Raw genomic sequence first — 1,153,433 nt, forward strand, 5'->3', positions numbered from 1 at the left:
AAAGGGAAGCGAGACGCCTTTTCAGGAAGAAAAAAGCAGAAGCAGAAAGGCGTGAGTGCGAGGAGCTTGAGGTGCTATCCACCAGAAATAACGCCCGAAACTTTTACCAAAAAATACGGCGACAGACGGAAGGTTTTAAGACCGGGGCAAACTCCTGTAGGAATGAAAACGGCGACCTTGTAACTGATGTCCAGAGAGTGCTTAGATTATGGAGGGAATACTTCTCTGCTCTCCTAAATTGAGGCAGCAATTCACCGCGCAGAGATGAAGAACCCGATCCCGAAATCGATGATATATGTCCCCCGCCCGATTATGACGAAGTTAGAATAGCAATAACCAGATTGAAAAACAACAAGGGGCGCTGATGGATTGCCTGCGGAGCTATTCAAGTTCGGCGGCGTGGAGTTGGTATGGCACCAGCAGCAGCTTCTTAGCAAAATATGGTCGGACGAAAGCATGGCCGACGGTTGGAATCTAAGTGTTCTTTGCCCAGTCCAGAAGAAAGGGGATACTGCAAAATGCACCAACTATCGTGGAATCAGCCTTCTTAATATCGCATATAAGGTCCTTTCTAGTGTATTGTGCGAAAGATTGAAGCCCACCGTGAACCGGCTGATTGGACCTTATCAGTGCGGCTTCAGACCTGGTAAATCTACCATCAACCAGATTTTCACAATGCGCCAAATCCTGGAAAAAACCCGTGAAAAGAGAATCGACACACATCACCTCTTCGTCGACTTTAAGGGCCGCCTTCGACAGCACGAAAAGGAGCTGCCTATATGCCGCTATGTCTGAATATGGTTTCCCCGCAAAACTTATACGGCCGTGCAAAATGACGTTGAAAAACACCATCAGCTCAGTCAGAATTGGGAAGGACCTCTCCGAGCCGTTCGAAACTAAACGAGGTTTCAGACAGGGTGACCCCCTATCGTGCGATTTCTTTAATTTGATGCTGGAGAAAATTATACTAACTGCAGAACTTAACCGCACTGGAACAATATACTATAAAAGCGTGCAATTACTGGCATATGCTGATGACATTGATATCAACGGCCGAAACACCCGCGCTGTTAGTTCTGCTTACTCCAAACTGGAAAAAGAAGCGGTAAAGATGGGTTTGATGGCGAATGAGGACAAAACGAAGTACCTGCTGGCTGTCATCGAGCAAAGAGTCAGCGCATATGCGCCTTGGCAACCACGCTACTGTTGGCAGCCATAATTTCGAAATAGTAAAAGACTTCGTTTATTTGGGAACCAGCATCAATACTAGCAACAACATCAGCACTGAAATCCAGCGAAGAATCAATCTTGCCAATAAATGCTACTTTGGACTAGGTAGGCAATTGAAAAGTAAAGTCCTCTCTCGGCGAATGAAAATCATACTCTACAAGTCACTTATCGTACCCGTCCTGCTATATGGGACAGAAGCATGGACCATGACAACAGCAGATGAAGCGGCTTTGGGAGTGTTCGAGAGAAAAGTTATTCGAAAGATCTATGGACCTCTACGCGTTGGCGATGGCGAGTACCGAAGAAGATTTAATTATGAGCTGTACGAGCTATACGCAGACATCAACATAGTCCAGCGAATTAAAACGCAGCGGCTGCGCTAGCTAGGCCATGTTATGCGAATGAAAGATGATGCTCCGGCCAAGAAAGTTTTTCTATCGGTAGAGGGCGGCCCCCACTCCGTTGGAAGGACCAGGTGGAAAACTATTTAAGCTCTATTGGTGTGACCAATTGGCGCCGGTTGGCGGAGCGACTGGCGCGCCTTGTTGGACGGCCATAACCGTTTAGACGGTTAAGCGCCAATTAAGTAAGTAAGTAAGTAAAGACTTACACAAACTAACACCTATACGGATACAGATATTTTATATGTTGCTACGTCATCAGCAACATCGTATCTACTCCAGACACAATGTTGCCATTTTGCTGTAGCAACCGACGTTGCAACATTGCGGCCAACACACGAAGCTGGGCACATCACACGTAGTCACAGATACATCCTACCATTCACTCGAACCAGTGCTTATGATGAAAGGCTGTCGTTACAAGAAGCTATTTAAAATTACTGCGCAAATAGAACATTACAAATGTATTTCCCAAGAAGTACAAATTGACGTCTCTTATTATTTCTATCCTCTTTGGCGAGGCTGTTTGTAATTTTGACATTTATCGGTTAGTTGGTACACTATGGCCTAGAGGCGAACTTAGTACCAGCCCAGCAAAAATCTAGTGACCGAAATGGCTTGTAATGAATTCTAAAGTGGTTGGCATTCATTAGCTAAACTTTGAGTGTATATCGTGTATATTCCCTGGCCTAAAACTTTTTCCGCGAATTTAGATGCAGACCTGTGCTAATTTTGGAGCATTAAATATTGTGGAATAAATATAATTTTTGCAGGTAAATATAAAACGTTCATGCAAATCTGTACTGCGATTCACTAACTTCTATAACGATTTTCAGTATTGATATAATATCATAACGATAATTTTAACGAGTTTGCTATTCAGTAACTTATCTATTTATAACTCGATATAGAACAATCAGCTGTTTTCTATAACGATTTGACAAGAGACTTATATCGTCGGTTTTGTTTTTCACGCTATAGGTGGTTAAGATAATTTATTAACAAAATTTATTAATAGTTCGGTGTTTTCGTGTTTCAAACAATAAAAATAATGGCATTTGAGTTTGTAGCGAATAATTTAACGCAAAATGTAACAGCGTCGAGTGCATCAATAGTAGATAGGCGCTTGCTCAGGGACATCGATGATCCTTTTGAGCTTCCGCGTGCAGAATTCAAAAAACTGTACCGCGTATCTCCGGATATTATGATGGGACTTGCTGATCGGCTACACGAAAATCTAAGAGGACAGAGGATCTCAGCAATAGCGGAAGAGAAACAGGTAAAGCTACTAAAATCATTGAAAATTTGCAGTGTCCTTACTTACTAAATATCTTTGAAGGTTTTGTGTGCCTTACGTTTTTATGCCACTGGATGTTATCAACGGCCTGTGGGAGAACAGTGGGGAATTTCGATGAGCCAGTCTTCCATCAGCCGATGTATCCGTAGGGTGACTGATGCAATAAATGAGAAAGTGCTTTTCGACGAAATCAAGTTTCCTATGACGCAGGAAGAACGACAAGCTGCCAAAGAGGTATTTTCGTCAGCACTTGCGCCCTTCGTTGGAGGAACGATAGGAGCGATTGACTGTACGCACGTTTCAATTTTAGCTCCAAAAGTTCATGAGGAAGCGTACGTTAATCATCATGGGTATCATTCCATAAATGTGCAAATGGTAGGTTAACTAATTTAACTATTTAATAATAAAGTGCATTGCTACATAATTTTTACATTTTTGTAGATATGTGACCCAAATTTAAAAACTTTAAATGTGAATGCCAAGTTTCCGGGAGCACGTCATGACGCATATATTTGGGGTAGTTGTGCAGCTCGGCCAGCAATGCAGATAGCCCGTGAAAATGGGAATCGTCATATGTTTTTAATAGGTAATATCTATTGATTGTTCTTAACATTTTTCATAATTTGAAATATGCAACTTTCAGGTGATTCTGGGTACCCATTAGAGCCGTGGCTTATGACACCACTACCGAACCAGCCTGAGGGTACTCCCAAGTTTCGATATAACGAGGCTTTATGCAAAGCTCGAAATCCCATCGAGAGACTCCGGACTTCGCCGGGAAAATTGTAAATGCCTGCTCAACATTACACAATATTCGTATGCGTGAGCAGAGCTTTGAGATTGATGACATCGACCCAATTTTGGTGGAACATGCTGTGACCAACTCAGAAGAAACCTTTAACTCGATATCTTCAGCTGGAAAACGGATCCAAGAGAGACTCATAGCAAATGTTTTCTCCTGAACAATACTTATATTTTTTTTTTTAATTTTTGCAATTTTCACCAAGTTTTGCTGAAGCTAAATTATGTTCGATTCTTTTTAAGTATATATCTTTTGCTCACTTTTGCTGAGAATTTTTAGAACTTTTCTGAGCAGTTTTGTAGCTCCTTAAATTTTAGTACCATATTGTGTTAATCTTACTACGCTAAAGTTAGTTTTTGGTTTTTGCTCAGAGCGCTTGTCTCAAGTTTTGCGTTCAACACTTTGTATAAAAAAATTCACGAGGTCCGCTGGAAAAAATTCCCAAAAATCAGAAATCCATTCAAGTGGATTAAGTTAAGACATTATTGTATACAAATTTAATAAGCCACAAAACTGCATACTCAGAAAAATTCTAAAAACTCTCAGCATAAAGTGGTAAGTTTTCATTCACATCGTTAGTGTTACATCGTGATATATACTTGAAAAAATAATATCGAAAATAGTTTCAGAAAAACTTGGTGAAACTCCAAAAACCCTGTGACGAAGACTGATGTCCATGAGTATTTGCGCAAAATTAATTTTTCTCCTCTAACACAAGTTTTATTCTATATTTTTAATTAATTGCTGAACGTTTTTTATTTGTATAAAACGTTAAAAATTAATTCATGAAAACGAGAAAACATAAGATAAAAATCCAGTACAATACATATCACATGTTTTTTTTTTGTTAAATATACACGTATGTATATATACGCTAAATCAAAAAAAGATCCAAAAAAACAAAAAATTCAATTATAATATATATATATTTTTCTTTCAAAATACATAAAATATCGATAGACACATTAAAAAAGCCAAGAATGAAACAAAAACTTCATAACGCGATATGCAATGATTTTTTGTTAGCCTTATGATAGGTATTAGAAACGGCGTTTAAAATTTATGGTTTGTTCGAGTTGATATAGATGATTGCAGATGGCGCCACATCAAATTCTAGGGCTAACCGCTTCCCTTGAACACCTTTGTCAAGCTTTTCCAAGATATGAACTTTGGTTTCCAAGGACAAAGTATTTTTCTTACATTTATTTGGCATTTCAGCGAATTACTTTTGCTTTTAAACAAACAATGCCAAAACACGTGTACGCGCATTTCACACAAAAACTAACAAAAACTGTACAAAAAATACGCTCGGAAATTAGAATTGAAAATTCGTGTAATGTATTGAAAAAGTTGATTCTAATTTCTGGACATTCTAATTACTAAGATTCTAATTTTTGAGCGACTACTGTATAGTACCTATAACATAGAGTTACGGTCAATAAAATAGAATCAAAATTCTAAGTGATATTTTTTGCAAATAGGAACCACATAAATAAAAATTAAAAGTTAACACGAAGCTCTAGAAAATTAATCGAACTTGAAAAAAATGTCATCAACATTTTTAACTTTTTATTCAGAATTGTTAGAAAATGTAGTTTTGTAGAACTATGAAATTTTTAAAATACTTATAAATAAACATAGTTTGCGAACAAACCCGTTTTAAAGGGCATCCCTATTATTTCTTACATAGCTGTATATATATAACTCTCTCAGTTTTTGAAATTCTAAAAGATACACATACAGGGTGTCCCTATCATTTCTCACATAACATAAAGGATACTCATAAAGTTTAGAACACAGATTTATACTGCTTTGAACTAAGATTTCTATGAGGAAAATATAGAAATTAAAAACGAATTAAGAAAAGCTTTCAAACATGCAAATTTTGAGTAGATGGGAAATAATTTATGCATTAGGTTTTAAGAATTATAAACGTATGTAAGGGTGCTTCAAAAAGTTTTTTGAGGCCTGCTCTGATTTTCACATTTACAAAAAAATTTCTATTTACTTGTCAACTTGTATCTATATAAATTCAACAAGTAAATCGAAAATTTTTTGTGAAAGTAGATATCAGAACATACCCCAAAAAATGTTTAAAAGCACCCTAATATACATTTATTACATCTTTAAACTAGGGAACTTAGATTTAATGATAGCGAACAATATAAAGGTAAAAAAAAATTAATACTAAGCTAAATAACAAAATACTAATTTAATAGTCCACAGCACAGACGGTTAAAGGCGGGGGTGCTGGTGTTTGTGCAGGGGCTGATGTTGGAGCGGGCAGTCATTAAACTGTCGGAGTCATAGCCTCCTCGTCATCTTCTTCTAAGATCAAATGCAGTTCTTAACTATAATAGAAGTAAACAAAACAATTAGCACATAATTATGAAAATAAATGTAAAAATATCAGCTCACTTCTTCTATGCTATCTGGGTAATCGCGTGAGCCTTCAATATACTCATCTCCAACAAGGCTAACCGCGCGCATTTTTACATCAGTTACCGCCGGGAGATTGACTTGCCTATGGTCTCTTCGGGCTTCCCGCAAACTCCTGTCTCGAACGCCGTTGCTCGTGCGGCCTTTTAAATCGCGCCACACCTACTTCCAAAGAAATAAAACACGAAATATAGACACATTTATGGATAAACATAAATATCTCGGGAAAAATCAAAGCTAAAAGTGAATTCTGATAACACGATAAGTCTAGGACAAACATCGGCTACAAATATCTCCTGACAGAAGTAACATTTTTATTTTCCACCTTCGGATTATTGATACCGTGATCAAAACGTGTCTTTTGATATCTCTCGATATTTTTGGACGTTTTTAAGCAGTCTACCACAGTCCTAGACTTACCGGAATCACTAAATTTATCGTTTCAATTTTCACACAATATTAACTTTTCACCGTAACGCATTTATGTATGTTTTTGGGATTAGCGTACAAGTTAAATGTACATATACTATCCACACATATTTGAACATAAGAACCAAACACTAATATGCAAACAAATGGCCGAACGTAACTTTGTCAGCCCTTTCCGCTATTCACAATATTTAGTGGAATCCCGTTCTCACCATGCTATGATTATTCATAACTTGTCTCACAATTTGCGATTCCATTTATGTATAACAAGCACTGGCTCCTCATGACGGTTTGTATGTTGCTATTTTTCACTAAAGAACTACTTAACGTTTGCCATTGTTCTGTAGTTTTTGTAGCTCCTCCAATAGCGTTGAGCTTTTCTGTCAACTCCCTCCATTTCCTCAAGTACTCCATCCTTCCATGTTGACGCTGGAATTTTCCTGTTGCCAGTCCGTCGTTCTCAGTGATAAGGTCAACTAATGTCCGTAACTGCTCCTGTGATGCCCGGTTTCGCTTAGCAGCAGCACTTGTGGACGCCATTATAAAATTCTAAAATAAAGAACAATAAATGTTTAAAATAAGGTTGCAATATCGTAATAATTAAAAATACTTTCCTATAATATTACGTTTCTTTTGTACACTGAACAAAGAAATTTGATTTCAGTTCCTATTATGGTGAACTCCACTTATAAAAAATCAATTATTAAACTGAAGAATCAAATTAGCGCGAGCAAATAGTTTTTTTTTTATTCCTCTTTGTGATTTTCGCATATTTTGACATTTCGAATGGCTGATGTGAGCAGAGATGCCACACTTTAACATTTTGAATAGATATGAAAAGTCAGCTGTTTGGATTCGTTATATATAAGTTACTGAATCGCACATTCGTTACAGCAAACCAAAAATTTGGCCGATATACATAACGACTTCCATAACGATATAAGTTAGTGAATCGCACTACTGAATAGGTGTGACAATTTAAAATATTTTTCGCAAATCCAATTAGATACCTCGAATCAATGCGCTAACTTCCATATATTCGCCAGCGCCTCCAGTGACAACACCGCCAGGGCAATCTGTACCTGGTGGTCCCAACCAGATGACTATAAATAGCACAATTATACCTGGCTTGCCTCAAATGCTAACACCACAACAAGCAGTATACGCAAAAATATATTTTTAAATAATTTTCTGTCTAATAAATTTTGTTATTTTTCTGGACTGGTGCTCCTCAAACTGGTCGGCTACACCACCAACATCAATTGCAGGCGGTGTTACATCTCCATACCAGCAAACAAGTGAACAGCAAATGCCACCGCAACTGGGTCTAATGCCACGACAGTCTGGTCTAACGCAGTCACAATCCGGTCCACCTCAACACCCTATGCACCAACCATTTGGTGGCCATGAGCAACATGGTCCTCCAGGTATGCTGCCCGCATCTACTGGACGAGGTGGGGCAATGAAACCACATCCAGTTTTGCCAAGGTATATAACACAACAGCAACCGGGTTATGCAATGCCACGACAGCAGCAGCAACAATCTCCCAGACTGGCTATCTGTTAATGTCAAAAGAGCCAGGCTATCCTCCACAACCTTGTTATCCTCAACAGCCAGGTTATCCTCTACAACAACCAGGTGCACCAGGTGGTTAAATGGGTCAAATGATTCCACCAACACAACCTGGATAGGTGCTAATGCCCAGTCAGCCACCCATGCCGGGTCAACCCCCAATACCCGGACGTCCTGGTTATAATGTATGCTAATACAACTAATATATTTCAAATATTGCTGATTATTATTTTTTTTTAGCAACCACCTGCACCTGGTACTGGTATATATCAACAGCCGCAACAGTATGATCAATCTCAACGCCGTATAGATCCCCCATTGAAAATAAAAATAGCGCATTATTACTAATCAACATGGTTTATTACCACCATTGGTGACCACAAAATATGTGGTAAAAGATCAAGGTAACTCCTCGCCACGTTACGTTAGGTATTGATATTCGAAATAATGTTTTGTTTTTCAATTACATTGATCTTTCTCGTTTGCAGGTCCTCTTTGTATTGTATACCTGCAACAGCTGATTTATTAAAAACACCACCAATGGCACGCACGGTTGAGGGTGAATATGAGCCACTCATATCCAACATCAATGCCTCGCAATCAATTGTGGACGCTGTACGCACTACATTGGGTCCACGCAGTATGGACAAGCATATTGTTGATTCCAGTGGTAAGTCCACAATTTCAAATGATGGTGCAACCATTATGAGACTATTGGATATTGTGCATGCAGCCGTAAAACACTAGTCGACATCGCCAAATCTCAAGATGATGAGGTAAGTTTTTTGTTATATTAGAATGTGCAGAATAAAAATTTTTCTCTTATCAGGTCGGCGATGGCACCACTTATGTAGTACTTTAAGCAGGTAAAATCTTAAAACAAGTTAAGCCATATGTTGAGGAAGGCGTGCATGCAGGTATCAGCATTGAAGCTATACGTAAAGCATTACAATTATGCATGACCAAAATATGACATGGCTGTACATGTCGAAGCGCCTATCAAAGGAACAACAACGTGCTTTATTGGAAAAATGCGCTGCCATAGCAATGTCCTCCAAACTTATTCATGAACAAAAAGATTTATTTTCTAAAATGGTTGTGGACGCTGTGCTTTTCTTTGATGGGCCCAATGTCATACAAAAAATATAAAATCGCATCATTAAATATAGAATTGGAATGTTCTTTGCTGTTCGTGTACCAGAAGAAGATTTGAAACGTACAATAAAAGCTTGTGGGGGTGCTGTTATGACTACAGCTAATGATATTAATTCAAGTGTTTTGGGTCAATGTGATTACTTTAAAGAACGTCAAGTTGGTGGTGAACGTTTCAACAGTTTCCAAGGTTTGATTGTGGGTTTGATATTGATTTTATTGTCATAGTTTATAATTATTTAAAGATTGCGTTAGTGCTAGAACATGTACATTGATTTTACGTGGTGGTGCCGAACAATTTTTGGAAGAAACTGAGCTTCGTTACAAAGTGCTATAATGATTGTGCGGCGTACAATTAAACATGATTCTGTTGTTGCTGGTAAGTCAAAATACAAATTGAAAAAAATTTCTAATCTTAAATTGTTAAGTAATATTATGAAAAGATTTTGTCCAACTCGGGAAGAAAAGACTATAAAATTTGTGTCCGTGAAATGATAATTATTGCTTTTGGTTGTTAGTTTTGGGGCATCGTCTTCGAGTGCCTTCTGATCGTATATGCCGTTTCTATGCCAACTACGTGTAAGACGTTAAACTGATCAGTAACGTCGCCGTGGACTCGGTCAGTGTAATGTAGCTCAGCTCTGCCACAAAACAATCAAAACATGTTTGTACACCAAAGAAAACGAGGGACTCAAGGGTTGATAAGCGACAAATCTTTATAGGTTCAGAACTTCCGCAACCCAATTGTCAACCTCAACTACGCGAGAGAAATCCTGTTACAAATATAAATGTATCACACGCGTATTTAGGAGGCGAGGATCTGGCGACCCCAAGTTCCTCGTGGAACTAGGGGATGGGGGCGGGATGGCTTAAAAGATTTAATATGATCATACTAATCGTTTCCGGGATGGTCGGGCTAGTACCTTAATGGTGCATTGTTACCAAAACGTACCAACTAGACTTTTACCATCTACAACACTCCCCAAAACGTTTGGGGAGGGTGTTGTTGTTGTAAAAGTGAAGTAAAAGGTGGTGGGATATTCTTTCCACGGACTGTAATCAAATTCAGACCAATTCTAAATATTCTCGCGGAATTTTGTTCTCGCGGATTTTTTTATTCCCGCGGAAAAATTCCTCCAATTCTGTTCTCCTAGGGAGAACAATAATTGGGGAATAGGATTTTCGAATTTTCGAAGTCAGCTGTTTTGTCAATTGAAATTTCGTTGCACATTTCTTATTTTGTTTAAAATATTGAAAAGTTTAATTATTGTTGGAAATTTGTTGGAAATTAAAAAATAAAATATAAACAATGCACAATATTTATCGCATTTCATGTGGTATTCACTGAAATAAGTAATGAATTGGTGCCACAGCAACATCAACAGCTGAACATAAGAAGAAGACGGTCGCATAACACAAATCTGCCGGAGTTGCCTGCTTTCATTCAGCAAAGCAATTTTCTGGCGGCCAAGTTGAGTTGAATTCGTCCTTCGTCATATGCCAAAATCTTTTTAAGCCTTACTAAAAAATCCTTGCGCAATTTCTGGATGGCTGCATCAAATATGTATACCAAGAGCTCTACCGTTGTTTATGATATACTTTTCGACTTAAAATAAAGAATATTGTGGTTGTAGTTGTTGTTGTATTAACAGTGAGAATATTGTGGTAGAATGTAAATACATATTTCAGCACAAATTTATACAAATAAGTGTTCTTTCTTAAAAGAACCAATTTCCTTTAACTATTTTGATGCATTCCCTTTAATTTAACCAAGTGAAAAACTCCTACGAAATGGCAGAGAAATCTCCCTCTCCCTCACATTCATAATACCTACTTTTCTCCCATAACCGGTTTCCGCTTTTTCGAACATTGTTCAGAATAGGAGGAAAGGGAGAAGTGAAAAAACTCACAAGGAATTTTTATTTAGAATACGAGGAATGGGAGAAGGGAAAAAACTCGCATGGAATTTTGGTTTAGAATTGGGCTGATTATCTGTACGCAGGATAGCCACATGTAAAAAGAAAGAAATAAAAATACAATTGCGGCTGCATGCTCACCAAAATGTACACCCTGATCGAACGTCACACCCTAGATTTTAGGGTGCAAGACAGTCGGTAGCGCAATGCCATATGGCCGACATTTGGCGCGTCCATCTTGTAAATAAGGTCGCCGATGATTTGGTCGGTGACAATGTCAGGTTTTGCGTGGCGACAAAATCGGGGAGATCAGGGAGATAGCTGTTTATTTTATTACAAAGCTCATCGATGTAGGAAACAATAGTACAGGCGTAGGAAATAATTGTGTCTCCTTCTGGTGGTGAAGATAGCTATTGATATGTAGAAGTTAAACGGAAGTAGGGATAGGACACCGGTATAAATATGAGTTTTTTTGGAGTTATTGCAAAAAAAGCGTTGAAGATTTTTAATATCTTACGAGGTACCTTCGTAAATGTTTCTGAGAATGAAGAATGAGAACTATTCAAACTCTATTTTCGCCAGGACAAAGCCGTTGAGACTTTGCTATATTTTAACATACAATACTTTACCCCTTTTTAGCACAACTATCATTTTTGATTTTATTAAATTTTATAAAATGTTTCTTCCGTTACAGTTCGGCATATCTTTTGCCAACACAGGTTGGCGATGTGTTTGCGCAGGACCGTGCCTTCGCTACTTTATAATGAATGTCAATTCCCACCAATGGATATTGCGGCGCGCGATTGACCAAAAGGACGATTCCACGACACCTTTGAGTATTCTTGATCTTAAAATTAATATGCAACGAATTTTTACAACAAACGAACAACACACACTGAAATAATCTTGATTAAAAAGTATCTAAGAATCTAATAATTCTAAGCTTTTTCCTACTTTCCTATTCTAGGCTTTTTATGATCTAATTAAAAAATATTCAACAATCGCAATAAGTTTGCAACGATTTTTAAAGCAATTCAATTGCAACGAATTTGTCAATAATTTTTAACCAAACCTTATAAACTAGATGTATAACCAAAAAAATATTTTGAATATAAATATTTGCTGATGAATTTAACTGACAGTACCAATACCATCAACTAAATGATCCTTATAAATATTGTAATCATACAATTTAAAACAAAATATTACTATGAATACCTACGTTTATTATTGCAAAATCACAAAAAAAAAAAGAAAATTGCATAAAGTACCCTCAATGTAAAATTATTCCACTGAATGTATATATCGCATTCTAAACTAAAAAATGTCAAAACTTAAAAAAAATTTAAATCGGTACTTAAGTGTAAATCGATCTATGAAAGCATCGTGAAATAACTTATGTTTTTTTGGTAGTTAACGTTATCGTTTAGCCTGGTTTTGTTAAGAATTTTGATATTTTTGTGGTATAAATCAACATTGAACACAAAGTTACTCTGATTTTAATATTCTGAACTTGAATTGAAAGTTTTGAACTTCAATTGTAACTTTCGAACCTCAATTGCAGCTTTCTGAACTAAAATAAAAAAGGTATACAGACCCATTCTAAATATTCTCGCGGAATTTTGTTCTCGCGGATTTTTTTATTCCCGCGGAAAAATTCCTCCAATTATTTTCTCCTAGGGAGAAGAATAATTGGGGAATAGGAATTTCGAATTTTCGAAGTCAGCTGTTTTGTCAATTGAAATTTCGTTGCGCATTTCTTATTTTGTTTAAAAAATTTTAAAGTTTAATTATTGTTGCCAATTTGTTTGAAATTAAGAAATAAGGTATAAACAATGCACATTATTGCATTTCATGTGGTATTCACTCAAATGAGTAATGAATTGGTGCCACAGCAACGTCAACAGAGGAGCATAAGAAAAAGACCGGCGGGATAACACAAACCGCCGGAGTGGCCTGCATTCATTCTGCAAAGCAATTTTCTGGCGGCCAAGTCGAGTTGAGTTCCCCTTTCGCCATTTGCCAAATTCTATTTAAGCCTTCTTAAAAAATCCTTACCCAATTTCTGGATGGCTGCATCAAATATGCGAAGATCTCTTCCGTTGCTTATGATATACTTTTCGACTTAAAATAAAGAATATTGTGGTTGTTGTTGTTGTTGTACTAACAGTGAGAATATTGTGGTAGAATGTAAATACATATTTTAGCACAAATTTGTACAAATAAGTATTCTTTCTTAAAATAACCAATTTCCTTTAACTATTTTGATGCATTCCCTTTAATTTAACTAGTGAAAAAACTCCTATGAAATAGCAGAAAAATCTCCCTCTTCCTCACATTCATAATACCTACTTTTCTCCCATAACCGGTTTCCGCTTTTTCGAACGTTGTTCAGAATATGAGGAAAGGGAGAAGTGAAAAAACTCACAAGGAATTTTTATTTAGAATACGAGGAATGGGAGAAGGGAAAAAACTCGCACGGAATTTTCGTTTAGAATTGGGCTGATTGCATTAAAATTTTAGAATTATAAGTCAACTTACTCAAATTGTGAATTGCCTAGTCGCGATTTGATGGTTTACTGCTTGCAACCAATAGTTCTGTTAGATCTTCCCTTTTGTTTTCTATATCATTAATTAATTAATTTAAGTTTCCCTTAACTTTTTATGTATACAATCGCACACAATAAAATGTGTATTTATGGGTCACCAACAAGACTGAAAAACTATTCCTTCCTTATGACCTTTAGTTAATAATTTACAACTATTATGAATAATCTAATATATTATAAAAATGTTGAATAAAAGAAATGTTAATGGATTTGAATTAAAGAAATGTTTTGTTATGGTTACGCATTTTCAATGGAAGCAGTAAGGAAGGCGGTCGGCATGATGTTGTGGTGCACAGTGGCTAGTCATTGTCGGCTGGGGCGGGTCCTTGCCAACCTTAATGTTCCTGCGCCATAAACAGAAAAAAAGTTCCTATCATGCCTATCAAAACTGAAAGCTGTCCAAATCAAAAACCCTGACAGAAGCGCAGAGACCGACTCAAAACGCTTATAAATTCAAACTAAAACAACATCCGGCCGAACCGGATGTCACGGACAGACCGTTGGCATTCAAAATCTAAATTCAAAAAAAAAAACTGACGCAAAAAAAATTACCGAGCCGGACATGACCGGTTACGACTCTGAAATCAAAATTCAAAAAAAAACTGATGAAAATAAAATAAAAGAACCAAAAGGAAAATAAACAAAAAGGGCCGAATATATAGAAGTTGTTGCGACGCCCGGTGCTTAGCCCACCCTCAAAAACCATGGCCACCGACGCACCTAATTTTCGGTGGCCCCTTACCTGTATACCCTATGCCTTCTAAATGAATGGAACCATCAGCATTCCCATCATAAATACAATTTATTTATAATTCATCTTACAAAAATAAAGGGGGTAATTCCAGAGTAGTTAAGTTTTGTTGTGATTACATTAACGATTGTTTAAATTTTAAAATGGTTTACAATTACCATATATATCTTCGCAAGAATTAAATAACAAATTATTTAATTAATTATTTTTTTTTTTGATTATATAAACTAGAAATTTTTAAGAATAGATAGGAAAAGACGTGGGCATGGAAAAGGCGGAATGGTAAGTAGTGTGTACTTGGGATTTCGTAATCCCTTACCCGTTTGCGGTTTGTTCGGATTTCCCAACCCGGATTTCTTTACCCAAATCTGTTTTGTTATCTTAATTTATTTGGTTTTATTTTAGATTAATTTATTCGCGCTTAAGTTCAATTTATTTTAGTTTTATTTCTGGTAAATTCAGTTTAATCAATAACCTCTCAACCCGTACGCGTATCATAACGAATATGTTAATTTGTGTATGTTAGAATTGGTGTTATGTAAATGGGTAGGGGGTATATATATATCGAAGGTAGTAGAAGAGGGCGAAATAATTATATAATTAGATTTACTTATACCAAGGGATTTATAGGAATAAAGGAAAAGAAAACCACTTAATATATAACCAAATTCTACTTCCTGCATTTAGGTGTGTACGTATATAAGTGATTTGTAATAGTGGTCATTACGTAATGTTTAACCCGAACCCTAAAAGGGACTATGTGCTTATGCACTTGTAATACTAACGATACTAATGACATATATATAAATTAATCTTGCTAAATTCAAAGGTGTAAACATTTGCTCTTTTTTTTTTTTTTTTGAATTACATTCACCAAAATGGTTGTTGACAAAATGTATTAATATAAAGTACTATGCATGATGTATTATACTATGACCTAATGTGATCTACTACTTCAAAGATTTTATCATTAATTCATAAGATTAAATGGAACGATAAATGAATCATAGGCAGCCATGGTTACAAAGTGGCAATCAAAACGAATACTAATTCTTCCGGTTGTCATCTCCCGGTAGGTGTTTGCTTGTATGTAACCATGTTTGCTATAAATATATATGTATGTATTTCTATACTAACGTATGCCTATGCGTAATTTTATGTATGCCTCTGCTTACAGGTAATTTACCACAGGCGATATCAGCACTTAAGCAGGTATTTAAAAGGGGGTTGCATACATATGTGCGACTCTAAGTAGGCATATGCTTATATATACATATACCCGTATTCGCTATTAGCACCCAAGTATATATTTACAGGTGGTTGCATTCAATACGCAACTCTAAGTGGGTATATGCCTATATATGCATATGACTATTATTAATACAAGTACTTGACCATATGTCTTCATGTTATGGTATATATATGTGTATATTTTTAATGTTTCATTTTCTTTGTGTGCCTACGCTTATGTATATACGTATACAAGTGTATTTAAGCTCTCCGCATGGGGGCTTTGGAACGGACTCACCCCTTTATGTGGTTCTGGTTGCAATGGCCGGCTCTGCATCAGACCTAGGTGCACGATCGTACCGTTGTTGTAGTTGGTATTGTTGTTGCTGTCGTTGGCTTGGGCGCGCTGTTCTAGTACCGTTGGTGGTTTTCGGATGACTCCGTCGATGATGATAGCACGCTGGTGGTTGTCGCGCTCGGAGATGCGCCGTCGAGTGCGTGCGCGCGGTGGCGCGCTGGTGGTTTTGGTGCACCTTGCCACAAAACCCGGATGCATGTCCTACCAAACGACCTTCACAAAGGAAGTAGTCATATGTATTGCCAAAATTGCGTACCGGTTCATTTAGCAACTTATTAAATGGTGTAATAGTTAGGCCCTCAATGCCGGCTTCTTGAACATAGCAAAATTGGTAGCCCCGAATGAACTTGCTTTTTCTGGTAGCGAACGCAGTTTTGAAAAGGTTTCAAAAACTTTATTTCTATTATCGTTGTGTACAAAGGCATTTACGATTTTCAATGATACAATTCCTTGTGAATTCGCGATTTCAGATTAAACATTGCTAGCTTTTGGTGTAGATATATCAAAATTCTTGGCCGGAAAACTCGTGGCTGTCTTTTGGGTTCTTCACCAATACGACCTTATTTATGTGCACAGCACGCGATGACGTTTTACGATGCGTTGAATATAGCTGGGGATGGGCAGTCTTGATTAATTCTTACTATGAACCAGCAACTACACTTCAAGGCTGGAGCCTATTTTTTTGCGTCCATTCGCCATCTAACCAAAAAAGGAAGAGAGACCAAGCTTTTTCCGTTTCCGCGCAAAACGTGTCTTTTTCCTCCGCTTCTTTTTTCCTCTTTTTTTCTTGATGCCGATTTTTCCATCTTTTTTTCTTGTTTTCGATACCTTGTATCGCAACTTTCGCCACATCGCTAGGTGTGTTCGCGTGAACACGCTCCCAAGTGGATCGTAGCCGTAGACCGTAGCAGCAGACCGTAACAAACCTGCTTCGCTTTGAAGACCTGACGATGAAGCGAACAGGAAACCGGATCATCTGTGGGAAGCCACTGCCAGGAATCTTCGACGACAAGCAACGTGGGGCACGACTCACCCCTGAGATAAGAGTCTCAAAGCCCTACTACGAAGCTAGCCGGGCAACATAGGTCTATCAAAAAAAATTAAGTCAAGTTGGGAATAATTTCTGTTTCCTAGTTAAAAGGGCCTTGCGGCAATTAGACATTTGTTATGGAGAACTCGTCAAAACACCGAAAGATGATTTCTAGTGGGTATCGCTCCCACAGGAATGCAAAATCAAAAAAAGGTGTAGACATTTTGATCTGGAGAACTCGTCAAAACTCCGAAAGGCTAGTCCGACCTAAGTGGGGACTGCCAGGGTGTTCACGGTCCTCGGTGAGTACGCGCGTGAACATCCTATGAGGTCAGTGCTCGGGGAGAATACTGGGCGAGATGTCCCCGACCGCCAAAACGCCCAGACAAAAAAAAAGTCCAATTGGTAGGTATATAAAAAAAAAGTCAAATTGTAATTTGGCAAGGAAACGTTTTCTAGTTCATTGCGGGCGAATGTCCGACGCGTGAAATTGACCTATCAATTTCCCGTTTAGGTCCTCAAGATCATACAATGCATTGCCTATTTTTCGAAGCACACAACACTTAAGGTATTTCGGCAGGAATTTGGCGTTAATACCCTGTTTAAAGTTACTTAAGGCAAAGTTTCTTCGGAAAACTTCCTGACCTTCCTTGTAGTTGACTTGTCTAGAGCGCTTGTTATAGGTGGTTACTCCTTTATCCTTAGCCTGATCTAAATTTTTACGGATTTGCTCACGAATATTAGTCAACTTGTCAGTTCTGCTTACTATCGTGACTTGGTCTTCCCGAAGGCTGCCGAGCTTCGCTAAAATTTAATACGTTGCGGCATGTTGGACCATATTTTGGCCATATAATGCAAAGTATGGAGAACACTGAATCGCCGTATGAAAATCACTTCTCAAAACTGATAAAATCTCGGGTATATGCTTATCCCAATCGGTATGGTCAGGTTTATCTTTCAGGAAAATCCTAATCTTCGAAACAATTTCTCTATTGACGCATTCGGATGCGTTCGCTTGGGGAGAATATAGCCCCATCCTCACGTGCGTCACCCCGTAATTTACTAAAAATTGGTTCGTTTCCTTCGAGATAAACTGTTTACCATTGTCACTATGGATAAATTCAGGAACCCCTACAGCCGGAAAAATTTCGGAGGCGAAGTAATTTATAACGTTAACAGTGGTGGCTCTTTGCATGGGCTTTAGCCAAACGTATTTTGAAAAATGGTCTAGTACTATGAAAAGAAATTGATTTCGCCGCTTAGATCTCGGATACGGCCCTAGAAAGTCGCAATATAACCGCTGAAATGGCCTTTCGGATTCAAAGGTACTCCCTATCGGTGGTCTCGACTGCTGATTGGTGGGTTTTACCGTTTTGCAGGTGTCACAACGCTGGACGTAGTCCCTGACGTCCTTAGCCTGCTACGGCCAGAAGTACTTCTGCCTAACACGTTCTAAGGTTTTCTACCATCCGCCATGGTAACTCCGGTTAGCGTCATGTGCTAATCTCACTGCTTCCTCAGTCAACCCTTTTGGCAACCATAAACGCTACAGCGAGTCTTCTTCCCCTTCCATCCCCTTACGAAACTTAACTCTTTTGAAAATTACACCGCCCACCACTCGTAAATCCGGAAGTGATTCCTCGTTTTCGGTGACGGTCCGAATTAAGTCTAAGTATTGGTTGCTGCTAAATTCGGGAGAGACTAAATCTATTTCTCCGGGTGTGGTAGTGAAAGACAACTCATCGGCATCAAAACGCGACAGCGCGTCTGGTACTACATTCAGGGTGCCCTTACGATGTTCCATTCTAAAGTCGTATCTTTGCAGTAAGAGTGACCATCTCGCCAACCTCCCGCTCAAGTCTTTCTGTGTCATCGACCACTTGAGACTGGAGTGGTCCGTAATAATCCGAAAAGGTAATCCTTCAACATAGGGTCGGAAACGCTTCACGCTGATTATGGCTGCAAGACATTCCAGCTCGGTTACTGTATAATTGCGTTGAGCATTATTCAGCTTTTTCGACACGAATGCGATTGGATGCTCAGCGCCCTCATCATCGACCTGGAACAACACTCCGCCAACACCTATTTTGTAAGCGTCGCATTGTATTACGAATTCTTTGGAAAAGTCTGGTTGGGCCAAGACAGGCGCCGAACTCAGGGCTACTTTTAGTTTTTCGAATGCCTCTATAGCTTCAGGGGTAAGCTTGAACGGGCCTGCTGACTTGCGGAGACAGTCGGTCAAGGGACCTGCCAAGTCAGCAAAATTGGTAATAAACGCTTGGTACCAATTCGCCATGCCCACAAACCTACGCACTTGCCGAGGGGATTTAGGGATCGGGAAGTTTTGCATAGCTTCTATTTTTCCCGGATCCACTTTCAAACACCCGCTGCCTATCAAGTATCCTAAGTAGCGTATCTCCTTCTGACAAAATTTACTTTTTTCCACGTTTATTGTCAGCCCTGCGTCTCTCAAACATTGGGCCACTTCCGCTAGCAATTTCAGGTGATCCTCAAAATTAGTGCTACATACCATCAGATCGTCCAGGTAGACAAAGACGTTCTCTCGCAGACGCGAAGGGATTGCCTTGTCCATCAGCCTACTCATAGTCTGCGGTCCATTGCACAGACCAAATGGCATCACCTTGAAGTGGTACAGAGGCCTCCCCGGAACTGCGAATGCTGTTTTTTCCTTGGAGGACTCTGTCAGTTTGATCTGGAAGAACGCGTCTTTCAGATCAATGCCACTAATAAAATGCATGTCCTTGAGTTTGCTCAATAAGCCGTTGATATGAGGCAGGGGGTACGACTCTTTCTTAGTCACCGCGTTGACCTTCCTGGAATCTATGCACAGCCTAACTTTACCTGGTTTCCGGACCAGTACTACAGGACTACACCACGGGGAGTTTGATTCTTCTATAACTCCTAATTCGAGTAACCTGTCTAGTTCTCTAAAAGCTTCGGCTTGCCTTGGTGGCGAAAGAGGGAAATGTTTGGTTTTTATGGGAACGGCATCACCGGGTCGATGTGATACTCCACTAATTTAGTTTGCCCTAGGCCTAACTTCTCGTACGAAGGAAACGTCTCGATGACCTTTTGCAATTCTAATTTTCGTTCTGGTGACAATTCATGGAGGTTAAGTTCCTCTTCCTTTTCAAGTCTAATATCTATGCACTCTACGCTTGGGAATATTTCGGGAGCTAACGCTAATGCTCTCCAAAAATCTACCCCGAAGTACGCTTCTTGGAGCAATGAGGGAACAAGGTAAAAACGAATAACCTTTGTGATATTTTTGAAGGTGACTGGTAGGGATACTGAGCCTAACATTTTTTGCTTGTTGCCGCCCGCGGTATATACGAACGGGTGTAAGGGTTAATATTCGAAGCCGTTATCCTCTAGAAATTCTAATCCATTTTTCCCTAAGATGGAGACGTTGGCTCCCGAGTCCAACAACCCTACAAGAAAACTATCTTTAATTTTAGCCTTTACTAAAGGCCTTTCATCCTCGGTGAGCATTAACGTGGTGGCTTGCAGCAGTCTACGCTCCTGTACTCTCCTGTGGTATCTCTTCCTACACTTCAAAATATTGTGCGATACCGGATATTGTTCAAAAATGGTATGTCTTATTTGTTTATACCTGTGTTCCCTTTCTTCTAGGTTTGGTGAAAGTTGCGTTTGGCAAGCGACAACCCTATGCTGGCGTCGCAGAATTCTAATCGGCTCGCTCATCGCGGATGAGGACGTTTGACTCTCGGATTCAGAACTATTCGAATTGTCCGTACTGTCAGGGTAAGTTATTATCACTTTTGAGGGCTCTTCTGCCAGGGTACTACTGCACCTCGGAAGCGTATAACCTCCAGAGAGATTCACCCTCTGGTTCAGCGCAAGGGACGACGCCACGAGCACTGGCTGTTGTGGGAGCTATGAAGCCGAACGAGGTTCCCCGCCTTCTCGCTCGGGTACTGGTTTCCCTGCCTGCGATGGTCCCTAGGCATTTAGGAGTAGATACACCCTTATACCCACATTTAAAACAAAAAGGATTTTTTATGGGTTCCTCACAATATATATAGGAGTGCCCCATTCCCTGGCAATTCCAGCATTGGATTCCGGAATAGTCCGGTCGCCTGCTGCGTCGATATTCCAGCGCCTCTATCTGCGGATCCATCTCGCCGTCTTCGCTTTCCATCCTCATGTCCGGGGTTGTCACGCGTGCTTCGCTTTCATGCCGTCCTGGGTAAATGGCTCCCAGCAGCTTGCTTTCTTTCAGCACTTGTTCACCTCTGCGTGCTACATCGCGTAGATCATGAAGGGTCCTTACGTCCGCATTAAAAAGCATTAGCTTAAGGCTGCTGTTGACGTTCCTTTTTATTATGTCAATCAGTAAAAGCTCCGACATTGGCTCTCTTAAGCGCGCGTTCAAGGAGATTATGTCCGTGTGAAACACGTCATAACACTCACTTGCTTTTTGCTTCCGCATGGATATCTCCATCATGATCTCGTGGTCAGTTTTCAAAGTGCCAAACTCTCTTTTCAATGAGTAGCACAAAAAGGCATAGGTCGCGTTTGGGTTTTGTTTAGTGAAAAGCCAGTACCATTCTTCGGCCCGCCCGGACAGAAACAGGTGGAAACTAGCCATTATTTGTTCGCCAGGGCATTGTGTGCGCTCACACAAGGTGTTCAGTTTGAAAAGAAAATCGGTTACGCTCCCAGTGCCGTCAAATGAGATTTTCCATTCCTGCGGTTTTACTGCTATGCTACTTGGAGTCGGGTACATTGGTGGTACTCCCGTTGGAAATGGGTTACGGTCCATCCTACTTGCGTTCCTGTGTTGCTGGTTTGATGGCTGCGCGGATTCGAGAGCGGCGTAGAGCTGGTCCATATTGCTTCGAATTGACCCCATCTCTCTCCGCATTTCCTCCTGCGAAGCCTGGAAAGCTGATGTAGCACGTCCACCCACGAGCCTCCACGAGTGGCTTCTCCTTGCATTCCTAGGGTATTCGCCCGATCACTTGTAGCGTCCCCAAAATTTCCAATTCCTTGGTGTAATGGTAAGGCACCAGCTCCATCCGGTGCATAAGTCGACACATTGGTCATTAGCCCCGAAATATCATGCGCGTTTAATAGGGGCGCATTCGAATTATTGGTGTTTTCAGGTCTGTCCAGTTTATCGCGAGGGTCATTCAGGTCCGAGCCCATATTCGGTCCCACGGGATCTCCGTATTGTTCACCTACTGGGGTGTGCACCACCAAGGGACGCTTTGCCTTGGGGAAAGCCTCCCTATTACTACCGCCCCGGTTCTGGTTCCCCCGGAAGCTTCCCGCACTCCCAAGCGGAGTAGTTCGGCCCGGTTGGCCGTACGACTGCTCGCGTGACATAGTTCGTAAAAAAAATGTGATAGTTTTGATAAAAAAAAACTTTTGCCGCTTAAGGCAGTTAGGGATTCAAAAAAAAGGGTTTATGTATATAAATTTATATGCAAAAAAAGGACTTCCACAAGCTGGAAAAGAAAAGCGATTAAGCAATTTAGATATATCGTGAAATCAATGGGAATGCTGACATCCCCTTCCCGAAGGCACTCGGCTACCGGCGAGAAAAAAAAAGATTACATAAACTCATTCATACTTGTCCCTAGTGCTCCCAACCGCAGTGCGAGGGGGTCTTAAGGCCCCCCTCCGAGACTGGTTGGGGCCACTAGGGCACACACGGGTTGGTCTCAGCACGCCCAGCCGCAACGCAGGGGCAGTCTCCAGGGGCTTGCCCCTGGGACTGGTTGGGGGTGTTGAGGCCTCCCGTCCATTCTCGCTGGACACACCTCCTGCCTCCGCCGCAATGGGTGGAGCGGTTTCGGAACCGCTCCCCAGTCTGGTGGGACAGGAAGGGGTGTCACTCTGAATCCCAGCTCACCCCGTCACAATCCAGGTGTCACTATGGGTTGCCACCTGAGACGTGGGATGAGCTGGGGTCCTTGCAATTCACACACACACTCACTCTAACAACACAAATTCGGCATAGAAAAAAAATAAAAAAAAAACTATTAACTTTAAAAGAAAAAAAATTCAAAACCCAGTTAGCGGACATATATATACCTAGGCCGACTAACGGACAACATTCCGGCAACATAAAAACCCCACTTACAAAAAAATAAAGTGCGTGCAGCACTGCCTCACTGGGTGGATACAAAAATTCGGAGGACTGACGTGAAGTCCCGTGGATCCCTCAGCTACCGGAGACGATGATCACTTCGGACAACTTGATCCGTCCAACCATCCCACCGCAACGCAGGTGGCTGCTCCTGCGGCTGCTCACCTCGGACTGGTGGGATGGTCAACTTCACAAGTTGCCCCGGAATGATCAGCGCGACAGCGCCTCAGGCACCAAATCACGTTGGGCGCCATCTGTTATGGTTACGCGTTTTCAATGGAAGCAGTAAGGAAGGCGGTCGGCATGATGTTGTGGTGCACAGTGGCTAGTCATTGTCGGCTGGGGCGGGTCCTTGCCAACCTTACTGTTCCTGCGCCATAAACAGAAAAAAAGTTCCTATCATGCCTATCAAAACTGAAAGCTGTCAAAATCAAAAACCCTGACAGATGCGCAGAGACCGACTCAAAACGCTTATAAATTCAAACTAAAACAACATCCGGCCGAACTGGATGTCACGGACATACCGTTGGTATTCAAAATCTAAATTCAAAAAAAACTGACGCAAAAAAATTACCGAACCGGACATGACCGGTTACTACTCTGAAATCAAAATTCAAAAAAAACTGATGAAAATAAAATAAAAGAACCAAAAGGAAAATAAACAAAAAGGGCCGAATATATAGAGGGGCGCCGCGGGTGTTGTTGCGACGCCCGGTGCTTAGCCCACCCTCAAAAACCATGGCCACCGACGCACCTAATTTTCGGTGGCCTCTTACCTGTATACCCTATGCCTTCTAAATGAATGGAACCATCAGCATTCCCATCATAAATACAATTTATTTATAATTCATCTTACAAAAATAAAGGGGGTAATTCCAGAGTAGTTAAGTTTTGTTGTGATTACATTAATGATTGTTTAAATTTTACAATGGTTTACAATTACCATATATATCTTCGCAAGAATTAAATAACAAATTATTTAATAAATTTTTTTTTTTTTTTTTTTGATTATATAAACTAGGTCTTTAAGAATAGATAGGAAAAGACGTGGGCACGGAAAAGGCGGAATGGTAAGTAGTGTGTACTTGGGATTTCGTAATCTCTTACCCGTTTGCGGTTTGTTCGGATTTCCGATATCAGTTCTTTTACCCAAATCTGTTTTGATATCTTAATTTATTTGGTTTTATTTTAGGTTAATTTATTCGCGCTTAAGTTCAATTTATTTTAGTTTTATTTCTGGTAAATTCAGTTTGATCAATAACCTCTCAACCCGTACGCGTATCATAACGAATATGTTAATTTGTGTATGTTAGAATTGGTGTTATGTAAATGGGTAGGGGGTATATATATATCGAAGGTAGTAGAAGAGGGCGAAATAATTATATAATTAGATTTACTTATACCAAGGGATTTATAGGAATAAAGGAAAAGAAAACCACTTAATATATAACCAAATTCTACTTCCTGCATTTAGGTGTGTACATACATAAGTAATTTGTAATAGTGGTCATTACGTAATGTTTAACCCGAACCCTAAAAGGGACTATGTGCTTATGCACTTGTAATACTAACGATACTAATGACATATATATAAATTAATCTTGCTAAATTCAAAGGTGTAAACATTTGCTCTTTTTTTTTTTTTTTTTGCATTACATTCACCAAAATGGAGTTGACAAAATGTATTAATATAAAGTACTATGCATGATGTATTATACTATGACCTAATGTGATCTACTACTTCAAAGATTTTATCATTAATTCATAAGATTAAAACGAACGATAAATGAATCATAGGCAGCCATGGTTACAAAGTGGCAATGAAAACGAATACTAATTCTTCCGGTTGTCATCTCCCGGTAGGTGTTTGCTTTAATGTAACCATGTTTGCTATAAATATATATGTACGTATTTCTATACTAACTTGACCATATGTCTTCATGTTATGGTATATATATGTGTATATTTTTAATGTTTCATTTTATTTGTGTGCCTACGCTTATGTATATACGTATACAAGTGTATTTAAGCTCTCCGCATGGGGGCTTTGGAACGGACTCACCCCTTTATGTGGTTCTGGTTGCGATGGCCGGCTCTGCATCAGACCTAGGTGCACGATCGTACCGTTGTTGTAGTTGATATTGTTGTTGCTATCGTTGGCTTGGGCGCGCTGTTCTAGTACCGTTGGTGGTTGTCGGATGACTCCGTCGATGATGATAGCACGCTGGTGGTTGTCGCGCTCGGAGATGCGCCGTCGAGTGCGTGCGCGCGGTGGAGCGCTGGTGGTTTTGGTGTACCTTGCCACAAAACCCGGATGCATGTCCTACCAAACGACCTTCACAAAGGAAGTAGTCATATGTATTGCCAAATTTGCGTACCGGTTCAGATGTCTTGCACTCATTTAGCAACTTATTAAATGGTGTAATAGTTAGGCCCTCAATGCCGGCTTCTTGAACATAGCAAAATTGGTAGCCCCGAATGAACTTGCTTTTTCTGGTAGCGAACGCAGTTTTAAAAAGGTTTCAAAAACTTTATTTCTATTATCGTCGTGTACAAAGGCATTTACGATTTTCAATGATACAATTCCTTGTGAATTCGCGATTTCAGATTAAGCATTGCTAGCTTTTGGTGTAGATATATCAAAATTCTTGGCCGGAAAACTCGTGGCTGTCTTTTGGGTTCTTCACCAATACGCCCTTATTTATGTGCACAGCACGCGATGACGTTTTACGATGCGTTGAATATAGCTGGGGATGGGCAGTAATGATTAATTCTTACTATGAACCAGCAACTACACTTCAAGGCTGGAGCCTATTTTTTTGCGTCCATTCGCCAGCTAACCAAAAAAGGAAGAGAGACCAAGCTTTTTTCGTTTCCGCGCAAAACGTGTCTTTTTCCTCCGCTTCTTTTTTCCTCTTTTTTTCTTGATGCCGATTTTTCCATCTTTTTTTCTTGTTTTCGATAGCTTGTATCGCAACTTTCGCCACATCGCTAGGTGTGTTCGCGTGAACACGCTCCCAAGTGGATCGTAGCCGTAGACCGTAGCAGCAGACCGTAACAGTTTTTTTGATATAGCAGTTTCAGACACAATCCAAGTAAAAAAACGGTCGTAATACTACCCTTCAAAAAACGCGAGTACTCCATAAATAGTGTAAGGAATACTCCTTTAGGAGTATAGGAGTGCGCCAAAACTAAACTGTATTTATACAAAAAATGTGCTCCAATTAACATTGCGATGTCCTAGGAGAGGAGAAGGTGATCCCACTCTCGCTTTGTTTGTGAGAATTCCATAGAGTACATACGTGAGAGTACTTTCCTAAGTACTTTCATTGTTGTACTCCATGGAGCAGCCACAGAGGATCATATACCAAAGTACTAAAGAGGAATTGTGTCGGAAAGAATTATCGGAGTGAATTTAATAGAAAATGGAAGTAAATGAAGAGGGGTAATACAACTTTTATATTTTATACTACGAATATTCGTATGTTATTTAGCATTTGCGTAAATAAAGAAACTAATATTTCTCTATACTATAATATGTGTACATAAACCTAGTGCGCGGTTGCATTTTATCAGAGGTGCAATACTCAAATTTTATTATTAGTTATTTCTATGCAATATTTTACTTTTGGCAACTCTGTTCGATCGTCATCGTGTCGTGATCACGGTCCTTAAAAAACGAGCAATGATCGGCTGATGGGGGCCGCAAACGCATTGCAAAGGAGTATTGTTAGAGTACTCCAACATGATGAAAATGGAACACGCCCTTCAAAAAACGCGAGTACTCCATAAATAGTGTAAGGAATACGCCTATAAGAGTATAGGAGTGTTCCAAAACTAATCACTAATAAGGCAAGTGTCATCATAAGTGAGAGGATGCAATAATTGCAGCTCAGTAAAATAAAAATTATTTCACGTGAACAAAAGTCGTTAAAGCTTCGAAAAATACATAAAACTAAATTAATAAAGTGACTTGGTCGGCAAAGTTAATTGTGCTTGAAATTTGTTAATTCGCAAACTTAATAAATAATATAAAAATTTTGATAAAACTAAAACTGCGAAAGACTATAAAAGAGATTTAAGAATGGCGCCAAACACAAGACTAAATAAGAAACATAATAACAAAGAAAAGCTTTTACCCTCAAGCGATTCAAGTGACAACGAAACCAATTCTGCCAACCTTTCGTCAATTATTGATAAATTAAACAAAGAATTTAAAGTGCAAGAAAGAGCGATGAAAAAAATAAGAGAGTCGCAAGAGCATATAAGTGACAGTTTTCATGCACTAAAGAAGGAAATTGATAGACTAAAAGAGGAAAATAGACAAATAAAGAAGGAATTGAAAGAGCTTAAAGTAAGCGGTGAAAATGCAAAACTCAAAATGAAAACATTAGAGAGAAATGTGATAGAAATAAAGCAAGAAAGAAATAAAAACAACCTAATAATAACAAATCTACCTCAAATAAAAGACGTCGACTTAAAAACTGTTGTTTTAAAAATTGCTGCTCAAGTCAATGCAAAAATTCACGACGATAACATCCTAGATGTTTATCAAAGTGAAAACAAGAAATTTAAAACATACCCTTTGATAGTGAAAATGAGCAGTAGCGAGTTTAAAATGAAATGCTTCGAGTATAGAAAAAAAGGTGGGCATATAGACGTAAGCAAAATAATATCAAATGCAGATATGAAGGGAAAGAACGTCAACTTTCATCAGTTGATGGAAAAAGAGCTCAGCGATTTTATGAAAAAGGTGAAAGACGAAGCAAACAAAAAAAAACTACAAATATGTTTGGGTCAAAGATGCGAAAGCATTGTTTACTATATAGTTTGGCAGCTTAAATAGAGCTTATGTTGCAAATAGAATGGAAGGCAGTGGACACTAGGCAGTCGAATGTCATATAATGAAGGAATTGATGTTCGGTGTTTTTTCAAAATTTGCCCGAAATCCTGAATCATAAAAGGGACTGTACTTAAGTACGAAAATGAAAAAATGTAGTTAGGTTTTGCTCCTTTTTTAGCAGGAGATTTTCATTTTATCTATTACTCATTTTATCTATGGAGCTTCACATGCTTTTTATAAAAACGTGCTTTTTATTTTTACGAACTTATTCCTCACATGGAAAACGCGTGCAAAAAAATAGGGAAAAAACTTCGTTTCTTGAGAAGAATTAGAAAGAACTTATCTGTGCTAAATAAAATAAAAATTTATAACACAATAGTTAAACCACATTTTGAGTATTGTTCAACTATACTGTATTCGTGCTGCAGTAACTCGCAAATTGATAGAATGCAAAAGCTACAGAATAGAGCTATGCGAATAATATTAAAATGTGGTAGATTTACATCTGTACAGCTGATGCTTGATACACTTAAATTGTTGAGAGTGCGGCAGAGACTGGAGCTGAATACAATTATATTTGTATACCAGACTACTATCGGAAAAATGCCAGACTACATAGCAGAGAAGGTCCTCTATGTTGGAGCAGTGCAACCATATGGGCTGAGAAACGTTAAAGACTTAAGATTACAGAAGTATAGCAAAACATCATCGCAAAATAATATATTTTATAAAGGTTTTAGAATATTCAATATATTAAGCGAAGACATCAAACAAGAGCAAAATATTAAATCATTCAAGCGAAAATGAATAGATTTTGTAAGAAAATAGCATATCCAAATTTTGTAAATGATATCAATGTAATTACAAGTAATCATATTATTACTAAATAAATCAATCAATCAATCAATCAATGAAAATAAATGAAACATGTATTAATGTAGGAATGAAAACGGCGACCTTGTAACTGATGTCCAGAGAGTGCTTAGATTATGGAGGGAATACTTCTCTGCTCTCCTAAATGGAGGCAGCAATTCACCGCGCAGAGATGAAGAACCCGATCCCGCAATCGATCATGATGGAATATATGTCCCCCGCCCGATTATGACGAAGTTAGAATAGCAACAACCAGATTGAAAAACAACAAGGCCGTGGGCGCTGATGGATTGCCTGCGGAGCTATTCAAGTTCGGCGGCGAGGAGTTGGTAAAGCGCATGCAGCAGCTTCTTAGCAAAATATGGGCGGACGAAAGCATGCCCGACGGTTGGAATCTAAGTGTTCTTTGCCCAGTCCACAGGAAGGGGGATACTGCAAAATTCACCAACTATCGTGGAATCAGCCTTCTTAATATCGCATATAAGGTCCTTTCAAGTGGATTGTGCGAGAGATTGAAGCCCACCGTAAACCGACTGATTGGACCTTATCAGTACGGCTTCAGACCTGGTAAATCTACCATCGACCAGATTTTCACAATGCGCCAAATCTTGGAAAAAACCCGCGAAAAGAGAATCGACACACATCACCTCTTCGTCGACTTTAAAGCCGCCTTCGACAGCACGAAAAGGAGCTGCCTATATGCCGCTATGTCTGAATTTGGTTTCCCCGCAAAACCATCAGCTCAGTCAGAATTGGGAAGGACCTCTCCGAGCCGTTCGAAACTAAACGAGGTTTCAGACAGGGTGACCCCCTATCGTGCGATTTCTTTAATTTGATGCTGGAGAAAATTATACTAGCTGCAGAACTTAACCGCACTGGAACAATATACTATAAAAGCGTGCAATTACTGGCATATGCTGATGACATTGATATCATCGGCCTAAACACCCACGCTGTTAGTTCTGCTTACTCCAAACTGGAAAAAGAAGCGGTAAAGATGGGTTTGATGGTGAATGAGGACAAAACGAAGTACCTGCTGTCATCGAGCAAAGAGTCAGCGCATATGCGCCTTGGCAACCACGCTACTGTTGGCAGCCCTAATTTCGAAATAGTAAAAGACTTCGTTTATTTGGGAACCAGCATCAACACTAGCAACAACATCACCACTGAAACCCAGCGAAGAATCAGTCCTGCCAATAAATGCTACTTTGGACTGGGTAGGCAATTGAAAAGTAAAGTCCTCTCTCGGCGAACGAAAATCATAATCTACAAGTCACTTATCGTACCCGTCCTGCTATATGGGGCAGAAGCATGGACCATGACAACAGCAGATGAAGCGGCTTTGGGAGTGTTCGAGAGAAAAGTTCTTCGAAAGATTTATGGACCTCTACGCGTTGGCGAGTACCGAAGAAGATTTAATGATGAGCTGTACGAGCTATACGCAGACATCAACATAGTCCAGCGAATTAAAACGCAGCGGCTGCGCTGGCTAGGCCATGTTATGCGAATGAAAGATGGTGCTCCGGCCAAGAAAGTGTTTCTATCGGAACCCGCCTATGGAAGTAGAGGTAGAGGGCGGCCCCCACTCCGTTGGAAGGACCGGGTGGAAAACGATTTAAACTCCCTTGGTGTGACCAATTGGCCCCGGTTGGCGGAGCGAAGGAGCGACTGGCGCGCCTTGTTGGACGGCCATAACCGTTTAGACGGTTAAGCGCCAATTAAGTAAGTAAGTATTAATGTAAGCATTAATCATGTTTCTTACTTCTTAAATGTTCTTAAATATTATAAATGTGTTAAAAGTAGCAGGACTAAAATAATATTGACAAATCTGATATGTCAAACTAATTTTATATAATAAAAATGATTTCATAAATTGCATGCATTTTATACATATGCATTCTATTTTAAATTTTCTCTAACTATTCGTTTTGTGCTGACTAAGCTTTGATTATGCATAACTTTCTTTGGCTATATAAGCTAACAATCCCAGGGGCCGTTTTCACCGTTTTCGGTGAACGCTAACAAACACTTGATTTGAAAGAAATCGTTCTTTGATTCGTCAAATAAGGGTTACTTTAAAATAACGGACGTTAAAAGTTCCCCTGTCACATGAGGAAAAATGAAATACAACTATTTTTATAACATGAAGATAGATAGAAAATTTATTGGGGATTGCACTGCGACCGTTGATCTATTGTGCCCTCATCAGATTGCAGGACCAGACCTCAAAAAAAGGGCCCAAATTTTTGTTTTATTTTATTGGTATACAAACAATTCGGCAAGTTACTAGAGTATCGTATTTGCTGTAAAAAGCGAAAACTGTAGGATGTTTCAGGGGTTCCTATATAAAATTTTAATAAAGGAGACACTTGGCTTTAGTTCAAACTGCACAAACAAAAATAAAGTGTAGGTATCACATTTTCAAATTTTTAGGATAAGACTATGTCTTTCACCAATCTAACGTTTTGAACCTAGTTTTGCTTGATTGCAATGAAATAAAATGTATAGCGCAGTTATGTTTTAGTAAGGAACGGTTAAAAAATTTGGGTTGTGGCAAACTCAATAAATCGTAAATGAAACTAAGCAATTGTGTTAATGCTATTTTTATAGATGCTTTCATTTTCACTCACAGTTTAAACTTCATACCAGAGCCTAGATTCAGTAAGTGTGAGTTTTGAACTCAGACTAAAAATGAAGCGTCTTAAAAGTTTCAACTGTATAATAATTGAATATCGATCGAAATATCTAAACACTAAAACAAGAATTTTTGTGGTAAGTGCGTTGTTTCTATCAAATCAAATCATGTGTTTGTCCAAACATTCAACACTTCATTTTTAATGCCTCGCCTAAATTATCTCCCAAGTGAAATGTCATTGTTCTGCTAAATTTTATTGATAGAGCAATTTTCGTGGTAAGAATTCCATTGGAGTAAATTGAAAATTATATGTGGGTAATAGATTTGCGGCAATTTTTTAGCATTGTTTTCAATTTTTGTTTCAGTGAAAAAGAAATAAAAGTACCAAAACCGTGCCGAAAAAACCCAAAATTGAGAAAAAGGCACCATTGGATCATATAGGGGTGGAAGGGAATGGCCTGAAGTGGCAACCGTGTTCCCAAATGCAAGCTTCCACATCAAATACATATACATATAAGTACTTCGACATTACGAAATACATTGTCGCGTTGTGAGGCTAAGTATTTTTGCATAATAGCTTTTTGACCACCACAATACCACAGATTAAGTATAAAATTTCACAAAAATAATACATTTTTTTCGAAAAATCACACAGAATATCCGCAGTCAGTGTTTACGAATTTAGAAACAATGAGAATGGCAAATACGAACGTGTATGAAATGTAATGTCAAAACGTATATGCACATGGTTGTATTTATATGCACGAAAATGCTTTAAAACCGCATGAAATTGTTAAAATAAAATTCAAAAATAAATGATAAAAACTTTAATATAAATAAAAAGATTCTTTTAATAACAACATAAACGCCTTATATATTCTATTTATACATCAATTGGTAAGGATTATCTCACTTTAAAATTTAAGCTAAATAATCTAAAGTTTTTTTGAAACTGAGTCGAGAACTGTGCGTGTGAATGTGCGAATTTCACCGATCAGCTGTTAGTTGCGCTACTTGGTAAAATTTACTATGTGCGAAAGTCTTTGTAAGAAAAGCCTACGACACTGCTGCTATCCAAATAAAGGAATTAGAAGATATGAAAAAACTAGTGTAGTAAATCCCGAAAATCCCGTAATATACATATTTAAGCTTATATTCTAAAAATGCATGGACTTTGTTAATGAAGTGAATAATACAGCATTTAAAATAGATGTAAAGTACGAAATAAACAAATTAAATTTTATCAATAACAATAATAATATCAATATTTTGTATCTAAATATACAGAGTATTAGAAATAAATTACATGACCTTGATATGCTCATTCATCAACACGCAATCGAGGGCAAAACTATTCATGTAATTGCTGTGAGTGAAATTTGGATATACGAAAACGAAAATAAGTATTTCAACTTGAAAGATTATAATGCTTATTTGGCAAATCGTATATCAAATAGAGCAGAACGGTTCCATCTTCTTTAGTATCTGAGTAAGAATATGAAGGAAGTAGCTTTTTGACCATAAAGTTAATTAAAGCAAATATGCACATCCCGTGTGTCTATAGATTCTGCACTTGCGATATTAGTTCTTTCGTGGAAAAATTCGAAAACGATATTTTGAGATGCAAGAGATCTATCGTAGATGGAGATTTTAATATGAATTTATTAGCGTCAAATAGAGAATTGAGTAACTATGTAAGTGCGGTATTAAATAAAGGGTTTCTCTTTTTAAATAGTCTGAATAAAGAGATGTATACAAGAAACGGCAACGGCTCTAAAACCATCATTGATCATGCCCTAACTGATTTAGTTGATTACAGATATACTTTGTCGTTAGATGATAATGTGATATCTGATCATAGACTCCTAGCTTTGACTGTAAATAACAATATAAAAAACATTGACAATCAGGAAACAGAAATAAAAGTTTTTGATTACTACCTCTTTGAACAAAATAAACATATAAATAATATAATAACCCAATCTACCTTTTCGGGATTTCATAAACAGATATGTAGTAGTATTGAAAAATGCACAAAAAATATTAAAAAAACAAATAAAGTTGTTAAGAAGCCGTGGATGAATAACGAAGTATTATCTCTAATCAAAGAGAGAAACAAAATTTACAAATTAAAGAGGAAATACATCAATAACTTGTATTTCGAAAATCAATTTGGATTTTCAAGACCCAAACGCGCAACAAAATGAACAATGCACGAAAAGAGTTCTATGGAAGGCAGATAGAAGAAAATATTGTATCTAGCACTAAAACGTGGAAGATCTTAAATCAGCTTGTTTATGGACAGAATAATACCTCGTCCTCAGATATCACGCAGATAGAATATAATGTAACCAATATTACAGACCCTTCAGAGATAGCTGATGCTTTTAATAATTACTTTCTAAACATTATAAATACGCCAGACAGTTTTGAGTACTCTCCTGAACCGGTAAATGGAATAATACACCCTTTTATATTATCTCAGTGTCATACCGAAGAAGTACGTTTAGCAATTGGTAGTCTTAACCCAAAGTCGGCCAACGGACCTGACGGAATCTCTGCGCGACTGGTACAGAAATATAAAGACGAACTGTCTGGTCCATTAGCAAAATTTATTAATGAATGTTTTGTAAGTGGTCAGTATCCAGAGGAGTTAAAAATAGGATCAGTAGTTCCAATTCACAAAAGTGGAAGCAAGGAAGTCTGTTCAAATTATGTTCAAATTATAGACCTATAACGAAGTTAAGTACAATTGAAAAAGTATTTGAAAGTATTTTATTAAACAGATTGAAAGAATTCATTAAAAGTAATGACATAATTAGCGATAATCAGTTTGGATTTACAGAAAACTCAAGTACCTTGTCCGCATGCATCACTTGTACAGAATTTCTATATTTAGATAGAAAAAAATACGATGCTATGCTGGCGATTGATCTTAGCAAAGCGTTTGACTCAGTAAATCTTTACATCATGATACAAAAGCTTAGAGAGTTAGGAGTTAGTGGCACTGCTATTAAACTCTTCGAAAGTTTTTTAATTGATAGAAAGCAATTTGTCCAAATAAAAGATACAAAGAGTCTAACTAAAACTATTAAAACTGGTGTTCCACCAGGATCAAAATTAGCTGCAACTCTATTTGTAATATACATCAACAACATATTTAAACTCGAGTTAAATGGAAAACCGCAATTTTATGCCGATGACGGGACATTCTTGTATGCTACTGATACTCTAGACGAACTATTAGTCAATATCCAAACGGATATAAAGAAACTTTCGAAATGGTTTGAACGTAATTTGCTGAAAATGAATATCTCGCAAACAAATTTTGTAATATTTAACCACTATAAAAATATTCCCGGTATGAACGATCTAAAGGGAATTCATCTAGATGGTAGTTTTATTACGATGGTCGAGAGTCTAAAATACCTTGGCATTTGGTTTGATGCAAATCTAAATTGGCGAGAACACATAAACAAGCTGAAAATTAAATTAATACCACTGAATTTCTCGATATATAGAAATCGGAAAATAGTTCCAAAAAGAAAAATATGGCTTCTATACAACTCTTTGTTCATGTCATATATTAACTATTTGAATCCAATATGGAATGTTTGCTCAGAGCCACTTATAAATGAATTACAAAGAACACAAAATAAAGTAATTTAAAACATTTAAAATTTACCGCGGAGAACATCAAGTGAGCTGTTATATTGTAATAGACTAGATATTCGCAAATATTGCATCTCTAAGACGCTAATAGCGTTCTACAAAATAAAAAATAATTTAATTAAACATAATTTGACCATACAAGAAGAACAAACCCCAGAATATGCCTTTAGAACTCGAACAAATATCAAACCACGTCTTTTTCGAACAGATGTGCAAAATCAATAAAACACTATGGTGTAAAATTATTCAACAAACTTCCAGATGAAGTTAAATATGCAAGAAATCTACAAAGCTTTAAAACTGAAGTCAAACGCCTACTTCTTGCAAACTATAATTTTAATATTCAGCTGTAAAATGTAATTGTTAATTTTCCTTTTACTTTTACTGATATACGGAAATGGTATTTAAATCATACATTACTTGTAATAAGATATGTATTTAAATTTAAATCAAACATTACTTATAATACGTTATTTCACAGCTAAACTAATTTCTTTTCGTTAAAAAACGAGCACTGATCGGCTGAGGGTGGTCCGCAAACGCATTGCAAAGTAATATTGTTAGAGTACTACAACATGAAGAAAATGGAACACGTAATCCAATAATTTTTGCAGGGCGTATTCCAACAATTTTTGAAGGGTGGTAAAAGGCGGTCATATTAACGTAAAAATACTCATAAAGTTACAGGTATATATTTTAAAAAATGACGGCCATTTGACAGTTAACGTGAATGTAAGAACAGTACAGCACTCTAGTTTGTTTACATTTCGATAACCTAATATCGTTTATGTGTGAGCAGTATGGACAATCACATAAATAGGTACGACGGAATGGACTGGCCACAAATGTTACCGTCGCCCTGTACAAATGTTACTGAACGATTTACGTGTTCCATCGACTAGTGATGGAACGATATTTCGCTATTGGTGATTGCATCGCCGCTATTGACAAATCGCTATTAGCTATAGCTATTGCAATCCAAAAATATCAGTGATTGGCGATTTTCCTTCATTCGATTCTTTTGAATGGCAATCACCTCTGGCAGAATATCGCCAATAGCGATTATAGCGATTGGCGATTTTCCTTTAGCATGAAATTCTATTACTAATATAGCGGGGATGCAATCATCGATAGTGAAATATCGTTCATCACTACTCATCTGTGTGCTTTGCTTTCCGACTGAGTAAAAAAGTTTATTGGCGACAAAAAGGAATAATTTTCTCGAAAATTGGAAAAAATATACTTTTACAAAAGTTTGCCAGCTATTATCGAAAAATGGCGATAGTTGTCTTAAGAAGTGCACAACGAAAAAAAATTCTCGTCAACAGATAGTGGTAAATAAGGGCGAAAAAGTATGCTTTTTGTGCAGAGAAATTGTGGAAACGGCGAACGGAACAAAGAAAACTTGTGCAACCACAATTTCGACGACGAAGTGATGTGCAATAATTGCAAAAAATGGTTTTGCAATGGGCGTGGAAGCACATCTGGATCCCAAATTGTTAAACTTTCGGTGAGGGCTAAACATAGGGAAGTCACCCTACATTCTGAAGGTCCCCTTCGAGAAACAGTACTAAAATTTTACTCGTGTGGCGTACGTAATGTATATGAATTGGGATCAAGAACAATGGAAGCCACTTATAACTGATCGTTCGTTTTTGCCGTGGTTGGTTAAGGTGCCTACCGAGCAAGAGCAGTGGCGTGCACGACAAATAGCAGCACAAATAAACAAATTAGAGGAATTATGGAAGGAAAATATCGATGCAACATTTCAGGATTTAGAGAAGCCAGGTATAGACACTGAACCATCACAAGTGCTATGAAGATGGTTATCAATACGAGATAGTTTTTTGTCCACTTGTGCGCCTAGAAACAGAATACGATAAAAATTTAAAAGGATCGCAAACACAGGAGGGTATAGAAATAAGATGAGACGTTGGCCTAAACAAAGAAACAATAGCATTTTTTCGCTTGCTAAAACTGATTCGGACATGAAGCTAATGCATGTGGTATTCATAAGTTAATACTTCTAGGCTGTAGCCGTTAACAGTTTTATAAAATTTGTGTTTTTGATGGAAAAATAAAAGAATTATAGAAACATACATCACTCGTCTTATTGTAAACAGATTAACTCAAAATTTAAGTTTTTTGGGAGAATGCAATTCAAACTTTGTCATATGGTTTGTATATAGTTGAATTCTCCGGCTAATTTCTAGGGCACTGAAGTGGGTGGCTAATTTTCTGCTAAAGAATATTTTTATAATAGTTTGAAGAATTTGCTATATTTTTCCTCTGTATTTTTCATTAAAAATTGATTCACTTTACTATACAAATATTATGCAGCCAAATACAACTTTCAGAATAAATTCATACGGAGTATTTCTGAATACATCGGTGTAGTATAATATAGTAAATAAATCATGTTTTTATGGTGTTACATATACAGATTTATTTCGGGTTGATTCATCTTACATTTAAAAATCAAAGCATTTTCAATTAGCAAAATTTATAAAACAAAGATGCATAAACATCTATTTCAGCTAGTTTCATCTCATTGAGTGTAAAGAGAGACTGAACATATTAGAAGTTCACATTACATCAGTTTACTATAAAAGGTACATATTTTCGCCTTTTTATTCCAATTTTGGTTCATATATTCTGTATACTAAATTAAATTAATGTATAACATTCAATCTACTGCAGTAAACAAACTTAAACATTCAATTTTTATATCCAAGTATACAAATAATTGCAGATTCGCTTATCGAAGATAAATGAAAGCGATCGCCATAGCTGTAAAAAATAGCCATATCTATATTCACTGATAGCTCAAAATCGCTGTATCGCCCATCATATCTTCTGTATAGAATCGCTTGTTAAAATAAAGCGATCGCTATAGCTATAAAAAATAGCCGTGATTCAAAAATAGCCATATCTATTTTCACTGATAGCTCAAAATAGCCATATCGTCCATCACTACCATCGACACAGATTTTAGTCATTTTACTTTCCAATTTACGGGTACAGTTTTTACTGGGAGGTGTTTTTAACTCAACAGCTGATTGATTCTTTTTGCTTTTCTCCATATAAAGCCTGGGTAGTAGTGCAGTTTACGGTACCCATCCTAAAGTTGGGTCAAGATTTTCGAGTGAGGTATCAAAAGACGCGTATTAATCTCGAGAACAATAATTCGAAGGCAGAAAAGAAAAATTTTATCTCTGTCCGAAGATATTTGCAGTTGAAGTTGGCGATTTTAATGTGGTTGTTGTTGTGTTGATACCCACGGTAGCCACGGTTATACCACACACCCGGACTTAGCATGGCGTAGCCCAGGGTTATTGTTTATAAGCGCGGCCGAAGGCCGCCAACGCAGAAAGGTGTTCTGCGCAAAAATATTATGGGGAACAAGTGCAGTATACGGGCAATGTTAATATAAAAAAACGAAAAATTTAGATCGATAGGTATTAATAAAACATAACGGTATATTTTTTTTGGTGGGCAAACAACATCAACAAAAGTTATTAAAGGTCAAAGTTCATAATAAGCTTTTTTTTTAAACTAAATTACTTGTAAAGTATTGAACCGATTTGACGTCGTTGGATATGTGTTTCCAATACCTTTCATTTGATGTATATCTTAAGTATATAGCAACATGCCACGGTACGCACTCTTTTGCGCGTTTTTAGGTACAGCCTAATAAAATTACAACAACCATGTTTTGCCATACTGGCTTTATTTCAATATACATACACATACATACATATGTACAAATAATTATGCGTAATTTACTTAGTAAATATAGCACTTTTAAACATCGAATTTTTTAAGTATTTTACGGGATAGGAATACAAACAGCATATCGAATGAAAGGTAATTTTATACTATGTTCAAACAGAAAAATAAATTGAGAAAATTTCGATTTGAATTGAGTGCTGTTCATACAACTCGATTTAGCTTACACAATAGTAATTTGATAGCTGGTTGGCTCATCTCTCAGCAAGAACATACCTTTGTTCAGACTGTCAAAATGTGCGTGTTGGTATTAGGCGAATGAAATGGAATGAAAACATAAAACTTTGAAGTTTTTGTGTGTTGTAAGAAAATGTGTTCAATGTTTTGGTTTCATTTTGAGTTTGCCATCTTCTTTTGACAATCCCTACTCCAGTGAAATGAAAGACATAAAATCAGCTGATGAGATGAGCCAACCATATAGTTCAACCATGCGTAACTGACGTTTAAATATACTCAATAAACACACTTTACAATGTTGCATTAACAGTCTGAAACAATTTATTACGCAATTTTTTTAAATTGGCAATTTATTATTACAATTTATTATATGACAAATTGCGTAATAAATTGGCCAAATAGTATAAATTGCCAATTTGGTGTGTGTTTGAACCTAGTATTACTGCCTATACAATTAAAATCGGTTCGATATTTAAAGAGAAATTTAGATTTAAAAAAATGCTTCATATGAATTTTGACCCGTAATAACCCCTGTTATTGTCATTTGCTCACAAACAAAATTGTGTAGTTATACTCACCTTGACCATGTCTATCAATCCTCAAACTTCATTTTTTGATTTTGGAATTGTCCGTATACCGCACTTAAGCCTACTATGGATCCCACCCCCGGTTTCGGAGGGACCCGCGGGTTGTTTTTCGGTTTTTCGTTAATATCTTTTGAACGGGTAAAAACTTCCGCTTTCGGATTCTTGATCTAGACGTGAATACGCGTCTTTTGATACCTCACTCGAAAATTTTGGCCCAAATTTCGGTGGGTACCGTAAACTGCACTATTACCAAAGCCTGGTTAGTAATATGTCAGTTAATCGAAATCAATTAAATTTTTTTTTGACTTGACATTCTCCTGCCTGGCGAATAAGTTGAAGTCGCTTTGCCATCACCTTGTATGGATTCGCCTTGCCTAGGACTGGCAACAATATCGTTATAAATCGATATCATTTTAACATTTCTATTTCGTACGCCAAAATTTCATTTATGATAGGGAATATACCTTAGTATTTTACAAAATTATAGTCAGTTATCTTATCGAAGGTTGAGTGCAGCAAAATTTATTGTTCCCTGTGTATTGTACTAGCTAGAATTTTAAATTAATGTCGGAGTTGCAATCGTCTCTGCTGTTAAAAAAACAATTAGCAGGTGAGTACAGAATAGGTATTTATTTAAGCATCTATCCTTTAGTATATCTACTGTTGTTTTGTCGAAAATATGTTGTGGTTTTTTCATATGCACAGAACTTGCCTATCGTAAAATGTAAGCCACAATTTTAATGTTACCTGGGGAAAAGTCGAAAGGAAACTATCAAAAAGTATTTTGAGTTGTTCCAAGTTAATGTGTGTATCTATTTATTTATTTATTTATGAAAGCTTTATATAAAAATAAAATTAATATATAAACTATAATTAAGTACAGCGCTAGCGACGGAGGCTTTCGGCTGGCTGGTATAGCAAAGTTCGTTTAGATTAGACGGAGAAGATCAGAATCCTTTAAAAATTTGTATATAATAGTTATGTTGGAGTCGGATGGTTCCTTGAGAAGAAGTATAGGATCTGAGTTATCAAATTGAAGTTGTCTCTGTGGGATCAAACCGGAACAGAAGGTTATAAGATGTGATACGCTGACTGTCTCGTTGCAAAAGGGGCATTGGCTAGGCGGATGTCCTTGTAGTAAATGTGCAGTTGTAATGATTGTATTCCCGATTCGAAGGCGAGTGTAAGGCGTAATATAATTGGCAGGAATCTGATCTGAATAAATAGGCTTACTGTGGGTAGGACTAACTCTGGAGTAGTGATGGTTGTAGGTGACCCAATCTGCATCTATTTTAATTTTCCTCTGCTGCTTAATGAGTCTGAGAACATCGCTTTTACAGAATGATATTGATGTAATTGTAGGAGTCATTTTCATATCTTTGGCAGTAATATCAGCAAATGTGTTACCACTTATGTGCGAATGCCCTGGTACCCACATTATCTTAATCTTATTTGGGTGGGCCATTAAAATATTACGAATTCCTTTAATAATATGATTTGCGTTATTCATTTTGTTAATGGCATCAAAGCAGGACATGCTATCTGAGCATATAGTGAATTTTCCATTAGCCTTGGAGGCGTACTGAGTGGAAGTAGAATCGGAGTAGCTTCAGCAGTAAAGATGGAACAAAAGGAAATTGGTAAACCATATGAAATTGCATCTCCGTTTTCTTTAACTACAGCGTAGGAAGTGTAGTCAGATTTCGAACCATCGGTGAAAATCAATTGCCAATTGGTAGATTTGAGGTGATCGGTAACCTCCAAAAACCGGGATTTGTATTCAGCTATTGAAGTGTTAGATTTTCGCAGGAAAGTTAAATCCTTAACTAGACACGATTCGTTAAAGGTCCAGGGAAGATGCACACTGGAACGTTGAGTAGGCAAGATGATGGGCAGACCATTGACTTTGGCGAAGGAAGTGCATTTGTAGATGTTGGAAGCAACTTTAGGTAGACGTGACCGAGAAGAAGCATTGCGAAAATCATTTTGAAGAAAAATGTTTGGAGTGAATGTAAGTTTCGTGTAAAGTTTGCTTATACTGTCCGTTATATTATCGAATAGCAGAGGCAGCCCAGATTCAGCCAGGATATTTTTAATAGGTGAAGTAGGGAAGGCATGTAATGATCTCCGTATTGCGGTGTGATAAGGAGCAGCCAGCATTTTGAGATTATTTTTAGCGTGGTGACCATAAACTTCTAAACCGTAGTTGATAGTTGATAAGATAAGCGCCGTAGTTACATTGATAAGGAGTTGCGGGGTGATAAGCGAGCGTTTACAAGATAAATATTTAACAATGTTTAACTTAGAGAATAGCCTATCCCTAACGTATTTACAATGTTGTTTAAAGGTGTAATTAGAATCAACAACAACTAGCAGGAATATTTACATTATCAAAAAGCAATGAGGGGGTATTACAATTACGTTTCTTACATACATGAAGAAGCTTAGTTTTACTAATGGATATTGAAGCGCCAGAGGAGAGGGACCAGGAGGAGATACGGGCAAGGATATCGGAAAAGTTTGCAATAACGGAGTCTAGGTGAGAGGTTTTAGAAAACAATAGAACATCATCTGCATAAAGCAGATGGGAGACTTTAGGGAAATCGGAAAAAATAGAACTAAGTTCATCAAAAGCTATGGTGAATAGGATGACTGAAAGAGGTGAACCTTGAGGAGTGCCATTGTCTAGGGGGAGGATGAGGGATCGGTGGTTCGAAACAAGAACGCTGATCTTCCTGGAGGATAAGAAGGATTTGATAAAGTTGTAGATTTTTGGACCCACTTTCCACTTGTTAAGTTGTCTCAGTACCACTTGGATACCAATTCTGTCGAAGGCTTTGGCAAAGTCAAGTGAAAGAAGAGTAACATGATTTTTGCTGGACAATGCTTCAGAGATAAGATGATCAAGGTGAAGGATAGCATCCATTGTTCCTTGACCTTGTTTAAAAGCAACCTGGATGAATTGGTTTGTTTGTGTGAACGTACCAAGCGAGTCTGGTTGCAATCATTTTCTCCACCAACTTACCTAAGCATGGTAGTAGGGCAATGGGGCGGTAGCTAATAGTTTCAAGTGGAGGTTTGCCAGGTTTTAGGATGGGGATCACGGAACTAGTTTTCCAAAGGGGGGTAGTAGCCAGAATTGAAAATGTTGTTGTAGTGATCGAGCAGACGGGACTGAAGGGGTAAGGGTAGGTGTTTGATAATAGGATATGATATTTTGTCAAAGCCAGGTGTTTTGCCTTTGACTGCTGAGAAGGCTGAATGAAGTTCGGACACTGATAAGTTGGCTTCTAAATGTTTGGCAGAAGGGGATAAGGAAGGAGGGGGAGTTCTATTGGATTTGGCAAGGAAAGTTTAGCTGCGACAAACTCGGGAGGGAAATTAGAGTCAGAGGAAACAGAGGAAAAATGGTTGGCAAGTTCTAAGGCTATATCCTGTGGATAGAGTAGATTGCCCCGAGGGGAGTTAAGTGATGTTATATTGGAGCGCGAGGAAAGGCCTGTGAGTCTCTTAATGTCGGACCATATGTTTTTCGTGTCCGATGATGCAGAAATATTGGAAGTAAAATCTTGAAAGGAGCGAGTTTTAGCAATTTTAGCATCGCGTCGAAAAAGAGCATTCTGTTTTTTATAATGAATAAGGTTAGAAGAAGTAGGGTTGCGTTTAAATGCATGCCATAACTGTTGTTTTTTATCCCTTAGTAACGAAAGTTCTCTAACCCACCACACAGGGGCAGGGCTGAAAGGTTTCGTAGTAGTTAGAGGAATGGATAGGTTCGCTGAGGAACGAATTATTTTGTGGAGATTGGAAGTTTCCTGGTTGATGTTGGATGAAAAGGGGAGGGAGGAGGAGAGGGATTCACAGGATTCGCTAAATTTTTCCCAGTCAGCAAGGTTAGTTTTAAAAACGGGTCTGGGTTTGAAATAAGTTAATGGGCGATGGGTATGGATTTTGGTAAGAAGAGGGAAATGGTCACTGCCATGAAGGTCATCGATAGGGTGCCAAGACAATTTAGAGGAGAGGAATGAGGAACATATAGTGAGGTCTATGTGGGTAAAAGTGGAATGAGCGGAAAAGTGAGTAGGAGATCCGTTATTTAGGACGAAGCAGTTGGCAGCTAAAATAGAGTCTTCAATCGCGCGGCCCTTGGAGTTATCCGAGGCTGAGCCCTAAAGATCGCTCCAAGCGTTAAAGTCACCAGCTATGACAAAAGGATGGGGGGAGCAAGGGATTAGGTTATTGAAATCTATAGATGTTATTGATTGACTAGGAGGTGAATAAGCACAAACAATTGTTAATTTATTTGGGGATTGGATCTCAATTGCCACAGAGGAGATTGTGGAATGAGGAAGGTAGGATGAATGGGGAAGGTTCTTTTTAACTAGGATGGCAATTCCTTGTTTACTGGAGGTTATGTTAGGATGGTTACAAAAGTGACCTATGTAAGCAGAAGGGGTGGGAGGGGTAAAGTTAGCGGCGATGTGAGTTTCGTTTAAAAGAACAAAAGAGGGGTTATGAGTTTTAATTAATGCTTCAAGATTAACGTAATTGTTTAAGTATCCGTTCATGTTCCATTGAATAAGAGACATAACCATGAAAAATGGAAAGAAGAGAAAGAAAAAACAGTTACTTTAAGAGTTGGGGTTTGAGGTTTTGGGAGAATTAGAGACAAAATCTGGGTCTATGTGAGGGGAGGGGAGAGGGGAGGTATCCATCATAGATGGAGGGAGTGGGGTAGAGAGTCCAGTGGACAGGGGTGGAGAAGGGAGGGGGAGAAGGGGTGTCTAAGGGGGAAAAGTATTGGGAGTTTACCTGTGTAAGTATAGTTGTGTTAGAAGATTCAGTTTTAGGTGTGGTAATATTTACATTATTAATAGAGGATTTTGCTATATTAGCAAAAGATTTTGGGTTTGGAGTAGAAGGTAGTAGGTCTTTGTATTTTTGTACGGCTTCCCGCATACTACATTTGTTTATGGTTTTGATTTTTAGGATTTCTTTAGTTTGTTGAAATTTAGGACAAAGGTTTGAGTAGGATGGGTGGTCGGAGAGGCAATCGGCACACATAACTCTAGTACAATCTGATTCTGTATGAGGAGGAGAGTTACAAGTGGCACAAACAGGAGCATTGCGACAGAACTTAGCAGTGTGTCCAAGAATCTGACATTGTTTACAACGCATTGGATTGGTAAAATAGGGGCGAATGGAAAGGTTTCTCCAAGCGACTTCAATTTTTTCTGGTATGTGATATTTATTGAGAGTTAGTAATATGGATCCTGTAAACTTACGGGTACCGTCGATCATACGAGAGAATTTGTAGGCTTTAATCACCCCGCTATCCTTGAGGCCATCAACGATTTCATCTTCAGGAAGTTGGCTAAGGTAAGGGGCGTATATGGTGCCCTTATCACAGTTGAGAGTTTCGTGTAGGATGACTGAGATATTGGTGACTCCAGGCAGGTGTGTCTAAGCAAGAAATCTGTCAGCGATCTTTTGATTTTTAACGAGTAGCAAGAAGTTACCATCACGAAGTTGGGTAATGTTGTTGATTTCTTTGCTAATAGCTTGTAATCCCTTGTGGATGGCGAAACAGGAAAATGATGCGAGTGGTTTTTTTTTCGTCAAGTGATGACATAACCAAAAAACGAAGATCATCCTTTTTTGTTATTGGTAGATCAGGAAAAATTTCCATTATTGAGTTTTCCGGCTTTTTACGTTTTGTTTTAGGTGGTGGGGACAATAGGGAAAACCTATTGTTCCCGAATTTATTGGCCACTTGGGCCATTGCTGATAAATGTAGTCAAATTCACTTATTTGCAGTCACAAAGTTAAAAGTGGAGCAAAGAAAAAAACGGTAAATTGGTAACGGTATGCAAAATGAACTGAAGCGAAGGCTAAGTAATCACACGAAAAAAATCACACGGTTGAACAAAAGCGACTGTATGCGGCGAAGGTTCGTCGGTGAATGTGTGTGTATCTATAATGAGCCTTTTACCTAGATTTTATGAATGCCGCCTATTCAAGAAAAGGAAAATATGAAATTAAATAAAGTACGTCTGTTACGATATAAAGGAAATTTGCGAAATAAAATTTTAATAAAAGAAAACAGTAACGTTTTGCAAGACTTGCACCCACTACCTCTACGACTATTACATGAGTCGCTTTTTGGACATACAAGCGATGGTGTATAAAAAAGTACCAGCATTTTCTATTGACGAAGACGCCAAGCTTCTTGATCTACTCAAAATACATGGAATCGTGTGAATAAAAAAGTAGTTATTTATTTATTAGTCTCTTTGGACTTAGATTAAATCTATTAGATCACATAGTGTACAGTCTTTGGATTTTGCATAGATGATTTTGATTTTTTTACAATTGCCAAATGAAAATTATTTCTCTTTCTTGTGTTATAGCTATGAACATTCTTCATGATTCAATTACTAGAGGTTTCTTCTTCAATGATGGCAGGTCTTTGACACTCCCAAATTGAAAAATCTGCCGGGTTGCTTTTACGAAGTAAGGTAAACGGGGAATAACTCAATCCCCTTCAGTGAAATTGTAGTAGACAAGTATCTTTGGTAGTATATTAGTAGTGATAATAAATTTGTAAACGCCAAAAGTTTTTGGGGAAATAATTCATTTTCTACTAAATATGTCGTGAATTGATAGAGTTATGTTGGTTTTGTCATTCTTTTGATTGTTTGAAGAATGCCGTACGTTAGAATTTTATTCAAAAATGCACTACCTCAAAATTTGTTTCCAAACCTCCCCACATGAGCATAAGTTCAATGCATTTTGTCATAAGAGGGAGTTAATGAAAAGCATTCTGAGATGAAGCGTTCTTCAATCTAACTCTAATATAGGGCGGTTTTGTGACAAATTCTGAATAGGGAAATTTTTGAAAAATATTTTGAGATAGCATGATTTAGAACAGGCCGCCGACATGTGGTGATACGCTACTCAGCAGCCGCAATGAACTGACAAAAACAAAAATAAGAGAAAATGGTTTATTGTCTTAGAACTTTATATTCCTACCTTGACTTTGACAGAAGAGTTAAGCTTCGGTGCGGCCCTGCTACACAGGGAGTATTCACCTTTTTATTCTGAAATTTCCGAAAGCTCTTTTCCGTTAAGTATTCATGTACCTAAGCGTAAACGTGTTTTCACTGAACTAGTCTATATATGGTACACCAAAGAACTGAAATCTTTAAAAAACAAAAATCGCGTTCCTTCAAGCTGTGCAAGAAGACGGGTTCACACTCCGACTACTTGAACTACTCTATATTGCGTCATAAATATTTTGAATTAAATAAAAAGTGTTACAATACCTATCTCTGTGCGATGAAAAAGAAAATACCTTGCAATCCGAAAGCTTTCTATAATTTCGTAGGGTTAAAGGCTTTCCTTCTGGTATGAAATACCGTGATGATTTCTCTAGCGACGATCAAGATATTGCTAACTTATTTGCACAATTTTTCAAATCTAAGTATTCCGCTGAATTAAGTTCTCTGTCTAGTGAATACCCGTATCAACTTAACTCACTTAACGCAAATAATATTCCATCAATATCTCCAGAAGAGGTTCTCACATATTTAACTTCTTTGAAGGAATCTTATAAATACGGTCGTGACCTATTTCCCACATGTTTTCTCAAAAGATGCGCAGAACACATTTATCTGCCCCTAACTGATTTATTCAACATGTCCCTAAAACATGGAGTTTTTCCTTCTGCTTGGAAGGAATCTTTTCTAATACCCCTCCACAAAAACTGCAGTAGGTCATGTGTAGAAAATTATCGAGGAATTGCAAAATTGTCTGCCATCCCAAAGGTGTTTGAAGCCATTGTTATTAATCAGCTAACATTTTCCATATCTGCATTGATTACAGACTCTCAACATGGATTCTGTAAAGGCAAATCTACCATTACCAACCTACTTGAATTCACAACCCATGTTTCTAATGGATTTAGAGAAAATCTTCACACCGATGTTATTTACTGATTTCAGTAAAGCATTTGACAAAGTTTCCCATTCATTGCTTATCCACAAGCTGGATCGACTTCGCTTCCAACCAGGTCTCACCCAGTGGATATCTTCGTATCTATGCGGTAGAAGGCAACAAGTAATTTTTAAAAATACTCTTTCTGCGGTCATTAACGTTCCCTCTGGCGTCCCACAGGGCAGTCATCTCGGTCCAATTCTGTTCTTGCTATTTATTAATGATATCTGTACCATAATAAAATATTCGAAAATTTTAATGTATGCTGATGATGTAAAACTTTTTAGGTCTTATGCGTCTATTGAAGAACGTCCATTGCTTCAAGCGGATTTAAACTGGGCCCGAATCGTAACATACGATCACGGATCGGCAAAACTACGAAAGAAAATTACGTGATACGTCAAACGTATAAGCAAAATGGGATTATAACATACGATAGCAAACGGAACGTAATTTATTTTCAATTCACAATAAATTCTATGATCCAAATTAGGTTGGATTGTATTTTTAGCTCACAATAAATTTTAAACTGTCAAATTGGTTGACAAAATATAAAAAGTAAGGTAAATAACTGCGATGGATCAAATTGTATTGTTTTGTTTGAGCTCCAGTAATAGCGAAGGCGATGAAAAGATAGTTCAAAGGCGGTTAACCCTTTGGACTTATCGAACAAAGCGCAAGCATATCATTTATGTATTATATCTTTGTAACAAAAAATTATTGCAGTTTCTTGAAGAGATTGCGCTTAACTTAATAAGCTTTTAGTTACTTTCTGGAGAAGTTAAATTTGAAGCAAGCCACAGCGCGTGTCTTGCCATAATAAGAGTTTGAATTTTGTTATTATATTTTACTTGGTGATCTATTTTAACAATTTTCTTGCATTTTCATTGAACTTTGTGTGTATACGATCGCCAGTTTGTGTTCGAATGAAAGTGGAACGGAACGTGTACGTTCAGTCACTCGTCACGTATGTTGCGATCCAAAATTACGATCGAAGTAGTACGTTCACATATGTCATAATCCGAAAATCATATTTTTACGTGACGAGTTATACGATCACGGATGTTACGATTTGGCCCCTGCTTATTTGCTTGGTGCAACGCGAATTCGATGTCGGTGAACATCAATAAATGTAATTTCATGTGCCTCTCTCGGAGATCTTTGCCAGCAGCCTCTTACGTAATTGTTAATTTTTGTCTTACATCAGTAAATAATTTTGTTGACTTGGGAGTCACGATTGATGCTAAACTTTCAACCGTCATATTATGACTACTGCCAATAAGGCTAGAGGTGTTCTATCGTTCGAGAAGAGATGGTCTAAAGAATTTAGTGACCCTTATGTAACCAAAGCCCTTTTTACCACATTAGTTAGACCGATACTAGAATATGGATCAGCAGTCTGGAATCCGCGATATCAAGTTTATGCAGATAGGCTGAGTCAATACAGAAGCAATTTTTACTTTTTTCTTTAAGGAATTTTCATTGGGACTCTGTATATAATCTTCCACCTTATACTAGTCTGTTAAAGCTTATCAATCTTCCAATTCTCGCTAGCCGTAGATAAATGCTAGGCGTATTATTTATGGCTAAACTACTGAATGGACTAATTTTTAGCCCCTTTCTTTTGAACGAAGTAAACTTCAATGTCCCATCACGAGCGTCAAGACATTACAAACCTCTTCTTTTGAGGCAGTGCAGAACTAATTTCGAATTAAATGAACCTTTCCGGTGTTTGTGTCATGATTTCCACTCTCACTCGAATTCATTTGATATAACGGATTCACTTTTTACTATAAGGAAAACTGTCCTATCCTATCTTAACTCATAACAAAATAAAAATAAAAATCAATTTTTGTTGTTATATCGGCCTACAGCTTTGTAAGATCGCGAGTACGATACATCCCAGAGCACGGGGAAAAAGTGTCAATAAAATATGACACTATGGCATCATCGCCATAAACAAAGTCCAATTTTCACAACTATTCTGTAACAGATGTCGCAGTGCTGTGAATATCAATTGGCAAGAAACAGAATTGAAGTAGGAATAATGAAGACAAACAAAAAACCGCTGTGGTGGCTGAATGGTTATAGCAGCGGCGCCTAAACGTTGCCGATGAAGGAATTTAGCAGTTCCCGAAATGGATCTATACAACGAGCTTTGGCAGTTGTCTAAATTTTTTCTTTCTTCTATTCTAATTTAAAAATTTTTTCAATTAAGAAAAAATATATTATAACAATAATAATGATAAAATAATTATTGTTAGGCCTTGAGCTCGATTCAAACTCGCGATCTTACAAAGCTGTAGGCCGATATAACAACAAAAATTGTTAATACATCCCAGAGCACGAGGAAAAAGTGTCAATAAAATATGACACTATGGCATCATCGCCATAAACAAAGTCCAATTTTCACAACTATTCTGTAACAGATGTCGCAGTGCTGTGAATATCAATTGGCAAGAAACAGAATTGAAGTAGGAATAATGAAGACAAACAAAAAACCGCTGTGGTGGCTGAATGGTTATAGCAGCGGCGCCTAAACGTTGCCGATGAAGGAATTTAGCAGTTCCCGAAATGGATCTATAAAACGAGCTTTGGCAGTTGTCTAAATTTTTTCTTTCTTCTATTCTAATTTAAAAATTTTTTCAATTAAGAAAAAATATATTATAACAATAATAATGATAAAATACTTATTGTTAGGCCTTGAGCTCGATTCAAACTCGCGATCTTACAAAGCTGTAGGCCGATATAACAACAAAAATTGTTAATACATCCCAGAGCACGGGGAAAAAGTGTCAATAAAATATGACACTATGGCATCATCGCCATAAACAAAGTCCAATTTTCACAACTATTCTGTAACAGATGTCGCAGTGCTGTGAATATCAATTGGCAAGAAACAGAATTGAAGTAGGAATAATGAAGACAAACAAAAAACCGCTGTGGTGGCTGAATGGTTTTAGCAGCGGCGCCTAAACGTTGCCGATGAAGGAATTTAGCAGTTCCCGAAATGGATCTATAAAACGAGCTTTGCCAGTTGTCTAAATTTTTTCTTTCTTCTATTCTAATTTAAAAATTTTTTCAATTAAGAAAAAATATATTATAACAATAATAATGATAAAATACTTATTGTTAGGCCTTGAGCTCGATTCAAACTCGCGATCTTACAAAGCTGTAGGCCGATATAACAACAAAAATTGTTAATACATCCCAGAGCACGGGTAAAAAGTGTCAGTAAAATATGACACTATGGCATCATCGCCATAAACAAAGTCCAATTTTCCCAACTATTCTGTAACAGATGTCGCAGTGCTGTGAATATCAATTGGCAAGAAACAAAATTGAAGTAGGAATAATGAAGACAAACAAAAACCGCTGTGGTGGCTGAATGGTTATAGCAGCGGCGCCTAAACGTTGCCGATGAAGGAATTTAGCAGTTCCCGAAATGGATCTATACAACGAGCTTTGGCAGTTGTCTAAATTTTTTCTTTCTTCTATTCTAATTTAAAAATTTTTTCAATTAAGAAAAAATATATTATAACAATAATAATGATAAAATAATTATTGTTAGGCCTTGAGCTCGATTCAAACTCGCGATCTTAAAAATAAAAATCTTTATATGCTAAATCGTTAACTTATTTAACAATTTACTATCAGCCCAATTCTAAACGAAAATTCCGTGCGAGTTTTTTCCCTTCTCCCATTCCTCGTATTCTAAATAAAAATTCCTTGTGAGTTTTTTCACTTCTCCCTTTCCTCGTATTCTGAACAATGTTCGAAAAAGCGGAAACGCGTTATGGGAGAAAAGTAGGTATTATGAATGTGAGGGAGAGGGAGATTTCTCTTCCATTTCATAGGAGTTTTTCACTAGTTAAATTAAAGGGAATGTATAAAAATAGTTAAAGGAAATTGGTTCTTTTATTTGTACAAATTTGTGCTAAAATATGTATTTACATTCTACCACAATATTCTCACTGTTAATACAACAACCACAATATTCTTTATTTTAAGTCGAAAAGTATATCATAAGCAACGGAAGAGCTCTTCGTATATTTGATGCAACCATCCAGAAATGGCGCAAGGATTTTTAAGAAGGCTTAACTAGGTTTTGGCATATGATGAAAGACTAATTCAACTCGACTTGGCCACCAGAAAATAGTTTTGCTGAATGAAAGCAGGCAACTCCGGCGGATTTGTGTTATCCGCCGTCTTCTTCTTCTTATGCTCCTCTGTTGATGTTGCTGTGGCACCAATTCGTTACTCATTTCAGTGAATACCACATGAAATGCAATACTATGCCTTGTTTATATTTTATTGCTTAATTTCAAACAAATTCGCAACAATAAATAAACTTTTCTATTTTTTAAACAAAATAAGAAATGCGCAACGAAATTTCAATTGACAGAACAGCTGACTTCGAAAATTCGAAATTCCTATTCCCCAATTATTCTTCTCCCTAGGAGAAAAGAATTGGAGGAATTTTTCCGCGGGAATAAAAAAATCCGCGAGAACAAAATTCCGCGAGAATATTTAGAATTGGTGTGTATATGTATAATTTTCTACTGTTTTGTATATAATACTCAGCTGATGACTTTTATTCTGTAGCTGAGCAGTTTTAGATCTCGACGCTTAGCAAACCTCCGCCTATCAACAACTCGGCAAAAACAAAAACAAATCCGTGCGTCATGCGGATGCGTCCCTCATGTCGGTTGGGCGGGCTTTGGAGGGTATTAATCCGTTGGGTTTATTGTTATTCTCCGAAAAACGTTTCGGATAATCCGTTAATTTAGAATATTCGGAATACGTTCATTTGATACTACCTCACGAGGTCCGAATATGTATAATATTCCAAATATAAACCGATTCCGAACCGAACATACGGAATTAATAGAACAGAATCGATTTTTAATACGCGCCCAAAAATATCGAGGAAATGTCAAAAGACGCGTATTGACCTCGATAACAATAATTCGAAGGCGGAAATAAAAATTTTAGCTCGTTTAAAACATATTGACGAAAAACCGAAAATTGAGCTCGGGTTGCGTTGGCGGCCTTCAGCCGAGCTTATAAAAAATTACCCTGACCGGTCCACCAATGAGGTGGGATCAAAATTAAATGCGTGCAAAATCCCTTTATATCTTTTACAGAGCACAAAAACATTCCAACAACTACATGAAAAGTGCCGACTTCAACTGCAAATATCTCCGGACAGAAATACAATTTTTCTTTTCCGCCTTAGGATTATTGTTGGGCTCACCTCTATCGATATTTTTGGACGCGTATTAGCTGTAGACTCCTGTTCCGGAATAAGTTAACATGCCCAATGAGTACATTTCGTTATTGCATCTCCATTATTTACTAATGACATTTTTCGTGAATCGAAAGTGCACTTTTCATAAAACCTATGTTCAGCGACACTAATAGATCGTGTCGTAGTTAATAATGTTCTAAGGAATTATGCAGTTAAGTACTTATCGGGTATTTGTAAACTAATTGCTTCCTATTTCTACTACTAATATTTTTTCGAAAATTTGCAAAGAAACAACATAGTTAACGGATGTCAATTCGATTTGGGAGCAAAATCGCTGCAATTGTCAAAAAATGTGTCTGTCGAGCAAACCTCTTGTGATTGAATCATGGACATTATTGTTGTATTTCACATGATCATTTAGATTTCATTTCATTTATTGATAGGTTACATTAGTACAATGAGATCTATGATCTCTTATAGTACAACAGTATATGGAACAACAATAACAAAAATACAGATAATTCTTAAATCTAGGCAAGATCATAACACAAGAGAAAAAAAAAAAACAAATACAGATATAGAAAAATAAAGCATGAAGTCAATAATCACAGACAAATTATTATTTAGATAGCGAAACTTGTGAACAAATCAACTAGAGAGTATTAATGTATTTTACCGGTAATAAGCATATAAAACTTCCCTAAAGTTGCTTTTAGTAATACTACTGCGAATGGACATTGGTATCGAGTTCCATTTCGAATGGCATTGACAAAGAATAGCCGCGAGGAGGTAAGGTAGTCATAGCTTGGTACAATCAGATCATGCGTCCGGGAGGACGTGGGAAAAATTAGCTTATCATAAAGATATCTAGGTTCCTTACATATAATAAGTCTGCAGTGAAAAATACAATTTCTGGCCTTCAGATAGTCAGCGTTATCGCACCCTAGTAATCGTGCTCTCCAATTCGAAATATGGTCAAATTTGTCTAACCCGAACACATAGCGCGTAACGTGGTTGAAAGCTACATCGATCTCATGGGCAGAATGCGAGCTCAGCGTACTGTATACCAGTTCGGGATAACATATAGTCGGCAAAATTAGCTGTATTGCAAGCTTTCTCCTAACATGGGGAGGAGTAAATGCCGCTGACGTTCGAAGGTTCCTTAATTTATAGTATACTTTGCAGACAATAGAGTTTACATGATCATCGCATGTCAAGCCACTGTTGATGATAAAGCCAAGATTGGTCACTTTTGGCACCAGTTTTAGAACATTACCACCAATATATAAAGGAGGAATGCTTGAGAAAGCTTTTTTAGATATCGGGAGGATGTAAGACTTATCAATATTAAGGTACAAATAATTTCTCGTGGCCCAAGCCGAAATGGATGCTAAGTCATTATTGAACCTTTCACAAAGATGACTGGTATCCTCATTATTATGTAGTTTTCCTAATTTTTTTCCTATTGCGTATCAATTTCAACGTATAACACAAGCTGTTTCACAGTAAGCCAGTTCAAGCTGTTTTGTAGCTCTTGGATGGGAGTATTATAAGGCTTCTTTAGTATTGTTGCGAATTGTGAGAAATTTTGGATTATTCTTCACCTTCTGTTATAGTTGGAATTAAATAACTCAAATGTTCTTTCTTCACAATCAAATTACGCGTACTTTAAGTATAGATTGTTTAGATCAAACTGACTCCACTGCTACAACAAAAACAACAACATCAAACTGAGTCATTCCTCATCTGGTGCTGCTTTTATATACTCCGTTGCCTCGTTCACCTATGTCTCCTAGGGTCAAGACTTTTCACGAACAGCCTTTTCGAACAGCTGTTTATTTATTTCTCATTTGTGTATGATATTCTCCCACGATTCAATCAGTTGGGATTGTTATTAATATTACGTTAATACAACAACAAGGACTATGTAAGAAAACACTTTCCAATACCTTCTGCGCCATCCCGACCTCCCACCTAAAACCACGAGGACTTGGGAACGCCAGAGCCTCGGCTGTTAAAGAACACGGGTAGGCGAGGTTGTCAATTGGGTTGGAGTAGCTATGTATTGCGCTGGCAACCTCTTGAGAGGGTTGCGCTACACAAGCTTCCGATATGTACCGGATCCACTCGGGATTTTTTCCCGAACAAGGGCTGTCGTTTCAGTTTCATTCATTTAATTTGTTGCGTCCCTCCCACAAATTGTTATCCTCGGAGCAGCTGGCCTGCTCCATACCCTCTTGTACGGGAAGGTATTGAACCTAACTGGTCCCAGGCTAAAGTTCTGCTGCATATGTCGGAATAGGATTTATCTCATACGGTCAAACTCTTGCCAGTGTGTCACGCGTAAAATAGGGTTACACCGTTCGGGCTGTTCTGGGTTAGACCCAACGTTCGTCGCCCCCGAAATTTCTACCAAACGTTTGCGACTCCCTGCTGTTCACGTCCAAGGACGTCCCGCGGTTCACTCTCAAGCGTACCTCCGCCACCTTCTAGCAGCGACGCTGCCCAGCAGGTCTCATCAACTGCCCGCTGTTGCACGCACCAGACGGCGCCTATACCTAACGCGGCCGCTGCAACTCCTCACTACAATCTACGTAGCATGGCCAGTTTTACTCCCTTCCCTCCCTTCCTTTTCCGATACACGCACTCGCGTAAGAAGGAGTCATCAACTCCTAGTCCCCCACACCGTGTTTCGTATGCTAGCTTACAAATTTACGACCGCGACATCGGTCCAATGCAGTTCATGCCTTGGCTTAGAAACGACAACCGTCCGACCGGTACATTCGCTGCACCGTGCTGCCAAAATAGATTCAAGGGGTTGTGTAGCGCAACCCTTTCAGGTTGCCAGCGAAGTATGTCTATAGCTTCTCCAAACCCAATTGTCAACCTCACCTATCCGTGGCGAATCCTGTTTCATTAACAGCCGAGGCTCTGGCGACCACGAGCTCCCCGTAGATCTAGGGAATGGGAGGGCGGGATGCCAGGTTGTTGTTTTTGTTGCTGTTGTTGTAGCGGCAAGGTTGCTGGATACAGATCCGGTATGCTCCGGTTGTTGTAGCGATAAGGTTGCTCCCCGAAGGCTTTGGGGAGTGTTATCGATGTGATGGTCCTTTACCGGATACAGATCCGGTACGCTCAGGTAACACAGCGCCATTAAGGTGCTAGCCCGACCATCTAGGGAACGATTTATATTGCCACATTAAACCTTCAGGCCATTCCTCCCTCCCCACCCCCAAGTTCCTAGATGAGCTTGGGGTCGCCAGAGCCCCGTCTGTTAGTGAAACAGGATTCGCCGCGGATAGGTGAGGCTGACAATAGGCTTTGGAGAAGCTGTATATTGCGTTGGCAACCTGAAAGGTTGCGCTACACAGCCCCTTGAATCTGGTATTTTAGTCGCCTCTTGACAGGCATACCTACCGCGGGTATATTCTGACCCCCTAACCCGCTGGGGGAGGTACGCTTCGGTAACACAGCTCCATTAAGGTGCTAGCCCGACCATCTCGCGAACTATTTATATGGCCACATTAAACCTTAAGGCCAATCCTCCCTCCCGACCCCCCAAGTTCCATGAGGAGCTTGGGGTCGCCAGACCTTCGTCTGTTAGTGAAACGGGATTCACCGCTCTAAGGTGGGGTTGACAATTGTGTTTGGAGAAGCTATATATTGCGCTGGCAACCTGAAAAGGTTGCCCTACACAACCCCTCGAATCTGGTATTTTAGTCGCCTCTTACGACAGGCATACCTACCGCGGGTATATTCCAACCCCCTAACTCGCTGGGGGTTGTTGTTGTTGTTGTTCATCTTCTTGTAGCAGTGCTTCGCCCCATCCAATATGTGCGACCGATCACAAATTGTCATCAATATCCTCTAACGGTAGTCCAAGGTAACTTGCTGTTTCAACATAATGAGAGGGGTATTAGAGGCGTTGGTTCCACAATACAGTTGAAGAGATGGTTGGTGTCATGTGGGAACACGTTACAAGCAGAACATATGTTTTGTATGTCGGGGTTGATTCTGGATAGGTAAGAGTATTACCTGTTACAGTATCCAGATCGAAGTTGAGCTAGAGTGACTCGCGTTCCCCTAGGGAGTGTGCGTTCCTCTTCTGCATGTTTTGGGTATTGTCCTTTGAGTACAGGATTCACCGGGCAATTCCTGGCATAGAGGTCCGACGCCTGTTTGTGGAGTTCACTGAGTACCTTCTTGTGTTTTTTGGCTTCATACGGCTGTTGTTGTTGTTGTTGTAGCAGTGCTTCGCCCCACCTATCGGGGACTAGTAGCATGCAATCGGCTGTTGTTGTTGTTGTTGTAGCAGTGCTTCGCCCCACCTAACAGACGCGACCGATCACAAACTGTCATCAATATCCTCTAACGGGAGTCCAAGGAAACTTGCTGTTTCAACAGGGGTGGACCATAGGGAAAGGGGTGTTAGAGGCGTTGGTTCCACATTACAATTAAAGAGATTGTTGGAGTAATGTGGGGACACATTGCTGGCGGGGCATACATTTTGTATGTCGGGGTTGATTCTGGATAGGTAAGAGTTTAACCTGTTACAGTATCCAGAACGAAGTTGAGCCAGAGTGACACGCGTTTCCCTGGGGAGTATGCGTTCCTCTTCCGCAAGTTTTGGATACTTTACTTTGAGTACTGGATTCACCGGGCAATTCCCGGCATAAAGGTATGACGCCTGTTTGTGGAGTTCACCAAGGACCTGCTTGTGTTTTTTCGCTTCATACGGCTGGGTTCTCAGGTGCCGTATTTCCTCAAAATGCTTACGGAGATGACTCCTTAAGCCCCTAGGCGGTGCTGGCTCGTCAATCAGATGTCTGTTGGGATGCCCAGGTTTCTGGGTATTCAACAGGAACTGTTTGGTCAGCATCTCGTTTCTTTCCCTGATGGGGAGTATTCTCGCCTCATTATGCAGATGGTGTTCTGGGCCCATAAGAAGACAGCCCGTGGCAATTCTGAGAGCAGTATTTTGGCAGGCCTGTAGCTTCTTCCAGTGGGTAATTTTTAGGCTTGGCGACCATATGGGTGACGCGTAGCACGTAATCGGCTGGATAATTGCTTTGTATGTAGTCATGAGCGTTTCTTTATCTTTTCCCCAGGTACTGCCAGCAAGGGATTTGAGGATTTTGTTACGGCTCTGAATTCTCGGAACAATTGCGGCTGCGTGCTTACCAAAATGTAGATCCCGATCAAACGTCACACCCAAGATTTTGGGGTGTAGGACAGTCGGTAGCGTAGAGCCATCGACGTGGATGTTCAAAATGGTCGACATTTGGGACGTCCATGTTGTAAATAAGGTCGCGAAAGATTTAGTCGGTGATAATGCCATGTTTCGCGGGGCGAAAAAACTGGAGAGATCAGGGAGGTAGCCGTTTATTTTATTGCATAGCTCATCGATCTGTGGGCCTGGGCCTGTGGCCATTACTGTGCAGTCATCGGCGTAGGAAACGATTGTGACTCCTTCAGGTGGTGAAGGTAGCTTAGATATGTAGAAATTAAACAAAAGTGGGGATAGGACACCACCCTGTGGCACCCCTTGTTTAATTCTCCTTGGCTTTGATGTTTCGTTTCTAAATTGCACCGATGCCTGCCGACCACCCAGATAATTTGCGGTCCACCTTTTAAGACATGGGGGAAGGGTAGACCCTTCCAGGTCTTGCAGTAACGAGCCATGGTTGACCGTATCAAAAGCTTTTGATAGGTCTAGCGCTACGAGTACTGTTCTATGGTGGGGGTTTTGATTTAAACCGCAATTTATCTGGGTGCTAATGGCATTTAGCGCGGAGGTAGTGCTATGGAGTTTTCTGAAGCCATGCTGATGGGAGGCTAGCTGCAAATTTGCTTGGAAATAAGGGAGCAAAATGCCTTCGAGCGTCTTTGCTACTGGCTATAGGAGAGATATCGGACGATACGACTCTCCTTTGTTAGATGGTTTACCAGGCTTTAGTAGCGGGACCACCTTGGCCATTTTCCATTTCTCGGGTATGACAAAGGTGGAAAGAGACAGGTTGAAGACCTGCGCTAAATATTTGAAACCCTCTTTCCCTTTTAAGCATCGGCATGGCTATGCCGTCTGGGCCCACTGCTTTGGATGGTTTAGCGCGACCAATGGCGTCCTCAACCTGTTGTTGTTGTTGTAGCAATGCTCGCCCCACCTAATAGCCGCGACCGATCACAAATTGTCATCAATATCCTCTAACGGGAGTCCAAGGAAACTTGCCGTTTCAACAGGGGTGGACCATAAGGAAAGGGGTGTTAGAGGCGTTGGTTCCACATTACAATTAAAGAGATGGTTGGTGTCATGTGGGGACACATTGCAAGCAGGGCATACATTTTGTATGTCGGGGTTGATTCTGGATAGGTAAGAGTTTAACCTGTTACAGTATCCAGAACGAAGTTGAGCAAGAGTGACACGCGTTTCCCTGGGGAGTATGCGTTCCTCTTCTGCGAGTTCTGGATATTTTTCTTCAAGTACTGGATTCACCGGGCAATTCCCGACATAAAGGTCCGACGCCTGTCTATGGAGTTCACCAAGGACCTGCTTGTGTTTTTCCGCTTCATACGGCTGGGTTCTCAGGTGCCGTATTTCCTCAAAATGCTTACGGAGATGACTCCTTAGGCCCCTAGGCGGTGCTGGTTCGTCAATCAGATGTCTGTTGGGATGCCCAGGTTTCTGGGTATTCAACAGAAACTGTTTGGTCAGCATCTCATTTCTCTCCCTGATGGGGAGTATTCTCGCCTCATTATGCAGATGGTGTTCTGGGGACATAAGAAGACAGCCCGTGGCGATTCTGAGAGCAGTATTTTGGCAGGCCTGTAGTTTCTTCCAGTGGGTGGTTTTTAGGCTTGGCGACCATATGGGTGACGCGTAGCACGTAATCGGCTGGCTAATTGCTTTGTGTGTGGTCAAGAGCGTTTCTTTATCTTTTCCCCAGGTACTGCCAGCAAGGGATTTGAGGATTTTATTACGGCTCTGAATTCTTGGAACAATTGTGGTTGCGTGCGCACCAAAATGTAGATCCTGATCAAACGTCACACCCAAGATTTTGGGGTGTAGGACAGTCGGTAGCGTAGTGCCATCGACGTGGATGTTCAATATGGTCGACATTTGGGGCGTCCATGTTGTAAATAAGGTCGTGGAAGATTTAGTCGGTGACAATGACAGGTTTCGCGAGGCGAAAAAACTGGAGAATCAGGGAGATAGCCGTTTATTTTATTGCATAGCTCATCGATCTTTGGGCCTGGGCCTGTGGCCATTATTGTGCAGTCATCGGCGTAGGAAACGATTGTGACTCCTTCCGGTGGTGAAGGTAGCTTAGATATGTAGAAATTAAACAAAAGCGGGGATAGGACACCACCCTGTGGCACCCCTTGTTTAATTCTCCTTTGTTTTGATGTTTCGTTTCTGAATTGCACCGATGCCTGCCGACCACCGACCACCCAGATAATTTGCGGTCCACCTTTTAAGACATGGGGGAAGGGTAGACCCTTCCAGGTCTTCCAGTAACGAGCCATGGTTGACCGTATCAAAAGCTTTTGATAGGTCTAACGATACGAGTACTGTTCTATGGTGGGGATATTGATTCAAACCGCAATTTATCTGGGTGCTAATGACATTTAGCGCGGAGGTGGTGCTATGGAGTTTTCTGAAGCCATGCTGATGAGGGGCTAGCTGCAAATGTGCTTGGAAATGAGGGAGCAAAATGGCTTCAAGCGTCTTTGCCACTGGCGATAGGAGAGATATCGGACGATATGACTCACCTACGTTAGCTGGTTTCCCAGGCTTTAGTAGCGGGACCACCTTGGCCATTTTCCATTTCTCGGGTATGACAAAGGTGGAAAGAGACAGGTTGAAGACATGCGCTAAATATTTGAAACCCTCTTTCCCTAGGTTTTTAAGCATCGGCATGGCCATGCCGTCTGGGCCCACTGCTTTGGATGGTTTAGCGCGACCAATGGCGTCCTCAACCTCTCTAGCGGTGATGGTAATTGGTGACGCGCTGAGTTTGTGTTTATGTGCACGTCTATTGGCTCTCCGTCTATCTTTGTCGACCGTAGGATGCATTATATATTGTCGGCAGAAAGCGCTCGCGCATTTTTTCGCATCCGACAGCACTTTGTCGCCAAAGGCGATGGAAACTTTGTCTTAGTGCTTAGTCGGATTCGATAGGGACTTTACGGTGGACCAAAGTTTACCTACACCGGTAGAGAGGTTACAACCTCTTAGGTGCTCTTCCCATTTCGCCCGCTTGTGTTCGTCCACAAGCAATCTGATGCGTTGGTTTATATCCCTTATTTGGAGGTCGCCTGGATCAAGCTGTCTTATAAGGTCGCGTTCTCTCGCTAAGTTTGCGGCGGGTATGAAACGTGCCGAGGCGGATTCAATGACCTTGCGGAAGGCACGCTCCCCTTGGCGGGCATCAGTCGGGATAGGGAGGGCAGCAAAGAGGTTGTCTGTAAAAGATTTATATTCTTCCCACTTTCCTTTTTTAAAGTTTATGAAATTGCGTTTTTCGGTGACGATGAAGTGGGAGGTACGCTCGAGCGAAATAAGTATAGGCAGGTGGTCGGATGCCAATGATACAATCGGCTGCCAGTTGACGCAGTTCACGAGTTCTGCGCTCACGATTGAGATATCTGGCGAACTGTGACAGCTTCCTACCATACGTGTGGGGGCGTCTCCGTTTATTGTGCAGAACGTCGTTTCTTCTATTTGATCCGCCAACATCTCACCCCTACTGTCCGCCCGCAAATTTGAATGCCATAGATCATGATGGGCATTGAAATCGCCTAAGATAATGCGATTGTTGCCAGTGAGTAAGGCTCTGATATTAGGGCGGTATGCACTGGGTCAACAGGTGGCGGGGGGGGGGGGGGATGTAGATGTTGATGATTTCTAGGTTTGCATCGCCTGACCGGACAGATAGGCCTTGACGTTCTAAGACATTGTCCCTGCGGTCGATGCCAGGATCAAATATGTGATATTGCACAGAGTGGTGTATTATAAACGCGAGGCCGCCTCCATTTCCGCTCTGTTGTTGTTGTTGTAGCAGTGCTTCGCCCCACCTAACAGACGCGACCGATCACAAACTGTCATCAATATCCTCTAACGGGAGTCCAAGGAAACTTGCTGTTTCAACAGGGGTGGACCATAGGGAAAGGGGTGTTAGAGGCGTTGGTTCCACATTACAATTAAAGAGATGGTTGGTGTCATGTGGGGACACATTGCAGGCGGGGCATACATTTTGTATGTCGGGGTTGATTCTGGATAGGTAAGAGTTTAACCTGTTACAGTATCCAGAACGAAGTTGAGCCAGAGTGACACGCGTTTCCCTGGGGAGTATGCGTTCCTCTTCCGCAAGTTTTGGATACTTTACTTTGAGTACTGGGTTCACCGGGCAATTCCCGGCATAAAGGTCCGACGCCTGTTTGTGGAGTTCACCAAGGACCTGCTTGTGTTTTTTCGCTTCATACGGCTGTGTTCTCAGATGCCGTATTTCCTCAAAATGCTTACGGAGATGACTCCTTAAGCCCCTAGGTGGTGCTGGCTCGTCAATCAGATGTCTGTTGGGATGCCCAGGTTTCTGGGTATTCAACAGGAACTGTTTGGTCAGCATCTCGTTTCTTTCCCTGATGGGAAGTAATCTCGCCTCATTATGTAGATGGTGTTCTGGGGACATAAGAAGACAGCCCGTGGCAATTCTGAGAGTAGTATTTTGGCAGGCCTGTAGCTTCTTCCAGTGGGTAATTTTTAGGCTTGGCGACCATATGGGTGACGCGTAGCACGTAATCGGCTGGCTAATTGCTTTGTATGTAGTCATGAGCGTTTCTTTATCTTTTCCCCAGGTACTGCCAGCAAGGGATTTGAGGATTTTGTTACGGCTCTGAATTCTCGGAACAATTGCGGCTGCGTGCTCACCAAAATGTAGATCCTGATCAAACGTCACACCCAAGATTTTGGGGTGTAGGACAGTCGGTAGCGTAGAGCCATCGACGTGGATGTTCAAAATGGTCGACATTTGGGACGTCCATGTTGTAAATAAGGTCGCGGAAGATTTAGTCGGTGATAATGCCAGGTTTCGCGAGGCGAAAAAACTGGAGAGATCAGGGAGGTAGCCGTTTATTTTATTGCATAGCTCATCGATCTGTGGGCCTGGGCCTGTGGCCATTACTGTGCAGTCATCGGCGTAGGAAACGATTGTGACTCCTTCCGGTGGTGAAGGTAGCTTAGATATGTAGAAATTAAACAAAAGTGGGGATAAGACACCACCCTGTGGCACCCCATTTCCGCTCTCGCGATCTTTTCTGTGGACATTATACCCAGAGCAGGTATGCAATGCAGATCGTGCTGTGAGTTTAGTCTCTTGAATCGCAGCAATGCGGATGTTGTGCCGCTTCATGAAATTGACTATCTCCGTAATCTTCCCAGTTAGTCCATTACAGTTTAACTGCAGAATTCTGAAGTGCATGGGGGGAGACGTCGCCACTCTGGGGGTAAGTGACGGGTTACTACGCCTGGGTTGAGGAAGACCAGGACGCAATTGCTGTTGTGGTCCTGGGACTGGGCGTCCTTGGGCAAGCATTGGGGTACCCGGATGATTTGGGTTAGCGACCTGGCAACATGGCGCGATGAAACCCGTCGGGGGGTTGCCGTCGCGGAGACCAGAACATCTAGGAAAGTGGCACCACCCAAGGCGAGAGCTGCATTGGGCGGATGTCGCAAATATATATATTCTGTGCTGGCAAACGGTGCAAACGGAGGTAGGGACTAAGAGTCTGATTCCCTGACCTACACGATTGCTGCCGGAAAAGAGGGGGGAGAAGACGGGGGCAGGGGCTGTTGCTCAGCATTGCTCCGACTACTACGAAGATTGTAGTTATGAGTGGTAGCAGCTGTTTGAGTTGTTGGCGCCGTGGGGCGCGAGCAGCAGCGGGTACTTGTTGTGGCTTGCTGAGCAGCGGGGCTGCTGGAAGGTAGTGGGGGGGTGGGGGCGCTTAGACGTAGACTACGGGACGCCCTTGGGCGTGAACAGCAAGGAGCCACAAAGGATTTATAAAAGTTACGTGGACATCTGGTTTTTGGATCTAGCCCAGAACAACCTGTCCGATGCAACCATCCCTTACACGAGACACACTAACAAGAGTATGACCGTCCTAAAAAGATTATTTTCCGGCAGATGCAGCAAAACCATTTCTCAGGACCGGGGTCAGGAGACGGACCCGGATTGGGGTCGATACCTTCCCGGAGCAAGAGAATATGGAGCAGTCCCGCTGCAAGGAGCTGCTGGGAGGATGACAATTTGTGGGAGGGATGCAACAAATTAAATGGGGTTACACTGAAATGGCAGTCCTTGGTCGGGAAAGACCCGAGTCGCTCCGGTACATAGAACCGGCGGCCTTGTTGGGTTCGGCTTCGCTAGCCGACCCATTAAACTCACCCTCGATCACCTTTGTATTGTTCTGGGAGGGCGCCGCCTCCAGATGCTCGCCATGTTGCTTGATAGCGTCAATTACGGGGCGGTCTTCTCCGCCATACACCCATTTATGAAACCTCTCCGAATAAAAACTCTTCTTTTTTAAACAATCACTTTTTATTTCTACTGTTAATTAGCTATATCGATAACTGAGGCTTTTTCCTCTTTTAAAATACTTTCCCGGACTTCCAAATCGTGCGCTTGCCAAATCTATATTGATGGCGGTGAAACATGAAAAATGCCGAGCAATCATTGCCAGTAATTTTTCATCTTTTCCCCCACACATACATATATCTTGTTCACTCGTACATACTATATTCACCAGCTGAATACCAACGTATATACAATCTTCTGTTCTTTTTATTTATGGTATTCACAATTAAATAACATTGTGAGCAACGATGTTGCGATGTTGCCAGATGAAATAATAAAAAGCTAATTTGGGGGATTTTATCCTTACAGCCTTGGGAATGTAAGAACAGCACAGCTGTGTTCTCAGGTGCCGTATTTCCTCATAATGCTTACGGAGATGACTCCTTAAGCCCCTGGGCGGTATTGGCTCATCAATCAGATGTCTGTTGGGATGCCCAGGTTTCTGGGTATTCAACAGGAACTGTTTGGTTAGCATTTCATTTCTCTCCCTGATGGGGAGTATTCTCGCCTCATTATGTATATGGTGTTCTGGGGACATAAGAAAACAAGCCGTGGGGGTTTGAGGGCAGTATTTTGGCAGGCCTGTTTCTTCCAGTGAGTATTCTTTAGGCTTGGCGACCATATCGGGGACTAGTATCATGCAATCGGCTGGCCAATTGCTTTGTAAGTGGTATTGAGCGTTTCTTTATCTTTTCCCCAAGTACTGCCAGCAAGAGATTTGCGGATTTTATTACGGCTATGGATTTTAGGTGCAATTGCGGCTGCATGCTCACCAAAATGTAGATCCTGATCAAAGGTCACACCCAAGATTTTGGGGTGTAAGACAGTCGGTAGCGTTGTGCCATTGACGTGGATGTTCAAAATGGTCGACATTTGGGAAGTCCATTTTTTTTTTTGTTTTTGTGTATTTATTCACGGTCTTTAAGACCTAGTTTAAATTAAAAAAAAAAAAAGTTCAGTACAAATTTAATGATTTACAGTATAAAAATAATTTTTCTTTAAACTTATTACTATTTTCACAGCCTTTTATTTCATTTGGTAATTCATTATACATTTTATAACCTATATATTCTAGAGTCCTTATTTTTACTACTTCTAGTTTCATAGTTGTGAATCTCATGATTAAAATGTATTTTGTTGCCCAGATACTTCGGAAGTATTCCTAATTTCGCATGATGAATAAATTTCAATGTAAATAAGGTCGCCGATGAATTAGTCTGTGATAATGTCAGGTTTCGCGAGGTGAAAAAAACTGGAGAGATCAGGGAGGTAGCCGTTTATTTTGTTGCAGAGCTCATCGATCTGTGGGCCTGTGGCCATTATTGTGCAGTCATCGGCGTAGGAAACGATAGTAACTCCTGGTGGCGAAGGTAGCTGTGATATGTAGAAGTTAAACAAAAGTGGGGGTAGGACACCACCCTGTGGCACCCCTTGTTTAAATCTTCTTGTTTTTGATGTTGTGTTTCTCAATTGCACCGATGTCTGCCGACCACCCAGATAATTTGCGGTCCACCTTTTAAGACTTGTGGGGAAGGATAGACCCTTCCAGGTCTTGTAGTAACGTGCCATGGTTGACCGTATCAAAAGGTTTTGATAGTTCTAGCACATCGAGTACTGTTCTGTGGTGTGAGTTTTGATTTAAACCGCAATTTATCCGGGTGCTAATGGCATTTAGCGCGGTGGTTGTGCCATGAAGTTTTCTAAAGCCATGCTGATGACAGGCAAGTTGCAAATTTGCTTTGAAATAGGGGAACAAAATGGCTTCAAGTGTCTTGGTACTGGCGGTTGGAGAGATATCGGGCGATATGAATCTCCAATGTTAGCTGGTTTCCAGGCTTTTGTAGCGGGACCACCTTGGCCATTTTCCATTTTTCGGGAATAGCAAAGGTGGAAAGGAACAGGTTGAAGACATGTGCAAAATATTTAAAACCCTGTTGTTGTTTTTGTAGCAGTGAAATTAAATGTGGTTTGATGTGTAGTGTTTGAAACCCTCTTTTTTTTTCTAGGCATTTAAGCATCGGCATGGCTATGCCGTCTGGGCCCACTGCTTTCGATGGTTTGGCATGACCGATGGCATCCTCAACCTCTCTGGCGGTGATGGTAATTGGGGACGCGCTGAATTTATGTTTATGTGCGCGCCTGTTGGCCCTCCGTCTAACTTTGTCAACCATAGAATGCATTATATATTGTAACGAATTACGGGAAATACCGCTTATTTGCAACCTTCTGCTTGCGTTCGTATCTCTAAACTGTTAAATAAAATAATCCAATATTCTGTATTTCAAAATGGTCTTTATTAGACTACTTTAAGTGTACTTCGCAATTAAACTTCACTTCGCAACTGATACTGTGCTTAAATCAAACTGATTAATGATTACTCAGCTTTCGCTCTTTTATACTCTCTGCTGCTTTATTCGCATATTTCTACCACAGTCTAGACGTTTCGCCTGCTAGAACTGCTGTACATATCTCCTACTTGTAATTAGCTATATACATGTATATTTGTAGTTTATGCGTTTCTCATAATCATATACGTGTGTATGTGTAGCAAATTTCGGCTACAACTGTGCGCGTAATATCTCTTCGTACCTTATATATATGGGTGTAAATGATGATTGATGTGTTTATGTACAGTGTGGCTCGCTTCAATGTTTTTGTGTTAGGAGTTTATTACTAGTGATGGTAATATTCGTCACACTGCCCTTCACTTAAGTCTGATTGTCCGATCCAACCGCTGCTAGCCTCTCTAACTGAACCACCCTTCTATTTCGTGGTTTCCCAATTGATTGTATACGGTAGATGGTATCACTGATCCTCTTCACAACTTTGTACGGGCCTTCACAACTGTACCAAATGTCCCTCCAAGAAACCTTCCGAATTATTGTTGTTGTCGTACCTGTGTTTCATCCAACTACTCATTATTCTGGACCGTTCACTCACACTCTGTTGTTTGGCCAATAAACTATTTCGTAGAGCTTGCGCTAGGTTAGGTTGCGAGGGCTGAGCTGAACACTATGGTAACAGCTCACTACTTAGGCCGCCAGTGGGCCCATTGTAATACCCTATTCGGTCTCAAAGAGGACCCCTACCCTGCCTAAAGCGGGTCGAACCACTTCGTGGAATTTATATATTTTGCTAGAGCCTTGACTTCATAACTAGTAACCTCAGCAAAGTCATGTAGAAAAGGTTTACCAAGGATGGCCAACCTACGCATACTAAGCACTGGACACTGACAGAGAAGGTGCTGGACACTCTCCTCCTCTTCTGCAGCTACGACAATAGTCGAAGGTCATTACCACCATTCTAGCACCATGCGTGCCTATTAAACAATGCCCTTTTAGGACCCCCTATCAGGGACGATAGAACTGATTTGTTTAAAATCAGAAGCGTCTTGTGCGCCCCTTGTCATATGAGGGCCAGGTTAGCCTCACACGATGATATGGCTGACCATCGTCCATTTGCATTTCTTATAGTGCTGGTGTTCACACGAAGCCTTAAAGTGGCCATGGGTATACCTACCGAATCATTTCCCGGAAGGATATGGTCGGTAGTGCCTCTTCTGACCAGCTCGTCTGCTTTGCAGTTGCCTTCAATATCCCTGTGCCCAGGTACCCATATAAGGCTGATACTGAAGTGCTGAGCCATCTCGATAAAGGAAACGCGGGATTCAGTGACCGACTTTGCGTTGTCGACGAAAGAGTCCAGGGCCTTTAAAGCGGCCTAGCTGTCTGAGAAAATAAACACCCGTTTACCATCCTCAGGTATAGACCCGATATGATTCACAGCCATGTGTATTGCCAGCATTGCCGCTTGGAAACACTACAGTGATCTGGTAGGCGAAAAGAGACCTCTAGACTCAGATCCGGTGAAAAGAGGCCTGCTCCCACCTTCCCGTCAAGCTTAAAACCATCTGTGAATATGTTGATGGCACCCGGTACCGTATGGTGTCTAGTATTCCAGTCCTGTCGCGATGGTATATATATACTATAGTTTTTAACGAAAACGTTCTTTGGCGTGCAGTAGTCAGTGCGCACCGGTATTGGGACTGGGGCGTTCGTGCCCAGGATTGTTGCGTGCCACTAGATCTATTTGACCAGAGACCTGTTTCCCTTATGCGTAGAGCGGCGATGACCGCTATTTCCTTTGCCACGAAGTCAAGAGGTGGAAGGTATAGCATTGTGTTGAGTGCATCAGACGGAGTGGAGCCGAGAGCTCCGAACTCCGTTGCACCTTTTGAAGCATTTTAAGATAGGTACTTTTAGCTAGTGCAGGCCACCAGACCAAGGCACCATAAAGAAGATTCGGGCGCACAACCCTTTCTCCAAACTGAAGTTAAGTGGTATGTCCTGGTTCTTGTAGCGCAAAATCCTCCTCTGCATATCGATCCTGATGTCATGGTCAACTAAGAAGTCCACTCCCAATATGACTTCATCAACAATCTCTGCCACGACGAACTTGTGTAGAATCGTGACCTTTCCAATTAGATGGATAGATAATTAAGTGAGGATCGCACTGCGACCATTAGTCTATTGTGCCCTCAACTGCTTCACAGCACCTCATCCAAGCCGACTTCTCTGATGAACCCTAGCAGTTCACCTGGCTTCAGGGATTTGATGTGAGAATGCTCTGGCCATGGTGAGCTCATAAACTTAGCCCTACGTCTTGAGATTGCGTCACATTTCAGGAGTACATGTTCCGCCGTCTCCGCTGATCGATCACAAAATCGGCATGTATGCCCAGCTTCTGCATGTGGTTGTTCAGAGTACAATGTCCTGTAATAATAGCTGTTAGGATCCTTAGGTTATCTTTCGAGAGGCCTATTAATGCCCTATATCGAGTTGTGTTGTAGCCCCCTAAAAGTATTTTAAATTTCCTCACGCCTGGCATATTGCGCCAGTGTTCTTCCCTCTTTTCCCTTTCTTCTACTACTAGATGCCCTCTGATTTCCTGCGGGCCTACTGGCAGGAACGACTCAGGACCAATAGGTCGTGTCGTTGCTGCCTCTCTTGCCAGGTTGTCCGCCTGCTCATTACCGTCATCTCCCCTGTGGCCAGGAACCCAGGCCAACAACAGTTCATTGTGTGCTCCTAGTTGATTTAGTGCTGATTTTATTTCAGACGCCGAGATCGTCTTGAGGGCGGCCTGAGTGTCACTGATTATGGCAATTGTTTGATTGGAGTATTCGCGCTGAAGGTTCAGGTCCGCACACTGGCTTATAGCGAATACTTCCGCTTGAAAAATGCTCGGGTATGCTCCCAGAGGCGTTAATATCATGGCTCTGGGTCCAATGACTCCAAATCCAATCCCCTCTGGCGTCTTCGAGCCATCGGTATACAATACTATTCTATTTAGCTGATGAATGTACTCAATTCTGCTTTCCTCCCGAACCCTTGTCTCCCAGTTCTACTTTATACCTTCTCTCATAGACTATCTGCCTGAGGATATCATCCCTCGGGAGTTGAGAGTTTGGGATCTTCTTTCTCAATTCCTCCATGTTTCGGGACGATATGACTTTACCTATGCCCGAGCCCTTCTTAGCGAGATTCAGGAGGGTTCGCTTGGCTGACTGCTGTATTGATATATGCAGCGGGGTCAGATCGTGGATAGCCTCCAGCGCTGCTGTAGGGCATGTGCGCATAGCTCCCGTGATGCATACACATGCCAGTCGCTGAAGTTTTGACAGTGCTTGCCTCGTCGTCGCCCGAGTTGTTCTCGATGTCCAGGCTATCGAGCCGTATGTTATCATAGGTTTTACTATCATGGTATACATCCATCTTAGCACATGCGGGCTACAGCCCCATGATTTGCCTGCTAAACTTTTGCATACCATGATGAACCTCGTGGCCCTAGCTCTCATTGAGTGGAAGTGCTGTTTCCATAGGAGCTTGGTGTCAAAAATGACCTCCAAGTATTTCACCGCGGTTCCATATTCTATTGCCACGCCACTTTTTTGTGTTTATCACGAGGCTCTTTTTGAATCATTTTTGTTTACATTTACAGGGCGAGCATCTCTATCTTACAATTTTTATTTCTTTGTTTATGTTTTTCAATAAGTTCTTTTGCTAAAATATGAGACTTTTGCATTCTGTATTTTACTTCGCTAGCATAATTTTCAATGTTGTAAATTGGATCAATCTTTTCTTTTGTTAACTCATTTGGCAAAGTAGCTTTTCTACCGAATACTAACTCAAATGGTGTAAATTTGTTATCAAAAACCGTATATGGGGTTGTATTATGCAGAAATGTAAAGTATTTTAGATAGACATCCCAATCGGGAAAATTATCATTAAGGTAAGCCCGCAAGTACTCATTAAATACTCGGTGGTTTCTTTCGATGGTACCAACCGTTTCGTGATGGTAGGGTGTAGAAAAATTGTGATTGATTTTTAAAAGCTTGGTCAATTCCGAGAAAATTTCATTTTTAAATTCTGTCCCTAAATCGGACTTTATTGATTTCATTATGTCATTTTGTCTTAAACCTTCGAAAATTGCGGATGCAACTGTTTCTGAAGTTTTATCCGGTATAGCAATTGTAACTAGGTATTTGGTTAAATCGCACATTATGGTAATAGCGAACTTATTTCCATTGTTTGATTCAGGCAAAGGTCCTATCGTGTCTATAAGAGCAATTTCAAAAGGCTTGCAAGCTTTAATTTTTGGTTTTACTTTGTTTGATAGGCATTTTTGCAATTCTTAACAAATTTGGCATTGTCGCGTGTCATATTTTTCCAGTAGTATTTAGTGCGTATTTTCGCGTATAATTTCTTGTGATCATTGTGATAAATTTGCATGAGTTTAAGTTTCTTGTCTTCGTCAGTTACTGTCTCAACTGGTTCTGTAAATATAATAGTTAAATGTTTTAAAATCTTATTCCCGATATCTTTTTATTTTGTAATACTAAAGTGATGACAAATTTTATTTTGCCATTCTATTTTCTTAATTATGTGATTGCCGGCCTTTCGTTCCAACCTCAAAAGTAGCACATCTAGATTCGCTATTTTGCTAGCAAACGCAACATTAAGTAACTCGAGCTTTTTATGTTTTAAATGTGAGCATATTTGTATATTTTTAATTTTACCATTTCTATCATAATTTATATTTTTGAAAAATTATAGGCGTAGTTGTCGTAAACTTGTAATGTTTCTGATTATATTTCTTTGTCATCGTTTTGTATAATTTTTGTCGAGTTTTTTAGTTCATCTATTGTTATACGTGATAGGGCGTCGGCGCCTACATTTGCTTTACCTTTTATGTATTCGATTGTGAAATTATACTCACAGAGTTCTAAACGTATTCTAAATAATTTGGATGAAGGATCTTTCATGTTGAATAAATAAACTAACGGCCGATGGTCTGATCTAACTTTGAAATGTGTACCATAGACATATGGTCGAAACTGTTTAATCGCAAAGTATGTATATTGCCAAAAGTTCTAGTTCTATAATTGCTTTATTTTGTTCTGATTTGTCAAATGCTTTTGAAGCGAAACAAATTGGTAAATCGTTACCATTGTGATTTTAGCTAAGTATCGCGCCGCAACCATTCTTTGAAGCATCTACTGTTATTAAAAATTCCTTAGTGAAGTCTGGATATTGCAATAGTTTTGGTGACATTAGGCTGCGCTTAAGTTTTTCGAAAGCTAATTCACATGAAGTATCCCAGTTAAATTCTACATCTTTTCAGCTCAAACGGTTTAATGGTGCTGATAAAGTAACGAAATCTGGTTGTTGTTGTTGTAGCGATACGGTTGCTCCCCGAAGGCTTTGGGGAGTGTTATCGATGTGATGGTCCTTTGCCGGATACAGATCCGGTACGCTCCGGTAACACAGCACCATTAAAATGTCTCGAAAACTGTTTTTAAATTTTTAAATGGTGTGCTTCACTGCATCCAATGACTATAACGTCGTCTACATACATAAATGCTTGGTTGGGTGAAATACCGGAAAATGCTATTGACATCATTCTTGAAAAGGAATTGGGAGCAACGTTTAGACCAAACGGTAAGACTTTCCAACGGAAAGCTCCGCGATCTGTACTAAATGATGTTAAGTCTCTCGAATCTGTGTGAAGTGGAATTTGTGGAAACCCGAAAAAAGATCTAAAGTAGAAAAGAATTTCGCACGGCCAAGGTTATCCAAAATATCGTCTACACGTGCCAAAGTAAATTTATCGGCAATTAACTTTTTATTTACAGCCCTAAAGTCAACACACATCCTATACGATTTTTGGCCATTTAGGTATTTTTTCGGTACCAAAATCAAGGGACTGTTATAATTCGAACAACTATTTTCGATCAGATCGTTTTGCAACAATTTATTAACCTGTTCATTTATTTCTTCGCGCTGAGAGTACGGTAGGCGGTAATTTTTAATGTATACTGGCGTCGTATCGGTTAGTCTTAGTTTTTGTTCATAAAAATTGTTTATTGTCATTTTATCATTGTCTAACGCAAAAATATCGGAATATTGTAAACATAAGTTAGTAAGCTTTTTTTCAGCATAATTAGGTATTTGTTTTTCTAAAATGCTTTTCAGTTCTTTAATACGACTATCTTGTTTTACTGGTTTATTGATTTTATAAACGTGATAATTAGAAAGTTTTTCGGTTTGAATGTTGCAGTTGTTTATGTATTTTACGCTATTTGTGGTGTTTATTACTTTAATGATCGGATTACTAGTATCAACTATTCATTTCGCTGTGAAAACACCTTCAGAAATCTCTTGAGAATCCACGAAAAGTGGTTCTGAGTCTTTTTCCAAAGCGAAACGAAGTGGTATAACACATGTATCGCTTTCCATTCCGTGAATGATGGGAAGTGCGATCTTTTCATTGCCTATCCAGAAGGAAATGCAATTTGTTGCATAGCTGATATGGCATTTATTTGATTTTAAGAAATCCTTACCAAGTATTCCATCTGATGGAATGTTGAAATCATTGTCTACCACGTGCAACGTATGTTTGATATAAAAATTTGAAAATTGTAAGTTAGTTGTAAAAGTACCTAATGTAGAAACTGTATCTGTAGTTACTCCAGTAATATTAATTGTATCATTGTTATTAATTGACGAATTTTTATTGAGAGAAGAAATTTTAATTAACGAAATGTCGGCTTGTGTGTCGACTAAAAATGTACAAAATTTGTCAGAGCCAGTAATATTTAATTGTATAAAATCAGAATAATTTAAGTTAAGACAATAAACGTTTTTAGAAGAAAAACTGTGAGATGAATCAGTTAGTAATTTGTCTCGTCCTCCCTCAGTGTTCGCTCCTGAGGGGCTTCCCTGTTTAAAGCCCGGCCACTTGCATTTCTACCTCTATTATTGGAAGTGTTAGAACCGTTATTATTGCTAGTACGACTATTGCTGTTATTATTATTATTATTAGTCTGATACCGATTTCCGCCGCCGGAACGGAAATTATGCCTTTGATTGCCGCGATTGGAGTTGTTGCCATAGTTACTGTTACTAAAAGATGGTCTATTTTGTCTATAACCGTTAAAGTTACGACTTTGATTTTGGAAATTTCTACCTCGGTTATTACTTTGAAAATTTCTGAAATTGTCATTGTTCCGAGCCCTAAATGCTGAAACTTGGCGTTCTTTTATTTTATTTGATTGTTCTACAATCAATTTAGCTACTACGTCCTTTGAGTCAGAGAAATTGGTTCAAGCGAGGATTGATTTGACTAAACTGGTTTTTGCGTTCAATCGGCAAACGTGAACTGTTTGCTCGATGGCCATTTTATGGGCTTTGGCCTGAGTAATCCCTTCGATAATGAGCGAACGCTCTAAAGAATCAGACAATTCCCCGACGCGTTTGGCGAAATCGGTGTAATTATTATTATTAACTTAATTATGTAGATTAGTTGAGCTAAAATGCCGCAGTTAATGAATAAAACTTCCTTTTGGTCGATCATACATGTCCATTGACTTCAGATTGAAGTCGAAATATCGACCAAAATTAAAATTTATGAATATAAAACAAACCAAAAGGAAGTTTTATTCATTAACCGCGGCCTTTCAGCTCAACTAATCTACATAATTAATTTCAACATTCAAGGCTACTAAGTTTTATCAAGATTATTATTAACTTGCAAAGCTGCAATTTTTGCGGCCACAACTTTGGAGTTGTCGGGTGTTATACGGTTACGTAGCGCTATTTTTATGTCATTAACTGAAAGTATTTGAGTTGGTATTGCTTCTCGAGCTTTACCATCGAGTTTGGATTTAATATATGAAATACAAGTGCCAGTTAAATTTTCGTTGACAAATTCTTCGATTAACTCAATTTTATTAATGAAAGATTCAAGACCTAGGGGCTCACCGCTATAATTTTCACGCATAATACCAGCACACATGCTGATAAACGATCTTTTTTCCTCAGGAGTTGCCATATTTGTATCGTAATTAGGAGGAGTTGAAATATGTGTTTCGGGCAATTCCTCAAATCCGTGAAATTCTCCGGACAAAGAAAGTCTAACAACAAGGTTTTTGATTGTACTGTCTGTGAAGTTGGCACCTACTTGGGCGAGTAATTAAAAAAACCATATCTCATTCGTTTGTCCACCGTTTGTCCATGTTTGTCCAGGAACAATTTTCGTTTGTCCACCTTTTGTTAAAAAGTTATTTCAAAAAAAAAAAAAATCGTGTGTGAAGTTGGCACCTCCAATTGCGAGTATTTAAAAAAACTAAATGCCATTCGTTTGTCCATCGTTTGTCCACGTTTGTCCAGGAAAAATTTTCGTTTGTCCACCTTTTGTTAAAAAGTTATTTAAAAAAAAAAAAAAAAAAATCGTGTGTGAAGTTGGCACCTCCATTTGCGAGTATTTACAAAAACTAAATGCCATTCGTGTGTCCATCGTTTGTCCACGTTTGTCCAGGAAAAATTTTCGTTTGTCCAACTTTTGTTAAAAAGTTATAACAAAAATATTTTTTTTTTTCGAAAAAACCACAAAATTTTTTTTTCGCTTTATTGTGCTAAATCGTGTGTCCGTCGTGTGTCCATGTTTGTCCAGGAAAAATTTTCGTTTGTCCACCTTTTGTTAAAAAGTTATTTCAAAAAAAAAAATCGTGTGTGAAGTTGGCACCTCCATTTGCGAGTATTTAAAAAAACCAAATGCCATTCGTTTGTCCACGTTTGTCCAGGAAAAATTTTCGTTTGTTCACCTTTTGTTAAAAAGTTTATAACAAAAATATTTTTTTTCGAAAAAACCCTACAAATTTTTTGTTTAGCTTTATTGTGCTAAATCGTATGTCCGTCGTTTGCCCATCGTTTGTCCATGTTTGTCCAGGAAAGTTTTCGTTTGTCCACCTTTTGTTAAAAAGTTATTTCAAAAAAACAAAAATCGTGTGTGAAGTTGGCACCTCCATTTACGAGTAATTAAAAAAACCAAATGCCATTCGTTTTGCCATGTTTGTCCAGGAAAAATTTTCGTTTGTCCACCTTTTGTTAAAAAGTAATTTAAAAAAAAAACAAAAATCGTGTGCGAAGTTGGCACCTCTATTTACGAGTAATTAAAAAAAACCAAATGCCATTCGTTTGTCCATCGTTTGCCCACCTTTTGTTAAAAAGTTATAACAAAAATATTTTTTTTTCGAAAAAACCACAAATTTTTTTTTTTCGTTTTATTGTGCTATATCGTTTGTCCGTCGTTTGCCCATCGTTTGTCCATGTTTGTCCAGGAAAAATTTTCGTTTGCCACCTTTTGTTAAAAAGTTATTTCAAAAAAACAAAAATCGTGTGTGAAGTTGGTACCTCCATTTACGAGTAATTAAAAAAACCAAATGCCATTCGTTTGTCCATCGTTTGTCCACATTTGTCCATCAACAATTTTCGTTGTTAAAAAGTTATAACAAAAATATTTTTTTTTTCGAAAAAACACTAATTTTATTTCGCTTTATTGTGCTATATCGTATGTCCGTCGTTTGCCCATCGTTTGTCCATGTTTGTCCAGGAAAAATTTTCGTTTGTCCACCTTTTGTTAAAAAGTTATTTCAAAAAAACAAAAATCGTGTGTGAAGTTGGTACCTCCATTTACGAGTAATTAAAAAAACCAAATGCCATTCGTTTGTCCACATTTGTCCATCAACAATTTTCGTTGTTAAAAAGTTATAACAAAAATATTTTTTTTTTCGAAAAAACACTAATTTTATTTCGCTTTATTGTGGCAAATCGTATGTCCGTCGTTTGCCCACCGCTTGTCCATGTTTGTCCAGGAAAAATTTTCGTTTGTCCACCTTTTGTTAAAAAGTTATTTCAAAAAAACAAAAATCGTGTGTGAAGTTGGCACCTCCATTTAGGAGTAATTAAAAAAACCAAATGCCATTCGTTTGTCCATCGTTTGTCCACATTTGTCCATCAACAATTTTCGTTGTTAAAAAGTTATAACAAAAATATTTTTTTTTTCGAAAAAACACTAATTTTATTTCGCTTTATTGTGGCAAATCGTATGTCCGTCGTTTGCCCACCGCTTGTCCATGTTTGTCCAGGAAAAATTTTCGTTTGTCTACCTTTTGTTAAAAAGTTATTTCAAAAAAACAAAAATCGTGTGTGAAGTTGGCACCTCCATTTAGGAATAATTAAAAAAACCAAATGCCATTCGTTTGTCTATTGTTTGTCCATGAAAAATTTTCGTTTGCCCAACTTTTGTTAAAAAGTTACAACAAAAATATTTTTTTTTTTTGAAAAAACCCCAGTTTTCATTTGTCCACCTTTTGTTAAAAAGTTATAGCAAAAATATTTTTTTTCTCGAAAAACCCCCAAAATTTTTGTTTCGCTCTATTGTGATAAATCGTATGTCCGTCGTTTGCCCACCGCTTGTGCATGTTTGTCCAGGAAAAATTTTCGTTTGCCCACCTTTTGTTAAAAAGTTATAACAAATATTTTTTTTTTCGAAAAAACCCCAAAATTTTTTTTTCGCTTTATTGTACTAAATCGTATGTCCGTCGTTTGCCCACCGCTTGTCCATGTTTGTCCAGGAAAAAATTTCGTTTGTCCACCTTTCGTTAAAAAGTTATTTCAAAAAAACAAAAATCGTGTGTGAAGTTGGCACCTTCATTTACAAGTAATTAAAAAAACCAAATGCCATTCGTTTGTCCATCTTTTGTTCACGTTTGTCCAGCAAAAATTTTCGTCCGCCGTTTGCCCATCGTTTGTCCATGTTTGGGTAATTGTGCAGTTTATGGTACCCACCGAAATTTGGGCCTTTTTTTCGAGTGAGGTATCAAAAGACGCGTAATCACGTCTAGATTAAGAATTCGAACGCGGAAGTTAACTTTTTTTTACCCGTTTAAAGGTTATCCGCGAAAAACAGGTTTGTGTGATACATATTGTTCCCCCACGTTTACAATCTTTTAATTTTTATATTTAGTATATCCTTTATTTTTTATATTTAGTATATTAACATAATCTAACTTGCACGAATTAACGAAAAAATTATGTTAAATTTCACTAATTTACTTATAAAATATCAAAAGAAATATTGAACAAATTTTTGTCGAAATGAAAACACATGAAAGTGAACAGTGTTGCCAGCTCAGCAACGCTGGTGATTACGCCTCAACATAAATTTAAATAAACATACAATTACATTGTTTTTGTAATTTATTGAATATGTTGCAATTTAATATATTAAAATATAAGAGAATACGTCTTCAATTTATCGAAATTAAGAAATGCTGGCAAATATTTGGAATTTTCATTTTGGAACAAGTGCAGAATACATACATTTGCCAAAAAAAAATTAAAAATCGGACTTTATAGAGATTTTTATTGCTGATTCCAGCGGTATATTTCTTTTTTGGTGCAAATGAAGGGTTTGGGGGTAATTCCATGTCAAAAGTCGAAATTATGAATTTTTCAATTCAAAATATCTCGAAACTAGTGGATGGATTTCAAAAATTAAAAAAATCGAAAAATAACTTATAAAAATACATTTGGTTCAACAAACAATGCCTGGAATTGAATGTTACTCCGAAATTCGCAAAAATAACAATAAAGGCAAATACCAAATCTAGCAGGAAAACAGAAAAGCGGAAAAGGATTTTTTAAAATATGAGTTGGAAAGCTTATACTCGAAGAAGGATGAGATAAATGCCGAGTTATTATCTATCCATTTAAGATTGGCAGAACAACTACCTACGACTGCATTAATGGAATGTTTCGACCTCATTAAGGCAGAGGTCGATCAGGAACTACAACAAAAATACATGTCGCTGAACCGAAAATTGGACAAGCTGGCAGGACGACGAGAGGGTAACCAAAACCAAAACACTCACCAGTTTCATGACAAGTTCGTTAACCTCACAACAGTGGCCATTACCAAGGAAGAGGCACAACTTCTCGAAAAGGGCCTGAAGCACAATATCATGGACCAGAATACAGTAAGAAAAACGGAGCAAGCGATTTTAGATGCGCAATATCATTGATACCACAGGAAGAACAGGAGCACGCAAGACACATTTTATTTATTTATTTATTTATTTAAATCATAAAAAAAGGAGGTGAAAGCACAGGAAGGACAAAAATCGAATACAGAGGAGAAAACAATAAAGAATCTACGGCATAAACTAAGGAAAAACAATATTGTCACAACGAAAGCGGACAAAGGAAACACCACTGTGCTAATCGAAAAAGAGCAATATATATCCAAAACCGAGGATCTCATAGAGGAAATGAAATGTCGTAGAATGAGAGAGGATCCCATAGATGAATACCAAAAACAAATCAAAGTTGCTATAAAGAATGCAACCAATATAGTAGATTCTAACATGGCACATAGATTGGTCCAAATCAACCCTTCGGCTCCTCCACTGGTTGCGCTACCAAAAATCCACAAGCCGGACACGCCAATGAGGCCCATCATTAATTTCAAATCGGCACCATGTTACAAACTGTCCAAATATTTAAAAACGATATTGATAGATACTCTGGAGCTAAGGAACGAATATGCAACAGCTAACACAACAGAACTAATAGAGAGACTCGAGACCGTAGAGCTAACAAGAAACAGCAAATTGGTATCTTTTGACATAAAAGATTTATACCCATCTATACCACTATCGGAGACTTTGGACATAGTTAGCTCAACAATAGTTCATAACACAAAAAAAAAAGTGAAAAGTATGCAAATCACAAATACGCTAAGAACCACTTTACGTCAAAACTATTTTCAATTCAACAATAAAATATATAGACAAACAAACGGTCTTGGAATGGGAAGCCCCACATCAGCAATTCTTATGGAAGTTTTCATGCAAAATCTGGAAGAAAAGTACATACAGGAGCTGAAGTCCAAATTAGGCGTGTCATTTTATGCTAGATACGTGGATGACATAATATGCGTTTTAACTACTAATAACGAAGAGCTTGTACTGGAGTACCTCAACAAGCAGCACGGAAATATAAAATTTACAATGGAAACCGAAAAAGACGGAGGAATCAACTATCTAGACCTCACGATAAATATTGATAGAGAAGCCAAAAGATTTAACTATGACATATATAGAAAGTCTACGGCCACCGATACAATAATACACAATACCTCAAATCACCCTCAACAGCATAAAAATGCAGCATTAAGGCACTTGGTACATAGACTTGAAAGAACACCGCTTACAGAAGAGGCATATAAGAGAGAACTTGAGGTCATATATAATATCGCTGCAAACAACGGATATTAAAAAGCACTAGTAGATAAGCTCAGAAGGACAAATGGAGAACCAAAAAGAAATAAAATAGAAAAAGAAATAAAATAAAGGAAAATAATAGCTGGACGACTATGACATATACTGGAAAAGCAACATATAAATTGGCAAACTTCTTTAAAAAATACAACATTAACACAGCATTCAAAACATCGAACAATCTAGGGCGAAAACTAAGAACTAACATTAACTCAGAGGATCGGTTTAGCAGCCACGGCGTATACAAGCTTACCTGCGAATGCCAGCATAGTTACATAGGACAAACAGGACGGCAAATAAGAACGAGGTTCAGAGAACATATTAGAGATTACAACAAAAAAATACGGAATCCAAACATTATACCCGAGTCTAACTTCGCGAATCACATGGTCGAGAATGAATGTTCCCCAGCAAACATCAATAAAACAGTTAGGGTCTTCACATACAGGAAAAGGGCCGACGTCTCAACGTACTCGAAAACATGGAAATCTACAAACAGAAAACATTCGACGGTAGAATAATAAACGAACAGATAAACACAATTTCTGACACAATATTTGAGCCTTTAAAACTTGTTTACAGGAAACAGCTTAATCACACAGGTACAACAGACAAACACACAACAACAAATAAACACAAAACAATTAACACACCAAAACAAAAAACCGACGAAGAAGATCAAACGACTAAAATCACAGATTTCTACCTACCCCAGTCAGCCACACAAATCGATTAGTAAACCACCCTCGGTTCTAAATGAACACACAGCACATACAAATAACTAAATATACACAAGCATCAATTTGACAATACCTGCTCATATACCTACGAACTATAAATACAGGACAAACGACAACAACAGATCAGAACGAAAATCGACACTGACGATGGAACAACGCCGAAACCGGTTTGTCTCAAAACCAAATTTGACAAGGGATGACGGAAAATCGTTCCAATATACATCATTTATCCACCCTGTCGGAAAATCAACCAAACAAGATAAGTTATAAAAATACCTTTCATTTGGTGTATATATATCTTTAACTTTTGTAGTCTTTATTTACAAAAAATTTGACAAAAGCATTTTTTTGGTGGCCATGCACAGTAATTCTGCGTAGAACACATTTCTGCATAGGCGGCCTTCGGTCGCGCTTATAAAAAATAACCCTGGGCTACGCCATGCCAAGTCCGGGTGTGTGGTATAGCCGTGGCTACCGCCACGGTGATGTCCTTCTGCGTAGGCGGCCTTCGGCCGCACTTTAAAAAAACAACCCTTAGCCGATCTAACACCGGCAACAAGAAAACTAAAATAAAAACTCGCCTCCAAACAAACCCGTCAATGTTCTACGCAGAATTACTGTGCATGGCGTAGCCGGTGTTGGATCGGCTAAGGGTTATTTTTTTAAAGTGCGGCCGAAGGCCGCCTACGCAGAAGGGTGTACTACGCAGAAGGACATCACCGTGGCGGTAGCCACGGCTATACCACACACCCGGACTTGGCATGGCGTAGCCCAGGGTTATTTTTTATAAGCGCGACCGAATGCCGCCTATGCAGAAAGGTGTTCTACGCAGAATTACTGTGCATGGCCACCAAAAAAAAACTTTTTTAAATTTTTTGTAAATAAAGACTACAAAAGTTAAAGATATATATACACAAAATGAAAGGTATTTTTATAAGTTATTTTTCGATTTTTTAATTTTTGAAATCCATCCACTAGTTTCGAGATACTTTGATTTGAAAAATTCATAATTTCGCCTTTTGGCATGGAATTACCCCCAAACCCTTCATTTGCACCAAAAAAGAAATATAACGTTGGAATCAGCTATAAAAATCTCTATAAAGTCCAATTTTTTATTTTTTTTTTGACAAATGTATGTATTCTGCACTTGTTCCAAAATGAAAATTCCAAATATTTGCGAGCGTCTCTTTATTTCGATAAATTGAAGACGTATTCTCTTCTATTTTAATATATTAAATTACAACATATTCAATAAATTACAAAAACAATGTAATTGTATGTTTATTTAAATTTATGTTGAGGCGCCACCGCCTTGCAACAGAACATTAAACAATAACATCTGGTGTATTATACTAAAAGTTAAAAATATTTTCCCCCAATACCAAATATCTCTGATATATCACTCACCGAGCATGAGTGATGCAGAATTTATAACGTACTTATACGACATTTTAAATAATAACTGCGTAACACAGGATAATATTATCTTTGTGGGCGATTTCAATATAAACCTTTACAAGAGCACAACTTATAGTAAACAGTTAGTTGATTAACTCAGCGATGCACTGAGTTAGACGATTAACTCAGTGCATCGCCGTGCAGATGTTGCCTTCGCGCTTTACTAACATGCGTAAAATGCCTACATACTACACTAGCACAACACTTTGTTCGCATGATCTAGAAGTCTCCCATCCATAGTACTCCAAGGTAGGACATAGATGTAACTATTCTAGATTGCATAGTCCAGAAGCAGGCATGCTTAACGAACGAAACGACATCATTTCGTTACGGTAATCAACGCTAATAAACGAAACGAAGTGACTTCGTTTCGTTTATTAGCGTTGATTATCGTAACGAAATGATATCGTTTCGTTCGTTAAGCATGCCTGTCCAGAAGACAATTATAAACATGTAAAATATATTTAAGTTAAGCCGTAATAAATAAATACATTACATTATACATTAATCCTAACAGAGAACAACAAAAGTAATCACCAGCGTTGCTGAGCTGGCAACACTGTTCACTTTCATGTGTTTTCCTTTCGACAGAAATTTGTTGCAATATTTGTTTTGATATTTTATAAGTAAATTAGTGAAATTTAACATAATTTTTTCGTTAATTCGTGCAAGTTAGATTATGTTAATATACTAAATATAAAAAGTAAAGTGATGTGTGCGCTTAAAAGATTGTAAACGTGGGGGAACAATATGTATCACACAAACCTGTTTTTCGCGGATAACTTTTAAACGGGTAAAAAAAGTTAATTTCCGCGTTCGAATTCTTAATCTAGACGTGATTACGTGTCTTTTGCTACCGCACTCGAAAAAAAGGCCCAAATTTCTGTGGTTACCATAAACTGCACAATTACCCAAACATGGACAAACGATGGGCAAACGGCGGACGAAAATTTTTCCTGGACAAACGTGGACAAACGAATGGCATTTGGTTTTTTTAATTACTTGTGTCTAATTTTCACTAGCCTAGCACTGTATCAACAAACGGAGGACACACGAAATTAAATTCAATGGTTTTATTTAAAATGTAAAACTTTTAAGTTACAAAACCACGGTATATAAAATACTAATTCATTTAAATATTTAAAATTAAAACGAAATATTTGCGCGACGGCGGGCGGGCGAGAGACCAAAGCTTATCAGGAGATTAAAAAACACGGCGAATGATGCTGGCACGAAACGATGCGTTTGCGTGGGTAGTTAATGATAAACTAAAAACAATGAGAGTGAGAGCCGTGGTGGCTGGCAAGCCACAGCTGAGCTGCACTGCCTGCGCTTGGCCGCGCTGGCCGGGTGTTGCCAGACGGAGGGGGGCGGACTTAGTCCGAAAATTGGATCATGTCTTCAACATGCTCCCCCCCGCCCGACGCGTTGATGGGTTCAGGGCGGCATCAACCCTATCTAAGGCTGCTCGTGCCTCGGCTACTAATTTGCGAAGTTTGTCGTCGCGCTGTCTAGCCGACCGGCTTTGAGTTGCCCGTTGGCGATGTTGGGCTGTTGTTGCGCGCTGTGGGCCGCTGTCAGTGCGACGTTGGTTGGTGGGCGTGCGTCGAGCTCTGTGTAGGAGCGTGTGATGGCCGAGGGAGCATTTGCGGCAGCTTGATTTTGAGTCACATGCCCCGGTGCTGTGCGACACTGCCAGACAGTTGAGGCAGTACCGGTGGTTCCTCGCGCACTCGTAGCGCTCCTCCGGCTTCATCGCGAGGAACGCCCGGCACTGCCTTAGCGCGTGTCGCTGGCCACACAGCCGACATTTTGGCATCTCCGTACGTCTGCGGGTCCTGTAAAGACAAGAAAAGAAAAAATACGTATTTCTCAAAAAATGGGTTAGAAAAATACGTTGGGGAGGGTAGCTTATATGTAGATTGCTAGGGGCATGAAGCAGAGGGTACCAGAGGTAGGGTTGGCACTGCTAGGCAGTTGGTAGCACGCACAGTTTGGCAATATTTCGGGTTATTATTCCGTTTTGTGTTTTGAGTTCCACCACTCGAACATGGTTATCCGATCCAGGGTGTAAAGTGATTACCCGTCCCAAACGCCATTCGTTCGGGGGTAGTAAATCATCCTTTACCACGACTAAATCTCCAACTTGAATATTGCGTTGAGGGCATTTCCATTTGTACCGCTTACGCAGCTCCTTGAGGTACTCGTTCTTCCATCGTGTGCTGAACTGGTGGTGAAGCACTTTCAGTTTCTGCCATTTGTTGACCAAGGTGAGATGCTCTGCAGTTGGCTCCGGTAACGACAAGAGCGGCGCGCCATGTAGGAAATGCCCTGGGGTTAGGACTAGGGGATCCATTGGATCTTCGGACATAGGGGAGAGCGGTCGGGAGTTGAGGACCGCCTCTATGCGTACTAAGAGGGTAGTAAGCTCTTCGAAGGAGAACTTCTGGTTTCCTGCTACTTTCGTAAAGTGTATCTTGAAACTTTTCACGGCCGCTTCCCATAGCCCACCCATGTGTGCAGCGTATGGTGGGATGAATTTCCATGAGAATCCGTTAGTTGCATACTTTTCGGCGACGTCTGTAGCGACTTCCTTGAGGAATGTGGTGAATTCTCTTTGTAATCCGCGTTGTGCGCCGACGAACGTCTTTCCGTTGTCAGAATATATCTGGTGGGGTAGGCCACGGCGGCCAGTAAATCGGGCAAAGGCTGCGTTGAAGGCATTCGTGGTGAGGTCAGAACACACTTCTAAGTGAACAGCCTTTGTGGAAAAACAGACGAACACACAAACGTAAGCTTTAACATACGAAGCTCGGCGAAGGGGAGAAGTTTTTACCATAAATGGTCCAGCAAAGTCGACTCCTGTTGTATGAAAGGGTAGGGAATACGTTGACCTCTCGGGTGGCAAGGCTGCCATTATCTGCGTTTTCATCTGCTGTTTATAGATGGTGCAGGTTTTGCAGTGGAAGACGAGCTTTTTGACCTTTTGCTTCAAACGTGGAATGTAGTACTGTTGCTGTACCATTCGGATCATCAGCTGTTTGTCGGCGTGCAGCAGGTGCGAATGGAGGAAGTCTAACAGAAGAGAACAAAATCGAGAGTTTTCGGGTATGATAATTGGGTGCCGCTCATTAAAGCTATAGGTGGCATATGCTAATCTTCCAGAAACTCGCATGATTCCTGAGTCATCTAGCATGGGGTTTAATGTCAGAAGGGTGTTCTTTTTGGGTAAGGGTCCTGACGTTTGAAGCAGCTCTATCGTGTCTCCGTAATGATTCCGTTGAGTTTGAATGATGATTTTGATTTTGGCATCATTCACTTCGGCGTGGGTGAGGTTAAGCGTGGCTGGAACTTCTAGTTTTCTTGCTCTTCGGATAAACCGCAACATATAGGCCACGACTCTAAGTGCTCGAGAAAACGACGAAAACAGGTCGAGTATGTCTATATTTTCTTCCTGCAGGGTGTGGAATACGTCCACATGTCGTTGTTCGGGGGGAGTTGGGGGATGAGAAATATCCTTTGGCCACGAAGTTGATGGGTTGATAAGCCAATTAGGTCCTTCCCACCATAATGGACATTGGACTAAATCCTGAGGCTTGCAACCTCGAGTGCCCCAATCCGCTGGGTTATCCTTACTGGAAACGTGCCTCCAAGTGGCGTTGTCGACGTTCTTAAGAATTTCAGAGGTTCTGTTGGCGACATACGTTTTCCAGGTATGGGGTGGTTTTTCTAACCAGGCCAGTACGATGGCAGAATCGCACCAGAGAATGAGTTCGTGTTGGGGTAGATTCAGCTCACTTCGCAGCTGTTTCACTAACTTGGAGAGTAAAACTGCTCCACAGAGTTCCAACCGTGGAAGACTCACGGTTTGGAGGGGTGCTACTTTGCTTTTAGCAGCTAGCAAATGGGATGAAAAACTATTTTCATGGGTTTGTACTCGTAAATATATACAGGCACAAAATGCTTTTTCTGAAGCATCTGAGAATCCATGCAGCTGGATTAGTTTATCGGGGGAATACTGTACCCACCTAGGGATTTTAATGTCTCTGATATGAGGTAAATTTTCATAAATTGAGGTCCATTTTTGGAGAGCTCCGGGCTTCACGTCTTCGTCCCAATCCGTTCCTTCCATCCAGAGTTGTTGCAGCAACATTTTTGCAAGAATCATTATTGGTGAAAGCCATCCTGCGGGGTCAAACAGTTTTGCAACTGCTGATAAAATATGCCTTTTTGTAGTCGTGTTTTCTGCTGATGGTGGATCATACGTGTAGGTGAAGGTGTCGGTTAGCGCGTTCCACTGAATTCCAAGGGTTTTTGTGGAACTCGAATCATGGAATTTAAGGAAGTCGACGTCTAGCAAATCAGGGTCGGGAACGGGTTTTAAAATTTCAGGGTGATTTGCCGACATCTTCCTCAAAGGGAACCCTGCCGATTTTAAGGCTTCGATAACTTGAGTCATAGAGTTCAAAGTGGACTGTATATTATGACCGCCTGACAAAATATCGTCAACATATGTTTCGTTTAATAAAATGTTTTTAGCGAGCGGATATTCGTCTTGACAATCGTGGGCGAGTTGGTGTAGGGTTCGAATCGCCAAATACGGCGCGCAATTTACACCAAAGGTAACTGTTTTTAGTCGAAAATCTTCTATCGGCAGAGTTGGGTGTTTTCGAAAAACGATTCGATGAAAATCTTTATCTTCTTCATGGATGCGTATTTGGCGATACATTTTCTCAATATCGCCGTTAAAAACAAACTTATAAAGTCGCCATTTAAGTATGACGAGCATTAAGTCATTTTGTAGAATGGGGCCTGTATGAAGGACGTCGTTCAACGAGTTGCCAGAATGCGACATTTTTGATGCGTTGAAGACGACTCGCACTTTTGTGGTTTTGCTGTCGGGTTTTATGACAGCATGATGGGGTAGATAAAATGATAGATATTTACCATCTCTAATTATCTCTTGTTGGGAGGCGGGTTCCATGTGATCCATGGTTAAATATTCATTAAGGACTTCAAAATATTTGTCTCTTAATTCGGGTTTTCTTTCGAGGGTTCGTTCGATGCTGATATACTGCTGTTGTGCTGCGGGTCGTGAATGACCGAGTGCCAGATTGGCTGGAAATTCCGATTTGAAAGGTAGTTTTACTCTGTAGCGTCCATCTTCCTCACGAATTGTGGTTGTCCGGTAGAGTGCTTCGCAGTATTCATCCTCTGCTGATCGTTGTTGGGTTTGGTGAACTTCTTCCTGTTCCCAAAATTGTCTCAAAAGTTGATTGATGGGGTCATCGGTGCATTCCGTGACCTGAGTGCTGAAGGTTGATACCTTTTCAGCTACAGGGCCGCTTAATATCCGTCCGAATATTGTGTTTTGGGCAAGTAATGTTCCACTCACATTTCGTAGGAGCCCTTCGGTGAGGATTTGCGGGGTGATATCGCTGCCTATTACCACATCGATTTTTGATGGTATCGAATACTGCGGATCGGCTAACGGTAAATGGGACAGTTCTTCGAGGTCGATGCTTGAAACTCTGACTGTGGGCAAGAACTTCGTTAGTTTTGGCAAAATTATTGCTTGTGCGTCTATCATTTGGGTTAAGTCTGCTGAACAGAATGTTATCTGGCAGACTTTATTGGCATTTTTCACAACCGTTCCACCCATTCCAGATATCTGGTGGAGAGACTCTTTTGTGGGTAGACCAAGAACCTTTTGTATGCGGGATGATACAAAGGTTTTTTGTGAACCTTGGTCTATTAGGGCACGAATTTTATGAAATTCGCCAGCAAAGTATACTGATACTATTGCTGTGGGTAGTAGGGTGGTTCCATGATTACTCGAGAAGAGTGAAGAAACCGGGTTTTTGTCTTGAGACTGTTGGGAGGAGGTGGCTCTTGCGGCGGCTTTCGATGTTGAGGCTCGCTCGTCGTCCGTTCTCCTAGGGGTGCCGGCTTGGGCATTTTGAGCTCTGGGGTTTGGTTGTGATTGTTGGGGTTTGGGCTGCAAATGCAGTAGCGAATGATGACGCTTTTGGCAATAAACGCACGTGAAACTACTTTTACATTCGTTCTTGGGGTGTGACGTAGACAAACAGTTTTCGCAATAACTATTTTCTCTCACAAATTTGATTCGGTCTGATACCGATAAATTTCTAAACCTAACGCAAGATTTGACTGCGTGGTATTGATTGCATAATCTACACGAAGCCGTTTTATTGAACTCCGTGTGATATGCATGGGTTCTATTATTGTTAGATTGGGTCGAGTTTTGATTCACCGTTCGTGGCGTAAAACTCGAAAATTGGGGTTTCGCCTTGCCTGGTCGATAGGTACTTATTCTCTCTACTACCTCGTATCTGCTGGTCAAAAATTTATTCATATCCTCCCAAAGTGGGAGTTCTTTTCGGGAGCTGAGGGATTGTTCCCATAGTGAAAGGCTTTCACTTGGCAGCTTGGATGAGCAGAGGTAAACGAGGATTGGGTCCCAGTCCGTTGTCGGGATTCCTTGGGTGTTAAGGGTTGACATGCAGTTGTTGATTGTTGTCTGCATCTTCTGTATTTGTTCTCCGCTTTCTGCGAATATTGTGGGTAGGTTGAACAGCGTCTTCAGTTGGTTGTCGACGAGTATCCTTTTGTTCTCGTACCTAGATCTGAGCGCTTCCCAGGCAAGCTCGAAATTATTATCGCTCAGTGGGTATTGTTTTACAATAAGCCCAGCTTGTCCTTTTGTTTTCAGGCGTAGATGGTATAATTTTTGAGCGGGTGATAATTTAGGGTGGTTTTTATAGACTGCCGTGAACATATCTCTAAAGGATGGCCAGTCTTCGTATCCACCATGAAATACTTCGGTGTCGCATGGTGGTACTTTTAAATAAAAACCGTTTGCGTCTGAATTGTTTATTGGGTGGGCGGGTATTTGTTGTTGGTTGGTGCTAGCAGTATTAAAAAGCTGTAAGGCTTCTAAAATTTCTGATTTGCATGTTTGGTACGTTTCCAAGCATTTAGCGAATTTTTGCTCAACCGAGCCGCTAACATCTGTGTAATTATCTGAGAAACTTACTTCTCGATGGGACTCTAGCACCTTTGCCCATATCTTATCAAGGTCTTCTAATTTGACCTTAAGCATACACTCTGATAAATCGGTAGCTTGGGAGAGTGACCATCTTGAGCAGTAAACCTCTACTTGGTTACCGTCATATATGAATTTCTGCAGGCATTTATCTGCAGGGGTCAATATTTGGGTTTCGTCCGACGATTTCGGCATTATAAATTAGTTTGGTTTCTTAATAGAAATGGGAGCTTTTATTAAGCTGTGAAAATCGAAAAAAAATTTTTTTTTTTTTTTGAAACCAGCCTAATGTACGCTTGGTTCTTTATACGGGCTTGTCTCAGCGCTTCTGAGTACAAGTAATGTGGGTATATAATAATATAAATATTATAAATTTGTGTTCACTGGGATTTTATTTTTTATTTTTTGAGACCGGCCTAATGTGTCCCGGCTTTTTACTTTGTTATATGTACTTGTCTCAGCGCGTCTGAGCACAAGTAATATGGGTATATAGTACGTATGTATGTATATATATAAGTGGGTAAAATATATTTGCCGGTAAACTGTGGTGTACCAACAACCTTTTGTTTGCTGTGCCAATGCACTTGATCTTTATTAACAAAGTAAATGTATGCCAATAAGTGATCGATGATCTTTGTTGCTTCCTTCTATTATGTAGTTACCTATGGTCATGCAATTACTTTGTTGAGGGTGGGTTTTGGCTTATGCAAAAAGATGTACAAGTGCGTGTGGGTGTTATGAGTGCATATACTTGTAGGTTTGTATGCAGAATTAATATTGGGTGCACCGGTAAAATAAACTTTGGAAAAGTGACAAAAATTTGGCAAAGTTTGTTGCTATGGATTTTTTGTAAAATATATTTTATGTAATATATGTATATAAGGGTAAATTGGGCAGCGGTGAATTTCACGCTGGAAAAATGTGTAGCTCGGGTGATATTACCGAACTAAGTGGGTATATACATATATTACATATATACGTATATATTTTTATAATTACGTCGATGTTTAGCGCAACGAACTTTTTGGGTATATAGAACCGGGCAATGGATTTTCCGTTGGTACGGGAATGCAAATTTACTTGTTGAAAAATTTATATGGGTTTTTTGATGGGACTGTACCTGTTGGTAACAGTGAGTAAGCCAATGAAATATTTTGCCGTTTAGGCTTTTTGATTTGGGTTATATACCCAGGGTCCGGATCTTTAGATCGGAGGGGTATATAAATTTTGGGATTTTAGATTTGGGGTCCGTACGTTAGACGGAGGGAATATATATGGGAATATATTGGGTAACGAGAGTACTTACTCAGACATTTTTATATGAGCTGTGTGTTACTTGTTGGTTTTGTGTTGTCCTTTAACTTTGGTTGTAATGTGCTCCTCGTTGATATGCTGTGTTGTAATGTTGTACCTCCTTTATGTTGCGTATCTCTGGTGTAATGGTGATGTTCTTTTGAGGTGTGTTTTTTTCTTTCCAATTATTTTCTCCAACTTTAGTTTTATTTAAAAATTGTATTTTTCCTCTGGTTTTTTCTTTCAAACAATTATATTTTTTATTTTTTCAAATTAATTTTTATTTGCTTTAAACTTTTCTTTCCTTTCTTCACCCACTTTTTTTTCCAAACCTTAATATTCTTTGATTTTTTGTAAATAAATCTTATGTTTTTTCAAACTTTTCCTTTTTTTCTTCAAAACTGTTTCTTTTTCAACCCCTCCTATGTTTTTCTTGGCTTTCCCTTTTCTTTATGTAGAGCTTATATTTTTCTTTTGTTTTGTATGTTGTATATTTGGATATATTTTTTTTTTTTTTTTATTACTTGTTTTTTCAAATTTATTTATATATATATATTTTCTCAAATTTTAAATTTTTCCCAATTTTTTCTTAACACTTTCGTTTTTTTCAAAAATTTTCACTTCTTATTTTTTTTCTCCAAGTATTTTATTTTCTTTTTCTCACAATTATTTGAATATCACCGTTGTGTAAATTTTTATCGAAAATTTGTTTTCTCTTTTTTTGTAAAAAAATTATGTAAAATTTATTTTATTTATTTTTCCTCAAATAAATCTTCACTTTATTCATGTATTTTTGGGTTTTTTTTTTTTTTTTTTTTTGATTTCTCACTAAAAATTTTATTATTATTTTTTTTCACCTTAATGTTTTGTTTTAGTGCACATATGTATATGTATGTATGTTTAAATAATTTCTGTTTATTACACTTTTGTTTTTTGTGTCCGTGCCGACCGCGTTTACTTTTTTGGTTGTTATGTATTTATTTAAAAATATAAATTTTTGTGAAAAGCTTGTGTTGTTTTTTCTATTTTTACTTTTTTCTCTTTTTGCCGCTGATTACCTTTTTTGGCACAAAAGGACCATGTCTAATTTTCACTAGCCTAGCACTGTATCAACAAACGGAGGACACACGAAATTAAATTCAATGGTTTTATTTAAAATGTAAAACTTTTAAGTTACAAAACCACGGTATATAAAATACTAATTCATTTAAATATTTAAAATTAAAACGAAATATTTGCGCGACGGCGGGCGGGCGAGAGACCAAAGCTTATCAGGAGATTAAAAAACACGGCGAATGATGCTGGCACGAAACGATGCGTTTGCGTGGGTAGTTAATGATAAACTAAAAACAATGAGAGTGAGAGCCGTGGTGGCTGGCAAGCCACAGCTGAGCTGCACTGCCTGCGCTTGGCCGCACTGGCCGGGTGTTGCCAGACGGAGGGGGGCGGACTTAGTCCGAAAATTGGATCATGTCTTCAACAACTTGTAAATGGAGGTGCCAACTTCACACACGATTTTTGTTTTTTTGAAATAACTTTTTAACAAAAGGTGGACAAACGAAAATTTTTCCAGGACAAACATGGACAAACGATGAGCAAACGACGGACATACGATTTAGCACAATAAAGCAAAAAAAAATAAAAATTTGGGTTTTTTTCGAAAAAAAAATATTTTTGTTATAACTTTTTAACAAAAGGTGGGCAAACGAAAATTTTTCTTGGACAAACGTGGACAAAAGATGGGCAAACGAATGGCATTTGGTTTTTTTAATTACTCGTAAATAGATGTGCCAACTTCACACACGATTTTTGTTTTTTTGAAATAACTTTTTAACAAAAGGTGAACAAACGAAAATTTTTCCTGAACAAACATGGACAAACGATGGGCAAACGACGGACATACGATTTAGCACAATAAAGCAAAAAAAAAATTTTGGGGTTTTTTCGAAAAAAAATATTTTTGTTATAACTTTTTAACAAAAGGTGGGCTAACGAGAATTTTTCCTGTACAAACGTGGACAAACGATCGACAAACGAATGGCATTTGGTTTTTTTCATTACTCGTAAATGGAGGTGCCAACTTCACACACGATTTTTGTTTTTTTGAAATAACTTTTTAACAAAAGGTGGACAAACGAAAATTTTTCCAGGACAAACATGGACAAACGATGAGCAAACGACGGACATACGATTTAGCACAATAAAGCAAAAAAAATAAAAATTTGGGTTTTTTTCGAAAAAAAAAATATTTTTGTTATAACCTTTTAACAAAAGGTGGGCAAACGAAAATTTTTCCTGGACAAACGTGGACAAACGATGGACAAATGAATGTCATATGGTTTTTTTAATTACCCCTAAATGGAGGTGCCAACTTCACACGCGATTTTTGTTTTTTTGAAATATTTTTTTAACAAAAGGTGGACAAACGAAAATTTTTCCTGAACAAACATGGACAAACGACGGACATACGATTTAGCACAATAAAGCGAAAAAAAAATGTTGGGGTTTTTTTGAAAAAAAAAAAAAATATTTTTGTTATAACTTTTTAACAAAAGGTTGGCAAACGAAAATTTTTCCTGGACAAACATGGACAAATGATGGACAAACGAATGGCATTTGGTTTTTTTAATTACTCGTAAATGGAGGTGCCAACTTCACACACGATTTTTGTTTTTTTGAAATAACTTTTTAACGAAAGGTGTACAAACGAAAAATTTTCCTGGACAAACATGGAAGAACGATGGGCAAACGACGGACATACGATTTAGCACAATAAAGTGAAAAAAATGGTGAGGTTTTTTCGAAAAAAAAAAAAATATTTTTGTTATAACTTTTTAACAAAAAGTGGGCAAACGAAAATTTTTCCTGGACAAACGTGGACAAACGATGGACAAACGAATGGCATGTTGTTTTTTTAATTACTCGTAAATGGAGGTGCCAACTTCACACACGATTTTTGTTTTTTTGAAATAATTTTTCAACAAAAGGTGGACAAACGAAAATTTTTCCTGGACAAACATGGACAAACGACGGACATACGATTTAGCACAATAAAGTGAAAAAAAATGTTGGGGTTTTTTCGAAAAAAAAAATATTTTTGTTATAACTTTTTAACAAATGGTGGGCAAACGAAAATTTTTCCTGGACAAACGGGGACAAACGAATGGCATTTGGTTTTTTTAATTACTCGTAAATGGAGGTGCCAACTTCACACACGATTTTCGTTTTTTTGAAATAACTTTTTAACAAAAGGTGGACAAACGAAAAATTTTCCTGGACAAACGATGGGCAAACGACGGACAAACGATTTAACACAATAAAGCGAAAAAAAAAATGTTGGGGTTTTTTCGAAAAAAAAATAATATTTTTGTTATAACTTTTCAACAAAAGGTGGGCAAACGAAAATTTTTCCTGGACAAACTTGGACAAACGATGGACAAACGAATGGCATGTTGTTTTTTTAATTACTCGTAAATGGAGGTGTCAACTTCACACGATTTTTGTTTTTTTTGAAATAACTTTTTAACAAAAGGTGGACAAACGAAAATTTTTCCTGGACAAACATGGACAACCGATGGACAAACGACGGACATACGATTTAGCACAATAAAGTTGTAACGTAGCGTTACAATAACGTAACCACCCCCTGTATTTCCTTATTCACTTAAACCTGAACCTCCTTGTACTTATGCTTGTATAGCATAGTCAACAACCACTAATAGCAAACCAATGAAAAAGCACAATAATGGTGCGTTGACTTCTGAACCAGTTTCTATAGCATAGCCAAAAACCACTTGTATAGCATAGTCAACAACCACTGATAGCAAACGAATGAAAAGCACAATAATGGTGCGTTGACTTCTCAACCAGTTTGCGGCACCACCCATATAAACATCGGATTTGCATTTCTGCAATTCAGTCCTCGCAGGTGAGCCAGCGGGAGTGGTTGTCTTGTTAAAGACAAAATAACCACTCCGGCTAGCTAGCTGGCGCGGGTCACCCTCCACCAGGGCTGGACGACGAGAGCGGTGTCTTCGGACTATTTTTCCCTCCGTCGCCCACCTTGGTGCTTGAGCGGCCCGCTGCCTCAATGACCTCATACGCCCTTTCCCCTCAGCTCGGGCTGCGTGGCAGGGGCGCCGTCATGGCGCGGGTCACCCTCCACCAGGGTTGGACGACGAGAGCGGTGTCTTCGGACTATTTTTCCCTCCTTCGCCCACCTTGGTGCTTGAGTGGCCCGCTGCCTCAATGACCACATACCCCTTCCCCCTCAGCTCGGGTTGCGTGGCAGGGGCGCCGTCATGGCGCGGGTCACCCTCCACCAGGGCTGGACGACGAGAGCGGTGTCTTCGTACTACTTTTCCCTCCGTCGCCCACCCTGGTGTTGAGCGGCCCGCTGCCTCAATGACCCAAAGCACCCCTCCCCCAGCCCTGGTTTAATAGGCTGGCCGGATCGGTGGGACCACTCCCACTAGTTAGCTAGGGAGAGGAGGGTGCGGCCGTGGCGTGAGTCAACCCTTGCTGCACCAGGACGACGAGAGTGGTGTCTTCGGGCTACTTTTCCCTCCGTCGCCCTGGTCTGGTAAGCAATGACCCGCTGCCAGAACGACCGCACGACCCCTCTCCACAGCTCTGGTTTCAGCCGTGAGCCGATGCGTGCGCACAGGGACTATCGCTGTGCCGTTAAGGTGCACTTCCCCTCCGCGCACGGATCGACCCACGGTGTCTCGGCTGGTACAGCGCCGCCCCCCTTACGCACCTTCTATTAGCGTGCAAGTAGGGAGGCGGGGGTGTCCAGCGGTGAAACCAGCACTAACCGAGTCCTCGCAGTTTCTCCCGCAGGTGACTGACCCCGCTGATTACCGAGCCTGCCGAAGACGTTCGATCAGCCCGATCCTGCCGAAGCCGACCGACCAACACAAGCCCGCTGGTACGCCCCCTATCCCGCCCGGAACACGCAGCCGCTGTCCAGGTAAACCCCGTCGCCAGCCTATCTCCCCTCTCACCCTGGCCCTGGTACGCGCTCCGTAGCCCACCGCCGCTGCTACGACGACCGTTGGCTGTCTGCCATCCGACCGCCGTTAAGCCGCTGCATCCGTCCCGCCGCTGCTACGACGACCGTTGGCCGTTCACCATCCTACCGCCGTTAAGCTGCTGCATCCGTCACGCCGCAGCTACGACGACCGTTGGCCGCTTGCCATCCTACCGCCGTTAAGCCGCTGCATCCGTCCCGCCACTGCTACGAAGACCGTTGGCCGTTCGCCATCCTACCGCCGTTAAGCTGCTGCATCCGTCACGCCGCCGCTGCATCCGCCCCGCCGCTGCTACGACGACCGTTGGCCGTTCGCCATCCTACCGCCGTTAAGCTGCTGCATCCGTCACGCCGCCGCTACGACGACCGTTGGCCGCTTGCCATTTACCGCCGTTAAGCCGCTGCACCCGTCCCGCCGCTGCTACGACGACCGTTGGCCGTTCACCACCCTACCGCCGTTAAGCCGCTGCATCCGTCCCGCCGCTGCTACGACGACCGTTGGCCGCCTGCCATCCTACCGCCGTCAAGCCGCTGCTTCTATCCCGCCGCTGCTTCCGTACCGCCGTACCAGTCCGTCCGTTACCCGACCGTTCAACCGCCCTACCAAACCTCCTCTACTCCAGCGACCGTTAGCCGCCGCTCCGCCCCTCGCCATCTTGCGACGGAAAGCTGCTGCCCGCCTAATATCTCCAGCCGTGTGTGCGTGTGTTCGTAACACATAAATATCGTGTATTTATTCAGTAGGGGTTTGTGGGACCTTTACTTGACTCTGGATTGACTGAGCGTTACCTCAGCTTTAGACAAAACCCACCTCATAAATGGCGCCCGAGCAGGGACCCTCCTCCGCAGATGACCGTGAAAAAACAACTACAACCACCACCAACACTGCCGGGGCGGGTTCAACGAACACACCGCTAGAAACAACACACACACAGGCTCCGGAAGGCACGCTGCTGAACACCGACTCGCTCAATTGGATCTAGCTACTTAGGAGGGAGAGGCTGATCGAGGAGTGTAAGGAACACAGAATCGACGTGGAAAGCCAAACCGTAGCCGAGCTGCGTCGCACACTGAGTACTTACGTGCGAGCGAAACGCGCCAGAAAATCCAGTGAAGACCTGCTGAAAGAGCTGGAACAAGAAGTGAACGAGGAAGAGGGGAAGTCCGCTATGCTACCTCAGCCAACAACAAAGCCGATCCCTTCAATCCAGATCCACAGCCCACAGCCGCACGGAGGAAAGAGAGAGAACGCATCACCGAAATGAGCGACGGTGAACTTATGAATACCGTTCGCCGCTGGGATTTGCACTTTTCGGGAGAGGAGTCACTGCACGAATTTCTTGAGAAGATAGAGGAGCTCGCCGAATGCTACCGCATCCCCGTCGAGCTGCTCCTCCCAACGCTTCCGGAGCTTCTACGCGGGAAAGCACTGCAATGGTGCGGCGTCCGTAAGCAACACATACGCCGCTGGAGCGATCTGCGGAGGGAGGTACACAATTTTTTTCTACCTAAGCGACACATACGACATTTGGAAGAGGCCATTCGAGAACGCAAACAGCCAGGCCGGGAAAAGGCCAAGGACTACATCCTCGCACTGGAAACGCTGATCCGCCAACACCCGACGATGTGCGAAGAGAATCACCTCGAACGGATCTACGATGGTCTACGCGTGGAATACCGCCTTTTCGTCAAGCGCAGCGAGTTTAAGACGATCGAGGAGCTCCTGGAGCTAACGGAAGAGTATGAGCTGTTAAGAGGCGAGGAAGCAAAACAACGAAAAATGGGGGTCCATAGCCTATACCACCTACTTATGGAATACGACAGCAAGGAGTGCTGTTGGCGCTGCAAGGAACGCGGACACCACCGCTTCCAACGTAAGGGCCCCTGGAGGAAGTTCTGCTCCCGGTGTGGCCAGGACAACATCCTCTCCAGGGACTGCCCATGCCCTCCGACTAGCCCAAGTACCGAGAACGCATCCCGAACGCCGCCCAACGCTATTAAAGGAAGCCGTCAAGCACCGTACGTCCGACCAGAGAAGCCGAGGGAACCACCCGCCGGCAAATCAACCGCAAAAACACAAGTAGATGGCCGATTCTACATACCAGTGGTCATCGAGGGCATGAGCGTGCGCGCATTAGTGGACACCGGCGCCACCCTATCCTATGTAGATGACACCGTACGGAAACACCTAGAAAAGAACAACATTAAGGCGCGCCCCAACAAGCGAAGCATGCAGCTGGCAGACCAAGCGTGTGTCTTTACCTCGAACTCCTACTCGGCAAGGATTGTGTATCAAGGTCGAGCCACAGACGCGATGCTGTCCGTCATCCCAAGCTTGGCCGAACAGGTCATCCTCGGAATGGACTTCCTAAGAAAAAGGGGAATTATCCTCACGCTAGGTGGCCAGCCGTTGGAGGCCACCGTGACCAAGAGAGCACCCGAACTGGATACGCTATGTGCATTGACGAGCCGAGAACACCTGAGCGACGACCAAAACACGGAGCTGGGAAACTTCCTGGCACATCACGAAAAGCGGTTTGGCGAAATCATCGGACCAAGCAATGCGGCCGAGCATACGATTCGTCTCAAACACGACCGACCGCTGAAGCAACGATACTACCCCCGCAACCCGGCCATGCAACAAGTCATCAACGAAGAGGTAGACGAGTTATTAGCAGGAGGAAGAATAGAGCCATCGCGAAGCGCGTACAGCTCGCCAATCGTGCTAGTCCGCAAAAAACAGGGCACTTGGAGGATGTGCATAGATTACCGTCAGCTCAACGCCGCCAGCGAACCAGACGCTTACCCGTTGCCGCAAATTGGAGCCATTCTCGACCAGCTGAAAGAAGCGAAATTCATCTCTACCATTGACTTGAAGAACGGCTACTGGCAGATCCCGCTCGCCAGAGCATCTCGACCATACACCGCATTTACAGTTCCTGGCAGGGGATTGTTCCAGTGGAAAGTCATGCCATTTGGCCTACACTCTGCTCCGGCTACCTTTCAACGCGCTCTGGATTCGATACTTGGGCCCGAACTCCAACCAAAAGTTTTCGCCTACCTGGACGATATCATCGTATTGGGAGATACCTTCGCAGAACACTTGGCGATCTTGAGGGAAGTGTTCGAGCGCCTACAAAGACACAAGATGCAAGTAAACTTCGAAAAGTGCAGCTTCGTCCAGCAACAACTCTATTACCTAGGACACATCATCAGTTCGAAAGGAATTCACACCGATCCAGCAAAAGTATCCGCTGTACAGTAGATGCCCGCACCAAAAACGCTCAAAGAGCTCCGCCGTTTTCTTGGACTCGCGTCTTGGTACCGCCGTTTCGTGGCAGACTTCTCTACGCTCGCCGCGCCGCTAAACCAGCTGCTGAAAAAGGGACAAGTCTGGAAATGGGAGGCGCAACAAAGTTACGCTTTTAAAGCACTCAAGGATAAGCTTTCCAGCGCGCCAATACTTTGTTGTCCAGACTTCTCTCGACCGTTTTTTCTCCAGACCGACGCGAGCGGAGAGGGCCTGGGCGTCGTGCTCTATCAACGCCATTCCGACCACGAGAATGTAGTAGCTTACGCCAGCCGAAGCCTAACCCAGCTGGAAAAGCGATACTCGGCCACCGAACAAGAATGCCTCGCCGTGCTATGGGGCATCCGTAAGATGAGACCGTATCTGGAGGGGTATCACTTCACTGTCATCACCGACCACCACTCACTAAAATGGCTACACTCGCTCCAAAACCCCTCTGGACGTCTGGCAAGATGGGCACTGGAATTACAACAATATAACTTCGAAATAGAATACAGGAAAGGGGCACAAAATGTGGTAGCCGACGCGATCTCCCGCTGCCCGCTACAACTCGCGGAAGACGATGTTTTGCACACCATAACCAACAAAACAAACGACTGGCACGAGAGGAAAGCAAGGCAAATGCAGGAACGACCGCAGGCACATCCAGATTACCAGATCGTCGATAACCGACTTTTCCGCCACATTTCCCCGAGGAATCAACTCTCGCGGGCACCGCAATGGAAGCTGTGCGTCCCAGCCGACCGACGAAACGAAGTACTGCAGGAAGTCCATGATGCCGCCGCAGCTGGACATCTCGGAGTGAAGAAAACGCACAAAAGAGCGCAGCAGAACTATTACTGGCCCGGGATGTTCCGCGACGTACTAAAACACGTACGGAAGTGTATCAGATGCGCGGAATACAAAGTCGAGCAAAGACGCCCAGCAGGATTGATGGCAACTATGCAATCATCACGACCGTTAGAAATCGTAACCGCTGTCTTCGTGGGACCACTGCCTCGTTCCAAGCAAGGAAATACGTGTCTCCTCGTCATGGTGGATAAATTCTCCAAGTGGGTGGAGTTGATCCCAGTGCGCCAGGCGACAACGGCAAGCGTAATCAAAGCACTCCAAGAAAGAGTCATATATCGATTTGGCTGCCCTAAAACCTTCCTCACCGACAATGGCAAACAATTCGTCGGGAAGGCATTAGCAACGTTTTTGAACGACCACCGCATCGATCACAAGTTTACGGAAGCCTACGCACCGCACGAAAACCCCACCGAGCGAACCAACCGAGTCGTGAAAACCATGATAGTTCAGCGATGCAAGGACGATCACCGCATCTGGGACCAGGAGATTCCGCAAATAGCATTCGCGATAAACACGGCTAGCCACGAATCTACAACAGCATCGGCAGCAGAAATGAATTTCGGTAGACATCTTACGGCACCGCAGCTAGTGCGCACGGAGGGAGCAGTACCAGCAGAGCCGCCAACCTTACCACCGTCCATCACCAAGTTATGGGACGAGATAAAAGGGCACCTAGCCAAAGCTTCAAAGCGACAGAAACAACACTACGACTTACGCAGACGGCAATGGAAACCACGCATAGGCGAGCAGGTGATGGAAAGGGACCACCCACTCTCATCCGCGGCAGACAAATTCGCCCAGAAGTTAGCACCAAAATTTTCCGGCCCATACTTGGTGATGGAATATGTTTCCACGAACAAGGTGAAACTAAGCCACCCGGAGCGACCAAGGCGTCACCACGCGCACTCACATTTGCAAGACCTGAAGCCGTACGAATCCTAAACAACCCGTTTACTTATTCATTCCAGAAACCAAACCGCCCGACATGAGTCACAAACACCGGCAACCCACACCACCGGACTCACCAAAACCTATCCGCCCATGGCGCCCACCATTTGAGGCAACATTATGGCCGGCGAACAAGACAAAAATTCAAAAAATACAAATTTTTCGCGGCCCACCGATCTACGACCACCTAATGGCCATCCGGGAGGAGGAGTCGAAAACAGAGCCGCAAAAACGCCGCGCCGGACCCCGAGGTATTCTTCAAAGAGCTAAGGTTGAAGCGACCGAAAAGAGGGGGAAAGAAAACCTGGACGTTCCACTGGAAGAACCAGCGGGTTAAAGTAAAAATGATGGGCGAGAACCAGGCGAAAGTTTCTCTGATGGGAATTAACCAGATGGTACCAATCGAATAAGACATCAACACAGGAGGCCAAACAAATCTAGTTTTATATACAATTACAAGAATGCTTGTTAGATTTAAGACAAAAACAAAAAATGAAGTATGAATTATTTTTCAAATTACAAAAAAAAAAAAAAACAACCATATAACATTAAAAAGGGAACACGAGAAGTACGAAAACGGACACAGTTTAGTACGCCTCCACCCCCGACAAAAAAAAAAAATTTTTTTCTATTTAAGTCGAATAATATTTTTTTTTTTTGAAATTAAACTTGAAATGTTAATATTAACTCTGTCTGGGAAAAAATATTCTTTTAAATAAAGTGCTTCGCTCACACGCACACCGGCACAATACCTAGGCCATGCCTGGTGATCCATCTCTCCCCATCGCAGCCCGCTGCCTCAATGACCTCATACCCCCTTTCTCCTCGGCTCGGGCTGCGTGGCAGGGGCGCCGTTATGGCGCGGGTCACCCTCCACCAGGGCTGAACGACGAGAGCGGTGTCTTCGGACTATTTTTCCCTCCGTCGCCCACCTTCGTGCTTGAGTGGCCCGCTGCCTCAATGACCACATACCCCTTCCTCCTCAGCTCGGGTTGCGTGGCAGGGGCGCCGTCATGGCGCGGGTCACACTCCACCAGGGCTGGACGACGAGAGCGGTGTCTTCGGACTATTTTTCCCTCCGTCGCCCACCCTGGTGCTTGAGCGGCTCGCTGCCTCAATGACCACATGCCCCCTTCCCCCTCAGCACGGGTTGCGTGGCAGGGGCGCCGTCATGGCGTGGGTCACCCTCCACCAGGGCTGGACGACGAGAGCGGTGTCTTCGGACTACTTTTCCCTCCGTCGCCCACCCTGGTGTTGAGCGGCCCGCTGACTTAATGACCCAAAGCACCCCTCCCCCCAGCCCTGGATTAATAGGCTGGCCGGAGCGGTGGGACCACTCCCACTAGTTAGCTAGGGAGAGGAGGGTGCGGCCGTGGCGTGAGTCAACCCTTGCTGCACCAGGACGACGAGAGTGGTGTCTTCGGGCTACTTTTCCCTCCGTCGCCCTGGTCTGGTAAGCAATGACCCGCTGCCAGAACGACCGCACGACCCCTCTCCTCAGCTCTGGTTTCAGCCGTGAGCCGTCCCGCCACTGCTACGACGACCGTTGGCCGTTCGCCATCTTACCGCCGTTAAGCAGCTGCATCCGTCACGCCGCCGCTACGACGACCGTTGGCCGCTTGCCATCCTACCGCCGTTAAGCCGCTGCATCCGTCCCGCCGCTGCTACGACGACCGTTGGCCGTTCGCCATCCTACCGCCGTTAAGCTGCTGCATCCGTCACGCCGCCGCTACGACGACCGTTGGCCGCTTGCCATCTTACCGCCGTTAAGCCGCTGCACTAGTCCCGCCGCTGCTACGACGACCGTTGGCCGTTCACCACCCTACCACCGTTAAGCTGCTGCATCCGTCCCGCCGCTGCTACGACGACCGTTGGCCGCCTGCCATCCTACCGCCGTCAAGCCGCTGCTTCTATCCCGCCGCTGCTTCCGTACCGCCGAACCAGTCCGTCCGTTACCCGACCGTTCAACCGCCCTACCGAACCTCCTCTACTCCAGCGACCGTTAGCCGCCGCTCCGCCCCCTCGCCATCTTGCGACGGAAAGCTGCTGCCCGCCTAATATCTCCATCCGTGTGTGCGTGTGTTCGTAACACATAAATATCGTGTATTTATTCAGTAGGGGTATGTGGGACCTTTACTTGACTCTGGATTGACTGAGCGTTACCCCAGCCTTAGACAAAACCCACCTCATAAAGTGAAAGAAAAATGTTGGGGTTTTTCAAAAAAAAAAAATTTTTTTTGTTATAACTTTTTAACAAATGGTGGGCAAACGAAAATTTTTCCTGAAAAAACGGGGAAAAACGAATGGCATTTGGTTTTTTTAATTACTCGTAAATGGAGGTGCCAACTTCATACACGATTTTTGTTTTTTGAAATAACTTTTTAACAAAAGGTGGACAAACGAAAATTTTTCCTGGACAAACGACGGACACACGAATGGAATTTGGTTTTTTTAATTACTCGCAAATAGAGGTGCCAACTTCACACACAATTGTTTTTTTTTAAATAACTTCTTAACAAAAGGTGGACAAACGAAAATTTTTCCAGGATAAACGTGGACAAACGATGGACAAACGAATGCCATTTAGTTTTTTTAAATACTGGCAAATGGAGGTGCCAACTTCACACACGATTTTGTTTTTTTTTTTGAAATAACTTTTTAACAAAAGGTGGACACGAAAAATTTTCCTGGACAAACATGGAAAAACGGTGGACAAACGAATGAGATATGGTTTTTTAATTACTCGCCCAAGTAGGTGCCAACTTCACAGAGCTCGAATATGTGGTTGAGCCTTCGGAAACTGGGCTTTTAAAATCGAGATTTTCGTGATCGGAACTTTCGGAATTAAAATTTTTGGAATTGGAATCTGAGTTTTCCGAATCGGAGTCTTAATTTTCGAAATCTGAGTCTTGCTCTGAAATTTTGGGAACTACCTTCTTGTTTCTAAGAAACGTATTTAGTAGGAAGCAAAGAAGAAATATTTAAACTGATTAAAGTCGAATTTATAGAAATTGCTTACGAAAATTTAACAGAAATTGAAATTGAATTGAATGTTGATGTGAAATTGCAGGAATTATCCGACAATTTAATGAGAGACTGAATATTTAAATTGAATGTATATTAAAGTAATTTAATTATTTAATAATTTATTTATATTTAATAATTTAAAAATTTAATTTGATTTCAAAGAAAAATATTTTATGTTGGTAGAAAAGCCTTGGCTGTTGATAACGAACGTACCGTTTTATTAAAAAATCTCAATGTGTTTGTGTTATTACGGACGCACCGTTTTTATCAAAATGTTATGGTTTTTATTTTTATAGATACGGGTGCACCGCATCTTTCCAAAATTGTAATATAAATCTCCTCGGACGCACCGGGATTAAAAAAATGTGTGGTATATTTATACACGGACGCACCGCTTTATGCAAAAAATATATGTATGTTTGTTTACGGACGCACCGTATTTCCAAAAAAACAAAAATCTCGTATTTGTGTTGGCAAAATAAATTTTTACGCTTAAAAACGTACATACGTAGATGGGTGAGTTGGGCAAAAACCAAAAAAAAAAATGTCCAAACAATGAAAATTTTACAAACTTATGGTTTTGTGAAAGTTTACAATTATTAGAAGTTTTTATTTATAAATTATATTTAGAATCAACAGAATTGAATTTTGCATATTTTTGAAGTTGTGATTAGAACAGTTGAAATTGCCGAATGGTAAAAATTAGAAAAAGGAAATTTATTTGTTAATAATTTGGGAAAAATTTAAACAACGTGACATCAGGACGGACAAGGCGACAGCTGTTTCGATTATACCTTGTAAATCTCTTCAAAGCCTTTTCTCCCGGGAGTGGGAGTCGAACCCGCACTCCTACGATAGTTGAAATGGTTATAAACCCATTCAGCTACGTCATGCCTTAGTTGTTGTGAAGTTTTTCCCAATTGCCTTCTTTCGCATATATTATCTTTAACACATCACATAATTCGTATGTAGTTATGTATTAAAGTTATGCATGTTTGTAAGGCGGTTTTCAGAGAAACTTGGTATTTTGTTGTTGTTTTTGTTCTATTTATAGAACTACAACCGAATGTATTAAATTGAATTTTAAGTTTGGTTTTGTCCAACTTTGACCCATATTATTTTGAAATAAATTCATAGAAAATTTTTATAAATGTATTTTTTTTTCGTGTTTTGTAATGTTTTAATATTTTTTCTTGGACAATAGTGATTGAAACTACATAGCTACATATAGATAATGTTACAGTGTGATGTGAAGAATAAAGATTTCAAAACTACAATGTGTTTTAAAGAAGAAGTAAGATTAAGAGATTTTTAAATTTTGAAGTTGAAGATATTTGTAATTGTCTACATGTAACATGTTGTGTGCACACTGTGCGCCATACCCATATTTGAACTGCCGAATTTCTGTGATGCCGAATGTTCTCAATGTTGAATAATAACCTCCTCTGCTGCCATTCGCTGCCATTCTGCTAATAATTTGCCTCTGCTGGCGTTCTGCTGCTGCTGATAGTCGCTGTTGCGTCGCTCATGGCTTGCATATAAAGATGTTGCTGTTGGTTTTCGCCGTTATGTATTTATATAGCTGTAGTTTTAAGCGTTATGTAATATTATAAGGTACAGTGTTCCTTTTGTAGCATTAGTTTTTCTATTATTTCGTAGATTATTTCGGCATTTATTAGATTGGTTGTGAACACAATTGGTGGGAATGAAACCAATTGTGTTTTGCGGAAAAGAAATAAAAACAAGATAATTAGTATTTATACATAGAAATATGTGTAATAATTACAATATGTCTTTATTTCGTCAATTAATAAAATATCACAATAAAAGGATTGCAGGAACTTACGTTTTGGTTTTATGAAATGCTCCAAAGATGAAAAACGCAGGAACAGCTGGTGACTTGTTGGCAGGCATACTAAATCAGAGCCGACGGCAACTTCCAAATCGCCACCGAACCCCGAATTTTCTCTCTTAACGAAAGAAAATGCTGGATCAAGAGGACGATGCTTGCTGACAAACGAAAAAAATAGTTAAGTCGAGGGCGGCTACCCGGTAGGAAATTAATTAGGCCACTGGCCTAAACAGGTTGGTTTTCTCCGTTTTTGTAAATTTGTCAAATTTTTAAGTTTTCCCTCCGTTATGTAGTAAAGTCGATTTTTTCGTGTTTAGTAGTACAGTCGGGCCTCGATTATCCGTGATCCGGTTAACCGGTACCCCCGATTAACCATGATGGCCAAAGATCAGTCTATTGTTTTTTCTTTGCAGTGTTTCCAATTGTTTGCTTCGATTAACCGTGATTACCTCTATTATCCGTGATGGCAGCGAAAATTGTGTTTGTGTTAATAGCACGTCACTGTAGGTAAATATGTACATATGTATGTATAATAAACATGAAAACGGGGAGTTTCCTTGTTTGACGATGAGCCAGAAGCATTTACAAGTTATTATTGTAGTTTAATTTTGAAATTTGAGAAGTGCGGGTGGTTCGATCTAAATATATTTAGTATGACACCGTTACCAGTGGTAAAAAGAAACGTTTTAAATATTGAAGATAAAGTAAAAATAATTAACGAGCATTTGAAAAATAATGTGAGTGGTAAAATGATAGCTCAAAAATACGAAGTTGGGATGCAGACCGTTTGTGACATTTGCAGAGAGTGATTCGGTGGTTGGATTTCGTAACCGAAAAACTTTAAAGACAGCTGAAGAACCAAAAGTAGATTTGGCACTTTACGAATGGTTCAGAAAAGAGCGTTTTAAAGGCACTCCAATTACAGGACTGATGATTAGAGAAAAGGCTAAAAAATACCACACAAAAATAAACATTGATTCTGAGTGTGAATACTCCAACGGGTGGTTGCAAAATTTTAAGAATAGACATGGAATAAAAAGACTTCATGCTGAAGGAGAAAAATCTTTAGCAGACTATGTAAGTGCCACAAAGTTTGTAGAACAATTAAATGAATTGATATCAACGGAAAATCTTACCAGTGAGGAAATTTATAATGCGGACGAGACAGGCCTTTTTTGGAAGTGTTTGCCAGAGAGCAGTTTGGTTTGTCATAATGAAAGATTCATACATGGGCGTAAGGTGTCAAAAGAAAGACTAACCACTTCAGTTTGCGCTAATGCTGCTGGTACACACAAGTGCAAAGCTTTAGTTATTGGTAAAAGTGCTCGTCCAAGAGCTCTAAAAAATGTATACGACCTTCCCGTAATTTATCAGGCCAATTCAAAAGCATGGGTAACGCAAACAATATTTTTAGAATGGTTTACCAAAAACTTTGTGCTAGAGGTAAAAGAGCATCTTAAGAAACTCGGTCTTACGGATGATAGCAAAATCCTTCTGTTATTGGACAACTGCCCGGCACATCCAGACGTTCACGATTTTAAGGCTAAAAACGTTATTGTAAAATATTTGCCACCGAATTGTACGTCCTTGATCCAACCGGTGGATCAGGGTGTAATATGGAGTTTTAAATGCCATTATCGTAAAACTATAGTGCAAAAACTAGTCTCGTCAAATAATAGAGAAGATTTTAAGAAAGAATTTAATATAAAGAAAGCCCTGTGGTCCATTGATAATGCTTGTGACGCTGTTACTTCTGAAGTTTTGAAGAACGCTTGGAATAATTTGTTATGCCCAGATAATGAAGGTTCGTAGGCATATTTTTATAATTTTATAAAATATTTTCATGCAAAAATTCATTGATTTTTGTTATAGGTATGGACATATCGAATACGCACGTGAATGTGGCACAAATGATCAATATTACTGATGACTTTACCACAGAGGATATAGAGACATGGCTGAAATGTGATGAAAATGCCTCCCAATTTGCTGTTTTGTCAGATGAAGAAATTATAAGCATGGCAAACAGTAACTCAGATGAACCTGAGCGAGACAATGGATTGGAAGACACTGATGAAAACGATGTAATTGTTTCAGAAACCACTTTAAAAGAAGCGATAGAGGCATCAAGCACATTATGAATTTCCCGGATAGCCCTGGTTGTCCCGGAATTACAGAGCAGGATAAAATTCAAGTTTGTCGCATACAAGAAAAACTTATAAAAGAAAATTATAAATTGACAAATATTAGACAAACAACGCTACACGACTTTTTTTAAGAAATTGTATTCTTTTTTTGCCTTATGTTTTCAGTAGAAAATTTCATGTATACATACATTGTATTTAATATAAAAATGTACATAATTTTTTTTAATGTAAATATGTATGTACACCAATGTTCACTTGTTAAATAATAAAAATATTAAAAAAAATATAATTAAAATTGTTATTCCATTAACCGTGAAAATCGATTATCCGTAATGCTTCTGGTCCCGACCATCACGGATAATAGAGGCCCGACTGTATTTGATTATCTCTGTTTTTTAAATTATCTCTGTTTTGTATTAAATTTGTAAATTTTTTTGTTAGTTTTTTATATTATCTCCGTATAAGTTATATTTTCTGCAAGTCCTTTTTATTTAAGGTTTTTCTCTAATATCAATTACAAAAACCATTGTATAAAGCAATATGAGCAAAGCTCGCTAATTAAATACATATGATCATAAGGTAGTATTATTTTGCACTATTGTACCACCACCATATGTAACGTATGAAACATTTTTTTTTTTTTTTTAGAAAAATTTGTAAGTAGAAAAAATCTAGTTCATTATTGCTTTTTCAGCATTTAATTTTTTTTTGTAAATTTTGAATTTTTATAATTTTTTTTGGCAGTTTTTTCAATTTCTTAAATTTTTTGTGGGGTTTTTAAGTTTTTAAATTTTTTTTGTGTATTTTTTGAATTTTTATAATTTTTTTGTATTTTTTTTTATTTTTATATTTTTAGATGATTTTAAAATTTTCGCATCTGTCGAGAATTTTTTAAAATTTTTTTAAAGAAAAATGAATTTTTCAGTATTCACCGAAACGGCATTTGTGTGCCTTGACTATTTGCCAAAATAGGCCACGTTTTTTAGTTCCGCACCTTTTTTGCGAGTGGCTGCCATTTTACGGCACGGCTCACGGTCGCCATATGAACGCTCGAGGCGCTCCATTTATACCAGAGGCCGGCACGGTGAGAGGACGCAATATGTGGGAATATTAGTGTGTTACGCTCAAAAATGCTTATGTGTTGGTGGTATTGCACTGGAAAAAATTTATATGTTGGATAAGTTAACAGATAAATCTTAAGGTGGTCGACGTAACTTAAATTGACAGGAAAACATAAAAATATTATGATTTGTGTCTACTTGAACTTTTTTTCAAGTTTTTTGGAGGGTGATTTTTTTTTTTTAATTTAATTTTTTGTTTTTTTTGTTTTTTTTTTTAATTCATATGTGGGTTTTTAAAGAAATCAAGCTAACGTGCTTCAAGCACATTTTCGGAATTCAAAATGTACCTATGTATCTGTTGTATTAATAGTTAAATTATGAAGAGGGCTTAACTTAGATATTAATAAAAAAAACATGTGTGTATGCTTTGTGCTTAGTTTTTCTTAAGTTGTTTATCAATAAATAAATAACTTTTTTTTATTAATTAAAATATGGGGTTTCAACGAAATAAAGCGAGCGCGTCAAGCACTATGAATTTAAGTAAGTTCTGTAATACGAAAAGTATCTGTTGTAGGCATAACTTAACAGATAAAAATACCTAAATATTAATAGAAATTTTTTTGATTTTTTTGAACTTTTTTTTTTAGTCAATAATTAAAAATAAAAGTTTTTTTAAAATTCATATGTGGGTGTTCAGAAAAATAAAGCTAACGTACTTCGTGTACCTACTATGAATATTCAAAATAAGTTAGGTAATTCAAAAAAGAAAGTAGCATACCTACATATGTATATGTAATTTTTACGTGATCGTAGTAAACTTTTCCTTAGGGGAGTATGTATTAATTATTTAAGTTTTTTACATTTTGAAATCAATATTAATTTTTTGATGAAATATAAACTAATAATGTGATGATAATGATAATTACAAACTACAGAAAGTTTAAAAAGTTAACTATTTACATAAATTGTGAAACTCTAATCATTTTTCAATTTGAATTTCCTTATCGTAGAACTTTATTTTGAGCAATGTTTCCAAGTGCTTGTCCGTTAGCTGGCTTCGATGTTTGCGTTTTATGAGAGACATTGACGAAAATGTAGACTGACATATATATGTTGTCGAAAACATTGAATACATGTTTAATACAAGGTCCCTAGTGGCCCTGTATTTGTTAGGGCAAATATCCTTCCAAAAAGGAATGCCGGTTTCCAATGAAATAGCTAAATCCTCCCTCATTGCTAATAGCTCATCTTGAATATTTATCAGTGAGCATGTCAATGGACTATTAAAAACGTTTATAACCCATTTCATTGAAAAAACATCTTTTAATCTACTGTCAAAGTTTGTTATAAGATTATTTATTTCTTCCATGAATTTATCTAATTTTTGGGGACTTGGAAATTTTGAATATATTTCGGAAACTTTTGGAAAGTTAACAAAGTTTTGGCAAGCCATTTCGTTCTTGAAACTAATTAGCTTTGTGAAAAACTCAATTATTGCTTGAAGCAAGTCGCATATGCTTTTATTTCTTCCCTGCAAAACTAGATTTAAATTATTTATTTGTAACGTAATATCTGTAAGAAAAGCTAGCTGTAATAAAAATTCGGGACATCTAATGGTATTAATTATTTGAGCATCCTTTGGAACAGCCTCGGACTCCAAAAAACGAGCTATTTCTTCTCTAAGACAAAATAAACGATCTAAACTTTTTCCCCGACTGAGCCACCTGACTTCTGTAAATTGTAACACATCCTTGTATTCTGAATCTATTTCCTTCAAAAACGCTACCAGCTTCCTAAGTGTAGGAGCGTGGTGTCCACCTTTCAAACGAATGATTATTTGCACAGCAGTTTTGATTACTTTCCACAAGGCCAATTGATTTTGCAAATAGAGCTTGTTGGTGTATAATACAATGAAACGTGGGAACATTTATTTAATTAATTGCCCTACAAAACCCCGCTTACGGCCAACCAAAACAGATGTTCCGCCTGTACATATAGCTGAAAGCTTCTCCTTGCCTACTATTGATAAAAAATTGCGCTCGAAAGATTGGTAAATTTTTTTCCCAGTAACATTGCCATACATTGATTGCAGATTTAAAATCTCTTCAGATGCATTAAAAAAGTTGTCAACTGATCTTATGCATACAAGCCAGATGCTAGTATCGCAAATATCGAGGATTTCATCAAAGCAAACCGATACATATTTAGCATTTTCTATATGCTCTTTGGTCTCCGCTTGTAGGAAATTCCCAATAATTTCACTTCTTCGAGTCATAGTTCTCGCTGACAACTGAAGACCATTTACGATTGCAGTCATTTGCTTCCCTACGCTTCCGAAAAACGGAATTATTTCAAGGCACATTTGTTTTAAAAAAAACCCCATCCTCAAAAGGCCTACCTTTCTTTGCTAACGCTAAAGCTATTGCATATGTTGCCTCCAGTTGACTGTCTTCGACAGCATTATAGTCAGTATGCTCTGTATTCAATAATTTACTATATTTTATCCTAAAACAGTCTTTAAGTTTAGCAATCAACTGATCTCTCTCTACTCCTCTTACTAACTGGAGATCAGGATGACGAGCGTTATAATGGCACTTAAGGTGAAATTCGTCTTTGCATTTTAAAACTTGGCTGCATACAAAACACTCAGCATCATTAAAAATATTTAGACAAAACAAAAAATCGTTTTCAAGCTCCATCTTCCTGATCAATGAAATATAGTTTGCATTTATGCTCAGTGTACCATTAAATTTAAATTGAATGATTAAATGATCAAGCAATAGAATCGGGTCGTTTCGTTCTGAACTTGTTCAATTGACCGGGTCTCTCAACTGAACAAGTGAACTAGATCTTCGATTTCGGTTCTTTTTGTTCATTTGTTCTTTTAGTTCGTTTTATCTAATGCTATTCTTTCTCTCTTCTCGTTCGCGAACATTGTAAATTCATACATACATACGCAGAAATTCACAGTGAGCACGAATGTCGATGATGCCACTTACACTAAAGATATCTGTGGTCATCTTTGTGTGTGGCATTGCTACAACTAGAGTTGGGTCGTTTCGTTCTGAACTTGTTCAATTGACCGGGTCAACCATGGCTCGTTACTGGAAGACCTGGAAGGGTCTACCCTTCCCCCATGTCTTAAAAGGTGGACCGCAAATTATCTGGGTGGTCGGCAGGCATCGGTGCAATTCAGAAACGAAACATCAAAACAAAGGAGAATTAAACAAGGGGTGCCACAGGGTGGTGTCCTATCCCCGCTTTTGTTTAATTTCTACATATCTAAGCTACCTTCACCACCGGAAGGAGTCACAATCGTTTCCTACGCCGATGACTGCACAATAATGGTCACAGGCCCAGGCCCAAAGATCGATGAGCTATGCAATAAAATAAACGGCTATCTCCCTGATCTCTCCAGTTTTTTCGCCTCGCGAAACCTGTCATTGTCACCGACTAAATCTTCCGCGACCTTATTTACAACATGGACGCCCCAAATTTCGACCATATTGAACATCCACGTCGATGGCACTACGCTACCGACTGTCCTACACCCCAAAATCTTGGGTGTGACGTTTGATCAGGATCTACATTTTGGTGCGCACGCAACCGCAATTGTTCCAAGAATTCAGAGCCGTAATAAAATCCTCAAATCTCTTGCTGGCAGTACCTGGGGAAAAGATAAAGAAACGCTCTTGACCACATACAAAGCAATTAGCCAGCCAATTACGTGCTACGCGTCACCCATATGGTCGCCAAGCCTAAAAACCACCCACTGGAAGAAACTACAGGCCTGCCAAAATACTGCTCTCAGAATCGCCACGGGCTGTCTTCTTATGTCCCCAGAACACCATCTGCATAATGAGGCGAGAATACTCCCCATCAGGGAGAGAAATGAGATGCTGACCAAACAGTTTCTGTTGAATACCCAGAAACCTGGGCATCCCAACAGACATCTGATTGACGAACCAGCACCGCCTAGGGGCCTAAGGAGTCATCTCCGTAAGCATTTTGAGGAAATACGGCACCTGAGAACCCAGCCGTATGAAGCGGAAAAACACAAGCAGGTCCTTGGTGAACTCCATAGACAGGCGTCGGACCTTTATGTCGGGAATTGCCCGGTGAATCCAGTACTTGAAGAAAAATATCCAGAACTCGCAGAAGAGGAACGCATACTCCCTAGGGAAACGCGTGTCACTCTTGCTCAACTTCGTTCTGTATACTGTAACAGGTTAAACTCTTACCTATCCAGAATCAACCCCGACATACAAAATGTATGCCCTGCTTGCAATGTGTCCCCACATGACACCAACCATCTCTTTAATTGTAATGTGGAACCAACGCCTCTAACACCCCTTTCCTTATGGTCCACCCCTGTTGAAACGGCAAGTTTCCTTGGACTCCCGTTAGAGGATATTGACAATTTGTGATCGGTCGCGGCTATTAGGTGGGGCGAGCATTGCTACAACAACAACAACAACAACAACCGGGTCTCTCAACTGAACAAGTGAACTAGATCTTCGATTTCGGTTCTTTTTGTTCATTTAGTTCGTTTTATCTAATGTTATTCTTTCTCTCTTCTCGTTCGCGAACATTGTAAATTCATACATACATACGCAGAAATTCACAGTGAGCACGAATGTCGATGATGCCACTTACACTAAAGATATGTGTGGTCATCTTTGTGTGTGGCACTGCTACAACAATATATGTATGGACTATTTATGAAAAACATGTTTTGTAAGAAACTAATTATTACATTTATTAAACATGAAAAGTTCATATTTACAATTTGTGTCTGTACTCTTTCAATTTCCTGGATCTTCCGAAATTTGTAACTTTTTTTGAAGTTAATTATACATATATGTATATATTAACTTATTTATTCATTGCTCATTTAAATATACCTACACAAAGCATTGCTGCATACACACCCCCATCTATACTTGTTGGGTTTTTCCGCGGGTGCGAGCAGCAGTGATCAAATTTGCTTGAAAAAAAAGAACAACTTGTTCGTTCATCAGAAAAAGAACGAAAGATTCGAATCTCTGAAATGAACGAAAAAGCACAACTCTATCAAGCAATGCGGTATCAACCTGCTTCATTTAATGCTTGCATGAAACTGAATAAAATTTGATTTTTTGTGCTCTGGTTGTTGACGCTCGCGTGTAATTGCGAACTGTGTACGTGAGACGGCCGAACATACTTCGACTCTCAGGAAAATATTTGCCTGCCTTTGATTTATACACACGCGTGTACTTACGTATCGATGAAGTTCCCAATGAATAAAAATCACTTGTATATTTAATTAAACTTTAAAAACAATGTTTATTTAATATAATTTAGTAGAGTCTGTGAAGTATGGAAGTACTTTGTATTTAAAAAGCCAGACACTTATATTATTTTATCACAAACTTTTTATTGAGTGACTATCTGCTGGCAAGCGCGTAACTTTAATCTGGCTTTCCAAATTTTCGCTATGCCGTTATATGCATTCCATTCGGATGACGGCATTGCCAGCCCACTATCGATATTGCATTCTTTTATTATGCGTTGCCATATCGTAAGTGGTGCCGTTACAAAAGAAGGTAGGGTTTACTAAAAAAAAAAATTTAAATGCAAGAAAAAAAAACAAAGTACTTAAACCGCGAAAAAAGTAGGTGAAGTGAATAAACAGCCATATAAGAACGCACTTAGACTTTTTTCCGGGTTTTAATGTTATCATTGTGGAAATATGAAGATTCGAATGTTAGGATATTTAATGTTGGGATTCCCATTGAGATCTATGTACTTAACTAATTTGTATTAAATTTGTAAACACTCCATTTCATGAATATATGTGACCATATCTACCATAAAATATCATCTGTGAACGATATAATACTCAGGGCTGTCATGGAATACAATTGTTGTCGGAAGCGGATTTAAAAACGACAAAAAAATTACTTTAGTGTCATGAAATCCCATGTTATCGGTTTAATGTTCGAATTGGAATTAGTGTCGGTTTTAGGTGTCACAGAATCCGATAATATCGATTTTGCTATCGGAAACAATCCAATCAGTTAAATGCTGTTGGATTTCATTTTTTCGTAGTTGTATTTCTCTTGCAGTAGAGTATTTTTTAAAAATGTAAGTAAATAAAGGTTTTTTTTATAAAAATAAATGTACATATATTTTCAATCTTAATAGGGAAAAACATAAAAATTCAATGCAAAACAGTATTTTGATTGAATTTATGGAGAAACATCCAGATATTGCGAAGGGCTCCACGAAGAACATCATCTAAAATCGTTGACACCGTGCTTCTACCTACTCTAATGCTAGAATCCTTGCCAACTGATCTTTGATAGGATCCTTGAGCTAAAAATCGTAACGTAGCTGCTAGTTGCAGCACTGGTAGAACTTTCGAGCGAGTTAAGCGCCCTTCAATGGTGTCCAATACCATTCAGAAAGCCTCTTTGTTATGGGATAGTATGCAATGAAACTGCAAATACACTATAAATATTTAGAAACCCACATTAAGAAATATTTTTAATTATGCTGTCTCTCAAATGGATTGCTGCAATCTCTCAAAATTTTCCTTTTGAGCTTCTCGCAACTTTCTTCTTCCAATAATATAAATGCTTCAACTGCTGATGCCATTTTGATGTCAATAAATTTGTTTGTTTCTGTTTTTATTTTATAAAATTTTGCCAAAAAATTAACATCAAAATTGCCGGTGCACCGATAACACTGCAAAACAGCTGATTCCAACATCGCTTTTATTTACATTCGAAAAGAGCAAAACCAATACGGTTTTATGAGACCAATTTAAATCAATATTGGTTTGTAATTCCGACAAAACGCAAAACCGACTTGGATTCCATGACAGCCCTGACTAAGATATAACAAAGCAGAATAAATGAGAAAGAAAAACAAACAAAAACATTGAAATTCAAATCAAAAACGTTTTTGGGACGTTTTTTTCGATTATTATACAACGTGAAATTTTCCGTTTCAGTCAAGTTGCATTTAAATAATAATAAACTAAGTTGAAATAAAAGAATATATTGTGACGAATATTAGTGACACTAAGTGATACTCACATCACTAGTCTGATGCTAAGTAAATGAAGCCACAACAACAATAAAGCAGGCAGTCACTTGTATCTACATAAACGAATAAATCATTATGTCTACACATATGTACGTACACACAGCGGAGAGAGAAGCACAAACCCATGCTTTTATCTTATCTGAGATGCTCCCAAAAGTAGACAATGATTTGTGCAAGTATCAGTCACAAATACACGCGCATATGAAAAGCTATAAACGTAGTAATAGCTGAGTAATTTTATAGCTGCTAACTAACTAGTAAGTTCTGGAAATAGAAGGGCCTAGAAATATGGAACAAGGAAATCGAAGAGTATAAAAAGCAGCAACAGTAGAGGCACGACAATCAGTTTGATTTAAGACGCTATCTGGCGAGCAATAGTAGTGTTATTGTGAAGAACTTTAATAAAGGTCATTTTGCATTATTGAATAGTGGAGTTATTTATTCAACAGTTTAGTGATTCGAACGTTAGCAGAAGGTTGCAAATAAGAGGAATTGGAACTAAGTTCGTTACAATATAATAAAATAAGAAATAAAATAAATTACCTAAAAGACAATATAAAAAACTTAATGTTATATTTTTGTAGCAAATTTATTTATTATTATTTTTTTTTTTTGTTTTTCAATATAAGACGTACTGTATCTAAAATGAGGATTAAATCTGCAAATGCAAAAAATTTTCGGGCACATCTGCCATTAATTGTTATAAATAAATCATTCAAGGTTCGAATCGAGCTCAAGGCCAGAACAATAATTTTTTTCTAATGATAATTATTGTTATTTTTTAATTTTCCTAAATTTGAAAAATTGTATTTTGTTTTTGGAATAGTAAGTAGTAAATTTTTCAGACAACCTGCCATAGCTGCGCAGATATATCCATTTCGAAGGGTGCTAAGCCTTCATCATCAGTACGCTTTAGGCATGCTGCGCTAACCATTTAGCTATACAGCGGTGGTTTGTTTGACTGGGAAATTTTCTACTTCTATTCCTTTTTACCAACTATATTTATTCAGTGTTGCGCCATCTGGTGCAAATCACTGATAATGCTGGATTTTTGTTTATTGTCAATTGCTTAGTTTGACATTCCCAAGTGCTCATGGTTTATTAACAATTGTTTTTGTTTTTATCGGCCTTTTGATAAATCATTCAAGGTTCGAATCGAGCTCAAGGCCAGAACAATAATTTTTTTCTAGTGATAATTATTGTTATTTTTTAATTTTCCTAAATTTGAAAAATTGTATTTTGTTTTTGGAATAGTAAGTAGAAAATTTTTCAGACAACCTGCCATAGCTGCGCAGATAGATCCATTTCGAAGGGTGCTAAGCCTTCATCATCAGTACGCTTTAGGCATGCTGCGCTAACCATTTAGCTATACAGCGGTGGTTTGTTTGACTGGGAAATTTGCTACTTCTATTCCTTTTTACCAACTATATTTATTCAGTGTTGCGCCATCTGGTGCAAATCACTGATAATGCTGGATTTTTGTTTATTGTCAATTGCTTAGTTTGACATTCCCAAGTGCTCATGGTTTATTAACAAATGTTTTTGTTTTTATCGGCCTATTGATAAATCATTCAAGGTTCGAATCGAGCTCAAGGCCAGAACAATAATTTTTTTCTAGTGATAATTATTGTTATTTTTTAATTTTCCTAAATTTGAAAAATTGTATTTTGTTTTTGGAATAGTAAGTAGAAAAATTTTCAGACAACCTGCCATAGCTGCGCAGATAGATCCATTTCGAAGGGTGCTAAGCCTTCATCATCAGTACGCTTTAGGCATGCTGCGCTAACCATTTAGCTATACAGCGGTGGTTTGTTTGACTGGGAAATTTGCTACTTCTATTCCTTTTTACCAACTATATTTATTCAGTGTTGCGCCATCTGGTGCAAATCACTGATAATGCTGGATTTTTGTTTATTGTCAATTACTTTGTTTGACATTCCCAAGTGCTCATGGTTTATTAACAATTGTTTTTGTTTTTATCGGCCTATTGATGAAGGCTTAGCACCCTTCGAAATGGATCTATCTGCGCAGCTATGGCAGGTTGTCTGAAAAATTTTCTACTTACTATTCCAAAAACAAAATACAATTTTTCAAATTTAGGAAAATTAAAAAATAACAATAATTATCATTAGAAAAAAATTATTGTTCTGGCCTTGAGCTCGATTCGAACCTTGAATGATTTAACTCGTTTTTTGTTTAAAGCAACTAAAATAAAAAACAAAGAATCTGTTAAATAAAAACCTATGCATTTACGTGTAATTAAAATTTGTCCAAAAAAATGGGCCGGTTAAAATTACTTCTCTTTAAAGTTTTTTTGTGCGCTAACAATTATTTTGGGATTTTGGTACAGACCAGGTGGCAACAATGAGAAACCATGTTATATTCTTTCACCGTCTGGCGCGTAAGTATGTGTATATATGTAGGTGAAGCATTTGAGCAACACGACTACGCAGCTTTTCGAATTTCGAATTCAACATGATATGTAGATTTGTGTCTTAGAGCAGTAACAGAATTGGTCCTACTTTTGTGCACCAAAGTAAATTTCGATATTTGCAGAGATTTTCGAATTAAAAAAAACTTTTTCTATTAATTATAAACAAATAGAGTAATATTTGTTAACAACAATAGGCCTATGCACTGCGGCTGATCCATAAGAATCGATTCATATAACTTTTATATGATTTTACGTATGCTAACTATGCGAAACAGTTTGTCAATTGATTGTATGGAAATTTTGTATTAATATATAGATTATGTTTTGCACATAAACATATACCGTGCTGAGATTTGACAGTATGGGGTTATTATATATATCAGGTGTATGCATATGAAACCGGTATTGGCATCTAGCGATCAGTAGGCACAATTGTAGGAACAGTCAAAACTCACCATTGGCGCTGGTTTGCGTCTTATGATCTGTCAACAGTATCCAATACCAAACATTTCAAGTTTCATACAATATCGTGTTTTTTTCGCTCTTGAAAATGTCGAAATACGTGCCTTCAAACAACGATTTGCGGTGAGCATTAATTTTCTGCTTCCATTTGAGTAAATCGGCGATAGAATCTCATCGAATGCTTGTCGAAGCTTACGGAGAGCACGCTCTTGGTCGTACGCAGTATAATGAGTGGTTCAACAAGTTTAAAAGTGGTAATTTTGATGTGAGAAACGTTGACCGCGGCAAGCCACCGAAATTGTTCGGGGACGTCTAATTGCAGGCTTTTCTGAATGAAGACGATAGTCAGACGTTAAGACAGCTCGCAGAACAACTAAATGTGTCCCAGACAACCATTTCCACATGTTTGAAATCCATGGGAAAGATCATGAAGGCGGAAGATGGGCGCCATATGAGCTGAACGACAGACAGCAGGAAAATTGGAAAATAAAATGTGAAATGCTGCTCGCCAGACAAAAAAGAAAGTCGTTTTTGCATTGGATCGTTACTGGCGATGAAAAGTGGATTTATTTCGTGAATCCCAAACGCAAGAGATCGTATATGGACCCTGGCCAACCAGCACAATCCTCTCCAAGACCAAATCGCTTCGGAAAAAAGAATGCTCTGTGTTTTCTGGGATCAGCGTGGTGTAATCTCGTATGAGCTTCTAAAACCAGGCGAAACTGTTAATGGTTAACGTTACCAACAACAATTGGCCAATTTGAGCCGTGCTCTGCGCCAAAAACGGCCAGAATATGAAACTAGGCATGACAAAGTGATTTTTCTCGATGAAAATGCACCATCATACCGAACAAAACAGACTCGGGAATTGGTTGAGTAGTACAGCTGGCAACCGCTACCTCACCCCGCTTACTCACCAGACTTGGCTCCATCCGATTTTCACTTATTTGCATCGATGGGGCACGCACTTAGCGAACAGCGCTTCACTTCTTACGAAAATGTTGGTAAATGGTCGATGACTGGTTTGCTTCAAAAAACGAAGACTTTTTTCGGCGAGGTATCCATAAATTGCCTGAGAGGTGGTCAAAATGTATAGCTAGCGAGGGCGCTTAATAAAATATTCGTTACCATTCTCTTGAAATAATTGTGTTTTTTTAAATAAAAATTACGGGTTTCATATGCATACTGTAAGGGTAAAATTCCCCAAATCATCTTTTATAAACCATCTGGCAACATCGTTGCTCACAATACACATATGTCATTGTGAACAGTGTATGTATGTATATTGCTAGAAAGAATAAAAGAATGTATGTTCATATGTATTCAGCTGCTGTAATGCAGCGTGTAAGAAAGAATAAGATATATGTGGGGTGAAATATGCAAATGAGGATTGGAAATAGTGTCCTCACCATTTGCATATTTCACCGCTATCATTATAATTTTGGCGGTGTGACGAACTAAAGGCATTTTTCGGGAAATATTAAAAAGAAGTTAATTTTTAATAAAAAGAGTCTAAAATTTTCTGAATAATACATCAAGTTTTATTTATGGGTGTTTGGCGTAGGAGACCGCCCCGTAATTTTATAAATTAGATACAAATGGCCATTATCTGCAGGCGGCGCCCTCCGACGGTTTAAACACCAAAGAAGTTAACGCCACATGGCGTAGCAGCATAGGCAACCAAACCAGGAATATTGGAAGGTGAGTAGCAGCAGACACCGAGGTTGTCTGATAATACACCTGATATATATATATATATATATATACAAAATGGTATATACAATTTTGGCGGGAACCACTAATCCTCAAAAATCAAATTGCCTTAATTTTTCGTTTCTATGTATAGTTTTTCCGTGATGGGGTGTATTATATTTCATTTAATACTCACGGTTTGAAATTTGGTATTTTTTTTTGCGTTGCGCTGGACTTTTAGTGGCGACGAAGAACCACTGGATGAGGGATGCTTCCTTTTATGGGAGGAGGATGTATGGCTGCTGTGGATGCGGCGGCGATGGCGATTCGATGATCGAGATTTGATGGTGGCGGTGTGGAGGGTTACGGTGGCGGTGACAATAGATCCTCCTCAGGTCTAGCAAATGATTCGTACACAGATATCTTTCTACATGCACAAATCACTTTCACGAAATCGTTATAAGTGTTTAAAAAGGAAATATGGTTCGAAACTGCAACTGAAGAATTTTGAAACAAGTGAAAAGGTACTTTGTAAATTGTGAAGAAAAGTATTTTAATTCACGAGGGTTTTTACCAATTTATTCGTCACACTCCGATATGGATAAAAATTCAAATAAGTTATCAAATTCAACAATCAGGTACATACATACTCACATCTGTCAACCCATTGTTGGGGTTGCCAGAGAGGTGAAGTATATGCAAGTGTTATACTGCGCACAATTTTATGAGTAACAATTCATGAGTATAATGAGTATTAAATATAATGACTATACATATCTCGATGTATAAATAATTCAGTATGCAATATATGCCCCATTTTATCAGCTATAAGCTTCAAATTTCACCAGTTGCTTACGTACATAGCATATATTTTTGTGTGAAAAAATCATAGAGATCGGTGGTATATATATTATATATATGTTGGTATATATAGTATATATATGGTGGTATATATAGTATATATATTGTGGTATATATAGTATATATATGGTGGTATATATAGTATATATAAGGTGGTATATATAGTATACTAGAAGACCCTGCAGAAGTTGTTCTGCCCTAAATTTGGCCCATCTGCATAAATTTTAATAAGCTTTTTCCATCTGAATGCCCTCCCCCCTCTTCACTTTTTCCTAATCCTTTTATTCACTCCTTCCTCCGTCTTTTTCGCTTCATCTATCTTCATCTTGTTGTTGTTGTTGTTGTAGCAGTGCTTCGCCCCACCTAACAGACGCGACCGATCACAAACTGTCATCAATATCCTCTAACGGGAGTCCAAGGAAACTTGCTGTTTCAACAGGGGTGGACCATAGGGAAAGGGGTGTTAGAGGCGTTGGTTCCACATTACAATTAAAGAGATGGTTGGTGTCATGTGGGGACACATTGCAAGCGGGGCATACATTTTGTATGTCGGGGTTGATTCTGGATAGGTAAGAGTTTAACCTGTTACAGTATCCAGAACGAAGTTGAGCCAGAGTGACACGCGTTTCCCTGGGGAGTATGCGTTCCTCTTCCGCAAGTTTTGGATACTTTACTTTGAGTACTGGGTTCACCGGGCAATTCCCGGCATAAAGGTCCGACGCCTGTTTGTGGAGTTCACCAAGGACCTGTTTATGTTTTTTCGCTTCATATGGCTGTGTTCTCAGATGCCGTATTTCCTCAAAATGCTTACGGAGATGACTCCTTAAGCCCCTAGGCGGTGCTGGCTCGTCAATCAGATGTCTGTTGGGATGCCCAGGTTTCTGGGTATTCAACAGGAACTGTTTGGTTAGCATCTCGTTTCTTTCCCTAATGGGGAGTATTCTCGCCTCATTATGTAGATGGTGTTCTGGGGACATAAGAAGACAGCCCGTGGCAATTCTGAGAGCAGTATTTTGGCAGGCCTGTAGCTTCTTCCAGTGGGTAATTTTTAGGCTTGGCGACCATATGGGTGACGCGTAGCACGTAATCGGCTGGCTAATTGCTTTGTATGTAGTCATGAGCGTTTCTTTATCTTTTCCCCAGGTACTGCCAGCAAGGGATTTGAGGATTTTGTTACGGCTCTGAATTCTCGGAACAATTGCGGCTGCGTGCTCACCAAAATGTAGATCCTGATCAAACGTCACACCCAAGATTTTGGGGTGTAGGACAGTCGGCAGCGTAGAGCCATCGACGTGGATGTTCAAAATGGTCGACATTTGGGACGGCCATGTTGTAAATAAGGTCGCGGAAGATTTAGTCGGTGATAATGCCAGGTTTCGCGAGGCGAAAAAACTGGAGTGATCAGGGAGGTAGCCGTTTATTTTATTGCATAGCTCATCGATCTGTGGGCCTGGGCCTGTGGCCATTACTGTGCAGTCATCGGCGTAGGAAACGATTGTGACTCCTTCCGGTGGTGAAGGTAGCTTAGATATGTAGAAATTAAACAAAAGTGGGGATAGGACACCACCCTGTGGCACCCCTTGTTTAATTCTCCTTGGCTTTGATGTTTCGTTTCTAAATAGCACCGATGCCTGCCGACCACCCAGATAACTTGCGGTCCACCTTTTAAGACATGGGGGAAGGGTAGACCCTTCCAGGTCTTGCAGTAACGAGCCATGGTTGACCGTATCAAAAGCTTTTGATAGGTCTAGCGCTACGAGTACTGTTCTATGGTGGGGGTTTTGATTTAAACCGCAATTTATCTGGGTGCTGATGGCATTTAGCGCGGAGGTAGTGCTATGGAGTTTTCTGAAGCCATGCTGATGGGAGGCTAGTTGCAAATTTGCTTGGAAATAAGGGAGCAAAATGGCTTCGAGCGTCTTTGCTACTGGCGATAGGAGAGATATCGGACGATACGACTCTCCTATGTTAGCTGGTTTACCAGGCTTTAGTAGCGGGACCACCTTGGCCATTCTGCATTTCTCGGGTATGACAAAGGTGGAAAGAGACAGGTTGAAGACCTGCGCTAAATATTTGAAACCCTCTTTCCCTAGGCTTTTAAGCATCGGCATGGCTATGCCGTCTGGGCCCACTGCTTTGGATGGTTTAGCGCGACCAATGGCGTCCTCAACCTCTTTAGCGGTGATGGTGATTGGTGACGCGCTGAATTTGTGTTTATGTGCGTGTCTGTTGGCCCTCCGTCTAACTTTGTCGACCGTAGAATGCATTATATATTGTCGGCAGAAAGCGCTCGCGCATTTTTTCGCATCCGACAGCGCTTTGTCGCCAAAGGCGATGGAAACTTTGTCTTTGTGCTTAGTCGGATTCGATAGGGACTTTGCGGTGGACCAAAGTTTACCCACACCGGTAGAGAGGTTACAACCTCTTAGGTGCTCCTCCCATTTCGTCCGCTTGTGTTCATCCACAAGCAATCTGATGCGTTGGTTTATATCCCTTATTTGGGGGTCGCCTGGATCAAGCTGCCTTATAAGGTCACGTTCTCTCGCTAAGTTTGCGGCCTCCGCCGGGAAGTGGGGCCGGATTTTGGGAATTCTCCCGGCGGGAATGAAACGTGCCGAGGCGGATTCAATGACCTTGCGGAAGGCACGCTCCCCTTGGCGGGCATCAGTCGGGATAGGGAGGGCAGCAAAGAGGTTGTCTGTAAAGGATTTATATTCTTCCCACTTTCCTTTTTAAAGTTTATGAAAGTGCGTTTTTCGGTGACGATGAAGTCGGCGGTACGCTCGAGCGAAACAAGTATAGGCAGGTGGTCGGATGCCAATGATACCATCGGCTGCCAGTTGACGCAGTTTACGAGTTCTGCGCTCACGATTGAGATATCTGGCGAACTGTGACAGCTTCCTACCATACGTGTGGGGGCGTCTCCGTTTATTGTGCAGAACGTCGTTTCTTCTATTTGATCCGCCAACATCTCGCCCCTACTGTCCGCCCGCAAATTTGAATGCCATAGATCATGATGGGCATTGAAGTCGCCTAAAATAATGCGATTGTTTCCAGTGAGTAAGGCTCTGATATTAGGGCGGTATCCACCGGGGCAACAGGTGGCAGGGGGGATGTAGATGTTGATGATTTCTAGGTTTGCATCGCCTGACCGGACAGATAGGCCTTGACGTTCTAAGACGTTGTCCCTGCGGTCGATGCCAGGATCAAATATGTGATATTGCACAGAGTGGTGTATTATAAACGCGAGACCGCCTCCATTTCCGCTCTCGCGATCTTTTCTGTGGACATTATACCCAGAGCAGGTCTGCAATGCAGATCGTGCTGTGAGTTTAGTCTCTTGAATCGCAGCAATGCGGATGTTGTGCCGCTTCATGAAATTGACTATCTCCGTAATCTTCCCAGTTAGTCCATTACAGTTTAACTGCAGAATTCTGAAGTGCATGAGGGGAGACGTCGCCACTCTGGGGGTAAGTGACGGGTGACTACGCCTGGGTTGAGGAAGGCCAGGACGCAATTGCTGTTGTGGCCCTGGGACTGGGCGTCCTTGGGCAAGCATTGGGGTACCCGGATGATTTGGGTTTGCGACCTGGCAACATGGCGCGATGAAACCCGTCGAGGGGTTGCCGTCGCGGAGACCAGAACATCTAGGAAAGTGGCACCACCCAAGGCAGGAGCTGCATTGGGCGGATGTCGCAAACATATATATTCTGTGCTGGCAAACGGTGCAAACGGAGGTAGGGACTAAGAGTCTGGTTCCCTGACCTACGCGATTGCTGCCGGAAAAGAGGGGGGGAGAAGACGGGGGCAGGGGCTGTTGCTCAGCATTGCTTCCGACTCTACTACGAAGATTGTAGTTATGAGTGGTAGCAGCTGTTTGAGTTGTTGGCGCCGTAAGGCGCGAGCAGCAGCGGGTACTTGTTGTGGCTTGCTGAGCAGCGGGGCTGCTGGAAGGTAATGGGGGGGCGCTTAGACGTAGACTACGAGGCGCCCTTGGGCATGAACAGCAAGGAGCCACAAAAGATTTATAAAAGTTACGTGGACGTCGGGTTTTGGGATCAAGCCCAGAACAACCTGTCCGATGCAACCATCCCTTACACGAGACACACTGAACAGAGTATGACCGTCCTAAAAAGATTCTTTTCCGGCAGATGCAGCAAAACCATTTCTCAGGACCGGGGTCAGGAGACGGACCCGGATTGGATTCGATACCTTCCCGGAGCAAGAGAATATGGAGCAGTCCTGCTGCAAGGAGCTGCTGGGAGGATGACAATTTGTGGGAGGGACGAAACAAATTAAATGGGGTTACACTGAAATGACAGTCCTTGGTCGGGAAAAATCCCAAGTCGCTCCGGTACATAGAACCGACTGCCTTGGGAAGCGCTATCTTCATCTTCGTATCATTCTATCTCTTTCTCAATCTCCTTATCAACAGCTTTCATTTGTTATCCATATTCTATAAACACATTTTAGGGGTACTCGGGTCCACGTTTCGGCCTATATCTCGAGACCCTGTACGTCGATCGCAACCAAACCTATGTAGTAACCACCGCGTGAGGTTGTCGCAGCTGGTGTGCAGGTTTGAACAAAATCGGCCGGCACATCTCTTCAAACACCGGGGACCAACTAACGCACATTTTAGCCTTTCTTTCTATATATATATAGATTTTTATTTTTCACACTTCACTATAATATTAAAACGAAATGCAGATTTTCATTGCTTTTGTAATTCGGCTTAAAAATTGCACATGGAACAACTAAAGACTCTCCTGAATTACAAAAAAAAATGTCATAGTACCTCTAAATCCCCCCACCCTCTCGGCGGGCCTGGTGACGTGCTATACGTGATATCATTCGCTATAATATTTTTTGTTGATAAGCCCGTTCTTTATTTAAACAGCAACCAATTACACGGAAGTATATCCGCACCACCTGAAAATGTGATTGCCGGTGCGTATACGTAACATTTTATTATTACGTATAAACAAATAAAAAAATGTGCAATAAAATAATATTGCGACTATAAACTATATTTCAAGTTAGATCAAACTAAACACGGGGTGCAAAACAAATTCAAAATCGGTTCAGTAGTTTAGGAGTCCATCGCGGACAAACATAGTGACACGTGATTTTTATATATTAAGAAGATATGGTGGTATATATAGTATTTATAGTGGTATATATATTATATATTATTTTTTCGCAATTTCAGTCCCATTTTAACAGCTAGAAACTTCAAATTTCACCAAATGCTTACGTAGATAGCATATATTGTTGTCTGAAAAACTCATTGAGATCGGTGGTATATATAGTATATATCTCATACAACCGATTGTTCAGATAAGAAACTTTTTTTTCGCTTCCCAAGGCCGTCGGTTCTATGTACCGGAGCGACTCGGAATTTTTCCCGACCAAGGACTGCCATTTCAGTGAAACCCCATTTTATTTGTTGCGTCCCTCCCACAAATTGTCATCCTCCCAGCAGCTCCTTGCAGCGGGACTGCTCCATATTCTCTTGCTCCGGGAAGGTATCGAATCCAATCCGGGTCGGTCTCCTGACCCCGGTCCTGAGAAATGGTTTTGCTGCATCTGCCGGAAAAGAATCTTTTTAGGATGGTCGTACTCTTGCCAGTGTGTCTCGTGTAAGGGATGGTTGCATCGGACAGGTTGTTCTGGGCTAGACCCCAAAACCAGACGTCCACTTAACTTCTATAAATCTTTTGTGGCTCCTTGCTGTTCGCGCCTTAGGACGTCCCGTAGTCTGCACCTTAGTAGGTCAGGGAAACAGACTCTTAGTCCCTACCTCCCTTTGCACCGTTTGCCAGCACAGAATATATACGTTTGCGACATCCGCCCAATGTAGCTCCTGCCATGGACGTTGCCACTTTCCTAGGTGTTATGGTCTCCGCGACGACAACCCCCCACGGGTTTCATTGCGCCATGTTGCCAGGCCGCATACCCAAATACATCGGGTACCCCAGTGCTTACCCAAGGACGTCTAGTCCCAGGGCTACAACAGCAGTCGCGTCCTGGCTTTCCACAACCCAGGCGTAGTCACCCGTCACTTACTCCCAGAGTGACGACGTCTCCCGCTATGCAATTCAGAATTCTGCAGTTAAACTGTAATGGATTAACTGGGAAGATCACGGAGATAGTCGACTTCATGAAGCGGCACAACATCCGTATTGCTGCGATTAAAGTGACTAAACTCACAGCAAGATCTGCATTGCAGACCTGTTCTGGGTATAATGTCCACAGAAAAGATCGCGAGAGCGGAAATGGAGGCGGCCTCTCATTTATCATAAACCACACTGTGCAATATATATTTGATCCCGACATCGACCGCAGGGACAGTGTCATAGAACGTCAAGGACTATCTGTCCGGTCGGGCGATGCAAACCTAGAAATCATCAGCATCTACATGCCTGCGCCACCTGTTGCCCCAGTGGATACCGCCCTAATATCAGCGCCGTCCTCACTGGAAACAGTCGCATTATCTTAGGCCATTTCAATGCCCATCACGATCTATGGCATTCAAACTTGCGGGTGGACAGCTGGGGTGAGATGTTGGCGGATCAAATAGAAGAAAGGACGTTCTGCACAATAAACGGAGACGCCCCCACACGTATGGTAGGAAGCTGTCACAGTTCGCCTGATATTTCAATCGTGAGGGCAGAACTGCTGGCAGCCGATGGTAATATTGGCATCCGACCACCTGCCTATACTTATTTCGCTCGAGCGTTCGGCCGAGTTCATCGTCGCAGAAAAACGCACTTCATTAACTTTAAAAAAAGAAAAAGGGACGAATACAAATCCTTTACAGACAACCGCTTTGCTGCCCTCCCTATCCCAACTGATGCCCGCCAACGAGAGCGTGCTTTCCGCAAGGTCATTGAATCCGCCTCCGCTCGTTTCATTCCCGCCGGTAGAATTCCCCGAATTCGGCCCCACTTCCCGGCAGAGGCCGCAATTTTATCGAGAGAACGTGACCTTATAAGACAGCTCGATCCCGCCGACCCCCAAATAAGGGATATAAACCAACGCATCAGATTGCTTGTGGATGCACACAAGCGGGCGAAATGGGAGGAGCACCTAAGCGGTTGTAACCTCTCTGCCGGTGTAGGTAAACTTTGTTCCACCGTAAAGTCCCTATCGAATCCGTCTAGGCACAATGACAAAGTTTCCATCGCCTTTGGCGATAAAGTACTGTCGGATGCGAAAAAATGCGCGAGCGCTTTCTGCCGACAATATATAATGCATTCTACGGTCGACAAAGATAGACGGAGGGCCAACAGACACGCACATAAACATAAGTTCAGCGCGTCACAAATTACCATCACCAAAGAGGTTGAGGATGCCATCGGTCATGGTAAAGCATCCAAAGCAGTGGGCAAAGACAGCATAGCCATGCCGATGCTTGAAAGCCTAGGGAAAGAGGGTTTCAAATATTTAGCACATGTCTTCAACCTGCCTCTTTCCACCTTTGTCATACCCGAAAAATGGAAAATGGCCGTGGTCCCGCTACTAAAGCCTGGGAAACCAGCTACCACAGGAGAGTCATATCACCCGATATCTCTCCTATCGCCAGTAGCCAAGACGCTTGAAGCCATTTTGCTCCCCTATTTCAAAGCAAATTTGCAGATAGCCTGCTATCAGCATGGCTTCAGAAAGCTCCATAGCACCACCACCGCGCTAAATGCCATCAGCACCCCGATAAATTGCTGTTTAAATCAAAACCCCCACAATAGAACAGTACTCGTAGCGCTAGACCTATCAAAAGCTTTTGATACGGTCAACCATGGCTCGTTACTGCAAGACCTGGAAGGGTCTACCCTTCCCCCATGTCTTAAAAGGTGGACCGCAAATTATCTGAGTGGTCGGCAGGCATCGGTGCAATTTAGAAATAAAACATCAAAACCAAGAAGAATTAAACAGGGGGTGCCACAGGGTGGTGTCCTATTCCCACTTTTGTTTAATTTCTACATATCCAAGCTACCTTCGCCACCGGAAGTAGTTACTATCGTTTCCTACGCCGATGACTCCACAAAAATGGCCACAGGCCCACGCCCAGGGATCGATGAGCTTTGCAACAGAATAAACGGCTACCTCCCTGCTCTTCAGTTTTTTCGCCTCGCGAAACCTGGAATTATCACCGACTAAATCCTCCGCGACCTTATTTACAACATGGACGTCCCAAATGTCGACCATTTTGAACATCCACGTCGATGGCACTACGCTACCGACAGTCCTACACCCCACAATCTTGGGTGTGACTTTTGATCAGGATCTACATTTTGGTGAGCATGCAACCGCATTTGTACCGAAAATCCAGAGCCTTAATAAAATCCTCAAATCCATTGCTGGCAGTACTTGGGGAAAATACAAAGAAACGCTTATTACCACTTACAAAGCAATTGGCCAGCCGATTGCATGCTACGCGTCCCCTATATGGTCGCCAAGCCTAAAAATAACCCACTGGAATAAGCTACAGGCCTGCCAAAATACTGCGCTCAGAACCGCCACGGGCTTTCTTCTTATGTCCCCAGAACACCATCTACATAATGAGGCGAGAATACTTCCCATCAGGGAGAGAAATGAGATGCTAACCAAACAGTTCTTGTTGAATACCCAGAAACCTGGGCATCCCAACAGACATCTGTTTGATGAGCCAACACCGCCTAGGGGCTTAAGGAGTCATCTCCGTAAGTATTTTAGGAAATTCGGCACCTGAGAACTCAACCGTATGAAGCAAAAAAAACACAAGCAGGTCCTTGGTGAACTTCACAAACAGGCGTCGGACCTTTATGCCAGGAATTGCCCGGTGAATCCAGTACTTAGGGAACAGTACCCAAAACTTGCGGAAGAGGAACGCATACTCCCCAGGGAAATGCGAGTCACTCTGGCTCAACTTCGTTCTGGATACTGTAACAGGTTAAACTCTTACATATCCAGAATCAACCCCGACATACAAAATGTGCCCCGCTTGCAATGTGTGCCCACATGACACCAACCATCTCTTTAATTGTAATGTGGAAAAAACGCCTCTAACACCCCTTTCATTATGGTCCACCCCTGTTGAAACAGCAAGTTTCCTTGGACTCCCGTTAGAGGATATTGATGACAATGTGTGATCGGTCGCAGCTATTAGGTGGGGCGAAACATTGCTACAACATCGACATAAGAAACTGTTCGAACTTTCTGCCCCATTTTAACAGCTAGAAGAGTCAAATTTCACCAAATGCATACGTATATAGCATATATTGTTGTCTGAAAAAATCGGTGGTATATATATATATATAAACTGTCATTTTTGCCCCTTTTTTACGGCCAGAAGCTTCAAATTTCATCAAATACTTACGTTTACGTCATAGATTGTTGAAATACGTGGTTCGTAGTCATAGTTTTTACAAGTAGACCAGAAAAAACGTGAAACTTTACATCCTCACACAAAGTACCTACCTATTTTTTATTTTATATTTAGCTTAAAATTCGTTTAGGTATGTACATCTGTTCACTATATATTTCTTATCTTATACAGCCGATTATTTGTAGATTACGAATGGTATAATACTGTTTTCACACAGACGGCTTATTGAATAATAAAGGCAGTTTTCTACATTAAGACGCTTATTGAGCTCAATCTTCCCTACAAAATTCAAATCTATTATTATTTCATTAGTAGCTAATCGAATGCCTAATGAAGTCAAAAGCACAATGCAACTCTGTTGGCAGCGTTCCACTTCCGTTTCCGCTTCTTAGTTTTCAAATCAAATGTCATTGCTGCATGGCGGAACTATACAAGTTGGCCGCATCGAACAGCTGATTATAACCTTTTTTATTTGATTTGATACATCAACTACCGCCGCAGTACGATTTTGACATTTGTCCATCGAATTTACAAGTACATGGAATTTTTTTGTTTGTTGGTATGTCACCATGCTCCCACCTTGTATCGTTCCGCCATGATTGTCTGTCTCATCCTTCATACTAATCGAGCAGTTACTTCTGTGTGAAAGCAAAAAATTTACGATTTCATTAGCAGGTGAAATGAGATCATTAAGTTTCTGTGTAAACAGTATAAGATTATTGTTCAGCCCCATTCATGAAAGGTATGAAATCTCCGGCACAGCCGAAGACAGTCCCTTCCTTACTTGTTTTTTATTTTGATTTGTGTTATTTCAAAATGACTCAACTATGAACATAATACGTGATGAAAATAAGAATACGTGCTACGAAATAGGATTTCCCAGCAAAAAATGTCTAGCCAGCATTTTGGTATGATATCGTCAAACCACAACTAATGTCTGTAATAAAATATACAAAATGCATTTCATAGAAGTTATTGTTTAAAACTGAAATTTGTTTCAAACTTTTATCAAAAGTTGAATTTATAATTATAAACGTGCTGATTTATATTTCTTTCCACTCGTGTTTGAAATAAAGGTGAGGAAATGGGATATGTATTTATTATACTATTATTTATTATACTATCAACAGAAATATTTTTAGAATTCTGTAATGTAACCCCTAATTAGTTGTTCATGAATAAAGGAAAGGGTACCTATGTACCGAATTTAAAACAAATCGCTCAATAAATAAATTTTTATGCAATAGGTCCCTGGTCCACTTTCCGGAAAAAAGTTTTCTTAACATTAGCTTAGACGAAGCGCTGCCTATCTATGTACCAAATTTCAAGCAAATCGTTCAATAAATACATTTTTGTGGGATAGTTCAGTCCCTGATGTACTTCCCGGAAAAGTAGTTCTTCAAATATTGACCTAATAAGAAATCTACCCATGTACCAAATTTCAAGCAAATCGCTCAATAAATAAATTTTTTTGGGATAGGCCGGTCCCTGATCCCCTTCCCGAAAAAAAAGTCTTCAAATATTAACCTAAGCAAAAAGCTACCTATGTACCAAACTTTAACCAAATCGGTAAACAAATAAGCCTTTACACTAAAATTCTTGCCCTGCCTGACTGCGTAGTAAAACATAAAACTCCTTCGTAGTGCGCCTGAATTGTGCAGGCATTCGTGCATGCACACTAAGTTGCCTGATTTGTGTATTTCTCTTCAATGTGTAATATTGTGCAGCACAAATACAATACACATAAACAATTTGAGCTTCGCTAATTATTTTATGTTTGGTAGTGTGCATTAGACTGGCCGTAATTTTTTTTTTTTTGGAAAACCTTTAATTTTTTCATCTTAAAATATGAGGTTATGTGTAAAAAGAAACAGTATAATTTTTCAGCGCGATCCGATCATCCCTTAACGTGCCTTGTGAAGGCCAAATTACGTAGAACTTCAAGGAAATTACCATTACCATTTTTTAGTGTCATTTTTCACTTTTTTGAAGTTTGTTCAAATTGTTTTTAAAACGACAAAAGAACAAGTTAAAGAAGTGTAACAAAACATTTATTTTAATTCACTGTTTTTTTTTTTATTAGTATAAAGTACTATTTCCAAAAGAAATAAAAGTTGATTACTTATTTAATGAGAGACGATTTGGTGCAAGATGTATAACTTTGCCTATAGTGCTCAACAACTTGCAATAAGTACTGTTTATCTTCTTCATTATAAGTCAGTGATCGATTGAAGTCGGTGATCAATTTCAATGCTCTCTCAGCAGCGTCATTGACTACAGTTAAATGTTGACAAATTCCTTTTCCTGCCTTATAATCTTCTCTCTCTTGCTATGTGGAAGGATTCGATTGCAAAAAACTTGTTTCTATTCCTAAACAAAATTACTTATATCCTTGCTGCCATAGAGAAGTATATCGGGCATTGTTGCGGTAATTCGTTTTGGAACAGCATTGTCGTCTTGGTTTTCTTTATTAATTGCTTTTACCATTTTTGCTGAATATGCAAGGGAATTTTTTCATCAAAAAATGAAAGGCCAACAGCTTCTTCCGACAAGTACCATAAATGATTTTTTTATTTTTTGTAATAAAGCATTGGAAACTTTTTTATCAAAATAGGCAATCGAATCTTGAATCAGCCTTGGGTCATTGTGTGGAGCAGCTATTGGATCTACACAACGAAACCAATACGGAACGTAGATGCAGACCAGAAAATACAAATGCTTCGTAGACTCTTTTTCTCTAAAGTTGTTAATTTGAATTGGTTGCGAAACAGAAAAATTTTGTAACAATACAGACACTTCGACATAAAACTTGCGTGCGATGTTGCGCCAGGTGACCAAACTTGTGAAAAACTTGGTACGTCTTCTCCAACAAAGAGTAGAGATAGTTGTAACAGCTCCTTATAATCAGCACGAATGTGGTGTTTATTTAACGTAGTTAAGCAGAAATTCTCAAAAGTATCTATTTCTGCTATTGTTAAGACTCGCCGAACTTCTACGTCCGATATTCCACTTTTGAAGGATTTAGGGTTAATATTTTTCCAGTAGCTAGAAAAACGATTGAAAAGTGGAACATTCGGAGCTGATGATTTACCAAAATTCAATTGAAACACTGCTTTTACTAACAGCTCGCTAATATGATGACGACATGGGAAGAAAAGTAGAGTGCGGCCTATTCTTTTTTCAAGCAGGAAAGCAGCTCCATTATTAAGTCCAGTATTAGCAGCCGTTGTATCAAATGATACAATTTCCACTAATTCTTCGAGTTTCCATGCGCACAAAAAATTATAAATTTCTGCAGATATAGTATCTCCCTTTGAATTTTCCATTTTAGGTATACCTAGCAGTTTCTCCATGTTTTGCCCCGTTACAACGAGAGACAATCGATCCTTTTTTCGGGGCCACTGATTTCTGGAAGAAGCTTACCATCCCAGTGAAGGACAAAAATTTCAGGAATCTAAAGCAGGATAAAAAATCAAACATACTTATAAACGTATTCGGAAATACAAATTTATTACATTGAATCCATCAATAATTTCTTCTGCTTGCTGCGACGAAAATTCTTTCTCATCGAATGTACTGTGGTTCGATTGAGGACTAAATCTTCCATTTTTATCGGCAATTTTCCACCATTAACTTCTTGCAGTTTGCTTACGAAGGTGGAAACTGTTGCACTGACCAAATGCATGGCATCTCTTGTAGAGAGCCTACATTTGTCCATACTCGCAAGCATTCTATCATCAATGAAATTAATTTTTGCGCGATTTGGTTTTGTTAGTTCTAACATAATGTCTGTATTTTCACTATCAATTATATCAGTAGGTACATTTTCTTCTCCAGGTACACAGTCTATATCAGTCCTCGGGGAGAGTGCTTCCAAAAGCGTTAGTATTTTCAGCAGCTAGATATATGAAAGTGACTTTAAATTAAAAAAAAACTGCAAACTTAAACTAAAATGGACTTTCCTTGGATTTGATGCTTTTCAACACGCTTTCTTTCTTCTTCCATTCGTTGTTCTTTGCGTTTTTGTTTTCTAGCCAATACAGTATCAGCGCCACACATACTACCTGGACGACCTTTATTCCTTTGAAGCAAAAGAAAATCTTTTCTTCCTGTATTTTTATTATATCCAGGGCATTCGGCGCTGCTAAGTCGAATATGTAGTTCTCAATTTTATCTAAAAAGTCTGCTTCATTTTTGCGATACTTTGCATATGGAAATTTGCAATTTTTTTGTAAATTTCTCCATTTCTGGTAAAGTATTTTTAATTTTTTAATACAATTGCCTTCTTTCGTTGTAGGGATGTTTGCTTTTTTCCAAAATTCAATCGTGGCACGAATCGTGAATTTCATACTGAATTGCAAACTCATATTTTCCTTGCGCATTTTGTAAAATAATAATTGGAACACCTGTTTCCCTGATGGCAACTTGGCCCCAGAAATAACACTCTCACATTTCCCACTAAAAATATATCTCGCCCAGAACGTAGTATTTTCTTTAAAATGCCGGCTGACGATTTATAACTCATTTTTTTACCGATTAGTTAATTTTTAACTTCAAAACAATGCAATGCCACCGACTATTGGAAATATGGACAAGAAGAACAAGGCTTTGTCAGCTGTTTTCCTAATTGCGATGTGTAATTGGCTTAAAGCGCAATAAAGTAAACACGATTATCTATATATATTATACCTACTTTGAGCTCCACAAGGCACGTTTTAGCATCATCGCATCGGGCTGAAAAATTATACCATTTCTTTTTACTTCTAACCTCATGTTTTAAGAAGAAAAAATTTCAGGATTTTCAATATTTATTTTTCTCCATACGAGTTGCGGCCAGTCTAGTGTGCATACATAGTAAAGACCAATACTATCCAATTGAATTCTGCTGATGCATACTCTGAGTACAAGTATGTATATATATATATATATATATATATATATCCGCTAGAAATTGCATGGGCCATGTCGTATAAGTACTTCGAATCGGTGAAAAATTCAATTTTTTCTGGATCAGGGGGCATATTTTGCAACTCAATTTTCTGGAAGCCGTCCACCACCTGAAAATATATAATAATAAAATAATTAAAAATGGTTGACAATTATAATAAATGAGGGATAGCACTAACTTACCGGAAGAGTTTCACAAGTAAAAAATGTTTCCAGAGATTTTGCATACTCTGTAAATTGTTGGGCGTTGTTTCTTCTCTTGATTTGCTCTTGATACTTGTCAAGCAATTTATTCAATTTATTAAATACACTTTTTTCAGCATTATTTCCATACCAAGCTTTTACCAAATTCCAATCAACTTATCTTGTACTTGAATAGTGAATGATTTATGGGAAAACTTTTTTTGTTCTGTTTTAGCACGTTCGCTTAAGTAAAAATAATATCTCAAGATATCCAGATGGGTTGGTAAATTAAGATCAGTTAAATCAGTAGACACACCAAAAACAGTAACATCATGCTTGGGTATATGACTCATTGCGCGGTGTAGATGATGGTGGATTCATTGTAAACTTTTTGATTTGGAATGGTCACTTCACTTACTATTTTGTTTGAAATATTTTTTTATCTGAAATTAGCACTTCACACTTTGAATTCTTCACAACGACTTAATGCATTCACAAAAACTGTTGCGTTATATATGGTCTACGAGACGAGGTAATAAGAATGAAATGGTAATTTCAATCCTACCTGCTGTGTCTTGTGGTGGCTTAAAAAAAAAACAACACAAGCAATTTTACGATCTGCAATTGTGTCACAGTCATACCTTCATTTTTGAAAACGGTTGAATAAAAACCCAAACAAGTATGTTTACGACATGCAAATGCATCACAGTGATGCCTTGGTTTTAAAAGGGTTGTAAAAACGCTAATTTCTAATAATTTTTTTTAATTTCTTTTCTATTACTAAGTTAAATTCATTTTTTCATTTACATATGTTCTGACTAAATAAATTTCTAAAGAGAAAAATAAACTCCAAAAAGAAAAAACATAGGCATTTCGCTGATTTTTTCATGTAAAGTGATTTTTTGAAATCTTTGTATGGTGAACCCCCAGGGGGTAAGCCACTGGCATCGGTGGGTCGGGCCTCCAAAGTTAGTGGAGGTCGGTCATACATTTGGACTCGTTTGGAGCACTCTAAATGGGTCAAAGTGGGATTTTTCAAAATTTGCTCCTACCCAAAAGTTCGACCCAAATTGAATTCGTTTTAGAGGTATGGTTCCTTCGGCAAAGTTTCTTATTTTGATCCCTAGAATATGATTTTCACAGAGCAATAAACGATTTTTTTAGCCTCCCCACAAATCGACCCGGTCTAATATGTGCAGAGGAGGGAATCAATAAGATAGTGGGTGAAGTTTCGGTCCCTTTGGACTGCAATAATATTTTATGTGGTTATAATTGGTTTGAGTGAGATTGAGCAGAAGCTTTCGTTCAAAGAAAAATCAGATTAAGGTGTAGCAGTTTTTTGGTTTTGATAATTTTTGTGGTCAGAAGACAAACTAATTTTATATTTATCTGAGTTGAGTGTTTTCTAACCAGTGGGCGGAGTTTATGAAGGAAGTCTGATGAGTTTTATGTACAAGTTACACCTGCAGCCCAAGGCCAGCCGCTAAATTAGCGCATACACAAAGTCAGCAAATTTGTCTCCTAGAGCTGGCGATGAAAATAAGAAATTCACTAGCGGCTAGCCAGCATTAGCTAATTACTGCGAATCTGCAATGCAAACCCACATGCAGCTGCAGGATGGTTTCGTATTAATGTTCAGCAAGCATAACAACTTCCTCGAATCGTGGAAGTGAATTCATGTTTATATCGCTTTTCGAACATCTGCAAATTCCACAACATCATCACAAGCCAGTCACAGCGCGGCTTAGGTTAGGATTAGGAATCGAGTAGTTTGTCAGTTTAGTTTAGATTTGAAACTCACCGTCAAAGCAAGCGCTTACGGGTAATACAATTTATTTTCACACTTTAACCTCGAGTTCATTTATTTATATATGAGAAAAAATTATACGAGTTTATGTATGTGGATAAGTACATATTTTTTTCGGTTAACCGCTATTCTATTTTTGAGACATTCACTGCCTTAGTTTTATTTATGTTACATACATATATATCTCCATAAATTAGGGTTCGACTGTACCTCTTTTTGGTTTTGCCTTGAAGAGGGCTTACGGATTTTATGGGTATATGGAAGGTTTAATGTACCGAGGGGGAGTATAAGCTGTACTTATGTATAACTGTGGCGAATATTAACATCACTATGCTACTACTAAATAAATGCACAACAACAATAAAGCAAGCAGTCACATTTATGTACATGTACCCCTTAAAGCAAGCGGCCACACTTATGTACAAGGCAACGAAGAATATTCCACACACATAACCAGCAGCTCAAAGTGAAGAGATTACCTCACCTACACATATGTAGTCATCAGCTAAGAGCAGAAGTTGTTACTCACATATACACACGCATATAGCTAAATAACCAAGTATGAGGTACAACTGTTCCAGAAGGCATGCTAGTGAAAAGTCTAGACCTTAGGAGAAATAGGCGAACGAGGCAACAGAGAGTATAAAAGCAGCGCAAGCTGAGGAATAACTAATCAGTTTGAATATAACCCTTTCGCTACTGATGTCCACTGCAGTGGACATGACTTTGAAGTGACAGTTATTTTGAGTTTAAAACTTTTAAGTATTGTTTTCGGTGAAGACGGTCCTAGTGATTTATAAATATAATATTCGCGCTAATTGCTTTAAAATTTTTTCGGTATTGTGCAGGCTTCTGTGAAGGAAGGGTGAAATATTATATTTGGTGTGTTTGTTCTTTAATTCTTCATCATACAAAGTTGTTATGTTTACTTTTGTCAACGATTTTTTCAGAATTCTGCAGTTAAACTTTAATGGATTAACTGGGAAGATCACGGGATAGTCGACTTCATGAAGCGGCACAACATCCGTATTGCTCCGATTCAAGATCTGCATTGCATACCTGTTCTGGGTATAATGTCCACAGAAAAGATCGCGAGAGCGGAAATGGAGGCGGCCTCGCGTTTATCATACACCACACTGTGCAATATCATATATTTGATCCCGACATCGACCGCAGGGACAGTGTCTTAGAACGTCAAGGATTATCTGTCCGGTCGGGCGATGCAAACCTAGAAATCATCAATATCTACATCCCTCCTGCTACCTGTTGCCCCAGTGGATACCACCATAATATCAGCGCCGTACTCACTTGAAACAATCGCATTATCTCAGGCGATTTCAATGCCCATCACGATCTATGGCATTCAAACTTGCGGGTGGACAGCAGGGGTGATGAGTTGGCGGATCAAATAGAAGAAAGGACGTTCTGCACAATAAACGGAGACGCCCCCACACGTATGGTAGGAAGCTGTCACAGTTCGCCGAATATTTCAATCGTGAGCGCAGAACTCATAAACTGCGTCAACTGGGAGCCGATGGTAACATTGGCATCCGACCACCTGCCTATACTTATTTCGCTCGAGCGTTCCGCCGAGTTCATCGTCCAGAAAAACGCACTTTCATTAACTTTAAAAAAGGAAAGTGGGACGAATACAAATCCTTTACAGACAACCGCTTTGCTGCCCTCCCTATCTCAACTGATGCCCGCCAAGGGGAGCGTGCTTTCCGCAAGGTCATTGAATCCGCCTCGGCTCGTTTCATTCCCGCCGGTAGAATTCCCGAAATTCGGCCCACTTCCCGGCAGAGGCCGCAAGTTTAGCCAGAGAACGTGACCTTATAAGACAGCTCGATCCCGGCGACCCCCAAATAAGGGATATAAACCAACGGATCAGATTGCTTGTGGATGCACACAAGCGGGCGAAATGGGAAGCACCTAAGCGGTTGTAACCTCTCTGCCGGTGTCCACCATAAAGTGGCTATCGAATCCGTCTAGGCACAATGACAAAGTTTCCATCGGCTTTGGCGATAAAGTGCTGTCGGATGCGAAAAAATGCGCGAGCGCTTTCTGCCGACAATATATAATGCATTCTATGGTCTACAAAGATAGACGGAGGGCCAACAGACACGCACATAAACATAAGTTCAGCGCGTCACCAATTACCATCACCACCAAAGAGGTTGAGGATGCCATCGGTCATGGTAAACCATCCAAAGCAGTGGGCCAAGACGGCATAGCCATGCCGATGCTTAAAAGCCTAGGGAAAGAGGGTTTCAAATATTTAGCACATGTCTTCAACCTGCCTCTTTCCACGTTTGTCATACCCGAAAAATGGAAAATGGCCAAGGTGGTCCCGCTACTAAAGCCTGGGAAACCAACTAACATAGGAGAGTCATATCGCCCGATATATCTCCTATCGCCAGTAGCCAAGACGCTTGAAGCCATTTTGCTCCCCTACTTCAAAGCAAATTTGCAGCTAGCCTGCCATCAACATGGCTTCAGAAAACTCCATAGAACCACCACCGCGCTAAATGCCATCAGCACCCATATAAATTTCGGTTTAAATCAAAACCCCCACCATAGAACAGTACTCGTAGCGCTAGACCTATCAAAAGCTTTTGATACGGTCAACCAAGGCACGTTACTGCAAGACCTGGAAGGGTCTACCCTTCCCCCATGTCTTAAAAGGTGGACCGCAAATTATCTGAGTGGTCGGCAGGCATCGGTGCAATTTAGAAATAAAACATAAAAACCAAGAAGAATTAAACAGGGGGTGCCACAGGGTGGTGTCCTATTCCCACTTTTGTTTAATTTCTACATATCTAAGCTACCTTCGCCACCGGAAGGAGTTACTATCGTTTCCTACGCCAATGACTGCACAATAATGGCCACAGGCCCACGCCCATGGATCTATGAGCTTTGCAACAGAATAAACGGCTACCTCCCTGATCTCCAGTTTTTTCGCCTCGCGGAACCTGGCATTATCACCGACTAAATCCTCCGCGACCTTATTTACAACATGGACGTCCCAAATGTCGACCATTTTGAACATCCACGTCGATGGCACTACGCTACCGACAGTCCTACACCCCACAATCTTGGGTGTGACGTTTGATCAGGATCTACATTTTGGTGAGCATGCAGCCTCAATTGTACCGAAAATCCAGAGCCATAATAAAATCCTCAAATCCCTTGCTGGCAGTACTTGGGGAAAAGACAAAGAAACGCTTATTACCACTTACAAAGCAATTGGCAAGCCGATTGCATGCTACGCGTCCCCTATATGGTCGCCAAGCCTAAAAATAACCCACTGGAATAAGCTACAGGCCTGCCAAAATACTGCGCTCAGAACCGCCACGGGCTGTATACTTATGTCCCCAGAACACCACATCTACATAATGATGCGAGAATACTCCCCATCAGGGAGAGAAATGAGATGCTAACCAAACAGTTCCTGTTGAATACCCAGAAACCTGGGCAGACATCTGATTGATGAGCCAACACCGCCTAGGGGCTTAAGGAGTCATCTCCGTAAGTATTTTAGGAAATTCGGCACCTGAGAACTCAGCCGTATGAAGCAAAAAAACACAAGCAGGTCCTTGGTGAACTTCGCAAACAGGCGTCGGACCTTTATGCCAGGAATTGCCCGGTGAATCTAGTACTCAAAGAAAAGTACCCAAAACTTGTGGAAGAGGAACGCACACTCCCCAGGGAGTCGCTCTCTTATAAGGTCACGTTCTCTCGCTAAATTTGCGGCCTCCGCCGGGAAGTGGGGCCGAATTTCGGGAATTCGCCCGGCGGGAATGAAACGTGCCGAGGCGGATTCAATGACCTTGCGGAAAGCACGCTCCCCTTGGCGGGCATCAGTGCGGATAGGGAGGGCAGCAAAGAGGTTGTCTGTAAAAGATTTGTATTCGTCCCACTTTCCCTTTTTAAAGTTTATGAAAGTGCGTTTTTCTGTAACAATGAAGTCGGTGGTACGCCCGAACGAAATAAGTATAGGCAGGTGGTCGGATGCCAATGTTTCCGTTTATTGTGCAGAACGTCGTTTCTTCTATTTGATCCGCCAACATCTCACCCCTACTGTCCGCCCGCAAGTTTGAATGCCATAGATCGTGATGGGCATTAAAGTCGCCTAAGATAATGCGATTGTTGCCAGTGAGTAAGGCGCCAATATTGGGGTGGTATCCACGGGGGCAACAGGTGGCAGGAGGGATGTAGATGTTGATGATTTCTAGGTTTGCATCGCCTGACCGGACAGATAGGCCTTGACGTTCTAAGACATTGTCCCTGCGGTCGATGCCAGGATCAAATATATGATATTGCACAGTGTGGTGTGTGATAAACGCGAGGCCGCCTCCATTTCCACTCATGCGATCTTTTCTGTAGACATTATACCCAGAACAGGTTTGCAGTGCAGATCTTGCTGTGAGTTTAGTCTCTTGACTCGCAGCAATGCGGATGTTGTGCCGCTTCGTGAAATCGACTATCTCCGTGATCTTCCCAGTTAGTCCATTACAGTTTAACTGCAGAATTCTGAAGTGCATAGGGGGAGACGTCGCCACTCTGGGAGTAAGTGACGGGTGACTACGCCTGGGTGGAGGAAGGCCAACGCAACTGCTGTTGTGGCCTTGGGACTGGGTGTCCTTGGGCAAGCATTGGGGTACCCGGTAAATTGGGGTTTTCGACCTGGCAATATGGCGCAATGAAACCCGTCGGGGGTTGCCGTCGCGGAGACCAGAACATCTAGGAAAGTGGCACTGCCCATGGCAGGAGCTGCATTGATCGGATGTCGCAAACATATATATTCTGTGCTGGCAAACGGTGCAAACGGGGGAGAAGACGGGGGCAGGGGCTCAGCATTGCTACCGACTCTACTACGGAGATAGTAGTTATGAGTGGTAGCAGCTGTTTGAGTTGTTGGTGCCGCGGGGCGCGAGCAGCAGCGGGTACTAGTTGTGGCTTGCTGAGCAGCTGGGCTGCTGGATGGTAGTGTGGGGGGGGGGGGGGGCGCTAAGGCGTAGACTTCGACGCCCTTGGACGTGAACAGCAAGGAGCCACAAAAGATTTATAAAAGTTACGTGGACGTCGGGTTATGGGATCAAGCCCAGAACAACCTGTCCGATGCAACCATCCCTTACACGAGACACACTGAACAGAGTATGACCGTCCTAAAAAGATTATTTTCAGGCAGATGCAGCAAAACCATTTCTCAGGACCGGGGTCAGGAGACGGACCCGGATTGGATTCGATACCTTCCCGGAGCAAGAGAATATGGAGCAGTCCTGCTGCAAGGAGCTGCTGGAAGGATGACAATTTGTGGGAGGGACGCAACAAATTAAATGGGGTTACACTGAAATGACAGTCCTTGGTCGGGAAAAATCCCGAGTCGCTCCGGTACATAGAACGGACTGCCTTGGGAAGCGTACGTATATATCATACCTATATATCATATATTGTTGTCTGAAAAAATCATAGAGATCGGTGGTATATATATTATGTACCCCATATAAACTGTCATTTTTGCCCCTTTTTTACGGCTAGAAGCTTCAAATTTCATCAAATACTTACGTTTACGTCGTGTATTGTTGAAATACTTGGTTCGTAGGCATAGTTTTTACATGCAGACCACAAAAAACGTCAAACTTTGCATCCTCACACAAAGTACCTACCTATTTTTTATTTTATATTTATCTTAAAATTCGTTTAGGTATGTACATCTGTTCACTATATATTTCTTATCTTATACAGCCGATTATTTGTAGATTACGAATGGGATAAGATTACTGTTCATCCCCATTAATGAAAGGTATGAAGTCTTCGGCACAGCCGAAGACAGTCCCTTGCTTGTTTTTTATTTTGATTTGTGTTATTTCAAAATGACTCAACTATGAACATAATACGTGATGAAAATAAGAATACGTGCTACAAAATAGGATTTCCCAGCAAAAAATGTCTAGCCAGCATTTTGGTATCGTCAAACCACAACTAAGGTTTCGCTCTCTAGCGAATGTATCTATAAGTACTAGTCAGCCGGCTCATGTTTCTTTAAGACAACACAGCCAACATTATAAAGGTAACAACGCTAACATTGGCGAAATAAATATGTGATTCTTACTATTGAGATTTACTTATTTATTCTCATCTTAGCTTGGAGCTAGATTAATTGGGTATCTAAGGTAAAATAACTTGGTGGAAATTGTTTTATTTTTCACAAATAATACTTTTAAAATAAAGCTATGAAAATTATAGGCGGTTTTGCAATTTCACCAGAGCTATATCTATAACAAAACATACAAAATGCAACTAAAGTTTGTTTCAAGTTGAATTTATAATTTTATAAAGGTGCTTATTTATATTTCTTTCCATTCGTGTTTGAGATAAAGGTGAGGAAATGGGATATGTATTTATTATACTATTATTATTTATTATACTATCAACAGAAATATTTTTAGAATTCTGTAATGTAACCCCTAATTAGTTCTTCACGAATAAACGAAAAGGTGCCTATATACCGAATTTCAAACAAATCGCTCAATAAATAAATTTTTATGCAATAGGTCCCTGGTCCACTTTCCGGAAACAAGTTTTCTTAACATTAGCTTAGTCGAAACGCTGCCTATGTATGTACCAAATTTCAAGCAAATCGTTCAATAAATACATTTTTGTGGGATAGTTCAGTCCCTGATGTACTTACCGGAAAAATAGTTCTTCAAATATTGACCTAATAAGAAATCTACCCATGTACCAAATTTCAAGCAAATCGCTCAATAAATAAATTTTTTTGGGATAGGCCGGTCCCTGATCCCCTTCCCGAAAAAAAGTCTTCAAATATTTACCTAAGCAAAAAGCTACCTATGTACCAAACTTTAACCAAATCGGTAAACAAATAAACCTTTACACTAAAATTCTTGCCCTGACTGACTGCGTAGTAAAACATAAAACTCCTTCGTAGTGTGCCTGAATTGTGCCAGCATTCGCGCATGCACACTAAGTTGCCTGGTTTGTGTATTTCAATGCACACTAAGAGTTTTGTGTAATATTGTGCAGCACAAATACAACACACAAAAACAATTTGAGCTTCGTTAATTATTTTATTATTTTATGTTTGGTAGTGTGCATACATAGTAAAGATCAATACTATACAATTGAATTGTGCTGATGCATACTCTGAGTGTGCGGAGTTTATGAAGGAAGTGTGATGAGTTTTATATACAAGTTAACACCTGCAGCCCAAGGTCAACGGCTAAATTAGCGCATATACAAAGTCAGCAAATTTGTCTCCTTGAGCTGGCGATGAAAACAAGAAATTACCTAGGGGCTAGCCAGCATTAGCTAATTACTGCGAATCTGCAATGCAACACCAACAAGCAGCTGCAGGGTGGTTTCGTATTCATGTTCAGCAAGCACAACAACTCCCTCGAGTCGTGGGAGTGAATTCATGTTTATATCGCTTTTCGAACATCTGCAAATTCCACAACATCATCACAAGCCAGTCACAGCGCGGCGTTCCGGAGCTCTTCCCAGCAGCGATACTAGCATCTACTGCGACGATGGCGGCTGTAGGTTAGGATTACGAATTGAGTAGTTTGTAATTTTAGTTTAGATTTGAAACTCACCGTCAAAGCAAGCGTTTACAGGTAATACAATTTATTTTCACACTTTAAGCTCGATTTCATTTATTTATATATGAGAAAAAATTATATGTGGATAAGTACATATTTTTTTTCTTTTGACCGCTATTATATTTTTGAGACATTCACTGCCTTTGTTCCCTCACTAGGGTAGGCACCTTGTCGTTGGTGTGAGGGCTTAGCCGAACTCCATAGCGCCCGACTATGAGGCGGAGCTGTTTAGGACTGACATCTACGCCGTTTCGCCTCATAGGAGGGCGGCGGGATGTCGGTGACCAAGAACTGCCAACCCCCTAATCCAGGGTGTTATGCGGACCGTGCCTATTGGACGATTTGCAGCCAGGGGATAAATTCGGCTGTATTCGAACGGAGCCTTCCCGATACCGGGCCATCTCGGGAAGTAGTTATGGCCTTACCGCAGTAAGGGGCGCTGCTGTGGCGGACGGTTCTTTCCCCGTATATAATACTGGACCGCTGAGCCCGCCTTGTCGGGCAGGTGGTCGTACGACCAAGATGAACAACTCATTACCTGAATGTAATAAGGAGGATGTAAAGAGGAGGACTGAGTCGCAATCCAAGGACGACAAATACGAATTAAGCGATGCGTCGGACTCGGGGAGCGAGAGAAGTGCTGATTCAATGAACTCCGTGTTGGAGAAGCACACAAATGAAAACGGAGTAGAAGAGTGGAGAAGGGTACGGAGCAGAGGAAGTAAAAGAGCTCTCTCGCAGTACCGTGCAGCACTAAGAATTGTACAACGCTTGGGAGCAGTGGTCGACCCAACAGAAGTGGAGATCGAGCGCTTGGAATGGGCCCATGAAGCGGTAGAAGTAGGTCGAAGGCAGTTCAAAAGGTTTGCTGCGAGAAACCCTCGGTTCTGCAACCGGTACGAGGAGGAAGAAGCGTCGAATGGCAGAATGAAGAGGCAACGTTCGGCAGAAGGCGACAAGCCTGCTTTCAAGAGGCAGAAAGGACCCAGTCCTAGAGCCGCGAGGCAGGGCAGTCGCATAGACAAGACAAGTAGGCCCAAAGCTGTAAGACAGATGGGTTCCAATAGCGAGGTAGCAACTACCTCGAAAGCTGCCAGTCAGAGGGAAGTTCCAACTACGGAAGTAGGAGATAAGCCAAAGGGAGATAGCGCTAAGACTCGGGCTTTCTCGGAGGCGCTAAAGGGAGTTAACGCGAAGACTCCGGTGTTCTCGGAGGTTCCAAAGGGAGATAACACTAAGACTCCTGCTTTTCCCGAGAAGATGAGTGATGTGGCAAAGCAGTCACTGACTGTGGCGCTGGTTGATCGTAGCAGTCCGTTCGGACAAATGACTACTGAAAGGTGGAGATCTGTGGAAAGGGAGCTTATTAGCTTAATGCTTAAGATGATGCGGGAACAACCAAGTAAGCCCCTTCCAACCTTTGATTCGGGGGGATGGTATAATGGTGTGAAGATGATAGCGTGCGACAACATCGCGAGCTTGCGGTGGCTGGAGGAAGTCGTTCCAAACCTCCAAAGGCAAGGCACGAACGCGCGGTTTGAGGTGGTGGATAAAGCGCAAATCCCCACGGTACCAAAAGTTAAGGTATGGATACCATGCGTGATGAAGTCGGAGGATAACTGCGACTTCTGCAGAATCAGAATCCGAACATACAGACACAGGATTGGAAGGTACTTACTGTATCTCGGCCTACCGAGGATGGTCAGTTCTACATCTTCCAAATAAACAAGCAGGCGGAGGATATTTTGTACACGCAGCTTGGCAAAATGTCCTTTGGCACTGGCAAAATTTACATGCGACTCAGGAAAAGAAGTCCCGAGGATAAAAATCCTAACACGCTGGAAGTGGGCGAAGTCGAAAAGGACCTCAGAAGCATAAGGGAAAAAAGACAGGTGGAGGTCCCCGACGTCACCACGAACGTGCTAGAAGAGGACCAACCGCTAAATGGTGCTGTGACTCGCACAGAGGAACACACGGCACAACATTCACGTGGGGCTGAAGGGGGCCTCGAATACTCTAAACCAAAAGGGCAAGAGGAGGACGACGACGTCAAGACGAAGGTGCTGGAGGGGGACAAACAGCCCAATGGTGCTGCGAGTCCTACAGATAAACCTCCAACACAGTAAAGTGGCGTCGAGCGAACTCCTCCTAACCCTTGAGGAGGGTTCGTTTGACGTGGCGCTGATCCAGGAGCCGTAGCTCTCATCGGGAGGAAAGGTTTCTGGACTTAGCGCGCGCGGGCTTGGCGTTTACTACGCACAAACGGAAGGGCGGGTGCGAGCTGTAGTAATGGTAAGGAAACAGCTGCATTCATATATGCTGCCTAATTACACCACCGAGGATCTCGTAGCGGTGGCCGTTGAGCAAAAGAATAAGCAGGCATTTATCCTGGCGTCCTGCTACATGGCCCATGCTGCGGAGGTTCCACCGATGGAGTGCAAAAGGCTAGTACAGGAGGAAGGGCGCAAAGGGCGGTTGGTCATAGGCGCAGATGCAAATGCGCACCACAATGCGTGGGGAGGAGCAGATACGAACGAGAGAGGCGAATCTCTATTTTGTTACATCCTGCAAACCAATTTGCAGATAGCCAACAGGGGAAATGTTCCTACATACATTGGTCCAACATCCAGCAATGTTCTGGATACTACATTGAGCTCCGAGCGTGATATATCAAGGTATGATTGGATGGTTCTCGATAGACCATCCTTCTCCGACCATGCGTATATAAGCTTCAGCATCCCACTAAAGAGGGTAGAGAAGGGAGGAACCTTTAGAAACCCTAGGGCAACGAATTGGACTAAATTCCAGAAACATGTAGAAACGAAACTGGGACAACCCAAAGAGGTTGCTAATGTAGAGGAACTGGAGGAGTCGAATGAATTCCTAACAAGGACGCTTATGACTGCGTATAACAAAGCTTGCCCTCTAAGAAGATTCAGAGGAAAAGCAAAGCCGCCATTGTGGAGCAATGAGCTGAGTCTTCTAAGAAGACAGGTAAAAGAAATGTTTAAACTCGCAAAGACCGCGGAAAGCGAAGCGTGTCGGGACGAGTACAGGGATCTACTGAGGATCTACAAGCGTGAAATTACCAGGGCGAAGAGAAACTCATGGAAAAGTTTCTGTACGGACATAGAGTGCTCCAGTGAAACAGCACGGTTGAAAAAAGTCCTAGCAAAGGGAAACATAGTCCAGGGACTAATAAAGAAAGAGAACGGGGAATGGTCACGTGATAGTGAGGAATCCCTTGAGGTGCTTCTCGATACACATTTCCCATCGGGAGACGGTTTAGAAGAACCAGCAGACATCACTCACACTTCGATCACGGAGCTAGTGGTGCCGGGCTTGGTGACCGATACCAAGATCGAGTGGGCAGTGAAGACGTTTTCTAAGTTTAAATCGCCGGGCCCAGATGGTATATTCCCGGCCATGCTACAAGTCTCAAGTAGGGCAGTCGTGGAATGGCTTAAAATAATATTCCATGGGTGCATAAGACTGAATCATGTACCGCACTCTTGGAGAACTGCTCGTGTAGCTTTTCTACCAAAGGCGGGGAAGATCGGTCACGTGTATCCCAAAGACTATAGACCCATTAGCTTAACATCATTTGTGCTCAAAACCTTTGAGAGGCTGATAGATGTGTACATAAAGTCCAACGTGGATGAAAAGCTGCTCTCCACAACACAGCATGCGTACACCAAAGGCAAGTCGGTAGACACCGCATTGCATAGGGTGGTAATAAGCATAGAGAAATCCCTGGAATATAAGGAGTATGCTCTAGGAGTCTTCTTGGACATTGCCGGGGCTTTCAATAATGTTGCAAAATGGGCGATTATGGATGGTCTTAATTACATTAAAGTACATCCTGCCTTAATCAGATGGATCGGCTGCATGTTAAATTGCAGAAAGCTTACATCACAATGGGGATTGTACGAGGCCACGAAATCAGTGGACACTGGTCATCAACCAACTTCTCAGGCAATTCGATGAGGGACCCGTAAAACTTACGGCTTACGCAGATGACGTTGCAATTGTCATAAGTGGAAAATGCCTTCCAACGATTAGTTCTTTGATGGATCGGGCGCTTCGGGATATTCATACCTGGGCATCTAATGTCGGGCTGAAAGTCAATGCGGAGAAGACGGATGTGGTCTTGTTTACAAAGAGGTACAAGGTCCCAAATTGGACCAGGCCTAAGTTAGGAGCGGTGACCTTACAGGAGAAACCTTGCACAAAATATCTAGGAATCATCCTAGACAGTAAGCTGTCATGGAAGCTCAACTTGGAGGAGAGGGTCAAGAAGGCCTCAACGGCACTCTATGCATGTAAAAGAATGCTGGGGTGTACGTGGGGCCTATCGCCCTCTCTTTCTCATTGGGTTTTTACAGCGATTGTAAGCCCTATTCTATACTATGGAGTTCTTGTTTGGTGGAAAGCCACACAAAAAACAACATACCTCAAAAAATTAGAGGGGGTATGCAGACTATCGATGCTTTGCATTACGGGAGCCCTGAAAACAACCCCGACGGCTGCACTGTATGCCATTCTGCACATTCCACCTGTAGACCTGGTAGCAAAGAACAAAGCGTTAACGACCGCAACCAGGCTCGATGCTTCGGGGCAGCTTGAGCGCCGACCATATGGGCATAGTAGTATAGCGTCCTCAGTCACAAGACGAACAGACTACATGATTCCCTACCTGCACTTTGAGGGAGATCTTAAGGCCACAATAGAGGTGGACGGTTGGCGCAAGGGTGCGCAAATGGCGGACGAGGCGATACATGTGTACACCGATGGTTCCAAAATAGTGGAAGGAGTAGGGTCTGCGGTATACTGCGCTGATCCGGAATTAAGCAGATCCTACAGGCTGCCGGATTACTGTAGCGTTTTCCAAGCGGAAATATTAGCCGTAACCAAAGCAGTAGAAACCCTGGAAGAGAATAGCTTAAGCTGCAACCGTGTTAACTTTTATATTGACAGTTAAGCAGCAATTAAGGCAATAATCTCGCATAGCACAGCATCTAAATGCGTGTTAGAGTGTAAGCAGTCTCTGGAGAGAATCGGGACAGGGAGAAGCATACATCTATATTGGGTCCCAGGGCATATGGGAATAGATGGGAATGAAAAAGCGGACGAATTAGCTAAAAAGGGCGCATCCCTTGAAGCTTGCTCCGTAGACGTCCCAATTAGATTGGGCGAGATTAAGCGAATGCGAGAGGTGCACATGATCGACCAAGCAGAAAAGGCGTGGGTTCAAGCGCGGGGCTGTAAAGTGTCGAAGATTATGTGTAGGTCTTACAACCTTAGACTAACACAGTTGCTTCTATCATTAAAAAGAGAGGACTGTAGACTCATGACGGGTATTCTGACTGGACACTGCCTTCTGGCGTCACATGCCTTTAAATTAGGCTTGGTCAGTGATAGCAGGTGTAGGAAGTGCGGGTTGGAGGAGGAAACGATCGAGCACGTTCTGTGCTCGTGCCCGGCACTTGCCAGGCTAAGACTCCAGATATTAGGAGTGATACAGCTGTCAGATCTAGAAGCAGCAAGTGGCTTAAGTCCTAGGAAGCTTCTAGTATTTGCCAAGAGGACGGTGTTATTTTATAACATAGGTCCTGGTTTTTGATAGGGTTTTTCAGTTTGGTCGTTAAAACAAACTTCTGGTAACACTACGGACTCAATCAGTCTATGTGAGGTCCTCATGGACCGGCCAGTTCAACCTACCTACCTACTGCCTTTGTTTTATTTTATGTTACATACATAAATGACTGGGGTTGGACTGTACCTCTTTTTGGCTTTGCCTTGAAGGCGGCTTTCGGATTTTATGGGTATATGGAAGGTTTAATGTACCGAGGGGAGTATGAGCCGTACTTATGTATAACATACTGTGGCGAATTTTAACATCACTATGCTGCTACTAAATAAATGCACAACAACAATAAAGCAAGCAGTTACATTTATGTGCATGTACCCCTTAAAGCAAGCAGCCACACTTATGTACAAGGCAACGAAGAATATTCCACACACATAACCAGCAGCTCGAAGTGAAGAGATTACCCCACCTACACATATGTAGTCATCAGCTAAGAGCAGAAGTTGTTACTCACATATACATACGCATATAGCTAAATAACCAAGTATGAGGTACAACTGTTCCAGAAGGCATGCTTGTGAAAAGTCTAGACCTTAGGAGAAATAGGCGAACGAGGCAACAGAGAGTATAAAAGCAGCGCAAGCTGAGGAATAACTAATCAGTTTGAATATAACCCTTTCGCTACTGATGTCCACTGCAGTGGACATGACTTTGAAGTGACAGTTAGTTTCGGTTTTCGGTGAAGACGGTCCTAGCGATTTATAAAAATAATATTCCCGCTAATTGCTTTACAATTTTTTCGGTATTGTGCAGGCTTTTGTGAAGGAAGGGTGAAATATTATATTTGGTGTGTTTGTTCTTTAATTCTTCATCATACAAAGTTTTTTTGTCAACGATTTTTTAGCTCGAAATTCTGTCTTTGGACGGTTGTAAGTGGGAGATGATTGGAATTCAGGTGAGTTTTCTAGAAATATAGAACATTATGTCCTTTATAATGGACATGAGTAGCCAAGAGCTGTGTGTTAAGGGAAGATAATATTACTTTGTAGGCAAAAGTTATCATGGCTAGGCACAAAGTTTTGACAGAAAACGAGATGTTTGACGTTCTAAATAATTTCTCAGATTTCGACGATGTGATGAAATTGATTCCGCAGCGCTAACTAAGAAACGTTATGAAGAAGATGGAGAGATGGGAAGTGATTATACGAGTTGTGAGGAAATGAAATGGATCGAGAGCTGAATCCAACATTTGAAAATTATCACACTATCCTCAATAAGGTATAGAATGTTCCACAAAATTAGTATTTTTCCGTGAGAGTATTGCGTTCAGTTTCAGTTTTCTACTAGAAAAATAAGTACCCCAGAAGTGGAAGCGGGAAATGAATGTTTTGATTGGGCATATATAACTCAGAAAAGTGGCATTCAGTGGGGGCACTCCCGTAGTAATCACCGAATTTCTGATTTTAATTTTACCCCACCTGTTCAGATGCCTAAAGGAGTCAAAAGTGAGTACGAGTATTTCAAAAACTACTTGCCGACTAAATTTTTCGAAGATTCATTCAACTTCACTAATCTTTATGGAGTTCCAGAACCTTACAGCATTAACAAAAAACAGCCTCGATGAGGACAAATATAAATATCCACGATATTATTAGCTTGCGGTGTCTAGAAGACTTGGAAAATTTTAGTTTTTCGTAAAGATAATTTGGTGTTTTGTATTCAATAAGTTTAAACATAAATATACAGATTCGTGCAAGAATATAATCAAAAATACTGCATCCTAGAACTTTGCACCTCAATTTAGAGATTTCGTCATACCTTTTAATTTCTAATCCTTTCAGTAAACGAGAGAACATTATTTTCAACAAAAACCTTTGGAATATCTTCAACATGTACAACGCTACTACTTATGGGAAAAACATAGGACTTTTCCGCATTTAAGCATAGACAGTTTTTACAAGCCCATTTGCAGATTGCAGACAAGTCACTATCATATTGTGACGAACATTAGCAACACTAAGGGATACTATCATCTCTAAGCCGATGCTAAGCAGTGACTTGTATGCACATCATTAAACAAATCATTATGTCTACCCACATGTACGTACACGCAGCGGAGAAGAGACGCACAAACACATGCAGATATCTTATCTGAGATGCTCCCAAAAGTATGCAATTATAATTGTGCTCACATATACACGCGCATATGAGCAGCTATAAACGTAGTAATTTTAAAGCTGATAACCAACTAGTAAATTCTATTCTAAATGGAAGCGCCTAGAAGTATGCGAACGAGAAATCACAGAGTATAAAACGCAGCAACAGTATAGGGACGACAATCAGTTTGATTTAAGACGCTATCTGGCAAGCAATAGTAGTGTTATTGTGAAGAGCTTTAATAAAGGCCATTTTGCATTATTGAATAGTGGAGTTATTTATTCAACAGTTTAGTTATTCGAACGTTATCAGAAGGTTGCAAATAAGAGGATTTGCACTAAATTCGTTACAATTGGTGTCAGAAGAGGAATTGTTGAATAAATTCCGAAGATTTCGAGTGCAACAAGGACATGGCAAAGTGGAGTGAATTGAAGATCCAGCAATTTAAGAAGGAGTTGGAGGGCCGTGGATTGAATACAACCGGCAATAAACTCGAACTTCAGGCAAGACTACGAGAGACAATGGAAGCAGGAGCAATTAAGGTGGAAGGGTATGTCTTTCATCTTGATGGCGACGAGCCAACAACAAAAATTGAGAAGAAAAACCAAACACCGCAGACAATGGCGAACACAAACTTGAACATGATTTTGGCTGCAATATCTGCACAAACATCGACAGTAAAAGAAATGCCGTCAGAAATAACATCGAAGATTGAAGCACAAGAAACGCGTATGTCAGAAATGTCGACACAGATTACATCCAAGATGGAAACTCAACTGGAAGAACAGAAAGTGTATATGTCATCACAGATGGAATCACAGGAGACACGTATAGCATCTCAACAGGAATCGCAGGAGAACCGTATAACATCGAAGATTGAAGCACAAGAGGCACGAATATCCGAAATGTCGGCACAAATATCAGCGCAGATCTCTGCACAACTGGAAAAGCAAAAAGGACGTATTTCTTCGAAGATGGAGGCGCAAGATACAACAATTTTACAGTTTGAGGAAAAAATCGAGGCCGAGGTGCATGCTTTAAGAGGACTTATCGAGCAGTTGCAACTAAATCGCCCAGCAGTTTCAACGAGTAATCCAAAGGTAAAAACACCATCCTTTGACGGTTCTGTTCCTTTCCAGGTCTTTAAGCTACAATTTGAGAAGACCGCAACAGTGAACAACTGGAATGCTGAAGATAAAGTTGCTTCACTCTTCGTAGCATTGAAAGGACCAGCTGCCGATATCTTACAGACTATTCCAGAGTACGAACGAACAGTTATGACGCATTGATGGCTGCTGTAGAACGACGATACGGAAGCGAACACAGGAAACAGATATACCAAATGGAGTTACTGAACCGCTTCCAGAGGCCTGGTGAAACATTGCAAGAGTTTGCGTCGGATGTTGAAAGGCTGGCACATTTAGCGAATGGGGACGCTGGAATATACCGAAAGGGTAAAAATCCAGAGCTTTATTAATGGAATACGGGATATCGAAACGAAGCGAGCAACATACGCAAACCCAAAACCTACATTCACAGAAACGGTATCACATGCTCTGATTCAGGAAACAGCATCGCTTCTGTGTAAGCCAGCGTTCAAAGCACGCCGTGTGGAGGTGGAAGGCCAGACTGGGTGAACACGTTATTGGAGGCCCTGAAAGGATCGCAAAAGCGGAGTGAAAGAGTTATCAAATGCTTCAAGTGCGGGAAGGCCGGTCACATTGCACGTCATTGCGATCTTGATCCTAGTGGTTTCAACAGCATGGGTGGTCTTAATAACAAATTTGGAGGGGATGAGCAAGAGCGAGTTAGATGTAGAGATCGAGAGCTAGCTCCAGCTATTGAATGCCCTGTGATATCTGTGTCGCAAATTGGTAGAAAATTGAGCAGTCTTACCGTCAGAGGGAATGTGGATGGCAAAGAACGTATACTGACTGTAGATACGGGCGCACTCATTCCTTAATCCGATCTGACTTGGTCAACAGAAGAGTAAAACCGTTACCTGGAGCAAGGTCACTGGCGAGTATAACCAAGTCCAGGGAGAAGTGATATGTAAAGTCTTAATTGGAAAGGTCACAGTTCTACACAAATTCGTTGTGGCGGAGATCGTTGATGAAGCCATATTGGGAGTCGACTTCTTGGTTGACCATGACGTCAAGATCGATATGCAGAGAAGGGTGATGCGTTATGAGAAGCAGGATGTGCCACTTAAGTTTAGTTTGGAGAAAGGGTTCAGCAGTAATCGAGTACTGGTGGAGAAGACTCGACAAAGACCACGAAAGTCAAAGATAAAGGTTGATGGATCGAACGGGCCAAATAAAGCGAAATCAAAAGTACCTGCGAGAGAAACACTGGCATTGACAAACTCTAATGGACGCACTAAAACTACTGAAAGAATTTTCCAGAAAGAATGCAAGGGTGGTTTCAAGCCAGCGCGCACTACTGTTGTGAAACGTCAATACGATACTGATGATGCAAAGTCAATCCGTCAAGATCAAGCTCTGCGAAGTAGTTCTTCATTGGCCAAACAACAGAGTGCGAGGGAACGATCCAGGACAAAGAGTAGTAAGATGAAACACAGGTACAATGAGAACAACAATTCGGAAGGTTTCTTGGAGGGAGATTTGGTACTGTAATACAACCCTCACCGGCAGAAAGGTGTTCCATCCAAATTTCGGTGCAGTTGGGAAAGCCCGTACAAAGTTGTGAAGAAGATCAGTGATGTCATCTACCGCACACAAAGCATTGGGAAACCACGAAGTAGAAGAGTGGTACATTTGGATATGAAAGCGGCGTTTTGATCGAGAGATTTCTCTGATCGGGACGATCAGACTTAGGTGGAAGGCAGTGTGATGAACATTAGCAATACTAAGGGATACTATCATCTCTAAGCCGATGCTAAGCAGTGACTTGTATGCACATCATTAAATCAATCATTATGTCTACCCATATGTACGTACACGCAGCGGAGAAGAGGCGCACAAACACATGCAGATATCTTATCTGAGATGCTCCCAAAAGTATGCAATTATAATTGTACTCACATATACACGCGTATATGAGAAGCTATAAACGTAGTAATTTTATAGCGGATAACCAACTAGTAGATTCTAGAAATGGAAGGGCCTAGAAGTATGCGAACAAGAAATCACAGAGCATAGAAGGCAGAAACAGTACAGGCACGACAATCAGTTTGATTTAAGACGCTATCTGGCGAGCAATAGTAGTGTTATTGTGAAGAATTTTAATAAAGGCCATTTTGCATTATTGAATAGTGGAGTTATTTATTCATCAGTTTAATGCTTCGGACGTTAGGAGAAGGTTGCAAATAAGAGGATTTGCACTAAATCACGCGCATATGAGAAGCTATAAACGTAGTAATTTTATAGCAGATAACCAACTAGTAAATTCTAGAAATGGAAGCGCCTAGAAGTATGCGAACAAGAAATCACAGAGTATAAAAGGCAGCAACAGTAGAGGCACGAAAATCAGTTTGGTTTAAGACGCTATCTGGCGAGCAATAGTAGTGTTATTGTGAAGAATTTTAATAAAGGCCATTTTGCATTATTGAATAGTGAAGTTATTTATTCATCAGTTTAGTGCTTCGAACGTTAGCAGAAGGTTGCAAATAAGAGGATTTGCACTAAATTCGTTACAATATATATTATTTCTAATTGCTGTTTTTCTGTCCGGGTACATTTTTCGCTTTTATTTGGAATCCAAATGTATAAACAAAGTTTTGGTTGTAAAGATGGTGATTCGGGCTATTAGCGAGCTTTGGGCAATTTTGGTCATAATGTTTTTATTTACCTGTATTTTATTAAAATAGTTTGTTAAAAATAAACGATTGTGAGCACACAAAGGTATCTATTTGTACTATGGCACTATTGTGAATATTTGCACTGCATTAGCGACAATTGCTACCATACGCCAGCTGTAAGTTTTAATTGATTGATAGAACAGCTGATTTCTGTTGATATTTGATAAGAGGCTATTGTATTGGTTGCGCAAGATGAGCACGGGTTCCATTCGCTCATTTTATAACATAAATCTTCGACAAGGCCGATGCGACTAGATAGGTATAACTGATTTTTTATCAGCATATGGCACACTGAGAAAACATCATTGACAAAAAGACTGTGAAAAGAGTTTTTGCAAACTACCTTCTGAGTTCTTCCCTCCATATAACTGGTCATAAGTTCAACAGATTTAGTAGAAAACCTGAGAATTTTTTGCAAATGAGGTTTTGCTGCATTGTGTCAGAGGCCTTAGAAAAGTCAAGGAGACATAAGAGAATTAGGTCACTATTGCCAAAAATAGTTCTTATGTCGTCAAGTATTTTGACTATTTCAGTAGAGCAGCTGTGCTTGGGGCTGAATCCAGATTGCAGTAGACTCAACAGGCTGTTGTCCTTAACATAAGCTGAAAAATTTGACCCGCCATCAAGGACTCACACACTTTAGAAAACGCAGCTAAGATGCTAATTGGCCTATAATGGCAAGATTCAAGAGCCAATATTTGTTTTGGCAACAGGAATAATTACCGGCTTTTTCCACACCCCAGGGAAACGAGAAGCAATGATTAATAATGTGCGTGATAGTTCCTAAAATGAATGGCAGAACGAGTTTGATAAACTTCAATGAGATCCCATCCTCTCGCTTCCCAAGGCAGTCGGTTCTAGGTACCGGAGCGACTCGGGATTTTTCCCGACCAAGGACTGTCATTTCAGTGTAACCCCATTTAATTTGTTTCGTCCCTCCCACAAATTGTCATCCTCCCAGCAGCTCCTTGCAGCAGGACTGCTCCATATTCTCTTGCTCCGGGAAGGTATCGAATCCAATCCGGGTCCGTCTCCTGACCCCGGTCCTGAGAAATGGTTTTGCTGCATCTGCCGGAAAAGAATCTTTTTAGGACGGTCATACTCTGTTCAGTGTGTCTCGTGTAAGGGATGGTTGCATCGGACAGGTTGCTCTGGGCTTGATCCCAAAACCCGACGTCCACGTAACTTTTATAAATCTTTTGTGGCTCCTTGCTGTTCACGCCCAAGGGCGCCTCGTAGTCTACGTCTAAGCGCCCCCCCATTACCTTCCAGCAGCCCCGCTGCTCAGCAAGCCACAACAAGTACCCGCTGCTGCTCGCGCCTTACGGCGCCAACAACTCAAACAGCTGCTACCACTCATAACTACAATCTTCGTAGTAGAGTCGGAAGCAATGCTGAGCAACAGCCCCTGCCCCCGTCTTCTCCCCCCCTCTTTTCCGGCAGCAATCGTGTAGGTCAGGGAACCAGACTCTTAGTCCCTACCTCCGTTTGCACCGTTTGCCAGCACAGAATATATATGTTTGCGACATCCGCCCAATGCAGCTCCTGCCTTGGGTGGTGCCACTTTCCTAGATGTTCTGGTCTCCGCGACGGCAACCCCTCGACGGGTTTCATCGCGCCATGTTGCCAGGTCGCAAACCCAAATCATCCGGGTACCCCAATGCTTGCCCAAGGACGCCCAGTCCCAGGGCCACAACAGCAATTGCGTCCTGGCCTTCCTCAACCCAGGCGTAGTCACCCGTCACTTACCACCAGAGTGGCGACGTCTCCCCTCATGCACTTCAGAATTCTGCAGTTAAACTGTAATGGACTAACTGGGAAGATTACGGAGATAGTCAATTTCATGAAGCGGCACAACATCCGCATTGCTGCGATTCAAGAGACTAAACTCACAGCACGATCTGCATTGCAGACCTGCTCTGGGTATAATGTCCACAGAAAAGATCGCGAGAGCGGAAATGGAGGCGGCCTCGCGTTTATAATACACCACTCTGTGCAATATCACATATTTGATCCTGGCATCGACCGCAGGGACAACGTCTTAGAACGTCAAGGCCTATCTGTCCGGTCAGGCGATGCAAACCTAGAAATCATCAACATCTACATCCCCCCTGCCACCTGTTGCCCCGGTGGATACCGCCCTAATATCAGAGCCTTACTCACTGGAAACAATCGCATTATTTTAGGCGACTTCAATGCCCATCATGATCTATGGCATTCAAATTTGCGGGCGGACAGTAGGGGCGAGATGTTGGCGGATCAAATAGAAGAAACGACGTTCTGCACCATAAACGGAGACGCCCCCACACGTATGGTAGGAAGCTGTCACAGTTCGCCAGATATCTCAATCGTGAGCGCAGAACTCGTAAACTGCGTCAACTGGCAGCCGATGGTATCATTGGCATCCGACCACCTGCCTATACTTGTTTCGCTCGAGCGTACCGCCGACTTCATCGTCACCGAAAAACGCACTTTCATAAACTTTAAAAAAGGAAAGTGGGAAGAATATAAATCCTTTACAGACAACCTCTTTGCTGCCCTCCCTATCCCGACTGATGCCCGCCAAGGGGAGCGTGCCTTCCGCAAGGTCATTGAATCCGCCTCGGCACGTTTCATTCCCGCCGGGAGAATTCCCGAAATCCGGCCCCACTTCCCGGCAGAGGCCGCAAACTTAGCGAGAGAACGTGACCTTATAAGGCAGCTTGATCCAGGCGACCCCCAAATAAGGGATATAAACCAACGCATCAGATTGCTTGTGGATGAACACAAGCGGGCGAAATGGGAGGAGCACCTAAGAGGTTGTAACCTCTCTACCGGTGTGGGTAAACTTTGGTCCACCGTAAAGTCCCTATCGAATCCGACTAAGCACAAAGACAAAGTTTCCATCGCCTTTGGCGACGAAGTGCTGTCGGATGCGAAAAAATGCGCGAGCGCTTTCTGCCGACAATATATAATGCATTCTACGGTCGACAAAGTTAGACGGAGGGCCAACAGACACGCACATAAACACAAATTCAGCGCGTCACCAATCACCATCACCGCTAAAGAGGTTGAGGACGCCATTGGTCGCGCTAAACCATCCAAAGCAGTGGGCCCAGACGGCATAGCCATGCCGATGCTTAAAAGCCTAGGGAAAGAGGGTTTCAAATATTTAGCGCAGGTCTTCAACCTGTCTCTTTCCACCTTTGTCATACCCGAGAAATGGAGAATGGCCAAGGTGGTCCCGCTACTAAAGCCTGGTAAACCAGCTAATATAGGAGAGTCGTATCGTCCGATATCTCTCCTATCGCCAGTAGCAAAGACGCTCGAAGCCATTTTGCTCCCTTATTTCCAAGCAAATTTGCAACTAGCCTCCCATCAGCATGGCTTCAGAAAACTCCATAGCACTACCTCCGCGCTAAATGCCATCAGCACCCAGATAAATTGCGGCTTAAATCAAAACCCCCACCATAGAACAGTACTCGTAGCGCTAGACCTATCAAAAGCTTTTGATACGGTCAACCATGGCTCGTTACTGCAAGACCTCGAAGGGTCTACCCTTCCCCCATGTCTTAAAAGGTGGACCGCAAATTATCTGGGTGGTCGGCAGGCATCGGTGCTATTTAGAAACGAAACATCAAAGCCAAGGAGAATTAAACAAGGGGTGCCACAGGGTGGTGTCCTATCCACACTTTTGTTTAATTTCTACATATCTAAGCTACCTTCACCACCGGAAGGAGTCACAATCGTTTCCTACGCCGATGACTGCACAGTAATGGCCACAGGCCCAGGCCCACAGATCGATGAGCTATGCAATAAAATAAACGGCTACCTCCCTGATCTCTCCAGTTTTTTCGCCTCGCGAAACCTGGCATTATCACCGACTAAATCTTCCGCGACCTTATTTACAACATGGACGTCCCAAATGTCGACCATTTTGAACATCCACGTCGATGGCTCTACGCTACCGACTGTCCTACACCCCAAAATCTTGGGTGTGACGTTTGATCAGGATCTACATTTTGGTGAGCACGCAGCCGCAATTGTTCCGAGAATTCAGAGCCGTAACAAAATCCTCAAATCCCTTGCTGGCAGTACCTGGGGAAAAGATAAAGAAACGCTCATGACTACATACAAAGCAATTAGCCAGCCGATTACGTGCTACGCGTCACCCATATGGTCGCCAAGCCTAAAAATTACCCACTGGAAGAAGCTACAGGCCTGCCAAAATACTGCTCTCAGAATTGCCACGGGCTGTCTTCTTATGTCCCCAGAACACCATCTACATAATGAGGCGAGAATACTCCCCATCAGGGAAAGAAACGAGATGCTGACCAAACAGTTCCTGTTGAATACCCAGAAACCTGGGCATCCCAACAGACATCTGATTGACGAGCCAGCACCGCCTAGGGGCTTAAGGAGTCATCTCCGTAAGCATTTTGAGGAAATACGGCATCTGAGAACACAGCCGTATGAAGCGAAAAAACATAAGCAGGTCCTTGGTGAACTCCACAAACAGGCGTCGGAGCTTTATGCCGGGAATTGCCCGGTGAACCCAGTACTCAAAGTAAAGTATCCAAAACTTGCGGAAGAGGAACGCATACTCCCCAGGGAAACGCGTGTCACTCTGGCTCAACTTCGTTCTGGATACTGTAACAGGTTAAACTCTTACCTATCCAGAATCAACCCCGACATACAAAATGTATGCGCCGCTTGCAATGTGTCACCACATGACACCAACCATCTCTTTAATTGTAATGTGGAACCAACGCCTCTAACACCCCTTTCCCTATGGTCCACCCCTGTTGAAACAGCAAGTTTCCTTGGACTCCCGTTAGAGGATATTGATGACAGTTTGTGATCGGTAGCGTCTGTTAGGTGGGGCGAAGCACTGCTACAACAACAACAACAACAGATAGCATTCGATTTGATGTCCATAATTGTTTTACAAACCTCTAATTCTGATACTGCTTTAAATTCAAATTTATTCACTGGCTCAAAACGACTAATAATGTTCAGAGGTGTATGACGGTCCCGACACTCACTTGACCTAATAAAATAATCATTTAGGATATCTTAGTCGACTTGACAGTACTTTTGACACTTCCCATCTATGTTAAGATACCTCAAGTTTCGCCATAAATCTTTTGACGGAAATGGCGGGTTTAATTTATAGTTGCAATACATCTTTTTGGATTTTCTTATCATGACGTGGCTTTGTTTCGGGCGATTGTGCATATAGACCAAGCAGACTCAGTTTGTCTCCCCTTCCATTTCGCATAAAGTATATTTCGTTACCTTATAGTACACCTGACTTTAAAGTTATACCAAGGAACAGCGTTGATATCAACCCGAGCACTACGTAAAGGACATGCTTGTCATAAAGCTTACATAAATTTTCATTTATTTATTTATTTATTAGTCTACAAATTTAACAATTGATTAGACTAAATATAATTACGGATTACAGAATAAATTACAGAACCATACATAGTGAGCAAAATTATATTATAAAATATTCATGTATATTATTAAATCTGTTGTTGTTGTTGTTGTTGTAGCAATGTTTCGCCCCACCTAATAGCTCCGACCGATCACAAATTGTCATTAATATCCTCTAACGGGAGTCCAAGGAAACTTGCTGTTTCGACAGGGGTGGACCATAATGAAAGGGGTGTTAGAGGCGTTGGTTCCACATTACAATTAAAGAGATGGTTGGTGTCATGTGGGGACACATTGCAAGCGGGGCATACATTTTGTATGTCGGGGTTGATTCTGGATATGTAAGAGTTTAACCTCTCACAGTATCCAGAACGAAGTTGAGCCAGAGTGACTCGCGTTTCCCGGGGAGTATGCGTTCCTCTTCCGCAAGTTTTGGGTACTGTTCCCTGAGTACTGGATTTACCGGGCAATTCCCGGCATAAAGGTCCGACGCCTGTTTGTGGAGTTCACCAAGGACCTGCTTGTGTTTTTTTGCTTCATACGGCTGAGTTCTCAGGTGCCGTATTTCCTCAAAATGCTTACGGAGATGACTCCTTAAGTCCCTAGGCGGTGCTGGCTCATCAATCAGATGTCTGTTGGGATGCCCAGGTTTCTGGGTAATCAACAGGAACTGTTTGGTTAGCATCTCATTTCTGGGAGTATTCTCGCCTCTTTCGGCTGGCCAATTGCTTTGTATGTGGTAATGAGCGTTTCTTTGTCTTTTCCCCAAGTACTGCCAACAAAGGATTTGGGGATTTTTTTCGGAACAATTGCGGCTGCGTGCTCACCAAAATGTAGATCCTGATCAAACGTCACACCCAATATTTTGGGGTGTAGGACAGTCGGTAGCGTTGTGCCATCGACGTGGATGTTCAAAATGGTCGACATTTGGGACGTCCAAATTGTCGCGAAACAACTGGAGAGATCAGGGAGGTAGCCGCAAAGCTCATCGATCTGTGGGCCCGGGCCTGTGGCCACTATTGTGCAGTCATCGGCGTAAGAAACGATAGTAACTCCTTCCGATGGCGAAGGTAGTTTTGATATGTAAAAAATGAACAAAAGTGGGGATAGGACACCACCCTGTGGCACCCCTTGTTTAATTCTTCTTGGCTTTGATATTTCGTTTCTGAATTGTACCGATATCTGCCGACCACCCAGATAATTTGCGGTCCACCTTTTAAGACATTGGGGAAGGGTAGACCCTTCCAAGTCTTGCAGTAACGTGCCATGGTTGCGCTACGAGTACTGCTCTATGGTGGACCTTCTGATTTAAACCACAATTTATCTGGGTGCTAATTGCATTTAGCGCGGTGGTGCTGCTATGGAGTTTTCTGAAGCCATGCTGATGACAGGCTAGCTGCAAATTTGCTTTGAAGTAGGGGGGCAAAATGGCTTCAAGCGTCTTGGCTAGTGGCGATAGGAGAGATATCGGGCGATATGACTCTCCTATGTTAGCTGGTTTCCCAGGCTTTAGTAGCGGGACCACCTTGGCCATTTTCCATTTCTCGGGTATGACAAAGGTGGAAAGAGACAGGTTGAAGACATGCGCTAAATATTTGAAACCCTCTTTCCCTAGACTTTTAAGCATCGGCATGGCTATGCCGTCTGGGCCCACTGCTTTGGATGGTTTAGCATGACCGATGGCATCCTCAACCTCTTTGGCGGTGATGGTAATTGGTGATGCGCTGAACTTATGTTTACGTGCGTGTCTGTTAGCCCTCCGTCTATATTTGTCGACCGTAGAATGCATTATGTATTTTCGGCAGAAAGCGCTCGCGCATTTTTTCGCATCCGACAGCACTTTGTCGCCAAAGGCGATGTAAACTTTGTCATTGTGCTTAGACGGATTCGATAGGGACTTTACAGTGGACCAAAGTTTACCTACACCGGCAGAGAGGTTACAACCGCTTAGGTGCTCCTCCCATTTCGCCCGCTTGTATTCATCCACAAGCAATCTGATGCGTTGGTTTATATCCCTTATTTGGGGGTCGCCGAGATCGAGCTGTCTTATAAGGCCACGTTCTCTCGCTAAACTTGCGGCCTCTGCCGGGAAGTGGGGCCGAATTTCGGGAATTCTGTTGTCGGGATGGACGTTGATGCCGAGCAACGGAGTTGATTATTAGTGTTGTCGGAATGGACGTGATTTCGAGCAGCTTATGTATATTTAACACACAATAAGTAGGGCTGCGATGTGTGGGAGGTTGGAAATGACGTCACTCCAAGCCACCCGCCCAAAGTAACTATTGATTACACTGGTCGACGGCCAAAATTTACCAGAGACGCCGTTATGAAATTCCTATGTAAAACCACCCCCTGATTTCGAAAATCGAGTTTATTTTTGATTCTATGGTACCGTTTTTGAGATATTTGCAATTTACCGTTATTCGAAAAAACCAAAAAGATGGCTCCCTTTAATTACGTATATTTCACGAACGGGTCAAGCAATTGCAAATAAGTTTACAGATTCGGAAAATTTGCTATAAATGCATCATACATTGTTTTTTGCTCAACCATATAGTTTTCGAGATATTAGCTCATCATTTCAGATTTTTGTTTTTTTTTATGAAAAAATTACTTTTTGCGAGGGCAGCATTCCAAAACCACAACTTTTTTCCAAATATTTTTTATTTACGTAAAGCTCTGTTTAATTAGAAAAAAGACAAGCTATTTTCGAGAAAATCTATGCAAAACTACGTAAGTTATAAGCGATCAAATAAAAATACCCAGGTTGCGCAACTTCAATGTATGTATACATACATATATTAAAGGTATAAAGTGCAAATGGGATACTATCCGGATAAACGAATAACACCATAACAATGATAATACTTTTTCTTTAAATAAATCAAATAGTACTTTTAATACTGGAATTGTTTTATAGTAGGTAGAGTGGTTGCATTGAAAGGAAGAGTGGTTGGGTTCGAAAGCTGCTGTAGGCATGTAGTTATAAACATGTATTTCCGTCACTTATGGGTAAGTATGCAGGTATATTTTCAAAACAATTTTTAAAGCCTACATCTAAAGCAGGTAGTATTTTCTTTTCCCGGCTTCGTATAAAAAGGAACCTTTCTGTCTAGGTAAAATTTGATTTTTTAAATTTTATTCTTGTTCCGAGTATAAATATGAGTTAATGCGCCTTGAAACTTCATAACATCTGCAAGGCTCGCCGGAGATAGTTCAGTTCATAAGTCAAATTTCAAAACCGTGATTTAGTAAAAAAAATAAAATGAGTAAAAGGACGCGAGAATTTGAGTGTAATAACGATCCAGATATGTTCTGTTTCATGTGTGGCCAATATACTATATATAAGGCGACGACGAGTGTTCTCAGATCATATCAAAACTTTATACTCCAAGTATTTTGGCATTGAGCCTAAAAATGCTGAAAAACCATGGACACCGAACAATTTGTGTACATCGTGTCGAGTAGAATTGATTCAGTCGGAATCCGGACAACAAATAAAATTTGATACACCAATGATATGGAGAGAATCTACTTGCCATTCAATAAAGTGTTATATTTGTCAAACAAAAGTACTTGGCGTTGGAAGATCAAGAAGAGTAACCTATGCCAGCGTACCTACAGTGACATTACCAGTACTACATTCAACGGCAGTTGCGGAATACAGTTCCATTGTCAACAGTAACATCTGAGTGCGGGGAATCAAGTTGTACTGAATTTCGCATGGGAAAGGAGAGAAACGTTCTATCACAAGCACAACTTAATGATTGGATAAGAGATTTGGAACTATCCAAGGAAAAGGCCGAGATCCACACTTCTCGTATGCAACAATTTAAATTTGTATCATCCGATGTTAAGGTGATATATTGTAGAACTCGTCACGAACCATTTTCCAAACACTATACCAAGAAAGACAGTATATGCTACTGCAACGACATTCCTGGTTTATTCAAAGAGTTTGGTCAAACATATGATTCAAAAGAGTGGCGATTGTTCATAAACAGCAATAAACTGAGTTTAAAGGCTGTATTATTGCATATTGGTAACAAAAAGCCTTCTATCCCGCTAGCACATGCAGTAAATACAAAGGAAACCTACGAGGAAATGCAAAAACTACTCAAATTTATCAAATATGAAGAGCATGATTGGAAAATATGTTCTGATCTCAAAGTCGTTGCAATGCTATGCGGTCTACAAAGTGGCTACACCAAGCACTGCTGCTTCCTCTGCAAGTGGGATAGCCGAGCTCGTAAGGACCACTACGTCAGAAAGGATTTGCCGGAAAGTGTCGAGTTTACCGTTGGTGTGGATAACATCAAATACACCCCTCTTGTCAAGAAAGAGAAAATCATACTTCCACCCTTACACATCAAGCTCGGTCTCATTAAAAACTTTGTTAAGGCTTTGGACAAAGAAGGCGAAGCATTCGACTATTTGAAAACAATTTTTCCAGATATTTCTCAAGCCAAGATAAAGGAAGGTATTTTTGTCGGACCACAAATAAAAAAGTTGATCAACAATAATCAATTCAAAGGACTACTCTCATCAGTTGAGGCAGCAGCGTGGGAATCCTTTGAAAACGTCGTTGCTTCTTTTCTCGGTAGACACAAAAGCCCTAACTACGAGCAGATAGTGAACGACTTAATCAATAATTATGCCAAAATGGGTAAATATTAAAGGCTTATTAAAATTAATTTCCCAAAATTCTATAACTTGTTTACCTAACTAATATTTTCTTTCCAGGCGTAAATATGTCGTTAAAAATTCACTTTCTGCACTCACATTTGAGCTTTTTTCCGGCAAATCTTGGCGACGAAAGAGACGAACATGGCGAAAGGTTTCATCAGCAAATGAAATTAATTGAAAATCGATATCAAGGATTCTGGGACGTCGCAATAATGGGTGATTACTGCTGGTTTCTCATAAGAGAAACCGATCCTAAACTGAATAAGCGTCAAAGTCGAACACATAATTATTTCGACTAAATAGTAAAATAAAATTAAGATAAAGATTGTTAGAATATAGTACAAACATAAATAAATTACAAAAAAAAAAAAGTTAAAAATATGGGTAATTTCATTCATAAATTGAACTTTTAACTAAATAGAAACAGAGCATAGCTAGATATTTCACTCTTCTTTATACCATACATACGTTTTGAGGTATACGTTGAAATTGCGCAACCTGGGTATTTTTATTTGATCGCTTATAACTTACGTAGTTTTGCATCGATTTTCCTCGATGATAGCTTATCTTTTTTCTAATTAAACAGAGCTTTACGTAAATAAAAAATATTTGGAAAAAAAGTTGTGGTTTTGGAATGCTGCCCTCGCAAAAAGTAATTTTTTTCATATTTTTTCATAAAAAAAAAAAACAAAAATCTGAAATGATGAGCTAATATCTCGAAAACTATATGGTTGAGCAAAAAACAATGTATAATGCATTTATAGCAAATTTCATTGTCTTTTCGATTCTGTAAACTCATTTGCAATTGCTTGCCACGTTCGTGAGAATACGTAATTAAAGGGAGCCATCTTTTTGGTTTTTTCGAATAACGGTAAATTGCAAATATCTCAAAAACCATAGAATCAAAAATGAACTCAATTTTCGAAATCAGGGGGTGATTCTACATACGAATTTCATAACGGCGTTTCTGGTAAAGAAAAAAAGTTGAAATTCGTGGTCCAGTGTTATTAGTGCTGTCGGAATGGACGTGATGTACATTTAACACACAATAAGTAGGACCGCGATGTGTGGGAGGTTGGAAAGGACGTGATTCCCAGCCACCCACCCAAATCATTTCGTATTTATTTATTTATTTATCAAAACAAATCTTATTCTTATCAATCTATATACAAGAGAATTTGCAAAAAAAAAAAGTAAATAACAGATTTAGTTTAACATGTTAATATGGAAACAGTTATGAGTTCAAGGCAGTGAGTATATATTTTTTATACTCAGTTGAGTAGAGCTCACAGAGTATATTAACTTTGATTGGATAACGGTTGGTTGTACAGGTATAAAGGAATCGAGATAGATATAGACTTCCATATATCAAAATCATCAGTATCGAAAAAAAATTTGATTGAGCCATGTCCGTCCGTCCGTCCGTCTGTCCGTTAACACGATAACTTGAGTAAATTTTGAGGTATCTTGATGAAATTTGGTATGTAGATTCCTGGGCACTCATCTCAGATCGCTATTTAAAATGAACGATATCGGACTATAACCACGCCCACTTTTTCGATATCGAAAATTTCGAAAACACGAAAAAATGCGATAATTCATTGCCAAAGGCGGTTAAAGCGATGCAACTTGGTAGATGGGTTGACGTTATGACGCAGAATAGAAAATTAGTAAGATTTTGGACAATAGGCGTGGCACCGCCCACTTTTACCAGAAGGTAATTTAAAAGTTTTGCAAGCTGTAATTTGGCAGTCGTTGAAGATATCATGATGAAATTTGGCAGGAACGTTACTACTATTACTATATATGTGCTAAATAAAAATTAGCAAAATTGGATGAAGAACACGCCCACTTTTTAAAAAAATTTTTTTTTAATTAAAATTTTAACAAAAAATTTAATATCTTTACTGTATATAAGTAAATTAAGTCAAAATTCAACTCCAGTAATGATATAATGCAACAAAATACAAAAATAAAAGAAAATTTCAAAATGGGCGCGGCTCAGCCCATTTTCATTTAGTTTGTCTAGAATACTTTTAATGCCATAAGTCGAACAAAAATTTACCAATCCGTCTCAAATTTGGTAGGGGCATAGATTCTATGACGGTAACTGTTCTCTGTGAAAATGGGCGAAATCGGTGGAAGCCACGCCCAGTTTTTATACACAGTCCACCGTCTGTCCTTCCGCTCGGCCGTTAACACAATAACTTGAGCAAAAACCGATATATCTTTACTAAACTTAGCCCACGTACTTATCTGAACTCTATCTTGGTATAAAAAATGGCCGAAATCCGACCATAACCACGCCCACTTTATCGATATCGAAAATTACGAAAAATGAAAAAAATGCCATAATTCTATACCAAATACGAAAAAAGGGATGAAACATTGTAACTGGATTGGTTTATTGACGCAAAATATAACTTTGGAAAAAACTTTGTAAAATGGGTGTGACACCTACCATATTAAGTAGAATAAAATGAAAAAGTTCTACAAGGCGAAATCAACAGCTCTTGGAATCTTGGCAGGAATACTGTTAGTGGTATTGCATATATAAATAAATTAGCAGTACTCGACAGATGATTTTCTGGATCACCTGGTCCACATTTTGGTCGATATCGCGAGAACGCCTTCACATATACGTCTAAGGGCCACTCGCTTTTAAAACCCTCATTAATACCTTTAATTTGATATCCATATCGTACAAACACATTATAGAGTCACCCCTGGCCCACCCTAATGGCGATATCTCGAAAAGTCGTCCACCTATAGACCTAATGCCCACTCCCTCTTAAAATGCTCAGTAACACCTTTCGTTTGATACCCATATCGTACAAACATTCTAGAGTCACCCCTGGCCCACCCTAATGGCGATATCTCGAAAAGGCGTCCACCTATAGACCTAATGTCCACTCCCTCTTAAAATGCTCAGTAACACCTTTCGTTTGATACCCATATCGTACAAACTTTCTAGAGCCACCCCTGGCCCACCCTAATGGCGATATCACGAAAAGGCGTCCACCTATAGACCTAATGCCCACTCCCTCTTAAAATGCTCAGTAACACCTTTCGTTTTATACCCATATCGTACAAACATTCTAGAGTCCACCCTAATGGCGATATCTCGAAAAGGCGTCCACCTATAGACCTAATGCCCACTCCCTCTTAAAATGCTCAGTAACACCTTTCGTTTGATACCTACATATATCGTAAAAACATTCTAGAGTCACCCTTGGTCCACTTTTATGGCGATATCTCGAAAAGGCGTCCACCTATAGAACTAAGGATTACTGCCTTTTAAAATACTCATTACCACCTTTCATTTGATACCCATATCGTACAAACACATTCTAGAGTCACCCAGGCCCACCCTAATGGCGATATTTCGAAAAGGCGTCCACCTATAGACCTAATGCCCACTCCCTCTTAAAATGCTCAGTAACACCTTTCGTTTGATACCCATATCGTACAAACATTCTAGAGTCACCCCTGGCCCACCCTAATGGCGATATCTCGAAAAGGCGTTCACCTATAGACCTAATGCCCACTCCCTTTTAAAATGCTCAGTAACACCTTTCGTTTGATACCCATATCGTACAAACACATTCTAGAGTCACCCCTGCCCACCCTAATGACGATATCTCGAAAAGGCGTCCACCTATAGAGCTCATGCCCACTCCCTCTTAAAATGCTCAGTAACACCTTTCGTTTGATACCCATATCGTACAAACATTCTAGAGTCACCCCTGGTCCACCTTTATGGCGATATCTCGAAAAGGCGTCCACCTATAGAACTAAGGATTACTCTCTTTTAAAATACTCATTACCATCTTTCATTTGATACCCATATCATACAAACACATTCTAGAGTCACCCCTGGCCCACCCTAATAGCGACATTTCGAAAAGGCGTCCACCTATAGACCTAATGCCCACTCCCTCTTAAAATGCTCAGTAACACTTCGTTTGATACCCATATCGTACAAACATTCTAGAGTCACCCTGGCCCACCCTAATGGCGATATCTCGAAAAGGCGTCCACCTATAGACCTAATGCCCACTCCCTCTTAAAATGCTCAGTAACACCTTTCATTTGATTCCCATATCGTACAAACACATTCTAGAGACACCCCTGGTCCACCTTTATGGCGATATCTCGAAACGGCGTCCACCTATGGAACTAAGGATCACTCCTTTTCAAAATACTCACTAACAGCTTTCATTTGATACCCATATCGTACAAACATATTCTAGAGTCACCCCTGGTCCACCTTTATGGCGATTTCTCGAAAAGGCGTTCACCTATAGAACTAAAGCCCATTCCCTTCTAAAATACTCATTACCACCTTTCATTTGATACCCATATCGTACAATCACATTCTAGAGTCACCCCTGGTCCACCTTAATGGCGATATCTCGAAAAGGCGTCCACCGATAGACCTAAGGCCCACTCCCTCTTAAAATGCTCAGTAACACCTTTCATTTGATACCCATATCGTACAAACATTCTAGAGTCACCCCTGGCCTACCCTAATGGCGATATCGCGAAAAGGCGTCCACCTATAGACCTAATGCCCACTCCCTCTTAAAATGCTCAGTAACACCTTTCGTTTGATACCTACATATATCGTAAAAACATTCTAGTCACCCTTGGTCCACTTTTATGGCGATATCTCGAAAAGGCGTCCACCTATAGAACTAAGGATTACTCCCTTTTAAAATACTCATTACCACCTTTCATTTGATACCCATATCGTACAAACACATTCTAGAGTCACCCAGGCCACACCTATAGACCTAATGCCCACTCCCTCTTAAAATGCTCAGTAACACTTCGTTTGATACCCATATCGTACAAACATTCTAGAGTCACCCCTGGCCCACCCTAATGGCGATATCTCGAAAAGGCGTCCACCTATAGACCTAATGCCCACTCCCTCTTAAAATGCTCAGTAACACCTTTCATTTGATTCCCATATCGTACAAACACATTCTAGAGACACCCCTGGTCCACCTTTATGGCGATATCTCGAAACGGCGTCGACCTATGGAACTAAGGATCACTTCTTTTCAAAATACTCATTAACAGCTTTCATTTGATACCCATATCGTACAAACATATTCTAGAGTCACCCCTGGTCCACCTTTATGGCGATTTCTCGAAAAGGCGTTCACCTATAGAACTAAAGCCCATTCCCTTCTAAAATACTCATTACCACCTTTCATTTGATACCCATATCGTACAATCACATTCTAGAGTCACCCCTGGTCCACCTTAATGGCGATATCTCGAAAAGGCGTCCACCGATAGACCTAAGGCCCACTCCCTCTTAAAATGCTCAGTAACACCTTTCATTTGATACCCATATCGTACAAACAAATTCTAGAGTCAGCCCTGGTCCACCTTTATGGCGATATCCCTAAATGGCGTCCATCCATAGAACTATGGCCTACTCTCTCTTAAAATACTCTTTAATACCTTCCATTTGATACACATGTCATACAACCACATTCCAGGGTTTCCCTCGGTTCATTTTCCTACATGGTTATTTTCCCTTATGTTGTCACCATAGCTCTCAACTGAGTATGTAATGTTCGGTTACACCCGAACTTAGCCTTCCTTACTTGTTTATACTGTGAAGTGTGTCAAGTGTCAATATTATTGCAGTGATTATTGAAATATTGACACAGACAACAAAGAGGTTCATGCATTTGAAAATTCGATCTACATGTAATTAAATATAGAGTTTGAAAATACCGATAGGGCCTAAAAGGGACATTAAACATAACCTCGCCAAGCAGAAATGGACTGCTTATCATCCCTCTTAATAGTTTTTTGATGAATAAAACACCAAGCATCGCTCTACGCCTTTGTAGTGAAGGCAGCTGTAAAAGTTTTAACCGACTGCAGTAGGGCGGTAGATTCCTTGATGGATCCCAGGGCAAATGATTTAAATCAAAAAGCAAAAATTGCTTTTGGACCGATTCCAATTTTTCGCGGTGAATCTGATATCGCGGTTTCCAGATAATGGAAGCATATTCAAATATAGGTCTTACTTACGATAGTTTTAGTAGCATAGGGGTCATTAAACTCCTTTGACCACCTTTTTACGAAAGCCAAAGTCTCTCTAGCTCTATTCACATATGATATGTAATTTGAAGTCCAGTTTAGGGTCCATTAAAAGTCAAGTTTGTCGTCCAAGGTAGTAATAAACCAACACAACATTGCACAAATCAACAAACAAATCATCCACATTAACAGCCCTAAGATCACGATAAACAGTGGTAACAATGCCATCAGGACTATTGAACGTAACATCTAGTAAACAAAAAATTAAATCATGGTCCGAAATAAAGCTGATTTGGTGTAATTTTATAATATGGTCACGACTTGACGTAATAATCAGATCCAACAAGCTTGTCGAATTATGTGCATATCGTGTTGGGACATTTTTGTTGACCATAGTAAGGCCAGCAGTTGAAATATGGTCAAGTAATTTATTTACACATGAGTCCTTTAAAACTAAATTAACATTGAAGTCACCATAAATAACACAACGCTCGAAGTCTATTAAAAACAAATATACCTCAGAAAAAAGGAATCTAACAAGAAAGATGGCACCCCTTTGGAGCGTACAAATTAAAAAATATCAATTAATAACTCGAGTGGATGATTTATTTTTTATTACCGAAAGCACTTGCGTTTTCGGTGAGTTTCAAAACTAAACTAAACTTACAAACTACTCGATTTTTAATCCTAACCTACAGCCGCCACCGTCGCAGTCGCTGCTGGTATCGCCGTGGGAGGAGTTCCAGTAGCCGCTAGTGAATTTCTTATTTTGATCGCCAGCTCTAGGAGACAAATTTGCTGACTTTGTTTATGCGCTAGTTTAGCGGCTGGCCTTAGGCTGCAGGTTTTAGGTTCCTCCCCTTCTAAATGAAGGCCGTCCTCGGACTTTTTAAGGCTTTCAATGACAGCCTGGATAACGTGTTTTTGGCGTTTCCTGTTTTGCTTCTGCCGCAGTTTGTGAAGGGAGTAGCCACAGACCAGAATTACGATAGTAGCCAGGCCAGATAGTATTGGCCACACTACGGTTCTCGTCTCCATTCTTTCAATGTACCCCAAGCTCTGTAGATTCATTCTTTTAAGGTATGGTAGGCTCAATATATCATGATGGTTGGTAATATTGACAAGTGTTGTCGTCGCAGAACCTGGCAATTTCGTCAACATATCATTGTATGCATGTTGTATTTTGTAGCTTTTTGCAAAATGTGGATGTGAGTGCTGTAATACAGTTGACAATAGCCAATAACCAATCTGATTGTCACAGTCAGCGACGTTGTTGTCGTTACCAAAGGTCAGGACAGTTTCGTTGTGTTGAACGGGAAACAAGATGACTCTTACATACTAATATAGGTTTCGGATACTTTATTAAAAAAATATAAAAAAATTTTGTCTAACAGGACCCTAATACTAGATACCTCCATTAAGTCTCTTATTGTTGTATTTGTAGAGTGCATGTTAATTATCTTTTTTACATCTTCAAAATTTAATATTGAGGGATTAATGACGGCAATCCTTGCAAGGGCAACGGCTGAAATCACGCATGCTTAACCAACGAACCGATATCATTTCGTTACGATAATCAACGTTAATAAACGAAATGACTTTATTTCGTTTATTAACGTTAATTATCGTAACGAAATGATATCGGTTCGTTGGTTAAGCATGCCTGGCTGAAATCAAGATTTCAATTTCGGAAATTAAAACTCTATTTCTACCGAGCAATGTTTCGTATAAATGATTAGTGTCAGTCTTCTTAACTTTAACATGTTTGTGTGTATCTGTTAGCTCGTTTATTTTATTTTTTTGTACTTCTGTGTTTATTTCTATTTGCCTATCTTCTGAATTAATTAGCTCTTGTTGTCGAAATTTTAAATTTTCAAAATCATCGAAATCTGGTGTTCCTGCTATAACTTTCAAAGCTTCGTGCCTGCCTGTGGTGAGTACTTAATGTTTCCAAAAGTGTTTTTATATGCTCGATGTCCGAGTCCAATAACATCCTCATGTGAGATGCAGGAAAATGCTTCGTTAGTTCCTATGTTTCTTTGGCTATTTCCATATAAGTCCTGAGTTTTGTTGTGTGTTTAAGAAAGTCAACCTCCTGCCAAACAGTTACAATCCCGTCCTGAATAGGTATGTAACTAGAGTGCGAGTAATCAGTCAGTTTTGCTGTGGTTGGCCCAATTAGAAGTATCACCGAAAGACCTTGGTTACCCTAAAATTAAAATTTAAAATTATTTTATGTTGTGCTTGTGAACCACCCTCCCTTTAATTAAGACTGTGGTCCCGAAGTCCGCTTCTACCATTTCCTCTATGTAGAGGGGTGTCAACTTATTCCCTAATATTTTATTGGTTTTCACCAATACACGCTCCCCCACGTCGAATACTCTATTTTGTCTGGAAGGGTTATTCCTCTCCAGCAGTGTTTGTTGGTCTTTCTCTATTCTATCCATTATTTCATTTCCCATATCCTGTTGTGTGTCGTGAATCACATCAATGGGTTTTTTGTCGGTGACAGAATGAATAGTTCGATTATATTCGAACGTAGCCAACAATACAAGCTCAATTGTTTCGTCAATTTTTTTCTACAATTTTAGGCATCTCGCAATCTCTGCAAGTGTACCGTGGAAACGCTCAACCTGACCATTAGAGGTACTGTGAAGCGGAGGCGCATTCACAATATCGACATCAAACTGATTTTTTAACAGAGATTTTATCGTTTCGGAATTTAGCGGTGCCTCATTATCGCAGTAGACAATCCTCGCACCCGGAAATATGTTCATTAGCTGCAGAATTGGGCCTTTCAAATCTACAATAGTACGGGATGGTACGTGCTGTACCACCGCAAATTTAGAAAACTTATCCAGACAAGTGAGAAAGAATTTTTTGTCTGTGGAGAAAATTTCAATATGTAGCATCTCTTCAGCACAGGACGGTGTGGGGGTTACCCCTAGTGCCTGCCTACGGGGGTGTCTGTCATATTTTACAATTTGAAACTATTTCGGTTGCTAGCTTAGCCATTTTTGGAAAGTAGTAGTCACAGAGGATCTGCTTCACGTTTTCTTGAGCTGCTCTGTGAGTACGGTTGTGTTCAGCCGTAATTATCTCTCTTTGTTCATCCTTGTTGACAATGTCCGACACCATGCGTTTACAATGCCAAAAATTTTGTTGATGGAAAAGATGTAACCAATTCGTGTTAAATGCTTGCCAAAGTTGGCAGGTCGCAATATATCGCATTCACCACGTTTTGATTTACAACCACCTTAATCTCGTCAACAAGTGTTCTTTTGTTAGTGAACTGAATTTCATAACGAGTTTTTTTCCGAAATATATGAAATTTCGTCTCAAATCAAGATTTGCCTCCTCCAGAACAATTTGGTTTCTGAAAAAATTGAGTGGTTTCTCTGTTGATTCGATTGTATGCGACAATGACATTTCGCTATGAATGGTTTCCAAATCGAACTGCCTCCTCTAGGACATGGATATTCTGTCGTGACAGTGCGTCAGCAACATAATTTTCCTTACCGGGTTTGTAAAAAATCTGTGCATTGTGTTCATCAATAAAAGCCTTCCAACGTTTAATCTTGGCGTTTGGATTCCGGTCTGAAACCGCAAACGTGAGTGGCAGGTGATCTGTATAAATATTTAGATTCCTACCGCGGTAAAGGTAATTTCAGAGGCTCTTGAGAGCCCAGACAATTGCCAGCAACTCTCTTTCGATAGTTGCGAAATTTTGTTCCCGATCCTTCAGGGTTCTAGAAATCATAGTTATCGGCTTTCCACCCTGAGACAACACGGCCCCTATACCCATTGATGAAGCGTCCGTCGTTAGATCGAAAGGCTTCTTAAAATCTGGATAGGGTAGTATAACGTCCTCAGATGACAACACCTCTTTCAATTTGCTAAAAGCTTGCAACTGGTCTTCATTCAAGTTACCCTTACTTTCTTCGATTGTGTAGACTTAACTTTACCGTTTTCACCTTTATGGATATCCGTAAAAGGCCTTGCTATCGACGCAAAATCCTTTATAAAACATCTATAATAACTTGCTAGCCCCAGGAAGGGCCTGACATTGAACAAAGTTGAGGGCTGTTCGTAATTGCGAATTGCTTCGATCTTACTAGGACTCGTCTTAATACCGTCCTTAGATACCACAAAGCCCAAGTTTAAAGTTGTTTAAGTTGTTTAAAGAAGTGACATTTTTTACGGGATACCCTCATATTAGCTTCGTACAGCCTTCTCAAAACCCACTCGATATGCTCAACGTGTTTCTCGTCGTCTTCGGAAAAGATAATAACGTCATCGACGTAAACATAACAACACTTCCCTATCTGTTCTCGAAGCACGTCGTCGATGGCCCCCTGAAAAATGCTTGGTGCATTCTCCAATCCGAAAGGAAGTCTACAGAACTCGTATTTCCCATGACCCACCGAAAACGCGGTCTTCTCTCGATCTTGGTCTGCAAGTGCTATTTGGTGAACGCCTGATTTAAGGTCAAGCGTTGTGAAATACTTGGCCCTTCCCAGATTCGACAATATGACTGTAACATTAGGAATAGGATATTTGTGGTCGATGGTTTTCTGATATAGCTTCCTAAAATCTATAACCAGACGCTTTTTGGTGTTACCCTGTTCATCCTTTCCTTTTTTATCAACAACCCAGATTGGATTGTTGTATGGTGATCGCGATGGCCTAATTATGCCATTTCTTAATAAGTCACGAATTTCCGCATTCATGAAGTCTGAGACACCCATAGGGTATGGGTACAACTTGGAATATACCGGGTCGTCACTTTCGGTGCGAATAGTGGCGACAATGTTCGTATTGTAAGGGAGTGCTTCATTTGGGTCCGAGAATACTCCCATCAAATTTTTTATCATTTTTTGAAATTTGTTTTTCACAACCTGCGGCGCTTCTATGTCTTCCACTTGTGTGAAATTCACGGTACCATACCTCAAGAATTTAAGTTCCTCGGAACCAGAACTGGTTTTTATTATTTTGTTTTTAAAATCTAATGTAGCATCTGTCTGCGTAAGCAGATCAAGCCCAACTATTCCGTCTAAAGTTGAAAGCATGGGGAGCAACAAAAAAAGGTCTGTTTGTGCCAAACAAATTAACCATACATTTTTCCCTAACATCATTAAATACATGTATTGACTTTACTAAAAACCGATTTTCGACCGATATTACTTTCTGAGCTCTTTTAGAGGCTTAATATAATTCTTTGATGCCCCTGTATCTATTAGTAGTTTAATTCTTCTCCCTGCAATTGTTCTCTCGATGAAAGGTAGCAGGGAGCTTTCTCTAAAAAATTTATTTGATCTGAATCAGAAAAATCATCGTCCACTTCTGCAGCCTCCGAACTTGCCACCTCCCGATATTCTTCGCTATCTTGACCTGAGGATAAGTGGTTGGTTCTTTGTTGTTTTGGTCCTGTAAATCGAACAGAACCATGATTCGGCCTTTTCGCAGCCTGACCATATGACTGATTCTGATTTGCATCAGGCGGAACCCAATTCCGAGGCGGAACACTATTGTTGGGTTGGTGTTGCGTGCTTTGCCTATAGCGAAGTGAAGAGTCTACTTCCATTGGCTGCACTGGCTCCATTTTTATGGAGGCTTATTAGTGGTTCCCTGACTTCTATTAAAATGAGGGTTCTTTGAGGGACAAATATCCTTGACTGGGGTTCTTCCACCAGCAATCTTTTCCTTATGCTGCTGCCTACCTTCAAATCTTTGGGCTCTATCTTCCAAATTCCCCAACGATAAAGCAGATGGGAGGTCACTAGGTCGTGCCGAAAACAGCACATCGAAAAGAGGTTTTTTAGTATCTGAAATGAACACGCGCAAAGCGTCCATCCTATATTTTTCATTGAGGGACGTAGCTATGGTCTTGTCGTATGTCATGATTGTCTTGTTGGTAAGAAGAGTTAATTTCTTCTCAACCTCATCGTAGTACTGCAGGAGTGTTAAAACTCCCTGGCGGAGGGTTGAGAGCTCCTGCTCGATCAGGTAGATGGGTCGTTTGTGGCTGTATGTAAAATCAAGGCGACTGACTATAGCCTTGAAGTTTAACAACGTGTTGAAGGATGCCACTGCCATATCTGCCGACCCTTTCACCTTATTTCTAATTATGGCAACAGCTTGGCAATGCTTACTACTGCCTTCATATTTTTCAAAAATCTTGTATGCCTTCTGGGCTGCCTGTCGCCAAGAAACATAGCACTCCTGTTTGCCGTCGAAGTCGGGCAAGGGCTTCACAATGTCAAGGGGTTCATCGCACTGTGTACCGGGCACTATCTCTATTTCTTTATATGCCTCTACCTCAGGTGCAGTAATTTTTACATCACTTATGCGCTGACTAATGGTAGTCAGCCGCTCTTCAAAGTTTTCCCTCTGTACAGCGAGTGCAGAGGAAACGGCACTGTCTATTAGTGCCTTCAACTGGTCGGCTTCCAAAGGCATATTTAAACCTGAATACCAAGCTCCCTGATCACAAACACCACCGAGCCTTTTTTTATCGACTACTATCCTGTTTAGCCTATCCAACAAATCAGCCAATTCACAATCACTCATGAACCTGACAAATCACTTGCCTACAAAACAACACAAAACAAAAACATCAATATTCTCATACGATTTCACAACCTCCCGTGCAAGGATTAAAAAGCTCACAATTCCTTCTCTTATTTTTCTTTTTTTTTAGTTATCGTATATTTTTAACATTATTTAACTCAGAATTCACAATTTGTAATTTCTTTTACTTTTCTCTCCTTCCCATTCTTTTAATTTTTGTATATTTTTAACATTTCTCTCGAAATTCACAATTTGTAATTTCCTTTTTTTCTCTTTCTTTTTCTTTTAATTATCGTATATTAATTGTAACATTATTCACCCATTCTTTTTCACTCTACTTACATCTTAAAATACATATTTATAAGATAAAACTCGATTTCATGGTGTCTTCCTTGATGTCCCGATTTTATTACATCTACTTCCCACGTTAGGGCGCCAATTAAATAATATCAATTAATAACTCGAGTGGATGATTTATTTTTTATTACCGAAAGCACTTGCTTTTTCGGTGAGTTTCAAAACTAAACTAAACTTACAAACTACTCGATTTTTAATCCTAACCTACAGCCACCACCGTCGCAGTCGCTGCTGGTATCGCCGCTGGGAAGAGTTCCAGGAACGCCGCGCTGTGACTGGCTTGTGATGATGTTGTGGAATTTGCAGATGTTCGAAATACGATATCTGCATGAATTCACTCCCACGATTCGAGGAAGTGGTTATGATTGCTGAACATTAATACGAACCGCCATGCAGCTGCATGTTGGTATTGAATTGCAGATTCGCAGTAATTAGCGAATGCTGGCTAGCCGCTGTTGAATTTCTCATTTTGATCGCCAGCTGTAGGAGACAAATTTGCTGACTTTGCTTATGCGCTAGTTTAGCGGCTGGCCTCAGGCTTCAGGTGTTAACTTATATCTATTGCAAATGATTTAGGTGTCCTGTCAAGGCGACTGACTATAGCCTTGAAGTTTAACACCGTGTTGAAGGATGCCACTGCCATATCTGCCGACCCTTCACCTTATTTCTAATAATGGCAACAGATTGGTAATGCTTACTACTGCCTTCATATTTTTCAAAAATCTTGTATGCCTTCTGGGCTGCCTGTCGCCAAGAAACATAGCACTCCTGTTTGCCGTCGAAGGCGGGCAAGAACTTCACAATGTCAAGGGGTTCATCGCACTGTTTACCGGGCACTATCTCTATTTCTTTATATGCCTCTACCTCAGGTGCAGTAATTTTTACATCACTTATGCGCTGAATAATGGTAGTCAGCCGCTCTTCAAAGTTTTCCCTCTGTACAGCGAGTGCAGAGGAAACGGCATTGTCTATTAGTGTCTTCAACTGGTCGGCTTCCAAAGGCAAATTTAAACCTGAAAACCAAGCTCCCTGATCACAAACACCACCGAGCCTTTTTTTATCGACTACTATCTTGTTTAGCCTATCCAACCAATCAGCCAATTCACAATCACTCATGAACCTGGCAAATCACTTGCCTACCAAACAACACAAAACAAAAACATCAATATTCTCATACGATTTCACAACCTCCCGTGCAAGGATTAAAAAGCTCACAATTCGTTCTCTTATTTTTCTTTTTTTTAGTTATCGTATATTTTTAACATTATTTAACTCAGAATTCACAATTTGTAATTTCTTTTACTTTTCTCTCCTTGCCATTCTTCTAATTTTCGTATATTTTTAACATTTCCCTCAAAATTCACAATTTGTAATTTCCTTTTTTCTCTTTCTTTTTCTTTTAATTATCGTATATTAATTGTAATATTATTCACACATTCTTTTTCACTCTACTTACATCTTAAAATACATATTTATAAAATAAAATTCGATTTCCTGGTGTCTTCCCTGATGTCCCGATTTTATTACATCTACTTCCCACGTTAGGGCGCCAATTAAATAATATCAATTAATAACTCGAGTGGATGATTTATTTTTTATTACCGAAAGCACTCGCTTTTTCGGTGAGTTTCAAAACTAAACTAAACTTACAAACTACTCGATTTTTAATCCTAACCTACAGCCGCCACCGTCGCAGTCGCTGCTGGTATCGCCGCTGGGAAGAGTTCTAGGAACGCCGCGCTGTGACTGGCTTGTGATGATGTTGTGGAATTTGCAGATGTTCGAAATACGATAACTGCATGAATTCACTCCCACGATTCGAGGAAGTGGTTATGATTGCTGAACATTAATACGAACCGCCATGCAGCTGCATGTTGGTATTGAATTGCAGATTCGCAGTAATTAGCGAATGCTGGCTAGCCGCTATTGAATTTCTTATTTTGATCGCCAGCTGTAGGAGACAAATTTGCTGACTTTGTTTATGCGCTAGTTTAGCGGCTGGCCTCAGGCTTCAGGTGTTAACTTATATCTATTGCAAATGATTTAGGTGTCCTTTTTGATCCGAAACTGAGTTTTAACATCCATATTTCATCTATTGCTAACAAGGCGTTGGGTGTACTTGGATTTGTTAAAAGGTGGGCTAAAGAGCTTGGTTACCCGTACCTCATTTGCAAATGATTTAGGTGTCCTTTTTGATCCGAAACTGAGTTTTAACATCCATATTCCATCTATTGCTAACAAGGCGTTGGGTGTACTTGGATTTGTTAAAGGTGGGCTAAAGAGTTTGGTGACCCGTACCTCACTAAGACTCTACACATCGCTGGTCCGTCCAATACTTGAGTATTGCTCGTGCGTTTGGTGTCCCGTCTCTCAATATCATATAAAGCGTATTGAATCTGTACAAAAGCAATATCTGATATTTGCATTACGTGGTCTTAATTGGGACTCAAATCTTCAGCTACCACCATACAGAAGTAGGCTTCTTCTTATTAACTTACCTACTCTAGAAAATCGCAGAATAGTTTATCCATAAGCTCATTACACAGGTCAACAAAATAAAGAGTTTTGGTTTGGTGCAGCTCTACTTGTAACCAAATTTGGTAGTACTCGGTACCATGATAAAAGCTGTATACTTACTTTTTTAATGCTACGTACAGTTTTCTAGATAGGGTCAAGAAACTGAGTTTTAACATCCATATTTCATCTATTGCCATGAAGGCGTTGGGTGTACTTGGATTTGTTAAAAGGTGGGCTAAAGAGTTTGATGAGCCGTACCTCGCTAAGACTCTCTACACATCGCTCGTCCGTCCAATACTTGAGTACTGCTCATGCGTTTGGTGTCCCGTCTCTCAATATCATATAAAGCGTATTGAATCTGTACAAAATCAATTTCTGATATTTGCATTACGTGGTCTTAATTGGGACTCAAATCTTCAGCTACCACCATACAGAAGTAGGCTTCTTACTAACTTACCCACTCTAGAAAATCGCAGAATATTACTTGTGGTATTGTTTATCCATAAGCTCATTACACAGGTCAACAAAATAAGAGTTTTGGTTTGGTGCAGCTCTACTTGTAACCAAATTTGGTAGTACTCGGTACCCTGATAAAAACTGTATACTTACTTTTTTAATGCTACGTATAGTTCTCTAGATAGGGTGAAGAAACCCTTTTTAAGAGGTTAAGGCATGCATGGCCCCATAACTTTGTTTCTGTTTATTCTATCAACACAGTTTTGATGTTGAAAAGAGTACAGTTCGCCGCTTCTATCAGTATACAAGTTGTTAATATGTCTTCACAAATGTCAGAGAAATTGCCAAAATAATGTGAAAAATTCAAATTTTTGTTAAATTTTTTCATTTTTAATGACGGTTTTCTCAAATAATTTGTCAACCAGTGCATATGTAAATTATTTTAAAACAATCTCCTATTAATTCTGCTTTCAAAGACATTTAACTTTTTTATATCCGCGTAGATCATCCTGGGATTTTCTACCTTAGTACATTTCTGCTGTCAAAAAAAAAATATATATTAGTACTTTCACTTTTTTTTTTTTCTAGCTGGCTTGAGGTCTGAGTTGAAATAAAAACACAAGGGTTTTTTATATATTACCAATATATTTCGATTACACACGGTAATCGTCTTCAGGGTGAACAATTTTTTACACGTGTGTATCACTTGACGTGGAGTTTATCACGTCAAGTGATACACACGTGTAAAAAATTGTTCACCCTGAAGACGATTACCGTGTGTAATCGAAATATATTGGTAATATATAAAAAACCCTTGTGTTTTTATTTCAACTCAGACCTCAAGCCAGCTAGAAAAAAAAAAACAGTGATTAGTTAACAAAAAGGTCGCCAAAATCAAAATTTATTAGTACTTTCGGGAGCGCGGTTCCAAGAGTTAGTGCCTTTCTATAAATAAATAAAAAAATTTCAATACCATGTCTTCATCACGAGGTAGTTGTGTCAATGACACAAATGTGTTTTGCTACATTTGTGGGGAATACACAGTCCAAAAATTCAGGAAGAGTATAACAGATTTTATAAAAAGTGCTTTTTTTGTACTTTAAATTGCAAGTTGTAGACAAAAACAAGCCGTGAATACCTCGAATAGTTTGCAAAATGTGCTGTGAACACTTGAGACAGTGGGTCAATGGTAAAAGAAGCCATATGAGATTCGGGGTGACTATGCATTGGAGAGACCAAACAAATCACTTTGATGACTGTTACTTCTGCTGTGTCGATTTTCGTGGTGTTAATGTTAAAAAAATGATATATCCAAACGTTCAATCCGCTAAGAGACCTTTATCACATTCAGAGGAAGCACCTGTTCCAACATTTTATTCTAACCGTGAATCATCGAAAAGTGAAGTGTCTAGCGATAGTGATATCGAAGAAATAGCGTCTACTGAGCCAACAACTTTTACCCAAGTAGAATTAAACGATCTAATAAGGGGTCTTGAATTATCTAAGGAATCTGCAGAAGTGTTGGCTTCGAGATTAAAAGAAAAAAAACTTGTTGGCTACAGGTACGAAAGTGACTCTCTACCGTACAAGAGAGCAAGACTTGCTTCCATTTTTTAATTCGGAAAATGATATAGTTTTTTGTTCAGATGGGGCCTTTTAGAATACCACCCAAATGAATGGCGTCTCTTCATAGGCAGCTCTTAACGAAGCCTTAAGTGTGTTCTTTTACACAATGGCAACCAATATGGTTCAATTCCCATTGCTCATTCAACTAAATTAAAGGAAGAATATCAAAATATTGCACTTGTTTTAGACAAAATCGAGTATAACGAACATAATTGGAGTATTTGTGTAGATCTAAAGATGGTTAACTCTTTGTTAGGACAACAAAGTGGATACACCAAATACCCATGTTTTTATTGCCTGTGGGATAGTCGTGCCAAGCACCAACACTGGCCAGAAAGGGACTGGCCTGTACGTTAGATGTTGGAAATGGGAAAGCAGAATGTGATAAACCCACCTTTAGTTACAAGAGATTCAATTATTTTGCCACCCTTACACATTAAACTGGGTCTAATGAAACAAATTGTGAGGGCGTTAGATAAAAATGGACAATGTTTTCTTTACATAACGAGAAAATTTCCTAGGCTAAGCATAGAAAAAATAAAAGCGGGTATTTTTGGTAGCCCACAGATAAGAATGTTGATAAATGATACTGATTTTTCAAATTCAATGACCAGTTTGGAACTGCTTGCGTGGAGTTCGTTTGCTGAAATTACTAAGAACTTTCTGGGAAATCACAGTCTCCACAGCCACCTTGACCAGTTTCCGGAGAATCTTGGTTCCTATAGCGAAGAACAAGGCGAACGGTTTCACCAGGACCTAAAAACTATGGAAGAGATGTACCAAGGCCGATGGGATCAGCATATGATGGCTGACTATTGCTGGGGAGTGCAACGTGATTGTCTTGCCATACCTCATTCACGAAAATCACGTAAACGAAAGTTTTTATGTAAATAATAATTAAAATAAAATAATAATAAAATATATAACAAAAAACTTTTTTTTTCACAGTAAAAATTTACTAAAATAAGAATATATTAGGAAGACCTACGCGGATATAAAAAAGTTATATGTCTTTGAAAACAGAATTAATGATTGTTTTAAAATAATTTACATATGCACTGGTTGACAAATTATTCGAGAAAACCGTGATTAAAAATTAACAACATTTAACAAAAATTTTAATTGATTGTTAAAAGATTGTTTTAAAATAATTTACATATGCACTGGTTGACAAATTATCCGAGAAAACCGTGATTAAAAATGAACAACATTTAACTAAAATTTTAATTTTTCACATTATCTTTGCAATTTCACTGACGTTTGTGAAGATATATTAACAACTTGTATACGTATAGAAGGGACATCAAAACTGTGTTGATAGAATATACAGAAACAAAGTTATGGGGCCATACATGCGTTAACCTCTTAAAAAGGGGTTCGTGACCCTATCTAGAAAACTGTACGTAGCATTAAAAAAGTAAGTATACAGTTTTTATCAGGGTACCGAGTACTACCAAATTTGGTTACAAGTAGAGCTGTTGACCAGTGTTATTGGAGAAATCGACTCCGCTGACCTAAGCCGACGGAATTTTGCTGTCCCTCCTAGTATCTAGACACTATGCACCTTTTCATTTACCCCTTTCTCGTCGAAACTTTTCTAAAAATAATTCTCTGCTTATCTGGTGCTCGCAATACAATGACTTGTATAGATATATTAGTTTTGAATGTACCTTTGCCACTTTACGTAATGCAATACTCGCCTATCTAACCTGAGAGGTAGCATCTAATTTATTTATTTATTTTTTTTACACGCCGGCATTATTTGTCCAGTAAAAAACCCAGACACGATATCGTTTAAGGATGGGTTGGAGACATTGACTCCTCAACCTGGAACATTAAAAAGAAACGAGACAGAAGTGTGTTGATTGGAACCTGGTGCATTCCAACAACGTTAAAAACATGCTTCCCCCCGTGATACTGACCGGAATCGCACGCATTCTGGCAGTATAATTTTATGGGTTAGGCATCGAGTTGATTGGAATCTGGTGCATTCGAACAACGCAAGTCATTGTTGTTGTTGTTGTTGTTGTTGTTGTAGCAATAAGGTTGCTCCCCGAAGGCTTTGGGGAGTGTTATCGATGTGATGGTCCTTTGCCGGATACAGATCCGGTACGCTCCGGTAACACAGCACCATTAAGGTGCTAGCCCGACCATCTCGGGAACGATTTATATGGCCACATTAAACCTTCAGGCCACCCCTCCCTCCCCACCCCCAAGTTCCATGAGGAGCTTGGGGTCGCCAGAGCCCCGTCTGTTAGTGAAACAGGTTTCGCCGCGGATAGGTGAGGTTGACAATTGGGTTTGGAGAAGCTGTATATTGCGCTGGCAACGTGAAGGGTTGCGCTACATAGCCCCTTGAATCTGGAATTTTAGTCGCCTCTTACGACAGGCATACCTACCGCCGGTATATTCTGACCCCCTAACCCGCTGGGGGAAACGCAAGTCATGTTACTTTTTTATGCATTGTGATGGCATACAAAAATATACTACCGGAGTTCTGCCGCATTCCGACGACATACTGATTGGAAACTTGGTTGCATTCCCACAGGAAGCCGATCGGAACCCTGCGCATTCGGAATGTTTGTTGAGCGGAATCTGATGCATTCCGCCAGCACACGATTTTATTTTGTTTTCTTTTATATCTAGCTATTTATTCAGACATTTAATTGTATTGTTAATAAATAAATAAAAAAGTAACTCCTATTTGGGTTATATACACAAGACACTAGTACTTTATTTATGTTATCAGAAATTTCAGCTATAATGTCACTGTCTTTAGACTCTGATAACACATTATTTCTTAACGTGGACTTGCAATATATTGCAACCCCCACCCCTTCTAGCTAATCGATCTAGACGTGTTAGTCTATAGTTAGGAATACTGTAGTAGGAATCAGATATGTCAGAGGAAAACCAGCTTTCTGAGACACAAATAACATCAACATCTGATTCAGCAAATATATTCCTAACATAATCCAATTTGTCACCATTCATACTTCGAGCATTAAAATGCACTACGCTAAGTCCAACGCTTGCATAAAATATTTATTAAAGTCTTGTGGCATTCTCACAGGGGCTTAAGACCATAGGTTGGAGAAGGAAACAATACAAAAATGCTAAATGCACAAAAACTGCAACTCATATGCAATTGCATGTAATCTCGAGCTACATTATATAGAAAGAAAGAGAAAAGGGTGAAGATACAATTAAACAAATAATAATATATATTTATAGTAAGAGAAATCAATAGGTATAGAATTAAGGGAGTAAGGCAAAAAGAGAAAACTATAACGAAATTAACAAATCTGAAATACATATACAAAAAACAATATAGAGTCAAAACAAACATATGTTAATAATGGCCGTGTTTTTTTTACAAGCGTATACGTTTATGTTTGCGCGTAAAAACAAAAACGCTTATTCTCGCTTAGATAATGCTTAGGAGACCCATCTAGCGGCGGTGGTTAAATAACGAGCTGCAGAACAGTGTGTACCTAAAATCGGAGACACAAACCTCTGGTGGCCATAATGTATAACATATAACTGAATCAGTTGCGATGAACCATTGTAAGATGTGATACATAGAATTAGTGTAGAGGTGAAACATAACAAAAAATCCAACAAACATTTTGCCGCGGATAGAGAACACCGACGCTAGCTGCTTCTGCCGTCAGTGCTGACGCATGAGTCACCAACTCCCTCAGTTTCTTTGGCAGACTTTCGTGTATATACACCAGGCATGCTTAACAAACGAACCGATATCATTTCGTTACGATAATTAACGTTAATAAACGAAACAAAGTCATTTCGTTTCGTTTATTAACGTTAAGAACGTCAAATTAACGAAATGATTTTGTTTCGTTTTCTGCCATATCAAAACGAAATCAAATCGTTTATGTTGATTATTAATTTCAAGCTATGCTGGCAAAGCTGATTGATGGCGAAGTCATTAAGGTGAAAGCATTAGCCAAGCTGATTGCAACTTTTCTCATCAATTTTGACAGTACGAACATTTCTCAGAGTATTTTTGACATTACCACCAACGAATTACACAAACAAATTACATGGAGTTTGTGTGTATGTCCGCTCGCTGTTATCACCTTACGGCTTCACCATGGCTATGGCATTGCCAGCACAATTCAAACATAAAGTATCACGTTTTTGTTAACGTTTTTAACGTTAACGAAAGCTTTTCGTTTCGGTTAAAAACGAGATACAATTTATCTTGATAATTTCTTTATCAATAATATTTCGAAGTGTTCGAACGGAAACGGTGGAAATTTCTTGATAAACGATTAGCTTAACGTTAAGGTGCATCCCTGATATACACTGACCCATAACCAGGCAAATCAAGATCAGAGAGCGTAAGCGACAGCCTTTAGCAATTGATTACGGTCAGGCGCTGAATACGACTACAATAGAGGTAGGCTTTTGCTGATTTTTGTTGTTCCCTCCGTTTCGCAGCCGAAATGTATCTCTCAAAGGTGGCGATTTGTGCTCAACCGCACGACAAATCTGCGTAAAGAGCTCAGGCAAACATTCATTCGCAGCTGGAGGTATGCCAGTGATGATTAAGTCAGTGGCAACAGCGCTGCTTACGCGTGCATTGAGCTGGGCCTGAGCTGCAATTAGCACGCATTTTCAACTGCAGTTACTCTCTTCTCTATTGCAGCCATGGGTATCCTTAAATTTTATGTCTCAGCAGCCAACTCGCCGATCTTATGCATAACACACTCTTCTGTTTGCTCCATTACAGCAGTCAACTCTTTAACAATAGAGATTCGCAGAGCATCCAATATTTTGTCTAATACCGCTTCTGTAGGTGTAAGAGAGGTTTTAGGAGGGGAAGCCGTTCCTCTTGGTTGATTTTTGCTGTATATTTTTATCTTCTATTGTTTTTTCTTTTTTTTTTAGCTTTTTAGATTTTAATCAAAGCTGCAGTAAAGACAATACAAGTAATAAAGTTTAAACGAATTAACACTACACACTGTAGTCAACAACACGCACGTAGACAACGCGAAAGAAAGTTGGCAAATTTTAGAAGGAATATATAAAATTATTAAGAGCACTCAAAAACGCGTCCTACTCAGGTGACATTCGATTCGATCCTCCACTGAAATTTAAATGTAAATTAAACAAACTGGTTTTGGAGCTTCAATCAAATGGATTTAATTGCTTTCAGAAAAAGATTGGCTTATACTCTTTTCAAAATATTATGCACATACCCTCAATGTTCTCAAAATGCAAATAAACGACGTCGAAGAGATTGAAGTATTTCCACCAACCACCGATTGCTACACGTTATGATCAAAGCGGCCATTTACCAAAGTTTGATTTTTCACGGAGCAATGCAGTTCGTTGCAAAATGGAAGGATGCAAGCAAAAAACATACTTTTATTCCACCTCGATATTCGTCGAAGTTCCGACTGTTTTTATGAATACCATTCAAATTAGTTTCCTTGAAATCTACCGTTAAACTCATAAACTGTAAGGTATAGTTATTTTTCTCTAATAAAAATGCATTTGGTTGTAAAATTATTTCAACTGTTCATCTCTTTTCGAAATTTGATAGACCTCACTGCATTTTAAATTGACTTGGCTACCCAGGTCCACTCAGGTGGACATGAAATTCTGACCACGCCCATATAAGGAGACGATTTTTGCTTTCACTAAAGTGCTTCCGAAACTCCTTACAGTAATTACCATTACTTAGAAATATACTTGTAATGCGTACTAGCTGGCGGTGGTGAAAAGGTTAAAAAGGCTAGTAGTGAAGTATAATTATATTTGTGAAGTCTACTCCCAAAGTAGTCCATATAAAGACCAATTTGCAATACTGAATATTGGAGTCTTTATTCGACAGTTCAGATCCGAACGTTAGCAGAAGGTGCATTATTATCAAGATCTCCTCAAAATTCGTAACAATACGTAGGGTTTACTCACTTTGGCGTCCTTAATGTCACCTTTGGTTGTTGAGTGCGCTGGCTGGATATGCCGTTATGTAATTTTTGATTGTTCTTGGTTTCCTTTAGCTGAGCTTTTTTTGTTGTTGAGTAACCCTAGTGGAGGGGTGGCTTTCCGTAATTTGATACTCAACACTCGTTGATTCGATACTTCAAGTCGATATCGAACGCTCGATGATGCCATTTTAGTTCCCGTACCTTGGTATGATCTCTTTCGATTGCAGATTTCAAAGGGTGTTTAGAAAGCTTTTTGGAGCTACCAAAATATTTTCTTTTATAAATAGCGTTTTTTTCTTAATCTCTGAAGAAAAAATCATTCCGTAAATAATCACCAAAGCATAAAATTATAACTTTCAAAAAGGCAATTCGACACCTAATTTGGTATCTAACAGTTTGTATCGAACGTTCGATACGACGCGTCGAAAATTTGTGTTACGGAAAGCGAAAACTATTATTTTATACTCGTTCTTGATCGATATCGAATTACGGAAAGCCACTCAATTAAAGGTTGTTTTTTTTAACAACTTTTGGCCACTGTGCCTGTTCCTATTAATTCAAATTAAAATATGTTAAAATTTTTTCCTTTTCCAATTTTTACTTCTTTTCTTGTTTTTATCTTTCTTTTTATTCACTTTATTATTTTAATCTTTGATTTCTTGATATTTTCGGTTTTTATTATATGGCTTTTTATTTTATTTTGTAATAGCTTTTTTCTACACTGCACTTTTTCAGAGGTAAGTTTACCCCTTTTCTATTTTATTGGGTAAGTATTCACTACTGTAATTTTGTATTTTAAAATATAAATTATAAACTTTGTATTCGCAAGGGACGAGCTTAAGACGTATGAAATCGAACTAACTAATTATTTGTTATTTGTTTTCAGAACCGTTATCACTCAGGAAACTCCATAAAATATATTACTATATGCATATATGTGTTTATATAAAAAAATTTAAAATATTTAGTAAACGGTAAGTACTCAACTATTTCTTTACAGGGTGTGCCAAATCCAAATATATGTACAAGGTGATTATTTTGGAATAAAGTAAATCTTTTAATTGTAAATTTTAATTAAGTAAATCTTTTAAGCAAAGGTAAGTATTTTAAGCAAAGGTGTGTATTTTGAGTATCTAAGATAGGGTTTCAAAGGTCATTTTAAATTCAATAGAACTTCATTTTATCAGTTTAAAGGAAACCTCAAGCTGTGAAGTTGATTTATATCTGTGCTCTTTTTTAATAGTATAATTGTTTTTATTCTTTATTTTGCGTGCACATTTCATTTCTCTTGCTTCATTGTCACAGCTGTTTGCGCGGTTTGTTCAGTGGTATCACAGTGTATCTCAAACTGCTGAAAGTGTATCCCAATCCAACAGCTATTTTCAAACTATTTTTTTTTTTTCTTATATCCCGCGGAGCTATTTTTCAATTAATCAACTTACTCTCGCTTTTTTACTAGTTTCTTTTTTTCACCTTGTTGAAGCCAAAAGGCTTGCAATGGTTGGGAATTGCTGGTGTTCTCCTAATTCAACAGTTCCTTACAAAGCTACTCTGTCATTGGAAAATCACCGGTGATCAGTTGCATACTAGGAGAGAAGTAACTAATGATTGGCTGGAACGAGGAGTCTTTTGACAACTTTCATCAGAATCGCATCCAGCCATCATCGTGTCCTACAGGTAATCTATAAGTTTTTGTATTGTGATTAACTTCACATTGTACCTACAAATTCATATACTTACTTTGTTTGTATGTATTTATCCTTTTAAATACACTTTTATAACTTTGTTCTAATTCGTTGGTTTTTATTTCTTTTTGTACCAAATCTGTTGTGAGTTCGTACCGACATTTTCTTCGTTCGACAGGCAAACCCTATAAACTTAATCCGTCCTCAAGTCCTTTCCCAAAATCCTACTGCCCCTCAGGCATCAAATGATAGACAACAATTAAGCATAGATGACCTAAAGGTCCTAATAACTAATATTGCAACAGATGTTTTGCAACAACAAGGACCAAGTGTAGTACAGGCCACTCTCAATCCCAACGTATTTCTCAGTTCGGCAATAGACCAAATAATTGAGGATAGGCATCGGGGTAACTAGGGAGATTTAGATAAGATTCCGGTCGTCCTGGTGAGTTCAATTCATGGAAAAAAGTGTAGATCGGATGTTAAGTATTTACGAACCGCTAAAGGGAACTCCAAAGTATTACGGAATCCTTAGAGGGATTACGAATAAAATAACGGGAAATGCTGATACGGCATTGGAATCGTATAATACGCCTTGGGATTGGTCAGCAATTACCAAATGCCCAGCAATGCATTATGCAGATAAAAGAGATATCTCCACTTTGGAATATCAATTAACCACTCTAGTGCAGGGTGACGGGAGCATTGCCGACTTCTACCAACAGGTTTACAAATACCTTTCGTTAATTCTCAATAAATTAGAATGCGTGGAAATGAGTGGCGAATCTCTGCGCATGATAACGCAATCATATAGGGATAAGGCACTTGACACCGTCATTTGGGGTCTAAATGGGAACTTACCACGATTACTGGGCATCCGAGAACCCGCTGAACGTCCACATGCCCTTCACCTATGTATGAAATTAGACAATCAAAGCTATAGAACAAATCATGCACAAAATGTTAAAAAAAGGATATCCAAATTCGGGAAAGTATCCCTCCCAACAGTAGTCTTTCTATCCACAACTAGCTCACGAGCCACAAACCCATCAACCAAGATGGAGGGCCAAACCACAGTTCTCCAACCAAATTCAGACTACGAGTACTCCTCCAAGGCCACCGAAACCTCAACCAAAACCGGAGCCAATGGAGGTAGACCAGAGCCTACATTCAGGGCGAATTAATTATATGAACAACCACCTCAGAATCAGTTTCAGGGTAAAACACCACGACAATCGGTCAACAACCAGCCACCCACCAAAAACCAAAGGACGTTTAATATAGATACGTCAAGTGAAGATAACCAATACAAAGACGAGGTCGAAGATGAAGTTGCTCAATACAATGATGCCCATTTTTTAGCATAATTAGCTCTTCGCTTCCATACATTGAAGTAAAAACGGAGAGCGGAAGTATCCTAAAATTTCTGTTGGACACATACTCCAGCAAAAATTACGTAAAACCGAATTTAGCAAAGAAGCGAATTCAAAACAAAAGCCCTATTCATGCAAAATCAATTGTAGGAGATGTTAAGATAACGGAACTCACTTATGTGAATCTCTTTAACACAGGGGGAAAAATTTAATTCTACCTAATGCCCTTATTAAAATCATTCGATGCCATTCTGGGAAACGACACACTTAGGACACTAGGAGCAGTAATATATACCGCAGAAAACAAAATGGTTTAAAAAAATGGCCGTATGGTCAGACTTAAGCAGCAGGATTCGCACAGCGTCAACGCAATAAATATAAAAGATGATGGCTTATCTCCCAAACAAAAAAATATTAGGAAGGATATTGTGAATACATATCCCAATCTTTTTTCCGAACCCGACGAACAGCTTACTTACACTACGAATGTTATGGGACAGATCAGAACACAAACTGACTCTCCTGTATATTAAAAATTCTATCCGTATCCAGCATCGCTAAAAGGCGAGATAGAATCACAAGTAAAGAAATTACTGAATGATGGTATCATAAGGCCATCCCGATCCCCGTATAATTCACCCGTATGGGTCGTACCTAAAAAACCAGACTCAGAAGGTAATAAACAATATCGCATGGTCACAGCCTATAGAAACAGGCTCTCGATGGGTTCTCTGAAATAGGTAGAGAGATATCTGCACTGTCCAAGAAATTTATACAATATGGAAACTTGTTTAAGTCTTTCAAATACCCGAATGACATAACAAAGGTAAACATTCCACATAGCATCTGTAATCCTACCAGTGCTTCCTCTAGTGCCCCGACACTTGATGCCGTTGCTGAAGTTCCTGCATCCGTAGTTATTTCACCCCCAACTATCGAATTAATAAATCTGGCATCCCCAAGTCCCTTAACAGCTCAGCCATCTTCATCCAAGGTTTCTTTAACAAAACCTAAAAAAGCGTCTACAAAAAGTAATCAGGATCCCCAAAATCCTTCTACGGAATCCGAACCGCCGACTAGTAATCTTATTGTTGTCCCTACAGAAGAGGAGCTAAAGTCGTACATCATCGCTAAGCTTAAATTTGAAAACGTGAAATTTCGAAAATTCAATTTTAACTATCCTAGAGATATTTCGTCTTTTGGGATTGATGTATCACCACAACATTTCGAAACTATATTAAATAATTCTTTTTGGCCGCCTGGTGCTTTTGTGAGGGAATTCGAGCGTAGGCGTAACACTAATATCCTAAATCTCGCTACACTTCCTCATAGCAATATTGCATCAAAAAACTGAATGCTAAATCGACCCTCTATTGGTTTTATCAAAATGTTAGAGGTTCAAACACTAAACTAACATAATTGTTTTTGAAATCGTTTAATTGCAATTAATTACAACATTATAGCTTTAAAGGAAACTTAGCTAAAATCTCATGTATTTAACTCAGAGATTCTTTGCCATGATTACCAAATATACAGAAATGACCGCTTGAACAGAATTGGAGGTGGAGTTTTGCTTGCGGTACATTCTTCTGTACCTTCAGCTGAGGTTAATTTACCTGTTATCGATTCTACAGAATTCAAATGCATTAGAATCAACCTCGGAATGGGTTGTATCTATATTGCCGTCTGCTATATCCCACATTCTGGTCCTTCGGTGTACATGGATCATATTTCCCTGCTGAAAATTGTTAATTCAATGTTGAAGCCCATTGATTCGATGATAGTCCTGGGTGACTTTAATCTCCCGCATATATGAAGTGCTGGGACGAATACAGAGATCTTTTGAGGATCTATAAACATGAAATCAACAGGTCAAAGCGGGTTTCAAGGAAGAATTTCTGTGCCGACATAGAATGCTCCAGCGAAACGGCGAGACTGAGGAAAGTGCTGTCTAAAGGAGATGCAGTCCAGGAATTGATAAAAAGGGACGACGGGGCTTGGTCACACAGTAGTGAGGAGTCCCTTGAGGCGCTACTTAACACACATTCCAATCAGGAGACGGTGGGGAAGAGTTAAGTAACGACGTCTACAGTCCTAATACGGAGCGAGAGGTACCAGGATTGGTGACAAGGACCAAAATTGAATGGGCAATAAAAACGTTTGCTATATTCAAATCGCCGGCCCCAAATGGGATATTAGCTGCTATGCTGCAGATGGCCGGTGGAACGATTATAGAATGGCTAAGAATAATCTTTGAGGGTTACATAAAACTGAACCACTTCCCGCAATCTCGGAGAACGGCTCGAGTAGTCTTCATACCGAAAGCGGGAAAAGCCAGTCATATGCACCCGAAAGACTACGGGCCTATTGGTTTGACATCTTTTCTACTCAAAACCCTAGAGAGAGTAATAGATGTGCATATAAAATCAAAAATGAACGAGGAATTATTCTCTTCAGCACAACATGCTTACACCAAATACAAGTCAGTCGATACTGCATTACATAGGGTGGTTACAGCGACACAAAAAAGTACGTATGCCAAAAAACTTGAAGAGGGTATGCAGAGTATCAATGACTAGCATAACGGGGACCTTAAAAACTACCCGACAGCAGCATTGTATGCCATTCTACACATCCCGCCTGTAGACCTAACGGCCAAAAACATCGCGTTAGCAATGGCAACAAGGATTAAGGCCTCGGGCAGCTTGAGTGCAGGCCCCATGGCCCCAGCAGTATAGCGCCATCTAATATCGGGCAAACGGAATATATGGTCCCGTGCGTGAGCTTCGAAAGAAATATTGGGACCAATATTGAGCCGGAGGGTTGGTGCCGGTGGTGTAGAAATGGCAGAACATGCTATGCACGTGTATACGGATGGTTCCAAATTAATGGAGGGGGTTGGGTCTGCTGGTTACTGTGTCTACACAGAAATAAGTACGTCCTACAGGCTGTCAGATTACTGCAGCCTTTTTCAAGCGGAAATTATAGCAGGGAAGAAAGCAGCACAAATTCTGCAGGAAGCGTGCTTAAGCTGCAGTCGCGTCAATTTATGTATAGACTAGCAGACCCGGCAGACGTTGTTCTGCCCTAAATTTTGCCCATCTGCATACATTTTAATAAACCTTTTCCGTCTAACTCTGCCCTCCCCCACCACTCTTCACTTTTCCTTATCCTTTAATTAAACACCAACCAATTATACGGAAGTATATCCGCACCACCTGAAAATATGAGTGCCGGTGCGTATACGTAACATTTTATTACGTATAAACATATAAACAAATTTGCAATAAAATAATATTGCGACTATAAACTGAGATATAACCTATCCTATATTTCAAGTTAGATCAAACTACACACGGGGTGCAAAACAAATTCAAAATCAGTTCAGCTTAGGAGACCATCGTGGACAAACAATGTGACACGTGATTTTTATATATAAAGATAGTCAGGCTGCGATTAAGGCAATAATCTCATACAGTACTTCAGTACAGTACTGTTCTGGAATGCAAAGAAGCATTGGAAAAACTTCACTCAGGCCGGACCATACATCTTTACTGGGTTCCCGGTCATAAAGGGATAGAAGTTAACGAAAAGGCCGATGAGTTGGCAAAGGAGGGTGAAACACTCGCTGAGTCGACGATAGACGTCCCAATCCAAGTCAAGTTAGACCTCGTCAGCAAGTGTAAGAAGTGTGAGCTGCAAAAGAAACGGTTGAGCACGTTCTGTGTTCATGTCCTGCGCTCGCCAGGTCAAGGCTCCAGCTATTAGGGGCGGCATAGTTGCCAGATCTTGCGGCAGCAATTAAGCTGGGTCCTAGAAAACTTCTAATATTTGCCAAGAGGACGGAGTTATTCTATAACATATGTCCTGGCACCTGATTAGGGTTCGTCCGTTTGGTCATCGAAACACATTATGGTAACACTATGGACACATTTAGTCTATGTGAGGTCTTTATTGACCGGTCAGTTCAACCTAACCTAACCTTCCAGCCCGCAATACGTAATGCATTCCTCGGTCGACAAGTCTAGGCGGAAGGCCAACAGACGCGCACATAAGCAAAAACACGGCGCATATCGTATTATATTATCTTTAACCTTTGTGGCGGGTTAAAGAAGCCACCGAACATGCTAAACCATCTAACGCAGTAGTCCCGGACGAGATTGCCAAGCCGATGCTTAAAAACCTTAGCTGTTAGGGATTGTGCTCAACCTGGCTCTGTACACTTTCGTCATCCCTATACCTGAAAAATGGAAAATGCCGAGGGCGGTACCGCTACTGAAGCCTGGAAAACCTGCTAACGTAGAAGACTGATATCGTCCGGTATCCACCCTATCGCCAGTAGCCAAGATACTTGACGCCGTCATGTTCCCCTATTTCACCGGAAACCTGCGACTATCCAGAATGCCTTTCGAAAAATACATAGCACCACCACTGCGCTACACGGCATCAACACAAAAATACATTGCGGGCTTAACCACGAACCCCACCACAGAACAAGAACTGGAAGGGTGTTTTACCCTTCCTCCGAGTCTAAAAAGGTGTACTAAAAATTATAGCTGTGGCCGGCAGGCATCGGTGCAGATCAGGAACGTAACATCGAAACCCCGAAGAATTAATCGATTGTTCCCACAATGTGGTGTCATTTTCCCTCTTTTATTTATCTTTTACAATTCGAAGCTCCCTTCCCACCGCAAGGGGTCACCATTGCTTTCTACGGCGATGGCTGCACGATAATGGCAACAAGTCTCAGCCTATCCCTTGATAAGCTATCCTATAAAATTACCCAGTCTTTGTAGTATCTTCACTTTGCGAAATTTGGCGCTGTCATCGGTCAAATCATTGGTGACATTATTTACAACGTGGAACTTACGAAGTAAGCCGTAAGAAGAAAAGAAGCGCAAAAAGGCCTTCAGGGACATGCATAAAAAGTCATCAAATTACTACGAAAGTTTCTTGGTTAACCCCTTTTTCAAAAACAAATACCCCAAACTCGCAGTTGAGGGAAGCAAACTCCCCAGGGAGACGCACGTCACTCTAGCCCAACTTCGATCTGGATACTGTAATAGGTTAAACTCTTACCTATCCAGAATCAACCCCGATATACAAAATGTATGTCCTGCATGCGATGTGGCCCCACATGACACCAACCATCTTTTAAAATGCAATGTGGAACCAACGCCTCAATTCTCTAATATTCTTAGAAGCTCCACCAAAAGTTTCATTGCCCAATCAGTGATGGACGCTGAGATTTCGTCATTTTAAAAATGTCTGAAGTTATGTGTTTTTTTTAAAGAACAAAAATTTTAAATGTATGAAATAGAACTTAAGTCCAAGTTACGTGGTTTTGTTGTGTCATGAAAAATTATTTTATGTGAAATGCTAAAACATGTCATTTTCTAGGCGCGTAACTTTAGATTTTAATTAACTAATCCAAAACTAGGAATCAAAAATGTTGGGTCCTTATACATAAAAAACTTTAGAGTTTAGGCAATTCAAAGGTATACACGTCTTTAAAATAGCTTGCTAAATATGGACTTCTACACAAATCCCTAATTTCCCACAATGTTCAAAAAATAGTTACATGTTTTTGTTCTATCACGAGAGAATACTGGTGAAGTGGTGAAACCTGACGAGTGGATCAGAAAAAGCTTACGATGTAAAATATATGAGTTGTAAAATTGGCGTGGCGCCGCACACATTAAGCAGAAGTTTTGCAAACCGTTAATCCAAAGCCGTTGATATCAGTGAAATATGGCGGAAATATGGTCCTTTGTATTAAAAGTCCTATTATTAAAAGTGGATATGGACAGCGCCTACTTTAAAGAAAAGGGTCTTACTGTTTTAAACTTAACAAAATTTACAAAATATATATGGTACGTAACAATACTACCAGTAGAGATAGAATTATCAAAAGCTTTTGATACAGTCAACCACGGCACGTTACTGCAAGACTTGTAGGGTATCCCATGCAGGCGGAGGTACAACTGAGTACTTGTTGGTTCGGGTGTCCAATCCCCTTTCTAAAGTCCTCTTGTCATGTGTGTACAATCCCAATAGATGTTTTAGTGTAAATGATTTCTTTAATACGTTGTCTGTAGTAGCTGTTGATTATGATGAAATAATAGTATGTGGTGATTTTAATGTAAATATTGTCACGGATATTAGCATCACTAACCTATACCATCACTAAGGCGATGCTAAGGCCATGCCAAGCAGTATTTACGTCAATAATCAAATCATGTATACACATATATAAGGCAGCCGAAAGAGATGTCACACACAGATGTATTTACTTATGTGCCTATGTATGCGCGAGAGACTGTAAACTACAAACATTCACATCAATAATTCAATCATTATGAATCTACATAAACGAATAAATAATTGCGTCTACACATATGTACGTATACGAGCAGCGGATCGGCAATGCACAGACACATGCATATATCTTATCTGAGTTGTCACAAGAGAGAGCAATAATTTGTGCACGTAGTTGTGGCTGGCGATTTTGTAGCGAAAATAACTAGTAAGTTCTGGAAATCGAAGAGCCTAGAAGTATGCAGCGTAAACTATAAAAGCGGGGCAGGCGAGTAAGAAGTAATTCAGTTTGAGTTGAGCAATCAATCAGTTATTGATTAAGCACGCGATCTGGCGGCCAATAGTAGAGTTTAATTTGAGTTATCAATCAGTTTGGTTATTAAGCCAGCGAGTAGCAAAGTATAAGTGTTATTGTGAAGTACTTTAATAAAGGCCATTTTCCATTATTCAATATTGGAGTTATTTATTCAACAGTTTAGCGATACGAACTTAGCAGAGGATTGCAAATAAGAGGATTTGCAAGCAAATTCGTTACAATTGGTGTCAGAAGAGGAATTGTTGAATAAATTCCAGAGGACAACAAGGACATGGCAAAGTTCAGTGAATTGAAGATCCAGCAACTAAAGAAGGAGTTGGAGAGCCGTGGATTGAATACAAGCGGCGTTAAACTTGAACTTCAGGCACGGCTACGAGAGGCAATGGAAGGAGAAGGAATTGATGTGGAAGAGTATGACTTTCATCTTGATGGCGAGAAAATAACAAAAATCGAAGAAACACCGCAGACAATGGCGAACACAGACTTGAACATGATTTTGGCTGCAATATCTGCTCAAACATCGACAGTGGCTTCTCAACTGGAATCGCAAAGGACAGATATAACATCTCAACTGGCATCTCAACTAGAAGAACAGAAAACGTATATGTCATCTCAACTAGAAGAACAGAAGACGTATATGGTATCCCAGATGGAATCACAAGAAACGCGTATGTCAGAAATGTCGACACAGATTACATCGAAGATGGAAGCACAAGAAACGCGTATATCCGAAATGTCGTTGCAAATGTCATCTCAGCTGGAATCGCAGGAGAACCGTATAACAGCGAAGATTGAAGCACAAGAGGCACGGATATCCGAAATGTCGGCTCAAATTTCAGCACAGATATCATCGCAGATCTCTGCTCAACTGGAAGAGCAAGAAGGACGTATTTCCTCGAAGTTGGAGGCGCAAGATACAAAAATTTTACAGTTTGAAGAAAAAATCGAGGCCGAGGTGGATGCTTTGAGAGGACGTATCGAGCAGTTGCAACTGAATCGCCCAGCAGTTTCAACTGGTAATTCAAAGGTAAAAACACCATCCTTTGACGGTTCTGTTCCTTTCCAGGTCTTTAAGCTACAGTTTGAGAAGACCGCAGCAGTGAACATCTGGAATGTGGAAGATAAAGTTGCCGCACTCTTCGTAGCATTGAAAGGACCAGCTGCCGTAATCTTTCAGACTATTCCAGAGTACGAACGGAACAGTTATGACGCATTGATGGCTGCTGTAGAACGGCGATACGGAAGCGAACACAGGAAACAGATATTGCAAATAGAATTGCAAAACCGCTACCAAAAAGCTAACGAGACTTTGCAGAAGTTTGCTTCGGACATTGAAAGATTGGCTCATCTTGCAAATGCGGATGCCCCCGTGGAATACACGGAAAGAGTGAAGATTCAGAGCTTTATAAATGGCATAAGGGACGTCGAAACGAAGCGAGCCACATACGCGAACCCAAAGCAAACATTTTCTGAAACGGTATCCCATGCATTGACTCAGGAAACGGCGTCATTATTGAGTAAACCAGCATACAAAGCTCATCGTGTGGAAGTAGAAAGGCCAGAGTGGGTAGATACAATTTTGGAAGCTCTGAAGGGATCACAACAGAACCCAGGTCACATTGCACGTCATTGCAGTAGCAATTCCAATAGTTCCAACAATGTGGGTGGCCGTAAACGCAGAGCTGAAGGAGACGAGCAAATCTCCAAATCCACTCAATCGTTAAACTAAAGCGAGTCAGCCGCAAGGGGCGACAGCTGGCTCCCTCAATTGAATGCCCCATAATCTCTATCTCGCAAATTGGAAGAAGGTCAAGCAATCTTACTGTCGGAGGACATGTGGATGGAAAGGAACGTTTACTGACTGTAGATACGGGTGCATCCCATTCCATCATTCGATCAGATTTAGTCAACAAGAAGATAAGACCATTGCTTGGAGCAAGATTACGTACAGCCACGGGAGAGGACACACAGGTAATTGGAGAAGTAGAATGTGAAGTAGCAATTGGGAACGTCTCGGTACTTCACAATTTTATAGTGGCAGGTATTGTTGATGAAATCATAATTGGAGTGGACTTCTTAATCAACCAAGGCATCAAGATCGATATGCAAAGCAAGACGATGCGATATAAGAACATGGATGTGCCACTTAATTTCGGCTACGAGAGAGGCTACAGCAGTAAACGAGTGCTGGTGGAAGAGAGTCAGCGAATACCACCAAAATCCGAAGCAGTCATCTGGGCAAAGGTTGATGGAGATTGTGGGACAAACAAATTGTGGGTTGTCGAAGCAGCAAACAAATCAGCACTAAACATACTTGTAGGAAAAACCCTGGCTATGACAAAACAAGATGGACGTATTCCGGTAAGAGTACTCAATGAGTTCAAGTCACCACTCAAACTGACTAAAGGAGCTATTTTGGGAAGATGCCAAGAGGCTGAAGTAGTTATTAACTGTGAACAGCTCCAGGAACACGTTTCAGCTAGTAATACTGATCTTTCAAATGACATCACGGCATGGATACAGGGGCTAGAGGAAGCATATCAGAGTAAGGCAAAACAACTGCTCCTAAAGTACGCGAACATATTTGACCAGGATGATTCTAAACCAGGCCGCACCAACGTTGTGAAACATCAAATTGACACTGGAGATGCGAGGCCGATCCGTCAGGCTCCACGTAGTGTTCCACTGGCGAAGCGGGAAGTTGTGAGCCAAATCATTCAAGAAATGAGCGACAGCGGCGTCATCGAACCATCAGCTAGTCCACGGAGCTCACCGGTAGTACTTGTAAAAAAGAAGGATGGAAAAATGACGTTTTGCGTGGACTACCGGAAGTTGAATGACGTAACGAAAAAGGATAGCTACCCATTGCCAAGAATTGACGACACTATGGACTCGCTATCTGGCACGAAATGGTTTTCCACGCTGGACTTGAAAAGCGGCTACTGGCAAGTGGAGGTGAAGGACGAAGATAAAGAGAAAACAGCCTTCAGTGTCGGTGATGGTCTTTGGCAATTTACAGTGATGCCTTTTGGACTTTGTAATGCACCAGCTACTTTTGAGAGACTCATGGACCAGGTACTGAAAGGACTACATTGGAAAACATGCTTGGTGTACCTGGACGACATCATCGTATTGGGCAAGAACTTTGATGAACATCTTAAGAACTTGGAGGAAGTTTTCCAGAGAATAGCTGGCGCTGGTCTGAAGTTAAGTCCCAAAAAGTGTGCGCTGTTTAAAAAGGAAGTCAATTATTTGGGTCACAAGGTAACGACAGAGGGCATCTGCACTGCGAACGAAAAAATAGAGGCTGTACAGGATTGGCCAAGACCACAGAACCTACATGAATTGAGAAGTTTTCTTGGGCTGTGCACATATTACCGCCGATTTGTACCAAATTTGTCCAGCGTAGCCCATAGCCTCCATGAGCTTACAAGAAAAAACAAAGCTTTTGAATGGAAGAAGGAGCAAGAAGTGGCTTTCCAAACATTGAAGGAGCGTTTGTGCACTGCCCCAATGTTAGCAAATCCGATTCCAGGAGCAACATTTATTCTAGATACAGATGCAAGTGGATATGCTATAGGAGGCGTTTTATCACAACTGGTCGATGGACAGGAGAAGGTAGTTGCATATTACAGCCGTTCGATTGGAAAACCAGAGAGGAACTACTGTGTTACGCCGAGAGAGCTGTTGGCATTGGTAGAGTGCATTAAACATTTTCACAAATACCTCTACGGCCAGCGATTCCATGTCAGGACAGATCACGCAGCATTGAAATGGCTTCTGCAGTTCCGTAATCCGGAAGGACAATTGGCAAGGTGGATCGAGCGACTTCAAAGCTATGACTTTTCCATTGAGCATCGAAAAGGTAGTACCCATGGAAATGCCGATGCAATGTCACGAAGGCCATGTAGTTTGGAATGCAAGCACTGTTCAAAGGCCGAGGCTAAAGAAGACATTATAGATGTCCGGCTAATGACTATAACGTGTACGGATGAATGGGACAAGGAACAACTAAGAAAGTGTCAGCTAGAAGATACAGATCTGTCACATGTTATACAAGGGCTCGAACGAAACGAAAGACCAAGCAGAGAGGATATGTCAGCAGAGAGTCCCATTGCGAAGTCATATTGGGCACAGTGGAACAGTTTGGAATTGATATCCGGTTGCTTGCATCGAGTATGGGAGAGTGAGGATGGTCAATGCAAGAAGAAAGTGATAGTTGTCCCCAGAAAGAGGATTCCTGACGTGCTCAGCGAGTTGCACAATGGTCCAAGTGGAGGCCATCTTGGAATCACGAAGACACTCGAGAAAATTAAGCAGAGATTCTATTGGGTTGGTTGCCGTCAGTCGGTCACCGAGTGGATTGCCAATTGCGAGGTATGCAACAGAGCGAAAGGGCCCAAAACCCGAAGTCATGGCCACATGAAGCAGTATATTTCAGGTGCACCATTAGAAAGGATCGCCATGGATGTCGCAGGTCCATTTCCTACTAGCAACCGCGGAAACAAATACGTACTGGTGGTTATGGATTATTTCAGTAAATGGCCAGAGGTATACCCAATCCCAAACCAAGAAGCAGAAACAGTAGCAGAAGTGGTTAAAAACGAATGGGTTGCAAGGTATGGTGTACCAATGGAGTTACATTCTGACCAAGGCAGGAATTTTGAATCAGCTGTGTTCCAAGAACTGTGCAAGAAGTTGGGCATTCGAAAAACACGGACAACTGCATTGCATCCTCAGTCCGATGGTATGGTGGAACGTTTCAATAGAACATTGGAGGAGCATTTAAGGAAAGTAGTAGACAAGTACCATAAGGACTGGGATACACACATATCATTATTCTTGATGGCCTACCGATCGGCAGTACATGACACAACGGGCCAAACTCCCGCAAAGGTAATTTTTGGTAATGACCTTCGACTGCCAGCTGATTTGAAGTATGGGATAGATGCCGATGCGGAGAGGAATGTCAAAAAATTCACTGATGTCTTAGAAGAAGAGCTGAGAGAGATACACGATCTGGTAAGGCAACGAGCAAAGATTATGAGTGACAAGATGAAAGCGAGGTACGATAAAGCAATTAATTCGGAAGGGTTTCAGGAAGGAGATTTGGTGCTGCTATACAACCCACAACGAAAAAAAGGTTTGTCCCCGAAATTGCAGTGTAACTGGGAAGGCCCATACAAAGTTGTAAAACGGATCAACGATGTAGTGTACCGCATACAAACCACTACCAAACCACGAATCAAAATGAAAGTGGTTCATTTGGAGAGATTAGCAGCGTTTAGATCGAGAGATTTGTCTGATCGGGGCGATCAGACTTAGGTGGAGGGCAGTGTCACGGATATTAGCATCACTAACCTATACCATCACTAAGGCGATGCTAAGGCCATGCCAAGCAGTATTTACGTCAATAATCAAATCATGTATACACATATATAAGGCAGCCGAAAGAGATGTCACACACAGATGCATTTACTTATGCGCCTATGTATGCGCGAGAGACTGTAAACTCCAAACATTCACATCAATAATTCAATCATTATGAATCTACATAAACGAATAAATAATTGCGTCTACACATATGTACGTATACGAGCAGCGGAGCGGCAATGCACAGACACATGCATATATCTTATCTGAGTTGTCACAAGAGAGAGCAATAATTTGTGCACGTAGTTGTGGCTGGCGATTTTGTAGCGAAAATAACTAGTAAGTTCTGAAAATCGAAGAGCCAAGAAGTATGCAGCGTAAACTATAAAAGCGGGGCAGGCGAGTAAGAAGTAATTCAGTTTGAGTTGAGCAATCAATCAGTTATTGATTAAGCACGCGATCTGGCGGCCAATAGTAGAGTTTAATTTGAGTTATCAATCAGTTTGGTTATTAAGCCAGCGAGTAGCAAAGTATAAGTGTTATTGTGAAGTACTTTAATAAAGGCCATTTTTCCATTATTCAATATTGGAGTTATTTATTCAACAGTTTAGCGATACGAACTTAGCAGAGGATTGCAAATAAGAGGATTTGCAAGCAAATTGGTTACAATATGTTATCCCGTGATATGTATAGCTCCCGCATTTTAGATGGCATGTATAGTGTTGGTCTTTCTTTAGTAAATTCCTCTGTACCGACTAGATATGGGAATAATTGTTGTCCTAGTCTACTAGATTATTTCATTGTGTCTGATTTGTCTTCTGTCTTAAAGTTCGACCAAATTTCGTTTGTGTCTGACCATGATTTAATTTTCTGTTCCTTTGACATTACTTTTGATCATGACAATTTAGTTTCGGTTCCTTCAAGTTTTCCTGACTATCGCTCGATCAATTTTAACAACTTGAGTACTTAGATGTCTTGTGTTGCTGGAGCTTGCCATCAGTAAATGATAAGCTTAACTTTTTAAATAATATATTGTTATCTTTGTATGTACCGATGCGCACAGTTCAGAGAAAATATCGATCTTGCTCATGGTTCAACAAAACTGCTCGTGATATAATCTGTAAACGTAACAAAGGCTATGCAGTATGGAAAAGGAATCGCACTGATAGAAACTGGCGTTCATATACGAATATACGGAATGTAGCTACTGCAACTATAAAACATGAGAAACGGGCATACTTTCGAAGAATGTTAAATTGTGAATCTCCTAATAATGTGTTGTGGCGTAACTTGAAAAGTCTTCGTGTACATGTTAAAGGCTCCTGATTACTCGCTAGACCCTGAAGATCTGAATACAATTTTCGTTAATTGTGCTACCTCTTCCAATGACCCAATCACCCACCCGATACATTGTCCGGTGGCTTTTTCTCAGAAATTTGAATTTTTTGCTGTGTCAGAGCATGATGTGGTGCATTTATAAGATACGCTCAAATGCTATTGGTAAAGATGGTATTCCTGTAAAATTTATAAAAATTGTTCTTCCACAGATACTGCCAGCCCTGACCCATATTATCAACCACTGCATCACAACCTCGTGCTTTCCTGATGTCTGGAAGATCGCATCTGTCCTTCCTGTAGCTAAAAATAAGTCCACCTGCCGTCTATGTGATTTTCGTCCGTCCCATAAGCATCCTTCCTGCGTTGTCGAAGACCTTTGAGAGCTTGTTATCAGAACAGATTTCGGCTTATATTGATAAGTTCAATCTACTTTCCCCATTCCAGTCTGGATTTAGATCAAAGCATAGCTGTTCAACTGCAATAATCAAAATCTTGGATGATATTCGGGCCCCATATGACAGTAACAAGATAACAATGTTGTGTCTGCTCGACTTTTCCAAAGCGTTTGATTCTGTCAACCACACATTGTTATGCATGAAGCTAAAGTCTTATTTCGGTTTTGGGGACTCTGCTTTAGGTCTCTTGAGGAGTTACTTGGGTGGTAGAGCGCATCGAGTGAAGGTGGGATCGCAAGTCTCTAGCCTTAAGATGTTATCTAATGGTGTCCCCCAAGGTTCTATACTTGGACCGTTATTATTTAGCCTATTTATTAATGACATATTTACCACCTGTATGTATGTTTAATAGAGATTTGTCAGCTATTTCGTCTTGGGCGCAAAAAAATTATCTTTCCCTTAATAGTGAAAAATCGTATGTGTTACCTATATCTAAAAGGCAAATTAACTTCAAATCTACCAGCTTTATACATCAATAATAAGTGCCTTAAGTACGTGTCTAAAGTAAAGAATCTGGTGGATGTTATTAACTCTAGTCTCTCTTGTGAGGATCATATTAACGCTGTTATCAGTAAAGTTCACTAGACTCTACGTAATGTACGAATGTCTGCCCCCTTCACCCCACTTGGAATAAGGAAGCGGCTTGCTATACAACTAATACTACCAATTATCTGCTATTCGGAATGTATATACAGCAAATTAGATTCAAAATCGGCACATAAGATTGATGCCGCCTTTAATCATGTCACGCGGTATGTCTTCGGGTTGGATAAGTATGATCATATATCTGCGTGGCGAACGAGTCTCTTGGGTTGTGAAATATCTGAGTATCTTAAGGCAAGAAACTGTATATTTTTGTGTCGTGTGATTGCTGATAAAATTCCTGATTATTTATATAACAAGCTAACATTCTCTAGATCTGCTCGCATAAATGATTTGATAGTGCCCAACTACAATTATATAAACTCTGCAAGGCTTTTCTTTGTCAATGCTATCCGCATTGGGAGCTCTATCCCCAATTCGGTTCGCAATAGCTTAACTAGAAGCAACCTTATGAATGTTATATTTTCTTTCTTTGGTAAGGTATATACAAATTAGAATCTGAGTTTAGCTACTTATAGTCTAGTCAATCATTGTTGCTAAATGTCCTTGTCAAAATTCTTGTTAAACTTATATATTACCACTTTAATTACTTTATTCTTACATGATTACATGTATTCTAAAATTGTATATGGAATAATATATACATTTTTATTATTAAGTTTTAAGTTTTAAAAATTATACCCATTATTATGTAACCATTGTTGTCCTATAAATGATCATACAAGATATTATTGTGCTAGTACTGTCAATAAAGAAATGATGTTACAAATGAAAAAATAAAGTCCCCTCTTCCTCCTAGTCTCAAAAGGTGACGCAAATTATCTGTCTGGTCGGCAATTCGGTGCAATTTAGGAATGTAACATCTAAACCCAGAAGAATTAAAGAAGGGGTGCCACAGGGTGGTGTTCTATCCCCGCTTTTGTTTGACTTCTACATATCGAAGCTCCCTTCGCCGCCAGAAGAAGTTACCATTGTATCCTACGCCGATGACTGCACGACAACGGCTACAGGTCCCGGCATAAACATGATGACCTATGTAAAAAAATAAACAACTATCTCCCCAATTTCTTCAATGTTTTCGCCTTGCGAAACCTGACATTGTCACCGACAAAATTATAGGCGACTTGCCCTACCGACTACCAAAAATACTGGGTGTGACGTTCGATCAGGATCTACATTTTGGCGAGCATGCAACCGCAATTGTACCTAGAATGCAGAGCAAGAACAAACTCCTCAAATCTCTTGCTGGCAGCACTTGGGGTAAAGAAAAATGGTCGCCGAGCCCTAAGGTTACTCACTGGAAGAAAATTCAGGCCTGTCAAAACACCGCTCTCAGAACCGATACGGGCTGCCTTCTTATGTCCCCAGAGCACTACCTACAGAATGAGGGGGAGACATGAAACGCTGAACAAACAGATTCTGTTAAATACCCAGAAACCTGGGCATCCCAACAGACATCTAATTAAAGAGCGCCTGCCTCCCAGGGACTTAAAAAGTAATCTCCGTAAGCATTATGAGGGAATACGGTACCTTAGCCGTATGTAGAAGAAGAACACAAAAAGGTCCTCAGTGATATCCACAAAGAGGCGGCGGACCTTTATGCCAGGACTTGCCCGGCGAACCCCGTTCTGAAAGTTAAATACCATGAACTCGCGAAAGAAGGAAGCAATCTACCTGGGGAGACGCGTGTCACCCTAGCTCAACTTCGATCTGGATACTATAACAGGTCCAACTCTTACATGACGTGTCCCCACATGAAACCAACCCTTTTTTCAATTGCAATGTGGAATCAACGCCTCTAATACCCTTTTCTCTATGGTCCACCCTTGTTGAAACTGTATGTTTCATTGGACTCCCGTTAGATGATATTGATGTCAATTTGTGAGTGGTCTCACCTATTGGATTGGGCGAAGCACTTTTACAACAACCACAACCAGAAGAGATATGGCAGTGCAAAGTTCAATTTAAAATTCTATTTAGTTCATCTCTCCTCAAAACGTTTAATGTCATAAAGAATACTTGACGCGATTTGCCTCCGTGGAGACCCAACTTCTCTTTTAATTTGCGTCTTGCTACATATTTTATGGCGATTGCGAACGTCATCTGCAAGCAGATGAATTTTCACTCGGAAGCTTTTCTTGGGAGAAATACACTCGGCGTGCTTGCCAAACCACTGCCGACGGCCGACCCCGTTTACAAAAACTCTTTTCTAACTGAAAAAAAAAAACTTTTTTTTAAACGCTATAACTCGATCATAAATCTTTTATCTCATCCAAACTTAAACTTCCTTACTTATTTTCTATTAAATTCAAAACATACAATCGCATTTTAAAAAAGTTTCTTCACTTTTGGTAAAAATTCCAAAGTACTCACTTGGATCGAGTATACTAGACTGGGTTGGTCCCCATACAAAAAAAAAAGTTTACTAAAGTCCGCCCCTAAATTTAAAGATTATGTTGAGAGGTTTTCGGAAAATTATTTTTTATTTTTTTTTTATCCTTCGAAATACAGCCGGAAAGGGTTTTTCGGTGTAACTTGATTATTTGACATCCGATTTTTAAAATTGATATGTCATTATTTTGGCCTTGAGAATCTCCACATTTCCCTTTAATGTCCTTTTAAGCTGTGAAGTCGTTTTCACATGATTTGGTCAGCTAACAAAATTGGCATATCTTTATTAACTTTTCAATGCAAACCCTAATAATAATTTTTCCTACAAAAATATCATGAGTTTCAGGTCTAAGTATAATAAGAATCAGGTAAAATAACAGTTGCAATAAATATTGAAAGTGCTATAACTTTATTATTTTTTTAATATGGTTTCGAAGCAACATTTTTTGAATTTTTAAGTACTCTCGTTAGGGGGGTACAATTTTGTTAGCTGACCTAATCAAGTGAAAACGACTTCATAGCTAAAATGACATTAAACGGAAATGTGAAGCTTCTCAAGGCCAAAATAATGACATATAAATTTTAAAAATCGGACGTCAAATAACCAAGTTACAACGAAAAAACCTTTCCGGCTGTATTTCGAAGGATCAAAAAAAATTTAAAAGAATTTTCCGAAACCCTCTCAACATAATCTTTAAATTTAGGGACGGACATTAGCAACTTTTTTTTCGACCCAGTCTAGAGTATACTCGATACATTTTACTGAGTATGAGTACTAGCATCGATGCTTTGGTCCGAGTATTTTATATGAGTACCGGTACCGATACTTTTTATAAAAGTTCTATCACTACTCATGTGCCTATGGCGAGTAACCTGCTAAAGCAGTTGAGAAGTGCTACGATGACTATGGAAATATCTGGCGAGCTGTGACAATTTCGTACTACACTTGTAGGGGCGTCACTCTTCACCGCGCTGAACACCGTATCGTCTGTTTGTTCCGTTAGCATTACTCTCCTGCTATTGGCTTTTTACTTGGAATGCCACAAGTAGTTGAAATCGCCGAATATTATATGAATTGATGACGGGACGACTAAATCCAAATTCATTTCTTAGAAAATTTATAGCATATAAATAAATAAATAGCATATCTTTTTCCTTTTCAGAGCTGAATAAAAACCCCGTTGAGGGATTTTCGGCAGGATTGATTGATGAGAACGACATATTTCGATGGGAAGTTCTAATAATAGGACCTCCGGATACGCTTTAGTAAGTACTTTTTTTATTTAATAAATATTTTCAGAACCTTTCTATGTTCTCAATTTGATTGAGTTGGACTATTGCTGTCCGGCTTTCGGATTGACTCAATTCCTAAAAGATATTTGTTATCATTCACCTATAAATAGGTAAATGTAACCTTTTTTCTAAATCCTTAAAACAAAAAAGTTAGTATGTCTAAATACGCCGGTATGCTTACCCATTTTGAGCGAAGACAAGGTCCAGAATCAACCTAAATAAAATAATTAAAAGAAATGTAAGTTAAACGGTTTCATTGAAAACAATACTTACATGAAATAATAATAATACTAAAAGCTAGAAAATAATTAGGTAGGTCCTAGGTACTAGTCATCACACTCCTCATCAATCTAGGGCGTTGATCAGACAATTAAATAAAAGCGTTGGGCGCGTGAAATTTCTCTAAATGTAAGGCGTAGCATAACCTGATTACGGTTCAGTTGGTCTTATATATGACTATCAATAGAAATTTGACGCGTCCAACGCTTTTATTTAATTGTCTGATCAACGCCCTAGATTGATGAGGAGTGTGATGACTAGTACCTAGGACCTACCTAATTATTTTCTAGCTTTTAGTATTATTATTATTTCATGTAAGTATTGTTTTCAATAAAACCGTTTAACCTAAAAATTTTCTTTAATTATTTTGTTTTCAAGTTTTTAGTCTTTATTTAATTGCCTATTATTTCTCATTCTATTTAGTTCATTTAGTGACTCATTATTACAAGGACTCTTTCCTGACAATTTGTTACAATCTAAGTCCTCAATACATAATCCTTCCAAAGACTTTACTCGACTCTGCGCCACGTATGCTTGTCCCCCCTCCAACCCCAAAATATTTTTATGTCACTTCTACCGGACTGTATGTAATATTTGTTCGAAATATGAGCCAAATCGGACATCATAGGTCGCTTTCTATTCATGTATGTATTATGTGTTCCAAATGTGGGCCAAATACGATTTTTTTGAATATCTCGATCTTTATGCGACCTAGCGGCGACTTTTTTTCATAGGTCGCTTTCTATTCTGGTATGTATTATGTGTTCCAAATATTATATAGGTCGCTTTTTATTCTTGTATGTATTATGTGTTCCAAATATGAGCCAAATCGGACCACAAATACGATTTTTGAGAATATCTCGATCCTTGCGCCACCTAGCGGCGTTTTTTCATAGGTCGCTTTATATTCTTGTATGTATTATGTGTTCCAAATATGAACCTAATCGGACCACAAATACGATTTTTTTTGAATATCTCGATCCTTGCGCCACCTAGCGGAGATTTTTTCATAGGTCGCTTTCTATTCTTGTATCTATTATGTGTTCCAAATATGAGCCAAATCGGGCCACAAATACGATTTTTGTGAATATCTCGGTTCTTGCGCCACCTAGCGCCGATTTTTTCCTATTATTGCATTGTCATCGGGTTCTGTATTCGGTTCTATATTCCAAGTTTCAAGCTTGCAGCTTATCGGGAAGTTACTTAAATTTCAATTACAAAATTCGCTCACAACGGCCGTGCATGTGGCCGAGCTGACTGACTGTCAAGTCAAGCTAAATAAAACCGTTTAAAAATGTTTTCCTCGTCGTAAAAAGCCGTTTTTAATGATGTCAAAGTGTGCGGCAGAGTTGAGGTATCCCTCCAGTAACAAAATTTACAAGCTCCCTGGCTTTTTATTGCCCCATACACCATTACATACGGGGGTTTAAATCAGGGGCGGAAACTATTGTTCCTTTTATAATATAATTCCTTGCAAAACTATTAATTTTGGACTTTTAATATATTTGGATCAAGATAAAAATTATTTTCCGTTTCTTTTTTATCAAGCCTTTTTTTTGGCCTTAAAAAATAAAAGTCCGGATTTTACTTTTATTTCCGGACTTTTATTTTTAAAAGTCCGAGTTTAACTAGTTCTATCGGACTCAAAAAATAAAAATACAGATTTTACTTTTATATGTGGACTTTTATGGAAAAAGTTAGAAAAGATAAAAAGGATGCATGATTCGACATGATATTGCTATATGGATACCTGAGAACTCAACCATTTCCACCTAGGACAATTTTTTGACCCGGACTTTTTCGACTCGGAAAAAATAATAATTATTTTCCGTCCCTGTTTTAAACCAATCTCGCGACGGTATCCCTATCGCGATCAATCGTCTTTCTTTGGAGCCCACTTCCAGTACCACGGGCCAAACTGCATAACTCCGACGGGATCCCGGACGTATCCCGAAAATCATTCAGAATTGATATCTGAAGTGTAAGCAAATGATCCCGAAATAGTCAAGAAAAATTCCCGAAATTACCCCGACGGGATGCCGGATGGATCGCGAAACCCATACAGAAATGATGCCGGAAGGGTCCCCAAATGATCCGCAAATAGTCCCGAAATGACCTTGAGGGGATCCCGAAAACCATCCAGGAATGATCCCGGAATAGTCCCGAAAAAGTTCCAAAATAACCCCGACGGGGTCCCGGACGGATCCCGAAAACTATACAGAAATGATCCCGGAAGAGTCCCGAAATGACAGCGACGGGATCCAGGACGGACCCCGAAAAGCATCCCGGAAGGGTCTCGATATGACACTGACGGGATTACGAATATGGTGAAGCTAATTATAAAACCATATTAATAAAGCAGCAGGCGCGTTCAAGCGAGTGAAGAGTTACAAAGAAACATACAGGTAATATTAATAAAAGCGTGCTAATAAAAACAATTGAAGGAAGGTGAATAGCGGGAGGAGAAGGAGAGCACCACCTATCGTTTTTCCAAAATTGTTTAGATCTCGATCTGTATGAGCTAGATACCAAAAATTATTGATTTAGGAGAAAATTTATATTGAGTTATAACAATTTATAGATTTTGCACCAGAGGGGAGGGTGTCACTGCTCACTTTGTAAGCCCTTGACTTATTTGACCCAGGGAGTTTGTAATATTGGTGAAGGTCAGTATACGTAATGTTATAATGTGTAAAAATTATTAAAAAGTAATTGTTCGTAAGGTCGTGGGGCTCCCCCTTTCCATTTTCGAAAAAAATTTCGCCACTAGACTATTGTCTATCTATGTCTCAAATTTCATCAAAATCCATGTAGCCGTACTGACGTGATTCAGCCACAAAGACGAAAAAATATAATAATTAAATTATAACTGTTCCTAGGGGGCGGGTATCTCCCTCCTTTTCTATATAGCTAGTAGATCCTTTTATACTATTGGCTATATGTGTGCCAAATTGCATCCAAATCCGTTCAGCCGTTCTTGCGTGATTGAGTCACAAAGACAAACTTTCGCATTTATAACATTACTAGCCTTTACTCGCTTCCCCGTCCGCAAGGAGAAATGAAAATATATGGGCTATCCACGTTAGCCTGCTTATCAAGTTAACTGTTTAAAAATTATTTTTGTCAATGTATTTTAATTTTGTAATAGAGAAAAAAAATAACTAAATAAGCTGATAAAAAGGCACGCTTACGTGAATAGTACAATACAGTTTTTTTGGATTAAAAAAAATACATTTTGTTTTTAAGTTAAATTAATTGATATGACGGGGGTGAAGGAATTACTATTATTGAACAAAGGAGTGAAACTACAATTAGCTAAAACCAAAGTGAATTTTTTAGATGAAAATAGTGTTGGTTTTTCGGGTATTTAGTTGGTTAAAATATTACAAAAAGTGTAATTATAGTAATAACAGTTCGTTAGAGGATTCATTTAAAAAATGAAAAATAGAACGAAAAAGCTGTGTTAGATATTAAAGATAAAACATGACGAATTTTAATTACTAATAATCTGCAAATCCAATAAGCAAATCCATGACCATAAAAGCTCATAATTTAAAAAGGCATGTGTGCTGAACTACCGGTTTCGAAGAGTCCTTAAATGAGCCCGGAAGGGTCTCAAAATGATACTAAAATAGACGCGAAATGATTCTGGACGTATCCCGAAAATCATTCAGAATTAATCTCTGAAGTGTACGCAAATGATCTCGAAATAGCTTAGAAAAATTCCCGAAATTACCCTGACGGGATGCCGGGCAAATCCCGAAAACCATCCAGAAATGATCCCTGAGAGGTACCCAAATGATACCAAATAGTCCCAAAATGACCCTGACGGGGTCCCGAAAACAATACAGTAATGAGGACCGTATTTATAAGATTCCTTCAAAGAAGTTAAATATGTAAGAACCTCTTCTGGAGATATTGATGGAATATTATTTGCGTTAAGTGTGTTAAGTTGATACGGGTATTCACTAGACAAAGAAATTAATTCAGCGGAATAGTTAGATTTGAAAAATTGTGCAAATAAGTTAGCAATATCTTGATCGTCGCTAGAGAAATCATCACGGTATTTCATACCAGAAGGAAAGCCTTTAACCCTACGTTTAGAGTTCACGAAATTATAGAAAGCTTTGGGATTTCAAGTTATTTTCTTTTTCATCGCACAGAGATAGGTATTGTAACACTTTTTATTTAATTCAAAATATTTATGACGCAATATAGAGTAGTTCAAGTAGTCGGAGTGTGAACCCGTCTTCTTGCACAGCTTGAAGGAACGCGATTTTTTGTTTTTTAAAGATTTCAGTTCTTTTGTGTACCATATATGGACTAGTTCAGTGAAAACACGTTTACGCTTAGGTACATGAATACTTAACGGAAAAGAGCTTTCTGAAATTTCAGAATAAAAAGGTGAATACTCTCTGTGTAGCAGGGCCGCACAAAAGCTTAACTCTTCTGTCAAAGTCAAGGTAGGAATATAAAGTTCTAAGACAATAAACCATTTTCTTTTATTTTTGTTTTTGTCAGTTCATTGCAGCTGCTGAGTAGCGTATCACCACATGTCGGCGGCCTGTTCAAAATCATGCTATCTCAAAATATTTTTCAAAAATTTCCCTATTCAGGATTTGTCACAAAACCGCCCCATATTAGAGTTAGATTGAAGAACGCTTCATCTCAGAATGCTTTTCTTTAACTCCCACTTATGACAAAATGCATTGAACTTATGCTCATGTGGGGAGTTTTGGAAACAAATTTTGAGGTAGTGCAATTTTGAATAAAATTGTAACGTACGGCATTCTTCAAACAATTTCTGAAAGAATGACAAAACCAACATAACTTTATCAATTCACAACATATTTAGTAGAAAATGAATTATTTCCCCAAAAACTTTTGGCATTTACAAATTTATTATCACTACTAATATACTACCAAAGATACTTGTCTACTACAATTTCACTGAATGGGATTGAATTATTCCCCGTTTACCTTACTTCGTAAAAGCAACCCGGCCAGATTTTTCAATTTGGGAGTGTCAAAGATCTGCCATCATTGAAGAATAAACCTCTAGTAATTGAATCATGAATAATGTCCATAGCTATAACACAAGAAAGAGAAATAATTTTCATTTGGCAATTGTAAAAAAATCAAAATCATCTATGCAAAATCCAAAGACTGTACACTATATGTGATCTAATAGATTTAGTCTAAGTCCAAAGAGACTAGTTCTACACTGCCTCAAAAGAAGAGGTTTGTAATGTCTTGACACTCGTGATGGGACGTTAAAGTTTACTTCGTTTAAAAGAATTGGACTGGAAATCAATCCATTCAGGAGCTTAGGCATAAATATAATGCCTAGCATTTTTCTACGACTTGCAAGAGTTGGAAGATTGATAAGCTTCAACCAACTAATGTAAGGCGGAAGATTATACACAGAGTCCCACTGAAAATTCCTTAAAGAGAAAAGTAGAAATTGCTTTTGTATTGATTCAAGTCTATCTGCATGAACCCGGTATTGTGGATTCCAGACTATTGATCCGTATTCTTGTATAGGTCTAACTAAAGTGATGAAAAGCGCTTTAGTTACATAAGGGTCACTAAATTCTTTAGACCATCGTTTCACGAATGATAGAACTCCTCTAGCCTTATTGACAGTAGCATTAATATGAAGGTTGAAACTAAGTTTAGCATCTATATTTACTCCCAAGTCCACAAAATAGTTTACTGATAGAAAAAAAAATTATTAATTACGGAAGAGGCTGCTGGCAAAGATCTCCGAGAGAGGTACATGAATTTTTTAAGTTTCAGCGGCATTGAATTTACGTTGCGCCAATTAGCTAGGCGGTTTAAATCCGTTTGAAGCAAGGGACGTTCCTCGCATAATACCTAAAAAGTTTTACATAATCAGCATACATTAACTTTTTGGAATATTTTATAGTGGTACAAATATCATTAATAAATGAATTGGACCTAGATGACTGCCCTGTGGGACGCCAGAGGGAACGTTAATGACCTCTGAAAGAGTATTTTTAAAAAATAACTTATTGCGTACGACCGCAGATATACGACGAGATCTACTAGGTGAGACCAGGTTGGAAACCAAGCCGAATAAGCTTGTAGATAAGTAAGGAGTGGAATACTTTGTCAAATGCTTTACTGAAATCGGTATAAATAACATCGGTGTGAAGATTTTCTCTAAGTCCATTAGAAACATGAGTTGTGAATTCAAGTAGTTTATTAATGATAGATTTGCCTTTACAGAATCCATGTTGCTGTTCTACAATTAAAGAAGAAATGGAAAAAGTTAGCTGGTTGGTAACTATAGCTTCAAACAACTTTGGGATCATCGACAACTTTGCAATTCCTCGATAGTTTTCTACACACGACCTACTGCCACTTTTGTGGAGGGGTATGAGAAAAGATTCCTTCCAAGAAGAAGGAATAATTCCACGTTTTAGGGACAGATTGAATAAATCAGTTAGGGGCTGATAAATGTGTTCAGCGACAAATCTTCCTGGTATTTTAAAGCAGACGGAAACCCTTTAACCCTTCGATAGAGTTCACGAAACCATAGAAGGCTTTCGGATTGCAAGTTATTTTCATTTTCATCTTGCGATGTATGTATTATAGCACTTTTTGTTTTCTTCAAAATATTTATGACGCAGAATAGAGTACTGCATGTATCGGAGTGAATAATTTGAAGAAGCGCGATTTTCTGTTTTTTAAGGACCTCAGTTCTTTAGTGAACCATATTTGGACTGGTTCGGTAAACACACGTTTTCGCTTAGGTGCGTGGTTTTCCAAAATACCGTAAATTTTGGTATAAAAGTCAGAAACATTTTGGTCAATATCTTACCGTATTTGGGCCAAGCCACTGTAGATAAAGTTTGATTAAATTTGTTAAAATTCGCAAAGTCAAATCTGAAACTTGAGCCGTATTTAGATATAGCGCTTCTCAGAGAATTTGTTTCGAATTCGTATGCTATTTCCAGGGAAGGATTGCAAGGGTCTTCAGGTACAGTAAGAGGTTCACCTCGGCTAAGAGTACATTTTGACATATCGTCAACAAATACCAAATCAAGGGTTCTCTCGAACATATTCGGAATTATATTTATCTGTTTAAGGCAAAGTTCAGTCATTTCGGATAAAAATTCGTTGTTGGACAGCTTTGAAGACATAGTTAGATATGGTCCATAATATATGCGGGAGATTAAAGTCCCCCAGAACTATCATCGAATCAATGGGCTTCAACATTGAATTAACAATTTTCAGCAGGGAGATATGATCCATATACACCGAAGGATCAGAAGAAGGTGGGATATAGCAGACTGCAATATAGACACAACCCATTGCTAGCTTGATTCTAATGCATTTGAATTCTGTAGAATCGGTAACGGGTAAATCAACCTCAGCTGAAGGTACAGAAGAATGTACCGCAAGCAAAACTCCACCTCCAATTCTGTTCAAGCGGTCATTTCTGTATATTTGGTAATCATGGCAAAGAATGTCTGAGTTAAATACATGCGGTTTTAGCCAAGTTTCAGTTAAAGCTATAATGTTGTAATTGCAGTTAAACGATTTCAAATACAATTCTGTTAGTTTAGTGTTTAAGCCTCTAACATTTTGATAAAACAAATTAAGGGCCGATTTAGCATTCAGTTTTTTGATCCAATATTGTTATGAGGAAGTCTAGTAATATTTAGGGTATTATTGTTACGCCTACGCTCGAATTCCCTCACAGAAGCACCTGGCGGCCAAAAAGAATAACTTAATATAGTTTCAAAATGTTGTGCGGATACATCAATCCTAAAAGACGAAATATCTCTAGGATAGTTAAAACTGAATTTTCGAACTGTCACGTTATCAAATTTAAGTTTAGCGATGATGCACGACTTTAGGTCCTCTTCTATGGTTTCTTTATCAAATCTTGACACAAAAATAGATTTTTTAATAGGGGCAACAATAAGATTACTAGTCGGTGGTTGGGATTCCGTAGGAGGGTTTTGGGGATCCTGACTACTTTTTATAGAAGATTTTTTAGGTTTTGTTAAAGAAATGGTGAATGATGAAGATAGCTGAGCCGTTAAGGGACTTGGGGATGCCAGATTTATTAATTCGATAATTCGCGGTGAACTAACTACGGGTGCAGTAACTTCTGCAATGGCATCAAGCGTCGGGGCACTAGAGGAAGCACTGGTAGGATGACGGTTTCCATGTGGAATGTTTGCGTTTGTTATGTCATTCGGGTACTTGAAAGACTTAAACAAGTTTTCGTATTGTGTGAATTTCTTGGACAGTGCGGCTAACTCTCTTCTACCTATTTCAGAGAAAACATCGCGAGCCTGTTTGAAAACTTCGAAAAGATCAATCTCAGTTGGTCTACATTTCAAACAGGCCCAAGGAACTCCCTTATCACTATCGTTGAGTGCGTCAACCAGTCTTGCTGACAAACCGGCACACTTCATATGGACTTGCCCATCGCAAAGCCAGCATGCCACGAAAGGATGGGATTCACTTTTTATCAAACAGTTAGAATATACATATGCAAGCCATTTTAATTTATATAAAGAGGTGAAAAAAAAAGAAATTAGTAGAATAGCGAGAGTAAATTGATTAATTGAAAATTAATTAATAGCAACACGGGTTATAACAAAAAAAAAATATAAACAGTTTGAAAATAGCTGCTAGATTGCGATGCGCTTTGAGCAGTTTGAGATACACTGTGATAACACTGAACAAACCGCGCAAATAGCTGTGACAATGAAGAAAGAGAAATGAAGTCTGCACGCAAATTCAAAAATAAAAACAATTACACTACGAAAATTGATGCCTATCAACAGCAACAACACAATGCAAAGCACTCGGCAATTCAACTATATGTAAATATGTTAATAGGTGTGTGTATATGCAAAATTTATGAAAATATTTAATTTTGATATTAAAAATTCAACTAAACTGAAATTTAATTAAATTTCTTGATGAAGCACACTCAATGATTACACTCCACTACTTATGGCAACAATAAAACTAATTTTAACAATATTAAGCAATTAATTTATTAAAAAGACAAGAGCACAGATATAAAACAATTTCACAGCTTGACGTTTGCTTTTTTTGCCTCAAGTCTCGAAAAAGTCCCGAAACTACACTGACGGGAAAAAGTCCCGAAATGACCCTGACGGGATCCCGTACTTATCTCGAAAACCATCCAGAAATGACCCCGAATTTCAAATGATTCCGAAATAGTCTCAAAAAATTCCCGAAATGACTCTGACGGGATCCCAAAAACCATCCAAAAATGATGCCAGAAGGACCCCAAATGATCCCGAAAAAGTGCCTAAATAACCCTAACGGGATCCCGAAATCCATCCAGAAATGATACCGGAAGAACGCCAAACGATCCCGGAATAGTCCCAAAAATGTTCCGAAATGACCCTGACAGGATCCCGGACGGACTCTGAAATGAACTCAGAAGGGTCCCCAAATGATCTTGAAATAGTCCAGAAAAAGTCACGAAATGACCCCGTCGGCATTCCGGACGGATTTCGAAAACCATCCAGAAATGATCCCGGAAGGATCCCCAAATAATCCCGTACGGATCCCAGAAACCATCCAGATATGATTCCTAAAGAGTCCCCAAATGAACCCGAAATGACCCTGACGGGATCCCAGATTGATCCCAAAAACCATCCAGAACTGATGACCGCAGGCTCCCCAAATGAACCCAAAATAATCCAGAAAAAGTCACGAGTGGCTCCGACGGGATTCCGTAAACTGTCCAGAAAGGATCCCTGAAGGGTCCCCAATAGTTCCGAAATGACCCTGACGGGATCCCGGACGAATCCCGAAAACCATTCAGAAATTATGCCGGAAGGGCCCTCAAATGATCCCCAAAATAACACCTTGACGGGATCCCGAAAACCATCCAGAAATGATCCCGGAAGGATCCCTAAATGACCCCGGAATACTCCCGAAAAAGTCCCAAAATAACCCCGACGAATCCCGAAAACTATCCAGAAATGATCCCGTAAGGGTCCCAAAATCATCCCGAAATTACCCCGACGGAATCCCGGACGGATCGCGAAAACCATGCAGAAATTACCCGGAAGGGTCTCGTTATGACCCTAACGGGATTACAAATAAGGTGAAGCTATTTATAAAAGCATGTTAATAAGGCAGCAGGCGCGTTGAAGCGAATGAAGAGTTACAAACAAACATACAGGTAAAGCTAATAAAAACAATTGAAGGAGGGATCGTTTTTCCAAAATTGTTTAGATCTCGATCTGTATGAGCCAGGTACCAAAAATTATTGATTTAGGAGAAAATTTATATTGAGTTATAACAATTTATAGATTTTGCACAAGAGGGGAGAGGGGGAAGGGGAGGAGGAGACGGAGGGTGTCACTGCTCACTTTGTAAGCCCTTGACTTATTTGACCTATTGAGTTTGTAATATTGGTGAACATCAGTAAATGTAAAGTTGTAATGTGTAAAAGTTATTAAAAAGTAATTGTTCGAAGGGTCGTGGAACCTCCCTCCGCCCTTTCCATTTTCGAAAAAAATTTCGCCAGTAGACTATTTTCTATCTGTGTCCCAAATTGCATCAAAATTCGTGTAGCCGTTCTGGCGTGACTCAGTCACAAAGACGAAAAAGTATAATAATTAAATTACAACTGTTCCTAGGGGGCGGGAATCTCCTCCCTTTTCAAAGACATATAGCTAGTAGATCCTTCTAAATCAAACATCCGCAAGGAGAAAATGAAATATATGGGCTACTCACGTTAGCCTGCTTATCAAGTTATCTGTTTAAACATTTTTTTTCGGGCTAATGCATTTTATTTTTGTAATTGATTAAAAAAAAGAACTAAATGAGCTGATAACCTCATAGGATCCCCAAATGATCCCGAAATTATCCAGAAAAAGCCACGAAATGACCCCGACGCTATCGCGGACGGATCCCGAAAACCATCCAAAAATGCCCCGGAAGGGTCTTAACCAGAAAACCACACAGAAATGATCCCTTAAGGGTACCAAAATGATCCCGAAATAGTCCCGGAAAAGTTCCGAAATGACCCTGACAGGCTCCCGGACGGATATCAAAAACCATCCAGAAAATAAACATGAAGGGTCCCTAAATTATCCCGATATAGTCCAGAAAATGTTCAGAAATGATCCACGACGGATCGCGAAAACAATACACAAATGATTCTAAAGGGTCTCAAAATGATCCCCCAATGACCCCGCTGGGATCCCGCACGGATCCAGAAATGATGCCGGAAGGGTCCCAAAACTATCCCGAAAAAGTAACAAAAAAATACCGAAATTACTCCTACGGCATCCCGCACGGATCCAGAAATGATCTCGAAAGGTCCCCAAATGATCACAAAATGGTCCCGAAATGACCCTGATGGATCCGGCAAACCATCAGGAAATGATGCCGGAAGGGTCCCCCAATGATCCCGAAATAATACAGGAAAAGTCACGAAATGACCCCTAAAGGGTCCCCAAATGATCCTGAAATAGTCCCGAAATTACCCTGATGGGTTCCCGTACAGATACCGAAACCCGTCCAGAAATGATGCCGGAATGATTCCCAAATGATCCCGTATTAGTCGAGAAAAAGTCCTGAAATGACCCCGACGGGATACCGGACGGATCCCGAAAACCATCTAAAAATGATGCCGAAAGGGTCCCCAAATGATCCCGTATTAGTCGAGAAAAAGTCCCGAAATGACCCCGACGGGATCCCGGACGGATCCCGAAAACCATCTAGAAATGATGCCGGAAGGTACACCAAATGATCTCGAAATAGTACCGAAATGAACCCGACGGGATCCCGGACGGATCCCGAAAACCATCCAGAAATGTTGCCGAAAGGGTCCCCAAATGATCCCGTATTAGTCGAGAAAAAGTCCCGAAATGACCCCTATGGGATCCCGGAAGGATACTGAAAGCCATCCAGATATGATGCCGGTAAGGTCATCAAATTATCCCCTAATAGTCCCGAAATGACCCTGACGGGATCCCGGACGGAACCCGAAAACCATCCAGAAATGATGCCGAAAGGGTCCCCAAATGATCCCGTATTAGTCGAGAAAAAGTCCCGAAATGACCCCGACGGGATCCCGGACGGATCCCGAAAACCATCTAGAAATGATGCCGGAAGGTACACCAAATGATCTCGAAATAGTACCGAAATAAATCCGACGGGATCCCGGACGGATCCCGAAAACCATCCAGAAATGATGCCGAAAGGGTCCCCAAATGATCCCGTATTAGTTGAGAAAAAGTCCCGAAATGACCCCGACGTGATCCCGGACGGATCCCGAAAACCATCTAGAAATGATGCCGGAACGTACACCAAATGATCTCGTAATAGTACCGAAATGAACCCGACGGGATCCCGGACGGATCCCGAAAACCATCCAGAAATGATGCCCAAAGGGTCCCCAAATGATTCCGTATTATTCGAGAAAAAGTCGCGAAATTACCCCGATGGGATCTCGGACGGATCCCGAAAACCATCCACAAATGATGCCGGAAGGGACCCTAAATGATCCCGAAAAAGTCATGAAATTACCCCGACGGGATCCCGTACAAATCCCGGAAACCATTTAGAAATGATGCCGGAAGGTGCACCAAGTGATCCCGAAATGAACCCAACGGGATCCCAAACGTGTCCCGAAAACCAACCAGAAATGATGCCGAAAGGGTCCCCAAATTATCCCGTATTAGTCGAGAAAAAGTCCCAAATGACCCTGATGGGATCCCGTACGGATCCCGAAAACCATCCAGAAATGATGCGGAAGGGACCCCAAATTATCCCGAAGTCATGAAATTACCCCGACGGGATCCCGTACGAATCCCGAAAACCATCTAGAAATGATGCCGGAAGGTAGCTCAAATTATCCCGAAATGACCCTGACGGGATCCCGGATGGATCCCCAAAACCATCCAGAAATGATGCCGAAAGGGTCCCCAAATGATCCCGTATTAGTCGAGAAATAGTCCCGAAATGACCCCGACGGTATCCCGGACGGATCCCGAAAACCATCCAGAAATGATGCCGGAAGGGACCCCAAATTATCCCGAAAAAGTCATGAAATTATCCCGACGGGATCCCGTACGAATCCCGAAAACCATCTAGAAATGATGCCGGAAGGTAGCTCAAATTATCCCGAAATGACCCCGACGGTATCCCGGACGGATCCCGAAAACCATCCAGAAATGATGCCGAAAGGGTCCCCAAATTATACCGTATTAGTCGTGAAAAAGTCCCAAAATGACCCCGAGGGGATCCCAGACGGATCCCGAAAACCATCCAGAAATGATGCCTGCATCCCCATGTCATCGCGAAATAGTCCCGAAATTACCCCGGAATAGCCCCGAAAATGTGCCAAAATAACCCCGACTATACAGAATGGTCCTGGAAGGGTCCCAAAATGATCCCGAAAAAGTTTCGAAATTACCCCTGCGGGATCCCGAAAACCATCCAGAAATGATCCCGGAAGGGTCTCGATATGACCCTAACGGGATTACAAATAAGGTGAAGCTAATTATAAAACCATGTTAATAAGACAGCAGACGTGTTTGAGCGAATGAAGAGTTACATAGAAACATACAGGTAAAGCTAATAAAAACAATTGAAGGAGGTCGGATGGCGGGAGGAGAAGGAGAGGACCACTGATTTTTCCAAAATTGTTTAGATCTCGATCTATTTGTGCCAAAAACCAAAAACTATTGATTTAGGAGAAAATTTATATTGCGTTATAACAATTTATAGATTTTACACCAGAGGGGGGTGAAGGGAGGGAGGGGGCGGAGGGTGCCACTGCTCACTTTGTAAGCCCTCAACTTTTTTGACCCATGAGTCTGTAATATTGGTGAGGGCCAGTATACGTAAAGTTATAATGTGTAAAAATTGTTAAAAAGTAATTATTCGAAGGGGTCGTGGACCCCCTCCCCCCTTTCCATGTCGGAAAAAAATTTCGCCTGTAGACTATTGTCTCTGTCCCAAATTTCATCAAAATCCGTGTAGCCGTTCTGTCGTGATTCAGCCGCAAAGACGAAAAAATACTATAATTAAATTATAACTGTTCCTAGGGGCGGGGTCTTCCCCCCTTTTCAAAAAAATATAGCTAGTAGATCCTTCTAGACTATTGACTATATGTGTGCCAAATTTCATCCAAATCCGTCCAGCCGTTCTTGGATGGAGCCGTGCGTATAAGTCCACGAAAGTGGGGAAAGCTTCTGACCGCCATTCACCTGGGAATGGCCAGAGCGATTCTTCTGCATGCGGATGCCCGGCTGGTTGATGTCCTCGTCAAAGCAAAATCTGACATCGCCGCAATCCAAGAAATGCGTTGGACGAAGCAAGGAAGAAAGAAGATCAAAAATTGTGACATCTATTGGAGTGGCCATACGAATAAGCGCAGTTTCGGCGTCGGGTTCGTGGTGGGAGAGAGACTTTGTCGCCAAGTGCTGGCGTTCACGCCTGTGGACGAGCGTCTCGCCGCTATCCGAATAATTAATAAATTAAGTTGAAATATAAGATAATATAATAAAATAAAATAAGAAATATCAAAATAAATTAGCATAAAAGACAATATACAAATTTTACGTTATATCTTTGTAGCAAATTTATTTATTTTTTGTTCAGTATAAGACGTGCTATATCTAAAATGAGCATAAAATCTGGAAATGCAAAAAACATTTTGGTTCAAATTTGCAATTAATTGTTATAAATAAATAAATTTAGTGAGTTTGAACAAAAGTTAAATCATTATTTGTGATTTCATGTTTTTTTGAAAGCACCTAAAATAAAAAACAAAGAATCTGTTAAATAAAGACCAATGTATTTACGTGTAAGTAAAATTTGTCCAAAAAATAGGCCGGAAGTTTGTTTGTGCGCTAACAATTATTTTAGAACAATTTTTAAGGATTTTGGTACAGACCAATATAGGTGAGTGGCAACAATGGGAAAGAATATTGTAACGAATTTACTTGCAATTCCCCTTATTTGCAATCTTCTACTAAGTTCGAATCACTAAACTGTTGAATAAATAACTCCAATATTGAATAATGGAAAAATTACCTTTATTAAAGTACTTCACAATAAATAATACTGCTATTGCTCGCCAGATAGCGTCTTAATCAAAACTGAATTATTGCGCCTCTACCATTGTTGCCTTTTATACTCTCTGATTTCCTTGTTCGCATCTTCTAGGCGCTTCCATTTCCAGAATCTAGTAGTTGGCCATCAGCTATAAAATTTCTCAGCTGTAACTACAGATTCACGATTTTATAGCTTCTCTCATTGCATACTTTCGGGAGTATCTCAGATATATGCATGTGGTTGTGCGTTGCTTCTCAGCTGCGTATACGTACATATTTGTAGACATAATGATTGATTCGTTTATGTAGATACAAGTGACTGTCTGATTTATTGTTGTTGTGACTTCATTTACTTAGCATCAGACTAGGGATGTGAATATCACTTAGTGTCACTCATACTCGTCACACTGCCCTCCAGCTAAGTCTGATCGTCCCGATCAGACAAATCTCGCGATCTAAACGCTGCTAGCATCTCCAAATGTACCACTCTTCTACTCCGTGGTTTTCCAATGGTTTGTATGCGGTAGATGGTGTCACTGATCTTCTTGACAACTTTGTACGGGCCTTCCCAACTGCACCGAAATTTGGATGGATCACCTTTCCGCCGGTGAGGGTTGTATAGCAGTACCAAATCTCCCGCCAAGAAACCTTCCGAATTATTGTTCTCATCGTACCTGCGTTTCATCTTACTACTCATTATCCTTTATCGTTCCCTCGCACTCTGTTGTTTGGTCAATGAACTACTTTGTAGAGCTTGCTCTTGACGGATTGGCTTCACATACTCAGTATCGTTCTGACATTTCCCAAAAAAAGTGCGCGCTGGCTTGAAACCACCCTTGCATACTTTCTGGAAAATTCTTTCAGTCGTTTTAGTGCGTCCATTAGGTTTTGTTAATGCCAGTGTTTCTCTCGCAGGTATCTTTGATTTTGCTTTGCTTGGCCCATTCCTTCCATCAACCTTCATCTTTAACTTTCGTGGCCTTTGTCGACTCTTCTCCACCAGTACTCGATTGCTGCTGAACCCTTTTTCCAAACTGAAGTGAAGTGGTATATCCTAGTTCTTATAGCGCATAACCTTTCTCCGCATATCGATCCTGATGTCATGGTTAACTAAGAAGTCCACTCCCAATATGACTTCATCAACAATCTCCGCCACAATGAATTTGTGTAGAACCATGACCGTTCCAATTAATACCTCACATACCACTTCTCCTTGGACTTGGTTATACTCGCCAGTGACCGTACGCAACCTTGCTCCAGGTAACGGTTTTACTCTCCTGTTGACCAAGTCAGATTGGATTAAGGAATGAGATGCGCCCGTATCGGGAGCGTGTCATTATTCTGTATTACAAAATTCTAGGTGACAAAATTCTGTAAATTGCAAAAAAATTCTGCTTGAACAAAATTCTGCTTTTTTAAAATTCTTCTTTCTAAAATTCTGCTTTTTCAAAATTCTGCATGTTTAATTCTGGCAGTCAAAATTCCGGAATCATGGCATGGCGTAGCCGTTGTTGGATCGGATAAGGGTTATTTTTTTAAAGTGCGGCCAAAGGCCGCCTATGCAGAAGGACATCACCGTGGCGGTAGCCACGGTTATACCACACACCCGGACTTGGCATGGCTTAGCCCAGGGTTATTTTTTATAAGCGCGGCCGAAGGCCGCCTATGCAGAAAGGTGTTCTACGCAGAATTACTGTGTATGTCGCACTTTGTCAAAAGATTTACATGACCTCTTTAACATTGTTAACATTATATTTTAATACAGAATTTTGTAATACAGAATTTTGAAAGCAGAATTTTAAAAAAGCAGAATTTTAAAAAGCAGAAATTTGTTTTCAGAATTTTGTACATACAGAATTTCGACACCAACCCGCCCGTATCTACAGTCAGTACACGTTCCTTGCCATCCAGCTTTCCTTCGACGGCAAGACTGCTCGATTTTCTTCCAATTTGCGACACAGATATCACAGGACATTCAATAGATGGGGCAATTTTCGTTCTTTACATCTGACACGCCCTTGCTCATCTTTTCCAACATTGTTGGAACTATTAGGACCAAGATCGCAATGACGTGCAATGTGACCGGGCTTCCCGCATTTGAAGCATTTGATAACTCTTTCACTCCGCTTTTGCAATCCTTTCAGCGCCTCCAATATTGCGTTTAGTTCGGCAAAAAAACAGAATCGTAAGCAATGTGTATATGTATATTTCTATGTAGCTTTTCGCCGTGACGTAAGGGCAGAGGAATCATGCAAATATTCTGACGCATGGAGTTTTCATATTTGCCCTTTCATTCCGATTAATGTAAGCGCTGTTGAGGCAAACGAGCAAACGCCTGAATTGATTATATTCACGCATGCAATAAGTTGGTTGATTTTAAATCAATGTCGATTATGCTCGTTTAAGCAAGTTGGATCATTGAACACGATCATGTTGCCGAATGTAATCGAACGTTGTTGTTTTCGATTTTTGCAGTTCATTGGCTTACACAGAAGTGACGCTGTTTCCTTAATCAGAGCTTGTGACACCGTTTCTGCGAATGTTGGCTTTGGGTTTGCGTATGTAGCTCGCTTTGTTTCGACGTCCCGTATGCAATTTATAAAACTCTGAATCTTTACCCTTTCAGTGTATTCCACGGGTGCGTCCGCATTCGCTAAATGTGCCAGCCTTTCAACATCCAACGCAAACTCTTGCAATGTTTCAACAGGCTTCTGGAAGCTGTTCAGTAACTCCATTTGGTATATCTGTCTCCTATGCTCAGTTCCGTATCGTCTCTCTAGAGCACCCATCAATGCTTCATAACAGTTCCGTTCGCTCTCTGGAATGGTTTGTAAAATCTCAGCTGCAGGCCCTTTCAATGCCATGAACAGTGCAGCAACTTTATCTTCAGTATTCCAGTTGTTCACTGCTGCGGTCTTCTTAAACTAAATCTTAAACACCTGGAAAGGAACAGAGCCGTCAAAGGATGGTGTTTTTACCTTTGGATTGTTTGCTGAAACAACTGGGCGATTTAGTTGTAACTGCTCCATACGACATTTTAAATCATCTACTTCTGCCTGAAATTGGGCCATTTTTGCATCCTGCGCTTCCAGTTTGGTGATACCTGTTCCAAAATGTCTGCCGACATTTCAGATATACGTGCCTCTTGAGCTTCCAATTGAGATGCCATATATGTCTTTTGGTCTTCCAGTTGAGATGACACTTGCGACGTCATTTCTGAAATACGTGCCTCCCGTGATTCCAGTTGGGATGCCATATATGTCTTCTGTTCTTCGAGCTGTGTTTCCATCTTGGATGTAATCTGTGTCGACACTTCTGACATTTGCGACGACATTGCTGTTACTGTCGATGTTTGTGCAGATATTGCAGCCAAAATCATGTTCAAGTCTGTGCTCGTAACTGTCTGCGATGTTTCGTTTTTCTCTTAAATTTTTGTTGTTGTCTCGTCCCCATCAGGATAAAAGACATACTCGTCCCCATCTATTCCTTGCGACTCCATTACCTCTTGTAGCCGTGCTTGAAGTTCGATCTTATTGCCGGCTGTATTCAATCCACGGTTCTCCAACTCCTTTTTCAGTTGCTGGATCCTCAATTCACTCAACTTTGCCATGTCCAAGTTGTATTCCCAATCTTCGGAATTTATTCAACAATTCCTCTTATGACACCAATTGTAACGAATTTATTTGCAACTCCCCTTATTTGCAATCTTCTACTAAGTTCGAATCACTAAACTGTTGAATAAATAACTCCAATATTGAATAATGGAAAAATGGCCTTTATTAAAGTACTTCACAATAAATAATGCCGCTATTGCTCGCCAGATAGCGTCTTAATCAAAACTGAATTATGCGCCTCTACCATTGTTGCCTTTTATACTCTCTGATTTCCTCGTTCGATCATCTAGGCGCTTCCATTTCCAGAATCTACTAGTTGGCCATCAGTTATCAAATTTCTCAGCTGTAACTACAGATGCACGATTTTATAGCTTCTCTCATTGCATACTTTCGGGAGTATCTCAGATATATGCATGTGGTTGTGCGTTGCTTCTCAGCTGCGTATACGTACATATGTGTAGACATAATGATTGATTCGTTTATGTAGATACAAGTGACTGTCTGCTTTATTGTTGTTGTGACTTCATTTACTTAGCATCAGACTAGGGATGTGAGTATCACTTAGTGTGACTCATACTCGTCGCAATATTTTATTTGAAATGAAAATGAGTATGGCAGTAGTTCTCACCGTTTGGCGCGTACGCATATATACATATGTAGAGATGAAACATTTGAGCAACGCGACAATGCAGCTTTTGCAGTTTCCAATTCAGGGGGGTTTGTGATCATAATGGGTATTACAGATGGCAATGTCGATATTTGGACAGATTTACAAAAAACTTTTTCTATTAATTATAAACAAATAGAGGAATATTTGCTACCAAAATATAGGCCTATGCACTGCGGTTGATACAAACGAATCGATTCATATAACTTTATATGATTTTACGTACGCTAACTATGCGAAACAGCCTGTCAATTGATTGTATGGAAATTTTGTTAGCGTATTAATATATAGATTAGATAAAGCATAATAGACCGTTTTAATAGTAAAGTTAGAGCAGCAACTTCTTAGATGATAAAAACAGCGTAAAGGAGATATTAAGACGGGATATGTGACAGCCCCAATTCATTTTCTGGTCGACAATTACTCCTAGGTATTGGAAGTTCTCAATAGCGTCAATCATGAAACAATTGCTGCTACAAGTAGCAAGCGAATTAAACGTACCGGACAGAAACTTCTTGCACAAGTGACGCGCAAAGCGTTCACAAATCGCGGAATGAAAAACAATATTTACATCTGGAGATTTTCTTGCATTCGAACTAAGAAACATAAGCTTGGTTTTATTGCTAACCACAAGCTTGTGTTTAGCAAACCAGGATCTTAAAAGATGTACATCGTAGTTTATGTTGGCTACCAGATCAAAAGTATTCGAGGAGCCATAGGATATAGTAAGATAATATGCAAATGCAGTGACCTTTCCCAAGAAAGGGATATCGAAAATTGAATTAACATATATTAGAAAAAAAAAAACAGACCAAGCACAGAACCCTGTGGAACGCAAATTTTTATTGGATTAGAATTGCTTAGAACACCGCTGATACTAACGCGTTGTTTCCTACCAGTAAGATAAGATACAAACCACTCATGTATGAATCCTCGAAACCCGGCATAATATAATTTATTGAGTAGAATGGAATGATCCACTGAGTCAAATGCTTTGAAAGACAGAACTGTATTCTAATAAAGCATCCTCGGTTGAGCGGCCAGTTCTAACCCAAACTGGGCAGGCCTAAAAAAGGACTTACTTTCCAAAAATAGCAAAATACGGCTTTTAACAGCCCTCTCAAAAACTTTAGAAATAGAAGGAAGAAATCGGCCTGTAGTTATTTTTGTCTTTCTTATTACCCGCTTTAAACAAAGGAATAATAATTGCGCATTTCAAATCTTCGGGGAAAGTTCCTGAATAAACGCTTGCATTAAATAAGTGCTTCAAAACGTCCAATAGATTAAGGGCAACATTTTTAAGGAACTTATTAGAAATACGGTCGGGATCACAAGAACCAGAGTTGCTTAGGTTTTTTGTTATAATTAGGATCTCAGAGCCTGAGAAAGGTTCAAACAAAAAACTTTGCTCGAGCTAATTGTGCCGCCACCAGACAAGATGCATTCGCATGAAGAAGCATTAGATTGCCCAACGGATAAAAAGAAATCGTTAAAAATACGAGAAACAGCAGAGGGGTTGTCAATAACATTACCGCATTCACTTAAAGAAATATTCCGCTCACCATCTTTACTATTCCTGTTTATAATGCTATTAACAACTTCCCATTCTATTTTGTGGTTTTCGCGACAATTTAATAACTTATTTTGGAAATAAGTATAGCGTTGCAGTTTTATGTCCTTATTTAATTGCTTACACAACTTTTTGTAACGGGAACGAAGCTCCCTATTGGTTGGATGCTTCCTACATTTAACACATATTCTGTTTTTTTAGCTTTATTGTCTTGATAAGGTCAGAACTTATCCATGGTTTAAGTTCGATTTTAAACTTACCCGGAACGTAGATGTAACTGGAAAGCTGTATGTAAGTGTGCAGTATGTTTAAAAATAAGGAATACGCTTTTGAAAAGTCTACCTCCGAGTAAACATCAGTCCAATCTTCTTGACGCAACTTTTCATTAAGTATTCAATAATTTATAACATAACATTTGATTTGTGTTTTGTTTTCGTATGCAGAAGATACCCTAGTTGGACACCAGTCATATCATGGTCTGTAATATTAAGATCAAAATTTTACCACAGTACAGGAACATAAAATACTGAGTCTACAGAAAACATGATCCAGGCAATTCCTAGTCCCAGAAGAATTCCTAGTCGGTTCATTCAAGTAAAAGGTGAATCCGTGACTAGCCATTAAAGCTCCAGAACGAGCTGGGCAGATTCTGAGTGCCGCTTATAAACACAGATTAGAATAGAAACTTGTTACCATTTTTTAGCAAGACTTTTAAAACATCTGCACTCATAAAGCTATACCTAACATTTTTCACAATTAAACGTATTGCGCACAAAAACGCCCCCACCTCCTGCAGAATACTCATCTTTATTGTTTGCAAAAAAGTTATAATCATTAATGTCATAAAAACCGTTTCGTGTGAATAAATCCATATTTCCGACACAAATAGGACATCTGGGTAAACTGGAAATATTTCTAAATTACGTAGTAATGAATCGAGGTTTGACCTTAGCCTACGTATCTTTTGGTGAATTATATTGTGACGAATATTAGCATCACTAAGCTGATACTAAATAAATAATCACGCAACAATAAAAAAACATGAAGCAGCCACTCGTATATACATGAACACATAAATCATCATTTATACACATACATACAAGAAACCGAAGAGATACTCACAAACACATGTAGTCATCAGCCGAAGTTGGTTCTCACACATGCATACGCATATATGTAGCTCAATTACCAAGCAGGAGATTCAGCAGAAGGCGAAAGGTCTAGACTTTAGTAGAAATATGCGAATGAAGCGACGGAGAGCATAAAAGCAGCGCAAGCTGAGTAGTCAGTAAACAGTTTAATTTAAACACGCAATTAGTTGTGAAGTATAAGTGTTATTGTGAAGTAATTTCATAGTAGTCTAATGACCATTTTGCATTACTGAATATTGGAGTTATTTATTCAAAAATTTAGCTACTCTAACGTTTGCAAAAGTTGTACAATAACAAGGATTTCTCAAAATTCGTTACATTTGGTGTGAGAGAGGAATTGTTGAATAAATTCCAGAGGACAACAAGGATATGGCGAAGTTGAATGAATTGAAGATTCACCATCTGAAAAAGGAGTTGGAAACCCGTAGATTAAATACTACCGGCAATAAATCCGAGCTACAAGCAAGACTAAGGCAAGCTATGGAATTGGAAGGAATCGGCGTTGATGAGCACACTTTTTATCCTGATGTGGAAGAGTCAGCGACTAAAATGGAGGAGAAGATAGAGACTGATTCCATTGACAAGTGTTGACACTAACGCGATACTAGCAGTCTTGAAGCAAATGTCGTCACAAATATCAACCGAAATGTCATCTCAACTGGAAGAACAGAAGACCTATATGGTATCCCATCTGGAATCGCAGGAGACACGCATAACATCAAAGATTGAAGCACAAGAAACGCGTATTTCAGAAATGTCGCCACAGATTACATCCAAGATGGAAACACAAGTAGAAGAACAGAAGACATATATGGCCGAGCAGTTGAAAGCACAAGAGCTTCGCATATCGTCGCAGCTGTCAGAACAGGAAGCAAGGGTATCATCAAAACTGCTCCAAAAAGACCACCAAAGAAGGCAGTAGATCGGGCAAAGGTTGATGGAACGAATGGGCCAAACAAAGCAAAATCAAAGGTACCTGCGAGAGAAACACCGGCATTGACAAACCCAAATGGACGCACTAAAACGAAAGAAATGATTTCCCAGAAAGAATGCAAGGGTGGTTTCAAGCCAGGGCGCACTACTGTTGTCAACCGTCAAGACGATACTGATGATGCAAAGTCAATCCGTTAAGATCAAGCCCTGCGAAGTAGTTCATTGACCAAACAACAGAGTGTGAGGGAGCGGTCCAGGATAATGAGTAGTAGGATGAAACACAGGTACGATAAGAACAATAATTCGGAAGATTTCCTGGAGGGAGATTTGGTACTGCTATACAACCCCCACCGGAGATACTCACAAACACATGTAGTCATCAGCCGAAGTTGGTTCTCACACATGCGAAACGTCCAGACTTTAGTAGAAATATGCGAATGAAGACGGAGAGTATAAAAGCAGCGCAAGCTGAGTAGTCAGTAATCAGTTTGATTTAAACACGCAATTAGTTGTGAAGTATAAGTGTTATTGTGAAGTACTTTCAAAGTATTCTAATAAAGACCATTTTGCCTTACTGAATATTGGAGTTATTTATTCAACAATTTAGCGATTCGAACGTTTAGAGAAGATGTAAAATAACAAGGATTTCCCAAAATTCATTACAATATATAGTACATTTTTCAGGGGAATAAGCTGATTTATACTGTTAAAAGGGCTGTTAATGACAGAGTTATCGTTGTAGAGATCATTAATTAATATTTAAAGTTAAAACAAACAAAAAATAATAATAACAAAAAGCTAGTCTGGAATCCAGAACAAATCATCAAATGATCGTACATCAACAACATCGTCATTATCAGCTCTTTTTAGCATTAATTTAGAATTTCTAAACCACATATACTTGTATCTCTTCTCTTTTTTGACTTTACTAACAGCAGCGTACAGATCTCTGTTGTAAAATTTTGCTAAACTGTTATTAACAAAGATCTTTTTCTTATCACTGGCGCTTGAAAAAACTCAGTAGTGAGTTTCTTCTTTGCCAGAGATTTTGCACTCTTGACTTTATGCTTTACTTCGCACAAAGAGAAACTCACACATAAAATTTTTTGAGGTGATGAACCTTTGCGTTGTTTAAAGTAGCGTGTCTCAGTTTGATTAGGCGACACAGAAACTCCCAACGCGCCTACGAGTGTTTTCTCCAAGCACTCTTCTATATTTCCGTTGATCCTTCATGGTGCTATTCAGGGCTTCTAACGCATGTTTATGTGACATGGTGCATTCTTCCCAAATAATTATTTTGCTCCTTACCAAAACTTTGGCCATTGCTGACTGTTTCGCGATGTTACAGGTTGGTTCTGCACGCGCTTGAAGGTTTAATGGCAATTTTAATGCCGAATGAGCGGTTCGGCAACCTTCCAGCAGAGTAGCGGCTATTCTAGAAGAAGCCACTGCTACCGCAATTTCCGATCTTGCACGAACTGTAGCCAAAATAAGTGATATAAGGAATGTCTTGCCAGTGCCAAGAGGCGCATCAAGGAAAAATATGCCATCAATTGCCTTCATCACTGTATCGTACACTTCTTTCTGTTGGGGATTCAACACAGGTGCATTCGTTCTAACAACTGGCTTAATGCATTTGTGTCGTATTCACGTTCACGATGTAATTCTCGTTCGAAAGCATCGTTTATTCCACGATTTGGTGATGGCATTCCTAGCCTGACTAATAGTTTGCCGCACATAAGGTAACACATGTCTTCTACCAAAACCAAAGCCTGGTTGTGCATCTCTTCATTCATCTCAATGTTGGGATTCATTGAATGGACGCGAGCACGATGCAAAATGTCTTATGACATGTCATCCTTGTATTTGTCCCACAATTCACATGGATTCGATGGAAAACACGTGGAAATAATAATGGCAAACAATGTGCGTAACTGTACTGGAGATGCGGATATAGTTGCTTCGGCGATAGTAGTGTGCCAATGGGCATTGTTTTCAAGCAAATTGAGCTCCTGGAATGCCGCACGAAATGTTGGCAATACTATACCATTGACAGTTTGAAGTGATTCAAATGATGTCGGCCCACGAACATTCACCAACAATAGTCGCAAGTAAAAGCATTCATCATTAAATGCGGCTAAGAGCTTCAGTAGAACGCACATCCGGATGACCTGGTATTATATCGCCTTGCTTTCTACGTTGAAATTTCTTCGATGAAGAATTCCAAGTGTAATAACGCGGTATAGTAAAGTAGCGTAGGTGCAAAGGGATCACTTTGGCAAATCGAGAAGAAACTGGTCAATGTTGTCGCTGGTGGGTTTTGAATACGTTGTGCGACATTTGCTGCATTAAAATAAACTCTTTGGTCGTTTTCCAGATGCACTGCTAAATGTGTAACAGTCTGATAGCGTTCGTGAATGGGAAATGAGAATATACGCCAAATCGCCTCATTGCAACTTACGTATCGACCAAATTGATAGCGCGTGATTTCATCATTACGATCTTGACCTTGCAGATCAAAAGCCGCCATATCACTGCCTTTCGTGACATATTTGCAAACTTATTTGATGGACTTAACGGAGTTGCAATACTCGACGTTACAATGCGCTTTGAATGTTTTTGACAGAAGAGGCGAATACGGATCAACCCAAGAGTTGTCTACCATGAAATCATTGCCTTTCACTTTCAATATGATTGTCCTACCGCCGATACAGTGGATAACCATCATTTCCAGCGATGGTCTCATCGGTCAAATCTCGGGGATAACGCTTTGAACACTTTCCGTCGACCATGCACGATAATTGTGGGTTAACGGCACCACACGGCCCATGAATCATGTTCGTTATTACGACATCATGCAGGTCTGGATCGGTTACAGGATCAGGAATGTCGGCACATATGATGTCATCAGTTTGGTCAGGTTGCAATTTTTCGACTAACCAAATGAGAATGTGCGCATGCGGCAAGCCTCTTTTCTGCCATTCAATCGAATACATCCAACATCGAATATGCCCAAAGACACGATGCTTAACAATATAGTCCATCAGCGACCGCATTTTTTGCCTGAATACACGTGCGGTGATATCGTGGCGATCACTTGATGTTTGGCCAGGAAGCAGCAGTTGAACAATTTCTGTCCATTTTGGATTGCACGTGAAGGTGATGAACAGGTCTGGACGACCATAATGACGTACATATGTCATTGCATCTTGCGCATATTCATGCATATGACGTGAGCTGCCAACGAACGTCGCCGGTAAAATGGTCAACCGACCGATATTAGCTGCATTTCCTTCGGTGCAAATTGCATCCCGTAAATGAATTTATTCCTCCGTACGTAGGCTGCTTTGGTTTAAGCGTATACAAATTAGGTGCTCCACTTCTATTTTGGCATACATATCGACGCAAACTTGCTGAAACAATCGGCGGAATCGAAACAAATATTTGTCGACATTTTGGCGAATCATTAAACGACACGCGTAAAAATTTATTGCGTTAATATTCTTGGTGGTTTCCTCGCCTAAAATAATATCAGTGATATTAGTTTCGGATTGTTATTATAATTATTATGATATCGATACTCACCGGTCAATGGACTTGTCATCTTGATATTTATATAATATCCATCGTCTCCTTGCCAAAACATTAGTGGGTATTGCAGTGTATCGTATGAGCGATGTGTTTCGGCTATTCGTTTTAATTGCCCAGAGTCGCGACGTGTCAGCACAATGTCGGGGGACTCCAAATTTTCACCTACTATCAAAATTGCAACCTCATCTATTACACTAGTCAACACGAGAAATTACTTTCGCTTCCCAAGGCAGTCGGTTCTATGTACCGGAGCGACTCGGGATTTTTCCCGACCAAGGACTGTCATTTCAGTGTGACCCCATTTAATTTGTTTCGTCCCTCCCACAAATTGTCATCCTCCCAGCAGCTCCTTGCAGCAGGACTGCTACATATTCTCTTACTCCGGGAAGGTATCGAACCCAATCCGGGTCCGTCTCCTGACCCCGGTCCTGAGAAATGGTTTTGCTGCATTTGCCAGAAAAGAATCTTTTTAGGACGGTCATACTCTGTTCAGTGTGTCTCGTGCAAGGGATGGTTGCATCGGACAGGTTGTTCTGGGCTTGATCCCAAAACCCGACGTCCACGTAACTTTTATAAATCTTTTGTGGCTCCTTGCTGCTCACGCCCAAGGGCGTCCCGTAGTCTACGCCTAAGCGTATCCCCACTACCTTCCAGCAGCTTCGCTGCTCAGCAAGCCACAACAAGTACCCGCTGCTGCTCGCGCCCCACGGCGCCAACAACTCAAACAGCTGATACCACTCATAACTACTACCTTCGTAGTAGAGCTGGTAGCAATGCTGAGCATCAGCCCCTGCCCCCGTCTTCTTCTCCCCCGCTCTTTTCTGGCAGCAATCGTGCAGGTCAGGGAAACAGACTCTTAGTCCCTGCCTCCGTTTGCACCGTCTGCCAGCACAGAATATATAGGTTTGCGACATCCGCTCAATGCAGCTCCTGCCTTGGGTGGTGCCACTTTCCTAGATGTTCTGGTCTCCGCGACGGCAACCCCTCGACGGGTTTCATCGCGCCATGTTGCCAGGTCGCAAACCCAAATCATCCGGGTACCCCAATGCTTGCCCAAGGGCGCCCAGTCCCAAGGCCACAACAGCAATTGCGTCCTGGCCTTCCACAACCTAGGCGTAGTCACCCCTCACTTACCCCTAGAGTGGCGGCGTCACCCCTCATGCACTTCAGAATTCTGCAGTTCAACTGTAATGGACTAACTGGGAAGATTACGGAGATAGTCGATTTCATGAAGCGGCACAACATCCGCATTGCTGCGATTCAAGAGACTAAACTCACAGCAAGATCTGCACCTGCTCTGGTTATAATGTCCACAGGAAAGACCGCGAGAGCGGAAATGGAGGCGGCCTCGCGTTTATTATACACCACTCTGTGCAATATCATATATTTGATCCTGGCATCGACCGCAGTGACAATGTCTTATAACGTGAAGGCCTATCTGTCCGGTCAGGCGATGCAAATCTAGAAATCATCAACATCTACATCCCTCCTGTCACCTGTTGCCCCAGTGGATACCGCCCTAATATCGAGGCCTTACTCACTGGCAACAATCGCATTATCTTAGGCGATTTTAATGCCTATCACGACCTATGGCATTCAAACTTGCGGGCGGACAGTAGGGGTGAGATGTTGGCGGATCAAATAGACGAAACGACGTTCTGCACAATAAACGGAGACGCCCCCACACGTATGGTAGGAAGCTTTCATAGCTCGCCAGATATCTCAATCGTGAGCGCAGAACTCGTAAACTGCGTCAACTGGCAGCCGATGGTAACATTGGCATCCGACCACCTGCCCATACTTAATTCGTTCGAGCATACCACCGACTTCATCGTCACCGAAAAACGCACTTTCATAAACTTCAAAAAAGGAAAGTGGGAAGAATATAAATCTGCAACAGACAGCAGCTTTGCTGCCCTCCCTATCCCGACTGATGCCCGCCAAGGGGAGCGTGCCTTCCGTAAGGTCATTGAATCCGCCTCGGCACATTTCATTCCCGCCGGGAGAATTCCCGAAATCCGGCCCCACTTCCCGGCGGAGGCCGCGAGCTTAGCGAGGGAACGCGACCTTATAAGACAGCTTGATCCAGGCGACCCCCAAATAAGGGATATAAACCAACGCATCAGATTGCTTGTGGACGAACACAAGCGGGCGAAATGGGAAGAGCACCTAAGAGGTTGTAACCTCTCTACCGGTGTAGGTAAACTTTGGTCCACCGTAAAGTCCCTATCGAATCCGACTAAGCACAAAGACAAAGTTTCCATCGCCTTTGGCGATAAGGTGCTGTCGGATGCGAAAAAATGCGCGAGCGCTTTCTGCCGACAATATATAATGCATCCTACGGTCGACAAAGATAGACGGAGAGCCAATAGACACGCACATAAACACAAACTCAGCGCGTCACCAATTACCATCACCGCTAGAGAGGTTGAGGACGCCATTGGTCGCGCTAAACCATCCAAAGCAGTGGGCCCAGACGGCATAGCCATGCCGATGCTTAAAAACCTAGGGAAGGAGGGTTTCAAATATTTAGCGCATGTCTTCAACCTGTCTCTTTCCACCTTTGTCATACCCGAGAAATGGAAAATGGCCAAGGTGGTCCCGCTACTAAAGCCTGGGAAACCAGCTAACGTAGGTGAGTCATATCGTCCGATATCTCTCCTATCGCCAGTGGCAAAGACGCTTGAAGCCATTTTGCTCCCTTATTTCCAAGCACATTTGCAGCTAGCCCCTCATCAGCATGGCTTCAGAAAACTCCATAGCACTACCTCCGCGCTAAATGTCATTAGCACCCAGATAAATTGCGGTTTGAATCAATATCCCCACCATAGAACAGTACTCGTAGCGTTAGACCTATCAAAAGCTTTTGATACGGTCAACCATGGCTCGTTACTGCAAGACCTGGAAGGGTCTACCCTTCCCCCATGTCTTAAAAGGTGGACCGCAAATTATCTGGGTGGTCGGCAGGCATCGGTGCAATTCAGAAACGAAACATCAAAACAAAGGAGATGACTGCACAATAATGGCCACAGGCCCAGGCCCAAAGATCGATGAGCTATGCAATAAAATAAACGGCTATCTCCCTGATCTCTCCAGTTTTTTTCGCCTCGCGAAACCTGGCATTGTCACCGACTAAATCTTCCGCGACCTTATTTACAACATGGACGCCCCAAATGTCGACCATATTGAACATCCACGTCGATGGCACTACGCTACCGACTGTCCTACACCCCAAAATCTTGGGTGTGACGTTTGATCAGGATCTACATTTTGGTGCGCACGCAACCGCAATTGTTCCAAGAATTCAGAGCCGTAATAAAATCCTCAAATCCCTTGCTGGCAGTACCTGGGGAAAAGATAAAGAAACGCTCTTGACCACATACAAAGCAATTAGCCAGCCGATTACGTGCTACGCGTCAGCCATATGGTCGCCAAGCCTAAAAACCACCCACTGGAAGAAACTACAGGCCTACCAAAATACTGCTCTCAGAATCGCCACGGGCTGTCTTCTTATGTCCCCAGAACACCATCTGCATAATGAGGCGAGAATACTCCCCATCAGGGAGAGAAATGAGATGCTGACCAAACAGTTTCTGTTGAATACCCAGAAACCTGGGCATCCCAACAGACATCTGATTGACGAACCAGCACCGCCTAAGGGCCTTAGGAGTCATCTCCGTAAGCATTTTGAGGAAATACGGCACCTCAGAACCCAGCCGTATTAAGCGGAAAAACACAAGCAGGTCCTTGGTGAACTCCATAGACAGGCGTCGGACCTTTATGTCGGGAATTGCCCGGTGAATCCAGTACTTGAAGAAAAATATCCAGAACTCGCAGAAGAGGAACGCATACTCCCCAGGGAAACGCGTGTCACTCTTGCTCAACTTCGTTCTGGATACTGTAACAGGTTAAACTCTTACCTATCCAGAATCAACCCCGACATACAAAATGTATGCCCTGCTTGCAATGTGTCCCCACATGACACCAACCATCTCTTTAATTGTAATGTGGAACCAACGCCTCTAACACCCCTTTCCTTATGGTCCACCCCTGTTGAAACGGCAAGTTTCCTTGGACTCCCGTTAGAGGATATTGATGACAATTTGTGTCGCGGCTATTAGGTGGGGCGAGCATTGCTACAACAACAACAACAGAAATTACTTTCAAGTATAACTATTTAATTTCGATGTATTATGCCCCCCTAAGTACAAAAACACCCAAAATTTAAAATTCAATGGATACGATTTTTTTTTTTCTTTTTCTAAAATCACAAATTTTCACAGAGGTCTTTCCATTCATTTTATCATATCTTGGAAATTACTTATCTAAATTGGTTGAGAGAAACACCAGTGGATTCACCGCAAAATTTTCTTCAAGTCTTGATAAGAAAATTTTTATATATGATCGACGGTTGTGGAGTTATTGACATAAAAATATACAATTTTTTTTTTTGCAAAACCGAAAATTTTTTTATTTTTCAAAAATTCATAAAAAATCGAAAGTTTTAAACTTACCATTTTTATTTCTCGGTCTTAAAACTGTAAACATTATAAATAATTGAAACCTTATTTCGTGAAAATACATGAATAAATGTTGGTTTTATTGACAATAAAGTGAAAATACCCAATTTAGCGAAAATTTTGCATATCAAGCCTATTATCGTTTTTGACAAACAAATTATTTAAGTATGACATTTTGCGCAACTTTGTCTTTTTAAAGCTTACTACGGGCATCGCCAGAAATGAGAAAACTCCATAATGACACTCAAGAAATTTTTCCCCGTCAATTTTTCTTAAGGCAAAACGCAGATCATAAGAAAAAATGTCTCATACTGTATGGAAAATTTAAGTATGGTCATATATATTTGTTATCAAATATATACAACTTTTTCCTTGAGGCATTGCTTGCGATGTTCTTAGAACGCTTAAATCATAAAAACAAAAAAATCAAATTATCACTCCGTCATAGAAACTGTTATACCTACCTACTGAACATCCCAGCCTACACAGGCCATTTCCCATAGCATATGAACTTTCGCACACGCCGTAAATATGAAGGAGACTTATGAAACCATGTCCAAACTTTTAAAATATATTCATTATGAAAAACACTATTGGAAAATATGTTGCGAATTGAAAGTGGTAGCTTTACTAACTGGACTACAAGGTGGTTACACAAAACATTGTTGTTTTCTTTGCCTTTGGGATAGCCGAGATCGAAGCGCACATTATGTAAGGAAGGACTGGCCAGCAAGAACCAATCACGAAGTAGGCACACACAATATAAAATATGCTGCTCTAAAAAAAAAGGAGAACGTGATTTTTCCGCCATTATACATCAAGCTTGGATTAGTCAAGAATTTTGTTAAGGAGCTAAACAAAAATGAAAAAGTATTCCATTATATTCAAACAATATTTCCAAAATCATCAGCTTCAAAAATTTCTGAAGGTGTGTTTGATGGTCCACAAATCCAAAACCTACTACAAAGCTAACATTCGAGACGTTGCCATCACCCGATGAAAAGGCTGCTTGGAACTCATTTAGACTGATTGTTTCAAACTTTTTAGGAAATAATCGGGGTCCAAATTATAAGGACATCATTTCTGATTTACTAACCAACTATTCGAAAATCTGTAAGTAGGGATATGATATGATTTTTGTATATTCATCATAATTGTAACCTCTAAATTACATATACATATAATTTCAGGTGCAAATATGTCTCTAAAAATGCATTTCTTACACTCCCATTTGGATTTTTTCCCTTCAAATCTTGGTGATGTCAGTGACGAGCATGGAGAACGATTTCACCAACAACTTAAGTCAATGGAGGAGGGTTATCAAGGATTCTGGAACGAAAATATGATGGGGGATTATAATTGGTGTCATATACGAGAATCAAATTCAGAAAATTACAGTAGACAAGCAAAAAGTAGAAACTATTTTTAAATATTTCAAGTACTAAATTTTGTAGAATTTCTTTAATAAAGGTATCTTAAATAGCTAAATAAACAAAAATACGTAAAAAATAATATGGAAAATTTTTAATACAAAAAATCGATTTTTTTACAATGCGATGCAAATAACTCTGAAACCAATAATTATTTAAAAAAAATGGTATTTACACAATTTTAAGGTAATTTCATTTTCTATTATATGCTGTTTTCTCCAACAAAACCGGACAACCCGTTCCAGAAATATGATAAAATCAATGGATCTCCCTTTACAAAAAAGGCGAATTTTAGAAAAAAACAAAAAAAAACAAAAATGTATCCATAGAATTTTAAATTTCGACCATGTTATAATAAGGGGACTATAGCAAATAAAAAAAAAATGGTGGTGATCCAGGGTAATGCAAAAAGTTTAATTTTGTAGAGCAGTGTTATTGGAGCTTTGAATTGACGTTCATTTGTTCCAGTCGGTCGTTTATCAGCTCTAATCACAACTTTATAGTCATCAGTTGACATTCGATCCAACGCAGTTTGTTCATGAAGTAGCTGCTGCAGTTCTCCAAGAATTCCTCTTCTCATTGCAGGATTCATTATTTGACGCTGATGAAGTTGATTTTCCACATTGCCCATGAAATATATTTGTAAGAATTTATATTGTGCATCTTCAAGCGGGAATAATGCCCCAATTCGATGGTGAATTTGGCCTTGGATCTGTGAAGTTGATGAGGAAGTTATAACAAAATATATCCTTTTATTTATTTAATCTACATTTTTGTAATAATATTTTGAATCTTTTATCACCTTGAACGTCGGATTGAATCCAGGTTCATCAATAATATTTGCTCCAAATGAAGTCATTTGAAAGCATCCGTTATATTTCTGAATGTTTGAAAGAAAATAACGTGATTCCAGTGTTTCACCACGAAGCAGGGAATGCAATGGCTCTGGCGAAAAGGGTAATAGTGGTAATTTAACCTTAACAAATAAAGCATATTTCAAGAAAATAACACTTTAAAAAAACATGTAAACGAAATAGGAAAATACATGTAAATTTGTATATACATCGCTTATGCCTATATGATACTTGCTTTTTTCCTGTATTTCGAGCTTAAAATACTAACAAAAATTTATCGAAACGTCTAACTTCAACAACAATTTTCCAATGTACCAAAATTACTGCCACAAAATAATGACTATCGTTTACTTAAACCTTTTTTTTATTTTCGTTCAAAATTATTCACAAAAAACTGATTGGTTAGTGCCACCTCTTAATGTTATTTGGATGTGCCCGACATTTAAAAACGTTTACCTAATGATCGCAGTATTTGGTTTCAATGCGAATATATTGAAATGTTGGCAGATTTTTGGGCTTTGGTGGTAGAAGCGGTAGAAAATGAAAATGGGCCAAAAAGTTGGTAGATCTATCAATAAAGTGGTAAAGTGCGTGCACTGGTTGGTTGATATGTTCGACGATTTCTCATTGTTAGCTGAGCCGTCTCACTTACCGCCTGTCTTTCTATTTGCGTTTGTGATGCACGATGTTGGGCTATATTAACACGGCGCTCTTCTCTTACGATTTGTTGTTCGTTCGTATTCAATTGGTTGACGATATTGCGAAGTCTACTTGCATTGCACTGATAAATGAACAAATGTCAAATCCTCACAAAATAAACATCTTGAAAATATAATTCCACAACAAAATTAATTAACAGAGTAGAATGAACAGGGAATTCAATTTAATTCGCAGAAAAATTAATTGCACAGTCCGAAATTAACACTTGGAATCACATAAATATAACATCTGTAACTATTCACAATTTCCACTTCACCAGACTTAACCAAAATTTATGAAACAACTTTTCAATGGTAATTTTATCAAAAAGTCGTTTGAAATTTCACAAATAATCGTTTGAAAATATGTACTCATTAAAATTGAATAACTGTCAAAAGCTGTCATAAGTTGATGCACACACCGCCATCTAATGGCAATACATGAACCAGCATTTAAGTTACAATGCGTTCGCAATGCAATTAATTTTTACAAACATTTTTCGCGGTAGATTGGCGTTCGCGATGTATTGATAGAGCGAAATTACATTTAATTTCTTTGTAAGCTGATACTTTTTGCGAGACACATTTGGTCCATTTGGCGAGAATACTTAAAAATTGAGAATAGATTCGTTGCTGGATAACTCGTCACAACGTACCGCAAACATAAACGTCATTGATCACCAAGAACGCTTTATATAAAATGTATAAGAAATTAACCATATAGCGCACATAGAGAGTCTATGTTCGATATTTTATTATAATCCACAGAGCTATTATTGAGCTTTTCTTACAAAAAAATATCATAAAAATTCTCACCATACAAAATGTATAGGAAAATAAATTTTTTTTTATACGCGTTTGTTCTAACGTCACTTTCTTTTATATATATAGATACAAATTTTTTAGTCAAAGATATTGGACTTTTGACACTTTTTATTTTATACTAAAAGTTGTTCTATAAAATTTTTGCTTTTTAAATTATAAACTATGCTCCAGAATAAAACTAAGTAAAATTTTCAGACTAATTTTTTTTTTTTTTTACAGTGAAGGTGGATTTTTCAAAGCACATTTGTATTTTCCAAAGGAGTACCCTCTACGTCCACCTAGAATGAAGTTCGTGACAGAAATTTGGCATCCTAACATTGAGAAAAATGGAGACGTTTGTATTTCCATTTTACATGAACCAGGCGATGATAAATGGGGTTATGAAAAGGCATCAGAACGCTGGTTACCAGTACACACCGTTGAAACAATTTTGATATCTGTGATATCAATGCTGGCCGATCCCAACGATGAATCCCCAGCTAATGTTGATGCAGCTAAAGAATGGAGAGAAGCGTATCCAGAATTTAAAAGAAAGGTCGCACGATGTGTCAGAAAAAGCCAAGAAGAATGTTCATAGAGATTTCTAGTTTTTTGTATATTTATAATCTGTTTGGTACATCAATTGAATATTTCGTTGTCATTTAATTATTCATTGTTGCTTTTTCAGCAGAAATCGCAAAATTGTATACATTTTTAATATGTTCTTTATAAAATACCGTTTAAATTTTTCAAAATTATACAGAAATGAATAATGCTAATTAGAATTACGTACACGGGCTGGGAAATATCTACTGTATATCAAAAAAACTGTAACTAAATAAGTTTGATTCTTTCTACCAAGTTTCCGGTAAATCGTTTTTCCAATTTAATTTTAATTTTTTTTTTTTGCAGCAAAGCTAGGCAGTTTAAACGTATCCACAATTTTGGCAGCTTCCCCTGATTTCCGATTCTTGGAACTTTAAATCCGCCGTATGTATGTGCGCTACAATATCCACTTTCCACATTTTGTTTGATGATTACTTTCAAATCGTAATGGAGTAACATCTCAATTCTCTCTTTTCTTGATATTTTGCATTGCTTAGTTCCTTTGTGAATGTAATTGTATTGAAAATCATTAAAAACTATTATGCTAACATGGACTGTTCCCCTTAAGCATTAGTTATGCCCTTGACATAATTCTAAAACCTTAGACATAACCATTTCTGTTGGCATGGGTTATTAGTGCCTGAATTGTGATTATTTCATAAAAAAGAAGAAAAAACAAATTTGCCCAAATAATTATAATAAGTCACGTCATCAACGCGTATCTAAAACGAAAAATAAAATATCCAAAAAGTGAACCAATTCATCAACACAAATATTTATAGGTTTTGGATGTAGCGAAAAACAAAAACAAATTGGTAAGCTATGGTATGGTTATTGTTAGGCGTTGATTTCCATAAGGTTGGTTGGATCAGCTGTTTTATATAGACATGGATAGAGCAAGTGTGCCAGGGCCTTCCCCAAAAGCGGTACCACAATGTAGCGGTCGTAATGAAACGGCGCACTAGGTTGTCAAAAATGGTGCAATTTTAAAAAGCTTGTTTGGCAACTAAAAAAACAAAGGTTATCAATTTCCAAATCAAATCAAATTTATCAACAATTTAAAAATCAGCAATGTCAGCTATCTTGAATCAACCCCGACACCAACCATCTTTTCAATTGTAATATGGAACCAACGCCTCTAATACCAATATCTCATTGGTGCAACCCCATTGAAACTGCAAGTTTCCTTGGACTGCCGTTAGAAAATATCGATTACAATTTGTTAGTGGTCGCACCCATTAGACGCGTCGATGCACTGCCACAAGAAAATTAAGAATCAGTTATTTTAATGAAATCTGTATTTACTTTACAGGAATGCATTTATATTTCGCCACCCTCTTTCCCAAAACTGAAATGAGACTTTGTCTCGATTTTGCAGAAATATTTTAAACACTGGCTTACGCTAATCACGACATATTTTTTTTTGCATGCCGTGCAGAGAACTGCTGCGTAAAAAATCTAACGAGCACTAGACCTTCTATAGTTTAAGTTCAAAAATTTGCAATTTAAGCTCAAATAAAAAATAAAAGCAAAGCTCGAGAACCTCCGAAGAGATTTTAGGCCGAGCTTCTCTTGGTCGGTGACCAAGAACTGCCGACCCCTAATCCAAGGTGTTATGCGGACCGTGCATATTGGACGATTTGCAGCCACGGGGTATATTCGGCTGTATTTGAACGGAGCCTTCCCTATACTGGGCCGCCTCGGTAAGTAATGATGGCCTTACCACAGCAAGGGGCGCTTTTATGGCGAGCGGTTTTTATCGCCAAACTTTGCTGCGAGCAACAACATCGAAGTGGAGGAGGCCCGAAAGGCAAGAGGCAGCGATCGCCTGAACCTGACAAGCTTGCTTTTAAGAGGCAGAACGGGAGGGTAAACGCCCGCGTCCAAGAACCAGGAGGCGAACTAGCCGGAATGACAGGAATAACTGTTGACCTGCACCAATAACGCGACTTTAGAATGGCTGCAGAGAATTGTTTTTCCAGACCTTCAAAAACAAGAAGACGCAAGGTTGAAGGTGGTGGGTAGAGCACTGATCCCCACGATACAAAAGGCCAAGGTTTGGATACCCCGAGTGGTGAAGGCGGAAAGCACGCCTAGCATGCTGCAGCGGCAGAACCCGAACACACCAACACGGGATTTAATGGTCCACGTATCCCGATCTGTGGAGGGGGGCCAGTACTACATCCAAATTAATAAGGAATCTGAGGATCTGCTTGGAAAAATGTACTGGGGCGCAGGTAGTGTATTTATGCGCCTTAAAAAGAAGAGACCTCAGGACAATATCCCCAATATGCTAAAAGCAGGGGGGGGGGGGGAAGGACCTCGAAAACCTATCCCCTGGCAAATGAAGGGGACAAAGGCGCAGTGGCACATGTGCACGAGGAAATCAATCGTGCTGAGAAAAACCAAAACATGCTAAAAGCAGGGGAGGTGGAAAAGGACCACGGGGGCCTGGAAGTAGCAGAAAAAGACAAGGGTATAAGAGTAGAGGCGGAGGTATTGGAAGTGGGCTAACAGCTAAATGATGCTTCTAGTCTAACAAAGACGCTTCAGACAAGAGAGGGAGAAAAAGGACCTCCACACTCGGAAAACAGCGGAACAAATGCATTGCATGAGCGCAGTGGCGGCTAATTTCGGGAGAGCCAAACACCTCAATGGCGCTGCGATTCTTACGGATAAACCTGCAGCACAGTGCAGTGGCATATAGCCAGCTCCCCCTGACTCTTGAGGAGGGTTTGTTTGATATGGAGATGTTACAGGAGCCATGGCTCTCATCTGGCGGAAAGGTTTTTGGACTCAGCGTTTATTACGAAAAGATGGAGAGCTGGGTTAGAGCTGTAGTCATGGTAAGGAAACACCTATACTCGTGTGCATGCTATCTAACTTCAGCACCGAAGACCTAGCGGTAGTCGCAATAGACGGAAAGAAACCACCTTCCCTTATCCTGACGTCCTACTATTTGGCCCATGACGTGGAACTCCCACCAGAGAAGTTCAAAAGGCTTGTGGATCAAGAAAGGTGCAGATGACGGCTTGTCATAGGTGCTGATGCGAATGCGCATCACAGCGTATGGGGAGGGGACGATATTAATGATAGAGGTGTGTTAATTAGATGCCCCTTACCACTGGTGGGGGAAGCAGTAATTAACATTAAATGTTGAAAACAATGACACAACAATGTTTCTTGCTGAGAAGCTATGGTTATACAAATTCTTAAAATTATATTCCTAATCTAATTATGTGTATTTGTGTGTGTGTTTGTACACATGTGTAAATTTGTGTTCCTATACATTATACAATATATGTTTAGGCACCTAATCTATCAGGATATTTAATATTTATTCCACAATCTCTCACCTTAAATGCCATTGAACATTTGTGGTCAAATACCCTTAACACATATCCAGGGTTGTGCCTGGATTGTGCAGGCATTGGTAATATGGAACTGTCCACACGTCATGAATCCACTTCCACAATCTCTCACCTAAAATTAGAAGTTTATCGGCGGCGGCATACGCCGGTGTTCTTACTTTAAAAAGCTTGATTTTTCTATTTAAAGAAATAATATTTAGGAAAGGTTTTGTTTGTGTGTATTTAAGGAAATCAACGTGTTGGCCATTTCGGAAAGATCCGGGGTTTTTTCCTCAAGATCTCGCAGACCGTTCAACAATTTTCAGAAGTAGCTCCTTGCGGATGGATTGTCCCTCGTTCACTTACTCAAGAGAGGCTTCGAACCTAACCCCGGTCTTTAGAATTGGTACTGCTGCGTCTGCTGAAAAGAAATAGAGATACATAAAATAGTCACACTTTTGTCTGTATATGTCGTTCAAAGCGTAGTTTCACCTAGGGTTAACTCCTAGTAATCGTCACGAACACAATTTCTTTAAATCATTTGTGGCTCCTTGGCGGTCACGCACAAAAGCGACTTACGGTTGCTATTAATGGTCTATTAATACTCATGGCACAGGGCGTCTCCAGTTTTTCGGCTGTTTGTAGGAGCTACAAATCCCGATGTGCGAACAGTAGCAACCCCGACCACCAATCGCTACCACGCCTCCTGACCCTCACACCATATGCCAGCACAGAAGCTAAAGGACTGCGACTTCGAACTCATACCTTCGTCGACGTCACTTTCCTAGAAGCTCTAGGCGTAGCTCCGAAGACTTTCCAACGGATGCTTTTGTCGAGCTATGCTTCCGACCTACACCAGAGAAGGACCTTGAAACGTTAGGGAGTGACTATTCCGCCAAGGATGCTGCCCTCGTCTAAGTGGATATCATTGCGGAATGGGTGAAAATCGTATAATCCTCGGCGCATCTACATAATTAAAATTTTACAAGGGCCCTGGATAAAATTTTTAAACGGTAGACCGAAGTTTTCAAACATTTGTGTTCACAACATTGATTTCAATAGTCTTCGTTAAATCAAAACGATATTTTAGAATGAAAGTCGACCGATTTTAAGTTGAAAGATGTTTACTGTTGTTTTCCGGTCTTATGATATAAACGGTCATTATGGATGGCCGCGTAGCTTCAGACTAGTTCGACTGTCTACTACGTTAGGTTAGTAGCACACACGGTTATTAGTTCGACTGTCTTGGGAAAGCTTTTACTTCACCACTTTGAGTGTTCTTGCGAAGGACAAAGCCTCACCTGGTAAATATATGTGCCTACGTATTCACATTTATAAAGGGATCCGTAACGTGTAAGTGATATTTAAACTCGATTTATAGGCTATAATCAATGTGATTCACTCGAAGTGACTAGTTTTGGATAGGGCCGCCAACTTTAGGAAATGTCAAACCGGGAGACTTGGGTGTTGAAGGATGAAATGTGAATATCAAAATTAACACATTTTAAACTTTCGCAAATAAACAACAGATGTTTGAATGTAAGCCCAAGTTATTTTTCAAACCCTTTTCATACGTCCATATGTATATCCTCAACTTAAGTATGAGGTAAGAATCATTTCAAAGAGGTGTGAACAGTAATCTACGATTTTCATATGTGTTGTTCAAGATTTCCCATGCTGCCAGATAATTGTCATTGGTAACCGTCAGATGTTGTATCAGACGTCCAGCTTCATCTTTTAAATATGATTACGATTACGATACATTTTTTCGACTTTAGAATAGCGCGAATTTTCGTGTATAAGACTTTTAAATATGTCTTTAAATGTAGGCCATTGCGACAAGTCTCCATAAAATGGTGAAATTTTAATATCCTCTACTTTTAAGTTTTGAAAAGTAACAGGATTTTGCGATTTTTTTTTTATTTAGTTCTGCAACTGGCATTTCGCTCTCACAATCATCCATTATGTGTTTCATGTCTTTGCTTGTGGATGAATATTCTTCATATTTTTATTCAAGTGATTTATACTCCTTTTCTAAGGTTTCAGAAATATTTCTGGTACCTCCTTCTCGATTTATTCTTTAGTCCTTGAAGCATATTTCTCGACTTATTTGATTTTCAAGTTCTTGTTTAATTTTTTGATTATTTTGCATCATGTTATTTATTGTCCTTCTTTGAAGTGCTAGTTTCTGCGATTTCCTCACACTCTGCGTTATATGTTTCTAGACTGGCAGCGATTTTGCACATCCAGTCATTATAAAAATTTGATTGAGTGTAAGGTCCTCCTCCACATTCAACTTTAATAACTTATGATGGTTTGATAAAAATTTATCTTTTATATCAAGAATTGTTTTCTTCGCCTCCTCTGATGCGCGAGTTTTACGGCCTTCCTGTTTCTCCAGCCATGTGTTGAATTGCTCGCCCAAATTCTTTTGCTTTTCTAATAATTGATGCTTCGTAGCCATTTTAACAGGTTTTTTTATGTTTAAATATATTGTTTTTTCTTCTCCGAAAGAGCCGTTGGAGGAAATTGGTTTGGTCGACCGGTTGACCTTGCTGTGCCTCGACTCACAGCCGTTGGTTGGTCTTTTGGATTGCAATTTATTTTTGCGTATAGTTTTCTCACTAATACGGCTTATATATTTTTTTTTGTAAATGGGAGCAGACCTGACTTACATGGATTTATTTTGTTTAGTAATGCTCTTTTTCTTGTGAGACTTACAATACCTTTGCTGAGCTCTTTCGAGGCTCGTATGGACCAAAAAATGTTAATTAGTTGCCCCTTACCACTGGTGGGGGGAAAGCAGTAATTAACATTAAAATGTTGAAAACAATGTTTCTGGCTAAGAAGCTAAATGCGTTCTGATTTTATTTAGTAATAACTTGTGTTTATATACAAATTCTTAAAATTATGTTCCTAATCTAATTATGTGTGTTTGTGTGTGTGGTTGTACACATGTGTAAATGTGTGTTCCTATACATTAGATAATGTATTTTTAGGCACCTATATATCAGGATATTTAATATTTATTTAGGCTCACTGTTTATCTATGTTTACATATTTATTTTCATGCCGCGATAAGTTTTAAAAAAAACTTATTAAGCCCTTGGCTTCAAGTAATAATGAGAACTATTGGGATTGCGTTACCGGACAGAACTGAACTAACTCAATTTATTTATTTCATCATTTTATATACAAAAATTCTCTTAAGGCTAGTTACTATATCCAAGCTTACATTCTGGGAATTCAAGGTTAGCTTAGTTTACTCTAAGTTCTTAATTCTATGGAAAGCGTTGTTTTTGTTTATATTATGGAGTGGTGGCGTTGGCACATTTGCTTAATATCGTTTTGATACCGTTTTTGTTTATATTATGGATTGGTGGCGTTGGCACATTTGCTTGATATCGTTTTGATACCGTTTTTTTTTTTATATTATGCCTAAAGGCTTGGTCTTGAATTGAAGTTTTTTTCTTGTGAGTTTATTAAAAGAAAAATTATAAAAAAACTTAAAAAAACATGCAAAAATGTAAAATTAACTTTTGCAACTCGTCTGCTGTAACAGTTCGTAGTTTCCAACAAAGCGTTGCCGCTAGAAACGGTGAGTATACCGGGCGCTATTTAGCGGTCGTAACATAGCGGGACCGCTTTTGGGGGAAACCAAGCCTTAAGTGTCCTGTGTGAGTGGTGGAGTTAACTCCCCCACCTCTAAATCGAAGCGTCCCGTCTTCGAATATAAAGCTGTTAAGTGGTTGATTTGATTTGACAATTTCAATAATATTTTTTTTCTCTTTTGATTTTTTTTAATTGAATATGAAAATCAATATAAATAATCAATTTATAAACAAAATATGCTGTTATTGTTATTAATGTCAATGCTGTAAATGACCACCAAATGGGATTTCTTTTTATTTCCTGTTTTATTGGAGTAAGTATATTAAAATTGTCCAATTTCAAATCAATATTTTTTGTTTCAATGTATTATTTTACAAAAAATTGTTTAAATTTTCCTTCTTTTAAATGGTTTAAGATTTTTCCTGTTGGATTTTCATATTTTTTATTATCAATTAATACATTATCCTGAAAGGTTATCAAATAAACTCCATCTATTGTGTGATTATTGACCGCATGTGTGCCTGATGCAATTATAGCACCACCTTTTACAATTTTTATTGACTCATTTTTTCATTTATTTTTGTACAATTAGCATGTCTATTATTCAACATATCTGACAAACATGTATTACTTTCCTTTATCATACAAAATGCGTTATTTAATTCTTTTTTACAAAATTTAACTGAAAAATTTATTTTCACACTTTATTATTTCATTTTCCATCCACAATTTTCCACCTTTCTGTGATACGGCTATTGCCTTAAATAATTTACATACGTTTTTTGCTTTTGGATACTTAATATAAATAACTATTAAATCGTTTTTTGTACAATTTTAAATTTTGAAGCATCCATAAGATCTGATATTGTTACATTAATTCTTTCTTCGCTAATTATTTCTTTAATTTCTGCCATATCCAAAATTAATGGATTCAATATTCCTACTTTTGACAATGTAATTGTTTCCACTGTGTTTTCAAGTTCAGTAAGTATTAATTTATTTCTTTATCTTAAAACAGTTTCTTCATTAGAGCTACTTTGTAATTTTTTTAATATCTGTGTCAATTCCGTAATTGTTTTAAATATTTGTGAATTTGTTGTAAACTGCTTATTATTATTTTCTATTAAATCATTTATTTTATTTGTTATTTGCATAAAATCATCATGGTCAGGTGTGCCGGTGATCCATTTCCAAACCGTCCCAAGTTCATTAATTCCGCTTCTTGATCTATTATTAATTTCTAATTTTCTTAACAATGTTTCTATCATTTGTATTTCAAAATCCATACTTGAGTCATCAAGTAATATTATTTCCTCATTGGTTTTATAGTTTTCTATAATGCTTTCAAACAATGACAAATTTGTTAAATGGTATATTGACCCATAACTTTCAAAAATTGCTGCATCTTCCTGTTCTACAAGTATATAGTTTTCTCTTGTATAATCAGTTATGTCTGATGTGATTATGGTGATATATAACATTATTAATAAAATTTGTATAAGTTTTCCCATCGTTCCTATTATACAACAAAATTAAACTTTAATATTTACCTTATGAATTTTTCTGTTTCTGCTTTGTATTTTAACCTTATTCCCTAAATTTTTTTCTGAGCATTTTTTAATATATCCCTCATATTTCCATGTGCTTCCCTATTAAATAAAATATTACAAGGCTGTTTACCTGTTACCGAATGTATTATCATATTATACTGCTGAACCGCCCTCATAATTGACTCGTAATCACTTATTAAACTATGTTCCTGCTTTAAACATCGCGGTATTTCTATTAATGTGGAACGAACCCTCTCTATTTGTCCGTTGCTAGTACTGTGACATGGTGCACAGCAGTAAATCTGTATGTAGAACCTTTCCATTAAAGACTTAAACTGCATCGTACTAAAACCTGGTTCGTTGTCTATAACTATACTTTTAACATCTGGAAATGTTTGTAAAAGTTCCAAGATTTTTTTTCTAAATTTAGTTTTTCCTCAATATATTTGATAACTAGATACTTCGGATAAGAATCCAAGCATGTTATAAATTTTGATTTCTGAGCAAAAAAATGTCTATATGGAGTCGTTCTCCTTCCTTTTCTGGTATAGGTGCTTCGCCTATAGGAATCAATTTCGGATGCCTTTCGTATTTATTATTATTGCATATATTGAAATCTTTTGCATATTGCTTAAATTGTCTAACCATTAATGGCCAATAATATCCCTGTCTGATCTGAGCTAAGTTCTCCCTATAATTTCGATGTGCTCTATTATGTGTTTGTTCCTCAATGACTGCTCCTTGATCTTCCCTATTAGTTACATCATTAGCGAATAATTTAGTATATAAAAATTTCACTGTTGGAAATGCTTCTCTTAACACATTGTTTATATCATAAAGCACTTCAGGCGTGCAGTATATTGCAGTAACTACCTTTGGATTCATATATTCCTTTAAAACACCAACTATATGTTGTGGTATGTCATACTCAATCAAAAATCGTTTGCTATTAAAATTAGAAATCGTCGACGGTTATTCTTGATCCACTATTTATCAATATTTGCTGTTTAAAGTGGCTTAGTGGCTTTTTTGTTTCATGAATCTGATATTCATCACTGCTCTCCGCAGAATGTTGAGTATTTGTTACCGAATCACTTGAATGATCCGGTTCTTCAGAACTTGTTAAATTATTCAGTATCTGTCTTGATAATGCGTCAGCAACAACATTTGTCGTCCCTAGTTTATAAATAATTTTTGGTGAAAATTCCTCAATAAAAGATCTTTTAATTTTAATATTCGGGTTTCTTTCAGAAACCGCAAATTATAAAGGTTGATGGTCAGTGTGAATTTCTAAATCACACACCGTAAAGATAATTCCTCAAAGTTTTCAATGCCCAGACTATGGCATATAGTTCCTTTTCATTGGTTGCATAATTCACCTCCGTGGCACTCAATGTTTTTGAAATAAATATAATGGGGTTTCCTTCCTGTGATAACACAGCACCCAAAGCTACATTTGACACATCTGTAGTCAAAACAACCTTTTTATTACAATCAGGTTGCGTTAATTGCACCTGTTCAGACAATAAATTCTTCAATCTTTCACAAGCAGCTATTCCTTCCTGATCCAGATTAATCGCCTTCTTTTTTGATAAATAGTGAGAAATGTTTCCATTTTCACCTTGCAAAAACATAGTCAATGGTTTCGATACAACCGCATAGTTTTCTATAAATTTCCTATAATATCCCGTTAATCCCAAAAATCCTTGCAATTGACGTAATGTCCCTAGTATTGGGTAATTCTGTATGGCTTCGACCTTTTTTGGGTCTGTTTTAATAATATTCTTGGCTACCACATATCCTAAAAATTCTTCTTCTTGATACAATTTGGATTTTCAGACGATACATTCATATTTGCCCCCCTTAATATTTCAATTACCAAATTCAAATGTCTTTTATATTCCTCCAAACTTTTTGAAAAAATTATGACATCGTCAACATCGTCAAAGGGTCGCAAATTTTTAAGTGTCCTCTCATATTTCTAATGAGTCCTAGACTTCACTCGAGCGTTTTTAAAGAGTCCCATAGATTTCTAAAGAGCCGCTTGCCTTTGTCTTGTATACATGCTGGCCCATATATATGCATGTGAGAATTTCATAATTAACTAAAGGGCATCTTAATATTGAACTTATGATTTTCCATTATTGAACATTTTGTTTAGCATTTTATAGTTTGTAAGTTTGTAAGTTTGTATGTACATGCCGTCACATATGTTTATTTCATTGTAATTTTGTGTGTGTGTACATGCTGATGCTGGTCCATATATATGCATGTGAGAATTTCATAATTAACTAAAGGGCATCTTAATATTGAACTTATGATTTTCCATTATTGAACATTTTGTTTGGCATTTTATAGATTGTAAGTTTATGTGTACATGCCGTCACATATGTTTATTTGATTGTAAGTTTGTGTGTGTGTACACGCTGATGCTGGTCCATATATATGCATGTGAGAATTTCATAAAACCGCAAATAAATATGAAGACTAAACATTTTGTTTATCTTCTTATTAGTTTGTAAGTTTGTGTGCCTACATTTAGGTGCATACGTTCTAGCTGATCTATAAGAAAAATCTTCGAATTGTTTGTTTTGTGTTCTGACTGCAAGAAAAAAAGAGCTTAGAAGTTCATCAGTGCAAGAGAGTATCGAGCTCAGATTTTAAATGGGGGAGTCCAAATTTTTGAAGGGTCCATATTTTTAAAGTATATAAGTGTGGGGGAATGATAAAAATTCTTTTTTATACCCAACTATGCTTCACCTGTCTGTGCTTAACGTATAAAAAGCCTACCATTACAAAGATATTTCTTTATTAATTTTCATAATGTGTGCGACAGTAGATGTTCAAGGCTTTAAAGCATACGATAATAGATTTATTGTAAAGGAAATAGCTGTGGTCCTCAACAATGAAGAATTCCATTGTTTCCACATAAAAGCTCCATTTGAATTTTCGGATCTGAGTAAGGATAATCAACGACAAGCTAATTGGTTAATGTTACACCACCCTAATTTATTATGGTCCTATTGAATAGAGGTTTACGCCGATAACTTTATCGGCGGCGGCGGCGTAGGCTCTATTATATAACGGCGACGGCGGCGTGGCCGGCGCGCCGGCATACGCCGGTGTTCTTACTTTAAAAAGCTTGATTTTTCTATTTAAAAAAAATAATATTTATGAAAGGTTTTGTTTGTATGTATTTAAGGAAATCAACTTGTTGGCCATTTCGGAAAGATCCGGGGTTTTTTTCCTCAAGATCTCGCATTCCGTTCAACAATTTTCAGAAGTAGCTCCTTGCGGATGGATTGTCCCTCGTTCACTTACTCAAGAGAGGCTTTGAACCTAACCCCAGTCTTTGGAATTGGTACTGCTGCGTGTGCTGAAAAGAAATAGAGATACATAAAATAGTCACACTTTTGTCTGTATATTTCGTTCAAAGCGTAGTTTCACCTAGGGTTAACTCCTAGTAATCGTCACGAACACAATTTCTGTAAATCATTTGTGGCTCCTTGGCGGTCACGCACAAAGGCGACTTACGGTTGCTATTAATGGTCTATTAATACTCATGACTCTCGTGGCACAGGGCGCCTCCAGTTTTTTCGGTTGTTTTTAGGAGCTACAATTCCCGATGTGCGAACAGTAGCAACCCCGACCACCAATCGCTACCACGCCTCCTGATCCTCACACCATATGCCAGCACAGAAGCTAAAGGACTGCGACTTCGAACTCATACTTTCGTCGACGTCACTTTCCTAGAAGCTTTACGCGTAGCTCCGAAGACTTTCCAACGGATACTTTTGTCGAGCTATGCTTCCGAGCTACACCAGAGAAGCACCTTGAAACGTTAGGGAGTGACTATTCGGCCAAGGATGCCGCCCTCGTCTAAGTGGATGTCATTGCGGAATGGGTGAAAACCGTATAATCCTCAGCGCATCTACATAATTAAAATTTTACAAGGGCCCTGGATAAAATTTTTAAAATGTAGACCGAAGTTTGCAGACGTTTGTGTTCACAACATTGATTTCAATAGTCTTCGTTAAATCAAAACGATATTTTAGAATGAAAGTCGACCGATTTTAAGTTGAAAGATGTTAACTGTTGTTTTCCGGTCTTATGATATAAGAGCTCATTATGGATGACCGCGTAGCTTCAGACTAGTTCGACTGTCTACTACGTTAGGTTAGTAGCACACACGGTTATTAGTTCGACTGTCTTGGGAAAGCTTTTACTTCACCACTTTGAGTGTTCTTGCGAAGGACAAAGCCTCACCTGGTAAATATATGTGCCTACGTCTTCAAATTTATCAAAGGATCCGTAACGTGTAGGTGATATTTAAACTCGATTTATAGGCTATAATCAATGTGATTCACTCCAAGTGACTAGTTTTGGATAGGGCCGCCAACTTTAGGAAATGTTAAACCGGGAGACTTGGGTGTTGAAGGATGAAGTGTGAATATCAAAATTAACATATCAGACACTATTTTAAACCTTCGCAAATAAACAACAGATGTTTGAATGTAAGCCCAAGTGATTTTTCAAACCCTTCTCATACGTCCATATGTATATCCTCAACTTAAGTATGAGGTTAGAATCATTTCAAAGAGGTGTTTTGTCCCTAGAACCTACTAAAGGATTTCGCTTATTCTTTCAGCCGATCGCAATATACATTTTTTTTAAAAATTGGCACTTTTTGGGTATTTTGCTTTTCTTAACAACTTGAGGACAATTTGAAAACATGTTCGCCGTGGGTCATTTTATTTGAATTCATTGTTCATTATAAATTTTTTGAAAAAAAAAAATTGCAAAGTGAGCATATAAATTTATTATATAACTTTATTTTAGGGTGTTTTTTAACAACTTGGTATTTGGGCGATGCAAAGTCCGTGTTAAGCTGACATCGAAAACGCCTGTTTTTTTAAATAACTTTTTTGAACAATTAGAAAGAGTTAAATTTCGCAATTAGTTTCTCATAACTGGCAGTGATGCGCATCCGTTGATACCACTCTCGTCCATATCCGACCAATTTTCGACATGAACAATAAATGGCCTAAACAGTCTTAAACGAGAAAATATAGTAACGCGCCGGACGCCGCCGCCGCCGCGCCGATATTTTTGACATTCGGCGGCGGCGTACAAAAAACGACCAAAATCGGCGGCGGCGACGGCGTTTATCGGCGGCGTATATCTCTACTATGGAAGCGAAATTTTTAAATCTGTAAAAAACTATTTGATGTCAACATTGAAGAACATAAAAGTTTATGTTAAGGGGCAAGAAAAAAGTGTATGGATAGCAGAGTTCCTACAAAAGCCGGTGTTTAACATTGAAGAGGAGAGTACAGGATGTGATGGAATGAATCTTTCTAGATTATATAGTTTACATCCAGATGTTGTTTGTTGTCAATATCATTTTCATACTGATTGTAATCTGAAAGTCAACCAACAAAAAATTGGTTGTGGTTTAAAATCAGCATATATTTTGTTCAAATACATATCGGCTAGTAATTTAAATTTATAATGAAATAAAATAGAATTAGAAATCTTAACTTTAGTGTTTTTTTATTTTAAAAGGGTGAGAATAAGAAGAAGAAGAAAAGTAAGTATATAAATACATTGTTTTCTAATATCAACCTCATTTTAAATTGACGTGAAAAAAGGGATATATCACAATGAATTTTAAATTTTATATCTCATTATTATTATTATTATTTGTTTTCAAAACTACCTACGGAGCACCATTTTAGGAAAACCTAGATAGTAATGCGCTTGCGATAAACCAAAACTCGAAAAGTATTCAAATTAATTTATAATTGCCGAATAGTAATGATATTTTGTCAATCAATATTTCATTATTATTACTAAAACAAAGTGAGCCTCTCTTAACGAATGACGAAGAAGAAATTGAAGTGTTGTCAATAACGCCATTATTTTCACCATCCACAACAATCGCACCATCGCCTAAAGATGATTTTTCAACGGAAGGGAAGCCTACTTTTACTATAGATGAAGCTATAGAGGCATTTCGTAGAGAGCTCATTGAAAACGAATCTGATATTGGAGGAATCATTGAGGCAAAACAAGCATTTTATCGACATTTTAAATTGGAATATTATAATATTGATCTACCATCTAGATCCAGATTTAAAACTATCGCTTCCATAGGACCCTAATAAATTATGGTGGTGTAAAATTAACCAATTAGCTTGTCGTTGATTATCCTTACTCAGATCCGAAAATTCAAATGGAGCTTTTATGTGGAAACAATGGAATTCTTCATTGTTGAGGATCACAGCTATTTCCTTTACAATAAATCTATTATCGCATGATTTAAAGCCTTGAACATCTATTGTCAAACGCATTATGAAAATTAATAAAGAAATATCTTTGTAATGGTAGGCTTTTTATACGTTAAGCACAGACAGGTGAAGCATAGTAGGGTATAAAAAAGAATTTTTATCATTCCCCCACACTTATATACTTTAGAAATATGGACCCCCATTTAAAATCTGAGCTCGATACTCTCTTGCACTGATGAACTTCTAAGCTCTTTTTTTCTTGCAGTCAGAACACAAAACAAACAATTCGAAGATTTTTCTTATAGATCTGCTAGAACGTATGCACCTAAATGTAGGCACACAAACTTACAAACTAATAAGAAGATAAACAAAATGTTTAGTCTTCATATTTATTTGCGGTTTTATGAAATTCTCACACGCATATAAATGGACCAGCATCAGCATGTACACATACACAAACTTACAATCAAATAAACATATATGACGGCGTGTATACACACACTTACAATCTATAAAATGCCAAACAAAATGTGCAATAATGGAAAATCATTAGTTCAATATTAAGATGCCCTTTAGTTAATTATGAAATCTCTCGGAAGGACAGACATCTCGCGATGCGAGGGCTTAGTCGCTGACCACGGGACTATGCCACCCAGTAGGATGCAGGTTCATATGGATCTCCATTACTGCGGTGGCCTAGTCCTAGGGTGAGCGATGACCAAGATCTGCCCCCTTCCAATCCAGGGTGTTATGCGGCACCGTGCCCATTTGATGGTTTGCAGCCGGGAGATTAATCTGGCTGTATTTGTAAGGGACCTCTCTGACACCGGGCCGCCTCAGAGAGTAGAAATGGTCTTACCGCGGTAAGGGGCTCTGCCGCGGCGGACGACACTTCCCCCTTTTAGTAAGTTGACCCTAAGCTGGCTTCGTCTAGCAAGGGGTCGTACGAACAAGATGAATACAAAACAAAACAAAAAAGAAACTTCGTCTTCCTCCACAGGGAGAAGGACAACACCAATGGTATCCATACGCCCTAGTGAACTAGGGAGGGCTACCAAAGCTAAAGGGAAGAGCGATTTGGTGGGGGTCGGCACTAGTATGGCGGTGAAGGGAGTTGCGCTGGCAACGGCGAACCCTGACGCGCCTGCTGTTGCCGGACACCGACCATGCGCCGGAACGGCAACCATTTTTCCACGGCTGTGGCAGAGGTCTCTGGACCTGGCCACTCCGAGCCAAGGGAAAACGGGGCCGCAACAGCTACTTCAACCGGGTGAGCGACTGCGTTGGAAATGACGGGTCGGCTCCCCATGGACGACAAGAGGGCAACCTCAGTCAATACGATCTATGGTGATCTGGCGGGGCAAGTACCAGTATGGCGGCGAAGGTAGTTGCGCTGGCAACGGCGAACACTGACGCGCCTGCTGATGCTGGGCGCCCGTCTGACGCCGGTACGGCGACTGTTCTTCCCACGGCTGTGACAGGGGTCCCACGATCTGGTCACACTGGGCCAAAGGAGAAAAGAGCCATAAAGAAAACACCATCCGGGGGTACGACCGCGAGGGCAACTACGGGTCGGACCCCTTCTCAAGAAGAGTCGCACAAGGGATCGTTCCACAGGAATAAGAGAAGGGCTGCAAAAGTCCTGTCAAGGTATGAGGGCGTGCCGCTGGAAACGCTGTCAGAGAACGCCAGGAATTCGGTGGAAAGGGCGCGAGCTCTACTGCCGAATTTTCGGGTTTCTCTGCCAACAAATGTAGAAAGCGCAACCCCATACAAGCGTCAAAGGTCCGATGAGGATATTAAACCACCGCCGAAAAGGCACCAAAATCATCCCGCCGTAGCCGAACCCAGCTTTGCCGAGGTAGCCAAGGGCCGGATCCTTATAGGAATCCTGGACCGAGGGAATGACCGTGGTGTAATCCCTAAAGACCAGTGGCCGTACGTCCGGAATGAAATCGGTAACGCCGTTCCCGACGTGCTGATGGAGTCTCTGGGTAGTCCGCCGCAAGGTTCTGATGCAGGATGGTACCAGGGCCAAATCAAGGTACTCGCTTGCAAGGACGCAAGTTCTGTTGCCCTGTACAAGGCAGCAGCCGCAAAGCTGGGACAAGTCTATCCCGGGGCGATTATTCGTCGACTGGAAGGACATTCCGGCTCGGCCAAGAGCCAGGGCATGGGTTCCAGCAGAACCTGAGAGAATTCTCAGGATGCTGCAACTGATGAACCGGCTCTCCCAACGCAGGACTGGGGTGTCATCCAAGTCGAGGAGGCTGTAGGACCTAGGAGACAGGTCGGGTTAGCCCTGAATACGGAAGCTCTCGAGCCCCTTAGACGGAGCAAAGGAAGAGTGTTTTACGGCCTCGGTGAGGTCGTAATTCACGTATACCGTGGGGACGCACAGCGCGCATCCCTTTCGAGTGCCTCTTCTTCGTAGAGTTTCGTACAAATTTTCTACGACGCGTATCAGCTTGCCGAAAAAAGTGAAATTATCTCAAATTCAGAATAAAAAGGAATATCAAACAAATAAAATGTAAGTATATTATTAAAAGTGATATTTATACTAATTAAATTGCAATATATTGTTATAATAGGTCCAAAATTGTGACAACTCGCCAACAATATTCCCGCTTACTCGAGCTATTGCAGCAGCAACCTGAAATGGCGCAAGACTTTACAAAGTGCCCAAAGGAGGATGTGCACAAATTTTGGGTAAACGTAGCAAACGAGCTAAATAGTATTGGGCCACCAACAAAAGATGTAACTACCTGGAAAAAAGTAATTCTTTTGTAATAGGTACATATGTATCTATGTATGTATGTAATTTCATTGTTTGCTTTTGGTTAAGGTATATTTGGACTGGAAGTCGTATGTAAAACGCAACTCATGGAAAATAATAGGGAGCAGACAGCCACAGGAGGCGGAAGAAATCGGCAACATAGCTTCACAGATTTGGAAGAAGGCTTAATAGAGTTGGTATCTATAGAAACTTGCACTTCGGGCTGCCCAAACACCATCAGTGTAGGACTTCCTCAAATTCATTCGGAAAATACTCCTGAAGCAGACGCAGATGTTTCTATGGCGTCAGCAACCGAGCCGGCGTTCAACTCCTCAAAAATCGGCAAATTCCCCTACATACAACCTTCTTAAGGAACAAATTAGTTTGCAGGAAAGCTTTTACAAAGAGAGTATACAGAACTTCAAAACTCAAGAACAAAATTTCCAGGATATTGCCGCAGGAATTCGACGATTGTATCGAGCCAAGGAAAAATTATGCGACCTGAAAATTGCTCAAGTTGAGGAGAGTCGCGAACACAACAGACTAATAGCCGAAAAAAATGAAATAAAAAAACAAATGCAGAAGGTGGAAGAAAAAAGTCTGCAATTACTTAATAAGTAAATTAAATTTAAATTCCTAAAATATTTATGTTTATTTTAAGTGCCTTATAAGTACATTTATAAAAGTGAATTATTATTAAAATAAATATTTATAAAAGTGAATTGGAAATAGATTGTCTTATATTGGCATCAACACTATTAAGCTCCGTGGGCAAAATTTCCAAACTGGCGCTATCAGATAATTGGTCTAGCAATTCCGCATCATAATTTAGAACACGATAGTGCAAACAAATGTTGTGAAAAGCTGCCGCGACATTTACAATCTGGCTTACTTTGTACGGTTCGTAATGGAGCTCGCGGGCACCCAGAAGACATCTAAAACGATTTTTGAAAACGCCAATAGTCCTCTCAATAATATTTCTTGCTTTTGCGGGGACTTTAGTGTAGTTACTTTCAGAGCTGCTCGATTGTGGGGAACGAAACGGTGTCATTAGCCAAGGCTCCAAGGCGTATCCAACATCACCTATAAAAAATAATATTTTACTTAACCCTGGAAAATAACTTACATCAGGAACATATACACACCTAAAATCCAAGTATTCCGTTCACCTTCTGCATACTTTCTCTCAAAATAGGATCTCGCATTACTTACGTTCCATATGTGAGAATCGTGGTTACTTCCTGGATACTGCGCATTTACATAACGAATCCTCATTTTGTTATCACACATCTGCATAAAGTAAATCAATTAAATATTTTAATCATTGTCTTAGAGTCCTTACAATCATCGCATTGATGCTATAGTATCCTTTCCGATTATAAAATAAAAACTTATCCTTGTTTGGTGATACTATTTTTATGTGGGTACCGTCCACACACATGATTACACCCGGGAACCTATATTTTTCGTAGAAATGCCTTTTTGCGCTACATTTCTCTTCGTTGGTCATATCTAAATGTATCCATTGTGGACATAGCCGCGCTTGGAAAATTAGCAGGGCCTCTTTCAAAACTTTGGAAAACGTGGATTGAGACATCGCAGCTTCAAAATCTTTTCCAACTCCGTGCTGATAGCTACCCTCCGCAAAAAAACGTAATACCGATGCCAACCGTATTAAAGGGCTCATTGAAGATGACCTTCCGAACGGTGCACTTCCTTCATTTAATACACCGAGCACGTACGTAAACGCAGCCTTGTTTAGGCGGAAATTTTTTATAAACCTAAATTTTTGAAAACCTTTATAAGTTCATTAAAACAAGTTTTCACTTACATAACCTCTTCTAAATCAAGAGGGTTACTGGCATCTCTCAAGACTCCTCGCAATTTTTAAATTACGTCTTTCTTGCTCATTTTCTTCTATCAAAACTGCAAACGCTACGGAATCCATTTTAAGCACTATTCTTTTTTTAAATGCTATAATGCAAAATTTAAACTACAATTTAAGCTGAAATATTTTATATATTCAAAGTATGTTTGAGCTCTAGGCCAATATATACATATGTTTATTAAAATACAGCAAATGTGTTAAACAATGTATATTTATTTGTCGAATGGTTTGTCTTGCCAATATTTCGACTTCAATCTGAAGTCATCTTCAGGACTGAAAAAAAAAAAAAACGAAAAACATTTATAGAGACATTGGTACATACATACATAATTATACAATTGTCGCAAGTGCCAACTTACACTTATGACTGCACCTGGTCGACTAACTTTATATTTTATATTTTAACAAACAAGGGTAAAAGAACATTAAAAAACATTAAAAAACATAAACAATAAAATACAGTAATCGCAAACAAATTTTTATACAAACAACGATATATTAATTCTCCAACCGTAAGCGACGCTCACATCAGCAGCAGGTGAACAATTGTGCAAACGAAGTCACACTCTTATTATAAGCCTTTTTTGTTGTTGTTGATAAGTTCTCTATCGGCGTAGGCGCAATGGTCTGTGTCTGATTTGAAATTTATGCGTTTGTCACTTGGTGTATTTATTATGTGTAACATTTCAAGTATATAGCGTTTATTGCTGTTTCTCTCATGCTGCATTATTGTTACATTTTCCAAGTCGGGAGAGTGTCCAGTGGTTCTACAGTGCTGAGTTAAAGCTGTCTTATTGTCATTAGGGTTGTCACGATTTTTGATATTTGATTTATGTCCGGAAATCCTCGTCTTCAATTTCGATTTAGTTGTCCCCACATATACTTTGTCGCATACGTAGGACCCGTCGCCATTACAATTAATTGTATATATAACGTCCGATTTATCAAATTTCTCTATTCTGCTTTTCGTATTGCTAAAAATCCCCCGTTGCAACGTATTGTTGTATGTGAAAGCTAATTTAAATCTCTCTCTGTCATATATGTTTGAATATTTTATTCTATTAGACAGACCAGATACAAATGTGGTCGATTTATACATTTTCTTTGTATCATTAGTTGGTTTATTTGTATTTAATTTTACGAAATAATCTCTTATATAGCTCTGTATCATATGTGTTGGAAACTCATTATTTTCTAATATGTTTTTTATTGCTTTTATATTCTCCTCGTGGTAGACTTCATCACTAATGGAGAGAACTCTTCTGACAAAATTCTTGGCTGTGTTGACTATCGTTGCCTTGTCATGATTCGAGTTATACACCCCTATTCTGCATTTCGATTACGTTCCCGTTCTACGCTCCGCTTCAATCGAAGTTTGGTATTCTGCATTACGACGGAATCGTAAAGAGAAGAGGAAGATCAAATGATTTTTCGAAATCAGCTGTTGGTACGGAATGTGTGAACATTGGAACAAAATAAATTAAAGAAAATTTGTAAAAAACACTGAAAAACGTTTATATTTTATTATCCACGACATTTTGTACAAAAAAAAGCAATAGAATATATTACCGCAGTGTTATATTTTTTTGAGTGAAGTGCTTTCATAATTGTAAGTGTGTTTTTGTCGTTCTTTTGGCCAATTCCCTGCCGTGGCCACCAAGTTTTGTTAAAACGGATTCCTGCACGAATATAGTTCACATTTTCTGAATTTTAAGGACGGTAATTTCATTGCACTGGCCTGAAATACTTTATAAAGGTTTATTTATTCTTTCCGCAAGGATTGTTTACGTTTTCGCTTTACCTTCCTCTACGCCGGCAGATTGCTTTGGCATATAACTGGACCCAACGAACAGACACAAATTATAGCTGTCTGTTATAATGGAATCAATAGCCGCGGCATTATTTATGGAGTTGGAAAGCAACGCATACGAAAATTCCCAGGCGACAATGGAAAGGCAAATATTGCGAGATTTGTGTAATCCATTTGAGATGAGTGACGAATTGTAAGAAATTGAACTTAAAAGTGGTAAAGTTTAATGACTTATTTTTTTATTTAGGTTCAAAAAGAATTTTCGACTTAACAAGAATGCTTTCAAGTATATTTTAGATACTTTTGCGGGGCAATACGTTCGACATCGACATGTTGTTTTTGACCTGAAAACATATAAAAAAAACAATCATCATCAAGCCTTCTACGTTTCTTAACAAGTTTTACTTACATTTTTGTTAAAATTCTGTTATAAATTAATAAAAAAATAAAAAAAAATATTTTTCCGCCAACTAATTTGCAACTTAGAAAAACGGAACTACGATCGCAATGCAGAATACAAAAAATCGAACGATTCGAAGTTGGATCGAAAGAGATTGGAACACAGAATACCAAAATTGCCAAATCGAAAAAATTCCAATCCAAGTCGAAATGCAGAATAGGGCTGATAATTGATTAGCCTACCCGATGCAGTGGGCTTCTTGTACCAATCAAATGAAAGTTGGTTATTCCTTCTTATTATTAAGGTATCTAAAAATAGCAGCTGTCCATCAGTTTCGACTTCAACAGTAAAATTGATGCTCCTATTGTATCCATTCAAAATATTAAGCATATCTTCCACGGCATCCGTTTTTACGATGGCGAACAAATCGTCCACATATTTCGTTAATAAACGTGGCTTGTGATGTGAATCTTCTTCGAATTTCTGTAACAATTCTTCCATCACAATATCCGCTATTACAGGAGATGCTGGTGACCCCATAGGCATTCCTGACCGTTGCTCATACATTTTATTGTTGAAACTAAAATATCTATTATCTCTTATGCAGAACCGAACCATATTCATAAAAAGTTCCTTAGTGAGAGTTGTATGGTTCTTTATATCATCCCACTTGGAAGCTATAATTTCCAAGGCATGATCTACCGGGATGCTTGGAAATAATGAGAAAACATCAAAGGAAACGAGACTCTCGTCGTCAAAGATGTAGGTATCTTTAATTTTGTTCTTAAAGGCGATAGTGTCTTTTACGTTATATTTAGATGTGTTAGTTATATTTTCAAGGACATTGACAACATATTTACATAACTTGTATGATGGGGAATTGACAGACGAACAAATGGGTCTCAATGGTAATCCTTCTTTATGGATTTTAGGTAAGCCATATAGTCTTGGCGCGATGGCCGTTTTGGTTATTAATTGGTATTTCTCTTTCGTATCGATCATTTTATGTTTAAATAGTTTCTCTACAATTTCATTATTTTTTTCTTTCACATACAACAATACGTTGCAACGGAGGATTTTTAGCAATACGAAAAGCATAATAGAGAAATTTGATAAATCGGACGTTATATATAAAATTAATTGTAATGGCGACGGGTCCCACGTATGCGACAAAGTATATGTGGGGACAACTAAATCGAAATTGAAGACGAGGATTTCCGGACATAAATCAAATATCAAAAATCGTGACAATCCTAATGACAATAAGACATCTTTAACTCAGCACTGTAGAACCACTGGACACTCTCCCGACTTGGAAAGTGTAACAATAATGCAGCATGAGAGAAACAGCAATAAACGCTATATACTTGAAATGTTACACATAATAAATACACCTAGTGACAAACGCATAAATTTCAAATCAGACACAAACCATTGCGCCTACGCCTATAGAGAACTTATCAACAACAACAAAAAAGGCTTATAATAAGAGTGTGACTTCGTTTGCACAATTGTTCACCTGCTGCTGATGTGAGCGTCGCTTACGGTTGGAGAATTAATGTATTGTTATTTGTATAAATATTTGTTTACGATTACTGTATTTTATTGTTTATGTTTTTTAATGTTATTTTACCCTTGTTTGTTAAAATATAAAATATAAAGTTAGTCGACCAGGTGCAGTCATAAGTGTAAGTTGGCACTTGCGACAATTGTATAATTATGTATGTATGTACCAATGTCTCTATAAATGTTTTTCGTTTTTTTTTTTTTTTAGTCCTGAAGATGACTTCAGATTGAAGTCGAAATATTGGCAAGACAAACCATTCGACATATTAATATACATTGTTTAACACATTTGCTGTATTTTAATAAACATATGTATATATTGGCCTAGAGCTCAAACATACTTTGAATATATTAACTAAAAGGCCGGAATACAAGAAATGAAATATTTTATTTAAAATCGCTCAGCTGACTTATAACCAAAATTTGACATTATGTGTTGGCAGCACTTTTTTCGGTTTCACATGAGTTCAGTGATAGCAAATTCTTCGTATTCGTAGCGGAGGGTTGTATTCGTAGATTTTCTACGATGGATTCAAGAATAGCAGTGAATGAGCTGGTAGCAAGAGAACTACCAGAACTGGCCCCACAAAGCTCCTCATCAACGGAGGAGCTAGAGGGTATGATAGAAACCTTCACATCGGCATTCTCAAATGCCTTAGAACAGGCTTGTCCATTGCCAAAACCACGCGGTAAGCGTAAACCTCACTGGTGGTGCCATGATCTGGACCTACTTCGTAAATCCTGTAGAGAACAGTTCAACGAAGCCAAATTCTTTGATAACGGGTCACAATGGCTAGAATACAAGGACAAACTAAGGACCTACAAAAAAGTCCTGAGACAAGCGAAGAGAACTTCATGGAGAAATTTCTGCACTGGAGTCGAAAGTGTCGTTGACACATCAAGGCTACGGTGCGTGCTTTCTAAGAGACAAACAGCTATTAGCTTTCTGCGGAGACCAAATTGTACCTGGACCAGCACAGAAGGGGAAACCCTAGAGCTGCTCATGGACACACATTTCCCGGGAAATATGACCAACGCACCGAAAGTATCTGCAGCAAACCAAGCTGTGAATATACCCATCACTGTGGGTGGGCAGTTAAAAGTTTTAAGCCTCTTAAGGCTGCTGGACCAGACGGGATTGTCCCCGCTCAACTTATCTACTCTTTGGAGTTATCAGCCAACTGGCTGGGGCACATATATACCGCTTGTTTGGCTCTGAACTATATTCCGTGTGCATGGAGGAGCGCCACGGTCATATTCATTCCTAAGGCAGGCAAAGCCTCTCACTACGAGCCGAATGACTACAGACATATCAGTCTTTCATCCTTCGTACTCAAGACCCTAGAGAGAATAGTTAGCGATTTTCTCACCACAAGCATTGATAGGAACCTCATTTCGGGTTATCAACACGTGTACACCAAAGGTTAATCTGCTGAGACTGCGCTACACAGCCTAGTCTCTACTATAGAAACATCCTTGTTCTAAAAGGATTATTGTCTTGTGGCCTTCCTAGACATTGAAGGAGCATTCAACAATATAAGTCCAGACGCCATTAACAATGCTTTAACTGATTTGGACGTAAATAGACCCCTAGTGGGACTGATTGCTCAACTGCTCAGGGGAAGGAAAGTGCTTTCCTCACTGGGGAATGTTGATATAACACAGTTTGTCGCAGGGTGGTGTCCTTTCCCCTCTACTATGGGACCTAACGGTAAACTCGCTATTAAGAGATACTAGTTGCTAGTTGGGGGAGCGTGAAGGTCGTGGCATATGCTGATGACCTAGCAATTGTCTACAGAGGCAAGTTCCCTCAAACCTTATGCGACTTGATGCAGGTAGCATTGCGAGAGGTTTCCCTGTGGGCTTCCCGATGTGGACTCAGCCTCAATTTCGATAAAGTAGAGCTTGTCTTATATACCAAACGATAAAAAATACCATCGTTAAACCTACCAGAACTAAATGGGGTGCGCCCAAGCCTGGCAGATAAAGCCAAATTTCTAGGCGTAGTTTTAGACAAAAAGCTGAACTGGAAGGACAACGTTATTCAGTGACAAAAGAAAGCGTACATTGCATTATATACGTGTAAAAGAGCCATTGGCAAAAAATGGGGACTCACCCCCAATATATGCAGATGGATTTATACCGCGATTATCAGACCCATACTGCTGTATGGGGTAGTCGTATGGTGGCCAGCGTCAAACTTAAACTTGTTGGGTAAAGTCCACAGATCCAGCATGATAAGCATAAGCGGGGCTCTAAGAACAACGCCTAGCGAAGCTCTTCAGGCCATTCTTGACATCCTTCCATTGGATCTAGCTGGTCATCGAGCAGCGGCAACGTCAGCCCTGCGTCTAAGGGAGTTGTCGTGTTGGAACAACAATACCACAGGAGACTCAAGTATACTAAACAAATACAGTTTTCTTCCTCCTAGCATGGATCGCTGTGCGACCACAACAGTTGCGGAAACCAACTTTAATATAAACATACCCATCAGGGATGATTGGACGGAGTCGGATAAGTGCCTTGATATGAGCAACAGCATTTCCATATACACGGACGGCTCCAAGCTAAACGGTAGAGTTGGTGGTGGAGTATACTCAAGGGACCTTGACCTCCAGTTCTCATTCAGACTACCCGACCACTGCAGTGTATTCCAGGCAGAAGTTGCAGCCATAATGGAAGCCGGAGCTAGGATAGGGGCATACAATGTCGGCAAAGAAATTTGTATCTTCAGCGACAGCCAAGCTGCCATAAAATCTCTGGGCTCCCACTCGTTCAATTCTGTACTAGCACTATACTGTCGCCGATCTCTTCAAGAGATGGCTCAACAGAACCGTGTACACCTCACATGGGTCCCTGGACATAGGGATATCGAGGGAAACTGCATTGCAGATGAACTCGCTAGGCAGGGTACAACCAGGCAGGTTCTTCCTGGACAAGAACGCTAAGGTATGCCCCTGTCCACATGTAAGCTAACGCTAAAAGAGCATATCTACCGTCAAGCTGACGAAATATGGCTACAAACACCGGGGTGTCGAACATCGAAAGTAACCTGGCCTCAATGGGATCCTAAAAGATCCCGTCACGTGTACAACCTAAGAAGGGTTACAATTTCCACACTTGTGGGTGCACTAACGGGTCATTGCCCCATAGCTAGGCATGCAGAAAGGTTAGGAGCGCCTTATCGTCGTTGCTGTAGGAGTTGTAAAGAGGATGAGGAGGAGGAAACGGTGGTTCACCTCATTTGCAACTGCCCAGCACTAAGCGGAGCATGGCAGCGCTTTCTGGGAGCTCCATTTCTTGATAATCTGAGCCAGGTTGCGGAGCATGACGCCAAGGACCTGGTAGCTTTCATCAGGTCCTCAAAATGGTTCGAAGAGGAAAGGTAACACAAGGGGCCTAATAATACTGGCCTAAGTGTGCCCTCGAGCAGCCACCCTAACCAAACCTAACCTAACCTAATTATGAAATTCTCACATGCATATATATGGACCAGCATCAGCATGTACACACACACAAACTTACAATCAAATAAACATATGGGTGCTTCCATGAGGTCAACCACGACTGAAAAAAATTAAATTCTTAGAAAATTGGTTTTAGGATGAATTATTAAAGGAAAATTACTTGAATTTTTATTATATGGAAGTATTTGCAGCTTGTTGCTATTTTAAAACTCATAAACGCAAGAGCAAAACTGGGGGTCTCTTTAACTCAGTTTTCGCAAACTGAATCAACTATTTTCTCTTCCCTATTAACTAAACTAAGAGATTTGAAGTAGAGTAAATACATTTTAAAATTAAATTAACAATAACAACTACCTAAAAAAATGAGAAAAAGAGAAGTTTGAACTCGAATAAAGGTATTTTTTTTATTTACTTTTGATAGTATACTTACGTCGCGTACGTTATGCAAAAACATTCTTTGTCTATGTCATTTGTGTACTGACAGTCGCAGGTAATAGAGATTACAACTCCAAATCAAAAAATCTGGTTAAATATATTCGCTGAAATTGTCTTATCAATCGAAGTAATAAAAATTGTATTACCCTTTAAAGTTTGTCGCATACGTTATTGTAAGTATGAATATTTTATTTAAATACATTAAAATCGACGTTAAAAGCAATTTTTTTATATATATTATCCAGAATACATAGTTGTAAAACCATGAAACGGTGGCGCGAAGAGTTAAAAAAAGACGAAGCAAAGCTAAAAGAGTACCAGAAAAAAGAAGCTGAAAGGCAACGGGCCTATCGGAAAAGAAAGGCAGATGCAGCAAAAGAAGATGCAAAATTACTCCAAGAAAAAAAGGGCAAAAGATCGAATTCGGCAGCGAAAATTGAGAGAAAAAAATGAAAATGGCAGCAACGTGGGTGCTGGTTCATCATATAGTTGCAAACAAACTTTGGGGAAAGCAGTACGAAAGGTAGAAAAGATGTTGCCAATGGACATAAATAAGAAAGTGGAAGTACTTGAAGCTCTTTACATGAAGTATGTACCACAGGCCAATAATGAACAGGAAACACACATGGGTTCGGTTGAAAGTTTTAACTTAATTCAAAATTTTTACTTGCGAGAGGGAGTTAGTGTGCAAGCTCCAGGCCGTAAAGATACGGTAATTTATAATGGGAAAATCGTCGCCAAGCGCTTCATGCTGTTGACCGTGTCTGAAGCATATGAACTGTACAGAAGTGAGGTTACTTCGGGATATGTGGGTAAATCACTTTTTTATCAGTACCGACCCAGCTATGTAAAATTGATAGATAAAACTCCACACAACATGTGTGTCTGTAAGTACCACGCAAACTTTGCTTTTTTATTGGAAGCATGTGCAAAAGTCATACCATCATTCCCAAAAACGTTTGAAACATTTTTGAAATCCTCTTGCTGTAACGTGTTGGATGAAAATTGTATGACCAATGAGTGCGAAAACTGCGTGCGAGATGTAGAGCAAGATTTAGTTCCCGTGTGTTTTCGTACCAACATGCATGAAAATGTGAAGTGGAAACATTGGAGGAAAGTTGATAACCATTTAACGTTAAGCTACACCACTGCTGCATTGGCTGATCTGATTCATGAAATAGAAGCTCAACTGCCGGTTTTTAAGGTGCATAGCTTTATTAAACAATGTCAACAACGATATTTCAATAAAAAAAGAAAAACATTACGGCTTCTGAATTGATTTTGCAAATAGATTTCGCAGAAAACTACAGGTTAATTAATCAGGATGAGATTCAAGATGCTCACTTTTCCTATCATCAGGTTACCATTTTCACATGCATTGCATGGCTTTTTGGAGAAACAAAGTCGTTTTCTATTATTAGCGACAAGTTGAGCCATAATAAGTTTGATGTTTGTTGTTTCATTGCAAAAATTGTGGTTCAAATACTAAGTAAAAAAAGGCATTACCAGCGTATTTTTATTCTCTGATGGGAGCAGTGCGCAGCTTAAAAATAAGTTTATTTTAACAAGTATTCCTTATTTTGTAAGTAAATTTAGCTGCAAATATTTTGAATGGAATTTCTTTGCCACCTCGCATGGCAAAGGCGCAGTGGATGGAATAGGTGCTGTTATAAAGAGAAAGTTGTGGCAAATAGTAAAAGCCAATAATATAATTTTACCAGATGCTTTTTCATTTTATAAATGCGCTTGTAAATATATCGAGGGCATTCATTTATTGTATGTATGCGCGGAAGAAATTGAAGATGTTTCTACTTGCATGAATGAAAAATGGAAAAATATTCAACCTGTTCCACAAATAAAAAAGAAACATTTTTTTCATTCGTCGACAGTCAACATATAAATGCTGCTCGAACGGCATACTCTTTACGAAAAAATATTAGAGTTTATGTAAATATTTAATGTATTTATATCAACAAATATCTTATGAATTAGATTTTATTTTCATTATCATATAGTTTTTTTAATAAGAATACATTTTTATATTGCTTCCTAATTAAAGTGTAAATTTCAAACAAAATACATATTATTACTTATATACGAGAAAAATTGTCGCGTAAGTTATGTCGCGTACGTTATTTAGTTTTTTTTTTAAATAAAAATATCCAGAGATAATTTATCTTTAAATATGAAAGAATTGTAAAGGTTCATTATTTAGCTTAGGTTACGAATTTTCAAAGAAAATAAGAATTGGCTTGATTCGCAGACTTTCGCATATATGTATGTGCGCCATATAAGCACTTCCGTTTTTGTCGCGTACGTTATCACCTCATTTTGAGCGGATATTTTAAACACCAAAGCTTTCAGGCCACCCATTTTTTTTCAAACATACTTCTTTTTAATTGCAACGTAACTGCATATTTATTTCCCCGAAAACTCGTTTTATGTGAGATTTATATTACTCCAAAAGCGTATGAACGTCGCATACGGCTGCATGGAAACACCCATATGTGACGGCATGTACACACAAACTTAAAAAATAAAAAAACAAACAAACTTACAACCTATAAAATGCTAAACAAAATGTTCAATAATGGAAAATCATAAGTTCAATATTAAGATGCCTTTAGTTAATTATGAAGTTCTCACATGCATATACATATATGGGCCAGCATGTATACAAGACAAAGGCAAGCGGCTCTTTAAAAATCTATGGGACTCTTTAAAAACGCTCGGGTGAAGTCTAGGACTCATTAGAAATATGAGGGGAAACTTAAAAATTTGCGGCCCTTTAAAAATGTAAGGCCGCCCCCATTTAACGATCCCCTCCTGAACGGCAAAGCTCTGCTAAAAGCAAAAAGCTCTAAGCTTTTTCTTATACATCAGCCAGAACACAAACCGGAAAAACGGATGCGCTACCTAGCGGAATTGTTTTGCTGTATATATATGTGTGTCGGTGTGTATATACTTTTCCTTTTTTATTTTTCCTTTCTCCATTTGGTCTAGAACCGGCATTTCCATACTACTGACAAGAGCCTTCAGTTAATATTGTAACGAATTTTAGTGGTATTCCTCTTATTTCAAATCTTCTGCTAGCGTTCGTATCGCCAAGCTGTTGAAACTCCAATATTCAATAATGCAAAATGGTCTTTACTTCACAATAACACTTATACTTCGCAACCAATAGCGTGCTTAAATCAAACTTATTGGTCGTGCCTCAGCTGGTGCTGCTCTTATACTCTTCGGTTTCCTGGTTGGCATATTTCTAGGCGTTTCTCCTTCTAGAATTTACTAGTTCGCTGAAGCTTGCATACTTTTGTGAGTATCTCAGAAATATGCATGTGTATGCGTGAGAACTACTTTGCTGATGATTGCATACTTTTGTGAGTAACTCTCAGCTGCTGTATGTACATATGTGTAGACATAATGATTGATTTGTTTATATAGACACAAGTGACTGCTTAGTATCGGCTTAGAGATGATAGTATCCCTTAGTGTTGCTAATATTCGTCACACTGCCCTCCACCTAAGTCTGATCGTCCCGATCAGACAAATTTCCCGATCTAAACGCCACCAGCCTTTCCAGATGAACCACTTTCATTTTGGTTAGTGATTTACCAATGGTTTGTATGCGCTAAACTACATCGTTGATCCGTTTTACAACTTTGTATGGGCCTTCCCAGTTACACTGCAATTTCGGGGACAAACCTTTTTTCCGTTGTGGGTTGTATAACAGCACGAAATCTCCTTCCTGAAAACCTTCCGAATTAATTGCTTTATCGTATCTGGCTTTTATCTTGTCACTCATAATCTTTGTTCGTTGCCTTATCAGATCGTGTATTTCTCTCAGCTCTTCTTCCAAAACACCAGTGGATTTCTTGACATTTCTCTTCGCATCGGCATCTATCCCAAACTTCAAATCCGCTGGCAGTCGAAGGTCATTGCCAAAAATTACTTTTGCAGGGATTTGGCCCGTTGTCTGATGCACTGCTGATCGGTAAGCCAGCAAGAATAATGGTATGCGGGTATCCCACTATTTATGGAACTTGTCTACTACTTTCCTTAAGTGCTCCTCCCATGTTCTATTGAATCGTTCTACCATACCATCGGACTGAGGATGCAATGCAGTTGTCCGTGTTTTTCGAATGCCCAATGATTTACACATTTCCTGGAACACAGCTGATTCGAAATTCCTGCCTTGGTCAGAATGTAACTCCATTGGTACACCATACCTTGCAACCCAATTGTTTATAAACACTTCTGCTACTGTTTCCGCTTCTTGATGTGGGATTGGGTATACCTCTGGCCATGTGCTGAAATAATCCATAACCACCAGTTTCCGCAGTTGCTAGTAGGAAATGGGCCTGCGACATCCATAGCAATCCTTTCAAATGGCGCACTGAGTTATATTGCTTCATCTGGCCATGACTTCGGGTTTTGGGTCCCTTCGCTCTGCTGCAAACCTCGCAGTTCGCAATCCACTCAGTGACCGACTGACGGCAACCAACCCAATATAATCTCTATTTAATCTTCTCGAGCGTCTTCGTGATTCCAAGATGACCTCCGCTTGGACCATTATGCAGCTCGCTGAGCACGTCAGGAATCCTCTTTCTGGGAACAACTATCAGTTTCTTCTTACATTGACCATCCTCACTCTCCCATACTCGATGCAAGCAACCGGATATCAATTCTATACTGTTCCACTGTGCCCAATATGACTTCGCAATGGGACTCTCTAATGGCATCTCTCTATTTGGTCTTTCGTTTCGTTCGAGCCCTTGCATAACATGCGACAGACAGTATCTTCCAGCTGACAATTCCTTAGTTGTGCCTTGTCCCATTCATCCGTACATGTTATAGTCATTAGCCGGACACCTATAATGTCTACTTTAACCTCGGCCTTTAAACAGTGCTTGCATTCCAAACTATATGGTCTTCGTGACATTGCATCAGCATTTCCATGGGTACTACCTTTTCGATGCTCAATGGAAATCATAGCTTTTTAGTCGCTCGATCCACCGTGCCAATTGTCCTTCTGGATTACGGAACTGCAGATGCCGTTTCTACGCTGCGTGATTTGTCCTGACGCGGAATCGCTGGCCGTAGAGGTATTTGTGAAAATGTTTAATGCACTCTACCAATGCCAACAGCTCTCTCGGTGTAACGCAATAATTCCTCTCTGGTTTTCCAAGTGAACGGCTGTAATATGCAACTACCTTCTCCTGTCCATCGACCAGTTGTGATAAAACGCCTCCTATAGCAAATCCACTCGCATCTGTATCTAGAATAAATGTTGCTCCTGGAATCGGATATGCCTACAATGGGGCAGTGCACACACGCCCTTTCAATGTTTGGAAAGCTCTTGCTCCTTCCATTCAAAAGCTTTATCTTTTCTTGTAAGCTCGTGGAGGCTATGGGCTACGATGGCAAAATTTGGTACAAATCGGCGGCAATATGTGCACAGCCCAAGGAAACTTCTCAATTCATGTAGGTTCTGTGGTCTTGGCCAATCCTTTACAGCCTCTATCTTTTCGTTCGCAGTGCAGATGCCCTCTGTCGTTACCTTGTGACCCAAATAATTTACTTCCTTTTTAAACAGCGCACACTTTTTGGGACTTAGTTTCAGACCAGCGCCAGCTATTCTCTGGAAAACTTCCTCGAAGTTTTTAAGATGTACATCAAAGTACTTGCCCAATACGATGGTGTCGTCCAGGTACACCAAGCATGTTTTCCAATGTAGTCTTTTCAATACCTGATTCATGAGTCTCTCAAAAGTAGCTGGTGCATTATAAAGTCCGAAAGGCATCACTGTAAATTGCCAAAGACCATCACCGACACTGAAGGCTGTTTTCTCTTTATCTTTCTCCTTCACCTCAACTTGCCAGTAGTCGCTCCAGTGTGGAAAATCATTTCGTACCAGATAGCGAGTCCAGAGTATCGTCAATTCTTGGCAATGGGTAGCTATCCTTTTTTGTGACGTAGTTCAATTTGCGGTAGTCCACGCAAAACCTCATTTTCTTCTTCTTCACAAGTACCACCGGTGAGGTCCATGGACTAGCTGATGGTTCGATGACGCCGCTATCGCTCATTTCTTGTACGATTTGACTCACAACTTCCCGCTTCGCCAGTGGAACACTGCGTGGAGCTTGACGGATAACCCTCGCATCTCCAGTGTCAATTTGATGTTTCACAACGTTGGTGCGGCCTGGTTTGGAGCCATCTTGGTCAAATATGTTCGCGTACTTTAGGAGCAGTTGTTTCGCCTTACTCTGATAATCTTCATCTAGCTCCTCCGTCCATGCCGTGATGTCATTTGAACGATCAGTATTACCAGTCGAAACGTGTTCCTGGAGCTGTTCACAGTTAATAACTACTTCAGCCTCTTGGCATCTTCCCAATATAGCTCCTTTGGTCAGTTTGCATGGAGACTTGTACTCATTGAGTACTCTTACTGGAATACGTCCATCTTGTTTTGTCATAGCTGGGGTTTTTCCTACAACTACGTTCAGTGCTGACTTGTTTGCTGCTTCGACAACCCACAATTTGTTTGTCGCACAATCTCCATCAACCTTTGCCCAGATGACTGCTTCTGTTTTTGGTGGTATTTGCTGACTCTCTTCCAGTATCTCTCGTAGCCGAAATTAAGTGGCACATCCATGTTCTTATATCGCATCGTCTTGCTTTGCATGTCGATCTTGATGCCTTGGTCGATTAAGAAGTCCACTCCAATTATGATTTGATCAACAATCTCTGCCACTATAAAATTGTGTACTACCGTGATGTTCCCAATTGCAACTTCACATGCTACTTCTCCTAGAACCGTGGTGTCTTCTTCTGTGGCTGTACGCAATTTTGCTCCATGCAATGGTCTTATCTTCTTGTTGACTAAATCCGCTCGAATGATGGAATGAGATGCACTCGTATCTACAGTCAGTAAACGTTCCTTTCCATCCACATGTCCTCCGAGAGTAAGATTGTTTGACCTTCTTCCAATTTGCGAGATAGAGATTATGGGGCTTTCAATTGAGGGAGCCAGCTGTCGCCCCTTGCGGCTGACTGGCTTTAGTTTAACGATTGAGTGGACTTGGAGATTTGTTCATCTCCTTCAGCTCTGCGTTTACCTCCACCCACCTTGTTGGAACTATTAGGACCGGTGCTGCAATGACGTGCAATGTGGCCTGGGTTGCCGCACTTGAAACATTTCATAACTCCAGAGTTTTTCTGTTGTGATCCCTTCAGTGCTTCCAAAATTGTGTCCACCCAATCTGGCCTTTCTACTTCCACACGATGGGCTTTGTACGCCGGCTTACTTAGAAGTGAGGCAGTTTCCTGAGTCAGTGCATGGGAAACCGTTTCAGCAAATCTTGACTTTGGGTTCGCATAAGTAGCTAGTTTCGTTTCGACATCCCGTATTCCATTTATAAAGCTCTGAATTTTAACACTCTCGGTGTATTCCACGGGTGCGTCTGCATTTGCGAGATGAGCCAAACTTTCAACATCCGACGCAAACTTCTGCAAAGTCTCATTCGCTTTTTGGTAACGATTTTGCAACTCAATTCGGTATATCTGGGCCCGATTCGCCACGTACGTGATCGTCACGTAAAAACTTATTTTTCGGATTATGACATACGTGATCGTACTATCTGTCACGTAAAATGGCACTTTTTTGGATTATTACATACGTCAACGTACTTTGTGGATCGTGAATCGGTATCGCGACAACCGTGAACGAGAGACAATTGCACTCGATTGTTCGTATTGTTATTCGATTACAAACCGGCAACCGAAAGCGAGTACAAATATATAAATATACAAAAATTAAATACAAATATAAGGGAAAATGTAAGTTATTTCTGAAAGTATGTGTTTAAATTAACGTTGAACTATATTTTATTATTTAAGGACAAATTTTATCTAGCTAAACCCAAACCAAAAGGAGTGCATGGCGCAGTTTATGGCGGAATACCCGAACTTGGAGAAAAATAAATTTCCCAATTCCGCACAGGGTAGAGCAACGTCCAACAGACTGTGGAAGGAGCTTTCCAAGCGTTTAAATGCTGACGGGCCACCAGTCAAAGACGCCAAGATGTGGAGGAAGGTATATATATATAAAGTGCAACCAAGATACTTACAAATGTTTGCTCGTAAGATTTCGCGGATCAAAAATACCAGGCGAAGAAGAAGCTTTCCCACAACAAATTGTCCAAAAGACAAACTGGAGGAGGTCTATATAATGAAATTCCCATCAGTGCAACTGAGCCGGCTGGGCTTGAGGTCGCAGTGGACGAGAATAGTACCGTTCGCACTTTTGGCAATTCACCCGCTCAAAGAAGCAGCACCGAAAATAGTGATAGTGAGAGCAACAGTGATGGTGGAACAAGCAGCGCATCAGCCAGCGCTTTGCCTGGTCCATCTAGGTCGGTAACTACCCCAACACCGCGTGTAACCTATCGGTGCAATACTCCAAGGCGAGTAGGTAAGGGTGCCGAAAAATTGTCCCTGCTCCAACAAAATTTGAGTAGAGTATCTGATTTTCAGCGCGATTTGGGGGAGAAGATTGACCGATTGGTGCATGTGCAGGAGAGGTTGTTGCAAGTGCAGGAAAGGATGCTGACGATTAAGGGGGAGAAGCATCGACTGCAATAAGAATCACATGCACCTGATTTACAAATCAAAAATTTAGAATTAGAGTCTCTAGCAATAAGTGTAAATAGAAAAAGAAGAAATTAAATTTTTAAGTTAGCTTTAACAAGTTTATATCTGATTTTTATTTTTGTGATTTTAAGCAATTGAACGAAGTCATTTCATTTATTTTATTTCTAATTTTAACACACATACTTAGCACTTAGTAAAAACAAATTTTGTACCTGAATTTTTTTTATTTTCATGATTTTAGCAATTAAACGAAGTCATTTTATTCTAATTTTAAAATAAATACTAGGCACTTAGTAAAAACAATTAAATGAATTAATTTGCTTTTACAAACCTTTTTTTCTTAATGTTTACGTGGAATTAACTAGAGAGGGTTTTATTTAGTCTCTTATTGTTTGACCAATTGTGGTGAGATGGGTTCACATCGCTGATTTGGCCTGATTCATATCTTGTTGTTGTTGTTGTTCTAGCAGTGCTTCGCCCCACCTAACAGCCGCAACCGATCACAAATTGTCATCAATATCCTCTAAGAGTCCAAGGAGTCCAAGGAAACTTGCTGTTTCAACAGGGGTGGACCATAATGAAAGGGTGTTAGAGGCGTTGGTTCCACATTACAATTAAAGAGATGGTTGGTGTCATGTGGGACACATTGCAAGCGGGGCATTCATTTTGTATGTCGGGGTTGATTCTGGATAGGTAAGAGTTTAACCTGTTACAGTATCCAGAACGAAGTTGAGCAAGAGTGTCACGCGTTTCCCTGGGGAGTATGCGTTCCTCTTCCACAAGTTTTGGGTACTTTTCTTTGAGTACTGGATTCAACGGGCAATTCCTGACATAAAGGTCCGACGCCTATTTGTGGAGTTCACCAAGGACTTGCTTGTGTTTTTTTGCTTCATACGGCTGGGTTCTCAGGTGCCGTATTTCCTCAAAATTCTTACGGAGAATACTCCTTAAGCCCCTAGGCAGTGTTGGCTCATCAATCAGATATCTGGTTGGATGCCCAGGTTTCTGGGTATTCAACAGGAACTGTTTGGTTAGCATCTCATTTCTCTCTCCCTGATGGGGAGTATTCTCGCCTCATTATGTCGATGGTGTTCTGAGGACATAAGAAGGCAGCCTGTGGCGATTCTGAGAGCAGTATTTTGGCAGGCCTGTAGCTTCTTCCAGTGGGTAATTTTTAGGCTTGGCGACCATATGGGTGACGCGTAGCACGTAAACGGTTGGCCAATTGCTTTGTATGTAGTAATGAGCGTTTCTTTATCTTTTCCCCAGGTACCGCCAGCAAGGGATTTGAGGATTTTATTACGGCTCTGGATTTTCGGAACAATTGCGGCTGCGTGCTCACCAAAATGTAGATCCTGATCAAACGTCACACCGAAGATTTTGGGGTGTAGGACAGTCGGTAGCGTAGTGCCATCGACGTGGATATTCAAAATGGTCGACATTTGGGACGTCCATGTTGTAAATAAGGTCGCGGAAGATTTAGTCGGTGATAATGCCAGGTTTCGCGAAGCGAAAAAACTGGAGAGATCAGGTAGGTAGCCGTTTATTCTGTTGCAGAGCTCATCGATCTGTGGGCCTGGGCCTGTGGCCATTATTGTGCAGTCATCGGCGTATGAAAAGATAGTGGCTCCTTCTGGTGGCGAAGGTAGCTTTGATATGTAGAACTTAAACAAAAGTGGGGATAGGACACCACCCTACCTTGTGGCACCCCTTGTTTAATTCTTCTTGGTCTGGTTGGATGCCCAGGTTTCTGTGTATTAAACAGGAACTGTTTGGTTAGCATCTCATTTCTCTCCCTGATCGGGAGTATTCTCGCCTCATTATGTCGATGGTGTTCTGGGGACATAAGAAGGCAGCCTGTGGCGATTCTGAGAGCAGTATTTTGGCAGGCCTGTAGCTTCTTCCAGTGGGTAATTTTTAGACTTGGCGACCATATGGGTGACGCGTAGCACGTAAACGGCTGGCCAATTGCTTTGTATGTAGTAATGAGCGTTTCTTTATCTTTTCCCCAGGTACCGCCAGCAAGAGATTTGAGGATTTTATTACGGCTCTGGATTTTCGGAACAATTGCGGCTGCGTGCTCACCAAAATGTAGATCCTGATCAAACGTCACACCGAAGATTTTGGGGTGTAGGACAGTCGGTAGCGTAGTGCCATCGACGTGGATATTCAAAATGGTCGACATTTGGGACGTCCATGTTGTAAATAACGTCGCGAAAGATTTAGTCGGTGATAATGCCAGGTTTCGCGAGGCGAAAAAACTGGAGAGATCAGGTAGGTAGCCGTTTATTCTGTTGCAGAGCTCATCGATCTGTGGGCCTGGGCCTGTGGCCATTATTGTGCCGTCATCGGCGTATGAAACGATAGTGGCTCTTTCTGGTGGCGAAGGTAGCTTTGATATGTAGAACTTAAACAAAAGTGGGGATAGGACACCACCCTACCTTGTGGCACCCCTTGTTTAATTCTTCTTGGTTTTGACGTTTCGTTTCTAAATTGGACCGATGCCTGCCGACCACCCAGATAACTTGCGGTCCACCTTTTAAGACATGCGGGAAGGGTAGAACCTTCCAGATCTTGCAGTAACGTGCCATGGTTGACCGTATCAAAAGCTTTTGATAGGTCTAGCGCTACGAGTACTGTTCTATGGTGGGGGTTTTGATTTAAACCGCAATTTATCTGGGTGCTAATGGCATTTAGCGCGGTGGTGGTGCTATGGAGTTTTCTGCAGCCACGCTGATGACAGGCTAGCTGCAAATTTGCTTGGAAGTAGGGGAGCAAAATGGCTTCAAGCATCTTTGCTACTGGGGATAGGAGAGATATCGGACGATACGACTCTCCTATGTTAGCTGGTTTCCCAGGCTTCAGTAGCGGGACCACCTTGGCCATTTTCTATTTTTCGGGTATGACAAAGGTTGAAAGAGACAGGTTGAAGACATGTGCTAAGTATTTGAAACCCTCTTTCCCTAGGCTTTTAAGCATCGGCATGGCTATGCCGTCTGGGCCCACTGCTTTGGATGGTTTAGCGTGACCAATGGCATCTTCAACCTCTCTGGCGGTGATGGTAATTGGTGACGCGCTGAATTTATGTTTATGTGCGTGTCTATTGGCCCTCCGTCTATCTTTGTCGACCGTAGAATGCACTACATATTGACGGAAGTAAGCGTTCGCGCATTTTTTCGAGTCCGACAGCACTTTATCGCCGAAACGATGGAAACTTTGTCATTGTGCTTAGACGGATTCGATAGGGACTTTACGGTGGACCAAAGTTTACCCACACCGGCATAGAGGTTACAACCTCTTAGGTGCTCCTCCCATTTCGCCCGCTTGTGTTCATCCACAAGCAATCTGATGCGTTGGTTTATATCCCTTATTTTGGGGGTCGCCTGGGTCGAGCTGTCTTATAAGGTCACGTTCTCTCGCTAAATTTGCGGGGTCCGCCGGGAAGTGGGGCCGAATTTCGGGAATTCTCCCGGCGGAAATGAAACATGCCGAGGCGGATTCAATGACCTTGCGGAAAGCACGCTTCCCTTGGCGCGCATCAGTCGGGGTAGGGAGAGCAGCAAAGAGGTTGTCTGTAAAAGATTTGTATTCCTCCCACTTTCCTTTTTTAAATTTTATGAAAGTGCGTTATTCTGTAACGACGAAGTCGGCGGTTCGCTCGAGCGAAATAAGTATAGGCAGGTGGTCGGATGCCAATGTTACCATCGGCTGCCAGTTGACGCAGTTTACGAGTTCTGCGCTCACGATTGAGATATCCGGCGAACTGTTACAGCTTCCTACCATACGTGTGGGGGCGTCTCCGTTTATTGTGCAGAACGTCGATTCTTCTATTTGATCCGCCAACATCTCAACCCTACTGTCCGCCCGCAAGTTTGAATGCCATAGATCGTGATGGGCATTAAAGTCGCCTAAGATAATGTGATTGTTGCCAGTGAGTAAGGCGCTAATATTAGGGTGGTATCCACTGGGGCAACAGGTGGCAGGAGGGATGTAGATGTTGATGATTTCTAGGTTTGCATCGCCTGACCGGACAGATAGGCCTTGATGTTCTAGGACATTGTCCCTGCGGCCGATGCCAGGATCAAATATATGATATTGCACAGAGTGGTGTATGATAAACGCGAGGCCGTCTCCATTTCCGCTCATGCGATTTTTTCTGTGGACATTGTACCCAGAACAGGTTTGCAGTGCAGATCTTGCTCTGAGTTTAGTCTCTTGAATCGCAGCAATGCGGATTTTGTGCCGCTTCATGAAATCGACTATCTCCGTGATCTTCCCAGTTAGTCCATTACAGTTTAACTGCAGAATTCTGAAGTGCATCGGGGAGATGTCGCCACTCTGGGAGTAAGTGACGGGTGACTACGCCTGGGTTGAGGAAGGCCAGGACGCAACTGCTGTTGTGGCCCTGGGACTGGGCGTCCTTGGCCAAGCATTGGGGTACCCTGTAGATTGGGGTTTGCGACCTGGCAACATGGCGCAATGAAACCCGTCGGGGGGTTGCCGTCGCGGAGACCAGAACATCTAGGAAAGTGGCACCGCCCAAGGCAGGAGCTGTATTGGGCGGATGTCGCAAACATATATATTCTGTGCTGGCAAACGGTGCAAACGGGGTTAGGGACTAAGAGTCTGTTTCCCTGACCTACACGATTGCTGCCGGAAAAGAGGAGGGGAGAAGACGGGGCAGGGGCTGATGCTCAGCATTGCTACCAACTCTACTATGAAGATAGTAGTTATGAGTGGTAGCAGCTGTTTGAGTTGTTGGCGCCGCGGGGCGCGAGCAGCAGCGGGTACTAGTTGTGGCTTGCTGAGCAGCTGGAAGGTAGGGGGGGGGGGGGGGGGTGCTAAGACGTAGACTACGGGACGCCCTTGGACGTGAACAGCAAGGAGCCACAAAAGATTTATAAAATTTGCGTGGACGTCGGGTTTGGGGATCAAGCACAGAACAACCTATCCGATGCAACCATCCCTTACACGAGACACACTGAACAGAGTATGACCGTCCTAAAAAGATTCTTTTCCGGCAGATGCAGCAAAACCATTTCTCAAGACCGGGGTCAGGAGACGGACCCGGATCGGATTCGACACCTTCCCGGAGCAAGAGAATATGGAGCAGTCCCGCTGCAAGGAGCTGCTGGGAGGATAACAATTTGTGGGAGGGACGCAACAAATTAAATGGGGTTACACTGAAATGACAGTGCTTGCTCGGAAAAAATTCCGAGTCGCTCCGGTACATAGAACCGACTGCCTTGGGAAGCGTGATTCATATTTTCGTATGTTGTAATCAATTTTGAACTGTATGCAGATATTATGTAAAGCTGCACACACATTGGCAAATCGTGCCACTTTTGTAGCATGGTATCTACCGCTATTGCTATACCCTAAAATTCTCCAACGTCCTTTAAAAATACCAATGATTCGTTCGATGATACATCTTGCTTTTGAGTGTACATCATTAAATGCGGATTCACTGGAGCCATCGGCGGGGTTTCGGTAAGGCGTTATGCACCACGGCTCTAGTGGATAGCCAGAATCACCTGTTGATATGAAAATTTTCATTATAATAGCAATATTAGCCACAAAGTATACAATGTCGTACCTAAAAGCCGCGCATTGCTCCGCCTATTAACTTCAAACCGCTCTTGCAATACTCGCCGTTGATCTGAATACCTCCAAACGAAGGAATCATGAGCCGCACCACCGTACTGATTGCCAAAATTTTATAGGTGTGATCGCACATCTGCCAAAATATGTATATAGTTAGTACAAAGAATAAAGAAAATGAGCAACAACTATGGTATCCTTTCCTATTAAAGTACATATGCTCATCCAAAGATGGCCTTTGCAAGCCGATGTGTGTGCCATCAATGCAACCGATGACTGTAACATAGATATTCAATTAAAAAACCTATTTTATAAATGTAATTGAATGTTTGCCTACCTCCAGATATTTTGTATTTATCCATAAACCATTGCTTGCATTCCGAAGTTTCGTTTAAATGAAATTGTATATATAGTGGACACAACTTGTTCTCCATTTCGAGAATAACGTGGGATGTTATCTTTGACACAGTGCTTTGGCACATTCCAACCAAATAATTACTGCCGACACAATGCTGATACCCGCCACTTCGTAGAAGAGAAAGTGTGGCAGCTAGTTGTAGAACTGGATGCACCGCTTTTCCATCGGACTGCTTCAAATTTAAGGCGTGAAGTACAAACTGGAAAGCCTCTGACAGTTGATTGCCAGAATTTTATAGGATCGCACATCTGCCAAAATATTTATATAGTTAATACAAAGAATAAAGAAAATGAGCAACAACTATGGTATCCCCTCCTATTAAAGTACATATGCTCATCCACAGATGGTCTTTGCAAGCCGATGTGTGTGCCATCAATGCAACCGATGACTGTAACATAGATATTCAATTAAAAAACTTATTTTATAAATGTAATTGAACGTTTTCCTACCTCCAGGTATTTTGTATTTATCCATAAACCATTGCTTGCATTCCAAAGTTCCGTTTAAAGGAAATTGTATATATTGTGGACACAACTTGTTCTCCATTTCGAGAATAACTTGGGATGTTATCTTTTGCACAGTGCTCTGAGACATTCCAACCAAATAATCACTGCCGACACAATGCTGATACCCGCCACTTCCTAGAAGAGAAAGTGTGGCAGGTAGTTGTAGAACTGGAGGCACCGCTTTTGCATCCGACTGCTTCAAATTTAAGGCATGAAGTACAAACTGGAAAGCCTCTTTAGATAATCTAAATTGTTTCAAGAACCTGCAAAACACACATTTTTGTATACTTGTAAAACTTTATTTGCCACATACTTACGCAGTTTGTGGTAAAGCTAAAGGATCACTTTTATCTCTAAGTAGCCTCCGTGCTACTGTTTCATCTTGTTGTTGTTGTTGTTGTTGTAGCGATAAGGTTGCTCCCCGAAGGCTTTGGGGAGTGTTATCGATGTGATGGTCCTTTGCCGGATACAGATCCGGTACGCTCCGGTACCACAGCACCATTAAGGTGCTAGCCCGACCATCTCGGGAACGATTTATGTGGCCACATTAAACCTTCAGGCCATTCCCCCCTCTCCACCCCCAAGTTCCATGAGGAGCTTGGGGTCGCCAGAGCCTCGTCTGTTAGTGAAACAGGATTCGCCGCGGATAGGTGAGGTTGACAATTGGGTTTGGAGAAGCTATATATTGCGCTGGCAACCTGAAGGGTTGCGCTACACAGCCCCTTGAATCTGGTATTTTAGTCGCCTCTTACGACAGGCATACCGCGGGTATATTCTGATCCCCTAATCCGCTGGGGTACTGTTTCATCTTCCTCACTATCGCTTGAACTTATATAGAAAAGTAAGTGCACATCCATTTTGAAATTTGGTTTGTTTATTAAAATTTTTAAATATTTTAACATTTCCACATCTATTTTGACATAAAGATAAAATCCACAGTGATGTGGACCTTAAAAACTATTGTGAACTGAGAATGAATTACGATACGATAGCTTTCGTTTGTGGTAATGCCAATTGACCCATACGTCTGACGTATCACGTAATTGTCTTTCATATAGTTTCGGATCCGTGATCGTATGTGGCGATTCGAGCCCTGTTTTCCATGCTCGCTTCCATAACGTCTCTCGACATAACTATTCCGTTCGTACTCTGGAATCGTCTGTAAGATTTCCGCTACAGGCCTTTTCAATGCCACGAACAGAGAAGCAACTTTATCTTCGGCATTCCAGTTGTTCACTGCTGCCGTCTTCTCAAACTGTAGCTTAAAGACGTGAAAAGGAATAGAACCATGAAAGGATGGTGTCTTTACCTTTGGATTACTCGCTGAAACTGCTGGGCGATTTATTTGCAACTCCTGTATACGACCTCTCAAAGCTTCTATCTCGATATCCATTTTGTCCTTGAGCTGCACAATTTTTGTATACTGTGCTTCTAACTGCGAAGACATTTGTGCCACCTGCAATGATAAGCGCTCCTCTTGTGCTTCCATCTTGGATGGAATCTGTGTCGACATTTCTGAAATACGCGTTCTTGTGCTTCCAACTGCTCAGCCAACTGAGATGTCATATAAGTCATCTGTTCTTCCAGTTGAGTTTCCATCTTAGATGTTATACGGTTCTCCTTGGATTCTAGTTGTTTTACAATCTTCGATGTTATGCGTGTCTCCTGTGCTGCCAGCTGAGATGACACTGTCGATGTTGAGCAGATATTGCAGCCAAAATCGTGTTCAAGTCTGGGCTCGTAACTGTCTGCGATGTTTCGTTTTTCTCTTCAATTTTGTTTTCTCCTCGCCATCAAGATGAAAGACGTTAATTCCCTCTTAATTCCATTGCCTCTCGTAGCCGTGCCTGAAATTCGAATTTATTGCCGGTTGTATTCAATCCACGGCTCTCCAACTCCTTATTCAGTTGCTGGATCTTCAATTCAATCCACTTAGCCATGTCCAAGTTATATTCGAAGTCTTCGGAATTTATTCAACAATTCGTCTTCTGACACCAATTGTAACGAATTTTAGTGGTATTTCTCTTATTTCAAATCTTATGCTAACGTTCGTATCGCTAAACTGTTGAATAAATAGCTCAAATTATAAATAATGCAAAATTGTCTTTACTTCACAATAATACTTATACTTCGCAACCAATAGCGTGCTTAAATCAAACATATTTGTCGTGCCTCAGCTGGTGCTGCTTTTATACTCTTCGGTTTCCTCGTTGGCATATTTCTAGGCTTCTAGAATTTACTAGTTCGCTGAAGATTGCATACTTTTGTGGGTATCTCAGAAATATGCATGTGTATGTGTGAGAACTACTTTGCTGATGATTGCATACTTTTGTGAGTAACTCTCCGCTGCTATATGTACATATGTGTAGACATAATGATTGATTTCTTCATGTAGAGACTGCTTAGTATCGGCTTAGAGATGATAGTAGCCCTTAGTGTTGCTAATATTCGTCAAAATATATTATTTATAACATTTTCATTTTCAGAAGTATTTTTATTTTCATTCTGCTCTAACTTCCCGGTATTTGCCTTGGATAATTTTTCAGGAGTTACTTTGCCCGATTTAGATTTGAATTTTCTTTTTCCTTTTCCTTTCCCTTTTCCTTTTTTGTTTTTATTTTATTGTTTTCCGGTATTTTATTTCCCGAAACAGCTTTCAATACGCACTCACTATCTTTGTTGCCGGTATTCCCATCGGCGGGCGCCTTAGGATCTTTTTGTCTCAAGGGGTTTAAATTATTTTTAAATTCTTTCCTAATATTTTTGTTTTTAATATTTTCTCTTGGTAGGGCGTTGTTGTCGTCGGCTGGCGTCTTAATATTATTTTTTTCCAAGGGGTTTAAATTGTTTAAAACTTGTTTAATATTTTTAATTTCAATTTTTCATTTAATAGGCCGTTATTATCATCAGCAGGCGCCTTAGGACTAATTTGTCCCAAGGGGTTTAAATTGTTTAAATCGTTTAGAAAATGTATTCTTTCTTTATGATCATCTCCATAAACCAACATCCGACCCGGGATATCAATCTTGGCTCCGATTCTATTTAAGAAACTGACTCCAATTAAGAGATCGCTGTCTAAATTATCAATCTCATAAAATCGCTCCTGAATCCCAAGTAAGTTGACACTATGGAAATACTTTATGATGGTCGAACCATTAATGGGGGGAATGGGAAGATTCCTCCAGGACCCGTGGTTTCTGAGGGGCCTGCGATTTAGAGGTACTAAGACATTTTTTAAATCAGGAGAGTCTTTAGTTGTTCCATGTGCAATTTTTAAGCCGGATTTCAAAAGCAACGAATATCTGCATTTCGTTTTAATATTATAGTGAAGTGTGAAAAACATTTTGAAAAGTCCTTTTCCTTAAAATTTAAGAATAAATATTTCATTTGGCAGCTGACTTAAAACACTACACACGACACAATATTCGAGCCTTTAAAACTTGTTTACAGGAAACAACTTAATCACACAGGTACAAGAGACAAACACACAACAACAAATAAACACAAAACAATTAACACACCAAAACAAAAAACCAACAAAGAAGGTCAAACGACTAAAATCACAGATTTCTACCTACCCCAGTCAGCCACACAAATCGATTAGTAAACCACCCTCGGTTCTGAATGAACACACAGCACATACAAATAACTAAATATACACAAGCATCAATTTGACAATACCTGCTCATATACCTACGAACTATAAATACAGGACAAACGACACCAACAGATTAGAACGAAAATCGACACTGATGATGGCAAAACGCCGAAACCGGTTTGTCTCAAAACCAAATTTGACAAGGGATGACGGAAAATCGTTCCAATATACATCATTTATCCACCCTGTCGGAAAATCAACCAAACAAGATAAGTCAATGAAGATATTAAAAATTTAAAATGCAAATGAAAGCTAATTATTTGAAGTTTTATTGTGTGAATCAGAATGTCGCAGATACAGGGTGCTTCAAAAAAATTCGCCAAAGTTGAAATTTTTTAGAAAAATTCAAAAACAAAATGTTTTTAGTAAAAAATAAAAAAATAAAATGAGATTTGTCTTATAATGACGCATTTAAGCATTAATTAAGATAAACTAATGATTTTGATAAGATAGCGTGGCGCTGTGCACTTATGATAAAAAGTTGTATCTAAGTAGTCACGTAATCAATAACTACCAAAAAAGATAGACATATTGTTTCTTATAAAACTCAAATGTCCGTTTTTGGTGCCACAATAACAAGGTGCTTCAAAATTCATCGTAAAATTTTACATGTTTTTTTTTTGTAATTTACAAGCCAAATATGTATTTTATTAATAACTAAAAGTTATTGAAAGTGGTTCAATGAAATTTTATTTGAGATAAAGATTAAACAGCCTACGAATTTTGGAAAAAGGGAGTGGCACTGCCCATTTATGCTAAAAAGTTTGATCTTAGTAACCGCTTTACTAATTTGTACCACGTATTGATTTCTATAAAAATTTAATACTCGTTTGAAGGCGAAATGCCCAAGCTTTAAAATAAATTTGATAAACTTATTTTGTTTGAAGCTGGCTTCAGATCAAATTGAGTAAAACACAATATTTTACTACCAATATATTTCGGCTACTCTTCCGGTAACCATCTTCAGGGCGCAACTATTGACAAAATCAAAACAAAATAAAATAAAACATTGACAATTGCACATATTAAAAATTATAAAATTGAACAAAATAAATGTACATACATTGCATTTATTTACACGTCTGCTCTGTCTGACGTGGAGCTGTGTACTGTCTTGTTGGACAGTAAATATTTGTAGCTGTGCGCGCAGTTCGCTATATCTGTCTTATAATTGAGCCTAATGTTTGTATCTTTGTCGACGATATGTAACATTTCTAGAGTGAAACGTTTGCTATAATGTTGTTCTTGCTGGATAATCTTTGTTTCTTCAAAATTTGGTGTATGTGCTCTCATTTTACAGTGCATCATGAGTGCTGTGTTTTGATTCATTACATTATGGCAATGTTTTAAATCCGAATTATGTTGGGCAAGTCTACTTTAAAATTTTTGTTTGCTTGTTCCTACATAAACACTATGGCAAGGCTCATTGTTTTTACCTCCTGTTTAGGCCAACAGCCCAAACTCAAAACATAAAAGGTCGCCCTCGCACTTTTTCTTATATTGTTAACAGTGCCAGTCAAACTGTTTATGTTAACCATACAAATGAACATCGCTGGAATAAATAAACAGTTTGACTGACAAGCGGTATTGTTATAAATTTTTTACTTCACTTGTTTTCACACACCAAGTACAAAGTTCGCAGTTCCAGCTTCACCAACTAAAAGGTAATCTAAAATTGTAAATATATTAATTTTGTGCACAATCTTTATGTTGAATAAAGATATTATATTAATTAAATACTAATACAAACTTTTCTTCTTTTCTGCACAATATCTTGACCGGCACTATCCCTGAGCTGTGGCCCGGCCAAGACATTGGTCCATTCAATCCGTTTTTTCACAGCGAGCATTTTGCGAACCAACCACAGTGTTTAAATATTATATTGAGCGACCATCATAAGCGACGATTTTGCGAACCAACCACAGTGTTTAAATATTATATTGAGTGACCATTTTGCGAAACAACAACACACAGTGTTTTAAATATTTAATTGCATGTCAATAGCAGCAGCAATATCAAATTTAACAACACAGGAACCTAACAATCCATTTGTTTATATATTATTGAATCCACTGCATCAAAAACGAAATCTACAAATATAAAAAGGTACGTGGTATACTTCAGTGGTACACATTCAAATAAAATTAGTGAAAGTGAAAAGTGCGCGAGTGATATTGTGAAAAAATTAAATACAAAGTTTGTTTTGTACAAATAGCCCATTTGTCCATCAAGTATTGCTTGCCGCCAACGGTAAATAATATTTGACACGGCTTAAGTGTCTTCGCTGTTGCTTTATTGCACACAATTATTTGTACAAACAGTGTTTGGGAATAATTTAATAGAAAAGTGCAAGTAATTTTCCAAAAATAAATTAATTCAATATACATTTATATGACTTGCACTGCTCTGTTATTAACAGCCCACAACAACAACACTGCACTGTGTAATTAACCTCACTTTTGGGTTTGGTTCATCACAGTTGAATTTAAGAAAAATTAGTTTCACAAAAATCACTCAGCTTCTACATTCAATTCACTTTTAAAACAAAACAATTTACTTTGAGCATTTATTTAGTGGACGGAACATTTTTCCTCCAACTCTTGCTCAGTTTTTCACTTGCGTTTGCTTTAAATCAATACTGTGCTACATACGTATATACACGCACACGTACATAAATATAGTTGGTTGGCGAGCAATTACTTTTGGTTCTAACACGTATATTTATACGTATATATATATTTATTTCATACAGTCCACTGGTTTTATCACTCTTAAAATTATTAAATTTGAGTTTATTTGTTTCAAAATAAATATTTACGTTTGTAATTTTACACAAAATTTGTCAGAAATTAATTTAATTTGTTGGGTTGATTTTGTTGGTGGAAAGCGTTAACTAATTTACATTAGCATTTTGGGGTATTCCAAAGACACTGACTCTGTGTATTTAACATTTTTGGAATAATTCATTGTTTCTAATTTTTAAAAAAATTTTCAATATGGAAGCATATAACCGCCTAGCAGACACCGTAATTGAATTCGACATCGAATTCTTAAGCAAACCCACAAGCGAGCACTCCAAAAATTCGCTGAAAATTCAGCGGCAGGAGTTGTAGTCCATGTGGGATAAAGCCAAAGCTGCTTTCGATGATCTGCTAGTGGCCGAGGACATTACCGCTAAAGACGTTACTGCAATTAGAAAGAAAAATAAATCATGCTATACCGTTTTTGTGCGGTGCATGACAAAAATTAATGACCTGGCGGAAAAATTTGAGAAGGCAGAGAAGGAAAACGATGCTGCCTTCACGCCACGTAACTTGCACTTAGCACCTTGTGATACCGATATATTCAAAGGTGATTATTTGTCATGGCCAACTTTTCGTGACATGTTCACGGCCATTTATATTCTAAATAAAAGCCTGTCGCCATACAAAAATTATACTATCTTATACAAAAAACCCAAGGTGAAGCCAGAGAAATCGTTAAGAAATTCGAATTGACGAATGATGGTTTTGATATAGCTTGGAAAAATTTGTGCGACAGGTATGAAAATAAGAGAATATTAGTCAACACCCAATTAAATATTCTTTTCAACCTTCAATCAGTCGAAACTGAATGCGGTAATTCAATAAAAATATTACAAAGAGACATAAATAATTGCATATCCTCGTTAGTAAGTCATCATATTGACATATCTAATTGGGATCCAATTATTACATACTTATGTTCAACTAAGCTTCCTGATGTGACCCATTCGCTATGGGAACAGTCCGTAGAAAACAAGACAGAAACTTCCAAGTGGGCGGATATGGACCGATTTCTGACAAATCGTTTTCAAACGTTAGAATCGGTCTCAGGTTTAAGAGGTACAAAGAGTACAAAACCTCAAAAGGTACAAAACTCAAAGCAGGCCTCTGAACATCCCCCAAAGAAACTTGGCGCTTTCCAAGCAAGTGTAGCTAAAGGCACTTGTAAAATGTGTCAAAGCAATGATCACAAAATTTATCCGTGTTCAAAGTTCAAAAATTTGAACACGAATGAAAGACTTGCTTTCACAAAAAGAAATCACTTCTGCCTAAACTGTCTGTCATCGGGGCATTCAGTGTCAAAATGCACAAGTGTGCACAATTGCAGCAACTGCCATTTAAGACACAATACCCTGCTGCATTTGCAGACAAGTAAGGCAAAACCTACACAGGTAAATAATTTTGCAGATTTGTCGGATGAGCAACCGTGCACTTCAAAGCAAGCTCAATCTCATAGTGAATCTGCAAAACAAAAAAGGTAAAATAAAACTACAGTAAAATCAAACTTTATTAATAACAGAAAAGGTGTTTCACTAGGCACAGCTCGCGTCACCATTCATTATATTGGTACAGATTTTTCGGCCAGAGCTCTCATAGATTCGGGATCTGAATGCTCTTTTATCACTGAAAGATTCAGACGAAGAATCAACCTGCCAACTCGAAAGATGCATGCTCAAGTTTCGGGCATCAATAATTCAGTTTCTGCGCAGGTAAAAGAGGCATGCGCCATTCAGTTGCGATCCCCAGTTGACCCACTAATTTCTATTGACGCTTTAGTTCTAGTTCTACCACATTTGACAGGTAATTTGCCAACATGCGATGTTAGTGCATTAACACAACAAGCATTCCCTGATCTCGTGCTTGCGGATAAACGTTTCTTCGTGAATGAGCCAGTTGATCTTGTTCTGGCCGGGAAATTTATCCGCAAATCATATTAGACGGTATCAAAAAAATATTCTTAGCACTCTTTTAGCTCAAGAAACTGTCTTTGGTTGGATACTGACTGGTCGTGCTGATGCAGCCAGTCCAACCAATCATAATCGGGTATCCTTTTACAATGAGGTGGCTTTAGACAAGCAGCTAAGGTCATTTTGGGAGCTCGAAGACACACCGAAAGCTAAAGCCTCCACATTAGAAGATACATATTGTGAGGAATTGTATCAACGCACAACGCAGCGGAATTCTGATGGAAGATACATTGTGTCGCTTCCGTTCAGGTCAGAATTCCCAGGAGAGATAAATCTAGGTCCATCATTAAGAATAGCGTGCTCTCAATTCTATAAAAATGAAACCCGACTTAGAAAAAATCTCGACTTACAGAAAGAATACAATAGAATCATACTAGAATACGCGACTATGGGGCATATGTCAAAATTAGATTCAATTCAATCGGCCAATGCAGTCGATAATTACTATTTACCACATCATGCGGTAATAAAAGGAAGAAAGTATCTCCACCAAAGTTAGAGTTGTTTTCAATGCTTCTTCACGCTCTTCGAATGGTGTCAGCCTGAACGATGTTCTTCTTGCTGGTCCTGTGCTTCAGGCTGACCAACATTAATTCCTCGCTGGCGACTTTGCAGATACGTCTTCAATAGCAATATTCAGAAGATGTATAGGCAAATCCTAGTAAATGATAATCATACAAGATACCAAATAATAGTTTTCCGCTCAAGTCCTGATGATCAAATCAGTCTGTATGAGCTCAAAACGGTGACATTTGGTATTAATTGTGCTCCTTATCTAGCAAAAAGGACATTACCTAAACTGGCTGATGATTCCGAAAAATCTCATCCAATCGGCTCAAATATCCTACGAAAAATATGTATGTCGACGACGTTCTTTCGGGAGGGCATACTATTGCATCTGCGAACAGAGGAAGAGATGAAATTTCCGTGGTTTTAAGTTCAGCTGGTTTTCCATTACGAAAATGGACTTCAAATTACAGTGAAATATTACAGGGTATTCCCAAAGCTCATCTACTGAGCGAAGATTTCTTAGAATTTGAAGATTCAAGTAGTGTAAAGGCGCTCGGTATTAGGTGGAATGCTCATTCCGATCAGTTTTACTTCATAGCAAAATGTATAGAAGAGAATACCGAGCCTACAAAAAGAGTGATACTATCTACTATCGCAAAACTCTTTGATCCATTGGGGTGGTTAGCTCCAACAATTATCGTGGCGAAAATGATTATGTAAAATATCTGGTTAGAGGGTACTGGCTGGGATGAAACCGTTTCGTCTTCAACATTAGACAGGTGGAAACATTTTACAAATACGTACAAGGAGATCGACAAAATACGAATACCGCGATGGGTATCCTTTTCTCCAACAGAAAAGGTCGAAATCCACGGATTTTGCGACGCCTCCGAGAAAGCCTATGGTGCAGCCGTGTATTTGAGAGTGGAAACCAACGACGGCATATTTGTGAATCTGCTTTTGGCAAAAACAAGAGTAGCTCAAGTCAAAATCATGTCACTTCCTCGACTGAAACTTTGCGGAGCTGTATTATTAGCGGAAATAACCGAATCTATCTGCGATAACCTTGATTTAGGTCAACAAAACATTCACCTGTGGACAGATTCGACAATCGTACTGGCCTGGATACGAAAACCTCCGTGCTCATGGTCAACTTTCGTTGCGCATCGAATTTCAAAAATCACCGACAAAGTTGGAAGTTCATCATGGTATCACGTGGATTCAGGTACAAACCCCGCAGATTTAGCCAGTAGAGGAATACTAGCTGAGGATTTAGTCAACAATTCTCTGTGGTGGCAGGGTCCTTCTTGGCCCCAAGAAGAGAAGGAAAAGTGGCCAGCCCAAGATTTGGATTTTAACACGAATATTGAAGAAAAACGCGTGCAAGTACATGCAACTGCAATTTCAAGCGATATTAATGATATTCTCGATAGGTTTTCAAATTTTCCTAGGGCTTTAAGAGTTATATCATATATACTCAGGTTTTTTCATAGAACGCATTCTAAAAATAAACATTACAGTCAACCTGAATCTTATTTAATTTCCTCAGATGAAACTAAAGCTACAACAACCCGTTTAATAAAACTTGCTCAGAAGCAATATTACGGATCAGAAATTTCAAGCTTGCAATCCAAAACACCAATTGGATCTAAAAGCGAAATACTTTCGCTCACTCCATATCTTGATGAAGACGAAGTAGTGTAAACGGGTGGACGACTTGGTGCATCCAAAGATACAACCAAATCTGAACGCCATCCCATAATACTTCCGTACAATTGTAGGTTTACACGTCTGTATGTTCAGTTTGTCTATGAAATGTCTCTCCATGGTGAAAACCAATTAATGCTACGCATCATAAGAACTCAATACTGGATACCAAAAGTTAAAACCATGATATGATCCGTAATTTATAATTGTAAGATCTGCACGATCTTCAAGAAACGATCTCAAAATCAGCTCATGGGAATTCTACCTCAAGAACGCACCACCTTTTCGCGTGCATTTACCAATACAGGGGTAGATTTCGCCGGGCCCTTCGATATGAAGAGTTACAGTGGGCGCGGGTGTCGTATCTCAAAGGGTTACGTTTGTCTGTTCGTTTGCTTTTCTACTAAGGCCATACATTTAGAAGCCACTAGTGATTTGAGCACTTCCTTATTTCTTGCCGCTCTTTCAAGATTCGTAGCTAGACGAGGATGTCCAAAAAACATTTATTCGAACAATGGAACAAACTTTGTCGGTGCATCACGCTGATTAAAAGCTGAATTTAAGGAGTTTCTTGCCGATGCAAGAAACCAAACCCTGTCAAAATATTCCCATCAGGCATTAAGTTGGCATTTCATACCAGCAGGAGCTCCACACATGGGGGGATTATGGGAAGCGGGAGTGAAAAGCTTTAAAAGCCACTTCAAAAAAGTGGCGTTAAACAACAAATTCACTTTTGAGAAATTTAACACATTGTTATGTAGAATTGAGTCGTGTCTCAATTCTCGCGCTCTTAGCCCCGCTTCAAATGAACCATCTGACCTTGAGCCTCTAACACCAGGACACTTTTTGATTGGAGGACATCTATTGGCACCAGCGGAAATCAGCGTTGATGAAAACACTACCTCAATTGTCAATCGCTGGCAGAAACTCAAGGCGTTGCTTCAAAACTTCTGCAGAAGATGGAAATCAGAATATCTTTCGAAACTACAGAAACGGATAAAATGGAAGCATCCTAAATCAAATATGCAAGTCGGAGATATGGTGGTCATACGGGAAGACAATCTTCCTCCCAACGAACGGAGATTGGGGCGTGTGATTAAGTTACACCCTGGTTCAGACAACCAGGTTCGCGTTGTGGATATAAGGAATGAAAGGGGGCAAGTGACAAGACCACTTGTCAAACTAATATTACTACCACCATATACCGCGGGAACCGAAAACACGACAGACCCTAATCTTCAGCAGTAACGCTACAATTGGAGTTACAAAATCTCCACACAACATCAAAACTTCTCCTAACCAAAACTAAGCAACTTCCACCAGTGGAAACAAAATTTTCTTTTTTTTGATTCAGCCTAATGTTACATATGTACATGTACATGCTTGCGTACATGGGTGGTGTGATTTTCATTTACAAAAGCAACAATATTTTGCTACAATTGATGAACACTTTTTTAATTAAATCTTAAATTTTTTAATGCGTTTTTTTACACACTCACTACCAATTGAGGTCATCAGGTAGTCGCTATCGAAAACATGTGTACAGCCATATACACAATGGCTATGTGCATTGGACTGCATGGAATCATGAAAGAAAATTTTTCGGGTCTGCTTAGGCAATCAAAAGAAAGTTCGTGGGTTCGCAAACCGCATATTAAATAATGAAATTTTCCTCAAATAAATATTTTCTTTGTTCTTTTTGCCTAGTGCATTATATCTAAGGGTGCTCACATAAACATAATTTTTTATTTTTGTTACGAACAAACGAAAAAAGGATAGTACAATGGCAAAGGCAACGTTACTTAAATTAAACAAAATCGCTGCCCATTCCTTTGCATACACCCATTTTTATCAAAATAAAAACAAAAATAAAATAAGGAAACAAATCACGGAAAAAAATTTTCAATTAAGGACACCCTAATATAACGCACGGCACATAACAAAATTCCTTTTTACTTTTCGAAGTAAAAAGTTTGGTAATAGTCTAGTTGAGGGGTCGACTGCTAATACGCTACCAAAAATATCGAGAGAGGTGTCAAACGACGCGTCTTGACGTCAGTATTAATAATCCGAAGGCGTTCAAAAGATATTAACGAAAAACCGAAAAAAGACACGCGGGTACCTCCGAAACCGGGGGTCGGTTCCACAGTATTTTTGCGCAGAACACCTTTCTGCGTTGGCGGCCTTCGGCCGCGCTTATAAAAAATAACCCTGGGCTACGCCATGCCAAGTCCGGGTGTGTGGTATAACCGTGGCTACCGCCACGGTGATGCACAATTTTTTTTTCTGGGTACAACACAACAACAACCACATGGAAATCGCCACCTTCAACTGCAAATATCTCCGTACACAGATACAATTTTTCTTTTCCGCCTTCGGATTATTGTTCTCGAGATTAATACGCGTCTTTTGACACCTCACTCGATATTTTTCGTAGCGTATTAGCGGTCAACCCCTCAACTAGGCTATTACCAAAAGTTTAAATACTAAACATAAACAAAGAACAAAAAAAAAATTTTCTAACAAAAAAAAACAGGAGAAATTTCGGATTGCTCGGTTCACCCTAATGCAAAATATTGCAATCAAGTTTTTGCTTTTCGAAGCAAAAACCAACACAAATAAAAAAAACCACTTACAAAAATTTTTTTTTTCTTTCACAATAAAAAAAGCACTGCACACCCTACTACATATGTTGTCACTCCACGATCGTATGATTTTATAGCGGATCGTTGCAAAAAACGAAAAAAAACACAATTACACACTTTTCACATAACTTGTTACTCTCCTTTGGTGAAGGATTTTTGCATGACCTTTCATAGGTCTTTATTATATCACATTTTTTTCTTTCCTCTCTTTATTATTTGCAATATGTGTATACATATATGTACATATGTATATTTTGTTTCACAAAAACACTTCACAAACACGAAATAAACGCTAAAGAGTCGCGATTTACACCTTTCGCCCGGACGCGTACAATTTTTATTGCAATTACAATCACAAAACAAAAAATCACACGCGCCACGTTTTTTTTTGTTTTTCATTTTCATTAATTAATTCGGAACTGCAGTAAGTGAAACATGCAATATATCGATATTGCAAACAATCGATTCACTAGGATGGTAGCATAAGGGTGTTGACACATCATCAATTATCCGTAAGGCTACATGCGTCACATATGGAACAGCATGACGTAGACATTTACATTTTTAAGAAACTAGTTAGTAATCAAAAATAAATGCTATAAATGCTTGGAAATATATAAATTAGACATTTTTTGAGAAAATCTTTCTTGTTAATGTTTGGGTTGGCGTTGTTTCTGTCTTGGGGGTCTGAGGGTATCATTTGTAAAACAAATGAATATCAATTATATTGCAATACAATAGAGTTATCGTGTATTTATATTTCGCATACATTACCCCGCTTCCACCAACAACGCCTTATAAGGTGAAGTTCACATTTACCTTATCAGAATTGCAACCGAAATACGCTCGCTACGTCGACAAAACCGATGAGGAAAGCGACACCCTCTCCATTAACGCATCGGAGGCCGAAGCAGAGTCCTCTGCAGCGGAAACGTCTGCTTTCCGTCCGGAGGCCTCAGGTGGAGTGGAATCATCTGCATTCCACCCACCTTCTACGAGCGGATTGGAAATGAAAACTTTCCAACTGCGCCGTTTTCGTCCTCTAGTTCTACATGAGGTGATCGCAAGCGGATTGGAAATGCAAACTTTCCAACCGCCCAAAAATAGCTACAATGGAAAAGGCAAGAAGAATTGATGCAAACAGCAAGCGCATCATAGTAGCACCGCAAGGAGAGTGGAATCACCTGCATTCCACCTCCATCCAACGAGTGCCTTGATGAATTGTAAATAACTGTTTTATACAACATATTTTTTTACAAAAAAAAAATTTATTTTAAATACTGCTTATGCATATACATAAGCAATGATATATTTTATACATACATATATGAAATAAAAATGAATGTGCCACTGAGATTGAACCATGTACATCTATTATTTATTTTTCTTAAATTTTCGACTTTAGGAATTCAAACGGAACCTGAGCTGAAAATAGTTTTAAGCTTAATTTAAACAAATACTGCGAACCAGCGGCGGAATATGTCCAAATAAATCTTGCGTATCGCAAGGGGGCCGGCATGTTTAGGCCAACAGCCCAAACTCAAAACATAAAAGGTCGCCCTCGCACTTTTTCTTATATTGTCAACAGTGCCAGTCAAACTGTTTATGTTAACCATACAAATGAACTTCGCTGGAATAAATAAACAGTTTGACTGGCAAGCGTTATTGACCTGTTATACATTTTTTACTTCACTTGTTTTCACACACCAAGTACAAAGGACGTATCTCGCCGCAGTTCCAGCTTCACCAACTAAAAGGTAATCTAAAATTGTAAATATATTAATTTTGTGCACAATCTTTATGTTGAATAAAGATATTATATTAATTAAATACTAATACAAACTTTCCTTCTTTTCTGCACTATATCGTGACCGGCACCATCCCTGAGCTGTGGCCCGGCCAAGACACCTCCTTTGCATGGAATTTCATAAACTACGTTCCTTTTTTCCATTTCGGGTATTTTAGATTTTGTTTTGTTGAAAAAGTTTTTCAAGGTATTTATAGGTTTGTGTGCTATTTTAATATTTTCTTTATTGTAACAATCTGACTTCGCGAGTCGTTCAAATACAAAATAAGTAATTAATTAAGAGGTCGCCAAAATCACAATTATCACAATTAAATTTGACAAACTTTAGAGAAATGCAATCGCGAAAAGTATATATTTATAAATTACTAAATTAATTCTTTTTTTGAAGTAAATAGATATCTTATTTTTCAGTAAAGTAACAAAATTGATTAGTAAATCTCCTTTTCATTGTTGTGATAAGAAGTGAGAAACTTATTTTATCTTAACATAGTCATCGTCGCTGGAGCCATTTCTGAGCTATACGCATCTGTAAGATCTTTTTGCGTTCTTACATACCTCATAGATGATATGACTGGATCAGAAGAGATAGCTAACATGTTAAAAAGGTCTTCGTTTTGTCTAACTCGTGATACTTTGCAGGTGTTCATACATCTATATCTTTTGTAGTCCTTGTTCTTAGCTTCTTGAGCTTCTTCAGACAATTCTCCTAATGGTGCCAAAATTTTATGTACCGTTGGAGTAAGTTTCTTCTCAGGTTACTTTTGATGCAGCAACTCTGTAGTTTTAGATGCATATTCTCCAAATTTGGGTCCATTAACTGGTTCATGGCAGTTTAAAATATTTAAAATTACTCCACATTTTTTCACAATATCTCTATCAACTCCTGTTATGCGAGCAGTCACTTCATCGTTTTAAAAAAATCTTCTTGAGGAGTTATTATCATTTGTATTTCCATATCCATACTTTGGACAGTCAACTCTAAGGCCAATCTCTTTATAGAATGCATCCTGAATTATTTTTTTCTCCTGTTTGTTTCTCCTTACATATTGTATTGTCGTCGAAAACTTCTCCTTGTTGTGGTAGTGTATAAGCAAGCTTCAAAACAAATTCCATACATATTATCCTAGTATGCAAAGGAGATATTCCATACTCATAATTTAGTTCGTCAGTTATTGAATCATCAAGATTTCAAGACTCCTTCTCGTATTTAAATAATATCGGGCGGCACAATATAGTTGATGACGGACGTGGATTTTTCCAATATTCTGAAGCTTCATCTTTTAGTCGTAATGGAACAATAGAAGCCATAAACATATTACTATCTGTAACTGTTTCATCGTCTACATTTATTCTTTGTTTATATGCGCTTTGTCCTGATGATCCATCACAGCCCCACTTAGTTATCAATGCTAGCTCCTTTGGCAGTGATTTCAACTTTTCTTCAGTAAAACTTTGAAGGAGTCGTGTAGACGTATGATCCGTTAGGTTTTGTAGCTCAATTTCAGCTAATAATTCGGTTATTTTGGGACTTAGAGGAACTGCTTCTTTCTTGGCTTGAGTAATTTTTTTTGTATCCAGGTAAAATATCGGCACTAAGTTGCAATAATGACTTACGCAATATAATATATTTTTTCTTCGTTAAACCGATATCTATAAACAGCGCCAAAGCTTCTTCGGGAGTGTATTTCCTAGGTAGCGCATTTGGTGGTGTGGGAAAACTATTTTTGATCCTCGTCAGTCGCACTGGACTTGCTACCGCAACTGCTTCTGTTATATGAGACTTCACGTTTTCTTCGTCTTTTTTATATTTAATAGCCAGTGCTTCTGAAAGTTGAGTCGTGGCCATAGCTTTTGTTGTATCAGACAGCTTCCTTTTCCTTGTGTAGGTAGAATACTCTTCTATGGGTTTTGTTGGTCTCCCTCTAGTTGGATTGGTTGACGTGCTAGGCATTTCTTCGTCCAAAAAAGTTTTGTCAGCTAGCCACTTTTCATGCTTACTTAGAAATTTTGAATTGATACGATAGACGTCCTTCCATTTTCTTTCTATCATAATGTATTGTACACCAATTTTTTCTTCCAGGCCTTCCTTTTCTTTAATGCTTGTTTCACTCGCTAATTCTCTCATAATAGCCTCAACGAAGTCCCGTCTTGACTTTGTAGATTTAAACTATTTGCGGGGACTTCGTTGAGGCTATTATGAGAGAATTAGCGAGTGAAACAAGCATTAAAGAAAAGGAAGGCCTGGAAGAAAAAATTGGTGTACAATACATTATGATAGAAAGAAAATGGAAGGACGTCTATCGTATCAATTCAAAATTTCTAGTTTCGAGTTTTCTAGATACATATTAGAATTGGCTTCGAGTGTATCTGACTAAATATTAATCTGTGACTATATTTAAAAATACTATTCACTTTATTTAAGTAAACAGAATACTTAGTTCCTTAATCTCGAAAAGACGAATGATAATGTGCATTGTATGATGGATAGCTTTATATACCTACTCAAATTATTAAAATGAATTTCAGGTATACAATTCGTAACTAAAAAAATGTATGTTGTTAACAAGTTCCAATAACAAAAACGACCTTACGGCCGTACTGAATTATATATACCTGCTCAGGCGCGTATTTATGCCCAAGGTTGTTTAACTTTATTTGATGTAAAAAGTGAAGTTGCAGCTGGACGAAGGTAGACTTTACGAATTTAGGTAACTGAATATTTCACAAATAACTACTGTTAATTTGACGGAGCACATATTTTAACATTTTTCTTTTCCATCAAAGTTTTAAAAAGGGCCTAAAAATAGGCATTTCGAAAAACAGGTATATCCGCCAACTTTTAACAAAAAAAAAAAACATTTTTTTTTTTGTTTCAATCCTAAATTAAATTATCTTTAATTGCTATACAAGAAAACGACAACCGGCCGCCTTATTTACTCACAAAACCATTTTAAATACAACGAAAAAGAAGAAAAATTTCAAATTTTTCCCAATGTTGAAAATTGGTCAACTTTGAGCGGCTCTACCTGGTAAACTATAATTTTCTGTGAAAAACAGTTGTATATTCTTGATCCCTGAAAAATTCTCTATTAGAAACATGTATTAGATTTAGTGAAAGCTTTCATGATTTTTTTGATTTTTGCCATGCTTTAACGGCAGATGCGCCACTGTGGAACGGTTTTTGGCCTTCGTGGATTTTAAATAGAGCTTAAGATTTCTTCTCGAACACAAGCGAGATTTTCAAGACCCGAGAAATCGAGAACTAGACTTCTCGCGTGATTCTCGTGTCTCGAAGTACTCGTAAATCTCGCGAGTTTCTAGACATAAACTTAAGCGCTGTAAGGACAGTATTTATACACTTCGTTTTTTTTTCTTGTGACTTACTTGATTTTATTACTTTCCAATGATACTTATCTGGAAATACTCTTAATACTCGCGAACTTCTCGACTTTTCAATTAAGTCGCTGCATTGCCAGTATTCTATACATTTCGCTGTTTTTTACTTGTGGTTTTGTGGACATTTTCGTTGTGCTCCAGAAGAAGGCGAGAAGGAGAGTCTCGCGAAAAATCTCTTTTCGAACAAGTTCGAGAAATCGTAAGCTCTAATTGTAACCAAAAAACTGGTCAGGAAATCGCAGATTTAATTAGCCATACTCTAGGTAAACATGAAATCCAATTAAAAGATTGTCGTGCACAAGGGTACGAGAACGGCGCCAATATGAAAGGAGACTACAACGGAGCACAACGTCACATTCTTGACAAAAACTCTATTGCTGATTATACTAGGTTCAAACACACACCAAATTGGCAATTTATACTGTTTGGGCAATTTAAAACGCAATTTGTCATATAATAAATTGTAATAATAAATTGCAATTGGTTGGCTCATTTCATCAGCTGATTTTATGTCTTTCATTTCACTGGAGTAGGGACTGTCAAAAGAAGATGGCAAAATCAAAATGAAAACAAAACACTGAACACATTTTCTTACAACACACAAAAATTTCAAAGTTTTATGTTTTCATTCCATTCCATTCACCTAATACCAACACGCATTTTTTGACAGTCTCAACAAAGATATGTTGTTACTGTAGAGATGAGCCAACCAGCTATCAAATTACTATTGTGTAAGCTAAATAGAGTTGTATGAACACCACTCAATTTAAATCGAAATAGCCTGAATTTATTTTTCTGTTTGAACATAGTATAACTCGCCTTGTGCAACCCACAGTCTCAATTTATGTGGTGTTGATGCTGCAGAATGTTGTAAGGCTGCAATTAGTTTCTTCGGAGTTGTACAAAAATGTTTTACTATTTTCAGCAGCAGTCCACAACGATGGGACATCAAAAACATAAAAAATGTACCGAGCTCTCTTCACAGTCTTTCAGACACTGGCAATAAGACCATTCGCAAACCATGTTCCAGGATTAACACAAGCACTAAACGCATTACTTAAACTAAATTTGACTACACAAGCATACGGAGATTTTACCGGCATTCTCAAGTACATAAACAAGTTCGAATGTATCTTGCTGTCCTCAATTTGGTTCAAAATACTGACTACCATTAACGAAAGAAACGTGGCCCTCCAAGCTAGAGACGCCACCATAGATGTTGAGGTCCGACATATAGATGCCTTATTAGCTGATTTGAACTTGGTCAGGAACCAATGGGAAACAATTTTAAACGAATGCAAAACAGTTGCTTTTCAATTAAACATCTCGCCAAAGTTTCTGAGCATTCGAAAGATAAAACCCAAATGACGTTTTGAAGATAATGGAAATGAGATGATAGCGGATGATCCACAGTCTGATTTCAAAAACAATACATTCTTGGTGATTGTTGATTTGGTAATCACTGGCATTACTGAAGCATTTGCAGCTATGAGAAATTTGAACGAGACGTTTTCCTTTTTGTCGCAATTTGAAGACAGGGATGAAACTACGGTTCGGGAGAGCGCAGCAATTTTTGCCGAAAAATACAAGTCGAACGTTTCTCAAAGCTTAAAATGCGAAATAATTCACTTGAAGCACTTTTACGAAGCAAATTTTGATAAAGGTCTGTTACCATTGAATTGCTATTTGTGTTGCTTTACGTATCTTTTGCACTTTACCTGTCACTGTAGCTAGTGCGGAACGTTTTTTCAGCGTCCTTGCAAGAATCAAAAACTTTCATAGATCGCGTTCATCTCCAGAGCGAGTTTCAGGACTTGCCATGCTTGTGTTGAATCCGTTTTGGCAAGACAGTTAAAGTTTGATATTATTATTAAAAATTTTGCAGCGAAAAAAGCACGAAAAGCCACTTATTTATATCCGAACCTTCTAATTCAAATTTATAATCATATCAGAAATGTACTAAAATGTTACCAAATAACTACAAAAGATTGTTTAAAACAATATGTGGCTGTTAAAAGAGAATTTAGAATAAAAAAGTATAAATAGTAAATATTCTGTGTTAATTTTATTTTCAGCTCTTAGTCCAAAAATCATTTAGTTGATGTGGCAAAAAAGTTTTTTGATGTAATCCATCAATAATGATTCATGAATGAGACGTCATTAATTCAAATTAATCAAACGTAGTAGTGGATTTTGTATAGGGGCCCGTAAATTGTTTAGTCCCGGGCCCGGATTTTCTTTCTACGGCCCTGCTCTTCTTAATAGCTAAAACATTTCTGTTGTTGTATATTCCCGCCCATATGTAAGAGCTTGTTGCCCCCGCATCTATTAATATTCTAAATATTTGCCCCGTTTTTTTTAATCTGATTTGACAATATAGGGCAAATCAGAATTTATTCTAAAAAATGGTTTTCATTTATATTACGGATCAGAAATTTCAAGCTTGCAATCCAAAACACCAATTGGATCTAAAAGCGAAATACTTTCGCTCACTCCATATCTTCATGAAGACGAAGTAGTGTCAACGGGTGGACGACTTGGTGCATCCAAAGATACAACCAAATCTGAACGCCATCCCATAATACTTCCGTACAATTGTAGGTTTACACGTCTGTATGTTCAGTTTGTCCATGAAATGTCTCTCCATGGTGAAAACCAATTAATGCTACGCATCATTAGAACTCAATACTGGATACCAAAAGTTAAAACCATGATACGATCCGTAATTTATAATTGTAAGATCTGCACCATCTTCAAGAAACGATCTCAAAATCAGCTCATGGGAATTCTACCTCAAGAACGCACCACCTTTTCGCGTGCATTTACCAATACAGGGGTAGATTTCGCCGGGCCCTTCGATATGAAGAGTTACAGTGGGCGCGGGTGTCGTATCTCAAAGGGTTACGTTTGTCTGTTCGTTTGCTTTTCTACTAAGGCCATACATTTAGAAGCCACTAGTGATTTGAGCACTTCCTTATTTCTTGCCGCTCTTTCAAGATTCGTAGCTAGACGAGGATGTCCAAAAAACATTTATTCGAACAATGGAACAAACTTTGTCGGTGCATCACGCTGATTAAAAGCTGAATTTAAGGAGTTTCCTGCCGATGCAAGAAACCAAACCCTGTCAAAATATTCCCATCAGGCATTAAGCTGGCATTTCATACCAGCAGGAGCTCCACACTGGGGGGGATTATGGGAAGCGGGAGTGAAAAGCTTTAAAAGCCACTTCAAAAAAGGGGCGTTAAACAACAAATTCACTTTTGAGAAATTTAACACATTGTTATGTAGAATTGAGTCGTGTCTCAATTCTCGCCCTCTTAGCCCCGCTTCAAATGAACCATCTGACCTTGAGCCTCTAACACCAGGACACTTTTTGATTGGAGGACATCTATTGTCACCAGCGGAAATCAGCGTTGATGAAAACACTACCTCAATTGTCAATCGCTGGCAGAAACTCAAGGCGTTGCATCAAAACTTCTGCAGAAGATGGAAATCAGAATATCTTTCGGAACTACAGAAACGGATAAAATGGAAGCATCCTAAATCAAATATGCAAGTCGGAGATATGGTGGTCATACGGGAAGACAATCTTCCTCCCAACGAACGGAGATTGGGGCGTGTGATTAAGTTACACCCTGGTTCAGACAACCAGGTTCGCGTTGTGGATATAAGGAATGAAAGGGGGCAAGTGACAAGACCACTTGTCAAACTAATATTACTACCACCATATACCGCGGGAACCGAAAACACGACAGACCCTAATCTTCAGCAGTAACGCTACAATTGGAGTTACAAAATCTCCACACAACATCAAAACTTCTCCTAACCAAAACTAAGCAACTTCCACCAGTGGAAACAAAATTTTCTTTTTTTTGATTCAGCCTAATGTTACATATGTACATGTACATGCTTGCGCACATGGGTGGTGTGATTTTCATTTACAAAAGCAACAATATTTTGCTACAATTGATGAACACTTTTTTAATTAAATCTTAAATTTTTTAATGCGTTTTTTTACACACTCACTACCAATTGAGGTCATCAGGTAGTCGCTATCGAAAACATGTGTACAGACATATACACAATGGCTATGTGCATTGGACTGCATGGAATCATGAAAGAAAATTTTTCGGGTCTGCTTAGGCAATCAAAAGAAAGTTCGTGGGTTCGCAAACCACATATTAAATAATGAAATTTTCCTCAAATAAATATTTTCTTTGTTCTTTTTGCCTAGTGCATTATATCTAAGGGTGCTCACATAAACATAATTTTTTATTTTTGTTACGAACAAACGAAAAAAGGATAGTACAATGGCAAAGGCAACGTTACTTAAATTGAACAAAATCGCTGCCCATTCCTTTGCATACACCCATTTTTATCAAAATAAAAACAAAAATAAAATAAGGACACAAATCACGGAAAAAAAATTTTCAATTAAGGACACCCTAATATAACGCACGGCACATAACAAAATTCCTTTTTACTTTTCGAAGTAAAAAGTTTGGTAATAGTCTAGTTGAGGGGTCGACTGCTAATACGCTACCAAAAATATCGAGAGAGGTGTCAAACGACGCGTCTTGACGTCAGTATTAATAATCCGAAGGCGTTCAAAAGATATTAACGAAAAACCGAAAAAAGACACGCGGGTACCTCCGAAACCGGGGGTCGGTTCCACAGTATTTTTGCGCAGAACACCTTTCTGCGTTGGCGGCCTTCGGCCGCGCTTATAAAAAATAACCCTGGGCTACGCCATGCCAAGTCCGGGTGTGTGGTATAACCGTGGCTACCGCCACGGTGATGCACAATTTTTTTTTCTGGGTACAAACACAACAACAACCACATGGAAATCGCCACCTTCAACTGCAAATATCTCCGTACACAGATACAATTTTTCTTGTTCTCGAGATTAATACGCGTCTTTTGACACCTCACTCGATATTTTTCGTAGCGTATTAGCGGTCAACCCCTCAACTAGGCTATTACCAAAAGTTTAAATACTAAACATAAACAAAGAACAAAAAAAAAATTTTCTAACAAAAAAAAACAGGAGAAATTTCGGATTGCTCGGTTCACCCTAATGCAAAATATTGCAATCAAGTTTTTGCTTTTCGAAGCAAAAACCAACACAAATAAAAAAAACCACTTACAAAAATTTTTTTTTTCTTTCACAATAAAAAAAGCACTGCACACCCTACTACATATGTTGTCACTCCACGATCGTATGATTTTATAGCGGATCGTTGCAAAAAACGAAAAAAAACACAATTACACACTTTTCACATAACTTGTTACTCTCCTTTGGTGAAGGATTTTTGCATGACCTTTCATAGGTCTTTATTATATCACATTTTTTTCTTTCCTCTCTTTATTATTTGCAATATGTGTATACATATATGTACATATGTATATTTTGTTTCACAAAAACACTTCACAAACACGAAATAAATGCTAAAGAGTCGCGATTTACACCTTTCGCCCGGAGGCGTACAATTTTTATTGCAATTACAATCACAAAACAAAAAATCACACGCGCCACGTTTTTTTTTTTGTTTTTCATTTTCATTAATTAATTCGGAACTGCAGTAAGTGAAACATGCAATATATCGATATTGCAAACAATCGATTCACTAGTATGGTAGCATAAGGGTGTTGACACATCATCAATTATCCGTAAGGCTACATGCGTCACATATGGAACAGCATGACGTAGACATTTACATTTTTAAGAAACTAGTTAGTAATCAAAAATAAATGCTATAAATGCTTGGAAATATATAAATTAGACATTTTTTGAGAAAATCTTTCTTGTTAATGTTTGGGTTGGCGTTGTTTCTGTCTTGGGGGTCCGAGGGTATCATTTGTAAAACAAATGAATATCAATTATATTGCAATACAATAGAGTTATCGTGTATTTATATTTGCATACATTATCCCGCTTCCACCAACAACGCCTTATAAGGTGAAGTTCACATTTACCTTATCAGAATTGCAACCGAAATACGCTCGCTACGTCGACAAAACCGATGAGGAAAGCGACACCCTCTCCATTAACGCATCGGAGGCCGAAGCAGAGTCCTCTGCAGCGGAAACGTCTGCTTTCCGTCCGGAGGCCTCAGGTGGAGTGGAATCATCTGCATTCCACCCACCTTCTACGAGCGGATTGGAAATGAAAACTTTCCAACTGCGCCGTTTTCGTCCTCTAGTTCTACATGAGGTGATCGCAAGCGGATTGGAAATGCAAACTTTCCAACCGCCCAAAAATAGCTACAATGGAAAAGGCAAGAAGAATTGATGCAAGCAGCAAGCGCATCATAGTCGCACCGCAAGGAGAGTGGAATCACCTGCATTCCACCTCCATCCAACGAGTGCCTTGATGAATTGTAAATAACTGTTTTATACAACATATTTTTTTACAAAAAAAAATTTATTTTAAATACTGCTTATGCATATACATAAGCAATGATATATTTTATACATACATACATGAAATAAAAATGAATGTGCCACTGAGATTGAACCATGTACATCTATTATTTATTTTTCTTAAATTTTCGACTTTAGGAATTCAAACGGAACCTGAGCTGAAAATAGTTTTAAGCTTAATTTAAACAAATACTGCGATCCAGCGGCGTAATATGTCCAAATAAATCTTGCGTATCGCAAGGGGGCCGGCATGTTTAGGCCAACAGCCCAAACTCAAAACATAAAAGGTCGCCCTCGCACTTTTTCTTATATTGTTAACAGTGCCAGTCAAACTGTTTATGTTAACCATACAAATGAACATCGCTGGAATAAATAAACAGTTTGACTGGCAAGCGTTATTGACCTGTTATACATTTTTTACTTCACTTGTTATCACACACCAAGTACAAAGGACGTATCCCGCCGCAGTTCCAGCTTCACCAACTAAAAGGTAATCTAAAATTGTAAATATATTAATTTTGTGCACAATCTTTATGTTGAATAAAGATATTATATTAATTAAATACTAATACAAACTTTCCTTCTTTTCTGCACTATATCGTGACCGGCACCATCCCTGAGCTGTGGCCCGGCCAAGACACCTCCTTTGCATGGAATTTCATAAACTACGTTCCTTTTTTCCATTTCGGGTATTTTAGATTTTGTTTTGTTGAAAAAGTTTTTCAAGGTATTTATAGGTTTGTGTGCTATTTTAATATTTTCTTTATTGTAACAATCTGACTTCGCGAGTCGTTCAAATACAAAATAAGTAATTAATTAAGAGGTCGCCAAAATCACAATTATCACAATTAAATTTGATAAACTTTAGAGAAACGCAATCACGAAAAGTATATATTTATAAATTACTAAATTAATTCTTTTTTTGAAGTAAATAGATATCTTATTTTTCAGTAAAGTAACAAAATTGATTAGTAAATCTCCTTTTCATTGTTGTGATAAGAAGTGAGAAACTTATTTTATCTTAACATAGTCATCGTCGCTGGAACCATTTCTGAGCTATACGCATCTGTAAGATCTTTTTGCGTTCTTACATACCTCATAGATGATATGACTGGATCAGAAGAGATAGCTAACATGTTAAAAAGGTCTTCGTTTTGTCTAACTCGTGATACTTTGCAGGTGTTCATACATCTATATCTTTTGTAGTCCTTGTTCTTAGCTTCTTGAGCTTCTTCAGACAATTCTCCTAATGGTAAGCACTGGTACTCTATTAAATCTTTTCCATGTGCTAAAATTTTATGTACCGTTGGTGTAAGTTTCTTCTCAGGTTACTTTTGATGCAGCAACTCTGTAGTTTTAGATGCATATTCTCCAAATTTGGGTCCATTAACTGGTTCATGGCAGTTTAAAATATTTAAAATTACTCCGAATCTTTTCACAATATCTCTATCAACTCCTGTTATGCGAGCAGTCACTTCATCGTTTTCAAAAAATCTTCTTGAGGAGTTATCATCATTTGTATTTCCATATCCATACTTTGGACAGTCAACTCTAAGGCCAATCTCTTTATAGAATGCATCCTGAGTTATTTTTTTCTCCTGTTTGTTTCTCCTTACATATTGTATTGTCGTCGAAAACTTCTCCTTGTTGTGGTAGTGTATAAGCAAGCTTCAAAACAAATTCCATACATATTATACTAGTATGCAAAGGAGATATTCCATACTCATAATTTAGTTCATCAGTTATTGAATCATCAAGATTTCAAGACTCCTTCTCGTATTTAAATAATATCGGGCGGCACAATATAGTTGTGGACGGATTTTTCCAATATTCTGAAGCTTCATCTTTTAGTCGTAAAGGAACAATAGAAGCCATAAACATATTACTATCTGTAACTGTTTCATCGTCTACATTTATTCTTTGTTTATATGCGCTTTGTCCTGATGATCCATCACAGCCCCACTTAGTTATCAATGCTAGCTCCTTTGGCAGTGATTTCAACTTTTCTTCAGTAAAACTTTGAAGGAGTCGTGTAGACGTATGATCCATTATGTTTTGTAGCTCAATTTCAGCTAATAATTCGGTTATTTTGGGACTTAGAGGAACTGCTTCTTTCTTGGCTTGAGTAATTTTTTTTGTATCCAGGTAAAATATCGGCACTACGTTGCAATAATGACTTACGCAATATAATATATTTTTTCTTCGTTAAACCGATATCTATAAACAGCGCCAAAGCTTCTTCGGGAGTGTATTTCCTAGGTAGCGCATTTGGTGGTGTGGGAAAGCTGTTTTTGATCCTCGTCAGTCGCACTGGACTTGCTACCGCAACTGCTTCTGTTATATGAGACTTCACGTTTTCTTCGTCTTTTTTATATTTAATAGCCAGTGCTTCTGAAAGATGAGTCGTGGCCATAGCTTTTGTTGTATCAGACAGCTTCCTTTTCCTTGTGTAGGTAGAATACTCTTCTATGGGTTTTGTTGGTCTCCCTCTAGTTGGATTGGTTGACGTGCTAGGCATTTCTTCGTCCAAAAAAGTTTTGTCAGCTAGCCACTTTTCATGCTTACTTAGAAATTTTGAATTGATACGATAGACGTCCTTCCATTTTCTTTCTATCATAATGTATTGTACACCAATTTTTTCTTCCAGGCCTTCCTTTTCTTTAATGCTTGTTTCACTCGCTAATTCTCTCATAATAGCCTCAACGAAGTCCCGTCTTGACTTTGTAGATTTAAACTATTTGCGGTGTTTAAATCTACAAAGTCAAGACGGGACTTCGTTGAGGCTATTATGAGAGAATTAGCGAGTGAAACAAGCATTAAAGAAAAGGAAGGCCTGGAAGAAAAAATTGGTGTACAATACATTATGATAGAAAGAAAATGGAAGGACGTCTATCGTATCAATTCAAAATTTCTAGTTTCGAGTTTTCTAGATACATATTAGAATTGGCTTCGAGTGTATCTGACTAAATATTAATCTGTGACTATATTTAAAAATACTATTCACTTTATTTAAGTAAACAGAATACTTAGTTCCTTAATCTCGAAAAGACGAATGATAATGTGCATTGTATGATGGATAGCTTTATATACCTACTCAAATTATTAAAATGAATTTCAGGTATACAATTCGTAACTAAAAAAATGTATGTTGTTAACAAGTTCCAATAACAAAAACGACCTTACGGCCGTACTGATTATATATACCTGCTCAGGCGCGTATTTATGCCCAAGGTTGTTTAACTTTATTTGATGTAAAAAGTGAAGTTGCAGCTGGACGAAGGTAGACTTTACGAATTTAGATAACTGAATATTTCACAAATAACTACTGTTAATTTGACGGAGCACATATTTTAACATTTTTCTTTTCCATCAAAGTTTTAAAAAGGGCCTAAAAATAGGCATTTCGAAAAACAGTTATATCCGCCAACTTTTAACAAAAAAAAAACATTTTTTTTTTTTTTCAATCCTAAATTAAATTATCTTTAATTGCTATACAAGAAAACGACAACCGGCCGCCTTATTTACTCACAAAACCATTTTAAATACAACGAAAAAGAATAAAAATTTCAAATTTTTCCAAATGTTGAAAATTGGTCAACTTTGAGCGGCTCTACCTGGTAAACTATAATTTTCTGTGAAAAACAGTTGTATATTCTTGATCCCTGAAAAATTCTCTATTAGAAACATGTATTAGATTTAGTGAAAGCTTTCATGATTTTTTTGATTTTTGCCATGCTTTAACGGCAGATGCGCCACTGTGGAACGGTTTTTGGCCTTCGTGGATTTTAAATAGAGCTTAAGATTTCTTCTCGAACACAAGCGAGATTTTCGAGACCCGAGAAATCGAGAACTAGACTTCTCGCGTGATTCTCGTGTCTCGAAGTACTCGTAAATCTCGCGAGTTTCTAGACATAAACTTAAGCGCTGTAAGGACAGTATTTATACACTTCGTTTTTTTTTCTTGTGACTTACTTGATTTTATTACTTTCCAATGATACTTATCTGGAAATACTCTTAATACTCGCGAACTTCTCGACTTTTCAATTAAGTCGCTGCATTGGCAGTATTCTACACATTTCGCTGTTTTTTACTTGTTGTTTTGTGGACATTTTCGTTGTGCTCCAGAAGAAGGCGAGAAGGAGAGTCTCGCGAAAAATCTCTTTTCGAACAAGTTCGAGAAATCGTAAGCTCTAATTGTAACCAAAAAACTGGTCAGGAAATCGCAGATTTAATTAGCCATACTCTAGGTAAACATGAAATCCAATTAAAAGATTGTCGTGCACAAGGGTACGAGAACGGCGCCAATATGAAAGGAGACTACAACGGAGCACAACGTCACATTCTTGACAAAAACTCTATTGCTGATTATACTAGGTTCAAACACACACCAAATTGGCAATTTATACTGTTTGGGCAATTTATTACGCAATTTGTCATATAATAAATTGTAATAATAAATTGCAATTGGTTGGCTCATTTCATCAGCTGATTTTATGTCTTTCATTTCACTGGAGTAGGGACTGTCAAAAGAAGATGGCAAAATCAAAATGAAAACAAAACACTGAACACATTTTCTTACAACACGCAAAAATTTCAAAGTTTTATGTTTTCATTCCGTTCCATTCACCTAATACCAACACGCATTTTTTGACAGTATCAACAAAGATATGTTGTTACTGTAGAGATGAGCCAACCAGGTATCAAATTACTATTGTGTAAGCTAAATAGAGTTGTATGAACACCACTCAATTTAAATCGAAATAGCCTGAATTTATTTTTCTGTTTGAACATAGTATAACTCGCCTTGTGCAACCCACAGTCTCAATTTATGTGGTGTTGATGCTGCAGAATGTTGCAAGGCTGCAATTAGTTTCTTCGGAGTTGTACAAAAATGTTTTACTATTTTCAGCAGCAGTCCACAACGATGGGACATCAAAAACATAAAAAATGTACCGAGCTCTCTTCACAGTCTTTCAGACACTGGCAATAAGACCATTCGCAAACCATGTTCCAGGATTAACACAAGCACTAAACGCATTACTTAAACTAAATTTGACTACACAAGCATACGGAGATTTTACCGGCATTCTCAAGTACATAAACAAGTTCGAATGTATCTTGCTGTCCTCAATTTGGTTCAAAATACTGACTACCATTAACGAAAGAAACGTGGCCCTCCAAGCTAGAGACGCCACCATAGATGTTGAGGTCCGACATATAGATGCCTTATTAGCTGATTTGAACTTGATCAGGAACCAATGGGAAACAATTTTAAACGAATGCAAAACAGTTGCTTTTCAATTAAACATCTCGCCAAAGTTTCTGAGCATTCGAAAGATAAAACCCAAATGACGTTTTGAAGATAATGGAAATGAGATGATAGCGGATGATCCACAGTCTGATTTCAAAAACAATACATTCTTGGTGATTGTTGATTTGGTAATCACTGGCATTACTGAAGCATTTGCAGCTATGGGAAATTTGAACGAGACGTTTTCCTTTTTGTCGCAATTTGAAGACAGGGATGAAACTACGGTTCGGGAGAGCGCAGCAATTTTTGCCGAAAAATACAAGTCGAACGTTTCTCAAAGCTTAGAATGCGAAATAATTCACTTGAAACACTTTTACGAAGCAAATTTTGATAAAGGTCTGTTACCATTGAATTGCTATTTGTGTTGCTTTACGTATCTTTTGCACTTTACCTGTCACTGTAGCTAGCGCGGAACGTTTTTTCAGCGTCCTTGCAAGAATCAAAAACTTTCATAGATCGCGTTCATCTCCAGAGCGAGTTTCAGGACTTGCCATGCTTGTGTTGAATCCGTTTTGGTAAGACAGTTAAAGTTTGATATTATTATTAAAAATTTTGCAGCGAAAAAAGCATGAAAAGCCACTTATTTATATCCGAACCTTCTAATTCAAATTTATAATCATATCAGAAATGTACTAAAATGTTACCAAATAACTACAAAAGATTGTTTAAAACAATATGTGGCTGTTAAAAGAGAATTTAGAATAAAAAAGTATAAATAGTAAATATTCTGTGTTAATTTTATTTTCAGCTCTTAGTCCAAAAATCATTTAGTTGATGTGGCAAAAAAGTTTTTTGATGTAATCCATCAATAATGATTCATGAATGAGACGTCATTAATTCAAATTAATCAAATGTAGTAGTGGATTTTGTATAGGGGCCCGTAAATTGTTTAGTCCCGGGCCCGGATTTTCTTTCTACGGCCCTGCTCTTCTTAATAGCTAAAACATTTCTGTTGTTGTATATTCCCGTCCATATGTAAGAGCTTGTTGCCCCCGCATCTATTAATATTCTAAATATTTGCCCCGTTTTTTTTTAATCTGATTTGACAATATAGGGCAAATCAGAATTTATTCTAAAAAATGGTTTTCATTTATATTATTTATCCTTTGTATCTTTCGCTGAGGCTGAGTGCTGACTTGAGCACTTTCGTTGGCCGTTTTGGGTACATTATTTTGTTGGTAATTATGGCAGGGTCCCCTGTCTGCATATGCAAAGTCCAGTCGACTCAAAATGGCATCAAAATTAAGGACAGTGCCATGGTTTGTCAAGATATCGTTTGCATCCTGCGTTATTTTATTTCGCAAGATGGTTAAGGCTGCAAAATATTTCTTACTACCTCTAGTATATAAAGACATAGAATTATTAGCGGCTTCACGCCAACGAACATAATTATTAATTTTTCCTTTAAATTCGGGAAGACATTTAATTACATCTAAATTTTCCCGTATGGTTGAGTCAATACTCTCAACCGAATATTCCGTTACATCGTTAAAAGAGAATTTAGAATAAAAAAGTATAAATAGTAAATATTCTGTGTTAATTTTTTTTTCAGCTCTTAGTCCAAAAATCATTTAGTTGATGTGGAAAAAAAGTTTTTTTGATGTAATCTATCAATAATGATTCATGAATGAAACGTCATTAATTCCAATTAATCAAATGTGTTAGCGGATTTTGTATAGGGGGCCCGTAAATAGTTTAGTTCCGGGCCCGGATTTTCTCTATACGGCCCTGCTCTTCTTAATAGATAAAACATTTCCGGTGTTTGTATATTCCCGCCCGTATGTAAGAGCTTGTTGCCCCCGCATCTATTAATATTCTAAATATTTGCCCCGTTTTTTTAAACCTGATTTGACAATATAGGGCAAATCAAAATTTATTCTAAAAAATGGTTTTCATTTATATTATTTATCCTTTGTATCTTTCGCTGAGGCTGAGTGCTGACTTGAGCACTTTCGTTGGCCCTTTTGGGTACATTATTTTGTTGGTAATTAGATTGGAAATAACCCCTATTTCCTACCCGCGGTTGGCTTTAAAGCCCAACCCTAGGTCTATTTAATATCTGTACCTGTTTAGGCCAGCAGGCTAACCCCAAAGGAAAAATCAAGGGCCGGCCACCCTAATGCAATTTAATACAGAACCGCTTATTTATTACGGCCGTTAGCACATATACTAAAAGCAAATTGACGTTTCGTTAAGTAACCCCGCCAAAGGCCTGTTAGTTTTGGGGGGTAAACGGAACGCGTGGAATGGAACTCGGTCACTTGGATTGAAGCAGCCACAGTATACGCACGCGCGAACGTCTTGAAGCCGTAAGTTTATGTAGTTTTTATAAAACGTCACACATCCAGAACGCAGAGTCCCTGAATATATTAAAGGTAATATTGTAGCAACTGCATGCTTGCTCCTTTAAACTACCTTTCTGTTATTTTCCACTGCATATTTTGTGAAATAAAGTCTATTGCAATTTTAATATTAATCACTGCCTTTCTTTCCTAACCTCCATCAAGAGAAACTAGTCTGGAATCCGCCAGCTCATGTTTTCATGGTCCTTCAGCGCCAGTAAAGGAATCAGAGATACAGTCCACTAACAAAAGCGATACAATTTATCAAATCCATTACTAGCAAAGCACAAATATAAGCGTTGACTACAAAGCCATTCCGGACACCAGCAACGGAATTTGTACAGCTTCAGAATTCATCACATCAATATTAAAAGCGTTTGGTTAAAAGGTATGTGCTCAAATTAAAAGTGACACAAATAAAAAAGTGTTTAAGTTTTTTCATTTAAATCACATGCGGTGATAAAAGATTTGCTAAAAAAGTGACACATGCGAAAAGTGTAAACATTTTTTTTTTCATATAAATGACATGCGGTGATTAAAAATTACTGAATAAACAGTGCTATTACAAAGCCTTTTGTATATCCGATACTCTCCCCCACCCGTGGTAAGAGGTATTGGACACAGCCTAAGGCTAGCAGTCAGTGGCATAAAATCTTAGTAAATTTCCTTAAAACGTTCCACTGCACTGCACTTTCGGTTCTTGCAACCATCACGTTTATAAATCATTAAACAAATTTTGAGCTTATTCGTGACAAAAGGTGCTTGTCCAACTTCTATGACACCAATTTGGTCGTTCTTAGAATATTGAAAAACTCGCTAACACAGTGCTTTCTGCTCGCTAAAAACTTAAACGCGCAAACACAAATGCTCATATTGCAATAGACCATTTATTGGTTCTAGCTACACGCGTTAATTGTGGCAAGCAAATTTTTCTTTGGACACTTAGCACCAGCAATATTCATTTTAGCGGAGGAGACATAACCTCACATATTATATTGCACACCGGTCACACATACAGGCTCACTGGTTTTTCCTTTTAAATACAATATCTTCTTTTTCTTTAAAATCAATATAAATTGGTTTCGAGTCGTTTAATCCTCACTTTTGTATTCGATTTTTTGTTCACTGTATTTTTATATCACATATTTATTATACTTATATCACACACACGTATATAATTATTTTTCATAAAATCTGGTATTCAGTGGCGAAGAGCTGAAAATAACACTTTCTTGCATATACATATATATATTTGGTTATAATAAAATTTTTGAGTGGTGGTGTTAGGTTATTGAAACCCTTCCACTTGCTTCTGAGCATCAAACTTAAATTTTCTAATTAGGCCCTGCATAATAGCTATTCTCTGTTAAATATCAAACGATATGGAGAAATTCATTAAAGCAGCTGATGAGGTGGCACAGTTTGAGGCTGAGTTCAACAACAGACCTCAAGCTGAACACACAAAATATACTCTAGCCATTCACCAAGAAGAGTTAAAAAATAATTGGAGAAAGGCAAAGCTAGCTTATGAGGATCTCTTGTACTCTGAACCGGCAGAGAAAAAGGTGTTAGCGCAGGCCAAACCGAAATACCAGGCGACGTATTCCGTATATGTACGCGGCAGTTCAACCATGGCTGAATTAATAGCAAAACTAAATAAACGCGATAAGGAGGGAGAAGATGCACCTGACCCAGAACACAGCATCCGACTACCTCCATGCGATACGGATGTATTCAAAGGTGACTACCTCTCCTGGCCAACGTTCCGTGACATGTTCACGGCAATATACATACGAAATAAGCGCCTCACCCCAGTTGAGAAGTTATTTCACCTCAACCAAAAAACGCAGGGTGAGGCAAGGGATATAGTTAAAAAATGCCCCCTTACAAACGATAGGTTTGACACAGCGTGGAAGAATTTAGGGGAAAGATATGAGAATAAACGAATTCTCGTCAATACCCAATTAAAAATATTATTCAATCTTGAAAGCGTAGAAAGTGAGTGTGGCACCGCGATTAAAACTTTTCAGCGGGAAATAAATAACTGCATCTCAGCTCTAAAAGCTCATTAAATTGAGATAGGCAATTGGAATGCGATATTCACATATCTATGCTCCACCAAACTACCCGAAAGCACGCTAGCTTTATGGGAACAGACCATAGACATATCGGACACACCATTGCCACCGCCACGAAGGCAAGGGACGAAATCCAAGCGGCATTACAATCAGCCGGCTTCTCCCTCAGGAAGTGGACTTCCAATTGCGACCAACTACTGCAAGGTATTCCCAGATCGCATTTATTAAACGAAAACTTTAGGGATCAGGTGGAATGCCCACTCTGACTATTTCTATTTTTCTGCGAAACTCATCGATAACCAAGTCGTGTTCACAACGAGAACAATATTATCTGCTATAGCAAAATTATTTGATCCACTAGATTGGCTAGGGCCATTTATTATTACCTCGAAAATCATTATGCAAGGTATTTGGCTGGAAGGCACGGGCTGGGACGAAGCCGTGTCTCCCGTGATATTAGATAGATGGCATGATTTTTTAGAAAGCTACAGACATATTGAAAGCATTCGTATACCACGTTGGGTACAGTTTTCCCCGGTAGCGAGCAGCGAACTACATGGCTTCTGCGATGCTTCCGAGAAAGCATACGCAGCCGCAATATACCTGAGGGTACAAGTTGATAATCATGTGTTCGTAAATCTGCTCTACGCAAAACCCCGTGTAGACCCGGTGAAGACTATATCTCTGCCCCGCCTTGAACTATGTGGTGCGGTCCTGCTAGCAGAAATAGTACAGTCAGTCGCGAAAAATCTTAATTTTAACAACCCTACAACCTATCTATGGATGGATTCGACAATCATCCTTGCATGGATTTGCAAGCCCCCATGCTCGTGGTCCACTTTCGTTGCCCATAGGGTGACAAAAATAATCGAAAAAGTAGGGAAAGAAAACTGGCTTCATGTCGACTCGGCATCAAGCCCGGCAGATCTCGCAAGTAGAGGTATACCCGCTGAAGATCTTATCAACAAAGCCCTGTGGTGGGAGGGCCCTTCTTGGCTTCATGAAGATAGCTCAAATTGGCCTACCCAAGAAACAGAATATACCACCACGTCAGAAGAAAAGCGGGTCCAGGTACACTCGTCAATAGTAGACACAGACTCTGATATCCTAACAAGATTTTCTGACCTCTCGAGAGCTTTGAAAGTACTATCCTACGTCTGGAGATTCTTTCAAAGAACTAACCCAAAAACAAGAGCCTTAGTTCAGGCGAATTCTTGCTCAATTTCGTCGAGCGAAATAAAAGCAACGACCCAACGTCTGATTGTTATCTACCAAAAGAGGCATTATGGGGAGGAGTATTCAGCTTTAAAATCTAAAAAACTCATAGGAGCAAAGAGCGAGGTACTACCACTGAACCCATTCTTAGATGAGAGGGGGGTTATGAGGGCAGGCGGCCGCCTCGAAGCTTCCGAAGATATCCCGTACAACGAGCGACACCCAGTCATTTTGCCGTATAATTGCCAGTAGTCACGTCTTATTGTAAAGTTTACCCATAGGATCTCTCTCCATGGGGAAAACCAACTTATGCTACGCCTCATCCGTACGCAGTATTGGATACCACGGGTCAAGAACATGATAAAATCGACAATCCACAATTGCAAGGTAGCTAAGCGTGGGGCAGTTGAGGGCGAGCAGTTTAATGTGAGTTATAAGGGAGTAATTTGATGTGCTTGTATGCGTATGAGTCGTTGCACAGTGGATGACGTACCCGACTCACACGTTTGGGGTTGCGGGTTCAAAGCCCACTGCAAGCATTTTTTTAAATTTATTATCTTTTTTTTTTTATTTTATAAATTACTATTTTAATGGACTGTGTGTTATTTTACTTTGTTTATGGTGTATTTAAAATACGGGACGATGCAAAGCATCGATTCATTGGGGCGAGCACTGGGGGCTCCAATGTATTGGCTGCGGGATGAGCCACCTTGTTTTGCTTTGAAAAACCCCTTGTATTTATTCATTGGCGGCGAGCACTGGGGGCTCTTAGGTTTCGCTCTAATGAGCCACCTCATCTTTTATTTGAAGAACCTCTTGTATTTATTCATTGGGGCGAGCACTGGGGGCTCTGAGGTTTCGCTGTAATGAGCCACCTCATCTTCTATTTGAAGAACCCCTTGTATTTATTCATTGGCGGCGAGCACTGGGGGCTCTTAGGTTTCGCTCTAATGAGCCACCTCATCTTTTATTTGAAGAACCTCTTGTATTTATTCATTGGGGCGAGCACTGGGGGCTCTTAGGTTTCGCTCTAATGAGCCACCTCATCTTCTGTTTGAAGAACCCTTAAAAAATGTGATATGGAGGCGAGCACTGGGCTCTGAGGTATTGGCACCCCATCTTCTACTCGAAGAACTTCCTTTTTAAATTAAAAACTAAAACTATGTCTTTAGAATATTTCACTAACAAGTTGAGAATTAAAAGCACACTCAATGGCTAATGAAACAAACGAAAGAAAAAAAGTCATAGTTTAAGTCGCTTAAACATGCTCCCCCCCTAGACGGCTTAGTCGTCTAGTTGTAATTCCATAGGAGCCGGTCATCCGGCTCGAAGGACCATAGCAAAGCGTGGGGCAGTTGAGGGCGAGCAGTTTATTGTGAGTTATAAGGGAGTAATTTGATGTGCTTGTATGCGTATGAGTCGTGGCACAGTGGATGACGTACCCGACTCACACGTTTGGGGTTGCGGGTTCAAAGCCCACTGCAAGCATTTTTTTAAATTTATTATCTTTTTTTTTATTTTTTTATTTTATAAATTACTATTTTAATAGACTGTGTGTTATTTTACTTTGTTTATGGTGTATTTAAAATACGGGACGATGCAAAGCATCGATTCATTGGGGCGAGCACTGGGGGCTCCAAGGTATTGGCTGCGGGATGAGCCACCTTGTTTTGCTTTGAAAAACCCCTTGTATTTATTCATTGGGGCGAGCACTGGGGGCTCTGAGGTTTCGCTCTAATGAGCCACCTCATCTTCTATTTGAAGAACCTCTTGTATTTATTCATTGGGGGCGAGCACTGGGGGCTCTGAGGTTTCGCTCTAATGAGCCACCTCATCTTCTATTTGAAAAACCTCTTGTATTTATTCATTGGGGACGAGCACTGGGGCTCTGAGGTTTCGCTCTAATGAGCCACCTCATCTTCTATTTGAAGAACCCTTAAAAAATGTAATATGGAGGCAAGCACTGGGCTCGGAGGTATTGGCACCCCATCTTCTACTCGAAGAACCTCTTGTATTTATTCATTGGGGGCGAGCACTGGGGGTTCTGAGGTTTCGCTCTAATGAGCCACCTCATCTTCTATTTGAAGAACCTCTTGTATTTATTCATTGGGGGCGAGCACTGGGGGCTCTGAGGTTTCGCTCTAATGAGCCACCTCATCTTCTATTTGAAGAACCCTTAAAAAATGTGATATGGAGGCGAGCACTGGGCTCTGAGGTATTGGCACCCCATCTTCTACTCGAAGAACCTCCTGTATTTATTCACTGGGGGCGAACACTGGGGGCTCTGAGGTTTCGCTCTAATGAGCCACCTCATCTTCTATTTGAAGAACCCTTAAAAAATGTGATATGGAGGCGAGCACTGGGCTCTGAGGTATTGGCACCCCATCTTCTACTCGAAGAACATCCTTTTTAAATTAAAAACTAAAACTATGTCTTTAGAATATTTCACTAACAAGTTGAGAATTACAAGCACACTCAATGGCTAATGAAACAAACGAAAGAAAAAAAGTCATAGTTTAAGTCGCTTAAACACAAGGAATCCAGGATTTACCGAAAACGTGTTCAAACCCAGCTAATGGGAATTTTACCCAAGGAGAGAACTACGTACTCACGGGCATTCACAAACACAGGAGTTGATTTTGCGGGACCCTTCTATATAAAGAACTTTCGAGGGCGAGTTTGTAGAGTGTCGAAGGGGTATGTGTGCTTGTTCGTTTGCTTTGCAATGAAAGCGATTCACTTGGAACCCACCTCCGACCTCAGCACCCAATCATTTTTAGCAGCATTTGCGAGGTTCGTATCGCGAAGAGGCTGCCCTAGTAAGATGTTTTCCGACAATGGCACGAATTTTGTCGGGGCTTCTACAGCACTTAAAGCGGAAATGGGGGAATTCCTACAAAATGCCCGCGATAACACCCTATCCAAGTATTCCCATCAATCCTTATCGTGGCACTTCATTCCCGCATCAGCTCCTCACATGGGGGGACTGTGGGAGGCGGGAGTGAAAAGTTTTAAAAGCCACTTCAGAAAAATCGCTTCAAGTTGCAAATTCACCTTTAAGGAGTTTGCGACTTTGCTATGCAGGATCGAACCCTGCCTCAACTCCCGACCATTGAGCTCTGCGTCGAACAATGCATCAGACCTGGAGCCACTAACCTCAGGTCACTTTCTGGTAGGGAGGACATCTCTTATCTCCACCAGAACCCGACGCCAGCGAAAACTCTGCCTCAATCATAAATCGATGGCAAAAGTTAAAATCCCTACATCAATCACTCCTTCTGCAAGAGGTGGAAATCAGAATACCTCTCTGAACTGCAGAAAAGAAACAAATGGAGATTTCCCAAAACGAACCTAAAAATCGGGGACTTGGTCGTAATCAAGGAGGACAATTTGTCTCCAAACGAATGGAGACTCGGACGGGTGGTCAAATTACATCCAGGACCTGACGATCACGTCAGAGTAGTCGATATTATGACAATGAAAGGCCAGATCACCCGACCCTTGGTAAAGCTCATCATCCTACCATACAATCGCGATGAGCCAGAAGAGTCTGCGGCGTCCAATTAAATATCCCCTCTATTGTCTTCCTGTTCACGAAAGACCACACCAATGAGTCTATGTCGTGAGCTACCCAACTTATAAATCTAGTGGAAGTTCGACCAATAACCATGCATGTTCAAATGAAAAAAAAGGCAACGTCGAGAAGAATTTTGGAACATGGACAAAAGAAGAAAATTAACTTGGAATACAAATCTGCTCAAGTAAGATAGAATTCAACCTACAAATGCCAGCAAATAAGCAGAGTGACTAATGGTCCCTCCCAATCACTCGGGCCCTATATTTATATTCCGGCAAAACATCAGCTTTAGAAAACTGTAGTCCGATGGAGCCAGTCAATCTCTTTGTGGGGAGGGAAATTAATAACCTCTGAAGAGTTTCGCTCAATGAAACCTTTCTTTTTTGCGTCACATATGAAGGAAAACTGGGAAGGTGACTCAGGTGAATAGAAAAAGCCGGAATCGCTGTAGGACGATGCCATGGAATTAGATATATAGTTATCGTCAGTATCGGAATTAGGAAGCCCCAACGAAATCGCCGATAGACCTAAGTACTTTGATGTATTTAAATTTAAATGACCTAAACCCACGTATATTATCGACAAAAGATATCCACAGTTACTCTATCTGGTAAATGCACAATGTGTTCATTACAAAATCCATTTTACTACAATAGCAGAATAAGTAGAACATAAGAACTATTTGACTTGCAAGAAAGCAATAGATTGTAATTGCGAAGTTTAAGAGAAACTGGAAAGAAAGAGACATTTACTTGCATGTTGTGATGATTTAAGGCAACTACAGTTTCACCGTGTGATTCCTTTTGAATCTTTCATTTCGAATCAACATTCATTTCAAGTATATATTGATTAAAATGAGTGGGAATGGTCCCCACATTCACACTCCATGGTGAATTATATTTTACCATTCAATAACACACACTTTAGATTGTGAGTATTTGAGCAATGCAGGAATGGAGATTTATAGTATGCAACCACAACATCAGAATTTTTTAAAAAAGAATGTTGAGAAAGTGCACACTCAATTGATTCAATCCTTTTACAGCTGTAAACAGAAACATTTTTAAATTTTCTTTTCATTTTTTTGGTAGTATCTTCAACAAAAAATAGAAATGAAGGAAATTTTGTATGCAAATGTTTTTATCAGCAACTCAGGACTTGAGTTACTTTGAAATCGTATGGCCCGCGTGCAGCTACAAAAAATCCTGAAACGCACGAATAAATCCAATCTACGAAAAGCTCCACCAGTGGCCCAATAATTCCCGTAATTTTTGGAACCAGACCAGGTTTAATTTGTATTTAAGTAGGATTAAGTAGATTGGGGTATGCCCTCACAGAAGTACAACATTATAAGGACAAATATGTGCGTGAGTCGGGGGACATTTCATTGTACAAATCTAATCAAAAGATCTTAACCTATGTTGAAATAAAATTGTAGGCGGACGCACTTGCATCCTAATTCACACTCACCCCCGTCTTGATGTGACGTGACACTCGTTATCGTGCTAAGGAACGCCTATTTTCATGACATGCCGGTGCTTGTAAATCTCAAAACAATTGCTGTCTGCATACCCTCGTACCGACGCACGGTTAGTTCCAATCTGTATAACATACAATCAGTCAGCAATACGTATTTAATTGAGAGTAATGTCAACTTACCATATATAATCTATCGAATAAAGGCACAGTCCAAATATCCGCCAGGTTGGCAAGCTGCTACAAAGCCGGTACTGTTATCAAGATTATGCATAAACTTTACTGCACATGTTAGTATGACTAAGAGGTCAGCGTTTGGAGCAATGTCACAAGGACTGGATTCTTGAAACACATCGATAGGCCATCACGTATGTCCCACTAAAGGCAGATCCTTACAAGATGTATATGTACCTATATCTGTATTCATTAATAGTGAAACTTTAATACAATTTGTACCGCAAGGGCACCATTTTGTGTCTCATAACTTACTGGTGGCTGTAATTGGACAATTTGTTCGTCAACACCTGTACTCCCATAATGACCATCCTTCCGGCTTGATCGCATCATCTGACTCCTCCTTGTAAAACATTTCATTCGGTGGTTGCTTCCCTGTTGTAAGGTGCCTCACATTAATCATCTTCCAATTCAGTATGTTCGCTTGTTGGCCATTCATCAGGTTTGGGACATAAAGCGTGGTGCACAGCATTATCGGGATCATGTTAAACACAAACGCCAGCTAATGGATTCCATTTGGTGGGTTCTGCGCCAACCCCTTGTTGCGTACGCTCTCCGCTTGAGTTCGTGACCACGACGCAGAGTAATTAAAACGATGTCGTAGAGCTAATATCAGGCTTCCATTTGTATTGAAGCGCATACTCGTCGGTACTGTTCCCATCCAATGTAAATTCGAAGCGGCATTCCCGACAGAAATCTAAACGAATACCATAGCACGTACATTGCAACCGCTCCACGACTTCGTCAGATATTAGAGGTATGAGTCCGATGCGATGTGCAAGAAATTCATCAGAGAATACAGGAGAAGTAGCTTCAAGCGATTGGCTACACGCAACTCGGTGTCTTATACAGTCAATTTTACCCTATCGTCAACTCGGTAATGTGTACAAACGGCTGGTTCGCATATGGAATTTTTATCAACTTTATGTAGTAGGAATTGCAAATTAATCAAAATTTCCAAAACCCGGAAGCAACCCAAAAGGTCGCACACACGTCCACTCGTACAGCCCCATGTGAGTCTCGACATGAGCCCGTAAATTAGTTACTTAAATAATTAGCTTCCATGGAATCGTAGTATATAAATTGAAATTGAATAACGTTGAATGATTGATGTTCTAATTATCGCAATAGTACAATTCTGTTTTACGACCGTTGCAAATAGTGAGTGTTCCATCACCTATGAATTACAAAATGTTTAATTTAGAGCAACTGTAGGAAAATTTCATTTTCTTACCTATAAGTCTCTATAACGTCCTCAATTATTGCCCAGTGGTTTTCTTTGGTCACATCGGTGACAAATGACGCATACCTTATCGATGCCTCGTATGATTCATCAGCTAAGGGCACCTGTACGACGTATGATTGCAGAGCAAGCGATAGACAGCATAGGGCAATAGTCGATGGTTTGTGATTTAAGATTTTTGCATTGTGATGAAATGATGCTGCCGACTTTGCAATCGGTACTGAAAACCAGACATTAAGGCCCAACCATGTTTGTAAGTATTTCATATAATAGAGGAACTACTTATGTGGCTGCTCGATATTTAAATCAAATTTTAAGGCAATAAGTCGCTCTGCTTGTACTACTGCATCACGTATGGACCAATAATATTCATCGCCCAATTCAAGCGGCTGCGAACCACGATTCACGAGTATGATATGTAACATTTATGACATCGCGTATTTTAACAGGATCGTCCTTGATTTGCCAGCCAAATACAAAGCAGAAGCAGCAATAAGATATTCGTCATAATCAGAGCGGGGAATTTTATTAAAGAAACGATGATATATTACAGTTGCACTTGCTGATGTTATCGAACAAGAAACGAGGCACTACACTGGGTTTTTCGATTTTGCGATAATGGGTGGGCTTCAATTTCTGTAGTTTATTTGCTTCAATGCGCTTTTGAACTGACATCACGTCTAATATATTTTTCATTATGCTGCGAATGTGTCTTCGTGATACGCTACAACTAGAATGTAAATCAAAGTAAAATATTGGTGACGGTTTCATTATCACCAAATCCCAATAAACTCACTACAGGTGGCAGTTCTGAGTAGGGCATTCCTAAAACGGCGAGGTGAAGTTAACGCTTTGGAGCACCATGCTCATCGGTTGGCACTTGGTGAAGCGGTCTTTCTCCGCACAGAAATAAATGGAATGGTTGCGGCTATGCTGTTATTTAACCTAAATAATCTAAGTATCCATGCTTTACAATCATCTTTCCATTTATTGTCGTATTTGTACGCGGCATCAATGCAGGTTTATCCTCAACCTTTCCTTTGATTTCATCATCATGTATTGCAGATATTTGGTCCTGAAAATATAAGAAAAATGAAGAAATAAGAAATTACAATAAAATTACTATACTTACCGCTGCTATGCCACCGTACAACCGCGTGGAATTTTTCACAATGACATTTCTCATTCAGGAAATGCCTTTAATAACTAAACAACAAGCAGTGATGCCAACACCCATGGCCGCAATTAATGAGCACTTGACTCACCCTGCACCATTTTAGGCCAAAAAGCCAAATGTGCCAAATATTATGGTAGGTCATTAATAGCAAATAAGACATTGCTATTCAATGAAATACCAATTACAAAGTATACCGAATCTTTTACCAACGTATGAGGAGCAAGAATAGTATTGTCACATACAAGGGAAGGGGCAATAACCGATCTAGCCACCAGTGTAATAACCCTGAAAAAACGCTCGCGTCAATCCACGCCATTTGACTAGTCATTTTACAGTCATAGGTTATATTCATAGTCACATTTGCATGGGCGTGGGTAAGTTTTGTGACCAAATTTTTTGTAGGGAATGTCCACACAATAATCCAGCAAAGTTTTGCACCTTGTTGGTGGAAGCCCAGGGTGGTTTATAGTAAACATTACCACAATTTATAGCAAGTTAATGCAATTTAAAATACATTAGGGGACACAAAGATAATCCCATATCTGGAACTTTGTTTCTAAATTGTGTATACCTAATTTTGTATACCTAAATTTGTATACCTGTTTCTAAATTTTGTATGCCTGAATTAATTTGTATACCTGGTTCCGAAAATTTTATAAGTCAAAATTTTGAGGTAATCTCGTCACTCAGCCACAGCCACCAGATATTTTTTTTGAAAAATAATCAATACATATGTAATATGACTTAATGAGTCTAATTGCAGGCATCATGACCCGCTACGGACAATTGCGCAAGGTATATGAAAAAAAGGCCAGCTATTTCAAGGTCCCATGCATCCGATCCGTCTATGCCCAGTCTACCGTTCAAAGACGCCTGAGGAACGGATGCGTGAAGCTCTTCTGGGCAATTATTGCGGCAATTGCCTCTCTATGGCGCATCGCACGGCTGGTTGCACAAGCAACGGGAGATGTCGGCGATGTGGTGAGAAACACCACACCACCCTTCACGTGGATGAGCATACCAAAGCCTCACGTGAGCCGTACAAGCCGTGGAGCGTACAGGTAGAGGAGGAAGAGCGCGAGCACCTTGAAGGGGCGTTATCACTATACGCCTCCGATATTGAGGCAGAGGAGATGGAACGAGAAACCACGGAGAGGGACACCTATTCTCAACCGGCCAGCATGGTCCAAGAGAGATCGGAACCACTGCCCTTCCGACTCTCCGATAGATCGGAACCACTGCCCTTCCGACTCTCCGATAGATCGGAACCACTGCCCTTCCGACTATCAGGGGGATCGGAACCACAGCTCTTCCGACCCCTGCTACAACATGAGCGCCAACAGTCGAACAAAACCCCTCACCGTCCCCGCCGACAACGACAACGCCCCCAGCTGGCCAACAACAACACAAATCGCCGTCACGAAGCCATCACGTCCAGCCTAGAAGCTGGAGGACGACTACACCTGGAGCGAGCATTGATCGACGTCTGTTCGCCATCCACTGTCATATCGGCCGACTTGGTCCGGGATCTGCGGCTGGACGAAACTCGACTGGGTAGCCAGACAGGCTGTGTGGTGTGTCTGCGGGGGAAGCACGGCGACAACAAACGCATTGCGACCCATGCCGTCGTCACATCACATTTCCACCGAGTGGCGCCTAGTCACAGCCTGGATCCAGCCATCGCGGCTATGTATACACACATCTGTCTCGCCGATCCTAAATTCTACGTCGCGTCGCCAGTACGCCTAGTTCTCGGGGCAGACGTCTATGCCGGCATTATGCTAAATCAAGTTCTGCCAGCGCCATTCGGCCCGCTCTTGGCGCAAAGCACGATATTCGGCTTCGTGCTCTCTGGAGTATCCAGAGGCTAAAGGGTCGCAGATAAATATCCAAAAAAAAAATTGAATTTTGAATTTGCCTTTAAATTATGAATTTTGTAATAAAGAATATGTTATACTTTGAACTCATGCGTACAGTCTGTCCATCCACAAATTTCTCATCTTTCTCCCTCTAGATATTGTCTATTCTAGCAGCAGGGTAAGGCGAGGTTGCGTACTGCAAGGGGGCCGGCATGTTTAGGCCAACAGGCTAACCCCAAAGGAAAATCAAGGGCCGGCCACCCTAATGCAATTTAATACAGAACCGCTTATTTATTACGGCCGTTAGCACATATACTAAAAGCAAATTGACGTTTCGTTAAGTTACCCCGCCAAAGGCCTGTTAGTTTTGGGGGGTAAACGGAACGCGTGGAATGGAACTCGGTCACTTGGATTGAAGCAGCCACAGTATACGCACGCGCGAACGTCTTGAAGCCGTAAGTTTAAAAACTACATAAAACGTCACACAGCCAGAACGCAGATTCCCTGAATATATTAAAGGTAATATTGTAGCAACTGCATTCTTGCTCCTTTAAAGTCTCTTTCTGTTATTTTCCACTGCATATTTTGTGAAATAAAGTCTATTGCAATTTTAATATTAATCACTGCCTTTCTTTCCTAACCTCCATCGAGAGAAACTAGTCTGGAATCCGCCAGCTCATGTTTTCAGTACCGACACATCAACGTCTATTGGTTCTGAACGATTTTGGTTGATTGCGTTTGTTGAGGTTATCTTCACTGGATGCCATGGGTCATTATCGTTTTGTTAATAAGTAATGTTAACTTCTGATTAACTTCATTGTAAAACTCACCTAAAGTCCTAGAACCTTGTCTTATGATATCATCTCTTGCTATGTAATATGGTAGGGTCCCTTGTCTTCATATGCAAAGTCCAGTCATTTCAAAATGGCATCACAATTAAGGACAGTGCCATGGTTTGTCAAAATATCGTTTGCATCCTCCGTTATTTTATTTCGCAAGATGGTAAAGGCTGCAAAATATTTCTTACTACCTCTAGTATATAAAGACATAGAATTATTAGCGGCTTCACGCCAACGAACATAATTATTAATTTTTCCTTTAAATTCGGGAAGGGATTTAATTACATCTAAATTTTCCTGTATGGTTGAGTCAAAACGCTCAACCGAATATTCCGTTACATCGTTAAAAGAGAACTTAGAATAAAAAAGTATAAATAGTAAATATTCTGTGTTAATTTTATTTTCAGCTTTTAGTCCAAAAATCATTTAGTTGATGTGGCAAAAAAGTTGTTTGATGTAATCCATCAATAATGATTCATGAATGAGACGTCATTAAATCAAATTAATCAAATGTGTTAGTGGATTTTGTATAGGGGGCCAGTAAATTGTTTAGTCTCGGGCCCCGATTTTCTCTCTACGGCCCTGTTCTTCTTAATAGCTAAAACATTTCTGTTGTTGTATATTCCCGCCCGTATGTAAGAGCTTGTTGTCCCCGCATCTATTAATATTCTAAATATTTGCGCCGTTTTTTTTTTTTTAATCTGATTTGACAATATAGGGCAAATCAGAATTTATTCTAAAAAATGATTTTCATTTATATTATTTATCCTTTGTATCTTTCGCTAAGGCTGAGTGCTGACTTGAGCACTTTCGTTGGCCCTTTTGGGTACATTATTTTGTTGGGAATTAGATTGGAAATTTCCCCTATTTCCTACCCGCGGTTGGCTTTATAGCCCAACCCTAGGTCTATTTAATATCTGTACCGTCTCATCCACGCCTATTGGTTCTGAACGATTTTGTTTAATTGCGTTTGTTAGGTTATCTTCGCTTGATGCCATGGGTCATTATCGTTTTGTTAATAAGTAATGTTAACTTCTGATTAACTTCATTGTAAAACTCACCTAAAGTCCTAGAACCTTGACTTATGATATCATCTCTTGCTCTATAATATGGCAGGGTCCCTTGCCTTCATATGCAAAGTCCAGTCGACTCAAAATTGCATCAAAATTAAGGACAGTGCCATGGTTTGTCAAGATATCGTTTGCATCCTCCGTTATTTTATTTCGCAAGATGGTTAAGGCTGCAAAATATTTCTTAATACCTCTAGTATATAAAGACATAGAATTATTAGCGGCTTCACACCAACGAACATAATTATTAATTTTTCCTTTAAATTCGGGAAAGGATTTAATTACCACCGTGGTGTGATGGTAGCGTGCTCCGCCTATCACACCGTATGCCCTGGGTTCAACTCCCGGGCAAAGCAACATCAAAATTTTAGAAATAATGTTTTTCAATTATAAGAAAATTTTTCTAAGCGGGGTCGCCCCTCGGCAGTGTTTGGCAAGCGCTCGGGTGTATTTCTGCCATGAAAAGCTCTCAGTGAAAACTCATCTGCCTTGCAGATGCCGTTCGGAGTCGGCATAAAACATGTAGGTCCCGTCCGGCCAATTTGTAGGGAAAATCAAGAGGAGCACGACGCAAATTGGAAGAGAAGCTCGGCCTTATATCTCTTCGGAGGTTATTGCGCCTTACATTTATTTTTTTTTTTTTTATTTAATTACATCTAAATTTTCCTGTATGGTTGAGTAAATACTCTCAACCGAATATTCCGTTACATCGTTAGCAGAAGTTAAATTTGGAAGCTGGCGCCTAACTTGCTCCAGCTCGCTTCGCAATGAAGCAGTATTGGCTGCTATCAGCCTGGACACTACATCCATGTTTACTGAACTGTTATTATTTGACACAGACATTTCAGAAAACCTATTTATTAACCAGTTTATTTCCAATTTGTTTATTATTTATATTCTTCTTTGGACACTTTTTTTCACTATGATTATCCCTACAATTTTCACAGTAGTATAATCTCTTATAGCCTAAGCTAGGGGGACTATTTCCCATTAATATTAACTTTTAAAACTTAATTTTATTACCGCTTGTCTCCCTTGTCAAAACAAATAGTGATTCACTGTAGTTGTCTTCTACTGCGCTATCGACTTGATCCTTTGTTGCTGATACTGATATTCTTGTTGCTGCAAGTCTTATTTCACTTTGTTTCGTATTCGGACCTCATAGACTTAACAAGTCTCTTGATTTTGTTTAACTTTTCTCGTATTTTATACGATACTTGTTTTTATTTTGTTTTGGTAACTAGAGATTTTTGTCTCTTTTTATTGTTACCGTAGGAGGTTTAAAACAGCTTCTGGTTTTGTTTAACTTTTCTCGCATTTTATTCGATACTTGTAAAGAGAGACTAATTGATCTACGAATCAGCAAAGATGAAGTGTTAGTGTCGTTCGATGTCGTGTCATTATTCACGAACAGTGTTGCCAGGTTAGCCTTTTCCAGGCTAGATTTGGCCTTTTTTTTTGTCTCTAGCCTCGAAATTTTGGGTTTAGCTTCGTGACTTTTTTCTAACCTTTTTTACTCCGAATGTATTTTTAATAATTTCTAAAATAAAATAATTTCAATAGTTCCTGTGAACACCTAACACCTAATAATATGAGTTCTCTACAAAAGATTAATTCTTTTTCTGCTGAAAATTCGTTGAAAGTTTCAAAGCCAGATGTATTTTCTTGCTTTGAAAAAGAGAGTTAGAGAGTATAGTTATTCTTCAAGTCAAGTAGCATTAATAGCGCTGCAGTGGCGAAAACTTATAACAATACAATGGAAAAATGTACACTCCACCATGGAATTTTGGTCGGAAGTCCGAGAACATAAAAATGCATTAAACGAACCTCCTTTTTTAGAACTTGTCGAAATCGTACTACTACTCAGTAACGCGGAGGTTGAAAGAATTTTTAGTGGCATGAAAATTCTGAAAACTAAATTAAGGAACAAACTAAGAATTAAAATTCTTAATGCGCTGCTTAATATTAGATGCTTGTTAAAACGCTTATCTAAATGTTGTAAGGATTTTGAAATTATCGATGATCTCACATGGTAAATAGCCAAACTTTATACGCAGACTTAAGCTCTTCTGATTCTTCAGACGGGGAATATTTTATATAAATAATTAGTTTGTAATATTTTTTTTATGTATATAATCTAGGGCGGGTCGATTTAAAAATCGCTCAGTGCTCTGTGAAAATCGTATTCTAGGGATCAAAATAAGAAACTTTGCCGAAGGAACAATACCTCTAAAACGAATTCTGATGTCCTCCCCTTTGGATCTAACTTTTGGGTAGGGGCAATTTCAATTCTACCTGCTGTGTCTTGTGGTGGCTTAAAAAAAACAACACAAGCAATTTTACGATCTGCAATTGTGTCACAGTGATACCTTCATTTTTTAAAACGGTTGAATAAAAAACCCACACAACTATGTTTACGATATGCAAATGCATCACAGTGATGCCTTGGTTTTAAAAGGGGTTGTAAAAACGCTAATTTCTAATAATTTTTTTTAATTTCTTTTCTATTACTAACTTAAATTCATTTTTTCATTTACATATATTCTGACTAAATAAATTTCTAAAGAGAAAAATAAACTCCAAAAAGAAAAAACATAGGCATTTCAAAGTGGGATTTTTAAAAATTTGCCCCTACGACCCAAAGAGGGGAGGGGCACATCAGAATTCGTTTTAGAGGTATGGTTCCTTCGGCAAAGTTTCTTATTTTGATCCCTAGAATATGATTTTCACAGAGCAATGGGCGTTTTTTTGCCTCCCCACAAATCGACCCGTCCTAATATACACATATGCAATCATTTAAAGTAATTCCATGTGCTAGTCAAGGAAAATGTGCCTGATATGTTTTGAAACAAGAAGTTATGTTTAAGTTATGTTTATAAGTATTTATTTACAAATGTGTAAACTCAAATATAAAAAAAAAAATTTATGAATTAACCAAAAAAAGTTCTGGCCGTTTTTTAGCTTCTTTTTTTCTAAATTTAGCTTTTTCTAACCTTTTTTTTGTTGCCAATCTAGCTTCTTGTTTTTTCATCACCTGGCAACACTGTTCACGAACATTCCCACTAATCTAGCTTTAAAAATAATAATTGATAAATGGGATAATATAAAATCCATGACTAATATACCCAGATGCAAATTCCATGAAATTTTAAGATTTTGTCTACTCGACAACAACTATTTTATCTATAACAACGAGGTATATACTCAAACTTATGGAATGCCAATGGGCAATCCCCTATCCCCAACAATAGCAGATATCATTTTAGATGATCTTATAGACAACACGCTAAATGTACTAAAACAAAAACATAATATCGAAATAAAATTTATAGTAAAATATGTTGACGATATTCTCGCAAAAGTAAAACGTAAAGGCGTAGAATTAATACAAGAAAACTTAAATAGTTATCACAACAAAATAAAATTCACAACTGAGATGCAGAATGATTACAGCATCCCTTATCTGCACGTCAGAATATTCAAAAACAAAAATAATGGAATTCTGTCCTTTGATTGGTTCACAAAGCCCCTAGCATCTGGTCGTCTTATAAATTTTCATTCTTGCCAACTAATGAAATATAAAAAAAATACGGCGAGAAATTTAATAAACAAAGTATTAACCATAAGCGACCAACAATACTGTAACAAAAACCTGGAAAAAATACACGAAATATTAAAAAACAATAGCTATCCACACGCCCTAATTAAAAATCAAACGGAACAAGGAATAAGAGAAACAAGCACGACACGAAATCAAACAACAATACATAAAAAAATCAAATTAAACAATATTTCGGTGTAACATATATTCCCAAACTATCTCAAAACATCAGCAAAGCAGTAACAAAAAATAACCAAAACATAGCCCTAGCATACAAATCCAACTCCACACTAGCGAATATATTTACGCGAACAAAAAGCCCGATCGACAAACTCGAACAACATAATATAATATATGAAGTAACATGTCAAGGTAAAGAAGATGAAAGCTGCAACAGGGTATACATTGGAACCACGAAACGAACCCTCGGCGTCAGACTAAAAGAGCACGAAAGCGATATAATCAAAAAGAGAAGTGCAACGGCCTTATCACAAGACATCACGGCAAGTGGCCACGCAGCTGATCTAGCAAAAACAAAGATAACAGACCGCAACAAATATGAGAGAACGCGATACACATTAGAGAGTTTGCGAATATTAGAAAAAAGAGAAAATACGGTAAACAAAAAAGAAGACACACAAAACATTGCAGCAGCTTACCTTTTATGTTTATAATTATAATTTAGTATGACGATGATACCAAACGATGATGGTACTATTTTTTAATTTTTATATCCTAACTAAACATATTGTGTAAGTGTTGTTTCTTCTTTTTTTAATGCTGTTACACGTAAATTTGTTAATAAGTGTCTAATATAAGGTTTATTATTGTTTTTCTCGGTTGTTTATTTCTTGTTGTCTTTTAAATAAATAGATCACCACTGATGATGCTAGGAAGTCTAGCGAAACGTTGGGTTGGAAAAGTGGAATAAATTCTTTTATTTGGACTTCACAATTAATGGTCAAAAGAGCCTAACTTAAAAATTTAGAGACTTGTTTTTATTTTGTTTTGGTAATTAGAGATTTTTGTCTCTTTTTATTGTTGCCTTAGGAGATTTTAAAAACGTCTCCTGGCAGGATCGCCACTTAAGTTCTGGCCCGGCCGCGATAACTTAAAAAAAAAACTTATTAAGACCTTGGCTTCAAATAATAATGAAAAATGCGTTACCGCACAGAACTGAACTAACCCAATTTCTTTATTTCAATATTTTATATACAAAAATTCTCTTAAGGCTAGTTACTATATCCAAGCTTACATTCTGGGAATTCAAGGTTAGCTTAGTTTACTCTAAGTTCTTAATTCTATGGAAAGCGGATGTTTTTGTTTATATTATGGAGTGGTGGCATTGGCACATTTGCTTGATATCGTTTTTGTTTATATAATGGATTGCTAGCGTTGGCACATTTGCTTGATATGGTTTTGATACCGTTTTTGTTTATATTATGGATTGCTAGCATTGGCACATTTGCTTGATATCGTTTTGATACCGTTTTTGTTTATATTATGCCTAAAGGCCCTGACAAAATGACATTTTTCATATAGATGCATTTAACACAAGCTTATGCATGACAGTAACAGCGCCACAATCAATGATGCAAAATGGCGTATTTGTAAACAAAAGTCAGCTGATGTTTATTTTCGCCAAATGTTGTACCGTGGGTACATAGTCGCTATAGATTTATGCCATTCCCATCAATGTGTATATACTTATTTTTTTCTTTCATCAATCTTCGGCAATTTTAGCTTGCTAAAACTTTTTCCATATGTAGATATTATCCACGCACTCATGTCAGTATATACAAATGTATGTACAACCAAAAACACCTTTATACCAATTAATTTCATATTTTGATATTTAAAGTCCAGGAGTTTAGTTGTTTTTTTTACTAGTTTTATAAAACATAAATCGGGATTAGTGAGCATCTTTACTTAGAATATAAGGGCTTATTAAACACAGCATACGATATCGTTAAGTTCATTTTAAGAACATATGTTTTACGATATCGATATATCATATGATTGAAAGTTGCACGCTGCCCTTCTGACTATTTCCGCAGGAAGATTATCTTCCTTTTCGATTCGAACCAGCCAGCAGTGGACATCGTGGGAAGTTTTTCTTAAACTCGCGATAGTTTTAAAAATAAAATCAAAGCAGTTAAGGGGTGAACATGTGTCTCTTTTTTTTACTAACTCCGAGTGTCTTAATTAACACGAACTAGCAACAAAGCGTAGGAGCTATCCACATTTACAATATCTTTTCTAACTCAGAGAATCTTAATTGGAAAGTTTTTCCCGAATTTATGAGTTATAAGCGTAGTGCAAGATTAGTTAAAAGTGTCTAAAACGAGTTGCTTTCTGAGGTATTTTCTTGTGCGGGAAAAACATTTTTCTGCCGCGTGGGGAACACCCAAAAGGCCATCCCGTTAATAGTACGCCTAACCTCGGACAAATCTTAGATGTCACCCGCCAGTCTTCTTCACATCCGGCGATCCAGAAAAGCAATAATAAATCAAACAAACATATTAAGTCTATGAAGTTCTAATTTTTGTCATACATAGAATTTTGGTAATATTGAAAAAGGAATAGAGTTGGTTTTATACATATGTATATGTAGACTGCCGTGGTCTATATATAAACCACGTAATACGCGGAAATATGCGTATTTTCAAAATCAAACTTACCTAAAAATACGAATTCGAATTTTTGATATTTTTACCCAAAACTTTCCAAAATGTAATATAATAAATAAATAAATGTAAGGCGCGATAACCTCCGAAGAGATCTAAGGCCGAGCTTCTCTTCCAATTTGCGTCGTGCTCCTCTTGATTTTCCCTACAAATTGGCCGGACGGGACCTACATGTTTTATGCCGACTCCGAACGGCATTTGCAAGGCAGATGAGTTTTCACTGAGAGCTTTTCATGGCAGAAATACACCCGGAGCGCTTGCCAGTCACTGCCGAGGGGCGACCCCGCTTAGAAAAATTTTCTTTTAATTGAAAAACCTTATTTCTAAAATTTTGATGTTGCTTTACCCGGGAGTTGAACCCAGGGCATACGGTGTGATAGGCGGAGCACGCTACCATCACACCACGGTGGCCGCCAAAATGTAATATAGTTTTTTTTTATTAAGAGTTTATTTCATTCTTTTGAAAAAAAAAATCATTTTTCACGCATACATTTCAGACCTACGTCTATATATTTATAAACACACATTTATGCATCTTCAACTAAAATAGCTTAAAAAATTTTTTTTGAAAGAAAGAAAAAAATGAGAAAAAGACATATCTTTAAATAAACTTAAACTTTAAATGACAATATGACTATCGTCATTTAATATTTTTTTGAAATTCTCCTAGAATATTTTAAGATCCAAGTAAAATCCCTTAAAATTTATTTTGTATTAAGCATTAATCGTATTGAATAAATCATTTTCTTATGCACGTATGTAAGAAATACTTATTTGCATATGCTTTTCTAAATAAGAAAAGAAAATTAAAGCAAATATAAGAAGTTTTGGTATAGCGGCAAGAATAATTTAGTTATACATACATAATTATAGTTTAAGTTTTGTTGTAACCATGTGGTTTAGAACCTCTTGGTAGCAACCCATAACTTAACTCAACATGTTTGCAATTTACTCTTCGATTACATGGTAAGTTTTCCAGAGAGATCATAAACTTAGGAATTTCATTCATAAACTCCTGATGCTGTTTTTTTGATTTGCTTATAATACCATTTTTTTATCTCATATTGTTGAACACTAGGGGTGTGCCTGAATGCAAATTGGGAATTATACTCACGCAGGGTATGTATTCCGAATTGATGGGTACAGCTTCCTTTCAATTAATTCAGGGTTTTTATTAACAATAACAACTTATCAACTAACAAAGGAAGATGTAATGAATTAAATTTAAAGTAAATTAAACTTCAATGATGTAAGTTAAACTAGGTAACTATCGACTTAAGAAAATGTTCGAATTCATGAAATAGGTAACAATTTAGGTAAATGGAAAAATATATAAACGATGATTTATGTTGCTGTATATAGCTATATATGTGCATGAGCGAACCTATGCACATATGTATGTATATATATCGAAGTCACAGGAATGGAACCGGGAGTTTTGGGATTTTGGGAAAAATGTACAAAATGGATAGATTTATGAGATACTTGTCACGTTGGCTTAGATGTGCTGACGCTGAAGATGTATCCTCTTAATCCTGGTCGTCTTGATATTTTTTTTTTGTTTTTTTTTTTTTTTTGTTTTTTTTTTTTTTTGTTTTACGAGGAGGAAGCATCGAAAGCCTCATAGTCAGTGTGGGACTTTAACCGCACTAAACCTCCTACCGTCTGAGTACCATTTACCCCCCGGTACTACCGTCAAGTATTCCGTCGGGAGGTAGGTTGAGCACTAAGCTCTACGTCTATCGGGGTCACGTTGCTGTACTTAGATAGTGCCGCGGTATGGTTAACGCTGGGACTGACACGCCCTGCTTACTACCTGAATGTGCTTGACGCATACCACTTCTACGAATATTTGCAAGCCTACCTTAAACACTGTGCATATAGTGCTTGTGGCATGCTTGTGCGTTCGACTACTTGTATTGTAGGGTTTTGTTTTTTACATATGTATATATGTGTAAATAAATTATATATGTATAAATAGAAATTTTTTTTTTTTGTTTTTTTTTTTTTTGTTTTTTGTTTTTTTTTTTCCTCGTACTTCCGAGTATAAACTCTGATTACATGTGAGACGTTTACCCTCATACTCGTTGTTTCTACGGTTGGAGAGGCCTTTTCTCCAATCCGTAGGTTTGTCGTTGCGTGTATGTTGACTGCTTTTGGTCGCACGGTTGAAGAGGCCGTGTCTCCAATCCGTGCTTTATTCCTTCACCTGGGGCAGTATTCGAACGGTTGAAGAGGCCTTGTCTCCAATCCGTCGCCTGGTTTGCTATTACATTTACCTACATATATTACGGTATTTTCTTATTTTATCATTCTCACGCCGCTAATTGTACGGAGGCCTTGCATTCAATACGTGCTCAGCTCGATCCCCTCCACCTTAGCAATTTGTTATCCACCCACACAACTCGACTGTTCAATGTTCGCTGCTGCGCCGTAGCCTTTCAAGACTTCGTAGACACTTCATTATTTCCGCTATTACATCGCACGCCGCTGACCATTTTACCTTGCTTTGTAGCATGCGTCCAAAAATTGTGTAATCCTCTCCAAATATTCTGCACAGTTTGCATCTCGAGCTATAGAACCTAGGACACTCGAAAAATACATGGTAAACATCTTCTACTGTATCGCCGCCGCAGTGATCTCATATGTTGTTAGGCTCGTGATTGAATCGGTGCAAATATTCCTTAAAGCATCCGTGACCACTCAGAAACTGTGTGAGGTAGAAATCCACCTCGCCGTGCTTTCTAGATATCCATATATTAATATCTGGGATACATCGGTGTGTCCAACGACCATTTGTTGAGGCATTCCACCTGAGCTGCCAGTTCTGCACGCTTCGCTCTCGTGCTCCGTTACTTGAGCTTTGATCCCGATAAATCGTCGCTGCTTCTTTTGCTAATATGTCTATAGGACACATTCCTGCGATGATTAGTGCTGCGTCGTCAGAGACAGTTTTAAAGGCGCTACAGACGCGTAGTGCACACAGGCGGTAAGTCGGCTTAACCCCGCGGAAGTATGATTTATACTCCGTGGCCTGATGCCAAACAGGAGCCCCGTAAAGTATTTGGCTTTTTACAACGCCAGCCAGAAGTTGACGCCGTCGTTGCTTTGGTCCTCTTGCATTTATCATTATCCTAGATAATGCTGCTACGGTTTTTGCTACCTTTCCATTGGCATACTCTAAGTGGGATTTGAATGACAACCTCCTGTCTATCACAACCCCCAAGTATTTTATTGCAGGCAGCGTGTCGATGTCATGGCGGCCGATTCTTATAGTGACCTGCTCCACCCTTTTCCTACTTGATATGAGTACAGCCTCTGTTTTTTGTTCCGCCAGCTGCAGTCCATTTTTCGTAAGCCACGATTGAACCATCGCTATGCTTGTATTAGATTTGGCGCATATTTCGCGTAGGTGCTTGGCGGTGATTACCAATGCGATATCGTCCGCGAAGCCGGACCTTTGAGTCGAAATACTCCGTCGTACATAATATTCCAAAGCAGTGGACCGAGCACGGAGCCTTGAGGAACACCGCCTGTGACGTGAAGCTTTTCTACTCCAGCAGCCGTTTCATATTCCAGCACTCTACCTTCAAAGTAGCTGCGTATGATCCTACGCAGGTAAAGGGATATGCCTATCTGCTCCAGCGTGTCTAGAATTTTTGCCCAATTGGCAGTGTTGAAGGCATTTTTTACATCTAAAGTAACGATGAGGCAATATTCCTTAGAGCCTTCGAGCCATCGGGTGCCACTTATGGCTTCTTGGGCCACTTCCTTCGCCATGTTCACAGCTTGGATGGTGGATCTTCCTTTCCTAAACCCAAACTGGTTATCGGAAATACCACCCACATCTTCAATTTCTTTTTCGAGTCGATTATAGAGGGATCGCTCAAGAACCTTACCGGCGGAGTCGAGCAGGCAAATGGGCCTGTAGCTAGATGGTTCCGCCGTATTTTTACCAAACTTTGGCAGCAGGACCAGCTTTTGTCGTTTCCATATTGTAGGAAATGTCCCCTCAGCCAAGCATGCATTAAATAGTTCCGCAAATGTTGGCGTGTTATAAGTGAGAGCTAGTTTGAGTGCTCTGTTTGGTACCCCGTCTGGGCCAGGAGACTTGCGGTCTTGCAGTCTATTCACCGCTTGAAGGACCTCGACGACGGTAACCTCGTCAAAAGAGTATAGTACGGCGCCTGATGTGGGAGACACTAGCTCCCTTTGCGTGGGAAATAAAGTATCTACCACGTTTCTGAGAAAAGAGGGGCATGTTGGCATCGCCTCTCCTTTGTGTTTCAATTTCTTAAAAACCAATTTATAAGCTGTGCCCCAAGGGTCATTCTCGACGTCATCGCAAAGCTTGAGAAAGCATTCGCGCTTACTATCTTTTATTGCTCTCTTAAGTGCGAGTCGCGCTCTTTTGTAGGTAGCTCTGCACTCTAGAAATTCCGGTCTCCCTCTGGCTCGTTGATAGCGCCTCCTAGCCTGAATACACTCTCTCCTTAGGGAGTGTATGCGCTCGTTCCACCAAAATGTGGAACAATGTTGTTTGCGCTTGGTCTTTCTAGCCATTGACGCATCGCATGCTGCTCTAATATCCGCCATTAATTTATTCGCCATGTCGTTAGCACTTCCTCTATGTTCGACTGTTGTCAACATTAGCTTGAATATGTCGGGGTCGAAAGTATTGATATTCCAACCTCTGTTTTTTAGGGGTGGCTGTATAGTGGGCCGCCCTCCCCCCTCGAGGTTGATGTCCACCACAATCGCTGAGTGATCGCTTTGGGTATAGCAATCACTGATTTTCCACTCAGCAAACCTGTAGAGATTGGTGCTGACAAACGTTATGTCGATTACGGAGCCGAACCCATTTCTTAAGAAGGTGTTTTGCCCACCCACGTTAAGGAGCGCTACATCAAGGCATGCAAATGCTTCGAGCAGAGCCCTCCCTTTGGGAGATGTTCTCTGTGAGCCCCACTCTATAGCCCATGCATTAAAGTCTCCCGCGATGACGAAACGCTCCCGCAACGTCGCATCCATGGCTATTTTCCCGACGATTTCTTCGAACGCGTCCAGCGGCGTACTAGGTGGTATATAGCAACTGTAAACGTAAGTGCCATCAATCTTACCGCATACGAATCCTCGTTCCTTAAGTATTAATTCCGCATATAAGGGATTATGTCTGCAGGACCAAATAGCAGTCTTGCTCAATTCGTCTTGTATCCAATTCGCAGTCTTCGCTCTGTAGGGCTCACTACGAAGTGCTAAGTCAATCTTCAACTCCAAAACTGTTTGTGCCAGAAGGTCCTGGGCTGCTTCACAATGGTTAAGATTAAGTTGCAATAATCTCATAAAGGTCTTTGTTTCTGGACCGCTTCTTTATATACTGGGCACTTATAGCCACCATTGTGATGGTCTGTGCAGCTGAGCCCTCTTCTAGCGCACAATAAGCACTTAAGCGCGTTAGTGCATGATTTCGCCGCGTGCCCTTGGCCCCCGCATTTAAAGCAAACGCCTTTGAGATTGGATTCGGTGCCGCAGTTTCTTGCTATGTGTCCGAACTCGAGACAGTTAAAGCATCGTTTCGGCTGAACTTTTGCTCGGACTCGGCATATGACCCATCCGATTCGGACTTTACCACTTCTCGTAAGTTCCCGAACTAACTCGGTGGGTAAAGACATAGTTGCAGTCTGCGTACCGCCGTACGCTTTGCGCAAGGATCGCACACAAGACGGCTTAGCATTGAAACCTGCAAGCTGTGTGTTCAGCGCCTGGCAGACCTCTTCAACCGTCGTTACTTCGTCTATATCGCGTATTTCGCACAGAGACTCCTCCTTGAGGGACTTGACTTCGGCTTTCCCTGAGAGAGCTTGTCCTACAGCTGCTTCAAGTTTTGCAGTGTCATTGTCCGACTGCCTACTGAGTTGGAAGAGGAGTTCTCCTTTAGCAGTCTTGCGGATCTTACGAACCATTGTGTTCATTTCTCTCAGTGACTCTTCATTTTTAACAGCTTTAAGGATATCCGCGTATGAGCAATCGCCTGAGCTTTTGATCAGGATTGCGTCGGGGCGGGCTGGTCTCTGCTTCGGGCGCTTTTGCTTTTTAACCGTCGCCCAAGCTCCTCCTTTTTCTGGTTCTTTCACTAACTCTGTTACTTCCTTCGTTGGTACGTTCACGACTTCTGAGGTCTTTTGCGCGTTCTTCTTCTTCTTTGGTCGCACCTGCGGCGATGGCGTACCCCCGGATGCGCACTCACGGCCACGTTTTGTAGACTTCTGTTGCACGCTTTGTGCCAGAGATGGGGTAGTCTGTGACTGCTTCACTTCCCAGCAAGAATTACTCGTCTTCTTGAGCGCATCCGTGGCTTGCTCGTAGGAGATCGCAATAGCCTTGACCAAATCCCGAAGGTTTTGGTTAATGGTGCGTTTTCCACTTCCTACAAACTTCTTCATCTCCTTAATAAGCTTTCCGAGGCACTGGAAAGCATTTTCGTCGTCTGATCCGCCCTCCGCCCCTGGCTCTGATTCGCTCAGTCTCTGCGAAGAAGCACTAATGGGTGGAGCGGAACGTGGAGGCGACTGCGCAAGTCTTGACCTCCTGGCGAATGGGTTCATACTGCTGTCTTCGCTTATTTCAACAGGGACAATTGGTGGTGTTCTCATATTGCCCTTCTTCTTATTCTTTTCAGTTATATTATTATTATGTTATATTTGTACTTATATTTTCCATTATATTTATGATTTTAATTTATTTAGTTATATTTTTGGTTACTTGTTTCTTTATTTATTTACTTATTTTTTTTTTTTTTTTTTGGTAAGTATTATTTTATGGTATATTTTGTTTTTTTTCCGCTTTATTTTACCTAATTTTAGTTGACTTTACTTTATTTTATTTTATTTTATTAATTTACTTAAATTTTTAGGTAATATTAGGTGTTTATCATATTATGGTATGTTATATATGCCTCATTTACCCTATAGCTAGAGGCTTTGTTTAATTTAAAAGAGCTTATTTGAAAAGCTCACTTGTGGTGAGAAGCTTCGCGAAGTCAAAAGCTTGCATCGATTTTGATGCAAGCTTCTACGCATATGTCTTCGTCTCGCTTGTGGGGCGAAGGATTGGATACAAAGAGAAGAGAAGGCTCGCTAAACCCACCACACACAGCTGATTATGTGGGTCACAGTTTCGCGCTCTTTTCTTTGTGTTATATAGGAAAATGGTCGTCTTGATATGACGGCGGTGATTTGCTCAAATAATACTTCGTTGACTATGATGTGTTCTCGACGATGGTAGTTGATGAAAGAGATCAAAAATTAAGTAACAATAGACTATATACTATGCAACACTGAAAGCAATTCCAATGTCGCATTCGAAGTTCCAATTACAGCAGGGATACTTGTAAAGGAATTTTTTGCAGGGATGCATGGGTGCATGAGCGCAAGTCACGTGAAGACTTTAAACGACGTAAGTCGCTCAAACACGCCGGCCCCGTTGCACTGGTGCAAGTTGTTTTCGCATTTTCTGGAGCAGCGAGATGGCACGGTCTAGTTGCGGCTTCCTCTTCGGTGATGGTGGGGCGATGCAAGAGGGTGTGATGCCATTGATTGCACATCTTACATTTTATCTCCGAGGTACAGTCTCGCACATGGCTATGCGTACGCGCCAAACAGTTCGGACAGTACTTGAAATAGCGTACTGTTTCCCAGCGCTCATCCAACTCCAGTGCTTACAAAAGCGTAGTGAATGGAACCTGTAGCACACAAGGCAGAGGTGTACATCTAGATTTCGCCGTGGGCGAGACGGATTGGAGGAGTCAGAGCTACCGCGACCAGAAACGATACGCGAGGTACGTGGTGAAAGCCCGCCTCGGCCGGGACGGTCAACTCGGTGCCTGTAAATGAGATGAAATTTAGTAAAGGATCTTGATAGACTTATGGCTAGGTGTATAAATAGATATGATAGGTGTGGTTGTCAGCTTTGCGTAGGTATCTCTGGTTGAATAGGAAGCGGACAAAGTTTAACGATAGGTCTAGTTATGATTCCCTGTTGAGTTCGTATGTCGGCTATTCGCACGTTCCCGTCTGACCCCTGATAGATTTTCTCGATGCGGCCTAATCGCCATTCGTTTGGGGGGAAGTAGTTCGTTTTTAATAACGACAAACTCCCCGATGAATAGATTTTTCTGTGGAACTTTCCACTTATATCTTTGGTGTAACTCCTTAAGATACTCATCTTTCCAACGCTGACTGAATTGTTGGTGCAATAATTTAAGTTTCTGGTGTGGCAAGAAGAGGACCGCCTCTTAAGAAATGACCTGGTGTTAGGGCAAAAAGCTCTTGGGACCGCTAGACATGGGTGAAAGTTGTCGAGAGTTTAAGATGGCTTCTATTCGCGCAAGGACGGTTGCAAGCTCTTCGAAGGTGAATTTATGGCTTCCTGCAACTCGCTTGAAATGTAGTTTGAAACTCTTGACGCCGGCCTCCCAGAGGCCGCCCATGTGGGGAGCGTTAGGAGGTAGAAATCTCCATTCGAAGCCATGTATACAGTACTTGGCCCTGACGTCATCTGATGATTCTTTGATGAACTGATTGAAATCTCGTTGATATGCGCGACTGGCACCGACGAAGTTTTTCCCATTATCCGAAAAGACGCACTGGGGCAGGCCGCGTCTTCCGACGAATCTAGCGAAGGTAGCTTGGAATGCTTTAGTGGAGAGATCAGAGCAAGGTTCTAGGTGGATGGCCTTGGTTGAAAAACAGACGAACACACAGACGCAACCTTTAAGAACAGGTGTGTTTCGCAGTGGGGATGATTTTAAATCGAAGGGACCTGCAAAGTCAATTCCGGTATAGGTAAATGGGAGGGAAAAGTTGGATCGCTCTGGTGGTAGAGCAGCCATGATCTGTGGCGTGAATTTTGTTTGAAGATAGTACATGTTTTACAACTACGTATGCAACTTTTCACTTTTGACTTAAGTCTGGGTATAAAATATTCCTGCCTCGCGGTCCTGATCATCAACTGGTGTTCGGCATGCATCAATAAGTTGTGCAAAAACTGGAGGAACAGGTAACAGAGCCGTGAAGCTTCCGGAATGATGATTGGGTGCTTTTCGCGATCGGGGATAAAGGAATTTGCCAACCGGCCGTTTACTCGAAGGAGTTGATCTTGATCTAAGAGAGGGTTCAAAGTCAGCAGTGAGTGTTTCTTGGAAATTGGTTGTTTATTAGTTAGATTGCTATACTCTTTGGGATAATGCCTTTCTTGGGCGAGCTTTATAAGTCGCACTTTTACCCAACGAATTTCCTTTTGAGTTAGGACTACAGTTTCGTACCGTGTTTCGGAAGTGGACTGTATTGGATTTGGTTTGATACGATGGATGAAGCGAAACATATAGGCTATAACTCGCAAGGCTTTGGGCCAAGAAGAGAAACGATCGAGAATGTCTGATTCAGTTTCCGTGAAATTAAAGGCTTCTACTTGCGTTCTTCGAGAGAAGCGACCTTTATTGGGTGCGATGTTGGCCATTGCTCTGGTGGCTTCAAAAGCCACGTTGGTCCATGCCACCAGAGTGATTTATTTAGTAGGTCTTGCGGACGGCAACCCCGTGTACCCAGGTCAGCAGGATTGTGATTCGTGGATACGTGTCGCCATTTGATATTTCCGACATTTTGAATGATTTTCGAAGTGCGATTGGCTACGTATACTTTCCACGTACAAGGAGGTTTTTCTAACCAGGAAAGCACTATGGAAGAATCTGACCATAAAAAGATTTCCGAGTTTACTGCTACTTTAGTTTTGGAGAAGAGAAGATGTGAAGCTATGGTATTACTATTATCAGTTCTTATATAGATGGATGCGCAAAATGCCTTTTCGGAGGCATCACAAAATCCGTGAATCTGAATTTTATGACTTGGTGTGAATTCCGTCCACTTAGGGATTTGTATTTCTCCTATACTGGGAAGATCCGAAATAAACTGATTCCATTTTTGAAGCGACTGTGGTTTTACGCATTCGTCCCATCCAGTTCCCTCTAACCATATTTGCTGCAGCAGTATTTTGGCTTGAATTATAATGGGCGATAGCCACCCTGCGGGGTCAAAAAGTTTCGATACCGAGGATAGGATTTGCCTTTTCGTTGCCTCTGTAGCTATTGGAATGATTTCCGTGGAATATGAAAAGGAATCATTTAAAGCATTCCACTGGATGCCGAGAGTTTTGGTGGAGCTTGAGGAATCAATCTTGAGAAAATCGGAATCTAGTAGGTCTTCGGTTAGTATACGACGTAGAAGTTCAGAATGATTAGCAGTTATTTTCTTTAAAGGAAACCCAGCTGAATTAAGGCATTGAATGAGTTCAGATTGAGCCAATAGACAACCTTGAAGGTCGTGTCCCCCAGTTAGTATGTCATCGACATAGGTCTCTTCGGTGAGAATTCTCTTAGCCAACGGATGGGAAGTTTGGGAATCATTTGCTAACTGGTGTAGTGTGCGTATGGCCAGATATGGCCCGCAATTAACTCCGTAGGTTACCGTTTTTAGTGCGAAGTCTGACAGTTTGACCTCGTTTCCTCTGCGAAAGAGAATTCTTTGAAACTGTTGATCATCTTCATGCAATAGAATTTGTCTGTACATTTTTTGAATATCGGCGTTGAATACGTATTTGTACAATCGCCAATTTAAAATGACAAGCATGAGATCTGATTGTAAAGAAGTACCTATGTGAAGTGTGTCGTTAAGAGAAACTCCCGATGCTGTTGGCTTTGAAGCATTAAAAATCACCCGAACTTTGGTAGATTTACTGTCTGGTTTTACGACAGAGTGGTGGGGTAAGTAGTATGAAAAATAACAATCATTTTTATGAATTTCCCTGGATGTACTTGGCTTCATGTGGTCAAGTGATAAATATTCCTCCAAAACTTTATTATACTCATCTCGGAGTTCTGGTTTTTTATTAAGCGAGTGTTCCATGCGAATGGCTTGCGACATTGCTTGGGAACGCGATGGACCAATGGAGAGGCTCAATGGAAAATCTGATTTGAAAGGTAATCTAACGACGTATCGTCCATCTGGTTGCCTATAGGTGGTATTGTGATATAGATGTTCACAAAAGGTATCTGCTTCGGAGGGTGGATGACTCTCCGATACTTCTTCTAACTCCCAAAATCTTTTAAGTTGTGAATTAAGACTTTCGTTGGAATCGTCCACGACATGGGTGTGGAATGCGGAGCATTCGGTAGATTTTAAAGGCCCACTTGATAAAAGACTACCAAGAACTTTGTGTTTGACACCCGAAAGTAAAAGTTCTGGTATTAAATCGCTACCGATTAAGAGATCGATTTGAGAAGGTGTGAAGAAAAATGGTTTGGCGAGGTCGAGAGCCTTAATTTCCGAGGCAGATGGTTTTTTGATTTGGAACGTAGGTAACGTGCTAGTGAGTTTGTGGAGAACAATCGCTTTGGTGCTAATACGAATGTTATGCCGTTTGGTGACAAGGGTAAGATTGCAGACACGCGTTGAATTTTCGACAATCTTGCCGCCCATACCACTAATGGAAAAGTTACCTCGATCGGTAGGGAGCTGCAACCGATTTTGAATCTTTTCAGAGATGAAGGTTTTCTGAGATCCTTGATCGATTAGAGCTCGGAGCGTATATAGCTGACCCAAGTGTTCTATTTGTACCTGGGCGGTTGGAAGCAACGTTTTTTCGTTGTTGGTTGAAAAGTTAGCTTGAACATTGGATTCGGCTTCAGGTGAAGGCTTAGGAGAATCCTTACCCTCTGTAATATCAAAAATAGGTTTACTTGAATTGGCCTCTGAAGTTTCCGTATGCAATAAGGCGGTTGCATGTTTTTTTGATTTTGGGTTGTGGTTCTGAACTGTTCCCTTGGGAACCGGTTTAGGAGTAGAAGTCGGATGCAGCATGGTATGATGGGACTTCTTACAATGGAAACATTTGAATGCACTGTGGAAATCGGTGAGGAGATGGTTGTAAGCCAAGCAGTTGGAGCAGAAACCGTTTTGTTCGATGAACTTGATGCGATCAGGAACACTAAGTTTTTTAAACTCGGTGCAGAATCTCAAGGAGTGATTTTTCTCGCATAGTTTGCATTTGAGGGAGAGGGTTTTGATGATACTAAATTTCGGGATTTTGTGGTTTTATACCCGTGTAGACGTTCCACCACTTCATAGCGACTAGTTAGAAACTCATCCATTTGGGACCAGTTGGGAAGGTCTTTTCGTGTCTTAAGCGACTGTTCCCATAGAGATAGGGTTTCGTCAGGTAGCTTGGTGGAACATAAGTAGACAAGGATGGGATCCCAGTCGGAGACCGAGACCCCTTGAGTTTTGAGGCAGGAAAGACATTCGTTTATGGTACATTGAATTTTTTGGATAGCTTCGCTATTTTCCGAGTTGGCAGACGGGAGATTGAATAGGGTTTTCAACTGTTTGTCAATGAGAATTCGTTTGTTTTCAAAGCGTGCTCTTAACGCCTCCCAAGCTAGAGAGAAATTTTCATCCGATAGACTGTACTGCTTAACTATGGCACCTGCCTTGCCTTTGGTTTTGTTCTGCAAGTGATACAGTTTTTGTGCTGGAGTTAGCTTAAGGTGATTTAGGTATACTGCTGTGAACATGTCACGGAAGGCGGACCATTCTTCATAGCTACCGTAAAAGGTCTGTTTGTCACAGGGTGGGATTTTAATACATGGAGCAGGAGTTTCAACCAAAGGTATGGAAAGTCGATTGGTATTGGCTGAACTAGGTGTGTTGCCTTGCAAGATTTTTAGTCGATCCATGATCTGCGACTTACAAATGTAGAAGCTCTCCGTGCATAGTTGAAATTTTTTAGTTGCTTCTTCTTTAAAATCAGCCGGAACAATTTTATCGTCAGCCAGACACACTTTTCGGTAAGCGATTTGAAGGGTTTCCCTAAGAGCGTTAAGGTCTTGAAGTTTAACTTCAAGTTGGGTGTCCGTCTGATCATCGGGATCTTCTTTGTCAAATTGTGTACAGAAAAACACAAGATTGTTTGAATCGAAAATGAAATCAGCCATGATTGATGAATCAGTGGACATGATGACGCTCGTTTGAAAAAACTTTAACTGAAAACTTTAAACTCTTGACTTTATTAAACTTGAAGTCTACCAACCGCGGAGGCGAAAACGTTTAAAATAAAGAAAATTATTTGAACGCACTGAAATATTAGGTACTTTTGTTACACCCAAAGATAGACCGCTTAGGGTGGATAGAAAAGATGTTTTAGCTAGTCAGAATGATGTAGCTTGCCAGAAGTTTATATACGTGGTTATATAAAGCAATCTAACTACTAAATATACGTGTGCAAAACGATAAATTAGATGGATTTGTAGCAATAAACAAGATTTGACGGTGGTCGAGTTCAAATACGGGATAATGATATTTTTTACTCCTAGCTGGTGACGAGAAACTAAAAAAAATTTAGTAACTTTTGCAAAAGACTACGGTGTGTTGCGGTCGTAAAGGTACAAATTCGCTTGCTGACTGAGCAGCTTCTGCTGGCGCAAGCAGCGCTTCCAATCCCTACTGTCCTTGAATATTATGTGTATCGTTCCTTCGGATGATCCGATGCCAACGTAGATTTGATGTGGATGAGGCACTCGATGTGTGCTCGGGTGTTGGCTTTACAACCGCAAGGTAACCCTTCCTTAACACAAATGAACCAGGCAGGTATGGGTGGCACTGAACGGCTAAGTATGACCGCAAGTATATTTTCAAGACGTCACTATTATTTCCTGGGTTTTAAAATATTTGGTAATTTTTCTACTTCATCTGTAAATACTCCAGGTATTCCGACTGAAAACCACAAGTATACTCTCGATAGCAAATTTTAACTTAATCCCTTTAGGTTATGTCGGATATGCTTGCATATAACGTAATTATATGCAATCACAAACTTTTATAAATTCCAGAATTTTCACTGAATGAGAAATTTACTGGGAAATACTAAGGAATTTTGGGACGAAAACTGATTGATTCATGTACGTATGTACGTGGAATGAATGTGGTGGCCTTACCGCTGGCGCAAGTAGCAAGTCTCACCGCGAAATTGGGAAAAACTTTCAATAAATGCTTTAACTGATCTTATTTTTTTTTTAAATTCCCGATTTCTCACTGTGTATATGTTAATTTAATGATAAAATAATTTGTTGCGCCGACGCAAGCAGAAACAATTAACGAGTTTGCTTTTTTTTCACTTTGGTTGAAGGTTATGCAAAAGTAAAAGGTTTGTAGGTGAAAACTGAGGCCTAACTAAGGGGTTGATTTTTTATATGTGTCAACGGAAGCTAGCCATATGGTGGGCTTAGCGCTGGCGCAAGCAGCGAGTGTCGCTACCAAAGGTGGGAATTTGAAAAATGTGTACCCAGCGAGTGACGCTGGCGAAAATATGTATATATGTATGTTTCTTTCCGTTATTCGGTGAACCTGCATACATACATATATACATTTACCGTTTGAAAAACGGTAACTGAAAATTCGCACTTTCTTTATCACAGTAAATTTGCAAAAATTTACGTGCTTTGGGGCATACTTTCAAAAAGATCCCTCGTTGGGCGTAGGTGCTCCAGAAACGCCTTTTCCTTGGATTTTCCTTTTTATATTAGGTGCTCCCCCGTTGGACGCAGCAGATTCTTGCGGTGGCGCCTTTATGGTATTCCCTCGTTGGGCAGCGCAGCTTTATTTCTATTGTGTTTTTTTTTTTGTATTACTTTAAACTTTTAGTTGTTTTACTTAACAACTTTAATTTTTACTTCAATTTAAAACTTTTTGTTAGATTTACTTTTTTACATGCACTGTTTAAATTGCACTTTTTAGTTCACTTTTTGGTTTTAGTTTTTTGCTGCTTCCCGCGATGGCTGATAAATTTTAAAGAAAGAGGAAGAGATTTTGACACTTGTCAAAGTAAAAGTGGGGTAGTGTTGGAAATTGTATTATTTTCCATGAATTCGAACATGCGGTGTTGCCATTCAAATCCGGCTCGAAGCACCATGTTGAATACTAGGGGTGTCCTGAATGCAAATTGGGAATTATACTCACGCAGGGTATGTATTCCGAATTGATAGGTACAGCTTCCTTTCAATTAATTCAGTGTTTTTATTAACAATAACAACTTATGAACTAACAAAGGAAGATGTAATGAATTAAATTTAAAGTAAATTAAACTTCAATGATGAAAGTTAAACTAGGTAACTATCGACTTAAGAACATGTTCGAATTCATGAAATAGGTAACAATTTAGGTAAATGGAAAAATATATAAACGATGATTTATGTTGCTGTATATAGCTATATATGTGCATGGGCGAACCTATGCACATATGTATGTATATATATCGAAGTCACAGGAATGGATCCGGGAGTTTTGGGATTTTGGGAAAAATGTACAAAATGGATAGATTTATGAGATACTTATCACGTTGGCTTAGATGTGCTGACGCTGAAGATGTATCCTCTTAATCCTGGTCGTCTTGATGTGACGGCGGTGATTTGCTCAAATAATACTTCGTTGACTATGATGTGTTCTCGACGATGGTAGTTGATGAAAGAGATCGAAAATTAAGTGACAATAGACTATATACTATGCAACACTGGAAGCAATTCCAATGTCGCATTCGAAGTTCCAATTACAGCAGGCATGCTTGTAAAGGAATTTTTTGCAGGGATGCATGGGTGCATGAGCGCAAGTCACGCGAAGACTTTAAACGACGTAAGTCGCTTAAACACATATGATTCCTCTCCCAATCTCTCTGGCTTCTCCGCTCCATGCTACAGTGTGATCGCTAAGATTAGAACATTCTTTTTTTGTCTACCAACATTTTCGCAAAGTAATTTATGATACATTAAACGAATTAAACGTATTAATATGTAACACCGCCAACACTGATAACTACAACAACATGCTGCGATCAAAAGCGGGAAGGCCTTAAACGCTACGTGGGATTGCATCGCCGATAATGTGGGTGAGTGAACATTAATTAATATGGTTAATGTAATTAGACGCAACTGTACCAGTATTTTCTATTTGGTTGCATTTTTTTTCATACATGTGTGAGTACCAATTTTTTTTGTGCTCTAAGAGATTTTTGGGAGTAATAACTCATAAACATATGTATGCCTATGTAATACAAACCCTTTTTATTTCTTTTTTGCGAAACTGAACCTATATATATATATATATATATATATATATATATATATATATATATATATATATATATATATATATACATAATAAATATATATATATATATATATATATATATATGAATATATGTGAGAATAAATTTCAAGTTCAAGGCTACAAAAAAACAACATATGTTGAGGTAGGTTAGGGATTTAGATTTAAATACCCACAAAAAATAATATTAGTCTAGTTAAAATCAGAAAGTGAAATTCTGCTAAATACAAATATACATATATATGTAAATTAAAATACTTTGTTGTTTTTGAAATCTCGTAAAGTTTGATTCACATTAATAAAATCCTTGTATGTTAATAATGTAAAATTCGATATTTGTACATTTTCTTAATATGGATTGAAGATATATCTAATTACCATTAAAAAAAATTTTAATTATGATTTGGTAAGTTAAATAATTTTTTGGTCTTATTTAGAAGGAAGTGTAGGTGGTAGAACGGGGCTTTTAGAACATCAACAAAGCCAAGGTAGGGTTGGTGCAGAGCAGTCGCCAATATCAGTACAAGCAGGCGCTGCATCAGGTGTAGGGGCATGAATAACCCAAAGCGGGAGACTGTTAGCCTGGAGTTGTGTCTATTTAGTGTGCAAACTAAGTTTTGTTAGGGGCATAGTCTGAGGAGGAAGGAGCTTGGTCAACCGCTAAGAATTTTACCCACCCCAGGCTGAAACTCCGGGAACAAGCGAGTGCACACGCCTTAGCGGTTGGCAGCATCACAAGACCCTCTCGTTGAACTGATACTTCAATTTCGCCAGACTCAGGCTATCAGCTCATAACAGAAATGACGTCCAAGTGTGGGGCCCGATAAAGGATGCGTCTGATATTAATTAGCCAAAATAATTGCGGCTCCGACAGTATGTTCCTCTTTGGGATAAGTTTTAGTCCGTCTGGGTTTTTTTTCTCTAAACTGTTCTAATATTTTTTTTTTTTGTTTTGTGAGACCATTCGTAACTATTTGGAAATTAAATTTTATGCGAAGAGTACAGATTTTGCCCAGGTTACTAAAGTTGGTATAATTTTGGTATTAATGTTAGTATGCAGACAACTAGCTGGAAATGCGGTTTTATAGACTATATGTTTTCGAAGTTGACCACTAGGATAGGTATGCATTCCAATTCTTGCCAAACCAGTTGATTTTCCGTTCCAATTCTATTTTGGAATTCTTGTCAGTTGTTTGGAATTGAGGGTTAGAACCATCTAAATGATAGTTTGCTCACTAGCAACGTTAGAGAATTACAGCTTCCAGAATTTACGACGTTTATTTCTCAGCCTTGCTTCGAGAAGCCTTTCAATAATACACATACAAACATTTTTTTTCTGATTTTGTTTAACTGATTAGTTTTTTTTTTACTACAGATTGATAGAAAACCCACTTTGAGTTGATCTATAGCCACCTTCACCAATAAATACCACCACATGACCGGAAAATCAGACCATTTCATTGATACATTTTTTATTGCTCTCTATTACAAGAAAAACTACTTTCTTTCTTTATTTTTTTCCTGTACGCGGGAAATTCGTGCGGACATCCATACATACATTTATTAGTTTATTTCATATGCGTTACCTCTAGTTAGGTACTCTCAGTAGATAACTACTGTTGCCCTTTTACCAATTGTAGGGAACAGCCCCAATTTTTTTTACTAAACATATGTACATACCTAGAAGGAATAGCACAAAACTTAAACATGAATTTAGAGTTTGAGATATTTCCATAATATTACTGGAATTATTCAAGCAAATTTCGTTGGTTCACACAATCTTTTTCTTACAAATTTCCTTTTTTTTTTGCTCGATCTTTCGTTTTTGTCGAATACCGACTGGTCATGAAGATGTCGCTAAGAAATGCAAGCGACTCTAGATTTGAGCCAGTTGGCTCCTGTACTATCTGTAGAGATGACCTTTCGGAAGGTGACGATGTTCTGGTAACGACGTGTGGACATCGCTTCCATAGGACCTGTCTGCTAAATTGGCTGAAGAAGAACTCCTCGTGTCCCCAATGTCGGGCCAAATGCACCAGAAGTGAGTTTACTCAAAAATCGGGTGCACGTTCAAAAACCTCAAGTACCGCACAGTTAAATTCGAACTTCGATAATCTTACCTTGCCCCAGTCAACCCATAACAAAGACCAGGAAGCCCAAGGAGCAGTCAGCCTACCTATTATAAATGAGGAAGAGAATCGTGTTCCTAACATTGTCGCTGCTGTAATATCAGCGAGACAAGCATCTGACGGACATCGCAGAAGCGCTTAGGAGCTCATTGCACCAAACGATTAGCTGCTCGCCATATTTTTCACTGTTCGGCCAACAGATGTTAGCACATGCTAGCGAATATGAGCTATTGAGGAAGCTTGATACCATGGATTCCAATGTTTTGGATAGAATCCACAAATTAAAGATCGTTAGAAAGGATGTCATGGAAAATATAAAAGCGGCATTTGAACATTCCGCAAAGCGGTACAACCTCCGGACTTCCAAAGAAACTTTCAAAGTAGGCTATATAGTGTACAGAGAAATTTTGCTCAGAGTAACGCGAGTAGGAAATTTTGTGCTAAATTTGCACCAAAATTTATAAAAGCCAAAGTAATTGCACTAAAGGGAAACTGCATGTATCAGCCCGAGGATGAGGGGAGCGGGAAACGAGGTATATACCATCGCAAAGACATCCAGAAAGCGAAAGACTGATTGCGCACTCCACCAACACTTTAGGTGGGGTGGGGGGGGGGGGGGGTGTACCGTGGGTCCATAGTCGCTATAGATTTGCAATCTTTGGCAATTTTAGCTTGCTAAAACTTTTTCCATATGTAGATATTATCCACGCACTCATGTCAGTATATACATATGTATGTACAACCAAAAACACCTTTATACCAATTAACTTCATATTTTCATATTTAAAGTCCAGGAGTTTAGTTGGTTTTTTTACTAGTTTTATAAAACATAAATCGGGATTAGTGAGCATCTTTAGCTAGGAATATAAGGGCTTATTAAACACAGCATACGATATCGTTAAGTTCATTTTAATGTTTTACGATATCGATATATCATATGATTGCAAGTTGCACGCTGCCCTTCTGACTATTTCCGCAGGAAGATTACCTTCCTTTTCGATTCGAACCAGCCAGCAGTGGACATCGTGCGAAGTTTTTCTTAAACTCGCGATAGTTTTAAAAATAAAATCAAAGCAGTTAAGTGTCTCTTTTTTTTACTAACTCCGAGTGTCTTAATTAACACGAACTAGCAGCAAAGCGTAGGAGCTATCCACATTTACAATATCTTTTCTAACTCAGAGAATCTTAATTGGTAAGTTTTTCCCGAATTTATAAATTATAAGTGTAGTGTAAGATTAGTGAAAAGTGTCTAAAACGAATTGCTTTCTTAGGTATTTTCTTGTGCAGGAAAAACATTTTTCTGCCGCGTGGGGAACACCCAAAAGGCCATCCCGTTAATAGTACGCTTAACCTCGGACAAATCTTAGACGTCACCCTCCAGTCTTCTTCACATCCGGCGATCCAGAAAATCAATAATAAATCAAACAAACATATTAAGTCTATGAAGTTCTAATTTTTGTCTTATATAGAATTTTGGTAATATTGAAAAACGAATAGAGTTGGTTTTATACATATATGTAGACTGCCATGGTCTATATATAAACCACGCAATACTCGGAAATATGCGTATTTTCAAAATCAAACTTACCAAAAAATACGAATTCGTATATGTAGTTTGTTTTGATATTTTTACCCAAAACTTTCCAAAATGTAATATAGTTTTTTTTTATTAAGAGTTTATTTCATGCTTATCCGCCAGCATCCGACAATGTGCAAGGAAAACCACCTAGAGCGAATCTGCGACGGCCTACGCGTTGAATACCGAGTTTTCGTTAAGCGCAGCGAGTTTAGGACAATCGATGAGCTCCTGGAAATAACGGAGGAATAAGAACTGCTAAACAGCGAGGAAGCGAAACAGGGCAAAATGTTGGTCCACAGCCTGTATCATCTTCAAACGGTATACGATAGCAGGGAGTACTGCTGGCGCTGCAAGGAACGCGGACACCGCTGCTTTCAATGCAGAGGCTCCTGGAGAATGTTCTGCTCCAGGTGTGTCCCCTCTCCAGGGACTGCCTATGCCCTTCGACCAACCAATCCACCGAAAACAACACATCCAGGATGCCATCAAACTATGCAAGAGGGAGCCGCCAAGCATTATTTGTTCAGCCAAAGAAGCTAATGGAATCACCAACCTGCGAGCACGCTGCCGAAATGCAAGTGGATGACTCTTTCTACATACCGATAACCGTCGAGGGCATGAGCGTGCGCGCGCTAGTGGGCAACGGCGCCACCCTCTCATACGTCGATGGATCAATACGAAATCACCTGGAGAGGAACAACATCAAACCACGTCTTAACAGGCGGAGCGTCCAATTGGCAGACCAGACGTGTGCCTATAGTTCGAATTCCTACCCAGCAAGGATTACGTACCAAGGACGAACGACTAGCACAATGATGTCCGACATCCCGAACCTGGCAGAACGGATGATCTTAGGAATGGACTTTCTACGGGAAAGGGGAATCGCCCTCATGCTAGATGGCCAGCCGTCAGAAGTCACCTTGACCAGGAGATCAACCGAGCTAGACACTATGTGCAATGACCAGCCGGGAACACGTGAACAATGGTCAAAATCCGGAGCACCACCAGTAGCGTTTGTGCAAAACCGTTAGCCCAATTACCCTAGCCGAACATTCGACCATCCGTAAACAGAACCGACCGCTGAAGCAACGCTTCTACCCCCGTTACCCGGCTATACAAAAATACAACTTCAATAAAGAGAACCGAAAAAGAGCGCCGAACGCAATGCGCTCTCCCTCCGCTCGTTACAAAACATAAAACCAAACATACGCTTTTCACAATAAATGCCTTTCAAACATTTGTTGTTGTTTGTGCTTTCACATAGAAACAAACTACCAATAAGATTGCCAACAAGACCAACAATGTGACACGGACCAATACAATCAACAAGACTGGACTACCACTTCACAGGAGTACGAAGCCGCACTGACAGCAGAATAAAATGGACAATCAGCTCAAGATTAAGCTGAGGTAGAGTTGGGTAGTTTCGTTCTGAACTTGTTCAATTGACCGGGTCTCTCAACTGAAAAAGTGAACTAGATTTTCGATTTCGGTTCTATTTTTTCTTTTAGTTCTTTCTTTCTTCTCGTTCGCGAACATTGCAAATTCATACAAACATATGTTCGTAGAATTTCACATTGAACACGAATGTTGATGATGCCACTTACACTATAGATATGTGTGGTGCTGCTAAGAAAATATATGTGTGGCAACAAAGGATTCTGTAAAAATTTTAAGTTAATTATACATATATATATATTAACTTATTTATTCATAACACATTTAAATATACCTACACAAAGCGTTGCTGCATACTCACCCCCATCTATACTTGTTGACTTTTTTCTTGGGTGTGAGCAGCAGTGAACAAATTTGCTTGCAAAAAAAGGAACAGGGGCCCTATTCAGCAACTGTGAGTTTAAAAATGTACACTTTTTCTTCATATAATTTGTATGAAAGAAAAGTGTACAATTCAAAACTCATAGTTAATGAATAGGGCCCCAGATGAACAAAAAGAACAACTTGTTCGTTCGTCAAAAAAGAACGAAAGAACCGAATCTCTGAAATGAACTGAAAACCACAACTCTAAGCTGAAGGAAACGTACAACATGACATGCAGGATGACATCGACATTCATTTTTTAGAATGAACAGTTCTTCGTTACCATACATCGAATGCAAAATGAAGGACGGAAAAAGGTAAAAGTCTAGTTGAGGGCTCGACTGCTAATACGCGTCAAAAAATATCGAGAAAATTGTCAAAAGACGCGAATTAATCGTGAGAACAATAATCCGAAGGCGGAAAAGAAAATTTTTATCTCTGTCCGGAGATATTTGCAGTTTAAGTTGGCGATTTTCATGTGGTTGTTGTTGCGGTTGTACCCATAAAAAAAATTGTGCATCACCGTTGCGGTGAAAAGTTGAAATTAATGAGACGAAAGGTTTCAGTTTCAATGTCTGACAATAATTGATTTTATTGAAAAAATTCTTTCTCTTTTATAGATAATTTCTTAACCTACACATTCATAATTATCCTAATACTAACAAACTAAAAATAAGTACATTTGTAATAGTGGTATGCATACATGTAGATTTGTATTAATACTATGCATACATGTAGATTTGTGTGCAAAGTCGGCAGATTGATATTCATGTAAAATGTTTGTATATGAATATTTGGTTAATTCACATCATTGGTTGTATTTAAATATTTTGGTAACAAACTAACATTGACGACCGGCAGTGTATTGACCGGAGTGTGTGGCTAAGCAGAATTTGTTAGGTGTGAACTGACAAAGGTTTCATGTTCAGCATTCCATTGATGTTAGCGAACCGCTGTATTAGGTCAATGTAATTTATGTCGCATAATATTAGGGGAACTCATGTAACCGTATAAATGCCTTATAAAGTGTGTAAACGTATAAATTTATCTAGTGCGTAAATGAGCTGTCAAATTTTGTATGAAAAATCATTTACACAATTTGTATAAATTTACGCGCACATTTCATTGTGTAAACGCGGTAAACTCAAAGGAATGCAACCTTGCAGACACTACAGCAGGCATTTTCATCAGAAATCTCCAACAACAGCAAGTAAATGCGTTTTAGTTCTGATTTTTCACTTAATCTTATTATTTTTATATTTGTATAACAATCAAAAAAATTTTGTTCAGCAATAATACAGCTGATAAACAATCAAGTTTATCAAGAGTATTACTAGGTGCGTTCATATAACAGCGTGTGTAAATGGATATAATTTTACACCTTATAAGTTTATATGCTTTCATGAGTCCCCCTATTGTAATATGATTATGCTATTACTAAAATGTATTGGCATAGAAGTTCATGGTGCGTAATGCCGCAAATGTATTGCATAGGTGGGCATGTCGCATAATGCTACACCATCCGCCTTAGAAAAAGAGGATTATATAATTGTTTGGTGAACAATTGTATAAGACTCTTTGTTCGAATTATAATTGATTTTAAATGAATCTAATTTTAAATGATTTTGGTATTGTAATGTGTACTTTGTTTCTAATATGCTGACCTTGATACTTCTATTATTTTTACATTTTCTTTATATATTTTTTTTTTCAATGTTTTGTACAAATCTATTTTTTCAAAAATTTTAAATTTAACGATTATTTTACTTATTTTATTTATTTTACTTATTGGGTTTTATTTGTCTTCTATATTTTACTTATTTTACAGCCGGATTTTAAATGTGTCGACCACATAAAATCCGCTTGTTTCTAGAAGCTTTTATTAATTAACCGAGTAAATTGGAATGATTATTTGCTTTAAATTAACAAAAGATGTTTTAAATGAGTTTAAGCCTATTCTTATGGACTATTATTTCTTTTATTTTGTTTGTGCTATCTCTATTTCCTATACTATTAGGTATTAACATATAATTATTATTTTTGTCTATACTTTTTACTTTATAACTTCCTTTGTATCTATTATCTAGCTTATGAGAAGCTTCTTCTTTAACTAACACTAGGTCGCCTAATTTTATTTCCTTACTGGCGCTACTTTTATCGTAATTAAATTTTTTTACTGTTTTTATTAAACGAAGATTTTCATTTCTATTTTATTTCATTTGGATCATATTAAACTTAGAACCAATAACCTCCTCAGTCCCGAGGCTAAAATAAGTGAAAAACCAATATTTTTTATATTTTTTTTAGGTTATATTCTTCTAAATTAATTATAAAATTCACATTTTATTATTGTAACATATAAGGATCCTTAGCACTGGCAGGTGCAGCCAGCTGGACATTTGGCTCGTAGGCCAACGAAAAACCGTTTTAAATTAAAAAGTATTTCAAACAAAAAGGACGTATAGTTTAAAATATAAAGATTTCAAAACATTAAGTTAATTTCAGTAATGGTTAGTGTAATACTAATCTCTTATGGATGGAATTCCATAAAAGAGTGTCTATCGCTAGCAATGCACAAAAACACATTGCAAGAAACGCATTTGAATCTGGTCTTTTGGTTGCATCCTTCCTTACGGCATCTCATAAATTTGTTTTTGTCCTGGACACCACAGATGGGCAAATGTCTGCTTTCGGTCCTTCTCACATCTTTTGGGGGTAGTGACTGTATGGATCTAGCTCTTTTTGTGGGGACATCCTCGTGGGGTTCGATGTCACTACGGCCTCTTTTACCAGCACATGCGGACAAACATTCTCCTACGTACATCTTAAAATCAAAAAGGTCCATCAACTCGGACTTCTTCGCACCAAATGAAAATTTATCTTTTTTATAAAGAAGCCAGGAGTTACACAGTGCGAAATCGATCTAGTGCCAAAAAACTCGTTGGGGCCACTTCTTTGTTCTGATATTAATACGGTAATAAGATATCAACCTGTCTGCAAGATCTACTCCGCCCATTGACGTGTTGTAACTTGCAACCGTATTCGGACAATTGACACTTATGTATTTTTTGGCTTTCTTATCCCATCGATTAACAGATATAATTGGTGTTGTTCCGGTCGAAGTGGTCGCTAAAAGAACCGAACGACTGTCCATCCATTTCACAACAGCTACTTTCTCATCTTCTCCCACAAACTCATTAAAGGTACCTCTGCCTCTTTTCAGAAGGTCATGGTCTGTTGAAAGTTTTTCTCGCAGCTCTTTAGGGATTCGGTTTTGTTGAATTGTACCAGTAGCAAATATTTCTTTTCCCATCAAAAAATCTAGCAGCTTTATCGATGTAAAATAACGGTCAGTAAATATTTCACTGCCTTTTTTTATATTTTCTGCTAGTCTTTGCACTACTGTTCCCCCGATACCTAAATCGTGGTTGCATTTGTTATTGGCCCAAGTTTTTGCTCCCTGGTAAATGAAAAAGTCCAATACTAAACCATCTGGACTAGCAAGGAAAAAATGTTTCAAACCAACAGGACAGGGTTTTCCCTTAACATATTGTTTCAATTGAGTGGTACCGGAGAATGGAATCATTTGTTCATCGATGCTCAGTTTTGCTGGCTTTGGTAGGGATTGGCATTTTTTCAAAACGGTTTTTATAACTGGTTCAACCTTCCACAATTTGTTGTTTTCTTTTTCCTGTAGAGTAGCTCTTAAGTTGTCGACGAAATGCGTATAATTTCTTAATTTAAAAAATCGATCCCTTGGTATCTGTGTAATGGCCGGAATTTTAACTTAAAAAAAATGTTTAAGCATTTTATTATTATTTTTTTTTTCAATTTACAAAATATTAATTTCTATGTCTTTTTTATCGATAGTGTTAAAAATTTTCTTTAGCTTTTAATATTTAAAATTTTCTTTTCAAATAATACATTTTAATTTTATTCCTACTTAGATAGATGAAGAAAAAAATCTTAAGCAAAAACTTTCGTTTTTGCTAATGGCTTAGCGTCCGTAAAGGCCGTCCAATTTATTTCTAAATATACTTATTAGTACGGCTTTCAACCAGTCATGCCACCAATTGGTCCTTCAGAATATTGCTGTTTAAAATGTGTCCTTTCAATCCGTTTATTCCACTTCGCCTTATTCTTGGTCACTGCTGTTGCTTAATTTTGTTCCTCAATGTTATTTGCCTTCTGCATTTGTTTCTTCGTTATTTTATTGATAACATTGCCCCCATGCTGATGTCTGATTTGGTTTTATTGTATTTGTGCTGCAATAGCCGTTGTAATTCTTTGTATTTGCTTAGTATTTCAGGATCCTTTAAAATTCAACTTTTGCCCGGATGGTAAAGTTATTAACTTTTATACTTTGTTTTTAAAATTTTCTGGGCAGGATCTCTGAGCAAATAAATCTTTTAAGCGATATTTGCTTGGTCAGCAAATCTTATGCTTATTGCAGATAAAACTGGCAGGATCTTTTCCTCCAGCAAGATCTTTAGCAGTTTTTGCTGATTTCTGATGAAGCTGGCAGGATCGCCATGAAAAGTTAAAATTAATGAGACGAAAGGTTTCAGCTTCAATTTGTGATAAAAATTGATTTTATTGAAAAAATTCTTTCTCTTTTATAGATAATTTCTTAACCTACACATTCATAATTATCCTAATACTAACAAACTAAAAATAAGTACATTTGTAATAGTGGTATGCATACATGTAGATTTGTATTAATACTATGCATACATGTAGATTTGTGTGCAAAGTCAGCAGATTGATATTCATGTAAAATGTTTGTATATGAATATTTGGTTAATTCACATCATTGGTTGTATGTAAATATTTTGGTAACAAACTAACATTGACGACCGGCAGTGTATTGACCGGAGTGTGTGGCTAAGCAGAATTTGTTAGGTGTGAACTGACAAAGGTTTCATGTTCAGCATTCCATTGATGTTAGCGAACCGCTGTGTTAGGTCAATGTAATTTATGTCGCATAATATTAGGGGAACTCATGTAACCGTATAAATGCCTTATAAAGTGTGTAAACGTTTAAATTTATCTAGTGCGTAAACGAGCTGTCAAATTTTGTATGAAAAATCATTTACACAATTTGTATAAATTTACGCGCACATTTCATTGTGTAAACGCGGTAAACTCAAAGGAATGCAACCTTGCAGACACTACAGCAGGCATTTTCATCAGAAATCTCCAACAACAGCAAGTAAATGCGTTTTAGTTCTGATTTTTCACTTAATCTTATCATTTTTTTAATTTGTATAACAATCAAAAAAATTTTGTTCGGCAATAATACAGCTGATAAACAATCAAGTTTATCAAGAGTATTACTAGGTGCGTTCATATAACAGCGTGTGTAAATGGATATAATTTTACACCTTATAAGTTTATATGCTTTCATGAGTCCCCCTATTGTAATATGATTATGCCATTACTAAAATGTATTGGCATAGAAGTTCATGGTGCGTAATGCCGCAAATGTATTGCATAGGTGGGCATGACGCATAATGCTACAGCGGTAGCCACGGATATACCACACACCCGGACTTGGCATGAGTTGTTTTTTATAAGCGTGGCAGAGTTATTTTTTATAAGCGTGGCCGAAGGCCGCCAACGCAGAAAGCTTTTCTGCACAAAAATACTATGGATCCCACCCCCGGTTTCGGATGTATCCTCGGGTCTTTTTTTCAGTTTTTCGTTAATATCTTTTGAACGAGTAAAAATTTTTATTTTCCACCTTCGGATTATTAATACTGATGTCAAGACGCGTCGTTTGACTTCTCTTTCGATATTTTTGGTAGCGGGTTAGCAGTCGACCCCTGAACTAGACTATTACCCGGAAAAATTTTTAAAATGTGGATCGATGCGGGGTCAAGCTAGAATTATATACAAACTTGTCATGTCTCAAGGAGAAATACCTAACAACTAGTGATGAAACGATATTTCAATATCTGTTATTACATCTCCGCGAATGAAAAATCGCTGGAGTGATTAGTGATGGCCGATACAGCGATTTTCAACTATCAGAGAAAAGTGTTTTTTGAATCGTGCTATTTTTTATAGCTATACCACAATTAACACTCATAAGATTGTGCATTCACGAGTTCAAAATTGCTTCGTTCTGCGCATCTACGTCACACTTGACTTCTTCAGCGAATGAAAGAGAGAGAGAAAAAAACAAGAGCTAAAGGAAAATGACGTAAAAATTGCCTTTAAAATAATGTTTATATGCGCAATGCGCCACCTTCTATAATTCCATCATGTAGCTACCAGTGTTGCCAGGTGAGCCTTTTGGAGGCTAGATTTAGCCTTTTTTTAACTTTAGCCTCGAAATTTTGTGTTTAGCTTCGTGAATTTTTTCTAGCCTTTTTTACTCCGAATGTATTTTTAAAAATTTCTAAAATAAAATAATTTCAATAGTTCCTGTGAACACCGAATACCTAATAATATGAGTTCTCTCCAAAGGATTAATTCTTTTTCTGCTGAAGATTCGTAGAAAATTTAAAAGCCAGATGTATTTTCTTACTTTGAAAAAGAGAAGCATAGTTATTCTTCAAGTCAAATATCATTAATAGAGCTGCAGTGGCGAAAACTTATAAGTATACAATGGAAAAATGTACACTCCACCATGGAATTTTGGTCGGAAGTCCGAGAATATAAAAATGCATTAAACGAACCTCCTTTTTTAGAACTTGTCGAATTCATATTTAGTTTTTTAGTATTACCACTCAGTAACGCGGAGGTTGAAAGAATGTTTAGTGGCATGAAAATTCTGAAAATTTAATTAAGGAACAAACTAAAATTAAAATGCTTAATGCGCTGCTTAATATTAGATGCTCATTAGAACGCTTATCTAAATGTGGAAAATAGCCAAAGTTTATACCCAGACTTAAGCTCTTCTGATTCTTCAGACGGGGAATATTTTATATAAATAATTAGTTTGTAATATTGTTTTTATGTATATACACATATGCAATCATTTAAGGTAATTCCATATGCTAGTCAAGAAAAATGTGTATAAGTTTCTATTTACAAATGTGTAAACTAAAATATAAAAAAAATTTTATGAATAAAGAAAACAATTTCTGGCCTTTTTTTAGTTTTTTTTCTAAATTTAGCCTTTTCTAACATTTTTTTTTTGCCAATCTAGCTTCTTTTTTTTGCATCACCTGGCAACACTGGTAGCTACACCCAGGAAAAGTGTACCCTTAAATTGACCAGTAATATGAATATTATCTGTAACGATGGAACACGTAAAATCTTCAGTAGCATTCTTAAGAGCATGGGTAACTTTTGTGACCAGTCCTTTCTGTCGTACCTATTTATGTGATTTTCCATACTGCTCACACATATACGGTATTAGGTTATTGAAATGTAAACAAACTATAGTGCTATACTGTTCTTACATTCACGTTAACTGTCAAATGGCCGTCATTTTTTAAGTTATATACCTGTAACTTTACGAGTATTTTTACAGTATTTTTACGTTAATATGACCGCCTTTTGACTAGTATTATCACCGTTTTTTTTAATTGGCTTATATCTGAAAATTTACTTACCCTTTACTGAAACTGCTTTATCAATAAAACATTTCTTTAATTCAACATTTTTATAATATATTAGATTATATATAATAATACAAATGTTATTGTATGCGATTGTATGCGTACAAAGTTAAGGGAAACTTAAATTAATTAATTAATGATATAGAAAACAATAGATATGGTGAACGAGAAGAACTAGCAGAACTATTGGTTGCAAGCTGTAAACCATCAAATCGCGAGTAGGCAATTCAGAAAGCTGCAATTGGGGTTTGAAAGTTACAATCTAAGTTCAAAAATTTCAATTCAAGTTCAGAAAATTACAATTAAAGCTCAGAAAATTAAAATTCAAGCTCAGAATTTCTATTTGTAGTTCAGAAAATTACAATATAAGTTCAATTAAAATTTTCTGAACTTCAAACAAAAATTTTGAAATTCAATTGTAATTTTCTGAACTGCAGCTGAAATTCCTGAGGCCCAATTTTAATTTACTGAACTTCTATTGAAAATTCAGAGCTTCTAGTGTAATTTTTTGAACTTGAATTGTCACTTTCAGAACTTCAATTGCAACTTTTTTACATAAAGTGAAAAATTTACTAAAAATTAGAACAGAACAACAAAATTGCCTTTCTAGACGTAGAAATACACCGAAAAAACCAAAACTTAACGTTCCACTGGTATGCAAAGTCGATGGCATCAGGAAGAATTATCAATTATCACTCCAATCATCAATGGAAGCAGAAAATTAACACAGCAACAAGTCTAATAAGGAAAATACACCTTGTAAGTGACGGCGATTTCATAGAAGAAAACAAGAAGAAAATAAAAAATATTCTCTTCAAAAATAGCTACCCGAATACACTAATAAAAAAGCTTATAATTAATACGACACAAGAAATGGAACACCCTAATTCATTAAATAGAAAAACAGAAACAAACACAAACAAAACTTATATTGGAGTTACCTACATACCCGGACTAGCAAGTAATCAATCGTTCAGGAGAATTATGAAAAAAGACAACATAACATTTGCTCACAAACCACACAATACACTTAATCGTTTCTTTACAAAAACAAAAGACAAAGTAGACAAGGAACAACAATGCAATGTAGTGTATAAAATTCAATGCAACGGTAAGAACAAAAATGCCTGCAATAAATTTTACATTGGCACAACGAAAAGAGCATTAAGAACGAGAATACACGAACATGAAATGGACGCAAAAAACAGAAAAACAAATACCGCGCTTTCTCAACACCTGACTGACAACGATCATACAGCTGATTTTGGAAATGCAAGAATTTTAGATGTTGAGAGAATATGCAAAAGGAGGATGACACTGGAAAGTTTCCGCATCCAACAACATATAACGAATGTCACGAATTTTAAAGAAGACATTGACAATACAAAGAGCGCAATACAGCAATAATAAAAAATGATAAAAACAAAATAGAAAATAAGAAAAATGAATGTGTCGATAGTCCTGTACCTGTGATATTATTGTGTTTGTTCAACTAATTAAATTATTGTGAGTTATTGTTTAAATGTTGAATTTGTAATGTTTATTGAAAATAATGATTCGTTTTGTATTTTTCATGTTGTTCGTTTGAAAATAAAATAGACTTCCTGATGATGACGCGGATGCGTCGAAATGCATAGAAGAGAAAAGTAAAAACTCTTGGTTTTTTCTTTTTACATATCGACCAAAAACAGCTCCAACCCAGAAAACAATTTCATAAAGAATTTGGTCCAATCAACATATAAAAAATTTAACATTTTCTCTGGCAGATAAAGTGGTGAATTGCCTACCTGTGGTTTGAAACCACTTGCATTCGTGTTGGCGCTTCTCTATATCATTAATATAATAATATCTTTTTTAATAATTTAATTAATACAAAAATATTAATTTTTTACTTTAAATTTTAGAGCTGTGTAAAAAAATTTCTAATTTTACATATCGCAACCTAAAACAAAAAGTGTTGCAACTCATAATCATAGTAGCTTTGTGTTGAATGTTGATTTGTACCACAAAAAGAACAAAATTCTTAACAAAACGAGGCGAAACGATAACATTAACTACCAAAAAAAACATAAGTTATTTCACGATGCTTTCGTGGATCGATTTACACTTAAATACCGATTTAAAATTTTTTTAAGTTTCGACATTTTTAGATTAGAATGCGATATATTCATTCAGTGGAATAACTTTACATTGAGGGTACTTTATGCAGATTTCTTTTTTTCGTGATGTTTCAATAATAAACGTAGGTATTCATAGTAATATTTTGTTTTAAATTATGTGATTATATACTATTATAAGGACCATTAGGACCATTTAGTTGATGGTATTGGTATTATTGGATTGCTTTAAAAATCTTAGCAAACTTTATGCGATTGTTCAATGTTATTTTAATTAAAGCATAAAAGGCTTAGAATAGGAACGTAGGGAAAAGCATAGAATTATTAGATACTTTTTAACCAAGATTATTTCAGTGTGTATTGCTCGTTTGTTGTACAAATACATTGCATATTAATTTTCAGATCAAGAATATTCAAAGGTGTCGTGGCATCGTCTTGTTGGTCAATCGCGCGCCGCAATATCCATTGGTGGGAATTGACATTCAATATAAATTAACGAAGGCACGGTCCTGCACAAACACATCGCCAACCTGTGTTGGCAAAAGATATGCTGAACTGTAGAAGAAGAAACATTTTAGAAAATTTAATAAAATCAAAAATGATAGTTCTGCTAAAAAGGGATAAAGTATTGTATGTTAAAGTATGGCAAAAAGTCTCAGCGGCCTTGTCCTGGTGCAAATTGATTTTGAATAGGTCTCATTCTCAGAAACATGTACGAAAGTACCTTAACGCTTTTTTTGCAATAACTTCAAAAAAACTCATACTCAAACCGGTGTCCTATCCCTACTTCTGTTTAACTTCTATATATCAATAGCTATCTTCACCACCAGAAGGAGTCACTATTGTTTCCTACGCCTATACTATTGTTTCCTACATCGATGAGCTTTGTAATAAAATAAACAGCTATGTCCCTGATCTCTCCAGTTTTTTCGCCTCGCGAAACCTGACATTGTCACCGACCAAATCATCGGCGACCTTATTTACAACATGGACGTCCCCAATGTTGACCATTTTGAATGTCCACGTCAATGGCACTACGCTACCGACTGTCTTACACCCCAAAATCTTGGGTGTGACGTTCGATCAGGATCTACATTTTGGTGAGCATGCAGCCGCAATTTTACCGAAAATCCAGAGCCGTAATAAAATCCTCAAATCTCTTGCTGGCAGTACTTGGGAAAAGATAAAAATTCGGTTATTACCACTTACAAAGCAATTGGCCATCCGATTGCATGCTACGCATCCCCTATATGGTCACTAAGCCAAAAACTACTCACTGGAAGAAGCTACAGACCTGCCAAAATACTGCTCTCATAACCGCCACGGGCTGTCTTCTTATGTCCCCAGAACACCATCTACATAATGAGGCGAGAATACTCCCCATCAGGGAGAGAAATGAGATGCTAACCAAACAGTTCCTGCTGAATACCCAGAAACCTGGGTATCCCAACAGACATCTGATTGATGAGCCAACACCGCCTAGGGGCCTAAGGAGTCATCTCCGTAAGCATTTTGAGGAAATACGGCACCTGAGAACCCAGCCGTATGAAGCGGAAAAACACAAGCAGGTCCTTGGTGAACTCCATAGACAGGCGTCGGACCTTTATGTCGGGAATTGCCCGGTGAATCCAGTACTTGAGTTTGTGATCAGTCGCAACTGTAAGGTGGGGCGAAGCACTGCTACAACAACAACATAAGAAGGCGCCCGAAGACGATGCCTCAAACCTAACAACCAAAAGCAATAATTATCATTTCACTGACACAAATTTTATAGTTTTTTCTTCCGTAGTTGGACACAATCTTTTCATAATATTACTTAACAATTTAAGATTAGACATTTTTTTCAATTTGTATTTTGACTTACCAGCAAAAACATAATCATGTTTAATTGTACGCCGCACAATCATTATATCATCATGTAACGAAATCAGTTTCTTCCAAAAATTGTTTGGCACTGCCACGTAAAATCAATGTACATTTTGTAGCATTAACGCAACCTTTAAATAATTATAAAGTATGAAAATAAAATTAATGTCAAACCCACTATCAAACCTTGGAAAATGTTGAAACGTTCACCACCAACTTGACGTTCTTCAAAGTAATCACATTGACCCAAAACACTTGAATTAATATCATTAGCTGTAGTCTTAACAGCACCACCACAAGCGTTGTCATATTTTATCATGGATAATTGTAATGCTTTATGTATAGCTTTCATGATGATACGTGCACGCACGCCTTCGTCAGCATATGGCTAAACTTGTTTTAAGATTTCACCTGCTTAAATTACTACTGAAGTGGTGCCATCGCCGACCTGATAAGAGAAAAATTTTTATTCTACACATTCTAATATAACAAAAAACTTACCCCAGCATTTTGAGATTTGGCGATGGCGACTAGAGCTTTACGCCTGGATGCATAATATCCAATAGTTTCATAATGGTGGCACCATTATTTGGAATTGTGGCCTTACCATTGGAAACAACAATATGCTTGTCCATACTGCGTGGACCCAATGTAGTGCGTACAGCGTCCACAAATGATTGCATTGATGTTGGATATGAATTGAGGTTTATCTTGAGAGCTATCGGTACCCAAACATTTTTTACACAAAAACTCATATGTACCCAATACAAGTTCAGGACGTGCATATTTATCGACACGTTGTCCGGTGTGGCACAAATGTTGGAAATATTGAGTTAACACTGTTGAGAAAAAATATGGGTCAATGAACACAAGCAAAAGAGAAAGATTTTTTTATTTTATTTTTAATACTTTACACAAGACATTGGAAACGACGACCATCTACAAATTCTAATGTTTCTATACACATTAGTCCTAAGTAAGCGTTTTACATGTACTTACACATTAGCCTTAAGTATGAATTCATGTAAATAAGCACATTAACCTTAAGTATGAATTAAAAAAGGGCGATGGCAACACTGAGACATGGCTATTCCAATTCAATATACTTACTTGAAGAATACAAACCTGCAAGACGTGAATAAAACACTTAATAAATATATCTTATAGCGTTAAACTTGTTTGGTTTTATTTACAATAAATTATTCAAAAAGACCTTTAATTGCGGCAAGCGCGTGCACAGTTTCGGAAGGAACTAACATAAAACATGGTGTCACAATAAAGCGAACAAATAAGCGAAAACTCACAACGTTCTAAGTGTGTCGCTGTTATGACGTGCTGCTTGGCATTGGCAATTGGCAATTTAATCCGGAAAAATTTCAATTTAATAAAAACATGGAGCAACAAAAAACCATTAATCGGAATAAAATCTCGCAAAAAGAAGTTGAACAATAAAAAATTTCACGTTTTCACTTCAGTAGTCGGATATTTTAATCACATTTTCTTTAACCACATACAAAATGGCGGATACAAGGAGGGACTTAAGGGAATTGGACTGTTCAAGCTTATCAGTGGAGTGGAAAAGCTGGAAACGCGACTTTTTAATTTACATGATTGCGAAAGACAATAATGCGCAGTCGGAATCAACAAAAATTGCAGTTTTTCTGTGGGTTGTGGGTACAAAAGGCGCTAACATCTACAATAACTTATTTCCAAATGATGGATCTCAAAAGTCGTTATTGGGCACAATTACAACACTTCGTACAATACCAGCTACAGCTACCGAAGCTGAACGGACTGTTACAGAAATAAAACAACGATCGCTGGATGAGGTGTTAAAAGCGTTCGACATGCATTGCCTGCCGCAGAAAAACGTAACAATGGAATCTTATAAATTTAATAACATGCGCCAAAAAGAGCGTCAGCCGTTTAATGAGTTTTTCACGGAACTTCGAGTCCAACTAAAAGATGTGAATACAATTGCACATGTGGAGTGTCATACGAAAATCGAATGTTACGTGATCGTATCATAACAGGAGTTTTTGACAAGAATCTTCAATTGAAATTGCTTGACGGGCGTGATGAGAACCTAGAAAAAGTGGTAGAAATGTGCAAGATATTTGAGGCAGTAAGCGTGAATAAGGAAATTTTGGCAACAAAGCAATCAGTCGCAGCTGTAACATCAATATTGGATAAAGAAAAGGGGAGGTAGATTGGAATGGGGATTACAAAGCGAAATGTCCGACAAGGGATTTAATTTGTGTATGCGGCAAGAAAGGCCATTTTAAGCAGATGTGTCGCAAAAATGCCGACATGTCGGGAGCAGGTAAACGGGAATTTAAACCACAAAGGAAGAAGCAAGTCAATACTGTTCGTTGGGATGAGTTTTCAGGTAAATTAACGAAAGGAAATTGTAAGTTGGGATCAAATCTTAGCGTTAAAAATAATCTTTATAGAATAAACTCGAATGGAAAGCAAATTATAAGATGGACAAAGTCATACCTAGTAGGAAATAACACAATTGAATTTAAAATTGATACAGGAGCGGACGTGAACTGTATTCCATTAAAAATAGTACAAGAAATGTATTTAAAAATGAACAAAAAACAAAAAGACGTTCATGTATTTGATTATAGTAATAATTTATCAACATTTATGGTATTGTTGAAGTTGAAATTTTTGATTCGAAAGACCTCAGTGAAAAAGTAGAGTTTTTAGTTGTTGATGATGCATTTGAACTGATACTTTTGTTAGAAACATGCATTAAATTACAATTGATTAAAAGAGTGGATGTTGACTCAGTTAGGTTTTCAAATGAGCAAGACAAATTTGTATATGAAAATGAGGATATCTTCACTGGCCTAGGCAAAATACCTGAAAAAATTACTTAATGCTTGAATGAGAATGCATTGCCGGTGTTGCTTCCCGGACTCCATAGTTAAAACACTTAAACCGAAATTTGACGATATGGTGAAGAAAGGAATATCACCAGTCTGTTATCCTACTGATTGGGTTAATAACATGCAAGTCATTGAAAAATCCAATGGTGACTTACGGATTTGTCTAGATCCGAAGCCACTTAACAAATGCCTTAAGCGTGAACACTCAATAATTCCAACTATTGAGAATTTCACGTCAGAATTGGTTAATAAACAAATATTTACGGTGTCAGACTGCTCGTATGGGTTTTGGCAATTAGAGTTAGACAAAAGGTGCTCAGAATTAACAACATTCATTACACCTTTTGGTAGATATAAATTTGAGAGGCTGCCATTTGGGTTGAATGTGGCTCCAGACATTTTTCAAAGAAGAATGTTTCAAATTTTCGGAGACATACCGGATGTCTTTGTTTATTTTGATGACATAGGAGTAGTCGCTAGGGATGAATCCGAACATGACAAAATATTAACAATTGTCCTTGACAGAGCACGGGCAAACAACGTTAAATTTAACTCGGAGAAGACTCAGTATCGTAGGATAGAAGTAAAATTCATGGGTCATGTTTTGTCAAATGGTCAAATTAAACCAGAACGTAAACACATAGAAGCAATATTAAACATGAGAAAGCTAACTGATAAATAAAGTGTGAACCGTTTTCTGGGACTGTTTAAATATCTGGGAAAGTGTATCCCAACCTTGTCTAAACTGAAGGCCAATTTGAGAATACTAACTCAGAAAAACACTCCTTTTTATTGGGATGAAAAACATGAAAGGGAATTAGAAAGCTTAGTTAAAATCGTTACATCTAACCCTGTTTTGCAGACTTTTAACTCAACGAAACCAGTTGTTATTCAGGCTGATGCGTCTAAGGATGGGTTAGGCGCGGGGTTAATTCAAAAAAGTCGTCCTGTAGCATTTGCATCTCGAACCCCAAGCAAAAATGAACAAAAATGGGCACAAATTGAAAAAGAGCTTTTGTCAGTGGTCTTTGCCCGCAAACGATTTCATAGCTTTTGTATGGTCGATCATTCATTGTCGAAAGTGATCACAAACCGCTGGAGGTATTAAACCTGCGCGATATTAATGCAGTCAATGTTCATGATGTTGTTAAATATCCACAACTAAAAATTGTTTATAAACCGGGTAAAGGGACGTTGTTAGCTCATTCTTTGTCTCGGGCATCAGTGGATAAAAGTACAGAAGAACCAGAACTGAGCACTGTCATCCACTCGGTACCGAAATCCGTTTGTGTATCGAAAGATAACTATGATTATTACAGAAAATTATTGGAACCAGATGATAATCTGAAACGAGTGTGTGAATATGTGAGGAGGGGTTGGCCAGACTACCGCCATTTAAATTACTTTTGTCGTTTCTTCCATAAATTTAAAGCAGAATTACATTTTGAAGATGGGCTACTTACCATCGACTGGTAATTCCAAAAAAATTACAAGACAAAATGTTGAGGTGGTTACATGCGCCACATTTTGGAATTGAGAAAACACTTGCAAGGGCAAGAATGCTTTATTTTTGGCAAGGAATGAGCAAAAGTTTAAAGAAGTTGATTGCGTCATGCACTATTTGTGAACAGTTTAAACGAAATAATCAAAAAGAGCCACTGAATCCAGAATCAACTCCTAAATACCCATACCACATGGCTTCAGTGGACTTATTTGAATATGCCGGTAGTGACTACATTGCGATTTATGATTATTACTCTAATTTTTTAGTAGCTAGAAAAGTCAGCAATAAAACTTCCGAACATATTATTAATGTTCTTTGCTCTATATTTAACTTAATCGGGTACCCTTCGAAAATAAAAACTGATAATGTTCCCTTCAATTCGGCACGGTTTGTAGAGTTTTCACGTGAATTTAATATTCAATTTAAATATTCGAATCCAAGATACCCACAGAGTAATGGAATTGCTGAAAAAGGAGTAGCAATCGCTAAAAATATTCTAAAAAGGTGCTATGAGGCCAATGAAGTGGATCAGTTTCAGTATAGAATTATGGAATACAATACAACGCCAGTGGCAAGCATGAGTATTACCCCATCGGAATTGTTCTTCAGTAGATTAATTAAAACAAAACTGCCAGTGTTAGAAGAAATCCTTATTAAAAAACACGTGAAAGAAGAGTTTATTCAAAACAAGATTATTAGAAAAAAGGAAAAACAGAAATATTATTATGATAAAAACGCAGTCATTGTCGAAACAAAATATTGGCGACTTAGTTATTTAAAAAAAAAAATGATAAAAAATGGTATTACGGAAAAGTTGGTGGAATGGTTAATGGCCGCTCATATATCATTAGAGATTCATTTGATAATTATTTTAGACGTAATCGTAGGTTAATAGCCAAAACAAATAATAATGATTTTGATGCCAGCGACTTACTGTTCGAAGAAAATATTAAATCAGTTCGAGGTAATAATTTACCAGAAATTGAGATTATACCAATTAACAAGAGTTATAATTATAATGATCAGAATAATGTAAGCCAGAATGGCAACAACATAGGGCCGAATAACGAAGGGTTAGGCACTATAAATCCATCTAAAGGTGTTATCGCTGGGGAATTAGAACATCCGACAGAGGTTGACTGTGAAAGCCTCGATAACTCCCTATAGGAGTACAACACTGCCGAAAGTGATGAGTCAGATGTAAGCAGCCGAAATGATTCTGGTAGCGCAGTTAAACCTCCGCAAAGGTATGGGTGGTAAAAAAAAAAATTTTAGCGTGTAATGTGTCTATACACATTAGTCGTAAGTATGCGGTTTACGTGTACCTGCACATTAGCCTTAAGTATGAATTCATGTAAATCAAAAAAGGGCGATGGCAACACTGAGCCACGGCCATTCCAATTCAATATACTTACTTGAAGAATACACACCTGCAAAACGTGAATAAAACACTTAATAAATATATCTTATAACGTTAAACTTGTTTGTTTTGTTATTCAAAAAGACCTTTAATTGCGGCAAGCGCGTGCACAGTTTCGTAAGGAGCTAACATAAAACACAAATTGCATATAAGCCATACAACGATTACATCTAATTGGACCCAATTCACCAAAATTTACAATGGGTGGGTCATATTCACCCTCAAACGTGCGGGTCATTGGGGAGATGGTAAGTGTAAAGGACAAAGCTGTTGTTTTTAATAAATCAGCTGTTGCAGGTATGCAATACAATTAGGCCCTGCAAACGAGAAAGATCAATGTAATTGCCAAACAAAATATTAATTTCGAATATCAATATATAACGTAACGTCGCGAGGAGTTACCCGGATCTTGTACCATATATTTTGTGGTCACCAATGGTGGTAATAAACCCTGTTCATTAGTAATAAAAGCACCATCAGCGCTATTTTGATTTTCAATGTTATCGCTTATCGGATTTGGCATCTGATCGGGATCTAAACGGCGTTGGGCTTGATCATACTGTTTCGGCTGTGATATATACCAGTACCAGGTGCAGGTGGTTGCTAAAGAAAATAATCATCAGCAATATTTGAAATATATTAGTTGTATTAGCATACATTATAACCAGGACGGCCGGGTATTGGGGGTTGACCCGGCATGGTTGGCTGACTGGGCATTGGCGCCTGTCCAGGTTGTGTTGGTGGCATCATTTGACCCATGTAACCACCTGGTGCACCTGGTTGTTGTAGAGGATAACCTGGCTGTTGAGATTGTGGAGGACAACCAGGTAGTGTTGCATAGCCCGACTGTTGTGGCATTGGCAGATAGGTTGTTGCTGCTGCTGTCGTGGCATTGCATAACCCAGTTGCTGTTGTGGTATATACCTTGGCATAACTGGATGTGCTGTCATTTCCCCACCTGGCCCAGTAGATGCGGGCCGCATACCTGGAGGACCATGTTGCGCATGATCACCAAATGGCTGGTGCATAGGGTGTTGAGGTGGACCAGATTGTGACTGCATTAGACCAGAAAATTATTTAAAAATATATGTTTGCGTTTGCTATACCGCTTGTTTTGGTGGTGGCATATGAGGCAAGCCAAGTATAATTGTGCTATTTATAGCCATCTGATTGGGAAAACCAGGTACATATTGCCCTGGCGGTGTCGTTGCTGGAGGCGCTGACGAATACATGGAAGTTTGCGCATTGGCTCGAGGCTTCTAAATGGATTTGCGAAAAATATGTGCAATTATCACACCTATTCAGATTTGCATGAACGTTTTAAATTTACCTGCAAAAATTATATATATTCCACAATATTTAATGCTCCAAAATTAGCACAGGTCTGCAGCTAAATTCGCGGAAAAAGTTTTAGGTCAGGAAATGTACACGATATACACTGAAAGTTTAGCTAATGAATGCCAACCACTTTAGAATTCATTACAAGCAATTTAGCAGCACAATAATTTGTAATTGTATCACAATCGCACAATATAAATTAAATTATATCTCTTAAAAAAAATTTTGCACCGCCGATATGAAACGCTAAATTAGAAATGGCGGATTCGCAGACAATTTTTTTGACGTATTTGAGGGTACATACCATGTAAGAAAAGACAAGCATATATGAATGGGACATTGCAGTTAGGCCATCTCATTTTTTCATACTACAAATTGTGGAACAATGTGGGATTTTTTGTTGTTGGTCGCCATTTTCGGCCACTAGATTTTTGCTGGGTTAATAGGAACGAAACGGAAAATTTGGTCACAAAAGTGTATCGCCCCATACAAAAATTACTATGAATATAACCGCTGCAAAAAGTCACAATGGCCGTAAAATGGCTAGTCAAATGACGTAGAGCGTTTTTGCAGGGAATATTGCAATGCTTGTCACAACAATTGACGTTTCTATTACATTCGCCTAATACACAGATTTTGACAATTTGAAAAAACATATTTTATTGCTGTACAAATGAGCCAACCATATATAGTTGAACCCCCTTCAAAAAACGCGAGTACTCTATAAATAATGTAAGGAATACTCCTTTGGGAGTATAGGACTGCTCCAAATCTAATCTGTATTCATACAAAAAATGTGCTTCAATTAACATTGGGATGTCCTAGGAGAGAAGTAGGTGATCCCACTCTCGCTTTGTTTGTGATTATTCCATAGAGTACATAAAAAAAAAAATAAATGTAAGGCGCGATAACCTCCGAAGAGATCTAAGGCCGGGCTTCTCTTCCAATTTGCGTCGTGCTCCTCTTGATTTTCCCTACAAATCGGCCGGACGGGACCTACATGTTTTATGCCGACTCCGAACGGCATCTGCAAGGCAAATGAGTTTTCACTGAGAGCTTTTCATGGCAGAAATACACCCGGAGCGCTTGCCAAACACTGCCGAGGGGCGACCCCGCTTAGAAAAATGTTCTTCTAATTGAAAAACCTTATTTCTAAAATTTTGATGTTGCTTTGCCCGGGGCGTGAACCCAGGGCATACGGTGTGGTAGGCGGAGCACGCTACCATCACACCACGGTGGCCGCCATATAGTACATACGTGAGAGTATATTGCAAAGTACTTTCATTGTAGTACTCCATGGAGCACCCACAGAGGATCATATGCCAAAGTACTAAAGAGGAATTGTGTTGTCGTAAAGAATTATCGGAGTGAATTTAATTTAAAATGAAAGTAAATGAAGAGAGGCAATACAACTTTTATATTTTGTACTACGAATATTCTTATGTTATTTAGCATTTGCGTGAATAAAGAAACTAATATTTCTCTATACTATAGTATGTATACATAAAACCACCCTTCAAAAAACGCGAGTACGCTATAAATAATGTAAGGAATACTCCTTTGGGGGTATAGGACTGCTCCAAATCTAATCTGTATTCATACAAACAATTTTCTCCAATTAACATTGCGATGTCCTAGGAGAGGAGTAGGTGATCCCACTCTCGCTTTGTTTGTGAGTATTCCATAGAGTACATACGTGAGAGTACTTTCCAAAGTACTTTCACTGTAGTACTCCATGGAGCACCCTCAGAGGTCATTTGCCAAAGTACTAAAGAGGAATTGTGTCGGAAAGAATTATCGAAGTGAATTTAATTTAAAATGAAAGTAAATGAAGAGGGGCAATACAACTTTTATATTTTATACTACGAATATTCTTATGTTATTTAGCATTTGCGTGAATAAAGAAACTAATATTTCTCTATACTATAGTACGCATACATAAAACCAGTGCGCGGTTGCATTTTATATGAGTTGCCATAATAATTGAGAGTATAAGAGTATTCCAAAACTAATCTGTATTCATACAAAAAATGTGCTCCAATTAACATTGCGATGTCCTAGGAGAGGAGTACGTGATCCCACTCTCGCTTTGTTTGTGAGTATTCCATAGAGTACATACGTGAGAGTACTTTCCAAAGTACTTTCACTGTAGTACTCCATGGAGCACCCACAGAGGATCATATGACAAAGTACTAAAGAAGAATTGTGTCGGAAAGAATTATCGGAGTGAATTTAATTTAAAACGAAAGTAAATGGAGAGGGGCAATACAACTTTTATATTTTTTACTACAAATATTCTTATGTTATTTAGCATTTGCGTGAATAAAGAAACTAATATTTCTCTATACTATAGTACGCATACATAAAACCAGCGCGCGGTTGCATTTTATCTGAGTTGCCATAGTAAAATTTTATTATCAGTTATTTGTATGCAATATTTTACTTTTGGCAACTCTGTTCGATCGTTATCGAGTCGTGATCACGGTCGTTAAAAAACGAGCAATGATCGGCTGATGGTGATCCGCAAACGCATTGCAAAGGAGTATTGTTAGAGTACTCCAACATGAAGAAAATGGAACACGTAATCCAACAATTTTTGCAGGGCCATGGTATAAATATTACCAGGTAAAACCATTCACTCTTCTTGGCGGCCATAATGTTTTTTTGATTTTTAAAAAATTTTTAAAATGACTCTCTTAAACTTTGTGGAAATGCCAAACCAAAGTAAACACAAAAAAATTGTTGGTTTGACATTTTCATTTCTTTTTATGCCAAAAAAATAAAATGCTTATGAAAAAATATTTCGAAAAGTTTTGAAATCGGTTTTTATGTATATGGCAAAAAAATGAGTTACCAATATAATGGATGCCTGAACACGTGCCATTTTTGCAAAGGGACAAAAGAAAAGGCCTTACTTCTTAACCTCTTCTAATTAAGAAGCGAATGTTGAAGACCACCCCTATTGATTTTTCATTCATCCTTCTTCGCTTGGTCGATATGTCTTTAACTCTTTAATATGCTGAAACTTCACTTTATAAAAGATCACAAAGATCAAGTGTCCTCTTTACTGCGGAAAAAAAATGATTTTGGAGATATTTTTTGGTTTGTTTTGGTCCTTTTCCTCGCGGTTGGAAGATAAATATTTAATTGGCGCTTAACCGTTTAGAAGATGCTGGTCGTTGCGCAACAAATCACTCCAGCTAACCCTGTTTCGCGATAACTGACGCCAACAAGGGCACCAAAAGAGATCAAAGTCTACCCACACCTGCTTCTACGAACCCAGTGGAGATCATCCCATAACTTGCCCACGTCAGCAAAAACGCTGCAGCTCTTGGCAACTTAGCTAAACATCTTTACCTAGGCACCAAAAGTTCGTCCGAATTAGCAGATAAATTTTTGGGTCGGCACAAAACATGTATTTAGGTGAGCCAGTTCGTAGAAAACGAATACACGATACGTAGCTTTCGAATGGGATGGAAAGCTGAACCTTAATCTCCTCAGATATATATCACAACAAATTGTTATTATTAGTAGATATGTATCTCTTCCGTACACTTTGGCGGTAAGTCGGGTTCTCGTCGCGCAGATGCTGATACATTTCTAAACAATTTGTCGAAGAAAATTCTTCAGAAGCGGATCGTGGCCTGATGCTTCTTTTGCGGGAAACCAATTAAAAATTGTGGAATGCGGTTGACCGTTGAGGTTTCTTATTTTCTGGTTATTTCCACCAATAAAAAATTCGGTTTTGGATAAAATATCATAATATTTATGTTAGAACGCAAAAATATATGGTAATTCTACAGCCACAGCATGAAACTGGTAATAAGCGTCCAAAAATACCGAGATAGGTGTGAAAAGACTCGTATTGACCTCGACAACAATAATCCGAAGGAGGAAAATACAAATTTTGGATCGTTCAAAAGATATTAACGAAACACCGAAAAATAACCCCGGAGTGCTCCGAAACACCATTCTGCATTGGCGGCCTTTGGCCGCGTTTATAAAAAATTACCTTGGGTAGGTCCAACACCGGTTTGGAGACCAAAACTATATCCGCGGAAAACACTTATGTTCACAATTTTCAGGTACTTCACAACACATTATGCTCACTCTCCCCAAGTTTATACAACAGATGCACTGAGTACACAAAACCGTGAATATCACGATCGAAAAAATAAGTGCTTATTCTTAAGATTTCTGAAATTTCACACAAATTTTCTTAAGCAAAAATTCAAGTAGAAGGTCGGAAATCTTAAGCTGAAGCAATTGCTCAATTTTTATTAAGATGCAAATGAATTTTAAAATTAAAAAAGTAAAAAAAAAACAATGAATTAAAATGTGATAAGTAATGAATTTAAAAACTTGTGATAGTCTATTTCGAAATTTAGGGCTAAGTGTAAATTAAGTATTTAAAAAAAAATAATCGTTAGTATTTTAGAATTTTAAAATTAAAAAATTAAAAAAAAAACAACAATGAATTTAAAATGTGATGAGCAATGAATTTAAAAACGTAGTGATAGTGTATTCATTTCGCAGGGCTAGGGTAAATTAAGTATTAAAAAAAAATAAAAATAATCGTTAGTATTTTAGGCAAGTAAGCGAATTTATAAACTGAATTATGTTATGAATGTGTGTAAATATGTATGTAAATTTAAAATTATTGAATTGAGGAATTTAGTTTTGTGATAATTAGACAAATATATTTTGAATTTGATAATTTAATTTTGTTACAAAAAACAAGACTATATATAGACTACTGAATGGAATACCTCGGCTGCTAGTTCGAAAACTGTTTCAGAGTTTGTTTGGAAAATGCCATGCTTCTGAAATAGGGCGATTTCGAACTGTCAGCCGAGGTATTCCACTCAGCAGTCGATATAGTAATAAACAAATGTATATACATGAAGTCAGCAAATTTAAATGAATTTTATGAATTAATTTTAATTTTTGTCAATCGTGTAACACAGTACCTGTTTTAAGACAGCGTACAAAACAGTTAATTAAATAAAGTATACAAGTTTAATTTTACTTCTGTTATAGTACTCAGCGTTGTGGGGCCATTGGGAAACCATTCTATTTTGCGATTGGTCGTTTTCGGGCCTTAATACCAAGATCCATCAGCTAAAAGTGACTACATTAGGAATGGTATTTTCGAATGAAGAAGTTCAAGAAAATTGTGGATAGGGTAGATGTCTTTGTTCAATATTACAGATTTTGTTTCTAGATGGCGACCGCATCGGAAATTCGCCAGGCCTGCTTTTGAATCCGTAGTAGCGAATATCCTACCCGGACTTTACTATTTTCCGTATCCCTCCATCACACTAATGTCTTTTCTTACCCTCTTTCTTTTCCTTTCTAACTTTGCCTCTATTACTACTGTTGCTCTTACCATCTACCTCTACCTTTTATCTCTACCCCAATTTATTCCAATACCTCGGGAGCAGAATAAGATATTGAAATAAAAACCATCATTTGTTGATATATTTCGTTTGAAACCCATATCGTTAAAACAAAAATTCTTGGAGGTACCTCTGGTATATATATAGCTTTCTATCTCCAGAACAGAGCAAGGGTATATAAATCATCATTGTATGGTCTCCGGGGTCCATATTTAGGTAGATATCTCAGGGCCTTGGTTACCCAAAAGTATGAAATATTTTAGCTACGTTCTCGCACACCTACCATATATACATACAAAATTCGGTTCAGTAATTTCTGAAGGAGTTGTTCCAGTAAAACCATGACACGAGATTATTATATATAATAAATACATTTTAATTCTGATCTTCAATCATACATTAAGCCAGCAATTTTTATTAGTTAGCATTCAACGCTGTGGTGATACTAGAAGAAAGGTGTTTAGTATAGTAAGGAAGCCTCATGTTGGGACTTTTGACCTCTAAAACTCCAGGCAGTGGAGTAATTGTGTCCTTAGCGATTAGCTTGTATTCGATTCCCGGATGAACTTTCCTTCGAGATTCCCTACAAGGGATATTTATTGGTTTCATCATATCTTTGTCGCTTCAACGTACTGGTAGGGATACGCGTGTTGAATCATAACTATTGTTACGGTGATGTGATGCTGTAATAGAAAAAAAAAACTTATTTAAATAACAATATGGTAATGAGTGGTAGTTTTGACTTTAGGGCATTATTAACTTTATCGTTTTCAACATCAATTAAAAACAAGTAAAGACGGGACTGTCTTCGGCAGTGCCGAAGACTTCATACCTTTCATGAATGGGGCTGAACAATAATCTTATCTCGTTCGTAATCTCCAAAAAATAATCGGATGTATAAGATAAGAAATATATAGTGAACAGATGTACATACCTACACGATTTTTAAGATAAATATAAAATAAACAAGTAAGGAAGGCTAAGTTCGGGTTTAACCGAACATTACATACTCAGTTGAGAGCTATGGAGACAAAATAAGGGAAAATCACCATGTAGGAAAATGAACCTAGGGTAATCCTGGAATGTGTTGTTTGTACGAATGGGTATCAAATGAAAGGTGTTAATGAATACTTTAAAAGGGCGTGCGCCTTAGTTCTATAGGTGGACGCCTTTTCGAGATATCGCCATAAAGGCGGACCAGGGATGACTCCAGAATTTGTTTGTACGATATGGGTATCAAAAGAAAGGTGTTAATGAGTTTTTGAAAGGGCGTTGGCCTCAGTTCTATAGGAGGAAGCTTTTTTGAGATATCGCCATAAAGGTGGACCAGGGGTGACTCTAGAATTTGTTTGTACGACATGGGTATTAAATGAAAGGTGTTAATGAGTATTTAAGAAGGGAGTGGGCCTTAGCTCTATAGGTGGACGCCTTTTCGGGATATCGTTATAAAGGTGGACCAGGAGTGACTCTAGAATGCGTTTGTACAATATGGGTGTCAAACGAAAGGTGTTAATGAGTGTTTTAAAAGGGAGTGGGCCTTAGTTCTATGGGTGGTCGCCTTTTCGAGACATTGCCATAAAGGTGGACCAGGGGTCACTCTAGAAATTGTTTGTACGATATGGGTATCAAATTAAAGGTGCTAATGAGTATTTTAAAAGGGAGTGGGCCTTAGTTCTATGGGTGGACGCCTTTTCGAGATATCGCCATAAAGGTGGACCGGGGGTGACTCTAGAATTTGTTTGTACGATATGGGTATCAAATGAAAGGTGTTAATGAGTATTTTAAAAGGGAGTGGGCCTTAGTTCTATAGGTGGGCGCCTTTTCGAGATATCGCCATAAAGGTGGACCAGGGGTGACTTTAGAATTTGTTTACGATATGGGTATCAAATGAAAGGTGTTAATGAGTATTTTAAAAGGGAGTGGGCCTTAGTTTTATAGGTGGGCGCCTTTTCGAGATTTCGACCAAAATGTGGACCAGGGTGACCCAGAATATCATCTGTCGGGTACCGCTAATTTATTTATATAAAAAAATATTTTTTTTTTAAGTGGCCGTGGTCGTTCTCCGAATTTGCTAATTTTTATAAAGCATACATATAGTAATGCAAGTAACGTTCCTGCCAAATTTCATCATGATATCTTCAATGACTGCCAAATTACAGCTTGCAAAACTTCTAAATTACCTTCTTTTAAAAGTGGGCGGTGCCACGCCCATTGTCCAAAATTTTACTTATTTTCCATTCTGCGTCATAAGTTCAACCCACCTACTAAGTTTCATAGCTTTATCCGTCTTTGGTAATGAATTATCGCACTTTTTCGATTTTTCGAAATTTTCGATATCGAAAAAGTGGGCGTGGTGATAGTCCGATATCCTTCATTTTAAATAGCGATCTGAGATGAGTGCCCAGAAACCTACATACCAAATTTCGTCAAGATACCTCAAAATTTACTCAAGTTATTGTGTTAACGGAGGGACGGACGGACGGACATGGCTCAATCAAATTTTTTTTCGATACTGATGATTTTGATATATGGAAGTCTATATCTATCTCGATTCCTTTATACCTGTACAACCAACCGCTATCCAATCAAGGTTAATATACTCTGTGAGCTCTGTTCAACTGAGTATAAAAATAGGTAGGTACTTTGTTTGAGGATGCAAAGTTTCAGGTTTTTTGTGGTCTGCGTGTAAAAACTATGACTACGAATCACGCATTTCAACAATATATGACGTAAGCGTAAGTATTTGATGAAATTTAATGAAATTTGAAGCTTCTAGCCGTAAGAAAGGGGCAAAAATGACAGTTTATATGAGGTATATAATATATATACCACCTATCTGTATGATTTTTTCAGACAACAATATATACTATATACGTAAGCATTTGGTGAAATTTGAAGCTTCTAGCTGTTAAAATGGGGCAGAAATTGCGAAAATTTCTTATCCGAACAATCGATTGTATGAGATATATTCTATATATATCACCGATCTCAATGATTTTTTCAGACAACAATATATGCTGTACACGTAAGCATTTGGTGAAATTTGAAGCTTCTAGCTGTTAAAATGAGGCTGAAATTGCGAAAATATATATATATACTATATGTACCACCATATATACTATATATACCACCGACCTTTATGATTTTTTCAGACAACAATATATGCTATATACGTAAGCATTCGTTGAAATTTTTAAGCCTCTAGCTCTTAAAATAGGGCAGTAATTACGAAAAGTTTCTTATCTGAACAATCAGTTGTGGGGGATATATACTATATATACGACCGATCTCATCAATTTTTTCAGACAACAATATGTGCAATATACGAAAGTATATGGTGAAGTTTGAAGCTTCAATCTGTTAAATTGAGGAAGATATGACAAAAAATCCTCTTTTGAAAAGTCGGTTGTATGGAGGATATATGCTATAGTGGTCCGATCCGGCCGGTTCCGACAAACGTCTAATCGGACACCCAAATACACCCGCTCACCAAATTTTATCGAGATATCTCAAAAATTGAGGGACTAGTTTCATACAAACAGACAGACGGACAGACGGACACGGCTAAATCAACTCAGCTCTTCATCCTGATTATTTCGGTATACCTAATGGTGGGTCTATCTATTTTCCTTTAAGGACTTACAATTTTGGGTTTCGTGACGAAATTAATATACCATTTCATTTTTATGAAAGGTATAACAAGGAAGGACGGGGCATACCTTTTATGAACGGAGCTGAACCAAGGAAGCGAATTTTTAGATAAATATAAAATAAAATAAGAAAGTAGGTAATTTGTGTGAGAATGCAAAGTTTCACGTTTCTTGTGGTCTGCTTGACTTGAATACCCAGAAACCTGGGCGTCCCAACAGACATCTGATTGATGAGCCTACACCGCCCAGGGGCTTAAGAAGTCATCTCCGTAAGCATTATGAGGAAATACGGCACCTGAGATCGCCGCCGTATGAAGCTAAAAAACAAGCAGGTCCTCGGTGAAATCCACAAACCGGCGTCGGACGCCTATGACAGGAATTGTCCGGTGAATCATGTACTCAAAAAACAATAACTAAAACTAGCAGAGGAAACGCGCGTCACTCTAGCTCAACTTCGATCTGGGTACTGTAACAGGTTAAACTCTTACCTATACAGAATCAACCCCGACATACAAAACATATGTCCTGCTTGTAATGTGTCCCCACATGACACCAACCATCTCTTTAACTGTATTGTGGAACCAACGCCCAAAGGAACAGATGCCGCAAATATTGGACGTTCACGTTGATGGTGCTACACTACCAACTGTTAGTCACCTAAAGATCTTAGGGGTAACGTTCGATAATACTCTGGCCTTCAAGGCGCATGCCACCAAAAGTGTATCCAAAGCACAAAGCCGCAACAAAATCCTCAAGTAGCTTGCTGGGGAAAACATAAAGAAACATTGCTAACCATGTACAAAGCAATTGACCGGCTTCTTATGAGTAACGCGTCACCAGTTTGGTCGCCTGATCTTAAAAAAAAAAAGACTACAGGCGTGTCAAAATGCTGCAATCAGACCTGCCACCTGATGTCTCCTTATGACCGCCGAACACCACCTACATAGCGGGGCCAAAGAGCACAACGAAATGCTGAACAGGCAGTTTTTTATTGTCACAAACCAGGACACCCTAGGAAACAACTGCTTGCTTAGGGGAACATCTCCATAAGCTCTTTAACGAGATCAGGCACCTGCCAACGCAGTCGTTTAATCCAGAAAAGTATAAGGAGGCCCTAAGCAAAATCCACACAGAATCGGTAAACGCCTTTGACTGGACACGCATGGTGAATCCTGTTATCAATATACAATATCCTACTCTCGCAGAAGAACAAAGCACACTACCAAGGGAGACACGAGTCACCCTGGCCCAACTTAACGTAATACATAGTGTATGTCCTGCATGCGATGTGTCCCCACATGACACCAACGATCTTATTAATTGTAATGTGGACCCTACCTCTAACACCAATCTCCTTATGGTCTGCTGCTGTTCCAACTGCCAGTTAGCTTAGACTCCCGATACAGGACTTTGATGACAATTTGTAAGTAGTCGTACCCATTGAATGGTGAGGCAATGTCAATACAAAAACAACATCAACAACAATACAACACACAACCTTAGGCAAGGTGCACACGAGGCTACGCGTCATAGACGCGTACAAGATATTTTATGTAGCTACAATTCCTCTACACTTCAAGACCTGCATACGTAGCTACTTACAAGCGTCGCTACAAAAATTTATTTATGCTGTATAATTGCCATTATACAAAAGTTGATTTTGTATAAAATTAAAAACAAAAGTTTTCACCACCGCGCATAAGAGAAAAAAAAAAAAAGAATTTTCAATTCCAAACGGTTTTCAATAACAATTTTTGTTTGTATCGGTCAACATAAACATGTCCAGCGACGAAGAATTGGTATTGCTAAATTTCCTTCGTCGCAGAAAGGAAAAGAAAGCAAAGAGAAAATATTGGGCACATCCATATATTCAGAAAAATGTTAATTGTAGACTGTTTGTATGTGCAAAGGAGTTGTCTCAGGATGATACAAAGTTCCGGACATTTTATCGCATGAAAGTGTCCCTCCTGAAGAACGGCTTATGTTAACATTAAGGTATGTGTATAACATTGTTTCATTCAATGTACGGGATTCAATTGTGTAGGGCCTCATTTTCGGAAAAGGTTCAGTAACGTTGTTGTTGTTGTCGTAGTAATGTTTCGCCCCACCTAATAGCTGCGACCGATCACAAATCGCCATCAACATCCTCTAACGGGAGTCCAAGGAAACTTGCTGTTTCAACAGGGGTGGACCATAATTAAAGGGGTGTTAGAGGCGTTGGTTCCACATTACAATTAAAGAGATGGTTGGTGTCATGTGGGGACACATTGCAAGCAAGGCATACATTTTGTATGTCGGGGTTGATTTTGGATATGTAAGAGTTTAACCTGTTACAGTATCCAGATCGAAGTTGAGCTAGAGTGACGCGCGTTTCCCTAGGCAGAGTGCGTTTCTCCTGTTGTTGTGTTAACAGTGGTCGTTCCTCTTCTGCTAGTTTTTGGTATTGTTCTTTAAGTACTGGATTCACCGGGCAATTCCTGGCATAGAGGTCCGACTCTTTGTGGATTTCACTGAGGACCTGTTTGTGCTTTTTAGCTTTATATGGCTGTGTCCTCAGGTACCTTATTTCCTCATAATGCTTACGGAGATTACCTCTTAAGCCCTGGGCGGTGTAGCCTCATCAATCAGATGTCTGTTGGGATGTCCAGGTTTCTGGGTATTCAACAGAAACTGTTTCGTTATCATTTCATTTCTCTCCCTAATGGGGAGTATTCTCGCCTCAATATGTAGATGGTGTTCTGGGGACGTAAGACTACAGCCCGTAGCGGTTATGAGGGCGGTATTTTGGCAGGCCTGTAAATTCTTCCAGTGAGTAGCCTTTAGGCTTGGCCACCATAACGGGGACGCGTAGAATGCAATCGGGCGGTCAATTGCTTTGTAAGTGGTAATGAGCGTTTCTTTATCTTTACCCCAAGTGCTGCCGGCAAGAGGTTTGAGGATTTTATTACGCCTCTGGATTTTCGGTACAATTGCGGTTGCATGCTCTCCAAGTTAAACAAAATAGGGGATAGGACACCACCCTGTTCCACACCTTGTTTAATTCCTCTTGGTTTGGATGTTGCATTCCTGAATTGCACCGATGCTAGCCGACCAGACAGATAATTTGCGGTCCACCTTTTAAGACTTAGAGGAAGGGGAGACCCTTCCAGGTCTTGCAGTAACGTGCCATAGTTGACCGTATCAAAAGCTTTTGACAGGTCTAGCGCAATGAGTACTGTCCGATGATGAGGGTTTTGATTTAATCCGCAATTTATTTGAGTACTAATGGCATTTAACGCGGTGGATATGCTGTGTAGTTTTCTGAAGACATGCTGATGATTGGCTAGTTGCAAATTTGCTTTGAAGTAGGGGAGAAAAATGGCTTCAAGCGCCTTGGCTACTGGCGACAGGAGAGATATCGGGCGATATGACTTTCCTATGTTAGCTGGTTTCCCAGGCTTTAGTAGCGGGACCACCTTGGCCATTTTCCATTATTCGGGTATGGCAAAGGTGGAAAGAGACAGGTTGAAGACATACACTAAATATTTGAAACCCTCTTTCCCTAGGCTTTTAAGTTCTCTCGCTAAACTTGCGTCCTCCGCCGGGAAGTGGGGCCGAATTTCGGGAATTCTACCGGCGGGAGTTAAACGAGCCGAGGCGGGCGTCAGTCGGGATAGGGAGTGCAGCAAAGCGGTTGTCTGTAAAGGATTTGTATTCGTCCCACTTTCCTTTTTTAAAGTTAATGAAAGTGCGTTTTTCTGTGACGATGAAGTCAACGGAACGCTCGAGCGAAATAAGTATAGGCAGATGGTCGGATGCCAATGTTACCATCGGCTGCCAGTTGACGCAGTTTACGAGTCCTGAGCTCACGATTGATATGTCCGACGAACTGGGACAGCTTCCTACCATACGTGTGGGGGCGTCTCCGTTTATTGTGCAGAACGTCGTTTCTTCTATTTGATCCACCAACATCTCACCCCTACTGTCCGCCCGAAGTTTGAGTGCCATAGATCGTGACGCGCATTGAAGTCGCCTAAGATGATGCGATTGTTGCCAGTAAGTAAGGCTCTGATATTAGGGCGGCATCCACTGGGCAACAGGTGGCAGGAGGGATGTAGATGTTGATGATTTCTAGGTTTGCATCGAATGACCGGACAGATAGGCCTTGACGTTCTAAGACACTGTCCTGCGGTCGATGCCGGGATCAAATATATGATATTGCACAGAGTGGTGTATGATAAACTCGAGGCCGCCTCCATTTCCGCTCTCACGATCTTCTCTGTGGACATTATACCCAGAACACGTCTGCAGTGCAGATTGTCGCGGAGACCAGAACATCTAGGAAAGCGGCACCGTCCATGGCAGGAGCTGCATTGGGCGGATGTCGCAAACGTATATATTCTGTGCTGGCAAACGGTGCAAAGGGAGGTAGGGACTAAGAGTATGTTTCCCTGACCTACACAATTGCTGTATTCAACTGTTGAGCGAGCAATTGGATTTGATTGTGGTGAAAGCTATGAGCCGTCGTTATCACTAAATTGCACATAACCGCCTAGGCCATTTAAACTGCTGCGTAGAGATGCGACACAAAATCGCTTGCAGCACCTGGGGGAAAGTACAAAGCAACACCTTTGATGATGTAGAACGCAATTGGCCGACCGATCTTTTTTGTGAGCCACCAGTATGGTCTTCCGATCTACATAACCTCCACTGGATACAGTTGCAGGCCTACCATAATTCTACAATCATAACTGCTATGGAATGCTTGGTTATGACATCTGAATAACACGAACTCCTCCTTGTTGAAGATCGAAATGATATGCTAAACAAGCTGCTTCTGAAATTTTCTAACTCGGGATTTCCCGACCGAAAACCATTTTATTCAGATAAATACGCGCTGGCCCGCAAAGGTTTCTAAACACAGTTGGCTTAAACCTCATTTCCATACGTTGCAGATAAGTACGCACATTTCCAGGGCCCAATACCATCTCGCCTTTCATAATCTGGTTAAAGTACTTTCAATAGTGCTTAGTCCCTCCAAAACCTTCCGGGACCTGGGGTAATTAAACACTTCCCAGTGAGTTCCTTGTCACTTGCTCAGCTTCGATATTGTTACAGAGTAAATTCTTACTTATCCAGAATCACCCCGGCATGCGTCATGTCATTAGCATGACATACACCACCGAGTCAATTGTAATGTAGAACCAACAACTCTAGCAGTAATTTCTTTGTCGTCCAACTCTGTTGAAAATCCTAGTATTAGGTGTTGCTACAACAACACTGTTCTGATGACAAATTCGATTTGTTATAGGAATATTTTCTGAGTCGGAGCTTTTCATTACATATGAGTATCTTTGAATTGAGGCCACTACTGAGTTGGTGGCGAACATGTTGTTGTGTATGTGCGTGGTCTAAATTCTTTATAACTTTTTGTTTAGGTATCTGGCTAGAGGATGCACGTTCAATGCGCTTGCTTTATATTTTCAAAGAGGAGAACGTACAATCGGAGTAATTGTTGAAGAAACAACAAAAGCTATATGGAATTCATTAAAAAATTGTTATATGACGTTGCCAAATGAGGAGCGTTGGAAGAGTATTGCGGGATGGTTCTCTGATCTATGGCAGCTGCCAAATTGCTTAGGAGCTATCGACGGAAAGCATGTGCGAATTCAAAAATATCCAAATTCGGGTTCAGCTAATTTCAATTACAAAAACTACCATTCAGTAATATTACTTGCGTGTCGCGATGACGACGGGATATTTACATCAATAGAATGCGGATTTGCAGGACAAAATAGCGACGGGGGAGTTTTTAGAATTTCGACGTTTGGACGTTGGTTAGAAAGTTACAATAATTTACCATCCCCAAAGGAACTACCGCATGACGACAGTGGAAATAAATAAATAAATAAATGTAAGGCGCGATAACCTCCGAAGAGATCTAAGGCCGAGCTTCTCTTCCAATTTGCGTCGTGCTCCTCTTAATTTTTCCCTACAAATTGGCCGGACGGGACCTACATGTTTTATGCCGACTCCGAACGGCATCTGCAAGGCAGATGAGTTTTCACTGAGAGCTTTTCATGGCAGAAATACAATCGGAGCGCTTGCCAGACACTGCCGAGGGGCGACCCCGCTTAGAAAAATTTTCTTCTAATTAAAAAATCTTATTTCTAAAATTTTGATGTTGCTTTGCCCGGGAGTTGAACCCAGGGCATACGGTGTGATTGGCGGAGCACGCTACCTTCACACCACGGAAATAAGTTTCCATATTATTTCGTAGCAGATAACGCCTTTCCTTTAAGGAAAAATGTTATGCGGCCTTATCCGGAAAGAAACATTGTCAACAAGATGCGCATATTTAATTATAGACTAAGTCGCGGTAGGAGGAACATAGATTGCAGTTTGATGATAAAAAAATTTGGAGTTTTCCCAGCACCTATACGATGCCAAAAGTACGAAACAATCATTTCAATTATACAAAGTGCTTGTATCCTACATAATTTTATAAGGAAAAAAGATGGCATATCATACACGATCTTCCTTCCCGATATCGAAAACCAGCAACCAGTTCAACGGAACATAAGTACTCTGCCAGAGTTCGATAATGTAAACATAATGGAAAATTCTGCCCCACAAAACTTACGACAATATCTAAGCAATTATTTTTTATTACCAAATGTTTCTTTGCCCTGGCAGTGGAATTATTGTTTATAAAAACTGTTAGACTGTTTTACTTTCCATTTAACAACATTTATTGCAATAAATTTAATTCAAATAGTTGAAAAAAAAAGTGAATAATAATTCATATCAAATAATATTACGAATAGTACTCGATCTGTTCTGTGAATGAGGCTAGTTTGAACTCTGTGTACACATGCGAATAAAATTATAGCAGCAAAAATTAATTGCAAGTTGTTTCAGCTACTTCCTTTTTTGTTTTCACTATTTTTAAATAAAACTTAAATGAACGAAAACTATGCAAACCGATTTCAAAAACATGTTCCAAATTTTGGGAAACATTTTAAGCATGTGATTTTTTAGTCCATCTTATTTATATATATATTTTTATAATTATTTTTCTAAAGCAAACTAGGTGAAAACCGCAAAAAGGCCTTGTGCCAATACTTACTTCCCTGGGTGTACATGTATTCAAACTAGCATCCACTTGTAACACTGGTACTTTTTTCGTTCACTATTGTATCGTCTAATTCATGACTACTTCTATGTAGTAAGATACTTATGAGATCAGCCCATTGAAAACAGACCCATTCTAACATCTGTTTATAACTAAATAATAGTATAATTATATAATAAATAATATACAAAAACGCAAGTTTACTCGGGCGAAGGAGCTGGGGTGCAGACCATAAGATGTTGTTGGATCAAACAGTTCCCGCCTGACAGATTGTGCCCTTTGTTCATTTAAAAGCTCCTCTAGCAGCATCATAGATCGAATTTTAAATGTGCGCAAATTCTCGAGAGAAAGACTTCTTACGTCGGGAAGTAAGCTCATTAGAAACATTTTTTTTTGGATCTTCCGAAGTTGTATTTCCCTTTTTTGTTTTAAGGTAATTTAGCACCGCCACATCGACTTCATCTCGGGCTGTTTTATTTCTTTTCTTGGCACTAAATGTTGGTTCAAAATTGCTTTCTTTGGCTGGATGTGATTCTAGGTTGTTGCAGATCAAAGACCCTGTCTTCGTGGGGGCACAATCGCTGTAGTTGTCGTCAGCAATTGATCCATTTTCAATTTCATCCAAATATTGTTCTTCCATTTCTGATATTATAATGTTGCTGGTATTTTCAGAATGATGCACTGGTTTTACATATGGAAGAACGAATTGCATAATGTCGTGCAAATAGTAAGGCCTCTTCGCTTTAGTAGAAGATCCACTAGGAGATGGCTTGAGACTTACAAAGTCATTTCGCAAGTTCTTCCACTTTTCTTTGCAAACAGGCACTGTAAGGAAGAGTGTAATAAATTTAGATCTATTTAGACATATTCTTTGTTTTTATTTATAAAAAGAAATCCAAAATCTACACACCTGACCAATTCATTTCCACACCAATTGCTGCCCAGGCTCTTTCTGTAACATCTTTCTTCGAATATTCTGCTAAATTATTTTTGTATAGGCAAGGATAATTCTCAACCAATTGAACGAATTTAGTCGCGTCGACCATTTTATATTTTTTTATATGAAATATATAATTATAGCAACAGAAGCACAGCACGCAAGTTTGCAAACGAAAAATTGTAAACAAACATCTTCTTCTTGCTCTTTTCTAGGCGTATTTACGCCTAGCGACCAACATTGCTGTACGCCTAGCTACACGAAAATTTCATGCTTTGTCGCTTTCATGCAGCTGACGTCTCGTATGCAGCTCTACATTCAAATACATGTGTTCGGCATCAAAGCGTACAAATTTCGCTTGCAGCGTCTAATACGCGTAGCCTCGTGTGCACCTTGCCTTAAATAGGTGTAGTGCGTTAGCCAACACTTTGTATTACCATGAATCGTGACGGAATATATTCACAACATCGCGCAAATGAAAGCCAGCTACCTCAGGCAACAGCTGTCGCTCTTCATCTGTGGTGGCCTTACTGGAGTGGAGAAAGAATGATAGATATGATGTTGGATCGAAATAATTTGATAGTTTTTACCTATGCTTTTGAAAAACAAAACGATTTGCAGAGTCCTCCGAGCCTAAGAATGTATCGGTAATTCTATACGACAGCATGACACTGCTAATACGCGTCCAAAAATATCGAGAGAGATGTCAACGACGCGCCTTGACATCAGTATTAATAATCCGAAACCGGAAATTAGAAATTTTAACTCGTTCAAAAGATATTAACGAAAAACCGAAAAAAGATCCGCGGGCCCCTCCGGAACCGGGGGTGAAATCCATAGTATTTTTGCGCATAACACCTTTCTGTGTTGGCGGCCTTCGGCCGCGCTTATAAAAAATAACCCTGGGCTACGCCATGCCAAGTCCGGGTGTGTGCTATAATGTGGCTACCGCCACGGTGATGCCTTCGGCGTTCACAATTTTTTTTATGGGTACAATTACAACAACCACATGAAAAGCGCCAACTTCACTGTAAATATCTCCGGACAGAGATACAATTTTTATGTTCCGGTTTTGGATTATTGTTGTCGAGATTAATACGCGTCTTCTGACACCTCTTTCGATATTTTTGGACGCGTATTAGCAGTGTCATGCTGTCGTATAGAATTACCAATGTATCATCCAAAATTTCGACGGCACACATCCATTTTGGATCACAACCACGAGATATCTCAACTTGCTTGTGTTGCAGTAAAGTCATTGAACGCATTAAATCGCCCACCAGTCACCTGAATAGAATAGGAAGTGTTATATATACATATTTATACATACTTCGTGAACTTCACTGCATTATAGCACACCTTTGGCTTTTATATACGTTATGTTATTTGGTATATTACATTCCATTCGCAACTCCTTTTCAATAGTCAATTCATAAAGGGGTACAAAACTGTTTATACCAGCCACCACTTTGCCATTGAATTCCACCAGAGAATGGCAGGATCCATCAATTTTTGTTAAATGCAATTTGTTTGACTCAATCTTACAAATACTAAATCCAAAAGTTACTCTTATATAATCCAGCTGGTAAATTTTTTAAAGACAGCCAGTATTTCTGTTTAGTAGATTGCAAATCTATAAATAGTAAACAATGGGTAAGTTGTGCCAAATCCACATGTCAAATAATTGAATTGATAGAGTTGCCGTGTGTAAAAGATGCGCTACTCCAAAAAAAGAAACGTTGATGATCAACAAGTCCTCATATGCATTCAATGTGATTCATTATGAACACAGTTTTTATTTGTTCTGTGATAATTAGAACTAATGATCAGTATATTTTTTAAAAACATGTACTTTATCCGCCGCTGATTGAAAGGACTAGTTATTTTGGTAAAGATAGTTAAATAATTCATCTCGGCGACTTAGGTGTGAACTACCAAAATCAACTATTTCAAACCCAAAATTTAAGCCCACTTGCTCTACATTTTCTTCTTCACCAATATCGCCTTTTATTATGTATATGTTATGCATAACACAAATACTACAAATTAAATTCGTGACTGCATTTATATCAGTATGCTCTGTAAACTTTAGCAATCGTCGGAACCGTGTTTTGAACAAACCGAAAGTGTTTTCTACTGTCACACGCGTTTGTGAATGCCGCTGATTAAAACTTCTCTGAAGTTCCGTGAGGTATCCATTGTCTTTATATGGAGCACTAACCACTTTGTACTAAAATATGCCGAATCTCCAAATAAAAAAGTTGAATACGGAAACATTTCCTCATAGCTTTGTTCAGCATGTGCGAAAAGCGAGGATCTTCTAAAAACACGACTGTCATGTAAAGAGCCTGGTTCACCACAGTAAATATCTATAAACTTTTTGTCTGCATCTACAGCCGCTTGCAAAACTAAACTGTAATTTTGCTTTCTATCAAAATAGTTTTCTTTCCCACCTTAGGCGCTTTTATGGCTATAATTTTATATATAATAATATATTGCCCCAATTACGTTGGGTATTTGTCGTTCTTCATAAAACTTATAGCAGTTCCTTGATATTTCCGGCCCTTGTGGCCATTTGATGTACTCGTGACTTATGGTAAGAAGCCACGAAGTAACGCGTCGAACAACTTGCCATGCCGTTGATTTCGTCACTCCAAATAAGTTACCAAGTTGACGAAAGGTAACTGTGTTGCTAATATACCACACGTAAATATAAACGCAACATTTGGGACTTATTTTTGACCTTCCAATTTATGTGCAACTAAGCCCTGAAAGGCTCTGAGAGTATCTTTCTGTAATTTAAGATTTTCATTAGACTTCGCGAAGCGATATGCATTTTTGCAAATTACCTATTAAGAAATCCGCAGTGCCTCGCTTGAATCTCATTTGGGACTTAAAATCTTTTTCGCTCATTACCTCAATAGTTCCAACAAAGTTTTGACATCTTCCAGGCGCGTTGCCCTCGCTACCAGAGTCTTTATCTGAACTGGATGAAGTTACCTCGTCGGCTAACTCAGCTATGTCTAGAACTTCATTGATAATGCGCAACATACTTTCGGAATTCTGAAAACGATTTATATAATTAATGACCGAATGTATGAAATTGTTGTATTACTCAAGAACTTTTCTTGCCGCCTCCATTTTCAATTAAAAATCATAAATAAACCAAAAAAATATGTATACGTATACAGTTCTGCCAATTTTTTGTGGCATTTTGGTATTTGCGGGGCAGTGCTGCCAAATGTTTTATATTGCTATGCGCAACTGTCGATGGCCGTTTTTTCTACCCGTAAACGTAAACGTATATACGCGTGTTAAAAAACACGGCTAATATCTTGTGAATAAATACATACTTACATACATACGTCATTTCGGATCTCACAGATTTTACCTTGTAATATTTATACCATGGTTGGACCATGACCCGAGATTTGCATCAGGTGAGCGAGGCTGTTAAAATTTTGACGTTTATCGCTTAGGCAAGGTGCACACGAGGCTACGCATCATAGACGCTGCAGGCGAAATTCCCAGCAAAAATGTGCCCGTAAATTGACTAGGAAAATGACTAACAGCTGTGTCGATGGAACACGTAAATCGTTAAGTAGCATTTGTACAGGGCAGCGGTAACTTTCGTGACCAGTCCATTTCGTCGTACCTATTTATGTGATTGTCCATACTGCTCACACATATACGGTTTTAGGTTATCGAAATGTAAACAAACTATAGTGCTGTACTGTTCTTACATTCACGTTCTGGCAATCATTTTTTGAGTTATATACCTGTAACTTTACGAGTATTTTTACGTTAATATGACCGTCATTTGACTAGTGTTATGACCGTTTTTTTACTTGGATTATACTGCTATATAAATAAAATATTTCTTTAATTCAAATCTATTAACATTTCTTTTATTAAACATTTTTACAATATATTACATTATTTATAATAGTTGTAAATTATTAACTATAAGTCTTAAGGAATAGTTTTTCAGTCTTGTTGGTGACCCATAAATACAAATTTTATTGTATGCGATTGTATGCGATTGTATGCATACAAAGTTAAGGGAAACTTAAATAAATTAATTAATGATATAGAAAACAAAAGAAAAGAACTAACAGAACTATTTGTTGCAGTAAACCATCAAATCGTGAGTAGGCAATTCACAATTTGGGTAAGTTGACTTGTAATTCGCCAATTTTAATGCTATAACTTTTTTATTTTAGTTCAGAAAGCTGCAATTGAGGTTCGAAAGTTACAATTGAAGTTCAAAAATTTCAATTCAAGTTCAGAAAATTAAATTCAAGCTCAGAATTTCAATTTGTAGTTCAGAAAATTAAAATTGAAGTTCAGAATTTCTGTTTGTAGTTCAGAAAATTATAATTGAACTTAAATTGTTATTTTCTGAACTTCAGTTGTAATTTGCTGAACTGCAGTTGAAATTCCTGAGCTTCAATTATAATTTACTGAACTTCTATTGAAAATTGTGAACTTCAATTGTAATTATTTGAACTTCAATTGAAATTTCCGAGCTTTCAGAACTTCAATTGCAACTTTCAAATTTTTTTTACATAAAATGAACAATTTAACATTTTATTGACAGTTAAATTGGTGAATTGCCTACCAGTGGTTTGAAACCACTTACATTCGTATTGGCGCTTCTCTATATCATTAATATAACAATATCTTTTTAATAATTCAATTAATACACAAATATAAATTTTTTCCCTTTACATTTTAGAACTGTGTACAAAAATATGTAATTTTACATATCACAACCTAAACCAAAAAGTATTTCAACTCATAATCAGAGAAGATTTGTGTTGAATGTTGATTTATACCACGAAAATAACAAAATTGGTAACAAAACCAGGCTAAACGATAACGTTAACTACCAAAAAAAAAGTTATTTCACGATGCTTTCATGGATCGATTTACACTTAAATACCGATCTGAAATTTTTTTAAGTTTTCATATTTTTTAGTTTAAAATGCGATATATGCATTCTGTGGCATAATTTTAGATTGAATGTACTTCATGCAATTTTCTTTCTTCGTGATTTTGCAATAATAAACGTAGGTACTCATAGTAATTTTTTGTTTTGAATTATGTGATTACAATATTTATAAGGACTATTTAGTTGATGGTATTGGTACTGTCAGTTAAATTCATCAGCAATTATTTATATTCAAAATATTTTTTTGTTATACATCTATTTTATAAATTTTGGCTAAAAATTATTGACAAATTCGTTGCAATTAGATTGCTTTAAAAATCTTTGCAAACTTTGTGCGATTGTTGAATATTCAGGCAGGTTCTGAAATTCGAGTATTATTTTAATTAGAGCATAAAAAGCTTAGTAACGTAGGAAAAAACTTATAATTATTTCAGTTAAGTTCATCACAAATATTTATATTCAAAATACTTTTTTCTTATACATCTAGTTTATAAATTTTTGGTTAAAAATTATTGAAAAATTCGTTGCAATTAAATTGCTTTAAAATTCTTTGCAAACTTTGTGCGATTGTTGAATATTATTTTAATTAGAGCATAAAAAGCTTAGTAACGTAGGAAAAAACTTAGAATTATTTCAGTTAAGTTCATCACAAATATTTATAGTCAAAATACTTTTTTGTTATACATTGCATTTAAATTGCTTTAAGAATCTTCGCAAACTTTGTGCGATTGTTGAATATTATTTTAATAAGAGCATAAAAAGCTTAGAATAGGAACGTAGGAAAAAAAGAATTATTAGGTTCTTATATAATTTTTAATCAAGATTATTTCAGTGTGTCTTGTTCGTTTGTTGTAGGTAGGTTTATGCTGTTTCAGAGCTGGATTTATGGGTCAGATACCGCCTTTGTTTATGCCGATTGTGGCTCAGCGTTAAACACCGTCTCATGCTGTCTTCGAACTCGATCCTGCCTTGCAGTTTGAAAACGTCTAAATTAATAGGAATGGACAATGTTAGTAATAACATTTTAAAACTATTTAAATTACACTACCAAAAAGTACGCTGTTCACGAGTTTCAGTTTAGATAAAGATCGTTTGCCCTGTACTCCGTCCCAGTTAAAATTGAAAAGAACGTTGTCAGAGAAAAGTTTTTTCATTACTCCAATAATGTCTAATGATGCACCTTGCAGCATAAAGATATATGATTTCTAAATGAAAACCACCAATTTAAGTTATGAAACACAATTAAAAATATTCAAAAATACCATTGATTCTTGATAATCATCTGAGTCCAACTTTTTCTCAATGTCATAAACTGAATCCAGCGATGTTAGTGGCATAACGATAGAGAGCTCGGTGTGAGTATCATTTTCCGTTTCTCCGCTGATACGGCATACTATTTTGTGCGTTTTCTTAATCAGAACTTTTCAGTCACGCATGACCTTATAGATAGCCATGACTTCTGCCAATTCTGGAAGCTGAAATGATAGCATAAATAATAATTAAAGAGAATCAAGGTATTGCGGCTACAATTGCTAGGGTTTCACAAATAACAGTTCAATATTTCACTACGCACCTTTTCTTCAATCTTAGTCAATCTAAATTCCAGGTCGATATGCTTCTGTAATATTGTTTGTAGTATTGCCATTATATTTTCGTTTGTTGTAGGGAATGTCCCTTCGTTGGTTAAGGAAGTAGCCGCATTATTCAAAACGGTGCTCGTTGTATTTAAGGAAGAGTGAAAGGACGCGCTGTGTTGTGCTACATCGATGAAATCGGCGTTTGCTGAATCGGAATTGGAGGGAAGTAAATCAATCAATTTGTTGTGTTTTTGGTTGGTACTAGAGCTGGACGAATTATTGAAATTGTTGTTTATAGCTTTTGAGCTAGATGGAAACGGTTCGCTGTGTAGTGCTACATCGACCAAATGCGCATTTGTTGCATTGAAGCCCTTTGACAAGTAAAACTTTCGGAATTTTGGCGTATATGATTCGCTGGTTGTGGCGCTAGACGGATGACGGAGATTGGCGTTCTTTGCATATAATTTAGATGGAAACGGTTCGCTGCGTTGTGCTACATCCACGACATGGGGGTTTGTTGCAATATAATTCGAAGCAAATTCATCGACCAAATTGGCATTTACTTTGCCCTTCACCAGCTTTACCTTTTTAATTCTTAGTTGGTTGGCTGTAGAGCCAGACGAACTATGCAAATTGGCGTTATTTGCATACAATTGAGATGGAAACGGTTCGCTGTGTTGTGCTACATCCACGAAATAGGGGTCCGTTGCATTGGGAGCGGAGGGAAGTACATCTACCATACCCTTGAATGTTTGGTTGGTAGTAGGGCTGGAAATATTTAAAAAGGCGTTGCTTTTCCTATTCGAAGTAGAGGTATACATATCGGTGTCTTCTTCAAATATGTCCTGGCTCGCCATTCTTTCTGATCATATGTTCTCCATGAAAAAAAAGAAATACAATTACGAGTAGCATTTATAGTAATTTGTTTGAAAATATATGAGGAGGTCCTCACTGTAGGGTTATTATTTTTATTTAACTTTGTGTTTAAGTTACTTTGAACTTTGTAATTTTTGAATTTTTACATCAAGAAGATATTATGTATGTGACTATTCATATTAATAAAAAATAATAAAGCATACTACACTCGCCAAAACGTAACATTTCATTCATATGTGAATTCGAGTAAATTGATAAAGTTAATTTTACCATTGATGCCTTAGGAAAGCTTCTTACGAATATAATATATATATATATTTTCCAAAATAAACATTTTGGAAATGTTACGTTTTGGTGTGGACCTCCGCATGTCATCAAATTGGAGCAAGCGATAATATAAGAATATTAGTTAGAAAATTTGTGAAAAAGGTTATGAAGTAAGGGTATGAGAAGATATTTATTTTCAAAAGGAATACAAAAATACTTATGTTCAATATCTTCCCAGGAAATTTCAAGTCTCATTTCATCCAACCTACTTCCAACCAATATACCAAGGGCTGAAAGTGACTCAAGTGGTGCTTCGTAATAATTATCGACTTTAAGAAATGCGTTCGCTACTACCACGTCCTTTCCCGATTCGTTTATTGTTTCTATTATTTTTATTGGACCTGTCCCCTTACTAAAGAAATATGAATCCTTCTCTTTTTTTTGGATCAATAATAAGAGAACCATATTTTGATGTTTTTTTTATTTCTAGGCATTTTCTCTCCTGAAGGCGAAAATAAAGTTGCTGCAAAATTTGATTGGGCTTTTTTTATCAACTTTTTCAGGAATTGCATAAAATTTTCAAATTTGTATGCAGAGAATTGATCCAAAGTCCCATTATCTCTGGCACACGCAGGCAAATGCAACAAACAGTGGATGTTAAAGCTAATTAAATCGTCACCGTAAATTTCACCAAAGAGGTTGACAAACTCGTCTAACATTTCTTGTACAACATTGGTCTCGGTTTCGCAAAATGTTCCACAAGAAAGGATTCGTATGCTGGCATGTAAAAGAAGGAAATGATAATACAAATTATCATCAACGCAACCTTTTAAAACAAATATCCCAGAATAAAGTAAAAACTGTCTGTACTCTGTTGATTTCCAGTTTTTATTTTCTTCTAAATTTCTGCAAACTCTTCCGAATTCTGAAGGGACGTAGGAAGATATATAGTCAAACCTTGTATTCATTTCAGCAATGTTTCCCTTTGTCACGCCTAGATCAACAAGATGCATTGGATCTAGGGGGAATTGGGATACCATACGAAAGTTTGCTGCCTCAAGCACACTTTGTTGTTGTAAGTTATGGTGTTCCTTGTCAAGTCTGTTCTTAAAGGATAAGTCGGTTCGCAACTCACATATCTGTTTTGAGAATGACAATCTTGTTCCTATACGTTCTCCCACCTGGCAACACTTAGGACAACTGTGTTTTCCGCTATGTCCTTGTACTCCAGAAATAAAAGCTCGTGCGGGTGAATCGCATATAAATAGATGAACATCAAACCGTTTCAAATCGGGGAATGAGCCTACTTTCAAGCCATTTGTCCTTAATAGACTAACTTCCTCCGCGAAGTCTTTCAAAAAACCGTTTGCGTTTGTTGGTTTTTGTTTTCCTGAAAAACACGCAATCAAAAAAGGACGCTCAATTGCATTACCGACAATTGATCCTAGAATCGGCCATAGCACTCTCTTCGAACTTTCAAATGGTTTGAGACCATCAATTCCCACATCTATTAATACTTGTGTAGCGTTTTTTAGACTAGGAAACAACCTTGACTCGAAGTAGGACTGAATGCCATAGTATGCAAACTCACCACCGAGAATATTCTGTACTTCCACACTATTTTTGGGTGTTTCAAGAATTGTCTGTGCCGACAGCGGCAGATTTTTCACCCCAATAATTAATAAGGTCCGAACGAGATCATTTAATGCTTCTTGGGTAATATTATGTCGCATGGCCCATGACTTTATATAATACAATTTTTCTGCAGTCGAAAGTTCAGAAGGGAAGCTGTCGAACGTATTCTCAGCATCTGTTGCACATTCAGAAGATTCCTGACGGCAGAAAGAGCTTTCGGAGGTGGTGTCCCACACATCTGTCGCAACTGCATTAAAATCAGCATCTGCCGGAGCAAATTTTGAAATATTGGCGTATTCGGCTACACTGCGCTTAAATTCTTGATTTTCCTGACTGCAAAGGTTATAAAACGTTCTTCTCTTCATATTTCTTACCTGATATAGGACACGTTCAGAAACACAAAAAATAGCGCGGACCCAAACACGCGAGCGTAAAAATTCTGCTTCCACTGCTGATATACTTAACCTTTTCCAAAGTATATGCTTGCCTAAATATTGAATAAAAAAATGTAAATGTTAGCCAAATCACTGTGTAGGGGCGACTCTGCTTAGAAAAACTTTTGAAATTGAAAAAACTTGTTTCTAAATTTTTGATTTTTTCAGACTCAACTTTATGGACTTGAATAAATTATAAACCATGTCCCTCAAACAATCGTGCCTCCCTTCAACCTTGAATTATCTAACTCTACACTGGATACAACAATATCCGAGCCAAGCAACTAATTGATGAGATTGTGAATTGAAAGTATATGTTATTTATAAGCTGCCCGAAGCCTTCAGGCTTGTTGCAGTTGCTAACGCCATATCTTTGGCCATTGTGGTTAGCATTATTAATCTGCAAACCACCTCTAACCTTTTGGTATGCATACTTTTTTGTGTGTCTGTCCACCATAGTCAAGGACTTTTCACCTCCTTCTCCACGTTGAGATTCCATGAAATCTGAATATCTATAAGTTTGCGCACTTTAAAATATATATATATATTTGTGATCGGGAGAACTCCCTCTTTAATTTGATATCAAGTTCAACCCAGAAATCGGGGGGTGCTAAACTAAATCGCTGCCTTGATTTCATATTATAATGTAAGCATACGTGGGCCTTGTGTGGTTTCAATCTTGGGCTTCCTCTCCACACTAGATATAAAATTTCACTTTGTAAGAAAGCATGGCAGCGATTTAGTTTAGCACCCCCCGAGTTCGGGGTTAAACTTGGTATCAAATGAAAGAGAGTTTTCCCGATCACAAATATATATAACTTAACTTGTTTGAAATTATATGCTGCCTGCAAATTATCTGTACAATTTACTTGTTTGAAATTATATGCTGCTTGCAAATTATCTGTACAATTTATGCATATAATTTTTGGAAGATTATCAATTGATGTTGCGTGCAACTATGGTAAACGGAATGGCTGATTCGCAGAAAATTTTTGTGACGTATTTGAGGGTACATAGCATGTAAGAAAAGGCAAGCATATATGTATCGGGCATTTCAATTAGGCCATCTCATTCTGCCATACTAACAATTGTGGAACAATGTGGGATATTTTGTTGTTGGTCGCCATCTTTGGTCACTAGATTTTTGCTGGGTTTGTAGGCTTTGATGCCGAACACATGTATTTGAATGGAAAGCTGCATACGAGGCGTCAGTTGCATGAAAGCGACAAAGCATGATATTTTCGTGTAGCTGAACGTACGTACGCTTGAAAAAAAGGAAGAGCAAGATGTTTGTTTACATTTTTTTGTATGCAAATGTGTGTAATTAGTTAAAAATGTTACTTTAGTTAATAAAAGTGCGTGAAAGGTATACTACCAAAGCGAAAAAGAGTATTAAACACCGCAACAGCTTGGTTAGACATTGTTGAAGCGTTTAAAAGGCTAAAAAGTGTTCGAAACTAGAAATCACCCTTTTCTCTAGTCCGCGGTGGTTTAAAATTGCCTTTCATAATTTACAAAGGCACGTGGATGCAAACAACGTTTAATACCATTTTCCTTTGGTTTCGGGGACGGATATAGCTGAAGAAATTTAATTTTTGTTTTTTTCAATAATTGTTTGCTTTTTGTAGCTACGCTCGAAAGTAGCTTCGTTTGCAGATCTTGAGGCGTAGAGAAATTGTAGCTATATGAAATATCTTGTACGCGTCATAGACGCTGCAGGCGAAATTTGTACGCTTTGATGCCGAACACATGTATTTGAATGGAGAGCTGCATACGAGGCGTCAGCTGCATGAAAGCGACAAAGGATGAAATTTTCGTGTAGCTAAGCGTACAGCAATGTTGGTCGCTGAGCGTACGTACGCTTGAAAAAAAGAAGAACAGGATGTTTGTTTACATTTTTTGTATGCAAATTTGTGTAATTAGTTAAAAATGTTACTTTAGTTAATAAAAGTGCGTGAAAGGTATACTACCAAAGCGAAAAAGGGTATTAAGCACCGCAACAGCTTAGTTAGACATTGTTGAAGCGTTTAAAAGGCTAAAAAGTGTTGGAAACTAGAAATCACCCTTTTCTCTAGTCCGCGGTGGTTTAAAATTTTCTTTCATAATTTACAAAGGCACGGGGATGCAAACAACGGTTAATACTTATTTTCCTTTGGTTTCTGGGACGGATATAGCTGAAGAAATTTAATTTTTTATTTGTTTTCAATAATTGTTTGCTTTTTGTAGCGAGGCTCGAAAGTAGCTTCGTGTGCAGATCTTGAGGCATAGAGAAATTGTAGCTATCCCAGCAAAAATGTATCCGTAAATTGTCCAGTAAAATGACTAAAATCTGTGTCGATGGAACACGTAAATCGTTAAGTAGCATATGTACAGGGCGTCGGGCACTTTTGTGACCAGTCCATTCCGTCGTACCTATTTATGTGATTGTCCATACTGCTCACACATATACGGTATTAGGTTATCGAAATGTAAGCAAACTATAGTGCTGTACTGTTCTTACATTCACGTTAACTGTCAAATGGCCGTCATTTTTTAAGTTATATACCTGTAACTTTACAAGTATTTTTACAGTATTTTTACAGTATTTTTACGTTAATATGACCGCCTTTTGACTAGTATTACGACCGTTTTTTACTTGGATTATATCTGAAATTGCTATATATATAAAATATTTCTTTAATTCAAATCCATTAACATTTCTTTTATTCAACATTTTTATAATATATTGGATTATTTATAATAGTTGTAAATTATTAACTATAAGTCATAAGGAAGGAATGGTTTTTCAGTCTTGTTGGTGAGCCATAAATACACATTTTATTGTATGCGATTGTATGCGTACAAAGTTAAGTGAAACATAAATAAATTAATTAATGATATAGAAAACAAAAGAGAAGAACTATCAGAACTATTGGTTGCAGTAAACCATCAAATAGCGAATAAGCAATGCACAATTTGAGTAAGTTGACTTGTAATTCGCCAATTTTAGTACTATACCTTTTTTATTTTAGTTCAGAAAGCTGCAATTGTGGTTCGAAAGTTACAATTGAAGTTCAAAAATTTCAACTCAAGTTCAGAAAATTTAAATTCAAGCTCGGAATTTCTATTTATAGTTCAGAAAATTGAAATGGAAGTTTAGAATTTCTGTTTGTAGTTCAGAAAATTATAATTGAACTTAAGTTGTAATTTTCTGAACTTCAGTTGTAATTTTCTGAACTACAGTTGAAATTCCTGAGCTTCAATTATAATTTAATGAATTTCTATTGAAAATTCTGAACTTCAATTGTAATTTTTTGAACTTCAATTGAAATTCCCAAGCTTTCAGAACTTCAGTTGCAACTTTCAAAATTTTTTTACATAAAATGAACAATTTAACATTTTTTCTGACAGTTGAAGTGGTGAATTGCCTATCAGTGGTTTGAAACCACTTGCATTCATGTTGGCGCTTCTCTATATCATTAATATAATAATATCTTTTTAATAATTTAATTAATATACAAACATAAATTGTTTTCCTTTACATTTTAGAACTGTGTACAAAAATATGTAATTTTACATATCGCAACCTAAACCAAAAAGCATTGCAACTCATAATCAGAACAACTTTGTGTTGAATGTTGATTTATACCACAAAAATAATAAAATTCTTAACAAAACCAGGCTAAACGATAACGTTAACTAACAAAAAAACATAAGTTATATCACGATGCTTTCATGGATCGTTTTATACTTAAATACCGACTTTACATTTTTTTTAATTTTGACAATTTTTAGTTTAGAATGCGATATATACATTCAGTGGAATAATTTACATTGAAGGTACTTTATGCAATTTTCCTTTCTTCGTGATTTTGCAATAATAAACGTAGGTACTCATACTAATTTTTTGTTTTGAATTATGTGATTACAATATTCATAAGGACCATTTCGTTGATGGTATTGGTACTGTCAGTTAAATTTATCAGCAAATATTTATATTCAAAATATGTTTTGTTATACATCTAGTTTATAAGGTTTGGTTAAAAATTATTGACAAATTCGTTGCAATTGAAATGCTTTAAAAATTTTGCAAACTTTATGCGATTGTTGAATATTTTTTTAATTAGAGCATAAAAAGCTTAGAATAGAAACGTGGGAAAAAGTCTAGAATTATTAGATACTTTTTAATCAAGATTATTTCAGTGTGTGTTGTTCGTTTGTTGTACAAATACATTGCATATTAATTTTCAGATCAAGAATACTCAAAGCTGTTGTGGAATCGTCTTATTGGTCAATCGCGCGCCGCAATATCCATTGGTTGGAATCGACTGTGTTGGTAAAAGGTATGCTGAACTGTAGAAGAAGAAACATTTTTTTTAAATTTAATAAAATCAAAAATGATAGTTGTGCTAAAAAGGGGAAAAGTATTGTATGTTGAGGTATAGCAAAAGTTTCGGCGGCCTTGTCCTGGTGAAAATTGAGTTTGAATAGGTCTCATTTCTCATTCTTCATTCTCAGAAACACGAGCGAAGGTACCTCGTAAGATATTAAAAATCCTCAACGCTTTTTTTGCAATAACTTCCAAAAAACTCATATTCAAACCGGTGTCCTATCCCTACTTCTGTTTAACTTCTAAATATCAATAGCTATCTTCACCACCTGAAGGAGTCACTATTGTTTCCTACGCCTATACTATTGTTTCCTACATCGATGAGTTTTGTAATAAAATAAGCAGATATCTCCTTTATATATCCGGTTTTGTCGCCTCGGGAAACCTGAAATTGTCACCGACCAAATCATCGGCGACCTTATTTACAACATGGACGTCCCAAATGTCGACCATTTTGAACATACACGTCAATGGCACTACGCTACCGACTGTCTTACACCCCAAAATCTTGGGTGTGACGTTCGATCAGGATCTACATTTTGGTGAGCATGCAGCCGCAGTTGTACCGAAAATCCAGAGCCGTAATAAAATCCTCAAATCTCTTGCTGGCAGTACTTGGGGTAGAGATAAATAAACGCTCATTACCACTTATAAACCAATTGGCCAGCCGATTGCATTCTATGCGTTCCCGAAATGGTCGCCAAGCCTAAAAACTACCCACTGGAAGGAGTTACAGGCCTGCCAAAATACTGCTCTCAGAACCGCCACGGGTTTTCTTCTTATGTCCCCAGAACACCATCTACATTACACTGAACAAGTCCACAGCGACGTTACTGATCAGTTTACCGCCTAACAGTTTGGCAAAAGAAACGACATATACGATCGGAAGGCATTAGAAGACGATGCCTCCAAACTAACAATCAAAAGTAATAATTATCACTTCACCGACACAAATTTTATAGTTTTTCTTCCGGAGTTGGACACAATCTTTTCATAATATTACATAACAATTTAACATTGAACATTTTTTTCAATTTGTATTTTGACTTACCAGCAACAACAGAATCATGTTTAATTGTACACCGCACAATCATTAAACCATCATGTAACGAAGCTCAGTTTCTTCCAAAAATTGTTCGGCACTGCCACGTAAAATCAATGTACAAATTCTAGCATAAAATAATTATAAACTATAAAAATAAAATTAATGTCAAAACCACTATCAAACCTTGCAAAATGTTGAAACGTTCACCACCAACTTGACGTTCTTCAAAGTAATCACATTGACCCAAAAAACTTGAATTAATATCATTAGCTGTAGCCATAATAGCACCACCACAAGCTTTCATTGTACGTTTCAAATCTTCTGCTGGTACATGCTCAGCCTTCAATTCCAATTCTATATTTAATAATAAGATTTTATATTTTTTGTATGACTTTGGGTCCATCAAAGGAAAGTACAGCGTCACAACCATTTTAAAAAAGAAATCTTTTTGTTGATGAATAAGTTTGGAGGACATTGCTGTGGCAGAGCATTTTTCCAATAAAGCACGTTGTTATTCCTTTGAACAGCGCTTCGACATGTACAGCCATGTCATATTTTATCATGCATAATTGTAATGCTTTACGTATAGCTTTAATGATGATACGTGCATGCACGCCTTCCTCAAGATATGGCTTAACTTGTTTTAAGATTTCACATGCTTGAAGTATTACTGAAGTGGTGCCATCGCCAACTTGATAAGAGAAACATTTTTATTCTACACATTCTAATATAACAAAAAACATACCTCAGCATTTTGAGATTTGGCGATGTCGACTAGAGTTGCACGGCTGGATGTAGAATATCCAATAGTTTCATAATGGTTGCCCCATTTGAAATTGTAGCCTTACCACAGGAATCAACAATATGCTTGTCCATACTGCAATGTAGTGCGTACAGCGTCCACAATTGAATGCGATATGAGTTGAGGTTTATCTTGAGAGCTATCGGTACCCAAACATTTTTTACACAAAAACTCATGTACCCAAAACAAGTTCAGGACGTTCATATTTATCGACACGCTGTCCGTCGTGGCCCAAATGTTGGAAATATTCAGTTGGTACTGTTGAGAAAAAATATGAATCAATGAACACAAGTAAAAGTGAAAGACTTTTTTTACCATCTGTTTGGAGACCAAAACTATATCCGCGCAAAATACTTTTACCCACAGTTTTTCTTGTGGGTACTACAAAATCATCAAAACAAAAACAACCACATGCAAATTTTAAATTTTGTTTGCAAATATCTCCGAAACGAAATAAAATTTTGAACTTGCTCCTTCGGATTCCTGATCCTGGGTGCAAAGCTCGTCTTTTGACACCTCTCCTGATATTTTTGGACGAGGTTTAGCAATTGCGAGCTAAACTAAACCATTACCATATACACATATGTACAAACATGCGTGCGTACGTACTAATAACAATAATCCCTTCTTATATTATGTATATTTCATACTATTGTACTCACTTGTAATTAAATTATTCAACGATGGTATACCTCCGAATTCCTGGTGCCTGCTTCACCAGAGCAATTCGAAGGCGACGTCGCTGCCAATGCCAATTGCGAATTCCTTCTTTCTTAATTTTACTTTAATTAAATGTAGACAATTTTCAGTCGGCACTAATATACTGATATTTTCTATTATTTTTTGCACAAAAATATCACGATTATAGTTTTTCAATATTTCCGCTGATTATTTGCTGGTGGACGCCATAAATGGCGTTTGTTGCGTCGCTATTTGCAGCTCACAAATCTGTTTAATAGCATTTAATATTTATAATTTTTTCTTTTTCTATTGTCCATTCAATTTTCGATGGGCAACAACACACTAGTCACGCAATAGAATTTGTATTATTTTTCTATCGTTTTCATTTTTATTTAATTAAAAAACTACTAAAATTTTCCACCGCTAGTACGGAAAGCTGAAAACAAATGGGGGATTCGCAGAAAATTTTTTTGACGTATTTGATGGTACGTACCATGTAAGAAAAGGCAAGCATATATGAATCGGACATATCAATTAAGCCATCTCATTTTTTCATACTAACAATTGTGGAAAATGTGGGATATTTTGTTGTTGGTCGCCATTTTCGGTCACTTGATTTTTGCTGGGTATATGAAATATCTTGTACGCGTCTATGACGCGAAGCGTCGTGTACACCCTGCCTTAGTTGACACACTTGGTACACAATCATGGCGCAACGATACAAGGTGGCAGCATGGGACAGCTGATTATAAACTTTTTTTATTTGAATTGATACATCAACTTCCGGGGCAGTACGATATTGACATTTGTCCACCGAATTTATAAAAACAAAGTACATCAAATTTTTATTTATCACCCCTATTATGAATTTTCATACGATAGACAATAAACGCTTGCTAGCGTATCGTAAAAAATCAGGTTTGATATTGCGATGTTCACACGCCCGATAGATGTACTATTTTGAATGACAGCAAAGTTTTGTTTACAAATTTTTGTGAATCTATACGAAACAGATAGCAAAACAAAACGTAAATACTAAAAATTCAATTGTTTTGTACGTAAAAGTGGCAAAAGTTTTTAAAACCTGTAATAATAAAATGTTTTCTGCAACCTCTGTTGCCTTTTTTATAAACTCAAATGAACAAATTGACGAAACTTGCATAGAGGTCATAGAAAGAAGAAAATTGAGAGATGCTTCCAATCTTCTTGAAATGAACTCTACCAGGAAGGTTTGTCCCAGTTTAAGGTTTCTTGCCCAGGGTGTTGCAAAAGAGTGTTGAGGCTTTAGTTTGATTCTTTTGGTTTTTTTAATAATTTTATATTTACTTTTATTTAAATAGCTCCCAACGTATCGTGCAAAAATTTATGAACGATAGCTAGCGTAGAAAATTGAACAGCTGGCGCGGTAGTTAGCGTATGGCAATACCACGATAAACGCTAACGATCGGATTTCACACGCTAGAATTTATTTCATAATACTGTCACGGATATTAGCATCACTAAGCTATACCATCACTAAGGCGATGCTAAGGCCATTCTAAGCGATATTTACGTCAATAATCAAATCATGTATACACATATATAAGGCAGCCGAGAGATGTCACACACAGATGCATTTACTTATACGCCTATGTGTGCGCGAGAGACTGTAAACTACAAACATTCACATCAATAATTCAATCATTACGTATCTACATAAACGTGTAAATAATTGCGTCTACACATATGTACCATATACGAATACGAGCAGCGGAGAGTCAACCCACTAACACATGCATATATCTGAGAAGTTTGAGAGCTACTGGACTAGTAGATTCTGGAAGCGCCTAAAAGATGTATAAAATTGTGCAATTTTAGTTATAGCTGAGAAGTTTGAGAGCTCATGGACAATGCTAGTAGATTCTAGAAAAATGCGAACGAGGAAACCAAAGAGTATAAAAGGCGACAGATGAAGAGGCTCTGTAATTCAGTTTGAGTTGAGCTATCAATCAGTTTGATTAAGCACGAGATCTGGCGGCCAATAGTAGAGTTTCATTTGAGTTATCAATCAGTTTGGTTATTAAGCCAGCGAGTAGCAAAGTATAAGTGTTATTGTGAAGTACTTTAATAAAGGCCATTTTTCCATTATTCAATATTGGAGTTATTTATTCAACAGTTTAGAGATTCGAACTTAGCAGAGGACTGCAAATAAGAGGATTTGCAGCAAATTCGTTACAATTGGTGTCAGAAGAGGAATTGTTGAATAAATTCCGAAGGTTGGGAATACAACTTGGACATGGCAAAGTTCAGTGAATTGAAGATCCAGCAATTGAAAAAGGAGTTGGAGAACCGTGTTTTAAATACAACTGGCAATAAGATCGAACTTCAAGCACGGCTACGAGAGGTAATGGAGTCGCAAGGAATTGATGTGGACGAGTTTGTCTTTTATCCTGATGGGGACGAAACAACAACAAAAATTGAAGAGAAAAACGAAACATCGCAGACAGTTACGAGCACTGACTTGAACATGATATTGGCTGCAATAACTGCTCAAACATCGACAGTGGCATCTCAGCTGGAATCGCAGGAGACACGTTTAACATCCAAGATGGAAGAACAGAAAACGTATATGTCATCTCAACTAGAAGAACAGAAAACGTATATGTCATCACAGATGGAATCCCAAGAGACACGTATAACATCAAAGATTGAAGCACAAGAAACGCGAATTTCGGAAATGTCAGCACAAATTTCAGCACAGATATCATCTCAGATCTCCACACAACTAGAAGAGCAGGAAGTCCGTATATCATCTAAACTGGAAGCGCATATGGAAGAAAAACTAACCCAGTTTCATGAAGGCTTCAGTGGTCGACAGGATAAAATCGAGGCCGAGGTGGATGCTTTGAGAGGACGTATCGAGCAGTTACAAATAAATCGTCCAGCAGTTTCAGCGAGTAATCCAAAGGTAAAAACACCATCCTTTGACTGTTCTGTTCCTTTCCAGGTCTTTAAGCTACAGTTTGAGAAGACCGCAGCAGTGAACAACTGGAATGTGGAAGATAAAGTTGCCGCACTCTTCGTAGCATTGAAAGGACCAGCTGCCGAAATCTTATAGACTATTCCAGAGTACGAACGGAACAGTTATGACGCGTTGATGCTGTAGAACGGCGATACGGAAGCGAACACAGGAAACAGATATTTCAAATAGAATTGCAAAACCGCTACCAAAAAGCTAACGAGACTTTGCAGGAGTTTGCTTCGGATATTGAAAGATTGGCTCATCTTGCAAATGCGGATGCACCCGTGGAATACACGGAAAGAGTGAAGATCCAGAGTTTTATAAATGGCATACGAGATGTGGAAACGAAGCGGGCTACATATGCGAATCCAAAACTAACATTTACTGAAACGGTATCGCATGCACTGATTCAGGAAACAGCGTCGCTTCTGTGTAAGCCAGTTTTCAAAGCACGCCGTGTGGAAGTAGAAAGGCCAGAGTGGGTAGACACAATTTTGGAAGCACTGAAGGGATCTCAACAGAAGAATGCCGGAGTTATTAAATGTTTCAAAGGAAGTCCGGTCACATTGCCCGTCATTGCGATCTTGATCCTAGTAGTTCAAACAATGGGGGTGGCCGTAAACGCAAAGCTGGAGGAAATGAGCAAGAGCGTGTCGGATGTAAAGAACGAAAACTTGCCCCTGCTATTGAATGTCCTGTGATATCTGTGTCGCAAATTGGAAGGAAATCAAGCAGTCTTACCATCAGAGGGAATGTGGATGGCAAAGAACATGTACTGGCTTTAAATACGGGCGCATCTCATTCCTTGATTCGATCTGATTTGGTCTACAGGAGAGTAAAGTCATTACCTGGAGCAAGGTTGCGTACGGTCACAGGCGAGTATAATCAAGTCCAAGGCGAAGTGGTATGTGAGGTATTAATTGGAAAAGTCATGGTTCTACACAAATTCGTTGTGGCGGAGATCGTTGATAAAGTCATATTGGGAGTGGACTTCTTGGTTGACCATGACATCAGGATCGATATGCGGAGAAAAATTATGCGCTATAAGAACCAGGACATACCACTTAACTTTAGTTTGGAAAAAGGGTTCAGCAGTAATCGGGTACTGGTGGAAACGACTCGACAAAGACCACGAAAGTCAAAGGCAAAGGTTGATAGATCGAATGGGCCAAATAAATCAAAATCAAAAGTACCTGCCAGAGAAACACTGGCATTGACAAAACCTAAAAGACGCAGGAAAACGAAGCAACGAATTTCCGAGAAAGAATGCGAGGGTAGTTTCAAGCCAGAGCGCACTACTGTGGGAAAACGTGTGAACGATATTGATTATGCAAAGCAAATCCGTCCAGCGCAAGCTCTACGAAGTAGTTCATCGGCCAAACAACAGAGTGTGAAGGAACGAACCAGGGTATTAAGTGGTACGATGAAACACAGGTACCATGAGAACAATAATTCGAAAGGTTTTTGGTCGGGAGATTTGGTGCTGCTATACAACCCGCAACGAAAAAAAGGTTTGTGCCCGAAATTGCAGTGTAACTGGGAAGGCCCATACAAAGTTGTAAAACGGATCAACGATGTAGTATACCGCATACAAACCACTACCAAACCACGAACCAAAATGAAAGTGGTTCATTTGGAGAGATCATCAGCGTTCAGATCGAGAGATTTGTCTGATCGGCCGATCAGACTTAGGTGGAGGGCAGTGTCACGGATATTAGCATCACTAAGCTATACCATCACTAAGGCGATGCTAAGGCCTTGCTAAGCGATATTTACGTCAATAATCAAATCATGTATACACATATATAAGGCAGCCGAGAGATGTCACACACAGATGCATTTACTTATACGCCTCTGTGTGCGCGAGAGACTGTAAACTACAAACATTCACATCAATAATTCAATCATTATGTATCTACATAAATGAATAAATAATTGTGTCTACACATCCCTGCAAAAATCGTGTGGCCAAAAACACACACAGCCACACGAACTTTTGACAGGGGTGACGATTTAGAATGAAAAATTCTCCAAATGAAATAGCATGTTAACAAATTTAGCTTTCCCACAATGTATCGTGCTCTATGGCACCTATTATCTTTATAGGGATAGCAAAATACGTAATTTTTGCGTGCAAAAAAATCCGCCATTTCTAATTCAGCAGAGACAGCAAAACATTTGGTGGTGGAAAATTTTTTCAATTTTGAGAGTTTTAAGTGGAATATCTCCGAAAAGATTTAAAATTAAGAGGGAGTTCTCCAGATCACAAATATATATATTTTACAGTGCGCAAACTTATAATTTAAAAGTTATTTGGTGTTAAAGTTTGCAAATTTCTATACAAATTTTATATGTGTATACGTATATATATGTGGCAGAGCACAGCTTTGTAATGTCATAAATAATATATATATATAACTTAACAAGGGGGCAGACACACTTACTTGTAAGAATGTGCTGACACCACACTTCAACAAACACAAGCAAAGCCAACGATCCGATATCATATTGTGTAAGCAGACAAAATGCAATCAATGGGAACTGCAGCGTAAGCGATATGATATGCGGACAAAATGCAAGCCGTGTGATTCGCCACGCAAGCGAAAAAATATTATTTTGGCCAACCGTGGGAAGTGCAATGTCAGCAATTATGAAATCACTTAGATTAATGTAGAAGCTTAGAGTTTAGGTTAAGTGAATGATAAAGTCAGTCTGTTTTTGACATTGAACGGAAATAAATGGTAAATATTGTTAAGCGGAAAAACCTATTTTTATTTGGATCTTTTCAGGTTGCAATGGGGCCGCGGGGCGGCCCCCAACTTTAACTTTTTGGAGCCCTAGTCCTTGGGCTCCTTAACTGGCGCCCGAGCAGGGACCCACTGGCAAGTGGGTCCTTCAAAAAGGACCTCCTTAAATGTGAGGTCCATAGTGATTAGTGACAAAGTGATAGTGATAGTGGAGTGCTAAGAAAAAAAAAATAATAGAAATTTTACCGATAAAGGAATAAAAAAATATAGAGAGGCAAGACCTCAGCTTAGATAATTTAAGGCTTGTACAGCCAATAACGAAATTACCAAAACCGAGATTCACCTTCGAGGGGACCCTCCGGTTATAACGATAGCTTAACTCTGCGATTCCCTTCGGGACCCTCCAGGGTATAAAAGCTCCTCTCCCCAGGAGAGGTAAAACGAATAATAAAAAAAACAAGTGAATAACAAAAAGTTGAGTGAAAAGTGATGCTACACGCAGTAAATTACTACGTCCAATCCTAAAAGCCCTCAGAGGGCTATACAGGAATAATACTAAAAGAAGCGAGCCTGTGACCCCTAAGATCCTCTGGCGCGCGAATAAAATTCAACACGAAAATTTAAACATTTTATAAGTGAATTATCCTACGGCCCCACTATTGCTATTCCAAGTGCACGTATAATCACACTGGCTGGGTGAGTCCGTATACCTATACTTCTAGGACGGACCTCACCATACCAAAGGCCGAAAAATGGTTAACGACTCCTGTGACCGTGTCATGTACACAAAATTTTTTTTTTTGCAATATGCAACTTGCCGCTCCCTTCAGGATACGGCAAAAATTTCCTTCTGAAAAAGTTAACCCGAGCGTACACATAAGAACACACTTGGGCCGGCTTTAAAAGTTAACCCGAGCGTACACATAAGAACACACTTGGGCCGGCTTATCCTTTTGTGGAGTTTCCAGGGTACACATCAGCACACACTGGAAACGGTCACTCGTTACTTGCGATACTTTCAGCGTACCCATAAGAACACGCTAAAGATTCGCAATATGTCCAGGGCGTTGTAGAGCAACTGTGCCTTAGTAGGTTGCCTTCAATCTGATTGTCGACGACTAAAAAGGAGTGACACAGCCTCCCCTGACCAAAACCATAATTATTTAAAGACTAATGTACTGTGAAACGCCAACTTGGTACATGTCGCCGTTGCCATAAGAACACGGTAAAAGTTTCACAAATGTAACTAAAGTCCTCTTTTTCTTTGCAGGAAACTGTCAAAGTGTAAGGACAACCTTAAAACTAAAACAAAAAACAAATAAATCGTCTGTGCTATAAGGACTATCCCGCCAGGTGATCGCGAACGCCAGTAAGTAACACAAAAAAAATAATAAAAAACAATTTTTAAAGAGCCACCGTGTGCCAAACTAAAATTTAAAAATATATTTTTTAATCTCAAACTAAAATTTTTTTTTTCTGAAATGGACGCTTTAGCCACGAAAGTTAATGAACTTAATGGGGGCATTAATGCTCTGCTCGAGCAGATTAGGCGGCTTGAGACACGCCTTGGGGGTATAGAAAGCAACGGTGTTGCTCTGAACTCTAGGCTAGGGGAAATTGAATGCAATAACGCGAGTTTAGAACAAAATCTTGCCAGAATCGATGAGCGATTGGGAAGAGTAGAACAGGGTGGCGTAAGAACGCAGCCACAGGGGGTATTGGCAGCGGTGCGAACACCACTGTCGGAGCAAGACCTAAAGGATATTGGCAGACTCCCCGACTGCGTGAAGGAGCTGCAAGTTTTTGAAGGCAGCCCTTCTCAATACATCTCTTGGGTTCACAGCGTTGAAGGAATTCTGTCGGACTACGATATCGTCAAGGAAAGGCCCCTGTATCGTGCCATCCTGCAACATATTAGGCAGAAAATCCGTGGCTTTCCCGATGCAGCACTGGTAGCGTATAATGTTTTCGATAGCGATTGGGTAGAAATAAAAAGGGTATTAGCACTGCATTACGCAGACAAAAGGGACATTAGGACTTTAGAGCACCAACTGAATCAGCTAGCTCAGAGAGGTTCAAAACAAGATGATTTCTACGCAACGGTCAATCATCAGTTGTCTCTAATAGTGAACAAAATCAAGTGCGATGACTATAGCCAGGAAACCGTGTCGGTCCTTGTGGAAACGTACCGTAACAGGGCACTCGATGTTTTCATTCGGGGCCTCAGTCCAGAATTGTCACGTATGCTTATAGTGCAGAAGCCAAAAACACTGCCAGAAGCGTACACGGCCTGCCTTGACATCCAGAACCTAACGTTAAGGAACACAATAGTCCATGCAAACACTCCAAATAGAGTAGTTGTCCCCACCAATACCCTGTCGCAAGTTACTCAGATACCACCGTTACCTCCTCGATCACGGTCTACATACAACTGGACGAATCGGAACAATACTCAAGGGAATGGCCGGTCATCCTACAACAGATTCCAAGGCAATCAAGGGACGAACACCGCACCTCCTGCTAGACCCGCAGCCCCAAGACCTGCGGAAAGAATGGATGTCGACGACAGTGTTCAAACCAGACAGGTGAACTACATGAACCGACCGACGAATTACAACGCCTTCAAAAGGGGACCTGCATCATCGATTGAAAAGATGCCCAAACAGCAGAGGCTCTACAACATGGAAGCCAACAGCGCAGATGTAGAAAGCGGACCTTCGACGTATGCTGAATCGACAGAAGACAACTTCCAGCAGGTAAATTTTATGGCGGACGGGCCACCAGCCTATTTCATATGAGCACTACCGCGCAATCCAGTATACCCTATCTCACTTGTTTGACACCAAACAAAGTAGCCCTAAAGTTCTTAGTTGACACAGGGGCAAATAAAAATTTTATAAAACCTGAATTGGCAACTAATACAGTCCCAGTCAATCCACCTTTCTCAGTAACCACCGTAGCGGGACCTGTAGTAATAAACAAAAAAATCAGCGGGAGATTTTTCCAAAATGCTGGTAACGAAGCTATGGTGACCTTTTACGCACTTCCTGGTTTAAGCTCGTTTGATGGGATAATAGGCGATGACACCCTCAAAGAACTGGGTGCCGTCATAGACAGGAAAAAACATGTCCTTACAATAGATCCCAATATAAGGATTCCGCTCAAAAACAAAGTCGTAGGAAGCCTAAATTTTTTCGAAACTGACGATATACCCGACGCAATTCTCCCAAGCCTAAAAGCCATGAGAGAAAAGTATTCTCATTTGTTCGGTCCACTTAACATCAAATCAAATATTAAAACCACAGTTCGAGCTGAGATAAAGACTACCACGAATGAGCCCATATACACGAAAAGTTACCCATATCCTGCAAACAGGAGGGAAGAGGTAGAAAAACAAATTACTGAGTTGCTTGAAGAAGGAATTATACGACCATCCAAAAGCCCGTACAATTCTCCTATTTGGGTAGTTCCGAAAAAACCCAAACCCTCTGGTGAAAAGCAGTATAGAATGGTAGTGGACTTCAAACGTCTGAATGCAGTCACCGTGCCAGACGCCTATTCTATCCCAGATATTAATGCAACGCTGGCCAGTTCAGGGAACGCAAAATATTTCACAACTATAGATCTGACCTCAGGCTTTCACCAAATCACAATGGAAGACACAGATATACCCAAAACAGCGTTTTCAACGATGAATGGAAAGTACGAATTTCTGAGATTACCTTTTGGGTTAAAAAACGCTCCGGCTATATTCCAGCGAATGACTGATGACGTTCTTAAAGAGTATATAGGGAGGATATGCTACGTGTATATCGACGACATTATTGTCTTTGGAAAAAGTACCGACGAACATTTAGTAAATTTAGAGATAGTGTTTAAACGGCTTGCGGGTGCTAATTTGAGAGTGAATTTGGAAAAAACTAAGTTTATGAGAACGGAAGTAGAATTTCTGGGATAGGTAATAACATCCGACGGGATGAAGGCCGATCCTTCAAAGGTCCAAGCTATAGAGAACCTCTCACCCCCAGAAACGCTTAAGGAACTAAAAAGCTTTTTGAGAATGACGTCGTATTACCGAAAGTTCATTCGAGATTACGCTAAGGTTGCTAAACCCTTGACCAATCTCACACGCGGTGAGAATTCGCAGGTCAAGGCAAACCAATCTAGAAGAGTGCGTATCAAAATGAATTCCGAGGCCCTTCAGGCCTTCGATACTCTAAAAAAACTACTCGTTTCCTCAGATATTCTCGCATTTCCAGATTTCGAAAAACCGTTCAACCTTACCACCGACGCCTCAAACTATGCCATTGGTGGGGTGCTATCCCAAGGAGAAACAGGGAAAGATCGACCCATCGCCTACATCTCAAGATCTTTAAGCAGAACAGAGGAAAACTATGCCACAAACGAGAAGGAAATGTTGGCTATAGTTTGGGCTCTAGACAACTTGAGATCCTACCTCTATGGGGCGAAAAAAGTTAGAATTTTCACTGACCACCAGCCTCTCACTTTTGCGTTAGGAAGTCGAAACTATAACGCCAAGTTGAAGAGGTGGAAGGCTAGAATAGAAGAGTATAACCACGAATTGATTTACACTCCTGGTAAATCGAATGTCGTGGCGGATGCTCTCTCCAGAATTCCATGCCAGGCAAACCATTTGACAGCACCATCGGAACCCAACGATGCACCAACAGAAGCTAGAAGTGACGAGGGGACAGCTCACAGTGCTGAACAGGATTCTTCGGACCTTATTCCACACGTTGAAGCCCCCTTGAACGTTTTCCGAAACCAAATAATTTTTACGGAGGGGAATGCAATGACTTGTGTTGAAAACCCACATCCAGGATTCACTCGTCATTATGTGAGACTAGATGTAATTGAAAAGTCCAGCTTAACCGAAGCCTTGAAGAAACGCCTAAACCCGGCACTCATAAATGGAATAAAGATTCCAGAAAGTTACTTACAACTCCTACAAGAAGTATATATAGAAAATTTCCTTTTATACAAAATTAGGATAACTCAGAGGGTGGTCGAGGATGTGGCCAACGAGGATAGGATTTGCGGTATAATAGAGACAGAACATAGGAGGGCCCATAGAAACTCAAAAGAAAATAGGGAAGAAATCTTGGAAAAGTATTATTTTCCCAAAATGGCTAGTAAGATAAAAAATTTCACTTCTAACTGTGAAACCTGCCTTGCTAACAAGTATGATAGGCATCCGGCAGTACCACCGATAAAAGAGACCCCAGTGCCGAAATATCCATGCGAAATAGTGCATGTGGACATTTTTGAAATTCAAGGGGAGAAATTTTTATCTGGCATAGACAAATTTTCAAAATTTGCCAAGCTTTTTCACATTAAAAATAAAGCGTCCGTCACTATCCTCGCTAAGCTAGCCAAAGTAATACACTATTTCACAACTCCTAAAATGATAGTCACCGACAATGAGAGGGGATTTATGACTCCATTGGTATGTAACTACATAAGAGGTTTGGGAATCGAACTATATCAGACTCCAATTCAAAGAAGTGAAGTAAACGGCCAGATCGAAAAATTCCACTCTACCATTATTGAGATTTATCGGTGCCTCCGGAAAGAAATTAATAACGCTAGACCAAAGGAATTGGTGTATATTGCTGTCGATCGTTACAACACAACAATACACTCTGTAACGAAGAGGAAGCCTAGCGACATATTTTTCAACAGAACCGAAAGAATTAACTACCAAGGCCTAACCAACTTCAGAAGTAGGGTCCACAAGGAGATCAGGGAACAAATCAAGAGAAACCAGGAGTTAAGAAATCTCCGATTGAATAAAAAAAGGAAAAGAGCTAAGGAATTTAGGCCAGGAGATGAGATTTACGTCAGGGATAAACAGATAAAATCAAAACAAAAGGCACTTTACAAAAAGGAAACGGTTGGTAAAGACAATACAGTGACATTGCTCACAGACACTGGCAAAAGGATTCATAAAGCGCAGATAAAAAATACGCCAACATCAAAAAAAAAAAAAAGATAATAAGGTCACCACGGGAAGTCAACAACAAAAAGATGTCCCAATAAGGGACCCAAAGATTTGAAATTGTATAGCACAGACGACGCGAAAAAGGCGTCAATTTCAAGATCAAAGATCTTTTCTATAACAAACCACATAAGCGATTAAAGAGACAACATAAAATATTGCAAAAAACAAAAAAAAAAACAACAACAACAAAAATACAAAAAAACAGAGGAAACGATTTTTCGTTTAAAAAATTTTTTAATGAAGCAATATCTGCCCACAAGAATATTAATTACACGCTTAATAAAAGAGGCAAAAAAAAAAGAAATTTTTTTCTTAAGAAATCTGCCCACAACAAAAAACTAATTATGCGCTTACTAAAAAAGGCAAATTAGACAAATAGAAAAAAAAAAAAAAAAACATAAAAAACTTTAAAGAAGGGGGTAAAGAGGAAACATTTCAGTAATTCTTAGAAATATTATCCTCTTTCCTCAGCTTCTTTACCACGAGTTTTTGTAAGGCGGCAGGATCCAAGGGTAGTAGCCTTTAACGCTACCTTTCAAACAAAAGTAAAGAATTACAAACTACCTCCCTTTCATATCCATGCTCTCGGATCCTGTGGACCTTCCAAGTACCACGATGGGTAGCCGGGGACGGTGGTAGGATATAGGAATACATTTAAACGCAACAAAAAACACATAAATAAAATAATAAAATTCAAAAAAGCACACAAAAAATTTAATTTTTTTTTTAACTCTTCCCTTAGTGTGGAAAGATTTTTTTATTATACAATAGAATGTTCTTTAAATAATAATAATAAAAGGAAAAAATACAAAAGAAAACAAGATTTACATTATGTAACCATTTATTATTAGTTCACCGTCCCTGGGATAAATAATAAAAGTGCCTAAAAACAAAAAATGGTCAATACTAATCTTACCAACACTAATGAGTTTTTTTTCTCTCCACAATGGAACACAGTTTATTTTTAATATCTGGCGCGTACGGCCTCAACATCTACAATTATGGCTCCCCACTAGTAACTATTGAGCACGGGCGTGGTTGGATCCTGAACGGATACTTCAGTTTAGTCCATGTGGTCGACCTAAACTACTTCAACATGGCTTTGGTCAAATTGATGGAGTCAACAGAGCACGATATTACAAGCAGGGCTGTGCGGACTGTGCTACAATTCCACCTAAATCAAACTAAGCTGCGTCTCAACGAACTACAAATAAGCAAATCACGAAGGGTACGTTCCATTGACTGGATTGGTTCAGCATAGAAGTGGATAGCTGGGTCTCCAGATGCAGCGGATTGGGACTATATTCTTCGAAGCATTAATAACGTGATAATAAACAACAATCACCAGTACCGGGTCAACGAAAAACTATTCAACGGTACCCGCGAGGCAATCGAGAAAGCAAACGAAGCGATGCTCCACATTAACGCTATAAGCAAAAACATTAGCGAGGAGAATATCGAACTACTTGACCTAAGCAAAGTCCTTATCTTGAAGGAACAGGTGTCAGAAGTCGTCCAAGCGTGCCAAATGGCGAAATCTGGCGTAATCAACACAAATCTTCTTGATCGAGACGAGATTGGAAGGCTCATAATGGAGGAAGATTCCCTACCATATCAGAACACCATTGAAGCCATAGAGTACGGGTCGGCCTCCGTGTATTCAAACGGTAGCACACTTTTGTACGTACTCTCAATGCCAAAGGTAAAACCAGATGGCTACCGACTCCTAATAACACGGGCCGCTGTTATAAAAGGACAACACGTTGACCTCAGCTATAAAAAAATGCTAATAAACGAAGTTGAAACGTTCGGGGTGACCGAGGATTGCCCTTCGATCAGCAACACAACAATTTGCTCTCCCAAATCCCTGACTAAACTACGGGAAAACGGGTGCCTAGCTAGGCTAGTTAAAGGTGGCGATGCCAAATGCCGCTTTGAACCAGACAACACCAAAACCGTCGAGATGATCACAGACTCAACAATATTTGTTACAAACTTTGAAGGCCTATTACAAGGGAAGAACTACTCCACAACCCTAAATGGAACGTACGTCATTATTTTGAACAACGAAACAGTCACGGTGGGAAATCAAACATTCACCAGCAGATCAGTACGCACAGCGCAGGCCCTGCCACCGCCCTTGGTAAACATCACGAGCGAAGGACTAAAATTGAACCTTAACTACATTCACGGCCTGAGCATGGAAAATATTAATCAGCTTAAACAACTTGGCAATAATTTTCACTTTTCGCTAATTTTTGACGCACTTGCCTTGGCCGTTCTAGCAGCCGTATGCTACATTATCTGGAGAAAACTCACTACTACAATCAACTTTCCTAGACTAAATCAGACCACAGATCAGGACCAGCCAAGCCATGCAAAGGATCCTTCTGAAAAAGGAGCTCATCTGCGGGACGCAGATGTTTAAAGGGGGGGTACTTAACAAGGGGGCAGACACACTTACTTGTAAGAATGTGCTGACACCATACTTCAACAAACACAAGCAAAGCCAACGATCCGATATCATATTGTGTAAGCAGACAAAATGCAATCCATGGGAACTGCAGCGTAAGCGATATGATATGCGGACAAAATGCAAGCCGTGTGATTCGCCACGCAAGCGAAAAAATATTATTTTGGCCAACCGTGGGAAGTGCAGTGTCAGCAATTATGAAATCACTTAGATTAATGTAGAAGCTTAGAGCTTAGGTTAAGTGAATGATAAAGTCAGTCTGTTTTTGACATTGAACGGAAATAAATGGTAAATATTGTTAAGCGGAAAAACCTATTTTTATTTGGATCTTTTCAGGTTGCAATGGGGCCGCGGGGCGGCCCCCAACTTTAACTTTTTGGAGCCCTAGTCCTTGGGCTCCTTAACTTATATATATATATATATGTGCATGTTGCTACAAAAGCGCGATTGATTTAATAAAAACATTTATAATAAGTAAAAACAATGCAAAAATGAAATGTGAAATATACAAGAATGCAATTTAAGTTTATCGTTGCTAATTTATATAGATATTTATGTGAATTAAGGTTTTGAAAGATGTGTAAATTGTAATTTAAAGTGCTATAGAAATTTGCTAAATTTGCAAACTTTGACAACAAATAACTTTTAAATTATAAGTTTGCGCACTTTAAAATATATATATTTGTGATCGGGAGAACTCCCTCTTTCATTTGATACCAAGTTTTACCCCGAACTCGGGGGGTGCTATTCTAAAATTTTCCCAGTCTTTAATATACAATGATTTTTGCTGTTTATTTCGACAACAATTTTTGATTTGATTTTTGTGCTCATCGAAAGAATTCGCAATTATATAGCACCATGCCGCGAATTATGATAAAAGGTGGTGTGTGGAGAAACACTGAGGTAAGCATTTGACGCGACTGGTTACTCTTGGCCGTTTATTAACTAAATTGATAACTTTCAGGATGAAATCCTCAAAGCAGCTGTAATGAAATATGGCAAAAACCAGTGGTCACGTATTGCATCACTGCTGCACCGCAAATCTGCCAAGCAATGTAAGGCACGCTGGTACGAATGGCTTGATCCTAGCATAAAGAAGACAGAATGGTCACGGGAGGAGGATGAAAAGTTTTTGCATTTTGCCAAATTAATGCCAACACAATCGCGTACAATTGCGCCGATTATTTCAGAGGGTTAACTGGCACCAATTGTTCACACCAAATTGTTAGGTACAGGATTCGCCACGGGTAGGTGAGGTTGGCAATCACAACCCCTTGAATCATTTTGGTCGGCAGGTATGCCGCGGATATATTCTTGGCACTTGTTATTGATGGCTTTTATGATGCCACCAACACAACCTGGACAGACGCCAATGCTCAGTCAACCACCCAAGCCGGGTCAACCCCCAATACCCGGACACGTCCGGACGTCCTGGTTATAATGTATGCTAATACAACTAATAATTTACAAATTTGCTGATTATTTTTGTGTTATTTTCTTTAGCAACCACCTGCACCTGTTACTGGTAAATATCAACAGCAGCAACAGTATGATCAAGCCCAACGCCGTTTAGATCCCGATCAGATGCCAAATCCGATAAGCGTTATCATTGAAAATAAAAATAGCGCTGGTGGTGCTTTTATTACTAATGAACAGGGTTTATTACCACCATTGGTGACCACAAAATATGTGGTAGAAGATCAGGGTAACTCCTCGCCACGTTACGTTAGGTATCGATAATCGAAATTAATGTTTTGTTTGGCAATTACATTGATCTTTCTTCTTTGCAGGTCGTCTTTGTATTACATACCAACAGCTGATTTATTAACAACAACAGCTTTGTCCATTACACTTACCGTCTCACCAATGGCAAGCACGGTTGAGGGTGAATATGAGCCACCCATTGTAAATTTTGGTGAATTGGGTGCAATTAGATGTAATCGTTGCAAGGCTCAATAACAACTTCTAGATGCTGGTCGTCGTTTCCAATGTCCAATGTGTAAAGTAACAAGGGATGGTAAAAAAAATCTTTCACTTTTACTTGTGTTCATTGATCCATATATATACCATATATATACCGGACAGCGTGTCGATAAATATGAACGTCCTGAACTTGTATTGGGTACATGAGTATTTGTGTAAAAAATGCTTGGGTACCGATAGCTCTCATGGTAAACCTCAACTCATATCCAATATCAATGCCTCGCATTCAATTGTGGCACTGTACGCACTACATTGGGTTCACGTAGTATGGACAAGCATATTGTTGATTCCAGTGGTAAGGCCACAATTTCAAATGATGAGGTAAGTTTTTTGTTATATTAGAATAAAAATGTTTCTCTTATCAGGTCGGCGATGGCACCACTTCAGTAATATTTTAAGCATGTGAAATCTTAAAACAAGTTAAGCCAGATGTTGAGGAAGGCGTGCATGCACGTATCATCATTAAAGCTATACATTACAATTATGCATGCTAAAATATGACATGGCTGTACATGTCGAAGCGCCAATCAAAGGAGCAACAAAGTGCTTTACTGGAAAAATGATCTGCCACAGCAATGTCCTCCAATGTCCAAGAGTATCAGAAAATTGTTGATGCTGAATGGCGTATTCTGTAGAATAAACTAGCTAAGTAAGGCGCCAATGTTGTGTTTTCTAAATTACCAATTGGTGATGTTGCTACATAGTATTTTGCAGATCGTGATATGTTCTGTGCTGTTCATGTACCAGAAGAAGATTGGAAACGTAGAATGAAAGCTTGTGGTGGTGCTCTTATGACTACAGCTAATGATATTAATTCAAGTGTTTTGGGTCAATGTGATTACTTTGAAGAACGTCAGGTTGGTGGTGAACGTTTCAATATTTTCCAAGGTTTGACATTCATTTCATTTTTATAGTTTATAATTATTAAAAGGTTGCGTTAATGCTAGAACAAGTACATTGATTTTACGTGGCAGTGTTGAACAATTTATGGAAGAAACTGAGCTTCGTTACATGATGCTATAATGCTTGTGCGGCGTACAATTAAACATGATTCCCAACGCTTTTATTTAATTGTCTGATCAACGCCCTAGATTGAGTGTGATGACTAGTACCTAGGACCTACCTAATTATTTTCTAGCTTTTCGTATTTTTATTATTTCATGTAAGTATTGTTTTCAATAAAACCGTTTAACTTAAAAAATTTTTTTTAAATTATTTTATTCTATGCTTATTACCACCCTATGCAATGCGGTGTCTACTGACTTGGCTTTGGTGTACGCCTGTTGTGTTGTGGAGAGCAGCTTTTCATCCACGTTGGACTTTATGTACACATCTATCAGCCTCTCAAAAGGTTTGAGCAGAAATGATATTAAGCTATTGGGTCTATAATCTTTGGGATACACGTGACCGATCTTCCCCGCCTTTGGTAGGAAAGCTACACTAGCAATTCTCCAAAAGTGCGGTACATGATTCAGTTTATGCACCCATCGAATATTATTTTAAGCCATCCCACGACCGCCCTACTTGAAACTTGTAGCATGGCCGGACATGTACCGTCTGAGCCCGGCGATTTCACCACCACTACGAGGTCCTCAGTAGTGTAATTAGGCAGCATATATGAATGCAGGTGTTTCCTTACCATTACTACAGCTCGCACCCGTCCTTCCGTTTGCGCATAGTAAACGCCAAATCTGCGCGCGCTAAGTCCAGAAACCTTTCCTCCCGATGGAAGCCACGGCTCCTGGATCAGCGCGTTAGGAGGAGGAGTTCGCTCGACGCTACTTTACTGTGTTGGAGGTTTATCTGTAGGACTCGCAGCACCAATGGGCTGCTTGTCCCCCTCCAGCACCTTCATCGTGACGTCGTCGTCCTCCCCTAGCCCTTTTGGTTTAGAGTGTTCGAAGCCTCCTTCAGCCTCTTGTTGCTGTTGTGCCGGGTGTTCCTCTGTGCGACTCACAGCACCATCTGGCTGTTGGTCCCCTTCTAACACATTCGGGGTGACGTGGGCTACCTCCACCTGTTTTTTTCCCTTAGGCTTTTGAGGTCCTTTTCGACTTCGCCCACGTCCAGCGTGTTAGGACTTTAATATCCGCGACTTCTTTTCCTGAGTCGCATATAAATTTTGCCTGTACCTAAGGACATTTTTCCAAGCTGTGCGTACAATATATCCAACGCCTGCTTGTTTATTTGGAAGATGTATAACTGACCTTCCTCCGTAGGCCGAGATACAGTAAGTACCTCCAATCCTGTGTCGGTATGTTCGGATTCTGATTCTGCAAAAGTCGCAGTGTATCCTCCGACTTCATCACGCATGGTATCCATACCTTAAATTTGGTACCTTGGGGATTTGCGCTTTATCCACCATCTCAAAACGCGCGTTCGTGCCCTGCCTTTGGAGGTTTGGAACCACTTCCTCCAGCCACCGCAAGCTCGCGATGTTGTCGCACGCTATCATCTTCATACCATTATACCATCCCCCGAATCAAAGGTTGGAAGAAGCTTACTTGGTTATTCCCGCATCATCTAAAGCATTAAGCTAATAAGCTCCTTTTCTAGAGATCTCCACCTTTCACTAGTCATCTGTTCGAAAGGACTGCTACGATCAACCAGCGCCACAGTCAGTGACTGCTTTGCCACATCACTCATCTTCTCGGGAAAAGCCGGCGTCTTAGTGTTATTTCCCTTTGGCACCTCCGAGAAAGCCGGAGTCTTAGCTCCCTTTAGTACCTCCGAGAAAGTTGGAGTCTTAGCGTTATCTCCCTTTGGCTTATCTCCTACTTCCATAGTTGGAACTTCCCTCTACCTCGCTATTGGGGCCCATCTGTCTTACAGATTTGGGCATACTTGTCTTGTCTATGGGACTGCCCTGCGTTGCGGCTCTGGGACTGGGCCCTCTGCCTCTTGAAAGCAGGCTTGTCGCCTTCCGCCGAACGTTGCCTTTTCATTCTGCCATTCGACGCTTCTTCCTCCTCATACCGGTTGCAGAACCGAGGGTTTCTCGCAGAAAACTTTTGAACTGCCTTCGACCTACTTCTACCGCCTCATGAGTCCATGCCAAGCGCTCGATCTCCTCTTCTGTTGAGTCCACCGCTTCTCCCAAGCGTTGTACAATTCTTAGTACTGCACGGTACTTCGAGAGAGCTCTTTGCTCCGTACCCTTCTCCACTCTTCTACTCCTTTTTCATTTGTGTGCTTCTCCAACACGGAGTTCATTGAATCAGCACTACTCTCGCTCCCCGAGTCCGACGCATCGCTTAATGCGTATTTGTCGTCCTTGGCTTGCGGCTCAGTCCTCTTCTTATCATCGTCCTTATGAAAATTAGGTAATGAGTCGTTCATCTTGGTCGTACGACCACCAGCCCGACAAGGCGGGCTCAGCGGTCCAGTATTATATACGGGCAAAGAACCGTCAGCCACAGCAGCGCCCCTTACTGTGGTAAGGCCATCAATACTTCCCGAGGTGGTCCGGTATCGGGAAAGCTCCGTTCGAATACAACCGAATTTATCCCCTGGCTACAAATTGTCCAATAGGCACGGTCCGCATAACACCCTGGATTAGGGAGTTGGCAGTTCTTGGTCACCGACATCCCGCCGCCCTCCTATGAGGCGAAACGGCGTAGATGCCAGTCCTAAACAGCTCCTCCTCATAGTCGGGCGCTATGGAGATCGGCTAAGCCCTCACACCAACGACGACTTTCGTTACAATTGCTAGTGCATGTTCTCCAAGATGTAGATCCTGATCGAAAGTCACACCCAAAATTTTAGGGTGTAAGACAGTCGGTAGGGTAATGCCATATGGTCGACATTTGGCGCGGTTATGTTTTAAATAAGGTCACCGATGATTTGGTTGGTGACAATATCAGGTTTCGCGAGGCGACAAAACTGGAGAGATTGGGAGATAGCTGTTTATTTTATTACAAAGCTCATCGATGTAGGAAACAATAGCATAGGCGTAGAAGCAATAGTGACTCCTGGTGGTAAAGGTAGCTATTGATATGTAGAAGTTAAGCAGAAGTTTGAATATGAGTTTTATAAGTTATAGCAAAAAAAGCGTTGAGGATTTTTAATATCTTACCAGGTACCTTCGTACATGTTTCTAAGAATGAAGAATAAAACCTATTCAAACTTAATTTTCACCAGGACAAAGCCGCTGAGACTTCGCTATACTTTAACATACAATACGTTACCCCGTTTTAGACCAACCATCATTTTTTCATTTTATTAAATTATATAAAATGTTTTTTCCTCTACAGTTCTATTTCGGTATTGGATGGTAAATATGGCTTTCGCATTTTCTCAATCAATAACTGTGAAAAGGTAGAAGAAATCTATGCCTGTAAATCTCACATATTATCTTGGTCGAGCGTTTCTTCAATAGCTCTCTAGTGGTGATGGTGACAGCAGAGAAACCCAACTGTTTACAAATGTTACACTTCAAAAAGAATCAAAATATCTGCCATTGCGTCTACGGCTCAAATACCCACAGTATATGAATGAATCGATTGCACTTAATTGTCTGCCTAACGGATAGTATACATATTCATCAAATCGAAAATATTGCACCAAACGAACTGGGTCTGAATACTGAAACAGTACACATATTCAAAATCGATGAGGAGGCTGTGATGATGGTATAGGGTGAGTTGTCGAATAACATACGAAAACCACTTTAACCCATCTATATATTTGCATTACAGCTAAAGCTTTACAAACAGCAAAAATTGCTGACGCCAAGCAATTGGAAAAGGCAGTGAAGCATTCATCACACTGTACGGATGGTGTAAAGTTAGAAACTGCTGTTGTAACAGCTGCCACAGACACAACGGTCATCTCTACTTCGCCGAGTAGCGGCTCGTCCGACTATCTATCGAAGACAGTATAATCATATCTTTTGCCAACACAGGTTAGCGATGTGCTTGCTCAGGAAAAGATTTTAAATGGAAAACAAAAACCAATTAAGAGAGTTTATTTATTATTAAAGTATTTACTTTTCTTTATATCAACAGTATTAATTTAAGTTGCAATATCACGTACATATATAATAAGGGATGTGATACGATTGCTGTCGGAATTAGATTTGAAACCAATCAATACTCCTGCTAAGGGTTGCAGAATTATTGCTTGAATAATTAGATTTAGAACAATAATAAGTCTGACTTAATTACAAGTCGTACATTTTTAAGTTCATCAAGTACGACAGCAATCGGATTCCACGACACCTTTGAATATTCTTGATCTGAAAAAAGAGTAAACCTAATCTGTATTTCTACTAAGCTTTAAGTTGTAGATTATTTAAATAATTTGAGTTTTTTCTGAAGCTTAAAATTATTTTCTGTTCGCTTGGAAAAGATTTCAATTGGAATATAAAAACCAATAAGGCGAGTTTATTTATTATTAAAATTCTTACTTTTCTTTTTTATCAACTGTATTAATTTAAGTTACAATTTCATGTACATATATAATAAGGTATGTCGTGATACGATTGCTGTTGGAATTAGATTTGAAACCAATCAATACTCCTGCTAGGGTTTCAGAATTATTGCTTGAATGATTAGATTTAGAACAATAATAAGTCTGACTCAATTACTAGTCCTACATTTTTCAATTCATATTTTACTTTATTACTTTCAAATTCAATTACGACAGCAATCGGATTCCACGACACCTTTGAATATTATTCTTGATTTGAAAACAAGAGTAAATCTAATCTGAATTTCTACTTAGCTTTAAGTTGTAGACTTAAATTGATTCAAATAATCAAATTTTGTATTCGAAACCATGTAAACAACTCAAATTATACATGAATATAACACACTTCTGAATTGTCCAAATGTAAAGTTAGCTGCAGCAGCAATATAGCTCAAAGCAATTAATATATTTTTATGTTATTATTAAAGTACTTACTTCCGTTTTATATTAAATGTATTAATTTAAGTTGCAATTTCATGAATATATGAGGCTCCAAGATGCAAAACCAGATGAATCCATGATATGTAAAACTTAGAAATCACAAAAAAGCTGAAGTTTTGTAAATTGTTATGAATTTTCAATACGGTTTTTTAGAATGTTGCTAGGCGATGCAATATTGCCGCAATTTAAATATTATTTTAAAAATTTTTAAATATCTCGTTTTGCATCTAGGCGCCTCATATATTCTTTATTTGGCAAAAATTGACTAAATCTAATGATATGTTTTAAATAAATGTTTATATTATATGTTATGTTTGGTTATTATAATTAAAAATAAATATTGAAAATAAAATTTTTTTTGGTTCATATTTTATTCTCGTGGCTGCTACAGGTAAAGTAAATCGGCTGCTAAAATTCAAGTTATATGGCGGTTATATAAACGGTAAAACCGCAGTAAAATTGATTGTCAAATGACTCGAAAATGTAGAGGAAAAAACCGAAAATTTGACCGCCTTTTGACGCGCATTGTGACGTGTGTGAGCAGAGCAGTGCTATTCTCACATCCTATAAGTGGGAGCGGAATGCACAATCACATAAATAGGTACGAAATGGGAAAAAAGTGTAAAAAAAGTTACCGACGCCTGAACAAACATGACCAAAATTTAATAAGGGGGTGCCGCACAATGACGGTCAAATGACGTGGAGCGTTTTTGCAGGGATATGTACCATGTACGAATACGAGCAGCGGTAGATTCTAGAAAAATGCGAACGAGGAAACCAAAGAGTATAAAAGGCGACAGATGTAGAGGCGCTGTAATTCAGTTTGAGTTGAGCTATCAATCAGTTTGATTAAGCACGCGATCTGGCGGCCAATAGTAGAGTTTCATTTGAGTTATCAATCAGTTTGGTTATTAAGCCAGCGAGTAGCAAAGTATAAGTGTTATTGTGAAGTACTTTAATAAAGGCCATTTTTCCATTATTCAATATTGGAGTTATTTATTCAACAGTTTAGTGATTCGAACTTAGCAGAGGATTGCAAATAAGAGGATTTGCAGCAAATTCGTTACAATACGGTACAACAGATTGCAAGCGTTTATCGTGTATCGTATGAGTTCGTAATAGGGGTGTATGTTTATAGGTATATCCCCATGCTGCCACCTTGTATCGTTCAGCCATGGTACACAATCATCAAAACCTCACAAACCTAAAAAGATCGAGCGATTCTGAACCGATTGTTCACTCGTAAGAAAATATCGATTGAATCAAAATCGAATCAGAATCCGGCTCTATTGTACGTGTCTCGTTTGAATTCGAACATTTCAACATGGTGGTGGTAAAAGTAATAATTTTCTATATTATAATTTATTCTGCCACAGCTGTTATGTTTAATATAAAGCCGAATTCTGAGAAATGTTTGAAGGAAGATATTCAACCAAATCAGTTAATAAAAGGAGACTATGAAGTATCGAGCATACCTGGACAATTTATTGACTATGTCGTAAGTGTACATACATAGTAATTCGATTCATTAATCATGGATAATTTATAGGTTCGTGATACCAAAGGACACATATTGTCAAGAGGTGAAAAGCTGACTAAAGGAAAATTTACATTTATGTCTGAAGTGTATGATACTTATGAAATTTGCTTCACCTCTAAAGTTCCGCCACGTAAGCTCCCAAACATGCCGCAATAATTAGTTAACCTTTTAAATATATTTCCAGACCAAAGAGGGGTTGATCAGGAAGTTCACCTAGTTACAAAAAAGGGAGTTGAAACCAAAAGCTATGAAGGTGTAAGTGAAATTAATGGTTGGATTATTAATGTTGGGTATTGTGCAGTTTAGGGTCCCACCCTAAAATTGGTCCTTTTTTTTGAGTGAGGTATCAAAAAACGCGTATTCACATCTAGATCAAGAATCCGAAAGCGGAAGTTAACGTTTTTTAACCGTTTAAAAGATATTAACGAAAAACCGAAAAAAGATCCGCAGGTTCTTCCGAAACCGGTACCCACAGAAATTTGGGCCAAAATTTTGAGTGAGGTATCAAAAGACGCGTATTCACATCTAGATCAAGAATCCGAAAGCGGAAGTTAACTTTTTTACCCGTTGAAAAGATATTAACGTAAAACCAAAAAAGACCCGCAGGTTCTTCCGAAACCGGGGGTGGGATCCATAGTATTTTTGCGCAGAACACCTTTCTGCGTTGGCGGCCTTGGGCCGCGCTTATAAAAAATATCCCTTGGCTACGCCATGCCAAGTCCGGGTGTGTGGTGATGCACAATTTTTTTTGTGGTTACAAACACAACAACAACCACATGGAAATCGCCAACTTCAACTGCAAAATCTCCGGACAGAAATAAAATTTTTCTTTTCCGCCTTCGGATTATTGTTCTCGAGATTAATACGCGTCTTTTGACACCTCACTTGATATTTTTGGTAGCGTATTAGCAGTCGACCTCTCAACTAGACTATTACCCACACCCGGCTTGGCATGATGTAGCCCAGGGTTATTTTTTATATGCGCGGCCGAAGGCCGCTAACGGAGAAAGGTGTTCTGTGTAAAAATACTATGGATTCCACCCCGGGTTTCGGAGGGTCCCGCGGGTCTTTTTTCGGTTTTTCGTTAATATCTTTTGAACGGGTAAAAAAAGTTAACTTCCGCTTTCGGATTCTTGATCTAGATGTGAATACGCGTCTTTTGATACCTCACTCGAAAATTTTGGCCCAAATTTCGGTGGGTACCGTAAACTGCATTATTACCCGGGTGTGTGGTATAACCGTGGCTACCGGCCACCGGTGATGCACAATTTTTTTTTTGTGGGTAGGTACACAACAACAACCACATGAAAATCGCCAACTTCAACTGAAAAAATGGTAATAGTCTAGTTGAGGGGTCGACTGCTAATACGCGTCAAAAAATATCGAGGTGTCAAAAGATGCGTAGTAATCTCTAGAATAATGTTGTAATGTACCCACACAAAAAATTTTGAACATAAGTGTTTTTTGCGGATATAGTTTTGGTCTCCAAACCCACCGGACCCACCCAGGGTAATTTTTTATGGGTTGTTTACTTTAGCTCACAACTGCTGAAACTCGTCCAAAAATAAATACTATGGATCCCACCCCCGGTTTCAGAGCGCTCCGGGCCATTTTTCGGTTTTTTAGAAATATCTTTTGGCAGAAATAAAATTTTGAATCTCCGCTTTGGGATACGTCGTCCTGGGATCAAAACGCGTCTCGGACCATTTCAATGCTATTTTTTTGAAGTGCGACCAAAAGCAGCCTACGTAAAAAGGGTGCTTTACGCAGAAATATTGTGGATGGCGTAGCCGTTGTTACATTGGCATCGGTTTTTTTTTTTTAAATCGCGGCCCAAGCCCTCCCCACCAGCGGGTTGGGGGGGCTTAGAACATCCCGCGACCAAAAAACCAAATTGACTCAAGGGGGTTTGCGCCGCAACAATCTCAAGGGGTTACCAGCGCAACATATAGCTTCTCAAACACAATTCGCAACCTCACCTACCCGTGGCGAATCCTGTTTCAGTGACAGCCGAGGCTGTGGCGACCCAGAACTGATGGATCTAGGGGCCAGGGAGGGCGGGATGGCTTAGAAGGTCTCATGTGGTCATACCAAATCGTTCCCGGATTTGTTCGGGCTAGTACCTCTATGGTGCTTGTTACCTTAACGTACTGGATCAGCATCCGGCAAAGGATCGTTAACATTGATTACACTCCCCAAGGCCTTCGCAGAGTGTCCTTATCGCTACAACAACAACAAGCAGTTATTGCTTTGGGCGGTGCCTTTAACTAAGATATTCTGGTCTCAGCGACGTCTTCCCGTTGCACTTTAGAATACTGCAGTTTAATTTAATTTATTTGTTATTACGGCTGTTGAGGCCTAAAACTTAAACTACTAAGTACAACAATTCATTGTTATAATCATTTATTTCTATTGAATATGCTGTTGGATTGCCATGTTATTCCGATCAGCATATTTACTAGCGTGACGAACGGACGAGTCAATTATATCTGTATTTTAATCTGTCGGAATGTATTAGTCTCCGATCTACACAGCTAATCATGTCTTTGGATGTTGAAAATTGAAAATAACTTGTATCCAATCACCCCTCAACTTTGTTTAGTAAACACGCTGTCGGAATGCATGAAGATTCCGATCAGCACAGCTCAACATATAATGGGTGGTTGGAAAGGACGTGTTTCCAATCCCCCTGCTCCTACTTTTGTTTGGCCTTATTTTCGGCATTTTCGTTACACATTATATAAGGTTTGTTATATTAATGCTGTCGGAATGCGAGTGATTCCGATCAGCAACAGTAAATATCGGCTGAAAATACTGGAGTTACACGTGGCGACCGATTTTCTTTTCCTTAGGGCCGGATGCATTGTATTTTGCTGCTTCCGATATTGCCATTCCCTTTTTGCGCTCCAGTATCGGAGATATGTAAAAAATAAAAGGAGAAAAACTTTATCTTATTGGAAGGGTTGTACAATGCTCCAATAAATTTTTTTTAAAGCATTGAAGTTATTACTACTTTTTATGTGATTAGTAAGTTCATTGAAATATTTCAGGCCCTTATAAAATATATTTTGCTTGTCCACTTCTGTTTTGAAAAGAGGTAATCTAAAATTATTGTTTTCTTTGATTACGTATGAATGTGCATCTTTTATATATATAAGTTTTTCGCTGAGGTATGTTGGTAATTTACCGTGCTTGATATTAAATACAAATTTCATACTGTGGTAGAATATAAGCTGTTTTATACTGTTCTTGTTGTTGTTGTAGCAATGCTTCGCCCCACCTAACAGCCGCGACCGATCACAAATTGTCATCAATATCGTCTAACGGGAGTCCAAGGAAACTTGCTGTTTCAACAGGGGTGGACCATAAGGAAAGGGGTGTTAGAGGCGTTGGTTCCACATTACAATTAAAGAGATGGTTGGTATCATGTGGGGACACATTGCAAGCGGGGCATACATTTTGTATGTCGGGGTTGGTTCTGGATAGGTAAGAGTTTAACCTGTTGCAGTATCAGAACGAAGTTGAGCAAGAGTGACACGCGTTTCCCTGGGGAGTATGCGTTCCTCTTCCGAGAGTTTTGGATACTTTTCTTTGAGTACTGGATTCACCGGGCAATTCCCGGCATAAAGGTCCGACGCCTGTTTATGGAGTTCACCAAGGACCTGCTTGTGTTTTTTCGCTTCATACGGCTGGGTTCTCAGGTGCCGTATTTCCTCAAAATGGTTACGGCGATGACTCCTTAAGCCCCTAGGCGGTGCTGGTCCATCAATCAGATGTCTGTTGGGATCGTCAGGTTTCTGGGTATTCAACAGGAACTGTTTGGTCAGCATCTCATTTCTCTCCCTGATGGGGAGTATTCTCGCCTCATTATGCAGATGGTGTTCTGGGGACATAAGAAGACAGCCCGTGGCAATTCTGAGAGCAGTATTTTGGCATGCCTTTAGCTTCTTCCAGTGGGTAATTTTTAGGCTTGGCGACCATATGGGTGACGCCTAGCACGTAATCGGCTGGCTAATTGCTTTGTATATAGTCATGCGCGTTTCTTTATCTTTTCCCCAGGTACTGCCAGCGAGGGATTTGAGGATTTTGTTACGGCTCTGAATTCTTGGAACAATTGCGGCTGCGTGCTCACCAAAATGTAGATCCTGATCAAACGTCACACCCAAGATTTTGGGGTGTAGGATAGTCGGTAGCGTAGTGCCATCGACGTGGATGTTCAAAATGGTCGACATTTGGGACGTCCATGTTGTAAATAAGGTCGCGGAAGATTTAGTCGGTGATAATGCCAGGTTTCGCGAGGCGAACAAACTGAGAGATCAGGGAGGTAGCCGTTTATTTTATTGCATAGCTCATCGATCTTTGGGCCTGGGCCTGTGTTCATTATTGTGCAGTCATCGGCGTAGGAAACGATTGTGACTCCTTCCGGTGGTGAAGGTAGCTTAGATATGTAGAAATTAAACAAAAGTGGGGATAGGACACCACCCTTGGGTTTGATGTTTCGTTTCTAAATTGCACCGATGCCTGCCGACCACCCAGATAATTTGGGGTTCGCATTTTAAGACATGGGGGAAGGGTAGACCCTTCCAGGTCTTGCAGTAACGAGCCATGGTTGACGGTATCAAAAGCTTTTGATAGGTCTAGCGCTCTGAGTACTGTTCTATGGTGGGGGTATTGATTTAAACCTCAATTTGTCTGGGTGCTAATAGTATTTAGCCATGCTGATGAGAGGCTAGCTGCAAATTTGCTTGGAAATAAGGGAGCAAAATGGCTTCAAGCGTCTTTGCTACTGGCGATAGGAGAGATATCGGACGATACGACTCTCCTATGTTAGCTGGTTTCCCAGGCTTTAGTAGCGGGACCACCTTGGCCATTTTCCATTTCTCGGGTATGACAAAGGTGGAAAGAGACAGGTTGAAGACATGCGCTAAATATTTGAAACCCTCTTTCCCTAGGCTTTTAAGCATCGGCATGGCTATGCCGTCTGGGCCCACTGCTGTGGATGGTTTAGCGCGACCAACGGCGTCCTCAATGGTGACGCGCTGAATTTGTGTATATGTGCGTGTCTATTGGCCCTCCGTCTGTCTTTGTCGACCGTATAATGCATTATATATTGTCGGCAGAAAGCGCTCGCGCATTTTTTCGCATCCGACAGCACTTTGTCGCCAAAGGCGATGGAAACTTTGTCTTTGTGCTTAGTGGGATTCGGTAAGGAGTTTACGGTGGACCAAAGTTTACCCACACCGGTAGAGAGGTTACAACCTCTTAGGTGCTCCTCATTTCGCCCGCTTGTGTTCGTTCACAAGCAATCTGATGCGTTGGTTTATATCCCTTATTTGGGGGTCGCCTGGATCAAGCTGTCTTATGAGGTCACGTTCTCTCGCTAAGTTTGCGGCCTCCGCCGGGAAGTGGGCCGGATTTCGGGAATTCTCCCGGCGGGAATGAAACGTGCCGAGGCGGATTCAATGACCTTACGGAAGGCACGCTCCCCGGCGGGCATCAGTCGGGATAGGGAGGGCAGCAAGGAGGTTGTCTGTAAAATATTTATATTTTCTTCCCACTTTCCTTTTTTGAAGTTTATGAAAGTGCGTTTTTCGGTGACGATGAAGTCGGCGGTACGCTCGAGCGAAATAAGTATTGGCAGGGGGTCGGATGCCAATTATATCTGTATTTTAATCTGTCGGAATGTATTAGTCTCCGATCTACACAGCTAATCATGTCTTTGGATGTTGAAAATTGAAAATAACTTGTATCCAATCACCCCTCAACTTTGTTTAGTAAACACGCTGTCGGAATGCATGAAGATTCCGATCAGCACAGCTCAACATATAATGGGTGGTTGGAAAGGACGTGTTTCCAATCCCCCTGCTCCTACTTTTGTTTGGCCTTATTTTCGTCATTTTCGTTACACATTATATAAGGTTTGTTATATTAATGCTGTCGGAATGCGAGTGATTCCGATCAGCAACAGTAAATATCGGCTGAAAATACTGGAGTTACACGTGGCGACCGATTTTCTTTTCCTTAGGGCCGGATGCATTGTATTTTGCTGCTTCCGATATTGCCATTCCCTTTTTGCGCTCCAGTATCGGAGATATGTAAAAAATAAAAGGAGAAAAACTTTATCTTATTGGAAGGGTTGTACAATGCTCCAATAAATTTTTTTTAAAGCATTGAAGTTATTACTACTTTTTATGTGATTAGTAAGTTCATTGAAATATTTCAGGCCCTTATAAAATATATTTTGTTTGTCCACTTCTGTTTTGAAAAGAGGTAATCTAAAATTATTGTTTTCTTTGATTACGTATGAATGTGCATCTTTTATATATATAAGTTTTTCGCTGAGGTATGTTGGTAATTTACCGTGCTTGATATTAAATACAAATTTCATACTGCGGTAGAATATAAGCTGTTTTATACTGTTCTTGTTGTTGTTGTAGCAATGCTTCGCCCCACCTAACAGCCGCGACCGATCACAAATTGTCATCAATATCGTCTAACGGGAGTCCAAGGAAACTTGCTGTTTCAACAGGGGTGGACCATAAGGAAAGGGGTGTTAGAGGCGTTGGTTCCACATTACAATTAAAGAGATGGTTGGTATCATGTGGGGACACATTGCAAGCGGGGCATACATTTTGTATGTCGGGGTTGGTTCTGGATAGGTAAGAGTTTAACCTGTTGCAGTATCCAGAACGAAGTTGAGCAAGAGTGACACGCGTTTCCCTGGGGAGTATGCCGAGAGTTTTGGATACTTTTCTTTGAGTACTGCATTCACCGGGCAATTCCCGGCATAAAGGTCCGACGCCTGTTTATGGAGTTCACCAAGGACCTGCTTGTGTTTTTTCGCTTCATACGGCTGGGTTCTCAGGTGCCGTATTTCCTCAAAATGGTTACGGCGATGACTCCTTAAGCCCCTAGGCGGTGCTGGTCCATCAATCAGATGTCTGTTGGGATCGTCAGGTTTCTGGGTATTCAACAGGAACTGTTTGGTCAGCATCTCATTTCTCTCCCTGATGGGGAGTATTCTCGCCTCATTATGCAGATGGTGTTCTGGGGACATAAGAAGACAGCCCGTGGCAATTCTGAGAGCAGTATTTTGGCATGCCTTTAGCTTCTTCCAGTGGGTAATTTTTAGGCTTGGCGACCATATGGGTGACGCCTAGCACGTAATCGGCTGGCTAATTGCTTTGTATATAGTCATGCGCGTTTCTTTATCTTTTCCCCAGGTACTGCCAGCGAGGGATTTGAGGATTTTGTTACGGCTCTGAATTCTTGGAACAATTGCGGCTGCGTGCTCACCAAAATGTAGATCCTGTTCAAACGTCACACCCAAGATTTTGGGGTGTAGGATAGTCGGTAGCGTAGTGCCATCGACGTGGATGTTCAAAATGGTCGACATTTGGGACGTCCATGTTGTAAATAAGGTCGCGGAAGATTTAGTCGGTGATAATGCCAGGTTTCGCGAGGCGAACAAACTGAGAGATCAGGGAGGTAGCCGTTTATTTTATTGCATAGCTCATCGATCTTTGGGCCTGGGCCTGTGTTCATTATTGTGCAGTCATCGGCGTAGGAAACGATTGTGACTCCTTCCGGTGGTGAAGGTAGCTTAGATATGTAGAAATTAAACAAAAGTGGGGATAGGACACCACCCTTGGGTTTGATGTTTCGTTTCTAAATTGCACCGATGCCTGCCGACCACCCATATAATTTGGGGTTCACATTTTAAGACATGGGGGAAGGGTAGACCCTTCCAGGTCTTGCAGTAACGAGCCATGGTTGACGGTATCAAAAGCTTTTGATAGGTCTAGCGCTCTGAGTACTGTTCTATGGTGGGGGTATTGATTTAAACCTCAATTTGTCTGGGTGCTAATAGTATTTAGCCATGCTGATGAGAGGCTAGCTGCAAATTTGCTTGGAAATAAGGGAGCAAAATGGCTTCAAGCGTCTTTGCTACTGGCGATAGGAGAGATATCGGACGATACGACTCTCCTATGTTAGCTGGTTTCCCAGGCTTTAGTAGCGGGACCACCTTGGCCATTTTCCATTTCTCGGGTATGACAAGGTGGAAAGAGACAGGTTGAAGACATGCGCTAAATATTTGAAACCCTCTTTCCCTAGGCTTTTAAGCATCGGCATGGCTATGCCGTCTGGGCCCACTGCTGTGGATGGTTTAGCGCGACCAATGGCGTCCTCAATGGTGACGCGCTAAATTTGTGTATATGTGCGTGTCTATTGGCCCTCCGTCTGTCTTTGTCGACCGTATAATGCATTATATATTGTCGGCAGAAAGCGCTCGCGCATTTTTTCGCATCCGACAGCACTTTGTCGCCAAAGGCGATGGAAACTTTGTCTTTGTGCTTAGTGGGATTCGGTAAGGACTTTACGGTGGACCAAAGTTTACCCACACCGGTAGAGAGGTTACAACCTCTTAGGTGCTCCTCCCATTTCGCCCGCTTGTGTTCGTTCACAAGCAATCTGATGCGTTGGTTTATATCCCTTATTTGGGGGTCGCCTGGATCAAGCTGTCTTATGAGGTCACGTTCTCTCGCTAAGTTTGCGGGCTCCGCCGGGAAGTGGGCCGGATTTCGGGAATTCTCCCGGCGGGAATGAAACGTGCCGAGGCGGATTCAATGACCTTACGGAAGGCACGCTCCCCGGCGGGCATCAGTCGGGATAGGGAGGGCAGCAAGGAGGTTGTCTGTAAAATATTTATATTTTCTTCCCACTTTCCTTTTTTGAAGTTTATGAAAGTGCGTTTTTCGGTGACGATGAAGTCGGCGGTACGCTCGAGCGAAATAAGTATTGGCAGGGGGTCGGATGCCAATGTTACCATCGGCTGCCAGTTGACGCAGTTTACGAGTTCTGCGCTCACGATTTAGATATCTGGCGAACTGTGACAGCTTCATACCACACGTGTGGGGGCGTCTCCGTTTATTGTGCAGAACGTCGTTTCTTCTATTTGATCCGCCAACTTCTCACCCCTACTGTCCGCCCGCAAGTTTGAGTGCCATAGATCGTGATGGGCATTGATATCGCCTAAGATAATGCGATTGTGGCCAGTGAGTAAAGCTCTGATATTAGGGCGGTATCCACTGGGGAAACAGGTGGCAGGAGGGATGGAGATGTTGATGATTTCTAGGTTTCCATCGGCTGACCGGACAGATATGCATTGACGTTCTAAGACATTGTCCCTGCGGTCGATGCCAGGATCAAATATATAATATTGCACATAGTGGTGTATGATAAACACGAGGCCGCCTCCATTTCCGCTCTCGCGGTCTTTCCTGTGGACATTATACCCAGAGCAGGTCTGCAATGCAGATCTTGCTGTGAGTTTAGTCTCTTGAATCGCAGCATGCGGATGTTGTGCCGCTTCATGAAATCGACTACCCCCGTAATCTTCCCAGTTAGTCCATTACAGTTTAACTGCAGAATTCTGAAGTGCATAAGGGGAGACGCCGCCACTCTGGGGGTAAGTGACGGGTGACTACGCCAGGGTTGTGGAAGGCCAGAACGCAATTGCTGTTGTGGCCCTGGGACTGGGCGTCCTTGGGCAAGCATTGGGGTACCCGGATGATTTGGGTTTGCGACCTGGCAACATGGCTCGATGAAACCTGTCGGGGGGTTGCCGTCGCGGAGACCAGAACATCTAGGAAAGTTGCACCACCCAAGGCAGGAGCTGCATTGGGCGGATGTCGCAAACATATATTCTGTGCTGGCAAACGGTGCAAACGGAGGTAGGGACTAAGAGTCTGTTTCCCCGACCTACACGATTGCTGCCGGAAAAGAGGGGGGAAGATGGGGGGGGGGGGGCAGGGGCTGATGCTCAGCATTGCTACCGACTCTACTACGAAGGTAGTAGTTATGTGTGGTATCAGCTGTTTGAGTTGTTGGTGCCGTGGGGCGCGAGCAGCAGCGGGTACTTGTTGTGGCTTGCTGAGCAGCGGGGCTGCTGGAAGGTAGTGGGGGGGGGGGGGGGGGCGTAAGGCGTAGACTACGGGACGCCCTTGGGCGTGAACAGCAAGGAGCCACAAAAGATTTATAAAAGTTACGTGGACGTCGGGTTTTGGGATCAAGCCCATAACAACCTGTCCGATACAACCATCCCTTACACGAGACACACTGAACCGTCATAAAAAGATTCTTTTCCGGCAGATGCAGCAAAACCATTTCTCAGGACCGGGGTCAGGAGACGGACCCGGATTGGATTCGATGCCTTCCCGGAGTAAGAGAATATGGAGCAGTCCTGCTGCAAGGAGCTGCTGGGAGGATGACAATTTGTGGGAGGGACGCAACAAATTAAATGGGGTTACACTGAAATGACAGTCCTTCGTCGGGAAAAATCCCGAGTCGCTCCGGTACATAGAACCGACTGCCTTGGGAAGCGCTGTTTTATACTCAACCAGTTTAGTGCCTCTATCATGTTATTAATGGGAGTATCATACCTCATGTTTAATATAAATCGCACAGCTTTATTTTGCATAACCTGTAGCTTATCTACCTGAGTTTCATAGGCAATAAAGAATATTGTGGGACAATATATGAAATGCGGCTCTATGATGGATTTATACATTTCAGTTTGTATTTTCTACTGATAAATTTGCATTACCTTTTCCAAAAACCAATTTTCTTGCCTATTTTGGCAACTATATAATCAATATGATCATTAAATTTTAATTTGTTATCAATCTGAACCCCTAAGTACTTGAAAGTTTTAACTTCGTTAATGTTTGAGTTCATTATTTTTAGCTCGATATTACAAGATTCCTTGCTCATTGCTCTGGATATGACCATAAAATGGGTTTTATTTAAGCTTATTATTACAAAGCCACCTGTGTAGGGAGTTCAAGTCTTCCTGCATTTTGCTCCTAGCTAGCATGATATCCATTTCACTTCGAGCAATGCGTCATCCGCAAACAGCCTTATTTTACTATGTTTTAGCGCCGAAGATATTTCATTTATATATATGTTAAATAGGACCGGTGCCAATTCCTGTCAATACCTCATCCGAGACAACCGACTCAATGGCTGTTTTTTGTCTTCGGTTACCTTAAAAGCTTTGAAACCATTGCAAGTCGTTGCCCCTAATTCCAATTTTTTCTAATTTTTTAATCATTATATTTCTGTCTGTAGTTTCAAATGCTCTCTTTAAATCGATAAAAACCGCAAGTATACTTTTCTTTTGATTAATTCTTCTTTCCAACTCGATATTACGTAATTTAAAGCCGTTTCACAAGAGTTAACTTTAAAAAAGGAAAGTGGGACGAATACAAATCTTTTACAGACAACCTCTTTGCTGCCCTCCCTATCCCGACAGATGCCCGCCAAGGGGAGCGTGCTTTCCGCAAGGTCATTGAATCCACCTCGGCACGTTTCATTCCCACCGGGAGAATTCCCAAAATTCGGGCTCACATCCCGGCGGAGGCCGCAAATTTAGAGAGAGAATGTGACCTTATAAGACAGCTCGACCCAGGCGACCCAGCGGGTCAGGGGATCAGAATATACCCGCGGTAGATATGCCTGTCGTAAGAGACGACTAAAATACCAGACTCAAGGGGCTGTGTAGCGCAACCCTTCAGGTTGCCAGCGCAATATATAGCTTCTCCAAACCCAATTGTCAACCTCACCTATCCGCGGCGAATCCTGTTTCACTAACAGACGAAGCTCTGGCGACCCCAAGCTCCTCATGGAACTTGAGGGTGGGGAGGGAGGGAATGGCCTGAAGGTTTAATGTGGCCACATAAATCGTTCCCGAGATGGTCGGGCTAGAACCTTAATGGTGCTGTGGTACCGGAGCGTACCGGATCTGTATCCGGCAAAGGACCATCACATCGATAACACTCCCCAAAGCCTTCGGGGAGCAACCTTATCGCTACAACAACAACAACAACCCAGGCGACCCCCAAATAAGGGATATAAACCAACGCATCAGATTGCTTGTGGATGAACACAAGCGGTGTGGGTAAACTTTGGTCCACCGTAAAGTACCTATCGAATCCGTCTAAGCACAATAACAAAGTTTCCATCGCCTTCGGCGATAAAGTGCAGTCGGATTCGAAAAAATGCGCGAGCGCTTTCTGCCGTCAATATGTAATGCATTCTACGGTCGACAAAGATAGAAGGAGGGCCAACAGACACGCACATAAACATAAATTCAGCGCGTCACCAATTACCATCACCGCCAGAGAGGTTGAAGATCCCACTGCTCACGCTAAACCATCCAAAGCAGTGGGCCCAGACGGCATAGCCATGCCGATGCTTAAAGGCCTAGGGAAAGAGGGTTTCAAATACTTAGCACATGTCTTCAACCTGTCTCTTTCCACCTTTGTCATACCCGAAAAATGGCCAAGGTGGTCCGCTACTAAAGTCTGGGAAACCAGCTAACATAGGAGAGTCGTATCGTCCGATATCGCTCCTATCGCTAGTAGCAAAGCCGCTTGAAGCCATTTTCCTCCTATACTTCCAAGCAAATTTGCAGCTAGCCTGTCATCAGCATGGCTTCAGAAAACTCCATAGCACCACCACCGCGCTAAATGCCATCAGCACCCAGATAAATTGCGGTTTAAATCAAAAACCCCACCATATAACAGTACTCGTAGCGCTAGACCTATCAAAAGCTTTTGATACCGTCAACCATGGCACGGTACTGCAAGACCTGGAAGGGTCTACCCTTCACCCATGTCTTAAAAGGTGGACCGCAAATTATCTGGGTGGTCGGCAGGCATCGGTGCAATTTAGAAACGAAACATCAAAACCAAGAAGAATTAAACAAGGGTGCCACAGGGTGGTGTCCTATCCCCACTTTTGTTTAATTTCTACATATCTAGGCTACCTTCACCACCAGAAGGAGTCACTATCGTTTCATACGCCGATGACTGCACAATATGGGCCACAGGCCCAGGCCCACAGATCGATGAGCTCTGCAACAGAATAAACGGCTACCTCCCTGATCTCTCCAGATTTTTCGCCTCGCGAAACCTGGCATTATCACCGACTAAATCTTCCGCGACCTTATTTACAACATGGATGTCCCAAATGTCGACCATTTTGAACATCCACGTCGATGGCACTACGCTACCAACTGTCCTACACTCCAAAATCTTGGGTGTGACGTTTGATCAGGATCTACATTTTGGTGAACACGCAGCCGCAATTATTCCGAAAATCCAGAGCCGTAATAAAATCCTCAAATCCCTTGCTGGCAGTACCTGGGGAAAAGATAAAGAAACGGGTCCTCCAGCGGGTTAGGGGGTCAGAATATACCCGCGGTAGGTATGCCTGTCGTAAGAGGCGACTAAAATACCAGATTCAAGGGGCTGTGTAGCGCAACCCTTCAGGTTGCCAGCGCAATATATAGCTTCTCCAAACCAAATTGTGAACCTCACCTGTCCGCGGCGAATCCTGTTTCACTAACAGACGAGGCTCTGGCGACCTCAAGCTCCTCAAGGAACTTGGGGTGGGGAGGGAGGGATGGCCTGAAGGTTTAACGTGGCCACATAAATCGTTCCCAAGATGGCCGGGCTAGCACTTTAATGATGCTGTGTTACCGGAGCGTACCGGATCTGTATCCGGCAAAGGACCATCACATCGATAACACTCCTCAAAGCCTTCGGGGAGCAACCTTATCGCTACAACAACAACAACAACATAAAGAAACGGGATTCAAGGGGTTGTGTAGCGCAACATATAGCTTCTCCAACCCAATTGTCAACCTCACCTTCGAGCGGCGAATCCCGTTTCACTAACAGACGAGGCTCTGGCGACCCCAAGCTCCTCATGGAACTCGGGGGTGGGGAGGGAGGGATGGCCTGAAGGTTCAATGTGGCCATATAAATCGTTCCCGAGATGGTCGGGTCAGCACCTTAATGGTGCTGTGCTACCGGAGCGTATCGGATCTGTATCCGACAAAGGACCATCACACCGATAACACTCCCCAAAGCCTAAGGGGAGTAATCTAATCGCTACAACAACAACAACAACATAAAGAAACGCTCATTACTACATACAAAGCAATTGGCCAGCCGTTTACATGCTACGCGTCACCCATATGGTCGCCAAGCCTGCCAAAATACACACAATGAGTAGGGCTGTGATGTGTGGGAGGTTGGAAAGGACGTGATTCCAAGCCACCCACCCAAAGTAACTATTGATTATTAGTGCTGTCGGAATGGACGTGATTTCGAGCAGCTGATGTATATTTAACACACAATGAGTAGGGCTGCGATGTGTGGGAGGTTGGAAAGGACGTGATTCCAAGCCACCCGCCCAAAGTAACTGGAGCAGAACACCATCTACATAATGAGGCGAGAATACTCCCCATCAGGGAGAGAAATGAGATGCTAACCAAACAGTTCCTGTTGAATACCCAGAAACCTGGGCATCCAAACAGCCATCTGATTGATGAGCCAACACCGCCTAGGGGCTTAAGGAGTCATCTCCGTAAGCATTTAGAGGAAATACGCCACCTGAGAACCCAGCCGTATGAAGCAAAAAAACACAAGCAGGTCCTTGGTGAACTCCACAAACGGGCGTCGGACCTTTATGTCAGGAATTGCCCGGTGAATCCAGTACTCAAAGAAAGTACCCAAAACTTGTGGAAGAAGAACGCATACTCCCCAGGGAAACGCGTGTCACTCTTGCTCAATTTCGTTCTGGATACTGTAACAGGTTAAACTCTTACCTATTCAGAATCAACCCCGACATACAAAATTTATGCCCCGCCTGCAATGTGTACCCACATGACACCAGCCATATCTTTAATTGTAATGTGGAACCAACGCCTCTAACACCCCTTTCATTATGGGCCACCCCTGTTGAAACAGAAAGTTTCCTTGGACTCCCGTTAGAGGATATTGATGACAATTTGTGATCGGTCGCGCTGTTAGGTGGGGCGAAGCTACAACAACAACAGTACTCACCCTTCTCTGAAACCGGATTGTTCTTTAATTAGTATTTTATTTATTTCCAAGTAACTCCCGATCTGATTTTTTACTACTGTTTCTAGAATTTTTCCGATATTCGGCAACGTGTTGATCGGTCTAAGATCTTCTGCCTTTAATGAATTTTTTACCTTCTTTATTGGTACTATTGTTGATATTTTCCATGCGTCGGGCACTATTCCCTTTAATAATGCTTTATTTATGATATCCGCATAGAAATGCCCCATGTATTACACCGAATCTTTAATTACTCCTTCTGATAGTAAATTTGTCCCTCCGATTTTATTTTTTAACCTTTTAGCTACCAATATGACATCATCAACCGTAACTTCTTGGAATTTCAGACATGTGCTTATCGTGTATTGCACACTGTCGCCACTATCAAAAGTTTCGCTTTATATCAACAATACTCTAACGGGAGTCCAAGGAAACTTGCTGTTTCAACAGGGTGGGCCATATTGAGAGGGGTGTTAGAGGCGTTGGCTCCACCTAACAGTTAAAAAAGAGATGGTTAGCGTCATGTGGGGCACATTACAAGCAGGACATATGTGGTTGCTGTTGGTGTTGTTGTTGTTGCTGTAGCAGTGCTTCGCCCCATCCATCCATCCGTTTGTTCAGGATCTACATTTTGGTGAGCATGCAACCGTAATTGTTCCTAAAATCCAGAGCCGTAATAAAATCCTCAAATCTCTTGCCGGCAGTACTTTTACTTACAAAGCAATTGGCCGGCCGATTGCATGCTACGCGTCCCCGATATGGTCGCTAAGCCTAAATGTTACTCACTGGAAGAAAATACAGGCCTGACAAAATACTGTCCTTAGAACGCTTCGGGCTGACTTCTTATGTCCACAGAACACGATCTACACAATGAGGCGAGAGTACTTCCCATTTGGGAGAGAAATGAAATGCTAACCAAACAGTTTCTGTTGGACACCCAGAAACCTGGGCATCGCAACAGACATCTGATTGATGAGGTTGCACCTCCTAGAGGCTTAACGATCAAATCCATAAAAATTATGAGGAAATACGGTCCCTGAGGACACAGCCGTATGAAGCAAAAAAGCACAAGCAAGTCCTCAGTTATATCCACAAACAGACGTCGGACCTTTATGCCAGCAATTGCCCGGCGTATCCAGTTCTTAAAGAAAAATTCCCAGAACCAGCGCAAGAGGAACGCACTCCTCCTAGGGAAACACGCGTCACTCTAGCTCAACTTCGATCTCGGTACTGTAACAGGTTAACCTCTTACCTATTCAGAATCAACCCCGATATACATAACATCGCTTCCCAAGGCAGCCGGTTCTATGGGATTTTTCCCGACCAAAGGCTGTCATCACATAACCTATTCTGAGCTTGTATATAGCAAACTCGATTCTGCTTCGTCGCACAAAATTGATGTTGCGTTTAACAATGTTACGCGTTACGTCTACGGACTCAACAGATATCATCACATCACTGCATTGAAGACCAAAATTCTGGGGTGCACTATTTCCGACTATCTTGCTGCTATAAATGGTCGTTCATGTATAAGCTTTTAGAATATAAAGCTCCAGAATACCTTTACGTTAAATTATTACTCACAAGATCCAGAAGGTATCAAACTCTGATAATCCCTAAATATAAATACCTGTCCTCTTCACGGCTTTTCTTCGTTAATGCTGCTAGGCTCTGGAATTCAATTCCAGAAGGTGTCAAAGCTGTTATGGGTAGATGTAACTATAGAAGGGTAATTCACAATTATTTTATTTCTACAGTGTGAAAGTGATTGCGATCTGACTTGCTCTATACATATTTCCTTCCTTTTTCCTTCTACTAAATTTTTCAAATTCTAACTGTAAAATTACAAATATAATATTAATATTAAATCAGTTTTGAATTTAAAATACTACGTTTATGTTGTAACTTACTTGAAAATTGTAATAGACCTAAGTTTTAAAATTTTTGAAATTCCACTTTTGTATTGTACTTTAAAAGACTCAGTCTTATATGTACACCCTTACATTCTAAATAAATATTGTATTGTATTGTATTGTATCCGGTTTTCTTGCCACCTTCTATTTTCTCTAAGGATAGAACCTAATAATTATTACTGAACTACCATTGTAAAGTCTCCTTTATTCTTATTTCTGTTCTGCGTCCCTAGGATAAATTATATATAAATAAATATAAATTTATAATGTAACCATTATGTCTTAGTTTAAAAATTATATATTGTTTATCTATGTTATTGAAATATTTTTGAATTTTCGCTTTTGTTCTCTGTCAATGTTTCTGACTAGCACTATAAAATAATTTTGCCAAGTTGTTGTGCTAGCAAAAAAATTGAATAAAATACAAATACAAACTGTAATGGATTAGCTGGGAAGATCACGGAGATAGTCGCAGCACAACATCCGCATCGCTGTAATTCAAGAGACTAAACTCACAGCAAGATCTGCTCTGCAGATCTGTTCTGGGTATAATGTCCCCAGAAAAGATCGCGAGAGCGGAATGGAGGCGGTCTAGCGTTTATCATACACCACTCAGTGCAATATCATATATTTAATCCCGACATCGGCCGCAGGGACAGTGTTTTAGAACGTCATGGCTTATCTGTCCAGTCAGGCGATGTAAACCTAGAAATCATCAACATCTACATCCCTCCTGCCACATGTTGCCCCAGTGGATACCGCCCTAATATCAGAGCCCTACTCACTGGCGAAAATCGCTTTTCTTAAGCGGTTTCAATGCCCATCACGACCTATGGCATTCAAACCTGCAGGCGGACAGCAGAGGTGAGATGTTGGCGGATCAAATAGAAGAATGTTCTGCACAATAAACGGAGACGCCCCCACTCGTATGGTAGGAAGCTGTCACAGTTCGCCAGATATATCAATCGTGAGCGCAGGACTCGTAAACTGCGTCAATTGGCAGCCGATGGTAAAATTGGCATCCCACCACCCGCCTATACTTATTTCGCTCGAGCGAACCGCCAACTTCATCGTTACAGAAAAACGCCCTTTCATAAACTTTAAAAAAGGAAAGTGGGATGAGTACAAATCCTTTACAGACAGCCGCTTTGCTGCCCTCCCTATCCCGACTGATGCTGGCCAACGGGGCGTGCTTTCCGCCTCGGCTCGCTTTATTCCCGCCGGAAGAATTCCCGAAATTCGGCCACATTTTCAGGAGGAGGCCGTAAATTTAGCGAGAGAACGTGACCTTATAACACAGCTCGATCCCGGCGACCCCCAAATAAGGGATATAAACCAACGCATCAGATTGCTTCTGGGTGAACTCAAGCGGGCGAAATGGGAGGAGCATCTAAGTGGTGTAACCTCTCTGCCAGTGTGGGTAAGCTTTGGTCCACCGTAAAGTCCCTATCGAATCGGTCTAAGCTCAATGAAAAAATTTCCAAAGCCTTTGGCGATAAAGTGCTGTCGGATGCGAAAAAATGCGCGAGCGCTAACCGTAGAGGATATTGATGACAATTTGTGATCGGTCGCAGCTATTAGGTGGGGCGAAACATTGCTACAACAACAACAACAGCGAGCCAACAGGCGCGCACATAAACATACCATCTCCGCCATCGGTCATGCTAAACCATCTAAAGCAGTGGGCCCAGACGGCATAGCCATGTCGATGCTTAAAAGCCTAGGTAAAGAGGGTTTCAAAATATTTAGTGTATTTATGTACTACACGTTGTTATGAAATACTTGTTGTTGTTAACACTTTAATTATTCTTTAAAAATCGAGTTTCAAGTTCTTTATATTTCATGTTATTTTTGATGTAAACATTTTTATGTATGAGTTAATCGGGGATTGCCCGTATTGCTTTTTTTTTGTTTAATGTATGAAAACATTTATTTCAAGCAATTTTTAATTTTATAATGTATTTAATAATTTGGGAAAAATTTATACAACTTGACATCAGGACGGACAAGGCGCTTCCCAAGGCAGTCGGTTCTATGTACCGGAGGGACTCGGGATTTTTCCCGACCAAGGACTGTCATTTCAGTGTGACCCCATTTAATTTGTTGCGTCCCTCCCACAAATTGTCATCCTCCCAGCAGCTCCTTGCAGCAGGACTGCTCCATATTCTCTTACTCCGGGAAGGCATCGAATCCAATCCGGGTCCGTCTCCTGACCCCGGTCCTGAGAAATGGTTTTGCTGCATCTGCCGGAAAAGAATCTTTTTAGGACGGTCATATTGTTGTTCTGGGCTTAATCCCAAAACCCGACGACCACGTAACTTTTATAAATCTTTTGTGGCTCCTTGCTGTTCACGCCCAAGGGCGTCCCGTAGTCTACGCCTAAGCGCCCCCACTACCTCCCAGCAGCCCTGCTGCTCAGCAAGCCACAAAAAGTACACGCTGCTGCTCGCGCCCCACGGCGCCAACAACTCAAACAGCTGCTACCACTCATAACTACTACCTTCGTAGTAGAGTCGGTAGCAATGCTGCGCATCAGCCCCTGCCCCCGTCTTCTCCCCCCCCCCCCTTCTTTTCCGGCAGCTCCTGCCTTGGGTGGTGCCACTTTCTTAGATGTTCCGGTCTCCGCGACGGCAACCCCCCGACAGGTTTCATCGCGCCATGTTGTCAGGTCGCAAACCCAAATCATCCGGGTACCCCAATGCTTGCCCAAGGACGCCCAGTCCCAGGGCCACAACAGCAATTGCGTCCTGGCCTTCCATAACCCAGGCGTAGTCACCCGTCACTTACCCCCAGAGTGGCGGCGTCTCCCCTTATGCACTTCAGAATTCTGCAGTTAAACTGTAATGGACTAACTGGGAAGATTACGGAGATAGTCGATTTCATGAAGCGGCACAACATCCGCGTTGCTGCGATTCAAGAGACTAAACGCACAGCAAGATCTGCATTGCAGACCTGCTCTGGGTATAATGTCCATAGGAAAGACCGCGAGAGCGGAAATGGAGGCGGCCTCGCGTTTATCATACACCACTCTGTGCAATATTATATATTTGATCCTGGCATCGACCGCAGGGACAATGTCTTGAACGTCAAGGCCTCTCTGTCCGGTCAGGCGATGCAAACCTAGAAATCATCAACATCTACATCCCTCCTGCCACCTGTTGCCCCAGTGAATACCGCCCTAATATCAGAGCCTTACTAACTGGCAACAATCGCATTATCTTAGGCGATTTCAATGCCTATCACGATCTATGGCATTCAAACTTGCGGGCGGACAGTAGGGGTGAAATGTTGGCGGATCAAATAGAAGAAACGACGTTCTGCACAATAAACGGAGACGCCCCCACACGTATGGTAGGAAGCTGTCACAGTTCGCCAGATATCTCAATCGTTAGCGCAGAACTCGTGAACTGCGTCAACTGGCAGCCGATGGTAACATTGGCATCCGACCACCTGCCCATACTTATTTCGCTCGAGCGTACCGCTGACTTCATCGTTACCGAAAAACGCACTTTCATAAACTTCAAAAAAGGAAATTGGGAAGAATAAAAATCTTTTACAGACAACCGCTTTTCTGCCCTCCCTATCCCGACTGATGCCCGCCAAGGGGAGCTTGCCTTCCGTAAGGTCATTGAATCCGCCTCGGCACGTTTCATTCCCGCCGGGAGAATTCCCGAAATCCGGCCCCACTTCCCGGCGGAGGCCGCAAACTTAGCGAGAGAACGTGACCTTATAAGATAGCTTGATCCAGGCGACCCCCAAATAAGGGATATAAACCAACGCATCAGATTGCTTGTGGACGAACACAAGCGGGCGAAATGGGAGGAGCACCTAAGAGGTTGTAACCTCTCTACCGGTGTGGGTAAACTTTGGTCCACCGTAAGGTCCCTATCGAATCCGACTAAGCACAAAGACAAAGTTTCCATCGCCTTTGGCGACAAAGTGCTGTCGGATGCGAAAAAATGCGCAAGCGCTTTCTGCCGACAATATATAATGCATCCTACGGTCGACAAAGATAGACGGAGAGCCAATAGACACGCACATTAACACAATTTCAGCGCGTCACCAATCACCATCACCGCTAATGAGGTTGAGGACGCCATTGGTCGCGCTAAACCATCCAAAGCTGTGGGCCCAGACGGCATAGCTATCCCAATGCTTAAAAGCCTAGGGGAAGAGGGTTTCAAATATTTAGCGGATATCTTCAACCTGTCTCTTTCCACCTTTGTCATACCCGAGAAATGGAAAATGGCCAAGGTGGTCCCGCTACTAAAGCCTGGGAAACCAGCAAACATAGGTGAGTCGTATCGTCCGATATCTCTCCTATCGCCAGTAGCAAAGACGCTTGAAGCCATTTTGCTCCCTTATTTCCAAGCAAATTTGCAGCTAGCCTCTTATCAACATGGCTTCAGAAAACTCCATAGCACTACCAACGCGCTAAATGCCATTAGCACCCAGATAAATCGCGGTTTAAATCAATACCCCCACCATAGAACAGTACTCGTAGCGCTAGACCTATCAAAAGCTTTTGATACGGTCAACCATGGCTCGTTACTGCAAGACCTGGAAGGGTCTACCCTTCCCCCATGTCTTAAAAGGTGGACCGCAAATTATCTGGGTGGTCGGCAGGCATCGGTGCAATTTAGAAACGAAACATCAAAACCAAGGAGAATTAAACAAGGGGTGACACAGGGTGGTGTCCTATCCCCACTTTTGTTTAATTTCTACATATCTAAGCTACCTTCACCACCGGAAGGAGTCACAATCGTTTCCTACGCCGATGACTGCACAATAATGGCCACAGGCCCAGGGCCAAAGATCGATGCGCTATGCAATAAAATAAACAGCTACCTCCCTGATCTCTCCAGTTTTTTCGCCTCGCGAAACCTGGCATTATCACCGACTAAATCTTCCGCGACCTTATTTACAACATGGACGTCCCAAATGGCGACCAATTTGAACATCCACGTCGATGGCACTACGCTACCGACTGTCCTACACTCCAAAATCTTGGGTGTGACGTTTGATCAAGATCTACATCTTAGTGAACACGCAGACGCAATTGTTCCGAGAATTCAGAGCCGTAACAAAATCCTCAAATCCCACGCTGGCACTACCTGGGGAAAAGATAAAGAAACGCTCATGACTACATACAAAGCAATTAGCCAGCCGATTACGTGCTACGCGTCACCCATATGGTCGCCAAGCCTAAAAATTACCCACTGGAAGAAACTACAGGCCTGCCAAAATACTGCTCTCAGAATCGCCATGGGCTGTTTTCTTATGTCCCCAGAACACCATATGCATAATGAGGCGAGAATACTCCCCATCAGGGAGAGAAATGAGATGCTGACCAAACAGTTCCTGTTGAATACCCAGAAACCTGAGCATCCCAACAGACATCTGATTGATGAACCAACACCGCCTAGGGGCTTAAGGAGTCATCTCCGTAAGCATTTTGAGGAAATACGGCACCTGAGAACCCAGCCGTATGAAGCGAAAAAACACAAGCAGGTCCTTGGTGAACTCCATAAACAGGCGTCGGACCTTTATGCCGGGAATTGCCCGGTGAATCCAGTACTTAAAGAAAAGTATCCAAAACTCACGGAAGAGGAACGCATACTCCCCAAGGAAACGCGTGTCACTCTTGCTCAACTTCGTTCTGGATACTGTAACAGGTTAAACTCTTACCTATCCAGAATCAACCCCGACATACAAAATTTATGCCCCGCTTGCAATGCGTCCCCACATGTCACCAACCATCTCTTTAATTGTAATGTGGAACCAACGCCTCTAACACCCCTTTCCTTATGGTCCACCCCTGTTGAAACGGCAAGTTTCCTTGGACTCCCGTTAGAGGATATTGATGACAATTTGTGATCGGTCGCGGCTGTTAGGTGGGGCGAAGCAACAACAACTGGACGGATAAGGCGACAACTGTTTCGATTATACCTTGTAAATCTCTTCAAAGCCTTTTCTCCCGGGAGTGGGATACGAACCCGCACTCCTACGATAGTTGAAATGGTTATAAACGCATTCAGCTACGTCATGCCTTAGTTGTAAAGATTTTCCCAATTGCCTTCTTTTGCATATATTCTTCTACACATCACATGCTTCGTATGTAAATTATGCGTTGAAGTTATGCATGTTTGTAAGGCGGTTTCAGAGAAACTTGGTATTGTTGCTATTTTTGTTCTATTTATAGAACTACAACGAATTAACCAAATGTCTGTTATGTATGAGTTATTCGGGGATTGCCCGTATTGCTTTTTTTTTTTAAATGTATGAAAACATTTATTTGAAGCAATTTTTAATTTTATAATTTATTTAATAATAAGACGGACAAGGCGACAGCTGTTTCGATTATACCTTGTAAATCTCTTCAAATCCTTTTCTCCCGGGAGTGGGATTCGAACCCGCACTCCTACGATAGTTAAAATGGTTATAAACGCATTCAGCTACGTCATGCCTCTGTGTTGTAAAGTTTCTCCCAATTGCCTTCTTTTGCATATATTAATCTTCTACACATCACATACTTCGTATGTAGTTATGTGTTGAAGTTGTGCATGTTTGTAAGGCGGTTTCAGAGAAACTTGGTATTGTTGCTATTTTTGTTCTATTTATAGAACTACTCCGAACTAACCAAATGTTGTCTGTTATGTATGAGTTAATCGTGGATTGTCCGTATTGCTTTTTTTTTAATGTATGAAAACATTTATTTCAAGCAATTTTTAATTTTATAATTATTTAATAATTTGAGAAAAATTTAAACAACGTGATATCTGGACGGACAAGGCGACAGCTGTTTCGATTATACCTTGTAAATCTCTTCACAGCCTTTTCTCCCGAGGGTGGGATTCGAACCCGCACTCCTACGATAGTTGCAATGGTTATAAACGCATTCAGCTACGTCATGCCTTAGTTGTTGTAAAGTTCTTCCCAATTGCCTTTTGCATATATTAATCTTCTACACATCCCATACTTCGTATGTAGTTATGTGTTGAAGTTATGCATGTTTGTAAGGCGGTTTCAGAGAAACTTGGTATTGTTGCCATTTTTGTTCTATTTATAGGATCCATGTGAGTTCTCGTCAGAAAATATACGCAATCCTTACGATAGAAATGATATTTGTGCCACTTCGGTAAAATTACCAGAATTTTGGACGAATAGTCCAGAAGGATGGTGCGTACATGCTGAGACGCAATTAGCTACAAAAGGCATAACTAGAGATTTAACCAAGTATGGAATGAAAAAATTTCCAACGCCTTTGGCGATAAGTGCTGTCGGATGCGAAAAAATGCGCGAGCGCTAACCGTAGAGGATATTGATGACAAGTTGTGATCGGTCGCAGCTATTAGGTGGGGCGAAACATTGCTACAACAACAACAACAGCGGGCCAACAGACGCGCACATAAACATACCATCTCCGCCATCGGTCATGCTAAACCATCTAAAGCAGTGGGCCCAGCGGCATAGCCATGTCGATGCTTAAGGCCTAGGTAAAGAGGGTTTCAAAATATTTAGTGTAGTTATGTACTACACGTTTTTATGAAATACTTGTTGTTGTTAACACTTTAATTATTCTTTAAAAATCGAGTCTCAAGTTCTTTATATTTCATGTTATTTTTGATGTAAAAATTTTTATGTATGAGTTAATCGGGAATTGCCCGTATTGTTTTTTTTTAATGTATGAAAACATTTGTTCTACATGCAGAAAACTTGAAGATAAATTTGAAGGCCTGAAGAAGGAGTTAAACGAGTTAAGTGGTAGAATTAATCGCATGGAGGGTATGTTTGAGAGGTTTGGGCACCTCGAAAATGAAATAGCCACACTAACGGGGTTATTCTGTGTACTTGATAAATTGTCAATAAGTTGACAAGTAATCAAGATTTTTATCAAGTTGACAAATATTTCTATTCTGTGCATAGCTTGACAACTCTAATAAGCTCTACGACCTGTGCTTTTCACCTTATTGGGGTGAACTAAATTAGCTAAGCGTGGGGCAGTTGAGGGCGAGCAGTTTAATGTGAGTTATAAGGGAGTAGTTTGATGAAATTGTACGTGTATGGGTCGTGGCACAGTGGATGACGTACGCGACTCACACGTTTGGGGTTGCGGGTTCAAAGCCCACTGCAAGCAAAAATTTTTTAAATTTATTATTTTTTTTATTTTATAAATTATTATTGTAATGGACTGTATTTTATTTTCATTTAAATCAACGGTTTAGTGCAACAATCGCGAAATGGAAAAAACGTAAGAGTTAAATATTGTTCTTGATTTTTTGTAACAAATATTTTAAAATCATAGTTTTTTCAAAGAAATGAAAAGTGGAACGTGCTACGCATGAGCAATTGGAGCGATATGTCTCATTTTATGCTTCTAACCCCGAAATTGGAATAGGAAAAAATAATCCGCTGGGTTTTTTGGGGGTCATTTCGGCATGGCTTTGGGGACTCCCTCGGGGCATTTGGGGTTTCCCTCGGGGTCATTTGGGGATCATTCCGGGACGGGTTTGGGGACTCCCTCGGGGTCATTTGGGGGACATTGCGGGATTGTTTTGGGGTCCCCATCGGGTGCATTTGGGGGTCGTTCCGGGATCTTTTTGGGGACTCTCGGGGTAATTTGGGTGTCTTCCGGGATGATTTTGGGGCCTCCATCGGGGTCATTTAGGGGTCGTTCCGGGATTTTTATGGGGACTCCCTCGGGGTCTTTCCGGGGTGGTTTTGGCGACTCCCTCGGGGTCTTCCTAGGGTGAATTGGGGTCGTGCCGGGATGTTTTTAGGGACTCCCTCGGAGTCATTTGGGAGAATTCTGGGATGGTTTTGGGGACTCCCTTGGAGTCATTTGGGAGAACTCTGGGATGGTTTTGGGGACTCCCTCGGGGTCCTCTCGGGGTCACTTGGGGGTCATTCCGGGATCCATTTGGGACACCCTCGGGGTGGGGGCCATTCCGGGATGGTTTTGGGGACTCCATCGGGTCCTCCCGGGGTCATTTAGGGGTCCTTCCGAGATCTTTTTGGAGACACTCTGGGGGTCATAACCCCCAAATAACCTCGAGGGAGTCCCCAAAACCATTCCGGAATGACCTCGGGAGAGTCCCCAAAAAGATACCGGAACGACCCCTAAATGACGCCGGGAGGACCAGATGGAGTCCCCAAAACCATCCCGGAATGTCCCCCAAATGCCCCCGAGGGAGTCCCCAAAACCGTCCCGGAATGATAAATGACCCCGACGAACTCCCCAAAACCTCCCCGTAATGATCCCCAAATGACCCCGCGGGAGTCCCCAAAGCCATGTCAAAATGACCCCTAAGCTACCCCGAGAGAGTCCCCATAAACATCCCGGAACGACCCCCAAATTACCCCGAGGGAGTCCCCAAAACTGTACCGGAATGATCCCCAAATTACCCCGAGGGAGTCCCCAAAACTGTACCGGAATGTCCCCCAAATGCCCCCGAGGGAGTCCCCAAAACCGTCCCGGAATGATCCCCAAATGACCCCGAGGGACTCCCCAAAACCGTCCTGAAATTACCCCCAAAATCCCCAGAGGATCTTCCCACAATAATAGCAAAAGTAATAAATCTTCCATTTTCTCTCGATCGCACAATAACAGAATTCTAATTTCCGTATAAATTAAATTATCAAGAGCGTTTGACTTATTGACAATTTGTCAGCGAAAAGGCTTTTTATTTTTTACAATAGCAATTACTTGATAAATTATCAAACTTGACAAACAAGCAAGATGGTGAATTTGTTAAGTGCACAGAATAGGGCTGTAAAACAGAGAGTATGTATGCAGGAAAACTTTATATCTAAGCAAGAACTCCAAATTGCTGCATGCGACGTCCGAGTTCATGGGATTCCCTTCGAGGAAGGGGAGAACTTACAAAAGATTTTCCACCACCTCTGCTTCACGCTAAACTTACAGGTTTCATCGGTCTTCACAATGCGGGGTATGGTGCATATAAAGCGAAAAATCAGCGACCGACCCGAAGCAGTCCCCAGCCTGAGTTTCCTCGACAGTCTCGACGCGGAAAACAATACTTCCTTTCTTGAAGACGACACGCCGGTTGCGAACAACGCCCTGGAGGGCCACCAAAGGCTTAACTAACAGCCTCCTGCTAATAAATATTTCTCTTTGCTCTCTTCTAATCTATTCCTTCCCTGTCTTTTTCTCCACCTACAACATCACAAAATCTTTAATTATGTTGTTAGCCAAATTCAGTGTAAATCATTCACTTAATTATTTTTATAATGTTGGTCTCCGAGTTCCAAAGACTGTCTATCTACTTTGTTGCGCATAGTCAGCAAAAAAGCCAACGGGCTGAAAGTTATTCATATTAATGCGCCAAGCCTTTATAAAAAGCTTGACGAGTTGAGGTTTCTGTCAGAAGGATCCGATATTGATGTCATATGTGTTTCAGAAACATGGTTTTCTTCGTTTCATAAAAATGATATGGTGAAGATAAATGGATACCAACTTTTCAGAGTTGATAGATGATCTTCATAAAATGATTCACTACACGCAACTATCCGCCTCCTGCTTCTCAAAACATGACCTGATATTCCTAAACTACAACTTCCAAACATCATGTAGGCCAAGTTCGTTCGCGTATCGCGATTACAGAAGTATTGATTATTATTCTCTTGCTGAGTCCGTTGAGTCGGTTGGATGGAGCTTGATTCGTACGTTAACATCGGTTGATGACCAGACAAAGTTTCTGCAGGATAACATAAATAAGTTATTCGATGATCACGTTCCACTAAAAATAAAAACACTTAAATACAAGAATAGCCCTTGGTTCAATGCTACATTAAAACACTTTATCCACCTTCGTAACCAAGCCTATTCACGGTGGAAAAGGTACAAAACAGTCTAAGCGCATAGCTGCTTTAAAACAGCTCGGCTTACTGCAAACAAAGCCATAAGGCTGGCTAAGGCAAATTATTTTAAGTATAAGTTTAGTTCTGCTTTGAATACAAAAGAAAAGTGAAACAAAATCAAACAAATAGGAATTGGTAAGCCCAAAAGTGACCTGTCTCATCCCCCTGATGTCGACATCAACGAAATAAATAATACTTTTGTAAGACTACCAAACTCAGCCGACAATGTGTATTGATAACTACTCCGTGCGTGTTAATGTTGACACTAGCCCTTTCGAGTTTGTTTGTGTCGATAATTGTGATGTTGTCCAAGCCATATGGTATATGTTCAAAGTTTTTAAAAGTCATTCTTCCCAAAATCCTTCCCCACATTACTTACTTGGTCAACTCAATTTTGACGACCGGTGTCTTCCCAATATACTGGAAAGCTGCAAAAGTTATTCCAATCCGTAAACAAAATAATGAGTATCGACCAATAGCCATACTCCCTTTCCTCTCTAAGGTCGTTGAACGTATTCTACATGGGCAAATCGTATCATATGTACATGAATACAAGCTCCTGTCAGACAGTCAGTCCGGTTTGAGGTCAAAGCAGAGCTGTACAATGGCACTATTATCTGTGACAGAAGAAATTCGTGAACGAGTGGATGAAAGTTACATTGCCTTCTTAACACTTCTTGACCACTCTAAAGCGTTTGATTCTGTAGACCACACTCTGCTCTGTAGGAAGCTGGTAAACTTATTTAACTTCTCTGGTCATGCAGTTGCCCTTATAAGATCATATCTTGGCGATAGGACTCAAGCAGTATGTATAGATGGTGAAAAGCCTGACTTCCTACATGTCTTAAGAGGCGTCCCTCAAGGCTCTATCCTGGGTCCTCTGTTATTTGTTCTGTATATCAATGACTTACCAGATGTCCTTAAATATTGTAATGTTCATATCTACGCTGATGATGTGCAGTTGTTTACGTGTTGTCCTCGTGATCAAACTAGCTTGTGCATAAGTAACTTAAACCACGATTTGAATCAAATATTCTCATGGGCTAATATGAATGGCTTATGTATAAACCCGAATAAGTCGAAATGTATTGTTATTCATAGAAGGTCTTTTCCCACTAATGATTTAGAGAATGTAGTGTTCGACAATTCCGTGATAGAATACGTAGATACGGCGAAAAACTTAGGTGTAATTTTTAACAAAACATTGACATGGAAAGACCATATTTTTAGAACGGTTGGAAAAGTGTATGGAATGCTTCCTACACTATGGTTAACACAGTATTTCACGCCTTTGCACATAAGACTACTTCTGGCTAAAGCGTTCTTAATACCTACGCTACTCCATGGTTGTGTGATTTACTCAAACTGTGACTATCTGTGCAAGAACAAACTAAATGTTGTTTACAACAACATTGCTAGATATGTTTATGGGTTGAAAAGACTTGACCACGTATCACAACATGCTGAAAGGTTGCTAAACATTTCTTTCGAAAATCTTTTAAAAGTCAAAACACTGTCCTTCCTCCATAAATTGATACACTCGAAGGAACCTGACTATCTATATCGTAAGCTTATTTTTCTGCAATCATCAAGATCAGTGCTTCTTCTTAAGCACATTAGATACCGCACGCTAACCTCTGAGCGCCAATTCTTTGTTACTGCAATACGTCTTTGGGACTCCCTACCTACAAGTCTTCGACTCTTAAGTAATGCTCTGCACTTCAAAAAAGAGCTAACATCATTTTTTAACGACTCTTAAACTGGATCTCAAATTATTGTTGTTAAAATGTTCATTTCTAAGTCCTTTTCCTTTCTCTGTGTCTTCTTTCTTTATTTGTTAAACACTATTATACTACTATTCTAATCTATAACCAGCCAAAGGTTATCATCACTACTGCTGTCTTTTAATATTTATTAATTACTTTTCTTTAGTTTTAAGATTTACATTTACATACATAAATATTTCACTATTATCCGTTATATTTAATTTAATTTGATTAATCTAATTTATTATTATTATAAATGTTCAATTTTTATAGCTCATGCTATTCATGACTAGCACTGTTAAATAGTTTGTCAAAATTGTTGTGCTAGGAACAAATTTTCAAATAAATACGTACATACATACAAATACATACATACATACATTTATTTCAAGCAATTTTTAATTTTATAATTTATTTAATAATTTGGGAAAAATTTAAACAACGTGACATCAGGACGGACAAAGCGACAGCTGTTTCGATTATACCTTGTAAATCTCTTTAAAGCCTTTTCTCCCGGGAGTGGGATACGAACCCGCACTCCTACGGTAGTTGAAATGGTTATAAACGCATTCAGCTACGTCATGCCTTAGTTGTTGTAAATTTTTTCCCAATTGCCTTCTTTTGTATATATTAGTCCTCTACACATCACATACTTCATATGTAGTTATGTGTTGAAGTTATGCATGTTTGTAAGGCGGTTTCAGAGAAACTTGGTATTGTTGCTATTTTTGTTCTATTTATAGAACTACAACGAATTAACCAACTGTTGTCTGTTATGTATGAGTTAATCGGGGATTGTCCGTATTGCTTTGTTTTTAAATGTATGAAAACATTTATTTCAAGCAATTTTTAATTTTATAATTTATTTAATAATTTGGAAAAAATTTTAACAACGTGACATCAGGACGGTCAAGGCGACAGCTGTTTCGATTATACCTTGTAAATCTCTTCAAAGCTTTTTCTCCCGGGAGTCGAACCCGCACTCCTACGGTAGTTGAAATGGTTATAAACGCATTCAGCTACGTCATGCCTTAGTTGTTGTAAAGTTTTTCCCAATTGCCTTCTTTTGCATATATTCTTCTACACATCACATACTTCGTATGTAAATTATGTGTTGAAGTTATACATGTTTGTAAGGAGGTTTCAGAGAAACTTGGCATTGTTGCTATTTTTGTTCTATTTATAGAACTACAACGATTAACCAAATGTTGTCTGTTATGTATGAGTTAATCGGGGATTGCCCGTATTGCTTTTTTTTAAATGTACGAAAACATTTATTTCAAGCAATTTTTAATTTTATAATTTATTTAATAATTTAAACAACGTGACATAAGGACGGACAAGGCGACAGATGTTTCGATTATACCTTGTAAATCTCTTCAAAGCCTTTTCTCCCGGGAGTGGGAGTCGAACCCGCACTCCTACGATAGTTGAAATGGTTACAAACGCATTCAGCTACGTCATGCCGTAGTTGTTGTAAAGGTTTTCCCAATTGCCTTCTTTTGCATATATTCTTCTACACATCACATACTTCGTATGTAAATTATGTGTTGAAGTTATGCATGTTTGTAAGGCGGTTTCAGAGAAACTTGGTATTGTTGCTATTTGTGTTCTATTTATAGAACCACAACGAATTAACCAAATGTTGTCTGTTATGTGTGAGTTAATCGGCGATTGCCCGTATTGCTTTTTATTTTAAATGTATGAAATATATATTTCAAGCAATTTTATAATTTATTTAATAATTTGGGAAAAATTTAAACAACGTGACATCAGGACGGACAAGGCGACAGCTGTTTCGGCTATACCTTGTAAATCTCTTCAAAGCCTTTTCTCCCGGGTGTGGGATTCGAACCCGCAAAATTTTTCTAAGCGGGGTCGCCCCTCGGTAGTGTTTGGCAAGCGCTCCAAGTGTATTTCTGCCATGAAAAGCTCTCAGTGAAAGCTCATCTGCCTTGCAGATCCCGTTCGGAGTCGGCATAAAACATGTAGGTCCCGTCCGGCCAATTTGTAGGGAAAATCAAGAGGAGCACGGCGCAAATTGGAAGAGAAGCTCGGCCTTAGATCTCTTCGGAGGTTATCGCGCCTTACATTTATTATTTATTTTTTTTATTTACGTAAACTTCCAAAAAACCTTTATGTTGCATTAACCAGTGCTAATTTAATAATATTAATGCTCTTTTGCAACTGGCAGATAAAATTTGGGAGATAACCAGTGATAATGAAATTCGTGCTGTTAGAAATAGGGTTGTTACATCTTCGATTAATATTGATGAATTGGGAAAAATTTTAGAGAATTTAGCGAGCGCTACAACAAAAATGTGAAAGTTTTAATCATTTACAATTAGACATTAGCGAGATTAAAACACAAATTAATGACAGACAGTCACGTCCAAAAAAGCCGGAGTTTTAGTTATCGTAGAAATTCTCAGTCGCGAGGTAGATCGAAGTCTCAAAATTGGTTATGTAGGTATCATTACCGTTTTGGCAGTAAAGACAGCGCTGTTGTTGCAGCGACTAACAACAGAATTTTGAAATTTTCATCGGCAAGTGGTGGTAGGTCGGCTAGATAAAGCCGTTGCTTCCACAGGAAACCAACATGGCGACCGTGAGGCTGGAGCCTCCACAGGTAGTTGGGCAGAAAGAAAATTGCAGCAGTGAAGTGAGGTTACAAAGTGCAGTGGGTACATATAAAAACGTGATTGGAAAAAAGACATTTTGATTAAAGCGCAAATTCATAGCAAAAATTTTTAAAACGAAAGCAGAAGTAATAAATAATAACTAAACATATAATATTAAACAAAATTAATAACGGCAGAGATAATAACAAGAAACAAAATTGAGACAAATGCAAATAATATTAAAACTTAACGGTGTAAAACATACAACATTTAACTAAAACGGAGACAAAGCTTACTAAGCACAAATAAACGGAAATTTTTAATTCAGAAAAACATCGAAACTTTACTTAAAACAGAGATATAATAAAAATTGAGCGGCGCTGTACCATGAGAAGACATAACGGTGCATTTTGTCACGCCATAAAAACCTAACGCGCATAACGGCGCACAAATACCCACTCCACGCACTCAGCAACAACATCAGCAGTATCACGCAAATAGCAGCAGCGACTTCGGCAGCAGAAACAACTCCGGCAGCAACAGCATTGGTAACGGCAGTGGCAGCGTTTACGGTGGTAGCAGCTGCAGCAGTCATAAGTATTTATGTAGACGTAGTTTTGCCTTTATGTATAAAGAGCTTTTTCCTACGTGTGTATAAATACTTAAGATTTTTTCACATTTTTGAATAGCAACGGTGCGTCCATTTGCATGTACCCTGTAAATTTTGGATTTTTTCATTATAAACGATGGTTCTCTGAAAAACCAATTGAGATTTTTTTGATATAAAACTGTGGTTCCCTGAAAACCCAATTGAGATTTTTTTGAATAAAGCGGAGCGTCCGTGATTACCACATTTCTGAGATTTTTGCCGATTCATTCTTATATAGTTTTGAGCCCATTTTAAATTCAATTACTTCTTACAGATTTCTCATATCAATATTTCAGTTTCAATTAAATTTTCCAGTAAATTTTTAAATATTTCGTTAGCGACAATTCACTGTAAATCAGTTCCCCTTTCCAAATTTTTTTCTCAACATTTAGCTTCTATTACAAATTCCGACATTCAAATAAGTGCTTCATTAATTTCATAGTAGTTTAAACTAAATTCTTTTGCTCTTATAACTACATATGTACAACTTTAGAAATAAGAAGCAATTTCCCAAAGCTTCAGACTCAGAACCCGATCCCGATAAATCAGCTTCAAGCTCCGAAAGTTGAACTTCATCTTCGACCGAAACAGTCACAAACCAGGAAAATAGATTATCTTTGTTGACAGATTTCCCAGGTTTCGGAGACTTCTAGCCAAAATTTAACTTCTTCTAACTTAAATTCAAATCGTTTTTGTTTTTATCGGCCTATTGATAAATGATTCAAGGTTTGATTCGAGCTCAAGGCCAGAACAATAATTTTTTTCTAATGATAATAATAGTTATTTTTTTAATTTTACTAAATTTGAAAAATTGTATTTTGTTTTTGGAATAGCAAGTAGAAAATTTTTCAGACAACCTACCATAGCTGCGCAGATAGATCCATTTCGAAGGGTGCTAAGCCTTCATCATCAGTACGTTTTAGGCACGCTGCGCTTACCATTTTTCTGGTTTCCATCAAATCCCATTGCATTCTAACTCCAGGGACGTGACATCTTTCAGTACTGATAGAGGAGCTTTTCGTTGGAAAGTCTTACCTTTTGGTTTGTAGCACCCAACTCATTTTAACGTATGATGTCATTCGCATTTTCAGGCATCGCCCCTAATCAAGCATTCATGTATATTGACGATATTATCGTCGTAGGTCGTAGCGAGACACACCATTGTAATAATTTAGAGAAAGTTTTTGAAACTTGTAGAAAATTCAACTTAAAGCTGAATCCCAACAAATGCAATTTCCTTCGTTCCGAGGTAACTTTCCTTGGACACAAATGTTCCTCGAAAGGTTTGTTGCCGGACGATTCAATAATAAATGGGATTAAAAAATACACAAAGCCTAATGACAAAGATGCCGTTCGGCGCTTTGTCGCCTTTGCAAATTATTATAGGCGATTTATTTCGAACTTCGCATTGCTGGCAGCACCTCTCAATCGTCTAAGTAGAAAAAAGTGGACTTTGTTTGGGACAAAGCTTGTGAAGTTGCTTTTTCGAAACTAAAATTTGCGCTAATGTCTGCTCAACTTTTACAATATTCTGACTTTAGTAAAGAGTTCATAATTACAGTTGATGCTTCGAAAGTTGTATTAAGCCAGAAGCATGAAGATGCTGACTTACCAATCTGTTTTGCCTCAAAATCTTTTAACAAAGCACAACCACCAGGAGCATCTAAGAAAAATGCTTGACCTCTTTTGTTTTCAATGCTCTCAATGACTTTATCATATGTGAGTAAATAATATAAGTCACAAGGGCGCCTCAGGATTTTCTCAAAAGAGCATTCCGGTCATTGAATATCACGATTTGGGGAAGGCAACCCAAAACTGGATAAATCTTTTTCGAAAAGGCCTATTACTTTGTCCACGATGTCACTCAAACCTTAAAAGAAATGTTAACTACTTATTCAATCATTATCATAATAGTCGTAAAACTTTTTCAAACCTTGATTTATTAAATCTTCAGAAATTTGTAAATCGGGATCGTTACGCCTTCTGCGTTCATTGAAAATGAAGTCTTCACAGAAGTCATCCTAACGTGTTCCATAATAACTCAACATTTGACGGCTGACAAAACACTATTAAAATGGAAAAGAACTCTCTTAGCCTTGGCGGCGAATGCAAAAGAGCTGCCTCAGCTATGGCATTTTTTCAATGGTCGTCGTTTTCCAAAAGTTGTAGTTCTCTGCAAGGGCTTGAAAAGTTGGGAAAACTACACCATTTACAGTCCTCAAGCTTTCAAAAGAGGTAGGACCTCGAATATTGTGAAGCAAAAACGTATATAAAACATTCCGTTTGAATGGGGTGTACATTGTAAATTCTACCAAGCGCCAAATTCTTTTTAATCCCTGGGTTACCTTCAATAGATATTCCGCGCTTCCTTCTGGAAAATTTATTATTTCTCGACGTATAATAAGACGGCACTTCATGATAAAGAAGTGTTTTCGCAAAAGAATCGGTAGCGCATAGTTCAAAAAATGCCATCAACGTAGTTTTACGGGAGTTTCCAGAACTCGGTGTGCATTATCTTCCTAGAAGTACACTCGTTGCCCATTCTCTAAATGCCCTGCTAAGTGTACAACAGTTGGATATCGCTCATGGATGGGAAAATAAAAAAAAAACGCCAGAAAGACTCTGAAGACTTTGAATCTCATCCGAAGTAGTTTGAAAAGAAAATGTAGCTTGATCTGTGCCCTCATTAACATATTCGCAAATGTATATAATAGATTTAACGGCGGATTTAATGACAGTATTCAACGTTAATATGTGCCGAAAAACATCGCAGGAGTACAAGGCAATAAGGAACAACCCACCTATTGTCTATCCTGGTCATAGTTGCACGTACATCAAGGTCGGCAGTACTACCTCCGTTTTCAGGATACCGTCTATTGTATGTTGCGTAGCTCCGGACTGCGTCTCAGCGCTATAATTGCTCTGAAATCTCTTCACAAACTTACCATCTGCCATGCATGGGGAAAATATATTCAGACCAATTCTAAATATTCACGCGGAATTTTGTTCTCGCGGATTTTTTTATTCCCGCGGAAAAATTCCTCCAATTCTTTTCTCCTAGGGAGAAGAAAAATTGGGGAATAGGAATTTTGAATTTTCGAAGTCAGCTGTTTTGTCAATTGAAATTTCGTTGCGCATTTCTTATTTTGTTTAAAAAATTTAAAAGTTTAATTATTGTTGCGAATTTGTTTGAAATTAAGAGGTATAAGGTATAAAAAATGCACATTATTGCATTTCATGTGGTGTTCACTGAAATGAGTAATGAATTGGTGCCACAGCAACATCAACAGAGGAGCATAAGAAGAAGACGGCGGGATAACACAAATCCGCCGGAGTTGCCTGCTTTCATTCTGCAAAGCAATTTTCTGGCGGCCAAGTCGAGTTGAGTTCGCCTTTCGCCATATGCCAAAATCTAATTAAGCCTTCTTAAAAAATCCTTGCGCAATTTCTGGATGGCTGCATCAAATATACAAAGAGCTCTTCCGTTGGTTATGATATATATTTTCGACTTAAAATAAACAATATTGTGGTTGTTGTATTAACAGTGAGAATATTGTGGTAGAATGTAAATACATATTTTAGCACAAATTTGTACAAATAAGTGTTCTTTCTTAAAAGAACCAATTTCCTTTAACTAGGTATTTAGATGCATTCCCTTTAATTTAACTAGTGAAAAAACTCCTATGAAATGGCAAAGAAATCTTCCTCTCCCTCACATTTATAATACCTACTTTTCTCCCATAACCGGTTTCCTCTTTTTCGAACATTGTTCAGAATAGGAGGAAAGGGAGAAGTGAAAAAACTCACAAGGAATTTTTATTTAGAATACGAGGAATGGGAGAAGGGAAAAAACTCGCACAGAATTTTCGTTTAGAATTGGGCTGATTATGATGTCCACATGGTCCATGTATCATGTTTTTGCACACAATTTCGTACAGGAGTTGGTCACCGCGTTGGCTGGGTATTTCAGCACAAATAATGCTATCTGTTTCGTGTGGTTGAATTTTGGTCTGCAGCCAAAGCAATATATGACAATGCGGTAACCCACGTTTTTGCCATTCTACTGAGACCATAACTTCTCCAAATATGCATTTTTTTGGTTAAAATAAACATTAGCTTTCTTATTTTTAAATGGAAAACTCTAGCTAAAATATCATGTCGATCATATGACTTTTGTGAATCAAAAAGCGCTTGACTTATTTCTGGCCATTCAGGATTACATGTGAATATTATAAATAAATCAGGGCGTCCATAATGACGTATATATGTCATCGCGTCTTGTTTTTTTCCTGCATATAACGCGCTGAGCCCGTAAATGACGATGGAAGTATAACTTTTTGGCCTATAGTAGAAACATTAATATTAGAATCTTCATTGATAGCATCACGTAAATGTATATATTCTTCAGCACGTAGTTTTTGCTGATCTCTGCGTATGAAATTCCATCTTTCGGAAATCATCTTTGCCATCATGTCCACGGAGAATTGATTCAATAAATTTTTAAAATAATGAAGGTGATTTAAACAGTTATCTCTGATCATGAACCGGTGAGCATAGAACTGCGTGCAAGATATATACTTTGTTTGATCACAATTTGGCATGTTCAAACAGTATCTGTCTTCCCCTCTTACAAACAATGTCGGATATTGAAGAGGATCATACGCTCGTTGTAGCTCAGAGACTCGGTGGAGTTGCCCTGTGCTACAGTGCAATACAATATCTCTAGGCCCCTTGTCTTCGTCTATCAAAAGGACGGCTACTTCATTTACTAAAGGTGCATTATATCGACCTCTGTGATCATTAGCCGGTAATTTGTTCGCGTGTATAACTAACCGAAAATCATTCGCAGACTCGGGCGTGGACATACGTTCTATATTGCACTTAAAGCTTGAAATTAATGAATTACACGGGTCAACACAAAATTTGACTTTGACTTCAAAGCATTAAATTTCAATTCTTAGGTCGTAATTTGACAAAAAAAATATATGACATGAAAAAGTTTGCTTTCCTGCTTGAACGATATATTTCAAAATATGTGGTTTTAATTTTTACTTGAAAATAAAACAAATCAAATAAATATTTTTATTAAGTTTTAATATCGAAATTACTTACAAAAAAGTGGAAAATGATTTAAAAGTGCACACTTTTCCTTTTTTTTATGTTCATAGTTACTATCCCTCAATAAACCCCAAATATAGTCTCCCTTTATGTTTTCATTATATTGGCCTTGATAACGTTGTTCGAAGAAGAGCCTAAAAGCTCTGCTTTACTTTTTGGTAAATTTAAATCGCGGGTTCGAATCGAGCTCAAGGCCTAACAAAAATTTTTATCATTATTACTGTTATGATAAATTTTTTCTTAATTGAAAAAATTTTTAAATTAGAATAGAAGAAAGAAAAAATTTAGACAACTGCCAAAGCTCGTTGTATAGATCCATTTCGGGAACTGCTAAATTCCTTCATCGGCAACGTTTAGGCGCCGCTGCTATAACCATTCAGCCATCACAGCGGTTTTTTGTTTGTCTTCATTAATCCTACTTCTATTCTGGTTCGTGCCAAATGATATTCACAACACTGCGAAATCTGTTGCAGAATGGATGTGAAAATTGGACTTGTTTGATGGCAATGCTGCCATAGTGTCATATTTTATTGACACTTTTTTCCCCGTGCTCTGGGATGTATTAACAATTTTTGTTTTTATATCGGCCTACTGATTTGTAAGATCGCGGGTTCGTATCGAGCTCAAGGCCTAACAATAATTATTTTATCATTATTATTGGTATGATAAATTTTTTCTTAATTAAAAAAAAATTAAATTAGAATAGAAGAAAGAAAAAATTTAGACAACTGCCAAAGCTCGTTATATAGATCCATTTCGGGAACTGCTAAATTCCTTCATCGGCAACGTTTAGGCGCCGCTGCTATAACCATTCAGCCATCACAACGGTTTTTTTGTTTGTCTTCATTATTCCTACTTCTATTCTGGTTCTAGCCAATTGATATTCACAGCACTGCGACATCTGTTGCAGAATGGATGTGAAAATTGAACTTGTTTGATGGCATCATTGCCTAAACGTTGCCGATGAAGGAATCCATCGCAATATACCAGTAAATGTTTCATTCTTTTCAGTTTTTCCCAATAAAACCAAAATAATAATTGAATAACAATTATTATTTACCGGTGTTAAGCTCATTAATTCTTAAAAATCTTAAGTAAAATTGAGCACACCATTAAACATACAAACATATAACTATATAAACTGAGCACGAGTTTAAATAAAGTACACAAACAATATTCTGCAGTGAAGAGGAGTGGTACAATACCAATAACAAAAAAGCACATTACTGGCATATTGCGATGGTACCATTTCGACCGCGATTCCATCCCCGGTGAAATCTGTTGAAATAAATAAACATTACGAAATTGCCTGACGATGATAACGTGGCGGTTTTCGAAATGGTACCATCGCAATATGCCAGTAAATGTTTCCCAATAAAACCAAAATAATAATTGAATAATTATTATTTACCGGTGTTAAGCTCATTAATTCTTAAAAATCTTAAGCAAATTTATTTTTTGTTTGGATTTGTGCACAAATGTTTAAAAATAGGTTAGTTTGGTTAGTGTCACCACTTAACGTATTTAATTGCCGAGGACACCCAAAAAACATTAACCTAATGATCGCAGTATTTGGTTTCAATGCGAATATATTGTAATGTTGGTAGATTTATTGGCTTTGGTGGTAGAAGTGGGAGAAAATGAAAATGGGTCAAAAAGTTGATAGATCTGCCAATAAAGTGGCCAAGTCCGTACACTGCCTTGGTGTGGTTTATGATACCAAATTTTTCTTCAACAGTCATGTAAACTTTATCATAGCCAAATCTCATGCTATAAAAAAAATTAAATAAAAAATGTAAGGCGCGATAACCTCCGAAGAGATTTTAGGCCGAGCTTCTCTTCCAATTTGCGTCGTGCTCCTTTTTAATTTTTCCTACAAATTGGCGGGACGGGACCACTTGGGCTATGCCGACTCCGAAGGGCATCTGCAAGGCAGATGAGTTTTCACTGAGAGCTTTTCATGGCAGAAAACACTCGGAGTGCTTGCCAAACACTGCCGAGGGGGGACCTCGCTTAGAAAAAATTTCTTCTAATTGAAAAACCTTATTTCTAAAATTTTGATGTTGCTTTTCCCGGGGCGCGAACCCAGGATCTTCGGTGTGGTAGGCGGAGCACGCTATCATCACACCACGGTGGCCGTCATCTCATGCTATGCTAGCTTTTATTCAGCGTAAAAGCTCAGAGTTCTCTGACCCGTATACACTTAAATTGCTTTACAATTAATTTGATCGATATCTTCTTGAGAATGCCACTAACATTTGGCGACCGTTTTAAAAGTTTGCAATTAACACGTTTGAGCGAGTTCAAAAAGTATTTTTTAAGTACTGTCTGCGGTCACATAGATTTATTTGCCCTCTTCCCTCATATAATGCACGTCTAATACTTTTAACTCTTAAACTCTTAGAAGCGAGAAGCTGTATTCTTTCTTGGGCTTTTTTCTCTTCTTGAAAAAAATTATTTTAATGTTCCAAGAAGAGAACTTAGAAGCTTTTACCCTTTTTATGGCATTAATAGTAGAACGAATAATGCGAGAAAAACCCCAATTGCTCGCGCTATGAGTGAATTTAATCAGACTCATATCTTATCGAGCTTGATTCCTCGTTGTCCAAAATGTTTTAATTAATTTATTCAAGTGTTTTTTAATTTTTCTTTACTTTGTTAATAGTTGTATTATGTTTTGTAATTGTAGTCTTTTTTTTTAAGTTTACGAAATCTGTTAGTAGCCAGTAATAATTTATTGTAATAGTATGCTGTATAATTTTTTCTTTTTTTCTTTATCATTGGAAGTCCGTAAGAACTTCTGTTTATAAACTCAATAAATAAATAAACTATACTGGGTGTGACGATCGATCAGGATCTATATTTTGGCAAACATGCAGTCGCAATTGTTCTTTAAGTCCAGAGCCGTAACAAAATCCTCTTGCCGGCAGCACTTGGGTAAAGATAAGGAAATGCTCATATGCACTAATAAAGCAATTGGGCGGCGGCTTGTATGCCACGCGCCCCCAATATGGTCGCCGAGCAACACACTGGAGGAAAATGCAGGTCTGTCAAAACACCGCGCCACGGGATGTCTTCTTTTGTCTCCAGTAATTCATCTACACAGTGGGCCGAGAATATTTCCGATAAAGGTGCTGAATACTCAGAAACCTGGACATCCCAATAGACATCTCATTGAAGGGGCTCCTCCTCCAAGAACCTTAAGAAGTCACCTGTAGAAATTTAGCTTTTAAGAATCAGCCTTATCAAGAAAACTAGCATGAAAAGGCCCTCAGAAACATCCGCAAAAAGGCGTCGGGCTACTATGCCAGAGATTGCCCGGTCAACTCCGTTCTTAAAAGGGCAAGCAGGGTAGGCACCTTGTCGGGGGTGTGAGCCGAACTCCATAGGGCCCGACTATGAAGCGGAGCTGTTTAGGACTGGCATCTACGCCGTTTCGCCTCATATGAAGGCGGCGGGATGTCGGTGACCAAGAACTGCCAACCCTCTAGTCCGGGGTGTTATGCGGACCGTGCGTATTGGACGATTTGCAGCCAGGGAATGAATTCGGCTGTATTCGAACGGAGCCTTCCCGATACCGGGCCACCTCGGGAAGTATTGATGGCCTTACCACAGTAAGGGGCGTTGTTGTGGCGGACGGTTCTTTCCCCGTATATAATACTGGACCGCTGAGCCCGCCTTGTGGGGCAGGTGGTCGTACGACCAAGATGAACGACTCATTACCTAATTGTAATAAGGACGATGATAAGAGAAAAGGACGACAAAAACGCATTAAGCGATGCGTCGGACTCGGGGAGCGAGAGTAGTGCTGATTCAATGAACTTCATGTTGGAAAAGCATACAAATGAGAACGGAGTAGAAGAGTGGAGAAGGGAACGGAGCAGAGGAAGTGAAAGAGCTCTCTCGCAGTACCGTGCAGCACTAAGAATTGTCGAACGCCTGGGAGCAGTGGTCGACCCAGCATAAGTGGAGATCGAGCGCTTGGAATGGGCCCATGTGGCGGTAAAAGTAGGTCGAAGACAGTGCAAAAGGTTTGCTGCGAGAAACCTTGGTTCTGCAACCGGTAAGAAGACGAAGAAGCGTCGAATTGCAGAATGAAAGGCAACGTTCGGCGGAAGGCGACAAGCCTCTCAAGAGGCAGAAAGGACCCAGTCCCAGAGCGGCGAGGCAGGGCAGTCGCATAGACAAGACAAGTAGACCCAAAGCTAATGGTGTGAAGATGATAGCGTGCGACAACATCGCGAGCTTGCGGTGGATGGAGGAAGTGATTCCAAACCTCCAAAGGCAAGGCACGCACGCGCGGTTTGAGGGGGGAGGGGGGGGGGGGGGATAAAGGGCAAATCCCCACGGTACCAAAAGTTAAGGTATGGATACCATGCGTGATGAAGTCGGAGGATACACTGCGACTTCTGCAGAATCAGAATCGGAACATACCGACACAGGATTGGAAGGTACTTGCTGTATCTCGGCCTACAGAGGAAGGTTAGTTCTACATCTTCCAAATAAGCAATCAGGTGGAGGATATATTGTACACGCAGCTTTGCAAAATGTCCTGCGGTACAGGCAAAATTTACATGCGATTCAGGAAAAGAAGTCCCGAGGATAAAAATCCTAACACGCTAGAAGTGGGCGAAGTCGAAGAGGACCTCAAAAGCCTAAGAGAAAAAGGACAGGTGGAGGTAGCCGACGTCACCACGAAGGTGGTAGAAGACGACCAACAGTCGCACAGAAGAACACCCGGCACAACAGTTAAAAGAGGCTGAAGGGGGCTTCGAATACTCTAAACCAAAAGGGCAAGGGGAGGACGACGACGTCACGGCGCTGGAGAGGGACAAACAGCCCAATGATGCTGCGAGTCGTACAGATAAACTTCTAACACCGTAAAGTGGCGTCGAGCGAACTCCTACTAACCCTTGAGGAGGGTTCGTTTTACGTGGCGCTCATCCAGGAGCCGTGGCTCTCATCGGGAGGAATGGTTTCTGGACTTAGCGCGCGCGGTTTTGGCGTTTACTACGCGCAAACGGAAGGATGGGTGCGAGCCGTAGTAATGGTAAGGAAACATCTGCATTCATATATGCTGCCTAATTACACTACTGAGGTTCTCTTAGTGGTGGGCGTTGAGCAAAAGAATAAGCAGGCATTTAACCTGGCAACCTGCTACATGGCCCATGCTGTGGAGGTTCCACCGATGAAGTGCAAGAGGCTAGTACAGGACGAAGGCGCAAAGGGCGGTTGGTCATAGGCGTGGATGCAAATGCGCACCACAATGCGCGTGGAGGAGCAGATACGAACGAGAGAGGCGAATCTCTATTTTGTTACATCCTGCAAACCAATTTGCAGATAGACATCAGGGGAAAGGTCCCTACATACATTGGTCCAACATCCAGTAATGTTCTGGATATTAAATTGAGCACCGAACGTGCTAAATTCCAGAAACAGGTAGAAACAAAACTGGGACAACCCAAAGAGGTTGCCAATGTGGAGGAACTGGAGGAGTCTAATGAATTCCTAACAAGGACGCTTATGACTGCGTATAACAAAGCTTGCCCTCTAAGGAGATTCAGAGGAAAAGAAAAGCCGCCATGGTGGAGCAATGAGCTGAGTCTTCTAAGAAGACACGTAAAAGAAATGTTTAAGCTAGCAAAGACCGCGGAAAGCGAAGTGTGTCGGGACGAGCACAGGGATCTACTGAGGATCTACTAGCGTGAAATTTCCAGGGCGGAGAGGATCTCATGGAAAATTTTCTGTTCGGACATAGAGTGCTCCAGCGAAACAGCACGGTTGAAAAAAGTCCTAGCAAAGGGAAACTTAGTCTAGGGACTAACAAAGAAAGAGAACGAGGAATGGTAACGCAATAGCGCCGGGCTTGGTGACCGATACCAAGATCGAATGGGCAGTGAAGATGTTTTCTAAGTTTAAATCGGCGGGGCCAGATGGTATATTCCCGGCAATGCTACAAGTTTCAAGTAGAGCGGTCGTGGAATAGCTTAAAATAATATTCGATGGGTGCATAAAACTGAATCATGTACCGCACTCTTGGAGAACTGCTCGTGTAGCTTTCATACTAAAGGCGGGGAAGATCGGTCACTTGTATCCCAAAGACTATAGACCCATTAGCTTAACATCATTTCTGCTCAAAACCTTTGAGAGGCTGATAGATGTGTACATAAAGTCCTACGTGGATGAAAAGCTGCTCTCCACAACACAACATGCGTATACTAAAGGCAGACCGGTAGACACCGCAGTGCATAGGGTGGTAATAAACATAGAGAAAGCCCTGGACTATAAGGAATATGCTCAAGGAGTCTTCTTAGACATTACCGGGGCTTTCAATAATGTTGCTAAATGGGCTATTATGGATAGTCTTAATTACGTTAAAGTACATCCAGCCTTAACCAGCTGGATCGACTGCATGTTAAATTACAGGCAAATTACATCACAATAGGGATTGTATGAGGCCACGAAATCAGTGGACAGGGGCACGCCGCAGGGAGGGGTGCTATCACCTGTGCTGTGGACGCTGGTCATCAACCAACTGCTCAGGCGATTCGATGAGGGACCCGTAAAACTTACGGCTTACGCAGATGACGTTGCAATCGTCATAAGTGGAAAGTGCCTTCCAACGATTAGCTCTTTGATGGATCGGGCGCTTCGGGATATTCATACCTGGAAGAAGACGGATATGGTCTTGTTTACAAAGAGGTACAAGGTCCCAAATTGGACCAGACCTAAGTTAGGAGGGGTGAACATACAGGAGAAACCTTGCACAAGATATCTAGGAATCATCCTAGACAGTAAGCTGTCATGGAAGCCCAACGTGGAGGAGAGGGTGAAGAAAGCTTCAACGGCACTTTATGCATGTAAAAGAATGCTGGGGTGTACGTGGGGCTTATCGCCCTCTATTTCTCATTGGGTTATTACAGCGATTGTAAGCCCTATTCTATACTATGGAGTTCTTGTTTCGTGGAAAGCCACAAAAAGCAACCTGTATATAGTAGTATAGCGTCATCAATCACAAGACGAACAGACTACCTTATTCCCTATCTGCGCTGCGAGGGAGATCTTAAGGCCACAATAGAGGTGGATGGTTGGCGCAAGGGCGCTCAAATGCGTGTGTACACAGATGGTTCTAAAGTAGTGGAAGGAGTAGCATCTGCGGTATACTGTGCTGATCCCTAAATAAACAGATCCTACAGGCTGCCTGATCACTGTAGAGTTTTCCAAGCGGAAATATTAGCCGTAACCACAGCAGTAGAAACCTTGGAAGAGAATAGCTTAAGCTGCAACCGTCTTAACTTTCCTACCAAAGGCGTTTTAAGAGTGTAAGCAGTCCCTGGGGAGAATCGGGACAGGGAGAAGCATACAACTATATTGGGTGCCAGGGCATATGGGAATAGGTGCGAATGAAAAAGCGGATGAACTAGCTAAAAAGAGCGCATCCCTTGAAGCTTGCTCCGTAGACATCCCTATTAGATTGGGCGAGATTAAGCGAAGGCGAGAGGTGCACATGATCGACCAAGCAGGAAAGGCGTGGGTTCAATCGCGGGGCGAAGATTACAACCTTAGACTAACAAAGTTGTTTCTATCATTAAAAAGAGAGGACAGTAGACTCATGATGGGTATTCTGACTGGACACTGCCTTCAGGCGTCACAAGCCTTTAAATTAGGCTTAGTCAGTGATAGCAGATGTAGGAAGTGCGGGTTGGAGGAGTAAAAGATCTGTGCTGGTGCCCTCCGCTTGCCAGGCTAAGACTTCAGCTATTAGGAGCGATACAGCTGTCAGATCTAGAAGCAGCACGGGCTTAAGTCCTAGGAAGGTTCAAGTATATGCCAAGAGGACGGTGTTCAACCTAACATAACGTAATCTCCTCGGAGAGACGCTTGTCACTCTATTTTAACTTCGATCTGGGTACTGTGATAGGTTTAACTCTTACTTATCCAGAATAAACCCATGTGTAGCTCCACAACCATAATCTCCGTAGCATGGTTAGTAGTAATGCCGAGCAGCAGCCAATGTCCCTGTCTTCTCCCCCTTCAGGGAAACATACTCTTAGTCCTTATCTCCAAATGCACCGTTTGCCAGCACAGAAATATATGTTTGCGACATCTGCCCAATGCAGTTCCTGCCTTGGACGGTCATGTTGTGGGTTCAGCGACGAAATCTCCTCGCGCCATGCAACCAGGCCTTGGGCTTACTCAGGGACGTTCAGGCGTATGCACCCGTCTCTTACCTCCAGAGTGACGATCTGCCTTCCGGCCTTGGGACCGGGTTATTTTTGCCTATTGAACCGAGGCTTATTGTCTTTCCTCCTTGTACCGGTTGCAGTACGGAAGGTTTCCCGAAGCAAATCTCTGGAACTGACTGCCACCGCCACACGGGCCCATTTCCAGTTTTGTGTGGTCTACTACTGCTCCCAAGCGTTGGAAAATTAGATGGACTTAGTCCTGCACGGTACTGTGACAGAGCTCTCCTACTTCCACTGAAACGTACCCTTATCCACTTCACTTTTCGGTTTGCATTGGTATGCTTTTCCAACACGGAGCTCATTGACTCTCCACTAATCTCGCTCCCCGAGTCGGACGCATCACCTAATGGGTTTTTGTCTTCCTTGGCTTGCGACTCAGTCCTCCTTTTCTTATCCTCCTTATTAAAATAAGGTATTTAGTCGTTCATCTTGATTATACCAGCGACGGGGTCTCAGCGATCTAGCAATAAATATGGGGAAAGGACTATTCGCCACAGCCGCGCTCCTTACTGTGTTGAGGCCATCAATACTTCCGGAGGGGTCCGCTATTTGGAAGGCTCCGTTGGAACATAGCGGAATATATCCCCTGGCTGCAAATCGTCCAATAGGCACGGACCGCATAACACCCTGGATCAGGAGGCTGGCAGGCGAAAAGGCCTACATGGCAGCCCTAAACTGCTCAGCCTCATAGTCGGGCGCTATGGAGTTTGGCTAAGCCCTAACACCAACGACCCAAGTATTGTAAAAAATGTATAGCCATTTGCCATCACGAAAGTTTCCATTTGCTTGATTTTTTCTATGTCAATTTTTGCTTAACGTTTCCCCTTTTTCCTTCAAATTCCTCCACCAGACAAATGATTTCTTTCGAAATGTTCGATACATGTAAAGCACACTCTTATTACAGCTTCATCTACATCATTGAGGGTAACCTGCTCCCTGAAATACACGTACACCCCTTATCCCAAAACAGTTTTCCTTAATTATTCTTAATTAAAGATATCCCAAACGTGTGTCCTTTAGTGAGAATTGGATTAAAATCATAAAATAAGTATGAAAATAGAAGCCAATCTCAGTTATGCTACTCGAGCTTTTCTGTAGAGTAATTTCCATAACAGTGCTTCAGTTTCAAAAGTCTGAGTTTACAAAGGATTTTTTTTTTGTTGCTAACCATCGGCAATTTCTCTTTTTGTGCTGCGCGTTCCATTTGAACACGGCAACTCTATGCAAGCAACTATCTGACATTGCGTTTAAATAATTTTCTAAAAAATTTTTGTATTCACTAAAATTTTTAATATTTAACGGGAAACAGTCAATATTTCAACAAAAAAAAATGTTAAAAAAATCATAAGTGAAGTGAAGAAAAATTTGTGAAAAGAAGAAAGAAAGCGCAAAGCGTGTTGCCTAGCCAAAGCTACTCCATTCCTGTCCGATTTCCTCATCACCCCCTCTTCGTCAAGTAACGAGTTCCAGTAACAAAAGTTTTTGTTATTAAACAATTTTGTTGTTGTTTTATGTTAGTTTCTGAAGGTGCATTAAAGATTCTGCTTAAATTTTAGCTAAAAAGGCTACTCGACTCAATAGTCGTTAACTAACTAAATTTCAATAGTAAAAATTTTCTTATTTATTAAATTGCCAAATTTTTTAATTAAATTTTGCATTTGCCAGCTCAGCGATATTACACTAAACCATATATCAAATTTCAGAAATTTATATCAATATTTGTGGAAAGTGGGTTATATATTTGAAGATGTTGTATTGGTGAAAACCGTGTTGAGCACCATCTAAATAATCGCCTATTTCGCTAAAGCTTTCAGCAGTATGTTTTCTATTGATAACAGATTTCGATGTGTCCCATATGAATTTCGAAAAAAAAGTTGTACATCACTTTAATCTTAATACTCAATCATATGAACGTGTCATACAAAAAACTGAGGAGGCAGTTATGCGGCGAAAATCCGTCAAAAGTGTGTGGAGAGCTTACGCTTCTGAGAAGTAATGATTTAGCACAGCCAGCAACAATTAAATGTACAAAGAATATGTCCATGTTGAACAGGGAATCAGGAAACGCTCTAACTAATGATGTACATATTCAATTTTTCGTAAAATGAAAAATTTTCCATAATAACATATGAATATTTGTTACACAGTTTTGTTAAATATTTATTTAAAGCATACGGCACATAGTTTTCATATATGGGGTAAAGTACATCAACCGTTCCACTTAAAAAGCTTCATCGCTTCGATTTGAATTAAATTTGGTGAAATTGCTGTGCTATATAGTAGTGTTAATTTCACTTAAGTTCGCTCCTAAATTTTGGATGGTTACGGAGATATAAGCGTCTGAATTTTAAATTTTGTGCAAGCCTTTTTTCTATAAATCATAAGTCGTGTAATTGGCTTTCTAAGAAGAAATGAATAAAACGGTTTCTAAAGTATTTTTTCCATTCTTTTCAAATATAAATATAAAAAAATTTTTTAGAAACATTTTAGTAAAAATTTTATTAAAAAATTTTTAAAATTTTTTTCAGAGGGACATTTTACATATTTTTTTTTATTTTTTAATAAAAGCTTTATATTTTTCCTTTAAAATGATACCTATTTTATTTTGGCACGCGAAAATTTCTTTAATACATTTTTATTTTAAACATATAGAGTTCCAGCTAAAATTCACCCATAAATTTTATAATTTTTATTTTTTATTTCAAGTTTGAACATTTTATGTAATTTTATTTCTATTTTTAAATAAGAGCTTGATATTTTTCCTTTAAAATGATACCCATCTTGTTATGCTGCCCGAAAATTTCTTTGATACATTTTTTTTTTAACATAGAGGTACAGATAAATGTATCAATTTTTTTATGCGCGCTTTAACTAGTTTTTTTTTATTTTCAAAGGAAAGCTTTCTCATTATTTCATTGTATAAAATAGTAATAAAAATAAAGTTTTGTACAAATAAATAAATATAACTCACATGTTCACTAAGTATTAAGCAAAATATAATACCACAATGAAAAAAGTGTAAGAACATAAAAATCAGGCATACCTAATTTTTTACTTCCGTAAAATGTGTCTTGACCTTTACCGAAAGAAATTCAAGGGTTTTAAACTCATGCGTATTGAGACCTTACATTGTTTATGCATTAATAGTTTATAATTTTCTGCATTTTTATCGAATTTTTCTCTAATAACGAGCCTTTAACGTTTCTTGCGGATTCATGCTTAGGCCCGAGCAGTTTGTAACTACCTGCATTGTTTTTTGTGTGGGCTTTCCAGTGATTAACGAGCCTTGGAAAATAAACCGCGAATTATTGCTTAGGCCTGAATTGCCTGCACTACGCGTGCCTTTAGGAATAGATTGTTCAATAATGGTCGTGCGTGAGTAGTTTGCAACTACCTGCATTGTTTTTTATGTATATATGATAAAAACCCTTTAAATACTACTTTATATTGGAGAAAACCCACAGTAGATTTGAAGAAATCTTATCAGCGTGTGCAAAATAGTTTTTTATGATAATATTGTTTCGCACTTTACCGGTATTTTAATTTGCGCGATTTATAATGAATAAGAGTGTCTTCAAGTCTCGGTGTTGCAACCCTTTAAATATAAGTAACCATTCAGCATCTGGTCGGACCTTGAGAAAAATATCGGAAAGTCTAAGGAAAAAAAATATGTGTTCCTACCAATCTATGCTAAAATTTGCACAGCTTGTAGAATGAAATTGACCCAACTTTCCACCATGTCTCCAGTGTAGCAAGAACGCGAATCTGTAGAAGAGGTATTGTATAACTTTAAATTGTTTATACCAAGAGATAGTTTTTTTTACATAAATATATATTTTTTTCTTTTAATATATTAGAGCAATACCGAGTTATCATATGACAAAGATGATGAAGATTACGTAGATAATGATGGACCAATCGCCAAAGCGGCTAGGAAAATAGGACACATTTGTGAAAACCCTAAACACCAAGCAGCTGTGGAAGTTTTTGAACAGATAAAGGAAAAGTTCGCAAAATCCACCAGTAACTCAGAAAGAATTTTGCTTTTAACACTAGCGCCTAAACCATGGAGTCAAAGGAAATTGGCGGCTGAGTTCAGAACAACAAAACGTCAGGCAAAAAGGGAGGACAGTAGACTCATGATGGGTATTCTGACTGGACACTGCCTTCTGGCGTCACATGCCTTTAAATTAGGCTTAGTCAGTGATAGCAGATGTAGGAAGTGCGGGTTGGAGGAGTAAACGATCTGTGCTGGTGCCCTACGCTTGCCAGGCTAAGACCTCAGCTATCAGGAGCGATACAGCTGTCAGATCTAGAAGCAGGAAGGGCTTAAGTCCTAGGAAAGTTCAAGTATATGCCAAGAGGACGGTGTTCAACCTAACATAACCTGACCTCATCGGAGAGGCGCTTGTCACTCTATTTTAGCTACGATCTGGGTACTGTGATAGGTTTAACTCTTACTTATCCAGAATAAACCCATGTGTAGCTCCACAACTATAATCTCCGTAGCATGGTTAGTAGTAATGCCGAGCAGCAGCCTGCCTTGGACGGTCATGTTTTGGGTTCAGCGACGAGATCTCCTCGCCATGCAACCAGGCCTTGGGCTTACTCAGGGACGTTCAGGCGTATGCACCCGTCTCTTACCTCCATAGTGACGATCTGCCTTCCGGCCTTGGGACTGGTTTATTCTTGCCTATTGAACGGAGACTCATTGTCTTCCGCCGAACGTTGGCCTTTATTCTGCCGTTCGATGCTCTTTCCTCCTTGTACCGGTTGCAGTACCGAAGGTTTCCCGAAGCAAATCTCTGGAACCGACTGCCACCGCCACACGGGCCCATTCCCAGTTTTGTGTGGTCTACCATTGCTCCCAAGCGTTGGAAAATTAGATGGACTTAGTGCTGCACGGTACTGTGACAGAGCTCTCCTACTTCCACTGAAACGTACCCTTATCCACTTCACTTTTCGGTTTGCATTGGTATGCTTTTCCAACACGGAGCTCATTGACTCTCCACTTATCTCGCTCCCCGAGTCCGACACATCACTTAATGGGTTTTTGTCTTCCTTGGCTTGCGACTCAGTCCTCCCTTTCTTATCCTTCTTATTAAAATAAGGTATTTAGTCGTTCATCTTGATTGTACCAGCGACGGGGTCTCACCGATCCAGCAATAAATATGGGGAAAGGACTATTCGCCACAGCCGCGCTCCTTACTGTGTTGAGGCCATCAATACTTCCGGAGGGATCCGCTATTGGGAAGGCTCCGTTGGAACATAGCGGAATATATCCCCTGGCTGCAAATCGTCCAATAGGCACGGACCGCATAACACCCTGGATCAGGAGGCTAGCAGTTCTTGGCCACCTACATCCCCCGCCCTCCTATGAGGCGAAAAGGCCTAGATGACAGCCCTAAACTGCTCAGCCTCATAGTCGGGCGCTATGGAGTTTGGCTAAGCCCTAACACCAACGACAAGGTGCCTACCCAAGTATTGTAAAAAATGTATAGCCATTTGCCATCACGAAAGTTTCCATTTGCTTGATTTTTTCTATGTCGATTTTTGCTTAACGTTTCCCCGTTTTCTTTCAAATTCCTCCACCAGACAAATGGTTTCTTTCGAAATGTTCGATACATGTAAAGCACACTGTTATTACAGCTTCATCTACATCATTGAGGGTAACCTGCTCCCTGGAATACACGTACACCCCTTACCCCAAAACAGTTTTCCTTAAAAAATGTTGGAATTAAAAATGTTCTTAATTAAAGATATCCCAAACGTGTTTCCTTTAGTGAGAATTGGATTAAAATCATAAAATAAGTATGAAAATAGAAGCCAATCTCAGTTATGCTACTCGAGCTTTTCTGTAGAGTAATTTCATAACAGTGCTTCAGTTTCAAAAGTCTGAGTTTACAAAGGATTTTTTTTGTTGCTAACTATCGGCAATTTCTCTTTTTGTGCTGCGCGTTCCATTTGAACACGGCAACTCTATGCAAGTCACTATCTGACATTGCGTTTAAATAATTTTTTAAAAAATTTTTTTATTCACTAAAAATTTTAATATTTAACGGGAAACAGTCAATATTTCAAAAAAAAAAAAATTTTTATAAAACCATAAGTGAAGTGAAGAAAAATTTGTGAAAAAAAGAAAGACAGCGCAAAGCGTGTTGCCTAGCAAAAGCGACTCCATTCCCGTCCGATTTCCTCATCACCCCCTCTTCGTCAAGTAACGAGTTCCAGTAACAAAAGTTTTTTTTATTAAACAATTTTGTTGTTGTTTTATGTTATTTTCTGAAGGTGCATTAAAGATTCTGCTTAAATTTTAGCTAAAAAGGCTACTCGACTCAATAGTCGTTAACTAACTAAATTTCAATAGTAAAAATTTTCTGACTGCCACCGCCACACGGGCCCATTTCCAGTTTTGTGTGGTCTACTACTGCTCCCAAGCGTTGGAAAATTAGATGGACTTAGTCCTGCACGGTACTGTGACAGAGCTCTCCTACTTCCACTGAAACGTACCCTTATCCACTTCACTTTTCGGTTTGCATTGGTATGCTTTTCCAACACGGAGCTCATTGACTCTCCACTAATCTCGCTCCCCGAGTCGGACGCATCACCTAATGGGTTTTTGTCTTCCTTGGCTTGCGACTCAGTCCTCCTTTTCTTATCCTCCTTATTAAAATAAGGTATTTAGTCGTTCATCTTGATTATACCAGCGACGGGGTCTCAGCGATCTAGCAATAAATATGGGGAAAGGACTATTCGCCACAGCCGCGCTCCTTACTGTGTTGAGGCCATCAATACTTCCGGAGGGGTCCGCTATTTGGAAGGCTCCGTTGGAACATAGCGGAATATATCCCCTGGCTGCAAATCGTCCAATAGGCACGGACCGCATAACACCCTGGATCAGGAGGCTGGCAGGCGAAAAGGCCTACATGGCAGCCCTAAACTGCTCAGCCTCATAGTCGGGCGCTATGGAGTTTGGCTAAGCCCTAACACCAACGACCCAAGTATTGTAAAAAATGTATAGCCATTTGCCATCACGAAAGTTTCCATTTGCTTGATTTTTTCTATGTCAATTTTTGCTTAACGTTTCCCCTTTTTCCTTCAAATTCCTCCACCAGACAAATGATTTCTTTCGAAATGTTCGATACATGTAAAGCACACTCTTATTACAGCTTCATCTACATCATTGAGGGTAACCTGCTCCCTGAAATACACGTACACCCCTTATCCCAAAACAGTTTTCCTTAATTATTCTTAACAGATTTCGATGTGTCCCATATGAATTTCGAAAAAAAAGTTGTACATCACTTTAATCTTAATACTCAATCATATGAACGTGTCATACAAAAAACTGAGGAGGCAGTTATGCGGCGAAAATCCGTCAAAAGTGTGTGGAGAGCTTACGCTTCTGAGAAGTAATGATTTAGCACAGCCAGCAACAATTAAATGTACAAAGAATATGTCCATGTTGAACAGGGAATCAGGAAACGCTCTAACTAATGATGTACATATTCAATTTTTCGTAAAATGAAAAATTTTCCATAATAACATATGAATATTTGTTACACAGTTTTGTTAAATATTTATTTAAAGCATACGGCACATAGTTTTCATATATGGGGTAAAGTACATCAACCGTTCCACTTAAAAAGCTTCATCGCTTCGATTTGAATTAAATTTGGTGAAATTGCTGTGCTATATAGTAGTGTTAATTTCACTTAAGTTCGCTCCTAAATTTTGGATGGTTACGGAGATATAAGCGTCTGAATTTTAAATTTTGTGCAAGCCTTTTTTCTATAAATCATAAGTCGTGTAATTGGCTTTCTAAGAAGAAATGAATAAAACGGTTTCTAAAGTATTTTTTCCATTCTTTTCAAATATAAATATAAAAAAATTTTTTAGAAACATTTTAGTAAAAATTTTATTAAAAAATTTTTAAAATTTTTTTCAGAGGGACATTTTACATATTTTTTTTTATTTTTTAATAAAAGCTTTATATTTTTCCTTTAAAATGATACCTATTTTATTTTGGCACGCGAAAATTTCTTTAATACATTTTTATTTTAAACATATAGAGTTCCAGCTAAAATTCACCCATAAATTTTATAATTTTTATTTTTTATTTCAAGTTTGAACATTTTATGTAATTTTATTTCTATTTTTAAATAAGAGCTTGATATTTTTCCTTTAAAATGATACCCATCTTGTTATGCTGCCCGAAAATTTCTTTGATACATTTTTTTTTTAACATAGAGGTACAGATAAATGTATCAATTTTTTTATGCGCGCTTTAACTAGTTTTTTTTTATTTTCAAAGGAAAGCTTTCTCATTATTTCATTGTATAAAATAGTAATAAAAATAAAGTTTTGTACAAATAAATAAATATAACTCACATGTTCACTAAGTATTAAGCAAAATATAATACCACAATGAAAAAAGTGTAAGAACATAAAAATCAGGCATACCTAATTTTTTACTTCCGTAAAATGTGTCTTGACCTTTACCGAAAGAAATTCAAGGGTTTTAAACTCATGCGTATTGAGACCTTACATTGTTTATGCATTAATAGTTTATAATTTTCTGCATTTTTATCGAATTTTTCTCTAATAACGAGCCTTTAACGTTTCTTGCGGATTCATGCTTAGGCCCGAGCAGTTTGTAACTACCTGCATTGTTTTTTGTGTGGGCTTTCCAGTGATTAACGAGCCTTGGAAAATAAACCGCGAATTATTGCTTAGGCCTGAATTGCCTGCACTACGCGTGCCTTTAGGAATAGATTGTTCAATAATGGTCGTGCGTGAGTAGTTTGCAACTACCTGCATTGTTTTTTATGTATATATGATAAAAACCCTTTAAATACTACTTTATATTGGAGAAAACCCACAGTAGATTTGAAGAAATCTTATCAGCGTGTGCAAAATAGTTTTTTATGATAATATTGTTTCGCACTTTACCGGTATTTTAATTTGCGCGATTTATAATGAATAAGAGTGTCTTCAAGTCTCGGTGTTGCAACCCTTTAAATATAAGTAACCATTCAGCATCTGGTCGGACCTTGAGAAAAATATCGGAAAGTCTAAGGAAAAAAAATATGTGTTCCTACCAATCTATGCTAAAATTTGCACAGCTTGTAGAATGAAATTGACCCAACTTTCCACCATGTCTCCAGTGTAGCAAGAACGCGAATCTGTAGAAGAGGTATTGTATAACTTTAAATTGTTTATACCAAGAGATAGTTTTTTTTACATAAATATATATTTTTTTCTTTTAATATATTAGAGCAATACCGAGTTATCATATGACAAAGATGATGAAGATTACGTAGATAATGATGGACCAATCGCCAAAGCGGCTAGGAAAATAGGACACATTTGTGAAAACCCTAAACACCAAGCAGCTGTGGAAGTTTTTGAACAGATAAAGGAAAAGTTCGCAAAATCCACCAGTAACTCAGAAAGAATTTTGCTTTTAACACTAGCGCCTAAACCATGGAGTCAAAGGAAATTGGCGGCTGAGTTCAGAACAACAAAACGTCAGGCAAAAAGGGAGGACAGTAGACTCATGATGGGTATTCTGACTGGACACTGCCTTCTGGCGTCACATGCCTTTAAATTAGGCTTAGTCAGTGATAGCAGATGTAGGAAGTGCGGGTTGGAGGAGTAAACGATCTGTGCTGGTGCCCTACGCTTGCCAGGCTAAGACCTCAGCTATCAGGAGCGATACAGCTGTCAGATCTAGAAGCAGGAAGGGCTTAAGTCCTAGGAAAGTTCAAGTATATGCCAAGAGGACGGTGTTCAACCTAACATAACCTGACCTCATCGGAGAGGCGCTTGTCACTCTATTTTAGCTACGATCTGGGTACTGTGATAGGTTTAACTCTTACTTATCCAGAATAAACCCATGTGTAGCTCCACAACTATAATCTCCGTAGCATGGTTAGTAGTAATGCCGAGCAGCAGCCTGCCTTGGACGGTCATGTTTTGGGTTCAGCGACGAGATCTCCTCGCCATGCAACCAGGCCTTGGGCTTACTCAGGGACGTTCAGGCGTATGCACCCGTCTCTTACCTCCATAGTGACGATCTGCCTTCCGGCCTTGGGACTGGTTTATTCTTGCCTATTGAACGGAGACTCATTGTCTTCCGCCGAACGTTGGCCTTTATTCTGCCGTTCGATGCTCTTTCCTCCTTGTACCGGTTGCAGTACCGAAGGTTTCCCGAAGCAAATCTCTGGAACCGACTGCCACCGCCACACGGGCCCATTCCCAGTTTTGTGTGGTCTACCATTGCTCCCAAGCGTTGGAAAATTAGATGGACTTAGTGCTGCACGGTACTGTGACAGAGCTCTCCTACTTCCACTGAAACGTACCCTTATCCACTTCACTTTTCGGTTTGCATTGGTATGCTTTTCCAACACGGAGCTCATTGACTCTCCACTTATCTCGCTCCCCGAGTCCGACACATCACTTAATGGGTTTTTGTCTTCCTTGGCTTGCGACTCAGTCCTCCCTTTCTTATCCTTCTTATTAAAATAAGGTATTTAGTCGTTCATCTTGATTGTACCAGCGACGGGGTCTCACCGATCCAGCAATAAATATGGGGAAAGGACTATTCGCCACAGCCGCGCTCCTTACTGTGTTGAGGCCATCAATACTTCCGGAGGGATCCGCTATTGGGAAGGCTCCGTTGGAACATAGCGGAATATATCCCCTGGCTGCAAATCGTCCAATAGGCACGGACCGCATAACACCCTGGATCAGGAGGCTAGCAGTTCTTGGCCACCTACATCCCCCGCCCTCCTATGAGGCGAAAAGGCCTAGATGACAGCCCTAAACTGCTCAGCCTCATAGTCGGGCGCTATGGAGTTTGGCTAAGCCCTAACACCAACGACAAGGTGCCTACCCAAGTATTGTAAAAAATGTATAGCCATTTGCCATCACGAAAGTTTCCATTTGCTTGATTTTTTCTATGTCGATTTTTGCTTAACGTTTCCCCGTTTTCTTTCAAATTCCTCCACCAGACAAATGGTTTCTTTCGAAATGTTCGATACATGTAAAGCACACTGTTATTACAGCTTCATCTACATCATTGAGGGTAACCTGCTCCCTGGAATACACGTACACCCCTTACCCCAAAACAGTTTTCCTTAAAAAATGTTGGAATTAAAAATGTTCTTAATTAAAGATATCCCAAACGTGTTTCCTTTAGTGAGAATTGGATTAAAATCATAAAATAAGTATGAAAATAGAAGCCAATCTCAGTTATGCTACTCGAGCTTTTCTGTAGAGTAATTTCATAACAGTGCTTCAGTTTCAAAAGTCTGAGTTTACAAAGGATTTTTTTTGTTGCTAACTATCGGCAATTTCTCTTTTTGTGCTGCGCGTTCCATTTGAACACGGCAACTCTATGCAAGTCACTATCTGACATTGCGTTTAAATAATTTTTTAAAAAATTTTTTTATTCACTAAAAATTTTAATATTTAACGGGAAACAGTCAATATTTCAAAAAAAAAAAAATTTTTATAAAACCATAAGTGAAGTGAAGAAAAATTTGTGAAAAAAAGAAAGACAGCGCAAAGCGTGTTGCCTAGCAAAAGCGACTCCATTCCCGTCCGATTTCCTCATCACCCCCTCTTCGTCAAGTAACGAGTTCCAGTAACAAAAGTTTTTTTTATTAAACAATTTTGTTGTTGTTTTATGTTATTTTCTGAAGGTGCATTAAAGATTCTGCTTAAATTTTAGCTAAAAAGGCTACTCGACTCAATAGTCGTTAACTAACTAAATTTCAATAGTAAAAATTTTCTTATTTATTAAATTGCCAAATTTTTTAATTAAATTTTGCATTTGCCAGATCAGCGATATTACGCTAAACCATATATCAAATTTCAGAAATGTATATCAATATTTGTGGAAAGTGGGTTATATATTTGAAAATGTTGTATTGGTGAAAACCGCGTTGAGCACCATCTAAATAATCGCCTATTTCGCCAAAGCTTTCAGAAGTATGTTTTCTATTGATAACAGATTTCGATGTGTCCCATATGAATTTCAAAAAAAAAGTTGTACATCACTTTAATCTTAATACTCAATCATATGAACGTGTCATACAAAAAACTGAGGAGGCAGTTATGCGGCGAAATCCGTCAAAAGTGTGTGGAGAACTTACGCTTCTGAGAAGTAATGATTTAGCACAGCCAGCAACAATTAAATGTACAAAGAATATGTCCATGGTGAACAGGGAATCAGGAAACGCTCTAACTAATGATGTACATATTCAATTTTTCGTAAAATGAAAAATTTTCCATAATAAAATATGAATATTTGTTACACAGTTCTGTTAAATATTTATTCAAAGCATACGGCACATAGTTTTCATATATGGGGTAAAGTACATCAACCGTTCCACTTAAAAAGCTTCATCGCTTCGATTTCAATTAAATTTGGTGAAATTGCTGTGCTATATAGTAGTGTTAATTTCACTTAAGTTCGCTCCTAAATTTTGGATGGTTACGGAGATATAAGCGTCTGAATTTTAAATATTTTTGTGGAAGCCTTTTTTCTATAAATCATAAGTCGTGTAATTGGCTTTCTAAGAAGAAATGAATAAAACGGTTTCTAAAGTATTTTTTCCATTCTTTTCGAATATAAATATAAAAAAATTTTTTAGAAACATTTTAGTAAAAATTTTATTAAAACATTTTTAAAATTTTTTTCAGAGGGACATTTTACATATTTTTATTTTTATTTTTAAATTAAAGCTTGATATTTTTCCTTTAAAATGATACCTATTTTATTTTGGCACGCGAAAATTTCTTTAATACATTTTTATTTTAAACATATAGAGTTCCAGCTAAAATTCACCCATAAATTTTATAATTTTTATTTTTTATTTCAAGTTTGAACATTTTATGTATTTTTATTTCTATTTTTAAATAAGAGCTTGATATTTTTCCTTTAAAATGATACCCATCTTGTTATGCTGCCCGAAAATTTCTTTGATACATTTTTTTTTTAACATAGAGGTACAGATAAATGTATCAATTTTTTTATGCGCGCTTTAACTACTTTTTTTTATTTTCAAAGGAAAGCTTTCTCATTATTTCATTGTATAAAATAGTAATAAAAATAAAGTTTTGTACAAATAAATAAATATAACTCACATGTTCACTAAGTATTAAGCAAAATATAATACCACAATGAAAAAAGTGTAAGAACATAAAAATCAGGCATACCTAATTTTTTACTTCCGTAAAATGTGTCTTGACCTTTACCGAAAGAAATTCAAGGGTTTTAAACTCATGCGTATTGAGACCTTACATTGTTTATGCATTAATAGTTTATAATTTTCTGCATTTTTATCGAATTTTTCTCTAATAACGAGCCTTTAACGTTTCTTGCGGATTCATGCTTAGGCCCGAGCAGTTTGTAACTACCTGCATTGTTTTTTGTGTGGGCTTTCCAGTGATTAACGAGCCTTGGAAAATAAACCGCGAATTATTGCTTAGGCCTGAATTGCCTGCACTACGCGTGCCTTTAGGAATAGATTGTTCAATAATGGTCGTGCGTGAGTAGTTTGCAACTACCTGCATTGTTTTTTATGTATATATGATAAAAACCCTTTAAATACTACTTTATATTGGAGAAAACCCACAGTAGATTTGAAGAAATCTTATCAGCGTGTGCAAAATAGTTTTTTATGATAATATTGTTTCGCACTTTACCGGTATTTTAATTTGCGCGATTTATAATGAATAAGAGTGTCTTCAAGTCTCGGTGTTGCAACCCTTTAAATATAAGTAACCATTCAGCATCTGGTCGGACCTTGAGAAAAATATCGGAAAGTCTAAGGAAAAAAAATATGTGTTCCTACCAATCTATGCTAAAATTTGCACAGCTTGTAGAATGAAATTGACCCAACTTTCCACCATGTCTCCAGTGTAGCAAGAACGCGAATCTGTAGAAGAGGTATTGTATAACTTTAAATTGTTTATACCAAGAGATAGTTTTTTTTACATAAATATATATTTTTTTCTTTTAATATATTAGAGCAATACCGAGTTATCATATGACAAAGATGATGAAGATTACGTAGATAATGATGGACCAATCGCCAAAGCGGCTAGGAAAATAGGACACATTTGTGAAAACCCTAAACACCAAGCAGCTGTGGAAGTTTTTGAACAGATAAAGGAAAAGTTCGCAAAATCCACCAGTAACTCAGAAAGAATTTTGCTTTTAACACTAGCGCCTAAACCATGGAGTCAAAGGAAATTGGCGGCTGAGTTCAGAACAACAAAACGTCAGGCAAAAAGGGAGGACAGTAGACTCATGATGGGTATTCTGACTGGACACTGCCTTCTGGCGTCACATGCCTTTAAATTAGGCTTAGTCAGTGATAGCAGATGTAGGAAGTGCGGGTTGGAGGAGTAAACGATCTGTGCTGGTGCCCTACGCTTGCCAGGCTAAGACCTCAGCTATCAGGAGCGATACAGCTGTCAGATCTAGAAGCAGGAAGGGCTTAAGTCCTAGGAAAGTTCAAGTATATGCCAAGAGGACGGTGTTCAACCTAACATAACCTGACCTCCTCGGAGAGGCGCTTGTCACTCTATTTTAGCTACGATCTGGGTACTGTGATAGGTTTAACTCTTACTTATCCAGAATAAACCCATGTGTAGCTCCACAACTATAATCTCCGTAGCATGGTTAGTAGTAATGCCGAGCAGCAGCCTGCCTTGGACGGTCATGTTTTGGGTTCAGCGACGAGATCTCCTCGCCATGCAACCAGGCCTTGGGTTTACTCAGGGACGTTCAGGCGTATGCACCCGTCTCTTACCTCCATAGTGACGATCTGCCTTCCGGCCTTGGGACTGGTTTATTCTTGCCTATTGAACGGAGACTCATTGTCTTCCGCCGAACGTTGGCCTTTATTCTGCCGTTCGATGCTCTTTCCTCCTTGTACCGGTTGCAGTACCGAAGGTTTCCCGAAGCAAATCTCTGGAACCGACTGCCACCGCCACACGGGCCCATTCCCAGTTTTGTGTGGTCTACCATTGCTCCCAAGCGTTGGAAAATTAGATGGACTTAGTGCTGCACGGTACTGTGACAGAGCTCTCCTACTTCCACTGAAACGTACCCTTATCCACTTCACTTTTCGGTTTGCATTGGTATGCTTTTCCAACACGGAGCTCATTGACTCTCCACTTATCTCGCTCCCCGAGTCCGACACATCACTTAATGGGTTTTTGTCTTCCTTGGCTTGCGACTCAGTCCTCCCTTTCTTATCCTTCTTATTAAAATAAGGTATTTAGTCGTTCATCTTGATTGTACCAGCGACGGGGTCTCACCGATCCAGCAATAAATATGGGGAAAGGACTATTCGCCACAGCCGCGCTCCTTACTGTGTTGAGGCCATCAATACTTCCGGAGGGATCCGCTATTGGGAAGGCTCCGTTGGAACATAGCGGAATATATCCCCTGGCTGCAAATCGTCCAATAGGCACGGACCGCATAACACCCTGGATCAGGAGGCTAGCAGTTCTTGGCCACCTACATCCCCCGCCCTCCTATGAGGCGAAAAGGCCTAGATGACAGCCCTAAACTGCTCAGCCTCATAGTCGGGCGCTATGGAGTTTGGCTAAGCCCTAACACCAACGACAAGGTGCCTACCCAAGTATTGTAAAAAATGTATAGCCATTTGCCATCACGAAAGTTTCCATTTGCTTGATTTTTTCTATGTCGATTTTTGCTTAACGTTTCCCCGTTTTCTTTCAAATTCCTCCACCAGACAAATGGTTTCTTTCGAAATGTTCGATACATGTAAAGCACACTGTTATTACAGCTTCATCTACATCATTGAGGGTAACCTGCTCCCTGGAATACACGTACACCCCTTACCCCAAAACAGTTTTCCTTAAAAAATGTTGGAATTAAAAATGTTCTTAATTAAAGATATCCCAAACGTGTTTCCTTTAGTGAGAATTGGATTAAAATCATAAAATAAGTATGAAAATAGAAGCCAATCTCAGTTATGCTACTCGAGCTTTTCTGTAGAGTAATTTCATAACAGTGCTTCAGTTTCAAAAGTCTGAGTTTACAAAGGATTTTTTTTGTTGCTAACTATCGGCAATTTCTCTTTTTGTGCTGCGCGTTCCATTTGAACACGGCAACTCTATGCAAGTCACTATCTGACATTGCGTTTAAATAATTTTTTAAAAAATTTTTTTATTCACTAAAAATTTTAATATTTAACGGGAAACAGTCAATATTTCAAAAAAAAAAAAATTTTTATAAAACCATAAGTGAAGTGAAGAAAAATTTGTGAAAAAAAGAAAGACAGCGCAAAGCGTGTTGCCTAGCAAAAGCGACTCCATTCCCGTCCGATTTCCTCATCACCCCCTCTTCGTCAAGTAACGAGTTCCAGTAACAAAAGTTTTTTTTATTAAACAATTTTGTTGTTGTTTTATGTTATTTTCTGAAGGTGCATTAAAGATTCTGCTTAAATTTTAGCTAAAAAGGCTACTCGACTCAATAGTCGTTAACTAACTAAATTTCAATAGTAAAAATTTTCTTATTTATTAAATTGCCAAATTTTTTAATTAAATTTTGCATTTGCCAGATCAGCGATATTACGCTAAACCATATATCAAATTTCAGAAATGTATATCAATATTTGTGGAAAGTGGGTTATATATTTGAAAATGTTGTATTGGTGAAAACCGCGTTGAGCACCATCTAAATAATCGCCTATTTCGCCAAAGCTTTCAGAAGTATGTTTTCTATTGATAACAGATTTCGATGTGTCCCATATGAATTTCAAAAAAAAAGTTGTACATCACTTTAATCTTAATACTCAATCATATGAACGTGTCATACAAAAAACTGAGGAGGCAGTTATGCGGCGAAATCCGTCAAAAGTGTGTGGAGAACTTACGCTTCTGAGAAGTAATGATTTAGCACAGCCAGCAACAATTAAATGTACAAAGAATATGTCCATGGTGAACAGGGAATCAGGAAACGCTCTAACTAATGATGTACATATTCAATTTTTCGTAAAATGAAAAATTTTCCATAATAAAATATGAATATTTGTTACACAGTTCTGTTAAATATTTATTCAAAGCATACGGCACATAGTTTTCATATATGGGGTAAAGTACATCAACCGTTCCACTTAAAAAGCTTCATCGCTTCGATTTGAATTAAATTTGGTGAAATTGCTGTGCTATATAGTAGTGTTAATTTCACTTAAGTTCGCTCCTAAATTTTGGATGGTTACGGAGATATAAGCGTCTGAATTTTAAATATTTTTGTGGAAGCCTTTTTTCTATAAATCATAAGTCGTGTAATTGGCTTTCTAAGAAGAAATGAATAAAACGGTTTCTAAAGTATTTTTTCCATTCTTTTCGAATATAAATATAAAAAAATTTTTTAGAAACATTTTAGTAAAAATTTTATTAAAACATTTTTAAAATTTTTTTCAGAGGGACATTTTACATATTTTTATTTTTATTTTTAAATTAAAGCTTGATATTTTTCCTTTAAAATGATACCTATTTTATTTTGGCACGCGAAAATTTCTTTAATACATTTTTATTTTAAACATATAGAGTTCCAGCTAAAATTCACCCATAAATTTTATAATTTTTATTTTTTATTTCAAGTTTGAACATTTTATGTATTTTTATTTCTATTTTTAAATAAGAGCTTGATATTTTTCCTTTAAAATGATACCCATCTTGTTATGCTGCCCGAAAATTTCTTTGATACATTTTTTTTTTAACATAGAGGTACAGATAAATGTATCAATTTTTTTATGCGCGCTTTAACTACTTTTTTTTATTTTCAAAGGAAAGCTTTCTCATTATTTCATTGTATAAAATAGTAATAAAAATAAAGTTTTGTACAAATAAATAAATATAACTCACATGTTCACTAAGTATTAAGCAAAATATAATACCACAATGAAAAAAGTGTAAGAACATAAAAATCAGGCATACCTAATTTTTTACTTCCGTAAAATGTGTCTTGACCTTTACCGAAAGAAATTCAAGGGTTTTAAACTCATGCGTATTGAGACCTTACATTGTTTATGCATTAATAGTTTATAATTTTCTGCATTTTTATCGAATTTTTCTCTAATAACGAGCCTTTAACGTTTCTTGCGGATTCATGCTTAGGCCCGAGCAGTTTGTAACTACCTGCATTGTTTTTTGTGTGGGCTTTCCAGTGATTAACGAGCCTTGGAAAATAAACCGCGAATTATTGCTTAGGCCTGAATTGCCTGCACTACGCGTGCCTTTAGGAATAGATTGTTCAATAATGGTCGTGCGTGAGTAGTTTGCAACTACCTGCATTGTTTTTTATGTATATATGATAAAAACCCTTTAAATACTACTTTATATTGGAGAAAACCCACAGTAGATTTGAAGAAATCTTATCAGCGTGTGCAAAAACAGTTCTTTATGATAATATTGTTTCGCACTTTACCGGTATTTTAATTTTTGTGAGTGTCTTCAAGTCTCAGTGTTGCAACCCTTTAAATATAAGTAACCATTCAGCATCTGGTCGGACCTTGAGAAAAATATCGGAAAGTCTAAGGAAAAAAATATGTGTTCCTACCAATCTATGCTAAAATTTGCACAGCTTGTAGAATGAAATTGACCCAACTTTCCACCATGTCTCCAGTGTAGGAAGAACGCGAATCTGTGGAAGAGGTATTGTATAACTTTAAATTGTTTATACCAAGAGATAGTTTTTTTACATAAATATATATTTTTTTCTTTTAATATATTAGAGCAATACCGAGTTATCATATGACAGAGATGATGAAGATTACGTAGATAATGATGAACCAATCGCCAAAGCGGCTAGGAAAATAGGACACATTTGTGAAAACCCTAAACACCAAGCAGCTGTGGAAGTTTTTGAACAGATAAAGGAAAAGTTCGTAAAATCCACCAGTAACCCAGAAAGAATTTTGCTTTTAACACTAGCACCTAAATCATGGAGTCAAAGGAAATTGGCGGCTGAGTTCAGAACAACAACGTCAGGCAGCAAGAGCCAAGCAACTAGTGAATTCCTTTGGTATTTTAACTTCGCCAAACCCCAAAAGGGGTAAAACTTTGTCATCTGATGTAGTTGACTTAATAAAAGCATTTTATGGAAATGATGAAAATAGTTGCATCATGAGTGGATTGAAAGATTTCGTTTCAGTGAAAACATCAAATGGATCACGTGAACATGTTCAAAAGAGATTAATCCTCTGTAATCTTAAAGAATTGTATAAACATTGCTAAAATACACACCCCGAAGTACAGATTGGTTTATCAAAATTTTCCCGACTAAGGCCACGCCACTGTGTTTTGGCTGGTGCCAGTTGTACTCACACGGTGTGTGTTTGCGTCCACCACGAAAACAAAAACCTTATGCTGAAATCTGTCAACTTCAAAGACGTGACTCTTGGAACTGACTTTCCTTTTGAAAGTTATGAAGATGTTTTTAAAATAATTAACTGCAGAAGTAATACTGCGGAATGCAATCTCAATGAGTGTCCAAAATGTCCCGGAGTTGAGATTTTTAAAATGTCTTTAAAATCAGTTCTTGAAGATAGATATAGAAAAAGTAGAGTATGTGAGCTGGCAACATACCGACAGATGTACATTGCGCACTATAGTTTCTAATTTGGAAGATTTTGTGGAAGAACTATGCGATCGCATTTACAAGTTAAAGCTTCATTCATATATTGCCAAACAACAGTCGAGCTTTTTCAAAGACTGAAGAGAAAACCTAAAAGAAGGCGAATTTCTCGTAACATGTGACTTTGCTGAAAATTACTCTTTCATTGCTAAAAATGCTGAACAATCTTTTCACTGGAATAATGACCAGATGACGATATTGTCGTTTTTTATTATAAGGAAGGAAATACTGTTTCACATAAAATGATGGCAATTTTATCAGATAGTCTGGAACATGACACAGTAGCTGTATATGCTTTCCAACAACTACTGATGAAGTATTTAACTACCAACTTCAAAGTTACCAGAATTTTATACTTTACTGACGGGGCAGCACAACATTTTAAAAAACAAGTATAACTTTCAAAATCTTGTACATCACGAGGAAGATTTCGGTATTCCAGCAGATTTTGTTCAGTTCTAAGGAGAGTCATGCAAAAACAGGCAACGAATTAAAAGATCGTTTTCATTCAGCTGAACCAATACCTGGAACACAAAAATTTCATTAATTTATTCCTGCTTCTACAACACAGCTTGAAGTAAAAAGATTTTCCCTTCATACTAGCAGCCAAGAACTTCCCAAAAAAAAAAAAAAAAAAAAAAACAAAAAAAAAAAAAAACATTAGTATGTAAAACTCTACTATATTGACTTTGAACTGAATAGATTTTAATGCAAGTATGTATAATTATAAGTGCCACCGTGGTGGGATAGTAGCGTGCTCCGCCTATCACACCGTATGCCCTGGGTTCGCACCACGGGCAAAGCAACATACAAATTTTAGAAATAAGGTTTTTCAATTAGAAGAAAATTTTTCTAAGCGGTGTCGCCCCTCGGCAGTGTTTGGAAAGCGCTCCGAGTGTATTTCTGCCATGAAAAGCTCTCAGTGAAAACTCATCTGCCTCGCAGATGCCGTTCAGAGTCGGCATAAAACATGTAGGGTCCCGTCCGGCCAATTTGTAGGGAATATCAAGAGGAGCACGACGCAAATTGGAAGAGAAGCTCAGCCTTAGATCTCTTCGGAGGTTATCGCACCTTACATTTATTTATTTTTTTTATGTATAATTTTAGATTAAATTTATTCACTAAACTAGCAATAGTCTGTAAGTACAACCTGTAGAATGAAATAAATAAAATGGTTTTATACACAGAATAATATAGTGATTATAAAATTAATATAATTGCATTATGTGGGTGAATTTTTATCTGTACCTCAATGTTAAAAATAAAAATGTATCAATGAAATTTTCGGGCAGCATAACAAGATAGGTATCATTTTAAAAGAAAACTATCAAGCTTTTATTTAAAAATAGAAATAAAAATACATCAAATGTTCAAAATTGAAAAAAAAATTTTAATTATAAAATTTATGGGTGAATTTTAGCTGGAACTCTATATGTTTAAAATAAAAATGTATTAAAGAAATTTTCGCGTGCCAAAATAAAATAGTTATCATTTTAAAGGAAAAATATCAAGCTTTTATTTAAAAATAAAAATATGAAAAATGCCCCTCTTCGAAAAAAATGAAAAAAAAACTTTTTAATAAAATTTTTGCTAAAATTTTTCTAAAAATTTGTTTTATATTTATATTCGAAAAGAATGGAAAAATACTTTAGAAACCGTTTTATTCATTTCTTCTTAGAAAGCATTTCTTCTTAGATACACAACTTATGATTTATAGAAAAAAGGCTTCCACAAAAAAAAAATTGAGAATTCAGACGCTTATATCTCCGTAACCATCCAAAATTTAGGAGCGAACTTAAGTGAAATTAACACTACTATATAGCACAGCAATTTCACCAAATTTCATTCAAATCGAAGCGATGAAGCCTTTTAAGTGGAACGGTTGATATACTTTACCCCATATCGGAGTCATAAAACATTCCTCATATTTCTGATTCTCCTTTTTATCACGTATTTTGTAGTCACTTCGAACTATTTAATTATGAGCGCTCCGAGAATGTCTGAGGGTCAGTTAAAGATGTTTATAGTCTGCTTAGATGTTCTGAATTATATTTCGAAGTATGTAGTTGGATTCGAACTCTGGTATGATGGTAGCATGCTCCGCCATCCACACCGAAGATCCTAGGTTCACGCAAGTTTTTTCAATTAGAAGAAAATTTTTCTAAGCTTTCTTTTTGGCAAGCACTTCGAGTGTATTTCTGCTATGAAAAGCTCCCAGTGAAAACTCATCTGCCTTGCAGATGCCGTTCGGAGTCCAATTTGTTGGAAAAATTAAAAGGAGCACGTCGCAAACTGGAAGAGAAGCTTGGTCTAAAATCTCTTCGGAGGTTATCGCATCTTGCATTTATTTATTTATTTTAAATAGGAAGCGAGCTATATATGTTCTACAATAGGCTTCGTCTCACATCGGTTCAATATTTTCTGTTTGGGTTTAAAACGCGCTTTTGAATTTAGTAAACAAAAGCGGTTGGGATGTTTTAAATTTCTCTAGCATAAAATCAGTAAATTTATTTTCTAAGGCAAGAAGGCAGTATAAAAAAGTTGGTATCATTTCACTCTCTGAATTTTGATTTTACATCGTAAATCGTAAAGTATAAATCAACTTGTCTGTGAAGAGACGAGCAAAAAGGCAGTAAATCACACGACTGCGTATAACAAGGCTTGCCCTCTAAGGAGATTCAGAGGAAAAGCAAAGCCGCCATGGTGGAGCAATGAGCTGAGTCTTCTAAGAAGGCAGGTAAAAGAAATGTTTAAGCTAGCAAAGACCGCGGAAAGCGAAGTGTGTCGGGACGAGTACTGAGGATCTACTGGCGTGAAATTTCCAGGGCGCAGAGGATCTCATGGAAAAGTTTCTGTACGGACATAGAGTGCTCCAGCGAAACAGCACGGTTGAAAAAATTCCTAGCAAAGGGAAACATAGTCTAGGGACTAACAAAGAAAGAGAACGAGGAAAGGTCAAGCAATAGTGAGGTATCCCTTGAGGTGCTTTTCGATACACATTTCCCATCGGGAGATGGGTTAGAAGAGTCAGCAGACAGCACTCACACTTTGATCTCGGAGCAGGTAGCGCCGGGCTTGGTGACCGATACCAAGATCGAATGGGCAGTGAAGATGTTTTCTAAGTTTAAATCGGCGGGGCCAGATGGTATATTCCCGGCCATGCTACAAGTTTCACGTAGAGCGGTCGTGGAATAGCTTAAAGTAATATTCGATGGGTGCATAAAACTGAATCATGTACCGCACTCTTGGAGAACTGCTCGTGTAGCTTTCCTACTAAAGGCGGGGAAGATCGGTCACTTGTATCCCAAAGACTATAGACCCATTAGCTTAACATCATTTCTGCTCAAAACCTTTGAGAGGCTGATAGATGTGTACATAAAGTCCTACGTGGATGAAAAGCTGCTCTCCACAACACAACATGCGTATACTAAAGGCAAACCGGTAGACACCGCAGTGCATAGGGTGGTAATAAACATAGAGAAAGCCCTGGACTATAAGGAATATGCTCAAGGAGTCTTGTTAGACATTACCGGGGCTTTCAATAATGTTGCTAAATGGGCTATTATGGATAGTCTTAATTACGTTAAAGTACATCCAGCCTTAACCAGCTGGATCGACTGCATGTTAAATTACAGGCAAATTACATCACAATGGGGATTGTATGAGGCCACGAAATCAGTTGACAGGGGCACGCCGCAGGGAGGGGTGCTATCACCTCTGCTGTGGACGCTGGTCATCAACCAACTGGTCAGGCGATTCGATGAGGGACCCGTAAAACTTACGGCTTACGCAGATGACGTTGCAATCGTCATAAGTGGAAAGTGCCTTCCAACGATTAGCTCTTTGATGGATCGGGCGCTTCGGGATATTCATACCTGGGCATCTAATGTCGGGTTGAAAGTCAACGCGGAGAAGACGGATAAGGTCTTGTTCACAAAGAGGTACAAGGTCCCAAATTGGACCAGACCTAAGTTAGGAGGGGTGACCATACAGGAGAAACCTTGCACAAGATATCTAGGAATCATCCTAGACAGTAAGCTGTCATGGAAGCTCAGCGTGGAGGAGAGGGTGAAGAAGGGTTCAACGGCACTTTATGCATGTAAAAGAATGCTGGGGTGTACGTGGGGCTTATCGCTCCCTATTTCTCATTGGGTTATTACAGCGATTGTAACCCCTATTCTATACTATGGAGTTCTTGTTTGGTGGAAAGCCACAAAAAACAACCTGTATATAGTAGTATAGCGTCATCAATCACAAGACGAACAGACTACCTTATTCCCTATCTGCTCTGCGAGGGAGATCTTAAGGCCACAATAGAGGTGGATGGTTGGCGCAAGGGCGCTCAAATGCGTGTGTACACAGATGGTTCCAAAGTAGTGGAAGGAGTAGCGTCTGCGGTATACTGTGCTGATCCGGAAATAAACAAATCCTACAGGCTGCCTGATCACAGTAGCGTTTTCCAAGCGGAAATTTTAGCCGTAACCAAAGCAGTAGAAACCCTGGAAGAGAATAGCTTAAGCTGCAACCGTCTTAACTTTCATACCAAAGGCGTGTTAAGAGTGTAAGCAGTCCCTGGGGAGAATCGGGACAGGGAGAAGCATACAACTATATTGGGTGCCAAGGCATATGGGAATAGGTTCGAATGTAGACATCCCTATTAGATTGAGCGAGATTAAGCGAGATTAAGCGAAGGCGAGAGGTGCACATGATCGACCAAGCAGGAAAGGCGTGGGTTCAATCGCGGGGCGAAGATTACAACCTTAGACTAACAAAGTTGTTTCTATCATTAAAAAGGGCGGACAGTAGACTCATGATGGGTATTCTGACTGGACACTGCCTTCTGGCGTCACATGCCTTTAAATTAGGCTTAGTCAGTGATAGCAGATGTAGGAAGTGCGGGTTGGAGGAGTAAACGATCTGTGCTGGTGCCCTACGCTTGCCAGGCTAAGACTTCAGCTATCAGGAGCGATACAGCTGTCAGATCTAGAAGCAGGAAGGGCTTAAGTCCTAGGAAGGTTCAAGTATATGCCAATAGGACGGTGTTCAACCTAACATAACCTGACCTCCTCGGAGAGACGCTTGTCACTCTATTTTAACTACGATCTGGGTACTGTGATAGGTTTAACTCTTACTTATCCCAGAATAAACCCATGTGTAGCTCCACAACTATAATCTCCGTAGCATGGTTAGTAGTAATGCCGAGCAGCAGCCAATGTCCCTGTCTTCTCCCCCTTCAGCGAAACATACTCTTAGACCTTATCTCCAAATGCACCGTTTGCCAGCACAGAAATATATGTTTGCGACATCTGCCCAATGCAGTTCCTGCCTTGGACGGTCATGTTTTGGGTTCAGCGACGAGATCTCCTCGCCATGCAACCAGGCCTTGGGCTTACTCAGGGACGTTCAGGCGTATGCACCCATCTCTTACCTCCATAGTGACGATCTGCCTTCCGGCCTTGGGACTGGTTTATTCTTGCCTATTGAACGGAGGCTTATTGTCTTCCGCCGAACGTTGGCCTTTATTCTGCCGTTCGATGCTCTTTCCTCCTTGTACCGGTTGCAGTACCGAAGGTTTCCCGAAGCAAATCTCTGGAACTGACTGCCACCGCCACACGGCCCCATTCCCAGTTTTGTGTGGTCTACCATTGCTCCCAAGCGTTGGAAAATTAGATGGACTTAGTGCTGCACGGTACTGTGACAGAGCTCTTCTACTTCCACTGAAACGTACCCTTATCCACTTCACTTTTCGGTTTGCATTGGTATGCTTTTCCAACACGGAACTCATTGACTCTCCACTTATCTCGCTCCCCGAGTCCGACACATCACTTAATGGGTTTTTGTCTTCCTTGGCTTGCGACTCAGTCCTCCCTTTCTTATCCTCCTTATTAAAATAAGGTATTTAGTCGTTCATCTTGATTGTACCAGCGACAGGGTCTCAGCGATCCAGCAATAAATATGGGGAAAGGACTATTCGCCACAGCCGCGCTCCTTACTGTGTTGAGGCCATCAATACTTCCGGAGGGGTCCGCTATTGGGAAGGCTCCGTTGGAAAATAGCGGAATATATCCCCTGGCTGCAAATCGTCCAATAGGCACGGACCGCATAACACCCTGGATCAGGAGGCTGGCAGTTCTTGGCCACCTACATCCCCCGCCCTCCTATGAGGCGAAAAGGCCTAGATGACAGCCCGAATCTGCTCAGCCTCATAGTCGGGCGCTATGGAGTTTGGCTAAGCCCTAACACCAACGACAAGGTGCCTACCCAAGTATTGTAAAACATGTATAGCCATTTGCCATCACGAAAGTTTCCATTTGCTTGATTTTTTCTATGTCGATTTTTGCTTAACGTTTCCCCGTTTTCCTTCAAATTCCTCCACCAGACATGTAAAGCACACTCTTATTACAGCTTCATCTACATCATTGAGGGTAACCTGCTCCCTGAAATACACGTACACCCCTTACCCCAAAACAGTTTTCCTTAAAAAATGTTCTTAATTAAAGATATCCCAAACGTGTTTCCTTTAGTGAGAATTGGATTAAAATCATAAAATAAGTATGAAAATAGAAGCCAATCTCAGTTATGCTACTCGAGCTTTTCTGTAGAGTTATTTCCATAACAGTGCTTCAGTTTCAAAAGTCTGAGTTTACAACGGATTTTTTTGTTGCTAACTATCGGCAATTTCTCTTTTTGTGCTGCGCGTTCCATTTGAACACGGCAACTCTATGCAAGCAACTATCTGACATTGCGTTTAAATAATTTTAAAACAAATTTTTTATTCACTAAAAATTTTAATATTTAACGGGAAACAGTCAATATTTCAAAAAAAAAAAAAAAAAAAATTTTAAAAAAACCATAAGTGAAGTGAAGAAAAATTTGTGAAAAGAAGAAAGACAGCGCAAAGCGTGTTGCCTAGCCAAAGCGACTCCATTCCCGTCCGATTTCCTCATCACACCCCTCTTCGTCAAGTAACGAGTTCCAGTAACAAAAGTTTTTGTTATTAAACAATTTTGTTGTTGTTTTATGTTAGTTTCTGAAGGTGCATTAAAGATTCTGCTTAAATTTTAGCTAAAAAGGCTACTCGACTCAATAGTCGTTAACTAACTAAATTTCAATAGTAAAAATTTTCTTATTTATTAAATTGCCAAATTTTTTAATTAAATTTTGCATTTGCCAGATCAGCGATATTACGCTAAACCATATATCAAATTTCAGAAATTTATATCAATATTTGTGGAAAGTGGGTTATATATTTGAAGATGTTGTATTGGTGAAAACCGTGTTGAGCACCATCTAAATAATCGCCCATTTCGCTAAAGCTTTCAGAAGTATGTTTTCTATTGATGACAGATTTCGATGTGTCCCATATGAATTTCGAAAAAAAAGTTGTACATCACTTTAATCTTAATACTCAATCATATGAACGTGTCATACAAAAAACTGAGGAGGCAGTTATGCGGCGAAAATCCGTCAAAAGTGTGTGGAGAACTTACGCTTCTGAGAAGTAATGATTTAGCACAGCCAGCAACAATTAAATGTACAAAGAATATGTCCATGTTGAACAGGGAATCAGGAAACACTCTAACTAATGATGTACATATTCAATTTTTCGTAAAATGAAAAATTTTCCATAATAAAATATAAATATTTGTTACACAGTTTTGTTAAATATTTATTCAAAGCATACGGCACATAGTTTTCATATATGGGGTAAAGTACATCAACCGTTCCACTTAAAAAGCTTCATCACTTCGATTTGAATTAAATTTGGTGAAATTGCTGTGCTATATAGTAGTGTTAATTTCACTTAAGTTCGCTCCTAAATTTTGGATGGTTACGGAGATATAAGCGTCAGAATTTTAAATATTTTTGTGGAAGCCTTATTTCTATAAATCATAAGTCGTGTAATTGGCTTTCTAAGAAGAAATGAATAAAACGGTTTCTAAAGTATTTTTTCAATTCTTTTCGAATATAAATATAAAAAAATTTTTTAGAAACATTTTAGTAAAAATTTTATTAAAAAATTTTTAAAATTTTTTTCAAAGAGGGACATTTTACATATTTTTATTTTTATTTTTAAACTAAAGCTTGATATTTTTCCTTTAAAATGATACCTATTTTATTTTGGCACGCGAAAATTTCTTTAATACATTTTTATTTTAAACATATAGAGTTCCAGCTAAAATTCACCCATAAATTTTATAATTTTTATTTTTTATTTCAAGTTTGAACATTTTATGTATTTTTATTTCTATTTTTAAATAAGAGCTTGATATTTTTCCTTTAAAATGATACCCATCTTGTTATGCTGCCCGAAAATTTCTTTGATACATTTTTTTTTAACATAGAGGTACAGATAAATGTATCAATTTTTTTATGCGCGCTTTAACTAGTTTTTTTATTTTCAAAGGAAAGCTTTCTCATTTTTTCATTGTATAAAATAGTAATAAAAATAAAGTTTTGTACAAATAAATAAATATAACTCACATGTTCACTAAGTATTAAGCAAAATTTAATACCACAATGAAAAAAGTGTAAGAACATAAAAATCAGGCATACCTAATTTTTTACTTCCGTAAAATGTGTCTTGACCTTTACCGAAAGAAATTCAAGGGTTTTAAACTCATGCGTATTGAGACCTTACATTGTTTATGCATTAATAGTTTATAATTTTCTGCATTTTTATCGAATTTTTCTCTAATAACGAGCCTTTAACGTTTCTTGCGCATTCATGCTTAGGCCTGAGCAGTTTGTAACTACCTGCATTGTTTTTTGTGTGGGCTTTCCAGTGATTAACGAGCCTTGGAAAATAAACCGCGAATTATTGCTTAGGCCTGAATTGCCTGCACTACGCGTGCCTTTAGGAATAGATTGTTCAATAATGGTCGTGCGTGAGCAGTTTGCAACTACCTGCATTGTTTTTTATGTATATATGATAAAAACCCTTTAAATACTACTTTATATTGGAGAAAACCCACAGTAGATTTGAAGAAATCTTATCAGCGTGTGCAAAATAGTTCTTTATGATAATATTTTTTCGCACTTTACCGGTATTTTAATTTACGCGATTTATAATGAATAAGAGTGTCTTCAAGTCTCGGTGTTGCAACCCTTTAAATATAAGTAACCATTCAGCATCTGGTCGGACCTTGAGAAAAATATCGGAAAGTCTAAGGAAAAAAATATGTGTTCTTACCAATCTATGCTAAAATTTGCACAGCTTGTATAATGAAATTGACCCAACTTTCCACCATGTCTCCAGTGTACCAAGAACGCGAATCTGTAGAAGAGGTATTGTATAACTTTAAATTGTTTTTATACCAAGAATGAATTTAATGCATCGAGTGTACTTTTTACGTCATTTTCATTTATAATAGCGAATAGATCGTCCACATATTTGGTAATGCATCTTGGTGTTCTAGTCAATTTTGCAGTTGTATTTTCCAATAATTCCTCCATTACGATATCTGCAATTACTGGTGAAGTCGGCGATCCAATCGGTAATCCTTTAGTTGTGTGTATATTGTCTCTTTAAACTTAAAATATCTGTTTTCTTCTATACAGAATTTTAATACTTCCATAAATAGTTTCTTTGGCATTTTCGTATGTTTTTCTATTATTAGCTTTTCAAATTGGACCTGATTTCGAAGGCCGAAAGAAATAAGTTAACCACGACCACGGCACTATCCCCACGAATTTATGGACTTCCGAAAACACACAAAGAAGGAACACCACTTCGGCCGATTTGCTCTGGGATTGGATCACCATCACACGGCCTATGTAAATACATTGCCGACATATTAAAAAACGTCATGACGAACTCCATATATAATATTAAAAATTCGCTAGAGTTCAAAGAAAAGATAAATAACTCATATATTTATGACGATGAAAAACTTATATCTTTTGACGTAATTTCCCTATTCCCCAGTATACCCACACAGCTAGCACTTGACATTATAAAAAGAAAATGGACGATAATAGAAAAACATACGAAAATGCCAAAGAAACTATTTATGGAAGTATTAAAATTCTGTATAGAAGAAAACAGATATTTTAAGTTTAAAGAGACAATATACACACAACTAAAAGGATTACCGATGGGATCACCGACTTCACCAGTAATTGCAGATATCGTAATGGAGGAATTATTGGAAAATACAACTGCAAGATTGACTAGAACACCAAGATGCATTACCAAATATGTGGACGATCTATTCGCTATTATAAATGAAAATGACGTAAAAAGTACACTTGATGCATTAAATTCATTTGACAAAAATATAAAATTCACAACAGAACTCGAAGACGACGGAAAATTACCTTATCTCGACACAATTATTATTCGACGAGGAAACCAATTAAAGCTCAAGTGGTATAAGAAATCAACATCTACCGGACGAATCATCAATTTTTATTCAAAACATCCAAAAAAGATGATAATGAATACAGCAATGGGCTGTATACAACGTATGTTACAAATATCAGACGACACTTACCACAAGGAAATAAAAGAAGAAATTCAATTAATATCAAAACCTTAATAAAAAGAAGTTTATCACAGACGAGTCAACGTGAATCTGAAAAAACAAAAATATTCAAATCGCTAGCATATGTACCAAAATTGTCAGAGCGTCTAGCAAAATCCGATTGCTATAATAGAGAAAAAGTGAAGATAGCTCACAAACCAATAAACACATTGAAAAATATTTTTAACAAAACGAAATCCGAAATTCCTAAAACAGAAAAAAGTAATATTGTCTATAAAATCCCTTGTAATGGAAAAAAACAGAATCATGCAATAACATATATGTGGGAACAACGAAAGCAAAATTTAAATATCGACTAGCGCAACATACATCCGATTTTAAATATTGTCATGAAACTATTAACCAAAAAACAGCATTAATGACACACTGTGCAACGAAGAACCATTTTCCAGACTTTGATAAAACGACGATACTCCAACAAGAAACCAATTATAACAAAAGATTTACACTGGAAATGCTGCATATAATTAACACACCGACCAGCATAAGAATGAACTACAAGACGGACATCGATAACTGCGCGAGCTCCTACAGACATTTGATAACAAACAGACGGACAGTACAAAACTCCGCGTTAAGCAGTGAAGACGCGTAAAATAATGTATGTAAATAATGTTGTTTATGAATGTTTGTTTTGATGTCAATTGTTATTTTTATTTTGTTTATGTTTCTTTATATTGTTATAGTTAATCCTGAAGACGGTTACAGTAGGTAACCGAAATATATTGAAGAAAAAAACTCAACAATTTTTGAAAAATTTTATTTACAAAATTGGACCTCAAGCCGGCAAGAAAATTATTTATTTAAAAAAGAAAGGTCGCTAAAAACTTATAAAATGGTTTTATACACAGAATAATATACCGGTGTTCAAGTGATTATAAAATTAATATAATTGCATTATGTGGGTGAATTTTTATCTGTACCTCAATGTTAAAAATAAAAATGTATCAATGAAATTTTCGGGCAGCATAACAAGATAGGTATCATTTTAAAGGAAAAGTATCAAGCTTTTATTTAAAAATAGAAATAAAAATACATAAAATGATCAAACTTGAAAAAAAAATTTAAATTATAAAATTTATGGGTGAATTTTAGCTGGAACTCTATATGTTTAAAATAAAAATATTAAAGAAATTTTCGTGTGCCAAAATAAAATAGGTATCATTTTAAAGGAAAAATATCAAGCTTTTATTTAAAAATAAAAATGTGAAAAATGCCCCTCTTTGAAAAAAATTAAAAAAAAACTTTTTAATAAAATTTTTCTAAAAATTTGTTTTATATTTATATTCGAAAAGAATGGAAAAATACTTTAGAAACCGTTTTATTCATTTCTTCTTAGAAAGCATTGCTTCTTAGATACACGACTTATGATTTATAGAAAAAAGGCTTCCACAAAAAAAATTGAGAATTCAGACGCTTATATCTCCGTAACCATCCAAAATTTAGGAGCGAACTTAAGTGAAATTAACACTACTATATAGCACAGCAATTTCACCAAATTTCATTCAAATCGAAGCGATGAAGCTTTTTAGGTGGAACGGTTGATATACTTTACCCCATATCGGAGTCATAAGACATTCCTCATATTTCTGATTCTCCTTTTTATCACATATTTTGTAGTCATTTCGAACTATTTAATTATGAGCGCTCCGAGAATGTCTGAGGGTCAGTTAAAGATGTTTATAGTCTGCTTAGATGTTCTGAATTATATTTCGAAGTATGTAGTTGGATTCGAACTCTGGTGTGATGGTAGCGTGCTCCGCCATCCACACCGAAGATCCTAGGTTCACGCAAGTTTTTTCAATTAGAAGAAAATTTTTGTAAGCTTTCTTTTTGGCAAGCACTTCGAGTGTATTTCTGCTATGAAAAGCTCCCAGTGAAAACTCATCTGCCTTGCAGATGCCGTTCGGAGTCCAATTTGTAGGAAAAATTAAAAGGAGCACGTCGCAAACTGGAAGAGAAGCTTGGTCTAAAATCTCTTCGGAGGTTATCGCATCTTGCATTTATTTATTTATTCTAAATAGGAAGCGAGCTATATATGTTCTACAATAGGCTTCGTCTCACATCGGTTCAATATTTTCTGTTTGGGTTTAAAACGCGCTTTTGAATTTAGTAAATAAAAGCGGTTGGGATGTTTTAAATTTCTCTAGCATTAAATCAGTAAATTTATTTTCTAAGGCAAGAAGGCAGTATAAAAAAGTTGGTATCATTTCACTCTCTGAATTTTGATTTTACATCGTAAATCGTAAAGTATAAATCAACTTGTCTGTGAAGAGACGAGCAAAAAGGCAGTAAATCACATTTTACTGTCTTTCGATTAACAAGTCCTGAAGGCAGGTCGGAGCTTAGCTTAGGCTCCGAAATTAATTATTTAAGGGTAAGTCTACTAGTGTTCCTTTTCATAATGCAGGTAGTTATGGTTTGCACTTAACGGCTCAACTAAGAAATCAATATTCATATTTGTTTTGCGGCAGTCAAATAGTTTTTTTGGTTCAAAAAAATTCAAAAGTCGAATTTCAGTTCTCACTTCTTTTTTGCTTTAGTGAAGTGTGTTTTTATATTAGTCAAAAAAATACCACATTGAGAGCTAGGAGAAGTCTACTTCAACTTTGAAATTTCAATCGCATTTCTAAATTGTAATAAGTTTTTCATGTGGGTTATCTCCGACCCAAATATTTTCTTAAATGTTTCCTATATAATTAATAACACATCACAATAGCGGACGAGGAGAATAGCTCCAGAGGTATTTTAGCTTTATAGGTCTTAGGAAGGGGCCATAAAGCATGCGATCGTTTCTAATTGTTTTGTTGTCTATATATCGTTTCGAAATTTCCCTCTTTATGTCGTCCATGTGCATCATCATTGGTTTGTTGACTTTATCTGCATTTGGAGTGTAAAACTTGTTGCATTTTTTGATACCTACTTTAGTTTTTATAATGAGTTTTTTCTGTGTTTACAGGGGTTTCTTTATAGAATTGCTTGGGGTACAAATGTCTAAAACTCCACAACACTAGATGTGAGGTAGTTAAATTGGAACCGTGCTTCTTCAAGTGTTGTCGAGTTTAAGAATTTCGATCTGTTTTAGCAAAAGGTTGAAACATTTTATTTGCATAAAAGATTAAATAATTTCATGTAAACGGATCTTACGATAATTTATTTTTCTTAGATTCAAGAAGCAGCAAAACTTAAACCTATGGAAGTAGAGCTTAAACGATTAGAAGATTTATCAGACTCGATTGTAAGGGACTTCGCTTTAATGCGGAAACGGGAAGAGGAAATGCGAGACACAAACGGTAATTAAATCTTTCCCAGTCCTAACTTATTTTTGAATACTTTATTTTTCTGTTGAAAATGTTTTCCAGAGAAAACCAACAGTCGGGTGCTGTTCTTCAGTATTTTCAGTATGTGTTGCTTGCTTGGACTGGCTACATGGCAGGTTCTATATCTACGACGATACTTTAAAGCAAAGAAACTGATTGAATAATTAAAAGACGTGTACTAATTTTCGTGGTCATTTTTCTATTAAATAGATATTAAGCGGTATAATATATTACGCCATATCAAAATAATGATGCATGTTTATATTTATAGAATTGAGTAGGTACATTCATTTGTAATTTATTTCAAATAATGTAAGTAAAAGAAATCATATACATAAAGTTGCTGGCAAACAAAAAATAGTGGACATACCTCGGATAACATATTAAAAAGAAATTTGTTTTATATGCCCAAAGTGTGCGTGTTTTTTATTTTACAAAATTGTACCTACCCTACAGCCAAAATTAATTAATTAATCAAAGGTATCGTCTTTTCCTAACAGTTAAGAACGCGTTCGTAGAACATCGCAATATTAAAAGTGTCAGTTGAAAGCACTGCGAGGGACAGAATTAGAACTAGTGCCGTCTTTAAATTAGATTGTTCTGCGCTCCAAAGAACCATTAACAGCCTCATTATGTATCTTGATGCTAAAGAATCATTTCGTCTGCCAGAAGATTCCTTCGTTTATTTTTATTGTGTAAGTTATCGTTCGTTTGGCAAGACGAAGGCAGCTGATGTTTTTGTTGTTGTTGTAGTGATAAGGACACTCTCCGAAGGCCTTGAGGAGTGTTATCGATGTTGATGGTCCTTTGCCGGATGCAGATCCGGTACGTTCCGGTAACAAGCACCATTAAGGCACCAGCCCGGCCATTTCGGGAACGATTTAGTATGACCACATGAAAACTTTAAGGCCATAACGGCCTCCCACGGGTAGGTGAGGTTGACATTTGACAACCCCTTGATTCAATCGCCTCTTACGACAGGCATACCTGTCGCGGTTACGTTTGCTTTCGTTTAGGAAGGCAGTTTCTAACTCTAATACAATACGAAATACAGGCGATAATCGTGCCAAATAGACTAAAGGTCATTAGTGATCGTCAAGGTGGCAGACGAAGTAAGTAAAAGAAAATCTATATATTAATACGCTAACAAATTTTCCATACTAATACTTAATACTTAGCATACGCAAAATCGTATACAAGTTATATGAATCGATTCGTATGGACCAGCCGCAGTGCATAGGCCTATTTTTGTTAACAAATATTACTCTATTTGTTTATAATTAATAGGAAAAGTTCTTAATAAATTCGAACAATCTCTCCAAATATCGAAATTTACTTTCGTACACAAAAGCGCACCATCTGTAGGACCAATTATGTAAGTACTCTAAGACACAAACCAACCGCCGAATTCGAAATTCGAACAGCGTACGCGCCAGACGGTGAAAGAATAAAACATGGTTTCCCATTGTTGCTACTTGCCTATAGTGGCCTTTGCCAAAATTCTAAAAAATTGTTCCAAAATAATTTGTAGCGTACAAAAAAATCTTCAATAGAATTAATTTTTGACCAATTTTTGTGGAAAATTTCACTTACACGTAAATACATAGGTTTTTATTTAACAGATTATTTTAGTTCCTTTCAAAAAAACATGAAATGACAAATAATGAGTTAACTTTTGTTGAAACTAACTAAATTTATTTATAACAGTTAATGGTAAATTTTCCCGAAGTACGTCTTATACTGAACAAAAAAAAAAAAATGCTCCAAAAATATAACATTAAATTTTTTATATTCAGACCAATTCTAAATATTCTCGCGGAATTTTTTTCTCGCGGATTTTTTTATTCCCGCGGAAAAATTCACCAATTATTTTCTCCTAGGGAGAACAATAATTGGGGAATAGGAATTTCGAATTTTCGAAGTCAGCTGTTTTGACAATTGAAATTTCGTTGCGCATCTCTTATTTTGTTTAAAAAATTGAAAAGTTTAATTATTGTTGCAAATTTGTTTGAAATTAAGAAATAAAATATAAACAATGCACAGTATATATTGCATTCCATGTGGTATTCACTGAAATGAGTAATGAATTGGTGCCACAGCAACATCAACAGAGGAGCATAAGAAGAAGACGGCCGGATAACACAAATCCGCCGGAGTTGCCTGCTTTCACTCAGCAAAGCAATTTTCTGGCGGCCAAGTCGAGTTGAGTTCGCCTTTCGCCATATACCAAAATCTATTAAAGCCTTCTTAAAAAATTCTTGCACAATTTCTGGATGGCTGCATCAAATATGTATACCAAGAGCTCTGCCGTTGCTTATGATATACTTTTCGACTTAAAATAAAGAATATTGTGGTTGTAGTTGTTGTTGTATTAACAGTGAGAATATTGTGGCAGAATGTACATACATATTTTAGCACAAATTTGTACAAATAAGTGTTCTTTCTTAAAATAACCAATTTCCTTTAACTGTTTTGATGCATTCCCTTTAATTTAACAAGTGAAAAAACTCCTATGAAATGGCAAAGAAATCTCCCTCTCCACATTCATAATACATACTTTTCTCCCATAACCGGCTTCCGCTTTTTCGAACATTGTTCAGAATAAGAGGAATGGGGGAGAAGTGAAAAAACTCACAAGAAATTTTTATTTAGAATACGAGGAATGGGAGAAGGGAAAAAACTCGCTCGGAATTTTCGTTTAGAATTGGGCTGATTGTCTTTTATGCTAATTTATATTATTTTATTATATATTCTTTTATTTCAACTGAGATTATTATTATTCAAATGCAACTTGACTGAATAGGAAATTTTCACATTGTATATTGAACGAAAAAAAAAGTCCCAAAAGTGTATTTGCTTTATGTCAAAAGGGCAACGGGCATCATGACGGCTTTTTCCCATTTCAAAACTATAAGTGCTCGCAGCTGTGCACCATACTATATATATCATTAGGCTAACTTTGTTGGATTATATGCCCATTATATCGGATGCTTTTTTTGTTTCTTTCATTTTAATTTTTTTAGTAAACTCTGCCTTCTTTCCCTTTACATAATTTTTTTTATATTTTTATTTTATTTTTTATGAAGGTATCCTCGATTCTTTTCTAAATTTTCGTTTTGTGTCACACTTACATATTACATATGTGACCTGGAATCATCAAACGACCTTATTGTGCGAAAACAAGTTTTCGAGACAAACGCGTTTAAAGATTTAACACGATTGTAGGGGGGTACTCAGCTTGTACTTTAATCGATTTGTGAAAAAACTAAGAAGGATAGAAAACTGCGGTTTGTTCGATTGAAAAGAGCGTTAAATTCCTTGAGCACATTTCTTCGTTTTTAACTAAAAATTCATGTTTTTTGAATTACAACACTATTGAAGTAAATGGGCGATATATGTATGTATGTGTAGTTTATGTGAGTGATATAGGCCTACTGGGGAACCGAGCACCAAAAACTAACTTCGGTAGCGCGCCAACGGCATACCCACCGGGTGGTGTGGAAAAAGCTAATTTTCAATTAAATTTCAAGTCATTTCACCATAATTCTATGTCAATTTCATTTGGTTTTACATATTTTTTATATTGTCTAAGAAGCTCCATACCAAAACGTTATAATTACATTTGAAAGGTAGGTAGGTGAAATGGCTGCGACCCTGGTCGCCCAAGTAGCTATTTAAAGCCGTTTGATGCCATGTAACTCGTCTAAAAACCTACGGAATGTTACGGTCAATGTAGTACAACCAGCCAGAGTTGTTGACAAAATTAAGAATATTCGAGATTGCTATCACAGATAACCCTCTGAGGTCTTCTAGAAACGGGGTTCCAAAGAACCTTATCCGGGCTGTAGCTAGAGCCGGGCATTTACACGTAAAGTGTTCTACTGTCTCCCTGGCTTTTGGATCTTTGCAGCTTCAGCAGTACTCGTTATACAGAATGCCCATCTTTTCCGCATGTGTACCTACTGCCCAATGTCCGGTGCAGACTGCTATCAGTTTGCGTGTGTTGGCTCTGGATTTGTTCAGAAGACTTCCCGTCCTCTTTCCATCATGGTTTGGCCAAATGGATTTTGATATCGCACAGGTGGTGATGTTATTCCACTTTGTTTGTGCTTTCTTCAAGTAGAAGCTTTAGATATTCCCCTTGGCTACTGCTAAGGGTATGCCTACTTCGACACTGGTTATTTCCTCGTTCATCTCCGATGAGCCCCTGCATGCTAGCTCGTCAGCCTTCTCGTTACCCTCTATTCCCTTATGACCCGGGACCCAGATAACGCGTAGTTCTAGATTGGTGGATAACAGGGATATGAGTTGCTTACAAGCCCACAGCAATTTTGAGTTAATGTGTGGAAAGGAAAGCGCTTTTATCGCTGCTTGGCTATCCGACAGGATGCAAACTTTACCAGCTACATTCAAGCCCTCCAGTGATTTGCAGGCTTGCCAAATTGCGAGGATTTCTGCTTGAAACACGCTGCAGTGCGATGGGAGTCTGAATGATGCAGACAAATCTAGGCACTCAGAGAAGACTCCGGCCCCACTCCTGATTCAATCTTGGAGCCGTCAGTGTAGATTTGGATGTCGTCGACCCTTATGACCGGGTTTCTCTTCCACTCGTTCCTGATTGGAATGGCGGTATTACAACCGTACTCAAACTTCAGTTTGCGAGTGTAGTAATCTGTCTCGGTACTACATGTACCATACGGAAGTTTATTTAGGATACTACTATGCCCTTGCTGAGTATCCTACCAACACCCAGACAAAGTATATGCAAGTCGATCGGAATCAGGTGCAAAATGGGGCCTAAAGCAGCTGTGGGGCAAGTTCGTCCGGCTCCTATGGCACCAACTTGGAGCTTCCCACCAGACTATGGAACCATAGGTAAGCACCGGTCGCACCACCGCCTCGTACATCCAAAGTACCATGCTTGGCTTGAGTCCCCATTTCTTACTAAACATTGATTTGCAGGCATAGAAGGCGATGCAGGCCTTCCGTACCCGCTCTTCGATGTATACTTTCCAATTCACCTTGCTGTCTATTGTTAGTCCCAGATACTTGGTACTCGATGACAGGGTTAGTTGCTGGCCGTTTAAGAATGGCAGTCTGAAGGCAGGTGGCTTGTACTTCCTAGTGAAGAGAAGCAGGTCCGTCTTGTCAGGATTTAACCTCAGGCCACATCCCTGTGCCCACTTGCTAAGTTTAGCCAAGGTCCTTTCCATGATTTCGCTCATTATGGAGGGGAAAGGACCAGAGACAAAGATCGCCACGTCGTCGACATACGCCACGATCTTAACCCCCCCTGCGTTAAGTTTTCCTAAGATTTCATTAATGGTGATCAACCAAAGCAGAGGTGAAAGCAAGTAGCCTTTCGAACGTTTTCAGAACAAAAGACGCGAGACTTATTGGCCGAAAGTCTTTGGCTACTCCATGCCCCCTTCTGCCGGCCTTAGGGATGAAAACCACCCTTGCTTTCGTCCACGAGATCGGAATGTGATTGAGACGAATGCATGCCTCGAAGATCTCCTTTAGTTCCTTAACCAAAGATTTCTGAGTCTTCTGCAGCATAATAGGTAGAATACCATCCACGCCCGGTGATTTATATGGAGAGAGGCTATCTATTGCCCATGCAATTTTCTTCTCCGCTAAAAGGTTGTCTATGAGGCCAAAAGGTACTTCCTGATGTGCCGTCTCTGTATTGCGTACTCCCTCCCCCGATCCATCCGGGAAGTGAGCATCTACAAGGATGTTTAGAGTCTCAGCCGCCGATCCTGCCCATGTTCAATCGGCGCGCTTGAGGAATGTCTTCTTTGAATGACAGCAAGAATCTTTCCCAGCCTGGCTGAGTCCTTCGTGGACTCAATAGACTCGCAGTGTTCTCGCCAGGAGCTTGATTTTGCTGTCCATATGGCTTTCTTATACTCCCTCAGAGCCGTCCTGTACTCCTGGAAATCGTTCCTGAAGTTCGTTGAACACCCTCAGCTTTGACCTCAGGTCGCTGAGATTTTTGTCCCACCACGGTGGGAAGGTCTTTTTGCTCCTCGAAATTGGACAGGCGACTTTAAAGGCCACCTGAAAACTTTTCTCCAGAGACCGGACTCGGTCGTCAAGACTGTCTGTAGATAGGCGTCCTACTTCTATGGACTATCTTGTCAAATAGGCTCCAGGACGTCCGTTTAGGGTGTCTGTGCGGCTGACTCATTTCTTTTTCCCAGCCTATGTTGAAAAGGATCAACCGGTGATCCGACAGGGAAAGTTTTCTCCGACACCTCCCAGTTTCTAAGCTCCCGGGAGTCAGATGTTAGTGTTCTATCAAGGACTTCCTCCCACCCTGGGTAGTTAGCCGTACTCGGAAAACTAAAGGTGGGAGAGCTGCCCTTGTTACATACGTAAAGGTTGTTAGCTAATATAAATTCAAACAGAGACTCACCCCGTTCGTTTATCTCGCTGCTCCCCCAAACCACGTGTCTTGCGTTGGCGTCGCAACCCATCACGACGGTCCCCTTCTTGGCTGTTTGTGGTACCATTTGCGCTACCTCCTCTGGAGGAGCGGGCCGATCATGAGCCATATAAGCCGAGGCGACCGTGATGCTTCGGCCGCTTCTTGACTCGACCTTGACCACAGCAATGTCGTAACTACTGAAATTAGGAAAAAAAGCGAGCATTAATAGTATTCCTAACAAGGATACAGGCCCTCGGTTTACCTTCTTCATGTGTGTAAAAAAAATTATAGTTTCGGGTCTTTAGGCCCATCACATGTGACCGCAAGACCCATGGTTCCTGCACTAGGCAGACATCAATGTCCTCCTCCCTGAGGAGGATCATCAGGTTATCCAAGGCGACTTTTGAGTGCTGCAGGTTAATTTGAGCCACCCTGATCATTAGGATGAGACTCGCCTGCTCGCCTTCCGAGGATTGACGACCCATCCTCACCCATCTCCGCCAGGTTGAGCTCCCAGGAGTTTGTTGGCATCGCCAGAAGATCGTCTTCAGAAAGCGTTCCCAGAACGCTCCCTTTCTCCCTCCTTATTATTTTTATTTCCCACGAGTTTGCATGGAATGGTTAGTCAGCCCCCGGCAGAGCCAGCATACCGGGGGTAAGGCACTTGTACAACCGACCTTGCCCGGGCATCGGAGGGGAGCGTTCGCGATCAGCCTTTCAGTATACACCCGCTGACCACACAGCCATCGGCACGGGTACCTCAACACCTTGGCTTGGGTGTTGTTGGTGCGGCAATCCTCACATCTCCTGCAGCGACAAGTAATGCATTCTTCTGAACACGCCAACGACGCTGCAGGACAAATATGGCTTTCTTCTTAGTTCGTCTCGTGTTGGGACCCCTCCGCAGAGAAGATTCCAACATGATACTTAAGCCCGTTCTCCACGTCAAGGCGACCAACATTGAAGGGGTACATTTGGAAAGTTTGTAAAAAATTTAAGAAAATGCCATCAAAAATTATAACTTCTTAAGTCAAATTCAAAATTTTAATGAGAACTTTAAGTAAGTTAGAGCAGTTTGCTATATTTCCACTCACTGCTCAACTATTAACGCATTATTGCATTATTGGATGCAGAGACTGAGTTGAAAAAAATACAAGTTGGTCGAATTTCGACCACAGGCGATACTAGTATTAATTATTTCGAGAATATACTGTCAATTATATAGCTTGGAAAAGTACTATACATAATTTAAGGTATTGTTAAAAGAGATAGAGCGCAATCCTGAATTGGGTAGAGGCAGGGGCGTAGCCAGAAAATTGGCTTGGGGGGTTAAAAAAAAATTATTATTTTTCCAGTTAAATAAATAAAAAAAAATGTCTTTAGCTTTAACATTAAAGTACGTGTATTTAGAATATGATATGAAAAAGGTTACATTAAAAACGCAAGCCCATGCGTCGGCTTTTCTTTGCCATCTCATCTAAAACTTCATCAACGGTAACAATTTGATCACGGTGGATGCTTAGTGATGCACAGCCATTCAATCGATTTTCACTCATCGTGTTTCTCAAATAGTTTTTAATCAGCCTAAGAGTTGAAAAAGGTCTCTCGTTCGTTGCCGTTGTTACTGGAAGCGTAAACAAGATTTTCAACAACATGTGAACATTAGGAAAAGCCACAGAATCGCATTCCTGTAATATTAATCATAGATAAATTGATAAAAAAAAAACCGAAGTACTTCCTTCAGGAATAAGTAGAATTCGTGCTTTTTGAGCCTATGCATGAGATCCAACGTATACGTATATAAAATTCAAAAGAAAGAAACTGATCGAATAGAAAAAAATTTTATTTAAAAAAGTCATATATACACGGAGAAAACACTAATGTGTTTTTTACATTTTTTTTTCATTTATCAAATAATTTGAATTTTACATGTTTGAAATGTGTTTTTGATATGAAAAAAAAAAATGTAGATATTACATTATAGTAATGTGTTTTCCACATGGAAAATAATGTCAAATTTGCATTATATTTCAAAATAGGAAATGTGTACTTCGAAAAAATGCTGTAAATTTAACATTATTTAAATGTCGAGAATAAAATGAAAGCACGAGAATTAGTATCGTTTAGTTCGGCAAAAAAACAGAACCGTAAGCAATGTTTATATGTAGCTTGTCGCCGTGACGTAAGGGCAGAAGAATCTGCTAATATTCAGACGCATGGAGTTTTCATATTTGCCTTTTCATTCCGATGAATTTAATCGCGGTTGAGGCAAACGAGCAAACGCCAGAATTGATTATATTCACGCATGCAATAAGTTGGTTGATTTTAAATCAATGTCGATTATGTTCGTTTATGAAATTATAGTAAAAGTTAACATGTACATTTGTATCTATATACCCGGCAGACGTTGTCCTGCCCTAAATTTGGCCTATCAGCATACATTTTAATAAGCTTTTTTCCGCCTGAATCTGCCCTCCCCCCTCTTCACTTTTTTCTATTCCTTTTATTCACTCCTTCCTCAGTCTTTTTCGCTTCATCTATCTCCATCTTCGTCTGATTCTATCTCTTTTTCAATCTCTTATCTCTTTTATCTTCCCTTATTGCCTGTCCCAGAGGGTGGTATGTATTTTATTCCAGTCCCAGTCCCAGTCCCACTCCGAGTCTCAGTCCCAGTCCTAGTCCTAATCCCAGTCCCAGTCCTAATCCCAGTTCCAGTCCGTCTCGGGATAATGTATTACTCTGTACTAAAGCACTCATCAACAGCTTTCATTTGATATCCATATTGTATAAACACTGTATAGGCATTCACTGGCCCACGTTTTGGCCTATATCTCGAGACCCTAGTCACCCAGGGGTATGAAAATTACCCTCTACTAAAGCACTCATCGACAGCTTTCATTTGATATTCATAATCTATAAACACACTCTAGGGGTAGCCGGGTCCACGTTTATGCCTATATCTGGAGACCCAATCACCCAAGGGTATGGAAATTACCCTCTACTAAAGCACTCATCAACAGCTTTCATTTGATATCAATATTCTATAAATACATCCTAGGGGTACCCAGGTCCACGTTTTGGCCTATAGCTCGAATCCCTACTCACCCAGGGGTATGAAAATTACCCTCTACTGAAGCACTCATCAACAGATTTCATTTGATATCCATATTCTATAAACACACTCTAGGGATACCCGGGTCCACGTTTTGGCCTATATCTCGAGACCCTAGTCACTCAGGGGTATGAAAATTACCCTCTACTAAAGCACTCATCAACAGCTTTCATTTGATATCCATATTCTATAAACACATTCTAGGGGTACGCGGGTCCACGTTTTTGCCTATATCTCGAGACCCTAGTCACCCAGGGGTATGAAAATTACCCTCTACTAAAGCACTCATCAACAGCTATCATTTGATATCAATATTCTATAAGCACATCCTAGGGGTATCCAGGTCCACGTTTTGGCCTATAGCTCGAGATCCTACTCACCAAGGGGTATGATAATTACCCTCTACTAAAGCACTCATCAACAGCTTTCATTTTATATCCATATTCTATAAACACATTCTAGGGGCACCCGGGTCCACGTTTTTGCCTATATCTGGAGACCCTAGTCACCCAGGGGTATGAAAATTACCCTCTACTAAAGAATTCATCAACAGCTTTCATTTGGTATCCATATTCTATAAACACATTCTAGGGGTACCCGGGTCCACGTTTTTGCCTATATCTCGAGACCCTAGTCACCCAGGGGTATGAAAATTACCCTCTACTAAAGAATTCATCAACAGCTTTCATTTGATATCAATATTCTATAAACACATCCTAGGGGTACCCAGGTCCACGTTTTGGCCTATAGCTCGAGACCCTACTCACCCAGGGGTATAAAAATTACCCTCTACTAAAGCACTCATCAACAGCTTTCATTTGATAAGACACAAAACGTTTTTAAACAACCGTTAATGGGGAAACAAAAAGTCACAGAACGACTTATATAACCTTTCCAAAGCTTATTCATAGGTTTTGTGGGTCCGTATCCGCGTACTGTAGATGGTAACGTATATGTTTTGTTGGTCTTGATCATTTCTCGAAATTTGTATTTTTAAAACCAATGAGAAGGGCCACTTCAGCTGAAGTCATAAAATATGTAGAGAAAGATGTTTTCCACATATTCGAATATGTCCATTCGGACAACGGAAAACAATTTGTGTCTGAGATCTTCAACAACTTTTTAGAAAAATATGGCACCAAACATATAAAAACTGCATTTTATTCGCCACAGGGTAACGCTGCGGAGAGGGTAAATAGATCGGTCCTGCAAATCATAAGATCCTTTCTAAAGGACAATGAAAAGAATTGGGACAAGTGCGTCAGTGATGCCGCATTTGCACTCCGCAGCGTTACAGTGGCCATATTTTGCCACTTTTGGTATGCCTATGATACAGCATGCTGCATCATATGAGCTATACCGAAAGCTGGCGGCGGTGAAGGATGTTGATTGTGAGGTAGAGGCAACAAGCGATAGAATGCAAATGATTAGGTACCAGATTACCATAAATAGTCCAGTCGCTAACGGAGTGCATCGAATACCGGGCGACCTTCGATGCTATTAAGCCTTATCCGGACATCGCGGATCTCTGTCCGGGTGAACCTTTCCCCTTCTCCGCTACTCGTGGGATGTTTAGTATGGAGGAAAAATTTTCAAAAAATAATAAGAAGGGCGGCTCTCCAAATAAGAAGCCGATAGGAGCTTGCTCCGCAAAGGCTACGGCTCAGCCGGGCCTCGAAATTATCTGAGAGAACTCGTCAGAGGTTCGCTGCTGCAGTGGCAGATAGACAGAAAAGGGCCGAGAGATTATCCGGTTCGAGTAGTCCGAGGGCCAGTACCTCTCATGGAGGGGGTACTGACCGGGAGGCCATCAGTGCTACTACCGCCCCTCCCTTGGGCCACACCAACAAGCCCTCCACCCAGCGACAAGCGTCTGGTGGGTCGACTGCTGGGGGTCTCAGTGTGATGGGGGGGGGGTCGGCTATAGGGCCAAGGGCCAATCTAGGCAGGAAAGGGCTGAAGGAAAATCCAGCCCGGGTATTCCAAAGGCCGGTACCTCTCGGGGAGGGGGCACCGACCAGGAGGCCCTTGGGGCGGCTGCCGCCCATCTCGTTGCCACAAGCACGGCTGCCACTCGGCGTCAAGCGTCTGGCGGTTTGGCTGCTGGGGGCTCCAGGGGTGTGGGGGTGGCCGACTCTAGGGTCAAGGGAGTCAAAAAGCCCATTCATCAGGACTAGCGCTGGGTTGCCCGGATCCTGCGTAGGAATGCCTCCTCGCCGATAAGGGAGGAGGAAGTTTCCGCGGAGGACTGGGCGAAGGCTCAGCGTCACCTTGCTTGGGCGAAGCAGATGTCGGAGTTCAGGCTGGACTGGGTCGAGAGCGATGAAGCCTCGAAGCGCCAGCGGTCTATGGATGAATCCAACCCTACGGCGCTGAAAAGGGCCAAGACGCAGGGAGGCTGGACGCGGTCTTTCGCCGAAATGGCCAAGGATCAGCAGATCATTGGTGTTATGGACGAGAGCAGCGAAGATGGCAGGATCCCGAAACAGCAGTGGAAGTGGATTGAGGCAGCGCTCGCTACTGTGGCCGTTAAGGTCAAAAAAGATAACCCTGGTCCGCCGCCTTCTTATACCGATGCGGGGTGGTTCCAGGGCAATATCAAACTAATTGCGTGTGACGACGCCAGGTCGGCGAAGCTTTACAAAGGCGCCGTCTCGCTGATAGGGGAGGTGTATCCGGGCGCGCACCTCAAGGCAGTGGAGGCGTGTGATATCCCCTCACGACCAAGGGCGAGAGTTTGGGTTCCAGTGACGCCAACGGACCCCGCTGATATCCTGGAGCTGCTCCAGGAGTACAACCCGGGTCTACCTATCCAAAACTGGAATGTGGTTAACGTGGAGAAAACTGAACGGGCCACGATGCAGATAGTCCTGCTGCTCGACAGCGCAAGCGTCGAAGCGTTGAACAGGCAGGATTTCAGGGTAAGTTACGGCTTCAAAAATATAAGCCTTAAGGTGTGTAAGGCTGACGTTGAAGCCTTCGTAAACCTTGCGTCTCGTACGGAGGTGTCTGAACTCCCCACGCCCAGTGGGGCAGCAGTGATACAAATGACCGAGGTGAGTCTTTATTTAACTATTTGTTAGGCACTAATCTAAGTATATGTAATAGGGGAAATGATCCCACTTTCATTACGAGGAACCGCGAAGAGGTCCTTGACATAACACTGGTCACAGACTCTTTCAGTGACCTGATCGTTTCATGGAGAGTTCTAAAGGAGCACTCCTTTTCTGACCATAGATATATAAGTTTTTCGATATCACAGGCGCATGCAAGTCCTAAGTACATACAAAATATTAGAAGAACGAACTGGGGCTACTATAAGAAGATAATAGGTAAAAAGCTATCTGAAGAGGTACGAGCCCCGTAAAGCGAGGAGGAGCTAGACGTGTTTGTAAATAATTTCAGTCAAAAATGTAGGAATGCTTTAGATAGGGCTTGCCCGACTAAAAAGGTTTTGGAAACTCACAAACCACCATGGTGGTCGTCCGATCTTGATAAGCTTAGGAAGTCATGCAGGGCGGCCTTTAATAAAGCAAAGCATGATGGACATGAATCCTCATGGGCTGCTTATAAAGCGAAAATAAATATATATAAAAAGCAATCCGAAATCGAAAGCGATCCTCCTGGAAGGATTTCTGCGGCAGGATTGAATCCACATCCGCGGCCTCCCGGTTAAGGAAGGTGCTATCGAAATCTCCAACTCAGCTAAGTTACGTCCCAAAGCCGGATGGGCACTGGACGGACTCCAGCCCTGAAACCATAAACTTGCTAATGGATACGCACTTCCCAGCAAGTACGGGCGTGTCTTCAAGTATTGTCAGCGGAGGTTCACCTAATGATCAGCTGATAAGCGAAATCACAGATGATAAAAGGATAGATTGGGCTTTACAGACCTTCAAGCCCTATAAATCGCCGGGGCCGGATGGAATTTTTCCGGCTCAGCTCCAGTATACTGCCGAACTTATAAGGCCCTGGATTAAAGGGATGTTTATAGGTTGTCTTAGGCTCAATTACGTACCAGCATCGTGGAGGGAAGTCAACGTGGTCTTTATACCCAAGGCAGGGAAACCCTTCCACTCTAAACCAAATGATTATAGGCCTATAAGCTTATCTTCTTTTCTGCTTAAAGCGCTCGAAAGACTCCTAGAGGACTACATCAGAAGGAGGATTGAGCCATCGCTTCTTTCGCAAGCTCAGCATGCCTATACTAAGGGCAGGTCAACTGACACGGCCTTGCACTCACTGGTATCCGTTATCGAAAGGTCACTGGACCTCAAGGAATACACATTGGTGGCATTTCTAGATATTGCGGGTGCCTTCAACAACGTTCTCCCGGAGGCCATCACCTCGGCGTTGAACAATCTGGGGGTGGACGCGTGCCTGGTGGAGTTTATATACAATCTGCTTACGTGTAGGCAGATTAAAACTGAGCTAGATGGACGCGTGATCCGCAGAACGGTCGGCAGATGCACTCCACAGGGGGGTGTTCTCTCTCCGCTACTTTGGGTGGGTACCGTCAACCAACTACTACGCCTCATGGAATCAGAAGGTCACCAAGTGATCGCGTATCCAGATGACATCTGCGTCACCATGCGGGGGAAATTTCCGCAAACTCTTTGCAACCTAATGGAAGGGGCATTATCCAAAATTTCGCACTGGGCCACAACCACAGGTTTGGAAGTCAACCCGGATAAAACCGAGCTTGTCCTCTTCACGAGGAGGTACCAAATCTAACACCGCCAAGAATTGGGGGTACGTTTTTAGCGTTTAGCGATGAAGTCAAGTAATTTGGAGTAATTCTGGATAGGAAGCTATTATGGAGTGACCATATAGTGGAGTGATGCAAGAAAGCAGCAGCAGCGCTGTTCACCTGCAAGAGGGCAATTGGCACCTCCTGGGGATTCTCCCCCAAGGTGACATACTGGATTTACACAGCCATTGTGCGCCCGATTCTTCTTTATGGTGCCTTGGTCTGGTGGCCTGCACTAGCTAAAACTTCCTATCTTAAAACGCTTCAAAAGGTGCAACGGAGTTCGGAGCTCTGCATAACCGGGGCTCTCGGCTCCCATCCATCTGAAGCACTCAACACAATGCTATACCTTCCACCTCTTGACCTGGTGGCGAAGGAAATAGGGGTCATAGCCGCTCTACGCATAAGGGAAACAGGTCTCTGGTCAAATGGATCTAGTGGACACGCAACAATCCTGTGCACGAACGCCCCAGTCCCAATACCGGTGCGCACTGACTACTGCACGTCAAAAAACTTCTTCGTTAAAAACTAAAGTATATACATATATACCATCGCGACAGGACTGGAATACCAGACAACATACGGTACCGGGTGCCATCAACATATTCACGGATGGTTCTAAGCTTGACGGGAAGGTGGGAGCAGGCCTCTTTTCGCCGGATCTGGGTCTAGAGGTCTCTTTTCGCCTACCAGATCACTGTAGTGTTTACCAAGCGGAAATGCTGACAATATACAGGGCTGGCAACCATCTAGGGTCTATGCCTAAGGATGGTAAACGGGTGTTTATTTTCTCAGACAGCTAGGCCGCATTAAAGGCCCTGGACTCATTTTTCGACAACGCAAAGTCGGTAACTGAATGCCTTAGATCTCTTAACGAGATGGCTCAGCCCTTCAGTATCAGCCTTATATGGGTACCTGGGCACAGGAATATTGAAGGCAATTGAAGAGCAGACGAGCTGGCCAGAAGAGGCACCACCGACCATATCCTTCCGGGAAATTATTCGGTAGGCATACCCATGGCCACTTTCAGGCTTCGTGTGAGCACAAGCACTATAAGAATCGCAAATGGACATATCATCGTGTGAGACATACAGGCAAACCTGGCCCTCATATGACAAGGGGCGCACAGAAGCGCTTCTGATTTTAAACAAATCAGTTCTATCGTCCCTGATAAGGGTTCTAACAGGGCATTGCTTAATAAACACGCAGGGTGCTAGAATGGGGGTAACGACCTTCGACTATTGTCGCAGCTGCAGATGTATAGAAGGAGAAGAGAGTGTCCAGCACCTTCTCTGTCATTGTCCAGCGCTTAGTAGGCGTAGGTTGGCCATCCTTGGTAAACCTTTTCTACATGACCTCGCTGAGGTCTCTAGCTATGAAGTAAAGGCTATCAAAATTTATAATTTCCGCGAGGTGGTTAGACTCGCTTTAGGCAGGGTAGGGGTCCTCTTTGAGACCGTATAGGGTATTACAGTGGGCCCACTGGTGGCCTAAGTAGTGAGCTGTTACCATAGTGTCCAGCTCAGCCTTTGCAACCTAACCTAACCTAGTACCTTTGTTCTATGTTATTTATTTATTTATTGACCTAGTCTATTTATTTACTTAATGACGCATTTTATTTATTAACTCATTGACGTATGTAATTATTTTATTAAATTCTTTTTATTTTTCTTGATCTTTTTATTTATTTGATTATTTTTGCATTTATTTAATTTTTTTAAATTTTATTTTATCTTCTTCTATTTATTTTTTTATTGGATATGTAGAGTAGTGTATAGTAGTAGTATCTATGATATAGGATTAAGTAGATTGAGTAGTGGTATCAACCAGTGTGAGTCTGTAGGTAATGGTATTAGGCAATGGCAGTGACGCTAAGCCCGGCATTGAGTCGTGGGTCGAGGCCACACTTTGGTCGGGAAACAAAAGGTTGCAGGCTGCATTCGAATTCTTTTTACGCACACGCTCCATAGTGAGGGCACCATCGGCGGTTGCGAGCCTGTAACGACAGCCTTTCACCACACTGGGCTAAATGTACGTCAACATGTTTCTATGTTAAGTATCTGCCGCATTGTTACAGCGGAAGCAACACGGCGCGTTGGCATCATGTTGTTGGCGGTACTAATATGTTGCCAACAGCGTTACAACATCACAGTCAAGACACGAACTAAATGTATCTGCAGGTGTTAGTTTGCGTAAGCGTTTGGGTGTATGAATGTATGAGCGTGTGAATGTATACTTGTCAGCGCCCAGGGCATGAATACTAGGTATATATGTGTTTGTGTTGTTTGGTTAAGTATGGTAATGTTAGGTTGTATGAGCGTTTATGTGTGAATATGTGAACGTATGATTGCGTGGACTTATAAACGAAAATACGGGAAAGCCGAAAAGAAAGTTAGCATGTATAGGTAGGAATTTTCCGTTTCTGGGTAACGTTCCTTACCACGGCGGTAGCTATAAAAGGGCACAATGTTAGGCAACGGACAAAGTTTAACTCTATCAGTGCCCAGTGCAAATGCCAAAGGAAAGTGAAGTGCGCGGATTTTAAATCGAGCTAAAGAGAAAAAAAGGTGCCAAAGTGCAAGAGAAGTGCGCGGATTTAAATCGAAAAAAAAAGTATTTGCGTTGCTTTTTTTGTTGTGCGCGCCGCAAGTTAACGCGCGTACCCTGACAACTGCCAGACGAGGACCAGAAAACCTGCCCGGGAAATCAAGGATCGAGGTAAGTCAAAGTTATCTGCTACTTGGCGTGCATACAGGCAATTTGCTCCCATCTAGCGAGGAGGAAGCATCGAAAGCCTCATAGTCAGTGTGGGACTTTAACCGCACTAAACCTCCTACCGTCTGAGTACCATTTACCCCCCGATACTACCGTCAAATATTCCGTCGGGAGGTAGGTTGAGCAATAAGCTCTACGTCTGTCGGGGTCACGTTGCTGTACTTAGATAGTCCCGCGGTATAGTTAACACTGGAACTGGCACGCCCTGCTTACTACCTGAATGTGCTTGACACATACCACTTCTACGAAGATTTCCAAGCGTACCTTAAACACTGTGCATATAGTGCTAATGGCATGCTTGTGCGTTCGACTACTTGTATTGTGAAGTTTTTTTTTTTTTTTTTTTGTTATTAATTTCAATAGGTTTTTTCTGTTTTCATTTAATTTTGATAGAGTTTTTTTCCCCCCACAATACGTTTCGGGGCTTTTCTCGTACTTCCATCGGTTGGAGAGGCCTTGTCTCCAATCCGTGTATAAACCCTGATTACATGTTAGACGTTTACACTCATACTCGTTGTTTCTACAGTTGGAGAGGCCTTGTCTCCAATCCGCAGGTTTGTCGTTGCTTGTATGTTGACTGCTTTTGGTCGCACGGTTGAAGAGGCCGTGTCTCCAATCCGTGCTTTATTCCTTCACCTGGGGCAGTATTCGGACAGTTGAAGAGGCCTTGTCTCCAATCCATCGCCTGGTTTACTATTACATTACCTACATATATTACGGTCTTTTCTTATTTTATCATTCTCACGCCGCTAATTGTACAGAGGCCTTGCATCCAATACGTGCTCAGCTCGACCCCCTCCACCTTTGCAGTTTGTTCTCCACCCACACAACTCGACTGTTCAATGTTCGCTGTTGCGCCGTAGCCTTTCAAGACTTCGTAGACACTTCATTATTTCCGCTATTACATCGCATGCCGCGGACCATTTTACTTTGCTTTGTAGCATGCATCCAACAATTGTTTCAGGAGTGTAATCCTCTCCAAATATTCTGCACAGTTTGCATCTCGAGCTATAGAACCTAGGACACTCGAAAAATACATGGTAAACATCTTCTACTGTATCGCCACCACAGTGATCGCATATGTTGTTAGCCTTGTGATTGAATCGGTGCAAGTATTCCTTAAAGCATCCGTGACCACTCAGAAACTTTGTGAGGTAGAAATCTACCTCGTCGTGCTTTCTAGATATCCATATAATAATATCTGGGATACATCGGTGTGTCCAGCGTCCATTTGTTGAGGCATTCCACCTGAGCTGGCAGTTCTGCACGCTTAGCTCTCGTGCTACGTCACGTGAGCTTTGATCCCGATAAATCGTCGCTGCTTCTTTTGCTAATATGTCTATAGGACACATTCCTGCGATGATTAGTGCTGCGTCGTCAGAGACAGTGTTAAAGGCGCTAAAGACGCGTAGTGCACAGAGGCGGTAAGTCGACTTTACCCCGCGGAAGTATTATTTATACTCCGTGGCCTGATGCCAAACAGGAGCCCCGTAAAGTATTTGGCTTTTTACAACGCCAGCCAGAAGTTGACGCCGTCGTTGCACATGTGTGTATATGCATCTGCAGCCATGCACACACAAAAGCCCCATGTGCATATTCCCTAAGCGTTTTGATCTAAAATATGTACTTTTAACTAATTCCCACAATTGGTATTCCAGGCAATCCCGCCAACACAAGGATCCACTGGGCACAGCGTTCCGACGGCACAAAGCATCCACAACAACACAACACACTTTTCTTTTCAACGGCACACCATTTGCTTTCACCAGAAACGACTCGTTATTTCCTTATTTGGCCATCAGCGGTGCAACGCCAACAAGACACAACTTCTTCTTTTTGGCGGCGCAACGCCAACAACAAGAACTGCGATGCATGCTTTTGGCGATACTCGGTCCCAGCAGTAACGACAACTACAACTTCTGAGTTCGAGGATTTTTTGTCTGTCAGCAACACTCACGATCACTGGTAATATCAGCTTTATGCTATCAAGCGCAAAACATCTCCCTTGCGACCGCGATTGCAGAGGCCATCAACAACCACAACAACATCAACATCAACTTTTTGGATTTTTTTGTTATTGTACATATATATGTATATGGCTTATGTCTTAATTTTTTTGTGAAAGAAAGAAAAAGAAACTTAGCAATATCTGCTCATCCTAGGGTCACAAAAACAAAGAAAAAGGTATAGCAAGAGGGGTCTAGGGGTATAAGGACATTTCAACGTTTTTGTTGCTATTTAGTTTTCTCATAACTTTAATTTTTCGCTTTGAATCCCTTCGATTCGTTTTAGGTTTATAAATTTTTGATTCTATTCCGTAAAATTTTTTTCTTCGGGAAAGTTTTTTTTCTTACCTATACAGTTTTATTCATTTCATTCGCTTTTGATTCTTTTATTCAATTTCCTATTTCTTTTGACATTTGCCCCCGAAAGCCCACCTCTCCTAATTTTTCATACGTTTTAACATTTTTATTCGCTTTAATTCCTGCTTGCTTTCAGAATTTTCTAAGCACACGTTTTGTTTTTACTTTTTATCGGCGATTTTTTTTTTTATTTTTAAACACATCGGTTGGCACTAAAGGTATAAAGCTTTGATTTATACTTTTGGTATCACCTGCCTTTTTTTGTTTCTTATAAGGTTTTTCTTTTCGTTACCATTTTTTTATTAAGCATTTTTGCGTACAAAACTTTTTTTCATTTGGCCGCGTGCATCATCGTCGGACATATGCAACATACTAATTAACTCATAAACCAAGATCGCAAGCGAGCGATCTGGCTGAGTAATTGAGGGAAGCTTTATGTATGTATATATGTATGTTGAGCTTTTTTACACTTTTCAGCAGAGCCGGCCACACAAATACTAAAACAATTGCATAAGTGTGTGTAAAAATTGAGTGACAACTCCCCACAGTGTGCTAAAAGAAAATGTGGACTGTGAAGTTCGAAATTAAAAAGGACTCTGGTTATTTTATTTCAAGCTAATCCTAACAATATTTACTTATATTCATATAACTAAGAACGCGGAGGTCGAGCTAGCCAGATAAAACTTTTTTATAAAAGAAGGTATGGTGTTTCTTCAATGCAAAATTTACTAAAAAAAATCACTTTTTCATTAAGAAAGAACTATAAAACAAAGTAAATGTAAAGATAGAAATATATATTTTCAAAACATAAAGTTATTCAATAACAAAAATCTATAAAAATTAATAAAACTAAGTAGAACGTATAAAGTTATTTATATTAAATTGTCAATATTTATTAATAATTAATTAATTATTATTAATTATTAATATTTAAATTGTCAATATTAATATGTATGTTCAAAGGAACTTAATAATACTAACTAAAACGTATTAAAAGTCACTTTAACCTTGCAGCATATTGTTTTTATTCTGTGCCCAAAAAGTAGCATTGACTTTTCCTTTTGCATTCACTGTTGATTTTAGTGAGTGACAAGCGAAAGCAAACGATCGTTATCGCACATCGTTAGTGTCTGTGTGAAAATACGAACTCAAATTGCACAATGTGCAACTTTTGGCCGGCTCTGCTTTTCAGCATAGCTACTCTACAGCTTGAAGGCGCCTCCAACACATTGAGTGACATGGCGAGTGAGTAACTCAAGAGCATAACTCAAGAACGGATGAACCGATTTTGCTGAAAATTGGTGGAGAGGTAGCTTAGAACCAGGGCACGAACATAGGGTACTTTTTATCCCGTTCTGGCTAGGGTCTTGAGATCAAAACGTGGACCTGGGTAATCCTGGGATGTGTTTGTACAATAAGGGTACCAAATGGAAGCTGTTTATGAGTACTTTGAACCTGGGTATTTTTCGTACCCCTGGGTGACTAGGGTCTCGAGATATAGGCCAAAACGTGGACCCGGGTACCCCTAAAATATGTTTATAGAATATGGATAACAAATGAAAGCTGTTGATGAGTACTTTAGTAGAGGGTAATTTGCATACCTCTGGGTGACTAGGGTCTCGAGATATAGGCCAAAACGTGGACCCGGGTACCCCTGAAATATGTTTATAGAATATGGATAACAAATGAAACCTGTTGATGGGTACTTTAGTAGAGGCTAATTTTCATACCTATGGGTGACTAGGGTCTCGATATATAGGCCAAAACGTGGACCCGGGTACCCCTGAAATATGTTTATAGAATATGGATAACAAATGAAAGCTGTTGATGAGTACTTTAGTAGAGGGTAATTTTCATACCTATGGGTGACTAGGGTCTCGATATATAGGCCAAAACGTGGACCCGGGTACCCCTGAAATATGTTTATAGAATATGGATAACAAATGAAACCTGTTGATGGGTACTTTAGTAGAGGCTAATTTTCATACCTATGGGTGACTAGGGTCTCGATATATAGGCCAAAACGTGGACCCGGGTACCCCTAAAATATGTTTATAGAATATGGATAACAAATGAAAGCTGTTGATGAGTGCTTTGGTAGAGGGTAATTTTCACACCTCTGGGGGACTAGGGTCTCGAGATATAGGCCAAAACTTGGATCAGGGTAACACTAGGATGTGTTTTTAAATTATGGATATTAAATTGAAGCTGTTGATGTGTGCTTTGGTGCAGAGTAAGTTTTACACCGCTGCACAGTGTTTCGTGTAGAACAAGCTAGCTGGACAAAAACAAAGTTCTTATTCCAAGAAAAGTGTAATGAGAAATGAAAGAAAACAAACAAAATAAAGGGATTTTTGCTTTTTTTTGATATTTTTGCTCTTATATATTGAGTAATTGAAGTAAGAAGGCAGGAGTGGCCATAAAATGCATTGATTAATTTGCAAAATTCTTGTTGAATATTAAGCTCCATATTTCTTTTAAGTGAACACTTTTATATAATTTTTTTATGGATTCTAAGCCCGAAGGTAAGTAAAATTTTTTAATAGTAATTCTTTCGCAATTAGATTATTTTCAATATATTTAACATTCCGTTATTAAGAAGAGAAGGTATTTTGTCTCTATATTTTAAATTTTAGGGACAAAAAAGTTACATACATCCGCGGACATCCGGGCTAAATTTTACATATGTTATAGTCGCAAGTATTCTCTAATAGTCGAAAGAAAAAACCATTGCGAATTCTTTGCACATCTATTTTAAATTTTTTTTTTGTAGATTTAGTTATCTCTACATATAAAATAGGATGTATGTACGTACCAACTCCGACGAGATATTTGAACCTTTAAAGCTGATCTACAAACGGCAAAACCAATTCCCAGGTACAGGGAACAAACACGTAGCCATAAAACACACAAAAAAAAAACGCGCAATGTCAACAAGAGCACACCAAAAGCAAAAAGGCGAAGATCACTGACTTCAACCTGCCACAACCTACCGCACCAGTCACCAAGGCATAAAAACAGGTACATACAAAGCAATCCTAATGCAGGTAAAACCACACAGGAACGCTACACAAAACAGCCCCATTTGGTAGCATCTACGCCAATACCTGAATGTAATATAAATACTGCACAACTGATCACAAATCAGAACGATCAACGACACTTAAGATGGCAGCACAACAATCATCAACTATTCACCCTGTCGGAAAATCAACAACACAAAGCAGTTTAGTTATAACCGTACCAAGATCGGAGTTTTTTGACATTTGGGTTCAATATTCGAAGGAAACCAGATATAAAGAATTATTGAGTTTTGTTGTACTTAAGTACGATTTAAGCAAAGCAGCCGAGTATTCGATAAAAAGTTTAAGCTTACAAATATCGGCATATTCGTCGAAGCTGGATCAAAAGTGGAACACTTCTGGAAGACATAAGGAGCGATTTTTGAACAAAAACTCGGAGTGGCTTTTGGGTCCTGGTTTCACATTTACAATAACGGTGGATTCAACGTTGCCATCAGACCAACCAACCACTTCTTCAGGTAACCCCGGCCCCGGAAGACGAAAGAAGGACTTTGTTAGCTGCAGTGAAAAAACCAAACGGCGTCGAGTTGATGACCTCTTGCAATCTAGAAGTCCTGGTGAGTTACTTTATGCGGCAGAAGTATCAATGCGTATGTCCGGCAACAGAAATGTTGCTAACATTATAAAAAAACCACAGGAAACCACTCAAATATCCGGCAAAAAGATAACATGTGAGCCAGATGCAAGATGCTTGAGCAATGTAGAAGCTTTAGCATACTACGTAGATAGCAAGTCGACGACTCATGGTTACAAAACGACTCGGAAGTGGAGCATCAAGGCAGGCCATACGGTTTATCCATCATTTTATAGTCTAAGAAAAGCTAAAGCAGAATGCTACCCAAATGAGATTGATGGGGGTGAAACACGTGGGGAAATTAAAGTCCAGTCCGTATTAGATAAAACTGTTGAGCGTTTAGTTTTAGCAAATCAAGAAGTTTTTGTTAGTTTGTTACCTACAAACTTGACGTATACTTTAATCAGCAAGTGGGGTTGTGATGGAAGCTCGGGCCATAGCACATATAAGCAAAAGTTTGCATGCAGCTCTGACACTGATGAGTTTTTGTTTATATTTTCTTTCGTTCCTCTTCAATTACAGGATGAAAAAGGTAACATTGTTTGGCAGAATCCTCGACCTTCTTCTACCATGTATTGTCGTCCAATTAAATTTATTTTTTCTAAAGAAACACACGATTTTATTGTTTTGAAACGAACAAAGTTTTAGAGGAGATAAATGCGTTGTTGCTAACAAAGTACATGCTCGAAGAATATGAAGTTTCCGTAAATCACAATATGCTTCTAACAATGATTGACAGAAAAGTTTGCAATGCTTTGACTGAAACTTCTTCCGCACAAAAGTGTTATATTTGTAGTGCCACTCCAAAAGATATGAATAATGAGTTACGGGACTTTACGCCTAACCGAGATAATCTTGGTTTTGGTTTGTCTACTCTCCATGCATGGATAAGATGTTTTGAATGCTTGCTTCACATAAGTTATCGCCTCGAAGTAAAAAAATGGCAGCTTAGGAATGAGGCAGATAAAAAGAGTGTAAAGCTACGTTCCAACGAAATCCAGAATAAATTTAAAAGTGTACTTGGATTGATAGTAGATAAACCAAAACCATGTTTCGGCAATACCAGTGACGGCAACACTGCTCGTAGTGCTGAGATTACGGGATTGGATGTAACGCTCATCAAAAGATTCGACACTCTCCTTCCCGCATTAGCATCTGGGTACAATATAAATATCCAAAGATTTGAAAAATGTGCGGTCAAGACTAAAAAACTAATCATAAAATCTTAGTGCATATTACTGATATTATAAAATCAGCAATTTTACCTATTGGTCAACTTTCTGAGGAAGCACAGGAAGCCCGTAAAAAAGATTTGAGACGATTCAGGGATGTTAACACACAAAAGCAGTCGCGTGAAGCCACGAATAGAGATCTTATGAAAATGTTGCTTATAACATCGGATCCTTTAGTTAACGGTTTTAGGGAGATACCTAAGAAAAAATGTAAAAGTCTGACTACAGAAGTCTTAAATTTACTGTCCCACGATAATGTTGAGGAGTCAATAAATACCCCAGTTGTTTCAAGCTTTCACAGCAGTGTTGCTGATGCTCATGACTATTCTACAAGTGACTCATCGAATGAAAGTGATGATACCGAATAATAACATAATTATAAAAGATAACCTACCCTATAACTTTTTGTTGGATCAGGTTTTATTTAATTTAAATCTATTGTCTTTTCTACTTTGTATAATACTTTACTTTAAAGTTTTTGTAATAAGTAATTTTCACATAATTAATTTAATTATTTACATTGTTATTATTATTATTGTAATTCACTTTTACAATCCTGACTGGTACTATAAAATAATTTTGTAAAAATTGTAGTGCCAAATAAATACAAAATATGTATGTACAAATGTACAGTCACTCACATAAATAAGTAGACACCCCTTTTTGGACAATTCTTACAATTTTCGCTTTCGCAAATTTATTTTAACTAATTTCACATAAGAACATTTTTCACGATCTATAACAAAAAATAAATTATATTTAAAAAATGTTTGAAAAATTCGACGAATTTTCATACAAAATTTTAATTTTTTTTCGGAATTTTTAGAATTTTTTATAGTATTGAGATTTGTAGCCCCTTCAATTTAAGTACAATAAAGTAATATTCTTAAGTCCTTTAAATTTTTTTGGATCTATGTCACTTATTCACATGAGTTACTGTATATGAAATAAGCAAATGTATGCATATGAAGTAAAATTTTGGAAAAAAATAAAAAAAAAGAACATATGGCTGAAAAAAATGACGTAGTTGTAATAAATGACTGCATATGAAACGGAAAATCTCATCAAATAATTTTGTCCAGCTAGCTTGTTCTACACCAAACACTGTGCGCTGGGGGACTCGGGTCTCGAGATATAGGCCAAAAAATGGACCCGGATACCCCTAGAATGTGTGTGTATTATGGATATCAAATGAATGCTGTTGCTGAGAGCTTTAAAATAATTTTCATTGTGGTATTCGATTTAGTCGCATCAACCTGGCAAAACTGATAAATATGCATGCGAATCCGAAATAAAGACATGAATTAATAATACCCACATACCTATTTACATACATCCTATTCGATTTGCCTGAAATTTGGTATATAAATTTGCCTATATTAGTATTTACGATGCTTTTTTTCCGGGAGTAGACCAGAGACGGACTGGGACTGTGATTAGGACTAGGACTGGGACTGAGACTGAGGCTCGGAGTGGGATTGGGACTGAGACTCGGAATGGGCCTGGAACAAAATACATACCACCTTCTGGAATTGGCAATAAGATATGAAGAAGAATGAGAAAAACTTGAGAGAAGAGAAAAGAGAGAAACGGAAGGAGACTGAGAAAGAGATAGAATAAGACGAAGATGGAGACAGATGCAGCGAAAAATACGGAGGGAGGAGTGAATACAAATATTAGGAGAAAGTGTAGAGGGACGAGAGCAGAGTTAGACGGAAAAAGCTTATTAAAATCTATGCAGATAGACCAAATTTAGGGCAGAACAACGTCTGCCGGGTCTGCTAGTATTTAATAAATTGCAGAATTATTATGAAACAGAATATGATTAAAATATAAATGTTCACGTCGTACATAGATATGCTTGCATATTAAAAATATAATATCGCCAACAAAGTAAATACGTAGCAGAATTATAAAGAAATTTATTAACATAGACATAAAAACATCAAATATTTGAATAAAAAAATCAAATGATCCTGTGGCAAGGGGGGGGGGGGGGGTTTAAACCTCAGTCTCAAAAACAAATTTCTCCGCAACGAATAAGGCTAGACTTACCAGGCAAAAACTTTTTAAAGTCAAATTTTTTAGGAATGTGAGAAAAATTGGATATTTGGAAAAATGTCAAATAAAAATATTGAAAAACTTTATTGAAAAAAAAAAATTTTTTTTTTGTGTTTTATTATTAGCCTTAACTTTTTGGTTAATTATTGAGCTCAAGGCCGCATGGATAAACAAACACCATATATTTTGTGGTACTGTAATTTATATATTTGGTGGATATTTCGTCCTTGAGCAAACAGAAAAAGGGGAATATTTTGCATAAGGTGCCACGATCCTTAAAATGACAAAATAATCATCCGGAACTCTAGGAAACTCTTAGTTTATGAAATTCCGAAATTTGGTAATGTTACAACTTTAGTTTTGCACTTGAAATTCGCTTGAACTTGTCGAAAGTGGTACCCAAATACGCGTATTTTCGTCAAGATTCCGAAAGCAGAAATTATATTTTTTAACTCCTTTAAAAGTTATTCGTAAAAAACCGGCCGGTACTATAGTCGCTTTCTTCGTTGTTGCAATTAAACAAACGAAAACATATGAATATGGTGAATAGTGTTGCCAACTCCGCAACAATATCTTTTTATCTTGGTAGAATATTATAAGGTGGTGGCAGGTCGACATAAATGCAAACAAATATATGCCGTCATCCAGTGAGTTTTACAGCTCCGTCTCACGCTCAATTCTCACGGGAATGCTCTGGATCATTGAGAGACTTGAGAAGCAGATGTCGTGATTTTTTCGCACACGTGAAATATGATAGGCAGATGTCGCCGCTGTTTTTCATTTAACTCATACGGCGAAAAGCTAAGCAGCGACATCTATTTTTGAAAAAGTAGGTTTATTAAAGGCAGCGTTGCCAAACTAAAGACAAGTAATTAACACATTATCTGGCCCACAAATTGAGTCAGCCTTCTATCTGGATTTATCTGGCTCAAATCGTTGTTGTTGCATTTACATGCAAAATTATTTATCTGGCTCAGGCTCTTTGCCACCGGCCGATGGATATACACTATCAATGTATCTTGTTTTTGTAATTCTCTGAATAATATGTAATTAATGTGTTCAATTTAACAACACGCAAGATTTTTAAGTAAACATTAAAATTTTTTATGATAAGAAATAAAAAAATTTAGATTTTTTATGATAAGAATTTAGAAAAAGGGGTATTTTTATTTGTATTATTATTTATTTTCATGTTTTATCATACGAAATGAAAAACAAAATGTTTTTGTATTTGTTGAACGAAAGCGCCGCAGCCATTCAGTTTTTTTTATCATACGAATTTAAAAAATTTAAAATTTGTAATAAAAATCGCGCTTTCGGATTCTGAATCTTGACGAAAATACGCGTCTTTTGATACCGCTATCGACATGTGCGACCCGAATTTTAGGCGCAGGACTTAAGTTGCAATCTTACTAAATTTGGAAATTTAAACGCTTATATTTCATAAACTAAGAGTTTCCTAGAGCTTGTAACGAAGCTTTCTCTGTGCCGCGAGGCTTCTTAATAAATTGCTGGGGTAAACTCGCTGTGTCCAGGGTTCCTTACAATAAATTTATACTGTGCGGCCCTTTTCCAAGTCGTACTTTATTTAACTTCATTTATTTACAGCTAATTTATATCTAAAGCTTCACTTAAATTCAACTTGTATTCAATGTTAATGGTATTCAGTGTCGGCGTGGCCTGGTGGGCAACGGTCCACCCAAGTCCCGTTGGCGTGCTTGCTTACGTTGTTCTTAGTATGCTTTTGTACCGGCTAACGGTCCACCCGGTCCCGTTAGCTCGTGGTTATTGGATGCTGGCGTTCGTCGCTGCGTCGGCTGTCGTGCTAAGTATGCGGTCACTGAGGACGTTCTTTGATGACGCTCTGCTGCCGCTGGCGTTGCGCTGGCTTTCGCGATTAGTGAGTATGATAATGATGATAATGAGGACGCTCGTCATTGAAGACGCTCGTTGATAAACATGCGGCCACTGGGGCGCTTGTTGACGACGCGTTGATGCTGACATAGCGGCTTAGTAGATAGTCACTGAGGACGCTTGAAATGAAAAGGTATGTAGTCACTGAGGACACTTGAAATAAAAGGGGTGCAGTCACGGAGGACTCTCGTTGATGGTGCTCTGTTGCTGTTGGCGCTGGCGTTACGCTGGCTGTCGCGATTAATATTTTGTCGCTGGGGATACGCGATGACAATGAATACACGACCACTGGGGCGCCTTTTGGCGACGCGTTGATACTGGCGTCGCTGTTAGAAGATAATGATGATATGAGAGGATATGCAGTCACTGAGGACGCTCGTTGATAAATATGCGGCCACTGGGGCGCTTGTTGACGAAGCGTTGATGCTGGCATTGGGCGCCTTACAGGTCGCCTCACGGTCGACTGTGATGAGTCGGCGGAGCGCAGCCTTAAGCGTTCAGTGAGTGGAGAAAACCCGAATACTCACGTACGCCTCAGTCCGCGTCTACGTCGGGTGGTGATGTCTCGCACTGGTGAACACCCCTAACTACGAGCTATCACCTTCCATCCGTAGATCCGACCAGTAATCATGGCTCCGGGCTATACCGTTTGTTGACTGGGATGGCGTTGTGGCGCCTTACGGGTCACCTCGCGGTCGACTGTGATGAGTCGGCGGAGCGCAGCCTTAAGCGTTAAGTGAGAGGGGGAAAGCCCGCACACTCACGCACGGTTCAGTCTGCGTCTACGTCGGGTGGTGATGTCTCGCACTGGTGAACACCCCTATCCACGAGCTATCACCTCCCGTCCGTAGATCCGAATAGTAATCACAGTGCCGAGCTATACCGTTTGTTTGTGTCGGTGGCTCTGCTGCTGGCGCGGTTGGCTGCGTCGGCGTCGATGGCTCTGTTGCTGGCGCGGTTGATGGACTGTGCCGACGTCGGCGTTACTTTAACTGCTGCGTTTACTCGGTTTAAAATAGCGACTCACGGTTGTTGAGTTTGCGGGCCAATCACGTACGGCTCAGTCTGCGTCTACGTCGGGTGGTGATGTCTCGCACTGGTGAACACCCCTATCCACGAGCTATCACCTCCCGTCCGTAGATCCGAATAGTAATCACAGTGCCGAGCTATACCGTTTGTTTGTGTCGGTGGCTCTGCGGCTGGCGCGGTTGGCTGCGTCGGCGTCGATGGCTCTGTTGCTGGCGCGGTTGACGGACTGTGCCGACGTCGGTGTTACTTTTACTGCTGCGTTTACTCGGTTTAAAATAGCGACTCACGGTTGGTGGTGGTGGCAGTGCGCAACCTAAAGCTTGGCTGGGTTCAGTTCGCTTCTAACCTGAGTAGTGATGTCTCGCACTGGTGAACACCCCTAACTACGAGCTATCACTCTTTAGCTTAGAACTGGTCGCTACCAGGGCTCCAGGCTGACTAACTCCTCCTTGCTGTGGTCGTTCCTATTATAGAATTGCATACTCGTGATAAATGTGTTGATGATTTTGGTTTCCTCACCGACATGTTGGGACCGTGTTGTTGCGATCGGTCGTGTGTCGGTGGAAGCTGTAGTTGTTGTCGTCGCATGGTTTGGGTATGTTGCTGTTTGATAATGCTGTTGAAGTTGGTATGGCCTAGTCTATTGCGTGTTGTATTCGTGTGTTTGACTTGCTGTAGGCATACCGTGTTTATTGTGTGATCGTGTTGCTGGCTTCGTTCAGCCTCATATTGCGGTGATAATCTTGTATGTTTCTGGCTTCGCTCAGCCTTATGTTGTGGTTATAATGATGTGTGTGTGGCTGGTTTCGTTCAGCTTTATGTTGCTGTGAATGTTTTGTGGGCCAAATTTGATATCAATATTTGGTCCGCACAAGCTGCGGATTCCATTTTGGTGATTTTTAGGACCCCTCTTCAACAAATTTTGAAAATCGTGGCACCTTATATAAAATCCAACCCCAGAAAAAAAAATGTTTTTGCATTTCTCTAACGTTTTTTTTTCTTGTAAAAGATCTCTTCCATGTATTTGTATGTCATCCTCGGGTATGAGTAGATATCGATCGAAACTAAAACGAGTAACTAAATTGTATTGATTGCATATTTCTATCCATTCTGTTTGTATTGTCTGAGATGGACTCTCGTCCCAATGCAACTTCTTTTCCACAGATTTTGCAAGAATATTTTGGCTTCGGCCACGACAGGCCCAATAAAACTAAGTGGATCATAGAGTCTAGCAACAACTGAAAGAATTGTACGTTTAGTGACCTTGCTTGGGGTCGAAAAAGGCGAAAATGAAAAAATGAAAAAGTCCAAATTTGGATCCCATACCAAGCCAAGTGTTTTTGTTATGCTGGTACCATCATCAAACGTAAGAAATTCTTGCCTGTCATCAGCTGCAACATCAGCTAAAATTAAATTATTATCTGAGCACTATTTTCTCAAATGAAAGTTTCCAAGCGACAATAATTTTCTTGTTTGGTTTAGCAATTCTTTAGGAACATCTACGGGATTAGCGCCCGCAATCATATCATCTACATAAAACCCATTTTGTATTGTCTCCGCTCCAATTGGATAGATGCGAGCTTCATCACGAGCAAGCTGCTGCTAGAAATGACGCTGGTTTGATTCCATATGTAACGGTATCTAATTTAAATATACGAAATTTTTCATTAGGGTTATCTCTCCAAACTATACATTGAAGAAAATTATCAGGATGTGACATTCTTACGCATCGATGCATTTTACAAATATCCGCAGTAAGTGCATATTTAAAAGTTCGAAATCTAATTAAAATATCAAAAAGTGGGGGTTGAATTGTTGGTCCCTTCATCAAAATTGAATTCAGGGATCGTCCATTACTAGTTGGAGCTGAGCCATCAAACACCACGCGCATTTTGTTGTTGTGCTATCAGCCTTAAAAACAATTGATGTGGTTGTTTAAGCGACTTAAACTATGAGTTTGTTTCTTTCGTTTGTTTCATAAGCGCTGAAATTCTCATCCGGCTTATGAAATATTCTAAAGACATACTTTTAGTTTTTAATTTAAAATTGAGGTTCTTCGAGTAGAAGATGGGGTGCCAATACCTGAGAGCCCAGTGCTCGCCTCCACATCACATTTTTTAAGGGGTCTTCAAATAGAAGATGAGTTGGCTCATTAGAGCGAAACCTCAGAATTCCCTATGCTCGCCCCAAATTAAATACATAGAGGTTCTTCGAGTAGAAGATGGGGTGCCAACACCTCAGAGCCCAGTGCTCGCCTCCACATCACATTTTGAAAGGGGTCTTCAAATAGAAGATGAGGTGGTTCATTAGAGCGAAACCTCAGAGTTCCCTATGCTTGCCCCAAATTAAATAAATGGAGGTTCTTCGAGTAGAAGATGGGGTGCCAATACCTCAGAGCCCAGTGCTCGCCTCCACATCACATTTTGAAAGGGGTCTTCAAATAGAAGATGAGGTGGCTCATTAGAGCGAAACCTCAGAGTTCCCTATGCTTGCCCCAAATTAAATAAATAGAGGTTTTTCTAGTAGAAAATGGGGTGCCAATACCTCAGAGCCCCCTGCTCGCCTCCATATCACATTTTTAAAGGGGTCTTCAAATAGAAGATGAGGTGGCTCATGAGAGCGAAACCTCAGAGTTCCCTATGCTCGCCCCAAATTAAATAAATAAAGGTGTACCGATGCTTTGCATCGTCCCTTGTTTTTAAATACACCATAAATAAAACTAGAAATAACAAGCTTAATAAATTGAATACATTAAAATAAAGATATTATAAATAAATAAAGGTGTACCGATGCTTTGTATCATCCCGTGTTTTAAATACACCATAAACTAAATACATAAAGTGTAGCATTATGCGTCATACCCACCTATGTAATACACTTGCGGCATTACACATCATGAACTTCTATGCCAAATAAATTTCAGTAATAATCATATTACAATATTATACAACATAAATTATTGAACTAACCCAGCGGTTAGCTAACATCAATGGAATGCCGAATATGAAACCCTTGTCCGTTCACAGCTAATAAATTCTGCTTATTATTTGCATACAACCAATAATGAGAATTAATGTTTGACTACCAAACCTTTCACATCTTTTATTCCAAATCAAAACATTTCAAAAGGTGTACCGATGCTTTGCATCATCCCGTGTTTTAAATACACCATGAACATAAAATACAGTCCATTAAACTAATAATTTATAAAATAATAAATTTAAAAAATGCTTGGTTGCAGTGGGCTTTGAACCCGCATCCCCAAACGTTTGAGTAGGGTACGTCATCCACTGTGCCACGACTCATACGCCTACTAGCACATCAAATTACTCCCTTATAACTCACATTAAACTGATCGCCCTCAACTGCCCCACGCTTAGCTATGGTCCTTCGAGCCGGATGGCCGGCTCCTATGGAATTACAACTAGACGACTAAGCCGTCTAGGGGGGGGAGCATGTTTGAGCGACTTAAACTATGAGTTTTTTCTTTCGTTTGTTTCATAAGCGCTGAAATTCTCATTCGGCTTATGAAATATTCTAAAGACAGAGTTTTAGTTTTTAATTTAAAATTGAGGTTCTTCGAGTAGAAGATGGGGTGCCAATACCTCAGAGCCCAGTGCTCGCCTCCAAATCACATTTTTTAAAGGGGTCTTCAAATAGAAGATGAGGTGACTCATTAGAGCGAAACCTCAGAGTTCCGTATGCTCGCCCCAAATTAAATACATAGAGGTTCTTCGAGTAGAAGATGGGGTGCCAATACCTCAGAGCCCAGTGCTCGCCTCCACATCACATTTTGAAAGGGGTTTTCAAATAGAAGATGAGGTGGCTCATTAGAGCGAAACCTCAGAGTTCCCTATGCTTGCCCCAAATTAAATAAATGGAGGTTCTTCGAGTAGAATTTGGGGTGCCGATACCTCAGAGCACAGTGCTCGCCTCCACATCACATTTTGAAAGGGGTCTTCAAATAGAAGATGAGGTGGCTCATTAGAGCAAAACCTCAGAGTTCCCTATGCTCGCCCCAAATTAAATAAATAAAGGTGTACCGATGCTTTGCATTGTCCCGTGTTTTTAAATACACCATAAATAAAATTAGAAATAACAAACTTAATAAATTGAATACATTAAAGTAAAGATATTATAAATAAATAAAGGTGTACCGATGCTTTGTATCGTCCCGTGTTTTAAATAGACCATAAACTAAATACGTAAAGGTGTACCGATACTTTGCATCGTCCCGTGTTTTAAATACACCATGAACATAAAATACAGTCCATTAAACTAATAATTTATAAAATACTAAATTTAAAAAATGCTTGGTTGCAGTGGGCTTTGAACCCGCAACCCCAAACGTTTGAGTCGGGTACGTCATCCACTTTGCCACGACTCATACGCCTACAAGCACATCAAATTACTCCCTTATAACTCACATTAAACTGCTCGCCCTCAACTGCCCGACGCTTAGCTAGTGGTAAAAAATGCATTGGAATTTGATTTGGTTTATTTTCGACGACAGACATGTGATTCAAATCCAGATACTCCTTTATAAATGATGAATATTGTTGCTTAAGTTCAGCATTACGCTGAAACTTTTTCTCCAGAGACTGAAGCCATTTATGGCTTGCTCGTACGATTCTCCTAACTCGCATGAAGGTGATTTGGTTGGCAGGGGAACAGAAAACTCACCAGTTTCTAAGCGCTTGTAATTTTGCATGAAATGCCTTTCACACAAATCTTCCTCTATTGTAGTTGTTGGAGAAGATGGATTACAGCTACCTATGGTCCAAAACCTTTCCACTAAATTATTTAATTCTGTGTGGGTGTCATTTTCTGGAGCCATATCGATGGCAGGCAAGCAAGATAATCTTAAAGCGTTGTATGTGGGGGCACCTGATGCAACCCAGCCTAACTTTGTTTTTTTGCAGCAGCGGTAAATTTTCACCCAAGCGTATCTGACCGACGCAGAGTAAATCGAAAAAGAGGCTAGTTCCAATGAGCATGTCAATGCGCCGTGGCTCAAAAAATAGTGGGTCGGCAAGGTGAATGTTTGAGGGTATATTCCAATCAACATCTTTCAATGAGCGACTTGGTTGGATATCAGTTATAGTGGATGTATCGACAGCCGTCAACTTGGCTGTGTACTCTGTGATACGAGAATGTAGATCTAAATCAACTATATGATTAGCGACGAAATCATTTTGGCCGATACCAGAAATGAACTGTGAGGATTTTGTTTTCTAAATTTGCAATTGGTTAACTAGTCTATTAGTTACAAAGTTGAGTTGTGACGCAGAATCTAACAGAGCTCGACAAGGAATCAAAGAGCCAGATTTATTCTTTATGTATATAACGGCGGTTGCTAAGAGAACGAAATCTCTGTCCGCAACGTTAAGTTCAGCTGCAGAACTAACGAGTGCCGAAGCTGGAGGAACAAAAGTGGAAGATGAATAGCAATATTTGGTACATTTACTAAATGTGATGATGGTTTGGAAAGCGCCTGAGCTTGGGACGAGTTTTGGACGGAAATTGTACCTTGGTCTAGCAAACTATGGTGCTTTGATGAGCAATGTCTACAGTGACCGGATTTGGATTCCTTAACGGAATGCACTGATTTAAGACAATTCAGACAAAGTTGCAATCTTTTTGCTTCCCTGTAGCGCATAATTGGAGAAAGCGTCAGAAATTGCTCGCATTGTGCGAATTTATGTTCACTAGAACTGCATAGTTTGCCACCAGCCACAGCGGACGTTAATAGGCCCTTTTTGTTGTTGTTATACAATTTCTTTCCTACCTGTCTTTCCGATGATACAAACGCATTTTCGATATTCTCCAATCGTTAACAACGCTACTCCAAAAATTTAGCCATTGAATCTCAAGTTGGTGCTTGTTCTTCCCAATTGGAACGAGATTTAATGTCCAGCTTATTTGACATGAATTGAATAAGTAAGAAATCCGCGATTTGTTCCTCTGTACCCATAGTTTGTAACGCGCGCAGGTGAGCATTTACTGTATCGCTAAGTTCACGAAGTTTGGCAACCTTATCACCCTCTACCTTCTTGAGCTGAACGATGTCTGGGATATGTGTCTGAAAATTCAAACGTTTATTATCAAAACTAGATTTTAATAAAACAAGAGCTTTATCGTAATTTTGTTCCGATATTTCTAACGATCGAATCGTGTCCAACGCTGCGTCGCGTAGACTCGATCGAAGGTGCTGAAATTTTTCAATTTTAGTCAAATCTACATCTTGATGAACAACGGTGTTGAACATCGAAAAGAAATCTGGCCAATCGACATAGTTACCGCTAAATTTGGGGATTTGTAGGATGGGTAGCTTTTGCTTCGGTTGAGTTACGATAAACGATGGTTGTTCACAAGATGGCCGTACTGTAGAGCTGTACGTTTATGAGCTACGTAGAGTGTGCATCCACCGAGTCAGCTTGGTTTTTACCTCAATGTAATTTTTGGTGAATTTGGTTAAAGAATCAATATCGCCATCATCAAGTTGTTTGTGCATACTATCGAACCGTTTCTCCAGGCGATCTACTTGCTCGATGCGTCCCTCCACTGCAGCCTCATCGAACGCTTGTATAGCCTCCATTGTTGATGTGTCGTTAATTTGAACAATTTGTGGAACTAATGCCTCCAGCTTCTTCTTAGCATCAGGTTGGTCTACCGTTTTAGGTGGTGTTATTTCAATGTTTTCGAGGTTTAGTGAAATAAACGAAACGAAATTTTATTTTGCTATCGAATTAACGAGTCTTTTAACTAGCAGACTGTATTTTATACGCGACTTTAAAAACTCCAACTTTTGCAAATAAATACCGATTCCGCTATCACGTCGGGGTCACCAATGAAATGAGAACAATAAGCGTTTTTACTGTCCGTTTAAGTTACATTTATTAAGCACAATAGCTTTAGCACAATAGTTTTTAGTTCACAATATATAGTTTGCTATTTCTTTAGCATGAGAGGTTTAGTTTACAATTTTTAATTTGCTTTTCTTTTAAAGCCTAAAAAGCGAGATTATGCTTTACCACAGGTATATGAAGCGATTAAACACAACAAAAGATTTTATTGAATTAGCACGATAGCTATATTTTTTTTTTGGTTATTTATCACGACAAACGTATGAGACATTTATTAATGTGCCTTGCACAATAACTTTGACGAGACTAAAAAACTAAATTCAATTCTACTTTGAATTCATACAAAATTCAAATTCCTAATATGTATATGTAATTACTTATATTCAAAGGAAATATAAAAAGCAACAATTTAAATGGATACAAGAATATCACCTGATTTAACGGCAACGTACATAATAGAAATAGTTATTTTAGCAAATATATGAAGTACAGCTAAGGACAGTCACCTAGTTCAGCGGTACTGCACATCAGCTGCTTTAATGCTACCATGTGTACATATGTATGTAATATGTGTGATTACGTGTAATTCGGGACGATGGGGATTCGCTCGCACGTAACACCAAAAAAGAAATGTAAAAGAGAAGGAACTAGTTAGTGACTTATTGAAAAACAACACTTTCACTAATCTAATTAATAACAAACTTTCTTTATTCAATAATTCAAAAGTAAGGGGAAAAATTAAATTGTAAAGTATTTCCGAAATCACTTTAACTTAATGGTATGGAATTTGCACTTGAAACAATGAATGCTTACCTTCGGTTTGGTTGCTGGAGCTCACTTGCTGATGTTCAAAAGAAAAGTGAAGTGAAAGAAAAAGAAAGAGTCCATGGCACCCGCCGATTGCTAACTTTCGTCGAGTTTTCCCCTACTCATTTAGTTCTCGGCTGTGCAAGGATAGTTACCGGTAATAGTTAAGTATACGGGCCGTATTAGGGTGAACTAAAAGTTATTTTAAAAATATTTAGGCTGGTGGCCTAAACATGCCGGCCCCCTTGCGGCGAGCAAGCTGAGAACAAACAACCAGTCCGAATTGACATCTAAGATTATACATGTAGCGATATATTGGGTGTACAGGATATGAAATAAAGTAGGATTCGTACGCTGTTCTCCATCGCCTTGTGGTGATGGCTCCCATTTCTCGATAAATACTGTGGATGAGAGAAAAATGGTTAATACATAAATACGTGGTTCTATTTAGTTCAATGCACCTTATTAGATTAAAATGCGGATTCGAAGGTATCTGTAGATATGTTGTCGATATAAAAATGTATTCTGGGATTGGCTTATTGTTGGTAGGCCCCCGATATGACCAGGCCAAAGATGGTAGCCTGAGCTAGTAGCCCGTTAATCGTGGACGGTGGCGTGCCGCTGATCATAAGACTAGCATAAACATCAGCGCCGAGTGTAAGTCGCACTGGTGCGGCGCGGTAAAAATCGGGGTCTGCCAACCGCATAAATTGGAAAGGCGTTGCGATTGTGGAGTCTACGCTAGCGATCGGGTTGAGACGGTTATGGCGTGTTATTACTGTAGCTTGGGTGATTACCCTCCCTGCTACCCCATACTTCCCGCGCAATATCAGTGTACATCTCGTTGGTGGCGTGGAATCCATGCGCTCCAGATGGAGTTCGTTCGCCAGATTGGCATCAATCACTGTGTTTGGGGAGCAGGGATCGATGAGTGCGCGTACCAGATGCAGGCGTCCTCCGGACTCGATGCGAACGACTGCCGTGGGTGCGATCGCGATAAACGATCTTATTATCGATGGTGTGGCTGGGGTTGCTATAACTCGGCCGGTCCTAAAGCGTTTGGGCACTTCTTTTCGTCGGACAAGTGCTCGCCCACGGTCTTCTTCTCGGGATTCATACGGGACCATTCTACCCGATGTGCGCCGCGATGAGCGGAAAGGACGCGTTTCCGCGTCCCCACGTCTCACATGAGTAGAACGGGGGGGGGTGGTCGGAAAGGACGTGTTTCAGAGCCACCGACGTGTGATTTCTGCTTGCTCCCAGTTGGTCGTACAGCTTCGGTTTCTAATTGCCGTTGTTGTTCGTGCCGTAATAGCGGTCGGAAAGGACGTGTTTCAGAGCGGCTCTGTTGTTAAGGAAGGGTAGCCAATGCCGCTAATCTTGCTGCTTCTTCTTCTTCGGCATCCTGATCATCCATTTGTTGCGCCCAAGACTTGGTTCTTTCGGTGAGGGCCAGGGATAAGGCGTCTGAGCTTTCTCCGTCATCGAGAAGGTCGCTTGTGGTTTGCCTCCATTCCTTGGTTTCGTCCAGGTGAAGGGTAGTATGATGGTGCTCGTTGCATCGATAGCACTTGTCCTTGCTTGTGCATACCTCGTGACTGTGGAAAGGGGACAAACAGTTGATGCAGTAGTTATGTTTGCGAACCGCCTGCCACCTTTCTTCAGCGGACATCCTGCGGTATTGTGCGCAGAATCGTACGCCGTGATTTGCAACGCAAAGGCGGCATGGTACGGACAAATTTCTGGAGCGCTCCTCTGTCTTGACGCGAGTTGCCGTGAAACGAGTCATTCTAAAAACATAAGCGAGCGTTATTACATTGATTTCGTCTACATGGATGGCTAGTGGGTTTATGTATGAGGACGTTTTTTAATATTTGCTATTATTATTTAATTCCTTAATTTTCTAGGTCTGAAACACATTTGTCGTATTGGTATCTGTATCGACTCGCTTATTTATCCACCCTAACTTAGGTTCGGAGTTATGATTTGACGAGTCACGAAAATCGCGTGACGACAATTTTGCTTACCGTACCGTAAGTGTGTTTATTTGTCACTAATGTGCGGTTAAAATGTATTCGCTCCTTAAGGGAAAAAATAAGACGTTAGTGGCAACACTGCTCGCTTTGACAATTCATTGAGCTCCTTGTCCTTAATGGAAAAAATCGTATACCTACAAATGGCTGAGGAAATGCCATTTTTCGAAAAAACGTGGGTAAGTTAGCAGGAAATATTAGTAAAGATAGTAAAAATTCCTTTATTGTTCATTTTTTAACTCTTCTTTTTTTCTTTTCAGGTCGATGCAACTCTTGATCCCTCGCGGCACAACCCGGTTACTAACAAAGCAAAACTGCAGTTACCAAGCCTAAACACAAAACAGCGGAGCGGCTGGAACCTCACAAAAATATGGAACCCCATGGCGTGGCCCACGGACAACAATCAGTGACAGAATTGGTTGGGGTAAAGGAAGATTTATTTTATTTTTCTTTACTATGTGTTATTGTAGGTAGGCAATTGACTTTTTGCATCTTGTCATATATGTTTGTATGTAACTACTATTAGTTGTTAATAATTATTGTATAGCACAATTCCTATTTTATACATTTTTGCTTAAACACTGAGTTCTAACATGATTAATGAGTGTACCCTTCTGTCGGAATTGCTTAGGGCAATAGTAACAACTATGTATATGGCTTTTCACCAGTATGTGTTTTCATGTGGTTATTCAAGGTGGACAACTGTCGGAAATTCGATTCGCATACTTTGCACTTTAAGGTTTTTCACCGGTGTGCTTCTGATTATGATTAGCTAAAGTACTTTGTTTCGAAAAAGCCTTATGGCAAATTAGGCATGGAAATGGGCGGTCTGGACTCTCCAACATTAAACTATCTGCTTCGTTTTTGAACGTAGACTAATTGTAGGATTAAATTTCTCCTTCGTAACAAGACTGTTACAGTTGTATTACTATCGTGAAAATGCACTAATGGATGATATGTTTGTAATTGCTGATGTACCATATTATTGAGTTGGGATGTTCTCCTCCTTGTGACACGAGTGTAGTTGTAGTCATGAGATTTATGCCTTGCGGTGGTGCCATTGCTGTTGTTGTGGAAATTGCGTTTGCATGGCAGGCGACTGGGACGTGTGTCTTCATGTGCTTGGTTAAAGTTGCCTGCTGTCGAAATTGCATCGAACAAAAGGAACACATGCGTATAATATTCACCAGAATGTATCTTTTTGTGGTTGGTTAATATGGCAATTTGACTAAATGATTTTTCGCATATTTAGCATTTATACGGTTTGTGATCAATATAAGTTCGTTCCTGATTTTGTAGTGTACTTAGCTGCGGAAAACGTCTTGTACAAACATTGCATTGATCGGGGTTAACTAGCTCATTTGCCTGCGGTGAACTATAGCTGCCAGTGTAAAGAGTTTTCGTTATAGAACGATTTTGATACTCAATAGTTTGATTTGGAGGCAACGTCTGGTTGCGATTATTCAGTTTAGTACCTGGTTGATAGTTCAGCGGTGTGTTGGGGTGCTTGATTCTTTATGTGTTTTAATATGATTAATTAATGTACTCTGTTGGCGAACTTGTCTGCGCATTAGGATTGGCTGCTGTGGTGTATGCGGAAAAGGTTGGTTCACTATCTCATCATGATCAGCCCAAGCTGCTAAATACGATGGAGTCGAAACACCTATGTCAGGCATATCTGGTGCAGCGTTGTGAGCCAGTAGCAGTCGAACAATGTTACTATGACCGTTAAGGCCTGCATAATACAGTGGCGTACAACCGTTGACATCTTGGCTGTGTATGCCTGGACTTCGAGGAAAGCTTGCAAGTGGTCCACTACTTCGCTTTGAAATTTGTTCTAGTGCTTTTCCACAACAGCAATATTACCAATGCGAGCCGCTGCCAGTAGATCTTGATCTTTGCCCATTGCATTGCACGGTTTGCGGGGCACGCCTTAAATCAGATAAGTTTTACAAATTGACAGGCTAAAGAGTATCTCCTATGTTATTCAGGTGTACAATGAATAAATAAATAAAATTTTTCCCTGCCCAAAAACAACAAATCTAATTCATCGTAAAGTCGTTGATATTTGGGAACGTTTAGGTGATCTGCGGCTGAAGGGGGCTTGCAAGGCGTTGATTAGAAACGCAATGCCATGTTATGTTATGCATAGGCAGGTTTAATTGACAAATTGGTCATCGCTTGCCATAAACTAACAGCGATAGAGCATCAAATAGCAATTACAAGCCAAGCACAGTTGAGTTGCAAGGGAGTTGGTGGAAATCGTCATGTTAATGAGTAAATCTGTCGAACAGCAGGATGCGCTTGCAGCCTCTTTAGGTTATATATTTTGCATTGGGCTCTGCTAATAATAAATGTGTGTGTGGGGGGGCTTGGTGGACAAATGGTTTCGGGGTAAGCGTTAGTAGATTTTCACTGCTCACACTGTGGTAGTTCGATAATTAATCAAACAAATTGGGAGCAAGTAAACCTTTTTTTGGGGAAAATTTGCCTCGAAATACACATGTCGCGCTTTACTACGAGTTCAGGGATTATCCATACAAATCATTAACCGGCGAGATGGGTGTCTGTATGTGTTTGGATGACATCCTTTTGTCACCTCGAGATTATAATAAATTGTTTTTAATTAGGTCACATCACGAGTCTCTGGGGTCCGGAAACCATAGTTGATTTAGTTTGAGCTTCTCTTTGGATTGGTAATCATTTCTCCTAAAACTTTTGTGATTAGATCTTCACTTGCAATAGTTTCCATTAATCATTTTTTATACCAAACCGTAAAGGTTTCCTTTTGCCCACTGGGTAATTTTGTTTTTTTGAAATAAAGGTTAAAATAAAAAATGATTGGAAACTTTTTGTGCTCCACGCACGTGAGAAAAAAACTTTGTGCACCAAGCTATCAGCTTTTAAAATTTAGGGAAAAACCTTTTCTGTCAGCCATGAAAGTCTCAGAGGAGCATCTTGAAGATATGCTATTATTATGAGTAAAATTTTGGGAACGTGTTGGTTTGGCCCCCATTTTTTGTTTGTACGAATGTGACTCCGCCGCCAAATAGGAGGTGTGTGAATGGCTCCGCTAAACATAGGAGCGTACATTTCACTCATGCCAAAACATAGGCAGTTGTATGAATGTGACTCCGTCAAATAGGAGGTGTGTGAATGGCTCCGCTAAACATAGGAGCGTACATTTCACTCATGCCCAAAGCAAGGCCATGGGCGCATGAAAGCAAGTCTTGCGCCGAGGTGAATTAGCTAAGTTATATATATATAGATATGGCCTAACCAATGCGTTCCCACTTGAGCTCATATTCACCTTTATAACTAAACATTAGGCAATCTTAACCCAATGCCATCTGCAAGGGTGTCCTACTGTTTAGATAAAATATAGGTTTGCAGACAGGAAATTCTCCTGTTGTATAATAATTTCATGGCTGATAAGAAAGCTCTTAAACCTAGACTTATTTTAAAGGGCAATTGGCTCACCGCATCGTTGTTTTGAAATTTGTTCCTAGGGAGTGTTGCATGAAGGGTTTGCTGGTCTTGGATAATTTGTAATAGGATAATAAGAATTGTAGACAAGCTTCAGATCCCTAATTCGTTGTCACACCCTGACTAGAAAAGAAGTGGAATTAGGGAGAATGAGAAGTGGGATATTAAAGATCTCCGACCCTCTCCTCGCAAGGAGGAAGCAAGACCAACTTTGTGATTGGTCTGGTCGTGTGCCCTCTCGCCGTATCAAGCTCGACGACTCGAACTCGATTGTCGGCTCCATAATGGAGTTTGGTTATTCGTCCTTATCTCCATTCGTTCGGAGGTAAATTTTCCTCTTTTATGACTACCAGGTCCCCTTGTTTCAGATTGGCTTGTGGGTGTTTCCACTTGGTGCGTTTTTGCAATTCGGTGAGATATTCGGACTTCCACCGTTTGCAAAACGTTTGATGTAATGCCTTCAGCTTCTCCCAGCGGTTGACAAGTGAGGCACGATTCTCACTGACGTCAATCTCTGGTGGGGCTAGTAGATGACCGCCAATGAGGAAGTGTCCCGGAGTGAGTGGTTCCAAGCTGGACGGGTCGTTGGAGGAGGGGCTCAGAGGTCTCGAGTTGAGACAAGACTCAACTCTGCAAAGAAGGGTACTGAACTCCTCCATAGTAAATTTGTAGTCCAACGCTATCTTTTTGAAGTGGTTTTTAAAACTTTTGACTCCAGCTTCCCACAGTCCGCCCATATGAGGGGCGGCTGCAGGTATGAAGTGCCATTGAAGGGTTTGGTGAGAGTACTTCGATAGGGTTTGGTTACGCGCATCGGCGAGGAAAGCTTTGAGTTCGGATCGAAGTGCTCGAGAGGCACCGACGAAGTTTGTTCCGTTGTCGGAGTATATGTTCTTCGGACATCCTCGCCTGGCGACAAACCGATCGAAAGCTGCTAAAAAGGCGGCGGTACTGAGGTCACTCGCGACTTCTAAATGAATCGCCTTGGTGGCAAAGCAGACAAAGAGGCAGACGTAACCCTTTGATATGCGGCATCATCTTCCGCTATAAGATTTGATTTCAAACGGTCCGGCAAAATCTACCCCGTATTGGTGAAAGCCCGGAAAAGGTGGTTCGCTCTGGAGGTAGATCTCCCATCAGTTGGGTTTGGGTCCGTTTGCGGAATATGGTGCAGGTTTTGCAATTATGTATGACCGATCGGATCATATTTTTTACCCTAGGAATCCAATATTCTGTGCGTAGGCGACGAAACATAAGTTGGTTCTCACCATGCAGGGTATCTTTGTGGATGAACTGGACAAGAAGTCGTGTGAGCCGGCAGTCATAAGGCAGAATGATCGGGTGCCGTTCACTGTAGGGAAGATCCTTGGCCCCTGAAAGACGACCGCCCACCCTCAATATGCCCCTTTCATCGACAAGGGGGGTAAGAGGCAGGATCTCACTCTTTGATCCGATGAGTTTCTCGGATTTTAAACTCTAAAGTTCCTCCGAATAATGCTTCCGTTGGTAGAGAGTTATTAAACGATTTGTCGTGGCCTGAATTTCATTGGGTGAAATGAAGTACGATTCCGCTTTAAAGGAAGATTTTGTTTTAGTATTGGTTCTTTGCGAAAACCTTATAATATATGATATGACCCGCAAGGCTCTTGAAAGTTCTGAAAACCTTTCTAGGATATCCTCATTTCCACTTATTTTTGATGCGGGAAAGGCTTTTACGCGCTTTTGCTCAATATTTGTCTGATACTCCTTTTCTTGATTTGGCCACTTTGAATTGTCTTCTTGTAACCAAGAAGGTCCCTGCCACCACAAGGAGCTTGCGGTTAGGTCTTTTGCTGACATCCCTCTGCTGGCCAAATCTGCTGGGTTTGATGCAGACTCTATGTGGTGCCAGGCACTGTTCCCTACCTTTTCTACGATTTTGGTTACTCGATGAGCAACAAATGTTGACCAAGAGCAGGGAGATTTTTTAATCCACGCTAAAACGATCGTTGAGTCAGTCCATAGATGTGTATGGAATTTTCCCAAGTTCAGGTTTTCGCGCACTGATTCTAAAGTTTCGGCTAACAAGACTGCTCCACATAGTTCTAATCTGGGTAGCGAAATTGTTTTTACGGGAGCTACTCTTGTTTTCGCAATTAGTAGGCTGACGTGGACCTCCTCATTAACCCTTGCCCTAAGAAATATTGTAGCTGCATAGGCTTTTTCGGATGCGTCGCAGAATCCATGTAATTCAACGTCCGCATTTAGTGTAAAATTTACCCATCTTGGTATCTGAATATTGTTAATATCCGGGTAGTCCTCCATAAAGGTTTGCCATTTATCTAGGGTACGCGTGGACACTGTCTCGTCCCAGTCAGTTCCTTCCAGCCAGATGTTTTGCATTATGATCTTGGCTACTATGATGACTGGCGCGAGTTTGGCGATCGCTGAAAGTATTGCCCTTTTCGTCAGGACCTCACGATTTTCGATAGGTTTTGCGGTAAAATAGAAATAATCCGAATGCGCGCTCCATCTGATGCCTAATGTTTTGACTGTACTCGCATCCTCGAATTCCAGAAAATCTTCGTTTAGCAAGTGGGATTTTGGGATTCCTTTCAGTATTCGGCTGCAGTTCGAAGTCCACTTTCGCAAAGAAAAACCTGCTGACCGTAGTGCGTGGGTGACTTCCTCCCGAGCTTTAATTGTTGACTCGATGCTGTGGCCTCCTGCTAGCACGTCATCGACGTACATGCTTGTACGCAGAATGCTGGCTGCTATGGGTGATGAAGTCTCTACATCATCTGCTAGTTGGTGCAGTGTCCTTATTGCCAGATAAGGAGCACAGTTTACTCCAAACGTTACTGTCTTTAATTCATAGACGTTGATAGGATCCCCTTGATTATTGCGAAATACTATTCTTTGAAACTGGGTTTGGTTGGGCATTACCCATATTTAGCGATACATCTTCTCTATGTCGCTGTTAAAGACATATTTGAAGAATCGCCAACGAAGGAGCAGAATTGTTAGGTCGGCCTGCAGTACCGGGCCGGTGTATAACACGTCATTCAAACTAGTGCCATTGGCAGTGGGACACGATGCGTTAAAAACTACTCTTACTTTTGTAGTCGTGCTCTCCTCTTTTATTACCGCATGATGAGGCAAAAAGTAGCAATTTGTTGAATGGGGAGGGATAATTGTGGGAACTTTTGTCATATGCCCTAATGTTTCGTATTCCGATAATACTCTGTTGTATTCAGTTTGTAGGGCTGGCGTTTTCGATAGGCGCGTCTCGTTTCTGTAAAACTGAGAGCAAGCGCTTTTCAGAGAGGGCCCTAATGTGATGCTGTTTGGAAACCCCTGCTTGAATGGTAGGGCTACGATGTATTCCCCATCGGTATTCCTTTTTGTTGTCGCTTTGTAAAGTGCCTCGCAATAGACATTATCCTCAGTGAGGGACCTTTTCTTAGGGATATCTTCTAGCTCCCAAAAGGCAGTCAATTGTTTCTCGATGCTGATTTCATTAAAAAAAGATACTCGGTTATTAATTGGCTGAGTTGCTTCTGTGCGACCGGTTAATATCCAACCGAAGACGGTTTCTTGGGCGAGAAGCGTATTTAAGACGTTCTTCCGTATGCCGTCTAGAATTGCTTGAGGATAAATGTCGCCTCCTAGGATTAGGTCAACTGGTTCGTTAACGAAGAACTTTTTATCCGCCAGAACAAGATCAGGGAACTCTTGTCGAGTCATTGCGTCAACTTGACATGTTGGAAGATCCCCTGTTAACTGAGGTAGAACCAGAACGACTGTATCAATGCATACTAAGGGGTCTATGAGGGAACCCAGTCTTATGAAGCAGGATTCTTTCACCTGCGCAGATGGTGTATTATTAATGCCTGAAACTTGGACGTGCAATCGTTTCGATGGCAGATGTATTCTGTTTTTGAGTCTTTCTGTGATAAACGAACATTCAGACCCAGAGTCTATAAGTGCTCTCGCGGAGAAATCCACTCCATTATAGTTTATTTTCACTCGTGCTGTGCCTAGTAATACCCCCTTTGTTGTATGTGCATGACAGGAAGAGACGCTATTAATATTCTCTTTTCTCTTTTCAGAGTCCATCCTTGCCCTTGCCTGTTGTGAAGTGGAGGGTACGTTATCATTGTTATGTTGGTTGCCCCTTTGGGGCGTTGTTGATGTTGTTTTTGGATTAGCTGTCGGAAGGTGGAGCAAGGTGTTGTGCCTTGAGTGACATGAGTTGCAGTTGAATGGACTCGTGCATCTTGTCACTGTGTGCCCAGCCGACAAGCAGTTCAGACAACAGTTGTTGCTTTTCACATAAGCTATTTTGTCTGCCGTGGACAGCTTACGGAGTTTTTGGCAGTTTCGTAATTTGTGATCCTTACTGTTGCACATCTTACATGCCGTTTTCGGAACACTGGCTTGGTAAACTCCAAGTTTTGTAGGCATTTCCTTTGAACTATTCGTGTGAGTTTTGGGCGGCTTGGATGGTTTGCTACCCTTTATGTCAGACACAGTTTCTAGAGTCTGAAAACGGCTTGACAAGAATTTGTCCATATCTTCCCATTTTGGGATGTCCGTTTTCTTCTCTACGGTTTGTTCCCATAGCGCCAAGGTGGATTCCGGGAGCTTTGTGGAACATAAGTATGTTATAATTGCATCCCAGTTTGTAATGTCGATTTTGTGACATTGAAGCGCCGATATGCAATTATTTATTTCGCGTTGTAATTTTTTTATTGCTGTTCCGCATTCGTATTCGACTGCCGTAAGATTAAACAAAAGCTTCAATTGCGTGTTCACTAGGACACGCTTATTCTCATACCTGTCTTTTAAGTTTTTCCAGGCTGTTTCAAACCCTTCATTCGTCAGGGAGCACCTTTCTACTATTTCTTTTGCTTCCCCTTGAGTTTTCTGCCTTAGATAGTAAATTTTTTCAACATCTTGCAGATCCTTGTTGAGAATATATAAGGCCGTGAACATATCTCTAAAAGCCGGCCAAGAAAGGTAATCACCTTTAAATACATCGGTATCGCAAGGGGGCAGCCGGATTTTATGTCCATGATTCGGATTGGTTTCCACTTTTGTGGCAGGGGCATTTGCAGGTGGTGCTAATTTTTCCACTTCAGCAGCGATTGTAGCCATGCATTTCATATAGCATGCGAAACAGCTTTTATTTTTCTGCTTAATGCATTGCAGGTCCTCTTTCGTTATATCTGTAGAGTTGAGGAGACCTTCATAAAGTGACTTTGTCTTCTTCCATAGTGATTTCAGCTCCTCTTGCTGTATTGCAAGGGTGTGTTTGTTTTGTTCAGCGATTGGCTTCGCATTGAACTCCTGCTCAAACTCCACTACGGAGTCTGTCATTCTTATGTAGGTCTCCATTTTTTTTATTATTTTAAATATATTGTCTCTTTTAAGGAACGAGAGCGGAAGTAATGACTCTGGAGTATTGTGCTTGCAACGAAAGCGAAAATATAAGAATTGACACAGATAGAAATCTGTTTCAAGATTTAATGTGCCTAATTATGTGTGTATTGTTGTTGAAGTTTCTAAGAGTGACACAGATAGAAATTTGGATGCAAATTTAATGTGTCAAAATTGTTATTTGATGAAAAAATGAAGTGGGCTAATTGTGCCAAACCAAATTAGTATTCCAAGAAAAAGAAATTGATCCAATGATTACGTGTACTTCTTCGACCGTGAAAAGCGTAATAAACTTATTTATTTTGATTTGTTTTCTTGTTTGATACACAATTTTGAAAATAACTTTACCTACCAGCCACTAGCCATCCAATGGTGTATATAAGTCGCAGTGGCTTGGATATTGTGTACAAGTGTATAAACTGAAGTGAATCCGTGACAAGTTTACAAAAAACATCAACCAGGTGGAAATAAAGGTGTTGTGTACCTCTTATCGAAATTCCGAATGAAAGGAGACTATCCCTAAGTCTTATGTTGCACAGTGCAGTGGAGGTGAGGAGAGAAAAAAAAATTTTTTCACTGCCTGTCTGCCTTGAGCTGTGTCGGAGGACTCTTACCACTGGTGGGGGAGTCAACCGATAGTCAAAAGGCGATTGGTGTGTTTAAAAAACACGAAATTTCCACCTACTTCGGATTATAAACCTATCACAAGTTCACTTCTATACGTTCACGTATTGCAAAAAAAAAATGGTGGTGCATGAATTAATAAAACCAACGTACCTTGTGTCGCTTAAGTGATGATATGTTTTATGATATGTGGGTAGATGTGCGGACTGTATGAAGTGTTGAATGTATGATGTGCGGAATGTATGAAGTGTTGACTGTATGATGTGCGGACTGTATGATGTGATTATAATGTGATGTGCAGACTTTATGATGTGATGACTGTGTATATAAAATGCTCGCTATTACCACTCGTCGCTAATTAATGGCTGATCGCTAGTATTTCTTTTAATTCCCACTTATTTTTTTGCAAATTTTCACCGTCGATTCAAAAAATTTGTTGAAAAATTTTCACTTTAAATTTTTAATGCGCTGGCTGAATATTGTGTTCACTTCGATTTTCCTGGCGCGATAGGACCAATGATTACGTGTAATTCGGGACGATGGGGATTCGCTCGCACGTAACACCAAAAAAGAAATGTAAAAGAGAAGGAACTTATTGACAAACAACACTTTCACTAATCTAATTAATAACAAACTTTCTTTATTCAATAATTCAAAAGTAAGGGGAAAAATTAAATTGTAAAGTATTTCCGAAATCACTTTAACTTAATGGTATGGAATTTGCACTTGAAACAATGAATGCTTACCTTCGGTTTGGTTGCTGGAGCTCACTTGCTGATGTTCAAAAGAAAAGTGAAGTGAAAGAAAAAGAAAGAGTCCATGGCACCCGCCGATTGCTAACTTTCGTCGAGTTTTCCCCTACTCAATTAGTTCTCGGCTGTGCAGGGACAGTTACCGGTAATAGTTAAGTATACGGGCCGTATTAGGGTGAACTAAAAGTTATTTTAAAAATATTTAGGCTGGTGGCCTAAACAATGTGTGTACAGTGAAGTTTCTCTGCATAGCTAGCAGTAAGCATTGGTGGGATGGCAGAATGAAAGCAGGCGACGGCTTATGCATTTATGTATAGCAATGTGTATATGCATATGAGTATTGACAATTGCAAAAGCCAAATGGTAAAATAGCAGTGATATTAAATAAATATTATTGTCAGTGATCGAATTTAGAAAAAGGTAGTAATAAGGAATTAGTAACTTATACTACTAAATATGTATAATCCGCTTATGACTAAACATACTCCGCCCGTTGGAAGGCTTAGGCTTTCAAGATATTGTCGTCAGTTGGAAGTAGACATAGCTTTGACGCACATCGTTTGTAGATACCATTTGCAGTTTTTAGAACGGCAACTCGTACCACCTGGTCCTTTTTCCATTATTGCTTCAATGACTCTGGCCAGCGGCCATTTTAAGATCCTTTATTAAGACCACATCCCCAGGCTGTAGATTCGATGCAGATGAGTTCCACTTTTGGCGTTGCTCAAGAAGTGTTAAATATTCGGGATGTCACTTCTTCCAAAACTGTTGTTGCATGAAACACACACGCTCCCATCTACTAAGTCGATTCATATCAATTGTTGAGAGATCAGGTTCTACCACAGACGTGAAAGATGCGCCAATAAGAAAGTGCCCAGGTGTCAGTACCTCAATGTCGTCAGGGTTCTCTGAAATGGGACATAATTGCAGATATCTGGCACACAAGTGTGCGAAGCTCATCGAAATTTAAATTTGAAAGGCCAACAACTCGGTAAAAATGATATTTACCTATTTTTACTGCGGCTTCCCATAAACCGCCGAAGTAAGGAGAGCGAGGAGGTATGAACTTCCATTCAATTCCATCGTTGGCACACTGCTCATGAATCTCTTTCGAATGCTCTTGACTGAAGAATAGTTTTTTCAGGTCCGATAGCTCATTTTTAGCTCCAACAAAATTAGTAGCGTTGCCCGACCATATGATTTGCGGTTTACCACGTGTACAAATAAATCTCTTTAGGGCTACGAGGAATTATGAGATTGCCAAATCTTTTACCACCTCCATGTGAACGGCCTTGGTTGAAAAACAAATTAATATGGAAATGTAGCATTTTATTGGAGCTCGATTTCGTACATCAGATTTGTAGAAAAATGGTCGACAAAAGTCAACTCCGGTGATTAAAAACGCTCGATTGCTTTGAACTCTTGCGGCTGGTAAACTTCCCATTAAATGCTCCACAAGCGTAGGCTTGATATGAAAACAACGAACGCATTTGTTAATAATTGACTTATGGTTTTACGTCCGCCAATAGGCCAATACTGAAGACGAATAGATGCTAATAACGATTGCGGCCCAGCATGCAGTAGTTTTCTATGGAAGCTGTTGATGATTGCATCAGTTACAGGATGCCGTTTCGGCAAGATATTTGGGTGTTTCGATGAAAAATCCAAAGTCGAATTTTGAAGCCTTCCGCAGACTGTACGAATTTTCCACGAAGTCTTTATTGCCTTTCCAGCTTCGATAGCTTTATATTCTTCTCGAAGATGTGTCCTCTGAATCATTCGAATAAGTAAAAAGGTGCCTTGTTGTAATTCCATGTACTGAGTAATCCAGTCGCTCCTGCTTTAGATGGCCTAGAAAACCGAAAAATGTATGCGTATACTCTCTGTAATTTTTCAAATGAGCTAACACATGTGCAATTTAATGAAATATCAGATTTAGTAGTAAATACAAACGCTCTCTTTCGAGATTTTGGTAAATCCTTCATTGGTAGAAGCGGAGACTTTGGCCAATTTTGTTGATCACCGCTAAGATACGATGGGCCGAACTTCCACAAGGGTATATCTAAAAGTTCCTTCGAGCTAGCACCGCTTGAGAGGATATCAGCTGGATTGCAATGGGTCGGGACGTAATTCCAACTCATGCCTTTGGTTAGCGTTTGAATTGTGTTAATACGATTTGCGACGAAAACATAGTTGGCTGGTTCATTTCGCAGCCACGATAGAACTATTGTTGAGTCCGACCAACAAAATAATTTTCTTCCACTGAAATGCGTCGTATCGACGTCTTTCGACATCAATTCGGCCAACAATAAAGCTCCAGAAAGCTCAAGCTTCGGTATAGTGAGCGGTTTAAAGGGCGCTACACGGGATTTAGAACAGAGAAGATTGGTTCGAATAATTGCATCCATTTCAGCTCGTACGTATATGCATGCACCATAAGCAGCAGCCCTCGCATCGCAAAATCCATGTATTTGTATGTCAGCCTCGGGTATGAGTAGATATCGATCGAAACTAAAACGAGTAACTAATTTGTATTGATTGCATACATTCTGTTTGTATTGCCTGAGATGTATTCTCGTCCCAATGCAACTTCTCTTTCCACAGATTTTGCAAGAATATATTGGCTTTGGCCACGACAGGCCCAATCAAACTAAGTGGATCATAGAGTCTAGCAACAGCTGAAAGAATTGTACGTTTAGTGACCTTGCTTGGGGTCGAAAAAGGCGAAAATGAAAAAGTCCAAATTTGGATCCCATACCAAGCCAAGTGTTTTTGTTATGCTGGTACGATCATCAAACGTAAGAAATTCTTGCCTGTCATCAGCTGCAACATCAGCTAAAATTAAATTATTATTTGAGCACTATTTTCTCAAATGAAAGTTTCTAAGCGACAATAATTTTCTTGTTTGGTTTAGCAATTCTTTAGGAACATCTACGGGATTAGCGCCGGCAATCATATCATTTACATAAAACCCATTTTGTATTGTCTCCGCTCCAAGTGGATAGATGCGAGCTTCATCACGAGCAAGCTGCTGCATTGGGCGAATGGCTAGAAATGACGCTGGTTTGGTTCAATATGTAACGGTATCTAATTTAAATATACGAAATTTTACATTAGGGTTATCTCTCCAAACTATACAATGAATAAAATTATAAGGATGTGACATTCTTACGCATCGATACATTTTACAAATATCCGCAGTAAGTGCATATTTAAAAGTTCGAAATCTAATTAAAATATCAAAAAGTGGGGGTTGAATCGTTGGTCCCTTCATCAAAATTGAATTCAGGGATCGTTCATTACTAGTTGGAGCTGAGCCATCAAACACCACGCGCATTTTGTTGTTATGCTATCAGCCTTAAAACACAGTGATATGCTAAAAAATGCACTGGAATTTGATTTGGTTTATTTTCGACGACAGGCATGTGATTCAAATCCAGATACTCCTTTATAAATGATGAATATTGTTGCTTAAGTTCAGCATTACGCTGAAACTTTTCCTCCAGAGACTTGAAGCCATTTATGGCTTGCTCGTACGATTCTCCTAACTCGCATGAAGGTGACTTGGTTGGCAGGCGAACAGAAAACTCACCAGTTTCTAAGTGCTTGTAATTTTGCATGAAATGCCATTCCCACAAATCTTCCTCTATTGTAGTTGTTGGAGAAGATGGATTACAGCTACCTATGGTCCAAAACCTTTCTACTAAATTATTTAATTCTGTGTGGGTGTCATTTTCTGGAGCCATATCGATGGCAGGTAAGCAAGATAATTTTAAAGCGTTGTATGTGGGGGCGCCTGGCGCAACCCAGCCTAACTTTGTTTTTTGCAGCAGCGGTAAATTTCCACCCAAGCGTATCTGACCGACGCAGAGTAAATCGAAAAAGAGGCTAGTTCCAATGAGCATGTCAACGCGATGTGGCTTAAAAAATAGTGGGTCGGGAAGGTGAATGTTTGAGGGTATATTCCAATCAACATCTTTCAATGAGCGACTTGGTTGGATATCAGTTAAAGTGGATGTAACGACAGCCGTCAACTTGGCTGTGTACTCTGTGATACGAGAATGCAGATCTAAATCAACTATATGATTAGCGACGAAATCATTTTGGCCGATACCAGAAATGAACTGTGAGGATTTTGTTTTCTAAATTTGCAAATGGTTAACTAGTCTATTAGTTACAAAGTTGAGTTGTGACGCAGAATGTAACAGACCTCGACAAGGAATCAAAAAGCCAGATTTATTCTGTATGTATATAACGGCGGTTGCTAAGAGAACGAAATCTCTGTCCGCAACGCTATGTTCAGCTGCAGAACTAAAGAGTGCCGAAGCTGGAGGAACAAAAGTGGAAGATGAATAGTATGCGTTATTAGCAATATTTGGTGCATTTACTAAATGTGATGATAATGATGGTTTGGAAAGCGCCTGAGCTTGGGACGAGTTTTGGACGGAAATTGTACCTTGGTCTAGCAAACTATGGTGCTTCGATGAGCAATGTCTACAGTGACCGGATTTGCATTCCTTAACGGAATGGCCTGATCTAAGACAATTCAGACAAAGTTGCAATCGTTTTGCTTCCCTGTAGGGCATAATTGGAGAAAGCGTCAGAAACTTCTCGCATTGTGCGATTTTATGTTCACTAGAACCGCATAGTTTGCAACCAGCCACAGCGGACGTTAATAGGACCTTTTTGTTGTTGTTATACAATTTCTTTCCTACCTGTCTTTCCGATGATACAAACGCATTTTCGACATTCTCCAATCGTTGACAACGCTGCTCCAAAAATTTAGCCATTGAATCCCAAATTGGTATTTCATTCGCATGTGCTTGTTCTTCCCATTTGGAACGAGATTTAATGTCCAGCTTATTTGACATGAATTGAATAAGTAAGCAATCTGCGATTTGTTCCTCTGTACCCATAGTTTGTAACGCGCGCAGGTGAGCATTTACTGTATCGCTAAGTTCACGAAGTTTGGCAACCTTATCACCCTCTACCTTCTTGAGCTGAACGATGTCTGGGATATGTGTCTGAAAATTCAAACGTTTATTATCAAATCTAAATTTTAATAAAACAAGAGCTTTATCGTAATTTTGTTCCGATATTTCTAACGATCGAATCGTGTCCAACGCTGCGTCGCGTAGACTCGATCGAAGGTGCTGGAATTTTTCAATTCTAGTCAAATCTACATCTTGATGAACAACGGTGTTGAACATCGAAAAGAAATCTGGCCAATCGACATAGTTACCGCTAAATTTGGGGATTTGTAGGATGGGTAGCTTTTGCTTCGGTTGAGTTACGATAAACGATGGTTGCTCACAAGATGGCCGTACTGTAGAGCTGCGCATTTATGAGCTACGTAGAGTGTGCATCCGCCGAGTCAGCTTAGTTTTTACCTCAATGTAATTTTTGGTGAACTTGGTTAAAGAATCAATATCGCCATCATCAAGCTGTCTGTGCATACTATCGAACCATTTCTCCAGGCGATCCACTTGCTCGATGCGTACCTCCAATGCAGCCTCATCGAACGCTTGTATAGCCTCCATTGTTGATGCGTCGTTAATTTGAACAATTTGTTGAACTAATGCCTCCAGCTTCTTCTTAGCATCAGGTTGGTCTACCGTTTTAGGTGGTGCCATTTCAACGTTTTCGAGGTTTAGTGAAATAGAGAAATGCTATCGTATTAAGGAGTCGCGACTTTAAAAACTTCAACTTTTGCAAATAAATACCGATTCCGCTATCACGTCGGGGTCACCAATGAAATGAGAACAATAAGCGTTTTTACTGTCCGTTTAAGTTACAATTATTAAGCACAATAGCTTTAGCACAATAGCTTTTAGTTCACAATATATAGTTTGCTATTTCTTTAGCATGAGAGGTTTAGTTTACAATTTTTAATTTGCTTTTCTTTTAAAGCCTAAAAAGCGAGATTATGCTGATTTGTAGGATGGGTAGCTTTTGCTTCGGTTGAGTTACGATAAACGATGGTTGCTCACAAGATGGCCGTACTGTAGAGCTGCGCATTTATGAGCTACGTAGAGTGTGCATCCGCCGAGTCAGCTTGGTTTTTACCTCAATGTAATTTTTGGTGAATTTGGTTAAAGAATCAATATCGCCATCATCAAGTTGTCTGTGCATACTATCGAACCATTTCTCCAGGCGATCCACTTGCTCGATGCGTACCTCCAATGCAGCCTCATCGAACGCTTGTATAGCCTCCATTGTTGATGCGTCGTTAATTTGAACAATTTGTTGAACTAATGCCTCCAGCTTCTTCTTAGCATCAGGTTGGTCTACCGTTTTAGGTGGTGCCATTTCAATGTTTTCGAGGTTTAGTGAAATAGAGAAATGCTATCGTATTAAGGAGTCGCGACTTTAAAAACTTCAACTTTTGCAAATAAATACTGATTCCGCTATCACGTCGGGGTCACCAATGAAATGAGAACAATAAGCGTTTTTACTGTCCGTTTAAGTTACAATTATTAAGCACAATAGCTTTAGCACAATAGCTTTTAGTTCACAATATATAGTTTGCTATTTCTTTAGCATGAGTGGTTTAGTTTACAATTTTTAATTTGCTTTTCTTTTAAAGCCTAAAAAGCGAGATTATGCTTTACCACAGGTATATGAAGCGATTAAACACAACAAAAGAGTTTATTTAATTAGCACGATAGCTATATATTTTTTTTTTGGTTATTTATCACGACAAACGTATGAGAAATTTATAGATGTGCCTTGCACCATAAATTGACGAGACTAAAAAACTAAATTCAATTCTACTTTGAATTCATACAAAATTCAAATTCCTAATATGTATATGTAATTACTTATATTCAAAGGAAATGTAAAAAGCAACAACTTAAATAGATACAGGAATATCACCTGATTTAACGGCAACGTACATAATAGAAATAGTTATTTTAGCAAATATATGAAGTACAGCTAAGGACAGTCACCTAGTTCAGCGGTACTGCACATCAGCTGCTTTAATGCTACCATATGTACATATGTATGTAATATGTGTGTACAGTGAAGTTTCTCTGCATAGCTAGCAGTAAGCATTGGTGGGATGGCAGAATGAAAGCAGCCGAGGGCTTATGCATTTATGTATAGCAATTTGTATATGCATATGAGCATTGACAATTGCAAAAGGCAAATGGTAAAATAGCAGTGATAATAAAAAAGGTAGTAATAAGGAATTAGTAACTTATACTACTAAATATGTATAATGCGCTTATGACTAAACAGCCTATTTTTAGGACCTTTTTCAAACTTCGATGGAAAATAAAAAAAGGACAAAAAAGGTCTCCGTCAAATTTACAGTAGGTATTTGCTAAATATTCAGTTACCTGATTTCATAAGGTCTACGTGCGTCCAGCTGCGATTTCACTTTTTACATCAAATAAAGTGAAGCAACCTTGGGTATAAATACGCCCCTGAGCATGTATAGGTAAGAAGGAGGCGAATTTAGTACGGTCACTTTTGTTGTTGGAATTTGTTAATAAAACCAAATTTTCCGGTTACAAGCTGCATAATATATTCAAACCTTCAAAGATAAAAGCGGAGTTCGTTGAGGCTATTATGACAGAAATACCAAATGAAGCATGCAACAAAGAAGACGAAGACTTGAAAGAAAAAATTGGCTTCCTCTACATTCCAATACAAAGAAAATGGCGAGCAGTCGGTCGTTCTACTTCAAAATTTATAAGTAAGCATGAAAGCTGACTAGCTGGTAAAAGTTTTTTGGGCGAAGAAATGCCTAGCACATCAACCAATCGAACCAGAGGGAGACAAACAAAACCCATAGAAGAATGTTCGACCTACACAAGGAAAAGGAAGCTCTCAGATTATACTAGAACTATCGCCACGACTCGTTTTTCAGAAGCATTGGCTATTAAAAATTAAAAGGACGAAGAAAACACCAAGTCTCATATCACAGGACCAGTTGCGTTAGCAAGTCCAGTGCTACTTAGAAGGATCAAAAATAGCATTCCTACACCCCTAACTGCGCTACCTAGAAGGTACACTCCTGAAGGGTCTTTGACGCTGTTTATAGATCTCGGGTTATCGAAGGATAAATATAATATATTGCGTGAGTAATTATTGGAACATAATGCCGATCTATTCCCTGGATACAAACAAATCACTCAAGCAAAGAAAGAAGCAGTTCCTCCAAGAGCCAAAATAACCGAAGTATCAGCTGAAGTTGAGCTCCAAACGTTAATGGATCATACGACTTTGCGACTCTTGAAAAGTTTTTCTGAAGATAAGTTGAAATCACTGCCAAAAAGGCTAACATTGATAAATAAATGGGGCTGTGATGGATCATCAGGACAAAACGCACATAAACAAAGAATAAGTGTAGACTATGGAACAATTACAGATGGTAATATGTTTATGGCTTCTATTGTTCCCCTCCATTTAAAAGATGAAGCTTCAGAATATTGGAAAAATCCATGGCCCTCATCAGTTATATTATGCCGGCCGATATTATTTAAGTATGAGAAGGAGTCTTCGGAACTCCTAAAAGTTACAGTGAGTGATATAAAAAATCAAATCGCAAAATTAGAACCAATAATAATTGAAATAGAAGACGGGAATGTTATTACCATAAAGCATGATTTTCTTCTAACAACGGTCGATGGAAAAGTTTTAAACTTACTAACAAACACATCATGTACATTGAAATATCCAATCTATAAGAAGAGTCAAAAAGACTTTGAAAATCTTGATGATTCAATTATTGGCGAACTAAATTATGAGTATGGAATACCTCCTTTGCATGCGAGGATAAGGTGCATGGAATTCGTTTTGAAATTGGCTTATACACTACCACAACAAGGAGAAGTTTTCGACGACAATGCAACATCTAAGGAAAAACAAAACATTAGAAAAAAAATAATTCAAGATGCATTCTATAAAGAGTTTGACCTGAGAGTTGACTGCCCAAGTATGGATACGGCAACACAAATGATGGAAACTCCTTAATAAGATTTTTTGAAAACGATGAAATGACTGCTCGCATTACTGGAGTCGATAGAGATATTGTCAAACGTTTGGGAGTAATTTTAAATATTTTAAATTGCCATGAAAAAGTGAATGGACCTAAATTTGGAGAACATGCATCGAAAACTGCAGAGTAGCTGCTCCAAAAGTATCCTGAGAAAAAGCTCACACCAACGGTACATAAAATTTTGGGCCATGGAAAAGATTTAATAGAATACCAGTGTTTACCATTAGGAGAATTGTCTGAAGAAGCTCAAGAATCTAAAAACAAGGACTACAAAAGATATAGAAGTAATAACGCTTGCAAAATCTCACGAGTTAGCCAAAACGAGGACCTTTTCAACATATTGGCCATCTCTTCTGATCCAGTGATATCATCCATGAGGCATGTAAGATCACAAAAAGATCCTACAGACACCTATAGCTCAGAAATGGTTTCCTTGTTAGATATATTTTCAAGCGACGAAGACTACGTTAAGACTAAATAAATGATCCACCTTTTTCTATCACAACAAAAAAATTATTTAGTACTTAGTATTGTTATTTTATTGAAAAAAAAAGAAATCAATAAATACAAGCTTATTATTTATTATAAATAATACAGTTATTTCATTTAGTAATTATAATCATATAATTTTCGTTTTTACATCTTTTTAAAATTTATCAAATTGTAAGATGAGTTTTGAAGCACCCCTTATGTATATTTATTTTAAAGCTTAGGCTTTGGCTATCAGAAGTGTAATAAATTTTTACAGAAATCAATAAAATTGGTAAAGTGGTTATTAAGATAAAACTGTTTATTATAAGTGGGCAGTGCTCAAAAATGTATTAGTTGTTCATCTTTGTCTCAAATACAATAATATTGAAAAACTTTTAATAATTTTTCTAAGTTAAGTATTAATAAAATATTTGGTTTTTGGATTTTTCAAAATAATGAAGTAAATTTATTCAATGAATTTTCAAGCAATGTTTATATACTTATCCCCTAGCGTACACATTTCACTTTTATAAGAGTATAACATCTTTAAAGAAGTAATGCGTCCATCAAGTTGGGTGGAGATTGATAACCTTGCTACTATGAGAAAATTTTTAATCATAAGTAGGTAGAGCCACACTGCTTCACACAAATCATAAGTTTATCTGATTTCATGTTCAAATACATCCTCATAAAAAAATTTCAAAGTTTGTCCTTCAGTTTTTAAAAAATTTTTGTTTTCTTTTTGTATTTTCTAAAATTTTTAAATTTTAACGAATTAATGTGAAGCACCCTGTATTTTAAACTGTCCAAAGTCTAAATAATTAGATTTCAGGTGCAGCATAAATCTTTAAAATATCTTCATTAGTTCAAAAGTTATGATTTTTGCAAAGAAAAAACTCAAAAGGCGCCATAGTGCGTCGTGGTACTTCTGACGTTCGTCGGTGGCCTTCGTGGATGCCTTCATAGTCTTCCGCGAGTGCGAGGAGTTCTGCTAAACTGTTGAAATCCCGCCGCCGTATATATAGTCGGTAGGCTGTTTCGGGATATCCTTTCTAGCCGTTGCTCTTTACTGTAGCCTGCGTGCTGCATCAAATTTTGTATCGCCAGCACGTAATCCTTGTATTTCTCCCGTGCGTGTTGTCTTCGCTGCCGTATGTCGTCTCCTAGACGCTCGAAATATCTGGTCGGTAAGAAAAATCGTAGGAAATCCCGCTTAAAAGCCGCCCAGTTAGTCCAGTGTTCGTTATTGTTGCGATACCACTGGAGGGCGGTGTTGCAAAGTAACTGGCATAGTTTTCGGGAGGAGGCCTGCACTTACCATGTATACTTCTGCCAATTCCTCCAGCCGCTCTATGAATGCTAGGGGATCTCGTCCACCATCGTATTTCACTGACCACTTCCTTATTTGGTATATGAGGGGTGCAATTACAAGGGCCGATGCCTGATTTGCTTGGGTTATCACATCCTTGGGATTTACGGCATTTGCTACTGGTTGATACAGCGGTGCTGGTTGTAGGTTCTGTGTAGGAAATCTGAATTGTGTCGGTTCCGACGTCTTTGTGGGGCCTCTTGCTCGGGTCCCACTTGGAGTCTGTGAGATTGATGCCTTTGGTCAATTCTCATTTTCCAAATTGGTTTCCGCGGTCCTGAGTTTTGCGTATATCTCGGAGTTGGTCGGTGCGTTGGAAATTGCTAGAACTATCCGTTTTCGGGTCTCCCGAGTTGTGTCTGTGTGCTCAATGTCTACCTTTTGGGATATGGTTACCAGCTGCTCTTTGGCGAAGTTATTCAGCCTCGTTGTATCGAGTGGCTCAATCATCTTGTGCATTTTTTTTTCGGGGATTTTTCCCTATGAATAGTTAGTTATTCGACTTGGAAAGTCTCTGCTCGGGCGCCCTTTGTAACGAAGCTTTCCCTGTGCCCCGATGCTTCTTAATAAATTGCTGGGGTATACTCGCCGTGTCCAGGGTTCCTTACAAGTCGTACCTTCGTCCCTTTACCAAGTCGTACTTTATTTAACTTCATTCATTTACAGCTAAATTATATCTAAAACTTCACTTAAATTCAATTTTTATTCAATGTTATTGGTATTCGGTGTCGGCGTGGCCTGGTGGGCAACGGTCCACCCAAGTCCCGTTGGCGCGCCTGCTGGCGTGCTTGCTTACGTTGTTCTTAGCTTTTGTACCGGCTAACTGTCCACCCAGTCCCGTTAGCGCGGCGTTATGGGACGTTGGCGTTCGTCGCTGCGTCGGCTGTCGTGCTAAGTATGCGGTAACTGAGGACGTTCGTTGATGACGCTCTGCTGCCGTTTGCGTTGCGCTGGCTGTCGCGATTAGTGAGTATGATAATGATGATAATGAGTATGCCGTCACTGAGGACGTTCGTTGATGACGCTCTGATGCCGTTGGCGTTGCGCTGGCTGTCGCAATTAGTGAGTATGATAATGATGATAATGAGTATGCCGCCATTGAGGACGCTCGTTGGCGATGCGTAGACGCTGGTGTCGCGGTTAGTATTTGGTCACTGAGGACACTCGAAACAAAAGGGGTGCAGTCACGGAGGACGCTCGTTGATGGCGCTCTGTTGCTGTGGGCGCTGGCGTTACACTGGCTGTCGTTACACTGGCTGTCGTGATTTAGTAGATAGTCACTGAGGACGCTTGAAATAAAAAGGTATGCGGTCACTGAGGACGCTCGTTGATAAACATGCGGCCACTTGGGCGCTTGTTGACGACGCGTTGATCCTGGCGTAGCGGTTTAGTAGATAGTCACTGAGGACGCTTGAAATGAAAAGGTATGTAGTCACTGAGGACACTTGAAATAAAAGGGGTGTAGTCTTTGAGGATGCTCGTTGATGGCGCTCTGTTGCTGTTGGCGCTGGTGTTACACTGGCTGTCATGATTAATATTTCGTCGCTGAGGATACGCGATGATAATGTGTACGCGGCCACTGGGGCGCCTGCTGGCGACGCGTTGATACTGGCGTCGCGGTTAGTATTTAAGATAATGATGATATGAGAGGATATGCAGTCACTGAGGACGCTCGTTGATAAATATGCGGCCACTGGGGCACTTGTTGACTACGCGTTGATGCTGGCGTTGGTTCTGCAGCGCCTTACGGTTCGCCTCATGGTCGACTGTGATGAGTCGGCGGAGCGCAGCCTTAATCGTTCAGTGAGTGGAGAAAACCCGAAAACTCACGTACGCCTCAGTCTGCTTCTACGTCGGGTGGTGATGTCTGGCACTGGTGAACACCCCTAACTACGAGCTATCACCTTCCGTCCGTAGATCCGACCAGTGATCACGGCGCCGGGCTATACCTTTTGTTGACGGGGATGGCGTTGTGGCGCCTTACGGATCACCTCGCGGTCGACTGTGATGAGTCGGTGGAGCGCAGCCTTAAGCGTTAAGTGAGAGACGGAAAGCCCGCACACTCATGTACGGCTCAGTCTACGTCTACGTCGGGTGGTGAAGTCTCGCATTGGTGAACACCCCTAACTACGAGCTATCACCTTCCGTCCGTACATCCGAACAGTAATCACAGTGCCGGGCTATACTGTTTGTTGGCGTCGATGGCTCTGTTGCTGGCACGGTTGACGGAGTGTGCCGGCGTCGGCACTACTTTTACTGCTGCGTTCACTCTCGTTTAAAATAGCGACTCACGGTTGGTGGTGGCGGCAGTGCCCCATCTAAAGCTTGGCTGGCCTCAGTTCGCGTCTAACATGAGTAGCGATGTCTCGCACTGGTGAACACCTCTAACTACGAGCTATCACTTTTCAGCTTAGAACTGGTCGATACCACGACTCCGTGCTGACTAACTCTTCCTTGCTGTGGTCGTTGCTATTATAGAATTGCATACTCGTGATAAATGTGTTGACGATTGTGGTTTGCTCGCCGACGTGTTGCGACTGTGTTGTTATGATCGGTCGCATGTCGGTAGAATCTGTAGTTGTTGTCGTCGCATGGCTTGGGTATATTGTTGTTTGATGTTGCGGTTGAAGTTGGTATGGCCTAGTCTATTGCGTGTTGTATTCGTGTGTTTGACTTGCTGTAGGCATACCGTGTTTATTGTGGTATCGTGTTGCTGGCTTCGTTCAGCTTCATATTGCGGTGATAATGTTGTATGTTGCTGGCTTCGCTCAGCCTTATGTTGTGGTTATAATGATGTGTGTGTGGCTGGTTTCGCTGAGCTTTATGTTGCTGTGAATGTTGCCAAATTTGATATCAATATTTGGTCCGCACAAGCTGCGGATTCCATTTTGGTGATTCTTAGGACCCCCTCTTCCCCTACATATCAACAAAAGTTTGAAAATCGTGGCACCTTATATAAAATCCAACCCCAGAAAAAAAATGTTTTTGCATTTCTCTAACGTTTTTTTTTTCTTGTATAAGATCTCTTCGGAGGTTATCGCGCCTTACATTTATTTTTTTTTAAAAGAAAAATTAAGTGTTTTTTTGTTTTTTACAAATCAAACCTTTTATAGATGCTGAACTCGAATATGTAAAAATGGGATGTGGCTTCTTACAAAAATTTTCATTTAGGCCCGGTTTTTCAGTAGTTGGTTAAGCAAAGCTTAAACTAAGTTTGCTTAAACTCTAGTCAAATTTAAACTCCAGTTAAACTACTGAGCAGTTTTTCAGTCACAGTTTAAGGCCGTCTTTGGGGTAGGCTTCTTTGTACGGCAATATTGGTTTTTTGTTATCTATATAATTTTTAGATACGACAACAGCTGGATTTTGCTTACCCAACAAACATTGAAAAGATATTTCCCCAGCGAAATATATATCTAGCTCTGGAGGTGGTATCCAACATCATTATCTAGTTACTCTTAAACCAGATAGTTATCAAGTTATTCAACTTCATTCTCCAATCACTATCCAACCTTCGAGGAATTTTGTAAAATTTATAGGTCTCGAGTTGATCTCCAACGTCATTAGCATTTTGAAATTATTATCCAAACTTTGAGACATTTTGAGAAATGTCCAGTTCTCAACTGAATATTCAACACGTTTCTCCAGTTGATAACCTACATTGGATATCGAGTTGAGGTGAAGTTGAAAAAAAATCTCCATTGTGGTACCACCAAAGCCAACAGCTATTTATTGTACGAAATAAGCACCTGATTGATAGCAGTAACGAAGCGGAATTTATCAAAACTAAATCATATATATTTTATTTTATTTTCGTGAAAATGCTGTAGTATTTGAATCTTACATTTGAGTCCAGCTAGAGAACCACAAGTTGGGAATTAAATTTCTTCAACTTAATTAATAGCATTTTCGCTTTATAAAAAATTCCCTCTTTTGCTGAGTACACTATGATTCTGAAGTTGAGCAACTGTTTCCTAACAACTCTTGAGATATTAGAGGTATGCTAGTTATCAACATGAGCTCTAATGGTACTCAAGACCAAATCTTGTTGGGTATATTCGACGCCATTTGGAACGAACGCAAATCACCGATAAGTTAACTAGAGTTTAACCCTGCCGCTTAAGCTCAGCTTAAACTTCAGTTAAAGTAGACTGAAAAACTGCAGAATAAGTTTAAGCGTAGTTTAACAAACTGAGTTGAACTTGTACTGAAAATCCGGGCCTTAAAGTACTAATGAAGTTTAAGATATTGGTCTGTGGTACAATTGCACATTACCTATTATATCTGAAGCATTTTCAAATAATGTCTTAAAGTTCACATAGTTTACAGTATAAAAAGAGGCAAATGCAATTAAGAGCTTTGAAAAACGTGTTTGAGAGCGTAAATGTGCCATTTTTATATTCAGCTGAGCAGAGCTCACAGAGTATATTAATTTTGTTCGCATAACGGTACCCCGTAACGGCATAAACTAATCGAGATAGATATAGACTTCCGTATATCAAAATGATCTGGGCGAAAAAAACAAATTCATTTAGCCATGTCCGTCCGTCCGTATGTCCGTGAACACGATAACTTGAGTAAGTGTTGAGGTATGTTAATGAAATTTGGTATGTAAGTTCTTGGGCCCTCATCTCAGTTCGCTATTTAAAATGAACGAAATCGGACTATAACCACGCAAGCCGTAATTTGGCAGCTGAGTAACTTTCCCGAAAAGCATCAACAAAGTGTATGTCGTCGTTTTAAGTAAAATTTATATGAGCAAATGTCTTAGATTTTTCTGGTTATTTTGTAATGAGTTAAATGTTCGCTCATATAAAATGCACTGAAACCCTATCAAACGAATACATTTTGGAGACCTTTAAAGTGAAAATTTCTGTTGTAACCTATACTATTTTTTACAAGTGCTAGTTCTGCAACTCAAAATCTATAGTAGGACTGAATTTAAAGAAAATACAGCTTTTAGTTTATTTTTCATAATTAAAAACAGTAAAAAAATCTAAATGATTGTTTTTGAATGCGTTATTTAATATTTAATTTTATCAATATCCGATTTTTCTCATATTGGCAAGGATATGGCTTGATAAGCTTTTTTTGTTTGATTACTCTAGCCTAAACCATTACAGAGAAATTTAAGTTTGAGACAAGTTTTTTTTCCATTTACCCCATAGAAGAGTAGAGGAGCGATGGGAAGAAATAATATTGAAAATTACTTCTCATGGGCCGTTTGCTAGAACAGCCGCCGAATGGAAACAAGTAAGTAAGCATTTAATGTAGCGTAGTTTTAAGGTAGGTACTTGCATAAGTTTCTGGTAAACCAAAAATTGCAAACGGCGTGTGAGGCCTTACCATTTTGTTTATGTCTGCATATAGTAGGTATGTATTGAAATGGATGCTCCAGTTTAATACAAAAAAGCTTACAACAATTGTTCGAATTTGCAAAAACCTGATTATACATGCGAATCGATTCATATAACTTCTAAATGACTTTACGTATGCTAAGAATGCGAAACAGCCTGGCAATTGATTGTATTCAAAATTTGTTAGCGGACTAATATATAGATAGTGGGGTAATATACGGCCTATGCAATACGGAAATAAAAATATGTAAGAAAGTACACAATTTAACAAAAAAAAATTGGTTTGCAAAAAGATAATAGCTGAAATAAAATTAATTTGAAAAAAAAGTGTGACATCAAATATAAACTTCAATAAAATTTCAAATATGAAAAATATGCATGACTTTATATTTTATGAAGTAGTAAATGTCCTCGAATATTTTGGTAAAATCCTTTTTTTTGTACAAAAATATTCAGGCAGGTAGCAGCTATCAGCGTTTATAGCTTCGAAATGGGAAAAGGCCACTATGATGCCGGTTGCCGTTTTGAGGTAAGTTGAGTAAGCAAATAACGGAAGAACGGGAGCTGGCATCTATGGGCCGAACTTCAAGAACTCGATACCAACGGGATGCTACCCCACAATATTTCAGGCAGAAATTCATGCAATAGAAGTCTGTGGTAGAGAATGTCTGCGGAGAGGCTCAAAATCGAAGAATATCTACATTATGTCGGACAGCCAGGCGGCCCTGCGTCTCTTGCAATCCTACACAGTTACATCTAAGCTAGTGGATGAATGCACTGAAATCCTTAACGCCCTGGGAGCCAAAAACAAGGTTTTGTTAAGATGGGTTCCCGGACATCAGGGACATGAAGGTAATGAACTAGCAGATTACCTAGCAAAGCAGGGTGCTACAACAGTATTCTATGAGCCAGAGCCCTTTTGTGGGCTTACAAAGGCGCACACCAGGGAAACTAAACAATTCAGACGTCACTGGATTGACTGCAAAGGCAGGCCAAACTGTTTGTACTTCCGGAAACGAAAGTATCAGCCAAACTCATTAATCTAAGCAGGGAGGATCTAAGAACTCTCACTGGGTACTATATGGGACACTGCGGTCTACGATATCACCTAAGTAAATTATATCTATCCGATACCCAAATTTGTCGTTTTTGTGAGCTGGATGATGAAACGCCGGTTCACATTGTCTGCGAATGCGTAGCTCTAGCTAGGCAGAGACTATCGCATCTAGGTGGTGGGACTATTAACCCATATGTGATATGGAGTAAAAAGCCTGAAGAGGTACTTAGATACATTAAAAGCCTCCAGATACAAAATTAGGCGGTAAGATGTTGAATAATAGATCTGCACAAAGGTCGCAGTGCTTCCAGACCTATTAATAATAATATTCCGAACGTTTCGCTAATCTTTGTTAGCATCTTCAAGGGAGTATTTATTTTAAAAAATCCCTGCCAAAAACAGAAAATTTAACAAAACACTCGACTTAGTAAAGCCTATTATCATAAATTTTAATTATAAATAACTCATGGGAATATACAATTAATTCAAAAATCGGGAGGCCTGCCGGAAAAATTTTTTTATTTGAATTTCATCTGCCACCAACAACCATAGCAACAAAATGAAAGACTTTACAAATACATTAAGTACAAACATAGAGACATCACGTGCCTTACTCTCAATCACTTTAGTAATCAAAAGCAGAAACTAGCAAAAATACCAGTTCCGAAAGGATAATACAGCAAATGGACAAGTTCAAAAGAGTATTTCTCGTGAAAAGACTTAACTTACAAATAACGCAATCCAACGTAAACATAAAACTTACGATAGATACTATAACAATTAAAACATACATTGAGTGAGATAGAATTGAACACTTATAACAAAACAAAACTTATTGAGCCAATGTGAGAGAAGAGAACAACGCTAAAAGGGAAGTTATATAAGCTCAAGCAAGAGCTAATGAGTAGGCTAAGAGTCACAAATAATGACGACCAAAAATTGCAAACGGCGTGTGAGCCTTACCATTTTGTTTATGTCTGCATATAGTAGGTATGTATTGAAATGGATGCTCCAGTTTAATACAAAAAAGCTTATAACTACATCTTTTCCAGTTTAAGTTCAGATAATTGCAATTCAAGCTTAGAAAATTAAAATTAAAATTAAGAAAAAACAATTGAAACTCATAAATTTATAAAAAGGGTGTTATTTTTACAAAAGTCATTTCAATTATATGTAACTAGTTTCGCCCGTGGTCAAAATTCGACCAACTTGTATTTTTTTTCAACTCACTGTATGCATCCAGTGAATTCATGCGTTAATAGTTGAGCAGTGAGTGGAAAAAAAGCAGCCTGACTCAGTAGTAGTGGTAGTAGAGCTGAAGATAATTTCACTATAATTTAAATGTTGTTGGTGAAAATACTTTTATCTTCAGCTTAGTGCACAAACACTTTTATTCTCTATTTTGATTAAAAAACAGAAATATTTCAATATTTGGCACTATTTTTAGTATAGCGCCGATATCTTTCCTAACACCCAAGTGAGCGATAATGAACAAAAATGGTTTAGAAAAATTTTAAAGCAGTAGTAGTATCAAACCCTTGAACTACTCATACAGATTATGAGATATATACCACCAGCATAGTTAGATTAATAACTAATAATAAATATTGTGGGGTAATATATGGAAGGCAAAACATGCCAAAGAAAAAAAAACGGGCATATGATAGAAAGTTAAATAAAAAATACGCTGAAATGAAATAAAATAAGTTGAAATATAAGAATATTATAATAAAATAAAATAGAAGGAAGTAAAATAAAATAAAAAGCTAAAGATTATAAGAAATTTAAGTAAACTATAATCAAATAAATTGAAAATTATGTTAGAAGAATTTTTTATATCAGTATATTTTATAAAATATAAATTACTTCGAATATTTCGGTACATTGCGTTTTTTTTGGCACAAAACAATTGAGTCAAATGGCAACCGTATTCCGAATTTGGAATAAAAGCGGGCTTACATAATAGCTTTGAATTTTTGGATTTCGAATTAGAGCGCTAACATAATTGGTTTGAGTATTTGAATTTTGGAAAGGCGCCATGAAAATTTTTCCATCCTACAAATGATTTAGTTTTGGACACGAAAGTACTTGGGGAGATTGTTCGAATTTGCAAAAACCTGATTATACATCCGAATCGATTCATATAACTTCTACATGACTTTACGTATGCTAAGAATGCGAAACAGCCTGGCAATTGATTGTATTCAAAATTTGTTAGCGGACTAATATATAGATAGTGGGGTAATATACGGTCTATGCAATACGGAAATAAAAATATGTAAGAAAGTACACAATTTAATAAAAAAAAATTGGTTTGCAAATGAAATAAAATTAATTTGAAAAAAAAGTGTGACATCAAATATAAACTTCAATAAAATTTCAAATATGAAAAATATGCATGACTTTATATTTTATGAAGTAGTAAATATCCTCGAATATTTTGGTAAAATCCTTTTTTTTTACAAAAATATTCAGGCAGGTAGCAGCTATCAGCGTTTATAGCTTCGAAATGGGAAAAGGCCACTATGATGCCGGTTGCCGTTTTGAGGTAAGTTGAGTAAGCAAATAATGAAAGAACGGGAGCTGGCATCTATGGGCCGAACTTCAAGAACTCGATACCAGTGGGATGCCACCCCACAATATTTCAGGCAGAAATTCATGCAATAGAAGTCTGTGGTAGAGAATGTCTGCGGAGAGGCTCAACATCGAAGAATATCTACATTATGTCGGACAGCCAGGCGGCCCTGCGTCTCTTGCAATCCTACACAGTTACATCTAAGCTAGTGGATGAATGCACTGAAATCCTTAACGCCCTGGGAGCCAAAAACAAGGTTTTGTTAAGATATGTTCCCGGACATCAGGGACATGAAGGTAATGAACTAGCAGATTACCTAGCAAAGCAGGGTGCTACAACAGTATTCTATGATCCAGAGCCCTTTTGTGGGCTTACAAAGACACACACCAGGGAAACTAAACAATTCAGACGTCACTGGATTGACTGCCCAGGGCAAAGGCAGGCCAAACTGTTTGTACTTCCGGCAACGAAAGTATCAGCCAAACTCATTAATCTAAGCAGGGAGGATCTAAGAACTCTCACTGCGACACTGCGGTCTACGATATCACCTAAGTAAATTATATCTATCCGATACCCAAATTTGTCGTTTTTGTGAGCTGGATGATGAAACGCCAGTTCACATTGTCTGCGAATGCGTAGCTCTAGCTAGGCAGAGACTATCGCATCTAGGCGGTGGGACTATTAACCCATATGTGATATGGAGTAAAAAGCCTGAAGAGGTACTTAGATACATTAAAAGCCTCCAGATACAAAATTAAACTGTAAGATCTTGAATAATAGATCTGCACAAAGGTCACAGTGCTTCCAGACCTATTAATAATAATATTCCGAACGTTTCGCTAATCTTTGTTAGCATCTTCAAGGGAGTATTTATTTTAAAAAATCCCTGCCACAAACAGAAAAATTAACAAAACACTCGACTTAGTAAAGCCTATTATCATAAATTTTAATTATAAATAACTCATGGGAATATACAATTAATTCAAAAATCGGGAGGCCTGCCGGAAAAATTTTTTTATTTGAATTTCATCTGCCACCAACAACCATAGCAACAAAATGAAAGACTTTACAAACACATTAAGTACAAACATAGAGACATCACGTGCCTTACTCTCAATCACTTTAGTAATCAAAAGCAGAAACTAGCAAAAATACCAGTTCCGAAAGGATAATACAGCAAATGGACAAGTTCAAAAGAGTATTTCTCGTGAAAAGACTTAACTTAGAAATAACGCAATCCAACGTAAACATAAAACTTACGAAAGATACTATAACAATTAAAACATACATTGGGTGAGATAGAACTGAACACTTATAACAAAACAAAACTTATTAGTCAATGCGAGAGAAGAGAACAACGCTAAAAGGGAAGCTATATAAGCTCAAGCAAGAGCTAATGAGTAGGCTAAGAGTCACAAAAAATGACGACTGGTTCGTTAACAAAACGTCGATTGAGTTCCCAGAAGAAGTGGATACTCTCACTAGGAAGAAAATTCTCTCCAATACATGTAATAGCGGAATTGGAGCAGGTCATACAGTCTTTGGAAAACGAAAAAGAAAAGGAAATAGCGAGAAACAAAGTAAGCAACAAAATTATGCAATTCAAAAGAAGCATAAAGCACAACGCTACGGAAAAATTTATACTTGCTGCATTTTACCAAGCAAAATCTTTTACCAAAATATACAAAAACAAAGTACCCATAACTGACGCGGACAAAGGTAACAAAACACTGGCAATGTATAAGAGTGAGTACATGAATGAAATAAAACAACTTATTGAGGACAAAAACACATACAGAAAAGCAAGAAACAGCCCGGCAAAGACTCTCCAAAAGAAAAACAACAGAGTAGTAGATGATCTATACAAAAATAAGCACATAAACATCAAGGAAAACAACAACTTGCATGTTCAGAGGCAGCAGCACCGAAAAAATATCGGCTGCCAAAAATTCATAAGCCAAAAGTTCCGTTATGTCCTATTATGTCCTCATTCATGGTCCCCTGTTATAAATTATCTAAATACATTGGAGAGATTCTACAGACATTAATTTCGGATAAATGTAATGTTAAAAAATCATTTAACCTCAAAGCAGGTTGTCTGAAATATGTGTATGTGACGAAGATATTTTAGTGTCATTTGACGTCGTTTCATTATTTACAAACATACCAACGACATTAGCATCTAAACTAATTTCGAAAACACAAGATATGTTAGACTTCTTCATAAAGGAAAACAACTATGTTATATTTGATGGGCATTTGTATACACAAACTTTTGGAATGCCCATGGGCAATCCAATTTCTCACACCATTGCGGACATTGTCATGGACGACCTATTGGACAATACGATTCTAAAGCTAAAGCAAGAACACAACATAGAAATAAAATTTATATGGAAATATGTGGACGACATTTTCGCTGTAATAAAACGCAACGATGCAAACATAATTCTGGAAATTTGAAATAAATACCATGACAAATTAAAATTCACTATGGAAATGGAAGTTAACTCCAAAATTCCATTTCTTGACGTATGCATTAGGGTGGAGTGATACCCTATGGATTTTTTTTTTTTTTTTTTGTAATGGCCTAGCAATGAAAAGTTGTCTTTATGAGTGTTAACAAAAACCACCAAATATCATTTTCGTAGGATGGCGTTTTGAGGTGCCCCCAGCCCCAGAAAGTTGAGCAAAATAATCGCGATTTTACAAAGTTCATTATTTACATATTTATTTTATTTCTTTTTTAATATACATAACTTTAGTAAAATCGCATATTATAACTAAAAACGACAAATTTTAAATGGTGTTTTACAGTTTTTGTTGATAATAGTATGTTTCTAATCAAGTGTATAAGTAAAAGTTTTACTGCCACATACTAGGCCATGAAAATCAGTAGGTTTTGAAATCAATGAGCATAATAACAACAAGCGAAAGTAAATCAATGGCAAAAAAAAAAAACAAAAAAAAAATTTTGTACCTACCGTCTTTTTCAAAGTTTGGTTGCGTTGGGGCACCTCTAAACATACGATGAGTGAAATAAAAATTTTCAACCTTATTTCTGGTATAGAATGGCAACTTTCTGGAGGTCAGCCAAAAGCGATTTCGAAAAAAAATAAATTCACTCCACCCTAGTATGCATCCACAGGGAAAATCAAAATCTACTTGACTGGTATAAAAAAACTACTTCTTCTGGACTACTAATAAATTATTTATCATCACAACCCACAAAATATAAGATTAACACAGCCAAAAATTGAATACACAACATACTGACCATAAGCCACGAAAAATTTCACGACGCATATATAGACAAAATATATAGAATTCTAAGCAGAAACAATAAATTTAATACGCGAACTTATATACCAGGAGATCATGAAAAACAACAATCAACCCAATAATAAGAAAAAACAAATACAGAAGTACAAACACAAAAGAAATTCTTCAGCGTCATATTTATCAGAATATAGCAACAACACAACCCACAACACTAGCTTACAAATCAAACCACACTGTCTCTACAATATATACAAGAACAAAATACCCTACACAGCTTCAACAACAAAACACCGTTATATACGATATTAAATGCAAAAGAAGATAATGAAAAATGTGGCAAAATATATATTGACACAACTAAGCGAGCCTTGGCTGTTAGACTGGCCGAACATAAGCTGACATCAACAAGCAAAAGACCAGCACAGCGTTATCACAACATATGGTGACAAGTGGCAATACATCTGATTTGAAAACGTGAAAATCATAGATAAAGAAAAGATATAAACAACAAGATACACATTGGAAAGCCTGGGGATAATGGAAAGACGAGAAAAGACGATGAACAAGCGAATATACAGAAAACATTGCTGCCGCTTACATAGCATGTTTAGAAAAATAAGAATATTTAGCATTGACAAGACTACCATAATAGTTAGATGGTACTAATAATTTTCATATGTGTGTATATGTTTAAGTTGACCAATGTTTTTGTTGTTTTAATGGTTTTATGTTTTCTATACAAAAATGCATACACTATATTGTGTTAATATTACTTATTTCACTATGTGATAATTTGTTGCTAATTTTTAATTTTTCTGTTTGTGGCAGGAATTTTTTAAAATAAATTCTCCCCTGGAAATGCTTACAAAGATTAGCGAAACGTTGGGTAGATAGTGAAATAACTTATTTTTATTCGCACACTCAACTTAGATCAGTAAAGCCTATTATCATAAATTTTAATTATGAAGAACTGATCGGAATATACAATTAATAATAAACTAAGTTGAAATAAAGGATATATAATAAAATAAAGTAGCATAAAAGACAATATACAAAATTTTATGATATATATTTTGGAACAAATTTATTTTTTTGTTCAGTATAAGACGTACTTTATCTAAAATGAGCATAAAATCGAGAAATGCACAAACATTTTGGGGGCAAATTTTCCAGTAATTGTTATAAGTAAATTTAGTTAGTTTCAACAAAAGTTAATTCATTATATGTGATTTAATGTTTTTTGGAAAGCAACTAAAATAAAAAAAGAATCAGTTAAATAAGGACATGCATTTACGTGTAAGTGAAAATTGCCAAAAAAATGGTCCGGTTAAAAATTACTTCAATTGAATGTTATTTGGGCTCTTACAATTTTTTCGGATCAATTTTTTTTAGGATTTTGGTACAGACCCATGATTCAATCACAAGAGGTTTGCTCGACAGACACATTTTTTGACAATTGCAGCTATTTTGCTCCCAAATCGAATTGACATCCGTTAACTGTGTTGTTTCTTTGCGAATTTTCGAAAATTATTAGAAGTAGAAATAGGAAGCAATCAGTTTACAAATACCCGATAAGTACTTAACTGCATAATTCCTTAGAACAATTTTTTAAATTTGATGATGAATTTATTAACTAATGGCATGGATTTATTAGTGTAGCTGAACATAGGTTTTATGAAAAGTACGAACACCAAGGAATCGTGCACTTTCGTAAACCTATGGACATACGAAAACTAAACCAATTCAAAATTCATCGTTCAACGTCAAAATCTCGACAATTAAATCGATTCACGTAAAAATGTCATTAGTACATAATGGAGATGCCATAACGAAATGTACTCTTTGGGCATGTTAACTTATTCAGGTAAAAGTCTAGAACAGGAGTCTGCTGCTAATACGCGTCCAAAACTATCGAGAGAGGTGACCAAGACAACAATAATCCTAAGGCGGAAAAGAAAAATTGTATCTCTGTCCGGAGATATTTGGAGTTGAAGTTGGCAATTTTCATGTGGTTGTTGTAATGTTTAATTTTGATCCCACCTCATTGGTGGACCGGCCAGGGAATTTTTTATAAGTTCGGCTGAAGGTCGCCAACGCAACCCGGGGCCAGTTTTCGGTTTTTATTCAATATCTTTTGAACGAGATAAAATTTTTATTTCCACCTTCGAATTATTGTTATCGAGGTCAATACGCGTTTTTGACACTTCTCTCGATATTTTTTGGAGCGTATTAAAAGTTCTATTAATTATGTATATTCGGAACATTCGTCTCCATTTAAGAATTTGGAGAATCGGTTTATATTTGGAATATTATGCATATTCGGACCTCGTGAGGTAGTATCAAATGAACGTATTCCGAATATTCTAAATTAAGCGTTTATCCGGAATGCTTCCATGATTACTTAACGGAAAAGAGCTTTCCGAAATTTCAGAATAAAAAGGTGAATACTCCCTATGTAGCAGGACCGCACAAAAGCTTAACTCTTCTTCAAAGTCAAGGTAGGAATATAAAGTTCTAAGACAATAAGCCATTTTATTTATTTTCGTTTTTGTCAGTTCATTGCGGCTGCTGAGTAGCGTATCACCCCATGTCGGCTGCCTTTTCAAAATCATACTATCTCAAAATATTTTTAAAAAATTTCCCAATTCAGGATTTGTCACAAAACCGCCCTATATTAGAGTTAGATTGAAGAACGCTTCATCCCAGAATGCTTTTCGTTAACTCTCTCTTATGACAAAATGCATTGAAGTTTTGGAAACAAATTTTGAGATAGTGAATTTTTGAATAAAATTCTAACGTACGGCATTCTTCAACAATTTCTAAAATAATGACCAAACCAACATAACTTTATCAATTCACGAAATATTTAGTAGAAAATGAATTATTTCCCCAAAAACTTTTGGCATTTACACATTTATTTTCACCACTAATATACTACCAAAGATACGTGTCTACTACAATTTCACTGAAGGGGATTGAATTATTTCCCGTTTTCCTTACTTCGTAAAAGCTACCCGTTCAGATTTTTCAATTTGGGAGTGTCAAAGATCTGTCATCATTGAAAAACAAACCTCTAGTAATTGAATCATGGTACAGACCAATGTAGGTAAGTGGCAACAATGAGGAAACAATATTTTATTCGAACTCAAAAGAGAGTAGTTCTTTTGCCGTTTGGCGCGTACATATATGTATATAGGTAAAATATTTAAGCAACACCACTACGCTGCTTTCCGAGTTTTTTGAGTTTTGCATCTCGAATAAGAGCGCTTACATAATTTGTTGGAGTATTTGAATTTAATAAAGACGCCATGAAAATTTTTCTATCCTACAAATCATGTTCTTTTGAGCAGTAAGTTTCGATATTTGGAGAGATTGTTCGAATTTTTCTATTAAATGAAAACAAATAGAACAATATTTGTCAACAAAAATAGGCCGATGATCCACACGAATCTATCCATATAAATATTATATGAACTTAAGTATGCTAAGTATGCGAAACAGCCTGGCAATTGATTGTATTAGGAATTTGTTAGCGTTTTAATATAAAGATAGTGGGGTAATATCCGGCCTATGCAATACGGAAACAAAAATATGTAAGAAAGTACAAAATTTATTAAAAAATAAAAATAGAAAAAATTGGTTTGCAAATATATAATAGCTGAAATAAAATTAATAAAAAAAAAAAATGTCTAACGCAAAATATAAAGTTCAATAAAATTTCAAATATGAAACATATGCATGACTTCATATTTTATGAAGTGGTAAATATCCCCGAATATTTTGGTACAATGCGTTTTTTGGTAAGGAAATATTCTGGCAAGAGGCAGCTGCGAGCGTTTATAGTTTTTTTTTCGTTTAATATATAACGTAAAATTTTCCAATTCAGTCAATTGCGTTTACATAATAATAAACTAAGTTGAAATAAATGAATATATAGTAAAATAAAATAAGAAATAATAAAATAAAGTAGCATTAAAGACAATATAAAAAATTTAATGTTATATTTTTGGAAATTTTTTTTTTGTTCAGTATAAAACGTACTTTATCTAAAATGAGCATAAAATCTGGAAAGGCAAAAACATCTTGTGGCAAATTTTCCAGTAATTGTTATAAACAAATTTAGTTAGTTTCAACAAAAGTTAACTCATTATTTGTGATTTCAAGTTTTTTTGAAAGCAACTAAGATAAAAAAACAACGAACCAGACCTAAATATATCTGCCCTCCCTCGTAATACTCAACATCATTAACTACCACTGATATAGGCTTGTGGTCACTACATGTATACTTTTTTATACTTTATTACTGCTATGTGGCACAGCACAATCCCGTGATATTAAATCAAGGATAATCCAGCAACCAGATAAATCGAAGCTGACAACACAATCCCGTGATATTAAATCAAGGATGTAATCCAGCAACAACAACATTGTCACTCCAGCTGAACACAATACAAGGTACGTGGTTTTTTAATATTCCGTGCGTAAGTAGTGTTTTTTTTTAATAAAAAATTTAAAATTATACATCTTACAAATTGTTGCTTTTTGTTAAACAGTTCAAGCGATTTTGTAAAGTGGTAAATTTATATTTTGTGCTTTAGAAGTAGGGAAAATTTAAAATATTTGCGCCCCTTTCCGTACACACTATCTGGAACAATCCCCCACCCGCGAGAAGATTGTCCGGACGCAGCTCAAGGTAAACGGAAATTTTTCCACATACAAAATCAGTTGCGCTTATTTCCACGTACACTACGATTGCCAGTTTTTTGTTGTTCTGGTGTGTGCTTATTTTCAACTGCACATATCGTTGTTGTTTGGGTGGCCAATTGGCCAATTGGGACTCAATTTTGTGGTATAAAATTAATAGTTTTTTTTATTATTTTCAACTTTGCGGAAACACAAATATATGTTTTTCCACTGATATATGTTTTTTTTTCGGAAGTTATAGTCTTGTTTCAATATAAAAGATCACTGAGCACAATAAAAAGTCTGAATACAGTCCTTGGCTAGATTTTCTTAAAGCCCGTAACGAGTGTTTCGTCTTTTTTCTTCACATCACTTATATTAGCCATTAGTTATTTGCTTACACAACCGAATAGCGCAGTTGCCTTCGCACACATTTCATCAAAAAGCTTTCTCGCAAGCTTCTAGGCCACTTCCACTCTCGAACACAGTCCTTTAATTTAACATTTTCACTCAATATTCTCTGCAAAGGCAATATTTCAATAAATTTTCGGCTTTCCAATATTTACAATGATGGATACCTATATATGCCAAGCAGAAGCAGTGGCTAGAGTTTGAAAATGACTACAATGATATGTCCCCTTCAGACCATACAAAACACGTACTTATATTCTAAAAGGATAAGTTAAAGTCGCTAAGACTAAGCGGACATATGGAGAACTCTTGAGCTCGGCAGAACTCGAATCAAAGGATCTGTCGGCCATTAAAAAGAAGCATAAAATAACATACTTCAGCTTTCCTAAGTGCCAGGCAGCAATGGCTGAACTTTCGGAACTTTCGTGTGCCTGCCACCGTGTGATACGGACGTTTTTAAAGGAGATCGTCGTTTAGAGACATGTTCACTGCCATATATATCTTAATATATAAAAATCACGTGTCACTATGTTTGTTCCCGATGAACTCCTAAACTACTGAACTGTGTAGTTCGATCTAACTTGAAATATAGGATAGGTTATATCTCAGTTTATAGTCGCAATATTATTTTATTGCAAATTTTTGTATTTGTTTATACGTAATAATAAAATGTTACGTATACGCACCGGCACTCACATTTTCAGGTGGTGCGGATATACTTCCGTGTAATTGGTTGGTGTTTAATTAAACAACGTGCTTATCAATAAAAAATATTATAGCGAATTATATTAAGTATAGCACATCACCAGGCCCGCCGAGAGGGGGGGATTAGCCCCGGTCCCGGGGGGGGAGGGCCCGCGATTTAGAGGTATTATGACATTTTTTTTAATTCAGGAGAGTCTTTAGTTGTTCCATGTGCAATTTTTAAGCCGAATTTCAAAAGAAACGAAAATCTTCATTTCGTTTTAATATTATAGTGAAGTGTGAAAAATAAATATCTATATATATAAAAAGAAAGGCTAAAATGTGTGTTAGTTGGTCGCCTGTGTTTGAAGAGATGCGTCGTTCGATTTTGTTCAAACTTTCACACAAGTTGCGTAAACCTCACGCGGTGGTTACTACATAGGTTTGGTTACGATCGACGTACAGGATCTCGAGATATAGGCCAAAACGTGGGCCAGTGAATGCCTAGACAGTGTTTATATAATATGGATATCAAATGAAAGCTGTTGATGAGTGCTTTAGTACAGAGTAATATAATATCCAGAGGCGGACTGGGACTGGGATTAGGACTAGGACTGGGACTGATACTCGGAGTGGGACTGGGACTGGGACTGGATTATGTGTTACACACATTAATAGCACAGGAAGCGGTGTTCGGATGGATTCCGGCAGGCCGGGACAGATGCGGTTGATACAAATATTACTTTAGTTTCATACTTCAACGAGGTCACTTTGGACAAACAGTTGTCGGCATTTTGAGAATTAGAGGAGATTCCAAGGAAAATGAACATCAAACAGGTTCGGCGAACACCTATTCAAATCCACAACAGTTCGGAAAGATGGTGGTAAATAATTGGTTTCCTTACCATTTAGTTTAGCTTAGGTCCCTCTCTGAAAAGTGCGTGTTCTCAATTGTATCGCAGAGAGACACGAATAGCGAAAAATCTCGATCTACAAACAGAATACCATAGAGTTGTATCAGAATATGAATCCCTAGGGCACATGAAACAAGTCAGTAATATTCCGCCAGACTCAAACGACTGTTACCATCCCACCTCACCACGCTGTTATAAGGAAGGGAAGTACAACAACAAAAGTCAAAGTCGTATCTAACGCATCATATCCAACGACGAACGGCAAACGTTTAAATTATACCCTATATAATACTTCGCTAGAGGCTGTTCAAATACGTCTTCAACAACGGCATTACAACCGGCAGGTTTTCCATTGCGAAAATGAACATCCAACTGCAAGAAATTTCTACAGTGTACACCGGAACAGCACTTATTGACCGAGGATTTTCTAAAGTTTGAAAACATTAGCACGTTAAAAGCACTCGGTATCAGGTGGAGCGGCAATTTCGACTTCTTCTATTTCACAGCAAAACCCATTGAAAATACCAAGCTGTTACAAAAAGGTCAATACTTTCTGCGATCGCTAAGCTTTTCGCCCTCTTTGCTTGCTGGCACCAGTCATAATTGTAGCCAAGATGATAATGGAAAATATTTGGTTGGAAGGGACAGGTTGGGATGAAGACGTGTCAGAAACTACTTTACATCGGTGGCAATCATTCATGATAGACTACGAAAAAATTAACGACATACGCATAACTCGATGGGTGTACTACACACTTAAGGACAATGTCGAAATTCATGGCTTCAGCGACTCCTCGGAAAAGGCATATGCCGCTACGGCTTTCCTAAGGGTCCAAACAAAGGATCAAGTCTTCACCAACCGGCTGATGGTCAAGACGAGAGTCGCCCCGGTCAAAACAATATCGTTGCCTCGACTCGAACTCTGCGGTTACATTAAAGTAACCCTCTGGACCGATTCAACTATAGTGCTGGCATGGATCCGAAAACCACCATGTTCGTGGTGAACTCGAATAACCAAAATCATCGACAAAGTAGGAGATAAAGTATGGCGGCACGTAGACTCTGCGTCAAATCCGGCAGATTTAGCGAGCAGAGGACTCTTGGCTTTGGATCTAATCAGCAATTCTTTGTGGTGGCAGGGACCTTCTTGGTTACAAGAAGACAACGAAGATTGGCCAACACAAAAAGGAGATTATAACACGAATATTGAGGAAAAGAGGGTGAAGGTTCACGCAACGTCAGTTATTAATAACTTTAATATGCTTGATAGGTTCTCCGACTTTTCATGGGATTTGCGGGTTATATCATACATTTTTCGGTTTTTCCGAAGAACACATAAAACTAAAGTTATTTTAAAAGTGACTTTCACTTAATAGCACCTGATGAAATAGAAACAACGACTCAACGATTAATAGCAATATGCCAAAGGCAATACTTTCAAGAAGAGTACGGAAATTTGAAGTCATGGGAACTTATTCATGGGAAGAGTGAGATTTTACCCTTGAACCCATTCATCGATACACACGATATGATCAGAGCTGGTGGGCGGGTTGGCGCATCCAACGATATGCCCTACAATGAGCGTCATCCCATTATTCTTGCATGTACTTGTTGGTTAACCAGACTGATAGTTCAATTTGTGCATAAAATCTACCTACTTGGATGATGCGGTGCCTTATTCGCACTCAGTACTGTACTCCGCGCGTTAAAAACATGATGTTATCCACAACTGTAGAGTCTGCAATATTTACAAGAAGCGGGCACAAACTCAACTTATGGGAGTCCTTCCCAAGGAGCGTGTAACAGAAGCCTAATAAATATACAGACCAATTCTAAATATTCTCGCGGATATTTTTATTCCCGCGGAAAAATTCCTCCAATTCATTTCTCCTAGGGAGAAGAATAATTGGGGAATAGGAATTTGGAATTTTCGAAGTCAGGTGTTTTGTCAATTGAAAAATTTGTTGCGCATTTCTTATTTTGTTTAAAAAATTGTAAAGTTTAATTATCGTTGCCAATTTGTTTGAAATTAAGAAATAAGGTATAAACAATGCACATTATTGCATTTCATGTGGTATTCACTGAAATGAGTAATGAATTGGTGCCACAGCAACATCAACAGAGGAGAATAAGAAGAAGACCAGCGGGATAACACAAATCCACCGGAGTTGCCTGCATTCATTATGCAAAGCAATTTTCTGGCGGCCAAGTCGAGTTCGCCATATGCCAAAATCTATTTAAGCCTTCTTAAAAAATCCTTGCGCAATTTCTGCACGGCTGCATCAGATATGCGAAGAGCTCTTTTCCTTTGCTTATGATATATTTTTCGACTTAAAATAAAGAATATTGTGGTTGTTGTTGTTGTTGTTGTATTACCAGTGAGAATATTGTGGTAGAATGTAAATACATATTTTAGCACATATTTGTACAAATAAGTGTTCTTTCTTAAAATAACCAATTTTCTTTAACTATTTTGATGCATTCCCTTTAATTTAACTAGTGAAAAAACTCCTATAAAATGGCAGAGAAATCTCCTTCTCCCTCACATTCATAATACCTACTTTTCTCCCATAACCGGTTTCCGCTTTTTCGAACATTGTTCAGAATGGAGGAAAGGGAGAAGTGAAAAAACTCACAAGGAATTTTTATTTAGAATACGAGGAATGGGAGAAGGGAAAAAACTCGCACAGAATTTTTGTTTAGAATTGGGCTGATAATAAATAAAAGTCTCACCCTGTTTCCAAATTGGTGCAGCACTGTTGTCTATTGTGAACGGTACAAAAAAATATAAAATGCAAAAAAGTAAAAAAAATATATAAAATGCAAAAATCTACAAAAAAATATAAAATACAAAAACCTACAAAAAAATATATACCGGCACAGAAATCGACATAAAACAAAAATTCTTTCCAAATTTTCAACACAACAAAAATTGCATCATATTACAGCAAAAGAAACTGTACCACGTCATAACGGGATAAGGCAAGTCACGCCACCCCGAAACACAAACGAAGCCACCATAATTGGCGGCACATCGAAAAAAATAGCAGCAGTACAAGGAAGCTGAACTGAGGAAAATCGGCAGCAGCGAAGTGATGACGGCAGCAGCAGAACAGCAGCAGCGGCGACAGCGTATGGTGACGCGTACTTTGCAATATGTATTTATGTATGTATGTATGTATGTATGAAATGTAATATGTAGTTGGTTTTGAAATCTGTACATATAATTTTTTTCTTATGAATATTTTTCGCAAAAATACTTAAAATTCTTTTTAAATTCGAGGAATGTCAAATCTTATTGCAATATTTCTTGTTTCCTCAATTTTGCTAATATTTATAATATTTCCATAAACAATAGATTTATATTTTCATACTTAAAAGGCTTCTTGTACGATAAGTTTTGGCATATGTACATATGACATTTTAGTTTCCAACATAGCTTGAAATATAATCAACTTAAGTCAAATTTGTATATGTATAACTCGCAAATTTATTTGTCAACCAATGTAGTTACTAACATTCTCAAACACATAATGATTGAAATGAAATTGATAAACATACATTTTGAATTTTGAATATTTTGCATCAACTAAAATTATCTACTAAAAATTACATAAAAAAAAAATAAATAAATTGCCGATACAAATTGAAAAAGTGAAATTGGTGATACATATAACCCCGACACTTGCATTTTCTTTATAAAACAATTGCATTAATGCACAACAAAATCTAATGTAATATTCAAAGTCTATATTTGAAACAATATAAATTTTTATAAAGTGTTTATGTATATGCATATAATACGTAAAAATAAATGTAAGGCGCGATAACCTCCGATGAGATCTAAAGCCGAGCTTCTTTTCCAATTTGCTTCGTGCTCCTCTTGATTTTCCCTACAGACTGGCCGGACGGCACCTACATGTTTTATGCCGATTCCGAACGGCATCTGGAAGGCATATGAGTTTTCACTGAGAGCTTTTCATGGCAGAAAAACACAGGGAGCGCTTGCCAAACACTGCCGAGGGGCGACCGCGCTTAGAAAATTTTTCTTCTAATTGAAAAACCTTATTTCTAAAATTTTGATGTTGCTTTGCCCGGGGTCCGGGCTGCGAACCCAGGGCATACGGTGTGGTAGGCGGAGCACGCTACCATCACACCACGGTGGCAGCCAAATATCATACATACATTGTTGCTAAAAGCGAATATATTGCATTTTTAAAACAACGTATGCATATAGATAGATACATTTTGTGAAAATTTAATACATTAAAAAAAATTAAAACATTTTGCTATGAAACCGTGCGGCCGACACGTTAAATAATGAAAATTGTATATATTCTTATCATTACATACTGAACATTTTGCTGTGGAACGGTGCGGCCGACACGTTAAATAATGAATATATATTTTTAATGAAAACGGTGCGTCCGTAAAAATTCTAAAATTAACGCTTTTTATTGTGCAACGGTGCAGCCGTCACGTAAACTTTAATACCTTTTTTGTGCAACGGAGCGGCCGTCACGTTATACAATCGTAATAAATATTAAATTGAAATAAATATATTTTAATTGGCGCAAGACAATTGGAAAAATAGATCAACCTTCTCTCTTGTATGCCGTATATGGTAGCACACCCGGCACAAAACAGAATTTTTCTTTTTAAAAAGCAAAAATTTAATTGATGGTTCACAGGGAATACAATTCAACTCATTTTCAAGTAATTCTATCAAATATATGCCAACATTCAATACAAAATTCAAGTAAAACGGATTCAATTTCAATGAATTCACATTCATAACTCAAACTTGCAACTTTTTCTTAATTTGGATTTAGGTGATAAAATCATTTCAAATTTCTTTTCCATTCAAATTTGTTCATATTCATAACTCAAACTTGCAACTTTTTCTTAATTTAATTTAGGTTACAAACCCATTTCAACCTTTTTTCATTCAAATTTGTTAATATCCAAACATCCAAAGCTGAAAGTGTGAGCGCTTTTTCTTCTGCTAATATTAAATTTTGAAACAAAGTTCAAAGAATTGAGAGAAAATTGCATTAAAATTTAAAAACGCGTTTTACATACTTACTTACTTACTTAATTGGCGCTTAACCGTCTAAACGGTTATGACCGTCCAACAAGGCGCGCCAGTCACTCCTTCGCTCCGCCAACCGGCGTTTTACATACAGGTCGTTCTTTATCAACAAGGCAAGAGAAGTTAGATGAATATAAAAATTCTTTAATTGAGGCATATAATAATATTTTGGTAGAGGTAAATGGTCATTTTGAAAACCGACTTAGGCCATTTGAATAAAAGTTTACCACGATGTAGGGAAGAATTAATTAAATGTTTTACAAAACTCAACTGCACAGTTAAAGTACCAACTAACTACAGCGACTTAGTCTAAGATAACATTTTTATGTCAGACACTGATCGTGAAGAAACAGAATCCTTCGACACACACAAAATCGATTCTGAAGAAGAAGAAGAATTCTCTGACCTAGCACAGCCAGAAACACTCGATAGTCGTATCGGTAAACAAAGTTGTTCTTTATCTCATACTGAAAATATTTCATTACAAGAAAAATTCTGTGGTTTCGATAACCCAGTCGTTACATCAAACAATTCTTAAGGGCTTTTAACAACTTTTTCAAATTCCAACCAATCTCGTAGTAATTTTCTAGAACCAACAATAATGGCTACATCAGAGCAAAAGAAAGAGTTTATTGGGACGTGTGCTCCCGTATTCAGGGAAAACTATAACGGTGACCCATTAGCGCTAGAGTCCTTCATAGATAAAATTGAACTAGTAGAAGGTTATACAGATCCAGATCTTATACCAACTTTCATTTTATTTGTTAAATCGAAGCTCGAGGGGAAAGCAAGAGAAGCAATTCCGACAAATATAACATCTATCCAAGAAATTAGAGATGCGCTTAAAAGTCGAATAACGCCCGACAATTCAGCTTCACTAAAAGTTACCAACAATAATTTAACAGAAACGCGTAGAGGAGTTATCTGATGATTTAGAGAGGTCTTTAATTATTGAAGGCATATCAAAAGCCAAAGCGCACGAGATGGCAGTCGAACAGTCAGTAAACGTTTGTAGACTAAATACGCGCTCAGACTTAGCCAAAGCAATACTGGCATCAACCTCTTTTAGTGACGCAAAAGACGTCGTCAAAAACTGCTGAAGCAATTGTTTTTGCTGATTTGTCTGGCACAGCGACTGTTACCAGATATTTGGTCGTCACAAATCATGGTAAGTGCGAACTTGTTACCGTGTTTGGACCCAGGAAGAGGTCCTATTGTATCTATAACTAGTACATCAAATGGTTTACAAGGAGTTAGTGTTAAAACGAGGTTTTCTTTCGTTTTAGGTTTAACTTTGTTTAAAAGACAATCTATACAACTTTTGATATATTTCGCTATATCACGAGTCATGTTCCTCCAATAAAATTTTGTTCGTAGTTTTGCGTAAAGTTTTTTCATTCCGCAATGTCCACCTGAAATGGGGTCGTTATGGTAAATTTTCATTGGTTTTAGTTTTGTATCCTCGTCTGCTACTGTCTCCACTGGATCTGTTAGAATAATTTCTAATGATTTAAAAATTTTATTTCAAATATCTTTGAAATTTGTAATAGTATAATGTTTGAATAAAGTATCGTTTTTAGGCCATTCAATTTGTTTAATTTTGCGTTTGCTGACTTCTAATTCTAGCCTCGAAAGTAATTTCTCTAAAGTCATTATTTCGTTAACGAACTCAAAACTAAGTAACTCGAGTTTTTTATGTTTTATATGCGCGAAAATTCTTAAACTTGTTGATTTATTATTTTTATCGTAAGTAATTTCAGATCTTATCCGTGGAACTTTTTTCGAAAAATTAAATGAAAATTTGTCGTAGACATGTAAAGTAAGTTGTTTTTCATCGTTTTTGACAATTTCTCTATGAAGATTTTCATCGTTTTGCCGTTTTGTCTTTGGCCTTGTTTGTACTGCTAAAATTTGTTTGTTCGATTCCTTAAACTCGTCGATTGTAATGCGCGATAGTGCATCAGCACCAACGTTTGATTTACCCTTTATATAAACCATAGTAAAGTTATATTCTGCTCATTCTAGCCTAATTCTCGAAAGTTTTGATGAGGGGTCTTTCATGTTGAATAGGTATACTAGTGGCCTATGGTCTGATTTTACAATGAAATGCGTGCCATAAACGTATGGTCGAAATTGCTTGATTGCAAAGTAAATAGCTAAGAGTTCCAATACTATAATTATTTTTTTCTGCTCTGCTTTATTAAATGCTTTAGAAGCGAAACAAATTGGTAAATCACTGCCTTCCTGTTCTTGACTCAAAATAACGCCACATCCAGTTGTGGAAGCATCAACGTTAATAATGAATTGTTTAGTGAAATCTCGGTATTGCAGTAATTTTGTGGAAGTAATGCTGCTTTCAAAGATAAAAATGATCTTTCGCACTCAACATCCCAAACGAATTCAACTCTTTTCCTGCTTAATCGATTTAGAGGCGCTGCCATAGATGCAAAATTTAGTATAAACCTTCTGTAATAGTTTGCAAACGCAACGAATCGTCGTACCGCGTCTTTATGTCGGTTTTGTATACTTTTTAATTGCGCTTATTTTGGAGTCGTCTGGCAACAAACCTTTGGCTGAACATTTGTGACCCAAAAATGTAACTTCTGGTTGTATTGAAAACTTTTGAAAGATTTTTAATATGGTGTGCTTCACTACAACCTATGACGATAATATCGTCGACGTACAAAAATGCGACATTGGGTGGTATACCCGAAAAAGCTATTGTCATCATTCGTGAGAATGAATTTGGTGCTATATTTAAGCCCAATTGGAGAACTTTCTATCTAAATGCACCTCGGTCAGTGCTGAAAGAAGTAATGTCACGTGAGTCAGGATGCAAGGGGATTTAATGAAATCCCGAAAAAAGATCTAATGTGGAAAAATACTTTGCCCTACCGAGATTGTCTAAAATATCGTCAACTCTAGCTATTGGAAATTTATCAGCAATGAGTTTCTTGTTTACTGCGTGAAAATCTACGCACATACGATAAGCTTTTTGACCATTAGTGTCTTTCTCTGGGACTACAATCAAAGGACTATTGTAATTAGAGTAACTCCGTTCAATCAAATCGTTGTCTAACAGCTTATTTACTTGGCGGTTTATTTCTTCGCGTTGGGAGTATGGCAATCGATAGTTTTTAACATATACCGGCTCGTTATCTGTCAATCTTAATTTTTGCTCGTAGAAGTTGTTTAAAGTCATTTTGTCCATGTCAAGAGCGAAAATGTCGGCATAATCTCTGCAAAGGTCAATTAATTTACTTTGGGCATATTGAGTTATTTGATTTTATAAAATTGAAATCAGTTTTTTCGTACGTTTGTCTTCTGTTTCTGTCTTGTTAATTGTAGAAACGTTTTAATTTGAAAGTTTTTCTGCCCGAATACTGTTTTTTTACATACCTTACATCATCCGTGGTGTTTATGACTTTAATTATTGGGTTACTGGAATTAACAATGCACCAAGCTGTGAAAACACCCTTTTGAATTTCCTGCGAGTCCACGAAAAGTGGCTCGGGTGAATCTCCTAAATCAAAAAGTCTGAACATTTCACATCTGGGAGGAATTATACAACTGTCGCTTTCTGTTCCGTGCAGGATTGGTACCGCGACTTTTTCATTACCTGCCCAAAAGGAAATACTATTTCTTTCATAATTAATAATGCGTTTGTTAATTTTCAGAAAATCTTTACCCAATGTGCCATCGGATGGAATGTTAAAGTCTTCATTTACTACATGTAAAGTATGTTTAAAAGAAAAGTTTGGAAAATTTAAATTTACAGTAATTTTACCTAAAGTCGAAACTGAATTTGAAGTGACACCGGTAATGCTAATAATGTCGTTTGTATTTAATTAAATATTACTGTATATACATGATATTTTTATTAAAGAAATGTCTGCTTGAGTGTCTACTAAGAAAGAACAACATTTTCGTGACTCGTTAAGTTGTAATTCTATGAAATCTGAGTAATTTAAATTTAAACAATAGATGCCTATTGGTGAGGGAAATTGGCTTACTCTCTTAGTTCGTCCTTCCTCAGTGTTCTCTCCTGCGAGTGCCCCGTGTTTAAAGCTCGGAAGTTTGCATTTCTGCCTCTACAGTTTGACGATCTTGAATTGCTACCTCTATTGTTACTATTATTTGTATTTGAATTTGAGTTTGAACGTGTATTGCTATTGTTACTATTTTGGTATCTATTTCTATTATCATATCGGTGTCGCTGACTATTGTTACCGTTACGGTTGCTATTGTATGAAAATTAACTATTATTTCTATAACCAGTGTAGCTGTGATTTGGGTAAGAGCCACGATAACTACCACGTGAATTTCTGAATGCATTGTTACCACGCGATCGAAAAGCTAAAACCTGACGCTCTGTTACTTCGTTGTTTTGTTCTACAATTAGTTTCGCTACTACGTCTTTCGGATCAGTGAATGCCGTTGAGGCTAAAATAGTTTTGACTAAATTGGATTTTGCGTTTAAATGACACACGTTAACCGTTTGTGCGACTGCCATTTCATGATCTTTCGCTTGAGTGATCCCTTCAATAATAAGAGACCGCTCAAGTGAGTCACCTAAATCTTCAACTTTTTTGGCAAAGTCTGTATAATTGTCATTGTTATCGTGCAACGCTGCAATTTTCCCTGCTACAACTTTCGAGTTGTCTGGTTTCATCCTACTACGTAGAGCTACTTTAATTTCATTAACTGAAGTTACTTGCTTTGGTATTGCTTCACGGGCTTTACCCTTAAGTTTTGATTTTAAAAATGCTATAAAAGTACCGGTTAAATTTTCAGTAGCGAACTCTTCAAGTAATACAATTTTGTCTATAAAGGTCTCAAGTGCTAGAGGATCACCGCTGTAGTTTTCTCTAATAGAATTAGCACACATGTTAATGAAAGATTTCTTTTCCGCGAGTGTTGCCATGATTTGATCGTTAAGATCTGAAGCTGAATTAGAAGAAGGTGAAGCAACGTTTGTACTAATTGGATCGTTAAGATCTGTGTTTAAGTTAGAAGAAGGGGAAGTTTAGTTTGGACTATTTGAATCGTTAAGAATTGATTTTAAAGTAGAAGAAATTGTATTTAATTTTGCACTATTTGGATCTAAATTAGAAGTAAAATTTTTGCTTGAAGAATCTTCGAAGCCAGGGAAATCTGTCGACAAAGATAATCTATTTTCCTGGTTTGTGACTGTTTTGGTCGGAGATGAAGTTAAACTTTCGGAGCTTTAAGCTAATTTATCGGAATCGGATTCTGAATCTGAAGTTTTGTGAACTCGCTTCCTATCTCTCAAATTGTACATATGTAGTTATAAGAAGAGCAAAAGAATTTAGTTTGAACTACTATGAAATTAATTAAGCGCTTATTTTAATGTAGGAATTTATTATTGAAGCTGAAATGTTGAGGAAAGAGAGAAAAAAAAATTTTTGGGAAAAGGGAACTGGTTTACAGTGAATTGTCGCTAACGAAATATTTAAAAGTTTATTGGCAGAATTAATTGCACTGAAATATAATTGTATGAAAAAAATCTGTAAGAACTAACTGAATTTAAAATGGCAAAACAGTATATAACTATGAATTGGTAAAAATCTTAAAAGTGTGGTAATCACGGACGCACGGCTTTATTCAAAAAATCTTAATTGGCTTTTCACGGAACCACCGTTTTATATAAAAAAAATATCGTTTGGTTTTTCACCGAACCACCGCTTTAAATGAAAAAAATATCGTTTGGTTTTTCACGGAACCTCCGATTTATATCAAAAAAAAATATATATATATCAAATTTCTAGGGTACCTGCAGACTGCTTATCTAGTTCACTCAGTCTTATATGGTGGTATTTTGGTGGAAAATGTACGTATTAAAAAAACTGAAGTAGAATTAAAATTTGAGAAATGGAAATTCAGGCATGTGAAACTTTAAATAGAAGATTTGTGAAATGATTTGAAAATTTGATAAATGGAAGCTTGAAAGTATGAGAATTTGTAAAATGAGTTGAGAAGTTTTTAAATTAGAAATTTGAAAATATGAAACATTTGAAGAAAATGTTAATTTGTAAAATGAATTCAAACTTGAGAAAAAATTTAAATGTAGATCTGCAAATGTTGAGATTTATAAAATGGTTCCAAACTTTTAAATTGTTGAAAACTGTTGTATTATTAGTGGTTAAATTTAGACGAACTCACCGTGTTAGTAAAAATCCAAGTGTTTTATATAAACGGACGCACCGTTGTAATCAAAAAAATCCAAAATGTTTTACATAAACGGACGAACCGTTGTTGTTCAAAAAAATGTATTATAGTTAATGCGGACACACCGCATTTAATAAAAATTGTAATTTTTAGTATACATATTTGTAAAAAAAAAACCCGTAGGAAAAATTTTATTAATACATACATATATCGTATATTTATTTTTCTGCTTCACTGCTGCTATGATGATGGCTGGCGCTGATGTTAATGCTGCTGCTGGCTTTCGCTGCCGACGGTGTCTGCTGCTGCTGGGCTTTGCTGTTGATGGTGTTCGCCGCTGCTTGTGTTCGCTGCCGCTGGCGGTAGTACGGTTTGTGGGTCCGTTATCTGAGTGGTGTGTGTTTTTGCCTGCCGTTATTATGTATGTCAGTTAAATTATTGGAAATTTTTGTAGAAAGTAGAATTTAATTATTTTTATTAATTCCGTAGTTTTAGTTTTTAGAAAATTTGTTGTATTGTTGTATTAACTTTTAGTAAAATCTAGTTTTATTAGAAAGTTTTATTTGCTAGATTCGATTATGTTAATTTTGTAGAAAATTAACACTTCAAACCTCTTCTGCTGAAACAATGTAGAACGAATTTCGAACAAAATGAACCTTTTAGGCGTTTATGCCAAGATTATAACCCTCACTCAAACACATTTGGTAGCTCGGACCCCCTTTTTTCTATAAAAAATATTGTTCTCACCTCTCTTAATAATTAATGTATAATACGATTGATTCTATTCTCTTTAAGTATTACGCTTGTCTGATGAAATCTCTTCTGTAGCTGAGCAGTCTCAGATCGCGACGCTTGACAAACCGCTGCCCATCAAAGACTCGGCAAAAAAAAGTTATTAAAAGTTATTATATATATATATAAATCGATCGTCCGAACAGGATAAGCCTGGTTTCATTGGGCCACTTGAGGGCAGCGGGCTACCACAACGTCCATTAAAAAAAAAACTCCGTTGTTTATTAAAAATTTTACCGAAAATTGTATTAAAATTGTATTTAATTAGAAAAATGTCTATTATCTCTGTATTTTATTAATTAAATTTGTGGCAAAATCGCGTTTACTTAGTTTTATTATCTCCGCTGCAATTAGTTTTTATTATTGAAAACTGTCTTTAATAAATTATTTTGACACCGCACGCACTCAATTCACCTGTATCACCACCAAAGACCATCACGGTCGCCATGTAAGCTAACCATATAGGTTAGGTTGCCCACCTGCCCAGAATATCCGCCGTGGAGGGCGCCGCCTCCAAATCGTCGCTGTTTTATACCACTCAGCCAATTTTCCTGTTGTTTCTCCACTCAGCTCCTCTAAGGTATCAAAGCGAAAATTTGAAATAGAAACGTGGTCACACGGCGGTCACGATAAAAGTTCCGACTTCCAAAAACTTCAATAATACTGGTTTACAGCCAAAATGCACCAGAGACGCCATTATGAAATTCCTATGTAAAATCACTTCCTGATTCTGAAAATCAATGTTATTTTTAATTGTATGGTAACGTTTTTGAGATATTTACGAATTACCGTTATTTCAAAAAAATTAAAAATTGGGTCCACTTAATCATATATATCTCAAGAAGGAATTGAGCAATTCCAAAACGGTTTGAAGCTTTTAAAAGGTATAAACTGTGCATACAACACTTTTTGCTAGGGCCTGCAGATACAAAGACGACGAATAATCATTACGGATTTAAAAAATTTTTTTTTGTAAAAATAAAAAAAAATGTATTTTGCGAGGAAGGATCTCGAAAACTTTTTATTTTTTTGCAGATTTGTTTTTTCTCTCTAAGCTCTATTTTATTACAAAAAAAATAAGCTTTCATTCAACAAAATAGATGGACTAATACAAAAGTTATAAGCATTCATGTAAATATTCCCATTTGGTACATATGTGTGAGTATTCGTATATCAGTTAGTTAGTTTTTGCAGATTTGTTTTTTTCTCTCTAAGCTCTGTTTTATTACAAAAAAGATAAGATTTCATTCAACAAAATCGATCGTATATCAGTTAGTTAGCGAATATCAACACATATGATCCAGTAGGGTACTTAAGTATTAAATGGATATATTTACTTGAATGCTTATAACTTTTGTATTAGTCAATCGATTTTGTTGAATGGAAGCTAATTTTTTGTAATACAACAGAGCTTAGAGAGAAAAAAAAATCTGCAAAAAAATAAAAAGTTTTCGAGATCCTTCCTCGCAAAGTACAAATTTTTTTATATTGTTACAAAAAAAATTGAAAAAATCCGTAATGATTGTTCGTTAGCTTTGAATCTGCAGGGACCAGCAAAAAGTGTTGTATGCACAGTTTATAGCAAATTTTAAAATTTTTTTTTTTAAAAGCTTCAAACCCTTTTGGAATTGCTCAATTCGTTCTTGAGATATATATGATTAAGTGGATCCAATTTTTTATTTTTTTGAAATAACTGTAATTCGTAAATATCTCAAAAATGTTACCATAGAATTAAAAATAACCTTGATTTTCGGAATCAGGGGGAGATTTTTCATAGGAATTTCATAATGGCGTCTCTGGTGCAGAAAAAAAAATTGGAATTTGTGATCCAGTGTAATTAAACAAAACTTGTTTTTCTTTGGACACGTCTGTCCGGCTTAGTTGCAAATTTATTATATGTCATATTTTTCATTTGGTGACGGGGGCTGCGGTTGCAATTGACATGCGGGTTGCCAACTTCACGCGCCTGTAAAATGCAACTTAAGCCCCACGCACATAGGCTACATTATATTACTTGGCATGACTTTATTTTATCCTTACAATATGTCCCCTTCAGACCATACAAAATACATTCTTATATTCTAAAAGGATGAGTTAAAGTCGCTATGGGAAGCGGACATATGGAGAACATAATAAAAACCTCGAAGTAGTAGAAAAATTGTATAATTTAAATCAAAGGACTCAAGGTGAGGTCAAAAAAATAGTCGGGTGATGTCCTTTAACAAAAGACGGTTTCGAAACAGCCTGGAAAAACTTATGTGACCACTACGAAAACAAGGGTATTTTAGGAAATGCCCAATTGAAAATTGTTTTTAGCTTGAAAACAGTTGAGAGTGAATGCGGTAGCTCCATAATGAAACTGCAGCTTGAAATAAACCATGACTGAGTTGAGATGGGATACAGTTTCCAAATCCTCTAAGCTACAAGTATCTCGTTAGTCAATAGATACATCTGCGAAAAGATTGGGGTCTTATCAGGCAAGTGTAGCCAAGTCTACATGCAAGATGTGTAAAAGTTCTGCACATCGAATTGCAAAGTGCGAAAAGTTTTTGCTTTTAACGCCAAATAAACGGTTTGAACAAGTTAAGAGCATCCGTGGGTGCATAAATTGCCTTTCTGCTGGCCATTCGGTCTCAAATTGCACCAGCCAAATGAACTGTGCCACATGTCATTTAAGACATTGTGAGGACCCCAAATCCGAAGGCTTTGAAGTTCCCCACAACACCATAAACATATATTTTGAATTAAAAATTAAAATGTAAATACTTTGTACATAAAATGAAATTACTGAATTATTTACCAATGTACACATAAATTTACATATACATATTTATATATTTTTGTAAATTATTAAATGCCAAATTTATATATATATTATTTTACATAAACATATGAAATACCTGATTTTTATGCCAAATGCATATTTACACACAAGTAGAACCTAAATTGAACCTCCCATGTACAATGGAAGTTAGGCGCGAAGCATAGAATTTACAAATGTACAAGGCTCGAAGCTAACAATTTACAAATGTACAAACACAAAAGAAAGCATAACAGGCATACCTAGTTAATCTAAGGTCAGCATACAGGCGTGTGTACATACATATGTATGTTAAGTGAAGTTATTTGAAGATTAGGAATAAAGGAGCATGTATCATAATAGAAATGTTAAATAGATATAATTTTAGTGGTTAAGCATTGTTATTTTAATATCGCCGTTTGCCTGCGCGCAAATTAGTATAAAAGGGCAACAAATCCTTAGGTAAATTGAGTAGTACTTAGTCAATATATTTGTTAGGCGGTTCTCACCCCCATCAACCGGAAGGATTAGTGGGTTGTTGTTGTTGTAGCAGTGCTTCGCCCCACCTAACAGCCGCGACCGATCAAAAATTGTCATCACTATCTTCTAACGGGAGTCCAAGAAAACTTTCTATTTCAACAGGGGTGGACCATAATGAAAGGGGTGTTAGAGGCGTTGGTTCCACATTACAATTAAAGAGATGATTGGTGTCATGTGGGGACACATCGCAAGCGGGGCATACATCGTGTATGTCGGGGTTGATTCTGGATATATAAGAGTTTAACCTGTTACAGTAGCCAGAACGAAGTTGAGCAAGAGTGACACGCGTTTCTCTGGGTAGTATGAGTTCCTCCTCCACAAGTTTTGGGTACTTTTCCTTGAGTACTGGATTCACCGGCCAATTCCCGGCATAAAGGTCCGACGCCTGTTTGTGGAGTTCACCAAGGACCTGCTTGTGTTTTTTGCTTCATACGGCTGGGTTCTCAGGTGCCGTATTTCTTCAAAATGCTTACGGAGATGACTCCTTAAGCCCGTAGGCGGTGTTGACTCATCAATCAGATGTCTGTTTGGATGCCCAGGTTTCTGGGTATTCAACAGGAACTGTTTGGTTAGCATCTCATTTCTCTCCCTGATGTGAAGTATTCTCGCCTCATTATGTAGATGGTTCTGGGGACATAAGAAGACAGCCCGTGGCGATTCTGAGAGCAGTATTTTGGCAGGCCTGTAGCTTCTTCCAGTGGGTTAATTTTTAGGCTTGGCGACCATATGGGTGACGCGTAGCACGTAAACGGCTAGCCAATTGCTTTGTATGTAGTAATGAGCGTTTCTTTATCGTTTCCCCAGGTACTGCCAGCAAGGGATTTGAGGATTTTATTACGGCTCTGGATTTTCGGAAAAATTGCGGCAGAGTGCTCACCAAAATGTAGATCCTGATGAAACGTTACACCCAAGATTTTGGGGTGTAGGACAGTCGGTAGCGTAGTGCCATCGACGTGGATGTTCAAAATGGGCGACATTTGAAACGTCCATGTTGTAAACAAGGTCGTGGAAGATTTAGTCGGTGATAATGCCAGGTATCGCGAGGCGAAAAAACTGGAGAGATTAGGGAGGTAGCCGTTTATTCTGTTGCAGAGCTCATCGGTCTGTGGGACTGGGCCTGTGGCCATTATTGTGCAGTCATCGGCGTATGAAACGATAGTGACTCCTTCTGGTGGTGAAGGTAGCTTAGATATGTAGAAATTAAACAAAAGTGGGGATAGGACACCACCCTGTGGCACCCCTTGTTTAATTCTTCTTGGTTTTGATGTTTCGTTTCTAAATTGCACCGATGCCTGCCGACCACCCAGATAATTTGCGGTCCACTTTCTAGGATATGGGGGAAGGGTAGACCCTTCCAGGTCTTGCAGTAACGCGCCATGGTTGACCGTATCAAAAGCTTTTGATAGGTCTAGCGCTACCGTTACTGTTCTATGGTGGGGGTTTTGATTTAAACCGCAATTTATCTGGGTGCTGATGGCATTTAGCGCGGTGGTGGTGCTATGGAGTTTTCTGAAGGCATGCTGATGACAGGCTAGCTGCAAATTTGCTTGGAAGTAGGGGAGCAAAATGGCTTCAAGCGTCTTTTCTACTGGCGATAGGAGAGATATAGGACGATACGACTCTCCTATGTTAGCTGGTTTCCCAGGCTTTATTAGCGGGACCACCTTGGCTATTTTCCATTTTTCGGTTATGACAAAGGTGGAAAGAGACAGGTTGAAGACATGGGCTAGGTATTTGAAACCCTCTTTCCCTAGGCTTTTAAGCAGCGGCATGGCTATGCCGTCTGGGCCCACTGCTTTGGATGGTTTAGCGTGACCAATGGCGTCTTTAACTTCTCTGGCGGTGATGGTAATTGGTGACGCGCTGAATTTATGTTTACGTGCGTGTCTGTTGGCCCTCCGTCTAGGATTAGTGGGTGGTTTTCACCTCCGCTACTCTTTAAAAAGCCAGGCTTAGAAATAAGAGAAAATAATAATTTGGAAAAAATAAATACATATATACGTTTTATACATAATTACAGGGGTTCTTTTACTAGGTACCTAACTCTATTCTAGGGAACCCTGGACGGACCGAGTTCTACCCCGGCATAAGGAAAGGTCCGTCACAACATAACACTCTGTTTCATATTGCGAATCAGCCAAAGCCCACAAAGACTTCAAATACTATCGGAGCATCAACGTCACTAGAAGCTCAAATACGACGCAATGCTGAAAGATAAAATAGTCCGATTAATAATGTCAGCTCTTGTTTCGCAAATACCATTAAGAGGTATTATTAGGCACAACTCACGTTAATTTTCATTTACATGGTATTGACTATTCGGCGAGAGCCCTAATAGACTCGGGATCTGAACTCGAGCACAGAATTAATCTGCCATCTAAACACCGGCATGCCCAAGTTTCGAGTATCAATAATACAATTTCTGCACAATTAAAAGAAGCGTCCAACACTCAACTGCGGTCACCAACAGATCCATTAATCGAGATCAATACGATCATGCTGGTTTTACCACAACTCACAGGGAACCTTTCAACTTGCCATATAAACACAATGACTAGGCAAGCATTAGCTGACTTAGTACTGGCTGACAAAAGCTTCTTTGTCAATGGGCCAGTCGATCTAGTTCTAGGCGGCATAAGAAAATATGTGTTACACACATTAATAGCACAGGAAACGGTGTTCGGATGGGTTCCGACAGGCCGGACAGATGCGGTTGATACAAATAATACTTTAGTTTCATACTTCAACGAGGTCACTTTGGACAAACAGCTGTCGGCATTTTGGGAATTAGAGGAGAATCCAAGGAAAATGAGCATCAACAAGGTACGGCGAACACCTATTCAAATCCACAACATTTCGGAAAGATGATGGTAAATAATTGGTTTCCTTACCCTTTAGTTTAGCTTAGGTCCCTCTCTGAAAATTGCGTGTTCTCAATTGTATCGCAATGAGACACGACTAGCAAAAAATCCCGATCTACAAACAGAATACAATAGAGTTGGATCAGAATATGAAACCCTGGGGCATATGAAACAAGTCAGTAATATTCCGCCAGACTCAAACGACTGTTACATCCAACCTCACCATGCTGTTATAAAGAAGGGAAGTGCAACAACAAAAGTCAAAGTCGTATTTAACGCATCATGTCCTACGACGTTCGGCAAACATTTAAATTATACCCTATAATTTTAAATGATACCCTATATAATACTTCGCTAGAGGCTGTTCAAATACATCTTCAACAACGGCATTACAATCGGCAGGTTTTACCATTGCGAAAATGGACGTACAAGTGCAAGAAAATTCTACAGTATATACCGGAACAGCACTTATTGACCGAGGATTTTCTAGAGTTTGAAGACACTAGCACGGTATCAGGTGGAGCACCCATTTCGACTTCTTCTTACTTACTTACTTAATTGGCGCTTAACCGTCTAAACGGTTATGGCCGTCCAACAAGGCGCGCCAGTCGCTCCTTCGCTCCGCTAACCCACGCCAATTGGTCACACCAAGGGAGTTTAAATCGTTTTCCACCTGGTCCTTCCAACGGAGTGGGGGCCGCCCTCTACCTCTGCTTCCATAGGCGGGTTCCGATAGAAACACTTTCTTGGCCGGAGCATCATCTTTCATTCGCATAACATGGCCTAGCCAGCGCAGCCGCTGCGTTTTAATTCGCTGGACTATGTTGATGTCTGCGTATAGCTCGTACAGCTCATCATTAAATCTTCTTCGGTACTCTCCATCGCCAACGCGTAGAGGTCCATAAATCTTTCGAAGAACTTTTTCTCGAACACTCCCAAAGCCGCTTCATCTGCTGTTGTCATGGTCCATGCTTCTGCCCCATATAGCAGGACGGGTACGATAAGTGACTGGTAGAGTATGATTTTCGTTCGCCGAGAGAGGACTTTACTTTTCAATTGCCTACCTAGTCCATAGTAGCATTTATTGGCAAGATTGATTCTTCGCTAGATTTCAGTGCTGATGTTGTTGCTAGTGTTGATGCTGGTTCCCAAATAAACGAAGTCTTTTACTATTTCGAAATTATGGCTGCCAACAGTAGCGTGGTTGCCAAGGCGCATATGCGCTGACTTTTTGCTCGATGACAGCAGGTACTTCGTTTTGTCCTCATTCAACATCAAACTCATCTTTACCGCTTCTTTTCCAGTTTGGAGTAAGCAGAACTAACAGCGCGGGTGCTTAGGCCGATGATATCAATGTCATCAGCATATGCCAGTAATTGCACGCTTTTATAGTATATTGTTCCAGTGCGGTTAAGTTCTGCAGCTAGTATAATTTTCTCCAGCATCAAATTAAAGAAATCGCACGATAGGGGGTTACCCTGTCTGAAACCTCGTTTAGTTTCGAACGGCTCGGAGAGGTCCTTCCCAATTCTGACTGAGCTGATGGTGCTGCTCAACGTCATTTTGCACATAAGTTTTGCGGGGAAACCAAATTCAGACATAGCGGCATATAGGCAGCTCCTTTTCGTGCTGTCGAAGGCGGCTTTAAAGTCGACGAAGAGGTGATGTGTATCGATTCTTTTTCACGGGGTTTTTCCAAGATTTGGCGCATTGTGAAAATCTGGTCGATGGTAGATTTACCAGGTCTGAAGCCGCACTGATAAGGTCCAATCAGCCGGTTCACGGTGGGTTTCAATCTTTCGCACAATACAATTGAAAGGACCTTATATGCGATATTAAGAAGGCTGATTCCACGATAGTTGGTGCATTTTGCAGTATCCCTCTTCTTGTGGACTGGGAAAAGAACACTTAGATTCCAACCGTCGGGCATGCTTTCGTCCGCCCATATTTTGCTAAGAAGCTGCTGCATGCACCTTACCAACTCCTCGCCGCCGAACTTGACTAGCTCCGCAGGCAATCCATCAGCGCCCACGGCCTGTTGTTTTTCAATCTGGTTATTGCTGTTCTAACTTCGTCATAATCGGGCGGGGGGACATATATTCCATCATCGTCGATTGCGGGATCGGGTTCTTCATCTCTGCGCGGTGAATTGCTGCCTCCATTTAGGAGAGCAGAGAAGTATTCCCCCCATAATCTAAGCACTCTCTGGACATCAGTTACAAGGTTGCCGTTTTCATTCCTACAGGAGTTTGCCCCGGTCTTAAAACCTTCCGTCTGTCGCCGTATTTTTTGGTAGAATTTTCGGGCGTTATTCCTGGTGGCTAGCAGCTCAAGCTCCTCGCACTCACGCCTTTCTGCTTCTGCTTTTTTCTTCCTGAAAAGGCGTCTCGCTTCCCTTTTAAACTCACGATTGCGTTCACACACTCCTATTGTCGCGCTCGCTTTTAACGTAGCCCTGTAGGCAGAGTCTTTTCTTTCGGTTGCAACGCGGCATTCTTCATCGTACCAGTTGTTTTTTCGTGGCCGCCGGTAACCAATTTTTTCCTCGGCGGCAGTACGAAGTGCTTTGGAAATATGCTCCCACTGCTCCTGTATTCCTTCAGGATGAGTTGTGCTCTCAGAGAGCAGGTGTGAGGGTCGAGTTGCGAAATCATTGGCAGTCTGTTGTGATTGAAGCTTTTCGACAACTAGCTTTCCTTGTGTTTTTTGTTCCTTGGTTTTAGCCGCGTTGAGGCGGGTGCGTATTTTGGCTGCAACGAGATAATGGTCCGAGTCGATGTTAGGTCCTCGGATCGTGCGCACATCTAAAACACTGGAGACATGCCGTCCGTCTATAACAACGTGATCGATCTGATTGCGAGTATTTCGATCAGGAGACAGCCATGTAGCTTGATGTATCTTTTTATGCATGAACCTCGTGCTGGATATGACCATGTTTCGAGCACCGGCAAAGTCAATCAGCCTCATTCCGTTAGGAGAAGTTTCATTGTGTAGGCTGAACTTTCCGACTGTAGGGCAAAAACACCTTCTTTGCCCACCCTGGCGTTAAAGTCGCCAAGCACGACTTTTATATCATGACGGGGGCAGCGCTCGTATGTGCGTTCTAATTGTTCATAAAAAGTGTCTTTCACCTCATCGTCTTTCTCCTCTGTCGGCGCATGGGCGCAGATGAATGATATATTAAAAACTTTTGCTTTGCATATGCATAACTCGATGGGTGTACTACAATCTTAAGGACAATTTCGACATTCATGGCTTCAACGACGCCGAAAGGCATATGCCGCTACGGTTTTCCTAGGATCCAATCTTCACTAAACTGCTGATGGTCAAGACGAGAGTCGCCCCGGTCAAAACCATATCGTTGTCTCGACTCGAACTCTGCGGTTACATTAATGTAACCCTCTGGATAGATTCAACTATAGTGCTGGCACGGATCCGAAAACCGCCATGTTCGTGAACTTTCGTGGCACATCGAATAACCAAAATTATCGGCAAGGTAGGAGATAAAGTGTGGCGGCACGTAGACTCTGCGTCAAATCCGTCAGATTTGGCGAGCAGAGGACTCTTCGCTTTCATGCAACGTCCATTAATAATAACTTTAATATGCTTGATAGGTTTTCCGACTTTTCATGGGATTTGCGGGTTATATCATACATTTTTCGGTTTTTCCGAAGAACACATAGAACTAAAGTTTCTTTTAAAAGTGAATTTCACTTAGTAGCACCTGATGAAATAGAAACAACGACTCAACGATTAATAGCAATATGCCAAAGGAAATACTATCAAGAAGAGTACGGAAATTTGAAGTCATGGAAGCTTATTCATGGGAAGAGTGAGATTTTACCATTCATCGATACAGATGATATGATCAGAGCTGGTGGGCGGGTTGGCGCATCCAAAGATATGCCCTAAATGAGCGTCATTCCATTATTCTTCCATGTACATGTCGGTTAACCAGACTGATAGTTCAATTTGTGCATAAAATCTACCTACATAGAGAAAACCAGCTGATACTTCCACTTATTCGCACTCAGTACTGAACTCCGCGCGTTAAAAACATGATGTCATCCACAACTGTAAAGTCTGCAATATTTACAAGAAGCGGGTACAAACTCAACTTATGGGAATCCTTCCCAAGGAGCGCGTCACAGCAGCCTAATAAATATAATAAATAAAAGTCTCACCCTGTTTCCAAATTGGTGTAACACTGTTGTCTATTGTGAACGGACAACAGGTGTTGAAACAATTTGGAAACGGAGAGTTCGACCCGGCAAAAAAGAACCGACCATCTTTAATATAATCTTTGGACTTAACGGCACGCAAGGAAAAGCAGAAGTAAAATTAGTAAAAGTAAAATAAAATTAAACAACCTAAAGTCAAGTGACAAAAGTGTAAAAAGGGAACTAAAACGTTTGAATAAAAGTCAATACATATACATTTAAAAAGCAAATAAATTTTGTGTAGTCAAAAATTAGAAAACCTAAAGTAGTAGGCAGAACAGAAACATAAAAGGAAGTACGGGTGCCCAGCAGTGCGTGTGTGCGCGCAAAACAATATTTTTTAGAAGTTCCAAAAATGGAACTTCACATGTCGACCGTGAGGCAACTTGCCAAATCTAACATAGGATGGAGCACCAGGCCACCTTCATAAGGCTTCACAATTTACCAAAACCAAAAACCGATTAAACGGGAATAAATGAAAAATTTATAAAGTAAAACGCAAAAAACTACAAAACAATATAAAATGCAAAAAAGTAAAAAAAGTAATATAAAATGCAAAAATCTACAAAAAAATATAAAATACAAAAACCTACAAAAAAATATATAACGGCACAGAAATCTATATAAAACAAAAATTTTTTCAAAATTTTCAACACAACAAAAATTTCATCATACTACAGCAAAAGAAACTGTACCACGTCATAACGGGATAAGGCAAGTCACGCCACCCCGAAACACAAACGAAGCCACCATAATTAGCGGCACTTCGGAAAAAATAGCAGCAGTACAAGGAAGCTGAACTGAGGAAAATCAGCAGCAGCGAAGTGATGACGGCAGCAGCAGAACAGCAGCAGCGCCGACAGCGTATGGTGAGGCGTACTTTGCAATATGTATGTATGTATGTATGGATTGTAAGATGTAGTTGCTTTTGAAATCTGTACAAATTGTTACGAATATTAGCAACACTATGGGGTACTGTCATCTCTAAGCCGATGCTAATCAGTGACTTGTATGCACATCAATAATTCAATCATTATGTCTACACATATGTACGTACACGCAGCGGAGAAGCAACGCACAAACACATGTAGATATCTTATCTGAGATACTCCCAAAAGTATGCAATTATAATTGTGGAAGTGTCGCTCATAAATACACGCGCATATGAGACTACACACGTGCATCTGTAGTTATAATTATATACCAGTAACTAAGTAAATTCTGGAAGCGCCTAGAAGATGCAACGAGGAAGTCACACAGTATAAAAGCAGCAACAGTAGAGGCGCGACAATCAGTATGATTTAAGCATTCCATCTGTCGAGCAGTAGCAGTCTTATTTTTGAAAGTACTTTAATAAAGGCCATTTTGCGTTATTGAATAGTGGTGTTATTTATTCAACAGTTTAGTGATTCGAACGTTAGCAGAAGATTGCAAATAAGGGGAATTGCAGTAAAATCGTTACAATTGGTGTCAGAAGAGGAATTGTTGAATAAATTCCAGAGTTGCAGAGCACAACAAGGACATGGCGAAGTTAAGTGAATTAAGGATCCAGCAACTGAAAAAGAAGTTGGAAGCCCGTGGATTAAATACAACCGGCAATAACATCGAACTTCAACCAAGGCTACGAGACGCTATGGAGTCGGAAGGAATTAACGTGGACGATGATGTCTTTCATCCTGATGGGGACGAGGCAACAACAAAAATTTAAGAGAAAAACGAAACATCGCAGGCAGTTACCAGCACAGACTTGAAAGTGATATTGGCTGCAATATCTGCACAAACGTCGACAGTAACATCGGAAATTGAAGCACAAGAAACACGTATTTCAGAAATTTCGACACAGATAACATCGGAGATGGAAACTCAACTGGAATCACTGGAGACACGTATAACATTAAAGATGGAAACACAACTGAAAGAACAAGAGGCACGCATAACAGTACAACTCGAAGCTCAAGAGGCGCGTATATCATCAAAACTCGAAGCGCGTATGAACGAGAAAATAACGCAGTTTGAGGAAAAATCGAAGCTGAGGTGGATGCTTTGAGAGGTCGTATACAGGAGTTGCAATTAAATAGCCCAGCTGTTTCATCAAGCAGTCCAAAGGTAAAAACACCATCCTTTGACGGTTCTGTTCCTTTCTAGGTCTTTAAGCTACAGTTTGAGAAGACCGCAGCAGTGAACAACTGGAATGCTGAAGATAAAGTTGCAGCTCTATTCGTAGCATTGAAGGGGCCAGCAGCCGAAATCCTACAGACGATTCCCGAAGGAGAGCGGAACAACTATGAAGCATTGATGGCCGCTGTCGAGAGACGTTATGGAGGCGAGCATAGAAAACAGATACACCAAATTGAGTTACAAAACCGTCACCAAAGAGCGAATGAGACTTTGCAGGAATTTGCCTCAGATGTTGAAAGATTGGCTCATCTTGCAAATGCGGACGCACCCGTGGAATACACCGAGAGGGTAAAAATCCAGAGTTTTATAAATGGCATACAGGACGTGGAAACGAAGCGAGCTACATACGCAAACCCAAAGCTGACATTTGCTGAAACGGTATCACATGCATTGACTCAGGAAACTGCCTCCCTATTGAGTAAACCAGCATATAAGGCCCATCGTGTGGAAGTAGAAAGACCAGAGTGGGTAGACACAATTTTGGAAGCATTGAAGAGTACGCAGCAGAAGAATAATGATGCAGTCAAATGTTTCAAGTGCGGTAACCCAGGTCATATTGCTCGTCACTGCAGCACCGGTCCTGGTAGTTCCAACTTAGGCGGCCGTAAACGCAAAGCTGGAGGAGATAAGCAAGAGCGAGTCAGATGTAAAGATCGAAAACTTGCCACGTTATTGAAGTCCTATGATATCTGTGTCGCAAATTGGGAGGAAATCAAGCAGTCTTGCCGTCAGAGGGGATGTGGATGGCAAAGAACGTGTATTGACTGTAGATACGGGCGCATCTCATTCCTTGATCCGATCTAATTTGGTCAACAGGAGAGTAAGACCATTCTTGGAGCAAGGTTGCGTACGATTACTGGCGAGTGTAACCAAGTCCAGGGAGAAGTGGTATGTGAAGTCTTAATTGGGGAGGTCATGGTTCTACACAAATACGTTGTAGCGGAGATTATTGATGAAGTCATATTGGGAGTGGACTTCTTAGTTGACCATGACATCAGTATCGACATGCAGAGAAGGATTATGCGTTATAAGAACCAGGATATACCACTTAAATTCAATTTGGAAAAAGGGCTCAGCAGTAATCGAGTACTGGTGGAGAAGAGTCGACAAAGTCCACGAAAGTCAAAGGTAAAGGTTGATGGAACGAATGGGCCAAACAAAGCAAAATCGAAGGTACCTGCGAGAAAAACACTGGCATTGACAAACCCTAAGTGACGCACGAAAACGAAGGAAAGAATTTCCCAGAAGGACTGCGAGGATAGTTTCAAGCCAGGGCACACCACTGTTGTGAAACGTGGTAACAATACTGGTTATGCAAAGCCAATCCGTCAAGCGCAAGCTCTGCGAAGTAGTTCATTGGCCAAACAACAGAGTGCGAGGGAACGATCCAGGATAATGAGTAGTAAGATGAAACGCAGGTACGATGAGAATAATAATTCGGAAGGTTTCTTGGCGGGAGATTTGGTACTGTTATACAACCCACATCGGCGGAAAGGTGTTCCATCCAGATATCGGTGCAGTTGGGAAGGCCCGTACAGAACGGTGAGCCATTAGCGCTAGATTCCTTCATAGGTAAAATTGAACTAGTAGAAGGCTCTTTGTATGTCCAATCGTTCCGAATAGACACCACCTCCGACCCTGTTGTCCAGTTTAGATCCATCTATGTAGATCTGAATGCTGTCAGTGGGCCAATCTGGGTCATTCACCCACTGTTCCCTCTCAGGGTTTAATATCTCGTATCCCTTGTTAAAGTTGGTATGTAGTTTGCAGAAATCTGTCCATTCTGGTATGCAGAATCTGTCAAGAATTTCAGAATGGTTACAGTAAGACCATGTGGCCAGTTTCCTCAACCTAATAGCTGCACCTGCTGCATATTTTATGCCTACTATATCTATGGGTAGTAGGTTCAGTATTACATTCATGTGCGGATGGCTCCGCTTATGCATAGTAGTGCAGATCATTGCACCTTTTGAAGAGCAAGAACCGTCGAGGATTTATTGAGGGCGGACCACCATACCGCCACCCGTATAGCAAAATTGGTCATACTATGGCCGTGTACACCCAATGCACTATCATAGGGGACATACCCCATTTCCGTCCAATTGTCCCTTTAGTGTCGATGATTGTGATGTCGTTCAAGTCATTCCTTCTGTAAAGTCTAATGCTATGGGGTTTGATGATATATGTCCGAAATTTTAAAAAATAATTCTTCCTGAAATCCTTCCTCACTTAACCTACTTGGTTAACTCTGTGCTGACGTTCTGTGTATTTCCCAAATGTTGGAAAGTTGCTAAGGTAATCCCAATCCCCAAGCAAAACAAGTAGGATAGACCTATAGCTATTCTGCCTTTCCTTTCCAAGGTCGTCGAACGAATTTTGCACTGCCAGATAAATACTTATGTGCAGGATAATAAACTTCTCACAGATCCCCAGTCTGGATTCAGGTCAAATCGTAGCTGTAAAACGGCGCTCCTATCGGTGATAGAGGATATTCTAGAACAAGTTGACAAACATTTTACTGCTTTCCTAACTCTTCTCGACCATTCAAAAGCGTTTGACTCGGTCGACCACACCGTTCTCTACAAGAAGCTAGACAACCTATTTAATTTCTCTAACTGTGCAACAGCCCTCATCAGATCAAATTTGGCCGACAGAACTCAGGCAATAAGTGTTGCTAGCAGCAAGTCTGACCTCGTCAGTGTTTTAAGAGGCGTCCCACAAGGCTCAATCCTTGGTCCTCTGCTATTTGTTTTGTACATAAACGATTTGCCTGGTGTTCTCAAGTATTGTAATATTCACATTTATGCTGACGACGTACAATTGTATATGTGTTGTCCTAGTGATCGTACCAGTTCGTATATTAATGACTTAAATTAGGATTTGTGTCGAATTGGTACGTGGGCTTCTATGATCGGCTTATGTCTTAACCCTAGAAGTCGAAATGTATAGTCATTCATAGAAAGTCACTAGATAAAAGTGGAATGGAAAATTTAATTTTAGACAACACTATTATTAACGTATTCTTTACACGCCTAAAAATCTAGGTGTAGTTTTTAACAAAACCTTGACATGGAAAGATCACATCTTCCGCACAGTGGGAAAAGTGTATGGGATGCTTCGTACACTCTGGCTTACACAACATTTTACTCCGTTACATATTCGTCTACTAATAGCAAAAGCGTACTTAATACCTACGCTCCTTTATGGTTGTGGGATTTACTCTAATTGCGACTATGTATGCAATAGGAAACTTAATGTTGTTTATAACAATATTGCTAGATACGTCTATGTGTTAAAAGGACTTGACCACGTCTCTCATCATGCTGACAGGTTGCTAAATATTTCTTTCCATAACCTTATTAAACTTAAAATGCTAACTACGCTACATAAATTAATATATATGAAGGAACCTGACTATCTGTATCGGAGGCAAAATTTTCTCCAGTCGTCTAGATCTGTTCTCCTTACCCACTTCAGACATCGTATGCTAATATCTGAGCGCCAGTTCTCATTACTTCCATACGTCTTTGGAACTCTCTCCCTTCTAGCCTTAGGCTTATAAGCAATGCTCTGCTCTTCAATAAAGAATTAACAAGTTTCTATAATAACCTAGACAATTAAAATACTGATTTCTGACTAAGTAAATGTACTCTATTATTCCTTTATTTATTTATTTATTATTTATTAAATATATTATTTATTGTAACCTTTTCTTAGTCATAGTAAATAGTTTTAAGTTTCAAGTTTAAATTGTTCCTATTTTATGCCTTTTACCGATTAGCACTATAAAATAATTTTTGCCAAATTGTTGTGCTAGGATGAATTGCCTTATAAATACAAATACAAATACATATGTAGAGGGCAACCGTGGCCTTACTGATACGTTCCGTGGTGTTTTGTGTCCAGTTCAATTTCTTATCAAGTGTGAGCCCTAGAGTTGGCGGACTCACTTAACTCAAGCACTGTGTTTGCCAGCACCGGAGTTGAAAGAGGTGGTATCTTATACTTCCTCGTAGAGAGCACCAGTTCCGTTTTATTTGGGCTCACGCCCAGACCATTATCAGCGGCCCATGCTTCGAACCTTCTTAATTCCACCTGTATCCTATCGCAGAGAGTTTGTGGAAACTTCCCACTTATCACCAAGGCAAGGTCGTCAGCATATACTATAACTTTACAGCCTCTCTCCTCCTATATGTCCCTTAGCAGTTGATTTACCGCCAAGACCCACAGCAAAGGGGATATGGCTCCACTTTGGGGAGTTCCCCTACTGACGAACCTGCTCACCGATACCCGTGCAAGGTCTGCCTGTACTACCCTGCATAGCAGAACCCAGATCAGTAAGTACCTTAATGATCGAGTCGGGTTTGATGTTGTTGAACGCTCCTTCTATGTCTAGGAAGGCTGCCAGGCAGTATTCCTTGAAGGAGAACGATCTCTTTATGCACGATGTAATTTCGTGTAATGCCGTTTCCGTTGATTTTCCCTTCATATAGGTATGTTGTGCTTCAGAGAGTTGGTCATTCACTGCGTCCCTGATATATGTTTCCACCAGCCTCTCCAACACCTTTAGTTGAAACGAAGATAGACTGATGGGTCTGAAGTCTCTTGGTTTCACATGGCAGGCTTTGCCTGTCTTGGGAATAAATACCACTTAAGATCTTTTCCATGTACGTGGATATGGTTTAAGGCCACGACACCTGCTATTATAGCATATAGCCAGTTAGTGCTACATTCCAGTGATTGTTACAGTTGCATAGGTGTAACTCCGTCCGGCCCTGGAGTTTTGAATGTTTCAAAAGATTAGATGGCTCAAGATATCTTATCTCTTGTAATTAGGTTGTGTAGTATAGGTTGCACTGTTACTTGTGTCGAGCTTTGTATATCCCCTGGTTCGTTCCTAGTCGCACCTGGAAAATGTGTATTCAGCAGTAGGTCCAGGGTTTCCTCCCCAGTTTCGGTCCTCGAACCATCAGGCCTTTGCAAGCATCCTGGGCCGTGTTAGCCGATCTGGTAAGTACTTTCCTGAGCCCCCCCCCCCCCCCCCCCCCCCTATTCACTAAACTGTTGAGTAAATAAATCCACTATTCAATAATGCAAAATGGTCTTTATTAGACTACTTTCAAAATAACACTACTATTGCTCGCCAGATAGCGTCTTAAATCAAACTGATTGTCGCGCCTCTACTGTTGCTGCCTTTTATGCTCTGTGATTTCCTCGTTGCATATTTCTAGGCTTTTCTATTTCCAGAACATGCTAGTTAGTTATCAGTTATAAAATTACTCAGCTTCTCTCATATGCGCGTGTACTTGTGAGCGACACTTCCACAATTATAATTGCATACTTTTGGGAGCATCTCAGATAAGATATCTGCATGTGTTTGTGCGTCTCTTCTCCGCTGCGTTACGTACATGTGTGTAGACATAATGATTGATCTATTGATGTGCATACAAGTCACTGCTTAGCATCGGCTTAGGGATGATAGTATCCCTTAGTGTTGCTAATATTCGTCACAATATTTTCTAGAACATGAAAGTAATACACTGTGCGGCTTTTCGGGTACGCTTTTAAGTGGCAATATCCTAACCAGTTCCCTATTGTATTCTTGCCAGTTTGTATTTCTAATATTTCTGGTGGCAGCGCTCTGCTTTTTCACCAAGTCTAGGTCGAATTGGATGTAATGATGGTCAGAGAATGAGTAGTCCTTAAGGACGCTCCTGTTTCTGAACAACTCCTCCGCATCTTCCTAGATTATGGTGACATCGAGAACTTCCTTTCTTGTTTTAGTAATAAAGGTTGGTTCAGTTCCCCTGTTGCTTATGATTAGTCGAGAGTTTAGGATAAATTCAAATAGTAACTCGCCCCTTTCATTTTCAGCATTACTTCCCCAGGTGGAGTGGTGCGCATTTACGTCTTCACTCAGGAACAATGCTCCTGACGTAGCTTCCACCAGCTTCTTGATGGTCGATGTCGGCACCGTCTTGTCATGGTAGATAAGTAGATGATAGCCTGATTTCGCCCATACTCAAGCTCAGGCTGACCGTTGTAGTGTCTTCATCGCTAAATTGAGGAAGAAACAAAACATTTAGTTTGGCACTAACAAGTATACACGATTTCGGCTTTCCCGAGGTGCCACAACTTACCAATGTGTAGCCGGTGGACTTGAGTCCGCAAATGTTCTGTCCTACAACCCACGGCTACTGGAGAATATTAGCTGCCCCTTTAGATGTCAGTCGGAGCAGCAGTGCAGCGGAGGCCGCTTTACTGTGGTGCAGGTATATCTGGAGGACCCGCACCAACATCGCACTCTTTCACTCCCTCCTTGAGCGTGGATTTAGCCGCATCTTCCATTATCAGCTCCTCCTTCGTGTATTGTGGGTGTAACCCACCTATTCCCATGGATGAGGTAGACGAGGTGTAGCCGTCCAGCGTATCCGGCTCACCCACATCTGCCTTCATATCCACGTCCTCGTCGCTTTCTTCTTCTTCTGGCTCCACCTCGGCTGCCATATTCCTAGCGGTGTTGACGTCGTTAGCGTATACCCTTATAGTCAGGATGTCTAAACCATAATTGATCTCGCCTTCAGTTTTCCTCAGTACTGTGGGCGATTCCTCATTCAGTAGGAGAACAGCCTGACGTGTGGCTCTGTCCCCTTTCTCCACGTTAACAACCCTCCAGTTGGCGGCTGGCAGCGTCATTTCTTTATTGAGTCAATGGTAACATACCTTACTGACTAGATTACAGTGTACTTAGAACTAAATTATTAATTTAAATATGACTTAATGTGATAGATAGTAAGACTCAATGCATGCCTTTAAGAGAGACCTAGACATGGCAAAGTCAAGATCTAGACTCCTAGATAGGTGATTGAATTCTACAAATCCTCTTAGAAGAGGAGCAAAGCTGAAGTAATTAGAACGCAACACTTCAATACGGAATGTATTGTGAAAGCGGAGGGCTCTGTTAGGGACATTGAAAGTTACCTGACCCAGAAGTTCGGAACAATCAATAGCACTAGATATTATATCAAAAATGAACATTAAGCCTTGAACAGAACGCCTGACTTCAAGTGGCAAAACTTTTATAAGCATGCATCTCGCATTGTAGGGTGGCATGGGTTTATCAAAGTGTAGAAGTTGAAGAGCAAACCGCATGAATTTCCGCTGAACTCTTTCAATTCTTAAAGAGTGTGAAGAGTATATCGGATTCCAAATGACTGAGGCATGTTCTAACTTTGAACGTACTAAGGAATTATACAAAATCTTTCTCGTATAGGGGTCTTTGAAATCCTTCGCATATCGTCGTAAGAAAGCTAAGTTGGCATAAGCTTTTGGTATAAGAAAGTTAACATGATTAGCAAAGGTAAAAGACGAATCAAAAATTACGCCAAGATCACGAAACTCATCAACTGAGGCAAGCGTTACGTTTGAGATCGAATACACGGACGAAATGATATTAATTGACTTAGTTAACGTTATGTGACAGCATTTACTAATGTTGGGTCGCAGGTTATTTTGTGAAGCCCAATCGTTGATAGCATTCAGATCTTCCTGCAGACGCAAAGCATCAGAAATACTGGTGATCTTACGGAAGAGTTTTAAATCGTCTGCATAAAGTAAATAATTAGAATATTTTAGGCAAGAGCCAATATCGTTAATAAAAATTATGAATAAAATAGGACCTATGATGCTACCTTGTGGTACACCGGAAGTTGCTAAGAATTTGTAGGACTTAATTTTCTCGATTTCAACAAAATATATCCTATTTTCTAGGTAAGACTTCAGCCACAACAGAAAACTTGAATGAAAGCCCATGTTTTCAAGTTTCCACAAAAGTAGTTTATGCGAAACTGTGTCAAAGGCCTTGGAAAAATCTGTATATATGGTGTCAACTTGACATCCATCCTTGAACGCTGAGACACAAAACTGGGAAAAAACCGCTAGATTTGTGACAGTCGAACGCCCTGCAAAAAAACCATGCAGACATGGATCGATTATTTTATTGATAGCGAATGATACCTTGTCCATAACTACCTTTTCAAAAAGTTTGGAACAGGTCGACAATTTAGATATTGGCCTATAATTCTTTACATCATTTTTATTGCCTGACTTCAAGATTGGGGTGATGTACGCCAGCTTCCAGCGATCAATAAAAACTCAGGTCGAAAGAGAAGTATTGAAAATACGGCGCAATGGAACACAAAGGGAACTACTACACTTTTTAAATAAAGAACAGGACAAACCATCTATATCAGTTTTCAGTGAGGACTGTAAGGAGGAGATACCCTTAATAATGTCCATTTCAGATACAGACAGGGACCCAAAGTTTAAAGGCTTTGGTGTATCATCCGCATCAACAACAAATGTAGATTTGAAAAAATCAGCAAAAAGTTTTACTGTAACAGCCAGGCTCTCTGAACTGGTATCGTTAAATTTCACACAGGTTGGGATATTGTTACAACCTTTCTTAGACCGAACATAGTTCCAAAAAGATTTAGGATTTGCTGTTAACTCATCCTCAAATCGGGAAATGTATTTACTGTATAGGAACTTATCCAGAACATTGAACTGAGTCATATAATAGGTATACTGATCCTTAAAAGAAATGTCGAGAGTCGCTTTATATAATTTATGGTACTTATTTCTTTGATTTTTCAGTTTTTTTAACCGGAAGTAAAGCGAGATTCGTACTGAAGATGTCTGACAACACAAGCAAGAAGGCATCGAAGCATTCAGCAGGGTTTTTAGCAAAGAAAATAGAGTTCCAATCAGTTTCAGATATGAGTGAGTTAAGAGGATCATAATTTGCATCCTTGAAATTATAGGAGCGGACAGTATTATTAATGTTGTTATTCGGCACCAGGTCGAAGAATTCTATAGATAACGATAATGGTACATGATGCATATCAGGCTTATAAATAGGAAACGTACATTCGGTCAAGTGAGTTATTAGATTCTCATCAACAAAAATAAGGTCCAGGATATTATTTAACTGGTTAACAAAATGGTTACTCTGAATTAAGTTAGCCCCAAAAAGGGTGTCCAAGAAATTGATCTCATGAGGATGATTGATATTAGTAGGCGTTAGGACGTTATCATAAATAATTTTGGACCATACAACCTTACTTAGATTGAAATCACCCAAAACGCAGAAATGACTATCAACATTGTTTTCGTAAAGGTCAAATATGTTATTGACATGAGCACAGTACAGCGAATCTGCGCTGCAAGGCGGAATGTATGAGGCACAAATAAATAACTTGCCAGACGACCCCGTAATACAAACACAGAGCTGATCCAAAAGAGAGTCACTATTAGAGAGCGGAACAAGGGAAGAGAGAAGGGCACGCCTTACAGCAATTAATACTCCACCACCTCTAAGACGTCCCGTTTTGATGGGATCTCTATCCTTACGATAGGTGTGGAACAACCTTTGATCAAAAAATTCTGAGCCTGAAAAGTCATCATTGAGCCAAGTCTCGACAATAACGTAGACATCATAATCACACCGTGAAGTGGCTAAAAATACTTCTTTACACTTCGTTCTCAATCCCGATATGTTTTGATAATAAATGGTTATACTTTTATTAACTATGCGATTGTCACACTTAGCTAAGGATTGGCAGTTGAGCCCTTTGCTTTTTGAAAAAAACGAAAAGGTTTAATTTTGACATCTGATGGCCATAACGAGGAGTCCAGCAGCTTATTATATATAGAAGCCGAAACTCCAAGTTTGAAATTACATCTAGATAAAAATTTGAGATCACCGTATTTCTTAACCAATTTGAAACAGTGAATTAATGAGGATGAAATGTTTGCATTTTTCGAGACGTAGTCAACAATATCACTTGCGTTTACGGTTGGTTTAAACGACGACAAATGCAACCATTTCAGACGAACAGCTAAATTAAGGTTAGCATTAGAGTTACTACCTACCACAATAGTGGGCGATTTGCTAAGAATATTTTTATTATTTTCACCAGATTTTGTAGCGACTGATATCTGATGGCCAGACACATTTGAGTTACTTCCTACTATAATAGTAGGCGATTTACTACGATTATTTTTATTATTGTCACTAGTTTTTGTAGCGACTGATACCTGATGGCCAGAACGTGCAATATCGGAATACATAGGTATATTAGTAACAGGTGTAGCAGACTTGTTGCTAGCTATACTAGTTGATTCAGCAGCAGCATTCCCAGACGTCGGCAGCAGGCTCAGGTCCGCGTTCGGAATGTTAATGGAATTCGTTTTTGTTGAAAAAAGTGATTTCGTTGCATCATTACATGAACTAAATGTAGACAAATCCACAGAAGCACACTGAATAGATGATAGAGTCGGGCTTTTATTCCCAATATCATCTGTTGGCGTTATAGTTATTGGAGCCGTGTCATCTATGAAACTAGGTTTGCTTGATGACATTTCTTCATTAAGAGGGGCTGCCTGTTTTATTATTGCAGCCGGATCAATTTGCGAGTTAGTTTTAAGAGTTCCGCTAGATTGCTCAGTATTTGCTTTGGCAGCCAAAAACTTGCCATTGACATTGTCATTGTTTTTACTTACTAGATGCCTTGTTTTAGCAGACTTTTTTGTTTATTACTGTCCACAGCATTTGCGAGAGTTGATTTGAGTTCATTTGTAAAGGCAGCAACAACACTGTGCAGATCTTTCAGTTCAGCACTCAGCATAGAAATTGCATCGTTCTTATCATCAATAGTTGAGTGTAGTGAACGAATTTCGGATGATAAAGAATCACACTTTTGTGAAATTTGAGAGTTCTCGTATTTGAGAAAATCAACTGCTGAGAGTATACGGCTGTTTTCACTGCGTATATCGGCAATGCCTTTAATGATGTTTCTTAGATTATCATTGCACTCCATATTATCGGCAACGGTAGCGGGGGGAGCCATTGGTGGCGGAGTTCGAATAGACGTGCGACGCACAACCGAACATACTTTACAAAAGAACGATTTATTTGATGCGGTGAGAAAATCAAGATCGTCCACTGAAAAGTTGACACACTTCAGATGATAGAGGTCATTGCACTTAGCACACAACACATTCGGTTGGCCTCTCTCAACCCTACGCCCACACTCACACGGCATTACGAATAAATTGTATTAATAATTTGGCAAAGTTATTATTATATTATATTCATTTGGACATTTAAAAACTTTGGTTATAAATTCCAAGAAGAGCCACTGTTTTAATATAGTAACAGTCACAAACTATTAAACTTGTAAGAATAGCAAGAAATAGGCACACAACGACGGAGCGAAGAATAACACGTCCGCTTCGTACGACTTCTTTATGCTAGGTATCCTCTATGGTTCAGCTGGTTTCGCCGCTAGCCATACCCTTGCTTGTGACCGTGACGGTATGTCTTTGAAATCAACCGCCCTGAGCATCGCTCCAGGGTAGACTTCTCCTGCAGACTCTATCGCCTTTTTATATATGGCTGCGGACCTCTCGTCTCCGCATGCCATGACTTGATGCTGCCCTGGAACACCCGGCGTCCTTGCATACCGGTGGAGGTCCAGGATTGCGCATAATCACGTCCAGGGTAATGTTTGCCAGCTCGCTCTTCACCCATTTCCAGTTGTCCTTCTTGAATGCGCCGTCTTGCTAATTGTCGTCAAGGACCCCTAGCAGGATTTTGTCCTTGGCAACTTCTGCAAAAGAGCGCCCATGCACCTTCGGCCTCTGTGATTTGGTAGGCACTACTTCCGCCGACCTTGCTCTTTTGGTTGCCGCTTGTGGCTCCCTTTCTTCTTCCAGACGAAAGTCCGGTATCACCTCTTTCGCCCATTTGATCTCTGCCACGATTTCTCCCACGCTGTCGCTTTCCACTCTACTAACGAGGTCGGGCATTCGTGCGGATCTAGTTAAAATCCTTGCGGCCGCTCTCCTGTGTTTATATCCAACCTCCTTGGGGTGTGGCCGCTCATTATGCTTCGTGAAGGCCGTGGGTGTTGGGGGCCCGCGGGGCCTGTACACCAGCTTCAACTGAGTATCCCGGAGAACACCCCTTTGCCCTGCCTCACTGGTCAAAGTTTTGTTGGGGAGAGGGTTCTGAACCGGCATCGCCACTGTTCTTGAACCATCCCCTTTTTTAACCATTGTCTGGCGGTTAGAATGACCCTGCATTGCACTGGTCACCGTCGGGGTGGGCAGAAGCCCTCCCGGCCTTTGAAGAGCGCCGGTATCTTTTTGTTTTGTTGCGTTTTTTCTGTTGTTTTTATTGATGTTCCAACGAGTGGCAGAGATCCGCAATACCCGGGTAAGGTCTTCATACAACCTGGTGCGACCTAGTGCCAGGAGGGTTCCGTTCGCGACTGGGCTATTTAGGGGCCCCCAGCCTGGCTGATCCTCGTCACGGAAACGGAAAGAAAAGGTAATAGAAAGAGAGAAAGATACCCCAGAAACCATGATCAAGAATCATTTCCTTATAACCAGGCCATTGATGAGTCAGGCACACAGCCCTGATTCCTGATCTGAGCTGAACACCGTCCTGACATCGCACAGGCCCAATACTGTTCATGGCACCCTCTTGGAGGGTTCAGTTGGGGATTTGTGCCAACCAAAGAATTAGTAGAGAAACACAAAATAAGAAATAAAGATACATACGACAAAAATGCACAACCAATAATAGTAAATATAAACGATATGGTTTTAGTTCAAAAGAACCGCGTGAAAAACATAAAAACATATATCAGGTCCCGTACCTAGTAAGAAATATATACGGTGTAAATGTAACCATTTTCGATAATGAAAACAAAATGGTTACATTTGGGTACATAAAAGCCGCATAAGAGGAGTACGTAGATAAATAAAATCGGATGTATCCAATTTCATTTTGAGACAGTCAGAAAAAAATGTAAATTATTTTATTACGCTAAATTTTATCAAATTTAAATAAAAATATACAATACTGTAAAAACAATACTTAATTAAAGCAAAATAAACAAATAGAAAATGTATGTATAAGTTTGGATTACAAAAAAAAAAAACAAAAAACAAAACAAAAAACAAATATATACAAGTTATTACTATTCATATATGTAAATATGTAGGCTTAAAGTACAAATAAATGTAATTAGTTAAATTAGCTAAGTTAAGTTAGGTATATCTGCCACAAAAGTCCAACTTTTTTTTTTCATTTGTTCAATTTTCTATTCGGAATGAATTTAAAACCACACCACCCAAAAAAAGTTGAAGCCGACAAACTTGCTTAACTTGTCGACTTCAACATCAAAGGGGGATGGTGTAACAACAGCATAATTAATATAATAAGTAAAAGTATCACCCCGTTTCCAAATTGGTGCAACACTGTTGTCTATTGTGAACGGAAAAGAGGTGTTGAAACAAATTGGTGCAACACTGTTGTCTATTGTGAACGGAAAAGAGGTGCCTCTGCAAAAAAGGACCGGCCATCATTAATATAATATTTGGACTTAGCGACACGCGTGGAAAAGCAGAAGTAAAATTATTAAGAGTAAAATAAAACTAATCAACCTAAAGTAAAGTAAAAAAAGTGTAACAAGGGAACTAAAATGTTTGAATAAAAGTCAATACATATACATTTAAAGAGCAAATAAGTTTTGTTTAGTTAAAAATTAAAAAGGCTAAAGAAGTAAGCAGAACAGAAACATAAAAGGGAAGTGCGTGTGCCCAGCAGTGCGCGTGTGCGCGCAAGCAATATTTTGTAGAAGTTCCAAACATGGAACTTCACAAGCGCACCACCTTTACGAGGACATTGACCAACACAGGGGTAGACTTCGCCGGACCATTTGATATAAAGTCTTACCGAGGGAGAGGGTGTCGGACCTCTAAGGGGAATGTCTCTCTGTTCGTCTGCCTTTCGACGAAAGCTATTCAGCTTGAAGCGAGGCCTTAGTACCCGGTCCTTTCTTGCTGCCTTCGCCATATTTGTAACCAGACGAGGATGCCCAAAAAATGTTTACTCCGATCTTTACGATCCGAGTTGAAGGCATTTCTGCGTGAAACAAGGGACAACACAATGAAAAAATATAGCCATCAAACTCTGGCGTGGAATTTTATACCCCCTCACATGGGAGGCTTGTGGGAAGCAGGGATAAAAAGTTTTAGTGCCCATTATAAAAAGATCGTGTCTGATAACAAATATACATTTGAAGAGTTTACAACTCTGTTATGCCGAATTGAGGCATGCCTCAACTCCAGATCACTCAATCCCCCATCCAACTAACCTTCCGACCTGGAGCGCTTTCTCCAGGCCACTTTCTCGTGGATGGGCATCTGTTAGCTCCACCCGAAATCGACTGTAATGTGAATTCAGCCTCAATAGTCAATCGATGGCAAAAAGTGAAGGCCCTGGATCAGAAATTTTGCAAAAGGTGAAAATCGGAATACCCCACGGAGATCCAAAAACGATATAATTGGAAACACCCACAATTCAACTTAAAACACGGAGACGTAGTCGTCATAAACGAGGACAACCTACAACCCAACGAGTGGAGCATGGGGAGAATCGTCAACATCTGATAACAGTGTACGTGTTGTTGACATCAATACCATCAAGGGACAAATTACCAGACCGATTCCGAAATTGGTACTACTTCCGTTCAACGACAAGGAAGATGAAATTTGATATTTCAAATTTCTTATTCCTAAAACAAACACCGATCTAACAAACTGGCAAATGAAGGTGAAATTTGCCACGCGCTAGAATTTGCATATGAAAGTGGCCTTGCATTTAGCCTACAGTTAATGCTTTCTCTTTTCAGTTCAAACACAATATATATTTATTTTCCACCTAATATGCATTTAGTATATATACACATCAATTTTCAAAATTTTAATCCCCTTTTAGATAAAATAGTATAAATATTTGGTGATTTAGGTATAAAGCTTTCTTATATACATACATATGTACATACATAGCTACAAACAATTCCTTAGCCACTAAAGTAGGATTGCCCATGGAACCAAATACATATGTACTTGGCAATTGCTTTATACACTCTATTTTGGTAATGGCATGCAAAATTACTTGTAATTGAGATTAATCCCTCTAAACTGTTACGTGGCAGCAAAGTCGCACCCAAACGACGATGGAAATTTGTTGGGGAATCACCAATGCATATTATAACTATACCTATGGTACAGGGGTATAGCGACGGGAGGGAGGGTTTGGGGGTTTAAACCACCCCCTTGCCTCATGATCATTTGATTTTTTAGGTCGTTACAATTCAAAAATTTGATGTTTTTATGTCTGTGTTAATAAATTTCTTTACAATTCTGCTACGTATTTGCTTTGTTGGTGATATTATATTTTTAATATGCAAGCATATGTATGTACGAAGTGAACACTTATATTTTAATCATATTCTGTTTCATAATAATTCTGTAATTTATTAAATATACAAATGTACATGTTAACATTTACTATACTTTCATAAAGAATTTTCTTTGTAAATTTGCCTAACGACCGTCTACATACATATCAGAGAACAGCAAAAATCGAACACATACAACGTTCGATTACATTCGGCAACATGATCGTGTTCAATGATCCAACTTGCTTAAACGAACATAATCGACATTGATTTAAATTTTAAAATCAACCAACTTATTGCATGCGTGAATACAATCAATTCAGGCGTTTGCTCGTTTGCCTCAACCGCGATTACATTCATCGGAATGAAAAGGCAAATATGAAAATTCCATGTGTCTGAATATTTGCATGATTCTTCTGCCCTTACGTCACGGCGACAAGCTACATATAAACATACATATAAACATTGCTTATGGTTCTGTTTGTTTGCGAACTAAACGATACTCATTCTCGTGCTTTGATTTTATTCTCCTCATTTAAATAATGTTAAAGTTACAGCATTTTTTCGAAGTACACATTCCCTATTTTGAAAAATAATGCAAATTTGACATTATTTTCCATGTGGAAAACACATTATTATAATGTAATATCTACATTTTTTTCATATCAAAAACACATTTCCAAAATGTAAAATCCAAGTTATTTGATAAATGAAAAAATAATGTGTTTTTCACATTTTAAAATGTAAAAAACACATTAGTGTTTTTTCCGTGTAGATATGACTTTTAAATAAAATTTTTTCTATTCGATATTCGATATTACAGGAATGCGATTCCGTGGCTTTTCCTAATGTTCACATGTTGTTGAAAATCTTGTGTACGCTTCCAGTAACAACGACAACGAACGAGAGATCTTTTTCAACTCTTAGGCTGATTAAAAACTATTTGAGAAACACGATGAGTGAAAATCGGTTGAATGGCTGTGCATCACTAAGCATCCATCGTGATCAAATTGTTACCGTTGATGAAGTTTTAGATGAAATGGCAAAGAAAAGCCGACGCATGCGCTTGAGTTTTTAATGTAACCTTTTTCATATCATATTCTAGATACACGTACTTTAATGTTAAAGGTAATGACAACATTTTTTTATTTATTTAACTGAAAAAAAAAATTTTTTTTTTTGGATTGATTTTTTCCTTATTTACAGCCAGTTTCACGAAGCCAATTTAAATAAATAATAATTTTTTTCAGTTTCACCATTTAAATAATTTTAATTTAAGTGGTCCCCTTCGATTGCGTCTGGCTATGTTGACGTTTTCGATCAGCTGATTTAAAGCAGCAAGAAATATTTATTGGCGGCCACGGTGGTGTGATGGTAGCGTGCTCCGCCTACCAAACCCAATGCCCTGGGTGCACATCCCGGGTAAAGCAACATCAAAATTTTAGAAATAAGGTTTTTCAATTAGAAGAAAATTTTTCTAAGCGGGGTTGCCCCTTGGCAATGTTTGGCAAGCACTCCGAGTGTATTTCTGCCATGAAAAGCTCTCAGTGAAAACTAATCTTCCTCGCAGATGCCGTTCGGAGTCGGCATAAAACAAGTAGGTCTGTCCCGCCAATTTGTAGGAAAAATTAAAAAGGAGCACGACGCAAATTGCAAGAGAAGCTGGACCTAAAATCTCTTCGGAGGTTATCGCGCTTTACATGTATTTATTTTATTTAAGAAATATTTATTTATGTATGAGTATTTGTAAAAAAATATAACACAAATGGCGCAATGTCTCCCGAAGTAATTCTTTTATTAACATTGCGTTTTTTTGCAACTGGCTGCATGCAAAGGACTGGCGGCGATATATGCGGCGTAGCAAAAAGTTCTTCCTGTCGCGCAGTAAAGAAAGTTTGCCACAATATAGAATTGTTAACAGAACGATTTGTATTTTTTCCTTTGGAAGTGGAAAGCCAAAGAGGAATTCAGAAACAATTTTATAAGACTGCAAAATTTCCGCGCATGCTAGCTGCCATAGACTGCACTCATGTGAGAATAGAATCTCCAGGTCAGTATAAATATTATATAAACTCCAATCATGACAATCTTAAATGTATGACTTATAAGGTGGGAACGAAGGAGAATTCTTCCGCAACAGAAAATGCTACTTTTGATTAATGTGGAAACACTTTGTGGCAGTGCACTGAATGTAATGGACATCGTAGCCCGCTGGCCGGGGTCCTCACATGATGCAGTAATACTAAAAAATTCACGTATATTTAGACGATTTGAAGCAGGGGAGTTTGGAAATGCACTAGTCGTTGCAGATAGTGGCTACGTATGCAATAGGTGGATAATTTCACCTTTGTTAAAAGTACAAACTCCGGCTGAGGCATTATTCAATGAATAACAAATTAGAACTCGCATTGTGTAGAGCGCCATTATGAAGTATGGAAACGGCAATTTCCTGTCTTGGCGTTGGGTATACGTCTAAAGGAAGTGGAAGGGATTATATTCAGTACTGCAGTTTTACATAACATCTGCGACATAAGCAAGGATAATGTTGCTCCGGCAAACTGAAGTGAAATAAATGGTGTCATCGATAGAATGCTTGATGTGCCTACAATCTCAGCTGAAGGCCGAAATGACAATTTATATAGAGAACATATAATATAAAACTATTTCGAAAACTTGTAATTTTTCTTACTTATCTATATAAATATATAAATAAACGCGATGTACCTCTTCCAATTTGCGTGAAAGTTAGAAAGAGAGGGCAGATGGGATAACAAGAAGAAGAGGAAGATTTGTAGGAACGGGGGATTATAACCTACAAGGTTTGACGTGGTTATATCAATTCTTTCTCTTTTTGAAATTTATATACGTTCAGCGGTTGTAAAATCAGCAGGTCGGTCCACTGAGAGGAGTATGGGGAGTTTATCAGATGTGAGAGTTAGCATAGGCTGCCAATTCACGCGATGATTATTGAGATTTCTGGCTAGCTGCTGCGATTCCCAACTACTCTGGTGGGGGCGTCTCCTTTCACAGTGCTGAACGTAGTACCGTCTCTAAGTTCTACGAGCTCCCGCCTCCTGGCATCTGAAGCGATGTTAGAATGCCAGAGCTCAAGCTGCGCGTTGAAGTCGCCGAATATGATACGGTTTCCCCCTCGAGCAACGCACTTATGTCACAGTGGTAACCCCTCGGGCAACATCGAGCTTGGATCTGCTGTACAATAGTACCAATCTGTCACGTGCTCATAGTCACTCAGTTCCTGCCTTGTTGAAACCGCTAGGACTTCGATATAGATTTACAGAATGGACTTCTAGAGTAATGTTACAACAGCAACATCGCGGGTTGAGTGGGCGATACTCAATGAAGGCGTCGGAATGAATAAGGTAGGGCTTTACTACAATTTTTATTTTCATGTCTTCACAAGTTTCTGGTGCTACAGAACAACAACAACCACTACTTTAGTTAATTAAACACAAACATATATTACTCACTTAATTAGTAATTCATGAATTATTTTTAATATACATCTGGCAAGTAGGTAAAGATCCCCTAAGGCGTTGAACCTACAGCGGGATGTGGCGATCGTCTACTCAACTAAATTGAGGTATTTTGCGTTTTTTTCAGTTGCTCCTCTAATATTTGCATTTCAAGAGAATGTTTCTCAATAGCAAACCGTTTTTCTAGTTCATGACTTTCCTTCATTTGCTTAATACGTAGTGTATGCTCAATTTTAGCTAAATCCAATTCCTCTTTAAGTTTCTTCTCCTTGGTCTTTATTCTGCTAGCTTGGCCCAGGAAGTTTGTTTTCGTTTTACATTCTCAACGCACAGCTTTTTGTTTTTTTTGCGTTTTTAATTGCGCCGATGTATAGTTTTCCCTAGGGTCAAAACCTGCGAACAATTGGATAAGAATTTGTAAGTGATGAAGTTACAATTGTGTACAAATTTTTTCAGTTGGACCTGAATTACCAAGGTTTTTGCTAGTTGCTTGTTCATTAAAGTTTATATCGTTTGCACCACAATCTGATAGAACAAATTACGGAAAGTTATTCAAAATTACATTTACGAAAATATACAAAATCGAATATACAATTCCCTTCTCCCGTCAGTAGGGTTTCCATTGCTTGCTTACTTGAAACGTCTTCATATTGATTATCACTCAAAACTGTTAAAAATCCTTCACAGAGAAAGCATACATGCATGCATATAAAAATAATGAATAACATATTAATGGTAATTGTTAGTATTTTATAATGCCAACAACCAACCTCATTGATCCAAATTTTCTTTATTTTGCTTGTTGTTGTCGTAATTCGGATTCATCCCCTGGACTTGCCTCTCCGGAAGAATTCCACATAGTAATTTATCAATTTCGGAAACAGGTTGCTTCCTAGGTGGCTCTCCACCCGTTCCATAACAATAATTTTTGTGCTCGGCAGATCTTCTTTTCATATTTGGTTTTAGGTTTGAATACTTAGTTCGCGAAGTCTTTGCTGACCGAGGTGTTCCAGAGCACGTTGAGTTAAAACTTTCCGATACATTTTCCCAAGCTTTATCTTTTTGATCGGGCGGCTCTTTCCCAGTAACTTTATACTAGGTTCAAACACACACCAAATTGGCAATTTATACTATTTGGGCAATTTATTACGCAATTTGTCATATAATAAATTGTAATAATAAATTGCCAATTTAAAAAAAATTGCGTAATAAATTGTTTCAAACTGCAAATGCAACAATGCAAAGTGTGTTTATTGAGTATATTTAAACGTCAATTACGCATGGCTGAACTATATGGTTGGCTCATCTCATCAGCTGATTTTATGTCCTTCATTTCACTGGAGTAGAGATTGTCAAAGGAAGATGGCAAACTCAAAATGAAACCAAAACATTGAACACGTTTTCTTACAACACACAAAAATTTCAAAGTTTTATGTTTTCATTCCATTTCATTCGCCCTATACCAACACGCACATTTTGACAGTATGAACAAAGGTATGTTCTTGCTGTAGAGATGAGCCAACCAGCTATCAAATTACTATTGTGTAAGCTAAATCGAGTTGTATGAACAGCACTCAATTCAAATCGAAATTTCCTCAATTTATTTTTCTGTTTGAACATAGTATTACACTCCAAAACATCTGCATTTTGCTGTACCAAGTCTAGCAAAATATTAGTTTCACGAGACGTACAATTTTTGTGCGAGTTGCGTTTTCCAATTTGGGTCGGGGTCGGTCATTTCAATGCTTTTTCGGGATCATTTGGGGACCCTTTCGCCATAATTTCTGGATGGTTTTCGGGATCCGTCCGGGATCTCGTAAGGGTCATTTCGGGACTATTTGGGGATCATTTGGGAACCTTTAGGGCATCATTTCTGGATAGTTTCCGGGATCCCTTCAGTGTCATTTCGGGATCATTTTGGGATATCCACCGGCATCATTTCTAGATGGTTTTGGATATCCGTCCGGGATCCCGTCAGCGTCATTTCGTGACTATTAGGGGATAATTTGGGGACCTTTCCGGCATCATTTCTGGATAGTTTCAGGGATCCGTTCGGGATCCCGACGGGGTCATTTCGGGAACATTTGGGGTACCTACCGGCATCATTTCTGGTTGGTTTTCGGGATCCGTCTGGGATCCCGTCGGGGTCATTTCGGGACTATTTCGGGATCATTTGGGTACCTACCGGCATCATTTCTGGATGGTTTTCGGGATCCCGTCAGGTTCATTTCGGGACTTTTTCGGGATCATTTAAGCATGGTTTTCAGGATCCGTCCGAGACTATTTCAGGATCATTTTGGGACCCTTTCAAGATCATTTCTGGATGGATTTCGAGATCTGTCCGTGATCCCGTTAGGATCATTTAGGGATCCGTTCGAGATCCCGTCAGGGTCATTTCGGGACTTCTTCGGGACTATTTCGGGATAATTTTTGGATGGTTTTCGGGATCCGTCCGGGATCCCGTCGGGGTCCTTTCGGGGCTTTTTCAGGGCTAATACGGGATCATTTGGGGACCCTTCCGGCATCACTTCTGGATGGATTTCGGGATCTGTACGGGAACCCATCAGGGTAATTTCGGGACTATTTCGGGATCATTTTGAGACTCTTTAGCGGTCATTTCATGACTTTTTCTGTATTATTTCGGGATCATTTGGTGAGCCTTCCGGCATCAATTATTTTTGGTTTGCCGGTTTCATCAGGGTAATTTCGGGACCGTTTTGGGATCATTTGGGGACCCTTCCGAGGTCATTTCTGGATCCGTCCGGGATGCCGTAGGAGTCATTTCGGAATTTTTTTTGTTTCTTTTTCGGGATTATTATGGGACCCTTCCGGGATTATTTCTGGATCCGTGCGGGAGCCCATCGGGGTCATTTCCGCACTATTTCGCGAATAATGCGGGATCATTTGGGGACCCTTTCGCCATCATTGCTGGAAGGTTTTCGGGATCCGTCCGGGATACCGTTAGGGTAATTTCGTGACTATTTGGGGATAACTTGGGAACCTTTCCGGCATCATTTCTGGATAGTTTCCGGGATCCGTCGGGGATCCCGTCAGGGTCATTTCGGGACTATAAGGGTATCAATCCATTTTTCATATTTCTTTAAGGGGATCATTTCACCTTTCCGGCATCATTTCTGTATACTTTTCGGGATCCGTCTAGGATCCCGTCGGGGTCATTTCGGGCCTATTTCGGGATCATTTTGGGGTACCTACCGGCATTATTTCTGGATGATCCGGGATCCGTCCGGGATCCCGTCGGGGTAATTTCGGGAATTTTTCGGGATCATTTGGTGTCCCTTCCGGCATAATTTCTGGATCGTTTTCGGGATCCGTCCGGGATCCCGTCGGGGTAATTTCACTACTTTTTCGGGATCATTTGGGGGTCCCTTCCGGAATCATTTCTGGATGGTTTTCGGGATCCGTCTGGAATCCCGTCGGTGTCATTTCGGGAATGTTTCTCAACTTATACGGGATCATTTGGGGTCCCTTTCGGATTAACTTCAGTATGGTTTCCGGGATCCTTCCGGGATCCTGTAAGGGTGAATTCGGTACTATCAGGGGATCGTTTGAGGACCTTTCCGGTATCATATCTGGATGGTTTTCGGTATCCGCACGGGATCCCGTCGGGGTCATTTCGGGACTTTTACGGCATCTTTTTCGGAACTGTTCCGGGATCATTTGGGGATCCTTCCGGGATAATTTCTTTTTGTGACTATTTCGGAATCAGTTTGGGACCCCTCCGGGATAATTTCTGGGTAATTTTCGGGATTTGTCCGGGATCCCGTCGGAGTTTTTTCGGGACTTTTTCCGAACTATTTCGGGATCATTTGCGGACCGTTCAGGAATCAATTCTGGATGGTTTTCGGGATCCGTCCGGGATCCCGTCAGGGTCATTTCGGGACTTTTCGTGACTACTTTGGGATTATTTTGGGACCCTTACGGCATCATTTCCGGATAGTTTTCGGGATTTGTCCGGGATCCCATCGGCATCATTTCGTGACTATTTTGGTTTCATTTAGGGACCCTTTCGGGATCAGTTTAGGTCTCTTCGAAACCGGTAATTCAGCACACATGGCCGTGGATTTACTGCAAATTATTCGTAATTAAAATTCGGTATGTTTTATCTTTAATATCTAACACAGCTTTTTCGTTCTATTTTTAAATGAATCCTGTAACGAACTTTTACAACTATAATTACAATTTTTGTAATATTTTAAACAACTAAATACACGAAAAATCAACACTACGTTCATTTAAAAAAAATTCTTTTTGGTTTTAGCTAATTGTAGTTTCACTCCTTTGTTCCATGAGTAGTAATTCTTTCACCCCTGTCATATCAATTAATTTAACTTAAAAACAAAATGTATTTTTTTTAATTCGAAAAAAGTGTATTGTACTATTCATGTAAGCGTGCCTATCAGCTCATTTAGTTCTTTTTTTTTAATATATTAAAAAATAAAATACATTGACAGAAACAATTTTTAAACAGACAACCTGATAAGCAGGCTAACGTTAATAGCACATATATTTTGATTTCTCCTTGCGGACGGGGCCGCGGGTAAATGGTAGTTGATAATATGTAGCATTTCAAGAGTGTACCGCTTGGAATATTTTTTTTCTTGCAATACTGTAACATTCTCTAAGTCCGGAGAGTGACCCGTAGTCTTGAAATGATGAGATAAAGCCGTTCTGTTGCTATTAGAGTGGTCGCGACTTTTGATGTTCGATTTGTGAGCGGAAATCTCTGTCTTTAGTTCTGATTTAGTAGTACCCACATATACTTTGTTGCATAAGTGGGACCCCTCGCCATTACATTTAATTTTGTATATTACGTTGGATTTCTCGTATTTTTCGATTTTGCGTTTTGTATTGCTGTATATTTGTTGTAGGGTATTATTATACTGGAACGCGATTTGAAATGTTTCTTTGTCATACATGTTTGAATGTTTTATCCGGTTACACAAACCAGGTACAAATATGGCAGTCTTATATATTTTATTTGTGTTTTGTTCTTTGTTTTTATTTGTAGCGTAAAATTGGTGGATATAACCATTAATAAGGTGGATCGGAAACTCGTTGCTTTGAAGTATTTTTTGGATGATGCTTATATTTTTTCGGTGATATATTCTACCGCTGATAGAGAGAACTCGCCTGATAAAATTTTTGGCGTTGTTTATTATTATACTCCTATCATGTTTGGAGTGAAAACTTATTAACCTCCCGGAAGCCGTAGGCTTTTTATACCAGTCAAATGTTAGGTGGTTGTTCTTTCTTATTACTACCGTGTCCAGAAACGGCAACATCCCATTATTTTCCATCTCAAATGTGAATTTTATTGAGTTATAAAATGAGTTCAAGAGTACCAGCATTTCTTCAACGGAATCGGTTTTCACAATAGCGAATAAATCGTCAACGTACTTTGTGAGTAGACGGGGTTTGTGCCGTGATTCTTCCTCAAATTTCAATAGTAATTCCTCCATTACTATGTCTGCTATTACCGGTGATGCTGGTGATGGGCATACCCGAGCGGCGTTCGTAAACTTTGTTGTTGTACTTAAAGTATTTGTTATCTTTTATACAGAAGCATACAACACTTAAAAAGAGATCTTTGGTAAGGGTTGTGTGGGGTTTTATTTGGTCCCATTTGGACGATATGATCTCTATGGCATGGTTTACTGGGATAGTAGGAAACAGGGACACAACATCAAACGATACCAGACTCAGGTCATCATAAATAAATGTATTTTCAATCTTACTCTTGAACTCAATCGCGTCTTCAGCATTGTACTTGTACTCTTTGGTAATATTTTTCAGGACATTAACAACGTATTTACACAAATTATATGACGGCGAATTAATGGAGGAACATATAGGTTTAAGTGGATTTCCTTCTTTGTGGATCTTTGGTAGTCCATACTGTGTGATCAGAAATATTTGTTGACCTGCGAATATTGTGGGGGGTGAAACCATTTAAAATTAAAACACCCGTGATGTATGCTGTCGGACTTCGAACCCGCACACGACCATCCTTACCAGCCACCACTGATTCAATACGGCCAACACCCAACATTGAGGGGGCGTGTTATCATCTTGCACGATAACTATTTGCCCTACGGTTAGGTTTCTTGATGGCTTGTTCCAGGTATTACGCACCTGAAGCTCGTTGATATATTCTTGAGACCAGCGACGCCACAGATGTTGTTTGATTGAGCTTACTTGTCGGCAGTGTTCCGAATGATCCAACTCTATAACTGGATTTTCTGGCAATGCGCGCATAGCATCACCGATGAGGAAATGGCCTGGTGTGAGTGCATCCAAGTCATTCGGGTCCGAAGAAAGCGGAGACAAAGGGCGGGAGTTTAAAATCGGTTCTACTTCTGCTGCAACAGTGGTTAGCTCTTCGTATGTGAGCCGTGTGTTCATTAAAGTTCGGTTGAGTAACCCTTTGACGCTTTTTACAGCTGACTCCCACAATCCGCCGAAATGGGGGGCCCTGGGAGGAATAAAATGAAAGTTGATGAATTCATTTAGACAAAATGTGTTGATCGAATGAATTGTTTCGTCCTTGAATAAAAAGTTCTTGAGTGCCTCCAATTTGTTGCTGGCACCTGTGAAGTTGGTTGCGTTATCGCAAAATATGTCAGAGGGAAGACCGCGCCTGGCTACCAAGCGCTTCAATCCCGCGATGAATGCATCAGTCGACAAATCAGATACCACTTCAACATGCACGGCCTTCGTGGCAAAACATATAAAAATGGTGATGTAGGTCTTGTAGGGAACCTTTCCTCTTATACGCAGGTACGTGTTTACCGGACCGCAAAAGTCCACACCACATCTCGAAAATGGTCTCGATGGCGTTAGTCGTTCTACGGGTAGGTTGCCCATTATTTGCCTTTCCAGGGTTGGTCGATAGCGAACACAGTGTACACATGAGCGAACGACGCGGCGTGCTACTTCTCGTGCATTAACAATCCGGAATCGTAGGCGTATTAGGCCAACTAGTGCCTTTGGGCCGGCATGATAGTTTTGATGATGAACAAATTCAACATATCGCCAGACAAAGTCGTCTTTACCTGGTAGTAATATCGGATGTTTCTGGGTGTATTCAACGTTTGCCAACTCCAAGCGGCCTCCAACCTTAAGCAGTGCAAAGCCATCAGTCTCCTGCAAGAAAGGATTTAAAAACTTAAGTTGGCTACTGACCTCTCTTCCCTTGCGGAGTTCTTGTATCTCAGCGGAGAAATATTTAGTCTGCAGGTTCCAAATAATATAATGCATTGCACGTAGTAATTCTTGTGGCGACGGATATGGTGTGTCAAAAGTACACAGTTTTCTGCTGGTATAGTAAAATCGAAGCATCCAGGCTACAATGCGCAAACAACGGTTATCCGAACTGATGTTGTAGATAACTTCGAGTAGATGGTTTGAAATGTTAGTGACAACGAAGACCGATTTGCGCCTTTCCGAGTCAACGATGTTTTGATCAATGTCCCCAAGCTTGTGCGTTGGCCACTCGTCTTGGTTTTGTATTAAATAGGAAGGGCCATAGAACCATATCGACCTCTTAAGATAATCCACAGTACAACCTCTTGATATTAGATCAGCGGGGTTAAAATGGGATGGAACATATTTCCAATGGCAGTTGGAGGTATGCTCCTGTATTTCAGATATTCGATTACCAACGAACGTGGACAGTATGGCGGAGTGTTGCTGAATCCAATATAGCACGATTTGTGAGTCACACCACAAGAATGTTAAATACTTGCTTTCATCAAAGTTCGTCTTAATCCTGGCGAAAAGTTGCGCCAACAAATGGGCGCCACACAATTCCAATTTTGGAAGCGATAGGTTTCGCGTTGGTGCAACACGTGATTTAGACGTAGCAAGCTTCACCTCAACTTTGCCATTAGGGCGAACCATACGGGCGTAGATGCAGCATCCATAGGCTCTGATTGATGCATCGCAGAAACCGTCCAACTGAAGACTCTCAGAGTGTGGTTGTAGACCAAATCGTGGCATTGTAAGCGACTCCAACGACGAAAGCGATAAGAGAAACGATGTCCATGCAGTGTGGACATTATGTGGGACTGATTCATCCCACTGCAGCCTAAGTGGCCACAGTTCTTGTAAAATAATTGTTGCCACTATTATGATAGGTAACACTAATCCCAATGGATCGAATAGTGATGAAGCCACTGACAGTATTGAGCGTTTAGAGATAACGTTGAATGACTGCTTTGGCACCAGTGAGAACATAAACACGTCTTCTTGTTGATTCCATCTTAAACCCAAAGTACTAGTTATAGTGTTGTCCAGATTCAGCTCCTTGATAGTGCAATCATTGACAAATTCACTGTAGTTTTAATGCCATTTTGCAAGTTCAAATCTGCCACGACGAAGTACTTCGATAACTTCTGTTTTGATTGCGCGAAGAGTATCAATAGTGTTTGCTCCACATATAAAATCATCTACATAAAACGACGATTTTATGGCGGCAGCACCAATTTAAAACTTGTCCGCATAGGTGTCGGCCAAATACGTCATGCTGCGAGTTTATATGTGCAAAGCGATTCATTCGAACTATTTCGCCAGAGTATATATTGAAACTTGCGATCCTCCTCATCCACGAGAACCAGTCTGAACATTTTTACGATATCGGCAGTAATTACATAGCGATACAACATAAAACGTAGGAGAAGTGTGTATATGTCGGGCTGTATGGTTGGTCCGACCATCAGCAAGTCGTTTAGTGACCTTTATGACGTAGTCTGACAGGAGGTATCAAAGAAGACCCATATCTTAGTTGACGTACTGTTAGGCTTAAGTACATAGTAGTGGGGAATATAGTAATGCGGGACATTTAGATTCGGAGTACTCACCAAGCTCATGTGACCAAATCGCTCGAACTCTAACATAAAATCTGTATATTGTTGCTTAACATCTGGTGTACGGATTAAGCGACGTTCAAGAGCTTCAAAGCGTCTGCGCGCAGTTTCATATGAATGACCTAGCGAGCTGGGATCATCCTTGAATGGAAGACGAACCACGATTCTGCCATCACTTTCTCGACGAATGGTGTTTTTGAAGAACTCCTCACATCTGCGCTGTTCAGGAGTGTAGGTATCATCAGGTCTGCTAACATCTTCGATACGCCACAGTCGCTCGACGCTTTGGTCCAGGGATAGTGCATAGCTATGGGGGTTTGTGACAACGACCGGAAACCACCCATCCCAAGAGGGTCTTTTGCAAAACAGGCAAGTTTGGACCAAGTTTCATCTGTCCAACCGATAGAATCTCGAAAAATGCTTCAGTGCCAAGGAGCAAGTCAATGCGTCGTGACTTGTTAAACCCTTCATCAGCCAACTGCGCATCTTTGGGCAGATCCCATGATGAAATGTCGATTTCTGACTCGGGGTGGTAGGCAATATGGGATGTAACACAAAAATCAAGAGGTAATTCCATTTCTGTGCAGCGTGATTTTATTGTTGTGGCCGTACGATGCTTAACTTGTGTTTGCGAATCTCCAATGCTGCGAATTTCCAAGTTGCTTCTCTTACGGGGCAAAGTGTTTGTGCGAACTCATCAGATACAAAGTTTACCTGCGAGCAGGAATCTAGTAATGCGCGTCCAATTTTATAACGACCGGTTGCATCTTTAACCAGAATCAAAGCTGTAGCTAATATGATTCGATTCAAACAAGAGTTTGTATGTGTGTGTACTACTGCATATGAACTCTGCTGTACAGTCGTTATGGGTTAAGATGCCACTTGTGCAGGCAATGAAGTAGTGTTACTAACATCGCGATGCAGCAGCGTGTGATGTGGACGAGAGCACGTTCGGCATCTTTTCACTGATGAACATTTCGCAGACTGATGACCTTTACCAAGACAGTTAATACAAAGGCTCAATCTTTTTGCTGTATCATAGCGTTGATTTAATGTAGTTGCAATAAATTGTGGACATTTGAATATTCTGTGTTCCGTATTTGAGCAGACAAGGCAGGCGTGGGATGTGCAGTTGAAGGTCAACCCTTGTCGTTGTGGTTTTGGTTGCGTGGTTTACTCACCGCTGGTTGACTCGAATGCATATCTACACCGGCCTTACCTATAGATTCTAAATATTGGCAACGCCGTTCCACTACCCCAACGCATGATACCCAGGTCGGGAGATCTCGAAAGTCTTAAAACTCATTCCATTTCTTCTTCGTGTCCTGATCGACCTTGTCCATAACAATAGATATGAGCATTGCCTGAGCAATTTGTGACTCAGAACCAAGTGACAGTAATGAATTATATAGGGCGGAAGCGTTGTCTATGAGACTCCCCAATTGTTGCGCATTGGATTTGGAAACGTTTGGCAGGTTGAAAAGTGAATTTATGTTGTCCAAAAAGACAAGAGTAGGGTTGTCATAGCGATCCTTGAGACGTTCAAGCGACTTCGGATAAATTTAAGACGAGATTTGAAATGCCTTTACAGTTTCTAAGGCCGCTCCCTTTAAGCAATTAATCAGTTGGTTAAACTTTTCGATAGCCGATAAACTAGGCTGATTGTCAACGACTGTCTTAAACGACGTTATGAAGTTTTTGTATTCTGAATACTTGCCATCGAATGTTGGTAATGACAGCCGGCTTCATTGAAGTTGAATGAGAGACACATGTCGAAGTGTCAGCAATGGTTGAGTTGTGACCCTCAGCCCCCAATTGATCCTTGATACAAACCTTAATAGCGATATACATGTCTTCAATCTCGCTTCTAGTGTCGCGCTGCGCTTCGTCTGGATCTAAGTTTTCAATTTCTGTTTGGACTGTCATTACCTGCTTAAAATACGCTTCCAAAATCGCTAAGCGGCAATTCAATTCAGCTGGCAAGATTGAAAGTTTAGTATCAACTGTACTACGAATACGCGACGGAGATTAGTGCGTTGCTGCTTGAGAGCTTCGAGATTCCCCATTTTTGTGGTATCAAAGAACAAATGTTTAATACCTTATTTTATTAAATAAATCCAAAAATAAAATCCAAAAAATTTATACGTTGTTGTGTAGAAGGGCTAACAACGTATAAATGTCAGTATGTATGTAAGGCACTACAATATTTTTATACCCCTGTACAGGTATTAAAGGCAGGCATGTTGATTTAGGCGATGGCCAAATTATTAAAAATTAGATGCCGATGACGAGAATGTTCGAAGCGAGGAAGTACTTATGTCGGTAAAAATGTTTGTACGAAGATATGTAGAATATATAAAGCTGCTTAGCATATGGTGGCGTGATTGCAACCACCGTTATCGGCAATGATTTAGAAAAGTGGTACTATACTAACTTACCGCTAACAACAACAACGCCCCTGTGGCGTAATATGTATCAACGACAGCGCTCCTATAGCGATGACTTGATGACTTGCGGCAATAGCAAACAAAATAGCGGCGTCGATGGAGTACGTACCAGGAATGTTATGTACTACCGTTCCGTTGTAAATCCAGCCGATGTCCGTATTTGGATGCAATGAAGGGACCGAAACTTCACAGGATTTAATTCCAAACCCTACGTTGGGCGCCAAAATGTGTGATCAGAAATATTTGCTGACCTGCGAATATTGTGGGGGGTGAAACCATTTAAAATTAAAACACCCGTGATGTATGCTGTCGGACTTCGAACTGTGTTATTAGTCAAGCAATTACAATTAATGAATCTATGACAAATATAGCACAAAGCATAATATGAAATATAACAATAGAGAGAATGGTCCTAGCTGTAATGATACATACATACATGTGTGTATAAGAGTAATTCAGTTACTTAATGCTTACAATTTAAAGAACTCCAAAGTTATGATATTTGTAAATACAGTTGAGTATATATACGTATATGTATGTAATATATGCAACCCAGCATCAAGTTCAATATGACCAATGACCCAACATTACATCTTCTGTGACACGATGAAGGTTTGTATTTATGTATATGCCTGACCCAACACATACAATCTAGGCGCATTGGCCGTTCTGCTCGTTAGGTTATATTTTTATTTTAAATCTATCATTTGAATTTTAAGCAGTTTTTCTACGATGAGGTTATTCCTATCTTGCAATTTATTAGTGGGATCACGTGTAACGAAGCTTTCCCTAAGCCCCGATGCTTCTTAAATAATTGCTGGGGTATACTCGTCGTGACCAGGATTCCGTACAATAAATTTATACTTTGGGGCCTTTTCCAAGTCGTGGAGCTCTGACGTGGAGAGAGACGCCGCTGTCAGAGACAATTTCAAAATAGAGATATTCCAGGTGGAAAGCATCGGAGCTTCACAAAATTCTAGTAGGTCACTTTCACGAAACCACAAACTTTAACACAATTTTTAGCATAATTTAAGCACACAAAATACACTGATTGCAGTTCTAGGTAGTAAAAATTAAAATTCTAAACAAATTAGCTGAATAAAAATGTACAAATAATTGTTAAATAATAATAGTTTAACAAATTCTGTTGTGGTGAGCGGTGAATGTGACCAACTAGAGTTTTGTGAAGCTCCGCTGCTTTCCACTGAAATTCGCGCCTGCAATATCTCTATTTTGATATTGTCTCTGACAGCGGCGTCTCTCTCCACATCAGAGCTCCAACGCCAACAGGTTGCTTCACACTATTTTTCGTTCCTGCAAAATCTCCATTTTAAAATTGTCCCTGCCGCTGTTGAGCGTCGCCTCGCGGTCGACCGTGGAGGGTCGGCGGAGCGCAGCCTTAATCGTATATGAGCGGGAAAAGATAGCAACACTCAAGTACGGCTCAGACTGCGTCTACGTCGGGTGGTGATGTCACGCATTGGTCAAAACCTATTTACTGGCTATCACTATCTGCTCGTAGATCCGAGTATTAACCACAGTGTCGGGGTATATCGTTTGCTGGGCGGCGATGGCTTTGTTGCTAATATGGGTCGCCTCACGGTCGGTTGTGGCGGGTCGTAGGAGCGCAGCCTTAAGCGTATGAGTGGGGAAAATCGCAACACTCAAGTACGGCTCAGTCTGCGTTTACGTCGGGTGGTGATGTCCCGAATTGGCCAAAACCTATTTACTGGGTATCACCATCTGCTCGTTGATCCGATTATGTTCCACAGCGCCGGGCTATACCTTTTTCTGAACGACGATGGCTCGGTAGCGATTACGGGTCGACTCGCGGTCGACTGTGATGAGTCGGCGGAGCGCCCCCTTAAGCGTATAACGGCCGGGGGAAGAACCGCAACACTCAAGTACGGCTAGATCCGATTATTAAACATAGTGCCTTTCACTGCGTTCACTCGCTCTGTCGCTGCCGTGGTTGAATGCGTTGGCGTCGCTTTCACTGCGTTAACTCTCGTTGATATGGCGGAACGGCGGTGCGCAACCTAAAGCGTGGTTAGGCTCAGTTGGCGTCTAATCTGAAAAATGATGTCGCGCATTGGTCAGAACCTATTTACGAGCTATGACTCTTCAGCTTAGATCCGTTTCCTACCACGGCTCCATGCTGACTGAATGCTTTCCTGCTGTGTTACTCCTATTATTGACGATATGTTGAAGATTTTTGGTTTGCTCGACGACATGTTGTGACCGTGTTGTCGCGAACCATCGTGTGTCAGTAGTAGCTATCGTTGTTGTTGTCGTATGACTTGGGTATCTTGCTGTTTGATGTTGCTGTTGAAGTTGGTATGGCCTAGTCTATTGCGTTGTGTATTTCAATTGGTGTAGGCATAATATGTTTATTGTGTGATCGTGTTGCTGGCTTCGTTCAGCCTGATGTTGCGGTGATAGTGTTGTGAGTTGCTGGTTTCGTTCGGCTTTATGTTGCCATGACAATGTTGTGTGGGCCAAATTGGTCCTCACACCCCCTCCCCCACTTCGGAGGTCGAAGACTCCCTCATTTCTCTCGTATGTGAACTATATTTCGGCATATTAATTTTTATAGATTATCATCTTTGTTGGTTGTTTGGAAATAAGTTTCGATTCTTTACTCACCTCAACGTATATGTTTGCCGTGTACCCTTTTGTGGAGAAACCTCGTTGTTCCATGCTCTCGTGGGCGCTAGCTCCCTCCACCATTATCCTTCCTACGGTGCAGGTTTGTACTGGCCTCGGAGACGTACTGGTGCGCCTGAGCTTTGGTTTACTGAGAACTGGCGTTGTCACTTCGATAATTTGTGGTATAGTGACCAGTGGTATTGGCCGCTGTATGCGTCTCGTATGTTAAACAAAAATTTATATTTGTGTTGGGTGTTTTTTCTTTCCCCCCTTTTTTTTGGTTTAGTTATGGTTCTGCTTCCCTCCGTTGATTTTTCGTAGTTGGACGATAACTGGTGAAATGTACCTCAGCATTTGGTACAGACCGTCGTATTTGGGCGCCAGTTTTGCGACAAAGCCCTCTCCGGCCTTTGATAGGTAATGCTCCTTTGCTAGGACTAGTTGACCGACTTCGGGATCCCATTTTCTCCGGCGAAGGTTATAATGCCCAGCTTGGGCTGTTGCAGCATGCTCCATATTCTGTCTACCTATTTTAAATGCCTCCTGCATCCTGTTGGACTTTTCCTCTGCCGTTGTGGGACTCGTACCAGTCCCGACGTTTATTTCGTCGTAGAGTGCTCCCGGTAATCGTGGCTCGTGACCCTGTATAAGAAAGGCCGGATTGTACCCCGTTGACGCTGTAGCGTTGGGTTTATGGCAAGCTCGATTTCGGGCAGGAGGTTCTCCCATCGGTTATGTTTTGAGTTGGTGAGTTGTGCTATGATCCTTTTGACGGTCCTGTTAGCGCGTTCAGTAGGATTCTCTTGGGGTGGAGGCCTCAGTGAGCTTCTGCTTGAAGGCTTCGAATGCGCCTTGCTGTGGTTTTCCTTCTTTAACAACGTAATCAGCGGTTGGCTTTACGTGGCAAAGTCGGGCACGAAGCGGCGGTACCAGCATCCTATCCCCAGGTATTGACGTACCTCTTTGACGTTGGTCGATGGTTTCAGCTCCTGGATGGCGGAACTTTCTCGGGGTCAGTGTGAATTCCCTTGTAGCTGACCACGTGATCCAAGTAACGGAGTTCCTTCTTGAAAATTTCCATTTCTCGGGGTTTATTCCTAGGTTGGCGCTATAGCGCAGTAATACTTATCGAAAATTCTGTATATGTTCTTCCAAGGTAGAACCGATAATGGTTATGTCGTCCAGATAAGCGAAGAAGTGCGGTTCCATCTCCGGCCCGATGACTTGGTCCAGCGCTCTCTGAAACGTTGCGGGTGCAGATGTAGGCCAAACGGCATGACGTGCCATTGAAATAGACCGCGCCCAGGTACAGTGAAAGTGGTGTATGGACAACTATCAGGTTCCAGAGGTATCTACCAGTAACCATTTTTGAGGTCCAGGCTACTGACCGGGCAACCCCCCCCCCCCCCCCCCCCCCACTACCTTACAGCAGCCCCGCTGCTCAGCAAGCCACAAAAAGTACCCGCTGCTGCTCGCGCCCCACGGCGCCACCAACTCATACGGCTGCTCCCGCTCATACCTACAATCTCCGTAGTAGAGTCGGGAACAATGCCGAGCATCAGCCCCTGCCCCTGTCTTCTCCCTCCCTCTCTTTCGGAAGCAATTGTGTAGGTCAGGGAAACATACTCTTAGTCCCTACCTTCCTTTGCACCGTTTGCCAGCACAGAATATATATGTTTGCGACATCCGCCCAATGCAGCTCCTGCCATGGACGGTGCCACTTTCCTAGATGTTCTGGTCTCCGCGACGGCAACGCCTCGACGGGTTTCATTGCGCCATGTTGCCAGGCCGCATACCAAAATACACCGGGTACCACAATGCTTACCCAAGGACGTTCAGTCCCGGGGCCACAACAGCAGTTGCGTCCTAGCCTTCCACAACGCAGGCGTAGTCACCCGTCACTTACTCCCAGAGTGGCGCCGCCTCCCCCTATGCACTTCAAAATTCTGCAGTTAAACTGTAATGGATTAACTGGGAAGATCACGGAGATAGTCGATTTCATGAAGCGGCACAACATCCGCATTGCTGCGATTCAAGAGACTAAACTCGCAGCAAGATCTGCACTGCAAACCTGTTCTGGGTATACGTTCACAGAAAAGATCGCGAGAGCGGAAATGGAAGCGGCCTCGCGTTTATCATACACCAATATCATATATTTGATCCAGGCATCGAACGCAGGGACAGTGTCTTAGAACGTCAAGGCTTATCTGTCCGGTCATGCGATGCAAACCTAGAAATCATCAACATCTACATCCATCCTGCCACCTGTTGCCCCAGTGGATACAGCGCCTTACTCACTGGCAACAATTGCATTATCTTAGGCGATTTCAATGCCCATCACGATCTATGGCATTCAAACTTGCGAGCGGACAGTAGGGGTGAGATGTTGGCGCATCAAATAGAAGAAACGACGTTCTGCACAATAAACGGAGACGCCCCCACACGTATGGTAGGAAGCTGTCACAGTTCGCCGGATATTTCAATCGTGAGCGCAGAACTCGTGAACTGCGCCAACTGGCAGCCGATGGTAACATTGCCATCCGATCACCTGTCTATATTTATTTCGCGTACCGCCGACTTCATCGTCACAGAAAAAGGCACTTACATAAACTTTAAAAAAGGAAAGTGGGACGAATACAAATCCTCTACAGAGAACCGCTTTGCTGCCCTCCCCATCCCGACTGATGCCCGCAAAGGGGAGCGTGCTTTCCGCAAGGTCATTGAATCCGCCTCGGCACGTTTCATTCCCGCTGGTAGAATTGCCGAAATTCGGCCCCACTTCCCGGCGGAGGGCGCAAATTTAGCGAGAGAACGTGACCTTATAAGACAGCTCGATCCCGGCGACCCCCAAATAAGGGATATAAACCAACGCACCAGATTGCTTGTGGATGAACACAAGCGGGCGAAATGGGAGGAGCACGTAAGCGGTTGTAACCTCTCTGCCGGTGTAGGTAAACTTTGGTCCACCGTAAAGTCCCTATCGAATCCGTCTAGGCACAATGACAAAGTTTCCATCGCCTTTGGCGATAAAGTGCTGTCGGATGCGAAAAAATGCGCGAGCGCTTTCTGCCGACAATATATAATGCATTCTACGGTCGATAAAGACAGACGGAGGGCAAACAGACACGCACATAAACATAAATTCAGCGCTTCACCAATTACCAACACCGCCAAAGAAGTTGAGGATGCCATCGGTCATGCCAAACCATCCAAAGCAGGGGGCCCAGACGGCATAGCCATGCCGATGCTTACAAGCCTAGGGAAAGAGGGTTTCAAATATTTAGCACATGTCTTCAGCCTGTCTCTTTCCACCTTGGTCATACCCGAAAAATGGAAAATGGCCAAGGTGGTCCCGCTACTAAAGCCTGGGAAACCAGCTAACATAGGTGAGTCGTATCGCCCGATATCTCTCCTATCGCCAGTAGCAGAGACGCTTGAAGCCATTTTGCTCCCCTACTTAAAAGCAAATTTGCAGCTAGCCTGTCATCAGCATGGCTTCAGAAAACTCCATAGCACCACCACCGCGCTAAATGCCATCAGCACCCAGATAAATTGCGGTTTAAAGCAAAACCCCCACTACAGAACAGTACTCGTTGCGCTAGACCTATCAAAAGCTTTTGAAACGGTCAACCATGGCACGTTACTGCAAGACCTGGAAGGGTCTACCCTTCCCCCATGTCTTAAAAGGTGGACCGCAAATTATCTGGGTGGTCGGCAGGAATCGGTGCAATTTAGAAATGAAACATCAAAACCAAGAAGAATTAAACAAGGGGTGCCACAGGGTGGTGTCCTATCCCCAGTTTTGTTTAATTTCTACATATCTAAGCTACCTTCGCCACCAGAAGGAGTTACTATCGTTTCCTACGCCGATGACTGCACAATAATGGCCACAGGCCCAGGCCCACAGATCGATGAGCTTTGCAACAGAATAAACGGCTACCTCCCTGATCTCTCCAGTTTTTTCGCCTCGCGAAATCTGGCATTATCACCAACTAAATCCTCCGCGACCTTATTTACAACATGGACAACCCCAAATGTCGACCATTTTGAACATCCACGTCGATGGCACTACGCTACCGACTGTCCTACACCCCAAAATCTTGGGTGTGACGTTTGATCAGGATAGTAGTGATAAAATCCTCAAATCCCTTGCTGGCAGTACTTGGGGAAAAGACAAAGAAACGCTCATTACCACATACAAAGCAATTGGCCAGCCGATTGCGTGCTACGCGTCCCCTATATGGTCGCCAAGCCTAAAAATTACCCACTGGAAGAAGCTACAGGCCTGCCAAAATACTGCTCTCAGAATCGCCACGGGCTGTCTTCTTATATCCCCAGAACACCATCTACATAACGAGGCGAGAACACTCCCCATCAGGGAGAGAAATGAGATGCTAACCAAACAGTTCCTGTTGAATACCCAGAAACATGGGCAACCCAACAGACATCTGATTGATGAGCCAACACCGCCTAGGGGCTTAAGGAGTCATCTCCGTTAGTATTTTGACGAAATACGGCACCTGAGAACTCAGCCGTTTGAAGCAAAAAAACACAAACAGGTCCTTGGTGAACTCCACAAACAGGCGTCGGACCTTTATGCCAGGAATTGCTCGGTGAATCCAGTACTCAAAGAACAGTACCCAAAACTTGCGGAAGAGGAACGCATACTACCCAGGGAAACGCGAATCACTCTAGCGCAACTTCTTTCTGGATACTGTAACAGTTTAAACTCTTACCTATCCAGAATCAACCCCGACATAAATAATGTATGCCCCGCTTGCAATGTGTCCCCACATGACACCAACCATCTCTTTAATTGTAATGTGAAACCAACGCATCTAACACCCCTTTCATTATGGTCCACCCCTGTTGAAACAGCAAGTTTCCTTGGACTCCCTTTAGAGGATATTGATGACAATTTGTGATCGGTCGCAGCTGTTAGGTGGGGCGAAGCACTGTTACAACAACAACTACAACCTCCCGGCCAACATTTGCCATGTTTCGGAATACTCGAAAGTGACGCAGTTATTTTCGTTATTGGAAACTGTCCGTGTGGATTTTATTAACCGACCTAGGTTGTTGTTGTGGTGACAGCCCGAGTAAGCAATGCTCCCGGGGGCTTGTGTGATGGATTGTTTTGATTCGCCTTGAGCGTTCTCCTTTGGTCTTCTTGGATGGGGCACCGTTCGTAGTAACATGTTCTTTTCTATCGTTCGCCACTTGTGGTGCGATAACACATGATGTGGATGCGTTTTGCCTAAACGGTTCGGCCAAAACGATGTGGCTTCCTCCGCAGGATACTGTAGCTCCCATGCCCCCTAGCGTGTCTGGGCCGATTATGATGTCATCAATGGCCCCAGGCATAACGTGTAACACGGTGTGGTGCAGCGATTTGCCGAAGCGTATTTCCGTCCGTATGGCATCCAAGATTTGGCTGCTAGTATCATCGGCCATGGTTATTTGGAGGGCTGCGGCTACCCTTTCTCCGCCTCCTAAGTTTACCATGCGTTCTGCTACGACGGTTGCTATGAAACTTCGTGAGGCCTCGGTGTCGATGACAGCTTCTGCTGGTTGCCCGCCAAGTTGGACTAGGGCGTAGAGGAGGCCACGCTCTTGACGCATGTTTACTGGTATTTCGGCGCTGGGTCTTGTGTGACTATTTTCACTCCAATGAGCATCAGCATACCCGTGAAATTCGAGATCGGTTGCATTAACGTTGCTTAATCGCAAAACAGAATCAGTTGTGCCTTTTAAATATTTCATGTCGCGGTTACCCTCATTCCAATCGTTTTTAGTTGGACTACAAGGTTCCTGCGCTAAAATCGAAATACTAGCTGCAATATCTGGTCGCGTGTTGAGCGCCAAGTACAATGAACTACCTATAAATAGCCTTTTGATATAACTTATTATCTGGAAGTTTTTCATCACAGGAATTTTTCGAATATGATACTGATAACGGAATCTCTGTTATTTTTGAGTCTTGTAACCTAAAACAACTTAAACTATTTTTAATATAACTTATTTCACTTAGTAAATAATTTCCGTTTGAATCTTTGTTTATTTCCATACCTAAAAAGTGCTTCATCGGTCCCAAATTATTCATTTCAAATTTTTGACTAAGACTTTTAAAAGCTTTAACGATGTGATAACTCTTTTTACATCCAACAAAAATGTCATCAACATATACAAAAAAAAAAGTTATTTCACCTTCTGCTATCTTACTATACAAGCATTGATCAACTTTACTTTGCTGGAACTTTATGTCTAAAAGAGCCTTATGTATAGTATGATTCCATGCTTTTACTGATTGTTTTAGCCCGTAAAGAGCTTTACTTAGCAGACAAACCTCATTTCCTATTTCAAATCCCGGAGGATGTTTCATGTAAATAACTTCGTTGAGATAACCGTTCAAAAATGCTGTTTTTACATCAAAATATTTGTCGAGGACATGAGCGAGGATCTCATCGAGTTTGATGATTGATGTCCAATAAATATATTTACCAAAACCTACAAAGATAATTTAAAAAAGAAAAAAACCATATAAATACTTACCGGCAACTCAACCTTTTAAACACCCAAATTAATTGAAATACTCACCTTTAAATACTTACCTATATTTGCTGAAAAACAAAAATTGTTAAATACTTGAATATAAAAATCTGTAACTTACCTTATTTCACCGGCACCCTGTAAATAATGAATTACCGTAGGAACTTATGTACATGAGATATTAATATAAATAAAAGAGAAGTAAACGGAATGTACTGGACCGCTTTCAAGCGAGTCGTTCGCTATCTTTCAAACGATTATAATCGCTCTCTCAACCCCGTATTCTTTTATAAAATTGAAGTTCGCAAAAATAAAGTTTATAGTGTATTTATATTTAAAAATTGAAACAGTGCGTTTTAATTAAAAGGAAGTAAATCCTAATTAGTGCCTACCGATTAGTTAGTGAAAATTATACATGGTCCATTTGGCGCCATAAAAGGATCAGTGACAAAATAAAAAGAGAATAAATTATATTTACAAAAATTGATATATATACATATAACATTTACTTAATTTTGAATAACTAAAGAAAATTATTTCGACTAAAAATCGGCAATCGCGGTGCGCTGAAAAGGAAAAAAGAAAAAATATAAAGTGCAAAAACAATATTAAGCATACACAAAAAATACAAAAAACTTAAAACGAACAAAATACATAAAAGTGAACAAAGGTGTTAGCTACTAAAATTTTAAAGAATATCTACATACATACATAGGTACATACACTACCTCTCATATTAATAGGAGTATATATATATATAAAAGGAAAAAGAAAAACGTATAATTGGTAAGAAAGCAAAAGTGGGTGGCAGAACACAGAAGCTACACAAAAAACGTAAAAAGTGCATACATAATATACATACATACCTACTGATATCAAAATGTGTCTGGAGCATAAACAGTAGGCAATTTAGTACAGTGAGGCAGTGCGGTTGAAAAATTGAACAAACACAAATTTTACGAAAAATTTAGTGAAAGTGATTTTTCGGCCGTTTAAGCAAAACAAAAAAGAAAATTAAAGGTTGTTAAAATAAATTTGCACGCATTAGGCCGTATCAAAAAAAAACCAAAAAAAAACCAAGTTACAAAATATTGAAAAAAAAATTGATTGAAAAGTGGAGTTAATCTTTTTTCCCATAATATATGTATACATATTAGACCGTACACAAAAGTTCTAAAATTAGCCCGTGATCAAAAAAAAAATAATAATAATACAATTTTTATACAAAAATTTAAAATTTTTAAACAAACAAAAAAAATGGTTCAAGGTTCGAATCCGTCAAACAAACCACCGCTGTATAGCTAAATGGTTAGCGCAGCATGCCTAAAGCGTACTGATGATGAAGGCTTAGCACCCTTCGAAATGGATCTATCTGCGCAGCTATGGCAGGTTGTCTGAAAAATTTTCTACTTACTATTCCAAAAACAAAATACAATTTTTCAAATTTAGAAAAATTAAAAAATAACAATAATTATCATTAGAAAAAAATTATTGTTCTGGCCTTGAGCTCGATTCGAACCTTGAATGATTTATCAATAGGCCGATAAAAACAAAAAAAAAATGGTTATTTACATAAATATATACCTTTAAAAAAAAAAAAAAAAAATCGAATAAGCTTCGCCATGCATCTCGCTTGGCTATCCTTATTTCATATTTATAAATCCCCAGACTCACCTTATAGAGCTCCCAGTCCGAGGATAATTTACTCCTCCTGGCTCTGTTGAAGAGCCACCGACTGGACGCTCTTAGGTCGTCAAGAGAATCCGACCACCAGGGCGGCTTGCCCTTCCCCTGTAAATTTTCAATGGGCAGGACAGCTGAAAGGCGCTATTGCGAACGAATATCTCAGATTCGGACAGGTCCGAACTAACGGTAGGCGCCGCAGGCAATAGCTCTCTCAGCTTCCTACAATACAAGTCCCAGTTAGTACTTTTAGGGTTCCTAAAAGATATTTTACCGGGACGTTCTTCGTTCACCGAGAACTGAATATATCGGTGATCAGAGAAGGAGTGCTCGTTGAGAACCCTCCAGCCAGATATCCGACCTTCCAGTTCTCTACTAACCAGGGTGAGGTCCTGGACCTCCTCCTTACCGCAGTAATAAGAGTCGGGTCATTCCCCCTATTACATATACAAAGTCCCTCATCTACAATAAAAGTAAATAAAGACTCACCTCTAGCGTTGGTATCGAGCTTCCCCAGATGCTATGATGGGCATTAGCATCGGCACCGATGATCACGCCAACACTTCTCCGCCTTGCTTCAGTGGTGATTTCGCCCAGTATCGCAGGTGGTGGTCCCGCTACGTCCCCGTGGGGCATGTGCGCTGAGACCACCCACATTTCATTACTTCCTCGCTCGAGGCAGACCGTTGTTACGTCAGCATTGCTAAAATTAGAGAAAATAAAAGCTTTAATCTCTTTTTTAACAAGCACGCAGGATCTAGGCCTACTTACCTCCCCATGCACCAAGGTGTTGAATTTTCCAGTCCTTAATCCAGAAATCTTACTGCCGTTACTACTCAGCCACGGCTCCTGGACAAGGGCTATATCCACTCCGCCTTTTTCAAGACAGAGGAACAAATTTGCGGAAGCCGCCTTAGAGTGCTGAAGATTGATTTGACGGATTTCTATCAAAACCGCTCTTCCTCCGCACCCCATCCTTGGCGGATTCGTGTTAGTCTTGTCCATTCTAAAAAGTCCCCCCTCAAGGCCGCTATCCGGAGCCGATTGTGTAGTTGCCCTTCAACGGTCTCGTGGTTATATATGCTGCGCAGGGAGGCCACGCGAGGGTTGACGCATTACCTTATGAGTAATACGTTCAGAGCCAGACCGGACGCAAAGCGGGAAAATCTTCAACCGCACCTACACCACCAAATTAACGGCGACGGAGCCGGAACGTACCTTGAGGCCCGCCACGGTTTTAATGGGACGTGGGCAAGTGCAGCATTAGCCTACCAGCCGTTTCGATAGGGTTTCACCCCGACCTACTAAGGGGGCAGAATACCGCACCTACCAGCCCAGTCATCAATTCCTAAACATAGTCAAAACCAATCTTGACCTTTAACAGGGTCCTCCCTCCCCTGAGCTCGGCACAATGACTCAGGGGTGCGGGTTTTATCGAGTTGACCTCTCTAGATCCGCCATTATCAGTAGAAGCAGGGGCACCCCGTGCAGGGCGTGATAACTAATCACGCGTGAAATTCGTCACTATGGCCGGTCTAAGACTGATAACAGTCCCTGATCCAGAGCCTGGAACCACTTATGATATCCAAGCCAAGTATCTTAGCCCCCACGCCACTCATTACTTGTTTATAAACTCGAATTGCTTGGTTTTCAACCTGGCCTAACTCGCTGGATCTCCTCTTATCTTTGCGGTAGAACTCAAAGAGTCATTTTTTAAAACATTCGTTCGAATGCCATCGATGTTCCCTTAGGTGTGCCTCAGGGTAGCCATCTCGGTCCTTTTCTTTTTTTGATCTTTATAAACGATGTTTCCACAACTATAAAATATTCTAAAATTTTAATGTAAGCCGACGACGTAAAACTTTTTAAGTCATACGCGCCGGTTGAAGAACGTTTTGTACTCCAGGCGGATTTAAATCGTTTAGTTACTTGGTGTAATGCGAACATACAGCCAGCTTCCTATATAATTAATGGCCAAACTCTGGAAAGCGTTGATGTTTTTGTCGACTTGGGAGTTACAATGAATTGCAAACTTATTTTCAAACCTCATATTAATGCCACAGTCAATAAAGCGAGAAAAGTTTTAGCATTTGTGAACAGATGGGCAAAAGAGTTTAGTGATCCTTACGTTACAAAAACCCTTTTTACATCATTGGTGAGGCCGATATTAGAATATGGATCGATAATTTCGAATCCATAACGCGGAAGTTCATGTGGATAGACTAGAATCAATTCAAAACAGTTTTTACTTTTCGCCTTGAGAAATCTTCAATGGGACTCTCCGTATAATCTTCCTCCTTACACTAATCGATTAAAACTAATAAATCTTCCTACCCTTGCAAGTCGTAGAGAAATGCTAGGTGTACTATTTATGGCAAGACTTTTAAATGGATCGATTTCAATCCCATTTCTTTTGAACGAAGTAAACTTGAATGTTCCATGCCGAGTTTCAAGGCATATAAACCTATAATTGTTAAACAATGCAGAAGCAATTTCCAACTACACGAACCTTTTCTATGTTTGTGTGAAGATTATAACTCTCACTCGAAAATAATTGATGTTTCGAACTCGCTCTTTGCCATAAAAAAGACGGTTCTATCTTCTCTTAATAATTAAAAAATTATATTTATACTTTTAATCTATTGTATTTTGTGAATCTATATTTCTCAGCTGGTGAGTTTCTCTGTAGCTGAGCGGTTTTCGATCTCGGCGCTTAAGAAGCCACTGCCTCTCAAAGACTCGGTAACAAAAAAATGATAAATAACACATAAATAAGAATTAGGATACAAAAAAAGTATGATCGCGGGTTCGAATCGAGCTCACGGCCTAACAATAATTATTATCATTATTATTGTTATGATAAATTTTTTCTTAATTGAAAAAATTTTTAAATTAGAATAGAAGAAAGAAAAAATTTAGATAACTGTCAAAGCTCGTTGTATAGATCCATTTGGGGAACTGCTAAATTCCTTCATCGACAACGTTTAGGCGCCGCTGCTATAACCATTCAGCCATCACAGCGGTTTTTTGTTTGTCTTCATTAATCCTACTTCTATTCTGGTTCGTGCCAATTGATATTCACAACACTGCGACATCTGTTGCAGAATGGATGTGAAAATTGGACTTGTTTGATGGCAATGCTGCCATAGTGTCATATTTTATTTCTTGACACTTTTTTCCCCGTGCTCTGGGATGTATTAACATTTTTTGTTATTATATCGGCCTACTGGTTTGTAAGATCGCGGGTTCGAATCGAGCTCAAGGACTAACAATAATTGTTATCATTATTATTGTTATGATAAATTTTTTCTTAATTGAAAAAATTTTTAAATTAGAATAGAAGAAAGAAAAAATTTAGACAACTGCCAAAGCTCGTTGTATAGATCCATTTCGGGAACTGCTAAATTCCTTCATCGGCAACGTGTAGGCGCCGCTGCTATAACCATTCAGCCATCACAGCGGTTTTTTGCTTGTCTTCATTAATCCTACTTCTATTCTGCTTCGTGCCAATTGATATTCACAACACTGCGACATCTGTTGCAGAATGGATGTGAAAATTGGACTTGTTTGATGGCAATGCTGCTATAGTGTCATATTTTATTTATTGACACTTTTTTTCCCCGTGCTCTGGGATGTATTAACATTTTTTGTTATTATATCGGCCTACTGATTTGTAAGATCGCGGGTTCGAATCGAGCTCAAGGACTAACAATAATTGTTATCATTATTATTGTTATGATAAATTTTTTCTTAATTGAAAAAATTTTTAAAATAGAATAGAAGAAAGAAAAAATTTAGACAACTGCCAAAGCTCGTTGTATAGATCCATTTCGGGAACTGCTAAATTCCTTCATCGGCAACTTTTAGGCGCCGCTGCTATAACCATTCAGCCATCACAGCGGTTTTTTGTTTGTCTTCATTAATCCTACTTCTATTCTGGTTCGTGCCAATTGATATTCACAACACTGCGACATCTGTTGCAGAATGTATGTAGGCCGATATAATAACAAAAAATGTTAGTACAAAAAAAGTGTCAATAAATAAAATATGACACTATGGCAGCATTGCCATCAAACAAGTCCAATTTTCACATCCATTCTGCAACAGATGTCGCAGTGTTGTGAATATCAATTGGCACGAAGCAGAATAGAAGTAGGATTAATGAAGACAAGCAAAAAACCGCTGTGATGGCTGAATGGTTATAGCAGCGGCGCCTACACGTTGCCGATGAAGGAATTTAGCAGTTCCCGAAATGGATCTATACAACGAGCTTTGGCAGTTGTCTAAATTTTTTCTTTCTTCTATTCTAATTTAAAAATTTTTTCAATTAAGAAAAAATTTATCATAACAATAATAATGATAACAATTATTGTTAGGCCTTGAGCTCGATTCGAACCCGCGATCTTACAAATCAGTAGGCCGATATAATAACAAAAAATGTGTCAATAAATAAAATATGATACTATGGCAGCATTGTCAAACAAGTCCAATTTTCACATCCATTCTGCAACAGATGTCGCAGTGTTGTGAACATCAATTGGCACGAACCAGAATAGAAGTAGGATTAATGAAGACAAACAAAAAACCGCTGTGATGGCTGAATGGTTATAGCAGCGGCGCCTAAACGTTGCCGATGAAGGAATTTAGCAGTTCCCGAAATGGATCTATACAACGAGCTTTTGGCAGTTGTCTAAATTTTTTCTTTCTTCTATTCAAATTTAAAAATTTTTTCACTTAAGAAAAAATTTATCATAACAATAATAATGATAACAATTATTGTTAGGCCTTGAGCTCGATTCGAACCCGCGATCTTACAAATCAGTAGGCCGATATAATAACAAAAAATGTAAAAAAAAGTATGTAAATAAAAAAAAATAAATGTAAGGCGCGATAACCTCCGAAGAGATCTAAGGTCGAGCTTCTCTTCCAATTTGCGTCGTGCTCCTCTTGATTTTTCCCTACAAATTGGCCGGACGGGACCTAAATGATTTTATGCCGACTCCAAAGGCATCTGCAAAGCAGATGAGTTTGCACTGAGAGCTTTTCATGGCAGAAATACACCCGGAGCGCTTGCCAAACACTGCCGAGGGGCGACCCCGCTAAGAAAAATTTTCTTCTAATTGAAAAACCTTATTTCAAAAATTTTTGATGTTGCTTTGCCCGGGGTTTGAACCCAGGGCATACTGTGTGGTAGGCGGAGCACGCTACCATCACACCACGGTGTATGAATTAAAAAAAACAAGTAAGGAAGGTTAAGTTCGGGTGTAACCGAACATTACATACTCAGTTGAGAAATAACCATGTAGGGAAATGAACCGAGGGTAACCCTGGAATGTGTTTGTATGACATGTGTATCAAATGAAAGGTATTAAAGAGTATTTTAAGAGGGAGTGGGCCATAGTTCTATAGGTGGACGCAATTTAGGGATATCGCCATAAAGGTGGATCAGGGTTGACTCTAGAATTTGTTTGTACGATATGGGTATCAAATGAAAGGGGTTAATGAACATTTTAAAAGGGAGTGGGCCTTAGTTCTATAGGTGGACGCCTTTTCGAGATATCGCCATAAAGGTGGACCAGGGGTGACTCTAGAATGCCTTTGTACAATATGGGTATCAAATTAAAGGTATTAATGATGGTATTAAAAGGGAGTGGTGGTAGTTGTATAGGTGGTCGCCTTTTCGAGATATCGCCATAAAGGTGGACCAGGGGTGACTATAGAATGCGTTTGTACAATATGGGTATCAAACGAAAGGCGTTAATGAGTATTTCAAAAGGGCGTGGGGTTTAGTTCTACAGGTGGACGCCTTTTCGAGATAGCGCCATAAAGGTGGACCAGGGGTGACTCTAGGATGTGTTTGTACGGTATGGGTATCAAATTAAAGGTATTAATGAGGGTTTTAAAAGGGAGTGGTGGTAGTTGTATAGGTGGTCGCCTTTTAGAGATATCGCCATAAAGGTGGACCAGGGGTGACTTTAGAATGCGTTTGTACAATATGGGTATCAAACGAAAGGTGTTAATGAGTATTTTAAAAGGGCGTGGGGCTTAGTTCTATAGGTAGACGCCTTTTCGAGATATCGCCATAAAGGTGGACCAGAGGAGACTCTATAATGTGTTTGTACGAAATAGGTATCAAATTAAAGGTATTAATGAGGGTTTTAAAAGGGAGTGGTGGTAGTTGTATAGGTGGTCGCTTTTCGAGATATCGGCATAAAGGTGGACCAGGGGTGACTCTAGAATGCGTTTGTACAATATGGGTATCAATCAATATGGGTATCAATCATCATCAATATGGGTATCATCAGGCCGACTTGGACTCGTTCCAATGTTGGTGCACAACAAATTTACTAGCTTTAAATTGCTCTAAATGTAAGCATACGACATTTCACCGAGTGAAGCCAGAATTGAAACCTTATGTAATAGATGGTACGCCTTTGCAGCATATATCTATTGCAAATGATCTAGGTGTCCTTTTTGATCCGAAATTGAATTTTAACATGCATATTTCATCTATAGCCAACAAAGCGTTGGGTTTACTTGGGTTTGTTAAACGATGGGCTAAAGAGTTCGATGATCCGTACCTCACTAAGGTTCTTTACACATCGCTGGTTCGTCCAATACTCGAGTATTGCTCATGCGTTTGGTCCCCTGTTTCTCAAAAGCATATAAAGCGTCTTGAGTCAGTTCAAAAGCAATTTTTGATATTTGCATTGCGTGGCCTTAATTGGGACTCAAGTCCCCACCTTCCTGCATACAGAAGTAGACTTCTTCTTATTAAATTACCCACTCTGGAAAATCGGAGAATATTACTGGGGGTATTGTTCATCCATAAACTCATTGTTTAGGCAGGATGCCTAACTCTTCCGCATCTGATTGCGATCCCCCCAAATGCAACTCTGCAAATCGATACTCGATACACGACTTCATTTATAATCACCCACACCATCACCGCCACATCCATGTGCATGCATGTACATGCACGTGTATGTGTGCTTTTTGTCAGCACTCATGCATATGCATGTCGGGGTTGATGTGTGGGTGCCTTTCCCCTCCAAAACGGAGGATTTTGCAGGTCAACGGTTGTAGCTTGCTATACAACCGGCCTCTTGGCTTCTAACAGCCAACGCGTACACATCTGCCGCCAACGATCCCTGCCGTTCTGATCACAATAAATTCAGGTAATATTGTACCCAAATTATTTTTACTTTTATCTAATAAAGTCCACCCATTATAACGAGGAAAATCCTCTTGTGTTTTCTCTTATTTCACTGGAGTGAACTGCCACCCGAGACCGACCCTTGTGCGCCTACCCACTGCCGGTTTACGACGCACTCAGGCGGAACATTTGGTCCTTCCCCCCGAGAAAGGAATTAAAGCGCATATACAGTCCACATAATATAAGATCATAGCTGTCCGCACCAAAATTACAGAAATTGCCATAAAAAGCTATCGGGAGAATTTTGCCACAACCAACAGCTATACCACAAAAAGTTTGAACGTTTACTATTTTACAACAGCGTCAAAACACTGAGCAAGTGACAGCCAGCGGAAGCCACTGCAGCACACAAGCTACTTGCCACGCCAAACCAGAACATCGCCAAACAAAAGTAAGTGCAATATTTCTTGCCACAATTTTTTTTTTTTTTGGTAATAAAAAATATATAAAACCGAGTAAAAAATAAATATTCTCAGTGCCACACGCGTAGTGATTTGTTATTAAGTGCGAAAAGTGTAAAAAGATTAGTGACGAAAAGAAAAAGAAGTCCAAACGCGTAACATTAACGTTTCTAATTCCTTGTGACTATCTGGTCTGTCCCCCCACCAGCGGTAAGGCTCTCCGGACACAGCACAAGGAAGAGGTACACATAACCTCACTTTCACATAAAATTTCACGCCATTCGATTTAAATTTTCTTTTTGCATCACGTTAATTTCACTAGTTTTTCTAATAAATTTTTGTTACATAGTTGCTTGGTTTTTGCACAAGATCTATCACACGTTTTTACACTTTTCGTCGAGTTCATACCAGCGCGCGCACTTATTATACAATACAATTTAACTTGGAAGTGGTGAGTGGCCCCCTTTATTTACACAGTACACATTGGTGTTGCTCCCCCCTACTCCCTGTTTTACAGCACAAATACTCTGCAAAGTCAGACAAAATAAACAAATTAGAAGTAATAACTAAAATTTTGCGTAATTTAATAGTTGTTGGTTGGGTGATTCGAACAGGTTCATACAAATTTACATTCCTCACTCCATTTGTCCACAAATTTTTCAACCATGAACATGGATTCTTACATTAGATTGGCCGATCGAATAATCGAATTCGAGGCCGATTTTAATGATATCAATGCGGCTCTGCACACCGTACACACTCTGGCAATACAGCAAAAAGAGTTGCAAGCTAAGTGGGAAAAAACAGAGAACGCCTTAGACGAGTTGCTTGGCTCTGACACGCTCGACGCAAAGAAAATTGCAGCGGTCAAGATCAAGCATAAAGCGGCATATGCCGTATTCCTGCGATGCATGTCTAACATGGCTGAACTTCAATCGAAATTGAAGCGGGAAAAAGATGGTGAGCTTCGACCTGAGGGAGATCGCGCGCGCGAACATAGTATCCGCCTGCCAGCTTGCGATACTGAGGTATTCAAGGGCGACTACCTATCTTGGCCAACGTTTCGTGACCTGTTCACGGCCATCTACAAAAACAACAGTCGCCTAAGCTCAGTAGAAAAGTTGTTCCACCTCAATCAAAAAACTCAAGGTGAGGCAAAGGACATCGTCAAGAAATGTCCCTTGACAAATGAAGGCTTCGAAACAGCCTGAAAAGCCTATGTGAGAGATACGAGAATAAGCGGATTATCGTGAACTCACAACTACAAATTTTATTTAATCTAAAAAAGATAGATAGCGAGTGCGGCAGCTCAATCAAAAGCTTACAGCGCGACATAAATAATTGTTTAGCATACTTAAAAACCCATCAGATTGATGTTTCAAATTGGGATGCGATTATTACTTATTTATGTTCGACAAAATTACCTGAAAATGCGCTGGCTCTATGGGAGCAGAGCATTGACCACAAAACGGACATATCCAAGTGGGAGGATATGGACAAATTCTTGTCAAACACTTGAAACCGTGTCTGGTTTTACAGGGAATGCCACTTCTAAAGTGCAAAAGTCAAACGCGTCGCGCCAGTCGACAGAAACCCCTACAAAAACAATCCGGGTCCCGAAATAAAAGAATCCCGACACGACAAAATCCCGAAATGGGAAAAAGTCAACTGTTTCTACCGGCCTAGTGTGCTACTGCCCCAGTGACCTAGTTTTTTTTCAAGGGCAAGCAAATACATATATGTATATATATACTCGCACACCACAAATTCACCATACCAGCTGTCAGCTAACCAAGAAACACACGACAGAGTTGCATGGTACATTTAGCATAATGGTACGCGCAGATAGAACGCGTCGCGGAGAACGCATCGCCAATCTGCAAATTTGTGTCGGGTGAATGGTAATAACGCATCTCTGTTTGGTAAAGATTGTATTTAATAATATGCTTCGCGTATGCACTTAAGTTATCTAGCCTAACATACGTTTTGTAATAAAACACCTCCGCTTCACCCAACCAACCTCACGGCCGCTCGCCCGGGTACATCTATAAAATGCCACAGTTGCCTTGAGAGCGATACGACACGTTAGATGCTGGAACGGAGACCTCGGCCTCTTCGTCCAGCCCAGAAAAACCTCAAAACCCTCGAGTCTGGAACGGAGACCTCTGCCTCTTCGTCCAAACAAAAAACTGCAAATCTGGAACGGAGACCTCGGCCTCTCCATCGGGAACAAAAAAACAAAGTATTGGAGAAATTGATTCTGCGGACCTCCTCAGCCGCTTGTTTTTTGCGGTTCCCCCTAGAGTATCCAGACACTACGTTCCTTTCTATTTACCCCTTTGTCGACGAAACTTTGCTAAAAATAATCCTCTTCTTATCTGGTGCGCGCACTACAATGACTTGTATAGCTGTATCAGTCTTGAATGTACTTTTGCGACTATACCTAATGCAATACTTGCCTATCTAATTTAAGAGATACAAGCTAATTTAATTTGCCGGCATTTTATTCCTTCCATAAAAAACAGGAACTATCTCGCTTAAGGATGGAGGAACATTTATCAACATGGATCATTAAGAAGGAACAAGACAGTACTGTGTTGATTGGAATCTGGTGCATTCCAACAACGTAAAAAACATGCTTTTTCATGAGTCACTGACCGGAATCGTAAGCATTCCGGCAGTATAATCTTATGGGTCAGGCATCGAGCTGATTGGAATCCGGTGTATTCCAACAACACAGGTCATGTTACTTTTTTATGCCTTGTGATGGCATTCCGCCAGTATAAGATTTCGGCATAAGATCTTATTTCTGCTCATATTTCTTATTATTATTATATTCTGAAATTAAAGAGTAATGTTCATTAATATTTCTTTGTTTGTAATATAACATTGTTGAAATCTCGATATATCTTAAATTTTATTTTTTGAGTTGTATATTTATATATCTTTTATATTATGCAGTCGACCATAATTTGTCGTCGACTTTAAATAATAAATAAATAAATAAAAAACGAAACGTCGTGGTCGTTCTCCGATTTTTCTAATTTTTATTAAGCATACATATAGTAATAGGAGTAACGTTGCTGCCAAATTTCATCATGATATCTTCAACAACTGCCAAATTACAGCTTGTAAAACTTTTAAATTACCTTCTTTTAAAAGTGGACGGTGCCACACCCGTTGTCCAAAATTTTACTAATTTTCTATTCTGCGTCATAATTTCAACTCACCTACCAAGTTTCATCGCTTTATTCGTCTTTGGTAATGAATTATTGCACTTTTTCGGTTTTTCGAAATTTTCGATATCGACAAAGTGGGCGTGGTTTTAGTCCGATATTGTTCATTTTAAATAGCGATCTGAGATGAGTGCTCAGGAACCTACATACCAAATTTCATCAAGATACCTCAAAATTTACTCAAGTTATCGTGTTAACGGACAGACGGACGGAAGGACATGGTTCAATCAAATTTTTTTTCGATCCTGATGATTTTGATATATGGAAGTCTATATCTATCTCGATTCCTTTATACCTGTACAACAACCGTTATCCAATCAAAGTTAATATACTCTGTGAGCTCTGCTCAGCTGAGTATAAAAACAAAACAGGATAAGCCTGGTTTCATCGGGCCACTTGAGGGCAGTGCGCTGCCACAAAGTTCGAGACAAAAAAAAACAAAAAAAAAACTCATACGGTATATTTGTCGAGACCTTAGGAAAAAGCCAATACAAAATAACGTAATTTATCTAACAAAAATCTCTAAATTTTACATAAGAAAAAATTCCGCAGAGCTGATTTTACATATACATACATATATTTCTCACATATAACTCTAACTATAAAAACGTTTATATGTTCATACTCATAGCCTTACCTGCTATATACTTAGCGCCTCACATACTTACCGGTTCGATTCCACTGGAATTTTTCTCCTGAATTCCAACGTGTACAGTTTCGTACTCTCTCTCACATCCCGTTGCTACGTAAAATTAAATAACCGGTGCTCCTCCCTAAAATTAAACAAGAATTTTTAGTTCAAATAATTATACATATTAAAATAGATATTGACCCTAAAATATATTAACCAAATTAAACCAATTATTTATTCACCTTGTATTTTATATTTTCTCGAACTCCATTAATTGCATCTCACTGCATTTTTTGGTGGGTTTTCTTCCACCCTATTTATTATTCCCAATAAAATAAAAAATAAAAATTTACACAAATACACACTTGTGCTTAGAAGCGCTAAGGCAAGTAAGCCATACTCTCTTAACAAATTGCCCAAGCAAATACGCTATCCCAAATATAGTGGGACACAATACGTCAAATCTGAAGTAAAATTTATTTAATTTTTAAACCCCTAACACTCAACTTTTAATTAATTAAATACACAAGATGGGCGGTACAGGCGAGGAAAAACAAGAAAAAACCAAAACCTCCAACCACAAGGAGTGAAAACGCGATCGAAATCACAAAGTGACGAGGAAGAAGCGATCTTACTTTACAAAAAATGCAAATACGAAGTGTCAAGGCTGGAGAAATACTGTCAAAAATTTTGTAATCTAAACGAGTCTGTTCACACGGAGTCCAGTCTAAAGACATACTTGGATCAACCGCCATATGGCTTTGGTGGATACAGCGAACGAGATGAGCAGCATTGAAGAAAACACCCGAGCAGCAAGCGAAGCGAATTACGATGCAGCAAAGGATTCCGGACTAGGTACAAGATTTCGAATAAATGAGCTCCTCAGCAGACGTCAGCCGATCCCAACAGAAGCAGCTTCAAATGCCCCAACTCAGTGCCAGCCTTTCCGCCCTTTTTGTAACTCAACTTATTTAAAAGTGGCTGCATGTGACACAGAAGTCTTCTACGGAGGATATGAAGACTGGCCATCTTTTAAGGGACATGTTTACTGCAGTGTACATTAGTCATCCCAAAATCTCTCCTGCTGAGAAACTCTACCATTTAAGGCAAAAAACTCGGGGAAAAGCCGCTCTTCTTATAAAAAATTATCCATTGAATGACCCAAGTTTTCAACTCGCGTGTAACGCATTAAAGAGTCGATTTGCCATGTCTCGGAACACTCGAAAGTGACGCAGTTATTTTCGTTATTGGAAGCTGTCCGCGTGGATTTTATTAACCGACCTAGGTTGTTGTTGTGGTGACAGCCCGAGTAAGCAATTCTCCCGGGGGCTTGTGTGATGGAGCTGCCATGATTTGTCCCGTCGGTCTTCTCACTTCTTGTTTTGATTCGCCTTGAGCGTTTTCCTTTGGTCTGCTTGGATGGGGCACCGTTAGTAGTAACAGGTTCTTTTCTATCGTTCGCCACTTGTGGTGCGATAACACATGACGTGGATGCGTTTTGCCTAAACGGTTCGGCCAAAACGATGTGGCTTCCTCCGCAGGATACTGTAGCTCCCATGCCCCCTAGCGTGTCTAGGCCGATTATGATGTCATCAATGGCCCCAGGCATAACGTGTAACACGGTGAGGTGCGACGATTCGCCGAAGCGTATTTCCGTCCGTATGGCATCGAAGATTTGGCTGCTAGTATCGTCGGCCATGGTTATTTGGAGGGCTGCGGCTACCATTTCTCCGCCTCCTAAGTTTACCATGTGTTCTGCTACGACGGTTGCTATGAAACTTCGCGAGGCCCCGGTGTCGGTGACGGCTTCTGCTGGTTGCCCGCCAAGTTGGACTAGGGCGTAGAGGAGGCCACGCTCTTGACGCATGGTTACTGGTATTTCGGCGCTGGGTCTTGTGTGACTATTTTCACTCCAATGAGCATCAGCAAACCCGTGGAATTCGAGATCGGTGGCATTAACGTTGCTTAATCGCAAAACAGAATCAATTGTAAATTTTAAATATTTCATGACGCACTTAACCTCATTCCAATCGTTTTTAGTTGGACTACAAGGTTCCTGCGCTAAAATCGAAATACTAGCTGCAATATCTGGTCGCGTGTTGAGCGCCACTACAATGAACTACCTATAAATAGCTTTTTGATATAACTTATTATCTGGAAGTTTTTCATCACAGGAATTTTTCGAATATGATACTGATAACGGAATCTCTGATATTTTTGAGTCTTGTAACCTAAAACAACTTAAACTATTTTTAATATAACTTATTTCACTTAGTAAATAATTTCCGTTTGAATCTTTGTTTATTTCCATACCGAAAAAGTGCTTCATCGGTCCCAAATTATTCATTTCAAATTTTTGACTAAGACTTTTAAAAACTTTAACGAAGTGATAACTCTTTTTACATCCAACAAAAATGTCATCAACATATACTAAAAAAAAGTAATTTCACCTTCTGCTATCTTACTATACAAGCATTGATCAACTTTACTTTGCTGGAACTTTATGTCTAAAAGAGCCTTACGTATAGTATGATTCCATGCTCTTGCTGATTGTTTTAGCCCGTAAAGAGCTTTACTTAGCAGACAAACCTTATTTCCTATTTCAAATCCCGGAGGATGTTTCATGTAAATAATTTCGTTGAGATAACCGTTCAAAAATGCTGTTTTTACATCAAAATGATTGTCGAAGACATGAGCGAGGATCTCATCGAGTTTGATGATTGATGTCCAATAAATATATTTACCAAAGCCTACAAAGATAATTTAAAAAAGAAAACAACCGTTTAAATATTTACCAGCAACTCACCCTTTTAAACACCCAAATTAATTGAAATACTCACCTTTAAATACTTACCTATATTTGCTGAAAAACAAAAATTGTTAAATACTTACCTTGTTGAATATTAAAATCTGTAACTTACCTTATTTCACCGGCACCCTGTAAATAATAAATTAGCCTTACCTTTGGAACTTATGTACATGAAATATTAATATAAAAAAAAGAGAAGTAAACTGTCCAGTGGAATGTACTGGACCGCTTTAAAGCGAGTCGTTCACTATCCTTCAAACGATTATAATCGCTCTCTCAACCCTGTATTCTTTTATAAAATTGAAGTTCGCAAAAATAAAGTTTATAGTGTATTTATATTTGAAAATTGAAGCAGCGCGTTTTAATTAAAAGGAATTAAATCCTAGTTAGTGCCTACCGATTAGTTGGTGAAAATTATACATGTTCCATTTGGCGCCATAAAAGGATCATATGGCTTTGGTGGATACAGCGAACGAGATGAGCAGCATTGAAGAAAACACCCGAGCAGCAAGCGAAGCGAATTACGATGCAGCAAAGGATTCCGGACTAGGTACAAGATTTCGAATAAATGAGCTCCTCAGCAGACGTCAGCCGATCCCAACAGAAGCAGCTTCAAATGCCCCAACTCAGTGCCAGCCTTTCCGTCCTTTTTGTAACTCAACTTATTTAAAAGTGGCTGCATGTGACACAGAAGTCTTCTACGGAGGATATGAAGACTGGCCATCTTTTAAGGGACATGTTTACTGCAGTGTACATTAGTCATCCCAAAATCTCTCCTGCCGAGAAACTCTACCATTTAAGGCAAAAAACTCGGGGAAAAGCCGCTCTTATTATAAAAAATTATGCATTGAATGACCCAAGTTTTCAACTCTCGTGCAACGCATTAAAGAGTCGATTTGCCATGTCTCGGAACACTCGAAAGTGACGCAGTTATTTTCGTTATTGGAAGCTGTCCGTGTGGATTTTATTAACCGACCTAGGTTGTTGTTGTGGTGACAGCCCGAGTAAGCAATGCTCCCGGGGGCTTGTGTGATGGAGCTGCCATGATTTGTCCCGTCGGTCTTCTCACTTCTTGTTTTGATTCGCCTTGAGCGTTTTCCTTTGGTCTGCTTGGATGGGGCACCGTTAGCAGTAACATGTTCTTTTCTATCGTTCGCCACTTGTGGTGCGATAACACATGACGTGGATGCGTTTTGCCTAAACGGTTCGGCCAAAACGATGTGGCTTCCTCCGCAGGATACTGTAGCTCCCATGCCCCCTAGCGTGTCTAGGCCGATTATGATGTCATCAATGGCCCCAGGCATAACGTGTAACACGGTGAGGTGCGACGATTCGCCGAAGCGTATTTCCGTCCGTATGGCATCGAAGATTTGGCTGCTAGTATCGTCGGCCATGGTTATTTGGAGGGCTGCGGCTACCATTTCTCCGCCTCCTAAGTTTACCATGTGTTCTGCTACGACGGTTGCTATGAAACTTCGCGAGGCCCCGGTGTCGGTGACGGCTTCTGCTGGTTGCCCGCCAAGTTGGACTAGGGCGTAGAGGAGGCCACGCTCTTGACGCATGGTTACTGGTATTTCGGCGCTGGGTCTTGTGTGACTATTTTCACTCCAATGAGCATCAGCAAACCCGTGGAATTCGAGATCGGTGGCATTAACGTTGCTTAATCGCAAAACAGAATCAATTGTAAATTTTAAATATTTCATGACGCGCTTAACCTCATTCCAATCGTTTTTAGTTGGACTACAAGGTTCCTGCGCTAAAATCGAAATACTAGCTGCAATATCTGGTCGCGTGTTGAGCGCCACTACAATGAACTACCTATAAATAGCCTTTTGATATAACTTATTATCTGGAAGTTTTTCATCACAGGAATTTTTCGAATATGATACTGATAACGGAATATCTGATATTTTTGAGTCTTGTAACCTAAAACAACTTAAACTATTTTTAATATAACTTATTTCACTTAGTAAATAATTTCCGTTTGAATCTTTGTTTATTTCCATACCGAAAAAGTGCTTCATCGGTCCCAAATTATTCATTTCAAATTTTTGACTAAGACTTTTAAAAACTTAAACGAAGTGATAACTCTTTTTACATCCAACAAAAATGTCATCAACATATACTAAAAAAAAGTAATTTCACCTTCTGCTATCTTACTATACAAGCATTGATCAACTTTACTTTGCTGGAACGTTATGTCTAAAAGAGCCTTACGTATAGTATGATTCCATGCTCTTGCTGATTGTTTTAGCCCGTAAAGAGCTTTACTTAGCAGACAAACCTTATTTCCTATTTCAAATCCCGGAGGCTGTTTCATGTAAATAATTTCGTTGAGATAACCGTTCAAAAATGCTGTTTTTACATCAAAATGATTGTCGAAAACATGAGCGAGGATCTCATCGAGTTTGATGATTGATGTCCAATAAATATATTTACCAAAGCCTACAAAGATAATTTAAAAAAGAAAACAACCGTTTAAATATTTACCGGCAACTCACCCTTTTAAACACCCAAATTAATTGAAATACTCACCTTTAAATACTTACCTATATTTGCTGAAAAACAAAAATTGTTAAATACTTACCTTGTTGAATATTAAAATCTGTAACTTACCTTATTTCACCGGCACCCTGTAAATAATAAATTAGCCTTACCTTTGGAACTTATGTACATGAAATATTAATATAAAAAAAAAGAGAAGTAAACTGTCCAGTAGAATGTACTGGACCTCTTTAAAGCGAGTCGTTCACTATCCTTCAAACGATTATAATCGCTCTCTCAACCCTGTATTCTTTTATAAAATTGAAGTTCGCAAAAATAAAGTTTATAGTGTATTTATATTTGAAAATTGAAGCAACGCGTTTTAATTAAAAGGAATTAAATCCTAGTTAGTGCCTACCGATTAGTTGGTGAAAATTATACATGGTCCATTTGGCGCTATAAAAGGATCAGTGACATAAAATAAAAAGAGAATAAATTACATTTACAAAAATTGATATACATATAACATTTACTTAATTTTGAATAACTAAAGAAAATTATTTCGACTATAAATCGGCAATCGCGGCGCGCTGAAAAGAAAAAAGAAAAAAATATAAAGTTCAAAAACTATTAAGCATACACAACAAATACAAAAAACTAAAAACGAACAAAATACATAAAAGTGAACAAAGGTGTTAGCTACTAAAATTTTAAAGAATATCTACATACATACACTACCTCTCATATTAATCGGAGTATATATATGGGGTATTCCATCCCATTTCGACCAATTTTGAACCCGACCCTTTTAGAATTGGCTGAAAGTTTTTCTTCTTTTTCTAGCTTACGAAAGACGTTTTTCAGAATTTTTTCAAATTTTTTCATCCAACTCAGAAAAAGTTATGAATTTTTGTTTTCAAAATTTGACCGTTTGGGATCTTTTTTTTTTAAATTTGTACTTTTCGGAAAAAATTCAAACAAATTTTTAAAGTTTTTTTTTAATTTTTCAGTTTTTCGAGATTTTTCGAATTTCGCCATTTTTTTCCTCATAAAAAACTTCAATCAATTCTGAAATCATCCCCACTAATCACGGAGTGGGCCGATTTTTTTAAAAAAAATTTTTTATTTAATTGAAAAAAAAATTCAAAAATAAAAATTTTTTTTATCAATTTTATTTATATAACAAGAATGTAAGAAAATGATTTTTAAGTATTCTTTTCTTTATATGTTATGGTAATCTACGATTAAAATAACCAGGATTAATGACTGACACAGGAAACATGTAAGTTTTCTAAAAATAATGTAACAAATTTTGAATTTATTTTCTGGCGTTTAAATATTTTACAAACTCTTTTTTCTTCTGAATTTGAAAAGTTTTTAACATACAAACAACCATTTTTGTCAGGAATTATGCAATGTAATTGTTGAGTTCCTGTAATCGATTTTGTTTTCAAAAATCTTTCATTCAAATCTTTTACTGCTGTTTTATAATCATCTTCTGGGGAAAACTTGACTGTAATGTTTGGCAAGTTGTCCGGATCCGAAGTCCATTTAAAAAGTCCTTCAGGTGTCGTTATTTGATTATCAACCGCGAGTTGGAGACTTTCTCTTGCTGCATATCGTTTGGTAATGCCACCAATACGATCACACGGACCTTTGCCGTGAGCAGTCGCAAAAAAGTGCCATTCGGCAGGAATCTCAAAATCATCTTCATGATTATATAAATTTACAAAGTTTTTGAAGTTTTTAAATTGTTGAGGAGCTCCATCAGAAAAATAATAAATCTTGTCACAACGTTCAGGAAAACTCTTCACATAATCAGTAATTATTTTAATAAAAACATGAAGAGCAATGGCATCATGATTATTACAATCTGAAATAATTGCTAAGCTTTTGTGTTCGAGTTTGCCATTTTCTTTATAATAAATTACTACCGGAAAAATTGTTGCCTGGTTATTGTTCCAGTGAAAACCAGATGCCGCATTTTGCACTACGAATGCGTAATTTTCTGCAAAATCACAAATAATAATAAATTCATTTGGTTTTAATGTTTCTTTCAACGTTTTTAAAAATTTATCTTGTTCTTTGGCGATGAATGAGTGAGGTAGAAGAGTTTTTAATTCACCACAAAAATCTTCATCAAATTCTTCTTTAGGCTTAATAAAAGTTTCTAAACTGCTTCTCGGCTTTGATATCCAATACTTATAGGTAATATTCTCAATTTCGTGAAATAAAAACGAAAGGTATTAATGAGTATTTTAAAAGGGAGTGGACCTTAGTTCTATAGGTGGTCGCCTTTTCGAAATATCGACATAAAGGTGGACCAGGGGTGACTCTAGAATATGTTTGTACGATATGGGTATCAAATTAAAGGTATTAATGAGGCGTTTAAAAGGGGTGGCGGTAGTTTTATATATGAAGGCGTTTTCCAGATATCGACCAAAATGTGGACCAGGGTGACCCAGAACATCATCTGTTGGATACCGCTAATTTATTTATATATATAATACCACGAACAGTATTCCTGCCAAGATTTCAAGGGTTTTTTATTTCGCCCTGCAGGACTTTTTCATTTCATTCTACTTAATATGGTAGGTGTCACACCCATTTTACAAAGTTTTTTTCTAAAGTTATATTTTGTGTCAATAAACTAATCCAAATACCATGTTTCGTCCCTTTTTTCGTATTTGGTGTAGAATTGTGGCATTTTTTCGTTTTTCATAATTTTCGATATCGAAAAAGTGGGCGTGGTCATAGTCCGATTTCGGCCATTTTTTATACCAATACAAAGTGAGTTGAGATAAATACGTGAACTGAGTTTAGTAAAGATATATCGATTTTTGCTAAAGTTATCGTGTTAACGGCCGAGCGGAAGGACAGACGGCCGACTGTGTATAAAAACTGGGCGTGGCTTTAACCGATTTCGCCCTTTTTCACAGAAATAAGTTATCGTCCCAGAATCTAAGCCGCTATCAAATTTCACAAGGATTGGTAAATTTTTGTTCGACTTATGGCATTAAAAGTATCCTATACAAATTAAATAAGAGAAGGCGGAGCCACGCCCATTTTGAAATTTTCTTTTATTTTTGCATTTTGTTTCACCATATCATTACTGGAGTTGAATGTTGACATAATTTACTTATATACTGTAAAGATATTAAATTTTTTGTTAAAATTTGACTTAAAAAAAAATTTTTTTTAAAGTGGGCGTGGTCGTTCTCCGATTTTTCTAATTTTTATTAAGCATACATATAGTAATAGGAGTAACGTTGCTGCCAAATTTCATCATGATATCTTCAACAACTGCCAAATTACAGCTTGTAAAACTTTTAAATTACCTTCTTTTAAAAGTGGACGGTGCCACACCCATTGTCCAAAATTTTACTAATTTTCTATTCTGCGTCATAATTTCAACTCACCTACCAAGTTTCATCGCTTTATTCGTCTTTGGTAATGAATTATTGCACTTTTTCGGTTTTTCGAAATTTTCGATATCGACAAAGTGGGCGTGGTTATAGTCCGATATTGTTCATTTTAAATAGCGATCTGAGATGAGTGCTCAGGAACCTACATACCAAATTTCATCAAGATACCTCAAAATTTACTCAAGTTATCGTGTTAACGGACAGACGGACGGAAGGACATGGCTCAATCAAATTTTTTTTCGATCCTGATGATTTTGATATATGGAAGTATATATCTATCTCGATTCCTTTATACCTGTACAACAACCGTTATCCAATCAAAGTTAATATACTCTGTGAGCTCTGCTCAGCTGAGTATAAAAACAAAACAGGATAAGCCTGGTTTCATCGGGCCACTTGAGGGCAGTGCGCTGCCACAACGTTCGAGACAAAAAAAACAAAAAAAAAACTCATACGGTATATTTGTCGAGACCTTAGGAAAAAGCCAATACAAAATAACGTAATTTATCTAACAAAAATCTCTAAATTTTACATAAGAAAAAATTCCGCAGAGCTGGTTTTACATATACATACATATATTTCTCACATATAACTCTAACTATAAAAACGTTTATATGTTCATACTCATAGCCTTACCTGCTATATACTTAGCGCCTCACATACTTACCGGTTCAATTCCACTGGAATTTTTCTCCTGAATTCCAACGTGTATAGTTTCGTACTCTCTCTCACATCCCGTTGCTACGTAAAATTAAATAACCGGTGCTCCTCCCTAAAATTAAACAAGCATTTTTAGTTCAAATAATTATACATATTAAAATAGATATTGACCCTAAAATATATTAACCAAATTAAACCAATTATTTATTCACCTTGTATTTTATATTTTCTCGAACTCCATTAATTGCATCTCACTGCATTTTTTGGTGGGTTTTCTTCCACCCTATTTATTATTCCCAATAAAATAAAAAATAAAAATTTACACAAATACACACTTGTGCTTAGAAGCGCTAAGGCAAGTAAGCCATACTCTCTTAACAAATTGCCCAAGCAAATACGCTATCCCAAATATAGTGGGACACAATACGTCAAATCTGAAGTAAAATTTATTTAATTTTTAAACCCCTAACACTCAACTTTTAATTAATTAAATACACAAGATGGGCGGTACAGGCGAGGAAAAACAAGAAAAAACCAAAACCTCCAACCACAAGGAGTGAAAACGCGATCGAAATCACAAAGTGACGAGGAAGAAGCGATCTTACTTTACAAAAAATGCAAATACGAAGTGTCAAGGCTGGAGAAATACTGTCAAAAATTTTGTAATCTAAACGAGTCTGTTCACACGGAGTCCAGTCTGAAGACATACTTGGATCAACCGCCATATGGCTTTGGTGGATACAGCGAACGAGATGAGCAGCATTGAAGAAAACACCCGAGCAGCAAGCGAAGCGAATTACGATGCAGCAAAGGATTCCGGACTAGGTACAAGATTTCGAATAAATGAGCTCCTCAGCAGACGTCAGCCGATCCCAACAGAAGCAGCTTCAAATGCCCCAACTCAGTGCCAGCCTTTCCGCCCTTTTTGTAACTCAACTTATTTAAAAGTGGCTGCATGTGACACAGAAGTCTTCTACGGAGGATATGAAGACTGGCCATCTTTTAAGGGACATGTTTACTGCAGTGTACATTAGTCATCCCAAAATCTCTCCTGCTGAGAAACTCTACCATTTAAGGCAAAAAACTCGGGGAAAAGCCGCTCTTCTTATAAAAAATTATCCATTGAATGACCCAAGTTTTCAACTCGCGTGTAACGCATTAAAGAGTCGATTTGCCATGTCTCGGAACACTCGAAAGTGACGCAGTTATTTTCGTTATTGGAAGCTGTCCGCGTGGATTTTATTAACCGACCTAGGTTGTTGTTGTGGTGACAGCCCGAGTAAGCAATTCTCCCGGGGGCTTGTGTGATGGAGCTGCCATGATTTGTCCCGTCGGTCTTCTCACTTCTTGTTTTGATTCGCCTTGAGCGTTTTCCTTTGGTCTGCTTGGATGGGGCACCGTTAGTAGTAACAGGTTCTTTTCTATCGTTCGCCACTTGTGGTGCGATAACACATGACGTGGATGCGTTTTGCCTAAACGGTTCGGCCAAAACGATGTGGCTTCCTCCGCAGGATACTGTAGCTCCCATGCCCCCTAGCGTGTCTAGGCCGATTATGATGTCATCAATGGCCCCAGGCATAACGTGTAACACGGTGAGGTGCGACGATTCGCCGAAGCGTATTTCCGTCCGTATGGCATCGAAGATTTGGCTGCTAGTATCGTCGGCCATGGTTATTTGGAGGGCTGCGGCTACCATTTCTCCGCCTCCTAAGTTTACCATGTGTTCTGCTACGACGGTTGCTATGAAACTTCGCGAGGCCCCGGTGTCGGTGACGGCTTCTGCTGGTTGCCCGCCAAGTTGGACTAGGGCGTAGAGGAGGCCACGCTCTTGACGCATGGTTACTGGTATTTCGGCGCTGGGTCTTGTGTGACTATTTTCACTCCAATGAGCATCAGCAAACCCGTGGAATTCGAGATCGGTGGCATTAACGTTGCTTAATCGCAAAACAGAATCAATTGTAAATTTTAAATATTTCATGACGCACTTAACCTCATTCCAATCGTTTTTAGTTGGACTACAAGGTTCCTGCGCTAAAATCGAAATACTAGCTGCAATATCTGGTCGCGTGTTGAGCGCCACTACAATGAACTACCTATAAATAGCTTTTTGATATAACTTATTATCTGGAAGTTTTTCATCACAGGAATTTTTCGAATATGATACTGATAACGGAATCTCTGATATTTTTGAGTCTTGTAACCTAAAACAACTTAAACTATTTTTAATATAACTTATTTCACTTAGTAAATAATTTCCGTTTGAATCTTTGTTTATTTCCATACCGAAAAAGTGCTTCATCGGTCCCAAATTATTCATTTCAAATTTTTGACTAAGACTTTTAAAAACTTTAACGAAGTGATAACTCTTTTTACATCCAACAAAAATGTCATCAACATATACTAAAAAAAAGTAATTTCACCTTCTGCTATCTTACTATACAAGCATTGATCAACTTTACTTTGCTGGAACTTTATGTCTAAAAGAGCCTTACGTATAGTATGATTCCATGCTCTTGCTGATTGTTTTAGCCCGTAAAGAGCTTTACTTAGCAGACAAACCTTATTTCCTATTTCAAATCCCGGAGGATGTTTCATGTAAATAATTTCGTTGAGATAACCGTTCAAAAATGCTGTTTTTACATCAAAATGATTGTCGAAGACATGAGCGAGGATCTCATCGAGTTTGATGATTGATGTCCAATAAATATATTTACCAAAGCCTACAAAGATAATTTAAAAAAGAAAACAACCGTTTAAATATTTACCAGCAACTCACCCTTTTAAACACCCAAATTAATTGAAATACTCACCTTTAAATACTTACCTATATTTGCTGAAAAACAAAAATTGTTAAATACTTACCTTGTTGAATATTAAAATCTGTAACTTACCTTATTTCACCGGCACCCTGTAAATAATAAATTAGCCTTACCTTTGGAACTTATGTACATGAAATATTAATATAAAAAAAAGAGAAGTAAACTGTCCAGTGGAATGTACTGGACCGCTTTAAAGCGAGTCGTTCACTATCCTTCAAACGATTATAATCGCTCTCTCAACCCTGTATTCTTTTATAAAATTGAAGTTCGCAAAAATAAAGTTTATAGTGTATTTATATTTGAAAATTGAAGCAGCGCGTTTTAATTAAAAGGAATTAAATCCTAGTTAGTGCCTACCGATTAGTTGGTGAAAATTATACATGTTCCATTTGGCGCCATAAAAGGATCATATGGCTTTGGTGGATACAGCGAACGAGATGAGCAGCATTGAAGAAAACACCCGAGCAGCAAGCGAAGCGAATTACGATGCAGCAAAGGATTCCGGACTAGGTACAAGATTTCGAATAAATGAGCTCCTCAGCAGACGTCAGCCGATCCCAACAGAAGCAGCTTCAAATGCCCCAACTCAGTGACTGCCTTTCCGCCCTTTTTGTAACTCAACTTATTTAAAAGTGGCTGCATGTGACACAGAAGTCTTCTACGGAGGATATGAAGACTGGCCATCTTTTAAGGGACATGTTTACTGCAGTGTACATTAGTCATCCCAAAATCTCTCCTGCTGAGAAACTCTACCATTTAAGGCAAAAAACTCGGGGAAAAGCCGCTCTTCTTATAAAAAATTATCCATTGAATGACCCAAGTTTTCAACTCGCGTGTAACGCATTAAAGAGTCGATTTGCCATGTCTCGGAACACTCGAAAGTGACGCAGTTATTTTCGTTATTGGAAGCTGTCCGTGTGGATTTTATTAACCGACCTAGGTTGTTGTTGTGGTGACAGCCCGAGTAAGCAATGCTCCCGGGGGCTTGTGTGATGGAGCTGCCATGATTTGTCCCGTCGGTCTTCTCACTTCTTGTTTTGATTCGCCTTGAGCGTTTTCCTTTGGTCTGCTTGGATGGGGCACCGTTAGTAGTAACAGGTTCTTTTCTATCGTTCGCCACTTGTGGTGCGATAACACATGACGTGGATGCGTTTTGCCTAAACGGTTCGGCCAAAACGATGTGGCTTCCTCCGCAGGATACTGTAGCTCCCATGCCCCCTAGCGTGTCTAGGCCGATTATGATGTCATCAATGGCCCCAGGCATAACGTGTAACACGGTGAGGTGCGACGATTCGCCGAAGCGTATTTCCGTCCGTATGGCCTCGAAGATTTGGCTACTAGTATCGTCGGCCATAATTATTTGGAGGGCTGCGGCTACCATTTCTCCGCCTCCTAAGTATACCATGTGTTCTGCTACGACGGTTGCTATGAAACTTCGCGAGGCCCCGGTGTCGGTGACGGCTTCTGCTGGTTGCCCGCCAAGTTGGACTAGGGCGTAGAGGAGGCCACGCTCTTGACGCATGGTTACTGGTATTTCGGCGCTGGGTCTTGTGTGACTATTTTCACTCCAATGAGCATCAGCAAACCCGTGGAATTCGAGATCGGTGGCATTAACGTTGCTTAATCGCAAAACAGAATCAATTGTAAATTTTAAATATTTCATGACGCGCTTAACCTCATTCCAATCGTTTTTAGTTGGACTACAAGGTTCCTTAGAAGAAAATTTTTCTAAGCGGGGTCGCCCCTCGGCAGTGTCTGGCAAGCGCTCCGATTGTATTTCTGCCATGAAAAGCTCTCAGTGAAAACTCATCTGCCTTGCAGATGCCGTTCGGAGTCGGCATAAAACATGTAGGTCCCGTCCGGCCAATTTGTAGGGAAAAATCAAGAGGAGCACGACACAAATTGGAAGAGAAGCTCGGCCTTAGATCTCTTCGGAGGTTATCGCGCCTTACATTTATTTATTTACAAGGTTCCTGCGCTAAAATCGAAATACTAGCTGCAATATCCGGTCGCGTGTTGAGCGCCACTACAATGAACTACCTATAAATAGCTTTTTGATATAACTTATTATCTGGAAGTTTTTCATCACAGGAATTTTTCGAATATGATACTGAAAACGGAATCTCTGATATTTTTGAGTCTTGTAACCTAAAACAACTTAAACTATTTTTAATATAACTTATTTCACTTAGTAAATAATTTCCGTTTGAATCTTTGTTTATTTCCATACTGAAAAAGTGCTTCATCGGTCCCAAATTATTCATTTCAAATTTTTGACTAAGACTTTTAAAAACTTTAACGAAGTGATAACTCTTTTTACATCCAACAAAAATGTCATCAACATATACTAAAAAAAAGTAATTTCACCTTCTGCTATCTTACTATACAAGCATTGATCAACTTTACTTTGCTGGAACTTTATGTCTAAAAGAGCCTTACGTATAGTATGATTCCATGCTCTTGCTGATTGTTTTAGCCCGTAAAGAGCTTTACTTAGCAGACAAACTTTATTTCCTATTTCAAATCCCGGAGGCTGTTTCATGTAAATAATTTCGTTGAGATAACCGTTCAAAAATGCTGTTTTTACATCAAAATGATTGTCGAAGACATGAGCGAGGATCTCATCGAGTTTGATGATTGATGTCCAATAAATATATTTACCAAAGCCTACAAAGATAATTTAAAAAAGAAAACAACCGTTTAAATATTTACCAGCAACTCACCCTTTTAAACACCCAAATTAATTGAAATACTCACCTTTAAATACTTACCTATATTTGCTGAAAAACCAAAATTGTTAAATACTTACCTTGTTGAATATTAAAATCTGTAACTTACCTTATTTCACCGGCACCCTGTAAATAATAAATTAGCCTTACCTTTGGAACTTATGTACATGAAATATTAATATAAAAAAAAGAGAAGTAAACTGTCCAGTGGAATGTACTGGACCGCTTTAAAGCGAGTCGTTCACTATCCTTCAAACGATTATAATCGCTCTCTCAACCCTGTATTCTTTTATAAAATTGAAGTTCGCAAAAATAAAGTTTATAGTGTATTTATATTTGAAAATTGAAGCAGCGCGTTTTAATTAAAAGGAATTAAATCCTAGTTAGTGCCTACCGATTAGTTGGTGAAAATTATACATGGTCCATTTGGCGCCATAAAAGGATCATATGGCTTTGGTGGATACAGCGAACGAGATGAGCAGCATTGAAGAAAACACCCGAGCAGCAAGCGAAGCGAATTACGATGCAGCAAAGGATTCCGGACTAGGTACAAGATTTCGAATAAATGAGCTCCTCAGCAGACGTCAGCCGATCCCAACAGAAGCAGCTTCAAATGCCCCAACTCAGTGCCAGCCTTTCCGCCCTTTTTGTAACTCAACTTATTTAAAAGTGGCTGCATGTGACACAGAAGTCTTCTACGGAGGATATGAAGACTGGCCATCTTTTAAGGGACATGTTTACTGCAGTGTACATTAGTCATCCCAAAATCTCTCCTGCCGAAAAACTCTACCATTTAAGGCAAAAAACTCGGGGAAAAGCCGCTCTTCTTATAAAAAATTATCCATTGAATGACCCAAGTTTTCAACTCGCGTGTAACGCATTAAAGAGTCGATTTCCCATGTCTCGGAACACTCGAAAGTGACGCAGTTATTTTCGTTATTGGAAGCTGTCCGTGTGGATTTTATTAACCGACCTAGGTTGTTGTTGTGGTGACAGCCCGAGTAAGCAATGCTCCCGGGGGCTTGTGTGATGGAGCTGCCATGATTTGTCCCGTCGGTCTTCTAACTTCTTGTTTTGATTCGCCTTGAGCGTTTTCCTTTGGTCTGCTTGGATGGGGCACCGTTAGTAGTAACATGTTCTTTTCTATCGTTCGCCACTTGTGGTGCGATAACACATGACGTGGATGCGTTTTGCCTAAACGGTTCGGCCAAAACGATGTGGCTTCCTCCGCAGGATACTGTAGCTCCCATGCCCCCTAGCGTGTCTAGGCCGATTATGATGTCATCAATGGCCCCAGGCATAACGTGTAACACGGTGAGGTGCGACGATTCGCCGAAGCGTATTTCCGTCCGTATGGCATCGAAGATTTGGCTGCTAGTATCGTCGGCCATGGTTATTTGGAGGGCTGCGGCTACCATTTCTCCGCCTCCTAAGTTTACCATGTGTTCTGCTACGACGGTTGCTATGAAACTTCGCGAGGCCCCGGTGTCGGTGACGGCTTCTGCTGGTTGCCCGCCAAGTTGGACTAGGGCGTAGAGGAGGCCACGCTCTTGACGCATGGTTACTGGTATTTCGGCGCTGGGTCTTGTGTGACTATTTTCACTCCAATGAGCATCAGCAAACCCGTGGAATTCGAGATCGGTGGCATTAACGTTGCTTAATCGCAAAACAGAATCAATTGTAAATTTTAAATATTTCATGACGCGCTTAACCTCATTCCAATCGTTTTTAGTTGGACTACAAGGTTCCTGCGCTAAAATCGAAATACTAGCTGCAATATCTGGTCGCGTGGTGAGCGCCACTACAATGAACTACCTATAAATAGCCTTTTGATTTAACTTATTATCTGGAAGTTTTTCATCACAGGAATTTTTCGAATATGATACTGATAACGGAATCTCTGATATTTTTGAGTCTTGTAACCTAAAACAACTTAAACTATTTTGAATATAACTTATTTCACTTAGTAAATAATTTCCGTTTGAATATTTGCTTATTTCCATACCGAAAAAGTGCTCCATCGGTCCCAAATTATTCATTTCAAATTTTTGACTAAGACTTTTAAAAACTTTAACGAAGTGATAACTCTTTTTACATCCAACAAAAATGTCATCAACATATACTAAAAAAAAAGTAATTTCACCTTCTGCTATCTTACTATACAAGCATTGATCAACTTTACTTTGCTGGAACTTTATGTCTAAAAGAGCCTTACGTATAGTATGATTCCATGCTCTTGCTGATTGTTTTAGCCCGTAAAGAGCTTTACTTAGCAGACAAACCTTATTTCCTATTTCAAATCCCGGAGGCTGTTTCATGTAAATAATTTCGTTGAGATAACCGTTCAAAAATGCTGTTTTTACATCAAAATGATTGTCGAAGACATGAGCGAGGATCTCATCGAGTTTGATGATTGATGTCCAATAAATATATTTACCAAAATGATCATATGTATTTAATTAGCGAGCTTTGCTCATATTGCTTTATACAATGGTTTTTGTAATTGATATTAGAGAAAAATTGTAAGTTTACAAACGGCGATGGTTACTAGGACATGTTTCTGAATTTCACTTCTTCATCAGCTAGCTTTTCGGGAGCTGAGCGTTGAGCTCGAGTCTCCAACATTCATATCAGTGCAAGCCTTTTTTAGCTGCTACGCCATATGAATGTTCCGTTGTTCGCTGTACAATTGGTCTCTAAGAGTTGCCTTTTTTGTTTATATTCCTTTTGATCACCATGTAGGCACATACACTCTGTATGTAGTTTATTCCTAATGGTGTGGATATGATTTTTAGGCGTGCTTTTGAAAGCTTAGTAACATTTGTTCGGATATTTACAGTATTTGTTTTTAATACTTCCGCTGTTACTATTATATCAATATGATCATATGTATTTAATTAGCGAGCTTTGCTCATATTGCTTTATAAAAAAAAATTTTATTTTTGAAAATTTTTTTTTCAATTAAATAAAAAAAAATATAAAAAAATCGGTCCACTCCGGGATTAGCGGGGATTATTGCAGAATTGATTGAAGTTTTTTATGAGAAAAAAAAACGGAAATTCGAAAAATCTCGAAAAACTGAAAAATTAAAAAAAAAACTTTAAAATTTTTTTTGTATATTTTCCGAAAAGTACATTTAAAAACAAATTAAAAAAAAAAAGATCCCAAACGATCAATTTTTGAAAAAGTTATGGCATTTTGAAAACAAAAACGGTGTTTTTTTTTTAAATTCATAACTTTTTTTGAGTTGGATGAAAAAATTTGAAAAAATTCTGAAAAACGTCATTCGTAAGCTAGAAAAAGAAGAAAAACTTTCAGCCAATTCTAAAGGGGTTGGGTTCAAAATTGGCCGAAATGGGATGGAATACCCCATATACATATATATAAAAGGAAAAAGAAAAACATATAATTGGCGAGAAAGCAAAAGCAGAACACAGAAGCTACACAAAAAACATAAAAAGTGCATACATAATATACATACATACCTACTGATATCAAAATGTGTCTGGAGCATAAACAGTAGGCAATTTAGTACAGTGAGGCAGTGCGGTTGAAAAATTGAACAAACACAAATTTTACGAAAAATTTAGTGAAACTAATTTTTCGGCCGTTTAAGCAAAACAAAAAGAAAATTAAAGCTTGTTTAAAATATATTCGTACGCATTAGGCCGTATAAAAAAAAAACCAAAAAACCAAGTTACAAAATATTGAAAAAAATAATTGATTGAAAAGTGGAGTTAATCTTTTTTCCCTTAATATATACATATTAGACCGTACACAAAAGTGCGAAAATTAGCCCCTGATCAAAAAAAAAATAAAATTTTTATACAAAAATTTAAAATTTTTTAACAAACTAAAAAAAGGGTATTTACATAAATATATACCTTTAAAAAAAAAAAAAAAGAGCACATACAGTTTTCTCCCACCACGAGCAGTATACCTGCAATAGTGGCCAACAAAAGTGACGGCACTAAAGATATACAGTGAAATTGCTTATAACCGGACACTCACCATCGCAGTGTTTTTGTCCGGCTACGAGAGATGTCCGCTTATGAGGGATGAAGTCACAAAATATATACCACACACATAAATTATATTGTACATAGTTTATCTAAGAAATTTTTGGAAGTAACGAATATGCGCATACTTTAGTATTACATATAAATACATATACATACATCGATTAAGTACGTTGTACATTGCACTCCTTATCTCCAGCGATATTAGCACAAAAGAACGCATTTTTCGGATTTAAGAGCGAGGGTTTTGTCAGGTAAGGCACGAAAGAAAAAGCCACTTTCATCTGCGTTTTAAATGTCTTGAGCTTTGTAACCGGTCAACAGAGATGGCAGTTTTGTCCTAAACTGTTCGACACCATCCTGGTTTACATCTGCAGCTTCACCAGATACGCATTGGAAAGCAACATTATTCCTTATTCGCCACTTGTTTAACCATCCATCTGAAGCATTCAAATTAGGTACACCCAGTTTGCCTGCAATTTCCATTGTCTTGCTTTCAAAATGGGACCAGAAATCGGAATGTTTTGACTTCTAGCCTTAGCGAGCCAATTAAAACACATCTTATCTCTTTCAGAGCCACCTTCTTTAAGAAAACTTCGCTTTTGATGAAGATTAATTCCAGATTCCCATTTATAACGAATTTGTTCTTTATTTTTATTGATTTCAGCAGCTTGTGTTTTGCCAATATTGAACCATTCAAAGCAAAAGAAACGTGTACCTACTACCACTAAATTTTTGGGCTCACTATACTTTACCTTTTTGCAACTCCACGTACTGAGAATTTATCTTTTACGAAAACATTAATAATTTCCATTTTTTCTTTAATAGAAAGTACCTTCTTTTTCGGCGACATATTATTACGAACTTTAAACGCAACCCTTCGCATGCAACTGACAACAAACTGAATGGAAAATTTCCCTTTATTTGAAACACACGGCTTGAATGTGTGCATACATGTTGAAAGGGGAATCACCTATTTCATTTTTATAATGAACAACAAAGCTTGCTTGCGATATCTTTGAATTATGTCCGGTTATGAGAATTTTTTTTTATGAAAATGGTTTGAAATACTTTGTCCGCGTCCGGTTATTAGAGTATCCGTTTATTAGGATGATATTTGTATGAAAAAATGAATGAAAACCTATGTGCCCAAAATCTGTCCGGTTATTGGAGCTGTCCGGTTATAAGGACTGTCCGTAATGGGGAATTTCACTGTACATATTAGCAAAGCAGTATACCTGCAAACAGCGGCAATCCTATCTACAACAAAAGAAAGTCCACCAAGTGAGAAGCAATAAGCAAGCTACAACCTACACAAAGCTGAGCAGATCAGCAGACAAGGAATACCGCACAACAACAACACCGACTCCAAATTCTAAGTCCTGTAAAGTTGGTAAAGTAAAAAATATGCCCAAGTAAGTACACCTTGCCCAAACCATATGTACATATAAGTGCAGCGAAATTTCTAAAATACCCTCTCAACTCATACGGTATATTTGGCAAAACCTTAGGAAAAAGGCCGTACAAAATAACGTAATTTCTGTAACAAAATCTCTAAATTTTACATAAGCAAAAATTCCGCCGAGCTGGTCTTACATATACATACATATATTTCTCACATATAACTCTAACTATAAAAACGTGTATATGTTCATACTCATAGCCTTACCTGCTATATACTTAGCGCCTCACATACTTACCCGTTCAATTCCACCGGAATTTTTCTCCTGAATTCCAACGTGTACAGTTTCGTACTCTCTCTCACATCCCGTTGCTACGTAAAATTAAGTAAGCGGTGCTCCTCCCTAAAATTAAACAAGCATTTTTAGTTCAAATAATTATACATATTAAAATAGATATTGACCCTAAAATATATTAACCAAATTAAACCAATTATTTACTCACCTTGTATTTTATATTTTCTCGAACTCCATTAACTGCATCTCACTGCATTTTTTGGTGGGTTTTCTTCAACACTATTTATTATTCCCAATAAAATAAAAAATAAAAATTTACACAAATACACACTTGTGCTTAGAAGCGCTAAGGCAAGTAATCCATACTCTCTTAACAAATTGCCCAAGCAAATACGCTATCCCAAATATAGTGGAACACAATACGTCAAATCTGAAGTAAAATTTATTTAATTTTTAAACCCCTAACACTCAACTTTTAATTAATTAAATACACAAGATGGATGGTACAGGCGAGGAAAAACAAGAAAAAAACCAAAACCTCCAACCACAAGAAGTGAAAACGCGAACGAAATCACAAAGGTACGAGGAAGAAGCGATCTTACTACACAAAAAATTCAAATAAGACGTCTCAAGGCCGGAGAAATGCTGTCAAAAATTTTGGAATCTAAACGAGTCTGATCACATGGAGTCTAGTCTCAAGACATACTTGGATCAACCGCCATATGGCTTTGGTGGATACAGCGAACGAGAATCTTCAGATGAGCAGCATTGAAGAAAACACCCGAGCAGCAAGCGAAGCGAATTACGATGCAGCAAAGGATTTCGGACTAGGTACAAGACTTCGAACAAATGAGCTCCGCAGCAGACGTCAGCCGATCCCAACAGAAGCAGCTTCAAATGCCCCAACTCAGTGCCAGCCTTTCCGCCCTTTTTGTAACTCAACTTATTTAAAAGTGGCTGCATGTGACACAGAAGTCTTCTACGGAGGATATGAAAACTGGCCATCTTTTAAGGGACATGTTTACTGCAGTGTACATTAGTCATCCCAAAATCTCTCATGCCCAGAAACTCTACCATTTAAGGCAAAAAACCCGGGGAAAAGCCGCTCTCCTTATAAAAAATTATCCATTGAATGACCCAAGTTTTGAACTCGCGTGGAACGCATTAAAGAGTCGATTTGCCATGTCTCGGAACATTCGAAAGTGACGCAGTTATTTTCGTTATTGGAAGCTGTCCATGTGGATTTTATTAACCGACCTAGGTTGTTGTTGTGGTGACAGCCCGAGTAAGCAATGCTCCCGGGGGCTTGTGTGATGGAGCTGCCATGATTTGTCCCGTCGGTCTTCTCACCTCTTGTTTTGATTCGCCTTGAGCGTTTTCCTTTGATCTGTTTGGATGGGGCACCGTTAGTAGTAACAGGTTCTTTTCTATCGTTCGCCACTTGTGGTGCGATAACACATGATGTGGATGCGTTTTGCCTAAACGGTTCGGCCAAAACGATGTGGCTTCCTCCGCAGGATACTGTAGCTCCCATGCCCCCTAGCGTGTCTAGGCCGATAATGATGTCATCAATGGCCCCAGGCATAACGTGTAGCACGGTGTGGTGCGACGATTCGCCGAAACGTTTTTCCGTCCGTATGGCATCGAAGCTTTGGCTGCTAGTATCGTCGGCCATGGTTATTTGGAGGGCTGCGGCTACCCTTTCTCCGCCTCCTAAGTTTACCATGCGTTCTGCTACGATGGTTGCTATGGAACTTTGTGAGGCCCCGGTGTCGATGGCGGCTTCTGCTGGTTGCCCGCCAAGTTGGACTAGGGCGTAGAGGAGGCCACGCTCTTGACGCATGGTTACTGGTATTTCGGCGCTGGGTCTTGTGTGACTATTTTCACTCCAGTGAGCATCAGCATACCCGTGAAATTCGAGATCGGTTCGATTAACGTTGCTTAATCGCAAAACAGAGACATTTTTACAAACGACATGTCTACTGCAGTGTACATTAGTCATCCCAAACTCTCTCCTGCCCATAAACTCTACCATTTAAGGCAAAAAATCCGGGGAAAAGCCACCCTCCTTATAAAAAATTATCCATTGAATGACCAAAGTTTTGAACTCGCGTGGACCGCATTAAAGAGTCGATATGAGAATCGAAGAATTCTTGTCGACAACCAGCTCAAAACCTTCTTTAATATACAACACGTAACAAGTGAAAACAGATACAGTACGTGCAAACCATGATACATAATTGTATCTCAACCCTTAAAGCTAACGGTGTTTCCACGGATAATTTGGACCCGATGCTGGTATACCTCTGCTCCTTCAAACTCCCAGACGAAATTCTAGCATTGTGGGAGCAGTCACTCAATTCCCGCAAGGAACTTCCTGACTACTCGGTATGAGTGAGTTGAACGCCTAGCCACATATAGGCCTAACAAACCAAAGCCTAATCAACCTAGTTTCACCCGCGGTCTTCTACTCCTACCAATAGCTCGTTCCACTCCATTCCATTCCTGGCCTCAAAACCAATGTAGCTGGAAGTTTATTAGCCCAGAATACAATCTTCGGGTGGATATTAAGCGGTCCACTTAAGGAAAAGATCTCAATATTCTCAACTCAGGTAGTTGAAACTCAAAAGAATTTCCTCGAAGACCTACTCAAAAGGTCTTGGGCACAAGAAGAAGTGCCATCGGCTTTATCTCTCAAAGACGATGATCTAATATGCGAAGAGCTCTACAAAAGTACCACAATCCGAAGAAATGATGGCCGCTACGTAGTAAAACTCCCATTTAAAGACTCGTTTCCCAACTCAATAGCTTTAGGGCACTCTAGACCCGCTTCTCAGCAACAATACCTCAGCGCAGCACGAAGCATTGAGAAAAAACCAGAGCTCTGAACGACATACTCCAACGTCTTAGCGGAATACTTAACCCTAGGTCATATGGAGCCCACAACCCCTCGGAAATTATACGTGATGGAAAGTATTTCTCGTTTCACTTACCACATCATGCCGTCCCCAAACCCGAAAGTAAGTAAGTTTTCAATGCATCCAAACGATCTCAGTCTGGCATCTCACGCAACGACTTGCTTCATACAGGTCCAGTTTTACAAAATGATTTAATGGTCGTTATGTTCAACTGGCTACTCTACAAATATGTATTTAACGACGACATTGAGAAAATGTATCGGCAAATATATGTTCACAAGGAAGATCAAGACTTCCAATGAATACTCTTTCGTCAATCTCCTCAAGGCCAAGTAGAAGATTTTAAATTAAGAACAGTAACCTTCGGTGTTAACTGTGCTCCCTACTTGGCGATTCGCACCCTGCAGCAGCTTGCAGAAGACTGCAAAGCGGAACTGTCCCTCGCTACCAACGTTCTCCTGCGAGAGACCTACATGGATGATATTCTCTCAGGCGGACATAACATACAGTCCATTCTCGAAACCATGAATCAGCTGATCGGAGCACTAAAGTCCGCAGGCATCCCAATCAAAAAAATTACAGCGAACCACTCAGAAATATCGGAATCAATCCCCGAGTCTGATCTTCTCGATGCTGACTTTCTAAAATTCTACGACTCAAGCTCCACAAAAACTCTTGGAGTACGCTGGAACGCAATCGAAGACTCCTTCTCTTATTCGTACGACCCCATATCAGATGCAAACTCGGCAACCAAGCGACATATTCTCTCGTCCGTCGCGAAACTTTTCGACCCGGCAGGATGGCTATCGCCTATAATGATAGTAGCAAAAACTCTCCTGCAACAGCTCTGCATGGAAGTAACGGATTGGGATGAGCACATCAAACCCTGTTCACTTCTCAAATGGAAATCCTTTACGGAAGACCTCTCAGCAATTTGAGATATAAAAATTCCACGTTGGGTTCAATTCACACCCAACGTGCCCACTCAAATACATGGTTTCTCCGACGCCTCTGAAAAGGCATATTGTGCCTGCGTCCATTTAAGAGTTCAACACAGCGATAACTCTATATCCTCTCACTTACTCGTAGCAAAAAGTAAAGTCGCACCCCTACAAACAGTAAGCCTTCCCCGATTAGAGCTCTGCGGAGCATTTCTCCTCTTAAAATTATTAAAGCATATTCGAACTTCGCTTAAACTCATAGAGAGCAACTTGACTATGTGGACAGACTGCATAGTGCTGGCATGGCTCGAAAAGCCACCACATACATGGAAAACATATGTAGCAAATCGCGTATCCCTGATACTCGACAATGTCAGTAACGCAACGTGGCGACATGTACCCAGTGGTGAAAATCCAGCTGATATAGGCACTCGACGATGTCGACCCCAGGACTTGATCGACTGTTCACTCTGGTGGAGCGGCCCAAGGTGGCTCGTAAACTCCTTTCCTGACTGGCCGAAAGATAGCCATCATACTGACTCACCCCCAGAACAACGACGGATAGAAGCCTTGCACTCACTGGAAAATCATGACTTTCTCAACCGGTTTTTGTCATTCGCTCGAGTATTGAGAGTCCTCGCTTACATTCGCCGATTTGTCTCGAAGTCCAGGAAACAGCTGATACCCTCCATAATTCATCTCACCCAGGAAGAGAGTGCAGCTCATTGCGAACGCTCAGCAAAACCAGTATGGAGAAGTGATCGCAGACCTCAAAGCTGCAAAATCTCTCGGAAAAAGAAGTTCGTTGCTCTCGCTCAACCCGGTCTTGGACGAAATGGGACTATTACGCGTAAATGGACGCCCCGCCTATGCAGACATGAGTCACAACGAAAAGCACCCTATAATCATACCTGACAACTCACGGTACTGCTCTCTCCTTTTGGACTTCCTCCATGCGACCCTACTCCATGCCTAGACACAACTAATAATCTGCATGGTTCAACGAGAATATTATACTCCCCGCCTGAAACAAAAGGTGAAAAAATGCATATTTCAGTGCAAGAAATGCACTATCTATAAGCAAAAAATGAAATCCACTGGAGTAGATTTTGCAGGGCCTTTCCTCGTAAAAACGTCAACTCTCCGACGTGCATTATACGCCAAAGCATACGCCTGCGTTTTAGTATGCTTTTCCCCCAAAGCCATACATATCGAAGTCTGCTCAGACCTCACCACTGAAGCTTTCAAAGCAGCATTCGCCCGTTTTGTGGGCCGTCGAGGCATCCCCTCAAAGATTATGTCCGATAATGGTAAGACATTCGTAGGAGCCCAAGGCAGCCTGCAACGCTAGGTTTCCACATTTCTCTAGGAAGCTGTCGAAGACAAGCAAATATGCTATCCACGGTCTCTCATGGCAGTTCATCCCTCCATACGCCCCTCATATGGGAGGTCTCTGGGAAGCAGCAGTGAAGAGTTTCAAAATTCACTTCACGAAAGTTGCCGGAACCCAAAAGTTCACCTTTGAGGAGTTCAACACTCTCCTCATTCGCATTGAGACAGTCCTTAATTCCAGACCACTCTCCCCAATGTAACAAGACCCCGATGATCTGCAAGCTCTTACACCAGGTCATTTCTTACGCGGCGCCCCCCCCCCCCCCCCTCTCGATTTACGAGGCAAGCGCCGATAATCTCTCTCTCGTAAATAAATGGCAAAGATTAAGGGTACTCCACCAGCAATTCAGTAAGCGCTGGAAAACTGAATACCTAAAGGAACTCCATAAACGCTGCAAATGGAAAACCCAAGAGGCCAACCTGCGCGAAGGAGATCTAGTTGTCATCAAAGACGATCTCCTGCCCCAAATGAATGGCGACTTGGACGCATCGTAGCCCTTCATCCTGCTCCGGATGACAATGTTCGCGTGGTGGATATCCGTACTAAAGCCGGTACCATTACACGCAACATAACCAAACTATGTTTGCTACCACCTTCATTACGGGCGACTGCGATTCGCCTGACTCCTGTCGGCGGTGTGGGTTAGCACACCACACCCTATTACATCGATCATCGTTCGTATCCCCACGACCCGCTGACCCGCCAACCTCAACGAGCACAGATACAAGAAATCCCACGACGCACGACGAACCGACCCACACAAAATCGAGCCATACGCAGGAGCGTCTCCAATAACACTGTTTTACAAAATCGCATCCGAAATTTATTTGACCAGGCGGTCCTCAGCATACAAAGGCTGCAAGATCTAGTGGAGATCTTGTCCCTGCATGCCCGCCGGCATGTTGAGGACATGAGCGAGGATCTCATCGAGTTTGATGATTGATGTCCAATAAATATTTTTATACGGTGACCATCCGTTCTGTTTTTGGCAGAACATATCTGTTTTTAACGTGCTTGTTCTGAGTAGTTTTTTTACGGACGGAAATAACAAAAATGTTCTGTTTTTCGTAAATGTTCTGTATTTTGTTCTGCTTTCATGAACTATAAAAAACATATATTTTTGTGGCGGCAACCCTTTTATCAAATTAAGTTGTTATCGATATCACATAGCAATCACTATTAATCAGCTGATGGCGCATTAGAAATAATTTGAAACTAATTTGCTGTTTGGATTTCACTGCCTTAAATTATAAAATGGCTTAAGTGCAGTATACGGACAATTCCAAAATCAAAAAATGAAGTGTGAGGATTGATAGACATGGTCAAGGTGAGTATAACTACACAATTTTGTTTGTGGGCAAATGACAATAACAGGAGTTATTAAGGGTCAAAGTTCATATGAAGCATTTTTTTTAAATCTAAATTTCTCTTTAAGTATCGAACCCATTTTCAAAATTTTTTTCATTGTATAGGTAGTAAAATTACCTTTCATTTGATATGCTGCTTGTATTCCTATCCCGTAAAATACTTAAAAAATTCGAGGTTTAAAAGTGCTATATTTACTAAGTAAATTACGCATATTTATTTGTACATATGTATGTATGTGTGTGTATATTGAAATAAAGCCAATATGGCCTTATTGCCATTTTCAAAACATGGTTGTTGTAATTTTATTAGGCTGTACCTAAAAACGCGCAAAAGAGTGCGTACCGTGGCATGTTGCCACGGTTCAGGCAACCACCCGGACTTGGCATGGCGTAACCCAGGGTTATTTAAATAAACGCGGCCGAAGGCCGCCAACTCGGAAAGGTGTTCTGCACATAACATAACATAACATAAAAAGCTTATTATGAACTTTGACCTTTAATAACTTTTGTTGTTGTTGTTTGCCCAACAAAAAAAATATACCGTTATGTTTCTTTTATTAATACCTATCGATCTCAATTTTTCGTTTTTTTATATCAGCATTGTCCGTATATTGCACTTGTTCCAAAAAAAACGTTGATTTCTCGAACAGGAAAAAAGTGATGATTATAAAGATTTTTCAATTTTGTTTAATTCGCACGAAGAGCAAAAAATATAATAATCAACACGGTGGTGGTTTTTTGACAGGCAGGATCGCTACTATGTAATTGCAGCGAATTCCATTTGGTGGATTTGCGCGGTGGAGGCTGCCACACGTCCATGAGGGTTCCCAGTGGGAAATTTATAGTTAAATGCAATGCATTGATTCTAGGGGACAATTCGATATAATACAATTCAATAATCGAATACAATACAAGCGACGGGTTATATATAAATTCATATATATTCGATATAATACAACTCAATAATCGAATAATACAAGATACAGGTTATATATATAAATTCATCGATATACGTATGTACAAGGGGGAGATGGGACGGGTGGCAGCCTACGCCGCGTAAACATCCTGGCCCGCCTAGGCGTACTAAGCGCCTAACGAGCTGCTTCTTGAATCAGTATTTTCCCAAATTTATGTTTGTAGGTTGAGGTGCGCAGGCCGGTGGCGGTGCATCGTATAGTGCGGTTGGGCACGGTCGGTGCGCGTTGGTTACGGCGAACGCTAGATATTCTTGCAGCGGGTGATGGTTGTGGTGGCTGGACGTTCCCACTGCTGCGATGGCGTGGCCTGTGGCGGCGCGATGAACGGCGTTGGCACCTTGGTGGTTCCTCTACATTCGGGGTTTGGCGGATCCCGGTGTCTCGATGCAACAACGTATGGTGAGGAAGTTCACAGACGTGGCAGCGCTCGCTGGATGAACATGCGCGTGTGGTGTGTGACAGTGCCAAGCAGTTTGTGCAATAATTGTGTGCCCGTGCGACCAAGGCGCGTTGTTGGGGCTGCATGGCAGCGAACACGGAGCACATTGATAGTGCATGGGGTCGCATGCATAAACGGCATCGTCGGTAGTCGGGCAGGACTTCGGCACGTTGTTGGCGAGCTGTGGGCACTGTAACCAGTGATGCTAGCGAGCGGCGCGGTGCGGGGACTGGGGGGCGTTGGCGATCCATCTGAGGAAGATAGGATAAAATAAATTTGAGTCACTCATGATGTGGAGAGTGGAGTGTTGGCAGGGGTTGAGCTTATTTATGTAGATCTTTATGATAGCACAGGGAGTTGGACTGTATTACGTTCTGGGGATGCTACCAAGCCTTGAGGGCCTGACTCAGGCTCAGGGGGCGGTAGAAAGCACAATTTTGTGAGGGGCCTGGTGAGTACGCCATTCTGGGTGCGCACGTCGACTACTCGAACATGGCTGTCTCTTCCGAGGTGTGGGTCTTCCACGCGTCCTAGGCGCCATTGGATAGGGGGTAGGTTGTCTTCCTTGATGACTACGAGGTCGCCCTTTCGAGGAGGAGGTTGGGTTGTTTTCCATCGGTATCGCTTGTGCAGCTCCATAAGATAATCATTCTTCCAGCGTTTGCTGAACTGATGATGTAAAACATTCAACCGCTCCCAACGGTTAGTCATAGAGAGATGTTCATAGTTCGGTTCGGGGACGGAAAGCAGGGGCGCGCCTCGTAGGAAATGACACGGTGTGAGAGCCGTGAGATCGCTTTGGTCTTGAGACAGTTGGAAGATGGGGCGAGAGTTTAAGACAGCCTCTATTCGTATCAATAAGGTAGAAAATTCTTTAAAACTGAAGCTGTGCGTTCCGGCGACCTTTTTGAAGTAGTTTTTAAAGCTTTGACAGCGGATTCCCATAATCCGCCCATGTGAGGGGCCCGGGGGGTATAAACTTCCAATTAATTCCTTGTGGGGCGTACTTCTGTACGATATCGGATGAGACTTCTTTGAGGAAGGATACGAACTCCTTTTCCATGGCCCGCTTAGCTCCTACGAAGGTGGTGCCGTTGTCGCTCATCATTTTGGTTGGATATCCTCGGCGTCCTACGAAGCGGACGAAGGCTGCTTGGAATGCTTGGGTGGTGAGGTCGGAACATAATTCCAAGTGGATGGCTTTGGTGGCGAAGCAGACAAAAACGGCAACATAGCCCTTCATCATCTTGGGAGACCGGAGCATAGAAGCTTTTATTTTAAACGGGCCGGCGAAGTCTACACCAGTAGTAGTGAAGGGAGGCGCGAAGGTACATCGTTCGGGGGGTAAAGCTGCCATTATTTGGGAGTGCGTTTGTTGCTTATGAATGGTGCATGCTTTACATTGGAAAATGCACTTTTTTATTAGGGGTTTAAGCCGGGCTATGAATAACTATTGTCTTACAGCTTGTTGCATGAGGCGGACGTCCGCATGGAGGAAGGTCTCGTGTAGAAACCTTATGTAGAGGGTAGTAAATCCAGCCTTTTCGGGAAGAATGATGGGATTACCCTCATTGTAGGTCATGTCGGCGTTTACCAACCGTCCGTTGCCACGGAGAATCCCGTTTGTATTCAGGAAGGGGTCAAGTACCGATAGGGAACTACGTTTTCCTAGGGGTTTCGAGTCCTCTAGGCAGGCTCGTTCTGGACCGAAGTATCGGGTTTGGGATGATCAGACGGTGCTTCGCTCGTTTGAGTTCGACATGAGATAGCGAGATGACAGGATCATGGATGCCGTTTACTGCATCTTTCGCCCGACGTATGAACCTCAGGACGTATGCAATGACGCGTAGAGCTCGAAAGTAAGAGGAAAACCGATCTAGGATATCGTCGGTCTCCTCAGCGGCATGCAGTGCTTCGACTCGGCGAAGTTCGGGGGGTACAATATTTCTGGCCGTTGGTGTTGGTCAGTCCTCGGGGGGTCGGGAGAGCCATTCTGGACCATTCCACCATGGGGATGAGCTAGCTAGCTTTTCGGGGTTACATCCCATGGTTCCTAGATCCGCGGGGTTATCTTTGCTTCGCACGTGTCGCCAAGGGACATTTCCTACGAGGTCTATAATCTGCGCTGTTCGGTTAGAGACGTATGTTTTCCACGAGTGGGGTGGCTTTTCCAGCCAGGCTAGCACGATTTCCGAATCGGACCACATGATTAATTTTTTTTGATTTAGGCCGAGATCGGGTTGGACTACTGCGACTAATTTTGCTAACAAGAGCGCTCCGCATAGCTCCAGGCGTGGCAAACTAATAGTTTTGAGAGGAGCCACTTTGCCTTTGGACACTATAAGGTGAGAGTGAACATGAGTACCGACGGTACTTCTTACGTACAGGGTTGCGCAATAAGCTTTTTTTCTGAGGCGTCGCAGAATCCGTGGAGCTCAACATATTGATCGGATGTAAAATTCATCCATCGGGGTATATGGATGGCTGAGATAGAGGGAAGATTTTGAGAGAACTGCGCCTATTTGGCTAGACGGATGGGTTTAACCTTCTCGTCCCATTCGGTCCCGTCTAACCACAATTCTTGCATGAGCATCTTCGCTTGGATCATTATGGGCGTCATCCACCCTGCGGGATCGAAAAGTTTCGCAATGGAGGAGAGGATTCGCCGCTTCGTGGCTGCAGTGGATGCCGGATTTGAGTCGACGGTATACGAGAATGTATATGTTAGGGCATTCCACTGGATGCCCAGGGACTTGGCGGTGCTAGTCTTTTCGAACTCGAGAAAGTTTGTTTCCAGCAGATCCGTTTTCGATATTTTTTGGAGGATGTTGGGATGTTTTGCTGTGATCTTTTTTAGGGGAAAGCCGGCTGAATTGAGAGCGTCTATAGTCTCTGTTAAGGATTGCTCGGCTGATTGGAGATCATGACTGCCAGATAAAATATCGTCAACATACGTCTCGGATTTTAGTATTGGGGCTGCGCGTGGATGGGGATCGGCTATATCTTTCGACAGCTCATGTAGAGTGCGAATAGCCAGGAAAGGCGCGCAGTTAACTCCGAAGGTGACCGTTTTTAACTTGTAGTCCTTTATTGGACTGTGTTCGGGGGTTCGGAATATTATCCGTTGGTAGTCTGGGTCATCGGGGTGAAAAAGAATTTGGCGGTACATTTTCTCGACATCGCCATTAAACACATATTTATATGTTCGCCATTTCAACAACATAAGTCGGAGATCGGGTTGGAGGGTTGGTCCGGTACATAAAAAATCGTTAAGGGAGTGACCGGAACCCGACTTTTTAGAGGCGTTGAATACAACTCTGACTTTTGTTGTCTTCTTGTCTGGCCTTACGACTGCTTGGTGAGGGAGATAGAATGAGCAGTATTTACCTCGAGATTCTACTTCAGTGGGACTGCATTCTTCCATGTGGCCTAGGGACAGATATTCCTCGAGTACCTGATCGTATTGCTGCTTGAGATCGCCCTTTTTTGAGAGGGTACGTTCCATACCGTGGAACTGTCGTAGGGCTGCAGTACGGGATTGGCCTAGGTCGATATCGTTCGGGAATGTTTGTTTAAAGGGGAGCCAAACCATATATCGACCGTCATCCATGCGAGTGGTTGTGCTTTGATAAAGGTCTTCGCACATTTTATCTTCGGGGGTTTCCACTCGCACTCTGGGTATTTCTTCGATTTCCCAGAATTGCCTTAGCTGTTCATTCAGCTGGACATTCGTCACTTCCCACGCTTGAGAGGAGTGTGATCCGACCTTTTCGGGGTTTGGCCACTTATTATCCAGCCAAATATTGTGTTTTGTGCTAGCAGTGTAGGCGAGATCTTTTCTGTGCCATTTAGCATGATTTGAGGGATGAGATCGCTGCCTAACACCAGATCGATTTGGGAGGTATTCTGAGAATTCTGGTCTGCTAGCATGAGGTGTGACCATTTACGTTTTTGGTCGTTATATAGCCTGAGTTTTGGGAGTTGCCTAGTGAGCCGAGTAGCACTATTGCCTGGACCTTTATTTTTACCTTGTGGTCATTTGAGACTAGGGTCAGTGAGCACAACTTGTTGGAGGTTTGTACTACTCCGCCTCCCATGCCCGATATTTCAAATAGGGAGTGGGTATATGGGAGGCCTAGCTTGATTTAAGCTTTTGACGAGATGAAGCTACATTCTGACCCTTGATCCACTAAGGCTCTGAGCCTGAAACAGTCTCCTCGGTGTTCTATCGACACTATCGCTGTAGGGAGGATGATTTTGCTGTCATTGTCGGAATGGAATGACTGGATATGGGCAGCGTTTGGGGTGGTGGGAAGTTCTTCGTTGGGTTCTCGGTTGGTAACGTCCTGACTAATTGCTACTTGGGATGTTGTTTTTCGAGGGACATTGGTTTGATAAGATACTCCGGCGTCGTGGAGGGTGGAGTTGTGGCGACCTTGGCAGTAGAGGCACGTTCTTGTGCTTGTGCAATCTTTTAAGAGGTGGGTTTGGGACAGGAAGTTTTCGCACAGATTGTTTTCTCTCACGAATTTTTTTCGTTCAGGGATTGCCAGCTTTTTGTAATGCAAGCAGCTTTGTAGCGTGTGGGAGGCCTGCATGCACATTCTGCAGGCGTAGGTTTATTGATGCTCGGCCACATGAGCATTTGTTCGATTTTGCGCGTAGTTGCTGTTCTGCGGGGGTTGCGGCTTTGGTTTTGGGTCTGAGCCTGCCTCAACTGGAGATTGTTCTGACTTGGGGAAGGCCTCGAGAAGTTGGTGGAGGGTGGATTATATCGGAGTTTGGCTGGTCGCCATTGATCCACCCTTTCCACTATCTCGTAGCGAGTAGTCAGAAATTGATCCATTTGGGACCAGTTCGGGAGGTCTCTTCGCGAACTTAATGATTGTTCCCAAAGCGCAACAGTATTTTCTGGGAACTTGGACGTTATTAATCCTGCCGGATCGCTACTATGTAATTGCGGCGAATTCCATTTTGTGGATTTGCGCGGTGGAGGCTGCCACACGTCCATGAGGGTTCCCAGTGGGAAATTTAAAGTTAAATGCAATAATTCGATATAATACAATTCAATATTCGAATACAATACAAGCGACGGGTTATATATAAATTCATAGATATTCGATATAATACAATTCAATAATCGAATAATACAAGATACGGGTTATATATATAAATTCATCGATATACGTATGTACAAGGGGGAGATGGGACGGGTGGCAGCCTACGCCGCGTAAACACCTTTCATTTGATACCCATATCGTACAAACAAATTCTAGAGTCACCCCTGGTCCACCTTTATGAAGATATCTCGAAAAGGCGTCCACCTGTAGAACTAAGGCCCATTCCCTTTTAAAATACTCATTAACACCTTTCATTTGATACCCATATCGTACAAACAAATTCTAGAGTCAGCCCTGGTCGACCTTTATGGCGATATCCATAAATGGCGTCCATCTATAGAACTATGGCCCACTCCCTCTTAAAATACTCTTTAATTCCTACCATTTGATACACATGTCTTACAAACACATTCCAGGGTTACCCTAGGTTCATTTTCCTACATGATGATTTTCCCTTATTTTGTCTCCATAGCTCTCAACTGAGTATGTAATGTTCGGTTACACCCGAACTTAGCCTTCCTTACTTGTTATATTGGAAATTAAGGGAGAAAAACGCTAAAAATCTTTCTATCTGAACGATCGTTTGTAGGGTATATATATTATATATAGCTCCGATCGAAATGATTTTTTCATGAAATCTTCTATGATATATTAGAATAAATATCACCAAGTTTAACGTTTTTATATTGGTAATTAAGGGAGAAATTGCCAAAAATCTTTCTATCTGAACGATCGGTTGTATGGGATATATACCATATATAGCTCCGATCAATGTGATTTTTTCAGAAAATCTTCTACGATATATTAAAATATATATCACCAAGTTTCACCCTTTTACTTTCTAAATTAAGGGAGAAATGGGCAAAAATCTTTCTATCTGAAAGATCGGTTGTATGGGATATAACTATATATAGCTCCGATCAAAGTGATTTTTTCAGGATATCTTCTATGATATATTAGAATATATATAACCGAGTTTCACGTTCATACATTCTAAATTGCGGCAGGAATGCCCAAAAAGGGTCTTATCTGAACGATCTGTTGTATGGGAGATATATGTTATAGTGGTCCGATCCTACCGGATCCGACAAATGTCTAATATAATACAAAAATACATCCTTGTGGCAAATTTCATTATCTCAAAATTTGAGGGACTTGTTTGCGTTCAAACACACAGACGGACGGACGAACAGACGGGCATGGCTATATCAACTCAGTTCGTCGCCCTGATCAATTCGGTATACTTAATGGTGAGTCTATCTTCTATATTTTTCAACGTTATAAACATCGGACCAAAAATTATATACCATTTCATGTTCATGAAAGGTATAAAAAAAGCTCTATTCAAATATCTCTGGAGAAACTTAAGCAACAGCGAACTAATATAAAGAAAAATATGTCTCGCATCAAAAATATTGTTGAGGCCAGTTTACGACCAGGGGGTAAAGTTTTCTCACCTGCCGAATATAAATGTCGACTTGTTATTCTTAAGTCGTATTTCAAAAATGTGTTGTCTACACAAACGGATATCGAAAAACTGGATTCGGAGGACAGCGGTCATAGAAAAATTCAATCACTTGCGCAACGGTCTCCAGGATCCCGCGTTAGAACCTATCGAAGCGTTCCGAGTATCTAACGAAAATTATTCGAAGGCTTTGGAAAGACTTAAATCTCGGTATGACAAATCAACCCTTATATTTTGAGAAAATACATCTTCCCTATTCGAGCTTTCGGCTATTTCGAAACCAAATGGTGGTCAGTTGAGAAACCTGATCGACAAAGCGCCTGCAATTTATGGTTCGTTATTGTCATTGGGAAGTGAAAGCCAAATTGCACAAGCCATGATTATTTATTTAGTTTTGCAGAAAGCAGATGAAGAGACCAATTGTAAATGGAAGGAGTTTTTGGATTTTAAAACGCTACCGAGCTGGACAGATTGCACCAAAGTTTTCGGTGGACGTTGTCAATACCTCGACCTGTACGTCAATGCTCCATCAAGGCATCAAAGGTAAATAATGAAAACAACTGTTTGGCCAGGGTGCGTCTGCTCCTGGAGGTAGGTGGGCGCACCGGGGTGGATTTCAACAAGCGGGTGTATTTGCAAATAAATAAGAGAAGACGAGAATTTCTCGTTATAATAATATGTTTTATTGGGTAAAATTTAAATAACTTGGTTACAATATTACCTGAGTACACAATAAGTCGGATTGCGGTGTGTGGGCGGTTGGAACGGTCGTGATTCTAAGTCACCCGCGCAAAGTTATTGGAGCTGGTGATATGAGTGGGAGGTTGTAAAGGACGCAATTCCAAGCCGCTCATCCAGATCATTGCGTATTTAAGGCATTCGCTAAATATATACATATTTTGTTGTTGTTAGTGAGTTATACATATCAGTGTTTCTGCAGTGCTTGTTGAAATCAGGTGAAAAGTGTCTAAAATGGTCTAAAAAAAGATGAAATACAATTTCACCAAGCAGAATTGTGTTATTTGCTATCCCCTGACATGAATTTCCAGATTTGCGAAGCTTTTCACGACGGGTTCTATCTGCATGTACCATTATGCTAAATGTGACGTGCAACCCTATCGTGTGTTTATTGATCAGTTGATATGGTGAGTTTATGGAGTGCGAATTTATATATACACATATATGTATTTTGTCATTCGAATTGGAACACTAGTGCCATAGAAAAATTGATTTTTTTCTCATTTCGGGAGTCCGATTCTTGTTTTTTGTACCGAAGCCTTACATCAGGAGTGTTCATGATGTTTGTTGTTGACAAACAACAATTCCTGCTCCACCCAAAAAAAATGTTGGACAGAAAAATTTTATGCTGTATAAAGAAAAAAAAATAAAAATGTTTTCTTTGGAAAGAGGGGAGATTTATAAAATATATAGTTTTTTTTTATTATAGTTTTTTTATGTATTGCCCTTCGATTATTTGTGCAACTTTTCCCCAAGTACGCTTGTAGTCCTGTTTAATTGATGGCCTTTATCAAATGGCACGGTTCCCGAAGGGTATTTAGCTCCGATACCGATTTTTTGGGTACCCGTTTGCATCTTTTTATGCATCACTAATACAATGTACATTTAAAATAATCATATATATGTACATACGTTCGTATAAGGATACGAACCGTCAGTGCACGGACTTCACCTTTTTATTGTTAGAGCCCTGCAAAAACGCTCCACGTCATCTGACTAGTCATTATACCGTCATTGTGCGGTCACGCCCCTTGCTAAATTTTAGTCACGTTTGCATAAACGAGAGTAGATTTTTTAAATTTTTTCCCATTTCGTACCTATTTATGTGATTGTGCATTCCGCTCCCACTTATAGGATGTGAACAACTGTTCTGCTCACACACGTCACAATGCGCGTCAAATGGCGGTCAAATTTTCGGTCATTTCACTCTACATTTTCGAGTCATTTGACAGTCAATTTTACTGCGGTTTTACCATTTATATAACCGCCATATAACTTGAATTTTACCTCCCGATTTACGTTACCTGTAGCAGCCACATGAATAAAATATCAACCAAAAAAATTGAATTTTCAATATTTATTTTTAATTATAATAACCAAACATAACATATAATATAAATATTTATTTAAAACATATCATTAGATTTAGTAATTTTTTTCCAAATAAAGAATATTATATATGAGGCGCCTAGATGCAAAACCAGGTATTTTAAAATAATATTTAAATTGCGACAATATTACACCGCCTAGCAACATCCTAAAAACCCGTACTTAAAATTCATAACAATTTTCATTCATAACAAATTTAAAAATTTTTTGTGCTTTTCTAAGTTTTACATATCATGGGTTCATCTGGTTTTGGATCTTGGAGCCTCATGTATACATGAAATTGCAACTTAAATTAATACATTTAATATAATAAAGAAGTAAATACTTTAATAATAACATAAAAAATATATTAATTGCTTTGAGCTATATTGCTGCAGCAGCTAACTTTATATTTGGACAATTCTGAAGTGTGTTATATTCATGTAAAATTTGAGTTGTTTCCATGGTTTCGAATAAAAAATTTGATTATTTGAATCAATTTAAGTCTACAAATTAAAGCTAAGTAGAAATTTTGATTAGATTTACTCTTTTTTCAGATCAAGAATATTAAAAGGTGTCGTGGAATCCGACTGCTGTCGTAATTGAATTTGAAAGTATTAAAGTAAAGTAAGATATGAACTAATCATTCAAGCAATAATTCTGCAACTCTTAGCAGGAGTATTGATGACATTGTATCCCAAAGATTATAGACAAAATAGCTTAACATCATTTCTGCTCAAAACCTTTGAGAGGCTGATAGATGTTGACATAAAGTCCAACGTGGATTAAAAGCTGTTCTCCACAACACAACAGGCGTACACCAAAGGCAAGTCAGTAGACACCGCATTGCATAGGGTGGTAATAAGCATAGAAAAAGCCCTGAAATATAAGGAATATGCTCCAGAAGTCTTCTTAAACATTGCCGGGGCTTTCAAAAGTGTTTCTAAATGGGCCATTATGGATGGTCTTAATTACATTAAAGTACAACCAGCCTTACCCAGATGGATTGACTGCATGTTAAACTCCAGTAAGATTACATCGCAATGGGGATTGTACGCGGCCACGAAATTAGAGGACAGGAGCACTCCGCAGGGAGGGGTGCTATCACCTCTGCATTGGACGCTGGTCATTAACCAACTGCTCAGGGGATTTTACGAGGGACCAGCAAAACTTGCGGTTTACTTAGATGACGTTGCATATGGTCTTGTTTAGAAGAGGTACAAAGTCCCTAAGTTTGGAGGGGCGACCCTATGGGAGAAACCGTGCACAAAATATCTAGGAATCATCCTAGACAGTAAGCTGTCATGGAAGCTCAACGTGGAGGAGAGGGTGAGGAAGGCTTCAACAGCACTTTATGCTTGTAAAAGAATGCAAAAGAACCGGCATATACGATCAGAAGGCACTCGAAGACGATTCCTCAAAACTAACAACCAAAAGCAATAATTATCATTGCACTGACACAAATTTTATAATTTTTTCATCGGGAGTTGGACACAATCTTTTCATTATATTACTTAACAATTTAGAGACTTCATTCTGTATTGCGAACGATAGCTCAGATGAACGATTCGCCTCCAAACGACTTCGTCTAGCAATGGTATTCTCTATCATTTTTGTTCGGTCTTTACGTTTCTAACTAACAGGAAGGCAAAAGTAATTGTCAAGTGATAAGTTGCCATTGTTTAACATAGTGCAAATACACTAGCGATTCGTCTCTGATCCGCAACGAAAGTTCATTTCGTAATAGAGAATGAGGCCCTAAGATTAGACTTTTTTTCAATTTGTATTTTGACTTACCAGCAACAACAGAATCATGTTTAATTGTAAACCGCACAATCATTATAGCATCATGCAACGAAGCTGAGTTTCTTCCAAAAATTGTTCGGCGCCGCCACGTAAAATCAATGTACATTTTCTAGCATTAACGCAACCTTTAAATAATTATAAACTATGAAAATAAAATCAATGTCAAACCCGCAATCAAACCTTGGAAAATGTTGAAGCGTTCACCACCGACCTGACGTTCTTCAAAGTAATCATAGTGACCCAAAACACTTGAATTAATATCATTAGCTGTAGTCATAACAGAACCACCACAAGCTTTCATTGTACGTTCCAAATATTTTCTGGTACACGAACAGCACAGAACATATCACAACCTAAAAAATACTGTGTACCAACATCACCAATTGGTAGTTTAGATAACACAACAATGGCGCTTTACTTAGCTAGTTTATTGTACAGAACACGCCATTCAGCATTCTCGAACATTATGAATACGTACTTCAGATTTATCACGCTCAGCCTTGAATTCCTATTCTATATTTAATAATGCGATTTAAATTTTTTGTATGACGTTGGGTCCATCTAAGAAAAGTAAAGCGTCCACAACTATTTTAGAAAAGAAATCTTTTTTTGATGAATAAGTTTGGAGGACATTGCTGTGGCAGCGCATTTTTCCAATAAAGCACGTTGTTGTTCCTTTGATTGGCGCTTCGACATGTACAGGCATGTCATATTTTGGTCATTCATAATTGTAATGCTTTACGTATAGCTTTAATGATGATACGTGCATGCACGCCTTCCTCAACATATGGTTTAACTTGTTTTAAGATTTCACCTGCTTTAAGTACTACTGAAGTGCTGCCATCGCCAACCTGATATGAGAAACATTTTTATTCAACACATTCTAATATAACAAAAAACTTACCTCAGCATCTTGAGATTTGGCGATGTCTATTAGAGTTTTACGGCTGGATGCACAATATCCAATAGTTTCCTAATGGTTGCACCATCATTTGAAATTGTGGCCTTACCACTGGAATCAACAATATGCTTGTCCATACTGCGTGGACCCAATGTAGTGCGTACAGCGTCCACAATTGATATGAGTTGAGGTTTACTTTGAGAGCTATCGGTACCCACACATTTTTTACACAAAAACTCATATGTACCCAATACAAGTTCAGGACGTTCATATTTATCGACACGCCGCGCGGTGTGGCCCAAATGTTGCAAATATACAGTTGGCACTGTTGAGAAAAAATATGGATCAATGAAAACAAGTAAAAGTGAAAGATTTTTTTTACCATCTGTTGTTACTTAACACATAAGACATTGGTAACGACGACCAGCATCTACAAATTGCATATGAGCCTTGCAACGATTACATCTAATTGGACCCAATTCACCAAAATTTACAATGGGTGGCTCATATTCACCCTCAACCGTTCGTGCCATTTGTTAGACGGTAAGTGTAATGGACAAAGCTGTTGTTTTTAATAAATCAGCTGTTGCAGGTATGCAATACAAAGAGGACCTGCAAAGAAGAAAGATCAATGTAATTTCCAAACAAAACATTAATTACGAATAGCGATACCTAACGTAACGTGGCGAGGAGTTACCCTGATCTTCTACCACATATTTTGTGGTCACCAATGGTGGTAATAAACCCTGTTCATTAGTAATAAAAGCACCACCAGCGCTCTTTTATTATCGGATTTGGCATCTGATCGGGATCTAAACTGCCTTGGGCTTGATCATACTATTGCGGCTGTTGATATTTACCAGTAACAGGTGCAGGTGGTTGCTAAAGAAAATAACAAAAATAATCATCAGCAAATTTTTAAATATATTAGTTGTATTAGCATACATTATAACCAGGACGTCCGGACGTGTCCGGGTATTGGGGGTTAACCCGGCTTGGGTGGTTGACTGGGCATCGGCGCCTGTCCAGGTTGTGTTGGTGGCATCATTTGACCCATGTAACCACGTGGTGCACCTGTTGGTTGTAGAGGATAACCTGGCTGTTGAGGTTTTCCATTTGTGCTCGGTTTCCAGGCAACGAAGCGTATTATGTTGTTGATTCCATTTGTTGGAGACGTGCACGAAGTGCAACAATTGTTTTCTGGAAAAATATTAGAATTTGTAATATTGTACAACTACAAACATAAATACATATTAAATTCACTTTCCAAACATTTACATCCAACATCGCTAAGGTATTTTAATTTAATTTAATTTAATGCTCCAAAATTAGCACAGTCCTGCAGCTCAATTCGCGGAAAATGGCGGAATCGCTGAAAATTTTTTTCCACACAAAAATGACATATTTCACAATACCTATGAATATAGTAGGTGCGAGGGAGCACGATACATTGTGGCAAAGCTAAATTTGTCAACATGCTATTTCATTTGGAGAATTTTTCATTCCAAATTGTAACCCCTGTCAAAAATTCGTGTGGCTGTGTGCGTTTTTGGTCACACGATTTTTGCAGGGAGGTACTAACCTTTTGACCCATTTTAATTTTCACCTACTTCCAAATACTGCGATCATTGGGTACATATATTGATTTTCCGAGGTGACACCGACCCGACCAACGAATTTTTCTAATATTTCTGCGCTTTTTGAGCAAAAACTCAATTTTAACAAAGGAATCGTAAGTTCTTTGTTTTCAAACAGCTGTTTTCTTTAGTTATAATAAGCTTATTTGTATCTCTGCAATTATTTCCATTGCAAAATTTTATTTGTAACTCCTCGTCAAGGAAAAGCAAGAAATAAATAATAGGAAGAATGAAAAAAAATGAATCGAAAAAAAACCATAATACATATTGTAACGAATTTGTTGCAAATCCTCTTATTTGCCCTTTTTCTAGGTTCGTATCGCTAAACTTTTGAATAAATAACTCCAATATTGAATAATGGAAAAATGGCCTTTATTAAAATACTTCGCAATAACACTCAAACTGTGCAACGACTAGCTTAATAACCAAACTGATAGCTTAAATGAAACTGACTTTCAAAATAATACTGCTATTGCTCGCTAGATATCGTCTTAGTCGTAACTGCTTGACAACTCAAATCAAACTGAATTACAGCGCCTCTACATCTGTCGCCTTTTATACTCTTTTGGTTCCCTCGTTCGCATCTTCTAGAATCTACTAGCATTGTCCATGAGCTCTCAAACTTCTCAGCTATAACTAAAATTGCACAATTTTATACATCTTCTAGGCGCTTCCAGAATCTACTAGTCCAGTAGCTCTCAAACTTCTCAGCTGTAACTACAATTGCACAATTTTATAGTTTTTCTCATTGCATACTTATAGGAGTATCTCAGATACATGCATGTGTTAGTGCATTGACTCTCCGCTGGTCGTATACGTACATGGTACATATATGTAGACGCAGTTATTGTTTCGTTTATGTAGATACATAATGATTGAATTATTGATGTGCATTCACGCCACTGCTTAGCATCGGCTTAGAGACGGCAGCACTCCTTAGTTTTGCTAATATTCGTAACAATATGATATATGCATATTCGCAAAATAAATGTATGATTGCGCTACTTTCATCAGTTTGTGTGCACAATTCTGAAGGAAAATAAAGTTTAAAAGTAGGATAACCTGTCGGTGGTTTTATGGCAGTATTTTTGGCACATTGGAAAAATCTACCACTACCAACATTTTCATTATTTAAAATCCGCGCACTGGTATAAGCATACCAGCCGCAAAGGCAAAAACGAAAAAATACTCGTGAACATTTATACATGCCTATGTATATAATGTAAATTCCACAGAATTGAAACAAACGGTAATTTCGATTCATTGCGCCGTTTGTTTCATTCTTTTCATTTTTACGCATGGTTGAGTACGGTGGTTGTGATCAGAAAATGGTAAGTAAATTTTACTATTGATGATTTAATTTGTAATTAACCATGTATTATGTTAGTTTATACTGTTAATTTTTCTTTTATTTTTCAGGTGGAAAATGGGCATGGAACATATTGGTTTTGGTTGAATTTCGTTTTATGTTAGAGATACCGGCATTGCAAAAGGGTTGATCCAACTGTGGCGTTGGCCGCGCTGGCAGTTGTCACACTTTTGCGATGTCCATTTATACATTTATTAATGGATTTTATTCTTTTCAGGATTTGGTACGGAATTCGCACAAAATTTAATCAATACATGCGACTTTGCTCGATTTTTAAGAATTTGGTGGAGAAAAATAGCTGAAGTATTTCGCTAACTATTCCGTGGCAACGTGGTATGCAGGAGGTGTTGGTTGGGAACTTCTGGCAATGCTCACACTCCCAGCAATAGATATTGGATTGTCGAGATCGGATACGCGAAAGGCAATCCGCTCTGAAAGTGCTTAGCGAGGATGAGTGTCAGAAGGGTTTATCTTATTTGCGAATGTAACTCAAGTGCTTGGCGAACAATTAAAAAATTACGTCAACAGGTTATTGCCACAGCCACAGTTATTTAACGCTTCTATGCACGCAACTAATTGAAGAACATAGATCCTTTCCTATTGGCGCCTCCTTGGATATTGCTTGCATCCAGGTTGACGAATCTGGTGTAATATCTAATTAATTTTTCGACGCAATTCTGTACGAAGCATAGTATATATCATTGTTTGGAGAGTATCTCTAAAAAGATCCAACAAACATTCATTCGTAATACCCAATTCTTGGTGTAGTGATAAAAGTGCTGGGGTATATTTTGTCTGAAATAAATTAACTTTTGTGTTCAGCTGGTAAAAAACAGCTTAATTAGAAGTTCATAATATTTCACGGACGCCGTGGCGATTACTATCAACTTTACGTTAGGTGTACTACAGCAATATGTGTTTTATAAACACTTAACAACACCGCCTTTATCCTTCATAGGTACGGCGCGATAGATACCTGTTACAGTGCCAAGATCAGGCTGCCCTTTATCAACCAAATCATTGTGGGCATACGTACAACATGTGGAGTTTGACCAGTAACCATATCGTCTGATGATTCTTGTAATTTTTACCAATTGTTTATTTGTACTCTGATCGATTGTGCACACAACGAACACCGTGATTTGTATAAAAATTTTGACAGAGTGTTGGTTGTGCAATACGTCCTCGTTCCACATCAACTGTTGTGCGGACTGCGCATATGATGCATTTGAAGATTGCTTCCCACATTTCTTGTATAACGCCCGAGGTACGTATATACCACAAATGCTCAATAGTTTATCCATATCTTCGGGATTACGTGAACGTATGTTACGAGTTTTATTGGTATTGAAAGGACGTACTTGGATTTGCTGTTCCAGCACGGCTGCTGGATAAGGTTTGAGAAACATTTCATCGACGGCGATAGCAAATGCTGGTACGCTTCTTGTGGCTCGTGTAGCCGATAAAGACAAGAATCAGCATGGGATTTTTTGTGTACCTAGTGAACCATCTACCATGCAAGCCGTACCGTCGTCGGCTGGCGTATCTCAAGATTCACAACGACAGCAAACGGCGTTCCGACCCCGGCCTGCAAAGCAGAAAGTCCGAGAGTGTAGGTAAATTTTTGTGCTTCTAGAAAAATTCGGCATGAAATTTGTCTTTTAAATGTTAATTAATAACCTTCCCAATGCTTGTGTACAGGTAGACGTCGCAACCGTAGGAATGGAATTGCTGGAAGAAATGGAATGCCAAATCTTAATGAGCACGAAGGAATTGCCAGGTAACGAAGCACCTTCAAAACACAGGCCTTATTTACTGTCCAAAATCCAAGTAATACTACTGCACTAGCTACATATTCGAGGTAACGTTTTTAAACAAAAATAACTCTCTAACAATTAAATTATGGTCTAACGAGTGAAAGAATTTTTAAAATTGTGTGCCAACTTGGAGCAATAATTTAGAGCGTTTTTATCGAAAGTTTTAAAGGAGCGAAAAACGGTTACCTACACTACACCCGCATTGCAAAAAAAAATTGTTACTGATATAAAGTACATCATCTTTTCGTTTCCTTAATGGGGGTTTTCAAATTTCGCATTCGTAGTCAATTAAATAGTCCAAGATTACGTAATGAATTAATAAAATTGACAAAATTAGTTTTTGAGAACCGGCAGAGTCGACCCCATGATCCAATTACCAGAGGCTTCTTGTCCAATGATGGCCGATCTTTGACACTCCCAAATTAAATCTGGACGGGTTGCTTTTACGATGTAAGGAAAACGGGCATAAATCAATCCCCTTCAGCGAAAATCGTAAAGGAAAAGTACCTTTGTTAGTAAATTAGTAGTGATAGTAAATTTGTAAACGCCACCAGATTTTGGCGGAAATAATAAATTATCCACTAAATACTTCGTGAATTGATAAAGAGTTATATTGGTTTGGTCATTCAGAATTTATATGAAGAACGTCGAGCGTCAGAATTTTATTCAATAATACACTATCTCAAAATTTGTTTCGAAAAGTTTCTATCTCAGCATAAGTTCAATGCATTTTGACATAAGAGGAGTTAATGAAAAGCATTCTGAGATACGCCGTTCTTCAAGTTTTGAGATATGGCGATAATCTACGCAGCAGCCGCAATGAACTGACAAAAAATAAAAGAAAATGGCTTATTGCCTTAGAACTTTATATTCCGGCCGTAACTTGGACAGAAGAGTCCAACTTTTGTGCGATCCTGCTAAACAGGGAGTATTCACCCGTTTATTCAGAAATTTCGGAAAGCTCTTGTCCGTTTAAGTCTTCATAGAAGTGTTTCGGGTGAACCGTTAATTTCCAAATATGACCTATTCCCCAAATTCTTAAATGGGGACGAAGGTTCCGAACATACGGAACGAATCAGTTAACATGCTCAATGAGTGCATTTCATTATGGTATCTCCACTATTTACTAATGATATGTATTTTTTTACGTGAATCATTTACTAGTCGAGTTTTTTGACGTTGAATGATGAATTTTGATTTGGCTTAGGTTTCGTATGTTCATAGGTTTACGAGGGTCCACGATTCCATGGTTTCCGTACTTTTCATAAACCCTCTTGTGATCGAATCATGGAGCAAAGTTCTGTAAAACGATGTTAACCCATATTTAGAATATGGCTGTCCCTACTCATGAGGTAAAAAATTCTGTTGGCCTCGTGCTTTTGGCCGCGTGCATTTATGTTCTCTGGCAGACAGTGGATCTGCGTTATGGTTCTGGTGTCCTCGCTCGGGGCGAATGAATGTAGGTTTGCTTTGTAAGATTAAGAATATAATGGGCCGAGTCCCTTTAGGTTCTGTGGCAGATAGCGGATCTGCGTTAGATTATTGGTTGACCTCGTTTCGGATGAACGAGAGGTGGGGTTTTGGATTTTTTGAAGGTAGGGATATGGAGAAACGGAGAGATTGTTAGGAGGAGCTCTTAGCCTTCTCGCAATCCATCTCTTCCGTTGGAAGAAGGAGCAGTTTGACCAAAGGTCGTCTGATTTGATCCTTCTCGGTTTTGAGGTCGACTACGCGTACTCGGTCATCTTCGCCGGGGTGTACGTTGACAACTCGACCTAACCTCCATTCGTTGGGAGATAAGTTGTCCTCTTTGAGGACAGCGAGATCTCCCACTTGTATATTTTGTTTGGGATGCTTCCACTTCACACGCTTTTGAAGTTCGGATAGATATTCGGTTTTCCATCGCTTGCAGAAAGTTTGATGGTGGGCTTTGAGTTTCTGCCACGGATTGATCATCGAGACAGAGCTCTCTCCGGTTCTGGCCGGGCCAGAAGGTGGCTGCCCGTGGGGAAAGGGCCTGGGGTAAGCGGCTCTAGGTCCGTTGGGTCATTGGACGCCGGGCTGAGCGGCCGCGGGTTCAGGCATGCCTCGATCCGGCACAAGAGTGTGTGGAGTTCCTCGAAGGTGAATTTGTGTGGTGAGGCTATCTTTTTTAAGTGGCTTTTGAAGCGTTTCACTCCAGCCTCCCACAGCCCTCCCATGTGGGGCGCGTTCGCAGGGATGAAATGCCAAGTGAGTGACTGGTGGCTGTATTTTGAGACAGCGTTCTCTCGCGCTTGTGAGATGAAAGTCTTGAATTTTGATCGCAAGGATCGTGACGCTCCGACAAATTCCGTACCGTTGTTGGAGTACATATTTTTGGGGGATCCAATCCTAGATATGAAACGGGCAAATGCCGCAAGAAATGATGGTGTGCTGAGGTCAGTAGTGGCCTCCAGATGAATTGCTCGTGTGGAAAACACACGAAAAGGCAAACATAGCCGTTGGATAGTCGACACCCTCTGCCGGGGTAACTTTTAATGTCGAACGGTCCGGCGAAGTCGACTCCAGTATTCGTGAATGCACGGCTGAATGTCGTGCGTTCGCGGGGGAGAATACCCATCAGCTGGGTCTGAGCCCGTTTTCGATGTATGGTGCAAACCTTGCAATTGTGAATTGTTCCCCTGGTCATGGTTTTGATGTTAGGTATCCAGTATTGGGTGCGTATCAGACGTAACATGAGTTAGTTTTCCCCATGCAGACTTTGTTGATGAAACATTAGGACTGTCAGACGGCAGTTTTAGGGGAGGAGGATTGGGTGGCGTTCATTAAAAGCTAAGTCCTGTGACGCCCCGAGTCGCCCTCCTACCCGAATGATGCCATCTTGGTCTAAGTAGGCATTAAGTGAGAGTATTGCACTTTTCCCTTCTATTGGTTTTCCGGCCTTCAAATCATTATATTCTGAACTGTGATGTTGTTTCTGATAGATTTTAATTACAAGTTGAGTTACTGATTTGATCTCATCAGGGGAGATTAAAGGTGACTTGACCTGAAATAAATTTTTTGTTTTGGGATGAGTTCTTCGGTAGAACCTCATAACGTATGATAGCAGCCGTAAAGCCCTAGGTAGGTCGGAAAAGCGTTGAAGAATATCGGTAGTATTTACGGTTGTTGAAGCGCAGGTCTTCGCCCTCTTTTCCTCTACGGAGGTGATGTAGTCACTTTCTTGTGCTGGCCATTGGGAAGTGTTTTCTTGCAGCCAAGAAGGTCCCTGCCACCACAACGAATTGTTCACCAGTTCAGACGCAGGCAATCCTCTGCTACCTAAATCTGCTGGGTTTGATTCTGAATTTACGTGCGACCAGTCCTTATTTCCGACCATGTCGATGATCTTGGTGATCCGATATGCGACCAAAGTGGACCATGAACATGGCGGTTTCCTTATCCATGCAAAGACGATGGCTGAATCCGTAAAAGGTGGACTTTCACTGGTCCCAATTTGAGATTCCTGAACATTTATTCGGCAATTTCCGCTAACAGCACGGTTCCGCAAAGTTCTAAACGTGGAAGAGAAAGAGTTCACTGGGGCTACTCGGGTTTTGGCTAGAAGCAGGTTTGTGCAGACATCATAATCCATTTTGACGCGCAAGTAAATGGCCGCTGCATAAGCCTTCTCGGATGCGTCACAAAATCCATGGATCTCGATGTCGGTTCCTGGAGAAAAGTTGACCCATCTAGGTATCCTTATTTTATCGATCTCATGGTATTGGTCGGTGAAGGTTTTCCATTTTTCCAACGTACTGGTTCGTCCCAAGCGGTGCCTTCTAACCAAATACTCTGCATGAGTATTTTTGCCACAATGACCATTGGCGTAAGCCAGCCTAAAGGATCGAAAAGTTTGGCTATAGCGGATAGGACTGCTCTTTTGGTGATGTTTTCGCCATTCTCTAGGGTTCCTGCTTTGAAATAAAATACATCTGAGTGAGCGTTCCATCGTATTCCCAGGGCCTTTACCGAACTAGCTTCTTGGAACGCTAAGAAATCCCCGCTGAGCAAATCCGGTTTGGGGATGTCCTTTAGAATTTCCTCAGAATTTAAAGTCCACTTGCGTAATGGAAAGCCAGCTGAGTGTAAGGCTTCACGAATCTCGTTTCTTGCTTTGATGGTTGACGCTATTGTGTGTCCTCCAGATAAAACATCATCTACGTAGATACTCTCTCTTAGTATGCTAGCCGCTGTAGGGTGTGAATTTGCTACGTCGTCAGCCATTTTTAGGAGCGTTCTTATCGCGAGATATGGAGCGCCATTCACTCCGAAGGTAACCGTCTTTAATTCGTAAAGACTAATAGGGTCATTCGGGGAAGTGCGATGCACAAATACGCTGAAATTTGGTGTGATTGTCGTTCACCAAAATTTTCGATGTCGCTATTGAAGACGAAGCGGTATAGTCTCCATCGTAAGATAAGGATGGGTAGATCGGCTTGTAGAACTGTGCCTGGGTGGAGAATATCGTTTAAGCTATTACCGTTTTCCGTAGGGCTCGAGGCATTGAATACTACGCGTACCTTTGTAGTGGTACTTTCTGCTTTAATAACGGCGTGGTGGGGCAGGAAGTAATTATCCGAATCGTCAGATAGGATATTGTTTTTTATTTTGCTCATATGTCCAAGCGTTTCATACTCCGACAACACCCGAACATACTCTCTACCTAAATCTGGGTTTTTTATTAGTCATCCCTCACTCCGAAAGAATTGAGAGCATGCTCGCTTCAGGGACGGTCCTAGATTAATAATGTTAAGGTAATCCTGCCTGAATGGCAGTGACACGGTGTACCTTCCATTCTCATTTCGTTTCGTTGTTTCTTTAAATAGCTGTTCGCAATACTTTTCCTCTTCATTTAATATTTTATTTTTGGGCATATTTTCTACCTCCCAGAAAGCTTTCAGTTGATTTTCCAACGCAACCTCGTTGTAGAAGGACATGAGGCTCTTCGTTGGATTCGGTGCTTCGATACGACCGGTTAGTATCCAACCGAACACTGTCTCTTGGGCCAGAAGTGTGTTAAGCACATTTTTCTTAAGGCCACTTAATATGATTTGGGGATATATGTCTCCGCCAAGTATGAGGTCTACGTCTTCGTTGACGTAGAACCTCTTGTCTGCCAAAACCAAGTCTTGGAATGCCTGCATCGTCATGGCATTGATATGGTAGGATGGTAGATTCCCAGTGAGTTTGGCTAGAACTAGAACGGGTGTAGTCAGGCTGAAGCAAGGATCCACTGGTGAACGTAGTTCAATATTGGATGCTTCTTTCACCTGAGCTAACACCGCATTTGTGATGCCTGAAACCTGGGCATGCATTTTGTTCGCTGGCAAATTGATTCTACGTTTCAGTCTTTCAGTTATGAAGGAACATTCAGACGCAGACTCAATTAATGCCCGCGCTGAGAAGTCGGTACCATTATGGCGAATGTGTACGCGAGCAGCTCCTAATAACACACCTGTACTGGAATTGGCATTGCAGGATTTGACATTCTGATTCGCAGAGGAAGGTGGTTGTCCCGACTCCTGTCTTTTCCGTGCCTGTGCCGAAGTTGATGGGGTATTATCCGCATCTTTGAAAGGATTGCGCACTGCCGGTTGCTGAAGTATGTCCGCATGCAGGAGCGTGTGGTAACGGGAGTGGCATTTGGAACAGTTGTACGAAATGGTGCACCTCGTCACTGTGTGTCCTGGGGATAAACAGTTCAGGCAGCCATTTGTGGATTTAACGAATTTAATCCTTTCTACCGGGGTTAAGTCGCCAAAGCGTGAACAGTTGCGTAATCTGTGCTCCGTAGATTTGCACATTTTACACATTGATTTTGTTGTTTGCTTGGATACTTTTGTTTGAAAAGCACCAAGTTTTTCGTAGGGGTTTCTGTCGATTGTCGGGACGCGTTTGATTTTTGCACTTTAGAAGTGGAATTCCCTGTAAAACCAGACTCGGTTTCAAGTGTCTGAAAGCGATTTGACAAGAGTTTGTCCATATCCTCCCAATTGGATATGTCCGTTTTGTGGTCAATACTCTGCTCCCATAGAGCCAACGTACTTTCAGGTAATTTTGTCGAGCATAAATAGGTAATAATCGCATCCCAATTTGAAACATTTATCTGATGGGATATGGATTAAGGATGCCAAACAATTATTTAAGTCGCGCTGTAAAGTTTTAATTGAGCTTCCGCACTCGCTATCTATCTTTTTCAGATTACAAATTTGTAGTTGTGAGTTTACGAGAATCCGTTTATTCTCGTATCTCTCACATAGGTTTTTCCAGGCTGTTTCGAAGCCTTCATTTATCAAGGGACATTTATTTACGATTTCCTTTGCCTCGCCTTGAGTTTTTTGGTTAAGGTGGAACAACTTTTCTACCGTGCTTAGGCGACTGTTGTTTTTATATATGGCCGTGAACAGGTCACGAAACGTTGGCCAAGATAGGTAGTCGCCCTTGAATACCTCAGTATCGCAAGCTGGTAGGCGGATACTGTGTTCACGTCCACCCTCTCCTTCAGGACGAACCTCCCTATCTTTTTCCTGCTTCAATTTGGCTTGAACTTCAGCCATGTTCGACATGCATCGGAGGAATACGGCATATGCCGCATTACGCTTGATCTTGACCGCTGCAATTTTTTTTGCGTCAAGCGTGTCAGAGTCAAGTAACTCTTCGAGGGCGGTCTCTGCTTTTTCCCACTTAGCCTTCAACTCTTTTTGCTGTATTGCAAGAGTGTATATTGTGTGCAGAGCCGCATTTATATCATTAAAGTCGGCCTCGAGCTCGATTATTCGATCGGCCAACCTGATATAAGATTCCATGTTCATAGATGAAAATTTGTGAACAAATTAAAACAAAGGGATGTAAAACTGAAGAAAATCTGTGCGAATCACTCAACCAACAACGATCAAAATATGATAAAATTGATTTTTAATTTGTTTATTTTCTCTGACATTGCAGCTTATTTTTTTGCCGTAAAACAGGGAGCAGGGGGAAGAACAACAATGTGTTTTGTGGAAATAAAGGGGGCCACTCGCCATTTCAAAGTTAAATTGTATTGTATAATAAGTGCACGCGCTGATATGAACTCGACGACAAAGTGTGATAAATCTTGTGCAAAAGACGAAGAAACTGTGTAACAAAAAATTTATTAGAAAAACAAGTGAAATTATCGTGATGCAAAAGGGAAAAATGCCGCAATAGAATGGCTTGAAAGTTTATATGAAAGTGAGGTTATGTGCACCTCTTCCTTGTGCTATGTCCGGTGAGCCTTACCGCTGGTGGGGGGACAGACCAGATAGTCAAAAGGAATTCTAAGAAAAACGTTGATGTTTCGTAAACGTTACTTCTTTTATTAGGGTTATTCCGGTCTTCTTTTCCTTTTCGGCACTAACATTTTTTACACTTTTCGCGGTTAAATACAATTACTACGCGTGTGGCACTCAGAATATATATTTTTACACGGTTTTTGTATAGTTTATTATAACCAAAAAAAAGTGGCAAGAAATATTGCACTTACTTTTATTGGCGATGTGTTCTGGTGCTGATGTGGGAAGTTGGCTTGCGATGTTGAGTGGCTTCAGCTGGCTGTCGCTTGCTCAGTTGTTTTGCACGCTGACATAAAGTATAATAAACGTTCTCACACCTTTTGTAGTATAGATGTTGTTGATGGTTTGTTGTAATCGCCCAGATGTGTCTATAACACCACGATATTTATATGAAAGTGGAGAATGTATTACGTGTTGTGTGTCGCCAGTGTATTCCGAATAAATTGTTGGGTAATTTGGTTGACGCGTATCACCAAAAATACGAAACTACCAATTTTTATAGCCGGAAACTAATTTCTTAGTGGATTATATGTAGGGTGTCGCTGCTTCCTTAAACGGTGAGAAGGACCAAATGTTCGGCCGGGGTGGGTCTGATCCTTGCGAGAGGTGGGCGCACCGGGGTCTATCTCAGTGGGAATATGGCGTGTGGAAATATACGAGATTTCTCGTTATAATGATATGTTTTATTGGGTAAATAAGAAATATACAGGAAAATATATTACCTTGTGAATATGTGACTACGGCAGAGATCGCTGGCGGCAGATGTGAGCTGGTTGGCGGCTAAAATCCAAGAGGCCGGTTGTGTCGAAGGCGACAACCGTTGGCCCGCAAAATCCTCCGTTTTCGGAGGGGAAAGTCACTCGGACATAAACGCCGAAATGCATGTGCATAAGTGCTGACAAAACACACATACACGTGCATGCGCATGCATAGGCCGGTGATGGTGTGGCTGGCTATAAGTTAAATCGAGTTTCGAGTATCGAATTGCAGAGTTGCATCAGGGGGATCGCACTCAAATGCGGAAAAGTTAGGCATCCTGCCTAAACACCCTGCAAAAGTAATTTTGGTAATGACCTTCGACTTCCAGCTGATTTGAGATTTGGGATAGATGCCGATGCGAAGAGAAATGTCAAGAAATCCACTGGTGTCTTGGAAGAAGAGCTGAGGGAGATACACGATCTTGTAAGGCAACGAGCAAAGATTATGAGTGACAAGATGAAGGCGAGGTATGATAAAGCAATTAATTCGGAAGGGTTTCAGGAAGGAGATTTGGTGCTGGTATACAACCCACAACGGAAAAAAGTTGGTCCCCGAAATTGCAGTGTAATTGGGAAGGCCCATACAAAGTTGTAAAACGGATCGACGATGTAGTTTACCGCATACAAACCATTGGCAAACCACGAACCAAAATGAAAGTGGTTCATTTGGAAAGGCTGGCAGCGTTTAGATCGAGAGATTTGTCTGATCGGGACGATCAGACTTAGGTGGAGGGCAGTGTAACGAATATTAGCAGCACTAAGCGATACTATCATCTCTAATGCGATGCTAAACAGTGACTTGATGCACATCAATAATTCAATCATTATGTCTACACATATGTACGTACACGCAGCAGAGAACACATCTGAGTTGCTCACAAGAGAGGGCAATAATTTGTGCAAGTATTACTCATGCGCATATGAGAAGTTATAAACGTAGTTGTGACTGGTGATTTTGTAGCTGATAATTAACTAGTAAGTTCTGGAATGGTAAAGCCTAGAAGTATGCAATGAGAAATCAAAAAGTATAAAAGGCGCGACAGTAGAGGCGCAAAAAGTCAGTTTCGTTTAAGCTATCAATCAGTTTGAGTTAAGCAAGTTATCAATACACTATACAATAGTATATAATAAAGCGATTGATGGTAATATATGGTGTATCATTGTCCAGTTAAAAAACGTGGAAGTAAAGTGGCAAACTATACCACTCACCAAGTAATAGTGACTCAGATTTTGTTTACTATCTCAAAACAATAGTAGCGGAAATATGTGACACAGCGTATAACAATGCAATCATTGTTGACTTTAATATCAATATGAATAGAGAATCAACATATAGTCTGAGGCTAAATGAGCTATTTAACACATTTTAATGCATCAAAAAATTTACTTTAACATGCGTATAGCAGAAGGCTCCGAGACCAAAATCGATTTACTATACTCAAACGAGGAACCTACCATGTGTAAAAGGCTTGATAATTATAAAATGTCAGACCACGAGACAATTATTTTCAGTATTAATATAAAAACTGAGATCCCAAAGAGAACGCTGTCTTGAATAACATCATGGGAAAAATATAGTAGTGAGAACATAATAGTACTACTAAGAAACGTTAACTTTTCAGCAATACTAAATCAAAATCTGAATGACATGGTCACGCACATAAACTTATGCCTGTCAAATTGTATGCAACAGTTAACCTGCGTTGAAGAAATAAATATTAAAATAAAAAACAAGTGGTACGATTATAAACTGATAAATTTAAATAAAAGGAAATTGTTGGCTTACAATGCTGCAATAATTAACGGAGATTGGTCTGAATACACAAGCATCAAAAACGAATACAAAAAAGTGATAAAAATAAGAAAAATTAAATATATGGAGCATAAAATTATAACAAACAGTGCTGACAGCAAGTTAATGTGGAAGTGCTTGAAGCAAACTATATGCTACCAAGATACGAAAGATAATGTAACGGCGATACAGCACGAAGTTCAGCGTATTGATAAAGAAGAAAAAATATATTATAACAATAATAATGATAAAATAATTATTGTTAGGCCTTGAGCTCGATATTAACTCGCGATATTACAAATCAGTAGGCCGATATAACAACAAAAATTGTTAATACATCCCAGAGCACGGGGATAAAGTGTCAATAAAATATGACACTATGGCATCATCGCCATAAACAAAGTCCAATTTTCACAACTATTCTGTAACAGATGTCGCAGTGCTGTGAATATCAATTGGCAAGAACCAGAATTGAAGTAGGAATAATGAAGACAAACAAAAAACCGCTGTGATGGCTGAATGGTTATAGCAGCGGCGCCTAAACGTTGCCGATGAATGAATTTAGCAGTTCCCGAAATGGATCTATACAACGAGCTTTGGCAGTTGTCTAAATTTTTTCTTTCTTCTATTCTAATTTAAAATTTTTTCAATTAAGAAAAAATATATTATAACAATAATAATGATAAAATAATTATTGTTAGGCCTTGAGCTCGATATTAACTCGCGATATTAAAATAAAAATAAATAAGTACAAATGTGCATGCGTAATATAATATACGAAGTGTGTATAAATGTTTGCTTGTGCGAACATATGCACGTGAATCGAAGAAGCTGTTCTATTTTTGTTTACAATCAGATTTTGTTTTGATTTGCTTCTTCGTTGCTTTAATGTCGCGTTTTTGTAGTGAAGCTGAGTGCGCTTAAATGTAATGTTGGGTGAGTGCAGCAAAGAAAGGTGATAGAATTGATAATGTGGGAGAGGTTACGAAATATGTACACACACACACACACACACACACACACACACACAGACACACACATATATATATATATATATATATATATATATATTTAAACTACTGTACCTATTGTTAATTAATGCTATAATTCTTCGAGTCGTAATAAATAAATAAGTAAATAAATAACAGTTTGGCCTGGCTTTGCCCTGGGAAATCAATCCAGTGACGTCTGAATTGTTTAGTTTCCCAGTTACTTATACAGCCCAATTCTAAACGAAAATTCCGTGCGAGTTTTTTCCCTTCTCCCATTCCTCGTATTCTAAATAAAAATTCCGTGAGAGTTTTTTCACTTCTCCCTTTCCTCGTATTCTGAACAATGTTCGAAAAAGCGGAAACCGGTTATGGGAGAAAAGTAGGTATTATGAATGTGAGTGAGAGGGAGATTTTTCCTTCATTTTAAAAGAAATTGTTCACTTGATAAGTTGAAAGGAACGCTTCATAAAAATGTAAGTAAATTGTATTTTTTGAATTGAAAATTACTTATTTTATTAGGTATGTAATTAATGAAATAATATTCTCTTATATTACTCTTGATTTCAGGTCTAAAAGTACAAATAAGCAACAGATAGAACTACTAAGCGATTTGATGCAAAGTCATCCGGCAATTGCGCAAGGTTGTTTTAAAGGAGGCAAAGAAGGCTTACACAGATTTTGGCGTAAAGCTGAGGAAGAGCTGAACTCAGCCGGACCACCAGCAAAATGCATTGCAGAATGGAAAAAGGTGCTTATTTTCATGAAAAAGTTGTATACATACAAGCTCACTAAAACTTATGTGTTCTAGGTGTGGGCTGATAAAAAAAAATACGTGCGTCAAAAAGCAGCGAACAACCATAAGAGTTCCAGAGGCACTGGCGGTGGCCCAAATAACGAATACAAGTTTTCCACAACAGAAAGGGCAATATTTGAGTTGATCGGTATGAAGGAATCCGTGGAGGGAGTGGGAAATAAATTTGGACTGCCATCTAGGAAGAAGATATTGCAGCAAATTGATGGCAACATTCAAATTGAAGATGGAACTACAGTTATGGAAAGTGGTGTTGTGGACGACATTGTCCAAGTGAGTGAATGTGAGTTAGCTAACGGATTTGAGGAATTGAGTGAGACTGTGGTAGGGATTGATTGTGAGGTATTGCATGATGACCCAGTTATTAGTGTTTGTATGAATGAGAGCCACCCAAATGCTTTGATTGAAAGGCCCACTTCCTCAAAAAGAGTGCCATCTAAGAGATCTTCCTCTGACATTCTTCAAGAAGAATTGTCAATTCAACGCGAGCTCTGTGATACCATAAAAGGTGCAGTGTCAGATTCCACTGATCAAAAAGAAAATATTAAAAAAATATATAGGGCGATTGACAAAATATATGCAATTAATAAAAAGCATTATAAGGAAATGGAAAAATTAAAAAGAGAGGAAATAGATGAATTGAAAAGGCATAATTTAGTAATGGAAAATCTTATGCTCCGCCAGCTAGAAAAATAATAGAAAAATACCTAGTCGCATGACACTTGTATATAGCAAGCTACCTGAATTTGTGATTTTTTAATAGCCCTTTTAATATTTACTAAAATATAAGACTATTAAATTTTTTTAATTTGAATTATTTTTTATTTTATTTCATAGTAGTATTAATATCAGTACTATACATGCTTACGTGAACTATTTTTATTTTGTAGACTCTAATATTACTTAATTTAAGACTGTGTTATTACGAGCAAAAAAAAACTATTTGTGATATTTCTATTTTTTGTAAGAAAATGAGACTGAAACTCTTTAGTAGGAATTAAGTAAAATGTACTAAATTGTGATACCTGAATTTAAAGGCAGAAAAAATGAATTTAAAACAGAAAATAAAATATTAAACTCAAAGTATGTGTTTTCATTCCTTAAAATTTATAGCGAGCTTCCAATGTTGTTTCGTATGTTTTGCGCTGCGTTCAAATACTGAGGCGAAGTCAAGGGTATTAAATCTTGATTTCTGTTTTGAGTTGCCTGCTCTTCTGTGGATTGTACTTCTGTCATATCTGTGTATGCCTTGAAATGTATGCATATGTTGTGCAGCGCGCAGCGCACGTTTACAATTTTTGCTGCTTTTTTTTGGAGTGTAATGTAATTCCCTTGCACCAAGGAGACACCTCCATCGATTTTTCAGCACCCCATTGGTTCGTTCAATAATGTTGCGACACTTCGAATGGGCTTCATTAAATTTCATCTGTATAGAGCCTTCGTCGGGACTCCGATGTGGTGTCATAAGCCATGGCTCTAAAGGATACCCGGCATCACCTAGTTTAAAAAGTATTATATCAAAACAAATATTTACATTTTGAATATTTTATTATTACCCAGTAACCAAAAATTGGCTTCACGTTGCAAATACTGGTCTTCAAGGTGAGTTCTCAATTCACTCACATTCCAAATAAAGGAGTCATGCGAGGCACCGGGATGGGAAGCATCAACGTACCGAATTTTCAGCTCATCGTCACACATCTAAGAAAATACAATGCCATAGTCAAATATATTTCAATTGAACTATTATAAATAGCTTACCAACATTACATTTAAGCTGTAGTAGCCCTTCCTATTGTAGTAGAGATGCTTGTTTTCCGCGGGTGCGATGATACGGACATGAGTTCCATCAATGCAGCCGATAACACTGGGAATCCCATGTTTCACGTAAAATGCACGTGCAATTCTTCTTCTTTCGTCGCTGCTCATTGGCACACTTATCCATCTTTCGCACAGTTCATTTTCAAAGGTCTCAACGACTTCGTCCATTACTTTGCTGATGGTGGGTTGCGCTAAAGAAACGTCCACATTTTTTTCGATTCCTGTTTGATACCCACCTTCAGCAAAAAATCTTAAAACTGCACTCAGCTTCACAAGCGGCGATATCGCAAATTGTTTTTTGCGATGCCGTGGGTGCGATGTGAGAAATTCCAACAAATACAGAAATGCAGGTTTGTTAACCCTATAATACTTTTGAAATCTGTAAATTCCAGAAATTTAATGAAATATAAAAGCAAAACAGAAGATGTTCTAATACTTACAACGATTGTGGCAACTCCAACGGATTGGTACTATCGCGCAACCTTCTTCTTATAGTCCTCTGTTGGTGTTGCTGGGAACCTTCTTCATCAATCATTTCGTTCACAACCATATGAAATGCAATACTATTCATTTTTTATGTATATTTTTCTTTAATCTACGATAAATTCGTCAAAAGACACTAAACTTTATTTTCTTAAACAAAAGCAGAAATGCGTAATGAACTGTCAGATGGTACAACAGCTGACTTCGAAAACTCGAAATTCCTATTCCCCAATTTTTCTTCTCCCTAGGAGAAAAGAATTGGAGGAATTTTTCCGCGGGAATAAAAAAATCCGCGAGAACAAAATTCCGCGAGAATATTTAGAATTGGTAAAACAGTTTCCCTGGTGTGTGCTTTTGTGAGTCCACAAAAGGGCTCTGGACCATAGAATGCTGATGTAGCACCCTGCTTTGCTAGGTAATCTGCATGTTCATTACCTTCATGTCCCTGATGTCCGGGAACCCATCCCAACAAATCCTTGTTTTTGGCTCCTAGGGCATTAAGGATTGCAGTGCATTCATCCACTAGCTTAGATGTAAATGTGTAGGACTGCAAGGCACGCAGTGCCGCCTGGATGTCCGACGTAATGTAGATGCTCTTCGATGTTGAGCCTCTCCGCAGACATTCTCTACCACAGACCTCTATTGCATGAATTTCTGCCTGAAATATGGTGGGGTGACATCCATTGGTATCGATTTTTTGAAGTTTGGCCCATAGATGCCAGCTCCCGTTCTTCCGTCATCGAATTTTGATACATCCGTGTACCAGACCTCTGAGTCAGGGTCGTTATAAGGATTCCCTATTTCCCAGTGGGTCCTGTCCACAATGGACACTTAAAAGTTCCGTGAGATTCTGAGCTTAGGGGACATTATTATTTATTTATTTATTTAATTATTTAAAGTCAACTAACAAGAGTGGTCGATTAACAAAATACAAAGGAAAGTAACATAAAAAAAAATAGCGTAAAAATATATATACAAGTATAGAATTAAAAATGGATTTAATTAAAAATTTACAATTTTGTTTAACGTTGAACAAGAACTAAAACTAAACTATCGTTGCAAATTAAACAAGTAAACTTTAAGATATCAGTTGAGACCTAAAAGTATAGCATTGCGTAAGGCAACAAACGAACATTCGATACTAATGCAATTCAGGCATGCTTAACGAACGAAACGATATCATTTCGTTACGATAATCAACGCTAATAAACGAAACGAAGTGACTATAACCACCGTGCAGGAGCTTGAGAAGGAATCTGAATAGCTCCACTCAGACATTAAAACAGCTTTCAATGAGAGTTGCCGCCAAGGAAAGATACGTACACAACTTGATGTTCCTTGGTGGAACAAAAAGCTTGGGCGGCTAAGATGCCAGGCTAGGAAGCTGTTCAATAAAGCGAGAGCTAGGGCGACTGGGATTCATACAAAGTCGCTCTAACATCTTACAATAAAGACTTAGGAAATCTACAAGGGCTACTTGGAGAGAACATTGTGAAAAGATTAATGATCTTCCAGCAGCGGTTCGACTACAAAAATCCCTTTCTAGAGATCACAGAAATGTAATTGGTACGTTGATAAAAACAGATGGGAGCTACACCACGCGGCCGGAAGAGAGGAGCAAACTATTACTCGAAACACACTTTCCTGACTGCACAGCAGGCTATCAATCACCACCTATAATGACAGATTTGCCAACCATCAGTGGTAATGAAAAAAGCCTAGCAACAAAGCTCACCACTGTGAAACGAGTGCAATGGGATCTGTCTAATTTCAGCCCATTCAAGTCACCAGCACCGGAAGGGGTCTACCGTTGTCTGTTACAGCAAGGGATAAAGCATATAGCCCCATTCCTTTCCACTTTATATAAGGCATAACTACTACTCGGCCATATCCCGAGCAGGTGGGCAGAGGTTAAGATAGTATTCTTACCAAAGCCAGGGAAACCCGAGCAACTGCCCTCTTCGTATCGACCAATAAGTCTGAGCTCGTTTCCTATAAAAGATATGGAGAAAATCTTAGATCAGCATATCAGGGAGGTCAATCTAAATAAACTCCCTCTGTGTAGGAATCAGTTCGTCTACCAGTCAGGAAAATCCACGAAGACGCTATTCATAGTCTCACGGTCTGCGCTTTTATTGATATACCAGGGGCTTTCGATAACATAACACATCAAGCTATCGAACAAGCTATGATTGACAAGGGCATAAGCCCTATAATAATATGATCGGTGCTGTCTATGTTAAGGAGTAGAAAAATCCATTTTGAACTGGGAGGGACAACTGAATCAATTGCGGCCACAAGAGGCTGCCAACAAGGAGGTGTGCTCTCCCCTCTCCTGTGGACCCTGGTCATTGATGACCTCCATCAGTTAATGAAAACCAAGGGATTTGACACACAAGGATATGCAGATGACCTAGTTATTTGCATTACAGGGATGCACGAAGATACAATATCAGATCGCATGCAACAAGCCCTTTGCATCATAGAGACGTGGTGCAATACCAAATGATTGTCTATAAATCCAAACAAAACTGTCATAGTGCCTTTCACCCGGAGAAGGAAAGTATCCATCCAAGAACCATCCCTGGGTGGTACAAAAATACAATTCTCAATGGAGGCTAAATATCTAGAGGTCACACTGGATAGAACCCTCACGTGGAATGCTCATTTGGATGCTATCCTAAACAAGGCAACAAGAGCTTTCTTCGCTTGTACTCGTCTCTACGGCAAAATATGGGGGATTTGTCCAAAAATGGTATATTGGACATTTAATACTGTTGTAAGATCAATAGTCACCTATGCTTCTCTAGTTTGGTGGCAGAAGGCCACGCAAAGAAAGGCAACGGCTAAACTAAGCAAACTGCATCAACTAGTTTGCTTTGGCATAACGGGTGCGATGAGAACCGCCCCTGCTGACGCAATTACTGCTTTAGTAGGAATACCTCCCTTCCCTATTCTGATAGAGAAAGAGCCAACACTAGGTGCACTAAGACTTCCAAATATTTCTGCGTTGAAGGAAGGAAATATGATAGGGCATATGAAAGTAATAAGAAAATTCATAGAAAATCCCTCATTACAACTGCGTGACGTAATAATCTAAATTTTATATTATCGTCTATTCTTGCCGAAGTGAAAAGTTTGCGAGCACAGCAAGCAAGCGCGGTTGCTGGTATATACTCTCTGCAAGCGGAAAAAACCAGTTATTAGGCGAATTAGAAATTTTCCGATTTGAGCTCAGTAATTTACATAAGCTCTATGATGAAGCGGTGTTTGGTGTACTGCGTGGTAGTGCTGGCACAAAAAAAAAAGAAACGAAACAAAGACAAAGGCACAATCATGGTTAACAATTCTGCCGACGCTAACACTGAAAATAGTTCTGGCCCCGTTACTGCTGCTAATGTCCAAAGCAATTTCAATGATGCTGTTAGCTCTGCCGAAGTGCCTTGCGCTACTAACACTGCTAATGCCGGCGCTAACATTTCTATTAATAATTGGTTCTGCACAGACTCAATGCGCTTTATATGAGTAATATATAGTGGACACCAAACACACGGGCAATACTCAAGTATTCGGCGGACCAGCGAAGTGTAGAGGACTTTGGTCAGATACGGATCGTTGAACTCCTTAACCCAGCGTTCAACAAAACCAAGAGTACCCATTGCTTTATTAGTAATAGCTGAAATATGTGAATTGAAGCTCAGAACACCTAAATCGTTAATCGAAGATATACGCTCCATAAGAGTGCCATAAAGTGCATAAGACGACAGGACAGGCTTCACGCGATGAAATGCCATGAACTTACATTTGGAACAATTTAGAACTAATGCGTTTATTGTACACCAACGTTGAAATGAGTCCAAATCAACCTGAAGTAGATTTGAGCGAGTTAAATCCGAAGGCAAGCATGTATATCAAATTTTTACATCATCGGCATACATTAGAGCTCGTGAGTGATTCAAAATCTGTGGCAGATCATTAATAAAAAGAGTAAAACGCAATGGGCCTAAATGTCTGCCCTGAGGTACACCAGAGGTAACATTAATTGATTTTGAAATAATATTTTTATAAAGCACCTTTTGGGTTCTATAAGAAAGATAGCTTGAGAGCCATAAAGTCAGATTCTTCGGAAAGCCCAATAAATCAAGCTTCAGAATCAGAAGTTCGTGATTCACTGAATCAAAAGCGTTACTAAAATCCGTATAAATCACATCTATTTGCTTGCTAGCCAAAAAACCATCCCGAACTAAAGAGGTAAACTCAAGTAGGTTTGTGGTGGTTGATCTACATCTCACAAACCCATGCTGAAAGGGTGATAATATGGAAGTACACGAACGTTGAAGCTGACAGGTAATTATTTTTTCAAAGGTTTTAGGAATAGCTGAATGCTTATCAATTCCCTGATAATTCTCAATATTAGATCTACTACCTTTTTTGTGCAGAGGTATGATAAATGACTTTCCAAATTGATGGAAATGACGCCGATTGCAAGGATAAACTGATCAATTTTACGATCGGTTCTGTTAAGTTCACAGCACAGAGCTTAAGCACACAGCCAGGAATACCATCAGGCCCTGAAGAAAAAATCGGTTTCTGAGCTAAAAAAATCTGACGTACAGTGGTACTATCAATGACTGGATTGAGAATACAGTTAGAACTAGCTATTTCTAACGGATAACTACCGGTTTGGGTACAGGTTGACGAATAGGTCGATTTGAAAAAGTCTGCGAATAAGTCGGCAATATCATGGTCACGGCTAGCATTCTTGCCACCCAAAGACAAAGACGATGGAAATCCCAAAGATTTGCGTTTTGAATTAACAAACCCGTAAATTTGTTTAGGATTGTTAAAAAACTCAATTTTGCATCTTCTTAAATACGACTTGTAGCAGTTTTGATTCAGGCGTTGGAAATTAGAACGGGCAAATAAATATTTAGAAAAATCTTCAGAAGAACCAGATCTTTTAAAACGCTTATAGAGCCCCGATTGAATATTGTTCAGGTTAGCAAGTTGCCTCGAGAACCAAGGTGGTTTACTACTTTTAGCCTTAACAAAATGAACCGGAACGCAACGATTAACAAAGTCACTTAGGTAACTATAAAAAATAGACGTGGCAGCCTCAACATCGGTACAAGCATAAAGGTCAGACCAATCGTGGGAAGCTAACAGTTGATTAAGCAAATCAAAGTTAGCCTTATTAAAACATCTCGAAAGAGAACGACATGACACTTCCATGAAATTAATCGTAGACAGTAAATTGTCCAGTATAACCTCAAGTGTGGGGTGCAAGGGATCTTCAGGTAGGGATAAGGCACGGATTCGACTGAGACCAGTACCCATTGAACTATCAACAAAAACTAAATCTAACAACTTATTTTTAGAGTTTACCACATTATTGATCTGAACTAGCGGCAATTGAATAAGCGAGCCAATAAAATCATGCTGAGTGACAGGAGTCAAAAAGTTTGAATCATCGCTGCCAATCCAACTAACGTATGGTAAGTTAAAGTCTCCAAGAACCACTAGGCGATCGTTATCACGCAAACGAGAATGTAGGCTGTGGATAACTGCTTTATGGCAATCATAAACGTACATATCTGACCGAGGCGGTATGTAGGAACAAGAAATATATAAGAAAAAATTCTGGTACAAGAGCTTTACAGCTATGACAATACAGCGATCAGGACACCGCCTGCCCTCGACTGACGATCACACCGAAAAACAACGTAGTCATTTGAAAATAACTCTGAATTTAAATTATCAGGTTTTAGCAAAGTCTCTGTGAAAGCGATCACTTCCGCTGTAAAAGTAAAACTGTTAAGGTAAAAAGCATTTAGTTTAGAACGTAAACCACGAACATTCTGATAGTGAATAGTTACTTTTGAATCGTATTGGCAGGGCTGGTAATCAAGTTTTTTGAAACTATACGTGCAAGAGGCGCAACCTTCGACTTTATGGTGTACAAATGTACCACCGAATGTATAGGACAAAGAGATTTGTCATGAATCATATCAAAATATTCACCTGGAACTGATATTTTAAATGAAGAAAAATCCCTCACATACTTAAAAACAAATCTATGTGCAATAATGTTAATAGAATCTGTACTATTAATCTTAGCTAAGATATAATTAACCACGTCAGACTCCGTCAGAGATGGATGCAATCTTGATACGAAAATTGCCCGTCGGGGCGGCACGGTAGTAACCAACCTAGGGCCAGCCGGATCTAAATTAGTATCACCCAAATTTACAGCAACATCAACAATGTTATCGTCATTCGCTACAGCGTCATTACCATTTAAATTACGCGCAGTGTTGCTATCATTTACAATATTTTGGTTATTAACAGCATGAGAACAGACAGTGATAGAAATGTTAGCGCCGGCATTAGCAGTGTTAGTAGCGCAAGGCACTTCGGCAGAGCTAACAGCATCATTGAAATTGCTTTGGACATTAGCAGCAGTAACGGGGCCAGAACTATTTTCAGTGTTAGCGTCGGCAGAATTGTTAACCATGATTGTGCCTTTGTCTTTGTTTCGTTTCTTTTTTTTTTGTGCCAGCACTACCACGCAGTACACCAAACACCGCTTCATCATAGAGCTTATGTAAATTACTGAGCTCAAATCGGAAAATTTCTAATTCGCCTAATAACCGGTTTTTTCCGCTTGCAGAGAGTATATACCAGCAACCGCGCTTGCTTGCTGTGCTCGCAAACTTTTCACTTCGGCAAGAATAGACGATAATATAAAATTTAGATTATTACGTCACGCAGTTGTAATGAGGGATTTTCTATGAATTTTCTTATTACTTTCATATGCCCTATCATATTTCCTTCCTTCAACGCAGAAATATTTGGAAGTCTTAGTGCACCTAGTGTTGGCTCTTTCTCTATCAGAATAGGGAAGGGAGGTATTCCTACTAAAGCAGTAATTGCGTCAGCAGGGGCGGTTCTCATCGCACCCGTTATGCCAAAGCAAACTAGTTGATGCAGTTTGCTTAGTTTAGCCGTTGCCTTTCTTTGCGTGGCCTTCTGCCACCAAACTAGAGAAGCATAGGTGACTATTGATCTTACAACAGTATTAAATGTCCAATATACCATTTTTGGAAAAATCCCCCATGTTTTGCCGTAGAGACGAGTACAAGCGAAGAAAGCTCTTGTTGCCTTGTTTAGGATAGCATCCAAATGAGCATTCCACGTGAGGGTTCTATCCAGTGTGACCTCTAGATATTTAGCCTCCATTGAGAATTGTATTTTTGTACCACCCAGGGATGGTTCTTGGATGGATACTTTCCTTCTCCGGGTGAAAGGCACTATGACAGTTTTGTTTGGATTTATAGACAATCATTTGGTATTGCACCACGTCTCTATGATGCAAAGGGCTTGTTGCATGCGATCTGATATTGTATCTTCGTGCATCCCTGTAATGCAAATAACTAGGTCATCTGCATATCCTTGTGTGTCAAATCCCTTGGTTTTCATTAACTGATGGAGGTCATCAATGACCAGGGTCCACAGGAGAGGGGAGAGCACACCTCCTTGTTGGCAGCCTCTTGTGGCCGCAATTGATTCAGTTGTCCCTCCCAGTTCAAAATGGATTTTTCTACTCCTTAACATAGACAGCACCGATCATATTATTATAGGGCTTATGCCCTTGTCAATCATAGCTTGTTCGATAGCTTGATGTGTTATGTTATCGAAAGCCCCTGGTATATCAATAAAAGCGCAGACCGTGAGACTATGAATAGCGTCTTCGTGGATTTTCCTGACTGGTAGACGAACTGATTCCTACACAGAGGGAGTTTATTTAGATTGACCTCCCTGATATGCTGATCTAAGATTTTCTCCATATCTTTTATAGGAAACGAGCTCAGACTTATTGGTCGATACGAAGAGGGCAGTTGCTCGGGTTTCCCTGGCTTTGGTAAGAATACTATCTTAACCTCTGCCCACCTGCTCGGGATATGGCCGAGTAGTAGTTATGCCTTATATAAAGTGGAAAGGAATGGGGCTATATGCTTTATCCCTTGCTGTAACAGACAACGGTAGACCCCTTCCGGTGCTGGTGACTTGAATGGGCTGAAATTAGACAGATCCCATTGCACTCGTTTCACAGTGGTGAGCTTTGTTGCTAGGCTTTTTTCATTACCACTGATGGTTGGCAAATCTGTCATTATAGGTGGTGATTGATAGCCTGCTGTGCAGTCAGGAAAGTGTGTTTCGAGTAATAGTTTGCTCCTCTCTTCCGGCCGCGTGGTGTAGCTCCCATCTGTTTTTATCAACGTACCAATTACATTTCTGTGATCTCTAGAAAGGGATTTTTGTAGTCGAACCGCTGCTGGAAGATCATTAATCTTTTCACAATGTTCTCTCCAAGTAGCCCTTGTAGATTTCCTAAGTCTTTATTGTAAGATGTTAGAGCGACTTTGTATGAATCCCAGTCGCCCTAGCTCTCGCTTTATTGAACAGCTTCCTAGCCTGGCATCTTAGCCGCCCAAGCTTTTTGTTCCACCAAGGAACATCAAGTTGTGTACGTATCTTTCCTTGGCGGCAACTCTCATTGAAAGCTGTTTTAATGTCTGAGTGGAGCTATTCAGATTCCTTCTCAAGCTCCTGCACGGTGGTTATAGGTCACTGTAAGCCGTTACCAGCTTCCTCAAAAATAAAATGGAAAAGCTCCCAGTTCGTTTTCCTGGGATTTCTAAAAGCTGGCATGTGTTCCGGAAAGTGGCCAATGTCGAATACAATGTGTTTGTGGTCCGACATTGATCCCTCTCCTGAAACATGCCAGTTAGTGACGTTGCTGGCCAAATTATGGCTGCACAGAGTAAGATCTAAAACGTCCCCTCTAATAGCATTTACAAAGGTGGGTTCATTGCCCCGATTGATAATGCTTATATTATTACTACTGATAAACTCAAGGAGGTACTCACCCCTGTTGCTGATGTTCGTACTACCCCATGTTGTATGATGGGAATTTGCGTCACAGCAGAGGATCCATGGTGTGCCACTCTGCTGACAGTATTTGATGAGGGCTATTGTTTCGGTTGTTGGGCCGTTTCTTCCTCCACCGGAAAGTAAGCAGAGGCCAAAATTGCCTCTTGTTCGCCTCTCGGGGTTGGAATTTTAGCCCAAACTGCTACGAGATCAGCCGTCATGAACTGTAAAAGTCGAAGAAACATTAGTTTGTTACTTAAAATCATCGCCGCTCTTGGGCGAGAATTGGTGGCATAAATTAACTTACCATCAGTACTGTTCAGGCTTTTTACGGCACCGTGTTGAATCCAGGGCTCCTGGATGAATGATATTCACAGACCTTCTCCTGAAAATTTTTAAATTAGGACTCTGAGGCTGCCTTGGCATGGTGAAGATTCACCTGAAGGCATTTCAGACGTCTTTGCTTTTGGGCTTTGATAGGGAGGGGAGACACTATTTATGGTCTTTGCGGCCACGTGTAGCCACCTTCCTTGCCCTATTGTTAAGCGACGTTACGGCTTCTTCAGCCGTTCGTCCTCGTCCTTTTTTGTTCCCTTTCCTGACATTGGGGCTCCCACGAGGTGGTTGCCTTGTTGTTGGGTTTTGGGGGACAGGCTGGCGGACTGTCGCTGCCTCGTTTGGCCTCTGTGGGCCAACACTAGACCCAGAAGGCATGGGCTCTTCTTGAGAAGATTTTTGGGGGGGGGGGGGGGGTGTCCGATTGACTCGGCAAATCCTGCTGTTCAGTAGGTAAATGCCTACTAGACACCTTATGGTTCTTCGAACAGCACGGTTTGTCATCGTCAACCGTATCACCCCCCTCACCCTTATTGTCACTGTCGCTGGTATTTATATTTACCAGTAGCAGGGATGGCTTGTTTTTGGGCCTTAACTTGACCCTGTCAAATCCACAGAAAACCAAGTAGTTGCGTTTCTTTAATAGCTCCCCAGACAACGGGTCGACGGCTATAGTAACTTCCGCCACCGTGGACTTTCGAATCCGGTTGAGGGTTCTCCAGTTCCTTGTACTCAAGCCGACATTTTGGGCCTCAGCTAACCTTAACCCTTCCTTAAAGTACCCCACGAGAATGATGCGACGTGGTATATCCGCATCAGATACCACCGTCAGCTTGGCACCTTGCCATGGAGTGAGCTTTGGGTGCGATAGCCCTTAACCACTCCGCGGTGGTTGCATCCCTGCAGGTGATAGAAAGCCAGCCTGGGCGAAGTGTGCAACCGCTGAAGGTGGGCTTTATAGCACCATCTTTTTGGCTCATCACCTCTCCCAGGATGGCCTTCTGTAGGGCCTTCAGTTCCCCTGAAGACCAGGCCGTGGCTGGATAGTCGGGAGGTATAATGCCCAGCCTTACCCCACTAAGTACATCCCTGAAAGTTGCCGACTGCTTGGTTGTTGCATCACGATGGGGAGGCATGGATGCCTCGACAATTGATGCACAGCTTTCCACAGGTTTTGACAATATTTTTGTATTGCCAGCTGTGGGCAGCGACATCTTTTTGGGCTCTCTCTCTGGTGGAGCCGAGCTATCTGAGGGGCCTCTCTTGGCTGACCCCTCACCACGGACCGATCCCAAGGGTTCTTTGGCAAGTCAATGTATCTAATCCCCCTGGCCAATAATCGCTTGAGACGTTTTCGAGCGGCACCACTTAGCCGATCTCCCTCTGCATTCCGGCCAGGCTGATCACTTTTCGCCGGAGAGGCAAGGAGCCTCTCTCCATCTTCCGGCGAGACTGTGGATTGTGACTCTACCCGATTTGCATCCTGCAGAGTCCCCACATCTGCCATCTCCACGTAATGCAGGGGACTATTCGGCCCGGGCAAGTCTGTGGCGACAGCTGATTCGGCTTGCACCGAAAGGTCGCAATCGACCTGATCTATTGGGAGCTGTTCAGCTCCATTTTGGTTATTTTTTATATCTTTTTAATCCAAGAAAATACCCACGAGTATGGGGGAAGGTAGGTCGGCTGGGACATAGCCGCCAATATCCCAGCAAGTCTAATTACAACCAGAGGGCGTCAGGTATCTGGAGGCCACCGTTATAAGACACACTAACGTAATGCCATTCATCCCATGAGCACGGTTCGGATGACACTCGGAATTACGGGTTTTATCGAGTTGTCCTCTCAAGATCCGCCATATTTGTTAGCAAAGCTTTGGCACCTTATTCAGGGTGTGACTCTTCGCCACGTATGGCCGGTCTTGAACTAAAAAAAAATAGCACCTGTTTATAGGAAAACTTGGCTCAGGGGAAACGCAGTGCGGATGGGAGATGGGAGAAGGGAAATCTGGTTGAAGGGAGGAGAAACGGGTCGCGGCTCGCATTCGCCGCCGGAGCGTTACCAGGTGTCACCGCGAGGAGGCTCTACCCCAATGTGGGGGGAGGGTGCAAGGCGAGACATCCCCATCAAAAACACCCAAAGTTACATTAAATTACCTTTAAAACTGATTTAGTTTCGGCTTACATATTTAAATTTTTTTGTTTGCCATTGAGCGAAAATTTATTTGAAAGAAACCAAATTGGAAAAGAAGCATTTTATGGTATGGTTAATTCTAAACTAAGGAAACGATTGAAAACATTTTTTTTTGTTTTTGAAATCGCACTTACTAAGAATGTATATTTTAATTTATGTTCTTAGTTTCTGCGTATTGGTTCGGATTCTCTTTTTATAGGTTTTAGATACCACGTGGAGTGGCGGCGCAGATGGCACCCCACTCTAAGCCTTGCTTCCATCTTTTTCTACCTTTATGAAATAATATCTTCGTGTGTGGTCCAATTTACGGCGGTATGATATTACCTGGATATTCACAGCGAGGTCTGGACAAGGGGAGGGGTACCTTTCCCTATACGGATTTCCTCGAGGGAAGGAACCTCGCCGCCTACGAATATAATAATATATCACGTTTTGATCTTTTTGGAGGGGGAAATATGTATACGCACCTTTAACAAATTATATTTTTAACTCCTAATCGCATCGGATGTTAAAGATTGCCTATAAGAGGGGATTCTTTCTTGTGCGAATATTTTGTATTGTGCTTCTAACACGATAAAACTAGGACTTTGTTTTTTTTTTTTTTTTTTCAAACCAATATTATTTTTTTGTTTTTAATATTGTCTTGGGCGAAGCAATACTTTTCTCGCAATTCTAAGCTTTTTAGCAGTTCACTGATATACTGTTTAATGAAAATTGATCGCGATGGACTAAACAAATTTTGGATTAATCACTTCACAATATATAAAAACTTTACAGATGTTACTTGCCGTCGATCCTAAGCGGAACTGGCAGAGGATATGATTGTGGCAGAACCTGACACCTGCGCTCTCTCCCTTTTCTCAGTTGTCTGACAAGTTTTGCCTGTGTTGGATAACGCAAAAAGAATTTGTAAAATAATTTATTCGCTGTGGTGGGTTAATCTGTCAATACCCGATGCGAATTTGATATACATTTCTCATATATTACCGAGGTTATTTTTATACTCAGCTGAGCAGAGTTCACAGAGTATATTAACTTTGTTCACATAACGGTAATCCGTAACGGCATAAACTAATCGAGATAGATATAAACTTCTATATATCAAAATGATTTGGGCGAAAAAAGAAATTCGCTTAGCCATGTCCGTCCATCCGTCCGTCCGTCCGTCCGTAAACACGATAACTTGAGTAAATTTTAAGGTATTTTGATGAAATTTGGTACATATGTTCCTGGGCGCTCGTCTCAGATCGCTATTTAAAATGAACGAAATCGGACTACAACCACGTCCACTATTTCGATATCGAAAATTTCGAAAAACCGAAAAAGTGCGATAATTCATTACCAAATACGGATAAAGCGATGAAACTTGGTAGGCGCGTTGAACTTATGGCGCAGAATAGAAAATTAGTAAAATTTTGGACAACGGGCGTGACACCGCCCACTTTTAAAAAAGGTAATTCAGCAGTTTTGCAAGCTGTAATTTGGCAGTCGTTGAAGATATCATGATGAAATTTGGCCGGCACGTTCTTCCTATTACTATATGTGTGCTAAATAAAAATTAGAGAATCGGGTGAAGAACACGCCCACTTTAAAAAAAAATTTTTTTAAACTCAAATTTTAACAAAAAATTTAAAATCTTTACAGTATATAAGTAAATTATGTCAACATTCAACTCCAGTAATGATATGGTGCAACAAAATACAAAAATAAAAGAAAATTTCAAAATGGGCGTGGCTCCGCCCTTTTTCATAAAATTCGTCTAGAATACTTTTAAGGCCATAATTCGAACAAAAATTTACCAATCCTTGTGAAATTTGGTAGGTGCATAGATTCTATGACGATAACTGTTTTCTGTGAAAATGGGCAAAATCGGTTAAAGCCACGCCAAGTTTTTATAAACAGTCAACCGTCTGTCCTTCCGCTGGCCATTAACACGATAACTTGAGCAAAAATCAATATATCTTTACTAAACTTAACTCACGTACTTATCTGAACTCACTTTATCTTGGTATAAAAAATGGCCGAAATCCGACAACGACCACACCCACCTTTCGATATCGAAAATTACGAAAAATGAAAAAAATGCCATAATTCTGTACTAAATATGAAAAAAGAGATGAAACATGGTAATTGGATTGGTTTATTGACGCAAAATATAACTTTCGAAAAAACTTTGTAAAATGGGTGTGACACCTACCATATTAAGTAGAAGAAAATGAAAAACTTCTGGAGGTCGAAATCAAAAGCCCTTGGAATCTTGGCAGGAATACTGTTCGTGGTATGACATATATAAATAAATTAGCGGTACCCGACAGATGATGTTCTGGGTCACCCTGGTCCACATTTTGGTTAATATCTCGAAAACGGCTTCACACATACAACTAAGGACCACTCCCTTTTAAAACCCTCATGAATACATTTAATTTGATACCCAAACACATTCTAGAGACACCCCTGGTTGCGATATCTCAAAAAGGCATCCACCTATAGAACTAAGGCCCACTCCCTTTTAAAATACTCATTATCACCTTTCGTTTGATACCCATATTGTACAAACGCATTCTAGAGTCACCCCTGGTCAACCTTTATGGCTATATCTCGAAAAGGCATCCACCTACAGAACTAAGGCCCACTTCCTTTTAAATAATCATTAACACCTTTCATTTGATACCCATATCTTACGAACGCATTCTAGAGTCGCCCCTGGTCCACCTTTATGGCGATATCCCGAATGGCGTTCCTTTTAAAATACTCTTTAATACCTTCCATTTGATACACATTGTTGAAGCCAAACGCCTTCAATAGTTGGAAATCACTGGTGTTTCTTCATTCACAGCTGTTCGCCACAAAGCTGCACTGTGGTTGGAAATCTACCGGTGGTTCTCTTTCGAAGTTAGGGTTCGTTGTAAAGATATTTGAATCCGGGGTAGCTACAGTCGGGTTTGCTTGCTTACAATCAACTCAATTTTTATTTCACACCCTGAATATCTCATTTACAATTTAACAAAAGAATATTAGATATTAAAAGTATTTCACGAAATAGCATAACAAGTGTAATTATGTGAAAGTATTTCACATTTCCTCCCTTCTTCCGGAAACAAAAGCTTTTAATTGCGATAAATGGCCAGTCCGAAATTTCGACTCAGTTTCCTTCTTCAATTTCACAATTACAGGTGAAACAAACCCAGTTACTGTAAACGGGCCATCATACTTGGTTTCCATTCACGATGCCGAAAGTTATATGATTTGGCTTGCGTTTCTGCTGCTTGTTCCAAATTTCTACAAACAATTTGGAATTTCTCTTTAAGTCGAGCTACTTTTTCATTAATTGTTTCCATATAAGACGGAAACGGCTGTACGTTTTGATCATAAATAGAGGCTGGCAGTCGTGGCTCTCCACCTTGAACAATAAACGCAGGACTATATCCTGTGGAGTTTGAAACCGCAGTATTGATGGCCAACATAAAATCGGGAAGAAGTTCATCCCAAGTCTTATGTACATCGTGAGTAAATTGCGCAATCATTGTTTTGATTGTTCTATTAGTCCTCTCTGTTGGCCTCCCTGCGTATCATAGATAACCACGAGATCGTTAAAGGGCGACTACACAATCGGCTCCGGATAGCGGCCTTGAGGGGGGACTTTTTTAGAATGGACAATACTAATACGAATCCGCCAAGGATGGGGTGCGGAAGAAGAGCGCTTTTGATGGAAATCCGTCAAATCAATCTTCAGCACTCTAAGGCGGCTTCCGCAAATTTGTTGCTCTGCCTTGAAAAAGGCGGAGTGGATATAGTCCTTGTCCAGGAGCCGTGGCTGAGTAGTAACGGCAGTAAGATTTCTGGATTAAGGACTGGAAAATTCAACACCTTGGTGCATGGGGAGGCAAGTAGGCCTAGATCCTGTGTGCTTGTTAAAAAAGAGATTAAAGCTTTTATTCTCTCTAATTTCAGCAATGCTGACGTAACCACGGTCTGCCTCGAGCGAGGAAGTAATGAAATGTGGGTGGTCTCAGCGTACATGCCCCACGGGGACGTAGTGGGACCACCACCTGCGATACTGGGTGAAATCACCGCTGAAGCAAGGCGGAGAGGTGTTGGCGTGATCATCGGTGCCGATGCAAATGCCCATCATAGCATTTGGGGAAGCTCGGATACCAACACTAGAGGTGAGTCTTTATTTACTTTTATTGTAGATGAGGGACTTTGTATATGTAATAGGGGGAATGACCCGACTTTTATTACTGCGTTAAGGGAGGAGGTCCTGGACCTCACCCTGGTTAGTAGAGAACTGGAAGGTCGGATATCTGGATGGAGGGTTCTCAACGAGCACTCCTTCTCTGATCACCGATATATTCAGTTCTCAGTGAACGAAGAACGTCCCGGTAAAATATCTTTTAGGAACCCTAAAAGTACTAACTGGGACTTGTATTGTAGGAAGCTGGGAGAGCTACTGCCTGCGGTGCCTATCATTAGTTCGGGCCTGTCCGAATCTGAGATAGACGTTCTGGTGGAAAACTTCACCTCGGCAAGCAATAGCGCCTTTCAGCTGTCCTGCCCATTGAAAACTTACAGGGGGAAGGGCAAGCCGCCCTGGTGGTCGGATTCTCTTGACGACCTAAGAGCGTCCAGTCGGCGGCTCTTCAACAGAGCCAGGAGGAGTAAATTACCCTCGGACTGGGAGCTCTATAAGGTGAGTCTGGGTATTTATAAATATGAAATAAGGATAGCCAAGCGAGATGCATGGCGAAGCTTCTGCGAAAACGTAGAAGGCTGCAATGAATCCGCGAGATTTAGAAAAATACTCTCTAGGAACCCCGCTCCTCTGGGATATCTGAGAGATGATGGTGGGGACTGGTCGATGAGTAGCGAGGAGTCCCTAAGGCTTTTACTGGACAATCATTTTCCCGATGTCCCAGTTGCGCAGGGATCTTCGCCTGCATGGTCGGCGGTCGTTGGCCATGCAGAAGTGCCTGCCATTCCAATACGGGAAAGTCAGATAACCTGGGCTATAGGGTCGTTCAAGCCCTATAAGTCTCCGGGCCCGAATGGAATCATTCCTGCGCAGCTTCAAAGGTCTTTGGGGATTTCCTGCCGCTGGTTGGCCATCATATATACTAACTGCCTCAGGCTTAACTATATCCCGAAGTCTTGGCACACGGTTAGGGTTATTTTCATTCCGAAGGCCGGCAGAAGCTCTCATGTATCACCTAAGGATTTCAGGCCAATCAGTCTCTCGTCGTTTCTTCTTAAGACGTTTGAGCGGTTGATTGGCCTGTACCTACGGGAAAGGATACCTCGGGGGTTACTGTCGGCTTCACAACATGCGGCACTGCAAGGGCAGATCGACGGAAACGGCTCTCCATTCGATTGTAAAGCAAATAGAGGGGTCCCTAGAACACAAAGAGTATGCTCTGGGTGCCTTTCTAGACATCGAGGGAGCTTTTAACAATGTCTTACCGGGGTCAATCGAAAGAGCTCTGGTGGGTTTAGGAGTCGAGGCGGCTCTGGTTGAATTTATTAGCAAACTTCTATGCGGCATAATTGTCGCAGCGAAGTGGGGAGGGGCCATAATTAAGAGGAAGGTGTGCAGGGGCACGCCACAGGGGGGTGTCCTATCTCCTCTCCTCTGGGTTGTGGTAGTCAACGAGCTTCTTGTGGAGCTGGAAGCCAATGGTTGTCGGGTGGTTGCCTATGCAGATGACCTCGCTATCCTAGTCAGAGGCAAATTTCTGGGCGCCCTGCGCGATGTTCTTCAGGGCTACCTGGATACTGTGGCTAGGTGGGCTGAATCATGTGGATTGGCGGTCAACCCGGGAAAAACGGAATTGGTCCTTTTCACAAGAAGATATAAGGTGCCCGATTTCAGAACTCCCTCGATTGGAGGGGTACCGTTGGTACTTTCTGATAGGGTTAAAATTTGGGGATTGTTTTGGACAAGAAACTGTCCTGGAGACCCAATGTGGAAGATCGGGCCAGGAAGGCCGCCATTGCCTTGTACTGCTGCAGAGGAGCTATCGGAAAGAGATGGGGACTCTCGCCAAGAATAGTACACTGGCTTTATGAGATGGTGGTCAAACCGATTCTGCTATATGGGGTGCTGGTCTGGTGGAAAGCACTGGACACGGCGAGCACCTCCAAAATGTTAGTGTCAGTGCAACGGACGGCGCTGATCGGTATCAGTGGCGCTCTCAGAACAACGCCTACCTTGGCACTGAACGTCATGCTGAACATATACCCAGTAGATATTGCGGGAAAGGCGGCCGCGGCAAGGTCGTTGGTCAGGCTTCGTGATATGGGATATAGACTTTCTGACCGCGGACACTCTATCCTTCTTACCAGTTTCGACTTCATCCCGGACAGAACGGACTACTGTATGCCGATAACAGCTCCCTATACAACCTTCACCCCAGTTATTCCAGAGAGAGAGGATTGGGGAAGAGGAATTATCTGGGGCATGGGACCGGTTAACTTGTTCACGGATGGGTCAAAGCTGGATGGAAAGGTTGGTGGGGGGGTCTTTTGTCAAGAGCTAAATTTAAGCCGCAAGTTTAAGTTGGCTGATCACTGCAGTGTATTCCAAGCGGAAATTGCTGCGATTAAGGATGCGGTGGATGGAATGCTATCCAGTGCTACCACGGTTAGGGAATTTAACATCTACTCTGATAGCCAATCGGCTATCAAGGCCTTGATCTCAACTACAGTGCGATCGAGGGTGGTCTGGGAGTGCCTGACCTCGCTTGCGATTGCATCGAATTATTTTACAATTAAGATTATCTGGGTCCCGGGCCATAGTGATATCCCGGGTAACTGTCAAGCGGATCTCTTAGCCCGCATCGGTACAACTGAACCGGATGAAGATGGCTGTAGGGACTTCGGGATCCCGCTGGCCACCTGTGGATTGCTCCTCCATAGCTGGGCCTCGAATCAGCTCAGCAAACGTTGGGCGGATACCACGTCTTGCAGGGTAGCAAGATCTTTCTGGCCGAAAGTGGATGGAAGGAGGTCTGCTGAAATAATTGGGTTCACTAAGGCTCACCTATCAATGGTCATTGGGGTTTTGACAGGGCACTGTCCCATGGGTATCCATGCGGTACGTCTCAATATACTGGAAACTCCATCCTGCTGCAGCTGTATGGAGGATGATGAGGTGGAATCACCAAATCACTTTATGCTTGATTGTCCAGCTTTTGCCAGAATTAGGCGAAAGTACTTCGGTCGCGACTCACTTGGATCTCCCGAGGATATATCCAAAGTTGAGATCGGTATCATTCGGAGCTTTATCGTTGCTACCCAACGATTCTCTAAGTAGCTGGATCTAGGTCACCGTTATTTTTGGTGTATGTGGTATCACAACGGACCTTCGTGTTGTCCAAGTGAGCTATCCTTATCAGGGCAGCTACCACCTAACCTATCCTATCCTATCCTCTCTGTTGGATTTTGTTGGGGCATATATGGAGCTGTATACCGTTGACGAACGCCTAGTTCCACTAAAAATTGCTTGAATTTACGACTAGTGAATTGAGTACCATTTTCGGATAAAAAAGTTTTTGGAACTCCAAATCGTGAAAGTATACGTTCTCGAAATGCCTTACACAAGTTGCTTGTGGTTGGAGAACGTAAAGGAACCAATTCTACCCATTTCGAAAATTTGTCAAAAATACCAAAAGTGTCGAATTACCATGTTTAGATCGGAGTAAGGGACCGATAAAGTCAGCACATAATACTTCCCATGGTTCTTTAGGTATCTCCGAATGCATCATTCCCGCAGGACGTTGTTGTGATATTTTATATTTTTGACATGATTCACATTCAACATAACGCTTTATATCACGATGCATACCTGGCCAATAATATCGATTTTTGAGCCGAATAATTGTTTTCCTTATTCCCAAGTGACCTGCGTAGAATTGTGATTTTCCTTTAGAACTCGAATCCGATCAGGTTTATCAACGCAAAATTTCCATGGAATGCAATCGTCATCATCTGTCCGAGCAGAGAAACGTCGATAAAGTTTTCCATCTTCGATACAAAATCCCGGATTGGCTTGCCCATTTTCACGAACTTTTTTCATTTTCTTCTTCAACCAACTACACTGTTGATCATCAGATGTTAAACAAAAATCTTCTATTGGTTGCCGTGACAACGCGTCAGCGACTGTATTTAGCTTACCTCGCCTATAATGCACATCAAATTGATACTGCTGTAACTCTAAGGCCCAACGTGCAACTCGGCCGGAAGGACTTTGAATAGAGTTCAACCATTTTAATGTTAAATGGTCCGTTACAACTATAAAGCGGTATCCTTCAAGATAATGCCTCATTTTCTTGATAGCCCATATAATAGCCAAGCATTCCTTCTCCGTTGCAGAAAACTTTAATTCAACGTTGCTCAAATGTCGACTGGCGTATGCAATAACTTGTTCCTTTCCATCGCATCAATCTTTTCAGGATCCGTATGAACTCCATCTTCACTAATCATATGACCAAGCTATTTAGTTTTCCTAGTGAAAAATGAACATTTGTCGACGTTATTTCTCAAATTAGCTGCTCGTAGCCTGCGAAATACTTCCACCAACATAGCTTTATGCTCTTCGAACGTTTTACCAGTGACAATGATATCGTCCAAGTAAGCGAAAACAAAAGGCTCAAGATCAGCACCGATTACTTTGTCCAATGCTCGCTGAAAGGTGGCCGGAGCTGAATGTAAACCAAATGGCATTACACGCCACTGAAAAAGTCCACGACCAGGTACAGTAAATGCAGTAAAGTGTTTACTATTTTCATCCATCGGTATTTGCCAGTATCCATCCTTAAGATCAATGCTACTAAAGTATTTTGCATTACGCTGTCGATCAAGGATGTGCTGAGTTCGTGGTAAAGGGTATGCATCTGGAATAGACTTTGCATTAAGCTGTCTATAATCGATACACATTCGCCATTGTCCGTTTTTTTTTTTTAACCAACACAATGGGTGCACTAAATGTGCTCTGCGAAGGTTCTATACAACACTTTTCAAGTAGTTCATCTACTTTTCCGTTAATTATACTTTGCATTGCAGGATTTCTTGGAAAATATCGCTGCTTTATTGGCCGATCATCTTTCATAACAATTTTGTGGGTTGTAGCATTCGATGGTCCCTGTACTTTTTCAAACTTTATTAACTCGTCTTGCAAAAAATCTTCAATCAATGCCTCTTCTGAAATATCATCAGTCAATGTACACTGTTGATATTTCATTTGCTTACTTATCGTATCAAATGAAGATAGTTGTAGTTTGGCATTACCAATGCATATGTAAGTGTCCATTCTTTTCAAAAAATCCATACCAAGGATGATGTCATCTATAACCGAATCCATAACCATCAATTGAAACTTTCGTAACATTTTATTACATTGCAAATCCGCATCTAAAACAAATTTTTTTTGTTCAGTAATACCATTAGCCATCCGAATTTTTATATTGAATGATTTAAGTTTGTGATTTAAATTAAAGCGAGTAATAAACCGTTTACTGATAAAACTGCGTGAAGATCCTGTATCAACAGTGGCTTCAGTTTTAATTTGTTCAACTTGAATAATAGTTGTTATTTTTTTGTTACTATATTGTAGAGTGCCTATTGCTGTATCTGGGACTCAGATTCCCCTCCATTCAATCGAAGTCTGACATGGTTTCCGGAATCTTTTCCATGGTTTCCATGGTTCCATGGTCCATGGTTTTTATGTTACGACGACCACAATCCCAACAGAAATATATTTGTGGTTGCCTACAATCCTTTGCATAATGGCCTTGACCACCACAGCCATGACATACGTTCCGCAAAAAAGTTGGTTGATGTTGTCAAGTATTAACAGGTTCCTTTACGAATTCGGATTGATTAGTTTTTATAACTCGCCGATTTTGATTAATCATTATTTCTTTAAAGTCTTCAGCCAAAGATGTAAGTTGCGTTAGAGAACCAAAGTCGCTTCTCTTGATATAGAGTTGATAATCAGGCTTATAATTGCGATAGATTCGTTCCAATTTTCTGTCCTCAGGAATGCCCGCATGTCGGATCAAATCACTTAAACTTAACATATAATCCTTGAAAAGTTCATTTGGGTTTTGACGACGAGTTCTAATTTGTTCATCTAAAGTCTCAAAATAACGTGGTGGAAGAAAGAATTTCAAGAAATCGTCCTTAAAATTTTCCCAAAATAGCCAGTTTCGCTTGCAATTACGATACCAGAGCAAACCCTTATCTTTGAGTAGTTCCGGCATCGTCTTCACCACCATATCCTGTGGCAGTGCATAAACTTCAATCAATTCCTCAACTCGTTCAATAAAAGAGATAGGATCCTTCGTACCATCAAACTTGATTGACCATTTGCGTACTTGGTCAATAACTGATAAATATGGACTATGTCTGTTAGCTATTAAGTTGATTTTCTCCGCTTCGACAGGGATCGCAGAAGCATTTTCACGTTGTCGATGTTTCTCGTTCGATAATTCCCCTAAATGTTGTTGCTCCACTTCGATGTCTCTGGCTGGAATTGAAATTAAATCCTCTGCAATTTGTTGTTCTTGAGAAGTTCCTTCTGAATATTGTCTCTGAAATTCTTTCAATTGCCGTCGAGTTTCATCAGTATGTTCATAGTCGGTGACAAATGCCGATAAACGCTTGCGCATTTCGGCAACGCTACCACATAGCAAAATTTTGTAGGATATCCACAATTTCATCCCTATGTAAATTATAAATCCAGCCAGTCCTTATTTCCACATTGGGCGCCATTTGTAAAGATATTTGAATGCGGAGTAGCTACAGTCGGGTTTGCTTGCTTACAATCAACTCAATTTTTATTTCAAACCCTGAATATCTCATTTACAATTTAACAAAAGAATATTAGATATTAAAAGTATTTCATGAAATAGCAGAACAAGTGTAATTATGTGAAAGTATTTCACATCGTTAACGCTGCGCTCAACTGCAGAGGTATAGTCTTCTACTTACGACAGCAGTTGAGACAGCGTTACACAGCAGGATTTTCAATCTAAGGTAAAATACGTACTTTTCGGTAATACTAAATCTTAGAAATTGTTATATCTATTGATATCCGTTATATTCTTAAATTGAAACTCGATTTTTCACCCGCATATATCTTCATTTGCGTGAGGTCGAACCGGAATACTATTTTGTTTGTGTAGACAAAAATTTGGTCCTCGAGCCGACGAGCCCACCGCAACATAATAATTGATACAAACATTTATACGAACAGAGAATCAGCAGCACAACAAGCATTCAAAGAGAGGAGAGGGATACCCAGATTGGAAAACTAATCATAAAGCAGAACATTAAAAAACGAGAAAAAACAGCTGCGTGTAAACAATAAAATAAATTGTTGAGTAAAATAAAAAATAAAAGTTTAAAAGTGAAACTTTCATATTAAATAGTGCAAAAAATAGGAACAAAAAGTGAAAGAAAAGAAAAAAATCAACCGAATATAATTCGTACAAACAAAAGTTTTTAAAAGATTGTGTAAAGTAATACAAAAATAAATGAAATACATCGATTTGTAATACATTGGATTAGTGAGTTATATCATCAAAACTCGAAGCGCGTATGGACAAGAAAATAACGCAGTTTGAAGAAAAATTCGAGGCAGAGGTGGATGCGTTGAGAGATCGTATACAGGAATTGCAACTTAATCGGCCGGCTGCTTCAGCGAGCAATAAAAAGGTAAAAACTCCATCTTTTGACGGTTCTGTTCCTTTCCAGGTCTTCAAGCTACAGTTTGAGAAGACCGCAGCAGTGAACAACTGGAATGCGGAAGATAAAGTTGCTGCACTATTCATGGCGTTGAAAGGGCCTGCAGCTGAGATTTTACAAACCATTCCAGAGGGCGAACGGAACTGTTATGCATTGATGGGAGCTCTAGAGAGACGATTCCGAACTGAGCATAGGAGACAGATATACCAAATGTAGTTGCTGATCCGCTTCCAGAGGCCTGGTGAAACATTGCAAGAGTTTGCGTCGGATATTGAAAGGCTAGCACATTTAGCGAATGCGGACGCACCCGTGGAATACACTGAAAGGGTAAAGATTCAGAGCTTTATAAATGGCATAAGGGACGCCGATACAAAGCGAGCTACATACGCAAACCCAAAGCCAACATTCGCAGAAACGGTGTCACAAGCTCTGATTCAGGAAACAGCGTCGCTTCTGTGTAAGCCAGTTTTCAAAGCACGCCGTGTGGAAGTAGAAAGGCCAGAATGGGTAGACGCAATATTGGATGCGCTGAAAGGATCGCAAAAGCGGAGTGAAAAAGTTATCAAATGCTTCAAATGCGTGAAGTTCGGTCACATTGCACGTCATTGCGATCTTGGTCCTAATAGTTCCAACAATGTTGGTGGCGGTAAACGCAAAGCTGGAGGAGATCAGCAAGAGCGAGTAAGATGTAGAGATCGAGAGCTAGATCCAGCTATTGAATGCCCTGTGATATCTGTGTTGCAAATTGGTAGAAAATTGAGCAGTCTTACCGTCAGAGGGAATGTGGATGGTAAAGAACGTGTACTGACTGTTGATACGGGCGCATCTCATTCCTTGATCCGATCTGACTTGGTCAACAGGAGAATAAAACCGTTACCTGGAGCAAGGTTGCGTACGGTCACTGGCGAGTATAACCAAGTTCAGGGAGAAGTAATATATGAAGTCTTGATTGGAAAGGTCATGGTTCTACACAAATTCGTTGTGGCGAAGATCGTTGAAGAAGACATATTGGGAGTAGACTTCTTGGTTGACCATGACATCAAGATCGATATGCAGAGAAGGGTGATGCGTTATGAGAACCAGGATATACCACTTAACTTCAAGTTGGAGAAAGGGTTCAGTAGTAATCGAGTAATGGTGGAGAAGACTCGACAAAGGCCACGAAAGTCAAAAGAAAAGGTTGATGGATTGAATGGGCCAAATAAAGCGAAATTAAAAGTACCTGCGAGAAAAAGACCGGCATTGACAAACCCTAATGGACGCACTAAAACGACTGAAAGAATTTTTCAGAAAGGGTGGTTTCAAGCCAGCGCGCACTACTGTTGTGAAACATCAAGACGATAATGATGATGCAAAGTCAATCTGTCAAGTGCAAGCTCTGCGAAGAAGTTCATTGGCCAAAAAACAGAGTGCGAGGGAACGATCAAGAATAATGAGTAGTAAGATGAAACGCAGGTACAACGAGAATAAAAATTCGGAAGGTTTCTTGGAGGGAGAATTGGTACTGTTAAACAACCCTCACCGGCGGAAAGGTGTTCCATCCAAATATCGGTGCAGTTTGGGAGGCCCGTACAAAGTTGTGAAGAAGATCAGTGATACCATCTACCGTATACAAACCACTGGGAAACCACGGATTAGAAGAGTGGTACATTTGGAGATGCTAGCGGCGTTTAGATCGGGAGATTTGTCTGATCGGGACGATCAGACTTAGGTGGAGGGCAGTGTTACGAATATTAGCAAAACTAAGGGGTGCTGCCAACTAAGCCGATGCTAAACAGTGATATCATGCACATCCATAGAAAAATTATGCATCTACTTCATAAACGAGTCAATAATTGCGTCTACACATATGTACGTATACGAGCAGCGGAGAAACAATGCACAAACACATGCATATATCTTATCTGAGTTGTCACAAGAGAGGACAATAATTTGTGCAAGTATTACTCAAATGAGAAATTATACATCTGTAGTTGTAGCTGAGAAATTTATAACTAAGTAAAATTCTGGAAGCGCCTAGAAGATGCCACGAAGAAATCACAGAGTATAAAAGCATCAGCGGTAGAGGCGCTATGGGCAAGTTTCGATTCAGACGCTATCTAGCGAGCAATAGCAGTATTATTTTTGATAGTAGAATTTCATTTGAGCTATCAATCAGCTTGGTTATTAAGCAAGCTATTCGTTGCACAGTTTGAGTGTTATTGTGAAGTACTTTAATAAAGGCCATTTTGCATTATTGCATATTGGAGTTATTTATTCAACAGTTTAGTGATTCGACTTAGCAAAAGGGGCAAATAAGAGGATTGCAAGTAAATTCGTTACAATATTCATAGACACCATAGTGTTAAATGCAGTAATTTAGCAAAGCCTTCTGAAAAAAGTAAATATGAGTGGTCTCTTTGTCATTACATTTCTAATAACAAACAAATTTTACCACATTTATACATCCATTTAAAATGTGGTTACATAATCGCTTGTCCTTTTGAGTCTTGCAATAAATTATTTACTAGTTATTGTGCTTTTAGGTCTCATGTATATAGAATACATAAAATAAGAAAAAACGAAAGTGATCATGAAAATGAATCAATGTGCAACTCAGTGGCGAAGGAAAACATAGATGCTGATGGGTCTGACTTAGTTCTTACCCCCGATAGCTATATTAATGAAAACTTTGCAAATTTGCTTATTAAATTGAAATGTGATTTTCAAGTATCGGAAACTGCGCTTAACTTTTTAGTATCAGAGTTAAAAGATATTTTAGCGCTTCAAACGAGTGAAGTAGGGCAAAATTTGAGTAGAGTATATGAAGATCTGGATATAGCTAAATATAAATCAATGCTGGTTAATGTAGGAATTACAAACTCATTAGCATCCAATATTAATCAATTTGAAACACCTTATAAAAGAAGTAAATATTTAAAAGAAAAATTCAACTATGTTAGCCCAAAAGAAATATTTATCGGCCATAATCAGTACCATAAAAAATGTTCTTTTCATTATATTCCTATCATTGAAACATTGAAATCCTTGATGCTTGATAAAATATTTTTTAGAATTTTGAATTCCGAAAAAAAAATAACATATACTCTGATTACAACGACGGCTCCATATACAAAACTTCGCCTTTTTTCAATGAAAAAACCTAACGAATTGAGCTATTAATGTTTCGGGATATATTTGAAAATTGCAATCCTTTGGGCTCATCTAAAAAAACATAAACTAGTAGGAGTATACATGTTGGTTGATAATATTCCAGTTCAATATCGATCCAATATTCAACTTGTTTTATTATGTAAGGAGAGTTTATTAAAGAATTTTGGAACCGAAAAGGTATTTCAGCCTCTTATTAAAGATCTACTTGAACTAGAAAACATCGAATTCACATAAATATAAATGGTTCCGATAAAAACTACCGTGGAAGCATAATAGCAATGATTGGTGATAACTGTTTAGGCCACAGGCCTAAATATATCTCCCCCCTCGTAACATAATTTTCTTTACTCTATTTTCCTTTGTTTACTACCACCCACATATGCTTGTGATCACTAATACACACAAGCATCTGTGAGTGGTAGTACGTATGTATTCCAGATTTTTACCGCTGTGAGCCCACGGTACAGCAACTTTGTTGCCGGGAAACCCAACGAAGGAGCTGTGTTGTGGGTTCATCGGCTCATGTGGCAAAGAGGCTCGATCTCTTTGTATCTAGCAGCCAGCGAAGGAACACCGATTCGACCGTCCACGTAAGTGCCGATTTTCCAAATATATTTAATACTTGAATTTTCACAACACTTGTTAAAATCTTTCTTAACACCTGTTGTATTTATATAAATAAAAACTGTGAATTCCTTTTTTTATTAACACGAAACCTTTTGGTGTTCTTATTTTCTTCCTTTTTTCTCGCCTTAATCAATCTTTAACAAATACATGGGTGCGCGCCGTTGCCACCACGCAATTGTCCATGGTCCTTACCACGCCGGTAAAGAGAACCAGTCACATAATTACAGTTCACTCCACTCCCTAGGCAATTAATCAGAAGCACCATTCAAAATTTCGTATTTGTTCAACGCAATACAGACCGATATTACACGGAAGATATTATTAAACATCCTTTACAATCGTGATAATATAATCGTCAGCGTTTCCACACAACAACCTTTTGGCAACACCAACATCAACAACACCGACATCCACAAAAAAAAAATCAGATTCTATTACTCTGGATCAACGAAACCAATAAAGGCACGTGGTTGAAAATATTCCGTGCTAGGTAGGGTTTTCTTTTAATTTCACTTTTAATAAAATTTCAAATAAAATTACAAAGTGACTCTTTATATTAAACAGTGCAAGTGATTTTTTTCGTGAAGTGAGAAGTCTTATTTTGTGCAAAAATAGGAAAAGCGCTTAACGCAGTTATTTAAAGTTTGTGCAACACGCCGGAACAATCCCCCACCAGCGGTAAGATTTTCCGGACACAGCTCAAGGTAGCACAACACTGCTCTAAAAGGTTAACATAACCTCAACACCGCTTAGCGCCAATTTTCAACTTTCACTTTTGCAGAATTTTCATTTTCAAAAAATTTTTCACATTAATTTTTGATTTGGTAAGCGTACCGAAGCAAAATCTATAATTTTTAATTGACGAGCACAAGGCAATTTAGCTAAATTTTTTCCACACAAAAATCACTTGCGCATATTTACACCGGCAGTACGACTGCAAATTATTTTGTTGTTTAAGTGCAAAGTGCACTTGTTTTTAAACTGCGCATATTGTTTTTGTTGTTTCGGTGGCCAATAGGCTTATTTCTCATACATTTTTTTCAACAAAAAATTGAAGAATTTATTATTTCCACTTGCGGCAATACACATATCAGTTTAGACTGATCTATTTTTTGTGAGATATAAAAGATCACTGTAGAAGATAAAAGCTGAATACAGTCATTTATTAGGCTATTTAAAGTCCATAACGAGTGATTCGTTTTTATTTTCACTAACACCACTTTTCACTAGCCATTACTTATTGGCTTACACAATTCGTTAATACAGCTGCATTAGCGCTTTCTTTTAACAATTACGTGGGTGCGCGCCGTTGCCACCACGCAATTGACCATTCCCTTAAACTACTAGCTTTTTTGCAAGCTTCGAGGCCACTTTCGAGAAATCTCTCTCGAATACATTCTTTCATTACACTTCATTTTCAATCAATACCCTCTGCAAAAGCAATTAATTAATTAATATTTCAATAAATTTTCATTTAATATAATGGATACCTATATACGCCAAGCAGAGGCAGTGACTGAATTTGAAAATGACTATAATTATATGTCACTTTCAGATCATACAAAACACACCCCTTCAGTTCAAAAGGAGGAGTTGAAATCGCTATGGGAGAAGGCGAAGCAGACATATGAAGAACTCTTGAGCTCCTCAGAACTCGAGGCAAAAGAGCAGTCGGCCATTAAAAAGAAGCACAAAATTATATACTTCAGCTTTCTCAAGTGCCAGGCAGCGATGGCTGAACTTTCGGAAAAACTTGAGAAAACTGAAAAGAGAGAAGAAAGCTCAGGAGACAGGGAATATCGCGTGCGCCTGCCACCGTGTGATACGGACGTTTTCAAAGGAGATTACCTTTCTTGGCCTTCGTTTAGAGACATGTTCACTGCTATATATACGTAACAAAAACCTGGAAGCAGTAGAAAAATTATATTATTTAAACCAAAAGACTCAAGGTGAGGCCAAAGAGATAGTTGGGCGATGTCCTTTAACGAAATACGGTTTCGACACAGCGTGGAAAAATCTTTGTGATAGATACGAAAACAAACGTATCTTAGTAAACGCCCAATTGAAAATTCTTTTTAGTTTGAAAGCAGTTGAGAGTGAATGCGGTAGCTCTATAAAGAAACTGCAACGTGAAATAAATAATTGCATCTCGGCGCTCCAATCATATAGACATATCAAACTGGGATGCAATTATAACATATCTATGATCCACAAAACTGCCAGAAACCACACTGGCACTCTGGGAACAAACAATTGAAAACAAAACGGAAATTTCAAAATGGGCTGATATGGATAGATTCTTATCCAATCTTTTCCAAACCCTAGAAACCATGACTGATCTGAGAGGGGATACAGTTTCCAAAACTTCAAAGCCACAAGTATCTCGTTCGACAACAGATACATCTGCTAAAAAATTTGGGTCCTATCAGGCAAGTGCAAGTGTAGCCAAACCTACGTGTAGGATGTGCAAAAGTCTTGCACATCGAATTTCAAAGTGTGAAACGTTCTTACGTTTAACACCCAATAAACGGTTTGAACAAATTAAGAGCAGCCGTGGGTGTATAAACTGCCTTTCTGCTGGCCATTCGGTAACAAAGTGCACCAGTCAAATGAACTGTGCGACATGTCATTTAAGACATCATACGCTACTTCATATTTCGAATCAGCCAAAACCAACAAATACTTCAGACACTATAGGAGCATCTACGTCACGAGAAGCTCAAATACGACGCAATGCTGAAAGAGAAAATGCTCCGATTAATAATATGAACTCATGTTTCGCAAATACAAGTAAAGGAGTGCTATTAGGGACAGCACTGGTAAATATTCATTTAAATGGTGTTGAATGTTCGGCGAGAGCCCTAATAGACTCGGGATCGGAATGCTCATTCATAACCGAGAAACTCAAGCGCAGAATAAATCTGCCAACTAAACGCATGCATGCCCAAGTTTCGGGCATCAATAATACAATGTCTGCACAAGTAAAAGAAGCATGCAACATACAATTGCGGTCACCAACAGACCCATTAATCGAGATCAATACGATCATGCTGGTTTTACCACAATTAACAGGGAATCTTCCAACTTGCCAAATAAACGCAGTGACTAGACAAGCATTCCCTGACTTAGTACTGGCTGACAAAAGATTCTTTGTCAATGAGCCAGTCGATCTAATTCTGGGCGGAGACATATACCCCCAAATTATGTTAGGCGGCATTAGGAAAGATGTGCTAAACACATTAATAGCACAGGAAACGGTGTTCGGCTGGATTTTTAAAGGCCGGACGAAGCGGTTGATACAAATAAAACTCTGGTTTCATATTTCAACGAGGTCACTATAGATAAACAACTGGCAGCCTTCTGGGAGATAGGGGAAATTCCAAAGAAGAGGAGCATGAATAACGATGACACTTACTGCGAGGAGCTATACAAATCCACAACAGTTCGGAACAACGATGGCAAATACGTAGTCGCCTTACCCTTTAGGAAAGAGTTTAACTTAGGCCCCTCATTGAGAAGTGCGTGTTCTCAATTCTATCGCAACGAGACACGACTTGCCAAAAACCCAGTCCTTCAAACGGAATACAATAGAGTTGTGTCCGAATATCAAACCTTAGGGCATATGCAACAGGTCAGTAATATCCCGCCAGACTCCACCGACTGTTACTTCCTCCCTCACCATGCTGTTATAAAGGAGGGAAGTACAACAACAAAAGTCAGAGTCGTATTTAATGCATCTTGTCCTACCACTAATGGCAAAAGTCTAAATGATGCCTTATATCCAGGGCCGATTCTTCAATCCGACCTAACAATCCTTATGCTACGTTGGCGGCTGTTCAAATACGTATTTAACAGCGACATAGAAAAAATGTACCGCCAAATATGGGTTAATGAAAATTAAACAAAATTCCAGCGAATTGTATTTCGCAACTGCCCCAAGGATCCAATCAACCTTTATGAACTGAAAACAGTAACATTTGGAGTGAATTGCGCTCCCTACCTTGCGATTCGAACATTACACCAACTGGCTGATGACGTGGAGACCTCGCATCCAATGGCAGCAGATATCTTGCGAAATTGTATGTACGTTGATGACGTACTCGCCGGTGGACACATCATCGAAACTGCGATAAGGGCAAGGGATCAGATATCATCGGCATTGCAATCGGCAGGTTTCCCATTGCGAAAATGGGCGTCCAACTGCAAGAAAATTCTGCAGGGTATACCGAAGCAGCATTTATTAACAGAGGACTTCCTAGAGTTTGAAGATACTAGTATGGTTAAAGCTCTAGGCATTAAGTGGAACGCGCATTCCGACCTATTCTATTTTACTGCTAAACATTTTTTAAAAACAGCGATCCCATCACAAAAAGGCCTATACTTTCTGCGATTGCAAAGCTGTTCGACCCTCTTGGCTGGCTGGCCCAGTGGGAATTGTAGCCAAGATAATAATGCAAAATATTTGGTTGGAAGGGACAGGCTGGGATGAAGATGTGTCTGAAACTACTTTACATCGGTGGCAATCATTCATGACTGACTACGAAAAGATCAACGATATACGCATACCGCGATGGGTTCACTACACATTGAAAGACAATATCGAAATACATGGATTCAGCAATGCTTCGGAAAAAGCATATGCCGCCACTGTTTTCCTGAGGGTACAAACAAAGGATCAAGTCTTCACCAACCTGTTGATGGCCAAGACGAGAGTAGCCTCGGTCAAAACCATATCCTTGCCTCGACTCGAACTCTGCGGTGCAGTTCTACTAGCAGAAATAATCGATTCTGTGGTCGAAATTATGAAACTTTCGAACATTAAAGTAACCCTTTGGACAGATTCAACTATAGTGCTGGCATGGATCCGAAAACCACCATGTTCGTGGTCAACGTTCGGGGCACATTGAATAACTAAAATCATCGACAAAGTAGGAGACAAAGTATGGCGGCACGTAGACTCCGCGTCAAATCCCGCAGGTTTGGCGAGCAGAGGCCTCTACGCTTCGGACATAATCAACAATTCTTTGTGGTGGCAGGGACCTTCTTGGTTACAAGAAAGCAACGAAAAATGGCCAACACAAGAAGAAGATTATAATACGAATATGGAGGAAAAGAGGGTGAAAGTTCATACAACTTCGGTCAAAAATAACTTTGACATTCTGGATAGGTTTTCCGATTTACCAAGGGCTTTGCGGGTTATATCCTATATTCTTCGGTTTTTCCAGAATACGCACCCACAACTAAAGCCTTTAAAGGGATTCTAATTCGGTAGCCCCTGATGAAATAGAAAAAACAACACAAATCTTGATAACAATATGCCAAAGACAACGCTATCAAGAAGAGTACGCAAATTTGAAGTCAGGAAAACTAATAAATGGTAAAAGTGAGATTTTACCCCTGGATCCATATATAGACGAAGAAGGCATCATTCGAACTGGGGGCGGACTGGGGCATCCAAAGACATGTTCCATAACGAAAGTCATCCCATTAACCTTCCTTAAACTTGCAGGTTATCCAGACTTATAGTTCAATCCTCTCATAAAACCACCCTGCATGGAGGGAACCAACTGATGCTACGTCATATCTGCACTCATTACTGGATCCCACGTGTTAAAATCATGATAAGGTCTGTTATCCACAACTGTAAGGTCTGTACTATTTACAGGAAGCGGACACAAACGCAACTTACGGGGATCCTTTACTAGGGCCTTCACTAACACTGGGGTAGATTTCGCGGGACCATTCGATATAAAATCCTACCGAGGGAGGGGATGTCGAATTTCAAAAGGATATGTTTGTCTGTTCGTCTGCTTTTCGAAGAAAGCCATCCATCTAGAAGCGACGAACGACCTTAGTACCGGGTCCTTCCTAGCTGCCTTCGCCAGATTTGTATCCAGACGAGGCTGTCCGAAAAACGTTTACTCCGACAATGGTACTAGCTTTGTCGGAGCTTCGCGATCTTTACGATCCGAGTTTAAAGCATTTCTGCGTGAAGCCAGGGACGGAATTTTGAATAAATATAGCCATCACACTTTAGAATGGCATTTTATACCGCCAAAGGCTCCTCACATGGGAGGTTTGTGGGAAGCGGGGGTAAAAAGTTTAAAAGACCCATTTTAACAAGATCGCGTCCGATCATAAATATACTTTTGAGGAGTTTACTACCCTCTTATGTCGAATTGAGGCCTGCCTCAACTCTAGGTCCCTCAGTCCCTCATCTAATGACCCTTCCGACCTGGAGCCGCTTACTTCAGGCCACTTTCTCGTAGGTGGACATCTTCTAGCCTCCCTTGAACTCGATTGCAGTGAAAACCCTGCCTCAATTGTAAACCGATGGCAGAAGATGAAAACCCTCCATCAAATATTCTACAAAAGATGGAAATCGGAATATCTCACCGAAATCCAAAAACGATACAAGTGGAAACATCCACAGAAAAACTTAAAACCCGGGGATCTAGTCGTCATAAAAGAGGATAACGTACAACCAAACGAGTGGAGAATGGGGAGAATCGTCAACACACACCCAGGTTCCGATAACCGTGTACGTGTTGTTGACGTCAATACAATTAAAGGACTAATTACGAGACCAATCGCGAAATTGGTACTACTTCCGCCCAACGACGAGGAAAATGAACTTTAATAGTCCACATTCCTCTATCACAAATAACCCAGCTCTCGTTCACCCCGAACAAGGCCAACATACCCTAACGCAGATAAACTATCTGCCCCAGCAATCTTGCAGCAATTACACCCCCCAAAATCCATCGAAACTCTGTCAACTTACACAGATATCGATTCTACAAAAAGGAATTTTTTCTAATATGCATGGAGATTTTCTTCAGTATTATAGAAATTCATAACAGCCGAAGAAAAGTTTCCTTGCGTATTGCGAAATCCCTCAAAGTTCTTTTCCTTTGCGTGTTTACCATATTTGGCACATTGCGGCCACAACTTAAATCGTTTAAGTTTAAGGGATCTTACTTCTTTTGGTTATATATTGTATTTAATGTTATGTTTTTTTAAAGATATAGAAACAAAATATCACTGAAAAGCCCTTCATTATCCAGCTTTGCTTTATACCTGGTTGTTGTTTTAATAAAGCTGTTATATATTGCTGAGATACCTTTCCAATAAACGCCATTTTTGCTTAGCTACATGATGTTTTGCAGTATATGTATGTTGTATGCATTTTTAAAAAAATTTTGGATACTTATTTTTAATGTTTGTTTAAAATCTACAGTACACCTAAACTTCTTACGTTTAAGGGTATGTCAGCGTAGGCGTAAAATTCCTACAATGGTATGAGGACCCAAAACATAGCCATGTATAACGATTTCTTCTAAATTTTCTACAACGCCAAGCGATGCGAACAGTGATATATCCATAAATTTAAATGCTGCGCTCGTTTATTCACGATTGATGCCTGTATGGGAGATTTCAACAGCTTAGACTGTTACATCTACCGGTAATGTCCTCAGTGCTGGACCACCGAATGATACAACATCAACAAGTAATAACAAAAATAAAATGGAGCAGCACTATAGCTTTTCTGCGGTATTTGATAGTAGTGTACGACAGGACGAGGTATACTGTATTGGCATTGCATCACGTATTGAGAGTTCAGATAGCTTTACGGTGTTAACATATGGCCAATCGGGTTCGAGTAAAACCTTTACATTATTGGGCTCGCCTAATAATCCGGGTATTGTACCACGAGCTGTAGAAAATGTTTTCAAAATGAATGCTTTCAACATCTATTCCACACCGGCTATGAAATTGGGAATTGTAAAAATTTTAGGTTATAATGCTTTAGCTCGAGAGGAGAGCTTACGAAGCACTTTGCTGGATGCATGCGCCAACTTAAATGAAAGTCATGAATTACTAGCGAAAACTATAAAAAATTAACATCATTTTCAAACAATACCACAAGCTGAAGTTTCTGTATTTATTATCTTTTGTAGAAATATACAATGAATTTGTATTTGATCTATTAGCACCACCGCAAGCGCACTTAAAAGCTAATCAGCTAATGGCACTCCAGGCGCGATGAAGTTTGAAATGCAATATCGTCTACCAGAACAGGAAAAACTTTTACGTAAGGAATTAGTTGAGGCATTCCAAAGAGTGACGTAAGTCCAGCAAAAATTAAGCCTAAGACTTCACCACATAGGTTAACCCCAACAAAACGCAAAGCCACTCCTATAGAACGCAAGATCGCTACTCCAACCGTATAAAACAGTTACACATTAAAGCCCTAAAATTATATTTATTTGGATAAAAAGTGATGTGCGATTACATTTACATGCATTACTCATAAAAAAGTCCCTTTTTAAAAAACGATATGACCCAACCACTGAGTCATAAAGTCGCGTAGGACATAGTCAGTAGTTTGGTGCAATTGTAAACTAACACTTTCTGACACGAATAGATGAAAATAAATTTGGAACATAAAAGATTACTAGCTCCGATGTACATAAATACAAAGAATATTCCAAATTATTTGCTAATAAGTTTTGGAGCAAGATTAGGAGGTGAGGGAACTGCAGCGGTAGTTTCCTGAAAACTGCGCATGTTCGGGTAGGTTAAATATTCACATTTAGCAATGGTTTTCAGTTGAGTCAGAGTGACTTCAGCTTCTTAATATAGCCTGCGTTTATATCTTACCATAGGGAGCGAATAAGCTATGTTTAAGGTACTGGCCGGTCGTCAGGAGGTTAAACAATTTGCCGACTACTTGTGAATGCCACTATATTGTGGGATAACAAACCTGCCTTATACTTTGTCCAATATCATCGTACGAAAACAATAACTTTATACCTGGATGGACAGCTTGAAAGTTTTCGTTAGATAGCTAACTCCCGCCAAGTCCAGGTTGGGTTTTTGCTTTAGCCTATTTGACTGACTATTGCCGTCGTCTTTCTGCTCACCAAAAAAAAAAAAAAAAACCTATATATAATATATTGAAAAAAAAATCCTTGGGGAAGTGCCGCTAGTGATGTCTGTCAGGGCTACGTACGTGGTATCTTCTTCTTGTAGCTATAAATACACTTCCCGCAGGAACTCTGACCTGCCGGACGGCACTAGGCCGTTCGAATTTGATGAACAATAGGTGTCCATCTACACTGAAAACCTGAACTGGCACTATGTGCAATGCTGAATCTTTGCTGGTTTGATATTGTAGACAAAATGAAATTTTGAGAAGCTGGATATAGCTTGTGAATAATCTTCACCAGTCTGGTGACATTACTTGTGGATAGATCGATGATAGAAGCAGGATTGGAGAAAAATATTTTACCAAGAGCGCTGAGGCTACCCGAAATTTAGGCTTCCGGTTAATTGCAGCCGGTTCCAAGCGAAGATTACCGCTATGAGCTGCAGGGGATGCAGAATGGATGAAGAAACTCAATATTTATCAGATAATCAACTCGCTCACATCAGCTAATAAAGCGCATTTATGGGAATCTACTAGTGTCCTTATGTGTGCATTAAAGTTATTGGTTTAGGGTAAAACTGCATTGAATTGGCGCACTTGATCAACTTGCGTGATTCCTCATGTTCTCTGTGTCGGCCACCACATGAACTGATGAAAACAGCGAATAGGCTCCCAGAAAATAATTCATTTTATTCTTATGATTTACTTATGTAGGTTATGTACTTTGAACTGAGAAATGATCCGATGAACGAGCATCGGTCATCAGCCTACACAGTAGACTAATCTTACGCTGACGATAGACATAAAATGTTTAAAATTTCTAATATATATCAGACGCTGTGCTCACACGACATATTTTGGTTGGTGGTTTCAAATTAACTACCAAAGGCTTGGAAAACTTGTAGGAAGTCACAGTCGCAAGGACCAGGGTGCGTAATGCGCAGGCAGCTGGGTTTGACGCATTTGTTGTACACAATAATGATGGCGACGAGTTAGAACAAATGTCAGCCAAAAATTCGAGTGGCATCTACATATCAGACGCTGTGCTCACACGACATATTTTGGTTGGTGCTTTCAACTACCAAAGGCTTGGAGAACTTGTAGGAACTCGCAGTCACAAGGACCAGGGTGCGTAATGCGCAGGCAGCTGGGTTTGACGCATTTGTTGTACACAATAATGATGGCGTCGAGTTAGAACAAATGTCAGCCAAAAATTCGAGTGGCATCTACATACTAGCCGGTTTTTTGTTGGCCACACGACAGGATCAGGTTTGGTGTCTTTCTTCACACCTGAAATTACATTAGTGAGCAACGATGAGCTGCCATTCAACATTAACACACAAATAATTCTGCCGTTTTTCGATTCGGATTGGCCCTTGCTTTCTTATTATGATCTTCTACATGATTTACATGTGCATACGTGAAGAGCGTCGATTACGACGCCATCGCTTATCGAAACATATGCTGAAGAAATTGCCGCTCTTGAAATATACGAAACATTGTGATCTCCCACAAGATACCTGCGTCATCTGTTTGGGTGAGTTTGCTGAGGGGGAGAAATTGCGCATTGCACCGTGCAAGCATCCTTATCACAATCATTGCATCGATCCATGGCTAACAGAAAATCGTCGAGTTTGTCCTATTTGTAAACGGAAGGTTTTTTATTATATATTAGTGGCAAATTTGAAGCATTCTTTACGTGTTTGGGCAAGTAAAATATGCGGCTTCTCGTAGCGTTATAAAGAACGTTTGATGGTTCACGTTCTGGCGGTGGCACTTCTGTAGTCTTAAAGACATGATGCCAGTATACCGCACCAATGATAGCCGCCGGCAACCAATCAACTAAAAAATGTTCATTGCGTGCAACTACCTGAAAAGAAAAATTAACTAATACAAAAGAGTACAATTTATTAGCTGCAATACTCACCGCCGCGTGTTAAATGAATGACATTTTTTTCATTCAGGAAATGGAAAAGCGACATCTGCTAGTCAAAATCTCTATACTTAACTTCTGACTGGCAATGCACTGCGTTACCGACATTATGCCTTATGCGCTGCTACACGCCACACATGTCGCGTATTACATATCTCAATCAATCATTCATTCGGTCGGGATTTAAAATACTTAATTCCACGAATCTCAACATTATCGACAATACACGTCGAAAATAATGTTGAATGGTGGAAGTGCAACTCTGTTACACCTTTTCAGCCGGGTTCCGAACCTTTCCGTGTGGTGGCAGGCCACTTGTTGTGAAATCAAAGTTCACCACAAATCTAAAATAAATTTTAGAAATACGTCGGCGACATCTACCGATACAAATCAAATTATAAAATGTACCAAAGGCGCTAAAGCACCAGCCACATCGCGTGGATGCGTGCTAAATCCGCCTTTTCTTCGTTCCTTTGCACGCATAAGTATTTACTTATGGCCTTTAATTTTTTATTTCAATTAAATTTAATTTCAATAAAATGTTTTTTTTCTGCGAAAATATATTAGAGATAATTTTTTTTGTTTGTTCTTTACGCCACCCAAACAACATTCCGCCAACCTCAATTTGGGCATGATCAATGATAACAATATTATTTCAGATCATGACCCGCTACCAAACTTTACTGGCCAAGTCAGAGGGAGGCACAACGCGTTTCGACGTCGCTTGCCAGCTCTGCGGCAGGGACCTTAGTATCCGAATCTGTCCCGAATATCGGAAAAAATCTCCAGAAGAGAGGTTGCGGGCAGTGCTTCTATATCAGTATTGTCCGAACTGTCTGTCACCCTTTTCACGGGGTAAACAAGTGTAGCAGCAAGTATCGCTGCAAGAGGTGCCAAGAGAAGCACCACACCACGCTTCATTTAGATGAGCGTCGGCCGGTATGCGACGAGACAAACACAAATGGCGACGACAACACGTCCGACGACGCGTTATCAATCAACCTCTCGGGACCGGCTAAATCCTGGGCTCAGCAGGTGGAGGAGGAGAGAGCAAAGGCGGAGGAAGAAAGACGTAAAACGGAGACAAGACCGTCAACGGTCAATCATGGGATGCGCAGTTTCCGGCCGCTGTTACAGCATGAAAGAATCGCGGCGAAAGCAAATAAACGTCGAAACGAACGAGACAACTGGCGGCACCGCGACATCGGACTCCAAGGAGGCCCGACCAAGTCATCCAAACGCGGAAGGCAGCAGCGGCGAAATAAATCGACGCCATACCCTTCTGACGCCTAAAATATACGAGCACTATCGCGTGGTACACCGGAAGGCTTCCGAACCGGCCGACTGCTCCAAGCTACTCCAGCGCCCATCGTGCGGCCTTTCGTGCCCATTACGCCGACGGCCATAGTGCGCGAATCGCGTGGGTATTTACATCTGGTTCGTGCCATAATTGATCCCTGCGCCGCCAGCACCATCGTCGATGCAGAGCTGGTACGCGGCTTGCAGTTGGAGCGCCAAAGACCAGGGAAACGCACCCTTATTCTGCGCGGCAAGTTCGGGTCATCGACGCATGTCACCACTCAAGCCGCAGTGGTCAAACGCCACTATTGCTTGAGTCCGCCGTCTAATGTGGACCCGAAGATTGTCGCGCCTTTTGAATTCATGCGGCTTGCGGATCCTCAGTTCTACCGCTCATCGCCAGTTCGGCTTACAATCGGCGCTGATCTATACGCCGAAGTGATGGTGAGCGGAACGCCAGCGACAACAGTTGGCGGTCTCCTGGCCCAACTGACCGTATTCGGGCTGGTAGTCTCAGGAGCCTGCCAAAGATAGGAGCTTTTCATAAAAAATAAGTAATTACTGCACGGAATGAGAAACCACGTACGTATATTTAATAACTTATTTTCTTTTTCTTCACAGGACAACGAGACACGAAGTCCATCGTGCGACGTGCAGTGCTTGCAGTCCGCATCTGCACATCGACATAACGCCTTACTGGACGTGCGACGACGTGGCATTCCTTTTTTTTTCATTTTTTTTCTTTGTTGCTTACGGCACGGGGGCCGCTATGTTTAGGCCACAGACTTAAATATATTTCCCCCCCCCCCCCCCCCCCCCCCCCCGTAACATAATTTCCTTTACTCTATTTTCCTTTGTTTACTACCACCCACATATGCTTGTGATCACTAATACACACTATATCAACATTCAAGTTGATATTTTAAAAAAATCTTTTATTTTCGGTTTGAAATATAAAAATTTATATTTTTGTTTATTTTTGAGTTTAAATATTTTCAAACTAATTAGAATTTTCTTTTTTTGAAGTTATTCAAAATTTTAAGTTAACACGAAAACTCAATTAAAATTATTTTAAAAATTAAAGTAAATAGTACAAAGTAGTTAACACTATATTTACTCCCCCTCCAAGGAAATTTTAAATAAACAAATTATTAATTAATATTAAATGTAACCTTTTAGTGTTTTTTGTTGTTTAATGTATTTGTATTTAAATTAGTGTTAATAAGTATGTTTGCTGGTTTAAGTAAATCAATTGAAATATTTTTAATAGTATTTTTGTATTGAATTGTAAATGTTTTATGTTTCTTAGAGATAACTTTAAAAGGTCCTTCATAAGGTGATTCTAAATTAGATTTACGAAGAACTTTAACAAAAACATACTCACAATTTTCTAATTGTTTAGGAAAGAAAAAATTTTCTTTGTTATGATGAAAAGCTTTAGAACGAACAAGCGAAAAATAATCTCTTATTTTATGAAGAGCGTCATTAGAAAAATCATGTTCTTTATTACTATTTGAAATAATTAATTCACCAGGTATTCTAAGTGTTTGGTCATAAACAAGTTCAGCAGATGAACATTTTAAATCTTCTTTAATAGAAGTTCGTAAACCAAGTAGAATGAATGGTAAAATGTCAGACCAATGAACCGAGTCGTTTGATGCTATAATTGCTGCTTTTAAAGTTCGATGAAATCTCTCTATCATGCCATTTGCTTGGGGATGGTAAGGAGATGTATGAATTTTATGAGAAGCTAAAAGTTTAGTTAATTCCGTAAAAAATTTTGAAGTGAATTGTGAACCTTGATCTACTGTAATATTTAATGGTATACCAAATCGTGGTATATAATTTTGAATAAAAGTTTTTACTATAGTATTTTTTGAAATATCTTTAAGTGGATAAGCTTCAGGCCAACGTGAAAATCTGTCAATAATTGTTAAAATATAACAATTTCCATTTGAAACAGGAAGAGGTCCAACAATATCCATATGAATATGTTCAAAATGGCCTGATGGTATTTGAATTTTTTGGATAGGAGATTTAGTATGTCTTGAAATTTTGGATTTTTGACAATTGATGCAAGATGAAGTCCAATCGTTAATCTCTTTACGCATGTTAGGCCAATAATATTTATTTTGAATTAATTTTCTAGTTGTTCTTATACTTGGATGAGATAATGAGTGAATTTTGTCAAATATAATTCTTCTCATAGAATGTGGAACATAAGGTCGAAAAGGTTGTAGAGAAACATCACACCATATGTTTAAATTAATAACTGGAATATGAGTTTCTTTTAAATTATTTTTAGAATTTGGATCAGAAATGGTTTTTTGTAAAAATGTATCAGTTTGTTGTTCTTTATATACAATTTCTAAATTTATATCTTGAGTTGAAATTGCATTTATTTCTGGAATACGGGAAAGTGTGTCGGCAACTATGTTGTCTTTTCCACGTATATATTGAATATCATTTGTAAATTGAGCAATATATTCAAGATGACGTAGTTGACGAGGAGATCTATCTACTTTAGAATTTAGAACATGAATTAAAGGTTTATGATCAGAATAAATTGTAAAAGTTCTATCTTCAAGAAAATGTTTAAAATGTTTAATTGAATTATAAATTGCCAAAAGTTCACGATCAAATGTTGAATATTTAGTTTCTGTTGTAGTTAATTTTCTTGAAAAATAAGCTAAAGGTTCTAGTATATTATTGCTAGTTTGTTGAAGAACTGCTCCAATAGCAACATTTGATGCATCTACTGCTAATAATAAAGTACCATTTTTGTCGAAATGTGTAAGTAAAGTATTTTTAGCAAAAAAGTTTTTTAACATTTTCGAAAGCTGTTGTGGTTTCATTTGTCTAATTTAATTGTTTGAGTTTGTTTCTAATTGCATGTGTTAACATTTCATGAAGAGGACTAAGTTCTGATGCTAACATTTTAATATATCTGTGATAGTAATTTATCATACCTAAAAATTTTTGTAATTTATTTATAGAAATTGGTTTTTCAAAATTTGTTATGATTTCAATTCTATCCAAAGATGGTTTAATACCTTCGCCTGAAATTTCGTAACTTAAGAAATTTAATTTATTTACACCGAGAGTACATTTTGAAGGTTTAATATTTAAATTATATTCTTCAAGTCTTTTGAAAACTGATTTTAAATGATTTATATGTTGATCTTCATTATCACTGGCAATAAGAATGTCATCAATGTATGTAAATACAAAATCGAAATCAGAATATACTTCATTAATAAAGCGTTGGAAAGTTTGAGCACTGTTTCGTAAACCGAAAGGCATTCTTACGAATTCAAACATTCCAAAATGGGTAGTTATTGCAGTTTTATGAATGTCTTCTTCTGCCATTGGAATTTGGTGGTAAGCACGCACAAGATCAATTTTGGAAAAAAATTGTTTGTTTTTTAAATCAATTGTTAAATCGTGAATATGTGGTAAAGGATACCTATCTGGTGTAGTAATAAAATTAAGTCTTCGATAGTCTCCGCAAGGTCTCCAATCATTTGGTTCTTTTTTAGGAACGAGATGAAGTGGAGATGCAATAGGAGAATTTGAGGGTCTGCATATACCCGTTTTAACTAAAAATTCAAATTCAGCTTTAGCAATTTTAAGTTTGATTGGATCAAGACGTCTGGGTTTCGAAAATGGTAAAATACCTTTTGTTTCTATCCTGTGAACCGTATGGTGTTTAGCTTTTTTAGTATAATCTGGTTCGCAGGTAATAGATGGAAATTCATTAAGTAATTTTGAAAACTTATTTTCGACAATAGGAATTTTGAGTGAGAAAATATCAGAAAATCCAGAGGATCCAGCAACTTTAATTTTTGTAGTAGAATCCATTATTTCTTTATTTTTAATATTGACAATAATTCCGAATTTTTCTAAAAAGTTTGCTCCTAAAATTGGTGTATCAGTATTCGCAATAATGAATGGAAATTCAAAATCTCTTCTTAAACCTAAATCAATTTTAAGTATTTTTGTACCGAAAGTTTCAATTGAAGAACCGTTTGCTGCAGTCAAAGTAAGATCCGAATTTCTTTTATAAATTTTAAATTTAGAAAAGGGAATAACTGATACAACTGCACCGGTATCGATAAGAAAATTAAGTTTATTGAATTTATCAAATATGAATAGGCGACGAGTAGGTTTAATAATAGTTCCATTATCCGTCACCGTCATAATGGATCGTTTCAGTTTAAATTTTGTTCGTAATTTGAATTATGATTTTGATTAAAATTGCATGGGGGTATACATTTGAGAGCGTTATTCTTAAATTTTTTGTGATACCAACAAATAGTTGTTTGTGAATTAAAATTACGATTGTTTGAAAAATTTCTTGATCCTGAAAAATTTCGCGATTTAGATCTATTTCTATCTTTAGCCCTTGAACGGATTTGTAATTGATTAATATCATTAGAAATTTTATTTAAATTTTGAAAAATTGCCGTGGTTAATTCAGTTAAATTTTTAACGCATTGTTCTAAAATATTATTATTTATACTTGAGACTACAGGAGATTTGGAAGAATGAGGTTTATTGATTAAATCAAAAAGTTTGTCAGCTAAAATAATAATTTCATCTCTGTTTTGATTATTATTGGAAGTCAAATGAATTTGTATTTCTTAGAATTTTTTTGATTGTATCATATTTATTAAAAAGAGGAGGAGGGTTAATAACATCTAAAATTTTAGATATAGTATCTCGTTGAAGAGTAATTAGAACATTTTGAAATTTTAAATTATCATCATTGATATTGTTAATTTCAAATTGTCCTTCAACAAGCAAAAGGAGGAAAATTTGTAAAGTTATCTTGTGTTGAAGTATTTTGTGTTGTTTTAGAGATTTTGTTTTGTGTTGTATTAATGTTAGAATTTTGAGTTGTATTGTGAGTCATGATGTTATTTGTATGGTTGATATTTTGATTTTCTGAATTTGTAAAATTACGAGTTCGTATTGGTGAACGTAGGACCATATGAAAAGAAATTTAAATGAAAAATTTGAAAATAAGAAAATATTTAAGATTTTTTTTGGAAATGGAGTTAACAATTTAAATAAAATATTTAATTTTATATAAAAAATAAGTAAATTTAAATAATTTATATTAAAATTGTTAAAATATAAAAATAATCTTAAAATAAATTTGAAAGTTTAAAAGGTTTAAAATTTTAATTTAAATTATAATTGGAAAATTTGTAATATGATATTAAAATAAAAATTATACTTCCATAAAATTAAATTAGTAAAAAAATGTTTTTGTTTTTATCGGCCTGTTGATAAATGAGTCAAGGTTCGATTCGAGCTCAAGGCCAGAAATTCAAATTTAGAAAAATTAAAAAATAACAATAATTATCATTAGAAAAAAAAAAAAATTATTATTGTTCTGGCCTTGAGCTCGAATCGAACCTTGACCCGATTAGTAAAAAAATAATAAAATTAATAAGTATTTGATTGATGATTGTAGAGATTTTGAGGGAATAAATGGCGTTTTTTAGACGTGATAACAATTAAATTCATTGCTGTTGCTGTTTATGCAATGGCTTTGTTGTTTTCTTTATAAATCTCATCATTTTCATCGTGATGTCTTATACTTTAAATCCGTTCTTGTGTGTATTTTGCGTAAAATTTTTGTAATAGCTCTTGTTGTAGTGAAGTGGAAAACTTAACCATTGTTTTAAGCGTAGTATGTTGTTTTTTAGAGTTCTTTATTAATTAACGATTCGTAGAAAAATTTTATTTTTATTTATGTTGCATAAAATTTATACCATGTCTACTTGTAAATTTCTGCTATAAGTACTTTATGTTTTTATTTAATTGTCCGCACTTATTTTTTGTTTTTGTTTCGTATATAGAATTTACAGCGACTGTTATATGCAATTTGCACAAAATATTGTTTATTAATTGAAGTATATTTAAGTTTCATTTTTTTTTTTAAATCGATGTGCGATTTACAATTATGGTACTATGATTTTACTTTTTAATTTTTTTATTGTTTCTTTAAAAGTTTTAACAATTGGTTAAACTATTTTGTTCATCAAATCTGCAAAAATTTGGTTTCCGTTTTCGGGTGTTTCCACACATTCACATCTACGAATGTCTATGGACTTTCACTTATTTTCACAATAGTAAATGTTTTAGGCACTTTCAAAACGAAATACTTTTAAAGTTAATTATAGCTTCGTATTATAATCACTAAATTCATAATTTTTTGTTTCTGTTTTCAAGTGTTGATTCTCAAATAATTTTTGTTTTTTGTTGATGCCGAATGTATTTCCAAATTGGATTTTAAGTAAACAAACTGATAGCTGTTCGTTTAGTTTGTTTCGTACAACTATTTAAGTCGTTGTAAATATGACGGAGTAGTTACTTTAAAATTGCGAAATGTTTTGTTCAAAAATCATTTATCACAAGCACGAGGTATTATATATACAAGCACGGACAGATATAGATTCAGATAATAAATGCATTTTAATTAAAAATTAGCGAATAGAAATTTTCGTAATCATTACAGTCATTAATGAAATAAAATATTTGCGCAGGATCGTTGGTAGGATCGCCAATACATTCAAGTTGATATTTTAAAAAAATCTTTTATTTTCGGTTTGAAATATAAAAATTTATATTTTTGTTTATTTTTGAGTTTAAATATTTTCAAACTAATTAGAATTTTCTTTTTTTGAAGGTATTCAAAATTTTAAGTTAACACGAAAACTCAATTAAAATTATTTTAAAAATTAAAGTAAAGAGTACAAAGTAGTTAACACTATACACACAAGCATCTGTGAGTGGTAGTACGTATGTATCCTAGATTTTTACCGCTGTGAGCCCGCAGTACAGCAACTTTGTTGCCGGAAACCCAACGAAGGAGCTGTATCGTGGGTTTATCGGCTCATGTGGCAAAGAGGCTCGATCTCTTTGTATCCAGCAGCCAGCGAAGGAACACCGATTCGACCGTCCACGTAAGTGCCGATTTTCCAAATATATTTAATACTTGAATTTTCACAACACTTCTTAAAATCTTTCTTGACACTTGTTGTATTTCTATAAATAAAAACTGTGAATTCCTTTTTTTATTAACACGAAACCTTTTGGTGTTCTTATTTTCTTCCTTTTTTTCTCGCCTTAATCAATCTTTAACAAATACGTGGGTGCGCGCCGTTGCCACCACGCAATTGTCCACAGCCATTAAATTGGCGGATTCAATGAAAATTTTAGTACTAGCTACTATTTCTGCAGATACTGTCTTTATAAAAGAGACAACTTAAACGATTTGATGTAAATATGATTGAAGAACGCAACCCTACAAATTATGAAGAGTGCGTTAATGAAATATATCCTTTGAATATGGGTACTGAGAAACTCATGCCTAAACAAATTAACGTATTATCACGTGTGCAATGGTTTGCCCCTTGTTTATCCCATGATTTATTTGAAGGAATAATTCCCTATGATTTAATGATAATTTTGAAATGTTTTATAAACCTTAAAATAATATCTATTGATTATTTTAATATGTGGTATTCCAAAATAGGAAAAAAAATTAAAAATTTCAATTTCTTTTCCGGTAAAGCAGATGAAATTCGCAACTTTTTATTTTTATTTCCGCTTCTTATGCTGCATAAGTTTTTTGAGTATGATCATACCGTTTGGCAATTTTTAGGAAAAATGGTTGAAATGTGTCATTTAATATGTTGCTCAGAGATTCACGAGGATCAAATTTCATTACTTTCACATTACATATCCGAGTATATGGAATATAGAAAAGAAAGTTTCCCTGACATAAAACTGCGCCCAAAACATCATTATGTTTGCCGCTATCCCAATTTAATAAGAAAGTTTGGCCCTTTAAAACATTTGTGGACTACGCGTTTTGAGCGAAAGCATCAATATTTTAAAAGAAAGTCCAAGATTTCGAAGAATTTTAAAAATATAACATTAAGCCTTTCAGAATGTCACCAACAAATGCAATCAAGTTTGTTCGATGACAGATTTAAGTTAAAAGTAATTTGCAATTCGGTTGAGAAACTTTCAGAAAATATGTTTAATTTTAAAATACCTGAAAATTTTGCATTTATAACAAGAAATATCTCGTATAACAGTATAGAATTTAGACATAATGACTTCGTTGTTATTGATCAAGATGGTCAAGGAAACATCACAGTCCTGATAATAAAATTCATATTTGTGAAAAAAAATTATGAAGAGGCAATTTGTTATGGCACATTTATAAAAATGTGGTATAACTATAAATTAATTCTGTACGAAAGTTATTTTGAATCTAAAAATCAATATGCAATGGTTAATTTTGACAATCTAATAATCAGAAATCCGGTAAAAATTCATTTACAGAAAAAGATATTACCTAAGTTTATTTTCTTCATTTATTGAAAAAGCCTTTTAACTCAGATTAAAATAAAATTCCATAACTTAAATATTTCACAATTACTTTTACTATTAAAACTAAAAATAAATAAATGTAAGGCGCGATAACCTCCAAAGAGATCTAAGGCCGAGCTTCTCTTCCAATTTGCGTCGTGCTCCTCTTGATTTTTCCCTACAAATTGGCCGGACGGGACCTACATGTTTTATGCCGACTCCGAACGGCATCTGCAAGGCAGATGAGTTTTCACTGAGAGCTTTTCATGGCAGAAATACAATCGGAGCGCTTGCCAGACACTGCCGAGGGGCAACCCCGCTTAGAAAAATTTTCTTCTAATTGAAAAATCTTATTTCTAAAATTTTGATGTTGCTTTGCCCGGGAGTTGAACCCAGGGCATACGGCGTGATAGGCGGAGCACGCTACCATCACACCACGGTGGCCGCTATTAAAACTAGTATAAGAATATATACGTAATAAGATTAAAATAATTAAATAAATATTTTAAATAATTTTATTCTTAACACTAGTATAAGAACATATACATAATAAGATTAAAAAAATGGAGGAATATGCAAGATTTGGAGTTTTGACAGGAACATCAAGAAAGTATTTTTATCAATAACGTCAATAGACCTTATTATTGAAAAAGGTATATTTTGCTAATAAATGATTTAAATATTTTATTAATAGTCAATACAATTTTATTTACAGCTAATTCATCTGGAATTCAAAGTACATCACTAGTACTAGAAAGTGATGGGTCAGAAATATGCAACGATTCTGTGCTCGAGTATTACTTGAAAAATAATGCAATATTTATGCTCTAGTGAATGGACTGAAAGAACTATTCAAACATCTTCTTCTTCGGCACTTAAAGAACAACATAGTAGTTGCATATCTGAGATCGTCGACCATACTGCAACCAACTACCAAATGAATAATGAAAGTGAAACTTTAGTCAGTGCGGATGATTCGGCAAACCAAGTTGAAAAATCTGATAATCGGTGTTTTATTTTTACACCTTCATCGGAATCCTGCCATTTCGAAGATTGTGATGCTACAACTATGTCCATGTCCAGCGGTGCCTTAACGTCTTCGTCTGAGAGAACTTGCCATGCTAAACAGTTATTTGGAAAATTTAAAATACCATGGGAAAAAGTACCATCAAACATATTGGACAAATTAAATAAAAAAGAGAAATTAGGTAAATTGTTAAATACTTTTGCTAACTTGTTAGTCGACGAATTAAGAATGTTGTCATTGTACATTCCGATGGGTATTTTACTAATGGTAACACATCAAGCTGCAAGTCGTTTCCCTGACTCCTTTATGGAAAAAGACAATGAAGGAAACGCCATATCGACTTCTACGCCACCGTTGCTCACAATAATGAGAAATAGAAATAATTTTCTAAATAGGTCGCCAAATAACATCAAAATAAATTTTGACCCAAATATTCCCGTAAAGCAAAGAAGACGCTCAAATCTGCTGCAACCAACATGCTAGAATTGGCAGCCCAATACTTATCGGAATGCGTAAAGACAAGCGAAAACAAACAAAACTTTTTGAAACAAATGCACGGAGCTGCTGGCAGTTGTGAGGAAAAGCTATCAATAAAAACGTATATGAAGGACTGCTTTGCAATGCAAAGACAGTTCTTTAACAATTTGGAAACTATACCGTCAATTACAGAAATACAAACAGAGTGGCCATATATTTTTGAAACCGAATACCTTTCGCAACACTTCGAGCAACTGATGGGTATTAAGGCCCATACATTCACTGAAAGCTTTGAAAGAGAACGGAAAAAGTATTTAGATTTTCGAATAAGTCAAGTAAAAAAACCAGGGTCGAAACATCCAATACTATTGATATAGGTAGTATGCAGCATTGCAAAATATTTTGGCGAGGACACAAGTTATATATTTATGCATTTTGATGTAAGTTATAAAAAACTTTCATATTCAAAAAAAAATACATTTTTAAAAAAGTACAATTCTAAAAATTATATTTCAGCTTGGAACCACCAAAGATGATATGATAGCGAAACTTTCAACATGCGCACCTGTCATTGCATTTCTTGGTAAGATATATCGTATATACAACATATGTACTTAAATGGCAAATGTAATAATGTTTGTAATTTTTTCAGAAAATGACATCTCAAAAGAAAATTTTGTTACTTATATAGTAATCGAAAAAGTTATTGTTACAACAAGTAATGACTACAATATTTTAGCGAGCATTCAAAAAATTATAAATTTTTACTTTACTTTCAATATACTTTATCCAAAAGAAATTTCCCAACCTTGGGAATTTATGGTAGGTTTTTTTTTAAAAGAATTATCCCTGTTCTTCACGAGGTAAAAAAATAATATTAACAATTTGCAAAAAGTAAATACTTTAATTTGTAAGCTGGCAAATTTCGAATAGTTTAAAAAGTTTTTCATTGAAACAAATATTTACCTGGAAACGAAATATTTGTATATATGTATAAAAAGCACAAAGTACAAAAGTACGAAACAAAATATTTTTATATACATACATAGTTGTAAAAAGTGAATATCTTAATTTGTAAGCCCACGAATTTCCAATAATTCAAATAGTTTTTTTCTGAGACAAATATTCAGCTGGAAACGAAATATGTCTATATAAGCAGTATATGTAGTACAAACCATTTATAACCCACTCAGAATTTGGAAGTTTTAAACATTTGTATAATTTCTATTTAATTTTAATATTTCTCTCATAGAAGTCTTACTTCAAATATATGTTTAAACTTTATGTGTATCTTTTAAAACTTCAAATACTAAGTGGGTTATATATATGCAACTTATGAAAAGTTTTCAAACCTGCATTTTATACACAAAAAGCACAAAGTACGAAACAAAATATTTTTATAAAACACAATATTTTTATTTTAATACTTTAAATTACTACTTTTGTGAATTTTAGGGCTATTGGAAGACATTAACCCTCTTAATAAAAATGTTACACCAATATATATATATTTCTTATTTATTGAAATTCTCATGGGTTAAAAACTGATATTTTGGGGATTTTAATTGAATTAAGTTTTAGAAAAGAATATTGGTTATTTAATATGAATTTGGAGCTTTTAGGCCGATTTAATTAAATAAAAAAAGTTTATTTTTTTATTTCCGACGCGTTTCGACACATTTTCGTGTCTTCCTCAGGGAATCTATTTATTAAATACGAAAAACATATATATTACAAATACAATAATTGGTATTAATGTTCAATATTACAGCTGGTTTCGACAACGCAACAATACTGGATGTGGAAAATAGAACGCGTAGAAGGATGACACTAGAGGGACTGCGCATACAGCAAAAACTACCAACAACGGGTAACTTTAAAGAGGACGTTGATAATATTAATTGTGCCTATGCGACGTCAATAACAAAGAATGTCTGGAGGTGACAAGTGTAATATTGTTTTTAATGTTAATAGACGGTATTTTAATGTAGCAAATGTCGGTGTGATTTTTAATTATTCTTCTTATTTGTTTTTTATTAATATGTGTACTTATATTTTTAAAGAAATGTGACAAAAACCACTGGTTTAAACACTGTAAGTGATTTAATATTGAACATTAATACCAATTATTGTATTTGTAATATATATGTTTTTCGTATTTAATAAATAGATTCCCTGAGGAAGACACGAAAATGTGTCGAAACGCGTCGGAAATAAAAAAATAAACTTGTTTTATTTAATTAAATCGGCCTAAAAGCTCCAAATTCATATTAAATAGCTAAGCAAATATTTGGCCCAACTCAATCATATAATAAATAGAGCGGAGAACTTAACCCGCAACAACAAAGTACGAAAAACATAAAGACTTCAAAATGAAACACTTCTTCCGACACATCAAGTACAAGTATGACATGGACACCTGTTACATTATTAAACAATACGGCAAAAACCAAAAATCATTGGCAAAACAACAACAAAGGCTGAAATTTCTGCTAAAATGCAAAGATTTTGGAATCACACCATCACACTTAAACGGTAAGGCTGGTAAATTTACAAAAGGCTTCACATTAGAAAAAACGAAGAAGGAAATGGAGAAGATAGAAAGGAAATTCTTGGAAAAAGTCTTAAGCTTAGAGGTAAAAGAAACGAGCATACAAATAAAACTAATAAAAGACACTACAAGAGAAATAGAGAAAAAATTGCGCCAAAAATTAGAAGAAAAGGATTACAAAGCAATTGTAGAAACACAACAACAATTTTTAGAAAATACAAAAATAAAGTCAGAAAGTACCCTCACGACAAAACTACATAACTCAATTAAGAGAAATTTTAAAAAATTTGATTTGAGATATAATGAGGATTGGATTACAAATAATACTAAAATCACCATTCCCCCGGAGTGTAAATGGATACTATCATTAGGTAATAAATTCGCGCTACCAGTTTCCAGGAAAACTTTTTCACCACTACATCTAATTGCTGATATTGAGCTAAATATACAGACAATAGGGAGAAAGATATGGCTAGATGCAATTTCGCGAAGAAAGTTAATACCTTTAGGAACAAAATTCAGAACAACGCAAAAGATAAATTCATACTCCAAATCTACGAGAATACACGAAAATTTATTAGTCAACATAAATATAACATAATTATCACAAATGCAGACAAAGGCAACAAAACAGTGGTGATGTATAAAGAAGATTACGAGAAGAAAATGCAAGACCTGTTAAACGATAAAACCACATATAAAACAATTAGAAATGATCCCACCCAATATCTAGTGCGCAAAAACAACAACATTGTAAACTGTCTCTACAAAAACAACAACATAACCTTGAAAGAAAAAAACTATCTGATTTGCACAGCAGCTACGGCTCCCAGACTTTATGGCTTGCCAAAAGTTCACAAAATTAACACACCACTTAGACCTATCTCGTCATCAATAAATGTACCTTGCTCCAAACTATCCAAATTTGTTGGGAAAGTTCTAAAAAACGTAGTGTCTGAAACGCTGAATATTAAAAATTCCGTAAGCCTAAAAGAAAAAATAAAAAATTTAAATATTGAAGAGGATGAAATTCTCATATCTTTGGACGTCGTCTCCCTCTTCACGAACATACCGATCCAATTCGCCATAAGCACAATAATGAAGCAGTGGTCAAGCTTGAAGACTTTTACAAACATCAACAAAATAAACTTTTTAACACTACTTGAATTTTGTCTGAGAGAGAATAACTACTTCCTTTACAATGAAACCTATCAGCAAACTTACGGAATGCCAATGGGAAATCCTTTATCCCCAACCATTGCAGACATTGTCCTTTACATTTACATTTACATGTGCATACGTGAAGAGCGTCGATTACGACGCCATCGCTTATCGAAAAATATGCTGAAGAAATTGCCGCTCTTGAAATATACGAAACATTGTGATCTCCCACAAGATACCTGCGTCATCTGTTTGGGTGAGTTTGCTGAGGGGAAGAAATTGCGCATTGCACCGTGCAACCATCCTTATCACAATCATTGCATCGATCCATGGCTAACAGAAAATCGTCGAGTTTGTCCTATTTGTAAACATAAGGTTTTTTATTATATATAAGTGGCAAATTTGAAGCATTCTTTACGTGTTTGGGCAAGTAAAATATGCGGCTTCTCGTAGCGTTATAAAGAACGTTTGATGGTTCACGTTCTGGCGGTGGCACTTCTGTAGTCTTAAAGACATGATGCCAGTATACCGCACCAATGATAGCCGCCGGCAACCAATCAACTAAAAAATGTTCGTTGCGTGCAACTACCTGAAAAGAAAAATTAATTAATACAAAAGAGTACAATTTATTAGCTGCAATACTCACCGCCGCGTGTTAAATGAATGACATTTTTTTCATTCAGGAAATGGAAAAGCGACATCTGCTAGTCAAAATCTCTATACTTAACTTCTGACTGGCAATGCACTGCGTTACCGACATTATGCCTTATGCGCTGCTACACGCCACGCATGTCGCGTATTACATATCTCAATCAATCATTCATTCGGTCGGGATTTAAAATACTTAATTCCACGAATCTCAACATTATCGACAATACACGTCGAAAATAATGTTGAATGGTGGAAGTGCAACTCTGTAACACCTTTTCAGCCGGGTTCCGAACCTTTCCGTGTGGTGGCAGGCCACTTGTTGTGAAATCAAAGTTCACCACAAATCTAAAATAAATTTTAGAAATACGTCGGCGACATCTACCGATACAAATCAAATTATAAAATGTACCAAAGTATTTACTTATGGCCTTTAATTTTTTATTTCAATTAAATTTAATTTCAATAAAATGTTTTTTTTTTCTGCGAAAATATATTACAGATAATTTTTTTTTCTGCTCCAATCTACTCCAGCGCCCATCATGCGGCCTTTCGTGCCCATTACGCCGACGGCCATAGTGCGCGCGAATCGCGTGGGTATTTACATCTGGTTCGTGCCATAATTGATCCCTGCGCCGCCAGCACCATCGTCGATGCAGAGCTGGTACGCGGCTTGCAGGTGGAGCGCCAAGGACCAGGGCAACGCACCCTTATTCTGCGCGGCATCGACGCATGTCACCACTCAAGCCGCAGTGGTCAAACGCCACTATTGCTTGAGTCCGCCGTCTAATGTGGACCCGAAGATTGTCGCGCCTTTTGAATTCATGCGGCTTGCGGATCCTCAGTTCTACCGCTCATCGCCAGTTCGGCTTACACTCGGCGCTGATCTATACGCCGAAGTGATGGTGAGCGGAACGCCAGCGACAACAGTTGGCGGTCTCCTGGCCCAACTGACCGTATTCGGGCTGGTAGTCTCAGGAGCCTGCCAAAGATAGGAGCTTTTCATAAAAAATAAGTAATTACTGCACGGAATGAGAAACCACGTACGTATATTTAATAACTTATTTTCTTTTTCTTAAGAGGACAACGAGACACGAAGTCCATCGTGCGACGTGCAGTGCTTGCAGTCCGCATCTGCACATCGACATAACGCCTTACTGGACGTGCGACGACGTGGTATTCCTTTTTTTTCATTTTTTTTCTTTGTTGCTTACGGCAAGGGGGCCGGTATATATCTTCCTAAATATATCTTCCACCCCCCCTCGTAACATAATTTCCTTTACTCTATTTTCCTTTGTTTACTACCACCCACATATGCTTGTGATCACTAATACACACTATATCAACATTCAAGTTGATATTTTAAAAAAATCTTTTATTTTCGGTTTGAAATATAAAAATTTATATTTTTGTTTATTTTTGAGTTTAAATATTTTCAAACTAATTAGAATTTTCTTTTTTTGAAGTTATTCAAAATTTTAAGTTAACACGAAAACTCAATTAAAATTATTTTAAAAATTAAAGTAAATAGTACAAAGTAGTTAACACTATATTTACTCCCCCTCCAAGGAAATTTGAAACAAACAAATTATTAATTAATATTAAATGTAACCTTTTTTTGTTTTTTGTTGTTTAATGTATTTGTATTTAAATTAGTGTTAATAAGTATGTTTGCTGGTTTAAGAAAATCAATTGAAATATTTTTAATAGTATTTTTGTATTGAATTGTAAATGTTTTATGTTTCTTAGAGATAACTTTAAAAGGTCCTTCATAAGGTGATTCTAAATTAGATTTACGAAGAACTTTAACAAAAACATACTCACAATTTTCTAATTGTTTAGGAACGAAAAAATTTTCTTTGTTATGATGAAAAGCTTTAGAACGAACAAGCGAAAAATAATCTCTTCTTTTATGAAGAGCGTCATTAGAAAAATCATGTTCTTTATTACTATTTGAAATAATTAATTCACCAGGTATTCTGTTTGGTCATAAACAAGTTCAGCAGATGAACATTTTAAATCTTCTTTAATAGGAGTTCGTAAACCAAGTAGAATGAATGGTAAAATGTCAGACCAATGAACCGAGTCGTTTGATGCTATAATTGCTGCTTTTAAAGTTCGATGAAATCTCTCTATCATGCCATTTGCTTGGGGATGGTAAGGAGATGTATGAATTTTATGAGAACCTAAAAGTTTAGTTAATTCCGTAAAAAATTTTGAAGTGAATTGTGAACCTTGATCTACTCTAATATTTAATGGTATACCAAATCGTGGTATATAATTTTGAATAAAAGTTTTTACTATAGTATTTGTTAAAATATCTTTAAGTGGATAAGCTTCAGGCCAACGTGAAAATCTGTCAATAATTGTTAAAATATAACAATTTCCATTTGAAACAGGAAGAGGTCCAACAATATCCATATGAATATGTTCAAAACGGCCTGATGGTATTTGAATTTTTTGGATAGGATATTTAGTATGTCTTGAAATTTTGGATTTTTGACAATTGATGCAAGATGAAGTCCAATCGTTAATCTCTTTACGCATGTTAGGCCAATAATATTTATTTTGAATTAATTTTCTAGTTGTTCTTATACTTGGATGAGATAATGAGTGAATTTTGTCAAATATAATTCTTCTCATAGAATGTGGAACATAAGGTCGAAAAGGTTGTAGAGAAACATCACACCATATGTTTAAATTAATAACTGGAATATGAGTTTCTTTTAAATTATTTTTAGAATTTGGATCAGAAATGGTTTTTTGTAAAAATGTATCAGTTTGTTGTTCTTTATATAAAATTTCTAAATTTATATCTTGAGTTGAAATTGCATTTATTTCTGGAATACGGGAAAGTGTGTCGGCAACTATGTTGTCTTTTCCACGTATATATTGAATATCATTTGTAAATTGAGCAATATATTCAAGATGACGTAGTTGACGAGGAGATCTATCTACTTTAGAATTTAGAACATGAATTAAAGGTTTATGATCAGTATAAATTGTAATAGTTCTATCTTCAAGAAAATGTTTAAAATGTTTAATTGAATTATAAATTGCCAAAAGTTCACGATCAAATGTTGAATATTTAGTTTCTGTTGTAGTTAATTTTCTTGAAAAATAAGCTAAAGGTTCTAGTATATTATTGCTAGTTTGTTGAAGAACTGCTCCAATAGCAACATTTGATGCATCTACTGCTAATAATAAAGTACCATTTTTGTCGAAATGTGTAAGTAAAGTATGTATTGTATGTATTTATTTGAAAATTTGTTCCTAGCACAACAATTTTGACAAATTATTTAACAGTGCTAGTCATGAATAGCATGAGCTATAAAAATTGAACATTTATAATAATAAATTAGATTAATCAAATTAAATTAAATATAGCGGACAATAGTGAAATAATTATGTATGTAAATGTAAATCTTAAAACTAAAGAAAAGTAGTTAATAAATATTAAAAGACAGCAGTAGTGATGATAACCTTTGGCTGGTTATAGATTGAATAGTATTTAACAAACAAAGAAAGAAGACACAGAGAAAGGAAAAGGACTTAGAAATGAACATTTTAACAACAACAATTTGAGATCCAGTTTAAGAGTCGTTAAAAAATGATGTTAGCTCTTTTCTGAAGTGCAGAGCATTACTTAAGAGTCGAAGACTAGTAGGTAGCGAGTTCCAAAGACGTATTGCAGTAACAAAGAATTGGCGCTCAGAGGTTAGCGAGCGGTATCTGATGTGCTTAAGAAGAAGCACCGATCTTGATGATTGCAGAAAAATAAGCTTACGATATAGATAGTCAGGTTCCTTCGTGTGTATCAATTTATGGAGGAAGGACAGTGTTTTGACTTTTAAAAGATTTTCGAAAGAAATGTTTAGCAACCTTTCAGCATGTTGAGATACGTGGTCAAATCTTTTCAACCCATAAACATATCTAGCAATGTTGTTGTAAACAACATTTAGTTTGTTCTTGCACAGATAGTCACAGTTTGAGTAAATCACACAACCATGGAGTAGCGTAGGTATTAAGTACGCTTTAGCCAGAAGTAGTCGTATGTGCAAAGGCGTGAAATACTGTGTTAACCATAGTGTACGAAGCATTCCATACACTTTGCCAACCGTTCTAAAAATATGGTCTTTCCATGTCAATGTTTTGTTAAAAATTACACCTAAGTTTTTCGCCGTATCTACGTATTCTATAACGGAATTGTCGAACACTACATTCTCTAAATCATTAGTGGGAAAAGACCTTCTATGAATAACAATACATTTTGACTTATTCGGGTTTATACATAAGCCATTCATAGCAGCCCATGAAAATATTTAATTCAAATCGTGGTTTAAGTTACTTATGCACAAGCTAGTTTGATCACGAGGACAACACGTAAATAACTGCACATCATCAGCGTAGATATGAACATTACAATACTTAAGGACATCGGGTAAGTCATTGATGTACAGAACAAATAACAGAGGACCCAGGATAGAGCCTTGAGGGACGCCTCTTAAGACATGAAGGAAGTCAGACTTTTCACCATCTATACATACTGCTTGAGTCCTATCGCCAAGATATGATCTTATAAGGGCAACTGCATGACCAGAGAAGTTAAATAGGTTTTCCAGCTTCCTACAGAGCAGAGTGTGGTCTACAGAATCGAAAGCTTTGGAGTGGTCAAGAAGTGTTAAGAAGGCAATGTAACTTACATCCACTCGCTCACGAATTTCTTCTGTCACAGATAATAGTGCCGTTGTACAGCTCCGCTTTGACCTGAAACCGGACTGACTATCTGACAGGAGCTTGTATTCATGTACATATGATACGATTTGCCCATGTAGAATACGTTCAACGACCTTAGAAAGGAAAGGGAGTATGGCTATTGGTCGATACTCATTATTTTGTTTACGGATTGGAATAACTTTTGCAGCTTTCCAGTATATTGGGAAGACACCGGTCGTCAAAATTGAGTTGACCAAGTAAGTAATGTGGGGAAGGATTTTGGGAAGAATGACTTTTAAAAACTTTGAACATATACCATCAAGCCCCATTGCGTTAGACTTCACAGAAAGTATGGCTTGGATAACATCACAATTATCGACACAAACAAACTCGAAAGGGCTAGTGTCAACATTAACACGCACGGAGTAGTTATCAATACACACATTGTCGGCTGAGTTTGGTAGTCTTACAAAAGTATTATTTATTTCGTTGATGTCGACATCAGGGGGATGAGACAGGTCACTTTTCGGCTTACCAATTCCTATTTGTTTGATTTTGTTCCACTTTTCTTTTGTATTCAAAGCAAAAAAGTTTTTTAACATTTTCGAAAGCTGTTGTGGTTTCATTTGTCTAATTTAATTGTTTGAGTTTGTTTCTAATTGCATGTGTTAACATTTCATGAAGAGGACTAAGTTCTGATGCTAACATTTTAATATATCTGTGATAGTAATTTATCATACCTAAAAATTTTTGTAATTTATTTATAGAAATTGGTTTTTCAAAATTTGTTATGATTTCAATTCTATCTAAAGATGGTTTAATACATGTATATTGGAACGATTTTCCGTCATCCCTTGTCAAATTTGGTTTTGAGACAAACCGGTTTCGGCGTTGTGCCATCATCAGTGTCGATTTTCGTTCTGGTCTGTTGTTGTCATTTGTCCTGTATTTATAGTTCGTAGGTATATGAGCAGGTATTGTCAAGTTGATGCTTGTGTATATTTAGTTATGTGTATGTGCTGTGTGTTCGTTCAGAACCGAGGGTGGTTTACTAATCGATTTGTGTGGCTGACTGGGGTAGGTAGAAATCTGTGATTTTAGTCGTTTGACCTTCTTTGTCAGTTTTTTGTTTTGGTGTGTTAATTGTTTTGTGTTTATTTGTTGTTGTGCGTTTGTCTGTTGTACCTGTGTGATTAAGTTGTTTCCTGTAAACAAGTTTTAAAGGCTCGAATATTGTGTCAGAAATGGTGTTTATCTGTTCGTTTATTATTCTACCGTCGAATGTTTTCTGTTTGTAGATTTCCATGTTTTCGAGTACGTTGAGACGTCGGCCCTTTTCTTGTATGTGAAGAACCCTAACTGTTTTATTGATGTTTGCTGGGGAACATTCATTCTCGACCATGTGATTCGCGAAGTTAGACTCGGGTATAATGTTTGGATTCCGTATTTTTTTGTTGTAATCTCTAATATGTTCTCTGAACCTCGTTCTTATTTGCCGTCCTGTTTGTCCTATGTAACTATGCTGGCATCCGCAGGTAAGCTTGTATACGCCGTGGCTGCTAAACGGATCCTCTGAGTTAATGTTACTTCTTAGTTTTCGCCCTAGATTGTTCGATGTTTTGAATGCTGTGTTAATGTTGTACTTTTTAAAGAAATTTGCCAATTTATATGTCGCTTTTCCAGTATATGTCATAGTCGTCCAGCTATTATTTTCTTTTTCATTATTTCTTTTTGGTTCTCCATTTGTCCTTCTGAGCTTATCTACTAGTGCTTTTTTATATCCGTTGTTTGCAGCGATATTATATATGACCTCAAGTTCTCTCTTATATGCCTCTTGTGTAAGAGGTGTTCTTTCAAGTCTATGTACCAAGTGCCTTAATGCTGCATTTTTATGATGTTGAGGGTGATTTGAGGTATTGTGTATTATTGTGTCGGTGGCCGTTGACTTTCTATATATGTCATAGTTAAATCTTTTGGCTTCTTTATCAATATTTATCGTGAGGTCTAGATAGTTGATTCCTCCGTCTTTTACGGAATCCAAACATTATACCCGAGTCTAACTTCGCGAATCACATGGTCGAGAATGAATGTTCCCCAGCAAACATCAATAAAACAGTTAGGGTTCTTCACATACAAGAAAAGGGCCGACGTCTCAACGTACTCGAAAACATGGAAATCTACAAACAGAAAACATTCGACGGTAGAATAATAAACGAACAGATAAACACCATTTCTGACACAATATTCGAGCCTTTAAAACTTGTTTACAGGAAACAACTTAATCACACAGGTACAACAGACAAACGCACAACAACAAATAAACACAAAACAATTAACACACCAAAACAAAAAACTGACAAAGAAGGTCAAACGACTAAAATCACAGATTTCTACCTACCCCAGTCAGCCACACAAATCGATTAGTAAACCACCCTCGGTTCTGAACGAACACACAGCACATACACATAACTAAATATACACAAGCATCAATTTGACAATACCTGCTCATATACCTACGAACTATAAATACAGGACAAATGACAACAACAGACCAGAACGAAAATCGACACTGATGATGGCACAACGCCGAAACCGGTTTGTCTCAAAACCAAATTTGACAAGGGATGACGGAAAATCGTTCCAATATACATCATTTATCCACCCTGTCGGAAAATCAACCAAACAAGATAAGTCATGGTTTAATACCTTCGCCTGAAATTTCGTAACTTAAGAAATTTAATTTATTTACACCGAGAGTACATTTTGAAGGTTTAATATTTAAATTATATTCTTCAAGTCTTTTGAAAACTGATTTTAAATGATTTATATGTTGATCTTCATTATCACTGGCAATAAGAATGTCATCAATGTATGTAAATACAAAATCGAAATCAGAATATACTTCATTAATAAAGCGTAGGAAAGTTTAAGCACTGTTTCGTAAACCGAAAGGCATTCTTACGAATTCAAACATTCCAAAATGGGTAGTTATTGCAGTTTTATGAATGTCTTCTTCTGCCATTGGAATTTGGTGGTAAGCACGCACAAGATCAATTTTGGAAAAAAATTGTTTGTTTTTTAAATCAATTGTTAAATCGTGAATATGTGGTAAAGGATACCTATCTGGTGTAGTAATAAAATTAAGTCTTCGATAGTCTCCGCAAGGTCTCCAATCATTTGGTTCTTTTTTAGGAACGAGATGAAGTGGAGATGCAATAGGAGAATTTGAGGGTCTGCATATACCCGTTTTAACTAAAAATTCAAATTCAGCTTTAGCAATTTTAAGTTTGATTGGATCAAGACGTCTGGGTTTCGAAAATGGTAAAATACCTTTTGTTTCTATCCTGTGAACCGTATGGTGTTTAACTTTTTTAGTATAATCTGGTTCGCAGGTAATAGATGGAAATTCATTAAGTAATTTTGAAAACTTATTTTCGACAATAGGAATTTTGAGTGAGAAAATATCAGAAAATCCAGAGGATCCAGCAACTTTAATTTTTGTAGTAGAATCCATTATTTCTTTATTTTTAATATTGACAATAATTCCGAATTTTTCTAAAAAGTTTGCTCCTAAAATTGGTGTATCAGTATTCGCAATAATGAATGGAAATTCAAAATCTCTTCTTAAACCTAAATCAATTTTAAGTATTTTTGTACCGAAAGTTTCAATTGAAGAACCGTTTGCTGCAGTCAAAGTAAGATCCGAATTTCTTTTATAAATTTTAAATTTAGAAAAGGGAATAACTGATACAACTGCACCGGTATCGATAAGAAAATTAAGTTTATTGAATTTATCAAATATGAATAGGCGACGAGTAGGTTTAATAATAGTTCCATTATCCGTCACCGTCATAATGGATCGTTTCAGTTTAAATTTTGTTCGTAATTTGAATTATGATTTTGATTAAAATTGCATGGGGGTATACATTTGGGAGCGTTATTCTTAAATTTTTTGTGATACCAACAAATAGTTGTTTGTGAATTAAAATTACGATTGTTTGAAAAATTTCTTGATCCTGAAAAATTTCGAGATTTAGATCTATTTCTATCTTTAGACCTTGAACGGATTTGTAATTGATTAATATCATTAGAAATTTTATTTAAATTTTGAAAAATTGCTGTGGTTAATTCAGTTAAATTTTTAACGCATTGTTCTAAAATATTATTATTTATACTTGAGACTGCAGGAGATTTGGAAGAATGAGGTTTATTGATTAAATCAAAAAGTTTGTCAGCTAAAATAATAATTTCATCTCTGTTTTGATTATTATTGGAAGTCAAATGAATTTGTATTTCTTGTGGTAATTTACGAATCCATAATTTAAAGAATAATTCTTGGCTAACTATGGAGTCAGAACCTATAAGTGATTTCATAAATCTGAATAATTCAGATGGTGAACGATCACCAAGTTCAGTTTTTGAAAATAATTGTTCTAATCGTTTTTCTTCGCTAAGAGAAAATCTTTCACATAGAATTTTTTTGATTGTATCATATTTATTAAAAAGAGGAGGAGGGTTAATAACATCTAAAATTTTAGATATAGTATCTCGTTGAAGAGTAATTAGAACATTTTGAAATTTTAAATTATCATCATTGATATTGTTAATTTCAAATTGTCCTTCAACAAGCAAAAACCAGACATCAGGGCAATCTTGCCAAAATTGTGGTAATTTAATAGATTTAGTAGAAGGAAAATTGTGTTGAAGTATTTTGTGTTGTTTTAGAGATGTTGTTTTGTGTTGTATTAATGTTAGAATTTTGAGTTGTATTGTGAGTCATGATGTTATTTGTATGGTTGATATTTTGATACATATATATTACAAATACAATAATTGGTATTAATGTTCAATATTACAGCTGATTTCGACAACGCAACAATACTGGATGTGGAAAATAGAACGCGTAGAAGGATGACACTAGAGGGACTGCGCATACAACAAAAACTACCAACAACGATTAACTTTAAAGAGGACGTTGATAATATTAATTGTGCCTATGCGACGTCAATAACAAAGAATGTCTGAAGGTGACAAGTGCAATATTGTTTTTAATGTTAATAGACGGTATTTTAATATAGCAAATGTCGGTGTGATTTTTAATTATTGTTCTTATTTGTTTTTTATTAATATGTGTACTTATATTTTTAAAGAAATGTGACAAAAACCACTGGTTTAAACACTGTAAGTGATTTAATATTGAACATTAATACCAATTATTGTATTTGTAATATATATGTTTTTCGTATTTAATAAATAGATTCCCTGAGGAAGACACGAAAATGTGTCGAAACGCGTCGGAAATAAAAAAATAAACTTGTTTTATTTAATTAAATCGGCCTAAAAGCTCCAAATTCATATTAAATAGCTAAGCAAATATTTGCCCAACTCAATCATATAATAAATAGAGCGGAGAGCTTAACCCGCAACAACAAAGTACGAAAAACATAAAGACTTCAAAATGAAACACTTCTTCCGACACATCAAGTACAAGTATGACATGGACACCTGTTACATTATTAAGCAATACGGCAAAAACCAAAAATCATTGGTAAAACAACAACAAAGGCTGAAATTTCTGCTAAAATGCAAAGATTTTGGAATCACACCATCACACTTAAACGGTAAGGCTGGTAAATTTACAAAAGGCTTCACATTAGAAAAAACGAAGAAGGAAATGGAGAAGATAGAAAGGAAATTCTTACATACAACATACAAATAAAACTAATAAAAGACACTACAAGAGAAATAGAGAAAAAATTGCGCCAAAAAGTAGAAGAAAAGGACTACAAAGCAATTGTAGAAACACAACAACAATTTTTAGAAAATACAAAAATAAAGTCAGAAAGTACCCTCACGACAAAACTACATAACTCAATTAAGAGAAATTTTGAAAAATTTGATTTGAGATATAATGAGGATTGGATTACAAATAATACTAAAATCACGGAGTGTAAATGGATACTATCATTAGGTAATAAATTCGCGCTACCAGTTTCCAGGAAAACTTTTTCACCACTACATCTAATTGCTGATATTGAGCAAAATATACAGACAATAACAGACAATATGGCTGATGCAATTTCGCGAAGAAAGTTAATACCTTTAGGAACAAAATTCAGAACAACGCAAAAGATAAATTCATACTTCAAATCTAAGAGAATACACGAAAATTTATTAGTCAACATAAATATAACATAATTATCACAAATGCAGACAAAGGCAACAAAACAGTGGTGATGTATAAAGAAGATTACGAGAAGAAAATGCAAGACCTGTTAAACGATAAAACCACATATAAAACAATTAGAAATGATCCCACCCAATATCTAGTGCGCAAAAACAACAACATTGTAAACTGTCTCTACAAAAACAACAACATAACCTTGAAAGAAAAAAACTATCTGATGTGCACAGCAGCTACGGCTCCCAGACTTTATGGCTTGCCAAAAGTTCACAAAATTAACACACCACTTAGACCTATCTCGTCATCAATAAATGTACCTTGCTCCAAACTATCCAAATTTGTTGGGAAAGTTCTAAAAAACATATTGTCTGAAACGCTGAATATTAAAAATTCCGTAAGCCTAAAAGAAAAAATAAAAAATTTAAATATTGAAGAGGATGAAATTCTCATATCTTTGGACGTCGTCTCCCTCTTCACGAACATACCGATCCAATTCGCCATAAGCACAATAATGAAGCAGTGGTCAAGCTTGAAGACTTTTACAAACATCAACAAAATAAACTTTTTAACACTACTTGAATTTTGTCTGAGAGAGAATAACTACTTCCTTTACAATGAAACCTATTATCAGCAAACTTACGGAAATCCTTTATCCCCAACCATTGCAGACATTGTCCTTGACAAAATTATTGACGACAGCATTGCTGAGCTAAAATCTTCCGACATATATATCAAATACATAACGAAATATGTAGATGATATATTCGCCGTAGTTAAGGTCAAAGACGTAGACGAAATTCTAAGAACATTCAATAGACAACACACAAAGATACAATTTACAGTAGAAAAAGAAATGGGCAGCAAACTGGCATTCCTGGACATAGAAATATACAAATCCAATAACAAACTAACAACTAACTGGTACACAAAATCCATAGCATCATCAAGACTAATTAACTATCATTCCAACCACCCATGGACGCAAAAGAAGAACACCATTATCAATTTTATATCGAAAATTTACACCTTGAGCGACCAGGAGTTCATAAATCACAACAGAGAGAAAGTGATAAACATATTACGCAAAAATTGTTATCCAGTCAATACAATAGAAAATTTAATACAAACAGCAATAAACAAAAACAAACACAAGAATCTGAACACAACAAATAGCGAAAATACCAAAAAAATATACATTAGCGTTACATACATACCACACCTAACAGACAATAAAACATTACACAAAATCATACCAAGCAGTAACACAAGCTATGCACACAAACCAAATCATACATTAAAAAGCATATATACAAAAACAAAGGGAAAAATTGAAAAGGAACAACTACATAACGTAGTTTACGAAATTCGATGTCATGGTAACGAAGGAGAGAAATGTAACAAAGTTTATATCGGCACAACAAAAATATCACTAGGAACGAGAATAAAGGAACATAAACTAGATGCAAAAAACAACAAAAGCAACACAGCACTGGCCCAACACCTTACGGAAAAGAAACACACAGATGATTTCGACAACGCAACAATACTGGATGTGGAAAACAGAACGCGTAGAAGGATGACACTAGAGGGACTGCGCATACAACAAAAACTACCAACAACGATTAACTTTAAAGAGGACGTTGATAATATTAATTGTGCCTATGCGACGTCAATAACAAAGAATGTCTGGAGGTGACAAGTGCAATATTGTTTTTAATGTTAATAGACGGTATTTTAATGTAGCAAATGTCGGTGTGATTTTGAATTATTGTTCTTATTTGTTTTTTATTAATATGTGTACTTATATTTTTAAAGAAATGTGACAAAAACCACTGGTTTAAACAATGTAAGTGATTTAATATTGAATATTAATACCAATTATTGTATTTGAAATATATATGTTTTTCGTATTTAATAAATAGATTCCGTGAAGACACGAAAATGTGTCGAAACGCGTCGGAAATAAAAAAATAAACTTGTTTTATTTAATTAAATCGGCCTAAAAGCTCCAAATTCGTATTAAATAGCTAAGCAAATATTTGGCCCAACTCAATCATAAAATTGGTTATTTTTTGTGCTTATACACTGGTCGAAATATATATAAGGGCAGGGACTTTTTGCAATTTTCACAGGGTTTTGCTTCAGCTAAATTATTTTCGCTATTTTTGTATAAAAATATATGTCAATACATAATAGGCTATATAAGCTTAAGTTTAAAACTTTATGGAATTTTCGCGAAAACTGGAAAAAATTTCGTCATTTTCAAGATTTCACTAAGAGTTTTAGAATTCTTGTATGTAGTTTGGTAGCTCATTGAGTTTTAGTGCAGTGATGTGTTAATATTAAGCCGGTAAAAATGTTCCTGATTTTTGACAATTTTTTTTTTATGACTATAAAAATATTACGTTCAAAAGTTTGTATGAAAAAAATGCGGCAGTCGGTTAAAAAAATGGCCAAAAATTAAAAAAAAATTTTTAGCGACCTAAGATTATTACATGATAATACTAGAACTCAATGAGCTACAAAGCTGCATACTCTAAAAAATTCTAAAAAACTCTGAGTAAAAACTTGAAATTTTCGCGAAATTTTCATAAAGTCATAAACATTCACTTTTAATGTTTGTATTATATATTGACATATATTTTTATAAAAAGATAGCTAAAATAATCTAACTGGAGCAAAACCAGGTGAAAATTGCAAAAAGCCCTTGCCCGTATGTATATTTCGACTAGTGTAGGGTTAAAGTTGAAAATTACACATCGATGGGTAATACTGTGTAAGTTTACAACTTCGGTGCTTAAGCTATTAAACATATAAAGCGTAAATTTGCGCATGACTACACATTTAATGTTTAAACTTCGTACACATAAAGTGTTTAATTTTACGAGTAAACTTTCTGTGTGTAAAATTGCTGCTATTATAATAGGTAAGCAGTTGCCTACATTAATAGCGGTACGCTTACACAATTTTTTTTTAGTGTGCAAATAATAGCGATCGTTTAACTTTTGTTAGAAGTTTATATTTTTTTCATTGTGAGAAAGTTTTTGATTTTAAATCATAAATTCTCGTTTGGTGCAACCATTTATCTTGACCATACCTATCTGTGCTTTTCGTAAAAATTAGTAGATATTGGAGGTGAGAATTTAAAAAATACATACGGAGATATTTGTTATTGCGAAATAGTTCGCGCTTTTCCCGTCGGGTTTTCGTAAATTGATCTCTGCTAATTACATACTTTGGTATAGCATTAATTTTCTCGTCTAATATTTCGCCCACATACGTACATACATATTAATTTATACACCGAACTTCAATTCCAATCTCTCAAACGGAGAGAACATCATTAAATATTTCGCGTTTTCCCCCCTTAAGGTCGCATATTAATATCTGCCGGCTATTTATAGCTTAAAACAAATTAGCTCGTTTGCGATTTGGCCGACATACGATCTCATCAAATTCGCGTTCTTCCTCCCCTTTTCACGGTCTCCTCATATAAAAATCGAAGCATTGGTAAATTCGGTACAAACATACAATTTTCGTTTAGCTAACCTTTTTTTATTAGGGGGACTCATGTAACCGTATAAATGCCTTATAAAGTGTGTAAACGTATAAATTTATCTAGTTTACGCACGAGCTGTCAAACTTTGTATGAATTCATTTACACAATTTGTATAAATTTACGCGCACATTTCATTGTGTAAACGCGGTAAACTCAAAGGAATGCAACCTTGCAGACATTACAGCAGGCATTTTCATCAGAAATTTCCAACATCAGCAAGTAAAGGCGTTTTAGTTTTGATTTTTCACTTAATCTTGGCATTTTTTAATTTGTATAACAATCAAAAAAATTTTGTTTGGCAATAATACAGCTGATAAACAATCAAGTTTATCAAGAGTATTACTAGGTGCGTTCATATAACCGCGTGTGTAAATTGATATAATTTTACACCTTATAAGTTTATATGCTTTCATGAGTCCCCCTATTGTTCTCATAACACGAAAGTTCAATTGTGAGCGCTCAGTTGTTGACTTTGCTTTTTTTTCTACTTTGTCATACCATACATACACATACAAGACACATTTGTAGGAACATACAGCCCAGTGGGAAATTTTAACATTGCCCTGTAGGAAATTTTTCAAAAATTAACTTTGAATAAATTCGCGACATATTTTCAAATTTATATTTAATTGGTGGCGCTTATCATTCCCTTTGACGGTTTTCAATATTTGGGTACATTCCAATAGTCGTCATATTTTATTTGATCGTTTTCAATTTTCGGCACACAGAGCGTCGTCCTTTAAACAAGAGATATGGCTTTGAGTTAGTTTACCAGGTGTTCAGACCAAGTTGTTGAATTCAACGTGCAATTCGACGACGCCTTTTTAAAAGAAAATTCAAAAACGTCTCTAGAACTTTTAAAACAGGAAGTAATCGATTCGTGGTCGAACACAAAGTTGGCGTATGAAAAATGCCTACAATCGTTGAAGAATGACGAGGAAGTAGAATCGGTTAAAGCAAAACAGTCAACCACTCTTAAGGATTACATATCCTGCTGGTTAAGGGGGTAGGCGATATAAATTTACCTTCTGTTATTATTAGGCACAAATAACTAGGAATTCTCGAGGGTTTAAGAAAAACTATTTTTAATTTTATTCCGGGGTTTATATTTTCTTAATAAAATTATTATTTTTGTATAAAAGCACAACGGCGATGGGTAAAGAATTCGAGAGTAATAATATATAAAAAGCAAATGTCAAAAACAATAATAAATATATGTATGTGTGTACATAGTCACATCTGTCAACCCATTGTTGGGGTTGCCAGAGAGGTGAAATACGCTGGCGTGTTAGCGTACAATACAAACGTATCAAATACTTAAATTTAATAAGGAATATGTACGTAATAGGATATACGTATTTGTACATGCAAATAATTCAAGATGCGTACTTATACGTAAAAGGTACATATGTAAACAAATTCAATACAAAATTCAGGTAGATTCAGGTAAATTCATATGAATTCATGTTTAGGTTTTCTTAAGCCTAATTTCTATTAAATAGAAGGGTTGGCTGTGGGCGACTACGACAGTCGCTCAAACATCGTCCCCGTCCTAGGCGCGTTCAGCGGCTAGAGCCTCTTGCAGCTCTTGAAGAGTCCGCAACGCATCTCGCACGATGATTTGGGAAACTTTTCCTCTAGCGTTGGCGGTCTGCAGCCCTTGTGCGGTGCATCGAATGGTGCGTCGTGCGATGCTGGGTGCTGCTGAGGGAATGTTGTTTCCCGGGCGAGAACGGGGTTGCCCGGCGGCGGCAGGGGGTGCCGGTACGGCGGATCTGCCAGGCCGGGGTGCCTGGATGGCGCGTTGGGCGCTTGGGGTAGCGTCCCGCCGATGGAGTAGGGAGTGATGTCGCGCTCCACAGATCCGGCATCTCTCATACGAGCTGCACTCGCTGGTGACGTGGGATAATACCAAGCAATTCAGGCAAAACTTATGGGCTCGTGCAAGCATCCATCTCTGGGGTGGTTTCATTTTTTTGAATATGACGCAGTTCCGAAGAGCGTGCTGACGGGTGCATATGCGGCACCGTCGGTAATCCGTTATTAGTGTCGAGCTGCGTGATTCATTGGCGCGGTTGGGAGCAACGATCTCCGACCGCACTTGTCTTCGTGACGATGACTGATTTGCACGATCCATAGCGATCTGTAATTACAGTTGTAAAAGTATTTTAATGGAGAGAAATACTGATACAGGGGGTTTCAGCTGGCATTACGTTGCGAAATACGACATGTTAGAGACGGTGATGTGGTAAGAGTGGGCTGAGGTGGTTCGAGAGTAGCTACGAATTCTCCGGGTTTGCCCGAGATGGTGGGCTTTCAGTCTGAGGGAGGAAACAGAGCTTAACAAATGGTCGTGTGAGGGTGCCGGTTTGCGTACGAACGTCAACAACACGTATATGGCCGTCAGGACCTGTATGTATTTTTTCAATACGTCCAAGACGCCATTCAGTCGGGGGAAGTGAGTCGTCGTGAATGCAGACACACTCACCGACCTTGGGTTCGGGTTTTGGATTTTTCCACTTCTGCCTTTTCTGGAGATCCTTTAGGTTGTCTTCCTTCCACCTTTTGCTGAACTGATGATGTAAGCTTTTTACCCTGTCCCATCGGTTTATAAGAGATAACTCCGCGTGGTCCACTTCAGGGATAGCGAGGAGGGGACCACCTCTAAAAAAGTGGCCGGGGGTCAGCGCGGTAAACTCGGTGGGATCTTGGGATAAAAGTGAGATAGGGCGAGAGTTCAATACAGCTTCTATTCTTACCAATAGGGTGGTAAATTCTTCAAATGTGAACTTGTGGGCTCCTGCAGTCCTCTTGAAGTGCAGTTTGAAACTCTTCACTGCAGACTCCCAAAAGCCGCCCATGTGGGGAGCTCCGGGAGGAATGAATTTCCAATTGATGCCCTGGGGAGAGTATTTCGCGATTACTTCTTGAGAGGAAGTTTTCATGAAGTCAACGAACTCCTTTTCGGTCGCTGTTTTAGCTCCAATAAACGTTTTGCCGTTGTCACTCATCATTGTGGCAGGATATCCACGACTTCCGACGAAGCGAGCAAATGCTGCGAGAAAAGGCATTGGTTGTAAGGTCCGAGCAGAGCTCAAAGTGGATAGCTTTTTTCCGAAACAGACAAAAACGGCCACGTAGCCTTTCAGTAAGGTGTGAGACCTTAGCAAGAGGGCTTTTATTTGAAAAGGCCCCGCAAAGTCGACACCGGTAGTGGTGAAAGGCGAAGCGTATGTGCATCGTTCCGGGGGCAAGGCCGCCATGATTTGCGATCGCATTTGCTGCTTGTGGAGGGTACAAGTTTTGCACTGATGTATGCATCTCTTTATGAGGGGTTTGAGTCGAGGAATATAGAGATCCTGTCTGAGGCATTGCTGCATGAGACGTATTTCGGCGTGGAGGAGAAGTTCGTGGAGGTACTGTATATAGAGGACAGCGAATCTAGATTTCTCCGATATAATAACGGGATGTTTTTCATTGTAAGTCAACGTCGAATGAACTAGTCTACCATGAACCCTGAGGAGCCCGTTTTCATCGAGGTATGGGTTGAGGGTCAGTAGAGAGCTTCTTTCGTCAATGGGTTTTGCATTTTCCAAGCATGCTCTTTCGCGAGGAAAATATCGGGTTTGCGTTAACGTCACAAATTTATTTTTCATTTTGCTGAGATCTTCATGAGACAGAGAGGGAGTGTAAGCGGGTTTAATGCCTCGAATTCGGTCCTTGAGATTATAAATGAACCTGAAGGCATATGCCATGGCCCTGAGGGCGCGAGGAAAAGAGGAAAATCGATCCAATACATCAGGGTCATCTTCAGCTAAGTGTAGTGCTTCGACTCGGCGCATTTCAGGCGGGTTGATGCTGCGGGTAGATGGTTTTGGCCAGGCTTCGGGGGACTGGGTCAGCCACGCAGGGCCATTCCACCACAGCGAAGAACTTGCCAAGTCCATGGGTTTGCATCCTCTTGTGCCCATATCTGCTGGATTGTCGCGACTGCCTACATGCTTCCAGGAGGCGCTTCCGACGAGATCCATAATTTCAGCTGTTCGATTGGATACGAAGGTCTTCCAAGCGTGAGGAGGCTTTTCGAGCCATGCTAACACAATTTCCGAGTCAGACCACATGTAAAGATTTTTAAGAGAGAGCTCGAGATGGGATTGTACGACGGCGATTAGTCGGGCAAGGAGAAGAGCTGCACATAGTTCTAGTCTTGGAAGACTGGTAGTGCGAAGAGGGGCAACCTTGCCTTTAGCGACCAGAAGGTGGAACGACGTGGTGGCACCGTGGGTTGTTCGCAGATATATAGTGGCGCAATATGCCTTTCTTGACGCATCGCAGAAGCCATGCTGGTTCGGGATGTAGTCAACCCATCGAGGTATGTTTATGTTTGAGATGTTGGGTAAATTTTTTGCGAACTGCGTCCATTTAATGAAGCGGAGGGGCTTCACTGGTTCGTCCCAGCCAGTTCCGTCTATCCATAGCTCTCGGAGTAAAATCTTGGCCTGAATCATAATCGGCGTAAGCCACCCTGCGGGGTCAAAAAGTTTTTCGACCGAGGAGAGAATTTGCCGTTTCGTACTAGCGGACGAGAGGGGTATTGAGTCCACTGTATACGAAAACGTGTCGGTCAGAGCGTTCCCCTGTATGCCGAGAGTTTTGGTGTTGCTTGCTTTCTCGAATTCCAAAAGATTGGTGTCTAGCAAGTCCTCTTCTTTGATGTTTTTTATTATACTGGGGTGATTGGCCGTTATTTTCCGTAATGGAAATCCTGTTGACGCTAACACTTGGATGACTTGTGAGACAGATGTTTCAGCAGAGAGAATTTCATGGCTGCCAGAGAGAATGTCATCTACATATTTAGATCAAAAACAGGGATGGCTTTGGGGAAAGTTTCTTCTACATCTTTGGCCAGTTGGTGAAGAGTACGTATGGCGAGGTGGGGGGCACAGTTCACACCAAATGTGACTGTTTTCAGACGATAGTCTTTTATGGGGTCTCTCAGAGATGAGCGAAAGACGATCCTCTGATAGTCTCTGTCGTCTTCGTGCATTATAATTTGACGATACATTTTTTCTACGTCTCCGTTGAAAACAAACTGCTATGTCCGCCACTTGAGAATCAGAAGCATCAGATCGGGTTGGAGGGTAGGGCCGGTATAAAGAACGTCGTTGAGCGCATGTCCAGATGCCGACTTTTTTGAGGCGTTAAACACGACCCGCACCTTTGATGTCTTCTTCTCGGGCTTAATAACTGCGTGATGGGGAATATAAAATTAGACGCATTTACCTCCGTCAAATTTTTCATAGGAGCCGGTTTCCTCCATATGATCGAGGGTGAGGTATTCTTCTAGGACGCTATCATATTGAGTCTTTAAATCTCCTTTCTCCTGCAGGCTCCTCTCCATTCCAAGAAACTGGCTTAGAGCTGAAGACCGAGAGTGGGATAACGAGATTGACTCTGGGAAGCTGGGTTTAAACGGCAGCCGTACGATATAACGACCGTTATCATCGCGTGAGGTTGTGGATGCGTAGAAATTCTCGCAAAACTCGTCTTCTGGGGTTATTCGGGGTTTGGTGGGAACTTCCGCCAATTCCAAGAATTTTCGCAATAGAGAGTTAAGATCTTCGTTCGCCACTTCTGACACTTATCCTAATTTTAAAATCGGGGTATACCAAAGTCAGAGAGCACAATTTGTTTGAGGTCTGAACTACCTTGCCGCCCATACCTGATATTTCAAATCTAGAGGGTTTGAATGGGAGTTTGAGTCTATCTTGGGCTCTGGTAGAGATAAAGGTTCGTTCGGATCCCTGATCTACAAGAGCTCTGCGGGTACGATAGCCGTGGGTAAAATTATTTCACAATCGTTTTCGAAATAAAACGATTGGACTTGGCTTTTCTGCGAGCATGAAGGGCTTTCATCCAGGGCATTGGCTTGATCGGGAGTATTACCGGGTGAGCCTGTGGAATTCGTGGCCGTGGCTTGTGAGGATGTCTTTTGCAATCGTTAGGGTTGTCTTTTCGGCACTTGAGATGTGTCTTCGTGAAGAACTGAGTTGTGTCGATCCTGACATTGATTGCAAGTTTGAGTACTGGAACAGTCTTTCAATATATGTGACTGAGAGAGGCAATTGAAACACATATTGTTTTCTCTCACAAACCTTCTGCGATCAGAGGTCGACAGCTTCTTAAATTTGAAGCAACTTATAAGCGGGTGAGATGAGGTTTTACACATAGCGCACTTGTACATTGTCCGCTGCTCTGTCATATGAGACTGGGTGTGGGAGGTCGATCTATTTTGAAAGGGATGCGACTGCTGGGGTTTAAATTATGGCCTAGCTTGTGGGGTGGCTTTAAATTTATTTGGTCGCCATTAAACGACTCGCTCTACGACTTCATATCGAGTTGTGAGGAACTGGTCCATTTGGAACCAGTTAGGAAGTTCTCTTCTTGAAGTCAGAGACTGCTCCCATAACGTGACTGTATTTTCAGGGAGTTTAGAGGTCACGAGATAAATAAGTATGGGGTCCCAGTTATCCGTGAATACTTGCTGCGTAGCGAGAATTTGTAGGCAATTATTTACCGACGATTGCAACTTTTGTATATCTTCACTGTTTTCCGTGGTGATCGTTTTTAAATTCATCAGCGCCCGTATTTGATTATCTACCAGAACTCGTCTGTTCTCGTATCGGGATTTTAGGGCTTCTCACGCTAAGGCAAAGTTGTCATCAGTCAAGGGAAATTGGTTTACTATTTGAGCTGCCTTTCCTTGGGTTTTGTATCTGAGGTGATACAATTTTTGGGCTTGGGAGAGTTTCGGGTGGTTAATATAAACGGCTGTGAACATGTCACGAAATGAGGGCCATTTTTCATAACCACCATAAAATATTTCGGTATCGCAGGGAGGGATTTTTAGCGAAATACCGGAGTTATCGGGTGGACCTGTTGTGACGGAAGGGGGCGCGGGGGCATTTGCTTATTTAAGCAACAGAAGCTGGTCTTCGATCTGGGCTTTTGTGTCTTCATATGCTATTAGACAGGACTTGTATTTGCTATTAGCAGATGTTGGAAAATCTTCCGGCAGTTCCTGATCTGGGGTTTCGACAATTTTATCGAAGACGTGTTGGACTCTATTCCAGAATTTTTCTATATTTGAGTTTTTTATATTAAGTGAGGACTCAGTGTTGTCTTGGAGTAACGTCGACCTAAACCGAGCACAATATTCCATAAAATTGTCCGTTTCGGATATAAATTTTTTGGGGGCAGACGAGATTTTAAATCTTTTAACTCCTTGAGTTTTGGAGCCACTTTGTTTGGTTTCATCGTCACTCATTTTTGAGCTTTGTTGTATGACGCTTAGAGTTGAGGATTAACAAAATTTAACTAAGAGAGAGAAAAAACCCTTTTTTTTTTTGAAGAGAGAGTATTTGCTTTTAACTATGTGAGGGAGTTACGTTTAAATATTCACGTTAAATAGCAAGAGAGAATAATTTTCAAAACCAAAAAAAAGTTTTTGAGTTAAATTTTATTTTAGGGGTTTGAATTTGTGTAAAACCCAATAGAGAGAGGGGGACAAACTTCAAAAGTAAAGAGGTGTTAATTAATTTGAAATTTGAGGGTATGACGAGACAAAGTTGACCACTGTGCCGCGGTGCACTGTATTTAATGTATTTAATGTGTATATATGCGTGAGGGTTAAATATACGTGGGAAAAATACAAATATATATATATATATATGTAAATATGAGTAATTATCTTAATTTCTCTAGCGATATTCTGTGGACTGTATAAATGGGGATACAGAGTGAAATACTAAATTACTCGGAAAACTTTTAGCTTTACACAAGAGAGCTTTATTTTTTAAACGCTAGTGTGCGCACTGAACCACTCTTGTACCACTGTATGAGGATACTTTACCGCTTATGCCGTTTTCTTTATTTTGTATATCCGTATGTATGTATACACAAGTATGGAGATTTAAAAATATTGTTTGCGTTTTGTATTAATCTAAATAGGAATAAATAAGAAAACTTTAGAGGTTTTGCTATGATAAACAGCAAGAGAAGACAATGTATCGATTTAAGAGGGATTAAATAATTTTAGAGCGATATACAAATGTAATCCCGAAAAAATTATTTGAGAGGTAAAATCGATATACGTGATCACTGTATCTAGCTTAGTTTTTCTTATTATATATTTAATTGAGCACAAGAGATATTTCAGTTCAACTTGAGAAAATTTTAAAATATGTTGAGATTTGTCGCAATAAAATGTGAGGGGTAGTTTTATCAATCGTGCCCACTGTAGCTCTAATCGAGTTTTTCTTCTTATGCTTTGCACAAATACCGTATTGAGTTTTGCAATATGGGGTTATTGCTGTATATATATATATATATACGAAATGGTATATGCAAGTTTTGGCGGGAAATTGAGAAAATTTTGTGGGAAATGAGGATTATTGGCGGGAATCACCAATCCTCGAGAGTCAAATTTTTCCGCTCTATATATATTTTTTCGTATGGGGTGTATTAAAAGCGCATTTAATACTCACGATTTACCAAATGTGTACTTATGTTTTTCCTGCGCTAGTTTCCCTAGTGGCGTCGAAGGACCGCTGGTTAAGGGGGTAGGCGATATAAATTTACCTTCTATTATTAATACGGTAGTGGCTGGACACGGCGGTAATGGAGCTTTGATGTTGGTGGTGGTGCGGCTGAAGCTGGTGGCGATGGCACTAGTCCTTACCCTTGTGTATGCGGCGGCTGTGATGGCGGGCAATCCTGTTTTGTGTATCGGACGATTTGAGCACAAGTAACGCGCAGATATTCCTTATGTATACACAAACCGCTGGTGGCTATCTTAGTATAGGCACAAATAACTAGGAATTCTCGAGGGTTTAAGAAAAACTATTTTTAATTTTATTCCGGGTTTTATATTTTCTTAATAAAATTATTATTTTTGTATAAGAGCACAACCGCGATGGGTAAAGAATTCGAGAGTAATAATATATAAAAAGCAAATGTCAAATACAATAATAATTATATGTATGTGTGTACATAGTCACATCTGTCAACCCATTGTTGGGGTTGCCAGAGAGGTGAAATACGCTAGCGTGTTAGCGTACAATACAAACGTCTCAAATACTTAAATTTAATAAGGAATATGTACGTAATAGGATATGATGAAGCAAAGGATATCGTCGCGAAAGCCCCGCTAACCAATCAAGGCTTCCACATGGCGTGGTCGAATCTGAAAGCGGAGTACAAAAACAAACGGGTGCTGGTCAACAGCCATCTAAAGGCACTTTTCTCCCTTCCAGTCATTCGGACTTAAAGTGCGTTAAAGGAACTTCAGCGGAGCATTAATGGATGCTTATCAGCCCTTGAAATGCACGAGGTCAAGGTGGAAAATTGTAGTTAAAGGGAAGGATAATACAGCACTCACCTGCAGTCCAGTGGTTTTGCCAATAGTGATGTTGGTGTTGATGATGTTGCTGATGAGGATTAGGGCGATGTTGGCGGCAACTGACTCCTCCTAGACCTCTCGTTGCGTTTTGTGTGAAATAATACTCACGTCCAACGGCCAATCTCCACAGGTTGCTTCCGCACAATACGTCGGAAAGTATGCCAAAGCGAACAATTGTATATCTTTCCAATTAGGAATATTACCACGGAGTTTGTTAAAAATTCTCAAACACATCAAAAATTTACAGGAAATTGTAGGTATTTGTTGCAGGATTATGCTGCACTTTACTCTGCTGTGCTGAACGAGTTGGTTTTTCCTGAAACCTTAACGTTTTTCACCACCTTTTGCCTTATTCTGCACACGAAATGCAGTATTAATCCACTCAATAAAATACGATCTTTTTACATTAATCAAATATTTATCTTTAATTCGGATAATTTCAATATTAAGTTGAATTCACACATTTATATCTGCAATGTTTCACTTATTTGTATCCATCTGAATATAAATCAATTTGATTTCATACTAAGATTTACGCAAAGCTATGAACTTCAAAAATCCACTGCAAACACAGACTATAAAAGGACAGCTAAGTCAAGATGGATTTCACATTGGTTGGAATTTAGACATAGGGTATTGTAAAGTTTTGTATTATTTATTTGAATAGCTTCTTTGTAGAGCTCAAAAGAGAAAAAAAATCACCAGCAACTTTTCAAGATTTGAATATATAATGAATAAATATGTATGTTGCCAAAACGGTGGTGGTTTTTTGACAGATTGGCGATCATGCCATATCGCCATCCTGCATTTGCGGCGAATTAAATTTGGTGGATTTTCGCGGTGGAGGCTGCCACACGTCCATTAGGATTCCCAATAGTGAATTCAAGGGTAGATACAATGCATTGATTCTAGGGATATTTCAATATAAATTACAATTCAATAGATCGAATACAATACAAACTATGGGTTGTAAATAAATTTAGAGATATACGTATGTACAAGGAGGAGAGGGGACGGGTGGCAACCTACGCCGCGTAAACATCCTGGCCCGCCTAGGCGTACTAAGCGCCTAAAGTGTGTTGCAGCTCGGTCAGAGCTCGAACTGCTTCCTTGATTAGGAGTTTGCCCACTTTGGTTTTGTACGTGGCGGTGCGTAAACCGGTAGCGGTGCACCGGATGGTGCGGTCTGACACGGTCGGTGGGCGCTGGTTGTGCCGGGAACGGGGTGTGGGCGATGCTGCTGCCGGTTGTTGTTGATGAGTGCTGCGTTTTGGTGGTTGGCGGCGGCGCGATTGACGATGATGGCGCACCGGCTGTGATGCTGCATGCTGGGGTTGGCGACTCACGGTGTCGCGGTGCAAGAGTGTGTGGTGAGGGAGCCCACATACGTGACAGCGTTCGCGGGAGGTACACACACGTGTGTGGTGTGACAAGGCCAAGCAATTAGTGCAATATTTATGCGCCCTGGCAATCACGGCACGTTGTTGTGGTGGCATGGCCGTAAACAATTCGTGATGGAGTCGTTGGAACTGTCACTTGGGACGCCAAGGAGCGACGCGGTGTAGGAACCGGGGCACGTTGACGATTCATCTGTTGAAAAAAGGAGTATATGAATGTGTGTTGTATATTGAGGAGAACATCAAGGTAGGGACTGCCTGTGAGAGTTACGGTATGATTCAGTTTGTTCTGAGATGGTATCGATAGTTAAGCTTAGTGGACTGTAGTTGGTTGGGGAGATGGTAAGGAACCGTGGGGTTCTGAGTCGAATTCCGCTGGTGGCAGGAAACACAATTTTGTGATAGGCCTGGTGAGCACACCATTTTGCGTGCGTACGTCGACTACTCGGATATTGCCGTCTCTTCCTATATGGGTGTCTTCCACGCATCCTAGACGCCATTCGGTAGGGGGTAGGTTGTCTTCCTTAATGACGACTAGATCGCCGATATTAGGGGGAGGTTGAGCGGTTTGCCATCGATAACGCTTATGTAACTCCATGAGATAGTCATTCTTCCAGCGTTTGCTGAATTGGTGATGTAAAACTTTCAACCGGTCCCACCGGTTGATCATAGAGAGGTGTTCATAGTTCGGCTCGGGGATGGCGAGAAGGGGTGCGCCTCGGAGAAAGTGGCCGGGTGTGAGGGCGGTGAGATCCGCTGGATCCTGAGAAAGCGGGGAGATAGGACGAGAATTGAGAATGGCCTCGATGCGAATTAATAGAGTCGAGAATTCTCCAAAGGTGAAGCTGTGCGTTCCGGCGACCCTTTTAAGATGGGTTTTAAAGCTTTTGACGGCAGATTCCCATAATCCGCCCATGTGGGGTGCGCCGGGGGGTATAAATTTCCAATCGATGCCTTGTGGCGCATACTTTTGGACAATATCTGTCGAGACTTCGTTGAGGAAGTTGACGAACTCTACTTCGGTAGCTCGCTTAGCACCAATGAAGGTTGTGCCGTTGTCGCTCATCATTTGCTTCGGATACCCTCGACGCCCTACACACCGGGCGAAGGCAGCGAGAAAAGCCTTACTAGTGAGATCCGAGCACAATTCCAGGTGGATCGCCTTGGTAGTGAAGCAAACGAAAACGGCCACATAACCTTTTACGAGGGTTGGAGATCGGAGCATCGACGCTTTGATTTGAAACGGGCCGGCGAAGTCTACGCCAGTAGTAGTGAAGGGGGGCGCGAAAGTGCATCGTTCGGGGGTAAAGCTGCCATTATTTGGGATTGCGTTTGTCGCTTATGGATGATGCAGACTTTACATTGGAAAATACATTTTTTTAGCTGAGGTTTGAGTCGGGGGGTATAGAATTCCTGCCTCATAGCTTGTTGCAGGAGGCGGAGGTCCGCATGGAGGAAGTTCTCGTGTAGAAACCTTATATATAGGGAAGTAAATATCGCTTTTTCGGGGAGAATGATGGGATGACACTCATTGTATGTCATGTCGGCGTTTACTAATCTTCCGTTGGCACGGAGAATCCCGTTTATATCCAGGAAGGGGTCAAGTGCCAGTAGGGGGCTTCGCTTTCCGATTGGTTTTGAATTTTCGAGGGAGGCTCTTTCGGAAGCGAAGAATTTCGACTGAGTCAAGCTTAGCAGACGGATTTTCGCGCGCATGATGTCGGCGTAAGAGAGGGCGGGATCGTTAGGGGTACGACTGCCTCCTACGGCATTTCTAAGCCGAGTTACAAATTTTAACACGTACGCTGTTACGCGTAGGGCGCGGGGATAGGAGGAGAACCGTTCCAAGAAGTCTTCTGACTCTTCCGCTGCATGCAGCGATTCGACTCGGCGAAGTTCGGGGGGTACAATATTTCTGGCCGTTGGTGTTGGCCAGTCCTCGGGGGGTCGGGAAAGCCACTCTGGACCATTCCACCATAGCGACGAGTTAGAGAGATCGTCGGGGCTGCATCCTCTGGTTCCAAGATCCGCGGGGTTGTCTTTGCTTCGCACATGTCGCCAAGGGACATTTCCAACGAGGTCTATGATCTGCGCTGTTCGGTTAAAGACGTAAGTTTTCCACGAGTGGGGTGGCTTTTCCAGCCAGGCTAGCACGATTTCCTAGACCTCTCGTTGCGTTTTGTGTGAAATAATACTGACGTCCAACGGCCAATCTCCACAGGTTGCTTCCGCACAATACGTCGGAAAGTATGCCAAAGCGAACAATTGTATATCTTTCCAATTAGGAATATTACCATGGAGTTTGTTAAAAATTCTCAAACACATCAAAAATTTACAGGAAATTGTAGGTATTTGTTGCAGGATTATGCTGCACTTTACTCTGCTGTGCTGAACGAGTTGGTTTTTCCTGAAACCTTAACGTTTTTCACCACCTTTTGCCTTATTCTGCACACGAAATGCAGTATTAATCCACTCAATAAAATACGATCTTTTTACATTAATCAAATATTTATCTTTAATTCGGATAATTTCAATATTAAGTTGAATTCACACATTTATATCTGCAATGTTTCACTTATTTGTATCCATCTGAATATAAATCAATTTGATTTCATACTAAGATTATTTACGCAAAGCTATAAACTTCAAAAATCCACTGCAAACACAGACTATAAAAGGACAGCTAAGTCAAGATGGATTTCACATTGGTTGGAATTTAGACATAGGGTATTGTAAAGTTTTGTATTATTTATTTGAATAGCTTCTTTGTAGAGCTCAAAAGAGAAAAAAAATCACCAGCAACTTTTCAAGATTTGGATATATAATGAATAAATTCTAATCCAATTCCTCACGCAACGGCACAGGACTTTGGAATCAATAGTGGATGTAAAATGTTCTACAACATCGTCGTCGCCTAACACCCTTCAAAAATCAGAAAGTAGCTCTTGCTACCAAAGTATCACATTCAAACTGCGTTTTATATCCGAAGCAACACAATCCTCTCCGATTATGCACCAAATTCCTCTCCCTTTCCGTAAACGATAGGTTTGCGGCAATAAAAAGCACAACTGTTCTCTAAATTGCCTTACGAAAGGCCATTTCATAAAGGATTGTAAAAGTCCATACTGCTGCACTACGTGCAAGAGTAGACACCACACTTTACTTCATAGAGTGCCTTCCAACGCGCAACCCTCTAAAGAAGCCACAACTGGAACCGCCACGCAAGCATTCAACACAAATGTACAGTCCAATTCTTCGAATACAAATTTGTCGTTATTTGGGAATAATCTGAAATCTTCAGGTTTATCCTCAGCTCTTCTCGGAACTGCCATGGTTCATATTTGCCATTCGGGCGCAACATACATAGCTCGCGAGTTAATAGATTCTGCTGCTGAAGCGTCGTTTATTTCTGACCGACTGCGAAAACTTCTTAAGCTTCCTTTCTCGAAAAGAAACGTGGTTATTTCCGGGCTAAACCAAAAGGTTTGCAACAATTCCGCGAAAAGTTGCTCGTTTATTTTGGGCTCATCCCGTGACCCAAACCTCTTAATAGAAGCATCGGCATTCGTACTACCTCAAATTACAGGTAATTTGCCATCGGCTGCAATTGATGAAACACTTCTCGACCAACTGCCAAAAGTACCTTTAGCAGATCCAAAGTTTTTACAAAGCGGTCCCATAGATCTTCTGATCGGGGGAGATTTATACCCTAAAGTCATGTTAGATGGCCTGAAAGGTAGTATTCATAAAGATCTTTTATCTCAAGAGACCGTGTTCGTGTTGAGTGTCACTGGGGCATCGGACACCGCACACGTCTCTTGCTTTGCTACCAAAGTCGCAAAAGGAGAAGATATTAATTTATATAGTCAGCTTCGTAAATTCTGGGAGTTAGAAGAAATACCCAAAAAGAATCATCAGTCATCGGAAGACTTGTTTTGTGAAGAACTGTACTCGAAGACGACTATACGAAACCCGGATGGTAGACATGTCGTGTCGCTGCCGTTTAAAAGTTCTTATCCCACGGTTTTAAAATTAGGTGCATCTCGGACAATCGCGCTGCAGCAATTTTATCGTAACGAAACAAGATTGTTAAAAACCCCTTCGTTAAAAGACAATGTCGTTAGAGAATACCTTGAATTAGGACATATGGAGCGAGTAGAAGCTCCAAATTTCGAACATTCACCTAGCCACTTTTACCTCCCACATCACGCGGTTCTGAAACCGGAAAGTACTTCGACGAAATTGAGAGTAGTTTTTAACGCGTCATGTAACTCTTCGAATGGCGTCTCGTTAAATGATATTCTCCATGTAGGCCCGGCTCTGCAATCGGAATTAACTCTTCTTATAATTCGGTGGTGGCTGTATAAGTTCGTTCTAAGTAGCGACATACAGAAAATGTATCCTCAAATTCTGGTCAAACCTGAACACAGACCTTATCAGCGGATTATTTTTAGTGATGACCCGCAAGGTAGCATACAAGACTGTCAACTTCAAACAGTCACTTTCGGAATAAATTGCGCGCTATACTTGGCAATTGGAACACTTATTCAATTAGCTCAAGACTGTCAGGATTCACATCCATTGGCAGATCAAATTCTACGGAACTCCATGTACCTAGATGACGTATTAGCTGGATTCCACGATATAGCCACAGCTTTACAAGCGCGAGATGAACTTATCGAATCATTAGACAGCGCGGGCTTGTCCTTGAGGAAATGGTCCTCAAATTCGAAAGACATTCTGAGGAATCTTCCGCAAGAGCATCTCTTGGACAAAGACTTCTTGGAATTAGACGAAACAAGTACGACAATGGCATTCGCATTTTTATAAAATTACCAATTTGTAGAAGAAATCGAAATTCCGCGATGGGTATGTTATTCTGAGGAATCACCTTCCCAAGTTTATGCCTTTTGCGATGCCTCGGAAAAGGCATACGCGGGGCGATATATTTAAGAGTAGAAAACCAGGGAATCACGTCTTCCAATCTCTTATTGGCCAAAGCGAAAGTCGCACCAATCAAAACCATTTCACTTCCGCGTTTAGAGCTGTGTGGTGCTGTTCTGGTGGTCGATATGCTTCAATCACTTCGTTCTCGCATGGTTAAGAAAAAGGCCATGCTCTTGGACCACCTTTGTCGCTAATCGAGTGGCAAAGATCCAAGATGCTCTCAGCGTTAGGTATTAGAGTCACATTGATTCCAAGGATAATCCCGCGGATCTTGGTAGCAAAGGAACTTACCCACAGGACTTATGCTCGAATAAGTTGTGGTGGCACGGCCCCTCGTGTTTAGCCAAATGCGTAGAACAGTGGCCTTCCTTGGATGTAGATATAGACGACATTAAGCTCGAAGCGAGGGGATTAAAGGCACGCACTTCACAAGTGTCGAAGCAGGAGGATCCCTTAGAAAGATTTTCATCGCTTCTCTAATTATTTCTGGAGAAGAAATTTCTAAAATTCGAGTTCGGCTCATAATACTTGCCGAGATGAATCACTTTCCAGAGGAACACCAGAATCTGACCGCTAAAATTGCAATATCGCCAAAGAGTAAAATTCTCCCTTAAACCTATTCCTCGATATTCATGGTGTAATTCTTTCCGATTATTTTGCCCTATAGTTGTTATTTTGCAAAGTTGTTAGTAGAACTTGTTCACAAGGGATCTCTTCATGGCGGAAATCAATTGGTATTTCGGTTACTGTGCCAACAATATTGGATTCCGAAAACCAAATACCTCATAAAGACCATTATTCATAATTGTAAGCCATGTGTTATACATAGGAAACAAAATCAATGTCAAAATATCTTTTCGGATAATGGAACTAACTTTGTAGGCGCACCTACGGTTCTTAAAAATACTTTCAAAAATTCATTACAACAACTCAAGAGTCTGTGTGCAACATATATAGCCTTCAAGAAGTCTCCTGGTAGTTTTTCCCGGCAGACGCTCCTCATATGGGTGGTCTCTGGGAAGCAGGGGTTAAAAGTTTAAAATTCCATCTTCGTCGTACCGCTGCTTCTCAGAAATTCAGCTTTGAAGAATTCCAAACCCTTCTTTGTCTCGTCGAAGGCTGTCTAAATTCAAGACCGATATCACCTAATTCCAACGACCCCGCTGATTATGCATCTCTCACTCCGGGTCATTTTCTAACTGGTGGCCAATACTCGCCCCACCGGAACCCTCAATCGACACAAATCCAATCTCATTAATCAACCGATGGCAAAAACGTAAAGCTCTTAGTCAACAATATTCGCTTCGCTGGAAGGAGGAATATTTAAAGGAACTTCACAAACGTCATAAATGGAAGTCCCCTCAAAAGGATATTGCCACCGATGACCTAGTTGTAGTTCGCCATGAAAATCTTCCACCTAGTAAATGGCACTTGGGAAGGGTCACAAATATATACCATGGAACTGATAAAAGAGTTCGAGTGGCCGACATTCGCACGCAAAAGGGAATGATAACGCGCCCCATTGTAAAGTTAGTTGTTTTACCAAACTAACCTTTAGCGTTTATCATCTCTTTTAATTCCTTAGCTTTACAATATGGATGCAGCACTCATTGAATTTTCACCGACCCCATCCCCCAATGCAGCGGCAGCAGTGGAGACATCGGCAAGCTTTGAACGAGCAACAACGGATACATCGGCCAACACTGATCAGGCCGCAATGAACACGTCAACACCAGCGAAGAAATTGCCAGGCCCCAACAAACGAAGCAATACGCTCAAATGCAGAATTTCTGATCGATCACACCCTCTTCGATTTTGTAAAAGGTTTATCGACGCAAGCTTTGAACGCCGACTACGTTTAGTACTGTTAAACCGCTATTGCTCGCGATGCTTAGTGCATTCGCATATAACAAAAAATTGCAAAAGCACGGGAACATGCCATTTTTGTGGTGAGAAGCATCATTCGCTTCTACACTTCAGACTCGTGTAACCTCTCGCCGTGAACTCCCCCCAATCCTCACACAGCTGTCCGGAGCGATCACGGTTCTGCCAACAGTTGCCATTTATATACATATAGGGCAACGAAAGGTCCTGACCCGAGCTCTTCTCGACTCTTGCTCACTCACGAGCAAAGTGTGCAATTCATTGGTGCGCCGTCTTCGTATACCGACGGTGCCGGTTGCACATATTGACATGTGCGAACTCTATATCAGTTCATCAAACGACTCGCATGTTCGATTCACGTTGCCAGCAAGAGTCATACCGGAGTTCGAGCTCAAGACCCCGACTCGCCATCTCAGCCAAGCCACATGTGACAAGTTTGTCAATATGACGTTGGCAGATCCGGGGTTTCACACATCTTCCGCAGTAGCGGTGATTCTAGGGGGATGTATGATGTATATCACAAAATAATTAAAACCGAAATTGTAAAGTATCCCGGCTATCCGACAGCCCAAAATTCTGTGTTCGGATCGGTCCTTTCTGGCCCATGTGTCCTTTAAGGCACAGCGACCCTTTATGGGTACCGTTTCGCGTCTTCCGCGTTCGCGTGGGTCCTATCCGGCCCGGGTGTTCTTTCAGGCAGAGCGACCCCTTAATGGGTACCGTTTCGCATGTTGTAATTTTTCTTAAGTCAGTTTAAGGATTAAATTGAATTGTATTGAACTTACATTACATATATCATTATATAAGTTGCATTTGAATTACAGCCCCTACTGGGCAACGATTGTGAAGCTTACTCAACCATTATACTTGAATTTATCTATAATAAAGCACTGTACATATTAAAGAAAACTCAACAATTTATTAGTTTACACGCATTTAATGAATTTTAGTTTTAGTTTGGAAACCTATATAGTGCTTAGCTTCTAAGTTGTTTGTTGCAACCCCTCCGTATTGCAAGGCCGGCGGCAATGTTGAAGCCAAACGCCTTCAATAGTTGGGAACCACTCACAGATGTTCGCCACAAAGCTGCACTTTGGTTGGAAATCTACCGGTGGTTCTCTTTCGAAGCTAGGGTTCGTTAACGCTGCGCTCAACTGCAAAGGTATAGTCTTCTACTTACGACAGCAGTTGAGACAGCGTTACACAGCAGGATTTTCAATCTAAGGTAAAATACGTCCTTTTCGGTAATACTAAATTTTAGAAATTGTTATATCTATTGATATTCATTATATTCTTAATTTGAAATTCGATTTTTCACCCGCATATATGTTCATATATGCGGTTTCTTTTTCTTCAATAAACTTATACACCTTTATATTATACTTTATTAACTCCTGTTGTCTTCATTTCTTTGTTTCGTTCTTTCCACTTTTCGAGTTGCGGTGAGGTCGAACCGGCATACTATTTTGTTTGTGTAGACAAACACACATGTCACACAAACACATTCCAGGTTTACCTTAGGTTCATTTTCCTACGTTGTGATTTTCCCTTATTTTGTCTCCAAAGCTCTCAGCTGAGTATGTAATGTTCGGTTACACTCGAACTTAGCCTTCCTTACTTGTTAATTATAAGAATCACTGAAATAACCCCATTTGGAATTCTAGCCATCACACAACAGATTTTTATGTACGTTGTTAAAGCACAGCGTCCTTAAAATCTGGAAATTGGCAATAAGTTAGGATTAAAGCGGTTGAATATCTTTCGCATGAAAATTCCCAAGTAATTTACCTGGCATATCTTCTAGCACATAACAAGATCTGCCTACTTTGTCTCTAACCCTAGCTTTTACGAAGGTTTTAGCTAACTTACTGTTAAATTTTTCTGAAGCCTTGCTTAGGGTGAAATTGCAACGCAAAACTTCCGGTCAAATGTTAAACGATACGACCCGAGATCTCAGGTTGTATCGCTTCGAATTTGTTTCATATGCCCTTAAAATATTCTCTCTTACTAAATCGCGTAAAAATTTCAATTCATCATGTCTGCTAGTTTCAGTCTCAACTTTGCCTTCATTTAACATTTGGATATTCCGTAGCAACTGATAATCATTTTCATGCTCTATCATGTGTTGACCAAATAGCACAAAGTACGGGGAAAAGTTTATAGTTTGATGAATTGAGTTTCTCAAAGCGCTGTTGATACTACTCAGATGAAGGTCCCAATCTCGTTGGCCATGTTTTGTGTACGCACGAAGGGCGGCATTGATCGACCGATTCACCCTCTCTGAACTATTGCTTTGAGGTGAGTATATTGCATTACATATATGCTTCACTCCATATTTCTTTAGAAACCCTTCAAACTTGTGACCGAAATTGGCTTCCGTTATCACTTACGATGAACTCTGGAACACCGAAGTTATCGAACACCTGTGTCTTCAAATAGTTGGTTATGGGTGATGTGGTAAATTTCTTCAGCGGACATAAAATTAAAATTTTGGCATATGATCAATCACGATTAGTATACCAATGTGGCCAGACTTCGACCGCGGAAAATGTCCGATCAGGTCCGTGATAAGGCATCTGGGACTACATTTTCGGAACCTTTGCGATGCTCGATCGTGAAAACAAAAGCTTGCAATTTGATTGCCCAGCGGGCCAAACGTCCATTGAGATCGCTCTGCTTCATTAGCCAACGAAGACTTGCATGGTCAGTTACAATGCGAAATGCTTGGCCTTCGATGTAAGCTCTAAATTTCTTCACTGCCAAAACCGCAGCGAGGAATTCCTGCTCTGTTAATAATTCCGTTGTGCCTTGTTCAGTTTTTGCCTCATATATGCTATAGGAGTCTCCTCGCCATTTTCATTCGTTAGGGAAAGCACTGCACCTACTCCACATTGACTTGCGTCACGTTGTATGAGGAACGGTTTTGAAAAGTCAGGATTCGCTAATATAGGCGCAGACGTTAAGCGTTAGTTTAGAAAATCAAAAGTTTGCTGTGCTTCCGCAGACCACTGAAATTCGCGACTTTTCTTAATTAGTTCTGTCAGCGGATGCGTAATAAAAGCAAAGTTCGCAATAAATCGTTTGTACCAGCCTGCCATCCCTATAAAGCGGCGTAGCTGTTTCACAGATTTAGGTGTTGGGTACCCCGTTATCGCTGAGACTTTATCTGGGTCGGTCTGAAGGGTACTTTTCCCAACTACATAACCCAAGTAACGAACGTGTTTGAGGCAAAATTTACTTTTGCCAATGTTAATGGTTAATCCAGCCTTTTGGATATGTAAAGCTACTTCTTGCAATAGTTGAATGTGTGAAATGAAATCTTCGGATATCAGAAGAAGGTCGTCAACGTACACAAAACGCGTTCCTTGAGGTAATAGGGGATAACCTTATCCATTAGCCGGCACATAGTTTGGGGAGTATTACACAAACCGAATGGCATTACTTTGAACTGGTATAACGGTCTGTTTGGCACAGTAAAGGCTGTCTTTTCTCGGGACATCTCCAACGGTATTTGCCAGAATGCGTATTTTAGATCTAAATAGAAATAAATTCGGCCCGAGGTAACCGGCTCAAAGTGCCCTCTATATGTGGTATTGGATAGGCATCTTTCTCCGTCAAAGAGTTAACATTGCGACTATCTAAGCATAGGCGAACTTTTCCTGGTTTCCTAACCAGAACTACCGGTGACGACCAAGAACTTGTCGATAACGCTAACATACGATCAAGTTCATCCCCATCAGCTTTTCAATTGTCGGCGAAATCGGGAAGTGCCGTTGTCTGATCGGAGTTGCTGCACCAACGTCGATAGCATGCCCGACGAGTGTCGTTTTCCCCAGTCCCCTTTCCTCAAATGATGGAAAACATCGAACTGCTGAGGCGAGCTTTTCCTTTTGACTAGCTGATAAGTGATGAACATTCTCGTTTGGTCTTAATACATTCAGCTCGCTTACAATATTAGGAGCCATTTGAACACTTTTCCAAAAGTTTACTCTTAAGTATACATCTTGACTTAGGCTAGGCACGAGATAGAAATCAATAGGCGACGTTTTGTTCGCATAGCGTGCGTCTAAAGTTAATACACCGAGAATTGACTGTTTCGATCCATCAGCAGTACATAAGTTAGTGTCAAGTTTCTTAATATTACCATTTCGAGAAAGTACATCCAAAGCTAATTTTGCTCCTAGGCAACTAACAGAAGCTCCTGAGTCAAGTAAGCCCAGAACTTTTTCTCCTAAAATCTCAACAGTGGCATAGGACCGAATGTCATTTGCTTACACACCACCGTGGCCGATAGATTTTCCTTTTTGGTTTTAATATTTTTCCAAAGCCGTCTCGCTCGAATAGTAGAACGTGGCTGCGAAAATATTTCTTGACGCTTCGATTCGTAGTCTTCTAAACGGCGTTGAAGTGGGCGAATCGGGTGTAAAGGTAGAGCTGATGGAGTTTTGTTACTAAAATTTTTAAGAATTTTTATTGGTTTTATTGCAATATTGGATTGGGATGCCTGCTGCTGGTGTTGAAGACACCCCTCTTCTGGTTTTCCGAACTATTACACTTCGGGCAGTTTGGTAAAAAGTAGGCAAGTAAACCACAACCATAGCAGAAAACTCTTAACACATTGCTTATAGCTATGTGTAGGCGAATCGCAGTTCCAACATTTGTTTTCCCAAGCATCTATGGATGACGCATCTACTGATTCGGTTACACTTGGTTCAGAGCTTCCACTCGGATCTCTTTGCATTACTTCAACCAGTTGTCGTTTCTGAGGGATTTCCGGTCTCGAAGAACTAATTTTCATTGTATCGAAAAAGTTTTCTCGGCGCCTATAGGCGCGTCTTAAAACGGAAATAGATGTAAAGTCTAAATCAGGCATGCTTAACGAACGAAACGATATCATTTCGTTACGATAATCAACGCTAATAAACGAAACGAAGTGACTTCGTTCCGTTTATTAGCGTTGATTATCGTAACGAAATGATATCGTTTCGTTCGTTAAGCATGCCTGGTCTAAATGAACTAGCTCCAAGCGTATATCAGGGAGTAAATTACGTATCAATGTTTCAACTAATTCCTGCTCTGAAATTGGAACTCTCAGGCTATCGCTTAAGGTCATAACTGCTTCGAAAAACTGTTCAAAGGTCTCTCAATTTTTCTGCTTCCTAATTCTTATCCTTACCTTAATGTCAAAATCAGTTCTAACGTCCTTAAAATTGTTTTTCGACGCGTCACACAAGTCAAACCAATCAAAAGCCCGTACTGAATGTTGATACCTCCGGTACCAATTCCTTGCTTTGCCCTCGCAAAGAACGTGGGCGTTTTGACAAAGAGCATTGAAATTGCCTCTTAAGGATGACATGGTCAATGCATTTATTCTATAAATAAATTCATCAATGGAAACGTTTTCTAGGGACCCATCAAAAGTCAACTTCCAATTAATAATAGTTTTTGAAATCGCTTCAGGTGATAATGTATATGTGTTTTCGCTCCTACGAGTATTGTTGGCATTGAGAGGTGGCATGTGATTTCTAATGTCATTGTTTTGATTCGGAGAAGCCGAGATTTGTCTTTCTCTGGTGTTAGGGAAATCTAAAATGTTTTCTGACAATTTTGGTTCTTGCCGGTTTCGATGATTATTGTTGTTATTTAGGCTAAGATTTTGGAAATGACTTTCTAACGTCTGAGAGGCACTAATTGGCTAACGCTATCTGTAATTTCGCGAGTCATGTTAACTCGTTGACGTTGAGTGGTCTCCTCTATCATTTGTTTTATACGCTGTAAATTAAAGTTGGCTTGTCGCTGTTCGTCTCTATTCGGTCTGTAATTACGAGAACGACGCTGATAAGCTGGTGACTGAGTATTATCCTGTATAGATCTATCAAGTGGATTATTATTCGCAGTCCTAGATCTCGCTGCAGGACCTCTAAAACTAGTGTTATTATTTCTGGCAACAGCACCTTGAGAAGCTGCATTCTCAAGTTTAGGACGGAGTTCCTGCTCAGAAAAACTTCTCAAATACTGAGAATCGACAGTTCTACGACATAAAGGCCATGAGTCGTTATCTGTTAGCCAAATCATTAAAAAAGATCGGTGAAACCCGTACATACAAGGCGTAGACACGAAGTTAAAATTTGTGGTCTCCTCGTTGCAAATAGAACAGATACAACCAGGAGCCGCTAAGTTCGCTAAATTATCCTCACTGTGTCGTACGGACATTATGGAGATTCCCTGAAATCTGCACTTGAACTACGACTGATTTAATTAGCCAAAAGATTCTACTTTGTAAACTGGATAACCTAAGTCTTGTAAGTTGTAGTAAGTCGAGGGTTAAAAGTAAAGGTATATAGATTCATTTTAATTCACATACTAAGAAACTAACTTTTGGCGGCCACCGTGGTGTGATGGTAGCGTGCTCCGCCTATCACACCGTATGCCCTGGGTTCAACTCCCGGGCAAATCAACATCAAAATTTTAGAAATAAGATTTTTCAATTAGAAGAAAATTTTTCTAAGCGGGGTCGCCCCTCGGCAGTGTCTGGCAAGCGCTCCGATTGTATTTCTGCCATGAAAAGCTCTCAGTGAAAACTCATCTGCCTTGCAGATGCCGTTCGGAGTCGGCATAAAACATGTAGGTCCCGTCCGGCCAATTTGTAGGGAAAAATCAAGAGGAGCACGACGCAAATTGGAAGAGAAGCTCGGCCTTAGATCTCTTCGGAGGTTATCGCGCCTTACATTTATTTTTTTTTTACTAAGAAACTAAGGTAGCTGATGCACTTAAACAAAATTCCACACTTTACTAATTCACATTGAAGCATTAACCCATAAACACTATGAAGAAGGTGAAAAGTGTAAAGGGGAACAAAAATTTCAAGTAAAACCACAGGTAAAGTGAACTAACGGTGCTTCAGTAAACAATATTTCAATATGATTAAAACAAGAAAATGTTTGCAGATGTGGGTTGGTAGCTTCTAACAGTTGGTTAGATGGACGAACCAGGCATCCAAACTAATTCCGTCACTCATAAAAACTAAGTAAAAGAAAAAATAAGACCCATGCATAACGTCTCTAATAGCATTTGAAAATATCATGTCATCGGGCCTCACACGTTGGGCGCCATTTTATATATATATTCTGTCATGAACCGGCACTAGGGAATAGGCAGCGAGGCGTGTATGCTTGCATTAACCAGGCTTAATTAGTCGGTCGGGAGGTCGGGGTTTTTGCTCCTATCAAACCACCATAGTGTAAGTATATATAAAAAACTAATTCATGCACTTTATGGAATAAACCCGAACGGAAGATTCATTCAAAAAGAAAAAAATGCTTTCAGCTCATATTCTTTATTTACGGACGGACTCTCTTAACTAGCATAGTAATAGGAAAACCGGACGGACAGCAATATTCTGAACTCAGGGCAATCTCTCCCATACCCAATCAACGCTAATCCTCGACTATGTAATCAACTCACAAGACTTCAAACGATATTGTATTGTATTATATTGTAACGAATTTACTTGCAAATCCTCTTATTTGCCATCCTCTGCTAAGTTCGAATCACTAAACTGTTGAATAAATAACTCCAATTTGTAATAATGCAAAATGGCCTTTATTAAAGTACTTCACAATAACACTCAAGCTGTGCAACGAATAGCTTGCTTAATAACCAAACTGATTGATAGCTCAAATCAAACTCTACTATTCAAAATAATACTGCTCTTGCTCGCTAGATAGCGTCTTAGTCGAAACTGCTTGACAACTCAAATCAAACTGAATTACTTCTTACTCGCTTGCGCCGCTTTTATAGTTTACGCTGCATACATCTAGGCTCTTCTATTTCCAGAACTTACCAACTATTTCGTGTGTTTATAGTTCTCATATAGTTTCTGCTTGTTTACAATTGTCTACTTTTCAGCGTCTCCCAGATGTATGTGAGTTTGTAGTTTACAGTCTCTCGCACACACATAGGCGTATAAGTAAATACATCTGTGTGTGACATCTCTCGGCTGCCTTATATATGTGTATACATGATTTGATTACTGACGTAAATACCGCTTAGCATGGCCTTAGCATCGCCTTAGTGATGGTATAGCTTACTGATACTAATATCCGTGACAATATTGTATTGTATTGTATTGTATTGTATTTATTTAATCACATTAGTACATTAAGATAATAAAATCTTTTAAGAGTACAACAACCAGGTATTACAATTGAATTATAAATTTGTATATGAAGCAAAATATGCCTAAACCCTAATTTAAGTTACATAAATGAACAGATTAAAAAATATAAAAAAACGAGTATAAGAAAGTAGCATGGAAGAAGTATAGAGAAGTTGTTTGAAATTATTTTAGACAGCCAATTTAAGTTTCAAGATTAGAAAAGTAGCAGTAAAGAATACGTCTATAGTTGTTTTGGTCTAGAGAGTTTCTCACAGAAGCAGGGATTGAATTCTACTCTTTATTCATGATTGTTTATTGCTACGCACTACATGATCATAACAAAAAAAGAGATTTATCCTCATTCTCTTACATTTATGTTTACATATGGGGTATTCCATCCCATTTCGACCAATTTTGAACCCGACCCCTTTAGAATTGGCTGAAAGTTTTTCTTCCTTTTCTAGCTTACGAAAGCCGTTTTTCAGAATTTTTCAAATTTTTTCATCCAACTCAAAAAAAGTTATGAATTAAAAAACGCCGTTTTTGTTTTCAAAATGCTATACCTTTTTCAAAAATTGACCGTTTGGGATCTTTTTTTTAAATTTGTTTTTAAATTTACTTTTCGGAAAAAATACAAACAAATTTTTAAGGTTTTTTTTTAATTTTTCAGTTTTTCGAAATTTTTCGAATTTCACCATTTTGGTTTTCTCATAAAAAACTTCAATCAATTCTGCAATTATCCCCACTAATCTCGAAGTGGGCAGATTTTTTTTATATTTTTTTTTATTTAATTGAAAAAAAATTTTCAAAAATTAAAATTTCAATTTTATTTATATAACAAAAAATGTAAGAAAATGATTTTTAAGTATTATTTTCTTTATATATTATGGTGACTGACAAAGAAAGCGAGTAGGCGACATTTTTGCTATGGTAAAACAAAGCGACGTTGAGGTTATTCTTTACACTCTCAACCAGTATCATAACAAATTACAGTTTACTATGGAAAAAGAAGAAAACCAAAGATCCCGTTTTTGGATGTCCTTATACACAGAAACAACAATGAAATTTGTCTCAATTGGTACTCGAAACATATAGCGTCAGGCAGAATAATCAATTTTCTCTCAGCCCAGTCGAAAAAATACAAAATCAGTACAGCTAAAAATATGATAAATAAAGTTTTAACCCTTAGCCACGAACAATTGACGGAATCGAACACGGAAAAAATTTGCAAAGTGCTTATAAATAACAACTACCCGCGTCATTTAGTAAATACCCTCATTCAACAAAAAACCAAAGAAATTAATAATAAGTCCAAACAAGTAACCCTTTCACAAACAACAAATGAGAGAAAACGATACCACAGCATCACATACATTCCAAAATTCTCAGAAGAGCTAAACAAAATCTTAAAAGAACACAAACAAGACATATCTTTGGCGTACAAATGAAATTACACACTCTCAACTGTATACACCAAAAGCAAAAGCAAAATAGAATCACAACATACATAGAAACAATGTCATAACGACCGCAACAAAATATACATTGGAACGACAAAAATACCACTAGGAGTGCGATTGCAAGAACACGAATCGGACATAAGAAGAAACAAAAGCGGTACAGCTCTTGCGCAACATATACTGACACATGCGCATATAGCTGATACACAAAACGAGAGAATTTTAGACACAGAGAAAACAGAGAGAACAAAATACACACTGGAGAGCCTACATATTTTGAAAAACAGAGAAAAAACAATGAACAAAAAGGAAGATAGCGACGAAATCGCGGCAGCATATTTGTTAGGTTTATGATAACAAATCAGTCTGACAAATGTACCTGACATTGATGGTACGGATAAATTATATTATAAGTGACTCAAATTTAAAAACAAAAATTTTTGCTATTGTTTAATGTTTTTATATTATATATTTTTTTCCAAATTTTTCAATGTAAGTGACACTTATACATGTTTTTTTATGATATTTTCTCTTATTTATTGTAACAAACTTTGAATAGGGCACTACCACTTGCAGCTTTAAACAACTTTTTTTATACTTTTCAATTTTTATACTTGTTATAATTGTATTCGATTAGTTTAGTGCTCATAGATTATAAATAATTTGTAAAACACTTTTTCTGAAATAAATGTCAGCTGTAAAATAGAAATCGTAACAATTGGTGTCGAAGTGGGATACTCAAAATAATTTTATTTTTATGAAAATTGCCATTTGAGGGAGCTTAAGATTCCCCAACTCAAAAAGGAATTGGAGGAACGTGCTTTATCTACTTCTCGAAACAAAATGGAATTGCAAGCACGATTGCATTAAGCTATGGAGTCGGAGAACATTAGTGTGGACGAATATGTGTTCAAGCTGGAAACAGAGGCGATCCCCACTGGAACTGAGGAAAAAGCAGAAGCTATGAGTTCTTCAACAGTTATAGACGTGAATATGATTAATAATGCAATATCACAAATTTCGTCAAAGATGTCTCAGTTGACTTCTCAAATATCATCGGAGGTATCGTTGCAGATAAATTCGCAGCTGAATACTCGCATTTCGCAAATGTTTTCCCAGCTAGAAGCACAGAAATTGCATGTAACATCACAACTGCAAACGCGAGATGCACAAATTGTACAATTACAAGAGAAAGCAGGAAGTATTGAAGCTGAAGTAGATGCAATGAAAACTCGTATCGATGAGGTACAATCAACTCATCCTAATTTTTTATTCAATGGGTTCAAGGTAAAGCCTCCAAATTTCGACGGTAGTGTGCCTTTCACAATCTTTAAGCTTCAGTTCGAGACAGCAGCAACAGCAAATCGTTGGAGTACCGCAGACAAGGTCGCTGCATTGGTTGTTTCACTTACAGGTTCTGCTGCTGAAGTACTGCAGTCTGTTCCGGAAGTCGAGCTGGGTAATTACGATGCTTTAATGACGGCAGTAGAAATGCGCTATGGTAGTGACTATAGGCAACAAGTATTCCAAATGGAACTAACTAACTGCTTCCAAAAAGTAGGTGAAACTCTGCAGGAGTACGCAACAAAGATCGAGCGGCTAGCGCACTTAGCGTACAATAAGCAATCTGCAGAGTTCATAGAGAAGATGAAGTGTCAAGCATTCGTGAGAGGTATACTAGATTCCGACACGAAACGAGCAGCGTACTCAACACCAAAAGGAACGTTTGCTGAAACAGTATATTTTGCACTGACGCAAGAGACAGCAGCTCTTCTGAGCAAGCCAGCACACAAAGTTCATCAGGTTGAAATTGAAAAGTCCAACTCCCTGGAGACAACCATAAAAGATGTAATACATGAGACCTTATCTAAGTTTTACCGGCGCAGCAGTGCAGATATGAAGTGCTATAACTGCGGGATGACTGGCCACATTGCCCGAAATTGTAGTACAACACGAGGCCAATCCAAGGTTAGCTTTGGTGAAAGAAGACAAAGCGGTGGAACTAATAATGGGGATATACCAAAACAGCAACCGTTAAACTAAAACGAACCACCTCAAAGGAGCTTGAGTTGGTTCCCACAACATAATGCTCCATAGTTCCCGTTTCGAATATTGGACGGGAAAGCAATAACTTGTCGGTGAGGGGAACTGTAAATGGTCGATGCATGGTACTTACTTTGGACACAGGTGCAACGAATTCAATCATCCGGTCAAATATGGTAAAGGGTATTGTAGAACCATTAGTTGGGTTCAAGCTCCGAACAGCTACAGGTGAGGAAGCTGCAATTTCCGGTAGGGTAGTTTGCAATATTATTATTGGAGCTTTGTCAGTTTATCACACATTTTTAGTAGCTGAAATCGTGGATGAACTTATAATTGGCGTAGATTTTATGCTGCATCATGGTTTTACATTGGATTTGAAAAGAAAACTGCTATTGTGTCAAAATATTGAGATACCTCTATAACCGGGTGTGTGCACAGCGTTCAGGTACGGAAGGTCAGCTTAAGTCATCGTCAACGGATTCCCCCAAAGTCCGAAGCAGTTGTATGGACTAATGTGGAAGGAAGCTGCGGAGTGGGCGAAGTTTTCGTTATTGGAGCTGCTGAAGGAAACACAAGTGTAGCCATTGCAAGAACGCTGGTGCATACTGGAAACGGTATTCGGGTTCCGGTAAGAGTACTAAATAATTTTAATTCAACAGTTATATTGAATATGGGATTGTAATTGGGAAATACCAGCCTGTGGAAGCCATAGTGAATTGCGAGAGCACTCAAACAGGATGCGATGGATTCCAGGAAGCAAGCGGAGAGGCTTCTAGATTTTCAAAGGCTTGGTTGCTTGGTTTGAAAGAAAATGATAGGGTAAAAGCTAAGGGATTGTTGGAAAAATACAGCAGCATATTCGCTGTGGGCAGTGGGAAACCTGGTAGAACTGCCATTGTGAAGCATCGAATAGATACAGGAGATTCAAAACCAATTCGTCAAGCTCCACGCAGAGTTCCACTAGTAAAACGTGAAGAATCAAAACAAATTATACAGGACATGCAGGAAAATGGAGTAATTGAGCCATCAGTAAGTCCCTGGAGTTCACCTGTTATGTTGGTTAAAAAGAAAGATGGTAGCACTCGGTTTTGTGTTGATTACCGGAAGCTTAACGAGGTCACGAAAAAGGACAGCTACCCTTTACCACGGATAGATGATACTCTCGACACATTATCCGGCGAGAAATGGTTTTCAACACTGGATCTAAAAAGCGGTTACAGGCAGGTGGAGATTGAGGATTACGACAGTGAGAAGACAGCATTCAGCATTGGTGAAGGGTTGTGGCAGTTTTCCGTGATGCCATTTGGTTTATGCAATGCCCCAGCAAACTTTGAGCGCCTGATGGAGAACGTGCTGAAAGGACTCCATTGGAAAACGTGCTTAGTCTATTTGGATGATATCATCGTTATGGGTAAAAATTTCAATGACCATTTGGATAAGTTAGAAAAAGTTTTTCAACGCATAGAAAGCGCAGGACTACGATTAAATCCGAGGAAATGCTCATTTTTCCAGTCAAAGGTCACGTATCTTGGACATAAGGTGACAACTGAAGGTGTTCAGACAGATCAGGATAAGATACAGTCAGTAAAAGATTGGCCCCGACCGGAAAACGTGCACGAAGTTCGAAGTTTTCTAGGACTGTGTACGTACTACCGACGTAGCTGGATTCGCCAATGTTGTTCGAAGTCTTCACAATCTCACTAAGAAAAATTGCACCTTTGTTTGGCACAAGGAACAAGAGGAAGCATTCCAGCGACTGAAAGAACTACTTTGTACCGCGCCTATGCTAGCTTATCCGGTGCAGGGAGAAAAGTTCGTTTTGGATACAGACGCTAGCGCATATGGGATAGGAGGAGTATTATCCCAGATAATAAATGGTCAAGAAAAAGTGATCGCGTATTATAGCAGGGTCCTTGGAAAGAAGAAATGAATTATTGTGTGACTAGACGGGAACTGCTAGCTGTGGTGGACTGTGTAAAACATTTCCACAAATACCTTTATGGACAAAGATTTCATCTTAGAACGGATCACGCAGCATTGAGATGGCTACTGCAGTTTAAGCCACCAGAGGGACAAGTTGCACGTTGGATTGAAAGGCTGCAAAATTATTAATTTGATATTGAGCATCGTAATGGGGAACAACATGGAAATGCTGATGCGCTATCGCGACGACGGTGTGCCATAGAGTGTAGGCATTGTTCAAAAGTTGAAAGGTCCGAAGGAAAAATAGACATAAGGCTAATGCAAATACAAACCGATGATGAATGGACTGTCAGCGCAATAAGAAATAGTCAACTGAGTGATGTGGACATAGGAAAAATGATGGAAGCCAAAGCAGCTGGAGATAGACCATGTAAAACTGCAATTGCACCACAAAGTTCTGCGGCTAAGGCATACTGGGCCCAGTGGAATAGCCTTAAAATAATTGATGGAGTTCTTCATCGCGTATGGGAAAGTGAAGACGGAAAAATAAAATAAAATAAATAAATGTAAGGAGCGATAACCTCCGAAGAGATCTAAGGCCGAGCTTCTCTTCCAATCTGCGTCGTGCTCCTCTTGATTTTTCCCTACAAATTGGCCGGACGGGACCTACATGTTTTATGCCGACTCCGAACGGCATCTGCAAGGCAGATGAGTTTTCACTGAGAGCTTTTCATGGCAGAAATACAATCGGAGCGCTTGCCAGACACTGCCGAGGGGCGACCCCGCTTAGAAAAATTTTCTTCTAATTGAAAAATGTTATTTCTAAAATTTTGATGTTGCTTTGCCCGGGAGTTGAACCCAGGGCATACGGTGTGATAGGCGGATCACGCTACGATCACACCACGGTGAAGACGGAAAACATACTCGTAATCTCATCATAGTTCCAAAATCCAGAGTAAAAACCGTATTAGAGGAATTCCACAACGGGTCTAGTGGAGGTCATTTGGGTGTGACTAAAACCCTGGAGAAAATTAAACAGCGATTTTACTGGGTAAACCGTAGAAATTCAGTTGAAGAATGGATTCGAAACTGCGCACGGTGTATGGTAGCGAAGGGTCCACACACCAGAAGTCGAGGTAAATTACAACAATACAATGCGGGGGCACCGTTTGAGCGAGTGGCAATGGATGTTTCAGGTCCGTTTCCAGTTAGTGACTCTGGCAACAAATATGTATTAGTCGTTATGGATTAGGTAGGTAGGTTGTACTGGCCGGTCCATGAGGACCTCACATAGACTGATTGAGTCCGTAGTGTTACCATAAGGATCAGCGCAGTATACCGCAGACCCTACTCCTTCCACTACTTTGGAACCATCGGTGTACACATGTATCGCCTCGCCCACCATTTGCGCACCCTTGCGCCAACCGTCCACCTCTATTGTGGCCTTAAGATCTCCCTCGAAGCGCAGATAGGGAATCATGTAGTCTGTTCGTCTTGTGATTGATGACGCTATACTACTATGGTCATATGGTCGGCGCTCAAGCTGCCCCGAAGCACCGAGCCTGGTTGCGGTCGTTAACGCTATGTTCTTTGCTACCAGGTCTACAGGTGGGATGTGCAAAATGGCATACAGTGCAGCCGTCGGGGTTGTTTTCAGGGCTCCCGTAATGCTAAGCATCGATAGTCTGCATACCCCCTTTAATAACCACCAAACAAGAACTCCATAGTATAGAATAGGGCTTACAATCGCTGTAAAAACCCAATGAGAAAGAGAGGGCAATAGGCCCCACGTACACCCCAGTACTCTTTCACATGCATAGAGTGCCGTTGAGGCCTTCTTGACCCTCTCCTCCACGTTGAGCTTCCATGACAGCTTACTGTCTAGGATGATTCCTAAATACTTTGTGCAAGGCTTCTCCTGTAAGGTCACCCGTCCTAACTTAGGCCTGGTCCAATTTGGGACCTTGTACCTCTTTGTAAAAAAGATCATATCCGTCTTCTCCGCATTGACTTTCAACCCTACATTAGATGCCCAGGTATAAATATCTCGAAGCGCCCGATCCATCAAAGAACTAATCGTTGGCACTTTCCACTTATGACAATTGCAACGTCATCTGCGTAAGCCGTAAGTTTTACGGGTCCCTCATCGAATTGCCTGAGCAGTTGGTTGATGACCAGCGTCCACAGCAGAGGTGATAGCACCCCTCCCTGCGGCGTACCCCTGTCCACTGATTTCATGGCCTCGTACAATCCCCATTGTGATGTAATCTTTCTGCAATTTAACATGCAGCCGATCCATCTGATTAAGGCAGGATGTACTTTAATGTAATTAAGACCATCCATAATCGCCCATTTTGCAACATTATTGAAAGCCCCGGCAATGTCCAAGAAGACTCCTAGAGCATACTCCTTATATTCCAGGGATTTCTCTATGCTTATTACCACCCTATGCAATGCGGTGTCTACCGACTTGCCTTTGTTGTACGCATGCTGTGTTGTGGAGAGCAGCTTTTCATCCACGTTGGACTTTATGTACACATCTATCAGCCTCTCAAAGGTTTTGAGCACAAATGATGTTAAGCTAATGGGTCTATAGTCTTTGGGATACACGTGACCGATCTTCCCTGCCTTTGGTAGAAAAGCTACACGAGCAGTTCTCCAAGAGTGCGGTCATGATTCAGTCGTATGCACCCATCGAATATTATTTTAAGCCATTCCACGACCGCCCTACTTGAGACTTGTAGCACGGCCGGGAATATACCATCTGGGCCCGGCGATTTAAACTTAGAAAACGTCTTCACTGCCCACTCGATCTTGGTATCGGTCACCAAGCCCGGCACTACTAGCTCCGTGATCGAAATGTGAGTGATGTCTGCTGGCTCCTCTAAACCGTCTCCCGATGGGAAATGTGTATCGAGAAGCATCTCAAGGGATTCCTCACTATTACGTGACCATTCCCCGTTCTCTTTCTTTATTAGTCCCTGGACTATGTTTCCCTTTGCTAGGACTTTTTTCAACCGTGCTGTTTCGCTGGAGCACTCTATGTCCGTACAGAAACTTTTCCATGAGTTTCTCTTCGCCCTGGTAATTTCACGCTTGTAGATCCTCAGTAAATCCGTGTACTCATCCCGACACGCTTCGCTTTCCGCGGTATTTGCGAGCTTAAACGTTTCTTTTACCTGTCTTCTTAGAAGACTCAGCTCATTGCTCCACCATGGCGGCTTTGCTTTTCCTCTGAATCTTCTTAGAGGGCAAGCTTTGTTATACGCAGTTATAAGCGTCCTTGTTAGGAATTCGTTCGACTCCTCCAGTTCCTCTACATAAGCAACCTCTTTGGGTTGTCCCAGTTTTGTTTCTACATGTTTCAAACACAACAACCATAAGTTTTATTTACAGTTTTTGACAATAGGACTTAAAACAAGGTAAATATACTTAGATACAAAGTGTGTCTACAAAATTTTAAATAGTTTAAATTTTAATAGTAAGGAGGATTGATGAGTTTGTAAGGGCAATAGGTAGTAGAAAAAGATAAAGATAAAGAAAAATAGGTATAGGAAAGAGTGGAAAGTTTATAGAAAGAAGGGGTCAGATTTTAAAATTTTAAATTTGCTGAACAAAATAACGCAATAGTTTTCTTTTAAAGGGCAATGTTCCCTTGATACTTCTAATCTCCATCGGTAATGTGTTCCAAAGACGAACCGCAGAAACAAAAAATTGACGCTCAGATGTTCGTGATGAATGCCAAATGCAGTATTTGTGAGGAGCGTACTGATCTTGTGAATTTTAGCCGCTCACTAAGATTTAAGGGTTCCTTATTTACCAGAATCCTTTGTAGGAGTGCTACGGACCTGAACTTTAGTAGATCATCTAGTGGAACACAACATATTTTCACAGCATATTCGGAAATGTGTTCGTAACGTCTAATGTCGTAGATATAGCGTGCAATATTATTGTACAAAACATTAAGTTTTCTACTACAGACACTGTCACAATTCGCATAAAGTTCGCAACCATAAAGTAACGTTGGAATCAAATATGCCTTCGCTAAGAGCAACCTTATTTTAACTGGTGTGAAGTGCTGAGTAGTCCACAGTACTCTTAACCTTCCATAGACTTTGCCTATTGCTGCAAAAATATGATTGTTCCACGTCAATGTTCTATTGAAAGTAACACCAAGGTTTTTTACGGTGACGGCAAATGGTATCTCAGTGTTGTTAAGCATTACTTTGGGATAGCGGTTAAGGTCAAAGGGTTTCTTATAGATAGCGATGCATTGTGATTTACTGTGGTTTAAGAATAGTCCATTATCACTAGCCCATTCATTTAATAGGCATAGATCGACGTTCAGATTGCGTATGCAAGTTTCAATGGAGGCGAATGGACTACTTAGATATATTTGAACGTCATCTGCATATATGTGAACATTGCTGTGCTTAAGAACATTTGGTAGGTCGTTTATATATAACACGAAAAGTAAAGGCCCAAGTATAGATCCTTGCGGAACACCTTTAGTTACAGGCAATAGGTCAGACATAGAGCCACCCACACTTACTGATTGGGATCTCTCATTGAGGTACGACCTGATTAGATCTACAGCTGGGTTAGAAAAGTTAAAAAGGTGCTTAAGCTTAAAACAAAGTAATGCATGATCGACCGAGTCAAATGCCTTCGAGTGATCTAAAAGAGCAAGAAAGGTAACACGATCATTGTCCATATTCTGCCTTATATCATCCGAGACATTTAAAAGCACAGTAATACAGCTTCTATTTTTCCTGAAACCAGACTGGTGTGGACTAATTAGGGAGTTACTATTTACGAACGAGTTTATCTGCCGATTCACTATACGTTCGAACACTTTTGACAGAAATGGCAAAATGGCGATAGGCCTATAATCACCATTGGGCTTTGGAATGGGAATAATTTTCGCCTCTTTCCAGCATTTTGGAAAGACCGCCGTGGTTAAAACTGTATTGAAAGCATAAGTGAGGTATGGTAGAATTTTTGGCAATAGGCATTTAACAAATTTTGGATGAACGCCATCAAGGCCGACGGCAAATGATTTTACTGACAGTATAGATTCGACAACGTCGCAGTCATCAACACACTGAAAACCAAAACGGGAAAAAGAAAAATCAGAACTAGCACTATAGCGAGAGTAATTTGCATTACTCTGATTGCAAAGCAAGCTAACGAACTCTCGGTTCAATTCATTGGGATTTATATTTATATTATCATATGTGATCGTACTTCTGTTAGTGCTTCCTATATTACGAATCTGCCTCCAGGTTTGTTGAGAGCCAATAGCTGTACTGAATAAGTTTTCGTAGTATTTCCGTTTATGATTCTTAATGCTTCTAGTAACGTCTCTTCTCAAAGTCTTATAGTTAGTGAAGGCACTTTCTGACTTTGTCTTCTTCCAAACCGAGTACGCTCTATTACGTCTTTCAATTAATTTCTGAATATAGGCGTTAAACCACGGGCGTCTTTCAGATTTAGCAGGTTTTGTTACAAGAGGGACAAATTGGTCAAAGAGCATACTTATATTGTTCTGAATGAAGTTGATTTGGTCATTGGCAGACGCCAGTTGATAAATAGACCTCCAGTTAATGTCATTAACGGCTGCATCGAGTTGTTGGTACTGTATGTTATTAAAATCACGATATGAATAAGACGAAATGGCTCTAACAAATTGAAAATCGTACGTTAAGAATATCAGGTCGTGTTTGGAAAAATTCGGAACTGAAATCTGATTATACAAAAGCGTACTAGAAGAACAAGTAAAGTTGGTTCAGTGTTGTTTACAAGAAAAAGGCCCAAATTTTGTATAGTCAGCGGAAATTTTAAATCAGTAAGAATATTACAATTAAAGTCCCCTGTCAAAATGATTTTGCTATAGCCGATCAATACATTCTCTAGAAAATCTAGAAATTGCATGTAATCAATTTGTTTGTTGGGTCTGTATACACAACCAATGAGCAGTTTCTCTGATTTTGAAAAAATTTCCAAAAAAATATACTCAATCGAGCTTAGAGCCGGAGACGCATAGGCTAGTTTGCATGAAATACCACTCTTGACATAAATAGCCACTCCCCCACCATGCCCGATTCTATCCACACGATATAGATTATACCCATTTACAGCAAACAATTGATCACTGCAACCAGCAGAAAACCATGTCTCCGAAACACAGACTACATCAACATCAGAACCCTCGAACATAAACCTGAATTCATCTATCTTTTTCGATAAGCTTTGCGCATTAATGTGGCAGATTTTTAAACCTTGCTTTTGCCTACTTAAAACGCAAACCATACTGCGGGAACTGTCTTTAGAACAAACATAACTATTACCATGCATCAAAAACAATCAAAAACAATCAAATGATATAATCTGGCATTGCTCTTCCAAGAAAACTATGCGCGCATGTAAAATATAAACAAGTTTGCAAATACGAAATCTGTCAAAAATATGAAGGATTATTGGAAATGAAAGCAAAGAAAGAAGTGAAAAAAGGAAAAGGTGATTAAGAGTGACATACCAACGCTTAATATATAAATTAGTACACATTGCAGTACACATACATAGATACGTAAGAGATAATAACAATTAAGGTACAATCTAATCTCTTCTTTTCACGCGTTCACTGCTTTCTGCACATCGCTTATGCTGGATACTTTTAGTGCTTTGCATTTGGGGTTCACCCGTACGTATATTTGGCTTCGCATTGAAAATGCAGAAGATATTTTATTTTGCCTCTTAAGCTGCATCGCGAATTGCAAAACATCTCTACTCTGTTTTGTGAGGCTCTCATAAATACCCACTCGCCCGTCTTTGTTGTGACCGATGTCTCTTAGAGAAACTGAATTATTAGCTGACTTACGATAACGAGCAGCCGCTGCAAGCAATAATGAGCGGTCATTTGTAGACATCATTTTAATTATGATCGCTGTTGGTTTGTTTGTGTCTTTGCTCGGTATGCGAAAAGCAGCACGTATTGGTGGGGGATTTATGTTTACTACACGGCACAGTTGAAAGAATGTCTCGTTCAAGTTCTCTTCACTCGTTTGCGGGATACCTCTTATAATAACATCAGCTGAAATAAGGGATTTTTGGCATTCATCCAAATGCGAACGTAGTGTTTGCACCTCAGAATTCAGCTGGTGTAGTGCATTCTCGGATTGGTCGTGCAGCTGCGCTTTTATTGTGTCCAGGTCAGAGCGCAGTTGTTGTACTTGTGCACACTCAATCTCAACTTTCGCCACTCGTTCTTCGATGTTTCCCACAAACAGTTGTAGATTCGTGAAGTCAACCGTCAACTCCCCGAGTCTCTGCATGACGCGACCCTCTGACTCTTTCATGCGTGCAGACAGCCTTTTAACGATGCTCTCAGATAGCTCTTTAATGATACTCCTTTTGCATATTCAACTTCGCATCAATTTGTGAAATCCAGCTATTTGAAGAGCTATCGCTTTTTTGTTGTACAGCCAGCGGAGACGTTGATTGATTCGGAGAGACGACAATTTGGCGCGCTGCTTGATTTCTTGTTGTTACACTTGATGCATACATTTTGCGAAATTAGAAAATTTATTTATTTGTTTATTTATTTACCGAAACTAAAATTTGGATAAATCAATGTAAAAAATAAAAACCCGCAGTTATAGTTTTTCGGATTGCAACTTGTTTGGCACTTTTAACTAATGGCAAACGCAAATAAATGTATAATAAAGCGGCAGCGATTTTAACACGTCTACTCTGAATGCATTACACAGCTAGCGAGGAGGTTTATCTGTAGGACTCGCAGCACCATTGGGCTGTTTGTCCCTCTCCAGCACCTTCGTCTTGACGTCGTCGTCCTCCCCTTGCCCTTTTGGTTTAGAGTATTCGAGGCCCCCTTTAGCCTCTCGTGACTGTTGTGCAGGGTGTTCCACTGTGCGAGTCACAGCACTATTTAGCGGTTGGTCCTCTTCTAGCACGTTCGTGGTGACGTCGGGGACCTCCACCTGTCTTTTTTCCCTTAGGCTTTTGAGGTCCTTTTCGACTTCGCCCACCTCTAGCGTGCTAGGGGTTTTATCCTCGGGACTTCTTTTCCTGAGTCGCATGTAAGTTTTGCCAGTGCCAAAGGACATTTTACCAAGCTGGGTGTACAAAATATCCTCCGCCTGCTTGTTTATTTGGAAGATGTAGAACTGACCATCCCCGGTAGGCCGAGATACAGTAAGTACCTTCCAATCCTGTGTCGGTATGTTCGGATTCTGATTCTGCAGAAGTCGCACTGTATCCTCCGACTTCATCACGCATGGTATCCACACCTTAACTTTTGGTACCGTGGGGATTTGCGCTTTATCCACCCCCTCAAACCGCGCGTTCGTGCCTTGCCTTTGGAGGTTTGGAACCACTTCCTCCAGCCACCGCAAGCTCGCGATGTTGTCGCACGCCATCATCTTCACACCATTATACCATCCCCCCGAATCAAAGGTTGGAAGGGGCTTACTTGGGTGTTCCCGCATCATCTTAAGCATTAAGCTAATAAGCGCCCTTTCCACAGATCTCCACCTTTCAGTAGTCATTTGTCCGAAAGGACTGCTACGATGAACCAGCGCCACAGTCAGTGACTGCTTTGCCTCATCACTCATCTTCTCGGGAAAAGCAAGATTCTTAGTGTTATCTCCCATTGGCACCTCGAGAAAGCCGGAGTCTTAGCGTTAATTCCCTTTAGCGCCTCCGAGAAAGCCGGAGTCTTAGCGTTATCTCCCTTTGGCTTATCTCCTATTTCCTTAATTGGAACTTCCCTCTGACTCGCAGCTTTCGAGGTAGTTGCTACCTCGCTATTGGAGCCCATCTGTCTTACAGCTTTGGGCCTACTTGTCTTGTCTATGCGACTGCCCTGCCTCGCGGCTCTAGGACTGGGTCCTTTCTGCCTCTTGAAAGCAGGCTTGTCGCCTTCCGCCGAACGTTGCCTCTTCATTCTGCCATTCGACGCTTCTTCCTCCTCGTACCGGTTGCAGAACCGAGGGTTTCTCCCAGCAAACCTTTTGAACTGCCTCGACCTATTTCATGGGCCCATTCCAAGCGCTCGACCTCCACTTCTGTTGGGTTGACCACTGAGTCGTTCATCTTGATCGTGCGACCACCTGCCCGACAAGGCGGGCTCAGCGGTCCAGTATTATATACGGGGAAAGAACCGTCCGCCACAGCAGCGCCCCTTACTGTGGAAAGGCCATTAATACTTCCCGAGGTGGCCCGGTATGAGGAAGGCTCCGTTCGAATACAGCCGAATTTAACCCCTGGCTGCAAATCGCCCAATAGGCGCGGTCCGCATAACACCCTGGATTAGGGTGTTGGCAGTTCTGGATCACCGACATCCCGCCGCCCTCGTATGAGGCGAAACGGCGTAGATGTCAGTCCTAAACAGCTCCGCCTCATAGTCGGGCGCTATGGAGTTCGGCTAAGCCCTCACACCAACGACAAGGTGCCTACCCTAGTGAGGGTTCGTTATGAATTACTTCAGTAAATGGCCGGAAGTTTACGCGTTACCAAACCAGGAGACAAAATCCATTGCAGAGGTTTTCGTGCAAAACTGGGTAGCTAGGTTTGGAGTGCCAATTGAGATGCATTCAGACCAAGGAAGAAACGCAGTATTCAGTGAGATGTGTGGTTTATTGGGAATTAAGAAAACCCGCACAGCACCTCTGCACCCACAGCCAGATGGAATGGTTGAAAGATTTAACCGTACTTTTGAAGAACACTTGCGAAAGGTAGTGGGGACGTGTCAACAAAATTGGGAGAAACACATCCAAATATTCCTGTTGGATTATCGCTCCGCTGTGCACGAGACTACCGGACAATCGCCTGCAAGAACACTTTTTGGTAGCAATTTGAGGCTTCCGTGTGATTTAGTATTTGGGAAAGGTGTTGCTCCTGCAATGGGAAATAACGGTTATTGGGAAATGGTGCAGAGCGAAATGGAAGAGTTGCATCGTAATGTGAGGGAACATATGCGGATAAAGAGTGACAAGATGAAAGATCGATTTGATAGAGCTGTAAATTCAGATGGGTTCAAAGAAGGTGACTTGGTACTACTGTATAATCCACAGAGAAAGAAAGGCATTTCTCCAAAACTGCAAGCATCGTGGGAAGGTCCATATAAGGTTATTAAAAGATTGAACGAAGCTAGCTTGTTCTACACGAAACACTGTGCGACGTTGTGTATCGTATAAAGCGAAGCCAGCCCGGACAAGGAAAAGCCAAAGTAGTTCATTTGGAAAGATTGGCACCATATGGGTCGAATAATTGTATGTCTAATCGGGACGATCAGACTTAAGTGGAGAGCAGTGTAACAAACTTCGAATAGGGCACTACTACTTGCAGCTTTAAACAACTTGTTTTATACTTTTCAATTTTTATACTTGTTATAATTGTATTCGATTAGTTTAGTGCTCATAGATTTTAAATAATTTGTAAAACGCTTTTTCTGAAATAAATGTCAGTTGGAAAATAGAAATCGTAACAGTATTATCTTTGTTTGTGTCTTATAAAATAAAAATGCCGCCCTTGAAGATGCCAAGGAGATTGGCGAAACGTAGGGAGTTAAGTGGAGAAAAAGTTTATTTTTTTCTTGCACTAGCGCACATCAGACCACATCAGCTTATTAAAAAACTAACATTATAAAAAAAAATGCATAAAGCGGTCAGAAAATAAATATCATAATAAATTTCATATCGGAAATTCTGCCGACAAACTATTCATCACCTTTATTTTATTTGATGATCTACTTACTTACTTACTTAATTGGCGGTTAACCGTCTAAACGGTTATGGCCGTCCAACAAGGCGCGCCAGTCGCTCCTTCGCTCCGCCAACCGGCGCCAATTGGTCACACCAAGGGAGTTTAAATCGTTTTCCACCTGGTCCTTCCAACGGAGTGGGGGCCGCCCTCTACCTCTGCTTCCATAGGCGGGTTCCGATAGAAACACTTTCTTGGCCGGAGCATCATCTTTCATTCGCATAACATGGCCTAGCCAGCGCAGCCGCTGCGTTTTAATTCGCTGGACTATGTTGATGTCTGCGTATAGCTCGTACAGCTCATCATTAAATCTTCTTCGGTACTCGCCATCGCCAACTCGTAGAGGTCCATAAATCTTTCGAAGAACTTTTCTCTCGAACACTCCCAAAGCCGCTTCATATGCTGTTGTCATGGTCCATGCTTCTGCCCCATATAGCAGGACGGGTACGATAAGTGACTTGTAGAGTATGATTTTCGTTCGCCGAGAGAGGACTTTAGTTTTCAATTGCCTACCTAGTCCAAAGTAGCATTTATTGGCAAGATTGATTCTTCGCTGGATTTCAGTGCTGATATTGTTGTTGGTGTTGATGCTGGTTCCTAAATAAACGAAGGCTTTTACTATTTCGAAATTATGGCTGCCAACAGTAGCGTGGTTGCCAAGGCGCATATGCGCTGACTCTTTGCTCGATGACAGCAGGTACTTCGTTTTGTCCTCATTCACCATCAAACCCATCTTTACCGCTTCTTTTTCCAGTTTGGAGTAAGCAGAACTAACAGCGCGGGTGTTTAGGCCGATGATATCAATGTCATCAGCATATGCCAGTTTGATGATCTACATAACCAAAGTAATAAGAGAAGTAAATATGCGGAATTTCTACAAACACATGAAATATAAATGCGGAGAGGATGCACACGCATATCCAAAATACCACAGCAAACAAAAGCAAAAACTAACAAAAGAGACAGCTCAACTAAAATTCCTATTGGAATGTAGGAAGTTTGATACACTACCACAGCATCTGACGGACTTAACAAAAAGAACACAGCTACAAACCACACACAAAATATAAAGCAACAAATAGGGAGAGCGAAAAAATAGTTCCAGAAGAAAATACTGAACATAGAAATCACACAAACGAATATTAATATAAAATCTATACGGGTTCAAATTCTATATACTGAACAACAACTAAAGCGCAACCTCAGTGAAAGTGATTTCAACTCCGTCTTGCACACTCAGAACATGTTAAGCCAGAGAGTGGCGAACGATTTAAAAAGACACAAATATCGAAGCTCAAAGACTGAAATAAATACAACTGCAATCTCTAGGTATGTGTATGAACAACATTTGGTTTATCAACAAAACTGACATTCAGTTTCCAGAGGACGTTAAATGGTTGCTCCCTCTTGGTAAGAAATTTACACTACCAACTATTAATACCACCTTTAAACCGCTAAAGATCATAGCTGAGATTGAGCAAGTCATACAACAATTTTAGGATGAGAGAACGAAAGAAATGGAGAGATGTCGCCTAAGCAGCAGAATAAGTCAATACAGACGTAATATAAAGCACAACCCAGTAGACAAATTTATAGTCGCAACGTTCAATAAAACAAAAAGCTTTTTAAAACAATACAAAAATTATATTATCATAACGGATTCCGACAAAGAAACAAAACAGTGGTCATGTACAAAGCTGATTACAGGGAGAAAATGCACTTATAGAGTAGCCCGAAATGACCCAACTAACAAGCTACAGAAACAGAACAACAACATCGTCGACGAACTTTACAAAAGCAAATTAATTAACTTTAAAGACAAACAGCAACTTACATGCACAGCACCTAATGCGCCACGACTATACGGCTTACCGGAAACTCATAAGCCGGATCTACCTCTACGTGCAATAGCATCCTCGGTCAATGTTCCCTGCTATGGTTTGTCCAAATTTGTTGGAAAATTCCTGAAAGACTTAATATCGGACGAGTTCAATATAAAAAACTCTTTTACACTCAAAGATAGGTTGGAGAAAGTTGAAATATGCGAAGACGACTTATTGGTATCCTTCGATGCGGTGTCATTATTCACTAACATACACACATATGTTGCTATCAAAATCATAATGAGTAAGTTTAATCAGATCCAAACAAACATACCGAGAAATAAGTTTCTGGAAATAATGAACTTCTGTCTGAAGGACAATAACTATTTCCTGTAAGATAACAAAACTTATACGCAAAGCTTTGGAATGCCCATGGGCAACCCCTATCTCCGACAATAGCGGACGTAATCATGGACGATTTACTCGATGCCACCATTTTACAATTAATGAAACTTCAGAACATAAATATAAAGTTTATATTAAAATATGTAGACGACATTTTGATATTGTAAAACAAAGCGACGTTGAGGTTATTCCGAACACTCTCAACCAGTATCATAACAAATTACAGTTTACTATGGAAAAAGAAGAAAACCAAAATATCCCGTTTTTGGATGTCTTTATACACAGAAACAACAATGAAATTTGTCTCAATTGGTACTCGAAACCTATTGCGTCAGGCAGAATAACCAATTTTCTCTCAGCGCAGCCGAAAAAATACAAAATCAATACAGCTAAAAATATGATAAATAAAGTTTTAACCCTTAGCCATGAACAATTTACGGAATCGAACAAGGAAAATTTTGCAAAGTGCTTATAAATAACAACTACACGCGTCATTTAGTAAATACCCTCATTGAACAAGAAACCAAAGAAATTAATAATAAGTCCAAAAAAATAACCCTTTCACAAACAACAAATGAGACAAAACGATACCACAGCATCACATACATTCCAAAATTCTCAGAAGAGCTAAACAAAAACTGAAAAGAACACAAACAAGACATATCTCTGGCGTACATATCAAACTGCACACTCTCAACTGTATACACCAACACCCAAAGCAAAATAGAATCAAACATAGAAACAATGTCATATACGAAATTAAATGCAACGGCGGGGAGAACAACGACTGCAACAAAATATACATTGGAACGACAAAAAGACCACTAGGAGTGCGATTACAAGATATAAGAAGTAACAAAAGCGGTACAGCTCTTGCGCAACATATACTGACACATGCGCATACAGCTGATATACAAAACGAGAGAATTTTAGACACAGAGAAAAGAGAGAGAATAAAATACACACTGGAGAGCCTACATATTTTGAAAAGCAGAGAAAAAACAGTGAAAAAAGGGAAGATAGCGACGAAATCGCGGCAGCATATTTGTTATGTTTATGATAACAAATCAGTCTGACAAATGTACCTGACATTGTTGGTACAGATAAATTATGTTATAAAAAAAATAAAAATAAAAAATTTGCTATTGTTTAATGTTTTTATATTATATATTTTTTCCAACTTTTTCAAAGTAAGTGACACTTATACATGTTTTTAATGATATTGTCTCTTATGTATTATCTTTGTTTGTGTCTTATAAAATAAAGATCCTGCCCCTGAGGATGCCAAGGAGATTGGCGGAACGTAGGGAGTTAAATGGAGAAAAAGTTTATCTTTTTCTTGCACTAGCGCACATCAGACCTCATCTGCTTATTAAAGAACTAACATACTTATTTTATAGTTGGCTACTGGTTACATTTTTAATAAATTTGTATATTATGTAGTTGTTGCTGCTAAAGCTACATTAAATTAACTTTAAAGCTGATTTAGTTTCAGCTTACATATCAAATTTTTTTTTTTTAATAAATTTGTGGAACTTCTCCCTTTTTTGTTTGATCTAAATACAGCTTCCTCTTTAGGTGTTTTTAATTTATATTGATTAAAAAATGTAAGCCTTGCTTCCGTCTTTCTCTACCTTTATGAAATAATATCTTCGCTTGTGGCCCAATTTACGGCGGCATGATATTAGCTAGATATTCACAACGAGGGCTGGACAAGGGGAGGGGTACCTCTCCCTATACGGATTTCCTCGAGGGAAGGAACCTCGCCGCCTACGAATATAATAATATATCACGTTTTGATCTTTTTGGAGGGGGAAATATGTATACGCACCTTTAATAAATTATATTTTTAACTCCTAATCGCATCGGATGTTAAAGATGGCCTATAAGAGGGAACTCTTTCTTGTGCGAATATTTTGTATTGTGCTTCTAACACGATAAAACTAGGACTTTGTTTTTTTTTCAAACCAATATTATTTTTTTGTTTTCAATATTTCTTGGGCGAAGCAATACTTTTATCGCAGTTCTAAGCTTTTTTGTCAGTTCAATGATATACTCTTTAATGAAAATTGATAGCGATGGACTAAAAAAACTTTGGATTAATCACTTCACAATTTGTAAAAACTTTACAGATGTTACTTGCAGTCGATCCTAAGCGGAAATGGCAAAGGATATGATTGTGGCAGAACCTGACACCTGCGCTCTCTCCCTTTTCTCAGTTGTCTGACAAGTTTTGCCTGTGTTGGATAACGCAAAAGGAATTTGTAAAATAATTTATTCGCTGTGGTGGGTTAATCTGTCAATATCCGATGCGACTTTGATATACATTTCTCATATATTACCGAGGGTACATTTAAATATAAGAATCACTGAAATAACCCCATTTGGAATTCTAGCCATCACACACTCGCATAGCGGAATGATACAAGGTGGCAGCATGGTGGCATACCTACAAACATAAATAAAAATTCCATGTACTTTGTTTTTGTAAATTCGATGGACAAATGTCAAAATCGTACTGCGCCGGATGTTGATGTATCAAATCAAATAAAAAAAGATTATAATCAGCTGTTCCATGCTGCCACCTTGTATCGTTGCGCCATGCACACTCGTATGTACGCAAACAAATCAATCATCATTTACACACATACATATGTACATACAAGGCAATGAAGAGATACTCGCAAACAGCCGAAGTCGTCCTCACGCATACACCCGCATATGGCTATAAGAGTAACCTAAACTACAAATATTGATTCCGATCTTGTCTTTTCTCGCGAGCGGTCGTACGGTGTCATCCTCGGCTCAACGTCAATTCGTCGGGATTTTTTGCGTTGAGTGGAAAATTAAAATAGGCCTCAAGGTTGGCTTCGGTGCTTCCCTCGGGCGTTTTGGCGGAGTTAGGAGATGCGATACCTCCCTGACCGGAGTTAGGGTGGTATTCTTGCATTCCTAACAGGAATCAAAAAATCGGAAAAACATGGCGTCTAGCCACATATGGAAAACAATATAAATTTATACAAAGAAATTTCTCGAAATTTAACATAACGGGAAAATGAAAAAAAAAAAACATGGCGTCTAGCCACAATGGAGAACAATACACAAAGTGGAAAAACATGGCCTTTAGCCACATAAGGAGAACAATACAAATTTATATAGAAGGAAATTCTGGAATATTCCTTAAAGAAAATTGAAAATTCAATTATAAAAGTACATTAAAGAATTGGCGTTGATGTTGTAGCTTTCGAGCTGGCCAAATAATTCGAATTTTATTCGACCTTCATCCGGTATTATTATATACGCGCAATGAAGTAACTTAAATATCACAAAAAAAAAAAAAAAACTACAAATAGGTATACGGTATATAGCTAATAACCAAGCAAGGGATACAATCGAGGGGATGTGTGGAATAACGGTATAACTCAAAAATGAACCTTTTGAGAAAAGTGAAAAAAAAACTTAACAATACAGGTAAACATAAATTTATAATAATCCTACTTGGGAAGATTTTAGATAGTATGATTCTTTGTTAAGAAAAAGTAATAAATTTTATATATACATAATTTTATTAGAAAATGGATGATTTCTATTTTTTAAGTTATACCGCTATTCCAAAGATCGAATATCAAATATTTTTATTGAGATACTTTATTTAACAAAATAGTAGATACATGAATAGCCATTGTTAAATACATTATATTCTATTATTTATAAATGCTTATAACTACTTTTTATTATGATTTAATAATCGGGGATTGCCCTTATTGCTTTTTTTAAATGTATGAAAACATTTATTTGAAGCAATTTTTTAATTTTATAATTTATTTAATAATTTGGGAAAATTTACACAACGTGACATCAGGACGGACAAGGCGACAGCTGTTTCGATTATACCTTGTAAATCTCTTCAAAGCCTTTTCTCCCTGGAGTGGGAGTCGAACCCGCACTCCTACGATAGTTGAAATGGCTATAAACGCATTCAGCTACGTCATGCCTTAGTTGTTGTAAAGTTTTTCCCAATTGCCTTCTTTTTGCATATTTTAATCTTTTACACATTGCATACTTCGTATGCAATTATGTGTTAAAGCTATGCTTGGTACGGCGGTTTTCAAAGAAACTTTGGTTTTTGTTGCTGCAAGAAGGCAATTGGGAAAAGCTTTACAACAACTAAGGCATGACGTAGCTGAATGCATTTATAACCATTTCAACTATCGTAGGAGTGCGGGTTCGACTCCCACTCCCGGGAGAAAAGGCTTTGAAGAGATTTACAAGGTATAATCGAAACAGCTATCGCCTTGTTCGTCCTGATGTCACGTTGTCTAAATTTTTCCAGATTATTAAATAAATTATAAAATTAAAAAATTGCTTCAAATAAATGTTTTCATACATTTAAAAAAAGCAATACTGACAATCCCCGATTATTAAATCATACAAACAGACAAAATTGGTTAATTCGTTGTAGTTCTATAAATAGAACAAAAACCAAAGTTTCTTTGAAAACCGCCGTACCAAGCATAGCTTTAACACATAATTGCATACGAAGTATGCAATGTGTAAAAGATTAAAATATGCAAAAAGAAGGCAATTGGGAAAAACTTTACAAGAACTAAGGCATGATGTAGCTGAATGCGTTTATAACCATTTCAACTATCGTAGGAGTGCGGGTTCGACTCCCACTCCCGGGAGAAAAGGCTTTGAAGAGATTTACAAGGTATAATCGAAACAGATGTTGCCTTGTCCGTCCTGATGTCACGTTGTCTAAATTTTCCCAAAATAATTAAATAAATTATAAAATTAAATAATTGCTTCGAATAAATGTTTTCATACATTTAAAAAAGCAATACGGGCAATACCCGATTATTAAATCATACAAACAGACAAAATTGGTTAATTTATTGTAGTTCTATAAATAGAACAAAAACAGCAACAAAAACCAAAGTTTCTTTGAAAACCGCCGTACCAAGCATAGCTTTAACACATAATTTCATACGAAGTATGCAATGTGTAAAAGATTAAAATATGCAAAAAGAAGGCAATTGGGAAAAACTTTACAACAACTAAGGCATGACGTAGCTGAATGCGTTTATAACCATTTCAACTATCGTAGGAGTGCGGGTTCGACTCCCACTCCCGGGAGAAAAGGCTTTGAAGAGATTTACAAGGTATAATCGAAACAGCTGTCGCCTTGTCCGTCCCGATGTCACGTTGTCTAAATTTTCCCAAATTATTAAATAAATTATAAAATTTAAATTGCTTCAAATAAATGTTTTCATACATTTAAAAAAGCAATACGGGCAATCCCCGATTATTAAATCATACAAACCGACAAAATTGGTTAATTTATTGTAGTTCTATAAATAGAACAAAAACAGCAACAAAAACCAAAGTTTCTTTGAAAACCGCCGTACCAAGCATAGCTTTAACACATAATTGCATACAAGGTATAATCGAAACAGCTGTCGCCTTGTCCGTCCTGATGTCACGTTGTCTAAATTTTCCCAAATTATTAAATGAACTTGTTATTTCTTTTTGTTACTTTTAGCAATCTTTTTTTTACTAATTTTATCATTGTTAACCTTTTTTCTATTTTTAACAATGGAGTTCTCTGTCTGCTTAGTCGCTTTTGAAACCACTTCAATTATTTTATTTTTCAGTTCTTTCAGGTCTACGACATTGAATTTATTTTCATACCATTTCGATGCTACTACTGCCACATTTTATGAGAGATTTATACCGTTTTTCCATAAATGAAGCTAATATCTTTGTTTAAATATAACTATTATTTTCTAAGATTAATATGGTATGTATATGTAATCGTGCTCTTTTTATTTAGTTGATTTATGGAAAAACGGTGTAACTCGATTTATACCATTATTCCACACATCCCCTCAATTGTTTTGGAATACAGTTTCGGGAAATGACTAGACCTTGTGAGGAATGGTTGAAGGAAAAAACTGAGAGTATAAAAGCAGCGCAAGCTGAGGAATCAGTAATCAATTTTGATTTGAGCACGCTATTGGTTGTGAAGTATAAGTGTTGTTGTGAAGTACCTTCAAAGTAGTCTAATAAAGACAATTTTGCATTATTGAATATTGGAGTTATTTAGCAGAAGGTTTGGAATAAGCGGAATTTCCCAACATTCGTTATAGTATTATCACAACTAATACCTCATAGATAACTGATTTGAAGGGAATATCAAGCACACTAGGTACAGTCACAATAGATTTAAAAGGAGATTATATCTTAATTAAACACAAATTACACAAGTAGATATAATTGCATTTTAAATTATCGAAAAAAAAATTAAGATCGCTTAATATTGGAGAAGAAGGCGGATGGAAAGCGGTAGGAAGTATATAGTTGCCCATAACGTCCGAAGAATACCGCCCACTTTTCCAATCGTATTAAAAATATGGTCATTCCATATAAGAGTATTATTAAAAATTACGCCAAAAATTTTCGCAGTGTTCACGTAATCAATTACCGTATTTCCTAGCTGAACGTTTTCAATTTGACTTAGATCGAGAGGCCTTTTATGCACTACAATACTTTTGGACTTGCTGAGATTTAAGCATAGGACATTCAAAGATGCCCACTCTGCAACACGATTAACACGATTAAGATCCGAGTTAAGTTTAGAAACGCAACACACGCACTCGATTAAGCAACCAATATACATCTGCACATCGTCAGCATACATATGTACACTACAGTGTTTCAGAACATCTGTGAAATCATTTATAAAAATAACAAACACGAGGGGGCCAAGTATTGAGCTCTGATGAGCTCCTCTGACTACCGGTACAACATCTGACATACGGCCACTACTACTTATAGCTTGAGCTCTGTTACTAAGGTAGGACGATACTAGTTTGAGTGCGTGGTCTGAGAAGTTAAGCATTAATTTTAATTTTCGACACAGTATGTTGTGGTCAACATTGTCAAAGACCTTCGTATGGTCAAACAGGGTCAAAACATAATATTATTCTTATCAATACCTAATCTAATGTTTTCCACTACGTCCAAAAGAGCAGTTGTACAGCTCATCTTAGGCCTGCAGCTAGATTGACGGTCAATTATCAAGTTCTTTGCGTATATATATGAACTTATTTGTTTATAAGTAAATCTTTAAAAAAACTTTGAGCATAACCTAAAAATTTAAAAAATGAAGAAAAATATCACCTCAGAAGAGGAATAAGTTCCTCTAGATCCCTCAAATAAAGTGGTTAGTTTTGCCCTTAGGATAGCATCCATGCTCGATACTTCGATTAGAAAAAAGAGGTGATGAAGCGGTGTTAAAGAAGAGAACCAAGGTGCTGAGATTGCCGGTTTTATCAACCCCGCTAAAGCGACCTTTTCGGTAATGCCCCCACAAGTCACCAAATCCTCCTCAGCCAGTCATCACCTCCTATTACAAGGGAAAAAAGTCCGTCAGTTCCCCCAGTGTGATCGCACAGCACGCTGTCGCGAGGGAGAAACAATCTTGATCTTTTTGAAGACGACCTGAGGAACTTAGCCAGTAACCGGATTGTGGCAGGAGACTTTAACGCAAGAGCCGTCGATGGGGAATGCTGCAGACTAACACTCGTGAAAGGTTAGTCCTTAAGATGAAGCCAGGCTCGGTTTGAATGTGCTCAGCACTGGCACGACACCAACAAACAGATGGCTGTGCTTTGGATTCTCGATCTCCGATATTACACTAGTCTCAGAAAGCCTGCTGCCGACCGCTGCTGGATGGAGAGTCACCTAAGACCTGACTGGCAGCGATCTCAACTACATCACATTCCACCTTAATGATCCGTTCAGAGGCATATACCGAACAGGTCACGAAAAACATTAAACAACAACTGGAGTGCGAAGGAAGAGACGGTTGAAAAGACAATGCGCTGTCTTCGCCACGCTTGCAATCCCCCTATACTAAGGAGGGAAAAAGCAGGCATACAGCTAAATCGCGGAGCTGCGAAAAATATGCCACAGTATGCGAAGGCTGAGGCTCTAGAAAAGGCGGAAGCGTACAAAGGAAGGAAGAAAGCTCTCAGCGCTGCCATAAAGCAATGCAAGCTTACGTGCTGGAAAGCGATTGCGAAGAAATGGATCGAGACCCCTGGGGACAAGGTTATAAAACAGTGATGAGGAATTTGGGCACGACAAACTAGCTGAAGGACGAGAACAAAATATGTAACATTGTGGATACCCTCTTTCCCACCCCAACCACCCAGGAGGATGGGCACGTTCCCCGAAAAGACCGCAATGTGTAACCATTTCAAGGAGAAGAGCTTAAAACTGCCGTGCTAACTATTAAACTTAGAAACGCCCCTGGGCCAAACGGAAAACCAGCGAAAGCAATTAGGCTAACTGCAAATAACTGTCCAGAAGTTATGTTGCACATGTACAACAAATGTCTTGAAGATTTTCTTCTTCTCTTCATATGGAAGACAGCTTTGCTGGTTCTCGGTCCAAGGATAGGATAGGATAGGTTAGGTGGTAGCTGCCCTGATAAGGATAGCTCACTTGGACAACACGAAGGTCCGTTGTGATACCACATACACTAAAAATAACGGTGACCTAGATCCAGCTACTTAGAGAATCGTTGGGTAGCAACGATAAAGCTCCGAATGATACCGATCTCAACTTTGGATATATCCTCGGGAGATCCAAGTGAGTCGCGACCGAAGTACTTTCGCCTAATTCTGGCAAAAGCTGGACAATCAAGCATAAAGTGATTTGGTGATTCCACCTCATCATCCTCCATACAGCTGCAGCAGGATGGAGTTTCCAGTATATTGAGACGTACCGCATGGATACCCATGGGACAGTGCCCTGTCAAAACCCCAATGACCATTGATAGGTGAGCCTTAGTGAACCCAATTATTTCAGCAGACCTCCTGCCATCCACTTTCGGCCAGAAAGATCTTGCTACCCTGCAAGATGTGGTATCCGCCCAACGTTTGCTGAGCTGATTCGAGGCCCAGCTATGGAGGAGCAATCCACAGGTGGCCAGCGGGATCCCGAAGTCCCTACAGCCATCTTCATCCGGTTCAGTTGTACCGATGCGGGCTAAGAGATCCGCTTGACAGTTACCCGGGATATCACTATGGCCCGGGACCCAGATAATCTTAATTGTAAAATAATTCGATGCAATCGCAAGCGAGGTCAGGCACTCCCAGACCACCCTCGATCGCACTGTAGTTGAGCTCAAGGCCTTGATAGCCGATTGGCTATCAGAGTAGATGTTAAATTCCCTAACCGTGGTAGCACTGGATAGCATTCCATCCACCGCATCCTTAATCGCAGCAATTTCCGCTTGGAATACACTGCAGTGATCAGCCAACTTAAACTTGCGGCTTAAATTTAGCTCTTGACAAAAGACCCCCCCACCAACCTTTCCATCCAGCTTTGACCCATCCGTGAACAAGTTAACCGGTCCCATGCTCCAGATAATTCCTCTTCCCCAATCCTCTCTCTCTGGAATAACTGGGGTGAAGGTTGTATAGGGAGCTGTTATCGGCATACAGTAGTCCGTTCTGTCCGGGATGAAGTCGAAACTGGTAAGAAGGCTAGAGTGTCCGCGGTCAGAAAGTCTATATCCCATATCACGAAGCCTGACCAACGACCTTGCCGCGGTCGCCTTTCCCGCAATATCTACTGGGTATATGTTCAGCATGACGTTCAGTGCCAAGGTAGGCGTTGTTCTGAGAGCTCCACTGATACCGATCAGCGCCGTCCGTTGCACTGACACTAACATTTTGGAGGTGCTCGCCGTGTCCAGTGCTTTCCACCAGACCAGCACCCCATATAGCAGAATCGGTTTGACCACCATCTTATAAAGCCAGTGTACTATTCTTGGCGAGAGTCCCCATCTCTTTCCGATAGCTCCTCTGCAGCAGTACAAGGCAATGGCGGCCTTCCTGGCCCGATCTTCCACATTGGGTCTCCAGGCCAGTTTCTTGTCCAAATCAATCCCCAAATATTTAACCCTATCAGAAAGTACCAACGGTACCCCTCCAATCGAGGGAGTTCTGAAATCGGGCACCTTATATCTTCTTGTGAAAAGGATCAATTCCGTTTTTCCCGGGTTGACCGCCAATCCACATGATTCAGCCCACCTAGCCACAGTATCCAGGTAGCCCTGAAGAACATCGCGCAGGGCGCCCAGAAATTTGCCTCTGACTAGGATAGCGAGGTCATCTGCATAGGCAACCACCCGACAACCATTGGCTTCCAGCTCCACAAGAAGCTCGTTGACTACCACAACCCAGAGGAGAGGAGATAGGACACCCCCCTGTGGCGTGCCCCTGCACACCTTCCTCTTAATTATGGCCCCTCCCCACTCCGCTGCGACAATTCTGCCGCATAGAAGTTTGCTAATAAATTCAACCAGAGCCGCCTCGACTCCTAAACCCACCAGAGCTCTTTCGATTGACCCCGGTAAGACATTGTTAAAAGCTCCCTCGATGTCTAGAAAGGCACCCAGAGCATACTCTTTGTGTTCTAGGGACCCCTCTATTTGCTTTACAATCGAATGGAGAGCCGTTTCCGTCGATCTGCCCTTGCAGTACGCATGTTGTGAAGCCGACAGTAACCCCCGAAGTATCCTTTCCCGTAGGCACAGGTCAATCAACCGCTCAAACGTCTTAAGAAGAAACGACGAGAGACTGATTGGCCTGAAATCCTTAGGTGATACATGAGAGCTTCTGCCGGCCTTCGGAATGAAAATAACCCTAACCGTGTGCCAAGACTTCGGGATATAGTTAAGCCTGAGGCAGTTAGTATATATGATGGCCAACCAGCGGCAGGAAATCCCCAAAGACCTTTGAAGCTGCGCAGGAATGATTCCATCCGGGCCCGGAGACTTATAGGGCTTGAACGACCCTATAGCCCAGGTTATCTGACTTTCCCGTATTGGAATGGCAGGCACTTCTGCATGGCCAACGACCGCCGACCATGCAGGCGAAGATCCCTGCGCAACTGGGACATCGGGAAAATGATTGTCCAGTAAAAGCCTTAGGGACTCCTCGCTACTCATCGACCAGTCCCCACCATCATCTCTCAGATACCCCAGAGGAGCGGGGTTCCTAGAGAGTATTTTTCTAACTCTCGCGGATTCATTGCAGCCTTCTACGTTTTCGCAGAAGCTTCGCCATGCATCTCGCTTGGCTATCCTTATTTCATATTTATAAATCCCCAGACTCACCTTATAGAGCTCCCAGTCCGAGGGTAATTTACTCCTCCTGGCTCTGTTGAAGAGCCGCCGACTGGACGCTCTTAGGTCGTCAAGAGAATCCGACCACCAGGGCGGCTTGCCCTTCCCCCTGTAAGTTTTCAATGGGCAGGACAGCTGAAAGGCGCTATTGCTTGCCGAGGTGAAGTTTTCCACCAGAACGTCTATCTCAGATTCGGACAGGCCCGAACTAATGATAGGCACCGCAGGCAGTAGCTCTCCCAGCTTCCTACAATACAAGTCCCAGTTAGTACTTTTAGGGTTCCTAAAAGATATTTTACCGGGACGTTCTTCGTTCACTGAGAACTGAATATATCGGTGATCAGAGAAGGAGTGCTCGTTGAGAACCCTCCATCCAGATATCCGACCTTCCAGTTCTCTACTAACCAGGGTGAGGTCCATGACCTCCTCCCTTAACGCAGTAATAAAAGTCGGGTCATTCCCCCTATTACATATACAAAGTCTCTCATCTACAATAAAAGTAAATAAAGACTCACCTCTAGTGTTGGTATCCGAGCTTCCCCAAATGCTATGATGGGCATTTGCATCGGCACCGATGATCACGCCAACACCTCTCCGCCTTGCTTCTCGGTCCAAAGGGGAAAGGGTATCCCAACTGTCAGTCGTCCTACCGTCCACTGCGAATGTTGGATACAGCAGGGAAACTGATGGAGATCCTCCTGATACAAAACCTCACCAGAGCTTTAGAGGATGGCGGAAGTCTTTCCCCCAGACGGCATGGTTTCCGCAAGGGGGCACTCCACAATCTATGCTATAGTAGAAGTTAAAAGACAGGTATCTAATGTATGAAACCACTCACGGTAAAAGAAGAAGAAAGGTAAAAATAACAGGTGAAGTCCCGATCTCTGGAATATTAGTTGCGACAGTCTTCTCCGATTGGACATGCCAGAAAGCAGCTTCATCGTCGATTTTACAGATGACGTGGCAGCTGTGATAACAATACCCAGCTGCGAGCTGGCACAGCTAAAATAAACCAGGTTTTGCGTAATGTAAATAGGTGGATGGCTGATCACGGTCTCCTGCTAGCAACAGGAAAAAAGAAAGATCGTCATCCTCACATAGAGGCGGATTTCCACTACCAGGAATATGGCAGTTGGAGACCAGCTAATAGAAACACTCACTTCAATGAAATATCGTACATACGAAGAACCAGCGAAAGAGTCGCGCGCACAATAGCGAATTTGAGTAGAATAATGGCAAACACAGGTGCGCACCCCTACCCGAAGTAATGCCAAACACATTCCCAGGTTCGTGGAATTGCACGGGCGATGGGAGGTTAGTTTTTAATGGGTAGACCTCAATGGAGTCCTACTCTCGGAGAGTCCCGCAGACTTAAATATTCCGGTCAGTGCATACAGCATTTCCTCCTTCCACGAAACAAAAAAACGGGGGTTGGATTAAACAGCATAAACGCAGGGTACCAGTCCCAGCTTAAATTATTCCGTGCGACTGTGAAAGTACAGCAACGTGACCCCGACAATCGTAGAGCTTAGTGCCATACCTACTTCCCGACGGAATACTTGACGGTAGTAACGGGTGGTAAATGGTACTCACATGGTACGAGGTTTAGTCCCACACTAACTTTGAGGCTCTCGATGCTTCCTCCTCGTAAAAAAAACATATATGGGTGTACGTTACAAAAACTTCACACAAATTTAAATTATGTAACGTCAAATGAAACCACAGCGGAGACAGTGCATGTTAAAATATGAGACTTAATAAGTAGTCCTAACAGTTAAAGCTCTAAGTGGAGATGCGTTATTAAATTCACCAATAAGTGAAAACGGAAATTGCCCAACGGCAACATGACACTGAAAGAGTAGTAACCTACTTTGGAGGTTATGTTTCAAAAACTACTCGATGAACAAACTCTATCCATGTACTTTTCAGGACCGGCTTGCCCTTTGACCTGGAGATATTAAGCAAAATATGCGTATGAGTAACTTTGATTCAAAAAATTATATCTCTGAAACTAAAATTGCTAGTGGGGTCAAATCAACACGAAACTTTAGGACATTTATCGAGGCATGTTACGCAATTTTTTTTTTAATTTGGGGAATATATTTTTCATTGAAAATGTTAAAGAACAAAAATATAAAACAATTTTTTTTTTTCACTATCCCTGAGAGTTACAATGACGAAAAAATATATGTTAGTCGCCCTATGTACGCTCTTGCTCATAGAAAGTGCGCTGGGAAAAAATTGGTGCTACAGTTTGGAAAAAAAATAACATGTAATTCGCCCGCAATATGTTTCCATTTTATTAAAAAACTGTAGAGAGTGAAAATATGTATATTCATGGGCAGTTAGTTTCTAATTTAACATATATTAGGTAATAATGTCGGAAAAATGCAAAAATTGTAATATGTATATTCGTAAGATTTCTGGTTACAAAAGGGTAATAAAAACTGAAGAAGACGAAGCTTTAAGCCGGACTTTTAATAAAATAAAAGTGAGTGATATGTTATGTTTCAAATGTCGACTTCTGCCATATCTGAATAAAACAGTCTCTAATGCGAAATGTGCATCATCTGTTGAATTATTAATTCAAGCACGAAAGAAAATGATGTGGGTAGGGAGGATTTCGATTCGACTAGTGTCAGTGATATTGAATATCAACACCAAAGTGATGATAATTATATTGGAATTCCATTTCAACGGGTTGCATCTACTCAGAAGTATTGCATTATATGTCAAAAAACCACTGGTATTACGTTAATACTGTGGCGAATTTTAGCATCACTAAGCCGTTAATAAATAAAGGCACAACAACAAAAACATCAATCATCAATCATCATTTATACATATACATAGAAGGCGACGAAGAGATATCTCACACACCCACATGTTGTCATCAACTGAAGTAGTAACTCACACATACACACGCATATGGCTATAAACTACAAATATACATGTATGTAGCTGGTAGCCAAGCATGAGATATAACTGTTCGCGAAAATACTAGACCTTAGGGAAATGGGTGAAGGATAAAACCGAGAATATAAAAGCAGCGCAAGCTGAGTAATAACTAATCACTTTTAATTTAACCACGCTATTGGTTGTGAAGTATAATTGTGAAGTACTACTTCCAAAATAATCTAAATAAAGACCAGTTTTCAATACTGAATATTGGAGTGATTTATTCAACAGTTTAGCGATTCAACGTTATCAGAAGGTGCATAAATATCAGAAATTCCCAAAAATAGTTACAATTGGTGTCAGAAGAGGAATTGTTGCAGAGTAGCGGAGGACAACAAGGACATGTGTTACGGCGGCAAGACCACAGATAGGGCGCGCTCGAAATAATGGTGGGGAGAGAAGAAAAGAAAATACACAAACGAATTCGTTATAAAAAGTACACAATAATATTTATTAAAGCGAAAGTGAGTGCAAATTCATAGTTAATCAAATTCATAACAATTATGGATTTGAATTTACGGAAGTGTATGGAATGAATTTTATAATTTTGAGTATTGTGGAAAATGACTTACCTTGGCTACTGGCGGTTTCTTAGACGTTCGCAAAAAAAGTGAAAGAAGTGGAGTGACTTTAGTTCGCGGCCACCGCCGAATCCTAGGTTTAACTATTGTCCGGCGGGGTGTCGCCTTAAAGAAGGTCACCGCTAGTTTTAGTAGAGTGGTCTTTGGCGACAGTGGCACAGATCTCAAGTCTGCGGAGAGGCTGATGGAGGTTTCCTCAGAGTATGAGGGCCTCCTAATGACGGTTATTGCCGAGAATTCCTGACTTCGCGGACAAATTGAGGCGATGACACTTCGGGGCGTCATGTTGGGGGGTGCATCCCCACGCGGCGGTGGACCTACCACCGCTGATCATTCGGCGATGCCGCCCCCGGGCACGACGGTTCCGGCTGCCATTGTACCTGCGCCTGCTGTTCCAAAGCCGCTTCAGACCTGGTCAGCGGTCGTCAAGGGCGGCAAACCCGGGGTATCCGCAAAGGAGGTAGTTGATAAGATCAACGAGGATGTTGGGCCGACACTTGGTGTACGAGTGCACCAAGTGAAACCTGTGCGGTCTGGGTCCTCCAAGGAGGAGCGGGACAAAGTCCTCGCGAACAAGAAGTTTTCGGAGGTGGGGTTGGAAGTATGCGAGAACCGGAAGCTAGGCACCAGGGTGGTCATTCGGGGGGTTTACGCACAAATCTTCCCTGACGAGTTTATGGAGCAACGGTGACCGTCACCCTGGAGGGACCGGACAAGTTAAGATCCCCCCTCTTGGATGCGGGCCGTTGCTTCCTTCCCGGTTCGGCCAGAGAACCAAACCTACAGCTGCTTCCGTTACCTGAGCTTTCATCACCAGGTGAGGGACTATGGGTTGAAGGCTGCCGTCTATCGGAGGTGCGGGCAGGAAGGGCATATTGAGGCAAAGTGCCCTAATGGGGTGCATTGCCGAAATTGCGCATTTAGGGGCAGACCCGCCGCACATCTTATGATGTCCGAATATGCTGCCATTGTTGCCCGTGCACTCGCCAGACATTAATGGGCTTAGTTCTTGAACTCAACTGTCAGGAAGCGTACTCCGTTGTGTGTGAATTGGGGGCGCGTATGGCTGATGAGAGTTACAGTATTGCCCTGCTCCAGGAACCCTACACCACCAACGGTGTGGTGAGAGGTCTCCCTAGAGGGTTTAGGTCCTTTTGTGACCTTCGGGGCAACGCTGCAGTTGTGGTGAATGAGCCTCATTATGCACGCTTGTTGTTGAATGCGTCTGATTGGGGAGTATGTGTGAGCATTGAGGGCTCTTTCGGAAGAGCCATCTTTGCAAGCATATATTGTAAGTTTGGTGAACCCATGGAACCATATATCCAATACCTCGATACGGTGCTACTACTTGCGAGTAGCACGCCATTTATCATTGGTATGGATGCCAATGCCGTATTCCCTATATGGCACAGCAAAATATCCATGACTTCTCCTGGATATGCTAGTCATGGACGGGGAGAGGCGTTGGGCGAGGGTACTCACTGCTCGAGTTCACTTTTTGAATGAACCGAGTGAGTGTTACACATTCGATGGGCCCATCGGTAAGAGTGACATAGATGCCACCCTTATGAATGAGCCAACAGCGAGAGTATTCAGTTGCGGGTGGTGAGTAAGGGGGGTGAGGGGATAAGCGACCATAATCTCATTGAGATTGTGGTTGCCCCCCGTATCACCCCGGATATGCTTGGAACGCCTTCCGTAATGGGGTGGTGTACTGCCGGGGCAAATTGGACTCTTTACGGGTTATACGTCGAGCAGGAGGTGACTGCTACACACCTCGATGTATTTGCAGAGCTTCCAGTAGAGCAGCAGATTGCCCTCTTGAATGCTTGTATCTGGCGGGTCATTGACAGCATGTTTGAAAGGTAGAAGAAGAGGAGATCTGTAAGGCGCCTGAGACGTCAGTTTCAACGCGCCCGGCATATTTATTCCGATGGCCTGTCGCGGCTCACAAGTCAATTCAGTACGGAAACGCGTGAATATAAGAGAATGGTTGTAGAGGTGAAAGAAGAAGAATGGCGCAACTTCGTGTCTGAAAATTCGAACGACCCCTGGGGACAGGTCTACAAGATCTGTAGGGGTCGCCGCCAGACAGAAGTTAATTCCCTCCGTGTAGGCGAAATAACAATATCAACATGGAGGGAATGTTCGGAGCTGCTTATCGAAGGGTTCTTTCCTAGGGCGGAGGTTCAGGTACCTCCCCTTGCACAGGATGTACCTGTACCCCCACTAGAAGTTGAAGAGCTGGAATATGCATTTGGCCTGATTAGGTCTAAACGGTCTCCGGGTTTGGATGGGATAAACGGAGAAATGTGCAAGTGTTTGTGGAAGTTTATTCCGGAATACTCGGAAGCCGTTTATGATAAATGCATATGAGAGGGTTACTTCCCACGTGAGTGGAAAGCTGCTAGGGTTGTCGTTCTCTTGAAGTCGCCTGACAAAATAAGGTCTGATCCTCGGTCATACGGAGGTATCAGCCTTCTTCCATTGCTTGGCAAAGTGCTGGAGAGGGTTATGGTTGAGCGTCTTCAAGAGCTAGTTGGGGTTAACCAGTCGGATAGACAGTTTGGGTTCAGGAAAGGACGCAGCTTTGAAGACGCCTGGATGCATGTCCAAGATTGTGTTGAGAGAAGCTCCAATAAATATGTCCTGGGCATATTTATTGACTTCAAGGGGGCGTTTGACTTCCTGCGCTGGGATAGGGTTATCGAACGGTTAGTGGAGCTCGGCTGCCCAGAAATCGCTTTGTGGCAGAGCTGTTTCTCGGACAGATGAGCTACTATCGTTGGTGTCTGTGAAAGTGTGGAAAGGGAGGTGGCTCGAGGTTGTCCGCAGGGATCCATCTGTGGTCCATATATGTGGAACATGATGATGGCCTCCTTGTTAAGGCAACTTGAGCATCTTTGCAAACTCTGCGCCTATGCGGATGAGAATTAGTGGAGGGGGATTCTCGCGCCAGCATTGAGCGTACCAGCGAGTCCTTATGCCAAATAGTGGCTGGCTGGGGCGCCCATGTTGGCGTAGAGATTTCGGTGGACAAAACTGTGATGATGCTGCTTAAGGGCAGATTGTCACAGAATCGCCCACCGGTTGTCCGCATCGGCGGGGTCAGCACCAGATATGCGACGAAAGTCAAATACCTGGGGCTGACAATGGGTGAGCGAATGAACTTCCTGCCACACTTGGATGCTGTCAGGGACAGGATGCAAAATGTTTCGGGGCAGTTACGACGTATCATTCGGGGTGACTGGGGCCTGAGTCACCGTGCCGTTCGTACAATATATCGTGGCCTATTCGTAGCATGTGCTATTTTTGGTGCCGCCATATGGTACCGAACGGTCATGACTGCTCATGGTCAGAGGCGCGGGCTGAGCATACAGAGGTGCATGATGCTCCCATGCTTTCCCTTGTGTCGTACCGTATCTACGGATGCGATGTAGGTGCTTCTTGATGCACCCCCTCTCGACCTGGTGGTTATACAGCTCGCTGTTTCCTTCAGGCTGAGAAGGAGGGCAAGTTTGCCGCTGTTGGAGGATGAATGGGCCGCCGACGATAATGTGGAGAGTGGATGGTTAGAAAATAGGCGTCGATTACAAGGGGTGGTTAGAGGGAAGTGGCAGGAGCGCTGGGACAATAGTCCCAACGGCAGGGTAACGTACGGGTACATCCGGAACGTTTCATTTGTGGCGGAAAATCCAGACTTCAGATTTAATCTGAGCCTGGGTTTTCTGCTTACGGGTCATGCTCCTCTTAATGCATTCTTGCATAAGAGGAGCTTGAGTGGAACGGAGGGGTGTGTATGTGGGACTGTATCTGAGGATTGGGTGCATGTGTTGTGCGAGTGCCCGGAGTACTCGGACATAAGGGATTTGGGTAGTTGTGAAGTTAAAGTTGAAGAAGGAAGGGTTGATGTGAGTGGAGCGCTCTCCACTAGTCGGACTATTGATTTGCTCAATAGGTATGCTCTAGAGGTGTTTAGAGGGAGGAGACGTGGTGGTGAAAGTGGTGGTTAATTCGTGTGTGTGGGGGGAGGGGGGCGGCCGGTCCGGAATAGGTGGATACTCAACCGGAAATGGCTTCGGCTGCGAAAGTCATACCAAGACTTTAAAGTGGTACCACATGGAACAGATAGCCCGCGGAGCTTGCTCCGTTTCTGTTCGGTTGCGGTTGGCCCCTTTGGGAGCATCGTGGTGGCTGTGGTTGATATCCGAATGCGGTAAGATTTGGTCAGCTCGAATGTGGATTTGCATTGCAACCGGGTGCCATGACCCATAGAATGGAAGAGGCGTTAGATAGGCCTCCAACCCCACCAAGGTGATGATGTGTCCACTCACATTATCGATTGGTACCAAGGTAAGCGAGCCTTGGGGGCTGCTCAGACCTGATTTGACCCGTGTACTTGGTGCATACGTGAGGTTAAGTCTTCGAAGACAGGTACTCACGGTAAACCTACACTCGCTGTCCGGCGGGGTAAAAACGGTTATCGGTATAAACCGATATGAAGAAATGAAAAGAAGAAAAGTAAAGCCATACGAGGGTGTGCGCGATATTTAGGCTTGCGGCCTAAACATGCCGGCCCCCTTGCGGCGAGCAACTTCGAAACGACCGTAACGCCCCCAACAACCAAGTCCCAAATGGCTCGAGAGGAAGAATCTCAACTTAAAATTAACGAGTCTCAACTTAAAATTAGACCCTGCAGTAAATGCGTATAGAATAAAAATTATGAACAGGGTACATAATTCGACCGACGCCAGACGCTTCTTCGTGGGATTCCTGTGAATAAAGAGATGTTAGTCGAAATAGACGTGAGTTGATTTTAGTGCACCTTACTTATTGAATGGACATATGCCTGATTATTGCTGGTGGGATCCAGACACTACCAAGCCGAATATAGTGTCTTGGGTCAGCAGCTCTCCTACGGTCGACGGTGGTGTGCCGCTAACCATTAGGCTGGCGTAGACATCGGCTCCCAGTGTGAGCCGGACAGGTGCAAACCGGTGGAAAGTCGGTTCCGCCAGCTTCATAAATTGGAATGGCGTGGCTACCGACGGATCCAGAGTTGCTGTCGGACTAAGCCCTGAATATCGAGCCACCACTGTGACCTGGATCGTCACTCCCCCCGTTACCCCGTATTTCCCTCGAAGAACAAGCGTGCACTTCACGTGATAGGACGTGCCGGTACGCTCTAACCCGAGGTCCTTTGCGAGGACGTGTCTCCCCGCCATCCCCGCGTTGTACGTTTGAAGGATTTTCATGTTGTAGTAGCGGTCGGAAACGTTGTGGTCGCGAACCGCCCGGTGGTGTTGTTTCTACTATTGCAGTAGGATATTCCCGTCGTTCGATCTCTTCTTCAGCGACGTCCGCTTCCCACCACAGTGTTTGTTCCGTGACGTGGATTGATAGAGCTCCGTCGGAGCTCACTTCGCCATCACTTTCGTGGAATGGTGGTGGAACGTCGTCGATGTGTGTTGAAGTGTGGTGCTGCTCGTTGACATGTCTTCCGTTGGTGGAATGGTGATAAGCAATTTGTGCAGCATCTTAACTCTATAATTGTCTTTAGTCGATCCATGTTAGTCATGCCCCGGTAAATCAGGCAAAGCCTTATGCTGTGCGATTTTTCACACACCCGGCATGGGACGCTGAATGTGTTGCCGCGTGCCTCCGTCTTGGCGCGTTTATGGGACAATCCAGTCATTCTGGAATATCAATTTGTTAGTAGAACATTAGTAGATTTCCGTAGGTTGGGCGGCTTATGTCTGACGTACTGGCTTATGGGTTTGACTATTTTAGTTTGGCTATTTCGGATGCAAAGACACAACAAAATTTGGTATTTTAGTATAATTTCTATTTTCTTTGATATATTTTATCTTTGCCGTCCGTTAATGCGCCGTTCGTCACGACTACGCAGGGTATCTGCTCATACCATTATGGTTATCGCATACAACCCTGTTTCGATGCTAACCGGTTTGTAGAGATTTTAATTCATCGTACGCGGTAGAAAAGTTGCATATTAAATTTTCGGTACTCGGACTTCGGTACCGAGCCGGGTAGAATGCGCACGAGTGGTAGGTTATTTATTAATTTTTTGTTGGTTTGTTGGACTTGCGGTCTAACCCTTTCCTTTAGTCGTTGTTGTTGTGGACAAGATCCACAAGCCCTGCCACCCGAACGAAACAAAACGAGAAAAAAAATAATTGTATTTTTGCATATTGTTCCATTGCAACCCAGCCTACCTCATTAGATGAGAGGTCTTCATTTTGGGTAGCAACATCGTTGAGATGAGTAGATTGTTGAATAACATATAGGCAGACATAAAGACAAAAAAAAAATTATTTTTATTTTGATATTTTCTCAAAATAAAATTTTCTTCCTTTACTGTATTTTATCCTAATGGGCACGAGAACCGGCTAATTTTCGATATAGGGACAAAAAAAAAACGGTAGCCGATACCGATTTTGCGTATCGGGGTTTCGGTACCCGTTTATCCAAATTTGACATCACTAGTACACACCATTTGTTTTGTGCTCGATAAGGCAGTTTACTTTTTTTTACAACGTGCGCCTGGTAAAGCTAGTTTATTATGAAACTATGTACATTGTAGCATGTAAGCATTAATGTAAGTACGTATGTGTAGGTTAAGAACTTTTGTATAAATAGGAAAGAATTTCTTCAATAAAAAGGAATATCATTCTGACGGTAAACCTCAGCGCATCTATTTTATTATTCGAAATATTACATGGCGATCCTGCCAGTCTAGATCAGAATTAGCAAAACTGCTAAAGATATAGCTGGAGGAAGATCCTGTCAGTTCGACCCTGAAAACATTTAAAATCATTCAATTTAAAATCAGTCAGCTTTAAAATCATTCCGTTCAAAATCAAAATTTCAATTTTGTTACTTGCGTGTAATCGTTAAAGTCCTTAAGAATCGGATTTTCCCTTAAAAATCAAACAAATTTTTGAGAATGTGCAACATGTTGGCAAGGATTCAAGCAACTACATATCATCAGGATGAAGACTTTTACCTGCTATACTCAGCGGAAATCGCAACAGTAATAACAAGGATTATACCAAACGGCTAATGACTGACCGCATAATAGACGGGCAGTAAGAGCATAAAAAGAAGTGGAATACTAACACTGGCAGCAATAAAACAAGTAGAAATGCATCAAGTGGAATAATACAAGACATTTTTAAGACGGGCGACATAGCTTTTGAGAATGGCAGCAGCAAGACTGGCGGCAGTAATTTAAGTATTGAAATTTAGAATAAATTGAGCGGTCTTATGAACGCTAAACCATTAGAATTTTTTTTTTTTTTCAAAAAAGTAGGACTAGGTTAATTGAAAAAAAACTACATTTCAAAAATTTAAAGAAAAATGTTTTGAAAAAAAGCAAAGGGAATTAATTAAATGAAAAAAAAATAATTAATTAAAATTTAAAATTTAAGTTAGTAAATCGGAATGTATAGGTAGTCCACATTCAACTCTTTAAATTTGAAAAGAAATGATGCTTTTCCAAAACAGAACATTTTTTTAAAGCCCAAAATGGCATAGGAATTAAATTTTAATTCTTTTGCAAAATTAATTAAACAAAAGAAAATAAAAGTGTACTTAACTATTAATTTGAAAAAATATAATTAGAAAATTTTTTTTAAGGAAAGATTTTAAATATCTAAATAAGAAATGAAAAAATACTAAAGTAAAACAAAAATAACAATTTTAGAAATAAATTGTTAAAATAACTATTAAATAAATAAGGTAAATTTATTAAAAACTAATGAAGGTCAAGAGTAAAATGGAATGTTTGAATAAAGATTAAAATTAAAGCTTAAATTAGAAATTGTTTTCCCCCCAAGGAATCAGCAATAAATTTTATTTTCTCTTGAATTTCCTCTTTCAATCGAAATGTCTAGGTGGACAAAAATAGCCCAAGGCATAATGATAGCGATAGCTGGCTATGAATTCGGTAAAGAAACCTCTGAAGAGGAAAAAGTTGGCAAACAAATTTATAAAATATGAGCCATAAGCCCAAGTGGACACAAAAACCACAGACATTTGGCTAGGTGCTTTAATATGCACGATAGGGCTATTAATTATAGCGATAGCCGCTATACTTAAAAACTATATGAAATTTAAATATAGTCACTTGAATAACGTGCAACAGCGCGTCTAAAAGTTTTTCTTTCTCTCTGTCCAAATTTCCAAACTCAAAGTTGAGGAAGAGCAATAAAGAAGTGAAGTAAAAGTAACCTTCAAATGTATCAATTGACAGTAAAGTCAGCTTTATTAGCCCCGCCTAAATTCAACGGCACATCAAGAGTTTGCATAATTTCTTTGATCACTCCTCATACCTTTAAAGACAAAGAATTTCAGGAAGAAATAGCAGAAATCCACAATAGTTCACATGGAAATACCAACCACAAAAGCTATCACGCTAGAAAATTTATACCAAAAATAACAAGTCAAAAATCTTCTAAATATACAAACAATAAATATTCAACGTTACTCACAATAAGCACCAAAAACAAAAAAACAATAAAGAAATTTTAACTCAATATGTAAACATACAAAAAAACGAGAATCAGCATAATTTTTACTTCGCAAAGCAAATGTGAACAAATAAAAGCAAAAAACACATAAGGAAACAACTCAATACTTCTAGCATCAAGTTACCACTATGACATAAATTACAACAGAATGTGAAAAAAAAAGAAAACAGAATGTAAAATTTGGTAACACCAAGCAAGTTTACTGAATCATTAAAAGTAAAATGAAACAGCATGGCACACTTGTATGACAATAGGATGACCGTATGTAGTTAAGGGCTCAAATTATATACGTTTCTCACTTAAAAGCATATACAAAGTGTGCACATGAGCAAAAGAAAAAAATACAACAACATGTTATATTGAAAAAAGGCAGCACAAAATCACACATGTAAAGCAAATACAAACAGATATAAGACTAGGTGAACAAACTCTTCAATCGCAATAAATTACAATAGAAAAAAAGCAATTAAAATTTTATGAATTGTTTTCAATTATATACGACTCTTTTTCTAAGGCGGATGGTGTAGCATGATGCAGTATGCCCTTCTACACCAATGCAACTTTACTGACTCAAATAACCGCTTGAGTTCATTTGTATTTACGAAACCATTCAATATATCGATCAACCAACTTATGTATGAATCACATTAACGATATGTAGGTCACTACACATTATGCTGAATACTTACTTACTTACTTAATTGGCGCTTAACCGTCTAAACGGTTATGGCCGTCCAACAAGGCGCGCCAGTCGCTCCTTCGCTCCGCCAACCGGCGCCAATTGGTCACACCAAGGGAGTTTAAATCGTTTTCCACCTGGTCCTTCCAACGGAGTGGGGGCCGCCCTCTACCTCTGCTTCCATAGGCGGGTTCCGATAGAAACACTTTCTTGGCCGGAGCATCATCTTTCATTCGCATAACATGGCCTAGCCAGCGCAGCCGCTGCGTTTTAATTCGCTGGACTATGTTGATGTCTGCGTATAGCTCGTACAGCTCATCATTAAATCTTCTTCGGTACTCGCCATCGCCAACGCGCAGAGGTCCATAAATCTTTCGAAGAACTTTTCTCTCGAACACTCCCAAAGCCGCTTCATCTGCTGTTGTCATGGTCCATGCTTCTGCCCCATATAGCAGGACGGGTACGATAAGTGACTTGTAGAGTATGATTTTCGTTCGCCGAGAGAGGACTTTACTTTTCAATTGCCTACCTAGTCCAAAGTAGCATTTATTGGCAAGATTGATTCTTCGCTGGATTTCAGTGCTGATGTTGTTGCTAGTGTTGATGCTGGTTCCCAAATAAACGAAGTCTTTTACTATTTCGAAACTATGGCTGCCAACAGTAGCGTGGTTGCCAAGGCGCATATGCGATGGCTCTTTGCTCGATGACAGCAGGTACTTCGTTTTGTCCTCATTCACCATCAAAGCCATCTTTACCGCTTCTTTTTCCAGCTTGGAGTAAGCAGAATTAACAGCGCGGGTGTTTAGGCCGATGATATCAATGTCATCAGCATATGCCAGTAATAGCACGCTTTTATAGTATATTGTTCCAGTGCGGTTAAGTTCTGCAACTAGTATAATTTTCTCCAGCATCAAATTAAAGAAATCGCACGATAGGGGGTCACCCTGTCTGAAACCTCGTTTAGTTTCGAACGGCTCGGAGAGGTCCTTCCCAATTCTGACTGAGCTGATGGTGTTGCTCAACGTCATTTTGCACAGCCGTAAAAGTTTTGCGGGGAAACCAAATTCAGACATAGCGGCATATAGGCAGCTCCTTTTCGTGCTGTCGAAGGCGGCTTTAAAGTCGACGAATAGGTGATGTCTGTCGATTCTCTTTTCACGGGTTTTTTCCAAGATTTGGCGCATTGTGAAAATCTGGTCGATGGTAGATTTACCAGGTCTGAAGCCGCACTGATAAGGTCCAATCAGCCGGTTCACGGTGGGCTTCAATCTTTCGCACAATACACTTGAAAGGACCTTATATGCGATATTAAGAAGGCTGATTCCACGATAGTTGGTGCATTTTGCAGTATCCCCCTTCTTGTGGTCTGGGCAAAGAACACTTAGATTCCAACCGTCGGGCATGCTTTCGTCCGCCCATATTTTGCTAAGAAGCTGCTGCATGCGCCTTACCAACTCCGCGCCGCCGAACTTGAATAGCTTCGCAGGCAATCCATCAGCGCCCACGGCCTTGTTGTTTTTCAATCTGGTTATTGCTATTCTAACTTTGTCATAATCGGGCGGGGGGACATATATTCCATCGTCATCGATTGCGGGATCAGGTTCTTCATCTCTGCGCAGTGAATTGCTGCCTCCATTTAGGAGAGCAGAGAAGCACTCTCTGGACATCAGTTACAAGGTCGCCGTTTTCATTCCTACAGGAGTTTGCCCCGGTCTTAAAACCTTCCGTCTGTCGCCGTATTTTTTGGTAGAATTTTCGGGCGGTATTCCTGGTGGCTAGCAGCTCAAGCTCCTCGCACTCACGCCTTTCTGCTTCTGCTTTTTTCTTCCTGAAAAGGCGTCTCGCTTCCCTTTTCAACTCACGATAGCGTTCACACACTCCTCTTGTCGCGCTCGCTTTTAACGTAGCCCTGTAGGCAGCGTCTTTTCTTTCGGTTGCAACGCGGCATTCTTCATCATACCAGTTGTTTTTTCGTGGCCGCCGGTAACCAATTTTTTCCTCGGCGGCAGTACGAAGTGCTTTGGAGATATGCTCCCACTGCTCCTGTATTCCTTCAGGATGAGTTGTTCCCTCAGAGAGCAGGTGTGAGAGTCGAGTTGCGAAATCACTGGCAGTCTGTTGTGATTGAAGCTTTTCGACGTCTAGCTTTCCTTGTGTTTTTTGTTCCTTGTTTTTAGCCGCGTTGAGGCGGGTGCGTATTTTGGCTGCAACGAGATAATGGTCCGAATCGATGTTAGGTCCTCGGATCGTGCGCACGTCTAAAACACTGGAGGCATGCCGTCCGTCTATCACAACGTGATCGATCTGATTGCGAGTATTTCGATCAGGAGACAGCCATGCAGCTTGATGTATCTTTTTATGCATGAACCTCGTGCTTGATATGACCATGTTTCGAGCACCGGCAAAGTCAATCAGCCTCAGTCTGCTCATTATGCTGAATAACCATTATTTATTATGAAACTATGTACATTGTAGCATGTAAGCATTAATGTAGGTACGTATGTGTAGGTTAAGAACTTTTGTATAAATAGGAAAGAATTTCTTCAATAAAAAGGAATATCATTCTGATGCTAAACCTCAGCGCATCTATTTTATTATTCGAAATATTACAAAAGTGATAAATTGCCAGCCAAATTTCGCCTTGAGCGTTGAACACGCATCCCAAATTACTCCAAGCCACCGCAAGTCAGGGACAAGTTTCAATAGCTTTTAAATAACAAGCCTTGACCTCTTCCAATCTGCCTAATGCTTTGAGTAACTTTCCCAAATCGCTGCGCACACAGTAAAGTTCCGGATTATACTGCAGTGCAGTAATGTATGCCTGTACTACAGACTCCATGTCGCGCACCGCGACCAAAGCAGCAGCCAAATTTATATACCCGTCAATAAAATCAGGCTTCAATCTAACGGCTTGTCTATAGTTTTCAAATGCCTCTAGGAGTTGTCCAGGCTCTTTGTACACATTTCCCAAGTTGCTGTAAACCTCTGCCAGAAGTAGATTTTGTTTTATTGCAAGAGTTGACAACTGAGCAGACTTGTCTAGATGCCGACATTGAAAATGGAATGATGATAAAAGGAATAAAACTCCGGTATATGTGCTGTCTTGCCGCCACAGTTGCATACAGTGCTTTTTAGCATTTTCATAGTCCACAGCCTGATATTCTCTATGTGCTAAATCCAATAGCGCAATGGGTGTTAGTCCATGAGAATCACCCAGTTTTCCTCCGTTGGAAGAGATGTTATTCTGAACTAGAGTGGGTTTTAGCCACAACTGTGTCGAGACTTGAGGACGCGCTTGCTGACCCTGGCCTTGAGATTGTACCGCTTTCGGGTTTATTATGTTCGGTGGCATAACATAATCTATTTTAATTATTTAGAAAGGCCAATTTTTTCTCATCATCTGAGGTAATAGAAACTGGACGTTTATTTGCCGTTGACGGTGATGCCTCTCTAAAACCGTAATTTGTTTGACCATTATCTGTTTCTAACGTATTTTTATTGTGTTGTTGCTCTAAATTTCTAGGTAATCTATTTCGATTCAGATCTGGATGCGTTGTCAATTTAGTTGCAGCTTGGTTTGTAGCCCTCGTTAATAGGCTAACCAGGGAATTTTAAGTTTTAATTGCTAAGGGTGTTTTTGGGGTGTGTATACCTTTGGTTTGAGTCTCTAATTCCCTAAGAGGTTTTGGGATAGAATTAGGGTTGGAACTAGGGAGGATAAAGCGTGGCGTACTATTGCTTCGCGCCGTCTCCACTACTAGGTGGAAGTAGAACCAATTTCGTAATTGGTCTGGTGGTTTAACCCTTTGCCGTGTCGAGTTCGACGACTCGCACGCGATTTTCGGGCCCAGGATAAAGTTTGGGAATGCGTCCCAATCTCCATTCATTTGGGGGTAAGTTATCCTCCTTTATGACCACTAGATCCCCTGTCTTCAAGCTCGATGGTGGATGTTTCCACTTGACACGTTTTTGCAACTCGGTGAGGTATTCAGATTTCTATCGTTTGCAAAACGTTTGGTGTAAGGCCTTAAGCTTTTCCCAGCGGTTGACGAGCGGGGCAGGGTTCTCACTGACGTCGATCTCCGGTGGAGCTAGTAGGTGCCCTCCAACGAGGAAATGTCCTGGAGTAAGTGGCTCCAAGTTAGACGGCTCGTTGGAGGAGGGGCTTAACGGTCGAGAATTGAGACAGGACTCTATTCGACAAAGTAGGGTGCTGAACCCTTCAAGGGTAAATTTGTGATCCAAAGCGATCTTCTTGAAGTGGCTCTTGAAGTTTTGGACCCCTGCCCCCCATAGCCCGCCCATGTGAGGAGCTCCTGGCGGTATGAAATGCCATGTCGGGTTTTGGTGACTGTACTTGGATAGAGTTTGGTTGCGAGCGTCCGCCAGGAAAGCTTTGAGTTCTGGGCGCAGATCTCTGGAGGCACCGACAAAGTTGGTTCCGTTGTCGGAGTAGATATTCTTTGGACATTCTCGCCGAGCAACAAACCTATCGAAAGCTGCCAGGAATGCGGCAGTACTGAGGTCACTAGTGGCTTCGAAGTGAATAGCCTTGGTTGCAAAGCAGACAAAGAGGCAGACGTAACCCTTTGACATGCGGCATCCTCTTCCGCTATAAGATTTGATGTCAAATGGGCAGGCAAAATCTACCCCCGCATGGGCGAAAGCCCGGGAAAATGTGGTTCGTTCTGGAGGTAGATCTCCCGTAAGTTGGGTTTGGGTCCGTTTGCGGAATATCGTGCACGTTTTGCAATTATGTATGACCGATCGGATCGTATTTTTGACCCTAGGGATCCAATATTGTGTGCGTAGGCGACAAAACATAAGTTGGTTCTCCCCATGCAGCGTGTCTTTATGGATGAACTGGACAAGAAGACGTGTGAGCCGGCAGTCATACAGCAGAATGATCGGGTGCCGTTCACTGTAGGGAAGATCCTTGGCACCTGAAAGACGACCGCCCACCCTCAATATGCCCTTTTCATCGACAAGGTGGGTAAGAGGCAGGATTTCACTCTTTGAACCGATGAGTTTCCCGGAATTTAAACTCGAAAGTTCCTCCGAATAATGCTTCCGTTGGTAGATAGTTTTTAAACGACTTGTCGTGGCCTGAATTTCATCGGGTGAAATGAAGTACGATGCCGCTTTAAAGGAAGATTTTGTCTTAGGATTGGTTCTTTGGATAAATCTTCGAACATAAGATATGACCCTCAAGGCCCTTGATAAATTGGAAAACCGTTCGAGGATGTCCTCTTTCTCTTTTATTTTTGAAGTTGTATGAACCTGCACCCGTTTCTCTTCTATGTTAGTCCGATAGTCCTTTTCTTGTATTGGCCATTCTGTCTTATCTTCTTGTAACCAAGAAGGTCCCTGCCACCACAAAGAGTTGTTGACTAACTCCTTCGCTGGTATTCCTCGGCTAGCCATGTCTGCAGGATTGGATGCGGATTCTACGTGGTGCCAGGATTTGTTTCCTACCTTTTCTACTATTTTCGTTACTCGATGAGCGACAAAGGTTGACCATGAGAAAGGGGGTTTTCTTATCCACGCTAAAACAATCGTGGAGTCTGTCCATAGGTGTAGATTGAAATTTTCTAAACTCAGATTTTTCGCGCACTGATTCAATGGTTTCGGCCAGCAAAGGAAAGGCCAGGGAAGGAAATTGTTTTAACGGGTGCCACTCTTGTTTTTGCTATTAATAGGATGACGTAGACCTCATCCTTTATCTTTGCTCGTAAAAAGACTGTCTCGGCGTAAGATTTTTCCCAGGTGTCGCCAAAGCCGTGTATTTCAACGTCGTTGGTTGGCGTAAAATATAACCAACGTGGGATACGAATTTCGTTAATGGAGGGATATTCCTGCAAAAAATTATGCCATCGGTCTAGGGTTCCTGCCGACACTGGTTCGTCCCAGTCAGTCCCTTCTAGCCCAAATGTTTTGCATAATGATTTTGGCAACAATGACGACTGAGGCGAGCCAACCTAGAGGATCGAAAAGTTTAGCGATTGCGGAAAGTATTGCCCATTTCGTTATCATATCCCGATTTTCAATTGGTTTTGCGGTGAAGTAAAAATAGTCCGCATGCGCGTTCCATCGAATGCCTAGGGTCTTGACCGTACTCGCGTCCTCGAATTCCAAAAAGTGTTCGTTGAGCAGAAGAGGTTTGGGTATTCCTTTCAGTATTCTTGAGCAATTTGACGTCCATTTGCGAAGGGAAAAACCTGCGGACTGTAAAACATCTGTGATTTCATCGCGAGCTTTGAGTGTGGAATCGATGATATGCCCCCTGCAAGAACGTCATCGACGTACATACCTGTGCGTAAAATATCTGCGGCAATTGGTGAGGAAGTTTCAACGTCGTCTGCGAGTTGGTGCAGTGTGCTTATCGCCAGATAAGGAGCACAATTAACTCCAAAGGTGACTGTCTTTAATTCGTAGACGCTGATATAGTCACTTGGATTGTTGCGAAAAACTATTCTTTGGAATTGGGTTTGGTTTGGCTTTACCCATATCTGGCGATATATCTTTTCGATGTCGCTATTAAAAACATATTTAAAGAATCTCCATTGAAGGAGTAGGATCGTTAAGTCGGCCTGAAGTACTGGGCCTGTACAAAGTACGTCGTTTAGGCTTGTGCCATTGGCCCTGGGACACGAAGCGTTGAATACCACACGAACTTTTGTCGTGGTGCTTTCTTCTTTTATAACCGCATGATGGGGTAAGAAGTAGCAATCGGTCAAGTGGGGTGGTATGATTTTTCGAACTTTTGACATATGTCCCAATGTCTCATATTCCGCTAGTACCCTATTGTACTCTGTCTGTAGGGCCGGTGTCTTGGCTAGGCGCTTCTCATTCTGGTAGAATTGGGAGCAGACGCCGTGTAGGGAAGGCCCTAAAGAGATGTTGTTAGAAAAATCCTGTTTAAATGGAAGGGCGACAATATATTTGCCATCGGAGTTTCTTTCTGTTGTAGCTCTGAAAAGTTCCTCGCAATAGGCATTATCTTCGTTAAGTGCCCTTTTCTTAGGTACATCTTCTAACTCCCAGAAAGGGGTTAACTGCTTGTCCAGGCTTATCTCGCTAAAAAATCATACCCGAGTATTGGTTGGTTCTGGTGTTTCTGCATGACCGGTTAGAATCCAACCGAAGTCGATTTCTTGGGCGAGAAGCGTATTGAGGAAGTTCTTCCGTATACCGCCTAGAATTATCTGGCGATAAATGTCCCCTCCTAGGATGAGATTGACTGGTTCGTTAATGAAGAACCTTTTATCCGCCAAGATCAGGTCAGGGAATGCTTGTCGAGTCATAGCGCTGACTTGGCAAGTAGGAAGATCCCCTGTTAGTTGTGGTAGAACTAGGACCACGGTGTCAATGCTCACTAAAAGGGGTCGATAAGGGAGCCTAAGTTGATTATGCATGACACTTTTACCTGCGCTGAAAGCGTATTGTTTATACCGGAGACTTGGGCATGCGTGCGTTTCGAAGGCAGGTTTATTCGTTTTTTCAATCTCTCTCTGAACGAGCATTCCGACCCAGAGTCGATAAGGGCTCTGGCTGAGAAGTTGACTCCATTATAATTAATGCTAACTTGCGCTGTTCCTAATAGTACTCCCTTAGTCGTATTCGCATGACAAGATGATACATTATTAACACTATTATTTGTATTTGCAGATTCAAGTCCTGCCCTAGCCTGTTGTGAGGTTGAGGAGCTGTTATTGGCGGGGCTTTGTCGCCACCTCTGATTCGATGCTTTTGACTGAGCTTCTGGCAGGTGGAGCAAGGTGTTGTGCCTTGAGTGACACGAGTTACAGTCATGTTGAGTGGGGCATCGGGTCACCGTGTGTCCAGCCGCCAGACAGTTCAAGCACCAACCGTTCTTCTTGATGTAGGCTATTCTGTCTGCAATGGTTAGCCCACGGAATTTTAGGCAATTTCGTAATTTGTGCTCCGTACTGTTGCACATCTTACATGTCCACTTTGGGACGCTGGCTTGATACACTCCAAGTTTCGCAGGCGTATCTCTGGTATTACTGTGACCTTTGGTGCTTTGGATGGTTTGCTACCCCTGAGGTCAGAAACGGCTTCCAACGTTAGGAACCGGTTGGAGAGAAATTTGTCCATGGCTTCGAATTTTGGTATCTCTGTTTTGTTCTCTGTGGTTTGTTCCCATAGAGCCAGAGTGCATTCGGGAAGTTTGGTGGAGCACAGGTATGTGATAATTGCATCCCAATTAGATATGTCAATTTGATGACATTGAGGATGACATTGAGGTGATGAAATGCAATTATTTATGTCGTGTTGCAGCTTTTTAATGGCTGCTCCGCATTCGGTTTCGACCGCAGTCAAACTAAATAGCGACTTCAATTGCGTGTTAACAAGGATACGCTTGTTCTCGTATCTATCACTTAGATTTTTTCAGGCTGTCGCAAAGCCTACATTTGTTAGCGGACACCTCCGCACGATTTCCTTCACCTCCCCTTGAGTTTTTTGGTTGAGATGATATAGTTTTTCAACCGGGGTAAGGCGTTTACTTAAAATGTAAATGGCCGTGAACATATCCCTAAAGGTTGGCCAAGAAAAGTAATTGCCTTTGAACACATCGGTGTCACAAGGCGGAATCCGTATATTATGTCCACGGCTGGAAGTTTCCTCAACTTGTGGTGGCTGCGGTGGTGTTGCAACTTTCTCAAGCTCAGCAGCAATCTGCGCCATGCATTTAGTGTAAGATGCGAAGCAGTTCTAATTTGTCTGCCTCAAGGTTTGTAGGTCCTCCTTGGACAAATCTTCTGAGTTGAGGACACCGTCGTAGAGGACTTTTAATTTCCTCCACAAGGATTTCAACTCCTCTTGCTGTACTGCAAGGGTGTGTTTGTCCTGACCTTCGAACTACTGCTCAAATGTGAGAATGGAGTTTGTGTGCCTCATGTAGGTCTCCATGTTCTTAATTAATTGGAAAATTTTGTTTATTTATAGCATAATGAGAGCGGACTGTATGACTCAAGGATGGTTGCTTGAAAAAAATAAGCGAAATTTTGTGATATGTGACACAGATAGCAACCTTTCTGATGATTTAGTGTGTCAGCAAAGTGTATATGACACCGATAGAAATATGTAAGTGAAATTGATGTGCCTTAACAATCGTGAAAAAATAAAGTTTTTAAATAGTGCCGAATAGCCAAAGAAATCCCAAAAGTGAAATTCCATTCAAAAATAACGCAATTGATTATATGTATGAAAATCGATGAAAAAATATTCTCTATTAAATGCCTTCGAATTAATATAAGATAAGTGTATTCACAAATGAGCGATTTGCAACAATTCTCTGATTGCTTGTCGCAATTAAAAAAAATTACTACTAGCCACCCAACGAAAGTGAAATGTTTTAGAAAAAATTGTGTGGTTGAAGAATATTATGACTGCGTGAATATTGTGGTATTTCTTTGCAAATTCATCAACCAAGTGAGAGTGTATGTCGATTTTTGCCGAAAATCAACAACAACAGAAAAGACTGTCTATATAAACAGAGGGTGGTTGCACAGTGCAGTGATAATTTTGTTGCAAAAGGAGAAAAAAATCCACTGACTGTCTTGCCTTGCGTTGTGTCGGAAAAGTCTTACCATTGGAGGGGACTTAGCCGATAATCAAAAGGCGCTAAGTGTGCGTTTAAAACACAATGAACTTCCACTTGCTTTGACTTGCAAATGGATATCACAAATTCACTCGATAGTCTAAGAGCCCGTTACGGCCAGGCCTTAGTTAAATTATAAAATCTAAAAGTTTCTCTATGTATGTCCACTATAAAGGTAAGAACGATCCCAGGCTATGAAACTTGGGTCGCGGTGGCTTCGGCAGGTAAGAGGTAGTAAAGGTGTGTGAAATTGTGTCTCAAATTAGGTATAGTATAAAGCTCAGTTTTCACATATTTTATTAGCGCTAATCTAAGAAATCGCCTCGTCCGCAGCCATACACTTAGTGCAGTTCCAACCCCCCGCCAGACACCCTTAAAGTAGGGTTAAATTTAATTGTACTTTAGTTGTAGTATAAAACCTGAATTTTATATATGTTACTTAGAGAACTATAAAATGATGTTTCCCCAGTAGCCAGACAGTTTTGATGGTCCCCCTATATTGCCAGACACATTAAAGATCTAGTATAGGTGCGCCCGCGAGGGATATATGCGTAAGCGGGTGCGAGTGAGATACTGCTTCCGGTCCACGGCGACTTTTTGTGGTATACTGTAGTGAACTGTTATACGTACAGCAAAAGTTTTATTATTTATTTGTACAGTTTTTTATAAAATAAGTGCGATACAGTTGTAATAATAAAGTGTTGTCATGGAAGAGGAAAGCAACAAATTAATTTGTTTTGTTTGTAAAAAAAGCGACGGCAAAATAACAATATTTTCTAAAGAGACATTAAAGAAATACCACACTATTTGGGAAGTGAGAAAAAAACATAACCTCAAATACAAAAACATTATTTTGCCTAATAAATATACTGATGGGGGTTATCACCGGGAATGTCATAAAGCGTTCACAGGGCTTATGAAAAAATATTACACTGTATGTTCTAAGAAAAGAAGAGCAAATGAACAATTAACCATTGTAGTTGCAGAGAACTTATCTTCAGTCACGCCATTGACACCTGAATTGACTGAAAATTCAACAATAGAATCTCCAACAGCATCAGAGCAAAATTTATTTTCTCAAACAATTGAATCGCAACCTTCAACTTCTCAAGAGCAATCTCAATTACTGCCTGTACTTACTGAACCTTCAACAAAATCACAAGCTGTTTTAGTTTCTGAGTCAGGAACATCACATTCTACAACTTATGAAGAAAGTCCTGACGTAAGTAATCCAGATAATAGTGAACATAACCATGCACCTGAGCATGGAAATATTCCGACCGAAAGTGATGCCAACAATAACTCTCAAATCGTTCGAAGATCGCACGATCTAAAATGGTTCCACTTCATTCAGCTGATACAAATCAATTTAAATCTTGCATTTTACCCATCATTGAAGTCTTGGAAGAGTATTATCAATTATTAACTACATTGAACAAATTTTCTGCTCCAAAAATACATTACCATACAGATTGTCGAGTCCATTTTAACAATAACATGTATTTAAAAATAAATCATCCAGTAAAAGTGACTGGCATTATCATCAAGAATATCACAATATTGTTTTTAGTGAAATTAGCAGCATCATTGAAGAAGACGTCATCATCAAAAACGGGCGCTGTTATTTATTAATTCGTTGGAAAAATGTTGCAAGAAAATTCCGTTGAAATGAACTTCACTTTTACATCTCAGCAACTTGAAGAAAAAATTATGAAAGTATTTTCTAACGACATTAAATTTTTTACTGTTCGTAATAAAAAAATAATTGTTCCTAAGTATGTACAAGCTGTGAATGATAGAGTATTTGAAAACTTACAAACAGAAAATGTTTTACAAAAATCTGCATTGATTCTATGAAAACTAATACTTGGAATAGAAAAAAAACAAATTACCCTCTACAAATATCACAGCTCAGCATTTGATAGCAGGAGAAGTTTCAATACCACAACCATTATTGGAATTTTATTTCACTCTCCTAGGTGGGTGTAATCAAAAGCGAAAAAAAATCATGAAATGTTCTCGTCAAGTTCGGTCTTATTGCCAAGATATAATTTATGGAATCCATAACGGTCAAGTGAAGGTATGACTTTGAAGAGCTTAACAAGTAATAGACAAATTATTGATATGATTAACAGATATGGACACTGTATTAGTTATCAAGGCATCGAAGAACTTGAACTGTTAGCAGTAGCATGGTGGTTATTGTGCTGCACGAAATAACAAATGCCGTGAGTTCGATTCCTGACGCGCTTTGGCAATGTTCGGCCTGAGTGCGTCGGAAACCGGCAATGGGAATGGCGCACACGGGTCGATCTCGGGTTGATGGGTTTCTCGAAATGAAATAAAGAAACACAAGAGGATTTGCCTCGTTATAAAATAGTATTTAATTAGAAGTAAAAGGAAAATATACAATTGGTATGATGTTACCTTAATGTCGCAAAAATGACGATGGTGTTCCTGGGCGTTGTGAACTGCTTGGCGGTCGATCATAAAAGAGGCCGGTTATCCCATTGAGGACAACCGCTAAGCCGCGAAAAAGTCCTCTGGTGTTAAGGAGGGGAAAGGCCACACATACAACCACCCCCACATATACGTGCATGGGTGCTGACAACCTACACACACACACGTGCAGGTGTATGAAACGCATGCATGTGCATGCATGCATACACAAATGCGGCGTGGGTGTGGGTGGCTGGAAATATTATTAAAACGTTAGGGAGGGGCGCCGTCAATCAGGTAAAAGTTAGGCTTTGGGCCTAAACATGCCGCCCCCCTTGCGGTACGCAACGTCACAGTCCGCCAAGGATCACCGACAGTGAAGAAGAGGAAAAAAAATAAAAAACTTATAACTAATTATATCTAACTTAACATAACGCCGGCCAGTCCGCCGGCTTGGCGGCACGCAAGATGGTTTGCGCAGTGTGTGAGCTTGGTTGCTGATGCCTAGGTCATTCGGCACTTTTCCCGTTATGGTTCAATGCCTGAGCCAGGTTTGCCTAGAGCTAGGGATTGCGAAAAGAAGTAAGAAGATATACGTGTTGATATTTCTTGCCGTTTATTACAAATTCATTAGAGAGGAACAAACAAAGGATTTTGTATGAAGAAAAATTCAATAAAAAATAACTTATTGTAATCATTCAGGAGTGTAAAAGCATACCTCCATTGTGAATTCATACAAGTGGCGAAGGTTTGATAAAACGTTCGCAATAGTAAACAGCCTCGATCACTGGTTCAATCGCTGTTCGATTACTTAGAGCATTGGCTTAACAAAGGTTTTCAACCATCTTTATAGACGACTGGTATATTGCTTCATTTACTTATTTCAAAATGCCTGCATGGCGGATTGCTCAAACTTAATCTATAAAGTTGATTTTTGGAATGAATATTAGTATGTAGTTTGATTTTCTGTATACACATTTAAAGGAAAAGCTGATTTGAAACACAAAAGTGCAATTTGTGGCACTTCAATTTAATAACGGTTAGTGAAACAAAACCTTTCTTCCATTCTCTGGCCATGGAGAAAAAGAAAGATTTTTCGTTGGTATGAATTCACAATGCACATCCTTTGCAACAGTGTACAAAAAAAATTCAATAAAAATAAGAAAGTGTAAAAAGTGCATGTGTTTTGGTCTTTACCGAACATTTTGATGTTAGGCCTTGGTTGTGCCCGAGAGTACCCAACCGAAGATGGTACTCTGAGCTAGCAAAGGGCCAAACGTGGTGGGCAGAATCCCTGGTAGCATTATTTCCGCATATACGTCTGTCCTTAGTACGAGACGGATAGGGGCGGATGAATAAAATTGCGGATCCGCCAGACGGAGATGTGCATACGGGGATGCGATGGCGCTGCCGAGGCTGGTCGTGGGGGCCATTCGCCTAAAATTGGACACGACCGCCGCATGGGTTGCAATTCGTTTGTTTTGACCGTGTCTTCCTCGTATGCGTAGTAGGCATCCTGCTTGCCCGCCAATGATGCTGGTAGGGAGTTGGAGCTCCTGGGCGAGCTCATCCGCAATCACTGTGGTGGGGGAGCATCCATCGATTAAGGCGCGAACGAGGTGCAGCCGCCCCCCTGCTTCTATTTTCACGACCGCGGTGGGGGTAATCGCTACCGTCGGTATCATGGTGGCGGTGGCAGCGGAGTGAGGGGCTAGGAGCCCTGCCCGGAAGGTGAACGCTGTGGAGAGCTGCAACGAGCTGTATCGTTGGCTGCGATCTTGTGTCTGATGATGGGTGTGGTGTCATTGTTGCAGGCGAAGAGGCCTTGTCTCCGCTCTGCGGTCGCGCAGTTGTTGTCTTCGTTGAGGTTCCTTGGTTTGCCGGCGAAGAGACCGAGTCTCCGCTCGGCCGTCACGAATATGGCGCTGGACTGTCGATGTGTTGTGCTGGAGCCGCTTCATTTCATGCTGCAAAAGCGGTCGAAACGATTTGGCTGCTGGTATTGTGTTCGGGCGAAGAGACCGAGTCTCCGCTCCGGTTCGGTGGATTCGAGCTGGACGAAGAGGCCCAGTCTCCGTTCCAGCATCTGACGCATATAATGATATGGAGTCGTCAATCCGCTCACGGGGTGATTCCAGCTCCTCCTCAACTTGTACACTCCATGACTTGGAGCGGGCTTCGTGGAGTAGCTGTTCCTCTTCATCAATCGAGGAGATGTGAAGCCTCGACCTTGGCTTGGGCACGCGTTAGAGCGGTGGTCTAGAGCCAAGCAATTTCCACAGCAGCTCCCGCGAATCGCTAAGTACAGACGCTCCTCGGGTTTTTTGGCCCGAAAGATGGGGCACAGGCGTATGGGATGTTGCTTAAAACAAGCGCGGCATTCCGACGTATAATGCATAACGTTCTTGGCAGCATTTCGTTGCATAGCGGCAAAGCGACCCATTTTCCTAAAAGAAATGCAATATGTTTGACTGGGTCGAGTCATTCTCGAAAATGCGGGGCGAGTGGTCCCTAATTGTATTATTGAGATTTGGGAACTTTTATTAGCGCGTGCAAAGGGGAAAACATCTGTCGCTGCAAAAAAAAATATTCATATGTGGCGCGCATTATGTGCATGGCCTCTTTCCCCGCACGTTATGTGCCTGGGTCTTTAGTGCCTTATTTTGTTTATTTTGTGTCACCCGGTAGCGTTTTAGTTAGCCACGGGCACACTAGTGCTGCAGAGAAATTAGCATTTACGATTTTCGGTTCGCACATTCTGGTACCGAACCGGGTAGACAGTGTATGGCGTGGGTTCTTTTGAGTCGCTGTTATTTGTGTTGTTGGTGCTAAAAACCAACAACTTCCCTGCCCGCCACAAAAAAAATGTTTGGACAGCAAATTGAATGCTATGTAAAGAAAAAATAAAAAAATGTTCGTTTTGGACGAAGAGAAAAATTTTTAGAATGAATCATTTTTTTGTTTTTTTGTATTGCCCTTCGCTTATTTCTTCAACTTTTCCCCAAGTACGCTTGGTGTCCTGTTTTATTGATGGCCTTTAGCAACCGACACGGTCCCGAAGGGTATTTGGCTCCGGTACCGATTTTTCCGGAAACGGGTTTTTGGGTACCCGTTTGCATCTTATATGCATCCCTAATATAATGTGCATTTAAAACTCGGCATATATATGTACATACGTTGGTGTAGGTATATGGACAGTAAGTGTACGGACTTTGCCGCGTTGGTAGATTGACCGACCTTTTTGACCCATTTTTCATTTTCTACTACTTATACGATTTCTGCCACCAAAACTTATACTGCGATCATTTTAAAGTGTTTACTTGCCGAGCCCACCCAACTAACATGAGGAGGTGATACTGACCACATCAGTCATGTTTGAAAAATTTGTGGACAACTTAAAGAGGAAATAAATTTTTGATGAGATAAATATAGTAACTGAGCACGGAATATTTTCTGCGCTATTTTTCTGTTTTTTTTTTTCGTGAATAATTTGAACGAAAATAAAAAGTTTTACGTAAACGATAACTTGCCGAAATCGGTTGTTTTGTGGCAGTATTTTCGGTACTTTGGAATATTGTGGTTGTGATTAGACGTTTTGGTGCATGTTTGTCAGTATCTCACACTCACGATACAGGAAAAAAGTGAGTATCGTATAGGCATAAGCTATGTAGGTATATACAAATGTACATGTAATTTTGTCTTGTTTACGTGTTTTAGAAGTGTCATTTCCTTGAAATGCGCGTTATTTGTTTCCCAATAAATTATTACTTGTTTGGTACAAATATGAACTGTAGCTATTGTTTTCGTGGTAAAAAATCTATCAACTCCTACTATTTTAATTTTTTTTTTTTTTTTTTAGCACCATTTTCCTCTTAAAAAGTCCGCGCACTGGTCTAAGCATACCAACATCAAAGCAAAAAAAGTGGACATTCATATACAGCCGTGTATAGAATGTAAAATTCCTATGAATTGAAACAAACGGGACTAAAATCGAAAGATTTTTCCGTTGTTTCATTCTTTTACTATAGCGCGTGGCTTGCGTAGCACTATTAATTACATGGTGGAGGCATACGCGTCGCGGAAAAAATTTACAAAAAAAATATTATTTAGCCTTTCGACGTCGGCAAGGTGAGTTTCCGCTACCACTGTACTGTTCCTGTGATCCTCAGATTTAATTTTCGCATTGACCGACGATATAGGACAATTCGCAGCGTTAAAACTGGTAGTGGGTGACAAAGCATCCATTTTGTCGCAAGATACCCGCAAGCAATTGGACACTTGCCAACAAATTTATGATTTGACAGCTCTCGTATAGTATTTTCTTTTGCATCACGAACGGCTTTAACGTTTTTGAGTGCTGACTTATAATTTCACGTTTATTTAAGCCAAAACAAAAGGAAACTGTTTTCATTTAGCCGTATCAATTTAAAAAAATAGAATTTTCACACCTTCTGCTAAGCTATCAAATAGAGCCAACCTGGTACCTGATCCAAAGGTCGTCGCAACAGGCTTTAGAGAGCCATAAGCCGATGCGTTGGTCTTGGAGTTAGGAGTAAATGTGAATTTGAAATTTAGAATGAACGGATTTTACACTGCTTTAATTCATAATTGGGTGTATATGCTAAAGTTAAACTACTTTTCATCGACATTTTTTTTCTTTTCTGACAAGTTTACTTGAATGTCCCCACTCACTGTAAACAATTAAGTCAGGTTATGATTGTCTCTTTGTGAATTATCGTGTAATTCAGCAGCTTAAATGTTTCTAAGGTGCGTTCAGATGATGATAAATTTATCTACTATTTAGATCCAATAACTTTGGTTACAGCTGCGACAACATCGGGCCTGTGGCAATGCATTTAGCTTCTAGTGTTTTGGCATATGGCATGGGTATATCAACGCCACCTACACGCCATACGGGTGCATCAACAAATGGAAGAAAGTTTCGTCCTCCGTAATAGGTAGGTAATCTTTAATCTTTTCGCTGTTTGCTACTTAGCAATGGCTATAGGCGATGTATATTTGTTTGTTTCGTTCGTTTGCTTGCGAAGTGGAATTCGTTTTTTTCACTTTAAACTGGCTGCTGTGCATTTTTAATTATAACTAACTTTACTTATTATTAATTACACCATTCTTCCAATTTCACTCCGATTCACTGCGAAAAAAAAATATTTCTTCTGTAATTATTGTGCTACAATTTTAGTTTTTGGCTGGATATACCAATGAATATGTGCAATTCTTAGCTGAAACGGTATTAGCCTCATTCCTGGTAATCGCTAAACAAAAGTTAAATGATAACTGGCTTAAGAGCCTTGAAAGTCTCGACGGTATTGCGATACAAAAAATTAATTTTAGTTTGGAGCTTATAAAGAGGATATTGGCATGGAAAGATATTGAAGATGAAGTTATTGACATCCAAGGGGTTAATAATGCTAATAATGATCGTGATCGAGGTTCTGCATTTAACAATGTCATTGGTAGTGAGGAAAATTACAGGTTTTTTTCCATTTGCAACCTCAACAACCATCACTGAAAGTAATTATTTTGCATTGCAATTCCGGGGAGATCCTAATAGAGTGATCAATTATAAAGATGAAGGAGATGGTGAAGAGGAGGAAATTGAAGATAATTATGAAGAGGATGATTTAGATGATGATGTGTGGGAAGGAAGCATGGTGCAAGCGCACGCGAGGAGGCATCAACAACACATACCTCAATTACCAATGCAGCAACATATTCAGCAAAAGCAACATCAGCATCAATCACATTTCCTTTCATATAATTTACATAATACCCCCCTAACAAATAATTCGAATTATTTTCGCACAGATATCAGCGCCAACATCACGCTGTGGCTATCCCTGTCCCATAGTGATAAGATGATGCGTTACTGATTTGTAAATGGTATCTGTATCAAGTGGGCGTATGAAACGCCAGTTTATAACCTCAGCTTCAACGCCCTTCTTGCTAGTTCGGCTGCAGCCGTTAGGGAAAGTTTTCTATTGCCCTCGAATGTGCTACCAATGTAATGTGATTGTCAGGTTTCATAATTCTTGCCTTACCAATGGGTAATAAAAATCTGTGTCTCATACTTTATCACTGCAACATAACACCCCATTTCCGAGGCATACCACGGGATCAGGGTCGCGTATGGCATACTTCACCAAACGAATATCCTCGAGGGCATAAGGTGAACTTACCTTTAAGGAAGGACAAGGTGCATACCAAGCACCAAAGCACTCTGAATGTGGAGCGGCCACACACGTCGCAGTGTCATTGGGACCACGAGAAACGATTGGCACATTGGCCATACCGGCAGACATGTAAAATGCTTCAGCTGCTGAAGTTAAGGGTCATGGCCTCGTAAATTAGTCTTAACCCTACCATTGCCGTACCAAACGCAATGCCCGCGAAAGATTCTCCTATCGATATAAATCCCATGCATAAACCTGCTCTTAGCTTGTTTTGAGTTCGCGGGTAGTTGTTGCATGATCGGTGGCCGTCCAAATCAAGCGTTATATTTTGGTGGCCATGGGTATGATGGAAGTTTTATTTCTCGATCCACATACAACACAGCGACGCAATTGAGTTCGATGCTGCACTTCATCAGCGTTATGCTCATAATCATAGGTCGCATATGTTTTCAAAAAATGGATCCCTCAATGGCGATGTGCTTTTTCTACCAATCACGCCTCAGCTTCGAAGTTCTATCGAGAGCCTCATACCTCTAGCGTTTTATATGTTTACAAATTTAAAGATTTCCGTGCAAAGCAAGCACACTATTTCTGAAAGCACAATCGGTTTGCATGTTATAAGGCAATTTGGTGCTTAACTAACTGGGAAATATGAACACAAAGAGTGACCAGGCGCTTTACTTTCTGCGCCGAACTTGCAAGCAAGTACTCATTGTGATCGCTTCGGATGCTTTCACCACCAAAATTACTTCTTAATGCCTATCTGACTTGTTGTAAATGGTGATAATTACAGGAATCGAACTCCCGTGTGATACGGTCATGATGTGTGCCTGCATGGAAATTTACTTTTGTACCGTCGTCTTAACAGTTGATGACAAATTTGTTGAAATAGTGCGATTTTGTGATAGACTTGCTAATCTACTTGCAGTACTTGTAGATAGCATATCGTCTTGCTGGGCTAACCTCATCTTATTTTGTTACGGTGCCAACGGCATAAACTCTTAACGCAAATTTTGTGAATCTCTTCCGGGCTGTCCATAACGTAGTTAGACCTAACTGTTGTGGGAGCGAGAATACTGTCATCTTCATCTTCGCTGACTGTAATATTAATTGCCGCTGTATCATTATTTTTATTTGACTTAAGTTCGAAATTGGTATTGATGTAATAAAATCAGGAAAGAGTGGGTGTTTCCGAGGTTATCTATGAATCTGCCAATACGTTCGTAATTATGAGTAGCCCCTATCTAGCATATTTCTTAATCCGATTCACCTTTTAAGAGCCATTGCCCACTCAGCATTTATGTAATTAACTTCGAATTTGGATTAACTCAACTTAAAATGGAAGGTTGACTAACTAATGAGTTATACAATTTAACAACAGGGATAGCTAGGTATGAATGCTTGTAATGTTCAAAAAATTGAAAATGTGTAGTTTTCCAATCACATGGTGGAATCATATTTGCATCTAATGTGGTTACCTTAGGTGATGGAAGTTTTGAATCATTTTCACTGCAGCTTTCTGAATCTTTTCTGGCTATATTTGTTGATTGAATAATGAGTTGTATGCCAAAGTTCACACAAAGGCTTAATGAAAATAATTATCCCAGGGTTCTACACTACATTAAAGCCCTAATCTAACTCAATCTTCCATACAAAATACAAATTCGTAATTATATTATTATTACTGTATTGAATGCCTAATCGAGTGAAAATTCCAGTCGGTTTTGCTTGGTGCTTTCGCATTCAATGTAGCAAATGACACTAAGGATATTATACGAAAATAGAACACCACGAAAAAAACTCAAAATTAAATTTCCCTGCATTTGCTGCAGGGGAAAATACCTTCGTTTCGAAAATAGGCACGTATGTAGTTAGGTGCAACCTCCATGGGTGGTTGCGCATGAATGTTATTTTTGATTGTATTTATAATTAAGAAGGAAACTGTTGCTTTCCATTTTTAACTATATGTTTTTTTTCCTTTTGTAGTAGTTATTTCAAGATTTTGGGTGATGGGATGAATTTTGATAAATTCTGTTGGTCTCGCGCCTTTGGCCGAGGACGTAGGTGTTCGAGTGAATTTTGGGTTTGATTTTTCTGAAAGGAGGGATGTGGAGGAGCGGAAGGATTGTTAAGAGGAACTCGTGGTCCTCTCACAATCTATCTCCGTAGGAAGAAGGATCAGTTTGACCAAAGGTCGTCTGACTTGACCCTTCTCGGTTATGAGGTCAACTACACGTACTCGGTTATCTTCGCCGGGGTGTACGTTGACGACTCTACCTAACCTCCATTCGTTGGGAGATAAGTTGTCCTCTTTGAGGACAACGAGATCTCCCACTTGTATATTTTGTTTGGGGTGTTTCCACTTCACACGCTTTTGAAGTTCGGATAAATATTCGGTTTTCCATCGCCGGCAGAAGGTTTGATGGAGGGCCTTGAGCTTCTGCCATCTATTTATTATGGAGGCCGGGCTTTCGTTCACATCCGGTTCCGGCGGCGCCAGAAGATGGCTGCCCGTTAGGAAATGTCATGGGGTTAGTGGTTCCAGGTCCGTTGGGTCAATCGACCCTGGACTGAGAGGGCGCGAGTTGAGGCACGCCTCAATCCTGCACAAAAGTGTTTGGAACTCCTCCATAGTATATTTGTGGGGAGAAGCGATCTTTTTGAAGTGGCTCTTGAAGCTCTTCACTCCCGCTTCCCACAGGCCGCCCATATGTGGCGCGGCGGGGGGAATAAAATGCCAGCTCAATGCTTGACGGCTATACTTTGAGACTGTTTTGTCTCGGCTTTCGGCCAGAAAGGCTTTAAATTCGGATCGTAAAGATCTTGATGCTCCGAGAAAGTTTGTACCATTGTCGGAGTAGATGTTTTTCGGACATCCTCTTCTCGCGATAAAACGCGAGAAGGCTGCGAGAAAGCATAGGGTGCTGAGGTCACTAGTGGCCTCCAAGTGAATGGCCTTAGTGGAGAAACAGACAAAAAGGCATACGTAGCCTTTTGACAGTCGACATCCCCTACCGCGGTAGCTTTTGATGTCGAAAGGCCCCGCAAAGTCTACCCCGGTATTGGTGAACGCGCGGGTAAAAGTAGTCCGTTCGCAGGGAAGGGTACCCATAAGTTGGGAATGTGCCTGCTTTCGGTGAATAATGCAGGTTTTGCAATTGTGGATGATGGCTCTGATCATGGTCTTGACATTCGGTATCCAGTACTGGGTTCGAATAAGACGGAGCATGAGCTGGTTCTCGCCATGAAGGGAGTCATGATGAGCCATCATAACTGTAAGGCGAGACAGCCTACAATTGTAAGGCAAGATGATCGGATGCCGCTCGTTGTATGACATGTCTTTTGAAGCCCCTAGACGTCCCCCTGTTCTAATAATATCATCTTTGTCGATATATGGGTTGAGTGACAGTATTTCGCTCTTTCGATCGATAGGTTCCCTATTTTTCAATTTTAAATATTCTGTCCCGTAAAATTGTTTCTGGTAGACTCGTATTAATGCTTGAGTCGTTGCCTTAATCTCATCGGCTGAGATTATGCACGACTTTTCTTGGAACACGGCTTTAGTTTTAGGATGCGTTATTTTATAGAATCTCCTAACATAAGACAGGACTTTCAAAGCTCGTGGTAAATCTGAAAATCGGTCAAGAATATCTATCTGATCTACACTTGTCGTGGCATATGATTGTGTCCTCTTCTCCTCAACGGACGTTTTGTATTCGGTCTCTTGTGCTGGCCAGTGGGAATTGTCTTCTTGCAGCCAAGAAGGTCCCCGCCACCATAACGAACTGTTGACCAAATCTGATGCACGTAGTCCTCTGCTTCCTAGATCCGCTGGGTTAGATTCCGAGTCCATGTGAAGCCAGTCCTTGCTACCGACCATATCGATGATCTTAGTGATTCGGTGTGCGACGAAGGTTGACCAGGAACAGGGCGGCTTTCTTATCCATGCGAGTACGATGGTTGAATCCGTCCAGAGGTGAACTTTTGCTGGCCCCAAATGAATGCTTCGGAATATTGATTCCATGATTTCTGCGAGCAGCACGGCGCCGCAAAGTTCTAAACGTGGTAGCGAGATGGTTTTCACTGGGGCTACTCGGGTTTTGGCTAGCAAGAGATTTGTGAAAATTTTATCGTCCCTTTTTACGCGCATGTAGATTGCTGCTGCATATGCCTTTTCCGATGCATGGCAAAAACCATGTCTTTCGATGTCGTCCTTGGGCGTAAAATTTACCCATCGCGGTATCCTAATGTTATCTATTTCGTTATAGTGTTGGGTGAAATTTTCCCACCGTTCTAAGGTAGTTGGGGAGACAGGTTCGTCCCACCCGGTGCCCTCTAACCAGATATGCTGCATTAGTATTTTTGCCACTATGACCATTGGTGCAAGCCAGCCTAAAGGGTCGAAAAGTTTGGCTATAACGGATAGGATTGCGCGTTTGGTGGTGTTCTCGCCATTTCCTAAAGCTCCTGTTGTAAAGTAAAACATGTCTGAGTGCGCGTTCCATCGTATTCCGAGTGCCTTCACCGAGCTAGCCTCTTCAAACGCTAGGAAGTCCTCGCTGAGCAAATCCGTTTTGGGGATGTCCTGAAGGATTTCCTCACAATTTGATGTCCACTTGCGCAATGGAAAGCCAGCTGAGTGTAATGCTTTGCGAATCTCGTTTCTTGCTCTGATGGTTGACGCTATTGTATGTCCTCCTGATAAAATGTCGTCGACATACATACTTTCTCGTAATATACCCCATGCTATTGGGTGCGTATTTTCTACATCATCAGCCAATTGTAGAAGTGACCGTATCGCGAGGTAGGGGGCGCAGTTTACACCAAATGTGACAGTCTTTAGTTCGTAAAGACTGATGGGTTCATTGGGGGATGTTCGATGGACAATTCTTTGAAATTTGGCGTGATTATCGGTCACCCAAATCTGCCTATACATCTTTTCTATGTCGCTATTAAAGACAAAGCGGTACAGTCTCCAACGTACAATTAAAATGGGCAAGTCTGCTTAGAGTACTGGACCTGGCTGGAGTATGTCGTTTAGACTAGTGCCATTTGCCGTAGGACTTGACGCATTGAAGACGACGCGCACCTTGGTAGTGGTACTTGCCGCCTTTACAACGGCGTGATGGGGCAGGAAATAATTATCCGAATCGTCGGATGGTATATTATTCCTGATTTTTCTCATATGTCCGAGTGTTTCGTATTCTGACAACACCCGAACATACTCTTTCCCTAAATCTTGGTTTTTCAGTAATCGCCCCACATTTCTGAAGAATTGTGAACATGCGCGCTTTAGGGACGGTCCTAATTTAATATTCTCAGGGTAATCCTGCCTGAATGGTAGCGAAACTGTATACCTCCCATTTTCATCACGTTTTGTCGTTTCCTTAAATAACTGTTCACAATACCTTTCTTCTTCATCAAGCATTTTATTTTTGGGAACATTTTCTATCTCCCAGAACGCTTTTAATTCGTTGGACTCGGTGCTTCAACTCGACCGGTTAGTATCCAACCGAACACTGTCTCTTGGGCCAGAAGTGTATTAAGTACATTCTTTTTCAGACCGCTCATTATAATTTGGGGATATATGTCTCCACCAAGTATGAGGTCTACATCTTCGTTGACGTAGAACCTCTTGTCTGCCAGAACCAAGTCTGGGAATGCCTGCATAGTCATCGTGTTGATATGGCAGGATGGCAGATTCCTAGTAAGTTTGGCTAGAATCAGAACTGGAGTAGTCAAGCTGAAGCATGGATCCACTAGTGAACGTAATTCGATGGTGGATGCCTCTCTAACTTGAGCAGATACTGCATTGGTGATGCCCGACACTTGGGCATGCATTTTCCTCGCCGGTAAATTGATTCTGCGTTTCAGTCTTTCTGTCATGAAAGAACATTTAGACCCTGAATCAATTAATGCCCCCGCGGAGAAGTCGGTACCATTATGGTCAATGTGTACGCGAGCAGTTCCTAATAGCACGCCTGTGATGGAATTGGCATGACAGGATTTTACATTCTGGTTTGCAGATTGTCGCGCCTGTGCTGATGTTGTTGGGATATTGTCCGCATTTTTGAAAGGATTGCGTACAGCCGTGTGCTGAGATGTATCCGCATGCAGAAGCGTGTGGTGACGAGAGTGGCATTTGGAACAGTTGTAGGAACTGGTGCACTTCGTCACGGTGTGTCCTGGGGATAAGCAGTTCAGGCAGCCACTTGTGGATTTTATAAATTTAATTCTTTCTACTGGGATTAACTCGCAGAAGCGTGAACAGTTGCGTAGTCTGTGTTCAGGGGATTTACACATTTTACAAATTGATTTTATTGTTTGCTTGGATACTTTCGTTTGAAAAGCACCAAGTCCTTTCGTAGGGATTTCTGACGATTTTCGCGACGCGTTTGGTTTTTGCACTTTCGAAGTGGCATGCCCTGTAAAACCAGACACTGTTTCAAGTGTCTGAAACCGATTAGACAGGAATTTATCCATATCCTCCCACTTGGATATGTCCATTTTATGGTCTATACTTTGCTCCCAAAGAGCCAGCGTGCTCTCTGGTAACTTGGTTGAGCAGAGATACGTCAGGATTGCATCCCAATTGGAAGTGTCAATTTTGTGGCATTTGAGGGACGAAATACAATTATTTATATCATTTTGCAGCTTTTTTATTGAACTGCCACACTCACTTTCTACCTTTTTGAAATTGAATAAAATTTGTAGTTGTGTGTTAACTAAGATACGTTTGTTCTCGTATCTTTCACACAAGTTTTTCCAGGCCATCTCGAAGCCTTCATTTGTGAGAGGGCATTTTTTAACGATATCCTTTGCTTCGCCCTGCGTTTTGTTGTTGGGATGGAATAACTTTTCCACCCCTTTCAAGCTGGAATTGTTTATATAAATTGCCGTGAAAAGGTCGCGAAAAGTTGGCCAAGACAGATAATCCCCTTTAAAAACTTCCGTGTCGGAAGCAGGGAGGCGAATTTTATGCCCATGAGGTTCTTGCTCAGGGTTGACGTTCTTGGCTTCTTTCTTGTATTTTTCTGCCTCATCAGCTATAGACGCTAAGCATCGCATGTAGATTGCGTATGCTGCTTTTTGCTTCTTTCTGATCGCCATAACGTCATCCGCTGACACCTCATCAGATCCCAATAGCGGATCAAACGCAGACTTTACCTTCTTCCACAAGAGCCGCAACTCTTCCTGCTGTATTGCAAGGGTGTGTTTGCTATGGTCGCTCTCCGGAATAAGGCTGTAATCTTTATCAAAATCTGCGATTGATTCTGCTAAACGGATGTAGGTTTACATTGTTTTATTTACGTTTATTAACGAGAAAATTGCCGATTATAGAAATGGAACGCTTTAGAGTAAAAACACCTGCCCAGCCGTAAATAAACACTATTGAAATTCGAAGTTTATTATTTATTTTGTTTATTGCAGACTTTGTCAGAGCAGCGACAACGAAAAAAGGGTTTGTTTTAAGGACCCTTTGTCACGGCAGCGACAATAGCAAAAGATTTAATGTACAAACAAAACAACAAAAAAAGGGGACCACTCGCCACCTCCACAAATAATGGGTGTATTTTTGGAAAAGTGAAAAAGTGCGTGCGATATTCGAAACCAAGCGCAAAAAAAGTGTAAAAAGTGAAGTGAGCACCGGATTAATTAATTAATTTGAACTTAATTTCGTTTTTGTGATGTGCAAAAAAAACAACAACAAAAACCTATTTAAACTAAAGAAACACAAGAGGATTTGCCTCGTTATAAAATATTATTTAATTAGAAGTAAAAGGAAAATATACAATTGGTATAATGTTACCTTAATGTCCCAAAAATGACGATGGTGATCCTGGGCGTTGTGAACTGCTTGGCGGTCGATCATGCCGGTTATCCCGTTGAGGACAACCGCTAAGCCGCGAAAAAGTCCTCTGGTGTTAAGGAGGGGAAAGGTCACACATACAACCACCCCCACATATACGTGCATGGGTGCTGACAAACTGCACACACACACGTGCAGGTGTATGAAACGCATGCATGTGCATGCATGCACACACAAATGCGGCGTGAGTGTGGGTGGCTGGAAATATTATTAAAACGTTAGGGAGGGGCGCCGTCCATCAGGTAAAAGTTAGGCTTTGGGCCTAAACAGAGACCACTTATACTTCAATTGAAAATTCTTCTTTATGTCCAGAAAAAATTAACAAAAATTTCAATCTTTTTGCTGGTGTGGCTTATGACAATTTCGACCGTTTTGTAGAAACTACAAATGGAAAGGATACTCTTCACGATACTGTAGGAATCATCTACTAAAACATTGATTTAAATACAACTGAAGAATCTGAAATGTCCGAAGCTCCAACTCTAAGTAATGAAAACAGTTCGCCAAATAAAAAAAATAGAAGAAGAAGAACTTTTTAAGAAATAACTGTAGATCAAATTCCGTATCCTAAAAAACCATAAATTACGAGTAAGTTACAATAAACGGCTGAGGATGAAGAAACGATTGACGGACGATCAAAACTACAGTGAAATAGACAATATATGGATGGTTAGTCATGCTCTATAATTACCTGATGTACCTATGAGGGTTGGTTTCAATAGTAGGATTTATGCTCGCGATGACTCGCAACAACTTATCTCCTATTTAACTCCAATTAATGAGTCACCGAGCAGTACAATCATATTTCTAGAAACTATGAAACAAAGTAAAAAAAACTGCTCAAGATTTACAGCAACCTTACATACAGGTAACGTACGATCTTGCGATATCAAAAGTCGCTCTTCAAATACAAGCTACAGAAAAACCTCAGTTTGATAATTTATTCACCCATTTAGGACCGTTTCACATAATGATGGCTTCCTTTAAAGCCATCGGTAAAGTGATTAGTGACTGTGGATTGAGTAATGTTATGGTTGAGAGTAGTTTGTTGGCAAATGGTTCAGTGAATGGGTTCTTGGATGGAAAACACTTTAACCGTTGTAAAAGATTACATCCCTTAGTTACATTAGGACTATAAATACTCCATTTTAAATCGTTTTTACAACATGACAATATAACTTTAACAGATGATATGATCGAAGAAGTGAAAAGGTTACAAAAGTGCGAGGTATCGTCATTTAATGTTGAAAATAAAAATCTGAAAGAGTTGATGAATAATTATAAAGTTTATAAACAACAAAGTCTTAATCGTGAACATGAAAAACTTCAAAATTTTTCATGATATATATAAATCTCATACATTATTACTTGAACTTATCCCGCAGCATTCGTACTGGACATTTCGATCTTTTCAAATCAGTGTTGCCTAAAATAACTATTCTATTTTTTATGTGCAACCAACCAAACTATGTACGGTGGACTTATCCTAATTTATATCGAGGATTCCAACTAGGTTGCTTTGTATTAAAAGAACCGCGAAGCCGTTTTCAAGACAACCAATCGATTTGGTACTAGAGTAAACGATATATGCAGATGCTGCGAGAGGGCTGACAGGTGTTATATAATTCACTAATTCAATTTCGGCACGACAAAGGTGGGCTCGAAACCACGATGTAAGATCTACTATAATAAGTCAAGTTAGTCTCGAACTAGGATTACAAACTCATCAAGATGTTTCGGCAGATTTAAATCTTCATAACATCCGTAAAAATACCAAACAACTGCATAAGTTTATGGCCACTTTCGAACGATGTATTAATCTTTTCAGCAATGAAGTGCCGCAAGATAAATTAATTAATATTTCTACCGGAAAATCTGCATCACCATCGGTTGAGAATTTCTTTTAAATATTGAAACAAATGGAGATTCTTGTCGCAAACTTTCATTTCTGAATGTCAATTGGATATCAGCAGATTTGAGAAAGCTATAAAAAGCATCAATTGATAATTTTTCGAAAGATTATAAGAAAGTGAAAAATGTTCGAGTCGGTGGTAATTCAAGAGTTAAAATACAAAGAGATTTATTTGGACGTATGCTAGGAATTTCCATGGACTACAAAATAGATTTTATTATACCCAATTACCGTGGTGCCATTGTCAATGTGTCATATAGATGGAACTATTTGTAAAACAGATAAATCAGCATTGATGAAGTGTTTTGAGAAAGAGGTGACGCACGAGCACCCACGTCACATTGATGTATTAATAATTGATGGCTTCTTTTTATTGCACACGATGAAAAACGTTCCAAAAAAAATTGGAGGTATTTCTAGAAAAATTTTGCAAATGGTTACTCAATTACAAGCGTTTTGAATTGATGTAATCTTTGATCAATACCTTACACCATCTATTAAAGATTATGAGCATTCTCAACGGTTTGAATCTGCACAATTGGGGTATAACATAACTGGACCTGAGCAATCGCGACCATGCGATTTTACAACAGAACTAAAGAAGAATTTTAAAGAAGCTCTTGTGGATTTTTTTATTTTACATTGGGCAACTGATGAAATTGTGTCATTTATTGGTAACAAGATTATACACGTAAATTTTAGAAAATGTCATTCTTTCACATCTAATAATTCTAAAGTTACATCAAGTATTGAGAAGAACTGTGTTGCCCGGAACATGAAGAAGCAGATACAAAAATAATATACCATGATTGTAACATCAACTATCCAGCGAATATTGTAATCCCAAGTGTTGATACAGACATTGTGGCTTTAATGCTTGCTCAAATCTTGCTCTGATGTGAATGAAGCTTTTAATCGAAAAAAATTGCGAAACTTCGACGCTAGCAGTTTACTACCTTGTAAAAGTGAATTATTACAGCAATTTTTGCGAGCAAATTATATCTGCACTATTTGGAACAATGCTCACCTACAAAATCCAACTTCTTATGGGCCAGAAAATAATGGTTGGGTACTGGAAAATGACCAATACCATTTTAAATGGTTCGAAGGGGATCAACTAACATATTATGTCAGTGATTCTTTAACAACTTCGTCAGGTATGTTATTATGATGTCAAATTATTATAGAAACATTTCAAACTATTCATAACTATGCTAACTTGGTTTAATTATTACAGAAAATGACGAAGAAGAAGATAATGACGACGACGAATCCACGGACAGAAGTAGCAGTGGTGAGGATGATGAAGATAGATGAAAATAATTGAATACTTTTTTGAATTTAACTATAATAATACTCGATTAAAAATATTATTTTTTTACTTTGTATTCAGTGGCTATAATTATAATTAAACTTCTTTTTCATTCAATGTTTTACTACCACAATAATTAGTTCTTCCTTACAGTATAAAAAATTGTTTGCAAAATTAAATATTTAAATGAAGCTTACAAACCTCCACCGTGGTGTGATGGTAGCGTGCTCCGCCTACCACACCGTATGCCCTGGGTACAAACCCCGGGCAAAGCAACATCAAAATTTTAGAAATAAGATTTTTCAATTAGAAGAAAATTTTTCTAAGCGGAGTCGCCCCACGGCAGTGTTTGGCAAGCGCTCCGGGTGTATTTCTGCCATGAAAAGCTCTCAGTAAAAACTCATCTGCCTTGCAGATGCCGTTCGGAGTCGGCATAAAACATGTAGGTCCCGTCCGGCCAATTTGTAGGGAAAATCAAGAGGAGCACGACGCAAATTGGAAGAGAAGCTCGGCCTTAGATCTCTTCGGAGGTTATCGCGCCTTACATTTATTTATTATTTTTACAAACCTCTAAACCGTAATTAATTACATTTTTGGATTACTGACTTAAAGATTAATTCGTGAACGCACTATCTCACTCGCACCCGCTTACGCATATATCCCTCGCGCGCACACCTATACTAGATCTTTAATGTGACTGGCAATATAGGGGAACCATCAAAACTGTCTGGCTACCTAGGAAACATCATTTTATAGTTATCCAAGTAACATATATAAAATTCAGGTTTTATACTATAACTAAAGTACAATTAAAATTAACCCTACTTTAAGAGTGTCTGGCAGGGGGTTGGAACTGCACTAAGTGTCTGGCTGCGGACGAGGCGATTTCTTATAGCTAATAAAATATGTGAAAACTGAGCTTTATACTATACCCAATTTGAGACACAATTTTACACACCTTTACTATCTCTTACCTGTCAAAGCCACCGCCACCCAAGTCTCATAGCCTGGGATCATTCTTACCTGAGAAACTGACATACACAGAGAAACTTTTAGATTTTATACTTTAACTAAGGCCTGGTCGTCACGGGCTCTTGCTCTACGATACGTTAGTTCGTATATAAAAAAATTTGATGTGATATGATGTGTTAGTTGCTGCGGCTGCTTGTCTCTTCTTTACTCGCTGTTTTGGTGTTGTTACTTGATACTTGCTGTATTGCTTCTAACACTTTGTAATTTTCCGGCAATTTAATATTTTATTTTCAGGAAATTAAATGTACGTGTACTTCGATTTCTTCGTTGAATTTGGAATATTTCCGTATTTAGGTCGCTGGTTTTATTTCGGGGAGGTGGACCAAATGTTACAACGGCAAGACCACAGATAGGGCGCGCTCGTAATAATGGTGGGGAGAAAAGAAAATACACAAACAAATTCGTTATAAAAAGTACAAAATAATATTTATTAAAGCGAAAGTGAATGCAAATTCAGAGTTAATCAAACTCATAACAATTAAGGATTTGAATTTACGGAAGTGTATGGAATGAATTTTATAATTTTGAGTATTGTGGAAAATGACTTACCTTCGGTGACTCGGCTACTGGCGGTTTCTTAGACGTTCGCAAAAAAAAAAGTGAAAGAAGTGAAGTGACTTTAGTTTGCGGCCACCGCCGAATCCAAGGTTTAACTATTATCCGGCGGAGTAAAAACGGTTATCGGTATAAACCGATATGAAGAAATGAAAAGAAGAAAAGTAAAGCCATACGAGGGTGCACCGCGATATATAGGCTTGTGGCCTAAACAACATGGCAAAGTTAAGTGAATTAAAGATCCAGCAACTGAAAAAGGAGTTGGAGAACCGTGGGTTGACTACAACCAATAAAACTGTAATTCAAACACGACTACCAGAGGTAATGGAGGCGGAAAGGATTAATGTGGACGAGTAGGTCTTTCATCCTGATGGGGACGAGACATTGAAAAAATTGGAAGAGAAGAACGGAAGTCTGAATCCAGTCGCAAGTGGCGAGACTAATTCGATATTGGCTTTGTTATCACAGATATCGACAAAAATGGAAACCCAGGAAACACGTATAACAGAAATGTCGTCACAAATATCAACGAATAATATAAGATCTCAACTGGAGGAACAGAAGACATATATGACATCACAAATGGCATCCCAATTGGATGAACAGAAAACATACATGGCGTCACAAATTGCAGAGCAATAAAAGAATAAGAGGCACGCATAACATTACAACTCGAAGCACAAGAAGAGCGTATCTCAACGAAGCTGGAGGCTAAGGAAACAAAAGTCTCATCGCAGCTGGAGGCTTTTAGTGAAGGACAAGATAAAATGGAGGCCGAGGTGGATGCTTTGAAAGATCGGATTCAGGATTTACAACTGAATCGTCCATTCACTTCAACGTCTACTCTGAAGGTAAAATCTCCTACGTTTGATGGTACTGTTCCTTTCCAAGTATTTAAGCTCCAATTTGAGAAGACGTCAGCAGCAAACAACTAGAATGCCGAAGATAAAGTTGTTGCATTGTTCATGGCGTTAAAAGGACCCGTGGAATACACCGAAGGGGTGTAACAGCAGCCTTATATACGAATAAAGTCTCACCCTGTTTCCAAATTGGTGCAACACTGTTGTCTATTGTGAATGGACAACAGGTCTTGCGACAACTTGGAAACGGGGGGGTCGGCTCGGAAAAAATTAGCGGCCATTATAAATTTTTGACTGAACGACGCAGTGTGAGAAGTAAAAAGGAAAGTTATTGAAAAGTAAGATAAATTAATCAACCTAAAATTAAAAGAAAAAAAGAACTGAGAGTAACTAAAGTTGAACAAAACACGATACATACACATTGAAAAGTAAATAACGTTCGTTTAATTTTAAAGAAAAAGACTAAAGAAGGAATCACCCATAAACATAGAAGGGAAGTGCGTGTGTGTGGGTGTGTGCGCGCAGAACATAATTTTTTAGAAGTTCCGAAATGGAACTTCACATGGCGACCGTGAGGCAGCTTGCCAAATCCAACCAGGCCACCTTCATAAGGCTTCACAATCTACCAAAACCGTTAAACGATTGATTGCAATTGTTTTTTTTTTTAAGAAAAAATGAAAAATTTATAAAATTAAACACATAAAAAAACTACAAAAAAAAAACAAAGTGCAAAAAACTACAAAAAAAATGCAAAACAAAAAATCTACAAAAAAATATATCAAATACAAAACCCTGCAAAAAATATATAAAACTAAAATTCTACAAAAAAAAAACATTTTTTTCAACATAAAACCTCAAAAAACTGTAAGACTCCATAACGGCATGTAATAGCCCACGCCAGCCTGCGAACATCAGCAGCAGCATCAACACCACCATAGATAGAAGCAGCATTAACACCAGCACCAGTGACTTATGGCAGCATCATCAACATCAGCAGCAGCGATAAATACCAGCCATCAACGGCAGCAGATGTATCGGCAAAAAAAATAAGTATATAAATGAATGTATGTATTCAATAAATTACTTTTTCGTAGGGGTTTAAATACATATAGGTACACTTAATTCTACAATTTTTTTGATTATATGCGTTGCGTCCGCATAGCATATTACACATTATATAAAACATTTAGATATCCTTTTGAAATTGAATCGAATTTTGAATTTCCTTCGCGTCAAAAAAATACGACTAAAATTTACAAACAAAAAAATTAGAATCTTGACACAAACTGGGAAAAAATGAAACTGGTGATACACATAACCCCTAAGTTTATATTTTCTTTACAAAACATTTGCAGAAATGCATAACAAACTACATATGCAAAGCCAATATTTGGAAAAAATAGAAATTTTTATAAAGTGTGTAGGTATATGCACATACATTGTTACTAAAAGCGAATATATCGCATTTTTGAAACGTAGATTGTGCATACGTAGAATGAGAAAAAATATTTCGAAAGCAGGAAAAACTACATTATTTAAAATGATTTTGGTGCCTCATATAAAGTATTGTTCTATATACTATTGATGGCAAGTAAACAAGCAATATCCAAGTTGCAAAAAAATTTTAATAAAGGTATGAGGGCAGTGTTAAACAAAAGGCATACTGAACGTCTTCAAAATATGTTAAGAGATTTAGGATATTTATCTATAGAAAATGAAGTGAAAAAAAAATGTACTAAATTTGTTCTATAGAGTTGAAAATGGCCTATCACCTGAATATTTCGAATCTTTAATTAGAAGTCTGATGTACATCAGTACCTAACTAGACAGGAAACTAAATTTCACTTGGAGCCTGTACGTACAACTAAGGGCTTAAAATCAGTATTTAATAATGGATTAGCAATGTATAATGCCGACCCAGATGAAATAAAAAATGTACGAACAGTTGGAATGTTTAGGGAAAAGATAGGTCTCTGGGTTAGATGCTAATGCAATGGCTGATGATTAATGTGATATAAAATAATATTTAATAAATCTATTTATTTTAGTTATAATTAACCTTGATGATTTTAGCGACCTGTTGTGATCAAATACTGATTTTTGCCGGCTCAAGGTCTAAAAACCCAATTGAAAAACAAAGTTTTTTGTTTTTTTTATGCCAATATATTTCGGCTACACTGCGGTAACCTTCCTCAGGGCCACTGAAGACAACATAAGAACATAGAAAACAAACAATTAATATCACATATTTCACTAATAAAAATTACAAATAAACAAAATGTTTACAAACAAAAGTTTTAACAAAAATTAACAATTACATCATTTGACATTAACATACATTGTTTGGTGTTTACGTCTGCACCGCCTAATCAGATGTTTGCTACTGTCCTATTGTTGTTTAGTAGATGACGATACGCGTGAGCACATCCATCACAGTCCGTTTTATAGTTCATTCGTATTTTTGTGGGCGTGTTAATTATGTGTAGCATTTCCAATGTGTATCGTTTGTTGTAGTTTTGTTCTTGTGCGAGAATCTCTGCTGCATCGAAGTTTGGTGAGTGCCCACTAGCCGCACAGTGTGGCATGAGTGCAGTTTTTTGAAAATTAACGTGATGAAATTGTTTATAATTTGATTTGTGCTGGGACAGTCTCGTTTTTAGTTTTGCTTTTGTTGTGCCTACGTATATACTTTCACAAGCTTCGTTCGAGTTTCCATTACAAGGTATTTTATATACTAAATTACTTTTTTCGGTTGTTGATATTTTTGGTATTTTTCTTTTTAATGTGTTAGTCGGTTTGTGTGCTATCTTTACTTTTTCTGTATTATAGCAATCCGACTTCGCTAAACGTGCCGATAAATGAGGTACATATGATACCGTCTTAAACATTGTTTTATGTGTGTTTTCTGAGTTTTGTTTCTGGTGTTGAATTAAAGGCCGTTGTAGTAAATTTTTGATAGTAGAATCCGGAAAATCTTTGTTTTTTAATAATAATGTAATTTCGTTTTTAATTTCTTGGTGGTACATTTCGTCAGAAATTTGCAGCATTCGTCGTATACAGCCCATTGCTGTATTAATTATCATAGTTTTTGGATGCTTTGAGTTAAAGTTGATGATTCGTCCAGATGAAGTAAGTAGGTTTTCTATACCACTTTACTTTTAATTCGTTTTCCTTTCTGATTATGATCGAGTCAAGATATGCCAATTTTCCGTTCTCTTCGAGCTTCGTTGTAAATTTTATATGTCTATCAAACGAGTTAAGCGCGTCCAATGTATTTTGTACCTCGTTTTTGTTTACTATCGCAAATAAGTCGTCAACATATTTGGTGAAAAGTCTGGGTTTTTGTCCTAGCTTTTTAATAGTAGTATCCAACAGCGGTTCCATTATAATATCGGCGATCACAGGCGAGGTTGGTGATCCCATTGGTAAGTTGTGTATAAATTTTGTCGTTGAATTTAAAATACCTGTTATCTTTGATGCAAAACGTCACTATCTCCATAAATATTTGTTTCGGTATTTTCGTATGTTCCTTTATTATTGCCCATTTTTCTCGTATAACGTCCAGCGCCAGTTGTATTGGTACGCTTGGGAAGAGTGACACCACGTCAAAAGAAACGAGTTTTTCGTCGTCGCAAATGGGTGTATTATTAATTTTTTCCTTGAAATCGATAGTGTCTTTCACATTATGTACTAAGTTGGCTGTTACGTTCTTTAGGATATTTACAATATACTTGCATAGAGCGTGAGACGGGGACCCAGCGGCGAAACATATGGGTCTGAGTGGAATTCCAGGTTTATGTATTTTTGGGAGCCCATAGATCCAGTCTAATATCGTTTTTCGGTTTGTTGCTGTGTGATCTTTTATTAAGAGAGAGAATTTGGTACGTGCTTCTTCCTGCTTTTCTTTATTTTCCAGTGTCTGTATTAAGTCCTCACCATCGGCAATGTATTGAAACAGCGGAAATTTGGAATTTTCTACTGGCAAAGCGAACTTTGAACCCTTAGCCAGCAGAGCTTTAACATCTGGCGGGAATTCAACATTCGTTTTGTTTACAAACCAATCTTCCTGTTTGATATTATTTACAAAATTGTTGTTTCGTGCGTTCCTTAGTTTTTCATATTTTTCTTCTTGCCGCCTTTTTAGTATTGTTTTTATATTATTTGAAATATTTTCTTCCCTCTTAGTACATTCCAACAAGTCCTCCTTGTTCAGCTGATTTTTTCTTTTTTTTTTGTTTGTAAACATTTTGTTAATTTGTAATTTTTATTAGTGAAATATGTGATATTAATTGTTTCTTTTCTATGTTCTTATGCTGCCTTCAATGGCCCTGAGGAAGGTTACCGCAGTGTAGCCGAAATATATTGGCATAAAAAAACCGAAAAACTTTGTTTTTCAATTGGGTTTTTAGACCTTGAGCCAGCAAAAAATCAGTACGTTATAATTAACCTTAAATTTTATAAACAGCTGGCTTTTAAACTTAATAAGAAATAATAATTGTATAGAAATGCATTGCACATACATAGATACATTTTATGAAAATTGTAAATATTAAAAACGTAATTAATACTTAATACAATTAATACTTTTGAAATACTTTAAAATACAAAAAAAAAATTATTACAACATAAAAACAAAAAAAGAAACATTTTGCTGTGAAACGGTGCGGCCGACACATTAAATAATAATAAAAATTGAATACATTTTTTTTCAATTACTGAACATTTTGCTGTGAAACGGTGCGGCCGACGCGCTAAATAATGAATATATATTTCTGATGAAAACTGTGCGTCCGTAAAACCCTAAAATTGAATTTTTTTTTGTGGAACGGTGCGGCCGTCACGTTAGACAATTGTAATAAATATTAAATTGCAATAAATATATTTTAATTTATTTATTTATTTATTAAAAAGTAGCCTACGGCTAATTCAATTCATTTCTATACAATTATTAGTTCTTATTAAGTTTAACAGCTAGCTGTATATAAAATTTAAGGTTAATTATAACTAAAATGAATAGATTTATTAAATGTTATTTTATATCACATTAATCGTCAGCCATTGTATTAGCATCTAACCCAGAGACCTATCTTTTCCCTAAACAATCCAACTGTTCTTACATTTTTTATTTCATCTGGAACGGCATTATACATTGCTAATCCATTATTAAATACTGATTTTAAGCCCTTAGTTGTACGTTCAGGCTCCAAGCGAAACCGATTTGCCTGTCTAGTTAGGTACTGATGTACATCAGAGTTTCTTCTAATTAAAGATTCTAAATATTCAGGTAATAGGCCATTTTCAACTCTATAGATCAAAGTTAGTACATCTCTTTTCACCTCATTTTCTATAGATAAATATCCTAAATCTCTTAACATATTTTGAACACGTTCAGTATGACTTTTGTTTAATACTGCCCTCATACCTTTATTACAATTTTTTTGCAACTTGGATATTGCTTGTTTACTTGCCATCAATAGTATTGTAGAACAATACTTTATATGAGGCACCAAAATCATTTTAAATAAAGTAGTTTTTCCTGCTTTCGAAATATTTTTTCTCAATCTACGCAGCAATTTGACTTTCATTGCTATTTTGCCATTTCGTATATTCAACGTGTTCTTTGAAACTGAAACTATTATCTATAAGTACCCCTAGATACTTGTATCTTTGGACCCATTCCAGCTGTGACCCTGATAGTAAAACTGATCTCATTTCAGCTTCCTCCCTAAATCTAGGCTCTCCGACTACGATACATTTTGTTTTTGCACATTAACATACAATTGGTTCATACACAACCATTCGTACACAGTACGTAAATCTTCATTAATTTTTCCAAGTCCAACTTGCACATCCTTTTCCCTTAAATAAATCAGTGTATCATCCGCAAACATATGTACTTTGCAATGATGTAATACTCCTGGCAAATCATTAATATACTTTACGAACAACAACGGACCCAATTTTCTTCCTTGTGGAACACCATGTTTTACTTCTATCTCCTGTGAAACTTTATTATTAAATCTTACAGTTTAATATCTGTTACTTAGATAATCTTCTGTCAATTCATAAACTCTTCCAGTGATGGTATATAATTTCCTTAACTTTTTCAACAACAGATTCCTATTAAGACAATCGGAAAAATAGATCAGTCCTCTCCCTTGTATACCGTATATGGTAGCACACCCGGCACAAAACAAACATTTTTTTAGTCAAAATTTAATTAGTGGTTCACAGGGAATACAATTAAATTCACTTTCAAGTAATTCTAACAAATATATGCCAACATTCAATACACAATTCAAGTAAAGCGGATTCAATTTAGATTATAAAATCATTTCAAATTTCTTTTCCATTCAAATCAGTTCATATTCATAACTCAAACAATTTAGATTATAAAATCATTCCAAGTTTCCTTTCCATTCAAATTAATTCATATTTATAACTCAAACTTGCAACTTTTTCTTAATTCAATTAAGGTTACAAAATCATTTCAACTTTTTTCATTCAAATTTGTTAAATTTTTCTTCTTCTAATGTCAAATTTCGAAACAAAATTCAAAGAATTCAAAGAGAATTTCTTTAAAATAAAAAAACGCGTTTTACATACAGGTCGTTCTTTACCGACAAGGCAAGAGAAGTTAAATGAATATAAAAATTCTTTAATTGAGGCATATAATAACATTTTAGTAGATATAAATGGTCATTTTGAAAACCGACCCAGGCCAGTTGCTGTGAATAGAAGTTTATCACGTTGTAGGGAAGAATTAATTCAATGTTTTACAAAACTCAACTGCACAGTTAAAGTGCCAACTAACTACAGCGACTTAGTCCAAGATAACATTTTTATGTCAGACACTGATCGTGAAGAAAAAGAATCCTTCGACGCACACAAAATCGATTCTGAGGAAGAAGAAGAATTCTCTGACCCAGCAAGGCCGGAAACACTCGATAGTCGTATCGGTGAACAAAGTCGTTCTTTACCTCATACTGAAAATATTTCATTACAAGAAAACTTCTGTGGTTTCGATAACCCAGTCGTTACATCAAACAATTATTTAGGGCTTTTAACAACTTTTTCTACTTCCAACCAATTTCGTAGCAACTTTCTAGAACCAACAATAATGCCGACCACAGAGCAAAAGAAACATTTTATTGTGACGTGCGATCCCGTATTCAGGGAAAACTATAACGGTGATCCATTAGCGCTAGAGTCCTTCATAGATAAAATTGAACTCTTAGAAGCCTTTACAGAACCAGATCTTACACCAACTTTTGTTTTATTTGTTAATTTGAAGCTCAAAGGGAAAGCAAGAGAAGCAATTCCGCCAAATATAACATCTATCCAAAAAATTAAAGATGCGCTTAGAAGTCGAATAAAGCCAGACAATTCAAAAGTCGTTGCAGGAAAAATAGCTTCACTAAAAGTTAAATAAAGAAATAAATGTAAGGCGCGATAACCTCCGAAGAGATCTAAGGCCGAGCTTCTCTTCCAATTTGCGTCGTGCTCCTCTTGATTTTTCCCTACAAATTGGCCGGACGGGACCTACATGTTTTATGCCGACTCCGAACGGCATCTGCAAGGCAGATGAGTTTTCACTGAGAGCTTTTCATGGCAGAAATACAATCGGAGCGCTTGCCAGACACTGCCGAGGGGCGACCCCGCTTAGAAAAATTTTCTTCTAATTGAAAAATCTTATTTCTAAAATTTTGATGTTGCTTTGCCCGGGAGTTGAACCCAGGGCATACGGTGTGATAGGCGGAGCACGCTACCATCACACCACGGTGGCCGCCAAACTAAAAGTTACCAACAATAATTTAACGGAGTTTGCTAAACAAATAGAGGAATTATCTGATGCTTTAGAGAGGTCTCTAATTATTGAGGTCATGTCAAAAGCCAAAGCGCACGAGATGGCAGTGGGACTGTTCCACTGTTCCAGTAAACGTTTGTAGACTCAGACTTAGTCAAAGCAATTCTGGGACCAACCTCTTTTAGTAACTCAAAAGACGTCGTAGCAAAAATAATAGGCGAACAAAACAATCAGGTTACACAAAGACAGGTATTAGCTTTTCGATCAAGGTCTAACAATCAAAATAATTTTCGCAACAACAAAAGAGGAAATAACTAAGACAACAATATTAATAGATACAACAACAATAGTAATTTCAATAGGTTCAATAACAATAATAATTTCAATAGGTACAATAAAAATTCAGAGCTTTATCCATGGAAAACGGGATGTTGAAACAAAGCCAGCGACATGCACAAACCCAAAACCTACATTCGCAGAAACGGTATCACATGCATTGACTCAGGAAACTGCATCACTTTTGAGTAAACCAGCATACAAAGCTCATCGAATGGAAGTAGAAAGGCCACATTGGGTAGACACAATTTTGGAACCACTGAAGGGATCACAACAGACAAATTCCGGAGTTATTAAATGTTTCAAGTGCGGCAACCCAGGTCACATTGCACGTCATTGCAGCACCGGTCCTAATAGTTCCAACAGCATGGGTGGTCTTAAGCAAAAAGCTGGAGGAGATGGGCAAGAACGAGTCAGATGTAAAGATCGAGCGTATACTGACTGTAGGTACGGGCGCATCTCATTCCTTAATCCGATCTAATTTGATCAACAGGAGATTGCGTAGGGTTACTGGCGAGTATAAGCAAATCCAGGGAGAAGTGGTATGTGAAGTTGAAAAGGTCACGGTTCTACACAAATTCGTTGTGGCAGAAGTCGTCGATGAAGTCATATTGGGAGTGGATTTCTTAGTTTAGTAGATTATGCCCTATAAGAACTAGGATGTGCCACTTAACTTCAGTTTGGAGAAAGGGTTCAGCAGTAAGCGAGTGCTGGTGGAGGAGATTCGACAAAGACCACAAATGTCAAAGGCAGTAGATCGGACAAAGATTGATGGAACGAATGGGCCAAGCAAATAAAAATCAAAGGTACCTGCGAGAAAAACATTGGCATTGACAAATCCTAATAAGCGCACTAAAACGAACGAAAGAATTTCCCAGAAAGAGTGCAAGAGTGGTTTCAAGCCAGGGCGCACTACTGTTGTGAAACGTCATAACGATACTGACTATGCAAAACCAATCCGTCAAGCTCAAGCTCTTGGAAGTAGTCCAGTGGACAAACAACAGAGTGTGAGGCAACGAACTAGTGTAAAGAAGCTTTTCCTTGCCCTGGTGCTTCTTCAATAAGTGCTGGGGTATACTCGCCGTGCCCAAGGTTCGCTTACAATAAATTTGTATTTCGGGGCACCTTGCAAATCGTTTTCATATAAAATTCACTTTATTGCTTTAACTCTATATACTATAACTATAATATAAAATGTAATAAAAGAAAGATGTGTATGTATTCTTCACTTAGTTTGATGCTTGCTATATGATTAGTTGTGGGCTAACGGTCCCTCGTGTCCCGTTAGGAGCGTTCCGTTAGGACGCCTTGCTGGTCGCTGCCTGGGTATGTGTAAATGTATCTCAGTGACGCCATGCGTCGGCGTGTTTCTTTTACGGTTAGCGACTGCGCTGTCTCTGCTGCGGCTTATTTCGGTGCGTCTGCGTGAGTTTAGCTCTGATATGGTTGACGTCGTATGCTTGCGTGATTCTGCTGCGGCCAACGACGTATGCTTGCGTGACTCTGCTGTGGTCAACGTCGTATGTCTGCGTAGCTCTGCTGTGGGCAACGTCGTACGTTAATCTGATTATGCTGTGGTCAACGTCGTATGCTCGTGTAATTCCGCTGCGGCCAACGTCGTATATTTGCGTGACTCTACTGTGCCCGTCGTCGTATGTTTGCGTAGCTCTACTGTGGCCAACGTCGTGTGTTGACGTGACTCTGCTATGGCCAACGTCGTGTGCATGTGTGACTCTGCTGTGGCCAATGTACGTATGTCTGCGTAGCTCTGCTGCGGCCGACGTCGTATGCTCGTATAATTCTGCTGCGGCCAACGTCGTATACTTGCGTAGCTCTTCCGCGGCCAACGTCGTGTGTTAGAGTGACTCTGCTGTGGCCAACGTCGTATGCTCGTATAATTCTGCTGCGGCCAGCGTCGTATGTTTGCGTGATTTTGCCGCGGCCAACGCCGTATGCTTGCATATCCATGCTGCGGCCAACGTCGTATGCTTGCGTAACTCTGCTGTGGCCAACTTCGTATGTTAGCATGACTCTGCTGTAAGCAACGTCGTATGCTTGCGTAGCTCTGCCGCGGCCAACGTCGTGTGTTGGCGTGACTCTGCTGTGGCCAACGTCGTGTGCTTGCGTGACTCTGCTGTTTCTGCGGAGGCTTACAGCGGTGGTGCGTGGGCTCGTGACGTTGTGGGCCTTCGCTTAGCAGGGAGCGAGCGTGGTCTAAGGCGTTGTAGAGCGGTCAAAACCAGCCTACCCACAATCCTAAGCCCACGGCTTTCTCCTATGAAGGGAACTGTCTTGCGATGGTCAAAACCGATACACCTTTCAGATGCCCTTCAATTGCTGCTCGGGGAACAATCACAACTTCGCGTTCCGTTAGGTGAGATCCGTTAACCTCGGTACAGTCACGTTGTGGCGTTTCACTTCGATTAACTTCTACTGCGGATTCCGACGTACTTCTGCCGCGGTTGACGTTTGGTTGAGCGCGAAATCACGATGCTGTGGAGGACGTTTGCTTACGAGAGAGCGAGCGTGGACTAAAGCGTTGTAGAGCGGTCAAAACCAGCTTACCCACAATTCTTAGTCCACGCCTTTCTCCTATGAACCGCACTGGCTTGCAATGGTCAAAACCGATATGCCTTCCAGAACGCTCCAATAGTAGATCCGGTCGCAACCACAACCGCGTGCTGACTGCCTGCTGTCTTCTTGTGTTACCTTTTTCATAGCCAATGCTCTTGATGTTGCTAGCTTAGTTCGTTGCGTTGCCATGGTTACGGTGTTGCTGTGGAGTGTTGCGGCAACCTGTTGCGCTAGTAATGTTTCAGAGACTAGTTCGTGTTTCGTGTTGTGTTGGCTATGTTGCTGATCGTGTTCTTATGAAGAGTTTTATTTGTGTTGCGTTGTCTGTGTTACTGATCTTGTGTTGTTGAGCGATGGTGTTGTGTGGGCCAAATTAATGGCTTATATTTGGTCCTCACACTAGGATAATGAGTAGTAAGATGAAACACAGGTACGACGAGAACAACAATTCGGAAAGTTGCTTGGAGAAAGATTTGGTACTGTTATACAACCCTCACCGGCGGAAAAAGGTGTTCCATCAAAATTTCAGTGTAGCTGGGAAGGCCCGTACAAAGTTGTGAAGCGGATCAGTGATGTCATCTACCGCATACAAACAATTGGGAAACCTCGAAATAGCAGGGTGGTTCATTTGGAGAGGATGACAGCGTTTAGATCAGAAAATTTGTCTGATCGGGACGATCCGACTTAGGTGGAGGGTAGTGTGGCAAATTTTAGCATCACTAAGCTGTTAGTAGATAAAGGCACAACAACAATAACATTAAAGGAGAGATATCACACACACATACATGTATTCATCAGCCGAAGTAGTTACTCACACATACACACGCATATGGCTATAAACTACAAATATACATGTATGTAGCTGGTAACCAAGCATGAGATACAACTGTTCGCGAAATTACTAGACCTTAGGAGAAACGGGTGAACTAGGAAACCCAGAGGATAAAAGCAGCACAAGCTGAGTAATAACAAATCAGATTTGATTTAAACACGCTATTGGTTGCGAAGTATAATTGTGAAGTGTTACTCCCAAAGTAATTGAAATAAAGCCAGTTTGCAATATTGAATATTGGACTGATATATTCAACAGTTTAACTATTCGAACGTTAGCAGAAGGTGCATAAATATCAAAAATCCCCAGAGTTCGTTACAATACGATTACAACCACGAAACAATTATTTATTAAAACACAAATATTTATACCAAAAGATGGTCGGTGTTTCCCGACGCACTTAATTGGAAATTATTTTTATGAAGAAGATTTACCGCAACTGTGGATTGTTTCTTATATCAGTGAAATAGAAAAAACAAAGCTTATGCTATTCCTCAATACAACGTCAAAGAAATCACAGTTGTCGTTGTTCTGTAGAGTGAACGAACTCGATATGTCGTTCTTGGGAAACTATATCAAACATAAGCTCGTTTGCTTACGTCACATTATTTCGGATACAATGCAGTTACTCGACAGCAGTTTATATCGGAAACAAGTGAAACTGCAAAAAAATTATTCAATAGTGGAAATAATCAGCTCACATTAATTGCAGATGGTACATATGTATATACGACACCAAAAAAGTAGCAGTAATTATTACCAAAGAAAATCGTACTGTGGGCAAAAAATGTCAATATTTGTAGACCATTTACAATATGTACCACAAGTGGGTTTGTTGTTAATTTTGAGGGGCCGCAATGCAGTTCTTTAAACGATGCTTCAATAATGAAACTTATATTAGAAGATCCTTCGGGACTTAAAAAACTTCTCTTACCATATTGGTTGGTTGGTTGCTTGGAGTGGCGAGTCCCAATTGACTCCGAAACTCGTGAGTTAACCAATGAAAGGGTGTTGTAAGAAGGCTAATAAACATTTTCAAGCGCCTCAGAGAAACCCGTCCCCCTATATCCACCCTGTGGAGTTTATAAATTTGAAAAGCTCCCCCGGCCTAACATCCTTGAGTTCTGGGAGGCTTTCGAAAAAGGGCTTTCCAAGAAACTTTATTCTGCTTCGATGGTGTGCTGGGCATTTGCACAGCAGATGCTCAAACGTTTCCTCCACCTCCGGACGCTTGCAGCTGCGACAGGAGATATTGTGTTCCAGCCTCATCCATTCCGCATGTACCCCAATTGTCCAATTCCCCGTGAGGACCGCAACTACTCTGAATATATCCCTTCTGTTCATCTTAAGGACAGTTATAGATCGTTTTTCGTTATATAATGGCCTCATGCTCTTGGAAACTCTACAGGTCGGCAACCGATTCCACCTATTGTTGGCCTCACTCAACCAGTGCTGCGAGATGCGACCCTTGATAAGTCCCAGGGGTGCAAGGACCTACTTCGCTCCTGAGACATCAAGAGCCACTCCACGCCGTGCCAGCTCATCCGCCATCTCGTTACTCTGTAGGTTTCGATGCCCCGGCACCCATATCAGGGCAACTATCTGGCGCTCTCCCTACACTGCCCAACCATGTTTGATGGTATCGTCGCTGATGATGGGCAGTCGCAAATACTCCCGCTCTCACTCAGCCAGCCATTTTAGATCCGTCCGTGAAAACCGAGATGTCAAATCTCTGAGTGATCCCCCCAATTTTCCAATCTTTCTTTGTGGGCAAGAGAATTGTGTAGTTAGTGTCGAAGACTGTCCTTGGACACATGTAGCCCGTTTTTGATAAGATGCAGGAGCCGTTTATATTGTACGAATGTACGCTCCCTCCAAAGGTCCAACTCCCGAAGCCTTAGGGCCCTTGAGATGCCGTTTCCTTGATAATGAGATCTACCGGTGGAAAATTGCATATCACGTTTAAAACTACCGAGGGGCACGTACTAATTGCCCGCGTGATCGCTCCGCAGACAGAACGTTGAACTTTCCCTAGCATGTTAGTTATGTATTTTACCTCTACCGCCTTCCACCATACGAGTGCCCCTTATGTCAGAATCGGTCAAATAACTACCTTATACATCCATGCCATGAGGTCTGGCCTCAGACCCCACTTGTTACCTAGCATTCATTTGCAGGCATACATAGCACCGTAGGCTCGTTTGGCTCTGTGCTCTATGTTAAGCCTCCAGTTCAGCTTTGGTGTTAGAAAGAGTCCTAGGTATTTGTCCCTATCAGAAAGACTTAACACCTGGCCATCAAAAGTAGGAAGGTTAAAACTTGGGATTTTCGTCCTAGTGGTGAAGAGCACTAGTTCTGTCTTTAAGGGGTTAACGCTTAGTCCGGCGATCTGGTGGGTCTGAAATCCTTCGGCTTTTCATGTCCCCTCTTATTGACCTTTGGGATAAAGACCACCCTGGTCCCTCTCCAATTCAGGGGCACATGATTAAGTCGAATGCATGCTTTAAAGATGCGTTCCATCCAAGGTATCGCCAGAGAGCGAGTTTTTTTTAGCATCGCTGGGAAAATGCCATCCGGCCCTGGTGATTTTTATGGCGAAAGAATGTGTATAGCCCATTCTATCTTTTTCCGTTATACGTTTTTTTTTAATAACCGGAGGCAGGGTATTACCCCTGTATACTCCCTCGATTCCATTTGGCTGGAACTACAGCCTGGAAAAAGCGTTTTTACCAACAACTCCACTATTTCTGCGGAGCTCCCTATCCATGATCCATCTTCTTTCCTCAGGAATGATGGGCAGGATTTTTCCTTCTATAGAGATTCCGAATAGCTTTTTTGTAACACCTGAGTTTTCATTTGATCGGCCAAGGTTGAATAATTTTCGAGTCCCTTTCCTGAACGTAAAAAGGTTGGAATTTCCCCAGGGGTATACCTTTTTACTAAAACTAGTTGGACAAGCTATCCGGAGAGCAGACCCTAAGGCTTTCATACATTATCACATCAAAAATTGCTCGAAGCATTAGATACTGCCGGAGTAAGAGGGATTGCCTCAAATGGTTTGCAAGCTATCTAAAACTACGGAGATATAGTGTAAAAATGCAAAATGAATATAGCAATCAAACAACACTATCTTACGGAGTCCCGCAGGGGTCAAAATTAAGACCAATCTTCTATATAATTTACGCAAATAGTATGCTTAGGGCTCTTAACAACTGTGAGGTCTTTGCATACGCAGATGATACAGCAATAGTTGTATCATATAGGGACCTACACACCGCAATAAGCATAATGCAAAGAAAGCTAGATATAATAACAAAATTGGCGCATGATTGTGGTCTGGCAATAAACGTCTCTAAAACCAAAGCAATGCACATAAGGTCTCCGCATATTTCCCGCTCAATATTTAGGTTAATATTCCACAATTATGATTGCCTGCACAAAAACCAGACTCCCTGTGACTGTAGCATAAGTATAGACATCGTTCATACATATAAATACCTTTAAACGGGATGTACACATCATTGTGAAGCAAACTACGTGTGATATCTTATCTCTCAACTGCCTGACAGGATGTTCAATATGGCTACTTTTTAGCGTTTTGACAGGGTGTTCAATATGGCGCCGCATAGGGCCGGCTATCTTCAGCGGGTGATAGAAAGAGATACAGAATAAGACAGCGATAGTCAATTAAAATCAGGTGATCCAATCACTTTGGAATTTTGACGTCTAGCAGAAGATATCAAATCAGTTTGATTCACAATGGTACACATATCCCACTTGCAAAAAAAGCTTAGATCGTCGTGTTACTTTTTAGAACACTTAAATTTCTGCACAAATTATAACGTTTTGCTCCAAGCATATTTAGCCTTATCATAGTACTATTTAAGACACGGTATGACTGCAACAAAGTCAAAATTATAATTTAAAAATACTTGCCAAGAAGAAGAATATATATACTCCAAATATTGAATTAAACGGAGCGTTAAAGTTACTAGACGTTAAGTCAATTTTTAAAATAACAGTTCTAAACGAGTTTTATGATGAAAACACACTTAAAGTAACGATTGCTCACAACCATGGTACTGGAAGACGTTTAAAAACTCGGCTCATGGTACCCAAGTTTTCAAACAACTATACCAAGAATACTCTGTCAGTACTACTTCCAACATTTCTCAATGAACTAACATTAGAATTAACTAATTTGCCAACACATTTAAACGGAAGAATCTTATTAAAAATCATATTAAAAGTTTATTGTGAAAATAGCTCTCAAAATGAAAGAAACTTAATTTTAATTACTTTTATTTTTATAATATTCATGCCTTTATGTTGATTATTTCAAAGTTTATGGGGATTGATTTTAACAAAAACAAAAATCATATTTGTAATGTCGCTCGTGGAAACATATGTATGTATATTGGTAATTATATATGTAATTAAAACCTGCAGACAAGTACTCTAGCTTCGGGGGTTATATTTCAGCATTTGTAACTTTTGTATACGAAACATTAATAAAAAAATCAATCAATCAATAAATTCACGAAAAACGAAAAACTGACTCCGGACCGCTGGTTGGATTTTATATAAGGTGCCCCGATTTTCAAACTTGTGTTGATTTGTAGGGGTATAGGGGGTCATAAAATCACCAAAATGGAATCCGCAGTTCTAGGAAACTCTTAGTTTATGAAATATAAGCTTTTTAATTTCCAAATTTAGTAAAATTTCAACTTAAGTCCTGCACATAAAATTCGGGTCGCACGTGTCGATAGCGGTATCGAAGGACGCGTATTTGCGTCTAGATTCAGAATCCGAAAGCGGAAACTACATTTTTTATCTCGTTTAAAAGTTATTCGCGGAAAACCCGCTGGTCCTATTGTCGCTTTTTTCGTTGTTGCAATTAAACAAACGAAAACATATGAAGGCGGTGAATAGTGTTGCCAGCTCCGCAACAATGTCTTTTTATCTTGGTAGAACATTATAAGGTAGGGGCACGTCGACATAAATGCAAACAAACATAAACTAGCCGTGTTTTTTTTTATACACGCGTATACGTTTACGTTTGCGCGTGAAAAAAAACGCATATGCTCGCTTAGATAATGCTTAGGAAACCCATCTAGCGGCAGTGGTTAAAATAACTAGCTACAGTCACTGGGTGTACCGAAAAGCGGAGACACAACCCTCTGATGGCCATAGGGTATAACATATAACTCAATCAGTTGCGATGAATTGCGGACACACATAGAATACATAGAATTAGTGTAGAGGGTGAAACAAAAACACATATTTCCGTTACATCTGAGTATAAAATTTAGTAGTACACATTTTATGCGCAGCAATTTCAGAGGTGTATTTAAAGTTCGACGCTTAGCAGTCCATATAAAGTTTAAGCGTATAGACGTTTACGTGTAAAAAAAAACACGGCTACTATCAATGTATTTAGTTTTTGTAAAAGTCTTTGAATAATTTGTAGTCTGATATTATTTGGGGTGTTGACATTGCTCGGGTTTATAATCAGATTCAGTTGTATGTGTAAAACTGCTTGCACTTAATTGATTTACTCACTGTATTGACCAATGAAATGTCACTAAAAATGAACGTCTCTTCCTTTCTCTTCTCTTCTTTTCTCTTCTCTTTCTTCTTCTCTTCTCTTCTCTTCTCTTCTCTTCTCTTCTCTTCTCTTCTCTTCTCTTCTCTTCTCTTCTCTTCTCTTCTCTTCTCTTCTCTTCTCTTCTCTTCTCTTCTCTTCTCTTCTCTTCTCTTCTATTCTCTTCTCTTCTCTTCTCTTCTCTTCTCTTCTCTTCTCTTCTCTTCTCTTCTCTTCTCTTCTCTTCTGCAGAAGGGTGTACTACGCAGAAGGGCATCGGTTATACCACACACCCGGACTTGGCATGGCGTAGCGCAGGGTTATTTTTTATAAGCGCGGCCGAAGGCCGCCTATGCAGAAAGGTATTCTACGCAGAATTACTGTGCACGGTGCAAACGGTGTTGGATCCGCTAACATAACAATAAGCATAAGAGTTATAAGGTAATATCAGCTCGTTCACGAATACAAAAAAGAGCTTTTTCAAATTTTTGGTAAATAAAGACTAGAAAAGTTAAAGATATATATACATCAGATGAAAGGCATTTTATAAGTTATTTTTCGATTTTTTAATTTTTGAAATCCGTCCACGAGCTTCGGAGATATTTTGATTTTAAAAATTCATAATTTGGAATCAGCATATAAATCTCTATAAAGTCCGATTTTTTATATTTTTTTTTGACAAATGTTCCAATTGTTCCAATTAAATACATTAATTTCAAATTATTCAGAGAATTACAAAAACAAAACTCATTGATAGTGTATGTTTGTTTGCATTTATGTCTACCAAGATAAAAAGATATTGTTGCGGAGCTGGCAACACTATTCACAACCTTCATATGTTTTCGTTTGTTTAATTGCAACAACGAAAAAAATTACAATAGTACCGAAGGGTTTTCCGCGAATAACTTTTAAACGAGATAAAAAATATAATTTCTGATTACGGATTCTGAATCTTGACGAAAATACGCGTCTTGATACCACTATCGACATGTGCGACCCGAATTTTAAGTGCATGACTTAAGTTGAAATTTTACAAAATTTGGAAACTAAAAAGCTTATATTTCATAAACTAAAAGTTTCTTAGAGTTGCGGATGATAATTTTGTGATTTTTAGGACCCCCGCCACCCCTCAAAAAAAAGTTGGAAAATCGGTGCACCTTATTCAAAATATTCACCCGGACCGCTCCTAAACCGAGGGGGGATCCATAACATTTTTCCGCAAAAACACCTTTCTGCATTGCAGGACTTCGGTATGCATATAAAAATGGTAAAAGTCTAGACAGGGGTCGACTGCTAATACGCGTCCAAAAATATCGAGAGGAGTGTCAAAAGATGCGCATTGACCTGGACAACAATAATCCGAAGGCGGAAAATAACAATTTTAACTCGAAAGATATTAACGAGAAACCGAAAAACGAACCGGGTTTGTGATCCATATAATTTTTGCGCCGATCACTTTCCTGCGTGGCTTATAAAGAATTACCCTGGTCGGTCCACCAATGGGGTGGGATTAAAATTAAATCCGTTCAAAATCCTTTTGTACACAAAATTTTTTTTCGTGCACAAGAACATTACAACATCCACATGGAAATTGTCAATTTCACGAGCAAATATTTCCAGATATAAACAAATTTTTTTTACATCACAAACACGGAAGATGTTGCATTTGTACGCTTCTCAAGGCAGTCGGTTCTATGCACCGGAGCGACTCGGGATTTTTCCCGACCAAGGACTGTCATTTCAGTGTAACCCCATTTAATTTGTTGCACCCTCCCACAAATTGTCATCCTCCCAGCAGCTCCTTGCAGCGGGACTGCTCCATATTCTCTTGCTCCGGAAAGGTATCGAATCCAATCCGGGTCCGTCTCCTGACCCCGGTCCTGAGAAATTGTTTTGCTGCATCTGCCGGAAAATAATCTTTTTAGGACGGTCATACTCTGTTCAGTGTGTCTCGTGTAAGGGATGGTTGTTCTGGGATTGATCCCAAAACCCGACGTCCACGTAACTTTTATAAATCTTTTGTGGCTCCTTGCTGTTCACGTCCAAGGGCGTCCCATAGTCTACGCCTTAGCGTCCCCACTACCTTCCAGCAGCCCAGCTGCTCAGCAAACCACAACTAGTACCCGCTGCTGCTCGCGCCCGCGGCGCCAACAACTCAAACAGCTGCTACCTCTCATAACTACTATCTCCGTAGTGCTGAGCATCAGCCCCTGCCCCCGTTTTCTCCCCCCCTCTTTTCCGGCAGCAATCGTGTAGGTCAGGGAAACAGACTATTAGTCCCTAACCCCGTTTGCACCGTTTGCCAGCACAGAATATATATGTTTGTGACATCCGCCCAATGCAGCTCCTGCCTTAGGCGGTGCCACTTTCCTAGATGTTCTGGTCTCCGTGACGGCAACCCCCCGACGGGTTTCATTGCGCCATATGGCCAGGTCGCAAACCCCAATCTACCGGCTACCCCAATGCTTGCCCAAGGACGCCTAGTCCCAGGGCCACAACAGCAGTTTCGTCCTGGCCTTCCTCAACTCAGGCGTAGTCACCCGTCACTTACTCCCAGAGTGGCGACGTCTCCCCCTATGCACTTCAGAATTCTGCAGTTAAACTGTAATGGACTAACTGGGAAGATCACGGAGATAGCCGATTTCATGAAGCGGCACAACATCCGCATTGCTGCGATTCAAGAGACTAAACACACAGCAAGATCTGCACTGCAAACCCTCTCTGGGTATAATGTCCACAGAAAAGATCGCATGAGCGGAAATGGAGGCGGCCTCGCTTTTGTCATACACCACTATGTGCAATATCATATATTTGATCCTGGCATCGACCGCAGGGACAATGTCTTAGAACGTCAAGGCCTATCTGTCCGGTCAGGCGATGCAAACCAGAAATCATCAACATCTACATCCCCCCTGCCACCTATTGCCCCAGTGGATACCACCCTAATATTAGCGCCTTACTCACTGGCAACAATCGCATTATCTTAGGCGACTTTAATGCCCATCACGATCTATGGTATTCAAACTTGCGGGCGGACAGTAGGGGTGAGATGTTGGCGGATCAAATAGAAGAAACGACGTTCTGCACAATAAACGGAGACGCCCCCACACGTATGGTAGGAAGCTGTCACAGTTCGCCGGATATCTCAATCGTGAGCGCAGAACTCGTAAACTGCGTCACCTGGCAGCCGATGGTAACATTGGCATCCGACCACTTGCCTATACTTATTTCGTTCGAGCATACCTCCGACTTCATCGTTATAGAAAAACGCACTTTCATAAACTTTAAAAAAGGAAAGTGGGACGAATACAAATCTTTTACAGATAACCTCTTTGCTGCCCTCCCTATCCGACTGATGCCCGCCAAGGGGACCGTGCTTTCCGCAAGGTCATTGAATCCGCCTCGGCACGTTTCATTCCCGCCGAGAGAATTCCCGAAATTCGGCCCCACTTCCCGGCGGAGGCCGCAAATTTAGCGAGAGTACGTGACCTTATAAGACAGCTCGACCAGGCGACCCCCAAATAAGGGATATAAACCAACGCATCAGATTGCTTGTGGATGAACACAAGCGGGCGAAATGGGAGGAGCACCTAAGAGGTCGTAGCCTCTCTGCCGGTGTGGGTAAACTTTGGTCCACCCTAAAGTCCCTATCGAATCCGTCTAAGCACAATGACAAAGTTCCCATCGCCTTCGGTGATAAAGTGCTGTCGGATTCGAAGACATGCGCGAGCGCTTTCTGCCGTCAATATGTAATGCATTCTACGGTCGACAAAGATAGACGGAGGGCCAACAGACACGCACATAAACATAAATTCAGCGCGTCACCAATTACCATCACCGACAGAGAGGTTGAAGATGCCATTGGTCACGCTAAATCATCCAAAGCAGTGGGCCCAGACGGCATAGCCATGCCGATGCTTAAAAGCCTAGGGAAAGAGGTTTTCAAATACTTAGCACATGTCTTCAACCTGTCTCTTTCCACCTTTGTCATACCCGAAAAATGGAAAATTGCCAAGGTGGTCCCGCTACTAAAGCCTGGGAAACCAGTTAACATAGGAGAGACGTATCGTCCGATATCTCTCCTATCGCCAGTAGCAAAGACGCTTGAAGCCATTTTGCTCCCATAATTCTAAGCAAATTTGCAGCTAGCCTGTCATCAGCATGGCTTCAGAAAACTCCATAGCACCACAACCGCGCTAAATGCATGAGCACCCAGTTAAATTGCGGTTTAAATCAAAACCCCCACCATAGAACAGTACTCGTAGCGCTAGACCTATCTAAAGCTTTTGATACGGTCAACCATGGCACATTACTGCAAGACCTGGAAGGGTCTACCCTTCCCCCATGTCTTAAAAGGTGGACCACAAATTATCTGGGTGGTCGGCAGGCATCGGTGCAATTTAGAAACGAAACATCAAAACCAAGAAGAATTAAACAAGGGGTGCCACAGGGTGGTGTCCTATCCCCACTTTTGTTTAATTTCTACATATCTAAGCTACCTTTACCACCAGAAGGATTCACTATCGTTTCATACGCCGATGACTGCACAATAATGGCCACAGGCCCAGGCCCACAGATCGATGAGCTCTGCAACAGAATAAACGGCTACCTCCCTGATCTCTACAGTTTTTTCGCCTCGCGAAACCTGGCATTATCACCGACTAAATCTTCCGCGACCTTATTTACAACATGAACGTCTCAAATGTTGACCATTTTGAACATCCACGACGATGGCACTACGCTTCCGACTGTCCTACACCCCAAAATCTTGGGTGTGACGTTTGATCAGAATCTACGTTTTGGTGATCACGCAGCCGCAGTTGTACCGAAAATCCAGAGCCGTAATAAAATCCTCAAATCCCTTGCTGGCAGTACCTGGAGAAAAGATAAAGGAACGCTCATTACTACATACAAAGCAATTAGCCAGCCGTTTACGTGCTACGCGTCACCAATATGGTCGCCGAGCCTAAAAATTACCCACTGGAAGAAGCTACAGGCCTGCCAAAATACTGCTCTCAGAATCGCCATGGGCAATCCAGTACTCAAAGAAAAGTACCCAAAACTTGTGGAAGAGGAACGCATACTCATTCTGAATAATGTAACAGGTTAAACTCTTACCTATCCAGAATCAACCCTGACATACAAAATGTATGCCCCGCTTGCAATGTGTCCCCACATGACACCAACCATCTCTTTAATTGTAATGTGGAACCAACGCCTCTAACACCCCTTTAATTATGGTCCACCCCTGTTGAACCAGAAAGTTTCCTTGGACTCCCGTTAGAGGATGTTATTGACAATTTGTGATCGGTCGCGGCTGTTAAGTGGGGCGAAACACTGCTACAACAACAACAACAACATGTTGCATTTGTATATACGAACTAAGCAATTGAAACATTTTATGGATAACGGTAGATTGAGCGCACTGGCGTCATCTGACATGAACAAGTAGCCAACTTACAACTTTTGTTGCAAGCAAAGTATTAGAAGAATTTGACATTTGCTTTGGCTAAGGGTGCTGGCACACAACGGAATTGATATTATTTTTCCCACTGGTCGATAACTTTTTTAAAATTTTTCGCATGGAAACGACACAAAATATGTTAGCAAGTATTTTTGTTGTATAGGGAGAATGTTTATAACAGTGTTTCGCGAAATTTTGTATGTGAATGGGTAAGGCGAAATAAACTTCAAATGCCAAGTGTGAAGTTCCTTCATATTTATAAACGCAACATCTTGGTTGATTGTGGCGATGTTACTGTAATGCTTAAGCTTGTCTTAAACGCATCTATATGAAAAACTTCATTGTGCCGTGGCCTTTATAAACATTCTCAATGTACAAGAAAAATACTTCTATATTGCTACTGCATTGTGGATAAAACAAGTGTGATATATTATCCGTCAACTGCCTAATAGGATGTTCAATATGGCTACTTTTTAGCACAGGGTGTTCAATATGGCGGCGCATAGGGCCGGCTATCTTCAGCGGGTGGTAGAAAGAGATACAGAATGAGACAGCGATAGTCAATTAAAAATCAGGTGATCCATTATATTTGTAATTTTGACGTATATGCAGAAGTTATCACACTTGTCTTATCCACAATGTGGCTAGTAGGTACATTCCCAAAAAATCAACGTGCCGATATGTTGCTGTTTAAATGTTTTTGTTTTTGTATTCAATAACTAAATTTAAATTTTTTTTGTTACACTTATGCTGCTAGAATCACAAAAATTACTCAAGGTAATTTTTTATAAGCGCGGCCGAAGGCCGCCAACGCAGAAGGGTGTGCTGCGCAAAATTACTATGGATTCCACCCCCGGTTATGGAGGTACGCACGGGTCATTTTTCGGTTTTTCGTTAATATCTTTTGAACGAGGTATAATTTTTATTTTCCTCAACTAGACTTGTACCGCCGCATTAGACCCGAAACTTGAAGAGATATGTAAGTATTAAATACCATGTATATACGTTATGATGGTAATTCTTTACTTTAGGGCACAACTGCTAAAACTCCTCCAAGAATATCGGGAGAGGTGTCAAAAGCCGTGTTTTGATCCCAGGACCACGAATCCGAAAGCGGAAATTCCAAATTTTATTTCTGTAAAAAGATATTTCCAAAAAACCACAAAATGGCCCCGGAGCGCTCCGAAACCGGGGGTGGGATCCATAGTATTTTTACGCAGAACACCTTTCTGCATTAGCGGCCTTCGGCCGCGCTTATAAAAAATTATCCTGGGTGGGTCCAACACCGGTTTGGAGACCAAATCTATATCAGTGCAAAACACTTTTACCCACGGTTTTTCTTGTGGGTACAACAAAATCATTAAAATTACAACAACCACACGAAATTTTGTTTGCAAATATATCCGAAAATAAATAAAAATTTCCAATTTCCGCTTTCGGATTCGCGATCCTGGGTCCAAAGCGCGTCTTTTGACACCTCCCGATATTTTTGGACGAGTTTTAGCAGTTGTACCCTAAAGTAAAGGATTACCGTTATGATTGTTAATAAGTTTTGCAATAGAGTGCCAAAGCACGAATATCGGAGCTATCTTTGTGGAAAGGAGAATCAGTCACCGGCAAAATCTGTCACTTCATCAACAAAATCAAAACAATCTCCTAACAAGAAAATTGTCCAATTAAAAGATAAATCTTCAAAAAGGACCAACCAAGGTGACCATATCGAAGCCCAGAAGTATATAGTCTGTGCAACAACGAACCAACTGAATTCAAAAATCAGTTGGAACAATTCAAAATTATTTATCCTGATTCGGAAATGTTATGGCTTAAAGGAGTGCGAAAATATTTATTCCAAGAAAAATATTAAAGTAATTTTGAATATTCCTTCAATGTATGCTGTAGGTTGCAAGATTTTTCACCGATCAATTCCCTTTTGATTGCGATTCAACGTTTTCAGGAAAATCTATTTACTACCCAAATCAAATCCGCCACTAAGTGCTGTTGTTGATTTTTTGGATTCAGTGGGAGAGGAAAATTTGCCATATTTCTATCATACCCTCCTAATTAATATGGCCACCGAATCGTCTAAAAACAAGGTTTGACTTAAAAATTTACTATTTTATTATATTCACATTATTTATTTTCCAAATTGTTCAGATTTTCGATATCACCTCCCAGAAATATTGATATAGCCTTAAAATTTGGATGTGTAGGAATTTTTGTAGCGGCAGCCTGTGGGTTAATGCGATGGTAAGGATGTTCAAACATTTACGTATGTATCTGTGTGCATATACCTAGCATAGCTACTGGTAGAAAGCAAACACATGTATAAATGTTCGAACATGTATCTGTTAGTATGCGTGAAGTTAGTTCGTGAAAGTTTATGTCCGTCGTTTCCCGCCAAAAATAGGATTGTATGTATTGATGTCTTTCGTTCTTGAGTGAAAGTGGTGAGAAAGAAAGGCTTTTGATTTATGGGGTACGACCGCCAAACGATTGCAGAGCATGTCTCAAAAGAAAAGTTGAGTTAAGTGAGTGCGGAAGCAAGTTTTAAATATATATATATTTTTTTGTAAAAAAAAAGGGTTCGCGATTTTTCTTATAAAACCGTGCTAACGGGTAATTTAGCGGAATCCCAAGCAGGAACCGGGATCCCATACCCTGGTTGACAACAGCCACAGGTGAGCCCAGTGAACCCCCCCTTCCCCCGTCCAGGGTGCATATGGACTAATAGTGAAAATAAATTGAAAAAAATGTTAAAAGTGAAAATTAACCTAAATAAAATTACATACCTACAAATAATAAAATTTAGTGAAATAAATGAAATTATATACAAAGATAAAATTAAGTAAAAAAAAATTTAATAAAATAATGAAAGTTAAAAGTAAAATTTAATTAAAATAAATTAACTAAAATTATAAAATAAAATAAAATATAAAACTAATTAAAATAAATAAAATTACATACATAAATAAATAAAGCCAGATATTTAATAAAAATCTAATGGATAAAATTAAGTAAAATAAATAAAACCAAATGAATAAATAAAATGACATAAATAGGTATTATGAAATAAATAAATAAAAGCAAATAAATAAATAAAATAACATAACTTGATGAAATTCAATAAATATAATAAGTCCACATGCACCCTCATGTGTCTTTCTCGTCCGCCATGCCATAGCCCCTAATACTCTTCCCTCTACACATTTAGATTGCTGCGCAAAAATTTGAAGTTGCCACCATCACGAGCCACAAACGCTAAAATAAGGCGGGATAGTATTAAAATTAAAGGAACTTGCCACACCAGCCACCAACACTGTCCTAAACACACAAAAGCGGGGTAGTATTTCATATAGAGGAAGGGGAAGCATAAAGACGGTACCAGGTTATACGTCAAGGGATTAGAGGGGCATCTTAGCGCTCCTGTCCTGGCACCACAATCATTAAACTTGAGCATAGCCTGGAGGAACACTAATTGGCGGAGAAAAGCAAGCCCGAGGAGAGAGGCCAAGAAGGGAGCAGAGTAATCCGTGCGCCGCTTCCGGAATCTATATTGTTTTTTTTATAATGCATTTGATTTTGTTGAACTTAGTTGAGATTTTTTTAGTTAGTTTTAATCACGATTTCATTACGTTGAGTTTGATTAGTTCGATTTTTAAATTTAGCTTGTTAAGGTAATCTAACTGAATTCTAAATCTTTTCAATTTCCTTGTGAGTTTTTTTACTTTTATGAATTTATTTTGTTCTCGAGACCTGTGTAATAGTTAATATTTCTCCTGTTGCGCTCCGTTTCCTTACTCCTGCCCACCGTCTTTACTATCTTTTCAACAGTCTACCTGTGACTTATTTACCTATTATTTCCTTACCTTACCTTTCTTGCCTATCTTTCTTAACCTTTTCTTGGTCTTTTTGTTCGCTTCAATACCTAATTCCTTTTATTTTGCTTTCCGCCTCTTGACTTTTTTTACTTTTTTCTCTTTTTCCCATTTTTTGCAACGTTTTTTTTTATTGCGTTGCATTTAAAAATTGCCATTAATTTTTTTCTAACTTTCTAACATCTTTTGCCTTTTGGCTTTGATGTCGTTTTTACCACGTTTTGCGGTTTTCTTCCCTCTTTCATTTGCACGTGAGGTTTACAGTGCGCCTGCGCCACAGACAATTCAACAGAGTATGGCAGCCAAGATTAAGGCCAGGGCCTCTCGACTTGATGTGCCATATTCGACTGACATGACTGGTAGGGGAGACGTAGCTGACATGGACTTGCAACACCAAGCGTATTAATACAAAAAAAAATATATATATATATCAAAAACATCAAACAAAAAAAAAAAAAAAATAGAAAAAGGGGAGATACAAACAAACTATAACCACAACACACCAACACATTTCTACTTATATACATATATATAGATACGTGTATAACTATTTTTTTTGCAAATTCCAATTATTTTTTTGTTTAACAAATTTTTGAATTTGAAGTACATTCTTTTGAATTTTTTTACTTAGTCCTTAAGTTTACCTTTTTGAGCAAATCATCTTTGTCTTACTTCGAAATAAGTTTCTAAAAAGGTTTTAATTAACACCTTTTTTTTATATGGTTTTTGGTGTTATCTAATAAACGGCTTTGTTAGTGATTTTCTAATTTTTTTAATTCCGAATTATTTTTGAAGTTTTGAAGTCGGAATTGAATTTTTATTATTTTTTATCATTTCATTTTATTTTTTGAGTTTTATACCTTCTTTTAGAGTTTTGCAATTTCATTACATACATACGGAGTTCGATCTTAACCTACTCCGTGGTGTTTTTTTTTTAATTTTATTACCTTAGATTTGAAATATCGCGGGTGTTGAATTTTTAGGTTAACCCTCGGGGGGCTTATATTTTTTTTAGGTTTGATATTTCTTTTATAACGAATCTTTTGTTGGTTTTATTTTTTGGTCTACCTGCCTAATTTTTGAATTCTTGAAATTTTAAATTTTTTGCAATAACCTGCAGTTTAAATAAATACATATTACGTTTGTTCTTCTCTGCTTCGGTTGTTGTTCTGGTTGGGTTGACCTTAACCTTTCCTCTTTTGTTCAGAGGATACACAAAGCTAGGGTAGTCCTGTTTGGCAACAAAATCCCTGTAGGTCAAGAAAGTTTTTCATTCTTGAGCGAATGTTGCCGTGTATGGAGGAGGAAGACGCACCGGAACGATTTGCTGGTGGATTGGGGTTGTTCAACACGGACAAGAGAATAACGCGGAGCGTGAGCAGAGCGCTGCAGAACCAGGTGGTCGGACCGATCTTTACGAAGATCGACACGGGCGTACCCCATCCCGTAGATTTTTTGCCAACGAACCTTTTCAACAGGTGTGCTTCGCGGGTTTTCAGGTCAACTATTCGGGAGGAGGTGATTCGTCCGGTTACTATTAGAAATCGGACAGCGTTTATTTTAGTGAAGGGGACAACAGCTTGAGTTTTTCGAGGAGAATAGACCAGCTGTTCGAAATGTCCGATAAGGGGGAGTGCTGTTGGTGGGGCAGTCTCGGCACAACCGTTAGGGCACCGGTCTGAGCGCGCGTCTACACCAGAGCCTAAGGAGATAAGGAATGAGACAGCCCACCAGCGTGTCAATCCAGGTGCAGCAGGGGGTTTCAGGTAGCGATAGGAACACCCAGGACCCACCGAGATGGAAGAAGTTGGACCTGGATAAGTGGCATGTGAAGTTTGACCGGACGAGTAAAGGAATTACGGTGGAGAGCTTAAATTTTAGAATTGAAAAGTTGAGTCAACAACACAACATATCCCACTTTCAGCACTTCACCGATTTCCATTGCCTCGTAACGGGCTCTGCCTTGAAGTGGTATTGGCAAGTTCTGGAAGATCAAGCCGACGAGCCCGATTTCGGTTATTTTGAGCTCAAAGCAGAACTGCTAGCCCACTTCAAGACTGCAGGGTCCGATTACGAGATTACTTATAAGGAAATTATGAAACGCAAACAACAGCCACAAGAAGGGTTCGATGACTTCTACGGTGAGGTCCACAACCTGACATTCCGCCTGCAGAAAAAGATCCAGGAGAAGGAGCTGGTGGGGATCATTAGGGGCAACCTGAAACCCTACTTTGCGAACTTAACCTTCGCATCGAAAATTGACACGTTGGCGGAGCTTAAGGCTGAGTGTAGGAGGGCAGAGCGGCTCATCAAGGAGAATCGGAGTCGCTCTAAACCGGTCAGCGAACTGGAATATCTCGTAGTGTCACCTGGGGATGAGGGGATCACCAGGAAACCCGTGAAAGCGATAGCTAATCCGGCCAAGGTGAAAACACAATTCAAACAATCCACTCATCCAATTCATGGAACTTCGTCCCAACCCAAGCCTTTTGGCAATACCAAACCCACCACCAATTCGTTTTGTGCGTCCCCTTTCCATCTAATGTTATGTTTTTGTGTGGAATGCCTGTTGATTTTTTTGTCAAGAATCCGTCCGAATTGAAGAGAGATAATCGTTGTAAATCGTCCTTTCATGATATGGTATGTTTTGCGTGTGGGGGTGATATGTCTTTTTGTGTTTACAAAGCGGGTAAGGGAAACTCCCAACTGGCGGAGATTGCCGGGAGCTCCCGCCAGGGGACAGACTACCCGGGGACCAACCCAGCTTCAGAATTTTAGAAAGGGCAAGCGACAGTTCGTGTAGTGTCAAGTTATGTGTAGGGAAAGCCGAGCCAAAAAGTCTACATCAAAGGAAGCTGGAATACGAAGCAGCTAGACAAAAAATTTTTTGCGAAGAATTTCTCGCTGAGAAAAGAAATATAATTTTTAAAGAGATAATGAAGATGCGATCAAAGAAAAAAATATGAGGAGACTTATTAATAAAATAGTAGGGACAATAGTAACCATTAAAAGCGACAACCGTTTCTTTGCGCAGACAAAGATCGGGGATAGGGATGTCGTAGCCTTGCTGGAATCAAGTGCTGGCGCGAGTTGTCTAGGTAAAAATTACGGGAAGCTGATAGAAGGCAGGGAGGATAGCATCATCCCACTGGCAAATGAAAACATACGCACAGCGAATGCCAGTGGTTGGTGCTATTACTCTGCCTGTCTTCTGGGATGAAATATATAAGGACCTAGAGTTTCTCATCGTGCCAGGCCCCAGCAAGAGGTGTATTTAGTGGTAGACTTTTGGCAGGATTTCGATCTGAATGTTGTTAGTCGTGGGGTTATATCGAGTCCAACTCACACTGGCGTTACAGAACTTGTACCCGCCGAGGGCGATTTATCTTTTGAAGCGGTACAACATGTTCTGACCAGAGAGCAAAGTGTGGCATTGGAAAAGGTAAAGGCGCAGTTTCCGTCATTTGCGGTCTTAGGTTTAGGGAAAACGAACGTAGAGGAACACGTGATAGATGTCACCAATGAAAACCTCCCGCTCAAGCAAAGGCATTACCCTATATCACCAGCGATCCAAAAGCTAGTTTTTGAAGACCTCGATGGGATGCTTGGTTTAGGCGTGATAGAGGAGAGCAATAGTAGCTGGAGCTCCCCTGTGTCTCTGGTTATAAAAGGAGAAAAGAAGCGTCTGTGCCTCGACGCACGAAAGATTAATGAACGCACCATCAAAGATGCATATCCATTTCCAAATATCGACGGTATCATTAGCCGACTCCAGAACACTAGGTTCGTTTCGGCAATTGATTTGAAAGATGCCTTTTGGCAGATCCCGCTCGAATAGAAATCTAGGGAAAAGACAGCATTTACAGTGCCAGGCCGTCCCATATACCAGTACGTAGTCATGCCGTTTGGACCGTGTAACGCAGCGCAAAGAATGTGTAGACTTATGGACAAGGTTATACCCGCTTCTTTACGTGATTCCGTGTTTGTGTATTTAGATGATTTGTTGGTATGTTCCGTAGATTTTTCGTCTCATTTATGTTTGTTGGAAAAGGTCGCTAGATGTTTACGTGAGGCTAACCTTACCATTAACGTGGAAAAGAGTAAATTTTGCTTTAAAGAAGTTAGATACCTAGGTTATGTAGTAGGCGATGAATGCATCCGAACCGATGAGAACAAGGTTGCTGCTGTGAGGGATTTCCCTGAACCAAAAACGCCAAAACAGCTCCGACGGTTCCTAGGGATTTCAGGCTGGTACCGCGGTTTTATCCAAGACTACGCAATCATTGCAGCGCCGCTGCACGACTGTCTCACAAAAGAAAAAATCAAAAGGTTTACGATGACAGAAGAAGCAAGAAAGTCGTTTGAGCGACTAAAAGAGAGCTTGATTTCCGCTCCCGTACTGGTACACCCTGACTTCGACAGACGCTTTTACATCCAGTGCGATGCTTCGACAGATGGAGTGGGCGGGGTACTCTTTCAGTTAGACGACGAGAACAACGAACGACCCATAGCTTACATTTCCGCCAAACTAAAGAAACCGCAACGTAATTACAGTATCACCGAGCTTAAGTGCTACGCTGCAGTTATAAGTATGAAAAGATTTAGGCCGTACGTCGAAGGTTTACCCTTCACCATCATAACCGACCACGCGAGTCTTAAATGGTTGATGAACCAAAAGGACCTGTCAGGAAGACTCGCGCGGTGGAGTTTAAAACTTCAGGCGTACGACTTTCAAATCGAGCACAGAAAAGGATCACTCAATGTTGTAGCCGATACGCTGTCGCGAGCGCACATGGAGGAAATGCAGACATTAGACAGACTAATGGACATTGACTTGAACTCACCATACTTTAAAACGGAAGAGTATGACGAACTTGAGAAAACTGTGACAGAGAATCAAGATATACTACCAGCGCTGTGCGTATCAGACGGGTATGTGTATAGACGGACTCAGTTTAACGGGGGGGGCGATCTTCAGCAGGACCAAGCCTGGAAACTCTTGGTGCCGTCGGAATTGCAGGATTGGTGGAAGCCTCCCACAGCTCACCTTCTACCGGGCACGGAGGCATCCATAAAACGTAAGCCGAATACGCGAAAAATACAACTGGCCTGGTATGGTAACAGAGGTTTAAAATAATGTTAGGGAATGCGAAGTCTGTAAGGGAAATAAAACCCAGAACTCTTTTCACAAACCACTCATGGGAAAGCAGCACGTAACTGAGAGACCTTTCCAACGTTTGTTTATTGACTTTATGGGCCCTTACCCACGTACATGTGATGGTAATGTTTATGTGTTTGTGTGTCTCGACCATTTTTCCAAGTTTGTTTTTTTTTAAACCCATGCGTAAAGCCACGTCTGTACATGTTATTAAGTTTTTAGAGAAAGAGGTTTTTCACATCTATGGAGTCCCAGAATACATCCACTTAGATAATGGCAAACAGTTTGTATCCGATGTTTTTGCAAAATTTTTAGAAAAGCATTGCACAAGACATATCCGGACTGCATTCTACTCTCCACAAGGGAATGCAGCGGAGAGGGTGAATCGCTCAGTACTACAGATAGTAAGATCCTTGATTAAAGAGAATCAAAGGAGTTGGGTTAGGTGCATCAGCGATGCGGCCTTTGCCCTTCGTAGCGCGATACACACATCAATAAACTGCTCGCCATATTATGCCACGTTTGGCTTGCCGATGATGCAACATGGCACGTCCTATGAAGTATGCCGCAAATTAGGCACCGTGAAAGATACTGATCTACAGATAGATGCGCGAGCAGATAGATTGCAAGGAATTAGGGACTCGATAATGAAGGAGCTTAAGTTAGCACATGAGCGAAGCCAGAAAGTTTATAACACCAGATCCAAAGATGTGAAATTCCAAATCGTACAAGTGGTATATCGCCGAAATTTCAAACAGAGTTCACAAATAAACAACTATAATGCTAAGCTTGCTCCAAAGCAAGTAAAGTGTGTCGTTCTTAAAGCGACCGGCAACTCGATGTATGAAATCGGCGATACTAGCGGCAAGATAGTCAGCGTATACCACGCTAAGGATATTTTTGTTGCTTAATTATATGTTGAATGTTAGTTTTGGTGATCTATGTTAAATTTGGATGTGCGCAACCTTTTCTAACTTTAGTTTTAGCTTGACCATTAGAGTAATTATTTATGCAATTATTTATTTTTTTGGACATGTTTATAATTGACCTTATTTATTTATTTATTATTCTTTTAGTATTTATTTATTTTTTCTATTTTTTTATTATTACTTTATAGATTCTGTGATATTTTATTACTAACATACTAAAAACTGTGATATAGATTTAGGTAGATATCTGTGATATAGACTTAGATACTTACCAGTGATATAACTTAAGATTTAACCCGCATGCCATTCTAGTCATTAATATAAGTAGATATCTGTGATATTGGGTTAGTAGTAGAAACATTTTTTTTATTCCGCGAGCTGCCCTTTTACGAGTTAACATAAACCCTAAAAAATCGGAAGAATGGGGGATAGCCCGGCTTTAGGTAGTGGGTCGAGGCCACACGTTAGGCGTTTGAAGGTGGCTTTAGAACAGACTGCGCTTTGAATTTTTGTTACGCCCACGCTCCATGTTGCATGCAACATCGGCGGTTGCGAGCCTGTAGCGGCAGCCTGTGGGTTAATGCGATTGTAATGCTGTTCAAACATTTACGTATGTATCTGTGTGCATATACAAGCATAGTTTACAAGTGTTAGTAACTGGTAGAAAGCAAACACATGTATAGATGTTCGAACATGTATCTGTTAGTATGCGTGAAGTTAGTTCGTGAAAGTTTATGTCCGTCGTTTCCCGCCAAAATAGGATTGTATGTATTGATGTCTTTCGTTCTTGAGTGAAAATGGTGAGTAAGGAAGGCTTTTGATTTATGGAGTACGACCACCAAACGATTGCAGAGCATGTCTCAAAAGGAAATTTGACTTAAGTGAGTGCGGAAGCAAGTTTTAATTATATATATATTTTTTTGTAAAAAAAAAAGGGTTCGCGATTTTTCTTATAAAACCGTTCTAACGAGTAATTTTGCGGAATCCCAAGCAGGAACCGGGATCCCATGGTTGAAAACAGCCACAATCCAGTGAAACCCGCTTCCCCAGTCCAGGCTGCATATGGACTAATACTGAAAATAAATTGAAAAAAATGTTAAAAGTGAAAATTAACCTAAATAAAATTACATACCTACAAATAATAAAATTTAGTGAAATAAATGAAATTATATACAAAGATAAAATTAAGTAAAAAAAATAAAATAAAATAATGAAAGTTAAAAGTAAAATTGAATTAAAATAAATTAACTAAAATTATAAAATAAAATAAAATATAAAACTAATTAAAATAAAGAAATATACATACATAAATAAATAAAGCCAGATATTTAATATCTAATGGATAAAATTAAGTAAAATAAATAAAACCAAATGAATAAATAAAATGACATAAATAGGTATAATGAAATAAATAAATAAAAGCAAATAAATAAATAAAATAATATAACTCGATGAAATTAAATAAATATAATAAGTCCACATGCACCCTAATGTGTCTTTCTCGTCCGCCATGACCCTAGCCCCTAATACTCTTCCCTCTACACATTTAGATTGCTGCACAAAAATTTGAAGTTGCCACCATCACGAGCCACAAACGCTAAAATAAGGCGGGATAGTATTAAAATTAAAGGAACTTGCCACACCAGCCACCAACACTGTCCTAAACACACAAAAGCGGGGTAGTATTTCATATAGAGGAAGGGGAAGCATACAGACGGTACCAGGTTATACGTCAAGGGAGTAGAGTGGCATCTTAGCGCTCCTGTCCTGGCACCACAATCATTAAACTTGAGCATGGCCTGGAGGAACACTTATTGGAGGAGAAAAGCAAGCCCGAAGAGAGAGGCCAAGAAGGGAGCAGAGTTATCCGTGCACCGCTGCCGGAATCTATATTGTTTTTTTTTTTTATAATGCATTTGAAATTTGTGATGGTAGCGTGCTCCGCCTATCACACCGTATGCCCTGGGTTCAACTCCCGGGCAAAGCAACATCAAAATTTTAGAAATAAGATTTTTCAATTAGAAGACAATTTTTCTAAGCGGGGTCGCCCCTCGGCAGTGTCTGGCAAGCGCTCCGATTGTATTTCTGCCATGAAAAGCTCTCAGTGAAAACTCATCTGCCTTGCAGATGCCGTTCGGAGTCGGCATAAAACATGTAGGTCCCGTCCGGCCAATTTGTAGGGAAAAATCAAGAGGAGCACGACGCAAATTGGAAGAGAAGCTCGGCCTTAGATCTCTTCGGAGGTTATCGCGCCTTACATTTATTTTTTTTTTTTTAGTTGAAATTTTTTTAGTTAGTTTTAATCACGATTTCATTACGTTGAGTTTGATTAGTTCGAATTTTAAATTTAGCTTGTTAAGGTAATCTAACTGACTCTTTTCAATTTCCATGTAAGTTTTTTTACTTTTATGAATTTATTTTGTTCTTGAGACCTGTGTAATAGTTAATATTTCTCCTGTTGCGCTCCGTTTCCTTACTCCTGCCCACCGTCTTTACTATCTACAGTCCACCTGTGACTTATTTACCTATTATTTCCTTACCTTACCTTTCTTGCCTATCTTTCTTAACCTTTTCTTGGTCTTTTTGTTCGCTTCAATACCTAATTCCTTTTATTTTGCTTTCCGTCTCTTGACTTTTTTTACTTTTTTCTCTTTTTCCCATTTTTTTGCAACGTTTTTTTTATTGCGCTGCTTTTAAAGATTGCCATTAATTTTTTTCTAACTTTCTAACATCTTTTGCCTTCTGGCTTTGATGTCGTTTTTATCACGTTTTGCGGTTTTCTTTTTCTTTTTTTGCAACTAGTGCATTTTTCTCTGTTATTTTTTTATATTTTTCTTCCTTTGTTGCTTCCCTCTTTCATTTGCGCTTTTATTTGTTTTACATGAAACTATTAAAATTACCCATGGTATGTATTAGTTGAGTTTCCAATTTACTTTTAAATCTTTGTTATTAAACTTCATAATCATTCATTTTTTTATATAATTTTTATCTTGTTTTATATTATTGATTTGCGTCGCGCTAACCACTCGTAAAATCTTTGATCCGGGCCGCAACCGCATGCCCGAATAACTTTGTAATCTTTCATTATCACCTCTTCCACCGATCGACCTTTCATTATAGCATTTTTCCCTTGGGCATATGTATGTTTATGTATGTAGGTTACGCCTTCTCAACTTTGCAGCCACGCTCTCTCTTCGACGCAGGCGCCTCCGTCGCGGGATTGATCGGTAAGTGCTAGACGTTTAAGCTATTGATATTACGTAGGTAGACATACTGATAAACATACACATATATCTGTATAAAAGAAAAAAGGGCAAACTTGTCGGAAGCCAGGAGAGGATGATAATCGATTGGGCTACAGTGGCGGCCCGATAATCAGGTACACGACGACAATTAGCAATTTTCAATTGACCCTTTCGTTCGTTTTTTTTTTTTGTGTTTCGTGTAATAATAAAGTTCTTTTTTTACGTAAAATTAATTCCGAGTAAAATTTGATCAACTTTTTTATTCTCATTACTGTCGATTTTCCCCTCGATTTAAAGTTTTTGCATTAAACCTTTTTTTTGTTAATAAATTAAAAGCTCTCTTTAAGCTTCGTAATTTTTTTTTACCGTATCCTCTATATATCTGTATGAAATTCAAACTCTCATATTTATTAGGTTTATGGGTTGAGTATATCTCATAATGATCGGCTAAAGAACGTTCAATTGGTGTGGGTGTTGCACGAGTGCAATATAGGGGGCGTGGATGTGAGGCGACGGTGATAGACTAGACAGGCTAGGGTCATGGGATATTAACGTACAGACAAATGTGAGGCTAAGGGGGCGTTGCTAAAGTTCCGGAATCAGTGCAACGCCCAAGGCTGCGTCAAGGTTTTACGCAGAAGGGGAGGGATGACTCAACCTGACACAGACGGGCCTTTTCTTTCTGCTTTCCTTCCTTAACGTACATTTCAGGCATGAACCTCTTTTTTGTTTTTATAACTGTAGGTAAGGCGGGTGAGCAAAAACTCACCCCACCCTGCTAGGGCTTGCCAGCGTGCCAAGTGCCACCTCCGCCTTACTCCAACAGTCAGTTATATAACATTTTATTGCAATCAAAAAAGATTAAGATGTAGCACAAGGAGCTTGAAATCGTAATAAGGACAAACTTTTACTGTTCTTGGTTGACCCTAACTAATTTAGTATGGACGAAATATGTAGCTCTAAATTATTATCAATAACCTCTACAGATTTTTTCAACGCTTCCCGAAGCGACTCGGGATCCCGACCAAAGGCTGTCATTTCAGTGTAACCCCATTTAATTTGTTGCGTTGTTGTTGTATTAACAGTGCTTCGCCCCACTCAATGGGCACGACCACTCACAAATTGTCGTCAAAATCCTCTAACGGGAGTCCTCGGAAACTGGCCGTTTCAACAGGGGCGGACCATAGGGAGATGGGTGTTAGAGGCGTAAGTTCCAGATTACAATTGAAAAGATGGTTGGTGTCATGTAAGGACACATCACATGCAGGACATATATTACGTATGTCTGGGTTGATTTTGGACAAGAAAGAGTTCAATCTGTTACTGTATCCAGAAAGAAGTTGGGCCAGGGTGAACTGTGTTCCCCTTGGTAGTCTGATTTCTTCTTGTGCAAGGGTGGGATATTGCATATTAATAAGGGGTTTCACCGGGCGCGTCCTGACAAAGGCGGTTACCGATTCTGTATGGATTTGGCTAAGGGCCTGCTTATGCTTGCCTGGATCAAATGGCAGTGTTGTCAGGTGCCGGATCTCGCCATAGTGCTTTAGGAGATGTTCCCTTAATTCCCGTGGAGGCTGTGCTGAATCAAGCAGTTGTTTGCTAAGATGCCCTGGTTTTTGACAATTAAGCAAGAACTGTTTGTTCAGCATTTCATTGTGCTCTTTAATATTGAGCCCTTTGGCTTCACTATGTAGATGGTGTTCGGGAATCATAAGGTGACATCCGGTGGCAGTTATGATTGCAGTATTTTGACTACCTGTAGCCTTTTCCATTGTTTATTTTTAAGACCAGGCGACCAAACTGGTGACGCGTAGCTCATGAGCGGCCGGCCAATTGATTTGTACGTGGTTAGCAACGTTCCTTTATTTTTCTACATGTGCTTCCGGCAAGCGACTTGAGGATTTTGTTGCGACTTTGCACTTTAGAAACAATCTCGGTGGCATGAGCCTTAAAGGTTAGAGTATTATCGAACTTTACCCCTAAGATCTTAGGGTAACTGGCAGTCGGTAGTGTACCACCATCGACACGTACGTCCAATATTTGCGACATCTGTTCCTTCCACGTCGTGAGCAGGATGGCCGTGGATTTTGTCGGTGATAGTGCCAAGTTGCACGAGGTAAAAAACCGGAAAGATCGGGGAGATAGCTGTTTATTTTAGAAATTAATAGCGTTTTCTTTTCTGGCTAACGTGCTACGCTTTTTGTACGCCGCGCAAGGGTTGTTGTTCTATTCTAAAAAACAGGCAACAGGCGCCTTTACGGGGTATTTCGTTCTTTTGTGAAAATTGTGGTCCTGCTCCCAACGCAAAAGCGATACACTTTTCCCTGTATAAAATGGCGGTGTGGCAATGCAACTCTGTGAAACTCTCAATTCGCTCTTAAGTTCCACATATGCTCTGTTAATATGAGTGAATATGGTGAGTTGAAATGTTCGTTATATGCACTATAAATATTGAACATTTTCTGGTAGGAGTAACTCTATTAAGGCTTTACCATTTACTTAGGCAACAATTTATTTCAGAAAAGAAAAAGCTATAAGTCATCAACAGTGCAACCCCATTTAATTTGTTACGTCCTTCCTACAAATTGTCATCCTCACAGCAGGTCCTTCAGCGGATAGGATAGGATAGGTTAGGTGGTAGCTGCCCTGATAAGGATAGCTCACTTGGACAACACGAAGGTCCGTTGTGATACCACATACACCAAAAATAACGGTGACCTAGATCCAGCTACTTAGAGAATCGTTGGGTAGCAACGATAAAGCTCCGAATGATACCGATCTCAACTTTGGATATATCCTCGGGAGATCCAAGTGAGTCGCGACCGAAGTACTTTCGCCTAATTCTGGCAAAAGCTGGACAATCAAGCATAAAGTGATTTGGTGATTCCACCTCATCATCCTCCATACAGCTGCAGCAGGATGGAGTTTCCAGTATATTGAGACGTACCGCATGGATACCCATGGGACAGTGCCCTGTCAAAACCCCAATGACCATTGATATGTGAGCCTTAGTGAACCCAATTATTTCAGCAGACCTCCTGCCATCCACTTTCGGCCAGAAAGATCTTGCTACCCTGCAAGACTTGGTATCCGCCCAACGTTTGCTGAGCTGATTCGAGGCCCAGCTATGGAGGAGCAATCCACAGGTGGCCAGCGGGATCCCGAAGTCCCTACAGCCATCTTCATCCGGTTCAGTTGTACCGATGCGGGCTAAGAGATCCGCTTGACAGTTACCCGGGATATCACTATGGCCCGGGACCCAGATAATCTTAATTGTAAAATAATTCGATGCAATCGCAAGCGAGGTCAGGCACTCCCAGACCACCCTCGATCGCACTGTAGTTGAGCTCAAGGCCTTGATAGCCGATTGGCTATCAGAGTAGATGTTAAATTCCCTAACCGTGGTAGCACTGGATAGCATTCCATCCACCGCATCCTTAATCGCAGCAATTTCCGCTTGGAATACACTGCAGTGATCAGCCAACTTAAACTTGCGGCTTAAATTTAGCTCTTGACAAAAGACCCCCCCAACAACCTTTCCATCCAGCTTTGACCCATCCGTGAACAAGTTAACCGGTCCCATGCCCCAGATAATTCCTCTTCCCCACTCCTCTCTCTCTGGAATAACTGGGGTGAAGGTTGTATAGGGAGCTGTTATCGGCATACAGTAGTCCGTTCTGTCCGGGATGAAGTCGAAACTGGTAAGAAGGCTAGAGTGTCCGCGGTCAGAAAGTCTATATCCCATATCACGAAGCCTGACCAACGACCTTGCCGCGGCCGCCTTTCCCGCAATATCTACTGGGTATATGTTCAGCATGACGTTCAGTGCCAAGGTAGGCGTTGTTCTGAGAGCGCCACTGATACCGATCAGCGCCGTCCGTTGCACTGACACTAACATTTTGGAGGTGCTCGCCGTGTCCAGTGCTTTCCACCAGACCAGCACCCCATATAGCAGAATCGGTTTGACCACCATCTCATAAAGCCAGTGTACTATTCTTGGCGAGAGTCCCCATTTCTTTCCGATAGCTCCTCTGCAGCAGTACAAGGCAATGGCGGCCTTCCTGGCCCGATCTTCCACATTGGGTCTCCAGGACAGTTTCTTGTCCAAAACAATCCCCAAATATTTAACCCTATCAGAAAGTACCAACGGTACCCCTCCAATCGAGGGAGTTCTGAAATCGGGCACCTTATATCTTCTTGTGAAAAGGACCAATTCCGTTTTTCCCGGGTTGACCGCCAACCCACATGAATCAGCCCACCTAGCCACAGTATCCAGGTAGCCCTGAAGAACATCGCGCAGGGCGCCCAGAAATTTGCCTCTGACTAGGATAGCGAGGTCATCTGCATAGGCAACCACCCGACAACCATTGGCTTCCAGCTCCACAAGAAGCTCGTTGACTACCACAACCCAGAGGAGAGGAGATAGGACACCCCCCTGTGGCGTGCCCCTGCACACCTTCCTCTTAATTATGGCCCCTCCCCACTCCGCTGCGACAATTCTGCCGCATAGAAGTTTGCTAATAAATTCAACCAGAGCCGCCTCGACTCCTAAACCCACCAGAGCTCTTTCGATTGACCCCGGTAAGACATTGTTAAAAGCTCCCTCGATGTCTAGAAAGGCACCCAGAGCATACTCTTTGTGTTCTAGGGACCCCTCTATTTGCTTTACAATCGAATGGAGAGCCGTTTCCGTCGATCTGCCCTTGCAGTACGCATGTTGTGAAGCCGACAGTAACCCCCGAGGTATCCTTTCCCGTAGGTACAGGTCAATCAACCGCTCAAACGTCTTAAGAAGAAAGGACGAGAGACTGATTGGCCTGAAATCCTTAGGTGATACATGAGAGCTTCTGCCGGCCTTCGGAATGAAAATAACCCTAACCGTGTGCCAAGACTTCGGGATATAGTTAAGCCTGAGGCAGTTAGTATATATGATGGCCAACCAGCGGCAGGAAATCCCCAAAGACCTTTGAAGCTGCGCAGGAATGATTCCATCCGGGCCCGGAGACTTATAGGGCTTGAACGACCCTATATCCCGTATTGGAATGGCAGGCACGTCTGCATGGCCAACGACCGCCGACCATGCAGGCGAAGATCCCTGCGCAACTGGGACATCGGGAAAATGATTGTCCAGTAAAAGCCTTAGGGACTCCTCGCTACTCATCGACCAGTCCCCACCATCATCTCTCAGATACCCCAGAGGAGCGGGGTTCCTAGAGAGTATTTTTCTAAATCTCGCGGATTCATTGCAGCCTTCTACGTTTTCGCAGAAGCTTCGCCATGCATCTCGCTTGGCTATCCTTATTTCATATTTATAAATCCCCAGACTCACCTTATAGAGCTCCCAGTCCGAGGGTAATTTACTCCTCCTGGCTCTGTTGAAGAGCCGCCGACTGGACGCTCTTAGGTCGTCAAGAGAATCCGACCACCAGGGCGGCTTGCCCTTCCCCCTGTAAGTTTTCAATGGGCAGGACAGCTGAAAGGCGCTATTGCTTGCCGAGGTGAAGTTTTCCACCAGAACGTCTATCTCAGATTCGGACAGGCCCGAACTAATGATAGGCACCGCAGGCAGTAGCTCTCCCAGCTTCCTACAATACAAGTCCCAGTTAGTACTTTTAGGGTTCCTAAAAGATATTTTACCGGGACGTTCTTCGTTCACTGAGAACTGAATATATCGGTGATCAGAGAAGGAGTGCTCGTTGAGAACCCTCCATCCAGATATCCGACCTTCCAGTTCTCTACTAACCAGGGTGAGGTCCAGGACCTCCTCCCTTAACGCAGTAATAAAAGTCGGGTCATTCCCCCTATTACATATACAAAGTCCCTCATCTACAATAAAAGTAAATAAAGACTCACCTCTAGTGTTGGTATCCGAGCTTCCCCACTCCGCCTTTTTCAAGGCAGAGCAACAAATTTGTGGAAGCCGCCTTAGAGTGCTGAAGATTGATATGACGGATTTCCATCAAAAGCGCTCTTCTTCCGCACCCCATCCTTGGCGGATTCGTATTAGTATTGTCCATTCTAAAAAAGTCCCCCCTCAAGGCCGCTATCCGGAGCCGATTGTGTAGTCGCCCTTTAACGATCTCGTGGTTATCTATGCTACGCAGGGAGGCCACGCGAGGGTTGACGCATTACCTTATGAGTAATGCGTTCAGAGCCAGACCGGACGCGAAGCGGGAAAATCTTCAACCGCACCTACACCACCAACTTAACGGCGACGGAGCCGGAACGTACCTTGAGGCCCGCCACGGTTTTAACGGGACGTGGGCAGGTGCAGCATTAGCCTACCAGCCATTTTGGTAGGGTTTCACCCCGACCTACTAAAGTGGCAGAATACCGCACCTACCAGCCCAATGTCATCAAGTCAAAATGTAATGTGAAATCAAAGTCCTAAAACAGTCCAGTTCGTCGCCGTTGTGTACCGATCTTGACTCTCCCTCCCCTGAGCTCGGCACAATGACTCAAGGGGTGCGGGTTTTATCGAGTTGTCCTCTCTAGATCCGCCATTATCAGTAGAAGCAGGGGCACCTCGTGCAGGACGTGATAACTAATCACGCGTGACATTCGTCACTATGGCCGGTCTAAGACTGATATCAGTCCCTGATCCAGAGCCTGAAACCACTTATGATATCCAAGCCAAGTATCTTAGCCCCCTCCTTCAGCGGGACTGCGTCATATTCTCCTGCTCCGGGAAGGTATCGAACCCAATCCGGGACCTGCACTTGTTACCGGTCCAGCGTAATGGTTTTGCTGCGTTTGTCGGAATATTTTTAGGACGCTCGCACTATTGTCAGTGTGTAACGTGCAAGGCATGGTTGCATCGGACGGGATGATTTGGGCTTGACTCCAAAACCCGACGTGCTCGTAATTTTTACCAATCTTTTGTGACTCCTTGCTGTTCACACCAAAGGGCGCCCGTAGTCTGCGCCTTCGCGCCTCCCACTACCCTCTAGTAGTCCCGCTGCTCAGCAAGCCACAACAAGTACCCGCTGCTGTTCGCGCCCCATGGCGCCACCAGCACATACGGCCGCTCCTACTCATAACTACATTGTCACTAGTAGAGTATGTAGCCATGCCGAGGATCAGCCCCTGTCCCCGCCTTCTTGTCCCCCTCTTTTCCGGCAGCAATCGTGTAGGCCAGGGAAACAGACTCTTAGTTCCTACCACCTTTTGCACCGTTTGCCAGCACAGAATATATATGTTTGCAACATCTGCCGAATGCAGCTCCTGCCTTGGATAACGTCACTTTCCTGTTCTGGTCTCAGCGACGGCAATCCCGCGACTGGTTTCATCGCGCCGTGCTGCCAGGCCGCAAGCCCAACTACACTGGGTTCCTCAATGCTTACCCAGATACGTCCATCCCCAGGGCCACAACCGCACTTGTGTCCTGGCCTTCCTCAACTCAGGCGTAGTCACCCGTCACTTATCCCCAGAATGACGACGTATCCCGCTTTGCATTTCAGAATACTGCAGTTAAACTGTAATGGGTTAACTGGGAAAATCACGGAGATAGTTGGTTTCATGAAGTGGTATAACAACCGCATTGCAGCGACCCATAAGACCAAACTCACAGCAAGACCTGCGGTGCATACCTGCTCTGGGTATAACGTCCACAGAAAAGATAGCGAGAGTGGACAGTTTCCTGGAACGTCAAGGCATATCTTTCCGGTCAGGCGATGTAAATTTACAAATCATCAACATCCCTCCTGTTACCTGTTTCCCCAGTGCATACTACCTTAACATCAGCGCACTACTCACTGGAGATAATGGCATTATCTTAGGCGATTTCAATGCCCACCACTATCTATGGCATTCTAACCTACAGGTGGACAGCAGGGACGAGATGTTGGCGGAACAGATAGAAGAAACGACGCTCTGCACGATAAACGTAGACGCCCCACTCGTATGGTAGGAAGATGACACAGTTCCCCAGATATATCAATCGTGAGCGCAGGACTAGTAAACTGCGTCAACTGGCAGCCGATGATAACATTGGTGTCCGACCACCTTCCCATACTCTTTTCGCTCGCACAATCTGCCGACTTCATCACCACTGAAAAACGCACTTTCATCAATTTTAAGGAAAGAAAGTGGGATGATTACAAAACTTATACTGGCAATCGTTTTGCTGCCCTCTCTATCCCGACTAATGCCAGTCAAGGGGAATGTGCTTTCCGCTAGGTCATTGAATCCGCTTCGGCTTGTTTTATTCCCGCCGGAAGAATACCGTAAATCCGGCCACATTTTCCAGCGGAGGCTGCAACTCTAGCGAGAGAACGTGGCCGTATAAGGCAGCACGACCATGCCGATGCTTAAAAATCTATGCAAAGAGGGATTTAATTATCTCGCGCATGTCTTCAATATGTCCCTGCCCACCTTCGTCATCCCCGAAAAATAGAAAATGGCCAGGGAGGTTCCGCTATTAAAGCCTGGGAAACCAGCTAACATAAGATATCGTCCGATATCTCTCCTATCGCCAGTAGCCAAGACTCATGAACCCATTCTGCTTCCTTATTTCAATGCAAATTTGCGTCTTGCCAATCATCAGCATGGCTTTCGAAAATTAAATAGCACTACCAAACGCGTTAAATCCATTAACTCGCAAATGAATTTCGAATTGCGCTAGACCTGTTGTTGTAGCAGGGCTTCGCCCCACCTAACAGCTACGACCGATCACAAATTGTCATTAATATCCTCTAACGGGAGTCCAAGGAAACTTGCTGGTTCAAAAGTGGTGGACCATAATGAAAGGGGTGTTAGAGGTGTTGGTTCCGCATTACAATTAAAGAGATGGTTGGTGTCATGCGGGGACACATTGCAAGCGGGGCATACATTTTGTATGTCGGGGTTGATTCTGGATAGGTAAGAGTTTAACCTGTTACAGTATCCAGAACGAAGTTGAGCAAGAATGACACGCGTTTCCCTGGGGAGTATGCGTTCCTCTTCCACAAGTTTTGGATACTTTTCTTTGAGTACTGGATTCACCGGGCAATTCCCGGCATAAAGATTCGACGCCTGTTTTTGGAGTTCACCAAGAATCTGCTTGTGTTTTTTGCTTTATACGGCTGGGTTCTCAGGTGCCGTATTTCCTCAAAATGCTTACGGAAATGACTCATTAAGCCACTAGGCGGTGTTGGCTCATCAATCAGATGTCTGTTTGGATGGCCAGGTTTCTGGGTATTCAACAGGACCTGTTTGGTTAGCATATCATTTCTCTCACTGATGGGGAGTATTCTCACCTCATTATGTAGATGGAGCAGTACTTTGGCAGGCCTGTAGCTTGTGCCAGTGGGTAATTTTTAGGCTTGGCGACCATATGGGTGACGCGTAGCACGTAAACGGCTGGCCAATTGCTTTGTATGTAGTAATGAGCGTTTCTTTATTTTTCCCCCAGGTACTGCCAGCAAGGGATTTGAGGATTTTATTACGGCTCTGGATTTTCGTTACAATTGCGGCTGCGTGCTCACCAAAATGTAGATCCTGATCAAACGTCACACCCAAGATATTGGGGTGTAGGACAGTCGGTAGCGTAGTACCCTCGACGTGGATGTTGAAAATGGTCGACATTTGGGACGTTGTTGCGCTAGACCTCTCAAAAGCTTTTGATACGGTCAAACACGCCACGTTACTGCAAGACCTGGAAGGGTCCTCCCTTCCCTCAAGTCTCAAAAGGTGGACCTCAAATTCTCTAACTGGTCGGCCAGAAGCGGTGCAATTGCACATACAGGCGTACCCAGAACCGGAGCAGCCCATTACATATTGGCACAACCGGAGCACAGCTGGACATCCAATCTATGTTAAAGCTATTCGTTTAAAAGTGTTTGTACCAGTGCCTGGTGCACATCAAACTGGACCAATTTATGTGTATAATGTTACTGCTAATGCTAATTTGCACGGTTGAGCACATACAGTACCTACATACGTTTATACAAGGTGGAACACCACACTACCTACATGGGGATGTAGCCGCCGATCACGTTGTTTTAAGAGCTTACTTTAAATATGTTATTCATAAACACTGATTCTAATATTTTGTTTTGGTTTTTACTTTAGAGTCAACCGGTTATGTAAGCGATGTCAGCTATGCCTGTAAATTTTGCACATCCATTCAAGAACTTCGCATAATGGATTAAACAGGCATCTGCATTTATTTGTTTTTGTAGTACGTCTAATTTACTTCGTAACATCAATCAATTATCCCATGTTATTAGAGTTGGGTCGTTTCGTTCTGAACTCGTTCAATTGACCGGGTCTGTCAACTGAACAAGTGAACTAGATCTTCGATTTCGGTTCTATTTGTTCTTTTAGTTCATTTGTTCTTTTAGTTTGTTTTATCTAATGTTATTCTTTCTCTCTTCTCGTTCACGAACATTGTAAATTCATACACACATACGCAGAAATTCACAGTGAGCACGAATGTCGATGATGCCACTTACACTAAAGATATGTGTGGTCATCTTTGTGTGTCGCACTGCTACGACAATAGCCGCGTTCTATTCTAAGCGAGTACGAAAAGAACGCCAAACTCGGTTAAAATTTCCCTGCATATATTTAACAACACTGGTAACATTTCAGCTGTCAAAATCATCTGTTGTTTATTATTGACGTTTTCTTTGTTTAAGCACGAAAAATAAATATTTTTTTAAATTATTAATATTTGTTGTGTTTTGAACACCTATCTTGGCGCCTTTTTTATATTTTCATTGTAAAACTCGTGGAATTTGCAATACAACGTTTTTGAAAACTTACTGGCAATAAATAAGTAAAATACTGATAAAAGAAAAGCAAAATGAGTGCTCCGGAAAACTATTTGGTAAATTACTAATTAATTAAAGAAATTAGAAAGAAATAAGGTGTAGTAATCTTTCAGATTGAATTTCTTCTCTTGGATGACCAGAGTGAATTGCGTGCCCGTAGGCAGGAAGAAGTTGTCAACGAAATCTTGGATACTGTTCTCGCAAGTTCCAGCTCCTCTGAGGACTCTGACACCGAAAACGAAGATCATGTAAAGTGCGAAAATTTCGATGCGACTCTTGATGCGATGAATGTGAAAGATTTTAAGATGGACATGAGACTGAAACATGAAACTGTGGAATACCTTATTAGTAATATCCAATAAATTATTCATATACGTTTGTAAATACTAAATCACCTAAATTATTTTTCCTTTTAGTGAGATATTCCAATTATGCCCCTGATCCATCTAGCGGTGGAAGGCCAACAGTTACGGCCAAAAAGTCTTTATATATGTATATTTGGTACGTGAGCAACACAGTGACCTTCAGACAACTAGGTAATTTGTTTGGGGTGGCTCAGTCGGCAGCGTGGCCAGTAGTGCAGCGAGTTGCTACTTTTTTGTGTCCATAGCCGATGAACACATAAAGTGGCCACAAGGGGCTTATTTGCATGAAAATGCAGAACAATTTCGTGAAAAGAAACGTATTCCGGGTGTTATTGGGGCAATCGATTGCACACACATTGGCATTAAGGGACCAAAGAATTGTAAGGAAATGTACTTTAATAGGAAGAAAGCATACAGAATAGTGATTCAAGCCGTATTCGATTGTAACAAAAAATTTATTGATATTACCTGTGGTGAACCAGGTTCGCTTCACGATTATAGGGTACTAAGACGATCCAAACTCTTTGAAGACGCAGAAAGTCATTATGAAATGTTTCCCAATTCGCATTTCATCATAGGAGATTCCGCGTATCCTTCGAACAAGTGGATAGTATCACCGTTCAAAGACTATGGAAATTTAAATGATGCGCAAGGAAAGTTCAACGAAATACTTTCATCTACACGAATGGTAGTTGAAAACGCATTTGGTTTGTTGAAAGGCAGATTTCGGAGGCTTTTAATGTTTACAGAGCAAACTGACCTTAAGATGATAACTAACATAGTAGTCAGCGTATGCGTTTTGCATAACATTTGCAATTCTTTTGACGACTTGTATGACATGAACGAACAAAGTACAGACCCTATTCACTACTGAAGATGAAGGGTATGAATCCGGTATTGATGAAGCACTTGACAGGAGGCAAAACCTTTTCAACTATTTGATACAGCATCACATCATTTAATGTCGTAAGTAGTTAGCATGAAAAAAATAAATATATACATTTTACTATCATATATATTTTGAAATTTAAGATCAAATCAATGTCAACTATGGCCAAAGACACCAAACGCTTTTGTCAAATACGAATTGGTTATTTTTTGAAAAAACTTTGCAAACGTTTCACTGCTGAAGAATTAATTAAATTTGTACCAGGCGATGTTAAAGTAACACATCGACGCCTCAAGAAAATACGGAAGCAAATGCGACGTGAAAATTGAAAACAGTTGAATAAGAAGGATAAGAACGATGATGAAGATTCTGAGTCTCCTTGCAGCATTGCTGACATACTAGCACAGTCAGATTCTCATTTACCCGAAGAAGATGGAAGGAAGACTGATTATAAGTGATAAAGCTGTACCTGGTGGCGATGTCAGTGGCAGCACAAGCTACGATACCGGTGATGATGGTGACGCTGGTACTACCATTAAGAAAGCCCCTATACGTGGCATGGATGTTGACTCCAGTGATTGTATTGTACTATGATTTTATAAAATATAATTTTTTTTTAATAATATAACAATTTGTCAACTCTTGTTAAACTAATGAGTTATGAATCAAAAATTATAAGCAGAAAATAAAATTAAATAACATTATATAAACTGTAATAAATGCAGTCCCATATAATTATTTAAATAAGAGATTAAAATTAGTTAGCAACCATGTAAGTATATGTGGATTAGAGGTTTACGCCGATCCTTTTATCGGCGGCGGCGGCGTACTCCGGTATTCTCACTTTAAAAAGCTTGATCTTTCTATTTAAAAAAATAATATTTAGGAAACGTTTTGTTTGTATGTATTTAAGGAAATCAACGGTTTGGCCATTTCGGAAAGATCCGGGGTTTTGCCTCAAAATATCGCAGATCGTTCAAACATTTTCAGGAGTAGCTCCTTGCGGAGGGATTGTCCCACGTTCACTTACTCCCGAGAGGCTTCGAACAAAACCCCGGTCTTTGGAAATGCAGCGTCTGCTGAAAAGAAATAGAGATACATAAAATGGTCACAATTTTGTCTGTATATTTCGGCGTAGTTTGTGGCTCCTTGGCGGTCACGCACAAAGGCGACTTACCGTTGCTATTAATGGTTCTTTTAATACTCATGCCTCTAGTTGACAGGTAGCCTCCAGTTTTTCGGCTGTTTTTAGGAGCTACATTTCCTGATGTGCGAACAGTAGCAATCCCGACCACCAGTCGCTACCACACCTCCTGACCCTCACACCATATGAAAGCACAGAAGCTATAGGACTGCGACTTCGAACTCATACCTTCGGCGACGTCACTGTCTTAGAAGCTCTAGGTGTAGCTCCGAAGACTTTCTAACGGATGTTTTTGTCGTGCTATGCTTGCCGATCTACACCAGAGAAACACCTTGAAACGTTGAGAGTGCCTATTCGGTCAAAGATGCCGCCCTCTAAATCATAAGCAGTCTAAGTTGATATCATTGCGTAACTCATGGGTGAAAATCGTATAATCCTCGGAGCATCTACATAAATAAAATTTTACAAGGACCCTGGATAAAATTTTAATATATAGACCAAAGTTTGAAGACGATTGTGTTCACAACATTGATTTCTATAGTCTTCGTTAAATCGAAACGATATTTTAGAATGAAAGTCGACCGATTTTAAGTTGAAAGATGTTAACTGCTGTTTTCCGGCCTTATGATATAAGAGCTTATTATAGATGACCGCGTAGCTTCAGTTTTCATACTAGTTCGACTGTCCACCACGGCGGCGGCGTTTATCGGCGGCGTATATCTCTAATGTGGATACAATATTTGAACCGTTTATTGAAATTGGCACAATTACATTTTCGAAATCATTGAACTTATTGGAATTTTGGTAAGCTACAGGTATTTCCATTCAAGCAAGCATTCTTAAAGCCGTATTCGAAAAAATTTAACTAAATCATAGGCAAAAATATGAAATTTCTTTTTTAGTTTTTTTGTTAATAATATTACTGACATGAGTCCAGTTGATAATAAAATAATCGTAAAATTGAACATGTTTATAATCCAGACTGAACTCTACATAGAGTAACCTACCTCTACCGGTAGTTGATAATCAATCTAAATAATTCGATACATAGAAAAATGTACTTGTGACACTCTACAAATAAACGGCTCATCTGTATGGTTATGCGCTATTATTAAAAATACTTTTATATTGTTTCACCTGAATCACCAAAAAAGCTAAATAAAATGTGTTTTTAAACAAAAAAAAAAGCTAAAACTTTAAGGCAACTTTTCAATCATTTTGTTCACTTTCTTTCATAACAACATAACATAACAGCATAAACATTTCATACATTTAATAATTTTTTAAATTAATTCGTTCTTCAATTTCATAAAATATAAGGCAATTTACAGATTCTATCTGTTTTAAATTTTTTTAAAATCACCAATTTCATAAAAAACAACCGTTTAAACATATCATACTTCTAGTAGAAATTAAAATTAATTTGTACTTCAATTTCCTAACATATAAAGCAATTTAAAAGGAAAGGTAGTGTTTTATGCACACGTTTTTAAGATTAATAAACATCAAACATTTTAATAATGAACTTACACCTGCGAACAGAAAAATAGCAGTCTCAATTCTTAATAAATTTCGTCAATTAAATACTTTTTTATTTCCGATACTACACGAAAAAACTTCCATGATTTTTTTTAACTGAAGCTATGAAAAACAATATCGAAAGCGTTTTCGAAAAACGCAAAAATTTACCGAAATTTTGAACTTCTTATTTATATACAATTTTAGTATAACAAAGGACATGCATGCTATAGGTCTCTAAAAATTCTCCTTGATTTTCGAGGTTTTTTGAAGGGTGTTTGAGATTTTCTTCTATAAAAATTGTCGAACAGTTTTTTTTATGAAAGAAAATCTGAAAGACTTTTCGGTAAAAAAATACTCAAAAATCAATGCAAAATAAAAATAAAGCTTGTACTTTGTTACAGTAAAATTGACAAAACTGTATACTCAAAAAAGTTCTAAGAACCCCAAATAAAAAGTTCAAATTTAGGTAAAATTTTCTCAAATTTTTGAAAACGTTTTCGAGATGGGTTTGCAAAGTTCATAGAAGCTTTTCTTCGAAAATCGGAAATAAAAAAAGAAGTATTTAATTGACGAAATTTGTTGAAAATTGACACTGCTATTTTTCTCTTCACAGGTTTATGTTTATCGCAAGTATTAAAAATTTGATTCAACTTTTTTGAAAGTAAAACTAAGCTTAAGAAAAAGGTATTCAGTCCAACAAATTCCATAAAGTCCAAAAAACTTAATCGATATTACTCTAATAATTAAACATATGTTTGGCTCGCAAGTAAAATATACAGATATGTAAGTTAAAGTAATTTATATTGGACTGTAGCACACTGTTGAAGTAGTGGAAGTAATGAAAATGTTTACATGACCACATAAGGCGCTCTACTTGATTTCGAATAGTTTATAAACTCATTAATACACAAATTTTCAAACCATCTCGAAATGTTTTCTGTATTGGTTCAAACTCAAAACGTGTTCTAATACGTCGGTCGCTATTGTCGTGTAAACATGGTATCAGAAAATTAAAAAACGTTTTATTTCATAAATTGTTTGAACTACTACTACTTATAAATTTTATTCAAAAACGCCATATCTCATAATTTGTTTTATATGAAAATGTACTGCATTCGAAACAATTTTGAGCGTTTTTAAAACCAATTCTCTGACAGTGTCTTAGAACTTCAAGGATTATCTGTCCGGTCGGGCGATGCAAACCTAGAAATAATCAACATTTACATCCCTCCTGCCACCTGCGGGACGAATACAAATCCTTTACAGACAACCGCTTTGCTGCCCTCACTATCGCGACTGATACCCGCCAAGGGGAGCGTGCTTTCCGCAAGGTCATTGAATCCGCCTCGGTTCGCTTCATTCCCGAAATTCGGTCTCATTTCCCGGCGGATGCCGCAAACTTAGCGAGAGAACGTGACCTTATAAGATAGCTCGATCCCGGCGACCCCCAAATAAGGGATATAAACCAACGCATCCGAATGCTTGTGGATGAACACAAGCGGGCGAAATGGGAGGAGCACCTAAGCGGTTGTAACCTCTCTGCCGGGGTAAGTAAACTTTGGTCCACCGTAAAGTCCCTATCGAATCCGTTTAGGCACAATGTCAAAAGTTCCATTGCCTTTAGCGATAAAGTGCTGTCGGCTAGCTAGCCTGTCATCAGCATTACTTCAGAAAACTCCATAGCACCACCACCGCCCTAAATGCCATTAGCACCCAGATAAATTGCGGTTTAAATCAAAACCCCCACCATAGAACAGTACTCGTAGCGCTAGACCTATCAAAAGCTTTTGGTACGGTCAACCATGGCACGTTACTGCAAGACCTGGAAGGGTCTACCCTTCCCCCATGTCTTAAAGGGTGGACCGCAAATTATCTGGATGGTCGGCAGGCATAGGTGCAATTTAGAAACGGTACATCTAAGCAAAGAAGAATTAAACAAGGGGTGCTACAGGGTGGTGTCCTATCCCCACTTTTGTTTAACTTCTACATATCAAAGCTACATTCGCCACCAGAAGGAGTTACTATCGTTTCCTGCGCCGATAACTGCACAATAATGGCCACAGGCCCATGCCCACAGATCAATGAACTTTGCAACAGAATAAACGGCTACCTCCCTGATCTCTCCAGTTTTTTCACCTCGCAAAACACCCCTAAATCTTGGGTGTAACGTTCGATGAGGATCTACATTTTGGTGAGCATGCAACCGTAATTGTACCGAAAATCCAGAGCCGTAATAAAATCCTCAAATCTATTGCTGGCAGTACTTGGAGAAAAGATAAAGGATCGCTCATTACCTCTTTCAAAGCAATTGGCCAGCCGATTGCATACTCGCGTCCCCTATATGGTCGCCAAGCCTAAAAACTACTCACTGGAAGAAGCTGCAGGCCTCCCAAAATACTGCTCTCAGAATCGCCACGGGCTGTCTTCTCATGTCCCCAGAACACCATCTACATAATGAGGCGAGAATACTCCCCATTAGGGAGAGTTGCTAACCAAACAGTTCCTGTTGAATATCCAGAAACCTGGGCATCCCAACAGCCATCTGGTTGATGAGCCAACTCCGCCTAGGGGCTTAAGGAGTCATCTCCGTAAGCATTATGAGGAAATATGGCACCTGAGAACTCAGCCGTATGAAGAAAAAAAACACTAGCAGGTCCTTGGTGAACTCCACAAACAGGCGTCGGACCTTTATGCCAGGAATTGCCCGGTGAATCCAGTACTCGGGGAACAGTACCCAAAACTTGCGGAAGAGGAACGCATACTCCTCAAGGAAACGCGAGTCACTCTAGCTCAACTTCGATATGGATACTGTAACAGGTTAAATTGTGGCCTTACCACTGCAATCAACAATATGCTTGTCCATACTGCATGGACCTAATGTAGTGCGTACAGCGTCCACAATTGATTGCGAGGCATTGATGTTGGACATGAGTGGCTCATATTCACCCTCAACCGTGCGTGCCATTGGTGAGATGGTAAGTGTAAAGGTCAAAGTTGTTGTTTTTAATAAATCAGCTGTTGCAAGTATGCAATACAAAGAGGACCTGCAAACGTGAAAGATCAATGTAATTGCCAAACAAAACATTAATTTCGAATATCAATACCTAACGTAACGTGGTGAGGAGTTACCTTGATCTTCTACTACATATTTTGTGGTCACCAGTGGTGGTAATAAACCCTGTTGATTAGTAATAAAAGCACAACCAGCGCTACTTTGATTTTCAATGATAACGCTTATCGGATTTGGCATCTGATCGGGATCTAAATGGCGTTGGGCTTCATCATACTGTTGCGGCTGTTGATATATACCAGTACCAGGTGCAGGTGATTGCTAAAAAAAATAATAGAAAAATAATCATCAGCAATATTTGAAATATATTAGTTATATATTATAACCAGGACGTCTGGATATTGGGGGTTTACCCGGCATGGGCATTGGCGCCTGTCCAGGTTGTGTTGGTGGCATGATTTGACCCATGTAACCACCTGGTGCACCTGGTTGTTGTAGAGGATAACCTGGCTGCTGAAGTTGTGGAGGATAACCAGGTGGACCAGGTTGTGGTGGATAGCCCGGCTGTTGTGGCATTGGCAGATAACCAGGCTGCTTATGCAGCATAAAATATATATGCAATGAAATGTAATTCTTTCTTTACAAAAAGTTAAAACGCTTAACAAAAGATTTATTTTGTTTTGTTTTGCGCTCTTTGAGTGAAGTTGGCTGCCATAGTTCTATATGTCAAAAAATTTCCTTGGTGTATAGACTTCATTCACAATAGAGCCATTTTTTCTATTTTCAACACTACCTCTCAACTCGGTTATTGATTAGCCGACTTCGCGAGGACTGGATAAAATAAGCGAGTTAGTGTTATTGCTTTGAATGTAATTCGATGAAAAAGCGAGTGTTCTTTTCGTGCTCCCTTAGAATAGAACGCGCCTAATATATGTAGGGACTATTTATGAAAAATATGTTTTGTAAGAAACTAATGATTACATTTATTAAACTTGAAAAGTTCTTATTTACAATTTGTGTCTGTACTCTTTCAATTTCCTGGATCTTCCGAAATTTGTAACTTTTTTTGAAGTTAATTATACATATATATATTAACTTATTTATTCATAACACATTTAAATATACCTACACAAAGCATTACTGCATACACACCCCCATCTATACTTGCTGGCTTTTTTCGCTGGTGCGAGCAGCAGTGAACAAATTTGCTTGGAAAAAAAGTACAGATGAACAAAAAGAACAACTTGTTCATTCATCAGAAAAAGAACAAAAGATTCGAATCTCTGAAATGAACGAAAAAGCACAACTCTACTTGTTATAATTTTATGTTCTCTACAAATGCAACAGCGAAGTATCTTCAGGTACCCCATGCCATGCCGGCATGGTGGAGGGGTTTACTTGAAGTTACTTTACCAGGTCCTGATTCTAGTTATCTGAAATCTCCTTGAGTCCATTGTTCCTTTGGCCTCTCAGAAAATATCTAATTGTATAGCCCTATTTATAGAACAATATTCGGGTTATATTAAAAACTTTTAATCTATCCTTACTGATATGAGTTTCTATTTCATTCTAGGTAATTTGATTTTGACTATGTGAGCATAGCAATTTCCAAATATCATGTGATGCCCGTACCCTAACAAGCATATTCCGCCCTATTTTGCATTTCGACTTGGATTGGATTTTTTTCGATTTGGCAATTTTGGTATTCTGTGTTCCAATCTCTTTCGATCCAACTTCGAATCTTTCGATTTTGTGTATTCTGCATTTTGATCGTAGCTCCGTTTTTCTAAGTTGCAAATTAGTTGGCGGAAAAATATTTTATTTTTATTTTTTTAATAATTTATAATAGAATTTTAGCAAAAATGTAAGTAAAACTTGTTGAGAAACGTAAAAAGTTTGATGATGATTGTTTTTTATATGTTTCCAGGTCAAAAACAACATGTCGATGTCGAAGTCTTTGGATGTATTTGCCCCGCAAAAGTATCTAACACATACTTGAAAGCATCCTTATTAAGTCGAAAGTTTTTTAACCTAAATAGGAAAATAAGTCATTAAAATTTATCACTTTTAAGTTAAATTTCTTACAATTCGGCACTCATCTCAAATGGATTACACAAATCTCGCAATATTTGCCTTTCCATTCTCGCCTGGCCATTTTCGTATGCGTTGCTTTCCAACTCCATAAATAATGCCGCGGCTATTGATTCCATTATAATGGACAGCTATAATTTGTGTCTGTTCGTTGGATCCAGTTATATGCCAAAGCAAGTTGCCCGAGTAGAGGAAGTTGAAGCAAAAACGTAAACAATCCTTGCGGAAAGAATAAATAAATCTTCATAAAGTATTTTAGGCCACTGCAATGAAATTAGCATCCATAGAATTCAGAAAATGTCAGCTATATTCGTGCAGGAATCCGTTTTAACAAAACTTGGTGGCCACTGCAGGGAATTGGACAAAAGAACGACAAAAACACACTTACAATTATGAAAGCACTTCACTCAAAAAAATATAACACCGCGCAATATATTCTATTCCTTTTCTTTGTACAAAATGGCTTGGATAATAAAATATAAACGTTTTTCAGTGTTTTTTACAAATTTTCGTCAATTTATTTTGTTCCAGTGTTCACACATTCCGTACAGACAGCTGATTTCGAAAAATCATTTGCTCTTCCTCTTCTCGTTACAACAAGTGTAGAGGCGCTGGAATTCAGTTTGATTTGAGTTGTCAAGCAGTTTCGATTAAGACGATATCTAGCGAGCAATAGCAGTATTATTTTGAAAGTCAGTACATTTAAGCTATCAGTTTGGTTATTAAGCCAGCTAGTTGCAAAGTATAAGTGTTATTGTGAAGTACTTTAATAAAGGCCATTTTTCCATTATTCAATATTGGAGGTATTTATTCAACAGTTTAGTGATACGAACTTGGCAAAAAGGCAAATAAGAGGAGTTGCGAGAAAATTCGTTACAGTATTTATGTAGCTTGCGCATGTCAATATACACATATGTAAAGTTTACTAGGGTCATAAGGAGATAATTTGAATTGTAAAAACCATTATAAATATGAATTATTTATTAATTAAATATTATTTAAACAAAAAGGACGCGTTTCATTCATTCAAAAAGCGATTTGACAAAAGGTAACCAGTACGGGTAACCGGCAGGCCAGTTACCCGTGTTGTTGTTGCATATGTTTTGGTTAGCTATAAGGAAAATATACCTAAAGAAGTAACTTCAAAATGTAAATAACATCGAGCGAGAAGGAATGTCGAACACATTATAGGTAAGAGCGAGAAAGCGAGTCACACGTACACTATTTTGAGAGAGCGCGTGTGTTACTTCCTGCACACAAATCACACAAGAAGATTGCGCATGTAAACATTAGATCAGCTGTTTTTTGTGAGCAATTCATACATCATTTTCCTATAGTTCTTGTTTGTTTCTCTCTTTCTTTCATTCGCGCAAGCAGTCAACTGTGACGTTGTTGCGCAGAACGAAGCAATTTTGAACTCGTGAATGCACAATCTGAGTAGGTGATTTGTGCGTTCTCACAAATATTACACACAAGATTGCGCATTGCGCATGTAAACAAAAGATCAGATGTTTTTATGGGCAATTTTTACGCCATTTTCCTTTAGCTCTTGTTTTTTCTTTTTTTCATTCGCTAAAGCAGTCAAGTGTGACGTAAAGCGCAGAACGAAGCAATTTTGAACTCGTGAATACACAATATTCTGTGTGTGATTTGTGGAGCAGAAATAATGAAAGAAAGAGAGAAAGAACAAGAGCTAAACGAAAATGACGTAAAAATTGCTCATAAAATAATGTTTACATGCGCAATGCGGCACCTTCTATATTTCCATCATGTTTCTGCACGACATCAATGTAAAAGTGATTAAGACGATAATTGGTGACCAAGTTATCGGTGCCGATTAAGTAATGTTTTATGTAACGAATACAAACCCTGCTAGACAGCTATCCGTTGTTTGATGCATCAATTGACAGGTATGGCTGATGGAAATTTACATCAGGGCAAAGAAGGATAAACACAATAAGAGCCGTCACTCGTTATTTTGTGGCGAGTATCTCGCTGGAAATTGAAAAAATTGATTCCGAATGTTTTCTGAGAGGGACATTTTTAATTGTCTCGCATTTATCCATGCCGTGTTGGCCACTTGTGCAACTGTGATTTTTGGAAAGAGAATTAAATGAATGTATTAAATGCAGTCGAAAAATAAACACAAATACCCCACGAAAATGTATAGAAGACATTTATAACATCTCGCCCAAAAAAAAGTAGCGACTACCTCTCAGTATACATCGAGCAAATGCCAAAAAAATTACGAGTGACGGCTCTTATTGTATTTATCCTCTTTGATCAGGGCGTAAAGCAAATTTTCTTTCTTAGGTTGTTAGAAGCGACCTGATGTAAACATTTTGTATACGTGTATTGTTTTCCGTCTTCTTTTGCACACGAGAATTGGCATATCGCTGTCCTTTTCTTGTCTACGACCTATATTCCATCATCCCTGATGTAGATATATTTAAGGTATGTATAATGCTGATGTAGAAACCAATCAGACCTGTATAAATAAAACCACCACACAGCGCTGATGTAGAAATTTGTCAAACCTGTATAAATAAAGTCAAAAACCTTTCACATTTCAAATTTATCATTTATTTTCATAAAAAATTGTATCATATAATTAAGCGCGTTCTATTCTAAGTGAGTACGAAAATAACACTCGCTTATTCATCGAATTACATTCAAAGCAATAACACTAACTCGCTTATTTTATCCAGTCCTCGCGAAGTCGGCTGATCAATAACCGAGTTGAGAGGTAGTGTTGAAAATAGAAAAAATTGCCCTATTGTGAATGAAGTCTAAAATACACCAAGGAAATTGTTTGACATATAGAACTATCGCAGCCAACTTCACACAAAAAGCGCAAAACAAAACAAAAGAAAATATATCTTTTGTTAAGCGTTTTAACTTTTTGTAAAGAAAGAATTATATTTCATTGCATATATATTTTATGCTGCATAATACCACAACAGCCGGGCTATCCACCACAACCTGGTCCACCTGGTTATCCTCCACAACCTCAGCAGCCAGGTTATCCTCTACAACAACCAGGTGGTTACATGGGTCAAATCATGCCACCAACACAACCTGGACAGGCGCCAATGCCCAGGCAGCCACCCATGCCGGGGCAACCCCCAATACCCAGACGTCCTGGTTATAAGGTATGCTAATACAACTAATATATTTCAAATATTGCTGATGATTATTTTTCTATTATTTTCTTTAGCAACCACCTGCACCTGGTACTGGTATATATCAACAGCCGCAACAGTATGATGAATCCCAACGCCATTTAGATCCCGATCAGATGCCAAATCCGATAAGCGTTATCTTTGAAAATCAAAATAGCGCTGCTTGTGCTTTTATTACTGATCAACAGGGTTTATTACCACTACTGGTGACCACAAAATATGTGGTAGAAGATCAGGGTAACTCCTCGCCACGTCACGTTAGGTATTGATATTCGAAATTAATGTTTTGTTTGGCAATTACATTTATCTTTCTCGTTTGCAGGTCCTCTTTGTATTGCATACTTGCAACAGCTGATTTATTAAAAACAACAGCTTTGTCCTTTACACTTGCAATCTCACCAATGGCACGCACGGTTGAGGGTGAATATGAGCCACTCATGAGCATCGGTGCAATTCAAAAACGAAACATCAAAACAAAGGAGAATTAAACAAGGGGTGCCACAGGGTGGTGTCCTATCACCGCTTTTGTTTAATTTCTACATATCTAAGCTACCTTCAACACCGGAAGGAGTCACAATCGTTTCCTACGCCGATGACTGCACAATAATGGCCACAGGCCCAGGCCCAGAGATCGATGAGCTATGCAATAAAATAAACGGCTATCTCTCTGATCTCTCCAGTTTTTTCGCCTCGCGAAACCTGGCATTGTCACCGACTAAATCTTCCGCGACCTTATTTACAACATGGACGCCCCAAATGTCGACCATATTGAACATCCACGTCGATGGCACTACGCTACCGACTGTCCTATACCCCAAAATCTTGGGTGTGACGTTTGTTCAGGATCTACATTTTGGTGCGCACGCAACCGCAATTGTTCCAAGAATTCAGAGCCGTAATAAAATCCTCAAATCCCTTGCTGGCAATACCTGGGGAAAAGATAAAGAAACGCTCTTGACCACATACAAAGCAATTAGCCAGCCGATTACGTGCTACGCGTCACCCATATGGTTCAAGCCTAAAAACCACCCACTGGAAGAAACTACAGTCCTGCCAAAATACTGCTCTCAGAATTGCCACGGGTTGTCTTCTGATGTCCCCAGAACACCATCTGCATAATGAGGCGAGAATACTCCCCATCAGGGAGAGAAATGAGATGCTGGCCAAACAGTTTCTGTTGAATACCCAGAAACCTGGGCATCCCAACAGACATCTGATTGATGAACCAGCACCGCCTAGGGGCCTAAGGAGTCATCTCCGTAAGCATTTTGAGGAAATACGGCACCTGAGAACCCAGCCGTATGAAGCGAAAAAACACAAGCAGGTCCTTGGTGAACTCCATAGACAGGCGTCGGACCTTTTATGTCGGGAATTGCCCGGTGAATCCAGTACTTGAAGAAAAATATCCAGAACTCGCAGAAGAAGAACGCATACTCCCCAGGGAAACGCGTGTCACTCTTGCTCAACTTCGTTCTGGATACTGTAACAGGTTAAACTCTTACCTATCCAGAATCAACCCCGACATACAAAATGTATGCCCCGCTTGCAATGTGTCCCCACATGACACCAACCATCTCTTTAATTGTAATGTGGAACCAACGCCTCTAACACCCCTTTTCTTATGGTCCACCCCTGTTGAAACGGCAAGTTTCCTTGGACTTCCGTTAGAGGATATTGATGACAATTTGTGATCGGTCGCGGCTATTAGGTGGGGCGAGCATTGCTACAACAACAACAACAACAACAACAACAACATGAGCCACTCATGTCCAACATCTATGCCTCGCAATTAATTGTGGACGCTGTACGCACTACATTGGGTCCACGCAGAATGAGATCTATTCAAACTTCGCTATACTTTAACATACAATAATTTACCCCATTTTAACAAAACTATCATTTTTTGATTTTATTAAATTTTATAAAATGTTTCTTCCTCTACAGTGCAATTTACTTATTAGATGGTAAAGATGGCTTCGCATTATCTCCGTCAGTAACTGTGACAAGGTGGCCACAGCGTGACTCGGAGCGTCTCTTCAATAGCTCTCTAGTGGTGATGGTGACAGCAGAGAAACCCAACTGTTTACAAATGTTACACTTCAAAAAGAATCAAAATATCTGCCATTGCGTCTACGGCTCAAATACCCACAGTATATGAATGAATCGAGCGCACCTAATTGTCTGCCTAACGGATAGTATACATAATCAAATCGAAAATATTGCACCAAACGAACTGGGTCTGAATACTGAAACAGTACACATATTCAAAATCGATGAGAAGGCTGTGATGATGGTAAAGGGTGAGTTGTTGAATACCATACGAAAACCACTTTAACCCATCTATATATTTGCATTACAGCTAAAGCTTTACAAACAGCAAAAATTGCTAGCGCCAAGCAATTGGGAAGGCAGTGAAGCATTCATCACACTGTACGGATGGTGCAAAGTTAGAAACTGCTGTTGTAACTGCTGCCACCGACACAACGGTCATCTCTACTTCACCGAGTAGCGGCTCGTCCGACTATCTATCAAAGACAGTATAATCATATCTTTTGCCAACACAGGTTAGCGATGTGCTTGCACAGGAAAATATTTCAATTGAAAAACAAAAACCAATTAAGATAGTTTATTTATTATTAAAGTACTTACTTTTCTTTATATCAACTGTATTAATTTAAGTTGCAATTTCATGTGCATATATAATAAGGGATGTCGTGATACGATTGCTGTCGGAATTAGATTTGAAACCAATCAATACTCCTGCTAAGGGTTGCAGAATTATTGCTTGAATTATTAGATTTAGAACAATAATAAGTCTGACTCAATTACTAGTCGTACATTTTTACGTTCACCAATTACGACAGCAATCGGATTCCACGACACCTTTGAATATGCTTGATCTGAAAAAAGAGTAAATCTAATCAAAAATTCTACTTAGCTTTAAGTTGCAGGCTTAAATTGATTCAAATAATCAAATTTTTTATTCGAAACCATGGAAACAACTCAAATTTTACATGAATATATCACACTTCTGAATTGTCCAAATATAAAGTTAGCTGCTGCAGCAATATAGCTCAAAGCAGTTAATATATTTTTATGTTATTATTAAAGTATTTCCTTCTTTTTTATATTAAATGTATTAATTAAAGTTGCAATTTCATGTATATATGAGGCTCCAAGATGCAAAACCAGATGAATCCATGATATGTAAAACTTAGAAAAGCACAAAAAAATTTTAAATTTGTTATGAATGAAAATTGTTATGAATTTTCAATACGGGTTTTTAGAATGTTGCTAGGCGATTCAATATTGCTGCAGTTTAAATATTATTTTAAAATATCTGGTTTTGCATCTAGGCGCCTCATATATAATATTCTTTATTTGGAAAAAAAATTACTAAATCTAGTGATATGTTTTAAATAAATTTTTTGGACTGAATACCCTTTTCTTAAGCTTAGTTTTACTTTCAAAAAAGTTGAATCAAATTTTTAATACTTCCGATAAACATAAACTTGTGAAGAGAAAAATAGCAGTGTCAATTTTCAAAAAATTTCGTCAATTAAATACTTCTTGAAAATTTTACCTAAATTTGAAATTTTTATTTGGGGTTCTTGGGGTATACAGTTTTGTCAATTTTAGTATAACAAAATACTAAATTATTTTGCATTGATTTTCGAGTATTTTTTTTACCGAAAAGTTTTTCAGATTTTCTTTCATAAAAAAACTGTTCCACAATTTGTATAGAAGAAAATCTCAAACACCCTTCAAAAAACCTCAAAAATCAACGAGAATTTTTAGAGGCCTATAGCATGCATGTCCTTTGTTATACTAAAATTGATTTTGCTACAAAATTGTATACTCCAAAAATGCATAGAACCATAAATAAGAAGTTCAAAATTTCGGTAAATTTTTGCGTTTTTCGAAAACGCTTTCGATATTGTTTTTCATAGCTTCAGTTAAAAAAAATCATGGAAGTTTTTTCGTGTAGTATCGGAAATAAAAAAAGTATTTAATTGACGAAATTTATTAAGAATTGAGACTGCTATTTTTCTGTTCGCAGGTGTAAGTTCATTATTAAAATGTTTGATGTTTATTAATCTTAATTATGAGTTCGAAGTCGCAGTCCTATAGCTTCCGTGCTGTCATATGGTGTGAGGGTCAGGAGGTATGGTAGCGACTGGTGGTCGGGATTAGTACTGTTCGCACATCGGGAATTGTAGCTCCTAAAAACAGCCGAAAAACTGGAGGCTACCTTCCAACTAGAGGCATGAGTATTAAAAGAACCATTAATAGCAACGGTAAGTCGCCTTTGTGCGTGACCGCCAAGGAGCCACAAACTACGTCGAAATATACAGACAAAAGTGTGACCATTTTATGTATCTCTATTTCTTTTCAGCAGACGCTGCACTTCCAAAGACCGGGGTTATGTTCGAAGTCTCTCTGGAGTAAGTGAACGAGGGACAATCCCTCCGCAAGGAGCTACTCCGTAAACCTCTAATCCACATATACTTACGTAGTTGCTAACTAATTTTAATCTCTTATTTAAATAATTATATGGGACTGCATTTATTACAGTTTATATAATGTTATTTAGTTTTATTTTCTGCTTATAATTTTTGATTCATGACCCATTAGTTTAACAGCAAGATAACTTTAAAATACACTTGACGAATGCGTTAAGGGCTGGTGAAAACTGGCAGGATTTTCAAAATTATAAAATATATTGTTGCAACTCATACATATTAAATGTTGCTGTGTTTCAACCCAAGTACATGCCAAAATCCCAGGTATGGCTTTGTACGTTTCTTGAACTAAACAAGTATACATTTGGTTATCGTAGCTGAAATGCAATTGCGCCACCTGCTCTTCATCTGTAAAATACAAGCAACGCCTACGTGGTGCATATACGTAATGACTATACTGTGCTCCTGTATGGTGTTGCACACGTCGCAATCCATACGTTAGTTGTGAATAATACAAAGTATCAATTCTACCACATTGTAGAAATATAAGACAACGGCGCTCCTCGCAATCCAACTGTATGCAATCTATACTAGTCGCATATGCGCATAGGTGGTGTATACCGTACTCACAACTATTAGCCTTTTCAAGCTCAGTTGTATTCGATTCCGATAAAGCTATAAGTAGGAAAATATACTCGTCATATATATGAAAAACTTTATTTTAATATAGCATACCAAGTACCTACAACCAAAGCAAAGATAATTGTGAATACGGTGAAGATATGCAGCCATTGTCCTGTAGTTAACTCCATTTCGCCCTTTAATAAATGGTGCAAAAAGTCCAAATTATCCGCTGTTACTTGTTAAGATACGAGCGTATAACGTTCACTTTCCCACGAGCAGTTGAATATATTTCTATCATCAAATGTTATATCACAACGCTGTAAAAGAATGGGTACACTTCGACCTTTATCTGGCACATCGCGATACATTTCCAATGTAAGTGCCTTTTCACTTGCTACGTAACGTATACAGCTAAATCCTACATTGGGTACAGGAGCCATACAACGTACGCCACCTCCAGCATCATTTAGCCAGTCAACTAAATGTATTGATTTTACCGAACTAAAATAATAAACTTGACCGCTTCGCATAAGTAACAAAGATTTCATTTCTAGTATGAATATATCGTTCACAATTTCTCCCAATGGCAAATATTCATCATTCCATGTTAAAAAACCCGTCTTTCCAGCATCTGTACCATGATTGGTTAAGCCAAGCGGCTGGAATAATGTATCATCGTCAATAGACCACAGCAGCTTTTCGAATTCCTTGTCATCAGCATCTTCCCCAACAACCTCTACCTCATCTATGTCCATTGCCACTATGGGTGGCCCCTGTGATGTGCTTTCACATTCTGCTAATATCAAACGTTGAGAATCACTCAATATTTACTAAAATTCGTCGTCTTCGCATATAAAATCATCCTCATTATCTGACATTACAGTAATATAAATAACAAAAAAACGTCAATAATAAACAACAGATGATTTTGACAGCTGAAATGTTACCAGTGTTGTTAAATACATGCAGGGAAATTTTAACCGAGTTTGTCGTACTTTTCGCACTCGCTTAGAATAGAACGCGGCTTTAGTAAAATAATATAGCACGAAAAGAACGCCAAACTCGGTTAAAATTCCCCTGTATGTATTTGACAACACTGATAACATTTCAGTTGCCAAAATCATCTGTTGTTTTATTGACGTTTTCTTTGTTTCTTTGAGCGCGAAAATTAAAACATTTTTGTAAAATACCAATATTTGTTGTGTTTTGAACATCTACCTGGCGTTTTTTTTTATATTTTCGTTGCAAAGCGTGTGATATTTGCAATACAACATTTTTGAAAACTTACTGGCAATAAATAAGAACAAAATACTGATAAAAACGCAAAATGAGTGATTCGGAAAACTATTTTGTAAATTACTAATTAATTAAAGAAATTAGAAAGAAATAAGTTGCAGTAATCTTTCAGATTGAATCTCTTCTCTTGGATGACCAGAGTGAATTGCGTGCCCGTAGGCAGGAAGAAGTTGTCAAAGAAATCTTGGATGCTGTTCTCGCAAGTTCCAGCTCATCAAAGAGGACTCTGACACCGAAAACGATGATCCTGTAAAGTACGAAAATTTTGAAACGACTCTTGATGCGATGAATCAGAAAGATTTTAAGATGCACATGAGACTGAAACGTGAAACTGTGGAATACCTTATTAGTAATATCCAATAAATTATTTATATGCGTTTGTAAATACTATATAACTTAAATTATTTTTCCTTCTAGTGAGATATTCGCAATCCAATTATGCCCCTGATCCATCTAACGGTGGAAGGCCACCAACTATTCCGGGTGTAATTGGGGCAATCGATTGCGCACACATTGGGATTAAGGGTCCAAAGAATTGTAAGGATATGTAGTTTAATAGGAATAAAGCATACAGCATAGTGGTTCAAGCCGTAGTCGATTGTAACAAAAAATTTATTGATATTACCTGTGGTGAACCAGGATCGCTTCACGATTATAGGGTACTAAGACGATCCAAACTCTTTGAAGACGCAGAAAGTCATTATGAGGAAATATTTCCAAATTCGCATTTCATCATAGGAGATTCCGCGTATCCTTCTAACAACTTGATAGTATCACCGCTCAAAGACTATGGAAATTTAAATGATACGCAAAGACGAAATACTTTCATCTACACGAACGGTAGTTGAAAACGCATTTGGGTTATTGATTTCGGAGGCTTTTGATGTTTACAGAGCAAACTGACCTTAAGATGATAACTAACATAGTAGTCAGCGTATGCGTTTTGCATAATATTTGCATTTCTTTTGACGACTTGTATGACATGAACGAACAAAGTACAGACACCCTATTCACTACTGAGGATGAAGGAGATGAATCCGGTATTGGTGAAGCACTTGACAGGAGGCAAAACCTTTTCAACTATTTGATACAGCATCATATCATTTAATGCGCTAAATGTTTATCATGAAAAAAATAAATACACATATTTTACTATCATATATATGTTTAGGTATCATTTAATCCGCTTATATATTACTGGTTCCAGAAATTTGTCTTTTAAGAAGACTATGATGGCAGACTAGAGAATAGTTTAGTTTTTTTTTTAAGTTATCACCCTACCTGGGACGGGCCCAGGAAACCTTCCCTTTCACAAGTGTCTTAACATAACTTTCCATCAAAGGAAATAATTGGTAAAATGATGTAGCTACAATAAGAATGTCATTACTGTACAGCATATCAATCGTATGAAATTTGTAAAGGAAAAAAGTTGATATTTGAAAGAAATATTTCGATTACATGTTGACCTAGCCTAATAGAAACGTCGTAACTTACAAGTTTTTAATAAGGTCGTATCTCAGGAAGCCGGTTAAAAAGGTTGTAACTGCAAAAATAAATTTTTTGACAGAAGATATATGAATTTAAGAAAAGAAACAAATTAAGTTACATTCACATTTTTTACAGAAAATTTTTTTCTTCAATTACAACCTTTTATACGTTCTGAGACACGTCCTTGTTAACAAAAGTTTTAAGTTACGACCTTTCTATTAGGATACGTGGATGTGCTGCATAGTGTCGATATACCAATTGAAGCTATATAACTTTAACAAATTTGCTTAAAATAAATAACGTTTTTTTTAATTTTTATTTACTCTTTTTTAATGTGGCCCTATTTGCTGATAATAACAATAAATGTTTACACATAACACCTGTGAACAGAAAAATTGCAGTTGAAATTTTTGTCATATTTCGTCAATTAAATACTTCTTTTTTATTTCCAATATTTCAAGAAAAAACTTCCTTGAATGTTGTAACTGAAGCTATGAAACGCAATCTCGAAAGCGGTTTTGAAAAAAATCTAAAATTTCACCAATTTAGAATTTTTTATTTAGGGTTCATAGAATTTTTTAAGTAAATCAATTTTACAATAGCAAAAAAGAAAGCTAATTAAAAAAATTTTTAACTAAAAAAAATTCTAAAATTTAAGGCAACTTTTCAATCGTTTTATTCACTTTTTTCATGACAGCATAACAAATGAATGGATGACTTTTGCGGAAAATGTGTGTGGGTTTTGGTCGTACCAAAGAGGATGAATACAATAAGAGCCGTCACTCCTTATTTTGTGGCGAGTATCTCGCTGGAAATTGAAAAAATTGATGCCGAATGTTTTCTGAGAGGGACATTTTTAATTGTCTCGCATTTATCCATGCCGTGTAGGCCCCTTGTGCAACTATGATTTTTCGAAAGAGAATTAAATAAATTAATTAAATACAGTTGAAAAATAAACACAAATACCCCACGAAAATGTATAGAAGACATTTATAAACATCGCGCCCAAAAAAAAAGTAGCGACTACCTCTCAGTATACATCGAGTAAATGCCAAAAATATAACGAGTGACGCCTCTTATTGTATTTATCCTCTTTGGTCGTACTGACAATACAAGTGTGCCGTGTAATGGCTTTTGTAAAAAGCGCTTCCATCATGCGTGCTGTGAGGGCGCCATCACTGAATATGACGTTAAACTAATAAAATCAAATTATCATATACGCTACATGTGTGCGGAGTGTGTAAATGCGCCTGTTAAAATAAGGCAATTGACTCCATCCTAGCCGCTCAAAAACTGGGGCTGGAAGCCATAATGACTGCCTTTGAAGTAAAATTCAGGGACTTGTCTACCCAAATAGGTGGCATAAAAAACTTAATTTGTTGTAACCAAACTGTTAACATAGAGGAAGAAAAGTAGCAACAAAGACAAAGCGAAGGAAAAAGCAAGTTCAAAAAAGTGCAGTGCTAAAAATAAAAATAAAAACAAAAACAATAAGAAAAATCGTGATAGCATTGGTGTGTTGGCTGCCGAAATCGGTGCGCTCATCGCTGCAGTGAGTTCGTGTACTTTGCCCCCAAAACACAACAACGATGCTATGCTTACATATGCAATGGATCTATGCACTTTCTCGCCGCTGCCTTCTGGCTCGCATTCGCAGTGTACGGTTCCCCCTCTCAACACTTCTCGAGAAGGTTCACAGCTATATATAGCTGATAATGCATCGGCTATGCTCACACCTACACCCCTCTCTGTGCCTACCCCACCTTCTTTTTCGTAAATTGTTTTGTCACCGTCCGCTGTCTGCACTGACGCCAGGCTGTCTACTGCGCCGCTAATTCAAACAATTTCACCGCCGCCGATAATGTACATACTGTTGCCCCACATACTAATAATGATGTCGTCGACACCTCAAGTACCTCTTATGCTGTAAATACCAATGATAAGCCTCATTCCGCTAATATTGGGTCTGCTGATAACGCTGATAATATTATTAATGATGTTAATACTGGAGTGCAACCTGAGGCCCACAGAGAGGTGACTGCTGTGCCGCCTCGTAGGTCGATATTTGTATCACGGCTTCACGCATCGTTGACGGAAGATGACATAACTAACTATATTGTATCCAAACTTGATTCTAAACCTATTAAACTAAGTGTTTACAAATTTAATTTTAAGTATGAAAGGGACATCTCGTCTTTTAAAATATCAGTGCCTAATGCATATTTTGACAAAATTCTTGAACAGTCTTTTTGGCCGAAACATTCGGTGCTACATTTGTTCACAAAAAGGCAAATGTAAGAATTTGAAAAACTTACCGGACTCGGCAAGAATACCACAGACGTAAATATCGGTTTGTCTTATATATCTTTTCATTATCAGAATGTTCGTGGCTTACGATCCAAATTGAGTTCGTTATTTCTAAACAGTTTTTCATTCACAGCGCTAGCGGGTGGTGTCCTTATAGCCGTAGACTCTAGCCTACCGTCAGAATAACTGTCGTTGGACTATGACTCTGATATTGAGTTTATAGCAGTAAAGATCTCATTACGTAGTGCTAGTATTTTTATTTGCTGCCGCTATATTCCGCCACGTTCGGATATGCATGTTATACCCAACATAGCTTATCTATACGTAGTGTTTACTCTCAGTTGCGAGATAGGGACCGCCTGGTGGTGCTTGTTGGCTTAAATTTGCCTACAGTAAGTTGGATTGGCAACAATGAATTAAACTTTTTGACGTCCACCACTCAGCATGATTTTTGTACGAGTCTGCTTGATATGCATTTACTACCACTACACAATATATTAAATTGCAAAAATAAAATGCTGGATTTGGTATTTGCGGATGGGCCTGTGGGTATTGCCCTCAAACGAATTCCCCCATTATCACTTCCAGAGGATCCACTTCATCCTACACTTGAGGTAATGCTTGATTATGCTTAGCCTGTGTTGCTTGATGCAGCAAAAGTAAAATCTAGCTTTCGATTAAGATGTTTTTGTAAGGCAAATTTGAATAAGCTGAATTATCTTATTAGCACCCATGACTGGTCGGATCTATATGCTTGTAAAGATATCGAGTCAGCAACTTCTATTTTTTACAGTTCTCTCGATGGTTTCTTTGCATACTGTGTGCATCTTCGTCATGGCAATGCTGGAACGGGCAAACCCCGTGCTTCTCAAGACATCTTGTAAGACTATATAATATTAAATCTAGGCTATACAAACGATTTAAAATATCAGGATCATGCTCCCATTTTTCTAAATATTTAGTTGCTAGATCAAACTGTTATCGTCTTAATCAGCAGTGCTATAAATGTTACTTAAATCGGTGTAAGCTTAAATTTTTTAACAACCCGAAACAATTCTTTAGTTTTGTCAATTCCAAGAGAAAAACCTCAGGATTTCCGTCTGCTTTTGCTTATTGATGTAAGAACGCAAGCTCGGATGATGATGTTGCCAACTTATTTGTTGAATACTTTAAGTCGACCTATTCATCTCAACTTTTTCAATCGGATCTCTATCCTTACACCTTAGAAAGTTCTAATTGTATTCTAGATCCTGTCATAGATATAGATACTGTTCTGAAGAGTCTTCTGGAGTTGAAACCAATTACCTCTCCGGGTCCAGATGGTGTTCCTAGTTGTGTTCTAAAGTTTTGCGCTATCAACTTATCTAAGCCGATCCTTAAATTATTTACACTATCTCTTGAATCTTCTGTATTCCCTTCAATTTGGAAGCAATCATTTATTATTCCCTTACATAAGAAAAGTAGTAGGTCCGATATCGAGAACTACAGGGGCATAGCTAAACTTTCAGCTATTCCTAAAATGTTTGAAAAGATCATCACCTGCCAAATTCAATATGTATGTACTTCTTTATTATCACTCATCCAACATGGTTTTGTGTGTAGAAGATCAACCACAACCAACTTGTTTGAGTTCACCTCTCTAGTCATGGATGGATTTTTATCCAATAAGCAAACCGATGTTATTTATACCGACTTCAGCAAAGCATTTGATTCTGTTAATCATGAGCTTTTAACTCATAAACTTGACTTACTGGGTTTTTCGAAGAATTTATTACTTTGGCTTCGCAGCTATCTCTTAAATAGATCTCAGCGAGTTATGTTCAAAAACAGTCTCTCAGAGTTGATACAAGTAACTTCTGGTGTGCCTCAGGGTAGCCAGCTGGGTCCATTACTTTTTATCCTCTTTATAAATGACTTACCAATGGTTATCTCGTATTCCCGTGTTCTAATGTATGCAAATGATGTTAAACTATGCTATACATACTTGCCTTCTGACTCTTCCGGTTTGGATTTACTTCAGGCCGATTTGGACTCATTTCAATTATGGTGTACCGTAAATCTACTAGTTTTGAACTGCTGCAAATGTAAACTAATGACATTTCACAGAGTCAACCCAGTTTTAAAATCCTATATGCTAGATGGTGCTCCCTTTGAGCGTAAATCTGTAGTATGTTACCTAGGTGTTCTTTTTGATGCGAAATTGAGCTTTAACATGCATATTTCATCTATTGTAAGCAAGGCATCGGGTGTACTCGGATTTATTAAAAGATGGGCTAAAGAATTTGATGATCCTTATTTAACCAAGACCATTTACACATCTTTGGTTCGCCCAATACTTGAATATTGTTCCTGTATTTGGTCCCCGGGGTATAAAAATCATATAGATCGGATTGAATCGGTACAGAAGCAGTTTCTAATCTTCGCTTTACGCGGTCTTAACTGGGAATCAAATCAACATCTTCCACCTTATAGAAATAGACTTCTTCTCATTAGTTTGCCAACTTTAGAGAATAAAAGAAAATTACTCGGGGTAATGTTCCTTCATAAACTGATTATCGGTGAGATAGACTCCACTGACCTTGTAAGCAGACTGAATTTTTCTGTTCCTGCGAGAACTACAAGACACTATGTACTCTTTCATTTACCCATTCTACGGCGTAATTTTTGCCAAATATAGCCCTCTTCGCAATTGGTGCTCGCGCTATACCGAACTGTACAACTGTATTAGTTTTGAGAATTCGATTGCTGCTATCTGTAAGGAAATACTCTCACGTCTGGCATGATATTCTTAAAGATTTTTAAATAAGAAGTCAATTTTATTTCAATACTAATTTTAACTCATTTTTATTTTTGATTTGATTTATGTATTAATTAAAATTTAACTTAATTAATTTGATTGTTTATAATTTAAGTTTTATTTTAAATTTTGTTTTTTACGCTTATGTTTTCTTTCCTTTTTATATGTATTGTATCTTATATCCAGTAGTCGACCGCTTTGTGTCTGTGTTGACTTTAACAAACAAATAAATAAATAACAGTATAAACATTTCATACGTTTAGTAATTTTTTAAATTAATTCTTTCTTCAATTTCATAAAATATAAGGCAATCTACAGATTCCATCTGTTTTAAATATTTTTTTTAAGCCACTAGTTTCATAATAACCAACCGTGTAAACATACCATACTTCTAGTAGAAATTAAAATTAATTTGTACTTCAATTTCCTAACATATAAAGCAATTTAAAATAAAAGGTAGTGTGTTATGCACACTTTTTTAGGATTATTAAACATCAAACATTTTAATAATGAACTTACACGTGCGAACAGAAAAATAGCCGTGTCAATTTTTTATAAATTTCGTCACTTAAATACTTTTTTTTATTTCCGATACTTTACGAAAAATTCCATAATTTTTTTTTTAACTGAAGCTATGAAAAACAATATCGAAAGCGTTTTCGAAAAACGCAAAAATTTACCGAAATTTTGAATTTCTTATTTATAGTTCTATGAATTTTTTGAGTATTTGTAATTTTGTACCAAAATCAATTTTAGTATAACAAAGGACAAAGATATCGGACGATATGAATATCCAGGTTTACCAGGCTTTAGTAGCGGTATCAACACAGCTCGACTCTAGATACGCCCATATCAGGAATCTCAACTTGGATATCATGCGGCTGGTAAATGAATGCTCCCTCATTTTTCGGCGAATTTAGGTTAGACATTGCTTCCGCAAAATGCACAGTACTACCACTGCGCTAAACGCCATAAGCACGGACTGAGCCAGCAAAAACCTCATTAAAGGAAGCTATTGAAACAGTCAACCACGGAACACTACTCCAAGAAATAGAAGGTTCACCCTACCGCCCTCATCTAAAAAGATCGGCCACAAATTATCCTAGTGGTCGGAAAGCGTCGGTTAAACAGGGGATACCGCATTGCGGTATTTTTCCCCACTTATGATTAATTTCTACATATCAAAGCTGCCTTCCTCACCAAAAGGAATTACCATAATTTCCTATGCCGACGACAGCACAATAATGAAAACAGGGCCTGCCCCCAATATAGACGAATTAGTTTCCAAAATCTCCCGTCTTTCTCGTTCTGTCTCCTCGCACAATCTGGTACTGTTACCGGCCAAGTCCACGGCCACGCTCTTTACGACGTGAAAGCAACAGATGATGCAAATATTTGACGTTCACGTATGGCGTTGTAACATTCGACAACACTCTTACTTTTAAGGCCTCCCAAATTGTCTCTAAAGTACAAAACCGCAACAAGATCCTGAAGTCACTTGCCGGTAGCACCTGGAGGAAGAACAAATAAACGCTGCTATCAACTTACAAAGCATTTGGTCGGCCGCTTATGTTCCTCACGTCACCAGTCTCATCGTCTGACTTAAAAAACACACACATGGAAAATGCTGCAGGCCAGCCAAAATACTACGCTTATAACTGCTACGGAATGCACACAATTTAACTTCTGGACAGAATTTGAAACAGTGCCGTGGACGAAAGTGGTAACTATGGATGGATGGAAGGGCACAATATGCATTGTGATTGCAAATCCTATCCAAAAGATCATTTGCAAACTCACGGCGCATCTTGAAATATGGATGCCGCTAATTTAACTACGCAACAACTACAACTGAGGGCAAAATGCGTGGTATATTACCATTTAAATCTTCATAACTTAAATACCTTTGACTTTCCTCCATGTTGTTCCAAAAAAATGTTCCTCCACCCAGGGCCGTAGAGAGAAAATTCGGGCGCGGGACTAAACAATTTACGGGCCCCCTATAAAAAACCTCTGATACATTTGATTAATTTGAACTAATGACGTCTCATTCAAGAATCATTATGATTGATTACACTGGTCGACGGCCAAAATTTACCAGAGACGCCGTTATGAAATTCGTATGTAAAACCACCCCCTGATTTCGAAAATCGAGTTCATTTTTGATTCTATGGTACCGTTTTTGAGATATTTGCAATTTACCGTTATTCGAAAAAACCAAAAAGATGGCTCCCTTTAATTACGTACGGGTCAAGCAATTGCAAATAAGTTTACAGAATCGGAAAGACGATAAAATTTTCTATAAATGCATCATACATTGTTTTTTGCTCAACCATATAGTTTTCGAGATATTAGCTCATCATTTCAGATTTTTGTTTTTTTTTATGAAAAAATATGAAAAAAATTACTTTTTGCGAGGGCAGCATTCCAAAACCACAACTTTTTTTTCAAATATTTAGTAAAGCTCTGTTTAATTAGAAAAAAGATAAGCTATCATCGAAGAAAATCGATGCAAAACTACGTAAGTTATAAGCGATCAAATAAAAATACCCAGGTTGCGCAACTTCAATGCATGTATACATACATATATTAAAGGTATAAAGTGCAAATGGGATATTATCCGGATAAAAGAATAACACCATAACAATGATAATACTTTTTCTTTAAATAAATCAAATAGTACTTTTAATACTCGAATTGTTTTATAGTAGGTAGAGTGGTTGCATCGAAAGGAAGAGTGGTTGGGTTCGGAAGCTGCTGTAGGCATGTAGTTATAAACATGTATTTCCGTCACTTATGGGTAAGTATGCAGGTAGATTTTCAAAATTATAAGACACAGAAAATTTTTAAAGCCTACATCTAAAGCAGGTAGTATTTTCTTTCCCGGCTTCGTATAAAAAGGAACCTTTCTGCCTAGGTAAGATTTGATTTTTTAAATTTTATTCTTGTTCCGAGTATAAATATGAGTTAATGCGCCTTGAAACTTCATAACATCTGCAAGGCTCGCCGGAGACAGTTCAGTTCATAAGTCAAATTTCAAAACCGTGATTTAGTAAAAAAAAAATAAAATGAGTAAAAGGACGCGAGAATTTGAGTGTAATAACGATCCAGATATGTTCTGTTTCATGTGTGGCCAATATACTATCATAAGGCGACGACGAGTGTTCTCAGATCATATCAAAACTTTATACTCCAAGTATTTTGGCATTGAGCCTAAAAATGCTGAAAAACCATGGACACCGAACACTTTGTGTACATCGTGTCGAGTAGAATTGATTCAGTCGGAATCCGGACAACAAATAAAATTTGATACACCAATGATATGGAGAGAACCTACTTGCCGATCAATAGAGTGTTATATTTGTCAAACATAAGTACTTGGCGTTGGAAGATCAAGAAGAGTAACCTATGCCAGCGTACCTACAGTGACATTACCAGTACTACATTCAACGGCAGTTGCGGATCCAGTTCCATTGTCAACAGTAACATCTGAGTGCGGGGAATCAAGTTGTACTGAATTTCGCATGGGAAAGGAGAGAAACGTGCTATCACAAGCACAACTTAATGATTGGATAAGAGATTTGGAACTATCCAAGGAAAAGGCCGAGATCCACTCTTCTCGTATGCAACAATTTAAATTTGTATCATCCGATGTTAAGGTGATATATTGTAGAACTCGTCACGAACCATTTTCCAAACACTATACCAAGAAAGACAGTATATGCTACTGCAACGACATTCCTGGTTTATTCAAAGAGTTTGGTCAAACATATGATTCAAAAGAGTGGCGATTGTTCATAGACAGCAATAAACTGAGTTTAAAGGCTGTATTATTGCATATTGGTAACAAAAAGCCTTCCATCCCGCTAGCAAATGCAGTAAATACAAAGGAAACCTACGAGGAAATGCAAAAACTACTCAAATTTATCAAATATGAAGAGCATGATTGGAAAATATGTTCTGATCTCAAAGTCGTTGCAATGCTATGCGGTCTACAAAGTGGCTACACCAAGCACTGCTGCTTCCTCTGCAAGTGGGATAGCCGAGCTCGTAAGGACCACTACGTCAGAAAGGATTGGCCGGAAAGAGTCGAGTTTACCGTTGGTGTGGATAACATCAAATACACCCCTCTTGTCAAGAAAGAGAAAATCATACTTGCACCCTTACACATCAAGCTCGGTCTCATTAAAAACTTTGTTAAGGCTTTGGACAAAGAAGGCGAAGCATTCGACTATTTGAAAACAATTTTTCCAGATATTTCTCAAGACAAGATAAAGGAAGGTATTTTTGTCGGACCACAAATAAAAAAAGTTGATCAACAATAATCAATTCAAAGGACTACTCTCATCAGTTGAGGCAGTAGCGTGGGAATCCTTTGAAAAAGTCGTTGCTTCTTTTCTCGGTAGACACAAAAGCCCTAACTACGAGCAGATAGTGAACGACTTAATCAATAATTATGCGAAAATGGGTAAATATTAAAGGCTTATTAAAATTAATTTCCCAAAATTCTATAACATGTTTACCTAACTAATATTTTCTTTCCAGGCGTAAATATGTCTTTAAAAATTCACTTTCTGCACTCACATTTGAACTTTTTTTCCGGCAAATCTTGGCGACGAAATTGACGATCATGGCGAAAGGTTTCATCAGCAAATGAAATTTTTTGAGAATCGATATCAAGGATTCTGGGACGTCGCAATGATGGGTGATTACTGCTGGTTTCTCATAAGAGAAACCGATCCTAAACTGAATAAGCGTCAAAGTCGAACACATAATTATTTCGACTACATAGTAAAATAAAATTAAGATAAAGATTGTTAGAATATAGTACAAACATAAATAAATTAAAAAAAAAAAAAGTTAAAAATGTGGGTAATTTCATTCATAAATTGAACTTTTAACTATATAGAAACAGAGCATAGCTAGATATTTCACTCTTCTTTATACCATACATACGTTTTGAGGTATACGTTGAAATTGCGCAACCTGGGTATTTTTATTTGATCGCTTATAACTTACGTAGTTTTGCATCGCTTTTCTTCGATGATAGATTATCTTTTTTCTAATTAAACAGAGCTTTACGTAAATAAAAAATATTTGGAAAAAAAGTTGTGGTTTTGGAATGCTGCCCTCGCAAAAAGTAATTTTTTTCATATTTTTTCATAAAAAAAAAAAAACAAAAATCTGTAATGAGGAGCTAATATCTCGAAAACTATACGGTTGAGCAAAAAACAATGTATGATGCATTTATAGCAAATTTTATCGTCTTTCCGATTCTGTAAACTGATTTGCAAGTGCTTGACCCGTTCGTGAGATATATGTAATTAAAGGGAGCCATCTTTTTGGTTTTTTCGAATAACGGTAAATTGCAAATATCTCAAAAATGGTACCATAGAATCAAAAATGAACTAAATTTTCGAAATCAGGGGGTGATTTTACATACGAATTTCATAACGGCGTTTCTGGTAAAGAAAAAAAAGTTGAAATTCGTGGTCCAGTGTTACATTAAAAAAAAAGTTTGCCACATCAACTAAATGATTTTAACCTAAGAGCTGAAATTAAATTAACACAGAATATTTACTATTTATACTGTTTTATTGTAACGTAGAAATAAAATTCTCTTTTAACAGCCACATATTGTTTCAAATAATCTTTTCTAGTTATGTATTTGGTAACATTTTAGAACATTTCTAATAAATATAATGATGATTATAAATTTTATTTATTCAATATAGAAGGTTCGGATATCAAAGAGTGGCTTTTCTTGCTTTTTTCGCTCCAAAATTTTTTATAATAATATGAAAATTTAACTGTCTTGCCAAAACGGATTCCACACAAAGCGTGGTAAGTCCTGAAACTCGCTCTTGAAATGAACACGATCTATGAAAGTTTTTGATTCTTGCAAGGACGCTGAAAGAACGTTCTGCACTAGCTACAGTGACAGGTATAGTGCAAAAGATACGTAAAGAAACACAAATGTTTTGGGAAAATTGTATACAGATTTTGAACATAGTAGATGTCATTTAGCAATTCCAATGGTGACAGACCTTTATCAAAATTTGCTTCGTAAATGTGTTTCAAGTGAATTATTTCGCATTCTAAGCTTTGAGAAACGTCCGACTTGCATTTTTCGACAAATTTTGCTGCGCTCCCCCGAACCGTAGTTTCATCCATGTCTTCAAATTGCAACAAAAAAGAAAACGTCTCGTTCAAATTTCTCATAGCGTTCAGTAATGCCAGTGATTACCGAATCAATGATCACCAAGAATGCATTGTTTTTAAAATCAGACTCTGGATCATCCGTAATCATCTCATTTCCATCATATTCAAAACGTCTTTTGGGTTTTCTCTTTCGAATGTACGAACACTTTGTCGATATGTTCAATTGAATAGCAACTGTTTTGCATTTGTTTGAAATTGTCTCCCATTGGTTCCTGATCAACTTCAAATCAGCTTATAAGGCATCTAGATGTCGCGGTGCCCCCATAAACCAGAAACACATTTTTTCAGAAAACGTTAGTTAGAACCATTTTTCAGAAAGACAAAATTCAGAGGTCAAAACTCATAAGTCAAATTTCAGAAGTCAAATCGCAGAAGTAAAATTTGAGAAGTGAAAATTCAGAAATCAAATTTCAGAAGGCAAAATTCAGAAGTCAAAATTCAGAGAGTAATCAGACGACAGAAAAAACATTAAATTTTTATCAAAATTCAGAAATTTTTATTTATTTGGAAGGAATTATGTATGTATAAAGAAAAAGTAGTAAAATCTAAAATTTTATATTGTGTGCAATAGCAAGCATGTAATTAATTAAATCTTTTCGCGTTTATCTTTTTCAAATGAATTTACAATATTGAAAAACGAAGTCTTTATATTTTGTTTCTGTTATTGCATGTTTATATATATATATATATATTTTGTTTCTGTTATTGCATGTTCGTTTTTAATTTTATTTATGAAATTAAATATGTTAGCGTGTGTCCCAAACGAACTTCGAATGACGTTGTGCCACCTTTCAATGTAATTATTTGTAGGACTTCACCCAATTTGGTGATATTGTACATATTCCATAATTCGATTGCATATGGCGCCTTCTTTCGACGTTGCTGTGTTCCAGGCTGAAAAATCTTTCAGAAGTCAAAATTCAGAAAGTAATTAGACAGCAAAAAAACATTAAATTTTGCACAAAATTTCACTTCTTAATTTGAATTTTTGTTTCCGGATGTTTGACTTCTGAATTTTGGCTTTCTGAAAAAAGGGTTCTGTCTAATGTTTTCTGAAAATGTGTGTCCGAATTTTATTTTCTGAATTTAGGGGGGGGGGGGGGGGGCAGATGTCGGACCTCAACATCTATGGTGGCGTCTCTAGTTTGGAGTACGGCGTTTCTTTCATTAATGGTAGTCAGTATTTTGAACCAAACTGAGGACAGCAAGATACATTCGAACTTGTTGATGTACTTGAGAATGCTAGTAATATCTCCGTATGCTTTTGCAGTCAAATTTAGCTTAATTAATGCGCTTAGTGCTTGTGTTAATCCTGGAATATGGTTTGCGAATGATCTAATTGCCTCAATTCTAGCCGACCACCTAGTATCTGAAAGACTGGGAAGAGAGCTCGGTACATTTTTTTGAGGATGTCCCATCGTTGTGGACTGCTGCTGAAAATAGTAAAACATTTTTGTACAACTCCGAAGAAAGCAATTGCAGCCGTACAATATTCCGCAGCATCAAGACCACATAAATTCAGACTGTGGGTTGCACAAGGCGAGTAATTAGCATTCGGGTTTTTGCCGATAATGTGACGTTGTGCTCCGTTGTAAGCTCCTTTCATATTGGCTCCGTCATCGTACCCTTATGCACGATAATCTTTTAATGGGATTTCATGTTTACCTAGAGTATGGCAAATTAAATCAGCGATTTCCTGACCAGTTTTTTGGTTACAATCCACGAAAGCCAAAACCCGTTCTTGAATTGTAAAATTTAGTGCTTTCGAATTGAAGTACATGCAGTGCAAGATGAACGTAGTCTGTTCAACGTGACCAGCATCACGCTTGGCATCAACGATATTAGCAAAATTCTTGGCTTCCTTGCGTTGATCTAATATAGTTTCCCTCACGTGTATTGCACAAATTTCTATAAACTCGTTCTGAATGTCTGGGGAAAGATAGTGAACTTGTAAACGTTTGTGCTGCTGTTGTGAAATCCTAACTTTCTCCAAATGATCTCTAAGTATCGGATCATAATGGCTTTTGAGTTCTAAGATGCCCAGAAAATGTCCATTGTTTCGTTCACCAAGATATATACTTTCGCCTCTGAAAGCTAGGCCCCTTTCACCCAAAAATAAAATAGCGTCCAAAATTCTATATAAAATTTCTTTCCACTTTTGAGTTTCAGTGATCAGCTGGTCATTGAATTAGATTTTGTAATGATAGTCAATGACTATAACATTTAATGTGATCTTGAGTATTTTCGTGTGCTTGCAGTTTATCGTATAGCTTCTTCCACCACTTGCAATTTCGAATATTCGCCAGGACAACAAATTTTAAGTCGATTTTTTTTTTTTTATTATTATTCAGTATTATCTTATGAAATGAAATATAACAGATTTTAGGTATTAGAACATTAGTGAACATACAATAAAGTAGATACAATAAGATAATAGCTAATGGCGTTGAGTGATCAAAATGAGAACAGTGATAACGCCATTTCTTCTAATGATTACAATGGAAGTTAGAATGCGGGCTGCAATCAAATAACATTTAAAGGGAGTTAGAAAGGTTTAACATTGATGATGAATAAAATATTAAAATAAAGTATTTAAAATAAATAGAAATAAGCACATCGTTTAATTACGTAGCAAGTAACTTACAAGTGAGCATATTGTGTAAATTATGAAAGTAGCAAGAAAACATGTTGCAATATTATAAAGGTTACAAATTGATGATAAAAAATTTATCAAAATAAAAGTTTTTAAAATAAAATGAAATAAAGTATTTAAATTCAATAGAAATAAAGTAAATCGGTTCATTATATAGCAAGGAACTTACAAGTGAACTCATTAAATAAAAATAAAAAGTAGTAATAAAATATGTTGAAATGTTTTTAAATTGGAAGCCAATTATGTGATAGGCCGTAACAGAACTTCAATATCTTCATGGCCCAACCCAAGAAGCCATAGTTTTACCTGCTTTAAGAAAACGCTTATTCTTCGAATTGTTTGTATATCTTCGGGAAGCTTATTGAAAATCATACACGATACTATGGTATAGAAGTTTCGATACAGAGTTGTGCGTGAGGCAGGAACAGTAACAGTTGCATTAGAATTGCTCCTTAACATACGTGAATTGTATATTGGACTATGTAGATAACCACTTCTCATAAAAAAGATGTTTAATACTTTAAAGTAGTACAAGTGTCGTACATGGAGAATATTTAATCTTCTAAAGAGAATCATCGAGTGCGTTAAACGGTTAGCGTTACAAATTCTTCGTATAAGACACTTTTGCCACATTAAGAGTGGTCGAATTCTACTAGAATATGCACTGCCCCAGCAACTTATGCCATATTGAAGTTTTGACTGTACAAGTCCATAATACATCATTTTCATACACTATATGCACATAGTCTTTGCAGGCGATAAAAAGAGCGAAGAGTTGCTAGCAAGTAAACTTTCATAGCTGAGATATGCGAAGACCAGCTTAGGTTATGATCGACTATAACACCCAGATATTTAAAATTATTGACAACTTCGACGTTTAAACACATAGCGTCACAGTTTAAATAAGGAAAATAATTAACTCGAGACTCGTTTTCAATACAAGCACTAGTACAAAGTTTGTGCCGCAAACAACTTGCAGAGTGAAAAATAATATCACCACTAGTTGCTTCCTTTCCACCAAGACCAATATACATTAGTTTAGTTTTATTGCTTACAATAAGCTTATGAGAAGCGAACCATTCTCTTAGGAGGCTCGCATCGTGATTTATATCCACATAAAGATTAAAAGTATTGTTTGATCTATATGCGATTGCCAAGTCATCGGAAAATGCTGTGACTTTTCCTACAAAAGACATTGAAAAAAGCGAGTTTATATAAATCAGAAATAAAATTGGTCCTAGGACCAAGCCCTGCGGGACACCCAAATCAATTAGTCTAGGTGAGCTTAGATTATTGTTTACTTTCACCTTTTGACTTCTTAAATTTAGATATGATTCAAACCAATCTAGAACGTTTCCACGGAAACCTGCTGAGTGCAACTTACTTAAAAGAATATTATGGTCAACAATGTCAAAAGCTTATGTAATATCAACAAAAAGACTAGCACAAGTCCCTTGTACATCCATTTTTTTATAAATAAACGAGCATAAGTTAACAAGAGCGTCTTCAGTAGATACTCCTGACCGAAATCCATATTGCAATGGACTAAAAAACTTTATTTTCTCCAATATTGCAAGACTCTGCATTTAACATTATTCTCAAAAACCTTAGAAATTGATGGCAAGAGAGAAATAGGTCTGTAGTTATTTTTATCTTTCTTATTACCTTTCTTATGTAATGGTATGACAATAGCACATTTTAGATCGGCTGGAAACACTCCTGTGACTATACTTAAGTTGAATAAATGCTTTAAAATGTCAACAACATAGAAAGCAATGTTCTTTAAAGTGCTATTTGAGATACCATCATTCCCAGAAGAATCAGTATTTATTAAAGAATTTATTAAACTTAAAATCTCTGACCCAGAAATTGGTTCACAGAAGAAACTGCAACCTGGAGAAGTATCTACATAGTAAATTAAGTGGTTGTTGCAAGTGCAGCGTATATTATTATTATTTGGAGCGGACTCCTTGCCAATTGTAACGAAAAAATCATTCACGAATTAGTTTGGTCTTCCTTATTCCGATTAAGAATATCGTTGACGACATTCCGTTCTTTTTCACGTCACCCTTCGCAGCTAAAAATCTATTTTTATAAAAACTGTCATGCCTATAACGACATTCTTTATTTATACTGCATGTGAGGTGTTTTACACGCTTCCGGAGGCGAGTGTTTGTAGGATGCTTGCGACATTTGACGCGTAATTTATTTTAAGTTTAATTTTCTTAAGTAGATCGCGATTGATCCAGGGTTTAAGAATAGTCTCAGAACGTTTTGGTGAAGTAACAAAGCTAGAATTTGTTATGTGCGATTGAAGCGTAGTCAAAAATAAATTGTAAGCTTTAAGGCTCCATTACTGATACTTAGCATAGACTTGACTTGACTTGAGAACTGTCACTTACAGTTCTGTTAAATGAACATTGCATGTTACTGATTACTAAAAACTTGGCTACACTTAACTCAATTAGAAGTCTGTTGAATTTTGATTTTCTATGTAAGTTCTAAGTGACGTTTACATTTTGAGATGCCATTTGTTTGTTTCCATTTCATTTTGACATTTTGTCATACAAATTGACATTTATTTAAAAATAAATTTCAACGCTGATTATGATGCCAGATTGTATGCGCCAAGTGGAGTATAATCGTGGCTAAGTTGCCAAGTTTAGGCCAATTCAAGTCAAGTCTATGCTAAGTATCAGTAATGAGGGCTTTACTCACATCCATTTCAGCATAAACAGTTTCCCATTTTTCATAACGAAGTGAATTATAAAGAGCGCTAAAATTTATTTTTTGAACGACTGCCGGACTCTTATTCTTAACATTACGCACATTATTTAGACAACTGATTTTCAGTCCAGTCATACATACAATGGTCAAAAACTCCAAAATCAAAGTTCAAAACAGCAGATGGGCTAAGTGTACTATTATCGAAGCGTCCATAAAAATGGTCTATAGTTGTTCCAGAAACTGGCCGGGTAATACTATAAATAAAAGATGTTAAGCCATGACTGGCCAACAATTCAAGATCTACTGTAGCATTAGCGCTTAATAAATCAATATTGATATCTCCTAATATGACTAAATTCGCTGTGGTTTCCTCATCTAAAACAGAAGAAAATTCTTCATGAAATACCTGTACCGATTTTGAGTGAAGTCTATAAACATATACGAAATTAATTAGTTCCTTATTAATATTCAATTTAAGTAATAAAATATCCGCACTTGGTAGGCAAAAACGTGAAATATCGTGCTCATATATATTGCGTACGAATACTCCGACACCACCAGCGGAGTATGAATCAGTAGTATTCGCGAAGAAATCGTAACGGGGAATATGGTAATCATTAACTTCATAAGAATAGATCCATATTTCCGTCACAAAAACAATATCTGGAGGATGTGCAAAGGCTTGCAGGTTCAAACATAATGAATTAAAATTCTGTCTTAGGCTTCTCACATTTTGATGAACAACGGTTAACTTATTACTTTCTACTGTTAAAAAGTTTAAATCTTCTATGACATTTATTTGACATTTATATTAGGGCTGTCGTCTATAAAAAATGTTTTAGTATTCATTTATGGAAGCAAAAAATGAAAAATTAAATGAAAAATGAAATGAAAAATTAAACAATCTAATCTAATATCTAATCTAATATCTAATATATATTATAAATGGGAAAGTTTGGATGTTTAGATGTTTGGATGTTTGTCCAGACGTTTGTCTTTGTGACTCAATCACGCAAGAACGGCTGGACCGATTTGGATGAAATTTTGCACACATATAGCCAATAGTCCAGAAGGATCTACTAGCTATATATTTTTGAAAGGGGGGGAGGTCCCCGCTCCCTAGGAACAGTTATAATTTAATTATTATATTTTTTCGTCTTTGCGACTGAATCACGCCAGAATGGCTACACGGATTTTGATGAAATTTGGGACACAGACAGTAGTCTACTAGCGAAATTTTTTCCGAACATGGAAAGAGGGGTGGGGGTCCCACGACCTCTTCGAGAAATTACTTTTTAATAATTTTTACACATTATAACTTTACGTATACTGGCCTTCACCAATATCACAGACTCAAGGGGTCAAATAAGTCGAGGGCTTACAAAGTAAGCAGTGACACCCTCCGCCCCCCTTTATCACCCTCTCTGGTGTAAAATCTATAAATTGTTATAACTCAATATAAATTTTCTCCTAAATCAATAGTTTTTGGTATCTGGCACATACAGATCGGGATCTAGACAATTTTGGAGGAACGATCAGTGGTCCTCTCCTTTTACGCCCGCCATCCGCCCTCCTTCAATTGTTTTTATTAGCACGCTTTTATTAGCTTTACCTATATGTTTCTATTTAACTTTTCATTCGCTCCAATGCGCCTGCTGCCTTATTAACATGGTTTTATAATTAGCTTCACCTTATTTGTAATCCCGTAAGGGTCATATGGAGACCCTTCCGGGATCATATCTGGACCCTTTCGGCATCATTTCTGGATAGTTGTCGGGATCCGTTCGGGATCCCGTCACGGTCATTTCGGGACTATTAGGGGATCATTTTGGGACCTTTCCGGCATCATTTCTGGATAGTTTCCGGAATCTTTTCGGGATCCCGTCAGGGTCATTTTGGGACTATTAGGTGATCATTTGAGGACCTTTCCGGCATTACTTCTGGATGGTTTTCGGTATCCGTTCAGGATCCTGTCGGAATCATTGCGGGACTTTTTCGGGATCATTTGGGGTCCATCCCAAGATCCTTTCTGGATGGATTTCGGGATCTGTCCGGGATCCCGTCAGGGTCATTTAGGGATGCGTTCGAGATCCCGTCAGGGTCATTTCGGGACTTCTTCGGGACTATATCGGGATCATTTCTGGATGGTTTACGGGATCCGTCCAGGATCACTTAAGGGTCATTTCGGGACTATTAGGTGATCATTTGAGGACCTTTCCGGCATCACTTCTGGATGATTTTCGGTATCCGTTCGGGATCCCGTCGGAATCATTGCGGGACTTTTTCGGAATCATTTGGGAACCCTTCCGGCATCATTTCTGGATGGTTTTCGGGATTTGTTCGGGATCCCGTCGGGGTTATTTCGGGACCTTTACGGGGCTAATGCGGGAATATTTGGGGATCCCCTAGGGGTCGTTTCGTGACTTTTTCTGTTTTATTTCGGGATCATTTGGGGACCCTTCCGGCATAATTTCTTGATGGTTTGCCGGATCAATCAGGGTCATTTCGGGCCCATTTTGGGATTATTTGGGGACCCTTCCGAGATCATTTCTGGATCCGTCCGGGATGCCGTAGGAGCCATTTCGGGATTTTTTGTTACTTTTCCGGGATAGTTTTTGGACCCTTCCGGGATCATTTCTGGATCTGTGCGGGATCCCATCTGGGTCATTTCCGCACTATTTCGGGATCATTTTGGGATCCTTCCGGAATCATTTCTGTATGGTTTTCACGATCCGTCGTGGATCGCCTCGGAGCCATTTCGGAACTTTTTCTGGAGTATGTCGGGGTCATTTGGGGCCTTTTTGGGGATCATTTGGGTGCTCTTCCGGCATCATTTCTGGATGGTTTTCGGGATCCCGTCGGGGTCATTTCGGGACTTTTTCTCGACTAATACGAGATCATTTGGGGACCCTTTCAACATCATTTCTGGATAGTTTTCGGGATCCGTCCGGGATCCGGACGGGGTCATTTCGGGACTATTTCGGGATCATTTGGGGTACCTACCGGCATCATTTCTTGATGGTTTTCGGTATCCGTCCGGGATCTCGTCGGAGTCATTTGGGGATTTTTTCGGGATCATTAGGGGGCTCTTCCGGCATCATTTCTGGATGGTTTTCGGGATCCCGTCGGCGTTATTTCGGGAGTTTTTCGCGACTAATACGGGATCATTTATATTTATATTTATATTTATATTTCGGTCTAAAAAGTACAAACTTCCTTACAGACTAGTTAAAAATAGAGAAAAGTTCAAGCTTAAATTTATAAATGCTATTATTAAAGTTAAGAAGACCACTATATCGATTTGCTAGGTGTAAAGCCTTGGATATGGGTTCATTCAACGCGTAATTCGTTCGATGAGTTACTTCAACAAATAGTCTGGTGTGCCTTAGATCACGTGGTGGAATATATGAAACGAATAAATTAGATAAATCAGGGCAGTTTATATTACCGTTGATAACGTTATAGGCAAACATGAGTGAGATACAAGTTCTACGGTCATACAAAGCCTTAAGTCCGAGCAATTTACGCCTGCTGATATATGATGGGAGGCCATCGGGCCAGTGAAGCATACGCAAAGCAATTTTGGTGAAAATTCTTTGAACTCTCTCAATTTTATGTGAGCTACCTTCATAGAATGGACTCCATATAATCGAGCAATATTCCAGACGACTTCTTACCAATGCCGTAAAAAGTGCCTTCAAAGTCATCGGATCCTTGAAGTCCCTGGAATTACGTCTAATAAACCCAACCATTGCAAAAGATTTGGAAATAATAAAGTCGATGTGACCAGAAAAAGAAAGTTGGTTGTCAAACATTACACCCAGATCTTTTATTTCTCGACAACGATTTAAAGATCCAACATTTAATTTGTAGTTGAAAAAGGTGGTCGTGACCCTTTTAGAATAGGAAACCACGCAGCATTTGTTAGTATTTAAAAGTTGGTTATTACTTGAACACCATTCATTAAAAGAATCGAGATCATATTGCAAGTTAATGCAGTCAGAAGTATCCCGTACGGTTAGAAAGAGTTTGACGTCATCTGCAAACATTAAACATTTAGCAAATTTGAATTTTTGAGGTAGATCATTAATAAAAATTAGGAACAACAGAGGGCCACAGTGGGTTCCCTGTGGGATTCCAGACCAAGCGTTAATAAGCGCAGTAGACTGGTTGGCTCCGATTGACACAAAAAGCTTTCTATTCGATAAGAAACTTGAGAAGAACTTCAGCAAACTTCCGGTCACTCCGTACATCCCCAGTTTTTGCAAGAGTATAGAGTGGTCGACCTTGTCAAATGCTTTCGAGAAGTCAGTATAGATGACGTCTAGTTGCGCATGGTTCTCAAAGGCATCTACAATTTGGCTAGTGACTAAAGCCAGATTGGTAGAAGTAGACCTGCCAGGAAAAAACCCATGCTGACACTCAACAATAGCCTTGACTATGTAGTGAAACAATTTGCTATGAAGGATACTATCGAATAGTTTTGCCAGAGTACTCTGCTTAACAATAGGTCTGTAGTTGCGAATATCATTGCGGTCACCAGACTTAAATACCGGATTTATGGAGCATAACTTCCAAGAGTCTAAAAATATCCCATGGTTCAAGCATTCTTGGAAAAGAATTGCCAGGGGTTCAGAAATTGTATTTGAACATAGTTTGAAGAATAATGGAGAAAATCCCTCGCTATCTGATTTCGGACTATTATTCAAGTTTGAAATTGACAGAAATACATCTTCGGCTGTAATATCAAAAGAAGAAATTTGACGCAGAGAACCAGAGTAGAATGTCGGACTAGGTGAAGAGGTAGGATCTGAGTATACCTTCTGAAATAATTTGGCAAATAAGTTACAAATATCTACCGTATTACTGGACGATACACCGTCATACTCCATGCACGTCGGAAATCCGTTAGTCTGCCTCTTGGAATTAATCACCGACCAGAAACTAGATGGATTCGTCTTCAGTTTTGATTGCAGATTATTCATATATTGTCTAAACAAGAACTTATTGAGACAGTTAAAATTCGATTTAAGCCTGACAAAGGTAAGACGATCAGATTCACTCCTGCTCCTTTTATATTTCTTAAAGGCCTTACGTTTTTTATTTTTAATATTATTAAGTTTAGTATTGAACCAGGGTGGCCTGTTGTTCAGAATTTTCCGTTCTGGCGGAACAAAATTCGAGACTGCTAATGAAAGCCTTTGCTTTAAGAGTTCATAAGAAGCCTCAGGCCCATTAGCGGAGTCCAAGAAGGACCAATCAGTGTCGAGGATAAACTCGTTTATCGCTGGAGCATCAGCCTTGAAATAGTTATATTCTGAAATATTTACAACTGGGTTTTTATCAAAGCTATAAAACTCAAAATTTGCAACCAAAGCATTGTGATGTAAACTGTTTTCCAAGATTGGAGATAGACACTCCAGGCAAGATATTCTTAAATCATCAGATCCAAAAACGAGATCAAGGAACCTACCATTACTGTTTGGTTGAGTATTATATTGTTTTAAGCCATACGAGAACAAGGTGCTAACAACAAGCACATCGATATCGGATCTGATATTTGTGGGTAAATTATTACAGCCACTTGACCAGGAGATATTACTTAAGTTAAAGTCGCCTAGATATATAATCTCATCAGACGGATTAGCAGTACTTATGACACTATTTATATTATCTAAATGTTTTCGATAGACAGCAATTTCACTACTTGGCGGAATATAAGACAAAACGATTATTATTGTTTTATTGTCATTAAACTTAACGCTTACACAGATTTGTTCAACGCCACCATCTATCAAATCATTAGTAATCAGTTTACTACATAGATCTGCTCTAATAGCAATTAAAACACCACCACCCCTCTCAAGACCGATGGCGTTCGGGCACCGATCATTGCGAAATACGTTATAATAGCCGTCAAAAAATTCGTTAGATGAAAAATTTTCATTCAACCATTTGGGAACCCTTTCGGCATCAGTTCTGGATGGTTTTCGGGACCCGTCCAGGATCCCATTAGGGTAATTTCGGGACTATTAGGGGATCATTTGGGGACTTTTCCGGCATCATTTCTGGATAATTTTCGGGATCCGTCCGGGATGCCGACGATGTCATTTCGGGATTATTTCGGGATCATTTGGGATACCTACCATCCGGAATCCCGTCGTGGTCATTTCGGGACTTTTTCTCGACTAATACGGGATCATTTTCGGACCCTTTCAGCATCATTTCTGGATAGTTTTCGGAATCCTTTCGGGATCCCGTCAGGGTCATTTCGGGACTTTTTCGGGATCATTTAAGGATGGCTTTCAGGATTCGTCCTGGAACCCGTCAGGGTAATTTCTGGACTTTTCCGAGACTATTTCGGGATCATTTTGGGACCCTCCCAAGATCATTTCTGGATGGATTTCGGGATCTGTCCGGGGTGCCGTCAGGGTCATTTTGGGACTATTAAGTTATCATTTGAGGACCTTTCCGGCATCACTTCTGGATGGTTTTCGGTATCCGTTCAGGATCCCGTTGGAATAATTGCGGGATTTTATCGGGATCATTTGGGGTCCCTTCCGGCATCATTTCTGGATGGTTTTTGGATTCGTCCGGCATCCCGTCGGGGTCATTTCGGGACTTTTTCTCGACTAATACGGGATCATTTGCGGGCCCTTTCGGCATCATTTCTAGATAGTTGTCGGGATCCGTTTGGGATCCCGTCAGGATCTTTTCGGAACTATTAGGAGATCATTTGAGGACCTTTCCGGCATCATTTCTGGATAGTTTTCGGGGTACCGTCAGGGTCATTTCGGGACTTTTTTGGGATCATTTAAGGATGGCTTTCAGGATTCGTCCGGGAACCCGTCAGGGTAATTTCTGGACTTTTCCGAGACCATTTCGGGATCATTTTGGGACCTTCCCAAGATCATTTCTGGATGGATTTCGGGATGCCTCAGGGTCATTTTGGTATTAGGTGATCATTTGAGGACCTTTCCGGCATCACTTCTGGATTATTTTCGGTATCCGTTCGGGATCCCGTCGGAATCAATGCGGGACTTTTTCGGAATCATTTGGGATCCCTTCCGGCATTATTTCTGGATGGTTTTCGGGATTTGGCCGGGATCCCGTCGGGGTTATTTCGGGACCTTTTCGGGGCTAATACGGGATCATTTGCGGATCCTCTAGGGGTCGTTTCGTGACTTTTTCTGTATTATTTCGGGATCATTTTGGGACCCTTCCGGCATAATTTCTTGATGGTTTGCCAGATCCAGCAGGGTCATTTCGGGACCATTTTGGGATCATTTGGGGACCCTTCCGAGATCATTTCTGAATCCATCCGGGATGCCGTAGGAGCCATTTCGGGATTTTTTGTTACTTTTCCGGGATAGTTTTTGGATCCTTCCGGGATCATTTCTGGATCTGTGCGGGATCCCATCTGGGTCATTTCCGGACTATTTCGGGACCATTTTGGGACCCTTCCGGAATTATTTCTGTATGGTTTTCGCGATCCGTCGTGGATCCCCTCGGAGCCATTTCGGAACTTTTTCTGTAGTATGTCGGGATAATTTAGGGACCCTTCCTGGATATTTTCTGGATGGTCTTTGAAATCCGCCCGGGAGCCCGTCAGGGTCATTTCGGAACCTTTTCGGGATCATTTTGGAACACCTTCAGGGATCATTTCTGTGTGGTTCTCTGGATACGTCTAGAATCGTGTCGTTGTCATTTGGGGTTTTTTTGGGACTATTCCGGGAACTTTTGGTGACCCTTTCGGGGTATTTCTGGATGGTTTTCGGGATCCGTCCGCGATAGTATGGGGGTCATTTCGCAGCTTTTTCTGGATAATTTCGGGATCATTTGGGGTCCTATCAGGTTATCAGCTCATTTAGTTCTTTTTTTACTCAGTTACAAAAATAAAATGCATTAGACAGAAAACAAAATTTTAAACAGATAACTTGATAAGCAGGCACACGTGAATAGCCCATATATTTAATGTTCTCCTTGCGGACGGGGCCGCGGGTAAAGGCTAGTAAAGAACTAAACGGAGAAAACCGCTAGGTCTTCAAACGTTCTTATGACAACAGCTCTATCATGTCCAGATTTTTTCATAAGTAACTTTGAGTTACTTAGCCACAAATATTTAAAAGTTTTTTCCTTTTTAACTTTTGTAACTTCTAAAAACAAAGCACGGTTATAGCCGGTAAACAATTATTAATAAAGATATTTTTACAATTTGCGTTCGTGCCCGAAAAAACCGATGTATTTAATTTCTTCTTTGCAGTTCTCTTAGCGACCATATTTTCTTTTTACTTTCATACGACTTGAATTTAATACAGATATTTTGCTTAACATTACTTCCTGGTAAAGGCCCCCAAACGTTTATATATTTTATCTTTAATTCCTCAATTTCATTATCAGGAACCACCACATTCAATACATCACTGACAAGTTTTTGACACATTCTTTAGCATTCACTTCATTAGTTATCGGCACTCCCACTATTTCAATTGACTTTTCTAATTTTTTTTGTTCGTTCCAATTCAACTTATTTTCCAACTTCTTCACTTTACTTTTTAGTTCATTGTTTTCTTCCTTTAGTTGTTGTATTGTTGAGAGGAAGTCAATATTTATTTGCTTCAAGCTAATTATCTCATTGTATAAGAGTTGAAGAGCTACTCCGTCATCATTTACATTGTTTGCATCTGCATCTATTGTTGTTTTCTTCACTTGCTCAACTTCACCCACTGCTTTGCGTTGCCTTCTACTGCTAGCGCTTTCTTGCTGTCTCACAACAGCAGGCAATTGCTGAGGTTGGCTCTCTGCTATTTGTGTAGGTATTGTTGCTTGTTGAAAAGATTTCCTTCGCATTGCACTGCACTTGTACAACGGTATTTATTATTTGTTGTTTTGAAAAATTCTATATCGACAGACTTTATTAATTTTACACAATTGCAATGAAAAAAGTGTTTGCAGTCGAAGCAATCTATTTTATTGGGATTATTGCGCTCAACCCTTTCGTTGCAGACAAGACAATTCATTTTTTTGATAATAAAACACCAAAACTTCTTAAATATATTTATGAAAGTGAGCACCCCACGAACACTTCCTCTCTTGCTGACGATTACGATATAACGATAGCGCAGTATTTTGGCTGGCCTGATTTAAAGTATTGGTGCTTAACAGACGACATGGTAGGCAATAAAAAGTTTTGCTACTGGCACTCCACACCAACCAGTCACGCTCCGATTTCTCTCAATTTGGCAAGATTCTGTTTAACAACGACGTAGGAAATACTTCGCCATGACGATCACGTGGAAAAATAACAGGACACTTTTGATAACCTCGACGAATTATTTCGTTGACTACTTCAGATCGCAAAAACTCATTATTCACGGTACCGATATCGAAGTCCTTTAAATAATCTGGACTTTGATACAGAGTTGGTGGTATTGTTGGAAGACTTTTTGAAGGTGAACCTTCATTAGGTCACCACGATACTTTAAGATTTCGGATTCATGTAAACATACATTTTTGTTTGATGTTTTCATTGTCTCCTCACTGTTCGAAGGCCCAGGCAAAAAATCATTATCAATAGTCGAAACGGATGCGGAACCCGAATGGTTTTCAGCCAGCTGCCAAATGAAATATATATTCTTAAATTTTAAGGAAAAGGACTTTTCAAATTATTTTTCACACTTCACTATAATATAAAAACGAAATGCAGATATACGTTGCTTTTGAAATTCGGCTTAAAAATTGCACATGGAAGAACTAAAGACTCTCCAGAATTAAAAAAATTTCTTAGAACCTCTAAATCGCGTCCCCCTCAGAAACCCTGGGCCCGGGGAATCCCCCCCATTCCCCCTCCCCTCTCGTCGGGCCTTCCTCCACCAAAGAAATGACTAGTTTGCGTTGTATTTTTATGTAAAATGAAATATTTCTACAATTTTTGTTTTTTTTTGTTTTGCGCTTTTTGAGTGAAGTTGGCTGCAATAGTTCTATATGTCAAAAAATTTCCTTGGTGTATTTTAGACTTCATTCACAATAGAGCCGTTTTTCACCTTTCAAGTTGCTTATTGATTAGCCGACTTCACGAGGAGTAGATAAAATAAGGGAGTTATCATTATTGCTTTGACTGTAATTCGATGAATAAGCAAGTGTTCTTTTCGTGCTCGCTGAGAATAGAATGCGCCTTAATATATTATTAAAATAGTAGAGGTACATAACGTAACATGGCTGATGAGCTTGAAGCCACAAAGTAAAACACTATGTTTTCACCATGAATTCATCTTTGAACTAATAAATATGTACAAAAACCAAAAAATTTATAAATTATATAGGCGCATTCTATTCTAAGCGAGCACGAAAAGAACACTCGCTTATTCATCGAATTACATTCAAAGCAATAACACTAACTCGCTTATTTTATCTACTCCTCGTGAAGTCGGCTAATCAATAAGCGACTAGAAAGGTAGTGTTGAAAGTAAAAAAAACGGCTCTATTGTGAATGAAGTCTAAAATTATCCAAGGAAATTTTTTGACATATAGAACTATAGCAGCCAACTTCACTCAAAAAGCGCAAAACAAAACCGAACAAAAATTATAGAAATATTTCATTTTACATTAAAATATAACGCAAACTTTTCATTTCTTTGGTGGAGGAACATTTTATTGGAACAACATGGAGGAAAGTCAAAGGTATTTAAGTTATGAAAATTTAAATGGTAATATACCACGCATTTTGCCCTCAGTTGTAGTTGTTCCGTAGTTAAATTAGCGGCATCCATATTTCAAGATGCGCCGTGAGTTTGCAAATGATCTTTTGGATAGGATTTGCAATCACAATGCATATTGTGCCTTTCCATCCATCCATAGTTACCACTTTCGTCCACGGCACTGTGTCAAATACTGTCCGGCAGTTAAATTGTGTTCATTCCGTAGCAGTTATAAGCGCAGTATTTTGGCTGGCCTGCAGCATTTTCCAGTGTGTGTTTTTTAAGTCAGGCGCTGAGACTGGTGACGTGGGGAATATGAACGGCCGGCCAAATGCTTTGTAAGTTGATAGTGGCATTTCTTTATGTGGGAGCATTCATTTGCCAGTCGCATGATATCCAAGTTGAGTTTCCTGATATGGGCGTATCTAGGGTCGAGCTGTGGTGGTACCGCTACTAAAGCCTGGTAAACCACCTAACGATGGAGATTCATACCGTCCGATGTCTCTGTTATCGCTAGTATTCAAGAAGCTACACTGCTCCCATTTTTCACTGCAAATCTCAGCAAGGCCTTCCGAAAATTTTAGAAACAATATGTGGACAATTTCAAGGGGCCGTTCGTACAATACATTACCAGGCTCGATGATACCCCTGCTCGACACAGATCTCAAAAATGTTGTTCAGCTGTGCTGTGACTTAGCTGTTCACTTTTCCTCAGCAAACGTTACTAATAATTATTAAAAAAATATGACTCTTTATCTTTATTTAGGTCTGAGGATAAAAAACGCAGAAGATGGTCCCGTGAAGAAACAACGGGATTCTTGAGATGCTATCTGGCTCGAAAAGCAGAATTCGAGCACCCCAAAAATAAGAGAGTGGCCTACGCCAATGTGGGTATCTCGGCATGTTATGAACATATATGTAATACTTCTATCTTAAGATTTAAAGTAATATGTATATCCTTCTCTTAGGACTCAGACAGAACTCCGGTGTGCTTGGAGTCAAAGATAAGAACACTCCTTCAGGCCTAAAAGGCCGCGCGGGACAACAACCGCCGTACAGGTGCAAGTCCATGTTTTGCTCCGTATATGGAGCTCATGGACGAAATTTTTGGAAATACACCCATAATTTAAAACAACCATACGGTTTGCGTGGGTCTCAGGCCATTCGAGAAGGTGTCGGTAGATGTCTCATCGCCAACTCAACTACCATCATCAGCGGTTTCTCCGCTTCCATCAACATCGACAGTAGAATTACCGACTGCGCCACATTCACCGGTGTCTCCTTCCTTCTCAAATTCCTTTTCATTTCCTTCACCATATAATTCTTCCCCTGATTCAGTCGGACGCAAAAAACGTACTGCTCGCGAAATATACTTTGAAAAAAAAAATTTAATTAAAAAAAGCAGAAGTGGAAGAAAAGAGAGGGCTAGAAGCGAAGCCATTCAACAGTTCAAAGAAATTTTAAAGGAAAAGTTTGAAATGGAATTTGATCTGGAAAAACGAAAAGTTGCCCTGTTAGAAAAATTGGCAAGCAAATAAGAATGGCGATTACTACATACTGCAATTAAAATATGCAGATATGTAAGTTAAGGTAATCTAACTCTAAACTCAAAACTTGTTCTAATACGTCGGTCGCTATTGTCGTGTAAACATGGTATCAGAAAATTTAAAAAAACGTCTAATTTCATAAATTGTTTTACCTACTACTACTTATAAATTTTATTCAAAAACACTATATCTGAGAATTTGTTTTAAAAACGCTCAGAATTTGTTTCGAAAAACCTTATATGAGCGCGAATGCAAGACGTTTTGAAATAGAGTTTATAAGTAGTAGTAGGTCAAACAATTTATGAAATAAGACGTTTTTTTTAATTTTCTGATACCATGTTTACACGAAAATAGCGACCGACGTATTAGAACATGTTTTGAGTTTGAACGAATACAGAAAACATTTCGAGATGGTTTGAAAATTTGTGTATTAATGAGTTTATAAACTAATAAAAATCAGGTAGAGCGCCTTACGAAGTCATGTAAACATTTTTATTACTTCCACTACTTCAACAGTGTGCTACAGTCCAATTTAGATTCCTTTAACTTACATATCTGTATATTTTACTTGCGAGCCAAATCTATGTTTATTTATTAGAGTAATATCTTTTAAGTTTTTTGGACTTTATGGAATTTGTTGGGCTGAATACCTTTTTCTTAAGCTTAGTTTTACTTTCAAAAAAGTTGAATCGAATTTGTGATAAATATAAACCTGTGAAAAGAAAATAGCAGTGTCAATTTTCATCAAATTTCGTCACTTAAATACGTCTTTTTTTATTTCCGATATTTCAAGAAAAAGCTTCTATAAATTTTGCAAACCCATCTGAAAAACGTTTTCAAAAATTTGAGAAAATTTTACCTAAATTTGAACTTTTTATTTGAGGTTCTTAGAACTTTTTGAGTATGCAGTTTTGTAGCCCAGTAAATTTTAGTATAACAAACTAAAAGTTTTACTTTTATTTGGCATTGATTTTCACAATTTAGAAGAACATCTCAAACACCCTTCAAAAAACCTCGAAATCCAACCAGAATTTTGAGAGACCTATAGCATATCCTTTGTTATACTAAAATTAATTTTGCTAAAAAATACTCAAAAAATTCATAGAACCATAAATAAGAATCTGGCGAAAACGAAAAACACGTAAAACTCCTTTTCGTCACTTAATATATTTTTTTATTGTATTATAAAAACAATAATACTTTTCAATACAAAATTGTTTCGGCATTCGCGTGGTGCCATCCTCAGTTGGTAGTGTTCAACTAAACATTGTCTAATACATATGTATATCGCAGAATAAGTCCATAAATATTAAAAATATGCAAACATAATTTACTAAATACAGTAGCTACATATAACAAAAGTAATGAGAAAATGTGCAATGACAAGAACAATAACAATAGCAAGCAAATCATAAGTTTACTGTATGGCTGAAAAAAGAGTAGAGTACAGTGGGCCAATATCCCGATTCACTGCGACATTTTTGTTTACATAAATATGTAATGATTCTAAGATATTTAATCTATTGATATTAGATTCCGATTTAATCACTTTACAGTCATCCTCACTCAATACGTGCTCGTTCAATAAAGCGTGCTCCGCAACTCCACTTTTCGGTTCAATATTTTTAATGTACTTCAAATGTTCGCTCATCCTGATACGCACAGTGCGAGTCGACTGGCCTATGTATTTTGCGCCACATACATCTCCGTCGTTATTGATTTGTGAGCATGTGACCGAATAAACCCCCGGCTTATCTAAACTGTCACACTTGTCCTTCGTCGATTTAAGAAAAGATTTCAGCTTTGTCTTTGTTTTTGGAACAACCTTAAGGTGTGCTTTATTGAAAACTTGTTTAATATTGTTGAAATAATTTGCATCGTACGCGATACTACAAATAGCGTTGCCACCATTTTTGCCCACTGTATCGAAAAACGAGGTGCATTCTCTTCTTTCCTTTTTTATTTGGTGCCTCTTAATTAGCTGTATGATGACACAATTTATGAAATAAGACGTTTTTTTAAATTTTCTGATACCATGTTTACACGACAATAGCGACCGACGTATTAGAACATGTTTTGAGTTTGAACGAATACAGAAAACATTTCGAGATGGTTTGAAAATTTGTGTATTAATGAGTTTATAAACTAATAAAAATCAGGTAGACCGCCTTACGAAGTCATGTAAACATTTTTATTACTTCCACTACTTCAACAGTGTGCTACAGTCCAATTAAATTCCTTTAACTTACATATCTGTATATTTTACTTGCGAGCCAAATCTATGTTTATTTATTAGAGTAATATCTTTTAAGTTTTTTGGACTTTATGGAATTTGTTGGGCTGAATACCTTTTTCTTAAGCTTAGCTTTACTTTCAAAAAAGTTGAATCGAATTTGTGATAAATATAAACCTGTGAAGAGAAAATAGCAGTGTCAATTTTCATCAAATTTCGTCACTTAAATACGTCTTTTTTTATTTCCGATATTTCAAGAAAAAGCTTCTATAAACTTTGCAAACCCATTTGAAAAACGTTTTCAAAAATTTGAGAAAATTTTACCTAAATTTGAACTTTTTATTTGAGGTTCTTAGAACTTTTTGAGTATGCAGTTTTGTAGCCCAGTAAATTTTAGTATAACAAACTAAAAGTTTTACTTTTATTTGGCATTGATTTTCACAATTTAGAAGAACATCTCAAACACCCTTCAAAAAACCTCGAAATCCAACAAGAATTTTGAGAGACCTATAGCATATCCTTTGTTATACTAAAATTAATTTTGCTACAAAATACTCAAAAAATTCATAGAACCATAAATAAGAATCTGGCGAAAACGAAAAACACGTAAAACTCCTTTTCGTCACTTAATATATTTTTTTATTGTATTATAAAAACAATAATACTTTTCAATACAAAATTGTTTCGGCATTCGCGTGGTGCCATCCTCAGTTGGTAGTGTTCAACTAAACATTGTCTAATACATATATCGCAGAATAAGTCCATAAATATTAAAAATATGCAAACATAATTTACTAAATACAGTAGCTACATATAACAAAAGTAATGAGAAAATATGCAATGACAAGAACAATAACAATAGCAAGCAAATCATAAGTTTACTGTATGGCTGAAAAAAGAGTAGAGTACAGTGGGCCAATATCCCGATTCACTGCGACATTTTTGTTTACATAAATATGTAATGATTCTAAGATATTTAATCTATTGATATTAGATTCCGATTTAATCACTTTACAGTCATCCTCACTCAATACGTGCTCGTTCAATAAAGCGTGCTCCGCAATTCCACTTTTCGGTTCAATATTTTTAATGTACTTCAAATGTTCGCTCATCCTGATACGCACAGTGCGAGTCGACTGGCCTATGTATTTTGCGCCACATACATCTCCGTCGTTATTGATTTGTGAGCATGTGACCGAATAAACCCCCGGCTTATCTAAACTGTCACACTTGTCCTTCGTCGATGTAAGCAAAGATTTCAGCTTTGTCTTTGTTTTTGGAACAACCTTAAGGTGTGCTTTATTGAAAACTTGTTTAATATTGTTGAAATAATGTGCATCGTACGCGATACTACAAATAGCGTTGCCACCATTTTTGCCCACTGTATCGAAAAACGAGGTGCATTCTCTGCTTTCCTTTTTTATTTGGTGCCTCTTAATTAGCTGTATGATGATGTTAGGGCAGTACCCATTCGTTTCAGCTATACTTATTATCTTCTCTTTTTCTCTTTTAAATGCGCTGCAGCTGAGCAGTACATTTACAAGGCGATGAGCCATAGAATTAAAAGCTGCCAATTTGTGGCAGTAGTGGTGGTTTGATTCAATTGGAATGAAACGCTCAGTGGATGTGGGTTTTCGATAAATCCGTCGATATTGTGTATAAGTTTGATATCAAGGAAAGGTAGTACATTATCCTCTTCAGTTTCATATGTAAACTGTATAGCATTATCTATTGAATTAAACAAGTTAAGCGTGTTTTCTATTTGTTCCTTCTCAATAACGACCACGCAATCATCTACATATCGAAAATATACCCGTGGGAAAAGTGAGCTCTGGATTAATTGTTCTTCGACAGTGTTCATAAAAAGGTTGCATAAGAAAGGGCTTATATTTAATCCCATCGGTGCGCCATCGGTTTGCTCGAAGAATTCGCCTCTAAACTGGAAAAATGACTGGGTCACGCATAAAACGGTTAGTTCAAATAAAGCACCAGCGACCGAGGGATTAATGTTTTGCCTATCGAGCCAAGCAAGTAGGGCATCCAAGGCTCCTTTCTTCGGCACGCTGGAGAAATACGAGGATATATCGAATGACGCAAAGCATTCATTTGAGCTCAGTCGTACATCTTTTATTTTCGATACTAATTCCAAAGAATCCTTTATGGATAATTCATCAAAGCTTTTGAGACTATTAAAATGATTGCTCAGCCATCTGGCTATATTAGATGTAGGGGAAGTATAACCGGCAATTATTGGTCGAAATGTATTTCCCGGTTTGTGCGCCTTGTATAGTCCATATAAACAGGGGACACGCACATACGATCTATGCATTTTCATGTCCCACTGACGGCCGAAAAGTTCGGCATACTTTTTCCGATGCTCCACAACTTCTCTCTTCATTTTTGGGAGAGGATTTTTTACTTTGACGTATTTACCTTCCTCGATCAAAGCACGCATACCATTGTTGTAATCATCTTCATTCATCACAACACAGTTTCCCTTGTCGGATTCTTCCAGCAAACCGATGGCTTACCGATGGGATTAAATATAAGCCCCTTCTTATGCAACCTTTTTATGAACACTGTCGAATAACAATTAATCCAGAGCTCACTTTTCCCACGGGTATATTTTCGATATGTAGATGATTGCGTGGTCGTTATTGAGAAGGAACGAATAGAAAACACGCTTAACTTGTTTAATTCAATAGATAATGCTATACAGTTTACATATGAAACTGAAGAGGATAATGTACTACCTTTCCTTGATCTCAAACTTATACACAATATCGACGGATTTATCGAATTCGATATTTATCGAAAACCCACATCCACTGAGCGTTTCATTCCAATTGAATCAAACCACCACTACTGCCACAAATTGGCAGCTTTTAATTCTATGGCTCATCGCCTTGTAAATGTACCGCTCAGCTGCAGCGCATTTAAAAGAGAAAAGGAGAAGATAATAAGTATAGCTGAAACGAATGGGTACTGCCCTAACATCATCATACAGCTAATTAAGAGGCACCAAATATAAAAGGAAAGAAGAGAATGCGCCTCGTTTTTCGATACAGTGGGCAAAAATGGTGGCAACGCTATTTGTAGTATCGCGTACGATGCACATTATTTCAACAATATTAAAAAAGTTTTCAATAAAGCACACCTTAAGGTTGTTCCAAAAACAAAGACAAAGCTGAAATCTTTGCTTAAATCGACGAAGGACAAGTGTGACAGTTTAGATAAGCCGGGGGTTTATTCGGTCACATGCTCACAAATCAATAACGACGGAGATTTATGTGGCGCAAAATACATAGGCCAGTCGACTCGCACTGTGCGTATCAGGATGAGCGAACATTTGAAGTACATTAAAAATATTGAACCGAAAAGTGGAATTGCGGAGCACGTATTGAGTGAGGATGACTGTAAAGTGATTAAATCGGAATCTAATATCAATAGATTAAATATCTTAGAATCATTACATATTTATGTAACCAAAAATGTCGCGGTGAATCGGGATATTGGCCCACTGTACTCTACTCTTTTTTCAGCCATACAGTAAACTTATGATTTGCTCGCTATTGTTATTGTTCTTGTCATTGCACATTTTCTCATTACTTTTGTTATATGTAGCTACTGTATTTAGTAAATTATGTTTGCATATTTTTAATATTTATGGACTTATTCTGCGATATATGTATTAGACAATGTTTAGTTGAACACTACCAACTGAGGATGGCACCACGCGAATGCCGAAACAATTTTGTATTGAAAAGTATTATAATACCATAAAGTTTTTATAATACCATAAAAAATATATTAAGTGACGAAAAGGAGTTTTACGTATTTTTCGTTTTCGCCAGATATTTGCGTCGCTTAGCACTCAAAACATACATATAATCATAAATAAGAAATTCAAAATTTCGGTAAATGTTTGCGTTTTTCAAAAACGCTTTCGGAATTGTTTTTCATAGCTTCAGTTAAAAGAAAAAATTATGGTGGTTTTTTCGTAAAGTATCGGCAATAAAAAAAGTTTTTATGTGACGAAATTTATTAAAAATTGACACTGCTATTTTTCTGTTCGCACGTGTAAGTTCATTATTAAAATGTTTGATGTTTATTAATCCTAAAAAAGTGTGCATAACACACTACCTTTTATTTTAAATTGCTTTGTATGTTAGGAAATTGAAGTACAAATTAATTTTAATTTCTACTAGAAGTATGGTATGTTTAAACGATTGTTTGTTATGAAATTGGTGGCTTTAAAAACAATTTAAAACAGAAGGCATCTGTAAATTGCCTTATATTTTATGAAATTTAAGAAAGAATTAATTTAAAAAATTACTAAACGTATGAAATGTTTATACTGTTATGTTATCCTGTTATGAAAGAAAGTGAATAAAACGATTGAAAAGTTGCCTTAAATTTAATTTTTTAAAACAGAAGGCATCTGTAAATTGCCTTATATTTTATGAAATTTAAGAACGAATTAATTTAAAAAATTACTAAACGTATGAAATGTTTATACTGTTATGTTATCCTGTTATGAAAGAAAGTGAATAAAACGATTGAAAAGTTGCCTTAAATTTTCAGTATTTTTTTTTAGTTAAAAAAATTTTTATTTAGTTTTTTTTTGGCTATTGTAAAATTGATTGAGCTACAAAGCTGCCCACTTAAAAAAAAATTCTAAAAACCCCAAATAAAAAATTCTAAATTTGTGAAATTTTAAATCTTTTTCAAAACCGCTTTCGAGATTGCGTTTCATAGCTTCAGTTACAATATTCAAGGAAGTTTGTTCTTGAAATATCGGAAATAAAAAAGAAGTATTTAGTTGACGAAATTTGATAAAAATTTCAACTGCAATTTTTCTGTTCACAGGTGTTCTGTGTAAACGTTTATTTTTATTATCAGCAAATAGGTCCACATTGAAAAAGAGTAAATAAAAATTAAAATAAATATATTTAAAAAAATAATGTTATTTATTTTACGCAAATTTTTTAAAGTTATATAGCTTCAATTGGTATATCGACACTGTGCAGCACATCCTCCTGTCCTAATAGAAAGGTCGTAATTTAAAACTTTTGTTAACAAGGACGTGTCTCAGGACGTATAAAAGGTTGCAATTGAAGAAAAAAATTTTCTGTAAAAAGATGTGAATGTAACTTAATTTGTTTTTTTTTTTCTTAAATTCATATCTCTTCTGTCAACAAATTTATTTTTTTAGTTACAACCTTTTTAACCGGCTTCCTGAGATACGACCTTATTAAAAACTTGTAAGTTACGACGTTTCTATTAGGCTAGGTCAACATGTAATCGAAATATTTATTTCAAACATCAACTTTTTTCCTATACAAATTTCAAACGATTGATAGGCTGTACAGTAATGGCATGCTTATTGTAGCTACATCATTTTACCAATTATTTCTTTGATGGAAAGTTATGTTAAGACACTTGTGAAAGGGAAGGTTTCCTGGGCCCGTCCCAGGTAGGGTGATAACTTAAAAAAAGCCAATCTATTCACTAGTCTGCCACCATAGTCTTGTTAAAAGACAAATTTCTGGAACCAGTAATCTATCTTGCTTCAACATATAAACGGATTAAATGATACTCAAACATATATATGATAGTAAAATATGTGTATTTATTTTTTTCATGGTAACCACTTAGGACATTAGTTCATATGATGCTGTGTGAAATAGTTGAAAAGATTTTGCCTCCTGTCAAGTGCTTCGTCAATACCGGATACATCTCCTTCATCCTCAGTAGTGAATAGGGTGTCTGTACTTTGTTCGTTCATGTCATACAAGTCGTCAAAATAAATGCAAATATTATGCAAAACGCATACGCTGACTACTATGTTAGTTGTCATCTTAAGGTCAGTTTGCTCTGTAAACATCAAAAGCCTCCGAAATCAACAAACCAAATGTATTTTCAATTACCATTCGTGTAGATGAGGGTTTTTCGTTGAATTTTCTTTGCGCATTATTTAAATTTCCATAGTCTTTGAGCGGTGATACTATCAAGTTGTTCGAAGGATACGCGGAATCTCCTATGATGAAATGCGAATTTGGAAACATTTCCTCATAACGACTTTCTGCGTCTTCAAAGAGTTTGGATCGTCTTAGTACCGTATGAGCGTGAAGCGATCCTGGTTCACCACAGGTAATATCAATAAATTTTTTGTTACAATCGACTACGGCTTGAACCACTATGCTGTATGCTTTCTTCCTATTAAAGTACATTTCTGACTTATCTTGTTTGGTTGATTTTCCGACAGGGTGGATAAATGATGTATATTGGAACGATTTTCCGTCATCCCTTGTCAAATTTGGTTTTGAAACAGAGCGTTGTGCCATCAACAGTGTCGATTTTCGTTCTGATCTGTTGTTGTCATTTGTCCTGTATTTATAGTTCGTAGGTATATGAGCAGGTATTGTCAAATTGATGCTTGTGTATATTTAGTTATGTGTATGTGCTGTGTGTTCGTTCAGAACCGAGGGTGGTTTACTAATCGATTTGTGTGGCTGACTGGGGTAGGTAGAAATCTGTGATTTTATTCGTTTGACCTTCTTTGTCGGTTTTTTGTTTTGGTGTGTTAATTGTTTTGTGTTTATTTGTTGTTGTGTGTTTGTCTGTTGTACCTGTGTTATTAAGTCGTTTCCTGTAAACAATTTTTAAAGGCTCGAATATTGTGTCAGAAATTGTGTTTATCTGTTCGTTTATTATTCTACCGTCGAATGTTTTCTGTTTGTAGATTTCCATGTTTTCGAGTACGTTGAGACGTCGGCCCTTTTCTTGTATGTGAAGAACCCTAACTGTTTTATTGATGTTTGCTGGGGAACATTCATTCTCGACCATGTGATTCGCGAAGTTAGACTCGGGTATAATGTTTGGATTCCGTATTTTTTTGTTGTAATCTCTAATATGTTCTCTGAACCTCATTCTTATTTGCCGTCCTGTTTATCCTATGTAACCATGCTGGCATCCGCAGGTAAGCTTGTATACGCCATGGCTGCTAAACGGATCCTCTGAGTTAATGTTAGTTCTTAGTTTTCGCCCTATATTGTTCGATGTTTTGAATGCTGTGTTAATGTTGTATTTTTTAAAGAAGTTTGCCAATTTATATGTTGCTTTTCCAGTATATGTCATAGTCGTCCAGCTATTATTTTCCTTTTCATTATTTCTTTTTGGTTCTCCATTTGTCCTTCTTAGCTTATCTACTAGTGCTTTTTTATATCCGTTGTTTGCAGCGATATTATATATGACCTCAAGTTCTTTCTTATATGCCTCTTGTGTAAGAGGTGTTCTTTCAAGTCTATGTACCAAGTGCCTTATTGCTGCATTTTTATGATGTTGAGGGTGATTTGAGGTATTGTGTATTATTGTGTCGGTGGCCGTTGACTTTCTATATATGTCATAGTTAAATCTTTTGGCTTCTTTATCAATATTTATCGTGAGGTCTAGATATTTGATTCCTCCGTCTTTTTCGGTTTCCATTGTAAACTTTATATTGCCGTGCTGTTTGTTGAGGTACTCCAGTACGAGCTCTTCGTTATTAGTAGTTAAAACGCATATTATGTCATCCACGTATCTAGCATAAAATGACACGCCTAATTTGGACTTCAGCTCCTGTATGTACTTTTCTTCCAGATTTTGCATGAACACTTCCATAAGAATTGCTGACGTGGGGCTTCCCATTCCAAGACCGTTTGTTTGTCTATATATATTATTTTGTTAAATTTAAAATAGTTTTGACGTAAAGTGGTTCTTAGCGTATTTGTGATTTGCATACTTTTCACTTTGTTTTTTGTGTTATGAACTATTGTTGAGCTAACTATGTCCAAAGTCTCCGATAGTGGTATAGATGGGTATAAATCTTTTATGTCAAAAGATACCAATTTGCTGTTTCTTGTTAGCTCTACGGTCTCGAGTCTCTCTATTAGTTCTGTTGTGTTAGCTATAGCACATTCGTTCCTTAGCTCCAGAGTATCTATCAATATCGTTTTTAAATATTTGGACAGTTTGTAACATGGTGCCGATTTGAAATTAATGATGGGCCTCATTGGCGTGTCCGGCTTGTCGATTTTTGGTAGCGCAACCAGTGGAGGAGCCGAAGGGTTCATTTGGACCAATCTATGTGCCATGTTAGAATCTACTATATTTGTTGCATTTTTTATATCAACTTTGATTTGTTTTTGGTATTCATCTGTGGGATCCTCTCTCATTCTACGACATTTCATTTCCTCTATGAGATCCTCGGTTTAGGGTATATATTGCTCTTTTTCGATTAGCACAGTGGTGTTTCCTTTGTCCGCTTTCGTTGTGACAATATTGTTTTTCCTTAGTTTATGCCGTAGATTCTCTATTGTTTTCTCCTCTGTATTCGGTTTTTGTCCTTCTTGTGCTTTCACCTCCTTTTTTATGATTTCCCTGCACATGTGTCTTGCGTGCTCCTGTTCTTCCTGTGGTATCAATGATATTGCGATCTCCGCATCTACAATCGCTTGCTCCGTTTTTCTTACTGTATTCTGGTCCATGATATTGTGCTTCAGGCCCTTTTCGAGAAGTTGTGCCTCTTCCTTGGTAATGGCCACTGTTGTGAGGTTAACGAACTTGTCATGAAACTGGTGAGTGTTTTGGTTTTGGTTACCCTCTCGTCGTCCTGCCAGCTTGTCCAATTTTCGGTTCAGCGACCTGTATTTTTGTTGTAGTTCCTGATCGACCTCTGTCTTAATGCGGTCGAAACATTCCATTAATGCAGTCGTAGGTAGTTGTTCTGTCAATCTTAAATGGATAGATAATAACTCGGCATTTATCTCATCCTTCTTCGAGTATAAGCTTTCCAACTCATATTTTAAAAAATCCTTTTCCGCTTTTCTAACTGTCTTCCTGCTAGATTTGGTATTTGCCTTTATTGTTATTTTTGCGAATTTCGGAATAACATTCAATTCCAGGCATTGTTTGTTGAACCAAATGCTCGCCTTTGCTTTATATATTTTCAGTAGGCGTCGCTTGTAAATTGTTAGTAGTCCGTTCGCGTTCAAGTTAAAAGCCTGACAAGCAATAACTGACTTATCTTGTTTGGTTGATTTTCCGACAGGGTGGATAAATGATGTATATTGGAACGATTTTCCGTCATCCCTTGTCAAATTTGGTTTTGAGACAAACCGGTTTCGGCGTTGTGCCATCATCAGTGTCGATTTTCGTTCTGATCTGTTGTTGTCATTTGTCCCGTATTTATAGTTCGTAGGTATATGAGCAGGTATTGTCAAATTGATGCTTGTGTATATTTAGTTATGTGTATGTGCTGTGTGTTCGTTCAGAACCGAGGGTGGTTTACTAATCGATTTGTGTGGCTGACTGGGGTAGGTAGAAATCTGTGATTTTATTCGTTTGACCTTCTTTGTCGGTTTTTTGTTTTGGTGTGTTAATTGTTTTGTGTTTATTTGTTGTTGTGTGTTTGTCTGTTGTACCTGTGTTATTAAGTCGTTTCCTAAACAATTTTTAAAGGCTCGAATATTGTGTCAGAAATTGTGTTTATCTGTTCGTTTATTATTCTACCGTCGAATGTTTTCTGTTTGTAGATTTCCATGTTTTCGAGTACGTTGAGACGTCGGCCCTTTTCTTGTATGTGAAGAACCCTAACTGTTTTATTGATGTTTGCTGGGGAACATTCATTCTCGACCATGTGATTCGCGAAGTTAGACTCGGGTATAATGTTTGGATTCCGTATTTTTTTGTTGTAATCTCTAATATGTTCTCTGGACCTCATTCTTATTTGCCGTCCTGTTTGTCCTATGTAACCATGCTGGCATCCGCAGGTAAGCTTGTATACGCCGTGGCTGCTAAACGGATCCTCTGAGTTAATGTTAGTTCTTAGTTTTCGCCCTAGATTGTTCGATGTTTTGAATGCTGTGTTAATGTTGTATTTTTTAAAGAAGTTTGCCAATTTATATGTTGCTTTTCCAGTATATGTCATAGTCGTCCAGCTATTATTTTCCTTTTTATTATTTCTTTTTGGTTCTCCATTTGTCCTTCTGAGCTTATCTACTAGTGCTTTTTTATATCCGTTGTTTGCAGCGATATTATATATGACCTCAAGTTCTTTCTTATATGCCTCTTGTGTAAGAGGTGTTCTTTCAAGTCTATGTACCAAGTGCCTTAATGCTGCATTTTTATGATGTTGAGGGTGATTTGAGGTATTGTGTATTATTGTGTCGGTTTGTCTCAAAACCAAATTTGACAAAGGATGACGGAAAATCGTTCCAATATACATCATTTATCCACCCTGTCGGAAAATCAACCAAACAAGATAAGTCAGTTATTGCTTGTCAGGCTTTTAACTTGAACGCGAACGGACTACTAACAATTTACAAGCGACGCCTACTGAAAATATATAAAGCAAAGGCGAGCATTTGGTTCAACAAACAATGCCTGGAATTGAATGTTACTCCGAAATTCGCAAAAATAACAATAAAGGCAAATACCAAATCTAGCAGGAAGACAGTTAGAAAAGCGGAAAAGGATTTTTTAAAATATGAGTTGGAAAGCTTATACTCGAAGAAGGATGAGATAAATGCCGAGTTATTATCTATCCATTTAAGATTGGCAGAACAACTACCTACGACTGCATTAATGGAATGTTTCGACCGCATTAAGACAGAGGTCGATCAGGAACTACAACAAAAATACAGGTCGCTGAACCGAAAATTGGACAAGCTGGCAGGACGACGAGAGGGTAACCAAAACCAAAACACTCACCAGTTTCATGACAAGTTCGTTAACCTCACAACAGTGGCCATTACCAAGGAAGAGGCACAACTTCTCGAAAAGGGCCTGAAGCACAATATCATGGACCAGAATACAGTAAGAAAAACGGAGCAAGCGATTGTAGATGCGGAGATCGCAATATCATTGATACCACAGGAAGAACAGGAGCACGCAAGACACATGTGCAGGGAAATCATAAAAAAGGAGGTGAAAGCACAAGAAGGACAAAAACCGAATACAGAGGAGAAAACAATAAAGAATCTACGGCATAAACTAAGGAAAAACAATATTGTCACAACGAAAGCGGACAAAGGAAACACCACTGTGCTAATCGAAAAAGAGCAATATATACCCTAAACCGAGAATCTCATAGAGGAAATGAAATGTCGTAGAATGAGAGAGGATCCCACAGATGAATACCAAAAACAAATCAAAGTTGCTATAAAAAATGCAACAAATATAGTAGATTCTAACATGGCACATAGATTGGTCCAAATGAACCCTTCGACTCCTCCACTGGTTGCGCTACCAAAAATCCACAAGCCGGACACGCCAATGAGGCCCATCATTAATTTCAAATCGGCACCATGTTACAAACTGTCCAAATATTTAAAAACGATATTGATAGATACTCTGGAGCTAAGGAACGAATATGCTATAGCTAACACAACAGAACTAATAGAGAGACTCGAGACCGTAGAGCTAACAAGAAACAGCAAATTGGTATCTTTTGACATAAAAGATTTATACCCATCTATACCACTATCGGAGACTTTGGACATAGTTAGCTCAACAATAGTTCATAACACAAAAAACAAAGTGAAAAGTATGCAAATCACAAATACGCTAAGAACCACTTTACGTCAAAACTATTTTAAATTTAACAGTAAAATATATAGACAAACAAACGGTCTTGGAATGGGAAGCCCCACGTCAGCAATTCTTATGGAAGTGTTCATGCAAAATCTGGAAGAAAAGTACATACAGGAGCTGAAGTCCAAATTAGACGTGTCATTTTATGCTAGATACGTGGATGACATAATATGCGTTTTAACTACTAATAACGAAGAGCTCGTACTGGAGTACCTCAACAAACAGCACGGCAATATAAAATTTACAATGGAAACCGAAAAAGACGGAGGAATCAACTATCTAGACCTCACGATAAATATTGATAAAGAAGCCAAAAGATTTAACTATGACATATATAGAAAGTCAACGGCCACCGACACAATAATACACAATACCTCAAATCACCCTCAACATCATAAAAATGCAGCATTAAGGCACTTGGTACATAGACTTGAAAGAACACCTCTTACACAAGAGGCATATAAGAAAGAACTTGAGGTCATATATAATATCGCTGCAAACAACGAATATAAAAAAGCACTAGTAGATAAGCTCAGAAGGACAAATGGAGAACCAAAAAGAAATAATGGAAAGGAAAATAATAGCTGGACGACTATGACATATACTGGAAAAGCAACATATAAATTGGCAAACTTCTTTAAAAAATACAACATTAACACAGCATTCAAAACATCGAACAATCTAGGGCGAAAACTAAGAACTAACATTAACTCAGAGGATCCGTTTAGCAGCCACGGCGTATACAAGCTTACCTGCGGATGCCAGCATGGTTACATAGGACAAACAGGACGGCAAATAAGAATGAGGTTCAGAGAACATATTAGAGATTACAACAAAAAAATACGGAATCCAAACATTATACCCGAGTCTAACTTCGCGAATCACATGGTCGAGAATGAATGTTCCCCAGCAAACATCAATAAAACAGTTAGGGTTCTTCACATACAAGAAAAGGGCCGACGTCTCAACGTACTCGAAAACATGGAAATCTACAAACACAAAACATTCGACGGTAGAATAATAAACGAACAGATAAACACAATTTCTGACACAATATTCGAGCCTTTAAAAATTGTTTACAGGAAACGACTTAATAACACAGGTACAACAGACAAACACACAACAACAAATAAACACAAAACAATTAACACACCAAAACAAAAAACCGACAAAGAAGGTCAAACGAATAAAATCACAGATTTCTACCTACCCCAGTCAGCCACACAAATCGATTAGTAAACCACCCTCGGTTCTGAACGAACACACAGCACATACACATAACTAAATATACACAAGCATCAATTTGACAATACCTGCTCATATACCTACGAACTATAAATACAGGACAAATGACAACAACAGATCAGAACGAAAATCGACACTGATGATGGCACAACGCCGAAACCGGTTTGTCTCAAAACCAAATTTGACAAGGGATGACGGAAAATCGTTCCAATATACATCAAAGTACATTTCCTTACAACTCTTTGGTCCCTTAATGCCAATGTGTGTGCAATCGATTGCCCCAATTACACCCGGAATACGTTTCTTTTGACAAAATTTTTCGGCATTTTCATGCAAATAAGCTCCTTGTGGCCACTTTATGTGTTCATCGGCTATGGACACCAAAAAAGTAGCAACTCGCTGCACTACTGACCACGCTGCCGACTGAGCCACCCCAAACAAATTATCTACTTGTCTGAAGGTCACTGTGTTGCTCACGTACCAAATATACATATATACAGACATTTTTGCCGTAACTGGTGGCCTTCCGCCGCTAGATGGATCAGGGGCATAATTGGATTGCGAATATCTCACTAAAAGGAAAAATAATTTAAGTGATTTACTATTTACAAACGCATATGAATAATTTATTGGATATTACTAATAAGGTATTCCACAGTTTCACGTTTCCGTCTCACATGCATCTTAAAATCTTTCTGATTCATCGCATCAAGAGTCGTTTCGAATTTTCGCACTTTACATGATCTTCATTTTCGGTGTCAGAGTCCTCAGAGGAGCTGGAACTTGCGAGAACAGCATCCAAGATTTCGTTGATAACTTCTTCCTGCCTACGGGCACGCAATTCACTCTGGTTATCCAAGAGAAGAGATTCAATCTGAAAGATTACTACACCTTATTTATTTCTAATTTCATTAATTAATTAGTAATTTACCAAATAGTTTTCCGAATCACTCATTTTGCTTTTTTATGAGTATTTTGTTCTTATTTATGGCCAGTAGGTAGGTAGGTAGGTTGAACTGGCCAGTCCATGAGGACCTCACATAGACTGATTGAGTCCGTAGTGTTACCAGAAGTTTGTTTTAACGACCAAACTGAAAAACCCTATCAAAAACCAGGACCTATGTTATAAAATAACTCCGTCCTCTTGGCAAATACTAGAAGCTTCCTAGGACTTAAGCCAATTGCTGCTTCTAGATCTGACAGCTGTATCACTCCTAATAGCTGGAGTCTTAGCCTGGCAAGTGCAGGGCACGAGTACAGAACGTGCTCGATCGTTTCCTCCTCCAGCCCGCACTTCCTACATCTGCTATCACTGACCAAGCCTAATTTAAAGGCATGTGACGCCAGAAGGCAGTGTCCAGTCAGAATACCCGTCATGAGTCTACAGTCCTCTCTTTTAATGATAGGAGCAACTGTGTTAGTCTAAGGTTGTAAGACCTACACATAATTTTTGACACTTTATAGCCCCGCGCTTGAACCCACGCCTTTCCCGCTTGGTAGTTCATGTGCACCTCTCGCCTTCGCTTAATCTCGCCCAATCTAATTGGGACATCTACGGAGCAAGCTTCAAGGGATGCGCCCTTTTTAGCTAGTTCGTCCGCTTTTTCATTCCCATTTATTCCCATATGCCCTGGGACCCAATATAGATGTATGCTTCTCCCTGTCCCGATTCTCTCCAGAGCCTGCTTACACGCTAACACGCATTTCGATGCTGTGCTATGCGAGATTATTGCCAGTAAGGGTTCAAAAATATTGTATTGCAAATATCACACGCTTTACAACGAAAATATAAAAAAAAGCCCCAGATAGATGTTCAAAACACAACAAATATTGGTATTTTATGTTGTTAAATACATGCAGGGAAATTTTAACCGAGTTTGGCGTTCTTTTCGTGCTCGCTTAGAATAGAACGCGGCTTTATAAATAAAGGATATACTTACATAAATGTAAACATATAAATAAACGTTGTTGTTGTATGTGTATATGCTTATACATTTTATTTATTATGTAATTTATACATTTTTGGTTTTTGTATTTATGTTAATGTTTATTAGCCCTGAGGAAGGCTTCGGAGTGAAGTTGAAATTATGCAAAAGCAAACATTGTGTTTTACTCTATGGCCGCAAGTTCAACATACCACAACAAAGAAATAAGGCTACTAGCAACAATTTAAGATGCATACAAATAATATACAGCTCCTTAAGCTGTATGACAAATGATGTATATCTGTGGCATTTTTTTTAACTAACCTAACTCGACCTCAGACTAAATATCAAAGTTGTTTAAGTTGAGTTACAAAAAAGTTAACAATTTGTTTTACTAATCAATCCCTAATAGATACCAATTAGCTAAAAATATTTTTCTTACAGCTAATTATAGCTAAAGAGGTCACAGTAAGTAACTTATATAATATTTTAGTCATTTATTTATTTCAGTCTACTGATTTCAAATCTTAGACTAGAATAATTATAAGTTTAATGATATTTTGGGTTCTTATGAATTTAACATTTTCAATTAATATGGTAAATAAAACAAGTTGATCATATAAAAACTTATACCTAAATCAATCACATCGGAGTATTTGTTACAAAAACGAACGCATCTTGTAATGGGCTCATACATCGAAATAAAATACCTATAACACAGAATATAATATTGTACATACAGCAGCGAACACGAAAATAGCAGTGGCATTTGTATAAAATTTAGTAAACAAAACTCCTAACCTAGCATGCAATAAATTAATAAATTGGCCCAATAAACAAAATTTTAAAAACTCTTTTTGGTTTTTGATAACTTAATAAAACACTTTGAAAACCAAACCCAAAAATGTTTTCCAAAGAATTCGGAAAAATATTTATTTTTTTATTTATTTATTATTATTATTACAGCTTTTATGCCTAGATTTACAACATATAAACTTATCACATGTAATATGAAATATCTATCACAGTTGTGCGACAATATAAGTATAATTTATTTTTATTATTTTTAACATATTTAAGTCTTCACAGTTTCTAATTTCTACAGGAAGCTCATTAAATCTTTTTAGACCTTTATAAAACAAGTTAAGCTGTCCTCTTTCCGTTGTAAAGAGCGGAAGTCTGAAGCTATTTTTATTTCTCGTATTAATATTGTGAACGTCTCTTTGATATACAACATTGTTGCTCAAATACTCCGGCAGATTACCCTTTTTAATATTAAAAATAAAAATCATCACAAAGAAAAGGATCCGCTGTTTTACACTAAGCCATTGCAATTCATTTAGCATTTCTCTTGTCGGAGTATCGTATTTTTTCTTTAGAATAAACCTCATCGCTTTATTTTGCATTTTTTGTAAACTGTCTATCACACTATCTGCCACTAAAAACAATATGGTAGGGCAGTAATTAAAATGAGGTTCCACGTTAAAATGAGGTTCCACGATTGTTCTATATACAAGAATTTTATGCTTTTTTGAAACAAATTTGCATGATCTGTATAAAAAGCCTATCTTTTTTTCAATCTTTTGCTTCAAGTCGTTTACATGATCCTCGAATTTCACTTTATTATCAATAACTAGGATAGGATAAGTTAGGTGGTAGCTGCCCTGATAAGGATAGCTCACTTGGACAACACGAAGGTCCGTTGTGATACCACATACACAAAAAATAAGGATAGCTCACTTGGACAACACGAAGGTCCGTTGTGATACCACATACACCAAAAATAACGGTGACTTAGATCTAGCTACTTAGAGAATCGCCGATAAAGCTCCGAATGATACCGATTTTAACTTTGGATATATCCTCGGGAGATCCAAGTGAGTCGCGACCGAAGTACTTTCGCCTAGTTCTGGCAAAAGCTGGACAATCAAGCATAAAGTGATTTGGTGATTCCACCTCATCATCCTCCATACAGCTGCAGCAGGATGGAGTTTCCAGTATATTGAGACGTACCGCATGGATACCCATGGGACAGTGCCCCGTCAAAACCCCAATGACCATTGATAGGTGAGCCTTAGTGAACCCAATTATTTCAGCAGACCTCCTGCCATCCACTTTTGGCCAGAAAGATCTTGCTACCCTGCAAGACGTGGTATCCGCCCAACGTTTGCTGAGCTGATTCGAAGCCCAGCTATGGAGGAGCAATCCACAGGTGGCCAGCGGGATCCCGAAATCCCTACAGCCATCTTCATCCGGTTCAGTTGTACCGATGCGGGCTAAGAGATCCGCTTGACAGTTACCCGGGATATCACTATGGCCCGGGACCCAGATAATCTTAATTGTAAAATAATTCGATGCAATCGCAAGCGAGGTCAGGCACTCCCAGACCACCCTCGATCGCACTGTAGTTGAGTTCAAGGCCTTGATAGCCGCTTGGCTATCAGAGTAGATGTTAAATTCCCTAACCGTGAAAGCACTGGATAGTATTCCATCCACCGCATCCTTAATCGCAGCAATTTCCGCTTGGAATACACTGCAGTGATCAGCCAACTTAAACTTGCGGCTTAAATTTAGCTCTTGACAAAAGAACCCCACCAACCTTTCCATCCAGCTTTGACCCATCCGTGAACAAGTTAACCGGTCCCATGCCCCAGATAATTCCACTTCCCCAATCCTCTCTCTCTGGAATAACTGGGGTGAAGGTTGTATAGGGAGCAGTTATCGGCATACAGTAGTCCGTTCTGTCCGGGATGAAGTCGAAACTGGTAAGAAAGCTAGAGTGTCCGCGGTCAGAAAGTCTATATCCCATATCACGAAGCCTGACCAACGACCTTGCCGCGGCCGCCTTTCCCGCAATATCTACTGGGTATATGTTCAGCATGACGTTCAGTGCCAAGGTAGGCATATAACTATACCTAGGTATTTTTTTTTTATATACTTCCATAATTTTGCAGTTTCCGATTTTTAGTTCATTTGTATTACTAATAAGTGTTCTACTTAAGATCATATATTTGGTCTTATCAGCATTTATCTTTAATTTATTTTGGGCACATCCAGAGATATGCACTATCTAAATCTGATTGCATTTTTTCAATAGCTACATTGAGATTTTTATCGCATATCATAATAAGGGTATCTTCTGCAAACAATTTGATATCACAATGGTTTACTGGTTTGACTATGTCATTTATATTTATTTTAAAAAGTTTTTCGAAAGTTCGTTTTAGGTCCAAAAATACCGCAATTACGTAGTTTCTTTCATTTAGTTGATTTTTCCACTCAAAAACAATTGAATTTAAAACCGTCCCACATGAGTGTTTTTTTCGAAAACCTGATTGCTTCCAAGTTATACTTTCTATTCTTGCAGCTGCTCTTTTACAATTAATTCGATGATTTTCTCATCTGCTGGCAATGTATTTATTGGTCGCATTTCATTCGAATTTATGGTATTTTTGGCTTTATAAACTGGCGTTACCGTAGTAAGTTTCCAACAATCTGGCATGGTAGCAGTTCTAAAGCTCTCATTAATTATATCAGCATAAAAGTATCCTGTGTATTCAACTGAGTCTTTTACAACACCATCCGTTAAAAGTTGCATGCCACCTATCTTGTGTTTAAACTGTTTAACAACTTTTGCTACAGTATCAGCTGTCACTTCCGTGAACTCGAAGTACCTATGTGTGTACATTATAATCATGGTTAAAGTTATTTCCCACTATTTCAATCTCGTTATTAATATTTTGTATACTGTTCACGAAAAATTTATTTAGTTTATTTGCTATGTCTCTTTCATCGCTGTATATTATGTTATTTATTTCCATTTTTGTTATCGGAGTTTTCTCTTTTTTTAAATTAACTGTGTCCTTTAAATATTTCCACATAAGCTTATTGTTTTTTCTATTAGCCAAGATTTTACTTTCCAGGTACCTGTTTTTCTTAATCTTAATTAGTTTTTTGTAGTGTCTGTTTAGGCTTTTGTACTGCCTCCAGTCACCACTCATTTGACTACTTTTATAGAGATCATTTTTGCGTCTGTTTAGATCAGTTAACTCGCGATCATACTATTTATTCATTAGTTTCACTTCAATTTGTTTTTCAAACGTTAGAACTTTCACTGCTTGAGCCATAACATAATTTAAAGCTTTGATTTTACCTTCAAGTGATAAATTGTTTAATTTTATTTTCTTCAAGCCTCATACAGTTAATTTTATCACTATTTGAGTAAAGTAAATCAATTCTTGTTTGAGAATTTTCTGTTATACGGGTATTGAAATCGATTACCTGAGTCATACATACATTTGCCATAATGTCATTTCGGATGGAAGTGTTCCTGTTCATGTCTGTATTGAAATCCCCCGTAAGTAAGTTATTATCGCTTGGTTCAAACTTATGTAGAACATTTTCACACAAGTAATTTATAAAATCATTGTCATTACTATTAGGTCAATGATATAAAAGTCCCATACACCATTTTGAACCATTTGTTTTAATTTTAATAATTATACACCACATATTTTGGTCAAAGCTGTTGTTGTAAATCACTTTATACTCAATTGTTTCGTGAACATATATTAACACACCGCCTGTGTGACGGCTATGTGAATCACATCTTACGATCGTGTAGTTAATTAATTTCAATTCGGAATCTTCTATATCACTTGTTGTTCTTGATTCTGAGCAGATCACAATAAATGGGGTTTTTTATATATGAGCATTTCAACCTCATTTTTGTTAGCTATGATGCTACTTACATTTAGGTATAAACCAAGTAGTTGCTATTTACGGTTAGGACCTTTGTTACGGCAATATTTTTCATAAGCCGGACATTTAGCACTAAATGCAAAATGATTTGCATCGACGTCTGCTACCTTTTTTTGCACAAGTTCGTAACAATTTACACATCTCACTATTTCGGACTTACAATCTTTTACTTCATGCGAGCCACCACACTTGGCACACGCGATTTTATTTATACATTCGCTGGCTTTGTGTTGAAAGCCAAAACATTTAAAACACCTTAAAATATTCATATATTCAAAAACTCTGCAACTGTCGTATTCAATTTTGATTCTTTTTTTACCAATAAGCATCTCACATGTATTGGCATCACTCTCTATTAGCACATTATAGCTTTAAACTCTTTTCTTTTTATCTTCATAGACTTTTATTATTTTCATTTCCGTATTATTTTCCATTTGGGTTTGCTTTACCAAACATTCCATAATTCGTTCTTCGCTCAGTTTATATGTCAAGCCCGTCAGCTTAACCATTCTCTTATTTGTTTTTTCTTTTTTGTTTCTCTATTTCATAATTGTTACCGATTTGCTCACTTATTTTCTTTTGCACCGTCTCTAGTGCATCGCCGTCGGCGCACTCGACAATTATACCGCCACTGTTTATTGCTCTCAATTCACTTATTAAACCTTCTGTCGGCTCTATCACTGATTTAAGAGCATTTTTTGTTTCTCTATTATTTTTGTTTACATTCGCTTTTGGTTTAATCACTACTTTGTTCACATTTTTTTTGCTGCTTGTGCATATGTTGGCTTTTTATTTGTATTATTTGCATTCACTTTAGCACTGTTATGGTCATGCGATACACTAATTTTTCCAATATTATTGCTTAGTTCTTTTGTTACTTCTTCAACTATTTTCTTTTTCATTTCCTCATACTTCGCTTGTAATTTTTGGTCTAAAACAACACTTAGTTCATGTACAATGTCTTTCTTAAATTTTTGATACTTCTTTGTAAAGATATCGTCCACAACCTCTCTAACCTCACTCTTCTTCAATTTATTCTGTTCTGCATTTTGAATTATGTGTTTAGTTTCCAAAAACTTGATATCTGTACTTGATAAGGTACATTCATTACAAAACCAATTAATGTTTATATTTCCATTTATAACTTTCAAATCGGCTCTTCCAATTTTACTGCATTTAAGGTAGTAGCTTTTACCACATCCCCCCTTACACTCCACCGTCTCTTCTATAAGCGTCAATTTCGCTGTGCATTCGCAGCACTCAGAGGGCATTTTAAACCGCAATGCTGGTGACTTTTATTTTTTTAACTTTATATATAAATTTCCACTGATTTTATAAGGTTACCACTTTAAATTCGAGTCACTGTCTCATTATACACTTTGTTTTTATCTTTATATATTTTTTTTATATTTTTATTCTATATTATAACCACTTTAATCAGGAGCAACTAAGGAGTACATGTACACAGCCGCACACATTGATTGTCTTCCGTAAATAAAACAATGCGCCCGTCATATGGAAGAAAAAAATATTAAGAATTAAAGCTTATTTTGAAAAACCTCTAACGTATACTATATAAAAATTTCGGAAAACTATAAATAAAAAGTTTAGTGAAATTCTCTCGAAATCTCTAAATTGTTTGTAAACGTTTTGAAAATTGGTTTGCATAGTTTCATTTTAAAAATTCGTTCAAGATTTTTCTTAAATTATCGAAAATTAGAAAATAATTTAACAGAAAAATTTTGATAAAAAATGTCACTGCTATTTTCTTGATCGCTGCTGTAATTTAATATAAAAGTGCTATTGTTATAAACTTATTAAATTCTTATAAAGCGTGCACTAAGGTTTATGAAAAATTCCATCTTGATGTACTCTGTAAGCTTTACAATACTTTTATAGGTTTATGTGTAGTACTAAAACATGGTATAAAATATTTTATAATACAAAACATTCAAAAATAAAACTAGTTAACGTTATTAGTAGGACTAAGTTTTAAAGATTCGGCATTTCCATATTTTCTGGATTCCCACGTTTGCCATACTTCTTCTGGGTCATTGGGTGGTGGCTTAATTCAACGGCCTTCCTTACACCCTTTTCAAATTCCTGGCGTCCTTCTTTTTGGAATACGCCTAACAAAAATAAAAAAAAAACATTGTTAGGGATCAAATATAAAATCTCATTTTGCGATTACCTCGCAAGACTTTGTCAAACATTGTGAGATCTGACAAAGCCCGCCTCTCCCATCTGCCTCCCCAATTATATTCTTCCATAAGCTGATCAGTAAAGATCTGGCGTACAACATAAGGGACGTCCTCAGATACTCCCTTTATTTTATGAAAGTATGTGGTCATGGCTGGTGCGTACTCGGGGTCTCGCAGCTTTTCCTACACAAGCGCTACAACAGTTTTCGATTCCATGGGCAAAAGGCTCGCAATCTCATCCAAATTTTTGTCGCTGATTTCGCCCTCATGCGACAAAAAGGTTGTTCCACTTTTTTGATTGCGACCTTGCATTCCCGGAGAACTTGATATTGTGCAAGGGACTCAGCTTTCGGCATACTCTGTTGAAAAAATTTTGTTATTAATATTTAGTAGTAGGAGTTGTAGTAGGGGTGAAAGTATGGGTGTGAGAGTGGGGATATGGGAGTACAGTTTGGAGTGGTAGTCAGTGTGCGTGTGGGCGGAGCGAGTGTGGTCGTAGGAGATGACTGATTCTCAGCTTCGATAAATATGTTACATTTTGCTCCAAATTGACCAACTGCTGTGCCATAATTGCTTGGTTCGTTGCCAATGTGTTTTGCTTAATGGGAATAAAAATTAGTTAGAAAATGCAATGATAAATTAATATCAATACATACATTCGTCAATATAACCTGCATCGTTTCCAGCAGCTGGTCCATTTTTTTGGAGATTTCTGTGTCTCTGTTGCTGACTTCCACTGCTGAAAGCTAGGCGCAGCATGAGCAGTCTCATTAAAACCTCTGCTGGTCGCGAAGCTCATCTTAAGGGGTTTGGCTGAAAATGATACTAATATAATATTCTACTTGGTTTTATTTAAAAAATGAATTATAGTTACCGTTGTTTTGTGATGACATATTGCTATTAATAGTGGTATAGAAGAGGCATATTCGATTTATGAATGTAATAAAGATAGTAATAAATTAAATTTAACACAGTGAAAGTTATTATACTCAGTGGAATGTGTGGTTTATTTGGAGAATTCGTAAAATAGGTAAGAGCTAAATTTACATTTTATCTTTCGATAAGCCTTAGAAATAACTATTTAAGGACATCGTTTGGTTTATAAATAATTATAATTGAGTACAACCGCAACAATATTTTGATTTAATTGTCAAATATTTTGATTTGCGGTAATTCTTTGCTTTAGCTCAAAACTGCTAAAACTCGTCCAAAAATATCGGGAGAAGTGTCAAAGGACGCGTTTACGAAAGCGGAAATTAAACATTTTATTTCTGTCAAAAGATATTGGTAATTCTATACGGCAGCATACGCGTCCAACAATATCGAATGTGGTGTCAAAAGGTGCGTATTGACCTCGACAACAATAATACGAAGGTGGAAAATAAACATTTTAACTCGCTCAAAAGATATTAACGATAAACCGAAAAATTACCGCGGAGTGCTCCGAAAACGGAGGCCGGATCCATAGTATTTTTGCGCAGAACACCTTTCTGCATTGGCGGCTTTCGGCGGCGCTTATATATAAAATTATTCTGGGTGGGTCCAATACCGGTCCGGAGACCAAAACTATATCCGCGCAAAACACTTATGTTCACAATTTTTTTTTTGTGGCTACAACAAAATCATCTAAATTACAACAACCACATGAAAATTTTCAATCTTTTGCAAATATCTCTTGACAGCTCCAAAATTGTCACCTCCACTTTCGGATTCACGATCCTGGATCCAAAACAAGTCTTTTGATACCCCTCGTTATATAGAGCGTGTATTAAGAGTGTCATGCTGTCGTATAGAATTAGCGAACACCTTTGTACATTATCGGCCTTCGGCCGCGATTATAAAAAATTATCGTGGGTGGGTTCAACCCGTTTGAAGATCAAAACCAAACCCGCGCAAAACACTTTTAACAATAGTTATTTTTTGTGGGTACCCCAAAATCATCAAAATTACAACCACATGAAAATTTTAAAATTTGTTTGCAAATATCGTGATCCTGGGTCCAAAGCGCGTCTAGTAACACCTCTCCCGTTAGCAGTTGTGAGCTAAAGTAAAGAATTGCAATACAGATCAATATTTTCACAATTGTCCTCATAAACCACACATTGCACACTTATTTACACTGGCTTCATAGAGCCTTTTTTCACTGCTGAGGCAGTTTTTTAAATGCCTCTTATTCATTTACTCACTTTTTTTGTAACAGGTACCGGTTAATAATTAATTAAATTGGCAAACAAAATTTCGAAATTAATATACATCAAATGACGCGCATTGGTTTCTGTTCGTTCTTCTTCTTATTTCGGTAAGAAATGTCAAAAGAAAGAGGAACACGAGAAAATTTATGCGAGTGTGTTAGTGATGTCAAAAATTCTGTTAATGTGTTGGAGTTTGCGTCAGCTCTGTCTAGCAGGGTATCTTGTAGGGTTCCCTACACAAATCACACATCCAAGATTGCACAAAAGATCAGCTGTTTTTTATGGGCAATTTTTACGTCTTTTCCTTTAGCTCTTGTTTTTTTCTCTCTTTCTTTCATTAGCTCAAGCAGTCAAGTGTGACGTAGCTGCGCAGAACGAAGCAATTTTGAACTCGTGAATGCGCAATCTTCTGGGCGTGATTTGTGGGTTCCCTACAAGCCAGAGGTGACTAGTTCACCCACACATTCAAAGCTTTTTTCGCTCTCCACTAACACATTGATGTTTCATGCTGTCATCGAAGTGACAGTGTCATCTTTAATGACAATATTATTCCGGGAAAACATTGAAACCATAGTGTACCTATACAAGTGTGTTCACTAAGCGATAAACGTCAAAACTACAAACAGCCTCGCTCACCTGATGGAAATCTCAGGTCTAGAGTCGCATTTTTGGTCTCAACGACAACATTTTTGACTACCAATCGTATCGACTTTTTCAATTTTTCAATCATTCGGCGCACTCGGTAATGGTATCCATTTTGAATTCGCTGTCATTCCGAATCCAGCGAGTGCCTGTCAGAATGCTTGACAGATAAGTCAACACACTTGTACTTGTACACTATGATTGAAACGAAGAAAAAATATAATTGTGATAATTGTGATAATAGAACTTTTACAAGCTCTCGCTTAACCTGGTGTGTAAAAACAAAAAAATCTTGTGCTACGGGCTTCTAAATTGTGACAGGTGTTAGCTGTTTAGGCACTTCTAAATTCACCTGGCGCTTTAACTAGAGGCAACCAAGTCCCCTTTCCACCTATTGGAATTGGAAGATTCGATTTCCAAAACCAAAAAAGGTAACGTTTTACAAGACAGTGCACAACCTAAACAAAAGTGGTATCAATAGACGTGTGTTGATCTCCATTTTTTGAATTCGAAAGCGGAAATTAAAAATTTTGTTGCACAGAACACCTTTTTGCGTTGGCGGCCTTCGCCCAAAATAATATTAAGGGTAACGTTTTACAAGACGGTGCACCACCTAATTTAAAAATTATCAAAATTATGTTTTGACAGAAATAAAAATTTATATTTTCGGATTCTAAAAACGGAGCTCTAGGCGCGTCTTTTGAGGGTTGGATTTTATATAAGGTGCCACGATTTTCAAACTTTTTTTGATTTGTAGGCGTAGAGGGGGTCCTAAAAATCACAAAATTATCATCCTGCACTTAAAATTCGGGTCGCATATGTCGATAGCGGTATCAAAAGACGCGTATTTGCGTCAAGATTCAGAACCCGAAAGCAGAAACCATATTTTTGTATCTAGTTTAAAAGTTATTGGCGGAAAACACGTCGGTATAGTACTAGTTACTAAATTTGGAAATTAAAAAGCTTATATTTCATATACTAAGAGTTTCCTAGAGTTGCGGATGATAATTTTGGGATTTTTAGGACCACCCCTCAAAAAAAAGTTGGAAAATCGTGGCACCTTATTCAAAATATTCCCCTCTTTTGATTCCAGGTTTGATAATTTTTGATAAAAATTAGGTGGTGCACCGTCTTGTAAAACTTTACCATTTTAAGTTGTATAGAATCGACGGGATGGCTTAGAAGGTTTCATGTCATACTAAATCGCTCCCGAGATGGTCGGGCTAGGACCAACAAAGTGGATAACGGGGAGTGTCCTTATCGCTACAACAACAACAACATTATTTACTTTCTGCTTTTCTTTCATACGTATGTGCATTTTTAAATAATATAAAAAAAATATTATATTATTCTAATAGATGGCATCTCCGCCGAGATGCGATTCAGCTCAGAATATGCCAAAACCAGAGGAAACCTACAATTAAATGCAGATTCACGTGTCATTTTCCAAGGGTTTACCGCTAAACAAGGTACTTTACACAACCAACATTCTTTGGAATACGGTACCAAACTGGTTCGATGTAAAAATAAATAAATGTAAGGCGCGATAACCTCCGAAGAGATCTAAGGCCGAGCTTCTCTTCCAATTTGCGTCGTGCTCCTCTTGATTTTCCCTACAAATTGGCCGGACGGGACCTACATGTTTTATGCCGACTCCGAACGGCATCTGCAAGGCAGATGAGTTTTCACTGAGAGCTCTTCATGGCAGAAATACACCCGGAGCGCTTGCCAAACACTGCCGAGGGGCGACCCCCCTTAGAAAAATTTGCTTGTAATTGAAAAACCTTATTTCTAAAATTTTTTGATGTTGCTTTGCCCGGGGTGCGAACCCAGTGCATACGGTGTGATAGGCGGAGCACGCTACCATCACACCACGGTGGCCGCCGCTGGTTCGATGTATTTCCCTAAAAAAGGGTGGAACTACGCATCTTGGTTTGTCAGTATTGGCTTCGGTAATTTATATTGATTTGTGTTGATTAAAAATTGCAATAGTAGATAATGTAATGTGAATTAAAATTGAATGGGTGGCCGGAGCAAAAAAAGCCAATTGATCCGCATGCAACTGTTATTTATGTGGCGCCACCGGGAGCTGCTGCTGCTATCCTAGAAGCATTAGAAGCAGAAATTTCTTTGATTTTTTGCATCACCAAAGGTGTGCCATAAGATGATGTGGTTCGCGTTAAGCACGCTCTCTTAAGGCAAAAAAATTGCGTATATATAAATATATAAACAACATGTATGAATTTGTTAGTGATAATTTGTCATGCTTTCGTTGATAATCAACTGAAGAATGCAAATACGACAGCGTTGGAAGTTCATGTAAATACCAATTGATTTTTTTAATTAGCGTTTGGAGAGCAAAATATGTGCATATGTATGTATGCATAGAACTGCATAGAAAGGGAGGAATTAATTAATTATTATCACTAGATTTACAAGATTTTTGTCATTTTCCCTGCGTCGCAGTTGTCATTACATTGCGTTAAGAGAGGACATCAACACCTTATTACCCACAGCCAGTTAAAATTTTATTAAATTTTGCTCTTTTCATCACTGTTTCAAAACGTGGATAGTTGTATACCGAGCATTCCATGGAGAATGGTAAATTTTAGCAGACTTTCGCATTGCGGGCATTATTAATATTCAATCCCTAGAAGGTTTAATGTAGTCATATCAATAGTTCCCGAGATGGTCGGGATAGTACCTCAATGGTGCTTGTTACCGGAACGTAGATAGATAGATAATATATTGAGGATTGCACAGTGACTTGCACATCTCCTTCACATCACCTCATCCTAGCCGACTTCCTTGATAAACCCTAGCAGTATTTTTGGCTTGAGGGATTAAATGTGGGAATGCTCTGTCCATGGTGAACCCATAAACTTAGCCCTATGTCTTGAAATTGCGTCGCATTCTAGGAGGATATGGTCCGCCGTCTGCTGATCCATCACAAAATCGGCATGTGTTGTTCGATATTATACCCAGTTTTGCCTCCGACTGTTCAGTCTACAGTGTCCTGTATGAATAGCCGTTAGGATTCTTAGGTTATCTTTCGAGAGGCCTATTAATGCCCTATATCGAGTTGTGCTTTAACCCCCTAACAGTAACTTAGATTGACTCAGGCCTGGCATATTGCGTCAGTTTTCTTCCCTCTTTTCCATCCCTTCTACTAATAAATGCCCCTGTGAGCCAAATGGCAGGAACGGCTCGGGATCGATGGGTCATGTAGTTGCTGCCTCTCTTTTCGGGTTGTCCGCCCGCTGTTGTAGTTGTAGCAGTGCTTCGCCCCATCCAATAGGTGCGACTGATCACACATTGTCATCAACGTCCTCTAACTGGAGTCCAAGGAAACTTTCTGTTTCAACAGGGGTGGACCAAAATGAGAGGAGTATTAGAGGAGTTGGTCTCACAATACAGCTAAAGAGATGGTTGGTGTCATGTGGGGACACATTACAAGCAGGACAATGTTTTGTATGTCGGGGTTGATTCTGGATAGGAAATAGTTTAATCTGTTACGGTATCCAGATCGAAGTTGAGCTAGAGTGAGTCGCGTTTCCCTAGGGAGAGTGCGTTCCTCCTCTGCTAGTTTTGTTCTTTGAGTACAGGAATCACCTGCATAGAGGTCCGACGCCTATTTGTGGAGTTCACTGAAGACATGCTTGTGTTTTTTAGCTTCATACGGCTGTGTTCTCAGGTGCCGTATTTCCTCATAATGTAATGAGGGCGTGAACAACAAGAAGCCACAAAAGATTTATAAAAGTTACGAGGAGGCTGGGTTTAGGGATCTAGCCCAGAGCAACCTGTCCGATGCAACCATCCCTTGCACGTTAAACACTGACAAGAGTATAACCGTCCTAAAAATATTCTTTTCCGGCAAACGCAGCAAACCCATTTCGCAGGACCGGGGTCAGGAGAAGGACCCGGATTGGGGTCGATACCTTCCCGGAAGAGGAGAGTATGGCGCAGACCCGCTACAAGGATCTGCTGAGAGGATGACACTTTGTGGGAGGGGCGCAACAAATTAAACACTGAGTCCGCCTGCTCATTACCCTCCACTCCCCTGTGGCCCGGGACCCAGGGCAACAGTACTACGTTGTGTGCTCCTAATTGATTCAGCTTTTCTACGTACTGTAGGACCAGTGCTGACTTTATTTCGAACGCTGCAAATGCCTTTAGTGGGGCCTGACTGTCTGACTGAGTATGGCAATTGTTTCATTGGGGTATCTGAAGGTTCAGCTTAGCGCACTAACTTATGGCGAATACTTGCGCTTGAAAAGTGCTCGGATGTGCTTTTAGAGGTACTGACATTTTGGCTCTGGGTCCGAAAACTCTGACTCCAATCCCCTCTGGCGTCTTCGAGCAATCTATGTACCATACGATCTTGAGCAGACTCGTAATACATTGCACCCGCCCATACTTATACAGCCGTACCAAGAGACGGTGCAGCCCATTACATATTGGCACAACCGGGGCAATGCTGGAATCTATATGAAAGCTATGCATTCAAAAGTGTTTGTACCAGTGGCTGGTGCACACCGAACTGGGCCAATGTATGCTATATTGATGCCTGCACAAATACCAAGCTATGTTTATGTAAATAATGTTACTGCTTTTGTCAAATTGCACGGTTGAGCACATACAGTCCCTACGTTTATACAAGGTGGAACACCACACTACCTACATGGCGATGTAGCCACCGATCAGGTTGTTGTAAGAGATTAATTTAAATATGTTATTTATAAACACTTTATATTTTCATTATCATTAAACTGTAGACTGTAGACTCATGGCGGGTATTCTTACTGGAAACTGCCTTCTGGCGTCACATGCCTTTAAATTAGGCTTGGCTAGTGATAGCAGATGTAGGAAGTGCGGGTTGGAGGAGGAAACGATCGATTACGTTCTGTGCTCGTGCCCTGCGCTTCCCAGGCTAAGACTCCAGCTGACAGCTGTCAGATCTAGAAGCAGCAAGTGGCTTAAGTCCTAGGACGTTTCTAGTATTTGTCAAGAGGACGGAGTTATTTTATAACATAGGTCCTGGTTGTTGATAGGGTTTTCAGCTTGGTCGTTAAAACAAACTTCTGGTAACAGTAAGGACTCATTCAGTCTATGTGAGGTCCTCATGGACCGGCCAGTCCAACCTAACCTATATTTTGTTTACTTTAGAATCAACCGTTTAAGTAAGCGATGTCAGCTAACTATGCGCCTTCAAATCCATAGATCCCGGAGGTACGAAAATTGTCGACTATGCAGATGATATTGTCGTAGTAGCAGTGGCCAAGAAACTTGATCTGCTACAAGCATTATGTAATGACGCCGTGGGAAGAATAAAGGAATGGTTGACGAACATGGGGCTGAAGATGGCTAGCGATAAGACAGAAGTGGTTCTGATGAGCTCAAAGCGGACTGTGGATGAGTTGCTCCTAACCATAGGAGATTATCAAATAAATTCAAAGCCGTCCTTGAAATATATAGGATTAATCATTGACTGAAAACTAACTTTTAGGAAGCACTCCAGGTCGGTGGGGGAGAAAGTTTCTAGAGTTAGTGGAGTCCTAACGCGAATAATGCCCAACTTCGGCGGCCCGAGCGAAGCTACCTGTCAGCTATTATCCAACGTAACCAGCTCTATAATATTATATGCAGCATAAGTATGGCACGGATCTAAAATGGTCCACCAGAAAGATATACTAGCAGCCTACCGCATTTCTGCTATACGAATAGCATGTGCTTATCGGACCGTGTCCGACGACGCGATCCATGTTTTATCCAGGAAAATCCCAGTATATTTACTCTCAGGTGAAATGGCCGATCTGAATGGCATTGGAATCAGCCGACCATCTGAAGATGCTAATAAAAACGCAAGGTCAAGAACAATAGTTAGGTGGCAAGAACGGTGGGAAGATTCGAGAAAAGGGCGCTTGACCTTCATGCTAGTCCGGAATATAGTGGAATGGTACGAGGGAAAACACGGCGAACTAAATTACCACCTCACACAGATATTGAGCGGGCACGGTGGCTTCAAGGAATATCTACATAAGCGTGGGATAGAGGAGGATCCTTTCTGCCCAAGCTGTCCGAATTGGAAAGCGCAGAACATGTAATATTTCACTGCCCTCGTTTTCATGGCGAAAGACTGTCTGTGAACAGAGTTTTTGGAGAGGAGCCTTCCATTAGGAATTTGGTTCCACGAATGTGCGGACAAATAGATTGTTGGATTGCTGTGGGCAAGATGGCCTTTATAGTGTAAACCGCATTATTTTGTAAGGACAAACATTTTTATTTAAATATGTAAATTATTGAAATGTATATATAGATGATTGAAAATTGAAATGTATGTAATTGGGCATGAATGTGTGTGTAAGTACAGATGTTGTTGGAAGTAAACGTTAGACGTTGACTGTTGATTATATTTTACGAATTACGGAACGACGCGTGCTTATGCCTTCGTAGCTAATTACCAACTAACTTGCTAACTGTCTGTGACAGCTCGGCCTTTCCTGATCCCTCGTCCTCACAGGACGACTGTTGTTGTTATAGCGATAAGGTTGCTCCCCGAAGGCTTTGGGGAGTATTATCGATGTAATGGTCCTTTGCCGGATACAGATCCGGTACCCTCCGGTACCACAGCACCATTAAGGTGCTAGCCCGACCATCTCGGGAACGATTTATGTGGCCACTTTAAACCTTCAGGCCATCCCCTCCCTCCCCACCCCCAAGTTCCATGAGGAGCTTGGGGTCGCCAGAGCCTCGTCTGTTAGTGAAACAGGATTCGCCGCGGATAGGTGAAGTTTGACAATTGGGTTTGGAGAAGCTATATATTGCGCTGGCAACCTGAAGGGTTGCGCTACACAGCCCCTTGAATCTGGTATTTTAGTCGCCTCTTACGACAGGCATACCTACCGCGGGAATATTCCGACCCCCTAACCCGCTGGGGGTTACAGGACGACTCATCTTCGTCTTCATCCATGTCTAGCTCCGGACTTGATACATACCAGGGTTTTATATGATCTGATGACATAAAGTTGGAATAGCGCCTTTGCGCAACCGTGACATCTGGTAAGTCTTCGACAATATAGCGGTCGTGAGTGAGCACTTTTGATACCATGTATGGGCCCTTGTATGCCGGGTCCAATTTATGTGACTCGCCTGTTGCTGATGGAATGTAAGCGACCAGTACTAAATCACCTGCCTCGTACTTGGTTGGTGCCTTGTGCCTTTTGACGTACCTCTCTTTCCACTTATTTCTCTCCGTCAAGATCTTAGCTGCTTTATCACGTTTTATTTCAATGTCTGACATATCGACCTCGTCACGTATCACTTGTATCAGTTGGTTGCACGTAACATCTCTAGGATTGAAATAAAATATTAATTCGATAGGAGTATAGCCGGTTACATCGTTTTTTTTTTTTAGTTCAAGTTCCATTGTATCGTTGTGAGATGTGCGTCCCAATTTTTGTTATCCTCGACTATACATTTGAGTGGTTGCAATAACGTTTTATTGACCCTCTCGGCTTGGCCGTTGGCCCTTGGTGTCCTAACCGCCGTCTTGATATGCTGTATGCCTCGCTTATCCACAAACGCTTGGAATTTCGCAGATGTAAACGCGGTTCCTCGGTCGGACGTTAGCTTAATAGGTTGACCAAATATGCAGATCATCTCTTCTAATGCCTTGATGACTGGTTCGGTCTTCGTATTCCGCAGACCACTACTAGCACGTACACGAATCCAGATCGACTTTTTAGGAATGGGCCCACATGATAGACGTAAACGTGCCTAAAAGGAATTTGCAAAACATACGTAATGTGGAACTGACCCTCCTTTCGTCCACCCTTGACTTTATTGAAACAGCATTCCTCGCATGAAGCTATATACGACTTCACCTATCTTCACATTCGTTTGAACCATAAATGTTTTGATATTTGTGCGAGCGTTTTCTCGACAGCGAAATGTCCAACATCGTCGTAGCTGGCTTTTGTAATGCGCCACCTATCCGCTCGTGGCACCACTAACTTGTATTCGTTACCTACCTTACAGAAAAGTCGATTGTTGCGTATCTCGTAGTCTACCTCGATTTGTTTAGCCACCGATGTATCCACATTTCTAACACCTTTGAGAACTTCACATATTTGCTGTAACTTTGGATCTTGTGTTTGAATCGCGTATACCCAGTCGTCACATTTCATATGGGTTACTAGTAAAACTCGTTCGGCTACTGTTTCCAGTTTTGATGGAGGCTCGACCGGTACCCGGCTTAAAGGATCGACGTGTTGCATTTACGTTCCTGAGCGATGGATGCAATCGAAGTCCAACTCTGGTAAACGAAGCCACCATCTGGCTACGCGTGGACGCAGTGCCGTAATACTCTTCGTCGTTGCTACCGCATTGCAGTCTGTTCGCACCACAAAGTGTGTGCCCAGCAGAAATATGCGAAACCTCTCAAGATACTCGACGATAGCGAGCACCTCTAGCTCGTGGCTCGAGTCCTGCGCCTCAACGGAACTACACTGTCGGCTGTAGTACTGGACTGGTTTTCACCCGTTGCCTTCTAGCTGTAGCATAACACCTGACAGGCCTATTGCGCTGGCGTTCGTATGCACTTCGTGTTGTTTCGTGATGTCAAACATTGACAAAACTGGTTGCGTTGTGAGTACATCTTTAATTTGCTGAATGCCTTTTCGTGATCCGAAGTCCACTCGAACGTGATACCCTTTTGTAGAAGTGTAGCTAGTGGTTTAGCAATTACGCCGTAACTCGCAACAAATTTTCTGAAAAATCCGGTGAGTCCCAAAAACTGTCGTACTTCTGTTGGTGTGAGTGGTTGTGGGAAATCAACAATGCATTTTACTTTTTCTTCACCTGGTTTAAGCCCGACGCATCCACCACGTGACACAGAAACTTTATTTTTGTTGCTAAAAATGTACATTTTGACGGCCTTGACGTGAGTCCTGCTGCTCTGACTGCTTGCAAAAATTCCGAAAGTACTTCAATGCTCTCGTCGACGGCTTTAGTGACGATGAATAGTTCATCCACATAGCTAATGATATGTTTAAGGTGCTTTAAATTTCGAATCTGTTTCACAACCATTTCCTGAAATACCATGGGAGAGTTGCGTAGCCCAAATTACATGACGTTGTGCTCGAACAATCCATCATGCGTAAGGAAAGCCGTCTACGGTTTGCTTTCTTCATTTAGTGGTATCTGATAATGTCCCGGATGTCATAACGAGCGACGTAAATAAAGTAATACCAGCAAGCTTTGAAAGCTGCTCCTCCACCACAGGCATAGGAAAATGTTTTTTCAGTGTCACCGCGTTAATAGCCCTGTTGTCGACGCACATTCTGTCTTCGCGGTTAGACTTTTGCACCAGGATTACAGGAGCTGCATGTGCCGATGAACTGCACCGTATAATACCGTGTTTGAGCACATTGTCAATAATTTTCGTTAACGTTGAGCGTTGCGACAAGGGCACTTGGTACTTTTTGCCCACTACTGGCTGATCCGTCGAAATAGCTATATCCGTCTCTGTTGTTTTGCATCTCGCTAACTTTGCCAAGTCTTCAGCAAAGTAATCGCTATACTCATGCAGCAAATCCCCGACTTTAGCGACGCATCAATGGTCAACCTGTAATCGTTTTGGCAAAGTACATCTCTACCCAAAAGAATATCAAATGTCATAAACTTATCTGGAACGATCTGACAGGTGGTCAAGATCGTAATTCCATCGACGATAATCTATGCGTGATAGCCTCTGTTCTGCTGATAGCCGCACCTCCGAATTCTGTAAGCCGTTTTACTGAAGTTGTACGCTGCACCCCTGGTGGAACTTTGGACAGTGCAATTAGTGTCACATCACTACCTGTGTCGATGAACGCCTTGTATCGGTTGCCATTCCACTCTACCGTTTTTATGACAGGGTTTGGTACACCTTTCGCTTCACTTTGCACCTCCACTACTGTTGCTTTGTCAACCTTACTTGATTTTGCGGCGTGACCACTTTTGTTGCATTTGCTGTATCTCGGCTTCCGCTGTGGTTGTCTGCATTTGGACGAAATGTGTCCCAACTCGTTGCAGTTGTAGCATTTGATGGGTTTCTTGTCTGGCATCGTTTTCTGCGTTTGATCACCACTGCCTTTATCGTATGGTGCACTAGATCTTGTACAGCTCTGTGTCGGCATGACGGCCTTAGCTTCTAGAGAACGTAGCAGATCATTAAACATTGTTAACTTCATCGCGAGTAACGTGCGCGACAAGTTAGTATCCTTAAGCCCCGCTATAATATATGAATTTATGGATTCTTCATCCATTTTACCTCGTCTACCCATGCTCAGCATTGCTTAATAAAATTCTTCCAATGTTTCTTCGTTGTGCCATTTCACGGTGCACTTGCGCCGACATGATCGACTTTGGAAAATCTTTCGTGAAATTCGGTACGAATTCCTGCCAAAACTGAAACACCTATTGCGAATCCAACCATGTTTTCGCAACGCCTTTGAGGTTGAGCTGTGCCGCCACAAGAATTTCTTTCTCAGACCATCCGTAAATATTTTGAAGTTGTTCTACCTTTTGCACAAATGCCTCTGAATTGATGCTGCCTTTTAGTGGATCGAACGTTGGTAAAACTCGACTTATTTCGTGCACACTGGCTGGTCGTTGTAGTGCCGCCGTTGCCTGACGTGGCGCTGCAGTCACTAGTTGTTCCGTAGCTGGTGTCGTTGCAGTCACTGGCTGTTCGGTAGCTGGTGTCGTTGTAGTCACTAGCTGTTCCGTAGCTGGTGTCGTTGTTCGTTGTGCATTTTGTGTGGTGGCCAATTCAGTTTCCGTTTTCGTAGCTCATCCACTTGCTGCTGCGTTGCCTCTTCGTCGTTGGCTTCCTCCAATTCATCGGGTTCAACTTCATCGGCTCCATATATCTCCTATAATCTGTTCACTTTTGCCGCTTTTTTCCCGTGATGACTACGCCCTGAGTTTGCAGCAATTTATTTAGCTGGTCAATTTTCAGTGAATTTAATTTTACCATCACCATGGCTTTAATTTATACGTCTGTCCGCTTTCAATGTCACCTTCCAACTTTTCTTATTTTAAAATCTGTACTTTTCCTTTTCTATTTCACCGCGTTTGGTTTTCTAGAAAAATCTACCGCTAGGATGGCGTTCCCGTTTCTATATATTTTGGTTTTTATTCGTATTGTTTCTTTACTTTATTTTACTTTTCAAAATCAATTGTTTAGCGGCCGATTGCAATACTACACCACTGTGTATTTATTTGCAACTCTTTTCGCTCAAGTCGTTGACAATCACAGTAAAATTTTTTTTTTTATGTACGTGCATATAATTCGTTTTGTCTGCTAGCGAGCGCTTCACATATGTGCCGGTATGTATGCCGTATGTATTACATACATAATCGCACAAGCCACTGCTTTACGGGGGTTGAAGAGACTTTCTGGGCTATATACTTTGCGCTGTCGCTATGCGTTTATTTATTTCTTTGTTCGTTTGTAGGCGGAATGAATCCTGCTTTTGAACTGTAAACCGCATTATTTTGTAAATACAAACATGTTTATTTAAATATGTAAATTATTGAGATGAATATATAGATGATTGAAAACTGAAATGTATGTAATTGAGCGTGAATGTTTGTGTAAGTACAGATGTTATTGGAAGTAAACGTTGGACGTTGACTGTTGATTACATTTTACGAATTACGGAGCGACGCGTGATGCCTTCGTAGCTAATTACCAACTAACTTGCTAACTGTCTGTGACAATAGTAATGACGAAATTGATGCATGCCGAAAGGGAGCGAAGAGAAATACGCATACGAAGTAGTGGCGACTAAATCGCCTTTCCCCCCTGTGACGTTATGCCTAACGGCGGTCCCACGGGGTGCGGACACACGAACAGGATTAGCCTGGTTGCATTGGGCCACTTGAGGGTAGTGCGCTACCACAACGTCCAATAAAAAACAAAGACACGTTCCGTTGTGCCTAGTGTTGTTGGGTGAGCGGCCAGACAGCAGGGTGCAATAAATACACCTTTCAGTAGGATACCCTTGCTGAGCCCGAAAAATCGGGGAAATTAGATGTAGCAAACGAGTATATTCTGTATCATAGATCAACTTGGAGACAACCAAACGTTTATTTTCCTGTCCAACACAGAACTGGTGCACGGCACTGCTGCTAAAGAAGGATAGGCGTAGTCAAATCAATTCGTTCCCGGGTTACTCGCGGAAAGCAATTTTAGCAGTACTTTGCCCTTTTCAATTTGCACATGCATTCAAGAACTTCGCATAATGGATTAAACAGTCATCTGCATTTATTTGTTTTTGTAGCGAGCCTAATTTACTTCGTAACATCAATTAACCCTTGTTATAATTTTATGCTTTCAATAAATGCAACAGCGAAGTATCTTCGGGTACCCCTGCCATCGGAAGATACCTTGCCATGGTGGAGGTTCACTTGAAGTTACTTTACAAGGGCCTGATTCTGGTTATCTGAAGTCTCATTAAGTCCCTTGAGCCTTTGGCCTCTCAGAAAAGAGCTTATCGTGGAGTCCTTTTTATAGAGCACTTTTCCGGTTATATTAAAAACTTTTAATCTATCCTTACTGATATTAGTTTCTTTTTCATTCTAGGAAATTTATTTTTGGCGATGTGCGCATAGCAATATTCCTAATATTTTAGCTGTGGCTGTAAGAAGAACAGATATTTGCTCAAATAACAGAAAAACTGCGACAACTATTCCTCCGCCTTTTTATTACCACATATATGGCCCTACCAAGCATATTATGGGAAAGGGTCAAGGCCAAATGCTCAACATCACCTCTGAATCAACTTTGAAAACACGAATTGGGGCTGCCTATATTCCGGTATTTTACCTACAAAACTCATATGGCTCTGCAAACTGATGTTGTACAACACCAGCACGGGAAAAATTGGGCAGCATCACTCTGAGCTTCGAAACAAGGTTGCAGAATGGGCACGACTATGAATGGACGTTAAAGTATTTATGTAATTTGTACATATCAATATTTTATTTATATGCTAAGTTTATTAGGGTCATAAGGAAATAACTTAAATTGTAAAAACCATTATAAATATGAATTATTTGTTAATTAAATATTATTTAAACAAAAAGGACGCGTTTCATTCATGGAAAAAGCGAATTGACGAAGGTAACCGGTACGGGTAACCGGCAAGCCAGTTACCCGTGCTGTTGTTGCATATAAGATAACGAAAACATACCTAAAGCTCCAGATATTGGTGCTTTATCGGTAACCGTATCGATAACCTTTTAATAACTGATTCGACCAACCTTATGAGAATCAATGGAATCGATTATTGGTGCCGCTAAGGACGTAACCGTATCGTAGCCAATCAATTGGTTTTTGGTTTACCGTCGTAACGATAAACAGCTGATTACGTTAGGGATACGACTACAGCGATACGACATACGGCACCAATGACTCCCGCTTAATGAAGTAACTTCAAAATGTAAGAGCGAGAAATCGAGTCACACGTACACTATTTTGAGAGAGCGCGTGCGTTATTTTCACGACTTCAGTGTAAAAGTGATTAAGACGATAATGGGTGACCAAGTTATCGGTGAGGATTAAGTAATCGATTAGGTAACGAGTACATGTCTTGTAGGCATGGTTCAACTATATACAGGTTGGCCCATCTGTAAAGCAACAAAATATGTCTGTTCAAATTGTCAAAATCTGTGTATTGGTGTTGGTGCGAATGGTATGGAACGGAAACATAAAACTTAGCAGTTTTTGTATGTGTAAGTAAAATGTTGCCAATGTGTTGGTTTCATTTTGAGTTTGCCATCTCCTTTTGACAATCCCTTTGACCATGCAATGACATAAATAAAATCAGCTGATGAGATGAGCCAACCTGTACATAATTGAACCATGCTTGTAGGGTTCTTATGCTTTAAGGCCCCGTCACAAAAATAGTTTTTCAGATACTTGGAACACAATCTTATACTATGTTCAAACAGAAAAATAAATTGAGGCAATTTCGATTTAAATTGAGTCATAGAGAGTGGTGTTCATACAACTCAATTTAGCTTACACAATAGTGATTTGACAGCTGTTGTGTTTTGAATTTAAAATTTATTTGTAAAAAAAAAGAAATAATAATAATTTTAAAAATATGGAACATTTGAAACGTGTGTTGTTATTTGAAGCCATAGAATCAAGTTTAGGTTCACGGATAGCTTCATATCGTAAAAAGAAGAGGGATAACTTAATAGTTATCCAGGATTTAAGAAGACACAGCAGCTTTTGATCCTAGCGGCATTGGAGGAAAATACCTTAAATAGGTCATTGTGGAAGCTGGTAAATATATTTAGATAAGTGTTCCTAAATAAATATATACATACATATCTAATGTTGCTATTGTTAGAATCGACATTCATTCTTTTGGGAAGAAATCTGCGCCGTTGATGACCACCATTTCAAGGCACATTTTAGAATGACGCATTCCAGTTTTGAAAAGCTGTGTGGGTTCCTCGGAATATTAAGGAAAGCTGATAGACCTGGCGCACAGCAATTTCTTTGCAAAAACGTGTAGCAATTGCCTTGTTACTCTTGGGCCAGCTGCAGAATATAGAGTAGTGTCGGAGCTATTCGGTATTGGCAAATCAACTGCGTGCGGCATTTTCCTAGAGTTCTGCGAGGAAGTGTGGCAGGCGCTATCTACACGGTACATTAAAAAACTACCACCGACGCAAGAAACTGTTGACGGATATGTGGATGGATTTCATAGCCTTGGCTTTCCACAATGTTTAGGGGCGATTGGTGAGTGTAATTTCTCTCTTTATATGACAATAGACAGGCTGTAAGTGAAATCACAAGGATATCTTATACAGAGGAAGGAAGGATATTGGTGACGTTAAATTGAACTTGCCGGACCTCACACAGGCTGACTGAGCCCATTATGTTACCAAAAGTTTGCTTAACGACGAAACTAAAAAGCCCTATCAAAAACCAGGACCTATGTTTTTTGCTGTTCTAGAACTAATAACTGTGCCACTCAGAATATCCATCACGAGCCTACAGTCCTCTATTTTTTAATAAAAGAGTAAAACCTGCACATGATATTAGACACATGCATCTCCGGCTTAGTTCCACTCCTTTCCTGATTGTACAACTCTCGTCTTCTGTTAATCTCTTCCAATCTAATAGGGCTTATGCGGTACAAACTTCGGAGGATGCGCCCTTTTTAGATAGCTTATCTGCTCCATCATTTCCATGTTTTTCCATTTACCCAGGCACCCAATACTACTTCCACCTGAAAAATACTACAGTGATCTCACATTACTTCGCCTCGTTAGCCATTTTAGGGCTCCTTTTACCAACCTTCCACCTAACTTGTAGCTCTAATGGCCCCATCCAAGAAGAGGTACCGGATCGAGTAGTCTATTCGTTCAATATTTGATGATCCTGTACTACTATGGTCGCTTGGTCTGCGTGCAAGCTGATACGAGGGATTGAGTCTCGAGTAGACATCTGTCCGAAAGGAATGCTTCGACTAATTAGCGCCCCAGTCTGTGACTGCTTCGACACATCACTCATCCTCTCGGGAACAGTGGGAAAATGTTGGAAAATTTGAGGGAGTATGACCGAAACCAGGAATATCCTACATATAGTGTTGTGATTGGCGATAACGAACCCTCTGCCGAAAATATTAGACAGGCGCTGTGCACGAATCTCAAAATTGTAAGTCCTTAAAGGAAAATAGATAGACCCACCCTTAAGTATACCGAAATAATCAGGATGAAGAGCTGAGTTGATTTAGCCATGTCCGTCTGTCTGTTTGTATGCAAACTAGTCCCTCAATTTTCGAGATATCTTGATAAAATTTGGTGTGCGGGTGTATTTAGGTGTCCGATTAGACATTTGTCGGAACCGGCCGGATCGGATCACTATAGCATATATCCTCCATACAACCGATTTTTCAGGAAAAAGGGAATTTTTTTCATATCTTCCTCAATTTATCAGATTGAAGCTTCAAACTGCACCATATGCTTTCGAATATTGCACACATTGTTGTTTGAAGAAATGGATTAGATCGGACGTATATGTAGTATATATCCCCCACAACCGATTGTTCAAATAAGAAACTTTTCGTAATTACTGCCCATTTTAAGAGCTAGAGGCTTCAAATTTCAACGAATGCTTACGTATATAGCATATATTGTTGAAATACGTGATTCGTAGTCATAGTTTTCACATGTAGACCACAAAAAACGTGAAACTTTGCATCCTCACACGAAGTACCTACCTATTTTTTATTTTATATTTATCTCAAAAATCGTTTATGTATGTACATCTGTTCACTATATATTTCTTATCTTATACAGCCGATTATTTGAAGATTACGAATGGGATAAGATTATTGTTCAGCCCCATTCATGAAAGGTCCCGTCCTTACTTGTTTTCGTTTAATACTAAATAAATATGAGGAGACTAGCGCACCCTGAAAGACTTTGTCCTGGCCAGAAATTGGTACGATTTTTCCGAAAAGATTAATCTTGATAAAAAGCTTCCGATGTACCAAGTTTCAAGAAAATCACACAAGATTTTTAAGCTTTAGCTTTTTGTGTTTATTTAATTTTTTGGTACAAATCAATATAATTTAATTATTGTTTTTATATTAATTTTTTTTTAGTACTAACAGAAGTTTCTCCAAGTTGTCTGCTTTTCTTTTTTCAATTGCAATAAGCTCTTTTTCATTATCATCACTTTTACTTAAGTCTTCAGAAATCTCTGAGGACAGATTGTTAAACTTTTGTAGCAATTGTTCTTGAAAAGTACTAATTTTCTTTTTCTGTTTAGGATCCAATGTCGCTTTCGAGGTTGATGGTCCTGGTGATGGAGAAAATGGAGATGGAGGCGTTGAGGACGACGGAGTAGGTGTTCCGGGCGATATTAGTGAAATTGATGATTTGGAGTCAATAGATAATTCTGTTTTCGAATAAAAATTTAAAAAATAGTCATAACAATTTTAATAAATGCATACCTAGAGCGGACGCCAAAGGAATTGAGAAATCAAATATGAGGACCTCCTTGTGTTAATTAATTTGATCGCAGAAAAATTTTAGATTATTTCGAATAATGCCTGGAGGTTACATGGTATGTTTTATTGCTTACCATGGATCCTCATGGCAACATCTGAAATCATTACCGAAGTTCAAAAAAATTAAAAGAATGCGGTCCCCATATTTTTATCCCAACTCTTTCCCGCTCCTGGTCTAACTATATGAAGATAAAAACCGAAAACCTTTGTACTTATTTATTATGAAGAACCTCAGACCGAACCGACCGACGAAGACCTCAGCTAAACTACTAGCTCAAAATGGGACTCAAGCGAAAGAGAAGCTGTCATCTCGTAACAAAGAGAGACTAAGGGGGAATATTCCAATGTCTCAACTACAAAGGGATGATATTCTCGATAAGATATGTCTTTTAATAACCACACGTTAATGACGGTTAATACCGGAGAAGATTTAACTCGACGCTGTGTTGTCTGGACTATGTCTTGCGCTAAAATGCTTATGATCTGGCTCAGAAGGATTTCCAATTGCCTTTCACGATGCCGACATCCCTACAGAAAGATACACATGAACTCTTCCTCATTTCGGCCCATGCACACCAAACCCGTAGGAATATCGAAATGAAAATTATTATACCACACACCGAAATCTTCATTAGAGTAATTTATTCATCCCTTCCCTTTCCCTCCCTTTCCATCTACCTGTCCCTCGAATCCTCATATATAGAATCTATGCCAGATATTACATACCATCTTCACTTGACCGGCCGATTTCAATATCCATGTTTTTATAAACCACTACGAAAGCTTAGGAAACTAACACCGGTAAAATTTTATAAATCGCATTAGTGTCTATAAATATAATATATCTAGATAGATAGCTGATATTTTTCGTGCAGCGATAATATTCTGCACTACGATGTAAGGCATTTCTCATATTGTAGCTCGTTTAAAAATATATTGCGTATGAAGCAAGAGGTTCTCCCTCCAACTCTCCATGTTTGTCCCCTGTCGATCCTCTTCCATAAAATCTCCCTTTCACTTTCACTATTTTTCCTTCTTAAACTCGCACTTTCTCTTTTCTCCCTCAACTTTCCTCTATTTTTCTTCATATCCTTCCCTTCTCCTGCTTCCTTTCATTCCTGTATTCCCTTTGCACTTTCTCCATTCGCCACTGCCACTTTATTTCATCTCCCTAATTGTTTCTCTCTTTTTTTCTTCTTCCTCTTCCCACTCCTATCCCTTATTTTTATTTTTCTGCATATGGCTTTTTGTATAACTGTCCCCCATTCCTTCTCGCCTTCTTTTTAATCACTGCCCATTGTTAAAAGCCTAATTCACACATCTTGCTTTATACCCATATTGCGAAAACACATTCTGAGATCACATTTCATCATATTTTAGTCTATATCTAAGCAGGAGGTTCACATATGCAACTAAAAACCACTTATAAACTATCTACGAAACTATAAGAAACCACCGCAGTTATAAGTTTTAAAATTGGTCAGTAAAGGAAGAAACGCGCTACCCCGGTTAACATCTGCCAAACTATACGAATCCAACGCATCTTTTATATTTAAAATTGGCTCATCCCATCTTGAGTTATAAGGTATTAACAGATTTTGCATTTGTTTTTATATAAGGGATGAACCTTTTTCGAATGGCTGCCTGAATAATAAAATTCAAATAAATCGCGCCTGACTCACTTCTCGGAAAGAAAACGGACCAGATTGTAAATCTACAACATCTTCAAATCCCACTAAAGACACACAAGAAATTTCATCAAAATCGGTCCAGTCGTTTAGGAGGAATTCTGTCATAAACACACGCACAGAAATACAAATATAACTATATTTTTATACACATCTTTATATGTGCCCATTATTATGAAAGTCGTCTAACTCATTTCCTGTCGTTTCAGTTCAGTGGTAATCTGTTTGTATCTCTCCTCGCCTCCTGTTTTTTAGAGTCCAATAGCCAAAAGATACAATTCTTATTATTGGATTAAATTGCTAAAACCATTTACAGAGACATTCCTTTAGAAATAACATATCACTTAAGACCATGAGTTGGAAATGAACTAGACCACTTTCATAATAATGTAATAATCACCATATACATATAAAGATGTAGATTAAGTTACAATTGCAAAACTTAAAAACATACCCCCTATGCTCTCCTTTGAAATTTCTTTATATATATTGGCCTTGAAGCCTCCAATAATCTCGTGCACCCTCTCATAATGTGGCCATGTGGAAGGCGATCCACCGGTTGAAACAATATTTAACATCTCCCTTCTGCGAATTTTGAAAAGATTAAGTACATAGATACGTTTTATTTATTTCGATTTATTGCACAAATGTACCTGTATCTTTGCGTAAAATTTTGCAGTTTCACCTGGATCTCTCGTGGGCTGTGAGGGAAACCAAGGTTGGTCAGCTCTATTGACGTTTCCGCATATATGTGCCCATTTTTGCGGACACCTCGAAGATCCTCTACACGTTTCTCCCAGAGGTCAAGGATAGCCAGCTCGGTGCCATCATACCACCCAAGCCTCCTTTTTTTTGCTTTTGGTACTATATAAAAAAGAGAAGTTTAAAAACTCAACTTCTCTTTGTTATTTTAAAAATTCAAAATTACTCACCATATACGTTGCTTGCCGTCATTTGTAACAAAATATTGATTAATTTTATTTTTATTTGACGTTTGGTTTTTTTTCATAAAACTGACGTTTAAATCTACTCACTGAACACACTTTACAAGGTTGCATTTGCAATTTGAAACAATTTATTACGTAATTTTATTTAAACTGGCAATTTTTTATTACAATTTATTATATGATAAATTGCGTAAGAAATTGCCCAAATGGTATAAATTGCCAATTTGGTGTCCTTATGTCTACACGGTTCACGATTTCGGTAGTATGATTTCGCAAATGACATTCCTGTCTACACGATTATGCTTCTTCTTTTGCATAATTCCAAATGACATTTGTTTTCGCTTTTTTCCCACAGCCGAATTAAAACGTTCAAGATAAACATATGTTTTTGAAATTTGACTGCTAGTGCGGGCAGACCATCGATTGTTTTGTGTAAATTGTAATCGAGTCGCTCAGTAAGTTGCACATAATTTGGGTTCAATTTCGATGAAATTAAGAAGAATTTCTAATTTCGTTAGCCAGTTTTCATATAACGAAATTAGCTAATTTCGGCTGAAATTAAGAATCTTCCTTTCGAAATCAACTTGATTTTGGTGCCGTGAAGACATAGTATTATACTGTTTTGACACAGACGGATTATTGAATAATAAAGGCAGTTTTCTACATTAAGACGCTTATTGAGCTCAATCTTCCCTACAAAATTCAAATCTATAATTATTTCATTAGAAGCTAATCGAATGCCTAATGAAGTCAAAAGCACAATGCAACTCTGTTGGGAGCGTTCAGTTTCTTAGTTTTTGGAGTGTTCAGTGCTTAAAAATGTCATTTGTCAAAGTAAATTTCATTGTCTGCATGGCGGAACGATACAAGGTGGCCGCATCGAACAGCTGATTATAACCTTTTTTTATTTGATTTGATACATCAACTTCCGGCGCAGTACGATTTTGACCTTTGTCCATCGAATTTACAAAAACAAAGTACATGGAATTCGTCCCTACAAGAAACGCTGATAATTTTACTAATACACTCACACTTGTAATTGACAATGCTGATCCTGCGATGACGTAAACATTGATACTCAAATTTATGTATGTTCCTTTGATCGCTCACGCATGTCCGCATGTTCCCAACGACAGCCTATTATCATGAAAAAGGACTCAAACTGGGAAAGCTTCGGACACCTGATACAGAACAAAAGAACATACAGCAGATACCATTATGCATGTGAGACAGATAAATAATTCTCAACGGAACTTTATGTATGCGAGAACAGTTTATCCGATTTAATCATGTTGCCACTACTGACTGTCATATGACAATCAAATGATTATCACGGTTATTTTGTTATTTTTTAAATTCCGCAATTTTCAACCGACCAAAACCATATAAAAAATAAGTTTAAAAAATGAAAAAGAGAGCATTTCAAATCTCCATGCTAAAAGAAAAAAAAATCGAAAATAATATTAAAAAATACTAAAAGCTGTCGGAATATATGGGGCGCACTCAAAAAATTGATACGCGAAAAATAATAGTGGTTAGTGGTGATTCATTTTAAATATGTTTCCGCATGAATTTTCTGAATTTAAATTGAACATTCTGAAGTCGAATTCTTATAAAACTATTTATTTTAAACAAATAAGAAACGCGTATGCTTTTATCACGTACAAAATTAAAAACGTAATGAAATAAAGTAAATAAAAAGCAAAAAGCATTGTTTCATTTTTGGCGGAATATAACAATTGTCATTTATGATAGTATAACAGTCAAACCTGATATCTACAGTAAACTATCATTTATGACACTTTTTGATAGTTAGAGTGTCAGCACTGATCCAGGAAAAGGAATGAGTGTGACCAGTACGGCTATATACTTAATCAGAAGGCGACGTTGGTGTATAAGAAAGAGACAAAAACTCACACGTACACAGTTGTTTACATCACATTTGCGCAAGTCCCCTTAAGTTTGTGATAGAAAGTTTGTATGAGGCGCTGATCGTTAGGTTCACATTGCTGACAATCAGATGATAGTCAGTATTCTTGTAGGGTTATTTATGTATGTACCCTACAAGAATACTGACTATCATATGACTATCATCTGATTGTCAGCAATGTCAACCTAACGATCAGCGCCTCATACAAACTTTCTATCACAAACTTAAGGGGACTTGCGCAACTGTGATGTAAACAACTGTGTACGTGTGAGTTTTTGTCCCACTAAAGACACACAAGAAATTTCATCAAAATCGGTCCAGTCGTTTAGGAGGAATTCTGTCATAAACACACGCACAGAAATACAAATATAACTATATTTTTATACACATCTTTATATGTGCCCATTATTATGAAAGTCGTCTAACTCATTTCCTGTCGTTTCAGTTCAGTGGTAATCTGTTTGTATCTCTCCTCGCCTCCTGTTTTTTAGAGTCCAATAGCCAAAAGATACAATTCTTATTATTGGATTAAATTGCTAAAACCATTTACAGAGACATTCCTTTAGAAATAACATATCACTTAAGACCATGAGTTGGAAATGAACTAGACCACTTTCATAATAATGTAATAATCACCATATACATATAAAGATGTAGATTAAGTTACAATTGCAAAACTTAAAAACATACCCCCTATGCTCTCCTTTGAAATTTCTTTATATATATTGGCCTTGAAGCCTCCAATAATCTCGTGCACCCTCTCATAATGTGGCCATGTGGAAGGCGATCCACCGGTTGAAACAATATTTAACATCTCCCTTCTGCGAATTTTGAAAAGATTAAGTACATAGATACGTTTTATTTATTTCGATTTATTGCACAAATGTACCTGTATCTTTGCGTAAAATTTTGCAGTTTCACCTGGATCTCTCGTGGGCTGTGAGGGAAACCAAGGTTGGTCAGCTCTATTGACGTTTCCGCATATATGTGCCCATTTTTGCGGACACCTCGAAGATCCTCTACACGTTTCTCCCAGAGGTCAAGGATAGCCAGCTCGGTGCCATCATACCACCCAAGCCTCCTTTTTTTTGCTTTTGGTACTATATAAAAAAGAGAAGTTTAAAAACTCAACTTCTCTTTGTTATTTTAAAAATTCAAAATTACTCACCATATACGTTGCTTGCCGTCATTTGTAACAAAATATTGATTAATTTTATTTTTATTTGACGTTTGGTTTTTTTTCATAAAACTGACGTTTAAATCTACTCACTGAACACACTTTACAAGGTTGCATTTGCAATTTGAAACAATTTATTACGTAATTTTATTTAAACTGGCAATTTTTTATTACAATTTATTATATGATAAATTGCGTAAGAAATTGCCCAAATGGTATAAATTGCCAATTTGGTGTCCTTATGTCTACACGGTTCACGATTTCGGTAGTATGATTTCGCAAATGACATTCCTGTCTACACGATTATGCTTCTTCTTTTGCATAATTCCAAATGACATTTGTTTTCGCTTTTTTCCCACAGCCGAATTAAAACGTTCAAGATAAACATATGTTTTTGAAATTTGACTGCTAGTGCGGGCAGACCATCGATTGTTTTGTGTAAATTGTAATCGAGTCGCTCAGTAAGTTGCACATAATTTGGGTTCAATTTCGATGAAATTAAGAAGAATTTCTAATTTCGTTAGCCAGTTTTCATATAACGAAATTAGCTAATTTCGGCTGAAATTAAGAATCTTCCTTTCGAAATCAACTTGATTTTGGTGCCGTGAAGACATAGTATTATACTGTTTTGACACAGACGGATTATTGAATAATAAAGGCAGTTTTCTACATTAAGACGCTTATTGAGCTCAATCTTCCCTACAAAATTCAAATCTATAATTATTTCATTAGAAGCTAATCGAATGCCTAATGAAGTCAAAAGCACAATGCAACTCTGTTGGGAGCGTTCAGTTTCTTAGTTTTTGGAGTGTTCAGTGCTTAAAAATGTCATTTGTCAAAGTAAATTTCATTGTCTGCATGGCGGAACGATACAAGGTGGCCGCATCGAACAGCTGATTATAACCTTTTTTTATTTGATTTGATACATCAACTTCCGGCGCAGTACGATTTTGACCTTTGTCCATCGAATTTACAAAAACAAAGTACATGGAATTCGTCCCTACAAGAAACGCTGATAATTTTACTAATACACTCACACTTGTAATTGACAATGCTGATCCTGCGATGACGTAAACATTGATACTCAAATTTATGTATGTTCCTTTGATCGCTCACGCATGTCCGCATGTTCCCAACGACAGCCTATTATCATGAAAAAGGACTCAAACTGGGAAAGCTTCGGACACCTGATACAGAACAAAAGAACATACAGCAGATACCATTATGCATGTGAGACAGATAAATAATTCTCAACGGAACTTTATGTATGCGAGAACAGTTTATCCGATTTAATCATGTTGCCACTACTGACTGTCATATGACAATCAAATGATTATCACGGTTATTTTGTTATTTTTTAAATTCCGCAATTTTCAACCGACCAAAACCATATAAAAAATAAGTTTAAAAAATGAAAAAGAGAGCATTTCAAATCTCCATGCTAAAAGAAAAAAAAATCGAAAATAATATTAAAAAATACTAAAAGCTGTCGGAATATATGGGGCGCACTCAAAAAATTGATACGCGAAAAATAATAGTGGTTAGTGGTGATTCATTTTAAATATGTTTCCGCATGAATTTTCTGAATTTAAATTGAACATTCTGAAGTCGAATTCTTATAAAACTATTTATTTTAAACAAATAAGAAACGCGTATGCTTTTATCACGTACAAAATTAAAAACGTAATGAAATAAAGTAAATAAAAAGCAAAAAGCATTGTTTCATTTTTGGCGGAATATAACAATTGTCATTTATGATAGTATAACAGTCAAACCTGATATCTACAGTAAACTATCATTTATGACACTTTTTGATAGTTAGAGTGTCAGCACTGATCCAGGAAAAGGAATGAGTGTGACCAGTACGGCTATATACTTAATCAGAAGGCGACGTTGGTGTATAAGAAAGAGACAAAAACTCACACGTACACAGTTGTTTACATCACATTTGCGCAAGTCCCCTTAAGTTTGTGATAGAAAGTTTGTATGAGGCGCTGATCGTTAGGTTCACATTGCTGACAATCAGATGATAGTCAGTATTCTTGTAGGGTTATTTATGTATGTACCCTACAAGAATACTGACTATCATATGACTATCATCTGATTGTCAGCAATGTCAACCTAACGATCAGCGCCTCATACAAACTTTCTATCACAAACTTAAGGGGACTTGCGCAACTGTGATGTAAACAACTGTGTACGTGTGAGTTTTTGTCTCCTTCTTATACACCAACATCGCCTTCTGATTAAGTATATAGCCGTACTGCTCACACTCATTCCTTTTCCTGGATCAGTGCTGACACTCTAACTATCAAAAAGTGTCATAAATGATAGTTTACTGTAGATATCAGGTTTGACTGTTATACTATCATAAATGACAATTGTTATATTCCGCCAAAAATGAAACAATGCTTTTTGCTTTTTATTTACTTTATTTCATTACGTTTTTAATTTTGTACGTGATAAAAACATACGCGTTTCTTATTTGTTTAAAATAAATAGTTTTATAAGAATTCGACTTCAGAATGTTCAATTTAAATTCAGAAAATAACAAAACAACAGAATAGCGCTTTCCTCATGCGGAAACATATTTAAAATGAATCACCACTAACCACTATTATTTTTCGCGTATCAATTTTTTGAGTGCGCCCCATATATTCCGACAGCTTTTGGTATTTTTTAATATTATTTTAAATTTTTTTTTCTTTTAGCATGGAGCTTTGAAAGCTCTCTTTTTCATTTTTTAAACTTATTTTTTATATGGTTTTCGTCGGTTGAAAATGGCGGAATTTAAAAAATAACAAAACAACCGTGATAATCATTTGATTGTCATATGACAGTCAGTAGTGACATCATGATTAAATCGGATAAACTGTTCTCGCATACATAAAGTTCCGTTGAGAATTATTTATCTGTCTCACATGCATAATGGTATCTGCTGTATGTTCTTTTGTTCTGTACCAGGTGTCCGAAGCTTTCCCAGTTTGTGTCCTTTTTCATGATTATAGGCTGTCGTTGGGAACATGCGGACATGCGTGAGCGATCAAAGGAACATACATAAATTTGAGTATCAATGTTTACGTCATCGCAGGATCAGCATTGTCAATTACAAGTGTGAGTGTATTAGTAAAACTATCAGCGTTTCTTGTAGGGTAGGGATGTCACTATGCTGCCACCTTGTATCGTTCCGCCACGATTGTCTGTCATATAGCATTGTCATTTTATTCGCTTGACATTTCATCCTTCATACTAATCGAGCAGTTACTTCTGTGTGAAAGCAAAAAATTTACAATTTCATTAGAATGTGAAATGAGATCATTAAGTTTCTGTGTGAAAACAGTATTATACTATCATACAACTCAATTTAGCTTACACAATAGTAATTTGAAAGCTTGCGGTGATTTAAATTTAAAATTTATTTGTGAAAAAATAAAATAATTTTGAAAATATGGAAAATTCTAGACGTGTGTTGCTATTTAAAGTTATAGAATCAAGTTTGGATTCACGGTTGGCTTTATATCGAAGAAGAGGGATAACTTAATAGTCATCCGGGATTTAAAGAGACAGCAGCTTTTGATTCTAACTGCATTAGAGGAAAATAAAATTGGGGAAGCTGGTAAATATATTGAGATAAGTGTTAATAAATAAATATATCTAATGATGATATTGTTAGAGTCGACATTCATTCTTTTGGGAGGATATCTGTACGGTTCATGACCACCATTTCAAGGCACATTTTAGAATGACGCATTCCAGTTTTGAAAAACTGTGTGGGTTTTTCGGAACTTTAAAGAAAGCTGGTACGAATTGGCACACAGCAATTTCTTTGCGAAAACGTGTGCGCCTTTTTGCTAAAATTTTGCCAGGAAGTGTGGCAGGCGCTGTCTATACAGAACATTAAAAAACTATCAACAATGCAAGAAACAGTTGACGAATATTTGGATGGCTTTCATAGCCTTGGCTTTCACCAATGCTTAGGAGCAATTGATGAGTGTAATTTCTCTCTTTATAGGAACGCTGTAAATAAACTTACAAGGATATCTCAAAGAGAGGAAGGAAGGATATTAAAAATAAATAAATAAATGTAAGGCGCGATAACCTCCGTAGAGATCTAAGGCCGAGCTTCTCTTCCAATTTGCGTCGTGCTCCTCTTGATTTTCCCTACAAATTGGCCGGACGGGACTTGCGTATTTTATGCCGACTCCGAACGGCATCTGCAAGGCAGATGAGTTTTCACTGAGAGCCTTTCATGGCAGAAATACACCCGGAGCGCTTGCCAAACACTGCCGAGGGGCGACCCCGCTTAGAAAAATTTTCTTCTAATTGAAAAACTTTATTTCTAAAATTTTGATGCTGCTTTGCCCGAGGTGTGAACCCAGGGCATACGGTGTGGTAGGCGGAGCACGCTACGATCACACCACGGTGGCTGCTAGGAAAGATATTGGTTAGGTTACATTGAACTGGCCGGTCCATGAGGACCTCACATATACTGAATGAGACCATAATGTTCCCAGAAGTTTGCTTAACGGCCAAACTTAAAAGCCCTATCAAAAAATAGGACCTATGTTTTTTTGGAGCTTCTAGAACTGATAGCTGTGCCACTCAGAATATATATTACGAGCCTACAGTCCCCTATTTTTAATGAAAAAATTAGCACCTGCCCATAACATTAGACACTTTGCGTCTCCGGCTTGGTTCCACGCCCTTCCTGATTGGTCGATCCTGTGCACCTCTCGTCTTCTATTAATCTCTTCCAATCCGATGGGGCTTCTGCAGTAAAGCTTCGGAACATGCGCCCTTTTTAGCTAGCTGATCAGCTTCTTCATTTGCGTTTAACTCAATCTTATGAATTACGAGTAGATTGCACGATTTTTTATGGCGAATGGCGGATCGAACCCCTGGGGGTCCATTCCGGTTAAGCGTTATAGTGAAGTGAAGAAAAATGCATCACTTTGGTTATCACTTAATGTTTTCGTTTTTTCACTTCACTGAGGTCGAAAATGCGATTTTTATAACTGCTGTGAAAACTGTTAGCTGAATAACATTTGAATTTACGAGGTGTGAAGTTTTCTTTGCTGAATGATAAATTATGATAGATTTCTTTTGTTGTTGTTTTCTTTTTGTTTGATGTTGTTTGTTTGACAATTTTTTAAATTCAAACGTTAACACAAAATTTATATAGGCGTTAACTTTGTTTTCACTTCACTTCAATTCGAAGTTTTAACGCAAAACGAGAATCAATAATCGTGGTGAATTGGTGTTAATACTTTTCACTTTACGATAACGCACAACCGGAATCGACCCGCCGGTGACATGAAAAAGTAGCCATCTTCAAACTTTTGTTGCAAGCAAAATATAAGAAGAAGAATATGACATCTGATTTGGCTAAGGTTGCTTTCACATTTTGCATGTGAAATTATTTTTCCCACTTGTTGGTATTTTTTTTAATGTTTCACTGTTAAAACTGCAATTTTTAAAAATGAATAGAACACAAAATATGTTAAAAATGTGATCATGTGAAATATGTTAGAAAATTTATCAACGAGTGGGAAAAATAATTTCACTTACAAAGTGTGAAAGCACCCTTAGCCAAAGCAAATTACCACAAATTCTTCTTCTTATTCCTTGTTTGCAACAAAAGCTGGAAGTTGGCTACTTTTTCATGTCAGATGGCGCCAGTGTCGCTCAATCTTCCGTTCTCCATAAAAATACTTATAGTCTACTCATAAAGCATAAGATTGAAGGAAGCATCTACATGAAAAAATAAATATACATACCCTGCAAAAACGCTCTCGTCATTCCACGTCATTTGACTAGTCATTTTACGGTCATAGGTTGGGGGAATATTTTGAATTAGGTGCCACGATTTTCCAACTTTTTTTTTCGAGGGGTGGCGGAGGTCCTAAAAATCACAAAATTATTATCCGCAACTCTAGAAAACTCTTAGTTTATGAAATATAAGCTTTTAAATTTCCAAATTTAGTAAAATTTCAACTTAAGTCCTGCACTTTAAATTCGGGTAGCACATGTCGATAGCGGTATCAAAAGAGGCGTATTTGCGTCAAGATTCAGAATCCGAAAGCAGAAACTACATTTTTTTTATCTCGTTTAAAAGTTATTCGCGGAAAACCCGTCGGTATATTGTCGCTTTTTTCGTTGTTGCAATTAAACAAACGAAAACAAATGAAGGTGGTGAATAGTGTTGCCAGCTCCGCAACAATCTGTTTATCTATGTAGAACACTATAAGGTGGTGACACGTCGACACAAATGCAAACAAACATACACTATCAATGTATTTTGTTTTGTAATTCTCTGAATAATTTGAAATTAATGTATTTAATTGGAACAAGTGCAGAATATCAAAAAAAAATAAATAAAAAATTGGACTTTATAGAGATTTTTATGCTGATTCCAACGGCAATTCTGCGTAGAACACCTTTCTGCATAGGCGGCCTTCGGCCCGCTTATAAAAAATAACCCTGGGCTACGCCATGTCAAGTCCGGGTGTGTGGTATAACCGTGGCTACCGCCACGGTGATGTCCTTCTGCGTAGTACACCGTTCTGCGCAGCACCCCAAATAATATTAGAATACAAATTATTAAGTGTTTTACAAAAACAAAATACATTGATAGTGTGTGTTTGTTTGCATTTATGTCGACGTGCCACCACCTTATAATGTTCTACCAAGATAAAAGAATATTGTTGCGGAGCTGACAACACTACTCACAACCTTCATATGTTTTCGTTTGTTTAAGTGCAACAACAAAAAAAGCGCCAATAGAACCGACGTGTTTTCCGCGAATAACTTTTAAACGAGATAAAAAAAATGTAGTTTCTGCATTCGGATTCTGAATCTTGAGGCAAATACGTGTCTTTTGATACCGCTATCGACATGTGCGACCCGAATTTTAAGTGCAGGACCTAAGTTGAAATTTTACTAAATTTGGAAATTAAAAAGCTTATATTTCATAAACTAAGAGTTTCCTAGAGTTGCGGATGTTAATTTTGTGATCGTTAGGACCCCCTCTACCCCTCAAATTAACAATAGTTTGAAAATCGTGGCACCTTATATAACATCCAACCCAAAACTAAACAACGCGCTTTTAAGTATTTAGTTTTAATATCTGTAATCCACTTATATATTTAATGTTGATAGCACCGCAGCACAGAGGTCATGTCTCCGCTATCAACTCATTTTGTAGCGAGTTATTTAACCACTACCGCTGATGTGTCTAACTCTCCTTTGCGCGTCTAGCCTAGAGGGTAACATACAATAATACAGGCATGCTTAACCAACGAAACGATATCATTTCGTTACGATAATCAACGTTAATAAACGAAACGAAGTCATTTCGTTTCGTTTATTAACGTTAAGATCGTCAAATTAACGAAATGATTTCGTTTCGTTTTCTGCCATATCAAAACGAAATCAAATCGTTTATGTTGATTATTAATTTCAAACTATGCTGGCAAAGCTGATTGATGGCGGAGTCATTAAAGGTGAAAGCATTAGCCAAGCTGATTGCAACTTTTCTCATGAATTTTGACAGTACAAACATTTCTCAGAGCATTTTTGACATTACCACCAACGAATTACACAAACAAATTACATAGAGTTTGTGTGTGTATGTGCGCTCGTTGTTGCCACCTTACGGCTTCACCATGGCTATAGCATTGCCAGCACAATTCAAACATAAAGTATCACGTTTTTGTTAACGTTTTTAACGTAACGAAAGCTTTTCGTTTCGGTTAAAAACGAGATACAATTTATCTTGATAATTTCTTTATCGATAATATTTCGAAGTGTTTCAACGGAAACGGTGGAAATTTTTTGATAAACGATTAGCTTAACGTTAAGGTGCATCCCTGCAATAATATAAGCGTGTTAAAAATTGCTTGTGTAACGTGGCTTGCGTCGCTTCATCTGTTTATAGATCTTCCCAACTTTCGAAGTGATGGAGCAAAATTAGTAGTTTTCGCCATAATGTATATGTTGTTGGAGCGAAAATCTCCATCGATATGTGTAGAAAAGAAAAAGTCGATAGGTCAATCGGCAGCTATTACAAATCACTAATAAAGATTGCGCATTGCCCATGTAAACAAAAGATCAGCTGTTTTTTATGGGCAATTTGTACGTCATTTTCCTTTAACTCTTGTTCTTTTCTCTCTTTCAATTGCTCAAGCAGACAACTGTGACGTATTTATAGAGAACTAAGCAATTTTGAATTCGTGAAAACGCAATCTTCTGTTTTTGGTTTGTGGGCAGCTATCTAGCTCTGTTATGTTTATGTATGTCAAGTTTTGCCTGCATATAAGACCAGAAATCTAATAAAAGAAATGTGAAAGTCCAGGTTTTGGTGTATAAATAAAATGTAATGATAGAAAGGTGCTTGAAAAAAAAGTAGCTTGTGAATAAAATTTATATTACGAACACTTATTTCAATATACAACCTGATGGATGGTACCATATCACAATTGCCGAGCTTTGAGGGAGGCAATGATACTAAATGTTATGGTGGTAATGACTCTGGAGTTCCATCAAATTTGTGTTCTAAGTCTCATCGCAATTTTAAGTTGCTCTGCGATCCGATGTTAATAAAAGGTGCTAACAAGATATATCGATATGATGGTGGAGTGGCCGCAGGCCAATCTTATTCCAATATAGTACCTAGGGACCCTCGGAATCCTATAACTCGTATACGCTCAAAACCAATTGAACCAATGAGTCTCGTTGTTCCACGGTAAGAATTAAATGTATATATATATATATATATATTGCCTTTAAATCGATCGTGTCTTCCAGTCTAAAGATCGACCAGAATTATATAGGAATTCCGCCTCCCCTCGAGATCACAATAACAAATTTGAATGACAATATTGATAGGCAATTTTTATCGGGAATGTTAAATAAATGTGGCCCTTATGATGAGATCTCCATATATCATCATCCAACAAATAATAAACATCTTGGAATTGCTCGCATTGTGTTTGAAAATGTAAAAGCTTCCAGGTTATGCATTGAGAAATATAATAAAAAATCAGTTATGGGAAAGGTGACGTCTTCATTCACATGGCTTATGATGTTTATTAATGTATAATTTTTTAGGTTTTAAGTGTTTTTAATGACCCATTTGGTAGAATTTGTAAGCAATTAATCGATCGACTAACATCCAATACTTCAAGCATTTTATTCAAAAATCAACATAAAATAGATGTAAATCAAAGTTGTACTGAATATTTGGGAGGTACAGAAATGCATCATGATTATCATATTGAAAATTCCCTTGGCTCCGGAGCATTATCTTTAAATAAAGCACAACCATGTGTTCTAGATCGCTCTAAAAATTATACAAATACGTATAGGAGAAAACTGAGAGATTCAAAAGATAAAGATATTAATCAAGATAACCATTCGAGTTTAAGGCACGGAAGTACAAATACATTTATTCGATTAGACAACGAAGGACGTTCCAAGGAAAAAAATGAGCGAATAAGCCGACGCGACCGTGGGCGAGACTACCTAAGAGATCGTGAACGGGACAGACGGCGTTCCTTCATCGGTCCAAATAATAGGATTTATTGTGAACGGAGTTGCATTAGATCTGAAACCGACCGGGATATACACAAAAGCAAGAACAAACGAAACCCCCAATTAGGTCTATTTGATATGTGTAACGTGCATCGTAATTCTGCGCCAAATTTGGTAGCATCAGCAAATATTCCAATGGACCAAAATTATACATATCCTTATTGCTATAACACGGTTGCTGCCCACAAATCATGCATTGCACAGCGAACATGGTCTGCTCCACAAGATCAATCACAACCCCAAGATGGAAATCCTCCACCTCCTCCTGACAAAACGCCTAACTGGGACGACCCAGAACCTGCGCCACCGGGAAATTCTACCACTGAACATTTTGGAGAATCGAAAATTTTAAATAAGCCACGAGAAAGACATGAAATTGAACCCGTGGAAAAATTTCTCCCCGAAGTTAAAGTTAACGCTGGTGAAACAGACAAAGTGGACTTGGATACTCGAATAGAACTAATGTTTAAGAGAAAATCTTTAGGAAACGCACCGCCTTTTCTTCAAATAGATAGTAGTGAGTCAGATGCTGGGGAGGAGGACAACCTGGACGATGGTACGAGGAACTCAGACACTAATAAAAAAGATAAGGCCTCGAGCACAAAGTTCAAAATATATGACCAGTGTGATGCAAGTGATATATCTTCAAGTGATGATGGAATTCTTAAAAAAGAATTAAGTCCAACTCCACCAATTCGGTCATTTCAAAGTGGTGAAAGGCCTACCGAAAAACAAGTTGAAAAAAATGTTTTTTTAAACATATCTGACAATTTTACCAACCACATTACCACACGTAATTTTCCCCATTGCTCATATACCAATAAAAGAAGCGATAATTCAAAGCCGAGTTTGGCATACCCGACAAATTTTTATAACGATACCACATTATCATATTGCTTTCCCAACCCCGCATATATGTATTCGTCATACATGCCTGGTTTTTCCGGTATGGCTTACGGTCCATCGTATAATAAAGATTTTGGGGGTCATATTCAACAATTATCAACTGATAAATATTATATAAATTCTAATTATAATTGCAATCAAAATAATCCTCTTAAAAAGCAAATAGAAGCTGTATTAGGACGTGTGAGTGCGGAATTGAAACAGATACTTAAACGCGACTTTAACAAAAAAATGATTGAAAACACGGCATATAAATGTTTTGAGTCTTGGTGGGATGATCAAATACAAAACTGTCGACATAGGGAAAGAGCTGTACCGTCGAAAGAAAAATTTGAAACGTATTTGAACTGTTCAAATACATTACCCACTGACAAGGCTCCTGATATAAATCAGCTAATAAACAGGCAATGTGATATATCTGATTTACGTTCATTTAGTAGCCTTGGGTTTCGAGCCTCAATACCAAAATTGCCTTCCTTTCGTCGCGTTCGTAAAGAGTCTATAAAACAGACTAAGGATGACTTGGAAAAACACTTAAGTGATCAAGATGAAATGGTGCAATGTTCTGATTCTGAAAAGGATGTCGCCAATTCATTTATTAACCCAACTCGCAATAAAGGCGAGAAGGTTATGACATCTTTAGAACAACTATCCAAATGTAAACGGAAAACAAGTTCATCGAGTACTTCGTCGTCGTCTGAGGATAGCAGTGAAGAAATACAGACAAGCGATGAAAGCACTTTTTCCGAAGATAATTGTAGGTTTTTCCCGGAAATCGATCAGAATCTGGATAAAGCAAAATGTGATATACAAACCAAGCAGAGATTTCCCGAATCAGTTACCTGGAAAGCTGACGAAGAAAGTCAGAAACCCAAATCTGGGAATAATTATGTTTATTCTGAAAGTGAAGACAGTCAAAACTACCGAAGTAATGAAATTGAAAGTAAAACAAAAAAATTTGAGAATTCGTCCAAAGGATCTAACAATTTCCCTATTACTGCTGATTTAGAGGACATAAGTAAAGAAAGTACCTTAATAGTTACTGAAGATAACGAATCAAAATCGGCACCAATTTTTACAGATAATTTAAGTACAGCTATTGCAAGTGTAGTCGTAAGTGCGGTAAAAACAAAAAAGTCAAGGATCTTTGATTATGATCGCATTTATAGTGATTCAGAAGAAGAACGGGAGTATCAAGAACGACGTCGACGTAATACTGAATATATGGCTCAAATAGAGCGCGAATTTCTCGAAGAACAAGCGCTAAAATCAGTTGTGCCTCATAACAAAAATGTTATTGCAGAAGAAGGTATGAATAGTTTAGAACTTTCGAGTCCTCCAGAGCAACAAAACAGTGCAACAGATTGCTTTAATAAATGTACACAGAATGCTACTATCGTGTCGATGAGTAAAAGTAAAGCTGGGAATACCCACGAACTGAGTAAAAATGCAGCAATTATCACACTGGATACCAATATGGAACTAGAGTGGGAAAGCCACTACTTATCGGAAAAAGATACGCGAGCTTTAAATATACCGACGCAAAGTATAGAGATGGGACAATCGATTACCCGACAAAGCAGCGAATCGTCAAATTTTGCGGATCCCTCAAAGACTATTCGAATCCTAAGTGATATAAAAATGTCCCCATCGTCTGACGGTGATTGCAGTCAAGCAAGTCAGGCTAGTCAAGTGGCACTAGAGCATTGTTATTCATTACCCCCTTATGCCGATATATCGAAAGACACTAAGGTTCCAGAAAGTGGTTTTTCTTCTTTCGTGGATAGTGCTACCAACATGCAGCAAAATTTGGCGCACGATCACGGTGGATATGTAACCCTCCCATTTTCTGAAGATAGAGATATTTTAGTATCAAAAGGTAACAAATCCCTACAGCAAAACTCCAAACCCGGGCCCGGGCGGCCACGAAAATACTCTGCAAAATGCCTTAGGGAAAACGGAATTGCACATAGTTCTTATAAACTAAATATGGAGAAAGATTTGGTCTCTAAAGAAGTCTTTATGAAAAAAATAATGTCACAGCCTAATTTCATTCCCCTTGAACTGTTTAATTGTCGCGTAGCAACTGACGAATTGATGGTACTATACGAATTTCTTACTAAAGGGATTGATTTCGAAGACATACAATATATTCGAAAATGCTATGATATTCACCTTCAAGAAGATACGTATGGGTAATTAACAATATATGTTTACAATTTAGAACTCAATTAGAATGAAAATGTATTTCGTTCCTAAATAATTTCTTTCAGATTTTGGTTGAATAATACTCATTGGGTTGATCATTGTGTAACGGATCGTGCCTTCATTCCGCCACCTACAAAAAAAAAAAAAAAAGGAAGATGAACTTAAGCGACACACAACCGGATGCGCACGCACGGAAGGTTTTTATAAACTGGATGTTAGAGAAAAGGCAAAACATAAATATCATCACACAAAGTCTAATATAGACAGTTTCACGAACATTAACCGTTCTGATGAACAATTGCAGCAATCGCACAATAAGCTAATATCAAAAATGCAAGGAATTTCTCGAGAGGCACGTTCTAATCAGCGACGTTTGCTTACTGCCTTTGGGTCAATAGGAGAGTCTGAGCTGTTGAAGTTTAATCAGCTGAAATTTAGGAAGAAACAGCTTAAATTCGCTAAATCTGCAATTCATGATTGGGGCTTGTTTGCCATGGAACCAATCGCAGCAGATGAAATGGTAATAGAATATGTTGGCCAAATGATACGTCCAATAGTTGCTGATTTGCGCGAAGCCAAATACGAAGCTATAGGGATTGGCAGTTCATATTTATTTAGGATCGATATGGAGACAATTATTGATGCCACGAAGTGCGGAAATTTGGCTCGTTTTATTAATCACAGTTGTAATGTAAGTATTTGGAAGTAATTTAATGAACATTGTTAAATATTATCCTTTTTTTTATAGCCTAACTGTTACGCTAAAGTCATTACTATAGAATCTGAAAAAAAAATTGTTATATACTCCAAACAACCAATTGGTGTAAATGAAGAGATTACTTACGATTACAAGTTCCCATTAGAAGATGAGAAAATTCCATGTTTATGCGGAGCGCAAGGCTGCCGGGGGACACTAAATTAATCATGATATATAACTCTTAGCATACCTTATTATGTAATATAAATGTAAGCTGAAATTTGCGTAATATTCTTTAAAGGTCAATAACTGAAAACCGGTGTTTAAGTCAGGTTTAGTTAAAATTCATTATTGATAAATTTAGAGTTTGTCTTTTTTACCGTATCCCACCAAACTCACTAAACATGTTTGTTTCATCAATTGTGAGTTGAAAATAATGAATTCTCTTCTATCAAAACTCATTGAAATATTTATCACTTTTTTCGCATCAAATTTTTATATCGGTTGTCCCATGGAAGACTATTACATACACTCCTATAACGGTATCCGATGGATGCCGGGAAAATTTTAGAATAGCACCCCCGAGTTCGGGGTAAAACTTGGTATCAAATGAAAGAGGGAGTTGTTCCGATCACAAATATATATATTTTAAAGTGCGCAAACTTATAATTTAAAAGTTATTTCTTGTTAAAATTTGCAAATTTAGCAAATTTCTATAGGACTTTAAATTACAATTTACACATCTTTCAAAACCTTAATCCACATACATATCTATATAAATTGGCAACGATAAAATTAAATTGCATTTTTGTATATTTCACATTTCATTTTTGCATTGTTTTTACTTATTATAAATACTTTTATTAAATCAATCGCGCTTTTGTAGCAACATGCACATTTATATATATATATATATATTTTATTGATGACATTACAAAGCTGTGCTGCCACATAAACAAAAAAAAAAACAAATATAAATATTACCTTACCACCTTTCAGTTAATAAAGAAAAAGGAAAATATATATTTTTACTACTCATTTTGAAAAGTTGGAACACCTTTCAGCCGCCTACGCGGAAAGGTGATCTGCGCAGAATTACTGTGCATGGCGCAGCCGGTGTTGGATCGGCTAACATAACAATAAACATAAGAGTTATAAAGGCCGAATTAATGGTGACTTATAACCATAAAGCCATAACCAGATAAAACAGCTGATCGAACCTACCTTATGGAAATCAATGTAATCGTTTAATGGTGCCATACCATAACGCTAACTTGATTACATTGATTTCCTGAAGGTAGGTTCGATCAGCTGTTCTATCTGGTTATGGCTTTATGGTTATAAGTCACCATTAATTCGCCCTTAAGGTAATATCAGCTCGTTCATGAATGCAAAAAAGGGCTTTTTCTAATTTTTGGTAAATAAAGACTAGAAAAGTTAAAGATATATATACATCAGATGAAAGGTATTTTTATGAGTTATTTTTCGATTCTGCACTTGTTCAGTTTTTTAGATGTGGCAGCACAGATTTGTAATGTCATAAAATATATATACGTATACACATACAAAAGTTGTATGGAAATTTGCAAACTTTAACAACAAATAATTTTTAAATTATAATGCCCCTATTACCGTTTACAACTCAACTCTGGTTGGGTTGAAATTTCGCAATTTGTTGGGTTGAAATTTCGCAACAGATTACAACTCAACCTGCCAAAAAAAATTTCGGTTGAGTTGTCTAGTCTTACAGCTTTTTGTGGCATTGCCGTTTACAACCTTGTGTTGGTGTAGTTGTCAAAGACGTCAAAATCTTACAACTGCTTGTTAGCAGTTGTCTCATACAATTTTGCAGTTGTTTTGAAAAAATTTTTAGAAGACGGTTCACCACCTAATTTTTAACAAAAATTTTCAAAGTTGGTATCAAAAGACACGTTTCGACCTCCGATTTAAGAATCCGAAAACAAAATTTGTAATTCTTTGCGACAGCATGAACAATAATCCGAAGGCGGAAAAGAAACATTTTATCTCTGTCCGGAGATATTTTCAGTTGAAGTTGGCGATTTTCATGTGGTTGTTGTAATGTTATTGTCTTTTTTCGGGTTTTGATTAATATCTTTGGAACGAGTTAAAATTTTTATTTTCCGCCTTTGGATTATTAATACTGATATCAAGACGCGTCGTTTAATACCTCTCTCGATATTTTTGGACACGTATTAGCAGTGTCATGCTGTCGTAAAGAATTACCACAAAAATTTAAAATTTTATTTCTAATAAAATCTAATTTCATGTGGTTGTTGTATTTTGCCAGATTTTTTGTACACAGCTATGCAGAAAGGTGTTGGACCCAACCAGATTTATTTTTACGAATCGCGGCCAAAGGCCGCCAACGCAAAAAGATGTTCTGTGCAAAAAAACTGTGGAACGGGCCTCATATTTCGGACCCTCTCGGGCCATTTTGTGGCTCTTTGTAAATATCTTTCGAAAGAAATAAAATTTTTAATTTCCGCTTTCGAATCCTAAAAACGGAGATGGAAACCCGTCTTTTGATACCACCTTTGATAAGAGTTATATGGTGCACGGGCTTATAAAACGTTACCAAAAAAACAAAAAATTTAAAGCCGGTAGTTAAACCTTTTTTAATCAAACAATAATCAACAATTTTGTACACATTTCTAGAAAAAACAACGTTTAAACGAATTACATTGAATAACTTTTTGACTTTATGTAGCGACATTCCATAGTTGTACGAGGCTGGTCGCAGTTCGGATGCAGCCAAAATAGGTGAAATTATGCGATTCCCATTGATACTAATCACTACTCCTGGGAATCCTATTTGAGTAAAATACAGTTTTTTTCTGTTTGGGTTTTAATCTACTTCGCACAAATACGCTCCTCAATAATATCTAAAACCAGTCCAACACCAAAATCATTTCCACAGCATATTTGATAGCCGCCGTCAGCAAGGAATCGGAGTGTGGCGCATAATTTTAAAATACGAACGCGTATGCGGAAATGGTCCTTAATTTTGTTTAGTACTGAGTAAAATGCTTCCTTTCAAATCTGCAAAATAACTTCATATGAAGCTCATTATTTGTCACTTAAACATTTTCTTACTTGGTGCTTGGTAGTTCCAAGGGATTGGAATGATCACGCGAATGTTTTCCGTATTCACGACATGTCAATCACCAACATTTTCGCCATTATAAAATAAATTTCATATAATATTAATAAAAAAATTACATTTGAAAATGCTTAAATTTGTGCCACAAATTGATCAGCTGTTTATTTATCTGTCAAATCATCACTTTCTTAGCTTGGCAGCACCAATTCAACTTCAACTGAAATAAGTTGTAATTCGTAATACCAAACAGGAGTTGAGTTGTCTGAAAGTTGTTTTAATTACAACCCAACTAAGTTCAGTTGTATACCGTAATAGGCCCTTAAGTTTGCGCACTTTAAAATATGTATATTTGTGATCGGGAGAACTCTCACTTTCATTTGATACCAAGTTAAACCCCGAAATCGGGGGGTGCTAAACTAAATCGCTGCCTGGATGCCTTCCGTGGAGAATGGGAATCGAATTGAGAAGATATGGAATTCAAGGGGTTGATAAAGGACTCATAAACCTTTATAGCTTGGTGAATAAAAAAATCCTAATGTGAATTGAAGCAAAATTTTTAAATATACCGTAATTAAAATAAAAGGTGGACTATTTTTTATATTTTTAAGTAAAAGATATGCCATTGTTTTTTTTTTAACAGAATTACAATCCACTTTTAGCACAATTCCGTTTCCATAATGTCAAGAAATACCTTCGAAATTGTTGGTAGAGCCATTACTAACAGGTAGTTTTACCAACTACATTTTGATAGCTGGCTTCGGCTAAGATTAGCAGACTTGCTGTGGATGTAATCACGGGAGGAAAATTACTGCAAATTATGCTTATGCTTTAAGGGTGTCTATAAATCGAAATTGTTTAGCAAACGTTTGAATGAAAATGTTTACTCGAATTATAACTAAAATTTACTTACTTTACCTATTTAAGGGCCCATTACTGATACTTAGCATATACTTGACTTGACTTGAGAACTGTCACTTACAGTTCTGTTAATGCATGTTACTGATTACAAAAACTTAGCAACACTTAACTTGACTTCGAAGTCTGTTGAATTTTGATTTTCTATGTAAGTTCTAAGTGACGTTTACATTTTGAGATGCCATTTGTTTGTTTCCATTTCATTTTGACATTTTGTCATAAAAATTAACATTTATTGATTATAATGCCAAATTGTGTGCGCTAAGTGGAGTATAATCGTGGCTAAGTTGCCAAGTTTACGCCAAGTAAAGTCAAGTCTATGCTAAGTATCAGTAATGGGCACTTTAAGCCGGAGTCATTGGTGCCGTATGTCGTATCGCTGTATCCGTATCCCTAACGTAATCAGCTGTTTATCGTTACGACGGTAAACCAAAACTCAGTTGGTTGGCTACGATACGGTTACGACCTTAGCGGCACCAATAATCGATTGCATTGATTCTCATAAGGTTGGTCGAATCAGCTGTTAAAAGGTTACCGATACGGTTACCGATAAAGCACCAATGTCTCCAGCTTTACTCTATGCCTGTCAGCTCGAAAAATTGCCCGTGCTCTATCCCTCACAAACCTAATGCCTGCGGTCACATATGTAATACTTTTATATTGCTATTGTAAGGTAACCCTTATGTTTAAGTGTTGCTTGATTGTAAAAGTCAGTCCGTGCTTATGAAACACAGCTTGAATTCACATTAACAAATGTCAAAATGAATGACGCCAGATTTTTATTCGCATTCAAACCGACCGGTCGTGTGTAATCAAATACCTTGTCTTGTGCGCCTAATTTAATAATTTAATATAAGTGCTGTATTTAATTAAATCGCAATAAATACATTTGTATAGTTTTACATAAATATAACCGCCATCTGACTATTTCATTTCACACACCATAACGTGAGTGCAAACTGGTGCGAAACAATTGCACCGTTTAATAGCGGTAAAATAAATACACGCCATTAACTCAACACGAAGAAAAAAATCCGAGAAACCAAAAGAAGGAGAGAGTCAATAATGAGAGGCAGAAGCAGCACCGTAGATGACATCAAAGAAACAAGAAAACCAACAACTCATTTCAGTAAGCAAAGCACAAAAAAAGGCGGTACAGTAGGTTTAGACTAATACGTACTGTAACGAATTTATGGAAATTCCGCTTATTTGCAACCTTCTACTAACTTTCGTATCGCTAAAGTGTTGAATAAATAACTCCAATATTCAACAATGCAAAATGGTCTTTATTAGACTACTTTGAAAGTACTTCACAATAACACTTATACTTCGCAACCAATAGCGTGCTCAAATCAAACTGATTCCGGCCTACTCAGCTTCTGCTGCTTTTATACTCTCTGCCCAAATGTCTTCTAGACTCCTCTACCTGGTCATCGCTATACGCGCGTGTATTTGTAGTGTGTAACCATATGAGTGTCTATATGTAAGCGAAGCAGTAGCTGCTGATGACATGCGTTTGTGAGTATCTCTCTGCTGCTTGTATGTATGTGTGTACATGATGATTAATTTGTTTACGTACATACAAGTGTGGCAGCTTACTTTATTGTTGTTGTGGCTTTATTTACTTAGTATCAGATTAGTGATGTGAGTATCACTTCGTGTTACTAATATTCGTCACACTGCCCTCCACCTAAGTCCGATCGTCCCGATCAGACAAATATCTCGATCTAACCGCTGCTAGCCTCTCCAAATGAACCACCCTTCTATTTCGTTGTTTCCCAATTGTTTGTATGCGGCAGATGACATCACTGACCCTCTTCACAACTCTGCACGGGCCTTCCCAACTGCACCAAAATTTGGATGGAACACTTTTCCGCCGGTGAGCAGTACTAAATCTCCCTTCAAGAAACCTTCCGAATTATTGTTCTTGTCGTACCTATGTTTCAGCCTACTACTCATCCTGGCCCGTTCACTCACACTCTGTTGTTTGGCCAATACACTACTTCGTAGAGTTTGCGCTTGACGGATTGGCTTCGGATAATCAGTATCGTTCCGACGTTTCACAACAATAGTGCGCTCTGGCTTGAAACCACCTTTGCATTCTTTCTAGGAAATTCTGTCGTTTGTTTTGGGGTATCCATTAGGGTTTGCCAATGCCAGTGTTTTTCTCGCGTGTACCTTGAGTTTTGATTTGTTTGGCCCATTCATTCCATCAACCTTTGCCCGATTTACTTTCTTTGACTTTTGTGGTCTCTGTTGAATCTCCTCAACCAGCACTCGCTTACTGCTGAACCCTTTCTCCAAACTGAAGTTAAGTGGTATATCCTGGTTCTTATAACGCATATTCCTTCTTTGCATGTTGATCCTGATGTCATGGTCAACTAAGAAGTTCACTCCTAATATGAGTTCATCAACGATCTTTGCCACAACGAATTTTTGTAGAATCGTGACCTTTCCAATTAAGACCTCACATACCACTTCTCCTTGAACTTGATTATACTCGCCAGTGACCGTACGCAATCTTCCTCCAGGTAAGGGTTTTACTCTCCTGTTGACCAAGTCAGATCGGATAAAGGAATGAGGTGCTCCCGTATCTACAGTCAGTACACGCTCCTTGCCGTCCACACTTCCTCTGACGGCACGACTGCTCAAGTTTCTTCCAATTTGCGAGATAGATATCAGGACATTCAATAGCTGGGGCAAGTTTTCGATCTTTACGTCAGACTCGTTCTTGCTTATCTCCTCCAGCTTTACGTTTCTGACCAGCCAATTTGGAACTACCAGGACCGGTGCTGCAATGATGTGCAATGTGCCCTGGCTTACCGCATTTGATAACTCTTTCACTCCGCTTTTGCGATCCTTTCAGCGCCTCCAATATTGTGTTCACCCAGTCTGGCCCTTCTACCTCCACACGGCGTGCTTTGAACGCTGGCTTACAAAGAAGCGATGCTGTTTCCTGAATCAGAGCATATGATAGCGTTTCTGTGAATGTAGGTTTTGGGTTTGCGTATATAGCTCGATCCGTTTCCACATCCCGTATGCCATTTATAAAGCTCTGGATTTTTACCCTCGGTATATTCCACGGGTGCGTCCGCATTTGCTAGATGGGCCAGCCTTTCGTCATCCGACGCAAACTCCTGCAAAGTCTCATTCGCTTTTTGGTAGCGGTTTTGAAACTATATTTGTTATATCTGCTTTCTGTGTTCGCTTCCGTATCGCCTCTCTAGAGCGCTCATCGATGTTTCGTAGTTGTTCCGCTCTCCCTCGGGAATAGTCTGTAGCATTTCAGCAGCAGATCCTTTCAATGCCACGAATAGTGCAACAACTTTATCTTCAGCACTCCAGTTGTTCACTGCTGCGGTCTTCTCAAACTGAATCTTAAATACCTGGAAAGGAAGAGAACCGTCAAAGGATGGTGTTTTTACCTTTGGATTACTCGCTGGAACAGCTGGCCGATTTAGTTGCAACTGCTTCATACGACCTTTCAACACTTCTATCTCGGCATCAATTTTGTCCTCGAGTTGTAAAACTTTTGCATCCTGCTCTTCCAGTTTCGCAAAGAGCTGCGATGATACCTGTTTCGAAATTTGTGCCGACATTTCAGCTATACGTGCCTCTTGCGCTTCCAGTTGAGATGCCATATATGTCTTCTGTTCCTCTAATTGTGCTTCAATCTTCGATGTTATGCGTGTCTCCTGTGATTCCAGTTGAGATGACATTTGCGACGGCATTTCTGAAATGCGTGCTTCTTGTGCTTCCATCTTGGATGTCATACGTGTCTCCTGTGATTCCAGTTGGGATGCTATACTTGTCTTCTGTTCTGCCAGTTGATATGACACTGTCGATGTTTGAGCAGATATTGCAGCCAAAATCTTGTTCAAGTCTGTGCTCGTAACTGTCTGTGATGTTTCGATTCTCTCTTAAATTTTTGTTCGTGTCTCGTCCCCATCAGGAGGAAAGACATCATCGTCCACATTAATTTCTTCCTACTCCATAGCGTCTCGTAGCCGTGCTTGAAGTTCGATCTTATTGCTGGTTGTATTCAATCCACGGTTCTCCAACTCCTTTTCAGTTACTGGATCCTTATTTCACTTAACTTTGCCATGTCCAAGTTGTATCGAAATCTGCAGAATTTATTCAACATTCCTCTTCTGACACCAATTGTAACGAATTTATGGAAATTCCGCTTATTTGCAACCTTCTACTAACGTTCGTATCGCTAAGCTGTTGAATAAATAACTCCAATATTCAACAATGCAAAATGGTCTTTAATAGAGTACTTTGAAAGTACTTCACAATAACACTTATACTTCGCAACCAATAGCGGGCTTAAATCATACTGAGTCCGAACTACTCAACTTCTGCTGCTTTTATACTCTCTGCCCAAATTTATAGACGTTACTTCTTCTAGAAGCCTCTACATGGTCCATCAGCCATTCGCGCGTGTATTTGTAGTGTGCAACCATATGCGTGTGTATATGTGAGCGAAGCAGTAGCTGATGATGACATGCGTTTGTGAGTATCTCTCTGCTGATTGTATGTATGTGTGTACATGATGATTAATTTGTTTACGTACATACAAGTGTGACAGCTTGCTTTATCGTTGTTGTGGCATTTTTTTACTTAGATTAGTGATGTGAGTATCACTTAGTGTTACTAATATTCGTCACAACACGTATATAACTACGGTGACTATTATAAGTTCATATTAAAAAAACAGATCTTTTTTTATAACATATAGTTTATTTAAAAAATAAATAACATTTCATTCGAGTTTATTTAAATCAACAATTACATAACTAAAGTGCATAATCTGCAAATCACTTGTATTTTTCTGAAGCATAAATTTGTTTAATTATATTTTCTTCGTTTTGTAAATATTCCTTAAATTCTAAGCAACTAAGTTCATAGTTGCATCTAGCTATTAAAATAGCTTTAACAGTCTCAATTTTCATTTCGTTTTTCATCAGTCCATATATTGTTTAGTATAGAAAATGTTCTTTCAGTGGGAGCATTTGACCCCGGTAAACACTAGTTAAATTCAACTAATTTCAAAATATTTTTAAAAGGTATAGAATTTTTAATAAAATGTTGAAATTTTTCAACACATTTACTGTCAACTAACTTTCCTCCCTCCGTCCATTCTTTTAGTTTACTTTGAGTGACATAAGTTTTGACGCAAGTGAACTCATCAAATAATTCGCTGTCATTAATTTTAATTTGACCTCTCTTTTCCATAATAAAACTAAAATTTCTTTCAACATCTTGCCAAGAAGGCATTTTACGCAACCTCCTTAAATGCATTATCCCACTAATTTAAATATTCAGTGCAATAAATATAAAACTGTTTAATATGACCTTTAATTTTATTTACATTTTCAGTTCCTGTGTTCTCAAACTCTGAAATTATTTGCTTCACCATGAGTGGTAAAAAGATTGCATTCCCGCGTTCTGTGATTTTAAATTTAAGTTCTTTTATAAGAAAATACGCTTCAACCATACAAATATTCTGTGATTCAATTTGAGTGATGTAATTATGGAAAATAGATGCTTGGCAATGTGTAAACAAAAGCCACATTTCTGCGGTAGGATTTTCAAAGAATGCTTTTAGAATGCTTGTACAGTGAGATAGTTCTAAGAAATATTTTTTTAGTGGCTTGAAAAGTTTTAAAATTCGTTCAATTGCTGGCTTCAAAGTTAACCATCGGGTTTTACTAATTAATAAATTACTAATTAACAACTTAATTTGATAAAAGGGCTGCTGCCACAAAAATATATGTTTTGTATAGCTCATGAAAGCAGAACACAAAATACAGAACATTTACGAAAAACAGAACATTTTTGTTATTTCCGCCAGTAAAAAACTATGCAGAACAAGCGCGTTAAAACAGATATGCTCTGCCAAAAGCAGAACGGATGGTCACCGTATATATAACATTTGAGTTCTGTACATAAGTATACACTTGGCTTTTGAATATAATTTTCTTACTACACATGTATACTATGCACGTAGCAACATAATTTTCTTAATACGCATGTATACTGTGCACGCAGCAACATAAACTTTGCTTTTGATCATAATTTTCCTAAATACACATGTATACTACGCATGTAGCAACATATTTTTTCATACTATAAAAACAAAATCTTGTCTAATTAAATAATTTACGAAAGTTGAATTTTTCAAACTACGCACGTAGCAACACACTTTTTCATACTTTAATACAACAAAAAAAATTTTTAATTCACTAGTTTACTAAAATTGATTTTTTCAAGTAGAAACATACATATATGAAAAGAAATCATATTAAAGTATATATACATAAATATCAACAAAAATTCGAATGTACATTAATATAATAATAACTTCAAATAAACAGCCACCACACGCATATAATTACATAATATTTATTACTATTTTCTTTCTTTTTCGTTTCCTTATATCGAACTTGAGATTTTTTTTAATTTCAAAATGAATACAATCGAAAATTTTTTTTTTTAAATTATCAATTTCTTTTAACTTTTTGAAAAGCAAACTAAAAAAAAAACAAGACGTTTAAGCTACATACATTATTTTTTTTGGTTACGTGGAAGGAGGAAATGCTTTATGCACTAACCGGGTTGTTCAGCCTCGGTGCTACTCTCTGTAGCAGCGAGCCTCTCCTAGTGTAGGACTCCCTTTCTTTTTCTTCATGGGCTACCCACTAAAACCTAAACTCCCACGGCCCGCGCATTTTCCGCACCTGGGATCGCGTTTAGCATAACCTCGGGCGCGGAAGCGCGCTACGTGAGCTCTTTGGCTACTCTCACGTTATTGGGCTAAGCAACCATCTTGCCGTTTAGCGAGGAGATTATTCTTTGCATATCTGCTGACCATGTCCCATCTGTCATTTCCGCAGGTCATTTTATGGATGACACTGCCCGGGGATAGGTCGCCTAGTGTTACTTCCACTCTTCTTCTTTGCTGTGCGAAGTGATCGCATTCGAAAAAGGTGTGGCGTACGTCGTCTATGAGCCCACAGTATAAGCAATTCGGATTTTCAACCTTGCCCATCCTGTGGAGGTATTCCCGGAAGTAGCCGTGGCCACTTAAAAACTGTGTCAGGTAGAAGTCGACCTCTCCATGTGGCCGTTCCAACCATGGCTCCAGCTCGGGAATCAGTTCCCTGGTCCACTTGCCTGCAGTGCTGCAGCTCCATTGATGTTGCCAGCGTCGGATAGAATCTTTTCGCGCCTGCGCGGCAGTAACATCTCTACGTACTTTTCCTCGGAGGTGGTAAATTGATTTCCTCTCAGCGAGAAGATGTATCGGTATGGTTCTCGCAATAACAAGAACTGCGTCTGCGGATACCATGCGGTAAGCTGAGGCAATTCTTAGCGCCCCTCTGCGTTGGACAGAAGTAATAGCTGCTCGATACTTTCGGAATTTCATTGCATCCGCCCAAATTTCTGCACCGTACAAGAGTATAGAATCCGAAGCGGAAGCAAGCAGGCCCGCCTGTGTTTGCCATTAATCGGCTTAAGTATCCTATGGTACGTGCAGTTTTCTCACAGGCTCCTTGAAAGTGTTCCGAGAAGGTTAGCTTGCTATCTAGCCTCACCCCAAGGTATTTCGTGGAGCTGTGTGTTTGTACTTATTGTTCTCCAACCATCACATTCATAATGGTGGGAATTCGTCTCTTCGTGAGGATTACGATCTCAGTTTTCGCTGTCGCGAGCTGAAGTCCATGGTCTCTCATCCATCTATTTACACTGCGCATTACTTGGTTTAATTTAAGCTGCGCCAGATCGCAGTTCCGTGCTGTAATTACGGCAGCCACGTCGTCTGCGAAAGCGACAAGAAAAGCACTTTCTGGCATGTGCAAACGAAGGAGGCTGTCATACGAAGCATTCCAGAGGTCGGGACCTAACACCGATCCCTGGGCTGCTCCTCCTGTTATCCTCAACTTTCTCTGACCTTGATTTGTTTCGTACGTGAGCCAGCGATCTTTTAGGTAGTCCCTTAATATGGCTAGTAGATAAGGAGGTACCTTGAAAGGGTGTTTCAGCGCATCGAGCATATCGTCCCACCTGACGGAATGGAAGGCATTTTTCACGTCCAGCGTGACCAGTAAGACAACCGGCCTAGCTTGCTGGCACGCGGTTTCGGCTTTACTTACCGCATTTATAACCTCGGCTATGGTATCTATTGTGGAGTGACCTTTCCGGAACCCATACTGCCGATGGGACAGACCACCTGCATCGTCAATGGCTGCTATCAGCCGTTCTTTAGGCTTTCCATCATTTTCCCGGCCGTGTCGAACATGCATAATGGTCCAAAAGACGAGGGGGAGTTCGGGTCTCCCTTGCTTTTCGGGATTAGCACGAGGTACGCTGTCTTCCACCTTGTAGGAAAGATCCTGGCTTCCAGGCATTTGTTATACATGTGCAAGAGCAATTCAGGACTGCTCTTAGCAGCAAGTCTTATTGCTTCAGCTGGTATCCCATCCGGTCCTGGCGCTTTACCGGGCTTCATTCTGTGTAGGGCCGCTTTTAGCTCACCTTAACTGAACGGCTGCATGTCGTGGCCTTCTTGGGTGACGTGGTCACCATCTCTGCTTGTGCGAGTGAGGAACAGAGCATCTACTATACTTCGCATCTTTCCCTCATCCATCGTTTGGTTCGGTGGGCGGAATTTCCCCATTACTATTTTATACCCTTGTCCCCAAGGATCACGATCAACTTCTTTGCAAAGCGTGTTCCAGCTATCAAGTTTGCTTTGCTTTATGGCGGCACAGAGAACCTTTTTTGCTCTTTTGAATGCCTCCGCATGCTCTAGCGTGTCAGGCCTGCTGCGTGCGCGGGTTGCCAGCCTGCGCTTTCTGTGGCATACCCTGCGTAGTTCGGCGATTTCGCTACTCCACCAATGCACTTGTTTTTTACCTCTCCTAGGCCCTTTTCGTGGCATTGAGGTCTTGCATGCGTTGTTCAGGCAACGCATGGTGGCTTCTACCGTAGCGTTCGCCGCTTCGGCACTGTCGACTATATGTCGTGCGCTCGCTTGTACACCAGCGGAGAACTTTGCAGCGTCAACCTTAGAGGCGTCCCATTTTGTTTTCATACGTGGCGGTCTCCCTGTCCGACTTTGCCCTGAGTCATTAAGATGGAAGGTGATGTAGTTATGGTCACTACCCGTGAGATCCTCCATCACCCTCCATCCAGCCACCTTTGACAGCAGGTTTTCCGATACTAATGTAATATCAGGGATAGAGTGTCCAAAGCCTGGTCGCCGATATGTCGAGGTCGTGCCGGTATTCAGAATGACCAATCCAAGTCGGGCAGCCATTTCTAGCATTAGCCTTCCTCTGGAGTTAGTCTGGGGCATTCCCCACTCAACAGCCCTAGAATTGAAATCTCCAGCGACGACCACGTTACCGGTTTCATCACTCAAATCGTCTTCGAGTAGTTCAAGATTATCTTTAAACCCTTTAATTGGATCCTTTGGGGACAGGTAGCAGCTCACTAGTGTGATGTGCGCCACTGTTACGCGTACGTAGTCATTTCCGACAACACGGCTTCGTACGTGGGTGCCAGCGTCTAGGATCCAGATCGCAGCAGCACTTGTTAAGTCTACGTGCCAGTCACTCCTGACTCTATAAGGTTCGCTGATGATGGCATAGCTGGCTCTGCTTTCAAGAACCAGTTGGTCCAGCAAACTATCGGCTAATCTGCTTCGTTTTAGGTTACCTTGGATGAACCTGGGCACTTGCGCGCCTGTTTGGCCTTTGCGGCAGCGAGTACCTCCCTGAAGGTGCTGCATGCTCCAGACCCGGGAAGGTGGTCGACCTTCCCTGACTGGCATAAAAAGCACTTTGGAGTTTCCGTGCAGGCCGAGGCCTGGTAGCCACTCTGTCCGCACTTCCAGCAAGCACTGCTTCTATCAGGGCCTTTGCAGTCTGCTTTTTGGTGTCCGTAGCCTAGACACCTGAAGCATCGTTGCACGTCTACCCTCTGTCTAAGCCTGCATTGCAGCCAGCCGATACAGATCTTGCCCTTGGCTAGTAAAAGGACGCCAACAGCTTCGTCCACTTCAATGGCTGCCATCTTCTGTTCACGCTGGTTTGCCGAGAAAATAGACACACGGACCTGTCACGTCATTTCCCCGCCAGCAGCTTTCCTAACAGCCTCGGCAACTTCTTCGGCGGTTGCCAGACAGTCCATGCCCAGCACCTCTATCCGCATTCTCCGTGTAAGCTGCTTGGTTTCGCCCGCTTCTCCAACAGCGCTTCCTATGGCTTGGATGAACGCTGATTTATCGCCGCAACGTACAGTTTCGATAAGTACACTCCCGGATTTGGTTTTTCGGATGGAGCGTATGACGGTCCCTTTATCTTCAGGCCGAAGCTCGCCCCGGATGGCTCCTACGACTTCGGCGTAGTTCTTTCCCTGGGCTGGTCTAACTACGAAAGTTGCGGCCCGTCTGTTTCTGGCCTTGCCTTTTCTTTTTGCCTTCTTGGCTTGCCCAGGTGGTGTCCTTTGTTCTTTCTCAGGGCGTGGTTTGGCTTTCCGCTTCCTTACGGTCGTCCAGGCCTCGCCCGAGATTGTCTTCGCAGAACCCTCATCGCACTTTTTCTTGCCCTCCGAGGCCTCCGGTTGCGAGCCAGAGTTCGTTCGTGTTCTTTTGTTCCCACGAATCGCTTTCGGTTCGGTGTACTCTGCGCTTTTACCCTCTAATAAAAAGCGCATGCGACTCAGTGTCTCTTCAAGTTGTGCCATGCCGTTCTTTATGTCCATCGACACATTTTTCTGTTTGGTGCAGCGGCCTGCATGCTGCGCAGCACAACTCTTACATACTCGAGGAGGTCAACTTGACTTGTCCTCCCCGGTGTTGCACCGCATACGGAGGTTTCCCGCCCGTCATTGCCGTCACCTTGCTGTCCAGGGGTAGATGGGGTGGCATCTACTTTCCTACTGTTTTCCCTAGCTTTTGTCCCCCTTCCGTTCGTCGTGGGGTATCCCTGTCCATTGCTGACCCGCCACCTTGTTTCTCTGCTGGTGCTATTGTCGCATTGGTAGCGGCTTTTAACATCGGCGATCGGAGCACCTTGCTGCTCCTTTGAAAAGCGGTTACGCCGCTATCATTGACATCGTTACTTTTACGCATTTTAATTGTTTGGCTCATTTCTTTTCAGTTGAGTCTCCGCTCCAAGCCGCTATCTCCGCCCGATGTGCAGTCGCCGTTTTAGATTCCCGCAGGGAGGCCATGCGAGGGTTGACACAGGTCCTTATGAGAGTCTGTATTCAGAGCCAGAATCCGGCGTAAGCCAGGAGTCATCTCAACTGAGCTTTCACCGCCAACTTAATGGTGACGTGGCTTCGAACGTACATGGAGACCTGCCAAGGTTTTAACGAGACGGAGACGAAGGCGATATTAGCCCACCAGCCGTTTCGACGAGGTGTCACCCTCGGCTACTAAGATGGTAGAATACCGTCCACGCCAGCCCATAGCAATCTTTTCCTTAACGTTTTCCAGTTTTCGCCGTCAGGATCTTACTGGGCTCGATCCTGAGGATGCTTATTGAAGTTTTAGGGCGGCACCCACTCGCCCTGCCACCAAGATTCATTGGGTATGTGTGGCGTTTTGCGCCATGCCCTTCTCTATGGTCGCTCTTGATCGGGGACTGCTTATTGGTTATTCGCAGCTAACCTACTAGAGGCCGTTCACGATCCGCCACCTTGTGACCCCGGTGGAGCGCTGAGCTCAGCCTCTACCAAAGCTACATACATTACCGATAAATCTAATGAAATTATTAATAACCATAGACATAGGCTTAGGCTAATATCCAAAAACTTATCAAATCCTTTTTATTTCAACTTTACACACAACTCCATTGCCTGGTTTTGCGATAATTATTCAAACTTTCTAGTCAGTTTTACAAATTTCAATGATTATTGATTGCATTCATAATGATGGTGAAATTTTTTTCTTTTCTTCGAATTGTTCTTAATAATAAACCCACCATACTTCTCACAGTGCCATCCGAATATTTCGACAGTTTCTTCGAAGTATTCTAAAAATACAGTGTCTTTCAAATATTTCAACATCCTTTTGCGTTTACTATTCTTTTAAAAGTATGCAACAAATACAGTGTCTTTCAAATACTCCAACAGTTTCTTCGAATTATTAAACGAATACAGTGTCGTTTAAATATTTCAACATTCTTTCGCATTTACTATTCTTTCAAAGTAAGCAACGAATACAGTGCCGTTTAAATATTTCAACATTCTTTCGCATTTACTATTCTTTCAAAGTAAGCAACGAATACAGTGCCTTTTGAACATGTGAATCTGGTTTCCAATTTACCAACAACTCATCGTAAAGGGCTAATTAAACTTCATTAACCCTAACGCCATGGTCGTAACCATACCCATATCCATAACCATCTCCAATGTGATCGATTAATGGTGCCTGATACTTAGCATAGACTTGACTTGACTTGAGAACTGTTGTTGTTGTTGTAGCAATGCTTCGCCCGACCTAACAGCCGCGACCGATCACAAATTGTCATCAATATCCTCTAACGGGAGTCCAAGGAAACTTGCCGTTTCAACAGAGGTGGACCATAAGGAAAGGGGTGTTAGAGGCGTTGGTTCCACATAACAATTAAAGAGATGCTTGGTGTCATGTGGGGACACATTGCAAGCGGGGCATACATTTTGTATGTCGGGGTTGATTCTGGATAGGTAAGAGTTTAACCTGTTACAGTATCCAGAACGAAGTTGAGCAAGAGTGACACGCGTTTCCCTGGGGAGTATGCGTTCCTCTTCCGCCAGTTTTGAATACTTTTCTTTAAGTACTGGATTCACCGGGCAATTCCCGGCATAAAGGTCCGACGCCTTTTTATGGAGTTCACCAAGGACCTGCTTGTGTTTTTTCGCGTCATACGGCTGGGTTCTCAGGTGCCGTATTTCCTCAAAATGCTTGCGGAGATGACTCCCTAAGCCCCTAGGCGGTGCTGGTTCATCAATCAGATGTCTGTTGGGATGCTCAGGTTTCTGGGTATTCAACAGGAACTGTTTGGTCAGCATCTCATTTCTCTCCCTGATGGACAGTATTCTCGCCTCATTATACAGATGGTGTTCTGGGGACATAAGAAGACAGCCCGTGGCAATTCTGAGAGCAGTATTTTGGCAGACCTGTAGCTTCTTCCAGTGGGTAATTTTTAGGCTTGCCGACCATATGGGTGACGCGTAGCACGTAATCGGCTGGCTAATTGCGATCTTTGGGCCTGGGCCTGTGGCCTTTATTGTGCAGTCATCGGCGTAGGAAAAGATTGTGACTCCTTCCGGTGGTGAAGGTAGCTTATATATGTAGAAATTAAACAAAAGTGGGGATAGGACACCACCCTGTGGTACCCCTTGTTTAATTCTCCTTGGTTTTGATGTTTCGTTTCTAAATTGCACCGATGCCTGCCGACCACCCAGATAATTTGCGGGACATGGGGGAAGGGTAGACCCTTCCAGGTCTTGCAGTAACGAGCCATGGTTGACCGTATCAAAAGCTTTTGATAGGTCTAGCGCTACGAGTACTGTTCTATGGTGGGGGTTTTGATTTAAACAGCCATTTATCTGGGTGCTAATGGCATTTAGCGCGGTGGTAGTGCTATGGAGTTTTCTGAAGCCATGCTGATGAGAGGCTAGCTGCAAATTTGCTTGGAAATAAGGGAGCAAAATGGCTTCAAGCGTCTTTGCTACTGGCGATAGGAGAGATATCGGACGATACGACTCTCCTATGTTAGCTGGTTTCCCAGGCTTTAGTAGCGGGACCACCTTGGCCATTTTCCATATCTCGGGTATGACAAAGGTGGAAAGAGACAGGTTGAAGACATGCGCTAAATATTTGAAACCCTCTTTCCCTAGGCTTTTAAGCATCGGCATGGCTATGCCGTCTGGGCCCACTGCTTTGGATGGTTTAGCGCGACCAATGGCGTCCTCAACTTCTTTAGCGGGGATGGTAATTGGTGACGCGCTGAATTTATGTTATGTGCGTGTCTATTGGCTCTCCGTCTATCTTTGTCGAGCGTAGGATGCATTATATATTGTCGGCAGAAAGCGCTCGCGCATTTGTTCGCATCCGACAGCACCAAAGGCGATGGAAACTTTGTCTTTGTGCTTAGTCGGATTCGATAGGGACTTTACGGTGGACCAAAGTTTACCCTCACCGGTAGAGAGGTTACAACCTCTTAGGTGCTCCTCCCATTTCGCTCGCTTGTGTTCGTCCACAAGCAATCTGATGCGTTGGTTTATATCCCTTATTTGGGGGTCGCCTGGATCAAGCTGTTTTATAAGGTCACGTTCTCTTGCTAAGTTTATGGCCTCCGCCGGGAAGTGGGGCCTGATTTCGGGAATTCTCCCGGCGGGAATGAAACGTGCCGAGGCGGATGCAATGACCTTACGGAAGGCACGCTCCCCTTGGCCGGCATCAGTCGGGATAGGGAGGGCAGCAAAGCGGTTGTCTGCAAAAGATTTATATTCTTCCCACTTTCCTTTTTTGAAGTTTATGAAAGTGCGTTTTTCGGTGACGACGAAGTCGGCGGTACGCTCGAGCGAAATAAGTATAGGCAGGTGGTCGGATGCCAATGTTACCATCGGCTGCCAGTTGACGCAGTTTACGAGTTCTGCGCTCACGATTGAGATATCTGGCGAACTGTGACAGCTTCCTACCATACGTGTGGGGACGTCTCCGTTTATTGTGCAGAACGTCGTTTCTTCTATTTGATCCGCCAACATCTCACCCCTACTGTCCGCCCGCAAGTTTGAGTGCCATAGATCGTGATGGGCATTGAAATCGCCTAAGATAAAGCGATTGTTGCCAGTGAGTAAGGCTCTGATATTAGGGCGGTATCCACTGGGGCAACAGGTGGCAGGAGGGATGTAGATATTGATGATTTCTAGGTTTGCATCGCCTGACCGGACAGATAGGCCTTGACATTCTAAGATATTATCCCTGCGGTCGATGCCAGGATCAAATATATAATATTGTACAGAGTGATAAACGCGAAGCCGCCTCCATTTCCGCTCTCGCGGCCTTTCCATTATACCCAGGTCTGCAATGCAGATCTTGCTGTGAGTTTAGTCTCTTGAATCGCAGCAATGCGGATGTTGTGCCGCTTCATGAAATCGACTATCTCCGTAATCTTCCCAGTTAGTCCATTACAGTTTAACTGCAGAATTCTGAAGGGCATAAGGGGGGACGCCGCCACTCTGGGGGTAAGTGACGGGTGAATATTTAATCTATTTATTTATTTAATCTTGAAATTGTTACATTTCTTACAGACTAATTACAAATGTAGGCAAATACCGACTAACTTAACTGGCCATTAAGTAGCATTTTAAACCTATTTTCACAAAAGGAGAAATCCAAAACTGAAGATTTCGGAAGAAAATTAAACTCTTTAAGAGCTCTGACAACAGGAGCATTGGCAGCATAATTAGTCCTCGCCAGCCCCACATATAATGTGGCATGATTCCTTAAACAAATATTAGGAATAACAAAGAAAATACGTTCAAGTAAAAAGGGGCAGTCCACCACCCCAGATATCAAATTAAAAATGAAAGTTAGAGATAAGAAGGTTCTCCTACAATTTAGTGTCTTAAGACCGATAAGCAAACATCTAGACTCATAAGCGGGAACCGGAAGTTCAAAATGAAGGGGTCGCAGAGCATACTTAATAAAGATTTTTTGAACTCTCTCCAATCGACTAATATGACAGGAATAATACGGACGCCAAATAAAAGCAGCATATTCTAGTTTCGAGCGTACCAGTGAAGTAAAGAGTGTCTTTAAAGTATACGGATCGGAGAAATCTGAACTGAAACGTCTGACAAAAGCCAGCATAGAGTACGACTTAGCTATGGTATAGTTAATATGGCTATGAAAAGTAAAATTGGAATCAAAAACCACCCCAAGATCAGTGATTTTAGAAACAATGTCTAGTTGTGAGCCACCAATAAAATATGAAGTAGGGATAAGAGTACGGGACTTGGAATAGGAGACATGGGAGAATTTTTTAATATTTCAGGGAAGCATATTTTTCTGACACCAAGCTACAACATTGTCAAGATCACTCTGAAGTTTCGTCGAGTCAGAGGAACACGTTATTTTGCTAAAAATCTTCATGTCATCAGCATACGCCTGGGTTGTGGAAGGCCAGGACTCAATTGCTGTTGTGGCCCTGGGACTGGGCGTCCTTGGGCAAGCATTGGGGTACCCGGATGATTTGGGTTTGCGACCTGGCAACATGGCGCGATGAAACCCGTCGGGGGGTTGCCGTCGCGGAGACCAGAACATCTAGGAAAGTGCCACCACCCAAGGCAGGAGCTGCTGGCAAACGGTGCAAACGCTTAGGCGTAGACTACGGGACGCCCTTGGGCGTGAACAGCAAGGAGCCACAAAAGACTGATAAAAGTTACGTGGGCGTCGGGTTTTGGGATCAAGCCCAGAACAACCTGTCCGATGCAACCACCCCTTACACGAGACACAATGAACAGAGTATGACCGTCCTAAAAAGATTCTTTTCCGGCAGATGCAGCAAAACCATTTCTCAGAACCGGGGTCAGGAGACGGACCCGGATTGGATTCGATGCCTTCCCGGAGTAAGAGAATATGGAGCAGTCCTGCTGCAAGGAGCTGCTGGGAGGATGACAATTTGTGGGAGGGACGCAACAAATTAAATGGGATCACACTGAAATGACAGTCCTTGGTCGGGAAAAATCCCTAGTCGCTCCGGTACATAGAACCGACTGCCTTGGGAACTGTCACTCAGTTCTGTTAAATGAACATTGCATGTTACTGATTACTCAAAACTTAGCAACACTTAACAAAATGGTGGCTCCGGGGAAGTGGAAAAATCCCCCGCAAATCAAAATACTTTAAAAAATTTTCAACATAAAACTATGAGCGTGGTAGAAAAAATGTGCGTGGTGGTTGTAATAATACAAAAAAAAAAGAAATATACAAAAAATTACATAAAATAATATAAAATTTGAAAAAATATGCAAACAAAGTACATGAAGTAATATATAATTTCAAAAAAAAAAAACTACAAAAAAATTATAAAATTTCAAAAAAATACAATAAATATATAAACATTTCAAAAGAAAACTACAAAAAAAAAAAATTATAAACTTCCAAAAAAACAAAAAATATATAAAATTTCAAAATTTTTTTCCAATGGTCAATTAAAACAAAAATTACAACGAAAAGTGGACTTCTACCCAAAAATGAGCATGCTACAATTAAAACAAAAGTAAAAAAATATATATATATATATTATTAGCCTATAAAGGAAAGTTATGAGCAAAGTTGTGATGAGTTGGTACACTCGTGCATACATGGAACAAAAATTTTACTTTTGATCTTGCTTTACCACGCCATAACGGTGATATTATAAGCACAACCACCTGTGACGCCTTTAGCAGGTACTACCGTTTAATAGCGGTAAAATATATACACGCCATTAACTCAACACGAAGAGAAAAATCCGAGAAAGCAAAAGAAGAAGAGAGTCAAGAATCAGAGGCAGAAGCAGTTGGCAACAGCAGCACCGTAGATGACATCAAAGAAACAAGAAAACCAACAACTCATTTCAGCAATCAAAGCACAAAAAAGGCGGTACAGTAGGTGTAGACTAATACGTACTGTAACGAATTTATGGAAATTCCACTTATTTGCAACCTTCTACTAACGTTCGTATCGCTAAACTGTTGAATAAATAACTCCAATATTCAACAATGCAAAATGGTCTTTATTAGACTACTTTTAAAGTACTTCACAATAACACTTTTACTTCGCAACCAATAGCGTGCTTAAATCAAACTGATTCCGGACTACTCAGCTTCTGCTGCTTTTATACTCTCTGCCCAAATGTCTAGAGGTTTCTTCTTCTAGAATCTTCTACCTGGTCATCAGCCATACGCGCGCGTATTTGTAGTGTGTAACCATATGCGTGTATATTTAAGCGAAGCAGTAGCTGATGATGAAATGCGTTTGTGAGCTGTGCTGCTTGTATGTATGCGTGTACATGATGATTAATTTGTTTACGTACATACAAGTGTGGCAGCTTGCTTTATTGCTGTTGTGGCTTCATTTACTTGGTATCAGATTAGTGATGTGAGTATCACTTAGTGTTACTAATATTCGTCACATTGCCCTCCACCTAAGTCCAATCGTTCCGATCGGACAAATCTCTCGATCTAACCGCTGCTAGCCTCTCCAAATGAACCACCCTTCTATTTCGTGGTTTCCCAATTGTGTTTATGCGGTAAATGACATCACTGATCCTCTTCAAAACTCTGCACGGGCCTTTCCAACTGCACCAAAATTTGGATGGACCATTTTTCCGCCGGTGAGCAGTACCAAATCGCCCTCCAAGAAACCTTCCGAATTATTTTTCTTGTCGTACCTGTGTTTCAGCCTACTATTCATTATCCTGGACCGTTCCCCCACACTCTGTTGTTTGGCCAATGCACTACTTCGTAGAGCTTGCGCTTGACGGATTGGCTTCGCATAATCAGTATCGTTCCGACGTTTTACAACAGTAGTACGCTCTTGCTTGAAACCAGCTTTGCATTCTTTCTGGGAAATTCTATCGCTTGTTTTAGGGCATCCATTAGGGTTTGTCAATGCCAGTGTTTTTATCGCGGGGACTTTGAGTTTTGATTTGTTTGGCCATTCTTTCCATCAATTTTTGCCCGATTTACTTTCTTTGACTTTTGTGGTCTCTGTTGAATCTCCTCCACCATTACTCGCTTACTGCTGAACCCTTTCTCCAAACTGAAGTTAAGTGGTATATCCTGGTTTTTATAGCGCATATTCCTTCTTTGCATGTCGATCCTGATGTCATGGTCAACTAAGATGTCCACTCCTAATATGAGTTCATCAACGATCTTTGCCACAACGAATTTGTGTAGAATCGTGACCTTTCCAATTAAGACCTCACATACCACTTCCCCTTGAACTTGATTATACTCGCCAGTGACCGTACGCAATCTTCCTCCAGGTAAGGGTTTTACTCTCCTGTTGACCAAGTCAGATCGGATTAAGGAATGAGATGCGCCCGTATCTACAGTCAGTACACGCTCATTGCCGTCAAATTTCCTCTGACGGCAAGACTGCTCGAGTTTCTTCCAATTTGCGAGATAGATATCACAGGACATTCAATAACTGGGGCAAGTTTTCGATCTTTACGTCTGACTCGTCCTTGCTTATCTCCTCCAGCTTTACGTTTCCGACCAGCCAAGTTGGAACTACCAGGACCGGTGCTGCAATGATGTGCAATGTGCAATAACACTTATACTTCGCAACCAATAGCGTGCTTAAATCAGACTGAATCCGAACTACTCAGCTTCTGCTGCTTTTATACTCTCCGGACAAATGTCTAGACGTTACTTCTTCTAGAAGCCTCTACCTGGTCCATCAGCCATTCGCGCGTGTATTTGTAGTGTGTAACCATATGCGTGTGTATATGAGAGCGAAGCAGTAGCTGATGGTGACATGCGTTAGTGAGTATCTCTCTGCTGCTTGTATGTGTGTGTGTACATGATGATTAATTTGTTTACGTACATACAAGTGTGACAGCTTGCTTTATTGTTGTTGTGGCATTTTTTACTTAGTATCAGATTAGTGATGTGAGTATCACTTAGTGTAACTAATATTCGTCACAACACGTATATAACTACGGTGACTATAAGTTCATATTAAAAAAACAGATCTTTTTTTATAACATATAGTTTTTTTTTTAAATAAATAACATTTCATTCGGATTTATTTAAATCAACAATTACATAACTAAAGTGCATAATCTGCAAATCACTTTTATTTTTCTGAAGCATAAATTTGTTTAATTATATTTTCCTCGTTTTGTAAATATTCCTTAAATTCTAAGCAACTAAGTTCATAGTTGCATCTAGCTATTAAAATAGCTTTAACAGTCTCAATTTTCATTTGGTTTTTTTCATCAGTCCATATATTTTTTAGTATAGAAAATATTCTTTCAGTGGGAGTATTTGACCCCGGCAAACACAAGTTAAATTCAACTAATTTCAAAATATTTTTAAAAGGTATAGAATTTTTCATAAAATGTTGAAATTTTTCAACCCATTTACTGTCAACTAACCTTCCTCCCTCTGTCCATTCTTTTACTTTACTTTGAGTGACATAAGTTTTGACGCAAGTGAACTAATCAAGTAATTCGCTATCATTAATTTTAATTTGACTTCTCTTTTCCATAATAAAACTAAAATTTCTTTCAACATCTTGCCAAGAAGGCATTTTACGCATAAGTGCCCGTTCCATCACTTCAACCTCCTTAAATGCATTATCCCACTAATTTAAATATTCAGTGCAATTAATATAAAACTGTTTAATATGATCTTTAATGTTATTTACATTTTCAGTTCCTGTGTTCTCAAACTCTGAAATTATTTGCTTCACCATGAGTGGTAAGAAGATTGCATTCCCGCGTTCTGTGCTTTTTAATTTCAGTTCTTTTATAAGAAAAGACACTGCAACCATACAAATATTCTGTGATTTATTTTGAGTAATGTAATTATGGAAAAGAGATGCTTGGCAATGTGTAAACAAAAGCCACATTTCTGCGGTAGGATTTTCAAAGAATGCTTTTAGAATGCTTGTAAGTGAGATAGTTCTAAGAAATATTTTTTTAGTGGCTAGAAAAGTTTTAAAATTCGTTCAATTGCTGGCTTCAAAGTTAACCATCTGGTTTTACTAATTAATAAATTGCTAATTAACAACTTAATTTGATAAAAGGGCTGCTGCCACAAAAATATATGTTTTGCATAGTTCATGAAAACAGAAAACAAAATACAGGACATTTACGAAAAACAGAACATTTTTGTTATTTCCGCCAGTAAAAAACTACGCAGAACAAGCGCGTTAAAACAGATATGTTCTGCCGAAAACAGAACGGATGGTCACCGTATATATAACATTTGAATTCTGTACATAAGTATACATTTGGCTTTTGAATATAATTTTCTTACTACACATGTATACTATGCACGTAGCAACATAAATTGACACTTTGCTTTTGATCACAATTTTCTTAATACGCGTGTATACTATGCACGTAGCAACATAAACTTTGCCTTTGATCATAATTTTCCTAAATACACATGTATACTACGCATGTAGCAACACATTTTTTCATACTATGAAAACAAAATCTTGTCTAATTAAATAATTTACGAAAATTGAATTTGTCAAACTACGCACGTAGCAACACACTTTTTCATACTTTAATACAACAAAAAAAATTGTTTAATTAACTAGTTTACTGAAATAGATTTTTTCAAGTAGAAACATACATATATGAAAAAAAACTCTTATTAAAGTATATATACATAAATATCAACAAAAATTCGAATGTACATTAATATAATAGTAACTTCAAATAAACAGCCACCACACGCATATAATTACATAATATTTATAACTATATTCTTTCTTTTTCGTTTCCTAATATGGAACTTAAAATTTTTTTTAATTTCGAACATTGGTTCGTAATGAATACAATAGAAATTTTTTTTTCAAAAGTTATCAATTTCTTTTAATTTTTTGAAAAGCAAATAAAAAAAAACAAAAAGTTTAAGCTACATACATTACCGATAAATCTAATGAAATTATTAATAACCATAGACATAGGCCTAGGCTAATATCCAAAAATTTATCAAATCCTTTTTATTGAAACTTTACACGCAACTCCATTGCCGGGTTTTGCGATAATTTTTCAAACTTTCTAATCAGTTTTACAAATTTCAATGATTATTGATTTCATTCATAATGATAGTGAAATGTTTTTCTTTTCTTCGAATTGTTCCTAATAGTAATCCCACCATACTTCTCACAGTGCCATGCAAATATTTCAACAGTTTCTTCGAAGTATTCCACGAATACAGTGTCTTTCAAATATTTCAACATCCTTTTGCGTTTTTTTTTTTTTTTGCAAAGTATGTAACAAATACAGTGTCTTTCAAATACTCCAAAAGTTTCTTCGAATTATTAAACGAATACTTTCTTTCGCATTTACAATTCTTTCAAAGTAAGCAACGAATACAGTGCCTTTTGAACATGTGAATCTGGGGGTCAATTCTCTAACTGTGAAAAACTGAAAAATGTACACTCATTGAAAATTCATTTGCACACACAATTTACACTTTAAATTTTCATGCGATTCTGTAAATTATTGTGCACATTGTTTGCTGAATGATCGCTGAATGTAAAAGTCGTATGTTAGTGAGAAAATATTCATCATCATTCTGCAACAGTGCATATGAGTTTTGAATGTCATAAAAGTGTACACTGACTGCCAAGAAAACTCACGAAGTTTTTATCAGTAAGTTTTTTTGTTCACAGTTTTGCTTTACAGAATTAGAATTTCAAAGTTTACACAATTTCTTGTGTACACCTTAAAACTCACAGTTAGCGAATAGGGCTCCTGGTTTCCAATTTAACAACAACTCATAGTAAAGGGCTAATTAAACTTCCTTAAACCTAACGCCATAGTCGTAACCATACCTATACCCATAACCATCTCCAATGTGATCGATTAATGGTGCCTTAACCTAAAAATCGTGAAAATTTCTTAAAAATGAAGAAAGCGCAAAAAATTACAAACATATTCCACAAAAATTAAGTCTTTTAGTCATAACGTATGCAAAATAATGAATAAAATCTACAAAAAGTTATTAAATCCACCAAATCAAATATTTTTAGGTTATGGATATGTCGAGAAACCAAAAAAGCACCAGCTTTAATCGATTTCCATAAGGTAGGTTCGATCAGTTGTTTTACCTGGTTATGGTTTTATGGTTATAAGTCACCATTAATTGGGCATTAAGTCGTATGATTTTGAATATTTCAAATCTTTTCTGAAAATAAAAAAAAATTTTTCAATTGCATACCAAAATTATCGAGCAAATGAATAGTTTCAATCTCGTTTTTGTATAATAAAGAGTGCCTCCCAGTTAACCTTCAAACTTTTTTTTAGATTTTTTTATAAAACAACTTTGATATCTGTTGTTGTTGCTGTTGTTGTAGCGATAAGGTTGCTCCCCGAAGGCTTTGGGGAGTGTTATCGATGTGATGGTCCTTTGCCGGATACAGATCCGGTACGCTCCGGTAACAAAGCTCCATTAAGGTACTAGCCTGATCATCTCGGGAACGATTTATATGGCCACATTAAACCTTCAGACCATACCTCCCTCCCCACCCCAAAGTTCCATGCAGAGCTTGGGGTCGCCAGAGCCTCGTCTGTTAGTGAAACGGGATTCGCCGCTCGAAGGTGAGGTTGACAACTGGGTTTGGAAAAGCTATATATTGCGCTGGCAACCTGAAGAGGTTGCACTACACAACCCCTTGAATCTGGTATTTTAGTCGCCTCTTACGACAGGCATACCTACCGCGGGTATATTCTAACCCATTGGGGTAACTTTGATATCTCTTTTGCATTTCTTATAAAGGTAATAAAGTTTTCTTTCGCCATTGCTGGTTGTCAAATGTCAGATTTCGATACCGATTTCAAAGATTTACGTTCTGATTTCACTAAAGTTACCAAACGCGTTTTAAATAACCGATCTATCTCGGCGAAAAAGTCAATAGAATATGAAGATGCAGAGAACAACTCAGTAAATATTTTTCGAGAATTAACTGCCATTTAAAAATACCCAAAGATCTTTTGGAATTACTACAAGAAAGCGAATCAAGCTCTGATTTTGATAATGAGGAAGAATTCTCTGACGCACCGACAACTACAGCATATCAAGCTAGTATTATTAAGAAAAGTACTGTATCTTTTCTTGAGGATTTCACTGGATTCGACAATTCAGTTCACATAAATAATTTAGAAACAATTAGCGAAGAACAACCAACAATGGCAACTGCAGAACAAAAGACAACTTTTATTACTATGGGTTCCTCTATAATTAGAGAAAACTACAGCGGCGATCCGCTTTCACTTGCATCCTTTATAGACAAAATCATTTTGATAGAAGATTTAATGAAATAAAATTTGACAAATACTTTCATTTCGTTTATAAAATTCAAGCTGACAACTCGAAGTTGTTGCAGGAAAAATTGCATCATTAAAAGTTTTCAATAATAATCACTCGGAAATCGCCAAGCGTGTAGAAGAACTGCTTTGGAACGATCTTTAGTTATAAAGCTCAGGAAAACGCACACGAGATGGCAGTCGAACAAACTGTCACCGTTTGTCGGCTTAACACTCGCTCAGACCTAGTAAAATCAATTTTAGCGTCAACTACGTTTACTGTCTGTAAGGACGTATTTGCGAAAATAATCACGGAACAGATCAAGCTAGCGAACGGCAAGTATTAGCGTTTCGATCGCGTTATAGTAGGCAAAATAGTAGTTTTCTAGGTAACTTCAGGGGAAATCACTATAATAGGAACAACATTTCAACGTACAACCACAGAGAATAGATTAATAAGAGGGAGCATTGTAGAGCCGTTCATTCGCCATAAAGTGGGACGGCTGCGTCAGGAATTCACAATAGGTTTTGCCCCTGCTTCGTTTTCACCATCTGGATTAAAAAAGTCACAAGCCTGGGCATTCGCGCAATTTTAGGGATGTAAATTTCATGGCGCCAGTACCAATGCCGGTGCCAGCTCAGTGGTAGCTCATTGTCGCAATGACTCCAAGCGAATTTTTGACGCTTCTCAGTAGTGAGTGCGTAGTACATTTTACTTGCGCTATTGAGTGAAACGAGTTTTGTGTGTCAAGCACGAGTTTGATGTTATTGGCGCTACGGGCAATGATGACACTGAGCTGATGACGGTAGCGCTGGTAGTTCAGCTTTTCAATCAGAGAAAGCATTGATGTCCCATGTAAATTATTATGACTTTGGCTATTATTGGTTGTGACCTTGAACCAAATAAATGCTGCGGACATAACAACCGGAGTCATTTTTAAGTTTTATGTTTATATTTAATGCACAATTAATATGGGTGTGTTTGAACAGCCAAATAATAACAGTAGTATTGCTAAAGTGGTGCTTAGTTGATGGAATGTCGCTAGTTTCCTAGCGATGATCAACAGATTTTCAACATTCCGTTCAACGAACGCGCGAAATTGCCACATCTGCTCAAATTTTGATGAAGAACGTTATGCGCTGTCGTAAAAAGTAATACTGCTTTTTAGGAAAAAATAGACAAATTAGCTTATTTTACAAATCGCTTGGTTAAGATTTTCAATTGTTGATTTAACTTAAGCTGTTTTGCCAATATTTTTCATTCAGCTTATTTTCAAATAGGTAATTTTTCCAAAGGCAAAATAAATTACAGAGTTATACAGCCTTAAAAACTCAGCTATGTTGACGCGGACAGCCTAGCAAAAGGGATGGTGAATTCCTAATACAGCCGTCCAACAATTTCCACAAAGTTTTAAAACTCTACAATGCATAATCTTATATTTAAAGGGTCTTTGGTACAACAACAATTTCAGCAGAAGCAAAAATAACAATTATAGGCACAATAACAACAATAGTTATGACTCGCGAGGTAATGGCAATTTTCGCAAAAACAATAGCATACCCGCAAACCGAAACAACAGCAAAGAGGATAAATATAATAAGAGCCGTCACTCGTTATATTTTAGGCATTTACTCGATGTAAACTGTGAGGTAGTCGCTACTTTTTTTTTGGGCGAGATATTTGTAAATGTCTTCTATACATTTTCATGGGGTATTTGTGTTTATTTTTTCGACTGTATTTAATTAATTATTTAATTCTCTTTCCAAAAAACACGTTTGCATAAAGTGACAACACCACATGGATAAATGGAAGGCAATTCAAAAATGTCCCTCATAAAACAAAAGTAGCGCCTACCTCACAGTTTACATCGAGTAAATGCCTAAATGGGGTCACATTGGCATCCGACCACCTGCCCATACTTATTTCGCTCGAGCGTACCGCCGACTTCATCGTCACTGAAAAACGCACTTTCATAAACTTCAAAACATGAAAGTGGGAAGAATATAAATCCTTTACAGACAACCGCTTTGCTGCCCTCCCTATCCCGATTGATGCCCGCCAAGGGGAGCGTGCCTTCCGTAAGGTCATTAAATCCGCCTCGGCACATTTCATTCCCGCTGGGAGAATTCCCGAAATCCGGCTCCACTTCCCGGCGGAGGCCGTAAACTTAGCGAGAGAACGTGAGCTTATAAGACAGCTTGATCCAGGCGACCCCCAAATAAGGGATATAAACCAACGTATCAGATTGCTTGTGGATGAACACAAGCGGGCGAAATGGGAGGAGCACCTAAGAGGTTGTAACCTCTCTACCGGTGTGGGTAAACTTTGTTCCACCGTAAAGTCCCTATCCGACTAAGCACAAAGACAAAGTTTACATCGCCTTTGGCGACAAAGTGCTGTCGGACGCGAAAAAATGCGCGAGCGCTTTCTGTCGACAATATATAATGCATCCTACGGTCGACAAAGATAGACGGAGAAACAATAGACACGCACATAAACACAAATTCAGTGCGTCACCAATCACCATCACCGCTAAAGAGGTTGAGGACGCCATTGGTCGTACTAAACCATCCAAAGCAGTGGGCCCAGACGGCATAGCCATGCCGATGCTTAAAAGCCTAGGGAAAGAGGGTTTCAAATATTTAGCGCATGTCTTCAACCTGTCTCTTTCCACCTTTGTCATGGAAATGGAAAATGGCCAAGGTGGTCCCGCTACTAAAGCCTGGGAAACCAGCTAACATAGGTGAGTCATATCGTCCGATGTCTCTCCTATCGCCAGTGGCAAAGACACTTGAAGCCATTTTGCTCCCTTATTTCCAAGCAAATTTGCAGCTAGCCCCTCATCAGCATGGCTTCAGAAAACTCCATAGCACTACCACCGCGCTAAATGTCATTAGCACCCAGATAAATTGCGGTTTAAATCAAAACCCCCACCATAGAACAGTACTCGTAGCGCTAGACCTATCAAAAGCTTTTGATACGGTCAACCATGGCTCGTTACTGCAAGACCTGGAAGGGTCTACCCTTCCCCCATGTCTTAAAAGGTGGACCGCAAATTATCTGGGTGGTCGGCAGGCATCGGTGCCTCACGAAACATCATAACCAAGGAGAATTAAACAAGGGGTGCCACAGGGTGGTGTCATATCCCCACTTTTGTTTAATTTCTACATATCTAAGCTACCTTCACCACCGGAAGGAGTTACAATCGTTTCCTACGCCGATGACTGCACAATAATGGCCACAGGCCCAGGCCCAAAGATCGATGCGCTATGAAATAAAATAAACAGCTACCTCCCTGATCTCTCCAGTTTTTTCGCCTCGCGAAACCTGGCATTATCACCGACTAAATCTTCCACGACCTTGTTTACAACATGGACGTCCCAACTGTCGACCATTTTGAACATCCACGTCGATGGCACTACGCTACCGACTTTCCTACAGCCGCAATTGTTCCGAGAATTCAGAGCCATAACAAAATCCTCAAATCCCTCGCTGGCAGTACCTGGGGAAATTATAAAGAAACGCTCATGACTACATACAAAGCAATTAGCCAGCCGATTACGTGCTACGCGTCACCCATATGGTCGCCAAGCCTAAAAATCACCCACTGGAAGAAACTACAGGCCTGCCAAAATACTGCTCTCAGAATCGCCACGGGCTGTCTTCTTATGTCCCCAGAACACCACCTGCATAATGAGGCGAGAATACTCCCCATCAGGGAGAGAATTGAGATGCTGACCAAACAGTTCCTGTTGAATACCCAGAAACCTGGGCATCCCAACAGACATCTGATTGATGAATCAGCACCGCCTAGGGGCTTAAGGAGTCATCTCCGTAAGCATTTTGAGGAAATACGGCACCTGAGAACCCAGCCGAATGAAGTGAAAAAACACAAGCAGGTCCTTGGTGAACTCCATAAACAGGCGTCGGACCTTTATGCCGGGAATTGCCCGGTGAATCCAGTACTTAAAGAAAATTATCCAAAACTCGCGGAAGAGGAACGCATACTCCCCAGGGAAACGCGTGTCACTCTTGCTCAACTTCGTTCTGGATACTGCGGAACATATCCCCCTGGAGGTTAAACTCTTACCTATCCAGAATCAACCCCGACATACAAAATGTATGCCCCGCTTGCAATGTGTCCCCACATGACACCAACCATCTCTTCAATTGTAATGTGCAACCCACGCCTCTAACACCCCTTTCCTTATGGTCCACCACTGTTGAAACGGCAAGTTTCCTTGGACTCCCGTTAGAGGATATTGATGAAAATTTGTGATCGGTCGCAGCTATTAGGTGGGGTGAGCATTGCTACAACAACAACAACAACAGTAAATGCCTAAAAAATAACGAGTGACGGCTCTTATTATATTTATCCTCTTTGACAACAGTAACAACAATAACAACGATCGACTTCAAATACCACAAATAACGCCAGTGTACGGACTTTAAACGCGAACGGCCCTCAGGAGCGAATACTGGGGGCCAAAGTCTGAATAATAACGTTTTTCAAAATAAATCAATTTACTGTCTAAATCTGAACTACTCAGATTTAATCGAACTGCATTGCAATGACTTTAAAACATGCACTTCCTTAGTAGATACACAGGCCGATATTTCAATTAAAAATTTTCAAGTTTAAAACAAAATATTTCCATAAATAACAACAATATCATAAATATAACGGGCGTTACGACAGATACAGTTTCAACTTTGGGTACTACTAAACCAGAACTTTTTTATTAAAATTTTTCAATTCCACATACATTAAATATAGTGGATGATAAATTCAACATACCGTCAGATGGGATTTTGGGCTAAGACTGTTTGAAAAAATACAATTGCATTATAGACTATGCAAACGAGAGCATAACAATTGGCATTGGCAAAAATGTTCATAAAATTTAAATTTTACATGGTACAACTGATAACACCTTGGTTATTCCTCCTAGATGTGAAGTTTATCGCTTATTCAAGCTGAAAAAATTAAATGTCGAGTTTTTATAGACGCACAGGAAATTTGTAGTGGTGTGTTCACCGCAAAGTGTATTTTTGTCACTAACAACCCAATAATAAAAGTTTTAAACGTCAACGATGAGGTAAAATATATTAAAAATTTTAACATAGTTACGGATAAAACCAACGATATTTTAAAAGATTGGAAAATGTCAGAGGAATTAAAGTCAATTTTAGAAAAACAAATGCCAAATTATGCCAAACCAAAACTTCTCGATTAATGTCTAAAATATGACGACGTGTTTGCACTAAAGACCGACCGTATGACGCTTAACAACTTTTATGAACAGAAATTACGATTGACAGATAAAAATCCCGTTTATATAAAAAACTATCGTTTGCCATATTGTCAGAGAGAGGAATTCAACAGACAAATTGATAATTTATTACAAAATGATATTAAAAAACACAGTTATTCTAACTATAATAACGAAATGGTATAAAACTCTATGAAATGAAACTAAATAAAATAGATTATCAATAAGTAAAACAAAATGAAATGAAAGGAATTAATTGAAATTAAATAAGATAAAATGAAGTGGTATGGAATTAAATGAAATGAAACGAAATTAAATGGAATGAAACGAAATAAAATGAAACAAAGTTCAATTAAATGGAATGCAATGAAATAAAATAGAACAAAATGAAGAAAAATACAATGTAGTAAATGAATCGAAATGGGATAACATGAAATTATATGGAATGAAATTGAGGGAAGTGAAATGGAACAACGTGAAACGATACGAAAATAACATGGAACGAAAGCAGATTACATGAGACAAAATGAAACGAAATGGAACGAAATGAACCGGAATGAAATGAAATAAAACTAAATGAAAATTATATGCAGCATTGCTACGAATGAATTTCATATGAAAAACTTGTGAAAATAGAAAATTTATTGTAAGAACTCTGTAAACAATTGTTGTAGCATTACTTACCATCATTTGCAACCGTTTTTTTCGGTAAAATTGCAAAAAAATGTTTATAACTGCACAATTGCTTGAAAAATAAATTAATCTCTGACAGCTGATTTATTTCCCTGTTTTACAATTCTTTTTTCAATTGGAAACCATCCCATGATTATGTGATGGTGTTAGTATTTTTAGAAAAATGTGTGATGGTGTTGGAATTTGAGGTGAAAATGACAAAAAGCGCGTAGCGCTGGTTGGCAGGGTTAGTGTATTCAAGATCAACATACCAGCTGGCATACTACGCAGTCTATTCATCATTGTTATACCAGTTGACATACTAGTCAATATATGCATCAACATCCTACCAGTTGATATACTAGTCCTAGTCCGGATGAAAATTTGCTTGAAAATTGATAAATTAGCTCAAATTCATTTTATTCATTATATTTCATATATATAAAAAGTATGTCTATATATACATATATCTCTTTAAAATTTATCACTTCAATACATTATACTTTGGAATAAATTTTAATACAAAATACGTACATATATATAAAACCTAAAAAGCAACGGAATAATACATGCCGATTTGGTGATCGATCAGCGGAGACGGCGGAACATATCCCCCTGGAATGTAACGCAATCTCAAAACGCAGAGTTAAGTTTATGGGCTCACTATGACCAGAGCGGCCACCGTGGTGTGATGGTAGCGTGCTCCGCCTATCACACCGTATGCCCTGGGTTCAACTCCCGGGCAAAGCAACATCAAAATTTTAGAAATAAGATTTTTCAATTAGAAGAAAATTTTTCTAAGCGGGGTCGCCCCTCGGCAGTGTTTGGCAAGCACTCCGGGTGTATTTCTGCCATGAAAAGCTCTCAGTGAAAACTCATCTGCTTTGCAGATGCCGTTCGGAGTCGGCATAAAACATGTAGGTCCCGTCTGGCCAATTTGTAGGAAAATCAAGAGGAGCACGACGCAAATTGGAAGAGAAGCTAGGCCTTAGATCTCTTCGGAGGTTATCGCGCCTTACATATATTTTTTTTTTATCACCAGAGCATTATATAAAAACTTAAAAAGTATAATTCAAAATTGCTAAACTAGTTCAAATGCATTTTTGATTAATTTAATTCAATTATAAAATTATTTATGTTTCACTTCATATATATCACTTCAAAATATATAAACTTAGGAACTAATGTAAATTAAACTTATTTAGATATAAAAACTTAAGAATTATATTTCAACATTTGCTAAATAAACCCAAGTTCATTTCAAAACATTTGTTAAATCACGAGATGATTTGTATTTTAAATTCAATAATATGCGATTTATTCACAAAATTGGCCTTAGTATACCATAGTTAAGTTTAGATTTACTTATTCACTTCAAGTAATATATCAATTCATGAAAAATTAAGGTGTTAGGTTAGGTTAGGTTGAACTGGCTGGTCCATGAGGACCTCACATAGACTGATTGAGTCCGTAGTGTTACCAGAAGTTTGTTTTAACAACCAAACTGAAAAACCATCTCAAAAACCAGGACCTATGTTATAAAATAACTCCGTCCTCTTGGCAAATACTAGAAACTTCCTAGGACTTAAGCCACTTGCTGCTTCTAGATCTGACAGCTGTATCACTCCTAATAGCTGGAGTCTTAGCCTGGCAAGTGCAGGGCACGAGCACAGAACGTACTCGATCGTTTCCTCCTCCAACCCGCACTTCCTACATCTGCTATCACTGACCAAGCCCAATTTAAAGGCATGCGACGCCAGAGGGCAGTGTCCAGTCAGAATACCCGTCGTGAGTCTACAGTCCTCTCTTTTTAATGATAGAAGTAACTTTGTTAGTCTAAGGATGTAAGACCTACACATAATCTTCGAGACTTTACAGCCCCGCGCTTGAACCCACGCTCTTCCCGCTTGGTCGATCATGTGAACCTCTCGCTTTCGCTTAATCTCGCCCAGTCTACTTGATTGGAACGTCTACGGAGCAAGCTTCAAGGAATGCGCCCTTTTTAGGTAGTTCGTCTGATTTTTCATTCCCATCTATTCCCATATGCCCTGGGACTCAATATAGATGTATGCTTCTCCTTTTCCCGATTCTCTCCAGAGACTGCTTACACTCTAACACGCGTTTAGATGCTGTGCTATGCGAGACTATTGCGTTAAGTGCTGCTTGAGTGTGAATATAAAAGTTAACATGGTTGCAGCTTAAGCTATTCTCTTCCAGTATTTCTATTGCTTTGGTTACGGCTAATATTTCCGCTTGGAAAACGCTACAGTAATCCGGCAGCCTGTAGGTTTATTTCCGGATCAGCAGAGTATACCGCAGACCCTACTCCTTCCACTACTTTGCAACCATCTGTGTACACATGTATCGCCTCGTCCGCCATTTGGGCACCCTTGCGCCAACCGTCCACCTCTATTGTGGCCTTAAGGTCTCCTTCGAAGCGCAGATAGCGAATCAGGTAGTCTGTTATTCTTGTGATTGATGACGTTATACTACTATGGCCGTATGGTCGGCGCTCAAGCTGCCCCGAGGCAGCGAGCCTGGTTGCAGTTGTTAACGCTATGTTATTTGCTACCAGGTCTACTAGAGGTTTACGCTGATCACTTTATCGGCGGCGGCGGCGTAGACTCTATTATATACCGGCGGCGGCCGCGTGGGCGGCGCGCTGGCGTACGCCGGTATTCTTACTTTAAAAAGCTTGATTTTTCTATTTAAAAAATAGTATTCAGGAAAGGTTTTGTTTGTATGTATTTAATGAAATCAACGTGTTGGCCATTTCGGAAAGATCCGAGGTTTTTGCCTCGAGATCTCGCAGACCGTTCAAAAATTTTCAGGAGTAGCTCCTTGCGGAGGGATTGCCCCTCCTTCACTTACTTCAGAGAGGCTTCGAACCTGACCTCGGTCTTTCGAATTGGTAGTGCTGCTGAAAAGAAATAGAGATACATAAAATAGCCACAGTTTTGTTTGCATATCTCGTGCAAAGCGTAGTTTCGCCTAGGGTTAATTCCTAATAATCGTCGCGAACACTATTTCTTAAAGTCATTTGTGGCTCCTTTGCGGTCACGCACAAAGGCGACTTACGGTTGCTATTAATGGTCTATTAATACTCATCACTCTCGTGGCACAGGGCGCCTACATTTTTTCGGCTGTTTTTAAGAGCTACAATTCCCGATGTGCGAAAAATAGCAATCCCGACCACCAGTCGCTACCACGCCTCCTGACCCTCACATCATATGCCAGCTATAGGACTGCGACTTCGAACTCATACCTTCGTCGACGTCACTTTCCTAGAAGCTCTAGGTGTAGCTCCGAAGACTTTCCAACGGATGCTTTTGTCGCGCTATGCTGCCGAGCTACACCAGAGAAACACCTTGAAACATTAGGGAGTGACTATTCGGCCAAGTACGCCGCCTTCGAAATCATAAGCAATCTAAGTGGAAGTCATTGCGTAATCGGTGAAAATCGTAAAATACTCGGCGCATCTACATAATTAAAATTTTACAAGGACCCTGGATAAAATTTTTAAAATGTAGACCAAAGTTTGCAGACGTTTGTGTTCACATGATTTATTTCAATAGTCTTCGTTAAATCAAAACGATATTTTAGAATTAAAGTCGACCGATTTTAAGTTGAAAGATTTTTACTGCTGTTTTCCTGCCTTATGATATAAGAGCTCATTATGGATGACCGCTTAGCTTCAGTTTTCAGACTAGTTCGACGGTCCACTACGTTAGGGTAATAGCACACACAGTCATTAGTTCGACTGTCTTGGGAAAGCTTTTGCTTCACCACTAGTGTTCTTGCGAAGGACAAAGCCTGACCTGGTAAATATATGTGCCTACGTATTGTAAAAGGAGTCGTAACGTGTAGGTGATATTTAAACTTGGTTGATAGGCTATAATCAATGTGATTCACTCCAAGGGACTAGTTTTGGATAGCGCCGCCAACTTTATGTCAAACCGGGATACTTGGGTGTTGAAGGATGAAGTGTGAAAATTAAAATTAACATTTCAGATGCTATTTTATAGTTTCGCTAATAAACAATAGATTTTTGAATGTAAGGCCAAATGATTTTTCAAAACCTTCTCATTCGTACATATATCCTCAACTTTAGTATGAGGTAAGAATCATTTCAAAGGAGTGTTTATGCCCCTAGAACTTACTAAAGGATTTTGCATCACTGATTTGGCTTATTCTTTCAGCCAATGGCAATATACAATTTTTTTTAAAAATCGGCATTTTTCTTGCTTTTTTAACAACTTGAGGGCAATTTGAAAACAATTTGAAACGCCTTGGGTCATTTTATTTGAATTCATTGTTCATTACTAATTTTTTGAAAAAAAAAAAAGCAAAGTGATCATATAAATCTCTACTATATATTTGTGAAAGTATGTCTGTATGTATGTTTGAACTTGCAGCCTAAACCGCGGAATGGAATCGAACAAAATTTTGCCATGACATACCCTGAGTGCGTCAATCTATGGTAGGCTATATAAAAAAGTTTTCGACAAGGGGGCGTGGCACCTCCCATACAACTGAAATTTTTCGTAGTCACTTAGGGAGTTCACAAGGTGTACTATTGATGCTATTTCTACCTTCTGCTATTGATATAGCACACTTGCATAGCCGAACGTGTGAACATCCTGTGCTATTTTATGCAATATTGTGTGTGCTATTCACCCAATTAATCAGCTTTCTAGCAGAAGAGAAAATAATACAAAATATAAATATAAACATAAAAATGTCCAGGAGGAGCGAAAAAAGTAAAATAATAGCTGCGATTTGTCAAAAATATACATATGACGTCGTCATTGTGGAAGAGAGTAAGCAATCCAACACTTCCTTTGTGCTTTTTTTACGTGTTGATTGTAGGTGACGAAGACGAGCAGGAAGATATCGATGAAAGGTTCAGACTGAATATGCTGCTATTGCTAAACAATCGCCGAGGTGTCCATTTAGGAATTCCTAAGTTCAACCAATGGGAGCTGAATGTATTGGAGCATTTAGATGAAAATAGATTTTGCCAAATGCTGCGCGTATACCAAACGGTGTTTGACCACCTTTTTAACTTAGTAAAAGACGATGATGCGTTTCGTAGTGATAACAACACAGTACAACTTCCGATTGAACTTCAGCTTAATATCGTACTTTATAGGTTGGGATCTTCAGGTAAAGGACTTTCGATCCGTAAAATGGCATCTTTGTTTGGTGTTGGAGATGGCGGTACCATTCAAATCGTAACTAGGCGAGTTTTTCAAGCCATACTCAATTTAAAGGGTAGATTTTTATTTTGGCCTAATGAAAGGGAGCGTTTAAACTTGATTGCAGCCACAGAAAAAGAAATGCCTGGATGTGTTGGATATATTGACGGCTCCGAAATTAAATTGGCCCGTAAACGCCAGTACTCCATCAAAATTCAAGTAATTTTTGATTATCGCTTACGCATAAGGCAAGCTACACTAGGTTACCCGGGTAGTGTCCACGATGCAAAAATGTTTTCGGACTCCTTGCTCTCAAAATACCACACATAGGTTTTTGTCGACATCGCAATGGATTGCTGGTGATACTGCATATCCACTGAAATCATATCTACTGACCCCATTCCGCCAAAATAGTACAGAATACACTAGAGAGGAGCGAGAAAAATTTAACAAGTACTTGTCAAAATATCGCGTGCGAATTGAAAATTGTTTCGGGGCTTTGAAAGAAAAATTTCCTAGCCTGAAAGAACTCAAGTTCATATTGCATACAATACAAAACAAGAGAGATTGCAATGATTGGATAATGGTATGCTGTATTTTGCACAACATTTTCATAAGCTTCAACAATGAGCATGAAGAAAGTAGTTTAGAGCCAACTGCCAACTTATTACCGTTAACGAACCTCAGGGATAGTTTATTAACCTTTATTCAAAATCAACCCAGTAATTAATGCTACTATCAAACTCCTCCATCATGTCAATAAAAGATGGTTACTCCAAATATTTTTACTTATAGCAGAGCTTTCAACCCTTATGCACTTGTAGCATTTTTGTATTTTTTTACCCTGAAGAATAGGCACAGATACAAATTCACACCCTGAATTTAAAAACAATTTTCATAGCACTCCCATATGCCCTCACATTCATATAAAAGTGCCTGAATTTCTAAAATTGCAAAGAAAAATCACTTCCATATGAAGCCAAGGCATTTCGGTATGATATTAAAATGTACACTAACAAATTGACATCAAAAAGTTTTAAAAAAATTGTGTAGCACTGAAAAAAGGTTTTGAATAATTTATAATTTTCAATCAGCTGTGTGTTTTTTATTAATAAAAAGATATTTTCATACGTATATGAGGACATTATTTAATGAAGTTTTTCATTTAAACTTTAGTTTCAATTCCTCCATAGCCAAACGCTCTTGCATTTCAAGTTCAAGAATTTTAAAATTTTCTTGGCTTTGGAGTTGCTTTTCTTTAAAATTTTCTTCATTTCGTGCCTGCCTTTCCTTTAGCTCAAACTCCTTTTGTTTAAGGGTAAATTCATTTTCCCTTATGACCAACTCCTTCTCTCTTGCTATAGTTTCTGCCTCCAATTTCTGCTTCTTGAATGCCATTGCTTCAGCTTGCACCTTCATAATGTCGGAAGCTGCTGTCCGGCTGTATATACCTTTACAGCTCATGCCTGCTGTTGGACTCTGGGAGCTCGTGGTTGGTGTCATCTTAGAAGAGCATACCGGAATATGATAGCTTTCCGTAATCTGTACCGGCCTTTGCGATTCGGTTTCAATTATTTGGCACTCTTCAGTCATTTCGATTATTTGGCCCTCTTCATTTAAATTTGCCATTGTGCCATCGATTACGGAAGACTCGCAAATCCGGCTTCCAAAAATGTCATCCAGGTCGTAAAAAATTGTGCACATTTTTAGCAAAGTTCCTTGGAAAAAATGTTGGCTATTGAAATTCATCGGTAAAGAAATATTTTAAGAACCTATATACCTTTAATGGTATCGCCGGTCATGCTCCCTGCTCCCGTCGATCCCTCCCATGCTTTGGCTTTATTGTATCCCGACCTCATGTTCCGCACTTTTGCACGCACCAGCTTCCACTCAATTGTGACATTCTTCTCCTCGCAAAACCGCTTATAGTAAACTTGAGCGGACGGCTTCTGCAAAATAAACGTATGCACGTATGTATATATGTATATTTCCACATAATTTTATTTTACTTCTGTGCAAATAAAAACAAACCTCAAGTAGCCGATTTTCCAGTAAAAATTCAATCAGACACTTCTCATCTGCCACCGTCCATCTCCGAGTTGGGTTGCAGCGAATGCGCTTGCTTTTGACCTGGAATCAGAAAAGTTTTTAAAAAGCCAAATGAGTTTGCATTTAAAAAAATATTACTTACTTTATCATTTTGCTCTAATTCCATTCTTCTGTTTTATTAATTAATACTAGTAATTACTTTTGATTTCGGTCTTGCACAAATTGTAAAAATGATGGTAAACAAAATCAGCTGATCGTATAAAAAAAAAAAAAAATAAATAAATGTAAGGCGCGATAACCTCCGAAGAGATCTAAGGCCGAGCTTCTCTTCCAATTTGCGTCGTGCTCCTTTTGATTTTCCCTACAAATTGGCCGGACGGGACCTACATGTTATTATGCCGACTCCGAACGGCATCTGCAAGGCAGATGAGTTTTCACTGAGAGCTTTTCATGGCAGAAATACACCCGGAGCGCTTGCCAAACACTGCCGAGGGGCGACCCCGCTTAGAAAAATTTTCTTATAATTGAAAAGCCTTATTTCTAAAATTTTGATGTTGCTTTGCCCGGGAGTTGAACCCAGGGCATACGGTGTGATAGGCGGAGCACGCTACCATCACACCACGGTGGCCGCCAGCTGATCGTATAGCATACACAAATAGCACACTAAACATACCTTCCAAGGTTGTATTGAAATAGGAATATTTGTGCATGTGAAACAAAAACAACAGTTTTACAACTGTGCTAATGTAATAGCATGATTAAAGGAATACGATGAATAGTACATATTGTGAACTCCCTAAATATATCTGAAAGTGTTAAGGCTGGACGACTGAAATTAGGTGAGGAGGTATATAAAACTAATCCCTACCCCCTCGGGAAACATTGGGGATAGCGAAAAAGGGGCGTGGCGTCTCCCATACAAATGGGGGTTGGGATTAGTCTAATATATTAGTCTATATAGTACTGCTTTTATTTATACCCGAACAAAGTCGGGTACTCTGCTAGTTTATTATATAACTTTTCTTTTAGTGTTTTGTTTTAATAACTTGGTGAAATGGGTGATGCAAAGTCCGTGTTAAGATGACGTCGAAAACGCTTGTTTTTTTAAATACTTTTGAACAGTTAGAAAGAGTTAAATTTCGCCATTAGTTTCTTATAACTGGCAGTGATGCGCATCTGTTGATACCACTTTCGACCATATCCGACATGAAACATAAATGGCCTAAACAGTCTTAAACGAGTAGAAAATATAGTAACCCGCCGGACGCCGCCGCGCCGATATTTTTGACATTCGGCGGCGGCGTGCGAAAAACGACCCTAACCGGCGGCCGCGGCGGCGTTTATCGGCGGCGTATATCTCTAAGGTCTACAGGGGAATGTGCAGAATGGCATACAGTACAGCCGTCGGTGTTATTTTCAGGGCTCCCGTAACGCATAAGCATCGATAGTCTGCATACCCCCTCTAATTTTTTGAGGTATGTTGTTTTTGTGTGGCTTTCCACCAAACAAGAAATCCATAGTATAGAATAGGGCTTACAATCGCTGTAAAAACCCAATGAGAAAGAGAGGGCGATAAGCCCCACCTACACCCCAGCATTCTTTTACATGCATAGAGTGCCGTTGAGGCCTTCTTGACCCTCTGCTCCACGTTGAGCTTCCATGACAGCTTACTGTCTAGTATGATTCCCAGATATTTTGTGCAAAGTTTCTCCAGTAACGTCACCCCTCCTAACTTAGGCCTGGTCCAATTAGGGATCCTGTACCTCTTTGTAAATAAGGCCATATCCGTCTTCTCCGCATTGACTTTCAATCCGACATTAGATGCCCAGGTATGAATATTCCGAAGCGCCCGATCCATCAAAGAACTAATCGTTGGAAGGCACTTTCCACTTATGACAATTGCAACGTCATCTGCATAAGCCGTAAGTTTTACGGGTCCCTCATCTAATCGCCTGAGTAGTTGGTTGATGACCAACGTCCACAGTAGAGGTCATAGCACCCTTCCCTGCGGCGTGCCCCTGTCCACTGATTTCGTGGCCTCGTACAATCCCCATTGTGATGTAATCTTTCTTCAGTTTAATATGCAGCCGATCCATCTCGTTAAGGCTGGATGTACTTTAATGTAATTAAGACCATCCATAATCGCCCATTTAGAAACATTATTGAATGCCCCGGCAATGCCTAAGAAGACTCCTAGAGCATATTCATTATATTCCAGGGCTTTCTCTATGCTTATTACCACCCTATGCAATGTGGTGTCTACCGGCTTGCCTTTGGTGTACGCATGTTGTGTTTTGGAGAGCAGCTTTTCATCCACGTTGGACTTTATGTACACATCTATCAGCCTCGCAACCATCGAATATTATTTTAAACCATTCCACGACCTCCATGAGTTTCTCTTCGCCCTGGTAATTTCACGCTTGTAGATCCTCAGTAGATCCCTGTACTCGTACCGACACGCTTCGCTTTCCGTGGTCTTTGCGAGCTTAAACATTTATTTTACCTGTCTTCTTAGAAGATTCAGCTCATTGCTCCACCATGGCGGCTTTGCTTTTCCTCTGAATCTTCTTAGAGGGCAAGCTTTTTTATACGCAGTCGTAAGCGTCCTTGTTAGGAATTCATTCGACTCCTCCAGTTCCTCCACATTGGCAACCTCTTTGGGTTGTCCCAGTTTTGTTTCTACATGTTTCTGGAATTTAGTCCAGTTCGTTGACCTAGGGTTTCTAAAGGTTCCTCCCTTCTCTACACTTTTAGGGGGATGCTGAAGCTGATCTACGCATGGTCGGAGAAGGATGGTCTATAAAGAACCATCCAATCATACCTTGATATATCACGCTCGGAGCTCAATGTAATATCCAGAACATTGCTGGATGTTGGACCAATGTATGTAGGGATATTTCCCCTGTTCACTATCTGCAAATTGGTTTGCAGGATGTAACAAAACAGAGATTCGCCTCTCTCGTTCGTATCTGCTTCTCCCCATGCATTGTGGTGCGCATTTGCATCTGCGCTTATGACCAACCGCCCTTTGTGCCCTTCCTCCTGTACTAGCCTTTTGCACTCCATCGGTGGAACCTCCGCTGCATGGGCCATGTAGCACGACGCCAGGATAAATGCCTGCTTATTCTTTTGATCAACGGCCACCGCTACGAGGCCCTCAGTGGTGTAATTAGGCAGAATATATGTGTGCAGCTGTTTCCTTACCATTACTACAGCTCGCACCCGTCCTTCCGTTTGCGCGTAGTAAACGCCAACCCGCAAACCCGCGCGCGCTAAGTCCAGAAACCTTTCGTCCCGATGAGGTGCCGTATTTTCTTATAATGTAATGAGGGCGTGAACAACAAGAAGCCACAAAAGATTTATAAAAGTTACGAGGACGTCGGGTTTTGGGATCAAGCCCAGAGGAACCTGTCCGATGCAACCATCCCTTGTACATGACACACTGACAAGAGTATGACCGTCCTAAAAAGAATATTTTCCGACAAACGCAGCAAAGCCATTTCTCAGGACCGGAGTCAGGAGAGAAACCCGGATTGGGTTCGATACCTTCCCGGAGGAGGAGAGTATGGCGCAGATCCGCTGCATGGATCTGCTGGCAGGATGATAATTTGTGGGAGGGACGCAACAAATTAAACACTAGAGTCCGCCTGCTCATTACCCTCTACTCCCCCTGTGGCTTGGGACCCAGAGCAACAGTACTACGTTGTGTGCTCCTAATTGATTCAGATTTTCTACGCACTCAAGGACCAGTGCTGACTTTATTTCGAACGCCACAATTGCCCTTAGTGGGGCCTGACTGTCTGACTTAGTATGGCAATTGTTTCATTGGAGTATCAGCGCTGAAGGTTCAGCTTAGCGCACCAGCTTATGGCGAATATTCCGCTTGAAAAATGCTCGTACGTGCTTTTAGAGGTACTGATAGTTTGGCTCTGGGTCCGAAGACTCTGGCTCCAATCCCCTCTGGCGTCTTCGAGCCATATATGTATCATACGATCTTGAGCATACTAGTAATACATTGCAGCCGCCCATACTTATACAGCCGTACCAAGAGACGGAGCAGCCCATTACATATTGGCACAACCGGATCACTGCTGGACATCTAATCTATATTAAAGCTATGCATTCAAAAGTGTTTGTAACAGTGGCTGGTGCACACCGAACTAGACCAATGTATTACCTACATACAACGTGGACCGCCACACTACCTACATGGCGATGTAGCCACCGATCAGGTTGTTGTAAGAGATTACTTTAAATATGTTATTCATAAACACTGATTCTTATATTTTCATTATCATTAAAAATAGAGGACTGTAGACTCATGACGGGTATTCTGACTGGAAACTGCCTTCTGGCGTCACATGCCTTTAAATTAGGCTTGGCTAGTGATAGCAGATGTAGGAAGTGCGGATTGGAGGAGGAAACGATCGAGCACGTTCTGTGCTCGTGCCCTGCGCTTGCCAGCTCCAGCTATAAGGAGTGATAAAGCTGTCAGATCTAGAAGCAGCAAGTGGCTTAAGTCCTAGGAATCTTCTAGTATTTGCCAAGTGGACGGAGTTATTTTATAACATAGGTCTTGATTGTTGATAGGGTTTTCAGCTTGGTCGTTAAAACAAACTACTGGTAACACTACGGACTCATTCAGTCTATGTGAGGTCCTCATGAACCGGCCAGTTCAACCTAACCTATATTTTGTTTTGGTTTTTACTTTAGAATCTACCGGTTAAGTAAGCGAGTTCAGCTAACTAAACGCCTTCAAACGTAGATACATAAGGAACATGAGGTCGCCAGAGCCTCGGCTGTTAAAGAAACAGGATTCGCCACGGGTAGGTGACGTTGACAATTGGGTTGGAGAAGCTATATATTGCGCTGGCAACCCATTTAAAGGATTGCGCTAAAAAAAACCCCTTGAATCAATTTGGTATTTTATTCGCCTCTTACGACAGGCATAGCTACCGCGGGTATACCCTAAGCCCCTAAGCCCAAGCTCAACAACATATCATATTAAAACAATAAGGCTATTAAACAAATAAAAATATTTTAAGGCTTACAAACTATATAAAGCTCATATATATACACATATCTGTGTTTTAATAATCAATATCAACCACTTCTTTAATAAAATATTTACAAGCAAGGGAAATAAAAATAAATAGAGAATATTTTGATTTACTCGAATTCACTTAATTGAAATGATTTTAAATTTAAGGAAATTATATAATAATAAGAATAAATACAGAATATTTTAATTTACTTGAATTCATTCATTTCTAGTGTTTTAAAATTTAGGGAAATTATATAAAAAATCAAAATGAAAAAGTTTTTCAATTTTGTAATAACTATCTGAGGTATACACACTTGCAAACAGTAAAATAGCAGGGGCAATTTTTAAAAGTTTTTTGTTATTAAAGTTTCATTTTATTAAATTTTTCTTAATTGTATTTTAGTTTATTATAGTTCCTTTTATTTTTGGTATATTTGGTTTATTGTGTGTTCTTTTACATAGGTATGTGTATAGCATGTTGTTATTTCCAAAAAAAAAATTACTTATTTTCATATTTTTTCCCCTTTGTTCATCAAGTTATCTTAGGTTGCATTATTTTAATTTATCAGGAATTTTGGTTTTCTAAACCTAGTTTTCCTAATCCTAATTTCCCTTTTTTGTTTGGTTTTGAATTTCATTTTCTTATTTCTAACTTAGAATTTTCCTTTTGTTAGGATTTAATTAGATTTTCTTATTTCAAATCTATTTAAAATTATAGTTTTTCAAACTTCAAATTTACCTTTTGGTTGTATTTAGTTAGCTTTTCTTATTTCAAATCTATTTTAAATTTTAGTTTTTCTAACCTCAAATTTTCCTCTTGTTTGTATTTAGTTAGATTTTCTTATTTCAAATCCATTTAATTTTTTGTTTTCTAACTTCTAATTTACGATAATTTAGTTAGATTGTGTTCAATTACGTTAAGTACATTTCTCTTTTTTTCTAACTTCTAAGCTTCCTAATTTTAAAATTTCATTTTCAGTTTATATTTCTCCTTTGGAACGAACTCACCCAAGTCAGGCTGCAGGACATTGGTGTTGCTCGCCGTTTCTCTTTCTTTTAATTTCTAAGCTTTCCAAGTCAGGCTGCAGGCCATTGGTGTTGCTCGCCGTTGTCTGTGCAGGTGGTGCAGGAGGCCGTTTAGGTGGGCCTCTGCCTTATGATGTCACTGCCGGTGGTACAGGAGGCCATTGAGGTGGGCCTCTGCCTTATGATGTCACTGCCGGTGGTGCAGGAGGCCGTTTTGATGGGCCTCTGCCTTTTTGTTGACACTTTTGGGGTTGCAGGAGGCCATTTAGATGGGCCTCTGCCTTTTTGTTGTCACTGTTTATGTTCCAGGAGGCCGTTTAGGTTGGCCTATGCCTTTTTGTTGACACTGTTGGGGTTGCAGGAGGCCGTTTATATGGGTCTCTGCCTTTTTGTTGACACTGTTGGGGTTGCAGGAGGCCATTTAGATGGGCCTCTGCCTTATGATGTCACTGCCGGTGGTGCAGGAGGCCGTTTAGATGGGCCTCTGCCTTATGATGTCACTGCCGGTGGTACAGGAGGCCGTTTAGGTGGGCCTCTGCCTTATGATGTCACTGCCGGCGGTGCAGGAGGCCGTTTAGATGGGCCTCTGCCTTTTTGTTGACACTTTTGGGGTTGCAGGAGGCCGTTTAGTTGGGCATCTGCCTTTTTGTTGTCACTGTTGTTGTTGCAGGAGGCCGTGCAGATGGGCCTCTGCCTTTTTGTTGTCACTGTTGGTGGTGCAGGAGGCCGTTTAGATGGGCCTCTGCCTTTTTGTTGTCACTGCTGGTGTTGCAGGAGGCCATTTAGGTGGGCATCTGCCTTTTTGTTGACACTGTTGGGGTTGCAGGAGGCCGTTTAGATGGACCTCTGCCTTTTGTCGTCACTGTTGGTGGTGCAGGAGGCCGCTTAGATGGGCTTCTGCCTTTTTGTTGGCGCTGTTGTGGTCGCAGGAGGCCGTTTAGATGGGCCTCTGCCTTTTTGTGGACGCTGTTGTGGTTGCAGGAGGCCGTTTAGGTGGGCCTCTGCCTTTTGTTGCAGGTTTTGGTAGGCGTGGTTGATGGTGGTAGTTGGGTGTTCCTGGGAAAAGGAAAACAAGTAAAATAAGTGGCGTTTATTATTGTAAAGTATTAAACCTTTTTATTTTATAGGCACCTTCGCAAATTTTTGTCGGGCTTCTCATATGCCACAGCGATTTGCTATTTGGCCCTTTGCCAGTGTTTTACATATAAAGTTTCGTTTCAATGGGACGCGTTTCCACGGCCATGCGGTACGTAGCACACAATACAGAAGCCGCATTTCGCTATTTCAGTGCCTCAGCCCCTATTTTTTTTAACATTTTGTTGGCTTCTACGGAATTTTTTTTAATTATTTCGGATGGAATTTTTCTTTGTTCTTTTACACGTTACATAACGATTCCACATAGGTGTATAATTAGAAACTTATTGCATTATTCACAAGTTTACTCGGAATATTTCGAATTTCCAGGTCCACCGCGCACTTGAGCTACACTTTTCTTTATGATTTCTAAAATGGCGCTTCCGCCTTCATGCCGTTAAGAAGCCAAAATTTCCAGTCTTACTGCGACTGCGCCTTGGAGAACCGCCGTTTAATGGCATGATTTAACTGGGATTGATATGGTGGAATCATACAAGGTGGTGGCCACGGTGACATGCCTCCGCCATTATTAAAGGCTCCATGTACATTTTTTTTGTGAACCGATGGACTAAGGTCAAAATCGTACCGTGCCAAAAGTTGATGTGTCAAATCCTATAAAAACTTGCGAGTTCGCTGGCACCTTGTATAGGTACGCCATGGTGGTTGCCGTTATTGGGAATTTTCTCACACCATTGGAATCTTTGGCGATGCCACCCACGCGAAATTAAAGAAAATTTGTTTTGGCCACCTCAGGCAGACATGAGTGAGGGTGAATCCTGAGCTTTTCACCTATCACTAGCCACTAGTACGTTCGAAATGTGAGTCCTCACAAGTGGCCCATAACAAACCTGCTTCGCTTCGAGCACCTGGCGAGGGAACGAACAGGAAACCGGTTCACCTGTGGGATGCGCTTCCAAGAACCTACCTCCGATGTAAGTTAACGTGGGGCACGACTCACCCCTAAGATAAGAGTCTCAAAGTTCTACCGCGAAGCTAGCCGGGCAACAAGGGTTCATCAAAAAAAAAGTTAAGTCAAATAGTGGATTAATTTTGTTTCTTAGTTTAAAAGGCTTTGCGGCAATTATACATTTGGTATGGAGAACTCGTCAAAACTCCGTATGGTTGTAGTGATTATCGCCCCCACATAAAGGCCCAAAAAAAATATATGTGTGTAGACATTTTGATAAAGGATAAATCGTCAAAACTCCGTAAGGCTAGTCCAACCCAAGCTTTGACTGCCAGGCTGTTCACGGCTCTCGGTGAGAACGCATGTGAACACCCTATGAAATCGTTGCTCGGGGAGAATATTGGGCGAGATGTCCCAAAACGCCCAGCAGGGTAAAAAAAAAATCAAATTTGTAGGTAAAAAAAAAACAATTTGCAAATTTAGCAAAAAAAAACGTTCTTCTTGGTTTATTGTGGGCGAATATCCAAAGCATGGAAGCGACTTATCAATTTCCGTTTAGGTCCTCGAGATCATACAATGCATTGCCTATTTTTCGGAGCACTCGACACTTAAGGTATTTTGGCTGGAATTTGGCATTAATGCCCTGTTTGAAGTTACTTAAGGCAAAGTTTTTCCGGGAAAACTTCCTGACCTTCCCTGTAGTTGACCTGCCTAGAGCGCTTGTTATAGGTGTTTATTCCCCTATACTTTGCCTGATCTAAATTTCTACGGATTTGCTCGCGAATATTAGTCAGCTTGTCGGCTCTATTTGCTATTGTAACCTGGTCTTCCCTAAGTCTGTCGAGTTTCTCTAAAATATTGTACGCTGAGGCATGTTGGCCCATATTTTGACCATATAATGCAAACTATGGAGAGCACTGAATCGCCGAATGAAAATCGCTTCTCAAAACTGATAAAATCTCTGGTATATGCTTGTCCCAATCGGCGTGGTCGGGTTTATCCTTCAGGAAAATTCTAATTTTATACACAATTTCTCTATTGACTCGTTCTGAGGCGTTCGCTTGAGGAGAATATAACCCCGTTCTCACGTGTGTCACCCCATAATTTTCTAAAAATTGTTTCATTTCCTTCGAGATAAACTTTTTACCATTGTCGCTATGAATGAACTCCGGGACGCCTACAGCTGGAACAATTTCTGAAGCAAAGTAATTTATAACATCAACAGTTGTGGCTCTCTGCATGGGCTTTAACCAAACATACTTTGCAAAATGGTCCAGAACTATGAAAAGAAATTTATTTCGCCGTTTGGATCGCGGATAAGGCCCTAGAAAATCGCAATATAATCATTGAAATGGCCTCTCGGTTACAAAGGTACTCCCTATAGACGGTCTCGACTGCTGATTAGTAGGTTTTACAGCTTTGCAGGTGTCACAACGCTGGACGTAGTCCCTGACGTCCTTAGTTTGCTGAGGCCAGAAGTATTTTTGTCTAACGCGTTCTACCATGGTAACTCCGGTTGGTGTCGTGTGCCAATCTCACGGCTTCCTCTGTCAGCCCCTTCGGCAACCACAAACGCCATAGCGAGTCTTCTTCACCTTCCACCCCCTTCCGAAATTTAACCCTCTTGAAAATGACACCATCCACCACTCGTAAGTCCGGAAGCGACTCCTCGTTTTCAGTGGCGGTCCTAATTAAATCTAGGTATTCGTTACTATTAAATTCAGGGGAGACTAAACCTATTTCCCCGGGTGTGGCAGTGAAAGTCAACTCGTCGGCATCAAACCGCGAAAGCGCATCGGGTACTACATTCAGGATGCCTTTGCGATGTTCCATTCTTAAGTCGTATCTTTGCAGCAGAAGCGACAACCTCGCCAACCTCCCGTTCAAGTATTTTTGCGTCATCAACCACTTGAGACCGTGATAATCCGAAACGGTAATCCTTCGACATAGGGTCGGAAGGGCTTCACGCTGACTATGGCGGCGAGACATTCCAGCTCGGTTGCTGTATAATTGCGTTGAGCATTATTCAGCTTTTTCGAAACGAACGCGATTGGATGCTCAGCGCCGGCATCATCGACCTGGAACAACACCCCGCCAACACCTATTTTGGAAGCGTCGCATTGGATTACAACTCTTTGCAAAAATCGGGTTGGGCCAAGAGAGGCATGGAACTCAAGGCTACTTTAAGTTTCTCGAATGCTTCTATTGCTTCAGCAGTAAGTTGGAAAGGGCCTGATGACTTACGGAGGCAGTCGGTCAAGGGACCTGCCAAGTGAGCAAAATTAATAAATAAATGCCCTGTACCAATTTGCCATGCCCACAAACCTACGCACCTGCCGAGGGGATTTAGGGATCGGACAGTTTTGCATCGCTTCTATTTTCCCTGGATCCACTTTCGTCCAGGTAGACGAAGACATTCTGCCGCAGACGTGAAGGGACTGCCCTGTCCATCAGCCTACTCATAGTCTGCGGTCCATTGCAAAGACCAAAGGGCATTACCCCAAAGTGGTACCGAGGCCTCCCCGGAACCGCGAATGCTGTTTTTTCCTTGGAGGACTCCGTCAGTTTGATCTGAAAGAACGCGCCCCTCAGATCAATGCCACTAATAAGGTGCGTATCTTTCAGTCTGCTAAATAAGCCGATAATATGAGGCAGCGGGTATGAGTCTTTCTTAGTTACCGCGTTGACCTTTCTGGAATCTATGCACAACCTAACTTTACCTGGTTTCCGGACCAGTACCACAGAACTACACCACGGAGAGTTTGATTCCTCTATAACTCCCAATTCGATTAGCCTTTATATCTCTCTTCGGCTTGCCTCGGTGGCGAGAGAGGGAAATGTTTGCTTTTTATAGGAACAGTATCACCAGTATCAATGTGATGTTCCACTAACTTCGTTTGCCCAGACCTAGCTTTTCGAATGAAGGAAACGCATCTATGACCTTCTGTAAATTTCTTCTTCGGTTTGGTGACAGATCATGGAGATTAAGCTCTTCGTCCTTTTCATTGCTAACCTCTATGCACTCTACACTTGGGAATATTTCGGGAGCTAGCGTAAATGCTCTCCAAAAATAAACCCCGAAGTAGGCTTCTTGGAGAAGTGAAGGAACAAGGTAAAAACGTATAACCTTTATGGTATTCTAGAAGGTGACCGGTAAAGATATCGAGCCTAAGATTTTCTGCTTGTTGCCACCCGCAGTATATATGAACGCATGTAGGGGTTGATAATCGATGTCGTTATCTTTTAGAAATTCTTCAGAATTCTTCCCCAAGATGGAGACGTTGGCTCCCGAGTCCCACAACCCCACAATAAAACTGTTTTTGATTTTCGCCTTAACGAGAGGACTTTCATCCTCCGTAAGCATTAACGTGGTGGTTTGCAGCAGTCTACGCTCCTGTACTCTTCAGTGATATCTTTTCCTGCACCTCAAAATATTTTCTGATACCGTTTGATTTTCAAAAATCGCATGCCTTACTCGCTCGTAACTATGTTCCCTTTCTTCTATATTAAGTAGAGAATGCGTCTGGCAAGCGCCATTCCTATGCTAGCGTTACAGAATTCTGGTCTGTTCGCCCATCGCGGATGAGGACGCTTGACTATCGGAAACTATTGGAATTATCCGTACTGTCAGGGAAAGTTCCTATTACATTTGGGTATTCTTTCGCCAGGGTACTACTACCCCTCGGAATTTCATCATCTCCCTGCAACCCTGCACTTGCGAGAGACGACGCCTCGAGCACTGGCTGGTATGGGGGCTATGACCACGAACGAGGTTCCCCTGCCTTCTCGATCGGGTACTTTTTTCCCTGTCTGCATTGGTCTTTTGGGCATCTTGGAGTAAGTACTCCCATGTACCCACATTTAAAACAAAACGAATTCCTAATGGGTTCCTCGCAGTAAATATAAGAATGCCCCATAGCCTGGCAATTCCAACATTGGATTCCTGAATAGTCCGGTTTCCTGTTACGTCGATACTCCAACGCCTCTATCTGTGGGTCAGCTTCGCAGTCCTCGCCTTCCATCCTCATGTCGGCGGTTATCGTGCGGGCCTCGTTCACGTGACGTCCTGGGTAAGTGGTTCCCAATAACTTGCTTTCCTTCAGCACTTGTTCTCCTCTGCGTGCTACATCGCATAGATCATGAAGGGTTCTCACTTCCGCGTTGAAGAGCATCAGCTTAAGGCTACTGTTGACGTTCCTTTTTATGATGTCAATCAGTAAGACCTCTGACATGGGTTCTCTTAAGCGCGCATTCAAGGAGACTAAGTCCGTGTGGAACACGTCATAGCACTCACTTAGATTTTGCTTACACATGGAGATCTCCATCATGATCTCGTGGTCACTTTTTAGAGTACCGAACTCTCTCTTTAACTAATAGCACAAAAATGCATATGTCGCGTTTGGGTTTTGTTTCGTAAACAACCAGTACCACTCTTCGGCCCGCCCAGAAAAGAATAGGTGGAAACTAGCCATTATTTGGTCGTCAGAGCATTGTGTGCGCTCACACAGGGTGTTTAGCTTAAATAGGAAGTCCGCAATGCTCCCAGTACCGTCGAACGATATTTTCCACTCCTGGGGTTTTACTACTATGTTGCTCGGAGCAGGGTTCATTGGGATTACAACTGCTGGATGTGGGTCGCGTTCCGTCCTAATCGCGTTCCGGTTGAAATTCATGGATTTTTGAGCAGACTCGAGAGCAGCGTTGAGCTGGTCCATGTTGTTTCGAATCGTCCCCATCTCCCTCCGCATTTCTTCCTGCGAGGTCCGGAAAAGCTGGTGTAATACTCCCACCCACTCTCCACGAGGAGCTTCGGCCGGGATCCCTGGGGTGTGCGCCCTATCGCTTGCAGCTTCACCAAAAGTCCCATGGTTCAATGGTAAAGCACTAGCTCCGTCCAGTGCGTATGTCGACACATTGGCCATTAACCCCGGGGTATTATTCGCGTTTATCAGGGGCGCGTTAGGATTGCTGGTGCTTCTCTGTCTATTCATTTTGCGCTGGTCATGCTGGTCCGAGCTTGCATTTGTCTCCGCTGGATCTCCATATCGGCGACCTACTGGGGTATGCACGACCAGGGGACGCTTAGCCTTCGAAAAAGCCCCCCTATTATTGTTACCCCGGTACTGGTTTCCTCTAAAATTTCCAGTACTCCCGGGCGGAGTATTCCGGCCCATTAGCTCAAACGACTGGTGATGCGACATTATAATCAGGAAGAAAAATGTGTAAATTGTTAAACTTGAGTATTGGTATTTCAAAAAAAAATCTTCTATTTAAAGCAAACGTAAGGCAGTTAGGGGTTAAGGAAAAAGGTCAGAATTCAACCCCCCTTCACCCTATATTATAGACGACGATTGGTTTAAATAAAAAGAAATATATATATATATGTAGGAATTTGACCAGGCACCCTGTATCACAATATGATACACAAATATCCATTTCGGCTAAACACCTACACAAATACAATTTGCGAATAAACACAAACATACATTTTCAGTCCAGCTACATTAGTTCAGTTCGCGTTATCGACTCAGCCCGACCGGTCACAAATTATTAACAAATGTAAAATCGGTTATATTTCTTTAAAACTAGATGTGTAGAAATTAAAAAACAAATATAAAATCAGTTAAAACTAGACGTGTAAAAACTAAATGAACAAATATGAAATCAGTTATCGTATATATTTCCTTAAAACTAGATGTGTAAAAACTAAATGAATCAAATATGAACAAATATTGAAACTACCATAAACTAAGTATCACAGATATTCTAAACTTTTCAAGTGTGCAATTACTATAATTTAAAATTTGAATGAAATTGAATTATATAATACACCAAAAGTGCGTTTTATTGATGAAAACCTACAAATTGGGGGCTCGACCGATTGAAAACCCGAAAAAGTGAGAGCACGTTAAATGGTGCTAAAGCTATTAATGAAGAACAATTTTTAACAAAAGAATAATGAAAAAAATGGTGAAAACTCACAGAAAAACGAAAAATAGTTGTAAACTGTGGTGAGGTGTACCATTTACGTGGGTAAAAAATTTGTTTAAAGTGCTATTTTTGATCGAACTGTACAAAGAACGCCATAGAAGTTTCCAGAAAGTCACATAAGTAGGCTGCGCGTCGTTGATTCAGATATACATACAAGTTTACAAAATTGTGTTGCTGCGTAGTGAGCTTGGCATATAGAAGTTTCTAGAAAGTCATATTAGTAGGCTGTGCGTCGTTGATATATATATGCAAGCGTACCAAAATTGTGTTGTGTGTAATAAGCTTAGCAGATAGAAGCGTCAGTAGCTGTACGCATATACATATGTACTCTCAACAAGAAAAACGTTAAATGTTTGAAACCAAGTCAGGGTGACTTTGTACATACATATGTACTTAGCGTATATGGTCATCCTTCACTATTCGTAAAATGAGAGGAAAACTTCGTATGCACGAAGTTGTTACTTTTCGTTATGGAATTAAATGAGTGTTGCAATATACCAATGTGTGCATGAAACAAATAGTGAGTGCAGTTGGTAGTGAACACATACTAATGTAAAAGCGTAAAAGAGACCAAGTACAAAGAGTCGGTTTGCATTGTTTTGTGCGCAAATAGTCAAATAAAGGTCTGTAGGCGCATGCGCAGAAAAGAAGTGTTATTCCTTTCCAATAAGAAAATACGTGTGTGTACATACGCCAAAGAGCTGTGACTTATATGTAAATGTACATATGTTGACTCTGCCTGTAAGCAGAAGGAAGACAGACGTAAATATATAAATGGTACGCAAAGAACAAGCTGCCTGAGTGCGAATAAAAGAGACAATATAAATCACTTTTCAAATGTAAAAATTGAAAAAGAAAATCAACAAATATATACAACTTGAAATGCAGCGAGCGTACCAGAACGAAAAACGGCAGCAGTCAGCAGAAGCAGTGATCACGAAAGGCGAAATACCCAGATGCAGAAAATAGATAAGTAGATTAGAAAAATGTATTACCTACATTTATTTTGCTCGCGGAATTTGTTTTAATTATAAAAAGTTAAGTAAATTTCAATACATTTCTCACGCGGTTAATTTGCATTGAATTATTTAAAAGTAAGATGTATATTTCATAAAAATGAATAAATCTTTTGTCCGCGTAATTTTTGTTGAAAATAAAAAAGCGAGGTAAATTTTATAGGAGTCAATAAATTTGAAAAAAAAGTTATTTACAAAAGCTGAAACAAGTGCTTAGGGAAACTTAAATTTGATATTTTTACATACGCATTTTTAACAAAACTTCGAAATGCAGGCTCAAGAAATATTGGATATGACAGTATCACTATTAAGGGAAAAACTTAGGGAACTAGATTTACCTGTAGATGGACTGAAGGAAGATCTGTGAGATAGGCTTCTCAACCATTACGGGTTGCTTAACGAAGAAGAGGAAGAAGAAAATGATTTTGAGTCAGTCACGGAGGAAGTTGTCGCCAGTCCTAGGCCAGTCGCAAGTCCCCATTTCACTTTTAGGGATATACAAGACAGCTTGGTTTTATTTAACGGAACAGATGATTTCGATGTTAACCAGTTGGTAGAACAATTCGAGGAGAGTGCAGAAACTGTAGGTTGGACCGAGGTCCACAAGTTCATTTACTCTAAGCAGCTGCTCAGAGGAGCAGCGAGGTCGTTCGTTAGAAGTCAAGTGGGTCTGAAAGACTGGAGTAAATTGAAAACAGCTCTTATTGAAGAGTTCGGAGTTAGTTTATGTTCGGCGGAGGTGCACAAACTATTGGGAAACAGGCATAAGAAATCGAATGGGACGTATTTAGAATTTGTGGATGCATTAATGGAAATTGGAAAAAAGATTAGTTTAGATGAGGCAAGTCTCTTAGATTACTTTGTGGCAGGGATACCGGACACTAGGTCCAATAAGACCGCCTTGTACCAAGCCAAAAGTATCAAAGAGCTTAAGAAACAAATACAAATTTATGACAAAATTTCAATGAAGTCAACAACCACCAAAGTAGAGTTTAAGTCGAAAAATGATAAGACTAAGTCATGGGCAGGTGACAAAAAATATTTTAAGTACGGCGATGCATCCCATGTAGCTAAAGACTGTGCAACTAAAGCGCAGCAGGTAAAATGCTTTAAATGTGATAAGGTAGGACACAAATCCTATCAATGTCCAGAAGCGAGTGTTAAAGTAAAATCAGAAAAATTCAATTCAAATACGGTGAAAGAAATTGAATGGACACCTTCGAGAGGAGATAGGGATTTAAAGTTTAAAAAAGTAAGAATTGATAGCACTATTTTCCCAGTTTTGCTGGATACGGGGTGTGTGTTATGCTTAATAAGGCAATCAACGGTAAGCCAGTTAGATCCTCATTTAAAAATAATCAAAGATAAGCGGAGACTAGAAGGAATAGGCCATCGAGAAATATGCACCTCAGGTTGCTTTAAGGCAAAGACATTGGTAGACGAGTTGGATCTGGATATAATCTTCCATATCATTAAAGATGGAGACATGGATTATCGAGCTATCTCAGGGCGTACAATATTAAATCAGGTCGACATAATGATCAGAAAAGATGGTGACGTGCTTCTGTCCAAACCTAAGGAGGAAAAGGAGGACGGGAATTCTGACAGTAGCATAAAAGACTTGAAGGTAGAATTTCCAGAATTATGTCTATGTGCTGACGAAGTGAAAAGTTCACAATGCGACCTAACTCACCTCAGTAAAGGTGATTCGGTCGCCGTTGCCGAGTTGATTAGTCAGTATGTACCATCGAAATGTATTGAATCACCAGTTGAAATGAAGATCGTCCTAACAGATGATACACCAGTTTATCAACGCCCTAGGCGAACGTCTTACGAGGACCAGAAAGTTATAGAAACACAGGTAAAGACGTGGTTGGAAGAAGGTATAATTACTGCGAGTGACTCAGAATACGCTTCTCCGATTGTGTTAGTAGGCAAAAAGGACGGAACTAAACGTCTTTGCTGTGACTACCGGAAGCTAAATGAGAAAATCGTATGTGAAAATTTTCCCATGGCGTTGATGGACGAGGTAGTTGAGAGACTGCAGTGTTATAAGGTGTTTACAACACTGGATTTAGAAAATGGATTTTTCCATGTCGAAAAATATTCGCGGAAATATACGGCGTTCGTGACAAATAAGGGTAAATTCGAATTTTCGTATGTACCTTTCGGAATATCGAATTCTCCCGCTGTTTTCTGCAGATACATAAACGCGATATTTAGGGAACTGATCAATGAAGATACTATTGTTACGTATATGGATGACTTGATCATTCCATCCGCAAACGAAAAAGAGGGAATTTTCAAGTTAGCAAAGGTTTTGAAAGTAGCAGCAAACGCAGGACTACGCATAAAGTGGAAAAAATGCAGTTTTCTAAAGCGGCAAATAGATTTCTTGGGTTACATAATAGAAAAAAATACGGTACGTCCATGTTTAGAAAAAACGAGAGCAGTAGAAACATTCAAGATCACGAAAGATCAGAAGGCAGTTCAGAGGTTTGTGGGTCTAACATCCTATTTTCGTAGATTTATTAAAAACTATGCAATAATAGCGAAACCTCTGACTGACTTGCTTCGGAAAAGCAAAGATTTTAAATGGGGAGATGAACAAACCGTCGTTTTTGAGCAACTGAAGGAGGCTCTTGTACAATCTCCGGTATTGAAGCTGTATGACCCAAAAGCCGTTACGGAAATTCACACAAATGCATCCAAATATGGCTACGGTGCTGTGCTTATGCAGCACGATCCAGAAGATCAGCAGTTTCACCCGGTAATGTACATGAGCCGGAAGACTAAGCCATCGGAAGAAAACTACCACTCTTATGAGCTTGAGGTACTCGCCATAGTAGAAGCTCTTAAGAAGTGGAGAGTTTACGTCTTAGGTTTACCATTTAAAATAGTGACAGATTGCAACGCTTTTGCAATGACTCTTGAAAAGAAAGACGTACCAACGCGTGTTGCTAGGTGGGCCATGTTCCTTCAGGAGTTTAATTATACGGTGTAACATAGGTCGGGAAAACAAATGAAACACGCAGATGCTCTTAGCAGATTGAGTTGCATGTTGACAAATGACTCGTTACGTCATAGATTGAAGGAAGCTCAGTTGGACGACAAATGAACTCGCGCAATCCGGAAAATACTAGAAACTACTAATTACGAAGTCTTTTATATCCGCCATAATATATTATATAAAGACCAGAATAAGGAATTAATAGTAGTGCCGAGTTCGTTGGAAGATGAAATAATACAGGTAGCTCATGGACAAGGTCATTTTTCAATTAAGAAAACACGAGACTGTATAGAGAAAGAGTACTTTATTCCGGAAATAGAATCTAAAGTTGAAAAAATAGTCAAGAATTGTGTAGAGTGTCTAGTAATAAACGCCAAAACCGGGAAGAAGGAAGGCTTTTTATCACCTATCGATAAAGGAGACCATCCGCTGGAAACATATCATATTGACCATGTAGGACCCATGACGGTTGCAGGCAAACAATATAGTTAATTCTAGTGGTTATAGACGCATTTTCGAAATTTGTGTGGCTTTACCCCACAAAAGATACTGGGTCAGACGCAGTTTTAGACAAGTTATCGAAGCAAGCGTCGGTATTTGGGAATCCACGTAGAATTATAACGGATAGGGGAGTAGCGTTTACGTCACATAATTTTGAGAATTACTGCGAAAGCAATAACATACAGCACCTGTTAATTACGACTGGTGTCCCTAGGGGAAATGGCCAAGTAGAACGCATGCATCGAGTTGTAGTACCTATGCTGGCGAAACTATCGCACGAGCATCCAGGACAGTGGTACAAGTATGTAGGCCAAACTAAACAGTATATAAACAACTCACCTAGTCATAGTACTGCAATTTCTCCATTTAGACTACTTGCCGGATGTGAAATGCGGATTAAAGAGGATTTGAGATTAAAGGAAATATTAGATAAAGAAGCAGTTAGCAGCTTTGATAAAGAGAAAGACATTTTTAAGAGATAAAGCTAAAAAGAGTATTGAAAAAGTGCAAGAAGAAAATAGAAACACTTACAATAAGAATAGGCAGCCAGAAGCACAGTATAAAGAAAATGATTTGGTGGCAATAAAGCGGACACAATTTGGCGTAGGCATGAAGTTACGTCCAAAGTTTCTAGGGTCGTACAAAGTAGTCAAAAAACTGAGTCACGATCGATATAAAGTTGAACGGGTGGGAAATTGCGAAGGGCCTCGGACAACGACAACTTCTGCAGACAATATGAGAAGGTGGCAACCGCATTCGAGGGCGAACGTATTGTCAGGTAGTGCTGAGTTGTAGGAATTTGACCAGGCACCCTGTATCACAATATGATACACAAATATCCATTTCAGCTAAACACCTACACAAATACAATTTGCGAATAAACACAAACATACATTTTCAGTCCAGCTACATTAGTTCAGTTCGCATTATCGACTCAACCCTACCGGTCAAAAATTATTATCAAATGTAAAATCGGTTATATTTCTTTAAAACTAGATGTGTAGAAATTAAGAAACAAATATAAAATCAGTTAAAACTAGACGTGTAAAAACTAAATGAACAAATATGAAATCAGTTATCGTTTATATTTCCTTAAAACTAGATGTGTAAAAACTAAATGAATCAAATATGAATAAATATTGAAAGTACCATAAACTAAGTATCACAGATATTCTAAACTTTTCAAGTGTACAATTATTTTAATTTAAAATTTGAATTAAATTGAATTATATAATACACGAAAAGTGCGTTTTATTGATGAAAACCTACAAAACTTTTCGCGAAAGTTCAATTTTGTATTAATTCGATAATCGTATCGAGAAAAAAAAAAATCAAAAAGCTGGAAAAGAAGGTGGTTATTGAAATATACGTGTTATATAATCAATAAAAAACAGTATAGGTTTCGCAAAACTACTTGTGTATTTGGATGCATTGGGAATGCTGACATCCCATCATTAGAAGGCACAGGTAAGAAAAAAAAAAGATTTTGTTACAGAAAAAAAAAATTCACGCATACTGGTCCCTAGTGCTCCCAACCGCAGGGCAAAAGGGGACTTGGGGACCTACCTCTGGGTCTAGTTTGGGCCACTAGGGTCAGTTCCAGACACACACAGTTTAGTCCCAGCACACCCAGCCGCAACGCGATCGCGATCTCCAGGGGCTCACCTCTTGGACTGGCTGGGGGAGTTGGGGCCTCCCCTCCACTCAAACTGGGCACGCCTCCCGCCTCCGCCGCAATGGATGGATCTGTTTCAAGAGGCGCTCCCCAGACTGGTGGGACAGAAAAGGGTGCCGCTTTGAATCCCAGCTCAACCCGTCCAATCCAGGTGGTATTCTATGGTACCACCTGAGACGTGGGATGAGCTGGGTTTTATAATACATACACTCACACGCTCATGCCAGACAACACAAATTCGGCAAAAGAGAATTGGAGAGGAAATTATAAAATTTAACGAGAAAAAAAATTAAACCAAATTAGAGGAAATATATATCACCAAAGCCGACTACCGCACAACATCCGGGAAAACTAAAACCCCAAATCTAGAAAAAAACTAAGTGCGTCCAGCACTGCCTCACCGGGTGAATACAAATCCGGAGGACCGACGTTCAGTCACATGGCTCCGTCAGCTACTGCCCCCGATGACCACTCCGGACAACCTGATCCGTCCAACCATCCCACCGCGACCCAGGTGGCTGCTCACCTCGGACTGGTGGGATGGCCAACTTCACAAGTTGACCCGGAATGGCCCTCGCGACCAGCGCCTCGGGAACCCCGTTGGGTGCCATCTGTTATGGCGCCCTCAGCTACTGTCAACGATGACCAATCTGGACAACCTGATCCATTCAACCATCCCACAGCAACACAGGTGGCTGCTCACCTCGGACATATGGGATGGTCAAACTTCACAGCTGAACGGACTGACCAGCGCGACAGCGCCTCAGGCACCAAATCGATGGGCGCCATTTGTTATGGAAACGCATTTTCCATGGGAGCAGCAAGGAAGGCAGTCGGCATGATATTGTGGTGCATAGTGGCTGGTCATGTCGTCTGGGCTGGGTTCTTGCCAACCTTGCTGTCCTGCGCCATAAACAGAAAAAAGGTCATATCATGGCTTAAAAAAACTGACAAAAGCGCAGAGACAACTCAAAAAGCTTATAATTTCAAAATAAATTGACATCCGGTCGAACAGGATGCCACGGACAGACAGTTAAACATTCAAGGACGAAATTCAAAAAAAAAAATCTAACCGCAAAAAAAATTTACACAATTAACCGGACCGGAAATGACCGGTTACCAAACACGGAAAATCAAAATGGAAAAAAGCTAAAGTTAAAAAAAAGGTGAGAAGGGCCGAATATATATAGGGGGTCGCCGCGGGTGTTGTTGCGACGCCCGGTGCTGATCCCACCCTCAAAACCATGGCCACCGACGCACCTATATTTCGGTGGCCCTTACCTGTATAACTACGTGCCCTCTAAATAATAAGGAAAATTAGCATTCCCATTCATAATACAAAATTTATTAACAATTCATTGTAATACAACTTAGTCAAATGGTTATATATCTAATCAATACGTGGTAAACCCCTGGAGATTAAAAGTAACTAATGGTCAAAATCAAGATCAAACCGGTTTCATTACTGATAGCTAATTTGATTCTATATCCTCTTTATGTCTCTTGTCGTTAAGGAGAAAAACTAATTTTAAATCCGTTTAGATATTGATTCTGTAAGACCATATTCCTTACAACCGTTCCGATATAATACCTTAAGTGATTGTCGTAAATCAAGCTGCCCTTATACTAAGAACTTATTTGAAATGTCTTAAGGAAAGCCCTAAGCAAAAAGAGAAAAAACCTCAATATTGTATGTAGTAACAAGATGTGAGGAAATCTGACTGAATTTCGCGATCCGGTTAACAAAAAAAACTGCCATACTTATTTTAGTTTATCTTATTTGATCTCGTTTATTGGTGATCTTTATTGTTTTATTATATTTTGTTTGATCGTAGGCTGCTTTTGTTTTTGATATATTTAGATTATTTTTGTTGAAATTGATTTTATTTTATTTTGTTTCACTTTATTTCATTATATTTTATTTATTTTACTTTATTCTATTTTAGTTATTTTATTTTATCTTATTTTATTGTATTTTATTTTATTTTGCTTCATTTCAGTTTATTTTAGTCTATTTTATTTTATTGTATTTTATTTATTTTTATTGTTATTATTTGTAATCTTTTATTTTATTAAATTTTTCTTAATTGTATTGTAGTTTATTATAGTTCCTTTTATTTTTGGTATATTTGGTTTATTGTGTGTTCTTTTACATAGGTGTGTGTATAGCATGTTGTTATTTCCAAAAAAATTACCTATATATATATTTTTTTCCCTTTGTTCATCAAGTTATCTTAGGTTGCATTATTTTAATTTATCAGGAATTTTAGTTTTCTAAACCTAGTTTTCTTAATCCTAATTTCCCTTTTTTTTGTTTGGTTTTGAATAACATTTTCTTATTTCTAACTTAGAATTTTCCTTTTGTTAGGATTTAATTAGATTTTCTTATTTCAAATCTATTTTAAATTATAGTTTTTCAAACTTCAAATTTACCTTTAATTTACGATAATTTAATTAGATTGTGTTTAATTACGTTAAGTACATTTCTCTTTTTTTTCTAACTTCTAAGCTTTCTAAATTTTAAAATTTCATTTTCAGTTTATATTTTTTCTTTGGAACGAACTCACCCAAGTCAGGTTGCAGGCCATTGGTGTTGCTCGCCGTTTCTCTTTTTTTTTTAACTTCTAAGCTTTCTAAATTTTAAAATTTCATTTTCAGTTTATATTTTTTCTTTGGAACGAACTCACCCAAGTCAGGCTGCAGGCCATTGGTGTTGCTCGCCGTTTCTCTTTTTTTTTAACTTCTAAGCTTTCCAAGTCAGGCAGCAGGCTATTGGTGTTGCTCGCCGTTGTCTGTGCAGGTGGTGCAGGAGGCCGTTTAGGTGGGCCTCTGCCTTATGATGTCAGTGCCGGTGGTACAGGAGGCCGTTTAGATGGCCCTCTGCCTTTTTGTGGACGCTGTTGTGGTCGCAGGAGGCCGTTTAGATGGGCCTTTGCCTTTTTGTGGACGCTGTTGTGGTCGCAGGAGGCCGTTTAGGTGGGCCTCTGCCTTTTGTTGGAGGTTTTGGAGGAGGCGTGGTTGATGGTGGTAGTTGGGTGTTCCTGGGAAAAGGAAAAAAGTGTTTTACATATAAAGTTTCGTTTCAATGGGACGCGTTCCCACGGCAATTCGGTACGTAGCACACAATGCAGAAGCCGCGTTTCGCTATTTCAGTGCCTCAGCCCCTATTTTTTTTAACTTTTTGTTGGCTTCTACGGAAATGTTTTTAATTATTTCGGATGGAATTTTTCTTGGTTCTTTTACACGTTACATAACGATTCCACATAGGTGTATAATTAGCAGCTTATTGCATTATTCACAAGTTTACTCGGAATATTTCGAATTTTCCGGTCGACAGCGCACTTGAGCTACACTTTTCTTTATGATTTCTAAAATGGCGCTTCCGCCGTCATGGCGTTAAGAAGCCAAAATTTCCAGTCCTTACTGCGACTGCGCCATGGAGAACCGCCGTTAAATGGCATGATTTAACTGTGATTGATATGGTGGAACCATACAAGTTGGTGGCCACGGTGACATGCCTACGCCATTATTAAAAGCTCCATGTACCTTGTTTTTGTGAACCGATGGAATAATGACAAAATCGTACCGCGCCAAAAGTTGATGTGTCAAATCCTATAAAAACTTGCGAGTTCGCTGGCATCTTGTATAGGTACGCCATGGTGGTTGCCGTTATTGGGAATTTTCCCACACCATTGGAATCTTTGGCGATGCCACCAACGCGAAATTAAAGAAAATTTGTTTTGGCCACCCCAGGCAGACATGAGTGAGGGTGAATCCTGACTTTTCTCCTATCACTAGCCACTAGTACGTTCGAAATGTGAGTCCTCACAAGTGGCCCATAACACATTCTGACAAATGAAGTAAACCATGAGTAATGTAATGTAAGAAACTCGTCTCCTAATATACTAGAAGAATGAATAACAAAGTGGTTTAAGATTTGTTGGGCCACATCTGCTTCTGTATAACACGATTTCTGACTGGAAAGTAATCGAATGCCACTATGTAGAAGCAAAAAGAGGGCGTACAAATTATCGTCAACGCATCCTTTTAAAATATAAATGCCTGTATATAATAAAAACTGTCTGAATTCAGTTGCTTTCCATTGAGCAGAATTTTTGACAAAGTTTATTTTCTCATCCATCATAGCGACATTTCGCTTTTTTATAACGAATTTAAAAAATTTTTTTACAACACCTAAGTCAACAAGGTGCATGCAGTCTAGAGGGAACTGGGAAACCATTCCAAATCCCGCAAATTCTAATACTGTTTTTTGATTCCTAAATTGCGGACTATGATGCAAAGGGTGAAGCCTCATTTCAAATGATGTATCCGATCTAAAGATACCTATTTCTGTGGAAAACTTCATTCTATGCGCTATGAACTCACCCTCCTGACAGCATTTAGTGCACCCGTGAGTAGCATTAAACGACATTACTCCAGTAACCAATGCCCGAGCTGGAGAGTCACAAATAAAGGCGCAAACGTTAAAATTCGCCAAGATCTCGTTGGGTCCAACCTTGATACCATTTTCCTTTAGCATTTTAGCTTCTGATGCAAAATCTGCAAGGAAAACATTTATGTCCTCAGGTTTCGTGAAACAAGTGAAACACCCTATTACAAACGGACTGACGTTCGGATAATCAACAAGCGCTCCTAGAATTGGCCATGAAACTTTATTAGAACTATTAAAAAGTTGAAACCCGTCGATACCTACGTCAATTAAAACCTCGGCCTGTTGCTCCAGAAATTGGAAAGTTTCTGAAACAAAATGTATTTGAATACCTAATTAGTAGAATTCACCGTGAGGAATAGCCTTAACATTCAATTTATCTCTTGTAGTTTTAAGGAGAGTTTTAGAACAAAGAGGCAAATCCTTTACACCACTTCTATTTAATGTCTTAAGCAGACCGCCAAATAAATTATGGGGAACTTTGTACCCAATCGCCCAGAATCTAATTAACTCCCGTAAATTAATGTCCCTACTAGAGTCAATGCACTCCGCATTAGTACTTTCCTCTAGAACAGTATCATTTTCCCCACCATAACTGCATGCACCATCGTTGAACCCCGCACTATTTTCACTATCAATGATATTTTGAATTAAAGGACCATTCGTACTTCCACTTGGACCTATAAAAACAGAATTCCCGCAATCGCCCTCAGAAACCGCACATTCCGCATTTTCCGCGTCGAGCAATTTTGGAAATTTTTAGCACTGGTTTCAAAGAGCCTTTTTCCCCTGCTAAGGCAGTTTTTGAAATGCCTCTTATTCATTTTTCGCACTTTGTACTGCACAAAAACCGCAAGAATAGAGAATTTAATTAATTTTTATAATTTGTATGCGAGAATACAAATTCCATACCTGTACTCGTTAAATGTTGCGTTTTTTTTACTTTCTGCTCGTTCTTCTTCTTCTTTTGGAAAGAAATGTCAAAAGAAAGAGGAACAAAAGAAAAATTCATGCAAGTGTGTTAGTGATGTCAAAAATTCTGTTAATGTATTGGAGTTTCCGTCAACTCTGTCTAGCAGGGCTGTCTTGGGGTATCTGAGGACGCGTAGTTATTCCAGTATTAAGAATACAAACACGGGTGCTAAGTTTTTGTACCCGTTCAAAAGTTCTCCGCTCCGAAACCGAGGTCGACTACAATAGCCCGTTTAAAAATGTAGAAAGAGAAATGAAAAGACGCGTTTTGTCCTGTTATCAATAGTCTAAAGGCGAAATAGTATTCGAATTATTGGAAGCGAGGCAAAAAGGCGTCTATAAATACCTCCCCCGATGGTTGTGGTCATGTTTTAGCAATCGTCCGCGGTAATAAAGTATCACAATTTGTTAATTAAAATTGTCCAAAACATATGGATTTTAAAGAGAGATGTAATTAAGTGCTCTTTTGAAAGTAAACAAGGATATTTCTTTGTAATTTTAGAATAAACATTTTACATTTTTGGGTTTTTTTAATAGCCTTATAAGTTTATTTTAACTTTCTGGTTAATTATTGAGCTGAAGGCCGCAAGGATAAATAAAACACCATGTATTTTGTGGTATTATAATTTATATAAGTGGTCGAAATTTAGGTTTCAACCTGAAACCATCATCAGGACTAAAAAAACACAAAATATAATAACAAACATTAGGCAAACATAAAAAATTACATATGGGCATATTTAATAAACAAATACAACTTACACAAATGAATGTACTTGATCGACTGATCATATGTTCGAATAGATGAATGAACAAAGACAAAACAGGAGAAAAGGTAAACAAAATTAAAGTACAGTAAGTATAAACAAATTTTCTTAAAGCATGTACAGTCAAGTATAAACAAAATTAACAATATATGTAACAACAAACAATAAGAACAAATTTCCAAATCATCTTCTTGCTATTTTTGTGTTTGTCGCCAAGTATGTGGGTAGCGGGAAATTCGCCGTCGTATGATGAACACTGCTCAACTCACATTGTATGTTGTTGTTGTTTCAGCACTAAATTTCGATAGACGTGCGCACAGCCTTCTGTGTCAGATTTATAATTCATTCGCTTCTCATTAGGGGTGTTCATAATATGTAGCATTTCTAAAATAAAACGCTTCTTATAAAATTTTTCCTTGTCCAGAATGACATTTCCACTTTTTCATATGATAGCTGACGGGGAGAATATTATCCAAACGGTACAAGATAAAGAAAAACAAGAGATAAATAACTTCACGACATTAATACAAGATCACTTAAATACAAGCAGAACTTCACTAAGAAACAAGTTTATACAGGACGCTCTACGAAAAACCAAAAATTTCCTTAAAAACAATGAAGAATTACTGATACTTAATGCAGATAAGGGAAACATTACTGTAGCAATGAACAAGACCGAATACGATAAAAAGATGCAAACTATAGTCGATAATATCTCCACCTACAGAGTACTTAAACGTGATCCGACAAGTAAATTACAGGAGAAGAACAATGAAATAGTGAACAAGATGTTCAAAAATGAGTATATAGATATGAAATAAAGGAACTTCCTTATTTGCAAAAATGCGAAACCACCGAGAATCTACGGTTTACCAAAAATACATAAAGATGGTATACCGCTACGACCTATTTGTTCTTCATCTGACTCCCCGTCTTACAATTTATGCACATATGTCTTCAAAATCCTCAAAAATTTAACTAACTCATCGAAATACAATGTCAAAGATGCGGCAGAGTTTAAAGAAAAAGTGAAGGGTACATACATCTACGACGATGAAAGCTTGGTGTCCTTCGACGTCGTTTCCTTATTTCCAAGCATTCCAGTCGATGTGGCCATCGAACTCATTGCTTCTAAGTGGAACGACATAAAAGAGCATACGTCACTATCCAAAGAGCTATTTTTAACGATTTTTAAATTTTGTATAAAGGAAAATCGATATTTCAAATTCAACGGAAAAATATATGAGAAACCCCGGCCATACCTGATATTGTTATGGAGGAATTCTTAATGAAATTCGAGACGGACGTCACCAGAAAGCCACGATTGTTAACGAAATACGTGGATGACATTTTTGCTGTTGTCAGAATGGATGAAATCGACAACATGCTCACGAAGCTCAATAGTTACAACAAGTCCATACAATTTACAACAGAGGTAGAAAAAGATGACTGCTTGCCATATTTGGACACTCTGATAATCAGAAAGGATAATAAGTTATTTATCGACTGGTATAAGAAGCCTACAGCGTCCGGAAGACTAATTAACTACAACCCGAAGCACGAAAAAATAACCATTTTGAACACCGCGAAGAATTTTATATCGAGAGTACTTAAAATAAGCGATAAAATATGTCACAATAAAAACATTGCTATCATCAAAGCAACCCTGGAACAAAATGAATTTCCTAGAGAGCTAGTTAACAATCTGATCCGAAACTTTTATAAGACAATCTCGCAAGAGAGTCCTAGCAATAAAAATGTAAGAATATACAAATATGTCACATATATTCCAGGAATAGCAGAGAGGTTCAAAAGATCTAATTTATACGACCGGGAAAAGTATCAAATCTCTTTCTCATATACCAACACACTGAGAAAAATTTACAGCAATACGAAAGACCGAATCCCGAAATATGAGAGATCCGACATAATCTACCAAATTCCATGCAATGGCGACGGGTCCAACGTACGCGAAAAGGTATAATTTAAGACAAGGATTTCCGGACATAGGTCTAACATCAAGTTAAGGAACAATGCCTCGGACTATAAGACGGCCTTGTCATCCCATTGCAATGATACTGGACATTTCCCTGAATTTGAAAATGTCGTCATTCTGGACAAGGAAAAATTTTATAAGAAGCGTTTTATTTTAGAAATGCTACATATTATGAACACCCCTAATGAGAAGCGAATGACTTATAAATCTGACACAGAAGGCTGTGCGCACGTCTATCGAAATTTAGTGCTGAAACAACAACAGCATACAATGTGAGTTGAGCAGTGTTCATCATACGACGGCGAATTTCCCGATACCCACATACTTGGCGACAAACACAAAAATAGCAAGAAGATGATTTGGAAATTTGTTCTTATTGTTTGTTGTTACATATATTGTTAATTTTGTTTATACTTGACTGTACATGCTTTAAGAAAATTTGTTTATACTTACTGTACTTTAATTTTGTTTACCTTTTCTCCTGTTTTGTCTTTGTTCATTCATCTATTCGAACATATGATCAGTCGATCAAGTACATTCATTTGTGTAAGTTGTATTTGTTTATGAAATATGCCATATGTAAAATAGCCACCTGCTATTTTTATGTTTGCCTAATGTTTGTTATTATATTTTGTGTTTTTTAGTCCTGATGATGGTTTCAGATTGAAACCGAAATATCGACCAGTTATATATATTATAATACCACAAAATACATGGTGTTTTATTTATCCTTGCAGCCTTCAGCTCAATAATTAACCAGAAAGTTAAAATAAACATTTTACGCAGTTTTCGTTAGCAGCTACTACACATTTCCTGAACCTAAGAAGTACAACAGTGCCAAATAGTGTAAAAAGTATAAGAAACAATACTTTTTATATTTTAGTTCAATTGTTTTATTTACAATATATGTAGATTTATTTATTATTTAGTACAAGATACTTATAAAATTGACGTGTATGTATGCTGCTGGTTGATGCTCAACTGACAATACTGACAAGACAATCTGACAGTGTAATTTGGCTGACAGTTCTGGTAACACCAAACCAATATCATTACAACCTCTTTTTTTTTTTTAATTAATTCAGTCCCACCCGTATCTTTGTGGAGCCCGTATGTTGCGACCACTACGAGTTGTATACGCATGATCTAAACCAGGATCACGGTCCGATACTTCATTTTCCGACTCTGCTCCTGAACCCTCACTACCAGCCGTTTCATATTCGTCCGTAGACGTAGATTCATTCAAATCGACCCCAGCTGGTGGTTCACGCTCATTCGCCTTACAGTTATTTTCAACCCCCATGCCAGATCCAGACCCTTTTGGTATTATTTTACTTTCGCTAAATTTGTTCTGACCATTACAGTCATTTTTGATACTTTCCTCAAATAACAATTCCGACGCATCAAAATCGGAATTTTTTGTCTTTGCAATAAACCTGCGATTTCGTCTAAAGTAGTTATCGAGGCCGTCACGAATGATATATGAACTACCGTTTATATTTCCAATGATCTTTCCGTAATTCCACTCCTTACTATTCTTTTTAAAAATTACTAAATCACCCTCGCTTAATGCTGGCAATGACTTCGCATTTCGATCATAGTAATATTTTTGCACTTCTTTTTTCTTTTCCATTGTTTTTTTAATTTGCGATTCCGCGATACTGTTTCTGACCAATAATGAACCAGAGATCGGTAATTTGGTTTTAACCAGCCGACCAAAGAATAGTTCCGAAGGAGTTATACCCATACTTGTGACAGGTGTTGTATTATATTCAAGTATTCGATACTGAAATTGATCGACTTCGCCTGCTTCATAGCACCGCTTGAGGATATTCTTCGCAATTGCAACAGCCTTCAGTCGCGAATCGATCAAACTCAGCCGAGTTAAATGGAACATTGTCACTCCTCACAATAGTTGGATATCCGACCTTGTCAAACATCTCCCGAATGCTTTCAATAATATGCCCCGATGTTTTGTTATTGAGCTTAAAAGCCGCCAGATAATTCGAATATGCATCTATCAGTGCCAGAAAGTAACGTCCCGCATATTCAAACAAATCCATCGCTACTACCTCAAATGGATAATTCGGCACCCCTTCCTGTTTTAAAGGCTCTTTTTGATTATTTCGCTTGAACTTTTCTCAGATGGTACATGACGTAACAAGATCTTTAATTTGCTCATTCATTCTTGGCCAATAATAGAGCATTCGAGCCCGAGCAAGCGTCTTCTCTATTCCGAGATGAGCACCATGTAACCAACTAGCAATCTTCTTTTGTAATTCAGTTGGAATCACTAGTCGGTGATTTCGAAACAACAATTTATTTTCAACATGTAGTTCTGATCTGAATTTGTGAAATTGTTGGCTCAAATCATCATGCTAATGAAACTTTGGCCACCCATTTTCAACATAATTGCATATTCGTGAGTATTTTTCATCGTCGTTTAGAATTTTGCGATAAAAGTTGTAATTTTCTTCCGTGGCACAGACAGTTTTTGTTACCGAATGAATGATTCCGGATAAGCCATTTACCTCCTCCACTTCCGATAACTGTGCCCGTGAAAGGCAGTCGGCAATTAACATCTCTTTACCTGGCTTATACACAACCGGCAAATTTGGATATTTTAGCAAAAACATAAACATCCTTTGCAGGCGCATTGTTACGTCATCAATGTCACGCTTAAGCAGTGTTTCAAGTGGTTTATGATCGCTTTCAACTGTGAAGTTACGTCCGTAAAGGAAAAAATGAAAGCGTTGGCACGCGAAGACAATTGCCAATAATTCCTTCTCAATTTGAGCCCATTTTTGCTCACTCTTACTCAGTGTTCTTGATGCAAATGCAATCGGACGTCCCTCCTGCATTATCATACAGCCCAAACCATCCTTTGATGCATCCGTTTGAACCGTGAATGTTTTGCCCGGGTTATATATTGCCAACACTTGTTCTGATGAGACGATGCTCAACAAGTTTTGAAATTCAGACTCGTGTTCTTCACACCACTTGAATGGGACATCATTTCTTGTTAAATTACGCAGATTGGCCGTTTGTTTTGACAGATTTGGAAGGAAACAAGCAATATATTTCAACAAACCCAAGAATCGTAAAACAGCCGCTTTGTCATTTGGCCTTTTCATTCCAAGAATTGCGTCCCGGTATTTTGGTTTTGGCTTTATTCCCCCACCAGAAATTACATTACCCATGAAACTTATTTCGGTCTTACGAAATTGAAGTTTGTCCGGGTTGAATTTTATACCGTTCTTTTTTGCCCGATCAATAACTTGTGCCATGATTTCGTCATGTTCTTTTTCATTGTCTGCATAAATGCCCACGTCATCAAAATATACCATAACACCCGGAATGTCTCCAAAAATTTCGATCATTTTCTTTTGAAACATTTCAGGTGCACAGTTCAACCCGAATGGAACCCTATTAAATTTAAACCGCTCAAATGGTGTCATAAATGTCGTAAGGTTTGAACTGTCCTCGTCCAATTCCATGTACCAAAATCCACTGCTAAGGTCAAGCACCTTAAAACATGTTTTTTTTCGCAAGCTTGGACGTTAAGTCCTCAATTGTTGGAATTAAGAAATACTCACGTTTGATGCAAGAGTTCAGAGGTTTTGGGTCCAAGCAAATACGAAGCCTACCATTTGGTTTTTCTACGATCTGTAGATTATTAACCCAATCCGTTGGGTAGCCAACAGGTGATATGATCTTGTCTCGGACCATTATATCAAGTTCAGTCTTTAATTTATCCACCAATGACAGTGGGATTCGCTTCTTGTAGTGCAATACTGGTTGTGATTTTTCTTTTAGAATTATCGAAAGCTTTCCGGGAAATTTGCCAAGTCCGTCAAAAAGGTCTTGATTAGATTTCACAAATCTTTCCCTTGTAATGCAAGCGATTGCACCAACGTCCATTCGTTTAATGAGATTAAATCGAACACAAGTATCAAGTCCGAGAATTGGTTCAAAATTGTCATCAACAACGATAAATTCAGCCGAATGTTTAGTTCGTAGGGACAAATCAAAACATTCCAATTTAACAATTCCATGAACACTAATTTTATTGTTACTATAATCGAAAACAGAGAAATCATTTTGTCGATCAAGAGTTTTAATATTCAATTTCCTAAATAGTTTTGCCGGCACACAATTTACGTCAGCGCCAGTATCAATTTTGAATTCTACTGTTTCGCCGCTTATGCTATATTTCTTGGTCCATTTCCCATTGTCTTTCGAATTTATTCTATAAATGAATTTCATACAACTAATCGTGCTTACAAAAGTGTTACCACTGTCAACCAAATTACCTGTGAGATCACTCCAGTTAAGTCCAGCGACGTTCTTATTTTCCAATGGTTTTTTTTCTTCTGATAACTCTGCTGGTTTCCCCTTTGATTTGCGACACATGGCTTGAAAGTGTCCCTTTTTTGAGCATCCTCGGCAAATAGCTTCTTTTGCCTTACATACCATATTATGCTTTGGATCCCATGGTTTAGCACAATTAAAACAAAAACGTTTTGTTGTGTTAATCGCATCCACCTCATGTGACGATGATACCGTAGCAACCACTAATTTCTTTGAGTCCAAGATTCCTTTGTTGACATTTGCCGATTCAAACGTTTTTGCAATATCGATAACCCGTTCAACTGTTTCATCTCGACCGTCCAACAATTTTAATTGTAGGTTTTTGTCGAACACGCCGGTTATTATTTGATCACGCAACATTCGGTTTTCATATGAGGCACCACATATGCATCGGTACTCGCAACGCTCCAATTGAGTGCGCAGTTCCGTCAGAAATTCATTAAATGTTTGCTTTTCCTTTTGAACTAAATTATTAAATCGATAAGATTCCATTGCAACATTTTTTTGTGGCAAACAATGCTCATCGAACTTCTTCAAGACCTCAGATAATGTGCGTTGCTGAATTTCTTCTACGACACGTTCTGGTTGATCATCAGTTGCCGGAATTGTACGATTTACAGTGGCTGTTCCCAATAATGAGTTTTCTGAGCCATCATTTGGGTATAATGTATTGTATATATTCGCACCCTTTGTGCCAATCAACCAGAGAAATATGGCAATTTTCGTTGGTTCCGGTTGAGCGTTTTTGTTGCTTGCAGTCATGTAAACTGAGAAATATCGTTTCCAATTTTTCCATTCTGTTGACAAATTCGAGCAATCCAGTTCTTTCAATTCTTTCCGTGCTTCTGCCATTTTGCACCCGGTCCGCTGATTTTCATTTATCAGTATTTATCAACTCAACAATTTCTGTAATGCTTTCACTCTGTTGTACGTAATTGCATTCACCTTTTAGGTTATGTTTCATCACCATGTGATAAAATCAATTCTTCGTTCTATGCGTGTGACTGACGAAAATCGATGGTGGTACTTTAACTTCTGACACCATGTAAAAAGTATATGAAACAATACTTTTTATATTTTAGTTCAATTGTTTTATTTACAATATATGTAGATTTATTTATTATTTAGTACAAGATACTTATAAAATTGACGTGTATGTACGCTGCTGGTTGATGCTCAACTGACAATACAATCTGACAGCGTAATTTGGCTGACAGCTCTGGTAACACTAAACCAATATCATTACAAATAGCATCCACGAAAAAAACGAAAAAGAACAAGCATTTTATCAGGTGAGCGTGGCTGTGTATGTGCGTGCTGCTACATATCCAACTTTTAGACCTTTACTATGTTACAAAAACCGTATCGCGGCGTTTGTTTATGTTAGTTCGAATTTTTTCGAACTTTGCAGTCAAATGCCGATTTTCAGCATATCGTTTGTATGGTTTTTTGGTTATAACTCGTCGACTAAATTTTTTCAATCTGTTAAAGCCAAATTATTGCTAGAGACCTGTGCAACAATTAAAATTAAAAAAAATTGATTTAGAATTTTTGTAGTGCTTATGAAGCAAAATGTTGGAATTTTTTTCATGATTTTTGAACATATTTTCCACAAAACTAAGTCCTTTTTCATTCTGTTTGATCTATATTATGCTTCTCAGTTTCTTTAATAAATTTAATTTGAAAAGAAAACAATCATAATACAAAACTTGCCTTTTCCAGCTTAATATTAATTTACGTCTCATTTCTTATGTACCAATTTTTTTAGTGCTGGTTTTGAAGAAACATTGAAAAACAAATTATAAAAATACGGAAAAAAATATAATTTTGAAATGGTAGTTATGAAAAGTTTTAAGTAAAAAAATTAAATTAATGATTTGGCCAGTCGCCGTTTAGCAGGCGGCTGTGGATCAACATCACTGCTCTCTCTAATATCTTGGTCATCGTCATCATCATCAGAAAGGTCGATAAATTCGTTCAACTGATTTTCTGGAATTTCATCTTTGTCTTCCCCTTCTTCCTCTTTTTCTTCTTCTTCCTCTTCTTCAAAGGTGCTTTTATACCATCAACAAATTTCTGCGAGTATTATATCTGGATATTTCTTTCCTCTGTACCTGAAACGAAAATAGTTTTCAATCGTTAACATGTTTAAAATGTGCACTCTGTCAAAGATATTAGAAAAATCTAGTTACCTTATTTCAAATGAAAACGCAGTTTGGTGATAACGTTCGCCTTGCTCATCGGATTCAGTTGGCAACTGTTGAGCGAGTTGATAAAGATGCTAATGCAAGAGATGAATTTTGTAAGTCACATTAACCCCAATTTCATCGAAAGCTGCCAACATGTTTGCAACAGATTCCCTGTAAATGTCTTCGCGTTCTTTACCCAAAAGTCCTTTAATGACTGTTTTTAACACGAGCCATGCATTTAATTCTCGGTCAGTCAGAACTTGGTCAAAATCTTGACGACTCAATATTTCCAATATGCCGGGACCATTAGCAACCCCTTCCTGAATTTTGGCGTTACTTAGTCTTGGGAAAATGTCTTTTAAGCGCTGAATACTGGTCTTTTGGCGATACATTTCACAAATTTTTTAGCAATGCCAAGTTTAAAGTGGAGCGACGGCAACAAAATTTTTATTTGAGGAACAAGACTTTCGTGAAGGCTACACTGAAAGAAAAAGACTGGTATAATCAACCGAAATACGGGCCAATTCAACCGAAATTTCTGTCAATTTTTATCCATCGCAACAAGATGTTGAATCAACTGCGTACAAATCGTTGATTCGTAATTGACCGTTTTAGTAGTCAAATGAACCAAAAAAGGTGTTGCGACAGCTTTGTACGAAAGCACCTATGTTACATACATACGTAAATATGTGAATACATAAATACGCATGCTTGCTACATATGCGTACATATGTACCCACGAACTTCAATTGGGCGTACATCAAATATGCTGGCACACATTTAACACTATACACTTTGTTATTTTGTTTTATTAAACGCACTTTCACCAAATCTTATATTTTATAATTTATTTAATTTATAGTTTTGAACTTCGCTTTACAAATAGAAATGAAAATAGTAGTCACAAAACTGATTCTCAATTTTTTCAGTTGCAGCTCAGCTTCTCTCGCATATAGTTTCCACACTTGATTGTTTCGAACAAAACTTGTAGTATAAATGTTTGACATTACATTTCAAATAGAGAACTTTTAAGTTATAGAAAAGTAAAGAATCAAATCGCAGGAAGGTATTTCACCACTGGAGTAACTTTACATGTAATTCGGCAAGTTTAATTTTTTTAACACTCTAAGTTGAAACGATTCCAAAACAACTCACACTTTTATGTTGTCGGAAACATCAACATTAAAAAATGATGTTTTTTATTATCTTATTAGATTCGTTCGCGTAAGTGAAAATTCGTAAAAATTTGAACAAAATGTTACTAGCTTTGAAAAAATCCTGTTCGTTCAAACAAAACGTTTACAACAAGAGGGTGCAATTTTGCATTTCGCTTGGAGGAGAAGTTGCAAAATTGTATCCGATAAATAGGTGTCCCGGTATCTGATAATTTTTTGCACAGTTAATTCAAAAAAGGGGTTTTCGTTTTGTAATGATAACTGAAAAATTAGTTTTTTGTTGTTTTCCCATTTTGTGTGTTTTTTCGATTTGGTGGTTTTCTTATTTTGGTGTTTTTTTTTTTAACAAGGGGCACCATCGTCATAAGTACAAAGTAGAGAGCGCAGTGACCATAAAGTTCTATTTGAAATTTGCTCATGTATTGACTGTTGTTCGCTGTTAAAATGCCAGTGAGATCAGTTGTGTTAACAGAAAAATCTGTTAGATTGATTAGGGATCTGTCCATTTTACAGAATTTTGTTAACTTAAGAGCGACAATTTCTCTTCTGTTGAAATGACTAAACTAATTAGTTCGCTTGTCAAAGAACTCGGTCGAATTAACCATAATTCGATCAATTTCACCGAATCTCCGTTAAGTCAAGAATAACAGCAACGAATTGTTGATTTTACTAGCACCATTTCTTTAAGTGTATTGTTTTTAGGCCATTTCCGTCCAATGCGACTATTCCAGTTATGCTGTTTGTAATGGTTTCTTCCTCTAATACCTCCTCCGTATCGTGAATCCCAGTCGCACAAAAACACGCATATTTTAGACGGCCAGATGCTGTTAAGCCTGTAATCAATGAAACTATTTTGAGGTCGCAGCAAATGCGTGGTGTTCGTTATATTTGACTACTTCCAGAATGTGTTTCAAATTATCGAAATTTTCACTAGTGTCAGTGCTATACGCAATTGGAACAGAAGGCATTCTATTCATCTTGTGCAAAAGCACAACTTTTAAGCTGGGCCCGAATCGCCACATACGATCCCGGATCGAAAGCTATACGAAAGACAATTACGTGATACGTCAGACGTATGCGTCGATTGGCATTACCACATACGAAAGCTATCGTATCGTAATTCATTCTTAGTTCACAATAGATTTTAAGGTCCACATCACTGTGGATTTTATTTTTATGTCACAATAGATTTGGAAATGTCAAAATATTTAAAAATTTTAATAAACAAACGAAATTTCAAAATGGATGTGCACTTACTTTTCTATATAAGTTCAAGCGTGAGGAAGATGAAACAGTAGCACGGAGGCTACTTAGAGATAAAAGTGATCCTTTAGCTTTACCACAAACTGCGTAAGTATGTGGCAAATAAAGTTTTACAAGTATACAAAAATGTGTGTTCTGCAGATTCTTGAAACGATTTAGATTATCTAAAGAGGCTTTCCAGTTTGTACTTCATGCCTTAAATTTGAAGCAGTCGGATGCAAAAGCGGTGCCTCCAGTTCTTCAACTAGCTGCCACACTTTCTCTTCTAGGAAGTGGCGGGTATCAGCATTGTGTCGGCAGTGATTATTTGGTTGGAATGTGCCAGAGCACTGTGTCAAAGATACCATCCCACGTTATTCTCGAAATGGAGAACAAGTTGTGTCCACAAAATATACAATTTAATTTAAACGAAACTTCGGAATGCAAACAATGGTTTATGGATAAATACAAAATACCTGGAGGTAGGCAAACGTTCAATTACATTTATTAAATAAGTTTTTTAATTGAATATCTACTTTTACTGTCATCGGTTGCATTGATGGCACACACATCGGCTTGCAAAGACCACCTGTGGATGAGCATATGTAATTTAATAGGAAAGGATACCATAGTATCAATGCCATGATAGTGAGTTGTTGCTCATTTTTTTCTAACTCATTCTTTGTACTAACTATATAAATATTTTGGCAGATGTGCGATCACACCTATAAAATTTTGGCAATCAACTGTCAGTACGGTGGTGCGGCTCATGATTCCTTCGTTTGGAGGCATTCAGATCAACGACGAGTATTGCAAGAGAGGTTTGAAATTAATAGGCGGAGCAATGCGTGGCTTTTAGGTACGACAGTGTATGCTTTGTGGTTAATATTACTATTGTAATGACAATTTTCATTTCAACAGGTGATTCTGGCTATCCACTAGAGCCGTGGTGCATAACGCCTTACCGAACCCCCGCCGATGGCTCCAGTGAATCCGCATTTAATGATGTACACTCAAAAGCAAGATGTACCATCGAACGTACCATTGGTATTTTTAAAGGAAGTTGGAGAATATTAGGGTATGGCAATAGGGGTAGATACCATCCTACAAAAGTGGCACGAGTTGCCAATGTGTGTGCAGCTTTACATAATATCTGCATACAGTTCAAAATTGATTACAACGTACGAAGACATGAATCAGACCAAATCAGCGATGTTGACCCAGGCGAAGCCAACCATCTTACCACAATTGGTCAAACAATAAAAGACCAAATAAAACACTTTCTAATTAATTCCACGTAAACATTAAGAGAAAACGATTTGTAAAAGCAAATGAATTCATTTAAAAGCAAAAGCAAATGAATTCATTTAATTGTATGTTAAAATTAGAGATAAATGAAATCACTATTCGCTTAATTGCTAAAATCACAAAAATTAAAAAAATTCAGTTACAAACTTTGTTTTTACTAAGTGCTAAGTATGTATGTTAAAATTAGAAATAAAATAAATGAAATTCGTTCGATTGCTTAAAATCAAAAAAATAAAATAAAATTCAGATACAAACTTGTTAAAGCTAACATAAAATTTTAATTTCTTCTTTTTCTATTTACACTTATTGCTAGAGACTCTAATTCTAAATTTTTGATTTGTAAATCAAGAGCATGTGATTCTTGATGCAGTTTATGCTTCTCCTCCTTAATGGTCAGCATCCTTTCATGCACTTGCAACAACCTCTCCTGCACCTGCACCAATCGGTTAATCTTCTCCCCCAAATCGCGCTGAAAATCAGACACTCTACTCAAATTTTGTTGGAGCAGGGACAATTTTTCGGCACTCTTACTTACTCGCCGTGGAGTATTGCACCGAGAGGTTACACGCGGTTTTGGGGTAGTAACCGACCTAGATGGACCAGGAAAAGCGCTGGCTGATGCACTGATTGTTCCACCATCACTGTTGCTCTCACTATCACCATTTTCGGTGCTGCTTCTTTGAGCGGGTGAATTGCCAAAAGTGCGAACGATACTATTCCCGTCCACTGCGACCTCAATTCCGGCTGCCTCTATAATCAATTCCTCAGTTGCACTGATGGGAATTTCATTATAAGGATCTCCTCCAGTTTGTCTTTTGGCCAATTTGTTGTGGGAAGGCTTCTTCTTCGCCTGATATTTTTGATCCGCGAAAACCTACGAGCAAACATTTGTAAGTATCTTGGTTGCACTTTATACATATATATATATATACCTTCCTCCACATTTTGGCGTCTTTGACTGGTGGCCCGTCAGCATTTAAACGCTTGGAAAGCTCCTCCCACAGTCTGTTGGACGTTGCTCTACCTTGTGCGGAATTGGGAAATTTGTTTTTCGCCAAGTTCGGGTGTTCCGCGATAAACGGCGCCATGCACTCCTTTTGGTTTGGGTTTAGCTTGTTAAAATTCGTCCTTAAATAATAAAATATAGTCCAACAATAATATAAACACATATTTTGAGAAATAACTTACATTTTCTCTTATATTTGTATTAAATTTTTGTATATTTATATATTTGTACTCGCTTTCGGTTGCCGGTTTGTAATCGAATAACAATACGAACGATCGAGTGCAATTGTCTCTCGTTCACGGTTGTCGCGATACCGATTTACGATCCACAAAGTACGTTCACGTATGTAGTAATCCAAAAAAGTGACATTTTACGTGACGGATCGTACGATCACATATGTCATAATCCGAAAAACAAGTTTATACGTGACGAGTTATACGAACACGTATGTGGCGATTCGGCCCTGATTAGTGAACTATCGATGAATAAACGCCAATCATCGTTTTTATACGTTAACCCCATGATGGAATAAGAGAAGGTGGCGCACTGCGCATGTAAACCTCATCCCATGGATTTTTTCATTTTGTACCAAACGAGGAAAAAAATGTACCAAATCATCCAAAAATGTACCAAAAGTCTTCGGATGCGAATTTGAACCAAAAAAATTTTTTTAATCATCGAACAGCCGATCGGAAGGTACAGTCCACAAGAAGCAGGAAAACTTACCAGCACAGACAGAATAACCCGCTATCCACACAAGCAGCAGATCCCGTTAACAGCACTAGCAGCATTTCCCCATTACCAACACCAGGAAAATCTTGGAACAGCAGCGTACGGTAAATAGAAGGTATCCCAGGCAAAAAGTAAGTGCAGAAAAAAAATTTTGCTACTACACATACACAGATTTACATAACCTAGCGGACCTCTAAAGCATTTCTCGAGAAACCTCTCATGTTCTCATATTTGCTATATAAAACATAAACTCAAAAAAAAAAAAAAAAAATCTCTATAAATCACACAGTTTCAAATACTTACATATATATGTATATACATATATAAACCACGTATATACCCCGTTTGCCTTCCCTTGAATGCCCCTGAAAAAAAACGATTAAAAGCCCCTTATTTACCTCGACAAATTATTAACTCACCCGTACACATATTCTCCGTTGGTTTTTCACATCAGCTAGCCCAACAACAGCCAAGATTTTTGCATACTTACATATGTATGCAGGCATTTACCAAAGACTTAAATTCGGTTCAATAATATTCGCCTAATAACACTCTTGCCTCATTAGTCTCAAAAGAAAAAAAAATCATTTACTTACATATTTTTTCTTGTACTCAGAAGCGCTGAGATAAGTGCATAATTGTACCTCCGTTAAACTACATAAGCTGTATACACATATATATTACATATATTCATTTGTGCTCAGAAGCGCTGAGACAAGTGCATAACCTCACCACCATTAGCATAGCAATTTCGCTCAACTCCATAACTGTAACATACAAATATACGTACATACACTTGGACTCAGAAGCGCTGAGCCAAGTGCACGAGCCCACCCCCGTTAACATAGCAATTAAGTGCACCAATATACTTGTACATACATATATATAGTCACCGAAATAAGTGCCGCTAACAAAATTCCCACAGTGGGCCACAGCAAATAAAATTTGTATCAAAAATACAGTGGGACAAAAACACATAAAAGCGAAGGAAAAACTTTGTATTAATTTTTTCAAAATAAACCCCAACCCCCAAAAACAATTATAGAAATATATTCCTCAATATATTTTATATAATAAACAAGCATTCGCATAGTAATATTTTTTGTGTACTCCAAATACACACCTCGAAAATACCCTCTCATGTACCTCTGATACACTTCCCGTCGCATACATAAGCGAACATAAGCTTTGACGTCCCAAATCAAAGAATCTCGCAACTTGTTTTGTATTTTGAGCAAAAACCCTCAGCGTCAGAATGACCGACGACAAAACAGAGAAACTGTCTCTACCCAAAGGGACCAAGACTCGGAGCAGGTCCCAGACAGAAGAAGAAGAATTCTTGAGGAAATCCCTTTTGCAGACATATATGGAGGAACTCAACAGACTCGTAATCGCAGTAGAACGGTCATACGAAGCAGCACATATGAACGTCACAGAAGCCAGTGCCCTGTCAACACTGGACGAAAATTATGACAAAGTGATGGAGACCACACTGAACACAAGAACCAGGATGAACGAGCTGCTCGCGCAACTGGAGCCGAATCCCATCAGCCAAGGACAACCCATGGTGCCATTGATAATGTCCAGGTCTGAACCCTATCTCAAGGTCCCTGCATGCGATACTGAAGTGTTCAACGGGGGCTACGAAACATGGCCGTCGTTTGGGGACATGTTTACAGCGGTTTACATAAACCACCCCAAATTATCCCCTGCACAAAAACTGTACCACTTGAGACAAAAAACCCGTGGTAAAGCGGCTCTAATAATCCAAAAATATCCCCTCAACGATCAAAATTTCGAACTAGCCTGGGGGGAACTCAAGTCCAGATACGAGAATCGTAGAATTCTCGTAGACAGTCAGTTAAAGACTCTATTTAATATGCCGCCCGTGTTTTATGAAAATGGTGAAAGGATCCAAGAGATCCAAACCACGATAAATAACTGCATCTCAACTCTAAATTTAAACAACGTCCCCACCAACAACTGGGATCCCATCCTTATATATTTATGCGCCTCTAAGCTCCCCAATGAAACTCTCGCCTTATGGGAACAATCGCTAGATTCCAGGAAAGAACTCCCACTCTGGTCTGAAATGGACAAGTTCCTAACGACGCGCTATGAAGTCGTTGAACGGCTCGGTACGTATCGGCCAAGCAAACCTCGCCACTCAAATGCGAGCTTCAACAACCGAGCTTCGACACCCCAAAATCAGTCGAATAACTTCAAAAATAAGTCCCACTCATATCATAGCGAATCGGCTCGACAGGCATACTGTAAATTGTGCAATTCGAATCATTCTTTGATGAATTGCATAAAATTTAAACAACTCAGTGTCGCGGAGCGGAACAATTTTGTTAAACAAGATCATTATTGCAAAAACTGCTTAGCATTTTCTCATCTGGAGTTCGAGTGCAAGAGCAACTTCAAATGTGTATATTGCCAAAAGAGACACCACTCTCTCCTCCACTGTCAGACCACTCCATCGGTCAACTCCAACAATCATCGTCCCTCGTCAAGTAATAACCAAACAAGGGTTAAACCTCAAGAGTTAAACATCAACGAGGCCCCCTCTACCTCCGCACAAGCCGCAAAGCTCCAAACTAAGGCAGCACAAAATCAAGCCTCCTCAACCTCTCAAAATGAGAATAATGTTCACTCTCACTTCGCTAGCAGCAAGGAAAAAACCTTACTGCCGACCGCGATGGTTCCCATTCTCCACCGAGGAAAAATATTCAAACTCCGCGCACTAATAGACCAAGGTTCCGAAAAAACTTTTGTGTCCTCGCGTATACAAAAGCTACTAGGTCTACCCACACAAAAAAGCAGTTACCAAATATCAGAGATGGGCGGACGCGTAGTGCAGAATTCAAATAAGACTTGTCTGATGACTATTTGCTCAGATGACTTAGCAACTCAAATCCCAACTCATGCGATAATTCTGCAGCAATTAACTCACTTCTTGCCATCATTCAAAGCCAAAAACGTGGACTTCCAGAAGTTCTCTTCACTATCTCTGGCAGACCCCAATTGCTTCTCCCCAGCAAGAATTGACATGGTGCTTGGTAGCGATGTAATCCCTCAAATTCTGCTAAACGGCCTGGAAACTAACGTGGTAGGAACTCTTATCGCACAACAAACAATATTTGGATGGATACTAAGTGGTCCGGTTAACGAACAAATTTCGGCATTCTCCACCCACGTAATTGATAATCCAGATAACTCTCTAAATGAACTGCTCAAAAGATTCTGGAAACAAGAAGAGGTTCCAACTTCCTCACCCATAACAGACGATGATACATTTTGCGAAGAGCTGTACAAAAAAACCACCGTTCGGAAAGGAGACGGTAGATACATGGTCAAACTCCCCTTAAAACAAGGTTTTCCCGAAACTATAGCTCTCGGCCACTCTCGACCCGCAGCCCAGCAGCAATACCTCAGCGTAGAAAGAACCCTAGAGAAAAAACCAGAGTTAAGAGAAAAGTACTCTGAAGTATTAGAAGAATACTTAACTCTGGACCACATGGAGCCAACTTCACCTCGCGAAGTTATTAACAAAGGTAAATACTTCTCCTTCTATTTGCCTCACCACGCGGTTATAAAACCCGATAGTAAAACCACAAAGGTACGAATAGTCTTCAATGCCTCCAAACCAACTCACTCCGGAAACTCCTTGAATGACATATTACACACCGGCCCCACACTTCAAAATGACTTTATGCTGCTAATCCTACAGTGGCGCCTCTATAAATTTGTTTTCAGCGGTGACATAGAAAAAATGTACCGCCAAATTATCGTCTACCCAGAAGATCAAGATCATCAACGAATCCTCTTTCGTAGATCTTCTAACTCCAAGCTTGAAGATTTCAAGTTAAAAACAGTCACCTTTGGTGTCAACTGCTCACCCTACCTCCCGATTAGAACACTCCGCCAATTAGCAGAAGACACCAAAGAAGAATACCCGCTAGCCAACAATGTACTTCTGCATGAAACATATGTAGATGACATACTCACCGGCGGATATGAAATACATACAGTCCACACTCGACTCCATGACCCAAGTCATCGAAGCGCTCACATCGGTAGGATTCCCTCTCAAAAAAATAACGGCCAACCACCCAAAACTACTCGAAGGCATATCCCACTCAGAACTCTTGGACACAGATTTCCTCAAATTCCAGGACTCCAGCTCCACCCAAACGCTTGGAATAAGATGGAATGCCCTTACAGATTCCTTCACGTACTCCTACGACCTCAGTCCGTCGAATAATTCGCGAACGAAAAGGCAAATTCTGTCGGCGGTAGCGAAACTTTTCGACCCGGCAGGATGGCTATCGCCAATTATGATCACAGCAAAAATCCTACTGCAGCAACTATGGATGGAGGGAACTGACTGGGATGAAGAATTAAAAGCCAGCGCTCTTCAAAAATGGACGGCTTTTCACGAAAACCTCACGGCAATAAGCGACATAAAAATTCCCCGTTAGGTTCACCTCTCCCCCGACATACCCACTCAATTACACGGTTTCTCAGACGCCTCTGAAAAAGCCTTTTGCGCCTGTGTATACATAAGAACACAGCAATCTCCAAACATCTACGCTTGTCACCTGCTTGTGGCGAAAAGTAAAGTCGCTCCCTTACAAACGGTCAGTCTCCCTCGACTGAAACTTTGCTGAAACATGTAGCCAGCAAGGACAACCTAGCTGATCTAGGAACTCGAGGATTTCGGCCCCACGACTTAGTTGACTGCCCACTCTGGTGGAACGGACCCGAATGGTTAGCCAAACTCTCTCAGTTCTGGCCAAACACCACGCCTAAACCGACACCCCCCCTAGAACAGAAACCAATCGTCACTCTTCACACCACTGAAAGCATCGATTTGCTGGAACGCTTCTCCTCCTATGCTCGTGCGCTGCGCGTAATGTCCTTCGTCTACCGCTTCATTCATAAGGCAAAAGGACTCCCAATCCCCCCGACAAGCTCGGTTTCTCACGCGGAAATCACACACACAAAGGAACGGCTTATCCTCCAAGCGCAACAAATGCATTATGGAGACACGATTTCACTATTAAAAGCATCTAAACCCATAAGTAAAAAATTATCTCTCTTATCCCTGAATCCTATGCTCGACGCCAAGGGCCTCCTACGCGTGAATGGGCGGCTCAGTAAGGCCCCTATGAGCGACAACGAGCGTTACCCTATAATAATTCCGGCAACTTCCAGGTTCTGCATACTGTTTCTCAATTTCCTACACTCAACGCTTCTCCATGCAGAAAAACAACTCATGGTCCGAATGGTACAACAAGAATACTACATCCCTAGATTAAAGCTCAAAATAAAATCCTGTATTTCTAATTGCAAACCATGTACGGTGTACAAGCAAAAGATGAAGTCGCAGATAACGACTGCTCTACCAGCGGAAAGGACGACATATACCTTACCCTTTCACACAACCGGTGTCGATTTTGCCGGCCCGTTTCTCGTCAAAACATCCCCACTATGTCGAGCCTCCCACGCAAAGGCTGACGTCTGTGTGTTTGTCTGCTTCTCTACCAAGGCTATTCACCTAGAAGCCTGTTCGGACCTAACAACGGAAGCATTTAGAGCCGCTTTTGCTCGCTTTGCCGGTCGCCGCGGCCTGCCTCATAAGATGATGTCAGATAATGGAAAAACGTTCGTCGGTGCTCAACGAGCAATTCAGAAAGAACTATCGTCTTTTCTAAGTGAAGCCGCCTCGGACATAGCCGACAAATACGCTCTGCATGGCCTCTCTTGGCAGTTCATCCCCCCTTACGCTCCTCACATGGGCGGTCTCTGGGAAGCAGCAGTGAAGAGCTTCAAAATACACTTCCACAAAGTTGCCGGAAACCATAAATTCTCGTTTGAAGAGTTCTCGACACTTCTAGTTCGCATTGAAGCGGTCCTCAATTCTAGACCGCTCTCTCCAATGTCCGAAGACCCCCATGATTTACTCGTCTTGACCCCAGGCCACTTTTTGCGGGGAGCCCCCCTGCTGTCTCTCCCAGAACCCAATCCCGACAATCTTAGCCTCCTCCACCGATGGAAAAAACTGAAAGTCCTTCACCATCAATTCAGCAATCGCTGGAAAAATGAATATTTAAAGGAATTGCATAAGCGTCAAAAATGGAAGGCCCGAGAACCCAACGTCAAGGTAGGGGACCTAGTCGTCATCAAAGACGACCTTCTGCCTCCCAACGAATGGCGACTAGGTCGAATTTCAAACCTACATGTAGGACCTGACGAGAAGGTCTGCGTCGTAGACACTCACACCCAGAACGGCACAATTAGGCGCAACATTACAAAGATATGTTTATTACCTATGTCATAGCCCCCCTCTCACACGCGTCCTGTGCCCTATCCCTCCAAATCCACTTGCCACCCTTCTCTTTTAATATCACAACTAATTCCTCTGTTTTCGTTTTCCTTTTTTCTGTTCTCTCAAATTTCTCCACAGAGCTCATAATGGAGCGCGGAAAATGCAGGCTGTGCTGCCGCCCCCACTCTTTGCGCCATTGCCATGCGTTTTTGGCCATGCCTCCAGCAGAGCGATATGAGTCTGCACGCGTCCATCGCTACTGCATAAACTGCTTGGCCACATCTCACACCACAGGGGCGTGCACTTCCACCGGCAGCTGCCGCCACTGTGGCAGAGCTCATTACACGCTGTTGCACCGGCCTAATATTGCAACAGCAATACGTAATCGACGTCCGTCACCTCCACCACCCATACGCCATAGGCGTGATGATCGACGTGGAAGAACCAGGCAGCGTGCAATTGAACGACCAGCGGCGCGCTTACAGATCCGCAGCGCCAACCAACGTCATCTGAGGAAGTTAGTCAACCAAGCGAAGAGTACGCTCGATCAGCTTCAAGAACTCCTGCATTCGTCCACTTCGCAGGCCCGGCGCCATGTTGAAGACATGGAGGAAGAAAATTTAATTGAAATGTAAAACATGATAATTTTCAAATTTTATATATGTAAATCTACGCTTATACTTACCTGAATTCTATAAAAATAAACTATTCCTACATGTATGTATATATAGCCAATGAACTAATTTAATGAAGTAAAATACATATATACATATACTTACCTTAAACTCATACTCACCTGTAAATTCATACTCACCTAAAAATTTTTATATCATAAATTCGAACGCCCTAATGTAAAATCTATTAAATCAAATTGGAAGAATACCGCTTCTTTGTCATGTACGTACCTTAAGTATACATCTGTACATATACATACGTAAAGAGGAAAAAAACCGAAGGCTCAACTGTCAGCGGCAAAACGGAGTTAGTCAGTTATCGTTGATCGCGCGCACATTAATGTATTCTTTTCTGAGTGCGAATCCTAAAATTGTAATTTGCATTTTTCAAACACAGTACTCAATAAAATTGTGAATTTGTTATAGAAAAAAAGGTGTAAGTGTTTAAATTGAAATTAAAGTAAAAGAAAAGTGGCAAGTAAGTAACCCATAGGTACCCGCAACTTAAGTGAAAATTAAACAAGTACGTTCGCCAGGAAAAACAAACTTCAACGTTCTTGGCGATTCCTTTAACCATGCTCTCTACAGATTCAAAAACTTAGAAAAAAAATTGGAAAAAATCATGACTTGAGAATTCAGTATAATTCTTTTATGAATGAGTATGCATCGTTAAATCACATGTCGCTAGCAAAGTCGCGTACAACAACAACACCAACATTTTTTCTTCCACATCATTGCATACAGAAGCTAAGCGGCACTACGACAAAACTTCGCGTCGTATTCGATGGTTCTGCAAAAACAACCACAGGCTATTCTCTTAATGATTTATTGTTAGCTGGTCCAACTATTCAGCCGACACTTTTCAAACTCTTTTACAATTTCGTTTTCGTAAATTCGCTTTGTGTAGAGATATTTTTAAAATGTACCGATATGTACGAGTGACACCTCCAGACGAATATCTTCAATGTATTTTATGGCGCGAGCATCCACTCGATGAAATGCAGATATATTAGTTAGACACTGTCACTTATAGTACAAAATCTGCTGCCTTTTTAGCAATACGCGCTATGCATCAACTTTCCTATGATGAGGAAGAGTCATATCCAATAGGTGCGAAAATACTTAGAAGGGATTTTTATGTTGATGATCTCTTATCAGGTGGAAATACTATACAAGAAGTAATTGAAATAAGGCATCAAGTAATGGGGTTACTTCAACGCGGAGGATTCAACGTTTGTAAATGGTGCTCAAACGAAGCTGGTACACTGTATGATGTAAATGAGTCAGAGCGTGAAAGCCTACTCAAGTTCCATGATGGAACTTATATTGCAAAAACACTTGGCCTTGTCTGGGACCCAAAGACAGACTATTTTTTATTCTCCTTTTCGCCTATAATACACAGCTCACGCAATACGAAACGCGCAATACTTTCGCATATTGCCAAAT

The 1,153,433-nt window shown here is 39.4% G+C and overlaps 8 protein-coding genes, 6 long non-coding RNA genes and 6 pseudogenes across 18 annotated transcripts; 7 read left to right on the forward strand and 13 right to left on the reverse strand.

The window, feature by feature from the left end:
• Positions 1-9,673: 9,673 nt before the first annotated feature.
• Positions 9,674-439,480, forward strand: LOC137236912 (uncharacterized). The gene is made up of 3 exons (XR_010948705.1): positions 9,674-9,702; positions 438,558-438,942; positions 439,002-439,480. It is a non-coding gene; the product is annotated as an uncharacterized lncRNA (long non-coding RNA).
• Positions 40,336-248,117, forward strand: LOC137236909 (ubiquitin-conjugating enzyme E2 G1). Its single transcript, XM_067759998.1, has 3 exons — positions 40,336-40,542; positions 211,994-212,096; positions 247,579-248,117. The coding sequence occupies exons 1-3, from the start codon at positions 40,497-40,499 to the stop codon at positions 247,934-247,936; spliced, it is 507 nt and encodes a 168-aa protein (XP_067616099.1). The 5' UTR covers positions 40,336-40,496; the 3' UTR covers positions 247,937-248,117.
• Positions 283,834-303,947, reverse strand: LOC137236908 (putative nuclease HARBI1). Of its 5 annotated transcripts, none has more exons than XR_010948702.1 (7): positions 296,595-296,671; positions 295,674-296,013; positions 294,987-295,592; positions 290,209-293,625; positions 289,679-290,147; positions 289,337-289,617; positions 283,834-289,274 (listed from the first exon to the last, which is right to left on the reverse strand). XR_010948702.1 is itself a non-coding variant. In XM_067759996.1 (7 exons), the coding sequence occupies exons 3-5, from the start codon at positions 290,765-290,767 to the stop codon at positions 290,020-290,022; spliced, it is 633 nt and encodes a 210-aa protein (XP_067616097.1). In that variant the 5' UTR covers positions 290,768-295,592; positions 295,674-296,013; positions 296,381-296,708; the 3' UTR covers positions 283,834-289,274; positions 289,337-289,617; positions 289,679-290,019. The 5 variants fall into 5 exon arrangements, 1 of the variants encoding a protein (XP_067616097.1); XR_010948703.1 differs by having other exon boundaries at positions 290,209-292,327; positions 292,389-295,592; XM_067759996.1 differs by having other exon boundaries at positions 290,209-290,528; positions 290,583-295,592; positions 296,381-296,708.
• Positions 331,608-332,428, reverse strand: LOC137238682 (DNA-directed RNA polymerase II subunit RPB3 pseudogene; annotated as a pseudogene).
• Positions 332,616-333,354, reverse strand: LOC137238683 (cyclin-Q-like; annotated as a pseudogene).
• LOC137236907 (uncharacterized) lies at positions 400,107-403,093 on the reverse strand. The gene is made up of 6 exons (XM_067759995.1): positions 402,798-403,093; positions 402,608-402,725; positions 402,029-402,071; positions 401,914-401,968; positions 401,412-401,630; positions 400,107-401,326 (listed from the first exon to the last, which is right to left on the reverse strand). The coding sequence occupies exons 5-6, from the start codon at positions 401,545-401,547 to the stop codon at positions 400,824-400,826; spliced, it is 639 nt and encodes a 212-aa protein (XP_067616096.1). The 5' UTR covers positions 401,548-401,630; positions 401,914-401,968; positions 402,029-402,071; positions 402,608-402,725; positions 402,798-403,093; the 3' UTR covers positions 400,107-400,823.
• On the reverse strand, positions 405,316-411,011 carry LOC137236906 (uncharacterized). Its single transcript, XM_067759994.1, has 4 exons — positions 407,966-411,011; positions 407,655-407,867; positions 407,441-407,597; positions 405,316-407,378 (listed from the first exon to the last, which is right to left on the reverse strand). The coding sequence occupies exons 1-2, from the start codon at positions 408,824-408,826 to the stop codon at positions 407,817-407,819; spliced, it is 912 nt and encodes a 303-aa protein (XP_067616095.1). The 5' UTR covers positions 408,827-411,011; the 3' UTR covers positions 405,316-407,378; positions 407,441-407,597; positions 407,655-407,816.
• LOC137236910 (T-complex protein 1 subunit eta-like) lies at positions 413,967-417,281 on the reverse strand. The gene is made up of 3 exons (XM_067759999.1): positions 416,779-417,281; positions 416,602-416,719; positions 413,967-415,513 (listed from the first exon to the last, which is right to left on the reverse strand). The coding sequence occupies exons 1-2, from the start codon at positions 417,068-417,070 to the stop codon at positions 416,706-416,708; spliced, it is 306 nt and encodes a 101-aa protein (XP_067616100.1). The 5' UTR covers positions 417,071-417,281; the 3' UTR covers positions 413,967-415,513; positions 416,602-416,705.
• LOC137236913 (uncharacterized) lies at positions 417,345-418,685 on the reverse strand. The gene is made up of 3 exons (XR_010948706.1): positions 418,572-418,685; positions 418,060-418,514; positions 417,345-417,655 (listed from the first exon to the last, which is right to left on the reverse strand). It is a non-coding gene; the product is annotated as an uncharacterized lncRNA (long non-coding RNA).
• Positions 433,156-434,066, forward strand: LOC137236911 (uncharacterized). Its single transcript, XR_010948704.1, has 3 exons — positions 433,156-433,224; positions 433,286-433,763; positions 433,825-434,066. It is a non-coding gene; the product is annotated as an uncharacterized lncRNA (long non-coding RNA).
• On the forward strand, positions 434,811-435,384 carry LOC137236914 (uncharacterized). Its single transcript, XR_010948707.1, has 3 exons — positions 434,811-434,953; positions 435,009-435,161; positions 435,236-435,384. It is a non-coding gene; the product is annotated as an uncharacterized lncRNA (long non-coding RNA).
• A 1,997-nt stretch (positions 439,481-441,477) lies between the features above and the next one.
• On the forward strand, positions 441,478-521,687 carry bai (Transmembrane emp24 domain-containing protein bai). The gene is made up of 5 exons (XM_067760000.1): positions 441,478-441,712; positions 441,764-441,884; positions 441,939-442,009; positions 521,285-521,411; positions 521,481-521,687. The coding sequence occupies exons 1-5, from the start codon at positions 441,539-441,541 to the stop codon at positions 521,600-521,602; spliced, it is 615 nt and encodes a 204-aa protein (XP_067616101.1). The 5' UTR covers positions 441,478-441,538; the 3' UTR covers positions 521,603-521,687.
• Positions 521,688-561,030: 39,343 nt separating this feature from the next.
• Positions 561,031-562,146, reverse strand: LOC137238326 (zinc finger protein 879-like; annotated as a pseudogene).
• A 152,220-nt stretch (positions 562,147-714,366) lies between these two features.
• Positions 714,367-718,027, reverse strand: LOC137238358 (T-complex protein 1 subunit eta-like; annotated as a pseudogene).
• Positions 718,028-718,059: 32 nt separating this feature from the next.
• Positions 718,060-718,925, reverse strand: LOC137239299 (uncharacterized). Its single transcript, XR_010949325.1, has 4 exons — positions 718,764-718,925; positions 718,491-718,700; positions 718,201-718,430; positions 718,060-718,143 (listed from the first exon to the last, which is right to left on the reverse strand). It is a non-coding gene; the product is annotated as an uncharacterized lncRNA (long non-coding RNA).
• Positions 718,926-735,262: 16,337 nt separating this feature from the next.
• On the reverse strand, positions 735,263-736,199 carry LOC137239305 (uncharacterized). The gene is made up of 3 exons (XR_010949326.1): positions 736,093-736,199; positions 735,888-736,032; positions 735,263-735,828 (listed from the first exon to the last, which is right to left on the reverse strand). It is a non-coding gene; the product is annotated as an uncharacterized lncRNA (long non-coding RNA).
• Positions 736,200-889,613: 153,414 nt separating this feature from the next.
• Positions 889,614-891,255, reverse strand: LOC137238360 (pyruvate dehydrogenase E1 component subunit beta, mitochondrial-like; annotated as a pseudogene).
• A 71,746-nt stretch (positions 891,256-963,001) lies between these two features.
• LOC137239309 (protein transport protein Sec24C-like) lies at positions 963,002-964,868 on the forward strand. The gene is made up of 3 exons (XM_067764454.1): positions 963,002-963,279; positions 963,345-963,571; positions 963,632-964,868. The coding sequence occupies exons 1-3, from the start codon at positions 963,178-963,180 to the stop codon at positions 963,795-963,797; spliced, it is 495 nt and encodes a 164-aa protein (XP_067620555.1). The 5' UTR covers positions 963,002-963,177; the 3' UTR covers positions 963,798-964,868.
• A 3,094-nt stretch (positions 964,869-967,962) lies between these two features.
• Positions 967,963-969,186, reverse strand: LOC137238372 (uncharacterized; annotated as a pseudogene).
• Positions 969,187-1,058,047: 88,861 nt separating this feature from the next.
• Positions 1,058,048-1,068,146, forward strand: Set1 (SET domain containing 1). The gene is given in 6 exon segments (XM_067760001.1): positions 1,058,048-1,058,532; positions 1,058,595-1,058,844; positions 1,058,898-1,062,481; positions 1,062,560-1,062,623; positions 1,062,625-1,063,185; positions 1,063,243-1,068,146. Coding segments are annotated over 6 exon segments (4,920 nt in total). The 5' UTR covers positions 1,058,048-1,058,245; the 3' UTR covers positions 1,063,417-1,068,146.
• Positions 1,068,147-1,153,433: the final 85,287 nt, after the last annotated feature.

Source organism: Eurosta solidaginis, chromosome 1 (genome assembly GCF_040869045.1).
Source record: "Eurosta solidaginis isolate ZX-2024a chromosome 1, ASM4086904v1, whole genome shotgun sequence".
In the NCBI taxonomy this organism is placed as follows: Eukaryota; Metazoa; Arthropoda; class Insecta; order Diptera; family Tephritidae; genus Eurosta; species Eurosta solidaginis.

Excerpts from the sequence above, each read along its gene's own strand:
- LOC137236909 (XM_067759998.1), top strand. The coding sequence starts at position 40,497 with ATGTCGGAGTTGCAATCGTCTCTGCTGTTAAAAAAACAATTAGCAG. Across the intron at positions 40,543-211,993 it reads GTTAAAAAAACAATTAGCAG|AGCTGAATAAAAACCCCGTT; the intron begins GTGAGTACAGAA and ends TTTCCTTTTCAG. Across the intron at positions 212,097-247,578 it reads GGACCTCCGGATACGCTTTA|TGAAGGTGGATTTTTCAAAG; the intron begins GTAAGTACTTTT and ends TTTTTTTTACAG.
- LOC137236908 (XM_067759996.1), bottom strand. The coding sequence starts at position 290,767 with ATGGTGCTGTGGTACCGGAGCGTACCGGATCTGTATCCGGCAAAGGAC. Across the intron at positions 290,529-290,582 it reads TTAGCTTTACCACAAACTGC|GTTCTTGAAACAATTTAGAT; the intron begins GTAAGTATGTGG and ends TGTGTTTTGCAG. Across the intron at positions 290,148-290,208 it reads TAAATACAAAATACCTGGAG|TCATCGGTTGCATTGATGGC; the intron begins GTAGGAAAACGT and ends TCTATGTTACAG.
- LOC137236907 (XM_067759995.1), bottom strand. The coding sequence starts at position 401,547 with ATGGTCGACGCGACTAAATTCGTTCAATTGGTTGAGAATTATCCTTGC. Across the intron at positions 401,327-401,411 it reads TGTGGAAATGAATTGGTCAG|TGCCTGTTTGCAAAGAAAAG; the intron begins GTGTGTAGATTT and ends TCTTCCTTACAG.
- LOC137236906 (XM_067759994.1), bottom strand. The coding sequence starts at position 408,826 with ATGGCGAGCCAGGACATATTTGAAGAAGACACCGATATGTATACCTCT. Across the intron at positions 407,868-407,965 it reads TGACTAAGATTGAAGAAAAG|CTTCCAGAATTGGCAGAAGT; the intron begins GTGCGTAGTGAA and ends CTATCATTTCAG.
- LOC137236910 (XM_067759999.1), bottom strand. The coding sequence starts at position 417,070 with ATGTCCTCCAAACTTATTCATCAACAAAAAGATTTCTTTTTTAAAATG.
- bai (XM_067760000.1), top strand. The coding sequence starts at position 441,539 with ATGGTGGTGGTAAAAGTAATAATTTTCTATATTATAATTTATTCTGCC. Across the intron at positions 441,713-441,763 it reads GACAATTTATTGACTATGTC|GTTCGTGATACCAAAGGACA; the intron begins GTAAGTGTACAT and ends GATAATTTATAG. Across the intron at positions 521,412-521,480 it reads GGAAATGCGAGACACAAACG|AGAAAACCAACAGTCGGGTG; the intron begins GTAATTAAATCT and ends AATGTTTTCCAG.
- LOC137239309 (XM_067764454.1), top strand. The coding sequence starts at position 963,178 with ATGGGTCAAATCATGCCACCAACACAACCTGGACAGGCGCCAATGCCC. Across the intron at positions 963,280-963,344 it reads CCAGACGTCCTGGTTATAAG|CAACCACCTGCACCTGGTAC; the intron begins GTATGCTAATAC and ends TATTTTCTTTAG. Across the intron at positions 963,572-963,631 it reads TCCTCGCCACGTCACGTTAG|GTCCTCTTTGTATTGCATAC; the intron begins GTATTGATATTC and ends TCTCGTTTGCAG.